This window comes from Eptesicus fuscus, chromosome 12 (genome assembly GCF_027574615.1).
Source record: "Eptesicus fuscus isolate TK198812 chromosome 12, DD_ASM_mEF_20220401, whole genome shotgun sequence".
Classification (NCBI taxonomy): domain Eukaryota; kingdom Metazoa; phylum Chordata; class Mammalia; order Chiroptera; family Vespertilionidae; genus Eptesicus; species Eptesicus fuscus.
Window position 1 is genome coordinate 59,934,930 of NC_072484.1, and position 1,153,433 is coordinate 61,088,362.

Here is a 1,153,433-nt window from a genome sequence, read left to right on the forward strand (position 1 = left end):
TTCCACATCAATAAATTATGTCTGCATCATTGTAGAGGCAAAGGTCAGATATTATATATTTATAATATTTCCTGTGTTTTACAATAAAAAACAATAAGATGAACATTCTTTTAGTTGAATCTTTTCCCTTTTTATTATGAAAAATTTAAACAAACACAAAATAAAGACAATAGTATAATGAAACCCTACATCTCTATTACTTAGCTTGAAAATTATCAATATCCGGCTTCAAAATTATCAATATTTTGTCAATCTTGTTTCATTTATCTCCCCTTCCCCAGCACAAAACCACATACATACTCCCTCTCTCTCTCTCTCTCTCTCTCTCTCTCTCTCTCTCTCTCTCACACACACACACACACACACACACACCCATTTTTTTTTCTAGAATATTTTAAAACAAATCTGACACTTTCTATGGGACAGAAAGGGAAGTGTATGAAAGGACCACCAGATAAAACCTAAGTCCTCCTCTCCTCTGTCTCACTCGACCTCCTTAAGGGGCCCTGGACGGAGGGAGGAAGCCCTGCCTCTCTGCTTTCCCTAGGACAGTGGTCGGCAAACTGCGGCTCGCGAGCCACATGCGGCTCTTTGGCCCCTTGAGTGTGGCTCTGCCATAAAATAACACGGCCTGGGCGAGTCTATTTTGAAGAAGTGGCATTAGAAAGTTTAAGTTTAAAAACTTTGGCTCTCAAAAGAAATTTCAATCGTTGTACTGTTGATATTTGGCTCTGTTGACTAATGAGTTTGCCGACCACTGCCCTATGCAATTAGAGTGCCAGGCTTGTGGTACACCTACTTTATAAGGTGGCAGTAGCATGCACTGCAGAATCAGTAAGATGTGTGTTCTGCTCTTGCCTTTCTCAGCTACTGGCTTTCTGAATTTAATCAAGTTACTTAGCCTTTCTGAGCCCTAGACTTGGAACAATAGTGATAACCATCAGCTCACAGGGCTGTTCTGGGGGGTAAATGAGATCATGAATGTGAGTAAAGCACCAAAAGCACAGTTCCTGGCACAGAGGGAAAAACATGTGGCCCACATTAACCTCCTGCCCTGAGGGAAGTAGCTCAAGCAGAGACTCCAGGCACCTGAGTCCAGCAGCCAAGCCCTGACCTTGAGGAAGGTGGCTCTGCAGCACAAGTATGTATCCTGACTTGTCACTAAGGCATGAAAATAAATACTCTATTGCGTGTCTCTATCTCAGAACCATACCAGGCAGTCAATTGTGACTGTGTTATCATCATTCCAAGACTAGTGGGCAAGTTAGCTATGAATTGCTCCAAACGTACATTGCCTAACCAAGCTATAGGTGGTTAAACGGAGTCATCCATGACTTGCATTTTCTTGATGGAGCACCACACAGGTTTTATTTCCTACTCTGGGGCCAGTGACTCCAGGTAGGTCACGTCACATCTCTGAATCTATTCTCCTCACCTGTGGAATGAGGGCATTGGAGTCCACTATTCCAGTGAAGAAGGCGCAGTTAGAACAGAAAATCACTGATCTCCACATTGGCTTGAACCTGATTGTGTGATCGCCTATGGGATTGTGTAGTTGAAAGAGTACAGGCTTCAGGATGCCAACAGCATATTTCAAGAACCAGAACAAACATTCCAAAAATGTGTCTGGAACCAAAAAATACCCTAAATAGCAACAGTGATCTTGAGAAAGAAGAACAACATTGGAGGTATCACCATACCTGATATCAAACTATACCAAAAGGCCATAGTAATCAAAACAGCATGGTACTGGCATAAAAACAGACATATAGATCAATGGAACAAAACAGAGAGCCCAGGAATCAGCCCACACTTTATGGTCAATTAATATTTGACAAAAGAAGCAAAAATATAGGATAAGGTAAAGATAGTGATAACCAGAACGGTGAGCCAAGTTTTTTTCCTGGGGTCGTGTCTTATGACGCTGAAGAATGAGCTCTGTGGACCAGAAGGTTTAAGCAAAAGTGTGGAAAATTTATTACAAGCAGATTCAGACTCCCCGCATGGGCTGCACATGTAGCCTTGTAATCTAAGATACATATTTGATACAAGTCTGCTCTATATCTACCCTTGTCATCACCTGATTGATTCCCTCAATTGTTCTTGCTCAGCAACAGACATGAACTTGTTTCTATGCCTCAGTTCACCTTATTGTTGCAGACTCTCCCTAGTTTCCCATGCCTCCCTCTTTGAGTCCAAAAACATTTTGTTATTCCTGCTTAGTTGGTTCCTGTGGTTAGGCTGCTCAAACTACCGTGTCTGCCCTGCCTATGTTCCACCTGCCTTTGTTTTCCACTGGACCCCTGCCTGTGTGCTTGCGTGTCAATCTAATTCCTCTCAATAGTGTACTCGATAAATAGTGTTGAAATATTGGACAGATACATGCCAGAAAAATGAAACTGGACCACTTTCTTACACACAACCATAAACTCAAAATGGATTAAAGACTTAAATGTTGGGCTAAAAACCATAAAAATCCTAGAAGAAAACATAGGCAGCAAAATCACAGACATTTCTCATCGCAATATTTTTTCTGATATATTGCCTTGGACAAGGAAAACAAAAAATAAATAAAAAAATAGAACAACAGCAAACTAAAAAGTTTTTTTTTCTGTTATTTATATTGTTGACACTATTGCAGATGTCCCCCATTTTCACACCCTTGGCCTTGTCCACCCATCTTGTGCCCCTCCTTCCCTCTGGCCATTACCACATTGTTGTCTGTGTCCATAGGTTAGGCATATATGTTCTTTGGCTAATCCCTTCACCTTCTTTCATCCAGTATCCCCTCATCTCTCCCCTCTGACAGCTGTCAGTATGTTCCCTGTATCCATGCCACTGTTTCTATTTTGTTCCTCGGTTTATTTTGTTCATTAGATTCCAGATTCAAGTGAGATTATATGGTATTTGTCTTTCTCTGACTGGCTTATTTCACTTAGCATAATAATCTCCAGCTCCATCCATGCTGTCTCAAAGGGTAAAGGTTCCTTCTTCTTTTATTGCTGTGTAGTATTCCATTGTATCAAGCATGTCAAACTTGCGGCCAGTAGGCCTCATGCCTCATTTAAATAAACAAGATTTAAATAGACGAGGCATGTGGCCCGCTCGCCATGAGTTTGACATGCTAGGCAAATGTACCAGCTGTCAGAGGAGGGTACTGGGTGGAGGAGGTGAAGGGATTGAGCAAAGAAGAAAAAAAAGAGAAAAAATATCTCAGGGACATAGACAACTGTGTGGTTATTGCTGGGTGGGAGGGTTTGGGTGGAGGAGGGCATAGGGGTGTCAATGGTGATGAACGGAGACTTGACTTGGTGTGGTGAACACACAATACAGTGTACAGATGATGTGCTGTAGAACTGTGCACCTAAGACATGTATAATTTTGTTAACCAGTGTCACCCCAATAAATTCAATAAAAAGGAATAAAAGGAGCACAGGCTTTACAGTCAGTCGGCCTGTGTTATTCAAGGCTTATTATTCATTATTCACTAACTCTGTGACTCAGAGAAAGTCTCACCCTCACTAAATTTCTGCTTCTTCAACTGGAACTGAGATGTAATAATGCATACATCACAGGGTTATTCATTTGTTTATCCGCTCATTTCTCCCATTCATTCTTTGAATCTTATTGAGAACCTACAAAGGACTGTCCTAGTTGCTGAGAAGACAGCAGTGAACAGAACAACCAAAATCCCTGCCCGCATCTAAATGGAGACGCATAGCTCAACCGCAACATCATTTATTTGACTTGCACTTCGTTGTCGGATATTTAGAATATTTTCTATGTTTATGGTCACAAACAATTGTAGGGTGTGGGTAATGGTAGAGGAAAGGAATTAAACAAAAATAAAGGGTAAATGGATTTAAATGATAAAAGAAAAATAAAGTGGGAGGTGGGGTCAGGGAGTACAAAAGGGGCAGTGAGAAAGGGGACAGTGTTGCAGTTTTAAAGAGGCAGCCAGGTAAGACGGGAAAGATGACATTTCAGTGACATCCTGAAGGAGACGTGGGAATGCACATGAAGGCATCCAGGGGAGGCGTGTTCTGGGCTAAGGAAACAATGCAGAGGTCCTGAGGCAGCACCATGCCTGGAATGCTTTAGAAAGGAAACCGGTATGGCAGGAACAGAGTGGATGAGGATGCTAAGGCCAGCCAGGGAACGGGGCACATCATGTTGTAAGCACTTGCTTTTTATTCTCCCTGTGTCTGGAAGCCATTGACAGGGTCTGAGGAAAAGCATGATATGATCTCACTCAGCATTTTTCAAAGCATAGTCTGGGGACTCCTCACGCAGTCAAAATACCTTCACAGAAATATAAGACATAATGTGCTCTTTTCACTCTCATCTTCTCACGAGTGTACAGTGGAGTTTCTAAAGGCGGCACAACACATAATGGTTAATAGATTGAAAGCAGAAGCAGATAGGAGTATCCATCTATATTCTGTTAAGTGAGCTATTAAGGTGCTTTTCAAAATACATGTACTTTCCAAAATGTACAGCTACTTTTCTCACTTTATTGTTTTGTTTTAGAAAATGTTATTTTTCAGAAAACTGTTTTATTTATGTTAATATGCAATAGGTTTGTTATTATTATTTTAAATAAATTAATTACGTTTAAACGTTCAGTTTTAATTTATAAATATCAATAGCTATTAATTGACATAGCAAAAGCTTTTCTTCCAAGGGTTTAAAGTGTTCTGAGACCAAACGCGTGAGCGCCGCTGGTATAACAAAGGTTTGATGGGGCTGCAGGTGTTGAGCGGAGACTGGGGAGGCATATCAACGAAAGGATGGTGGTGACTAAAGTGGTGGCACTGGGGAGGCTGTGAAGTGCATAGGTTCTGGATATATTTTGAAGGTAAAACTGACAGAAATGACTGATGACCCTGTGTAAATCTGAGAAAAAGAGTTGAGAATTACGCCGTGGTTTTGGTCTGATAACCAGAAGGATCAAATTGTTCACCGAAATGAGGAAGACTGGGGGAGCAGGCTCGAGGTGGTAGGGAGAGGAGGTGCAAGGAGATCAGAAGCTCGGTTTTGAACATGATAAGTTTTAGGTGTTCAGAGATTTTAAGTAGGTAGATATACCTACACGTCTGAAGAGAGGGAATCAGGCTGGAGCTATACCTTTGGGGTGTCACCACCATTTAGAGGCATTTAAAGTCATGTAACTGGCTGAGGGCTTCAGGGAGTGAGTGTGGTTAGAGTGAGTGTGTTCCCTGTATAAAGGGTAACACATTCAAAGATGCTGCAACACCCAGAGTTGGAGAGAAGAGGAAAGAGAGGAGGATACCGAGAAGGAATGGGAGAAAGAGAAGGGTGGGGTTCCAGATGCCAAGTGAAGAGAGCATGTTAAGAAGGAAAAGTGGTCAACAATCTTGAACAGTGAGTACTGACTACTGAGTTTACTAGTACTGCTGGAGGTCCGTATTGCCTTTGGTCAGACGTTTCTGTGGGTGGGTGGGAGAAAGTTGACTGGAGTGAGTTGGTGACAGAATGGAGAAGATGAGGATGGACGATTCTGTTGTTTGTTGTAATGGGAAGGAGAGAAATCAAGTGTTAGTAGAGGGAAAGCAAAGTCCAAAGAGCATATCTAATTTATTTTCTCCTTTGACAGAAAAGAGGAAACAGTATTCTTATTCTTGTTTTTAAATTGTTATTAAATGTAAGGGGCCATATTGGTTATTAACATATTAATTCCAGGTGTACAACTAATAACACATCTGTGTGCTCTCTTGTCTTCCCACCACCTGAAGTCTAGTTTCCTTCCGTCACCATATATTTGACATCCTTTACTGTCTCTATCCTTCCCCAACCCTTTATCCTCTGGTAACTATCATTCAGTTGTCTGTGTCTATGAGTTTGTCTGTTTGTGTGTTTGTTTTATTTGTTCATTTGTAGATTTTAGTTTTCTATCCCACATATGAGCGAAAGCATATGGTTCTTGTCCTTTTCCATCTGACTTATTTCACTTAGCATGATACTGTCAAGATCCCTCCATGCTGTCGCAAATGGCTGTATTTCATATTTTTTTTGGCTGAGTAGTATTCCAGTGTACATATATATCACATCTTCTTTATCCAATCATCTGTTGAAGGACAGTTAGGTTGTTTTCATGTCTTGGCTTATTATGAAAAATGTGGCAATGAACATAGGGGTACATATATATCTTTATTAATAAGTATTTTCAAACTTTTCAAGCAAATAAAAGAGTAGAAAAGCATGCTTTGACAAGACAGAAAAGAGCCTGGAGAATTAATTGCATAAAGGAATTCTTAGGAAGGAGTGAGGATGGGGTCTAGTGAGAAATAAAGGAGTTGGCCTTGCCCAGAGTGATAGGAGGGAGATAGAGAACATGAACGCAGGTGCAGGAGGATGGAGTATGAGCCAGTTCCCTTTTCTCTGCTTCTATTTCCTCAGTGAAATCAGAAGCAAGCACATCATTGAGAGTTAGGCTAGGGTAGGAGGTGATGCAACTTAACAACAACAAAAAGAATGTGTGAGATATGGTAGTTGTAAGACTACATGACATATTCTTTAGTTCTGGATAAATGCTTGGCACTGTTTATTCTTTTTTTAATTACTTTATTGATTAAGGTATCACATATTTGTCATCAACCCCCTCCCCCCCGTTCCCTTCCCAAACCCCCCCACATGCATGCCCCCCTCCCCCTGTTGTCCGTGATCACTGGTTAGGCTCATATGCAAGCACACAAGTCCTTTGGTTGATGGCACTGTTTATTCTTAACTATAGATTTGGGAAGGCAGTGCTATTTTTCACTGAGTCTTATTTATCCCCAGTATAAGGGTATCATTATTTTCTATTGGTCGAATGCACACATTTAGTAAGATTTGTCTTCCTATTGACATTCTTCCATATTTCCCACTGTAACCCTCAGATCTATGGAGATGCTGAGGAGACGCTACTTTATAATATATACTTTAATGTAGTTTTGATGACTAAAGATGAGAAATGGGTTCATACCTCTGGCCCATAGTTACCCACCAAAAAGCCTGGTGGAATTAGAGAGATTAAGTAGCCATGTGCAATTTCATGCAGTTTATGGAGGACGTGCCTGGAAAACTCTGCCGTGTACATACATCCAGAGCTATAGTACCTATAGACGAAGGAGTGCCAAGTGAGGAGGGTAGGGAGGATATTAAGCCATGTGTTCTCTTTCCAGTCAATTTCTCCACAGGCCCCAGGGGCCTCCCTCCAGCCCGGCAGCTAGCAATGATTCATCACAGTCTTTGAGGGAAGTCACTTTGCAGAACCAAAGGTAATAAATTCTTGGCTTTCTCTTTTCCCCTACCTCCCCCAAGTAAGAGAGATAGACACGAGCTTTCTCTTTTCCCCTACCTCCCCCAAGTAAGAGAGATAGACACGGGTTGTCCCCCCCCCCTCCCCACTCCTGCCCCAACCCTTAGCTGTATTGGGGGTGGTAAAAAGGAGTAGACGCCCAGAGGGCTGAGGACCCAGTGACAGAGGGAAATCATATCAGCGCTCATCAACAGCCCAAAAATAGGACTATAGCAAGGTGGGTCCGGGGCTGGGAGAGTCTGCCGCAGTCTCAGAGAAGTCAGGGAGAGCTTTCTCACATTTCCTGAGTCCAGGAGGAGCCCGTGGTCAGGACAAGGAAGACACAAAGTGGAGACAGCTCATTTGAAGTGATAGTAGGACTCCAGGACATGCAGCAGGAATGACTCCACAGGAGGATCAGAGAGGACGCTTGCATGATGCTGAGAGTGCCAGCACACACAGGCCAAGTCTCAGCATCCAATGCTGATCCCTCCTAAGGGACATTGCAGCACTTTGTAAATACGCCAGGACTGAGTGAGAACCTCTGAATTGAACTTCCTGAATCCAATCTGAAGATGACCAAGTCTATTCATTACATATATTGTATTTCTTTCATCAGGAGAAATACAATTAGAGATTAATTGGAATACAGAAAAATAGAGAAATTCACTTTTCTATCCATATGCATTGTTTCTCATTAGGACCACTTACAAAATGGAAACATTCATTGAAGAAATAACATCCTACGTCACTAACACCTTAGTATGAATGATCTTATCACAGTGGCTCTCATATGTGGAAGATTTTGCTCCTGGAGGACGTTTGGCAATGTCTGGAGAAGTTTTTTGACTGTCACAGGTTGGGGCGAGGGATTGGTTGCTCCTGGCATCTAGTGGGAAGAGCCCAGGAAGGCTGTTGAACAGCCTACAATGCACAGGTCAGACCTCCACAACAAAGAACTTTCCAGCCCCCAATGTCAATACTACTGAGGTTAAGAAACCCTCAATTTCTCTCCAGAATCAAGAGATAGGTTCATCACAAAAACACCAAATTCCTCAAGAAGGAAGTTGGTACAGATGGAGGAAGAATATAAATTGAAACAGGGAGAAAATAAATCCTAGCTTACTCCAGATTCTGAACTACTAGTAGTTTCAGCATGATAATTTATGGTATCTAATACCCAGAGAAAAAGAACTTTACAGCTAATTGCATCCTTCTTCCAATAGAACACAAAACAAACACTCAAAATACTAACAGCCACACAATACAACAAAAACACTAAGATTTTATTTCATCACCCATCTGGCATGCATAACAAACACTTCTCACGTTAAGTTTCGTGAGAGTCAGGCCAAGTTAGGCTTACAGATTAGTGAAATTCTATCCTTGGAGGTTAATAAACTTTGCTCAGTCATCAAAGGCAAGGTAAGCCTTATAGTTCTTTCTCACCTACTTTTATATACTGCTCCAATTCTGAGGAAATTGCTTGGTCACTTTTCAAAAGCCTAGTTTAGTGGTAGCTTCAGGCAGAAATGACCACACACACACACACACACACACACACACACACACACACACACACACACACAAAACACACCAGCCTTTCTCACTCTATGCTTCAGCCATCCTGCCTCCTAGAGCCAACAGTAGCTTCCAAATGGGTTTCTGCCCCAAGAGCACGAAGCTAGGAGGCAATCTCCACACAATGCAGGAGGAGCTTGACATCTGTCGTTTATCTGGTAGAAGTGAAACATTTTTGACAATGGAGAAATGAGCACGCTTGTTGTTGGGTCAGAAGTCAGCAGTCCCACAGACTTTTCCAGACCCCCTCCCCCCCATTTCTCTGCAGCATTCTGAACGAATGGGCTGGCCATTCCCTCTATGATGGCCATAGTTTTTGTGAGGCTGTCATGTTGGTTTCTCTTCCTCTCTCACTGATTGCTCCCTTTGAGTCTTCCTGACCTTCTCTTCCTCCTGCTGTTTCCATTTTGTTCTTTCCTCTACTCCTTTGCTTCAATCTCTATTTTGGCAACTCACCTGGACCCCTTGACATTCTCCATCAGGTGCTTGTCTCTATTTAGAATTCTTTCCTGAGGTCAAGGCCCGAATTTTTAACTGTTTACTAGTCACATGACTCTCTCTGTCCACTTTTATCACCTCTAAAATGAGGATAATAGTAATACATATGTCACAGGGTTATTGAAGAATATATGAGGTAATTACTCTGCTTGACATACAGTAAGCACTCAAGAAATGTTGGCTATTATTATTATTGTTATATTTTTCCACTTAGAAGCCCAAATGCTACTTCAAACTTATGAACACAATCAGACTCACCTTCCTCCAAAAACCTGTTTCTTTCTTTAAATAAAAAAACAACACACACACACACACACACAAAAAAACAAACAAACAAACAAAAAAAAAAAACAGGCAACAAGCATTTATTTGAGAACCAAAAGAATAGCTATTTGAGAAACACTGATCCAGGTAGAAACAAACCCAAATAGTGTTTCCACTAGGGGGTGAAGGCAAGGAGATTTTATGAGAAAGGGAAGGGGAATAATTACCTGAATAGAAGGCAGGAAATTCTATTGGTGTTAAAAAAGTCAAGGAAAGAATTTCAATAGATGCAAATAGGCTTAGTTATTCTTTAGCTACACATAATGGTGCTAATTCTAAAGAATGACTTTAATGTTCAGTCTGCTTCCCTGTTAGCTTTGCAAAGAGTTGTTTGGAATACAGTGCTGGTTTTGCCTAAAGGTTATTTTGCCCAATTTAAACATTCCAAAGGTTTGAGGCATAAGATAGGTCAGGAAGTTCTGGGGTGGCAGCTCTGACTCCATGTTGAGGTGGATCCATTTATGTTATTTTTCACATTTCTCCTGTTTGATGATCTTTCCTTGAAAGCATCTCTTCAACTACTGGAAAGCAACACTGAGAAGTTCAGTATCACTGGTGCTCCATTGTTAGGAAGTCTCATTCTTGTTAGGTCGTGATTTGCGTCAGAGGGAAAGATCTTTCCTTAGGAGCCTTGGGCCACATTTGAGCAACAAGAATGCCAGAATAGGCCTGGCCCGTGGCTCAGCTGGTTGGAATGTCGTCCTGCACACCGAAAGTTTGAGGATTCAATTCCTCGTCGGGGCACATGGGCTTTATCATCATGAACCTTTAAGGACAAACATCTTCTGTAATTTTTTGAGGTTTCTCAGGCCATAATAATAATCTGAAAACATTAAGTAGCCACCATTATCTGTGGGGTCTTTATACTAGTAACATCAAGATATGCAAAACAGAGTTTTAGAACAGCAAAATTTTCTATAATAACAAACAAAATGATAAGCCCAATTTGGAGAATAGATCCAAACCAGGAGGCAATACCTAAGGGCAGTCAGCTGAAGATATCAAAGAACTATGGGTAACAGTGGGCACTGTATTTAATCAAAACCTGTTTCTTTTTCACTGTTTCACCCTTCAAGTTACTCACCTCAACATCACTTCTAACTAAGGTGATCATATAATTTATTGTCCAAACTGATGTACTTGTAAAGAGAACACTATTAATACTTATACCAGGTCAAAGCCACAACAGTCCCTGGCAAACTAGATGTGTGGTCCCTCTGCCTTTAAACCTCTTCTCTTTCCATCAGCAGTGGGACAGGCCCTTACCCGGACCATATCACTTCTCGTTTGGATTAGCACCACATTCCCCTCACAGACCTCCGTCTCTTCTTCTGTTTCACCCTACATATCCTTTTCTGCTGTAAAACTTTCAGTTTCCTGATAAGGAATAGGGCATACATTATTTACCCAGTTCAAGGCTTTCTAGGATCTCAGACAACAACATCTATACATTCATTGCTCAGAAATAGGCCAATTGAATACACCATTCACTGCCCACAGATTCACCCTGGACTTCTCCTTCTTCCTTTTTGTTCTGGAATGTTCTTTTACCTCCTTTTTTTCAAGACCTCTCATCCCCATCCCATCTTCATAGATTCACATTCTACCTACCCTCAGAGCTCATCTCCCCTGACTCTCTGCACAAGCCTTTCTACAACAAGCGTTTAGAGGGTAAGGGGCCCTGACTTCCTAACTACAACATTCTCTCCCTTGAACCCATATCATATTTAATTTTTATTTCTTTTATGGCGTTTACCCCCTTTCAACCCGAAAGTAGTTATTGGGATTCATGTATTTATTTTCTAATAATATATTGAAAATTCCTTCAGAACAAGGATGTGAATTCAATAATTTATCTAAAGGACTTCATTTTAGCACTTGGTAGATACTCAGTAGATATTTGACTGTGTGATACTTCCATAGGCTCTTTGGAATATTTTTTATTGGCTGCATATGAAAGTATACTGAATATACTGGTTTTGTCATTCAATGGTTTCAGTTCTCAGAAGCTAGCTCGAGCTCTCATTTCCTCTGTTTGTGTGTGTGTGTGTGTGTGTGTGTGTGTGTGTGTGTGTGTGTGTGAAACATGGCATGAGGGATGCTTAGAGAGAGCTGGAAAGAAAATATGAAGCTCATTAATATTATGCTAAGTAAAAGTGTCAGAGGCAATGGTAATTTGGGTTTGCAGATAGGCTAACTGAGGCTCAGGAAGTATAATATGGCTTTAAAAGGCAGTGCTGACCAACATTATTGCTGGGAGCTGTCTCAGCCACCTCCTCCCTTTACCTAAGGGACACTGAGAGGTGAGGTGAGGTGACTCCCCATCACTCCCAGACACATGACAGTCAGAGCCCTTATTGCCTGCCCTAGACGGTTTGTATCTTTAAAGACTTACATTCTCATCAAAGAGATGGATGAGTCACTGTTTTGTATCTTGTGAAGCAGCAAGGAAACATTTAGAAACTATAATTTCTGTAAATGAATAACTTCTCATGTAGTAAAATGTGTGCAACTGCCAGTGGCATAGTTGGTCTGGGGAGACTGGGTGGCCTGGCACATGCCTGACAGGCCAGTCACTTCCTGTGGGTCACAAACTGGAACGGTGTTGCTTCCCACATTCCAGGCACAGCCCAGAGCGCATTAGCTCAGCGCCTCATCTCATCCTCACACACCCCCATGAGCTCCCTGTTCACGGAGATTAAGTACTTACCCAAAGTCAGGTAAGGGGAGAGTTGGGATTTGAATTCAGGAAGCCTAATTTTAATAACTTACTACACATAGCAGTCAGGTCTGCTACGTGCAATAAGAACTTGAGGAGGAGAGGAGTGGAGAGGAAATTTTGTAATCACACACACAACCAGGCCCACAGCCCAAGAGGAGAGCTTGGCTGGGCCAAAGTGGCCAGCCTGGCTCCCTCAGAGGGGTCCACTGAGGTGCAGGCACACTTCTTCCAGAGGCCTCTTCCCTTTGCTCACAATATGCAATTTGTCTGCACTCAGATGAGCATAAGCAGGGCCAGCCAGGTATAAAACCGAGACGCTCCCCAAATTGTTTCTGTCCTCCCTTTCCTTTCAATAGCACCTCCTTCTAACCCAGGCCAGGTGACCATTGCTTTTCTACATTTTCCTCTATCACAGCTATTAAGACCTGATGTCATTTTATACTGCTTGCCGGAAATTTATTCACACTTTTGTGCAAGCTCTCCTGGGCATTCGTACATTTTAGTTTCTGGCTATCCCAGCAGAATAAATGGCGTGACTCCCCTGAAATGAATTTTCGGCAACGTCCAGGCCTTAAGGGAGAGACTTGGAGGGTCATGGAGTCTTTTAGTTGTCCCTAAAATTGTATTCTGCCTAAGGCCTGTCGTGAGGTAAACCTAATTCCCTGACTGAGGTGTCTGGAGCCCAAGAAACCCAGAGCCTGGGCCACCTCACAGCTGCTCTGTACCAGTAAAGCAGAGCAGAGGGGAGGGGAGGATTCACAGCAAACACCAAATACGCATTTCCACTTCCCATGTTGCCTTTGTCTTCCTGGCAGTGGCAGCACTAATAATAGACTCCATCTAGTCAGGACCTACTATGTGTCAGGCACTATGCCCAGTCCTTTGTACACTATTTTTTTTCTGAAGCTGTGATTGTTGAGTGTTTGGATTTGCATATCATGTTATCATAGTACGTGACATTAAAGATTTGCTGTAAAGACAAGTGAAAAAATATTATGTAACTACTTAGCACAGAAACTAGCACTTAAGAAGTATTGTGCAAGTGTCAGCCTTTCAGGGTAGGTTTTACTATCTCCCCTTTACAAATTTGGAACCTGAGGCTCAGAGAGGTCAAGTACAATGTTTAAGATTATACAGCTAGAAAGTAGAGAAGTTAGACTTTAAGTCCAGACCTATCTAATTTCTCCACTACTAGTGTGCTACATTCTCAGATGAGGGACTTTCCTATTCCGATAAGGCAATATGGAGCTGTTTTACAATAAGCAACTTTCATTTTCAAAATAGAAATTTCACCTTTTAAAATCTTGAGATCTTATTGCCATAACCAAAACCAAACCATAAGCCCTCTTCATTCCCAAGTCAGGGCTCATGTACACGGTAGTTCAAGGAATGTGATTGCCATGGGGGGTAGTGGGGAGTCATCCTTTGTGGTCTGTATGAGCACATGCAATAACCTACCAAGTGCCCAGACAGACCCATCTTGAATCCCATTGAAGGGACTACAAAAGCTATTGCAGTAACTTGAACATGTGTGTGTGTGCACGTGTGCATGCACATACACACACACGCACGCACACGCACACAGACAGGCACACACACATATGCACACACATATGCACTGGCTTTAGGCACTATTTCCCATTATCACACCCAAGGACAATTTAAAGTCAGGCCCAAGTGACTGTCAGTTCCACTTCAAGTAAGTGGCTTACTCATTTCACTTTTATTAGTAAAGTCTGGGTATGGCTAACTATTCCCTTCTAACTGGTTCATCCATATCCCACTATCCCAAAGGACAACTCTTAGGTTTCTTTTCTGTCGTTAACTTGCTAAAAGCGCTGTGATGCAGGCCCTTAGGTCTCTCCACTCTTGTTGTGGGAGCTGGGACCATTGATTCAGTGTGGTGTATTCTCATGCTGTGGCTGAGATTGTACAATAATATTACCTTTCACAGTCAACTCGTGACCCCCTCAGTAGGCACATGTGCAGAATGAATCAATGCAGCTATATTATTCACAGCTTCCATGGCTTTGAATTCGTTTCTGTCCATCTCTTCAGCTGGATAGCATTGCCTCTGCAGAGCTCAGAAGCACAGAGAAATGCAAACATCTCAAATCTCACTTTCAACTCAGCTGCAAAGGGATGTTAGAGTTCACCCTAACCTCCCTAGAACATGGTGAGGCCAAACAGTATTTTCCAAGGTCTGGGGTTAGACTCATTGGAATGATCCAAGGCAGTGATTCTAGAAATATCTGTGTTAAAGGACCAGTTCTATTTTTTTTTTTACAATTTATAATCTGTTGTATACTGACACTTATTTTAAATACAATAAAAATGAATTATTAAAAAATTAAATGGAAAAAAAACATAAAAATATAAGCCCCACAAATTAAAATTTAGATTCAGAAGATATACAATGACTCTATCAAATTCCTATAATAGTTTCTAAATGCTTACTTTCAATTTCTCGACTCGTCTCCTCATGGACCTGAAACAAATTGCACAGGCAATTTGAATGTACTCTACATGTTAAGCAATGGACAAGGATGCTCTCTCAGAACCCTCATCCTCACCTCTGACTCCCTGCTCTGATAGCCAAAGTCCTACATCTATCTTAAGATTCAGCCTGTGCAGACAGCATAACTTCATGTAGCCCAAGCCAAATGCTCCTTGTGAGGGCTGAACAGCCGTTGGCTCTTAAATTATGACCCTGATTGTGTCAGTATCTGGTTCAAGAGCTCATCTGACTGTTATCTACTCGGTTCATGAGCACACAAATCACAGCTTTCCTATCTGGACCGTTAAGAAGGGGTGCCTTGCTCTTCTGATTAATTATGCATCAGTTAATTAATTTGTTGGCTTTAGTGAATTGAATCAATTATTTTAAATGGCTTTTAATTGCTAAATATGCATTATAACAAAAGACAAAAGCGGTTAATAGAATTTAACATGAAAACCTCCTAGGATAGGACCTGGCCTTGTAAAATAAAGTTTCCCAAAGTGTCTCTGTAACTCCCCCAAAGCCACTGGTATCAGAAGAAATATGAGATTCTGTTTAAAGGTTCTTTTAGAAAGAATCGTAAACTAATACAAATGAATAAGGTATGAGAATTTATTGACAGCTCACAGTCATCCATATAACCATCTCTAAGCTCCTGCGTTAGGTCTCACAGGAAATCTAGAAGGTTCCAGGAGAGCAGGATCTCAGTATAAATCTCATCCAGAGCTCAGTGCTGTGGAAGTGAGGCGGGCACTGGGTGTCTGTTAACAACAATGAGTGGCTTGGAGGATTCTGGATTTTTTCTCACCCCAGGGAAAGAAGGCAAGTGAGTGGGTGGGGCCTGGACAACACTGGGCTGGGGATGGGGGCGGGAGAGATTCTTCAAGAGCCACCATCTGGTCTCATCTAGTCTAGAAACCTGAGACAAGAAACCAGGGGCAGAAGAAGACATGACACAGCTCTGCATCCCCTGAGGAGGGGCAGGGATACCCTCCCTCCTTCTTTGTTCCTGGGTTAATCCACGGGGTGTGAGAGGAAGAGAACAGAGGGAAAATTACAGAGTGGGATTATGCAGTGAACAATTTTCTTCCCTACAGTAACTTACTCAGCAGCCACAGGGAGGATCTTCAATAATGAGCTAAAGTAGCTCCTTGGCTAAACTTCACAGACTGTAATATTTTTACTGGGGAGTTCAGAGCTGATCATAAATAAGCCTCATTTTACAGACTGATTCCTGCCTTTGAAAACTGTCCCAGGTGTCCAAAGGAAGATGTTTGGCAATCAGAAGAATAACTATTTTTTTTAAATCCTCAGATTAATTAATTTATTGCTCAAACATTTGAAAGCCTTGTATATGCCAGGCCATGTGCTAGGTGCTGAGTTAAAAAGAGCAAGCTGTCTGCCTGTGCTCTCAAGGAGATGAAAATCTGGTACCAAACAATTGGAATATCATGCCATAAATGCTACAAAAAGGTGAATAATGAGGGCTATAGTAATATAGTGAAATGCCACTTAACCCAGGCTCGCAAAACCGTGACGGGTACAAAAAGTAGGTGAGTCCTAAAGGGCAGGGCAGGCGTGAGCTAAGCAAAACACCAGGTCAGAGAAGGAAGGTGTCTGGCAGAGAAAGAGCCAGAGGCATGTGAAAGCCTTGTCAGGGTTATAGTGCAGGGTGGCTGGAGGTTTGGACGGAATCGCACAAGTGACAAGAAGTCATTGAATGGTTTTAGGATAAAGAATTGCATGATTATGCCTCAGTTTAGAATGATCATCATAGCAGCAGTGTGGGAATGGATGCGAGAGAGGTGAAGACAATAAGCAGAGAGATAAAATAAGACCCAGTTACAGCAGTTCAGGAAAAACGTAATGGGAACCCCAAATAACTAACCTGCAAGGATAGAAAACACTTGGGGGTGGACATTGTGATGTGCCACTCAAATGCCCCACCAATGAAGCACTTGCTGCCCAGTTATTCAGCTTCCAAGCCCTTCAAGGATTGCTGGAGTTGCAAAGAGTTCCTCACCTGAGGTCACTTTCCAGCTCAGTGTGGTCCAATGACTGAGTAGTGTGTGGGCATGAAGGCTTGGCCAACTTGGTCCAATTCAGGGCCACTTTGAAGGGTAGTTCTAGCTCCACTGCTCCCTGTGGAATGATACAAAGCTGTGTGCTGCTCCACATCTCCCTCTGCCCACTCCTGCTTCATTCTCTTCCCTTCCACAGAGCTGATCACCTCGTAAACATCCTGCACACTACAGTCCATATGAGTCTGCTTCCTAGGGAACTCAAGTTGCAACTGGATTCATAGATGAGGAAGGGGGAGAAATCAATAACAATTCCAAGATTTCTATCTTAGGTAATTCAGATAGGAAATAAAGGAAGAAGAACAATTTTGGAAGGGGGGCACGGCATCCATACTTAGCACTGTCTTAATTTGTTAGTGACATCACAGTTTTCATGTTTCCTTGGCTTGAAACCCTGGAGTCATCTTGGCCCTTTCTTCACTTCAAACTTAATTGTCAGTTAGTTTTATCTGTTTTCTTTTCCATATGGATCTGGGATGCAAGCCTTCTACTTTATTGCTACTTCTTACTTTTATCTATTCCAAGTCTTACTGTTTTATGTCTAAATTGCCACATCAGCTTTGGAATGAACCTTTTTGGCCTCTGTTCCCAACCTCTTGGTTCCAAACAGCTTCCCAAAAGAACCATTTTCATTATGCTACTTTGCAGCGTAGCAAATCACAAAGTTTAGAGCCATGTAATAGAGATTGGTAAACTTATTGTTCCAGCCCATTCATCTTTATTCCATTTAAGAAATGCTGCTTGAACTGCTACTACAATCTAGGCATAATAGTAGGAGCTTGGGGATCCAATGTGAATAAGAGATAGTCTCTGACTTCTGAGAATTTTCAATTTAGTAGGAGACTAATACTTAAATAATAGTGAAATGGTGTGACAAAAGCTCAGTTGAAACAGAGGTTTTTATAGAACACAGGGTAGAAAGGAATTATTTCTGTCTAGATTCTTTCTGATGGTTATCAACTTTTTCCAATGTTCTATCATCTGGCTCCACCCTGCTCATCCATTCTAATTTTCCCACTCCCCAGGTTGGTGTATTCACTGCCTGTGGGTGGTAACCAGCCTTCAGTGATCCCTCACTTCAGATATTTATGCTCTGTGTGGTCTCTCCTTACCCCACTCCCCAACACACATATATTGGAGAGGGATACTTTCTCTAATCATCAGGATATTGTGGGAATGATGAAGTGTAAGTGCTAGGACTAGGTCATAGGACCTTTTACTTTATGTGACTACAATATACGACACCTGGACATCCAAGACACTGGACATCCGTAATGAAGGAGAGTAATTGCTGAAAGGTGAGAAACAGATGGTGACTTTCTGATTTTATTGCCGTGCGAGTTTCCAGGGCACAGCACAGGAACGGGAGACCAGGAAGAGCAGACTCACTAAGTTGAGAATCTAGAGAGAAGAAGGTGGCTAGCATTTGCAAGTCAAAATATTAGAGAGGAGAGAGAACTCCAGAGATCTGCAGAAGGTCACCCTTGCATGTTCCACTGTGTGCTAATGAGCACAAGTAGGTGAGGAAAACAACCCAAAGATGGACAGAGAACCATGCTTTCTTATCTTAAAGGATAAGAAGGAATAGTACTCAACCCTCACACAGAGCTGGAAACAGTGCCTGTTCCCACCAGTCAGACTGAAAAACTTAATTCACAGAACACTGAGTAAAGCATTCAGAAGGGTCTTGCCTCAGTAGTGAATTCTTGTCCCACATAACAAATCTTAAAATGAAAGATCTGAAAGGACCAAAATATTTCAAGTAACTTTATTTTGTCCCAGAACAAAATATTGATAGGAATACAAAACTATCCAATACCCCAAAACATAAAATTCAAAATTTCTGTCATCCAATAAAAAAATCACCAAGCATGCAAAATAGCAGAGATATATGACTAATGAGTATAAGAAAATAATTAAAATTGACCCAGATTGCCATGGCCTGTGTGGCTCAGTTGGTTGGGCATTGTACTGAGTACCTGAAGGTTGCCGCTTCTTCCAGTTAGGGCACATGCCCAGGTTGGGGGCTTGATCCCCAGTGTGGGCCATGTAGAAGGCAGCCAATCACCGTTTCACTCTCACATCAATCCTTCCAACCCCTACATATCCAGAGAGCTGGCTGGCTGTTCTCTATCTATGAGTCTATCTCTATTTTGCTTGTTAGTTCATTTGGTTCATTAGATTCCACATATGAGTGAAACCATATGGTACTTATCTTTCTCTAACTGGCTTAGTTCACTTAGCATAATGCTCTCCAGGTTCATCTATGCTGTTGCAAAGGGTAGTATTCCATTGTGTAAATGTACCACAGCTTTTTTAATCCATTCATCTATTGATAGACACAAGCTTCTTCTAAATGTTAGATATATCAAATAATACTGCAACGAACATAGGGATGCATATTTTCTTTCAAATTAGGGTTTTGAGTTTCTTCCAATAAATTCCTTGAAGTGGAATCACTGGGTCATAAGGAAGTTCCATTTTTAATTTTTTTGAGGTAACTCCATACTGCTTGCCATAGTGGCTGTACCAATCTGCATTCCCACCAACAGTGCATGAGGGTTCCCTTTTCTCCATGTCCTTGCCAACACTTGCTGTCTGTTGATTTACTGATGAAAGCCACTCTGGCAGATGTGAGGATTTGTGCTCTTATAAGAAGAGACAGGAGACCTTGTTCTCAGTCTCCACTGTCCACCATGTGGGAACACAACAGTAAGAACACATAAAAATCAGGAAGTGGGTCTTCACCAGTCACTAAATCTACCAGCACCTTGATCTTGGACTTCACAGCTTCCAGAACTGTGAGAAATAAGTATGTGTTGCTTCAGCCACCCAGTCTATGGTATTCTGTTATAGTAGCCCAAATCATGTAAGACAAAATGCGAAGTGGTGCGATATCTTTTGAAGGTCAACTAGGATAAGTTAACGATGTTTACTATCAACCCTAAGAACCCAGTTAAATAACAAAATAAGTAGTTAGAGCTAATAAGCCAACAGTGGAGATAAAATGCAATAATAAAAAATATTCAGTTAGTTCAAAAAGGGGGCAGAGCAGGAAGAAAAATGAAATAAAGAAAAGATAAAACAAGTAGAGAATAAACAGTAAGATGGTAGATATAAACCAGAACATATCCATATTCATAGTAAGCATTACTGCTCTAAACATTTCAATTAAAAGGCTAAGATTGTCAGATTGTATAAAAAAGCAACACAGCTATATATGCTGCCTACAAAGAATACAATTTAAATGTAAAGGCACAGATAGATTAAAAATAAATGAAGAAAAATATATTTCATGTTAACATTAGTCAAAAGAAAGTTGTGGTAGCTATATTAATTTCAGACAAACTAGATTTCAGAGCACAGAACATTACTAGGATAAAGAAGTTCATTTCATAATGATAAAGAGGTCAATTCATCAATAAGACAGCAATCTTCAACATGCACCTAATAATAAAGTTTCAAAATATATAGAACAACAACTGGTAGAAGTACAGGAAAAACAAACAATTATAGTCACATATTTCAGTATCCCTCTCTCAATAAATGATAGAAAAATTACACAGAAAACCAGTAAGGAAATAGAAGACTTGAACACATTTATGAACCAACTTGACCTAATTGATATTGATTCAAAATAGATCATATGCTTAAATGTAAAATCTAAAAATATAGTTTCTAGAAGGGAAGATAGGAGAAAAGCTGTAAGTCTGGTGAGGCAAAGATTTTCTAGATGTGAAGCATGAACCATAAAAAACAAATTGATTAATTAGACTTCATTAAAATTAAAGATTGCTTTTTAAATAATGCTGTTTGGAGAGTGGAAACCTAAGCAAAAATTGGACATATTGAGGAAGCTATGGAGGAACTAGAAATCTTATTCACTGCTGGTGGAAATATAAAACAATACAAACATTTTGGAAAATAGTTTTCAGTTTCTTAAAAAAGTGTACATAGGCCTAGCACATAGATCCAACCATTCTTCATATCCAGGGTGTCCCCAAAACTGTGTACACACTTTAACAGCTTATAGCTCAACTTGGAAAATGAAATGTATTTCAATAAACACTGCCTTCATAATTATTCAAAGTGTGTGTATACCAGTACATTTTTGGGGAACACCCTATATTTGCTTGAGAAAAAAAAGATATATCCACACAAAGACTTGTACACAAATATTCACAGTAGCTTTATTTGCAAAAGCCCAGTCCAGGAAACAACCCACATGTCCCTCAGCAGGTGCATGGATAAACAAAACTGCAGCATATGCATACAATGGAATGCTACTTAGCAACAAAAAAGGACAGAATTATTGATATATACCAACAACACAGGCAAATATCAAAATAATTATGCTGGACAGAAAACACATGCAAAGGATAGAAACTGTATGACTTTATTCATATAAAATTATAGGAAATACCAGCTAATTTATAGTAAATAAAAATATGTCAGCAGTTGCTTGCAGGCAGGGAGAGAGGAAGGGCAAGCAGGCAGGATCACTAAGGGGCAGGAGGAGACGTTGGGAGGTGATGGATATGTTTACTATCTTGATCATGGCAAATTTTTCACAGGTGTATTCATATTTCAAAACATCAAATATTATAATTTAAATATATACATTTGATTGTATATCAATTATACCTGAATAAAGTGGTTTAAGATAATAAAAAATTTTGTGGAAGTCATTAGTGACATTATAGTTTCCAATAAATCTGATCTGGCTTTGTAAGCAGTCTCCCTAAGGAACACATACGTTATTCCAGTCTTTCTCTGCCAGAAAGTGTGGCAGGTAAAGGGACAGGCATCAGCATTCCCCCCGCGCAATTAGATTATGCACCTGCTCAGCCCTTGTGCCCTGACTACAATTGCACCAGCAGAGCTGGTCTTTGCAACCTTTTAACCTGCAGCGCAGCATGAAAACTTTTGCTCAGACTGAGCCACCTTTCTCTGGATGTTACAGGTCAGCACCAGGTGACTGCAGAACTTCCTCTGGAAAACTCACATCATTATAAGAGCTAGGCTGGTTTTCAGCTGGTCCAGAGAGCCCCTCTTCCACCTGCCCTGCAGACAGGCAATTGTTCTCCTTTATTGCTATGTTCAACCTTACCGGCCTCCAGCCAGCACTCTGTCACTCTAATGACGCCAGGCACCATGTTGGACCAGTTCCAGATGCCATAAGCTCCTCAAGGAAGGGTTACGAGCTGTGACCTATTCATCTTGCACTCCCTACTCCAAATATAGTTCGGAACCAAAGTCAGCAGTGAATACATGTTTATTTTATGAACGAATGAACAAATGAATGTTTATTGTAAAAAAGACAACTTTCAAGGTAATCCTAACATGTAATGATACATGATAAACAGGTTGTGATGTCAATCTTAATTCTTAAGAAAGTTATTTAGCATTAGCGACATATTTGCCTACAGCATAATGATAGCTAACATTTATCATGTGCTACTGTTAGGCACTTTTCTAGGCATTTCATTCTGCATTGCCCCTTGGAAGCCTCACAAGCACCTGTATTAGCTCGCCAGGTCCACCATAACAAAGTGCCACAGCCTGGATGGCTTAAACAACAGGCATTTATTTCACACAATTCTAGAGGCTAGAAGTCCAGGATCAACGCATCAGCAGAGCTATTTTCTTCTGAAACCTCTTTCACTGGCTTGCAGATGCCCATCTTCTTCCTGTGTCTTCACATGGTCCTCCCTCTATGTGCCTGTGTCCTAATTTCTTCTTCTTGTAAAGACACTAGTCATATTGAAATAGGCTCACCCATGGGACCTCATTTTAACTCAGTTACTCTAACAAAGGCTCTATTCAACATATGAATTCTAAGGGGACACAATTCAGTCCATAATAGTACCTGTAAGTTCAGTTATAATTTTTGTTCTCATTTTACAGATGAGAAAAACAAGGCAAAGAGCAGCTGTACTCTCCAATGTTGTATCTTTAACAAATGTCAGAGCCTGGAAAGTAAAACAGGAGGTCTGAACACTCCAGAGCTGCATTCGTCTTTAAAAAATATATATTTTTTTATTGATTTCAGAGAGAAAAGGAGAGGGAGAGAGAGATAGAAACATCAATGATGAGAGAGAATCATTGATCAGCTTCCTCCTGCACATCCCCTACTGGGGATCGGGCCCACAACCCAGGCATGTGCCTTGACCAGGCCATGACCTCCTGGTTTGTGGGTTGATGCTCAGCCACTGAGCCAGGCCGGCCAGGCCAGAGCTGCATTCTTGATCATTATATGATAAGGACTCACAGTTGACCCAAATGTTCTCAGTAGTGGGCAGAGTCTCAGCCTAGCCCCCAAAGCCTAATTCATCACAGTTGGAATCAATACAGTTGGATCACTACTAGAGTACTCCAAAGACCCAGTGCTGGAAGCCTTAAGGCATTAAGAGAAGTTGAAACGGGAAATTAGCACAGAGCCTCCACAAGCAATGGGTCTGGGACATTGGTTGGGTCAGGGGTAGCCAGGAACTTTGATGCTCTGTGACATTATAAGAGGATAGAGGATCAATGGATGTTTCTATGCAATGGCCTTTTATTAGTGAAGTGGTTTAATTCTGAGACTGCCTATATTTACAAAAGAGACAAAATGAATAGAGCGGAAGACATAATTTTTGTGCCATTGGGACCTTGAAATAATGTGAATTGTTTTAGGGCTTTTAATTTACTTTAACTTTCTTAATGCGATATAATTCTGAGTCACTGGCGGCTTTCTTTTTTGATAATAATTAATTTCGTGGCATGGAAATGTTTCTTAGACTAAATCTCTCTGGCAGCAGACAGCGTGGACTCCTTTCCCCTCCACTTACAATGTATGCAGAAACCTGTCTATTCTCTAAGCCATTCTAATAAGAATGAGTGATATAATGTGTATGGAGGGCAAATACTCTATTTCCTAATCACATTAGGAAAACATGTTAACTCGATGCTGATTGTAGATATTTTAAACTTGTAAAATAAGAATGGATAAAACTAAAATTTGGGTTTTTCTTTTTAATGGGCTTCCCACTACTTATGCTTAACTACTTCATGGCATTCAAATTTGAATATGACAAATTACGTTTATTGTAAGCTTCATTATATTACAAAAGAAAGTAAAGGAGAATTTATTATGGAGAGAGCACTAAAGGTAATAAATTTATACAATATTGTATTATGTATGTATAATATCTATAATAATAAAAGCGTAATATGCTAATTAGACTGGACATCCTTCCTTCTGGACAAAGCCACAGCAGGTGGGGGCCGGGGCCAAGGCCTTTGCACAAATTTCATGCATTGGGCCTCTAGTCTATATATATATAAAAGGCTAATATGCTAAGTGTTCCTCCATCCATATGACTGGTCGCTATGATGTGTACTGACCACCAGGGGGCAGACACTTAACACAGGAGCTGCCGAGCTGCAGTGACTTGGCAGTGGTGGTTCTCGGGTGATGCACCCCAAAGCCAGAGAGGAGGGAGCCTGATTCCTTGCTGCATGATTCCACCTTTGGCCATGGGTTATGTTGCTGGGGCACTGTCGGCCTGAATCTGGTTTACTGCACACTTGCATTTGCGTTCCATACCCTGTAGGATAGCAACTTTGCAGAGTGCCCTCTTGCACTCTGGGACCCCTCAGGGGATGTCGGAGAGCCGGTTTCTGCCCAATCCCTACAGGCCTGGCCATCTCACCCAGTTCCACCCCACCGGCCACCTTCTAATTAATTTCCTTTCAATGTGCACAAATCCATGCACTGGGTCACTAGTAAATATATAAGTATATATACAAATTGCCATTGTATTTTCTGCTCAAAATATAAAAAGTTTTGAAGAAAAAGAGTGTGTGACTAATTAGCTAATCTGATAAACTAAATTTAGTGAATTTAATAGTTGGTAATGGCTAATGGCTTGCCACAAATAGACAATATGCTATATTTTAATAAACTCTTTAAACATCTTATCTAAAGATTGATCAGCAGAAGAAATTGAATTACATATATCAGGTTAATTTAATTTCATATATCAGTATACTTTAAGTTATATTACAATGACAATTCAGAAGGCAGACATATTTCCCTCTCCATATGGAACTGGTTCTAATCCTAAGAAAAACAATATCTATAGAATGCAACCGAACCAACATCATGATAGTAAGGTGGTCTTTTCAATATTTCTAACATTTTGCAATCTGATAAGTATAAAAAGGTTTAAAATGCAAATGAAACCCCCATATTTTTCCTTGCATATCTTTGACTACTAATGAAAGCCATTGTAATCCAAACAGCCTTGTACTGGCACAAGATGGGCATATAGATCAATGGAACAGAACAGAGTCCAGAAATTAACCCACACCTTTATGGTCAAATAATATTTGACAAAGGAGACAAGAGCATACTAGTACAATGGAATAAAAAGTCTCTTTAATAAATGGTGTTGGGAAAATTGGACAGGTACATTCAAAAAATAAAGAAAGAAACTAGACCACCAACTTACATCATACACAAGAATAAACTCAAAGTGGATAAAATACTTAAAAGTATGTCACGAAACCATAAAAATCCTGGAAGGAGCCATAGGCAGTAAAACCTCAGACATCTTGCATAGCAATAATTTGCCAAAAGATCTCCTAGGACAAGGAAAACAAAGGAAAAAAAATAAACAAATGGGACTACATCAAATTAAAAAGCTTCTGCACAGCAAAAGAAACCATCAACAAAATGAAAAGTCAACCCACTGTATGGGAGAACATACTCGCCAATAATACTTTTGATAAGGGGTTAATTTCCAAAATATATAAAGAACTTACACAACTCAACACCAGGATGACAAACAATCCAATTAAAAATGGGCAAAGGACATAGACACTCTTTCAAAGAGGACATACAGATGGCCAATAGACATATGAAAAATCCTCAGTGTTACTAATTATTAGAGAGATACAAATTAAAACTGTCTTTGGTTATCTATGTTTCTTTCTGTAAATTGTCTTTTCATATTCCCTTTCCATTTTTAAAGTGTATTTTCCTTCCTTTGAATTTATAAAAGCTCTTTGCGTTATAAAGGTTATTATGATATTTTAATAGACAAAAGTCTAAAGATATAAATAAAAATATTAATTTTATGTAGTCCCATTTTATTTCCTAATTTTATAATAATACAAGTTTCTGATTTTACAACTTTATAAGGATGAGGATTGGCTACAACTGAATGTACTACTTCTATTCATCCTGAATCCTGCCTCCTATTGTTGAATTAGCTATCTTGCCCCAAAGGTCAGCACATAGTATTGTTTTTCCTCCTTTTTGACATTTAAAATATTTAAAATTTACCAAGATAAAAAGTCTAGTAAAGAAAACATCAGTTTCCTATAATGAATCACCCACAAGAGATTTTTCTACTGTGTAACTGGCATTATATTTGCATAAAGTGAGAGGTTAGGCCATATAAAGTGTTTGATTCATCAGCAAAAACAATTTCCAAATGTCACATTTAAGCTGTCTTTTACAGTTAGCCAAATAAGCAGTACAATAGGATCCTACATTTGTTCAAACCATTCTAAGGGGATCTTAGAATCTTTCCCCAGCTGTATGGCCCTCTTAACCTTTATATTACTGTGCTAAATTAATCTTTCTCATGTACTTCTCTCTTATTTATTAGGACATATTTCAGATATAAAAAAACCACATAGAGACTAATTTATCAAGTATTAATTTGTCCCTACTCAGCTTACCCAATGAACATCACAAAAGCAATGGACACTCCCTGTATTGATTCTTATCCCAAATATCCTCTTCCTTCCCCACTCAAATCCATCCTGGTTTTGGTATTTATCCATCCTGTGCATGACTATGAATGTGCATGTACCTTTAAACAATATATAGAACTAACCGTTTTGCACAGTTTTTAAGCTTACGTAACAATACAATACAACGTGTAACCTTTTCTCAACATTATATATTTGAGATTTATCTATATGGCTACTTGTAGCTCTAGTTAATTTATTGTCACTGCTGTGCAGTATCCTGTTGTATGATTTCCCACCGAACTTGTTCTTCTCAAAATTCATCTCTCACTTTTATTTTCCTGTATAAAGCCAGAAGATGTTCAGTATCTCCCACTCATTTCCACCCCCATAATTCCAGAGTATGTCAAGAGAGCAAATATCTTCTCCAGTGTTAACTTTGTAAACTATTGTTCAGTGCATGTTGGTTTTGTTGCTCTTCTGTTACCCTTTTGCGTTATCTGCTATCCCCCCCCTCTTCATTCTCTATCATTTTATACATAGAAGTAGAAATGAAGTGGAAACTTTTTTCCTGAAAGCCCGGACTCTTATCATGGTTCCCTCATTTGTATACAGGTCATTGTTGACCCACCAGAAGGGCTGTGAGTTCCTTGGCTGACTCATACCTTACTCCTCCTTCAGCAACACTGATACCGGGCCCTTGACCTTGTGACTTGCTGCCACCAGCCACATAGTTATGAAATGGAGGAAATATATCACCAGAAACACAAGCCTTCCTGATTGTTTTTACTTTCTTTCATTCAAAATCTAATGGAGAGAGAGAGAAATCTAATGGAGTTTTGCTTTTTTTAAAATCACAAATGAAAGCCTTTAGTGTTTGAGTTTCTATCATAGAACTTCAGGCATCAGGCATCTGCAAATGGGAGCGGAGGTCAGAGAGGCGGGAGTGTCTGCTCTGGCAACACTGTTCCCTGGGAGTTGTGGCTGCTGGTCAGAGGAAGCCTCCTCCCAGCCAGCTTTGCTAGATGCTGGCTCCGAGACAGTGCACATGACTCACCCTCTCTCAGCCTGCACATCCTTATTTAAAAAGTAAACTTCTTTTCAGGATCGTATAGGATTAAACATATTGCATATGCAGAAGCAGCACCTAGAGAGAGTAAATACTAAAAAAGTGTTAGTGATCTCATTTTCTTTCTGCCCTGACTATTCTCCCTGGAGTTCTGTTCACACCCAGATAAGACCTGACTGCCTCTCCACCCCAGCATTCAGAAAGTCCGGGAGCCCAGTATGATTGCACCCTATCATCTATCTTCAGAAAACACCTCTTTGGTTTCTTGAAAATGGATTGAAAAACATCATAATAAAAACTAAATGAAGTTTAGTGCTTTAAATAGATTCAGTTGCATTAGAAATATTCTATTTTATACCTCCTTCCAGCCATGGCATAGAAAATAATCATTGCAAGGCCAAGTTCCTGAACTCATTTATACCTGCTCAGACCTGAGACTCAGCATAAGCCCATCAGCCACCTCATCCTACACAGCTCACACTCCCTGCAGAACCATGGCACCCCCTCCTCCAGCTCCTACTCCTATCCCAGCTCTTAGCCAAAGATCCTACTTACATATCCATTTCCTCGATGTCTCCCATGGTCTGGATCAATGAGGTCCGTCCAGAGTGTCCTTTCTCCTGTGGGAGGTTCTTTCCACGATCTCACTCAGCCAGAGCCAGCAGAGAGGCTGTGGGCCCTTCCTCCTTCCCAGTCTCCCAACCCCCAGTTCAATATACATTTTTCTCTTCTTCTCTTTCTCTTTGTGCCCAGACACAGAAATGAATAATTACAATAATAAATATTAAACAATATTTTAAGAGGCCTTTGACTATGTTCCAGATTTACCTTTAAATACCTTGGGGGTAAAAATACTTGTTATGAAGAAAAGTTTAAAAGCTTTTTTGTTTGTTTATTAATCCTCACCTGAGGGTATTTTTCCATTGATTTTTAGAGAGAGTGGAAGGGAGGGGAGAGACAGAGAGAGAAAAACATCGATTGGTTGCCTCCCCCATGTGCCCCAACCAGACTGAGGATCAAGCCTGCAACTGAGGTACATGCCCTTCAATGGAATTGAACCCAGGACCTTTCAGTCCACAGGCTGAGGCTCTATTCACTGAGCCAAAGCAGCTAGGGTGAAAAGTTTAAAAACTTTAACTGGGGTTTTGAAATTCAAACCTACGTTGCATCCAATATTTCAACCACATGGGTCCAGATTCAAAACCTTTGTTAGTTCCAGTATATCGTGCTACAGTTCCAACAGGACTTGTCTTCAGTTTTATATGTGCCATGCACTGTGCTAAGTGCTTTACATGGTGGGATGGATATTATTGATGTCATTGATATTATTCCTTCCCAAGTGGCATAGTCAGTTCCGGAACCTTAGCAGGAGTTTGGAGTCCTTGGCTGTAAGTGTCTTGTGCTACTATTTACCCTTATATTGCCCCGATTTTATATCCTTCAGAGCATCGAGACCAGTGAGGGCTCCCCCTTCCGAAAACTGACCCCAGTCACAGCAGGATGGGGTGTGCCAGCGTCCACAAGATGCTGAGAGGGAAGGAAGGAATTAAAGGATGAATGAAACATACTAGTACAAGCAACCAGAAGTGCTTGAATCCACGATGATTATATTTCTGCTGGGGTAGAACTCAAGAATCATGAAGCATGCTTCTCATCAGGTTTATTGTAGAATAAACAATTCAATACACATAAAACAAAACTGCTGAAAAAGCAGTTTGTTTCATGAAGCATAAAGGGTGCAAGCATTAACAGAGCTATCCTGAAGCACTTAGTGACCTCAGAGAAGCTCTGAGTTAGCAACAGACCTTGCCCAAGAAGCTTGAGGTGGGAAAGGGGTGACGTCCATTCTTAATGTCAACAATGCCTCTTTTGCTCGTTTGTACATCAAATGAGAAGGAAATACTTCTCACACAACTGGGGAAATGTGTCTGCATTCCTGTGCTTGCAATTGTGGAGGTTATTATAGTGGACAATAGAGCAATATCCCACAGCTGTACTGTGGGTTGAGGGAGCGGTGTTCAGACTCCCATTGCAAGAAAGACACTCAGTTAAAGATCTAATAACACTGACCCCTAATAAAGTGTTGACCGTAGACTCCATGCTGGGCCCTGCGCATGTGAGCCTCGGGACCATCCTTTCGGACCATCACTTTGAGGACCCCATCTCACCGCTCCTAAGTGCTAAAGCCCATGTCATTTGGCTCCTGAGCCCAAACACAGACTCTGTGCTGTGAGGCCCAGGCACTGTGGGCCTGGCACTGCCCTGGGGTTTCAGGCCAGTGCAAGGCACCGCTGCCAGTCCCTATGCCATGTCCAAAGCCTGTCTATGGCCCAGCTGGGCCTCAGTCTCCCATGGGGAGATTAGGGAATGGCAGCCACACAATATGGGGGCCCAAGTGAATAGGCTGCAGAGACCACAGGCCCCACACCACCCCGTTGGCCCCCTCCCATTGCAGCTGCTGTTGTGAGAGACGGTCTTTGTCATGCTGTCAGTGGGGCCACTCCAAGTGCCCGCTGTGTCTTCTATCATTTCAGCCTCAGGTCTTTGTCCAAAGTCCTCAGAGCTCCTTCAGTCTAAGAGCAAGGCAGCCTGGCAGCGGGGAGAGGGTGTGGGAGGGCAGACAGCCCTCAGCCAACAAGACTGGGAGTCAGTGAATAGAAAGAAATTCTGAGGCACATTCTGTATGTTCCTTAGAGGGTCCCCAGAAGGACTGAGCCCAATTATGCATGGGGTGAGGCAGCTCAACAGTGCCCACCATGTGGTTTTTCCTCCTCCTCCTCCTTACATTCCTCACTTTTACTTCTGCTTCCTGGTGTCACCTAACAAACCCCTGAACCCTAGGCTTTGTCTCAGGGTCTGCTTTGGGGCGGGGGGAAAGCAAACTAAGACAGGAGGTATTCAGGGTGCAACCCTTCCACAGCAATGGCAGCAAGGGAGAAAGCACAAGAATGGACTCTGAGCCTTGCCCTGCGCTCCTCCACCCACTCAGTCATCTCCATGGCCTTCTGGGTTTACTGCAGTCTGATCTCTGGAAGTTGATGCTGAGATGGAGTTTGGAGGGCAAGATGTGGATTAGAGATGGATACCTGTGAGGGGAAAGGCAAAGTAGGATCAGGAACAAGGAGAAGTCAAATGCAACTCAGTCCCTGTAAAGCCTTGGCCCAACTGCAGGCTCTGAAACAAACATGGCACTATGTTTTCCTGTGTTGGGCCTTTATCCCCCTGGCATCTCTGCATCATGGGATGCAGCTGCCCAGGAAGGGCATGACCTTGGAATCTGGGCTCTGTGCTACTGGGCAGCAAGTCCTTCCCTATGTGGAGACCTGGCCTCTGTGTCTGCAGTCCTGTGGGATGGTGCTGCTTGCTCTGGGCTTGTCTGGTCCCCAATGTGCAGGGAGAGCTTCTTGAGGGTGGTGACCTGGTCTTCAACAACCTGCAGGTTGCCTGGCACCAGGGAACCACCAATAGCTGTTAAATGATTTAATGTTTGATATCAGTAATTAGAAAAGCTCCTAGTACATCCTTCATTTTACAGAAATAAAGAGCTGGAGTCCGGCATGATTAAGTGACCTGCCCAAGGTCACACAGCCAGGGAGGGGCAGAGGCACTGCTAATCCAGGATGTGGATTGTGAGTCCTCGATCCTCCCACTGCTCTCAGAAGCTGGACTGGTAGTAGTACACATTTTCTCATGTTGATTTCTGCTGGATACACACAGCCCAGCAGACTTCCAGCCATCTATATATATAAAAGCCTAATCTATCAAAAGACTGAATGACCAAATGACCAGTCGACCAGTCACTATGATGTGCACTGACCACCAGGGGGCAGACACTCAACGCAGGAGCTGCCACCTGGTGGTCAGTGTGCTTCCACTGCCAACCTCCCATGTCCTCTCCCTTTGGCTGGCGGCCAACCTCTCATGGCCCTGATCAGCCTGATCACTGGTCAGGCCCAGGGACCCTACCCATGCACGAATTCGTGCTCTGGGCCTCTAGTATTAAAAATAATAATGAAGAGAAAATCCAGAACCATTCACTACCTAGAAACCTCAGGGCTAGAAGGACACAACGACATTTCTCTGTACCCAGGGAGGAGAGGAGAGGCCGAGTTGGCACCGTGGGCACTGGATGGAGGCAACACTGTATTTCTTGACAGGTAGTCCCAAACTTTACTTTTAAAGAAGACTGTGGTAGAGCAAGTCTACATGCTATATCCAAATCCTGTCTCGGGGCTGATGAAATAATACACTTTCCATGACACCCTCCCAATTCTGGAAAGTCACCCTTAAATCAGGGCAGGTCCTTTGGACAAAACTATAGCTGAGCCAGGGTTCCCCGGCGATCAAGAAGGCGACACGTGTGCCCCCCTGGAGTGCCCTAGTGTGGGCTCCATGCCAGGCGTGGATCCTGACCATGTAGACAGAACCCACCCTGTGACAAGGCGAAGTCTCTCACGGGGTTTGTCACCGCCCAAAGCCCAAACACTGCCTTGTCAAGCCACCAGCTGCCATTCCAGGGGACTCTGATGATCAGGTCCTAAGTTTGGCCATCTGCAGGATGTGAGAAGAATAGAAGGAAGCCGGGGTCTTGGCGGCCACATTTATAATTAGCAATGTGATGATTTCCAGGGGGCTCTGAATGGAACTTGCATATTTGTGCTGCACTGCTATATGGTGAGCTGGCTTCTTGATAATTACAGCCATTTGTATAGAGTCAAGCATCTATTCCTATTGGGAAAGCAAAAGGGTGCCCTGTACAGCTTACTCATCAGGGTTAGCAGAGTTACCATGACAGGCAGACAGGAAGGCCCATAAATCATGGCATGAAAGGAAGCTTGGCGTATTTATAACACCGATCTTAGGTGCCTTTTACTTATGCACTTATTATTCTGTGCCACCCAGCAAAATCCATTTCCTTAAAATACTTTGGACTCTGGGGGTGGAAAAAAGAAGCTGGAGCACAGCTGGGCTCTTCACATCTGGTAAAAGAAACCCCTGGAAAGGTTGGTCCTTCTCTAGCCTCCCAGGGTGAGCAGGCCAGAAGGGGTGTCCTGGTCAGGCCTGTTCACACACTAGCCCCAAGGAAGACATGGAAACCAGAGTCCGTGAAAAGGGTTTCCTGCGTCACCCCCCGCTCCAAGGGCTCCTGGGCACTTTTTCTCATTTCGTCCCTGCAGTGACATTTACAGACAGTCATTGGAGTGGATTCCATAGGCCCAGGCAGGTGGACAACACCCTTCTAATGACGCAGGAAACCCTTCTAATGACAACACCCTTCTAATGACAACACCCTTCTAATCTAGGTGTCTACAGGGAGGCCATGAGGACAACAGGTACACACAGGCTGACAGACAAGCACAGGCACAGCTTGTCCCTTTATCGGGGAGATACAAGGAAATGTCAGCCAGAGAACTCCGAGAATCTCCTGCTACTGAGGGTGGGGGAGACAAACAGGGGAGGGGGTCAACAGGAATCCCACCATCAAAGAACCATCACCTTCCTAGAGGGAGTGTGTGTGTGTGGAACCCACGGCAGATGTAAACCCGAGCTTCAAGTTCACACCTGCCCTGGGCTGCTCCCCCAGCCCTTGTCTGCCCAACAGCTCAGGGCTGCCCTCCTCTCTGCTCCTCCTTCTACAGCTTTCCACCTGACCCCTCACTCACCTTGTTCATGACATGTACATTTCACACGGATGCCTTTCTCCATGTTATTTGTTCCCTGGTGGCATAGTCTGCAAAGGACTCAATGAGAACTGAACTGAAGAACAGAAAGGCCAGGGCAGACAGGCAACTGAATGCCAAGTACTCCTGACTAGGGGAAAGCAGCATTCCCCCCATGGTACCACCCCAAAAGTGCTGGCCTGAATGCCAGTCCAGCCCAGGGACGGCTGCCGGGGCAACTTTGAGCAGGGCGCAGCAACCACCCTCGGAAAACTGACCCAGTGCTGACTCCGGTGGGAGTGCATCCTGAGAGGAGGGAAAAGTTATCGACTTTCAGGAAAAGATGTCATTTTCTCCCAGAAGCTGAAAGTGCGGGGAGGAGTGGGGAGGGAATTCATCAAGGCAGCACAGCCAGATATGGCCAGTGTTTTGAACAAACATCTTATGGGTTATTTAAATTAGAGACAGTCACAGATAAAGATATATTTCAACCAGCTGTTTGCTCGGGACTTAGCCCTAATTCTATCTCAAACGCTGTTCATTGTTTAAAGTCCTTATATTCCGAAGTTGTTCCCAAGCATATCTGCAGGGGAAGGAGCAGAATGCTGATAGCATTTGTGAGCTGTGTTGGCCGGGCTGAGTCTCAGGAAATAGAATGAGATAAACGCCGGAGTGGGAGGCCCCTTCAGTGGCTGAATTCTGTGCACAGACCAGACCTCAGATGACATCCCAGCTTTGGGCTCCCCCCAAGGGCCCTCGGAGTGGAGGGGCCAGCGCAGTTAGGACCACCCTAGGCCTTTTCCGGAGCCAGCTCCTGGCATTGAGGCCAGGTGGAGGAAGAGGAAGAGGAGTGGTTTCCTGTCTGTGTGTATCTTTCCCAAAGTAGGGCCTGCTGGCCTGGGCAGGAAAAAGATGGCCTCTCTGATAGGAATGCTGTTTAATTGTTTGGAACAATAGATTAGGGTCTCGGTAAAGGCGTTATTTGAACTCCACTGTTTTGTTGTGTTATGAAAAAGGTTATTATGTGATCTCGATCTGATTATTGTGTAGCCGAGTTAAATGATGGATGATGCAATTGCTTTTCTGAAATGCGAAAACCACAATAAGCTTGGATTTAATCTTTGCAGATATTCGCTGGGATTTCTAAAACAGTTAAGGGCAAAGTGCAAAATAATATATTAAGGAAAGAGGGATAGAATATATTAGTGGTTGCACCCCATCCCTATACTTAAGGAAGTGCTCAAAGAGCCTGCAAGTGTTAGAAAGAGAAACACTTTGCCTGATGAGGAAGGCCAAAAGCTGACCAGGAATTAGAATACGAGAGTAAGAACGTGGAACTAGAAGGAGCTCACTCCTTCATCGTTTCCAGGTGAGGAAACAATGGTGAAGTGTTTGCTTGGAGCCAAAGAGCTTATTGAGCCATAAAGAGGTCACAGCTCTAGTTCTTCTGACTCCCAGTACAGTGCTCATGGAAAACTAGGAGCAACATGGGCTTCTGGAGACAACTGAGGTCTCAGGGAGATATCTAGTGGGTGAGGACAGTCTTGGAGAGAGAGGCAGAGACAGAGATCGAGACTGAATTGATGGTCAAATTAAAAGGGCAGATTGGAAATGAAGACAATAAGATCAAATGCAAGAATATGCAGAGTAAAGAACAAAGCCAGGAGATATCAGAAAGGATGCAGGACTGGGAGAAGGTTCTAGCAGCAAGATGATTCATAGTGGGTTACCCAAGGTCACAGTGTCAAGGGTTAGATTTTTTCCACTACAGTATGGCCATGGTGAAAAGCCACTATACCTTACAGCATCATTTACTTCTTTTTAAAATCTTTTGGAGAAGGGTAGCAAGCCTACTTGCTAAGGTTAAAAACAAATTCACTACTATTTTTAAGTGTAAATTGCATACCTGTGTGAGGGGCATCTATAGGGCCCAAGAACAGGAACCTATCTCTGAGGTAGAAAATTATTCGGAAGGGCTCGGGATTCTTCTTCCCCCGGGGGAAAAAAACAAACCAGCAAAACATTTGTTCAATAGAAGCCAGCTGAATATGTGTTATGCACCATGAATATTCATGATGGATAAATGCTAGTTAATATAGGTGCTTGACATCAGTCTCCAACAAGGACAAAACTAAACAAAAACAAGATCTCAACTTAAATGCCTACAGGATCCAGGCAGAAAAGCAATAAGTAGAAAACAAGATTACTTCATAAAGTATCTATTTGGGTTACCAATTGCTACATAACAACCATACCCACACTTAAAGGCTTAAAACAACAGTTTATTATTATTGCTTGTGTTTCCATGGGTTGATTTGACACAGAGGGGACCTAGCTCCAGAAGTCCTAGCATGTAATTTCCACATTTTATTGGTCAAGATCCAAGTATATTGTTAGCCCAGATCCAAGTATATTTGTTCCTTACTCTCTACATTCTTACATCTGACCTTCTGGCCTTTATCTCCAATTCTCTCTCTCTCTCTTTCTCTCCAGACTTGCATTCACCCACCAGGAACCACATTTTAGAAACAGAGCCAATGTCCAGGACTACCTGTTACTCAACTGACTTTTAGTTTTCCATGAGCATTGAACTGGGAGTCAGAAGGACTGGACCTGGGACCTGGCTGTGCTGCAGATAACCTCCGAACAACTCATTCCATCTGTATTTCCTCATCTGTGAATCTTACCTGCTGTTGAGGGTTGGCCAGTCACATTACAGAAAAGCACCTGAGATGGGAGGCCATGCCACAGCCATCTTTGGAAAAGCTTTCTTTCCGAATGGATTCACTTCACTTTGCACATTAATTACATAGACATATTCTTCACAAATAATAACTATACTGTCTCCTATTTTTCTTGACATAGACAACCCTCCCAGGTCTATTTTTCATTTTCCTTCTTTTGATAGAGACAGAGTACAATAAATATTCCAATTTCCTTTTAACACATCTATGAAAAAATGACAGTGCAAACATGATGACAAATGGGAGCTCATATTATCACAGGGAAATCAGGGAGAAGTAGGGACTGTGGTGAACTGGAGCATGCGTGCCCCATCTAACAAGTGGCTGGCACTCGGCTGGAGCCGATTATTATCACGTGAGAAACACTGTTGATTATATCAGCTATAATTTACTTTAAAATACTCCAGCACATTCAATATGCTCCATAAGTGTATACAATTTAATTTTAATCTATGCCCTAGGTGCAGGTAACAGTTGAAGCATCCTTCAAATTAGAAATCCACACTCCAGGGGTGGTTAGTTACCCTTTCAAAGACCCTAATCAAAGGTCTACATTTCAGACACAAACACTTCAAATATTGCTCTCTAAATCTGCACTAAATGGTTCATTAATAATCCTAAGAAGGGTGACTATACCTCCCAGTGTCGCCGGTGTACACCTGCTGTTCAGGCACAATCACACACAGTATGAGCCCACCTTGCCCTCTGCAACTCCAGGATCCCATCAGCTCCACTGAAATCAGGGAGCCCTTTCGGATGACCAATTTCTTAAGACCATACCTGGCCTACAAAAGAGAGCAACTCCAGAGATTTTCAGGGATGCAGGTGCTCCCCTCATTATTAGATTTTTAATGCCTTAGTGAAGGGAAGGTCTTCCAGACCTCTGTGGTAGTTGTGGAGCGAGTGGATATATAAGTCACACATGATAAACTCAGTTTCAAATTCCTTTCTTCCTAAGTCTTCAGATTGTCTTCTCTACATTATGCCAGGCATACTCTGGCACCACAGCTTCATTGTAGGTAGGCCACTGTTGAGTCACAGTTTCAGTTAACCCAGCAAATTTATTGTTTAGAGCCACCTCCAATGGCAGGAGCTGACACATGAAATCCCCAAACTAGTAAATGCATTGATACTAAGGAATTTGGTCCTATCCACTAGTACATTCCCCCCTCAGCTAGTCTATTACTCTTAGAATCCACCCACACATGCGTTCCTCTGGTTTCTATGGATGTATGTTTGAAAAGTCTTGCAATCCTTTTGGCTTGCAGTCCGTTTCTCCCTGGGCCATAGTGTGTGCCTGTACCCCTGGAGCAAACTGAGATGTGAGCCAAGCTGTGGGTTAGTGACAACATGGGGTGGTTCTGGATGGTGTTGAGGAGAATGGACAGACCACTTCAAGACATCTGCTCCACTGGGATGAGATTATCACAAGCAAACACAGCTAGTCTCCCCAGATTGGGAGAGCAAGACACTTCTACTGGTAGGTGAGACTTTGATGTCAGTGTCAGGTGACAATCCATCCAACCAGATGTTCCCATTCTAAGTTTCAAGAACCTGTTTTCCCCCATTCAATGCCCTAGCAGCTAGGCGGCCTAGCTTTTACATGAGAGACTTGATGAGATTGTGAATCCAACTGTCAAAATCAACAAATACAATTACATTTTGTATCCAATTTTCAGCAATGTGAGCCCTATGACAACGAGAAATAAGAAATTCTTTTAGGGCTGTCATGGAAGCTCAGACCATGACTTGAACTGAGAGAAAAGGGACCTGAGCTTGTCATTTTCTTTCTGTGTGTGCTCAAGTGCACTCAAAAGGATTCATCCCACACTGCAGATCTTTAGTGAGTATTAGAATGGCCAAGTGTACCAGCCACTTGGCTCTAAAGGCATCTGCTTCAACACAATTCACCACAGGTAATAACTTGATTAGCTGTGATGTTACTTGTGCCATGGCTTACTAGTATCCCATCTCCTATTGTCAATGAGCTCAGCATTGTGCTCAAACCAAAGGCAGCACCTAACCAATCCCCAAATGCATCTTTTGCAAGTCTATTTCCTGGCACCACTCATTCTATGTACCAATTGTGTATCAGTCAGGGTCCAATCAGAAGACAGGAAACATAGTAATTTGTATAGGGGAAGTTTAATATAAAGAATTTGTCATAGGAGATTAGGATATGGGAATTGACTGATAAGAGTTAAAGAGAATTCTAAAGAATTATAGGATTGCAGATATAAGGTACAGTCTTGTCCCCAAGGATAGGATATAGCACCCATGGAAGCAACATACTCCCACACCTGTAGGCATGAGTTCCAGGCTTCCTAGGAGAGGCTATAGTTGTGGTTCACTGGGGAAATCAATCATTCTAATGCCACACAGGTGGAACTTATTATAATTCTGCCTTCTAGAGCACTGAGGGAAGCTTTCCACTAGGAGGTGTTGTGTCTCAGAACTTTGCTACAAAGTCATTAGGGGGTTCCAGGGAAGTCATGCACAAAGAAGTATCTCCCTGGTGGCACTGGGCTGCAAAACTGTTCAAGAGGCTTCTGGGGGAAGCTGCTGCTGCTTGGCATTGCTGGCTACCATGTGCTACCAGAGCCAGGTGCTGGAGAAACCACATGTGTAATATCCTAGAGAGGAACATACCAGAATCAGGAAGGGAAACCTCACCTCCTCCAATGTCCCTCCAGTGTTCTATACTGACAAAGTATCACCACATTCCAGCTGACTAAGGAGAAATATTCATAGAGTTTATCTATTTACAGTGGAGCAAGCAATGGAGGGTGGATTTGGAGCTGAGGTGCAATAAACTGAGAAACTAAACAACCGCCTTTATACTTACAAATGTCCTGGTTTAGATAGTAGATTATATAGTTATCCTGATCATAAGGATTCTTAGAAATAATTTCTTAGATGGAATGAGTACATGTTTTTCATGCATTTCTATTCTTTCATGAATAGGACTTGAGAATCTTGCAATCTCAGCATCTTGGGAGTGGCATCTTTGATCTGGAATTGTGCTTGGTCCTTTGTCTCAGAATTTATTGAATAGTAATATTGCCCAATCTCATCAGAAGATTAGAACACTGTCCCATTTTTATCGCAGAGTGAATCTTTCAGAAACATTGTTTTTTCAGAGTTCCTACAGAGACAGGAGTGGGGACTTGGCAGAATCCACAAAACAGATATGATATTTTATGCGTATTTCTAGTAAATGTTGACATTTTATAGCTCAGTTCTGCTTGCCATAGGGCCCAGTGTCATCATATCTTCCAATTTTGAAAGAAACACCACAAATCTGGATATTTTTTCTTTATTTTATTTTTTCCATCACCATTTATCCCTCTATGCCATCTTCCACCTGCTCCCCCTCTCTTACCCCTCATAATCACCACACTGTTGTCCATATCCTGTCAATGAGTTCTTTCTCTCATTTTAAAAAATTTTTTTTTGCTCAATCCCTCCAAAATCTGGATCTTTTTGTGCAAAATATCCCAATTTGTAAATGTTTGTAAGTCAACGTGCCCCATGTTGTTGGACAAATAAAATCCACGTATGTGTAACCTTGGGCAGTTGTTGAACCTCTCTGCATCCTCATTTTCTTATCCATCAAATGGGGATAATAATAATACCACTTCATAGGGCTGTTATGGGCTAATCAGTAAATGCTTAGTGTTTAACAGAGACATTACCCATATTAAAAATGATGTGTATTGACAAGAAATAAGTAAGTAAATTTCTTCCAGCTACATGTCCAGAGGCTGCCCACTTTTGACATCATCTCATCCCAGGCTTCATGCTACCCATTTGCATTGTCCTATTAGGCTCATCTGGCTAATCTATGGAGGAGGCAGAAGTAAGATTTTTTTTACTAAAAATACACCAAAGGAAGAAACTTTACCAATGGGTGAGACAAGTGTATACACTGGAAGAAATTTTCAGAACTCAACCTTGTCAAGATGACTGCCTTCTCTCCCCTCTGTCATTCTGTTCTCCCTAGGATAAAGGCAAACGTATGCATTGATGTAGCCAAACAGAGTTAATTTAGTCCAGTTTTGGGCACAGGGTAGGTGCCCAATAAATGTGTTGACTTATCTGGACACAGTAAACACATATGCTCATGGGAACTTAAAGGCCTTATCTGAGAGCCATCTTTCCCTGGTAGAAATGTTGGCTCAGCACTTTGGCATTTAAAGCACCAGCAATCAGCCTATTAATTCCTATTTGAGTCAGGCCCACTGGTGAACATCCTGAAATTGGTGAAGGAAGGAATTGATATAGAAGGCAGGGCATCTCTGATAAGTCTCTCAGCTCATGAGAAGATGGGCAGGCAGCAGGACTCCTCATCAGCCCCTACGTAGAAGCCTTCCTGGAGCAGCTCCATCTCAGAGCAGCCTTCTCAAAGCCTCTATGCACTCAATGGAGTATAATTCTGATGTGGACAATGGCAGCCAGAAGACTGATATAATCTGTACCTCTCCTTCCCATGGAGTCACTCTGCTCATCTTCTCTGTATCCTGGTCCTCAGTGTTTTGGGCAGTTGTCTCTGGGCACTGCTTCAGGCCCCAACTTAAGTTTAACATTTTGATCTAATGCTTCTCTCTGCCAACATGTGTGCAGTAAACAGAGGTGAAGTTCTCTAAAGTTCTCCTAATCTTCACACTCAATAGTCTATATTTATAATGTTTGCACAGCTCTCCAAAGAGAAAATCAAAGGGTCATGGCTAGAAAGAGTGAAGAATCTCCTACAAGGGAGGGCTTTCCTTCCCACCATGCTGACTGCCCCCATCCTAAAAGAGTTTTTGTTCACAAGACACAATTGCCTCTCCAGTTGCAGATCCACAGAGGAAAGCGAGCATTTCCCTGAAAGGAAGGAATCCCTAACATCCACTTGCAGTTAGGGAGAGAGGAGATTCGGGCAGTACCTCATGGTACATGGAGAGAGCTTTTGGCTTTAGTTTGAGGCCTGAATGGAACTTATTAGCTCCCCTTCAGGCATACATCCAAAGTTTGGAATATTTTACCACCTCTGTTTGGCTTCCTGAGAAAGAACCTTTTATTGGTGACTAACAGGTTCAGTCATGTGATGGCAAAAAGTGAGCAGCTGGACCCCAGGGGCAGCCCTGACTCAGAGACTATTCCTGCTGTAGAGAAGGAACAGGAGCTAAAGATTGGTATAGGCCAAATGGCTACATAAAACATATTAATAAACATGTCAAACTGATTAAAAAATAAAATTCAGTCACTCCTATGTGTTATTAATGATATAAATCCAATGGGACTATTTGGTTCTCACTGGAAAAAACTCCAAGGAGAAAACATTCACAACATCACACTTTAACTCAATTTCAACACTATAATGCATAGTTACTGATTCAAAGGCTTAATTTTGAAGTCTGTCTGCCTGGATATGTATCCTTACTCTTCCAAATTTTAATTATGAAGTAAACTTCACTTCTCAACACCTTGGTTATATTATCTTTGGAATGAACATGTTAATACTACCTCCTCCGTATGATTCTGGTGATAATTAAGTAAAATAAAAAAAATGTAAGCTCAGGATAGTGCCTAGAATATAGCAAGTGCTCAATCATGTTGCCTACCTCTGTTGTTGTTGCTACTACTGCTCCAACTGCATCAGCAAACTATTTTCCAGTTGGGTAAGATGAACCATAGTTTTGCATAGAGTACAAAACCGTGGGTCTACACAATGTACTGCCTTGGACAGTCAAATGTAACGTTTTAACTAAAGTAGAATCGAGGAAAGGAAACCATCATATAGTTGAAAACCATTGAACTGAGTATAAAAATACTCTTTTTTAAATCTAGAACAAATATGTAAATGCTGAGTAGGTGCTTGAAACAATAAGAGTTGACAATAATAATAATAATAATAATAATAACAAAATGCAGAGCTTATCACCTTGTCTAGGGACTCATGGCTCAGCAGGCCTGCCATACAGCATAACACAGCACGGCGATGCTGGTGCGTGGTGAAAAGTAGGTGCTAGCTTGCAAAGAAAGACTTCTCGGGTCCCTTCAAGATGGGGGATCAGTTGTGGTGAGAAGGGTTTTAGAAAAGTCTTCATTTGTTGAAGGTCTTGCCCTCTATCCATTACCTTCTGATTGACTTTATCTCTGGTTCAGGAGTACTGTGTGGGCATTGTATTAGCAGTATATTGGAAGGTTATTTGGCCCAATCTTTGAGCAGAAACAGCTTCTCAAAAGAAGTAACATCCAAGCAAAGAATGGAAGTTAAATTAGAATTAGGTGTGAAGAGGGGAAGATTGCTCTGGGCAGGAGGAAAACCATGCAGGGCCCAGTAAGAGACAGGCGTGGGTTTAGGAACTGCAAGTAATTCAATATGGCCAGGCCATTGGAGGTGCCAGGGGACAGTAAGAGGAATCAGACCACAAAGGGTCTTCTGAGTTATGTTATGGATAGGGAGCCAGTGAAGGTGGTATGACATTTAAATGCCAGTCTTTATTGCACCAGAAGAATGGGTTGGATGGGCCCGATGGGATGGGCCAGGTTAGCAGGGAATGGTAGCCTAAGGCAAGGAGATGGCAATTGGAATAAAGAAGAACAGAAGGATTTGAAAAAAATATATTTGTATGTGAGTCACAAAATGACTTGGCAATTTAATGGAACTGAACTGGGACAAAGGAAAATGAAGGAGGTAAGGTGAACATCAATGCATCTGGTTTGAGCAGATGAGCAGATGGTTTTCTTAAATAAGAAAAAAGAGCCGAAACCGGTTTGGCTCAGTGGATAGAGCGTCGGCCTGCGGACTCAAGGGTCCCAGGTTTCGATTCCGGTCAAGGGCATGTACCTTGGTTGTGGGCACATCCCCAGTAGGGGGTGTGCAGGAGGCAGCTGATCGATGTTTCTCTCTCATTGATGTTTCTAACTCTCTATCCCTCTCCCTTCCTCTCTGTAAAAAATCAATAAAATATATTTTTTAAAAAATAAGAAAAAAGAAAGAATGGATTTGGAGGGAAACAATACAGAATGGGTTTTGTAGATGTTGTGCTAAAGGTGCTTATGGACATCCAAGTAGAGGTGAGCCGTAAGCCGTTAGATATATGGTTCAGAAGTGCAGGAAAGAGTTTTGGCTGAGAAGTTACACACACACACACACACACACACACACACACACACACACACACATCCTGGTTCTGTTCACATGACTCTATGAAATATTGTTATCAAGGGCACAGAGAGCAGCCATTGGGACCATGATTCTCAGTAAGGACCTCTTCCTTCCAAAGCACCTCTTCAAAGGGACTAACAGCTCAAACAACTGGATCAGTTTCTCTCAGGAATCCGGATTTTGATCCCCACACCTGACCCCACACATTCTGACTGAGAGCCCCACAGTGAGTAATCTCTCACCCACAGCTAATCACTCTGCGAAGCAGAGACCTACCGCTCTGGGACAGGTGGGAACAGGGGAAGGGCTCAGCAGTTGATGTGCTCTGAGAGTGGGTGCACCCCACATGGTGGGCCGCCTAGCGGCTTTGCCTTTGTTGCTCCTTTATCAGTCTTAGGGGATGAACACGCAGACACAGCTCATCGGCTGCAGCAGGGTACTTTTCCCCATAACTACAGACAGGGATGATCACCTTTCTCAGCCAACTTTAATGCACATTACATGTTTGAAGGAATGCTCTCTTTGGTGCTTAAAAGTCACTCCCAACAAATGCACATCAGGGCATCCAGGAAAACAAAACAAAACAAAACACCTTTCGCCATCCACTCGATGTGTTTACTTCAGGGGAGAAAAAGCCAAAGAAAATCTCCCCAAGTGGCCAGAATCTTAACAAGGATAGTAAATCCCTTAACGTCCAGACACCGCATTAACTGCATCCATAAACTAAATCTGAAAACAGCAAAAATCATAATAAAAAGAAAATATTTATGGAGGCAATGTAAGAGAAAGAGCAGTAAAGAGCCTCCCATCCCCTCGTCAATCCCCGAGGTCTGTGGTCCCGAGTGCCTGGCAGCCTTCCAGCCTCAGACACTCCAGCACCGCTGTGTCCGTGCCCAGCAGCCCCTTGGCTCCCCCACGCCTTGGGTTCCTTAAAGACAGGTGAAACGACCGGTGTGCATGCATTGTGTTAGGACAGAAGGTGAAAGAGGGCTTTTGCTTTCACTTAAAGCAGAAAGTTTCAAGTGTTTATGGAAAATCACCATCTTGGTGTGTATTTTAAAGTTTTCATTTAATTAATGAGCAAAAATGTCAGAGCGGCTAACAAGGCGGTCCTGTGCTGTAAGGGCAGCCACCCACTGAACAACACAGAAGCCAGAGCTTGGCGGTGTGGGCGGTGTGGGCTAAGCGGCAACAGTTTCTTAAGAGGAACAATAGAGCACTGGCTGTGTGGGGGAGAAATAATAACAATGATTTCTGCTCAAATCACACCTTTTGTTTTTTTATTTGAAAGCCCTACCCACATACATCTCCAACATTCTTCAGAGGCCAGCCTCCTCACCCATTTTACAGATGGGGAGAGAGGTCCAGTGCATGACAAGAGCAGCCCGCCCCGGCAGTGGAACTATGAATAGGACCTTCCTCTCCACCCAGGCAGCTGCCCTCTTTCTTCGAGTCTGAGCCAAAACCTCAGACTGAACCGAAGCAACACCAACTCAGCCTCTCCTGCTCCCGCGGGAGGCGGGGCTGACCCCCAGCCGCTGGGAGTGGAGGGGCCTTTGGAACAAGACCTCTGAGAAGCAGATCTCCCATCTGCTCTTTGTGGACATTTAATATCTCAGGGCAATTTCCACAACGTTTATCCCTGTCCCTGGGAGGAATGCTCCTCTCACAGATTCGCAGGGGCTGTGCATTATTTGTGGTCCTGGCTGTTACCCTCCCACCCCTCCAGAGACCAGATGAGAAGCAGACCAAGCGGTTTGTGTGTCTCTGAGGGCTGAGGGACTGCAGAAATACCAGATAGGACCCTCAGCTTTCATCCTGTGCCAGCACCCGCACAGTTGGTAATGTGCTTCTGTGGAACTTTGGTTTCAGGCTGATAAAATGGACTTCCCTCGACGGTAGGATGCCTGCAAATTTGAAAACAAGAAAGCATTTTGCTTTGCTACAATTCGCTATTTTTGGGTAAAGAATACTCAAAGAGTACGGGTATAAAACTCATTTTTTTTTTGTCGTCTTCCAGCCCAGAGAGGGGAAGAAAAGAAAGAGGTAGCAAAATATAGAAAATAATGTAATTGTGAGATACAGCCAAAATGCTAGCCGGGGCTACTTCCCATTTCCTAAGAAAACTTCAAGCAACCACTTCATAAACCTAGAGTCTAAAACACACTCTGATTTTGACACTGTCAATTTGTGTGGAATGGGATGAGACACAAAAATCAGAGTGTAGTTATTAAGCAGTAACTGTCAGAAGACTTGAAGTGCTACAGGAGTGATTCAGAAGGTCCTCTGAGGGGCCTGGAACGGCCATCCATGGTGGTATTAGAGCTGTTCAATTATCTGTGTTTTTTCCTCTTCCTCTTTTGGCTTCCCAGCAGAGAGGTCAAATGCAGAGCAGCAAAGCAGATGGAAAACATGTTTGGGTTTTCCCCCCTCCCATCTCCTCCTTCCCCTCTTTTGTCAATTTCCCTTTTACTCTGTAAACTTTGCCTCTCCCACCACTTTTCAATCATTTCTATATTCAGATGCTTGCCATTTTCCTTGATTTACTAACACAATACATCTGAATTCTTCTCTAGACTGAATGTACTTAACACTATTGTATTGTACAGTTAGAAATGGTAAATTTTATGTGTATTTACCACAATACAAAAACTTAAAAACACAAGAGGGAAAGGGTAACCCACAGAATAGGAGAAATATTTGTGAATCATATTTATGATAGATTAATATCTCCTACAATCCAACAACAAAAACAAACAATGTAATATAAAAATAGGCAAAGAACTTGAATAGACATTTCTACAAAGAAGATATACATATAGCCAATAAGTACATGAAAAGATGTTCAACATCACTAATCATTAAGTAAATACAATTCAAAACCACCATGAGATGCCACCTTACACACATTAGAGTGGCTACTCTAAAAAACAAATAAATAAACAAATAAAAAACAAAAAATAACAAGTGCTGGCGAGCATGTGGAGAAATTACAACCCCTGTGCACTGCTGGGGGAAATGTGAAATGGCATAGCCATTACAGAAAGCAGTACGGTGGTTCCTTAAAATATTAAACAGTATTATCATATGATCCAGCAATTTTACTTCTGAGTATATACTCAAAGAATTGAAAACAGAGTCTTGAAGAGATATTTATACACTATATTCACAGCATTATTCACAGTACTGAAAAGGTAGAAGCAATCCAAGTGCCCATTGGTTAGTGAATGGATAAACAAAATGTGGTATATACTACAATTGAATATAACTCAGTCTTAAAATGGAAGGGCATTCTAACACATACTACAACATAAAAGAAACTGGAAGACATTATGCGAAGTGAAATAAACCAATCACAAAAGATGAATACTGTGTAATTACACTTATATGAGATACCAAAGTGAAATTCATAGAGTCAGAAAGTAGAATGGTGGTTCCCAGGGCTAGAGGGAGGAGGGAATGGGGAGTTGTTAGTTAATGGGTACAGAGTTTCAGTTTGGGAATATGAAGAAGTTCTAAACATTCCATGTATAATAATGTGAATGTACTTAACACTATTGTATTGTACAGTTTAAAATGGTAAATTTTTTATGTGTAGTTTACCACAATTTAAATACTTGAAAACACAAAAATTTAAAAAACACAGCTTAATTTATAGGATGCTAGAGCAGGGATCATAATATTGGGTTGCTGTTCTAACTTTGGTTAGTGTGAATCTTAGCTTGGATTTACTAATTAATGAGAAGCATCACTTGGAGCATTTTTTAAAAGGATGGTATTGTTATTGACTATTGACATAATTACATTATTAAAACACTATACTGTGAAGAAACATTTTACCTGACAAATTTTAGGCAAAACAGATGGCAGAGAAGCTCCCCTGTCAGCTCATAGCAACACCCTAATAGGAGAAGGGGCAAACCTGAAAAATGCAGTAATTTACTTAAAAGCAAAAAATAGTAAAAATAATGACAGTAAATCCGTGACACACACTTCACTTGTCATTAGGGGTGAATTTGGATGGGTCTTAGAGTCTTAGACTCTGAGTCAAAACTAAATTTGAACTTGGATGATTTTCTTTTTCATATAGTATATTTAACTCTGATCTGATGGATATATGGACAAATAAGTAATGACGTGTGCACAGTAAATTAAGCTATAGCCATCTTCTTTCTTCAGGAGTTTAACCTGGGGAAAGCATTTACAGACACGATTTCTTCAGGTAATCACCCCTGCCAAAGACTGCTGTAGACCTGAGTTATTAATATAGTATTAAAGAAGAAATTTGGTCCTCTTACCCACCTGCTCTCCCTGAGCCCTGCTAACTGGACTTCAGTGTGCTATTGTAATGGGCTTGTTGCTAGGTAACAGACACAGGGACCCCAGAAAGTCTCCTCTGGCTGTATATATTTTCTATTGAAGCCCCAGTGTCTGTGGTCTGGAAACTGTTTCCATTACTCATTGTCTCCGTTGCTCTTCCTCCCATTTGTTTTTGTTTACAGACCCCAACTTAACAAATGAGCTCATACATCTTCTTCCATTAACCAGCTGTGTAAAACGAGACCCCACTTTAATGGTATGGGTTCACTACAACAGGTAATTTAATAAAGAGCATTTGGCTACTGGTATTTGTCTCCACTTCGTATAAAGAGTAATGTTTGGGAAATGCATGCAACCATATTAAAATGTTTCATAGCAATAGAATGCTGTTTTAACTATACAGGTTTAACTGAGTAAATAAATAAATTAATTAATAAAATTGCTACTTCAAAACACAACTGTTTGGGAGCAAGTGGAGACATTTGAAAATGAACTAGGCATTTGGTGCTATTAAGGGATATTGTTAATATGTTAGAGGTGGATGGCTCATTGTGGTTATATACAAGACTGTCCTTATTTTTTGGAGATCATGCTAAAGGTACAAAGCGCCATAATATCTGCACATTACTTTATAAAGTTTTCACACAAAAAATGTCAATTGGGCAAATTAGCAATTATTATATCTACTAGACTGTATGATATGTGAATGGTAACTGTCCTTTTCTTTATAGTTTTTATGTATCTAAAATTTTTCATAAAGTAATTCAGAATAGAAACAAACAAACAAACCCACAACTATTATCTTAGGAGGAAAATCTTGTGACGTGGAAGGCCCATGTTTTCTGCTTCTAGAAAGAATGAGAAGAATTTTTAAGGAGGGGAGAGTAGAGTAATAATCTAGGAGGAATGAGGTGGGGGAGGCAGGGAAAGAAAAAGTGTGATACTGAGGACTGTATGGAGTGCACTGGCCATTAAAAAGTCCCCAGTGTTGAGTGACTAATGAGTCGTGGCATTCAGTTTGAAATTGTTGTGTTTCTGAATTATAATTCCCTTCTTTGTGAGACACAGTTATCCAGTAAATTGTGCTACACTCAAAATTATTTGTGAAAGTGGAAAATGAGTCAAGTGTCAAGTTCCATGTTGCAGGAGAGTCAAGGGTATAAGATGGCAAGACAACCCATACATTTTCTCATCTCCAAGCCAGACTCCTAGGTGATCATAAGAATCAGGTTCCTTAGACAACCCTGGAAACCTTTGGGAAGTTTTTTAACTTTTACAGAGACTTGAAGCAATCTCATCTTAATCTTAATGGCTGAACTTATATTGAGGTAACATATTTCCATCTTTTCTCAGGTCTAAGAAGATTGAAATAAAGTGTTATATTGCCCTATTTGTACCAACAATGTAAGGTATACATTAATTTATTAATCGGATAATGAAATAAGTAGAATTCATTTACTGTGTCAGTCATTCAACACACTTATTGAACATATGCAGTGTTTCAGGTACTGTTTATGAGCTGAAGACGGATGTAGTGGCATTAAGTTTTATTTTGGCATGATTGCAAAAGAATAGGTTTTAAAAATCACCTGAAGGTAGTGCCAAAAGAATTTATTGATGGATTAAATATGAGATTCAAGAGAAAAAGAGGAGTTAACAATTATACTACAGTTTTTGGCTTGAGTGTCAGGAAGGCTTGAGTTGTCCTTAACTGATATGGGGAAGTCTATGAGAGGGGCAGGTTTGAGAGAATTAATAGAAGATTAGGGTCTGGACATGTTAAATGTGGGGTACTATTTGACATCTAGAGGAGATATTTAGAAGGTAGATGAATATATGAATCAGGAGTTACAGGAAAAGTCTGGAATAGAGACCTAAGTTTGGGGGTGTGTGTGTGTGTGTGGATGTGTGTGTGTGTTGATTATAGATATGTTAAGGGTAACTGGGACTTGTTTTAATTAGGGACATGGGAATGGCTATCATGAAGGGAAAAGTTTATTATACTCTCAGTTCCCTAGAAACAAGAGGCATGGCATGTAGGGCCACACAGGGAAGTGCCACGGTGAGACAGGCAGGCAGACTGAAAGAGAGGGAAATAGTGGGCAAGAGCCTTTCATGTGGTTTCCATGGGAAGGAATGGGCAAGGAAGGTAAACAGGCTTGTTGAAGGACTGGCTGATTGGACTACCTTCAACAAGCTCCGGGGCCCAACGATTGGATCTATATATATGGCAACAGGCAGATTAGGGATGATGAGGGCAGATGCTTAGTGGCTCTGGAGCAGTTGGTTTGCATCTGAAATTCGTGCTCACAGGCAGGCAGGTTGTTTACTATCTCTAGGAATTATCTAGCTCTGGCAGGCAAGTCCCTCCAGGGCCAGGAAGGCCCCAAATGTCAACGCATGGGCATCCAGAAAATAAAAGACTGAGTTATTGTAACAGTATTTAAAGTCATGAGCATAGATGAGATTGGAGCCCTGGGCACTTTAATCCAGAGGTCAGCAAGATGGAAAAGATCCAGCAAAGAAAACTGATAAAAGGGGGAAAAAAGCCAGCAGAGAATTTGAAGGGAAACCAGCAGAACGTGTTATCTAGAACGTTAAGTGAACAGTTTCCAGAAGGAGAAAAAATGTGCCAAATGCTACTGACAGGCCAAGTAAACAACACTTGGGTCATTGGTGACCTTTGCAAGAGTAATTTTTGGTGTAGGGTTAGGGACTAAAGTTCAAATGAATGAGGTTTAAGAGAGAATAAGAGGGAGGAAGTAGGACAGAGCAGCAGTCACTCCTTTGAGGTGTTTTGCCCTAAAGGGAGCATGCAGATGAACCTGGAGTGAGGTGAATATGTCGCAAGAGGCTGAACCAGCTTGTTTTGACCAGGAATTGAACCTGTGACCCTTCAGTACATGGGACGATGCTCTAATTAACTGAACCACACTGGCCAGGGCTCAGCTGGGTTTTTCACCATGTTCCCAGACTAACAAGACTTTATGCAGGATAGAATTCATGAACAAATTCGAGTGAGAGTGAAAGCAACTTTTATTTAGGTAAAGAAAAAGAAACCAAGACTTGGGTTCCTGGAGACAGGATCAGGGGGTGAGCCTGGGCAAGCTGCTGCTGCTCCCTGTTGCAAGTCTTGCAGGCTGCTGCTGTGAAAGAAGTGAAGTTCATGTCCAAGTGGACGCAGGCAAATGCCAGTAAGTTGTGCACAGCAGTCAGTCAGTTCTTGGGATATGATGTGCTTCCCAAGGTGGGTTATTCCTGAACTTTGTGGCGCCCAATTCTATCTCTGCCTTCTGGTTGGGAGGGGGTCTTGTTCCCGAGATTGTCCATTCCGGAAGTGTCATGGTGCTCGTCCCCCTCCGCCTCCCTTTTACTTGTGATGTCAGTTTTCATTACAATGATGGTATAATGAGCTTTGGGACCTGTTTTTCAGGTCAATTTTTTCCTCCATCTTGAATTGATCTGTTTTCAGCCAGTTCTTGTTGTTTCCTTCTGTGATCGCCGCTCTAAAGGGTTTCCCTTGGATCATGCATGGAGGTGGGGGCTCTGGTGGGAGAACTTAGCATCATGGGCCTGTGATGTTTGTTCCTACGTCCTCATTCCACTTGTTGGAAGATTTCCCTAACTTCTTTCTATCCTGTCTCAAATATATTTTTTTTTACTAGTAAATGGAGGAAAAAAAATTTTTAGAGGGAAATTTTTTTTTGTGTGTGGTCAAAGGAACAGAAGGAACAACCTGGCGAGAATCAAGAGAAAGGCCCGGCTTTAGACAGGATCCTGGGCCGCTCAGCGGTAGTGATGGGGAAGGAGGAGTGGGTGGGCACAGACCTGAAGATGTGGTGGGAGCGGGTGGAAGTGCTCCCACTGGCCTCTGTTTTCCCAGTGCAATAGTGACCCACTTGAGGTTTGTTCTTTTAGCTAATGCTGATTTGATGTGTTTACTAGTAACTGGATGGGAGACAACAATCTGATTTGTATGAAGTGAATGAGACTACCCTGTCTCCTGTTTAATTTTGGCATGGCATTGTAAATGAAGGAAAGTGAAAGGAAGAAATGTAAATCTATAAATATAGAACATAAACTGGAAGCGTATGATCCTGATTAGATGGCTTGTTCCATCTTGTGAACAAATATATGTGGGAAGAGAAAGACCTGAATGTGATGACATTCAGTAAACATCTTACTGTTTCTTCCAATAAGCAAAGCGTGAGTTACTTGCCAGGGTGTTCTAAAGGTGAGAGAGGGAGGTGGGGAAAACTGTGGATTCAGCATTTGACTACACTGAGAGATAAATGCTGAATAGTCTCCGAGGGAGTTCCTTAAGCAAGTGGTTTAGGAGGAAGACGTGCGCAGGCACACACACACCCTCCGCACTTAACACGCTTATCCTCTCCAATCCCTGACAGATCACCACCTTGGGAATTATGTTCCTGGAACTGGGACGCTTTTATTCAGGCAGCTTATTCTTTTGACCTTGCAGTTGTTACATGCCAGTCACAATGACATGTCCCCTGATCTTCTCTTATAAATAAAGACAATTTACTCATCAGCTGTCAAGCAGTGCCTGGAGGATACCTATTTTTTTCATGTTCCTAACTTCATGTGCAAAGTAGGTGGGGTAGACCTCCCAGACATGATGGGATTCTGGGTCTGATGGGAAGATAGCATGTGCTCCTACCGCAGGTAAAGATCATCCCTGAGAGTTGCCTGTCCAGTGCTCAGGTGTGAAGGAAGCAGGCCTGGGCCCTGTGGCCCACACGGGGGGCTGCTGGCAGGTTCTCCAGAAGGTCTTCTGGGGCCTGGGACTCATCAGCCTGGGACTGCAGCTCACTCAAAACTCACCCAGCGCAGGGTCTACAGGCAGTAACATGGGCAATGGATTTCCTCTTTTAATGAATCCCACACCACCTCCAAGAACGTAGGTGCTTTTCAGATGCCCTGTGAGCATTTATCACCTCCCTTGGGTGAACATTTGGCACCCAAATCCTAGTTGATTCACTTGGGCCTTACAAGTCATTTAACTTTTAAATAACCCATTGACTGCCCAGGAGGCAGCCATTTTCAAGCCAAATTGTCTCACCTGGGTCATGCCTGTCTCTTGCAGAGAGCTAGCACCAGAAAATACCTGGCAGACAAAAAGGATTTAGTTGTAGAGAAGGCCCCTCTGTTATCTTTTATGCTCTTCACAACTCTTTTTTCCAGGCCTCCTCTCCATTATGAAAATATATCATAGTTAAGAAAAAGAAAGTTGCAACAGTGAGAGTTCTCTGAGGTCCTGATTTAAAGCAGGCAGACTTTCCTCTGTGCCCTTTCTTCAGAATCTACACGCTACGGCCAGTGCTCAGGGAAGGGAGTTATTAGTGTTTATCCAGGGATAGCCAGCCCTGCTTCCCAATTCTCCTTTTTTTCCTGGTACGGATTACAGATTAAGCTTTATTCAGGCTCAGAAACTCTTGATTTATGTCATTAATAAGCATGTGCTTCGCGTTGCAGCCAGTGTGAACTGCTCAGAATACATGATGTGCTGGTTGTAAATTGATAACCATGTATTGTAGATCATGGAGCGCTCAGAAGAAGGAGGCAACAATCTGAATCACATTCATACGATATGACCTGGTCCCCAACAAGCAACTCTGAGCTTGGTTTGTGTAAACCAGATTACCCAGCATGAGTCTTGCTTATGAATGAAACTATACCCTAGGAATCCATATCTCTCAAATTGGAAAATAGCTCCATTATTGTCTGCCTTATGAGACAATGAAGATACCCTATGCATTAAGAGGTAGACTTCCAACACCACATGAATAAACTTCATACAGAAGGGTACAGTGTCCTTTTCCAGCATTTTCACAGGAAAAAAAGTGTGATGTGCACATGAGAAGCAACAGCAATTCTATCCAAGCCCAGCCACGTGGACGCCATCTCTTTGCTCAGTCTCCTTCCCTAGTTCACTGCTTTCACCAATCGAGATCTCACAGAAAGATGCTGTGCCAAAGCTTCAGTGTTGTTCATTGCATTATGGCTGCTTCTCAGAAAACATTTGTGACAGTCCTTGAAATGGAACACGATTCATGGAAATTCACAAGGAGCACTGATGAAGTTGAAATGCCTTTGTGTCCATCCTGAAACTCTGGGACCACAATGGAACTGCATTTTAGTGCAGGTGGCAAGGTACTTGAGCTTTTCACAGTGACTAATGTTTCCAATAAGTTCATGTAGGGAGGGTGATGATTGCTGTGATTACCCTAAAATTTGCCTGATTGTTAGAATCCTTTGGGAACGGGTTATTTTTTTGAGATATATTTTTATTGATTTCAGAGAGAAAAGGAGAGGGAGAGATAGAGATAGAGATAGAGAGAGAGAGAGTTCTCACAGATGAGATCGATTGATTGGCTGCCTCCAGCATGCCCCACACTGGGGCTTGAGCCGGCAACCTGAGCTTGTGCCCTGACTGGAAAAGAAACTGTGACCTCCTGGTTCATAAGTCAACACTCAACCACTGAGCCACGCCAGTCGGGCTGGGAACGAGTTTTAAGATTTGTATCAATAATTGTTTTCTCAGAAAATGGGGGACATCAATAACCTGGTTGCCTTTTTACAGTGTACACTGGCAAAGGGACAATCCACTTTCTCTAATCGTAATATTAAATATCACAAGAAAATAAAAACATGGCACTCTACCAGGACTGTCAACTGAGATAGAAAACCTGATTAGCAACAAATTTGGCACCTGAAACTTCTACAAATGAGGTGAATTGCCGAAGGCATGTCTCACTGAGGTAACATTGCCTTTCATTCAATTTTGGCAGAAGTACCGGATATGGAGCATTAATTGTTTTCTTAGGAAGTGGCAATGTACATATAATTTTTAGTATGATATGTAGCTGAATCTATATGTCAGAGTTGACTATTATTATTAAGTGCTTAAACTTTTAAAGACACATTGTGCAATATTTACATATTATCTATACTAGCACAAACCATATAGGGCATGCTTAGGTTAATTACTGCCAGAAAGATTTTGGAGGGCTTGACATATTTTCAATTTCAGTAAGAAAAACTCAGCATTGCTAGGAGTGGTATGCCAATAAGTAATTTCTATAGATGAAAATACATGACTGTATAAACCTTAGCTGTCAAAACGGATGGCCTGGGTCTACAGTGACACTCCTTTGGAAAGTAGGAATTCTCAATGAAAAGTTCTGGGAGGCATGGGAAAGGTCAAGTAGCCCATTCTCCTCACTCTGTTTACCACCAATGCAAACCTCTCAAATATTTATGTTTTTCATTTCCTTACAAAGTCAAAATGTGAAGCTGAGGTAATTGCCACATCTGATAAAGACTAGGAACAGAGTTGAGTACAATGAAAAATTTATCATTGAACATATTTGATACAGCATTTTTGTCATTGTCTTTTTAAAAATAGCCACAATTTTCCACCTGCAGAGCCTTATGATCTGCTGGAGATGTGTCAGGGATCATTATAGCACAGTGAACGACTGGGAGGCCACAGGACACATCACTGAGCCTCCTAACTCTGAACTCATCAAAGAGCAGCCCCACCTTCATTTCTCCATAATCCCAGGTTTAAAGAAAGAAGCTTCTGCTATTTAAACGAGTTTGCAAATGAATGGGCTATTTTCATCTATTTAATATCAATAAGACATTAAAGAATATTATAGAAACAATTTAAAACATAGAAACCTATTTATGACATATTGTTTAATTTAAAAATTGATAGCAATACACTATGAACATTATAAGCCCTTTTTGCAAATATAATCATTTTTACACACACACACATACACACACACATAAAAGATGATTAAATAAAAAACTAAATCATATTGAGAGCAGAGTATTGGGGAGTTATTTTATTTCATGATTTTTGCTTAGTATTTTTTTAACGTTTTGTTTTGAAATAATTCTAGATTTATAAGAAGTTGTGAAAATAGTACAGAGAGGTCCTGTGTACAAATGACACCATTTCTCCAATGGTAATAGGAATAGTAACATAATTATAGGATGATATCAAAACCAGGAAATTAACATCGATACAACTCTCAGACCTTATTCAGAGTTCTCCAATTTTACGTGCACTTATTTGAGTGTGTGTACAAAGTTCTATGTGATTTTATCACATGCAGACTACAAAACAATTTCATCACCACAAAGATTCCTCAGACTCTATTTAAAATTTTTAATTGATTTTAGAAAGAGAAAGGGAGAGAAAGAGAAACATCAATCAACTGCTTCCCTCACACGCCCCAAGCAGGGATGGAACCCACAACCTGGGTAGGTGTCCTGACCAGGAATCAAACCTGCCACCTTTTGATGTATAGGATGATGTTCCAACTAAGCCACACCAGTCAGGGCCCTCATACTCTATTTTGATAGTCAGCACCCCCAGCCTTGTTTCCAATTTAGATCAGTTCTCTATTCCCATCTCTGTGATATGGTCATTTCAAGAATGTTATATACATGGAATAATAGCATGTTGCCTTTTGAGACTGGCTTTTTTCCCACTTGGCATAATTCCCTCAAGTTCCACCCAAATTGTGTTTACAAGTTGTTCCTTTTTGTTGCTGAGTACTGTCCCATGGATGTAGCTGTACCACAGTTTGTTTCGCTAGTCACTCATTGAAGGAAATGTGGGTTATTTCCAAATCTGTAGTCTTTATTACAGATAAAGATACTGAGAATATTCATGAAATATTTTTTTTGTGTGTGTGTGTGTGTGTGTGTGTACATACATTTTCATTTATCTGGGATAAATTATCAGACATTGGATTTCTGGTTCTTATGCTAAATATGTTTAGTTTTTAAAGAAATTGCCAATATATACGCCCCTATGTTCACAGGAGCACAGTTTACAATAGCTAAGACTTGAAACAGCCTAAGTGCACATCATCAGATGAGTGGATATAAAAACTGTGGTACATCTACACAATGAAATACTATGTGGCAATAAAAAAGAAAGAACTCTTACCAATTACAACAGCATGGATGGACCTGGAGCGTATCATGCTGAGAGAAATAAGCCAGTCAGAGAAAGACAAGTATCACATGATCTCACTCATATGTGGAATCTAATGAACCAAATAAACTGATGATCAAAAATAGACCCAGAAACACAGAAGCATGAACAGACTGTTGAGCCTTAGAGGGAAGGCAGGGGTTGGGTGGGTAGGAAGAGATCAACCAATGAACTTGTATGCCTATATGCAAAACCCATGGACACAGACAATGGGTGGTAAGGGCCTGGGGAGGGCGGGTGCAGGGAGATGGGAGCAGCTGGAAGAGGTTAATGGGGGGAAAGGAGGACATAAGTAATACTTTCAACAATAAAGATACAAAATAAAATAAAAAACTGAAATAAATAAAGAAATTGCCAAATTCTTCTTCAGAGGGGCAGTACCAGTTTACATTCCCACCAGCAATACATGAGAGAACCAGTTTCTCTGCATCCTCACCAGCATTTGGGATTGTCACTCCTTATTTGACATGTTCGAGTAGATGTAGGGATATCTCATCATAGCTTGAATTTGCATTTCCCTAATAGTGATGTTGAACGTATTGACCATCTGGATAGTTTCTTCGGTGAAATGTCAGTTTATATCTTTTGCCCCTTTTCTAACTGGGCTGCTTGCTTTTTCACTGGGAAAATTTGAGTGTTCTTTATGCATTCTGAGTCCTTTGCCAGTTAGTGGTTTCCAAATGCTTTCCTCAGGTCTATAGCTTCTTTTTGTCCTCTTAACAAGGTTTTTCACTGCACGAATGTTTTTATTTTGATGTTTTATTCACTATTGTATCTAAGAGCCTGGCAGGGTGGCTGGTACGTGGGAGGCACTCGGGAAATATCTGGTGAAAAGAAGGAGAAAAAAGAAGGAAGAGTGAGGGAAATGGCAAGGGGTGAAGGAGGAGAGAAGGAGGAGCAGAGAAGAATAAAGAAAAACAAAGCATCGATCCCTAGAAACAGTTCCCCGGGGAAATACAACATCGCCCAAACTCCGTACAGAGCACATTTTTTATATTACAAAGAGGGGTTTCACACATCCGCATGTCCTCTGCGGAAACACTCCCCACCTGAGCCCACAGGCTTAGAGAGGTTTGTCTCTTCACCTTGTAAACTCTCAGGGATGCAACTACCAGAACTGTGCTTGTGGCATTTCCAAGCCCTTTCATCCTATCATTTTTGGCTGATACAGAAAGAACAAGACATGCCCCCCTTTGCTAACCTGGTGTCCCTAAGACTCTGGGAAGGCAGAAGATGAGCAGACGCTGACTTCTCCCCGGGAGAGTCGTCTTGAGGCCTCAGGGAAGTTCTTATTAGAAACCGTCAGGCAGCATTGAGATGCAGTGATTTACGGTACACGAAAAAATGCTGAGGGGATCCTCAGACAGGAGCCTTCGCAAAGATAGTTTAGAATTAGAAGATAAAAAACACATAGTCTGAGGGGAGGTAATGTTACAGTGTCTGGTAAAATGAGTTTGCCATGGCACTTTGATGGGAGGATAGGTAGCGCCTCTCAGGAAGGTCCGCTGTAACTTGGACCTGCACAAGTGCATGAGGAGGAGGCTCGAGAGGGCGGGTGGGTGCAGCAGCCACTCGGTCTTGATCAGCGTGCAGGACTCAGGGTTGAAAAATGGAATTCATTTGCTGGACTTATAAATATTGAAATGCACTCTTTAATAGAGCCAGAGATCTCCTTCTCCCTATTCCTCTACAGCTGGCCTGTGTGTTTCTGCATTAACCCTTTGCACTCGCTTGCTTTTTTCTCGATTCCTTTATTCTACTCGGGATTTAATTTTTTAAATACCCCAGATTTTACAAAGCGCGGCAGTAGAATAAAAAACTGGAGTTTCTTTTCATACAAACTTATTTATTTGGATTTTTTTATATTTCAAATTATATTTTTTTTACATTCAAAGAGTAATTTTAATCTCTATAATTTTTCATAGTGTGATATTTTTGAAACATTCACCCACATGAAGACCTGGTTTACATTCACATGTTTCACAAATATAAATCGCCTCTCTTCTTCCTCCTTTGATTTTTCTGTTAGAACAAACAACACAATCTTTGTGTTTTTTGTTAGGGTGAGGTGTGATTATATGGAGCTTTCCATCTAAACGTTGCTCTAAGTTAGTGGATAATAATCTACCCCTGGAAGTTAGTGTACTGGTCTAACCTTTTTCACGTGACTGATGTGTCTTAGAAACAAATAGCCTTTGAAGATGCCATTGGTGAAGCTTAGGTGGTGGCATCAGTTGAGACGGCATTTACATTTTACTTGTCCTTTCATGCTAATGAAAACAAGAAAAGATACTGGAAAAATAGACAAAAATCCCCCTCTCCCCCCCCCCGCCCCCCCGCGGTGAAACTACGTGTCGAGTGTGGCTCGACATACGAGCTGCTACCGATGCTAACCGTGTCGAGTCACACTCGACATCCGAGTGCAAAAGGTTAAGTACCATCCCTGGTTTCTTCTGTGATGACCAAAGGGAGTCCCAAAGGGAGTACACCAGTTCCCAAAAAGAAGAGCTTCTAGGAAACTCCCAATTCTATCCAGCATCTTCCCACTTCTCACCACCTCCTCCTCTACTAACTGGTCCAGATACCATCATTTCTCACCTGGATTATTGCAATGCCCTTCCTTTTAGTTGGTCACTGTGTTTCCAAAATTGCACACACACAACCATATTTACTAGTATATTCAGCACTATGACCAGGAGGGCCCTTTTAAAGATCAAATCAGATCACACCATTTCTGCTCTCTGTACTCTGAAGTATCCCAATTCACTATGAGAAAAAAAAAATAGTACTTATGATAGCCTATAAGGCCCTCACTATTTGGTAACCACCCCCAGCTAATCTAACTCCACCTCTATAACACCTCACTTTCAACCTGAAGTGGATCTCTTATATAAAGAACTAGGGGCTTAGTGCATGAATTCGTGCACCTTGAAAGGAACTGTGGGCCACGAGGCTGCGGTGGGAACAGGGGTGGGTCTCAGCCCATCCTCCACACTCCCACCTGGCCCCTCCTGCTGCGGCCCCCAGTCCCCTGTCTGCAGGCAGCCCCATTCCTGCAGCCACTCCCATTTGCTGACAGCAACAGCCCTGCTCACACCCGCTGATGGCATGGAGTGATTGGGGCCGGCACCAGCAGCGGGTGTGAGCGGGTTGGCGCTGGCAGTGGGTGTAAGCGGGGCCATCACTGGCAGCGGGTGCGAGAGGTGGCTGCTGGCTCCAATTGACCCTCAGGAGCAGGGGGAGGTGAAGAAGCCCTGAGGGGCGGTTGGGGCCCAGTGACGGTGCCAGATGATCAGGGCTGGTGCTGGGCACCAGTAGCAGGTGTGAGTGGTGGCTCTGGCGCTGGCAGCGGGTCTGATCAGGGCTGGTGCCGGCAGCAGGTACAAGCACCTGGTGGGACTACTGTGCGTGGGAGCAAAGAATTTTCAGTAATCACCAGAAGCTCTCCCCGATGACAGCCACCAGGTCTGATACCCCCGTTCACCTGCTCCACCATCCTGCCACAGTCGATGCTCGCCATGTTCCACGCTCTGACACCTGCTGCCGATGTCCACCATGTTCCATGTGAGCCCCCTGGAGGTCAGCACATGTCATAGTGACTGGTTGTTCGATTGTCCAGTTGTTTGGTTGTTCTGCCGTTCGATCTATTTGCATATTAGGGTTCTATATAGAGAGATATGTATGGGTCTTTTTTTCTTATTCATTTGGCCACCTGATGTCTTTTAGAGCATTTAATCTATTTATATTTAAAGTAATTATTGATCAGTTTGTACAGTACTTATTGACATTTTATTATTCATATTTTTATCTTATTTTATTGCTATTTTAATTTTTATTTTGGCTTCAATATTAAAAGAAGTGAAATTATACTGAAAGGCTATTATAAAAGGTAAAAATTGTTGACAATGCTTCCAAAATTTGCCAGAACAATCAGATAAGGATGGAGAGCTTTGTAGTTGTCATTTTTGTCATAGATATTTAGTTCAAAGCCCAAGTATTTATATTTTATTTCAAAGCTTTCAAAGCTTTCAAAGCTCCAAAGAAAATTATTTTTCTGCTTAGTTTAAAAGTCCACTTTTTAAAACCAACCACAAACTCTAAGGAGTTTTTCAGAAACCTTAAATATGATTGGATGTCTGAGAGCACTCAGTTTATAAGCAGCACCTGACTTCAGTGGCTGCTTCAGGGACCAGGCTGGAGGTGGAAGCAGAGAGGGAGAATGGGGCTTATTATTCTGCTGCTGTGAGCCAGCTCTTCCCAGGTCTGCCAACCCCCACAGCCAGAGCTCTGAGGCTCTCCCTAAGGGTCCCCATAGGTTTGCCACCATTTTGTTTTATTTTATAGGTGCCCTACAATAGGGGAGGACACATTTGCTAAATTGTGTGAGGCTACTTTTAAAAGAGACTTTTAACTTTTATTAAAGTAAAAAGACTAATTTAGTAATTTTTATTTCTGAGTCTAACGTATTTGTAAAATAATTTCGGGGCTGTGAGTTTATGGTCACGTCCCTGGGCCAGCAGAAACTGTTGGCTTAAGATGGATCCTATTGTTTTAATCATCCAAACAGTTAGGATCAACGGTGCTTTCCAACCTCTCCACCTCCACACAGCCTGATTTTGGCCCAGACAAGAGCACTGTGTGTCAGGGCCAAAGACATCCCTGCACTGAGGCCTGACACATATTGATGGGATGTGCAAGTTATGAGTAACATAAAACTGCATTTTCAAATATGTTTATATTTGATGTTCAATAAGAGGAGAACATGGGGGGTTTGGTAAGAGGGAATGGAGAAGGTGGAAATAACTATAATTTCAAGAAACATTTGAAGTGGCAAAGTTGGCAAGCATTATTCCCTTTAGGACTTCATGTGTGATATGCCAGTGTGTGCCCATGAATGCGTGCCTGTGAGTGTGTGCACGTGTGTATGCTTTGAGGATATAGACTAGGAAAATTTGGCTAACTATTTTATTTGATTAACCTTCAGAATCAACTGATTAATTGCAAATGATCTGTTGAGAGTCTCAGAGCAAAATATTTGCCATTAATTACACATACTTAACATTTACTAAAACTCTCAACCCAGCTGCATTAATTTTAGAAAAATAAATGTAACCGAATTCCTACTGTGTGGGTAGAATAATGGTCATATGTCTCCATGTGGTCCACCGGACTCTGGGGCTGGTGTAGTTTAAAGGGCCCACCCCACACTGAGCCACCGCTGCTGATGCCCCTGCACCCTGTCATATCCAGCTTAGTCTCTGGTTCAAGAATGGCACTTTCACCAAATGGGGTTCCGGAGGTCCTCCAGATCTACAGAACGTTGATCCACTATTCACACAACCAGGCCACAGAAGGCCCCTGCTGGAGAGGCCAGGAAGAAGCTGACAGGGTGTGGTTAATAAGTTAAGTAAGCAAACAACATTTTGGAGTGCACATTCAAGCCAGCCCCGAGGTAAAGCAATTGGAATGTTGACGAAATGCATAAGCATACAAGAACATGAGGGCTTTATGACAAGAAGGGGCTATTCCCCAGAGAGTCGATTATGGGGCCCGGGGTGCTTTTGTCAATCAGAAAGGTGGAAGAGCCTAGCTGGGACCACAGCCATGACACTGAAATCTCAGGCAACCCACAAGCCCTGAGTCCTGGCCTCAGATCCAGGACTCTAAGGATTGCAGCCCCCTCCTTAGAACCCCTCAGTGCTCCTTCTGGCTGTCTCTGCTGTGAAAACCAGTACTTTCTGGTTGTGAAACACAGTTATTACGTATGTTAAAATTTACAAAGGAATAGCATCTAAATGAAAGGCGTAACCCTTTCACCTCTAAATATATACCTAGACTCAATTGATGCACCTGATTATTAGCCATGATATAAAAAACAAATACTGAGTGTGAGGCATGGGGGGGTAGAATCACTTGCCCTAGGCCCCAGCTGGAAAGGATAGGAGCTAGACACTGACCGCAATTCTGTGGCTGGAGATGCATTTGAAAACATTGACAGGTAGAACTGCTTCCAGCCTGAGAGATTAGCATGAACAAAGAGAGAGAGGTCCATGTAACAACACACAATCGAGTAACCTGAGCAGTGGGTACAGCCAGTGGAGAACATGGAGGAAAGATCATCCTAGTCCAATTCTGAGGTCCTCCAAAGCTGCCTGGGAAGGTTGGTCACACCTGAGATGGTGGGACATTTGAATGCTCAGCCTTGTAGAAAGCAGCACTCAGTTAGGTCTAAGCACAGGTGGGTGTAGGGAGCGGCTATAGGGTTAAGCCTCAGACTTACCTGTGGTGGGCCACAAACAAGTCCCATCTTTGAGGGCAGAGCCCTCTTAGATTAATTAAGCTTAACCTTATAGCCCTCCCTAGTTCCTTCCTAGGTAGCTAATGGGCTCTGGGAGGTGCAGCAAGTGCTGCCAAAACAAGGTGAAACTCACAAGAACATTGTAAACATGTTGACCACAACCCTTGTTTTGATCTCATTATAAAATAAAGCCTCAGCTTGCAGGCTGGATCTTTCTATGTCCTCATCCAGGCATGGGAGATCTGCTGAGCCCCAGCTGTATTCTCTTGTCTGTCTGTCTTTAATCCTTCACTGCCCCTCCTCAGGCTCACCAAACCCTTTGGCTGTGTTGGTGTGGCATATGTGGCGTCCAATGTGGGGCCTGAGTACTGGGCCACTACAATTGCAAGGTGAAAGGACGCTCCAGTGAAGCACATGCAGAAAGCAAAAAGAAAGGTAAGGAGCACAGTTTAGTAATAGCTGGGCATAAAACATCGGAAATTAAGACTGTCCAAATCTGAGGACCATAAAGAAAAATCAGACCCTCCAGAAGGAAATCCGACAACACCAGCCTCGCATTGACAACATCTTTGCATCAAAGGCATCTTCGAGAGGAGCCAGAGCATCATAACCAACAGCAGCAGCCTGAATGCCAAGACCATCACACAGAGGCTCGCCGACCTGCAGCAGCTGTGGGGCCTCCTCATTGAGGAGCCGGAGAAGTGGCACCAGCGGCTGGAGAAGGTACAGAGGACCCAGAGAAGCTCCTTGTCCCTTCGTTCAAAAGACTGAGAGTTGCCCAAATGATAGCGATGCGGAAGAAGAAAACAAAGGCTACACAAGGGACTGAGGATCTGCCTAGCTTTGGTGAGCTGCCAGTTTTCTGTAAAGTCTTGTGCGGCCAAATCTGAGGACTCTGAGTAGATAACTTGCATTTTGTAGCTAAAAATGTTAACACGTATGTAGTTTGATTTTTCTCTTATTGTTGTTTTGCATTGGCATTGTTTTGTTATTGTTCTAATAGCCAGAGTTTTGTTCAAGTTTTAAAATGTTAACATGTCTATAGTTTAGTTTTTGTATTGGCATTGTTTTGTTATTGTTTTAAGTCAGAGCTTTGCTCTTGATGTTTAAGTTTTACTATAGTAGCTTAAAAACAAAAAAGGGGGAGATGTAGTAAGCGGCTATAGGGTTAAGCCTCAGACTGACCTGTGGTGGGCCACAAACAAGTCCTAGCTTGGAGGGCAGAGCCCTCTTAGCTTAATTAAGCTTAACCTTATAGCCCTCCCTAGTTCCTTCCTAGGTAGCTAATGGGCTGTGGAAGGTGCAGCAAGTGCTGCCAAAACAAGGTGAAACTCACAAGAACATTGTAAACATGTTGACCACTATCCTTGTTTTGATCTCACTATAAAACAAAGCCCCGGCTTGCAGGCTGGGTCTTTCTGTGTCCTCATACAGGCATAGGAGATCCACTGAGCCCTAGCTGTATTCTCTTGTCTGTCTGTCTTTAATCCTTCACCACCCCTCCTCAGGCTCACTGAACCCTTTGGCTGTGCTAACACAGCACAGGCGGGGCCCTGAGTGAAGACTCCACACAGAACACAGTTAAAAACTGCACAGAACAACCTTTGTCCTTGATGAGCTTGTGTCCATGGAGGACATATTGCAATCATGCAGCATCATGGCACTGAATGCCAAATCCCAAGCTCAAGAATTCCTTCATCTGGAGTTGAATGTTAGTGAAATGGTTGTCTTTGTGAAAAGCAAACTGTAAACACACTAAATTTGTTCCAAAACAAATGAAAACATTTAATCTGGAGAGAGAATTTATAAAACTGCCAAGTGAGTAAGAGAGTGGTGTGGAGGCACCTCCCCATTGCAGGCAAAGAAGCTCTGAAGTCCTGCTTCCACACACCTGTGTGACTCTGGGCAGAATGTCACCTGCTGGACCCACTGTCCCATCTGTAATTCCAGTGATGGCTTCATCTGAACTAGCAGGCCTTTGTCGATAAACATGGGCCTTTGGTAATAAACACCTTACTCACACTCGGGCTTTTCTGGCATTGTTCTTTCAAGCTTGCAATATGTTCGTTAACATCCTAATCTGAGATGGCATCACTTGGCAATCTCATAAGAAATGAGTTGTCTGCAATCCTGCTGAAGTGTAGTGTGATCCCAGAAGTAGCACTCTTGTATTGGAGCTTATTTGTACTTTTATTAAACACTAAATTCTGCACCATTATGCTCTCAGCCAGCTTTTAAAAATCATTGGTAAAATGCAGTTAACACCCAAAAACAAAAGCCTGATCTTATAAAGGAACTCATAAAAAAAATAATTCCAAAATGAAACACAAAATTGCCACCTAATAACTGAGGAAAGTGAGGCCCAAGGCCTGAGCTTTTTCACCATCTCTTCTCTCGCTGACACATGTATTTTTATGTGCTTGAGCATGGCCCACCGTCCAATTCATGAGGATGAAGCTTTCCTCTGTGTCCTTGAGCTGGTCCCTCCTGCCTCTGCCCGGACCTAGCTCCATTATCATCCCACTCTCCCTCCTGATGTATCTTCATTTTTCTGTCTGCCCAATAGCTTCCTCCACTCAATCTAGAAACATCTCCCATTCTTACTTTCTGAATATACTGTATTTCATCAATCCTAAGACTTACATTTTTTCATATTTAACATCTCTAAAATCAGGATATTTCTTGCAAGGAAGGCCCTTTATAATTCCACTGAACGTTTTTTCTTCTTTCTTGGAACATAAACAGTGGTGTGCCTTACAGCTGATGACATCTTAGATCAGACACAATACAAAGCAAGGCCCTTCTTTGTGTCCCTCCCACCCCCCACCATCACCACACCACCTGCCTTGGGGTAGGCTCATTGAGATTATCAGAAAAATAGGATCACTTGGGTATCTTAGTTAATGAGGATTTAGTATAAGCTGCCACAGACAGAGGAAAGGGCCTCAGCGGTGCCCCTGCCCGCAGAACTGCAAGGTTGTGGCTCATTGGTGAGCGGCAGGAGCTCTAATGATTCCACACAGTGTGGATGCTGATGGCCCAGGAGCACTCTGGTGCCAGCTCATGACTCAGCTGCCCCCTCTCTGCTTCTACAAAGTGAGCCTCACATTCAAGCTCCCTAAAAGGAAAGATCCGATCGGTTTGACCATTCATCATTTTGCCATCAGCAAGACTCTTTTGCCAGGCTATTGACTGCTTATATAAATTAGACACCAACTCATTTCAGATCCAATCACATGTGGCCAGAGCTGGGACAAGACATGGAGACTTAGAGGTAGAGAATAGACTCAGAAGAGGCTTGGGAGGTATTTATAACTTCATGGATTTATCTTCACATCTGCCTCTAGCTGATTTTTCAGATTCTCTTTTCAATCCAAGTTTTTCAAAAGAGTGATTAAAACTTGCTGTCCCCACCTCCATCCTTCAACCCAGTTCAATCAGGCTCCTTCCCAACTGCTGGAGAGCTTGCTCCAGAGCTTTCTCATTCTCACCAAGGCTTGTGTTTGATTAATCCGGTGAACACCCTGCAGACTAGACCTTCTTAGGTGTTGGGGCTGCAGCAGAAGCCACAGTAATTTTGTTCATAGCCCCCAAACCCCCTTCATTGAGGCGTATAACCATCTTCTAGGTGCTTCAAGAATTGACTGCTAAGGGCTCACAGCACAACCTCTCCCCAGAGAATAATCTTCAGCTGCTGAGAGCTCACAGGTGACACCTGCCTCAATGTTGCGGGGCTGGCTATGCTCCAGGGTGTCCCATGGATCAGACTAAAGCCAGAGGCCAACTAAACCCCCATCTTCACTTAGCTTCTTCCCCTGTTCATTCATTTGCCCCTCACATTTTTATAGTTTTTTCTTAAGAGGACTTTCTCAATAAAACTTCCAAAGAAGCTCCATCTCAGGTGGTTTCTGGTGAACCAACTAGGATACCTTGTGCCTTGCAAATCTCCGCCTCCTTGATTTCCTTGTTACTACATTCTCCTCCTGTTTCCCATCCTGTAATTCTTAGTGTTTCCTGGAGTGGCAAACTCAGTTCTCTTCCCCACTCCACAGCAGCGGTTCCCAAACCAGTAGACTGACACTCCTTTAATAGCAAGTATTTCATAATGCTCTCTTTATTATCCTGAAGATGCCTTCTATATATGTTTGTATGCATATGTATGTTTAAATGTCAAATACAATGTAAACATGTGACTTTAAATGTAAACTGTAATTTCATCAGTTCATTATTGAGATAGAGAAAATACTTTTAAATATGAGAGATCAAAATATAAACAAGGAAGAAAGAATGGTATAGGAGTGAAGAACATAGACTCTGGAATCAGACTGCCAGGGTTTCAATTCCACAAGATTTCATTCAATAGCTGTATGGCTTTGTGCAAATTACTTTAGCTCTCTGTACTTCAAATTCCTATGTACCCACTCGATAGCACTGTTATAAAAATTTCTTTTTATTTAAAAAAAATTTATGTGTGAGCACAGTGCCTGGCATATGTGTGTTTTAACTTATGTTTTTCAGACATAAATCACAGTTTCTTTTGTTCTAGCATGGTGATTGACCTCTTATTTATTTATTTATTTATTTATTTATTTATTTATTTATTGCAGGCCAGATAGTAAATAATGTAGGCTTTGTGGACCATACACAGTCTCTGTTATTTATTCTTCTCCTTCTTGTTTATTTATTTATTTGTTTGTTTGTTTGTTTTTACAATTCTTGAAAAATGTAAAAACTTAGCTTATGGACCTTAGTTTGCCAACTCTGTTTTGGTTAAAGACAGGCAGTTTAATATGGAGCATTAAGAAAAGTTTCCCATTTGCACCACATTTTTCTTTTTAAAACTGTAAAACATTTCAACATGAAGAAAAGTATGAATGGTGATATAATACTTATGTAGTTTTCACCCAGCCATAAAAATATCAAATTTTACATATTTACTTTAGTTTTCCTCTTTTCCTGACTACACATAGCAACTATGCAGAAGTTAGTGTGTACTCTCACCCGCCTCCCCATGGCCATTCACCCAAATCAGTTCTTTCTTCTCAGAACCGAGGTGAAGCTACACTTCCCAGACATTTGTGCATTTAGGTGTGGACACGTGACTGAATGCTTCCCCTAGAACATGGGTGGAGCTATGTCACTTCTGTGCCTAATTAGGGACTTGTAGCTATGCCTTGTACATGACTCATCTTCACACATGCCACCTAAAGGAGAGGGACCAAGGTCCACACAATGGAAATAGCCAGGTTCCTTGAGTGGCCATGTAAAACCAGGAACACCTGGTTTTATTCTGTAAATGAGAATAAATAAGTATTTATTGCATTAAAGCCATTAAATATCAGGGCTTATCTGTTAGAGTGGCTGGTGGTATATGATTTTCAATATGATCCATGATTTTATAATTTTACTAAATGAGTATTTATTTATATGTAATACATAGTATCACTATGTATTTCAAAATTTTGAAAATTTGAACAAATGGTTAAAAAATAATATAGGGTGTCCCCCAAAATGTATATGCACATTTTGAATAATTACAAAGGCAATATTTATTAAAATACATTTTATTTTCAAAATTAAGCTATCAGCTGTTAAAATGTATATACATTTTTTTGAGACACCCTGTATATAACATTTCACAACTCATTTTTTTTGGTGTGTGTGTGTGTGTGTGTAGGTATAGGTGTGTGTGTGCTCAACAGTATATCTTTGAGATCTATTCACACTGGTAAATGTTCACAGTTTATCAATGTTAATTATTTGTTTGATTTAAATAAGCTACCTTAGGCCCATACAAATGTATGGACATATTTTAATTAATGTTTAAAAATGATAATGTGTTCGAATTTCCAAAAAGGTTTGAAATTGTTTTCAGTTAGCATATAATTAGCATTAGTCAGCCGGTAATGCACATTGGTCAGGTAGTTTATGTTTTACATTCCATTTCCACATATCTCCTTTTATGTACTGCTCCCAAAACACACCCGTGAGTTAGAGGAGACTGGCCTTACCATTCCCAGTTTGGATGTGAAAAGCTGGAGAGAAGTGAAGAGCCCAGCCTTTGGAGTGAGAGGCCTGGGCTCACCTGCCTGCTGTGTGGCTTATGCACATTACCCGACCACAGCCTATTCAAGGTCTTCCTTTCTGAAATGAGAATCAAACTCTGTCTCTCTTTGGATGCTCATAAGGTTTGCACAGAAAGCACTCAGGCCAGTGCCTGGCGCATAGTAAGCATTCCACAAATGTTAAATACTATAGTCCTTGCGGCAGAAAATGTGACTATATGATATGCAGTTAATATGAAGCTACAGCCCTGAGCTCATAGGCTCGCTGAGGAAAACCGCGCTCATGGGTCTGTTTTCTGAGTCTCCCCACCACATCTCTCCATTGTTCATGTGTTTCATGTCCACTGGGACCTATTTACAATCATTGAGTATTGTGTGGTTTGGTTTTTCAATTGTAAAGCAAACATTTTAAATCCCAAACATTCAGCCAATTTCTTCCCCTCTCGTGAATTTTATAAGTGGTGTCACTGGCCCAGCACTCCAGGCTTCACTGTGGCCCTGGGTCAACCACACGCCTTTATGTTTCATTTGCAGAATCTTTGTTTACTTAAACCAGGTCTTTTTTTACACACGCCTCACGCGTAGTCGCTTTCCTTTTCAGGGATGTGCATTGTTTTCCCACTTATTTTCTTTTCCTCCAGGTTACATCTCTGATCTTCCTCCTATGACACCTTCATCCCTCTTTCCACTTTTAGATTTTAGCTTCTGATTCTAAGTGGTTGTCAACTCAGATGTCACTGAATTATAAACAGCTGTTATTGTTTAGTTTGAAATTAATGGTTGCTTAAAAACCAAACCTATACTTCAAAATTCTGTTTTTATACAATGTAGGTTAAGAACACACAATCTTATTAAAAGCAAAGCAGAAAACCTCTTTTCTCCCATCACCCCCCTAGTACGGTGGTACTTTTTCTCGGAACCAGGTCTTTTGACTCCAAAGCCATGCTGTTTCCTCCAAGCTCCATCGAAAAAATACCAGATCAAAGGAGAAAATAAAACCATTCTACAAAGAATCAATAACCTTAGGGGAAGGGCTTCAGAGAGAGAAATATCTAGCTTGTTTTCCTAATTTCTGATCATTAAATTACTTATCATCCTGAATTCTCATGGGTCACATTTACAAATAGGTAAGCCTCTATAGCAGTGGTTCTCAACCTTTCTAATACCACGACTCTTTAATACAGTTCCTCATGTTGTGGTGACCCCCAACCATAAAATTATTTTCTTTGCTATTTAATAACTGTAATTTTGCTACTGTTATGAATCGTAATGTAAATATCTGTGTTTTCCAATGGTCTTAGGCGACCCTGCTAGCAGTCGTGACCCACAGGTTGAGAACCCCTGCTGTAGAGCCTAAGACCATCGGAAAACACAGATATTTACATTATGATTCATAACAGTAGCAAAATTACAGTTACGAAGTAGCAACAAAAATAATTTTATGGTTGGGGGTCACCACAACATGAGGAACTGTATTAAAGGGTCGTGGCATGAGAAAAGTTGAGAACCACTGCTCTATAGGAAAAGAAAAAGAAAGTGAGCAAGGATAGAAGGGAAGGCCTCTCTGGCCAACAGAAGAGCTGAGGAAGCCAGAGCACGAGGTGTGGGGACTCTCAGGAATGTGTCAGGTGAGCGAGACCCTCTTCCTTGCCCATCCCAAGGCTATTTCTGCATGTAGACAGTATCTTCCCCAGAGGGCATCCTGCCCTGTTATTTAAAGATTCAACTTCATTGGCAAAAAGCCTAATTGGTCTTACTTAACAATATGCTGTGCAACATTTCACCCAGTTAATGCACTAAACCTCTAATTCTTTCATTTGTATCACAGGGCAGAGATAGCACCATCTACTTCCCATGGCATTACAGAAGTATTTAGGCCTTTTCAGCTGCTCTGACTCCGTGCCTCCTACACCAGCCCTAATTCAAGATCCAAGAGATAGTATCAGGTTTAAGAGCATTAAGTTGCATGAAAATAGGGCACTGCATTTAGACCTTCTCCCTGGAGACTCTGGCAGAGGCAATGTGAAATGGCCTGCTTAAAGATAGAAGTTAATTGGCAGACTTAAGAGAGTTGACCAGAATTGTAGATTTATTATCTGCTGTGATGGAGAAAGGGAGCCTATTGCATAGCTGTATATTTTTAGATATTAGGTCAAATGGAAAGTAAGTAAAGTAGTCAGCTTTTAAAAGGTATTTCTTCTTTGCCTGTAAACTGAGGTGGACACCCCGGTCAGCAAAGAGGTAAAAAGATAGGGCTTCTTCCTTCTCACATCCAAGGAGTTCAATTTCCAGTCCTCTATTGGGTGAGGAAGAGAAGAAATTCACCCTTTTTTTACATAATCTTGTATTTCAAATTGTGTGATACTCAGAAATCTTTGATTTCCTATATTATATAGGTAGGTAGTTTTGCTTTCTTAAAAGTACCTTGTGATAATCTTATAAAACAAGAGTAGAGTCTTTTTTATTCATTAGATATCAAGAGAAATACTATTTTAGACATTTTTATCATAGGATTCCTGACATAGTTTTCTTAAACTCACTTTTATGGAGAAAATATTTATCTATAAAAACAGAATCCATTTAAAATGTACCATTCTGTGAGTTTTGGCAATTATATACATCTGAGAAACCACCAAGGAACATTTTCATCCCCTCAAAGATTCCTCCTGCCCATCCCTCCCCCTACCCGCAGCCACAGGTGACTACCCCTCACTCACCTGTTTTTCCCACAATTTTTTTAAGCCAGAAATTTGTCTGTTTCTACTTCTGGAGATGGGTGAAAGATGGCCACTGGGGTGAAGAACTTTTGGGGATATTTTGATAGACCTTCCAGTACCTATGTCATTTACAAGTACTAATTCACAAAGGTATACTCTGTCGTTTTCATTTTCCTAATGCCGATAGGGACAGATAGGATAGATAGCACTGAGCATTTGAGGAAAGAGGTACAATGGGAAGACCAGGTACATCCTATCGCTCCTCTCTGGTATATTGGACAACGCACATTTGTAGCTGGAAGAGTTAGTGTAAGTGTGTGTACTGGGTGGGTTTGGGAAAACATTGGGCTGAGTCTGGTGGTTTCTACCTGTGTGGTTTCAGACAAGTGATTCTGCTTTCCTAATCTCTCTCACTTCTCAGGTAAAGTGAGAAAGCAGGACTAACTGATGTCTAAAGACTCTTCCCAGGTCTACAAATCCACGTTGAATCATAAACAAGTGACTGTGTGTTGTTATAAGTCAAGTTAGGCAATTGGAATGAAAACAGAGAGCCAAAAATATGTAAAAGAAATATTTTATAACACTCCATATCTCTTGCAGAAATGATCCTTTACCTCAATTGTCTGGCACAACTCTTAGTTCAATTGTCTTTCTTGGCTCTTTTTAACCTTCATTTTAATAATTCTATCATGTGACATTACTTTGAGAATAAGGAGAACAATACATAAAAGGCAAACAACATTAATGTCTCTGTACTTAGAAAAATGCTATTTTCTTGGAGGAAGTATTATGTTTACTTTTCCTTTAAGACTGTAATTTTTGTTGTTGTTGTTAATCCTCACCCATTGATTTTTCCCCCATTGATTTTTAGAGAGATTGAAAGGGAAAGAAGAGGGAAGGAGAGAGAGAGAGAGAGAGAGAGAGAGAGAGAGAGAGAGAGAAGACACTTCAATTGTCTGCCTCCCTCACATGCCCCAACCAGAGCCGGCCATAGAATCTGCAACTCCAGTACGTACCCTTGAATAGGAATAGAACCCGAGACCCTTCAGTACCTGATGCTCTAACTACTGAGACACACTGGCCAGGTGAGACTATAATATTTTAATTCAGCTGCTAGGTCACCTTTATTTAAGAAGACTTTGAAACCAATTAATATGAAAAAATATAATTTTTAACAGTTATCTTAGCAACTAGAAATAAAAGCCAGAAAAAAATTTGAGCCCTTTCTGAATATCTATTCCAAACAGATTACCCATACAGGTAATTGTAGTAGCATTTCAAGTTGAGTTATAATTAAAGTTATAACTAAGGTTATAATGTCTACTTTTCTTTTCATAAGAACAATATTTAGAGGAGCGGCAAGTCAAACTTCAAAAGCACTTTTTTTGCTTTTACAAAGGTAATTCTACATTTTCTTCTAATAGTGTAAGCAGTTTCTAACTTTGGAGTCTGAATCTTGCAAATATTAAACTCAGCTCTTTGGGGTTTCTGACCCAGTGTGTGGATTACATCATTTCCCCCCTCTTTATGCTTAACCAATGATACTACAAATGAAGACCAAGGAAGTCCATTTTACAACTTGACTCTTTTCATTATAATAGACTTTGTGGATTTTTGGCATTTTGTAATAGAACCAAAATAAGACATATGAGTTTTTGGTCTCTGTATAAACCAAATTTAAATGACATAATGTTTTTATTTTATTTTTATTTTACCCATTCAGTAAACAAAGACAATGTGAAAATATATTTTAACTGCAAACAAAGTTGAATATTTTCATTTTTTAAGAGTTTTTAAAATTGATTTGAGAGAGAGCGGACGGGAGGGGGAGAGAGAGAAACACCGATCAGTTGCCTCCAGAATGAGACCTGATTGGAGATTGAACCTGAAACCTAAGCATGTGCCCTGACAGGGAATCGAACCTGAAACCTTTCAGTGTATGGGATGACGCTTCAATCAACTGAGCCACACCAGCCAGGGTCAATGATGAATATTTTCTAACATAATTTTGGAACATGCGAATAATTTCTGAACCTGAAACAAACTGATCATTTCCCCCTCAAGCAATGGCAAAACTTTACTTTTAAGCATTTAGTTAAAATTATTTAACTTTTATTTTTAAACAATAGGTTAAATATAAACAGTATTAAAAGATGAAGTTTATATATAACACATATGTCCACACTTAGTGGTGTTTTCAGCTAAAATACTGGAACAATTTAAAAACAAAAACTATACAGAAGACTTCATGTCATGTTTAGTAAGAGAATAAACTAACAACCTAGTATGATTTGTTTTCTAATGAAATCCACTTCTGAGGCTGAAATTTTATTTTTTTAAAATAAAAAATATTTATGTAGAATTAGCTAGTCTATATAGAACAAGCTCTTTTTGTTGTTAATCTTCTCCTCCTGAGGATATTTTTTCAATTGCTTTTCAGAGAGCATGGAAGAGAGGGGGAGAGAAAGAGAAACATTGATGAGAGAGAGACACATGGACTGGTTGCCTCCCCGCCCCACGGGGTGGGGAATTAACCTACAACCCAGGTAAGTACCCTTGACCTGGATTCGAACCTGAGAGCTGGCACTCTAACCACTGACAAACACCAGCCAGGGCTAGAGGAAGCTCTTATGTGAAGTTTACATTTTTTAAAATAGATTGCTGGGAGTTAGTATATATTTAATACTTTTCCACCTTATTAGAAGCTTAGGTCAGGTGTTAAAGCTTTGTCACTTTGACAATATCCTTAACTCATGTAGGAATTTTTAAAAGGAGCTTAACAACAAATCCAGAGACAGAGAAACATCTATCAGAACGTCAAACCTCAGGGAAGGTAGGGGAGGGTGGGGGTAAGGGGGAGAGATCAACCAAAGGACTTATATGCATGCATATAAGCCTAATCAATGGACAACAGGGGGGTAAGGGCATGAGTGTGTGGGGGGGGATGGGACGGAATGGGGGAATAAGGACACATATGCAATACCATAATCAATAAAGAAATTTTAAAAAATGTTGCAAACAAATAAAGCTTTAGTCACACTAAATTAAAAAAAAATTCTTAGAGCTACCTTAGAGCAATAAAATGACTTTCTTATATAAATATTTTGAAAGGGTACTCAAGATTTTTCACCAAATCGTAATGCACAAAAAATGATTATAAAGCAACCTGTATGTCAAAGCCCCATGTAAGAGCCACTGCCTTTATACTGTTTATAAATTTCTTTAGTATTTCCACTGTTCAGAGCACAATTTAAACACCATGTTTTTCTAAGGCTTCCTGGTTAAAAAGTTATGTATGGCAAGGCAAAAAAACTAGTTGAAAAACAGATTAAAGTTCACCATTTATGAAAATTCAAGTTTTATAATAGCTCGCTACTGCAGCTGCAGATAAATTAGCCACTTTATTACAAAACTAAACCGTTGTAAACAAGTTTAAATTTTTATTTTCAAGAACCAAATTGCACTAAGCAAGAGGATATGAATGTTGAGAATCTAAAAGCTAGTTTCAAAGTGCTATATCACTTAATGCACCCTTTAAAGTGGCACTTATCTAGTCTAAAACTTAAATGATAAAATTTCTGGTTTATCCAGATGTTGTAACACCAGATAAAAAAAATTTTATGGTGTAAATCACGGCTGGCTTCTATCTAGTCACCTTGGGAATGAATTCATCTCTGTAAACAAGTCCTGCAGTTTCTTTAAACAGCTAACATAGGAATGAAATAAATCTCTCCATAGTGCCAATTTTAAGTATTAGATTTTTTTTTTAAATCCAAGAATGGCAGTGGGATTTCTGAATTGGCTAGGACAGCCAGCACTATCTTCCTGAAAAACTTTAGTAGTTCACTTTTAGGAAATTCTACCCAATACTCGGTGACTACTTGAATGCCTAGTGAACGTCCTCAGTCCTCAGTGCTCCCTGGTGGCTTTTCAGGGCCCTTTGGTGGTGTCATAATGCCTCCATTGCACACTGGCGACAACTGTGCCCCCTTCCTGGAAGTATTTATGTAATTTACTTCCTCCAGCATAGCCAGATCATTTGTATGAGTCTGGACACTGCGTCTGTCTTCCATAGAAATCTTAAAAATCTTCAGCTTCCCTGGACTCATCGGATGATATACTTTTTACTACACCATCCAATCTATACATTCAGAAATGCTGTCCCGCTCCAAACCTGAGGCTTTCTTAAGGACCTCAATGAGGAAACATGGCCCGAGGCAGTCGCAGCCAGTATTCTGCCCTAGAACTCGGATGAATACTAGGCCGAAGAACCTTAGGGGCATCTTTAAGAGCATCAGCTTGGAGGAAGAGATTTAGCCAGGAGATGAGTGTTACAGGACAAAGTCTCCATTTTAAGGCCTTTACTGAAAGAGTTTCATCCTTAACATAACCTCTTCACTGGAAGCACCATCTGTGACGTAAGCAAACTCTTGGAGTTTAGGAGCATAGATTTCCTCAAGTTTGGAAGCAATAAATCAGGAGGTCATTCCAATGGGTTGAAACATGTTTTTATTTATATCTCTTTGTGTCAACATAAACTCAACAGAAAGTCTTGCACGGGATAAAATGTTTGCCTCTGAAGTGCGCATACTTCACATACCTCTAAAACCAGTCCAGAAGCACTGGCCTCACCTGTGGTTCCAAGTCAGAATGCAGAACTTCAAAATGTTTGTCGTGAACGTATTGGAGCTCTTTCTTTAACATGTTGAGCCAAACATCCTTTGAACATCCCCAGCTTACCTCAGGCAAAGATGAAGGATTAATACAAAGATTTTAAAATCTGTAATTTCAAAAATTACAAAGGAGTCACTTGTCCTATTTGTTTGTGGGTGTTTCAGTGATGATGCAAGGACTGATCCACCCAGATTATACAGGTGGCCAACAATTCCTAATCTCATACTGATGCTTCCTGGAGACCTTCTCTTTTCTTTTCTTTTTTGACATCCTGGGCTATTCTTCTCATCTTGGCCTGAATTATCCAGGCTTCTTGTGGGGAATCAGTCTGGCTGGGGCTGCTACTTAGCTTGTAAATGCTGCATCTTGACCTTCTCTTTAGGTGTGTGAAACCTCACCAGACCCGCTACCACTTGGCTCTCCTGATAATTATTTGATTTGCATCTCAGCTCTACAAATCTGCAATTTTATTTATTTTTATCTCATTTCCAAGTTACCATGAATACATCATCCTCAAAAGTTAGTCACATAGATTTTGTTTTTAAAAAGCTCATATTAGTACAGATTGTGCTCATGTAGCAAAGTTGTGCATCATTTCAGTAACTTACACGACATATATATATATATATATATATATATATATATATATATATATACAGGGTGTCCCAAAAAAATGTATACACACTTTAACAGCTGATGGCTCAATTTTGAGAATGAAATGTAATTACTAAATACTGTGTTTATACATTTTTGGGACACCATATATATATATAGATATATGTATAATGTATATATGTATATAGATACAGATATAATGGGATGTAATATATACCATAATGTAATATTGCTATACTTTAAGGTGGCTTAAAACTATATTTTATACAAGATATAGATACATCTACATCTTTTTATCTATCTATCTATCTATCTATCTATCTATCTTTGTTTAACAGTTCTTTACCTGATGGTAGGCAGAAATATTCCTCCAGGGCTGTGGAATGTGTTCTAAATTTTTAGTTAAGCCCTTACTTGTCCATCAATTCATCTTAGATCAGCTCAATTTCTTTCAAATCCTGAGTTTATAAGCCTCTGCTAATTTGCAGAGTTGTACATGCAATCTAAAATGTGGAAAAGATTAACGGTGGTGAAAAGAAACATACTGAAAGAGAGGTCAGCAACTTTGCTCGGTCCATTACCCAGGGGACGAGGGATGGCAATGTCTCAAGTGTCGGGTCTCTTTAACTAACACCTCTTACCTCTGTGATTTGTTGGATACAGACAATGGGCTGAGCCTGCACCAGCCAGCATGCTCCAAGTCAGACAAATAGAAGCACCAACAATGCCTTTATTCACAGCTTCCACACACTAAGTAGGGGGTGAGGACACGCTAAAGGTCAACAGGGGCTGTGGCTATCAAGACAGATGGGCTCAAGTGTCACACTGAAGCCAAAAACTTGTACCTGCTACAACGACAGTAATCAGAGCAGATCGCCATGCTGGCAGGGCCTCCCTGGCCCGAGCAGCTGGGCTCTGTGCTGAGAGGGCTGGCTAAGAAGCTCTGTGCACAATCTCAGCTCCTTGGCCACAGGGGAGGCCATATTTTAAGCAATTATTAAAAATATCAAGGAAGAGAGGGGTTCATTAGAAAACCAGGAAAATTCTCCTGAGGTGGCTGTATTCTCTGAGCAATGTGCCTGGATAAACAGGATTTGGGCTTTCTGGAATGCATGTTCCATTTGTGATGAAAACAGTCAATTAGACTTTTCACAGCACTAACTAATTATCGAGTGTTTGCTGTGAAATATAACCTCTGTGAATTTTCAGGATGTGTTTGTGTTTGTAATTTTTGTCTCTTTGGTCCATTGCTGTTGCCCGAGTGCCAAGAACAGCACCTGGCCCATAATTGGCACAACAGTAAATACTTGTTGACTGAGTGATTGTTTCAAGCACTGTTCATAGGTTCTAATACTTAATTTCATTTAAGTTTCAACAATTAGAATAACACAGATACTGAGTACACCCCAGTGCACAGATGAAAACACTAGTCAGAGAGGAGTAATTTGCTCTAGATCATACATCCAGAGGTGGAAGACCCAGAATTCAAACCCCACTGGTCTGCTTTCAGAATATGTACACTTAATCATATGTACACTAACACTCAGCTCAGAAAGGCAATACTTTATACTTATTTTATATTCTATATAATAAAAGCCTAATATTCAAATCTACTGAATGGAGGAACAACTGGCGGAACAACGGGTTGCTATGACATGCACTGACCACCAAGGGGCAGACGCCCAATGCAGGAGCTGCCCCCAGCCTGTAGGCCCCAGGCCAGCCAGCCAAGGCGGGTGCCAGCAGGGCCTGCCCCCCTTTCCCCCTCCCCACCTCTCCCCGTTGCCCCGCTGGTTTCCCCACAGATTAGCCCTGATCACTGGCCAGGCCTAGGGACCCTACCCATGCATGAATTTCGTGCACTGGGCCTCTAGTTAAAACATAACTAATCTTATTCTGTTCCACATGGTTCATGATCAGACTGGTTCCCTGCTTCCAGAATGTTTACTGCAAATGCTCTGATACTTTGGAAATATTACTTTCAGAATGTCAGTTCTCTGTCTGCTCCTTTAACTGTCTTTGTCTGAGTCTCCAGCAAAGTTTGAATTGATCAATCTGAAGAAGTTAGGCTGTAAAAGACAACTAATGCTACACTTCAGGCTGTGGCCATATTTCTCATGCTGTGGGGAGCCCTTACTTTTACCTGGATTACCGACTCATACTAATGGAAGATGACTTGCTTTCCTTTCTGAGTCTGTGAATGAGTTTGGCTCCGAAGATAGATGCTGTATTGAAACCTCTGGAGAAACAAGTTTCTTCAGTTTACGCTTACAAGGGGACTATGTGGCTTGAGCCATACTCCGTTACAACTAATGAGCCAAAGCCCTGCCCTGAAGTGCTCACTCAGAGAAAGGGAGAGAGCTCAGCTTCCTAACTGCTCCCTCCTGAGCCAATGGCCGCTCTCAATAGCTTTTGTAACACAGGCACTTGAATTAGGAGCTGGGCTGAGACCATACAGGCAGCAGAGTGGTGATAAAACAATGTGATTACTTCCAGCTATGATAGGATTGGACCATGTGAGCCACAGGTGATAAATTCTATAACGCATTAGTGCTTCTCTATTTTATGCATTTTCCTTATGAGGGTATGGTCAGCTTTTTTATTTTTTCTTAAAGAATCACCTTCACATTAAGACTGCCTTTAAAAAAAGTTTTACAACTGTCTGATTTGCAGTAAACTTCATTTCTGCTCTGGAAATGAGGTTTGGATTTAGAGCAAAATAATCCAGAAGGAAATAGAAGGTAAGGATTATAATCAACCTCCAGGATTTTTTTGAGTAATGGTCAAGATATAGAGAAAGACGAACAGGTTATTTTCTCCCACAGAATTCATGCTCCGCTGGAAACAATATGAACTGGGCAATAACACCAGCAATAACTATTTGTATTTTGGACATGTTCAATGCATAGAGATTAGGGAAGAAAAATGTATTACAATTTAGCAGTTCATAGCCATTAAAATAAAGTATTCTGTCTGAAAGTCAGTCTCAACTATCTCCTCTATCTTATTTCCCATGACTGCCAAAAAATTGAGGAGAGTAATTTAGAAAGTTAAGCTAGAGGAGGACTAACGTTGATTCAAGACCTTATGGAATAAGTATCACAGGGCACAGGGACAGAGAAGTGTGTATGTGCTCCAATCAAGATGTCATCGTTTGTGTATCAAAGGGAATAGGAACCCTTGTCATTTTGAAAAGTCAATATCAGGTGTGTTTGAGGCACATGAGAAATTTTCTGAGAAGAGGGTTTATAGCTTTATCGGGCTCATGTCAATAGTTATAATTCAGTCATGAATCATTGCTCTAGCCAGGTGTTGAATTTTTCACACTATGGTAACATGTGCCTGGTGGTCACTTAGCCAGGATGTCTGAATGTGACAGTTAGATTCCACTAGAGTTTCCAAATTCTTCTAGGAAGAGACTCAGACCTGGATCTGAGGTGAATAATCTATACCATGGGCACAGAATAAGCTCAAGTGAGGCAACATAAGGAAACTTCTCAGCGAACTGTGAAGCACACAGAAGAAAATGATGTTCTCCTCCCAGCACTACCCACGTTCTGCCTGGTCCCAGCAATGGTGGCCCATCATCTACTAGATCTTTCAGTGCATCTTTCTTTGCCTCTTTCATTACTTAGTTGAAGTCAAAACAACATTATGGTTTATTTATTTATGTGACATGTCATTTCTGCTCCCCCCAAAGATTTGAAGACTCAAAACTTTGTGAAAGCAGCAGTTTCACTGGATGTTAAAGCACAGCTAGAGCAAGGATGGTGGCCGTGCTGAAATTACAGACCTCTATGAAAACCTATTGACTGACAAGTCATGAACCCTTCCCAGAAATAGGCACACTTTCCCCAAGTAAACCAGGGTGGGTTCTGGGATCCTCACAGCTTATCTGTGAGTCTATGAATGTCAGGTTAAGAAGCCCTACTCTAGAGCAAGAGTTCTCAACGTTGGCTATTGACTTAAAGGCTGGAAAATTCTTTGTTGTGGGGCTGCCCTGTGAATTGCAGGATGTTCAGCGGCATGCCAGCCTCTACTCACTAGATACCAGTAGCACTTAGTCCCCTCCATTTATGACAATCAGAACTGCCTTCAGAAATCGCCCCTCCCAGCTGGGAACCACTGGGGTAGAGGCACCACACTAAAACTATGACATCATCTCCCATGTGGAAGGATGTTTTCCATGCCCTCCATGTGACCAGACTCTCTAGATTCACAAGTGAACACGAATCCACATTTGTGTGACGTTATTACACTCATGTGCTCACTTAGTGCACAACCACCCAGTGAAATAAGCAGTCACATGTGTAAATCCAGGTCTAAAGCAAATCTGACACCAAATCTGATGCTCTTTTCAGCATGTGTGATAAAGTAATTGGACTATAATTCAAAGAGCTGAGTTCTAGTTGAGGTTCTGGCCCTTCATTAAACCTTATATCGTCTGTGAATCAGCTCAATGTGGCCTAGCTGGGTGACAGGAAGGATACCTCTACCTGTGTCACAAGAAAGCTACAGGAACAGATGAGAGACTGCTGAGTGACACTTTAAAGACGACTAGTCTATAAGAATTACATGGACATCAGCACTCTAAAATCTTCTTTATGAATAGAATCTTGAAAAATGATTACACTTGGAGAATATTAAAAACGGAAATGGCCCAGGGATTGGCTGTCATACTTGACATTAATTTCCTCTATACAGTCCAGTAGAGCAGGCGTATTCAAAACCAGTTACTGGTGTTCCAAAAAGAAGTCTCTCTAAGATGTAATAAAATAAGCTAACAATGAATGACTATTTCTTTGTCCCTTCCAAAAGCTTTCATTGGATTTTCAGTAAAACAATAATATTAAATTTGAGTAGAATAAAAGTACTCTGACATGAATCTGTAAAGAATTATAGGTGAGTTACATCTCACTTGTGATTAAGAACCAAAGGCTCACATGACTCTGTAAAATGGGTATAAAGGAAGAGGAACTGGTAGTTGAGGATCAACCACTCGTGGCTGAGCATGCCAATGCCATCACCCCATTACTAGTGTAAAGGTAATTGATTATTCCTCATGAAACCCTTGGGTGGGAGTCAAAAACAGTCTCATCTATTGTTATCTTGCGGGGAAGTCGCATGCAGTAGCAGTCCAGGCATCAGATGTCATCTTCTGGTTCCTCATCCAAGGGCTATGGCCTCTCCAGAATGATAATTAGAATAATTCTTATTCAATTGCTGTTGGAAACCCATGAGGACAGAAAAATTATGCTCAGCCCCAGAGGTCACTTCTTGGCTAATTTCCCACTAATTATTTCTTAGTTGCTTTTTTTTTTCCCTCAGAAGTGAGGAAAAAATGTTCTCTACCATGGTTTTATGAAGAATAGTTAGGGACCTTTACAAATTTCAGTGTTTATAGATGAGGACACTTACAAAGGGGTCATCACACACAGTACACTGAAAACAGTCACAACAGCACCACACCTACAACATAATTTTTAAGAAGACAAGACCTTTTGGATGAGTACAGCAGATGAGGGAAAATAAATGACTGAGGTGACAGTACGTGGACTTGGTCCAGAGGTGGCTATGAAGCTTTTTAAAATAATAACAAAACACCTCTAGGTGAGGCTAGATTCTGAGGTTTATTGAAATGCTGATGGAGAAAGACTAAAAAGAAACTAGTCTGAGCCTTGTGCAGCCAAAGTCGACTGGGCTGTGGATGTCTCTTACATGTTGCTACTTATTTAAGACTTAACAACCCAGACTTTGAAGCCAGTCCTTCTATCAGATTGGTGTGACTGTGTTGTTAGCACCACAGGAGCAGAACAAACTGGGGTGAGGAGTTGGGGACGGGGGGCATTGAAGGGTTTCCACCAAACAGAATTGATGGTCTTGCTGTCATTCACCCTGGAAGGGGCCTATCCCATCCCAGGGCAGAAAATGTGGATTGGAGAAGTAAACACAGGATTAAAGGAAAAGATAAAATTCTCATCTCTAGTGCCAGGAGCAATCTGATGTTGTGATGTGGTGAGCGGATGTGTGGGACACTTCAGGTGGTGAGAAGAGGCAGGGAGACTATGACTGGGCAGTGAGGGCAGAGGAAGTTGGAGTCTGGTATAAGTTATTCTCTTAATTTCATTCTCTTCTGTTATTTTTTCAATAAAGCCTGATCAAAAGTGTGGCAGGATAATATTCTGGAAAAAATCTGAACTGTTTCCCCCACATCATCTTCTGTTGTATAGACCCTCTCGCCATTACATCAGTGATCCCCACTGCTTCAGGGAAGGGCAGACACCCCAAGAACAAAGGTGTCAACTGAATGTTTGAATATACTTTTTTTAAACACTGGCAATGAAGATGCTGAAAGCTGATGATTTCTATTGCATGAGTTAGGTTTTTAGAGGTAGAGAAGGGTTTGTGAACCCCAAAGGCTGGGATGCGTGGGACAAAACCCATGATGACATCTTCCCAGTGCTCTCACCCAAAGGAAAAAAAAGTACAAGGAGTCGATGAAGAGAAAAGTTCTAGAGGAATTATGACCAGAGCACATATGTTCATGAGTGCCCAAGGAAGGTCCCTACTCTGTGAAACCCCTGGGCTCAGCTCCAGGGGAAAAGAGAATGGCCAACCCTCTAAGGTGGGGAGGGGCACAGAGGTAGAGCCCAAGAAATCAGCTGGGCAGCTGGTTTGGAAGTAAAGGACCACCCACTTATCAGCCTACCGAGAAAGGGAGGTGTGTTGTAGAAATGGGAGCAGGGTGTTGTTAGCAGAGAGAAACTGAACATCTACCTATTTTCTGCTCCAAGTCTCTTCCAACTCCTGAGTGGTGAGTGAGCACAGTAGATGGTATTATTTGTTCCAAATATTTGTTCCCATAGAAGCTTCTGCTTCTGCCTGGATCCCTGTAATAACAGGTCGCCGAGCAAAGCCACAGCTGATTGTAATGTGGAAATGAACCTATATTATTGTAAGCCATTGAGATTTTAGGGGAGAGGTTGTTTGTCAAAAGCTATTAGGGGATGCCCATCTAAAAGCATTCCAAGCCCCCGAGAAGGCCAGGGAAGGACTGATGGGCAGGGGGCCTTGAAGAGGCCTTGTGGTTACAGACAGGGCTAAGAGGACACCGGGTGACCTCAATAGACCTGACAACCAAAGCACTACAGGAACATGGGGCATTCAGCAGTAGATGTGCATGGTTGAATTCAATGAAAATCAGCAGTAGAGACAATATTGAGCTGAGCCAGGTAAAGAGAGATAGATGCTCTCTTCCACTGATGCCTAGTTGATTCTTGGATTACCCATGGGGAGAGATAATGAGAAGGGGAAGGAAAACATCCTGAACTATTTACCCAAAATAGAGCAAGAACTACTTAGTAACATAGTTTATAATTCAAATTGGCAATAACAAGTTCTCTGCCATCAGCAGAAATAGGAGCTCGGGAACTAAGTTGAGTTATAGAGGAGTAAAGTTTCATTTTTACATGCATTGTGACTATGGAGCTCACATCCTCTTGTGTGTGCTGTGCTGCGCAGGTTGAAAGATGAGGACCCTGTCCCATGGCTAGCAGAGAGAAGCTGAAGAGAAAGAAGTTTGGGTTGAAGCAGGACTCCTGAGGGACAGTGGCACCCCCACCGACCACAAAGCCAGAGCCCCAGGACACAGAAGTGCAGTGGAAGAGAAACTAATGCTTAGAGATACTAAATAGCATGTTAAAGATCACAACGATATAGATGGTATATCCAGAGCCCAGGCTCAGATCTGCCAGATTCCAAAGCCTGTGTTTTTTCCACTATAGCACATTCCAATGGTTTCCTTGACAGGACATTTTTCTTTCCGAGATACTGTCCAGATCTCATCTGCCTTCTCCCATCACCATTTTCTTCACCAGCTTGCAGATTTAACATCCATTAAAGGGCCCACTACTGATGCTTTCAGAGTGGCCAACTCGCTGCTTCCACGGGGGAGCGTGCATGGGGTGGAGCAGTGAGATTTAGCTCCATGGGGAACAGATGTATTGTCTGCTTGGGATCTGTAGCCAATCCTATAGATATCTCTTGCAAGAGCCCAGGATCATGAACCCATTTTGTAGATCAAAAAGTGTCCCAACCCCCATTGACAGTTGGTAGCACACATCGGGATATAACCAAACTTGGGAGTTACACATCAGTGAATACACGCGTTGGGCAATGCTTTCTCCTGCAAGAGCAAAAAGACCATCCTAGGTGAGTGTTCGAGTCACTGACACTGAGAGCATAGCGACCCCGCGAGAGCTCTGGGGCACCCTGAGATTCCACCCATCTGGAGCAAAAGCGTCGCGTTTGCAGATGCCTGTGGTTTGCCTAATTAGATTCTGACAAACCCTCGGAAACCGTTGAGTGCTTCAGCTGCACCACGCGTGTGGTCTAATGAGGTTTCTGAACCCTCTATTATGAAATTGTCACAGGTTATTTGTCAGAAAGAGGTTGCTTTGTGCATATTGCAGCCTTAAAATTTGGGGGATGCGCATTTTAATTATAATTTTTTATAATTATAAAAATACTACCTGATTTTAATTATATGCAACAAGTATTTTCTGAGCATTTATTTCAAACGCACGTGAGTTTCCCAGATTTTGTTTTTCCTCTGAGCAGCCCTGAGGGATTGAAAAGTGACAGGGGCTGCTACCCTCATCCTTACTTTAAGAAATAATGGCTTCCTAATAAAAACAGGGATCTTGAAATGAATTGATCAATATTGATTTCCTTTCCTTGTAGAGGGATGAACTATTGTATGCTCTTATGTTTATTCTTTTGGCACATTATTGTATTGTGATTATAGTCTTTGCATTCATTCTTCTTATGTGTATTTAATGTAATTACTATCATCCCTTGGTTATTAAGGGATTGATGATCTCATGGGGAAATTATTCTTCACTTTTGCTGGCAGGTTATTTCTCCTCCTTTCTCTTTCAGGTTCCTGCTGTTGCTAATTATGAGTTCTCTACACCAAATGGAGCATCACCACAGCATCACCGTCCTTGCCCAGGTCTAATAACACCCCTGTGGCTGGGGAGCCTCCTGTCACCTGGAGACACCAGGCTGCATCTCAGAGCCAGGGTGCTCAGTATCAGAAACTCAGATACACTAGCAGTTGGGGCTTGGAAATAAACTTCTGAAATACTTTGTGCTGAGGCCAAACTGCCTGGGGCTGATTGAACCCTGACTACCATATTTTCCGGCATATAAGACTACTGGGCGTATAAGATTTTCCTGGGTTAAAAAGTTGTCTTATACACCGGAAAATACGGTACCTGACACTCTATTTATGAGAGAGACTTGGGCAAAAAGCCTATTTACTATTACCGTATTTTCTGGCGTATAAGATGACTTTTTAACCCAGGAAAATCTTATACGCCCAGTTGTCTTATATGCTGGAAAATACGGTATTTACAAAGCCTTCTACAGGAATCTCTTGGCTACTCAGGGTTTCTCTATCCTGATCTAGGATCAACCCAGTCTGTATGCCAGAGAATCACTAAGTTAAATTATTAATACATGTTCACTGTATAGAATTTGGAAAATGCAGAAAAGTAAACAAGCACATACAACAAATGTAATGGCATGACCCAGAGATAACCCGCTTTTAATCTCTACGTACATGTCAATGTCTATTTTATTTATATCATAACTAGAGGCCTGATGCACGAAGATTCGTGCAAGAATGGGCCTTCCTTCCCCTGGCTGCTGGCACTGCCTTTGCTCTGGCCTGGAGCCACCTTTGTGCCTTCCCACGCTGCCCAGAGGCCCAGAGCGGCTGGGGCTATGCAGGAGGCCTGTGCCCCACCCCTGGCATCTCAGAGCCTGTGTACGCAAATTAACCCACCATCTTTGTTGGGTTAATTTGCATACTTACTCCTGATTGGATGGTGGGCGTCGTGAAGGTATGGTCAATTTAAATCTTTTTCTTTTATTAGTGTAGATGCGGTTTTATTAACTGATTTTTAAAATTAATGATATCTTATTATTTCACATGCCATGAAACACTATGCCAGATGACTGCTAAGAGATGCATCATTGATGGTATCGTTATATACTTTAATCTTCCTATTTAGGATGATTTCTTTTTTTATATAAATAAGGTGCAATATAAAAAGATTTCCAAGGATATTTGTGAATATCTTGTTATTTTCTGATAACAAATTTCCAGAATTGGAATTGTTGCATCAAAAAGTAAGTACATTTTAGAGTGAGAGCTCTCTTCTTACCCTGGCTCTACCAGTTGTGCTGCCCATGGCTAGATTTTCCAAGTCCTGTGTTTGTCAGTTTTGATATCAGACCCTCTGCAGCAGAATTACATGCATATTCCTGGTTGTCCCAGCCCCCATCCCCCATGCCTGGAGCTGCAGCTCAAGGGTCTGCAAACCTAACCCTCTCCACAGACATTGCTCAGGAATGGGCAAGTCATGTGCCACCACTCAGTCTCACAGGGTCAGTAACCCTGTTGTGTTAAACATGTACTAGGATTTGTTTTAACCAGGTATAATAAGACAGCAGACATGGAAATGTTTGGTATGAAGAAAGGTATTTATACTCATAGGTCCCTAGAATCAAGACTCACACCAAGCCATGCAGGGCCACCGAGGGAAGCACCAGGGTACATCAGGATACAGGAGAGGAGGAAAAAGAGCATGGCCCAAAGCCTTCATTAGGGTTTTTTTCCAGCAAAGGGGGCAAGGCAGGGTAGGTACATGGAGTGAATTTAGCTCTGAATAGTCTGAATAATGTTGGTGGGTTCTGAGCTATAGGGTGGTCCCTAGTTGTTTTGAACTTGACCCTGAGTGATTTAGGGAAGAGGGAACACTGGCTTGGTGTATTGTATTGGTGAGAGTTTGATGAAAGAGATAGTTGAGGGTATGGACTCTGGATTGCATAGTTTAAAAAGCAAAGGTGTGCTTGCTGGGGCATTGTTTGCTATCTCTAGGAACGGGTCAGCCCAGGAAAAGGCGGCCCCTTCAGGATCAAGGCCCCAAATGACAAAGCATTAAGAATAAATTAGAAAACATGGTCAATACACCTGTGCATACTGAGCCTTGTCAGAACTCTTAAGGCCACTGCCCTACTTCCCTTTTGATTACAACCTCCTTTGGAAACAGGTGTTTAATTAGAATATCACCGACCTCTCTAGACTTGCCCAAAGCTCCACACTTCCAGGTTTCCCAGCAACTGGCGCTAGGCCTCAGATTCTAGTTAGGCCCAGCAAACACTTCAACACCCAGAACAATCCCCAACTGAGCCTGCCTCCAGCCATGACCCTGCTGAATTTGCCTCTGCATCAGTTCAGCAGAAATTAGGCACCAAAAAGCTAACCCATCCAAACCCCAAATAGGTTTGCTTACTTCCAGTGGTCTGTATAGAAAGTTCTACTGGGGGAGAGGCTGAAATTCTTGGCAAGATAATATTTATGAGTTAGCTGTGAATTTCAAATATCCCTGCATCTGTATCACTTCATTAGCATGGATCAAAAATTCTAATTATGGAATAAATGTTTGTAAAAAGAGGAGAGAAAAACAGTTTTTACCACAATCCCTGTTCTTTCTCTTTTATAGGAAAATCTAAATTGCACACACACAAAAAAAAAAAGTGGGACTATGAGCTTTCAACATTCTCCTGCGGCTGGATTACTACATACAATGATTATTTCTATTCATGGTCTACATTGCTTTTGCTGGAGCTGTGATTACTGGAAACAAAAACACAACAACAATTCTTTGAAATATTTTCCAGCACATTCTCTAAATAGGTGGGCATCTTCCTATCTCATCTCAATTCCTTCCTAAGAGGTCAGCCAATTTTACCTTTTAAAATAATTGATATTTCAATCCACTTTCTTTAATATTTAGTTACTTGCCAGGAATTGTCAAACCTCTTCTTGAGCACATCAGTAAAAATGTCCTTGCCTACTGAAAGGAGGCGACTGCCCTGTGTCATCCCCACTGGGGAGCCGGGCATCTTCCCCCGGCAGCCCCTGGGTTTCGCTCTGTTGGTGGGCTATGTTTGCTTCTGCCTCACCTGCTCCCTGCAGACGTGTGTGGGAGCTGAATGTTACCTGTGTCATCAGCCTGTGGCCTTCGTGCCCTTCCTCAGCGTGGCAGCCACAGGCCTGTGCGGCCGCACAGCAGCAGGGAGGCCCACTCCTCATCAGCCTTCTCAGAGCTGCGAGCTCACCACCTGCCCAGTGGTGGACAGGCAGCAGGCAAACAGGCAGCCTGCAGCAGCTGGGGCACCTGGATGGAGTGCCCTTCACTGTTCCATTGCTCTGTTATGTGTGCCAGGCATGCTGGCGTTTCACTGGCGTGGACCACATAGGCACCATTTTCCTTTCTAAGACCCTAGACGTCTATTGCTTGCTCTGTTTCATCACAGCAGGCCGGGACTGGGCTGGAGCCATCTCCACACTCCCTCCCACCACGCTGCACGTGCACCAGGCCACAAGGAGCAGCAGAGACCACTGGGGGCAGCCTCCTGAAGCTGGGTTCGCTGGAGCAATGTCCCTGTTGGTGATCAGCTGCTCTTGTCCCTTTATACACCGGTGAAAAACTCTGGAACAGTAGCTCCCAGAAAGCTTTTCTCTCTGGGGCCCCTGCCCGTGTTCCTGTGGATCGTCAGTATTTCTTCTGAGGCCCGGGCAGCACACGGGGGCCGTCCTGGCCCTCCGGCTCGCTCTGGTCCTTTGGCGGCCATATGAATGTAGATTCCTGTCTATTTCTGCTGTGCTCTCTCTAAAGACTTTTTTTCTAAAATTTTAAACGCTGAACTCTAGCCAGCATGATGCAGTTTCATTTTGCTTCAGCCAGACTCCAAATACTAAAGCTCCTACAAAGACATTCAAACTGTGTTTTAGAAATGAGAGAAATAAATACAAGTTTTGGAACACTTTGCAGGAGGGAAGTGGAACACAAAGTCAGTGTGAATAGATTGAAAGATAATACAAACTGGATTCAACCACAGAAAATGGTACCAAAATTCCCAGATATGCCATTATTCAGAGTTTCTAAAACAGCACGGAGAGGGCTTTCAGCAGGACATTTTTGCCAAGAGATAAAAGCGAGAGCAGGATTGTATCGTCTATCTGATGCGACAGTCTCTTCGTTACCTTCTTATTTCCCTGTGCAAACAGCAGTAGCGCAATGTCAACTGCTTGTTCCATAATGAACAATGCTCCTCTCGGATTTCAGCTACAAACAGGTCATCAGTCTCCCAGGTGGGCCAAAGGGGACGGTTCTCCCAAATCTGTACAAGGCTCATTTCTCTGTCTCCTCTGAGAGAACCTACGCCCACAGAGAAATCTCGGGTACTCATCTGCAGCATGTGGGGAAAGATCCTGCTACGTAGCAGCGGAACGCATTTTGTCCAAACAGGTGGTGATAAAATGAGGTGATACTCAGGGGCCAGTGCTGGGGGAAGGAAGGAGAATGCTCTTCCTGGGAGGTATGTGCTGAAACATTTTGCTTCCTATTCTAAGAGTAAGCAAAAACGGGATCACAGGAGGAAGCCTTCTTTGCTGGAGCTCACTTGCCTGTCAGCCTTGCAATGCAGAAGAATCTTTGTTGTTTGTTTTTGGCGGAACAGAGAAGTCCAGGCTGGGACACGTGGCTTCTGCAGGCACCTTTGCAAGGAGGAGGGACTCTCCAGTGCTTTCGCCTCCTGTTACCACCTTCACAGTTGACATCTTTAACGCAATCAGGATGGTGCATGTTATTCTTTTATCTGAAATCCTTATTATTTTATATTTTGTTTAGATGCTGACCAGTTTTCTCACTCCTGGGAAGCAAGGCTGAGGAAGTACATGTCCATGCCTCCAGGAAGTAGAGAAGGGACTTGAATTTTGGACAAAGAGTTTAAATACCAAAGGGTTTGAAAACCAAAACCAAAACCAAACACCCCAGACACAATTTCTAAAACTATGTGGTTGTGATGTTCTCCATGATTGCAGCATATTCCATTTTTTCCCTTCTGTTTTTATAATACTAGTAATAAACTTATTGGAGAATGGTATCATTTTGTTGGGGCTGGTTTTAAATTATTCAAGTTCAACAAGTGATTAATGTTTAAGTAATTAGATGAAGTTGGTGACATATATTTTGTCAGATGGAAGACATGTGGTTGAGTAAATGTGATTTTCTCCAGGGAACTTAGTGACATGCTTGGTTTCTAGCTTGGGAAATCACAGGCGTTCACATTCTGTGGTGACATTGCTGAGCACAAGTCCCTCTGGCCCAGTGCATTTACCAGGGCCCCAGTCAGTGAGCTGGACTCCAGCCCAGAGCTGGGAAATGCACACATGCTATGGAGAGGGGCAGCTTGGTTCGGCTGAGCACTGAGACTCCATCAGGGGGCTGGAGGCAGGGCCCAGGTGTGACCAATGTACACTTGCAGCAAGAGTTAAAGAGTTTCTTTATATGTCAACTAAAGGCCCGGTGCACGAATTCGTGCATGGGTGGGGTCCCTCAGTCTGGCCAGTGATCGGGGCTGATGGCAGGGGAGTGGGGATGGCTGGCTGGGGGAGGTTGGCTGTGGGAGCGCACTGACCACCAGGGGACAGCTCCTGCATTGAACGTCTGCCCCCTGGTGGTCAGTGCGCGTCATAGCAACCTGTCGACCAGTCATTCGGTTGTTCGGTTGCTTAGGCTTTTATATATATAGATTATACCTCAATAAATATTTTAGCAGAATATATTGATAGGAATATATAAAGAATAAATGATGTTTGACTTACAAGAATGAACATCTAGAAGCTGGTGAAAAAGTTCTTAAGCTCACAGAAATCAAACTGAATCATCTAATTGTTTATTTGAAGGTATAATCATATGAACATAGTCGGTTATAATTTTTACAAGTATATTTTTATTGGAAGGAAGGAAGAGGGAGAGAGAAAGATAAAAACATCAATGATGAGAGAGAATCATTGATCGACTGCCTCCTGCACACCCCACACAGGATAAAGAGCCCGCAACCCAGGCATGTGCCCTGACCAGGAATCAAACCATGATCTCCTGGTGCATAGGTCAACGCTCAATCACTGAGCCATGCCAGCTAGGCAGTTACAATTTTTTATGTTCAGGAAATATCCCTCCCTTTGTATGTTGTCAAAACAACCCAAAGAACAAACACTACACTCTAGTTGAGTGTCATATGCTTTCTACATATTTGTATTATTTTGTATTCTTCTTACACATGTTCTTACACAGAACATACACCCAAAATAAAAGTGACTGTTTTATTTTAGCTTTTTAATAAAAAAAATAGAGTTTCAAATGTTTATCAATGGATAAGATAGACTTTTCCTTTCCCGACTTGGCTTCATATCACCCATCATCTCCCTTTCATGTTTCCTGATTTGGTCTAAATTTGTAATGACTTAAAGACAAAAGAGGGAAACAAAGGAGTGTGTCTAATAATTGGATTGTATTTTGACAAGTTAATTCTCCACAGATATCTGGGCTGCCAGTCTTGCTGCTGCCTGGCTTCATTTCACATCATACTCGTAAGAGCTACTCACCAGGAAAATAATTTTTAAAGACAAAATAGAATGTCAGCTTATATCAGAAGAAGGAAATACCTGTCTCTCAAAGATGTTTTCTATATGGCCGAAGTAGCTACATCCAGTTGTGAGTACCAGACAGGATAAGAAAATTAATAACTCCTTATCCAAACAAGAGAGAATGTGACTGAACAGCTTCACAATGCGTAGTTTTCAGCTGTGTAAATGGAATCTAAACTGCATGCCATAACTCAGTGACACCTTTGATTCATTACAGATAATCAAGAGGAAGCTCTTCTGATGTCCAGTGCTAACAGATTCATAGCTCCTCGCTTCCCTCAAACACCACCATCAGTCAAAAGAAGGGACTGGCCACTGGTAGGGGTGGGGACAGCTTTTGGTATGGGTCATAGCCACCCTCTCTCGGTTACCTGCTGGTATCCATTTCACTGCAGCCCTACGTGGTCTTCCAAAGCACAGACTTGGTGAGGCAGGATAGAAATAACTAAGAAAATTCCTGGGAAAGTAGAATGGGGAAACTGAGACAAAATAATTAACCAAGGCCAAACAATTTGAAGAACTTACAGCCAGCTAGTGAATCACAAAACGTTATCTCCCTAAGGACACTTGAGAGCAAATGGTTTATACCTCTCCTACCTAACCAGAAACTGTATAGCTTAAATCACCCTGCTCAGGGAGATAGAGGGCAGAGACCCAGTTAATGCCATTTGTGCCAGCCAAACCTAAGGATAGATGAAGCCAGGGGAATAAATAACAAAAATCTAATTAGAGCCAGAAAGACCCAAGATAAAAGTAAAACAGTAAAGCAGACCAAAGAATAATCCCAAACTCCCCTATATGCTCATTTTGATGTATCAACATATTAAATACACACCTAATGAATATTCTATTGAAACCCTCTGTAAGATTCTCACCCACAGAAGAAAGATAAAAACCCACATGACAAAGACCTGGGGTGGGCATGCTCTAGAGCACACCCATGCCCCTTCTTGGGCATGAACTTTTTATTTCTTCCTAAACTATAAGGGTCCCCATGAGACTTACAATCAGGGGAGCAGCAGGCAGTGTCACCTTGTCTGGGGCTTACCCCAATCTTATCTCCAAGGCCCTCTTTTTCTCTGACTTCCCAGTGAGCTAACAGCAGCCCCACCGAGGCTCACTTCTCTCCTATATCACTTCTAGGGAGCCTAGGCTCTCTCCTGTTGCTTCTTCTACCCAAGTCCTTCCTTTATTTCACTGTCTCCAACTTTAATAAACATACCTTCAAAATCACCTGGACTCATATTGTGAAATCCTTCCTGTACAAAATTGAGAACCCACACTACATGCCGGCTGAGGCAGACCTGCTCCAGGCCCAGTCCCTGTCCAGTAACCAAGTCAGAGTAACTAGTGACTTGGGCAATTATTGACCTTCCCTGTGCCTCAGATCCTCCTTTTAAAATGAGAGCAATGGCCAAAACCGGTTTGGCTCAGTGGATAGAGCATCATCCTGCGGACTGAAGGGTCCCAGGTTCGATTCTGGTCAAGGGCATGTACCTTGGTTGCGGGCACATCCCCAGTAGGGTGCGTGCAGGAGGCAGCTGATCGATGTTTCTAACTCTCCCTCTCCCTTCCTCTCTGTAAAAAAAATAAAATAATTTTAAAAAAATAAAATAAGAGTAATGATAATACTTACATTGCAGCATAACATCTGGCCACAGTCAGCTCTCAGAATAAGTTATCTAGTATTATCCCTACAGTAGGGGAAACTAAGGTTCGGAGAGATTAAAGTAGCTTGCCAAGCACTTCTCAGGTAGGAGGTAGCAGAGTTCATATCTGAAACCAAGCCTTTCTGACCTCAAAACCACCACTCAAGCTATGGGGCCCCGCCTGGCTCTCTGCAGGCTATGCCCTTTCTCATTCTCTTCCCAGGAGTCCACACAGTTCCTTTCCAGGCTCAGAGCACCGACTCCTTGAGAAAGAACTAATGGAACCTCAGGGAGATAGAGGCCGGGGGTTTTCATTTGGGGATAAGGGGTTTGTTGTTTGGGGTTTGATGTTTGTTTTCACCTTGACTTAGTAGTGAGCCATCGCCTTGCCCAGGCCTTGGTGCTAAATGAGAGCACACGGCCACTGGGTCAAAAAGGTCATAAAGAAAGTTGCAAAAGAGGTCTTATCTGATGACTACTAGGATGGGCCAGTATCCTTGCTGTTCTGGTTTGACTCTTTTTCATGGGGCATTTTTATGTGCTCTTCAGAGAACCTTCCTCCTCCCCCAGCATTGCTGGGGAATCTCTCAGCCATCGTCAGCTTCTCTGCTGGGCTGACATCACCTCTCCAGGAAGCACTCTGAACAGGATCTGAAACTGACAAACCCAATTTAGTGCTCTCTCTTGGTCTCTCAGTCTCCTCTCTCTTCCCACAACTGACCCAATGGAAAGTCTCATGAGCCCCCAACCCTGACAAACTCTGGACTTGCAGCCACATAGGGACAGAGTCAGTGAACTCACACCACTTGGCTCTGCTATCATGGCAGCTGGCCAGCTAAAGCCTCTCATCCTTTAGGTTTTTCAGGCCTGAGTCAGAAACCAGTGGACTAAACATTCAAGTTCCACTGTCATGCAAGTTCTCTAGAGGGTTTCAATTTAGCATTGTCCTCTGGGTTTGAAGTGAGGAGCAAGCACCTCATGTCCCTCCCAAGGGTGTCTGAAGGACTCAGGACACCTCAGCATCCTCAGAAGAGAATCACTCTTCAATTGCCAGCTCTTGGTTATTTTTACCCCAACTTTATACATTCTCAAGACATTCAAGGGCTTCAAAACCAGTTCTCAGACACTTCCTCTGTTCTTCGTGCAAAGTGATACCAAAGTGCATGTACTTCCCCAAACCATGCACATTGTTTTCCTCATCTGTGTTTTATTCAGATCTGTGTGAAATGCCCTTCATCTCCATTTAATTACTACTCATCCCTCAGAATCCTCCTCAGGATTATTTCTTCCAGAAACCTCCCTGACCCTGCTGCGTCAGGAATGCTTGTGTCTGCTTTGCTGTTAGGATAACAGGATGATGGTGAAATCATGTGTTTACTTGTTTATCTCATCCACGAGGCTCCAGGCCCTCCACAACAGAGGCCAGAGTGTCTCATTTATCTTTCAATCAGCAACATCTGGTATGTTGTTTTCTACATAGTAGATTCTCAACCAAAATTGATTGAGTTGTTGTTTTGTAGTTGGAGAAATGTTGTCTCCTTATGAAAAATTATGAGGTATTTGGAGTGTACCCCCTTAACCAGTTCACATCTTGCCAAAACTTGAGGCAGAAAACAAAGGTGAGTAAATAAAAGAAGAAAGCTAAGGTAATAGCTTCAGGAGTTGCATGTGGAGATGAGTACCTGGGGCCAGACAGAGGAAATAGGCAGACAGACTTCCAGAATAAGATTGCCAATGAAATGAGTAGCATGAAGGAGCCCTTGAATGTTGAGATCACCTTCCTGGGCTGAAAGACCAAGGAAATAAGTGTGCTAACCATTTGCCTTAAACCCCAGGCTTAATCTTGGGAAGCCGCACATCTTTCCCTGCTTCTCTCTGGTGGTGGGAGACTTGCCAGGTCCTTTGTGGGGAGCAGAAATCTCAGGCAGAACACAGTGCTGTCTAAGAATTAGAAACCTGAGATTTCATGCTGCTCAGCTATTAATGTAAGTTAGTGGAGAATATTAACACAGGACTACAGAAAAAAATAGGGTATCTAAAAATTCAAAGCCATCGTCTAGGATAAAGAGAATCTTCTGGGAAACATAATTCCAATATAACAAGGTTTACTCATTATAACCTGGCACACTAGGGTACTTTGACTGCAAAACCAGTTCTCAGACATTCCTCTGCACTTCGTGCAAAGTGATACCAAAGTGCATGTACTTCCCCAAACCATGCACATCGTTTCCCTCATCTGTGTTTTGTTCAGATCGGTGTGAAATGCTCTGGTTCATTTAATCTTTCTGAAGGCTCGTCTAATAGATATGGACCTGTAAGTAAACTATAGCTGAGGATTTTAAAATTTTAATCTGGCAGAAATGTAGTACATTCTCATTGATGGTGAATACTTACATATTTGGATGCTTTGCTACCATTTTATTTTGTACATTCTGTTTGTCTCAACTTTCTAGATTGCTTTTTTCCCCTTCCTGGCTTTTGCATTGTTAGCGAGTATTCTCCCTTCCCCCTCATTTTAGTTTTTCTATTAGTTTACACATTCTAATTTATATGCAGCTTTATCGCTTTTGAAAAATTATCCATCAATGATTTTTCAGATATTTCCTTTCCCCCATTTTCTCCATTAACTCCTTTGGAGTTCCACTGAGAGGTATATCAGGCTTCTTCCTCTCCCCTTAGTATCTCTTGAATTCTACCACAGACCCCAATTTTACCAAGAAAAACCCACTAGTCATCACTGCCCCCAGGAAAGAGGCCTACTTGCCATGTCTGTAGATCTCTGTTCTCGCCACACAAGCATGAGTGCAAACAAATTCACAGCTAACCCGGTTTAGACAGCATGGTGAGCCACTGAGGGAGCCAGACCACCTCTGAATGCAGTAATACTGTCCTTGTGTGAGAAGACTCCCCCTTGCCTAATGAACTCTGCCAATAGCTGGGGGACAGAAACTTGGAGTGCTTTCCTATTGTCCCATCTCAGCAATCAGAATCCTGGGTAGACTGTTGCTCCTGGCCAAATTCTGTTACTAGTATCATTGTCTATGCCCTTGGGTTTATTCCAAAATCTGTATGGCTCCTCCTTTATCAGAATGTGAGTAGTTGGTTTCTTCCTCATTTCATATAAGCATAGATGAAGATGGATTTCCATGTGTCTTCAAATGGTCAGTTCTGTATACGCCCGTAAGCAAGAATCCCAGCTTTTCCTGGAGTAGCAAATAATCCAGCCAAATAAATCCAAGGTTCTCAAGCATGTGGCCTCCCACCCCTGCCTAGGAAGGGGCAAGCCGTGCCACTAGCCCAGGCATGTGGTTGAGCTCCCGCCCCACCCAGCCTTCTGAAGGCCATTCCTCCACGTCCTGGAGAGAGACCGGTGGCGTGCTGGTCAGCCCCAGCCTCAGCACTGCATCCCTTTCAGTTCACACAGGTTTATCTGCCCATGTGCACCGGGAGGCACCAGGCCCCTGCACTGACCCTGGAGCCTTCTTAGGGCATTTCTCCAGATTCCTCCATCCCACCTGGTGAGTCCTTCCTTGGGGCTCTTATGGGCTTTTACAGAAATGTGCCTTTTCCAGCAATTTTTATTTTTTTGTTTTTGATTGCTCAGGCTGTGCTAAAGTCCCTGCCCATTTTCTTCCAGAGGCACCATAGAATAACATAAGTACTATTTTTCATCTGCTCTAAGATGCATTTTCACTTCTTCCCATTTTCACATGGTCACATCTCTGAAAGCAGGGTGTGCTTTAGCGTCAATAGATTGTTTCAATTAGAACTGACAGCAACTTTTTAAGCTGGTGAATAAAATAACAGTGCATTCTACAATTGGTAGCATCTTAAGCAACTTTGCAGATGCAAAGAAGTGCGTGGGCAAAGGGGCAGTGCCTCACATCACTGGTACAGGGCATGCAGACCCCAACACAGCTGTCCAGTCGGGAGACAAGCTGCCTCTCTCCTCCCCTCTATACCCCCCCCCCCCCCGCCCTCCACCCTCTCGCCCAGGGAAACGAGAACCTCTGCATGGCAACCAATATTTCCTCTTATTTCTGGAAAAACTGTGAGCCAAAAGACTTTTATAGCTATCATCACACAAAGGGGGAAAGTTGCTGTCTAGACACAGACTATAATTACTATTATTATTTAAAGTCATTGAAATGCTTGAACTGCAAAAAAAAAGCAAAAGGGCTCATATATGCTAAAAGCCCTATTATAATCCCCAGCAAACATTCCCCATTTGATATGGCATCTATTCCAGCCTTTACGGGATGCTGGTAAAAGAAGCTGCCAGGGCCTCTAAGAAGTCTGTGGCTGATAAAACCCATAGACAGTATTCCTTTAGTAAGCTTTTATTTAAGTGATCTCAATTTAGTTTACTCTAAGGTCAATTAAAATCTTGAAATGACTATGCAAGGCAGCATGGCGTGCTGACATGAACAAAGAACTTGTCAGTATTTCACTACATTTGAAATATGCAATTGTCAACAGATCCTACATAATGTCCCTCTTTTTATATTTTAAGAATACTTAGATCTACATTGGCCAAAGCACAATAGTTGTGAAACAACCACAAGATGTGGCAGTATATATAAACATTGCAAACTGTTTTTAGAAATAATTTGCCTTCCAACATTTTCTACTTAGCTACCTTCAATCATACATACCAACATATTTGCTCTTCTTACTCACATTTGTCTCCTTTTACTGATTCTCTCAACTCCAAAAATGCCTTCTTTCATGGGCAGGACAGAGGATTGGGATGCAGGTCTGGGAGGCCCTGGAGCTGAGTCATTCTCCACTTGACCTCTGTCAGCCATGGCATCCCTTCCCAGACACAGCTGTGACCCGCGGATTCCCACCTGAAAGAAAGGCCATCCTCATCTTCCCAGGACCAGTCCAAATCCAAAAAGGTTGTAAGTTAGACTTGGGGGGCTGCACCTGAGTCACTCTGCTGCCAGGGTGCTCTGGCTCTAGTATGTACTGAGGTCCATCTTGGCCCAGGCCAGCGATCTGCCTGTGCCTCCTACTCTTAAACTTAGCATTGGGATTCTGGTAAGCTGCCTCAGCTCCTCTGAGTTCTGGAGCTCTAGCTTATTTTCCTCCTCCATTTCCAAGGCCTGAGTCTCTGGAGCTTCACTGAGCCCCAGCAGGGGCAGGGGCTGCTCTCTCCACAGATCTGCCTAATGCCATTGACTTTCCTGCCTCGCCTTCTGGAAGATGGACACTCTGCATCCCACTGTTACTGTTTTTCTCTGCTTCTGCAGATCTCTTGTTCTATGTTATCTGTGTCATTCCCAAACCATTGACATATCAAACATGACAGCATTTGTACAAACTTTAAAAACATAAAGCATTTTAATTAGGCAAATATGCATATGTAGTGGAAATATAAACATGATGGAGAGGATATTTACCAACGTCAAAACTGCGATTCACTCTGAGATGGGAGGGAAATGAGGAAGGTTGGGGGTAATTTGTAATACTGTCAACAATAAAAAAGGGCCTCAGTTATATTTGTATTTTATCTACTTTTTATACGTTCACTAATCCATTCCTATTTCCTCCCATTTACTCGTGAGCTTAATCCAATCTGTATTTTGCCCTAACTACAATACTAAAACATCTCTTGTCATGATATCCAACAACTTCTCTATTGACACTCTTCCATCCACAGTTTACTTGACTTCAGCAGGAATAAGTCTTCTCTGCTTATTGAAATCATTCTGTCACTTGGCTTCTGATGTCACTTCACTCCTTTTGAGGTTTCCGTCTTAGTTACTCCTCAGCCAATAGCAGAATGCCTGTGGAACATCCCTGGGTTTTATCTATTTTACCTACCTTTTTTTCTCCAGATATTCTCATGCCATTTACCTGTTATTGACATTTCAAATTCATATCTCTTTCCTTGAGCACTTTAGTCATATCTAACTGTCACCTTGACATTTTGACTTGGATGTCTAATAATCTCAAATTAAAATATTCAGAACTAAACTTCATGACCTCCTCCCACTCCCAAACATATATATTTCTTCATCTCACAAATGGTCCTACATTCATTATATTCCTCAAGTCAGTATTCCAGGAGTCATACTTGATTCCTCTCTTCAACTCCATGGATTCGTCTCCAAGTCTGGTTGACACCACCACATGACTTTTCCACCTCCACCGTCTTTTGTCTGGATCAATGCACTAGTCAACCCTCCACTGGGGAGCTCTGCTTTCATTTTTGTTTGTCATTTTCATTAAGCAGATTAAGGGATCTTTTTAATGCCTGTTTCTAGATCTTAAATATTTCATAATAATATTTTGTAATGTGAAAACAACAGTGACAAAAAAAAACCCAAATTTATACCCATATACCCACAATGCAGTTTAAGAAATAATATATTACAAACTAGTTAAAGCCTTTGGATAGTCTTCCCTCATTATGTTTCCTTTTCTCCCTATCAGAGGTAAGTATTAATTGAATTTTGTTTGTTATTAAAATGTGTTTCTATGTATATTTAACCTTCTGTCCAATTTTTTAAACAATATGTAATTTTTGTGTTTTAAAATTTTATTTATGAGTATTATATCAAGTATATTTTCTACAATTTTCTTTCACTCCACACTGTTTGTAAGATTAATTCATTTTAATATCTATGACTCATACTCCCTCATTTTTACCACTGTATGGTATTCTGAATATATAAAAAATTTATTCATTTTCCTGTTGATATTTAGTTTGTTTCATTTTGTTCTTACAACAATGCTACTTACTGCTATTAAATAAATGTTTATGTCCTAACTTCTATTAAATAAATGTTTGTGTTCTTACTGCTATTAAATAAATGTTTGTGTCAACATATGGCAAAAGTCATACGTTGAAACTTACTCCCCAATGTGATAGTATTTGGAGGTGGGGCCTTTGGGAAGTGATTGAGTCACGAGAGTGGAGCCCTCATGAATGTGATTGTTGTTCTTATAAATAAGACCCCAGTGAGGTCCCCTGTCCCTCCTGCTATGGGAAGATATAGCAACAAGTCAGCAGCCTGCAACCTAGAACAGGGCTCTCACCAGAACCTGAGCATGCTGGCACCCTGGTCTCTGACTGCAGCCTCCAGACCTGTAAGAAGTAAATGTCTGTCCTCTACAAGCCATGTAGTTAATGGCACTTTGTTAGAGCAGCCTGACTACTATATTATATCAGCTAACTACTATGAATGTCCCAGAGACATTTCCTTGCATACATGTGCAAGAATTTATCTAAGGTGTACATTCTGTGGTGAAATTTCTGGGTTGAAGAGATGAGCAACTTTAACTTTTCTTGATATTACCAAACCATTCACCAAAACTTTTTACCGATTCACCATCCCCCCACAGTGTGTGAGCTCCTATTGCTCTGTATACTTTCCAACACTTTACATTGCAAATCTAATAATTTTTACCAATCTGATGAATGTGAAATAGTACTTGTAACTTTAAATCTGAATACCAGTTATAGTGAGCACGTGTTACATGTTTGATTTCTATTTTCCCATTCATCACTTCCCTTCATTTTTCTATTGTTTTTTTTTTTCCTTCCTATTGGTTTTAGGGGGAAAAATTATACCTTCTGGATATAAAGCATTGGCTGGTTTTATGCTTGCTTGTTGCTTCACTTTTTAAATCATGTGTTGTTTTTTTTATAATACAATTTTTGTTTCAGTGGAAGATTTATATATCTCCTTTGTGATTTTCTTTTTGTCTTGTTTAAGAAATCCTGCCCTACTCTGGCCTTTGAGCAATGTAAATCAGAGACACCCATGTTCTGCTCCAAAGGCTCCCATGACTCTCTCTGCCCGGAATATGAAATCCAATTTCCTTCCTTGCCTACGGCTCTGACCTTCCTGCCCACCTGCTCCCTCGCTCTCTCCAGGCCACCTTCCCTTCCTTCCTCAAACATGCCGAGCTCATTCCCATCTCTTGGGTCCTGGCACTGCTGCTTTCTATGTGGATCTCTGCCTGATTGGGAACCTGGCTGGTTTCTCTTTATCACTCAGGTCTCAGTTCAGAGTTCACTTCAGGGAGACCTCCTTTGACCCAAGTAGCTAGTGCCCCTTTCCACCCCCTCTCAAACACTCCCATGTTATGATCTTTATAGCACTGTTGCTGTATGAAATCACCACGTGTGTTTATTTGTGTACCTGGTGTGCTGTCTGTCTCCTCACTAGTCTGTCAGTGTCTGTGAAGCAGGGGCCTTTGCCATCTGCTCCCCTCTGTACCTTCAATCATGGAACAGTGATTAACACACTCAAAACACTTAACTATCTGTTGAATAAGTAAATAGAGAGCACATTTGAGGAACTCTTACCAAAATGATGGGAAGCAGAGATCTGTAAAAGTGATAGATGGTACATGTGAGGTACTGAGCCAGAGGCCCAAGATATGTGCAACTCTTATTTCTGAAGAAAATACCAGGATAAATTGAACAAAAGCAACCAAAGATATATGGACTTATTTATTTCTAAAGTGTTTCTGAAGGAAAAAACAGAGTTTTCCTCCACCCTGGTCTGTTCTTAATATAGCTGCCAGAATGTTCCTCTCACAGCATAAGTCAGGTCAGGTCTCTTCTTTGCTCAAAACCCTGCATTGGCTCCCACGTCACTCAGAGAGCAGCCAAAGGCCTCCCATGGTTCCAGGGTCCTGCAAGATCTGGCCCCCAGCACTCTCCAGCCTCACTTCTCCGGCTCTCCCCTCTCACGCAGCAGTCCCCACCACACTGGCCTCCTTCTGCTAGACCCTCCCTCCTCCTTCAACTCTGCTCAAATGTCTCTTCCAATTCAGGCCTAACCAAAGCAGCCTATTTAAAATTGCAACCCACCTCTATTCTACAGGTGCTTCACCCCCTTCCAGAACACTGATTATCTCTCAAAACACTTTATAACTCATTCTTTATATTATATATACTGATTGTCTCCCTCCATGAGAATATAATGCCTATAAGGGCAAGACTTTTGTCTGTTTTGTTCACTGACATATCCACAGCACCCAGAATACTTCATGGCACATAGTAGGTACTTAGTATATATTTGCTGAATGAATTCAATCATTCAACACAACATTTAACACTGAGACCTCTATCATGCAAAAAAATGTGTGATAGAGAATGGTCAACACCAAGACACATTTAGGTAAATTTACAGGACCTCAATTTCAGCTAAAGAATCATATAAGGATCCAGGTAGAAGAAGAAAATATGTTACATAGGGGAGGGGAGGGGAGGAGACCAGGCTGGCATTGACGTGTCCTCCGCCATCAGTGTCAGACTCTAGTGGGCAATGACTGTGGCATTTTGAAGGAGAGAGAGCATGGCAGCAGCATTGTATAAGAAGCCAAGTGTTCTTCATGTAAAAAGGCAACAGACTGTCACAACCAGGCAAAAAACCCAAGGATGCTACAGCCACCCAGCCACCGCTTTCTGAACTAGTCTGCTCAGAACTGCGCTTAGGAAGGAGGGGCCACCCTCTTTGCCGTGTGCTGCTCTGCTCCCCTGGAGTGGTCACATCACTTCAGCCCAGGACCACAGGGCTGTCATTTATTGTGTGACCAATTGCTATGGGCCAGGGTTGTTCACGTCCTGCCCAATGAACACCTCGCACTCTCATTGGTGAGGCAGATAGCTTCGTTTTATACATGAGGAATTGGAAGAAGGGCAAGGTTAAGCTACTCCCCAGAGTACGCAGTGGCAGAACCAGGATTCGAATCCAGGCCTGCCCAGAAGCAAGGCTTGCACTATGTGACTTTATAAACATTAACCTGGTACCTATCAAACTGCCAGGCAAACAGCACCTATTGGTCTTCTCTTAAAGCTGAGACCTCCATCATGCAAAAATAGTTTCCAAATCGTTATTTCTCCGATGTTCCAACTACTCAAGAAATGTCAAAAGTCAAAGTACCCTCTCTGAATTAATGCAAAAAAAGATTAGGACTTTCCATCTGGAAAAGAAAATATGAATAAAGGACTCCATGAATATAAACTTTAATGTTGTGAGTGTTATGGATAAAATAGATCAATGGTTATCAGAGGTTGAGGGGTAAAGGGGTGGGGGAATTGAGAAGATGTTAAGTGTATAAACTTGGAACAGGTAGATGAATAAGTCCCAAGAGCAGAGTGATTATAGGCAACAATAATGTATTAGAAACTTCAAAGTTGCTAAGAGACTAGATCTTAATTGCTCCAACCACAAAAAAGAAGGGATCATTAAGTGATGGGATAGAGGTGTCATCTAATGCTTTGGTGGTAATCATATTGCAACATATACCTGTATCAAATCAACACGTTTACACTTTAACCTTACACAATACTGTATATCAAGTATATTTAAGAAAAAAAATAAGAGAAAGGGCTCTTCTCTATGATAAACCTGTGTAACTCTTATCCAAAAAGTGAAAGTGGTAAGAAATATAAATAGAATCAAATTGCTTGGACACTTTGAGGAATTTAGTGCTCTGAACATCTTTTTTTCCATGTGAGAATGCAATCATCAGCAGGAGGACTTAGAGTCAGAAAGACCAGACTGTAAATCTTATTGTTATTTAACATCTTTTTATTTACCCCATAAGCTTGCTTAGAACAGAGCAATAATTTGTTTTACACTACTCTATGACTGGTTTCATTTAATTTGTAGGGAATTATTTATTTACATCCTTTCTGCTGCTACTTGATAAAGAAATATTGCATCTTTTAAGAAATGGTTGAAAGCTCAGACAACAAACCAATAAAGAGAATAGAAAAATAGCAGAATTGAAACAGAAGTAATTAGACTTGAACTGAAATCCTCTTATATAGCTAACACAATATATTAATACAAAAGAGAGAGTAATGGTTTTTCATTTACCTTAATATTTACAATCATTGTAAAAAACACAGAAAAATATTTAGAGAAAACCCTGGTTTAAGCCAGGGAACAAGAAGCTTTCTACTTGAACTGCATTATACTGGTCCATTTCTGAGCTCATAATTTTTCCTACACATGAAAAACTTTTTGAAGAAAATAATAAAATGTTACAAGCTTCATTCTTTTTTATTTTAAATTTATAGTTTTCAAATAATGAATGCAACATCTGCTATCATTCCAAAATATGACCTCATTATTTCTGTATCACGAAAGAGTAACATTTTGGAGGTTAAAGTTTCAGAAAATGCTGTCACATGCTGGAGCAACTTGTCATATCATTGCTCTTTAAACACATTTTGTTGTTGAGTAAGACACAGTGGAATGTGGCTATTTTTACTTGCTTTAACTGGCCTTATATTGGGAAATAATATTTGCTTCTTATTGCCTCTTACTATTGTATTCTTTTAACTTTTTTATATTTTAAGCTTTTGAATTATAGTATAATCAGCATAAGTAGAATGAGTTAACATATTATTACTCACTAGAGGCCCGTTGCATGAAAATTCATGTACTGGAGAGGGGGTCCCTCAGCCCAGCCTGCCCCCTCTCACAGTCAGGGAGCCCTCAAGGGCAGGAGGTGACCTGGTGATCAGGGGAAGGCAACATCCCCATCACACCTCTACTGCTGCCACTGCCGGCAGCACAAGCCTCAGCCAGCCCTGGTTACCTGAGCCTTGGGTGGCCCTGGGCGGCTGGGGTCTGAGGGGACTGGGGACTCTGGAGGCAGGCATGTGGAGTGGCTGGACCCACCTGGGGGCAGACCTGGCCATGCCATGTGCCTGCTGCCCTGGCGGGGCTGAGGGGACTGGGCGCCGCCATCTTGTGGCTGTGGGCACCACCATCTTTGAGGGCTTGGCAGTCAATTAGTATATTCCCTCCTTATTGGCTTTGGGCGCTACCATATTTGTGAGGGTGTGATGGTCAATTAGCATATTTCCTCTTTATTTGTTGGCACTGTGGCCCCTCAGCTGCCTAAGAAGGGTAAAGGGCAAGAGACGCACAGCTGAGCCTGGACTAGTCACCAGACCCTCCCCCCCATGTTGGACCCCACCCTGGCTCTCCTCAGTCTCCTCAATCCCAGACCCGTCTCCATGCCACTTCCCCCCAGGTGCAGCCATCAAGGTGGGTACAGGAGGAGTAGCCATTCTTGAAGGCTTTAAGGGCTACAGGTGCTCTAGCACTCAGTGACCACTGCAAGCTTTGGGGCAGTCAGGGCATCTCACCCACATGCCCTGATATATCTTCTTCTCTATCACCCCTGCCTGAGGCAATTACCAAGTCATGCTCTAACCACCCTCCAGACAAACTCAGTATTTGTGTCTTCCTCTCTTTGCCAGACCTGGCAACACAGGAGGCCCAGACTCAGAGCAGGGATAAGCTGAGTTTGGTGCCCACCTCATGGTACTCTAAAGCCACATCATCTGATAAAGCAGCCAGGAGTCACTGTGGCTTTTCAAAGTTAAAGTAATTAAATGCGAATAAAATTTAAAACTCAGTTCCTCAGTTTCACTATGTCACATACTCCATAGTCTCATATGGCTCATGACTGCCATATCAGACAGCACAGAACATAGATCTTATCACCGCAGAGATTTCTTTGGCTGGGGCTGCTTTAGCAAGTGTCATGTTCCCTGCAGCTGATGAGTCTGGCCAAGAGCTCTGCTAAGTCATTGTGAATGGAAGAAAGCCCCACCTTATTCTGACTGATGCCGACCTGTTATGGATAGGGTACGCATCCCCTTACCTGCGAGGGCTTCCTGGAATTAGATTTTGATCCCTAATGGAAGAAGGGCAGGCCTACATGGTCCCTGGGTCTTAGATTACTCATCTGGACTTTGGCCTTTTGTAGAATTATTTTTATTGAATTGTGGTTTTGTATCATAAGGACAATTATATAAAATCCAGTATTGCATTAGTTTTAGGGATTTTTTTTTGAACATTTTTAAACAATTTTATTACATAGTTTTTCTCTTTATGAGACTCAACGGGAGAAATTTCTCTCGGGCCTCAGGGCCAGGACAAAATGTTCTCCTTTAAAGCAATGAGTGGGCATTAGGCTTTAAAACAATGTGAATATTGTAACTAATTTTATTTCCCTCTTTGTTTTCTCTGTGAGGAGGCTCAGATCAATACCATTAGAAGCTGTTAAGCTCGATCTTATGGTAATCTTTTCTCTTTCCTAATTATATCTCTAATAAAAGCTTTTTGGAAGCCATCAAAATATTTTTGGGGAATGAATTAGAAAAAAATGTGGTATTAATTGGGGGAAATACATGTTCAGAACCCCCAACCCTTTGAATAGATCCTAAAAATGCATAACCTAAAATCCATGCTAAGAGGATCCATCTGGGAAGATATCCTTACAAAGATCTATGCTAAACAGACTTGACCTTAGATTTAGAAATTTGGTAGACACATTTCTGGAGTATAGTGAAAGACTAAAAAAAAATAGTGTGCCTGAAGTTATGAACTCAGATGTTCTAAAGACTGAGAAATGAAAACACATCACTTTGTTTTTAAGCAGAGGCTTCAATTGTTTTGATGGTGGTTGCTAAAAAAATGTTTTTAATTGCATGTTTCTACAACCATCACATTGATCGAGTTCTCACCATTTCCACATTAAGCATGATTTCTGCAATTGTAAACAACTTCTAAATTGAGGAATAAGTTAGTAAAAGTAAAAACATCTCACCCCTTAAAACACTTCCATCCTTATTTTCTTTGTTTTGATCAAAATGTATTTTGGGGGTAAAGTAATATTTCTCAAATAAAAAGTATTCTGGAAAACTATAAGATGATTTTCCACTCAAAATTAAAATGTCATGGTACCAGACTTAATAAAGAAAGAAAAATAAATGTTTTGGAATCAAAATGTGAAGATCCAGACTAGAGTATACCCAGATATAGAACGTAAGTATTATCTGGAAATTACTGACTGGAATTTGTGCTTAATTAAAGTAACAAAGTAGTCTCCTAAACAACACAACTAGAGTTCAGTGCCATCATAAACACATGATCTGCAGTGATCATATAACATGCATTGCTTTTAAGAAGAATATGCTACTTATCCCTATATTGAGGCATAAAAAACAGCACTGAATATTCCTTTTATCAAACATCTGAGTCTCTCCCACTCATATGTATAACACAAATGAATGATCATTAATATACCTATGTCTTCTCAATCATTTTGCCAAGGAAAGGGCACACTAAGGAGGATTACTTACATAACAATAAGTTAAATTTATTAAGAATTTAGTATGTGCCCTGCACTCTGGCCAGTGTTCTAGATGGATTCTCTTATTAACACTATGGGGTAGGTACTGTTTCTGTTCTCATAATATAATAAAGGGTCCACAGCCACTCAGTAGTAAATGGGACTCCAATTTGAGACTGCTGCCTTCGGCAGGATGCCACGAGTCCTCTGCAGAGGGGAAATGCCCTGACTGCAAGTTCATGGTCAGTTGAGAATAAAAACCAGGGAAAGGGGCCTAGATCTCACCAACCCTGCACTGGAAGGGTTCTTCTGAGCTCCATCTCCACTGCCTACAATGAATAAGAGAAACAAAGACACACATACACACACACACACACAGACCCAGGACAGACGGCTGCCCAAATAACTAGGAGAAAGAATTCTGGCTCGGCTTCTTATCATCTAATGTCGAACTTTTTCATTTTGCTTCTCCCTGAAGAGATGACAAATGTGTTTTCACTTACACATGATTAATTTGCCTATAGTGTGTTTAATAATCATCATTCTAATTATCCAAGTTTCCAGACACCAGATAGTTGTGACCCTGAGTAGGCTTAGCTCTCCTATCTCTCTGTTTCCAATTCCATTAAACAAGAATGGATAAAAAGCTTTCTTATCAAAGTATCTTGCTGTTTGATGATGAGTGCCTTTGTATCCAGCTTACAAGGCCAGGCATTTTCCAGTAAAGCCTCTGTTCCCATTGAAAGGACTAATCCAAATATAGTTTCTATATAAAATAATTAAGAAATCATATTTTAGGGCTGGCATTTTAACATTCACAAATAATTACACACTAGCCACCAGTAAGACATCTCTCTGAAGACTGTGGTCCACCTCATCTTAGAAGTTGCCTTATCTTATCCATTGAGTGACACGTGCTGACTCTTCATCCTTTCCAGGGTGGGTAGAACTGATGGGAGTGGGAAGAGGTGGGGGCAGACCCGTTCCCTTATTTTCATATTTGGGAACCAGAGCATCTCGGCTTGAGGGTTGAGGCTCTGTGGGCTGCCATTGATAGGATGGGACCACTCCTTGAGAAGGGAGGATGCCCATCTGGGCGTGCCCAAGCCACAGGTACTGGCAGCTGCCCCAGAAGAGTTATATTTCAAGCATGTTTGTGGCATTATTTAGCTCTCTCAGGATCCTCCTCCACCATATTTAGACTTTGGCTTTTATAACTCATTCCATGTGAAAGTAAGCAACTGCCTGGATTTTGGTCTAAGATTACAGTTGCTGTTTATAAATCTCATTGATCTATTGCTGTTTGTAAAATATAGAGAGAGCTTGCTAGATACATTTATTTGATTAACACTTGTTGGGCTCCCTTTACATCTGTTACTTGAACATATCTTCCTGAACGTGAAGGAAAATAGCATTTCCTGGGCTTCCCCTCTTTATCTGGTCCAAAGGGGAAACTAACTTGGTGCTAGTTGACTAGCTTCTGGCCACCCAGAATTGCTGATATAATTTCCCTCCCCCTCATTATCCTCTAACCTCCCACCTTTGCCCAGTTGCTCGAACCCAAGTGTGTTGACAAACATCCCCTGGACTTTCAGTGCATTTTTGGCCTTGCAAAGTCTGGCAGATTTGCCATAGAGCAAAGCATGATTGAGTCATGAGCCAAAGTTGGCTAAAAAAAAAAAATACTTCCAGGGGAACTGTTCTGGGTCCTAAGAGGGCTTTCCCAGGGGGGTTGCCATAGAAGAGCCCAGCCGACTGGGATGGCAGATCAAAAGAGAAATGATCAAACAGTCTTAACAAAGACATTGCGCCCTGGTATGGCAAAGTATGAACGTGGAAACTGCTTCTGTTCCAACTCCTTGGGGAGTCAGGTACAAAGACAAATTTTATTGAAATAATGAAAAAAACCATTGACTTACCTCGTTCTGAAACTGTGTCTACCCAGATGAAAGAACACAAGGAAATAAGAACTAACAGGGTCTCCTCCTATCCCCTCCCTCCTCCGCCCTTCATGAATGTGGGTTTGGAAGAAAATATGATTTTCAGATGAAGCAGAGAGCAGGGTCAGACATCAGATGCTGCCTGGTCCCACCCCATGGAATCGTCCTGTTAGTCACTGATATGGGCAGAGATTACAGTTGCTGTTGCCTCTTGCCAAACCCAGCCATCCTCATCCTGGTCTTATTTTACACTTTTGACAATGACTTGGATTCAGACATAAAACACATGGCTAGTGTAAATTTGTTCCCCCTTGCCTGGCATCTGAACCTCCTCCTCATATTTAAAGAATTGCTGACAATAGACCATGATGGGGGACAGAGCCTGCCTCCACCACTAGATCTAGAAAGTACCAAACACTGCGTTCCCAGCCTTCCTTGCGGCTAAGGTGTGGGCAGGTGACCTTGGCCCAGCTAATAAGGCTCACACACATCCAACTTTCAACCAGAAGAAGGGAACTAGAGAAGTGACCGGGGCAAATCCCTCTGGTGGCAGGAGATGGGCTAAGGCAGCAGCTCTGTGTTTCTGGGCAGTGCAGGCACTGCAGGACAGGTGTCCCTAGTCCAGGACTGGAGGCCTGGAAGGCTGTGCCATCCAGGCACAAGAGGCAACGGCATCCTCCACATTCAGGAATTGTAGGCTGCTTTGGGATGGCATCTTTCTTGCAGCTCAGGTTGCCCTGTCCCTGCCTCAGCCCAGGGACCCGTGGCCTTCCCCATGAGCCTATGAGGCACGCCTCCTTCCCCAATCTCTGCAATTACTTCTCTACTGAACTTAGCAAAAGTTGATTTGGTTGCTTGCAACTAAGAACATTGACTGGTGGCATGCTTTTCAAATCTACCAAGGCATGAAACTTCCAGGGAGGCAATCTTTTGGATGACAGAATTGAAATGAAATAGATCATTAGGACTGGAGCCTAATAAGATGAGGTCAGTCAGGGCACGAGTGTGTGTGTGTGTGTGTGTGTGTGTGTGTGTGTGTGTGTGTGTACACTCTTGAGGGCCCAAGAGCCAACTCAGTGAGATAAAACTTGAGCAACACTTCGCCAGCCTGAATTGGAAAATGCAGACGCTTTTAAAAACAAAGGGACCCCTCAGGGTTGACTCTAATTTTTTTTTTATCACATTGCTACTCAAATATAAAGAAACATAAAATTAGGTATAAACTCCTTATGATCAGGACTCGTTTACAGTTATAAAACCAAAACAAATTTACAAATTAATTATAAGCAGGCTTACAAAAGCAATAACACTCAAATTAACATCATTAATTTAATGTGAGAGATGATGATGTTTTGCTGAAACTGGATCATTGCTCACCACATGGCTCTGGCACCAACTGCTGAGGCACAAAGGGTTTCTAAGTGGGGTGGCCTATATGCAGCCCCCTATGCTAGAATGCACTGAGCCCTAGGCACCCTCATATTCATCTCATTACAGCTTCCCTGGAATTTTCAACAAGATTATTCTCTCCAGATAGCTGGGCTTTTGTCTTATTGCCTTGACTCGCACTTAAATTCCTTCTTTCCTTGAATCAACCCCTCTTTAATTGAGCTTCAACACTCTGGGATTGAACACACTGACCCAGCATGAAGTCAGTGTTGGCCCTGGGTCAACCAAACCAACTAAGGCCAGGAGGCATGATCAAATGGTACTAATATGAAAGCTTCCACAGCATTCATGAGGATGGAGATGGGGGAGGGGGTCACAATACAGTGCTGGACACCCATTTCAGGGAATAATATGACATGGCTAAGCCCCATGTACCCAACATTTCAATTTTGGCATAAATGCCATGGAAATTCTGATGCATGTCTATCAGGAGACATACATGAGGATGTTATCCAAAGCAATGTTTGTAGTGGCAGGGGCTTAGAGGCGATATGGTTTCACTGGGAAAGTGATCCATGGCAGATACACACCATGGTCTACCATGCAACAATCAGGACAATAAGTTCACATATCAACTTATATGAACCTAAGAAATAGAATGAGGTTTAAAAATACTATTCATATAAACTAAAGATACCTACTAAAACGATATACATTTTGCAAGAGGGCATGCTAATACAAAGATGCGTATCACATGTAAATATTTGCCTGTGAGAGTGAAACAGGAAGGGTAGTGAAGTATGCTGATAAATGAGACCAAATGTAAAAACATCCAAACTCACTCACTAACAAATGAGAGAAAAGCCCTGTATGGACCAATGATAATGTCCATGAACATTAATGCTTCATAAATGCTAAAGTCAACCCTCTGTACCCAAGACAAAAAAGAGAGAAGGGGCCGAAACTGGTTTGGCTCAGTGGATAGAGCGTTGGCCTGCGGACTCAAGGGTCCAAGGTTCGATTCCGGTCAAGGGCATGTACCTTGGTTGCGGGCACATCCCCAGGAGGGGGTGTGCAGGAGGCAGCTGATCGATGTTTCTAACTCTCTATCCCTCTCTCTTCCTCTCTCTGTAAAAAATCAATAAAATATATATTTAAAAGAGAGAGAGAGAGAGAGAGAGAGAAGGGGAGGGCGAGAGGAGGAAGGAGGGAGGAGGGAAGAAAAGGGGTGTGGATACTACAGGCATCTGACACACATGCGAATTATAAAGATTTTTTAAAAAATCTTATTTCACATGATGAGAAAATATATTTTGAAAGTTGCAATTAGAAAATCAGGCTTTAAAAGGCAATGGGCATATCACTGTATAAAAAGTAAGGAACAGTTATTAGGACTGCAGCAGTGCCTACCAAAAGCCGGCTTTGTGTCCCACAAATCTACATCTTAAAAAGCAACCCAGTCATTACTCTGACTTTGACTTATCTAAATGCAAGTCTACCACACGTGATTTGCACATAATGAACATGAAGCTATTCTTTATTGCATAATAAGTTTGCACATAGCTTTATCTTTTCAAGCCAGAATAGGTTGTGTTATTTCAGTTACATTTGAATGAAATACCCTAGTCATGATTCATGAAAACATTTCATTAACTGATTATAGATCTTGTCGCTTCAGTGGGGGAACTGAGAAGTACACTTCTGACCTGAAAATCCTTGGGTAGAGATGGAGTGACATACCAAGTGTTACAATTCCCCATCCAATTGATAGTAAGAGATGCTAAGAAAGTGACATTTCTTTCTAACCAGGCATCAACCACATATTAAAAAAGGAGACAATTTCCATAGCCATCTCAGGATATATGAAAATCCGTTAAGACCTTGCAAATGAGTTTTCAAAACAGTGGCTTTGTGTACACAAGAATCAACACCAACTGATTCTTAACTCCAAGGCATAAAAATAAGCTTGTTATGATTTGGTGTTGAGTTGAACTTTCACCTTAAATTAAATCACAGTGATAAGGAACTTATTCTCATCAAGCAAATAAATTATATGACATCTCTTAGCTGTATAAAACGGCTACTCTCTTGAAACTTATCCACTCTCTGGTTCATCCTACATAAACTCAACCAATTTGTATAAGTATCTGTGAGTTATTCATGATATATTTTGCTTCAATATCTATGTGCCCTCCCACATTTTACAGTCCCCTGGCAGTTAGGTGGAGTCCTGTGAATTGCTCTGGTTACCAGGCTGTTAATGGGAGTGAGTATCACATCTGGTGTGAGGATTTTAAGACCTTGAGTAAGTTCCCCCCTTCTCAACTCCCCATTGTAGTGACCATGGATCTTACCTATGAGGTGTTGCAGTGTCTGGGGTCCCTAAGAGATTCTGAGGAACAAACTCCCAACCCACCTGCACTAGGTGAGTTGCATGGATGAGAAAGAAACCTCTGCTCTGCTATACCACTGAGATCTGAGGGCTACTTGGTTACTGCAGCATAACCTAATCTATACTGACTAACATTCATATTGAGTGACTTAATTAACCTAATTTATCACACCTTGGTATGAAAAGAGCAAAAAGAAAAACTCAAAAAATATAACTGCTATTGCAAAGTTAAGCAGCAATTTAAAAATACAGAAGAAAAATTTCTTGAGGATATATCATGTAATTAGATGAAAAATGAGTGATGTAGAGAGCAAGTGCTCCAAATTCAGAGCAGGACTCTGGACTGCAGGGCTGGAGTAAAGGTTAACAAAAGAAGGTGGGCTTTGAGCTAATCCTTGTAATTTAGGCCAAATTTGAAGAGGCTGGAGCAAGAATATAAGGATCTGTAATTAAGAATGCACCTAGAATAGTCAAAAGAGTGTGGAAAGAGGGATTTATTTAGAATAATTGGAAATAAAGTTTGAAAATATGTTAATATCATTATATGAAGTCCATTGAAAGTCAAGCTAAGGATTTTTATTTATATTAAATGCAATAAAGAGTAACTTGGTGTTTCTAATATTAGCCTGAATATATATATTCAGAGAGAGAGAGAAAGTAAATGTAAATATTCTCTTTTTTTCTGCGAGGAAAAGTGGTTTTAGGAATATTAACTGGCATCAGTGTTCAGGGTAGATTTGAGGAGCAGACTGAGGTTCTGATAATGAGAAGGAAGGGAAACTATGAAAGTCATTATGAAGAATTACAGATATTAGTGACTGAGTAGACTCAGAAAGCAAAGGCAAAGGATGAGTATCAAGTCATTCATTCATTCATCCGCAAATACATATTATGTACCCACCACATGCCAGACACTATCTTAAGCTCCTGGAATACAGCAGCAAACAAAACAAAGTCCCTGCTCTCACAGAATTTAAAAATACTAGTCAGGACAGGCAGACAATAAACAAAGAAGTACCAGAGGTTATGTCAGGTGAAGAAAAAAGAACCTGGGAAGGGGGTAATGAAAGTCAGAGGTTGGGGGAATGGGCAGAAGGTCTCACTGAGAAGGTTGCAATTGAGCAGAATCTGCATAAAGTGAGGGGAAAAGCATGTGACTATCTTGGGAAGAGCATTGAGGAGAGAGAGTTTTATAGACCACCTAATTTACTTTGGTAATTACACATACATGCTCAAAAAGTCAAAAGGTGTCAAGGGTATACATGGCAAAGTGAGTCTTTCTCTCCTCTCCATAGGTGAATAATAACGTGAAGATATTTACAATATAAATAAATGAATGAGTAAACAAATGCACACATACACTTGTTTTGGTTTATAATATTTTCCTAATGAATTTTTTAAAATTATACTCATTTCTTCATTAAGAAGGAGGAGGGGGGCAAGGGGAAGGGAGAAGGTGGGGGAAGTGAAGACAATATCGGAGCAGCTCTTTCCTCTTCCTGGCTCATGGAGTCTTTGAAAAATGCAGGATGGTCCCTGGCTTTTCTAGGCATCCCCTAAAAGGGGCGAGGGATCACTCTAGTGTAGAGTCTTCCCAGACTTCATGATTTCGAGGAGATCATTGGACAGGATTTCAGAGTGGCACAGCTAGTGAACTACTTCCCCTGAAAGATACTAGGTTCTGGATCAACTGTTTGTTTATTAACCCATAACAGGAGTGTCTTTCTTATTGTAAAAAGTACTGCATGCTCATTAGAATAAAAAGGTAGCAAGCATATAAAGGTATGAAAGATAAAAATAAATTTTAAATAGCTATAATTCTACCATTTATATTATTGTTTAATCCTCAAATACTAGTATGGCTACTGAACTAATAATGGGAAATAAATGAAAGCAAACTAAACAGGAAAGTTATTATCACATCTTGAAATCACAATACAAAAAAGGGAGGTTGAAAATATCTCTAATGAAAACCATCATTGTTTTAAGAATTTCTAACATTTTTTTAATAAGCAGATTTTCCATATGGTATTTGGATTAACTTAAATTTCCCTTACCCTCTATCTCTTCTTGACCAAGATGTAAGCATTTGAGAGTGATAAATATACTCCTTAAGGGGTAAATTTTAAAGCAATTCTACTATGCCAAATAATTCATCATGTGTAAAAGCTAGCCTCAATACTTAATTGCTTGCATTTTGGTTTGCTCTGGTTTCCAGAAGTGATGCATGGTGATTGTTCTTGGTTTCCTTCTTTCCATTGAGCAATCAGAAACTAAGATTGTCACTTCACAGAGAGAAAGAACACAAGGGAGGAAAACTAAACAGATTCTATTTGAAAATTGTGATTAAGGATAGACAGAAGCTGACTTCCCAAACAAGTTGGTCTCCTGTTACTGCTAGTATAAATTAATAGCTTAATCAAGATAAAGTGTTTAAAATATTTAGAATAACAAGTTTGTCTTACATATTTTTGGCATCAGATAATTCTTATTTATCCATGAAACACTATTTTTATCCTAGTTTATGTATAATATTTATCTTAATGTATTAAAAATCATTTAAAATAAAATATTTATTTATTCACAAGTCCAAAATAATGACATTTTACTATGATACATTTTCCAGGAATTTGCCTTTTTTGTAGTTTTTATATATTTTTAATTACACAAAATATGCACCCATTATACAAAAATTAGGAAATGTACAAGTTTTAAGATAGTGTAAAAAGTTGAAGGTCTGAACTTGAACCATAGGTGAATAATAATGTGAAGATATTTATGTCTTAGTAAAATTAGATTTGAGTTCATTTACCAAGATTTAGTTGGACACTTAGAACACTCAGATTTATCACCCACATTTATTTTATTTATAAATGATGGCAGCACTGGCCAGTATGCTTCAGTTGCTTGAAACATTGTCCTGTGCACCAAAGGGTCACAGGTTTGATTCTCTGTCAGGGTACATACCCAGATTCTGGGTTTGATCCCTGATCCGTTGACATTTCTCTCCTCTCTCCTCTCTCTCTCTCTCTCTCTCTCTCTCTCTCTCTCTCTCTCTCTCTCTCTCTCCCTCCACCCCCTCTCCATTCCTTTAAAAACCAATGACAGCGAGGATTAAACAAAAACAAAAGAAAAGATTGCATGTTCACTGTGACTGTGATATTGCCCTCAGTTTTTTCTCTACTAACCAAATAGAGATGTTAGCTAATTCAAACCTAACTAGTCAGAAACAAGTGCTTTTTATTTAAAGTTGTTTTTTTTAATTCCTCACCTGCATTGATTTTTAGAGAGAGTGGAAGAGAGAGGGAAAGACAGAAACATCGATGTGAGAGAAACACATCGATTGGTTGCCTCCTGCACAAGCCCCAATCAAGGCCGTGCCAGGGAGCAGCCTGCAACCCAGGTATATGCCCTTGACCAGAATCGAACCCAGGACTCTTCGTTCCACAGGCCAGTGCTCTATCCACTGAGCCAAACTGGCCAGGGCAGAAACAAGTGCTTTTTAATTCCATTTGTAAAATATCCAAGGGAAAAGACTCTCAGTTTGAATGATAATCTGTTACTAAATTTCCTTCCTCCTATGAATAGCTCTACCATAAAGAAGCTCTTCATTTCAGTTCATTCAAACTTCAAAAGCCATAACTTACCCCATTTCTTCTCATGGGATCAGCTGTGTTAGAATCTCTTGCCTGTGACTTTCACTCCTGTCACGGCATGCGTCCTGATTTCTAATCTTTGTCTTGCTTATAATTCACTTGTGCTTATTTTTTGGACAGGGATAACTGAGTTGTGTACATGTTGACACACAATGGCAAATTCTACTTTCAAACTCAATTTCTAAAATGGTTATGACCTGTAGGGCTACTTTTTTGGTACAAATTTGTAAAACCTTGTGAAATTACACAAGAAATGCCAAACGCATTCCTATTGTAAAACATTCAAAACCATGGACATACACAAAGTAAAATACTAACCCTCCCCCTCCCCTACCGATTTCCTGTCCGACCCTTTTACTGTGTACACGTTCAGCCCAGTTCTTAGGCGTTCTGTCAGCCTGTTTTGATTCCCCACCCCCAAGACTCAACTGGGGCTTATTTTCTATGTTTATATAACAATAGAAGAAATACAGATTGAATCAAAATACATGAATAATCAGTAGAAAGGAGATGCTTCGGTCTCCTTAAGACATAAGATGCTCAGTGGCTGCTTTGTGACCCAGCTATCTTGAGTCATGCCAATGGCCCATTGTATTCCGTGTCCAGTCTGGTAATGAACCAGGACTCACCCAGGCAGAGAGCTTGACAGGTATCCTCAGCAAACCACCTCCTCCTCCCCACAAAAGCCCAATTTAGCTTCAATTACCCTTCACAGACCTATTACATTTAAATGGCCTTTCATGGCGTTAAAGGACCCAGTCACTAGCTGAGTGACCTTGGGAACATCACATAACCTCTGGGGCCTCATTTTATCATGTATAAATCAGGTAGTCAGATTGTGCCATTTATAAATTTTCTCCCTGCTTCTAAATTCTTTTATATCCTTTATTTTCTTCAAATGAGAGGCCAAAATTAAGATGATGATCTTGGCAAGAATATTGCAAGAAAATATAGCAAGTATTTTTTACTGGGGTTTTTTTTTTCCTTATTTTTCTATTTAAAATTCCAGTTGAGAGACCTTGACATTAACAATGGAGAAATCATTCCTATTCTGCGAGCACAGAGAACCAAGGAACATGCACTGAACTACAAAGTCCCTGCGAGGGCAACTGCCAAAGGGAGAGGGCTGAATTCTAGTTTGAGAAAAAAGCAGAAGTTCAAAGTTAAGAAAAAAATTTTAAAAAATATCAAGTTCCACCAATAACGCACAGCCAGAAAGAAGAAGAAATTCACATTTCAAAAAAAGACCATAAATAGACTAAATATAAGAGTGGGGAAAAGGTAGTGCCATGGTGGACAACATAAAGCTTTTTAAGTTTCATATTGGTTATCTATTGCTGCACAACAAATTCCTCCAAAGTTAGCTGCTTAAAACAACAAACATGTATTTTCTCATATGCTTTCTAAGTAAGCGTCAGGGAGCTGTGAATGACTTAGCTGGGTGGTCTGGCTCTGGGTATCTCATGAGGTTGTAATCAAGCTCTTGGCTGGGGCTATCTTTCTGAATTCTTGACTAGGGCTGGTGGATCCACTTCCAAGTTCGTTTACATGGCAATGGCAGGAGATTTTCTCTCCACATAGGCTTTTCCTTAGAGGTGTGCATAACCTTGATTTTCCCAAGCCAAGTGATCTAAGAGTGAGAGGGCAAGAAATAGATCAAAATGAAATAACAGTGTCTTTAATAATGTAATCTCAGAAATGACACTCAGCTCCACCATATTCTCCTGGTCACACACCTGAACCTAGGACAATGTGAAAGAAGATCATGCAGTTGTGCGAACACCAGGATCATTGGGACCGACTTTAAAGGCTGGTTACTATAAGTCCCATCTTGTAGCCCATCAGTTTTGGGATGCCTTTTTTGGTGCTAAGGAGAGGAAAACTCAGTGTGGACTTTTAATATGAACAGAAACTTCACAGAGTGTTAGGAGTCAGATCAGGCTCAAAGGTAACTATTGCTAAAAGCCAGCAAATGAAGGGAAGTGGGCAGAGTTATCTCCCTGAAACAAGTTAACAGAATAGAGCAGAAGTTGTCAAACTCCTTTTGGAAAGATCCGGATAATAAGCACTTCAAGCATCGTGGGCCATACAGTCTACAGGTGTGAAAGCAGCCATAGATGATAAATGGATGAGCATGGCTATGTTCCAATAAAACTTTATTTGCTGACGCTGAAATTTGAATTTTATATAATTTTTGTGTCTCACAAAATATTACTCTTTGGGTTTTTAAAAACCATTTAAAAATGTAAACATTTTTCTTAGCTCATCTGGCACACAAAACGGACTGTGGGCCAGACCCAGGCCCCATAGTCTGCAGTTCCCTGTGGCACAATGAATGTGGTGGCTGAAGCTGAGTAACACCTGATGGGACTAGGATTAATGCAGCAAAGGGTTGCCTTTCAAGATAGGTGTTGGTCATAATAACATGGTGAATACTTAATGTTCCTCACCAAATGATCAAACCTCAAAATACGTAAGATCCACTATAAAGGTTTATAAATCACTTTTAAACTCCTAAGGGTTTAGTCGGGAGTGTTGGAGGTAACGGAACCAGAACCAGAGATGGAGGGGACCACAACTTAATTAACAATCCGTATTATCTCTTACAAACAAAAATCCAGAGGTTATTATTAACAAGTGCTATGTAAATGTTTTATTTAATATTTACTTATTGAAAATCTGTTTCTCACCTTTTAATAAAATAACTTTTATAATTTTGACATGTGATTAGGAGGATGTATGTACTTTAAGCCACACTTATTTTACTAGGGAAAGCAAAGAGAATGATAGGAATTTGAAATTGATACTGAGAACTACTCTTTAAAGGACTGAACTTTTGACCAAAGTGATTCCCAAAAAATAGACACTTTGAATTCATGAACCAAACTGAATAAAGCTGCAAGAAACAGAATGGTTGGACTACACATTAAGTATTCTCAAGTGTGCTGTGATGGCTTGGGAGAAAGTGAGTGCTGATGTCTGAACTCTTGCTTGTTTCAATTTTATTTCACCCTTTAAAAAGATGAGGAATACAATAGGAAAATATTATGCATATTATTTGTGTTTTCCAAATTGGAAAAAAAATAATCAGTCTGTTTCCTTTAATGATTACTTAGATTTCATTTTAACAACATGCTAAATGCATGTCCCTTTAACACAATAATAAGACAATAAGCCATCTGCTGTGTTGTATCTTCCTAATTGCCAATGGCCTCAAAGCACAGAGCCCTCTAAGCCATTCATTCCAGGGTAACTCAAGAAATATCTCTGAAGTGGCCAAATCAAATCACTACAAAACTTTGTCACCCATCTCTCAGTCTCATGCATGTACTCCTTCCTCATTCATCCATCCTTTCAAACATCTCCTATGGAGTTTCTGTTATTTTCCTAGTCCCAGGCTCCACATAGGCGATCTTCTATCCAGCACAAATATGACCTAAGCTCAGCAAGGCTACAGAGCTCCTCGTCTCTAATAAGATTTTCTCACTTGTACAGTCAGGTAAACTCAATTCATTAGTTTGCCTTGATATTTATAATAAAACTAGTAGCCCGTTTGCACGAAGATTCGTGCAATAGACCTTCATTCACCTGGCTGCCTGCACCAGTTTTCTGCCGGCACCGGGGAACCAAGCCTTGGCTGTGGCCACCGCCTTCTGCCTTCTTTCAGGGTCGGGGGTTGGCCCCGGGTGGTGGCCTTGGGCTTGGCCGCACCCAGCTCCTCCGCCCGAGGCTTTCCCAGCCTTGGGCTCGGCTGCACCCAGCGTCCCTGCTATGGATCATAGGAGCCAACCCCCTGGTCATTTCCTGCGATCCGTGCAGGCTCCCTGCTGGTGCCCAAGCCTCAGGGCGGAGGCTTTCCCGGCCTTGGGGTCCGCCACACCCCAACGTTCCTGCAACGGTTTCCTGGTGGGCGTGGTTGGTGGGCGTGGCTTGGGCGTAGCGAAGGTGCGGTCAATTTGCATATTTGTCTATTATAAGGTAAGATATAGCGCCTTGTTTTATTGATCTTATCTTTGTTCTTTTTTAAATGTATTAGCCAAAACTAAGAAAAGTCAAATAGAACATTCTTATTGATTAATAAATGAACCTAATATTTATTATACATATATGGCTGCTAGGTAATAAATCTGTATCATTAAACTAAAAAAGAAAAAGCAGACACAAACAGCACTTTTTATAGTTGTCTTTTAATTACCCCAATTAAGGGTGTTGCATAGTAAAGAAAACACATTTCTAATAGCTGTATAGCATTTTTAGTTCAGAGAATCAGGGCTTGCAATCGGACAAAAGAACCATCCATATAGGATCCCCGGTGCTATTCTCACTTCTCACACATCAGCATGACATCTCAAAGGCATTAGAAGAAGCTCGGAGCTAGAATAGAGGATTATGCTCGTAATTTGTGCAACCACTGTCAGGTAGCAGAAGGGGTTGTTTTAGTTGGCGAGCTATTGGAATGCCTAGGGAAATCTTCTGATTCTTTATTGATTTCATTTGGTCAGGAGATACACTGCTCTGTGAACCACTGCCTTCATTCTTACAAGAAAGCACAATTAGAAAGAAAATAAACACTCTTTGAAAGAAAGATCATGAGAAGGGACACTGTGTTGCTAGAACTAATAACAATCCATTAGAAATCTAATAAAAGTTGACGTTTTTTATAGTATCTGAGCTGGGATGAAGTGTAGGAAGATGGGCACCCCGGCGTCATCGCAGTATATGATTGTGCTCCATTTTCCCACTCAAGCCTGGGAAGCCACTCACCAAATGTCCCTCATGTCATTCCTCTTTCCACCACATGCTGACCTTTGGAAAATTAGGTCTGTTCATACTTGAGGACATTTGTCAAAATGATATTCTGAACTGATTTAGATAAGAAAAGACACATATAATTTAAAAATAATTCTTTTCCATTCATGATATACTGTATCTAGCCATAGTCATAACTGCATGAGCAGAAGAAGAAACTTTCATTCTCAACTGAGGAAACACTGTTACCATTATCAATATAGATAGGTAGATAGTAGACAGATAGATAGATATAGATATAGATATAGATATAGATATAGATATAGATATAGATATAGATATAGATATAGATATAGATATAGATATAGATCACCTAACTGTATATCAAAGAGATGTGCACAATCTTATTTCCCGTCTTTTAGGAACTGCATATTCCAAGTTAAAATCATGTAAATGAAACGGGAACTTGGGCATGAAAGAACAAACCAATGCATAAATATGAGGTGCCTTATTTACATCAAATTCAAGTCAAAATGGTTTAAAGATAGTGATTATGAAAAACGGTCTATCTGAGGTAGGACTAGAGAGGTTGGTGGGACTAGTCAGGAGGGAGAAATTAAACTCTTTCTAATCAATACAGAATTTTTCCTAAATTTTCTTGGCTGAGGCTATAGTTCTGAATTCTTGACTAGGTCTGGTGTACCTAAATGTAGGTGCTTTTGTACCTAAATGTAGCTGCTTGTATACCTAACATAAGCAGCTACATTTGAAATTACCACCCGAGAAAAGGGTCATGATTATTTTTTCTTAGAAACAAGGAAGTGATTAGAACTTAGTGAAGGCCAGAGCCCTGTGATATGCCCTTGGGGTACTTGCCTGACCTTTGACAGACTCAGGGACTGCAGGCCTCCCTCCTTTAGTGCAGATTCCTGTAGCATAAACTCCTTACCAAAGGGATCAGCTGGACAGCACACACTGCTAGCAGGGGGGTGGATTGCTTAGACTGGATTTGGACACAGTAGTTTACTTTGGAGATGACCCTCAGAAGCAGAGGTAAGGGAGGAAACATGGAAGAGATGGGAGAGTAAACGTCACTATAATGTGAGTTATTGAGTTGGTTACTGCTCCAGACACCTGAAGCTCAGCCCTACTCAACAAAAATGGGAGGCTGTTCAATTAATTTAGGACACAAATGCCAAGAATATACAATGGGGAAAGGAAAATCCCTTCAATAAATGGTGTTTGGAAAATGAATAGCCACATGCAAAATAATGAAAGTGAACCATCTGATACCATACAGAAGAATGGTACCTAACTATATAAATATATTAACTTAAAATATATTAAAATATATTAAAAACTTAAACATATGACCTGAGATCAGAAAAATCCTAGAAGAAAATACTCTTGTCAATTATTTTTTTAATTTGACACCAGAAACAAAGACAACAAAAGCAAAAATAAATAAGTGGGGCTACATAAAACTAAAAAGACAGAGCATAGGAACCATCAATAAAGTTAAAAAGCAATCTACTGGCTGATATTTTGGATTTAGCCAGAGTTGGACAGGATATGTTTGAAATTGAGATCCTGAAAATGTACTTAGAGATAACAAGGTTTGGGGTATGGCTTTGTGAATAGATGGCTGAGGTGAGGTAGAATAAGAGACTATTGGCTATAAAAAGAAAAAATGAAGGAACTGAGAGATCGGAGTATTAGATGAGCCAGTTATTAAATTCTGAAGTCTCCAAGAATGGTGGCAGAATTGAGAGGGAAGTGAGTCAAGTGTTCAAGTCACCAAAGAATAAAGGATCATAGAGAGACTGGCAATCGACAGCCCTGACCTGGAAAGCTGAAGAGGGAATAAATAACCTTCACCTGAAGCCAGAGGAAAGTGGATTCCCATGTGGGTAGCCAGCTTTCTGTTAAAACACAGATCAGCAAACTACTACTACCCCTGGGCCAAGTCTGGCCCTTGATTATGTAAATAAGGTTTTACTGGAACCAGCTATGCTCACTTATTTCTATGACTGCTTGTGTGCCCGCATGGCAAAGTTAAGAGGCTAAAACAGAGACTACTAGTACATTGCCCACAATGCGTAAAATATACACTACTTAGCCCTACACACAAAATGTTTTCTGACTCCTGAGTTAGATGCAAGAAGGAGAATGGAATGTCCAAGCAAGAGGTTAAAGATACATTGGGTCTTTGTCGATAAAGGTCTATGAATTTCAAAGGGACCTTCTGGGATTATTTGGGAGGATGGAGAAGGGTGGATGATGAGATGAGGATATATTTGGGACAACCTGGACAACAATGATGATCTTGAGGCTTGGACCTCTAATGGTGACTGAGGCAACCTGGGTGGTGAGAAGCTTAATGAGCTGGACCCTCCAGGTTGGGGGAGCTCCATGTGGGTGGAGGTGCTGAGGCAGCTGGAGGAGCTTATAGCAACTGAAGACCTTGGAAGGTGGGTTTGCCCTTGGCTAATGCAGGGGACATGCAGCAGTGAATATCTCTGGGGACTAGTCTTGCCACCATCTGGTCTGGGGCAGGTCTTTGAGTGCAGTCACTGCTTGATTCCTAAAGTTGTTTCTGGAATATAAAGGAAGGGGAGGGAATAAGGAGGAGAAAGAGAAGGGGGAGGAGGAGGAGGAGGAGGAGGAGGAGGAGGAGGAGGAGGAGGAGGAGGAGGAGGAGGAGGAGGAGGGGGAGGAGGAGGAGGAGAAGGAGAAGGAGAAGGAGGAGAAGAAGGAGAAGGAGAAGGAGAAGGAGGAGGAGAAGGGGGGAGAAGGAGGAGGAGGAGGAGGAAGAGAGAGAGAGGCAGCAGGGAAACAGACAAGCTCAAAAATGATAAAATGACAGCTCTGGGTTACACATATTAGTTCTAGAAAATCATAAACCAGAAAAAAAATACTGGCATACTTTTCATGCTAAAAAGTCTCTTTATGACCTTAGAGTCTAAGGCTTAGACAATCCAAGTAAGAAATCCTATTATTAGTGCTAAGGTCTCTTAGGAGTCCTAAGAACTCCATGGTTCAGTGACAGCAAGATACACTGTGTAATTTGTTCTCCTTCAATTTATTATCCTTCTAATCAACTACTTGCAGCTCTAAACAGTGGTTGGAGTGCTTCTTTCAAATTCACCTGGACTTTTAGCTGGATAAATAAGGAACACATGGCCCCCGGCTAGCCCGGGCGGGACTGCTTTCCCACAGCCAACAACTTCTACCTGTCTCCGCCACAGGCACCCTTTCTCACCTTCTGCATAATAAAGACCGGGAAGGCATTTTTTCTCCCAAGTCAGTCCTACTCTGCTAAGATCCATGCCCAGCTACTTCAAATTCTCCTCTTTTCTGGCTTCTCATGAGGATGTACAGGTTTGTTATACCCCAGAGAAACTTAACCCAAATTCCCTGTAGGTAACTTCCTATTCTGGAACACTCCACCAGTTAATGACTGCATTTTAATACATCCACTTTTCATAAGAGTAGAATAGCCTCCGTTCCTTTTCTTTTAATCCAAGAGCTGCCTACTGGATTTGCATACTGTTAAATATTTCTCAGCTTTGCTGCCTTTAGCAAACATTTTTCCTTCTAAACTCTCTTAGACCAAATGGCTACCCCTAACAGGAAAAATAAAAACAAGATTCTCAATAGAAGATTTAATAGCAAGTCGGAGCCAAGTTGATCTTGTTTCATCATTGAATCCCTGACATTCCACAGGGAAGAAACCTAATTTAAGGGTGGGGAGTGGAGTAACTCTGATAACCAAAAGTTCTGAGAGCCAGAAATGACATCTAAAAATAATTTTTGTAAATGTACCCAGAGGCTATTGCATGATGGGCACCCACAGGAGCCGGGCCCTAGGCATCTGCTTATGCCTCAGGCTGCTTATGTTGATTGGCCAAAAATAGCAACAGCAAGGTTTCACCTAAGGTTTCTACCAACATTCCCCCTAGCTACAAATGTAACTCCCAACCTGAGAACCAGACTGACTCACTTATAAAAAAATGTGTTCCATCATGAGCAAGTCTGCATTTTGCTGCAGTGCACAGTCCATTCTCTTTGAAGCCGATGAATTTCCATTATCATTTTTCCAGCTGCTGTCTCTTGTGTTATTACACTTACTTTTCTTTACTTCCTCGCTTCTATGTGCTTTCTCTACTTTTCCTGCCTTCATTTCTACCTATTTCTGTGGGCCTTGAAACACCAGAGAAAAAATGATCAATTCCAATATGGGTGATCTTTTTTAAAAAATACATTTTTATTGATCTCAGAGAGGAAGGGAGAGGGAGATAGAGATAGAAACATCAACAATGAGAGAGAATCCTTGATCAGCTGCCTCCAGCACATCCCCCACTGGGGATTGAGCCCACAACCCAGCCATGTGCCCTGACTGGGAATCGAATCGTGACTTCCAGGTTCATAGATAGATGCTCAACCACTGAGCTGCACCAGCCAGGCAATGGGTGCTCTTAAGAAGACTTCCAAAAGCATGTAACACTCTAGGGAAAGGAAACTACAAAGTCCCTTGGTATGATCTGGGACATATGAGCAGTTTATTGTGGCTAAAGCAAAGGATATGTTAAAGCTTGAGTTGGACTGTGAACCTTTATCCTGAAGGCAGCGGTCAGCCATGAAAGATTCTATGTCAGTGACATAATGCATTCTATGCTGTAGAATAATTCATCTTCCTATTATGGGAGTCTACAACAGTTATCTATGGCTGTGTAACAAATTATCCCCAAATTTAAAGACTTCAAATAATAAAAATTTACTACTTTATAGTTTCTGTAGCATGGCTTAGCTAGATGCCTCTCTTCAAAGTCTCCCTGAGGCTGCAATCAAGAAGTCAGCCAGGATGGCAGTCCTCTCAGGGCTGACGAGGTGAGGATGCAGTTCCAAAGTAACCCAAGTGGTTGTTGGCAGGACTCAGTTCTTCACTGGTTATTGTTTGGAGGTCAGTCTTAGATCCATGACTCTTCTTTGGGTTTCTCTATATGAAGCCCAGTTCCTGTGGGCTTCTCCACAGAGCCACTCACAATACGGCAGTGGGCTCCATCAGAGTGAGCGAATGATAGAGCAAGGGAAGCCAAGTAAGATAAAAGCTAGCGTATTTTTGTAACCTAATCTCACAGGGGACATCCTATTACTTTTTGTGAGTTCTATTCACTTGAAGGAAGTCGTTAGGTTCAGCCCACACTCAAGAAGAAAGAATTACACAAGGACATGAATATCAAGAGGTAGAAATCATTAAAAAATGGAGAAGAATGAGGAGACAATGAATGGCATCTAGAAGCTAACAAAGAAGAGGATTTCAAGGAGTGGGAAGTCAAACATGACATAGAGATGTCAATGCACTCCAGCCAAAGCCTGAAGGAACCTACTAGGACTTGAACAAGTTGGGCATATTGCTTGTTGCAGGTGTGAAGGCATACACCACAGGGAACCTCAGGTGTCTATAAGGTGGCATTGGAACCTACAGTAAGATCTGGGCTTTGGTTGAGTGGTTTTAGGGGAGTCTAAGGAAGCAGAGGCTCACTGTGAAGCGGTTTCTGTCAGGAAGCAGGAACAAGTTCTATGACGGGGTATCTCAATAAGTCTTATCTACAGGAAGGGAGAATTAGAGAGAGGGTGAAGTTGTCTATTCTTAGACAAAACTGTGAAGTGGTCTCACGTTGGCTCATGTACCATGGTGTAAGAGGGCACCCTTGTCTGAGATTGTTCTCTGAAGCTGTTTACATTTAATGGAAGAATAGCATGACCTAGCCATGAGTGCCAGGCCAGCTTCATTCAGCATATCAGCACCTGCTCTTTTCCCTTTCTCAATGGTCAAGTTAAAAGAAACCATTGATAGTGTAATTAAGATAAGCAGGGGCTGAGAACATGATTCTGGAGGCAGACTGCCCTAATTCAAGTCTCGACTTCATCGCTAACTAGCTATGTAACCTGGGTCCATTGGTAAACCATCCTGTCCTTAGTTTTCTCAATTTAGAGTGAAAACTTTAATCATATCTATCTCATTGGCTTGTTCTGAGGATTTATGAGTTAATATACATGTAAAGTATTTAGAACAAAACTGGCAGATAAGAGCTATATAAACGCTGATTATCATTATCATCTGTGATCCTTGAAGCAGCAATTGTGTTAGAGTGGTAGACGACAGAAGCCAGGCTGCAATGAGCAAAGATAAAGAGCAGCTGATGAAGTAAGGTCAGCATGTGCCCAATAGCCCTTCAAGAGGGATCCTGACCAAAAAAAAAAAAATCTGGAAATCATGCAGAAATGGGAAGGAAATTGGTTTAGCCAAGGTCGGTATAGAACAGTGTTTCTCAAAGAGCATTAGAAATGCAAAATCTCAAGCCCTCCAGTTGACTCTTTTTAAAAACAGCTTTGTTGACATAAAATTGACAAACAGTAAATTGCATCTATTTAAAATATACAATTTGGTCATTTTTGATAAATGTACACACCATAAAACTATCACCATGTTAACATATTCATCATCCCTTGGTAGTCCCTCCCTCCTGTCTCCCCACCCCCACCATCTCCCAAGTGAGTCTGATGTGAATGCATGAGAACCACTGGGGTATTGAAACATATTCTGTCATTAGGAGGACGTAGGATCGTGGCTCAAAAAAATAGTAATAAAAATGAAATGCTAACAGTGAAGAAGGAAGGACCAGGGAGAGAAGCAGCAAGATCAGTGTGTGGAAAAGGCAGCCTGAGGTTGACAGAGCAGGCTAGGGAGGATTGTCAGAGGCAAGGCCATGAGCAGAGCATGCACTCAGGGTGCAAGGAGCAGTGAAGACACGGAGTCTTTACAGGTCGCCACTCACACACTTCTGCTATAAAATCTTCCAATTTCAGGTCTCTGATCATGGCACATTCCTTTTCAAAAACCCTTAATGGATTCCCTTTACAGAAAGATGCAATAACAACAAATAGAGTGTAAGGTCTGGCCCCAACTGTTCTTCCAACACTACAATTACCTCTGATCCCATCCATGGGTTTGCTCCTGTTCTGCCTCGTTGTTCCTTTCTTTCCTTCCTTCAGAGAGTGTACCCCTTCCCCTCACATTTAAACATTGCCATTTCCCAAAGCCTTCTCTGATGGCTCACCTGGGAATAGTCTCTCTTTGCTCCAATGTTTATATCATATATGATGTCATTCTTGTTGAAAGTGGCAAATTCTTAAAGGAAAGGACTCTGTGCCTCTCATCTTTATATCCTAGCACCTGGCACACTACCCTGAACACACGCACTGAATGTTTGCTGATGTATGAATTCTTGTGACTGTGTTTCTCAACCTTGGTGCTTCTGACATATTTTTCCAGATAATTCTTTGTGGTAGGGGCTGTCCTGGACATTTCTGGATGTTTAGCAGCATCCCTGGCCTCTGCCCAGTTGATGATAGTAGCACCACTTTCCGAGTGTGACAACCAAAATGTTTTCAGAGATTGTCAAGTATTCCTTGGAAGGTGGGGGAGATATCCCTGGTTGAGGCACTTGACCATCGACTTCCCAAGCTTTCCTATAAAATATGCATTAAGAAAAGCATAATGCCAATGATATAATTCAGGTCAAGAAAAGAAGGAAAATGTTTAACACCTGGAACCCTTCCTGAGTCCTAGGAAACTTCATGAACTTTTCCAAGTGGCTTCCTCTCTATTTTTTTCCCTTCCTTCTTCTTTGCTGCTTAGGAGTTTATTCTAATAGACTGTCCACCAACTCCTGCTAACAGCAAAGGACAATATGTCATGCACCAGAATAGTGAAGTATTGAGAATGGAATTGATTCCAGTAAGTTTTGAAATGAGGTACTAGAGCAGGAATCAGTAGACATTAGTTTGTCAAGCTGAGCTGTGCAGGTACCTCTTACTTTACCTCCACATCATGGTTGCTGTATGATCTATGGCCATCTGTTCTCAGGAACTGAAGATGGTAAATCACTTTCCCACGTTTGTTATGAGACAATGCATTAATCATCTTAACTTCGTGTGGACAAGTTCTGAAAGTGACAGTCAGGAAATGCTGATTTCTGCTCTGTCTCTCTGAGCTATCTAGAGCTTTACAATCTTAAATAGTTCCCCCTTCATCTTATAATCCAGTCTCAGTTTTAATACATTTTCTTCCTTACTATAATATGATACATGGTGTTCATTTGGCAAGTCTAAATCAATGAACTATTTGCTCAGTGGGCTATTACAATAAAAGAATGGTTGTTGCCCTAAGCCTCTATCTGATTGCTTTACGTCCTCAGTCTCCCTCCTATCCGTATCACCTGCTGCCCCACCATTCCACCCTCCACTGCTGAAGGCAGGTTGCTTCCTCTCTCCTTCACAGCCTCTTCTTCTTCCCACTTGGCCCTGTTCTTTATTCTCAATCTACTTCACGCTGACATTTTCCTTTGATCCTTTTATGTTTTACAGGCCATTTGTCTCTGTTCTCAGACTCGGCTTCTCTCTGTGTTATGTGCTTCAATTTCAAATCACCAGGAACATAAGCTGTATATCACAGTTTCCCTGCTTAAGTCACAAAAGCAGAAAAAAAATAAAAGTAAACTATCTTTCCGCCCGAGTGAAGCCTTACTCATGCAGTTAGTCAGTGGGTCGGTTGCTCAATACCAGCTGGCATGAACGCTGGACTCGCTCATCTTAATGAGGGAACTTCTGATGCAAATGAAAAGCATATGCTTGTGGAAAATAGCCTGAAAAAACCTGGTAACTTACCCACCAGTAGGAATAATGTTATCCTCATTGTTTTGATATCATCACAATACTTAGCTTTCCCAGAACACTAGAATGTGTCCTTGATTCAATGCCTTTGGATTTATGCATTAATTTTGAGTGTGCCTCGCACAAATGGAAAAATATATCTGGTCATATCTTTTGGTCATTAACAAGAAATGAGAGATTCAGCTAGCTCAAATCACAACAGTACTTCAGCAACATCGCCTCTAGAAAGTTGACCCCGTGGTGAAAGATCTTGCCATTCTGTGCAGGTCACTGTGTCCGTATCCATCTGTTTCTTTCTCTGATTGTTGAGGAGCATCTATAGCTATAGTTGGGATAAAGATAAATGGACATGTAATCAGAAATATGGATTTGAGTCTACATATAATGGCAGCTTAACAAATGGTTGCAAACCAGCTCGGGGAATAATGATCTACTGTTTGTTCTTGGAAAAACATTAGGCTCTCTCCCAGAGGACCTCTGTTCTCTTCTGAAGTCTCTTACCCACTTGTCACCTTCCCTGATCACATATGCAGCCTGCAGAACCTGGAAGGACAGATATTCCAGGTTTTGACTCCCAACTACCAGAAAAGTCTTTTCAAAACCAAAAAAAGCCATTTATTTATCTCTTCCAGCCCCAGGGAGAACTGAGAGCTTGACAGACAAGCAATTTTAGAAAGGCAAATGGGCTAAGGTGATGGCAACTGTTGCAAATATGGACTTGCAGACTGGAGAGGTTCAGAGAACCAGAGGTTATTAAAATATGGAGATGTTATTAATTCCTCCTGAGTGGACCCTCAAAACATGGCTTCAGTATTTAATTTGCTATGAATTCCCTGAAAAACATAAACATACCCAAATTCATATTGTAGCCCAAAATTTATTTTCCAAAGACAAATAGAAATAAGCTTGAATATCTTTCAATAAAAATGTATATATTCTTCCCCGTGCTTTTATTAATTAAGACATTTAAAAAACTAGGCTGATCTTTAAAATACATAATTTCATAATATAATATGAAAGGATTATAAACTTGTAAAAGATACCTCATATTTATTTTGAAAATGGCATTTCTTTTCATGAAGAAAAGCAAGATAATGGCAATGCTATTTTAGCCTTTCTGCTTACTAAACTCAATCAATTTATAAAGATAAATGTCATAAACAGAGATCAGCGTTCATACAGTATATATTACAAGGGATTTCATTTTGACCTGGCAAGAGGTATTGCTTTGCAATATTTTAAAATTTATTATAAAATTTGGGAGGTATTTTTGTTTTTAATTTAACTCCCTTAGCTGATATAGTATTTCCTTTCTCTGTTCTCTCACGACTTTTCTTTCTCATTTTTGTTCTTTGAATAACCTTTGTTTTGTGAAACTGCATCTCTATGAGTTGTACATAAATCTACTATCTATGTTTTTTCCCCATTTTCAGTCATAATGGACCCTTGCATTGTAACCTTTTGGGAAATAAGGTTCATTGGTCCATAATACCAGTTAGTCTTCATGATATTCTGAAGTAACAGTATGGTAAATGGTCAAATATGGAAGTGAGAAAGGTGATATTCACAATAACCCAGTTTGAGCTATTGTAGACTTCAAAGTGCTTGATATCAGAAGAAGCCCCAAATACAGAGTGCCACTGAAGTGATTTTATATGTACTACATTGCTGCTCTGAGCTATGACTGGATACCAGGATAATAGGGCCCTGAGCTTATGCAGAAAGCTGATTTAAGGACTAAAGTGTGGCCAGAAAATTGTATCAGGAGCTTGAATACACTTTGGTATGTTACTATAATGTCAACAGAACTCCTGAATGGTGGGGAAGGAGTTGTACTAATTATAATGTTGGTGGGAAAATCTGATAGTGGAGTAGGCAAAAGGGGCTTATGGAATTTTATTACGGTTCACGAAGATTCTTGAAAATATGCCGTTATGAATAAATAACTTACCCAGCATTGCTCTTGAGAGGACCCAGGAGCAATACTGAGTCATTATTTATTTAGAAATACCCTCAGGAACTGGGTAAAATGAAAAGGCTAAGAGGAGAGTGAAGGACCATATGAAGAGATAGTGTTAAATTACCCCTCCTCATCATCTATTAGTGTTTTGTGATTCTACCTGGTATATAGAAAGAAGCTGACCCCTCATTGCATCACAGAAAAATAGGGGGTGATTAAAGAAGTCTTTTTAAGGCAACTAATGATTATAAAACACTAAAATAAAAATTATTGGCGGGAAGAGGCTTTCACAATGTTTTTGGCCTTTTGTGAGAAAACAGAGGTAAAAGAAAGGCTGACATTTATTAAATACTTACCATAAAAAAAAGACAACATTTAAAGCCTCTTTAAATGGTCCTAAGGGCAAAGGAAAAATAAAGAAAACATTTATTCAATAAAATCTACAGAAGTTTTGAAGATGAGAGTCTGTGGCATTCCCCCCAGCTCCAGTAGAAGGGCTTTCTATTGAAGAACAAGACCTCAGTATTTCTTGTCCCGCCTGCCAGGGTTGAAAGGTGGGGCTCTCTTTCTCTGCAGAGCTCTGACTCATGGTATGGAAGCTCTCCCTCGGGCACAGCTCACTGAGAGAACACCGGGGCCATGATAACCTTTGGCTGTATGCTTAGCGAAATGAGCCAAGAGACCCCCCCAGGCTGCTGCCCCTTCCATACCTCACAGTCCACCAACCACTCAGCCCCTAGAGCAGCAGCACCAGACAGAAGGTTGCCATTATCCCCGCTCCCAGCTCCAGAGCCCTGGTTTAGAGATTTTGCCTGCGAGAAGAAGCAGTTGTAAAACCCATAGCTCTCAATCTCTTCCCAAATGTATTGCCTTCAATCACAACAAAGCATGGATAAATTTAAACCTAAAGAGCTCTCAGGAATAGTAGAGATTATGGTGAAAGGCAATTAAGAGGAGATTCAAGATACTAGCTAAAATTTTTATGCCACAGAACTCTGCTGAAAATACTAGAGCAATAAATAAGCAGTTACTAGAATTTAACAATCTGGTGTGGTCCAAAAAAAAAAAAGGGGGAGGGGGAGAAATAGAGCCTTAACAAAACCACTGCCAATCTGTGTCATTGTATAAATTAAGATGTATATGATAAACTCTAGAGCAACCACCAAAATAACTAAAAAATGTACTGACAATGTCATTAAAAGAATTAGCCCGTCTGGTGTGACTCAATGGTTGAGTGTAGATCCCTGAACCAAGAGGTCCCCAGTTGATTCCCCATCAGGGCACATGCTGGGTGGCAGTTTTTTGGAAAACATTCTAACAGTTCTTTCACCCGTTAAACATAGAGTTACCATATGACCTCAAAACTCCACTTCTAGGTATATACCCAAGAGAAATGAAAACATACCTTCCCACAAAAACTTTTCAGATAATGGAATATTATTCAGCTAGAAGAGAGACAAAATTATGCTAAGTGGAAGAATGAACTGCTTTTCCATGTATTGTACCATTAAATTCTTAAAACACTTGCTGAGGTATAAATATTACTTTCCCTACTTTAGAAATAAGGAAATTGATATTCAACAAAACTGTGTAAATTGACAACATTTTACTGAAAGTCCCATGCTTACTACAGCTCACCAGAGCTAAAGGTCAGCAGCCTCCACAAAGGTTAGCAGGAAGTAGCTGAGACCCAAGTACTCAGACACTTTGAGTGTAATACTCATATTAAATGGAACCTTTAACTACATGCAAAAGAAAAATAGGTCCAAGCCTAGAAAATGCTTCTGCAGGTGAAACAATGTCACAAATGCATTACTTTAATTTACCTATGATTTTTGGTCTTTGCTTAGACTACATAAATGCAAAGACCACCCTTGTATAAGCCAAATTTTTCAATGCATTAATTTGATGCAAGAGTAATGTGTTTTGAGCCTGCATTCTATCACCACTTATTTATTTAGCTGAATTGCAGATCAGCTTAAAAAGTCCATTAACAGTGAAATAACCTCTTTCAAAAGGTCAATTGCACAAAATGTGTCATTACTTTTATAGAGAATAAAATGCTCATTAAGAAAACTTGTCTTCAGAAATTTCTGAAATTTGGGCAATGCACATCTGTTGGCGGGATCCACCAGGTCAGCTCCCTTGCAGCTTTCTAGAATTTTCCCAAGAACAACTCAAAGAACAATAAACAAGCAGATCCTTAGACTGGGGAAGTAAAGGGGGTGATGGGCAGAAGGAAACTCTCTCTGGGATAGGAGGAAGGATACACAGAGGGGACTTCATGATCTCATTATGCTCTCTCCTCCCTCCCCATCCTGGGAAATAACAAAAAGGCAGATACCATCACCCTGCAGGAAGAGAATAGAGCCTGCACAGAAGGTTCTAAGAGCACAGAAGCTGCAAATTTCACTGGATTCTTCCTAAAGTCGATCTTGGGCAAGAACTCTTATTGTGCCAGGTTATTGTTCAAGATATAAAGCACTGGTTTCTGCTTAGATATCATGTTTCTATAGAAGTGTATAAGAATTATATTGAAGGGCTACCAGTGAGACAAATCTTTTTGTGACACCATGGGTAACCTACAAGGGTAGATTTCACGGAAGCAGCTTCCCTTGTGATAACATGACAAATATTCAAACCTGTGAAGAATTTTTGTGAGTTTATTTGAGCCAAACTGTCAACATTTGCCAGGAAGCAGAATCTCAACGGATTGAGATAATGCTCCTCCAGAGAACGGCAGTTTTCCACCTTGTTTTATACATTACAATCAAAAAAGGAGACATAAGTGTGTTGCATGAGATTCGTTGGTGATAGATTAGGGAGACAGGAGAAAGCAAAGCTGGGAAACCTCTGAGATTGGATAAAAAGTAAAATGATAGACACATACTTGTTTTACGTAGGTGGGTGCAGGATAGTTAACAGTCAACAATTAATAACAAGTAGTTATTTGTGGTCTTCTCAGAGTGGTGCCTGTGCTTTGAGGGGTCCAGAAAAAGGAGAAATACTTTTACATTCCATGGATATGTTATCTTAGATGCAAAAAGGCAATAGACAGGCTCAGTTTAAGGTAAAGATTGACCTTTGTCAGGGGAGATACCAGCCTAGGGCATGACTACCCACCATAAGCTGCTTTTTAGTTTAAAAAGTTTTAATTTCAGACCATCCTTTATGGTTACTTTAGGCCTCTGAATTTGCAAGGCGGCCACGCAGGCCTTCCCTGAGCTTGTCAGGTTAGCATGTGGCCCCTTTTCGTCCACACTTGTGTGCAAAATATTTTTTTACATCATTGCTTCAGCAAGGTACCTATTCTTTTTAAGATTCTTGGGATGCCAAACGTAATACAATCTTCTGAGAAGAGGGAAGGAAAACCGCAGGAGAGCTGATTAAATACCTGGGCAAGCATTGCCTGAGAGGTTTAGGGTCATTTGGCATTTTCCCAGGAAAGTCAGTTCTTCAACTGCTGGCTTGTCAGATTTCCAACTTCAGACTATCTCTCAATTCCAATTTATGCAAGGATAAAAAAGCTTTAAGGCCCTGAAAGCATTCAGAAAAAATTCACCGCCAGTTAAATGAACCAAAACCCAAATGCCTGGGTTATCTGCTCTTGTCATTGTGTTGGTAACAGAAGCAATCAGGGTTTTTCTAAAGCAGAGACAATACTTTTCGCAGTGCAAATGCCTGCTTCATTAGAACCCACACAGAGGGCCCCTTACTAGCACAACTTCTGAAGGCTTCAGCTTCAGCCACAGTTTTGAATAACGTTGAGAGAAAAGATGTCCTAGGAAGCCTTTCAGGTATCCATTACTCAGAGACAAGACAGGGACCATTCTTGCTGGGAACGGAATGCCTGCAAACTCTAATAGTGAACGAGAAACCGGCTTGGCTCACTCCCTCTCTTCCCCAGCTCTGTTTTCTGCAAATGTTTTAACACAGCTTATCTAGACCATACCTGACACAGGCCACTTCTTCACTCTGGGTTGGAAAACGTGATCTCTTGAAGACAGCAATCTCTTTAGCCTGTGATTGTAGAATTGTGACTCACTCTTTTTGTAATACAAAAAAAAAAAAATCAACTTAGAAACAAAAATATATATGAACATTGTCAGTAATAAACTTCTGAGGCAGTCGGGTTTTTTACTTCTAGTTTGAGATAAGTAAACATGATTTGATGATAGGGTGATAGAGCTTCCAGCTCATGCCTGTTGTCCTCCCAACTCCTCCTCGCTTTGGCTTTCCTCTTTTGTGTTGGACAGTGACTAGTGTGAGAGTGAGATTAAGTTTCTAGGCATTCTTTCCACATGTTCTGATCTTCTTTGACCTGTGGATGAAAAAAAAAGGCCACATGCTAACCTGACTAGCTCAGGGAAGGTCTGCATGGAGGTTTTGCAAACTCCAAGACCGAAAGAAACCACAAAGAATGGTCTGAAATGAAAAACTGTAACTAAAAGCAGGTCATAGTGGGTAGGCATGTGCTAGGCCAGTATCTTCCCTGATAAAGGTCAATCTTTACCTTAACTGAGCCTATGGTCTGTTTATAGCTAAGATAACACCCCCCAAGGCACAACCAAATGCACCTGGCACCAGGACTGAGACCATAAATCCCTTCATTGTTGTTGTTATCATGTTAATTTTTGACTGTTAACTATCCTGTACCCACCTAAGTAAAGGAAGTATGTGTCTATCATCTTACTTTTTATCCAATCCCAGAGCCGACGCACCCCCCACCCCCCCCCGCCCCTTTTGCTTTCTCCCACCTCCCTAATCTATCACCAATGGAGTTCATGTAACCCACTTACTTCTCATCCTTTGATTATAATATATAAAACAAGGTGAAAAACTGCCATTCTCCAGAGCATTATCCCAAAACATTGAGATTCTGCTTCCTGGCAATTGTCAACAGTTGGCCCAAATAAACACACAAAAATTCTTCACAGGTTTGAATGTTTTTATGTTAACAGACTCTTCTTCCATCAGAGTAAGTCTCCCGTCCTCTCCCACCTTCATCCCAACTCCCTTTTTCCTATGGGAGGACTTGTCACATCTTTCTGGACAGCTTGATGGAAAGATTGAACATGAACAGGCCAAGCCCTTCGGGGCACCTCTTCAGGGTCTGCCTGCCCACAGAGTGGTCTGCCTGCCTACAGAGTGCTCTAGCCTGCACCCAAGCTTCCTGGCCAGTCTCCCACTGTGGGAAAGGCCAAGAGGATGGAAGGAGTCTGCAGTTGCAAGTAGTTGCCTGAGTTTAGATCTGGAGAGTTATTTAGAACTAGGAAGCTTATTGTGACTACGCATCTTAGCTTCATCTTCCAATCCAGCATCTATTTGTGATAATGCTGATTTTTTAAAAAATCTCCTTCTGCCATAATCAAATTCATAGAAACAGAAAGTAGGATGGTGGTTGCTAGGGCCTTGGGGATGAGAAGTTATGGAGTTATTATTTAAAGGGTGTATATATTTCAGGTTTGCAAGATGAAATGGGTTCTGGAGATGGATGATGGTGACAATTACACAATGAGTGTACTTATGTACTTAATACCACTGAACTATAAACTTAAAATGGTTAATATGGTAAATTTCATGTTATGAATATTTTACCACAATAAAACAGATCAGAAAAAAAAATCTTCGAATTCTTATGCCTTTGTTCCCCAGGGCTAGATAGGTTTTGTTTGATCATATATTTAACTGTTAGTTTCAATGACTTAAAGGAGCCATAAGCTGGAAATGTTCTAAAAGAGAATTCATCTCATGGTCTTTCTTTCTATGAGGGGACTTCCCCTGAGAATAATATTCTGGCCTTTCTCCACTCTCTCACTCCTTCCTTTTTTTTGAGAGGAAAGGTGACTTGCTCTGCAAGGCAAGGTCTGGCTTGCTCACTCTCTTAGGACCAGCCTGCCTGGAGGGGGCTACATGGATGGAAGCCTTTCCATCTCTACCTAAGAGGGTTTGGGTTGTCCAGACTTTCGTGGAACCAGATGGGTTATTTTAATTCAGAAATGTGTTAGGCAGCCAATGAGTTGTACATTGAACTATGTTTTTTCAATCTTGTTTTTGTTCATGTGTCCAAATACTTATTATTTATATGTTCCAGTCACTCTTCTAAGCACCTGAGACAAAGTAATAAAGCCAGTACTTTTATCTCTAGCTGCCCAATTCCTTGGGGTCTTAATGTTTCCTTGAGGAAGGAAAGAACAAGATATTATGTATTGACCTAATTAAACCTCTACAATTAACATTCTTCTTCTAATTAACTCAGTATACCCTAAACTCTCAATATACCCTACACAAAAATCAGTCCTCCCTGTCCACTTTCCTTTACAAATGTTGACGAATGCCAGAAATATGGAAATTTAGAAAGGAAGGCTAAAGGATAACAAAAGCGAAAGCATAACCTAAAATTAGGACAGAGTCAGATATTATAATACTTAGAGGTTAGCACTAACAGGAATCAACATAAAATGGATAACATTAGCCATCTGCAAGATCATCTCAGGAAATAAGCCACCCGAGAGATGATTCATGAACATACTGCTAGCAATTTGAGGGTGCTTTCTAAGTCTCACCAGGGGTCCAGCATGCTACCCTAAAAGGGAAGTCATCTATTTAAAATGTAACTGGTAGAAGATTAGCAGTAATTTAAGAAATTGCAAGCTGACGTAAAGAAATGATAGAGGTTTTAAATGACAGATAAAAAATACAGAAAACGAATAGTATAGAATTTTTCAGTGTGTCCTCACAACTTCTAGGGAAGGGAACATGCTGCTACCAAAGATTCCTGGGGGTTATTATCTTAGACAGAAATAGTCCTAAACCAAGAGGAGCTATTCATCTTGCTCAGTAATTGGATAGCCCCTAAATATAACTGGGTCTGTCTATTCTTATTCCATGTTTACTAACCACCTGCTGATCCAACTGATATAATTCCCAAGGTATATAAATGAGTGCATATACTCATTTCTAAACCACTCTTAGTGAGTTGGATCAAGGAAATTGATTTTCTAGAGTAGGCTTATTAGATCACTAATACAATTAATATGTATTCTATAATTGTTGCGTTCGTTCAGGTTCAGGAATATTAAGACATGGGGCATAAACAACTAGTTTGTCCATCTCATTTTTTTAATTGCCTCGATTCCTTCATTTTCCATTCACGCAGGCTCAAAATCTCAAAAACTTTCTTTAAATTCTCAGTCTACATCGTATTTTAACACTAATCAATGGACTTTTCCCTTCTTATACTTTTTTCTACCTAAGTCTACACCATGAGGACGTCATTATTTATATGGTGGCACAATGTTTAGAGTACTAATTGATGTGATTTCCCATGTAATTCCACCTGCCATCTGTTCCCTAAGAGCCCCCCTCCAGATCAAAGTTAGATAGGAGACACCCAGGGTCACTGTGGAACTCACTAAAGAACCAGGAAAAAATTTGCAGAAAATGTTTGATTCTTAAGTTCAAAACCCGCTGGGCTTTAGGTAATATGAAAGATTCAGATGCACATATACGACTTGCTAAATAAACTAAAAGAAAAACAAAACAAAACTAAAAAACAAAGATAACAACAACCACAAACCCAAACTGAAAAAGAAGGAAATAAGGGGAGAGGTGGGCAGAGAAAAAGAAATAGAGTTAAACATAAGTGTGATGAATCCTAAAAGAGAACATAATAGGCCCTCTTAGTTAAGTTTGGGAATCTATAGATAGAAAGTTGTTCTGAAAGAGTGGGTCTAAGAGACAGAAGACAGCATACCCAGGGACAAATCTCCCTTTCCTACCCACCTTCTTACTGAAACGGAATTTTTGGACTGGAACCCGGATTCTTTGTCCACCAGAATCGAAGAATGAATCCACGGACAGAAAGTGGTATAGCAAAGGTGGAGATTTATTGAAGAACAAGTACAGACTCCCACATGGGGAGAGGGAAAGAGTCCCACAGAATGGACTCCCAAGTAGGGAGGGGGAAAGAGTCCCACTGAGTTCTTTTTCCTTATGACTTATAAAGGCTGCAGCTCCAGGTGCCTTGATATCCCCTCTGATTGGTCACTATTCCCCTAGACTGGTTACTATAGTAACTCCTAGGCTCAAAGGTCAAACCTTGCATGGGACATGTGAGGTTCTTCTCCCCTCATCCCCCTCCTTCGTTATTGTTTTCCTATTCCCTTTGGGCTTTCTTCTTCTCCTTCTGGATGAAGGGCTTCCTTCTCTTTATTTTATAAATATAGACTTTTTGCTGTTCCCAGCTCCCTCATTTTATGGAAATGTACCTGGTGCAGCTTTTCAGCTTCCCGTATTCTATGGAAATACTGTATACCTTCTGCTGCTCTGCAGCCCTGTGCTTCCTCCATGGTCCCCTTAATTTCCAAAATTTCTAAAATTTCCTAAACCTATTTTACCCCTAAAATTTCTGTTTCATAACCATCATTGAGAAGAAGCTGCAAGGTGAAACTGGTGGTGCGACTCACATGTGGATAACAGCTGGAGGAAATTCTCCTACTGCCTTATGGGCTGGAGTGGTGTTGATAGTCTCTGAACCCTCTCAGGGTGCTCCAATTCTAGAGACTAGCATTTTCCAAGAGAGGGGCCTGCAGGGGTTTCATGTGAAAATGAAGAAACTTCTCATAAGGGGGATTTGTGTACACAATCTGTGCTCCCAATGACCTTTCACCCTTTGTCTGAGAGGACAAATGAGCTGAGTGACATTGGGAATAGATTCCAACATAGTGAGGAGAAGGCTAAAATGAGTATCTCCCACATCCACATTCTCATTCCTTCCAGCCCCTCCTGAAATGATGGAGTTAAAAACCCTGAGAAAATACAGACTTGGACTTATTTTACCTGAAAGTGACTAGAGTAAATTTTCTTCAGCAAGTAGAATGGAGACTTAGCACCAGAAATTAAAGTAAATAACTGAAAATGAGAACAGTTACAAGTTTTGTTTATGGGGTTGCTTCACACTTGACTAGGACCCTTAAGATTTGTGCCTGCTACCCTTAGACTACTAAAATATGTCATAATAATAAAGAGCTAATATGCTAATGGTCGGGACGCCGTAATGTATAACGACCGATCACAGGAGGCTGCCTGCGTCTGTGTGGCAGGGCGTTGCTCCGGACACGGGGTGGAAGCGGGGAGGCGCCCAGAAGAGGTAGGACCATCCCGTGCCAGGGAGGGCAGGGGTGAGAGCCCGTAGTATCCCCCCTCACCAGTCCTTTGCCATCCACCGCTCACACTCAGAGTGCCCCGCCGCCCACCTGTCAGGGGAAGGAGCACAGCGCAGCAGGCAGGAGGCTTCCACGCTCTCCTCTGGCACCATGACGGGGCAGAGACACTACATTGCTCTGGAGATGGGGCGTAAGTGGGGAGGTGCCTGGAGAAGGCAGGACCAGCCCGAGGCTTCTCCAGGGACTGAGAACAGAGCTTGAAGCAGCCAGAGAAGGCCAGGGGGTCGGGGGCTAGGCCAGGCATGCTGGAGCTCTGTGTAGAGAGGTTCAGGTGTCAAGGCAGGGCGGCGGGTGGGTGGACAGGGGCCGCGCGATTTCGCGCGCCAGGCTCCTAGTTTTTAATAAGCTTTCTGCTTCTGTCTTACATACTGCTGCCAAATTAATCTTCCTTAGTACCTGCTTTAACAGTGCATTTGGTGGCTTCCTGTGGCTTTCAGGATGAAGTCCAAACTCCCCATCCCTGACGCATTGTGCAAGGCCCTACACCATCTGCTCCCCAACTACTTTTTACCATTTTACCTTCTGCCATTTTCAATAGGAATCCTTTGTTTCTAGAGAGCCATCCTTCTGACGTCCAGCTTCCAGGCCTTTGTTCATCAACTTCTCTGGCCACCTTCACCATAGCTGAAGTGTTCTCCCTGCTTCTTTTCATATACAGTAAATCGCAATTTACCTTGTCATTTGCTTAATGAAGTATGGTTTTTAAAACTACAAGTTTAAAACATAGTTTTAAAAATGCATCTATCCATCTTTATTCCACTAGGTCCTAAGAAAAATAGTGATGAATTGACATGGGAAATGAGAGGAAAGGCAGATTACCTCGAGATGGGGCTGTTAGGGAAGGCTTCCTAGAAAGTGTGCACATGTGCTGCACCATGAATGTGGGGAAGATTCAGGTACACCGAGATGGAGAAGGTGCTGGCAGAGGCCTCTACAACAGATAAAACTGTGAGCAAGGACATTATCGGTAGATTTGGGGGTTGCTAAATGGTCAAATCAAGCACAAATTGAGTTTCAATTTCTTAACTCCTAAAATATTTATTGTCTCTACCACTTTCTTTTCTTAAGTACATTATCTACCAATCTACCTATTGGGATGGTTCGTGTACATTAGTTCCCTCCAAGTAGAAAAACATTACCTGGATGTGTGTTGCATGTCCTAAAGATCACAGATAATTTATTACTGAGTAGCACCAACTTTATTAATGGTACTGCATGGAAACAAATTACAGATCTGAGCACTAACTTCTCTGTGGAGCTAGTTGCCATTTATTTCTCATTTAGTGTTTCTAGCAAATGAAGTGTATAAGGTGACACATACAGATGCTAGAGTTTACCATGGTGATTAAAGAATCTGGATGTAATAAAAGCAACTAGTAGACATGAAAGAGGAACAAGATAATCCAGCATAAGGATAACTGAGGTTTCTGATACAAAGAACTAAAACAAAACTAAACAAAACAAGATGGTTCAAGCACATAGAAAAGATTTTCTTAAATTCAGAACTATATGCTCCTTTACTCAATGGACACTTTGATCCCAATATCAGAGCCAATTCATCTAGGTAGAATTTGAACTTCTAACATTACAAATTGGAGAACTGAAATTTTCTTCATAGAAAAAATAAGTAGTGTTTAAATTCAGTTAAATTTTTTAAAATTAGTTCAAATAATTTTTTTAATTAAATGGGTTTTTGTGAGCTGCTTTAGATAAAAAATACATGTTTTAATATTTTTTGATATAGAACTGCATTTTGAGTGACAAAGCCCTAACTTAGACATAAACTTCTAGAACATAAATCAGTTTTTAATTTGGGAACTATCTGTGTTTTTTTTTTTTTTGTAATGGTTTCAGAGCCTAGCAGAAAACTACTCTCAGAACTGGAGGCTAGTAAATACCTGCTGGGAAAAAACCCCCACAAATGTATGCAGGCACTTAAATCTGAATTCACTGGGTAAGAAGAGTAATAGTTTGTGTGCTGGATGGAAAATGCTCCCATTCTTCAAGCAATAATTTTGAGGAATCACAAGCACAAAATAGTTACTATACACTAAAAATGATAATAAATCTCATCCCAGCAGGGCAGAGATGGTGGTTTCAGCATGTAATTGTGTCCTCTTGGAGCCATAAATGGGATGCGATTTTGACATGGATCAGCAAAGTGAAAGGAAAGCTTCAAAGGACCTTGTTAATAAATTGGACCTGTGATTCTTCAACTCTTTTGGAAATGTTTATATATAACATTTCCACTCTTAAATCACATTTGATTCTTCCATTCATTCATTTTTCCTCATTTACTTGTGTTTTTTTTAATTTACTAGAGGCCCAGTGCACAAACTCATGCATGGGTGGGGTCCAGCCAGCCCACCCCGATCAGGGCAATAAGGGGTGGGTCTGGCTAGGGGGAGGGGCCGAGAGTGGTTGGCCAGCCGGCTGGCCCCGCCTCCTGGTCGAACTCCCAGTGGAACTCCCAGTGGAACTCCCAGTCAAGGGAACAATTTGCATATTAGCCTTTTATTATATAGGATTCAGCTAAAGTATTTTTTTCTACTTCTGCGCTAACCAATACAAAAACATTAGCAGCTTAATACAACAAAAGTGTTATTTTACTGTTACATAGGTCAGAAGTACAGGTGAAAATCAGTGTGTCAGCCAGCTGGATTTTTATCTAGAAGCTCAGAAACTAATCCAGCCCACTGGATGGTGGGCAGAATCCAGTTCCTTACAGATATAGGGCAAGGTCCTCATTTCCTTTTTGGCTGCCAGGTGGGGGTTGCCCTTAGCTCTTAACTGCCCCTTTCTGGTCCTTGCTGGTGAGACTCTACATGTAAGAGCTAAAACAGGGCATTGATACTTAAAATCTGACTTCCTGTTACCAAGATAATTCAGGACAAGGCCCACAAGTTCTTAAGGCCCACAGTTTCCATTATATCTACAAAGTCCCTTTTGCTATGTAATGTAATATTCACAGAATCCAAGTTTCTTTGCATGAACTTCTTTGGGGGGCCATTCTGTTTACTACAGCCAATAGTAAGTATTGCTGCTACAGACTTTTTTATTTTTATTAAATTCTGTACTCAAGTAAATAGAAAGAGGCAAAAAGCTGAAGCCCTGCCAAGAAGTCATCTCTTAGTCATATATTTCATGGAAATCTGCTACACTTGGAAATTTTTCTCCATGCTGCAATGGACTCTTATTTTACATACAAGTTCTAGTGGTTTGCAACTTTGATTGAGTGGAAAGGAATAGATTCTGAGTTAGGGTACAAAAGTTGCAAGAACAATGTACAGAATAGCCAGAGTGGATTAAAAATTCTGTGCCATTCTCTTCAAGCTTAGGTTTTTTAGTTTTGATTAAAAAGATCACAGAGAAGGAATTACTTAGATCCCTTCCTAAGGGGCTTGCTAGCTTAAGAGACCAAATTGATAAAACAAGAAAGATTAACTACATTCCATTTCTGATATGTGGCCTATATCCCTTTGGGTGAATGATAAGGCCTGGCTTGGTTACACAGATCACTGATTAGATTTTTCAGGTGGGGACAACTATAGCAGTCCTCTCTTTTTTGTGGTTCCTCTTGCCCTGATTTCAGTTACCCATGGTCAAAATATTAAGTGGAAAATTCCAGAAGTAGACAATGTATAAGTTTTAATTTGCATGCTGTTCTGATGAAATCTTACACCACCACCCTCTGTTCTATCCAAAACGTGAATTATCCCTTTGTCCAATGTGTCCACAATGCATACACTACCCATCCCTTAGTCACTTGGTAGCCTTCTTCGTTATCTGATCCACTGACATGACATCAAAGTATTTATGTACAATAACCCTTATTTCCCTTAATAATGACCTCAAAGCCATTCACATAACTTTTATTATAGTATATTGTTATAATTATTCTAATTTAGTATTAGCTATTGTGATTAATCTCTTGTGCCTAACTTATAAATTAAGGTTTATTATAGGTATGTATGTATAGAAAAAAACATAGTTTGGCTCAGTGGATAGAGCATCAGCCTGAGGACTCAAGGGTCCCAGGTTTGATTCTGGTCAAGGGCATGTACCTTGGTTGTGGGCACATCCCCAGTAGGGGGTGTACAGGAGACACCTCATCGATGTTTCTCTCTCATCAATGTTTTTAACTCTCTATTCCTCTCCCTTCCTCTCTGTAAAAAAATCAATAAAATATATTTTAAAAAACATAGTATATATAGTGTTCATTATTATCCTTGTCTTCAGGCATCCACTGGGTGTCTCAGAACATATCCCCCATAGATAAGATATGACTGTTATAAGAAAAAGCCAGAATACAGTACATCATGTAACTAATTGTGATCTTTATGCATGTAACTCAATGAAATAATGGCCTAAATATTTGTACATTATCTTTAATTCCTTGGGATTAAATGTGGAAAAACATTTTTTTAAAAAGTACTTATACCAAGACAAAGTCAAGTTTATAATTATTAAATTTTGATTGCCATTGTTAACAGCGTAACACACCAGAATGTTACCTCGATTCAGCAACCTTGGTACTTAAGTTCTGGTTAATAAAGAATTTCCAGCCAAAACTCAAATACAAACAAAAGTTTATTTAGAAAGTCACAGAGGTAGCCATGGAAGTGAGCTAGCTGGGCTGTGTGGGCTCAGGAAACAAGAGGCAAAAGAAAGGCTCTAGGAGCTTAGGAGAATAAAAAGCAAAGATATATGCACCTGGATGAAGGAGAATCTCAGGGGAGGACCTCCATAGAATATTTATCAGGTTTCCAGGTGTGTCCATTCAGGATCATGGTCTCTACTGATTGGGTGGTGCCAGGGTGTCATTAGTCAACGCAGCTGGTTCTGATGTCAGCCATGATGCTGCCCTGTCTGGCCTTGCTGCATTTCTGGGCTTGAAGCTGAAATACAACTGAGGCCTAGATGTTAACGGTAGGGTTTGATGTTTAATGGAGTGGTCATGCAGAGGCCTGTGAGAATAGCCTATGAGGGAAGAAAGGTCAGGGGAGGGTCCACACCACATGGCCAGTGATAAGAAAGGTTAGGGGGTCTAAACCACATGACCAGTGTTATGCTAGAAGAGGACAGGTCATCTTGGGGGTGAGGTCCCATTCCACAATTGTCCATTGCTAGGCACCCAAGGCTTCCCACCCCGGTGATGCTCCATACCTAGCTTATCTTTCCTACTCTGTGCATGCTTGTTTAATTGCCTACTATACCATCATACAGTTAATATGAATTTACTTTTCTTATCTAGGCTAAATAGACAATAAATATTCCACTCTCTTTGAGGCTCTAGGCTCAGGAACTTTCGGTCCTGCTCACTTATTATGCATAGTATTTGAAGACTTTAGATAAATAGGATATAAATAGTTGGCATTTTGGTCTATTCTGTCTTCTAGTGACAAAGCCTGCATTATCTATTAACTTTAATTACTGTGGATACATCCTTCTCTGTGCTTTGTAACGGGCTGATCCTGTCCCCCTAGTCATGGTATTGGATGACACTAGATGATACCAAATGTCTTTTTTTCTAGGACCTAGAATTCATCTATCCAGCTAAGAGAGCAGCAACACCAGGAGACTCCCTCCATGAAAATGATACTCTCCTTCTAATTGGGTTGTTTATGTGGCAACCATATCTGTGTCTCTCATTCACTAGAAATGGATTTATCCACTGGAAATGCTTCACTGAATTCTGAGTTCCTATATTTTATATTAATTCACCATGTTTTATACAATTACTTTGAATCCTAAGGGAGTTTTGCTTCTTCTAAATTTGAATCATATTTCTACAGCCCAACCTTAGAAATAAAATATTTACAAATATTCTACCCTCTCATATTTACATTCATTTGTGAATTCCAGACACTCTCACCTGTATTCTGAATGTCCCTATGGTCATGATATTAATTCCTCACCATTTAGAGGACCCTTTCATCTCAGTCTCAAGTTGGCCATTAGCAGTCAAGTCAGACTTTCAGAAGAGCAGAGTGAAAATGTAAATCAGTGTTCTTTTAATTAATGTCATTTTTGCTTCTCACTGATATAAGCCTTTCATCAGAGTGCTATAATACAAAGGTTTTTGGTGGAGACTAGAATTGGGTCAGGAAAGATGGCTTGTTGGCCAAACAATGAAAAAAATAGATAATTGGGGAAAAGTGTATAAATGTCTAAGTTTATGCTCTCCAACCACCCACCAATGTATGCAAATGTTTCTTAAGTAAGAAATAATTGTATTCTATTGTATGAGTATAAAACTTTATTAAACCATTTCTGTTATTGAATATATTTACAGCTTTAATCTATAAAACTAACACTGTGGTGGATATTGATGATGTTCTTTTAAAATTTCTTTCTTGACCAGCTGGTGTGGCTTAGTTGTTGAGTATCAACCCATGAACCAGGAGTTCATGGTTCGATTCCCCATCAGGACACATGCCCAGGTTGGGTTGCAGGCTTGATCCCAGTGTGTGGAAGACAGCCAAACAACGATTCTCTCCTATTATTGATGTTTCTGTCCTTCTTTTCCTCTCCTTTCCTCTCTCTGAAGTCAATAAAAACATATTTAAAATATAAAAATAAAAATTCTTTCTAAGATCCATCAATGATGTCACAAATGGCCAAGTAGTATTCCATTATATATATGGATCACATCTCATGCTAAACAAAATATGTCAGACAGAAAAAATTAAGAACCATATGATTTCACTCATGTGTGGGATATAAAAGTGAAAGCAACACATGAACAAACAAGAAAAAACAAAAATTTGTATACACAGACATCATATGTGAAGGGAGGTAAGAGTGGTAAAGGGTAAAGAGAGTCAAATAAATGGTGATGGAAGATCTGACTTTAGGTGATGGGCACACAATGCAATATACAGATGATGTTTCATAGAATTGTATACTCAAAGCATATATAATCTCATTAACCAATGTCACCCCAATAAATTTTATTACAAAAAAAAGTGCTTTCTTTTTTTAAATATTAGTAAAAAATTAATATTATTAATGTGACATTTGTTAAGATACAGAAATTTTCTTGGAAAATGCACCTAGGAAAAAAGAAGAAATTAAAAACTGCTCATAATCACACCACTTTTAGGATTTGGTGTTCTGGCACACTCATTTCCAGAATGCATGGTAGTCACAGGTGAAATCTTGTGATAACCAACAAGGTGTAAATAATAAATACAAGGTAGATAAAATTGCTTGTTAAAGAGTAAGCTTCCATTATTTAAATGTTATCAAACATTTAAATTATATCGATAAAAGTCATCTGTCTGTATTTCATCTCTCCGTCTCTCTCTCTTTAAGACTTTGAAGCCTAATGAAATTTAGTTATTTTAGATGTGGTTTATATTTGGAATGACAACTACCCTTAATATAAGGAGATATTCGTAAAATAATACAGGCTGGCAATCAAATGCCTACGAGGGTCCTGCAACTGTGTTTCAACATTTCCTGGGCAAAGATGGAGTAATACAAACCACCCAAAACCTGTTCAATCTGGCCATAGATTTCCCACACGCCCCAGGGAACTCAGAGCTGCTGCGGCATTGCTCACTAGGAGAGACGTGGGACCTCAGGGGCTAATCTGCTCTTTAATTGGGGACTTCTCTTCCCTCCAGATCAAACAGCGCCAGTTTCCCTTTTCCCTCTAGCAAAATGTACATAAAGGGAAATTATGCCTGACTTATCTACTGGAGCTTTTGAGAGTAAATAATGAAAAAGCTAAGGGAAAACTAATAGAGCCAATTAATTTAAAACTTCAAAATAAAATCTGACAGTTTCAAAACAAAGGCAAATGAGCCATCTCAGTTTGGAGAGGCGGCTGTGATATTCTGTCCCATCAAAGAAATTTTGTTAGCATAAAAAAACAGTTTGGGAATAAATAAGCAGGTACAGCTCTGCATGGTTCAGCATGGAAACGGATCTTATTTCAAATTTTACTAAGTTTTAAAAAGGGGGAGAATGTGACATGCTAAGCCAAATGGAAACCACGTGTAGATCTTTTGAAGCTGAAATGTGTCATTAGAAGAGCTCCAGTGTGGGTGAGAAGAGGACAAATGATAGGAATAATTTTAGGAATAATGATTTAGCTCTGCTTATTGGATTACAGGTTCATCATGGAGTGTTATTAGCATCTTCCCTTGTGGGGCTCACCCTGCTAGAATCTTCTACACAAATTTTTAAATAATCCTAAGAACAAATCCTGTGAAAATATGTATCCTCATTTTACATATGAAGAAACTGACATCAGGAAATGTAAATAACTTATGCAGTCCAACAGCACATAAGAGGCAGAGCTAGAGCATCCTTGAAAAGTCTTCACAGGTCAGTTAGTAGTTATAATTCAAGAAGAGACTTGGAGCCCAGCTGGTGCGGCTCAGTGGTTGAGTGTCGACCTATGCACTAGGCGGTCATGGTTCGATTACCGGTCAGGGCATATGCCTGGGATGTGGGCTCGATCCCAAGTAGGGGGTGTGCAGATGGCAGCTGATCAACAATTCTCTCTCAACATTGCTGTTTCTATCTTTCCCTTTCTCTCTGAAATCAATAAAAATATATTTAAAAAAAGAAGAAGAGATGTGGAAACTATGATAGACATCAGACTGCGGACTGTGGCGCAAGCTCTTCCTACAGCAAACATTGTTAGCACAACAGTTTAGACACAATCAGAAAGAACTTAGAAAATAAATACAGAACAATATCCTATCTTAATATTATCATACATCTCTATTTGGGATAATATGTGTGATCTTAACGTATAACTTTTCAGAAAGGAGATGGAGAAGGTGTTGTGTGATCAGCAATAAAAACAAATCTGTTCTTAGTAAGTGGTGCCTGTTCAACACATTATTTCCCTGATACTATGCTGTTTACCAGCATCACCACAGCAACAACACCAAAAAAAAAACAATTTAAGGGCACTACCATCACAACAGTCTGGCATATAAATGTTACCTTTGTACCTTCTTCTGTCTTCTCCTTTCAAACATGAAAGGGTTATCTGCTGTTTGGGGCCTTTTCTCCTCAACCAGCTTCTATTTCCAGTTATATTTTGTTTGGAAGCACCAACCCTTCACGCACCTAAAGTTTGTTTACCTCATGAAAAGTTTTGCACATGCTCCAATAATAAAACAAGTAACTCCGCTTGTCCGTACTCTTTGATTGGTTCAGATTTGGTCATGTGATTCAGGGTGGTCAAATCGGAGTGAACCACATTTTCTATGTATTAGTTATCTGTAACGAATTACCTCAAACCTGGCGGCGGAAACAGTAGGAGCATATTCTCTCAATGTTGTGGAGGCCAGAGTCTGAAATCTGTTTCACTGGGTCGAAATCAGTGTCAGCAGAGGCTTGCTCCCTCTGGAGGCTCTAAGAGAGAATGTATTCCTCGCCTCTTCCAGGTTCTGGTGGCTGCCTGCATTCCTAGGTTAGTGGCCACATCTCTGCCATCTCTGCTTCTGTAATCACATTACTTCCTCCTCTTCTCTGTGTGTGCAATCTCCCTCTGTCTTCCTATAAGGACACTGTGTCTGTTCAGGTCCTCTGCCCGTTTTTAAATTGGATTGTTGGTTTGGTGTTGAGTTGTATGAGTTCTTTATATATTTTAGATATTAACCCTTTCTCAGAGCTGCTGTTTGCCAATAATCTGCCCTTCAGTTGATTGCCTTTTTGTTTTGTTGTCAGTTCCTTTCGCTGTGCTGAAGCTTTTTAGTTTGATATAGTCCCATTCATTTATTTTTGCCTTTACTTCCCTTACCTTTGGGGTCAAATTAATAAAATCCTCTCTAAGGCCAAGGTGCCATAAGCTCAGCACCTATATTTTCTTCTATGTAATTGATTATTTCAGGTCCTATATTTAGTTCTTTGATCCATTTTGAGTTAATTTTTATATATGGAAGCAAAAATGGGCAGAGGACCTGAACAGATACTTCTCCCAAGAAGACATACAAATGGTCAACAGATATATAAAAAGATGCTCAACTTCACTAGCTATTATGGAAATGCAAATCAAAATTACAATGAGATATCACTTCACACCTGTTAGAATGGCTATTATCAACAAGACAAGTAGTAACAAGTGTTGGAGAAGTTGTGGAGAAAAAGAGACCCCTATTCACTGCTAGTGGGAATGTAAATTGGTACAGCTACTATGGAAAACATTATGAAGGCTCTTCAAAATATTAAGAATAGAGTTACCATATGACCCAGCAACCCCTCTTCTATGTATCTACTTCAAAAATTTCAAAACATCTGTCCACAAACTTACATGCATCCTTATGTTCAATGCAGCATTATTCATGGTGGGTAAGACAAAGAAACAACCCAAGTGTTCTTTGATGGATGCTTGGTAAAGAAGATGTGGTACATATATTCAATGGAATATTACTCAGCCATAAGGAAAGATGAAATACTGCCATTTGCAATAATATGGATGGATCTTGAGAATTATCATGCTAAGGAAAATAAATCAGACAGAAAAAATTAAGAACCATATGATTTCAGCCATATGTGAGATATAAAACTGAAAGCAACAAATGAACAAACAAGAAAACAAACAAAAACTCAGATATAGACAACAGTATGGTGGTTACCAGAAGGAAGGGAGCGGCAGAGTAGAAAAGGGTAAAGGGGTCAAGTATGTAGTGATAGAAGAAGATTGATGATGTATCATAGATTTGTACACTTGAAACCTATATAATCTTATTGGCCAATATCACTCCAATAAATTTAATTTTGAAAAAGGACACTGTGCCAGGGCAGTGTTATTCACTGATCGACCCAAGAACCAGGAGGTCACAAATTCCGATTCCCAGTCAGGGCACATGCCTGGGTTGCAGGCTTGATCCCCAGTAGGGGGTGTGCAGGAGGCAGAGATCAATGATTCTCTCTCATAATTTATCTTATTATCTCTTTCTCCCTCTCTCTTCTTCTATAAATAACTAACTAACTAACTAAATAAATAAATAAATAAATAAATAAAACAATGGTTCAATTACATAAATTAAAAAAAAAACTTTTGGGGAAAAAAGGATACTGTGATTGCATTTGAGGTTCACTTGGAAAATCTAGGATAATCTCCCCATGTCAAGACTCTCACTGTAATCATACCTTCAAAGACATTATTTTTCCTTATAACATTTATTGGTTTTAGGGATTAGAACCTTATATCGTTGGGTGGCTGTTATGCAGCCTACTACACCTGGGCAGAATTAATAAGAGGAAACATTAACTTTTTGTCTGGACTTGGGCTTCAAGTGTGTGATCCTGCTGATATCTTGTCACCAAGAAGAGAATACCTCCCGGAGAATGAGACCAGCAGAACCCAGAGAGAGATGGGGTTCTGACCACATCCTTTTAGGATTCAGCCTGACCCAAAACTGGGCCAAGCCTCTGGGTTACAAATTATTTAAGCCAGTAAATTTCCTTTTTCCTTAAGCCAGATTTTTTTTCTTTGTCTAGTGTAAGACTAGACATCTCCACTATTAGAATATATCTCTGGAAAAGAATCTCCCCATCAAGCCCATTTCATAATCATAGGGGTTTGGAAATTGTCTACTTAAACTCAATACTTTGGAATACCCATCTGTGCATTTCATGAATGTTTACTTTGAGTCAAAGTTTGTAAAATCAAATTGTTCCTGAGAATTCCTGTTAGTTTTTTGTTTCTTTTTCCATTGTCCAGAAATGTTTCTTATCATCTTCTTGCATGCTGTTTTTCTTTTCTCATCACCTGTCTCCCACTCTATATCTTTTTCTTTCTCACTTCAGAAGTCTCCTAAATGAAAGGTGCTAAAGCAATTGAAATGTGGTACCTCAGCAAATGGCTCAGACACTGTAACCTTTGGATGAGCAAGAATTGTCTTGAGCGAAGACAGTGCATATTGGTGGAAGTTTAGAAAAATAAATCTTAAGAAATTCCATATTGGTAAAGTTCTTCCTATAAAGAGAAAAATTTAAAAATGAGTTAAGTTATAAAATGGGCACTGAATTTATTGACAAAGTTTTTTATATGAAATATTCTGAGCATAAAAAGTAAAACATATGTTGCAGAAACAGAGATTTAAGGTAATGGGAAATAAGATTTATCAAGAAGGTGGCTTTTAAAAGCTCCTTATGGTGTTTCTAATTAATAAGATGAGGAAACCTGGACTTAACAGGCACGTAGCAGGTGTGTGACCAGGTGAAAACTAGATTGTTTATCCAGAGGGAGGTCTTTAGGAGATCTGCCAAAGACTCTCTTTCATTTGATGTGTTTATTAATAACACCATCAGGCCACCATCAGAAACAACATGGTTATCAAATTCAAGCATGACATGAGCTGGGAGAGACAGAGATTAATATATTGATTGATAGTATCCAAAATGAACCTGACAAGCTGGATCTTAAATTAAATCTAAGGAGACCAAATTTAAGTGTCCTCTTTATTAGGCTCATATTCAGCTTCCCAAATAAGATGGGAGAATCATAGCTTAAAAGCATTTTTGAATAAAGGTATGTGTGTGTTTTTTTTTAATTATTAACTGCTTACTCAATATGAGCCAAATATGTAGTAGCTGAATTTTGGTGCTCTGGCCCACCAACAGAATCCAGAACTGGGGGAATGTTAATGCCTCTTAGTCCTGTATCAGGCATTGCACTTTCAGTGAGTAGCAGGCAAACTGAGTTTGGTCCAGAGAGCAGTGACCGGGTGGTAAATGGCAGGAGACCATGCCACGTGCGGAAGTACTGAAAGAACAAGGATACTCAGTGAGAAAAATTATAATTCCTGAGTCATAGATGTATTTTCAAACCACACAGAGTCCCAGGCCATATTTTCAGAAATTTAGATTTAATAGTTAGGCAGAAGACTTCAGGGGGTTTTCACAAATCTCCCCTGTTGATGACATTAATTTTTAAAACACAGGTTATATGACTTTTGCAGCAGTTTTCAACTCATTTTACACTGCTAAGAATTTTCACTTTCCAAATATTACTTTATTTAAAAATATTTCTTGCCCCACCCGGTTTGGCTCAGTGGATAGAGCGTCGGCCTGCAGACTAAAAGCTCCCTGGTTTGATTCCAGTCAAGGGCACATGCCCAGGTTGCCGGCCTCATCCCCAGTGGGGGTATGCAGGAGGCAGCCAATCAATGATTTCCTCTCATCATTGATGTTTCTCTCTCTCTCTCTTTCTCCCTTCCTCGCTGAAATAAATAAAAATATATATTAAAAATATTTCTTAAAATTGATCTCCCCTCAAATATGTATTATGTGTTCACTTTGTGTCAAATATTGAGTTAGATATTACAGGGTAGTGCTACTGTTTCTCAAACCTTGCCCAGCCTCCCAGCTCTCAATCACTGGAGGAGCTTCAGGAAATAACATGCAGACTCAGAAAGGATAAATACAGGGTGGGGCTGGGAAACTCATTTCTAAAAAGCTTCACTGATACATTAAATGAGACATTTCATTTGCTAAAAATTTTTTTGCCTTGCCCTGGCTGGTGTTGCTCAGCAGTTAGAGCGTCTGCCTGCACAGCAACGGGCCGCCAGTTCGATTCCCAGTCAAGGGCACGCACCTGGTTGCAGGTTACAACCCAGGCCCTTGTCCCGGTGCTTCTCTCTCACATGGATGTTTCTCTCTCTCGCCTCTTTCTCTCTTTTCCACTCTTTCTAAAAATCAATGGAAACAATATCCTTGGGTGAGGATTAACAAGGAAAAAAATTGCCTTTTATAAATTGACAAGTTTTATTTCAGGGAGTGTGAGTAAAGACAATATGCAGGTAGAAATGAATTCCAGATGTGGTAGGTGTTGACTGATCCTCCCCACATCTGCATGTAACACAGAACACTCCAGGGGATCAGATTCATCATTTGTTCTCCTTAATTGGTCCTTAAGATTGCCTGTGTGTCACCCTCATTACTGCCCATGCCATCTATGTGTACTCAGCTAGGAAGAGATCACTGATAATGGTGTGATTCTGTGTTTGAAAGAGTCACATTTAATGTTCCATACTTTTGTGAAGTCTTCTTGGCAGCCTTATTAATTTGCTATTATTGTGGCAATCACTATTCTGAGTGTTGTTGTTTTTTAAATGGGAAAGGAACTTAAATTAGTATTATACATTTTAAGGCAAACATTTGCATCCATCATAAACTTTAATTTATACTTTGGCCAAATAATTTTAACAGTTGCTATAAAATCAGTTATTTAATAACAGTTTTTACCATCATATTGAATGCAGCCGGAGACAAGCTTAATAGCCTCGTGTCCACAACAAATTTCCAGCTATTATTCGTACTTCTCACATGCCTTTGACAACTCCATGGACTAGTCAAATCCCCACTGATTGCATTATTTGAATCTTGTTGAAACTAGCTCATCACATGCACATAGTAGTTTTTTTATGAATACATCTGTTTTTTCCAACCTCAATCTTTCTCAGATTTACATCATTATAAAACACTACTCTTATTTTCAATAGAATAATTTTCCATAATTATATCTGTGTCCCTTCACAGGACATCGGCAATTCAGTTCTAAGCACAAAGAGAAAAATGTGCATGAATAAAATATACATTTAACATTTATATTTGCAGTAGTAAACATAAGAGAAGATTTCAAGGGGGTAAAAATAAAGAAGCATACTTGAGACATATGCCAAGATAGTTAAGTAAGGAAATTTAAATTGGGCAATTTGAGAGAAAATGCAAAATAAAAAAAGGATAACAATATGACACTAACCTGGTTTTTCTTTCCAGAAACTTGCTTTTTTAAAGTATGTTCATTTTCTAAAAAGTATGAATACAGCTTTAATTAAGTTATCTAAACTTAAGATAATTTTGAATATCTGAATTTAAGAAAATCTAAAATTATTAAATCCAATGACATGATATGCTCCAACTTATCAATTTTATCTTTGCATCTCCCACAGCACCCAGTGTAGTATTTGGCAAGTGGAATAGAGTACAATATGTGAGTGGATAAATGTAAGGATCTGTCACGAAATTATTGTCTTCTTGAACTTGGATTGTTCATTTAGCTAATATTAATTCTTGACCAATCAAATGGTTTTCTATCTTTGAAAATTTGCAAAGCCTCAAAATAGTGAGTGGAAATAAATGAAGACCAATCAAGTGGGAACAAGCAAAGGGTATTTATTAAGAGCTGGCCAAGGGAGTCAGCCACCATCACTGGTATTTGGCCAGGACTCAAAGGCAGAGGAAAGCTTTATGGTGGAAAGAAGAGAAGGCTTCAGGTATGCCCTTGTCGGAGGAAGGTGGCATGGGGGAGCTGTAAGGAAGCTAACTAGAGGAGAAGCAGCTTATGTGATTGCTTAAGTGCATATTTGGTCTTTATTGGTTGGTCCTAAGTTGGAAGAAGAGAGGAGATTAGGGAAGCTGTCAGTTATTAATCAAATTCTGTAATTTGGGGACTGATTGTTACAAGGGGTTATGGTCTGATTTCCTACAACTCTGATTTATAGCAGATTAGCTTGTTGGGCCAGTTACATGGATAATAGGTTGTTTTTTTTGGGGGGGGGCTAGTTGCTTTAGATTGCAGGTCAGAGTTATATTTTTATATTTGTCTTGTCCATTGTCCTTTTGTAAATTAAGTGTCTCAAGTGCTTACAAAGTTGTATAGTCCAATGAACAAAGAAAAATTAGGTTTGTCAAATTGGTTGATTTTTTTGAGAATTTTATTTTATAGTTGCATTACAGTTACATATGCATACAATGTCATAATGAGCACATTATGACACCCCAAACACACACATAAACACATTTCCTATTCTTAGGGGCAATCACTGTCCAATCTGTTAGCCATTTCTTTTTATATTTACCTTCACATATCTAAATATCATGTTTAATTCTGCTAATTTAAGACTTGCCATTGTTGCCCTAACCGGTTTGGCTCAGTGGATAGTGTCGGCCTGCGGACTGAAGGGTCTCAGGTTCGATTCCGGTCAAGGGCATGTACCTTGGTTGTGGGCACATCCCCAGTGGGGCGTGTGCAGGAGGCAGCTGATCGACGTTTCTCTCACATTGATGTTTCTGGCTCTCTATCCCTCTCCCTCCCTCTCTGTAAAAATCAATAAAATATATTTTAAAAAAAGACTTGCCATTGAGCCCTCACTTTGGAAGGTCAAGACTCTGGTCTCTTACCACCACCCTCTGCCTTCACACAGCAGAAGCACCACACTCTGTGCTGCCATCTTCTCAATACAGTTAGTTATATCATAATCTTGGTCAAATAAGTACTTATTGTTAACTTTATTATAACAACCAAATGCTGTTCACATCTGAGACATATTGTATCCTATTATCACATTATCTTTCCTTCACATCTTTCTGGAGTTAATAATAAAGTTGTATTTGCTGGCTTAATTTCTACCTAACTTCAGCTTAATTTCTATCTTATTTCATCTAACTTCTATCACAAATGCATTCCAAGCTCTATCTATAGATACCTAAATTCTCCTCTCAGTATGATTAAACATATTAAGTATTCTATTACTTTCATCTTCCTGAAGACGTCTCTCATGGACCTTCTCACCCAATCCAGTCTTCTCTGGGTCTCCTGCACGGCTTCATTCTATGAAAAGACCTTATGCAAGAAATCCTAAGAATTCTGTCTTTCCTGTGTTGAATACAAGAGATTCAACACAGGAAAGACAGAATTCTTAGGATTTTTAGCATAAGATCTTGAATGCCTTTGAATTCTTGAATGCCTTTTTAATTCTTGGTTTACTCTCTCATTTGAACATATCTGTTAGTAGTTTCCTTAGAAAGGGTTAATTTTTCTCCAACGTTGTATATTTGAACATGCTTTCATTTTACCTTCACATTTTATTATAGTATGGCTGAGAATACAATTCCAGATAGGACATGGTTTCTTTTTGTTGTCGTGATTGTTTTTTAGGACGTCGAGGCTTATTCTGTGGTGTTCCAGCCTTCTGGGTGCTGTGAGAAGTCTGAAGGCATGATGCTTCACAATCCACTCTGAAACAAGTCTTCTTCTCTGGAAGTTTGCATTATCATTTCTTTGCCTCGCTGCTCTGAAATTTCACAGTGATATGCTACAATCTGGGTCTATTTCCATCTATTATATTGAGCACTCAAAGGGCCCTTTCAAAATAGAGATCCATGTCCTTCATTTCTGGGAAATTTTCTTGGTTTGTTTCCTGATTATTTCTTTCCCACTGTTTTCTCTCCCCAACCCACCTCCCCACCCCCATTGGAATTTTATTTTCTGGATGATAAATGTTACTGGCCTAATCTGATTTTCTCATCTTTTTTTTTCCTCCCTTATATTTCATCTTCTTATCTTTTTGTTCTACTTTAAGGAAAATTAAAGTTATTCTACTTTAATGAATAAGTTTGTCAACTTTATTTTTCATCTTTTCTAGTTTAATCTTTAATCTCTGCTATTGTAGTTTTAATCTCTAAGAATTCAATTTTGTCCTCTGAATATTCCTTCCTACAGCATCCTGTTTTGTTTTTGTTTTTTAAAGAACTGCTTATTGATTTTTAGAGAGAAAGAGAGAGAGAAGAGAGAGAGAGAGAGAGAGAGAGAGAGATGTTGATGTGAGAGTGCAATATCAATAGGCTGCCTTCTGTACCGAGCTGGCAATCCTGGCACATGCCCTTGACTGGGAATCGAACCAGCAACCTCCTGGTGCATGGGAGAAGGACCAATCAACTGAGACAGACTGGTCATCCTATTCTTATTTTTAAAGAGCCTCTGTATCATTTCTCTAACAATATTATTGATAGTTGTTTTTAATGAAGTTTATTTCTGTTCAATATCTGGTGTTCTTTCCTTCTTTTTTATTATTTTTGTTTCCATATTGAAGACTTTCCTCAGCTTTCTGGTGGGCTCTGGTTCTCTATTCATATTTAAAATTGGAGCATTATTTTATGGTTGTAAATTATAGCCCAATAGAGCTCTAAACAGATAAAAGGGGAAAAAAATGGGGCATTATGAAGCTGATGGGGAGTTCCAGTGATTTGGGTGAAGCATGTGAACTTCAGTTAGCTACTGTATAGTTTTATTGGGAAAATCCTGATGTCAGAATCTACGTCTTGTCTCTGGGACTGGTCATATTCCTCAGAGAAGACTCTTCCCATCTTCTGTTTGGAGGAGGAAAGCCTGGTTGTCAATGTTCTGGAAGCTAGTGGGATAAAAGGGTTAAAGTGTTTCAAAATTCATTATGTAGACTGCCACGTAAGCTTCATCTTCAACATGCTATTCCCAACCTCAGTTGTGCTTGAGGTCCCCAAGCAGTGCAGACACTGACTGTCATGACTTTGCCAGTTAACCTCTAATTTTCAGCAAGAGCAAGTAATTGGCAGTCACCTTGGCTAAGTGAAAAAAGGATGACTTTGCTAGGGGGTTGTTAAGTGAATTTAAACAAATGTTTTAACCAATCCTCCTGTTTGCAGCCCACTTAGACCCCCGTTTTCTGAAGCCTTTGGGACTTTAGTGGTACAGACTGAGCACTTGGGTTTCTCAAAAGCCAGTGTAGGATTCATTTTTCCTTGTTCTGCCAGGCAAGTTGCCACTCTTCTTTCTGCTTTACCACCTTCTAAATTTTGTTGCCATTGCCTCCTCTTCCATGTATTGTCTTTGTGGTTTAATTCCATTTTTTTTTTGGCCTTATCTCTTTATATCATTATTTTGGACTTTCAGGAGGAGGTGGATGCAAAGACAAAAGTGTGGTTCAATGTACCATTTTTAACCCAAAGCACTGACAATCTGTTGACCTGTCTGCTATCAGTGTGTTTTCCTATAAACAGAGAATGAAATTCAGGCTTATGATACTATTTAAAAATATAATAACTTTCATCTGTGTATCACTTTACACTTTACAAAGTGTTTTACAAAGATCTCATTTCATGTGTGGAGCTGGCATGGCCATGGGTGAACCTGAGAGGGGGCAGTGAAGGATTTAGAAAAGACACGACAAAAGAATAAAGCTGGGGCTTGGTAGGATGCTGCCCTCTCTGATGGAGAGACAGTGCCACAGCCTTCAAGCCAAGTCTTTATTTTATAGCCAGTTTCCACCAGGCAAAGTAAGGGTGTGGTTACAAATCTACTCAATTACATGCACCTGATCAAGCTTTGTTTACTTGCTGCACCTCCTGCAGCATATATCACTCAACCACGTAGGACCACAGGTTCGGACCATAAGGTCAAGCTTACAACTATAGTCTTTGGCTATAATTGTGCTGGAACTTGCACGTGGCTTTGCCACAAGAGGATCGTGTCCTCTCATTAGTACCAGGCTTGAACCTGTCCAAATGCTGTAGCCGCTCTCCACAATTTCATCCTCCTGATCCTATATAATAAAAGCCTAATATGTTAAGTGTCCGGTCATCCGGTCGGCCATTCAAGCAATCAAAGTGTAATATGCTAATGACATGCTAAGGCCACTCAACTGCTTGTTATGATGTGCACTGACCACAAGGGGGTAGACGCTCCAACTGGTAGGTTAGCTTGCTGCTGGGGTCTGGCCAATCAGGACTGAGCGAGATGGGCCAGACATGCCCTCCTGTGGTCCCTTCCTGTCTGGTCAACTTCCCGCATCCCTCTCCTGCCCCAATCGTGCAATGGTGGGGTCCCTTGGCCTGGCCTGCCCTCTCGCAATCTGGGCTGAGGGACGCCCCCCCCCCCCAAGTGCATGAATTTCATGCACTGGGCCTCTAGTATTTTTATAAGTCTGTCAGGAAAGGTATTGTTAATGTTTTTAAGTGGAAAACGAGGATCATAGAGGTTCATGTGCCCAGAGGCCACTCTGCCAGCAAGGGGTAGAATGGGAACTAAAGCTCTTTTGTGCCCACCTGGCCTAATGGAGTTATTTGAATAAACATAGAGCAAGAGAGTACTTGAGCAGATTCTGGGAGCTGATTGTCTATATAATTTGACAAAAAATGAGAGTATTAAATCAGAATAAAAGATCCCAGTTTCTACCAAGCGAACAGTTAAAAAAAAAAAAAAAAAAGAGATACATTGATGGTTAGGGAAACAGAATGAAACCTAGAAATTTAATCAAGATTTCAAAACATCAAATTAGTTTCCCTGGTAAAGATGCATATGACACCAGTCATTATCTAAGCACAAAGCCCTCTTTCTTAAGGTTAAATACTGATTTTTGTATCTCACAGGTCCTCTGGGAATGTTATTACCATCACGGCCATTCTTTTATATTAAAGTATCGCTGAAACAGCGAGCAGACAGTATCTGCTATTCCCATCTACTCGCATCTCTCTTTTCCACTGAGTTATAAGGCCCATTATGAAGAAAAATATAGGTAACCTCGGAACTTAAAATCATTTGTTTCTTTCTAATTCTGTCATTTTTCTCTTCAGCCCCTCATGTCATTAATTAGCAAATACCCACGGAGTACTTTGGAAGGAGGCCCGGAAGGAGATGCAAAGAAGAAAAAGGTGATCTCTGCCCTGAAGTCATCATCTTTGGAGGAGACAAAACGCCACATTATAGCTATAATTTAGTGAGGGCAAGATCTCAGATCCCATCACAATATGGGATACGCACATCCTGTCAAAAGATATTCAAAATCATTCACTCATTCAAAAAAAAAAAAAATCGAGCTACTTTCCTGTGCAGCTATTGAGTGATCGTGGCTGACCTGGTTAGGCTAGTGCCATGTTAAGCTTGGGATTCCTATGAGGGGCATGCCAGCTTTCAGACTATTCTCTGAAACTGGGTCACTGACCCCATGTTCTTGGGCACCTCTGCCGTGATGTCTGGCCTCTGAGCTCTGCTTTCATTTCCTGTTTCTTCCCGTGTCCACTGCAGCATGTAGGGGATGGCTGTCTACCTCCCCTTCTCTTTGACATGAACTTCCACAGTATACCCTCCTCCTTCCCGAGGTGACAGCATTCTGTCCTCTTGTTAAGGGTCATCGTGGTGCACCAAGGGCAGGGAAGAAAACCTTGCTTATCAGGAATATAAAAAATGTTGTCAATCCCATCTTGCCAATTGCATTCAGCCTTATGAAGGAAATAAACAGTGCTAAAATGGAGGCTATGAGGAGAGTTCGATATTCATCGGGGGTGGTTAGAGATTCTTTTCCAAGGAGAAGGCATTAACTGGGACCTGAGGACATTTTTTTTTTTTAAAGGAAGCGTATAGTTCCAAGAAAGACAGGACCATAAATTAGTTCCAAAGAAATAGTATGTCATGTCCTTTCATTTAGTAATTAGAAAAGACAAGCAGGTGGGTATGAGCTGGCTCTTTCAGGTGGTACTAGAGGTCAGTTCACTCAATCCATTCCCAACCACACGTCCCCCGCCTTCCTCCACGAGAGAGGCTGGAAAACACAGGAAGAAAATTCCCAGCCACCCTGGAAGTGAGGCCAGCCATACGTCACTATTTTTGGTGATAAGCTGTAGGAGCAAGTCCTTTAGGGGGCCTTCCCTTCTCAACTAAAAGACAGAAGTTCACAAGAAGTCATTTTTCCCTGGCCCTTCCTCTACCCTCTGCCTGGAACGCAGACGGTGGCACCTCGGCTTTGCAAGACTGAGTGAGCAGTAAGGCAGGAGGAACCTGGTCCTCAGTGGCAAGGACGACGTGGCTGCACCACCGGAGCCGCCTACCTCCACATGTGAGGAACTATATCTCATGGCAACTTACCTTTAGCACTTATTTTAAGCAACTCATTTGAATTCTTAGTTAATCCTCGTAAGTCTTACAAAAGTGAGTACCATTATTATCCCAATTTTTAGATGAGGAAGTTGAGGCATGAAGAGGTTGAATAATATGCCCAAGTTACTCAGTAAGTGGGGAAGCCGGATTTTGAACACAGGCAGTGTTCCTATGCCCCTAACCATTGTTCTGTATACCAGTGTTGGCAGGGTTCCCTGTTATCCATGGATGATCATAATCCTAACTGATACATCCTTGAGGGGTGGAAAAATTTAGAGGGGGACTTCCAGATCATCATATAAGCAAAGATCACTGCCATGTGTGGACAGAGATGGCAAGATAGACAATAATTTGATGAATTTGTGATAAGAAATGAGACAAATATGAAGATAGAAAATACAGCAGAGTTATCAAGAAAAGGAACGTTGGAAATGAGAATATTTGCCTACAAATCACAGCTCTACCAGTTACTACTAGTTGAGTGACCATGGTCTAATATATTGCCCTGCCTTTACAAGATTAAAGTCATTCTATCTTTAAGCCTCATTTTCCTCACCTCTGACATGGGCATAATAATCATTCACGTCTTTCAGAGTTTTAATGTCCTAGTGCCGTGGTCGGCAAACTGCGGCTTGCGAGCCACATGCGGCTCTTTGGCCCCTTGAGTGTGGCTCTTCCACAAAATACCATGGCCTGGGCGAGTCTATTTTGAAGAAGTGGCGTTAGGAGAAGTTTAAGTTTAAAAAATTTGGCTCTCAAAAGAAATTTCAATCGTTGTACTGTTGATATTTGGCTCTGTTGACTAATGCGTTTGCCGACCACTGCCCTAGTGGAAGGCTTTGCTCATAGGAAGACTTCAGTGAGTGTTAGCTCCAAAACATATTGAGGTAAGTTCTAATGTTTTCTTCTATGGTTTGTCTCATCTTGACAGTAATGGCTGTCTAGAAATCTTCAATGCAAAATGCAACAATCGGCAACTTGAAAACATCAAAGATGAAGAGAAAGCAAAGATGATATTTTCTTTGATGTTAGTGAAATGTTTTTTCATGTTCTAGTGGCAACCCAGCCTTATTGCAGATCACAGGACCTAGGACACCACTGTTGCAATAATTTAATCTGAGGTAGGACTGACATTGTAAGTGTAACGTTTCTTAACAGTATTAGTCAAGCCAAGCTTTAAGGAACATACTTATTGACTTTAAAGGATGTGTTTTGTAAAAAAAGTAAAATAAAAAGGAAATAAGTATCCATGGGAACACGATACAGTACCATGATTTCCACCCTGAGTTTTGGAAAATCTGACTAGCCTGCAAACTGTGTTCTGAGAAAAACAGTTGTCTCAGACAAAGGCACACGAACTAATATAAAAGGTTAGTTCAAAATGCCTGGGGAGAAAGGGGGCACAAAGACCGTCACTCTCTCCTTTAATGAACCCCGCGTGGAAGTAGCTGCTGCTGGGCAGCTGGTGCCTGTGCCTTTGAACTGAGGGTGATGCAGACAGTGAGGTGTCATTTCCAAGCTCCATGAGCGAGCCAGCAGATCTCTAACGCTTCCCGGCTCCAAAGAGATTGCAGAAGCATTTTCTTCTAGGACTTCTTAGTGACTTAAAAGGAGTGGAGTGACTCTAAAGTGACCGACCGCCAGAGGGCTCTGATAAAATCTTCATAAATCAGGTTTTTTCCCCTTTGTCTTTTTTCATACTCAATGAAGCCGCCTGCAAACTGCCACTGATGTGTGTGTGGGAGGGAGGTGATGTCTATGATGTTGCCACAGCTGGTCGTGTAGATGGAGCTCTGCATCCAGACAGGAAAAAGCCTGCGCTGGCTCCCCTGTCCCGGGGGAGCAGGGCCGACAGGCTATTCTGGTCAGAGGAGTGCTTTTGTGTGGGCAGTTGTTTCCCCTGGTCCAGGATGCAGGAGCGGAAGGAAAGGGTACAGCCTGGCTTGTGTCCCCAGAGGGCCCTGGGTGTGAGGCAGCTCTGGTGTCCTGCCCACACAGGGCAGGGGAGTCCCCCAGAGATCTGTGTCCTTCCCTGCAGAGCTGATATAACAACCCGCAGAGGAGACAGACGTTCTGGAGGTCAGACTATTGCTGGGGACTCTCTGGCAGGTCACTTCCTATAATTCCTGTTCCTGGGAACACAGGTTCAGACAAAGTGGCAATAATTATATTCTCTAGTACAGTGGTCGGCAAACTCATTAGACAACAGAGCCAAATATCAACAGTACAACGATTGAAATTTCTTTTGAGAGCCGAAAACCGACTTCTGCGCATGGGCCACGAAGTTTCAATCGCGCTGTATGTGCGCGCCCGCACGTGGTGTTTTGTGGAAGAGACACACTCAAGGGGCCAAAGAGCCGCATGTGGCTCGCGAGCCGCGGTTTGCCGACCACTGCTGTAGTATATTGAGATCTCCGTGTAGGATACACTTTGCTACTGGCCCCCTGACTAAATATGGATTTTTAAAAATATTAACCTCCCTAAAGAGTTTAAAATAGCAAAAAGGTACAAGTTCTAATCAGAAAAACTTTTCGTCAAGATATAACCTATTTGCAAATCGTGAACTTTTAGTCCTATCCGGTAAAATAGAAGAGCTACATAATGAACTCAAAGTCTAGTGAGGATCTCTTGTAAAGAACTTTCATGCATGCTGTCATTTATTTTCTTAGAATGCAATGGTGTAGACAGGACAGAAAGTATTATTCTCATTTTGCAGATGAGCAAACAAGAAGGGCCTGCCATAATAAACCATGTGGTTTTGCTGGACATTGTCTGGTGCTGGGTCTGGCAGTGGAAAGAAAAGTCTCCTGAGAAAGGACAGAAACATCTGTGAAGGTCTTCCCATCTACATGGTGACTGGGCCCAACTACATTTTTCTATCCCATTTCTACCTGTGTAAAACCTAAGCATAGAACTTGGTGCATAGTAGACTCTCTTTAGTGCGGTATTTGATTTTGAAATCAGTGGTTAATAACAATAATTTATATATCACCATATGATATATAAGTTGCACCAGAAAGTGTTCCCAACACTTTACATTATCTCTTCAATCTTCACAGCAACTCTGTAATTTGGTACAATTATTACTTTCATTTCACTGAGAAGGAAACTGAAGCCCAGAGAGGTTCAGTGACTTGCCCAATGTCACACAGACTAACAGTGTCAGGGTCAAGATTTTAAAAAAGACTATACAAATGCGGTATCCTAGTATCAACCTATCAGGAGTTGAAATACTATTCTGAGAGTAATGTGAGCAAAGGAAAGAACGAAAACCTATTACCTCTCCCCCCTTTAATTACACCATGAGAGAGAATTCCGGGGGCATCAGTACTTTATCCTAGCGATTTAAGCCTTTGTATAAAAGCAGCTTTGAATTATGCCTGAATGAGCTTTGCCTTTTGTCAGTGACAGATTCTGACCTTAGGCAAGATATGGACAGCTACAAAAAAGGGCGCCTGTCCTGAATTCTTCCTTCTGTTCATGTGAGAACAGGTGACGTTTAAAATGACCTGGTTTCATCTGGCCCCTATTCACACCTAATGGTGCGTTTTTCATTTTCATCCCATTCACCTGGTTTCATGTATACACTTTCAAAAGGTGAGCGAATCTGTGAAGTCCTACCTGGAAAGTTCTGTTGGCTTCTCTCATGTCTGAATCCAAGTACAGTAGACAACTCCCGTGGTGAGTGTGTGTGCAGTGCTGGGATCTGCATGCCACCGTGCCCAGGTTCCCCTCCGCTGCCCCTGGCTCACACACTTCTCTGAGGTAGAGAAAAGGATGCACGCTCACTTAAGGCTCTGCTTAATCAGAGACCAATGTAATACATGATCAGGTTTGCTCAGTGTGCTGAGTTCACATAGAGTTCACATGGAATGCTATTTCTACAAGCTAGGAATTGGAAATTAACGAATGTAACTTCCACAGTTGGGACTCAATCAAGTTGGACTCCACATTCCTAGCTGACTCCCTATCTTTCCCCTTTCTTCTTATTCTTCCCTCTCTTCCTTCTCGTCACATTTCCTCCCTTTCTTTCTTCCTTTCTCTCTTTTCAAGGATGTGCTATCTTTGATCACCTAAAGAGAACACATCATTATGGAAACTTCTACAAGGGTGCTTATTTACATTTTCCATTTATTATCTAAAAATACACTTTCATGATCTCAACGTGCCTCTAAAAATGGGAAATAATCATTGCAGCAAGGCCTAGAGAAGAAAACACGAACAACAAAAATGACAGTCTTTTCTGCTGGGTCACCAAAGCCCCAATTAAGCAATCTTGGGGGTGTTTAAATGGTCTTGCTGTCTATGATTTTTGGCAGATGTGGCGATTCTTTGGATAAATTAGGAAGTTTCTGCATGTGGTTCACCTCCAAATTCAACATAACATTTCAGGTAGGTAGAAATGGGTTATGGCAGGACCAGTTTTCTTCTTTTTAAATTTACATTTGACATGAACGGGGTTTGAACAAGTTTCACGGAGTCACTGCTGCCAGAGATAGCATCACTGCATCAGGACAGTCAGCCATTCTGCCCACAGATCCGGCAAGGCGGGCTCCTGCTCTGGGCCTATGCCTTATGGGGACCTGAGTATCACAAACATATAAAAATAAGTTCATTAAGGGATACATGGTCACCTCTGTCATGAGGGATCTGGTGCTCAGTACTAAGAGTGCATAAAACATAACCCAAAACATCCACTCTTTTTTAAAAATATATACTTTTATTGATTTCAGAGAGGAAGACTGAGGGAGAGAGAGAGAGAGAAACATCAATGATGAGGGAGACTCATTGATTGGCTGCTTTCTGCATGCCCCCCAACTGGGGATCGAGCCCGCAACCGGGCACGTGCCCTTGACCAGAATCGAACCCGGGACCCTTCAGTCCGCAGGCCGACGCTCTATCCACTGAGCCGAACTGGCTAGGTCCAAAACATCCACTCTTAAGATGATCTCTGAGCAGGCCCCAGGAAAATGCTTCACCATAACTTCTGTCCTTGAAACAGCACTGAGAAGTTATTGGGGTGTGCTGCTGCTGATATGGCACATGGGCCCTTCTCAGTGTGTGGATAATGAAACTTTAGTTTAGAAGAAGAGTCAAATTAATTAAAAACCAAATCCTTCCTTTCAGATAGCAAGAATATTAAACAGTCTTTTTAAATGATTACTGTTCTATGATGTGCCGAGCCGGCCCGGCCATGGGTGAGCCTGAGAGGGGGCGGTGAAGGACTCTTTAGAAAAGACAGACAAGAGAAGAAAGCTAGGTCTGGGTGGGACGCTGCCCTCTCTGATGGAGAGACAGCGCCATGGCCTGCAAGCCGAGTCTTTATTTTATAGTCAGATTTCATGAGGCAAAGTAAGGGCGTGGTTATAACGTTCTGGGTAGGTTTCGAATCTCTCAATTACATGCACCTGATCAAGCTTTGTTTTCTTGCTGCACCTCCCACAGCCTATATCACTCAGCCACCTGGGACCACAGGTTCAGACCATAAGGTCAAGCTTACAACTATAGCCTTTGGCTATAATTATGCTGGGAGGGCTTTGCCCGCCAAGCTAGGACTTGCACGTGGCTTTGCCATGAGAGGTCTGTGCCCTCTCATTAGTCTGAGGCTTGAACCTGTCTAAATGCTATAGCTGCTCTCCACACTAGGAGTGCCATCTGTCAATTTTCTTGCTTCTCTTCATGTTCTAATCCGTGGTTCTGCTGGAAGTCACACATTACTATAGTATTTATAGGTAGTCGAACATGGTGATTGAGGAATATTTTGCAAAATTAAATAATTAATATTACTGTTAAAATAATAGGTCTACAGTTTTAACATATGTGAAATATGATACTTGATAACTTACCTTGACAACTAGGTGAACTTTGAATGCTAGATTTGTTAATAGGTTCCCATTTTATTAAAATTAAGGCAAAATTAAATTTTCATTTTTAACTAATAAATTTTTAAAGCTTTTTATGAATAATCATAGTTTGTTGTTTACATTTTGATTCTAATCATTAACTGAACCATTTGGAAGAAAATAGCTTTCAATAACTATAGAAAAGTAATTTTAATTTTCTGATTTAAAATTTTAATTTACATTTTTATGAAAATGTATACACACATTTTGAATAATCTGAATATACAAATCCTTTATCAATGTTGTCCAGTAGCACTTCCTATGATGATGGGAATGGTTTATATTTGTGCCATCCAGTACAGTGGCAATGAGTTACATGTGGCTACTGAGCGCTTGCAATATAGGCAAGGCCACTGGGTATGCCATACAGAATAGCATAGCTTCAGGTCACAGCGGTCATAGGAACACAAATTATGTGATAATCTTCATTATAACTAGTGATTTTAGTAAAATAAAGGGAAAATCAATTTTGTGGAATATATAATAATGAATGCATTATGTATGTCTTTATTATTTATCCATACAGACTAACAGAAAATCTAGATATTCATAACGGTATATTCAGTTGTCTTTGATATTTTGCTGACTTATCATATAAAAACTATAGGTTTTCTTATATTTCAATATCGTTATATTTGTCAAGTGTCAAGGTAGGAAGATATGTAATAGTTGTTAGCTTAATTAATAACCTTGTCATATTTAGACATAGGATGGGTCTCCATTTGTACCCGTACCCCAAGCCCACCAACGTTAGGGGTTGGCCTGACAGCACCCCAACTCTGACCAGCCACTCTGCTAATGTCACATTGTCTCTGAGAGCCAGGAGTGTCATGTGGTTGGGCTAAAATAAAAAATCTCCTCTCCTGAAAAAAGAAGTTAAAGCAAATGTCCCCCTGGAAGGATTCCAACAGGAATTCCAATACATTCATTTTCATTTAGAGGAAGTCCAATCCATTCATTTTCAATAGAAACCTTCCATTTGGTCTCAACACTGCCTTGGCCGGTTATTTGTAAGGAGTAATGAAACAGTAGTTGTTGTGAATTGTAAGGAAAGGAGCTGCTGGCAAAACCGCATCAATGTTTGCAAAAGTGATTGGGGAGTCTAGGTTAATAAGGGTAGGGTCAACTTAACATTGTGACGTTAGAGAACAGAGATGATGGAAATTCAGACCCTCCCACTAAGCTTTAGGTAGCAGAAGGAAGGGACAGGGTATCTTCAGGTTACCAGGGTAGCAACAGTCCCTGCAGAGCTTTCCCTCCACTGGGGCAGCCACTTCCCACCCCTCGCCCCCACCCACCACGCCACCTTATACATTTCCACGTTTCTGAGTGGTCCAGTTCTAAGGCTTTTCCACACCTTTTCACTGTGCTCACCAGGGGATTGAGTCCCAGTTGCCCACAGTGGTAACCTGCTCATTAATACACCCTATATTGACTTCTTTTTTTCCCCTCTGTCTCATTTTCCCATTCCTCTCATACTGCTTCCTGGCATTATTTCCTCACTAAAACCCACTTGCCCTTAAATCCTTACTTCCAAGTTTATTTCTAGGGAGCCCAGCCTAAGACAATCTCCAGCACTTAGCGCACTGCCTGGCATATAATATGGCCTTAGTAGATACTGGCTGGAAGAATTAACATACTTTGCAAATGAAACCGTACCCTAATATTAACGTCCTCACATGAAGTAAAGAAGTTACTCAGACGTAAAGTTACTAGATTGACTTGTTTCTCCTCTAGATCCTCCACATACCTACTAGCATAAAAGCTCCAATGGAAAGCACATGACCACTCAAAAAAAAAAAAAAAAAAAAAGGAAATTGGCCACCATCATAGTGCACACACAACCTCAATGAAATGAAAAACCCAGGTAGCAGATTGGACCATCCTCCCTTGCTGATCCTTAAAGGCATGTGACTCCCCTTCCTCTCTGATACGTCAAATGTTCATTTTTTCTAATTAAAGGTAAGGCTCAACAAGTACATAGTTGGGAGAGGTAGCAGGATGATGTAAAGTTATATTAAGAAGTAAATGATTAACATAGAGCCTTTTAAAGAGCACTTCTAAAAAGGACCTAGTAAGTGGAATTCCTGAAGAAAGAGGACCTGGGGGTGGTTGGCACACCAGATGCAAAGTTGTCTTAGCAACTAAATGTGACCCAGGAGTGACAGTGGTAGCATACCCTTGCTGGTTGGTTCTGGGGTCCACTGGAGACATGATGGAGGCGAGTGTGGGATCCATGCCCTTTAGGAACCTGTATAAACACTAGGGGAAGGCCGTGCACAGAAGCCCTGGGCACATCTGTATCATGGATTTGCCTTCCTGCCCAGGTCATTGCCTGTGCTAGAACACGGTGCTACTCGTGGTTACTTTGGTTTGTAATTTAACCTCTTCCCAGGCCTTATATTGTGTTCAGTGAGTTAGGCCCGGCATCTATAGCTGTTTGGTGCTGGCTTATTACGCATATCCCCAGGGAGATAAGAGTTTTGGGGTTATTTGTTTTTGGTAATTTTACAAAGTGGAACTCTTTTCTGAAACATCTGAAGCTTTTTTATCCTCTTCTTATAGTCAATCCCATAGCCCAAATGGTAAATGAAATATTTCAAGACATTATTTGATTTATTACCCACACCTCCTCCTCCTCCCCCTTTTCTCAACACTTTGCACCAGATACAGAAATCGCTGGTTATGTCCAAACCCTCTTTTCGGTGTGACGCCGCTTCCCACGCGTGCACCGCCCGCGGCCCGCTCCGGCCCACTCGGGATGGAGGAGGCATGATGAAGCAGCCGAGCGCGCCCTGCCTCGCGGGGTCTGGGCTCAGGGACCGCAGCCCGTCTGTCCGCGGAGCCGGCGGGCGAGCTGGAGCGCTGCGGGGCTGTGGCGCTCGCGGGTCCCGCTCCTTCCCCGGCGCCGGCCAACTTCGCTCTGCCCCGGGCGCAGAGAAGCCAGGGGCCCCTCGGAGCCTCCCCGACCTCCTGGCTCGGCTTTCCCGCAGCCTCCAGGGAGAGCGGGCCCTGCAAAGCGGGGGAAGCTGGCCCTGCTCGGTAACACTGATGTCCGCCGCCGGTTCGAAGCTCCCTCGCCTGTCCGCGGGGCCGCAGGCCGCTGGTCCCGGCGCCACTCCCACAAACTACTAGCGGCTCCTGACCCGGGACAAACTTCTGGCCGCGGCGCAGCTCCCCGCCCGCCCAGCCTCAAGCAGTAGTCGCGCCCGGGGCCAGGCCGGGGAGCCCGGGTGGAAAGCCTTCTCGCCCTTCCTCTGCGCTCCGGTCACGCCGCATCCGCGCGGCGGTGGCAGCAGCGGCCGCCCCAGCCCCCAGCCGCGCTCCCCCCCGGAGGCGCCGCTGCCGCCCAGCGCGGGCCGGCGGGGAGGCGCTCACGCCCCCTAGCGGACCGCGGCGGCGCCTGGCGGCCGTGACGTGGGCTCTCCCTCCAGCCGGCCTGCGGGGCACCGCCAGTCAGTCCGGGAGCAAGCGCCCCGCGCGGAGCCGGCGCGGGCTCGGCTACTGGCGCGCCCGCCTCCCGGGGGCTGGGCTCGGGGCTGCCGGCGGAGAGGCAGCCGGCAGGACGCGCGCGGCCACGGCCACGGCCGGCGGCTCGGACCTGAGCCGGGGAAGGACAGCGGCAGCACCCGCTGGAACGGAGGGCGGATTTTGGCTCGGCGGGCGCGCCCTCCGCTCCCTCTTGCAGCAGCGCCAGACGCCTCGTGGGGTCAGCGGCCGGGCCAGAAGACCAGGACCCCGTCCCCTGGCCCTAGGAGCCGCTGGAGTTCGGACTTCTGCAGCTGTTGGCACTTTGGGAGACTGGTTCTCTTTCTCGCCGCCTTGAACCCAAAGATCCCGGCCGCACCTCCGCCCTCGCGCGCCCACCCTCCGCCGCCGAGGAGCGGCCCGGCGCGCACTCTGCAACATGAGACTTGGGATTGGCCTGGCGACTTTGGCCGGACTTTTGCTAACTGCCGCCGGGGAGGCGTTTTCAGGTAAGCGGGGCCACTTTTGCCAGCGCCTGGGGCGGGCGGGCCGGAGCGGGAGCCCGGGACGCCGGCAGCTCCCGGGTGGGAGAGTTTTAGGCGGTCGAATCGTCCGGGGAGGGGGCGCGGCGGGCCGGGCACCGATCCAGCCCGTTTGCCGGCACCGGGTGGGTGAAGGGCCTTTGGGGGAGGGCGGGCACCTAGAACTCGCGCTGGCGGAGCGGACTGGCCAGGAGCACTAGCCCCGGAGCCAGGACCCCCTTCTTGGCCCCCGCTCCTCCGCTGCCTGGGCTCGCGATCCGGGCGGACGGCCATCACTCCGAGTCCCCGGCCGGTTCCAAGAGGAACGGCAGAAAACTTTGCCTGAAGTTCGGAGCTGCAGCCGCCAGCCGCCGGGCGTGGGCGCTGCGCGGTCCTTCGGACCCGGAGCAGCGGCCGGGCGGGATCTCCGGTGCGAGGCTGCGCCCACGGCGATCGTCCCGACCGGCTGCAGCTCCAGGGACGGTGACGGTCGCCCTGCACCCTGCCATTCCTGCCGCCGCCCCGGCCGGTCGTCCCCGGTGGCCAGGGATCCTCAGGCAGGCGCGTGGCAGCTCCGGAGAGCCAAGGCGGGCATTCCTCCTCGGTGCCAGAGGGAGACTCGGCGGCCCATGAGGGAATGGCCGGGACCCCAGGCCTCGCGCCACCGAGGCCCTTTGCCCACCGAGCTCCACTTTCCCACCCTGGATCCCCAGCAGAGCGCCGCTGGCCAGTGGCAGCGTGTTAGCCCAGCCGCGCCGCCCCGGGGGTCCCAGGTGGGCAGGGAAGGGACTGGCAGTGCATGTGAGTGAGTGTGTGTGTGTGTGTGTGTGTGTGTGTGTGTGTGTGTGTGTGCACGTGTGCCTGCTTGCCAGCGCGGAGTGTTCTGAGTCGGGGGTCGGGGGAGCAGTGTTACAGGGGTTACCTCTGTATCGCCAGTAGTACCTGGAGCACACGCCTGGATGGACAGCAAACTCTTGCGCATTTCACACTTTATTTCTCATGTGTATTAGTTTCATTAAGTTCCAGATACAGTTGTGGCACTGGGCATCTTGCTTTTCTTTTCATAAAAAGCCCGCTATGTGGCCTTAAACTTGGGTTGCGAAGTAGGTTTCCATTATGGAGGAATGAATAAGTTGGAGATATATACATATACATATACATATACATATACATATACATATACATATACATATACATATACATATACATACACACACACACACACACACACACACACATAGTAATTTGATGGAGATTTTCACTGGTAGTAAACGCATATTTTAAACATTGAAAATGACATTTGGCTCTCTGGCCTGTGGAGACATACATTTTTACACCTTGGCATCCGAGGCACATACAGGCACAACATGTGTGTTGCTGAGCTGCAGGACCCTTGACCACAGTTGGTGGCAGAGATGAAGTTGAGCACTTGCCTGATGGGCTCAGTGCTGTGAAACCCAAACCAACTTCAATAGAGAAATACCCTTTACCTAACTTTAATATTTTCTCAACTGCCTGGTAATTGCACTTGCTCCAGAGGATTTAACAAAATGACACGCTGCTACCTGATATAAGATTGATGGAGATTTTGGCCTGTGTTCTTTATTAGTGAAATATGGAGTAGATTGGCCAGTTTTAGAGCTTTACAACTCATTGGTATTAGAAGGCAAGCATGAGGACCTTAGAACTATAACTCCCCTGCCTGGGATTTGTTTAAAGTTAAGCTGTGTCAAATAGCATTTGGATGGATTTTTAAGTTGTGTGCAAGAGTTTGGAAACAAATATTTATCTGGCTTATTTACACAATTTAGTTCCTCATCATTAAAAAGTATTTCAGCTTGGGTAGTACTGACCTCTGTCTGTGTTATGGCTGCTTTAAATTATCAATCGAATTGAAACAGATCTTTACTAAAATTTAGCCAGATTTTTTTTTTCTCAGAAGAAATATATCATTCTATTTGTTTGACTTACCATACCATGACTTGAAGTGTGTTTTCTCTATATTTGGAAAGCCAGAGTTATCTTAGTATATTCATGGGTAAAGGGGAAATGAAGGAGAGTATCTGAGAGAGTGCTTAGAAATATTGACGTTTTAAAAATTCGAAGTTGGCAAGTTTTGTGTGCCCAAGGTTCATTTATGTTGCAGCACATTCCCGTTTTTCTCTCTCTACTTTGTGCTTTAGGTAATACAGATATGAGGCACTTAATGCTTTGGAAAATCATGTATGTTGAGAAAGTTAATTATGATATTATGAGAGACACGGCAATTTCTTTTTATGATTCTTTTGGAAATTATATTAATGTGGCTACTTTTCACCTGACATGGGAATGCATTTTAAAGATAGAGAAGCTAGACTATAAGCTTGTTGAGGGCAAAGTCAATTATTTTCCCTTTGGTTCTCCATAAAACACTTAGGGTAGAGCCTTGGACTTAACATACTATTTGTTGAATAAGTTACCAATCCTGATCATTTGCAAACATGCAAGCTGTACTTGAATTGACTGACACAAAAGGGAGGGAGAGAAGTGATTGTTAGAATTTAGAATTGGCTTGCATTTTTCCTCATATGAAAGGAACATTTTCCTTAGAGGTCCTTTAGGCCACCCAAAGGACTAACTCATGAGGTTCTGTGTAATCAGTGGAGGTATTTTTATGTAACTAAGATTTATACGCAAGGTACTTTGCTACTCCCCTTATGCAGTACTCCTCATTTTCATATCCTCTTGTGGAATGGGTTTGGAATTTATATAATTGTTAATTAATCATTTCTGGAAGTCTACTACATGTAATTTGGATGCCAGACATCAGAAATAAAGTGCTAAACTTATTGTAAGGAAAAAAAAAAAAGAAGAGAAAGAGGTTTTTGGTCTATGATGACTTCATCTACTGTAAACATTTCCATTTAAAAATTATTATTTTGGTAATTTTTTAATTTGTTAGGCAAAATATTGGGGGCTCACTTTCTGCCTTCTAGACTTTTAATGATCACTAAAAATAATTTATGTATAAAGATATACAAGTTAGCTGTGAGGAAGAAAGTTAAATCATTCTACTTTTGCTTGAAATTCTTTTCCATAGTGAAAGCCAAACAGCTGGCAAGTTATTCCTCTTTCTTCCAGTTTTTCAAAAAGCCAAGTTATAATATATATTACACAACAAAGTGCTTAGTTTTACATTATAATGGGACTGGTGTGCTAAGTTCTGTTAAGCAAACTTTGGTCTGCAGAAATAGAAATACAGACAGATTGGGCCCTTTGTTTCACTTGTAAGTATTTGGAATAGATTAAACATTAACATAATTATGAATTTGGGACTCTTGTTGAGAAATTCATTTTGCAAAATATTCTTTTAAGGACGTTTGTTGGGAAACAGTCGGATTTAGTTAGTAGTATTGTACCAATGTTTAATTTCTTAGTTTTGGTAAGTCTGTGGTTATGCTGTGTTTTGGAAGGCAGGTAAAGTGTGTACTTAAAATATTTGTACTATTTTTGCAACTTTTTTATATGTCCAAAATTATTTCAAAATACAACAATTTGACATATTTAAATTTACGGAGAGTGGGGATAGATTTGGTTAGCTGTTTGACTTTTTCTTTTTCAGATAACTAGAGTCATGACATTTTATATTTTTATGGTGCTTTCACTAGATTGATCATTGATGTGGTGAAAATACTTAAAATTGAAATCAATGGGCATGAAAGAAATATGCCAAGAAATTACTATAACATTTTTAGTGTTATGTGTGTATAAAGTATTGCGTGAGTGCAGCAAATTATTCTGATCTGGAAAATTAAAGGATTTAGTCTCCTGTTTTCAAAGGGTTAGTTTAAAGGATTTCAGAAGAGAAGTTACTTATATATAGTGATATATGGAAAAGTAATATATATATATACACACACACACACACACACACACACATACAGTGAGTAATTCTAAATGAACTTAATGAAAAATTAAATTGTATTATATATTCAGATTATATAAACGGTATGTGAATTAAGCATAATCTTTAGTTTGGGGAAAAGTAAGTTTTAACATGTAAGTATGTCTGTGACAATTCTATAAAAGTTGATGACTTTATTTAAAAATTTCAAAGATCCCTAGCAATTGTAATACATTCTAGGAATCAGTAGGCTCTATATATCCATTTTGGTAGAGGAACTCTTTTGTATTAAGTATTGTTTCCTTTCAATGAGTGTTATTATCTAAGTCTAAGACATAGTTTTATAGTTAGAGGGTCAGGCGTTTTAATTAGTTACATACTTTTCCACAGTAAAACATTTTTCGTAAGGGTGATGTACATCATGCTTTTAATTTTAATCTAAGATTTTACTCTTTGGAATTCAACTTCCCACAAACTTCCTTACAGTTCCGTACCTTAGGGTGCTTATCATCTTTATGAATCAACATATTAATAAGCTTACGTTATAAGTGAAAGAAAGCTTAATTACAAAAGTTTTTCAGACTCACTCATGATAAATTTTAAAAAGATACAAAATAATAGAAACTTCCCATCATAGGAAGATTCAGCTTCTCAGGCTCCTAAAATACTGCCGTGGTTTTCAGTTTAGTCATCAGAAAGCCTGAGTGTACACTGCAGCTCCAAAAAACTACAGGGGACGATAAGTAGTAGGGCTTGGTGTTGGGTGGGGAGTTGGAAAGCTTTAGTCATCAGCCTTGGTAGTTTGTAGTCCCACCACCAGTGGGGCGGCTGGCAAGGCCAGGACATAATTAAGGGTGGGACTGTGTGAGAGAAAAACAAAGAGAACCATACAAGAGAAGGAAAGGGTTGTGTGCTCAGGTGTAAGCAACGCAAGTTCTGGACATCCTAGCGGGGGCGGCTCGCTGTCCTTGCACTCTCTTTGCTGTTAAGGGTGGAACATAAGGAAGGGAGGGCAATCGAGAGGGACAAAATGTGCAGATAGATCTATACCTCAGCAGCTTCGGTGGTTTCGGGAAGGACTTGGGGGTGCTGAGCCAGTGTTGGCAGTGAACTTGTTTAAACCTGTGCTTCTCAAAACTTAGTGTGCCCAGGATCGCCTAGCAGGTGGTCCTTCCCAGGGTTGGTTTCTATGGTGAGCCATGGTGATGCTCAAGTGGAAGGTCCCTGGAGGCTCCCACTGCATCCCCAGGTGATCCTGGGTTGTAGCCACGTTCTGAGAAACGTTGTTCCACATGAGTAGTTCTCCAAGGGTTGTCCTTAGACCAGCAGTAGGAGCATCTGGGCAACTTCTTAAACACCCAGACTCTGGGGCCACGCCCAGACCTCCCGAATCAGAAACTCTGGGCATGCAGGCAGCAGGCTCTAGATTCTGCTACTTGCTTAAGTGTGATAACTGCTGTTCTAAAAGCACTGGCATCCCCGACCTGCATTTTCAGCCTCCCTTGACAAGAGCTGAAAGAGAACTAGGGGTGAAAATATAATTCACATGCACTTATTAGCCTCTTGGTGAACACAGCCAAAATTATGCACAGGCTGATGCGATTGTTAGGTGAAACTGCCAGCGTGACATTTCAAATAATAGTCTTATCTGCGGAAGATATTGGATCCGCCAGTTGTAAAAAAAAAAGTTTTCTATAATTTTACTTACCACAATGTAAAGTTTTAATTAAATTTTGCAGTGATGATTAGCCATTGGAAATTTTTCTGGGTTGATATTGTGTATAGAAGACATTTGTTGGCTTGTTGTAATAAGCAGAGAGCCCAATGTGCCTATTAAAATAATTCCTTTAATTCAAGTAAATATTTCTTGAGCACTTACTCTGTGAGGCCCCTTTTTGGTGAGGGAACACTGGGATGGCAATGAGCAAAGGGAAGAAAGATATAGTTTCCATATTTTGAAAAATCATCCATCTATTAAAAGTTTCAAAATCGGCTGAAATAGAAAAGGAACAAGGACTTTCTTAGTAGAGAACTGGGAGTTAATAAACATAGAAGTCGGAGTTGTAATGTGGAAATGTGAAATTTTGCCTTTGGAAATGAACTCAACTTTCAAATAGAAAATGAAAGGTTTTCATTGTACATCTCTTTAAAATACTGACAATGTGTATCCTAAAATCGAGCCTTGTTTTTCTGTTATTCACAAAAGACAATCATTGCATCTCTGTCATTTAATACTCCAGGCAAATAAGAGTGATTGTGATGTCATGTAACAAATTTATCTTGAAAACGCTGTCACCAGACGTGGAGAGGGAGAATCAGTGGCAGAGTGCTTTTCACAAGGCAGCCCAGCCTCCTGCTTCCTGCTCCTGCTGCTGCAATCCGCAGCTGATCACTAGGTGTAGCTGCATCCCTAACCCCACCTGCAGGAGCCCAAGGCCCAGCCTTCCCCAGCAGGCTTCCAGCACTCACTCACAGCTGAAGGAAGGCGTGCTAGTTAGTGGAAATTCATCTTCCTGTACATGTTTCTCTGACTCTTTATTGTGAAATTAAATTCTTTAGTGGAAGTTCCACTAGTAGTCATTGTAGTTTAGTTTGTTGTTGTTAAATCACCAACCCCAAGACAATTTAGGTTCATCTGTGATAATCTTACTCATTCTTTTCCTTGGCTGTAAGATATGTTGTGATTCCAAATATTGCAGTGGAACTAAAAAGAGTCGTATATATGTGCAAACTAAGTAAGAGTTCATGTTAACCTTTCAGGCCTTCTCCATCAGGCATTTTAGTAATAGACTAGAAAAGGCAGTGGAGTGAATGACATGTGTAGGTGTGTAACATTCATATGAAGTGGCCTGTGTACTGTGCTTACATCTGCAAGAGATTACTTCTACAACACTGTCAATTTAGGTATATAAATCAGGAAGTCATTAAAACTTATATGGAAATCTGATTCAGTAAGTTTGTCTGCTTACAACTCAGAAGACCATGAGTCATTGCAAACTTTTTATGTGACACACAAGTGTTGGGCCCTGAGTTGAAAGCAAGGAGAGGTAGAAGAAGGCTGTGTCACTTACCTGGGGTGAATGGGGGAGGGGCATAACCTCGCAGGCCAAAGAGCAATGATTGTCAGGTGTACAGGAGAGAGTGATGAGAGTAGTGTTGTCAGAGACTTGTTAAAATGGATGCAACTTTAGAATCTTCCCTGGAGGAAAAGGCCACCGTTTAACAGAATGATTTATTTCAAAATGCAGCAGCAGCTTGAGCAGAAGCAAAGCATTTACTTTTTATGGGCTACATTTCCAGAGCATCAGTTTGTTTTCAGATGGGTGAATATTCATTTTAATCTCTCATTCCTATTCAATATGCAGAAAGCAGAGTTACTGCATACAATGAAAAGAATATGTTTCAGTTTGGGTTCCTGAGGCCCCATTACTTTTCCTCTGCTTCCAGAGATAGAATCAGAACAGGTTCCGAGATGGCCTTCTTGACACGATGAAGGGACCTAGACCACACCCATTTCACAATCCAGTTGTTTTTTTCATTGCCTGGATTATTATTTTTTAAATATATTTTTATTGCTGATAGTATTACAGATATTTCCCATTTTCCTCCCATCCCTCCCTCCTCCCAGCCCCTCCCCCCCCACACTCCCCAGGTCTTCCTACCCTATTGCCAGTGTCCAGGGCTATGCATGTAAGTATATAAGTTCTTTGGTTTATCTCTTCTCATCCCCCCAACCTCACATCGAGGTACGTCAGTCTGTTCCACAATCCAGTTTTGATGATCCTATTTGCTCTCTCTTCTCAGTTGGAGTAGTTTGAGGTACTTTAAATCATGTCATAACCACATGCTTGAAATTGGCTCATTGTTTTCTATCTAGATACAAAATTATAAAGAGGTCTGAAGCATTCCTTTTAAAATAAATGCTGAAAATGTGTAATTCAAATTACTGAACAGTGTTTTTAGTGTGTAGTAATCACTTCGTAAACATTTGTTGAATAAATAAATGACTGAATGAAGTTCCCTTGTGGAAGAAAAAAATATCACATTACTTATGCTTATTGCTGTTTTTTTTTTCTTTCTATAAAGTTTGACTTTTTTAAGCATTTGTAATAACCTTAACCATAGGCCCAGGTGGTGGGTTTTGTGATTGGTAACCTTAGCAATTTATAGGCGTGTAAAGTTTCAGTTGATAATTTTAAGGGGAAAAGTGTTACCTTTTGTTAATTAAGTATGTAAAATTAAGCCTGTAATTTTATCATATATAATCAAAATTTATAAATCAGTTATTGCCAGAATATAGAATTTTGATATAATACTGATCACTAAAAAACAAAATTTATTATGCGGTAGGTTTATCATGCCTCTTGGGGGGATGTGAGTCATTGGTATATTAAAAGAACCATGGTTCACTAGTAAGAAGGTACCATGACAGGGAAAAATACATACTGTCTTTGCAGTTTTATATCTGATATAGAATGAAATTAATTATACCTACACAGAGCTCAGACCTCCGCACCTTATCACTGGCTCATCTTTAGTACAACTGGCATGCTCTCCTTCCTCGGGTAATGAAACTTAATAAAAAGAGGTTGCTTGGACAAGTCTTATAAATTGTGATCTTCAGTTCCTTGACTTTTGAAATGGGGACCACTGAATGTGGTGTAAATCTTCACAATTTTTACTGACAGGGATTATGTTATGTGTGTATATTAAGGGGCTTCTTGCTTTATTTTCTCGGTTTATCAGTTACCGTATTCTTCCTGTTTGTGGTTTGTGTGGCTTTTTAGCGAGCCCCTCCCTTTCTTTCCAGGACTGGTCAATGGGCAGGGAGCCACTAGGGGCAGCTTGTTGACAGTTCTGTGTTACAGACTCTCAGAAGGTTTGGAGTGGGAGCCTGCCCAGTCACCGAGGCACTTGGGAAAGTGGAGGGTGTTAAGGCCCTGAATTCAGCTTCGGGGGGGGGGGGTGTCCCTGGGGTGTGGAAAGAAGGTCAGAGTCCCCCTCTCTCTTCCCCCATCCCTCCTCCCACCACCAGGGCAGATCAGGTATTCTAGGTTTTGAATTCTGTTTTTACCACTGAATCCCATGTGGCCTTGGGCATGTTATGTAATTTTTCTGAGCCCCAGTTTTCTTTTCTGGAAAAATACCTTGTTGGATTATCATAAAGACTAAACCAATGCCATGATGTTAGGAGGCCTCTTGAGGTGACAGGGCTATGTCAGTTCAATCATGAGGAAAAGGGGGCATCAGTCTATTCTGCTATTGTCCATGTCCATTGTAGGTTTAACCATATGAACTCACTGTTTGTATAGGTCAGAAAAGATGGAGTATTGGCAATTTCATACGGTTCAAACTAAGAGATACCCTTTCTTGGTTCAAAGTTTTGATATTTCTGCCTGGAGAACATATAGGTGATGTGTATGTAGATGCAGTTATACACACATATATGTCATTAATATATGGCCAATATTATGTTCTAAAAGAAGAAAAAACCCTGAAAATAACCAACCGATCATCTCAGAATTGACACCATGAAAAGCCAGCACTACTCAGAGCCATGGAAGGCATCGTGGGACACCTGCATTGGACTCACCTGAGGCTCTTCTTAAAAATGCATGTTCATGGCCCCACAGACCTACTGAGTCAGAAATCTCTGGAGTTGAGTCACAGAAACTGGTCAACACCTCACAGGAGTTTGGTGCTCATTAAAGCTTAACGACTACTGAAATTAGTAATGATTCTACCCTTTGGATAATTTATTACATCTTCTCGACTAGTGTTAAGAAAGAATCTGTGGATCATTACGTGAAGTTTTACATACCAAACTATAATTGACTGGAGAGAATTTCTTTTACGAAGTGGAGGCTTTCTGGTGTCAGAAGAGAAAATGAATTATGAAACAAGATATTTTATAAGAACTTACCTGCTTCATACCCATCTTCCAATTTGGTGGCCTCTAGTAAATGTGATAACAGTCTGGAGTTTTTAGGATATTATAGTGAAAGAATAAAGACATTTTAGAACAATAATAACACAGATGATTTTAGATCTTTAAATTTATAGATAAGAGCTGCCTTTTGAGATGTCTCATTTAAAGAAGATTATGAGACAAGATGATATTGGGAAGATTATTTTCCAGCACTTATTCCTTCATCTCATCTGCACCGAAACATGTGGACATTGTAGAATTATTGGCCTTAGTGACCCCACAGAAACATAGGCCACAATCTTGACATTTTGATTGTAGTAATTCTTTACAAACTCACAAACCTTAAAATGGGCACACCAGTCTGTTAAAGCACTTGAAATTTCCACTAGCTCATCATTTTGACCAAGGAAGAAAGGTGCTTGTTGAAATGTCATCTCTGGGAGAGGTGGCTTATTATTAAGTCATCTTAAATATGACATCCTCAACTAGCTGTCACCTCAATAAGTTGACATCCTTAGATGTCAGATTTCTCATTCGTGAAATGAAGACATTTGATTCAAGGATCTATGAGGTCTCTCCAATCACTTAAAGAGCATGAGGCTTGTCATCTACTGTGTCTTAGCTCCAATTAGTTTGTCAGATACCCTGGTGTAAGAATGAGATCTGGATCAGTGGGTCATTTTTGATAGATGAGGGTAGGAGAAAATATCTAGAACATTGGGGTCTGATCTGAGAGCCTGCCTGGTATAGCATGAAGTTGCTTATTAAAAGGTAGTTGGTGTTGAAGCGATGTCTAAAGGATTTTAGATGCTTCCCACACTTGCCATCAGCTGCCTCTGCACAAAGGAAGGTATGCATAAAGGAAGCTCACTCTTTTCCTTTGTTACTTGAGGATGTAGTTGCCATTCATAGGTGTGCTCTAAATGTAACTTTTGTGTCTGTGCATTTCTTTTACTTTCTAGTGACACCATGGAACTCATTCATAGCTCACTGAAGGTGAAGCACACTGGAGTGGGAAGATAGTATAGAAGTTATTATAGCCAAGTTCAGTACTTATCAGCTTATTTTTAAAGCCTCAAAATCTTTTGGTTAAGCAAAATTTTACATAGGTAAGAAAGTGTAAAAATCTTTTGGTTAAACAAAATTTTTGTGGACATATTTAAAAATTGACTCTACAAATTGAGGAACAAGTTTAACCGTTACCTATTGCTAGGAAACAAATCTTGCAAAACTTGGAGGCTTAAAACAACACCGTTAACTATTTTTCATGTTCCATGGGTGGTCTGTAGATCTAAGCTAGACTTGGTATGCTTTATGTATATGTCTCTATGCAGCAGATCTTGGCTGGGCTCTCCTGATATTTTGGGGTTGACTGGCTATCCAGGCGTCCTCAAACTACGGCCCACAGGCCACATGCGGGTGTTTTTGCCGTTTTGTTTTTTTACTTCAAAATAAGATATGTGCAGTGTGCATAGGAATTTGTTCATAGTTTGTTTTAAACTGTAGTCTGGCCCTCCAACGGTCTGAGGGACAGTGAACTGGCCCCCTGTTTAAAAAGTTTGAGGGCCCCTGGGCTATCCATTAGTCTAGGATGGCCTCACCTGGGACAGCTGGGCTCTCCACCATGTGGTCCTTCATTACCGAGCTGGTGGTTTCCGAAGAGAGGGCAGAAGTGGGCCAAGGCCTCTTGGCATGCTCATTATAAGGGCACATTCCACCTTACTGTTCTGGTAAAAGCCAGTCACACGGCCAGCCTACCATCAAAGGTGGGGAAATAGGCCTCCCTCCTTGCGGTGTGGGGCTGCGGGGCCACATTGTAGAGGATACAAGGAGACGTGGCAGGCTGGGTCCTGTACAGGGGTCTGCCAGAAAGAACCCAGGGTCCCTGCTCCGAGATGCCTCTGCTTTGAAGAACACAGTTGGGAAGTCACTGGCAGCATGAAAAAAAAAAAAAAGGAATTTAGGATGGAAAGATCTGCATTTGAGGTCCCACCCTGCCACTTACTGCCATCTGAGAAGGAAGTTATTTAACTTCGGGGAACTCAGATCCTTACCTGTAAATAGGGTCATTCAGTGGCATTCTGATTTATAGGTTTGCTTCAGAGGTCACATGGGCTAACTGACAATTATAAATAAATAAATAAATAAATAAATAAATAGCTAAATAAATAAATCAATCTTCTGTGTTTCCAGGTGTGTTCTGAAGGCGATTACAGCCTGATTTAATGTGAGTTTTTCCTCCTGACTGTATCATTTATCAGCTGTGAAAGTCACATTGCCTTTCTGAGGCCAGTTTCTTCATCTGTGAAAAGGGGATGATGTTTATCTCCTTGGTTATCCTATGGCAAACACAGTGCCTGGTCCATGATAGCTGCTGTCATTGTTGGAGCTCTTTGACTATGGAATAACCTTGAACCATTGCCTGGTGTGCTTCCTTTATGTCTGCAAACTCCATAGGATGTGGTTCCCCAGTCTCAAGTTTTCTTGCATTAGTGATCACGTTGATAAACTTAACTCTATTTCCTCTGGTTTCCCAGGAGCAAGGGCAGAGGAAATTTGAATATTGCATGCCACCTAGGTGTTGGGTCCTTTACCTGGCACTGCCATGTCATGGTTTATGGAACTGAGGCCCCAACACATTTTTGAATGTCACACAGATAGGGGTGCATCTCTTTATGAGCCCCAGAGTGTTCCTTTCCTCCAGGGCCTCTTGGGCCCAAAGCCTGTGTTCTTGTCCCTGCCTGTTGGGCCCAAAGTATCCTTAAATATTTGGTACAGTTTCTCATTTTGACATTTAAAACAATTGTAAATTGGGTGGAGCCCAGCAGTGCAATGTAACTAACTGCTATTTCACAGCCCTCTGAAATAGTAAATTAAAAGGAAAAGTACTTAGCTTCTAAGCAACTTGAATAAAATTAATTGGTTAGAGACATTATCCATATTTTTCATGAGCAGAAGAGGGCAGAATGTTGTCTTCGGTATCACCTCAAATCCTCTGGATAGAATTGTTTTTGTAATTTCTTGTGTTTAGCATCTGGATATCTGATTGAGGTGAAATGTGTAAAATCCTTTGTAAATCTCTTATCTGTGTGCCTTAGTGTTCTCAGGGGCAAAGTGCCTCTAAGGTCAGAGATAATTTATTTTAAGACTCACTTCAGATGGAAGTGGGCAGGCCTTTGGAGACTGATGTTAATCACCTTCTTTAGAACAAATTGTTTTTTCTTTTGAGGTTGAACAGAGGCAAAGAAAGCATGTAGATCCATATTTGAAGGATTTAAAACAATCCAATGAGCGGGTCTAATTAATCACAATGGAAAATAACTATCTGATGTGTAATAGTCTGCAATAAATAGATTCTTGTACTTTGCTTATTTAAAATCACTTTGTGTACTTTGCTTATTTAAATCATTTTTTTGCAGTGTTATTGGGGAGATTTATACCAAAATAAACTGAACATTAATGAAAGTTAGAATAAGTGAATATTAAGAGAGTAATAGTATCTTTCAGAGTGATTTTTTAAAACATAGGTTTAGATTAATTTTTATGAAATGATGATCATTTAACAGATGCAAATTTATACATAAGAACTTATTTGAAAAGTTCTGAGCAGCTAGAGAGAAAATGGAGTGGTTTGCTCGTTGTTAAGGATGAAGAGGACCCCAGGACTGGACCTTTAGGTTCTAATGTTTGGTTCTGCTCCCATCTGGCACGTCATTTGGGTCAGGTCTTCTAATTGTGACTCAAGTCCCTGAAGAATAAAATGGAGGTTATAATATCTCTAGTATCTAAAAGGATTATGTGGATCAGATTAAATGATTTTGAAAAGTGATTCCTCAGCTATGAAGTCTTCGCTACATGTGCACTGTCTTGCTGTCACACACCCTTGATTGGTGTTGTTTTTGAGGGTTTCAGTTGGAGCAGGACGTTCTGTGGAGCTGACGTGTGCTCCTCACTCTTCACCCCCTGGCACTCCTAGGCTTGCTTTTAGTGAAAATAACAAAGCTACCCGCCACCAGGTTGTTGTTCTGTATCTCTCTATAAATGGGAAATTGTTATTAAGTTGGCATTTTTTTCTCTCTCAGGATGCTTTCTGAATGTATACTGTTTTTTCCTATTCTGGGCCACCCCTCCTACTCCAGGGTTCATCTTCCATGCGTCAGTTCCATACACTAAATTTGAACACAGGGTTGAGGGATCATCAGTGATTGGAAGAATAGTCCAGGGTTGTTTGCAAGGCATAGTCTTTTCCAGACATAAAAAGTTCTGTAGAACTGGAGTGGAATGAGGCAGCATGGAGTCCTCCTGCCTTAGGAGGTTGCTGCACCGTCTGTGGGCGAGGACTCCGGGCTGAGCTCTGTGTGAGGCCCTGCGGCCTGGCTGGGCTGGCTACTCAGGACATGAGCGAGTCCAAGATGAGGATTTGCTCACAGGGGCTCGCAGACAATCCTGAGGGGCACATAGATGAGCTGAGGGCTGGCCTGTGCACAAGCGCACTGGAAGCCGAGTCTATAGCAAGGAAGCCCCAGAGGCAGGGCGCTGCAGGGGTCAGCTCACAGGGGCAGGGTGAGGAGTTGCAGTGTGCCCGTGGTAATTAGGAGATGCCCATGAGCATGTGGACACTGCATGGAGGGAAGGGAGGGAAGAGACCTCTAAATAATATTTTCTTTGAATGTTTTTTTCTCTCAAAATGGAATGCCTCCTAATCAAGCTCGTGTTTGAAGGTTGTGTCATCTACTTAGAGAAGATGCAGAAGGGAAAAGGCCTGGGAAATTGAAGAAAGGAAAAAACTTTTAATAGTTTTTTTTTTTTTTAATTGGAAGATCCTGTTAGTGACTTGGCCTCTTTCCCTTCTGTCTCCTTGCAGTAGCTTGTATTTGCTGCTGTGTTTAAGGATAACTGTGCTGGTGCAGAATTTGGCCAAAAGCTAGAAAAGTGTGTGGGATTAGGGAAATTTCAGGGATCAGAATCTGGGCTTCTTTTATTCTCATGCCTGCTAACATGGTCCTAAACTTTCTCTTTTTCCTTTTTCTTCTCTCATCCTTTCCCTTCCTGTATTTTCATCTTAAGTAATAAGTGTGTTTTAAAAGAAAATGGAGAACTAAGCAGGTATCTGCATGCCATTGGACCATCACCATTCCTCTCCCAATAGAATTACCATTGGACAGGCTATGGCATCCTCTTCCTCCTTTGAAGGATGTGGATGGCAGTGCGTGTTGGTTAAATGGAGAGAAATGGTAAGTAAGGCGTAACCCCTACCATGTCTATGTCAGGCACCGGCTGGGGATTTATCAGCCTTATATCTAGTCAGCAGAGTACTTATGGATAAAACTATTATAATATAACAAAAGGAAACTAATGCTTATAGAATACTTAAAATGTCTGAGCATTATTCTAAGTGCTTTTTTTCTATGTATGACCTAAATTACCCCCATTTTACAGGCTTGGCAATAAGCTCACAGGCTAAGCAAACTGACCAAGCTCAGGTAAGTTGTAAGGGGAAAGCTGAGATTTGAACTTGACCAACCTGAATCTGAAGCCACAAATATTGTTCCTGCAAGTTCTTTGTCTGTATCAGACACCGTTAGACTCACTCTGCACACACCATGAACTTAACCTGCTTCTGTTTCAAAACTCTGGATCTTTGTGTATGTATCCTTTTGACTGATTAGCTAGGAGTCCCGGGAGGGTTGTACAGATGTCTCAGTTGTAAAGGGCATTGGCCCCTGAATAACAGGATGAAGGGGGAGGAGAACACGACTCTCAGGACACTTATCAGGCTGGACTTTTTACTTTGGTGGAATGATTTTCAAAACAGAGTCAATAGATTAGTTTACTCATTCTGGAGGGTATATTGTAGCAAAACTGTCAGGATGAGGAACAAAACAAAGGATAGATACTGTTTTATGAGATCCTGCTTTAGTGAAATGGTTTCCCTGAGCAAGGAGCTGATGCTGATAAGTTCCAAGGTCTGTGAGGCATTGACCCTGGACAGTCGTCCGACTTTTATGCTTGTATACCCAGTTAAAGAATTTTATAAATTGGGCACTTCCTTGCACATTGATAAGTTTACATCTGAAATTTTGCAGCATATGTTTATAAAGTTGAGAGGGAGAAAATTTATGCCCTATGTTAACATTTTAAAATATAACTTTTATAAAATTCTTTTAAAGGCATCCCTCAGGAACAGAATTCAAATATCAAAGGGATTTGATACACTCCATTGCCCATTTAAAAGTACATGAAAAAGCATTTATTCAGTTGAGATAAATTTGACCTCCTTAATTTTTCTCCTTCAACTCGTATTTACATTTTATTTATCCTATTATAGCATATTTAAGCTTGAAAGTCTTTTCCTGATTATTTGTTAAACTTCTGTGTAACAAAATATGTATACATTGAAATTTTAATTCTATCTTTAACTTTTGGGTCTATAAAGCTCTAAGTGATGAATTTTATCTTGTTGAAGTCTCACTAAAATTATTAGTATATAATTGAATCATTGTTAAATTTTATTGGGAAAGTAGTTCAGAAATCAACAGAGCTTTAAAAAAATTAGTTCATGTATCTGTGGATATATATTACTGCCAAACAGGTAAAATACCAATTCTATTTGCATATGGAACAAGAAACTTGTTCATATAAAGAGGTAGACAGGAGTAGAGGATTTTTGTTAGAGCAATGCAACTTGGAATAGTTTTCAAGTTACATGCCACAGTTCACATTGAGATGCAGCATCAGAAATTACTCTTAATGACCTATAAGCTGACAGTTTGATTAGTTTCATTCTCAAAATTGTTCAGAACAAAAAATTGAAAACCAACTAGTCCTTAAAGATTTAACGTCCATCATTCACTTTCTCATTTACTGGAAAAGAAACCAAGTAGACCAAGTAAATCAAGAGTCACCAATAACTGTTAAGTACACCTGTTATTTTTAAAGATACCTTGTTTATCCCAGAAATACAGAAATATACAGAAATGGTTGAGAAAACAACAATAATATTAATTTTAATGTAATTTAGCCAATGCATTATATATATAATGTAAATACCAGTTGAAGGAGAAAAATTAAGTTTATATATATAAACTTTTTTGTCAAACATTGAAGATGAAAGATTAAGGCTAATCAGTGAATGAAAAATATTTATCATATGATCTGGTTAGCACAGAACTTCTCATCAAAGCTGTCAGTCAAATCAGTCATACTTTCTATCAGAAAAGGTCTAACTTAGTTTTTAATTTAAAATAAGTGTTAATTTGCATTTTGAGGATTTTTTTTTAACAAGTATAAAGAAATGAGATGACATTGTTAAAGCAGTTTAGTCAAGTTTAAAATGATGTAGATTTGGTAGATTCAGCTATATTTTGTAATAAGTTATAAAACCATGGCAAATCTATTCTGTTTTTTATTAATTTATAGTAATATAATATAATGGGCACCCAAATTATGAGGAATTATAAAGTGAGGATTAAAATGAAAAAGCATACTGTTTTTCTGGTAAATGTGTGTGACTGTGTTTGACTTTTGGGAATAATTAAAAATCATAGGCATATTTTCAGAAGTAACTGTCAATTTCTGAAGATATAAAAATTCAAGGTTTCCTATTATATTTGTTTTTTAAAAATATTTTTTTATTGATTTTAGAGAGGAAGGGTGGGGGAGAGAGATAGAAACATCAATGAGGAGAGAATCATTGATAGCTGCCTCTTGCACGCCCCACAGTGGGGATCAAGCCTGCATGTGCCCTGACCGGGAATCGAACCACGATCTCCTGGTTCATAGATCAATGCTCAACCACTGAACCAAACTGGCTGGGCATTCCTATTATCCTATATAATAAAGAGGTAATATGCAAATTGACCGTCACACCCTCACAAGATGGCTACCTACGACCAGGTCGGCAGGGGGGTTAGTGAGGGACGACCAAACAACTGAACAGCAGGCTGCGTGGGGCAACCATGCTGGCAGGGGGAGCAGTTGGGGGCGACCAGGCCGGCGGGGTGACAGGGGTGATCAGGCTGGCGGGGGCAGTTAAGATTGGGCCTAAACCAGCAGTCGGACATCCCCCAAGGGGTCTCGGATTGGAGAAGGTGCAGGCTGGGCTGAGGAGGACCCCTCCCACCGTGCATGAATTTCGTGCACTGGGCCTCTAGTCTTCTATAATAATAAAAGCTTAATATGCTAATTAGACCGGACATCCTTCTGGACGACCTTCCAGACAAAGCCGGTCCTGCGAGGGAAGCCTGGGTCCCGGTGCCAGTGGGATGCCGGTGCCAGTAGCCAGGGGAAGGAAGGCTTACTCTTGCATGAATTTCGTGCATTGGGCCTCTAGTATTTAATAAAAGAGAGGTATATGCTACTCAAAATAAATGGACACATTGGCAAATTGGAGTAGCATATTTTTTGTTAAGAGGTAGAATATATTAAAGATTTTATAAGATGAGGATTGACTTTTACTGGAAAAATTACATCATAAGTAAATGTTGATACAGTGGATTTTCACTATCTTACTGTAAAATGCACACTTAAACTAAATCTCATGTGTTTTGTGAAATTTTCCTGTATAATTTGAAAAATTTGGAAAGCATTGCAATTATATTCAAAAGAATCAGGCTGGGTCGAGTACAGTTGGTACCTACAATTAACTGGTCACAGCCAGTTACAGATTTCTTGTCTTGGCTAGTATGTTCAGTGGTTAGAGCATCATCCCATACACGGAAGGGTCATAGGTTTGATTACTGGTCAAGGGCATGTACCTGGATTGTGGTTTGCTACCTGTCCCCAGTTGGTGCTCTTGCAGGAGGCAACCAGTCCATGTGTCTTTCTCACGAGGATGTCTCTCTGTCTTTCTCTCTCTCTCCCTTCCCCCTCTTTTCCACTCCCTGAAAAGCAATGGAAAAAATATCCTCTGGTGAGGATTAACAACAATAACAAAAATCAGTGTCAGGCACACAATGTAGTATGCAGATGATGTTTTGTTGAGTTGTACACTTAAAACATGTACGGTTTTGTGAAACAATGTTATCTCAATAAATTCAACAAAAAATAAAATAAGATGCAATACTAAGAATAATGTTTAGGCTTATTAGGCTCAGCTGTTTGCCAAAAATATATCATCCTGGTTTTAGAATTCAAACGTTTATTGCTCTAATGTAGTGTCTATTATGTAATAGCATTTTAAAATATAAGATTGGTTGAACTTGGCAAAAATTAAAAAAATAATAAAATAATGGGTGTCAGGATTATCCACATTTTTAGTTATTTGAAGGTTTTTTCTTTCCAGCTAATGTCATGTTTGAGTGTGAGTGCGTATATATGCTAAAACTAATCAATATATTTGGGTACATTTAAAAGTCAATTTTTGCACTTAACATTTATCAGTGTCATATATTTTTTAAATTACACCAATTTTTTTATGACATATATTCTTTATGGTCAGGGAAGAATGATGTGTGGTCATTAAATTGTATAATTTATCTGATTTTATAACATCCCAAAAGGGCTAAAATATTCCATCTCTAGAACATTGTTTTACCCTTAAATGACATATGGCTATGACAGAGAAAGACATGAAGCCCTACAGTGAGTATCTGGTATTTGATTAATCATTAAAGAAGGCTTTTCGGGAGCAAAAACTCACAGTGTTTCTTTGATGCCATGGATGTTTTTGTACATGAGAAGTGTGCCTTCCTTTTGTAGGGTGTGGGGTCTGTTAAGAAAGGGCAGACAGGAAAGGAGAGCATACCTGGTGCTAGGATGGAAATTGGTGGCCTTTCCCTTTCAGTGTTGAGTTCCTCTTAATTTTCCTGCAGCTGCAGAAGTCCCCTGTCCTGTGGTTTTGTCTGGACTTTCACACTGACACCTGAAATGATGGAGCGGGGCCCTGTGTCTGGGGGTCTATAGCTTTTATCTTTCCAGATAGAGACCTCAATTTAAATGAAAAAAGATTTAATTTTTGGAGCAGTTTTAGGTTCACAGCAAAGTTAAAAAGAAGGTACAGAGATTTCCCATCTACTCCCTGCCCCCACACATGCATAACCTCTTCCAGTTATCAACATTCTCCAACATAGTGGTGCATTTGTTACAATGACTGAACCTACATTGACACACATTACTACCCAAAGTCCATAGTTTAAATTAGCGCACTCTCTGGGTGTTGTGCGGTGCATGGATTTGCACAAATGTATAAAGATCTGTATCCACCATTCTAGTATCATACAGAGTATTTTCATGGCCCTACACATCTTCTCCTCTCCCCCAACAAGAAGAGGCAGAAACCAAGCTGGTGAGCTCAATTCAAGTCTGGTCTCGACTTACTCTGTGCCTTTGGCAGATATTTTATTCTCAATTACCCCTTCTGAAATCAAAACAGGTCATTATGATTTAAAAATGATTTTGATGTTAAAACTTGAGCTTAGGAGTCATCATTAATTATATGAAAACTAAACAGTGGTGTAAATTCCTCATTTTACCTGGAAGAACCAATTTGACCTGAAAGAATCTGGCAAAAAAAGTAGTTTCCAGCCGAAACCGGTTTGGCTCAGTGGATAGAGCGTCGGCCTGCGGACTCAGGGGTCCCAGGTTCGATTCCGGACAAGGGCATGTACCTTGGTTGCGGGCACATCCCCAGTAGGGTGTGTGCAAGAGGCAGCTGATCGATGTTTCTCTCTCATCGATGTTTCTAACTCTCTATCCCTCTCTCTTCCTCTCTGTAAAAAATCAATAAAATATATTTTTAAAAAAATTTAAAAAAAAAGTAGTTTCCAGTTACGCAACTAAATCTTCCGTATAACTGACGGTGTCCAGTTGGATTCTCATCTCCTTCCAGGAAGCAGAACAGGGAGCCAGAGGGCTGCAGCATAAAACAGCTGTGCATCACTGAGGCACTTGATTAATTGAGATTTCCCCCTTCACTTCCTGTAGTCATGCTGACATTTCTGTAATGGGAAGTGGGTGGGAACTATTACATGGATCTTGAAGCACAAGTTAAATGGTTTGTTTCGGCCCTAGAGAAAGCGAGAGCTCAGGTTTCCTGTGAGTTCTAAAGGGAGGCAGCAAATCTTTGTAACACACTGCTTAGGAAAATGATGAGACCCATTATCCCTTTACTAACATTAAGACAAATTTATCTTAGAAAATACAACACTAGCATCTAGTAAGAATTTTAGTAATTTTCATTCATAAGGATATTTGCAATGTGTTTGGGGCCGGAAGGAAGGGAGACGAAAAAGTGGCAAGGAGGTGGGTTATCTAAGGCCAACCCTTGGCCAGTGGTTGTTTGCAGAGGGATGGACCATCTGAAGCACGGTTCTCTAAAGCAGCGTGTACACACCTGGAGCCTGGAAAGATGGTGCACTGGAGTGCAAAAAGAGTGGGACTTTATCCAGATACGATAAATTCATGCCAAGGAAATAAGAGTGGAAATATACAGAGACTAACCTGAAAGCATATTCACTAAAGCATTATTTAGAGAAATGAAAAATGGGGAAAACCAACACTCAACAATAGAGAATAGGTTAAGTCATGGTATATTCATATAATAGAATGTCATGCAGCCACTGAGAATGATTACAAAGAAGAATGTTTAAGAATCTGAGATGATCACAATAGAGTGATGTGTGTCAAAAACTAGTGACAGAATCGTGTGAATAGGGTAAGCCAATTTTATTTAATTTTTAAAAATGTTTATTTAAAAAACTGGAAATGCATGAAATAGAAGTCAAAATATGTGGTTATTTCTGGAGAGTGGTTTTATTGGTATTTTTGCTTTCTTTTAACTTTTCTGTGTTTACCAGATTTCCTTCTGTGTGTTTATATATCCATCTTATGATGAAAGTTACTTGAAATAATGACTGTGTAAGAGTTGAATCCCTGAGTATTTAAGTCAATAAAGAGCTGTGATGATTTTGTGAGTTCGAATTGGCAAAAACTGATGGTCATCCCCTACTTCTAGAAACTGAACTGAAAGAAGAAAATTCTCAGATCACACAATTTACTTCCTTTTTTTTTTTTTTGCTCGCTCTGAAATGTGTAAAACACAAAACATATAGATGTAGGTGTGACAGTACATTGCAATGTGATTTTTTAAGCAGATTGTACCCATAGCCAGTTGTCTTCTAATCCTCTTTTGGCTGCTTTTCCTCTGGAATTGTTTCTTTGCTAGAGTGTTAATGGATTGGTTAATTTGTGAGCAACATTCCTAATTGTATTAAATCTCTACAACCGTATTAAGCATTTGTGCAGAATTAGATTAGAGAGATTGGGGAATCAGCGTGCCAGTAGTCGTATAAAGGGAGGGGGGAAGGATGAATGAGGCTAACAAGTGAGTCTGTTCTAATTGAGCCCCCATCACCACCCTCCACATCATAAAACCACACAGATTGAACACCCTGCTGCTGAAAACTCAGAAGTATTCTAAAGGACATAAAGCAGCTTCCTTGCTGTATGTTTACATATCATTATAGGGAGAGTATGAAGGAGAGCCTGCTCGTTATTTTTACTTAGGTCTGTTAGGATTTACTTTTATTTTGAGGGAAAGAAATGAGCAAGAATTAAAAAGAATCTCCAGTGCTTGAATTTTAAATTCTGGTTGCCAATGTTTATATTTAGACACCAGACAACAGGACAGGTATTCTGTGCGTAAAGAGAGAGAAACAATTTCAGAAAATGTAACTGGACCATGTCTATTTTGAAAACTGAAGATAATAGCCTGAAATAACTGATATTTAAAAACCATGCCTGGCAGCTGCTCTCTTCTGTAAGTAAGGGTGATGAATTCAGCCCCCGAGAATGTGCGCCACGCCTTGGAGAAGTGGGGATGGGGAGGATGGGTGAGGACAGGTTAGCACTGACCTCTGGGTACTCTGACTGTGCGTCCTGTTGCTTATACGTAAACATTCTTAGCAGCTTGTTTTTTTATTTAAAGTTATTGATTCTTTGTATTATGTATTGTAGCCCTTTCCAAGTAAGAAGTACTGAAGTACCATTGAGAAGGAAAACTGATTCAAAACCAAAAGCCGTCAGAATTTTCACTTTTTAAATATTTCCACTAACCCTTACTAAGAGTGTTTCTCTTGTAGTTTTAAATTGGATGGCACCAGAGGTTTTAAGAGTCATCTGGAAAATAGAAAAATAAAGGCTATGATGAACTTTTGAAGCTTTATACAGTTGGTGTTTGTCCAGGCAATATGGGCTTGGCAGGTAAAGTAAGACAGATGGAACAATGAGACCTACCTCCTCAGGTCTCGGGAGCTCCAGCTCATCATGGTCTCCACCCATCAGGTCAGGAAAGCTGTGTGATGTCCCAAGAGTGTCCCCAAAGCTTTCCTTTCCTCTACCAGGCAGGGTCTTCTGCCCCTACTGCCTCGGGGGTGGCCCTGTCTCTTATGGCCGTAGGCATAGACTGGTCTCTTGGCCTGTAGGCTGCTGTGTCCCACATATTCTGCACTTTTCCTGCTCTTGAGCTGGAGGTGACACAGAGTTACTGCCCCCAGCCTCCTGTGCTATCTCAGTGGCTTGGAAGGGGCGCCTTATTTAGTGGCCCTGCTCTGGAGCTTGTAGTGAATCGGCCTGGCCTTTACAGTCAGCGAGGACCTAGCATTGGGGAGTTTTAAAAGATTGGAGTGTGTGTGATTTAAAAAGGGGTGATCTTGATACAGTTCCAGAAAGAGACACGTTGTTAAGGTTTAATTAATAAATACCTTAAATACCAGCTGGCTGGTGTGGCTCTTTTCTTTGGAGCACTGTCTCTGTCCTGTGAACCCAAAGGTTGAGGGTTCGATTCCCAGTCAGGGCACATGCCTAGGTTATGGGTTCAATCCCTGGAAAGCAACCAGTCAGTCTCTCTCTCTCTCTGTCTCTCTCTCTCATCTCTCTCTCTCTCTCTCTCTCTCTCTCTCTCTCTCTCTCTCTCTCTCTCTCCCTCCCTCTCTCTCATCTATCTCTCTCCCTTCCTCTCTCTCTCTCAAATCAGTAATCAATAACCAGGTGAGGATTAAAACAAACAAACAAATTAAGAAATACAAAGGTTTTGTGTGTGTGTCTGTGTGTGCACTTGCTTGCTGGGAAAGGGAGCTGACCTGTGAAGATAACGTTGCCCTTTCTTTGCTTTGGAGGCCTTCATTGTGAGTTGAAAAAAAAAACTCTGGAGATTCTTTCCATACTTGTGAGAGGTGAAAAGGGAATGTGGCTTCCATTATAACCTGGATTGGAACATTTTCTTGACCTGTAGAGCAGGTTTCATCCATTCCTTTGAGAGTTTGTAGGTCCTTATAATGATGTAAACACCTCTCACATCGTTCTGCAGTCAGTTAAATATATAGGATGCTTTCTGGAATAAAACTTGTGGCAAGGAAAGTGTGCAAACTGACTGCTTAGTTAATAATTGCTGGTGTAGAGCATTCTGCTACTTTGCTTTTCCCCCCTTAATTGGTTGAGTATTAATAAACTCCTGGTTTGTTTCAAGGGCACAGCTAGTTTTTAATGGTCTTACTGAAATTTCAGGAAGAAAGCTAAAGAATTAACATAATAAATAATTATTGCTTCCAGGGCTTTTTGTTGTTAAGATAATAAAATGTTAAAAAGCACGCTACTTGAGCAGAAAGTAATTGCCCTGACAAGCACCACGCAGGCAGCATTCACAATGAAGCGGCCCTTCCCTCAATGTCAGCCAGATTTCTGTCCCACGTAAACGTTTCCTCACATTATGGAAATGTACTTTTCCTATCAACAGCAGAGAATGAAACTGCAGGCTTCTAATTAATCTTGGCTGACGTTTGATTTCATACCCAAGTTAAAGGCAAGAGGCCGTGGGTGTGCCTCCTCCCCGCCAGGAACATGACCACGGGCAAATCTCCCCATTAATGTCAAATTGCATCTGTGTGTCTCCTTGTCGCTGCCACACGCCAGTCATTAATGCATTAGCGATCACTTAAGTCCACTTTCTATCCACTAGTTCCCTGCTAGGGGAAATAGCATTGCAGGAATTTTACTTGCAAGCCTTTAACCTTGAGCCTCTGTGCTCATAACATAAAGAGCTTATGCAGATATAAGCTTTACAGATTATAACCTGCCTGTACCTACTCCGGCAGTTGAGAATCTCAAGAGCCTGGTGAGGAAGGCCATTTACCCACCTATCACAAATGTGGAGGCTAAGATTCAGAAAACCTGCATGGCTTATGTAGGTTTCATGGTATCTAAGTGGTGGAGCTGGGGTTTGAACCCAGAACTCTTCAGTCAGCTGTGATCCTCTTTTTCCTAAGTGCTTTTTCCTATAAAGCTTTTTGAAGATAGAATTGAGTCTCAAGTTTTTCTCTCTATACACCCCCACCCCCATCAACTCCTCCTTCTCCGCTGTAGGTCCTGTGGATGTTAGGCAAGCAATTGACATTTTTGATTGTCAAAAGAAACAAACAAACAAAAAATTTATAGAAGAAATAGTAGTGAGTTCCATTTAATTTATTTGAAGTGAGGCATAGAGGAATAAGAAAATTGTTAACGTAAGTGTGGAATACAAAGAGGTATGTACCGTTAGCTATGGGTTGTAAGCTCGCTGAAATCATGGGAACGGGGGAATTTCTCCGAGAGGCAGAAACCGTTTTTCCTGCTTACTGTTTTCTCTGAGGGCTCCATATCAGCAGGTTGAGTGATGCAATGAGTGCTGTTCTTCTCACTAATAGTTTTGGTGTCATTGTGGCAACAGAATGCATGTAGCTTTTTTTTTTTTAAAGGCTGACCTCTAAATTGAAGGAATACTTTGAAAACAGTTCAGTTCAGGCAACTCTATGGGAGGCAAAGATGATGTATAGCTGATTTGATTTAGGGAGAGAAATCAGTATACCTAGCAGAGTAAATTACCATCCTCAAAGCCCACTGCTGTGCAGAGTTCTGACAGGGCCACAGCAGTACTCTCCCAGGACCTTGGAGTTGAAGGTCTCTCTGAATGTCTCATTCAGTGATGTAGGCCAGGCTGGACATGGGCAGGAGCCAGGTACTCTTCAGACTCAGACAGGGCTTGGTGGTAGTGATCCCAGAGCGCCCCACTGTTATGAGGGCAGAGATGGTGTTTGCCTGGAGTGTTTTGGAGCTGGTCCTGGGTCTAGGAAAACCTCAGGAAGGCACTCATGAATTATCCAAACCTAAGCAACATTGGTGCCATCCCCATGTGCCTCTGAGGAGGAATTGGCTGCAAAAAAAGCCCCTCCAGGAACGAAACAGATTGACCTGATTATGCAATGGCTTTTACATTGCAGCGTAAGTGGGGATGTCTGTCACAGTGATTTTTTTTCTGACATACTTAATGTTTGCCCACTTTTGGGGGGCAGTAGTTAGGGGGAGGTTGTTCGGTAACACTGGTTCAACCTAGTGTCATCCTAGGAGGTGCAACATTGAAAGGAAGGGTCTTCATGTCAGATATATTTTATCCTGCTGTGAAGTCGCAGGTCATTACATTAAAAGAAGAAAATGGATAATGTTACTCTGTCTGTAGTCTTAACATGTTTACTGTCAGTAATAGATGAAGATCTTCCTGTTGATTCTGTAGGATGGGGCAAAAGTAGGTTTACAGTTGTGAGTATGCAAAACCAGTTTATTCTTGTATTATTATTAATTAACTAGAGGCCCGGTGCACGAAATTCGTGCATGGGAGGGGGGTGTCCCTCAGCTCAGCCTGCACCCTCTCCAATCTGGGACCCCTTGAGTGATGTCCTCCCCTGCAGGCCTGGTTCTCCCCCCTCCAACTGCCCTCCCCTGATGGCCTGGTACCCCCCAACTACCCTCCCCTGCAGTCCTAGTCCCCCCCAACTGCCCTCCCCTGCTGACCTGGTCCCCCCCAACTGTCCTCCCTTTCTGGCCTGGTCTCCCCCAACTGCCCTCCTTTGCCAGCCTGGTCACCTCCAACTGCCCTCCTCTGCTGGCCTGGTCACCCCTAACTGCCCACAACCACCCTCCCCTGCAGGCCATCTTGTGTCCACATGGGGGAAGCCATCTTTGACGACATGGGGGCAGCCATCCTGTGTCTTGGAGTGATGGTCAATTTGCATATTATTCTTTTATTAGAGAGGATTGTTGTATTACTTTCCATACTCATAACTGTAAAGCTACTTTTGCCCCACTCTGTATAATGAGTAGTTCTGTCCTATTCTTGGGTCTCTGCCCTGCTCTGCTGTTATTTATCTGGAAATATTTGAATTCGGTGCACATCTGTGCTGAGACCACTTGAGGCTGAAGCAGTAAAATCATCACTTATCAATAATAGGCCCTGGCCAGGTTGCTCAGTTGATTAGAGCATCGTTCCTATACACCAAGGTTGTGGGTTTGATCCCTGGTCAGGACACATACAAGAATCAACCAATGAATGCATAAATAAGTGGAACAACAAATTGATGTCCCTCCCTCCATCCCTCCTCCCTCTCCCTCCCTCTTTCTTCCTCCCTCCCTCTCCCTTTACCTCTCCCTCTCTATCTAAAATCAATCAATAAAGTAATAATACAACCTAACATTTATATAATTTTGCAGTTTTTATTTTGTTTATTCTCCAGAAATTTATTTTGCCTTAAGAATAATTCCATGATATTTGTAATAGCACTCACACTTTAAAGATATGAAAATATGCTTAGGCCTGGCTTAGCTAGTACCTAGCAGAGCCCAGGATGTGAACATTGGCCATCCAGGTTCATACTAAATATTTTCCCATGGCCCCACAGTGTCCCCCTTTCCCTGCCACCCAAATTTAGAATAGGATGTGAGATTTTTCTAATTGCCCTTTCCCCAGCTGGCCTGGAGCAGACGAGCATGTTTTGCTTTGAATGAGGTAATCTAACTCATGAAAAACTTGGGAACTGATCATCTTTATGTTTTAACTAGAGGCCTGGTGCACGAAATTCGTGCATGGGGGGTGTGTCCCTCAGCCCAGCCTGCACCCTCTCCAATCCAGGACTGCTGGCTCCCAACCACTCACCTGCCTGCCTGGCTGATTGCCCCTAATCACTTCTGCCTGCCAGCCTGATCACCCCCTAACCACTGCCCTGCCAGCCTGATCAACGCCTAACTGCTCCCCTGCCGACCTGATTGCCCCTAACTGCCCTCCTCTGCTGGCCCGGTAACCCCACACTGCCCTCCCTTGCCAGCCTGGTTGCCCCCAACTGTCCTCCCTTGCAGGCCTGGTCGCCCCTAACTGCCCTCTGCTGCAGGCCTGGTCACCCCAAACTGCCCTCCCCTGCAGGCCTGGTCACCCATAACTGCCCTTCCCTGCTGGTTTGGTTGCCCCCAACTGCCTTCCCCTGCAGGCCTGTTCCCCTCCAACTGCCCTCCCCTGTTGGCCTTGTTCCCCCCCAACTGCCCTCCCCTTCAAGCCTGGTTCCCCCAACTGTTCTCCCCTGCTGGCCTGGTCCCCCCCAACTGCCCTCCCCTGCAGACCTGGTCGCCCCCAACTGCTCTCTCCTGCTGGCCTGGTCCCCCCCAACTGCCCTCCCCTGCAGGCCTGGTCCCCCCTAACTGCCCTCCCCTTCCGGCCTGGTCCCCCCTAACTGCCCTCCCCTTCCGGCCTGGTCCCTCCCAACTGCCCTCCCCTTCCAGCCTGGGTCCCCCCTAACTGTCCTCCCCTGCAGACCTGGTCGCCCCCAACTGCCCTCCTCTGCTGGTGCGTTCACCCCTAACTGCCTTCTCCTGCAGGCCTGGTCCCCCCCAACTGCGCTCCCTTGCAGGCCTGGGTCCCCCCCATCTGCCCTCCCTTGCTGGCCATCTTGTGGTGGCCATCTTGTGTCCACATGGGGGCAGCCATCTTTGACCACATGGGGGCGGCCATCTTGTGTGTTGGAGTGATGGTCAATTTGCATATTACTTTTTTATTAGATAGGATAAGGTGTATCTGAGTGTTCTAACACCCAGAACACGGTACTGTGGCTTTTACTTACCCAATCGTTTGATACGTGAATGCTAATACTGTGCTCAGTATTGGGGATCAAGGGCTAAAAAGGCCTGGTCCCTGTCTCTATTGGCTTGCATTTTAGTTGACAGGACACACAAACATGTAGAATGGCACACCATGAACTGGGAGCATATGTAAGGGGGAGACTTAAGCTGATCAGTGAAGGCTTCCTTGAAGAAGTGACTTGAGCTGCTTGTTCTTGTCACAAGAAGAATGTCTGAAAAAAAATCACAGGAAAATTTCCCCTATATGTATTCTTGATTGAGACGCTAGGAAAATAAATACTCATGTATTAAAATGTCAAATTCAGCTATTTTACTTTGAAAGGATTAAAGACATTGAAATGGAGAACCAAAATAATCAAAGCATATTGAAATGTATAATAAATTATTTTCAGAGTTATTTCTAAAAATATCTTATATTTTTCTTCTAGATTTCTATTTATTGAGTACTTTTGCACTAAAAATTTTATCCCAAATTGGGACTAAATATATAAACTTGTTTAAGGTAGGTGAGTTTGTTTTTATAAAAAAAAATAAAAATAAAAAGCAAAAAAAAAAAAATCGATAAAGTTTGCTCAGTTAAAACCCCATTTGCCATTTTTAGAAAATGACATAGCTTCTCATTCTTATTTTGGATGTAGCTACTAGATTATTCTTTTTTTTCTTTCCATTCACATAATTTTTTCAAAGTGTTATATCTCCTCCCCAAATAAGTAGGGGTGTGTTCCTCGACCACCCCAGTGAAGATTCTCACTACAGATGCCTGGTTTATAGTTAGATTAATTATTTTTAATTGAAATTGATTACTCAGTGATCCCGATGCCTAGAGTGGTGTGACATATCAGATACTCCTTCTTTCCAATAAGTGAATGTGTTCATAAATTACTACATTGTGTCGTTTTCCTTTATCCTACACAGCTCTAGCAAAAATTCCATTATGTATATAACCTTTTAAAACTAGTTTTGAACATGTTGTATATTCAAATCTTTTAGAAATATTTAATAGAAACATTTTTCTAGTTAATTTATTTACTTTTTATATATTGAATAGTTTCTTTCCTCTTTAACACTTTTTTTGTTAAAAATATTTCTTTTTCATAGAGCAAGTTTGGAAAATAATAAAAATATAAAGAAGACAAAAAGTTTATAATGCTGCTGCTTGTTGTCATTACCATAGTTTGATACATTTCCTTCCAGTTTGTTTGCAACTTATCTGTGCATGTATTTAAAAATTAGAATCATACATATGTAATTTTATATTTTTTTATTTAAACTTAACCTGAAATTGTGACCTTAAATTAATCTTAAATAATATTTAACTATATTTTCATATATTTCTAAAATTTAGGAAGCTATTCAAGAGCATGCTTTTCTTGGCTGCATAATACTCCTTACTATAGAGGTAAAGTTTTTTTATGAAACTTTCCCTTAGGCTGGATATCGTTTCCAAGCTATGGCTATTATGCAAAATGCTAAATTGTGCTGCGATTAGCAAGTTTCTATACATATGAATTTTTTGCACATCTTTGATTGTTTACATAGGACAAATCACCAAAAATGTATTAATGAATTTTTAACAAACTGCCCTCCAAAAAGGTATACCCATTTATATATATTCACACCCCCAAAACACAGCAGAAATATTTTAGTCTTTGCCAAATTATTTGACAACTGATGGTTTTCTTTGGAAATACATTGGTAAGGTTTATTGGCCTTTTGTGTTTATTTATTAACTTGTCTATTGCTTTTTTTTCTACTGGCATTGCCATTTATTTATTTTTAAATTCTTTTAGGAATGTCAGTAATCCTTCTCTTCAAAGTATTTTTCTCACTTCATTTATTTTTAATTCATAGCATTTTCTTAACATACGAAACTTAATTGTGTGTGTAAACGTGTGTATAGAATTAGCTTTTTGGATCTGAAGTAGAGGCCTTGAGTCACTGATGGAGAGATGCGACGTGGGCTAGAAGCTGCTCCCATGGTCTTTCCCTTCTGGTCCATTTGCTCTTAGACTTGAATGCTAATCATTTCTTTACTAATTCTGTCAATGTTGTAATTAGAGGTAAGTCTTGCCCCTAAAGAGAGATTATTGATTTACTCTAGTTATTTGTTACTATCTTTGGTTGGGAATTTCTGTGTTTTAGTGGAAAAATACAGATAGAATGAAATTAGATAAGGTGGTTAGCCTATGTCACAATCCTGAGTCAGCTGCGGGTTCTTAAAAAAGTTGTTTTTGTACTGAAGTTTCTGCCTTCCTCCCTATATTTATTCTTTTTTTTTTTTTGCTACACCATGCTGGTCAGGCAGGAAGGAGAGGAGAATCAGAATGGATTGTGGTACTCCAGTGTACCTGGAAGATGCAGAATTAAAGTATTTGTTAGTAACCTGTATTACAGATTTATGTAGCATGCTAATTTAGATGTACATAAGCATTAGCTTTTCTGCAAGGATTTCAGTAGCTATACCATTTGAAAGAGAATGAACATTTGAAAAGAATAGAAATGTAACTGATAGGTGAAAAGAATCTTCCCTAAAACTGTCCAGACCTGGGCAGTTTAGGATCAAGTGTCAGAACATTTATAATTAACCCACATTAGCATAATGAACATTGAAATGTTCAAATGTGGAACAACGCATTTCAAAAATGCATTGCATGTCCAAAATGGGATATTTTACATGTTCAGAAATGGCCTGTATAGAAAGAGCCCTATTGAAATTAATGAGAAGTTTCATATATAACAGAAGGTCAGATTCTTGATTTAAACAAAGACCAGCATTTTTAAAAAGTCGACTCATCTAATACTAAAACAAAATGAAATTTTATCTCAAAATATATATGGGTTGATATTCTTGTTTCTGAGCTCAGAATTACTAAGAAAATCTTTGGTTTCCCAAAACTCAAAATGTTTATTGCCAAAAGCCAAGTAATATCTTCTGGTAAACAGTGTGGTTCAAAATTATGATCCTATGTTTATCTAACTGAAATCTGAGTTAGATGTTTGTGATTGTATTTGAAGTTATACATACTTTTATATGAGTAAACACAAAACATAATTCTGAGGTTAAGATAAACCTGTTTGGTATTTATTAAACTCTATCGATCAGGTCTACAAGTGTTTATTGATCATCTACTATATGCTCAATTCAGTGCTTAGTTCTTTGGGACGAGAGGGAGGAAGTTAGGTACTTGGAGAGAATTGTCCAGAATTAATTAACATTATCTTTTAGGCAGATATAAAATAGTGCTAATCTGGCATCCTTTTATAACAAGGTTCCCAAACATAGTTGAGTTTTTGCTGTATTAATAGCATTGTTGATGTCAGCACTTTCTTGGAAGAAAGGTTTTTTGCTTATTCAACTTTTGCCTCATGTTAGATATTTTTCGGGTAAATGTTGCTGTTATCTTAGCATTTTTTTTTTTTTGGTCTTTTTTTGTTTACTGGGTATTTAGCATAAGAATTCAGTTTTCAACTTTTTTTTTTTTTAAGCAACATAGAATAATCAAGCAACTGTGTATTGCTTGGTACAGTAGCCATTTGAAGATGATTTATACCCACTTACTTCACAGTAAAATCTCATTCCTAAAGGGTATAAACTCTATATTCTTTGTAAGGACCCTTGAGTTGTTGGAACTCTATACATGTTAAAGCATTATCATCAAGTTTTAGACCAAAAAAATATTTTGTATCATTTTAATTTTTGCCATTCAAAAACACAGTGGCCTTCTGTGACTTGAGTAGTTTAATCATGTCTTTAGAATTTCTTGGCTGCAACCTGTTTTAGAGTTTAACTCAGCTATTGTTGAGAAGAGGTCATTCTTCAGTCCCTACTAAACTTTTTGTAAACTGCTATTAAAGAAGAAAATAATTTTAGAGTCTTGATTAGAAAATAAGATGCCCTCATTGTGCTTTATGTTCTGAGATATAGCAAAAATACACATTTTTAATTGCTGTAGGGTGGTGTTCAAACTTGAATAAAAAATGGCTGTACTAGACAGACTGAATTTATGATTAGGAACTGAACTACTAAAGTCAGCATGTGGATTGTCTTAGAATTAATGCAGGTCTAATTAGTCTCAAATGATTGTTCATTTTTTTTCTGTATAAATTTAAGTTTAAAAAGAAGTACTATATGAAAATTCCACTGTCTAATGGGGACCCTCCCATCTTTTGCCTGGACGATTGCTACAGTGGTCCCATTTGCCACAGTTTGGGGTTCACACCATCATCTGGGGGCTTACTACAGCCTGGAGACCTGGACCACACTGAATAATTTTGATTCAGAAGGCTGGAATGGGGCCTAGGAGAATCTGCAATTTAAAAAAGCAAGTTGAGTGTTTTTAAAGCCCTCTTGGGAGAAACCAAAGGCCTTTTTTGTGGGCCAAAGCTGATCTTGGCCTCCTTCCCCATTGCTCTTGGTCCATTTATGGGGAACCCTTAGCAGATGGCAATGCTAATCCTGATGCAGGGTTGCTTTCACCTCTCACCCTAGTTCTCTTGCTCAGGTTCCGGTGTGAGGCCCACACCCACCTTCCTCATGGCGATCTTCTCATCTTTCCTAGTCTAATTTCATGTCACCTCTTCACTGTTCTTTGTCCTACAACACAGGGATTTCCAACACCTAACACACCACTTGCTCCCCAGAGTGCCCTGCAAATGTTGAATTAAATTGACTTTACTTGTAAATGCCTTTCCTGCCTCGGATGTGGCCACACCTCACCAGTCTGTGGCTGTAGAACACATCTCTTCATTGCTTCCCTCAGAGCCTCCGCTAAGAACATGCAGTAGTCCCCTTTATCTGAAGTTTTGCTTCCTGAGGTTTTAATTACCTACAGTCAGACCACAGTCTGAAAATATTAAATGGAAACTTCCAGAAATAAACAGTTCATAAATTTTAAATTGTCTGCCATTCTGAGTAGCATGATGACATCTGGAGCCTTCCTGCTCTGTCCCACTCTGGACAGGACTCCTCCCTTTCTCCAGCTCCTCCGCTGTGTAAGGCTTAGTCACTTGATAGTTGTCTTGGTTATCAGGTCAACTGTCCAAATATCGCAGTGCTTGTGTTCAGGTAACCCTTATTTGACTTAATAATGACCCAAGTGCAAGAGTAGTGGTGCTGGCAATTCAGATATGCCACAGAGAAGCCGTAAAATGCTTCCTTTATGTGAAAGGGTGAGTAAATACAATAACATATTTGGGGGAGAGAGAGGTCACCTATAGTGTAACTTTTATTACAATATATTATTACTAGAGGCACAATGCACGAAGATTTGTGCAAGAACGGGCCTTCCTTCCCCTGGCTGTTGGCACTGCCTTCCCTCTGGCCCGGAGCTGCCTTTCTGCCTTCCCATGCTGCCCAGAGACCTGGAGCTGCTGGGGCTGTGTGGAACGCCTGTGTTATCGCCATGGCAAGTGTCCCGCTCGGCGCCTGCATATGCAAATTAACCCACCATCTTTGTTGGGTTAATTTGCATACTCCTGATTGGTTGGTGGGCATCTCGAAGGTACGGTCAGTTTGCATCTTCCTCTTTTATTAGTGTAGATAATTGTTCAATTTTTAAATTCTCATTGTTAATCTCTTACTGTGCTTTATTTATAAATTAAACTTTATCAAAGTTATGTATGTATAGGGAAAAGTTATGTATCTGTAGGGAAAAGCATAGTATATACAGGATTCATACTGTCTGTGGTTTCAAGCATCTACTGGGGGTCTTGGACCATATCCCCTTCAGATACAGGGAAACTACTCTACTTCCCTTTCTCCTAAAGCAGTCTCCACCGTTGGCCCTGCTTTTCCTCTGGGTCCTCACAAGCGGCAGGTAGGAGCACCTGGGGTGGTGTTGGCTATGTGCACTGTGGGCTGTTGATGTCTGCACCCAGATGTCCCTCCTGATACCTCCGAAAGCGCCTGCAGCTTCCAGACACCGCACTTGGGTCTCCTGGACCTCCCTGTGCTGCCTCAGAGAAAACTGCTCCTTCCTTTGCAGTGAGTGCTGCTTGCCTGGGAACAAGCTCCTCTCCTCAGACACGCAGAGCCTGAGTTTGCACTTGGAAAAGGCAGCAGTCCTTCAAAGGCAGCGAGCCTGTGTAGCGCACTTGTGCATAGAGCCACTGCTCCCGGGTACCATGGCTCCGCCCTGCACGGGAACAGTGTCCACATTCCTACCTCTTTTTTTAAAAAAATATATTTTATTGATTTTTGACAGAGAGGAAGAGAGAGGGATAGAGAGTTAGAAACATCGATCAGCTGCCTCCTGCACACCCCCCACTGGGGATGTGCCAGCAACCAAGGTACATGCCCTTGACCGGGATCGAACCCGGGACCTTTCAGTCCACAGGCCGACGCCCTATCCACTGAGCCAAACCGGTTTCGGCACATTCCTACCTCTTAGAAGATAGAAAACCGACCAAAGCATCCAAATGGTCGTTTTTGCAGACTGTACAGTTTCTAAACAGTTTCACAGATCTCAAGTCCAAGTTCCAATCAGGTTTTTCTCTCCGTCGCACTTTTGGCAAGAAGTACCATCCCAGCTGTGGAAGTTTCTCTTCCCCTTTTTGTTTCTTGCTTGACAAATCACTATGTTTGTTTTCCATGGTGTATTAGTTTCCTGGGGCTGCCATAACAAAGTGCCACACACTTGATGACTTAAAACAACAAAATGTATTCTCTGAGTTCCGGTGACTGGAAGTCCCACATGCAAGGTGTCAGCCGGGCCACATTTCCTCCGGAGGCTCCGGGGGGCAGTCCCGCAGTTTCTGGCGACTGCAGCAGCCCTGGGCTGGCAGCTGTGTCGCTCCAGTCTCTGCCTTCACTTACCGGTGGCCTTCTCCTCTGTGTTTCTTCTCTGAGTGTTTCTTTCCAGGATCCTTGTTATTGGATTTGGGTCCCACCTGGATAATCCAGAATTGTCTCATCATCTCAATATCTTTAATTATATTTGAAGAGATCCTTTTTCCAAATAAGATAACTTTTACAGCTTCCCAAGGATTAGGATTTGCTATTTTTGCATGGCCATTAAAAAATATTTTTATTGATATCAGAGAGGAAGGGAGAGGGAGAGGGAGAGAGAGATAGAAACATCAATGATGAAAGAGAATCCTTGATCGACTGCCTTCTGCATATCCTTCCCACACCCCAACTGGGGATCAAGGCCACAACTCTGACATGTGCCCTGCCTGGGAATCAAACCAGGACCTCCTGGTTCATAGGTTGACGCTCAACCACTGAGCCATGCAGGCTGAGCTGCATGGCCATTATTTAGTCTACTATATATAGGTGATAAGACTTTACATGATCATATATTGCTACATCATCCCAGTTTCATAAACTGGTTGTGTCAGTTAACTTTGGTGATTTGGTTGCTGCCTGGAATTTTCCGTATTTGAGAGACAGAGGATAACAACTACAGAGATAGTTTTTTTGAGTCCTTAGTATGTGCCAAGTACTGTAGCATGCACCAGCTCACACTTCCCTGGCAGATAGGTGCTCCCATTACCCCCATTTTCCTGATGAGGTGACTGAGGCATGGAACATTTCAGCAACTTGTTAAGCTCTGCTTGGCGAGTTGGTGGCAGAGTCAGCAATGCACTCCTCCTGGTCCCCTTCAGAGTCTGTGTTCTTGAAGACTCAGGGATGCAGAGAGGTGGCTGTAAATCAGGGCTGGGCAGGGGTCTTGGTGTCCTACGGTCCACTAACATGGTGATAAGGCCATGGACAAGCTAGTCCACCTCTATGAACTTGATTTTCAGTCTTGCCCTGTAAAATAACTGTGAATAGGGACTTATTAAAGAGGGACAAATCAAAAGAAAGCCAATGAGAAGCTTTAGACAAAGGTTAGGTGGGCTTAGGGTTGAATGTTAAACGATACTGTTATTCTGTTAGTCACATTTCCCCTTGTACTACGTGACCATGGTGCCTTAAAAATAAACCTGTTAAGAATAAGAAAAATGCCTTTAATGCTTTAATGAGTTTAAATATATGCATCAATATTTGCCACTAAAGTATTAGGAGGAAAAAGACGGTATTATGAAAACATCTAAAAACAAAATTTTAGAACCATTTTCATAATTTTTTGTTCATGCTATCCTTTAACTTTATGGTAAAGAAATCATTGGGATTTTCCTTAACTGTGGAATTTGTCTTATTGAGATTTAATTGCAAAATTCTGAAAATACCTTCTGGGAACTCCATTTTAGGAGAGTCACTTTGAGTTTTCTGGTTGTGTCTGATTTGGATGGTAAGCTACTTTTTGCTTAGGGCTCCTGCCTGTTAACATCTGCCATGCCTTTACCTGTCAGGCATAAGTTTTTTTCTCCTAACCAAGGCGGGAGGTCTGTGAAACCAACGTGAGGCCAGATGCCTGCCACCTGGAGAGTCTGGTGGACAGGTCCTGAGGGTGCCAGGACCTCTCCTTCCCCTCTCCCTCTCTGCTTTGCTCTTGGACTGTCTGTCTGAGGCCTGCCTGTTATCTCTGTTCCTGCACCTTCATTTCTTTCTACTGCCAGTTGGTAGATTTGGCTTTAAAATGGACAAACCTCCTGTTTCCCTGGTTCAGAATTAGCGATTTTTATCCTTTCAGGATCTTGCTGTGAAACACACAGTAGCCTGTTGAGTTTGTGCTGAGCCTGCGGGTGCACAATGGAGCATTGATCCTGTGGCTGAGTGGCACCCGGCTTCTGCAGCGCAGTGTGGGCTCCAGTCAGAACGCACTTTCAGTGGGTGTTCACATCTGACATGTTGGCTTTTGTTAGAGTTAAATCAGGGGCATGCTCCCCCTTCATCTCCATCCTTTAGAAAGTGGTGATCTGCTACCTTATAGTCTTCTGATGCCACATGATAATTTATGGAATAATCAGATTACACTAAATGTGCGGATTTTTTTCTCCTACAAGAAATTATTTTCAGTTGATGTAGTGATTGCAAATTGATTGATTTGTTCATTTATTTGAGATTTACTAAAATTGTTTCTGTCTTTGGGAGACCAAAAATGATCCAGATTTTGAATGAATTGTTCCAATTCTTTTCATGCCTAGCAAGGCTCTGTGCTAAATTTGGGACCTCAGGAGACAGCTTTAGGATCCGGAGAGTTAAGAGTGAGACACGGTGGCTGCCTGGCCACATGCCGCATGCCGCATGCCAGGGGGTAATACTGGAGTTCGTGATGGGATTTGGACATAGCTGCTGCTCTGTTAAAACAAAACAAGAAACCCATCTTGATTCATGTGGAATATGTGCTAATAATATGGAAAAGCGAGATTCTTTGGTGTGAGAAATCTTGTGGTGTAGTTCCCAGCATTAGTGATGGCACCTGGAAATTCTAACTTCAATTCAAATTAGTCTAAAGTGGGCTTTATACGGGCTACTGGGGGAAATTTGCAAGTGGTATTTTTGGGGGGAGCATATTAAGTGTTGATAGTGATGACAGATGTATGAATATTGAAGGCATGTATGTACTCAGGAGGGGGAATTAAAAGGAATCTTAAATTCTATTTTGACATTACTGTCTGTGACATGCATGATCTACCAGTAACTGTAAACAAAGGTAGAAGCATAGAGGGTTTTTTCCCTGGAAGATGTCAGAGAGGTGTCCTGTTCATGTTCATTTCCATGGAAATGCGGGAGGGAACAGAGCAGCCAGTCAAGGTTTCCTTCAGCTGTGGTCGGAAGAGAACCAGTGCTTCTAATTTAGTTTCAGATGGAATGATAGAACAGTTCTAATACTCTATTTCTCAGTGGTATCGCACAGTAACTTTCAATTTACAGTACATTAAAGCTGTCAGAGGCCCCTAAAATGGGGTTTTGTCTTTTCTCTTTTGGTGCTGGCACTTGGTACAATTTGAAATACTGAGAAAAACTTCCAGTGTAACACAGATGAATTTTTAATGTGATTGACTAAGTCAGTTTTACTCACTGGAATATTAATAAATTTTGTGTAGCAGAAAGGCTGTGCTTAATGTTAAATTTCAATGTTAAAGCCTTAAGAAATTAGCTGCCTTTATTACTGTGTGTGTGTGTGTGTGTGTGTGTGTGTGTGTGTGTGTGTGTGTTTAAGAAGTCAGCAAAAAATGTCACACAAACCCTCCCTTTTTTTGGTAGCATGCTTCATATAAAAAAGTTTAGGAATAAAAACATATCCTTGTTGCCAACACATCAACATTATTTTCTTCAATAGAAATATAAAGAAGTCAAGGTGAAAATCAGCTTATCTTCTCAAGACCTTACAGGGGATAAGGCCAGATCTTTTAAATCAGTGATCACCAACCAGTGGTCCGTGAGGTCTGAAAGGTTGGTGACCGCTGTTTTAGATTATGTTGAGGATTAGTTCCTTGGTTACTTTGTGGAGTTGGATTGTATGGAGTTGATGCTAACAGCTTATTTTGATGTTACTGCTTCCAGACAACTTCAATTTTGTTTAGGTTGTGAGTTACAGGCCACCTGAGGCCTGTGGTTATGAGTTGGGGAGGAGTCCTCTGTGTGGCTAACCCAGCCTGCCCAAGGCCTACTAGTTACAGATAGATGATATGGGGTTAGGTGGTATGTGGGGGGATCTGGTTCTAACTCTGGGAGAAGCCTTTGTAAAGCAGAACAGACAGAGAGTCTGCAGTTTGGAACAGGAAATGTGTCTAGCCATGAACAGGACCTCAGAAGTGGGGGAGGCCAGCAACTCTCCCCTCCTACCCAGAGTAGCCATTCCCTTCACCTGTCCTCCTGGTTAGAGCAGCGTGGGGAGGGGAGAGGAGGGGTCCTGAGCTCCTCCCACGACTGAAGTGCAGGGTGGCTGCCCTGGGCCTTGCTAGCTGGCCTCTTTCTGAACTGAAGACAGACCAGGTTTAAAACTCCTGAGGATCTAGGGCCTGCTCCGGGTGTTTGGAGGAACACCCCTCTGGCTGATGGTGTGGAAGGTGGAGAATGAAGTGGTCCCCACCCGAGTTCCCGGGCACAGGTACGTTAGGAGGCCCTGTGGGTCTGCACAACTCCAGAAAGAAGAGGCAGAGGACTCTCTCAGTCGTTGCTCCTGGGGTCCATTTTTGATGTGATTTTATGTTTTCATGGCTGACTTTAAATTGTGGAATTCGCCCAAGGGTTACCATTCCTATGCATGCCATATGTACATAGTCATGCATGCCGTGTGCCAGCAGAGTGTGATGGCATTTTACACTTCCTGCTTTGTGGAGGTGAGCAAGGTAGTGCTATGTTACTTGGCTGTTTATATTGGTTTAAACTTAAAACATGAAGAGGCTGTTGGGGCTCTTTGGCCCGTGTGACATTCCTAATTCCTAAAATTTTTCTCCAGATACAGACCCTGGCTTTGGTTGAATTGGGGGCGGGGGGGGGAGATGTGTGTTTTGCTTCCTTCACTCTGCCCTGTAGATGCTGGGGAAACGCCCACAGTTTCAGGTCCTTGGGTTCCCTCTGTAAGGTTTCTCTGTGCACTCCCCCCACCCTGTTTTGATTGAAACTGCTCTGCTTGAGGTCCCTGACTCAGCAGCTCATCCAGTGACTCCCTGAATTTTACTTCTCTTTATCATAGACTTTCCTTTCTGCTGTTTACATCTTGCCTTGGGGTTCCTAACCCACACCTGAAGTCTTCCATTCGAACTTCACAAGTGTCTTCTGAAAGGCAGAGAAGGGAGCTGGGTGGGTGCCAGGTCCTGGGTGCAGTGTTGTGGGGGCGTTACTTCATTAAATGTTCACACCTGCTTCTCAAGGGAGATGCTGCCGTTCTCACCATTTAAATGATGCAAAAACTGAGATTCAGAGCTGCAAGGAATGGAGACATCTTACACATATTTACTGCAGAAATTCTCACTGCGACCAGTTGATGCTCTTTCTTCACTCATTGCATATGGAGAAGGCTGTAGATAAATCGTGTTCAGAGTGACTGATACGCTTGGCTGTGCTGATTGTCTCCTCTACGTGCTTCTCCCACCGGAGGGAGGCAGCCCAGTGTAGGGTTTAGATCAGAGCTTACACTCTGGAGCCAGATTTCTGGCTTCAAGACTTGTGTGACCTTGGGAAAATGACTCAGTCTCTCTGTGCCTCACTATTCCTGATATTGGTTAAATACATTAAGCATTTGACTATGATTCTAATTTTTTGTTTTGTTAATCCTCACCTGAGATTTTTTCCATTGATTTTTAGAGCGTGTAAGGGAGGGAGGGAGGAGAGAGAGAGAGAGAGAGAGAGAGAGAGAGAGAGAGAGAGAGAGAGAGAGAGAGATCCAAGACATCCATGTGAGAGGGACACATTGATTGGTTGCCTTCCCCACATGCCCCAGCTAGGGCTGGGGATTCAGCCTGCAACCCAGGTATGTGCCTTTGATTGGAAATTGAACCCACAAGCCCTCGGTGCACAGGCTGACTCTCTAACCACTTAGAAACACTGGCCAGGGCTGTAATCTATATATATATAAAAGCCCAGTGACCAGAACGGTGGAATGACCAGTGGCTATGATGCACACTGTGGCAGGCAACCAGCCTGATCTGGGCCCTAATAACGCCACCCCCATAACCCTCCACCTGCCTGCCCGACCCCTGATAGGCCCCCAACACCCTGATTGGGGCAGGCCGGCCGGACCCCACCTGTGTGCAAATTCATGCACCGGGCCTCTAGTATATATATATTTTTTTAAATCAGAAAATAAGCAAAGATTTCTGTTGCATGTGCCAGCTTAATCTGCTCAAGGATAGGGTTAGGCTCTAGGCTGTTAAGTTTCAAGTTGCTGACTGCCTGCTGAACGCTAAGATGTCACCTTTCTAAAATAAGAATCCTGGATGCCATAGGTAAGCTAGTCATTCCTCTCTTTGCTGTCCTCAGAGAACTGATCTTCCTCTCTACATATATCAAAGTCCTGTGGGCCCTCCAGCCCCGCCCCCACCTCCAAATGTGATTTTCTTCTGCCCCATTGTCTGATATTTAAGCCCCAATGCCATGGGGGTAAAGAGGTGGGGAGCAACTCAGTAGCTGGCATATTGCCATTCTAGCCTTACCAGCTGCCCACGCTGGCCTTTTAGAGTTGCTCTGCAGGGTCGCTCTCCCACCTGTTCTGTAATGAGTGAAACCATGAGACCTTCCATTCCCTAGTTAGAGAAGAGTCTGCAAGGGCAAGTCCTGGGACTCACATCAAAGGAAGAAATTCCCTTTGCTTCTGAGAAGGCTCCTGTGGAGATGACAGGAGGGAAGTGCTGTGAGAATATTGAGATTAAATGGAAAGGGAGGCCAGCATAGTCTGCAGACATGAAGAATATTTTTTCCTGATGCAGGTTTTATTTCAGGCTAGTATGCTTCTGCACACTCCTGACATCACCTGAATTTAAATACAGCCTGTCCAAGATAAGAAAAGTTTCCACTAATTTTCTACATTTCATTTTTATGAAAAATCTCAGAGTTCTCTGTAAAAGACATTCCTGTTGATTTGTGAGATTACATTAACAAACCACGATACAGGGTATTGGTTACCTGAGTTATTTTTTTCCTTTGAAGCTCCACATTGATCTCTGGAATTAGTGTCGGTGAGCTTTTGAGGTCTCTAAAATGAGAATGGAAGGACCTGGCTTTTTTTCATCCCTGAGAAGGTGACTGAAGTTGGTGTATGGATATCTGTGGAGTCCATATTTTCCATTTAACCCATTCAGCCTTGGGATAAAGGCACTCAATTTTTTCATGGAGAGATATTTCCATTCTTGGGTCCCATTCTTGAGCCCCACAGATTTGGGGGTGGAATGGAGCTTCAAAAATTGTATTAGTGTTGTTAGCTCTGAAACAGCTTAGAGAACTTTTAGAATTCTCTTGGGAACTGGTGGACGCCTGGAGATGGGGACAGTCTGATTAAAGGTTAGCCTCTCCCACCCTAGCAAGGTGGCTCAGTTTGTTGGAACATTGTCCTGCACACCAAAAGGTTGTGAGTTCGATTCCTGGTCAGAGCACATAGCCAGGTTGTCGATTTGACTCCCCCTGGTCAGGGCACATAGCCAGGTGTGGATTTGATCCCCCCTAATCAGGGCATCAAATCAGGGCATATAGCCAAGTTGTGGGTTTGATCCCCGGTCATGGGTGTAAGGGTGGCAACCAGTTGTGTCTCTCTCACATAAATGTTTCTCTCTCTCTTCACCTTCCTTTCTCTAAGCGAAATAAGGCAGAGAAAGACAAGTATTACATCATCTCCCTCATATGTGGAATCTAATGAACAAAATAAAGCGATGAACAAAATAGATCCAGAGACATAGAAGCATGAAACAGACTGTGGAATCTCAGAGGGAAGGTGGGGTTTGGGTAGGGAGAGATTAACCAAAGAATTTATTGGCATATATGCATAACCCATGGTCACAGACAATAGTGTGGCGAAGGCCTGGGGGAGTGGGGGCTAGCTGGAGGGGTCAATGGGGAAAAAAGAGGACATATGTAATACTTTCAGCAATAAAGATAAAAAATTAATAAAAATATATATCTCCTTGGGTGAGGATTTTAAAAATAGTAACCTCACCCTGTTAGAACAGATGTAAGAATAAAAATGAGAGCAACTGCAGGAACATCTGGAAAAGTCTGGAAGTGCCGAGTCCCTGTGTGCTCCAGAAGGTCAAGTGATCAGAGGCTAGGGAGGCAGATGTCAAGGTTAGCTATTTGGGATTGTTTTGTAATTCTTGTTTTCTCTCTCAGGGTTATGTTTATGCTGTTATTAAATGATTACCCATACTAGTTCATTCCTTCCTAGTGTATACTTTCTAGCTACTGCCATTTAAAACTAAAAATAATTTTGTAGTCTTTAGAGTTTCTGAGATTTTTCTGCCCAGCCCTTTCTTTCTGCTGAGATTTTGGTCTTGTAAAATCATAGTGAATTTGCCCACATGTTCTTTTTTTGCATTTCTGTAAATGGTGGGAGATTCTTGGTGATGAGACTGAGTTGTCAGTTCATTAAGGAGCCCCAGCCTGTGTATGACAGTTGCACAGGTATGTTGTGGAGTGAAGGGTTGGCTTGGAGACAGACCTAGGTGTTCTGCTCCAGCTGCTGCCACTCGATGCCTATAACCTTGGGATGCCCTCTCACCTTAAAGAGGCCCAGAATCATCTCATGTAAAATGAGATCATGGAATAGCATTGCATTCTCAAAACGTGTCCACCTCTTTCAACAGCAGTGAAGCCCTATCTTCAAATAGATTTATATGGAACTCAGTTTAGAAAGTATAACTGATAGCTATCCCACTTTACTTCCCCCTCAGTTACTATTGTGCCTCCATCAGGCACCACCCCCAACTGTGGATAAATATTTTTTATCTACTGGAATTAGAGGATCTCCCAAACTCTGTCAGTTATGGGATTTCTGATTATTGCCCAGTTGTGGCTGTTAGCTTTAACCTTTTGCACTCGGATGTCGAGTGTGACTCGACACGGTTAGCATCGGTAGCCCATCCCTTCCCTCCCTCCATCCCTTCTCCTTTATTTGGGCTTTTCTTACATTAAATAAATAAGTTTGTATGAAAAGAAACTCCAGTTTTTTATTCTACTGCCGTGCTTTGTAAAATCTGGGGTATTTAAAAAATTAAATCCTGAGTAGAATAAAGGAATCAGAAAAAAGCAAGCGAGTGCAAAGGGTTAAGTTAGGGAAAATATTTCCTCAGAGGTGAACAGGCAGTTCTAATGGTTTAGGGCAGTGGTTGGCAAACTCATTAGTCAAAAGAGCGGCAAACCGTGGCTCGCGAGCCGCAGTTTGCCAACCACTGGTTAGGGGGAACTGGCATCACCAGATGGTGAGAATTTTACTAATGAAAACTGCTACTGAAGATGTTGCCCATGTTTTTGGTGATAAGCGTTATGCCAGCCTTGTTTCCCTCGGGAGGGTCTATACAAATGACTTAAACTGTTATTTAGTACTGGGGATTGGGAGACGTTTAAATAAAGGTGTAATTAGATTATAGACATCAACAGGGAGGCCCGTTAGATAGTTATAAGAGGATGCAAGAGACACAAGACAAATTCTGTTGGGCAGTTTGAGAAATTGATAAAGTGAATGGTCATTTTAGAAATGTCTCTTAAAGACTTCTTTAACTGGAAAATTTCTTATACTAATCTTGAAATTAGGGCAGGCTGACAAGAGCAACTTGTTTGGAAGAAATCACTGGGCTTTGCATAATAGTTCTAAATGGGGTTATCAAACTTGAGTTCCTATAATAATTTGCAATTAGTCTATGTTCTATGTAATTTATAAACTCTATTTTAATGTATTTTGTCACTTATGTAGTTTTTAAAAAGTTTTTCTAGTTTTAAGTCAGTGTTTCTCAAACCAGGGTTCCAAAAACCCATTAGTAAGACCTTCTTTGGGTCATCCTTGATGATAATTTTTCTTCAAAAGGTTTCTGAACCTTAATCAAATTTGAGAAACACAGACATAAAGGAGGAGGATCTGAGGTAACTAAGACCGCATATTGTGTGTGTGTGTGTGTGTGTGTGTGTGTGTGTGTGTGTGTGACATAGAGTGGTCTGTTATCATGCTATGATTTACTTTCATTCTCTGTTCTGAGCAAATGTCTAAAATATATATGGACCCCATTATGAAAGTGCTGGTCACAATACAGGTACCTTTAAGGAAAAGTGATCCTTATTTTTCTTGGAAAATTTTCACTACCTTTTAACGGCATCACATGATTTATGTCTATGTTCTGGGCTTTCCTTAGATTGATTCCATCTTACTAGTCCTTACACTTTTCACTGTTTCCCAGCATCTCTTAACCATGTTTGCCAGACCTGTTCCACAAATTCACCTTGATTCTCTCCACCTTCGAACCTTGGTTCATATTAAACCCCTTATTTAAAATGTCTGCTCTTCTATCCATCTAAATTCCAATTATCTCTTAATGTTTGCACCATGTCATAGTTCTTCATTGAATGGGAGTAAGGCTATAATGAAATCCTAAATTCTAATAGAGTCCTCCAAAATTGGATATGTGGGGAAGAGATACTGAAATGACCCTTCCTAGGGTTCTCACCCATTTCCATTGCCCCTTGCATTTTAACCTCAGGGAACCTTTAATTCTTTTATCATGGTATAGATGAGGCTGGATGACCACCACAAGGCTTCATAAAATAACCTCCAACTAGTTAATTGTGCTAACAACGTAGAATTTACTCAATGCCAATTGGAGGTCTCCCTTTAAGTGTGTTTGCTGCTCAGGCTCCCAACCTACCTCATGTCTCTCCTCTAGAACAGGACCTGGAAAGTGACAGACATCACATTCCTACCTGGCTAAGGAAACTGGTGTCCTTTATGTGGCCTGGCCTTTTCCCCACTCTACTGTTTATCCTCCTTTGGGGAGTTATCAACTCATATTCATAAGAAGATAGCTTTGCCAATGGCATCAATGGACAGTTATGGGGTTCTCAAATTTGGGTCCCTATGGCAATTCCCTGTGGTAATCTATAAATGAAGGTAAACCCTTAATTTAAGAGTTAAACACAATTTAACCCTTTAGTATATATTGCCTTCGTCACTTCTGTTTTTTTCACTAGGCACTCAGTAAATAATGATTGCAGCTGATGCTGACCTATCTCCCTTGTCTCTTCTAAGACCATGTTGCCTATGCAGTTATTGGTCAGGACATAAATGCTTGGTTGATGCAACAAAGAGGTGACTTTGTTTAATTAAGCTCCTGGGATCAGCAGATTATTATTGTCAGCTCCAACACGGCTAACTCATGATTTTTTTCATTTGGACCAGGTAAATTGTGATGTTGCTTAGATGGAAATGATCCTGTTGAGTAGAAAATGGAATTTTCCTTGGTAACATGGATAGCTTTATTTGGGCAGCTAGGTAGTTATTAGAAACAAGAAGATGGATGAACCATGGATGCTTTAGTGGGAGACTGATGGTTTTGGCTCATTGAGGTGATAGGATCTGATGGTGGTGAATGTGTCCCAGTGGAGAAAAATTTCCATCCTCCAAGTGTGGTGTAGGGTAAGAAGCAGAACCAGAGAACATGTTTTAAATAGAATCCAAATCAAGCCTACTAATTGTGCAAATGATTTAAGGGTTATTGTGGAAATTTACTTAAACTGCTAACTCAGCATAGAACAGAACAAGCAAGAGGCAAAGCTGATGTTGCCATAGAAATAAAGTACACACAGGCTCATTCGCCTGTGGTATATGTGAGGCAATAGAGTACATCTGGAATGCTGGTTTCAGAAGCAAAAAAAGATGCTAGAAGTTTGATTTTGTGTGATCAAAGATCATTTCAAAGCTAAGAAGCTGAAGGAATATTAAATGTTCATGTTCGAATGTTCCTGTTTGAAGTAATTAGAGATTCTTGTAAGCTTAGAAGTAGGGATTGAATAGTAAGTGATACTAGAAAAGAAAAAAAAAAGCTTGTCGTCACTCTGAAGGGATGTCTTTTATTAGAGAAAATTGGATCATTTATAGGTAATTGATCCAGTTAATAATCTGAATTTTATCTGCTCCAACCAAATCATCTGGATGAATTTTTCTTGCCTTCCTGCCTAATGTGAACTACTATTTCAAAATATCTTCCATTTGTAATGAAGAAATTGTCAGCTGCTGTTGACAAACAGATAATGAGTTTGACACAGAATCAATATTGCCGTCAGTCCTTAGCACAGGCATTTGTTTACCTGTACTGTGGCTTCCTAAAGCATGGGCTTAAAGAGTTGTTTTCTAATCCAAGGGACATATAAATAAACTTCATTCTAACAACTATTTTTAGAAGTGTCATCAAATTTTCAAGTGGATGATGAGTTTTTAACTGTTTTCCATATCTGGATGAGATGGCGGTGGATAATTTAATTGTGACCCTACTTGTCTTCCCCCACTCTCCCCCTCACCAATATACATAGTAGAATATAAAGATTCAACAAGTGGCTTTTTCCTGTGTTTTAAATTTTATGTTGATGTTCCAGGAGGTTAACATTGAGAATTTTAAGGAAGGTTATCTTCAAAATCCCTTTTTTGCTTAACTCTGACGATTTTTCAACTTGGGAAGGGAGCTGGTTTGATTTTGCTTAAAAAACAAAAAAAACTCCCTTGTTTAAATAAAATTATTTTAAATTATAATCTTAATTTAACAATAGTGAAAACTTGGGAACTTTATGGGGAAAATTACTATCTTATCACAAATAAAGTCACTGTCTTTATTGATAAATGTCCATTTTTTAGGAGCTCAATTTATTTTATATACTCTGTTCTCTGGGTTCATTTGTTCTTAGTGTAGCTATAAAGCACTCAACAGCTGGATGTCAAGTGCAGGGAGATGACCCTGGCCTTGTGGATTTTCTGTGAATATTCCTTTACATATTGCACAGGGGTGACTGGCTTGGTGTTCAGGGTCAGGATCTGAGGGAGGGTGAGAGAGCTCCTTCCTCTAATGTGGAAGGATGAGGGTGCAATAGTGCAGGACCCTAAGATATCACCGCTCTGGGTAGCAGATGCTCTGAAAGATTATATATCCTGTGGTAGTGCCCTTCAGAAGTTTCTGTTTGTATAAAATAATCTCTACTTATAAGATTTTTCACTGTGTGCATAAAAGGCTACCTGTGTATTAACATTTGATGAATATATGGTTTCTGTGAAAACTTTGGAGGTGCATAACCTAATTGACAGAGACAGATCTCCCCATCAAACTAAGGAGCCCACTAAGACTTTATTTATTTATTTTTTTCAGAAAAGGTCTGACTTCATTTTCCAAACCATACCTATAATGGCAGCCCTCTCACATCTGCATTCTAATTCTGAAATAGAAAAGGAGGCGTGGGACCCTGTTAGCAGAGTTTTCTGTCCTCTGCATATTTCTCCAGGGTTCTTTTTCCTTTGCACACCAGTGAAATCCCACAGAATCCCGGAGGCAAGGAGCTCTAAGGATAGGGGATGGGAATGCAGTGAGAGGAGGTGCACACAGGGTGGTGGGATGGGGGAAGCGCAGACCAAGGACAGATGTGCCTTGGGGCAGACCAGCATCAGGAAGAGCCCAGCTGCAACTGAGCTCTTTCCAAAAAGGCTTTGACGGCTGGCTCCCGCCCCCAGAGGATAGGGACACCCCTTTGAAAGATCATTACACTTCCCTAATAACTAACCTCTCCACAGGTTGCTTATTTGGGCGAGTAGGATATAGTTTGAGGTGACCTGGTCTTCTTGGACTTAAGCTTAATTCTTGATCCCTCATCCCTGTATTTTCTAGCATTAAAAAATGCAGTTCATGAAAAACTTGGCATCAATATACCAGAAAAGTCTGTCCTTAACAAGCTTCTTTCTATTCAATTAAATTACTTATAGCACACATTAAACACCATCAGCAAGACCTCACCACAATCAAAATTAAGAGGTGACATGGCAGTCCCTCAGAGTGCTCCAGGCTGGCATTGTCAAGAGGGAGTCTGTACTCTGTGGCTTCGGAGGGACAGCTGGTTTCACAGGTGAAGGTGGGAAAGGGGTTGGGTTGTGCTCAGGGCAGCAGGAATTCCGTCAGTGGAATGGGCTCCTTTCCCCAATACCTTATGTGGGGTATAGTAATACGTTTTACACGAGAAGATCATTGATTGTTGCTATTAAAGAGGTGTTTGAAACCTGAGTTTAGCAGAGCTGAACAGGGTTCTTTATGAATGGCCAAGGTTCTGAGCGTACTCACCCATGGAGCCCCTTGAGCGGCTGGTGCCCTTGGGGACACTCTCAGGAATGCGCTGGGGAGCAGTAACTGGCACTGCCACTGCGGGCTCTTGAGTTGCGTGCCTGGAGGGATAAGAGTGGAGCCCTTTCTAAAGTCAAATGTGTGCTTTGATGACACAGGGAGACAGAGGAAGAAGGATTGTGTGTAATCAAAAGTAGCCAAGTATTGGAGCAGGGCCAGACGTCATGCCCTCCGCATTGCATCTTAACTCCTCAGCGAAGGGGAGCCTCGGCAGAAGTGTAGGCTCCATGTCAGGAACGCGTGCAGAAGGCTTCCACCGGCCATTTTGGGTCCAGAGTAGCAGGACGAGGAAGGAGATGGTGCCCGTGCTCTTCCCTGAGGTGCTCTTGAGGAAGCCTCCCTTCCCTCCTTGTGAGGGACTTCAGGAAACCTGGATTTCTGCGTAGGACGCTGCTGGTATTACATGCGCAGTGTGCCCTTCTGCAGATACCAGGTATCCACAGACTTGACTCAGAAAAACAGCTTCAAAGCCTTAGGGATTACTTGCTGCTTTCTTTTGGTTGAGACCCTTTAGCTGAGCGTAGTCACTTTGGTTCTGGTTCTCAGAGAGGCCCCGAGTTGCTCTGCAGAGCTTCCATCCATTCACCAGATTCCAGCCAGGCAGGGACAGGGGAGGAGTGGCCAGCCCCAGCACCTCCCTCCCTCTTTGGGTCTCCTTTCCCGCTTCCCTCTGTCCCAGGGCTGGCTTCCTAGACGCCTCCAACTGCAGGGCCCACAGCCAGTTTGTGCTTGGAAGTACATGGCTGTCAGAGTCTCCTCCCGTTTCCCTTCCTGCCTACCCTCCCAGGAGAGCACAACCACTGGTGGCCTCCAGGGCGAGGATTTATGAGAGGCCTAAGGAGACCCGCCCGTCTGCAGCACTCACAAGGCCAAGCTGATCCTGGTGTCTCTCATTTGTCTGGCCTGCTTTCCTGGCCCATGTCCAAGATGTGGGTTTCTTAGTGTTTCCACATGTAAGTGGCTGTGCTGTGCTGGGTCATTTGCCATTGTTCTCACCATCACCACCTCTTTGATCAAAAGAAGCGCAGAGAGGGAGGAGTTCTGCATTCCCAAAAAGCAGAAGGGAATTTAAAATAACATATTCGAGTAGATGCCTTAGAAATAGAGTTCACAGCCAAATGGAGTTCTTTCCAGTACAAAATACCTAGCGTTTTATATCACGTCATGGTATGGAATGCTTGAAGGGCATCCAGCCCTCTCAGTGGATGTGTGGACGTCATGATTCTGAGGGTATTTTATAATTTTAGGGTGAGTTTAGAAAGGGAAATTCGGGAAACTTGAAGTGATAGGACAGACATTTTTATTTGTAGCTTGAATAATCAAAACCCTTCTCAATGTTCAAGTTCTTGCTTCAGTGTCACCTATTCTCTGCAGCTTCCCCAGATTCTTCTTGACTAGAACTAATATTGCCGTTGGATGATTTTCTAGTTCCCCGAATATATAACCGTCATACATTGCAGAAATTACTGTTATTTGTTTGAATCATTAACGGACCAAGGGGCTTGTTACCTGCATATATCAAAGCCCAAGATGTGAATAGGAGCTTGCAGCAAAAAAAGTAACGGTGTATTTAAGGAATTGGCCCCAAGCCCAGAGTCAGAGGTGAGCTAGTGCTCTGAGGCCTGGCTCCCTGATGGCCTCCAGGTGGTAGATTATAGAGGGAACAAGTCATTAGTCATGGTAGCTAAGGGAGTGTGGGCTGTGGCTCCTGATTGGTCAGAGTCAGGGCAGGGAGTAGTGGATCCTTGCTTCAGGTCCTGATGTCGGCCATGCTGTCGTCCTGTCTTGTTTCATGAGGCGGTGGTTGGCTGGGTCCTTCTGCTTTCATGGGTCTGGTGCTGAAACATAACTGAGGTCAAGACGTTATTTTTCCTTTGGCCCAAACCTGGGTTCTCATGGGGAGTGGACCTGAGGCTTTATTCTTCAGACAGTTTGATGGGGACCAGAACCTAATGTCCTAAGGGCTGAAGGGTTAAGGGAATGGGGCCTGCACTACGTGCCAAGATGGAAGGACCTGTTCAAAAAGAAGTAAGTGAGTCCTGGTGCGATTGGACTGGGGAAGGCTAGCTTTATTTAAAGAGGAAATTATATTAAAGAAATGAAGTTCCTGTGTGGTTACAAATTGACTTTCTCCTCTATTAATCTGTAAGCTCTTTGAAGGCATAACCTCTCCTTTTCCATTCTGTTTCCCTGGAGCAAAATTACATACTCAATAAAGATTTATTAAATTGAATTAAAATATATAAGATAGTCTTTCTCTTTCTGTTTAGGGTACAAAATGTAGTTTTCCTGAGTAAATTTAGAAGTTATTTGCTTAAATGAAAAAAACATAAGCTTTAATTTAAAAACTTAATTTTAAAGAGGGTTTTCATCAAGCTTGATCACACGGGGTGGGCAAAAGTAGGTTTATAGTTGTTTGTGTGGAAAAAGACATGCAAGTTATGATTTATTATAGTATTTTAGTAACTCAGTGTCACAATGACAAGGTGCACTTAGGTACAGTCTGGTAAGTGCTCAAATAAATAATACAATAATTAATGAATTAATAATACAAGAATAAACTCTGTGTTTCATACTTACAACTATAAACCTACTTTGCCAACCTCTGTGTGTGTGTGTGTGTATACAGATATATGTACATACATATATGTATATATGTGTGTATGTACATTTCATTCTAAGCCTTTCAAAGACAATAATTGTTAGCCACAGGAGTTGTGGTGTGGTGGAATGTCTGGGAAGTGGGAGGTTCAGGAATGCAGCATCATTGAATAAATTGTGAACATTTCTGGTTTCAATTTGGTTTACCTACTCTTAGTCTGGGAGATCTGGAACGCTGCCCTGGACTTCAGTTTTCTGAGAATTGGCTCTGAGGAGGAGGGACGCTGGAAGTAGCTGTTGGAATTCTGAGCTCCAGGGCCTGGGATCATGAGAAGTGAATGAACTGGAATCTGTTCTCTAAGATGGTGCTTTGTGTCTGACTTGCTGATGACAGCCCCATGTTGGAAATAATCTTCCACTGTTAATAAAAATATTTCATTTTCACACGCAACTTGCAAATTCCTGAAACAAAACAACCCTCTTCCTCCTACCTTACTCCCCTCCACCCCCCCCCCCCCCCCAAACACAAAAAAACACCCACAGAAATTTTTCTGGAAGTGATTACTTAATAGTGCACATTTCAAATAACAGTTGACCTAATACACTAAAATAAAGAAAAAGTTGTCTTTCCTTCCCTGAGGGAAATGAGCTGGGCTAACAGGCTTAAATATATAAAGGGATAAAAGTCCAGTAAGTTTTCAAGCCTCTGTCTGTCCTTCTCATTTCTGTTACTTTCTTTTTTTCTGTTTTTGATTATTTATTTTACATGAATGATAATTATTTAAAGTGTATTTCCCACCTACATTTACTCTGACTTAACACATTTTGGAACTTCTGTTTAATTTATTAATAAAATTAGCATTAAAAGCAATGGGGTCATATATCTAGGATGTAACAGGTAGACAGAGCAAACAAATTCTCCCTGGTTTTCTGTGATGGAACTAGTATCACGATGACTGTTTGTACGTGTGTTGGTGGGTTGTGGCCATGGTGGGGGGGATATTGGAGATCTTAGGACAGTTGAAAAAATTGCTTTAATGCACTGGTTTTGCAAAGAGTTTTCTTCTGGAGAAAACAGCCTGAATTTTATAGATACATTACTCAAGGCTAAAAAAACAATACAAAACAACTTGAAAGAAAAAGTCCAACAATAAATCCCTAAGGGCCCCATGTCTACTATCTTTCAAAAACAAATGATAAAAATTTCTGTTCTAGTACATCTTTATAAATTCTTTTCACGCTTTGGTGTGACCTTTGATGTGAGTTCAAAACAAATATTTAGTGCCAGCTTAAAAAACAACACCTGGGACTGTTACTTTGAATCACTTTAAGAAAACAAAACTTAGCCCAGCCGGTATGGCTCAGTGGTTGAGCGTGGGCCTATGAAGTAGGAGGTCACGCTTCGATTCCAGGTCAGGGCACATGCCCGGGTTGAGGGCTTGATCCCCAGTGTGGAGCATGCCGGAGACATCTGATCAATAATTCTCTCTCATCATTGATGTTTCTGTCTCTCCCCCTCTCCATTCTTCTCTGAAATCAATAAAAATATATTTAAAAAATACTTGTGAAAAGCCTCACTGGCCCTGGTCAGTATAGCTCAGTTGGTTGGGTGTTGTCCCATGCACCAGGCCATGCACCCAGGCATCACAGGATTGCTGATTCAATTCCCAGTCAGGGCACATGCCCGGTTTTGAGCTTGATGCCCAGTGGGGTCATGCAGGAGGCAGCAGATCAATGTTTATCTCTTACATTTCTCTCTCTCTCTCTCTCTCTCTCTCTCTCTCTCTCTCTCTCTCTCTCTCTCTCAACATAATAAAAAAGTCTTAAGAAAAGAAAAGCCTCACTATGATTAGACTTCACCCCTGTGATATTTAAGATGTATGCTACACAAAATACAGTAGCTGGCTAACTAGCTTCATAGCCCTTGTTAAGCTTTTTCCATTCTGCAAAGGCAATAGCTCTGAAATACAGAAGTGATTGCATTAAATCCTTGGCTGGCAATTTTGTATGGGATTGGGTATTGAAATGCAGCAAAGCAAATAATGAAGGCATATGTTTACCTATAATTCTTCTTTACCTTGGGAGAAGGATTAAATAGGAACAGTTTGGTTGTTGTCAAATTCTTAACAGTTGCTTTCAAGCATGAAACAGTCCCTGGGCTCTCAGGAGGATTTACTTAGCAGTTTGAATAGAGAGGTCTTTACTGCTAATGGAACTGAGATGGCAGGCTTAAGCAATGGGGTGCTTTATAGCCTCTTTAGCCACTTGAGAAGATGTAACATCAAATAGCTGAAACCATCCTGGTCTCCATTGGTGTTTAGGAAGTTGTGCAAAGAAAGATGAATAAATAATTCAGGGTTGTATGAATGTCTGGATGCCCAAAGTGTGCAGACTACCTAAAAGCTTGATTCACAGAAGGTGAAGTTCTGGGAGAAACTCGGCAGCACCTTCTTGAGCTTGGCCTCAGGGAACATTTACAGAGGATGACATTTTCTAAAAAAAAAAAATAATAATAATTTTCACTTGGAATTGACTGAGCTTTGTAAAGCAGCTTGTCACTGGGGACTCCAATCTTGGAAAAGTGTTATTCATAAAAAAAAAAAAGAGAGAAAGATTATTTTATTTTTAGTACAGATGGTTCGCAGTTACTGCTTGTGTATGTGTGCTGTGTATGTATGTTTAAAATACAGGATAGTGATGATTGCTTAGAGTCTTAAATAATCTTTTAAGCTCTGTACTATTTCATAGGGAGGCTTTAAGTAAACACTTGTTGGAGAGGTGGGAGAGACGCAGTCACAGTTTGTCTGATGGGAGCTGATTGAGGCTTCTGCGTTACACGCTGTGGTCAGCCTGTTTGAAGCATGGTGAAGATGTTGCCCCAGCATTCTCTAATGAGCAGGTGAGAGGACAGGTATTGGAGCCTCTCATGCATGAATAGTCACGCAATTTCTGGTTCGTTCTTGGCGTAGAGCAGGGGGCAGACAGTTTCCTGGCTGCTAATCTAGAACAGCTATCGGCCTTTCTCTTTAGTTTCTTTTCTTTTTTCTCCCATAGGTTGCCTCCAACATCCTTTCTTTTTTGTTTCCTCCTCCAGTTAACCCTCTTGTTACCCTTTGGATGGTTTCTTGGCAGGAATTCTCAGTTCTATGTCAACCCCAAAGTGAAAAGCAACTTCTCTCTTCTCGATATCTGACCTATGTCAGCTTCAGTGTTGAGGAGGACAGAACCCTCTTCTGCTGTGGGTGAGGCTCTTGGGGGGCAGAGGGTGTCAGGGGAGCGGGATTCTTTTAATCTGAGAACAGAGTTAAATACTTGACTAGGCCTGGCTTTGTGTGTGTATATATCTGTATTGACGAAGAGAGAAAGAGAACAAAAAATGGGGTTGTTGAAACAAGCCAAAGTTCGGCCAAGTTCTCTGCTGACCCTGTAATTCCTCCAAGATATTTTTTCCAGGCATAAGAGGAAAAATCATTTTCTGTGTCTTTCCATTTCTGATTTTTTGGTGATTCTAGGAAGGCACTTGTGTAACATTTTTATTATACCTTTTTATTTTTAAATCCTAAGTATGATAACCTTGTTTATTTTAATGAAATTTGAATTTCTGAAAACTATTACTTTTCTATTTTTCTTTTTGGTATAAGGTGATTTCTTGTGTGGGCAATCCTATCTAATAAAGAGGGGATATGCTAATTGACCATCACTCCATCACAAAGATGGCTGAACCCACAGCTGAGGCCAAGTTCCTATAAGGAGCCTTGAGCAATCAGCAGGGACCTGAGGCTACGTCCTCCCCTGCCCCCGTGGGGCTTGACAGGGGACTTCAGGCTGCGCCCCCCACCCAGTGGGGCTTGACAGGGGACCTCAGGCTGCGCCCCCCCACCCGGCGAGGCTTGACGGGGGTCCTCAAGGTGTGCTTCCCATCCTGGTGCTGGGCTAGGGAACCTCAGGCTGCTCCCCCCGCCCCAGCACCAGGCCGGGGGACCTCAGGCCATGCCCCCCACCCAGTGGGGCTTGACAGAGGACCTCAGGCTGCACCACCCCACCCGGTGAGGCTTGACAGGAGACCTCAAGGTGCACCCCCAGTGCTGGGTCGGGGGAACTCAGGCCGCACCCCCGCCCAGCGAGGCTTGACGGGGGACCTGAGGCTGCACCACCCTGCCTGGCGGGGCTTGAGGGGGGACCTCAGGCCATGCCCCCAACCCAGCGGGGCTTGACAGGGGATCTCAGGCCATGTCCCCCACCTGGTGGGGCTTGACAGAGGACCTCAAGGCACGCCCCCCCGCCCTGGTCTGGGCTGGGGGACCTCAGGCCATGCCCTCCGTCCTGGCACCGGGCCAGGGGACTTGAGGCTATGCACTCTGCCCTGCAGGGCTTGACAGGGTTGGGACTGGCCGGGTCTGGGTCTCACGCGATTTTGAGGTGCATGTGGGTGGGCAGGGACTTGACTCTGGGTCCCGTGGTGAGCTCCAGACTCTGACAGGAGGAAGGTTTTCATATACATTTTACTAAGTTTCTTTCATCTCTGACACTTCTGTTATAGAGAATGGGCAAATAGCAATATTAAATTGTTTCCTCTAATTAATCCCCTTTTAATGTGCACGAATTTCATGCACAAGGTCACTAGTATTTTATAATTTAGTTACATAAAAAAGGTTTTGCTTTTAGTGTAAAATTTACCTTTATTTAAAAAAGTATATTTGTTGTTAAAAATCACTATGTTTTTAATCCTTTTTCTGATTATATTACTTACGTATCATCATTGTAGGGAAAACTAGAAAATGCTAGAAAGTAACAACAACAAAAATAAAACACAATCCAGTGATTCAAAGGAGCACTGATAATAATTTGTTGAATTTTTTTTTCAGATTTCCATGTATGTATATAGGCATTATACATGTGTACTTCTGTGCATGATAGTGAATATATTCTATATATGCAATTTTTACAGCTTGCCTTTTTCAGTGATCAAGATAATTACTTTTCCATGCTGAGCAATAATCTTGGAAAATATGATTTTTAATATCTGCATGTGATTTAATACTACTCATAATTTATATTTATTTTTTCCAGTGTTGGGCATTTAGGTTGCTACTGTTGCCGGTGGAAGTAGGGTCCTTGTGGTGTCACAAGAAAAGCATTTTCGGGACCTACAAGGGAGGATGAAGTCTGATGATAAAATTTATTTGGGTGAAAATAGAAGGCTTCCCCAGGTTTCCAATGTCCCATCTCCGTCTGTTCTGCCATGGAAAAAGTAGAATCTTGTCTTCATCAGGCTCAGAAATAGGGCCAATGTTCCTAGATTCTGGGCCAGGCCAAGGCTATTCCAGTCCAGCCTTTCTCCCCTTCCGACTAGCTAAGTCTGTGTTCCTGGCAGTGCTTGAGCGGGTGACGTGTCAAGGCTTACACTTGGAGCCTGCATGGTCCTTGGGCCCCAGGCGGCTGCTAGGGCCACATGGTTTCTATGGAGAGAGAACACATGAACACTCGGGGCAAGCAGGTGCTAGTGGGCAAGAGAGAGAGAGAGAGACAGAGAGAGGGGCTTTGTTTTTGTTAGGCTCAGGGTATAGTATCTTGAGCTTGGGAGGGACCAGGTGCCCTTTTCAAACTAACCAATCAAATTCCCAAGCTTTCGTGGGCTTCTGGTGGGTTCACTCCTTAACTAATCTATTCCCTAGATCTTCTGGGGTTGTGTCTCTCATCCAATCTGATCCTTTGCCAAGACTAGAGAGACAGGCCTCTGTGGTCACCATTTTGGCTCCTACTGTGCATGTGCTTGCCTCCCTTTTTATTGTTATACTAGAGGCCAGATGCATGAAATTCATGCAAGGGCCTTGGCCCAGACCCCTGTCTGCCGCCTCCGCCACAGCCAGGAACCTCTGCCGCTGTCCCCCGCCCGCTGCAGCTTTGTCTGGAAGGAAGGACGTTGGACGTCCGGTCTAATTAGAATTATTAGGCTTTTATTAGTATAGATCCCTTCCCTAGTGATCTGTGGGAAATGGACTGGTGGTTCCCTGGGGAGTGTGTGAAACTGTAGCTTCCCATGGAAGCAAGTGTATGCTCCCTAGTTGATTATGCTAAATAATGTCTCATTTCCTTTGCTCTCTTCCTTTATTAATATCTACCTACCTACTCTAACATATTTCTCCCCTGAAGAACCTTGGGCCTTATAGTTTTACAAGAATGAATGGATGAAGGTCTGATCTTCTGTAGCTGCTTCTTGCTGTCAAGGGGTATAGTCCTGCCCATTCCCAGGCCCAGAAATTCTTCCTATTTGCCAAAGGAAGAATAGAGAAAAAGAGAAGGGGAGTCTTCACAGGAAACAGATTTTGCAAAGGCCAGGTCAATCTTGTGCTGACCGTGGGAAGCGGCATACTCAGTGTTGAGAGGATGGCCATGTCTAGATGATGGCGCTGCTGGACAAGCTGGCATCCTGTTTCATTCTTGAGGTGACAAATTAGACAAGAAGGTTAAAATGCATAGTCCAAAAATGAGGAGAAATATAGCACCTAAAGATCTGATGAGAGGTAGAAACCAGGTGATAGAGGGAGGGACTAACTTTACAGTATCCCAGATTAGATTGAAGGAATGGCTTCCTTGAAGGAAGGTGTGTCACACTTGTCTGAAGAGTTTTGGTTTATCACATTTAATTCAAATTAGGCTGAGAGGAACATTTTAAGATCTCCCCCCTGAAGAATGTTGGGCCTTTTCTGTCTGACTCACTGAGGCAGAAAAGGGAAAGCAGTTTCAAGTGAAGTCATTAGACCCCTTAATACTTCAGGGACTCAACCATCTAGTCCTGACAACAAGCCAATCCAGTCAAACTGCTGAGTTTCATTTCCAGAGGTAACGATGCAGATGGACTCCTAAAGTGAGGCCTGTGTGGTGTAAACAAGCAGTCAGGTAAATACAGTCATGGCATACACCCTGTGAAAACAGAAGGAAGAAACTCAAATCGTAAACCAGTTTGGGAGTCTACAAGATTGTCCAGTTGAGAAAACTTTTGAATGCAAGGCTGTTGCTGGAATGAAAGCAAGCAGGATAGTCTGATAGATCCTGTCTATAGTTTGAATATCTTTGGTGATGTCATCAGGTGAGGAATTCTGTATGGTGTACACAGATACCGCCTTAGAAAAACCCTTTTAGTTCTCAATAATTCCTTGTCCAAAGATGGGAGAAAAAAAATGAAACATTAGTTTGGAGGGTTGAAGACAACTAGAAAAATTCAGGAATCAGTCTGGTCCACAGGTGAAAAACAAAATTTTGAGGATAATTACCTGCACTAGAGTCCAGTATTCATAATTGGGCATTGTTATTTCCATTGACACACATTTTTTCTCCCTAAAATTACCATTACTTTTTTTTTTTTAAATCATAGAGTCTGCATTAAGTCTAGTTTTAGTTTGGCCTAGTTATTTGCATAAACACAACAAGAATAGCAATTGATCGTATAGGCTCTTTAAATTTGTTTTGCTGGAATCTTATAAGGAATCTTCAGTTTTGAGCCCTTCAGGGCAAAATTTGTAGAAATTCTGTAAGAGCTTGAAATATATGTATAGCTATCATTGAGTACATATGTAAGGAAAGGAATAAGATAAAAGTGTGTGTGATAAAAGCTTGTAGAAAACTAAGAAAACTCCAAGTTGAAATATCTTTTTAAACAGGCTTTTAGAATGTCATCTCAAATGTGTTTCCTTTGTTTTCCGATATGAAAGTTATTGGAAAAAAACAAAACAGCACATCCTAATATCATATCAATAAGCCAGATATTTCCTGATTTGGTTTCACCTACTAGTAGTTTTCCAGCTCTTATCACATTAAATGCAAATAGATGTTTTAAAAGTCTAGTTTCCCACACTGTTTGAATCAGTTTGCTATTTTTGGTTTAAAATTGAAGAAAGAATATGGCTTAATTCTTGCCCTGTGATGAACTTATATTGTGAGGTAAAAGAATAGAAAATAAAGCTTTCATTAGAACTCCTCCATGCCTTCCTGATTAAAAACCACTGGGAGACAGTAGCAGGGAGGTGAAGGGGGTGTTATTAAGTTGCACTTATTCTGTCTTTGTCAGTCACCAGTGAAGTCATAGTAAGACTAGTAATAGTGGTCAGTGTGTAACATTGGCAGTCATAGGCGTGGATTTGAAACCCAGGTCTGCAGTGTGCAGGTCACATCCATGCCTCCCAGCTCCCTTTTTTTTTTTTTTTTTTTTGTAGAATAGAGATAATTTCTTCTGTGCGCATTGAGTGAATTAACATTTATGAAAGCCTCTAATGCAGTGGTTCTCAACCTTTCTAATGTTGCGACCCTTTAATACAGTTCCTCATGTTGTGGTGACCCCCAACCATAAAATTATTTTCGTTGCTACTTCATAACTGTAATATTGCTACTGTTAATGAATTGTAATGTAAATATCTGTGTTTTCCGATAGTCTTAGGCTCTACAGCAGCAGTACTCAACCTGTGGGTCGCAACGAAAATAATTTTATGGTTGGGGGGTCACCACAACGTGAGGAACTGTATTAAAGGGCGCGGCATTAGAAAGGTTGAGAACCACTGCTCTAATGCAAGGCTCTCATGATTTTTGCACCTTTTCCTCTGATGATGATGATGTTCACTGGAAAAAGGAGATGGATCCTCAGAACTTAATTCTTCAAACTAGGACTATGTTCTAGGTTTGTTTTTAAACTAGGTTATTTTCTTACACAGTCAGGTGATATGACACAGGAAAGGGCATGCGTTCTGGGTGACTAGCACTCCACTTTGGAAAATATTGTTGTTCCCACCTCTACTTAAAAGGGCTTAGCAATCTTCGGACTTTAGCTGTGTTCACATACTATATGCCTGATATACAGAGTTTAGGCAGAAAAAAAATGTTCATTCCACAAACTCCTACATAGAGACCTATAAACTGCTTTCAGAAACTTCAGCTGTCAACCTGGTGGTGGCTGACCAGAACATGTGTGTGTGTGGGGGGGGGGGCGGATAAAATTTGGGTGTAGAATAAAAGGGAGCATACTGATAACTTCTGGCCTAGCCTCCCCACTCCACCCTGACCCTGCAGTTAAGCTAGTGGGTTCATGGACATGAAAGGCCTGCTAGTCATGAAGGTGTAATGTGTATAAACCCGGCACCTTGCTCAGGGTCTTAGCCAGATTAGGAGTTGCTTGGGTTTTAGTTGTGAGGTTTTTGACACGCTCTTACACTCTATGTGATCACATACCCCATTGGAATTAATTATACTTGGCTGCCCTTCACTTGGACGCCAGAATCCAGGCCTCAGCATCCTATGCAGGCAGCATAGTGTTCTTCCTCTCTTCAGGGGGATTTCTCTGGTCTCCCCCTCTGCTCAAGGCTCTTTATGATTCACACTAAAATAGTGATGGAGTTAGGATTCCTTCGAAAAGCTGTCGCCTCCATCCCCCACTGTTTCTGACTCCTTCCTGACATCACTGACTTGCACAAGCAGCCACTCTGACCCCATTCTCCGCAAGACACATTTTTCTTTTTAATTTTTGGCCGCCAAACATTACAGTTGTTTTGTGCCTCAGACATTGGTCTCTCCCTTGTCAGGGTGACAGCTCCCTCCCTCAAGGGCTTGATTAAGCCCAGAATACAGTCTGGGAAGCAGTTTGTTTACTCCTTGCTAATTAGGTCCTGTGTCCTGTTGTTGGCCTCCTGGTCCCAGGAAGTGAGATCCTGTCTGCCCAGGGCACCAGCCCCTCCCAGTGTAGTTCAGGGTGAAGTTCTTTATCTAGGTGTTTCAAGGCTGGACTCCAGGTCTTGGGTTGCCATGGAAGGGAGTCTTTGGGATAGAGTAGAATGCCCAGGGGCCTTTGGGATGTAGTAGAATGCCCAGGGTAATGCTCAGTTCATTCCAGCAAGTATTTAAGAAGTATCTGCTCCCTGCTGGACTCCGTGCTGGACCCTAACGGAATATAAAGAGCACGCTTCTGTGCATACTGAGTGCTTGGCAGTGCTTACCTTAATGCCATCTGAAACATTTCAGATGGGGAGTTTTCGTGGTAGGGAATAGAACTGAACTTTAACCCAGTTATTTTCCCTCTAAAAGAAGCAGGAAGGAAACCGACAGTACAGGTTAGTTAGGAAATGGGTTGTTTCTGGGATGCTAAAGTGAGCGGAGTTCGATTTATGCCAAATAAGAGGCACTGAGCAGATTGACATCCTGGTGTGTGCAGCTCCCCTTGGACCTGTGTTTGAAAACAAAGCAGTCATCTTAGTTTTTTCTAAAATAATTTGAGGAATTTTCAAATGGCCGTATGATAGATGTGCTAAATATATTTAGTATATATTTCAATAGTAATGCATATGTCAGGATACAGATTCTGTGAGCCACTAATTAGGCTTCTGTATATCAGATTGGATTTTTGTAAGTGTCTGAAGCATTCACTGTTTTTCACTTTAATATCAAAACATTAAAATAATTCAGAAACAAAGCCTGTAAAGTAGTTTAATGATTCTACTTAAAATTTATGCAACTGTTTTAATGTGTTTCTTTTATTCCCTAGTGTACTATTGTTACATGATAGTTATTATCTTTGAAATGAGAGTTGAAAAAGATAATATAATGTTCTGAACATTGCAAATATTGTACAAAACTTGACTCTAGATCAGACAGTTTTATCCATTTTATTTAAAATTTAAATCACTGTATGATTTCAAAACCATTAGTTGGCATTTTAAGAGTCACTTGAAGAATGTATTTTAATTTGAACCAAAAGGAAAATGAAATTTGAATATATTTCCATCTTACTCCTGTTGTTTTAAATTCTAGTTTTGTCCAAGACTGTTAATAACTCAATCATTTAACAAATAATTGAATGCCCACTCTGTCCGGTGCTGATCTGAATGCTAGCAGTGCTACACAGAACTGACTCCCGTTTTATTTATGTGTACTTCTGTGCACCGGTGCCAGGCTGTGAGCTTTTCATGCATGAGCTATTGTAATTCTTATGTCAGCTCAAAGAGGAAGGCATTGATACCTAAATTTAACAAATGAGGAAGCTGAGGCTTCATTGTGGTTTGCAATCCTGAGCCTCATAAGTGACTGGCTAGGTCTCCAGCCCAGCTCCATCTACCCCAATTCTGGTTTCATGACCACTGTGAAGTTGAAAGAATCCGTTTGAATCATCGAGTTAGCTTTAATGAGGAAATGGCCTAGAGCCATTTAAATTTGGCATTAGGAACTTTGCTTAGTAAAATATTGGTAGCCCGGCCCGTGTTGCTCAGTTGGTTGAACATTCTTCCTTGTACCAGGAGGTTGCCAGTCTGATGCAGGCTTGATCCCCCATAGAGGGTGTGCAGGAGGCAGCCAATCAATGTTTCTCTCTCATTGATGCTTCTATCTCTCTCTCCCTCTCCCTTTCTCTCTCTGAAATCAATAAAAACATATTTTTTAAAAATGGTGGTAGACTTAAGGACAATATTGATGTGTCAATGTAGGTTTACATTTGCAACAAATGTACCTGCTAGTGGTGAATGTTGATATCGGGGAGGGGAGGTAATCTATGTTTGGAGGCAAGGGTATATGGGAAATCTTTGTACCTTTCCCTCAATTTTGCCATGAGCCTAAAACTGCACTAAAAAGATGAAAGTCTTTTTAAAAAAATTGGTGCAGACATATGGAAGCAGCCTCAGAGGAAATTCGTCAAGATAGTGGGGATGCCAACCATGTCCTATGAGAAGATTTAAAGGAATTATTGAACTAAGATCAATGGGTACAAGGTTCCGAAAGTCAGGTTCCAGGTCAATATAAGGAAGAGCTGTCCAGCCAGTCCTCGGGAGGAATGGATTGCCTCATTAGGGATGAGTGGTGACTGGATATCTTGGGCTTGTGCATGTGGTCAAGAGGATTAAGATTCAAGTGTTTAGATGGATGATTATTAATATCAGGTCCCAAACCTGCTCATCAGAATTATCCACTTGTTGAAGGATGTATACTTTTGTTCTGAAATGTTCTGCTACCTAAGATGTTTTGAGTCATGAGGTTTACAGTAGAAACTGAGCGATTTTGGGCATTATTTTATTTTATTTTATTTTATTTTATTATTTTAACTTTTTGACCCTCTTCACCCATTGTTCTCATCTCCAACCCCTGCCTCTGGTAATCACCAATCTGTTCTCTATCTATGAGCTTGCATTTGTTTGTTTGCTTAAGATTCCACATACAAGATAAATTATACATTATTTGTCCTTCTATGTCTGACTTATTTAACTTAGCAAAATGCCTCTGAGGTCTACCCTTACTGTTGCAAAAGGCAATATTTCATTTTTTATGGGTGAATAATACTGCATTGTATTTATCAGTGATCATATAGATTTTTTCCATTTTTTGAGAAATAATTGACATACATCTCTGCATAACTTTAAGGCATACAGCATGATGGTTTAATTTACATGTATTGTGAAATGCTTACCACAATAGGTTTAGCTAATATCCATCTTATATAAATCTATACTAATAAAAGGATAATATGCTAATTAGACTGGGAGACCTTCCGGACATCCTTCCAGACAAAGCCATGGTGGCGGGGCCAAGGCAGAGGTGGTTAGAGGTGATCAGGCCAAGATGAGAGGGCAGTTGGGGATGATCAGGCCGGTGGAGGAGCAGTTGGGGTCAAGCAGCCTGGCAGGGGGGGCCAGTTGGGGGCGATCAGGCTGGCAGTGGGGATGACTGGGATGTTAGTGGGAGAACTTTATGTGGTGGTGGTGGAGGCTGCAGTCAGCTAGAGGGCAAGGGACAGAGACAGCGATTACAGATACTGCTCCTGACAAACTGGCGCATGAAGAGGAGCAGAGAAGTAGGACAGTCACTCCAAGGAAATGTGGAGGGGAGGTTTTGAAACATTTTTTAAGAAAATGGAATAGACTTTTAACTTATTTGAAGATTTATTTTGGAATTTCTTGTGAGAGAAAGAAAAAAAATTAGAGTGATGCTTTCAAAGTTTCATCTTTGTTATTTTAAAGTATATTTCTTTTTATCATGAACTTGAAGAAATCTTTGATTCAATGATGGATTTCCAAGGCCATGTCTGACCCAGGCCCTTGTGAAGGGAGACCAAAGCTTTGTTTTCCTCTCCTTGAGATAAAATAAGCACACTATTAATACTAGGTGTTGCCTTGTTATCTAAGAAGGGAAGGATAGTTCCAGATGGATATTGTGGTATTCATATGAGCCTGTGGTTTTGTTCTGGGGCCTGAGGTCAGCTCACTTTACGTGCCATGTGAATGTGATAGCCTGCGGCCAGGATCTGATTTTTCTCTTTAATTGAGTATCACATTAAATTCAGGAGCCTCGGGGACTACCATTCAGATCCATTTTTTTTTTTTTCTCACACTGATCTGCTTTTCTGGTCTGCAAATCTATGTCCTGTTTCATTTAAAACAAATGTAAGTCTTTAATTAAGAAGGTTTTAAAGTCATGAGATTACAAAGTAATCTTGAATCCAATCCTCTGGAATTTTAACCAAATCACCCAATATCCTGAAGCTCAAAGAGTCCTTTCAGCTTTAAATTGAAACTGAATCCCACTGAGAAAATATTACTCAGTCTCATCAAAACCTATGTTAATTTCTTTCTTTGTTTTTACCCTTTCCTTCTTAAATAATCAATAAACTTGATTTTCTGCAGCAGTGATTCTCAGCTTTAGTAACTGTGATAAGATATATTTATTCCCATTAACTTGGCTGTAATAACACATTTGTATTCAAAAGGGAGTTAACTAACACAGGCTGACTTTTTATTTTCATAGTAGACCAGGGAATTCATTGGGGTGCTCCTGAGGATTGCAGAGTCCAATTTTAGAGTTAGATAGTGGTTCAGAGATAAACTATTTTCTGCATAGATGGGTGGTTCCCTAAAACTGCTCCTTTCTCCTCAGTCTGGGCTTTTCCTTTCGATTGTTCTTGTGCTACATATCCATCTGGGATGAGGCAGTAACACTAGCAGTGGGTCTTGATTAAATATATTTCTGGACATATTGAGGTATAATTGACAAATAAAAATTGTATATATTTAGAGTATACATATGCATGTGCATTTGATATGTGTATAAATTGTGAATCGATTACCATGATCCATCACCTCATACAGTGACCTTTTTATGTTTGTGGTGAGAACATTTAAGGTTTACGCTCAGCAAATTTCAAGCACACAGTATAGTATTATTAACTATAGTCATCATGCTGTACATTGGATCTCCAGCGTGCATAACTGACCACCATCTCCCCATCCTGCCCAGCCCCTGGAAATCACTATTCTACCCTCTGCTTCTATGAGTTTGACTTTTTAAGATTCCATATATTAGTGAGATCATGCAATATTTTCTTTTTTGTGTCTGGCTTATTGCACTCAGCACGATGTCCTCCAGGTTTTGGATGTGAATGAAATTTGAATGTCACTATATCCTGTGCTCACTGTACTCAAGTTCAACAAAATCACAAGGTGTGGATGTATAAAGACCCAAGTGGCAAATGCTAGTTTATCAGTTTACATTGAGAATCTACAATAATAAAAGAGAAACATGCAAATTGACTGTACCTTCGCTACGCCCATAGCCAATCAGAGCAAATATGCAAATTAACCCAAACAAAGATGGCAGTTAATTTGCATATGCAGGCGCTGAGCGGCCTGGGTCCCAGAAACATCCTCTGGACCCAGGCCGCTCCTAGGCTGTAGGCCCGCGCTTAGGTCCTGAGCAGCAGGGGTCCCAGAACGCCCCCTGGCCACTCCGAGCCTATGGGTGCAGGCGCCAAGAGGCCTGGCGGGGCGGGGATGTTCCCGCCCCGCCCCCAGCCGCTTGCAAATGCTCCAGCACCAAGCGGCGGCCTGGGTCCCAGAAACATCCGCCGGACCCAGGCCGCTCCAAGCCTGTAGGCCCGCGCTAAGGCCCTGAGCGGCAGGGGTCCCAGAACGCCCCCTGACCACTTCGAGCCTATGGGTGCAGCCGCTTGGGAATGCTCCAGCACCAAGCGGCAGTTTGGGTCCATGCCCCCAGCCCGGCGCCCACGATGGGAGGCTGGCTGCTGGCGTGTGGGGTGTGTGGAGACCCCGGTGGCCACCGCTGCGTGCGGCACAGGGGTCCCTGCATGCCCTCCAGCCTGGCGCCCATGGTCAGGGCTAATGCAGGAGGCAACCAATCAAAGTGTCCCTCTCACATTGATGTTTCTCTCTGTCTCTCCCTCTCTCTTCCACACTCTCTAAAAATCAATGGGAACATATCCTCAGATGAGGATAAAAAAAAAAAAAAAATGTCATATCCTATGAAAGACACATCTTGAAAATGCCTAAAGAAAGTTGTCATTTTTTCACAGTGAAGGGACTAGAGTTCGTGTTGATGAAAACACCTTGGTGGCTGGCAGTGGCTGCAGCAGCGGGGTTATGGGGCTGGTGCCTTCCCTTGATCAGCCCGGTCACCTGAAATCCCTTGAGGGGTCCCAGATTGGAGAGGGTGCAGGCTGGGCCGAGGGACACCCCCCCACCCATGCACGAATTTCGTGTACCGGACCTCTAGTGTTATATAATATTCTGTAATGGATATACCATACTCAGATCTAAACAATCTAAGGGGAAGCCAAGTTAGTAAATTGGCTGCCTGTGGAATCAGCACAAGGGGAAGATGTCAGTGGCCAATTAGTTGTTCTCAAGTTGTTGGACTAGTACTGTGGTCAGCAAACTGCGGCTCGCGAGCCACATGCGGCTCTTGGGCCCCTTGAGTGTGGCTCTTCCACAAAATAGCACAGCCTGGGCGAGTCTATTTTGAAGAAGTGGCATTAGAAGAAGTTTAAGTTTAAAACATTTGGCTCTCAAAAGAAATTTCAATCGTTGTACTGTTGATATTTGGCTCTGTTGACTAATGAGTTTGCCGACCACTGAACTAGTATATCCAGGTCCCCTGTAGAGACACACCTGTGGAAAGAACCAGGCCATGTTGTTTTCTGAATCAGTGGCTGTGCCATTTCTCTAGCAGTGCTCTCATACACATTTCATATGCAAAGTCATGAAGTATGGTATCCTCACTTTATAGGTGGTATAACTGGCCTATAAAATGCACAGGTGATAAGGGTCAGAATTAGAATTGGAGCTCATATTTAACTCTACTCACGTGCTATACTGTTAAGATTTGGTGGCTCACAGGTCTTTGGTGGCACAGATCACCTGCAAGCACCTCAGCACTGCAGCACTTGATGACCTTCCCATGAGCAGAGCATCGGTTCCCTCAGCTGAGAAAGGCTCCCTGCCTGCTACTGGGGCACATCTCTTCCCATTAGGGGCGTGTAAAATTCTAGTCGCCCACTGTGCCTGGGGTCCAGGTAGAGTGAACAGCAGCTGATAAATTATCTGAGGCAAATTATCTTGATTTAGGGATGGAATTTGGGAAAGACTTGGAGAGATGAAGGGGAGTTGTAATGGTCTCTTACCAAAGTTGTGTGCTGTTTACTGTTGGAATTAGCATGACTGATTAGTAGAGTGCTCTGGAAAGCTGTGAAGACATCTAAAAAAAATTCAGTAATTGCCTCAGTGCCTTTAATAGTCTTATGTCAGCAATTAGCATTAACAGTCTTTCATTAATCCATCGGATTTCTGATGCTGCACATCCTAAAGCGGGAGATAATGGAGAATCCTCAGGATTAGCCGTCCATGCATCACACTACAGCATGTCATTATAGCAGTGGTGTTGAGACAGCATACAGAAGCAGAAAAACACTAGAGCAATAATGCTCTAAAAGCGGCCGTGTATTCCTTTGCTTCAGTCAATTCAGGGTGCTAAGTAACATGGGCACATGACCAAGCAGTCATCTGTATCATGACCTATTATGCTCTTTGAAGGTAAGTGGGCCTTGTAGTTATTGGATTAATAAGATCTCGTTGTAAAAACAAGACATTCCAAGCGCCTCCTGGAAAGAGGAGCCTTGCTGCTAAATTCAGAGAGTCCAGATTGTGCAAGCTGAACGAAATGGGCTCTCCTTCACCTATTCCAGGGCCATGTCACCTAATCTGAGCAGCGATCTCCATGTTCCTGCTCCTCCAGTAATTCACCTTTTTTGATTCTTTGTCAGAATCACTCAGCAGATATTTCACATTTTCCCTGGTGTCTAAAGGTCCCCAAATGGCTTCCCCGCCCTTTTTTCCTGGCTCTCTGCCTTCTATTTACTTCCCCATTCTTGTCAGCTCTCCCACCTTCCCTCCACTCTGCTCAGAATTCCTCCTGTTGTACTGCATCCTGGCTTTTATCCAAGCTGAAGGGGGCGTGTGTAGGTGTTGGATTTGACAGATCCAGTTTCTAATCTGACCTGCTTTATATTATCATCCTGGCAGAGTGACCAGGTGCCTGGAACTCTTGTTTCCCTCACCTTTCTTTCCAATCGCTCCTCCTGTTCTTTCCCATCTCAGTAAATGACAGCGCCTTTTGTCTAGTTCTCGGGCCAAACAACGTGGTGTCATCCTTGCTGTCTTGGTTTCTCTCACACCCACCATTAACCTGTTAGCAAATCCTGTTGATTCTACCTTTGGAATTTCTAACTACATTTCCTTCCATCTTGTGGGTCTTCATTAGCATGATTCTTTTGGGGGATACTTGCATTACTAACTGGCCTTCCTGCTTTCCACATTGCCCTATGCTGGCCTACACAGATACTTTCAGCATATGAACAAATTATGTAATATTCAATGGCTCACTGTTTCACTTGGCAAAATATAGGTTCCTTGTCAAGGCCTTCGGGTGCTGTATGATCTCCCAACACCTCTCTGATTTCATCTACTGTTCTTCCCTTAATCCTTCCTCTCATCATATGGTCCTACTGTACTTCACACATCATATACTTCCTCCTTGAAGGCTTGTTCTTGCCGTTTCCCATGCCTGGAATACACATCCCCAATATCTCTCATGGCTTCTCTCCATTCCTCAGGTCAAATGTCATCCTAAATTAAAATACCTACCTTTATATTATACATTAAAATGACATATTTTTGTTTTTTTATATTTTTAATTTTTAGTTATCTATAGCCACCACAAGCATGTTCATCCATAAAGAGCAGGATTTTTTCATTTTTTTCTGCTACATCCATCTCCTTCTCTCCCTATCTCTGTTGTGCAATTTGAGAAATGCATACCTGTGAAATAAAGTTGAAGCTTCTTACCAGAGCATCTGATCATCTCCACAATGTAGACTATTGCAGTTAGTACCCTAGCCACACCGAGTGTTTACTTGACCCAGGTTTGTCTTGGCTGTGTCTTTGATCCTGTGACTGTGAAGGTAGCATGTGAAAGAAGTTCTCTCGCATTTTTACCTGTTGAAAGCCTGTTCCTGTCTTTAATGCCCAATTCAATTGCCACCCGCAGAGAAGTGTCTTAGATTCCTCCAAGTAAAAATGCTATCCTTCTGTCCTCTGAATTTGCTGCCACGGATACAGCATCAATCATATTTGGCCTCATATAAGTTATATGGGGACACCTTTCTCCTCTTTATCCTTAAAAACTCCTTGATGGATTGACTTTTTAATATTGATTTTGATTATTGTATCCTTATCACCTTGTGAACTCTCTTTACCCAACTTACTGATAGAAACAGCTCTAAGTTCGTATTTCAAATGATCTCAATTAGTGTGGAAATTGTATGAATTATTTACATGAACAAGAAATAACATGCATATAATAAATCATAATGTGTTATTTTAATATTAAATGTCCCTAAGATAATAAACAATGAATTATTAATGTAGTACACAGGCATACATCCTATTTCTTTTTGTTTTATAAATTGGTTACTAAATTGGTCTCAATAGATTGTTTTTAGGATTTCAGGGAAAATGAATATTTTTACTTAAAAAGAAATTACTAGCTAAAAAAAACACACCTTAAGTTTGCATTGAGTCCTCTAAAATGTGCCATATATTTGGAACATAGGCTCAAAGTGAATTTGAAATGAGTATTTCGTGTATGTTAGGGTTTTAAATATTTTTACAAAGTATAGAAACATAGGAAAAAAGAACTTCTGTTTATTTTTACCTCAACATTAATTTTATATTACCAATTTTAAAGTTCTTCTGATCTTAATGGATAAAGCAATTTCATAATGCAGGGCCCAAATCTCATTTTCTTCCTATTTAACTTCCAACCACATAAGTAGTACTTTATGATGTAATGCACAGTATTTTGTATAAAGTGCTTAGTGCAGTACTCTGCTTAATATATAGTAAGCGCTAAATAAATGTTAGCTTTTATTATTCATAAAGAAGTGACCTTCCCTTTCATACTCCTTCTTGACCTATCATTCATCATATATTGTCTTACGTTATACTTATTTTTATATGTCTTTTCTAGCTCACTATATTTTAAGATTGTAGAAAATTTTGTACGTTTTAGAGGATTAATACATTATTTATCCATTGAATAAATAATAGACTTGTGAACATTCTTTTAAAATTTAAGCAGCTTTGATTATTTGATGTTCCGTAACACTGAGCCCAAACATAGTGGAAACACAGACAAGTTAATGCCTAAATGATCCCAGAAAAGCCACTGGAGACAGCAGGAGCCCTGGGGACTAACCCGAAGTCTCGTTGCCTGTCTATGGCTTCCTGGCTGAGGCAGTTTGACTAAATTAGCAGGGGATATATTACAGTGTTCAGAGACCTCTAAGGCACCGTAAAACCCACAGAATGCCCACTTCAACTAAATTTGATGGAGTTACCCATTTGATTAAGTTTAGTTACTCAGTTTATTTATGGTTAATGGCTCATTTGGCTTCCATTTGTTAAAGAAAGGTAGGAAAGCAATGGATAGAATGACAGAGATTCTATAGCAAACAACTGCTTCTGTTTTCTGCTATAGTCACATGAAAGAAAGCCTTTCTAAAAGCATTTGCTAGGGTGCCTCACATTTAAGATGAGAGTTGATCTTTGAGAGCTGGGACCTTGCCTGTAACATGTTATTTTTTGTATACCCGTTAACCATTGTAGCACCTGGAATATAGTAGGCTTCAAGGAATACTTGGAAGGCTAGATGACAAGCTGGAGGCAGTAGCCCAGGTAGAGGAGAGAATTCAATTGTTGGAGACCATGCACTCCTAAGCCTCATTTGGTTGTCCCAAGGCTTTGTGTTTGCCTGAAGTTTAATAATTTTCAGATCAGTGGATGGAATCGGTCATTATATCATCATTGTATTATTTAATTTACAGTTTTCTCTGTCATGATCATATTAACTTTTTTGTTCTCTTAACTAGTAGCCCTGCGCACGAATCCATGCGCCAGTAGGTCGCTGCCGCCCTCCTGTAGCTCTCCGCCCACTGCCCCGCCCTCCTGTAGCTCCCCCTGCTCCGCTCCCCCCTCATAGCTTGCTGCCCTGCCCCCTCCTGTAGCTCTCCGCTGGCCTGCTTGTAGTTCGATGCCCCACCCTCCTGCAGATACGTGGTTGGTCGTTACGCCTCAGGGCATAATGGATAATTAGCATATTCCTCTCTTATTATATAGGATTATTCAAAAACACTGTCTATCTCAGAATTGTCTCTACTGGGCAATAGTGAAGCTAACATATAAGCAAGGTGAATGCACCTTCTGGAGGTGCTTGCAGCCTTGCAGGAGGGGTGATCTGCCAGCATTGGTCAGTACAGGGCAGAAGGCCTGCCATTCGCTGAGAGACTTAGGAGAAGGGGAGTTTTATATATAACTGGAGAAAACCGAAGGACTCCAGAGACATTGCATTTTGAACGAGGCTTTGAAGAATACTTTGGATTTAGAGAAGTGGACTAGCGGGAGGTTCAGAGTGAGGATGTTACAGTCAGAGAAAGTAGCAAGCATGGCAGTTTGTAATTCTGTGGCCATATCAATGAAGTTATGGTAATTAAAATTTTAATTTATTCATGCAAGTGTATGTATCTAAGTCAAATGGCATATTTTGTCAAATTTAAGATAAATTTGAAGTTTCTCTTTTATCTCCTGATACGTGACATTTCTGAATAAAGTTTTGTTATGTTCAGTTTTTTTAAAATGTTTTATTTCTTTTAAGTACTGAGATGCTTCATAATCAAAATTAAAAAAAAGTATAATCACATGTTGTGCTCTCCTTTGAAGTTGTATTGGACAGTATCACTGGTCGAAGTAGGGAAGGTGAAATTTACTCAGTAATCATAGCATGCTCCCTCTTTGCAGCTGACATCGGGGCCACCTCATTCACTCACTCAGCAGTGTTCCTTAGACACCCGCTATGTGCCAGGCACTGTCTAGTGTTTTTAAATTGTGCTTGTGTGACTTGTGGCATGTTTTACATTCTTTCTCTTTCTCACCTTCTGTTAAAATTTATTTGGGGGATATAATAGGTTCTTAATAATCATCAAATTAGTGCAGATTGAAAAATCTCAGAAGGGAATTAGGGCATTGATGAGCAAGATGAACTTGTTGGACATGCCATTCGTTTTGGACTTGAGTACAAATATAAATACAATTTCATAGAGCTTCATTAGAACAGACTGTGTTTATTGTTTATTACTTTTGAAAATTTCCTGGTGTTTTGCATTTATTTAACATAATTTCACAGATGAATCAGATCAATGTTCAAAAATTTAATTTAGCATTTTGACTAACCTTATCATATAATGGAATTTCAGTAGTGATTTAAGCATGAAGGACTTTTTATTGGCTTTGGCTAGGAGAATAGATAAAGTTCTTTATACATTTATTTATTTATTTAAATATATTTTATTGATTTTTTACAGAGAGGAAGGGAGAGGAGATAGAGAGTTAGAAACATCGATGAGAGAGACAAACCTCGATCAGCTGCCTCCTGCACACCCCCTACTGGGGATGTGCCCATAACCAAGGTACATGCTCTTGACTGGAGTCGAACCTGGGACCCTTCAGTCCGCAGGCCAACGCTCTATCCACTGAGCCAAACCTGTCAGGGCTTTATACATTTATTAATGCTAAAATTTCTTTATCTTATTTCAGTTCTTCTTGAAGGTGAGCAAGAAACCATTCAATCAACCAAACAGAAAACTAAAGATTGATTAGTTAAAGCCTCACAGTATATTTGACCTCTCTACCCTACCCCCAAAGTCTAATTAATCACACTTCCTAGAGTTATCAGGCAAAGCCAGATTAATAGAAAGCAGTTTAGAATAAAAAGTCTGATGGAAGAGCATTATAGATATAGGAGGATAATCTTTTGGATTACAGAAGTTGAAGGTTAATAATTTTGACTTTATTAGATTTATTAGAAACAAATCTAATTTGTTTTATTTTAAAATTCTTCTTCTTAATATTCTAAAATTTTTGGAAATGGCCAAAGACAGTGTAAGACTATAATTAAAGTTTAAATTCTGTTGTTTAAAAACTGCCAATGTTTCTGCCTTCCCTGTTTTGTATAAGCTTCTCAATGGCTTATAATGTTTTTAAACATTGATCTAATTGCTGTTTCTTGCAAGCATCTACCGTATGTGTCCCCTCTTTTAATGATTTTAAGTTTATTTTTTTGGGGGGTGAGATTATTGTGTATACTATCTTCTGAGCCAAAATCATGGAGTAGTACATTACAGTGTTAAGTTATTTACATTAGAATTGCAGTTTTAATGCATTTGTTACTTGAGTATTATTAGATTAATTCTTATGTTAATTTTAGATTTTTTAACAGATATGCTTGAGTCTGCCAATTATTAATTTTTCTCTTGATTCAGCATTCATTTTTATAGTTCAAAATGCAGATGTATTTTTAATGGTCTTTTAGAAAATGACTTTCTTTTGATTTAATCACTTGGTACAAGACATTTCATTAATAGCACTTCTAAATTAAATTAAATATTAAATTATTCCATGGGCAATAATCATTATAAACTCTTTTCTCACAGTGGAAAAATTGGGCTTCTTAAATAAACTTAAATTAACCATGTTTGTTTCTCTAAATCTGTAGTATTTCACCTAGTAAGTTTTCTTGGTTTCCAGGTGATGCATTTAAACTAGATATCTCATTTCTACTTTTAAAAGCAATTTTTTCCTGATTTGATCGACTTGTATTATTCTAAATGCTTTTTATTTCTTATATATGTTGAGCAAGCAGATATTGTCCTTGTGCTGTCAAGTATGCATTTTTTTTTTTTTTGCTGTGTCACTGACTCTTTTTCTGTGAACAATTAGAATATCTTTATGTTAGTTTTCTTCTCTTATATATCTGTGCTTGAAAATTACCCAGAGAATGCTGCCACATTTTGGTAAGTACATTAGTAACACAGGTAGTGTGCTTATTTCATGCTTTATTTTACTTGTAACCAGATCCAACTTCCTAAGTCATTTAAAGGCAGTGACTACCTAGTCTTTTCTAGATAATTTATTTGGTGGGAATAATTGTGGTAGTGGTAGTCTATAGTTAAAATTGAATGGTGGCGTGGGAGAATAATTGGCAGGGACAAATATTGACCTAAGAAAAGAGAATTATATGTATACTGTGTTTTTTATATCTTAGAAGGTTAATAAAATGTTATATGCTTTATATCTATATAATAAAAGCCTAAGTGACCATTAGGTGGAACTACTGGAACGACCAGTTGCTATGATGTACACTGACCACCAGGGGGCAGATGCTCAACGCAGGAGCTGCCCCCTGGTGGTCAGTGCGCTCCCACAAGGGGAGCACTGCTCAGCCAGAAGCCGGGCTCACGGCTGGCGAGTGCAGCTGCCATGGCAGGAGCCTCTATCGACTCTGCGGCAGCACTACTGAGCAGCAGCAACAGCAGGCGCAGCGGGCTGAGATGAGCGCGATTGGCGCGGCACCCGTCCCTGATTCGGGCTCCTCCCTGGCTGCCTGCCGCTTGGCGCACTGCTACATCCCTTGAGGGGTCCCGAACTGCGAGAGGGATTTTGTGCACCGGGCCTCTAGTTTTATAATATTGATGGATGATTAGCATTTGGGTTGTCTCTTCTGCACCAGTGCAGTTTGAGAGCCAGAACTCAGTGTAGAAAGCATTATGCCATTCCAAATTATCTGACTGTTACATAATTTGAAACAAATAATTATATGGAAGGAGCTTTAGAGATTATCTTATTGGGAGGAGTTTTGTGATAATGAGGAAAATTAAGGTGCCAGGAAGATTATTACATTTCACAGGTCATTGTATATTAGTCAGGATGCTTTCAGTTGCAAGTGAAAGAATTCCCAATTGAAACTATTTGAAACAAAATTTAAAAAATGTAAAGAGAAGGGTGGGAAGAAATTAGTTAAAGCAAACTTGAAAAATAGGTACTGAACGATTGCCAGGACATGTCCCTCCATCTCTTGGCAGAGCTGTTCCATCAGGGTTTGCTCTATTCTCTCCTGAAATGAGGAAATAAAATGACACAACAGTAACTGTGCAGTCCTTTGTGTTTCCTACACCAGGCCCCTGAGGCAATTATGAATTTTATTAATAATGGCAATTGAGCCTATTCCAGGTTAGTGATCCCGTGAAGAAAGAGTTCTGCTTTCTCCGTTATATTGTAGCTATATTAGAAATATCAGGAAATAACCTGATTTTCCTGCCATGGGTCATGTGCAGGCCTCCCAGCCAATTGTTGTGCCTAGGGGTTGGGTATCATAATTTTTGGTCATGTCCCTACTCCCGAGGATGTGATGGGGGAAGGACATGTGATGGCAGCCCCGCCAATACCACCTCGAAGGGGAGAAGCTGGTATCTGAGAGAGGAAGCAAACCCTCCTAGTACAGGGGTAGAATTGCTGATGGAGTCTGGCCTTTCAACTCCCAAGCTAATGTCATTTTCATCAAAACCTTAGTATATTCTGAGTTGGATAGTTTCCATAGGAGGACGCCTTCCTCTTAGTTGAGAACACTGTTCTCTCTTTAAGGTGCCCAGAAGTTTGGGTTACAAAGCCTTGACTTGAAGCCAATGAAAGCTTATAGCTACGGTCTTTTGGAAGTTAGGGCTTTTATAAACCGGATTCAGTGTTGGTGATGTGATAAATATAGACCAGAAAAAGCATGGTCCTGATAAAACTTACAAGTTTGTGTGTATATGTTTTAAGAGTAGAAATAACTCCTGAAAGCACATAAATTGTGATCTGTTCAACATGCAGGTCCCATCAGCCTTCCCCACCCAGTCCCAGAGCTGGGCTTGGCCCTATGCATCTTACGTGGGGCCGCTAGTCCTGGCCCTTTGGTGGAACACATCCGCACCTGCGCCAGCCAACCCATGCTTTCCTCCCCCCGGGAACCACTTGTCATCTGAGCCACTTTCTGTTCATCTCAGCAGGTGCCCCATTTCCCTCACTATGTTTCACTTCCTTGAGCGCAGGGCCCATGTTGAGTTTTTCTGTATTCCTCATTTTTTTCAAGTAAGGTGCCGAGTATATAGTATGAGTTTCATTAAGTATATATTGTGCCGTTTATTTTATTTTCTCTCAGAAGCATATTTTGCATTCACTGGCTTATGATAGGCTCAATTATATTTAACTAGTTCTTGATTTCCTTAGTCATATCCACGTTGCTATAATGTAGTATGTATTATGAAGGAGAGAGGGTGCCTGAAATATGAATTTCACCTCAGTGCATTTAATTTGTCTAATTACTAAATTAGTGTGTGTATAGATGGCTGAGAGTGTATTGAAGTTTTACATTTGATTTTTTCCTAATTGTCCTTGGTGATTTGTTATAAGTGGGATAAAAATTATCCCATTGTATGAGGAAGAAAAGGAAGAAATAAGAAACAGTCAATCCAAAACGCTCTGCATTTGTATACCGAGATATGATTGCTACCACATAACAGGATGTTTTAGTTCTCTCACTTAGTAACATGGCACACAGCCCTGATTAAGTAGCTCAGTTGGTTGGAGTGTCATCCAGATATGACAAGGTTGCAGGTTTGAACTCCAGTCGGGGCACATACAAGAAGCAACCAATGAATGCATAAGTAGTGGAGCAACAAATACCTTTCTCCTTCTCTCTCTCAAATCAATCAATAAAATTAAAAAAAATAGCATATATATATTCCAAATGTGAACAACGCAAATCTATATGCTTTCATATGCCCTACATATAAACCCAGAGGGAGAGCATGAGTGCTGAGAAGAGGTTAATTACAAAGCTGCATTTCTGTATCTGATGGGCAGTGACAATCAGGAAGCTTTCTTACAGGATTTGACATGATGCTGAGAACACAGGGATTAATCAAAGGTAATTTTAAGATGAAAGACTTTTATTTATAGGCATTAATTTGTTAGGATCAGGGAATAGGGCAGTAATGAATAGGTGAAAATTTTATTGAGTACTTGAAAACGTTCTCTGGGTCCAGCACTATGCTTTAAGTACATTCTACTTAAACTTCCCTTATATCCATGAGGTGAATACTATTGCAGATAATACATCACTTTACAGATGAGGAAATGGAGGCTTTGGAAAGTCAGTAAATAATCCAAGGCATGTCTCGGTCTGAGCCCGAGCCCTTGGATACTCCTGGATGTGATGTGGAGAACACGTCAAGGAGCATTGTCTACATAAGGTGCCGGGAAGGGCCGACATGGGATTTTCTGGTCATCCATTCTGCCTGCATCCCTGGCAGACATTGCCACAGATATCCTAGGATCTAAAAGCAGCCCCTCCCTCTTATCTGTGGTTTTACTTTCTGCAGTTTCAGTTACCTATAGTTACCTGTGGTCTGAAAATACTAAATGGAAAATTCCAAAAAGAAACAATTCATTAGTTTTAAAACATGCACCTTTCTGAGCAGCATGATGAAATTTTGCACTGTCCTGCTCCATCCCGCCTGGGATGTGAATCATCCTTTTGTCCAGCATCTCTACATTGTACACATTCCCTGCCCATTAGTCACTTAGTAGCCTGCTAGGTTATCAGATCAGCTGAGGGGTATTGCAGTGCTTGTGTTCAGGTAACCCTTATTTTACTTCATCTTGGCCCCAAAGCACAAGAATTGTGATGCTGGCAATTCAGATATGCCACAGAGAAGCTGTAATGTGCTTTCTTTAAGCAAAAAGGTATGTATGTATAGCAAAAAACACAGTATATACAGAGCTCAGTACTGTGTGTGGTTTCAGGCATTCAATGGGGGTCTTGGAATGTATTCCCATAGATAAGGAGGACTGTAATAGTTATACTAGGTTATTGACTCATAGTTCTGTGAAGAAAAGGAAATTGAACATTTGTTTCTGAGAAAAATTGAACCAACACACTGGGTGCCCTAAAATTTTATCGACTTTCGAGAAGTGTTTTAGGCAAGAAGAGTTTCCATTTTTTTCCTGCAAAATGCTCCATAGCATTGTCCCCTGGAAGGAATGGTGTGTACGGTAACCTCCTTCTAGAGAACTGTTTATTCTCCTTTGGAGATGTGATCTGGGCTTAAACGCTGGCGATTTCACATTGGATTCTTCTGTCATTATAATTTCCTACCCTAATCCTAAACCCCGCAGAGAGTTTATTACATTGGTTGGTGGCATTAGCCTGTCAACAGCTGGATGAGACAGAAGTTAGAAAATGGACTTTGAGGTTAGGAAGCTAAGTAACCAGAAGAAGCAATTTGTCAACTCAGATCATCTTAGGGATGGACAAAATTATTCTACAGTGTGGGACATGAAAGACTGCAGTGAGCCCTTGTTTTGTTTTTGTTGTTTTTTCTTTTTCCAGCTTGATCATGTCCAGAGTACAGAAAGTTTACGTGTTGATTTTCTTTGTGAGAAACTGTGATAATGTTTGTTAGCATTTGGTCTGCTTATTTGAACATTTATCATGAAAATTGTAGGTGATTTTTACCCTTCTGGCTCAATTACCTGAAGGCACATGAACCTGAAAACATTTGAAAGGTAAAGGGGTCTGAGACTTCAGTAACAGCCTCTCATTATTTTATTACTTAAAAAACTGTCATCTTTGTATTATATTTAACACTGATATTGTAATAAATTTTCCCTATTTGGGGGCTTGGTAGCATATAGGGAATGAACTTTACTTGCTGGTTTTATAAAACATATTGTTTCACAATATTTAAGAATTTAGTGTAATATTTTTTAAAATTTAAATTTACTATTATTTTAAAATAGTTATTCTGTATGCTCTGTTACAAGAGTAAAGACAAGATTTTTTTGTGAAATTAAGAGACGTCAGCGTTCATGACAAAACACAAGTTTCTCATGAGTGTTGGCTGGGTGCTCACTTTCAATTACTTGTGCTTTGTTTTTCCTAGTATAATTCTTTATAAAATAAAACTTTATATGCTGACATGGCATGAAATAAAAGCCATTACTGGAGACCTCTGTTTTTTAATAAGGCTCAAAGCTACATTTCTCTATTTTTAGTGTGAATCCATGTTTTTTTGGTTATTTCAATGGACTGTGAAATCCAAATTACATTCTTTAAATAGTAAAGCAAATATGCAATTTAAAATAACCTGGGAATTTTTTTTTAAAGAAGCACAGCAAAAAGTTGTTAATTTTTACTAGATTATCATTTTTTTTATTAAATTCGTACATATAAACACAATTCATGAATGGATAATCCATTGATTAATTTCAAAACTTCATTCTATTAAAACAATTTAATACCTATGAAATCAGTTGAAATGTTAAAAGGCAAGAACACTTGTAATAATCAGGCAGCACATATTGAAACATAATAACTGGAGAAATTTTTAAAACAAATTTCATGTGCACTAGTATTACTTATAATAAGAATATTTTTCTAACTTAAATGCCATCAATACAATATTTATAATACTTTGAGGGTTTCCACTTACTAAATATGTTCTGATATTAATTCTTTTGCAAAATGAAGGAGTTTTTAAAATAAACACTGTTCTTTGTGTTCATAGATTTATTTGTTGTATACTGTATTCTTTCTGAAAAGTGAAGGGCATTTGTATTTATTTTCTTTTCAAATCAGACAATCTTGATTTCATGGGGAAACATTTTTAACTGACATAGTTGATCAAATAATACCCTTCACTATTCTGTAAAGCATGCTAATTAATGTCCACTCTGTGCTAAACACAGTAGAATTTTATGTGTAGAAGTGTCAGTTACATATCTTCTCAACCCTGTCTATGCTGATTGTATTTGTAGCTTCATTAATCCACAAAATTATCCTATCAAGAAATTGATGACAGTGAATAGGGGATGGAAAGAGAGTTGTCCTATAAAAACTTAGATGAATCCTTTGGAAAGACTAAAGGTGAGCTGCTTTAGGGGAAAACAATGCTATTGTATTAAGGTAAGCAAGCCAGCTAAAAGGTATTAGGGAAGTATGAGAGGAAACTTTAAACTGAGGAGCTGAGAAAAAGCATAAATTGTTGAGGTTTATTCTAGACAGATGACCAGGAACTCTGATCAGCAGAGCTGTGACTTTTAGAAAAGACTGACCGACATTATATTGGTGAATGATATACACTTATATCACATTCAAAATAAATTATTTCATTTGTTTATTGTTTTTTAACTCTCATTTTGAAACTTCTTTTCAATTAACTAAAAACTATTCCTTGAGGTTGAATGAGGCCTTCTAACTCTAATGGTTATTACTAAATATTCAGTATATGTTTGCTTCACAGATTTCATTTCAGTTCATACAGTATATGTCTGTGTAAAACTTTTGTCAGCTGTTTCAAGCAAATATGTATCTTCTGTTGTGTAAAAGTAAATAGAAAAATAATGTCGCTTTCCCCAGAACTCTTTAAAAACATATGCTTAAACTTTGGAGTAGTCTGCAGAAATGGTAGGTTTTTAGATTAAACTCAACAAACATTTAATAAACATTAAATATTTAATTGAAATAAACCCAGTTTTTAACTTAATTACATAAAATCTAATTTTAGTACCACCCCTTTTGACAATATTTATTAGGGGAATAATTCAGTATCAGGTGCATTTGTATGCCTGTGAGTTAATCAAGTTGCCGTTCTACTTGTGTAACCATTTTAACAATTCCAGAAAAAATCTCGTGTTTAGAAATGAAATGGACTCATGACCCTCCTGTTTTATCAAAATGGTCAGCTTTCATTTTCTTTTGTGTAGATTCACTTATAATCATGTAAAAATAAAAGACATGTTGAGAAAGCATGTAGAAACAAAACTTGAAGCCATTTTTAGTAGTAGAATGCTGAAATGCATCTTGATTGCTGCAAAGCACTATAAGCACAAATGCTAATAGAAACCATAAAGCCTCAAAGGCACTAAATGCTTGAGCTGTCTTCTCTGTTACTATAGAATGCTGCTCATTTTGGCTCTCTGACCAATCAGAATTCAGTATTATCACACAGGTAATGACCAGCCCATGATGCTGTTCTCTGAATTTATAACGTCTGTGGAAATGAAAAGACAAACGCATCTAGGGAATGACATTGTAGAGAAATAGACTTTTTAGCTGCCCAGATAATCCTAAGAGGGCAAGGCTCCTTTATGAATTTGCTAAGAGTCTGGCCTTAGGTTTGAAGAAGCAGTATGTTCACCAGGATTGGTTATCTCCTGAATGAGAGTCATATTGGTATTTTGATATTTATAATTAGAGGTCCAGTGCACGGCATTCAGGGGGGTAGGAGGGCCTCAGCCTGGCCTGCACCCTTTAGCAGTCCAGGAGCCCTCAGGGGATGTCTGACTGACGGCTTAGGGAGCGGGCCTAAGCAGCAGTTGGACATCCTTAGTACTGCTGCAGAGGCGGGAGAGGCTCCCACTTCTGCCACTGTGCTCGCCAGCTGTCAGCCTTGCTTATGCCTGAGCAGTGCTCCCCCTGTGGGAGCACACTGACCACCAGGGGGCAGCTCCTGCATTGAGCATCTGCCCCTTGGTGGTCAGTGCGTGTCATAGCGACCAGTCGTTCCACCTTTTGGTCAATTTGCATATTACCCTTTTATTATATAGGATGAGAAAATAAGACAGACTGAAAAGAACCAGGCACCCATAACCTTTAGCCAGGACAGCTTTTCATTGTTGGCAAGTTCTTGGGGAACCCATTATAGTCACACTGCTCTTGGTAGGCCTAGAAGCAGGGAATGGAATGCACTAGAAGATTTCAGTGTCTTTCATGACAATTAGCCGAGGTTTTACACTTATACCATGTTAACATTAGCAGCAATGCATTCTCCTGTCTGTGCCCTGTATACTAGTATACTGGTCTGCTGTGCAGGCATCAGTCTTGTCCTTAACGGAGCTTACAGTCTGGAGAGGAGGCATCATGAACACATGCTGAGGCTCTATAAGAGCATGACATGGGGCAGAGGGGGGTCAAACCAGGTCTGGGGTCCCATGGACTTGACACCCACCTGAGACCAGAAGAAAGATTGGGGATACTCATATGAAATTAGGGACACAGAGCATGGCAGGGAGAGAAACCCTGTGTGCAGAGGTCCTGAGGCGAGAGGAGCAGATTCCTGAGACGGGACAAGGCCAGTGCCGGAGAGTGAAGTGAGGAAGGGGAGAGCGGGCAGGGCTGGAGAGGCAGCCAGTGTCCATTGCCCACCTAGATGTCCCGGTGCCCTGCCTTGCTGTCTGTTTGGTACCGCACTTCCTCAGTGGTTGCCTTTGTGTCCAAGTGAGGGCTGCTGTCCTCCTAGTGTCCCCTTTCACAAGAGAGGCTCCCAATCGGACATGTTGGTGGCCAGAGTTGTCAGTGACACGGTCCGTGATTTCACTTTAGAATTCCTCTGCGTAGAGCTCGGCTGTGAGTGATTGGGGATTGGACCAGGAGGCACGTCTTAGCAGCTGTGTCATAGTATGAGAACTGTCTCAGTCCTCATACTATGGAGGTGCCATTGCCATTTCTTCATTCTTCAGCCTCCCTATGGAATCCTCATTTTTTTATGCAAGTACATTTCAGATGGGCTACCCCAGTGGTCGGCAAACTCATTAGTCAACAGAGCCAAATATCAACAGTACAACGATTGAAATTTCTTTTGAGAGCCAAATTTTTTAAACTTAAACTTCTTCTAACGCTACTTCTTCAAAATAGACTCGCCCAGGCTGTGGTATTTTGTGGAAGAGCCACACTCCAGGGGCCAAAGAGCTCTCGAGCTGCAGTTTGCCGACCACGGGGCTACCCCATCGATCCACGTTAAAACCTTGATGGTAGAGGGGGAAGCGTGGCTTTGGTTGCAGCGGGGATCTTTGTGAGGATGGCCTCATGCATCCATTGCCAGAGTAGGACACACCTCTGTTCCCTTGCAGACCAGGTGCAGCTGGGGGCCTGGGCATCACCCCTCTCCACTGGCCGTGATGGGCACTGCTGAGGTTTGCTCTGAGGATCTCCATGGAGGACAAAATGACAATAGTGGATCGGCGTGGCCTTTTTAAAAAAATGTATTTCTTTAAAAGATTACCTTATCTGGCCCTAGCCGGTTTGGCTCAGTGGATGGAGTGTCGGCCTGCGGACTGAAGGGTCCCAGGTTCGATTCCGGTCAGGGGCATGTACCTTGGTTGCGGGCACATCCCCAGTGGGAGGTGTGCAGGAGGCAGCTGATTGATGTTTCTCTCTCATCGATGTTTCTAACTATCTATCCCTCTCCCTTCCTCTCTGTAAAAAATCAATGAAATATATATCCTATATAATAAGAGAGGAATATGCTATTTATCCTTTATGCCCGGAGGCATAACGACCAACCTTGTAAGGACCTGATCACGGATCTGCAAGAGGATGGGCAGTGAACTACAAGCGGGCAGCGGAGAGCTACAGGAAGGGGCAGGGCAGCAAGCTATGACGGGGGGGTGGGCGGGGGGAGCTACAGGAGGGTGGGGCAGTGGGCAAAGAGCTATAGGAGGGTGGCAGCAACCTACTGGTGCATGGATTTGTGCGCAGGGCTACTAATATATATATATATATATATATATATATACATATATGTATAATCTAATAATAGATAAATATGCAAATTGACCGCACCTTCGCTACACCTAAGCCATGACCACCAGCCAAGCCACGCCCACCAGCCAATCAGGACGAGTATGCAAATTACCCCAACAACGATGGCAGCTAATTTGCATATCAAGACAGCGTGGAAAGAAGCCAAGAGCTGCAGAAGGGAGTAAAACTTCGAAGAAGCAAGCAAGCCGGGAGGGGGGGGCGGGGGGGGAGAAGAAGGGAGGAGCGAAGTCAGGGCCGGGGCGAAGGGGAAAGCAGGCGGGCTGGAGGAGAAGGCGGGGCAGGCGACAAGGGCCGAGGGGAGGCGGGGTAGAGTGCAGCAGGAAATCCTATTGCAGGATTTTTCCTGCAACGGGAAAGCTAGTATATATATATATGGTTACCTTATCTGTCTCTGTGATCCATTGTGTTGCACTGTGAAGTTTTCACTTAGAGGTGGTAGCCTCATCTGCCACACGCCCCATTCTCAGGCTTCTTCTGTCATGGCAGGGTGACGTCCTGCACCCTTCATCCTCTCTTTGCTAATTGTGGCACCCTCCTGACCTTCCTTTCTCTCTCTTAAAATACAGATCTGATCGTGTATTGCTTTCTTTGAAAAGACGGAGAGGAGATAGCTGTATCCCTGTCTACCTATTTTTCCTTCAAAAGATGCTTAAAACCACCATACTTAACTTCTGATTTTAGCATCTGCCACATCGTGAGCAAGGTTCGCAGGCCAGGAGTGCCTGTGTGCTGCTATTTCTGGATCTCCTAGTGACAGCAGCCAGATTCCAGTGAAGCCCGTAAACTGACAGTTTAGGGCAGGCTTGCTATTGCCGTAGGCGGTCAGGGACTGCCGGCCTCTCCAGCCTCCTGACTTAGGACATTCATTCCTCCTGAGGTGGCTCGTCCTTTCTGGTGATAGATTGAGGGAGACAAGCAGCACATGGGCAGACAAACTCCCCGCCCAGGCATTTGGTGCCATTTAACAGTTTCCTTGCGCTCTTGACATTTTCATTTCCCTCCTTCACCTCGCTCATCACTAACGGTTTGCATCTTTTTTTTCTCTCCACCACAGTAATACAAAATGACAGACCACACATCCAGGCTCCATTATTCATTTCTAGTCAAATTACACAGTGGGTTTTACCCATGCTGAGCCACGAAAGGGGCACAATTAGAGTTTTAATTGTGAGCTGGCCTCGTGCAGGGCAGCATGCAAGATGGACTGAAATTTTCATGAAATGCTGCTGCTCAAAAGCAGTGGTAAAATGAAAGGTGTTTCTTTCATGCCTCACTCGTGCTGGCTTGGGCTTGCCTTGTTTATCGGAAAGCCTTTTTCCCCAGAAAAGAACAATGAGGATTTTTAGTCCCATTCCTTTGGGAAGAGGACCCTAATGTCTGCTCTTCATTGTTGAATGCCATTCTGGGCTGTGAGATGACCCAAATGTAGCCGCACAGAATTTGCCTCTTTATCTCCAGAACCATTTCTGTGAGGCCTGAGAATCTATTTACAATCCCGAAGCCTCCTTGAAAAAAAAAAAGGTAGCTTCCTTTTATAAATCCATGGTGGGGTGAAAATAGGTTTACAGATGTGCACGAAGCAGAGTTTATTTTTGTATTATTTATTAATTGTATTCCGTTCCATATTAACAACTGTAAACCTACTTTTGCCCAACCCCATGTATATACTTAAGAAATGAACAAGTTAAGAGCAGAGGGTAACAGAACACTCAATGACTGATACACTTTTCAGGGATTTCACCTTCCGACTTAGATCGAATCAGCTGGCCACTCCTTCCTACCTCCGACATTGTAATCAGTCACATTAGGGATCGTACACTTAGGCTGTTTATTCTGTTTTGAGTGCTTGCTTTCTATTCCTTATAAAGACTTTTTATCGGTAGGCTAGGAGGTTTTCCCTGAAGCATGACATGACTTACAGAGAAAGGGCAGTGCATAATGTCTTACTTATAGTTACGTATAGCAGGTGCTCAGTAAATAGCAGGATTGTACAGGGACAGGCAGACTTCTTATGCACAACACTTAGATCAACGTCCACACACACCTGGTGCTCTGCACCCCCCCCCCCCCCCCCGCCCCAAGGGGATCCCACTGGCTTTCCTGAGACCACAATTAGACACACTTTGTAACATGTTTCTGTCTACTTACTGGCAGGATGAATCACAGGCAACAGGAGGAATTTGTACAGGAGACTAGGAGAGTCTTTGCATAGGGCAGAGGGGTGGAGAGGTGAAGGGAAAGATCTCTTTAAGAAACCATTGATGCATTTGGCAACAAAATTTTATTTTTAAAAAGCTGTTTTTCTTTTCGTGAGAAATGACAATTAGCATCCGTCTTCATTTAGTTTCCTGACACTCAGAATATTCATAATAGCAGCTAATGTAGCACCGATGTGACTTTCAGAAACATGTGGTTCAGTTTCTGATTCTGCTAAGAGAAAAGAAGGCCCGAGATTGGCAGTTGGTTCTGTCTCTTGCATCAGCTGCATCTGTGGGGCATGTACACGGCTCACATGGATTCTTGCCAGTGAGTTTGTTGCTCTAAAGATCTTGGCCCTGACCGAGTTCTCAGTAGGGAAAAGTTGGGAAGCGTCTTTGGGAAGGCAGTTACACTGAATGTGCCAGGAGAAGAGGGAATCTGTCTCTAGCCAGTTTCCAAGCTGGTAAATGGAAACATAATCCACACGTGGTCAGAAGAGTATCTTTCACCCAACCATTCATGAACATGAACTCATGGATAAAAACAGACTGGGTGGTTCAGAACGATCCAGTGGCCCTGCAGAAAGGTGAGCGTGTTTCTACTGCAGACACGTAGCTCCTGCTACATGGAAAACCGCTCACACTGCCAGCCTACGGTACTCCCAGGGGACTCCTGGTTTACGCCTTCTTTGTCCTGGTTGAGCAATACCAGGTGACATCTGAAGAATCCTGGAAAGAGCCTGAATAATAATCATTACTACCACGAATGGTTTTCTTTGCAAGTGGCAATGTAGTTTGCCAAGCATGTTCACATAGATAATCTTAATAAAATATTAATGCTAACGACTATGTCTTGTTCATGTTTGCACCCCCTTTAATGGCCTGGAATACTTCTTGGCATCAAGGAGATATTTTGTGCATGTTTGCAGGAGAAGTGCATTATGCCCTCCACTTCTCCCAGTAGGCCTGTGTGACAGGCATGGCGGTCCCAGGCCAGGGAATTGTTTTCCGAGGGGTAAGTGGCTGGTCATTGTTTTCCGAGGGGTAAGTGGGTGTAGAGGGCAGTCCTGTCCACACAGAGCTATCTTTCCAGAATGACCAGACCACTAATACCAGTGGGAAAACCATGCCCTTCCAGAGTGCACTGGCCATCAGCAGGCTTGCACTGCACACTTTCCAACTATTTACCCCTCAGTGTTTTAACACTTTCTTGTATCGCTTATTTGTAGCCCCATCGAAAAATAACGTTTCACCAGAATGGACTTTTCAGTTCATTGAACCAATGTTTATTGGGCAACTGCTATGAGCAGGGCACTATTCTGGGTGCTGGGGACACAGCAATGAGCAAAGCAACCTCAACATCACTGCCTTCACAGAGCATGTGTGCACTCATGCGGGTGCGTGGTGGGGGAGAGTCAGAGGTAAACAGCTAAGTAAGTGTTTCTGTTATTTTTTGCTGCACAACCAGCCACCCCCAAGTGGAGTGAATTAAAAGCATAGCAACCATTGCTTCTGTTCAGGAATCTGCAGTTAGGGCAGGGCTCAGTGGGGAAGGCTCGTTTTAGCTTCACGTGGCATTGGTTGGGGCAGTTCATGTGACGGCTGGAGCAGGCTCAATGCACAGTGAAAATAAGAGGCCCCTTGTTTGAAAAGCAGAAAAAGTGCTGTTGGAGGTATTAAAATACAGAACATTTTCCCTTCCTTCCACAGTCTTTCAACATGCCATCATGTTTATGCTTAAAAAAATATATTTTTTTATTTTCTAGAGAGAGAGGAAGGAAGAGGGGAGAGAGAGAGACATTGATTGGTTGCCTCCCGTAATCCACAAACCAGGCCCTGCCTGGAACAAAGGTGACAGCAGTCAGTGAGGGTGGGCAGGTGAGCCATGGCTTGGGGAAGTGGGCAGCTAAGAACCTGTCCTGGGGACGAGGGACCGTACAGGAACCGAGGCTCCAAGTCCCTGGCACCTGTTCCATGGTCACATTAGGCTTCAGGTACAGAACACATTCACAGGTAAAATTCTTAGGAATTTCAAGACTGTGATCACAGAGCATTAAACCCCAAATGCAAGCCCTTGTGAGCGCAGGGCCCTGTGTGACTGCACTGGCCCCAGGTACTGGGCCCTGTGCTGGAGGGGTGCTTCCAGGTGACCCCGTACTGTAGCGAGCAGGTGGGTGCTGACTCTGGGCTGGGAGCTCCATGCAGGCTGAGATGGGCGGAGCGAAGATTAGTTTTTCTCTGCACAGGCCTCTTGACGTGGCCTGGCTTTCCATGTAGCATAGAGGCTGGATTCCAAGAATGCGTGTCCCGAGAGAGCCAGGCGGAAGTTGCATTGCATTTTATGGTCTGGCTTTGGAAATCACATAGTCACTTCCACTATACTTTATTAGTGGAGGCGATCACCCAGGTTCAAGGGGAGAGCATATGGATCCCCCCCCCTTTGTTTTGGGAGTGGCAAGGTTCTTGAGGAACCTATGGGCCTGGACATATTGCTGGAGCTGTACTTTTAGAAAACATACCCTGCCTTCATACTAGTAAGTTAGCATAGAGATGGGGATAGTGCAGAAAAGGAACATTGGTGGGGAGGAGATGGTTTTTGACATGAAATACTATGGTCAGGCCGTGCCCCTTGACATTTGAAGAATGTTGGAGAAGGAGCCATGTAGAATCCTGGGGAAAGAGGGCTCCGGGCAGAGGAGCAGGTTTGTCTCCAGTGGATTGTGAAAGCGGAGATGCAGAAGCAAAGTGAGTGCGGAGGAGTGTCCTAAGGGTTCAGAAAGGGAGATAGGGCTCCATCATGTCAAGTTTAGTAGGACTCTAGGAGGCTTTTACTTGAATATGGGAAGCCATTGAAGGTTTCTGAGCCAGTGTCATATGGTCTGATTCACTTTTTTACAAGATCACGCTAGCTGCGTTTTATAGATAGATTGTATGGGACAGAGGGGGAAGCAGGGAGACCCATTGGGAGGTCATGGAAATATCCAATGCAAGAGTCAGAGGTGGCTTGGACCCAGTAGTAACCATGGAGGTGATGTGATGAGGAGGGATCAGTCTCTGGGTATATTTTCAAAGGTAGACTATTAGGATTTGATGATAGGTTAGATTTAGTTAGGAGGAGACAGGTCAAGGCTGACTACACAGTTTTTGGCCGGGGCATCTGGATTGATGACGTTACCATCGACAGAGATATTGAATACTGGGAGGAACAGGTTTGGGAGATGTGTGAGGAGGATTATCAAGTTTGTCTTGGCATTTTATGTTTGAGGTGTCAAATATATAGCAGTGGAGATATTAAGGTTGAAATTGGACGGGTAGGCTGGTGGCTGTAGAAGAAGTCCAGCTTGCAGATAAAAATTTTGAAGTTGTCACCAAGACATTAGTAAGAGAGTGAATATATTTCCTGGTAGGAGTCCCTGTATGCATTCAATTGATTTACCATTGAAGGTGAATATTCCTTTTACATTTAAACTGATGATTAAGTAGGTGTTATTACATTTCCTCAACCTGTATGTTTGGATAGAAATGATATTCAGTCAGCCACTCAATTTTCCTTGAATTTCAGTTTAATTAAGGGAAGGCTCCAGTGCCCAAAGAACCTTCACAACACTTTGTGCCAGCATTCAGGCTGTCGGATAGACACTTCTACCCGCTGTAGGTAATTCTAGGCCGAGTCTTCTGAAACCCAGCAGGTTGTCCTGTCCTGGCCCCTCCACTCCTCAGTCCCACATCTCAGGAACACTGTCTTCAGATGAGGCCCTGGTGTTTTTGGCTCAGCATGCTTGTCTTATTTCTCCCCCTCCACCAGCCTTCCCCCAACTATTTCCAGTAGAAATAATTTACATAACAGTTCACAAAAGGCTTGTAAATCTTACTATGTTTGGAGGTTCCAAGATAATCAACAGACTTTTTGAGGGGATTGGCTGTTGGGCAGGATGAATAGGAAGGCATTAAGGGGAAATCAAATGCAGGAAATAAAAAAAACACACTAATGGTTTTATTTTAAGGTTGGCCTGGGAGGCCGATAGGGGAAGCCAGTCTGCAGTTCCAGGCCAAATTCAGGTGCACACTAATCGCTTTGTGTTGAAGCACATTTTTAGTAAATAATCCTAGGCACCGTCTCTGTTAATATGCCCAGCTGAGAGGAAATTAAGCACAGCTACTTGACTGGTAATGATACCAAACAGTTTCAGGTGTTAGGATTCATTAAGACTGTTGTTTCTCACCGTACCATTTACATGTTGTCAGGTATTTCAAATTAATCACGAGCATAATTAATAGTTTAAGTAATTAGATTGCCATTTTGTGATGATCTGCAATGTAACAGAGAACATGAAGCAGCAAGAAAAATGAGGAGGACCACGCACCATGTGAGACCTACCACAACAGGCCCCCTCTCAGGATTACTGTATTGGCGCCTCCTTGTGTATTGGCCCAAGTATGTCAAACTCACTGCCTTGGCGAGTTTGACATGCTTGTATAGGCCTATTATAACAGTTAAAAATGAAGACAATTCTCATATGAAGTGGAGCTCTTCTAGGGCCTTTAGTCCCAAACCACCAAAACTGAATTGTTTTAAGAGGATAATTTTGTAACAATGATTCTAGTTGAATTACAGGCCGCTTTGATTAACTACTAGAGAAACCAGGAAGTAAATATATGGTTTTATATTCCTTAAAAGCTTGAGTTAAAGATCAGTAGGTGTCATTTTAAAAAGAGTGAGGTTTGGCATCTTAGAAGTTTAATGAATTATTGGCCATATTTCAGACAGATTTTTTAAATAGCATTTTGAATAGTTCTTGTTAACCTAAAGAGACGCTTAGTAAACTATCCACGTACTGATAGGAAAAGGACATTTGCATGGAAGTCACTTTTTACCTAGGGTTTGCCCTGGAATGATTTCAAATAATTGCATAATGAGGGTAAAAGTTGCAGGACTGCATATAAACTGCATGCTACTTAATAAATTATTCATGGTAGCCCAAAGGTATAATTATTCAGTGAAATGAGAACTAAGGAAATTAGTTCTGTATTAATGTTTATTTATACTGTTAAACATTTTTTTCCTTTACATGCTCACATTTTCCTGCTAGAAGGGAACCTGAAGGCAGTCCACATAAAATGTTGAATCAGGTTGGAATTCCCAGAGTCAACTGTGTTCATCCCTTTCTATTTCTGTTGTTTTTGTAATTTGTTTGCTTTTAGAAAAAGAGTCTCTTTCATATAAAAAGGAAAGTCAAACTCGCGTGAAAGCAGTCCTTTTGCAAAGGCCAAGAGCAGTCAGGAATTGCACGGCAAGCGTGCTGCAAGCCTTGCTGAATTCCTCCCACCCCTGGTCTTGAGTGAAGAGTTAGAAAGACACCTTTTTGTGTCCTGGCAACGTGGGATCCCCCTCCTTCTCCCATTTTACTGCTGGAAGCCTGTCCCTCAATCCAGATCACAAACCATGATTCTTATTCTTCTTTGATTTCATTTGTTATTGTTTCGCTTTCAGTTGTCACAGTTCTTAACACATTTTAGTTAAATAGTTCCTGCCTCTCCCCGTGACCCCCACAGAATCCACAACAGTAGACAGGGTGGTTATTTCAAAGCAGACTCCAGAGCAAATCATTCCTCTGCTTAAAATCTTCTAGCAGGTTCTCATCTCAGAGTGAAAACTGAAGTCCTCACAAAGGCCTCTGAGCCTTGCCCGGTCTGGCCCTGCCTCTCTGACCTCCTGTCACTTTCCCCTCATCCAGCCATGCTCTGCACTCAGGCCCCAGCTGCCTCCGTCCCCCTCCAGGATGCCGGCTCTGCCTGTTCCTCACCCTGGAAAGTCCCCCACCTTCTCAGTGAGGCTCACCCTGACCGCTCCCTATAACTACTGCTCTGTGCCCCCTCGGTCCCAGGCCTTCCTGTCTCATGCCTGGCTCTGCTTCTCTTTGCTCAGCCTTTAACCACCTTTGTTAATTATTCCTTGTTTATTTCCACCTACCTCCTTGAACAGGGGATCTTTGTTTGCTTCGTTTTGTTCAATGATGTGTGGCAAGTGCTTCATACAACACCTGGCACATAGTAGGAGCTCTGTAAATATTTGTGGAATGGATGAATGAATGTATATTTGTATATCCCAAAACTGTTCCATGAAAACGCTGTATCTGCTGCCCCCAAGGTCTATTAGAGAGTGCCCAAGCTCTGTGTGGTGAAGGCTCCGTGACCAACAGGCGTTTCCAGTTATCATAGAAATCTGAGGAAGCAAGGGCAGGAAGATGGGAAGCAATTGGAAACTTTTTATGTTGGAACGAGTCCCCAGGGCTCAGTTCTCTTTCACATCAGGTCTTTTAGTTCATTCTCTTCTGTAAACGCCCTGCCCCTCCTGGTGCTGTATTCCACTCCCAATTCAGAGGGACAGATAATTATATACACACCAGCTAAATGTCTGGTAACATCTCAGGCCAGATCTGAATGGACTTGTGTGGAACTGAATTTAAAAATACTTGATGGAACATTGCTCCAGTCTCCGACGGCTTGTTGGATTGCATTTTCTGCCTTGCCTGCATTCGCAGGACATGTGCCCTGATCCTGAGAGATGCCTTCTGCCCTGCCTGTCCCCACCCCACCTTCCTCCTAACTCCTGACTCCAGCTTCTGAGGGCTGACGATCTAGCAGTTCTTCATTTTGCCACTGAGTTAGGAAAAAAAAAAAAATAGCCCAACTAAAATTTGTATTTGTTTTATTCCCAGACAACTCTTTTTATGAAGAAACTATTTACATATAAAATAGAGGAGTGTTTCATTGGTTGTGTAAATGAATATCTGGAATATAAAACAGTGATTATTTCTAAAGTATCCTCCCAAAAGAAAGTAAAGGGAGTTGGATAAAATTAGTGATTATTTCTCTGTCACAGAAATGTGTAGTTGGCCATTGCAGTTGATCTTGGTTTGCATTTGAGGTTGTGATAGTTGTGCATTTGGGGGTGGGGAGGCGAGAGTTGGGAGTGGAAGAGAAAGCTAGTCTTTTTAAAAGTATTTTAAAGCCCATACAGTTGCTGTAGTTTCAGTTCTTTTTTCTTAATTTGCAAAATAAATAAACAAATAAAACATAAATGGAGATGAGATTAGAATTTTATATAGTAACCTCTTTTTTGGCTGGTGTTCCAGCATGCACTAGAGGTGAAGTTTATAAAAGCTTCATTCAGACTTGGCAAGGTTAAGAGAGGAAGGTGGTCATCCATAATAAACATTGTTAGTTTTCAAATGTACGTTTTCAGGGAAGAACCTCCCTCTTTAAAGCACTCAGCCTGAATTTATTCAGGATTAAGTTAAATGAAAATTAATCCTTGGCTTTGGTAAGAATCATAATTTCTTCAGGCATGTCTTTCAAGGACCCAAGTTTTAAATCACAGTTCACGAGCTCATTGAGTGTTGGACTTCTTTGTTATTGAAATTGGTGGAGTACCTTTTTATGGGGATTATTAGTAAGTAGGAAGCAAAGTATATATATATATACTTATGGTTTTTGCATAAGAACACAGTGAAAGAGGAAAAAAATGTTTTCTTTTATAGATGAGCCCAGTCTTTGGCAATATTCAGAATAGTAACTTGAAGATTAAAGCAGTTTTTTTTCATATTTTAATCAACTTAGTAAGTCTTTTGGGATAGTTACTATTTGGTCTCTACAGAAAAAAAATGTTTATTGGCCTTAGTTTAAAAATTAAACAAAGATGATAAAGGCATGTTCATTCAATTTTTCTGCTCTGAGGCCCCTACCAGGAGTAAAAAGAATGAAAAACAAAGGAGAAAATGCTCTCTTTAGTTACATAGCTACATCCTCAAACCACAAACTAGAAGGAAAATCTGCCAAATGTGGTATTTGGACCAAAGGAGAAAAGATGCTGTGCGTGGACACAGTCCTCGAAATTGGGGTGGATACAGGTTTCTCAGGTGTCCGGCCTATGGAAATTAAATGGCTTCGCTAAAGTGATAAGACAGTTGTTATAGGATTCTCCTGCAACAAGTCTGTCATATATCCCAGAAACCTGCAGGATATGGAACTGATGGAGGAACAGAGCCACTGTGTATGGTTGGGCAGGGTGTGAACTAAACAACTCTCGGGACCCGTAACCAATAAAGTCTATGTGAATGGAGTTCCCTGGGGGTGAGTCCCCTACCTGTGTGCCTACCCAAGCACCACGGTGAGTGAATGCCACCTTAATGTCTAGTACAAGATCCTAAAAGTAGACTGGAAGACGGGTCAGATAGTGGTAGTCATGAGGTCACCACACAGAGAGCTTGTGACATAAGTGGCTTTTCTCTAACCTACATTGACTCTCTGCTTCCGCTGAAGAGAGTCACACCAAAACTTCGTATGAAATACCCCCGTGTCACAAGGATTTAATAGAGGTGGAGAGAATGTTAGAGATAAATACTGGACTTTTGAGGGTCCCTGCTTTTCCTACACTATTCTTCCTGCACAATTCTTCAGCACCTGACTAATTGTCTTCATTTCATGTCAAATGCCTTCTGGTTTTATACCGTACCCTGGTGTAGATGGTGCAAATTAATAGAAGAAAGGAACAAAAAGTTAGAGGAAGAATATATATCAGAAGGCAAGTCATCTCACAAACAGAAGAAAAATTCACACTTATAGTTCTTCATGACCTCCAAGGGTTAATAATAACTGGGTTTTCTGCAAATTAAAAAAAAATGATACATGTGATGAAAGAAGAGAAAAAGGAAATGGAAAGTGAGCTGATGAATCTCAATTAAAAAAATAAAGGAAAAAAACTGTTAGAAAGATGAAAGTCATATCCGAAGCCATAAAAAAAATAAGAAACATGGTGAAAGCAAGGGATGTGTAATTCAGACTTGTGAAATTCTTACAAAAAAAGGAAAAAGATGAGATAAAAATGTTTCTATGAAGTTGATACATTGAAAGGCAAAGGATTATCTGTCACATATTTGCTTGTATTTCCAAAGGGAGAGAATAAGAAATGAGAACAAAAAAATATTTAAAGGCATAATAGGAGAAAACCTTACTGATAAAGAAAAAGAATGATTATGTATGCAAGTCAAAAGGCCACATTGTTTGGAAAAAAAAACTATTTAGAAAGAAATGAGTAAAAAGAAATATGCTGCTGAGTGGTCAAGGACATCAAGAACAAATTTTGTCTGCATCTACTTGGTAGACTCTTCTTTTTGTGTGTGTGTGGAGACAGAGAAATTAAACCAAACAGGATCATTTTGCTCACTTAAGTGGAAAATAAATGACTTTTAATCCTAGTAGTTACAAACACAAGTAGGAAGTGGTAAAGGCCTAATCTGTCTCCCTAAAGCAGCGATTTTCATCTCATGGCATTACTAAACTAATTACTACACTAATTACTGAACTTCTGCAACACACCAAAAAATATATTTTTTGCCAATTTGGAAAAAAGGGTATAATTCTGATTTATTCACACCAGATGGCTATTGTTGTGTTGGCTGTTGTCATATTTTTTACTTGACACTTAAAGGGAAAAGAGGCCATTGCCCCTGACTAAATAGCCAGGTATTGCATGTTTTAAAAATTCTTGTGCACACCAGTTGAAAATTGCTGCCATAAGTGAAGCATTTATTCTAGGTCCGGAGTTTGCAGTAAAGAGAATTGTGTGGTGGCATGGTTATAATTAAGTGTTGAAACACTGTGCATTCTCAAGTTTGCATCTTGAAATACAATTTTAATCAACTTGGAGGAAAATATAAGCTAAATCAGTTTTAATAAAATAATCTCACTGTAAATACAGCAAGTAGAAGTTTCTTCTTTTTAGGTGTTATTGGTGGGGTCCTTGGATTAGAGGTTTTTGTTATATGTTAGTGCCTTATTTCTTTTAGTGTTTTAAAACTCTATTTCAGTTGTGGATATAGTTTGTGTTTTAAATCATCTCACATAACTTGCTGGAAGCTGAAATCGATGCTGAGGACATTGTGGCATTTTAAGGGAAAACAGAGCACTCACAGGACACACTGGAAGGACCCTGGGCTTAAATTCATGAAGAGCCCATAGAGAAAACAAGTGTGCATAAAAGATTACATCCAAAGTGCGCAGTCTAAAACATCTCCGGAGTTTACTAATGTTACAGTTTCTTTTCATTCCAGTGGTGAGGACAGGATAAACACCGACTGCTTGGGCATGTTCTCAGAACCGTTTCCAGGGCCTCTTTTTACTTGGTGAAGAGTTACTGACACCATTTACCCTGCAGTAGACCCTTGTTCACACAGTAATCTCTGCAGATAGCAGTATATGAAACTTGGCAGTTGATGGGAGAAATATTGTTTACTATTTCATTCAACACATTTTTCAAAATGTGAAATTGCTATTCATGTGGCACGGTGCTAGGCATCAAGGAGTAAAGACATAATTCAGACTTGGCTCTTGTTCTCATAACCCGTATCCTAAGCTTTTAGAAGCTCAGGGAGGCAAAGACATTTTTCTTGGCTTACTTTTTCAGTGTTACTACAGCATTCTTGTCTATTAAAAAACAGAAATTAGTGTTGCAATTGTTGGAAAAATTCTTTAGTTTCCTTATTAGCTTCTCTGGTGACAGTGAGTAGACTAACCTCTTGGTCACCTTGGAGCCTGGCATAAAGGAAATAAGTTTGGTGACTTCTGATCAGTTCCAACGATGGGGGTGTAGTAGCCTCTGTTTCTAGTGCTTTGCTGAGGTTAGATTTCCTATCTCATCCTTGTCCTTCAGCCTGTCTTAACTTACAGAGGTCACCTGTAAAGGATTAATATGTAGCCAAAATCAGTATTATTTGTTTTCATGACTAAACTGTCATCCTCCCCTCAGTAAAATTCATGTCCCAAAACAGTCGGTTGATGTCTCACCTGGGCAAGTTTCCCATCTTCTAGGAGATGCTTATTCCGGCCTAGTGTGTGTGAAGGATTAGTGTTAAGAGACCACTGAAAGCTAAAGATTTTACTGCACAAATATTATTGATAATTGATTTACTGATTTGAATGTGTCAGATTATTTAAAAACTAGAACAATGTAAAATAGACGATTTTTGTTAAGTCCTGAGAACATGAAAATACTTTTTGAAAATATTTTTTTTTTTTAGTTCTTTGAGAGTCACTTACAAGTTTCTGAACTAATACTCTAATACTAATTTTCTGTGCTTTGACAGTTTGTCTACGAAGTCACTGATAAGCCAAGTCTAGGGCCAGCCATATAAATTATTTAGGAATTTAATTTAAAGAGTGGTGTTTTCTCTTAATTTTATTATAGTGACACTTACTAGACAGGATACATTTAATATCCTATTCATTCCAAATAACCTGCTCTTTTCCTCTTAAGGTCATACCGTCTCCAATCAGATAAAACAGTTGTGTAGAAACTGCATGCTAGTTATAGAACTGCTTTGAGGCAGCCAATGATTACACATTCCTTATCTCTCTCTATATAAAAGCCTAAAGCGACAGTTACGCTGGAATGACAAGAATGACTGGAACAACCGGTCAACCAGTCGCTGTGATGTGCACTGAACACCAGGGGCAGACACTCAACACAGGAGCTGCCCTCTGGTGGTCAGTGCACTCCCACAGGGGGAGCACTGCTCAGCCAGAAGCCGGGCTTATGGCTGGTGAGAGCAGCTGTAGCAGTGAGAGCCTCTCACGACTCCGTGGCAGCACTACTGAGCAGCGGCAGCAGGCGCAGCAGGCCGGGATGAGCGCAAGTGGTGTGATGCTTGGCCCCGGTTCTGGCTCCTCCCTGGCTGTCTGCCACTTGGAGCACTGCTACATCCCTCTGGGGATGTCTGACTGCATTTTAGGCCCATGGGGTCCCAGATTGCGAGATGGCACAGGCCGGACTGAGGGAAACCCCCCCCCCCCAGTGCATGAATTTCGTGCACCAAACCTCTAGTAGTTTATAAAAACCCACCAGGTAATTCTCTGAACATTAGCTTTTAGAATTAGTTGGAAATTAATAAATGAATCGTGTAATTGAATTAACTGCTTTACTTTTTCAGCAGTAATATTGGATGTTTGCTAAGAATGATGAGTGATTATTGGTTCAACAGCTGTATGTTTCAGCAGCTATAGCCCAACAATTATCTACATGTAGGGATGGAAAAAGTGAATTTTTTCATTTTTGTCTTTAGCAAGAGAAGCAGTTGAGAGCTGCCTTCCCTAGAAGGCCTTTGTTTCTCTAGTTGATTAATCTGTTACTGCCCCCCATCACACACTAATTCCATTAAGACAGAGGCTGCTTGGTTTCTTCTCACGTGGCAGGGCTTGGCTCTTGCTCAGAGTACACCCAAAGTCCACCCCAGATGGTCAGGCCCACTGCTTCCCTTGTGCTCACTCCTTGAGCACCATGCTCTTTTGGAGTCCTTTCCTGCCATTTCTCCTCCCCAAAATGCCCTGCTTCTTATTCCTTAGATCTCTGCTCAAATTCTTTAAAAAAATATCTTGTATTTCTTTGAGAGGCACTTCTAAGTTTCTGAACTAATAACTAATTTCTGTGTTCTGAAATATAGTTTGGTGGTTTCTTACCAAACTAAACATACTTTGATTATGATCTAGCAATCACACTCCTTGGTATAAACTCAAAGGAGTTGAAAACTTATATTCACATAAAAACCTGTACATGTATATTTATAGCAGTTTTATTCATAATTTCCAAAACTTAGACGCAACCAAAATGTCCTTCAGTAGGTGTACAATAGAAAAATGGATAAATAAACTCTGACACATCCAGACAATGGGATATGATTCAGAGCTTAAAAGAAATGAGTCAGCCATGAAGAGACATGGAGGAAACTTAAATTTATATTACTTAGTGAAAGAAGCCAATATGAAATAGCTACATACTGTATGATTTCCACTATATGACATTCTGGTAAATGCAAGACTATGGGCTCAGTGAAATAACCATAGTGGTTTCCAGGGGTGGGTGGAGGGAGAGACGAATAGGCAGAACACAGCAGATTTTTAGAGCAAAGTATTCTGTATGATATAATGATGTATACATGTTATTGTACTTTTGTTCAAACCCATAGGATATACAACACCAAGAGTGAACCCTAATGTAAACTGTGGACTTTGGGTGATGATAATGTGTCAATGTAGGTACATTATTTATAACAACTGTACAACTCTGATAGGGTGTGTCAATAATGTGGCTATGCATGTGGCAGGGAATATATGGGAAATCAATATATTGAGTACCCTGTTCTCAATTTTGTTGTAAGCCTAAGACTGCTCTAAAAAAATAAAATCTCTGATTAAAAAACAACAATATGTAAGACTATGATCCATTAACTTGTCATATAATTTTTAGCTAATTAAATTTGGGAATGGACTTTACCATATTATTTAAGTACTAGAGGCCCGGTGCATGAAAATTCATGTACTGGAGCGTGGGGGCATCTCTCAGCCTCTCACAGTCCAGGAGCCCTCAGGGGTGGGAGGTGACCCGGTGATCAGGGGAAGGTGACGCCCCCATCACACCTCTGCTGCTGCCACTGCCAGCAGCGCAAGCCTCAACAGGCCCTGGGTGGCTGGGGGGCTGAGGGGACTGGGGGACTCCAGAGGCAGGCATGCAGAGTGGCCAGACCCAACTGGGGGCAGGCCTGGCTATGCTGCGCGCCTGCTGCTCTGGTGGGGCTGAGGGGACTGGGTGTTGCCATCTTGTGGCTGTGGGCACTGCCATTTTGTGGGTGGGGAAGTCAATTAGCATATTCCCTCCTTATTGGCTGTGGATGCCACCATCTTTGAGGGCGGGGCAGTCAGTTAGCATATTCCCTCCTTATTGGCTGTGGGCGCCTCCATCTTTGCGACGGTGTAAGGGTCAATTAGCATATAACCTCTTTATTAGATAGGATAATTTAATGGAAGCTATAAATTCTAAATATTTCAAGTCGGAAAGGAGCAAATGTGATGGAAAGAGACATGTTAATGAGTGTTGGTACACTATGGCCACGTTTCTGTCCCTTAAGCCAAAGGCACCTATGTATATAGCATCTTGCTTACAGCAAAGTGCTGTATTCATGGTGGCAAGCTTCCATCTCTATCGGCCTTAGTATACTGTGAAAACCTCATTGATTGATGCTCAAAATATTGCAGCACAAAATAAAAATACATTGTTGTCAGGCAGCGATGAAGGGAATTGTGTTACTGCACTTCATGCTTCTGATAGGTGACATTTTCGAGAGTGCACGTAGGAAAAAAAAATGTTCCCATGTGTTAGAACTGCTGTGTACTTTTACTCTGGCCAAATGGGTATAGAAAATGGACTAAGTGTGTGGAAAATGCTTCTAAACTGCTTTACTTGGGGAATTGGACACTTTTTGCTTGCATAGGAATTACTGAAGACACCAGTTTTTTTACAGCTTGATAGTGTAAGTAGTCTCTGAGCATAATGAAATGTATTATTCTTGAATTTGCGTGTCATCCTTGCGCAGGGGCCATGCTAATCTTCTCTGTATCGTTCCAATTTTAGTATATGTGCTGCCGAAGCGAGCACTGAAATGTATTATTCTCTTTGGTCTTCACACCCTACACTGACCATGACCTCTTCTAACCTGGGGCTGTGCAGGGCATCACTCTTCCTTCCTCCACCCCCTAAAAGTAGCCACCCTTGATTTCAAGTCTGCCCTGGGTGACTGGCTCAGCATGTTGCTTAGTCCATAGAGAACCTGCCTGGCCCCTGGGGAGGTAACTGTTCCCCCTAATCTCTAATGGGTGTAGACCTATTAGGATCCTGGAATCCAGTGTAGGAGGCTTGATGGAGTCAAGGAGAAATTGTGTGAACTGAGTGTACAGGTCATCCGTGTACTCAGAGGAGTGGTTGGACTCTGTGCTTTGGAAACCCTTAACTTTCTTAAGGTTAATAGTCATAGAAACCCTTAACTTTCTTAAGGTTAATAGTCATAGAAAATAAGTAATTTAGCTTGAGGGGTTTTTATTCTTCTCACTTTTGTGATTTTTTTTTTCAATGTGAAGCTCAGAATGGCCTGAATAATACTAATAATGGGCAAACTTAAAGAGCTTTTCTTATCAACTGTTATACATTATCTCATTTAATCCTCAGATAACTGTGAGAACGTAATCATATTATCCTTTTTGTTTTGTTTCTAATCTTTATTGTTGAGATTATTACAGATGGCCCTATTTTTTCCCCCCAGAGCGCCCCTCCACCCAGTTCCCGCCCCACCCCAGGCCTTCACCCCCTATTGTCTGTGCCCATATGTAAAGCATATATACATATAAGATCTTTGTTTAATCTCTTCCTGCCTCCCACCCCCCTTCCCTTAGATCAGGTGTCCTCAAACTACGGCCCTCGGGCCACATGCGGGTGTTTTTGCCGTTTTGTTTTTTTACTTTAAAATAAGATATGTGCAGTGTGCATAGGAATTTGTTCATAGTTTTTTTTAAACTATAGTCTGGCCCTCCAACTGTCTGAGGGACAGTGAACTGGCCCCCTGTTTAAAAAGTTTGAGGACCCCTGCCTTAGATAATCATCAGTCTGTTCCATTCCCACACCTCTGATTCTATTTTATTTACCAGTTTATTCTGTTCATTAGATTTTCTTATTCATTTATTTTGATTTTTAGATTCACTTGTTGATAGGTATGTATTTGTTGTCACTTTGTTTTATCTTTTTCTTCTTCTTCCTCTTCTTAAAGAATACCCTTCAACATTTCATATAATAATGGTGTTGTGATGGTGAACACCTTTAGCTTTTTCTTGTCTGTGAAGCTCTTTTTCTGACCTTCAATTCTAAATGATAGCTTTGCTGGGTAGAGTAATCTTGGTTGTAGGTTCTTGCTATTCATCACTTTGAATATTTCTTGCCACTCTCTTCTGAACTGCATCGTTTCTGTTGAGAAAGCAGCTGACAGTCGTATGGGTGCTCCCTTATAGGTAACTAACTGCTTTTCTCTTGCTGCTTTTAAGATTCTCTCTTTGTCTTTAGCCTTTGAAATTTTAATTATGATGTTTCTTGGTGTGGTCCTCATTGGGTTCCTCTTGTTTAGGATTCTTTGTGCTTCCTGGACTTGTAAGTCTGTTTCTTTCACCAGGTAGAGGACGTTTTCTGTCATTATTTCTTCAAATAGGTTTTCAATATCTTGCTCTCTCTCTTCTTCTGGCACTCCCATAATGCAAATGTTGGTATGCTTGAAGTTGCCCCAGAGGCTCCTTACACTATCTACATATTTTTGGATTCTTTTTCTTTTCTGTTCTTCTGATTGGGTGTTTTTTGCCTCCTCATATTTCAAACCATTGATTTGATTTTCAGAATCCTCTACTCTACCATTGAATCCCTATATATTATTCTTTATTTCAATCAGTGTATGCTTAATTTCTGACTGATCCTTTTCCATTTTTTTGGAGATTTCTAGAAGATTCTTGAGTAACCTTATAACTGTGGTTTTGAACTCTATATCCAGTAGTTTGCTTTCTTTCATTTCTTTCATTTGTGACATGTTTCTTTGTCTCCGCATTTTGACTGCTTCCCTGTGTGTTTCCATGCATTGGGTAGAGCTGCTATGTCTTCTTGAGTTGGTAGAGTAGCCTTGTGTAGTAGGTGTTCTATAGGGCCCAGTGGCTCAGCCTCCCCAGTCACCTGAGCTGGGCACTCTAGGTGCACCCCTTTGTGGGCTCTGAGGACAGTTTTGTTTTAGTTGAGACTTGATTGCTGTTGGTGTCACTGGGAGGAATTGACCTCCAGGCCCATTGGCTTTGAAGACGAGCTGCGACTACAGTGGGAGAGCTGCTATGCAGGAGACACCCCTATGGAGCAGGACTTGTTTCAGTGGGACTTCGGTGCTCACTTGAGTGTGTCTATTATGGATGTGAAGAGTTGTAATCTGGTATGGTCTGACACTGACCACTGGGTACACTGGCTCTTGGGTCTCCAGGGAGGTGCAGAGTCAGCCACTGCCTGGGGCCTCCCAGCAGGAGCTACAGAGAGATCTGCAGATTCCTCCTCTTTATATTGGGTTTGGAAGTGGCCAGATGAAGCCCAGCTATGAAGCAAGGCAGGCTGGTGCTGATGCCTGGTCTTGGGACTTTCATTGTTAGGTTTGGGGCTCCCTGACCCACCTACAGCTTGTTTGAGAGATTTTAGCCTGAGCAAGGACAGGTAATCCATATGCACACAGCTTGGGTGAGTTTGTAAATTGGATGAGGCAGGGTCTTAGGGAATCACCAGGGTGGAGCAAACAGGAATGGCTGCCAATCAGCCCTGCCACTGGGTAGTTCCCACCATAGGAACAATGCTCCTTGCAAGTACCTCTGTCTAGGAGAAAGCCGCCCCAAGTTCCTGCCCTGATGTCAGACAATCCAGTTCCTCCTTGTATGTGTCTGTGTTCCCCATAGCCTCACCCTGGTGCTGGAGCTCAGAGGAAGCGGGAGCTTATAAGTTCAGTGTGTGGTGCAGGCCTTTTAAGAGGAACAGCTGGGTCTCCAGCAGCCTCTGTGTCACTGAGCCCCAATCTGCACTGGTTTTTACAGCCCGTAGTGCTTACTGCCCATAGGGACTTCTTTTCCCAGCTCTGGGACACTGGGCTGGAGGTCTGGTGTGGGGCTGGGACCCCTTGCTCCTCTGGGCGACCTCCGTAGAGATGATCTCCCTCCCGATTAAAAAAAGTGGCCATTCCATGCCTCTACACCTCCTACCAGTCTCAGTGTGCTTTCTTCTTTACTTCTCTAGTTGTAGGTCTTCCACAGCTTTCCAGCGGTTCTGGATGATGGTTGTTCTCTATTTTAGTTGTAATTTTGATATGGTTGTGGGAGGTGATGAGTACAGGCGTTTACCTACACTGCCATCTTCCTTTCTTCTATCCTTTTTGTTTTTGAAGAAATTGATATTTATTGTGCTTAAAGGAGCTTGCCAAGAAAAGGAGGGGAAAATGGGAAATAGCTGTAATATTATCAATGACAAATGTATTTAAAAAGAAAAAAATAAAGTAGCTTGCCAAGGTTAAGCATAGCTAGAAAGTAGAGGGTCAGTTTGCCTATAAAGCCCATATTTTACACGACTTTACTAAAAGCAGTTTCTCTTAATGAGCAAATTTGTAATTGATGGTTAATGGGTGCGTGGAACCCATTGGCCTATGCCAGTTGTCGGCAAACTCATTAGTCAACAGAGCCAAATATCAACAGTACAACGATTGAAATTTCTTTTGAGAGCCAAATTTTTAAACTTAAACTTCTTCTAACGCCACTTCTTCAAAATAGACTTGGCCAGGCTGTGGTATTTTGTGGAAGAGCCACACTCAAGGGGCCAAAGAGCCACATGTGGCTCGTGAGCCGCAGTTTGCCGACCACGGGCCTATGCCATCAATTTCCGTATAATTTTATTTTTAGCATCAGTTTGATGATGCATATCTCTGTCCACCACTCTCACTTCCTGTGTTTTGCAATCAAAATACTGTTACATTCTTAAGAAGAATCCTTCTTTGTGTTTAGAAATGGTTCCCAAATGCATTGCTGGTTTAACTACTAAATGTTGCTAATTTTTACTTCTAGATAGTTGCAACATGTCACTAGCCACATTACCTATTTGATTCTTGATTAGTTTTTCCTTAATAACAACTCTGAAATGTTTACATTTATTTTACATTATTTTCATTTTCATTTATGTACTAAAAATGTGGTCCTCTCCTACCTATGGCTGGAGATCCATATTTTTGTGATAATTGGGCAGATGTAGGGAGAGGAGACCAGGGGACTGGAAGAGAAGTTCCCAGAAATCTCTCTTGCTTGTTCCACATGTATTGACAATGGATATAGAGGAGACAAAACATTTGTTAGAACTGATACTTATAACTGTGCCTGGCACCTGGTTAGTACTATGGAAATACTTTGTGTGTGTGAATTCATTTCACCTCTACCACCCCACATGGTTGCTAGTATTATGATCTGGATATTGAGACTATGTATGGTTCTTAAGGCCAGACAGCTAGTAAGTGGCAGAGATGGGGTGCCAATTCAGTTGGTCAGATTTTTGAGTCCCAGTTTGTAATCCACATGCTAGTTGTTAACCTTATTCTGGTTCATGCGTATTTAATATTCTAGTTGGAAGGTGCCTCAGCTAGAGGGAATGTCTAAGAAGGTATATGAAACATCTGTTGGTTGAGAAACTGGCATTAACCTTTTGCACTCGGATGTCGAGTGTGACTCGACACGGTTAGCATCGGTAGCAGCTCTTTTTATACTCTTTGAATGTATCAGTAATTTGAAATATAAAAAAATCCAAATAAATAAGTTTGTATGAAAAGAAACTCCAGTTTTTTGTTCTACTGCCGCGCTTTGTAAAATCTGAGGTATTTAAAAAATTAAATCCCGAGTAGAATAAAGGAATCAAGAAAAAAAGCAAGCGAGTGCAAAGGGTTAAAAAATACTAACTGGCAATTTTATTTAAAATAATTTGGCTATGTATTCTATGTCATTAAGATTATCAGTGTTCTTTGGGGAAAAAGAGATAAAGAATATTTTACATTTCACTTAGCTCTGCTCTCTAACTTTTATTAGTTTCTACCTGACTTATTCTAGCTTTTTGAGGATTGTGGGACAACTGTTACATGATTATCACAGTGTCTACTTAGTTTGCACTTTGGTTGAAAGTATTGAAACAGCTCTATTTGTTAGAGATGCCAAAACAACAACAAAAAGACCCATTGTGGTGTGATTAATTGTATGATTAAAGAAATATATGATCTCTTCAAGTTAGTTTTAAAATGTAGCTTAAAATTAGACATTACTTATTTATAAGAAATCACAAATTTTTAAGGCTCAAAAATAACTTGCTTAAGGGACTTTGGGGAAGTTGTTTAGAATTTTTCATTTTAAATGGCAGTTTTTCTTCTGTCTCAGGCATTGTGAGGTGTGAGTTATGTTGGCCAAAGGGTCCTGTTTGGGTTTGTTTAGCATCCTTGGGGTTTAGTGCCCTGCAGTACTTTTTGGGTACATGTAATTTGGGATATATTTAACAGGAAAACTCCAGTTTAGAGAACAGCCTGTTCCTTGTTTGCTCTTGCCTGCTGTAGTGTAAGTGTGAGCTTCTTTGTAACCTAATGTCTATAGGGCTTAATTTCTCCTTCTATGAAATGAGGATGTACCCTTTGCCACCAGGATCGTGGGGTACATTAAAAGAAAACCCCTGGTGACATCCCTGACACTCAATCCTCACTAATTGTTTCTCTCCTTTCCCTTCATCTTTCTTCCCCTTCATTGACTACTGGAGGATCCTATTGGGCAGGTGAAGTTGGTAAAAGAATGTGGAGAGTGATGTTCTAAAGACACCCTCTTTTCCATGGGAAGAGACCTAGATTCCTTGGTGTGACCAGGAGTTTCTTGACTGAGGGATGTATTTGCTTTCTACTGTTGCCTAAGGTTGCCACAGATTTAGCAGATTAAGACAACAGGCACTTGGCTCAGAGTCCTCTCAGTTAGAAGGCTGGACTGGCTTGTTATGCCAAAATATAGGTGTGCCTTGGCTGAGTGCTTATATGGGAGGCCCTGGGGAAGAATTCACTTCTAGGCTCATTCTGGTTGCAGGTGGAATCCAGTTGCTTGTGGCTGTCCTCTGAGATCTCCAAATCCTTGCTGGCATTCAGCAGGGGTCCTTCTCAGCTCCTGTCAAGCTGTCTGCATTCCTTCTCCTGGCCCCCTCCATCTTCAGGGCTCATTCAGTCAAATCTCTCTGACTTCCCCGTTTGCCACTAGCCTGAGACAGCGCTGCACTTGTGAGAGCTTAAGAGATTGGATCAGATCCAGAGATCAGAATGCCCCACGCTTAAGGTCAACTCTGCTATATAACAACATGGCAAAATCATTCTGTCATTATCATAATTATGCATATAATGATAAGCATAATAATGAACATAATCCCAGGAGTGACTTGTGTTTAGATTAATTCCACAAACCATAGGGATATCTCAGAATGCCTGCGAGCATCCCTGGATCTGCCTGAACCCTGCTAGACCATTACTCAGTGGTCCGGCAAACATCTTATTTCAGTGGAGATGGCGAATTTCATTTGATTGTTAAGAAATCTGTGGGCAGAAATTTTAGCCGCAGTATGATCATTATAGCTTGATTCCTCAAGGTGTGTTAGAGGTTCCTAAAGATGATAGTAAACATATTAGAAAAGGAGAAAGTATTGTTCAAGTTTTTATGTGTCTTACAGGTGAGCGAAAGACATATTATGGGTCAGTTCACTGCTCATTTAATTGTGGGAATGAATCTGTGGAAATGTATCACTTGGGGTTTCTATAAATGTAATTGAGACTATAGGTCATAAATCAGAAGGGCCATTATATAAATGGGCAAATGTAGCATTACCATGTTGATCAGTTACCAAGTCCTAGGGAGACACAGCAACAACAAAACAAAAAGCAGTTCCCCTAAAGCTATTGATTTTTTTTTTTTTTTTGAGTTTACCTCCTAAGGACTCCTCAGGGCCATCAGACAAGGTCAGGCCATTATTCATTTCTGGAAAGAGCACCTGATGTTCATTACTTTATCACAGAGATAATCTCACAAAAGGCCACCTGTATCAGAGTTCTTCAGTTGCAAGCAATAAAATTGGAACACAGATAATTTAAAGCAGAAAAGGAATTTATTGTAAGGACATTGGGATGCTCACAGAATCTAGCGGCAGGTCAGAAAGCGGGGCTCACTATAAAGATTAGGAGAGGCCCAGCGTAGTTTTAAGGAGCAAGATTTATTACCTAACTACGCCCTGTATTTTCAGGACATGCTGCAGGAACAAGGCAGAATTCTTTTCTCTTTCAATACTAAGCCCAGAACAAACCATCCCATGGACCTTTCTACAGAAAGGCAGGGACCCAGGTCTGCATCCACTGATGGAGGAATACATACATACCTGGAAGGGACTCAGGATGCAGTTACCAAGCAAGGAGGGAATAGATGCTGGGAAAACCCTAAAACCTTCACTCTAGGATCTGTCTGCTTAAAAAAAAATGTATTGGGTGGTGATTTGAAAAACACATTTTTGCCTTAAACAAAATAGTCTTTTATGTTACACAATTGCTGTCTCAAATCATAGAAACCCAATAGTCTACCATCTGCAAATTAGAATATTCAATCAGACATATCCCCTTTCTTGCATAATATCAATGAAATCCTTTGACTAGGTGATAAAGAGGGCCCATTTAGTATATCACAATGAAAACCTGTGGTAAAAAAAAATCTGCCAGCAAATAACAAAGGAGCAAAAAGCATTGCTTGTTGTCCTGCAGTCATGTTAACTGATTATTTATTTGTAAAGTGAATACAAACTACAAAAGTAATCCTCATTCTATTTGTTGGATGATAATAGCTTTTAAAATGAACATTTGTGTCTAACGTAAAAAACCCTCTGTATCTGACAATTTATGGGTAAGTGATCATGTTGTAATAGCATTGTATCAAAAGCTGCTTTTCTTTATAAACCCTTATATTTAATCCCTCCAACCAGCCAACAAGCTACATGCTTCCCAGGGATTTAATTTAAGATTGAAGATTAAAAAAGAAAGAGGCCAAAGTTAATAACATCAAAGAGAAAGCTCTTGAAAGAAGTAATAGTTTCAAAAAGATTTTTACTATTTTTATAAAACAACTATAAGCTGCTCTAGAAAGAATTGGTGTAAAGTAAGGTTATTGATTCTGACTTATTCAAAATGACATTTTCTAGTTTTTAACCTCAACTAATCTTGTAATAAATATTTTGAAGTAAAATTTTAATGTGAGCATTAGAAATAACACTGACCAGGTTTATAAATAGACTGCATAAAGTGCCTTAAATATTGATGATATAATTTTAACAAGAGGAAATCATTACTTTTGATAGCATATAATTTTTATTCTCAACAGATGAGATTTCTTAATGGGTAAATAGGCAAAAGGGGGGTTGTTGGTGAATCTATATAAAAGCCTAAGTGGCTGGAATGACTGGAATGACTGGTTGCTATGATGTGCACTGACCACCAGGGGGCAGACAATCAATGCAGGAGCTGTCCCCTGGTGGTCAGTGCGCTCCCATAGCCTACTTCCTGCAGCCTGCTGGCAGGCCCCGGCCAGCAGCCAGCAACCAGCAGGAAGGTCCTGGCCAGCACCCGGCAGCTGGCAGGAAGTCCCAGGCTGGCAGCTGGAAGGCCCTGATTGGCCCTGATTGCTGGCCATGCATGAATTTTGTGCACTGAGCCTCTAGTTAGATAATATCTAATATTTAATTGTGTTCTGGCAAGGAAATAAAATAATGGGATACAACTACCGGGGAAATGAAAAATGATACTTTTGGTGAGTGTTCTCCATTTTAAATAAAAACATTTCTATGTAATGACTTACCCCTATAGCGGAATTGAATCAACACATTATTTACACATTTAGTCTTATTTTGATTTACTCTAATTTATCTGATATCAGCTGCCTGTTAGATGATAATTTAAAAATTTGCTGCAATTGCTTTAGGAAGCCTTCCTAGTGATGATTTTATTCCCTAGAATAATTTAACTTTCCATTTAAAATGCACATCTAAACACGATAAAGTCTGTATTGGCAACAGAAGATGTTTATGTTTATGTAGAATGATAATTTCCTTAATGGACATCAATACTATGTTTTCTATTTTATGGTAATGGAGATGGATTGAAATTAGTTTTACTACATGTACCTTCTGTGTTCATGTGTAGTATAAACAAGGAGGTATAAGAATTTACAACATTAAAACTATTCCCCAGAAGTGCCTTTATTGGGGCAAACTGAGATTATGACGTCATAATTTGTTAGCTCTTGCATATACTCCAGTTTGAGCTAATGTTCCAGCATGATGTCACATTTGAAGAGCTGTATCTGGCTTTTTTTTCCTGGGAAGATAGGTTCCTTTTCAGAATCCAGATGCCATGCTTCCAGACCTGTACCACACACATGAGAGACAAATCCTCTCCTGCCCGTGACTGTGGCTCCTGCAGGGAGCTTTATTCCTCAAGGAGGAAATGCCAGAGAAATCCTCAAGTGCATCCTTACAAAAAAAAAAAAAAGGGAAATGATGGAAATTCTTCAAAGGAAAGATGGTGTCGGAAATGCAGAGGAAATCCTTTCTGAAAGCTCTGAGGATGGCGTTACCCCAAGGTTCTGAGGATGGTTTCTGAGTACCCTCTGCCAATCATTGTAGGACAGAAGCTGCTTCCTCTATTCCTGCAAGCATTGAGGACAAGGAATAGGTGTTGGGGAAAACTATATCCCAGATGATGGCATTCAGGAGAATCCCGAGGTCATAGGTCATCATGTGATGAAGCAGTAAGAGCAGTGGAGGACTTCATGCCTAAGGTATCAGCAGTAGGTGGTTCATGGAGTCAGGGGGAGAGGAGCACAGGCACTTCCAAGTCATGGGATTTGCTTAAAGGTGATAACAGTTGCCCTTCAGGTATCTCTAATCCTGTTCTTTTTAATTTTGTTGGAGCACACAGTCCAGGTGGGTAAGGCCCAGGTGGTAGGGAATGTTCACTCTGGGAACTTGACTTTGTAGACCAGAGCAAATGTATGAAGACAGGGCTGCTGAGGCAGAAAGCCCTCAGAAGGGGCCAGTGCTCCTGCAGGCCCATGGTGCTTCATGCTTGTCCAATACAGGAAGAACCCCTCGGCTATGGTGACTGTGAGGGAGGTCTCAAGGACTAAATGCAACTTAGCTCACTATTCAGACTTCCAGCAAAAAGTAATTTCAGGAGTTATTTGTTAAATATTTGTTGTGTACCCATAGTCTGAACAAGATCCAAACCAGGAGTATGACATGACCCTGTGCTCAAATACATCATAATTATATGAAAAAAAAATTAGATTTTTTAGGTAACTCCAATATAAATATTATAACTAGAAAGTCCGTAGAATTCAGATGAAAAACAGCTATTTCCTGATTGAGGTGAATTGAAACACACACACACACACACACAATACATTTTCTTCAGGAAACAGAAGGTACCATCAGATGGGTGACAGAAGATTTACTAGAGGCACGATTTACAAAGGTGGAGAGGGTTAAGATACCCTAACGGAATGGCGAAGCACCTATTGGGACTGGCAACAATCATCTAAGGGCGTCACTCAGAGGAACTGTGACTTTTGTAGTTGCATTCAGCTGGTTCCAAATCAGAACCTTTAGAGACAGACACAGAGGTGTTGAATAAAATGCCAGACCTCTCCTTTCTTGGGCCTTCTGACGTCCTGCTGGTGCCCCTGTTGATGGAACTCACCCAGAAGCTAAGTCCTGCAGATTGGTCTCCCTGCCATGGAGAAGGGTGGAGAGTGGAGTTAGAGTAGCCAGTGGAGAATAATCTAGCACAGACTTCATATGAAAGTTAGAAGTGTACAAATTTACGTATTACTCTATGTTGTGATGAATAGTTTAAAGCATGATGAATTATACATGAGGATTAAATATAATAGTTAGTTTATAAACCTTTATCTTGTCTCATTTTTTTTTTTCTTTTCTTATGTGGTTAGGTAATCAGAGGAATTCATCATCCGGTGTTTTTCTGCCACTCCAAAGAACTGTGAGAGGGGTAGGGATACTGAGCACATAAAGAATCCAACACAAGGCGGAAGTCTGTTGACACCCCTTTGTGTAGGGAAGAGGAAAGGTTACTGAACTAGCTCTGGAGACACTGAGCTGTGATAACTTTCCTTCATCCCTTTTTGGCACTGTACTTTCAAAAGGTGTGAAATTACTAGAAGCGTCCCATGCTGAGCTTTAAAAATGCAAAGGGATCTTGTACACATGGAGCATATGAATGGAGAATTGAAGGCCTACAGATGGAGACTGAGAGATACAGACCCCTAGCTCAAGATGATTATAAGTTTACTCTTTGTGTGTGGAGACCCAGTTTGTCTGCCTTAAAGGATTGTTCACAATAAAGATTTTTTACCCTCTTTACCTGCTTTTATTTGTTGGTATTGTTGACTGGGCTGAGAGTTTCCTAGGCACACGTTTAACTCAGAGTTTTAGTATACTACTGAGTAGAATATTATGGGTGACTTCAAATTTCAGAGGTGCTGCAGTAAACAGTTTTAATGTAAGAAACAAGAAAATGCCTGAGAAAATGATAGAATGCTTTAAGGTTCTAGAAGGACATTTTTGTTATTCAGAATAACCCCTGAATAATAATTTTGTCTTTTAAATACACAATAATAAAAAATATGACCTTTTAAAAATAAATTACAAAGGAAATGAAGCTAGTGAGGAATCATGGAGGAAAGCCTTATACTTTCAAGTGCAGTGAATCCAACAAATACTGATGCCAGGAGGGTGTAATGAAAATAGTTACTTGGTTTTAGGGATAAGGAAGACTGTTACAGAGGAAGGCCACCACATGTCACCTTTATCCTAAAAATAAAATGTTATAAAATACACTTTTGATTAAAATTAAAGAAAATGTGTGTACTCATCAGGTATTTGAGCTAAGTAGAGAAATCTTAAAACAGAAAGTATATGCTGTTTAGCTTCTTAAGTATTGGTAATCTGAAGCTGAAATTATTGTTGCATTGTGTAGATTTAGTAAAAAGTTACTAAGATGTGTATGAGATCTGAGGTCCATTTATCTTCTTCCTTTGATGAAAAAGGTTGTAAAATATATTAACACAGACTTGTGCCATACTTGTCAGATAAGCTGGCAAGTATTACTTTTAAAAAATTCTCTATGAATGTATATATTTTTTGTTCTTTAAAAAATATGTTATTATTGATTTCAGAGAGGAAGTAACAGGGAGAGAGATAGAAACATCAATGATGAGAATCATTGATCAACCCAGGCATGTGCCTTTGGCCGGAATCAAACCAGGGATTCTTCAATTCCCAGGCCAACATTTTATCCACTAAGCCAAACGGGCTAGGGCTGTGTGTGTGTGTGTGTGTGTGTGTGTGTGTGTGTGTGTGTGTGTGTATTTTAACAAAGTGAACCCATTGTAGTTTCCTTGGAGTATTTTCTGATTTCATCTTAAGTCAAAGCAGGTTCAATAATAGTGTGTGTACTTCCACTGCTTTTTCGACAATCTATATCAGAATTTTTTTTGATAAGTCTAAGCATGCAGATATAGAAGAGGTCTTGTATTATCTTGCTCTCATTTTGCTCTCCCTAGGAGGTCCAAGTGAATGGAGAACACACATTAGTGTTCTGAGGGTCATGGCCATCTAATTCATTCAGTACAGATCATGAAATAGGAAAACATTTCTGAAGAAAAATATAATAAACTCCAAACTCTCTCTTTTAGTTGTTCATGCTGTTATCTTCTGTAAGCATAAAGTATATTCTATAATTCTCAGTGTGAATAAAATATAATGATCAGGGTAACTTTCCTGTTTAAAGGTAAGTATTTGACATGGTATACATTTTTATGTAAGTACTAGAGGCCCGGTGCATGAAAATTCATGCACTGGAGGAGGGGGACCCTCAGCCAGGCCTATCCCCTCTCACAGTCCAGGAGCCTTCAGGGGCGGGAGGCCACCTGGCGATCAGGGGAAGGTGACGCCCCCATCACACCTCTGCTGCTGCCACAGCCGGCAGCACAAGCCTCGGCTGGCCCTGGTTACCTGCCTAGGGTGGCCCTGGGCGGCTGGTCAGCTGCCATCTGAGCCTTGCCTATGCCTCAGGCTGGCCCTGGGCGGCTGGGCAGCCGCCATCCGAGGCTTGCCTGCACCTCGGGCCAGCCCTGGGTGGCTGGGCAGCTGCCATCCAAGGCTCGCTTGCACCTCGGGCTGGCCCTGGGCAGCTGGGGGGCTGCGGGGACTGGGGCCTCGGGAAGCAGGTGCGCGGAGCGGCCGGACATGCCTGGGGGCAGGCCTGGCCATGCTGGGCGCCTGTGGCCCCAATGGGGCTAAGGGGACTGGGCGCCATCATGTTGTGGCTGTGGGCGCTGCCATCTTTGAGAGCGTGGCAGTCAATTAGCATATTCCCTCTTTATTAGATAGGATGTTTACATAAATCAGGCTTCAGTGAAACAATGTGTTATTAAATTAACTTCATTTTATTTAAATTTTGCTTTATTTGTTGAGTTTCTGGGATAAATGCTCATTGAGAAATAATAGATGCCAAAAAGACTAGCAAATTGAAAGACAACTGATTTAATTTTTAGAGGGAGAAAATTGTTTCTCCTGTTTATCCACTGGTGGACCCAGCATGACTGCATTTGGTTCAACTTTCAATGGGATTCAGAAACTACTTACATTCGTTGACCAGACACTGACCAGCTTCCATCTTTTATTCTTACCAAATTAGGGAGCAGCAGTTGTACAAAGTGCAAGAACCTGAGGGGATGGGTGAAAAAGGTGAAGGAATTAAGAAGTACAAAATGGTAGCTACAGAATAGTCACAGGGATATACGGTACAGCACAGGGAATATAGTCAATAATATTTAATAACTATGTATGGTGTCAGATGGGTACTAGATTTATGGGGGTGATCACTTTGTAAGTTATGTAAATGTCTAATGACTGGGGTGTACACCTGAAACTAATACAGTTTTTTCTAAAAGTTGAAGAACCTGCCCAGCTGGCATGGCTCAGTGGTTGAACATTGACCCATGAACCAGGAGGTCACGGTTAGATTCCTGGTCAGGGCACATGTCCAGATTGAGGGCTTGATCCCCAGATTGGAGTGTGCAGGAGGCAGCCAATCAATGATTCTCTCTCATCATTGATGTTTCTATCTCTCCCTCTCCCTTCCTCTCTGAAATCAATAAAAATATATTTTTTTAAAAAGTGCAAGAACCTGAGAGGTCATGACTGAGAACTTAGGGAGCAGGAATGATGAAATATAAGCACACTTTTATTGCATTTCTAAGCTCTCCTTATCAGTTGACATCCGTGACTTTATTCTTATTTATTGTACTCATTAAAGTTTTAATTAGTATTAAGTTCATTTTAATTTTTAAGAATAATTTTTAGTTCATACTGAAAGTTAATACTCTGTGTTTTTAATGAAAAATATGCCTTCCTAAAAAGAGTTTATTTACCATGAAGGTGATAGATCATTGCACCACAAAGAGCCCAATTAAATAGTTGTCCAACAGTTCCATTTATATTATCTTCCACATTCAGGTATGTGAGGCATATATGAGAATGAAGAGACTATTGTATTACATTTTGTTGCTCAAACATTGGCAGAAATTGGAGGGAGGGATTGAGTCTTGTGCCAATTGCATAAAATCAGGTTCTTTTATTAATAGCTATAGAAGTTAATATAGTTCAGTCGCAAACCCTGAATTGTGATGGATGGACTCTATTTGGCAGAAGCTCCCGGAGGCCAGGCGTCTCTGTGACTATTCCTATCTGGAACGGCACATGTAAGCAGACACAGATTTAATGGCCTTCTGATCCTAGGTGGCCCCCAGTGTGAAGCGGAAGGCTACATTTTCGAACATGATTTGTTAGTTAGTTGTTTGCAATGACATGTAGAAAAATCATCTTTTAAACCGTGGTGAGGCTCTGAGGTTAGCTCCCAAAGTGCATATTAAAACACTATTGTGTATTCTTTCATTGCTTTGCCTTGTACATTATTTATATAACTGTATTTTGCATATTTTATTATACCTGCTTTTATTTGTTAGTATTGTTGACTGGGCTGAGAGTTTCCTATGAGCAGGGATGGTGTGTCTTGGAAAGTGCTCCAGCACATATGATTTATTATGAGGTGTTTTTGTTTGTTTTGTTTTTGATTGTTTTGATTTTGTGTGAAAGAAAGTGTAACCTTTAATGGTTCTAAGGAACTCCATGTCTTAGGTGTTTTCAAGAGAAATCTATTCAGATTTCCAAGTCCGGATGCAAGGAAATACTCCTGAGAATAGGTAAATTGAAGAAATGTCTGCAAGCAATGTAGCTCAGAATTTTAAAATTATGGTTCTTACCTAAACTTCATTAATCCTGCTGGCCTGATAAAACCCTTCAGGAAAAACCTACCATTTCTTCAGCTGCACAGTGATCAGAAATACTGTTAGTACTGGTTCAGCACAGGCCTTCTGCAACTTGATAATTTTTTTCAAATTCAAAGGGAACTTGCATTATGATTATAAGTTGAGTTCTTTGTTTTTAAGAATTTTAATGGTGTGAATAATGCTATTACAATGGATCTCAAAAGTGTTGTCCTATGACCCAGAAAAATATTTACCCTTTTTCACTTTGGGGATAAATATTTCTTAGATTTCACATCTCAGTTGATTACTTAATTTAAAAAAGAGAACTGTTCAGTAAATGTTTTGATTGTATATTTTTGTATTTTCAAGACCTCTAATTACTTCACCAACTTCCTCAAAGGGGAAATATAAAAACCAGAGCGCTTTTATGTTTGGACATAGTGGAAGCAAAAGTTCTAAAATGTTGTTGTTGGACATATGGCAACAAAATGGACCTTTTTGAGCAGTGTTTTAAATAAAACTTGAATTGGTCTATCTGTTTAGATTTTGAGATTTAAGTCTCTGTTAGACTAGATCCCTTTCTGACTGCAAGCCCCTGGAGGAGAGACTGGGTCTTAATTTTCTTTGTACCCATCTGACTTTCCCAGAGCCTTGCACGTAATAGAAATTACTGATATGTGTGGAATAAGTGAATTACGAAAAATTGACTCAGGCACGTTAAAGACAATGTTAAGTGTTTTTGCCTTCTCTTTCTGGGACACTATGCCTCCTGCCGTTCTAACTATATAGGCATACCTCAGAGACATGGCAGGTTCAGTTCTGGACCATTACAGTAAAGCGAATGGTGCAATAAAGCGAGTCACAGGAATTTTTTGGTTTCTCAGTGCATATAAAAGTTATGTTTACACTATAGTCTAATGAGTGCAATAGCATTATGTCTAAAAAGTGTACATCTTAATTAAAAAGTCTTTATTGCTAAAAAAATGCTATTTTCTGAACCTTCAGTAAGTTATAATCCTTTGGTGATGGAGGGTCTTACCTTCAATTTTTTGTTTGATTTTTAAAGCAACATCTGTGGAGCACAAGAAAGCAAAGTGCAATAAAGTGAGGTCTGCCTGTATTAAAATTATCGTGGTAACTTTGATTAAGCCTGAGGGTATTAAATAGTTTTTAAAAATCAGACTGTAGATAGGTGAACATTTTAATGAGAGCAGAAGATGTATTGCTATAATGGCATTATTAAAGACATTTTCATTTTGAATAATTATCTGGATGCAGTTGGGTAATTAGAAACTTTTAAGAGATTTGTGAGGTCAACCATACTTGTTCTTGTGTTTCATCGATGGGTGTCATGGATGAGTGCAGCTAGTCCTATCAGTTCTCTCTTCCTCTATTTTTGTTGATTTAAACCAAATCATCTTGATTTCCCAATGATACCAGAAACAGGTCCTCACTGTGTCCATCAAAATACACACATTACCGGATAATTAGAAAGAAATGCAGTGACTCTAGAAATATCATTATGTATAGTATACATACATGAAAGATTTGGGTGGGAGGAGGTATATTTATCCTTCCTCGATTAACTTGCCAATAAGAAAGAGAGAGTTACAGAACAAAACCTTGAAATTTACAGAGGCATCTGAAGAAATGAGATTTTCTGGAATTCGTTTTCTTATATTTTGGGAGTAATATTTCTGGGGCTCTGAGTTCACACCAACATCTCATCAGATACACACTGCCTAGTGTGAATTCTAGAACTCGTGTGAATTCTGTAAATGCTTACTCTGAAGATAGGTGAGGAGGACTGTGCTGGCAGGCTGAGGTGGGCTGCGGACCAGCTTGCCTTGACATGGCTTATTTTAGTCTTATGTGAGGAAAACGTGCCCTGCACGAATGTGTTTTCATAAAAAATTTAATAGCTAACATTGTAGGGATTACTACTTATTATTAACTAACTAATAATTGAAAGGTTTACACTCCACATGTATGATCTTATTCTACTTCCTATGGGACCCTGTGAAGGTACGGGCTGTTACCATCCACTTTTACATACACCCCATTTGTTGGGAGTAACTTGTCCACAGAACCCCAGCTAATATCCGGCAGAACTAGTTTCTAATCCCAAAGACTAACCTTCTTACTATTTTCTAATGCCCTTCCATTCTAGAAATATTAAAAAGCCAGGGAACAGAAATAAACAAAAATATATAGATCTAAAATTTGAAAACATTAACCTAAATTCACTCCTTCTGCCAAAAAGATATATTGACTCTCCACCATACCAAATGCTTCCTGGAAAACTTGAGGATGAGTCCCACACGAGGCTTTTTGTTCAGGGAATGAGCAGGGAATAATAGAGGCAATCTAGAATCTCAGTAATGAACTCTAATTCAACATGGAAAATAGGTGCCTTGTAAAGGTTATGAGATTAGAGTAACTATACCTAAGGGTCATCTAGAAAGGTGTCATAAAGAAAGTGGCATTTGTCCTAGGCCAGTGGTTGGCAAACTCATTAGTCAACAGAGCCAAATATCAACAGTATAACGATTGAAATTTATTTTGAGAGCCAAATTTTTAAAACTTCTTCTAACGCCACTTCTTCAAAATAGACTCGCCCAGGCCGTGGTATTTTGTGGAAGAGCCACACTCAAGGGGCCAAAGAGCCGCATGTGGCTCACGAGCCGCAGTTTGCCGGCCACGGTCCTAGGCTCTGGGAGACCACATGGCTATCAGAGATGTAGACTTAGGGTGGGAAGGGGGAGGGGATAGTGAGTGTGCCTAAAGGAAGAAATGGAACTGGTGTTTTCAAAAATGAGAATGTAGTTTGAATTGTAATGTGCTATAGAGAGAGAGTTGATGGTGCCAAGTTTTAGAAAGCCTTAGGACCTACCCACTGTTTGGTAGACAGTGGGGTGTCACAGAGAGCTGGGGTTAAGTTGTTTTAGGCATGATTGGTCTCTGCTGCACCAATCTAGTGGCCAAGCGCAGCATGAGAGATCATAGAAGATGGTAGTTTGTGTTCTGGGGGTATGGTCTTCCTAAGGCTTATAATGTCATTTGTGTTGTCAGCTTCCCTTAAAATTAAGCACTCATCTGCCCACAGCATAGGAGGGGTGTGCATTCTTGTCTTCATAAATTCCATGTAGCTCATGTTTCTGAAATCATTTTCTATTCTGTAATATGTTGTGAGAAATTATTGATGGTATGGGATGATAATTATTCCTCATAAAAGAGAATGCTTTGGAAAACACTTACTTTGAATTTGATCAGGTGTGGACAGTTAATAGTAACAAGAACAGGAAATTTCTTTCTCTAGTAGTATTAAATATAAAGAGAAGGAATCCTATCTAATAATAGACAAATATGCAAATTGACCATACCTCCAACACACCCACAAGCCACGCCCACCATCCAATCAGAGCGAGTATGCAAATTAACCCAAACCAAGATGGCTACAGCCACAGAGAGCAAGGTTACCTAGGTAACAGAGGAAGCCAAGCTTTCCGACTGCCCTTGCCAGGCCTAAGCCTCCACTTAAGCTATAAAGTTTCAATTATAGAAAGTAAACAAATTCAAACAAATGGCGGCAGGATGGAGCTTGAGAGAGCAGGCCAGGGTTGCCGCCGGCAAAAGGGGAAGCAACGCTTTCAGCACACCCTGGCCGGGCTCAACCGCTTAAGGCAACAAAGTTTCAATTATAACCCCAACACAAATGGCTGCCGGCCTCGGAGGGAGCCCCAGGCTTGGCTCTGCTCCAGGCTACAAAGTTTCCATTGTAGAAGGAAAATAAATTCCAGATACCAGGGCCTCCGCTTGGGTTGCCAGGGGGCGTGGCCGGCCTGCAAACCACCACAGGCCCCTCGCTCAGGCCGCCTCACACCCCAAGGGAACCCCCACCTGATCCGGGACACCCTTCAGGGCAAACCAGCTGGCCCCACCCCTGTACCAGGCCTCTATCCTATCTAATAAAAGAGTAATATGCAGATTGATCATCACTGCAACACACAATATAGCTGCCCACATATGGTCAAAGATCCTGCCCCCATGTGGACACAAGATGGCCACCACAGATGGCCAGCAGGAGAGGGCAGTTGGGAGGCACCCAGCCTGCAAGGGAGGGCAGTTGAGAAGGACCAGGCCTGCAAGGAAGGGCAGTTGAGAAGGACCAGGCCTGCAAGGGAGGGCAGTTGAGAGGGACCAGGCCTGCAAGGGAGGGCAGTTGAGAGGGACCAGGCCTGCAAGGGAGGGCAGTTGAGAGGGACCAGGCCTGCAAGGGAGGGCAGTTGGAGGTGATCAACCCTGCAGGAGAGGGCAGTTAGGAGTGACCAGGCCAGCAGAGGAGGGAAGTTGGGGGCAAACAGGCTGGCAGGCAGAAGCGGTTAGGGGCAATCAGGAAGGCAGGCAGGCAGGCAAGCAGTTGGGAGCCAGCAGTCCTGGATTGTGAGAGGGATGTCTGACTGCCCGTTTAGGCCCGATCCCAGATCAGGCCTAAACGGGCAGTTGGACATCCCTTGAGGGGTCCCATATTGGAGAGGGTACAGGCTGGGCTGAGGGACAACCCCCCTCCGTGCACGAATTTCGTGCACCGGGCCTCTAGTAGGATATAAGGATCTATTCATGAAAGGTTATAGTTCTTTTATAGAATACTAGAGGCCTGGTGCATGAAAATTCATGCACTGGAGCGGGGGATTGGGGGAGGTGGTCCCTCAGCCCAGCCTGCCCCCTTTCACAGTCTGGGAGCCCTCAGGGGTGGGAGGTGACCTGGCGATCAGGGGAAGGCGATGCCTCATCACACCTCTGCTGCTGCCACTGCCGGCAGTGCAAGCCTCGGCCAGCCCTGGTTACCTGCGCCTTGGGCCGGCCCTGGGCGGCTGGGGGGCTGAGGGGATTGGAGGATTCCCGAGGCAGGTGCGGGGCACAGCCGGGTCCGCCTGGGGGTGGGCCTGACCTTGCTACAAGCCTGCTGCCCTGGCAGGGCTGAGGGGACTGGGCACTGCCATCTTGTGGCTGTGGGCACTGCCATCTTTGAGGGCATGCCAGTCAATTAGCATATTCCCTCCTTATTGGCTGTGGGTGCTGCCATCTTTGAGGGCGGGACAGTCAATTAGCATATTCCCTCCTTATTGGCTATGGGCGTCACTATCTTTGAGGGTGGGACAACAATTAGCATATTCCCTCCTTACTGGCTGTGGGTGCAGCCATCTTTGTGATGGCATGAGGGTCAATTAGCATATCCCCTCTTTATTAGATATTAGATAGGATGGGAAGTTTAAAAAGGTCAGAATAAATATGTTTACAATGGCATTTTAAAAATTGAGGTTAAAAAATAAACCCTTAAAGAAATGAAACAGCAAGCTTTATTGAAGGCTTAACTGAGACCAGCCCCTGTTTTGAATTTTTCTTAAGTATCATCTCATTTATTTCTGACAGTACCCCTGAGCTGGAGGGGGTGTTATTATCCCCATTTTGCAGTGAAGGAAACCAAGGCTTAGATGGTTTGAGCGACTTCATCAATGTGCAGTAAGTGGCAGAGTGGAGCTTTGCATCCAGGTGTCCTCACTCCAGTCAATAAAATGTCATCATGTCAATAAAATTTCTTAGTAAAATATATAAACCAAAAAGGAGTCACAGGTCTTTTGGGTTATTCTTGACAAGTGCCCATCAGAAGATGAGTGGGTGAAAAAATGTGGTACATTTACACAATGGAATACTACAAGGCTATAAAAAAGAAGGATATCTTACCCTTTGCAACAGCATGAATAGACCTGAAGATTGCTATGCTAAGCAAAATTAGCCAGTCAGACAAATACCATATGATCTCACTTATATGGGGAATCTAATGAACAAAATAAAAAAGACAAACAAAATAGAACCAGAGGCATGTATGCATGGAACAGACGGACAGATCTCAGAGGGGAAAAGGGTCGGGGGGGGACTGGAAGAGATTTGCCAAGGAACATATATAATTATATGCATAGCCCATGGACACAGACAACAATGTGGTGAAGGCGGGGGGGAGGAGCTAATAGAGAGGGGTAGTGAGGGTGGGAGAGTGGGGACATCTGTAAACAATTAAAAAAAGAGAGAGAGATAAAATGTAATTTTTAAGTGTCAGGTGGGTTTTGATAATACTTTCCCCTTTGGGTTGTTGGTTGTGTTTACATGAGTGCAAGGAAGCATGTGGCATAGGTTCCCTTCAGCCAGTGACGATGGGCTGCCATGCAGTCATTCCTGATCTACAGCATGTGCCCATCAATGGCCTGCCATGCTTAGGTGGGACTTGCAGGCACTGCTGGGGTGGCTACACTGCCTTGTAGTCAGTTCTGAACATGGAGTGCATTCAGCAGCACATGCTATTCAGTAAGTTACCACAATTTACTTGATCTTTCTGTGCATCACCATGCAATTTTAAGCTTGTCTTTCACATATAGTTGTTTATTTATTTATTTACTTGCTATTTGTAGCTCAGATTCAATCTACCTCAGAGGGTTTTTGTGTAGAATTAGGCGCTCTGACTGTTGGCTTCTGGAAAGTTAATAGGAATAGTGGTGTTCAGTGCTGTGCTGCTTACCCAGGCAGTCAGGTGGTCTGAACCACAATTTGTGGCCAACCCCCCATCGAAGTGCAGTCTTCACTTTATACCTTCAGTGAACCAGATGGGTTTTGACACGAATATTGACAGCACTCTCATGATGGTTTGAAGATAAGCAGGTAAATACGTTGCTCTTTAATGAAAAATTAGTTCTTATAAAAGTTCTTTTCTCCATACCTTGGTGACACTGATGGCATTACACGTACTGTCAATATTCTTTAATCACTTTTCTGGTTAATGTTGGCTTTTTAGCATGGTTGTTTTAATGTCCCAAAAGATTCCGTTGATTATTTGTCACCAAATAGATTCATTTTAATGTCAAGAAAATTGCATCATTTGTATCATTAGATATGCCTTTTCAGGTGTTTTTCTTAAAATCATATTGTCATAACTTGTTCTGACACTTACTATAGATCTATTATGACTTACTTTATTTTTTAATGGGATCACCAAAAAGTATTTTTTCAAATTAGGCTTTTGGAAAATGAAAAAATTCACATGTTTTTCTGATTCTAACAACACTGTTAAAGTTGAACATCACAGCATCTCAGTTATAATTTTCCTAGGAAAAGATTTCCAGAGGAGATCCCTCTTCATATATAGCAGTCTGTTTTATTGGTGTCGCAGATAATTGTTTGAATCAGGTCTGTCATTTTTCTGGCATATTTTGAAATAGTAATGCATAGGATTGTATAAATTTTTCATTAACTTTAGAGGTACAAAGACATAAGAATCATTTGAAAAGTTCTGAGAGCATCTCTGTTTTTATAGTTACAAGTTCATGATGGCGGTCTTATTGCTGGGTCTCTGTTTATGCACGTTTCTATGCAGACAGTGCGTAGGGCTGTCTTAGCTGAGCAGGCTTTATGTTTGCAGATGATCCATGGAAACACAAACAAGGAATCGTAGCACCAGTATTTCATTCCTAAAGCTGAACGATGGCAGGCATAATTACTGAAACTAACATCTGGAGCGGTTTATTAAAGGGAAACCTGCCAAGATTGTTAGCATATACCAAGCAGCATTATCCGTATGTGCCGTTTGATCACTGTTGAATGTTGGGGTGTGTCCCTATAAAGGGAAATTAATACAATCCAGGAAAGGATCACCACTGACACATGATCTGTCTAGAGCTGATTTTTGTTTAGCTCAATGAAGCGGTTTGCTGGAGATTTTCAAGATCAGGAACTCACCCATCTGGAAGGTTTCTAGCTAGACAGGTACCTGTCTTACTAGAATTAAAATATACCCTTCATTAAAGTCCTACCGAGTTTTTTTGTTTTTTTAATGTTCTCTAAATTCTAGAATGAATTAAAAGACTATTATTATCAAATAAAAATATTAACAGGTACTGAGTGCCAACTATGTGTTCAGTCTTATGGAAATCTTGCTACACACACTTTGGGAGTTTAATAGGGATTTTGTCCAGTAGGGTGATAAAAGAGCACTATGGTGCGATTTCCACATTCCTTTAAAAAAATATTCAGAAAGGAAGGGAGAGGGAGCGATAGAAACATCAGTGATGAGAGGGAATAATTGATCTGCTGCCTCCTCTACACCCTCTATTGGGGATCACTCGCAACCTATAACCTGGGCATGTGCCCTGACCAAGAATCAACTGAGACCTTCTGGTTCCTAGATCAATGCTCAGCCATGGAACCACACTGCTGGGTGATTTCCACATTTCTTGGAGTAGCACTGAATTACTGTTCACACTTTTCCTTAGCAGACAGCTCTGCAGCTGAATAGAGGGTATTAAGTCAACAGATTGGTCCTCATCAAAATATAAGAGCTTCAATTCTTGGGAATACTGTCTTTCTAATAATATTCCAACCAGTGTATTTAAATAGTAATCTAGACAGGCTGCCCCCACCTCACATGTTGTCCTCCTTAGGCAAGAGTAGAGGGTATCAGGCCCGTCTGCATTCTAAACATGGGAATGGAGTGAGAATACATAGATCTTCAAAAATCATACTTGGGTAGTTTTGGATAGAATGGAGAAAAAAGTAGTCCCCCAAAATGCATCTGGTTTCTCCTCTGTGCCAGTCACTGTAGGTGCTAAAGACTCTAAATAAGTAAGAACATCACCAACCTTTAGTTCTGTTGTAATCTGAATGGCTGATTGTGTTGATAAATAATATCTGCAAATGGTTCATGAGGTGTAGATAAAGGTACATGCAAGGACAGAGGGAACACTGTGGAAGAGATGAGTGGTGTAATGTGCTTGTTGGACAAATTTGTCTACAATAAAAACCATATCACTTCCTATGGAAACAATGACAGCAAACCCTCTCTTAGTCCCCCCCAGTGCTGTTCCCTCAGCTTGTTTGGATAATCCCTTTACAAAGTCTGAACTGAAAACAACTCCCTCTTCTCACAGGAGCCTCTCTCCTCCACTGCGGGTCAGGGCAGCCTCCTCCCTACCTGGGCTCTGGAAGTCAGCTCTAACTGGCCTTTTGCTTCAGTCAGCCTTTGCTCCAGGTCGTCAGCCATATTACAATGCACACAGCGCCCCTTACAGAAAACCCACACTTGTTGGGAAGACCCTGTGACCTCCTGCCATTCCTTTCACATTCTCATAGCAGGCCACGGATGTTCACCCTTCTGTGACTTGCCCTCTGCCTTTCCTTCCACCTGGAGGGCTCTCTCCCTTTTTCTGGTGAATTCCCTGTTAGCCTTCAAAATGAAGGCCAGGGATTCACAGTTTAGCATGTAGGTCACAGAGCCTCCTCCTTTAGAGTCTAGTGCTTCTTTTGTACCCCAAGTTTGTACCTATCAGATACTATTTCAACTTTCTGTCTCCTATCAGATACTATTTCAACTTTCTGTCTCCATGGTATTCTATGAGCTCCTCCAGGGTATGGACTTGCCTTATTTAGCCTCACATGTTGTAGGTGTACAGCCAGTGTTTGTTGGGGGACAGGGGAAGAGAGAGAGAGAGAGAGAGAGAGAGAGAGAGAGAGAGGAGAGAGAGAGATTTGTTGTTCCACTTATCTATGCATTCACTGGTTGATTCTTTTGTGTGCCCTGACCGGGGATCAAACACACGAACTTGGCATATTGGGACAATGCTCCACCAACTGAACGACCCTGCCAGGGCCTGGGCATTTTTAAAATATATATATTTTATTGATTTTTTACAGAGAGGAAGGGAGAGGGATATAGAGTTAGAAACATCGATTCAACTGCCTCCTGCACACTCCCTGCTGGGGGTGTGCCCGCAACCAAGGTACATGCCCTTGACCGGAATCAAACCTGGGACCCTTCAGTCTGCAGGCCGACGCTCTATCCACTGAGCCAAACTGGTTAGGGCAGGGCCCAGGCATTTTTATTTCTGAATTTCTTATTCCCGAATTTATATTTTGCAGTTTTTGAATGCACCAGTCAAGTCACCAATGCCTTAGTGGTTTCCAGGTACATGCATACACACATCTGTGCGTGTATATATAAGGATTCATAGTAAAAGCAAATATAAAGATTTTCAGGTTTTTTATTTGTATGTAACTCTGTAGCAGGAGAAAGTTGCTAAGATAATCTGATCCTTGAAGACAGAAGTGCACATTTAAAGAGACACTAAGTCGGGACTTAAAGCCTGTGGTAATTGGAGCATAAGATGTTGTGGGCATTCGCAATACCCAACAATGGGCATCTTTTCTGCCTTCCTTTCTTGCTTCCTGCTCTTTTCTTTTCCTTCTCCCTTCCTCGCCTTCTCTCTCCTCTGCTTGTCCCTGCCAGTGGTCCCCCTACCCCAAATACTGTTTACTGATCCCTAGTAAGATGATGGCTGAGAAGACTCTGGGTGAGCAGTCAGGTCTGCCTAGAAGCAGTGCTACTGCACAATGCGGCGTGAAGGAGGACTTCAGGAGGCTCCCTTACTGACTACCTATGGACCTACAGATCAGGGATCGTGGAATGTGGGAATGTCTCCAGGGAAACTGGAGCACCAGCTCAGGCTGCATCTACCACTGAGTGTTTGTTCTTGGAGTGGTTTGGTGGAAGGGGGTTTATTTGTGTTTTTTTTGTTGTTTGTTTTTATTAACAGTGAATGAATTTGAACATCGCCTAACCTTTTATTGTTCATTTGTATTCTTTATTTTCAATGTCTTTTGCCCATTACCTGTGCTTTGATTTTAGTAAAAGAAAGAGCATTAGGATTCCTTACAAAATAACGTCTTCCTTGGGGTGTCCCTTGTAGCCATAAGTAGCTAGTTACATCAGATGACCAGAGCAAGATGTTGCCTGGGATGATTGAGCATAAAACAGGGATTTTTGAATTTCTTGAATATCTTGCTTTGTTAATGTTTACAAGTTAACTGTAGAGATTGTGGTGAAAATACGTTCATATCCTGTCTTTCTTGCTTCTACTTCTACCTAGAAATATACTGTGTAATGCTTTATAAGATGTGTCCCATATTCTCTATGGCAACTCTGGTTTAGAGGAGGAAAAACACAGAAAAAGTATAGTTCATATTTCAATGGAAAACCTAAAACTACTTCTGGCTTTAGCAGAGGGATATGTGGCTTGGAAAAATCACTTAACCTTTTTGAGTTCAGTTTTTTTCTCTATTAAAGGAGTCCTTGAATTTATTAGTAGGTGAACTTCAAAATCCTTGTTACTACACTGTTCTATTTGTGGCTTCAGATATAATGATTCCAAAAGTTAATGCCTTGTTTATTGACTTTTTCCAGTGTTCTATCAAGAATTACTTTACCACTAGAATATTTCAGAATATGCTATTTAAAAGTGTTTTTTTTTATTATTTATGCCCAACCGCTTTATTCTGCTCTTGAGCTGGCTTTCAGAACGCATATAGTAAAGGATTTTAAATAAAGTAAATATCTGGGTTATGGAAATATAAATTAAACAGGGAATCAAGAATATATATATTTTTGGTAGTATATCCAACTTCTACAATGTCATATTGAGAGCCTTAATTACAACAAAATAACGTTTTCCAGTCTGTATTTAACTATACATCAGCGCAGTGGACAATTCATAAAGAGTATAATTGACAGCTGGTAAAACCCTTGTGAAAATGAATCAGCTTTTAACTTCATATCAAATTATCCTTTTCTAAAAGACTGAAAACTATAATCAAGTCCTTTCTGTATAATTTGCTATAGATTACTACTTTAAGAGAATAACAGCCTTTGTTAAAAAGGCTTTTCTATTATTGGCTTACAGTATCCCCTCCTCCGACTGAATTAAAGCTTTCAACCTGCTGTTGGATGCCCTGAGCTTTTCACCTGAACACTTCTATAATGAGAGCATAATGAATGTTGAAACTAGTATAGATTATTTAAAATAGTCTTAGATTAGCTCTATGTTGATGCTTTTGACCCCAGAGAGAGAAGAGAACCATGTTTGTTCCTTAGTACAGAGGTGGAATTTTTACCAAATGCATTCAAGCTTAAATTGTACCGGTGAAGTCTGTAGCCTTTCACTGCTAGCTTTTCTTTATTTGTTGGGTCCACTTATTAGATGAGCAAGTATTAACACTCTTAACTGTTAAAATTTGCATTTTATGTTTGTTATGTATTATAAACACCAGAAAACAATATAATAACATTATGTTATATAGAAGAATTAGCAACTTAAAATTGCTTATATTGATTTACCAAAAACAATACTAAAATTTATGTGTTAACATTCTGTAGATAGATTGTTGGAAAAATGCAGATGAGGTTCCTGCCTTCATGGAGTGTGGGATTATGGACAAGACCTTTATGGTGGCTCTCTTCATACGAGTTGAGAAGGTCCTTAACAAAATTCAACACCCATTCTTGATGTTAAAAATAACACTCGATAAAATAGGAGTTGGTGAACAATTCTTTAACGTTAGCTGAACTATTTAGACTGCAGAAATGAGGTTAGCATTTTACTTTATGTTGAAACATGAGAAACACTCCCACAAGCCTCCAAACAAGGCGTGGATGACACCATCCTCACTTCTGTTTAAGGTTACATTGGAGGTGTTTGTCAATGAAATCAGACAAGGAAAGATAATTAGAAACGTAAGAATTGTACAAGAGGGAGTGAAATGATCTCTTTGCAGGCGATACCTAGAAATTCCAAAAGAATCAACAAGAAAACACAAACAGTAAAAGAATTAAGTAAAGTACTAGGATATGAAATTAACTTAAAAATCCAACATTAACTGATCAGAAAATAAAACTGAATAGAAAATTCTATTTATGGCAGCAACAATAATGACATAAGAAAATAAAAACAATTGGGAGTAAAAGTAAACATAAATGTACCAAATCTATATAAGAAAAATTCTAAACCTTTCCTAGAAAGTCCAAAGGTAGAGTTGAACAAATGGATGGTCATAACTTATTCTTGTATAGGATGTCCAACATCATAAAGATGTCATTTATCTTCAAGTTAATAAATTTAATGCAACCAGTAAAAGTGACAAGATTTTATTTTGAACTTGGCAATATAATGTTTATATAGAAAATAAACATGCAGAGATATCTAGGAAAACCTGAAAGGAGAAGCATCAAAGGGGATTTGCTTTGTCCAATGTTCGCACTCTAGAGCCTCAGTGATGACATAATGTGATGCTAAGCAATACACCAGTTGGCTCTTGGGGGGAAAAAATCCAGAAATAGACCCAACCACACATGGATTTTTATTTTTATTAAATATATTTTTATTGCTTTCAGAGAGGAAGGAGAGGGAGTGAGAGATAGAAACATAAGAGAGAGAATATTTGATTCACTGCCTCATGCACGCCCCACACTGGAGATCAAGCCCACAACCCAGGCATGTGCCCTGTCCAGGAATCGAACCATGACCTCCTGGTTCATAGGTCGATGCTCAACCACTGAGCAACACTGGCCGGGCATGAAAGTGGATTTTTAAATCAGTAGGAAAAGATGAGCTTTAAAAAAATTATTAGACTCTATTTTGTTTTATTTTTAACTAGAGGCCCAGTGCATGAAAATTTGTGAACTGGGGGAGGGGGGTCCCTCAGCCTGGCCTGCCCTGCCCTGCCCCCTCTCACAGTCTGGGAACCTCAGGGATGTCCTCTGCGGGAGGCCACCGGCCGATCAGGGGAAGGCACCATGCTCATCACCCCCTTGCTGCTGCTGTCTCTGGCCTCTCTCTGTGGGAGGCAACCCGGCGATCAGGGGAAGGTGACACCCCATCACGCCTCTGCTGCTGCCACTGCTGGCCATGAGGCTGCCTGAGCCTCGGCCCTTGCAGCCACTGTGGCTTGCCTGAGCCTCAGGCCGACCCTGGCAGTGGCTTGCTTGAGCCTTGGGCAGGCCCTGGGCAGCAGCAGCTGCCATCCCCTCCCTCAATGCACCTCCTGGTTAAGTCCCCGCCAGGGACACAAAGTCAAGTCCCCTCCCACCTTCATGCGCCTTGCTGCTCACACAGCCCCTCCCACCTGCACATGCCCGCTGTATAAGCAGCCTCCTGGTGATGGGTTGTGACGGCGTGAGGGCGTCACGACCGTATAGGCTTTTATTAGTATAGATAGTGGTAAAATACACAAAACAAATGCTACCATGTTAAGCATTTTTTAGATATACTTTTTGGTACTGTTAAGTACTTTCACATTGTTGAATAATCAATCTCCAGAACTCTTTTAAACTTGCAAAACTGAAACTTTGTACCCATTAAACACAAACTCCTCATTTCTCCCATCTTTCCCCCTAGCTCCTGGCACCTGCCATTCAACTCTCTGTCTTTATGAATTTGACTACTCTATGTACCTCATATAAGTGGAATTGTACAGTATTTATCCTTTTGTGTCTGGTTTATTTCATTTGGCATAATGTCCTCAGAGTTCATTCATGTTGTAGCATGTATCAGAACTTCCTTCCTCTTTAAGGCCGAACGGTACTCTGTTGTATTTACATACCACATTTTGTTTATCCATTTGCTTATCACTTAAGAATTATTTCATTTTAGAGAGCCTATAGCTTTCTAATACATGTTACTTTCTAATACATATTTCCACTACTGGCTACTGTGAATAATGCTGCAATGAATACGGGTGTAAAAATTATCGCTTTGAGACCTTGATTTAAATTTTGGGGGATAAATTCCTAGAAGTAAAATTGCTGACTCATATGGTAATTCTGTTTTTAATTTTGAGGTCCCACCCTACTGTTTTCTACAGTGGACACACAATTTTACATTTCCACCAACAATAGAAAATATTTATTCCTCTACCTCATTACCAATACTGGTTACTTTTTTTTTTTTAAGAATAGGCATTATAGCCGAAACCAGTTTGGCTCAGTGGATAGAGCGTCAGCCTGCGGACTGAGAGGTCCCGGGTTCGATTCTGGTCAAAGGGCACGTACCTTGGTTGCGAGCACATCCCTAGTGGGGGATGTGCAGGAGGCAGCTGATCGATGTTTCTCTCTCATCGATGTTTCTAACTCTCTATCCCTCTCCCTTCCTCTGTGTAAAAAATCAATAAAATATATTTTAAAAAAAGAATAGGCATTATAGTGGGCATGAGTTGGTATCTCATTCTGGTATTGACTTGTATTTCTCTAATGATTAGAGGTGTTGAACATCTTTTCATGTGCTTAGTGTCCATTTATATATTTTCTTTGGGGAATGTCTACTCAAGTTGTTTAATCAGGTTGTTTTTGCTGTTGTTTTAGGAATCTTTTATATATTCTGTGTATTAATTTCTTATGAAATTTATGCTTTGAAATTTTTTTTCATTTAGTGGGTTGTTTTTTTTTTTCTCTCTGTTGACTGTGCCTTGATCCACAGACATTTTAAATTTTGAAGTAGTCCAGTTTGTCTATATTTTCTTTTGTTGCCTATGCTTTTGATGTCCTATCCAAGAAATCATTGCCAAATATAATATCATGAAGCTTTTAACTATGTTTTCTTTTAGGAGTTTTATTGTTTAGATCTTATGTTTAGGTCTTTGATATATTTTGAGTTAATTTGTGTGTATGGTTTGACGTAAGGGTCCAACTTCATTCACTTTTCCATATGTATGTACAATTTTCCTAACACTATTTGTTGAATAGATTGTCCTTCCCCATTGAATGGTCGTGGCACCATCGTCAGAAATAATTTGACAATATATCTGAGTTTATTTCTGGGCTGTCTATTCTATTACATATGTCTGTCTTTATGTGAGTTTCATACTGTTTTAATTTAACTTATTTTTTGAGTAGTCTTAGGTTTGTAGAAAAAATTAAGCAAGAAGTACAAAAAGTTCCCATATACTCTTCCTCTTCCCTATTTTCCCTATTTTTAACATCTTGCATTTGTGTGGTGCGTGTATTGCAATTGACCAGCCAATATTGATAGAATACTATTAACATAAGTTCTTAGTTTACATTAGGATTATATTTTTGTGTTGTGTATTTTATGGGTTCTGATAAATGTATGACATGCATTACCATTACAGAATCATATTAGAATGATAGTTGCTTTGCCCTAAAAGTCTCCTGTGCTCCATTTATTTATCCCACTCTTGCACCCGCACTCTTGGCAACCACTGATTTTTTTTGTCATTTCAGTAGTTTTTCCTTTTCCATAATGTGATATAGTTGTAATCATACTGTAGGTTATCTTTTCAAAGTGGTTTGTTTTAGTTAGTGTGCATTTAAGGTTTTCCATGTCTTTTGGGAGTTTGATAGTTCATTTCTTTTTATTAGAAGAGATAACTTTTAATAGGTGGCAGTGTTACAACTGGATAATCATTTGGAAATTATAAAATAGTTTTCATACCTCACACCATACACCAGAAAAAACTTCAAGTGGGTCAGAGAGCTAATATAAAGGGGGGGGGGGCAAGAAAATTCAAGGGAAAAATGAAGCCAGGCGAAAACTAAAATAAAAATGGGTGAATTCACTTATCAACTGCATATAAAAAAAGCCTTTCTATGACTCAAATCCAGATGGAACATATAAAAAATTAAAGATAGAACTTTGCGTGACAGAAATACTATAAGCAGAATCAAAAGAGAAATGACACACTGGGAAAAAAATACCTGTAACATGTATTAGAAAGCTATAGGCTCTCTAAAATGAAATAATTCTTAAAAAATTAAAGACCAAGAATTCAGAGGAAAAATGGGTAAGATACATGAATAGACAGTTCATTTAAATGATTATGGAAATGACTCTTAGACCTATGTATAGATGTTTAAGTTCACTCAGAGTAAGAGAAATGCAAATTAAAACAGCACTGATTCCAAAGTACCTTGTATTACCCAGTAGATTAGCAAAAATTTAGAATCGTGACACATTCTGTTGGCAAAGCTGAGATGACACAGACCCTCATTTACATTGCTAGCATGGGTGCAAGATGACCCCTGCCTGGTGGAGAGATACTTGTAAAAGCTGAAGAGAATGACCTTGGCTGGCTCCGTCCGTACCCCTCACTTCCATCTGATCTTTCAGTGTGCTCTGGGAGTTCCTCCCCAGAACCTTGGAAGTGTCTTCTGCCCATCAGCACGGCAGGCTGGGGATGCCTTGGAATTAGCATTCTCGGGGGGAAGCTCTCACACAATGACTCTTAAGCATTGATATGATACCTCAAATGGAATAATTAGGAGGCTTGATCTTTGCATCATTACTTAGCATGACCCTTCAGGATTAAGCTCGTCTCCACTAGGGCAGCAGGCCACATATAGCATGCTTTCTTGGCTGGATTTTCTTTCTGTGTCACCAATGCTCCCTGCATTTCTCCAATGGGCACTTGCAGTTGCTTCCTGGTCACAAGATCTGAACATGATTGATGATTCACTCTCACATAGATGTTTCTCTCTCTGCCTTCCTCTCTGAAAATCAAAAAAGCAATGCACATTAGAGTTTCATTACATATGCCTTCTAGCGATTGAAACGAATGTTCTGTGCCTGAAGGCTCTGCTCCTCCCTCCCTCTAGGTGCATTGCTTTTGAATTTCTATTGTTTACCTATTCATTTCCTATTTCCAATCAAATCAACAAAAGATATTTTTATTGACTGCCTATTTATTTTTGTGAAACCTACTCTAATATCTCCTATATGTACTCTAGTAATTTTATTTTTTCTTTTTTTAAAGGGGTGGTGTAAATTTCTGGAGGACAAAATTGTGACCCTCCATAGATCTGGTATTGGGCCTTGCACATAGCTGCCACTCAGTGCATATCTGCTGAAAAGAGTAGTAAGACTCTTCTGCTATTTTATAACATCATTCTTCTATACACTAGTGGGGTATTTATAAAGCTTTCTCTTACATAGTTTCTCTTTTAATCAACCATGATGTTAGGATTTGCTGATAAAAATACAATCATGATAATTTCTGTTGTTGGAAAAGTATGACTTTAACTGTTTTTTTTTCACTTCTACTTTTAAAATAAAAAATTAAAAGCAACATTGACCCAGTAACACCTGATTAAATTAGACCAAACCTATAAGAAACCCAACCCTTGACAAGTAGTGATTATCATAAAAAGAAGACTGATTCATTTTACACCATCATCACACCTCTAGACTACTGATGCATTGTATTTTTTCCTGAAACATGGTTTTGGGCAAGGATCAATTACTTGACCTTCACTGCAAATATTGTTCAGAATCTAGCTGTGAACTTTTATTATTTCTTTAATACCTTTAGGGTACATAGGACTCATATAGTTCCCAGTGGTCAGAGCACATACACTCAGATAAACTTAACAGTAAGACCAAAGGCAGTTTACTAGTACCATTCAATTCAAGACAGGGAGATTAGCAATGATTAAGAAAGCAGTATTAAAATTTTGTTGGCAGCTACTGGTATCTACATATATTTGGAATAAACTGTTTCTTAATATAATTTTTATTTTCGATTATAATTATAGTATTGTGTTTGAAGAATATATTTTGAATTAAGATGTGCATGTTTTTATTCTTCATGCATTTATCAGTTACATAGACTGGTAGTATTTTGATAGAGTTGCATTTGACCCTGGATTTCAAAAGATCCAAAGAATTCATCTTAAATGCAGGCATTCCATCGATGGCAGCTAGTTCAGAAGCTTATTCAGCGTCTCCCCAAACTTGCAGTCTTCAGCAGTGAGATAGCTCATTCTGATTAGTGGCTCATTTAAATGATGGATTGTCACCCTTTATTCTGCCCACAAATTTAACTCTCTCATTCTTTTAAGCATTGACTTTTAGGTCTCTCTTCTGAAATGATAGTGTGTCCATTTTTTGTTCTTTTTCTTTAACAGCTTAATTGATATATAAACCACACACAAAAAATTTAATGGCTTAAAGTGTACAATTCAGTGGTTTTTGTATATTCAAAGTTGTACAACCATTACTAAAATCTAATTTTATAGCATTTTCGTTACTCAGTTCTTTTTAAAAAATACATTTTTATTGATTTCAGAGAGGAAGGAAGAGGGAGAGAGAGGTAGAAACATCAATGATGAGTATCATTGATAAACTGCCTCCTGCATGTCCCCCACTGGGGATCCAGCCCGCAACCTGGGCACGTGCCCTGACTAGGATTCGAACCATGACCTCCTGGTTCATAGGTTAATCAATGCTGAACCACTAAGCCATGCTGGCCAGGCTCATAATCCAGTTCTGAACCCATTAGCTGTCAATTCCCATTTCCACCCCCTAACCCTTACCCTAGGCAATTAGGAATCTTTGTTCTGCCTTTATTGATTTGCTTATTGTGGAAATTTTATTTAAATGAAATTATATGGTCTTTTAAGACTGGATTTTTTTTTTTACGTGGCATATGTTTTCAAGGTTCATCCATGTTATATTCATGTCAATACTTCAATCCTTTTGATAGCTTAGTAGTCCATTGCATGGATTACACATTTTATATATTCATCAGTCAATGAAAATCTGGTTTGTTTCCATTTTTTGACTATTTATGAATAATGTTGTTATGGACATTTGTATATAAGATTTTGTTGGATTTATGTTTTTATTTTGCTTAGTTATATATCAAAAAGTCAAATTCTTGGGTCATATGGTAACTTTATGTTTAAGTTTTTTAAGAAATGTCAATCCTTTCCAATGAAATTATATGATTTTCATTCCCAGTAAGTAGAATTGTATAAGGGTTACAATTTCTCCACATCCTTGAAAATTCTTGTTATTCTCCATATTAATGGGTGTGGAGTGATACTTACTATGGATTTGAGTTGTATTTCCCTATGATACTGAGTACCTTTTCATATGCTTTTTGGCCATTTGTAATCTTCCAAGGATTGTTTCTGTAGGTCCTTTGCCCATTTTGAGTTATTTATTTCTTATTGAGTTTTAAGAGTTCTTTATATATTCTGGTTATGTCTCTTATCAGATATATGATTTGAAAATACTTCATTCTGTGGGTTATTGAGAGTATCATGTAATTTTAATTTTTAACTTTCATATCCCTTCAAATATTTATGGATTCGTGCACTGGTGGGGATTGGCCCGCTGTGGGAGCTCTGCCCATCCAGGTCAGCTGAGTGGCTTCTCCCACTGTGGAGTGCACTGACCACCAGGGGGCAGCTTCTGCATTGAGCGTCTGCTCCCTGGTGGTCAGTGCACATCATAGTGACTGGTTGATCAGTCATTCTGGTTGTTCTGCCTTTCGATCGCTGGGCTTTTTATATATATAGATTATAAATATGTGCCTTGCACAGTGCGTACAAGGTACTGGTATTTACCTGGTACCTAGAAGGTCTACACTAGAGGTTTATGAGTAAATGAATTATGTATCTTCACCTCCTTTCTCAGTCTACAAATCATAGTAAATATATTTTGTTCCTTAGTTGAGTCTCATATTCTGCCATTTGTTAATCTCTCATTAGTGGGGATGGCCATTCTCAGGAAGACTGTGACTTGCCATTGTGCCTTACTGAAGAGTGATGCTCTAATCTAGACCTAATGCAACATCATGATTGTGGGCACATTGGGGCCATCACCTTCTTTGACTTGACACTACATTTCTATTTGCTCAGCCTAAGGTTTCATGACCTTTTAAAGCAACTCTGTATTGTTTTCAAATAAACGAACTGTAATATTCTATATTAGAATGACAGCTCAAAGCAACACAAAGCTGTGCTTTTACTTTAAGAAAAATCCTATATAATAAAAGGCTAATAAGCAAATTGTCCCCTCTACCAGGAGTTTGACCAGAGGGCAGGGCTGCCTGGCTAACCATCTGTGGCCCCTCCCCCCAGCAGGCTCAGCCTGATCGGCTCTGATTGGGGAAGACTGGCTGGACCCCACCTGTGCACAAATTAGTGCACCAGGCCTCTACTAGTCTATACATATGTGAAGAACAGAGGAAATCAGTCTTGACTGTGGTTCATATTAAAAGACCGGGACTTTTCAGTTTACCTCATTATATATAACTGGAGGCCCGATGCACAAAAATTCATGCAAGAGTAGGCCTTCCTTCCCCTGTTGCCGGCACTGGCTTCTCTCTGGCACCCAGGACCCAGGATTCCCTCCTCCAGCTGCTGGCAGGCACCCAGGACCTGGGCTGGCTTCCCCTGGGGCCCCAGCTTGGTCAGGAAGAACTTCCGAATTAACATCTGGAAGACTTCCGGTCTTATTAGCATATTACCCTTTTATTATTATAAGAAAGATTCACTAGTAGGACAAAGTGTTTTGTTTTGTTTTTATTTTGTTTTGTTTTTGTTGTTTGGGATTTTCTAGTGGTTTCATTTTTAATGAAGAACTTCTTATCAGTTAGAGAGGTGAAACAAGGGAGTGGGTGATCTGAAAAGTACTGACTTCCCTATGTTTGATAGTATTTATGCAGAGGCTAGATGAACAGTGGTCAGAGATATGATAGAGGAGACTCTTGATTGGAAAGTACTGTGGACCAAGTAACTTTTAAGGCCAGCCTCTTTCTCCTCTAATTCTGTTATGTGCCAAAGATACTTACAAGAGAGATCACTTCTTTCTGTATCTGTGTGCATTCTGAGATTATATTTTCAATTTATTTTTTAAAACAGATCCTATTTAGTAAAGTCTTTTGAGAGACAGCCGAGTGGCTGTTTTTTTTTGTGGCAAGCCAATGGTATGTCAAATTGGAATTTATGTTGGAAAGCTGTTTTGTAGACATAGAAGTCCAAATAAACAGCCAAATTATCATTTCTCCCCAGTTTGGATGTGGGAAAGTACGTGTTTGGCTTTTATTTCTGGATGAATAGGCTTTCCTGTATGCTGCGTTAAACATTTACAATTTTGCAGCAAATCCAAATGTGAGAAATTTAACCCCAAAGAATTATGTTAAGTGGTTGAAAAATATCAATTACTTAGGATCATTTCCTGTGTGCCAGGTGTTTTACAAATGTTATTTCCCGTAATCCCCCAAATAGCAGTGTAGGTATTACAATCAATTCTATGCTATAGGCAGTAAAATCGAGAGTATCAGAGTTTAGGTAATTTTGATCAAGGTCACAGCATTAGTTAAGTATGAATAACAAATTTGGGATTAGACCCAAATCTTGGCTTCAGTCTCAGGCTTTTTCTTTTAAGGTGTCTCCAGTTCTTTCAATTCTGTGTAACCATAATATGAGATGATACTTGACATTGGAATACTGTGACACTTAAGAATATTACTTTGGACTCATTTTACACTCTTTGAGTATGTCCAGTTATTCATATTTTTTCATGTTACCTGAAGTCTAAAATAGCAGCACTTCTGTATTGTAGTTGATAAAAACAGGAATAATTGACCTCTGTCTTGTACTATTTGTGAATCCTACTTCAATTTAAATATATATTGATAGGTTTAAAAGATAACTGAAGGATCATTAAGAAACTTTGAATCGTTTTGAAAATTGATTTACTATCTGTGTGCAGTATTCCTAAATGAAATGCCTTAACCTTTATTGTACATCAGAGAAATTGAGAATTGTTTCCCACAAACTTTTGTTTCCAGATGACTTTGCAAGGATGCTTGTGTATCCCTGAATCAGAGTGCAGGAATGAAGTGATAATCATCAGGTTATAGTATAGAATCATGCTTGAGGCTTGTTCTGGGTGAAATATAATCTTTACCCCGTTTTCTCCTTATACTTTAATTTTTTGCTATAAGCAGAATTTCTATTGTATTTGAAAACAGCATTTATTTTGTAGTAAGGCTAAGAAAGAAAAACAAATGTAAAAGGCATTCAAAAGAATGTAACAGAGTGCATGTCAGAAGGACGTTGTGGCATTCACTGAAGTTAAAGCAATTAAAAATGGTCTGGGGGCTCTTAGTTTTTCTCGTCAAACTGTTTGTTTTAAAACCACTCTTAGGTGTTTTTTTCTTATCATCCCAAAGCACACATTTGAGTTTATTTCTTACATTGTTGTCCTTATTAGCTACTTTAGTGTCCTAAACACCTCTAACTTCAAGGAATTTTAAAACCTCTAATCCTATAGAACCATGTAAAGCTAAGCTAAATTTAAATCCTAGTCTCATTTTTCTCTTAGAGAAAAAATGAATTTAAATCAAGCTTTTGGGCATTCTGTCTTGTTGAAGTTTTCTCTAATATATAATGAAATTTATATACTCCATTAATGAAAAATATAGACTCTACATATACTTTAATGCTTATATTAAATATCTTCCCAAGTGTAAAATATTTATGGAAAAAATTCTGCTTTGACCCTAAGTCTTTATTATGCCTGAAACCTTACTGTAGCTTTATCTTTAGGTTGTGTAGGTGTAGAGGCCACATTATTATAACTATTTGCCACTTATTTAATAAGATCAGTTTTGTAAGGTCCAAGAGGGACTTTTGTAAATGAATGTGAACTCCTAGTGTCATGCCAAAACACATAACTTTAAAGAATCTTATTCTAAGGTTTTTGAGAGTATGTCTTCAGGATGATTGATGCCAAACATGAGCCACATCATGGTCACCTGTTCTCTGTTGAGCATTTAAAAGCTATATATTTAGAAATGTGATTTCTAAATAAATTATTTTCTTAGCTATTTGAGTATTTGACCACTAGTCAAATGGTTACTACATTACCACCCATGTTATAATTTTGTGTTTTCACGGGGTGGCAGACAAGTGTCTCTATTTCCTCAAAACCACACACAATTATTATCCTATATAATAAAAAAAATAATATGCAAATTGACTGTCACTCCAAGACATAAGATGGCAATCCCCATGTGGTCAAACATGGCTGCCCCCATGTGGACACAAGATGGCCGCCACAAGATGGCCAGCAGGGGAGGGCAGTTGTGGGCAGTTGGGGTGACCAGGCCAGCAGAGGAGGGCAGTTGGGGAAGACCAGGCCTACAGGGTAGGGCAGTTGGGGGGGACCCAGGCCTGCAGGGGAGGGCAGTTGGGGGGAACCAGGCCTGCAGGGGAGGGCAGTTGGGGGGGACCAGGCCTGCAGGGGAGGGCAGTTGAGGGGGACCAGGCCTGCAGGGGAGAGCAGTTGTGGGGGGACCAGGCCTGCAGGGGAGGGCAGTTAGGGGTGACCGGGCCAGCAGAGGAGGGCAGTTGGGGTGACCGGGCCAGCAGGGGAGGGCAGTTGAGGGGAGCCAGGCCTGCAGAAGAGGGAAGTTGAGGGGGACCAGGACAGCAGGGGAGGGCTGTTGGTGGAGACCAGGCCTGCAGGGGAAGGCAGTTTGGGGGGACCAGGACCAGGCCTGCAGAGGAGGGCAGTTAGGGGTGACCAGGCCAGCAGGAGAGGGCAGATGGGGGAGATTAGGCCTGCAGGGGAGGTCAGTTAGGGGCGACCATTCTGGCAGGGAGGGCAGTTAAGGTGTCGATCAGGCTGGCAGTGGAGTGGTTAGGGGGTGATCAGGCTGGCAGGCAGAAGTGGTTAGGGGCAATCAGGCAAAGGCAGGCGAGCGGTTGGGAGCCAGCAGTCCTGGATTGTGAGAGGGATGTCCGACCGCCCGTTTAGGGATCAGTCCTAAACGGGCAGTCGGACATCCCTCAAGGGGTCCCAGATTGGAGAGGGTGCAGGTTGGGCTGAGGGACACCCCCCACCCCCGTGCATGAATTTTGTGCACCGGGCCTCTAGTAGACACATAAATGTACTTAAATGCACACAGACTAAACACATACCTGTATCTGTATATAAAGTCCAAATGATTAGCTGCAGTTTAGTAGTTTTGTATCATTCTTCATTCAAAGTTAGACCAGTTAGTTAAAAGTCCCTTATCTTTTATTATATTACTCAGTAAACAGGGTGTGTAAAGGACTGTACAAGTGATTATGGAGCCAGAAGCATTTTTTTCCTGGGGTGGGAGAGAGGGTTCAAGCTTGCTTAAAGTCTCAAATACTGCAGATTTGTTGAGACAGTTTTGCTTCACGGACATGTTGATTGCACTCATGTTATACACAATATCTAGGGACTTGGTCTGTGAGGTTTCTGGCCTTCCCCTTTATCATAATTGTGGAGTGTCACATTGTCTGATGGAGACAGATTTAGAACAGTTGTTGATTAGAAGCTCTCGATAGAGACAGGGAGTTCAAACACAAGCTCTGCCTGGAAACTCAGCAGTGAACATCACTCATCTATCATCATCTAACAAATGGAAAAGATCAAGACAGCCTGCCATCCATCAAGTCTATTTTACTGTACTCCAGAGTGGACTAAATTGTATTGAACAATTCTTATCTTACAGGATTTACACTCTAAAAAGGAGTAGCATTTCTTCATCAAGATTTTGCTTTCTGTTTATCAATTTTACATTTTCAAGTTTGTTCCAAAACATTCAATATTTAATAAATTCTTTTCAAAGTTATTTATGATCCTTACTTCTCCCTAATTTTTTGACAATAACAGTGAATATAAACTCAATAGAATAGCAATGAAAATGTATTCTAATGATACAATGATATAAAAATAGTGTCTTATTCTAAAATATAAATTTTCTGAATTGAAATAAACTTGGTTGGCATTGAAATGATTAATTTGGAGCCTTTGAAGAAACTCTAAGTGGTACCATTTTAGGACTGTTGAATGAATCCTGGAGTTAGAAGAGCAGCTAGAGATCTCATTCTTGGCTATAAACTGGACCTGGAGAGGTAATTGACTGTCACAAAAAGCTCCTCTAGATTTTCTGTAGTACTGTAGTACCCCCTTACTTGTGGTTTCAGTTTATATGACTTACCTTGGTTCAAAAATGTTACATGGAAAATTCCAGAAATAAACAATTTGTAAGTTTCAGTTGCATTATGAGTAGCATGATGAAATCTTGTACCACTGCTACATCCCGCCCAGGATGTGAGTTATCCCTTTGTCCAGCTTCTCCACAATGCACAGGCTCCTGGCCCTTGCTCACTTAGTAGCCACTTTGGTGATCAGCTATCTTGGTTATCACATGTCTCAGTGCTTGTGTTCAAGTAATCCTTATTTTACTTGATAATGGCCCCAACGTACAAGAGTAGTGATACTGGCAGTTTGGATATGCCAAAGAGAAACCACATAATCCTTTTAGAAGCAACCACATAATACTTAAACTTACATCTCATTTTTATTGGTTAGTATTTATTTATAAAAATACTTATTGCAAGCTTCAAGGAAGACTGAAAAATGTGTACTGATTTTGAAAAATGTAATTTATATTCTTGGTGTCAAGGAGTTCAGCTAAATCTGGACTGCATTACCATATTTTATTTTGATAAATTGCAGTATTTAAATTTGAAGTTTTAGTTTGCCTTTTTTTTAAAAAAAAGTTGAAATGCATTCATTTATCTAAGGTGGCCCATAAAAGCTCCCCAAAGAGATCTCTTATGATTATAGGTGTGACAATAGTGACAGTTAAAATTGGTAAGCAAATCAGGATAAGAAAGAGACTGTTAAATTTGGACTGATATATACTGAGAAATATGTGATATCTAGAATAATTATAATCAGTGGAAGCTTTATCCTAGAACTAGTTTGTGGCATAACAATTAAGATGGGGGATTTGCTTTAGGAAAGACAAGTCTCTGTTTTAGTTACAACATAAAACAAATACACACCTGCTCCCTCATGAAAATGACTTTCATAAATGTAGGCTTCTTTGTTGTTTTTAACATTTGGGTTTTAAAAAATGTTTTTAAATTGACTTTATTGGGGTGGTGTTGCTTAATAAAATTATATAGATCTGCCTTTTTTATTGGCATAAGTTTGGAGTGCCATATGGGCATGGCCATTTGTACCCAGTAGTTAGTTTCATTAGAGATGTAACTCTTAACCATCCTCTCCATCTTCCATGCTCTCTATAAAGCCCATGTTTGTAGTAATGCATTCTCCCTTGACCAGGCCTTTGTTTTTTTCTCATGAGCCTAAAGAATGAAAAGTATTTTGCAAATACCTTAGAACCTTCTAGTGGTATTTTTTCAAGTACCTGTATATTTCAGTTCTCTTTGATGTCTATTATTTGGAATGAATGGAACAATTCAGTGAGAAGTCAGCCTGGGAAGGATTTCTAGGTCCATGCTTTCCCACTAAATAGTCTTGTGCACGGAGCGATCAGTATAGGGGAAGGATCTTTTTGAGGTTTTGATTTGTTATGAAATGTATCTTCAGGCTGCGTTTCTCCCCAACCAGACGCTTGAGTTCTTCTTCCTCTCTATTCATGCACCACCTTTCGAATATACTTCTGGCCTCTGCGGTAGCCTTAACCTTGCTGCATCCTTGAGAGAGGAGGTTCAGTGCAGTTCAAACCAGTGGGGAACATTGATTCTTTAATCTACTTACTCTTTGGGAACTCCTGGGGAACATATTCACAGTGTGGACTCTTGGGCCCCATACCTGAATCACTGAATCAGAATCTCTGGTGATAAAGCTTGTGGGTTGGTTTTTAACAAGCTTTGCCAGGGCTCCTTAGGCAGCCAGTTTCCTGCTGCATTTAGGAATCTTTGTGCTGTATATAATACAGGGGTTAGGTATACCCTCCCATCCCACCAAAAAAAGAAAAAAGCTCTCTACACTAAACGGTTCACACCTACGAAGGGCTCCCAGTCTTATGTCCCATACCTACATGCAAAGCCAGAGGAGGCCCACTCCAGCTCTGTGTTAATCCAACCAAGGCCTTTTCTGAGCCAGCTGTGCCAGTGGCCCAGAGGACAAATGATCAGTGTTAACCTCAAGCACTACGAAGGACAGAGGCTGGGCTCCCCTCAATCTGTATGTGTCAGGGCAGCGTGGTTTTGGGAGGGGATTCGAAAAGCTTCCAAAGGAAAGTAGGAACTTGGTGTGAAAATGAGGTTGCAGTATAAATTTTGTGCATTTTCCCCACATTCTGTGATATTTCACCTTTAAATTTGGTGTTGGCTTATCCAATAATTCTGTAATATGTTTATATAATTGTGATTTATGTATACTTGAGTTTGATTTTATAATTAAATCACTGCTACTGTTCTAAGTCCTAAATCAAAAGTATCATGTAATCCTGTGAACAGATAACAAATTGGGGGAAAGGGCAGGCTAGTCTGGATTCTAGTAGAGTTGATACTTAAAGTTTATTGGAATTGTAGTTTCTGAAGGAATGTAGACTACAGATCTATTATATGCGTTAATTTGAAAAGGGGAGGAGATGGAATATTACTACTGCTTGAAAAAAAGCATTATTGGCATTAGTGTTCTGGGAAGCACTAAGACATTGTTCAAGTTCAATTAAAATTAGTCTATGGTAGTCCCATTGGCATACTCAGGAAAAAACTTAATTCCCTGAAGCATGATGGTTCCAAATTCATTAGGGCCGAAATTACCTATCTTCCTCTGGGTATTTATTTTTGCTTCAGTCAGGCTGTCTGAGTGGCAGTACTGCCTTATAGCACAGACACCTAATGTTTCATGGCAAGAGACACAAACTCAAATGACTTGGGCGAGGGACAAGTGACAGTAAGTGAGAGCAATCACAGTATACGGAATGCATTGTATTGTTCTGAGTACAGAATGAGATGCTCCATGAAAAGTTCATAGCACGGTGGTGGCCATGCATTGGTGTTCAGTGACTGTTCCTTGCATTACACGAGGTGTTCAGTGGGCATCACATTTGAGAGGGCACGCCTCCCCACCTTGGTTGTACTCAGGCTGCCATAAGGAGGAGTGCAGCCCCACCTGATCTGTAGCTGAGGGTAGCATTTAGTTTTACTGGGCACTGGGGGGTATTCTATCAGCTGCCATGCCTGACTTACTTCATGTATGTGGAGCAAATATTTGTTGTTGCCACTGAGAAAGGGCTCCCAGAAGAGAGCATTTTAAAACATTGACAGCAAGAAATTAATTTTCTTGCGCCCAATTTCCCTTGTGAGTTTTAATAAAATGTTATATTTGTCAGTCATTAATATTTTCAGTTAATGAAATGCACAGGAATAGCTGTGTGTTTCCCATATGGCTTCTGTGAAGCACTGAAGGTGGTCATTTTTGGCAAAACTGTTATAACTCTTAATAAGTGGCTTGACCTTTAAGGCCGAGGAAACCAAATCTTAAGGGTTTCCATCTCAACAAGTTACCTCTGCCTCTGATGAGATTGGTTTCGTCTTTCAGGGTGCTACTCTGAAAGAAACCAAGAATTCCTTCAGTCTAAATGAAACCTCATCCCTGGCTTAGCTTCTACAGATGCAGGGGTAATCAGCCTTTTTGTCCTGTAATTGCTTTCCTCAGTTCTCTAAGGCAACAGCCAAATGACTGATCCCAGGGGAGGGGAGGATTTCCTGCAGGGAAGTTCCTGTTTACAGGAATGACTGTGCACCCATTTGTCAAGAGCAATTGCTATTCTGATGTGCCACCTTCAATTCCTCCCAGTTCTATAAAAATCATGACAACTTTTAGAACCTAATTACCTACGTCATTAACACATTGTTCCCCACTGAAGTTTCCTTGTGTTCGAAGGAAGACAAGATATGGGTGTGTGGGAAGCCACGGATAGATACCTCTAAATGTCTAAAACTAAGGGAATCCACATACATTTTTCATCTTCCCATTTTTAAGGTATTGTGGACATTTAAAGCAGAATTTATTTTGAGTTGTAGTGAGCGAAAAATATGTTGGCTATTTCCAACAACTTTAAGAAAAAAATCTCACGCAGAATTTTGGATATATGGATGTGGAACTGGGCTTGTAATTTCTTTTTTTATACAGTGCATAGGCTCCTGGGATTTTCTTAGTTGTATTGTGCAAAATGGTTGAGTTACGGAATTTTTCCTACCCAATGATGTATCTTTCCATTCATCAGTACATCTATTCCCTCAACTGTCTATTCATCATTTCTATTTAAGGCACTGTACTAAGAAATTAGAGGGATAAGAAGATGTATATTTGAGAAATGTAGTTCTGTCTTTTTAAAGAACTTTTGGTTTGAAGGAGACCCTGGGATTCTGTGTCGCAGATCACACTTCAGGTATGCAACAAGACTCTGAAGCATAGTTGGGTTTTATAATTTAGAAGTGTGAGAAATGGCCAGAGATAGATTATAGTAAGCCTAAATTTATAAAATTGCTAATAATTTCTACTGAATTTTGAAATTTTACTTAACAATTGGAAATCACACTTCATTGATTGATATAGAAGAGTGTTTGCCCATTACATAGGCACCAGTCACAATGTTTTCGTGTGCCTTTCCTGATTTAATTCTGATAACAGTGTGGGGAAACCAGTGACCATATTCCCATCGGATATGCTCAGCGCGAGGCAGAGGTGTTAAGTAGCATGTCCAACTGTCACCTAGTCATAAGCATTCAAATCTGGGTTGGAATTATTAGAGTCCAGTATGTAATTAAGCCTTAAGTTGTTTTGAGTAGAAAGGTAAAGGGTCCAGATATCCAATTCTGTGTCACCACCTTGTGTGGCCACTAATTGTCTCTTAACTTTTCTTTGCCTAATTTTCATCACATACATCCACAGGAATCGTAATACCTGTCTTATCAAATTCAATACTCTATGTGACAATGTCATAGAAGAACGAGTGTAAAAATATTTGGTGTGATGTGTTATTTTCTGTAAGGGAAAGTTATTATTCTTACTTCATCACATCTTTCACAACAGTCTAAGAAAGTCTTTTGTTCTAGCTAATATCAGTGAGTTGTTAATTTGTTCTTTAGTGTTTATTGGGGGATTGCTGTGCTATGTTCGAGTCGTAGAGATAAAGACAATTGCTTGACATTTTTTGAATAATATTATCTTCTTAAAATAAAAAGGGAGAGCCTGGCTAAAACCTGGTATTTTAACAAACTAGTCAAATGTGATTCCTGCCTTATTTAAAAGTAGATGTGGGGCTTGATCACTATATGACTAAGTATGTAGCTGGATAATTAATGTCCATGAAGTTTCCCTTGAATATTTTGGACATAAACTAAAAAAGGGGTATGTATATGTAGTATAAATTATCCCTTACATATGTTTTGATTTGCAAACTTGTTAAGATTAAGAATACCCATAGAAGCTATCAAAATTAATAATACTTTTATTTATGTAAAAGTAGGAATACATTATTCAGTAGCTTTTATTTTGGGCTTAGTGTGTTCTTATCTGAGAGGCTTCGCGAGTATTTTGAAATAACTCTAAAACTCATCACACAAATGGCAATGATTACCATGAAATCAGCTTCCGACTTAGATTTTTCTGCAATTAGTGGGAAAGCATCACACTTGGATTTATGTTATTTAGATTGACTGGGAAAATCCTGTTTAAAGCCTAAACCAGACTATATAGTTTCTAGAATTACTCAATAGAGCCTCTTTAAAAGGTCTTGTGAGAAATAATTAAAATCAGGTTGAAATTATCAGACCCTTTTTGTCTGTAGATTTTGGGTCCAGAGGTCACAGTGTGGAGAATACCAGATTCTGTTGCAAAAGAGTAATCAGTGTGTTGGTTTTCCTGTAAGTCATAAAGGCATAATAGAATGAACATTGAGTGCTAAGGTCTTTGCCCTAGGGCATTGAACACGTTAAGTGCCCATCCTGTTTTGTCTTCCAGACAGAAAGTATAATGTCAGTCACTGTACAGTGTCAGTCACCGGTGACTGACTGGGCACTGAATGTGTTAAGGGTGAAAGGAAACGGAATGGGTAGGTATAAATTATTCTTTAAAGAGGCATGTCTTTATGATGAATAGAGTAGGGGTGAGGTGGAGTCATTATCAACTATATTTTAGAAAATCTTATATAAAAGTAAAATCTTGTATTCTGCCCTTTATCCCCTGTTCTGCCCTCCCCTTCCTTTTACAGTTCTGTTTTCTTCCATGAAACTTAGGACCTATGTTAATTGGCTTATTCATGATGTTTATATTTACACATATTTTGTTTCACCTATTAAAATATAGCTCACATGCCTAGGACAGTGCCTGGAATGTAATAGGTAATCTATAATAATAAAAGGGTAATATGCTAATTAGACTGGATGTCCTTCCGGACGTCCTTCCTTCTGGACAAAGCCTCAGTGGGCGGGGGCCGAGGCAGAAGTGGCAGAGGCCTCCCGGCTGCAGTGGTGGTGGCAGGCAGGGGCTGGGGCCAAGGCCCTTGCACAAATTTCGTGCATCAGGTCTCTAGTAGATAAATATTTTTGAATGAATAAAGGAACCAAAAGTCAGGGTCTTTATCTTTGTGGTTTCAGCTTTCTTTTGTGTAAAAAATGAGTACTATATTGGAACCCCCCAATATTTCCCCAATGCAACTATAAGGATAATTATGATTATATACATTATCTTATTTTTAATTGAGATGATTGCTCTCCAAATGTCATTTGTTTGAAGTTCAGATTTATTTATTTTCCTATAGGAAAAAACACAGCTAAGTGTATTTTGTTCCAAACTCCAGTAGAAAGACCATCAGATAGATGGAATTTTGAAGTCAGAATGCTCTGAACCCCAGCATTTCGTGAATGTAGAGGTCCAAAAAAGCAGAGACGAGAATGGGATAAAAGAAATGTTTGAAGAGATGCTGCCTGAGAATTTCCAAAATTGATAAAAGACATCAGATAGAGTTTGGGAAAATTACAAACCTCAACAAGAGAAACACAAAGAATAATACTACACCTTTGCACATAATGGTCAAATTGCTGAAAATCAAAGACAGCAAGAACATGCTAGAGGCAGTCAGAGAACAAAATACGTGATTCTCAGAGAAGCAACAATAACATTTTGAGTTGATTTCTCAACAGAAACAATGGCATCCAGAAGGTACTGACGTGGTATTTTGAAGTCCTGGAAGAATTCTTTCAAATTTGAATTCTGCATCCAATGAGGATCATGAAAACGTAATTCAGATATTTTTAAACATCTACAATTTCACCAACCCACTAAATTCTTTAGAGCCATCAGTAGAACATCCAAAGAACTATATTTTAAGTCTGTACATCCTGACCACCATGTACAGTGATCTTTCTGTAAACTCATGTGCTCAGAGTTTCAACTTGGTATACCTAGAGCACCTCTTCCCTCAGCCTTTTCACCCTGCTATAGCCTTGACAGTAGGGCAAGCCCCCTTCTCGTATTTCTTTTACCACCTTTATGGTGAATGTCTGGATGATTTCCATTTTCCATGTTGTAGTGAGTGAGGATGGAGGAGGTAGAAAGACATCAGGGTCTGTATGTGTCTATTCACGGAAGAGAAGGAAGATTATGAAAGAAGGGAGACAATGAAGACTTCTGTGGCTCCAGAGTCTCTTGCAAGCATGAGCCCTCAGTTGACATAGCTGCATGTGGCCAGTAGCGCTGAATTGAACGGCTGGGCTCTAGACAGTGGGCTGTGTGTGGGAGTGCTGTGCACAAGTTCCACCAAACATCTTCAGAGTAGGGACACACCCTTTCCCTTCCCCCCTCCATTCTTCTATATGGACTCTGAATATGCTGGAAGGAGCCCCATATTGACAGTAAGGTTCAAGGCTACCCCTTCAGACTGTGGGGCCATGGGCTGGAGGGATTCAGGGTCTCTGTGGAATTGTGAAACACAGCTGCCATATGAGCCTCAGGCTACTTACACAGACTTCTTCTATTCGGGAAATACTCTGGTGTCTTGTTTAACCCACTGACATTTGAGTTTTCCTGCCCTTTTGGACTAATCTAATCCTAATTAAAAGCCAAATGTAATTTCCCAGCATCATTAGTGATGGTGATAGATTAATATTTAATAGCACCCCAAATCCTTGCTGTCATCATTAAAATGAACCACTTTGGAAGCAGGAGGCAGAATTCTTGATTTAGTGACCCCTCCCAGCTTCCTAGTCCAATGATTGGAGACTAGGCTGTTAAGGAAGTCCCAGCCCACCCTCCCCCATGGGAAGCAACTCTCAACATTGATGAGATGTCCTAGAAATTTCTGTTCAGTAAAAAGTTTAGAGGCAATTTGCCAGTGTTTCTCTCTAGGTTAATTTTAGAATTCCTCAGTCGGTCTAAGTTTGCTTAGGATGAGACTACTTGTATTTGAGGAGCAATTTCACTCAGTGCGTCATGCTTTGACGTTCTGCTAGCCCTTCTAGTATTTGTCTTTGGGGTTACTTGCAGCAATAGGCCTCCCACATGGCCTTGGTAAGAACCAGGAAGCTCTGCAGGAACTGGACTGGGACATGGTTAGTCCCTTTGGAAAGAGAGTGTGTGGGAGGGGCAGAGTGGTTCTCCTCACCCTACCTCCATTGCAGAACCCTTTTAGCTGGCATTTACCACCCGCTGTTTCTGTTGGCAGCACTATTGCAAGCTGTGTGTGTTAAAAACCACCATTTTTTGTCAAACTGTTTTGACAGGGATTTGGTCTTTAAATAGTAATTGCTCATTAATTGCATTTCTCCCTACAACCCAGAACTTGCCTCGTCTCCTTGTACACTTTGGAATATCCAAAGATGTAAACCAATGTATTTTTATTTTTACTGAGATTATAGGTGTGTTAAGAAAAAAAAAAAACACAAAAAAAAACAGAAAAAAAAAACCTTCCTTGGGACCATGTGGGTAAAATGCATGACTGCGGTAGGACTCAGAGCCCTATTAAGTGCAATTGCAGTCTGACCCCATTTGCACATAATAGCCATTATAATGAGGTGGCATATGGTTTGTGCTTATAGGGGCACCCGCAGGAAGATGGGCTTGTTGGGAGATTCACTAACTTTAACGATGATTTACCTGAATCAAGTGCTTTGTGATTTATAAAGCATGAATATATAGTCTCAATCCCCATGTTAGGAATATTAAAAAAAAAATCTTTGCAGATATCCCCAGGGTTAAACAATTCTGTTTTTAAGTGAAGTTGTTTGCTTTGCAAGGCCAGATATCCTCTGCTTTGTCAAGCATTTAAAAAAATTACTTAAAGCAAGTTGGATAAAAGCCCGTGTTTACAGATGTCTTAAGAAGTCCAGTATCTAGTGTTAAAATAACAGTTAATATCCTTTAACTGTTGCTTTTTTTTTACTTCTTAAGCAAGATTCCTTATTCACTTTAGATTTTAGGATCTGGTATACTACTTGATAAGGGTTTCCATATAAATCCCTGAACACATAATAATCTTTTTAGGTTTTGCTAAGAAAGTTGGAATTACAGGATAGTTTTTTGACTAAAGGATATTTTTCTCAGTTATCACTTTAATAACAGTTAAGGACATACCATGGGAATATGTTTTGTTCTGATAAAGCTAAATTTAAATTTATATCCTTGGTTCACTTTTACATTCTGTTTTATTTATTTATTTCAAGAGCATTCAAATGCTTTCTATGTCTCTTAGTGAAACAAGCTTGTTGCAGGCTATTTTTAACATACCATCTTTTATATTGCCAAGTCGATCTCCAAAATACTTTGTAGATTTGACCCTCTCTCCTGATTTTGAAGCTGCCTATGTTTGTTGGTGATAGCTAGTTTTTTTTCTTGTTCTTGTTTATACTGCACAGCTGCAAATTGAATACTATTCTTTGTGCCAGAATAGGTCTTTATTGGCCATTACTGCAAGTAAAACTTTTCTGTTTGATATTTTAGACCCTCCATCACTCTAACACCTAACATTCTTACCTGGCCTGTGCCACCCCTCCCCCCTTTTTCCTACCCACCTGTTGGTCACTTCTGGAACAGGTCTTTTCCCTACAAAGGTGGATAGTATGTGTGCCATCTCATGACCACCTGATTTTTTCATTGTTAGACAAGTGCAAATCCACCTAGAAGCCTCTGTCTCCAGCATAACTGACCTCCCAGCACCATTGAGACTTTAAACATCCAGGTTTTAGCATCCAAGGCCTGAAATGATAAGATAGAAGCAAGTCCCCTCAGAGCAGGAACAAAATGGTTTCTTCTTGATCTGCTGACCCCAAGAATGCCTGTGCTCCCTGGCTTACACTTGTCCTCACACACTTTTGAGATGGATCTGACATTGCTAATTGTCAGCTGGATGTGTCTAACGTTGTTTTCCATGACACCTGCCCTGGCTCATTTAGTCTTGTAAATAGCCTGGAATGTTAGAGTCACATTGGGCTTTTCATTATGCCTCCAGCATAATGAAAGTCACCATGGTTGAATTTTCATCCTCATTGGTACTCACTTCTGTTCCTTTCTATACATTGCCCCTGCCATATGTGCCCTTATTGGCCCTGCCACTCTGGTAAGTGATTTCATGCCTGGAGTCTTGATTTTCTCATCTGGAAGTGAAGGGAATAAGGAATTGGGTTTTGGGTTTTTTTTACATGTAATTTTGGAATCAAACTAGTGTCTGGAAAGACAATTTTTTAAATTTACAAGTTTATTTATTTTATTTTATTTACATTGGGTAGAAAATGTATTTGTTTCAAACCACATTTTCTTCGTTTTTGCAATGCATATGTAGTTGCTTGAGCATGAAATGAGATTCTCTTTGCAGGGTGACTTGCACATTGCCAGGCACCAAGGATGCATCTGGTAGATACATGAACGATCACAATGCCTCTAACTGGGTTGTTTTCAGTACATGATTCTCCCTCTGTGGAGAATTTCCTCACACCTGCCTCTCCAGCTAATGGTTATCTTTACTTAACTGTTTGTTCTTCTTTTACACTGAATAAATAACCACACTTTTATTGTGTGCTACCAGTGTGAAGTGTAAGTTCTATGGGAGCACAGGGAGAACTTAGTTGGTTGGGGCAGGGTAGGCTGATCAGGGTCCCTGTCACTGAGGAAGCTGAGACCTTAAGGTTGTAGGAGTTTGTTCTGTGATAAGAGGTCTTAAGAGTATTTATTCCAGGAGGGGGGCTATGCAAAGGAATGTGTAAGTCCAATTCTGAAGGCAGGAGAATATTGAAGTCCTAGCTCAACAGTAAAGCACAGAGAGCAAATTCTTTGTTCCTCCACTATTTTGTTCTATTCAGGCGCTCAGTGGATTGGATGATGCCTACCTACATCTGCTCTAATCAGTCTACTGTTCAATGCTAGTCTCTTCTAGAAACCCTCCCACAGATACACCCATGGGTGATGTTTAGCCAAGTGTCTAGGCACCCTGTGATCCAGTGAGGTTGACCCATTACATTAACCATCACAGCCCGCATAGCTGCTGCCAGAGGGAAGAACAGAGGAGGTTGTTGTGTTCTCTCACTTCTTTGAACTTGTTTGTCTTGGATTATCCTTTGGCCAGAGCACCACCTCTCTGTTATATCTTGTTTCTTCACAAGAGTTTAAACCTCTCCGAAGAGACTGATGAAGTATGTTTCATGTTCGACCTTTAGAGAGAAGTCCAGTCCTGTCCATGAGGTGGTAGATTCTTGATTTTAACCATGGAGTTCCATGACAGCAGATACTTTTGTTGTGTTTCCCACCATATACCAACACTTAGTACACAGACCACACACACTCGGTGCTCCTGCATATTTGTTGAATGAGTGACATTTTTACCTACTATTTACCACGCCTGATGTCCCCTTTAAAAATTCCTCTCCTCCCTCTGGCTTCCCCTCCAACCTTCACACTATGTATTCATAATCAAATGAATGAAATGTTTTTATTTTCAACTCCTAATGAAAATCTCACCTTGTAATGATTAGCCAAGTTTCCTGCTTAAATTAATAAGCCAAGGTGAATAATGCTGAATGCATTTCTATGTTTTCTGGATCTTATAATCTTTGTGGTGTAATTCTGTCAATTTATTCTTGGACTGTATGACATTCTAGAAAAGTACATCTTATAGGCCTTGTGTACTTTCTTCTTTTTAAATATTTCTGTGATTTCTACAAGTAAGAAGCATGACAATAATGGTTCATTTTAGATTTTATTTGTGCTGGATACGTACTTTTGAGCCATGAAAAAAGATACTTAGATGTCCTCTGGCTTCTTAGTTGTGGCCAGTTGGCAAATAATTTGTTTTACAATTTTATTAGTTACGTTGATTGATGTTCTTGGCTTAAAATCTATTGTTTATTTTTTGTAAGTATTCTTAATTGTCTAACTCCCCTTTAAAGTAAAAGGTCATTTAAGAGTTTAATGATTGGGAAGGGGTGGGTTCTGGAAATGTTATATTGGCTGAGACTTGAGGAACAGTCTTAAAATCTTTGGTTTAGTGGAGCATTGAAGCCAGTTGGGAAGGGGGTACAGACCTTTCTGTAGCCATATGAAGCTCATTGAGGATGTTTGGCAAAATTAGTAATTTTCTATTGAGAAGTAGCCAGTAATCTCTGTATCTCACCCAATATTTGTGAAAGGGGAAAATATTGAGGTGGTTATGTTTTGAAAGCAGGCTGATCTTGATGCGAGTGCTAGTTGCTGTTATATTAACTTGCTTATATTATCTTGAGAAACTTATCCTGCAGGCTTTAGTTTGCTCATCAATTAAATGAGAACAGAGCTTCCTCCATGATCAGGTTTTGAGTATGAGTATTAAGTGAGGTATGTTAAGTAACTACTAAATAGCTGATGATTAATAAGAATCCAATTCCCTATAAGTAATATAACCAGAGTTTAAATCAACCAAGTGGATTAGTTACTACTACAGACTAGCTTTGCTTTGCTGCCTTTAAAAAGATTCAAATGGTTAAATTTGTTTCTCTTTAAAAATGCAATTTTTATCATGTTCATGTCATTTTGTTTTGGCTGTTTGCTAATGTTTTTAGTGGCATCACACCACTTTCTGTTGGCTTTATTTATAATTTTACTTTATTTTTGGCTGTGTGCATACTGTTTCATTTTGAGACCCATTACACTGTTGGATTTTTGCCTCTACTCCCCACGCCCCCTACCCCCCCCCCACCCTTTTCCTCTTTGGCCCATCTCCTCCTATTTCATTTTGGCATTGCTAACATAACTGTTCATGTGTGTGCTGTAAGTCTACCAAATATGTCTTTAATGGTGCAGTATTCTTTTTTATTTTTCAAATTTACAAGCTTATATTTCAAGTATGTGAAAATGCTTTAGAACTTCTTGTTGGGTATAGATTAGTTAACATTTTAAATCTGGACCAAGGTTGTGTAGTTGTGTTTTAGTTTTCTATTTCTTTTGTACCCTTTTATTCATACTCCTTATAGTTTCTGTCCTCAATGAATGATAATTAAGGATCCTAATAGCACTGTGCTGGAACTTGCATGGAGCAGTTTAAAGAGATCCTATGAAGTCACCCCCCGCCCCTTTCTGTGTGCATATTTCAGAATATAATTCTGGAATATATTCTATAATTTATAGAATACAAATTATCATCTTTAGGTGCTTGAATCTAAAACAAATATGAATGAATAGTCCAAGCAAATATTTGAATGAGAGAGTGTATGACTAGTAAACAAATAGAAATGGGCATCCTTTATCATAGACTAGACTTCTGGCTCCCAACATGCGACCTCCCTTTACTGTCTTCATGTTTTCTAGGTATTGAAATGTCAGGCTCCTTTCCACATTGCCTGGAATAATTGCTAGGCACTTGTGCCACTGAGAATGAGGCAACAAGTCCTTTAATTGGACTGGCAGGTGCACTGCCTATGAGAACATCTTGGCATCAGTGTTGCTTTATTCTCTTCCCGGTCTGTTCTCTTGAGAAATCATCCACAGGGACAGGCAACAAATGGTCCAGGGAATCTTAGGACAAGTGGGAGGCAGGACCTCCCTCTCTCTGAGTAGGTCGAAGAGAGATGGGGGAGTCCCTCTGTCTTCTCCCGGCAGTTGTGATATGGATCTGTGACTACAAGCAGCCAGAACTAGAAGCTTAATGCCAGAAATGTGAAGCCTGAGGGAATGACCAGTGGGATTAGTGAGAGATAATTCACTGTGTGACTTTTGCAGAGGGCAGGGTGACACGAGTATCCTGTGTTCCTAAACAGACTGCTCCTCTGGCCTGGTCCTGTCTGTGTCTTCCCTCTCGAGGTCACTGCCAGAGCACGGTTCTCTAGTCTCCCACTCCTTGGCTACCCTCCTGATGAATTGCTCTTCTACGTAAATTTACCAAGGTACATACACTCTGTGATATTTGGAGACAGAAATGTGAAGACAATAATAATCAGACAAATCAAACAACTACTAGTAGGGACATGTACCCCTACAGGAAGGGGTAGAATTATTAGTGAAAAAAACAGACAAACCAGAGATTTGGCCTGGAAAAAAAAAAGACCAGCCCAGAGGAGCCAAGGTAGATGTATGTGAGGGGAAAATGGGAGGAAGAGCTGGAAGCTAGAGGGCATGCATAGAAGAAAACAAGCTCATTCCAAAGGCCCCTGGAGGAGTTGGATGTTGTGATCTGTGCAGTCAGCATGGCTTTATTCGTAGTGAGAAAGGAGGACCAGAAGTGAGAGGAGGGATAAGAAAATGTCAGCACACCCTTTTAGAGTATGGTAGGGATATCTTTCCGCCAAGGCTGAGAGGACCATGTGTGGTCCACGTGGAGGAGCCATTGAAATGCTTAGGAACTGATTGAATTTCGGTCCAGAGCGAAAATAGGATCTGAAGACAGTGCAAGAATTTTATTCTATGCAGTGTGTGTCATTTGGTTTTATAACCAACTCAAAATAAAATGAGATGGAAATAATCTGCCTTCATCTTCTTGCTCTTTTTCTTAAATATTGTTGGCTGGTGTGTGACCAAGCCTTTTATATATAAATCCTGCTTTCCAAAAAAGATAGGATACACTTAATTATATTTGTGCTCTTCTACATATTTTAAAAAATTTATACTGGTTTTCTTTTCAATTATCTGCCACCCTCTGTGCGGGGGTCTGAGGTACGAGTTTAAAGAATACCCAGTTTTAAGCTGAGAGACTGCTATGGTCATATCCTTTTCGATGCAAATCTTGCTCTCCCTCTCAAGTTTCACTTGTATGACTTTGTTCATTTTGGATTCTTTGTCAGATCTGTCTTCATTTCCTCTGTTCCTATCAGACCCCTATATTTCCTTGTACTCTTTGGCCAAACACCATTGTTTTTTATCTTACTGGGTGGAACAGTAGATGCTGTTCCAGCTTAGGTATTAATTTCCTTTCTAGTGCAGCAGTTCTGAGTTGGAGTTCATTAGCATTTCTTTTCAATTTTGAAAGGAGATTTGATCTCTCAGAACCCTGCCACAGTGTCTGTGTTTTCTGGATGATTCATTGTGGCTGCTTTCAGTTAAGGTCAGGTTTCTGCAGCACATAGAAAAGCAAACAAGCAGTTAATTCAGTGCATCCTTGTATTTTCCTGTAAACATGCCTACCGCAGTATTACCTCTCTCAGCACTCTTGCTTAACATGCCTTTGTTTGTAAAGGATTGATTTGTTCGGCAGGATTATTGGTAGTTGATTCTAGGAGTAAATTTTCTTGGGAATCTATTTGAGAAAGTAAATCTTACGTATCCGTGCCTTTTTAAAGTTGACTTATTTTTGTTGTCATCAAATCTTTCATATTTGTGCTTTTCTACATAGTAGTGTTAAGATGCTAATGCTGTTTGGGGATAAAGTTCAAGGATGACATCTGCCCTATTCATTTTAGTAAAGATGCAGTTCGCTTCAGTAGTAGAAATGCAAGGAGTATCCACAGACTAGTCATCTTACTGTAATTATGTATAACCATTATACTAAGAGGAAAATGTGCCTCCCAGGGCTTAGGAAACCAAGGGTCAGGTTCCACCTCTGCTGTCATCTACCTCTGGACTGTAGGCAGGTCAGACCAATTTTCTGACCTCTGTCCTTGTCTGTAAGATGGGATAACATTCTTGCCCTCCTTTGTCACCAGACTCTTGTGGATGGCCATGTGGAATCATGAAGGTGGCAGTGAGGTAACCCCGTTCTCGCCCCGGGTTGACCACAGCCTGGCATTATACTGCTCGCTCTGTCTGCCTTTGCATCCTGGTCTTCAGCCCTTCTTTATATTCTTCCTAATGGCAATGAACTTTGATTCTGTGCACACATAGTAGCCTTCTAACCCTACCTGCCCCTCAAGACTTGACCTGTCTCCCCAGGCACACCTTAAATTCCTCTCCCCTAGAAATTCCCCCTTGTTCTTCCTAATCTGCAGTAGCCTTTCAGTAATCTCTGGCACTACATCACCTTGTCATCACAAGGCTGAATTATAGTTGGTCACATATGTGTCCTGAATTGCTAACTAGATTAAAACCCGTGATTTGGTATTGGAGGCAACTCTGCCCTTGTATGGATCCAGAGTTACTGGATGCTGACTGGCATGCCTTTGATAAATCAGGCAAATGATCCAGCCTCAGCTTTATCACTTGCATACTACTTAAAACGATCTCTGTTCCCAGGTGGAAACACAAATTGGACATCTTTCAGTCTTCTTACAAACAATTAAGGAGTGACCACCCTGGGCAGCCAGGCACCAGGTGTTGATTCTGCTATAAAATCTGGGTTCTCGCCATGTAGTCAGGAAGGCCAGTGCTCACATGTACCCTGTCCAGAGGGAGCAGAGAGAGCATTTCAGTAATGTGAGAATGATGGGCACTCAGGGAAGAACTAATAACCCAAGAATACAGAGGAGCTATCTTGTTCTGTGGAAATGGGTCTTAAAGGATGAGTGAGCAAGAGTTTGTTGGGAGGGTGGGTGGGATGTGCCTGCAGTTAAGGTAGGGAGGAGCCCGAGAACCTGCTGTGCCTGTGAGCCCGGGGTGGTTGTGAAGTTCGGAACCCCATGTACAGAGCAGGTGGGAATGCAGGCGGAGATGCCCTCTGATCATGTGGAAGTGACCTTGGAGATCTTGGGCTCCTCAGGAGAGAGGGGAGGGATGCCAGAGGAGCATCTATTTCTGAACCAGCCAATGCCCGATAGGAAAATGGCAATAGCTGAGAACCATACCCGCCCTTCACCCAGGGGCAGAAACACCAGGAGACAATCTGAACTTCAGAACCACAACCCCACTTCCAACAATTCTGATTCCATATGTGTAGGATAGGGCTCAGGATCTGTTTTAAGAAATTATCTGGGTGATTCTGGTGCAGGTGGTCAGTGAACTGCCCTTTGAATAAATGCTGAATTATCCCTAAGAGTTTTGTAAACCCAAGGAATTATAAAATGTGTACGTTATTCATTTGTCCCTGGGAGACAGACCATGGTTAGATCTGTTCAGAATCTCAAAAGAATCCTTAAATTTGCTAAAGTTTAAGAATCACAGGGCTAGAAGAAAAGAATGTAGAACAGAATGAGAGCAGTGCTCCGGCAGGAATACTGGAGAACAATACCCTTTAAAGAACCGTTTGGTGATGTAGGAAAATTGGTGTTTTCAGGAGCCGAACTGTAAACATGTTATGAAAGTAAAGTCTTGCCATTCAGTTTATAAATCAGGATTTATGTTTGTGTTAATATCTCAATGTTTAAAGGAGATAGTACAGTGTTTGGTGGATCTAGAGATTTAACAATTTATCTATTAGAGGATATTTTTAAACAAGTTTTTTTCCTGACCTAATTAAATCTTCTGGCTTCCCCTGGGTTTCATTTTTTAATTTTGAAGTTAGCAATGTATAAAAGTTCAGTATAATGAAGGTCTTTATTGAGAACTATTAGTAGCGGTGCCACATTTTTCTCTCCCGTGGTTAAGGTCCTGTCTGCATTTTTGTGATAGACATTTTCTGAAATTTAAAGAAGAAAAACTGATGTTGGTGCTATTTGGTTTTTACTCCTTGCTCAAGAACTTTCATGTCATCAAGTGTACTGCTGAAAAGTGGTGCCTGCTCCCTCTTTTTCCTAAACCCAGGGAAAGTGGGCGTATTGTTTATACTGGCAAAGTCAGTACCGCAAGGGGGATGTACTAACTCTAGAGGAGGGCTCTGATCTGAGATGTGTTTCCTTCCATGGCTGAGGCCCAGCAGCCCTCTGGGAACCACGGCTTGTGCAGCATTGGGGTTCGGGTCCCAGAGTTCCACTTTGGATTTTGGCTTTAATATTACAGAATTTAGCTGGCCTATGAGGTTTCCTCTAGGCAGATATCTGGCCCTATGAAGGTTTACTATTTCTTAAGCCCAGTCAATATTATATTGATCCACAAGGAGTTATTCTCAATTTACTAGGTACCCAGTGCTAGGTTAGATATTGTTAAAAGTTAAGTATCTGCCTGGCTGGTGTGGTTGAGCATGGACCCATGAACCAGAAGGTCATTAGTTCCATTGCTGATCAGGGTACATACCTGATCAGTTGTGGGCTCGATCCCCAGTAGGGGGCATGCAGGAGGTAGCCAATTGATGATTATCTCTCATCATTGATGTTTCTCTCTCCCTCTTTCTGAAATCAATAAAAAAAATGACTTGAATGGGTTGAGATCTTTAAAAAGAGTAAGTACTCAATATGGCCAAGGACCAACAATAACTCAACTGAAAAATCATCCTATAAGAAAGAGAGATCCAGGCCATGTATAATCAAGTGTAAAATTGCACACTCAGATGATTAAAACCAACTTTATGGTGACACTTTGATTAACTAAGCCGATGACCACAGCTTCTTACAAGTCAGCAATATGGGGGGAACAAAGCTTCATGAGAAGCAAAGCTCTCCACTCTCCTGACTCTATATTTAAAATATCTCAGTGAATAGTTTCTGAAAGAAATAGGACTCATGCCAGGCATAGTATGAAATCTTGAATTTGATATTTTCTTGTTTTGAAACTGTTCACCATCAACGTTCCTGTGTCTACTGTCCTTAAGTTATCTTTATCAAAATAGGAACAACCTAATATCTAGTTATTTGCACTTGTGTCTTGCTTGCATGGGCCTGCACATGCTAGATCTAAATAAATATTTGTTGGAGTGGAAGTGGCTAGAGGACAAATTGTATGAATCCATTTTAATGTAGTGTTTTTTGCATATTGGGTTTTTATCCTCTTTGTTATAGACTGGAAAATGTAAACTGATTCCAATAATTGTAGACATTAGTAAGCAGATGCTGATAGCTTGGAGAATCAGCTTCCTAATTCAAAAAATTACATAATAAATTATTTTTTTTTCTCAAAGCATACTCTCTTTATGACCTGATAATTGAAGTTTGACATTGAATAAGTATTCACTATTTTTATGTTTGATAAATTTGAAAGATACATAATATGTAATCACTAACATTCCTTTTACATTTGGAACATAAAATCAAACATAACCAACTGAGACATTAAAGCAGAGTTCCAGTAGATACACAGAAAATCTGTTTGCTTTTTGTTGACTTATGCTGAGGTCTGCCAAATAACAGCCTTATTATGCAGATTTTTAGAATAACAGGCCATGGATATCTTAAATTCTTGCCTCCAGTTGCTGACACTCTAGTTTTTGTTATGTTTTTTTTTGTTTTTTTTTTTTAATCTGGACCATTTAGGGACAGATATTCAGGATGAGTTTTTTTTGTTTTTTTTTTTCTCCTCTCTCTCTCGGCTCCTGTATCGTTTTTTGTATTCTTTTTAATTTCTTCCTGTCCCTCAAGATTTTTTCCCAGAGAACAAGGGCTTCTTTTTAATCCTCTGTGTATCCTTTAGTGTTCCTCCCCTCTTCCTCCTCAGTGCTGACATAACGCCTGGCACTAAGTGAGGGAGGGAAGAGAGGAGATGCCATGGGTCAGTCAAAAAGGCAAGCACTCCAGCATCAGGATTTCCTCTTCCCTTGGTGTAGCCAGAGTGTTCAGTGCATAAAGCCCATTACTATTACTTCTCCAGTGTTCTTTTCTAACATAGAGCAGTAAACGGTTTTTGTTCTTACCTTTGTTATAAAACACTTTCAAGTAGGTATTAATGAGTAGCAGCACCTTTCTAGGACAGTTGAAGGGAACATTGTCCAAGCCCCAAGAGCTCACGGTGCAGTGAAGACAATATGCCCATACCCACGGTCAGAGGGCTGTGTGGGATGAGAAGGACATCTAGAAGGCATGCACATTTTGCAGTTCGGGTACAAAGGAATAAGTGATTGACTTTATCTGTGAAAAGGAATCAACAACAGGTACCCAGGAATGGCGGTGTGTGAGCTGAGATTTGACCAGTGAACAGGAGTCTGCCAGCCAGACTCTGGGGTGGGGGTGCCGGGACAGCACTGGCAGATGGTGGCATTTGGGCAGCATGGCCATCGGGGTGAATCTACAGATGTTCAGGAATTACCAGAGTATACTAGTACAATGAGAGGAAAGGGATGGTAGAAAATTAAGATAAAGAGGTAGGAGCCCTAGCTGGTCTGGCTCAGCGGATAGAGCATCGGCCTGCGGAATGAAGGGTCCCAGGTTCGATTCCGGTCAAGGGCATGTACCTTGGTTGCAGGCACATCCCAAGTAGGGGGAGTGCAGGAGGCAGCTGATCGATGTTTCTCATTGATGTTTCTAACTCTCTATCCCTCTCCCTTTCTCCGTGTAAAAAAGCAATAAAATATATATATTTTTTTAAAAAGATAAAGAGGTAGGAAAGGATCAAATCAGGAAAACTTCATGTCACATGATAATATTTGAACATTATCCCATGAGCAGTGAGGGGCTGATGAATAGTCTTAAGTAGGGAGAGACTATTTTCAGCTATGTGTTTTATAAAATGTCAACTTTCTGTTAGTGTGTGAGATATACTGGAGAGCGCAGAATGTAGATGTGAGGGGATGGGTCAAGTTCAGTGGGGACAGGAGAGGAAACTCAACCTGCTGTACCGTAGGAAAAGAAAACTGATAGGAGAACCATTTAGAAAGTTGTTTGGGGGGTGGGGTAAGGTGTTAAACAAAGAGGCCAGTCAACTCACAGGTTTTTGTCTTGAGCCTCTGGTTTGTGATGTTGTCAACCAATATAGGCAACATTGATAAAGAGATGCCTATCCCTTTAATTTCCTATTTCAGATAGCATGCACCAAACACAGTTGTGGCTGTGTTAGAAATTTATCATCCTGAAACAGTGAGTACACTTTCACACTCATCACCAAGTTCAGCCTTTACCATCTCCCTGGGAAATTGGTAGTAAGTATTACAAAAGAGTCATATCTTATATAGGGCATTGATCCTTTTGTTCAAAATTGCCCCTGAAAATCCTGTAGGGCAGTTCTAGGTTGAAGACTAGCTTACTTTTTCTAAACAAATAAATAAATAAATAAACATTAATTAATTAAAATAAAAAATTAGATCCTTAAGCATAAGAAGTATGCTGAACCCAATGAGATATGCTCACTAAGAGAGGCATGAAGGAAGACGGAGCAGTGACTGATGGATAGGTATGGGGGAGAATCAGTTCATTTCTCTCATTTCTCAGTTAGAATGGGGCATATGATTGTTAGACTCCTGGGGGCATATGATTGTTAGACTCCTGGACTAAATGAAAGACTTCCCTCTCATACCATCCACTTTTGTTGTTGAAGTCAGGTATGTTAATTGCACCTATGATCTGAGCACTGTATATCCCCTTCTTATGCTCACTGTATAAACTGGCCAAAGATAGAATAGTTAGCTGGTAGATCTATGACTTAATGCACCCATGTCTCAGATTCCAATTAAGTTTAGTCTTATCAATTTTCATTTTAGAGTAACTATTCCTAATGATAGGGAATTGGAATGAATGTTTTACCAAGAGGACATAGGTAATTACATTTCATTTTCATTAGATTCTACGCAGTGAATGTGATATGTAGAAAAAATGTTCATTGAGGGAAATACATTTAGTTGAGTTTAGGTTAATCAGTATCCAGTGAAAATAAACAATCGGTTGGCTAATATAAGCTGAATAGCATAGCTTGGCTGTACTGCATATTGGTAATTTCATGAGTTTATTTTATCAGCTGTCCCAGATAATGATTTTATACCAATAAAATCATCAGGAGATAGGTTTCTGAAAACCATACTAAGCGGCAGGTGTGCTCCTGGGCATAAAATGAAATTCTATTTTTTATTAATTTTGGGGGGTATCTCTGACCAACAGCCAGGATCGTGTTCTACCTAGGGTATCTCTTGTTGAGTAGTTCCACTTGTAGAGAAAGTACAGCCTGGAATACTTTGATCTGCCAGTGCTTTTCTGTTGCCCTTATTCACCTGAGAGATGTTTATGATTAACAAGAGTTATTTAGTCCAGTGATATCCAAAGGTTTTCCCCACACCCTTTGAGGAGTATAATACAATCCACTGATGTATGGAAGAAAATATTTGAACATTAATTCTAATTTATTTTCTAGTTTGTACTTTTAAAGGTCAATTATACATGTGTATGTACAGTAATAATCTGCATATGTAGAGTACCACATTATATAATTTATAAATAAATATAGTAGGTTGTGTATTTTTTAAAACCTGCTTCCTTCTTTTAATATTTGAAACTACTGATCTAGAGCACTTTTCTAAAATAGGCTGATGATTAGATTATTCTGGGAACGTTTTTTAAACCACAGATTCCTGGGGCTGCTCCCAGAAGATTCTGGTTAAATGGGTCAGTCTGGAATAGTAGTTGTCAAACATCAGTATACATTTCAGAATCATCTGGAGGTCTGGCTTGTTAAAACTCAGATTGCTGAACCCCATCTGGGAGTTTCTAATTTAGTCGTTCGGGGAGTGGGGAGAATTTGCATTTCTAACAAGTGCCCAGGTGATGGTGCTGGTTCAGGGACCCACTTTGAGAACCACTGGTCCAGTGTGGTCTCAGGACACAGGCCTCTCTAAGATCCGGTAATAAGTACAGATCTAGGCATGCTCATGTTCTCCTCCATACAATTCTTGCAGATATTGTCATTTTTTCCCCTTTTTACTCCTTTTGCTCTGATAGAGGCAAACAACTGTTTTTTTTCACACTATAGTTTTCAATATTGGTGGAGGATAAGAGCATTGGTGTTATATTCAGGCAGATTCAAATTTACAGGGAATATATACACACACACACACACACACACACTCACACACACACACACACATATATATATAATTTATATGGTTTATATCAATCCTGTAGGAACTCTATGGGGTACTTATTTGTATATTAGAGGCCTGGTGCACAACATTTGTGCATGGGTTGGGGGCCCTCAGCTCAGCCTGTCCGGAGGTCGCAGTCTGGGACCCCTCGGGGGATGTCCAACTGCCAGCTTAGCACTTCCTTGGTGCTGCCGAGGAGGCAGGAAAGGCTCCTGCCATTGCCACTGTGCATGCCAGTTGTGAGCCCTGCTCAGCCTGTGGGAGCGCACTGACCACCAGGGGGCAGCTCCTGCATTTTGGGGACACATCTGCCCCCTGGTGGTTAGTGCGTGTCAGAGCAACTGGTCCTTCTGCCCTTGGGTTGATTTGCATATTAGCCTTTTATTATATAGGATGGAAATGGAGACAGTCAGGTCTCTAATGATTTGGCTGTATCTGTACAATATTTTGGAAAATAAGTAACACTATTACCCATTAAAAACATATTTTAAATTTTAAATCAATGAGAAAAATATATGCTTACTTATTACAGTCAGGTCTTTTTCATGATTAGGAATCAGTAAATTGATATAAAATGAAGAATGCAGTGAGTGTAAATGCCACAGAAAATTTAAGAACAAGACAGCTTATTTCCTGTGAATTATATAACATATATCCATTGGCAAATAGCACTTTTACAATGGTGCATAACATTAGCCATTTAAATGCCTGTGCAATGTGTTAAAAACTGCTTGCTTGATTAAATTATGTAGAAGAGCATTTCTATAACGCTTAGTGTCTGATTCACTAACCATCACTGGGGAACTCAAAGTTTAAGAGGCATTATATACATTCATTGTTGGCAGGCAATTAAATGTCGCTGTCACTGGGTTGATTTACGGGAAGAAAGCAGTGGCTTTGCTATGTTGGTGCAGGTTTGTTTTTACAACTCTTAGCACAATGATGTATATTATAGCTCACTTTCTGTTTATCCTTTGAAATGTGTCGTTTATAGCCTTTTATCTCACTATTTTAAAATGGAAAAAAAAATGGAGAGGACCACCTGAGATTACATGTAATTTATGAAAATAGAACATATAACATCAGTTCTTTTGGGGGGTACTTTAGCACTTGTTTTTGATCTGCCCTGTTTATAGAGACTTTTTTTTAATACTTCATGCATTTGGTAAAGGCTGCCTTAAATGGGGTCATTCTGTATTTAGAACAAGTGAGAAAAATGTTCCAGAAATCTCCTCAAGGAGTATTACAGCCTTTTTATGAAATAGCTGCAAATGGACTGTAATTATCACAAGAACCATTGTTAGAGTATATAAATCCATTTAACCTGGTAAAGGCAGAACTCAAAATGTGTATGTATGTTATAAATAAGTTTATGAAATTAACATTTGTCCTCCACTGGCTTCTTAGAATCAGGAATTTATTTGCAATGCAATTCATGAAACAATCAGTATATAAATAGTACACATTGTTGTGTTGTTTATTTTATAAAGGTGGGTTAAGGGTGATAATGTGTAGCCTGGAAAGAGTATGAATTTTGGACTCAGGCCTCGGTTTAACTGTTGGCCCTACACCGAATTCTGTGTGACTCTGGGCAAGGTATTTGACCATTCCAAATAGCCATTTGTAAAAATAGGAATGCATCAATTAAAGTCCAGTCAGGAGACAGAAACCACACAGTGATTTGAACAGGGAATTTTTTTTTTTTTTTGGTAAAGAATAATTAACAGCGGATTAGAATACAAGAGACTGGCTAGTGTGAAGTGAATTGAGCTCTAAAGAATAAAGGAGTGGCAGATGTGAAGAACAGCCACTGGTCCAGGATGGAAATAGAGGTCTGGGGAGGAGACCCTCTAGAGCTGAGATCCAGGGCATGACTGTGGCTCAGTGGATGACATGGAAGTCATTGTGGGGACACATTGATACAATATAGAAAAGGTGTGTCCTCTAGAGTGGCTTGGGCAGCTGTTCATGGGCCCTGTCCTTTGGAGGTGCTACAGAACCACTGGGGGAGTGGTTTCTGGGGCAAGCTGCTCTCTGCCAGCCACCAAGCTGCTCTCTGCCAGCCACCATGCACCAGGGCAGCGGAGCACCGGGAAGGCCCCTGCACTGCAAGCCTTTTGCTGGAGGAGACTCAGTGCTGAGAGCCTTAAAGGGAGGCCCCAGAGCCCACTCCTTCCCCCTGCAGTGCCTCTCCAGACCCACCGCTGTCAGAGCTTGACATCTTCACAACTGGGACAGGAAACCTACTTAGTCGGCCCAGATACATTTTTGCAGAGCAAGCAATGAAATGTGAATTTAGAGCTGATTGTTGGTAACTGGCACAAATAATATTGACAGTTGCCTTTAGAGTTTTTAAGTTTAAATAATACATGTGGACATTTGCGTGGTTTTTGCTATGTAACACGTTCTTTGAATCAGACCTATTGAGACTGTAATGGTCTTATACAGGTGGTGAGGAGTAAATTGTTGGAAGCTGCCCATTGCCTTCACTAGCAGAGCGGGGTGGACAAGGAACCCGGAAGGCTGGTCAACCTTGAGGCTCTGGCAAGGGTCAGAGCCATACACCCACTGTCTGGTGGAGACAAAGGGAGCTGAAGCAACGTCTACCTTTTAGTCTTATGTAAATCCTTGCTGATGGGCTATCATTGAGCTGTTACTGGAAATTGCCTGTCTAAGGGCTATAGGTGTATCCCAGACCTGAATAAAAAGAATTGCAAGGCCAGAGCAAAGCGGAGTCCTCTCTTGGGCTTTCGCCTGGCCCCCAATTCCCAAATTAGTATTTTTCTTGTCTAGTCTCTTTCGTTTGTGTGCAGCCTCCTCCAGAACCTGAACCCTGAACCTGAACCCTGAACCACGCAGGACGTGGGGGGTGTACACTCGCAACTGGCAGCCCAATGGGGGGGTATTCGCAGTAAATGAAATAATTACTATATGTTGCCTTAAGCAGAATCTGGCTAGCACGTGACAGATGTTCACGGAATGGTAGCTGTTAATACCAGAGAACTTTGTAGAACACAGGTTGCACTCTGACTGCCATGGTAGGGCAATCACATAGTAGTTTTGATTGGTAACTTCAAGCTGAACAAATAGTCCCAGATAATGTTTCTATCCCCAAATCTTAAGTACCACAGACAACACTATTGGCAGAATTGTGAAGTCAGTTTAGTGGGTCTAGACTCCCCCTTTAAAAAATTGAACAGGACAGAAATGAAAAAAGATCAATGTATGCTATGCCAGTAGAGATAAATATGGTTTGTAAAATGTACATATACTAGTACATGTCCTGGGTCCAAGACAGTGGGTCACAATTTAAAAAATGTTTAGCACTGCCCTAAATGATGGGCTCTAATCCTTGTCTATTTTTCTTTGTCTTTTCTTCAGTAGGATATAGAATGGTCATGTGAAAGCTCTTACAAGGTTTCCTTTGGGGGAAAAGCGGACCATCCTCTCCTTTATAGCTTCTATGTTAATGATGTCATACTATTCTTGGATCTACTGAATAATTCCCTGCTACTCTAAAGCAAGAAGAAAGATAAATTCCCTCCAGTATGCAAATGACAATATTTTATTTTCATAAGTCAAGAATGACCTTTATAGACAACTAGCCTTGCTATCTAATTATTGCCAGAAAAAGAAGAGTTCAACTTTTCTAAAGTGAAAACTATAATTTGTGTAGACTTCATTAACATTTAACTGGATTATAGTTTTCAACCATAATAAAAAATGAACATGGTCAGTGATTTAGTCACATTTTTATCAGGGCTGGGTGTTTTGTGGGGTTATATTAAAATTGTTTTCATTGTGTAGGTGTTTGTTACATTAAACTTCTTTAAACAATTGGCGAAAATTATTGCTGAATTCTGCATAGAATTTTGGGGAATTTATTATCTAAAAAGCATTTATTGGTGTCTGTCATGTACCAATTCTAGGGAATGCCAAGATAACTTAGATACAATTATCATCAGAATTTCTTTTGAGCAGAAATAGGCTTTCAGACACCTATTCTTTTGAAGTTCTTCAGTTTTCATGAAATATTATCTGCCCTACGACGGTTTCATCTGCTTTCTAAAGCACATGGCTCTACCCTTCAGTAATAGCACAGACTAGTTGCAATTTTTAGTTGGGGAGTAAATACACAAAATTTAGCAGCCCAATAAGACTTTGTTGAGAGAACCAGTATGCATAAAGGCCATTTTCAGGGATATTACAGCTTTAAGCCTAGAATGCACTGAGCTCCCACAAAATCAAGTTTTATTGAATCAAAGTTTGGTGACATGCTATCATACTATGTTACTAAGTAGACCCTAAAACCTATAGCTCTGTTCTGGTGGATGCTGATGAGAGGTCTGTTCATCAATTTATGTTGATTGCTTCTTACTAGGGTCCTTCTTACTAGGGTCTCTCTAGATTAGGAGTAGTTCTGTTTCTTTTGGATTTTCAGCTTGGAAGATACTATCCCATAGTCTTAAGAATCTAGGCAGTCAACACAGGATGCCTGGGTTCAAATCTCTGCTTTACCTTCCAGCTTTGAGACCCTGTGTAAACTCTGTAACCACTGTGCCTCAGTTTATGTACCTATAAAGGGAAGACCATCGTATCTACCTTATCGGGTTGGCATCAGGATTAAACAAGTCCTCAGTAAAATATAGTCCCTATTAGTAGTTTTAGTATTAATATTATTATCTCATAGATACTGTGAGTTATGTAATCAATCGTATTTTTCCTTTTTGGGCCTGGTACCCCAAAATCAAAGTGAAATTTGTAGCTAACTTCCAGTAAATGAACCTGGTGACATTGTTTTATTACTTGGTGGTGAAGTGGAGTCCTCACTATTTCCTGGTATAATCTCATTTTTTTTGCCCATTTTCCTTGTTTTTTAATTTTAACTTTTCTTTAATTTTGTTAATTTAATTATGTCATGGAGTAGGCCATGCAATAGTCAGTTTTGCATAGGAATCAGAAATGATGATAACCTAAGTATTTGACATCCATAGACACTTCCTTTTGCATAAAAATCATTTATTATTGATTCAGCACATGGAGTATTTTAGTGTGTTGTCTTAACCTTTGCTAAGGAAAAACTGCTCTTTCTCAATAAGGTGTGATGCAGGCATGTGGGCATGTACATACGTGTGAGTATGTGTGTTGTGAGAGAGAATATGAATGATGCAGGCCACTGCCCCACCCGTCTTGTATCACCTTTCCTCCGTCTTATTTATGACGTGGCTCAGTCTCAATTCCCCTCCATAAAAGAGAAATAATTTACTTTGATTTGACAGAGGAATGCAGTCCAGTCATGAGCGATTGGGCATTAGTCCAAACAAGACAATTCTGGACAAACCTTGACAAAGTCTGCTGCTGACCACATTCCTGTACACAATGGCAAACTGTCTGATTTATTCTGAAAATCAAGGAGACTTATTTTTGGAAATGCTCATTCATTTCAGCAGGCTTTGCTTCCTTCTCATATTCTTCACTGGCCCCCAAAAATTTACAAATCCCACATACTCCATAGAGGAGCCCACAGGAGTGTGCTGGAGGATTGCTCACAACTCTTTACTTTCTTACTAAATTTCCAATGATACAGTCCAACTATTTGCAGTGAAATGAACTCATGAGAATAATTGTTGTATGAGGTATATATGGGAAGAAGGATTTAAGAATTAATAATAACTGATATGGTTGAATATGCCTGACACTGTTGCACTAACTTTACATTTTCCGTGTAATTGAATGATTAGAAATACCACATCAGGTACATGTTATCTCCATTCTACAGGTAGGGGAATCAGAGTGCGGAGTGCCAGGTGATTTGTCTTCAGTCACAAAGCTAGGGGTGGAAGAATGTGGATGTGCCAGGTGTTTGACCCTGGAACCTGTTCACTTCCACCACTACACGGAGCTGCCTTAAAAACCAAAAGTTTTACAAAAAAATAAAATAAAAAAACACCAAAAGTTTAATTTGCTCATTCTCAAAATGGTCATTTCAATTATGATGTTGTTTACCTTAATCTCATCTCATTGTAGTTCCATCCACCACCTTTGGTATTTTAGGGTCTCTCATCTGTTGGAAAATCGGTGTGCAGGGGGATATATCTTCCGGCAATAGGAAATTCCTAGTCTGTCCTATTTTCCAGTGGTTTGATAATCATGCATGGGTCCAGAAAGAACCATATCATCTTTTTATGTTTCCTTTCAAGTGATAAAAGTAGCTTTATGTAATAGGAAAATTATATCCTTGCACCAGCATTGCATTAGTCTTTGGGGTTGCTGTCAGCTGTGCATTCTCTTCCCTTTACGTTTGGTTATATCTTTAGTGCCAACAGTTGCGTCATAAAGCAGATCTTTAACCAGCCTTGAGTTGTTCTGTGGATGCCCATAGCTAGTTCTCACTGCTTAAGACCGCACTGCAGGACTTTCATCATCAGTGTGCTGTCTGTTTCCATGGTTATTTTTTTCTTTTTGAACATTATTAGTGCTACCCACTGTTTGGGCTTACGGCCTCAGTACAGAATCTATTTTCTACATCAGAATTGGGGTTTGCAGCCAAGGGAACATATTTATCCTACATGTTTGCATTGTCTTGTAACATTTCTCACTCGAAAGTCGAAAGTTGTTAGTATTATGTGCTTTAAACCAATCCATTTTGTTTCTTGGAACTTGTTAAAACTGAGTGAGAGGGCAGTATAAATTACCACTTGTCAAGCTGAAATATTAATTTGATGCTGTATTTTTGTAGTATATTTCTGTTCCCAGTGGATTGTTTAATTGCTCAGTTCTGTTAAATGTGTTACAAAACACAGCATCCGAAGCCACTAATTTCACCATCATGCCTGGAGAGCACAACTAAGACAAAGTTAGGAAGCTAGCACAGGCCTTTTAAAAGGGTCTGAGCTCCCTCATTCTGCCCTGTTTAACTTTTGTGTGTGTTTGTTTTTAATCAGTGATTTGGTGGCAGACATAGAAAGCATGCTTATCAAATTGGCTCATACCCAAGTCTAGGTAAGATGACTAATACCCAAATGTAAAATCAGGATTCCAAAAGCTCTCAATACACTGGAGTGATGCACTGAAAACAAAGAGATAGGGGTTAGTGAGGGTAAATGTATGTCCTATGTTTTCATTCAGAAAGTCACTTACCTTCTTAGTACAGGAGAGGAGAATCGGCTCAACAGCAGTGATTTGAATTTCACGCTCCTCTGGGAATTCAAGCCCCTAGCAGCTCAAAATGGACCAGCACCCTGTTCAGACTGCTGAAAGAGCACGAGGTCCGGGGAGGTAGACAGTTGAATTTAGAACTTGGAGTCCTTCTTTTGGAAAAGTGCTGATAAGCCTGTGAGTGTTCAGAGGTTTACCAGGATGGTGAAAGTCTTCCTAGCTTCTAGTAGGAAGAACTGGATTGAGCAAAGCATGTTTTTCCCAGAGAAAAGAAGACTTAGAACATGACAATTCTTTTCAAATGATCAACTTTCCTGGGTAAGAGCTGAGACTTTTTACTCTTTCTGCAGAGGGTAGAGCTAAGATAAGTGAGTAGACATTGCAGGAAGCAGAGTGTGGTCTTTATACAGAGGGAGTTATTTACATGGTAAGGATGCTTTTTAAAATTCTCAGTGCCTCACATGTTCATAAGCTGTCTGTCTAGAAGGTTGTTAAACATTTAGATGGAAGTTTGACCAGGTGACCTCTAACATCTGTTTTATCTCTGAGGTTGTACAATTGCTGTTTTACTTATTGCTGCCAGGGCATACAGTGCAGACATAGTGTAATAACATTCTTATTTTTATGTGTTATTGATCAGAATACTTAATTTTTATCATTGATAATAATTATAATTATTTTAAATTAATGTAATTAATGACATTATCTAATGGTTATTAGAATCCTCTATAATAAAAGCCTAATATGCTAAGTGTCCGGTTATCCAGTAGTTCATTCAACCAATCAAAGCATAATATGTTAATGATATGCTAAGGCCGTTCAACTGCTTGCTATAATGTGCACTGACCACCAGGGGGCAGACAGTTGACCCATTGAGTAGTCGTTATGATGTGCACTGACCACCAGGGGGCAGACAGTTGACTGGTAGATTAGCTTGCTGTTGGGGTCCTGCCAATCGGGACTGAGCGAGACAGGTCGGTCATGCCCTAGAGCCCGCCCATGGTCCCTCCTCAGCCCCGATTGTGCAATGGTGGGGTCCCTTGGCCTGGCCTGTGCCCTCTTGCAATCCAGGACCCCTTCGGGGATGTCGGAGAGCCAGTTTCAGCCCAATCCCGCTCAATAGGATTGCCCCTGATGGTCAGTGCGCTTCCACAGGGGGAGCGCCACTCAGCCAGAAGCCGGGCTCACGGCTGGTGAGCAAAGCGGTGGTGGCGGGAGCCTCTCCTGCCTCCGCAGCAGCGCTAAGCATGTCCACTTCCGGCAGTCAAACATCCCCCAAAGGCTCCTGGACTGTGAGAGGGCACAGGCTGGGCTGAGGCGACCCCCCCCGCTTTCCACCCTCCAAGTGCACAAATTTTGTGCACCGGGCCTCTAGTGTTCATAATAATTGATTTGGTCAATGTAATCAGTAACTTTTGAAATGTGAAACATTGGAGAAAAGACTTGATACTATAGTAATTCAAAGTAACAGGAGACATTTAAGGATGCTGGATGGGACTGAACATTGTCTCTGTGCCCCAGGATGCTAAAATAGCTAAATTGCCTTGCATATACTACATTTTGTTTTTTTAAGTAGTCTTATTTCTAGCACCAAAATTAAGCATATGTTTACCACATGTTTAGTTTTAATTTATTCTTATCTTTAAAAATTGTGAACTATAAGCAAATTTATAACCTTTTTTAATTTTGATACCTAATATATCCAAAGTATTACTAGTAAAATAAAACCAGTTTCTATGGTAAATTTAGAATAATCCTTAGAAAAATAATTTGCAAGCTATGTTCATGATCTATACTGCATTTTGTCTCCTGCCATCATGCCAGTGTTGTGGTGAAAGTTTTTTTTTCTTTTAATTTTTTTTTTGTACAAATTATAATGGTTTTTCTATAGAAAACACATTGAACACTTTGGGTGGTTCTATTAAAGTTTTGAACACGAGATCAGTTATTCCAAATTCCTGTGCATCTGCAAAATAGGAATTATAAATTTGTATAGGTCTTACTTTTAATTGAATTTTTAAAATATTGGTTCTTTTGGGGGAACAATATAATATAGCATTTTGGCAAGACATGGTTAATACTCAGCTAGCAAGGGTTCAATAGGATCAATATCCAGAGTTCCTCAGCACTAAGTTCAAATCTAATTTAAATAGCATCAAGAAGGTTTATGGTAACCTATAATCATCATAGCTTTTTCCTGAGGTCTAGTGTTATCTACATTACTTTCCATTCTGTTGTGTTTCAGGAGGTTGCCTCTTTGATGAGCCATATAGCATGTGTGGATATAATCAAGCTGAAGATGATGACTTCAATTGGGAGCAAGTGAACACCTTGACCAAACCAACTTCTGATCCATGGATGCCATCAGGTTTGCTTTTAGTTTTAAGTGTTTTTTTTTTTTAATCAAATTTTCACAAGAGTCTTAATCGCAGTAAATATTCACTGGGTATTGGTTGAATGAGTGAGGGTGTAGGTCTTTGAGTGTGGCAGTCAAGGACCGATTAACTAGTGAGAGTGCTACTACAATTAAGAAGACCAGTTACAAAGAGTTTATCTTTGTCTCTTTTTATTTAAAGTCTAATTAAAGTTTACTTCCTTTACCTTTGGATGCATCTGAGGTAGATTAATGGGCACTTCCCAATTAATCCTTCCCAAGCAGCAGATATAGGAAATAGATTGATGTCTCTTCTGGCAAATGTGTCTAGTGAATGGAACTGTAGCTGGGGAATCGAAATTACAGTCTTGGTCACAAATTGGAGAATTGGAGACCTTGGGAGGTAGCATAAACTTTGTCCTCAGGGGCTCACCTGGCACCTGGGTGATCTGTGAGGATGCCAGTGATCTTGAAAGCATTCTGCCGATGAAACAGTGATGCACACATGTGGATGCTTTTGTCTTCTGTAAAAGTGCTTACTATATTTTCTGATGAGTAAAGGACATTTGCTCCACTGAACACCAGCAAGAATTCTACCTTTATATTCAGAAGGAAGAGTGGGAAGATCATTATTAGTGAACTCTAATCACTTGGAGCTTGATCATTTTAATGGAAACTCTTTTCAGGCTGTGATGTTGGACATCTTTAAAATTTTAGATTTCAGATTCATATTATAAACTAGAGTCCCAGTGCACAAAATTCATGCACTTGGGGGAGAGGGAGTCCCCTCAGCCCGGCCTGCATCCTCTTGCAGTCCAGGAGCCCTCAGGGGATGTCTGACTGCCGTGAAGGCTGGAGAGGCTCCTGCCACCGCTGCTGCCTCACCAGCCATGAGCCCAGCTTCTGACTGAGTGGTGCTCCCCCTGTGGGAGCACACTGACCACCAGGCGGTAGCTCCTGTGTTGAGTGTCTGCCCGCTGGTGTTTAGTGTGTGTCATAGTGATCAGTCGTTCCGCTGTTTGCTCTATTAGCATATTAGCCTTTTATTATATAGGTTGGGGTAAAGAGTGTGCCCCATTCAGGATTCAAACTGTAAAACATGTTATTTTGATTTGGATTTCAGGTAAACACATTTTTTTTTGGTAATTTTTAATGACTGCAAAGTTCTTCATTAATGCACCTAAATGTAGCAATAATTACATTTAGTAATCTTGTGAAGGTAGCTTCAAACATGAAGTAGAATCTAATGTTCTTAAGTAAGCTTTAATCGTTTTGGTGCCCATCATGTTCTTGATGTCTCCTTCCCACATTTAAATCCTGTAACTTCCAAGAAAGGAGCTTTGAGCTCCTTAGCACTATGACTTTATTGGACTTCAAAATGTTTCTAGCTCTTGTTTATTTACCCATAACTGACAATCTCCCTTTTTCCCTCTTGTTTTTTATTTGTTTGTTTGTTTGTTCATATATGTGCTTTTGGATATGTCTTGTATTTGAATTAGTGGTACTTTTGTTGCTTCCCCTCCCATTCCAGTTACTGTTTTCATTCTTGTCAGCGATGGGGAAAGGGGAGAGGAGAGCAGAACTGTGCTCCCACGTGGAGCTGTCCTTTTCCAAACAGGCTTCTCACCCTGAAAGTCTTTTGGTCATTGTCACCTGCTCTCTCTTGAGGATCCAGTCTATGTCTAGAGAGGCTGGAGAGGGATGAGGCTATGGTACTGAGGAGGATACTCAGACAGAGTCCTGGTAGATTTATCCACAAGAGCTCACTCGTGCTTTCTTCATTATCTTTGAATTTGGTGAGCAGTTTGGTAGTTGACTTTATTATTGTGGTCCTTTAGATTACAGTCTGACTTGGAAAAATTGACTTTTTACAAAGAACCCCAATATTGCAAGATCTTCTTCAGTTTCCACTGCTTCTATTTTTATCACATGATTACAAATTCCCTTTATAAAGAAAGGGAGGAATTATTTCTTGTCACTATCTTGTTCTTTTCTTCTTTATGTTGTTCCATAATACTGTCTCAGGCCAAATTGACCAAGTTTTAAATACAGAAAGGATGGGATCCTAGCAGAGGCCATTACACAAATGGCATTAAAGATCAAAGACCACTTGTATCCTGGAACAATCAGTTGCGTAATTGAGGGAATGAAGGGCAAGCAACTGTTTAAATATCTGGCCTTTGAAGTCTCTTCTGCCTTTGGAAGAATATACTAGTAGGGCTATTTACTAGTAGATGTTCTGTTTGAATTTTCTCTCATTATGTTGACTAATAGAATACTTGGTGATGAATATTAGGCTTTTGTAGCTTAATATCTCTGAATGTTACATATTCTAAAACTTTTTTCATTTCCATATGATTTCTGATAATTACAGTGTGCCCCAACCACTCCCATACAGGTTGGAAGTCATTGTTGGGACATGTGGGTCGTTTAGATGTCAGCAAGAGGATGGGGGAAAGACTAGCAGACCAATTCCTCTACCTCTCTATGCCTCTGGGAATGGTCCAGATTTTTGTTATCATATAAAATTATAGGCAATCCAAATTCAAAACCTAACGTATTAAAATCAGTAGGTTGATAATTATTCCATCGGATTACATTTTTTTGCCTTAATATTAAATTTCAAATACTGGAATTTTTTCCTACTATGTATTAAACAAAGTTGAGTCATTAAAAATGTTTCTTTGAGCCATAATATGTGCTAATCATGATACCAATTACTGTGGAAGATGAAGGATTATAATAAATGATTTTTTTCTCTCTCAGAATTCATCTACTTGTTAAAGAAAGTTACAAAAATACAATTAGTGAACAATCTAAAATGATATATAATTATATAATGATATGGTATAGGCTGAAAGTGTTTCAAGAGCAGTTTTCTTACCTTAAAACCAATATGTATAAATAATATGGACTTGTGCCCAGCTGACCGTCCACCTAAAGTGAGAAGGTAAATTCTCAGTGAAATATCATTGTTAGAAGTAAGGAAATACCATCTTATAAATTTGCATATGGTATCATAAGGTGTGAATTTTAAACTGAGCTGTCAAAATGTACATAAAGCCTTGGGGTTTAATTACTATTTAGTTTCAAGGGTTTTCTCCTCCCTTTTCTACTCTCCTCTTTCTCCTCCTCTCTTTCTGTTAGTATTTTAAACCTTTATGTAAAATATAAAGGGATCAGGCCTAAACTGATTTGTTCTTGCACATGCACTTGTATTTGGTCTCACATGTGTAGGCTGGTCTGTGATGCCTTAGACCAGTGGTCGGCAAACTGCGGCTCGTGAGCCACATGCGGCTCGCGAGCCGCGGTTTGCAGCTCTGTTGACTAATGAGTTTGCTGACCACTGGACTAGACTAAATGTTACCGTGTAGTTGGAAGCTGTGAGGATTAGGCAATTGTGGCATGTTGTGTGCAAAGAGGTAAAGGGTAATATATGACAGTGGTCGGCAAACTCATTAGTCAACAGAGTGGCAAACCGCGGCTCGCAAGCTGCATGTGGCTGGCGAGCCACGGTTTGCCGACCGCTGCCTTAGACCAAGGCTTGGCAAGTTGTGTCCTGCAGGCAAATTACAGCCTGCTGCCAGTTTTTGTATGACTTATAAACTAAAAATGGTATTTACGTTTTTGAGTGGTTGAAAAATCAAAATAATGATACTATTTTGTGACACATGAAATTCAGATTTCAGTGTCCATAAACAAATTTTTATTGGCACACAGCCATGGCCAGCCTATATAATAGAGGTAATATGCAAATTAACCTTCACACCCTCACAAGATGGCTGCCTATGATCAGGCTGGCAGGGGGACGACCAAAGGACTGAACAAGCAGGCTGCATGGAGCGACCAGGCTGGCAGGGGGTTTAGTGAGGGACAACCAAATGATTGAACAAGCAGGCTGTGTGGGGCAACCAGGATGGCGGGGGGTCCATGAGGCATGAGCAGGCTGGCGGGGGGTGGGGGGGTGGGAGTTGGGGGCAACAAGGCCTGCAGGGGGGCAGTAAGGGGTGACCAGGCTGGTGGAGGGGGGCAGTTGGGGGCAACAAGGCCTGCAGGGGGGCAGTAAGGGGTGACCAGGCTGGTGGGGGCGGCAATTAGGAGCGACCATGGAGGGGGCAGTTGGGGGTGACCAGGCAGGCAGGCAGGTGAGCGATTAGGAGCCAGCGAGCCAGCGATCCCCCAGGATCAGGCCTAAACTGGCAGTTGGACATCCCCTGAGGGGTCCTGGATTGGAGAGAGTGCAGGCTGAGCTGAGGGGACCCTCCTCCCTCCCCCCCTTGTGCATGGATTTTGTGCACCGGGCCTCTAGTTTGTTAAATATTGTCTGTGGCTGGTTTTAAGCTACCACGGTAGGGTGCGTAGTTGTAGCAGACACAGTAGTCTCCACAAAGCCTGGATATTTCCTGTTTTGTTCTTTTCAGAAAAAAAAAAATGTGTGCACCCCTGTCTTAAACCGTTTGGGTACCAGCATATAATTGTGGCTTTGGACTCTTAATTTATATTGTTATTGTTTTCTATACTCATATCTATTAACATACAAACATTATTTCACATTTTTTTTTTTATTGATTTTATTACAGAGAGGAAGAGAGAGGGATAGAGAGTTAGAAACATCGATGATAGAGAAACATCGATCAGCTGCCTCCTGCGCACCCCCTACTGGGGATGTGCCCGCAACCAAGGTACATGCCCTTGACCGGAATCGAACCCGCGACCCCTCAGTCCGAAGGCCGACGCTCTATCCACTGAGCCAAACCGGTCTTGGCCATTATTTCACATTTTGTTTCACTTTCAGATTGTATGTTGTCCAATCATTGGGCTATTAAAAGAGAGAAAAAACCTGATGAGTGGGATTTTTCTATCTTTCCCATAAATTTGCTGTCTATTAAAAGCATTGTGATTTTCTTTATTGTTTAGTAACATAATTCTCGTGGGACTATTGTGAGTCTAAGAAGCAAATAATCGATCAAGATGAATTTAAAAATTATGACAGTGAGAGACTAAAATTTTTATTCTAATTTTAAAATTTACTCTAATTAAAATATTACTTTGTCTTCTTTGAAATAGATGCTCCAGTGTGTAGGGTTTGCTTTTCTTTCTCTTCATGTGTGAGGTTATTTTTAGCCACATTAAAAAATTTTAAATACAGTCTGGAGCTTTATACATGCTGACATAATAACTACTCTGAGGCTCTGACATTGACTCTGAAAATACATATTTAGGGCAAATAAATACCAAATCATTTATATGTTTTTATTTAAAGTCGACAGTTACGTTATAATGGATTATAGTCTTTGAATCAGACAGTTTTTCTGATGGTTGGGAACTTCCTTAAACTTTGTCATAAGGATTGCCACTTTGAGCACAAGAAACTTTGATTAAATAACCAGGTAATAACCTGGCATCTTGTTACACTGGTTCATGCTATCACTTTATATACTGTAGTACATGTGTAATTATCAGCATAGAGTAAGAATTATTGATTAAGCATTTTATGATATAAAAACACCTACATAGTTCACAGTGGTTGATGGTTTCTTTAATGTTCTCAAGTTCTTTATTTATATTAGTTAAAGAGATTTTTTTATCTTACAAAATTATAGACACTTCAAAATTCAAAACCTAATGTATTAAACTCAGTACTGTTTTCCTCCAATAAAAAGGCCTGTCATCTTACTTTGCATGATCTATAAAAAGAAAGCAGAATTTACAATTACATTACTCTGAACCTTACTGTTGTATTGACATTCCTGAACCTTTGACATAACTTAATCCAATTCACATTTATTGAGAGGTTCTGATAGATCTGATTTTGTACCAGACCATATGTTTCCTGGGGCTGTCTTTGTATCCTCAATGCATAACACAATTTTTAGAACTTAGTAGGTTTGCAAAAGATGTTTCCAGGGTGAGTAAAGAAAATGTATAGGTCCTTATTTCAGAGACCTTACAGTCTAGTGAAAAAGATGGGTTTTAGCCCAGTGAGAGACCCTTTTCAGACTTCTAACCTACAGACTGAAAGATAATACATTTTTGTTGTTTCAAGCCACCAAGTTTATGCTCATTTGCTATGATATGGTTGATGTTTTTATATTTTATTAGAATATAATGTGTAACTTAGTGTTCCAGTTCTATAAAATAGTTTACAAGTTCCATAGTTTATGAATAAGAATATGTGACCCTGTTTTATATTTTAAAAGATAAACACTAAATCCATTTATAATATAAGAAATATAAAGGTAGCTTATAGCCATAGGCATTTGATACTCATAAAGCTGGTTTTTATTTCTACACAACATTGTCTCCTTAAGATACCATGCCTCTAAAAAGCCTATAATTAAGTGAATTTGGGTCCTAGTGCTGGGAAAACAAAACATTATGCTTAGTGCTTTTCTAAGTAGCAGATCATGCATCTAGCGGGAAGCTCATTTAGCTTCCCACATTCAAGCTTTACATATTGCAAATTGAGAACTGTGTTGTTTCTGATCTTTATGGAGATGCAATGACTGAGGATTGAATCATTTCTCTGGGTGTTCACATGAAAGAAAGAGAGAGGGAAGTGCCAGGCTGGAGGAGCAATATGCACTCTTAGTGTGATGACCCAGAAAATAGAAAAAAATGACTCTGTATTTGTGTAGAGTCAGTTTCACATTTGGGAACATGATGGATGGAGAGACAAAGGAATTGAAGTTTTCTTTTTAGGCGCATTCATCAGGTGTGTTTTGCTCCTGCTAGGGAAGGTGTCTCTGCTTATCTATCTACACTTCAGGACTTATACAGGGCTTAATGAGTGAAGAGAAGACTAAAAAGGGCTTGAAATGATATTTTTTTCCTTACTAAATTTCAGTGTGTATGTAGTGAGTAATATTTTTGGCACAGAATAGTCAGACAGTTGTCTAATTATCTCATTCATTCTTTGAATCTTGTCAGCATTCAACAAATATTTATTGAACACCTGCTATGTGCCAGGCACTGCTGGAGATGCTGGGGAGTCATCACCGAGTGCACCCCACACTCCCAGTCTGGTGAGATTGTTCTCGGATTGCCAGAGAAGACCTTTTATAAGACCATGTTTTCCAGCACTTATTATTGACTTTCTGGAAATTAGTACTCAAAAAACAATACAAAATTTAGTGCATCAGACTCAGCACATTATATCATCAAAGTCAGCTTCCTTGTATGCTTTGTTCTTTAAAAAAGAGCAAAAACATCTAAACCACAGGCACGGGGCAGTATAGTACATTCTGATAATTCTCTTTTATAAAGCAAACTGAGCTTGTATATGTAAATGACACTTAGCAGTTGACAAAGTTTGCTTTTTTGCTGTATATCACTTAATCCTCATGAAGACCCTGGGAGATTGGGTGGCATTATCTCTATTTTATACCCTAGGAGACTGAAGTTCAGAGAAATTGAACTTGCCCCAGGCATCACGTGAGAGAAGCAGTCCCATATTTGCTTCTTGAATGCCATAGAATGATCTTCCCACGGGAGCACATCATCTGGTGAAGCGGGTAGGCGTCATCCAAGGTGGCAACTATTCAGACCTTGAAATGCACATGAAGGCTGCCAGGTCAGATGCTGGCTCTCTCGCTTCGTAGCTATTGAACTTGGGCAAGTGCGGAAGCTCCCGGGTTCTCAGGCTCCTCATCCGTGAGCTATTAGTTAGTGATACATGTCTGTGGAGTGATGGAGCTGCGGTAGCAGAGTCTCTGTCCACCTACCAGTTCTGTCCCACGGAGGAGGCAGGCAGTCAGGTAATAAGCAGAGGCATGTGATGCCATGGGGGGACATGCTAAGGTCTGTGAAGAAAACCTCCATCAGGATAAGGGCTTAGTGAGTGATGGGAGCCGTAGACAGGAACAGCCTCTCTGAGCAGAGCCTGGAATCCAGTCAGGGACACGTTGGCCATGGAGGTGAGTTACCGGGGTGGAGGAGAGCAGGAGCAAAGACTGAGGCAGGGGTGAGCTCTGCGGGCGGGTGGTCCGTGAAAAGTTGTGGAAGGGCATTTAGAACTGACCTCACAGGTTGCTGACCAAGTGAGACAAAAGAATCCACTTCAGGAACTTAGTTTTGAACCGGGCCCAGCACAGTGTTCGGGAAATGTCCTCCTTTAATTGTTATAAAAGTAATCTTCAGAGTAATTTGGAGTTGCCTCATTTGTACTCTCTGTGAGGTGGGCAGTTCATACAAAGGTCATACTTTCTCTTATAAATGATACCAAATAAGAAACAGAAGATATAGATCTTCATATAATGTTTGAAAGATTAAAACAAGCTGAAAGAAGTCCATTTAAATACAATGTTTTTGTCATCATGGTAGGATTTGGGGTAATTGCACTATCATTTCTATTTTAAATATTTCCTTTATGATCAGGTATAACTTTATAATAAAAACTAACACTTAAAAATTTGGAGGGGGTTATCATTGATTTGGCATTATTTTAGTTGATTCTGAATATTTCCAGGAACTGAAGTCAAGAATTGAAAACAGTTTAATTGTGCTTGAGTATCTCATTCAAGTGTCCCGCAGTGAGGTGCAGCCTGGCATGTACTTGTAAGACAGTCATTGACAAATGTACTCCCTCCCTGCATCTTACGTGAATCACCTGGGTGAGGCTTACACTGGGTTTCCAGTTAGCTTTTAAACAGTGAGCGTGAACACAGTGAAATAAATGGAACTGACATTATATTCTGACAGCAGTTTCTAAGTTACAAATTTAGAAAAGTAAATGTAGATGATAATGAAAAAGGAAATTAAGATCAGGGTAGTTCTTAATTAAACAGCATAATGCTCCAGGTAGCCTCATTTTAATATGAGTGTAAAGAATTTGCTCCACTCAAAGGTTAAAAAAATATGCCCATCTTAACCATTTTAAAATGTGCAGTTCATTGGCATTTAGTACATTCACATTGTTGTGCAACCATTTCTACCATCCAGCTCAGAACTCTTTCATCTTCCCAAGCTGTAACTCTGCACCCATTACATACTAACTACCCATTCCCCACACTTCCCTACCCTTAACTACCACAATTCTACTTTCTGTCTCTATGAATTTGACCGCGCTAGGTATCCCATATAAGTGGACTCATACTATTTGTCCATCCGTACCTGGCTTATTTCACTGGGCATAATTTTTTCAATAATTCAGTTTTTGCATGCAAAACTTCCACAATCAGTGTAGTCATTTTTTTTTAAAGCATCTTGATTTTGAATAGCTAAGTGTTTCAAGGGTCGCAGTGTTTTATGTATGACCCTTATTTCAATAGTTTATATTCAGTGTCCAACAAATGTTCTCCTTTAAATATGTTCTAAATTCTTGTCTTGGCTGATTGGAAAACTTACAAGAAGTAAGAACAGTGGCTAGCTATTTTTAAATATTTGCTAAAAAGTATACAATTTATCCTGTATATACAAATATGTTTTTAAGATAGGTTTATTTCTTGCTTAATTTCCCGTAAAATCACACATAAGAGTTATGTGAAGGCCAGTAATGGAATAAACAGGCGGGCCATTCACAACAGAGTTGTAAATCTCTCAGGATCTTAGTTGAGGAGGGGGTGAGATGTGCAAGAGGGAGGTCCAGGGCAATGGGCCAATGAGGTGGTTATGATGGCCAGCTGGAGAAGATCGCACTGAGGAGTTGGTCAGCACTCACATACTGTGTGTTCTGTGTATTGCTCCCCCAGGGCAAGGCACCTCCAGCTGAACCTAGTCAGGTTGTTGGAATGGAGAAACCCCCTTCGGCAATAAAAGTCAAGAGAGGAGACACTGGGTTTTAATGTGAAACTCAGGGACAGTGTTTTAGTCTTCTGGGCACAGATTCCTCATTGGACTTCAGAGGGGCATTGAGGTGGGTCGGGATAATTTGAAGATAATGTCTTTAAAGACCAGAGAGTCTAAGGCTGAGGAAGACTTACCACTTGGGTCTGGGGCTGCCCAGCAGTAGCCTCTCCTTATGGAGGGCAGGTTTTTGGGGGTCAGAATGAGTTTTTGGTGACGACTGATATACCAGCTTGCATGGCCACTGGCAGGTTAATGGTGGCATCACAGTAGCACAGACCCCCACATGGGGAAGGCCTTGGGAATTCTGGGCGGCCCCAGGGCTCCAGTTCCCCAATCCTCCTGTGTGAGTCAGGCCTAGTCATCACCGGCCCAGGCTCCCCTTTAAGCACCTTCTGGACTTTCCATGGCCCAAGAAATGGGAGAGCTGAATAAATTTAAATAAGAAAGAGTGAAGTCTGGGTTATTCTTTGCCCCTTTGACCAGAAAGAAATGGAAGTCCTCTTTTGGAGCACCAGCTGTGTGTGAGGTGCTGGTGATGTGTGTTCCAGGCACTGGTGATGTGGTGGTGGACTGCGTTCAGTCTTAAAGGAGACATACGAGTGGCGTGGCCCGTGCTTCAGTGGGGCCAGGCTGCTGCCCAGACAGAGACTGGGGCCAAGTGGAAAGTCTCTTGGAGGAGGCGGCTCCCGAGAGGGGCCCTGAGATCGTGAGTGAGGATGAGGCCAGAGCAGAGGGGCATGCCAGGAAGAGGGAAGGAACATTTTATCCTGAGGCAGTGAGTGGAGTGTGGCAGAGCAGAGGCACTGGAAAGGCTGCACAGGAAGCTACTGAGAATCAGTGAACTACAAACATCCCGGCCTGGGGAAGGGAGAGGTGGGAGGCAAGCTGAAGGACTCGCCCAGGCCTTGTGGAGCTGATGTAGGATGTGAAGCTGGGAGGTAATTTGACTGTTGATTTCTGGCAAAGAGAGGAAAAAAGAAATTATTTGACTGTGTATGCATAGAGGAAAAATCAGTTTCTTATAAAAGGATATAGGGAAAAGTGATTAAAAGGAGAGTTGGTTAGTAAATAAGTACCGCAAAGCATATGAATATGTAGGGGAATGCCCATGCTCTTAGGAGATTCATGTTAAATTATTTAGGGGTAGGTGCCTGGATGTTTGTACAGGAAAAAGTGTGTATGTGTGTTGAGAGAATATGATGTTAATAATTAAGTCTAGGTGAAGTATATATATGCATTTATTATACTACTCTTTCAACTTTTCCATAGTTTTGAAACTAAGCAAAATCAGCTATATATGTAGGAAAACAAGACACATGACTGACTTGCACTGACTTAGTGCCAGGCCAGTGCAATTCTTATCTACGGATGCATTTTAGGCAAAATGCCATCCTGTCAAATCACATTGAAAATATTTGTATTTAAAAACCCGGGTTGACCCATGTTTTCCTTTTCTGAGCATATCGGGATGATTCCTTGGTCTTTACTGAGAGGTTTAGAGGAGCTGATGGACTGATTTACAATGACTAACTTCAGGGATATAATTTTAGGACTTTCTAAAATAGGACAAGTGCTTCATGCTGTGGTCTTATGCCTCAGTGGGTGTATCGGATATAAAAAACCTTTGTCCCATTGGGAGATATTTTGGTGACTAACTGAAACTTTATAAGAAGATGCATAAGGAATCATTAAATTTTATTTTTGGATTCATGCTTGCATTCATTTGTATCCAGTCCATAGCATGGGACTGAATATAGAAAAAAAATCATACAGAATTTCTTGGCAAACTCCATGAAATGATTGTGCAGATCATTATTTTAAATAATTGGCCTTTAATGCGTAGACTGATATTTTATTCTAGGAGATTGTGATAAATCACATCTCAAAGTGATATTTAAAAGCTAAAGTGGTTGAAAGAGAAATAAATATGGCTATTAAATTAATTGTCGGCTGGACAATCACAACGCCTCTCTCTGGCTGGCAGGCAGATTGAGACAACTGATTAGGTGGCAGTCAGTGTCTGAATCAGATATGCGAGCTAGCATATGAATATAGTGCTACTCTTAAGGAGGACATCACGAAAAAAATTTTTGAATGACCTGTCTTTATTTGTATGCTTTAGGTTATCTAATACTGGGTTGTTTCTTAATTTTATTTTTCCTGGTTCCTTCTGGGGAACTTGAGACATCTTTTGTATTTATTCTGTTAACCATAGAAAATGTGCAAAATATTGAAATCCTCAGCATAAGACTTAGAGACAGGGTTTGATCCATTACTATTTAAAGCAAATATAAATCAATGAGGTTTCTGGTAGTCATCCTGGGGCATTATGAAATATCTCTTTAGTCATTTCTTTTCATGCTGCTTCCTCTTTTCATCTCTGTGGCATATGACACTTGTCCGGTTAAGCACATGTCTTGTGAAAATGGTAGTCACCTCCCCAATTGTACTTTATAGACACAGGGTGCCTTAGTTCCTCCTGATGGTCCAGGCTCTCTGTGGAGTGACAGGTAGCAATTTGTAAGCAGGTCAACTACTGAACTGATGACAAGTGACCTTTCTAACACTGCAATCAATGCTCATTATTTGGAAAACAACAAGACACAATTTGTATTTTTTAGCAGATGGGTCATTGGGTCAACCCATCATTGACATGTGAATTTGTTACTTGGGCTGGATGAATCATTTCGGACAGGAATGTTAATTATTTGAATTGATCTGGATCTTGCTCTTATAAAATGGTGTTGGACACTTATTAATTTGTAAATTATTAGAAATAATTGGTTTTACACGTCAGTCAAACAAAGGCTTTTAGAAAGCATATTTTACTCAATAGTGCTACACACTATCCTTGGCAAGATTTTACCATAATATATTTTGTTCAGATTTGATGAGTCTGTTGTTTTGAAAAAAATTAAAAATGTGAATTTGTACATGTCACATTTAAATACTATCCTTCCACATGTTTCAAAAATGTGTTTTGTGAGGCCCCAGGAATACATGGTCATGAGGGGGGAATAACTTTGGGAACAGATGCTGGGAAGAGACTAGCTGCCCAGGGAGACAGCCCTGGTGGTAATTGGCAGTGCTGGTGAAGAACTGCTTTTAGCTGTCACCTTCTAGAAACATGGGAGAGTTGTGTGTCTCTGTCCCCTTGATTTGGATGTGGCCAAACCGGATTTGGCTGGTGAAATGTGAGTGGAAGTGACTTGTGTCACTGCCAGGCAGCGGCTTCCATAGCCAGCATGAGATTCCTCACATTCTCTTCCCTTTTTCCTGCCTTGATAATTATGGAAGCATGGGGATGCTGTTACTTAGCCTGGTTTCCTGAGTGAGGAAATGTTGAACTGACTTCTCTAGACCCCACTCCCCACTTGTATGCACACTCAGCTGACTGCAGGGGCATATGCCTGAGGGAGAAACTTCCTTGTGTTATGCCAGATTTGGGGGGTGAGGTTATTTGGTGAATGGCTCTCAGTCTTCAGTTTTTGGACCCATTTACACTCTTGAAAAAATATTTTTGAAACATCCTAAGAGTTTTTGTTGATGTGTGTAATACCTGTATATTCTGGGTTAGAAATTAAAACTGAGAAATTTTGAGAACAGTATACATAGCATACATTCCTTTAGCCGTCAGAGCAATGTTGTACATCTGTTAGTAATTGAGAGTGAAATGGGAATAATAAAGTCAAATCATGTCAAGTCATTGTCATGAAAATGGTTTTGACCTTATAGACTTCCTGAAAGGGTCTTGGGGATTTCAGGCATTCCTAGAAGACACTTTAAGAACCACTGATCCAGGCCCTCTTAAATGATATGCCTGTCTTGATGATATATAGTTAAATAAAGGCTTGGAGGAATCTAGAACACAAATAAAGAAGGGAAAAAGATTTTAGAAATATTGCCAACAGGATGTATCTGAGTGTCATAATGCACTTTCTATTTTCGCACAAAGACAATTGTAAATAGTTCATTCCTATTTGGAAAGTCATTCCTTCTTTATAATAATAAATACCCATTTTAAATTAAATAATACACATAAAATTGCATTGTATGAAGCCACGTAACTGTGAATATTACTAACTCTGTGAAAGTTGGGTTTATGAACTTTCATGTTCCAGAAAAATTTGAAAGTAGGATTAATATGTGAAATTGTTTGGGTACAGGCTTTTTGGACAGCAGAGGTTTGGACAAATTGAATTATTTAAACTTATTCGTAAATGGCTGAGCCTGTATAAATTCATTCATTAGTGCTACTTCAGAGATTTTTAACTGTGGAATTGTCATACATATTGTCATGATAAAATAATTTAAACTTTTATTATGAAGCATAGTGACAAAATGATATAAAAATGACTGAACCTTGTTCAGGGAGACTTGGAAATTGTGCTTGATAGAAATTGCCTGTGATTCGATAACAAATCCTGTAGGTGAACTTACCATCACACATCTTCCTTCAGTAACCCCATTATATAAGATCACACATTTATTTCCAAAGATATGAGTTCTAACAGAATTTGCTAGTATTTGAAAGGCATGTTAGATAAACATTTTCTGAATTTAATGTTATATAGCCATGGAAAGAGTTATCAAGGAGATCTGGTGATCTTTATAGATTTGTCCAGCTATTGTAGTTAATACTTAAGCTTAAGGAAGAAGAAAGAAGTGGATGACTATTCTAGCTCTTTCTAGTGCTAGTACCTTCTCTCCTTTTCAATAAATATTTATGAAGCACCTGCTATGGGCGCACACAGTTTTTTATCCTAAGAGATAAAGAACATCACAGTTGATCTAAGTATGAGGAGGTGATGCTTTACTTGATAGAACAATTATTAAAGTAGAATAACGCACTGAAAGGAAGAAAATTAAATCTGTGAGTGACAAAGATTTAGCAAGGATTAATTTCATCTACTAATTTCCTACCAATTATGGTGGCTTTTAAGGCCTGGAGATCACTTTAGAAAGTCTTTGTTATTAGGAGACCCCCACAGGCTGAGAACACTTTAGTCTCCTAAGGATATTTGATAGATGCAATCAAGAGTTGGAAGTGGCCATCTGCCCAGCTGTCGCTGGCATCCACAGCTCTGCCCAGGAGGCTGAAGATACATCCTTCTCCTTTATCAAGTAGAATTGAATGGAGGGAGAGGCTCCCTTCACTGAAAGAGAATATCTTTCTAAAATGCCTATATTTGGTTCATACATTTTTACCCTGACACTGAAAAGAGAAATGCCATGTAATTTGCTTCATTTCAACTTTTCAGTAACAAAACCATATAGTGTGACTGGGATGGCCAGCCACATTTTCTTTAAATGAGGTAGACTTATTTAATTTATCTGTAATAATATTTTTAACAAGCAATAAGCCAAGTCACACTTTCTAATTTGAGTAATTCCTTCAGTCCCCCAGCAGATGGAGACCTGTAATTCTATGCTTATTTATTGGATGGTCATCTTCTTGCCCCAGGTGACATTGCTGTACTTTCTCTCTCTAAAAATATAATCATCATAATAATCCTTTGAAAACATAAAAAAGATGTAGTGTCAAGTTTTGCAGATGAATATGCCCTCTGCACTTCTCTCCCTCCTCTCCTTTGGCCTGATTAAAGGTTCTTATATATTCTTGCGTTTCATGAAGTCTTTTTTAAAATTAAATTAAACTTTTCCTGTCAACATTTATCCCCTCTGTACCCTCTTCCACCTCCACCCACTCCCTCTCCACCCCACAATCACCACACTGTTGTCCATGTCCATGAGTTCTCTCTTTTTTCTTTTTTGCTCAACCTCTCCTCCTTCAGTCTCTCCTCCCCCCCCTCACACACACCAGAGTTGTCTGCCTGCTCTCTATCTGTGAGTCTGTCTCTATTTTGCTTGATAGTTCAATTTGTCCATTCAGTTCCACATATGAGTGAAATCATATGGTACTTGTCTTTCTCTAACTGGCTTATTGCACTTAGCATAATGTTCTCCAGGTCCATTCATGCTGTCGCAAAGGGTAATCATTAATGACCTTCCCTAGTAGATAAGAATAATATTTTCTTTAATGACATAACCACCCCAAAGCAAAGAGCAGAGAACCTCCCGCACTCCAGGGAAGCAGATTTCAATCCAATGTGATCATTTCACAGGCCACAACCTGCCCATGTTTTGATTCTGAGTAAATCCCAGAAGTCAGATTTTTTTCAACCACAGATTTTCTGAGGTTAGCAGAAGAAGTAGAAAGAGGCTATCTCTCCTCATTTGCCTCTTTACGTGCCCACCCCCACAAAGATGGGAATTTTAATTTATTTTCCTAATCTTAATTTATTGGGGTGGCATTGGTTAATAAAATTATATAGGATTCAGGTGTACAATTCTATAATACAGCATCTGTATATTGTAGTGTGTATTTATCATCCCAAGTCTAGTTTCCTTGCATCACCATTTATCCCCCTTTACCTTTTTCTACCTCCCTCTACCTCCTTTCTCTCTGGCAGTCACCATGCTGCTGTTTGTGTCTATGAAGATTTCTTTTTTTTTTTTTTTTTTGCTTAATCCCTTCACCTTTTTCACCTAGTCCCCTACATCCCTCCTCTCTGGCTGCTGTCAGTCTGTTTCCTGTATCTATGAGTTAGTTTATATTTTGTTTGTTAGTGTATTTCATTCATTAGGTTCCACATATAAGTGAAATCATATGGTACTGTCTTTCTCTGACTGGCTTATTTCTCTTAGCATAATACCCTCCAGGTCCATCCATGCTGTTGCAAAGTGTAAGATTTCCTTCTTTTGTATGGCCAAGTACTATTCCATTGTGTACATGTATCACTGGGTTTTTTTTTTTATCCACTCATCTACTGATGGACACATGGGTTGCTTCTATACTTTGGCTATTGTAAATAATGCTGCAATAACATAGGGGTGCGTATATTTTTTAAAAAATTAGTGTTTCAGGTTTTTCGGATATATACCCAGAAGTGGGGTTGCTGGGTCATAAGGCAGTTTCATTTTAAAATTTTTGAGGAAACTCCAAACTGCTTTCCACAGTGGCTACACTAATCTGCATTCCCACCAACAGTGAACGCAGGTTCCCTTTCCTCTACATCATCTGTAGCACTTTTTATTAATGATTTATTAATTGATTTATTAATGATAGCCATGCTGACAGGTATGAGGTGATATCTCAGTGTGGTTTTAATTTGCATCTCTCTGATGATTAGTGATGTTGAACATCTTTTTATGACTATTGATCATCTGTATGTCTTCTTTGGAGAAGTGTCTATTTAGCTCTGTTGCCCATTTTTTTAAATTGGAATGTTTGATTTTGGTGTTGAGTTGCATTATTTCTTTATAGATTTTGGATATTAACCCTTATCAGATATATTTTTGGCAAATATGTTCTCCCATTTAGTGGGATGCTTTTTCATTTTGTTGGTAGTTTCCTATGCTGTGCAAAAATGTTTGTTTGATGTAGTCCCATTTGTTTATTTTACTTTTGTTTTCCTTGCTCAAGGAGCTATATCAGAAAAAATGCTATGAGAAATGTCTGAGATTTTACTGCCTATGTTTTTCTACTAGGATTTTGTGGTTTCAAATATAACATTTAAGTCTAATTAATTTTGAGTTTATTCTTTTGTATGGTGTAAGAAAGGGTCTAGTTTTATTTTTTGCATGTGTCTGTCTAATTTTTCAACATCATTTATTGAATAGATTATATTTACCCCATTACATATTCTTTTCTTCTTTGTCAAATACTAATTAACTATAAAGGTGTGGGTTTATTTCTGGGCTCTCTATTCTGTTCCATTGATCTATATGTCTGTTTTTATGCCAGTACCATGCTGATTACTATGGCCTTGTAGTATAATTTGATATTCTATATTGTGATTCCTCCAACTTTGTTCTTTCTCCAGATTGCTGCGGCTATTCGGGGTCTTTTTATTGCATATAAATTTTTGGAATATTGTTCTATTTCTATGAAATATGCCATTGGTATCTTGATAGGAATTGAGTTGAATCTATAGATTGCTTTGAGTAGTATGGCCATTTTAATGATGTTAATTCTTCATATCTATGAACCAAAGAGGTGAATTTTAAAATAGTCTTAGTTTCAAGGGGTCTTCTGGTGCAAGTGATTTTTGTTAACTTATACCATTCAGTTCAAGAGAGTTAAAGAAGAGATCTCTAAGATTTCATCCTTGACACATTCATCAAAACCTTTCGAAATATTAATTGTTGTGAAGCCCTTTAGGGACATGCTACTAGTACTTCTTGCCTTTCTTGCTATTTCTACTAATCAATGTTGAAAAATGACTGGTTTTCAAATTCTTAAGTCCAGTGTTTTCTAAGCTGATGAATTTTCCTCTAATACATTAAAAAGAAAAGAAAGATAAATTCCCTTAGGTCAGTGGTCAGCAAACTGCGGCTTGCGAGCCACATGCGGCTCTTTGGCCCCTTGAGTGTGGCTCTTCCACAAAATATCTGTGCGATTGAAACATACAGTGCGATTGAAACTTCGTGGCCCATGTGCAGAAGTCGGTTTTCGGCTCTCAAAAGAAATTTCAGTCGTTGTACTGTTGATATTTGGCTCTGTTGACTAATGAGTTTGCCAACCATTGCCTTAGGTAATTCATGGGAGTAGCTACTAACACTTAAGAATTGGAACTGAAAATTCGACAACAAAAATAAACACAGAATGCAACTAACCAATCAAATGAATAAAAGGAAATCCCACATACAGTTGTGACCAAAGGCATTTGTCCTTAAGGAGCTAGTTTATCGTATTTTTGTATTATCAGGCTTTCCCTGTAATTTGAAGGTGCAATTTACATAGGAGACATTTTCATTTACTTTGTAAGTTTTTGTAAGAGCAAATGAAATGATTATTCAACAAATGTCTATTGACTTGTTGAATGAGTTTTGAGAATAGGATACATCCAAATTGAATTGATCCTGCAATCTAGAACTTTATTTTATGATTAGAGTGCTTTTTAAAGAAAAAGGAAGATCTCTTCATTTTGTGCTAAGAATTTATAAAATACAGAAATGTATTAATATTGTGACAAATCATAACTGGGTTGTGGGCTCAATCTCCAGTGTGGGTGTGCAGAAAGCAGCTGATTAATGATTCTCTCATTGATGTTTCTATCTCTCCCTCTCCCTCTTCCTTCCTCTCTGAAATCAATAAAAAATATATTAAAAAATAGGGTGACAAATCCCAAAATTTCAGTGCTTTAGCACTGGATACATTTATTTCCCATTCATATCCAGCAGTCACCAACCTGTGGTCCCAGACTACTAACTGGTGGTCCGTGAGGTCTGAAAAGTTGGTGGTCATTGGTTTAAGGAAACCTTTGGAGCAGCGGTCATCATCCTCTTGCCAAGATTTGAGGTTTGGGGGTTGGGAACCCTATTCCACACAGACACCAGGATGAAAAGAAATCTTCCATCTTTAGCATGCATTCTCCAAGATTGTCCTCGTGGACATCTACATGGCAAAGGAGAAAATCTGTGGAAGATCGGTGGGAGGTTTCTGCCAGATTTGGAAGTAGAGAGAACAAAGTCCTATGGTACCTGCAGCCTGCAAGGGCAGCTGGGTAGTTTCCTTGGATGCCCAGGAGGAAGAAGAAAAGAACATTTAATGACTAGCTTGCAGCCTCTGCCACACTTGACTCTAGAGAAGTTTAAGGAAAGGTCAAGTCCTGGTAAATTATTGTAAAAGAAAAATATTTGAAATTGAATATAATGATGGCTTTTTGTTAATTTAAAGGAGTGCCATCTTTAAAAAGTCCAGTCAGTTGACTAAAATAAGTTTTGAGAGTTAACTTTAACTTTATGGTATTTTGATATAAAAGTCAGTGAAGAATTAATCCATAGCTGGTAGATCTTACAGATCCAGAGCCTTTGCTGAGCTTCATGTTATTAAACTATGCCCTAATATTTCTATAAAACAGATAGTCTCCTACCTTAACTCTAAGAAGATAATTTCCCAAATATAGCAAAGATATATGAGTATATATTTCTATTTAATTCAGTAAAGTAAATATCATTGAATAAATGTCAGCTTTTCCAGGGAAATCACTGCATATAACCTCTCTCGATAATATATTTATCAAAAAATCAATACTAAGAGTAAACAGATTTTTAATGCATTTGAAGAAGCTTCCTAATAAACCAAAATGCCACCACATAATTTAAAGCTATTGATACCAATAGGTATTTACAGATGACATCATAATAATTTTTGCAGATAATTCTTCATAGTGGTTTGATAAGATATATCAACTTCAATTTCAACCTTGGGCCAGGCAGAAGTACTTTATTGTAGAGGTGTGAGAGATCACGATGGCTTCTCTTTCTCTCCAGGGAAACTCCAGAGGGGGCAGAGCCCATGGCACTTCTGCTTTCGTCCTGTCTTTTTTCTGTTCAGTGCTTTTTAGTTTGCTTCTCTCCTATCTTACATCCCTCTGACAACATCTGTGCTTAACTTCCGGGGCCATACCTTTCATTATATGGGCCTGTATTTCTCAAACTTTTGGTGCCCACTGATTATATAACTGACACATGATACATTTAAAAATATTTCTTTTTTTTTATTTTAGAGAGAGAGGAAGAGGGAGGGAGAGATAGAAATATCAATGAAGAGAGAGAATCATTGATCCGCTGCCTCCTATACACCCCACACTGAGGATCAAGCCTGCAAGTGTGGCATGTTCCCGGACCAGGAATCAAACTGGCCGTCTCTTGGTTCATAGGTTGAAGCTCAACCACTAAGCCACACCAGCCAGACCATGATACATTTTTTTAAAAGGTCAATCACAAATTTTAAAGTAAAATTTGAAAGGTTGTTTTAGAAAGTGGTAAAAAATAAAAATGGTTTATTTAAGATGAAATGATTTTGTAAATTTTATTTTCAAGTTATCTACATAGCTGACCCTTGAGATTTCTCCCTGCAGATTGTGCAAGGACCATGTCAAGGAACATGTCACAACTTAATGTTGAACTTTTGGTTATTTCAACTTGGAGATAATAATAAATAGATTCCTAAATCAAAATTTGGTTGCATTGTTTAGCTTTAGAAAATACTTTTTGATTCCATTGAAGTGTTAGGATCCTTTTCCTTCTGAATTATCATGGCACATATGTGGGTTTATTTTTATCTCCCAGTTATAGAGTGACAAGTGGTTCAGCATACTGAGTATGTTGCTGAAATACATGAATTGAGTTGGTCACATGAAATCATAGACTCTCTTTACTAGCATGGTCTGTGCCAACCAGGCCATGTCATTGTAGCAAGCAGCTCTCTTTCTCCCTGTACAGTGTGCTGGAAATTTGGCTGGAATTTGGTAATTTCCCCATTCTCACTGTTTTATTTAATGGTGGATCAAGATCAGGAGGTTTATGATATTAAGTCTGTCTGGTGTGTCATGGGCTGAGGGTGAAAGCACTAGAGGGCCCTGAGCTCAAGCCTCATACTTGGACTTTCAACATTATCTTCACGAAAAGATCAACTTTAGGGCATAGAGACACATGGACAATATTGAAAGTAGAAAGTGTTCATCATATGGCCAAAATATGTCTCACTGCTAGATCACATTGCTTATAGTGTACCAGAAATTAGTATATTTAATCTATTTTATTATCTTATGGATGACATAACTAACATGCATTGTAATATTTTATGTTTAAAGCATTCATATGTTACACATGTGAAATAATACAATTTAAAATTATATCTTGGCATCTCTGCATTTTTATGTGCCAGAGATCTCAAAAATAGCATTGACATGGAACCCTTTTACCCTGAGTTGCTCTGTGCCAGCTGTTGCCCATGACCAAATCAGAGTGTGGGGTGGTTCCAGGTGCAGCTCTGAACGCCTTAGATGGAAGCCTGGCCAAGGCTCCAGGAAGATGACCTCAGAGCACTCTTCCAAGTCTGCATCATGACTTAACTAAACAAGCTTCAAATTCTCTATTCCTGTCAAAGCACCAAAAGCTGTAGAGTTATTCTCCCTTCTTACCCCACCTGTTCTAAGACCTGATTCATAGATTACATTCAGTGGTCATCTGGCAGGTCTGGTGGAGAGCAATTGATATTCCCCATCATATGACTGATTTTGTTTTTTCTTTTTATTTACTTTTAATTTTTATTGAACTTACCAGGATGACATTGGTTACTAAAGTCATATAGGTTTCAATTTTCTTTTGACATTGTGTTTTGGTATTAGATTGATGGCCAGAGTGTTGCTGATATAGGAATTCTGCTAGGAGAGTCTTCTGCTTTCTCCCTATGCATAATAACATTCATCAACCTTGCAGCCAGCTTCAGGAGGGTCTCAAAGTGTGATTTGTACATTCTTTTTTCCTTTGAGAACAATTTCGAATGGTGCTGCTGTGATTGAGGGCCCTCTCTTTATTTCATGACAACATTCTTTAGGTTTATAGGAGACATTAATGCACTTTTTTTTCTGGAAAATCCCTCCTGGATTACTCAGAGATGCCACTTGGATATTTTTTCAAACTTCTTGTTGTGCTACTGTTTGTACAAGTTTTATGATGTTCACTTACTGAGAATTAGAGGCAAGTGCATCACACACAGGATAAGTCAAACCTGACTTTCAGATACTAATCATCGTTCTTGCTATTTTCACTTAATCTATTTTGGCAAATTGTCTGAAACCATCACTCTTTCAGATGCTATTGTACCAGCACATACTAACTTACATTGCATATTTGCATTATGGGTTTTGTTTATCAAGATATTACCATTTTGAATGATAAATTTTGTTACTATTTTTGTCACTACTTTCTGTTTTAATAAATACTTTTGAAACCTGGACCCATTATTACATAATAGTAACAAAGATGATAGATTTAACAGATGTGATTAGTAGCATGATGATGACACAAATGCACATTCACCACTCTGAATTGCAGACTTCACTAAACTTGGCAGAATGAGCTGGCTTAGTGCTTGTGGGTGGCAGGTGCATGCAGTGGTCATTCGAGTCCCAGACAGGACTGCAGATCTGATGATAGGTCCCTTTGAGTTTTGAGGGAGGAGAAACATGTGCATTACCTTTCAGATGAAGCACAGGCTTCCATGCCCGTGTGTACTTGCAGCACATTGCTCAGAAAGGACGAGTGGGAGCTGACTAAGTCCGGAGAGGGGAAGTCAGAGCTCACGTCACTTTCTATCAGGGACAGTGGTGTTAACCACCAAATGGAGTGTCTCTGATGCACTGGGCCATTTGCAGGAGAGGGGAGCAGACCAGAGGCACTGCCTTCCATGGAGCTAATAGGTGTAGCTGCTCTTATTACAGTAGAGTCCAGGCATCCCTGGATGCTACTGTCAACCTCCAGTCAAATTAGGGTATCCAAATCCAGACCCACACCAGTATTATCGTAACACGGCCGTCATGGTTTCCCATTTGGTGACCATCTCGAGGGCAATGTTCCTGTCATTCCCCTCTGGATGCACTTACATAGCACATGTATTATTCTCAGGAACCAGAGAGTTTTTAGTATCCTAACAGGATAACTGTAAACAACATCATTATTCTTCTATTTCAAATCTGTGAAATGTAAATGAAATGGCTTCAGGCCCCTCTACTCTGCTATTGACACATCACCATGGATCACGTTGGAAGACCACTCACTGGCGGATCTCCAGAAAAGAGGTAAATGCTTCCTGAGGCCAACTGTCACGGACAGAAGGGCTGCCATTCATCTGTCTCTGACCTTTTGCTGACCTGAGTCACTTGGTATTTAGGTTCTCTAAAAAGAAGATGAAATGCCTCAAACTCCAGTCAAGTGTTCAGGGCTGGGCTTTAATCAGCCTCCTCCCCCATCATCCTTTTGGCTGGCCCGAACTCCTTGCACGTACCTGGTCTGGCCTGTCTCCAACACCTTTGCTACCTCCCCTGTGAAGACCCCTCTCCTCTCCTAATGTCCCTACATGTGTGTTCTGTGCTCCTGCTACTTCCTGTGGAGATTCCTATGGTGCTGTCCTTCCTTCTTTGCTGTCTGTAATGTTCTCACATCTTACGTGGTGTTTCCCTAAGACCCAGGGTGTTCTTCCACTCAGAGAAGCCGCATCTTTGGCCTGTAGGTTTGGTAGTTTAACACGCAGTGGTCCTCTGTAATTGAAGATGACAGCTTTGAGAAGAGTTAATTATGCAGATCATCCTCTGTGGCTTACCAGCTACTTAACAGTATGTGAACTATGGTAGGTTTTTAGGCTATTGTCTGGTGCCTAGGAAAGTAAGTACTTAATTGAGCATAGCCCTTACTTCCTTTGTCCTTCAGATATAAGGAAGCAACACCAGGGAGATTGAATACATCTCAGGAGCAGCAGAATTCCTGGGACTTAGCCCCCTTAGAAGCCTTTTGCCTGACGAGAGCTGAGTGGCTCCTGCAATATTACGCGCAGCCCAGTGGGTTTGTTAACTATAGTCTTGGAAGTGGCTAATCCCAAGTGCAGGGTCAACAGCGGCTATTGCCACAACTATCAACCCTGCCACTAACAAGGACACTCTCCAACTGCGTATTCTTAACTTTGCCACCAGAACTTGATTTTGACATTGCTGTCTGCCTGCCTGCAGATGTCTGGTCCTACTTTCACTAAAGCAGGTGTGGACTCTACTATTCAATTTAGGACTCCAGTTAGATTCATAAAAAGGCCATCCTGTTGTCTGCCAGTTGTATTTACCCCAGGGTTAGAGAACTTCCTTTCTTGAGTGATAGAAATGCAGGAGTTGTGATGTGCTATCTTAGCAAACAAGGGGGTAATAAAATACCAATGAAGGTTTATAGTTTAAAAAAATTACTGAGGTTGGTTGCACAACAATGTAGACATATTTAACACCACTGAACTGTGATGTCTAATCTTAGGCCTCACATTTTATGTATTCCACCATTAAGAGTTTCTGGATGTCTGAGTCAAATTATTATTTATGTACTAGAGACCCAATGCACAAAATTCGTGCAAGTGTAGGCCTTCCTTCCCCCAGCTGCCAGCACCGGCTTCCCTCTGGCACCCGGGACCCAGGCTTCCCTTCAGCACCCAGGACCCAGCCTTCCCTCTGGCCACTGGCAGGCACCTGGGACCCAGCCTTCCCTTTGGCTGCTGGCAGGGACCTGGGCTTCCCTCGCACCCCTGGCCTCGTCCGGAAGGATGTCCAGAAAGACATCAGGTCTAATTAGCATATTACGCTTTTATTATTATAGATTGTAAAGGAATCTGGGGGAAAAGGCATCTGTACCTGCAAAGTAGTTGTGTGCATTTGTTCTTTTTCATAGTAAACCTAGGTATTTTTGTGATTTTAACAGACAAGAACTGCCCTTCCCCCAAAGGAACAAAAAAGTGCATCACTACATTGAGAAATGAAAAACAGACAGCATAATCTGCTGAGACTCTGGTTATTAATTTTTGGTAGTTTTATGTGTTTAAGGAAATAGGTATAAATATTTGAATATATGTAATGTTTTACTTAATTTTTACATTTGACTCATATGGGTGGTGTCTATGCAATTTTACTGTTTGTTACATGGGTACTATAGGTTTTGCCTCCAATAATTACTCTTGAGGTACAGGTATGGCCTTTTATTTTTCAACTCAGATTCTTAACATTCTTTTGTAAGTTTAAAGATAAAGTAGTAAATCTTTCCAGCTATCCCAGGAAAAGACGTGTTTTCCTGTTCTCTGGCATCTTATGCATATTCATAACATACTGAAGTCTGTCTGCCAAGAGGGTTGGGAGGAGCTTGAGTAAAGGCATTTCCCAAACCTAATATTTGCTAGTATTTCTTCCTTCATTTCTATTTCATTAAATTTGTGAAATAGAAACAAAATTGACAGAGTGGAATTTAATTTTCCATTTTTATGTCTTTTCACACTCCCTTGAAGAATTAGAGATGTGTGATGAGGTGGTTCAAAAGCAGACAACAAAAGGCAGAGCGGAGAAGCAGAGAGTGGGCGCGCTGGCTTAGGAGGCCCCCATCTTTGAAACCAGAGAGGGATCTGGCACCAGAGGTGAAATAGATTCATTGGGGATTCTGAACAGTGAATCCTGGACAAAATCTAACCACCTGGAGAAAGCATAACCTGCATCTCCCAAGGAAACTAGTAGAAAATGAGCCTGAATTTGGTGACTTTAGATTTCTTTCCTGCCATGTTCAATCTTACTGCATGACAAAGAACTGAGATTGAATTGTTGAAATTATATGTGTAGTAGCAAAAGATTTCAGCTAATCTTAAAAAATGTTTTTGATCAATTGGATGTACAGTTAAATTCTAAATATGAGAAAGGAGGAATTTCTTGGAATACAGAATATTTTATTTTTTTTGTTAGTATTATGTCATAACTGTCAACTAAGTTTTCTTCAAAATGTAAGTCTCTAATATTCTATAATATTAAAAGTGAATATAAACTGAGTATAAAGATATTGACTTCTGACTTGTAGTATTTTCCTGATTGGAAATTGAAAGATTACTGTAAATCACAGATTTAAATATTAGTAATAATAATAACAGCTGCCAGTGATGGCTATCTGCTCCAAGTCTGACTGCTGTTATGTTTTCCCATGCATTTAGTTCATAGTGATCATTACCCAGTTCATGAACTGCTAATGGACAGTTAAGGACCCTGGGACTTAGGAGGCCAAGGAAACGTATGGCAAGGCTTCTAGCTTTACCTGAGTTCAGCTTCCCACAATCACCTGTATTCCCTGGGGCACTGTGAGGAGGGGGTGGGTGAGAGAGCAAACTCCCTCTCAAGTAGGCCTGGATTCAAGTTTCTCCTCTGGGGCTTGGGCTGTTACTCAAGCTTCTCTGTGTCCATCACCCATCTGTAAATAATAATAGTACTGTCTCTAAATTTGGGTGCAGTGAGTCAATGCAAGCTGGAAATGCAACCTAGGAAGCACTCTCTTCTATGGACAGCTGCTGGCACCCCTTTGCTCCCACTGGCTCTTGACCCCACTGACACCACTCCTGGGTCAGGCAGGTTGCAGGATGCATTGAAGGGGGGGTGACTATCTGCAGCCCCTCCATCCTAGATGCAGCCAATTTATTTCCGTCTGTACCACACCCATGTCCTTGTGGCCACAGCACATTGGCTCAGGCCCCAAATCCTTCCCTTCTCCATCATCCCTGTCATACTTCCCACCCCAGACAATCCCTGTTTTGACTAAATACTAGAAAATCTGAGTGCTTGTTATTTTTGCAATGAGGATAAATTTTACTAGAGCCCTATGTAGGAATTTTGTATTTCCCTTAGAGTTTAGGATGGGAGAGAGAGGGAAGATGAGGGTTAGAACAGAAGAGGGAAGCACCTAAGCACTAGCCATGCATTTCCTAGGAAATCCTGGAGGCTGGTTTCAGGGGCAGACCTATGATAGTATATTCTTGGCAATGAGTTGTCCAGAGAAATTCAGTGCTTCTGAGCTTAGGACATGGTGACTTTGGAATAATAGGAGGCAGGTGGAGTCTGAGGCAACTGGAGAACCCACTGGAATCAGTACTATCTATTCTTCAGCATCTATAGGAACAAAAGACCCCACCATGTACCTACCCCCTTTCTTACCCCTTCCTGCCTTTCCTTGCCTCCAGTCCCTGTTCCTCTTAACCTCAAAAACTGCCCTCTGGCAAGTTGGGATAGAGGTATAAATAGGTCCCCAAAATGTAACAAAACTGCATTTCCCCTGCTGGAATCATAATCTAGTAGTTAGGTTCAGGAGCACGCTTATTACAGCGCTAACCGTGGGACACAGTGCACTATGTGGACTCATTATGAATAGCCTGGGGATGCGAATTACATGAAGTGCATAGTTTCCATAAGAACATTCATTATGATTTCTAGGTAGCCTGCTTACAAATTAATTCTTGAGCAAAGCCTGTTTGTTGCACTTGACTCACAAAGCATTAGAGGTGCAGTGGAAATAGTGTGAACTACGTGCCTTATTAGCCTGAAAGACACCTATTTAATAGAGAGTGTGTGTGTGTGTGTGTGTGTGTGTGTGTGTGTGTGTGTGTGTGTGTAAGAGAAAGACGGAGGGAGGGAGGAAGGGAGAGGTTGTGATTTGAATAGACATTTGGAAGGTACTGTCTCTGAAGTTTGGTGGAGGGCATCTTTTACTTTCATTGAGGATTGCTTTTTTTATTATTTCAACTATTCTAGTGACTTTTAACCTTTTTAAAAATTATTCAATGAGGTTGTAGGTTCTTTCTGGTCCACTGTGTGCTCTTATTGCTCTCTTCTACCTCTCCTTTCCATAAGCAGGAGCATGTCTTATCAGCTGCTTTTCTCTTTCCAGTTGAGGTACCTAGTGGCCCATTAATATTTGTGTGACCAAAGGTGAAGAATGATCTTTCACAGTGGGAATTCAGCCTCTTAGATCTTCAGCTCCAGGGGGTTAGTGCAGGAGAGGCCTGATCTGCCTAGGAACCTCCTGCAGCTGTATATGAAATGGTGGGCTCTTTCCCTTCCCTTAGGGGACAGAATATGATGAATTGTCATGGAAATAAATCTCTACAAAGCAGTATGGGAGAGCTGTGTAATCTGCCTGGAATTTAAAATTTCCAGTTGCCAACTTACTACTGAGTGTTAAAAACTGAGACTTGAAAAGGTTTTTTTTCTGTTACAGTAATACTTGTTCAAAGTGAACCTGCTTATGAAGGAGAAATTGAGTCTAGATGGTCTAGCTCTTTGAAGAGGGAGCTTTAAGTACCACTCCACAGAGTGTGAATGGGAGGTGAGCTGATAATGAGCAGCAGGAGTGCAGAGGTCCATGGGAAAACTTGTCAGCCTGAAGCTGGACTAGAGCAGAGAGCAGGGTGTTTCTAAAGCTTGACGGAGCTTATTTGTAGAATGCAGCTAACAGTGTTTTAGCCCCCTCTTTCTGAGACATTATGCTGATGAATTAACCCCTGTGACTTACATGTGGTTGCAGATTATGCCCATTTCGGTTAGGTTTCTCTATAAGAGGGTTTCTTATTCAATTTCCCCATAAAATAATCATATGCTAAGATCAGGTTGCCATGGTTTTGCATGGGCATGAAAGTAGAAGGAAGTAAGGAGTTGGAGGAGGGGATAGAGAAAAAGAGAACGAGAATGAAAGTGAATGTAAAGACATGTAGGGATACACTAGGTACGCATTGGTGGGTTATGATCTCGAAGAGGAATTTTGCATAAAAACTTTGCTCAGGCCCCAGCCAGTGTTTCTCAGTGGTTGGATTGATGGCCCACACACTAAGGGGTTACAGATTTGATTCCCAATCAAGGGCACTCACCTCAGTTGCAGGTTGGTTCCTTGGCTCAATAGGGGCATGTGCTAGAGGCATCTCTCTCTCTCTCTCTCTCTCTCTCTCTCTCTCTCTCTCTCCTCTCCCTCCCTCCCTTCCACTCGCTCTAAAAATCATTGGAAAAAATATCCTCTGGTGAGGATTAACAGTAAAACAACAACAACAACAACAAAACACTTTGCTGAGATTTACAAAGATCAAAAGCTTGGTTTCAGTAGCCAGAATCAGTCATTCATTTATGGGCTCTCCTTCCATTCCATATTTTAAGTAGTGAGAGTCCTTTAAATGCAACATTTCTAGAGCCACAAAAGAAATAGTCGACAGTTTAAGAAAGAGGACTGGGCTCCAAGGAGCTTTTTATCCACCTATGGGCTATTGTTCCCTCCATTCTGCTTGGAACTTCATGAGCCCTCTTGACTGAGGACATGTGCCTTCAACTCTGCACATTTTAAAAATAAGTTTTTTATTGATGAGAGAGGGAGAGAGAGAGAGAGAGAGACATTGATCAGCTGCCTCTAGCATGTCCCTTACTGGGGATCCAACAGGCAACCCCAGCATATGCCCTGGCCAGGAATTGAACCTGAGATCTTTTGGTGCATGGGACAACGCTCAACCAACAGCCACTGGCCAGGGCTGCACACTTTTTTCTATTGTTTATTTGGTCCTTTCTGTTACTTTCTTTGTTTTCTTCTTTCACAATTCAAATAGGCTTATTTTTAAACTTCTTGCTTATCTTAACTTTTCTCTCTCTCTCACTGTCTCCCTCCCTCCTTCTCTCTCTGGTGAGAGGGAGTTGCCATGTAGGATAATTCTTTGGCTCTGTCTTCTAAATTACTAATGTATTTTTCAGCTGTATCTTTTTTCCGTTTAGACCAAATATTGTGTTTTTCATTTAAAGAATATTTTTTAATATTTTCTAAATCACCATTTTAGTGCTACTTCCACTATTTGTTGTGTTACTGCTTCTCTTTTTTGGTGTTTGTTTTCTTCACATGTTTAATAACTTGTGGTTTTCTCTGCATATCTCTACTTGAAGTTTGATATTTCCCAATTCATAAGGCAATATTTCTCCAGAGATTGTGGGGATGGGTACTAGGAGGGGTATTTGGTAGCGGCTGTGCAGATCCCTGTTCCTCCAGGATATCAGCAGCCTCCTCTGGCAAACTTGCTAAGACCTGCCATGGGCATGCACTGTGCCAAATGGGTTCTCTTTGTGGGATTCAGAGACAGACCTAGAAGAATGGATGTGAGGGAATGCAATTGAAGTGCAGGCAACTGAATGGACAGAAGGGAAACCTGCATTATTTAGTTCAATAGAGAGGGATAATAATGATAATAAAATAATAGTGATAGGGAATGAAATCAGTTGAGACTTACATGTATCAAGTATAGATAAGCTTTTTCACTCCATACACTGTACCACCATTTATCTAGTTGTTCAAACGAGGAATTGAAGAGAGGTCTCAGCTTCTTCCTTCCCCTCATCCAGGCCATTAGTAGTTCCAAACTTCCTTCTTTCTAAATATCCTCCAAATCCATCTACTTCTATCTCCTCTTCTACCATTTCTTGTCTCAGTTATTGATGAAATAGCTACTAAATTATACTTTTGTTCTGTGAAGACAGAAAAATAGATTGTGGGGTAAAGTAATACATTTGGTTGGGGGCATGTTTCTGTCTTACTGATAGTAAATTTTTTTCCTAGTGATGTCCAGTGTATGGTTTAAATAGAGGACTAGTATTTGAGAAACAGTTCATAGTGAAGGCAGCAGAATTGGAAGAGATTATAGTTTAAAGTATGGGAATAGACTTAATGCTTGGAGGGAAATCAATACAGAGAAGTAAAATGAAGTTTTAGTATGAAACCATTGAAAACACTTAAATGTATGGGAGCATCTGCTACATTGTTTAAAAGATGTCAGTGTATGTTATGTTTTCTCCCTTTGAAGGAATTCTAATTGAACAGATATAAGACATGGTGATATAGATATAAGACTAGGTGATATAAGACATATCTGAATGAAAAATTCAGTAACACTGACTAGTGCAAAATGAGTGATAGGTGCTTTTGGGTCCCAAGTTATGTTCTGCAAGATTTAATAGCTTCATCAAAATCAGAGAATTCTGTGACAAAATAGTTTGACCATTTGCTTATTCTAGAATTTCCCAAATTTATTTCATCTGAATATATACAATGCCCCCCTTCCCCCACCAATTTAGTGGTATCCTGCAAATTTTGATAAGTGTATTTTGGTATTTTCTCAGTTAAAAACACTTTATAATTTACTTTTGATGTTTCTTTGACACTGTTATTTTGTAGTGTTTTAGTGTATTAGAAACACACAAATATTTAAGTATTTTCCAGATATTTTATATCATTGAATACAAATTGAACTCCATTGTGGTCAGAAAACATTTTGATATTTTTTGAGTCCTCTTTAAATTTATTTAGGTTTATTCATAAACCTGAATATGAGCTATTTTGGCAAATGTTCTGTGTATACTTGGAAAGAAGGTGTATTTTGATGTTATTGGGAGTAGTGTCCTATTAATGTCAATTAGTTTAAGCTGATTAATAGTGTTTTAAAATCTTATTTATTAGTACTGATTTTCTGTGTACTTGCTCTGTTAATTATTGAGCAAGGGGTATTGAAATACTGATTGTAATTGTGGATTTGTTTATTTCTCTTTGTAGGACTACCATTTTTTTTCTTTATATATTTGGACGCTCTAATTTGGGGTGTAAAAATGTTTAAAGTTGTTATATGCTCTTGGTGAATTGGCCATTTTATAATTATGAAATGGCTTGCTTTATCCCTGATAGTATTTTTCATACTGTGAAATTTATTTTATAGATACTGTAGTTTTCTGTTAGTTAGTAGTAGTTACATATTTTTTCATCCTTTTACTTTTAACCTACTTACATCTTTGTATTTTAAGTACATTTATTATAGGTGGCATGTAGTTGAAACTTGCTTTTTAAAAAAATCTAATTTGCCACTCTGCTTTTTAATGGACATTATATAGACCATTTACATTTAATGTAAATATTGATATGGTTAGATTTAAATTTATCATCTTGTTGTTTGTTTTCTGTTTGTTCCATTTATTTTTTGTTGACTTTCCTCTCTGTTTTCGTTTAAATTGAGTATTTTTTATTCTTCTTCTTTGATGGCTTTATTAGCTATAAATAAGTCTAATAATATTGATACACATAATTAACATATTACAGGCTACCTTCAAGTGATAGTATACCAATTTAAGTACAGAATAAGAATCTTCCATAGTGAACTTCCATTTCTCTAACCTCAGCCTTTTAAAAAAATTTTTATTGATTTTAGAGAGAGAAGAAGGGTGAGGGAGAGAGAAAGAAACATTGATGTTGAGAGAGAAACATTGATCAGTTACCTCCTGTATACACCCTGACCTAGAGACTGAACCAGCAACCTGGGCATGTGCCCTGACCGGGAATTGAACTGGCAAACTTTCAGTGTCTAGAAGACACTCAGCCCACCTAACCACACTGACCAGGGCTCTACCCTCAGCTTTTACTGTTATCATCATACATTTTACTTTTACATCTTTTGTAAACTCCAGGTACATTGTTATTACTTGTATTATACAATTTTCTTTTAAAGAAATTTAAATAATAGGACAAAATCTTAAATATTTACTCATACAGTTTCCTTTTCTGGTGCTGTTCATTGCTATATGTAGGTTCATAGTTCCATCTGGTATTTTTTCTGACTAAAGTACTTTATTTATAGGTTATAGTTTGTATTTGTGATGAGTACTTCCAGCTTTTGTATGTCTGAAAATATCTTTATTTTCCCTTCATTATTTTTGAAAAATATTTTTGCTGGGTGTGGAATTCTAGTTTGACAGTTTTTTTCTTTCAGTATTTTAAATATGTTGCTCTACTTTCTTCTCTCTTGTACTGTATTTGATGGGAAGTCAGCTTTCATATTTATCTTTAGTCCTCTATAAGAATTGCCTCTTTTTTTTTTGCCTATGGCTGCTTTTGAGATTTTCCTGCCCATCACCAGCTTGATGCAGTTTGATTATGATGTACCTTGACATGGGTTTTCTTTATTTATTTCCAGATTTCTTATGCTTGAGGTTCATGAGCTTCTTGGATCTGTCAGTTTATAGTTTTCATCAATGTTGAAAACTTTTGCTTTTATTTCTTGAAATAATTTTTCTGTCTGCCCTCTTTCTCTTCTTCTTTGAAAGGGACTCCAGTTACATATTTATCATGTCTCTTGAAGTTGTTCCACACATCATTGATACTCTGTTAATTTAAAAAAAATATTTTCTATGTTTAATTTTGCATAATGTCTATTGTTATGTTTTCAACTTCATTGATCTTTTATTCTGCAATGTTTAAACTGTAATTATCCCAGTCTAGTATAGTTTTCTTCTCACACATTGTGGGTTTTAGCTCTAAAATTTCTACTTGCTTTTTAAAAATGTCTTTCATGTCTCTACTTAACCTTTTGCACATATATAGTTATAATAACTATTTTAATGTCCTTATCAACTAGCTCCAATATCTATGTAATTTCTGGGTTTATATTGATTGATTTATCTCCTTATTATGGGTCCTAATTTCCTATTTGTTTGCATGGTGGATAACTCCTCCACCATGTTCCCCCATTCACAATATAGATCAGGCAAAGGGCCAGGGCTGAGGAATATATGGGGTGGTTTACTCTGCCTCCTTTTTTATGTGCAGTCAATGTAAGAACACAGCCTGTGGCAAGCGCTGGGAGACCGCATGGTTGGTACCATGTGATCAGATGCCAGACACGGTGAAATTTACATTGTTGGGTATTTCTGTAAATTCTTCAGCTTTGTTCTGGGATGTGTTATTTGGAAACAAGTTGATTCTTTTCCACCTTGCTGTTAAGATTCCTTAGGCAGAACTGGAGCTGTATGCAGTCCAGGATTATTTATTCCACACCAGTGAGGACAGATTCTCCTGGGTCCTCACAATACTCTGTGCACTGGGAGTTTTTTCAGAATGGCTGGTGGGAACATGCACGGTCCCTCCCCCATGTGGACATTGCCGTCTCTAATCCTCTTGGGTAAACCTTTTTCCAGATGTAGGTAGTTTTCTTACATGCTTGTGCTGAGGGGTACTGTGCCGTGGATCTCCAGAGCTTTCTCTCTGTGCAGCTGGCTTTTTGCCAATACCCTCTCCTGAAAACTGGAGCCACCTTAGCGTCTCTAAACTTTCTCTGCTTAGTCCCTTCAACCCAGGGAATCTGCGGGGCTCTGCCTGAATCTTTCCTCCTTGTTCACAGCCTGGAGACTCTCTCAAGGAGTAATCTGGGGGAATTTTAGGGCTCACTTCATTTGTTTCCCATCTTTCAAGGATTGTTGTTCTTCAGTTCCTGGAATTCAGTTTCTTCCAAACTGTTATTTTGTATATTTTGACTATATTTTATCTGTTTCACAAGAAATGGTAAATCTGGCTGCCATCACTCACCCCATTGTTGTGCAAGCGGAGTTCCCTCTGCAGTGTTTTTCAGATTTTGAACATGGAGCCCTTTTTCCAAAGAGTGTCTGATTGAACTAGTATTGGCTTTGGAAAATGCCAGCGTAATAAAAGAGAAAGTTATATTCTGTTAGTTAAGGAATATTTCTCTTATATGTTAGTCCTTAGAAGCTGGAGTCTCAGAGGAGTTGGCATGACATAGAGAGTTGACATAGAGATCCCCCCCAATCTCATTGTCTTCAAACCAGAAGAATTTTTAAAACAGTAATATACTCCTCTCATGCAGTTATAATCTGACATGCAAAGTTTTCCATCTTAAGTTGCAATATGTATAAAGAATGTAATTTCCAATAAGTGATAGATATTGATATTCTGACATGTTATAATTATTCTCTTTATCATCTGGAATCTAAATACCATAGTAACTTCAGGCCCATATTTTTCATTTTAAATCATGAGGAAATTCTTCTTTAACATTTAGAAATTTTACATTATTTCTCTTCCTTCTTGATGTCATATTTTCATTCCACTTTTTCCACTGAATTTATTTCTAATGTTATGTGTTTTTGCTTCTTTGACACATTTATGAATCACCCTAGCTTATCTATATAAAAATAAAAATATAAATTAATTCCATGCTTTAAAAAACTTCTCATGATCATAAAAATTCTGTTTTAAAATAAAATTCATTTTGATTGACTTGGCATTGTAATTCTCAGTAGCATGCAGTTGATCCAAACAGCAAAAATATATAAAGCACAGATAAATAATAATTCAGCATACTTCCTGGCTGCATAGCCAAGTTGATTGGAGCATCATCCCTGTACACCAAGATTGTGTGGGTTTGGTCCCCAGTCAGAGCACATACAAGAATCAACCAATGAATGCATACACAAATAAATGTCTCTCACTTTCTCTCTCTTTTCTTCTCTCTCTAAAAGTAATAAAAAAAAAACCTATTTCAGCATAATAATTGAAATTTTATTTGAAATGCATCTCCTTAAGAAGAAAGGGTATTTTATTTTTTCTAAGTGTATTTACCTATGGATGATAATTATTTATTTCTAGAATAAGGCCAGATAAATAAGTCATATTGAAAATCCAAGGTAATTATGACATTAGGCAAACACATAGTGGTAACACCTGAAATATTTCTGGATTGTGTAAAATAAGTTTATCTATATAAAGAGGAAATATGCAAATTAGGCCAGGACTCCATAACAGGTCACGCCCAGACAGAGGGAGGTTTCGCGCTCAGGTGAGGCCTGGAGTGGAGATGGAGACAGAGACAGGTGGCGGGCCTGCAGCCTCTGCGGCTGAGCGCAGGCCCGGAAAGGAGACGGCGGGCCCGCCTCCTGTGGAAGCTGCGTGGCTCCGGCGGCACACTGCGGTTCCCACCAGCTCCTGCGTAAGCAGCGGGTGGCCTACTGTGCACGATATCGCACCACGGGCTACTAGTATAAATATAACGACATCTGTCTTCTGTACTTAGTTTATTTGAAGTTTTATAAATTTCTGAGACAACTGAACTTTTTGCATGGAGGTGGATGAACAACAGAGCATTAAGTACCAGTTAGGGCTATTTTTGTACTACCTCTGCTCATTTTTAATAATTGACAGTTGACTACTATATGAGGCTAAACTTGCACAATGGGTAAAATATAACATATGGATTTTATTTTAACAAAAGTATTTTTAGCTTTGTGAAGGATTTTAAATGATTGATTCAATTTATGAAATTATTTCCCTCCTGCTTTTCTATCTACTCTGTGAAATAATACATACCTGTACAGGGATATACTTTGGCTATTCTGTTGTCCTGTAACAGGATGATGGATAGAAACGTCTCTGTTAGGATAATTGGGGTCACATTGTAAAATTGGACTTGTCCTTGCACCATGCGATGCTCAAAAGTCTTGGAATTTGGGCGCAGGTCCAGGGCAGCCTGTCATGTGCTCCTCTGAGCAGAGTTAATCACTCTGCTGGTCTTCACTTGGAATGAGTTTCCAGGAAGCCGGTAGGGACCTAGGCTACTGATCTCTCTATCTGAGCACTTTAAGGATAAAAAGGCTTCATGCCAGAAAGGAATGCTCTGCCAGGCAGATGGTATGTGCAGACACTGGTGTCCTTAACCTCATGCTGCCTCGTCGAATTGGCTGGGGAATTTTAGGAGTTATTCACTCCTTCCCCTGGAGGGAAACCAGTTTGCTTTTATCTTGGCCAACACCCTCTTTGGAGGGAGCTTTTAACTAAAGTTGTCAAGGAAAGATGTAACTTACTTCCTAGGGAATATGATTTCATAGAACAACACTGTTTCTTCTAAACTAACTTAGATTTTTTTTTTAAGGGACTTGGTGAAAAGTAGCTGAAAGAATAAAGGAAGCATTATTAATTGGCTAGATCTGCATATTATTGCATCTGGATGAGAGCTTTAAAATTCACCCAGGCACCTTCACTTCTTTAACTTCATTCAATTATTCAAGAGCAGTTTTGACTCTATCTGTCCGAAGATAAAATTCTTTGTGTCTCACCCTTCCGGCATGGAATGACATCTTAGTCCCTAAGACACTTAATTAAACTCTTACATATCTTGTCTTGGCACCCTGGACTCTGGGCTCTTTTCATCTTTTTATTTACCACAGAACCTGACACACAGTGGATTCTGGGAGAGAATGAATAAAGAATTGTCCTAAGCACATCTGAAATCATGCTTATACTTACTAGCTGTGATGTCTTGGGGGCAGTTATCTTCCTCTCTGGTCCAGGTTTCTGTACCCCAAAATGGAAATAATCATAACCTCTACATACAGAATTTTGGTCAACATTAAATGTCTATGAAGTACTTACTTGATGTCTGTGCCCATGAATGCTTAAATAACTGCCGTTCTTATTGCTATGGGTGGAGTGAATGCAGGAATCCACACATGTGTCCTTACTGGCATCCCTGCTGGAGATGTGAGCAGACCTCCTGCCCACAGGGAATTCATGTTCCAATAGAGAGACACGCGGAAACCCGTGGCAAAAGTACAGCAGGGTGAAGGCTTCTATTAGGAACCCAAGAAGACTGAGGAGTGAAGGGTTTCATTCATTTGAAGGTTAGGATTGAGGAAGTGTCACAGGAGAGATAAGGCCTGGGCAGTGAGTTGAGAAAGGAATGCAGTTTTCTAGACAGTCAGTGTGGTACAGTAGAGGAAAGATGTTTGAGGGATTTCAAGTGGGTTAGTACTTCTAGGAAATGGCATCGAGAAGGGAGAAGGGTTGCGAAGTGCTGGGAGAGGGGATTAGAGTGGCAGTGGCTCCAGACTCTGAAAGGTTCTGTAAAGTAGAGGGTCATGGTCAGGTATTAATTTGTGCAAAACTCATACCAGATGAATCTCCATCTCTGTTGACCAAGAACATTGCTAATTTATACTTACCACTGTCCCTTAAAGTACGGTGAGGCTGTGTAGGGTCTTGTTGGAAGAGAAATGGTGGGTCTCCTATAGGACCCTTTGATATGCTCCCCTGCCCCCCTAAACCCACCAGGATTGCCATATACACACACATCCAGGCGCTGTGCTGCATGGTAGCAGGAAGTGTTCTCCTCTGGTTAGACCTCTTTGGAGCCTGAGGCCCGCAATGCAGTGTGTCTCCAGGTGTCCTCTGTGTGCCTCCTGCTCTCTCCCTGGGTGAGCTCCCTGCTGCTCTGCCAGAGCCAGGCTGGTGCACCCCTGCTGGGATAGTAATGAAAGACTGGATTTAGGCTGCACCAGCCCACTCCTGCCAGCCAGTATCCCCAACTTAATCCCAACTTAATCAAAGGGAGTTATCTTAGAATGCAGACTCTGCTTCTTCGAACAGTAACCGGTGAAGGTACTCACTCTGCACAGTTGAACCTGCTTTGCTCTTATTTTTGTGTGATTCCCGAGGAAAGAGCACTTAGAATCTGTCTGCGACAGACACTGATATTGTATGTAGAGGAAATTATGATGACAGGGTCCCCAGGTTTCCTGCTGTAAACCCACCCCTTCAAGGTGTCCCCCAGGTCCGAGAGTTCCTTCCCTGGGGAGCCCTGCCACCTCTGTGCAGACACTTTCCCTCCAAGACTCCATGTTGCCAGGCTGCTGATCCTCTGGGCACAGCCACCATCACTGACTTCTGTCATGAGAGCCACTGTGGCCTGTGGGAAGGGCAAGTGATTTCCCTCTGGCTTCTCCATCTCAAGTGCAGTCAGGACCTTCCCACTGATTCTTGGCAGAGATTCATTTCCAACCTGACTTTGCCAGAGTTCCGCTGCAGAGGAGGGAAGTGCATGGGAATCAAGCAGCTGGTTAGGACCTACTCATGGGACTCCTGCTGGCGCCAGCCTGCCTCCAGTGGCAGGGCCCAGCTTCCCTCCGTGCCTGGGAGCCCTCCACAAGGCAGCCTCTCTCCTCCCAGTCCATATCAAGGGGACTGTTGGCTCTAGAAAGGAGAAGTTCTACCTCCACATTTCGTACTAGGACCGATCTTAGAATAAACAGTGGGCAGAAAATCCACCGGGAAAGGTTCTCCCCACTCTGATACCTCGGTCTAGCTTCATGGCCCCAGCAATGCAATTCCGTAATAGACCAGCGTGGACCCAGCGTGGACCCAGTTCCCACAGTCAGGGTTCTTTGAAGTTAAACAATACCTGTGAGGTATATGAACAGTCAGTACAAGGTGGGCTGTGCCAAGCAGGAACAGTTCCTTTTCACACTGTCTCTATTATAATTTAGAAAAATGCCATGGGAAACACAAAGTAGGCCTTCGTGTTACCCAGCAGGTTAATGTGTTAAATCAGCCTGTGTGAGTGGTGATATAAAGTAGTCCTTTCCTTATTTATGGGGAAAATGGATAGGCGCATTTCAGAGTATTGCTATTTTGTAATATATTAGCTTGAGATGTGATTGCACTTACATTTTCTTCATCAGGTAACTTATTTAATTTATATTTATTAACATCACCCTGACTGTGATCTGCACTTTTAACTATATTTTCCCTTTCTATAAACCTCAGTACTATTTTGTCCCCACTCAGTTTCCTTGCGAGCACATAGTATATCCAGAGCTGTTAAGGTGAACTCAAAAATATTTCATGTGCTTCAAAATGCCTGGCCTGGGCTAGAATGTAGAAACATTATTTTCTCCCATTGAGATGGATTTAACTAATAATAATCTCCAGCTACAATATTTTAATTTCTAGTGACCAAAAAAAGCAACATCAGTGATAGAATTAATCAAGTTGTGTTTGACTTGGAAGTTTCAGTTCTGAACGGTTCCTTATAAACTATGTATTTATAGAGTTATATTTATCATTTTGACAGTAGTCAAATAATGTTGCATATAAAATAAAGGCATCCATGACTAAATGTTTATAGGTGGGCTTAAGTCACTCATCCTCTTGGTTTGATGTGGCTGAGAGTGATAGAAAGTCTCTGGACCACATGTCTGTTGGCAAGGATGCTGTTTTTCTAGACGGAATAAGAAGTCGGAAAGACTGCAGTGAAAGGGTGTATTATAGTCGAATGGAGAAACAGTGTTTCAGAAGCCATGCAGGAAAACTGGATTGTGGAACCCGCCCTGCTGGTACTGCACTCGCTATCACACCTGTGCTAATTCTACATTGTGTTCTTGAGAAGATAAATGAAGTAATAGGTATGAAAATATTTGTGAAAGAAAAACTGTTACACAAATAAAGAACCACTTTTCATCTCTTTTTTGGCCTAGCAGTTCACATCCAGTGCTGCTCAGTCCCCAGTCAGTATCAAGGAGGTGCAATGACTGCAAAGTCCACATTTTATTTTGAAACCAAAATGAAAATGGCTTTCAGATTGCTTGCCATTTGGATTATCTGGACCATTTTAATCATAAATAATGAAAACCTGAATATAGGTGATAATTATAGTGATATCTTTGTGACAGTGTGTATGGTTCAAACCATGTCTATGTTGAGAAGAACAAACAAAACAATATAGATAAATGTTAGAGACATTTGTTTTCGTTCATAATATTTTCAGGAATCCTGAAAACCAGAGTACATACTAGTAATAATTATATATTTACCTGCCTTAACATTCAAGATGACACTCTTTTCACATTCAAGACAATAGAAGCATGTTTTATTTCCAGGAAAATACTACTATATTCTACTTTAATCAAGGTATTTGTATTCCAGAGATAGATGGTTAGAACTAGATTGCTAATGTAAAGTGGCATTTTTATATCATGGGTTTGTAGATAATGTAGAATGTCAATTGAAAAATTATACGTATAAGTAACCAAAACACAAGTTTGTGTTACTAGTATGTTCTTGGAATTTTAACATCAGGACTTAGATACTAAAGGTATCTTAAGTGAATGTGGCATGTAACTCTCAGAGTATCATAAAGGATCTGCAAGGACAGTTGTGAGGCTCTTTAGCAGATGTAACTGTGGGTCTCATGAAGTAGAATTCTTTCATTTGGTTATAGGAAAGAAGACTAAAACTTCCATGTGTTAACTTGCAAAATTTTTCTATTTTTAGTGGAAACTAGACTGCCTAACCAGGGTCCTTTCCCCCTTGAAAGTTTGCATTTTTCTCCTTTTCTTTCTATATATTTATTTATTTACTTACATAGCTGTCCACGTTTCCCCTTTAAGTTGGTGTTGATCATTTTAATAATTGAGTATTGATTATCTTCATTTTTATGTTTAGGTGGTGATAAAATTATTTAACAAATATTGCCTTATACTTTATAGAATGAATGTTCTAGTATACTTGAACCTAAATGCAATGCCTCTTTTCTTTTGACTGTTGTGAGTTGAATCTCATGAATATAGTTCAAAACACTTCATTGTTTTATTAAATTTAATATAATAGGATGTGTTGTGTTTTGCTCCCCATATCCATTCCTCTTCCTTTCAGTAATAAAACCCACATTTCCTTTGGACCCCACCCTTCTTGTGGGACATGTCACACAGGGCTGCCCAGAACCTCAGCTTCCTCAGCCATAAAGATTAGTTCAGAAGCGGTAATCTGACTTCAATATTACAAGTTCATGTAGTCTCATGTCCCTGGCCATCATTACTTATTTAGAGACATAGATCATCCAGTAAGAGTGCATCATGAGATTTATGTCAGGATACAGTCCCATTGCTGCTGCCAGTTTTCCTGGCTGAGAAGAAGCAGCCATTGGAGGGCAGTGCTGATGGATGGAGATACTTGAGTGGAGGCATCGTTTGAGGCCTGCTTTTCACTCTGCATCTGAGAGCATTTTTATCCCTGGATCTGTTAGTTACATGAGCCAATATATTTCCCTTTAGAATTAGCCTAGTTTGATTTGAGTTTTCTGTCACCATGAAACAGAATAGACTCTGCATTTTGTTTGTTTATAGGGTAGGTTGTGGAGTTTATATTGAATCTCTCATTTCACTCATATGTGGAATCTAATGAACAAAATAAACGGATGAACAAAATAGATCCACAGACATAGAAGCATGGAACAGACTGAAGACTTTCATAGAGAAGGTAGGGGTGAGGAGGTGGAGGAGAGAGATTAACTGGGGAATTTATATGCATACTAGACGCCTAGTGCATGAAATTCGTGCACTAGGAGGGTGTCCCTCAGCCCAGCCTGCACCCTCTCCAATCTGGGACCCCTCGGGGGATGTCCAACTGCCAGTTTAGGCCCACTGGCGCCTAACCACTTGCCTGCCTGCCTACCTGATTGCCCCTAACTGCTTGTGCCTGCCAGCCTGATCACCCCCTAACTGCTCCCCTGCCAGCCTGATTGACGCCTGACTGCTTCCCTGCTGGCCTGATCGCCCCCAACTGCCCTCCCCTGCAGGCCTGGTCGCCCCCAACTGCCCTCCCCTGCCAGCCTGGTTGCCCCCAATTGCCCTCACCTGCTGGCCTGTTGGCCCCCTACTGCCCTTCCCTGCTGGCCATCTTGTGACAATGTGGGGCGGCCATCTTGTGATGATGTGGAGGTGGCCATCTTGTGGCGGCCATCTTGTGATGACATGGGGCATCCATCTTGTGATGACATGAGGGCACGAGGGCCACCTAGGCTTTTATTGGTATAGATTACACTTTGATTTGTTGAACAGTCGACTGGTCACCTGACGACCGGACACTTAGCATATTAGGCTCTTATTATATAGGATATGCATGGCCCATGGGCACAGACAATAGTGTGGTGAAAGCCTGGGAGGGTTGGGTGCAGGGTGGAGGGGATCAATGGGAAAAAAAAAAACAAAGGGGGGACACGTTTATAATACTTTCAATAATAAAGATACATTAGAAAATAATAAAATAAACTTAGAAAAACTTAAGTATAGTAATAGGAATTATAAGGAATTTATTTGAATGTACTAGTATTTTGTAAAGTTCCAGACTAGCATTTAGATAGACTTGTAATATCAGGTGGGGAGAATTCAAGTTTTTTGGAAGTTCTGGACAATCACAATCTTCAATGTTACCGTAGTTCGTTTTTAGGAAAATACATACTCCTTTCATTTTCAACAAGGGCTGGATTTCAGTTGTCAGCCATTGATTATCTATACTGGAAAGTGGAACAATGGTCTTAAATGCTGTCAAAGGATATTTATATTTTACTTTGAAATAAAACCCTTGAGGAGCAAGTCTATTTTTCTTATGTCAGTCTTAAACCAACAAGAAATATATTTGTTTCCCGAACATTTCAATTAACGGTCCAGCAGGATCACTGACTGACAGAGGAAAGCTTCCTCTAGTTTTAAATTTTGTTCTAGATAAGTTACAAGGGAAAAAATTATGATTATTAAGAAATAAATTACTCATCAGAAGACACATATCCACATATGGTCATTAGGCAACTTCTTCCTTTGATGGTTTCAAATCTTGAGGCTCTTGGGGAAGATGCCCGGGGGCAGAGAGAATCACTAGGTAGGTCTACCTCCAGAAGTTCACAGGGAAAGTAATCCAGATTACCGTTCTGTCAGGGTCTGCGCTGGAAAAGCCACTGGCAACGCGTCCATTCATGTCAGGCAGGATTCAGCTTCTTATTCAGACTTCAAAGCTTGCTGTGGCAAGAAACTGACAAATGGTCAGAAATGTGCCCTTAGTCATGTGCCTCTGTGATGGTGTGTTTTGTTCAAAGGATAAATTGGCTTTAGATAGTGGGAAGCCATTAGAAGCATATGGTGCAGCAGTTGGCTGCAGACTTTGTTTGTTTTGTTGGAATTCCAGAAGCTGCTACTATTTGGCTTTGACATGCCCTTGAAAATCCAAGATGCTTTGGTCAGTGTGCTTATTGTATTAAACTTAATATAAATTTTATTGGGATTTTTGTTACATAAGACAGGCTTTCTTTACATTTCAAATGGATCTGCTATGAAAGGACAGGATGCAATTTTTAAAGTACCACAATGAAAGTAATTGGAGAAGCTATGTGCAGAAATCAGTCTCATTACTTTATAGCCACATGGCATTATATTTAGTTCCTTGAGCTGAATTCTTCCATATAGAAGGAATTTCTGTCATCACTGAAGCTCCTGGCAAGTTGTAAGTGATCATAATATAACCAAAAGTGTGTAATTCAGAAGAGATATATGGGGCTATTCTGGAGCTTCTGTTCTGCTTAGTGCTTCATTACAAGAACAAAACAGTTGTATTTCTAACTTTAGGTCAGACAGATTAGGGCATTTGGGGCTCAAATCATTGTCTAATGAAAGGCATGGTCAGCACTTGATTATTCAGAGAGCAATTTGCAGATTACCCAGCACCAGAGTTGCTTAAAATACTCTGGCATTAGTATAATCATGAAAATAGCTAGTTGCCTAGAAAGGGAAGTGACTTCATGCTGTTGATGCTATGAATGGCCTTTGCTGGGTGATTTGAGAATGCTGTAGGATGTCAAATTGAACTCTAGGTTCAGAAAATTTGTAAAGTGAGCTCCCCTTGGCTTAGAAGTGGGAGTTGGGAAAAGAGCAGCACCAAAAATGAAATGTATTTAACTTACACTTTGAAATTCTTATCCTTTGGGCATAGTAAAACCAGACATGTACACTGTTTTTTGTTTTGTTTTGTTTTACTACCCTAGGTTAATTTAAACTGTTTCTGATGTTATCAGAGTATATACTACTTAAGCTTTCTAGAATCTGAGAAAGGAGTCACTATAATGGGTTTAACACTTAAGAGTTAGCACATATGGAGCATTTACTCCTTGTTCAGCATTGTGCTAAGCACTTATGGGCATAATCTCACGTAACACAACAGCCTGATGAATCAGATGCTCCTTTTTATCCCTGGGATGGTTAAGGTCAACTTGAGTAGGCAGTGGTGCCAGTTGTTTGGTCATACACCAGTCTAGATATTGCTGTGAAGATATTTTTAGATGTGGTTGACATTTAAATTGGGGGACTTTAAGTAAATAAACGTTGAAATCAGTAGACTTTGAGTTAAACAAATTATCTTCCGTAATATGATGGACGTCATCCCATCCATTGAAGGCCTTAAGAAACAGCTGTCCTATTGAATAAGGAATCCTCCTCAAGACTGCAACACAGAAACCCTGCCAGTTTCCATCCTGCTGCCCAGTGCAGTTCGGATTTGCCAGCCCCCACCATTGCATGAGACAATCCCTTAACATCTCTCTCCAAAACATGCTATTATAAAACCAGTATGTACTGCTTTTTTGCTTCTCTGGAGCACTCTGACTCATACAATCCCCACTTTACAGATATAACTCATCTAAAGTCAAGTCACACAGTTCATAAATGGGAAACATGAGATTGGAACCTGGATTTTTAGATTCTGGGGCTCACGATCTTGACTGTTAAATGTTCTGGCCTCTTAAAAACAAAAATAAAACAATGAAAAACCCTAATGTGATTCTTGTTTCAATGGACTTTCTCTCATTCTGAGTGTCTTCATTGTTACTGACAGATTCTGCTGTTACTGAGCATCAACCAAAGGCAGAACACATGGTCTTTTTGGTTTATTTGTTTACATTGTTAAATCAGGGAAGAATTATTTTATATCACCGTGCAGTGAAGAAAATAATTACCTCTTTTCCACAAGAATCATAGATAACTGGATATGCTTTTGATTGTTTTTCTGTATTTTCTATAACTAGTAAGAACAGTTTTTCTGTAGGATGTTAGGATATTATTTATAGCAACCAATACCCTCAGTTGCACCCTCATGCTTCATTGTGAGATTGTGGGCCTCCCCCATGCATCTGTGATCTGCAGCAATAACCTGTATACAGTGTGATTATTACCCTTACAAAGTTACAGTTGGTTATTGTGTCCTTGTCCCACAATGCACTGGAAGGCTGGAGCCATGCTTTATTGAGCCTTTCCTGTTTGCCCAGCAAAGTGCCTAGCACTGGAAGGCACTCACTAAATGCTTAGTGACAGACTCCTGCCTGCTATTCCCTGTCAGAAAGCAGTGCCTTGCCTTCCTTGTCTTTGGAACGCCACTCAGCTGTTTCTGAGTACTTGCTGCCTGCTCCTAAATCTAATCTCTAATCTTCCTGGGGTTTCTGGACCTGTATCCGATGTCGGTCCCTCTTCCAAATACTTTTCTTTTTCCTTATTTCTACTATATTTTATCTGACCTCTGGGATTTTCTGGGTAACCTACCTCTATTTAATCTTTTTACCTATTTCAGATGATCACTTTTTTTCGAAGGACAGAACAACCAAGCAGGTCTAAACTATGAATTTTTGGAAGTCCCCGTAGAATTTAATTTGAAACTAGTTATTCTGTAGTTGCTTCTTTACAGACAGGGTGCTACTTTGCATTGGACATAGAAGTGTGTCCTAGTCCACTTGCTTGGTTGTAGTTCACAAAATTCAAATATAACTTAACAGTAAAAGGGAACTTATTGCCTTGAGTAGTTTGTAGGGGGTGGTGGAGTATGGCTTTAGGCCCCGCTGGACCCAGGTTCTGCCAGCCAGGCTCTGTCTCCTTTTCTGTAGCTCAGCTTCTCCCTAATGCTGTGGCTTCATTCTCAGGCAAGTCTCTTCCTACTGCATGAGCGATAACTAGTGACATCCTCAAGTTTAGCTCTCTACAACTCAGGATAGAAAAGGAAGTGGGACCTCCTTTCTCCCTTTCAGTATCCATAATACACATTTTGTAGAGAGGACCCAAATCTAAATGATGTGCTCACCGTTAATTACCTTTAGGGGATGGAGAATTCCCATTTGCCAGCCTGAGGCATCTGTTTACCTTGATTGATGAACTGGCCCAGACTCAGTGCAGGTGGTGAGTCCCCTCAAAGGGGGGACGCTGGGCAGACGTAAGTGTTCTGTGTCACCGAAGAGAGAGAGTGGCTACTCACAGAGAGTTAGTTCAAGAGAGAAATGGACAAAGCAAATAAAGGCAAAAGCGTCGTATCACAGGTCCATAAGGTTAATGACTTATTGAGTCAGAATCTGTACCCAAATGCAGTACCTTTCAAAATATGTAGACACAAGGTTGCTTCATAGTCATATTGTATTTACCTTCTTTTGTGTGAGTTTCCTCCTCCCAGTCCCTTTCCACTTGGCAACATGCCCAGCCTATAGGAGGCATTACATAATGATCTGCTGGAGTAAACTGGAACCAGAGTATCAAGGTTTATATTTGCATCCCTACCTAAATAAGTAGAATATTTCAGAGTAAGATAGTCCTGGCATCTCTGAGAGATTTGCTCTTTCTGTAGTCAGAAGCAACAGTGTGAAAAATGCTTTATTTAGTTTAATTATGCAGGTCATCTTGCTACTGATAGACCTCACTCATGCAGTAATAGCCAAACCACCATATTTCCCACGGAAAAGAGATGTGGTTTGCTGTCATCTAATGTCTTTATTTACATTAAGTTCTGAATTACAAGGAATTGCTTACAAATAAAATTTGCTTTCAAATGTTACCACTTTACACCATAAGAATAAACCTACTGTTTCTAACATGAAATATTTTCATTTTCTTTTAAAACTGTAGTAATTTTATTATGTGAAGTAGCACATTAACTTCTGGAAGTTAAATAGCTTTCATTGTAAATGTGGTAATTTCCTTATAAATAAACTATTAAGTATGATTCAGCCCTGATTCTGGTTTAGAAATTTGAACGTTCTTTTCCTCTCCATTGCCACAGGGGAGCATATGGCTGATTCACTTGATCTGAGATGGCATCTGCCTCATTAATATTTACATTTTTATGGACTATATTGTACCCAGAATGATTCTGTCTTTCCCCTCTTACCTGTGAAATGAATTTTCCTCCAGTGGCTGACTGTTATGTTTTGCCCATTTCATATTGGGTGAAAACCATATGTCTAGGGTTTTCATATGCAGAAAGTCTCAGAGATTTCAGTGGGGATAGAGTGCTTTAGGTTATCAAGAAAGTGCTCTTCTCACGGAGAAGTCTGCTGTGTGTCTTAATGAAATTCTCTCCATGCTTCCCCATGTACCCCATGCTCCCTTTCTACCCTTGCAATCTTTATTAAGCAAAGAGAATAAATCCTAGATTTGTCTGTTTTAGACATTAGAAGTATAGTTGAAATATTCAGATCCAGTAGATCTCTAAAAAATATCCATAACTCTAGCTCCTATTCTTGAGTAGGAAATAAGTCGATGCTATCTGATCCATTCTTCTGGGCATGCTGGTACCAACTACAAGGTGGTTTTTTTAGCTTTCAGTCTTTCTCAGCTTAAGTGAAATGAATCGAATTGAGTTGTCTGTTAACATGTTTCCTTGTGGCTATGATATGGAGACTTTTTTGAAACACCTTAACATAATGAGGTGCCAGTACAAACTGTGGGGAAATAACTTAAAAGAACAGACTGACCACGATGCAGAAATCGGCATTGAGTTGTGTCTTTTACTCAGAGAAGGTTGAAAGAAAAATGTGATAGTGAAAGGTGACAGATTCAAGAGAGAAACGTCCAGTATAAACCACAGAACTATCTTTAGGAATGCATAGTATGAAAAATACTACTAACATTAATATTTATTTTAATAATAATAGTTTGCTAAGCCTTATTGAGGTTTTACAGAATACAGTAGAATGCACTCTCCTAAATACTTTCAAGTACCTATGACATAGGTAGTAAAATTATCCCCATTTGACAAGTAGTGAAATGGATGCACACGTTGAATAACTTGCCCAAGGACTAGCAGCCAAGATTTGCCCCCAGGTCATCTTCATATACAGATAATTCACATACCCTTGCATCATCCTGAGTAAGAACTTGCATTATATACTGATGTTTATAATAAGTTTGCCTCCAAGGTACATTTTAAATTGTTTGTAATATGGGAGAAAATGAAATGGGAACTGAAGCTGTTTGTTCTTGAGCAGTTAAATGAGAGCATGGGATTCCATTTCCAGCAGTGGCCAGTTGGCTTGCTTGGGGCCATTGTTCACTTAGAACAACTAGATAATCTGGAAGGGTCGAGAGTTATCAGTTTGAAAGCATTACAGTTTGTGAGACAGCAAGTATTTGTAGTGCTAATATCCCAGTCAGAAGGCAGCCCCAAAAAGAGATGAGCTCCCCCTTTGGTGAAACTTTTCTCCTTAAAGCATTTACTGAATGGAAAGTGCCATCTGGGAGGCTGAAAGAGAACTGGATCTTCTTATGCAAGACCCTGAAGTTTTGGAATCCAGGTCCTGCTAAAGAAGAAGAGACCTGGTAAACAATCTAAGCTCCCCATTGGGGTCGCCACGGGTTACACAGAGGGAATAAGAGTGAATCTGAAAGAGACTAGTTCTCTCAGTGATTTAATAAAGTAATCTCTTCCTAACCCATTCATCATCCAGAAGCAAAAGTAAATTCTCTCTGGAGGAAAGTAACATAAATTGCAGCTTCAAATTTTCTCTGTAATTTTTCATTTACAGTGTTATGCAATTAAAAATAATCAGGTACTCCAAAGCACAGGATTTAACTGAAAATCAACAAGACAAAAAGCATAACAATATTAAACCTTTGGCGACCCAGATATTGGAGCATTTTAACTTTAACATAGCATTAATCAAAGACTTTAATATATCTGGAAGTGCAGAAGGAAAAAAGGATGGAAAACACAAGACATGAGAAATAGAAGCTCTAATTTCCAGAATTGGAGGTCCCAGAAGGAAAGAAGATAGGTAAAGGGGCAGAAATAATATTTAAAGAGAAAATGACAAAAGTTTATCCAAAATTAACAAACAACTGCACACTACAAATGTGAAGAAGATTTATGAACCTGAGCATGATAAATGCAAGGAAATTTTAAGCACACTATAGTCAAACTGCTAAAAACCAAAGACAAGAAAGTCCTAAAAGCAGCCATGAAGGAGAGGCATGCCACCTTCAAAGGAGCAATAATAAGATGGACAGCTGCCTCCCAACAGAAATGACAGAAGCTAAAGCCATTGGATTGACATCTCCGAAACAAAGTTATTTGTATACCAAAAAGGAAAAGGCTGAGGAAATTAATTACCATACAATTGCACTGAAGGAATGCTAAAAGTGTTTTAGGCAAAATGAAAATGACCCCAGATCATTTTGATGAAGATGCAAGAAACAATGAGGAGTTAGCTGCAAGGGTAAATCTAAGTAAAAACTGACTGTGAGAAACAAAAGAATTAGTAGATTTGGGGGTCTCACCTGGACATTTATAATGCATGACAGCGGTAGCACATACGTCAGGAGTTAAAAGTGTTTTAAGTTTCTTGAGTTTTTCAGAAGTGGTATAAGTACAAATTGATCTTGAACTTCAGTAATTCAGGGAGCCATATGGTAATCTCTGGGGTAATCATGAAAAGAATGCAGAAAGAATGTGTAAATAACAAACTACTGGCATGAAAATTAAAATAATAAAAATACTCAATCCAGAAGGGGACAGTAAAGGGGAGAAAAAAACATACACACAAAGAACAAGTGGCTCCATAGAAAATTCAAGCCCAAATATAGCTATATTATATTAAATATACACAAAGTAGAACTTCTCTTCCAAGGCAGAGATTGTCAGATTGGACAAAAAGGACAGGGGGGAAAATGCCTGTTTGCTGCTTATGAATCTTAAATATAAATAATAAGTGTGAAAATAAAAGGCTGCAACCCCCTAAATCAAAGAAAAGCTGTCATACTAAACTGAAGTGTTACTACTGAGGTGTTACTACTACTTCACACTGCTAAATGATTACAACAGGAAAATATTACCCTTCTAAGTATTGTCTACCTAATAGCATAACTTCAAAATGTATAAAAGACAGCATATTACGCAAAAATCTGGCAGCTTGACTATTAAGAACAGAATTTGCCAAAGGCAGAACAGATAGGTGCCAGGGCATTGGAAAAATGTTGATACTGACTCCATCGTTATGTGGCTTTCATATCCAGCCTGTGCCATTCCTTCCCACAATCCCTTTTAAAGGAGCGTGATGTTTTCTGTCCTCTCAATCGTGTAGTTGAGGAAATGGACCATAGGGCGCTGTGTGAGTTGGGAGAGAACAGGCTTGGTCTGCCTTTCCCAGGGGTTGAAGCTGATGCTTGGTTGGGCCACCCTGGGAGGTTAAGTCAAGAATTGGTGGTAAGGCTGTGGGCTTTTGTGACATTAGTAGAAGTAATGAGTCTAGAAATAAAAGGCTAAAGCATCCAAGGCGAATGAGAATTTCACCTTCCTTCTTTCCTTGGTATTTCACCCAGGGCATCAAAAATGCGAGTGTCAAGAAAATAGTACTGGATTTCTGAACCTTGCCTTCATTTTGTTTCCCATATTCCAGTTCTCCGTTGCCTACTGAAACATCTCCACTGACAAGAAGTGATGGAGACATGGGTGTGCCTTTGGAAGGGAAAAATAGAACTTGAAAAACAAGTATTGAAAGAGATGAAAATAGTCTTCTTTACCAAGCCCATTCTCATTAGAACTGCTTTTGTCCACCAAGATAAAAGAGTTTCAATCAGGGAGCAGTTTTTTCTAACCAGGTTTACAGCTTTGAACATCAATGAAAACTGATTTTGTAAATTGTTAGTCAGTGGGATTACGTTTTCCGTCTGGTTGTCTTTTCATTCCAAGAAGCCTCGCTAATGAGAGCAGGTGCTGGAGGGAAAAGGAGCCATAAAATTATCTCTCTGAGGCTGTTGGACCTAGACTGCTGAATTGGCCATTTGTTAGGATGCATTTCAGGATTTCCTCCTGACGTTCCACAAAACAGAAAATTTAAACAGCAATATTAGTTTTTATGCACCATAAGAGAGTGAAAGAAAATCATTCCTTTAGCTAAAGGCAATAATGGATATAGATGCTTTTGAAGAAATTGTTGTCTACCATTTCTCAGTAATTTTCATTCTTTTACTGTGTGACCTCTGGTTTTTATTGCTGAGATACAGGAGAAATAAGAGTATAATAGGGAAAGAATTCTATGAACTTTCCATTCTGGTCTCATGCTTCTTTTTCCCTCTCTTGGCTGAAGTAGAAATAATGAGGATCTAGTATATTACTTCTTATACTTCTGCAAAGGTTCTGCTTAACTTTATAAGAATCAAGTGAATTTTCCATGTAAAATCTTGACATATCTTTTCAAAAAAAATTTAGTGTAAAAAATGTGATGGAGCCTAATTTCATTTTACTTGAAATTCCATTACAAAATATAAGTTTGTAGTAGAAGATACTGGCAACTACTTGAAAAAGCAGGTACTAGAACAGAAATAGTCTTTGATTTACTTCATAACTTTAAAATACTATTTAACGATGAAACTAATATCTGGGAGTGCACGCATGAGATTGTTAGCCTTTGTTCACCTCTGAGGCATGGAATTAAAGGTTTGCAAGAATGGGAGACTTTTAATATTTTACTCTTTAATTTTTGGAAATGTTAGAAATTTTAAACTAGTATATAATTTTTAAGAAGGGATTTTTAATGACCTAGAAGTTTTCCTTTGTAAGCATTACGTTATTATATAAGGAGCATGGAAGAAAAGCCTCATTTCTTAATGCTTCATTCAGCAGACCAGACCTTTGATCTTGCTTTGACAGATTTGTTGCCAAGGAAGTAATTTTTAATAAGTAACCATTTTACATGCATGTCCCTGGAGGTGACATCACAATATCCTTTGCCTTCAGGTACCAGTATGCCCACCAACTTCCCTAGGCAGTGGAGCATTTCAATGGAGAAAGAGAAGAGCTGACTACTTGCCTGTGTGTGCATAGCCTCTTAAAGTGTTAGAATGCTGTGCATTGGATCTTCACTTAAAGTTCAGCTGTACTGAGCATTGTCCCATACATTATGTGACATGCTTGGCAAACAGTAATTAATGAGATCTGGTCCCCTGTAGCATTGCAGGCATGGGGTTCAGGACCTGTGGCTTGGGAAATGTGTCTCATCTACATCTCCACCCAGCGCCCCTTTGTCTTATGGGGTTGCTCATACCCACAAAGGTCCCCTCGCTCACTTCCTTTTGTGTCTTTTGTGTTTGGGGGATGAGGTGAGACCCACACAGAAAGGAAGGTGGCCATGGTATGGTCCTGGTCACAAAGTCTCAGTAATTGGCTTGCCTTTGTATCCCATCTCCACTGTTCTGGTGTCCAAATAACTTTGGGCAACGTACGTCCCCTCACTAAATCTCACTGTATCATTTATAAAATGGGAATAATAATACTCAACTCACTTTGAAGTTTTTTGTGACTAGGTGAGTTTTTGCCAGTCAATGGAGAATGGATCAGCTTCTTAATAACCAAGCTCCCAAAAGGTTTGTGTAAAGTTAAATTCCAGTTTATTATTTTGCAATGAAAAAAAATATAACCATAAATCAGAGAAGACTAAGTTCATCTGGCTAACATATTGACTACTGGGAGAGACATTGCATATTTTAGGAACACAGATTCAGAGTAAGGAGAATTAGTAACACAATTCAGATGTTTCACACTCCCCAGGAATGTGGTCGAAAGTGTCATCCTACAGTGAGTAGGTCACTGTAGAAAAAGTACAGATTTGGAAAGCAGATGCCCCTCAAAATAAAGTGATCAAATTAAATTATTTTAAAATATGTTTTTATTGGTTTCAGAGAGAGAGGGAGAGAGAGAGAAACATGGATGAGAGAGAAACATTGAGAGGCTGCCTCCTGAATGCCCCCTACTGAGAATTGAGCCTGCAACCCAGGCATGTGCCCTGACCGGGAATGGAACAAGCGACCTCCTGGTGCATGGGAGGATGCCAACCAATTGAGCCACACCAGCCGGACAACCAAATTAAATTTTTAAAAAATATATTAAAATAAGCAGCCTGGGTCTGTTTGGCACTGTGATTTTGTTGCAGAAGACCAAAGAAAACCAAGGACGCTTCTGAGAAAAAAAGGAGGAACACTGTTTAATACGCCAGCGGACTCAGGGAACAGCCTTCCAAATCTGAGTGAAGGAACATGCATCGGGCCCTCCCTTATATCTCTCTCTGTGGTCCTTGTCCTGCAAACATGGATCATGCTTCCGGTCCTTTTTGCGGGCCTTGCAAGAAGGCCCCCAGGTGTTGGGGGTCTCCAGGCCATATCTGATGGTCTGGCCTGGCGTCAGTGTTAATAACCCTCCCTCTGGGCAGTGCACTGTCCACAGCCCAATGGCCTCTGTAACCGGTTCTGCAAGACCAGTATCTGGGAAAGAGGTAGTGACTTAATTATAGGTTATCAAGAATGTACACTGAGCTTGCTGGCTTGGATTCAGATCACTAGCCCCGAATAGCAGGGTTACATTGGAATTAGCCCTTTTTAGCCTTCTCAGTATAATAACCATACCAGCAAGTACACTTACAACTGGGACACCAGCTTCAAGGATTCTGCCTGAAGTAAACCTTCATGCAGTGGTTGAATATTATATAAAAGAATGATGACAACAAATGCATGGTTAATTTGCTAAAAGAGGAACGAGGCTCTGCCTGTGTTTACATTCAGGCTGGGTGGGAAACCTTTTTCTAAGGCCCTGCTTTTGAGGGGACCCTGGGCGAGGAAGAGGTGGCGGACTGGTGGAATTGTTTCACATTTGATAATTTTCCCATTCTTGTTGAATTGCTAGCATTTCTATCATATATCTTATGTTTTCTTCTTTTAGTTTGGGAAAAACAAAGCAGACTCAGATAAACAGATGGGTTTAAGTGCTCAGTGAGGGCAGAACCGGGGTCTCATTCAGCCTCAGGTCCTAGGCAAAGTACCTGGTACATGCAACTTGGGGAACCCAACTGCTAAAGTCATAGAGCCCGTGAGCCTTTCCAAACCAGCATCGCCTACTCAGCCTCTTTCCCTACCTTTTCCAGTGTCTATTTTGTTCCCTGGAATACTTGTATTTAGTAGAGACAACGTTTACCCACTATCCTGGGAAATTGCCTGAGATATATACTACAGAGGAATCATTTTACTTGGCATATAAGGATCAGTGATTTGTACCAAATTTGTCCATGGGTCATGATGCCCTTAAGCATGGGAGGCCCACGCCTTACTCTATCTCAGTGGCCAGTCTTTCTTTTGCAAGCTATCTCTGTCCCTACCCCTGCTATTTCAAAGGAATTAAGCTGACCAGTGTTCTCAATTGTGTTCCACTTGAGTCCTCTTTCTTATTAATCTCTGGCTCAGATGGCAAACACATCCTTTACAAATATCTCCTCTGAGAAAGAAGCCATTTCTGATCTGACCTTCCAATTCCATCCTTCCTCAATTATTCTCTCCTCTGTGCTTCCCCTATGTACCCTACATTCATGCTGGATTCCTAGTTACGCCTGAGACACATCTGCATTCCCCCACAGGATGCACTGTGCTCCCCAAGGCCCAGGTCCCTATCCTCTTTAGCTTTGAATCTGACCCTTAGCTCAGTGTCTATACCATTAAGAAATGTGTTCTGAGTGACTAAATGTCTTAATTTCTCAGCTTCTCAGCCTTCCCTTCATTTTTTTAAACTGAAGGTTTCTAGTTCTGGAAATCCCCTAAAATATTTATGCTTTGTGCTTTTAAGTTTCTGCTTATAAAGTAAACAGAATAATGATTACAATGAAACACACTCAGTATTTATAGTAATATGAAAACCAAGTGAGATTAACAATTATTCACTGAGAATTTTCACGTCTTTAATATTTGAATGCAATCTGGCTTATTGCAGCTAGGCTTGCAAGTGACAGTGTAATATTTTAAAATATTTATATGTGCACATAATAAGCATTTTCTGCAGCTTATTTTGGATAAATTGAAATGAGCCTAAAAACTCTACAAAATATCTGCAAAACAAGTGTAAAAACCAACACACTTTGAATGCTCCTGTGAGCTAACTCATGTTGAGGTGAGACTGGATTCTCCTTCTGAGCATGTGGCCTGTTTTGGTGAGGTCACAACATAAGGAGGATATACACATAGATCCTCTGGTGGACAGAGAGCCTACACATAAAGGTCTTCTATCCTTTACTTACAACCATGCACCCTCCTTCCACAGAGGAGGTGGGAGGGTGGATGGAGACCGTTTGGGGGTGTGTGTGGAGAGAGAGAGAGAGAGAGAGAGAGAGAGAGAGAGAGAGAGAGAGAGAGAGAGAGAGAGAGAGAGAGACCTCATGTATCCAGGAAGCCAAAATCCTGATTTAAATAGCAATACTAACCAGAAAAAAAGCAAAAAGGAATTTGTAGACTGTATGTTTGATTGAATATTAGGGAGCAAACCTCTCCTCCAGATTTATATCTGGGTTCTTGGAATTCTGTGTTTTCTGAAAACATCTTTGAAAAGCAGTGGTCTTAAGGGAACGGGAATCTTAGAAAGGCATGAACATTTAGAACATGGGTTCTTAATTGTTTTGGGACCATGGACATCCTTAGCAGACTGCTTCTCAGAATGATGTTTTTAAGTGCATAAAATCCAGAAGATTTTAATGGAACCAATTAAATTTAAATGGAAGAATCTAAATATTTAAAAAATATGATATAATAATAACAATGTCTTTATATATCACTAAACTAATAATGAGTGCCTCGATTAAGTTTGGTAATTTCAAAGTAGTTACTATAACATGGTAATATGATATGAAAATCTCTGTGATTTTCTAGTGACAAAGTTGCAAGTACTGCTTATAAAATTGTGGCTTGTTGCCTACACTGTGTTTGAAGGAAATACCTCATTCAGTTAGGAAGTATTGAAAATTAGGAACTAATTTTGTTCTCATCCAAGTTCATAGGATTTTATCCATGAACTCCTCCCAGGGATTTTTCTGGCTTAGTTGAAGATATTCTTAAGCAAATGAATGGAGTGACAAGGCGGTAGAGAGGGTGAGAGAATAAAATGGGTGAGGAAGGTGAAAGATGTAGTTGACTCTTGTGCTGGGCTAGTTCAGTTAAGACTGTTAATGCTGCCCTTATGATATGAACAGGCTGAGTGCACTTAGCATGTGTGACTAAGTCTCTGAATAATTTCACCTTCATTTGAATATAAGAGAAAAAGATCCCTCTTTCATTAAATAGAGAATCATGATATGCCCAGCCACAGGCCTTGGTGTACAGCTGGCCTGGATAAATTGCCTGGGGATTAGGGAGGCAGGGCCTACAACCTCTCTAAGTACATTAGGTTATCGAAAGTCACCGAAGTAGAAACTGGCCAGAAAAAATGAAACATGCACGTAGGTACTTGCTCAGGGAGATTTCTATGGAAACTCTGTTCAGCTTTCTACAACCATATTTACCATTCTGGCATTTGGTTTGTAATGGGGAAAAGTTTGGCAATAGCATTAGTAATCAGAATTTTACCCCCTTTTACTTAAGTGCTTATCTTTTTTTTAAGTATAAAAATGTAATATAAAGTGTGGGTTTAAGGTAGTTTCATGTGGGTAGATGTATGCTGAGGCTTGACATTTTTTTAGATTTTTAATCTTCCCAAAGTAAGAAGTTATATGTTCTTCCTAAAATGGCTGGTAAGTGGTAATTATTAAACTGGTGGCTTTTTTAGGAATTTTCATTTCTCTGAGCATGTTCTACTGAAAATATATATTGCATGCTTTCTATGGCTTAACATTTTGACATTTTGGTTATCCTACCACTGGTAACATTTCATGACTATGGATCTAGGAACCCTTTTAGTTAAAATCTCACAGATACTTAATAGAAATTGTTTCTAACTCTTGATTTACTTATGCCCTAATTATTTGCCTTCTTCTTTACTAATTGTATGTATCTATATATACACATCTAAGGGAGACTTCAGATTATTAATAGCCTAATATCCAGACCCATATTTGTTCAGGGTTGTATGATAATTTGTGACAAACTGGACCTGGAACAGAATGCTGTGGCTTTCAGCCAGTTATGCTTTTAACACTACTCACTTCTCAGGAATAAGCTGAGAGACTCAGATGTCATTCATCCCATGATTACTCAACGTGTACTATATTCTTGGCACTGCGGCCAATGGGATAGATATGGATGGTGAGAGAGAGTGCTCTGCCTCAGAGGCATACAGACAAGCAGGGTGAGGTGGTACGTGCTAGTGGGGGCTGTGGTGTGGACTGTGTGGCACCAGCTGGGAAGAGCAGATGAATCAGAAGACCTCAAGAGATCATCCAGAGGGTGCTGTGAGGAAAGAGTAGGAGTTCTCCAGAGGATTGGGGTAGAGATGGGAGGAAGGAACAAGTTGTACATGACCTTGGAGGTGCAGTGTGTTAGGCAATGATGAATGATTTTTGTTGGTGGAACATAACGTTTAAAGGAGGATTACCAGAAGCTGAGGCTGGGTTGGGAAAACAGAATGCTGTACGAAAAGTGGACCTCTTTTTCTTGGTTCATTCATCTCAAGCATAAATATCTTTTCTATCTGTATGAAATATAAATATATGTTATGGCCCTTTAGGTGAGTTTTTGAAGGAAAGAGTTTGTCTCACATAAAACAAGGAGAAAGTTCCAGAATGTGATGTGCAAAATCTTGTAGCATGTGTGAGCTGAATGTGTGTGGGAAGACTGCAGTGGTTTGTATTGTAACATGGGAAGAGTGCATGGTCCCAGAAAATATAAGCTTGGAAGGGAGGGCCTGCTGATTACATACTAACATCAACTCTCTAACACCAGCTGGATGTCCTAAAGTTTGGTTCAGAGTGGCTCTGACTCCCCAGAGTCAGCACAGACCCCACAGATTAGGGACAAAATCCTTTGATTCTGACACTAACTATCCATGGTTAACATCAGATTCCAGGAGTCAAAGAACGAGCTCCCCCAAAAGACTGCCTTTACTTCAGATCCCAGATGCAAGTAGGGTTTCCAGGTCATCCACATTTGTGCTCATCTTGGCTACAAATTTGAGGATTCCCATGACCCTACTTCAGGTTTAGTAATTGACTGGAATGACTCATAGAACAACAATAAAAACGAAACAAACAACAACAAACAAACAACAACAAACAAAAAAACCACTGTTCTTGCAACTAGTTTTATTATAAAGGATACAACTGAGGAACAGTCAAATGGAAGAAGTGTTGGGGAAGGTTTGGGGCAAGGTGGCAGGGCACACAGAGCTTCCATGCCCTTTCCTCATAAGATCGGGCATGCCACTTCCTGGCACATTCTGTGGACACCAATTGGGAAGCTCCACTGAGCTTTGGCACCCATACTTTCAATTGAGGTTTTGTTACATAAGAATGATCAATTACATCATTGGCTGTGAGATTGAACTCAATTGCCAATATTTCTAAAAATGTCAATCCTTTAATCAGGTGGTTTGTCTTTCTCGTGACCAGGCTCCATCCAGAAGCTATTTAGGGGTTCCTCCCTGAGTTAAGGCATAAACATCACAAATACACACCTGTCATTCAGGAAATTCCAAGGGATTTTGAAGCTCTGTGCCAGGAACCCTGGACAGAGACCAGATCTATTCTTTTCGATTATACCAGTGATGAACTATAGGTGCCATTCTATAACATTCTGTATAGTGTAAAGATGTTCTCTGCATTTGCCAACAAAATATTAACATTTTATGTTAGTAGTTAGCAGATTACCCCAGAACCTACCTGTTTCAAAAGAAATAAGGTCTTTCAGCAAAACCTTTCCAGTTGAAGGTTATGAAGGAAGAAGCAAATGATATTTCTTTCCATTTTTTTATAATAAAAGTTATATATGTTCTAAATCCAGTTTAAGATTGGACTGTGACTTTATCTCCTTAAAGGATAAAGCAGTCACCTTGTCTGGCATTCTTTAATTTGAAAGTGGGAAGTAAGTTGCTTTGTATAAGGACTTTTTACCCTGTGCCTAGGACTCACTTTTGAACGCCAGATTTTAACAACATCCAGCCTTTTGGTATCAGTATTGGAGCCTTTACCAGTAAGTACCTCTTGGGACCATATGACTTACAGCCATCTAAAAGTGAGAATATCCTTTTATTTTGAATCTTTTGTCCAGAGCCATCCAAAGCATAAGGGAACTAGTTAATGCTCTACATTCTATTCAGGGAAATTAATTTTCAGTAGAAAACTCTCTGGAAACCTTTGTGAGGTTGTTTGCTTGGATAAGACCAAGAACTGAAATGACTCATGAGCAGCAGGAGGACCTATGAGGTCATGAAAGTCAGCTCACCTGGTGTCTGACGATGTGAGGTTGTTCTGTAAGCTCTTTACTAGAACTAGCATCAGGAATATTCTAAAAGCGAAGCCTCCGGTGTCTTCCTATAGACTAGAGATTGGGCCATGTGAAAGTTCATCTTTGCCATGTCATCATGAAAGTGAATGTTTTGAAATGAAAAGTGAAACTGAAGTTCAAATTACAACACAGTATGGGTGTCCTTAGTATGTAGTTGTCTGGAGAGCTGAATTTTCAAGGTCGCTGGCAATGGACCTCCTTTAGTAACAGGAATTACCTAATCACTGTTAGATGATACTAATTTTGAACTCTATCAGGTACCCCTCTGCTTTGATGAGCATACTCTGCCCTGTTGTTGGTAAGTGAAGGTCATCATGAAGACTATAATGGCTTCCCCATAGTCCTGCTGCAGAGTAGTGGCTTAGTATACCCACAACTATGGTACTTGAACTTGTCTCAACTATCTTTTATTTTTATAGTGTCTTCCCTTTTGGCAGCTCTTCTTTGTCTGCTTTTAGCAGTATCTTTCTTTCTTGTAAATTTTTGAAGATTCAGAAACCAGATAACATTTGTATGTATGTGTGGAGTATAGGCTCCAAGATATCTGAATAAGTGAATGGACTTGGGAAATTCTGTTTGGCTGTTCAAGTTTTTTTTGTTTTGTTTTGTTTTTTGGTGTGCTTAGCTTCCTAGGACTTAACTTTTCATGTTGCTGATAAATAACTGAATGCTAGATAGAGAGTGTCCCATCCTCTTGTCTTTTTATTTCACTGCCTACCAACAAATACAAGGTCTGATAGATAACAAGTTTTAAACCAATTGAGCGATTTTCATTATAAAACTAGAAGCCAGGTGTACGAAATTTGTGCACCGGGGAGGGGTGGGGTGGGAGGACCTTCAGCGTGGCCTGCACTCTCTCACAATCTGGGACTACTCAGGGGATCCACAATCCAGGGCCACTGGCTCGCAATCCGGGACCACTGGCTCCTAACCACTTGCCTGCCTGCCTGATCGCTCCTAACCACTCTGCCTGCCTGATCACCCCTAACTGCTCGCCTGCCTGATCACCCCTAACCGCTTGCCTGCCTGCCTGCCTGAAAATCCCTAACCACTCACCTGCCTGATTGCCCCTAACCACCTCTGCCTCGGCCCCCACCACTGCGGCTTCATCCGGAAGGACGTCCAGAAGGTCGTTTGGCTTTCCGGTCAAATTAGCATATTATGCTTTTATTATTGTAGATTATTATATGAACATTTAAGTGTTGTTTTCTCTGAACAACATTTAAGTATTCTTTGTCTTGAGTTCAGTTTTCTCCTCTGGGTGTGGAAATAATGTTGCCTAATGAAAGGTTTAAGGATGCTCTCTAAAAGGCTCTCTGAAAGAACTCTCTCTGGCAGCTAACTCTCAGGGATAAAGTAGCTTTCAAACCCCTTCCCATAATGGTTAAAGTATCTAATGTGGTTGTGTGCCACGTGGGAGTTCAACTCCTTGGAAGACCAGTATGGCCACAATGTTACAGAGAGGAAGGGAGAGGGATAGAGAGTTAGAAACATCGATGAGAGAGAAAACATCGATCAGCTGCCTCCTGCACACCTCCTACTGGAGATGTGCCCACAACCAAGGTACATGCCCTTGTCCAGAATTGAACCTGGGACCCTTTAGTCTGCAGGCTGATGCTCTATCCACTGAGCCAAACCGGTCGGGGCTTGAAAGTTTTAGAAAATCAAATCATCAAGCTGCAGGAACCAAGTATTTTAGTGGGAGCCACTGTTAGGTCTGGAAGAACTCAGTTACTCTCCTGGAAAGATATACTGTACAAATGCTGCTCCTCAATCACACCTTGATTTCAGTAGTTGAGCCACTGAAGTTTGCGCAGTGAATAAAGGGAAGCACAAATATTCCTTCATCCTTGTATATGTGTGGGCTTTAAAATTTCTCAGTGATGGACCAGTTTAGTTCTTAATTTAGCCTCTTAATTTAGTTGCATTAGCCTCTCTTTTCTGCAGTGCTTCTCTTAGTGTTTGGATATATCTCTGACATCTATATATATAAAAGCTCAGCGACCAGAACAGTAGGACAACCAGAACAGCTGGTGGCGATGACACACACTGCAGCAGCCAACCAACCTGATCCCAGTCCCTGATCGGCCCCCCAACCCCGGACGTCCTGGCCCCCGGTTGGCCCCCGTCCCAGCCCTGATCGTGGGCGGGGTGGGCCGGCTCACTGCCTGAGACCCCTCCCTCTGGCTAGCCCTGCCCCTGATTGCCTGCTCCCGGATCGGGAGGGGGCCAGCTGGCCCACCGCCTGTGGCCCCTGCCCCCCACCAGCCCAGCCCAATGGGCGCCCGTCGGGGTGGGCTGGCTGGACCCTACCCATGCATGAATTCATGCACTAGGCCTCTAGTATACTTATAACTTCGTATTCTAAGTCTTTGATTATATGGTGCCTTCCCTGCTAGACTTAAAGGGCCATAGGCTTGTCTTCCTCATGCTCAATATTAGTGTCTTTTACTTGCAGGGAGCCTCATAAATGTTTGCTGGATGAATAAATGCTGAACCACTAGTCCATTTTCCTCCAACTGCTGGCCTGGCTAACTACTCATTCTGAGAGACTCAGCTTAGAGATCACTTCCTCTAAAGAGCCATCACTAACACCCACCTTCCCAAACTAGCTTTAGTGCTCCTTTCTCTATGCCCTAAATGACTGTTGGAATAGCTTTATCACTGCTTACACCATTTCAGTATAACTATTGGCCTACCCCACTAGAATTAAGAATGGGGCTTGAGTCTTACTCAGCTTTGAATTAGTGGTGCCTAAAGCAGTCCCTGGCACTCAGTAGTTACTCTATACATGTTTATAGATTTAAGGAGTGAAAGAAGATAGGATTAAAATGTGGAATGTATTATGGAGATACTTGCAAAATACATAGTTTGCTCTTTCCTCCTAGGGTTTTAATTATCTATAATAATAAAAATGTAATATGCAAATTGACCGAACAGCCCAACGGAACGACTGTCCGGACAACCTTCCGGATGACCTTCCGAACGAAGCCTGGGCTGCGAGGGCCCAGGCAGCTGGGGCTGCAGAGGCCTACTCTTGCACGAATTTTGTGCATTGGGCCTCTAGTATAAATGATAAGGAGCAAAAATGAATGAAAAAATACCCCTACCAGTAAGATATATACAGTGATTTTAAAATATATACATTGCCATTTCTTGTTTATAACACATTCAGGTAGTTTAGTCCACAACCTACCATATGCCAAGTAATGCACAAAGTTGGGGATATAGAAGTACAAAATTTACTATTTTGCTTTTTTGTCAGGTAAAATTCAGTTGTCAGAATAATATGAAATCACTGTTCTTCTGCATCATGTGGTCTAAGAATCATATTGACCACCATCAGCTACCCAGCCTGACAAAAATTTATTTGATTTTAACTTGAAATGTCCTGTTTATCTTTCCCTGCTTCTCTAATATCACTGCTCTAGATTGCTCTACTATTCCTAATATTTAAGAGTTAACATAAAAATTGTATGATTGTGCATTTATAATTTATGTTGCTTGGTAATCCTATTCAATGTGTTTTTATCTGTTTCTCTATGTGAATTAAGAGCAATGCCTTGTATAAATTAGTCACCGGACTATTGGTTAAATAAAAGAGAAAGTAGTCTTGATTTGAATAAAAATACCTATGATAATCAATATTTTTCTTTTCTACATTTCATCCCATTTCACTAACAGCAGTCAAGAATGTGTTAATTATACAGTAATAAATGTTTGGAATGATTCTTGTGGTGACTCTTGACAAAACATTTGAATGGAGCACTCTTTGTTGTTGTTTTTTTGAGGAAGAAAACGTAGTGTACTTAGCATCATTGACTACCTCTGTAATTCACCACAAATGTTTCTGACCCCCAGCTACATTAGTACTTATCAGATAATGTTTGTCTTCTCTAGGGTTGTGTAAGCCAAGGAAATAGGACATCTGTTTTGAGTAATTTGACCTTAAATCACATTTTTTAAGAAAAGCCACATGAGTGTTTTTATGTCATCTTATTGCATTAGGAAGCAACAAGAATAAACAGTATCCTCTGGGCTTCTGAAAGATCCAGAGGTTGATCTAATTGTTTATATGATATTAAATGGCTCATTTTAAATTCATCTTTCTCAGTGAACCTTGGTAGTTTTGAAAGAAATAGATGTATTCTTATCTCTTTATCTTGTACTTTGTCACTAACTATTTTGTTTACTAAAGAAATAAACAATAAAACTTACTTCAGCTCCACACTGTTGCCTAAGCATGGTGGCTTTTCATTTTTACTTTTAAGGAAGAGAATGTCTCATGGGATTTGAGAATAAAGTCATTTTTTAAGAGTTGTAATTCAAAGCTGAAGATGACCCTAACAGCTTCTAGTGCATTTTTTGTTCCTCTATTTTTAATTTGTTAGAGAGCATATGCCACAAATATTTGATTATATGCCTTTGTGATATGCTATAAAATCCTGATTATGTGTTGGGTTAAAATATTAACCCTCAAATGAGACTGACTGGATTTAAACCCTAGTTTTCTGTGTGACTTTGGGGAAGATTTTTAACCCTTTGCACTCACTTGCTTTTTTCTCGATTCCTTTATTCTAATGCTAACTGTGTCGAGTCACACTCGACATCCAAGTGCAAAAGGTTAACCCTTCTATGCAATGATAATAATACTTTCTCAATGGGTTATAGAGGGGGTCAAATGAAAGAATAGATATACAGTGTTTAATAGAGAGTGGTCCATAGCAAATCTACACTAATAAAAGAGAAAGATGCAAATTGACCACACCTTTGTGATGCCCACCAGCCAATCAGGAGCAAGTATGCAAATTAAACCAACAAAGATGGTGGGTTAATTTGCATACACAGGCACCAAGTGGCCTGGGGCAGGGCGAGACGCTTGCATCATCCCCATGGCAATGACGAAGGCATTCCACACCGTCCCAGCAGCTCCGGGCCTCTGGGCAGCGTGGGAAGGCAGAAAGGCAGCTCCTGGCCATAGCAAAGGCAGAAAGGTGGCTCCGGCCTGAGCGAAGGCAGTGCCAGCAGACAGGGGTAGGGAAGCCCATTCTTGAATGAATCTTCGTGCATCGGGCCTCTAGTACTTAATAAATATGCAGTGACAATAGCAGCAACAGTAGTTATAATGCGATGGGCAGTCATGATGACTCCCTGGGCTCAAACCCACTTTTGCATTAACCAATCTGCTATTCTTTGAAGTCATTGGGCCACTATATGTAAAACACTGACCATTATCATTAATAAATAAAAATATTACTATTTTCATGTCTGGAGCAATTGTTCAGTATTTATAGCCAATAAATCAAAACACTGGAAAATTAAAAGTAAATATGCCTTTTGGTAAGCAACCTGACTTATAGGCCACTATTTTGCAGAAATAAAAACATTGGTGTGTTTATATGAATGTTTATTAAACATATTTTGTAGTAGCAGGCATTAAAAATGTTGAACTGGGTTTATCCTATATAATAAAGAGGTAATATTTAAATTGACCATCACTCCAACACACAAGATGGCCACCCACATGTGGACACAAGATGGCCATCAGGGGAGGGCAGTGGTGGGTGATCAGGCCAGCAGGGGAAGGCAGTTTGGATGGACCAGGTCTGCAAGGGAGGGCAGTTGGGGGCAATCAGGCCTGCAGGAGAGGGCAGTTAGGGGTGACCAGGCCTGCAGGGGAGGGCAGTTGGGAGGGACAAGGCCTCTAGGGGAGGGCAGTTGAGGGGGACCAGTCCTGCAGGGGAGGGCAGTTGGGGGCGACTAGGCCAGCAGGGGAGAGCAGTTAGGGGCAATCGGGCCCACAGGGGAGGGCAGTAGGTGCGACCAGGCTGGCAAGGGAGGGAAGTTAGGGGTGACTGGGCCAGCAAGGGAGGGCAGTTGTGGCTTACCAGGCCTGCAGGGGAGGGCTCTTGGTGGCAATCAGGCCAGCAGGGGAAGGCAGTTATGCATCGATCAGGCTGGCAGAGGAGTGGTTAGGGGGTGATCAGGCTGGCAGGCAGAAGCAGTTAGGGGCAATTGGGCTGTCAGGGGAGGGCAGTTAGGGGCGACCAGGCTGGCAAGGGAGGGAAGTTAGGGGTGACCGGGCCAGCAAGGGAGGTCAGTTGGGCCTTACCGGGCCTGCAGGGGAGGGCAGTTGGGGGCAATCGGCCAGCAGGGGAAGACAGTTAGGCGTTGATCAGGCTGGCAGGGGAGTGGTTAGGGGGTTATCAGGCTGGCAGGCAGAAGCAGTTAGGGGCAATCAGGAAGGCAGGCAGGCGATTAGTTGGGAGCCAGCAGTTCTGGATTGTGAGAGGGATGTCTAACTGCCAGTTTAGGCCTGATCCCACCAGGGTCCCTAACCCTCAAGGGGTCCCAGATTGTAGAGAATGCAGGCTGTGCTGTGGGACAACCCCCCCCCCCCGTGCACAAATTTCATGCACCAGTCCTCTAGTATATCTATATTGACCTAAAAAGTTCCATGTTATATTATTGGGTAAGGGATAAAACTAGAGAGGAACATGTCAGATTATTATTCTTTGAGAAAACATAGGAAATGGCTAAAAAAAATACTTCATATATGTGAATATGTGTCTGCATGTATAGAAAGAAGGGCTTTGAAGGAAATACACTATGAGCTCAGATAAGTTTGTGGGTGTTTGAGTGAGAATGGGCAAGAGTGTTTAATTTTTCCTTTGAAATTTTTTTTTTTTTTTTACTTTTTACAGTGGCATATATTATTTTCGTTATTTAAAAAAAGTAAAGGAAAAAGTCAAAGCTCAGAGAAAGAAAGAACTGGGACTATGTGTAAAAGAGAAACATCTGGAAGGATGCTTAAAATTTGGTTATTTAGTTCTTTGCTATTGTAAAAGCTAATATATAGAATTTTCTCTGCAATTTTTCCAAGTACACAGTTATTTTTCCTGTGAGCAGATCAAGTCATCATCAAATGAGTACATTTTAAAAAGAGCTTAACAAAAGCGAATCATTTAAATTGGCTAACATTTAACCTATATAAATTTGACTTAAAAGGGAAAAATAGCCCTTGCCTGTGTTGATCAGTGGTTAGAGTGCTCACCCTTGTACAGAATGGTCACAGAATTGATCCTCAGCCCTGGTCCAGGTGCATGTGGGAGGCAGCCAATAGATGTGTCTCTCTCACATCTCTTTCTTTCCCTCTCTCTCCCTCTCTCTCCCTCATTCCATCTCTCTCTCTCTCTCTCTCTCTCTCTCTCTCTCTCTCTCTCTCTCCCCTCCCTCCCTCCCTCCCTCCCTTCCTACACCCTCCCCCTTTCACCTCCACCTCCTACTCCCTCTCTCCCTTCCACTCTAAAAATCAATGGAAAAAATATGCTAGGGTGAGGATTAACCAAAAAACAGCAAAAAAATAAATATGCTGGAGAAGGGTAACAAATCAAAAACCTCTTCAGAATTTCATGAAAGATGAGAAAATTATTTTAAAACCTTAGGTCTTAGGGGTATGAACTAGATGGAGGGCAGCATGGAGGGGAAGTGGAGCATTTGTAATACTCTAAACTATAACATATATATGTGTCTGTACATATACACACACACATATATATGTATTTTTTTATTGTAAAAAGTTTTACTGTATTCTGAAGGGGAAAACCCTACAAACTAAATAGTGGAACTTGTGTAAAAGTAATTTTCTGTCCACCAAGCTTAGAGATACAGTGATAGAATAATATATCTGAATATGTTTCTGGATCACCTACCTCATTGACTAAATCAAGATGTACTGAATTAAACAGTTAAATTTCCTTTACTGATTAACCTTAAGGTTTTTTTTTGTTTTGTTTTTTTTGTAAAATAAAAACGTGGCCATTGTATTTTATTTATGGTTTACAGTTGACATTTAATATTTTATTAGTTTCACATGGACAGCATAGTGGTTAGACATTTATATAACTTATTAAGTGATCCTCCTGATAACTCCAGTACCTCCTCTGACACCATACGTATAGTTAGTACAGTATTATTGATTATGTTCCTGATACTATGCTTTACATTTCCATGACTGTTTTGTAACTGCCAATTTGTACTTCTTAATCCCTTCACCTTTTTCACCCAGTCCCCCAACCTCCCTCTCTCCTGGCAACCAATAGTTTGTTCTCTATGAGTCTATTTCTGGGTATGTGTGTTTTTTCTTGTTGATTTATTTTATTTTTTTAGATTTCCCATATAAGTGAGACCATATAGTATTTGTCTTTCTCTCTCTGACTTATTTCACTTAGCGTAATACCCTCTAGGTCCATCCATGTTGTTGCAAATGGTAAGATTTTATTCTTTTTTATGGCTGAGTAATATTCCATTGTCTATATGTATCACAGCTTTTTATATCTATTCATCTATTGATGGGCACTTTGGTTGCTTCCATATCTTGTCTATTGTAAGTAATACTGCAATGAACATGGGGTTACCTATATCTCTTCAGACTAGTGTTTTTGATTTCTTCGAATACCCCAAAATTTTTTTTTTACAAAGAAATCATAGAACAGACAGTATTTTCCAGCTAAGTCACTGAAGCAGTTTGTCTAGATGACACACTGTAATATAGTCAGTTTTCACTAAAGCTTCACTTTTCTTATGAGAAGAGAGCACATTACTTTTCTCAATGGAGAAAACCCCCTGGATTTCTTCCATTTTCAATGAGCCTCTTCATATCTTCTTTGTCTCATATAATACCTGTGTCACGAAACTCTTTCATTTTTTTTTAAAGAGTTGTTAGTTGATAGTTCTAAATTCACAAAATTGGCAGGCACTCCAGGTTGTAGTTATATAAATGTTACTAAATTTAATGTGTCTGATCTGCTAATTTGTAATTTTTTTTCTAACTATGCTGAATACAGAATATTTAATGTATGATATACATCTAATCTGTGAGGTTCTTGCTGGAGGAATGGGTCCAAGTTTTACAGTTTGTGGTTCTCAAAATGCCCAGCACATATAGGCACTCAGATGAGCCCTGTCATGGCTAAAAGTGACTACTTAAGATGAATGAATCTGTTTCGTTCAGCTTGGTATTTTATGAATAATTAATAATACCCATTCAGTTATCATCTGAATCACTAAATTGACAATGGTTATTTAATATGAATGTCTTAAAGCGAGTGTTTTATGAACATTTAGGCATATGAATTATGCTTGTTATTACTTGTATAGCACTTTGATGGATGTGGAATGCCCTCGGGGAGAACAGAGCACATGTACTAACTAGTATGACTTGTAAGAAGTCCCTCATCCGATGAGCCCATCAGTGCTCTCCCAGTGAGAGCACTAACTGGACTCTAGGAGGGAAGAGGCTGTGCAGTTGCGTAGACGAGAGTCTCACTTGGGCTGCCTGGTGATGTGGTGTTAATTCTTTGCCCTCCTCCTGTATTTTCATGAGGATATTAGGAACATGGCAAAAATTGGTGCAACAAACAAATGGTCTTGCCCAGGAATTGTTGAGAAAGGACAAGAAAGGCAAGAAGATGGAGGGTAAAATAAAAAGGGAGGATAGGACATTTGGGTGAAGAGAAATTTTTTATTAGAGTTTTCTTCTCTAGTAGTTGCAAAGAACGTATTTGTACTAGGGTGAAACGTTTGAAAGGGCGTAGGAGAGGCCGTAGCTTAAGAAGGATGCATGACATCTGGTCTACAGAACATAAATGTGGCTGTGAAGACAGCCGCTCCTCAGGCTGCAATGGGTGCTAATAAGTATTTTTAAAGTGATAGTGGCTGCTCCCTGCAGAGGCTTTGTTCCCTTTGAGCTTTGCTCCCTGAGTTCATTTATTTCTCCACAGGTTTCATCTTCCCTGTTTCATGAGGTTTCTCATCAGAAAATACATATTTTTTAGGACCATTGTTAGTACTGGCTGAGGGAGCAGGAGGAGGCATGTCACATGGCATCTTGATATTTGAGGGATGAGATCAATTTGAAATTGCAAATTAAAAATGAAAAGCCTTCTTACTAAGGAGGCAGAGCCCACTTTAGATATTGTTGGTTTTGGTTATTGGGGAGGAGTTGCAGTCTGGCCTTAAAGCACTCCTGGGCTGTGAAATCAATTGTGGGTTGCACTCAGCATTTATTTACTTATTTATTTTGCAAAATGAAATATAGTAGAATAGGAGATGTGAATATAATGCACAGTCACATGGTAAGAAACATAGTGACACTTTTTTTTCATAAAAATTGTGTCGGAGTATGTGTCTGTGTGTATAAGTGTTATGTATGCACACATAGCATCACACATGTATACGGGGTAGCAATATGCAATATTTTTTGTGTTATGAGTAATAGTCAGAATGTTTGGAATATAATTGGTTGTAGAGCATTGCCTTTGGAGTTTAATATAAAAAATTCAAATTCCCCTTGCCCTAACAGACATTGTCAGTCGGACCCTTTGGTGAGTTAAGTATTGTCTGTGTTTCATCAGGTCATTCTTGTTGGGGAGAATTAACGAGATGGAGTTTATGGAGCACCTTGCCTAGGCACTGGGTGTCACACTTTACCATTTCCCTTAAGGACAGCCACGAATGCTGTGATCCCGCGTGGCCTGGCCCACTGAGCTCTCTTCCTTTGCTCCTTGCCTAGAAGCCAGTTCTTTTCTGAATTCAGAGCCTCAGTGCTGTCTTTTCACTCACCAAGACTGTGATTGCCTCTTCCCTGTGTGTCCACCTGCTTCCTACACTTCGTCTCCACCACTTTTCGTCATAGGCAAGGGGCTTGCTTGACTTTATAACCATTATCATTGGGTTAAGAAACCAGAGAAATTTTTTTCATTCCATTTTTCAATTAACGTGTCTCAGTGTTCTTCTTCCACTGTTAAGAAAAATACATAGATTGGGTACCAAGAGTGCTATACCCCTATAACTTTAAGGCTGTGCCACTCAGAGTGCTCTTGAGATGAGAGGTGGTCCTCACATTGTTCCTGCTCCATGGGCAGTATAGAAATTGAGAGAAAGTCTTTAGAAATTTTTAGAGGAATTTGGCAGAGTAATTTTATGTTTATTTAATAACGAATTTGTGCTTGCATGTTGCATGTATTTTTATTTTCTTTTTCTAAAAAATCCATGTTTATTGTGCTTTACATAAACTTGGTCTGAGATGCATTAGGAATTTCAAAGCTGCTCCTTTATCATAGATTGTTTGAGCAGCACTGCTCTAGATACCTTCATTGTTACAAGCGGAGTATCTATGTAGGTGAGAGGAAGCCCACAGGCCATGTAAACTAGAGTCAGGATATATGCTAGCAAAGATGGGACTTGTAAACTTTTTATGGCTTTTGGACCTTCAGTTCATAAATGTGAAGGCATGGTCATTGAGGGAAAAAATGAAGATGAAACAGCCAAAGGGAGTGAAATACTAAGGATCTGTGCACTTTTATTACAACTAAAAGGCTTTCCAAAACTGGTTTGGCTCAGTGGATAGAGCGTCAGCCTGCAGACTCAAGGGTCCCAGGTTCGATTCTGGTCAAGGGCATGTACCTTGGTTGCGGGCACATCCCCGGTGGGGGGTGTGCAAGAGGCAGCTGATTGATGTTTCTAACTCTCTATCCCTCTCTCTTCATCTCTGTAAAAAATCAATAAAATATATTTTTAAAAAAACACAAAAACTAAAAGGCTTAAAAAGTGAATTTTATAATGGCTTTCAAGTTTATAAATGCTTCTTCTCTGTCAGCCAAAGTATTCGATAACACACATCATTGTCTCTTCCTGATGGATGACTGAAAATGCTCCCTTTTTTGTTGTGTGCACAAAGTTTCTCAAATGTAGCAAGAGAATTCAGCCAGTTTCCTCAGCCTTTAAAAATCTAGAGCCTCTACCATACCAATGCAAATTTTAATGATGGTGTAGAAGGGAATAACTAATTATACATAGTTATTGCTGCTGTAGCAAACAATGATGGAAGATAGCCTTATCAAAAGCATTTGCCAGTGGATATGATTAAGCTAAATTTAATTCACCCAAAGATTCGAGAATGCGAACACTGCATGTTCTCATAACAGAGTTTTCCTTTTCAAAAAAAGGAAAATAATTATTCTTAGCGGACCTTCAAAGTTTGCATGGAAAGACTGTTCCTTTTGAAGCCCACTCCATTATGTGGAGCTTTTTTCATTTGCCTGCAGTGTTAAATTCTCTACTTCCATACTAGGATTTAAGAGTGTTTTGTTATCTAAACACAAACAGAACTTCTGTGCTAATTTGAATTCTGATTTCTTTTATTTGCCCAGTTGGAGTGTTTTTTTGTAGAGGAAAAAAGTTGAGGTAAGGAAATGCTTACCAAGGGAGACCCAATTACTCCTTGAGAATTCATTTCCTCAAGTCAAAACATTGAAGTAGAAGGTGAAAATTAAACATTCAGCCATATAGGGATATTTAAGAAAAATCACCCTCTTAGTCTACAATTGAATATAAATGTTTTGAATTTTTTAAACATCTGGCTGGTGAGTTGACTTTTCTTTCATATCATATAGGTGACACATTCAAACAATGAAAAGGCATATCTTTCTTCCCACTTCCCATTCTCTATGCACAATTGTGAACTTCCCCAAGGATTCTGGGTTCCTAGACTCTGCTAAACATAAATGTTCACATTTTCTTCTCTAAACTCACCATAAGACAGTAGTACAGCACTGGCAGAAATACAGTATTGGCTGAAATGTCACCTTCTATACTTTGAAACCATGAAGTAAATTCTCATGGTCACACAGAAATAAAGCTTCCCTTCCCAAAGCTTAAATGTAGGGGCAAGATTGAGTTCAATACTTGATTCATTGAGTTTTGTAATGCCATTTGTAATACTAATGGTCCTCTCTCATAAAGAAAGGGAATTTTAAAATTATCACTGACCTGAAATAGGATAGGATCAGGAAGATTGTGATGTGGACAGGTAGAAATCTGTAGAGCTAAATGCTAAAGAATTGCAGAAAATTCAGAGAAGTCATGCATTTAGTGGAACTATGAGGAAACAAAATAATCATAATGCTAATAACAAACATATTTTGAGCTTATGCTGCATGGCAAGCATTGTCCTAAGTGCCTTTCTATGCATTAATCATTAATTGTGTGGGCTGCATAGAAATACCACTTGAGAGACTCCAGAGGAAGAAAAAAGGGAGCCTTTCAGGGGAATGTCCCAGGGGATAGGTTCTCATTAAAGAGAGACACTTCCTCTAAAAGGCTGTGTGTGTGACACCAGAGTGATGCTCACCTGGTTTCTGGGCAGGGGGAGGAGAGGTCTCTTGCCTGTGACTATGGAGATAGCCCAGACAGAATTGCTTTCTGTGGACCAGAACAAGTGAAGGAAGAAGACAGTGTGGAGCAGGTGTTTTCACCAGCTCTATACATGTGTGCTTGGAACATCTCTGACATTTTACAAAATCACACACAGTGATAGTTCCTGTGAGGAACATGGGGTTGAGGCAGACCACTCACAGTCTAGGCAGTTTTGTAGCCAGAGAACCAATAAAAATAGTAACAACCCCAATCAAAACACTGGCCCGTTGACTCCCATTCACTGGCAGTTAGAATCCCAGTGAATCCATCCTTAGCCCTGTACCCGAGAGCTCCAGCCTCCTTCTCACTAACCGGTCCTGGAATTTGTTCCCTTCTAATAGGGACCCCTGTCTGCCAACTTAAAAATCGGATCCAGGGTTTGTCCTCTTCATCAGTCCATGCTCTTTCCTTTTTTTAAAAATATATATATTTTTTTTTATTGATTTTTTACAGAGAGGAAGAGAGAGGGACAGAGAGCTAGAAACATCGATGAGAGAGAAACATCTATCAGCTGCCTCCTGCACACTCCTTACTGGGTATGTGCCCGCAACCAAGGTACATGCCCTTGACCGGAATCGAACCTGGGACCCTTGAGTCCCCAGGCCGATGCTCTATCCACTGAGCCAAACCGGTTTTGGGAGTTCTTTCCTTTTTAAACTCAGGAGGGAGTCGAGTTTCTTCATCCGTTCTTGTGGTTTCCAAGACAGCTTAGCAGAGGAGAAAGAGGAATGGCTCTGGAAACCACTAGTTTTCTTCTTGCCACTTCTTAGACTAAGCAAAAGCACTGCTCAGGATTTTTTTCGTTGTTCAAAAGCTACCACATAGCCTTCTATTTAAGAGAAAATTTGCCCCTGATCACTCTGAAACTATAATGTCCTATAAAAAGATTACACACGAACCAATGGTACTTCGGTCTTACATGGATGTCACTCCCCTATTTGCTAATCCTATGTCAACTGTATTATAGAAGATGCCATGTGACAAACAGACTGGATTCTGGCTCAAAAGGGGGAAAAAGAAGAGTATGAAAATTAGAATCATTTGAGTATGTAACATAGACTGTCACCTGACATCAACATAAACATTTCTGTATGCTTTCAACAGCTCAGAAAGCTGACAGCCTTTCGTGCTGGGATGGAGCATATTCAAGTATTCGAGGAGGAAAGGCTGTGTAGCTAAAAAAAAACAACAGCATTTTAGGGAGCCCTGGTCATTTTCTGAACAGAATGTTAGGAAGTTACCAAGTTTATGCCAAGCTGTGAAATGGGATTTGTATGGTTCAGCTTCACCCAAGCCATCTAAACTAGACTTCACAGGATTTGGGAAACGCGGACGTTTGCCATCCTTTGCATGTTGTCATGTTTGCCACCCATGGTTGCCCAAGTTTAAATGATGGAAACATTCCAGGAAATGATGTTGGCAGTGTGACAACACTAAAGGTTTTGGTGATTTGAAGATGACCTCAAGGCCATGTCATGCCTCAGTACACATTGTAGCTATGTTGCAGGTAACAGAGCCCCAAATGATTGAATATGAAATAAAATTTCTTATATTTTACTAAGAGCAGAAAAGTACAGTTTTACCAAGAGCAGCAAAGTACAAAAGCCTGCTTTAGATTTCTTATGGGGTTGGTCAATCCTTTGTATTTTGAAGATATTTCTACATTTTGTAGTATATAGCTAACCCAAATCATTTCAATGGCATTCTCTTGCCACTTGTTCCCTTTCTCTGTCCCCAACTCTTTCTTAAATCACATTTCAGTTTTTCCTTATTACTGGAATATATGTTCCATAGATAACCCTTCCCTTGTGGCTTAGCTTTCACATTTACAGGTACATAACATTCATCTCTTGAAAAACTGCTCCATTTTCAAATAGCGACTGTAATTTTCCTTCACTGTTATGAAGGGGTTTGTTTGCTTCGTATATGCTCAAGCAGCACACAGAGAAACATGGGGTTATTGGAGTGTGGCAGGATGAGTAATGGGCTGGAAACTCAGAGGCTCAAAGTTCTGGTTTTGCCACTAACTCATCCTAAAGTCTGGGTAAGCTGCTTCTTAATTTCTCTATGAGATAATTCCTATCTATCTTAAATGGCATTAACACTAGTTCACCTCCACTAGGGACACTGGGAGGGTAACAGCCATAAGCAAACATTTTCTAATACTGATCCTTTAACAATAGCTTATTAATTTGTAAAGGATTTATCTACATTTGTTTTCTTATTTAGTCCTCCCAATTCTCTGGGAAAGGTAGTCCTCTCATTTTTCTGTTTAGGAAATCACAGCTTGTAGATAAGATAGAAATCCCACACTTTTTCTAGTATTGTGTATGTATATTTACATATGGGTGTGGTGTATAGTAAAATACATATATATATACATAAATACATATATATATATATATAAATATATATATATATATATAAATACACACACAAAAATGTACATATACATGCCTCCTTGAAAATTATGCATCACAAGAGGAGCGTTTAAAAAGGAATACATGCTTGGCTGGTGTTGCTCAGTGGTTGAGCATGACCTATGAACCGGGAGGTTACGGTCCAGTTCCAGGTTGGGGCATGTGCCCAGGTTGCAGGCTCGATCCCCAGTGGGGGGCGTGCGGAAGGCAGCCAATGGATAGTTCTCCCTCATCATTGATGTTTCTGTCTCTCTCTTCCTCTCCCTTCCTCTCTGAAATCAATAAAAATGTGTTTTACAAAATTAAAAAAGAATATTCAAGGGCAATCGTCTCCTCACCAAGTAGAAATCATGAGTTCAAGCACACCTGAGTAGTATTTTACTTTTCATCTTAATACTCCCAAGTTTAGGTGTTTCTCCTCAGAGTTTCGGTATATTTTTCTCTCTGCTAAAGAAGACTTATAATGACCTATTTTCCCTTTCATTTTAGAACACTTTGCTTTTACCTGTCTTTATGTGATATATAAAGTTCCTATAATTATTTTAGTTGCCATTTCTGTTGATCTTAAACATGGGGAGGGCCCATATGGCACAGTTAATGCCGGGGTATCTGGCAAGCTTGACTCCATGTGGAAACACTTTTATGGATGGCTTAGTGCCATGGATTCAAAGATAGAAAAAGCTCCTGGAGACTTCTGAAAACGACCATCCTCAAGATGGCCTCAGTATGCCCAGTCATGAAAACACCCCCACTATCAGGAAGTCCGTTGTTATACCAACGGGGGAGGGGTGGTGGGACTGGACTGCACAAATTTTATTACATTGATTACAAGGAGCATCATAAGGCCAATCAGGTTCTCTAAGATTCCACACATCAGACCAATCTGTTCTCTTTCTCTAGGTTATGTGAGAATCTTAAAGTGGATGTGATTCCCAAATGGTGGTACCATTATATAATGTATTGTTGTTCAATAGAACTTTCTGAGATGATGGAAAAGTTCAATATTTCTGCTGCCCAATATGGAAGCAACTAGCCACATGTGACTATTGAGTTCTTGAAGTGTGGTGAGGGTGGCTCAGGAACTAAACTTTGAATGTTATGGAATTTTAATTTAAATAGCTACATGTGGCTTAGTGACTACCGATTGATCAGCGCATGTCTGCAAATTATGCTCATTTCTGTTACTTAGGAGACTAATTTCAGTGACATCAAAGGAATTTTCCATTCACTGATCTTGAGGATACTTTGGGGGTGAAAAGGTATGAGAGCGATGGGATTTTCAAAGCCTAGGTAGGTGCAGAATTTCAGGGTCAACCCATGTAAATGATGGTGGCTTTTCAGAAGTGACCAGAAAGTTGTGTTTCAGATTGTGACTCTCCTTTGATTTTCTTTTCTCAGGTTCTTTCATGTTGGTGAACACATCTGGCAGACCTGAGGGGCAGAGAGCCCACCTCCTTTTACCGCAGCTCAAAGAAAATGATACCCACTGCATTGATTTTCACTATTTTGTGTCCAGCAAGAGTAACTCTGCTCCCGGGTTACTCAATGTCTACGTGAAGGTCAACAACGGGCCTTTGGGGAACCCTATCTGGAATATATCTGGAGAGCCGACACGCACATGGAACAGGGCAGAACTGGCCATTAGTACTTTTTGGCCTAACTTTTATCAGGTATGCTCTTAGTTTTCATTTCATGTTTTGATGCATCCTCTAACTTCTAAAAATCTACTTTAAATGGTATCATCAGGGAATGTTTAAGAAGTGTTGTGATTGTTATACCAATGTAAGGAAAGCTTATGCTATTTGATAGGGAGTGTATTAAAGCTTTGTTTGTAATATTACCTTGAGAAAGGAGTAAAAGACACAACTCAAACTTGCTTATACATATATTAGCAGTAACCTGCAGCAGGGCAGGAAGTGCTCTCTGCAAGGATATTGTACTTTCTATATTAAGTAAACATTATCTGACTCAGGGAGACAGAGCACTTGATTCTAAAAGCAGCAGCCCTTCGTGCATCAGTGGCTCGCAGGGGTAAAGGAGTCATTACGAAGTGAGCCCCATGGAGAAAAGCTAGTGAGATGCAGGTCCCTGCTCCAACCTCATAAGCAATGGGAAGAAAATGCCTTATGTAGGCGGAGTCTTCGTCAGGCGGGAACTGCTGTCCTTGCTGCTGTCATTTGGGATGTTCTTTTGAGGCCACTCCAAGTTCTCATTTAATGTAACAAGGGTGGAGATCTAGGAGAAGTTAAGAAGTGGCACAAAAGCAATCTTGATGTCACATCCTGATCGTGGGAGAGTTCCTGTAACCCAAGCGCATCCTGACGGTGTCAAAAGCGGGAAATTGGTAACGATGTCATTTGGTGCTCTCTCTCCTTTGGTCCACAGCGCTTTTCCAAATAATCTGATATTTAAAAATAACTCCATTTCAAGCTATGAGGATGCATTAAGAGGATTGTGATATTTTGCTTTTATCTTAATTCCTTTGGCTCACTGAGGAGCCAAATGCATCATGTATCCAAGATCATCTCTCATGTTTGCTCAGGGAGGGGAAAGTGGGTCATCTCATGCCTGCTTTTCATCTGAATGACATGAATTCATTCCACAGGTTGGTGTTTAATCGAAAAGATGCATCCATTCCTCCATCTTTGGATTTGATCATGGGAGTAAATGGGCTATAAATTTATTGCTTTATTTATTTTTGTACCATATACCTATAACAATTTCTGGTATTTAATGAGTGATAAATGTTTCTTAAATGGAAATGAAGGGTTAGTGAAAGCTGTTAGTTCACATATAAATTGTTAAAATTTTTATTTGGAGTACACTTTGGCAATATATTTTAAAGGTGTTAAAAATTTAGCAACCTAGGTGTTAGGAATTAATTCTAAGGAAATAATGAAGAGTGGTTGCAAATAATTAACTATAAGGATATTCAGAGCTGTTTATTTGTAAAAATGAAAAATCATAAACAGTATTATTTCTAATAGAGATTAATTTGTGCTAGTTCAATACAAAAATTTATTTTGTAACCATTAAGAATAATATTGTAGAGAACCATTTCATGATGAATTTGAGCTTATGTTTTTAAATGGAAAAACCCTATGTAAAGCAGTATATTAAATCTAGTTGTTTAAATTAGGGTTAAGGTTAGGGTCATACACACACACACACACACACACATCACACACACACACATATAAATATATATATATATATATAAAACAGGTAATATGCAAATTAGCCGGGACACCAGAGGAGGCTGCACAAGCAGGTGGGCAGGAGGGGACTGCGTGTGTGGTGAGGCAAGCCACGGATGGTGCAGGCCCACAGAGAACAGGGCCTGCCAGCCGTGTGTGCTAGCAGTCCTGCATCTGCACATGAGCTGCAGAGGAAACACCTTTTCTGACCGCTCATTGGCTAAGCTTCCCATACGCCATTCTCAGTGTTCTTAGTAACTTGGGTAATAAGAATCCAAGAAGGTGACCTAGGGTTTTTCCACCTCATTCCTGGAAGAAAAAATGAAGGTCCGCTGCTGGATGGGGCTAAGAAATGGCATATCCTGCCCTAGCCGGTTTTGCTAGGTGTATAGAGCCTCGACCTGCCAATTGCAGAGTCCGGGTTTGATTCTGGTCAAGGGCATGTACCTAGGTTGCAGGCTTCTCCCTGGACGGGGCCCAGGTCAGGGTTCATGCAGGAGGCAACCAATCAAAGTGTCCCTGTCACATTGATGTTTCTCTCTGTCTTTCCCTCTCTCTTCCATGCTCTCTAAAAATCAATAGAAAAATATCCTCAGGTGAGGATTAAAAAAAAGAAAGAAAGAAATGTCATATCCTATGAAAGAGACATCTTGAAAATGCCTAAAGAAATTTGTCATTTTTTCATGGTGAAGGGACTGGAGTTCGTGTTGATGAAAACACCTTGGTGGCTGCAGCTGCCGGCAGTGGCAACAGCAGCAGGGTGATGGGGGTGGTGCCTTCCCCTGATCAGTCCAGTAGCCTCCTGCAGAGGAATGCCAGACTGTGGGGAGTGGGCCTAAGCCATCAGTAGGACATCCCGTGAGGGCTCCCGGATTGAAGAGGGTGCAGGTCAGGCTGAGGGATGCCCTTCCAGTGCACGAATTTCATGCACCAGCCTCTAGTATATATACTAGATGGGTGGTAAGGAGCAAGGGGTCCCGGACTGCTAGAGCACTGGACTGCTAGAGCACCACTGTAAGAGGGATGTCTGACTGCTGGCTTTGGCCCAATGCCCGGGGGATCGGGCTTAAGCCGGCAGGTGGACATCCCCCAAGGGGTCCCAGACTGTACTGTGAGAGGGTGCAGGCCAGGCTGAGGGACCAACCCCGCCCCCCCCCCCCCCCCCCCGCAGTGCACAAATCTTGTGCCCCAGACCTCCAATATTTTTTTTTCTAGAATATATATATATTCTACAATGTATGGTGAAATAAATATATTTTAAAATGGTATCTCCACAGATAGTGTTTTGATTTTTTTTCTGCCATCTGTCATATTTTAAATTTTCCCCAATGTACATGTATTGTTTTACTTATAAACAAAAAGGACAAAATCTAATTTTTCTTCCTGAGGAAAATATCATATTTAATGAATACCTTATTTTTTATAAGTATATTACGATCTGTGATATAATTAAAAAATATGGTCTCTGGGGAAAAGTTTCATCTTTCATAGGATTAAAATGGAAGCAGGGAAATGGATTTGGCTAGGCCGGGTTTTAAAGGGCTTTTGTCTGGTGTACAAGGGAAAGAGCTGAATGTCTTTAGAAACTCATTTTGGAGGAGACTGTCTAAAAGTGGAGAAGGCTTAGTTCTGTGATGTTCCCACTGCCCCCTGGAACCTGCGCTGAAAAGCTCTTTCTTAGGCTTCTGTTGGATAGAGGCCAATGGGACACAATTCTGGACAAGGTCAGAGGGTATGTCCTGCTCATATGTGCCTGATTTTCTTCTTTCTTTTTGACGAGGGCCCTCTCTGGCTGATAGATAACTACCTTCCCAGTTGTGTGCTCATAAGGTCTTCCCTTCACATGTGGGGAGAGAGTTTGCCCTGGTCTTTATCCTCTTCTTCTAAATACACTAATCTCATTATGAGGGCTCCAAGTTCATGACCTCATATAAACCTAATTACCTCCTAAGGCTCCATCTCAAAATACCATCACATTGGAGGTTACAGCTTTAACATATAAATTTGGGGTGGGGAGGTACAGCATTCAGTTCATAACAGCATTTAACACACCAAGTTCAGACCATCAAAATTTAAGACTTTAGGAGAAACCAAGATGGCGGCATAGGTGAAACACCTAACCTGCAGCCGGGCACAACAATTTCAAAGGCACAACTAGAGGTCAGAACGGACATCGTCCAGAACCACAGGAGAGCTGGCGGACTGAAATGCCCACAGCTGGGGGGAAGGAGAGGGCCACGGGGACAATCGGGGGAGCCGTAAAAGACTGAGGTATGGAGAAACTGGCGGAGACACGAGCGCGCGCGCCTGCGGGGAGGATGGAGCCGGAGAGGAGGGGGCGGCTGACGGCCTGGCCGGCGTTCACTGGCAGGAAGGAGATAAAGGCTCCGGAGTGCGCTAAGCACCGGCTCCGACTGCACTGAGCGCCAGTTCCGGGCGAAACCCTGGGAAGCCAGGCGCAGGCTGGGGGAATGAATCTGGGCTGTGGGGCGCAGGCACAGAGGAGCGGGGGAAGGCAGAGCTCCAGAGGCGCGCACGGGAAGGGGCGCAAAGGACGGACTGTTGCCTGCGCCACTGAACTGCCCTAGCGGGAAGGAGACATAAGCTCAGGACCGTGCTGAACCCCAGTTCCGACTGCACTGAACCCCAGTTCCGGGCGAAACCCTGGGAAGCCAGGCGCACGCTGGGGGAATGAATTTGGGCTGTGGTGGCGGAGGCACAGAGAAGCGGCGGCTCCAGACGCGCGCACTGGAAGGTGCGCAGAGGACGGACTTTTGCCTGCGCCACTGGGTGGCCCTGCTGGGAAGGAGACAGGGACGCCAGACTGCGCTGAGACCCAGTTCCAACTGCACTGAAACCCAGTTCCAGGCGAGAATCTGGGAGTCCAGATTCATTAGGGGAGGGACTGGACTGTTTGGCAGTGGGCGAAATTCCAGGGCGCGTTTCTCTCAGAGGTGTTTGCAAGGAATACAGAGGGACACAGACACAGGAGCCTCATAGGGCGGGGCTGACAGGAAGCCAAGGTTGTAGGCTCCACCCTGTAGCTCCGCCCCAGCCAAGCTGAGCAGAAGCTTTTTCCTGCTGAGTGCCTCAGGTAGTGGCTGACCCACACTGCATTGGAGACCCAGAAACGAGGGCATCTAGTGGTTGGTGGGAGATGACACCAGATTTCAATCACTTGCATAAGGGAGGCATTCTAGAGGCAGACTCAGTGAGCGCCAAGGCATTGCTGCATCAAGACCCGGCCCACAAACATGTCTCCTGCACAGCAACTCTTCCTATATGGACAAAGAGGGTCCTCACGGCCAATTGGCCTGGACGACAATTCCTCCCAGTGACACCAACAACAATCAAGACTTAACTGTACAAAGGAGGACCAAGATGGAGAAATAGGGCGGCAGCCTGATCGTTGCCTACCACAACAATATTGAGACTACGACGGGAGAGCAGAGCAGACACCAGCCAGAAAGACCGGGGGGCTGGCTGAGCAGATGCTCTACAACTAGAATAAAAGAGAGGGGTACGCAGGATGATGCTGATGCCGGTGACCCAAAGTCCACACTTTAAGAACTATGGCTCAGGCGACACAATGGCGGCCTGGAACGTGCTCGGCGCAGTTCCCCCGGCGGTCTCCGGCTGAGGGGACGGCTCCACTCGCTGCCGAGCACGGACAGACGAGCCCCTGGGAGACATGGGGTGGGAGACTCCGTGCTTGCTGACCTCCAAGTCCTTCAAGAATCTCAATGCCCCGAAGTGGCCAGGTGCGCACGCTCAGCGACTGGCCACCGTTGCAGACCCAAGGGCCGACGCAGCGACACCGGACCAGCCCACCGCCGGGCACCAGGCACACCGGAGCCTTGCCGAGCCCGCCGCCCAACGAGTTCTGCGGCAGCCGCCCTGGAGCTCTGAGAAAATGACCGAAGGAATTGCTGAGAGGGAATTGACCAACAGGAATTGGGATCAAGAAGACGAAACCCCGCTGAGACCCGAGTCCAGGCGAGCCTGCGAGCCTCTGGGCTCAGATGTGGTCACACGCCTCTGGGTCTAAGTGAGGCCTCACGCCCCTGGGTTTGGGTGAGGCCACACGCCCCTGGGTGCAGGTGAAGCTGGATTCCGGGTTCGGGTGAGGCCATGTGCCCCTGGGTCCGGGTGAATCTGAACCCTGGGTCCGGGTGAGGCCGTGGGCCCCTGGATCCGGGTAAGGCTGGGTCCCGAGTACGGGTGAGGCCGTGAGCCCCTGGATCCGGGTGAGACCACGCGACCAGGGGTCTGAGAGAGGTAATGCGCCCCTGGGTCCGGGTGGCTTCGTGCACCTAGGTCCAGGTGAGGCCACGTGCCCCTGGGTCTGAGAGAGGCCACGCACCCGTAGGTCCGGGCGAGACCATGTGTCCCTGGATCCGGGTGGGGCCTCGTGCACCTAGGCCCGGGTGGGGCCGCGTGTCCCTGGGTCTGGGGGAGGCCAGGCGTCCCTGGGTCCGGGTGAGACCGTGTGTCCCTGGATCCGGGTGAGACCTCGTGCACCTAGGCATGGGTGAGGTCACGTGCCCCGGGGTCTGAGAGGCCAAGCGTCCCTGGGTCCGGGTGAGACCATGTGTCCCTGGATCCGGGTGAGGCCGCGTGCACCTAGACCCGGGTGAGCCCAAGTGGCCCTGGGTCTGGGAGAGGCCAAGCGTCCCTGGGTCCGGGTGCGACCATGTGTCCCTGGATCCGGGTGAGGACGCGTGCACCTAGGCCCGGGTGAGCCCAAGTGGCCCTGGGTCTGGGAGAGGCCAAGCGTCCCTGGGTCCGGGTGAGACCATGTGTCCCTGGATCCGGATGAGGCCTCGTGCACCTAGGCCCGGGTGAGCCCAAGTGGCCCTGGGTCTGGAAGAGGCCAAGCGTCCCTGGGTCCGGGTGAGACCATGTGTCCCTGGATCCGGGTGAGGCCTCGTGCACCTAGGCCCGGGTGAGGCCACGTGCCCCTGGGTCTGGGAGAGGCCAAGCGTCCCTGGGTCCGGGTGAGACCATGCGTCCCTGGATCCGGATGAGGACTCGTGCACCTAGGCCCGGGTGAGCCCAAGTGGCCCTGGGTCTGGGAGAGGCCAAGCGTCCCTGGGTCCGGGTGAGACCATGTGTCCCTGGATCCGGGTGAGGCCTCGTGCACCTAGGCCTGGGTGAGCCCAAGGGGCCCTGGGTCTGGGAGAGGCCAAGCGTCCCTGGGTCCGGGTGCGACCATGTGTCCCTGGATCCAGATGAGGCCTCGTGCACCTAGGCCCGGGTGAGCCCAAGTGGCCCTGGGTCTGGGAGAGGCCAAGCGTCCCTCGGTCCGGGTGAGACCATGTGTCCCTGGATCCGGGTGAGGCCTCGTGCACCTAGGCCCGGGTGAGCCCAAGTGGCCCTGGGTCTGGGAGAGGCCAAGCGTCCCTGGGTCCGGGTGAGACCATGTGTCCCTGGATCCGGGTGAGGCCTCGTGCACCTAGGCCCGGGTGAGCCCAAGTGGCCCTGGGTCTGGGAGAGGCCAAGCATCCCTGGGTCCGGGTGAGACCATGTGTCCCTGGATCCGGGTGAGGCCGCGTGCACCTAGGCCCGGGTGAGCCCAAGTGGCCCTGGGTCTGGGAGAGGCCAAGCGTCCCTGGGTCCGGGTGAGACCATGTGTCCCTGGATCCGGATGAGGCCTCGTGCACCTAGGCCCGGGTGAGCCCAAGTGGCCCTGGGTCTGGGAGAGGCCAAGCGTCCCTCGGTCCGGGTGAGACCATGTGTCCCTGGATCCGGGTGAGGCCTCGTGCACCTAGGCCCGGGTGAGCCCAAGTGGCCCTGGGTCTGGGAGAGGCCAAGCGTCCCTGGGTCTGGGTGAGACCATGTGTCCCTGGATCCGGGTGAGGCCGCGTGCACCTAGGCCCGGATGAGCCCAAGTGGCCCTGGGTCTGGGAGAGGCCAAGCGTCCCTGGGTCCGGGTGCGACCATGTGTCCCTGGATCCGGATGAGGCCTCGTGCACCTAGGCCCGGGTGAGCCCAAGTGGCCCTGGGTCTGGGAGAGGCCAAGCGTCCCTGGGTCCGGGTGCGACCATGTGTCCCTGGATCCGGATGAGGCCTCGTGCACCTAGGCCCGGGTGAGCCCAAGTGGCCCTGGGTCTGGGAGAGGCCAAGCGTCCCTGGGTCCGGATGAGACCATGTGTCCCTGGATCCGGGTGAGGCCTCGTACACCTAGGCCCGGGTGAGCCCAAGTGGCCCTGGGTCTGGGAGAGGCCAAACGTCCCTGGGTCCGGGTGCGACCATGTGTCCCTGGATCCGGATGAGGCCTCGTGCACCTAGGCCCGGGTGAGGCCACGTGCCCCTGGGTCTGGGAGAGGCCAAGCGTCCCTGGGTATGGGTGAAGCCAGATCCTGGGTCCGGGTGAGGCCGTGCGCCCCTGGATCCATAGGCTGGGTCCCAGGCCCGGGTAAGACCACGCGCCTCTTGGGTATGGGTGAGGCCACGTGCCCCTTAGTCCGGGTGACGCCATGCCCCTGGGTTCGGCCGAGACCAAACCAGAGGGAGTCGGACCTCCATTACCACCATTTGTCCACCATCCAGAGCTGAGGGGTCAGTGCTGACATGTACACATAAGGAACTACTGGACAGTGAAATTGGGTCTCAAAAGAACTGTTGGTCCAGGGGGAAGCTCGCTACAGATTGATTCATTTGCCTGTCAGCATAACTATTATTGCTCATCTCACATTCAGTTCTTATTAGTATATATCTAGTGACATATGATCTCGCTCATCTAGGGGAAATGATGAACAACATAGACTGAGGAACAAGAACAGAACCAGAAGCAAGGAGGCATCGATCGGACTATCGGGCCTCAGAGGGAGGATAGGGGAGGGTAGGGGGAGGGTGGGTGGAGGGGGAGAGTTCAACCAAAGGACCTGTATGCATGCATATAAGCCTATCCAACGGTTAAGTTCAACAGGGGATTGGGGCATGCGTGGGGAGAGGGGTGGGATGGGAATGGGGGGATGTGGACAAATATGTGACACCTTAATCAATAAAGAAATTAAAAAAAAAAAAATTAAGACTTTAATTTATAAAGTCTTAGGAGATTAGTCTTTTAAAAGGAATTTTCAACTACACTGAAAGAAAGGTAGTACTGTATATCAAACTATTAATGATTTCCATGAATTCTTTTTTTTACTAATTTCTTTGGAATGAAATGTTCTGCCTTCTAATTGTAAACCTCGGACACTCACCCCACAACCACCCCCTCCCTCCCTCTGACTCCTCTCACTTTACTGAGCTGTATGTGATTTATTATCATAAATTGGGACTGAATTCTCATTCTAGCTTTTTGGTTCACTGAGAGATTCATTAGGAATAGCTTCATACTTTGAATTTAAAGGTGGATTTGTAGAGACTCTTTAATATAGTGTTGCTCAGTGTTCATGAACCTGGTAATCAACATCTCTAAAGGGCTTGGATCCACTAAAAATACACTTGCTCATTTAATTCCTGAGGTCTCCAACTGAGCATCAGCATTTAAAGTTTTAAAGGCATAGTTAAGGTAGTACTTCGCTTGTATTTTTGCTTTATCTGCTGGCTGGTAAACATACTGAAGTTGTTACCCTAATGGTAACATAAGCTATAAGGTAAATGGTACTCTGTAGATGATACAAGAGGAATGTCAGCAGGAAACTTACAGACTCTCAGCAATAGGTATTCAAATCATCATATAAGCACGGAATGCTGTTTCCCAATTGGGATGAGGAAGACAAGCTGTATTAACAGAGGTGAAGAAGGAAAATATCTACCAAATCCTGTTTCCACCCTGGCCTAACTTATCCTAATAGGAAATGATCAGGAGAAAGTCAGAAACGTAAGTTGTCTGTGTTCAGGCAGCACTGCCCTGGGGAGGGGCTTCCCTGCTGCACCCTGCAGTTCCCAGCCTGTGTCCTGGTGCCCTTACTGAGGAGACAGGCTGTCATATCCTAATGCTCTTAGAAACATGAAACCTGCATGAGTCTGTCTGCCTTTGAATTAATTTCCCATATAGAGTTTTCCATATGAAGTTCTGCACTAGCCTGAGGAAGTGAATCTATTTTATGTGGCTATTATATTTCCACTAGAGGCCCAGTGCATGAAAATTCATGCACTGGAGCGGGGGTCCCTCAGCCTGACCTGCCCCCTCTCACAGTCCGTGAGCCCTCAGGGGCAGGAGGTGACCCAGCGATCAGGGGAAGGCGACGCCCCCATCACACTTCTGCTGCTGCCACTGCCGGCAGCGCAAGCCTCGGCTGGCCCTGGTTACCTGAGCCTTGGGCCAGCCCTGGGCTGCTGGACAGCCACCATTCGAGGTTTGCCTGCACATCGGGCCAGCCCTGGGCAGTGGCCGCTGCCAACTATGACTTGCCTGAGTCTCAGTCAGTGGGGCGTGCAGGAGGACCTGAGAACCCTGGTGGGGCTGGGGGGATTCCGGCAGCAGGCATGCAGAGCGGCTGGCCCCGGCTGAGAGGAATGGAGGATACTCTCAACGACATGAGTTATAACTTCCTATTTGTTGTACACCACAGTCAGGCTTCAGCTTCATGGGGGGAGGAAGAGAGAGATTAGCAGCTTGTTGGAGGAGCCTGGGAGAGCTGTCAGTCAGTGGGGGAGGTGCAGGAGGACCCGAGACCCCGGTGGGGCTGCGGGGACTCTGGCAGTAGGCGCACAGAGCCGCTGGCCCTGGCCCTGCCCCCACTGTGGGTGCCGCCATCTTGTGACAGCATGATGGTCAATTTACATATTACCTCTTTATTACATAGGATGCTCAGGGACTCAGATCACCTCCCAGACATCACCTCTGCACTAGTAGTTAGGCTATTATAGTTAGCCAAGACACACTATAGAGATCTAAACAAATTAATGTAAAGTGAATAGATAATTATTAATTTTACTCATTTGGTACTTTGCTTCCAAAACATGCATTTTACACTTTTAAAAGTAGTTTTGATATAATGAGTTAAGATTGATGAATTAACTGTTTTTTAAAATATATATTTTTGTAGATTTTTAGAGAGAGAGGAAGGGAGAGAGATATAGAAACATTGATGAGAGAGAAACATCGATAGGCTGCCACCTGCACGCCACCTACTGGGGATTGAGCCAGCACCTGGGCATGTGCTCTGTCCAGAAACCAAACCACAAACCTCTTGGTGCATGAGTTGACACTCAACCACTGAGCTACACCATCCAGGCTGAATTAACTCTTTTAGAGTAATTGCATATTGCTTGAAACTGGGCACCATCAGAGTGTACTAAAAGAACATATGTTTTGGGTTAGACAGAACTGGATTTGAGTATCAGCCCTGTTTATGTCTAAACTCAGGTAACTAATATAAACTTACTGGGACTTACTTCCCTAATTATGGGACTAAATATAAAGGCTGTGCAGGGCATTAAGATGAAAGAAAAAGCACATTTGGGACATGCTAACCTCTCAATAAATGGTGGAAGTTTATTGAGATTAAGATTTGTGGAAGACAATAAAAAGGGAATCAGCTAATAGTGGAGCACTTCAGTTCCTACTATATCACTCCTTACAAAAGTTGTTTTTTATCTTGTAAGAATCTGAGTTTTGCAGTTACTCAATTTGGGGATGTTTCCAATAAAACTAGACACAACCACCCTATGTACTTCTGATAATCATAGTAGGATGTTTTGGGCATCTTTTGTTTTTGTAGTTTTGTTGGAAACATCCCCAAATCGAGTAACTAATAATATCCTCATTATGCATTTATAGAGTTTCAAAAACTTTTCTTAGTGGAGTAAAGTGTTCTTGCCACAGTCGTTATTTTATGTTGCTTTTCTTACCTATAGGAGAGTAGTATTCTACAGGTACAAATCCCAGTGATAACCTGCACAGATTACAGCTAATTTTGGGTTAATTACTATTCATTAAAACATGAACTGTCAACTATTTGGTGATTAACACATCTTTAATTCCTTAATTAATGTTTGTCTTGATTACTGCTACTTACAACCTGCCCCTCTGTTGGGTGAAGCAGTGGGAAGTGAGAAGTACCTGCTACCTGTTTTCATCAGGGCACCTGGGCTGCAGCACCTGCTTCCTTTGATTGAGGCATTGACTTCCTACCAGTTTGAAAATAGTATTTTACTTACTCTCCTAAGCACCCTCTTGCTTTATTGTGCTCGTTTAAAACAAAACAAAACAAAAACAAACAAAAAACAACACAAAGATTCTGCTTTGATTCTACTCTTCCCTCCGCTTTTCTCTGGGCCCCACAAGTTTTCAGAGGCCACCCATCCATTTCTGTGGATTCCTTACCTGCATGCACCCAGAGAGGCCGCTGGAATCCCACACTCACTGTATTTCTCCCTGCTTTGGAGTACAGTTCTTCTGAGTTTACCCAGAGGCTAGGAAGGCAGTGATCTTTAATGCCAGTGGTTACTCTGCAAAGAGAAAAGTGCTCAGGTGGCCTTGAAACCTCCTCCCCTATGCCTCTTGATAAAGGGGCTGGGCTGTGGGGGCAGTGGGCACTGACAGGAGGGAATGTGAGGGTAAAGTCTTGGAAGGATGACCATCTTCTTGTTTCAGAGCCTCCCTGTTAAAACAAATTCCTTTGGTACTGAAGGTCCTGGGAGAAGATGAGTGGATTCCAGCTGATCCCTGCTCTAAATTCTCTGTGCAGGGAGGACGGAAGGAGCTTGCCCTTTAGGGACGATAAACCTAGATTTACCTTTATCAGTCTGACATCTTCCCTGGTACAAGAGCAGCTGAGATAATAGGAACAACTTGATCTTACCCATCTCTTCACATTTAGCTCTAACTTTTACTCCCCACACAGCCACCCGCGTTTCTTTGCTGTGTCTGCCTCCAGCTCACGTATTTTACCAGAACTTCATGTAAAGCCCACCCTGAAAGGGAGCAGCGCCTCATAAATGTGCTGCTCAGAGCCAGTGTTTTAGATCTGAATAGGTGTTTTCCAAATCGTGGTCCACAATTACGAGCAATGTTGAAGCATATTAGTTGACAAAAGGAGAAGAAGCACTGATTTAAACAAAGTTGAACACACTCTGTATTGCAAGTCATTTCGGAGTCCGGGTATGTTTCCAAATCTCCAGGAGGGACAAATGGCAGGTACAGGTGCCCAGCTGGAGTTTTGGGCATCCATTTAGGCTTTTGCAGAGCATCTCTTGAGTCTAGTATTCCCTGGAGCACACTCTGGAAATACCGATATGTACTAATGGAAGAATAGAGCACTCCCTGACTCCATAAATTTCATACCTTATGGCCCTTATTCCAAGTGCAAGACAATTGAATTGCATCACTTCTTGAGGCTGACATGGGGAATTAGATGTGGCCATGAAATATAACTGGGTCTCAAGCAGGAAAGCAATTCTAAGCAGTTGCCCTGTCCTCTGCATTTTGTGCTTAAAAAAGATGAGCAGTCTGTTTTAAGAAATCAGTGGGGACAACAGGCTGTCACTTTAGTATGGACCCAGGGCTGCATTTAGGAGGCACATGGATTCACATGATGGTTTTTCATCTTCAAAGGTAATATTTTTTAAATGTATGTATTTTAAATTTAACCTCATCTCTAAGTTTTATTCTTAGTTTGTGCTTATTATTTGATGATCAAGAAAAATTAGTTCTTCTGGGTAAACTTCTTTGTGGTCTTTTTCTTGTGTTTTTCTTTTCTCCGCACTGCCTTAATTTTATTCTATATTTCATTTTATACAGTGTGTATTTGAGCTATGATTAGAAATGATTTGAAAAGAACATTAATGTTTTTCGAATTGTGAAGGGAAAAGAAAAAGAAAACTGAGGAAGTCATGTTTATTGGTTAAAAAAAACAGATGAATTCATTTAAGAACCACTTTAATGAACAGACAGGAGAAAGCACTGATAGTTCACTGCACTGTGAATCTTACCCTTTGAATGCCTTTACCTTTGGGAAAGTAGTAGGTTTTTACTTTACTTTGATAACATGTCCATATAAACCAATGCTTTAATATTTTATTCCTGTTTTTTTTAAGATCACACAATTTGTGGTTTTGCTTTGACTCTTTATCATTATAGAAACTCTTATTTTACCGTATATGTTTTTGGTGTTTATTTAACTCATTTGGAAAAGAAATAAAAGTAATGGTTTTGTAAATGGGTATGATCCACCTTAGCTCTTTATTCAAATCAAAACCAGGAAGGATCTACTAGATTATGTATGGGAGGACAGATATATGCCATTTAATCCCCTTTGTTCTAAGGAACCCACAAAAGGCTCCCACCAACATGTTTTCCATGGTGAGTATTTGGGTTGGTGAGCAAACTTCTTTGCTCACACATTGCAAGGGAAAGTAGCAGCATGGAAAGCTAATTTTGCTCTTCACTGAAGCAGGGAGGATCAGAGATGCTGCAGTGTTAGATTGCTTCCTGTCTCCTGTTTGGCAGGCCTCTGAAGGAGAGCCCGATGTCAAACCCCTCATAGGCCAACATCCAGGATGGCTTTTCCTGAGCAACGAGAGTCCATCGTTAACTGGTTATTTCTATCGACGAACGAATGTACAAACCTATAGGAAAGTTTTATGAGAGTTTATTTGAGCCAAATGTTTGAGGACATGCCTGGAAATAAGACCTCAGTGAATTGAGGAAATAGTGGAAAATTACTGTTTGTTTTTCCATTCCTTTTATGTTTTTTTAGAATCAAAGGAGAAAATGTAAGGAAGTACACGAAATCCGTTGGTGGTAGATTGAGGAGGTAGGAGAAAGCAGAGCAGAGAAATATCTAGGACTGAATAAAAAGCAAAATGAAGAAACGCATACTTCTTTTACATTGGTGGGTTCAGGACAATCAATAATTAGTATTTACAGCACATGGAGATGGTATGCAGACAACCAGATGACCATGAGGGGTTCTGTGGTCATGTGCTCGAATGCCTGCAGTTGTGCCTTTAAGGGGCCTATACAAGAAAATTATTGTGGCATTTCAAAGGTGTGTTTTCTTAGATGTATAAGACTAGCGGACAGGGCTCAGTTAAGGTAAAGATTGACCTTTGCTAAAGAAGCTGTAGGCCTGGGATGTGACTACCTGCCATGGCCACCCCAGTTAGCAGTTTATGATCAGACCATCCTGTGGATTTACTTTTGTCAGGCCTGCCTTGTGGCCCCCTTGAGCTTGTTGGGTGTATTACATAGCCCTATTTTCATTCACATTTCCTACCTGAGAGCAAATAGCTTTTCCCAAAGGCCATGGAGATACAGCATCTTATCTTCTGGGATTTTATTTGTTGAATAATTGAGTAAATGTTGGTCCTCTCAGTTTTACATTTGTTTACATCCCATGGCTACAAATAATATCTTGGAACCATTAGCAAAAATGAATATTGAGTCCTTCTTACATCCAAGTACTTTAATAGAAACAGGGACTCAGAATGAACCAACACATTTTAATACCATCGATTCTCATCATTCTCAGTTGTTAGGTTAATAAAGTCACAGCCACCACTGGATGAATGAATACCAAATTGTTGCTTCTGTGGAAAATACAGGATTAATTCTGCAACCCCCTGGTCAAGACATTTTCATCAGCCAGTCAATACATAACCTTATTTTTTTTGTTTGTGTTTCTCTTAAAGACACCTGTTTAAATTAACATCTATTGTTGATTCTTAACATTGAACTCAGCCAACAGCACTATGGCTCAGACCTGATTGAAGCTTATCTAACGCATTTTTTCTCCATAAGGCACATGACAGCATTCTTGCGCTGAGGAACATTAAACAGCACTCAACACTGCACTTGGGGCCATTGTAAACAGCAACATCGCCAATAAAAGGCAGAAAATGTGAAAAATGTGGCATTACATAGACTGGAATAAGGACATGTGTTTACAGTATAAGAGCTGAAACAGGAAGGCAGTGAGTTACTGTCTTCAGTCTCAGCTGGCATGAGTATGGTGGACAACTCAAGTTTTTTCCACACTGTACACATTCACAAATGACCATGAAAGCTTTGCAAGCATTGATTTGTGGGTTTCAAATAAATTAATGAGTAGGCAAATTCACAAATACAGAATCTGCAAATAATGAAGATTAATTATATTTTCCAATTAAGTCAGATCCAACAAAAGGTTTTGTAAGATTAAATACTGTGTTGTGGCAAATTACTCCTGAATAAGATAGGATGACTTTATGGTCTGTCATACTGAGCCACTACTTTAGCCACCACGTTAGCTTTCAACTTTTCAAATATAATAGTTAGATCCCCCTTATCTGTAGTTTCACGTTCTGAGATTTCAGTTACCCATGGTCAACTGTGGTCTGAAAATAATAAATGAAAAATTCCAGAGCTAAAGAATTCTCAGGTTTTAAATAGTGTGCAGTCCTGAGTAGCGTGATGACATCTGGAAGCTTGTCACTTGGTCCCACCTGAGACAAGAATCACCCCTCTGTCCAGTGTCTCCACACTAAAGACAATCCTTACCCACTTGTCAGTAGCTGCTCAGTTATTAGATCAGTTATCAGGAGGAGAGGGGAGAGAGAGAGGGCCAGCAAATTCAACTTTGATTATAATGTCCTATCTAATAAAAGAGTAATATGCAAATGACTGTCACTCCAGCACACAAGATGGCTGCCCCCATGTGGACACAAGATGGCTGCCACAAGATGGCCAGCAGGGGAGGGCAGTTGGGAGGAACCAGGCCTGCAAGGGAGGGCAGTAGGGAGGGGACCCAGGCCTGCAGGGGAGGGCAGTTGGGGGTGACAAGGCCAACAGGGGAGGGCAGTTGGGGGGACCCAGGCCTGCAGGGGAGGGCAATTGGGGGCGACCAGGCCTGCAGGGGAGGGCAGTTGGGGATGATCAGGCCAGCAGGGAAGGGCAGTTAGGGGCAACCAGGCTGGCAAGGGAGGGCAGTTAGGGGTTACCGGGCTAGCAGGGGAAGGCAGTTGGGAGTGACCAGGCCTGCAGGGGGTACACTTAGGGGTGACCAGGCTGGCAGGGGAGGACAGTTAGGGGCAATCGGGCCAGCAGGGGAGCAGTTAGGTGTCAATCAGGCTGGCAGGGGAGTGGTTAGGGGGTATCAGGCTGGCAGGCAGAAGCAGTGAGGGGCAATCAGGCAGGCAGGCAGGCGAGCAGTTGGGAGTCAGCAGTCCTGGATTGTGAGAGGGATGTCCAACTGCCCGTTTAGGCCCGATCCCGGTGTATAGGAACAAAAGGTATATATAGGGTTCAGTATTATCTGCAATTTCAGGCTTGGAATATATAAGGGAGGAACTACTGAAATCACAAGTTAGATTAGGTTAGAAAGCAAAGACATTTTTTCTAAAAATGTGTGTTTTTTAGTAAAAACAAACAAAAACATTTAGCTGAAATCTTGCTAAAACCAGAGAATATTGTGTAGAATGAGATCTAAGGGTTAGGTTTTAATAGTAAAGAGATATAAAATTTCAGTAGTTCAGGTGTTTATAGAAGATTTGACTGTTAAGTGAGTTGTGTTTTTTTTTATTTTTACTTTAAATGTATTTTATACAGTGTTTTGAGGTTTATAAAATAATTTGTGTCTATGGTTTTATTTTGGTATATTGCAATTATGCTTTTTTAAAAAATTGATAATGCCACTACATACTTAAGTGGGCATTTAAAACTCCACCCGTGTAATACAGTTGAAACAAGTCAGGCAAACAGGGTTTTTTCTCCCTGCCATTGCTGGAACACAGGAAGTGCAATAGTTTGGTTGTGACAAACTATTGCCCTTGATAAGTACTTTCTTGTTATCCAGAGTAATGGCACTTTGTTGGTGAGCCAAGCAGGAATGTTTTCTCTTAAAGCAGGAGGCTGGGTAGTAAATATTTCAGTCTTTGTGGGCCAGATGGTCTCTGTGGCAACTACTCAACTCTGTTGTTGTGTGAGAGTCATCCTAGACAACACGGAAATGAATGAGCATGGCTGTGTTCCAATAAAATCTTATTTATGAGCATTGAAATTTGAATTTCATAAAATTCTCATATGACAGAAAGTACTATTCTTTTTTAATACTCTTTCACCAATTGAAAATGATAAAAGCCATCTTTAGTTTGTGGGCAATACAAAAACAGAAGTTGGGGCCAAATCTGTAGTTGGCTACAGTTTGCTGACCCTTGTCTTAATATGTATGTTGTTAAAACTATGTTCCTTGCATCTATATTTCTAGGTCGAGTAGATGATTGCATTTCTTACTAAATCTGGAAGTAAAAAATTATGCATTAAAGAATGAATATACTTGTGTGTATACATAGTTTTGCAATATATATGCAATATATATATATATATATATATATATATATATACACACACACACACACACACACACACACACACACACACACTAGAGGCCCGGTGCAAAAAATTCATGCATGGAGGAGGGTTGTCCCTCAGCCCAGCCTGTACCCTCTCCAATCTGGGACCCCTTGAGGGATGTCCAACTGCCCGTTTAGTCCCGATCTAAACGGGCAGTCGGACATCCTTCTCACAATCCAGGACTGCTGGCTCCCAACTGCTTGCCTGCCTGCCTTCCTGATTGCCCCTAACTGCTTCTGCCTGCCAGCCTGATCACCCCCTAACCACTCTGCTGCCAGCCTGTTTGCCCCCAACTTCCCTCCTCTGCCGGCCTGGTCACCCCTAACTGCCCTCTCCTGCAGGGTTGATCACCTCCAACTGCCCTCGCTTGCAGGCTTGGTCCCTCTCAACTGCCCTCCCTTGCAGGCCGGGTGCCTCCCAACTGCCCTCTCCTGCTGGTCATCTTGTGTGGGCCATCTTGTGTCCACATGGGGGCAGGATCTTTGACCACATGGGGGCAGCTATATTGTGTGTTGCAGTGATGATCAATCTGCATATTACTCTTTTATTAGATAGGATAGAGGCCTGGTACAGGGGTGGGGGCCAGCTGGTTTGCCCTGAAGGGCATCCCAGATCAGGTGGGGGTTCCCTTGGGGTGTAGCGTGGCCTGAGCGAGGGGCCTGTGGTGGTTTGCAGGCCGACCACGCCCCCTGGCAACCCAAGTCGAGGCCCTGGTATCTGGAATTTATTTTCCTTCTACAATTGAAACTTTGTAGCCTGGAGCGGAGCCAAGCCTAGGGCTTCCTCCGAGGCTGGCAGCCATTTGTGTTGGGGTTATAATTGAAACTTTGTTGCCTTAAGCGGGTGGGCCCGGCCAGGGTGTGCGGAAAGCTTTGCTTCCCCTGTTGCCTGCGGCAACCCTGGCCTGCTCTCTCAAGCTCCATTCTGCCGCCATTTGTTTGAATTTGTTTACCTTCTATAATTGAAACTTTGTAGCTTGAGTGGAGGCTGAGGCCTGGCAAGGGCAGGCGGAAAGCTTGGCTTCCTCTGTTACCTGGGAAACCTTGCTCTCTGTGGCTGTAGCCATCTTGGTTTGGGTTAATTTGCATACTCGCTCTGATTGGATGATAGGCGTGGCTTGTGGGTGTGGCTTGTGGGCGTGTCGGAGGTATGGTCAATTTGCATGTTTGTCTATTATTTACACACACACACACACACACACACCCACTAGAGTCCTGGTGCACGAAAATTTGTGCACGCAGGGGACGGGTGGTGTCCCTCAGTGTGGCCTGTGCCCTTTCACAGTCTGGGGGCCCTCAGGGGATGTCCGACTGACGGCTTAGGTAGAGAGTGGGCCTAAGCAGCAGCCTGGCCTCCTTCTGTGAGAGGCAACCAGCTGGTGATCAGGGGACTGCGCAGACAGTGAGCAGCCGGGCCCGCCCCCCATTACCCCACCAGTGGCCTCCCTCTGCAGAAGGTGATGGGGCGGGCTAATCAGGGGCCAGCGCTGGCCAGTGAGCGGCCAGCCCCACCCTCCCTATTGCCCCTCCAGACACTGGTCACTACTGCCCACCCATTGCTGTCCCCTCCCTCTGCCGCTGGCACGTGTCTTGGCTGGCCTGGTGTTGCCTATTCACCAGCCCCGCCTCTGCCCACCGGTCATTCCTCTGTTGGTCGATTTGCATATTATGCTTTTATTATATATATACACATATGTGTGTGTGTTTGTGTATATGTATGTGCATACGTATTCTACATATATAGACCCTCTTATACCTACTAGTTCAGGCACTTTGGTAACAAAAAGAATCCAGAGTTAGAAGTAAAATAGACCTAGAATTATATCCTGACTCTGCAATGTGCTAATTGTGTGACCTCAGAAAAATTACTTAACCTTTCTAAATCAGCCTTCTCATCCCTAAAAGGCAGTTAATATTGCCTACCTCATATGGTTGACTAGGGAAAATGAGATAATATGTACAGAAGATATTTGGGACATGGATCTGTAAAATATATAAATATTTTTTGAATTTATTTTTTTTTAAAGAAAATACTTTGTGTGGCAACCTAAGGAGACCAAGCCTCACTTCTAAAACAGATTTTCAGTGTATTCTGTTCTGTTTGATAAGCACGGCCACATCCCAAATCAATTTGTTAAACCTTCCTTTTTTATTTTCCAGTGGCGCTGTCAGTGTTCTAGTGTTATTGTTTCCTCTGACCTCAATCATTTTGGCCCTAGATGCTGGCATTTTCAGACATTCCAGGGACTCCCACTGGGTTCTGTCTATACTTGTTATACTTCACTAGGGCAATACCTGCACTTTCAATGAGTAGGCTCTTATTGACAAAAGACAAAAATATTTTTGCTTTTGAAGCTTTCTTGGTAAGTGCACTGGCTAGAGAAAAGTACAAAATAGAAAACTTGCCATATAACAAGAGTTTGTGACAACAAAACCTATATATAAGATGCTAAAATCTGTTGTTGGGAAACGTATTTCAGATGGGCCTCAACTTTTGAGCTGCATTTTCACCCTCTTCTTCATTAGGAACTACAAAGTTAATCTTCTAAGGGCCAGGTGTTAAAATCAAGTTAGAAGTTAATTCAAGAGTGTTCTACAGCACCTCAATTCAGATCTCTTCATTTACTCATAGTTGTTTTAAAGCAACCTTTTCAGTACAAATGATACTTAATTTTCTGTGGTATGTATTGAAACATTTATGTTTTTTTAAAAGATTTTTTTAATTGAATTTTTTATTTACTTTTTTTTTTTTTAGAGAGAGAGAGAGAGGAAGGGAGAGGGAAACATCAACTTGAGAACTAAACAGGGATCAGCTGCCTCCTGAATGCCCCCTACTGGGGATTGAGGGTACAACCTGGACATGTGCCCTGACCAGGAATTGAACCAGCAACCTTTAGGTGCAGGGGATGATGCCCAACCAATTGAGCCACGCCAACCAGGGCTGTGTTGAAACATTTATATACTAAATTATAAACTTGATGAAACAGCTAATAAAACTTGTACTAATAAGTCCTTAATTGAAATTATGAGGAAAGTGCTGGGAAGTGGTGGTTTGAAAATTTCGCTTTGAAAGAAACATTGGCCATTGCTTCAAATTTATAACCTTCTTATGTAAAACACATAAATGTATCATATAAAATTTCATTTTACATATTACATATAAGTATATATCCATGTTTATATGTGTAGACACACACACATAAACATGTCTGTAAAGATTGTTTTCCTATTTTTGTCACTACAATTAGCTGAAAGTTAGCGCTCGAAACTGTCAAGTTCCAGAAATTTACAAAGTTTTTAATGAACTAAAAGGGCAGTCCATTATTCTCTTGGTGTATTAATAATCAGAAGCTATCTTTCTTTGCATCTTGGTGTTTCAGTTGGAGGACTAAGGGGAGCAGAAACAGTTTCAGGAATAAGCATGTGTTTAATTCGTTCAAGGAGGCCTCATTGGAAGTCATCTTGCTGGGACAGCTGGAGAGCTTGTAGCAAAGTCTCTCTTTCTAGTCTAGTAGGGACACTTGGTAAGGCCTTGCTGGGGCATCTGTGAGTTTATACTGACAGGCTGGGAAATTGGGCTGAAGTTCCTGATGGCTGTATCATAGACTTCCCAGTTGGTGTGGTAAGGAGGATGCAGTCCTGTGGTGGAGAGGGGTCACAGCCATGGGAGCTCCTTATTGTTCCCATCTGTCATTTGGCTATTGTTATATTCTGTTCTTTCTCTCTTTTTTCACCAGCTAAAGCTTAAATTGCATAAAATTATTTCATTTTTATGGATCCCCTAGAGCCGTGGTCGGCAAACTGCGGCTCGCGAGCCACATGCAGCTCTTTGGCACCTTGAGTGTGGCTCTTCCACAAAATACCAGGGCCTGGGCGAGTCTATTTTGAAGAAGTGGCGTTAGAAGAAGTTTAAGTTTAAAAAATTTGGCTCTCAAAAGAAATTTCAATCATTGTACTGTTGATATTTGGCTCTGTTGACTAATGAGTTTGCCGACCACTGCCCTAGAGCATGTTAAATATTCTGTAAATATTTGGGAATATTTGCATAATAAGACTTAATCTTTGAGCTTTTAGTGGCGGATGAAAAACAGATTCAGAGGTTTTAAAGTGTCTTTTCTAGGTCTGTAATTTCTTCCTTTCTTTCTTTGGTAAGGTCACGGCCCCATTCTGATTTAAATAAAATATTGTGCATTATATGCACACATGTCAACTTCAAAAATTAATCCACATGATCATGTTTTATATGGACACTATAAAAATTATTCTGCTTTTATGAGAAACTTCAGCCCTTGTAGTTAATAAAGTAAAAATATAATTTTCTATAATGAGAATTTTGATAAGGAAAGGGGTTTTCATTTGTTCTCTTTATATTCTAAGTGCTTATCTGAGTGCCTGGAATGGAGATGACACTTGGGATAGTGAATGAATGAGAGGGAGGGAGGGAAGAATGAAGGGAAGACAGATGAGAGGAAGGAATAATGGATAAAGGTTTTTGGGTTCAACTTTCAAAACACCATTTCATGACCAGAGCGATGCTGTTCTCAGGTCATGGTCATGGACATCAGTCAGTGAAGTGGCCATTCTGACCAGAACAGCTAGCTGGTCCCTGCCCTGCCCACTGTTGCTGTCCCCGGCTAGGTAGGATACGACTGTTTCCAAGGGGCTAGGTAGGATATGACTGTTCCCTTGAGGGCCTTGGGAAGTCTTTTTTCTCTGTTTGCTTTCAATGTTCATCAACTATGTGTCCCCACAATTGTCTTCTTATAGACTAAAAGTAGAGAGATTAATTTGCAGGAATATTCCTGCATCTCTTTCTTCCTGCATATTGTCAGTGAAAAAATAAATAAGTTTATGAACAGGACAAAGTTTTATTTCATTTCTTTTCGACCAATGGGCCTCTTCTCTTCCCCGTGTGGTTTGTATTTCAGTGTGGTGGCACTGTGGCAGTGTCACCTAGTCTAGCAGGTGTATCTGGGATGACTTCTTATCTAGGAGGCCACCTGAGCTTTTCCATTTGAGGCTTTGCTGATTGCTTTCTCCATTTTTGTATCTGTTGCACAAACAAACAGTGCTGGGATTGAAGGGTTTGTTCAGGCAATGTGTACCAGCGAAACCATCTTGATACTTGAAATCAGAAAGATTGGGTTTTAAAGTTATATCTACAATACACTCATGACACATTCTTGACATATTTATTCCTTGAAGGATTTTTGATGAACTAATACATAAAATAATGGTGTGATATTTGCCCAGTGTATGTAACATATTATGTAAATGGTAACTTATCTATATATTTTTAATTTAATTTTTATTGAGTTAGTTGTGGAGTCAGATGCAATAGTAAGAAATAATGCAATGCAAGTTCCTGTGTACACTTTACCCTGTTTCCTCTGATGGTAACATTTTACTAACTTAAAGTGTATATTAACACAACCAGAATATTGACATTGTTAAAATCTACAGAGCTTTTTCAAGTTTCTCATTTTACCCTTACTTATGCATGCATATGTATGTATGTATTTAGTTCTATACAATTGTTTTCAAGTGGTAAAATACAAATAATATAAATTTTATCATCTTAATAATTTTAAGTTGTATTAAATACATGCATACATAATGTTGTGCAACCTTCACCACCATCCATTTCCAAAATGCTTTTTAGTTTTTAAGGCTGAAACTCTATACCACATAAAACAATAACTTCCTATTTCCCCTTCCCCTTAGTTCCTGGCAACCACCATTCTACTTTTCGTCTCTATGTATTGGACTACTCTAGGTGTCTCATTTACATGGGATCATATAGTAATTTCTCTTCTGTGACTTATTTCACTTAGCATAATGTCCTCAAAGTTTAGCCATGTTGTAGCATATCAGAATTTCCTTCCTTTTTAAGACTAATATTCCATTGTAAGTATGCACCATATTTTGCTTATACATTCATTCTTCAGTGGACACTTGGATTGTTCCCATGTTTTATCTATTGTGAATCATGCTGCTATAAACAATATACAATTTTATTACTGAATAGATTTGTATATCCACCACCCTAATGAAGATCTTAACAGTTCTAACATCATGAAGATTGTCCATTTTGGTCTTTGTAACCATACCCATCTCCCTCCTGTGCCTTCTCCATTCTTAACCCTGGCAATCACTAATCTGTCCTTTGCTTCTAAAATTTAGACATTACACAATGTTACATAAATGGGATTATATACTTTGTGATCTTTTGTGATTGTTTTTATCACTCAGCATAATTCTCTAGAGATTCATCCAAGTTGTTGGGTATATCAATAATAAGTTCCTTTTATTGCTGAGTAGTAATCCATCTATGGATGTACCAGTCTGTTTAATCATTTACCACTTGAATGACATATGGACTGTTTCCCGTTTGGGGCTGTTATGAATAAAACTTCTGTAAACATCTGTGTGCAGGTTTTATATAAGTGAAAAATGTCATTTCTCCAAAAAGTGTTTTAAGACATCATCTTCAGCCCCGACTGGTAGTGCAGTTTGTTGGAGGGTCGTCTGTGCACTGGAAGGTCACGGGTTTGATCCCTGGTCAGGTCCCATGGCATTCCCAGTGATACAGATTCCTGCCATGTGTAAATGGAGGTTAAAACAATGTCATATGGATGTTTTTAATAATAGCCTAACAATAGACATTTTAGACATTTGTGGTGAGATATTTGATAACCTTCTAACTGGTCATTTTTTCTTGTTTAGCCTCTATTTCTCTGAAGTGGCTCCACCATGTAAAAAAATGCCATCCATTCTGAGATGCTCAGAACATATTGCCCTTCTTCTCTTGCCTGCTTCTCCCACGATCAGGCAGTGGCTAATGCCCACTGGATTTCACCGCTGTGGCGACCTTTATACATTCTCCTCCGCCATCTGAATTTCAGCAGCACAGCCTTCTCTCTGTGTTCTTAATATGGTGTCTTGTGCACGCTCTTCCCTGTGAGCAGAGCCTCTGTAATCTGGTCACAGCAGACCCTTAAGGCTGTAGGTCCCAGTTCTCCTCTTCGTGGCCATGGCTACATTGGCCTCAGTTTTTGCACATGCCCTGGGAGGAGCCCGACCCTGTTCACACTGTGAGCTCATTCACATTCAGCTGTCAGCTCAAACACCACCTCCTCATGAGAGGCTCTTCGGGTATCTGTACTTTTCTTTCGTAGCACTTACGGTAGCTTTAAAATTTTACTTGTTTAAAACCTAGGGCCCCACATGGTTCAGTCTGGTCATAGAGCCCACTTGAAGGAGTTAACCAGAAAGTATGGTATCTTAAAGCAGTGTGAATCCTAACCTTGCCTCCTGTAGGGTCTTGAAGCCTTTGTCTTCCATATACTGGCTCTTAACATGGCATTCCTTCCTTACCAGGTGAGTTCTTGAGGTAGGGTGCTGTCTGACTGCCCAGTCCCGTTAACCTCCCTGAAAACTGGGTGTGGGTCTTATTTATTTTTCTAATCTTAGAACCTGGAACATTGGCTGAAGATGTTAGGTGCTCCATTAATGTTTGTCAGAATGAATGAATGAATGAATGAATGAGAGTGAAACTACCTACCTCTTTATAGGAGACATTTGGTAAAAATCTGACAAGTTGAGTGAATAATGTAATTTTTTTCTTAATTTCCAGGTGATTTTTGAAGTAATAACTTCTGGACATCAAGGCTACCTCGCTATTGATGAAGTGAAGGTGTTAGGACATCCATGTAGTAAGTTGTCTCAACTTTTAAACATCCGGGTACATTGTTAGGGCGATGTTTACATTACAGATTAAGAGAAGGCACTGAAACCTGGGGAGCAGTAGTCCTGCTGAGGGACTTCCCTGACAAGTCTCTAGCTGCTTCTTTGCCAGCCCAGAAGTCCAAAACATGGATTCCGTGTATAATGCCATCGAATGTATCTGAGTGTCTTTCAAATGAAAATCAGGGATGTCGGTATGCTCACACATCTTTGCAATGATGCTTGGATTTCAATTTTGAAGAGTACTACAAGTTAAACATTGAGAATCTGTGCATTTTGTTTCTAAATCTAGTATGTTTTTGGCATAATTCCAAACAATATAACCCCAAACAGGCCCTGGGATCTGGTGAATATAAGAAATCTACCTAAACCACCTGGGGGCCCTAGAAATGGCCTCTCCTTCATCTTTTATAAATTAGTTCTTTTAAAAAGTCCAATGAAAATAACACACTTTTGTTTTTATCACCCAATATGAACAAACAACTCTTGATTGTCATGTAGGCACCTGAACCCTGTCCTTAATCAATAAAATATTGCCGGTTGCCTGTCCTGTTTCTCCCTCACCTCCCCAGGGGCCCCCAGTAGTGAGCTTGCTGCTGGCCCTCTCCATCTAGAAGGCTTCTAGTCCGCAAGCAGCTGAAACAGATGCAGCTGATTTTAGCAGAAAAGCTTTGTATTGAAAGGGAACTGGGTGGCAAGCAGAATCACTGGGAACATAGGTGATATAGGCCAGTGGTCGGCAAACTCATTAGTCAACAGAGCCAAATATCAACAGTACAACGATTGAAATTTCTTTTGAGAGCCAATTTTTTTAAACTTAAAACTTCTTCTAATGCCACTTCTTCAAAATAGACTCGCCCAGGCCGTGGTATTTTGTGGAAGAGCCACACTCAAGGGGCCAAAGAGCCGCATGTGGCTCGCCAGCCGCAGTTTGCCGACCCCGGATATAGGCTAACATAATGGTCAGGAAAGGAAGGGAGGCTCTGCAGGCACAACCACTGTGACTGCTAAGCCCATGAAGACAGGGGGGCTGCAGCCCTCTCCTCTGCCCCCTAACTTTTGGAGGGCGACCTTTGCCACATGCCTGAACATTCATCCCTGTCTCGGTGCCTTTGCACCCTCAGCCTTCGGCACAAAACCCAGAGTGTGTTTGTCATGGTGGACCAGCTAAATCATGTTCTCATTCTCCCGCGACCATAGGGTGACCTAGAAAAGGAAGCTGTGGCTTCTACAGCTTCTATCAGGGGATCCAGGCCTCAGCTTTTACCAGGAAACATACAGGGGGCATTTCTCAGTCCCAGGAAAGAGATTTGAGAGCTGGGTAACTAGAAAGCTGCAAATGTCTGACTGTGTGTGTGCGTGTGTGTGCATGCATGTGTGCACGCTGTGTTTCTCATAATCATGATGTATTCATAAAAAGTAAGGAAGTACTGTTTGCCTATTTAAATTCTAATGAATGGTATCCAACTGCACAAATTAGTCTGTATTATCCCTCCCCCTTACTCCCCACCTTCCTTGACATTACATTTTTAGGTCAATCTATGATATTCTATCATGTGAATATTTTATTTTTTTATTCTTCTACCAACATTTAGTTTTCCCCCAGTTTTTCTCCATGACAAATATTGCTGCAGTGAACATCCATGTGTGTGTCTCTGGGTGCCCTGTGAGAAAGCAGGGTATGTTCTTGGAAGCAGAATTGCTGGGATGTAGGGTAGAAACAGTTTTAGTTTTTACTACATGCTGTCAAATTGCTATGAAAAGTGCCTGAACCAGTTTATATTCCCACTAGCAATGCATGGAAGTTTTATTTTCCTAATATCCTTGCCCCAAATTGATATTGTCAGACTTTAAATCTTTGGCCAGCTGAGGGATGGAAGCCTGCTTTATTCTTATGGTCCCCGGCATTAAAGAGAAATTGGCTATTCATACATTCCTGGAACTCTGCTGATGGTCCTACCCAAATTCACAAAAGAAAGGTTATATCTACAATGGCATTAGAAATATAAACACTGCTTTATTGCATGGATTGAATAGATCATGAGTTCACTCCCTGTACTAGTTACAGAGAAGCCCTGTGTGGTTGTCACGTGATATGGACATCATGACAGAATCATCCCGGTCCATCCAGAGGGGTTTTGCTCTCTCTGAGATCTTTATCTGGTTACAACGCTGAAGTTCAAGCACAGCAATCATCTTGTTCATTACTAAGGCAGACGTTACTCTTGTAGCGCATTGCATTTGCCTTTTCTTCTGTCAGCGAAACCAGTGAGTGTAAGAAGAATTTCTTTCCTCTTTTTCCTGAAACGGTAGAAAAACGAACAATGCTGTACCTAATTGAAACAACAGGGCCAATTGAGTTGCTCATAATTACCTGAGTTGGAACTTGGCCAAATCCTTGGAGTAATAGCCTCGGGCTTGGAGAACACACATGGACTGTTCTAATGTGCATAGATGTTGCAGCCTCAGATTCACCTCTGACCAGGACGTAAAAATCAGAGGCAGTAATACTGAATGCCTACTATGTGCTGAGTACTTCCTGTTTCTCAGAGCAGATCTTGCCACAGGGCAGATTTTATTGCTGCCCTGGGCGCAGATGCAGTGGCCAAGGCCAAGTTTGCACAGGTCTTTATTTTATTGTATCCTAGGTTCCTTCTACTAGTGTATCTGGCCGCTGACCAACAAAACAGCCCCTCACATTCCACAGGGTTTGAGTCTCTGCCTTCAGTCATATAAGAAGACTTAATACTTTTCCTTCTATCAGAGCCTTCCTGAAATGTGTCTCCTGCAGTTTTATTCATTCCTTCCAAGCCCAGCTGCCTATGGTCAGATAAAGGTGTTTATGGTCTCTCCTTTGGAGAATGCTGGTGCTAATACCTAATTGGCTTTGCAGACTGCTGTTAGGAGACACATTGAAAACAAGGTGAGCTATGGTACAATAGCATTTTGAACTGTAAGCTTTAAGTTATTTTGATGCTAGCCCTTCTGTAATTTTTTCCAAACCTCTAAGTTTATGGGGAAAACATGCAAATAAATATTTAAAAGAATGCAAAAGTTTAGTCATTAAATGGAAATCTTTACAGGTAATATTTTAAGGGGTTTCCTATCAAGATTTATAAATAATTCTCCTTATTTCATATCCAAAACTATGTTTCTCAAAAGATGTAAAACTACTGAACTTTATTGAATTCACTGTAAAGGTTCCTGTTTGGATTCATATAGGTTTATGAGAAAATATTATAACATTTTTTAAAAAGTAGCTATTCTGTTATAAGTATACAGTTGCTCGTATACAGTATAATATTGATTTTAATGTAGTGACAGTCAGATGCAGGATTGGCTGGGAAATGTAGAAATGGCTGTGCAGACAGCAGCTCTCTAGCTTAAGACCATTTCTAAGGAACATAAATAATTTTTGTATTTGGGATGCCCACTAGAAATATATTTTGAATTTGGTTTAATAATTCTAAAAGATGTATTGCAGAATTGTACACCTGAAACCTATATAATTTTATTAGTCAATATCACCCCAATAAATTTAATAAACTTTAAAAAAAACATAATAATATAATAAAAAAGATTGAAAAAATCCTTTGTGTGCCATACATTATATAAAGTGAGTACAAAATGCAAGACTATTCTGTAAGACTATTTTGCAATATAAAATAAGTCGGTAGTTTATTTACATATTTAATAAATGCTGAGTTCAAAATACGGTTCAAAAATAAAAATTTTTACTCATTGATATCCTATAGAATAAAGAGGTAATATGCAAATGGTCATTACGCCATGATGCATAACGACCAACAGCAGGAGGACGGGGCAGTGGGTGGAGAGCTACAGGAGGGCGGGGCAGCGAGCTATTTGTGGCAGAGAGCTATGAGCAGCGGTGGGCTGGGCGGCCAGCTGAGGCAAGAGGCAGCAAGCTACTCATGCAGGAATTCGTGTGCAGGGCTACTAGCATTTGCATACCCACACATTGCTTACCTATTTCCAAATTTAGTTTTTGTTTTGAAGACATTAAACAGTGTGATTAAAATAAGACTAACAGTGAAAAATAAAAATTAGAATTGTTTTATGAATTATGTTCTGTTGAATAAAGATAGATCCATATGCTTTGGTTGAGAGATGCATAGGACTAAAAAATGACATTTCATTTTAAACATGTAGGTACTTAACTTGGATTATTTTTCCCCAAAGGAATATCATTCTTCTTTAGGATACAGGTGACTTATAAAACATACCTGTATATAGTGGTTAACTTATTTTTCTATGATAAGAATGTTGAACCTATTTTTCCACTTGACAAATTATTCCATTAAGATCCATTTTAACTTTCAAGGAAAAAATAAATATTTGTCCTGAAACATGTTAAGAGCAAAGCTTCTTCTATCACAAGAGTTACTTGACTTCTTTGGCTCCATAACCTTATTCATATAATGGAGTAATAACAATAAGGCTTTCCTCACAGGGTAAATGTACACATTATATGAATTATTGTATAATGAAGAACTTAGAGCAGTGCTTAGTACATTCTAAGAGATCAATAAATGTTAGCTGTTTATTATTAATTATTATTATTATTGTTATTATTATACACTACATCTTGACAGGTCCTCTAGAATGAGTTAGCTGCAGATTGTAACCCTAAGTAACTCAACTGATTGAGTTTTTAAGTGGGATAATTTATTAGTGCCATTTAAAAAATTTTAAAGTTTGTAAAATATATTATTTTTCAGTTTTAGAGTAGGCAGTACCAGGCTGTTCTTTTGGTACAAGTTGTTTTTCTTGCTTGTGATAATATGCTAGAGAAATAGAGAGAAACATTGACTGGTTTATTTTGGTTGTTGGGCATGCCTCTAGTTCATTTCAACCTATGCCATTACATCAGAACGTAAATGAAAATAAAAGGGGTTAGCACACAGTCCTCTTTTGTCCCATTTCAGTTTGCACTTTGATCTCACAAATTACTGTTCTCTGATTTTGTTAGTATTTTGATACAGTCTTTGAAAAATCAATAATATGAAACATTTAGAAAAAAATTGCATCTTGGTCAATGATAATTCCTGACTTTGGTAATGAAAGGCTCATTTGAGATAAATTAATACCCCCAAACATCTATTCTTTGAAAAATTGTTTTCTTAGCGACAAGCAACAGAATATGGCAGAGATGAGAAAGTAAGAGAGGTGTACTAAAAAACTGTTTGAAATTCATGGATGATCGTTTTTAGAACTCCTGCAGATTTTAGAAGAAAGCTGGCATAGCATTTTGAAAGGGTATCCAGGAGACAAATGGGCCTATAAATCTGGAGAGAGAGAATTTGTCTTTTTGAATACTGAGATATTGAAATTTTCTACTCTAACGGTGCTCTACCTGGTGTTACAATTAAGGTAGTTTGGCAAGGTTCAGAGCATACAGCTCAGCATGGGATCAAAACTTTTCTGGCTGTAGAACTCTTTTCCTTGGGATCTTTTCCAGCATCCAGTGATAAATCAATTCTTTCAAATAGTAATGAATGTTTTTTAGGCTAAGTACCAGGCATATTGTATGCCTTCCCTATATCATCTTGTTCAATCTTTATCCCAACTCTCTGATATAGTTACTTTTTCTAAATCCCTATTTTACAAATTAAAAAAAAAATCCACTAAGGCATCAGTTTAGGAACTTTTGCTTCTATTCAGAGGTAGTAAGGGGATGAAGTATTGATGCTTGAATACACAAGTGCTAAAATCCAAATTTAAAAATTACCAGTCTGAAAACAGTTGTAGGATATACTGCACTAGACAGGGAGGATCCAGGCATCCTAAAACTTTGGCAAGATTATATAGGTCTTTAATGTTTATTGAAAAAACTTACAAATGCCATTAGTAGAAATTCTGATTTTCATGTTCTTGAAGGAAACTGACCTGGGAAATAGAATCCCACAGTCCCTTTGTCTTATTCATCCCGGCACATGAGTTACTAGCTTCTATTCAGATCAGAAATCCTCTTTCATTTGAAAGGGATAATTTGATTATAAGTGTTCACGCTTAATATGTTTGTTCATTTATTATACATCAAATTATTATTTTTCCTGGCAATCTCTTCTCAACCAAGCAGCCTTGTTTTTTCCAAACCAAAACAGTCTATCTGTTTTCAGAGAAAGGCCCTTCCCAAAATACAATTTGAACAAAGAAATAAATTCCTCAGACCCTGAACCTCTCTGGGCAAGGAATATGCACTGGCACTCTCTGAGAAAGCCATATTGGTGAGATAAAAAACAAAACAATTTTTAAAGGAAATTGATAACTTTCATTCTGTGTGACATATCTTTATTAAGAATGGGGTGAACAAAGAAAGAGTATAACACAATCATATCTTTGGCCTCCAAATTAAAAATGCAAGTTACATCCTAACTGACAACTCCCTGCAGACAGTAAGCATTGGGAGGTTGTGTTGGTAAGTGAGTTTGGCTGTGTCTTTCTCTTGTGGTGTAGGCCGCCATGGTTAGAAACGGGGCCCTTAGGAAGCTGTCTCTCCAGGGCACACTTCCTGTGCATGAACAGACTAAGGGCAGAGCCAGTGACCATCCTGGTATTCAAATTATTTATTATTATTTGCTTAGCTGATAGAGAAGAGTACATATATTTAATTAGCTTATCAAAAAAGTTACAGAAATTGATCCTTAGTATTTTTGAGCAGGTATTGAAGAGAGCCCTTTCATATACCCTGCTCATAGAAATACTACTGTTACATGCTTTAAGGAAAGCAGTTTGGCAATTTGTGTCAAAAGTCTTTTAAAAATGCATACTTTTTGTCTTAGTAATTTGATTTCTAAAATTTTATCCAAAGGAAAAAACAAAAAAGTCTACATGACAATCTAATTATGAAAACTTTTATCTTGGCATTATGTGTAAGAAACTCAAATGTTCAACAGTAAAGTTTTCTATGTCCGTATAATGTATGTCAGAATTTCTCAACCTTGACACGGTTGATATTTTGAGCCTGGTAATTCTTCTCCGTGGGCGCTGTGTTGTGCATTGTAGGATGTTCAACACCATCCCTGGCCTCTGTCCACTAGATACCAGCGGTACGCCTACCTTCCTCACCCTTATTGTGACAACCAAAAATGTCTCCAGACATCGTCCTGGCGGTGGCATTGCCTCTGAGTGGGAATCATTGATGGGTAGTAGGCAGATTTTTAAATAGTTTTAAATGAATATTTTAAAGGGGGAATACTGAATATCTTGTTAAATTTAAAAAAAAAAAGTGAATGGTTGCCACAAAAAAGTAAGATACCAGTAGACCAATTTAGAGGATGTAAAGTTTCTTTAATGGCAAAGGGTTCCTCTGATGGTTCTGTGCAAAGCCAGATATTCCCGAAGGATCTGTCAGAGCAGCCCTGAGTAACACAGCCACCCATAACATGTCCTCAGGAGAGGAGCCTGCCAGGGGCTGGAAGCTTTCCTTTTGTGATTCCAATAGGAATTTAGGAATTTGTTTTACCTTAACCCCTCCCCCCAGGCCCTCCCTATTTTCAGCTTTTCCCAGGATTTGGCTTTTCATCTACCTCCTCACCTAGTGCAAATACATAATCTGTATGAACATTTCTGAATTCACTCTGAGTCTAGATGAATCAAAGTTTCAATTTCCAGCCTCCCTCAAGAGGCCCAAACTTTAGGTCAACGTGCTGTGTGTCTTCTCAACAGGTTAACAAGTTCAGGATGCTTTCCCTTAAACAATTTAAGTGTGCAGAAATGCATACATATTGTAAAAGTTACTTCTTGGAGATAACTTTATATGTGATTTAAAAATTAAGCACTTTATTTTTAATGTTTATTATTGTAACTATTTTCTAAAAGAGAAAAATAATTTAAATCATAATTCTTAGGGAAAATAATTAAATTGATTTTAAATATCTTGGACAGCTTTTAATACATTAGTCCTATTAGTAGGAGGACTACATAAATGAAGCCATTCAGATTCTGGGGGTCTAGGAACGTATGTCCCACAGATGAAGGGCAACTACTGTATATAGGAGAGCGTATGTGATATTGGAAAGGCCTAACAACAAGACAAGAGAGTCCATGGGAAGCTTCATGGAAGAAATAGCATTTGTGAAGGGCCTTGAAAGAACTTAAAATCCCAACAGTCAAATAGGAGCCATTGCCAGTGGGCTGAAGAGCATGGGAAGGGTAGACCAGGGTGGCAAGGCTGGCAGAGGCAGTGTGGCACAGTGGGCCCTGCCTGGGCTTTGGGACTCTGGTTCTGACACTTACTAAGTGCCCACAACTTTCCCACCCCCATCTGTAAAATGGAAAAAAATACCTACTTCATAGGATATTTGTGAGTATTCCATGGGAAAGTTTCTGGCACAGAAATGCTAAAAAAATAAATAAATAAAAATAAAAAGAGGTCACTTTTTTTTTCTATTTTCTAAAAACAATGGGTCTTTCAGTATTGGGGTAACAGAGAATAGGAAAGAAATTTTATTTTGGAACTCTTTACAGAGAGATCTATAAAAGCCATAGAATCATGTTATTCTTGACCACATCTAATTTGATTAATTTGCTGAAAAAATAGTTCATGAGGATTTAAATTAATATATTAGTATGAAAAAGAGTGATCTATAGTTATACCACTTTTTTTTTTTTAAGTTCTTAGGGGTATTTTGAAAGCTAGGCATCAAGGATACATTGTCTAAATTATTAGTGGTCTCCAAATTAGCAATGGGGTTCCCTGTGTGTTGTTGATATTAAAATTCATTTTTTCTTTGTTCTTGGATAGTAACCCACTTCCATTCTTAATTATGTTCTTCACAGGCTAATATTACTGCTAGTTCATCATCTTTGGGTACCCGGTAGTCCGGGACTATTCTTTAAAAGTGTCTAGACATGACCTAAAGACTTGTTTCCCATGAGGGAAAGCTGGCATGGCACAAAAAAGTCATTGTAGTTATTGTCCAGCTTCATCCATACTTCCCAGAAAATACTAGTGTCCTTGTTCTCTTCCTTTTCTACTCCATAACCTCTCCCATTCCCACCCATTTCTACTCTTTCACTCTCTCATTGTGATAAGAAAATTTTTCCTAAAAGTAAAAGTTATCATAAAATATAATTCCTGACCTAACCTTCCATTTTTTGACACATGTTTTCAGTGTGCTGTGGAAATTGGTGTGTACATCTCAGATCAAATAGAATTATCCTTTTTTAAAACAGCTGTCCCCTATGGACAGTGAATGTTATGAGACTTAATGCCATTTAGCGTTTGGAATTGTTCTTTCTTCTTGAATTGGAAATAAGAATCAGCAAAAATTACCATGCTATGGCGTCCCAGCATAATTTCAGAGTCTGTCTATAGGGACAGTATTTTTGGTAACAGGGAAATATTATACAGGCAATACTGCATACCAATTAGTTGTATTAAAATATATATTATGCACAGCTCTGACTTGGCTTAAAAAGTTTCCTTGACAACATCATTTAACTTCTTACTGTTCTTTTCATGTTGCTAGTATAAATATCTAATATGTTTCTGTTCAAAACATCAATTAGGCTTCAGTATAAGCTTTATTAATACAGATCTGTTATTACAAGAAGACTGCTGAGCTGTGATAATTTGCACAGCAGGAACAATAAAATATCTTCTTTCTGTTTGGTTCTATCCCAAAACATTTGGCTTTTTAATTTTTTTAACAGAGCCTTCCAGGATCTCTTTTACAATTACAATGAAATCTTTATAGTTCTGATAAGCAAAAGCATTGTTTTCTTCAAGGGTAAACAATGGGAAGGCCCAAATTACAGACAGATTAAAAAATACACATACTAGTATTAATTCTAGATCCCCACTTTAAATATCTTTCATTGTTTTCTCCATGTAGCCAGAACCCCCCACTTCCTGCGGATTCAGAATGTGGAAGTGAATGCCGGCCAGTTTGCCACTTTCCAGTGCAGTGCCATCGGCAGGACCATGGCAGGGGACAGGCTCTGGTTGCAGGTACAGTAACTCATTTCACCAATTCATTGAAAGTCCAGTGGGAAGAAGACCTGCCCGCTGGGGAGGGGCCCAGAGAACTGGATCAGTGCCAGGTCCTAATGGAAGATGGATGGTGTGGGGAGTTTTCCGGTTCCTTTCCTTCTCACTAAGTGGCCAGAATATTAAGAGTTCTAGATACGCTAATTATCGTTTGTCACAGACCTTGTTTTGAATTTGTTTTCCCCCATTTACTTGTGCTTAGCCATCTTGTTTTGAAGAGCTGATTGTCAAATTACTTTAAGAGCATTATATTAAAGTACAAATAGTACCCTTTTCCTACTTTTCCTCTAGAGAAAAATCCAAAAATTGTCTATCCCCTCCTTTCCCCTCCCCTCTGCCCCTCTCTCTCTCACAGGCGTGCGCGTGCGCACGTGCACACACACATTTATAGGCCTTGTTGTAATGTGAATTTAGACAGCAATAAGCCCAAACTTAGAAAACATTAATAACACATCTTTTACCTTTAAGAATTTCAAGTAGACATTTTCCAGGATAATCATAATTTGTGTGTTTTATAATCCTCAAATTTCTCTGTGTATTTTGCATGGCAAATTGTTTCAAGGGTAGATCCATGGACTCAGTAATTCTGACAGAATGAGTGACCTGTCCCCCTCCAACCACAGTGTTACCCACTTTAGGTGTCATTTACCCTCCCATGCAATTCTCTCATTTCATTCTTTCTCTTCCTTTCAAACTTGATGTGCAGGCTGCTCATTCTTCACTTTGTGTAGTGCTGACTTTCCCCCTTTCCTTTTTGGCTAATTATTTACTTACTAGAGGCCTGATGCACAAAATTCGTGCAAGAGTAGGCCTTCGCAGCCCCGGCTGCCTCGGCCCTCCCAGTCCCGGCTTCGTCCTGAAGGTCGTCCGGAAGGTCCTCCAGATAGTCGTTCCACTGTTCAGCCGCTCGGTCCATTTGCATATTATGCTTTTTATTATTATAGATCGGTGTTTGCTACTGGGCTGCTTCATGCTCTAAGCCCTCTGTGTTCTATTCCTATTCACCTTGGTTTCTACTTCCTGCAAACTGACTTTTCCTCTGTGCACATCACCTCTCCAGCTTCTATTATACCTCTTCTGCACTGTAATAATGATTGTGATGTGTTCCATTTGCATGTCACTCTATAATTTTCAATCCCTTATCCCTTTTAATCATCACAACTGCAGTAAATGGCCATTTATAATCCTCCATTTCTGGGGGAAATGGAAGATAGCCAAATGTGCTATCCAAGATTAGTCAATAATGTGTTAACAAATGGGGAATACATTCTGGAGGAATCTTCTTAAGTATAGCTGGGTCCTCTGGACAATTCCTCACCCTTGTACACTTGATGTCACTCTCTTTTCTCATATCCTTCTGTCCCTGTTAGTGTCCCCTGGCCGGGAAGGAGGAATGTGGATAGAGGACTGAAATTGTATCTACCAAATTCATCTTTACTGTTTCCTTTTCTCTAAAAGTTGTACAATCATTATTTTAAAAGCTTTTGCAGTGTGTGAAAACTGTGCCTGACCCTGTTCTTCAGTATTTGACCTTTTCCTTTTTATCCCACTTTCCAGTTATCTTAGATTCTTGATGTTAGTGATTGAGAATTATTTTCTTAGTGGTTGTTTAGTATTAAATTCTGTCAAGATTAGCTATTTATGGTAATAGATGAGACATTTTTAATTGGCATTTTTCACAATGCATTAATGACCGTTTAAAAATGAAAATATCCTTGTCATCTTTGATTTATCTCTAGAAATCTTAATTTTTATGGAATTTTCTTCTGATATCTATATTAATGTTACTTGAGAGAATACAATATAAAGTCTAAACTCTCGCCTCAGCAGAGTCTTATATATTCCCAAGAATTTACATGCAAGTTGAGGGATTCAATTTGTTCTTTTTGCAAACTGGACTTGGGATGCTCATGCTTAAACTTGAGCATTTCCTTGGGGATTGGAGATTTTCAACTATTACAAAGTAGGGGGTTGTTTTAAAGAGAATCTCTCATGTTGTAGGGAGAAAGCTAGCTGCTATTTAAAAAAAAAAAGGCGGGGGGTCTTAGTGCAGAATTCTCAACCCTGGTTCCACTACTCCACATGGTGAAGTTTGTTTGTATTTCTTTGTTTTTGTTTGTTTGTTTATGCCTGGTCTGCCAGGATTCTGATTTAATTTGGTCTGTGGTAGGACCTGCCTTCAATATTTTGTTAAAGATCTCCCAGGTTATTCCAGTGTGTGCCCAGGGTTGACAATCACTAGTCTGAAGCAAAGTGCAACACGTGTTCGAAGTTGGAAAGGAAAAGGTAGCGTAAATTATAACTGGCACCTGTATCCCTTTCTGACCCTAATGATGAATTTCTCATGTACAGGGTCTCCCCTGCTTTTGTTCTATATGTTGTTGTCTATTGCCCAATCCTTCCTTGCCCTTGTTATCATCAGTGACTGCTGATTGCCTGCAGATTTCCACATGATTGTGTCCAGAAAGGGGTGACAAAGATAGAACTGTTGTAGCTTTGAAATTCTGAGTGAAACTTAGTTTGTCCTGGACTCAGTGTACTATTTGGTTTGTGAATCTTTGCGATGTTAGAATAATTTTACTGTTAAATGACTTATTTCCTGTGGTAAGATAGGCATTTTGTGGTGAGATGTTTATTTTTTAATAGCTGATGAAATGAGACAGTGCCCTTCGCTTGCAATCATGGTTTCTAATAACCTGTACGTGAGGAGTGGCATCCAGTAGTCATGAAGATTTGCAGCAGGTGATGGTCTCACAGAGCCCTCCTGCCCTCCCGGTGCTGTGCCCCAGTCCTTTGCCCAGACCATTCTCTAGCTGTTGTGGAGAGAAGCAAACCTGGAATCATGGACCAGGTCTGTGTAGTCTATAGATATGACTATGGACATTTCTTCCTTATTACACTAATGCCATTAACAGTTTAACAAAATGCTTTCCTGCATATAAACTCACTTATATCCTGAAAAAAATTCTCAGATGCAGGGGAAAATTGAATACAAAATTTTTTTTCAGTCATTTTATAATTTGAATCTTTCCAATAGTAAGTCAAGATTTAGAAATTAATCATGCATCTTTATTTGGGGAACATCAATGTTTTTGGGTATCACCATTTGCAATAATTTGTGTTACTTGTGCTACCATCCTTGAGTTCTGCCATAGGCATTTTGCATAGAGTTTCATGGATGTATCGCATGGTCTTAAACTTCTTTTGTAGATGAGGGGGTTGAGGGGCAGGATTGTCTGAGGTCACAAAGGTAAATGGCAGACCTTGGAACAGTACATCTCTGTGTCTTACTTTTACTTTGCTACTGATTAATTACACTCCACTATGCTGTCTTCTCATACCCCAATGCAAGGTGAATAGGCCATATTCACTTACCACTTTATTACTAGAATTTGAATGTGACCGACATTCCATGATTAACATCAAGGAGCCACCTTGACAAAATTAAAAAGCCCATATGTATTTCATGTACATATTGATCCACACCTAAGAAAAATGGTCAGTGGTTTGATTGTTTTAAAATAGAGATTAAATATGATCACTGTCAGAGTCTTTCACAAAAATATAACACAAATAAATCTGATGGTGACACTAATGAAGAAATTTTTATGGTGAACAGATGCGGCCAATCTGCTTACATTTTCTTTGTTATATCTATGGGCCACACAGGTTATTGCCAAACTGGAATCAGTATTTGTAGAATTCAGAACAACAGAATAAAACACAGTACATGAACATCTATTATTATAGCTGCAAAGTACTTAAAACACCTTGCAGACAATTACAGTAGGAAGACAGTATCCATAAAACTATTTTTATAGCACAAAACTGATGTGCAGTGGATTTGTTGAAGATACTTGCTATATGCTATCAGATATGGCAGTCTATGCATACAATATTGATGTAACCATGGGAGATAGTAAAATGAAATGTACTTGCAAAATCATTCAAGCACCCAAAACATGACCATATTTCTTGTTATTATCAACTTTCTAATCACTTGTGAAGCTTATATATATACATATATATATGTGTGTGTGTATATATATATATATATATATATATACTATATATATATTGCTGAAAAGAGAAAAATGGAATTTTAGATGTTCTTTTTTATACTTATAATTTGCTGATGTACAATTTCTTAGTTTATATATTTTTATGCAGTCCTTGACTCTTTATGATTATATTAAGTTGCTATGTTCTTTCTTAAGTATTTAAATCTTATTTTCCTACATATGCTTTCTTTCACTGAGAATTAATATTTATAATACCTATTTCAGCATTTTAATAAATAAAGATGATCACCAAAGACAGTGCTGATGTCTGTAAATCCGCAGCCTGTGCACATTCTTTTCCAGGAAACACAGGCACCTCTGCCTTTTCTTCTGTATCTGTCCAGTGTGGGCATTTTTTATAACTTCTGCTATTTAATTCGTTTCTCATACATTAAAGAGGCTCCTCTGTTTTTCACTCTTCTTAGTGTCTTAGCTTGGGCTGCTAAAACAAACTCCCATAAACTGGTGGCTTAAACAGCTGGCATTTATATCTCACAGTTCTGGAGAGTTTAAGTGCAAGATCAGGGTGCCAGCATGCATGCAGGATTCTTAGTGAGGGCCACTCCCTGGATGGAAGATAGCCTTATTCTCGCTGTATCCTTACACACACACACACACACACACACACACACACACACACACACACAGAGAGAGAGAGAGAGAGAGAGAGAGAGAGAGAGAGAGAGAGAGAGAGAGACTTGTCATGCCCATATAAAGGCACTAATCCCATCATGATAGGGGCCCCATTCTCATGACTTCATCTAAACCTAATTATCTTCCAAAGGCCCAACCTCCACTGTGATCATATTGAGGATTAGGTTTCACCATATGAATCTTGGGGGGACACAAATATTCGGTCTACAGCCTTCAGCTACAACATCAAACTCAGAAGTGAGTGGGACATGAAAGTGGTTCAGCCTCCAGAACAATGGCAGAAAGCAAGGAGGCAGTGGAGATGGGAGCCTTTTCAACAGAAGATGAATGGCCTCTTTCCTCAAGCCAGGGATTTACCTGTGCATGTTGGGTTAAGGAAACCTTGAAAATAATCATTTTCTCTTGACAGATCTTAGGGGCCCCTATCATTATTAAATGGCTTACTTTTTAGAATCACAAAATTATATAACACCTGAATTTAACGGAACAGGCTTTCCATTAAATACTTCATTTGATTAATGAGGAAAGAGAAGCCCAGAAAATGTTAGAAACTTTAACACAGTCATATATTATATATTAATCATGATACGTATTTGCTAGTTAACATCAATTATAAGTATAAATATTTTTTATTATTTACAAATTAGTAAATTTTGTCACTTGGACATTTTTCTTCATTGCTCAATCTTATATTTCAAGTAAAATTGGCCTTTGAACCAAATATTCTTAGATTTATTGTGAAAATATCTTTATTAACTTCAGAATCTTCATAGCACAATATATTTGACTTTTTCTCTTTTAGAGATAGGTTGGTATTTATTAGAAGTAAGGCATCAGAGTAGTATTTCAAAATGATGTCATAACATGCATCAATTTGTAGGAGTAGAAAAGAAAACTGGGTGGCATTACTATGAAGTACTCATTAAAAATGATAGTTGCAACATAGCATCTAGAATAATACCTGTCACATAACGTGTACTCAGTAAATACCAGCTCATAGCACTTGGCTTACTGACTTCCTGAAAAAATCATGTGTCTCTCCTCCAGGTGAATCTCAAAGGTCCATATTTGACCAGGAAAACAGGCATAAGAAACAGGCACAAACTCTGTCTGACTTTCTGGGGCACTTGTTTTGGGTTCATTTCCAGAGGAATGGTCTTTGAGGAGAGAGGGCCATATAGAATGTAGTGGTACTTCCTGCTATTTCAGAATATAGGGCAAATATCATTCAAAGTTGGAGTAATTTTAGAGCAAATGGGTTCAATAATATACCATCTTTCCTTTTTATGTACCCTTTTCCTAGGCACTTTCATTCTCTATTATAAAAGTTTGTTCTCTAATTCCCCTTCTAAAAAATTTTCTTGCCATAGGACCTCAGTTAAGTGTAATAGCAATAAACATCTATTAAGGATAATTTGAGTTCTCACCATGACAACAGATCTTTGTCACAGTAATTGATGAATGAAACCTACCCCACTCATTTTTTTTTTGTATGACATGTAATTCAATATGAGCTCTTAATTTTAGACGCTTCTTTTTCTAAAAATAATATTCACTTGGGATCAAAACATTTTAGTTGTTGGCCCAGAGATATTTTTTTGAGAGTTTGATATATAAATCCACTTAACTGAATATAAGCTACCCAATTGTGAAAAAAGTATTTTCACCAGCCTAATAGATTTCTCTCATTCCTTTTCTGACCTCAGATCATTGTGGACCTGTTTTTGAGAGAAAAGGAAAATCTTGAGATTTTTGTAACTTAAAATTATTCTCATAAGAATAGCTACTCTGACCTATAGGATTTTGCTAAAAAAATGAATAAATTATAAATTGAATTAAGACCATTTGCATTACTAACTTCAACAGATATGTTTGAAATAAAATAATTACAATTCCATTTACTGGACACCACTGTGTGCTAGGTGCCCTGATAGGCTATGTTCAGGCTTCTTTCTCCCTCCTTTCCCCACCCCCCCCAACCCGGACTGATCCCTAGGAGAACTCTCTTTCTTAATTGACCATTTATAGAAGAAATTTAGGCTCAGGAAGTTTCAGTCATTTTTTCCCCCCTGTGGCCCATTGCTAGTAACGGGAGCTGGGATTTGAACCAGGCCATGCAAGTCCAGAATCTACATTCTTGACCATACTGCCTCTTGCATAGTACAAAGACACAAGTATTTCCTAATGGATTCATAAGCATCATGTAGTGATTGATTTAAGTGATACCTTTTACCAGAATTTAAAGTTATATTCACATGTGTGGAATTTTGCCTTGACTTTTGTGTTAAGGGGTGTATACATTTGGTCAACTTTTCTTGGTGGCTTTTAGTTTCATTTATAGATAATCGGGTAAAAAGTTACAACTGTATATGAGAACAATTTTGCTATCCTATACAATAAAAGGCTAATATGCAAATTGTCCCCTCAACTGGGAGTTTGACCAGGAGGCAGGGCTGGCCCAACAACCGCCCTCAGCCCCTCCCCCCAGCCGGCCCCACCCCCAATTGAGAGGCGGGAATAGGGGGGCAGCCATTCAACTTCCCGCATCCCCTCCCATGGCCGGACCCCACCCATGCATGAATTCATGTACTGGGCCTCTAGTTCCAAATAAAAGCCTTAAAGTTATTTGAAAAGAAATAAAATTACAGTTCCCTGAGCAAGCTTAACTTGGATATTTTATACCATATATATTAAAGCATAAATTTAACATCACTTACCTTCATAGAAAATATCAACAATGCATAAAAAGGATTGTCTCCGGTGCTATAGGAACCATTTGCTCCTTAAAGTTATGAGTTGTTGAAATCTCATCCATTATTGTTCATATATATGATACAATATTGAGCATTCAGACTGAAAACATCAAAGCCTTATTATGTGTTTTAATTTAGTGTGATTTTGGGTTACCTTAATATGAAGGATAAGAATTATTTTACATTGATGAAATAGTATGACATGTGTAGGGAGATTCTAGGAGAAATAAATTTTACTTTGTGATATTACCTGACATAGTCAAAGGAGATATAAGCAGCTGGTGTTTTGAGTAGGATGCACCAGGTAAAGCAGGAGGAGCATTGGGATTTCTCCTCCAAGGCAACCTGAAGGTCTCTGGGCCAGGATATGAAATTGAACTTGGAAAATTGCAGGTCAGGCTAATTCAGTTTGTTTTTGACCCAAGAACCACAAAAGCGTTTATTCTTTTTTTTCATTTTATCAAAAGGTTCATTTGTGTATCTTGCTTCCAAGAATCTGCAGTTCTGTCATGAGAAGGAAAGGCGGAAATGGTCATGCTTCAGAATTCCCCTGATCGAGGGTCCAGGATCCTAACACTGCTCAGCCTCTTCTGTCTCCTTTTAGAGATCCAGGCCGTGGAGCAAGGGTTCTGGAGAGTTTGGACATTGTTAGGATCTCTAGGTTGTTCCTCTCTGTCTCTTCTTTCAAGAAGAGGAGGGAAAAATGGATAATGTTTCAGATGGGAGGTTAATTCATCTGCCTTACGTGGCCTGGATAGTCCTAGAAGATTTTCAGTCTGGAAATCTGGAAGTATGTGCCAAGTAAAGAGGGAGGAATGTTTACTTAGGTCCCTCCTTGAGATAGAAAGAAAATTTGACAACTTTTGATGGGTTTTAATTTCAAAAATCTCCTTAGGACCGTAGAAGTAGACTAGAGAACAAATCATGCTCCCAGCGTGACCCAGTTTGAGACAAGGCCATGGACATCTCTGAGTGGCACACAGTCGCAGCCAGGAAGTTTCTACAGAGGATGAACTTTGAAATCATGAAGCAGTCCATTGTTCTCTTCTGCATCTCTCCTGCTTATAAAAATGCCATCCTTCATTCCCTTCATTCAAAGGAAAGAGAGTTGGCTCTTGCCCAAGTGTAATAAAATTATGTTTGTCTCTGTTACAAGAAGTGATGTCCACTAACCACAAAGGAAAAGTGGCAAATTACATAGTTTCTGTTTATTTTTAAAAATTAAAAGCTAATTATGACTTTCATTCAAGAAATGAATATTACACACATCCCTTGTGCTAGATATGTGATGGTTACTTATGAAAATGTTGCTGTAGAATAAGGCAACTACCTACCCCTGGGATATAGTCTCCTTTGCCAAACTGTCTTTTCACTTCTATTGAGATGGTACCTTTACCATATAAATGGCTTGATTCTTTTGCAGGAAGTGAATGATACCTTGACAGAATGGTTCTTTGATTCATGTAGCACTGGAGTATGTATAAGACAGCAGCAAAATCATCATTTTTTTCTGGAGAAATAATCATGGTTAAAATAGTCATTCAAAAATACAAACATGGGAGATTACTTTCTAATTGCTTCTTTGAAGAAAAGTTTCTTTTTTGTGGAGAGCAGCTACAGTGTTTGGACAGGTTCAAGCCTCAGACTAATGAGAGGCATGGTCCTCTCATGGCAAAGCTACGTGCAAGTCCTAGCTTGGAGGGCAAAGCCCTCCCAGTATAATTATAGCCAAAGGCTATAGTTGTAAGCTTGAACCTATGGTCTGAACCTGTGGTCCCACGTGTGATATGGGCTGTGGGAGGTGCAGCAAGTAAACAAAGCTTGATCAGGTGCATGTAATTGAGTAGATTCTAAACCCACGAGAATGTTGTCAACATCTTGACCATACCCTTACTTTGCCTCGTGGAATCTGACTGTAAAATAAAGACTCGGCTTGCAGGTTGTGGCACTGTCTCTCCATCAGAGAGCAGTGTCCCATCTAGACACAGCTTTGTTCTCGTCTGTGTTTTCTCATTTCTTCACCGCCCCCTCTCAGGCTCACCGAACCTGGCTGAGCTGGCTCGGCACACTTTTTACTTTTATTCTAGAAATTTTAAATACATTCAGAGGTAGAGAGAATAATATATTCAGCATCCAATTTTAACAAGTAACAATATGTGGCCAATTGCTTCATCTATATTTCCACCTGCTTCCCATCTGATTATTTTGAGGCAGTCTCAGTCGTCTTGCATTTAACTTGTAAATGTTTCTCTAAAATAGGAGTTGGCAAACTTTTTCTGTAAAAGACCAGATAGCAAATTTTGCAGGCCAGTCTTTGCCGCAGCTATTCAATTCTTCCATTGTAGCAGGAAAGCAGCGACAAACAACATATAAAGAATGAGTGTGACTGAGTTCAGTACAGCTTTATGTATGGACACTGAAATTCAAGTGTCACATAAGTTTCATTGTCACAAAATATTATTCTTTTGAATTTTTTCTACCATTAAAAATGTAAAAACTATTCTTAATTTGTGAGCTGTACAAAGCAGGGCAGTGACGGGGGGCAGGGCACAGATTTGGCCCAGACCTCTGCTCTAAACGATAAGAGCCCTTAAAATAATAATAATAATAACAATAATAATAATAATAATAATAGTCACTATGTAAGCCTTAGATAAACAGTGTTCACATTTCCTTGACTGTCTTATAACTTTATTTCTTTTAGCAGATTCTGATTATTTGCATTGTGATGCAATAAAGTTTATGCTTTGCAACTGGATGATTATCCCCTAAGTCCTTTTTATCTTAGGTTCTCCATCCATTTCCCCTTATTTATAGTGGTTGTTATTCTTGTTGAAACTGTGTTTGTCCTGTACAGTTTCCCATATCTTGAATTTTGCTCATTGCCTTCTGGTTGTGTCATTTAACCTATTCTTCTGATTAATATTGTATTTCTAGCAAATTATGGCTCCTTTTGTGATGTTATCAGTTCATTGCTGATTATTCCTAGCTTTATTAATTCATTGAGGGTTGGGCTGCAGAATGGCTCAATTATATCAGTCCTTTTTGTTTGGTAGCTGGAATACTTCTAAAAAGAACTCTTTCATACCAACTGTTCGGTTACCCTGATATATAAATCATAAAGGGAAGATGGCATAAATACTTGATACTTTGTCTTTTTTAGCAAGTTTCCAAAATAATGATGTAATTCACTGACATCACCTAAAAGTGACCAAGTGGATTATAAATATTACTAGAAGCCCGATGCACGAAGATTCGTGCTAGAATGGGCTTTCCTTTCCCTGGCTGCCGGCACCACCTTTCCATTCCAGCCCAGCCCCTTTCTGCTCAGGCTCAGGAGCTGCCTCTTTCTGCTCCGGCCCCTCCTTCTCACACTGCCAGAGGCCCTGAGAGACCGGGGGTGGGGCAGAATGCCTGTTTCATTGCCATGGCAACGACGCAAGCATCCTGCCCCCGTCACTCGGTGGTGGAGTATGCAAATTAACCATCATCTTTGTTGGGTTAATTTGCATATCACTCCTGATTGACTGGTGGTGTAGCGGAGGTACGGTCAATTTACATGTTTGTCTATTATTCAGTAAGATTGTCATTGTTTTCATTGGCATTATCATCAACTTGTAGATTGAACACATTTGATGTATTTTGATCCATCATACTTATTATCTTTACTAGACCCTGGTGCACGAAATTCGTGCACAGGGGTATGTGTGGCCCTCAGCCCAGCCTGTACCCTCTCCAATCTGGGGCCCCTCAAGGTCCTGGTAGGATCAGGCCTAAACAGGCAGTTGGACATCCCTCTCACAATCCAGGACTGCTGGCTCCCAACTGCTCACCTTCCTGATTGCCCCTAACTGCTTCTGCTTGCCAGCCTGATTACCCCCTAACCACTCCCTGCCAGCCTGATTGCCCCCAACTGCCCTCCCTTGCAGGCCTGGTTCCTCCCAACTGCCCTCCCCTGCTGGCCATCTTGTGGCAGCCATCTTGTGTCCACATGGGGGCAGCTATCTTTGACCACATGGGGGCAGCCATCTTGTGTGTTAGAGTGATGGTCAATTTGCATAGTACTCTTTTATTAAATAGGATTGCTGCTTAAATCTTCCACACCTAAAAAGTGGGGCATACTCAGCATGGATGATCCCTGTCCTGGGCCATATGAGATGGCTTTCTTGCTTTCTGGTGTGATAATATATTCCAGGCTTATGTTTTTACATTTTCTACCTTAATGACCTAGAATCAGCTATTTCTTCAGGGAGTCCTGATTCTTTTTTAGTGGGAATTGGTCATTAGAAATTATAATCTGACCATAGAGGTATTATTACTGTTATTTATTTTTTCTGGATCTTCCCATCAGACAGAGCTGGAATATATACACATGCACACATTCACACATTTTAAAATAAAATCTATGTCCTGAGATCATTCTGACAATTCCAATTCAGAACTGCAGGGCTTTCAGCCTCCATTATCTTGTATCTTTATCTTTTCTCAACTATGTTTTCTGAAAGAGTTGTGTATTTTAATGCATATTGATTGAGGAAAAGTGATGTTCTTAACAGGCCATGTTTATGACTAGCCTAGTCTTTTAATCATGGATGGTTACTCAGGCACTGCCACCTTCCTCATATCAGGGTGCCATTATTATAGTTTTGAAATAAACAGAGTCAAGTCCTTGCCTTCCACACCCAAATATTTAGCCCAAAAGGAAATGTCAATCAGTGTCAGGCTCCTTAGTCTGATGAGGCTGGGTTAATTCAGTCAAGAGTTGAATATTGCCCTGGCTGGTTTGGCTCAGTGGATAGAGAGTTAGCCTGCAGACTGAAGGGTCCTGGGTTTGATTCCAGTCAAGGGCACATGCCTAGGTTGTGGGCTTGATCCCTAGTAGGGAGCATGCAGGAGGCAGCTGATCTATAATTCTCTCTCATCATTGATGTTTCTATCTCTCTCCCTCTCCCTTCCTCTCTGAAATCAATAAAAATGTATTTTTAAAAAAGAGTTGAATGTTTACTTTAATACTAAAGAACTTCTAATTTCATTGATATTCATAATTACTGTACTTATTATGTATATCCTATATTATTTGGATGAACTTCTAAATGAAACTTAAACACAAGTTGCCTAAATAATATTACTCAAATATTACAAATATATAATGAAATGAACTATATATAACTATCAAAATGAGGTTCTAAATTTCTATAATCAATTTTTTTACTCAAACATACCTATAAAGGCTGTATGTTCAAATACTTTATCACTTTGGATATCTGCATATTATTTAGCTATATCCATTAGCCAATTAAAGTATACTTGTGAATATATATTTATAGTCCATGATAATATAAGTAAGGACTTCTGATTATAATATTCTAAATTGATAAATATTTGGGTTAGCTTGGTTATTGCCTAGAAATCAAAGGTCGGCACTATCTCTTTTTTTATTAAAATAAAAAACATATGGGCTCCAGAAAGTAGATTTGCTGAGGTATTCAATTATTGTTGGATTTAGATTACATAAAATGTTTTAAACAAAATTATTCCAGGCCCTGTTGATATTATTTGTGATCCCAGTGTTAAGAATTTCAATCAGTATCTTACAAATGAGCATATTGTAAAGTGGAATAATAGAGACTATTTTCCCTATTGAATAAATGAGAGTGCAATTTAATCCCCACCTGTATGGCTAAGGAAGGGTGACTGGCCCATATCTCCTCTAAGCATTTGCACTCAGAGGGGCTACAAATTGCCTGGGATTGATTAATTTTCTCCAAGTGCTGCTAACTTCCCAGACCTCAATTTCTTTCAATCATTGCCCTGATTATTGCAGAACTATTTCGGAAAGACTTAATATGTATCTTTTTGCTGGTAAATTACTGCTCATTTAGAAGTCCTAGAGTTAGTCCACTGCACAAAGAAGGTTGTAAGTCTAATTTAAATAACTATAAGTACTTTTTTTTTTCTAGTTTGCTCAGATTGAAATGCATGCATGGTTAAAAATTCTCTTGTGTTTCTAAAAAGCTGTATTTAACCCACCAAGATCATTTCCTCTCACATATGACCATTATGGTGGTTTCATTAAGTTAACAATCGGTCAGCAATTTTTTTTTTTTTTTTTTACAACCCTGGACATTCAGATGCCATGCTTTGCACTGAGCATGGTTTTGTTCTCAACAATCAGGCCCTAGGCTCTCTCTTCTAGTGACCTCTGAGATTGTGGAGAACAAAGGGAATGCCCATCCTTCCTGATTTCTCATTGTCCTGCTCTAATGGTATTAAGAACATAGTGCTGCAGTCCTTAACAGGACTGCCTCCTTCTAACAGTGAAAATTGAGCTAAAACTGGCTGACGGATTTGCTCTCTCTACCCAAATGTATGTTTTCATCATTTTATTCTGCCAGAATAATAAAGCATTTCCCCTAGGCTCCTGGATGCTCAGGAGTACTGGAGGTTCTGAGCACATTGTCCTGTCCAGTCATGCCTGTCAGGTGGAAAGGCACACAGGGAAGGGGACTCATGTGCTGTTTCACACCTCCTTGCATCAGAGAAAACTGACGGACACTATTACCCACGCTTCCCTGTTTAATTCTGACCAGAGGAAGGCTATCTGGGGAGCAAAAGGCACTGAAAAATCAACTTGGTCAGTCATCCATTCAGTGCCTAAATCCCTTTTAATATTACCATCAGCCCTCCCTAGGAGGCACCAGGCATGGTGTTCATACTGGAGAAACAGCAATAAAAAACCTGGCAAAGATCCCTGCCTTTGTGGAACTGTATTCTAGTAGGAGGAAATAGACAATGACTATAACAAGTAAGAAAGTAGTTTGTTAGCAAGTGATCAGTTGCATTCAGGAAAAGCTAGTCAGGACATAGGGGTAAGCAGTTGCCATGCAGAGGCCCTAAGGAGGATTGTACCTGGTGGTAAAGAGACATAGGAGCCCGGCTATGGCTGGAGCTGAGGCAGAGGAGTGGGAGGTCATGGCAGAGTGATAGTGGAGTTGGGGGGGAGGGTGATGGTGGGTGCGGGTGGGTAAGACTGGCTGTGTACATTCTTGGAGGTCACTCATTTATTCCCAAACCTAAAAACTGAACATTCTCCATATCTCATTTAATAGCAAAACCTGCCCATTTATTTTTGTAATTCATATGGTGACAAACATGACCTGAACTGATGTGAAGCTACTGATGACCTCTGTTTTTCCTCCTTCTAGTCAATATTCATATCTTTTGGTACAGAAACATCAATGTGTGGTTAGAGGGTGCTGACTCAGGCTCTCCTGAGGACATCACAGTATATGCACCTTTATAACATTAAAAATATACTGAATTCAGAGGTGCATTTTACCCCAAGAGTTTCGGGTAAGTGATAGATCCATATGGCCATGACATTCAAGTACAGTTCCTATTTCACATGGCCTGCTGGTGGTTTAGAGCTCCTGAAATAAGCTATCCTCTCCCTCTTGAGTTCTGTTTCTCACACTTACAAGCTCTTCACCGTGGAGAAGACCAGCCCTTCAGTGTCCTGCTCACGTTCCTCTGAGCAAGCCTACTTCTCGTTTGCTTCTCAGAGCGCGGGGTGCCAGAAAAATGTGCTGTCTTCTGGGAGTGTTTCCTAGCGCCACCTCTCCAGATAATTTATATTAATACAACTGAAAAGTGAATTAGATTTTTTTAAATTTCTGATTTATCTTTATGTTGAAAGTATTACAGATGTCCCCATTTTTCCCCCAATGGTCCCCTTTACCCCACCCCTACCTCCCCAGGCCTTCATCACACTATTGTCTGCGTCCATGGGTTATGCATATATGCAAATAAGTTCTTTGGATAATCTCTTCCCACCCACCTTGAAATATTCATATACCTTGAAGTGATGAAGGTGTTCCTCAGTCACATCTCCAAGTATCTACTTGCAAAGTCTGATTTAATAAGAAGGAAGGGCACTATTGATTTACATTTATTTAGATTAATGATTATCTTGTTAAATTTATTGTTTGGCTTTGTTGAAGTCTCTCTTTAATCCCATCTTATTCACTCACGTTGATTGTCAAAGGCATTATAGTACACGTTGGAGGAGAGAAGGAAATAACCTGAGCCAAAGCTCCAGAAACATAACGTCCACCCCCACGCTGATGAGCAGCTATGGACTCTGGTGGTTCACAGGTTTCTCGTCCACACCACTTGCCTGTCATTAGTCCCATATTACTCTCCTCTTGTCCACAGTGATAACAAAGTGAGGAGCGAAATCTCTCGCCCCACCCAGTGCTCTGAGGACATTCTCTCATTTTTCCTCCATTAACCCATTCATGTAAATGACTTATACAGGTGTATCATTTTTTATCTTTTACACCACATTTTACTGGACCTTTTCTGTATTTAGATACACAAATATCGCCATTGTATTGCAATGGCCTACAGTATTCAGTATAGTAACATGCTGTACAGACAGGCTTTTAACCTAGGCTGTACCATATAGTCTAGGTGTGCAGTAGGCTACACCATCTAGGTTTGTGTAAATACACTCTGTGATGTTCACACAAGGATGAAATTGACTAACAATGCATTTCTCAGAATGTATCCCCATTGTTAAGCAATGTATTACTTTACATCTGTGTAAAACCCCAGATTTTTTTTTAATTATCCCGATGCTCATTGTATTAGTGTCCTATTGCTGCTATAACAAATTACCACAAATTTAGTAGCTTTATGATCATACAGTAGCTACTATGATCTGGAGGTGAGAGGTCCTAAAATAAGGTGATGGTATGGCTGGTTCCTTCTGGAAGCTGTCAAGGAGAAGCTGTTCCTTGCCTTTTATAGCTTCTAGAGACCGCCTTCATTACTTGCTCATGGTCTCTACCTCCATCTTCAAACTCATCACTCCAGCCTTTTTGTCTGTGGTCACATCTTCTACTGCATTTGACTCTCCTACCTTCCTCTTACATTGTGATGACATTGGACCCACCTGGTTAATCTAGCTTAATTTTCCCATCTCCAGCTCCTTATTTTAATCAGCTCTGCAAACACACCCTTTTGCTGTGTAAGGGAACATATTCACAGGTTCTGGGAACTAGGAAATAGGTGTCTTTGAGGGCTATTATTCTGCCTACCACAATAGTGGGCAATGTTGCTAACGAGGGGCATGCTGAGCCTAAAATATTCTTTTATTTTCCCTATTGGTTTCCCTGTGAAAGATTAGTTGTCCAGTTTTAGGGCCTGGGATATAAATCTGTTCATTTAACAACCTCATATTTCTGTTCTACCAATGCCACCTTTTTTCCACTGAGGCTATTATTATTCATAGAGTCAGCAAGTATTTGTTGGGTTCTATTTCTTGTGCACCCATGTAATGAGTGAGCTGTGATTCTTGACTTGTGAACCTCATAGTCTTCTAGAAAAGAAAGATGTTTCTGCAATACAATACATAGTTTGTTGATTTTATTTCTTAAATATCTTTAGAATCCTTTTCTTCTCATCTCTAATTTTGTCATTTGTTACTGATTTCTGAAAATATATAACCAACGTCCCTTGGTATCATTTGGGCTCCCACACTCTTTCCTTCAGTCCATTACCACACCCATGTGTTCATGTCACCCTTTTACCTAAAATCCTTTTCCTGGCATCAATATAAATGATAATCCTCAACATGTTATATCCCTTGATCTGGTCTCTCTTATGCTCATCTTTCTAGCTTCATCATCTGCTGTTCCTAGAAGCACTTTTGTTCTAGCCATGTAGAATAAATTATACTTCCCCCATGCTCTCTTGTCTTGACGCTTGGAGAGTTTTTTGTTTTTTTGTGTGTGTGGTTTTTTGTTTTTTTTCCCACTCACTGGGCTCTATTCTCCTCTGTCAGTGTCTGATAAACCCCTGTTTATCCTTAAGCCTGGCCTCAAGTAGCTTTTCTGCAAAGCCAACCCTCACACCCCTGTGAAAAGCCACGGCCAGCATGGCTTGTGGTTGAAAGGCTTGGAGAAAGAGCTGATGCACAAATTGACACACAAGAAAAGAAAAATTAATTTTGAAATTATGGGGGGCAGTCAGGGAAAAGCTTAACTGTAGTAGTTAAGTTCCACTGAGTGTCCTTTCCCAGCTGCTTTTATTTACTGGAATACACAATTGCCTTTTAGGAATGCAAACAGACATATCAATGGTAATGTTTAGTAAACAGTAAGATTATCAGGTTTGGGGGAGTTGGCTTTAGGCCATTGAGTCAGTAGTAGGTAATAAAATGCAAATTTACCCCGTGAATATCAAAGGAGTCCAAACTCAGCCTTCTGGTGGACTTCTTGCATTTATATTAATTACTGTTGATCTTGGTTTCCAGCACACCCCTCTCCAGCAAGGTCCTCTTTTCCTGGGTTTACTGTTTTAGGCAGTTCATTGCTCTGTACTATAACTGTTGCCTTACTTTTTCTGTTTTTCTAATATGACCGTAAATTCAGTAATGTAAGGAATTGCTCTTTTAACTCCACGCTCCCCTTATATTAACCAAGTATGTGCATCTTAAAACATTTTTACTATGTGTTGGTTGAGTGAATGCTTGGATCCTTGTACATCTGAATGATTTAATAGAAAATGATCTGCAGATTTGAGCAAGATTTATGATATGGTATGGATCCTAAATTTGAATGATTGCTAGTTAGCATTTGCTTTCTCCTTCCTATGTACTTTTTTCCCCCCAAGAAGCTTAATCTAACTTTCTCTGTGATTAAATGCATGGGATTAAAAAAAAATAAAAAAGAAGCTTATTCCTGAGAATTAGGGTGACTCATTAGAGTTACAGGGAGTTGTTAGTTTGAAGCTTTTTATTTTAAAGGATAAATCTGTGGCATGAAGATAATAACTATGAAGCAATACTCCTCTCAACATATGAATAAATTCAAAAAGGAGGTTTTATTAAACTTGAGTGCCCTCAGTACAGAGATTGAATGTTTGTGAGGGATCAATGAGTATATACTTCAAAATATTTTGAATAAACATTCTTTTGAGATAGGCTTATTCATTAGGAAAAATGCTACAGGATTACTATAGAAGTATATTCTGACAAGATCCCTGCCACGAGTAAGTAAATAAATAAGTAGATAGCACTTTTTGTTATTATTATTAGTAAACAAAACAAATAGTTACAGATATGAAATCTGCCTATATCCTTAGGGCTTAATTTTTTCCCCTCAAAACTGGACATTAGATTTATTTTTTCAGTTTGAAAAAAAGACAAATTAATTTTATAGAGTAGTAGGTCTAATATTACTCTTACTGGTAGAATTCGATTATTTACTTATTTGTTGGAGAGGATGGTAGATTGGATGTCTGAAACTCATGGAAGAATGGTGTAATTAATAATGCTATATTGGTTTTTTTAATATTCTTATTGATTTCAGAGGGGAAGGTAGAGGGAGAGAGAGATAGAAACATCAATGATGAGAGAGAATCATTGATAGGCTGCCTCCAGCAGGCTCTCAGGCATATGTGCCCTTGACCAGAACCGAACCTGGGACCCTTCAGTTCGCAGATGGAGGCTCTGTACACTGGCTAGGGCTGATTTTGTTTTTTGTTTTGTTTTTCTGACTTCTTGGTGCCCTCTTCAGACCAAATTTAGGAGACAAACATAAGTCATATAAGGCATATATATAACTTCACATTCTGATTTATGATTTTTTAAGCTATTAATAAAGGTGTTTTGACAGATAATATTGAAGATGATGTTGGTGGAACTCTTTTTCCCCACTCCTGATGTTTCCTTCCCTGTAGCAGGAACTGTACTTGTGCAGCACTGCTGATGCCTTTTCTCTGCCAGGCAGGAGCTGCCTAGGAAGGAAGCTCTGAGCATGCACAGCCCAACCCTTTCTTTGGGAGCTAACTCCCTATGTGAACCCTGTTCCTCCATCCCTTGAGTTTTACAGCAGCTCCCAACATACAGGAAGGCCTTGTGATTTTCTAATGCGGTCTGTGGCTGTGTGGGTGAGTCGTTTTAATTCTGTGCTTTCAGTATTAGTGAGCCCATTGTTACTGCACATCAGCCATATTCTGCAGCTTCAGTAAAAAGGTGGTATTTTGAGAGTTTGTCTGCCTTTCTTCTTGAACTCATGTGTGGTGCCAGTCAGTATGCCAGTGTCCTTGAATGCATCTTTAAATTCTCATGACAACCCTGAAAGTGAGTTGTTTCATGTTCTTGTTACAAATGAGCAAAGGGAGGCTCTAGGAAGATAAATCACCTTGAAGTTAGGTTTGACACCCTGGTCAGTCTAACTCCCACAGTCATGTCCATTAGGACATTCTGTCAAAGAAAATATCACAAATAAAAGCTTTTAAGGACTTTGCATAATTTATTTCTTTTAATTTTTTTAAATTTTTATTTTTTTTTAATTTTTTAAGTAGTTTATTTTTCTTTTATTATTATTATTTTTTTAAATCCTCTCCTGAGGATATTTTTCCCATTGATTTTTTTAGAGAGAGTGGAAGAGAGAGGGAAAGACAGAGAAATATCGATGAGAGAGAAACAGATTGGTTACCTCCTGCACAAGCTCCGGACGGGGAGGAGCCTGCAACCAAGGTACCTGCCCTTGGCTGGAATCGAAACCAAGACCCTTCGGGTCCACAGGCTGTCGCTCTATCCCCCGAGCCAAACCAGCTAGGGCAGGACTTTTCATAATTTAAATCACCAAATAATACATATGAGTTTTGTTGTTTTGTAAACTAGTACTTTCATAACTATAAATACAAGCATTTTAATATAGCCTGCAAGTCCCTGAATGCAAACGTGCTTGCCTCCCTCCTTGGTTCTACTGGCTGTCTTACCTACATCCAAGACCTTCAGCTCTTTTTCACCACTCCAGCTTCCTGCTCCTGTCCCCTCCCCCTTTGCCTACTTCAGATCTCAGTTCCAATGTCAATTCCTCAAACTGACCTCCCAAGGCCACCGTCCCTAAAGTTGGGTCACATTGTGATTTCTGGCTGCCACCTGATCTGTCCCTTCATTACTTAAGCCATCGTTGGTGATTATGTATTCAGGCTTATACTTCCCACTAACTGAAGCCATTTTTCTTTAGTTTATTGTTGTGAGCCTAATAGTGTCTTAACACAATGATAGCATGGGAATGGCACCCCAAAATGGTTGCTAGGTGAGTAAATGGATATAGTGTGTGGCATCATGCATTAGCTTTAAGGTCTTTGCGCATTGTTTTCTCTTAACACCCACAAATAGCATTTTAAATATAGTCTCTTTCCTGATAATTGTAAAAAAAAAAAAAAACACAAAAAACTAAAATTGGTAAACTTCTTTTAGGCTTTACACTTTAGACAGTATAGAATGGATTTCCAAGTATGCAAACTAAAAACTTACTTAATGTATCAGGGATAGTATACGATGAAGCTGCTCCAGTGGTGGGACCTGCTTTATGTGGTCCTGAGACTATGGGATGTAAAAAAGAGCTGTTCTTGTTGCATTTCAGTATCAGGTAACGTTAAGCATATACTTCTGCTTGGATTGTGTACATTCAGGAGCAGTATCATAAAGCTTGGACTAGTCCTACAAACCTACTCAAGAAGGAATATGCTAATGCCTACTTACATTTTTAATGTAATTCTTTATAAATTGTTTATTTGTTCATATATAAAATGAGGTCAGTCATAGGGTAACGTGTGAGTTAATTTTGTTTCCTAGCCAAGCGTGAAAATAATGATAACGTATTATGAAAAGACCAAATATTGATAGTTTGGGAGCAAAATAAAGAATTTTTCCATATGCTTTTTTTCTCCTCCTGTTGAGTTAATTTAACATAATTAATATCTTGAAGGGGCAAAAACAAGACATGTCTGCACACTTAATTTTGCATCCCTCAATCTTGAAATTGTTGATACAGCAGAATTTCAGTTTCCTGGCCAGCTGTTCTCCTGGAACAACTGCCCATGGGTAATAAGCAATGGAACCAAGATCTGTTTGGAATTAACATCAATGATATGTCATCAGGTGTCTTGCTGTTTTGATATGACAACTGATATTATTTCTTTTTGCCTTCCCCATCCCCATTTATACAGGGCATTGATGTACGAGATGCTCCTCTGAAGGAAATAAAGGTGACTAGCTCCCGACGATTCATAGCTTCATTTAATGTCGTGAATACGACAAAACGAGATGCTGGAAAGTACCGCTGCATGATTCGCACAGAAGGAGGTGTTGGCATATCAAACTATGCTGAATTGGTAGTTAAAGGTATTTAATGTATTTTTATACCCACCCAAATAGTCTGTTAAAATAGGTATTTTACACGGTAGTGAGTTCATTATTTGTTTTAAGCTCACACTTATCCTTGTATGTTTCTGAACAGTAGTTTGTTGACAGGCTATATTGATGGATTGCATTTTTTAAGTACAAATTTTGCACGTGAGCAATATTTTTGAAAAATGTATTTTGTTCACGTTGGTTTAGTTGCATGCGAAGCAATGAATGTGCTCTTGGCAAGTTCTCCTTCCAACTCTGTATACAGAAATTACAACCTATAAATATTTTTAAGGAATAAAATTTTTTTACTGATAGAAAATCACTTAAAATGCAAATATTCACCAGCCAGGGTGTTTATGATAGTAGGGTGGTTAATAAAATGAAGCAGTGTCAGTATAAAAATGCTCAGTCATATCACACAAGCCATGTTGATAATTCTGAGTTAACATTTATAATGTTACAGTTAGGTTCTATTACCATATTTTGCATGACTGAAAAATTGAGCCGGTATATTCAGGAAGGTTGGGGATGAGGGGAAAAAAAGGGGGAGGGATAAGTTTTCTTTACCTTGCTTAATGCTTTTTTGTATGTGAGCTGAGGAGTTTATAGTATTAAACTGCTAAGGCAAGTCTTGGTCCAAGACAGGATAATTGGGACTTTTAGATGTACCATGAGAGATGTTTAGACAACGTGTGCCAGACCATTGCTGTTTCATCTCAGCAGAATAGAATGATGCCTGTTTTTTAAACTTTCCCCCCTGAATTTGCTAAATATGGAACATAAAATTGATCTCTTTTAAATGAGCTATTGCTTTTGCCAGGAAAGTTCTTTATATAGGCGGTTTTAAAGACTGCAGGGTTCAAACCCCGGCACTAGCCATGTGGGCGTGGGCCAGTAGCTTATTCTCTCTGTGTTTTTGTTCCTTCATCTATAAAATAGACATAAAATATTACCTGCCTTATAAGAAGGACCACAAGCAAGAAGTCTGTGAACAGCACTTAGATCAGGGTGCCCAATAAGCAGCCAGCACCTGTTGGTGCCTGATAGGGAGGGGGAGGAGGACAGGATGATTCTTCCTCTCTGCTCCAGTACATTAGTGCTCTTCATTTGGGAATGCATGTCGGTAGGACTTTTCCAAATTAAAAAAAATATAAATGCCTGCCTACCCATTCTCCCCTCCCCCACATCACCCATGTTGAATCGGAAGCTTGAGGGAGATAGTCCGTTACAAAATCGAGAGGTGATTTTGGCAGGTGCTTCTGTTGTGGAATCACTGCTGCCGGTACCAGTCACCCCTACCCCTGGCTTATGAGAGAAAACATTTACCGGTGAGCCTCCCTCCAGCATTCTTAATGGGCAGCAAGAGTGTTCGGTGTCAGGAAGTACACTCCGAATATCTGCTTGAAAATTATTTGCCAAATCGGATCCCATGAATTTTGGTTTCTAGAGAATCTTTTACGAGCTGCTCTGGCTAGTGTTTGAGTTTAGGTTTGGTATTTGTAAGGAAACCGAGACACTTCATAGGCGTGCTCGCCAGCCTCTGCTGAGCATCTGGGAGGTGAGGTGTCTCCCTGTAGAAAATGGACACTGTTTGCAAACCCATCCAGTAGAGCAGCCACGGTGTTTCCACGGCTCAGTTCTTTATTGTCGTCGTTATTCCGTAATTTTCATCTTGGTTTAGTTCCTTGTGACGGTTCCTGATTTATGGTTGCTACATTAGCGTTGCAGTGACCAGCCACAGCCCGTGTTTTTGAGGCATCGTGCTTTATGATCAATACGATGCGAGTCAAGTCACTTCTCTAAAAACTGCCTCTGTGGAAAAGTTAATTTGTTGGAAGCTGTAAGTGAATTAGAAATGTCTAGTCTGATAGATCAAACAAACCCACAGAGTGGGTGGGTTCATGTTCACCCTTATGCAGCATAAGTTTTCCTGTCGTACGACAGCATAGAGGCACCTTGGCTCATTGTGATACAAATATCCAGGCGCCTGTTCCCACCCCTGCAGACTGCCAAAGCCTGTGACACCTGGCTTGTAGTCATGGCTCAAATCTGAAACTTGACTTTTCCCCCATTTACTATTTTATGGCCATATTTTGCATATATTTTATTTTAAAACTAGAGGCCCAGTGAATGAAATTCCTGCACTGGTAGGGTGCCTAGCAGCAGCCGGCTGCCAGCCGGGTACTCCCTCCCCTCCCCCAGCCGCCTGCTGCTGCCATCACCCACCGGCTGGGGCCTCCTGCCACCGCTGCTGGCCAGGGGCTCCCTCCCTTCCCCCAGCTGGCCCCGCCCCCTGGTCGAACTCCTGAAGGAACTCCTGGTCAAGGGGACAGTTTGCATACTACGCTTTTATTATATAGGCTGAGATACCATGCTGGATTCTACTAGTTCAATAAAGTATTACCTTGAGATGATTACTTTAAAAGACACAATGACATTTTAGGCCACCTGTATCTAGTTTGACAGTTTTTTATAGGCATGTAATATTTGGAGTGCTAGCTTTTTCTTTTTTAATGGGAAAAACTACAGTCCATAGAGTGTATAACTTTCTTACGGCCACACACTGATTTGGTGCCAACTTCCCAAATGAAGCCCAGGTCACTTTTTAACTATTCTTCTTATCTTATTGATATCTACCATTGCTCTTTTTTCTTTTTTATTGCATATATTGAGGTGACATTGGTTAATAAAATTATGTAGGTTTCAGGGGTACAATTCTATATACATATTGTGTGTTCACCATCCCAAGTCAAGTTTCCTTCCATCACCATTTATCCCCTCTTCAACCTCCCTCCACCCTCTTTTCCCTCTGGTAATATTGCTTTTGGTAATCAACAACAAAAATATTTTATATAATTTTCAAAATCATGTCTATATCATATATATCAATATCTTATTTAATTATATGAGATATGTATTAGGCATTCACATATGTATATCAATTAGAAATATGTTATCTATATGTGTATAAATTCTTTTATTGCTGGTATGATTTAGAATTAGTTATGATGCCTTTTCACTTTCATTTGAATCAAATATTTTAAATTGCTTTTTATCGCTTAGTATAGATTTTCCTCCCTCCCTTCCTTATTTCCTTCCCTTTGGGAAATGTATTCAAATTTAAATATTGACATTTTTGTACTGATGTTTCCAGCAACCCACAATTCCTTTTGAATATCTATTTCAATTATTTCCAGGTTCTAGTTACATCTCTCATTTGATTTAACATATTTGGTAGTTTTCTTAATAGGGAATCAGTAGAGAAAATATTCTCAGGACCAGCATTAAAGATATGTCTATTTTAGGCTACAGATAATAATATCCTAAATGAATTGGTGTGCTTACTAACCTTTGTGGCCTTGCCCCTGAATTGTATTTTGAATGGCAGTTCAGCTATCCTTGCTAGCATTTGCAACATTAGAGTAATTAACTAACTGCTCTTTCAATCTAGCTGCATAAATGTCTTATGATCTACTATAAAAGGCCCGTTTCATGTCCTGTTTCAATGAATCACCCTAATGAAATAAACTGATGTTAAATCATTATGAGTTGAGTCAGAACGATTAAAAAAATGAAAAGTTAGAAACTTGTAATTTATAAACAACAGGAACAATATTTTAGTAAATTACACCAATTTGGTATTCCACCAAATAAAATTAATCCTTTAGTGTCTTATTTTGATTCCATCTACTGAGATTCCCCAGCTCTTTTAGAAAGTCAGTATGCACCTTGAATACAGAAAAGAACAAAGATACCCCACCCCAGCAAAGGGAACTGATATTGCTGGTGTTTTAGTCAGTCTAGGGATCACCTGGTATCATCTCAGAAGCCAAGGTCAGATGGTACTAGCTGTCCTGAGGTTTCATACAGCAGGAAACATGACTGTGATCAATTAGGCGCATGTGCCACAGAGCAGAGAGAAGTTGTGTCATGCAAGCCTGCGTAAGCATAATGAAACGTAGCGTGCTTTATTTTCCATGCATTCATATGAGCTCAAGGGGGAGTTGAAAGCAAAAACACACCAAAGAGGCACCAACGACCTGCAGAAATATTTTTTAAAATAAATCACTGGATCTTTATTTTTTAATATGGAGATTCATTAATATAATATTTTATACAATTATCTTCTTTCCTAATATAATGTGTAATACCACTCATAATGACATTGGCATATGGAATGAAGAGCCATTCAACTAGCCCCTGAATAATATACTGGGAATGCTATTTAAAATAAGATTATCTGTTCTCAGACAATCATATGGAAAACGAGTTGGTCTCAGGTTTTAATGAGTGACTTTCTTGGGTTGTAAAGAGTCTTTGCTGTTGATTACTTAGAGTTTCATCAAGTGGGCATAGCTTGTGCTTTGCTTCAGAGCTTTCCTTTCTGTTCACTGATTTAATAAGATCCATTACTGGAAGTGCCCAGAACAGCAGCATGGTGGACTTCGTTGTCTATACTGTTGGCTTCTCCTGAAGCTAAATGAATCTACTGTGATCATTTCTTGGGAATGAGTCTTCCTGGATGTGCATTTATGATGAAATAAACTATAATTTCAGCCCTGTTTTTAAAGTGATGATATTTTGACTATAAAGATAAGGAAGTGGAATTTAATGATAGAGATAACTAGCACCTTTGATGATTTCAAAGACATTCTCAGTAAGGAGGTTGACAATAGAGTACCTTCTAGAGCTTAAATACTACCACTTGTGAGAGCTTTAAGAAGTTACTTTTAGTGGAAAAGATCCTTTGAAGTCTGTGTAGCTGAGAAAAATGAGAGGTGTTCTAAAAGAAACTAGAGATATACCGACTCGAGCAAGCTTAGATTTTAAAAATGGTTTATTTCACACATTTGGACATTGTGAGAACCTGTATCAGTATGCTTTTTGTTAATAACTTAAATAAGCCCTAGCCTGCTTGGCTCAGAGGATAGAGCATCAGCCTGTGGACTGAAGGATCCCAGGTTCCATTCCAGTCAAGGGCACATGTCCTGGTTGCAGGCTCTATCCCCAATAGGGGGCGTACAAGAGGCAGCCAGTCAATGATTCTCTCTCATCATTGATGTTTCTATCTCTCTCTCCCTCTCCCTTCATCTCAGAAACGAATAAAAATATATTTTAACAAAACAGTTTTAAGCAATTTATTCCAGAAATGTTGATGTCTTCTGTATTTTCATAATTGATTTGTGCTTAACTCTTTCAAAACTGAAGACCAGAGTGTCTGAAAGATGGTTCTTGGGTTTGCTTTTCAGAACCACCAGTTCCAATTGCTCCACCTCAGCTGGCCTCAGTGGGGGCAACCTACCTGTGGATACAACTCAACGCCAACTCCATCAATGGTGACGGGCCCATCATTGCCCGAGAGGTGGAATACTGCACGGCAAGTGGGAGCTGGAATGACCGGCAGCCAGTGGACTCCCCGAGTTATAAGATCGGGCACCTGGACCCGGATACAGAGTATGAGATCAGCGTGCTCCTCACCAGGCCAGGGGAGGGTGGCACCGGATCTCCTGGGCCAGCCCTCAGAACAAGAACCAAGTGTGCTGGTGAGTGTGGGAAGCGGGACTGTTGTCATTGTCTTTGTGGGTGTTGACCTGCAGCATTGGTGTTCATCAGGTGCCTAACGCTCCCCCAGCTCTGGCAGCATCCTGAACAGGAACAGATAATTCCCTTTGCCTGGCCACAGTAGCCCAACAACCTGTGGATTTTGGGACCTCAAGGCTTGGAGTATCTCTCAGGCAGTTTCCACTCCTTTCTCTTACCATTCTTTATTTACACCTTCCCATGAGTATCACACAGTTCAAGTAGGAATTATCACTAACGTTGACAGATACCTGCTTTAATGATGTCTGTTTATAGGTCAGATCCTCTCCTCCTGGCCCCTTTGTTTTATGTTCACAGTTAATAGGTTTATAGCCTAGAGGAGCTTTGGAATAATAGATTTCATCTAAGAGATAGCTTTAAAGCAGTGTTTTTATTGATGGATATTTAATGGAGGGCTGCTTGCCAATGACATGGAGCCCATTTGTTAAATAAGCAGGGGTGATTTGTGGGCTGCATGCCGTCTTTGAGCTTAGATTATATAGTTCTAATTGACTGTGCTGAACCCGCTCTGCAGCTTAAATAAAAGTAGGGTTGTTGGACAGAGAAATGGCGAGTCCTGTAAAAATCAAAACCTGAAGGTAGCTCCCATTAGAGGAGATGGTATTGTTTCTGTGTGGCTCCTCTCTCGCCAGAAGTAGAGAGAAATTGTGTATTGGGATACTGAAGTGTCTTTGATTATTTAAATGAACAGCCCCTTTATACTCAATTGTGGGTTCAGGTGAAGAGATTCCATAAATTTTTAATGGAGTTAATTGATCATTCAGATAGCATTATTTAAGAAGACACATATCACTGTTTCATTTCTTTTTTAGTTTTAAAAATACTGAGAGTACAGTTTGACCCTGATTGGTAGGAGACATGGTTACACCTTAACAGTTGTAGATGTTTCATTTTTTCTTTATAATTTGGAGTATACTGTTTCTACAAGTTCAAAACTCATGGAAAAAATTCTGTTTAGTTTTTTTGTTTGTGTTGTTTTAAGTTTTTTTTTAAATTTCTTTATTGATTAAGTTATTACATATGTGTCCTTATCCCCCCATTACCCCTGCATCTCCCCCACTCATGCCCTCACCCCCCTATTGTCTGTGTCTATTGGTTAGGCCTATATACAAGCATACAAGTCCTTTGGTTGATCTCTCCCCGTTTTAAGGTTTTTGTTAGAGAGGGGAGAAAGTAAATTCTTCTTCTGGGGATAGGTGATGGGCCCGAGTGTGTTTGCCAGATCCACACCGGCATGCTCATGTCACTCTCAGTGCAGGGTCTCTGGAATAAGAACTGCTATTTGGACTGGTTGTCCCCACAGCCCTGATTGGCGGGTCCAAGGAGGAAGGAATTTGATAACCCTTTCTCCTCCTCAACTCTGTAAGCCATGTCATTTCCTCATTCTCTTTAGATGAATAAATGTCCCTTCCTTTTTGTGAAATAATTTCTTATCTGTTATAATGCAAACAATAGCTGTGGAAAACATTGTACATGTAATTTTATAATATAGGAATTTCTTTCAAATCTGTAATTTATTTTATAACTGCCTATATAGTATCCAGGGCAGATACTGTGGTCTCCTTATTACGGATGGGCTGAGAGCCTTCATATTCTCTGTCCTTCTCTGAGCATGCTCTGTAAGCAGTACATTCAGTATTAGTCCACTTCAGTGTTATTTTGAGGAATCCTGTTTGGGGTGTGCCAATATAGTGAAGTCTCCCTCTCTCTCGAAAAGAAGGTTAGAATTTCAGTTCTCAAGACTGGGGAGAGGATACAATGTTTTATTCTAGCCACCTACAACCCCACCTACTTTATGTTTCTAGTTCCCTTGTTTTTACATATTTTGTCTTTTCTCTTGGTTTGCTCCCTGTATACTTCAGTTATTGACACAATTACTATATACATTTCCCTAGAGTACAATGCATGCATTTCTGTTTTTAGGAAGCCTCTTGTTATTGCTGCATGATGTGTAAATATATAACTCTCAAAGAGACAGGGATCCTTTATAATAGCTTGACAGTTCTTATTTAAAAAACTAAACCCAATTTTGAAGTGATAGTTGCATGCCAACACTGTATCTTAAAGTACTAAGCCTCACTTAAGCAAGGGAGCCCAATGATAAAGCACTCTGTTCCTCTTACCATTGCAACCTGCCGTTGACACTATTTCTGGTGAGTCATGCACTGACATTAAATGTTTTTTGAAATGGCTGTACTTGAACAAGTCAGGCCTAGGAATTGTTAGGTGAGAGAATCAGAACTAAAATAAGAGGCATAGTATGTGGGTGAGGGAAGTGAAGTCAAATGAGACTTCTTACCGGAGGAAGAAATATGTTTTCACCCTCTCTTGACCTGAGGCCTTTGAGAAAATCTGAAGATAAGACTGGTGACTGCTGTTGGTGAGCAGTGGGACATTGTGGAAAGCTGTCTGAGTTACAAGTAAAAAGACAACTGCTGCAAACTATAGACTGAAAAATTGAATAGTGGCCGCAGACTATTGCTCAGATGGTTTGTGAGCACTTAGGATTCATAAAGAGCAAGTCATGGGTCTCAAAAGCTGGGAGGGACTCTACACATTCTGCAGAGTTGGTGGAAATGTCCTTGGCCAGCTTGAACTTGTGGAGGAATAATTCCACATCCATCTGGTATGGTTTAAAAGCCAAGAGTACAAGTATGGAACTAGAGTAATAAAAATTAGCAACATCATACATAAAAAGGAGACTGAGTGTTTGGCTTAAATGTATATGAATCTATAATATGAGGCTATTGCCTCATCCCCCAAAACATCTAATATAATCCTAGGTTGTATTAAGAAAGCAAAATGAGGTGATAGTCTTATTCTACCAGTTCTGCTTAGCTTCCCTATAACTGTTGTGTTTATTTCTATTCCTGCATTTTAAGAAAGAGAACATAAAATAGACTGTGCTCAAGAGATAGCACCCAGAATAGGAATGGTTCTGGAACCTTGCTCAACTAATGAGGAATGATGGAAAGAAATTAGAAAGGTAGTAGAGAAGAACAGTGTCTGTACAAATTTGTCTAGGGTTGAATCATGAATAGTGGCTTTCCAATGGCCTATCCATTCCAGCATAACCTGACAGTGTAGAAGGGAACCTGTACTCTGAAGAGGATTGAGCTGGTTGAACCTGAAGAATCTCAATATGAAGATTCTACGATTCCTGTGTTGTTCTCTTTCTATTGAGATGGTGCATCATATGTTTCTACCCTGATAGTCTGAATTTTGCTCCTATGTTATCTTTGCCCAAGAACTCCATAATTATGCTTATCAAGTCCTGCTTTGCCAGGCAGTGGAGGCTTACAAAAATCTGAGCAAAAGGGGATAAAAATAGTGAGTTTTTAATACTGCTAAATAGATTAAATTTTAAGATGTAGCTTTTATTCTGAGATGTCCTGCCTGGGTTTTATGCTAAAATATCCTTTTTATTTTATTTTTTAAATGTATTTTATTGATTTTTTTACAGAGAGGAAGGGAGATGGATAGAGAGTTAGAAACATCGATGAGAGAGAAACATTGATCAGCTGCCTCCTGCACAGCCCCTACTGGGAATGTGCCAGCAACCAAGATACATGCCCTTGAGTGGAATCGGACCCGGGACCCTTCAGTCCGCAGGCCGATGCTCTATCCACTGAGCCAGACTGGTCAGGGCAAAATATCCCTTTTATGAAATGATGATGTCAGAGAGTACTAGAGCCAGAGTCAGCAATTGAGAACACAGGCTCTGGGACCAGGCTGCTCAGGTTGAGTCCTGGCTCTGCCCGGAACTATATATGTGACCTGGGAAAACTGCTAACCTTCTCTGGGCCTCTGTTGCCTTATCTATAAAACAGGGGTGATCATCATCATATATGTGTTGTAGATAATAGTAATATGTGCCTTGTAGTGTGGGCATGGCGCCTTAATACATAATGGAAAGAAGGTGCTTAGAAGAGGATCTTACATATAGCTAGTGGTTAATAAAAGTTAACTGCCATTTAAAATTTTTTAAAATTATTTAACATTTTCAATCAAAGGAGTTAGATGTTGGCAACCTGATCTCATTACCTTAGATGTTTTAGAAATTTACTTATCTGATACACTGAATATCTGAGGACCACTGTTTTGTAATATGGTCTCATAGAATTTTCTGCAGTTGAGCATTGACTTGATGACAGACATCATTCTTTCGTTCTATGAAATTAAATCTGTTTCTTTGGGACAAGCTTTCTTTTCATTTTTGTGCTGAACCAATGAGATCTGTCTTATCATGTTTTGGTGACATCCATGAAAATCTATTTTGCTTCTTGCGTTAAAATGGCCAGATCACTATTTATTGTCCTGCTCTGTGCAGTGGAATTGATTTTCATGTGTGGCTAATAGATACAATCTCATTACCTGCTCCGAATTCTTGCAAGAATTGTATTGTAGCACACTTCCAGAGTTCTTGCTTCTTGGGCATCTGAAATTCCGACCTTGATCAAATCACTTAACTTCTCTGGTTTTACCTCCTCATCTTTTTTATTTTAATTTATCTTTATTGTTGAAAGCATTTTCCCCCCACTGGCCCCCATCATGGAACTATTGTCTGTGTCCATGGGTTATGTATACATGCATATAAGTCTTTGGTTAATCTCTTCCTGCCCTCCTGCCCCCCTTCCCTCTGAGATCATCAGTCTGTTCCATGTGTCAATGTCCCTCCTCATCTTTATTTTAAAAAAATATATTTTATTGATTTCAGAAAGGAAGGGAGAGGGAGAGAGAGATAGAAACATAAATGATGAGAGAGAATCATTGATCTGCTCCCTTTTGCATACCCCCTACTGGGGATTGATTCTGCAACCTCCTGGTTCATAAGTCTATGCTCAACCACTGAGCCACACAGGCCAGGTGTACCTCTTCATCTTTAAATAAGGGCACTGACATCTGCCCTGTCAGAGGTTCTTTTGAATATTGGATTATATATTATCTGTAAAGGTATTTTTACAAGTTATAAAAGTGCTCTGCCTATATGGTGTATTTTTTTTTTAATGATTATAGTCAGGAACTAGTTTCAAGAGTTAAACACATATCTAGTTATTTTCCAACTTCTCAGTTCAGCAATGGTTGGGTAACCTCAGAGAGTTGAAATTACTTCAGTAACCAGTTAAGCAAAATGCAATTTAGTTTGTGTTTTCTATTACATCTTCTGTTCTTATAATTATGTGCAGCCTGTATATCACAAGCCATTAAGTGGTAGCTACTTGAAAAAGAGAAACGGATAATGCAGTTGGATTAATTTTCACAGTGGACTTTTTATGTGTTTTATTTTGGGATATTGCTTTTTATGTATCCTAGTTATTGTTTAACTGTGGTTAAGTGGCTTGCTAATAATTGGCCCCAGGAGTCAAAGAAGGATGATGATAAACTCAAGACTTAACAATTAAGACTAGTGAGAGTGAAAAAAAAGCTGAACTGAATGTGTTCTTTAGAATTAATATAACTAAAAATCTTTGAAAAACAAATGATTACACCTTTTAAAAATTTATTCCTAAAATATTTATTGAACACCGTATTTGCAAGGTACATTCGCTGGCCCTAAAGGTATAAGAAGACAAGATCCTGCATTCAGAACTGATAAATTTGGGAGTATCAGAAAGGGGAACATGTACATGCAATAAACAAATATGTATCCATGGATATATAATATGATAAATGCTCTGAAGAAAAATAGATAAAGCGATAGAGAGTGGACAGGCAGGAGATTATTAAAATATTACCTTAAAAATTTTTAATTGTGGTAAAATAACAAAATTTACTATCTTAACTATCTAAGTGTATAGTTCAATAATGTTAAGTCAACCGATCTCTACAACCTTTTTATCTTGCAGAACTGGATCTCTGTACCCATACTAACTCACCATAATTCCTTCCCTGGGTTCTGTCAGCCACAACTCTACTTTCTGTGTCTATGAATTATGAATTCAACTACTCTGTGTACCACATATAGGTGGAGTCATACAGAATTTGTCCTTTTGTGGCTAGCATATTGTATAGCATTATGTCCTCAAGATTCATTCATATTATAGCATGTGTAACTGTACCCTTTTCATTACTCTGATAATTGTGTAACATATGCTTAGCTTATGGGATTCTTGAGACTTTAAGTACCAATTTTGGCTTTCAATTAAATTAATAATTCTTAAAGTTTAAAAATCCTTTATCTTTATGACTTACGGAAATCTTGCCTACTGAAGAAGGTAGTGCTGCTGTGTTTCCAGAGAGCCGAATGACAAATAAGTACCTAGAAGTACTATGTCAGAGTGTTATAGCCATCCCATTAACAGTCGGGTTTCTATAGGTCAATAATAAAGAGTGATATAAGAAATTAGAGGGTTTTTAAAGTAATATACCATTATTTTAAACTAGTAAGGGTGAGTTTAATACGCATTTGTAGAGGTATGTATTTGTTTTATATATGCCAATCAGAACCTTTTACTAACTATAATCAAAACATTGAATATGTGCTACATTAACATTTGGTTTTGTTCTACTCAGTTGCTTTGATGATATGCGGTTATAGCCATTTCATCTGTAGTACTTTTAGTGACACAAGAGGTGGGACATATGTTTCATCTCCTTCCAATCACTCATTTTCCAATGCTCCTTGGTCTGAGAGAGACTGTTTGTGCCATCCTGTTAGGATGGACATTTTCCTGTATCGCCTCTTCTTGTTTCCAGCATGGTAGTTGTACTGTTGCATTGGAACAAATGTACCTGTGCAGCCCACTCCTGTCTTGCCCATGCACTTTGATGAACACGTCTGTACATGAGCAAGGGATCCGCAACCCTTCAGGGCAGAGGTCCTGCATCCTTGCCTATGGGAATGTTCTGCTAACTACAAAGCTGAAGTTCTTTATTGTCTTATCATAGACCTAAGAAAGTCTTTTAGTGTGGTTTACGTAGAAGCACACTCTTTCCCACCAGGTCCAGTCTAAACCACATGAGATTTAGGTTAATATTGTTTTTTAAATTTTAATTCACCCTGTTTGTGAAATGTGGCTCATTTTAAGTACACCTGAATGAGACTCACATATGGGAAATGAGTAGTAAGTTTCTTGGCAGGGGGGCCTTATACAAAGCCCAAACTGCATGATGCCTGCTTTCCACTGAAGGCCGGCCCATGTCTATTTATGTATTACTCTCAGTTCCTCTTGTGAGAGGAAAAAAAAACACAACTGTCTGGTTTCAGTGGTGCTGATCTGAAATTAAACACTGCCAAGACTGGATTTAAATCAAGGATAGTCAGATTTGTCTTTTCTGTACAAAGCTGCTACCGGCTTTACAACATGTGTTTGGACTTACAGGGCTGACCCATGGGCCCTCAGGAGCAGCTAGGAACTCGTCTAAGATCTAACAATGGCTGTTATTCAGAAGGAATACAGGCCAAGGACCTCATTGAATGGAACAGGATTTATTTTTTATAGAAGTTTATTTACCAGGGGAAAAATTAAAGTGTTCTAATTCTAATGCTAAAATAGCTCTGCCAAGGGGCATTATGTTTTTAATGCATTTCCAACACATTGAGCCATTAACCTTTTTAAATTATAAACATTAGAAGAGCATAAAAAGTATCTTCCCTATTAGACTTCAGAGATAAGGCATTGAATTGGGCAGAGGACAATAACGTAGTAGCAATGCGGCACCTTATGTATTATAATATATTCTTTTCCTTCCTTACAGATCTTCATGCCCCACAGGCTTTGTAATACCTGAACCTCAATCCAGCACTTTCTCCCATCTAAACTCTTGGGCCACACAGAGAAATCTGTGTGAGAGGTTTAGAAGTGCTTAAACAATGTTACTAATAAATTCAATAGGTAAATAAAAATAACCTAAAAAAGGGTCAGACAAAAGAGCACAGTTGTTTTTAGTCATCCATTGACTTTAAGTGAGTGCAGAGATGGTTCCCAGAAAGGTGTCAGGCAGGGTCCTGGGCTGTGAAGAATGAGCATACCAGCAGTACGGTACTTCTTCTAGGCCCTATTCGGAAGCCTTCATAGGCAGCTTCCTGTGTAGCTTCGAATAAGCTGAGGAGTTTGAGAAAATGAAAAGATCTGGAGATTATCAGTTACCTCACCCAGCTGTGCCTCTGATGGGTTGTCTAACACTGAAAAATATCACAGAACTATTTGAGGCCACATTTTTTTCAAGATGGGGCAAAAGTAGGCTTACAGTTGTTCATATGGAACCAAAACAATAATTAATAAATAATACAAGAATAAACTCTGGCCCTAACTGGTTTGGCTCAGTGGATAGAGTGTCGGCCTGTGGATTGAAGGGTCCTAGGTTTTATTCCAGTCAAGGACATGGACCTTGGCTGTGGGCACATCCCCAGTAGGGGTTGTGCAAGAGGCAACTGATCGATGTTTCTCTCTCATCGATGTTTCTAACTCTCTATCCCTCTCCCTTCCTCTCTGTAAAAATATCAATAAAATATATATATATATTTTTAAAAAAGAATAAACTCTATGTTTCATGCATACTATAAACCTATTGCCCCACCCTGTAGGTAGGTCTGTCAATTAGGAGCTTGCGCAGATCCCTTGTTCTAGTGCAGTGGTCGCCAAACTCATTAGTCAACAGAGCCAAATATCAACAGTACAACGATTGAAATTTCTTTTGAGAGCCAAATTTTTTAAACTTAAACTTCTTCTAACGCCACTTCTTCAAAATAGACTCGCCCAGGCCGTGGTATTTTGTGGAATAGCCACACTCAAGGGGCCAAAGAGCCGCATGTGGCTCGCGAGCCGCAGTTTGCCAACCACGGTTCTAGTGCTCTAATTCCATTAGTCTCTGTAAAGGGGGTTTTGCTATCACAGCGAAGCATCAATGCTATCAGTATTTGTCCCTTATTGAGTACCAACTATAGTATGTTGAGTATGGTCCTGAGGCCACTGGAATGCTTAGTGATACATTTGCTTCCCACAACAGAGTCTTCTAGAAAAAGGATGACAGCTACTAAATATTCTTTGCACAATATTTAAAGAGACCCAGGGTTATCTAAATTTTATCCCAAATCCCATATATTTAGCAAAAAATTATTAATTTGTATCAGATTAAATGCCTTATCAATGAAATTATTAATTTGTATCAGATTAAATGCCTTATCAAATGTATGATGCAGTAGAGTTGTATTTTATGGTCTCTATGTAAGCATTTACATACTAGGACCCCCTGCATAATCAATATGTACTGCATATTTATAGATTTTTTAATATATAATTTGTAGTATGATTGACCAGTCTACATTACCACAAAGGTTTGTAATTTTGTCACTGCTTTGTGAATATGTTGGACATATTTAGAGAAGACAAATGTTTATTGGTTAACTTTCTTCACTTTAAAGCCTGACTGTCTTGGGTTGAGCTAGAAAATACCTCAACAAATTACTAAAATGTCCTGAATCTAAGTTTTCTAATAATTCTAGTCAATATTCTACCAGTACTAGTACCTCTTCATAGCACTGCTGGAAGAATGAAATGGGATAAGGCATAAAAAATGGTTAGCAGAGTACTTGGTTCACCTGGTTCACCCTGAACTCTAAGTAGGCTGGCTAATAAATTCTGATCCTTTTGTAAAATTAAGAAACTTGTTACAACTGAGGATACATACTACTATGGCAAAAATCTCCCAATAGAATTATTAAGCCGAGCAGTTTGGGTTTTGTTTGACACACACACATCAAGTTGCAGTTTGCCTTAAGTAAAACAAAAGATATATGTATCTTCTCAAGTTCATTCAAAAAATGACAACATGTTTAGAAACTGGGAGAACGTTTTGATTCTTCAAGTGTTATCAGGATAGAACAACGTAGTGACCTGGAGTGGCAAAGATAACAGAATGTGAATGTTTTACTGACCGGTGAGATCTTGTTACTCGGTGGTATGGGACATGTTACAATTATTAGCGACTTGGTGAACATTTTGGACATTTTAACTCTTCGAAGAGTGAGGGGTACTGCCCAATACTGTAACACCTCTAAGTTTGCCCCAAACACACAGAGCTTGGTAACCATCATTTGATTTGAGTAGCAAGGCAGTCTATGGGGTATGACCCAGGTGTCTCAGGGGATACCTTTCCCTTTGCTCATTTGCCTACAGATCTCAGGAAGGTAGAGGACCCTTATTGAATGAGATTGGTGATGGGGTCATGATGCTGTGGTTCTAAGGAATTGAAATACACGGGTAAAATCTTTCACTATGAAGGCTGCTTCTGAGGCAGACTTGTATTCTGAGCCTCTGACCCAAGGGCAGAAGAGCTAGTTCCAGAATGGCCTTTGTCTTCAGGACATATTAGGAAAAGTTCACTCACTCTTAACCAACCAGGTATGCTATTTACTTGTGCCTGGAATCTCAAACTCAGCTTGTTCAGAACCAATTTCATGAATTGGGAAATAGGTGGATTTTATCTTTGACCTTATACATGCTGTGTACTTCTGTTCATTGTTCCCTAAGCATTTTCAGATGCACTCTCTTATCAAACCTGCTCTCAGCTTATTTGTCCCCATTAATGTGGACAGATAACTTATCCTAACACATGCAATGATATTTGGCCTCCAAAATAGAACTTGCCTACTTCATCTGTAAGGATAATGCTGCTTATGTTGTTCAAACTAGGTAAAAGAGATGAGAGCTAAAACCTCCACCGTAATAACAACAGATTATAAAAGCATGATGATATGTCAAAATTTTAGTTTATAAAGGTTAACCATGTTCCTTTGTTTGTATAATATTTTTTACAAATTAATTTTAAGAATATAAAGAACTGGTGATTACATTACCTATTAGAATAAATTATAAGTGAATAGAAAGCTTTAAAAATGAATAATGCATATACATGAAATTAAAACTACAAATACAAGACATTTTATTAGAAAGTAAGGTTATACCTATTATTAAAATAAGAAAGATAATAGCTCTGTTTGATGTCAGAATTGCTGATCTTTCATCCATGTTATTACCCTTGTAGAATGAGAAATAAAAGTAATATAAATATGTAAAATATTTCTACCGACCAAATAGCAATATTTCTTTCATATAGATCTAAACAAGTGACTGTAGATACATATTTATAATTGGCATTGAAACCCCTTTCTAGTATAAATAATCAGTAGAGAATATACAGATGTTAAAATATATTTCTGTTTGCTCTGGTCCGTGTGGCTCAGTTGGTTGGAGTGTTGTCTTGTTCACAGGAAGGTCAGGGGTTCAATTCCCTGTCAGGACACATACCTTAGGTTGTGGGTTTTATCCCCAGTCACAGAGGCAACGGATCAATGTATCTTTTTCTCATTAATGTTTCTCTCCCTTTCTCCCTTTCTAAAAACCAATAAAATATATATAAATTTATTTTTTTCATTAAATAGTATATGTTGTTATTTCACTTCTCTTTAGATAGGCTATATTGCTATTAATTTGGATCATGAGTTTATCATAAATAACATTTGATTTGTTAATGTTTATATCTGGTTAATTATCCATTTTAATTACTGAAATCATATATGCTATATGAGGCAAAATACAGAAATATATGATAAAATAGTTATTAGTAGATTTCCTCAACTTTCTTTCAGTCCCTTGCCTGGAGATAATATATAGGTGTTTATCCTTCAGCGTCTCTCTCTATGCCCATCTAGAGATATAAATGTCAATGTATGTCCCAGGTCTACTCCTTACTAATTATAACAAAATAAGATCATATTGTACATAGTAGTATTCTGCAAACTTACTTTACATGTCTAAATATTTTCTGAACATCGCTTTGGTTGCTAAAGTCTAATGCAATATAAACATATTTAACTCATTCTTAGTAGTAACTATTTATTATGCTGGAGTATCTATACCCTAATTATCCAGCCCTCCTTTTTTTGATGGATATGTTCTTGTTATTTTCTATAAAAAGTAATATATAAATAAAAATCTATATAGTTATTTCCTTATAATAAAACATTTTATTTCTATAGATTACACTTTTAAGGTAGAATTGGTGGGCCAAAGTGCATTTAAGATATTATAGATCTCACATTACTTTCCAGAAGGCTTGAAAGTTACTAGTAAACTCCCGCAAGGTGTGAGAACAGAACTTACTGAACATGCTTTTGAGCACTATATATTAAAGCTTATTTAAAATTGGTTGTCAGTTTATTGATTTAGAAATGGTATGTTACTATTTTAATTTGTATTTCATTTTCTTTCATGTGTTTATTGACATTTTTTGTTTTGTTTTTCACCATCAGATTACTATTTTATATTTAGGATGGTTTTCCAATCTTTTCCTTTTCAGTTTGTAGGAATGGTTTCTATTAGTAGGGTTATTAATCATTTGTTTGTCATATATATTTTATAAATATTTTCCCTCATTCCACCATTTGCCTTTTGACTTTATTCGTGGTACATTTTAAAGAGAAATGTTAAAATTGTATGTAGTTAAATCAATCTTATCCTTTAGGACTATCCATATATATTAATATATGATAAAAGTTTCATTAGACTTTCCAAATATAAATTTATTCATTCTAGGTAGATGGCCAGATATGTATTAGCGTGAGTAATTAAACCATTGTTTTCCTTGTGGTTTCTCAATTTCCAATCTTGTTTTAGAAGGTATTTTTCAACATTCTCTTGCTCATTTATTAATCTATTCAACAAATATTTATTGATACTCTATTATTTGAGAGTAACTTTCCTAGGCTTTGGGGACACAGTGGTAAGTACTCTGGCCTCATGGACATCACTTTCTAATTTGTATCTCCCCATTGCTTTGCAATGTAAGGGCATATTTACATGAAGCAAAGCTTGAAGAGATTCGTAGAACAGTGTAGGGAGGAAGTTCTACAAGTAAGCATAAACATTAGGGCAGACTTTACAAATAAACTGTTTTACTCAGGATGTTTTGGATTGCAAGTAACAGAAAGCCAGTTCATAGACTAAACAATAAGGAAATTTATTAACTTGTAGTAACAGGAAGTCCATAGATAAATCACACTTTGCAGTTTGTTGATTTAGTGGCTCAGCAATATTACCAGGGACTTTAGTTTTTTCTAAATCTCTCCTGCATTGGCTTTAACCCAAAGCTGGTCCACTTCATAGTCATAGAAGCAACTAGAAAAGGACACTTGTTCAAATATGACAGAAGGGAGAGAGAAACGTTTTCTCAAACATAGAATATAAGTCCTTTCTTTCAATCTGTTAGGCCAATTAAGTACCAGTAATAATAACTGGGAAATTTTTATGAACTGATTGACTTAGTGTCCTATTCTTAAACTTCACTGTACTTCAGTGATGTTGGTTTACATCAGAATCACCTGGGAGGCTTTTAAGTGATAGGTTGCTGCCCCCACCCCAGAGTTCATGATGTAATAGGTTTGGGGTTGGACTCAGTAATTTATATTTCTAAAAAAAATTCCAAGTGATGCTAGTGTTGCTAGTTGAGAAATAATGATTTGGAGTAATGAAGATGCACCCTTGTACTACAAACCTATTAGAATGGCCAAAATCCAGGACCCTAACAACACCACTTGTTGGTGAGTCTGTGTAGCAACAGGAACTCTTATTCATTCCTGATAGGAATACAAAGCAGTAAATTCACTTATCAAGACAGCTTGGCAGTTTCTTACTAAACTAAATATGCTCTTAATATACGATCCAGCAATAGTGCTCCTTCGTGTGTACGCAAAGGAGTAAAACTTATGTCCACACAAACACCTGCACATGGATACTTATAACAGCTTTATTCATAACTAGAAGCCCGGTGCACGAAATTCGTGCATGGCAGGGGGTTGTCCCTCAGCCCAGCCTGTACCCTCTCCAATCTGGGACATCCCTCTCACAATCCAGAACTGCTGGCTCCCAACTGCTTGCCTGCCTGCCTTCCTGATTGCCCCTAACCGCTTCTGCCTGCCAGCCTGATCACCCCTAACCATTCCGCTGCCAGCCTGGTTGATGCCTAACTGCTCCCCTGCCAGCCTGTTTGCCTCCAACTTCCCTCCTCTGCCAGCCTGGTCACCCCTAACTGCCCTCTCCTGCAGGGTTGATCACCTCCAACTGCCCTCCTCTGCCAGCCTGGTCACCCCTAACTGCCCTCTTTTGCAGGGTTGATCACCTCCAACTGCCCTCCCTTGCAAGCCTGGTCCCTCTCAACTGCCCTCCCTTGCATGCCGGGTGCCTCCCAACTGCCCTCCCCTGCTGGCCATCTTGTGGTGACCATCTTGTGTCCACATGGGGGCAGGATCTTTGACCACATGGGGGCAGCTATATTGTGTGTTGCAGTGATGATCAATCTATATATTACTCTTTTATTAGAAAAGATAGAGGCCTGGTGCACGGGGTGGGGGCCAGCTGGTTTGCCCTGAAGGGTGTCCCGGATCAGGGTGGGGTTCCCTTGGGGCGTGGGGCGGCCTGAGCGAGGGGCCTGTGGTGGTTTGCAGGCCGGCCACGCACCCTGGCAACCCAAGCAGAGGCCCTGGTATCTGGGATTTATTTTCCTTCTACAATTGAAACTTTGTAGCCTGGAGTGGAGCCAAGCGTGCTGTTCCCTCCGGGGCGGCAGCCATTTCTGTGGCAGTTAATTCACCTTCTACAATTGAAACTTTGTAGCCTTAAGCGGGTGAGCCCGGCCAGGGTGTGTGGAAAGCTTTGCTTCCCCTGTTGCCGCCAGCAACCCTGGCCTGCTCTCTCAAGCTCCATTCTGCCGCCATTTGTTTGAATTTGTTTACCTTCTATAATTGAAACTTTGTAGCTTGAGTGGAGGCTTAGGCCTGCAACGGCTATGGAAAGCTTGGCTTGCTCTGTTACCTGGGAAACCTTGCTCTCTGTGGCTGTAGCCATCTTAGTTTGGGTTAATTTGCATACTCGCCCTGATTGGCTGATGGGTGTGGCTTGGCTGGTGGGCATGGCTTATGTAGCGGAGTGATGGTTAATTTGCATATTACCATTTTATTAGAGAGGATTGCCAAAACTTGGAAGCCACCAAGTTGTTCTTCAGTCAGTGGGACAAATAACCTGCGGTATATCCAGACAATAGAAAAGTATTCTGTGCTAAAAGAAAGCTATCAATCTATGAAAAGACATGGAAGGAATGCATATTACTAAGTGAAAGACACCAACCTGAAAAAGCTAAGTACAATATGTATAATTGCAACCGGATGAGATTCTGGAAAAGGCAAAACTGTATAAACAGTGAAAGGATCAGTGGTTGCTAGCGGGGAGAGAGAGGTGAATAGGAAGAACAGGATTTTTAAGGTAGTGAAAATACTCTGTATGATATAATGGTGGATACATGTCTTTATACATTTGACCCAACCCATAGGATGTACAACACCATGAGTAAACTGTAATGTAAACTGTGGACTCTGGGTGATGAGATGATGTGTCAATATAGGTACATCAGTTGTAACAAATGTGCCATTCTGGTGGGGGGCAGATTATTTGAAGGGACAGGGAGTATATGTGAAATCTTGGTACTTTCTGCTCAGTTTCGCTGTGAACCTAAACCTGCTCTTTTTAAAACACACACACACACACACACACACACACACACACACACACACACACTACATGTATTCTTGGGTCTAGGGATGGGATCAGCTGTCCCTGACCCACAAGTTGTGGAGAATTAAATAGCTGAATGAAATTAGTGATTTGGGGAGCTGTTGGGAAAGAAGAAAGGAGAATGAATGCTGGATAAGAATTGACAGGGTCCCTTATAGTTGATATGAATTGAATGAAGTACTTGTAGTCAAATTACTGTTGAGAAGTTAGATAAATTGAATGAAGTACTTGTAGTCAAATTACTGTTGAGAAGTTAGATAAATTTTTACTCTAATTTTGAGTAAATTTGTTGAAGATTAAGTACTTATACAGTATACTCTGAATCAGAATTGAGATCTGCAAAGAACCTTACTTTTCATTTAAAAAAAACAACAACTCTTGATTTTAGTAGAGATAATGGAAAATTTTCCTATAGGGGTTACTTGGAAATCCATTATTCGTACTCATTGTGCATCTAACTTTGAGTCCAGTTATAATGAGAGAAATGTATGGGACCTGAATTGTTTAGAGGCCATTGGGATGCAGTTCTCGCTGGGGCTCTCATACTTTGGTACATCTTGCCAGCAGAGGCCCTGATGGCCTTTGTTCTGGGCTGTCTTTTCAGGAGTGTTTGTATAGTGAAGAGCCTTGGAAGATAGAGACAGTGCCTGCCGCTGGAGCAGAGGACAGGCTGTCTTACTGTTTGGTATAATATACTAAAGACAGTGTACCTCTCTGGAGCAAAAGGCAGACAGGTTTGTTTACACCCATAAGAAAAGGTTTGGGTTTCCTAAGCTCGGGGTTCTTCAGATGTAACCCAGACCTCCTGCATGTGCAGCCTGACCTGGACCCTCTGTATTGCTCCCATGGGACTTGAGGGACAAGGGGACCAACAGCAACTTGAAGCTCATGCTACTGGCTGAGTTGTTAGTAATGAAGTCCTTTATCTCTGACCTAGGTGTCTCATATCTCCTGCCAACATCTGTGAAACTAGGGCAGGTAACTTGTTAATGTGAAAGTTGGGTAAAATCTCAGACCCTTAACAGTTCTTTTTTTGTCCCTTCAGTTCTTGACAGACTATATTTACAAGAAAAAAAATTTGAGTTCTCTATCATTTCATCTGACTCCTACATATTATTGCCTGGGAAGTTGAGACCTGGATAATAGTAAGTCGCACAAGTGCACAGCTAGTCTATTTGCACATGTGAACAGCGAATCTTTTTGCACAAGTACACAGCCAATCTATTTACACATGTACACAGATAGCCTATTTGCACAGGTTCACAGCCAGCCTACTTAACACAGATGTACAGCAAGCGTTTACACAAGTGCACATCCACTCTGCACAAGTGCACGGACTGTTTGCACAAGTGCACAGCAAGTCTGTTTGTATGAGAGCACAGCAAGTCTGTGTCCACAAGTGCACAGCGCGTCTGTTTGTCACAGTTAGTCTGTGTCACACACAAGTGCACAGTGAACAAGTCTCCTGCTGCAGAAGCAGCCCTCAGAGCCAGCACTCGAGGCTTTCGGTGCACTTTGCTTTTTGCCTCACTATAAAACCTGGCTCTGTGAGTAAGTAAAACCTGTAGTCCTCGTTTAAGTCAATTTAAGGATGTGTTTAGACAATAAGAACGTCTCATTTCAAGATAAAACCAGATAAAATGGACATAAATTGAGTGGGGCAGTTAGTTGTATATAGCATATAGATATAACCTGACAGGGTTATTCAGCCCTAAGAGGTACTCGGAAGAATAAAAGATAATTATCTGTCAGAGTCATTTAGGTGTAAAGTTACTAAGTACAATGTGAGATTAGTTGTCCTTCTCTACTATTTCTCAAGTTGTATGTTTGCTTGTTGCCCTAATTCTGAGGCTATGTGGCAGTTTATTTTAAATTATAAAGCAGAACTCCGCTTGACCAGCAGATATTAATATGCCTCCTGCTAAAAGGATATGTAGACTTAGAAAGGTGGCCACTTTAACCGTTTTGTCCTCAGTTGCGCTCTCACATTAGCAAGTCCAGCCTACTCGCTTATTAGGTGGACATTGGTAACGCTTTCTTGTTTTGACGAATTAGATGTATCTTTTTCTCTTTAAAAATAATTTCTTAGTACTTTGAAATTATAACTCTTGTTCTATATTTTATCAATATTGTATCTGACCCGTATATACCATACTGATCACATATCAGCTTTAATTATTTTTTAAGTTTATAAATTATTTGAAAACAAAGACATACCTTTTCACCCTCAGAATTGCCTATAGCGACTTTTGAAAAATAACACTTTTCTATGGAAGTTAAGAGAACATGGCTCTGGGCTCCACACCTGTCATCCACCCATGTCAAAGAAAATTGAATGTTACCTAGGTGACCTACCCACGAGCTGGCTCTTTAATTTCATTGTGGCTATTGGAGCTCTCACTGTAGTCAAAGAGAAAAAGGAAGTGAGGGCAGAGAAATGATTGCTGCAGGTGACCTGTATCCAGCCCACAGAGGAAATCATTGACCCTCCATGCAACTGCCTTTGCAGGCCACCTTTGTCTAACCCTGTCTGGGTGTGTAAAACATACACGCATCCCATTCTAGGATAGAATCCTGGAGTGTCTAAGGATGATTTTTAAAGAAAGTAGCAATGTAGGTTAATCTGTGTATACTGGTAAAATTAGAGAGGGTTTTGGGAAGTAGAAATTCCAAGTTAGCAATTTATAATTCTTCCTGGTAAGTTCATCAGTTGGACACCTTTGGAAACATTTTAATACCAAGTTTAGAAAGGTGGACCTAAGCTATTCTTTTGGACAGATTATGAATCTAAGATGATTTAGCTGAGACAACTGGTTAACATGTTCCGTGGTAATATATTTATTAGTCCCAATGAAAAATAAGTTAAACTTTCATTCCCCAAAGAGAGTATAGCTCATAACATATTTGCATTATGTCTCTTTATCCAGCAGTTATGCTCAGAAAATGACATAATTTTAAAATAATTAATAGCAGAATTCAAATTTAAAAAACACACAAACAGAATTGGAAGCTATATACTCTGGTGTCTTGGTATTGTGGTTAAGGTCCCCTGGTCACCCTGAGTTCTGTTGACAGTGTGGAGGGCACCCAGGTGAGGCTGTGAGGGGCTGCACCGGCATTTCAAATGTAGCAGCTTTGGACCCATTTTGCTTCCTGACTGAGGACTGAGGGGTAAGCAGCAGGGTCTGGTCACTCCCGGGGTGTGCTCCTACATCTCCATGTCCCTGTCCTCAGCCCAGCTCAGAGGAGCTCCGGGTCCTATCTGCTAGATCTGCGGCCATACCATGTGTGCTATCTACTTGATGTCTTTATTTAGATTACCTGTGTAGCTATGACTCTTCATCCCTAAGATGCAGCTGAGCATCTTTCCCCACAGCCTTCCCTGCCCCATGCCCTTGAGATAAGTATTGGTCTGCAGTGTCCCTTAGATCAATAAATATTTCTACAAACTTCCCACTCATCCCAGCCAGAACCTATTACTCACCCTTGATTCTTTCCACTACTTCATCCCTACACTGAGTCAATCACTGAGTCGTACCCATTCTTCCCCCCCAAATGCCTGGGTGTTTAAGAGGTGTATCTGCAGTGCCTTGCGTTAGCCTCAGCCGCCCACCATGCTTCTCTGTGCATCCTTCTAGCTCATCATCCCGCAGTCCTTCTCTCCCCTCCAGACTTTCTCTGTCCCATAGACAGAGATCTTTTTAAAATGCAAATCCAATCATACCATGTCTAATAAAAAAGACCATAAAATACAGATTCCTTCCCATGCAGCTGCTGCCAGCACTTTGTGCCCCTTCCCTGCTTCCTTTTAAAAAAAAGTGGTAAGAATTGTATTTAATACTTTTAAAAATAGAGTGTTTTCAAGACTCCAGGTAGACATTTAGACCCACGATAATACATTCCGTGGCACTTGCATGCCATGAATACAACAATCCCAAATGCCACAACAACCTGGCCACAGAGGTATCTAGCTCCCAGGCCCACTAGCAAAACCTCCCTGCTTCTTTTTGCCGCACAACTGCTCTCACAGCCTGACATATCAGGTATGGATTTTGCATGTTTGTCTATCTCCCTCCACTAGAACATAAGTTCCGGGAGGGCAATGCTTTTGTCTGTCTGAATGCAGTGCCCGTGCCATGGAAGGGATGAATGGCAGGCGTCTTTCCCCCGCTGCCCAGCCCTGGCCTCCCTCTCCATCAGCTCTCCATACTGGCTCCTGTGCTGTCTCGGCTTCAGCTTTTATTGTGCTTCTTTCCCTTTCCTTGGCTCAGCTTCTCCTTCCCGCCTAAGAAACAGCGCTCTCCCACTCTTGCCTTTTCTTCATACCCCTGCTTACATATCCCTCCCGCGTGGAGGTTGTCCCTAAACTACCTCTAAGCAAGAGAACCATGCGTTCCCCTGTAATTTTAGACATCAGACTCCTCTCTTACCCTGGAAGCCTCAAGTCTTCAGTAATAATGCCTGTGGGCTCTTGACAAATATTTAGTAAATGGATCCATGGCATTCAGAGTCTGAATGAGAAAGGAATTAAAAGGTTTTTCCTTGAAGGAGCCAGTTACATCAGTTGAAGTGTGAAGAAGCCAATCTAATACGTACCTCCAGGCATCTTTTCTCTCCCCACCTGAGCTGCCGCTGAAGGCCTATGCCTCCCAGGCACACCCCTGGGGAACATCATGGCACAGCACTTAAGTGCAAACGAGGATCAAGTATACACACAGTGCTCTCGGAGTTATTAGAATCAGGGGCATTAGCAAGGCCTAGGAAGGTCTTCACATCCCCGATTAAACACTCCTGACCCATGCTTCCCCCACCAGCTTATATTTCACTCCCATGAGACCTTTTCCGCTCCCCTGAGCAAATCGTTCCGGCATTCTCTGGCATACCTCCATGCCTTTTCACATGCTGTTCCCTTTCTCAAAACTTCCTTTCCTCCTCCCTTCTGCTGGTCAGCACCTCCTGTGTGTAAAGGAACTGTCAGGCTTTGTCTTATTCACCACACCGAATCAGGGCCCTGTCCGTCACACTTGAGGCAGATCTTTATAATGGCATTTGTCTCATGTACTCTGCATGTACATGGTGTGTCTTTGGCTCCACATCCGTCTATAAGATAGGGAAGACAAAAAGCGACCTTTTCATTTTGTGCGCACCAGTGCCAGCACATGCTGCGGGCTCAGATGTGTTTCAGGCAGTTAAAGAACTGTCCCTAGTTCTGTCTGGGTCCGCCTGCTTTCTCCTTTAACACATTTCCCTGTCTTCTTTGCCACCAACCTTCTTGGGGAAAATAATCTGTGGAAGGTCATTATCAAGTTATCGCAGCACTTATTTAATGTGTGTTTCGCTGCTTTACTGTCACATTAAAACGTGTGGCAGTAAAATAAAGTAATAAAACTGTCAATAAAAGTTCCACTTCCACTCAATATTTAATGCTAAAGAGCAAGAGACATTTCAGATTTCCATCCATAATAGTAAAACGGCATTATCAAGGTTGGTAGGCAGTTTGCCTTGAGATACTGTGAACTTGATGAATAAAAATGTCAATTGTTAGACTACAGTGTAGTCTAGAAAGCTGTGTGTTGCAGTGTTCCATATGGAACAGTCCCCGGAAAAAGTCAGGATGTGAAGTAGCCCCATGCCACAAGGCCACCTCGTGTTTTTAAACAAAAGGCAGTGATGGCTGCTGACCAGCAAGCAGTCATGGAAGAATCAAGGAAAATGAAAAATGCCCCCATGATACCATCATTAGTACATCTAAGTTATAAGGTACTGCCACATCCATTTTCTTACCTAACCCCAAAATGATTGGGAGGTAGATAACAGGATTCTCATTTTCCAAACCAGGAAGGTGAAGTTCCAAGATGGTTAAGGGACATTCAAAGGTCACAATGAAGTGAGGTACAATTCCACATGGGGCTCTTTCTGTTAGAACATGTCTCTTCATTACTAGGCAACTGAAAACTGATACAATTTTTGTACCAATTCAAGTTGATTCAAATGTAGAATATATTTAGAAAACCTACCATTATAATTCCTAATTAAATTCATGTGGTATCCTGGGGTAGGTGGGCTTTAGAATAGTTGTAGTCTTGACTCCATCTAAGGGGGAGATGAGGAAGGCAAAGGAAAGTTCCTTCAGAGTGGGGACACATGTCTAAAACCTTGGGCCCACTGCTCCTGAGAGTATAAAACTTTCAGAATTCACAGGAAAGTTAAACCTTTATTTCAAAATTGTACTTTGAACTTGAAAGATAAAAAGGAGAGCTGTCTGAGGGCCAATGCTCAAATAGATGGACTAAAAACATTTTTAAAAATTCAAGAATGCTTATCAGAATTTGAAATGAATGTGGTAACAGATCCCCTATAGTTCAAGCCTTCAGTTCTGTGTAACAGGGTTTAAAGAAGCTTAGCTCAGCCTAACACACACAGAATCAAAGACTTTTGGAGAGTTTTTGAAATGTGTTTTCGTTTTCTGAGGGAAGAGAAAAGCAGATTCCTTACTTTTATGTACCTGGTTGCCAAGGAATATTTTATATTCTGTGGTTCAGGTCTATTCTTTGAGCAACAGAGAGAAACACAATGGCACATATTCAAATCTGTGATTGGCCAGCCACCACCGGGGCAGTGTTTTGCCTCGCTGCTGTGTGCCAGAAAGAGTGAGCATTGTTTCAGGGTAGATAGAAGCTCAAGCCTAACACTGGGAACTGGGGACCTGCATCCCCAGCCACGGTCCCTGCATGAAAGGGCTGTGATTTGTCAAGCAGCAGGGGCTGGAGTTAAGTCAGCATCAGTAAGCAGTGGCAGTTAAGTGTGTACTGGCATGGTCCAAGTTGAGCCAACATTGTTAACCTTGGAAAGTATCTTCATGCACAGTAATTAATAGTGATGTTCTAATGCCCGCCCAACGTGGCTCAGTGGTTGAGCACCGATTTATGGACCAAGAAGTCACAGTTCGATTCCCGGTCAGGGCACATGCCTGTGTTGCAGGCTTGATCTCCAATAGGAGGCATGCAGGAGGCAGCCAATCAATGATTCACACTCATCATTGATGTCTCTCTCTGTTTCTCTCCCTTCCTCTCTGATATCAATAAAAATATAATTTTTAAAAAATAGCAATGTTCTAAATTAGTGTCATGAGCAGAATTATGTTCTCCCAAAATTCAGATGTTGAAGTTCTAATCCCCAGTCCCCAGACTGTGACTATATTTGGACATAAGGTCTTAAAAGAAGTAATTAAAGTAAAATGAGGCAAGTAGGTTGGGTCCTAACCCAATATGACTGATGTTCTTCTAAAAATTGGATATTAGCACACATACACACTGAAGGAAGGCCATGCGAAGACATGGGAAGATGGCCAGCTGCAAGCAAGCCACGGAGAGAGGCCTCAGAAGGAACCAACCATGCTTTTACCTTGATCTTAGACCTTACAGCCTACAGGACTGTAAGAAAATAAATTTCTGTTGTCTCGACCACCCAGTCCGTGGCACTTTGCTATGGCAACAATAGAAAACGAATACAGTTCTTAACCCCAACGTAGAGACTGACAGCTAAACACAGCTCTTTCAAGCTAAGGCTGTACCCCCAAAAATCTATCTTTATTTCCCTACTCTCCACAGTATGTTTCCTGAGAAACGTGTTAAAATTTATGTAAACCCTTGTGGGGTTGTGTTTAAATATGATTTTATAGAGGTTATTTTTACATTATAATTAGAAGCAGGTTAACTTAGTTCAGTATATGTGAGTCACTTAAAGCTGACTAAGCCATTGGTTAAAAGCCATTGGTTAAAAAAAAAAAAAAAACAAGTAGAGAAATCTTTACTGTCTTTAATTGTTCTTAAGTTATTAATAGCATAAGCTCTCCCATCAAAATACTTAATATATAAAATATATGAGAAACAGTAATTAGGGAAGAGCAGTCATGTGTGTTTCTTGGCACCCTACCTGTCATTCCACTGTGTATTGAGCTGAGGATAGACCAAGAGCCAAAAGCTGTCAGTGAATCTGAGGAACAAAGGATGGGGAGAGTGGGGACCACTGGACTCCAGGACACATGGCTGCTGTTCAAATGGAGGGTGATGTTTTGATTTATTTTACCTGGCTTATAAAAACCTATGAAAAGTGAATACATTTAAAGCTCTATTTAATATCATGCTATCTAATTTTTAAAACATATCATTAAGGATTAAAAACATTCAGAGTCAACATTGTTATGATTCATTTTTGTTCACAATGCATATTGATTTATTTTGAAATGTTAAGTAAACAAAAACTTCTCTTTTTTTGACAGCCTTAAAAAGCATATATGTAATTTGAAAATAACATATTTAGAAATACAACAATCTGAAATTTTTGGAAAATAAATGAATTTTTTCATTAGTTTATTGTTTGGCAAGAATGAATAGAACCTTTCTATTTTTGATGAAAAGAAAAGTCATAGTGAGGGCTTTAATTTTTTTATTGTGGTAAACATGCATAATAATAGTTATCATCTGAACCATTCATAAGGGTACAACTCAGTGTCATTATATATACTAACAATGTTGTATAAACATCACCACTATCTATACTGAAAACATTTTTATCATTCCCCAAATAAAATTCTGTACCCATTAATAAGAAATCCCTTCCACCCCAACCCCTGGTACTTCTAGACTATTTTCTATCTCTGTGAATTTGCCTATTCTGGGTATTTCATATAAGTGGAATCATATAATATTTGTACTTCTGTGTCTGACTAATTTCACTAAGCACAATGTTTAAAAATCTATCCATATTGTAGTATATATCCAAATTTCATTCCTTTTTATGACAAATATATATATATATATATATATATATATATATATCACATTTTATTTATCCATTCATCTGTTGATGGGTTCATCTGTTGATGGGTGTCTGAGTTGTTTCCAAAGCTGCTATGAACATTCACATAAAAGGATCCATTAAAATCCTAAGGGATTTTGACACAAGTTAGATTTAAGCCCTACAAAATTTTATGTTGGAGGAAGAGTTCAGTGGAAGCATGGGGAAAATCAACCACAGAGTAAATAACTATTGCTAACACCTAAAGTTTAGAGAAAAGGGCAACTTTTCTTAGATGGTTATGTATGCCTTGCCTATTATGTTATATACATTCAATAAATATTGTTAGATTTAAATAAATTGAAAGTTCACTTGATTTGTTTATCAGTTATTATATATTAGAGGCCTGATGCACGAAATTCCTGCAAGGGGCTCGGTCCTCACAGCTGTGGTGGCTTGCCTCGGCCCTCGCAGCCCCAGCTTCGTCAGGAAGGACGTCTGGTCTAATTAGCATATTATGCTTTTATTATTATAGATTATAATATCTATATATATAAAAGCCTAAGCGACCATTGCAACCTAATGGATGACCGAACAGTCTGCGTGGGCGACTAGACCGGCAGGAGGGTTAGTGAGGGGTGACCAAACAACTGAGCAGCAGGCTGCATGGGGTGACCAGGCACACAGGGGGGGCAGTTGGGGGCAACCAGGCCAGTGGGGGGCAGTTAGGAGCGACCAGGCCAGCAGGGGGGGGCAGTTGGAGGTGACCAGGCCCGCAGGGGGGGCAGTAAGGGGCAACCAGGCCGGCGGGGGGGCAGTTAGGGGTGACCAGGCCGGTGGGGGGACAGTTGGGGGTGACTAGGCCGGCAGCGGGGGGAAGTTGGGGGTGACAAGCCAGCAGGGGGGGGGCAGTTAGGGGTGATCAGGCAGGCAGGCAGGTGAGCAGTTAGCAGCCAGTGGTCCCAGATTGTGAGAGGGATCCCGGATTGGAGAGGGTGCAGGCTGGGCTGAGGGGACCTCCTCCCCCCCCCCCATGCATGAATTTCGTGCACCGGGCCTCTAGTTAGTGTTTGGGCTAGCCAATTTTATAAAGTAATCTTTCTCATACACCAAATGAAGTAAATGGTAATAATAGACTATTCTGTCTACTGTACTGTACTAGCCTATACTAATTTGATGTTAAGCATATAGGAGGTGGCACAATTTCTGTAGTCTGAGAAATTTGCTTTGAATTCTGGCTCTGCCACTTATCATAATGGATAACCTTGAACAGAGGTCAGTAAACAATGGTTCTTAGGCTGAAGCCAGGCTGCCCCCTCATTCTGTAAGCCCTGAGAACCATATAATGCTTGAAAACAATTCAAAAGGGCAACGATATTTTGTGACACAGGAAATTACATCCAGTTAGTGCTCATAAATGAAGTTTTATTAGAACATAGTCCCACTTATTCCTTTATATATTGTCTGACTGTTTTTGTACTTGCAAAGTTGTTTTGACAGAGATTGGCCCTCAAAGCCTAAAGTATTTACTCATTGTCCCCCTACAGAAAAATTTGTTCCAAGCCCTGACCTTGAACAAATTGTTAAACTACTCTAGGCCTTAGTTTCCTAACCCATCAAATGGAATTAATAATAATTCATCCTTATTGGGATCCTGCAAAGCCTAGAAGATGGTGAATGGAGAGCATCTGATGTAGTCTGGATCATAGCAGACACACAACTACTCATCACAGGATTTTTATTTTGTGATTATTGAGTTTATTATTATAATTTATAATTAATGACTGTTAACACAAACCCGAGAGAACAGTGTGATTGATGTAGCTAACTTATCCTCACTGCAAGCTAAGTAACAGGAAAAAAATTAATGCCTCCAGTAAACAGCACTGTTGTGCTGAACCATAGCCAGCATGCCACAGGCCAGTGGGCTCAGCTGAAATCTGTACCATCTTGCTTAGGCATTGCTCTTTTTATAATGAAACTAACCCCTCTTGATCCATCTTATCTTAACAATGCATATCAATTTTCACTTGTTAAAGTTTAACCATGACTCTCCTTGTACCTGATTTCAAGCACTAAGAAGCCCCTCTTACCTGCTCATCTCCTGGGAGAAGCTGCAAGTTCCTCTCCACCCATTATGCATGTACATCCCTTCACTGCATCCTACTGGATAACCTCCTATCATCTTGTTGACTTCAACTTTTCCACTATATCCACTCAATTCTTCTTGGTCAACACTTTTTTACATTTCAGTTTTAATTGGCATGTAAAATTGTAAGATATTTAAAATGTACATTGTGATGATTTGCTATATGTATACATTATGAAAGAATCCCACCCCCCCAAAAAAAAAATGTGGTTAACTAACACAGTCATTACCTCATGTATTTACCTTTCAATTCTTTTTTTTATTAGAACATTTAAATTTTACTCTGTTACCAAATTTCAATTCTTCAGTACAGTGTTATCAATTGTAGCCACCATTTTTACATTAGATCCTCAGATCTTAATCATCTTAGAGCTGAAAATTCTCCCTAATTCCCACATCCTCACCCCCTGGAAACCATTTTTCTACTCTCTGTTTCTATGAATTGGACATTTTTTTTTTGTTTTTGTTTTTTAAAGATCTACATCTAAGTGATACCATGCAGTACTTGTCTTTCTCTGTCTGGCTTATTTTACTTAGCATATTCCTTCAAATCCCACTCATGTTGTTGCACATGGAGAGTGTCCTTCTTTCTCATGGCTGAATAACATGGTATATGTAAAGCTACATTTCTATATTGTGTACTAGCTACTTTCTACTCTCTTGACCCTCCCTTTCCCTCACACAGGCCTCCTAATTCTCTCCTCCTTCATGCAGCTCTTCAGTCCTCTCTCATTTTCAAGATGGTATTTTCTTCTGATCTTACATTTTCTAAATCCTTTCACATTTGTTCTCTTACTAACCATCATTCAAAATGCACTAGTGACTTTGCATTTTAACAGTGTGAAGAGTTGTGTATGTGTGTGATTGTGTGTATGGTACGTGTGTTTTGTTGTTTGATTTTTTTAGATATTTCTTTGCAGTCACTTTATCTTAGGTTATAGTCTGCTAATAAGGAGGGACATATTGACTTTCTTTGGATAATGTAACATATAGATTGCTGTCTAGTAAATGGTTTCTCTGGTGGTATATTTGAGTGATAACTACTTATAATTATTAAAAACATTAATATAAAAATTATGTAATATACAGCCGAAATATCTTAGGAGTAAAGCTGCCGTTGGGTTATTTCAGGATTCACTAATTCTTCCGAGAGGATTGGCAGTGTGGACTAGCACTGATTCACGGATATGAAGGTGTTAACCTTCTGTCCTTGAAGAAAAAATGTAGGATGCTCACACGCAGACAAACTGCACTGATCCCCAGACAGAAGAGTGCCTTCTTCCTCCACACTGCCTTCTCATAGGCTATTTCCCCCTCAGGAATATGCTCTGTGTTCATGTCAGCCCAGTTCCATGTATATAAATGATGGTGAGACCTTGGGGGCGAGGGGATGGGTGGATTGCAGGAAGCTTGTCTCAGTGTGCCAGGTTTTACAGGTGACAGGGTGTTTTTAATGGTTTCTTACATGAAGGATTGTTGCAGCTAATGGAGGCCTTGTGGAAATGATTAAGATTAAGCTTCTGGTTTGCTTGAAGCTTACTGACCCAGTATAATTGAGTGTAATTCAGTGGAATCAGTGAATTTATATTCTTACGGTTAATATCAATATATTCTTGAGAATTAAGAAAAACATGAATGAGGTTCCTAATTTGTTTTTCTACTTGTGCCCTGATCTCAGGGAGAATATCACGAAAGCATTGTGGAAATTAAAAAAAAAAAAAATCTTCAAAACCCCTTCTCACCCCACCCACTATTAAACTTAAGCAGCATGTTCACTGGCCACTGTTCTTAAGTGAGGACTAATGCAAAATAGAGGGTGTGGGTTTTATTCTAGCAGCACAGTACTTTTACCCACTTGAGGATTGTGGTGACATTAGCAGTAATGTTAATGGAAAGACTGTTCTTTGTGACTAGAAAATGACCCATAACTGAGATGGCGGAGGAGGGAGAAATGGAAGGACAGGAGGGAGGGAGGGAGGGGACAGAGGCAAATCTAAAGCAGACTGCAGAAGTAATTATTAAAGTAAAACAGAAATATTTGTCTGCAAGGCAATAGCACATAATGGAATCCCAGGGCCTTAATATCATTAACATCTTTGCAACAAATAATTTTCCTTAAAGAAAAAGAAAAGAAAAAAACCCCAGCTGTACCAGGTAGATTTATATTTTTAGTAGCAACCCATTCTAGCAACTTTATATGAAACATCTTTGGTTTGGTTCAGATTTAAAGTAATAAAATATTATATGTCTGATTTAGGAGAGCTTGTTTTCATTAGTAACTGTTTTGATTCTGAAGCTTTTGCTGATGGTCCATGTGGTTCCCAGAAAAACATGAGCAATGAATGGTGTTAAGGCTCATAACTTATGGGATGTGTGTAGGAAGTTCATAACTTGTGGGAATTATGTAAGAAGGAACCCGTTGTGGGATATATGGGTGAGGTCTTAAATTCTTGGGATTAATAACCTCTTTTTAGAAGTATAATTTTTGGCTAAATGCATGGTCATCCCATGGTCCAGTCAAGTTGACATATAAAATTCACCATCGCAATCGTGAATCCCAGAAATTTAAATTTCATTTGTTGATAGCTGAAAAATTGTGCTTAGGCAAAGGTCCATATGAGAGAGTGACATATGTATGTTATTAATCAAGTTCATTTGTTTATGCCACTCTCTTTGATTTATTATGGTCATATGATGTGTCGATAGAAATAATACAATTAGAGTTTTACAGGTATACAGGGTGTTCCAAAAAGAATGCATACTTTTAACAACTGGTAGCTCAATTGATGTTTCTTTCTTTTCAGATTTAACCCATTGGAATTAATATAATTATTCAAAGTTTATATACATTTTTGGGGACACTTGTACTGGAATAACAGAATTCTTATTTCTTGTGAGACTTTTTTATGCAACAATAATTATTGATAATGGTACAAAGCCTTAGTTAGGCAAAGAAATGATCACCCTCTATAAGTGAGCTGAAAATAGGACCTTTAGGAATAAATACTTGTGTTTATGGACATTAGTCTGTAGTGGGATCTCAGACCTACTTTTTTGGACTGAGTTTGATAGAAACATAGAGGTGTACCTTACAAAGGTGTACCCTCATCCATTGCAAATCATGTACCATGAAGCCACAAGAAGAGAACAGTCTGTTCCAGATGGCAGTACAGTATATGCTGAATGTTCCCATATAGGAAGTCGGCGACGGAGGCGGCTTTCATACTTGCTAATGTTTCTTTGTGCTTTTCCAAAGACTTACTACCTTTTCCAGTGGTGGCAGGCACTGGAATAAACAACTCAAGTTGGAACACAGCAAATGACTTCGGGACACCCGAAAAATGGTGGTTGGGATAAATTGGTGAAACATTGTGGGCACCTAGGCATTTACAAAACGTTTAGTGAAAAATGGTATTTTAGAACAAACTGAAAATGGCTGTTCTGAGGCAGAAGAGTGAGCAGCCGAAGCTTTAAAAGAGAGCAGACAAACGTACTGGATCCAGCACGTGCTTGAAATAGTCAGCCAGCAGCCACATGGATCACTCACTGCCTTTGACAGGACTGGTGTGGGATGAACCATCGAAACTCTGTGCTGCGCATGGATGCCACTTTCATCCTGTGCCCTCTACTAGTAAGAGGGGTGCAGTTGTAGACTCTGCAGAAACCCCAGGGTGGAGCTCTGCTTGTGCCTGTAGTTGCTGGCACCTTGCTGCTGGGATAATTACTGCTACTTTCTCAGTGTTGAGTGGCCCTAATCATTGACCAAAAACCATAGTGAAATTGTGTGTGTGTGTGTGTGTGTGTGTGTGTGTGTGTGTGTGTATAAGTGTGTATGGTTTACTGGAAGCTCTACTGGAAATGAGCAAAAGCTACTGAGAAATTGCACTCAAGGCTAAAAGTTTTCTGGTGAGAAGCCTGGATGAAAGGTATGGTTTTTGATTTGCCCTTTATCAGCTTTCATACACACTTGATTATTTATACTTCAGAGGGCTATTCTTAGCTATATATTCCAAAATTAGAAATAATTATGAAATGATTTCAAAAGAATCCAGTAGTCGAGTTCTCATTGCTCATAAACTTTGTGACCCATTCTGGACCTGGCAGGGATTATGTTAAGTGAAAATAAGTCAGTCAGAGAAAGGTATAGATTTCACTCATATGTGGAATATAAAGGACAATGTGAATGAATAAACACAACAGAAATAGACTCATAGATACAGAGAACAGACTGATGGTTACCAGAGAGGAGGGGCTTTGAGGGACTGGATGAGAAAGGTGAAGGGATTGAGAAGTACAGATTAGTAGTGACAGAATAGTCATAGGGATGTAAAGTACAGCCTAGGAAACATAATCAATAATACTGTAATAACTATATATGTGCCAGATAAGTACTGGAAATATCAGGGGGAACAGTTTGTAAAGTGTACAAATGTCTTACCTCCATGCTGTTCACGTGAAACTAATACAAGATAGTATTGATTGTAAACCATAATTAAAATAAACTTTTAAAAAATAAATCATGCTTTATATATTATTAAAAATTTTAAAAAACACACCTTACGACCCTTTCTGTGCACTGATCTTTTTCAGTGAACCGTGGATGGTGTCCCTATTAATTGCCCTTCTTTGCTGCATCGGGCAGCAGGTTAGCCTGATGAGGTTGCCTCATGCCTGGTAGCTCTGTCAGGCATTTGGACAACCTACAGGCAGAGGCTTTAAGACTGGCCTTACTCATCAAATGATATTCTGGTCATGTTAACACATATGTTTTTGTCTCTTTAGCACAAAGTTTACTGTCAGCCTCTCCTATGCATTATAGTTGATGCTCTCCTTTGGTTTCCTTGAGTAGTTCTGCATCAGCTAATGTCTTTAGCATTCAGAATTTAAAATAGAGTTATTGTTGCCCTAACTGGTTTGCTTCAGTGGATAGAGCATGGGCCTGTGGACTGAAGGGGCCTGGGTTCGATTCTGGTCAAGGGCATGTACCTTGATTGTGGGCTCGATCCCCAGTAGGGGGCGTGCAGAAGGCAGCTGATGGATGTTTCTCTCTCATCCATGTTTCTAACCCTCTATCCCTCTCCCTTCCTTCCTGTAAAAATCAATAAAATGTATGTTTTTAAAAATAAAAAATAAAAAAGAGTTACTGTTAAATATTGAAACCGTTCCTGATTATTTTGGCCATTAATAGACCACATGAGATGAAATAATAGAAAAATTACAGGTAATCTATTCAAACTGTATTTAGATTTATGAAACTCTACCCCAAGGCAGAAAAACCACACTCCTGGAATAGGTGGCTAATAGACATTTAGGTGACTGGATGCTGAGTATACATATATACACATAGTTTCTGTCCTCTTTTCTTTTTTGAGCTTGGCTTCTAAAAACCTCGATAATATTGAAAGCAAATATTAGAAAGGAATTAATATCCTCTCTCAGGGTGATACATTCAGGTAGCACAGCGAGTAATTCCTTACCAGATATGATTTGACCTAAACATATGTTAACTCATTACCACCTACCAGCACCCACTGTTGGTTAGAGAGAAGTCAGAGCCACTGGCAGAAAAGACACAACATCATCACTGGATGCCTGGTGTGGGGTGAAAACTTCTGGTAAGAAAGAGCAGTGAGTCTGGAAGAAGCCGGATACTTGTTTCTCAGTGCTTGTGTGGACCAGCGTATATACACTACTATGTCAGGTGCACAAAGTGTGATCTCGGGGCCAGCAGCATCAGCAGTGTGTGAGAACTTGCTAGAAATGCAAATTCTTAGGCTCTAGCTTACATGTATTGAATCAGGAACTCCGCGTGATAGGGCCCAATAATCTTGCTTTAGCAAGCCCTAAAGGTGATTCTGATGTGTTCTAAAACTTGAGAACCAATAACAAATCATCTCCTAACAGACATAAAGTAAATTTCTCTTCGGTCTCCAACAGTATGAGGTTTGCTTCTGTGCTATATTGCCCAGAGAGAGAATTGGCAAAGTGGCGTCCCACTTCATGTGTAGATGACAGAACTGTGTTCTCCAGATAACAAAGAGGGAAGAATGCTCCTTAGAGCACATGGTTTCCACACTTGCAGAAGGTGTTGTCCAAGCCTTCTTACATCTGCTGAATGAAGAAGGGATCAGCCCTTCCCTTATGCCACCTTGAAGTAACAGAGGCAAAGCAAAATGTTAACTTCTGCAAAATAGTCATACCTGTGGCTCAAAGCCCTAACCTGAATCTCTGGGAATTAATTACATTATATACATTAACGAGTTTAAGAGATTGTGTATTTCTTTGCTTTATTTGCACCATTACTTTAACAGCTTCATTTAATACTAGATAGGAGGTGGCATCACTTAACGATGCTCTCCTTGTGCTGCCTGTGGGCCTTCTTCCTGGGACCAGTCTATTTCAGGAAACGGAAGGAAGAGAAATATTCCCTTTCCTTTTCTTCTCCATAGGAGCACCAAGTCCAGTTACTCATTTCCAGCCAGAAGCTCCACGAGTGCAATTTTAGTTCTGGCAAATGGGAGCTAAGTGAATTCTTCCAGCCTCGAAAAGCACTTACTTTAACGTTCCCGATGGCTGGGTGTTGCAGTTGCAGAAGGTGCAGACCTCTTGAAAGACACAGAAATTCTTTCTTCATGGACTGACCTGTTAACCTCCATGAGCCCATGGGGGCTGGAGAGAAAGGGACTGAATTTCTCTAATCCAAATCACCTTCTCTGCTTTGGGGATGAATTGAGGATTGTTTTGAAGGCTGAAAGCGAGTTAGGCTTTAAATTGAAAGCAGCCACTCATTTAGAGTGAGGGTTGAGAGGTTGCATGTTGGATAGTTTTGAAATAAAGAAAGAGATCCATAGAATATCTGTAAATTTGCGGTTTGTGGATTTTTCCTATTTTTATGTAAAGTGTGTGTGTGTGTGTCTGCCATGTGAGTAGTCTATCGTGTAGGGAATTGTATAGAAAAATTGCTTATGCAATTCATACGGATAGCATTTGTCACTAGTTAGTATGGTTTAACGGACTGTTTGCCTGCCTATCTAGTGACTTAAAAAAAAAAAAAAGAGAGAGAGTAAAAGGTATTCTAACAGGGTTGGAGCTGAGTGAAACAAAGATAAGTTGGGTGTGGGCCTGAGTTAGTAACCTTTGCAGCCCCCATAATTCAGTTCAGAAAATGCCTGGCCTCTGGTATGACAGGAGAAAATCATAATGAGAAAAAGCCTGTAGCACGAGCAAACATAAAGGCACCTGGACTGCTCATTACCATGGGCTTCACAAAACTGGGAAGAACCATAAGGAGAACTCATGGCTCATGCATAAGTCAGAATAAACAGAAAATCATAGAAAGAAAATCAGTCCCCACTCTACTTTTATAGAAAACTTGGACTTGTTTTGTATTTGCTTAAGGTTTGGATTTGTTGGTATCTCTTTTCTCCCAAATGGTTTCCCCTCACCCTTGCATTTCAGTGAAGAATATTTTTTCAGTGCATTTGAGTGATGACAAAATTTGCATTTCTGTAGGCTCCAGCTGTCTGGTTATGTAAATGGTAAGCATACACTATATTGTATTTCCTAAAAGCACGTTTGCAGCTTGTATAGCTGAGTGTTAAATTTATTTCCTAGCTTGTTTAAAGAATGGTCCTTTGGGCATTGCTGGTGAGTTGTTGCATGGAAATATAATATCTAAAGTCAGGGCAACAACGCTGGAAAACGCATATCGCAGTCAGGGAAGCCCCTTTGATAATCAAGTCAACTGTTCTATAAACAATCCAAATGACTCAGAAATCCTCTCCAGTAGAGCCACCTGATGTCATAACTGCATAACCAAAACAGCTTTACATATTGTGTCTCTTTGTCTTTTCTCCCGTTAAAAATTCGAACAGCTTTACTTTGGACAAAGTCATGTCTCTGGGAGGTGTTTCTTTTCTGGCCTTCGGCTTCTGCTGCACAGATATGACTTTACTTTCATACATGGCTATATACATTCCACATGCTTTTGCATAAGTAATCACATCTAAACCCAGAGCAATGGTCGAGGTTGACATCATTTCCATTTTCTAGATGGGTAAGCTGTGGTTCAGCAAATTTAAGACTCCTGGAATTTTACAGCACATGAACAGCAGGACACATGTTTGTATCCAAGACTCCTGCCCCCACCTCCAGTGGCACTTGTCATTGTAGACACGTGCCATCTTGTCACCTCAGGGGTTGTCTCTCCTATTTCAGGAGCCTCGTACTTCTGAGGGTGTTCCTTTCTTCCTGTCCTCTAATTACAGTTCTCAATAATTTCATTATTATTATATTGTTATTATTGCCATTATACAGCTGAAACTCATTTGTACTTAAACACTGCCACAATCAGTCTTTGGTATTTTAAGCCTTTTAATTTCTAATTATGGAGTAAGTGGCTTTTTTCCTTATTAAAAGTTATTTCATGACTGGCAGTGGATAAGCCTGTATTGGAGATGGGATATCCTTCAGAGAGTCCCCGAAATCACACCGGATCTGTGGAGCTCTGCCTAATATATTGGGTGTTAGGGTGACTTAGAGGGATGTGAGGTGAAAGGATTCATGATCTCCTCTTCTTCCGATGGCTGCTTGTGGCTGCTGAAGGCCCAGCTGAGGGTTTGTTGGAGCAGATGAACTCCAGACCTTCTGAACTTGGTTCTGCTAGGCCTGCTGCCAGCCAGCTCAGGGTTATGTGTGTTTTGATTATTAATTAGAAAGATCTAGTTTTACATGGCTAACAGTTTCTGCTCTGTGAATTACTAGCTCACGTCCTTTCTCTCAAGCAAACATTTATAAATATTTTGAAGAAATGTCAGGGAAATTTAAACTTCCTTATAAAACTTCATCGTAAGGATATTAGGTGTACATGTTGTGCAAATGAAAAAAACACACAAAACTCATAGCCATGATCAGTGATTCTATGAGTGAGGTGCACATGAGTGCCCAGGTCCTATTGGCATAATGAATATTTAACAGAAAATATTTGCATATTACATTATGAGGCTTCCTGTCTGGCCTTCCTATACTTGATTAACTACAAATTATTTTGCAAAGTCCTTGCATCAAAAACATCATTGTAAGTATAGGTGCAAAGATCATGTGGTGGAGATGGTTTTCCTCCCACTTCTCTCTCTTATCTGTTGTATTTTATTGAGGGGAACACACCTCAGATTAAATATATGTAATTGTGTTCTCAAAATGCCTGAAGAGTTTAATTTCCATTTCACTTCTCTATCAGGTACTTTCCAACTTTACCCAAAGAGAAAACTGGATCCTACCCTCTCCTGCCCCGAATTAAACAATATCACTCGAACTGAATGACTGTGTATTAAATTCCATGAGGACCAGGAAACTGAACAAAAAAGTATTTGTCCTTCTATCCCCTTTGCAGTTACCCTGATCAGGATCTGACTTGCCTGTTGCGAATCTCAGGGCTGGAATCTAGGACTGCATGGCCACAAGTGGGAGTGAGCCCTACTATGAGACAAGTTTGGATCATGAAACCTGCTTCTTGAATGAGCATTTGTTACATAAATACTATCTTTAATTTTACCTACTAACTTACTCTTTTCAAAGCACTTGCCACTGTCTTCAGTCTCAGATACTGGAACATTCTTGAGTGAGTCAAGTAAAGAGTTGATCTCTCTTTCAAGTGATATTAAAACACAGCAAATTTGAGTGACTTGCCTATGAGTGCCCCCAGCAAGCCATCAGGAGGGAACAGACTCCAAAGGGGGCTCCTGGACCAGTGCTCATCCTGACTCAACAAGTAGGAACTAGTCAAATAGTTGAGACCCCAAGGTTGAGGTCCACTATTGTGGAGGATGGACCATCCTAACAAGATAAAATAGTGGTGTGGACCCAGAATTTGAGATTTAATAATCTGCCATTGGCCACCGAGAGTCTTAATTATAAAACTTGAAATGTTAACATTGAGTGGAAAACTATACATTAAATTATTTTATACATTGTGATCATTTCTAGTGGTAGATTCTTGTCTAATGGTTAAGGCTGTTAGGAGGATAATTGATCCTGATCCTTTTTATTCATTTGAATTGCGTGAAGTGACATCTGATGCCTAGAATGCCAGGTGCCTTCCCTTTTGTGTGGCTGTCCTCACCTTTAAAGTGACAGCACAATTTTGCCTATTTATTAGGACCCATTTAATACCTAAGAAATATTTCTATGGAAATTATCCCTGAACTACATATGAAGCATTTGCAGTTTGACTGTTGTTTGAAGAATGGAAAATCAACTGAAGTGGCATTGTGTTAGAGACAGCGCCTGCTTAATCACATGCTAATATAGCTGCCCTGCTACCAGCCAATCTCAGACCCTCCCCCTTCCACTCCCCCTGAAGTAGCTGAGTATCAGATGTGTACAGTGGGAGGTCGGCAGTTCAGGCCTGTACTACACAGAATAAATTTCTGAGAAATCAATAAATAGCAGCTGACAAGACTAACGATGGAAAAATTAAAGGCTGTCGAAGAAGGTTGGTGAAAGGTTAGATCTTTCAGCTTAAAAATCTTAAAAGAAAAGCCACCTTTTCTTTTAAAACAAATTAAGTTTTATTTTTTAAATAAAATGTCTTTACTTACTGCTTTTAGGAATAGATAATTAAAGAATCAGAGAGGAAAGTCTCTTCTATCCTAGTACTTGAATGCCTTGGTTCAAAACTTAAATAACTAGTCATGTTATTCTTTGTATTTTGGGTATTTTAGGGTTTAATAATGTGGTTGGTTGACAGGAAAAAAAAAAAAAGAATGGATTTTTTTTTTTTTCCCTTTGACTCCACATAGCTTTGGATGTGAATGTTGTTTCATCTTTCCTCTGAATTTTGGAGGCTCCATAGAAGAAAGCGTTGTTGCTGGAAGCTCCTTCTCCTTCGTGCTAGCTCCATGGAAACAAGCACGTGCTTGGAGATCAGCAGACATCACTCCCCTCCACTGCTATAGTTTCTGTGCTTACTGTCTATTACTGGGCAGGCGCTGGGAATATGTAAGGATACAAGAGCTAAATCCTGTCCACTTAGACTTGCAAGTCTAGAGGGAAAAGCAAGGAGTAAAATTAAATGCTTGATAACATTGGAAGGAGGCGTCAAATCAAATGGATGAATGGTACTGTTCTACACACAGGTTTTAGGCACTAGGCCTTCAGAAGACATGCTTAGGTTGGCAATGGCCACAGGAAAAGGCTTCCCAGAGGTTTGGGGACTTAGGCTGAATTTTGAAAGGCAGGCAATGCCTGAAAAGTTATGGAGGGAGGAAGCAAGGACATCTCAAACCAGGGAATGTCTCCAATAGCCTTGCTTATTTATAAACCGATCGTGTGCACTGGGTGAGATTTCATGAAGTGTTTAACGCATGGAGCATGGTGCCTGATCCATAATGTGCTCAATAAATATTAACTATTGCTTTGAAGAATTGTGGTTAAAAGTTGAGAAATTATGAGATAATGAAAAAAGAAACTGTATTTCCTTTGCTTCTGTACCTTTAAAAAAAATAATTCTGGAGCCTGAGTCTGTTGCTATTCTAGTTAGATTCCTGATTTTGCTGTGAAGAAGTTTAACTAAATAATGTTGTAAGCATCACCTTTCTTCCATGTAAAGTGTGTCAGTTGAACTCAATGATATCCACTATACATTTCATTTTAAAATATAGCAAACTTACTTTGCTATAATGAGCAAAGGAAACTGAAACTGGAGACATTAGTTAAAATGTTTTGTCATTTGGTTTCCTGATTTATATTTTTCATTTAAACTGTAATTTTTTGTTTGAATGAAAACTTACTGTACCTTCCCACTATTAGTAAAATATTAAATTATTTGGGAATTAACCTTTAAGAACAGGTAGATTAGAGTTGGCTTTGTGTTTCTTATATGTAAGTATCTTGTTCTATCCTGAAATAAACAAGGTAGGAAATCAGAGAATGTCCATTTTTACAGCAGATGTGATGCCTGTAATAGCAAGTTATGCAGACATGGAGGACATTCTAGATTAACTGACTTTTTAGGGCAACTTTATTATTTATATCATGATTCCTATGTGTGTGTTTTTCTCAGTGCTATTACCAAAATAATTTTCCTGATATCTCTTTGGTCAAGTCAGTTCCTGCTCAGAAGCCTTCAGTTACTTTTGTCCAAGCCAAGTACAAAAGTGTTAGTCTTTTTTGTCCAGGTTCACCTTTTTAGTTTTATCTTTTACTATTTTTTTTATAGAATTTCTGTGCCTACTGGCCTAGTTAGTTCCCAGGCCTCAAATATGAACTATTTTTTCCATTTTCTTTGTTTTTTATTGAGTTTATTGGGGTGACATTGGGTAAGGAAATTATACAAGTTTCAGGTGCACAGTTCCATAACACATCATCTGTACACTATATTGTGTGTTCACCACCCCAAGTCAAGTCTCCATCCATCACCATTTATCCACCCTAAACCCTCCTCTCCATTTCCCCCCACCTCCTCCCAGCAGTCACCATACTATTGTCTGTGTCCATGAGTTTTTTTCTCTTTTCTTTTTCTTTTTTGCTCAATCCATCCACACCTCTGCCTCCTGACAGCTGTTAGCCTGCTCTCTATCTGAGTCTGTCTCTATTTGGTTGTTAGTTCATTGTGCTCATTAGATTCCACATATGAATGAAATCATATGGTACTTGTCGTTCTCTGACTGGCTTATTTCACTTAGCATAATGCTCTCCAGTTCCAAATATGCTGTCACAAAGGGTAAAATTTCCTTCTTTTTTACAACCAAGTACTATTCCATTGTGTAAATGTACCACAGCTCTTTTAGACACTCATCTGCTGATGGACACTAGGGCTGCTTCAAAATTTTGGCTATTGTAAATAATGCTGAAAAGAACATATATTCTGTCAAATTACTATTTGAAGTTTCTTTAGATAAATTCCAAGAAATGGGATTGCTGGACCATAAGGCAGTTCCATTTTTAATTTATTTAGGTAATGCCATACTGCTTTCCACAGTGACTACACCAGTCTGCATTCCCATCAACAGTGCATGAGGTTCCCTTTACTCCACATCCTCGCCAACACTTATTGTTTGTTGTCTTATTGATGATAGCTATTCAGACAGCTATGAGGTGATATCTCATTGTGGTTTTAATTTGCAATATCTGATGATTAGTGACCTTGAGCATCTTTTCATATGTTTATTAGCCATCTGTATGTCTTCTTTGGAGAAGTGTCTGTCCAGGTCCTTTGCCCATTTTTATATTGAATTGTTTGATTTTTTTGGTGTTGAGTTGTATAAGTTCTTTATAAATTTTGGATATTAACCCCTTACCAGATGTATCATTGGCAAACATTTTCTCTCATCTTTTCATTTTGTTGATGGTTTCCTTTGCTTTGCAAAAACTTTTCAGTTTGATGTAGTCCCATTTGTTTATTTTTTCTTTTGTTTCCGTGACCCAAGGAAATATATCAGAAAAAAAATATTCCCAAGAGAAATGTTTGAGATTTTACTGTTTGCTTCTCAGATTTTTATGGTTTTGAGTCTAACATATAAATCTTTAATCCACTTTGAGTTTATTCTTGTGTATGGTGAAAGAAAGTGGTGTAGTTCATTTTATTGAACATATCTGTCCAATTTTCCTAACCATTTATTGACTAGACTGTGGTTAGTCCATTGTATGTTCTTGCCTCCTTTGCCAAATATTAAGTGACTAAAGGCATTGGTTTATTTCTGGGCTTTCCATTATTCTATATGTCTGCTTTTATACCAGTACCATGCTGATTTGATTATTATGGCCTTGTAGTATAGTTTGATATCAGGTAGTGTGATTCGTCCAACTTTGTTCTTCTTTCTCAATATCGCTGTTGATATTTGGGGTCTTTTGTGATGTCACATAAAATTTTGGAAGATCAAAAGGAATAGGCAGGAAGGGCTTGGGGTTCTTTGAGCCAATTATTTTCTCAAGTGTCTCATATAAATACAAATATTACAGAGATAAAGAGCAGGAGAACACTGTGAGCTAAAGGTGAGACTGGGGGAAGATGTATGGATGTTATGGAGGTAATTTGGCCACAGTACCTCGAATATGAGGAAAATTGTGTCAATAAAAAGTAAAGGCCAGAGAGGCATTGGAAAGCCCAACCCCAGATCCTCTCCAATAATTCAGAATATTTAGAAGGAGGAAAGTATTTTCATTTAGGAAAATCCAGATAGAAATAAAGGGAATGTCTGCTCCCAATAGAACTGCCTTTCCAGAAAGGACAAGGGGAGTATTGGGCCTGTAGTGCAGTACCGGGCTTGCTGGATTGAAATTGTATAAGAAGAGATAGAAGGGAGTAGAGAATCGATCATGTACGCTCACACTGGACACTAGGTTGGAGATAAATGTTGGCAATGGAAAACTACAGCTGAAATACTGGCATTCCAAACCTCTGGAACCGGGGTGGCTGATGGCAGGGTGGAAGGAAGCAGATGACTTTTCCCTCCTAAGGGAAAGGCTGACTGGGACATTTTCTGATATTCAATTCTTCAGGCCCAAGCATCTGTAGCCTGTAGCACCACTTGTAGGGTTTTACTTCATCCCACTAAATTTCTCTTAACCCATTTTCAGACTCATTTACAGATTTGATCATTTCTATTGAATTCTGCTATTAATTCTTTGCTCAGAATCACTCTTTGCCCAAGGCAAATGATTGTAACCTGGAGGGAACATTTGCAGAAATATAAAACTTCTCTGGACAACTGCCTGGTATGGTTCCTCCATTCTAACTTTCAAATGTAAAGACAAACTTCAGCTATTAGTAAAATTATTATAGGTGATAGACAGGATTTTTGGTGGCTGATGATCTCAACTGGAATATCAGGTACAAATTGAAAGTACTATGTTTGTAACACACTAACAATTTAACATTAACTCTTGGTTTTCGAAAGAATACCACCTTCACTTTTAAAAGTAGAAATATACATTTATTAGTACTTATTTATAGTAAAACCAGAAGCCCAGTGCACAAAATTCATGCACTGGGGGGGGGGGGGGTGTTGGGGGTATCCCTCAGCCCAGCCTGCACTCTCGCCAATCTGGGACCCCTTGGGGGATGTCTGACTGCCGGTTTAGGCCGGATGACATCCCTCTCACAATCCAGGACTGCTGGCTCCTAACCACTCACCTGTTTGACTGCCTGATTGCCCCTAACCACTTCTGTCTACCAGCCTGATCACCCCCTAACCGCTCCCCTGCTGGCCCGATCATCCCCAACTGCCCTCCCCTGCCAGCCTGGTCACCCCTAACTGCCTCTGCCTGCCTGATCACCCCTAACTGCCCTCCCCTGCAGGCCTGATCTCACCTCCAACTGCCCTCCTCTGCTGGCCAATTTAGTTCTGATTGGTTGGTTTCTATGCCAGTCAGCATCAAAAGCTCCGCCTCCTAGGCAGCCATTGGCTCCTCACAGTTGACCCAGATTTGGTTCTGATTGGTTGGTTTCTATGCCAGTCAGCATCTCTGGGCCTGTCAATGGGGCATAATCAGAAAGGTGGCCTGATCAGCAGCCCTGGTGGAGGCCTGGAGAGAAATGGAGGCATGCCTGATGGCCAGGCCCGGAGAGAAAGAGAAAGGCAAGTGCTGACCAACAGCTGCCACAGAGGCTACGGATCAGACCCTGCTTCTCTCTTCAGGCCTCTCTCCGGGCCTGATTTGCAGCCCCCTTAGCAGTCAGTGCTGGGTCACTGCGCCTGCTGCTGTAGCAGTCAGTGCTGGGTCGCCACGGCAACCCAGCACTGACTGCAGGACTGACTTCCGGTTGATCGAGCCTCCAGTGGTGACAGACCCAGGGTTTTTATAAATTAGGATGACCAAATTATAGGTATAGGAATAGGTGTAAATGTAGTGTTTTTTTGTACATTTTTCTTTCTCATACTTCAATCCTCCCTTCCTTAGAGAATAAAATCAGGATTTATTATTGCTCTGGTTTCTTTTTCTGTATTTCTGCTACTCTCTAGTGGATCAGTCTGTGTGTGATCATGGTTGCCCTGGGTGAGGAAACTTGACTGTAACATTAATCTGTGCAATTTACAGCACTATAGTGAATTCTCACCTCCTTCAAAATAGTAATAAGACCTCTGGTAGTTTATTTGTTTAGACACATAGTTTTCTTTATTGATTACATACAACTCAGGGAAATAGTACATCTGCTTTTATTTCAAACTTAAAAGTTATTTTAGAAATACTTTCTTTGTTGTTTCCTGAAACTCTAAAGGATATCCATTTCTGTGATAGATGGACTAGTGGGGAATTTCTCTAGAATGGTTACTTTGCTTCTGCCAGGTTGTCCCTCTGGCATTCTACAGCCTTCCAATTATATTATCTTTGTTCTTTGCATGAGCACCTCTGTCGTATTTGGAAATGCTGTCAGTTAACAAAGGGAATCATGATTTATTGAATGTTGTTTCTCTCAAATAAAGTATGCTGGTTTTTTACCCAGAGGGAAGGTTAGGGGAAACACACATAAGAGCTGAACCACTCAAGGGTAAATGGGGGATGCCTCCCACTGCTCCTTTTGGGCGGGGAAGGTGAAGGTATAAACAATATTCTCATTGTGTTGATGTTTACTGGTTCCGTTTTCAACAGCATGTACACCTTCAGAGAGCAGCATTAAAACAGTATTAAATAACAGAATATTTTAGTTTGTAGCAACTAGAATCCTAGAACTGTCTCTTTTAGTTTAGAAATTACTGCCCCTTGAGGCACCTCCTTTTGTTAGGCCACCTGACAGAGGAGTGATGTTAGTTCATGAATAACAGGGATTCATTTGAAGGAGAAAATCCATTTGGGCTTCTAAAAGTTTTTCTATCGTTTCATAAATATCAAACCGTATGAATTATATCACTATTTATGGAGATTATACTTCTTAGCTTTAAAAATTTAGGCTTTTAAGAGAAGAATACAAATACGTGTTTTAGGCGCAAAGTTCTTTTACATCCATTAGTGAAAATTATATCTAAATATATCATCCTGAAGTTCAAGATTTTCTCATAAACAAATTCAAGTTAAAATGAAAAAAATACTGAGGTATTTAGTATCACTTCCAGTTTATCTTCTTCTTTAACAAGGGCAATGTAAGAACGAGATTTTATTTGGTGTAGATTATTTAATTAGATTTTGAGGAAATTAAGAAACCTTTTTCCTAACTGTTGGAATAAATAAATTAATATTGGGCCAATTTAAAAAAAAATTACCTAGCACCAGGAATTTAAACAAACTTTGAAAAAAATATGTAAAAGTTCAAGTAATCAGTTATTTATGATAATTAAGCAGTCTTTTGGCTGGAAATTTTTTCATATTTTGTCATTTCAAAGACTTTTTTGTTTTGAAGAGGTTATATTCTCTTGGATTAGTGAATTTTTAAAAAGAACATTTTCTCTATGTTTTTTTTTTCTTTTTTTAAGAAAGCAAAGATTTGTGTACCCACACACTTAAGGAAAAGAGCAAGTGTTACAAGATAATTAGAACTGTTAGAGTAATTGCCTTTTCTGGATGCATTATGCTTCAGTTGTTTACTGCTAAATGAAATGTAAAACTGTATATTAGACTTAAGAATAATGCACAAAATAAATCTAAATAAGGAGAAATTGTGTTTTATTGGAAAAGTTGTGGATAGATCTACATTAAGAAAAAAAATAGGAAGAATACACACACAAACACACACATATATATACATGCATGTTGTGAGGCATATAGATATACATGCACATAGACTTAATTTATACACACCAAGCACACTGAAACAAGTCTATACTTAGTGTCAAAAATGTGTGGTGAAAAACAGGGATTTATCCTTTCTAATAACTCTTCCTTTCAGTTGCATTCCAGGAATGCATTGCTATGAATCCAGAGGAGATTTGTCAAGTACAGAATTTCTTTTTTTTTTCAATTTTTTTATTAAGGAATTATATGTGTACATATCTTACCATTGCCACCCCACACCCCACTCCCATATATGCCCTCACCCCCCAGAGTTTTGCATCCATTGGTTATGCTTATATGCATGCATACAAGGTACAGAATTTCTTTTTCATGCTCCAGTATTTACCTGGTGTCACAGAGACAAGGTCTTTGCTCATCTCTGCCCCTTACTTCGATGTCTAGGAATGTTGTTGGGGTTTATCAGCTGAACTTATTCTTGATAAACTCCCTGAATTTCGGAAATGGCCCTTTTCAATGAATCCATACCTATGCGTGTGGTTGAGGGAGCCTGTCACTGACTCAATCTTATCAAGAAAGAATATCACATTTCTGCATGACAAGTAGCAGGGGGAACACATTGTCTAACACTGACTCCCAATTTCTGCCCAAGCACAAAGGCCCTCTCCAAAGAATAAGTATGACAACATTAAAATTTACTCTTATAGTAGTTCTGTAGTTATGTGTTTTTTATTTTATTTTTAAAATGACAGAATAAATATGCCTCTAAAACCTGTGTGTTTTAAAAGAAAGTCCTCTTCTCATTTGAAGTTGTTTACATTCCATTTAAAATATGAAACATAGCTTTAAATTCATCAGATAAGTGTGCCTAGCCCTTTGAATAACACATTAGGACTTGAATGTGGGGTGTTCTGACCACTGTCATTGACAACCTAACTTACTTTGGTAGTTTACTCCATTTGGTATGATAGTTGTAAAATTAATTTAGAACAAACTTTCCCATGGATCTCTGACAGGAATCCTTAAATGCTTAAGTGTCAGAGAAAGAAGCAATCTTACCTTATAATAGACAAATATGCAAATTGACCGCACCTTCGCTACGCCCAAGCCACGCCCACCAACCAAGCCACGCCCATCAACCACGCCCACCAGGAAACCGTTGCAGGGAAGCACCTGCTCCGATCACAGGAGCCAGCCAAACCCGCTCCTGCAATTGGGTCGCAGGGACGCTGGGGTGCGGGCGGAGCCCAAGGCCCGGGAAGCCGCCCGGGGCTTTCCGGGCCTTGGGCGCCAGCAGGGTGCCTGTTCCGATCGCAGGAGCGAGCCGACCTGGGGGGTCAGCTCGCTCCTGTGATCGGGTCACAGGGACGCTAGGGTGCAGTTTTCACCTGCACCAGTTTTCTGCCGGCACCGGGACCCTGAAAGAAGGTAGAAGGTGGTGGCCACAGCCAAGGCCTGGGTCCCCGGTGCCGGCAGAAAACTGGTGCAGGCAGCCAGGTGAATGAAGGTCTACTGCACGAATCTTCGTGCAAATGGGCTACTAGTCTTTATATAAATGTCTCTAAGCTTTGAAAGGATTATTACTAATTATTTTAAAGATAAGTGTAACACTGAGCATTTATCATTTTAAAGCCTTTTTATTTGGAATTATAATTGAAAATGCCACTCCCTCAAAAAAACCTGACAACTTTTTAGGAGTCTAGGGATAGGAAAATTTTGAATTTATCAGAATTAATCTCAGAATAAATACTAAAGTTGGTTGGAAAAGCTGCTGAGGTGGATAAGACCTCAGATGGTGCCCGTAATGTCATCTAAGAAATACAGCTATTAACTGAGGTTCCTGTTTTGTGTGTCAACACTGAAATGAGATTTTAAAGTAAACTTGAGATGGTCCTGAGATGCTATTACTAGGAAAAGAAATCATCTATGGGGCCAGAGACAGAGAAAGAAGAGAGCACAAGAACTCTACTGATGGATGAAAGAAAACAGATGATTAGATTTTTATCTTGAGTGTTTGATATAAACACCATGATTTGCCTCACACATAAAAAAAATGTTTAACGTTATTAGTTCCTTCAATAAGGAAATTATTCCTGGCCCATCCAGAAAGTACTGATTGCTGCATTTGGTCAGTACAGGATAAAACAGAAGTTAAAGATGTGGTCCCAGAAGCTAGAGGACAATACGAGAGTTCACAACAGGGTCACTTAGACAAACAGCATATAATTAATGTAGCTATTGATACCATTTTATCACTAGAAATTACACCCATTTTTAAAAGACTATTTCTGCCCATCCAAATAATCTGCAGATTATCACACATTTTAAACAAAGTGTATGTGAGAGTTTTACATAACAACTCTGCCTTTCTTCATTTTCTTTTATCTATATTGTGGCCAGTATTCATCTATCTATATAATAGGGGAATATGCAAATTAGCTGGAACGCGATAACATCATGACCGAACAACAGGGACCTGAGGCTGCATGGCGCCTGGCTGGGGTGAGGGACCTCAGGCCAAGCCCCCTGCCCCACAGGGCTTGACAGGGGACCTCAGGCTGTGCCCCTTGCCTGGCAGGGCTTAATAGGGAACCTCAGGCCACTCCCCCAATACAGCAAGGGCTTGATGGGGGACCTCAGGCTGTGCCCCCCGCCCTAGCGCTGGGCCAGAAGACCGCAGGCTGTGTCCCCCCTCCTGACGGGGCTTGACTGGAGACCACATAACGCACCCCTCGCCCAGCGGGGCTTGACAGGAGACCTCAGGCTGTGCCCTGGCACCAGGCCGGGAGACCTCAGGCCATGCCCCCCACCCCAGCGCCAGGCCAGGGAACCTGAGGCTGCCTGGAGGGGCTTGATGGGGTTGGGGCCGGCCAGGTCTGGGTCTGGGTCTCCTGCATTTCGAAGCACATGAGAGTAGTGGGCGGGGACTTGACTCTAGGTTGAGCAGCACTCCCCAGACTCTGACAGGAGGGAGATTTTCATATACATTTTACTAATTTTCTTTCATCTCTGACACTTCTATTATAGAGAAAGAGCAAATAGCAATATTAAAATATTTCCTCTAATTAATTCCCTTTTAATGTGCACGAATTTCATACACCGGGCCACTAGTGCATTTGTAAGTATGGTTACTTTCTGTTCCCCACATTTACACAGTCACCGTAGTAGTTATGGTAAAGTGCTTGGATGTTCACTGTATAAACTAATATATAAAGACTGTTTTTGGTACATTCATCTATAAGTTAGATACCAATTGGGTAGCTCTGTCTCCTACTAATTTCTGGAGTATTCTCTTCAAGCATGTTTTTAATTGCAGTCACTCAAATATGTTATCAGATTGAAAATGTATTCATTATTTCAAATGTTTTACACAGTATATGCCATCTTGTTTTTACAAAAGTACACACACACATAGGCATGCTACTTTATACTTGTATAGTAAAACACAACTCACAAAGCATATTGGAATTAAGCTTTGCATAATTTTGAATTATGCTCTCCGGGTCGGGGAAACAGGTTCCCAGAAACGGGTTATCGATCCATTTTACAGCCAAGTACCTGAGGTGGGTGGTATCATATTTTCAAGGCCACTGGGGCTCTGACTAGATCCAAGCATTTTATAGCTCAAGGGGTTTCTGTACTACATTCGCCAAACATCCATGGCTCAGCTATTTGAGAAATAGAGAAATGTACAGAGCGACGTACGGAGCTAAAGCAAGCCTAGCCCCACCTCCTAAGGAGTCCACAGCCTTGAAAAGGACAGACATATAAACTCTTAGGTAGCACACTGGAAATGCTTGCTTAGTAAAGGAAGCTCTAAAACCTTGTATGATCCAATAGAAGGCTATGTTCAAACCCAAAGTGTGCAGGCAAAGGCGGGCCTCAAGAGGTAAACTTTCTGTCAAGCCTTAAAGCATAACTAAGATAGATCTTGATAGAGAAGAAAAGCAGCAGAGTATTGTAGCCTGAAGGAAAGGCATTCATGGAGACACAGAAGGTTAACATACTTTTTAAATTTTATTTTAACTTTGAACCATTCAGGTGAATTCATTAAGTGAAATGGATGTATCGTATGTTGAGGATTTACAGACTAACTTTCATGTGTCTTTCTGAAATCATTTTTATTTTTGCTAAGAGACAACTTAAAAATAACTTTTTGGTTAACATCCAACTGAAGTAGGAGACTGATAAATAATAATGTTAAGGGATATTGGGAAACCTATAGGTGCCTTTTTAGGCAGCTTTTGTATTTGCTTTGCATTTGTAAAAGGAAGAATCAGCACGGTGAACCCAGTTTGAGCAGAGACACAGGTTGTTTATGGTTTTGTTATGCTTCCACATTGTCACAGAGCATGAGACTTGTCCTCCAGGCAGAAGGAGACATCTGCTACTGATGGATAGGAAAGGAAACATTTATCAGAATGACATCATTTTTTAAGAATTTTTTTAAGTAAAAAAATAATTAATCGACATTATTAGGGGGATCGACTCCTTAAAGAGAGCAAAAATATCTGAGTGGAAAGTGATAGAGAAATTCACTTCCCTTTCTCATGTGAAATTGTTGTAACATAAAAAGTAATTTATGTAATTATAGAAGGAAATTGGATTTTCCTTCAACCTTTATATATGAATGTGTGGTCTTAAGATTGGATATATACTGGATATTAGGCTAGAAACTGAATGATGATTCAGAATAGTATAGTTGACATTTGGTTTCATTAAAGATTAATAGCAGTATGGCCTTGTGTGTTTTACCATATCGCAAAAAGTAAGATTTAGTGGCTAGGCCTCTGGATTATGTATTAGGTGGCAAGACTTCTAGTCCAAACTGCCATTCACTTGCTGACATTCCTGCTCACCAGTGCTCACTTTAATTTTCCCATCCGTAAGAACAATAGTAATAACATCAGAAACCAGTGTACCCAGATAAATGGTAAAGATGAATAGGGTGATATCTATGACAGGCTTTAGGCTTCTTAGAAGAGTACTGAATAAGAACACAACAGAAAAGGCTTCCAGAGAGCATATCATCAATTCTCTTCATCCTTCTTAGGAGCACACTTACACTCTGCTCTACAGGGTGAATTCCATTTGTAAAGATGCGTTAGTGAATGGGGAAATACAGTAGACATTAAAGTGGACTGATTTTGCTACTTATTATTTGTATAACTTTGGACAAGTTACTATTTTGATTGAGTCTGTTTCATGCCCTATAATTAGAGATACCATGCATAATTCAGACTTGGAAGAATTAAATGAGTTGATATATTATAATATTTAGTGGCATTCACAATAAGAAAAGTTTACTTAAATGTCTCCTTTGAGTTTTGGCCTGTGTGGGAAATACATAAAAAGCAGTATCACCCTGTATATTTGACAAAATGGTATAGTACATAGGATGCTTTGGTTATTATTTCTAATTTGGTCGTTATTTCTAATAATTGCACCATCTCTCTAGTCATTCAATATTTTTAAACTATGCAAGAGTGAAAAAGAAAACACCTTTTCCCTCCTTCTATTTCTTATCCCATGCTGACTATCAGTGGAATTAAACAAGGATTAGAGGCCATGCCTTACCTTTGTAAAATGGACCTAACGTTCATTATATAGCTAAATGCCCAGCCATTGAGATTGTTTTCATGAGTTAAATCCCTGCAGCTCAGAATAACTGAAGAAAAGATTCTCCCAAGAAATTTTATTATTATTTTGTAAGGGGGGCACTATTGCTTTTTTTTCAGTAAGAATTAATACTTTTAAAAATCTTATCAAGAAAAAACCTTGAAGACAAATTTTAATATATATGAATCACTTGTGATTAACTGTTAACACTGATTCTCATTAACTGTTTTTATTGAGTTCTCTATGGCAAAAAGTACCTGAGATATCTGCTCATTACTCTCAAGTTAAAGAAACTGCACCCCACCCCATCCTGTGTTTCATGCCTGGCAAAGTCATCCCAATCCCCTGTCCAACTAACCATTCATTTAATTTGAAGCACACTATTTGGGTTTCCATTGTTTGTATGTTTGCACATCTTCATGGAACGAAAAGGGAGAGAGTCTCATCAGTATTATTTTAAACTATGTGTCTGAAGGCTAATGCATGTGATTAAAAAGAATTTTTCTAGTCCTCTGAATATTTCACATTCGAGGGGAAAAGTCTAAGACTTCTGCCATGCTTCACATTATGCTTTTTAAAACAGTAACATTTTAGCAAGATGAAAATACTTTTGAAAACATTTATAGATCCCATGAGAATTATTTAAAATGTTTTAGAACATAGAGCATTCTCTGTGCCGATATAGAGCTGTGGGTTCTTTGCCCAAGCAGCTGAATCGCCTCTTGGTCTCCTGCTACTTGGTACGTTGACAGCCCAATTATGGTATATTTATACTGTGCTGCACACTATTCTTTCAGGGTGTTTTTCTTGCAGCCTTGCAGGATGTTTTTGAGGATTGGTGATATTAAAAGAAAAAGATGACAATCACCCAACACAGTAAACACCCATTTTGCATATTGCTTCTGTGCAGCAGATGAGCACAGAATCTGAATGTGCTCAACAAAGTATTATCTGCAATAGTTCCCTACAGGACTCCGGCTTTTCTAAAGCTCCGGCACTTGTGATCACTGAAGCCTCCTGGGCACAGTTCCAGTGGCTTTCTTTGAGCCTTTGTTTTCAGTGCAATAATGGGACTCTGTTGTAGCTACATACATCCTGATAATGAATGTGTAGAGATCCTGGCCAGAAACACCTGTCAGTAGGTCTTTGAGAAAAATTGTTAGAGGCCAGCAGTCTTCTGAGAAGCAATACGTAGTGACCGCCCTGCTCCATGCCATGTTGGAGAATTGCATTGGGCAATGGGACGTACTTACTTTCTGTACCTGGGGAGTTAAGCGTTTTTGACCTAGGCCTTGGTTGATGTGAGGAGGCTGCTGTAAGCAGGGCTGTGGTATACTGGCTAAGCTGCTTTCTTTCCGAGTGACAGAAATGAAGTGATACATACCTAAGACATAGATGGCAAGACTACAGACATGCCTCTAAGGAGGACTGTAACCCGGTCTGAAATGTAAGTCAGTGTTCTCACAGCCTTGCATCTCTGCTTCCTCCCTTCATTTTCCTTTCTCTCGGAAGGCCATCATCTCCTGCCCTGTATGTCTCGTGGAAGATGAAAAGGCTGTCCAGAGCTCCCACCTTGTGTTCCCAGGGACAGGGATGCTTTAAGTAAAATTACTTCTGGGACTGACTTCTGTGGATGAAAGGACCAGTTAAAAAGATTAATTGTAAGCTGGGAAAATACCCCAAAAGCCATCCTCATATGGTGATATGTTGCTCCTGATAGTTCTCGTTCTTCTACCCTGCTTCTCTAACAAGCAAGAGCTGGGTACTGAGCTATTGGGGGCAGCAATTCAGAGAAAGCATAAAATTTTGTTCTGTTACTACTAATGCTCATTACTCTCCATACATAAACCTTACCATTTCACAGTTCATGGCCTGTCTCTTGAGTCTGAATCTTGAAGGGATCTTTTTTTTTTTTTTTATATTTTATTGATTTTTTACAGAGAAGAAGGGAGAGGGATAGAGAGTTAGAAACATCGATGAGAGAGAAACATCAATCAGCTGCCTCTTGCACACCCCCTACTGGGGATGTGCCCGCAACCAAGGTACATGCCCTTGACCGGAATCGAACCTGGGACCCTTGAGTCCGCAGGCCGACGCTCTATCCACTGAACCAAACCGGTTTCGGCTTGAAGGGATCTTTAAAGATCATTTTCTTACCTCAGCCACAGTCACCAGCCAAAAACATAATAGGTGTCCACCCATCACTACTAAAGGACATGTATGGGTAGGAAGTTCACACCTTATGAAGTTAGTAACACTTAGATAGCTCTTAAATGCACTTTTATTGACCTGAAGTTTGTTTCTCTGTAGCTTCCTCCCAAGACCTACACTTCCTCTTGGGGCAATAGAAATCAGTCATGTCCTTCTGTCATATGAGTGACCTTCAAATTCCTTAATATGTAAGAAGTTACTGTGTTGTTCACTTAATGATATTTAAGTGCTTACTTTACTGAGTATTGTGTAAGTGCTATGGATGTAAAATGTTGGGCAGACATTCGGAAAAGAAACTGACAAGTTTCTGAGGGAATGGAAGATAACCGAAGTGGAAGCTTTCCAGTAACATCTCAGCCCCAGGGAGGTTGGACATCACTAGCCTTGGGCAGGACCACCCTCTTATTCAGAGTTAGTTAACAATTTACAAAGTCCTCAGAGTAGGAACGAGAGTCAGAATATGGAAGTCCAACACAGGAATGCAGGGTCTGCTGTGTGAGGTAATGGAAGGACAAGGGTCAAGGTGTTGTAAGTGACAGGGAGACTCATTGAAGGGATCAGCCAGGACATGCCAGCTGGTGAGTGAAAGAAGGAAAAGTGAGAAAGGAAAGGGATGGATAGCCTGGGATGAATAGATAAATTGAAGAAACTGAAGATTCTGTCAAGTTTGGATTTGGAAGGGACATTAATTCCAGGTAATCTTAAAGTACTTAGATGTTCTCAGGAGCATGGATTGCTGGAATTACACACTAATGTACCAGACCTATAGTGTCTTTTGTTTGCTTTCAAGACAGACTATATTATTATCTATGTTTAACTAAAGATAATGGTAGGTATAGTTTTATTTTGAGTAAAGCTGGGATATAAGTTTGCATTCATACTTTGACACAAAGGATTTTATTCTAAGAAACTACTAAAATAAATGAGTAGTTTTAGAGGATTCTGATGTTTTTCTCAGAATTGAACTAAGTGATGTGAGTGGAGTCTTAGAAAATTAAATGAAAATCTTAAGGGGAGTAACATCATCAGGATGGGGACACAGGTCATTCCCAAGTTCAGTGCCCCTCACCAAAAGACCAGCTAGCCTCTATCCATAGATAAGACATCACTGTGAAAATCCGAGAACCCCAGGGGTGAGGCTGAAGCAAGACTGTATCGGAAGGGTAAGACTGACCACAACACTTCTCCCTCAGGCCAGCACGTGCCACACCCAGAGGGCCCTCCCCCCACCACAGTTCATCCAGTGGTAAAAAGGGAACCAGGGTGGACATCCAACTTCCCAAGCATGGTGGGATGCTTTCTGGGAGACCCACTAGAGTCTCACTTTGCAAGGATCATTGAGGGAATCAGTGGAGCATGAGCCCTCAGGATCAGATAGATAGGAGATAGGGGCTGGAACTTATAGCAACCAACAGTCAGTTCTTGGCAAACTGTGTTCCTGCTTACCATTGCACCTGAGCAGAGATCCCAGCCAGTGGCTACACTCATCTACAGAGCTGAGTCGGTGGCCCTATCTGGCCAGGAAGCTCAGTGCTACCTTATTTGGGTCCCCAGCCAATGCACCATAGAAGTCTTAGAGTATGTTCTATGACCCACCCACCCAAGCAAGGAGTTAAGCTAGTAGCCCTGGCCAACTGTTGAACATACTCATTGGCACTGCATTAATAAACTGTAATGGATAATGTACAAAGTGAGTAATTAATAATTATTTGCCAATTTATAATGGTAAATTATCAGAATATATCCACACATGCACACATGTACACATATCCTACAAGTCTCTACAAGTGAACTGTTTTCTGACTTTGGGTTTATCTCATCTTTAGTGAAAACACTTTTTAATACTTATTTTCATTAATAGAATGAAAGCTAAGTCAGTAATCAGTATGACTGTTTCAACTTATTATATGCTTATTAATCAATAGGCTAGATCGGTGATTTTCAACCAGTGTGCCGGAGCACACTGGTATACCACACAAAAATTTTTTTAAGTTCTATACCTGACTATTTAGTCAGAGACACTGACCACTTTTCCCTTAAATTGTCAAATAAAAAAATGACAATAGCCAGCGCAATAATAGCTGTCTAGTGTGAATGAATCAGAATTGTAGTAATTAATTTATGTATGCCATGAGATGAAAAAGATTGAAAATCACAGGGCTAGATGCATGCCTTTGTGTTGGCACCATGGGTCCATATGAAAAAAATAAAAGCATGCAAGATGCTGTACTTTGCTCTTAGAAAACCTCATGTTGGTCTTGTGTATTATAAGGAGAGAAATGATTTTTCATATATGATATGAGATGAGCTCTTTTTGTTAATTTCTTTGTTTTTAATTTCTGCCTCTTTTTAGCATTAGTGATCTTATTTAATGGTTTTGAACTTTGTTAGTTGATCTTTCCTTTCATTTCAGGTAAATATTTTCATGAAATATTTAAATGTCAGCTGTCTGACAGTCTTACCATTTGGTTGATCTCCATTCATTAGTTTCTATTGGGGTCTGATCTGATTGTTCACAATTTTGGCTATCATTCTTATTGTCCCATGGCTGCAGGCATTTCTGCTGAAGATGACTGTGAGTCTAGAATATGATGGCAGTTTCATGGCTGATAGGCAAGGTAACCATCTGCTTTGTACTCCAAACCTCAATATTAATTATGCCAGAAGAAGAGGCTTAAGCCTGGGACTATCCATTTAAAGCAGGACAAATGAACACTCTATTTATAGGTAATCATCTTCCTGTTCAAAGCATTAAATTGTCCACATATTAATTATCTCATGAGACGTAAAAAGAACAATAATAGTAGTTATGTTACTTAATTTTATGCTAACTTTCTAATAATATGGAACATACTTAACCAGTATTTGTTATCATATTTCCAAAAGTTGGCATACTTAAAATCAAAGCATGCCATTTAAAAATACGACTTACAGTCTTTGCTGAGTGTCTTATATCATAAGGCACTAAACTCCTGGGACTGGTGATATATTCATAAACAAATTATTTCCCCTATCAAAGAAACTTTTAAGAATATATGTACCAAATGCCCAAAATTATTGATGTTTATTAATGCACAGACAGATATTCATTTGGTACCGATTTATATTCTTCTGTACTCTGTATATGAAATAAAGAACTTTTGCCTGAGTTTGCTAATACTCATTTCTTCATAAAAAAAATTTACTTCTTGCAAATCACTATAAAACATTCTTAAAGTTGATTAAGTTTTGATCTATCCATGTAAGGATAGGTCTTTAAATATTTGACTGACATATAATTCAATCTTTTTATTATCCTAATGTAAATTAGTTAGATAGACAATTATATTGTGTTCCTAGTTACATCAATTTTTACTTGAGAGATGGCTTGATAATTAACTCTTATTTCTAGAATGAGAAAATTTATCTCTTAAGAAAATGGAAGTCCCTGCAGCTTTGACATATTAGAGTTATTAGGATTTTACATTCCTTAGGAATATCTTTTGTATAGAAATGTGTACACTTGTGAGGTACTAACCTTTGTAAATCATTTTGAAATTTCTATTTAATTAGATTCTGCATGTTTCTGTTAACATTTCATAGCTAAATATGTATGTGTATAATAATATGTTTATTAGTCAAATATTAAAGAGACTTCCCACATCTATAATAATAAAAGAGTAATATGCTAATTAGACCAGACATCCTTCTGGATGACCTTCGTGAAGGCCGGAGGGAAGCCCGGGTCCCTGGTGCCAGAGGGAAGCCGGTGCCAGCAGCCAGGGGAAGGAAGGCCTACTCTTGCATGAATTTCATGCATCACGCCTCTAGTAGCAAAATAAAACAAAATAACAATAACAAAATCAAAGCAGTCTAAACAGGAAGGAGCATAACCTTTGATTTTAAAAGGGTAACATAATTCTGAATTAGTGTGGAAGACTCAACAAAGTAGAAGCAAGGATAAAGTGATAGGTTTCAATCATATGGTTTCTCTCACTTCAAGTCCGCTCCTACCTTCCCAACATGTTTGCCCTCTCAGCCTTGCTTGCCTGAGTCTAACTGGTTGGGTACTCAGTGATTGTTTCTATAGGAGAATAGAGTGGAAAGTGATTTGGAGGCCTAGAACCTGATACACTGGCTTACCAAAGTCACTTCTAAGTAAGTGCCAAATAATTCTTCCCTACTCACGTTGCCTTAAAGTGAGAATTTACTGAAAACCACGTATATAGAACACTTTATGCTTAGTGGTGTTTCTGTAGTGCACATTCTTTTTTTTTTTTTTCATCTTCACCAAGGATATGTTTTTTATTGATTTCCGAGACAGAGGAAGAGAGAGAGCGATATCGATGTGAGAGAGAAACTTTGATCAGTTGCCTACGACCTGAGCTTGAACCCGCAACCTGGGTATGTGCCCTGACTAGGAATCGAACCCGCAACCTTTTAGGTGTACAAGACAATGCTCCAACCACTGAGCCACCTGGCCAGGGCTGTAGTGCACATACTTACAGTAACAGGTTAGCATGCTGAACCTGGGGTGCTCTTATAGCTTGTCTCTTTTAATATAATAAATTTGGAAATATTATGTCTTTCAATACCATTACTGAAAACTTGTTCTGTGTGTGTGTCCTCTGTGTAGAACAGAGAGAATTCCAAAGTGAGTTCTTTATTCTCAAACAGTATGGAGAGTAGTACCAACCTTACGAATAATGTGAGGACAATATGAGATGACTCAAATGAAATTCTTAACACAGTAACTAGCATAAAGTTCCTCAATATATTATTGTCGAATGATGAATGAGATCCTTAAATCTAGATAAGACTCTATATGTTTTATATATAAAGTGATAAATTCTGTGCCATAACATTTTGCAACAGACTTTTTATCCTTAATCTTTGAATAAATCACCTGTAAACTACCCAGTCTTTTGTTCCTAAATTGCAACATTGAATACTTGCATTTTCTTTTTGTTTGTATCCTTTTACTTTTGATTCTTTCCTTGAAAAACAGTGGCCATTTCATCTGATCTTGGAGCAACTTAATCAAGCAATTAATATTTCTTTCTCTCTCTGAATTTTGTCATAAGTTTCAGGTTGTGTAGCCTGCTCAGTAGTAAACATTTTAGGTAGCACATGCTGATCACATTCTTAAATCTTCACCCACTTGAAGATAACTGATATAACCTACCAGAAATTAAGGCCGTAAATTTTCAGGTAGGGATTTCAGTGGTACTGCAATCAATACTTTGCAGATAGTGCTAACAGGTTTTTCTATGAAATATGTTGGCTTGTGGGTGGAAAAAATCAATGCCTGGGAATGAAAAACAGGTGTCAACTTTGATAGGAACATCATGCATTTGATGTTTGGAGGCCAGAGGGCTCTGTCAACAAACATAGCAGTAATTCTGTCAGATGCAATATGCGTGGAATTAATGAAAATGCCAGAAACAAGGCAGTCTGGTCAGCAAGCCAGTTCTGCAAAAAAATTCAGGGCAAAAAATGTCTTCCTCTTGCATCTGAAGTGAATGCATTATAGAAAGATAGTGTAGTTGAGGGGGGTGGAGGCACATTTGCAGTGCTGTAGGAAATGTAGGCAAAGGAGTAATAGGTGGCCTTGCCATCAAAGGGACTATACCAAGTGTGTGGCATAGAGGTGAAGATGCGGTGAGTGGTGTTAAGAGTGCTGTGAATTTGGAAGTTACAAATTAGCAGTCCTTTCCAGGCTAGTCAAGCTTGATAACATCTCTGAAATTCAGAATACGTTTAATTGTCACGTTAATCAGATTTGTGTTTGGTTTAGCAGGAGGGAAAAGGCTGGTTGGATAGAAGGAAGAAAGGAGCCTGCATGGTTGTGAAAATATACATTAGCTTTCTGCTTTTTCCCATCTGCAGTCAGCTTCTTGAGTGTCTAGCAGGTAGCCATATTTCTAATCGTACTAGTAATATTGTCCCAGTGTCAGCATTATTTTCAGTAGCCATTTAGTCAGGCCAGCCTTCCTCCCCACTTTGAAGTCTGAGAAACTGCAAGGTGATTCAAGTTAAACACTTAGCCAGAATTAGGGCCTTTGCTAGAGTTAGTTCTAGTAACATAATCCGTGGTTGAAAACATGTCTTTATAACATCTTGAAAAGGTTTTAATATTAATAAATAACTGAAACTACTTTTTTTTTTAGTTTATTTTTGCCAGAATTATTTAGAGAGAGCCTGATACATTTTATGATTTCATGCAACTCAGAAGTAATTACCAAATTCATAATTCTGTAAGTAGCAGATTTTTAATACCTACATTATTAGAACACACCAGATTTATTGTCTAGAAGCCAGCCTTTGAAGTTAATAAAATGCAGTTGTCAGTGTTGCAAATACCCGTTAAATCTTGTATATTATTTTGTGTGCATATAAACCATCATGAGGAAATGAAGCCTCATAAGAAGTTCTGGGAACTTTTAAGATTACTATATTTCTGTCCTCAGCAATTTGATACTTATTCAATTCTGCTTTCTTATTTAAATTAAAAGAGATTTAGTCTTAATTTTATATTTTCACAAAGTTTAAAGTATAATTTTTGAATCGTTCCTTCTATATTTTATGTATTTTCTAACACACACACACACACATATGCACACACACATTTACACACACACACACACACACACACACAGAATACTGCTTGGAACATAAGAATTTAAAAATAGTAGCTATCATCTTTTATGTTATTGTTTATAATGTGGTATTTGATACATGATTGGACCCATATTTATTCTTTTCCAGGACTGAAGGTTTTCAGAGCTAGCAGGCAATTGAGATGAGACTAACAAAGGTTTTGAGGCTTTGAGATTAATGAAAGGATCTTCCCATAGTGTGGATACCCATACTCTGGTCAAAAATCATAACTGAAGGCCTCAATTGAAAAAAAAAAAAACTTCTTGGCTATATTTCAAACTGTATATATTACAAACTGATAGAATACTAGGGTTAGTAATTTAAATCATTTGTATTCATAGCTCTTAGAGAAGTAAACATTTTTGAGATGAAACCTTTGGTGGGTAATTTCCCCTTAAGCCGAGAGTTGGATGCATATATTTTGGGTACCCCTTCCCAGCTTGACCACTCATTCCCCCCACATACAGCTTTCTCAGGCTCTGACACCTCTCTCATCTCCCCAACTCTATTCAACTTCCTTTTGCCCTTAGAGCCTTAACGAGTGATGATGTGGTGACTTAGCTACTCACTACTATCACTTCTTCTCACTTTGGCCTCATGAGTGACCTATTCCGAGCTTCCAGATTTCAGCAAAAACTCAGGGGAGTGTATTTCAGCTTGTGAAGAGTGAGCAGGTGCTGGCTGGCGTGCGTTCTCTGAATATGCACCATGTGTTTTGATGTATGGCAGCCAAGTGTGATTCTTGCGCTCCACATTCTCACCCAAATAGCATTCCCATTCAGAATTATTTTTGTACTTGGGTTATTCCCCAGGTCCAAAGCCAACGACTACTCCCTGTGTTGTTTACAGTTGCATTGGGCTAGCAGTGTGTATGCTATTAGTCAAAAATCAAGTCAACTAAAAGCTGGCTTGGGGTTGAAGGAATAAGCTATAGTTCAAGGTCGTTGGTAGTGGTAGGATTTAGAAGAAAAGAAGCATAGGCTTTTTGAAAACAATGATATGGATAATTTGTGTGGAGAAATACAGAAAGAATATGAGTCAGTCAGAAATTAAAAGGGTATTTCTTTTCATTTGTTTCCTTTTAATCTCAAGTTTCTCCATTTTCACATCTGTCATTTATTCGGTCTTGTTGCCAGATATTTAAAATGGTTAATACATAATTGCTTAGTGAAAGAGCTATTTCTGTTCATTCTGGGCCTGAATGCACTGAGCAGTTCAAAGTTTTTTTTTCACCAGTTGATCTGGAGAGTAGTGTTCATTTATCAGTTCTTGCATTTGAAAATTAATTTGCCAAAGTTGATTTCATTCTACATCCCTTGGTTCAGGTTGGTTACACATATCAGACTGTATTCATGTTGAAAAAATTAACTCTGCTATTTAGCCATGTAGCATTAATTGATAACATTTCTCTAGTATAGATTTATATGGCCACCAATGTTGTCACTGGTTCAGTGAAGTCCTGTCTTAAATTCTTGATTTAGCTAACATTGTTGGGGATAATGACTTAGAATTAATGCAGTTTGTCAGCAGCAATAGACTGCAGTGATAGCAAGAACATCCTGCTACATCTTCAGACTGATGTATGAAATAGCAGACCCATTTATTTTTGTAAAGCACTATAAACAAAACTAGTGGCGCCGAAACCGGTTTGGCTCAGTGGATAGAGCATCGGTCTGGGGACTGAAAGGTCCCAGGTTCGATTCCGGTCAAGGGCATGTACATTGGTTGCGGGCACATCCCCGGTGGGGGGTGTGCAGGAGACAGCTGGTCGATGTTTCTCTCTCATCGATGTTTCTAGCTCTCTATCCCTCTCCCTTCCTCTCTGTAAAAAATCAATAAAATATATTTTACAAAAAAAACAAAACAACACTAGTGGCCCAGGGCATGAAATTTGTGCAGGGGGGCGTCCCTCAGCCCTCCCTGCACTCTCTCCAATCTGGGACCCCTCGGGGGATGTCTGACTGCCCCCCCATGCCGGCCTGCTCACCAGCAGTCAGACATCCCTCTCGCAATCTGGGACCATTGGCTCCTAACCGCTCACCTGCCTGCCTGCTTGATCATCCCTAAACACTCTGCCTGACGGCCTGCTCGCCCCCTGCTGGCCTTCTCGCCCCCAACTGCCCCCCATGCTGGCCTGCTCACCCCCAACTGCCCCCCGCCAGCCTGCTTGCCCTCAACTGCCCCCCCCCGCCAGCCTGATCACCCCTAACTGCCCTCCCCTCCTGGCCTGATTGCCCCTAACTGCCTCTGCCTCGGCCCCGCCACCATGGCTTTGTCTGGAAGGACATCCAGAAGGTCTCCTGGTCTAATTAGCATATTATCCTTTTATTAGTATAGATAGAAGCCTGGTGCATGGGTGGGGGCCAGCTGGTCTGCCCTGAAGGGGGTCCTGGATCAGGATGGGGTCCCCTTGGGGGACCGGGCCGGCTTGGGCAAGGGGCTGGGGCAGTTTGCTGGCTGGCCATGCCCCCATCGGGCTGGGGGTCCCCACTGGGGGGTGTGGCCAGCCTGGCTGAGGGGCTGAGGGCCGTTTTCAGGCTGGTCACACCCCCATTGGGGTGAGGGTCCTTGCTGGGGGCGGGGTGGGCCTGGGCAAGGGGCTGAGGGTCGTTTGCAGGCTAGACACACCCCCATCAGGTGGGGGTCCCCACTGGGGGGCATGGCCAGCCTGGATGAGGGGCTGAGGGCCATTTTGAGACTGGCCACACCCCCACAAGGGTGAAGGTCCCCTCTGGGGGACATGGTCAGCCTGGGTGAGGAGCTGAGGGCCGTTTGGGGGGCGGGTTGCAGGCTGGCCAAGCCCCCCGCTTTGTCCAGAAGGACATCCGGAAGGTCTCCAGAAGGTCTCCCAGTTTAATTAGCATATTACTCTTTTATTAGTATAGATGTGTGCCTGTGGTTTCCTGGGAGGATGGAGCTGCTAAAATCTGAGAATATTTATACCATGGTTTATCATTTTACCAGTTGATTTTCATGGCAACTTTAAAAGCTTAAACAAAGAGAGTAAAGTATTGTTCAGATGTGAACCATGGATTGGCTAAAATGATGCCTTGAAAATCAGTTTACTCTTTTAAGCTATTCGGTGCTCTATAGTCACACACTTGACACTTATACCCACCAGACCTGAGGCCCTGAACCTAACTGTCCCCTATACCTGGGCTCCTGAGCATTAAAGAGAAAAAATCAACATGATATAGAAAAATGTTAGTTACATGCAAACAAGTGGTTAGAATAAGATGGAACTTGGAGACATTGTAGAAAATAGGTCTAGGCAAAGTACCAAAAATTAGGAGTCACCAGAGATTCGGAAATTACCGAAAAATCGGTACAGCGGTCTGGTAGGGTTAATAGGGTTTTGAATTTAATACCAGGTATAAGGCTTGGCTTGAGTTTGTCTGAATCAGAAAGCCCCTTTTGTGACCAGATTGACATGGCCAAGCATATTTGTCATTTCTAATACAGTGTGGTTATATTTCTGCATTATAAAATGTGTAAGCTACCTGGCCAGCATGGCTCAGTGGCTGAGCATCAACCTATGAACCAGGAGGAGAGGGTTAGAGTCTGGTCAGGGCACATGGCCAGGTTGTGGGCTCGATCCTCAGTATAGAGCCGGTCAATGATTCTCTCTCTCATCATTGATGTTTCTATTTCTCCCTCCCTCTCCCTTCCTCTCTGAAATCAATAAAACTATTTTTAAAAAACAAAATAAAATGTGTATACTGAAGTTCTGCATTATGTTTGTACAGCATTTAAACCCATGACCTCTTGTGAGGATCCCACCATCATACCATGTTCACTTCCAGTTGTGATTGGGATTCTGAACCTCTGCATTATAACTCTCTGGCTTGGGTTGAGGAGTAATTGTCAGCTAGTTACTTTTTGTTGACTTAGATATGTAACGTAGCACCTGGGGTACAATTGGGGCAAATTGTCACTGACATAAGGATGATGTGAAAAGTATAAGTCTGTAGCCTTTTATCTTTCGTTTAGCAGCAAGTCACATGTTTCCTTCATGCAGAAGAAAGAAAATCACAAGAACCCATGCTTGTCTCTCTTTAGAACTCTCTAGAATTAGCTTGTCATGAAATGTAAAACTAATGTGCAGTTGTAAAAACTGCTGCCAGCTTGCTCCTTACTGCTGCCTGATAGCTAAGTAGATTTGGAAATGAAAGGGGTTATTAGAAAGTGATTACTGAATAGCTAGGTATGTCATTTTAAACAAGCAGCTAAAATCTCTCTCGTAGACATGCAGGCTGTAGCCTTGTTTTGTATCATTCATATGTAAGACATGATTTTGATTGTGGAGGAGTAATCAAGCACTAGGAGTAATTTAAGAAAAAAAATATACTGGGTGATATTCTTTCATTCCTTATTAAAATACATTAGAATTTAAATGAAGCATTCTCTAAAATGTATAGCTATTAATATGTATCAAATATAAAAATTCAAACACCAGTTGGCTCTTGTGCAAAGCTGAAAATTCTTCACTTGACTAAAACTTATTTATCTTTTTTTAAAAATTCAAGGAAAATCTATTGTAAAATTACATATTGAAAATGGCATATCTATCAAAGAATGAATGGCTTAAAATTATAACTTTTAATATTACTGTCAGTTTCATATGGAAGGACAAATGCCTTGAAATATCTTTTTTTTAAAACCATAAAATCAAAGTAAAATTAAGTTCAACTAATGTGGTCTTTTTCATTATTCCTCTCTTCTTTTAAAATGCTTTTTCTTGAAATCACCATCTACACCAGAGGCTTGAACAGTCACATAAACTTCAAATCTTCCACCATGACCTTGAGCTGCAGATTCATTTTAAGTGGCATCCCGGTTTCCTTTTATGGATATTGCACAAGCACTTCAATCCAAGCTCTTCTTTCTTTGTGCTCTGTCTTGGCAAGACTGTCTTCATTATGTCACTTTTTCAGCCTTTTCTGCCCCTTGCCCCACCCCCACTGTCCCACTCCGACTATTTAACCAACCATATCCCATGATTTGTGTTTCTGAGATATTTCTCACGTTGCCATTTTCCTGGTACAGACTGAGTCTACCAATGCCAATACAGTCATCCTGTAAGAACTCCAGCCTTGACTTTCCTCCAGGCTTTCTCCCCTCCACTCTGCGGCTAACAGGCTGGTCACTGTATCTGCTTCACCAGCTCATCATATCTCTTCTCCCCGTAACTGGGCCACTTGAGCTCAGGTATAAGCATAACCCTACCCTGTCTCCAGGACCTTTACCGACCTCATGCAGGGGAGATTTGAAGAGGGGATGAGGCTCAGTACCTAGTCACTTTGCTTCTGGCTGCCTTATAGTTTTGTTTTACCCCAGGGATAGCTGATCACTGCATGAAATGGCAAGGGCATCTTGGGGGACTTGTGACCACACACACTGCTCATTTTTGTGGACAGTGGAGAAGAGGATATCTAGAACTTTTTCCAGGTGCTATGAAATCAGGAGACAAAAGTTCATTCAAAGGAGAAGTTCGGGGTAGTTGTTCATAAATAAATGTAATAGACTGTTCTCTAAGGGACATGAAGCAGATGACAGGCCTCCAGGAGTGTTGGAATAAATGGCTGTGAATCAGTACATCTTCAATAAATAATTGATCGATTTTCTGGCATCTAGGAATACAAAAAAAAAAAAAAATTCATGTTGCCTTTCCATTTTCTAAATAGAAAATTGAGCTTCCTCATAGTAAGCTAAGGCTTAATATTTGAAAGGGTTTGAAAAGTAACATAGCAAAGTCAGAAAGGTGGGAAAATTGAGTCAATCCCACTCAAAAACTACCTGTAAGGTATGACTGTAAGCCAGTGCTAATTTAGTAGCAAAATCTGGAGATAATTCAACAGTGAGGCAAATTACTCTTTTTTTGTTTAAGATTTTTCTAAATTTATCTTTATTGCTGAAATACTTTTTTTTCCCATTGGCCTCTTCCATGCCACACATGCCCCACTCCCAGGCCTTCACCACACTGTTGTCTGTGTCCATGGGTTATACATACTAGTATATGCATATAAACTCTTTGGTTAATCTCTCCCCACCCACCCACCCCCACCTTCCCTCTGAGATTCATCATTCTGTTCCATGCTTCTATGTCCCTGGTTCTATTTTGTTCATCAGTTTATTTTGTTCATTAGATTCCACATATGAGTGGGATCATGTGATACCTGTCTTTCTCTGACTGGTTTATTTTGTTTAGCATAATACTCGCCAGGTCCCTCTATGCTGTCTCAAAGGGTAAGAGATCCTTCTTTTTACTGCTGCATAGTATTCCATGGTGTAAATATACCACAAGTTTTTATCACTCTTGATAAAAAGATCAAGCTTTTTTTTTATTTTAAGTTAGAACTTTCGTTTCTTTTTTATCTTTTTAAAATAAAGGAAACTGTCCATTCCTTTTTGTGTCCTAATATTAAAATTCTCAGTGGGATGCAAGCAACATGCTATCTAACCTTCTAGAACTGTATTTTCTACCCTCCATTCTCCCAGCTTCCATAGAAGATATGAAGGATGGAAAATGTAGGAGTTTAAACAGAATCTTATCAATCATATGCAATTTTACATTGAGGAAAGCTCTTTCTAATACAAATTGTTGATGAAAACACAGAAGAATAATTTTAGCATAGTTGAGTGTGGCATTTTGTGATACCATTTGCCCAAACTCATAAATAACTTAAAACGGAAGACTAGGCCATCATAAAAAGATTGTAAATACCAAAAATAGGAGGCTCTAAACAGGTTTAAAAAATTTTAAATAAGATTTACCTGCTTAGTGTTAACTAGAGAGAATGGTTAGTATAGGTAAAAGTAAATTGTACTGTGGAGAACAGTATGGAGTTTCCTCAAAAAACTAAAAATGGAACTCCCATTTGACCCAGTGATTCCACTTCTAGGAATATATCCCAAGAAATTAGAAACACCAATCAGAAAGGATATATGCACTCCTATGTTCATAGCAGCACAATTTACCATAGCTAATATTTGGAAACAGCCTAAGTGCCCATCAGCAGATGAGTGGATTAAAAACTGTGGTACATCTACACAATGGAATACTACGCTGTGGTAAAAAATAAGGAATTCTTACCATTTGCAACAGCATGGATGGAACTGGAGAGCATTATGCTAAGCGAAATAAGCTAGTCAGAGAAAGATAAATATCTCATGATCTCACTCATTTATGGAATATAATGAATAACATAAACTGATGAACAAAAACAGATCTAGAAACAGAGAAGCATCGATCAGACCATCAAACCTCAGAGGGAAGGTAGGGGAGGGTGGGGGTAAGGGGGAGAGATCAACCAAAGGACTTGTATGCATGTATATAAGCATAACCAATGGACACAGACACCAGGGGGTTGAGGGCATGGGTAAGGGGAGTGAGGGGGGCAATAGAGCAATAAAGACACATATGTAATACCTTAATCAATAAAGAAAAAAAAACATAAATTGTATTTGATTTGCTCTTCTCCAACACTAATCACCTGACTTCTGTAATGAAGAGTGAATGGTTTGGGTAAACTATTGCTCTGGGTAAAATCTCAGATCCAAACTTCTAAGGCTTTCTGTGGGCATCACAGCTTTATGAGGGTTAGAAAAGGTCAAAACCCATTCCAGTCCAATTTCTGACACTATTTTTTAGGGTTGCCATCTTAAATTTTCTTTTGTTTTTAATCTTTTTAATTGATTAAGGTATTACATATGTGTTCTTATCTCCCCATTGCCTCCCCCCACTCATGCCTTCACCCCCCTGGTGTCTGTGTCCATTGGTTAGGCTTATATGCATGCATACAAGTCCTTTGGTTGATCTCTGCCCCTTACCCCCACCCTCCCCTGTCTTCCCTCTGAGGTTTGATGGTGTGATCGATGCTTCTCTGCTATTTCTGACACTTCTGAAGTACTCTTTGGAAATTATTTTGCCTCCTCCTATTTTATATGGTTTGAAATAAATACCAAGGAAGTCTTTTACTGCAGACTTATTTTTATGTCATACAACAGTTTTCATGTAAAGTTCATCTATAGGATGAATTGCAGTTTGTTCATCCCAGTGCATCGAAACAATTGAAGATTCTAATTTTGCTCTATAGCAGCAGTGTTCCTTCTACAGCGATGACCTTTACACTTCGGAAATGTCACCAAGGAGCTCACGCAAAAATGGACCATTTCCGTGGTTAGTGGAAGCCACATATATACTGTGACTCCTTTAAAGTGATAAAGTAAAACCGATGCAAGTCACAGCACAGAATGCTGGTAAATACTGGAGAAAAGGAGATGTTTTCAGAATTGACTTATGAGAAGAGAGGAACTGAGCTAGACAGAGGATATTTATTATTTTGTGTTAGTATCCTTTTATTAAATGTGTTGATTAGCAGATGTAGACATCTTCTAAAGCATTTCTATTAGACCTGGTGTCTGTATTCAATGAACTTGATTGTTACAGAATGCAATAAATCATATAGAAACACAATCAGTATATGAACATTAGGGTTTTGACCAAGTGGGTCTATAAAAGTCTCTCTGAGTTTTTATTTTAACTAAAAAGAAACAGTCAGAGATTGATTTTGATGCAATATTAAAAGAAATTAAAAGCTACTTTTTGGCAGGTGAAAGGTGACTATTGCTACATGTGTATGGGTCAGTGAGAGCAGCAATAATTTGGGAGGGAGAGTGTATATGGGATACAGCAGATAGATTTGCCCAACTAGTGCAGAAAGTAAGAATGGTATGTGATCTGTTTGATAGTTTTGATGGAAATATTTTTTATTTGGTTTGTGTGATAAAGGGGCAACCATTAAAAATCCTTAGGTTCAGATGAATGCCACATAGGAAAGGCATTCTGGCTACAGCATGAGGGAATGATAAGATCAGGGAGGAGTACCTAGATTTGAAAACTTTGTGAAAATGCAATTCAAGTATTTTATGTGTGTTTGAATATTGAAGTCTGGTAAATTAGTGAATGGCATTAGATTGCTGAAAAAGAATATCCCTCAACCTCTGTCAACATGCCTACCTCACAGTACATTTACTTCTGAACTGGTTTATCCTAAGTTTTTGTTCATTAAAAATGTCTTCTCTAAGAACTTTTAGTTTGTGTAATGTGTATGTGTGTATATGTGTGTGTGTTTATATATATACATATATGTATATGTTTATGGATGCATGTATATAGTACACACACATATATATATATACATATATATATATAATTATCATATTCAAGACCTATTTGTTTTGAAGTGGAGAGTATTTCATGGTAAATGACGTGTATGCTATGGTTCATGTATTAATGGCATTGTATACACTAGTTAAATGATCTGTCTGACCTATCTATAAATCTAAACAAGATCTATGTTTCAGCATGGCTAATGTTGAATGAAACCTCAAGTTGCAAGAAATGGTAGCAATTACCTAAATTTTTAACCATCCCAGATATATGTAATAAAAGTACAAAGACATGTCTGGGAATGATACATGATAACCTTGGGATAGCCTGCAGAAAGGTGGAAAGGATTTACATCAGCAATATTTTATTTCTTTAATAAAAAGTGATCTGAAGCAAAACACAGAATGTTAACATTTGATATTAGTACGTACAACAGTGATTGATTTTGTACTTTTCAATGTATTTTAAAGTTTTATTACTTAAAATTTCAGAAACCTTAAATTAAAACCAAAAAAAAAGGATACTTCATGTTCTGCAGAATAATATCTTTCAACCATTGCGGGATCCTAGCCTTACTTTGTACAGTTAATCAATTCAGGCAGAATACAATGTGACAAATGTTACTACCATTGGGTACTTTATCAATGCTCATATTTCTTTATTTCAGATGATACCAATAGTAACATTTTTACTGCCTCTTTTTTTCCAACTGCCATTCAACAAACTCTTTAGTAAGAACATTAAAGTAGAAAATTCTTTTTAAAAGTTATCCTGAAAGACTTGCTGAAATTAGGCACCTTGGTGAATCCCCTGAAACCAGAAATGTATTCCTTTACTTTATTTTTTAAGTGGACAAACTGAACTAAGCACAGTGTTTGTCTGTACACACTGCTCCTTCAGGGTCTCCCAGCACCACTGGAGACCCCTTCCTCCAGGGCATCACTGGTCACTCAGGTGTAGAGTGTGTGCATCCTGAGACTCTTGCCTGAGAGGGTCTGCATTCTCACCATAGTGTGTGTCTTAGTCATTTTGTTATGTAAGGTAATCCTTTACATTTCCCATAAAATGTGAATGGGAATTCCAGCTTTCTACTGTGATCAAAATTTAAACGATCAATATAATTCATATGTGGATAGTCCATTTCCCAGCAACAGGGGTAGTAGGTTACTTATCTTTCTGATTTAGAAAAAAATCAAACCAGCACTTGGAACACATGAAAGATATTGCGAAGAATATGTCCATCTTAAATCAAGAAATAAAGTAGAATGTTTGATTTTCTATAAGGCTTGGCATTGCTGCACTTTCATTCACTTAATAAAACTTTTTTTTCATATTTTAAAGTAGTATTAGTTTTGAAATTCAATTTGTTGTTTAGGAATAAGTTATTCATTGATGTAAGGTTGGGTGATACAGTTAAGACTTTTCAAGTACATTTATTGATTCTAATTATGATACAATAGTTATGTAAAAACTATTCATGTAATATCTGTAAAAATATTTTTGTGGGAGGGACTATTCGAATTCATATAATTACTGTAGATGCCTTTAGAGTAGCATGTGGAATCTCAGAGGGAAGGTGGAGAGGGTAGGTGGGAGGGAAGAAATCAACCAAAGAACTTGTATGCATATATGCACAACCCATGGACACAGACAATCGGGTGGTGAAGGCCTGGGGTGGGTGTCAGGGGTGGGCTAGAAGAGGTCGATAGGGGGAAGAAGGGACATATGTAATACTTTCAACAATAAAGATTTAAAGAAAAAGAATTGGTATATTTCAGAATGTTCAACTTTTCTGACAAAGGGCACTTTTTAAAACCTGGAAAACATTGACTAATAAACCAGAACCTCAGCTATTTCGCTTAAAAAAGGTGCCATCATGTACCTGGAATTTAATTTAATTCCTTGCTGCTTAGGAATATTGAATGATTGGATAGGCCGCTATAATATTTTGTTAATCAGGTATTTGCTTTGATTTAATTGAACAGTAAAGAAACTAAAACTATCATTTTATTATTTTGTCACCTTCTTTTGTGTAACTGGTAAGTCAGAAATACAGTAGCTGCAGGTGTCAAAGGGGATTCACCATGCCAATCTGCTGGTTATTCCTTTTATTGTAATAGACTTCCAGATAATTCATGAAGAAGGACAAAAGAGAAACCTGTTAGTGGGAACCTTGGTTGCAATCTGTGTTTTTTATTATTAATGACAGGATCCTAAAATTACACCCAAATATCTCTCACAAGTTCTGAATTGAGTTTCAAAAAAAGCACTCAAGTAGTAATAGAAGGTAAAAGTGCAGGGTTCCGGAGAAATGAGCTGTGAATTGAACTTGCAATGGAAATTGATCCTATCTGTCAGTTTCTCCCCTGATTTATAGAAAAAACAGGAGTGAATGTAGAAGGAGCCAGGATCACTGATTAAATAGGATGCTACAGTGCTGGAGGCTAGGACCTGGCGTGCTGGTTCCCTGGGGTCAGGGTTGCAACTGTCAGATTTCTGTGCTTGAAACCTGACTCAAACTCACAGAAATAGAACAGAATGAAAAATGCTGCTGGCCAGTAGGGGAATCGGTAAGAAGTTCCTGACTAAGCTGAGGCATGACAGCCATTGTTCTCCTTCGAGAGGATGTTCTAGTCTCTTATCCTAGCCAGTGGTCCCAGGTTAGGCCGCATTCTCCATGCTAGTGGGGCCTGTCACTATGCCCATTCCAGTGTTGGCCAAGGATGCAAGTGTGAAGAGACACGTCCTTGGAATAGACTCACATCCTTTTAACATCTTTAGGATTGTGAGGAAAGAGAAGCAAATATTCTACAAGTAGTGGCCCTATGAATATAATTTATTATCCTTTTATCTAACTCTAAGAGACTTACTTTGCACGCATAGAATGGTAGTAATAGTATGCCAAGGTTTTTTTGGCAGTGTGTACCCTACTCCCTAAAATGCAGCATGAGTTGTAGCCAGCCAACTGAAATTACCCATTTCTGATTATGAAGTTGCCATTCATTCCCTACAATAGGGATATATTCCTACAACGATGCCCCTCAAGTCTTCAGTGATCATCAGTCTAAGTCACTAGAGTAAATGGTCCCTGTGGAATGCCGCATTCACATTTAGCAGTACACTAATAGAAATGGTTCCGACAGAAGGTACAGGTATTATAAAACACTAACTTAAGATGTAACCATTGTAAACCATTGCTGGATCAGAGCTCAGTTTTGTAGAATGGCAGAAGAAAAGATTTAAAAAGAGAAGCAATGAAATCAGGCAGTTTGCTAAGGATGAGTTGAAAGGATTGTCAAATTCCCTTAGTCATTGAACTTAGCCTATCAATGCTATCACCGAAGGAGGATGTTATCGCAGGTACTTGGCAGCGCAGTTTAAGTTCCCAGATGCCATTTTCCCAACTCATTTAATTCTAGCCTTTGGGCCCTGACAATAAAAATGACAGCTCTTCATCTAATGTGGGCTATTATCCACGTGGTGGTATTGCATCAACTTCTCTCTTAAGCTTTGGACTAATGGGAGGAGTGTTTAAGAATCTGAGTTTATTTTTGTGTATGGTGTGAGTGGGTCATCTAGTTTCATTTTTCTTGCATGTATCTGACCAATTTTCCCAGCACCATTTATTAAACTGATGAACAAAAATAGATCCAGAGACAAAGAAACACTGAACAGACCGTCCAACCTCAGAGGGAAGACAAGGGAGTGGGGAGGGGGGTAAGAGATCATCCAAAGGACTTGTATGCATGCATATTAGCATAACCAATGGACATGGACACTGGGGTGGTGGGGGCTTGTCCTGGGGAGTAGGAATGGCAAGGGGGGTTGATTGGGGAAGAAGGAGACATATGTAATACTTTAAACAATAAAAAAGTAAATGGTAGAATATAGTAATGAATGTAAAAAAAAAAAAGAAGAAGAAGAAGAAGAATCTGAGTCAAAGTAGTATTTATCCCTTCCCTTGTTTATATGATTGGATCCTGCCATGTTGATATTGACCTGTTTGGCGATGCAACAGAACTGTACTATAGGCAAAGGCCCATGAAGGGCACAGTGGAAATATTAGGTTTGGAAAAGCTTTGGTAAAATCATTTATTTTGGTTAACTGAGCATTTAAAGATGCAGGCTTGTGAGCACAAGCCTCTTTTCATCAGATCTGTAAATGAACACTCATGATAGTAGGGACCCTGGAGCCTTGATCACAGAGAGGGTTATTTTGTGCTAGGTTTAGCTATTATACTTGGCAAATTTATGGGAAGTTTCTTTCATAATTTTACCATGATCTAATCCCAAGAGGTAATAACAGAAAGGAAGAGAGTATGGTTTAAAATAAAAAACAACAACCAGTAGACAGATAGAACCTTTGGTTTTTTTAAATCCTAGTATTTAATTCATGTGTGTATTCTCTTGGCTAAGGAATACTGAAATGATACAGGCTTATTTATACAGTGGAAAGTAGTTTTCTATTGAAATTAAGTTAGAACTGCATTGCTTGTTTAAATTGATATTTGAAGCACTTAGTCATTTTATTAGTCAGTAAAATTGATGAAAACCTTGGGAAAATGCTTAAGAACAGTCCTCGAGGAGACTGTGATTAATAAGGAAAGAGGCAAAGAGATGCATGTTAATCTGTTTATGTATATGGGATCTAGAGCTTATTAAAATTTTTTTATAAACATCCAACTAATGAAGCATTATATAAAATTAGACATTTCCTTTACACTGTGAAAAGTCTCTGGACTGAAAAAAAAAAACCTTCAAGGTTATTTCTGAATAGCTTACTTATGATATTTTCCCTATCACTAGTAACTTAAGTATAAAAAATGAATTTTGTAATAAGGAATATTCCGTGAGAATACCACTCCAGTTTCTCTGGGGCTGTTTTCATCTCCCTTGGCCTTGGTTTCTCAAGTTATTACAGGATGGTGTAGCATGAACAATCATTATTAACTTCATTTTGTGGTTTTAGCAGATACTTGGCTGATGAATCCCAACTAGCACATATAAAACCAAAACATTATTTCACTTAGAATGTTTTCATTTGTTGGAGGTTGCAAGGAAAGGGGGTGGTTCAAAGTTCTCTCTAGGTTCTAAATGATGAGATAACAAGGAATGTATACGGAAATCAGTAATTGTCCAGGCAAATTTCCAGTGGCTGCAAAGATAGGGAGGTTGTCTGGGAAAGCTGAGCTAGGGCTAGACAAGTCCTGGGAGCCCTCTTCTCTGGAATTAGGAAAAGGGAGAAGGATTCTTTTCAGCATTTATCCCAAGATTAAATACATGGGGTATGTACTGTATTTTATATTCTTTGGTCATGTTTTAGGTATCTTTACCATCATAATTTCTTACTATCTTCTTCATTTTTTGGTAGAAACTCTGCAGTAGAGTCGAAGCAGCATCTGTTTAGGTGTCAGATATGAATTCAGGTGCTAACATCAAATCTTGATCCTGGTCAAACTATTGAACTGACATTGCCATGATTTTTTTTTTTTTTTTTTTTTTTTTTTTAAATATTTTATTGATTTTTTACAGAGAGGAAGGGAGAGGGATAGAGAGCTAGAAACATCGATGAGAGAGAATCATCGACCAGCCGCCCCCTGCACACCCCCCACCAGGGATGTGCCCGCAGCCAATGCACATGCCCCTGACCAGAATCGAACCTGGGACCCCTCAGTCCGCAGACCGACGCTCTATCCACTGAGCCAAACCGGTTTCGGCACCATGATTTTTTTTTTAAATCTGTGTATTGGGGGAAATAGTACTTAGTCCATAGGATTGCTTTGAGGAACATAGAATATATATAAAGGAACTTACTTCATAAGAGCACACACAGTAAATGGTAGTGATTATTTCTCAAGTTTTCATGCTTATTTAATATTAGAGGCCCAGTGCATGAAATTCAGGAATGGGGTGGGGGAAAGGGGGAAAAGAGTGTAACCTCAGCCCGGCCTGCACCCTCTTGCAAACAGGGACTCCTCAGGGGATGTTCAACTGCTGGTTTAGGCCCGATCCCACAGGAATCACTGCGGGATCGAGCCTAAATCTGCAGTCAGACATCCCTCTCACAATCTGGGACCGCTGGCTCCTCACTGTTGGCCTGCCTGCCTGATCACCCCTAACCACTCACCTACCTGCCTGATCATCCCTAACCACTCGCCTGCCTGCGTGGTAGCCCCTAACTGCTCACCTGCCTGCCTGATCGCCCCTAACCACCCTGCCGGCCTGCCTGATCGCCCCTAACTGCCTTTGCCTCGGCCCTCGCCGCTGGGCTTCATCCAGATGGACATCCGGAATGGCGTCTGGAAGGTCGTTCGGCTGTCTGGTCTAATTAGCATAGTACGCTTTTATTATTATAGATTCCTTACCTGTTGTAGATCACTTTAAATTCATATATGATGACCACAATTCAGGAAAAGAAAAATCAAAATAAATGGATCAAATGTATTTATGAATATACCAAAGCACCTCATTTTAGATTAGGTTCTTCCCAAAACCATAAAAAGTAAATGTTTTTAGAAAAATCTATAGTGTATGGCACTCAATAAATATTATGTGTTTAGTATTATTCTATCTTCATTTCACAAACAAGTTTAAGCTTTCTCTGTATATATTCTTTCTTTAAACCCATTCAAAATGCTTATATTCCCTGCATGTCATTTAGATTTCTAAGCTTGAAATTCTGTGTCTGGAACTCAGACCAAGGAATAATGCTAAGACTTTGTGAGGGATGGGAAAGAAATACTTCAGTATTGACTGCATGAACTGCATACAAATCAAAACTCAAGAGACCTGGAGTTCTGCTCAGAAGTTTATGCTCTTTTATCATTATATTATTTAGTGGTGAATTCTCAAGCATTTACTCTTATGTTTTCCAACTATATAATTATAAATTAATTTTTAAAAGTATATGTATATATAACATATATATCTTCACATTCAGATTGGATTTTTTTCCATTTATATATGGGATATAAAACTGAAAGTAACAAATAACAAATATGGAAAAGAAACAAACAAAAATGTATAGACACAGATAACAGTATGGTGGTTATCAGAGGGGAGTGGGAAGTAGTAAAAAGGATAAAAAGGGTCAAATATATGGTGATGAAAACAAGATTTGATTTTGGGTAGTGGTACACAATGTAATGTACAGATGATATAGAATTATACACTTGAAAGCTATATAATTTTATTAACCAATGTCACCCCAATAAATTTAATTTTTAAAAAAGATTGATTTCTTGTATCAGAGTCCCAGAGGAAAAGAGGCTTACATAAAAGCATTTTATTTATCTCTAATGAAAAATTTGGAAGTAGGCAGCTCAAAGCTGGTAATGGTAACTCAGTGATTATCAGGAACTGTAGCTCATTTTTCACCATTGCTTTGAATTCTTAATGTATAGTAAGAGCCTCATGTTTCATCATAGCTGCATGAGCAACAATTACCCTGTCCTCAGTCCAGCTAATAGGAAGGAGGACAGAACACAGATGGTGAGCCCCTTCTTTATAAACACCCTCCCAGAAACTCTTCTTAACTTCTCAACTTTCCATCCTTCACCAGAATCCAGGCACATGGCCACATCTGCAGAAGCTGGAAATGTTACTTAGGCTTTAGTCTGAATGGCCTTATACCCTGATAAGATTGAAGGGTTTTATTATTCCAGAAGAGGAGACCAGATACTGGGGACAAGTATGACTATCTGTGACATCTGGGCTTCACCAGATCTTTTAAAATTCATTTCTCTTACATTTTATTTTTCCTTATTTTCTTTTCTAAATAGATCCCATGCGAGGCCCAAGAAAACTGGAAGTGGTAGAAGTCAAATCTCGACAAATCACTATCCGCTGGGAGCCATTTGGATATAATGTGACTCGTTGCCATAGTTACAATCTCACAGTCCACTACTGTTACCAAGTAGGAGGACAAGAACAGGTGCGAGAAGAAGTAAGCTGGGACACAGATAATTCACACCCTCAACATACGATCACTAACCTCTCACCATATACCAATGTTAGTGTGAAACTCATCCTCATGAATCCGGAAGGAAGGAAGGAAAGTCAAGAACTCATAGTACAGACGGATGAAGATCGTAAGTACTTTTAAATATGTTGATTTGAAATCTATATCCTCTCAAGAAAGCAGCTTCTGTTTCTTTTAAATTGAGATCTTTATAGTGAAAATAGAAGGAAGAACTATTTAGTGTGTTGAATAATAAAATATAAACATGTCTATACTTCTATGTACTTAAGCACTGATTAAAAAGGGTACAGGGAATAAAAAAGTAGAAGTGTACTTTAATTCTTTATGAGTCAGATAGTCACATTTCTATGTAAAATAATTCTATATTGCTTTTCATTCAAGGTTTATTATCATGTTGAACTAAAGAGTTATTTTGGGTACTATTACTTATATGAAATGCTTATTTAAATATATTTAAAAGGCATCCTGAAACACTTTTCATAGTTCAGATAAAAATTTAGCCCAAAAGAGAGGCTGCCCTTGCTTTTTGGTGTAGTGCTGAGAAATTACCTCATTAGGTTTTTGGTCATGAAATAGATCATATTTTCCCATAGGAACAATGTTGTAATTGGATATTACCTTAATAAACAAGAATTTAACTAATATACTATGCACATTACCAGAAACTCATCAATAAAGTGAATATACAATTAATCTCTAAAATAATTTAAAATAGTAAAATTATACCTTGAATCTCATAGCATGGATATAAATGTGCTTTTATACTGATTATATAAGGGACTCTCATATACAATCACGTGTTCATACAGCACATAAAATACAGTGGTAGTATGTCGTATATTTGACCTAGAGTTAATTTGTCAGGCATGAGAATTAAGTTTCAAAAGAACTTGGAAAGCTCATTAAATGAATATACTTACTTATTCCTGGGGAAAAATACATGTTTACTTTTTTGTTTCTTCATGTAGCTGATTATGATCTTGATCATTAATTATAACAAATTAAATATTTATGACACTTTATTATTTCATGTAAAGAGCTAAAAAGGTGCTTTAAGTATTTATTGCCTATACAATACCATGCATATTGCTAAAGAAGAAAAACGTGGAAATGAGGCATTCACCCACATCCTTCTCTTTTATTTTATATCCCCATAAAGTTCTTCTATACTTAAAATAGTTGGTTGCTGTCAAATAGTTGTTTTATTACAATTATTAGTGGTCCGGTGCATGAAATTCATGCACTCGGGTGGGAGGAGGTCCCTCAGCCTGGCCTGCCCCTTTCGCAGTCCAGGAGCCCTCGGGAGATGTCCAACTGACAGCTTAGGCCCGCTCCCCGCAGGCCTAAGCCAGCAGTTGGACATCCTTAGTGCTGTCGCAGAGGCAGGAAAGGATCCCGCCACTGCTGCTGCACTTGCCAACTGTGAGCCTGGCTTCTGGCTGAGCAGCGCTGCCCTATGGGAACACACTGACCACCAGGGGGCAGCTCCTACATTGAGCATCTGCCCCCTGGTGGTCAGTGTGCATTATAGCGACCAGTCGTTCCTCAGTTCAGTCGATTTGCATATTTTCCTTTTATTATATAGGATTTTTGTTAAGAGTATTAGTTTATAGCAGTCAGTCAGGGCTGAGACTGGAAGTCGTATTTCTATTTCTCCAAGTCTTCCTCATCTCCCATGAAATAAGAATGAAGGTGTCAGCATTGTCAACAGGTCATCTCTTGACCCTTTCTCCCCTGCATTTCAGTGTTTAATTTGGTCCTGACTCCTGTTGTTTCTACTTCCATGATATTAGATTGCTCTTGTCTCTCACCTTCCACAACCTATATTCAGATCCTCATTATTTTGTACTGAAATTTATGTAATAATTTCTGCCCTTTTTTTGTGATCCCAGCTTTTTCCCATTCTAATACCACCCTACTCACTCACTAAACTCATCTTTGAAATATATTTGCATCTTGTTTCTCTCTACACAAGAACTTTCAATGACTCTCTTTATCCAAGTCTTGACTTTCAAGGTCTTCTGTATTCTTGACTTTTGCTCTAGAACTACTGACTTTATCACTGCAGTTCATTCTGAAAAAAATGTCCCCTCAGCATTGGTCCTTTATGCCACACTTTTTATTCTGGGCTCTTCCTCATCTCCCGTTGTCATCCACCACCTGCCTTTCTACATGGCTGCCTCTCAATTCCATCTCCTCTTCTACCCAGTTCTCCACAAGTTTCAGGGCCTTCATAAAGCTATCAACATTTTCAATCATTTTTGTATTTTATTGTGTGAATATGAAATAATTAAACTATTTGGTTTATCTCAATTTTATTGGTTTTGTTTTAAATTGCTGCTATGTTGACATCCTAGTATATGTCTCCTGGTACTATGTACAAAAATATTACTAGGGAATATACCTGGAGTTTGAATTATTAATGTTGTATGATAGCTGCCTCCTTAAATTTACTTAAATACTACCATTATTTTCTATAATGGCTATACCAGTCTATACTCTTACAAGCAATGTGTGGGAATTCTGATTTCTCCATGGACGCCTTAATTTATTTTTGAAGAATGAAAAAGCTCATATGGAAGATGATTATTGAGTTTCATCTAATTGATTCAAACTTTAAAGAAAAAATGAGGGAATGTTTTTCTTTATAACGACAGTATAGTCAAAATGGTTTTGAATTTTAGATTTTTTTTAATTCAGTGTGTCTATGGATTATTAAAATATTGCGCCTCAATAGAGAGTTTACTACCTATCAAGTCTAGAAAACTCTTTCTTTTTTTGGTTTGCTGCTTAAACATTTATTGGTTTTCCCCCTTACAGTGCCAGGTGCTGTTCCTACTGAATCCATTCAAGGAAGTACCTTTGAAGAGAAGATATTTCTTCAATGGCGAGAACCAATTCAAACATATGGTGTCATCACTTTATATGAGGTAGTGTATACATATTTTAGTAATTTAATTTTTATTATAATATCTATGATAGCTAGGCTGTCATAGAAATGCATAATGGCATCATGTTTTGAAGAAGTTTAAGTCTTTGAATAGTTATAGTGGTTACTGTATAAAAGCAAAAAATTAAAAATGAGTTTTTGAATTATATGTATTTTAAGGTGCATATTTATAATGATTTGAATGTTTCCAGATTATATAATATAATAAAAATATATGATAACATATTTTTGAATCAACTTTATTAAAAACAGTAAGTATTTTGAAGTATACATTGATTAACAAGTACCCACAGAATCCTATTCTTACTGACTATAAAATATTTTACTACTGAATCACAGAAGAATGCTGATTATCCAATTAGCAAAATCAATGGATGTTGTCTCAGAAGTAATAATAGAAGAATGTCTTTTGGCTTTTTTAGTATTAGCAAAACATACATTAAAACTTCTGTGACATGGTTTTGTCTACTGAGGCATATCAAATGGTTGAATAATAGGTAACAGAAGAATTTGATGAATTGTTCAAGGAAGAAAATAATAGCAATAACGGGGTGACAGTCGTCATCAATCTATATGAGCATCATTTTACGATGCCTTTTGTCATAGAAACAAGCAGGTGCATTTTTGAAGCAAGCATTTATTTGAATGCAAATTCAACAAAATTATATGTTGTTCAGCTTCTGAAAATTGCGACAGTTCCTCCTACAGCATCTCTGCTTGAATACCTTTCAGAACTACTGACAAAAGCCTGAGCAGAAGAGCTGTCAGACAGTAATCACTGCTGAACCCATTTCCTGACCCAAATAGCCTCACATTGATGTTTCCTTATAACTTTTGAAATTTGGTATTGAAATGCAAAAAAAAAAAAATCATTGTTAGTAGAAAGCTAAATAAAGTAAGATAAGAGATAAAAGAAAATGGCTATCATGTTAAGTTATTGATGCTTTTTATTGGCTGCTTCATTGTAAATGAATCAGGTATCATGAAAATCATGGCTAGATCCAAAGAACTAAGGTTTATAATTAAATCAAACAAGTTCATATTTTAGTTCTCAGTTAACAGAATCTTTTAGTTAATACTTTTGTCCATGACCATTTTCAAGTCTCAGTTTTGGGGATTCTTGCAATCAAGAATAGTTGATTTTTTATTTTTATTTTTTGCCAGGAATGATATAGAAAGTTAGGCTTTAAAATCAACTAAAGTTCTAAGAAATAACTCCACCTGTCCTATGTTGTTATCTAGATGGACTGATCTCAGTGGACATATATCTTTGTGTAATAAAGTAACTTTAATGTGGAAACAATAGAAATAATAATTCAAAAGAAGAACCCATTAATCTCCCTGATTTTAGCAGCTAGGATCTCCCAGTTGAACACTGATCTAAATGCTACTACAATGGTGATATGTGAATGTGTCATAAATCACAGTTTTAAAAATCAGATGTTGGCAAGTAAAGCAGGTTGGTTCATTTTTGTGGATACCAAAGAGAAAATGTCAAATGTGTGAACCAGGCTTAAGCAATCCTATATAATAAAAGCCTAGGTGGCGTCGTGTGACGCCCTCGTGTGACATCGTCACAAGATGGCCACCACAAGATGGCCTGCAGGGGAGGGCAGCTGGGGACAACCAGGCCTGCAGGGGAGGGCAGCTGGGGACGACCAGGCCTGCAGGAGAGGGCAGTTGGGGGTGACCAGGACTGCAGAGGAGGGCAGTTGGGGGCGACAAGGCTGGCAGGGAAGGGCAGTTGGGGGCGACCAGGCCTACAGGGGACGGCAGCTGTGGGTGACCAGGCCTGCAGGAGAGGGCATTTGGGGGTGACCAGGACTGCAGGGGAGGGCAGTTGGCGGTGACCAGGCCAGCAGAGGAGGGAAGTTGGGGACAGTCGGGCTGGCAGGAGAGCAGTTAGGCGTCGATCAGGCTGGCAGGGGAGTGGTTAGGGGGTTATCAGGCTGGAAGGGAGAAGCAGTTAGGTGCAATCAGGCAGGTAGGCAGGTGAGCAGTTGGGTGCCCACCAGGGGACAGATGCTCTGACCAGTAGGTTAGCTTGCTGCTGGGGTCCGGCCAATCGGAACTGAGCAAGATGGGCCAGACACACCCTGGAGCCCACCTATGGTTCCTCCCCGGCCCTGATCATGCACCGGTGGGGTCCCTCGGCCCGGCCTGCACCTTCTTGCAATCTGGGACCCCTCAGGGGATATCAGAGAGCTGGTTTCAGCCCTATCCCCACACAGGCCAGGCCAAGGAACCCCACTGGTGCACGAATCCATGCACTAGGCCTCTAGTATTCTATATATATAAAAGCCTAAGCAACCATTACAACTGGATGACCCGCTGGTAGCTATGATGTGCACTGACCACCAGGGGGCAGACACTCAATGCAGGAGTTGCCCTCTTGTGGTCAGTGCACTCTCACAGCCAACTTTCCATGGCTGGCCAACCTCCCATGGTCCCTCCCGCTGGCCAGCCAGCCTCAATCAGGACTGGGCAAGACGGCCCCGATGAGAGGCCAGGCCAAGGGACCCCACTCGTGCACGATTTTTTTCACCGGGCCTCTAGTATATATATGTGTGTGTGTGTGTGTGTGTGTGTGTGTGTGTGTGTGTGTGCGCGCGCGCGCGCGCCTGTGTGTGTGTGTGTGTGTGTTCAATTAATCAGCATTTGAATGGGACGAATGAATCTGAGTAAGGAGAGAAAACAGGACAGAGCTACTCTGGTGTTCCAGGCAGGCAAAAGTTAGTGAGCAAAAGCAGGGTGAGAAAAGCCCAGGAAGTGTTCATAGAAGAGTAACCAGGACAGAAGGTAATATAATGTCATCATGTCAAGTATTCAGAAATAAAACCTGGGGAGGGGAGGTCTTCAACACAAAGTTAGGGAGCTTGGACTTTGTCCCATATACATTTGTGTTCCATTAAAGTTTTCAACAAGGCAGTAAAATTAACAAGACGATGAACCTAGTCCTGGTGGGCAGTGCTAGCCCTTATTTTAATTATACTGTATCATCATGGTTGAATTTTTATCCCTTTCCCCACCAGACTGTTACCTCCTCCAGGGGAGGTACCAAGTCTGGATCTCCATATGAGACCCCAGCTCAGGGCACAGTGCTTGGTACATAAGGAGGCATGCAGTTAATATGTTTCAAACGGCTGACTGAATGAATAAATAAACTTTGGGGGAGCAATTATGCTGCCATAGCTTAGCTCATCCTCTGGGGCTATTAGAATGGAGGACTAAAGTAAGCACTTGAGCACACAGCAGGGACATTGCTGAGTCCCTCCCACAGCAGCTGGGTAGTAGACATGGTCTCTCTCTCTCTCTCTCTCTCTCTCTCTCTCTCTCTCTCTCTCTCTCTTTTAAAAATATATACTTTATTGATTTCAGAGAAGAAGGGAGACGGGGAGAGAGACAGAAACATCAGTGATGAGAGATAACCATCGGCTGCCTCCTGCACACCCCACACGGGGGATTGAGCCCACAATCCAGGCATATGCTGGAATCAGACTGTGACCTCCTGGCTCATATATCGACGCTCAACTACTGAGCCACGCTGGTGGAGCCATGGTCTTGTCTCATGATTCAGAGTAGCCTTGTGAGGGAAATATGCTAGAGGGTTAACAACAGACAAGCTGCCTGACTCTGAGAGTGCCAGTCACTGCAGAGATTAATATATATAGCAAACAGTTTCTTTCCAAAGCTCAGTTGACTCAATCTAAATATTCTTTCAGAGCGGTCTCCTTAATTATAATGACATGGTACGAATACAGGAAGAAAGAATGTGAGCTATCACTTCGTGTAATAACAGTGTTAGCGTTCATGCACATAAATTATAAGTCAGTTTACCTATTTAAAAGCAAGAAGAGTGCTCAGTTTTGTAATTTAAAACTTTGAATATGCCACATTTAAAAATTATGTCATTACAACTGGTAGAAGTTAGTAATCACCACTAAAATGTGTGTTCTTGAATAGTTGATGAACTACTTAGAGTGAAATTCTTTTAAAATTCATTTGAAAGGGAAAAATTTAAAGGCACCTATGTTATAGTTATATTTATTTTCACACATATCAGACCCACCCAGTGTGCTTCAAACACCTGGTGTTGCACTGTTGGAAATGGCAGCTCCTAGTCACAAGTGGCAATTTAAATGTGAACTTTAGTTAATTTAAATTAAATTACATTACATTTTAAGTTTTTCCGTCTCCCTAGCCACATTCCGAGTGCTCCATAACCACTTGTAGCTAGTGGCTACCATATTCAACGGTACAGAACAAGATACTTCCAGCCTGACATCTACTGAAGAGCGATAAAGAAAAGACGCAAATATGACCTTTTCATGAGGACTGCCTTCATAGCATCAGCAGCTACTGACACGTGTTTAGGATTTATTTTCGAAGCAGATACCTTTGGCCACGTTGATAAAAATGCTGAAAAGTGTCCTTGTTTCCAGGGGACCGTAATCCTATTCAGTACTAAATCAAACTGTGGCCACTGCAAGAGAGATGAGGCCTTACCCTTGTCATGGTCTTACCCGTTTGAGCTCGTTGTATATTTTATTATTTTGTATTGAACCATATTTTATTATTTTGTATTTTTTAGTGTTGTTTTCCAAAATGACATTTTGAAAGCAAACAACTTCAAGGTATTAGGTTAAACCTGACCTCATCCTTTATGTTCTAATCTACTGGCTTTAAGTTCCTCTGTCTATAAAAGTAGTAACTCATAAGAGTTTTGGCTGAGTTCCTGTGCCCCTTTGCTGGATCCAGGATTTGAAGAGTCTAAAGGGATAAGAGAGCTTATCCTAAAGTGCCTGACAGGGCATACATCAGAAGGCTTTATTGGATAAAGATGCAATCTTGAACTACCTGCTCCAGATATTTAATCACATACCCATTCTCTTGCAGATCACTTACAAAGCAGTCAGTTCCTTCGACCCGGAAATAGACTTATCCAATCAAAGTGGCAGAGTTTCAAAACTGGGAAATGAAACCCATTTCCTGTTTTTTGGACTGTATCCGGGGACAACGTACTCCTTTACCATCCGAGCTAGCACAGCTAAGGGTTTTGGACCTCCGGCAACAAATCAGTTTACCACGAAAATATCAGGTATTTTATCAGAGTTATGTCTTTTATTAGAAGTGATATTTTGTACCTTTTCATTCCCATTGTCAAGTATGCAAAGCTCACCCAAACTGACACATTGTATTCAAATGAATACTTTAAGATATCTGAAAATTATGGAATTAAATGAAATATTCCAGATATTTATTATTTTGGAGCTTAAGATCCTTCTGTGTTAAGAAGTAGCCACTGTTTCCACAGTTTGCATTGGAGCACTTGGACATGAACAGAAAGTTCTGTTCTTCTGTTCACTCTTATCCCCAAATTACCAGAGCAGCAGTGCTGGAAAAATCTCTGTCATGAGCCATGAATGACTGCGTGCTCAGAAGAAAGGCAGCGCTCTATGGAGCTCAGTGCCAGAGGGTCAGCCTTCCTTGGGACCTTCACCATTAGCAGTTTCAGGTCCTAAAGAGACAAGCGACAACAGAGAAGTTGCTCCAGGCACTTAGGGCCTCCAGCTTTTTGTTTGTTATCTCATTTACACTATCCAACAAAAGATATAATTTGAGAAATATTTCTGGGCATATGCAACTGTGCAGAAAATTTCTTTGTGCTTCAGACTAGAGGAAATGGAGTTGCCATCTGGTATGGGATATGTAACAGCAATAAACACATTCCATGGGCATTTTCTTTTTCCATTTTTACCCCCTTGGGTATGAGAGGGGAAATATTTGAGTTTGGGCTTTGATTGTTTTAGTTGGGGGTAGATGAGCAGAAGGCGGGTGAGTGAGATAACTTAGTCAGGGGTAGCTATATAATAATTAGCCTGGTTTTCATATATATTGTCCCTCATTCCTTGTTTTATGAAAGTTTTTGTTTGGAAATAAAGGAAGGGAAATACAACTAGAGTACTGTAAGTATCCTACTGGGTTTTGAGGGAGAAGATTTGGAACTTTGTTTTTAAGCAATTATAATTTAAAGGGAAACTTTTTATTGTGTAAGATTTTATTTGTGAGCATAAACTTGACTTGATATTTAATATACTCTTGGTATTTGATCTGAAGCCTTAGGTTATTAGAACAACATGGAGAGTTGGAAAAGAGGAAGAAGGCCTTGGGAGGTTAGGAAAATGACATGGGTTGTACAGATGAGTGAGGAAAAAGGGCACTAGACTTGCAATCTAAAAGTATGGGTTCTAGTTATAATTTTTCTATGTACTCCCTCTCTGACTTTGATCAAGGAATTTGTCCCCAAATGTAATTTAAGATATTGGCTGCTGCATGGATTTTATTATGAAGATTTAAAGAAGAAATGTGTACCAATGTGTATACCTCCAAGCCCTTTTTTTTCCTTCTTTTTCTTTTTTTTGTAACTTTCCCCTGTGGATACCACTTTAAAAGATTATTATCTTAAAGGATGTGTTCTTATAGGAAAATAATTCATTTTTACCATGTTTATTAAAGAAAAATTCTGCTTGATATGGGTCCAAAGCACTGTTAGCCCACCAAGTTCATACAATTCTATTCGAAAGCAAAGGTAGTTGACATTTTAATTAGCCTACCCAGGTTCATCAAGAATAACTATGTAATTTTTATAGTTCAAAAAAATTACAAATTATGGGCCCCTATTTTCTACTTTCATGGATCTCAGAGAGAGAGCTACTCTCTATATAAAATGTAATTCTGTATTATGAATTCAAGTTAATTTTCAGAGAATTGGAGTTAATTTTTAATGCTGAGGAAATCCAATAAATGGAACTGAGATATAACCCATGTCTTTTATGTAAGAGCTTTTTATATTTCAGAGATTTAAAAACTATATTTGTCAAAAATGATCTCTAGTGTTCTCATCAGGTCCCTATACCTGTGGTCGTAAAAGACCAGGTGCACACTCACATCCCAGCCTTTATGAGGTGATTTCCCTTGTCCATGGGGATGACAGAATTACCCAACAGCTCTGTTATCTTCTCGTAATGAGAGCTAACAATCTAGAAAAAAAAAAGAGTGCCAGGAAATGGCCTTGGAAATAGGATTCACATTAGGAAGAGAAATAACATTTGTAGAATTATATTTGTCTGGCTCTCTTTATCTCTATCTCTTTGAATTCCTATAACAACCCTAGAGGGTAATTTTCTACTTTTAAAGATGAGTAAACTAAAGCTCCAGAGATAATGTTCCCCAGCTCTTATGTTGGTTAAAACAAGGCACCAGGAAAAGTCAAACCCCTGATTTTCTTACTTCAATCCCCATACCTTTTTCACTCCTTCCTTCCCTGAGAGCCCACCAGTAGTCTAATTTCAGCAAAGCCTCTCTGGCTCCTACTGTTATCTTCAAATCCCCTGGTGAATCTTTGGTACAAAAAACCTTGACTTACCTGGAAGACCTGTAAAGTTCAGTGCTATGATTCTAGTAATTATTTCTTAAATGTGCATTTAAAGTATATTTTTTGAAGAAAAGAACACAAATTATAATTGTACAGCTCAATGGATTTTCACAAGCTCACCACACCCATTTAGCAAGAATCCAAACCGAAATTTGAGAAACAGAATATTGAGAAACAGAACAACTCACAAGTCCTGTGAATGCTCTCTCCCAACTTTGATCTCTGAGATCAAAGAAGTTAACATGTGGTGGTTTTATCAGTTGTCCCTGATATTTTGTGTAAGGTATATACATAAAGGCTGCTCATGGTCAGTTGGTAGCTGCAATTTAATCTAAGTGCATCATATTCTTAATGTTTTGTGGGGGTTTTTTAGTAAATGAAAGTAGACAGAAAACTGGAAATATAAACCAGAAATAATGAGCCTCTCATCTTATGCATTTTTCCCCAGCACCCTCTATGCCGGCTTATGAACTTGAGACCCCTTTGAATCAAACTGACAATACAGTGACAGTCATGCTGAAACCTGCACACAGCAGAGGCGCGCCTGTCAGGTACTGAGCAGGGAAGGGATGGGCTGGCTCTAGAGGCATGAAAACCAAAATCAAATTGATTAATTTCTTGAATGCATTTTCTAGGGATTTGCAACCAACCTCAGTCAACATGTAAACCCCTATCTGTTTTAGTTCTAATTATAAGATATGACTGAGGAAAAGGGAAGTGCTTTGATGTGCAGTGATCAAGTACTGTGTAAAGTTTGATTCAGCTGCAAGGGGGTTATTCTTTGAAGATGAGGAACAAAAGCCCCCGCCTGTTGCAAGGTGGCTTTACAATTGCTTGCAGCAATTTAGTTACCCAAGGGCACTTGGCTTTTTCATCCTGAGCTCTATTCTTTAAGTGGATCTTTTGTTTGTTTGTTTGTTTACCTGGGGTTTAAGTTTGGCTAAATTTCATAAATTGGCTAATTTCTCAGTGGACTATGTGTTGTATATTTTTTTTTAAGAAATAGACCAGCAATTTTCAACCTGTGTGCTGCAAGAATTTTTAAAAAATGCAATACCTTCCTATTTAGTCAGGGACACTGACCTCTTTTATAGATTGTCATATAAAAAAATGACAACTGCCAACACAACAATAGTCGTTTGGTATGAATGAATCAAAATAATACCTATTTTTGTCAGATCGGCAAAATATGTAACACATTTTTTGGTGTGCCGCAAAATTTTAGTAATTAGTTTATGTGTGCCATGAGATGAAATGGTTGAAAGTCACTGCAATAGACTCGTGGAAAGAGCATTGTGAAGTCTTTATTTGAACAGATTTAAGTTTATTACCAACATGTAGGTCTCATTTCTCATTCCATGATGATTTATTTAGCTAAGAAATTACAAAGTGTAACTTTTACAGTGGATGAATAAAATAAATTTATTCTTCCTAGGAAGGAGCAAAGGAATGCCTGAATAACTCTTGAATATGAACTTGTCATAAGCTCATTAATCTATATAAATGAAATTTCTACTTGTTTCAGAGGGATTCAGATATGCTGTGCTATCAGAAGTGATTCCCTTCAAAATAATCTATTACTTTCAATAGCATACACTGAGGAAATATTTACAGTCACAATTAAGGCTATATCAGATTTGTTTCCATGTTCCTGCTGTAGAATTTTATTTCATTAACCCTTTGAAACCTGGCTCTTTTATTTATCATGTTTTCATGTAGTATCATACAGTGATTAGTTGGACTTTTTTTTTTTAACCACTGATGAGATATATACTAATTTTAGTCCACAGAGTCAAGAGTAAGAACAGAATAAAATGTGATAGTGAAGTCACATTAGGGTAGAATCACAATTTGAAAAATCTAAAATATTGTAGGAAATAATTTACTCTGCTGACTCACTCAACATAACTCATATAAAGGATTTGGGATTGCCATTCATAGGTGTAGTTTGTGAAAACACTATGGAATATTTAAAAGCTCTATTCCAAATTTTGGATATTATTACTGCTAGAACGTGATGCCACTGACACCACCCAGGGTTGATCTGTGTGTGGTGCTGACTGGTTGCACTCATCTGAATGACCCAAGGCACACACTCATAAAATGGCTGTCCAAGACCCAGGGGTACTTGGCCATGGGTCATTCCTTTTTCACTCTGGAAGGCTGAATTATTATTAAATGGAAGTTGATGCTCTGACCATGCCCTTCAGAACATCATTTTTTCTAACCAATTTAACAATTGCCCAGACTCAGGAACAGTGGGCCATTAGTACGGGAGTCTGTGTTCTACAGTAGAAGCATCACGATAAAATGAAAGGGTAAAGGTCACTCACATCCAGTGCCTCCAAACTGAAGGAAGCTGAAATCCTAGCCATTTCTCCAAACAGCCAGCTATTCCCTATTCTGCTTTATTTCTATATAAACTCATTTTACATATTTTCTATTCCTGTTGCATTGTTCCTTCAAACCCTTTTTGTCAGACTTCCATCCACGTCTTTGTAGAGATCTTTCCAAGTCTAAGTTTCCAAAAATATTCCTTCGGGCAATCCACCTTAGTCCTCTTCCCAATCCTCCTTCCCTTATCTTTTGAAATTGTCACCTGTATTTCAAACTACTGTTCTTATTTTCTGTCATATGTGTTGCTAAAGCATTGTTTTATTGTTGTTTTCATTTAAACCTTTCTAGTTGGTTTTGGAGATTTTTGAAGCCTTGCTAGTTCATTAATTATAGATATCCTCAGACTTCTTATTCTTACGCCTGTAACAATATAGATTCAAAGGCTTGTCAAATATGCAAAATACATAGCTTTCACCCCAGATCTCACATCATTTCATCAGGCCCGACTCTTTATTTCTTCTAAGATTTCAGTTTAGATTGTCACATTTTCCTTCACAATTGTCATATTGCCTTATGTTCCAAGTTCATAACTGCTCTGCTTTGATTACTAGTAAACATCATCCTGTTATTAGCTAAATATCCCTGGAATTTGACAGAGTCACTTTGTATTCTGCCCCCTATTATACCTTCATTCACAATGTTAGCATGTTAACATTAATAAATTTATGATCCATGTTCATTATCTAAATCCATAATGCTGCAATCAGTTTCATTTCTTATGGGATAATATTCAGTAAGTATTACAGGAAAATCCACTGTGGACACTACCTTTATTGCAAGGATGCTTGTCTTGAACAGGTAAGTTTTATTGCACAAATTTGAGAGAGGAAATTATCTCAATCTCACCTGTCAAAGATTTGATTTCGTGCAGGAAAGTAAATATTCTCTTCAAGGAATTCATTATTATAGTACAACAAAATGGGACTGATTATCTATTGCGTAAATAGAAGACCAAGATAGCTAGAAAAACTAGTTTGGAGTGGGGAAAAAAGTCTGTAATACTTTCAAACTAAATGGGGTATATGAAAATTTTCCATTACATTTGGTATTTAGAGAAATAAGAACTCTGATTAGGGAATCATAGGGCCCTAAAATATAAAGCCATAATGTAGATTAAAACATTTGATCACATCTGGAAATTTGCAAAATGCACATGTAATCAAACTGCAATACAAGAAAGCTTTTCCCAAATGATAACTACTAGAAGAAAGAGGGGAGATGAAAGTGAACATCTGTTGGCTTTCCTGGATTTTTCACAGTATTATGTGTTCAAAAATACTGTCATTGTGTGATTTCCAGAACCCATTCTTTCAATTGATTTGATTTTTCTTTAATCCATATTCATCGGTTTTAAAATTCAGTCATACTTCATTGGTGCTCTTCCCTAAGTAAGGTATTGATTCCGCTGCAAGCACTCGGCTTGGTTAGTGCAGATTCTTGAAATTGCACTAAAGTCTCACTGTAAATGACTGTTGTCTTTTTATTGATCAACACTTCAGCTCTGTCACATACAATTATTTAAATCTGTAGGTGGCTAGGAAGAACACAAATTCCATCATTCCAGCTGGTAAACTAGCACCTAGGACAGAATTTTAATGTCTGTTCATAGATGCAATTTGTTTTCTTTAATAAGACAGGGAGAAACTCATTTAGAACCACCTCTTTTCTCTCTCTTCTCTCCACTGTTCATTACATGCAGACACGACCCAACAGTGAAAACCCTTGTACTTTGGCATAAAAGAGCAGCTCTAAATAAAGAATGAATTTAACACAAACTTTACACAACAAAAATCCCCTCTGTGACTTTATTTATGATATAGATATGACTGCAATATTCCTCGTTAATATTATGTTATACCTTCTAATGGTCTATATGCTTGAGAATCACATCTTTCAGCTTTAGGTGATGATGTTTCCAAATGACTCACTTTGGTTCTCACAACTTTGTTGCTTGAATTTGTTTATAAATGTTTTGGAGCTACATGTCTTCTTAATTAAAACTCAGTGCTTGAAAATGTTTATTAACTAAACATTCTGATATTTCAGTGAAAAGTTAAAAAATTAAGTTCTTTTTTTTTTATTCATTCATTCAGGAGATATTATTAAATGGAGGAAACATCTGTTACAGATTTGTCTGTCCATGGGGATGGGAGGTGGGCAGTAATCACATCGGCAACCCAAACATTAAAACCAATGCCGAACCCTGGCTGGTTTGGCTCAGTGAGTGGATAGAGCGTCGGCCTGTGGACTGAAGGTTCCCGGGTTCGATTCTGGCCAAGGGCACATGCCATGGTTGTGGGCTTGATCCCCAGTAGGGGGCATGCAGGAGGCAGCCAATCAATGATTCTCTCTCATCATTGATGTTTCTATCTCTCTCTTCCTCTCCCTTCCTCTCTGAAATCAATAAAAATATATATTTTAAAAAAAAAAACGATGCCTAAACATGTGAATGTAAATTTAATTTATGGCACCCACTCTGTTCTTCTTCTAATAAAGGGGGCCCCAATTATTTTAATGTTGTGCTTTTATTGTTATTGGTAACTTATTATATTATGGTTGTCCTCGCAACCAAATGCTTCCTCAATGGTTATATTTAAAAAGAAACTTATGAATACTGTTTTGTAGCTGAGAATCCGAGCAGCAAACAGGAACCTCACTACGTTATGAATAGAGAAGAGATAAGGGCATAAGGAATGGAAGAAACATTTGCCTTACTTTTTAAAGGTTGTGTTCTACTTAAGATTTCAAATGAGATAAGAAATATTTTCTATTATGGCAAGCATAAATATTTTATTCATCCAAAACACTGCTGGTTTTATTTATTTTTTATTTTTTTGTAAATCCTCACCCAAGGATATTTTTCCCATTGATTTTTAGAGGGAGTGGACTGTTGGAAGGGGGAGAGAGGCAGAGAGAGAGAAAGAGAGAGAGAGAGAGAGAGATAGAGAGAGAGAGAGAGAGACATCAATGTGAGAGAGACAGGTTGATTGGTTGCTTCCTGCACATGCCCCAATCAGGACCTGGGATTGAACCAACAATCCAGGTACATGCCCTCAACTGGGAATCGAACCCTTGACCCTTCAGTGCTTGAGCAGACACTCTAACCACTGAGCATCATCAGCCAGGGTAATACTCTGATTTTAAAAAAGATGTGAGTCATATAATAACATCAGTTTTATATATAAATCAAGAATTATTTTTATATAACATGTCCAGATTTTTATTTAATTGATTTTCCCTTGAACGCATTATTGTGGTAGACTTTGCAAATGTCTGCTATTTTCATTTAATTCTATCATGTCTTTCCTTAAGCTGCTTTGCCTTACATAGTTAACTAGGAAAATGTGAGCACATAATAAAGCCTCATTGTTAACTTCCAGCACCTGATTTACTCAAACTACTTATCAAATATTCTTTTGTAACAAATTAGACAGATAATGAGAAGTATATTAAAATATGCTATTTTTTCTCGTTAACAAGTTATTTGTCCTTTGAAAAACCCATGCTGTTTTCTGAGGACAAGGTGAAGGACAAATTTTCATTCCATTGAAGATGAATAGGCAGTCTAAAGCAGTTGTATTTATTTTAAGGTAATGTGTTGCACTTCCTTAAAATGTTTGATTTGATCCCGGAGCTATATGGGGAATGAGATTTATTCTTGTGGGCCATCAGCCTGCACGCTTATCCCCAGGTGGTATCACACAGCAAATTTTGTTAAAGGGACTCGGCACCAGAGTGGGAGTCAGAAAGTCTGTAAAATGTGTCACCTCAGATGGGACTGCAAAACAAATCTTTTGACAATAAAAGCAAGAAAAGAGATCATTGTTATTAATGAAAGGTAGAGATAAACATATACTTTTGGTTTAAGAAGTTTCCTATGTTAGGAACTAAAATTGTTGGCATACGATTTAATATGGTTTAGAAGTTGGATGTTATAATGTATAGACCAAAAATATTTTTTAAAGCAGTAGCAAACTTTTTGATTGTCTGCCACCTGTAAGTCCAAGGAAAAACATGTTCACTCCATTAACACTACCTTCTTGGACATCTCATTCTCTTCTGCTTCTTGCAAGGAGCCTTTGAGTTATCAACATTATATGGTTCCAGTGAAGATTATGAGGTTGCTCAGCTGGTGTGGATCAGGGGTTGAGCATTGACCCAGGAACCAAGAGGTGATAGGTGTGATTCCTGGTCAGGGCACATGCCCCAATTGCAGGCTCAACCCCCAGTAGGGGGCATGTAGGAGGCAGCGAATCAATGATTCTGATCATTGATATATCTATGTGTCTCTGCCTCTCCCTTCATCCCTGAAATCAATAAAAACATATTTTTAAAAAATTATGAAGTAATTTAAAAAATACTTCAAACCAACTCCATACACGCTAAATACAATATATACTATGTAAGTGTTATTTTCTTGTGCGGCATTCTTCAGGCCATGTCAGTAGGTGGTTTGTGTTGTTGCTGGTCCTCTTAACTTTTCCTCTTGTGTCTCATTTTATTCAAATCTGATATAATGAAAAATATAATTTACATGAAAAATAAATTAAGGATTTAACAATTGTCTCTACCAATAAAATCATAAATAGAATTTCTGTAAATTCTGATATCTTTCCTGCATTTTAAATTTTGATTGCATCTGACTACCTTTATTTATGCATTTCCAAGTTTTTAGGAACTGCTATTATAAATAGGTAATAAACTTCCCCTAGGCCTCAGTTCTGTAAAACAACTCTTTGAAAAGGTTAAGTGTTTCGCTGTTGACCCTGAATCATTAGTTAATTATGGCTATCATCAGATCTGCTGAAAAAACTTAAGCATAAAGCAAAAAGGAAGCTGATCTTCTGTATGTAATTACTCTAAAAGGAAAGCTCCCAGTATGGCTTCCCCATGAAGACCCAGTGTGACATTTTCCTGGCTTGTCTCGATGAAGTCCAGTGTTCTCTTCACCCCTGAAGAATCTGCATCTTCCTTCACTTTCTTCTGAGAAAGATATTTGTGATTCAAGTGCCAGCTCATGGTTGTGTTGGAATACAATCCACAGATTATCTTTTTAATCAGAATAGTTTTGTCTAAGAGTTTGATCCTGGCTCAGAGGAGCCAGTTAAATAATGGTTTGAAAATATTTATCACTGTTGGTTCACAAATATAGTTTATCCTTTAATTTTTTTATTGCTGTAATGACAATACTATATTTTGAGAAAGAAAACACTACAGTGTAAAAACCTCACAAGGAAAAGTTAGCCTTCAGATACAAAGATTCTGTTACATGCATATAAAAGTAGCTTCGTTTTACATTCACCTATTGGAAATTAATGTATAATTTCCAGATCTAAACAGTGGTCTGCTCTCAATTAATTGGAAACTACTGTATTTATCAATAATTAGTAATCAATATCGTTATGGCCTAATATACAATATAGTGTCAGGTGTCACATGTACCCTTTTAGACAAGTCAGAGTCACGCTTTCTTCCTTTGGCATATTCTAAGGAAAAAAACGAATCTAACATTCAAATAATTACTCTGGGCCACATAATTTGTGGACTAAACTTCGAAATGAGACTCATGATATAGGGAAGGAACATCCTCTTTGTAGTTAAACCTAGTTTCAAATTCCAGCTCTCTCACCACTAGCTGTGTGATCATTATAGATTTCCCAGCACCTCTGAGCCTCGGGTTCCTCTTCTTCCCAAAGCAGGGATAATGACATTTTATGTCATGGAGTTGCTAGGATTACACTTACCAGATACTCACTAGGGTCCAAGCACTATGCAAAGCTCTGGGGATGCAGAGGAGCTTGTGGCACTGAGTAAGCCATTCCAAGGCTCTAGGTAAGGAAAACGGTAAGGATGATCGACTCAGCCGCAGCCGTGCAGGGTAGATCAGAGGGGCAGGCACTGGAGGGGGTAAGGAGGCACAGTCTGCAGGTTGTGTAGCCCTCCCAGCCTCCCTTTTCCATTGGACCTAATTAGTATATAGCTACCTCTTAGGGCACAAAGGGAAGGGGCCTTGTAAATGCCAAATGCTAATTTTTATTAGAAACAAGATTTAAAGAAATCAAAACCATTTAGTCCTTTATAGGGGAAAAAAAAAGAAAATGTATTTACTATGTTTACTAATCAAAGTGACTGGTAACCAATTAAAGTACTGTTAAAGTGAATACTAGAACATTAGAAATTGACAATCTAGCTTATCAATGACTCTGATAATTTACAAATTGTATGACTATTTTTAAATCCAAATTTTCATAAGCAGTAAACATGTGGCATTATTTGTCCCTCTTGCTGAGAAGGACCCTCTGGATCTTTCTCTTTTTGTTTCTCTCTTCCTTCCTTTCACTGCATTGCCCTGATCCTGTGCTGGTCACCTTTGCAGTGATTATCAGATGTGCCGGGGTATGTGTGCAAGGCCTATTGAATGAATGTGGCAGGGTCTTTGCTTGTTGAAAGCCAAAGTGCCAGTGCTTCTCTCAGCTCCCAAAGGAATGGCACCAGTACACTCAGTGGATGATTGTGACTAATTCCTGACCGGAGCCAGGGAAGAACCAAGGTTTTGATCATGCGATTTCTCATTCCTACTATGCCCAAAGGAACCTATGCTTGTCGCTGAAAAGATAAATGCCCGCGATTGGAACTAGAGATTACACGAATGCCCTTGAGTGTCATTTACAGTGGAGGCCATACATTATACACAACTGCCTCCCTAGCGGTCAAGCAGGTAGTGCTGCGCGTTCCCATCATACTGACCAGCAGCCCAGAAACCATCCGTCAGGTGAGGAAGGTGGACATGCAAGTTGATTTCCATTTTCCATGGACAACAGATAGAGTTACATGCTGTTTCTCTCCCCACATCGCTCTATACATGTTAACAGTGGAACAATTTTAAACACCAAAAGGTTGCAAATGCCTTGAACTGAACAACGCATTGCCCTATGAATCTCAGAGCTGCTATGCCATTTCTCTCAGGAACTGCTGGGTCTTCCCAATCACAGTGATTGATTCCAGGGAGTGTAAGGGATACATTCCTAGCAGTGTTCCAGGCTAAGACTGGTAACATTTGGGAGAGAGGATCTTGGAAATTTTGACAAAGATTAATTTGACTGTATAGGTCAAATCACTTCCACTTTTTTAAGTTGTTAAAATCACATATATACGCAAGAAAACATTATAAGTCCTAAGAGACCGATAAAGTCACTTACGGGACAGAGAGTGAAAGTTAACCCAATGCGCTGCTTAGAGGCACAGCCTTTCGGAGCCCAGGAACCACTCAGAGGGCACCTGACCCGTGACACTGCTTCGTGGTCCTATTCCAGGGAGAGGGGCACAGTCATATAATGACCTCTGTTTTGTATCATTCTCTTCAGCAGAACATTTTCTCAGCCAGCACTTACAAATATATGCAATGTAATTCTTTATGTTGAGAATACAGAAATACTGATTCACCTTCTGTTTCATCAAAAACGATTTTAAGTGTATATTATCCTTAATAATTTATGTTATAAAATATAATACATAAATATAATATATATATATATAAATATTATATTATTATATTATCCTTGTGACGGTTACTTGTATTTAGTTTTCAGTTACTTAATGAACACTCCATTCTTCAACCTGAAAATAGTAAAAGGATTAGGAAGGGATGTTAGCTTTTTTCCATATCACCATATCCCTTTTGAGTTGTTCTCTCTGTCCCAGATCTTTCACTTGTCTACTTTCACCTTAAAGTATTTTCCTGTCTGGTGTCAGTGTTGTTGTTTTTTTTCCTCTGCTCAATGAGACGTGCTAAGGGCCCTCTGCAGTTATGAGCATCTCATTAAAATTCTTTCCTTTATAATAGTGAAAAGTGTTATTGCGAATGTTAGGGTTGACATTTGGCTACTATTCATTCCCTACTATTCATTAGCCCTGCGCACATAGCTCTCTGTGGGGCCTGGCCGCTCTGTGCCTGCTGCCCAGAGGCTCTCCACGGCCCAGAGGCCTATCCGCGGCCTGGCGCGGAATGCTTGCCTCGTCATCACGGCAACAAAGCAAGCATTCTGCCAGGCTGCTCACGCTGCCTGCTCGCAGCGGCCACCCCCCCCCCCCCCAGGCCTGTGGGACTCCAGCAGGGCTGAGAGGACTGGGCACCACCATTTTGTGGCTATGGGCACCACCACCTTTGTGATGGAGTGATGGTTAATTTGCATATTACCTTTTTATTAGATAGGATTCTTCATCCAGTCACCAAACATCTATTGAATATTTTTATGTCCAGGTCACTGTGCTAGGATGATGATCAGTGCTGCAGAGGAAAGTCCAGGGCACTGTAACAGCATCTGACACAAGGGTGATATCTCAACAAGGGAGTCAGAGTGTGCAATTTCAGCCGAGACCCTAAGGAGAAGTAGCCAGTCAGGAGCGGGAAGACAGGTATAGGCCCACCAAGGAGAGGAGCAACCTATGAGAAAGCCTAAGAGAAGGTAAAGGGAGGCAAGCAGTGGCCATCCTAGTAAATCCATTTAAAACACACCGTGGTAAATGAGGTTTGACCAGCATGCAGGAGTATTGGATTTATGCATTTAACACTACAAGTGAGCATTTTCCTAGGTTAATCATTATGTAAAATGTACGTAAATAGAATAGGAAATGCAAAATGATTTTCATAATTTAGTCTCTATCATTCAGTAGCTCAAACCTAATTAAGTGTGCAATAAATGTTTATTGAATCGAACCTCTTTCTTAGCAGAAGTAATTATCACTGAAACTTTCAGAGGTAAGAAGCTGAAGGTCTAAAACTGCCTTTTAACAAGTCAGAATATCTAGAACAAGAAGGGTTTTAATTTGCATTTTCATCTCTAAATAGAAGTTAAATACATTGACCCTTCCGTATAATGCATAAGCATAAAAGAATACCCTGCCTTTATCCTTGAGTCGATCTCTTCTGTTTTGTTAAATGAGAAGAGAAATTCAGAAAGACTCCTTCAAATAAGCCATTGCTACAAATTCAGATTCCATCAGGAAGGTGACGAGAATCTTGTCTACCTGTACTGACTCCTTTGAAGACCTGCCTTTCTTCTCACCTCTCAGGGTCACTAACCAAACCCCCTTTTCTCCTTTACTTTTCATCACCCCTCTGCTGCCTTCATTCTTACTGTTGCTTTTTCAGCTCTCCAGTTCGTGCTCACACTGGGGCTGCAGAAATCTTTCATTCTCTTTAACAGTCCATCAGTTTTACCATCGCCCTGAAGGTAAATCCAGACTCAGACTGCCAATACACTGTGATCATCACTTTAATAGGATCCATGTTCTAACAGTACAGTAACCCATATTTTGACAGTAATTTTTAATTGATATTTAGGGGGAGAGAGAAAGAGAGAGAGAGAATGATTGAAATGAGAGAGAAACATTGATCAGTCGCCTCCCATACACACCCCAACTGGGGATCAAATCTGCAACCTGGGTATGTGCCCTGACCGGGAAATGAACCGGCCACCCTCTAGTGTACGAAATGGCACTCCAACCAACTGAGCCATATGCCATCCAGGGCAGCAATAATTTTATGGAAGCAATAATTTTATGCAAGAAATGTGTTTGGTATTAATAATGTATATTCATTCTGTAAAATTAAAGTTTTAGAAGATATTTTGTTCCATCAAAACACCACGGAGATGAGAAAACATTGGTGATTGGAGTAATTACAAAAAATAGTTCTGCCCTGGGAAATAAGGTGCAGAGATGTTAAGACCATAAAAATGAAACCAACCTCCGCATGGAGCTTGGTGAGCCAGCGTTTAAATCCTGGCCCTTACTTTCTCTGTAACCTTGGGCAAGTTGTGTAACTTTTCTGAGTCTCGTTCTCCTCATCAATTAGATGAGAGTAATACTAATACTAGTATCTGCCTTAAAGGGTGGCCAGGAGAATTAATGACAGGTAAGAAAGCTGTCAGGACAGCATCAACACAGATACTATCTGATCACTGTAGGAAAGTTTTTCTTATGTATCATTGACACTATTCAGGTCTGTAACGATAACAACAACTTGTAATAACATGGTGTCTCCTTTCTTCCATTCGTGTCTCAGGAAATATTCTCAGTTCTAGTACAATATTTCTGAACTTCAGTTATGATCTTCTGAGCATCTTACGATAGAGAAGTAATAACTACAGTAATAATCATTGTTGCTTGGATTGAGTAGCTCTAAAGCACCAGGCCCATGCCTGGTCCTTTATGAAATGATTTGTGGCCATCCAGAGCAGACGCTTAGTCAGGTGCAGCACCCCATGCACTGATGAAGGAACTCAGACCTGGAGAGGTTAACAGGCATCCTGCTCTGACCCCACAGCTGTGCTCTCTCTGTGCAACCTTACGTGGCCTAGGAGGTCACATTAGCCAGCAGGAGCTGGTTCCCTCCCAGGAGCTGCAAACCGTAAGAGCATTTAGCCCAAACCTTTTGGGCTAAATCTTCTTTTGTCACAATTCTTGAACTTTTTGGAAAGGTTCTATCCATGGCTAAAATTGTTAAAGGAAAGGAGGTCTAAATAGCTGACTTCCAACCTAAATTTTTTCCTTTTTTCATTAGGGTACACATAATCACAAAGATCAGAATGTCATTCGGTGGTGAAATTTCAGTTTTATATTACTACATTGGCTTGGGTTTTTATTACTTATTGTAGCTGAGTTGCTACAACGTGCATTAACAAACGGCGCTGAGTCCCTTATTACCATCACTACCTCCCTTCCCCCACCTGATTTTAGGTGAATTTTATTGTATTAAAAAATAATACTCTGGATTCCTTTACTGACAAGAAACAAAGATCATTTTTATTAATGTTGCTTTTAGGATGATAATGTCAGTCATCTCTTTGGAAATTCATTTTGGAAACTAAGTTTGTTCTTCAAGACCCTTCAAAAGAAACTTTAAAAATGGCAGGGGAAGATAATAATAATAGAGTAGATGTATTTGAGCTTTTATACAATGAAACTTAATTTAACTTTCCCTCTAACTCCATTTCAGACTTGCTTTTGTTCATAAAAATACAGTGCATAGCTTTTCTTCGCTGATTTAAAAAAAAAAAATTCTTCCACATAATGTCCTCTGAAGGATTCCGTGTATGAGGCCAGAGCGCCAGTGTTATTACCAGACCAGGTTAACAGGGAGCCCAGACCCCCAAACTCAGGGGCACACCAGCCAGGCCTCCTGTGGAGAAAGCCCAGCAGCGCGGCTGCCTGTGGACAGGGGAGGCAAGAAATGACCACCTCTCCCAAGAAATAACAAAACACGTCTGCAATATTTTGATTTGACCTTAATGATTCAGATGGATATCAAATGAAATGCTAAAATTAAGAAATTATGGATCGTTGTATAGAGGAGTGATTACAGGAGGTAGAAAGAATAGTTCTCAATTTGCCTGACAGAGATTCGGAGAGAGGGAGAGGGGACCAGAGACCAGGACTCTTGAGTGTTTGCAGGCTGCTCTCCCTGCCCATCCCATCGAGCAGCAATGCCTACATTCTTGCTCCTCACCTCAGGCATCACAGGTGGCGGTGGGAGTCACCATAATTCCCCCTGGTTCTCTTGCCCTACAGTGTAGTTCTGCCAGGAGCTGGGCAGTATGGAAATTGTGAGGAAAAATCTTGCTGCTTTAGGGTTCCTCTTACAGTTATCCAGGGGCCTGCCAGGACTTCCTGAGCTGACCCTTCCATGACCTTCAGTTTTCTCTGCTATTGATAAAGCATCATCATGGGTTCTTGGAAGCTCAGCTGTTTTGGTGAGTCTGATGGGGAAAACTTGGAACTTGGAGGGGTTTTCTTTGTATAAGTGGTGGAGTGAATCGAAGCTACATTGGGAATATAAAGGCCTTTGAGCCCTAGCTGGTTTGGCTCAATGGATAGAGTGTCGGCCTATGTCCTGAAGGGTCCCAGTTTGGATTCATGTCAAGGGCATGTACCTCAGTTGCAGGCTCAGACCCTGGCCCCAGTCGGGGCATGTGCAGGAGAGACAACCAATCAATGTTTCTCTCTCAGATGTTTCTCTCTGTGTGTCTCTCCCTCTCCCTTCCATTCTTTCTAAAAATCAATGGAAAAATATCCTCAGGTAAGGATTAACAAAAAATAAAAAATAAAACCTCTTTATTTTGGAGAGAAAGTTGGTGTCTGTAGGCAGTGCAGGAGCAGCCTTCAGATGTTCCCAGCAGTAGGAATGTTTAGGCATGAAGTTCAGGCCAGATGTCCTCAATGAAGCTGATGCTGCAAGAGATTCCGTTGTACACATTGACACTCTTCCCGTGTGTCCAGTCACACTTTGTGCAGTCTTTTCTGAGATCCTTATCACAACAGTTCTTTGCTTGAGTGACCTGTTTCTAACACCCTCAGGCTGGGCTCCTCGAAGACAAGGACAGTCTGTGCCTGATTCCTCTTTTTATTCTTCCCTGTGTCTGCACAGGGCTTGATACCTGATAAATAATGTAGAATAGAATGATGGAAGAAACAAGAATGAAATAATTTTCATTTATTGATCTTACAACTTGCCTGATCTTGTACCAGGAGTTATAAAATATTAGACCTGGAAAGGACATTAGTGGTCAGTTGACAATATAGTGGCAAAGCTGGAACCAGTTGCCTATGGTGTGTGACTCCAGTTCAGCATTCTCTCCACGCAACTGCTTTGGTGCACTTGCCTCTTTGATGGTGGCATTTGCATTTCAGCTCACCTGGCCTGCAGTATCACTACTTTTAGGAACGAAAAGACTCTGAATTGAATGTAATACAAACATATAATAATTAAGATATGTAATGTGGCTTTAATAGTATTCAATTTCTCTTTTTATTCAAATCACTAGCATTATTTAAGAGAAAATGCTTTGTGTCAACAATTAAAAGAAAGTTAAATTTTTTTAAAAGAGAAAATGCTTTAATAATAGTAGCTGACCTTGAATTATAATTTTTATGCAATTGTGATGAATAAATTAGGATAAACTTTAGTGAAATAAAATATGCAAAGAAAAATGTCTTTACTTGTTAAAAAGGGGAGAAGTCACTCTTAAAGATGTTCCATTAGGACTAATTTACTAGAAATGTGGCGCCTGTTGTGAAGATTAATAACAGGTGGCCTTTTACGGAGTTTCTCAGCCTGAGTCTAATGTCCTAGTTGCTCTTTTATTATCCCAAACCTCCATAACTAAAGGATTTTTTCTTCCTGCCTTTTGTTCACAATATGGAACTATAATTGAGTTCATATTTCTTGCCCAACCTTTCAGCTATAATTAATATTTTATTATATCAGATTTTATCACTAACTAGCAGAGCAGCAGGATATTGGCCTGCATACTCAGGCATGCTTCACACACACACACACACACACACACACACACACACACACACACACACACACAGTAGTAACTTACAGATGCTAGGCAAGCTCCTCGTGATAAATTATGGCTGAGAGAACATAAAGTATATTTGTGGTGCCCTGCAAATATTCCACAGCAATTTATAGCCAATCATATAAAAAAAGCAGGACAAAGAGAAATTAAAGTTGCTAACACAGAATATTCAATCCCACAGATCTATTTATGCTGTGTATGCTATGCAGTACCCATTGTCTGTGGAAAATGCGTTATCAGTCCTCGTATATGGTTCAGTGAACAGGACTATGTTGGGTCAGTCCCTCTCAGCTCCAGTGTTACATGAAGGACTCCAAGGAATCCTAGTCATGATAGCAAACATAACCTTTTTTCCTAATTATAAACTGGTGGCAAAACTTTTAAAAATTAGTTCAATTGTACCAGGTTTTTGTATTAAATAGGTTGTCATTTCAATAAACGCTGACAGGCTTAGGAATAGAACAAGAAGAAAGTAAATTCTGTGTGTTACATGGCAGTGAACCTTAATTAAGCATTTACTTCACATGCATTGCATATAGTTTATACTTTCATTTGCCCTCATCCCCAAATATTAATCTTCAGGATGATATTAACACTAATCTCTATTTTTTAGAATAGATGTTTTTTACCAAAAATTGCAAATCAAGCTAAAGGTCACTGTTAGGTACCATGAAATGAACACTATTCTAAGTCCTTGAAATAGTCAGAAGTTCCCACTTTAAAGTTTTAGCAAAGCAACAACAAAATGGATTACTACTTTCCTCTCTCACTCTGCCACCTGTTTTGTTATCCAATGGGATAACCCTCCAATAGTTTATGCTCATAATAAGTAGAATAAGTGGATAAGAAAAATAGACTTACAACTAAAGGTTTAATCTGGAAATGAATTAGGACAGAAATTTTTAAGTCAACTTCAAATCTGCAGCAAGCTCTCCCTCAGAGTCTTCAAAGTTTGAAAAGACCAAAAACATTTTATCACATTTGAACTTTCAGATTTAACAAAGTACATGAAAGATGTTCTTTTCTAGCTTATACTTCATGTGTTATCTATATATATAAAAGACTAATCGACCTTTCAACCTGTAGCTATGACGTGCACTGACCACCAGGGGGCAGATGCTCAATGCACAGGCATGGAAACATGGAACAGACTGATGAATCTCAGAGGGGAGTGTGGGGGGAGGACGGGAAGAGATTAACCAAAGATCTTATACGCATACTAGAGGCCCTGTGCACGGATTCGTGCACCGGTGGGGTCCTTCAGCCTGGCCTGCAGGGATTGGGTCTAAACCAGCAGTCCAAATCCCCGAGGGGTCCCAGATTACAAGAGGGCTCAGGCCAGGCCAAGGGATCCCACCGGTGCATGAATCCGTGCACCAGGCCTCTAGTTCTATATAAATGGAGATTTCCTATTCTCCTTGTAGAAGCCTTAAAGTGTTGTTATAGAAAAGCATAGCATAAATTAAACTTTAAGTTAAATTTCATTCCCTAAGAAAGTTATGACATAGTGATGTCACATCTTTGGCAGATTTATCTTCACTTTGGATAGTGCCTTCATATTGCAAATGCCGTAGGAAGATTTTATGTTACTTTAAATTCCAGAATAATGGTGGAACCAGGCTAGGAATGGTGTGACTTTAACAAACAACAGGAGAATGAGTAACATATTAAAACGATAATAGAATTCTAATTCAGCTCACTAAGCTAGAAACGTCTGCTTGGTTTTTGTTCTTGAGGATTTGTGGGGGGTTTTAATCACCTTTTGAAGAAAAAAAAAACATTAAAAAAATCAAACAGTGAGATTTTCAAATCTACTTTTGAGATTACAATTGTGGTTGCAAAGCTTTTATAAAGTTCATTAGTCAAATGCTGGTAATTGTACAAATGAAAAACCTATCAGTCATAAAGTTCTGGCAAGGTACCATTGACCTAGGTGCCAATAATGTGTTAATCTCCATCAGAGAGACCGCAGTGTGTGGCCATTGGTCAGCAGATAAGATTTAGCTATTTTTCATTAGCGCTTGAACTTTGATAAAGGGAAATAGAAAAGAGCTTCTTGACCTTTCAGGTCTTAAATTATTAAAGAGCAAATAGATTTGAGGTCGGGATGCTTGCAAATCGAATTTGTCTTGCGAGCAAGGATGAAAAGACATTTTGAGTTTGAAATTGCTCGAGTCAACTTAGTTCTTCCTTTAATAGATCTGAAGATGAGTAGATGGTAGCCATTTAAAAAGTAATATATCTGGAATATAGTACATAGTGTAACATACCAGCTGGCTAAAATGGAGGCCCATTACATGATCATTTAATTCTCGAATTTTCATCTAACCTTCCTAAAATCATTGCTTAGAAAAGTTAATTTTATTCACCCGTAGTCTGGTGGCATTTAAATTAAAAGACAAAATTTTCTTTTGCCGAAACCGGTTTGGCTCAGTGGATAGAGCGTCGGCCTGCGGACTGGGGGGTCCCGGGTTCGGTTCCGGTCAAGGGCATGTATCTTGGTTGTGGGCACGTCCCCAGTGGGGGGTGTGCAGGAGGCAGCTGATCGATGTTTCTCTCTCATCGATGTTTCTGGCTCTCTATCCCTCTCTCTTCCTCTCTGTAAAAAATCAATAAAATAAAATAAATTTTTCTTTTATTAGGGAATGTCAAATGTCACAGTGTTCTAGTTAAAGTAGACCAGGGCCAGGCACATATTAGGTGCTCAAAAATAGTTAGTTAATACGTTAGTAAACAGATACACAGCACACATACTAGCAAAGTTAGGGAAAAGATGATGGAAAGTGAGAGATGGAGGTGAGCAAAGAGGGTAGAGAAAGCAGAGACGCAGCTTTTGATCCTCTCAAGGATTTGTTATTTCATTGTGGGCCATCCAAGATAAACTTACCAGCATCCTCATATCACAGAACTTTTCTCATGGAAATTTCCTCTTCTGTTAGCTCTTGGGTATTCAGGAAATTAATACAAAATAAACTTAGTGTTAAATTGTAGGTAAGCAAAGCATATTTGTGAATACCAGTGTATTTCCTCCTTACTACTACATATAATAGAGAGAGAATACAAGTTACTTCGGGATTATATTATGCTTTCGAAAATATGTATTTCATGACCACTTCATTCTAAGTGTCATGAAACTCAGAAATGACTAAATCATAGACCTCTTCCTCCAGGAACTTATAAGACTTTTGGAAATATTGATAAAAAGGACACAAATAGCTCTAAGCCTTTACAGAAAACATGATTCTGGGAGTTTGGCACAGAGCACGAGTGCATCGAAATGGGGGAAGAGATTGTAAATCCCTGAGAGAGGTCATGAAAGGACCTCAGACTTTTTATGAGGTAAGGTCATCTGCTGAGAGCGACAAAAGATTTCCGTGTGTTGGGAAAAACAGCATTTAAATAACAAACTCAGGACCAGGCCAGGGTGAAGGAATAGAGGAAAGTTGTTTGTGGTAGGAGAATTCCAGACTCGGATCTTTGAAAGGTCCAGAAATGGCTCTGCTAATCTTTTATCTAGCAGTTAGAATCAGGAGGCAGATCCCTGCAGGTTGAGAAGTGAGTTATCACTGTCCCATGTGCCATTGACAAGGTTTCTGGGAGGGAGCAGGAGTTGGAGAAGACACCAACCTGTCACTGCAGATCCAGGAGTCTTCATCATGGAAATCGTTAATGACACGATTAGTACAGATGGGAGAAGAAATTGAGGTCAAAGGTATAATTACCATCTATGGCTCCCTTGATTTGATAAATGAGAGAGAATCTCTCTATACAATACTCAAATTGGTTATGGGGAAGTAGAAAATTCCTGTCTTAACCAGGAGTTTTTAGCAGGCCATGCTAGTATGGTCAAGAAATGACATCTACTTAATTAGCTTCGTGCCCCAAATGAATGAGCACTTCACCTTTGAATTTCAGTTTTCTCATCATAAAATGGAAAAATAAAATCTGCATGTGGGAGCCCTGGCTGGGGAGCTCAGTTGGTTAGAGCATCTCCCATTATGCCAAGGTTGTAGGTTCCATCCCCAGTCAGGACATATACAAGAATTAACAGATAAATTCATCAATAAGTGAAACCAATTTATGTTTCTCTCACTCTCTTTCTCTCTCTCTCTCTTCCTCTCTCCCCACTTCCTCTCTTTCTTTAAAATCAATAAATAATTTTATAAACTTAAAAAAAAAAGGTGGCCTAGTATTTCTTGTATAGAATTATTCCCTAGGTATATTCATATTTCCACTTCCCGGAAGTTGTTAAAGTGAAATTTTGAAATTCATGTTGTATAGCAAATAAATTGGAAAAACTGACTGGTAGAAGGAGCTAATGCTATCAGTTATTTTATTTAATGGAGAATCTCTTTGCAAAGCAATTGATTCCTTTGATATATCCTTTTTGTGTTAATAGTTCTTGTATGCTGCATAAAAATTATGGATAAAACATATAAAATGCGCCATAGAAATCCATCTAATTATCTCATTTCATAGGAAAAAAGTAAGATCCAAAGAAATTAATTTAAAACCTCAGTTGTTGGCAGAATTAGGGTTAGAGCCTAGATTGATGTATGTGCCATGGACTGCCACGCAGAGTGCCTGCATGTGGCCTCCCTGGGTTGGGAGGGCCAGGGTCATTGGACCACCTGCATGGTGCCTGGCTGTTTTTCCCAGCTAGCTTCCCTGGGGAACCAGAATGAAGATTCCTGGCCTTCTCTGACCAAAGCTTGAGATTTACACATTGTCCCTCTGTTATACTCTGTTGGCTGAACGTAGTCATTAAGGTTGGCCAACCCAATTCTTGATGGGAGAAATTTCAAAGAATTTGCAGATAGATAGATAGATAGATAGATAGATAGATAGATAGATAGATAGATAGATAGATAGATAGATAGATATAGATATATTTTTAATCCTCACCTGAGGATATATTTTCTTGTTTTTAGAGAGAAAAGGAGGGAGAAAGGGAGGAAGGGAGGGAGGGAGGGAGGAATATCGATCAGTTGCCTCCCATTTTCTCCCTGATTGGTGATCAAACCTGCAAACTAGGTATGTGCCCTGATCAGGAATCAATCCTGCAACCTTTTTGGCATGGGCGACATACCAACTAACTGAGCCACTGGCTGAGCTGCAGATATATTTTAAAGTAGCCACATCTGACTGTAGCTGTAAGAAGTCAGGGAGAAGTGGTAAGAAATCAAAGTCCACTTTACCTCTTTTGTGTTCCTTTTGTGTTGGATACATCATGCAGTTAGAATTCTACCACATTTGGTAGAGCATGTTATATAACCAGAAGTATCTGATGTTAGGAAGTGAGAGTTGTATTTATTTATTTTTTTTAAGTGTACATCACTGCTCAGAATTCACTGTATCATTACACTGTAAACATGCTCGACTATCTGTGTTCTGAGCAGTCATTTCGATGTTCGACATCTACAACAATTGATTTTTGTTTAGACAGAATTACAAACTGAAGGGCAGCTGCATTGCATTACACTAATGCGCTAAGTGGTTGTACCTCAGAAACAGGTCATTTCACTGAGTCCAAATTCAGAGTTCACAGGGACGAGAGCCCAAAGAGGGACCTGCGGGCATGGTAGGCATTACTGAGTTCTCAATACTGAGCAACTCCAGCATTACAGCATTGTTCAATGGAGAAGCCGTGCTTTGCTGGTATGGTAAGAAAAAGATACACCTTTTTGCCAGAAGGACTTGAATTGAATTTGGATTCAGTTTTTTTGTTTGTTTGTTTTGTTTTAATTTATTTTTATTGTTGAAGTATGAACAGATGTCCCGCTTTCCCCCCCCCCCCCCATTAACCTCCTTCACTCTGCTCCAGCCCCCTCTCCAGCCAGACCTTCACCACACTATTATCTGTGTCCATGGGTTCTGCATATTTGCATACAAGTTCCTTGGTTGATCTCTTGACCCCTCCCCTCTTCCCTCTGAGATTCATCAGTCTATTGCACCCTGCCATGTCCCTGGATCTATTTGGTTTGCCAGTTTATTTTGTTCATTAGATTCCACATATAAGTGAGGTCATGTGGTATTTGTCTTTCTCTGACTGGCTTATTGGATTCAGTTTTTGAAAGTTGTTATCAAGGTTTAGTTTTTCTCAGTATTAGAAACTTTTTTTCAACAAAACGCACAATTATTCATCATTCTAGTAAATGTATATATCTTATTAAGTTCGTCCTTTCCAGCTTTTTTCCATTCTCTTCAGGTTACTTCAGAATTCAAAGACATTGGAGGGGCAGGGAAGGGAAGGTGTGAAATCCATTCCTCCGTGAGGTATCTATCCTTGCAGGCATCTTCGAAGGATGATCATTCCCATCTTATCGTTATATATGATTCAAGTAGCCCTGTTCATCACTTACTCTCAGAAACTGCTTATAACTCCAAGGCCTCGGCGTTTGAAATTCCAATCCTTTTTATCTGCTTTTCTTGTGCCATCTCTTTCCTCTGCCTGAATATGGGAAAGGGCAAAGGAATATAAGAAAATATCGAAGTCAAACCTTAGTTAACATGAGTCACACATTATATTTTGTGACTTGTTAAAACTTCACATGAATTCATACAAATGTCATTGATGAAAATAATACATTGTCTTTTTAAAAATAAACTTACAGTTAATATAATTCTGTTTATTAGGTAAACTGGATTAATTGTCTACATCAAGCATGTCAAACTCACGGTTTGTGGGCCGCATGCCTCATTTATTTGGCCCGTGTTAGCCTTTGAGTTTGAAATGCTTGGTCTACACATTCATCTTCGATCACATGTAAGAAAAGTAGTATTTTAGTGTCCAGCTCCCATAAACTGCAGAGATCGTTATATAAAACTTCAGTAATGTGAATTTTGTTTCCCTCAATAGATTGTATTATTTGGGAAGAGAGAGTTCTGTGAGAGATTAAGCACTTTCCCTTTCTCATTGAGCAAGTGTTGTGTGAGTGTCCATTATGTACTAAGCACTTATTATTGACTATATCCTGTATATTCTTTATTTTGGATATCCTGTGGGTCCATACAACCAGAGGCAAAGGGCATAAGCTCAGTTATTATAAAATATCACTGATAATTCTCTTCCTTTTTAGTGTCTACCAAATAGTTGTTGAGGAAGAACGTTCTCGAAGAACTAAAAAGACAACAGAGATCTTAAAGTGCTACCCAGTGCCAATTCACTTCCAGAATGCCTCTATCCTGAACTCGCAGTACTACTTTGCTGCAGAATTCCCAGCAAACAGCCTGCAGGCAGCTCAGCCTTTTACTATTGGTGATAACAAGACATACAATGGATACTGGAACACTCCTCTTCTCCCCCATAAAAGCTACAGAATTTACTTCCAAGCTGCTAGTAGAGCCAATGGGGTAAGTTATATAGATGGCTGTTTACTTAGGCTATTTAGGGTTATGAATGTGAACATAGATTAAATAAGAAAGTAGTAAGAAATAGTTATGCTTTTGTGTGTTTTTATTGAAACAAATGTGGGTTTTTTTCCCCCACTTTTTAAAGTTATTTTTACCTACAGAAATGTATGGAAAGAAATGAATATATTCATATTTGTTTTGGTAAAAAAGAATATATTGTCAACATAATGGTTTTTATTTTCAGATTTTACTTATTATGAAAAGTTGGCTAGTAATTCTGCTTAGCTTACTATTTTACAGGAAAATAGTATAGCTACAACACATACATTCAACTCATTTAAACTTTTGTGAGATTCACAACATCTGTCTTTTCAGCATATTCTGTCTCGTTTCTTCGAATCCACAAGTTTATGCTTCCTATAACTGTGACTAAATTAGGTATCTTTTTTTCCAAAGAGAAAACAGCTTTAAAAAGATGAGATGTTAACAAAATGAAATCTATCGAGTTGTTTTGAAAAATTTCCTTTTCCTGTTCAGACCAATGCAGAACTCTGATAAGATAGTAAAGTCTCCTAGAAGGCAGGACAGTGGTTTGCCTCCTGCACAGCAAGGGTCTGGGTGTCATCCCTGACTTGACCTTGCCTGTGAAGACAGAGGACATCTGGGACAGAGATTTCCAGTAGTGCTTGCACAGGGAGCAAGTGAGGGTCTGCAGAAGGAGGCCAGGGGCCACCAGGCAGAGACATTTTGGGGTTGCTCCTTGCTCCTTATCTGCTCCAGAAATGCCCACCACCATCTGGGCTGAAGCCAGGTGTATCTGAGCTTGGTTCAAGGAGTGACCATCATGTGATTAACGCTACTCTAGGACCAGTGAGACCTTTCATTAACAGTATTTACGTAGAACTGCAGATACTTTCAATTGTTTTAAATAAAACATGAATAGTGATTTCCCCCTTCTTTATTTGACACAGGAAACCAAAATAGACTGTGTTCGAGTGGCCACAAAAGGTAGGTTGAAATTGTGGAATGCTCTCCTAATGTATTTCCTTTAAGATTTTAGAGGGTATTTCAAAACTTCTTGGATTATTAAATTCATTGAAATGTGTGCATGTGTATGTGCATGTAGGTATGTATAGGAACTAATGGCAGTTAATATTGACAGGCAGTTAACATTAACATTAACATTAACATTAACATTAACATTAACATTGAAATGCTTCTTAAAATAAGTGGTCCAAGCAGTTTTTAATGGTTATCTCTTTAAAACTTAAAATAAAATTTTATCTGATCTCAGTATACTTCTTAAACCACAGTACCACATGTAGTTCTACTGTAACTAGTGACTCTTCATACGCAAAGTAGTAAAATACTGCCTGCCATTTTTAAAGAATTATCTAGTTATAGTGATTCCATAGAGTCTGCATGGTTTTTTTGGTTTTGGTTTTGGTTTTTTCTGATGATGTGTGTCTCCTTGACATACCAGTAAATAGGTGATATTATTATGGAACTTCTGTTTCCCATGCTTGGTTCAAATCCTGGAAAATGTGATCAAGGATGAGCTGTAGAAATGGCTAGGGCCACCACCCAAGCTCACCACACGGCACCTCCTAAACAAGAAAGCCCAGTTGTGTGTGTGCCGGAGCTGTCATGTCCTTGTGTCCACCTTGCAGTGGGATTTTAACCATCCCATGTGGCAATGTATGACAACAAAATTTGAGAAATGTAAAATGCTGCATTAAAATGAGGCATTATAAATTAACACTTGTAGTTAAATACACTCCTTCAGACATTAGAGTAACCATGTGACAATGAGCGCATTCTGTGTGGTTTAATTTAGGTATGACAGCAAGAAGGCCTCACTGGGTCTGTGGCACTAGATTTACTCAGATCATGGGTAGTAGTCACTTGATGAGATCTGTTGGATAAAAGTATCTTGTTTTCATTGTTTAACTGTCAGGCAACATAGTTTGAGTATATTATGGATGTCCATCTGCATTTTCAAAATTCTCATTGAATTCTTATTTATGAAGATACATGACTTTTTATTCAGTTTGCTTGACAAGTATTTCAGGGTTTCATATTATGTTCCAGGCATTGTGTAAGGTACTCACCCCATTTATATTTTCTTTGTCCTCATGGGTTCATAGTTTTATTTCTAAGAATCTATATTGATTTTTAAATACTAAATTCTTCATAGGTTGTATGTGATTAGTGCCTTTGTTTATAGGAATAAATTAGCAATTAATGAAATTAAAGATATTGATGAGTTTTGTAAACTGTAATATGCTATTAACTATTAACTATTACAGTATGATAGGGCCCATGAATGGGGTATTGATGTTCTTAGACCTCCAGGTTATTGCCCATGCTCAAATTGCTTTATTGAATTCTATACCGTTGAGGTCTCAAAAAGTAAATCCATTTCCACAGTGCCTAATTTATAATGCCTTATGTTTAACATAAGAGCTGAAAATCACTTTAATGCATGTGCCCTCCTTTATTTCTTTAACATTACTGTGAAAAGGACACAGATATTGTTATTCTTATTTTTAAGATGAAGAAAATGTGTATTTTGGGAGACAAGTTGACTTACCAAGGTCACTCAGCTAATAACCAATGGTTATGGGCTTGATCCCAAGTTTTGGACTCCTACCCCTGATGTTCCACTGAAGCTCATGGCTTTCACCCAGCAGATCCTCTCGCCAATTATAGTCTTGCATTGTATAAGTATCTGTCCTCCTCTTTATTATAATTAAGTCACTGACCAGTTAGTTTACTCTGAAAACAATGAAATATCTGGCATGTTAACCTACATATTTAAATAATTATATAAAGAACACACTAGTAAATATAGAAGCCTGAGGATTGCTGTTTTCACAACAGATTGAATTAGATAGTGATTTTGGGCCATTTTCTTCCATCAGCTAGATTTAATCAATATTGTAATTTGTTTTTCAATTCACCAAAGGATGATTAGGCAATCAGATGACCTGATTGACTAAATAGTCCCTTCTCATATTTTCTGAGCCATTTGTAAAAATTTACACAGCAACAAACTCTATCCAAATAATCTGTTTAGTTGTAGGAGGGAAACAAATTTTAATATTCATTACATAACATTGTCATTTCTAGTCATAAAATCATAATACAGGAGGAAATCTGGGGAGATATTCTCCTTCCAGGCAAAACTACACTATTTGGTACTATTTTATTTTATTAATTTCTCCATGTACAGGTGCAGCAACCTCCCTTTCCAGCACAGTTTAATGTTTTACCACCTTCATAATCACATCATTTTTCCTTATTCACACTAAAAATTCTTTTTGCAGTGTGGGAAGCATTTCCATCTTGACTACTTAGTCATAACAGAGAAATAGTCAGGTTTAATAACTTTATTGGCACCGTATAATAAAGATGTTTGAAATTTAAAACAATTCAAATACTTATTTCTTTTTTTGCCACATATTGCTGACAGTGTGGTGGCTTAATTAAATTTTCAGATACTAAACCATTTTCCCAAGCAATGTTTTGAATTTATAAAGACTTCAATGTTCTCATGAAACAACTATTGACAAGTATCTTTATATTAAAAGTATGGAGGTTGCCCTAGCCGGTTTGGCTCCGTGGATGGAGCCTCGGCCTGTGGACTGAAGGGTCCCAGGTTCAATTCCAGTCAAGGGCACATGCCTGGTTGCGGGCTCAATCCCCAGTGGGGTGCATGCAGGAGGCAGCTGATAAATGATTCTCTCTCATCGTTGATGTTTCTATCTCTCTCTCCCTCTTCCTTCCTCTCTGAAATCAATAAAAATATATTAAAAATAAAAAAAAGTATTTAGTTGGATATTTCTTCACAGGGAACTAATTTATAATCCCAAGTATGGGTATGTCTCTTAAAGATATATTTCATACTATTTATAAATTTAATGTTTTGCTTATTTTCATCATATACCAAGGGTGTATTTTGACACTAATCATCTCAAATATAAAGCCTCATGAAAAATAGGCACAGGAAAAAACCTAAGGTATGTTATTTCATATCTTCATGTATTGGAGATTGCCTATATTTTTATGTATCCTCCTTTATACATCTAGAGTCCTCATAGATATATGTTACTGTATTTTTATTTTTGTCCACTGTAGGCAAACTCATGACAGTATTCTGTCTCTTGAATTAAAAGATAAAGACACCAAACCACAGAATATACATGATGCTTGGATGTTGTCCACCCAATTATAGGATTCTTTTTTATCTGAACAGTAAATAGTAGCTTTTCTCCTAATTTTTATTTTCCTAATTCTCCTAATTTTTATTTTTAAACACATTCACATTTTTATAGTTGGATTCTTTTCCAGACCATTTGGTCCAACTGTGTGTCTTAGCAATGAGTATATGTGTTTCCTTTCACTCTTACATACCTTATGGCTGCCTTACGGTAACTGGTAGCTTTGAAATGGTTTTTATGCTAGTTTTGTAAGACTTTGTCGGTGATAAATTCTAAATTGACAAAATATATTTAGAAATCAAAATCCATCTTGTTAGAAAATTAGATTTCTTATATTAAGTGGGGTATATTCACTCTAATTGATATAACAATCAGTTAAAATGTATACTTTTCATTAATCTTCAATACAATAATATTTTCCATAGCATGGTTCCAGCTGTGTTTCTCCTTGAGAATATAGTCTTTGGGAGTTTTCTTATTATAAATTTATTTTAAAAATTATCTGGATATTAAAAAAGTATCTGGGTGCTTAATATGTTAAGTGAAGTATAATCTGAGACTTCCAAGTACAGATACATAAATATGTCACTTTTTAAATTTGGAGGATTTATAGTTCATAAAGGTGTTGAGGATTTTTGTTTGTTTGTGTTTTTAGTGTATGGGGAGTGGGGTTATATATGTTAACTCTTCCATTGCTAAGATTTGGCTAACAGCATTGTAGCTAGAAATCAAAACAAAAACTGCATGAGAACATTTGCTAAATTCTTTCCAAAAGTATTATAATAGTCAGAACATAAACCTTAAACAAAAAGAAAACAAATCATGATTCTAATGTCATATTTTAAAGTGAATTCTCTGTGCAAAATTCCTTCAGTTTTTAAGTTTAATATTTTATTTAACTTACATTTGTACTGGAATGTGCATATGCTTTGCTGGAAGACCTTCAGGAAACTTTGAAGGATTTCCATTGTCCTGATATAATTTCTAACCATATTCAGAAATTTGAATGTTTCTTATTTTAATCACCAGGCTCTTGGAGAAGTTTCTGTAGACTGTTTTTCTGTTCACAGTTTCGTTCAAAGAAATACCGTCCTTTCTAGGGCACAATGCTACCGAATGAAAGTACTCTGACAAGAGAACTGAAAAGAATGTCTGTAGAGATGTAAAGCTAATTAAGATTCCTCTTAATTACTCATATTCAATGCAGGAGAAAACAAATTACATAGTAAGACCACTTACATATGCTAATCTGCTATCACTGAGCTATGGATTTAGAAATAGAAACATAAATATGACATAGATTTGTCATTCAGCATCTTCTAGAGACAATATTTTCTTTTCTCGATTTGAAATAGTCTTCATAATGTACGTCATCAGTGCATTAGGGCCCCTGGAAAGTTCCTAAGGAAAAACACCTGTGTAACTTTATTGTGTCCTATATTTTGCCCAAATTTATTTGACCCAGGATCATTTTTAAAGGAACATTAGAGTCACGTAAAACACAGTTGAGCAAATGCCAGTTCATCAAATACCAGAAGATCCCACAAAATTCAACTGAAGTGTCACTTTGGAAGTCTGATACACGAAGTGAAGTGTATTTTTTACTCTTCTATGCTTACCTTTGTATTTAAGGAAGACCCTAAATGTATCAGCACCAGAAGTATCTTCAACGCCTACGAATGGGAAATCTCCTGACTTTATTTTACTGAAGTTAGTGATTGTCTTCCTGGTACATTCTTATTGATATTCTAAGACAGAGGACAAGAGATTTTTATGTAAAAGGCACATGGTAAATATTTGAGGCTTGGTGAGCTAGATGGTCTCTTTCACCACGGCTCAGCTCTGCCATCGCTATGCAAGAGCAGCTGTCTGCAGTGTGTAAACAAATAAACATGCCTGTGTTCAATAAAACTTTATTTGCAAAAGCAGGCAGTGGCTATCTGACCACTATTTTTAAATAATTTCTAACATAATCCAGTTTTCCCTTTTAACTAAAAATAATAACAATTGAACCCTTTACAACCCAGGTTAGAAAGATCATATAAAAATTCTTATGATATCTTATCTGTAAGGTACTTTTTTCCATGGGAGTTTTGAGCCTCAGATTACAGTTAGCTTTCCTTTCAGTGGTGAAGACATGGCTTCCCAGCATAGCTATTTTCAAATAACGTTTTGTTCATATTGTTTACTTTTATCAGTATTGTAGAGTTGCTTTGTTTTTGTATAAGGCAATATAATTTTTCTCAAAAATAGGGTAGGTGCGATTTTCCTGTAGGTCATGAAATACCATACAGGAATGTTGGCTGAACAACAGTAGTCTATGACCAAGCAAATATTATATGTATAAACTTGAAATTGGTACCAACTTTGTAACGAGTCTGAGAAATAGCATTTTACTGTTCACAATTTATTATATCAGTTTGCAAAATTGCATACTATGTCATGTCAAGAAAATTATCTTTGTAATACCCTGGGAGTTTTCTGTTCTTTGACCAAACTGTTTATTCATCTCACTTAGTAAGATTAGAAAGTTTTCATTAATAATGTCTGAGAGCCGATTATACTACTTTTAAACCCAGTTGTGGCAGTTGTCTAGTTATAAGGAGCAGCACTGTTTGAACGATGCAGAGGGATATTTCAAAATATTATGCAGCAGCAGTTTTGGGTTTAATTGTCTGCAGATGGTAGATGATCTATTTTCCTTACTCGCTGCCACATTTCTAATAGCACCCAGGCTGTTCCATGTAAATTAGTAATCTTTCATGTAAGCCCGTCCTTAATTTTTCAGTATTTTTTCTTTGCATCATTTTCCAGCTGTATCGTGTTAGAACTGATGTTTTAATTTCTTATTTTTTTAATATCTGTGTGTCATAACTGTTAACCATTTAAACACAACTGCTGAGCTCTACAGGCAAACCAGAAGTCTGCCTGGCCCACTTCAAGAATCTAAATGATTTCCTTGGTCACAAGTTAACCATGACAACTATAGCAAAGGCAGTGGTTAGTTTTTATTTTTCTCATCCATGCTGTGAGATGCATTTTTTCATTCCCTTAATGTGACAAAATGAGATTCCTAAATAGAAATGCTCTACATGAAATTTAGTTATCAGAGAAGTTTCTCTACATATTTTTTTTTTTAGTGAAAGAGGATAATGTTTTTCACAAAGTTGATTTCAGCAAGAAGAGAAAATATTGTGATTTAAGCTGCAGAATTTTAAATAATCTAACAAATTCAAAAAGCCTAACGTTTAGATCATCAGAATTAGCAACGAATCTTTATACATCATGCTCAATAGCAGTTGGAAATAACTGTCCAGTCTAGAGCCTTGCTTGGGACCAATGTGTTTGTTTGCACTTATTTATTCAGTTGATCTATCCAGAATCTCAGCCAAAGTTTACAACTGTGTCGAACTTAGAAATCTAACTGCCTGGCTAAAGCTTGTTTAAGGGAAAATAATTCAGAAAATTCAAACACCTTGCTATGAGTTGTTTTTTGGTTTTGTTTTTGTTTTTCTTTCCTTTCCTTCTCTTTTTGTTGTTGCTGGGACAAAGTTGAGACAATGTGATATACTGATCGAGATTCTCCTTGCTAGCCTAGCTTCAGTCTGGCTTTTTCTTCCCTCATGCATGCTGACCTGGGAATCTTCCTTTGCCATAGCTGCGATAATCGTGACTCAGCTTACAACACCTTACATTCGCATCGCCCCTGCCGCAGGCGACGACCAGCTGACAGGTCAGATGTTCAAGTATAGATGAGTCATCTTGCCCATTTCCCGCTCATTTTTCTCAGCTTCGTTTCCCCTCTACATTTCCTCCTTTGCTTAAGGCTTGTTTACAATGTTTCAAACTCTTGGTACAAACATGTGCCCGCGTTAAATGAAGTGATGTGCTTGGCCTCTACTCTGTGCACATTATATCCATGCATTAAGCACAACTCCACTGCATGTCTCCATTGTGTGTTTGTCTGTTGGTGTGTTCCTCTCTAGCCTAATGTTATATAGAAATGAAATTTGCTGGACTTGCAATAGCAATGACATCAAACAGGATTTCAAACAAAATCCATAAAAAGTGGATCCACAGTAATCCAAATTAAGCTAAAAAGGTGTTGTGGTTTGAGAGTGAGAGAGGTTCACTTTTCACATTGTAGGGTCTAGTTTGTACACACAGTTAGCAATACACGGGCTTGTCTGCCAGTGTTATGAATTGAAAACCACTCAAAGCTGTTTGGGGTAATGCTGTGCAAATAGCTCATCGTGTACATACAACTGGAGCAGAGCTGGTTGCATTCCTTTTAGATCCTTGTTTGAAAGCTAAGTGTTTATATAAAGCAGTGGTGCATCTGCAAGTCAAATGCATGGAATCATTTAGGGAAGTTTTTAAGAAAACAAATGGCTTAGAGTCATGGAGTTGAACTGTGTGCTTATTTATACCAAGAGAAATCAGTGTGCCCATTCATGCTGCCTCTAAAGGCATGTGGCCATCGATATAAACTCATATAGGAAAGAAGTCCAGTAAATTACTCCAGACTGAAGGTGAGTGGTCAGAAAACCCCAGAAGACAAACTTTTGTCCTGCAACAAAAGCAAGCCATTGTCAAGATTTCTAACATAATTACAAAGGCAGGACCCAAATCCTGGGTTCCAAAGGATCATTGATGTCATAGTTTTGTTGCATGTAGTATAGGCATGATTAAGGCTGAGTAATAAACACACAACTGCTTTCCATAAAACTGTTTTGTATGTATAAAACTAATAAATATACCCTGACATTTAAGCGGGGGGGGGGGGGGGGGAGGGATATAAAGCTTAACTCATGGCAAAAATTCATAAATGTTTAAGTTCTGTGAGCTTATTACTTTGTAAAGTAGTGTAAGTGAGACTCAGGAAAATTATAGACTAATCTTTATAAGGTAAAGAAATGTAGGATAACTCCACTTCTTTCTCAGCTGGAATTCTCTACATATTTTCTGTCCTCTGTGTCAGGCCTGCAGGCTATAAACTTATTATTAACAGTTCTGCTTCCCCTCCTTTCAAGTTTCTTTTAAGCATATTTCTTTTATTGATTGAAGTTCTGCTTGTTACAGATTCTTTCTTATCCTGAACTTCTGAAGTGTTCTTCCCAGAGGAAGCACTTAAGCGATAGTGTCTTTCTCACCTAAGTCCTCCGCTTTAAGCCCTCTACATTCCAGGACAGGCCCATGGCATGCTGTGTACCGTAGAGTTAGGTGTCGACCTTGAAGGTAATCTGGGTCCTTCAGCAAGTCTGAGCCCATGATGTCTGAGCTGGCACCCGTCTTCCCAGCCAGTCATTAAAAATGGGTTGTCCTCACTATCATAAAATGAGTGCTTATGGGATATATAGGTAAATATCCTCTTTCTCAGGACTTACCTATAATCAGCTACCTTCAAATTAAGCATGCTGTTTATGAGACGTGATGTAAGTGAAACTTCTGAATATAGCGTTTTCTCTAAAACTTGCATGATTAAGAAGATACCTCATAAATCAGCCTCCTTCATAAGGCTTTCGGGTCCAGGGTGGGTTGTTATTTCGGAACTAGTCTGTGAAGGACAGATACATAGCTGAATATATAGCTGCCAATCCTGTTCAGGCTGCAGATAATCTCCCTCATTTACTTTGGTTTATTAGGGATTAAAATGATAGAGTGTTAGAATAAGCCTCAAAAACCAGTAAAAAAACGACTCGTTCTTTTTTTCAGTATTTACTGCTGGTTTTAATGATGGTTAATCTTACCCAGATAAATTCAAACTCCGGTAATATTTCTTTTGTATTTTCCATTTGCATCAGCCATCAACTTTGATAGCAGTAACATTCTCTTTTTTAATAGATTTATTCATGAGTCATACTGCAAGCTTGGCACTTAATCCATTCAGTCACTGATTTGACATTTATTGAGCACCTTCTGTGTGCCAGGTATAGAGCTTCTATTCTTATAAAGAGTTTTACTCCTTGTTTGCCCAGTCTCTTGATAGCAAGCAAGCATATTTGCATCAATAGCATCAAAACATACATGTACACATGCTCTTATGAATGAAAAATTACTATTATATTTGTCATGTAGCAGTTAAGAAGAGACAACAGTTATGTAGCTAAGAGGGGGAAAGGACATATATTTCAAAACCTATCTCATTGTGTCCAGCAGCTTAGACGTGGTCAGTAGGACAGGTCTGAATACTTGACCCATTGAATATTTGTAGTTTTGTTTACTAGATCAACACAGTCCCTCCTAGAAGCAAATAGGAGATACCTGATGGATACATTCAAAAGCGCCTTCAGCTACTTCTTGTATTAATTGTGCTGACATCATGCTCCTACAAATGCTAGTTGAGGCTATACTTACACTAGGAAACTTTGAAAAGATAGTGAGAACTCGAGTTTCTTTTGGCTCAGAATGCAGTACCTGCTGGTTAGGTTTGCCTTGGTATAGGTGGGACCTCCCTTTCTTGTCTAACACCAAAGAGAACAAGCACCCTGGTGAGCTGACCTCAGCACAAAACTGTGCTGGATAAAACAAGAAGTGTTCATAAATATTGGCTGATTTAATTCACTGAATGAAGGCAGCTCAGACTGCAGAATGCTAGCGTGTTTGGTAAGCAGTCCAATCATTGCATTGGGGAGTGTTTCTTAAACTATTTTGTCCTCAAGCAACTGTAAGAATACATCAACACCAAATTCACCCACGCGCGCGCGCACACACACACACACACACACACACACACACACACATAAATTTAACTGAAGAAAAAGCTTTAGACACTCTACTAGCAGTGCTATTCCCTGAATAGATTAATATTATTCTATCTCGTTCCATTTTATTCTAATTCTTTTTTTGTAATTCTAGCAACTAACGAATTTGATTAACTCCTCACCAATGGGTTATAACCCACAGGTTTAAAAAAATGCTTTACTAAACCACTAGATTTAGAAGATGATGAAAGGGAACAGAATATATACTTGGAATGAAAATTCTGTCTACCTCAAAAATCCTACTCTCAAGTGCACACAGAGAAAATTCTAGAAACTGGAAATGCTTCTGGTTTCTACTTCATTCCTTTTATTTTGTGATTAATTACATGTAAAATAAAACTGTTTTAGAAAGAAAATTAAAAGCTGTACATGCTAGAACAGTGGTCGGCAAACTCATTAGTCAACAGAGGCAAATATCAACAGTACAACGATTGAAATTTCTTTTGAGAGCCAAATTTTTTAAACTTAAACTATATAGGTCGGTACATTGTTATTAACTTAATTAGGGTACTCCTAAGCTGGCCTTTGCTAAAAACTCAAGGGGCCAAAGAGCCACATGTGGCTCGTGAGCCGCAGTTTGCCAACCACTGTGCTAGAAATTCTCTTTAAGATTTTCTAGATAATTTTATAAATATGTCTAAGCTATTTGTTTTATATTAAGATATTTCTATTTATGATTTAATGACCTAGCCAGCTCTGAGGTATTGTCGAGAACGATTTCCTAAACTTATCATCTGTTTTGGTTAACCCATACGTCTAATACGATAAGATCTGTGTCCTAGAGTTTGTATAAATAAAGTGACTCCTGGAATTCAAGTACAAATCAGATATCAGAGCATGAGAATTGCTTGCTAGATATAATTAGTGCCTTACAAAATACAGAACTAGCCAACAATTATTCCCACATAAAGTTCCAAGTTTTGTAAAAGATACAAGCAACTTATGTCTGCATTATCAAAGGTAAACACTGCCGGACGTTTGTTAAAGTGGTGAAAGGAGATTTTACTCAATAACTGCTGACAGGTGACGGAGCTGAGTTTCATTCCAAGTTTTATAGAGGTGACTGGGCATTTTAACGAGAGAATGATGGAGAAGGGAGGGCGGCAAACAGGGACTCCCAGTCAGGGAAGCTGGAAGGGTGTGTTGGTGCCTGTGAAATGCATCTGAGTTTGCTAACTGGCACTGACTGAAATAGGCCCCTGCATCCCCCCCCCCCCCCCCCCCGAGGCTGGGAGACAGGGAGACAGGGCCCTGTTTGCTGGAACAGTCAATTCTTTGGGCAGCCTGAAGTTTCCTCAGGCAGGCACTTTAAGGGAAACAAGGGTCACCTAGGGATGTGACACTGAGCTATTAGATAGGATGTTAATGTTTTGTGTAAGTCTTTATAGATCAAGATTGAGGCCTAGCTGAGAAAGGGCTAACTCAGAGAACGCTGGGTAGAGTTTGGTCAAGGAGACAATTTTTGTCACTTCTCACCCCTTTCCATGTGAAGAGAGCAATGACTTATTGGATTGATGACATTTGAAAAGGAAGTGAGGATATTTGATCAACTTCTGTGCATTGTCCTCAGGACACAATGTTCTTTTGTGTCAAAAAGGACTCAGAAATCCCCTTCAAGCCAATACATATAAATCAAGACATTATTTTTAATAGTTGACTATTGTTCTTCTGTAAAGTACGAATATGTTATAATCTATTTACCCAGTCTGTTATTAATGGACATTCAGATTTTCACCACTTTTCTCCCTACTAATAACAGCAAACTAGAATAAACAGCCTTCTATATGTGTGCTGTCTATTATAACTTTTATTTCTAAACAATTCCCAAATATGAGTAAAGAGCAAGTTTGTTTTTCACATGGAACTGACTAGGTAACATTCCTCCCAATTGTAGCAGTTCACGCTCCCAGCAGTGTCCCTTACATGGCCCTTCCCACAATTCCACCTGCCCTGGACATTTACAACCTAATGTGTCCAATATGGACATTTTTTCTTCTGTATTTGGCCGTACGTATTTATTCTTTGGGCATAAGGATGTTTCATTTTTAGATAATCAAGTATGTTCCCAAAAATGTTCCCATTTTCCTCTCCTTTTCCAAGGTTTTTAATTTGAGAAGTTCTTCACACAGTTTGGATTATTCAGCCATTACCCTGATTTTTAGCTCTTAGTTGAATCCATCTAAATTACCACTGATATGGTGTGGAGTGTAGCGGGGGGGAAAGGTCTAGCTTTTTTCCAGATAAACAACCAGTTAGACGGCTCTAATTATTAAGTAAACAGTTATTTTCTCACAGAATTGAAATGCCATACTGTCATATTTAAGTTCTCACCTTTAGATTTTCATGGCCCTCTTTGTCTCTTCCTACACTATTATCATAATCTTTGATTATATTGATACTAGAGGCCCGGTGCACAAAATGCGTGCACAGGTAGGGTCCCTAGGCCTGGCCAGCGATCAGGGCCGATCAGGGCTTTCCTTCCCTTGGCTGCCTTCATTCCACGCCGCCCCCTGGTGGTCAGCGCACATCATAGCAAGTGGTAGAACTCCCTGTCAGTCGAACTCCTGAGGGGACAATTTGCATATTAGCCTTTTATTTATAGGATCTTGTGATAAAACTAGAATGCTCTCCTAATACCTCACCACTTATATTTCCATGTCTGCTTACCAGTCCTTAAATGCTGGGCCCCTCTCACCATTTGAATTCCTCTCCTCGCTCTTTGCCTCACTTCACCCCAGTCACGCTGATCTCCCTGTTCTTTGGACACATCATCCATGCTCCTACCTTCAATCTTTTGCCCTTGTTTTTCCCCTTGCTTACAATAGTCCTCTCCAGCTATCCACTTGGCTGGCTGCCTCACCTCCTATAGTGTTTGTTCAAATCTACCTTCTCACTGAAGTCTGCCTGGAGAACCCACCCTTCTTAACAGCACAGCCTGCCATGACACCTCCCCACCCCTTCCAGACAGTCTGTCCCCTTACACTGCTACTCTCTCCTATTTTATAGCACTGTCACCCTCTGTGCTTACTTGTTATGCTTGCTACTGCCTTTCTCCCCCTCCTAGAATTCGTCTCCTGAGAGCAGGAATCTTCATCTGCTGTGTGCTGACATATCCAGGCACCAAGAAGGTGACCCAGCCTAGACCGCTGCAGAAGCCGTTTAACTGCTCTCTGACTTACTCTGATGGCTCCCTGTTCATGCATTTGCCCAAGAGCAGCTGGGCCCACTTTCCTGAAACTGAAGTCTAGTTCCATCACTGCTCTTCGTAAAGCCCCCAAGTAGCTTCCTACTGCACTTAGAATAAATTCCAGACTCCCAGTCACAGCCTGAAGGCCTGTTCCACGCCTGGCCTTGCATTCAGTCCTCAGTTCCTATCACTCTCTCACTCACTGCTGAGCTTCTTATTGTTTCCCCAAAGCACCAAGCTGGATCTTGTGCCAGGTGCTTGCCTATTCTGTTACCTGTGACCAAAACGTCCTTCCCCCAGACTTCATTATCACCAGCTCCGCCGCAGCAGGCAGGAGCAAGCACAAAGGCCATGTTCCCGGAGAGGCCAACCTAGACCGCAGTACCTGAAGTGCATGGCCCTGCCGGTTTCCTGGCCAGGCCTAGCCTGTCACTCTGCCACTTTTTGAGGTTCCCCGATGACGTTGTGTCTCCCTCCTAGAATGTGGTCAGAGCAAGGCTTTGTCTGCCTTGTTCCCAAGGTATCCCTTACGCACTAGTGGGTATTCAAAAGTATTTACTGAAAGGTGAACAGTGGATGATCTTTCTTATGCAATTTATTCTTAGGTATTTTGTAGCTTGTGTCACTACCATGAGATTTAGTTTTATTTTGATTGTTTTACAGAGTGGCCTCCCCACTCACACCAACTTTATCTGTGCCCTTTCCCAGACTTGGTCTGCCCACTTCTCTTCCTTCACCTCTCAGAGCCAGCCAGTGGATGCTTGGGACTCTGTGAGAAGCTGCTACAGGGCTAAATGCAGATAGGTGGCATTTGCCCTTCTGTGGACCTCAGGCTCTTTATTTGTAAGTTGGAGGTGTAACTGAAATCAGATCTTAGCTTCGATGAATTGCTCAGACCGCTGGTTACAGTTTGAAGATGGTGGGATTGTTCATTGAACTTGAGCTCAGTCAGTGGCAGGAACAGCAAGTGTAGAGGTCCTGTGGTGGGACGTAGCATGCCCAAGAATAAAGAACTGCACAGAGGCCATCATGGCTCGAAGAATGTATGGGAGCAGTCAGGTTGTGCAGGCAGAAAGAGGCTGACGTTAAGGACATTGGCCTTGATCCCAGGGGCAGTGGGTAGCAGCTGAGGTATTTTCAAGAGGGGCAGACAGGTTCAAGCATGTGCTGTGTACTCCAGTCACACTAGAAACATTGGAGAGGAGATGAAGGAGGCCAAAGACACAAGAAAAGCTAAAACATGGAGGATTGTCCCAGCCTAGATAAACACAAACAGAGGGAGTGGACAAGAATAGAAGAGCTAAATGCCGGGAAATTAATACAGTTGAAGTACTGGCCCTGGATTATGTATTATCTGCAGTCTGAATAGAAGAGCACCTGATAGGGAATTTAAAGGACAGGTTCAAACCTATCGAAGGACCCTGAGTACCTTAGAAATAGAATGGATTCATTCAACTTCTTGCCTGAGAGATCCACTTCATTTATTTTGAGAGCTATTTACCATGGTATACAAATGAATCAAAACTGACAAAGAGCATAACCAATAAAACTCAGGCATATTGTTTGAATATATGGGCACTGAGATAAAATCTGACCACCTTTAGCTGCAGGGAGTTATATTTGCCCTTTCAGTCATTCAGTGATTACACTCATAAAGTGTTGTATTAGAGATTGTTAATTGAATCAACTATGAAATGTGTGTAGAAGTATTTTTATCTCCTAACTACTACAGGGCCATATTTTACATATTGTTATACTTTTCACAACCTGCCACTCAGCCCTCGCACTTAAAAGGCATTCAGAGGCCAGCTATAAACTTCCAATGGAATGAAGTCATTTGTAAAAAGATAAAATTGCCTTTACGGTATGGACTAATTTCCACACCATTTAAAAAAAAAAACACAGGAGCTCCCAACTGTGTCTGCCTCAGGGAGAGTGGGACTCCAGGAGGTGCTCAGGGCCCAGTGTCACTTAGATCTCCGATGGCCAGCCTCCCATCAGACACTTTCAGGAAGTGCATATAGTTTAGCTCTGATAGAAATACTAGTTACAACCTTTCAATCTTTGAAATGATTAGCTGTAGGGAGCTCTGCTCTGCACTGTTCCAAGAGTATTCCTGGTCCCTACTATAGGAGGGAAGGGTTCACTTAGTCATCCTGTGCGTAAAGAACTCCTCATGTCCTTAAAGACCTTTATATACAACTAGAGGCCCGGTGCATGAATTCGACATGTGTGGGGTCTGGCCAGCCTGCCCTGATGGGGCCCATCAGGCCAGGCTGGTGGGGGGGAGGGGCCACGGGAGGTTGACCGGCCAGCCCTGCCCCCAATTGCGGTGTTGGGGTCTGATCAGGGGTGGGGCAGGCCTGGGGGAGGGCAGCTTCCTCTGTGGTTGGTGTGATTCTCTTAATTTGACCTCTGCTTTCTGAGACTGAACCTGGGTTTTCCCGTCACTTCTTGACTTCATTCATATGCTTTTGATTTGGGCAAGGTAACCTCACTCGGATGTTTAGGCTTCTGTCTTTGAACTGCTGTGTAGGTTACCACCTCCTTCCCCTGCCCTTTTCTCCTTTCCTCACCCTACCTTCTCCCCCCTCTTTCCATTGGCCAAGTTTACTGAGTCAGTAGGTGACTCAACCTGAATGTTGATTCACTAATCAAATCAGTGGGCATTTATTAATTTGGCTCACAAAAAAGGTGTTGGGGGCCAATCGGGCTGGGCCGGCCCGGGGGAGGGGAAGTCTGATCAGGGCCCAGATCAGGCCAGTTGGCTGCTGCAGTGTGCATCATAGCCATGGGTTGTTCTGGTCATTCTGGTCACTGGGCTTTTATATATATATATAGACTAGAGGCCCAGTGCACAAATTCGTGCACCTTGAATGGAACTGTGGGCCGCTAGGCTGTGGTGGGCACAGGGGAAGGTCTTGGCCCATCCTCTGCGCCCCTGCCCAGACACTCCCGCCATGGCCCCGGTCCCCTGTCTGCCGGCAGCCCTGTTCCCGCCACTGCCACTCATACCCGCTGACAGCATGGAGCTATTGGGGCTGGCACCAACAGTGGTTATGAATGGGGCCAGCACTGTCAGCAGGTAGGAATGGTGGCTGCTGCCTCGATCGCCCCTCAGGAGCAGGGGGAGGTGGAGAAGCCCTCAGGGGCAATTGGGGCCAGAAGCCACCACTCATACCCGCTGCTGGCGCCCAGCGCCAGTCCTGATCATTCGGTGCCATCAGCAGGTGCTAGCGGTGTGAGCAGCAGTGCTGGCTGCGGCAGCGGGTGCAAGTGCTGGGCAGGACCACAGCGCATGGGAGCAAAGAATTTTCAGTAACCACCAGAGGCTCTCCCTGATGACAGCGACTGGCACCCTGCCTTGTACTGGCACCCCACTCACCTGCTCTACCATCCCACCCCAGCCAATGCCAGCCATGTTCTGCACATGCCACCTGGTGGTCAGCGAACGTCATAGTGACTGGTTGTTCGGTTGTTCGAGTTGTTCCACTGTTCAGTCTAATTGCATATTAGCCTTTTATTATATAGGTATAGATTAGCGGCGTTAAGAGATGAGAATTCAAAGAAGTGTAACTTGTGCTCTTTGCCTCAAGAAACTTATATTTATCATCTTTGTTAAAACCAACATAAACAGTTCAATATATATTTCACTTCAACAAATTGACCAGTATCTTAAACCATTTGTCCTAAGTGTGTAATGAAGTAAGTTAACATAAATTTATTTGTACTTTAAAATGGCATATCTATATGATACCAGAGTCATTTTCTGGTATCATATAGATATGCCAGAGTCAGGAGCTTTCATGTGACTTTTTGAGAGAACTTTAGGTAAAAATTAAGGGAAGAAAGTCTCTCTTTTAGACTTTTTTATAAGTAATAATAGCCAAACTCTTTATTTAAGCTGATAATCAGTTTATTGGAAATAGTGGCTAAATTGGAACTACCATTTCCAACTGATTTTATCAAATGCAGTGTTATATATAGATGGAGAATTAACAATTCATATGCCCCATCTTGGCATTTCTTATTAAACAGCGAGCATGGTATCAATGCTATATATTTTGGCCATGGAGGCCAATATAGAAAGTTAGTGTGAGGAGAATTTGGTTGGAATTTCTTATAAGGATTTCTTAGAAGGATAGCTAAAATTTCCTTTTCAGCTAGAAAGAATGTAAAGTGAGGGGAATTTTTTATTCTTCCTGCAACAGCAGCTGAATGCATTTTAATGGGCTGTAGTGTCACTGGTGATTTATTGCCCTTTTTTGTTCTTTTATGTGTTATATTTGTCATTCTGCTATGGCAGTTTCATCTATAAAACAGTATAGTTACAAGAAAATGGTAAGAGGATACAGGAGTGTCATGGGAGATTCTGTCCCTTTTTCTTTGTCGTTTTGTGGAAGGAAATACTGAGTCAAATGTCAGGATTTTGGTTTCAGAAATAATATCTTTTAAAACATGTATACTGCACCACGTAGTTTTGTTTTCACTTTATTACATAAACTTTAGAATGTCTATGAAAAAGCTTTTCAGTGAAAGACAACAATTTAATTTTTCAATATTATTTTGTGTTTTCTCTTTCTATCAGCAAGATGAAAGGAAAATAAAAATATATTTAACAGTCTTCTGTTTGCTTAGGCATAGAGCTTTCTGGCTTGTAGAGCATAAATTGAAATTCTGTACTTTAGGATATCTACCTCTTAATTTTGTTAACAATCTAGTGCCTTGTGCATGTTTAAGAAGAATGCTGAGACTAAATAGTTGAGCTCAAAACCAAAATTTCAGTAAAAGATGCAAAATATTGGATAAAGAAAGTGTCTACAGTTTCAAAAAATAGTTTAAGTTTTTGCATGAAACAATTTTAATGAGTTTAATTCTTGACTTTTCTATAAGGGAATATATTTCAATCTTATAATAAAATTAAATTAACTTATTGTTGTTAATAATAAGCATGGAAAAGTCATGGATATTTGAAAGACATTTATCTAAACTGAGTGACAATATCATTTTACTAAGTCTCTTTATCCCATTGGCTAGCAGGAAACTCCACCCTACTGTTGCTAGATACCAACTATGATCATTTGCTTTTCATCCCTTTTCTTGCTTTAGAAAACTATTACTACATTTTAGGATATAAGGTGAATTTGTAGGCAAAGGGCCATGTTGTACTTCTGTGTGATATTTGTTTGGTTGACTTTGGACTAGTCTCTCTTGTAAATAAGTATTTTTAAATACTATAAACTACTTAGTATCTGTGAGAGGTTTTTAAAAAGTATTTATGGGTGTGATCAAATATATTTAATCAGAATGGAAAGGAAGTCAGAATTTCCTTCATTATCTTAACTCAGCCGTATGTTGAAAAGGCAGCAAATCAAAAAAATATCAAGGATAGATCTAGAATAAACAAAACTCCCTTTTGAACAAAACTCCCTCCTTCTCTTAAATACTTTCTGGCCCTGTAAAAGAATCAAGGGAAAGCTAGGACCTGTGAGTTGAAGGAGAGATAAAAAACACAATCTTCTCAACAGAAATACCTCATCTTATTTGCCCTTTTGACACTATCAGTGTCCAGACATGTTCATCGATGTCTTCAATGTGCTGAGAGGGAGGCCCAAAGATTTTTTAAAATATTGGCTTATAAAATTCTAGCATGTTCAAATTACAAACACCTCCATCCTCCCACCCTCATGCCTGCCTGACATACATACTACTTGTAGAATTATCATTGTTTTTCATGTGAGAGGATCTGGGATTTAGCTTTTCATGTCTGCTTTGTTCACAAACCATGACTTTTCCAGCTTAGCTACCATATATTCTCAAGCAAACGACCCCCTCCCCCGCTCTCTGGGAGGGTTTGTCCTAAGGACAAGGGCCTCAGCTGTCCTTTGTGGAACTGTAGCTCTTCTCCAGTTGCTTTCCCTTTCCTTATCCCAGTACTTGGCAGACAAATCCAGGCCTTCAAGAGGGAGTTTCTCTCTCCTTGATGAAAATGATTTAAAACGTTATTTTTATTTTTAAAAAATCAATAAATCATGGAATAAAATGCAACATTTGCATGCTTTATTTTCAAAGCTGAAACAAACGACTTCAATGAAATTTCAATGTAGTTGTAGGCCACTGGGGATAAACCTCAGATTAGTGCGGGTATTGGTCTCTCTTGTGCTCTTAGGGGGCCCAGTGACCAGCTCATAGGGACAGTGAGGTTTAGACTGCAGAGCATTCTCTAAACCACATGGCACACTTCCTAGGGCTGTTTTCAAATATGTCAGAGAGGAATCTGGGCCTAAGGATTCTCTGCACCAAATTTTGATAGGGTGGTCTACATGCACTCTGCATCTCAGTGTACATAATTTAGAAAGCATTTACTTTAGATAGAAGGTAGTGAGTTCAAGTCCAGCTCTTTGGGGAAATCGCTTAAACTCTCAATTTCAGCTTCAATATTTGGAAAACAGGGAGAATACTATTTTTTAATCTCATGGTGGGCAATGAGAGAATGACTACAATAATACATGCATATAAAAGACCTCACACAAAGCTGGCCCAGGCTAAAAGCAGAATTTGGAAATGGCAGTTGCTGATAACTTTTTCTGTAGCTTTGTAGTTGTTATTCTGATCAAGGATTATTTTATGGCCCTTAGGGCTTTCAAGAGAACTAGGAAATTACACTGGGCCACCACTAGTCCCAAGTTTTTTAATTTCTCAGGCCTTCAGAGAGGTGCAATATTGAACTTCCGGGAAAATGAATGGATTTCTTGATGCTGCATAGGGTGTTATTTACATGAACACAATGTGGATGGCATGGTCTCCAGGAGCACCGGAGCATGAGAGGAATATTATTATTCTCTCATATGTCAAAATCTGCAGTGAGTCCCCCACGGGCAAATACTTTCCATTTGCCAGTCTTTGGGATATAAACAGCAGCAGCATGACCCAGACTATGATCTTGCTGCTGGCAGTGATGGTGATGATGATAATGATGAAAAAAGTTACTGCATTTTCAAAAACAACTACTTTATTTGAAGCACAAAATAGCCGAAAGCAGTGTATAAACTATTCTGTGCTTTCTGTAGCCCAGCACACGGGAACAAAACACCTGGCTCCCTTTGTTGTCCTGGCCATTCGGGGTTCCTTTGTTCTCACTGTTCTTGGTTTAAATGTGGACACCATTCTTTGTGTTTGTCCTTCAGTAACATCGGTTCTCAAGAGAGCCTAAGAGGATGCACTGTAATAGAACTCTATTCAGAAGGATTATAGATGATCTCATTAAATAATTTTTTCAGACTCTGGGTCTGAAGTTGGAAAATATAGTGGTGTGCAAGGGAATGAGAAGCATCACAATTTCTTCAACATGTTGTTTTCATTTGGAAGAGTGAAAAACTATCCCTGAGAAACAGTCTTTGAAAATAAGCCCGGCACCTGCCTTGGGCCTAATAAATGGCATCTGCTCAGCACATCTATCAGTATTTCTGATGAGCTTTCCCATTTGCTCTGCTGAACATCCAAGCAATACATCACTCAGCGATGTAATTGATGTTCAGTTTAATATGTATAACTTACTTATTGGTATTGCTAATGATGCAATTATTAATTCTGGTTTATTATTAATTATAACAGTTAATTCTTCAAGTTGGAGCTCTCTTAGTCAAAACACATTTTGGCAGATCAGTTTTTGTGTCTGGGAATTTGCCTAGGTGCTGTCTTATTTACTCAAGATTATTAACCAACTTGGCAGGTTCTTCTCCTATGTCTTTAAATAGTTTCTTTACCAAATGGCGCATATTTATGTACATGCACATGGGTAAAGACCACATCAGAGTGAGTTACATGTCTTTTAGCCAGTTAGGGGCCTAATAAAGGGAATTTTCAGATTTCTACCTTATTTCATGAGTAAGAAGTTAGAAAATGATTTCAAAGCAGAATCCTGTAAATGATACAATCATTTTATTTTATTAAATGAAATTTTTCTAAATAACTTGAATCATATTAGCAACACCTTATTAAAAGTTTCTCTCTTTTTTCCCTAAAGAGCCCCAGACCATTGTAATTACTCTGCAGCAAAAACTTGAGCTAGTTTGAAGACTTCTAAAACAAATTCCAGATGTGATCATGAAAAATGGTCCATAGCCATTTAATCATTACAAGTATTGAGTTCATAACACTTTATTCTTGATGGATACTCATTTCATGTCTTCTCTGATATGTACCCAGTTAACTTTCCCGTCATTGATAGATACGTATTTCACTGCTTTGGTGGTGGAAATATAACATTTTGCCACTGGTATTTATTTTCATGCTCTTTCTTTCTATTAATCTCATTTTTCCATTGATGAAACTTTGGTCAGTAACTTTATTGGTGAAGACTTTTATCTGTCAGCAACATCCTGAGAAAAACCCGTCCTCTGTGCACTCTCTTTGGCATGTTCAGGGGAGCCAGTGTGCAGACATTTTCCTTGTTCCTTCAGCGTATTGCCTGGGTGCCCATGTGAGGTGATTCAAAAATTGCTGCAGATGCCTGTCTTCGTAATAACCCCTCACCAAATACTGGGCATTAGTGGGGGGGGGGGGGACACAAAATGCAATCTGTTGTCTTTATTTTCCACTTCTACCTTTTCTTCCTTTTTCTTTTCACTTACGCCCATTGTCCTATGTCTGAGAACTTTAACATAAATGGGAAATGGATAAGTAGGCTATGAAAACCATGCACATGAAAAAGACAGAAACATTTAAGTGAGATTTATTGTGAGAAATCTTTGATTCAGCAAACACATCTTTGCATATACTGTGGACACATAATAAGATACTAAGCAAGGTCTGTGAGGGTCAGAAAGTAAAAGCAACTTTGTCCCAAAGGGCTTATGGTAGAGTGTGTGTGGCACAAGGGATTTACCAAAATTACTGCAGACAAGGTTGAAAATAGAAAGCTCTATGCAAGAGGGGTGAGACAAGGGGCTATTGAAGTCCAATAGGAAAGAGAATACTGTCTACAACAATATTTGGGCTAAGTACCCTTTGAAGGTAAGTGGTATTTAAACCTACAAAAAGTGAGTTTAAATACCACTTAAAAAAGTGAGTAGGGGAGTGCTTCCATGCAGAAGGAGCAGCGGGAAGAGGAAATGTTGGCTGTATGAGGAAAACAGAACCTTTCCATTTGGTTGGAACACAGGTGGATGAAGGAAAGTAGAAAGAGGACAAGCATAAAGTCAGGGAAGAGGGATGGAACCAGCTCTTGGAAGACCTTGATTGCCTTTTGAAATAAGCATTAGGAAACCCTTCTTGTTGTTGTTGTTGTTGTTGTTGTTGTTGTTTGTTTCTGAAATGAAAGAGTGGCCTGATTAGAGTTGTTCTTTAAGAAGATCAGTGGAGCTGCAGTATGTAAAAGACTGGACGATATCTACTTGGGAATCAAGTACAAAAGTCCAGAAGAGACATAACTGTGTTTGCTGCAGAGGGGATGGAGAAGGGATAGAGAAAGAATAGCATTCTTTGACCTTTTTGAGATTGGGCAGGGTGGTGAGAACTGACCTCTCTAATATCCTGTGACTACTCTTCAACCCAAAGAGAGACTGAGAAAACCCCCTTTTAATAGGTTTCATTTGTATGTGCTGAGGGTCCACGTGTCCTTTCTGTACAACCAAAATGTACTTACCTGTTCTGACTTTTATTGTGTACCTAGTGTATTCTAAGCACTAAGGACACAGAGAGGGAAAAGGTCCAGCTTTTCTCTATAAGGACTTGAACTCCTGCTCGTTCAAGCCTGTATGTGTATGTTAAAAAAAATACGCCACATTCATACACAGGGCACACGTGATAATGGTTCTCTTTATAAATGCCTCCTGCATATCGGAAGACATTCATTCAGGAAAGATTTACAGAGTGACCACTATGTCAAAGACATTGTGTTAATCTCACGAAGTCCAAGGTGCACTCGTGAAAAGCTCCAGTGGAAGACAGTGTCATGGCACCTGCTGGTCTTTTCCTTGGTTAGATAAGTGACCTCAATTTCTTTTTCCTTTATTTATAGTCCTTTTTTCTGCCCTGTGGATCACCCGTATTTTTTTTTTCTTTGATTCCTTTTCAGCATTTCTACTTGGAACAGCCTTTTATACCCTGGAAGGATTATTGTGTGCATGTCATTCCTCTCGGACATTTCAGAATCACATTGACTGAATTACCAGCCCTTTCTTCTCTGCCCTTAGGCCCAGAAAGTCCTTCGTCCTCATATGTTTATCTTACTTTTCTTTCAGGATTTTAATTTTCTTACTGCATTGGTCTGCACTTCTGTTTGTTTGTTTGGTTTGGTTTGTTCTTGTGTTAGGCTCTCCTCTTTACAAAGGATCAAGATGATTTTGAACTTGAGTCTTTTCTTCCAAAGTGGTAGCAGTAATCACCTGAGTTTACTGTATTATTGGAGAAAGTTGTGATGCAGATAAACAAGAGTGGACTTCACAGACATACTTAGATCTAGAGTGTTTAGCCCCCTCACTTTCCTTCTCACTGACTTAGGGCAAACTATCCTGACTGCTTCTGCTGCCTTGGTTTCCTCACTTGTAAAATGGTAGTAGCTATACGTTATGGTGTAATATTAAATAAGAGCTGTGTAAGATACCTGGCATTTAAAGTAGGTCTTCCAAAATGTCAGCCTTCTTCCTGTCTAATTTAATAACATCAGGTCAGCATGCTTTAAATTCTTTTACACTTAAAAATATATTCTAGTCTCTACTTGTGGGTAATTCTAAAACTAGGATTTTATTCTATCAGGTTTGCCTCTTCATTGTGTAAAAGGATATTTTAAAATAGGGCATTGAAAGAATTAGGCTAACTGATAAATAATAGCAATATATTAGAAGATGTTTTTAAAACAACAGACCAATTAAATATTTTTTCCGTTCTCCATAGTCTGGGAAAACCTCCCTCACAGATTTTTAGGAACAACGGGTTTTGAGTTGGATTTTTCTTCATGTTGTGTAGGGAATGACCTAAGGAGTTATATATAGATTCCTGGGTTCTACCTCAGACCCTGGATCCAGTCAGTGGGAAACCCAGCCATCTGCAGGTTTCAAAAACTCTCCAAATGAGTCTTAAAGTCTCTTTCATTGGAGAGTCTTTGTTCTAAAATATATTGAACAGAATGACACAATTAATATCATCCTTATTTATTAAAGAATTTCATTGTTTGAGGGAAAATTGCCTGTTTACTAAGTCAGAGTTCGGGGATTGTGTGACTCCATTCTCTCCTAAGACCCCAAGAATCCTTTGTACATTTCTAAGGGCCACCTTGTGTGCATGTGGCTTACTGGCCTGTGAGGCACGTCACACTTCTGCATGCATTTTGCTAGACTATATTTTTGAACCTCAGAAATACTGATTATTCTAGCAAGCAGATAATTTTTTAGGTATATGTACTTACTTTTTGATAAGATAGTAAGTGACAGCCCTAGCCGGTTTGGCTCAGTGGATAGAGCGTCGGCCTGGGGACTGAAGGGTCCCAGGTTCGATTCTGGTCAAGGGCATGTACCTTGGTTGTGGGCACATCCCCAGTGGGGGGCATACAAGAGGCAGCTGATCAATGCTTCTCTCTCATCGATGTTTCTATCTCTCTATCCCTCTCCCTTCCTCTCTGTAAAAATATCAATAAAGTATATATTTTTTTAAAAAGATAGTAAATGACAAATTCCAGGCAGCAGACAAAACTTCAAGGGGTTTTGCAAACACCTACAACTTTATTCAGGAAGCTGTGGTGATTCTTTGTCCCACAGGAATGATTTTTAAGAGCTAAATAAGCTAGGCCATAACCCAAAGGCACAAAGTCTATAAGAAAATTTGAGGGACAGTGGTTTTTATATTAATGCCTTCAAACTCAGTTTCAGACAAACTGTTAGAAATGTCCACTCTTAACTGGTGCAGCCTGGAAAACATCTACTCCCATTGCCTCTCTTGATTACTCACTTTATATGAGAGGTGAACACCGTTGATACCTTATTATTGACAAATCGTGTCTTCATTTTATTACTTGACCATGATTTGAGAAATGCAAATGAAAAACATAAAGCTATTTCATCAGAATAGTAACAGCACTAATAATTCTCTTGAAACTTTTAGTGCCTAGATAGTAAGTGATATCAGGCTTTGATAGATCATCTTCCCCACTGGGTGTTGGCCACATCAATAACTGAGACAGTAACTGTCATGAAATTAGAGCAAAAATAAAGAAGTAGATTAATTTTCTAAAGATGGCATATATCAAACAATCCAGTATCTCAGTTTTACATGAAAAATTATTATTCTGGTTATTATTTGTAAGTCATACACACTCTGCATGCCCTACGGTGGAAATTAGGGACAAAGGAAGAATTACAAATTCAAAAGCATAATCAGGTTACAAGCAATACATAAAGTGTGAATGTAGATTATTCCAAGAGCAGTGATTGACTTTGCATTCCCAGGAAGAAAAACGCTACCTAATTTAAATGAAAAATTGGGGAGATGTTTTGTATTATGTATAATGTTAAGGTCCAACTGAAAAACCTAAACACAGACAGCAAAGAATTCAAACTCTCTGAGCACAAGACGTGAATGAACTGTCTCACATAATCTTTAAAACCAGGTTGTTGCTATTTTTAAGAAAAAGAAAAGAAATCCACCTCTGCAAAGGGTAAAAAGAAAAAACCAGGAGAATTAATTAAAATAAATTCTCTATTCCATAAAGTCATAAAAATGTTAGTATAAAATGTATAAGGCTTCCTTAATTTAAATTTCACAGTATCTTTTGGGAACAGTGCTCTTTGAGCTACACTTGAAGTAACAATATTTTTATGTATTGCCATAGCTTCTACTTTATTTTCTACTTTTTTCTTGAATTTCATTTTGTAAGTTTTCTTGAACTCCTCAGTTTCTTTTTTCAGCAGCATATATCAAACAACCCAGTATCTCAGTTTTATATGAAAAATTATTATTCTGATTATTATTTGTAAGTCATACACACTCTCCATGGTTGCTGTCCCCAACGACTCCCCCCCACCACACACACACACCTCCCCTATTCCAGGAGTGGTATTTGGTATTTGTTTTGCCACTGAAGCGTTTTGCACGTAGTGAGACGAAGTATTTTGTTGCTTAGAATCAGTTCAAGTGTTGAACCAAACAAAACACGTTTCCCCAGCAGGAAGCTGGCCATGTATTTCCATGGCACCAGCATCCACCCAGTCCTTTGCACTCCGACACCTGAGCTCACCTGTGTGCAGCCAGTGGGGTGCCTGTGCAAGTCCCTCGTGTCCTTTCAGTTCTGGTTGCCCCCTTAGATCAGACATTGGAGGCTCCTGGCCGGGGTGTGGCATTAGCCTTCCCATGTCTCTCTGACTGTCCTTCCTTTCCTTTCTTCAGTGAGCCTGGATGGTTAGTACTGCCCAGGTATTCTCATCAACAGCTCCTCCACATTAATCTCAACCAATCAATCTCTCTCTCTCTCTCTCTCTCTCTCTCTCTCTCTCTCTCTCACTCTCTCTCTCTATCTCTCTTTCTTCCCCTCTCTCTCTCCCTCCCTCCATCCATCCCTCCATCCTCCCCCTCTTTCTCTCTCTCTCATCACCTCCTAAGTGTCCTCATGCATTCTCATGGTTTTAAATACCATCTTTTTTGCTGCCAACCCCAAAACGTATAATCTAAACTTAGATTCTAAACTTAGATGTCTCCCTACTATTTCCAACTGCCTACTTTGATCTCCTGTGGATGTCTAATGTCTCAACTAACTTGTCTCAAACCAAATTCCTGACTCTTCCAGCTACATGCCCCTCTCAGTTCTCTACATTTCAGCAAACAGCAACTCCATCTTGCCAGCTACTCATGCCAGAAACCCGGATGTTATACTTACACAATACCCTGTTCACGGGCAGATGTATCTCAAGTTTGACCTCCACTGCCACTGTCTTATTCCAAAGCATCCTAATTTCTTGTATGGCTTATTGCAATAGCCTCACCCCTGATATTCCTATTTCTACAATTGACATCCCCCCCAGCCTATTCTAAACACCACTGCCAGTGCGATCCTGTTAAAACATAAACCAGATCACATCACTCCTCCACTCAGAATCCTCCCATAGCTCCCATCATGCAAAGAAAAAGCAAAGTCTTTATAATCATCTATGGAGGTGCCCCCACTCTGACATTTTCCCACCACTTTCCCCAGCTTACTCCACTCCAGGCACACCTCAGTATTTCACAGTCTCATCTTGTACCTTTGAACTTTTTCTTCCCACTGCCTAAGTGCTCCTTCCTGAATGTCATCATATCTCACTCCCATTCCTCTTTCCTGTCTCTGCTCAAGTGTTATTTTCTCAATAGCCCCCATCTCAGATCTTACTAGCACCTGCCCGCCCTCATAGTCCCCACTCCATTGCGCATGTTTCTCTGTAGCACCCACCACCCATTCACATCCTGCACAGGGTATTTGTTTACATCCGAGTCTCTTTCCCTGCAAGAATGTAACCACCCTTCAGCAGAGGTTCTGGCGCCCACGCTGGCCCTACGTGCTTCCTCACCTTCCTCTCCCTCCCTGTAGGAAGGCTCCCTGTTTCCTCCAGGTGAGCCTGTCCCGATGCTGCGGTGGGGGGTCACTAGCTCCGGGCCACAGTGATGCCTCCCTGGCCTTCCAGGCTCGCATCCTGACATCTTCTGGGAAGTTTTGTGCATCCGGTCCAGTAATCAGAACTGGGCCCAGACCTCAAGCCTGAGGCTGAGTCATCATGTTCTCAGGCTGCCATGCTGCTGTTATTCCATCTAACATCGGTCACTGGGCCAAGACTGGCTGTTTTCTGCCATCTTAAAAACCAACCAAATATTGCATTGGGTAATTGGGTTGGGGTTTTTGTTTTTGTTTTAGATTTTTTTACATTAGACATTATATCTGAAACCTTAAATAATGCAAGTTCCCTGGAATACCACTTTTTAAAAAATTTTCCCAGTCATCAGAACAAAACAAAACAAAAAAAACCCAGATCTGTCACTAGGCGTCAGTGGAGTGGGCATCTGTGAAGATTATGCACCATAACTTTAGTAGCCCCTCCTCCTCCATTTCAGATATTTTAGCTTATTCGTCATTTTAATGAATATGTTTAGGCCTAGATACTGCCCATTGCTAAATGTATATATTTGAATTTATTCTTTTTATAAAGACCCAAATGTGCAGTAAACTCTAAGCAGAATGCACAGTAGGGGGAAAAATGCCTTTCCATGAATAATTAGAATTGATATATCCCCTAAAAAAAAAGAATAAAAGTTTATGCCATTAGAAACCTGGCAAGAAAATAACAAGACAGAGGGGGAAATATTATGAAAACAACCCTTTTGCCAAGCAGTTTGGAAAGTATACTGTTAAATTCAGAGATTTGGGTGGAGGGCAGGGAACAAGCTATCATTTGCAATGACATTCTGTCACTCCATCGTCCTCTGTCCGAGGCTGACTGACAGCTCACCAACACACGTTTCCAAAGAAACAAAGTAGAGAGAGAAGCACCCTACGGAAGGAGAAGATGAAGTTACTCATTTCAGGGAGGGCTGGAGGGCAGGCAGAGAAAGACAGGAATGACATGTATCTAGAGTGAACCTGGAATTAACGACACGCACCTCAGGGCCGTAATTTATTTCATCCCAACTTGTGTCTGTGTTCATGCTTCCCCAGAGTAGTGCTAAACCCAGGCATGGGACTCAACCCCGTCACTCAGGCACATCGCAGTGATCTAGCGGCTGTGCCCTGTTGCCGGCAGAGGGTGGGTGGCTCCCAGGCAGCACCAGGCAGCCTCCTTGCCTTTCTCGAGTTGCCCTCCATTTTGTATGATTGCTACCCTAATCACATTGCAGCTGTGTCCTGCAGAGATAGAACATTTCATTTTCTTGACCTGCAATGTGAAATGAGTTAAAAGTAAGTGCTAAAGAATGATAATACTGAGGTTACGCTGGCTGCATAGCAATGTGCTTGCCTGCTTCCTATAGGGAATGAAAGGCTGCGGGGGCGATCTCTTTTCCTGACCCGAAGATGTATAGAGTCATTTACCAGTTCTCACAGGACACAGGCCAAAGGCTAAAGGAACACACACTAGTTGCCTGGTTAACGGAAGCAAATGCATGACCATTATCAGGACAAACTCTTACTGAATGTTTACAATGTATGGGTTGTAGCCATGTATTTTTATATTACAATTTTCTGAGCTAAATTAAGGTTTTCTAAAAAAAAAAAAAAAAAAAAGTTCCTTTCCCAAGTGTTGTATATACTGGCATAATTTGGTTACAAAAAAACTTAGTGAATCATCTATGTAGAAAATATATTTGGAGAACTTGCAATCTATAACTAGGTTTGTAAGATGCATGGAATGAGTCCCAATATGCCAACATTTGGAAGAATAAAACTAATTTTATTTTATTATTTTTAAGTTAAGATTTTGTAATTGGGTAGAAAAATCAAAATTAGACACATTGAACCTTTTTCAGTTTTGTGAATTTGAAATATGTTATTTTTACATGGATTGCTTTTTTAACTTTTCATTTATCCTTTTATAACATACACATTTTTTAATTCTCACGTGAAGGTATGTTTTTAGTTTGTTTTAGAGAGAGAAGAAGGGAAAGAGAGAGGAGAAACATTGATGTGAGAAAGAAACATCATCTGTTGCCCCCCGCATGTGCCCTGACTGGGGATTGAACCTGCAACCTTTTGGTGAACAGGATGATGCTCCAACCAACTGAGCTGCCCAGCCAGGGTTATGACATACACGTTTTATCTTTAAATTTTTCCCAGCAACGTATTTAGTGTAATAATGTCCTCCAAATCTACCACTTGGTTGTATGTTCCAGTGGCATATTGGAGTAGTATACTTAAGATTGTAATTATAATAAAAGGAGAAAACATTAATGACTTCAAGGTTTATCTAGACAACTAGTTTGAGAGATATTCATTCAAACAAAATAACAGGACATCCTCCGGAAGTGGTCAGAAATAAAAATGACCTATCAAGAATTAGCCCGAAGGTTTTGCATTTAATTAGGTGTCCGTTGTACAGCACTGCTTTCTGTATGATAGTCACTTTGATTGGAATGTACACACGGAGTGCAACTCAGATGACCATGGCCTCCTGTGCACTTCGTGTTTCTCCCTGACCTTGACTATCTTCTGCAGTCTGATGGCCACAGCTATGTTCAGGCTGCAGAATCATCTACAAAATCTTAATGTGGATGCCTTTTGAAAGAAGCGTTGTTAGTATGTTCCCAATGGAAACAGATGAAAAATTATAGCTTGACACTCCCTACTTCTCTGAGATGACTCATCTTAGAATAAACCCATTCTAGAATGCACCTCACAAAACGAGGGTTAAGCTTTTCAAGAGCCAGTTGAAGTATGAATGGAAAACACAATGAAAGGGTAGAAAGGGATGGTACCAACATTCAATTTTAATTACATTTTTGCCAATGAAACAAGAAGGAAATTCTAAGGTGAGAAATTTGAACATATGACTTTCCTCCTTTCAGGATGATTTGTCAACCTAGTGAGGGTGACGTGATGGCTCAGATGCTGAGCACTATCTCGTTCTGATTAAAACGGTAGAAGCCCTTATAAAAATGGATTCTGTTTAGTGAATTGAACATTACCTTCCTAATATTTTTCATCCTGAGCTCATTTAGCAGAGGAAATGGATATTTCATCTGACGTTGATGTGACATTCCATCACATTATACCATAAACAGGACAAACGGTGTTTTGGAAATGAGAAAGCAGGAGAGCTAAGACAGCCGCCACTGTAAGGCTTTGGTTATCTCATTTCAACAGATATTAAATGTGGGTGCCAGTAGTGTGATCATCAGCTGCTTCCTACGTTGTATAAATTGCTTAGAAGGAGTCTTTTGCCTACCAGATGTGACCTAGATTTAGATTTCCAAAGACAGAGGGGAAAAACCTCTATTGTGTTAAAAAAACAACAACAATTGCTGGTAAAATGCATGGTAAATGAGCTTATCTCACTTTTCCAGGTGTTTGGGTTAATATGTTATAGAATTACTGCTTCATTTATGAAAAATAATTGAGGAAACTCTTCCAGCAAATCAAATTTGGATAAAGGCTTAGGATAGCAATTGTGTTGTTAGCAAGTTTTAAAATGGCAGAAAGAGCAGGGAGCCAATAGAGATAATAAAAATATAAAAAACTGTGTTTGAGAAGAGTTTCTTATAAAAGGGTCAGTTCTGGGTGTGCTCTCCAGCTCATGTTATAATTTAGTAAAATACTGAAGAACAATGTGAACAATTATACTCCTTCCAGTGATTTTGAAAGCTGTTGAAAAAGTCAAAGCTTGTCTGTCTGCAGGCTCTGATAAGTCTTATTACTGTGTTACATGCAGAAAAAAAAAAAAATGTAATGTAACATCTCTATTCTCTCTTACTCACCCTCTTTTCTTTCTCATTTCCTTTCATCTTTAGGAGCTGCTACTCCAAAGCCTGTCCCAGAACCTGAGGAACCAACAGACCATACAGTTAAAATTGCTGGAGTCATTGCTGGAATCTTGCTGTTTGTTATTATATTTCTTGGAGTTGTGTTGGTAATGAAGAAAAGGTGAGCTCCTCGCTTTTGCTAAAGATGTGGTGCTATTCCATTGTTGCCAAGTTGCTTCGTGTGTGTAAAAATAGTCAGTTATTGAATTGGCTTTGATGACCAAGACACATCTGTGACCCTGATTGTTGACATTTTTCATCATGTAGCATTCAAGGTTATGGGACAACATTTAGGATAAATGGTTACTTTGTATGAATATGCAAAGCAAATCATGCCAAGTTAACATAAAAATCATGTGTTTTCCCACAAGTCGGTATGTAAAGCTCTGCAGAATCTTTAAAGACATTTATTCACCAGGAAATGTTTAGTACTGATTTTTGACGTGCTAACATATTTGATGTTCTTGGGGATACGAGAAAGAAGGCTTCCTAATCATTATAATGAAGATGAGGATGACAGGATGGAGCCCATGTTATGTGCAGGCACCATGCTCGGGGGTTAATCAGCACAACACCCCATGAGAAAGAGACTCTTAAAGAACAGCCTGGCAGAAACACAGGGTATGACGTGCTTAAGGACAAGAACTAGAGCACATGGCATGTTATGAAACTGCACTGTCTAGCCAAGGGGTAGTCTCAGGGAGGAGGAAAACAGATACGGCTATAGTAAGGGATCCTTACCTCTGATGCTTGAAAAATATACAGTGTCATCTGTTTTGTGAAAATAAGCAAAAACTTGTTTAATAATAATACAATGTTTAATTTCTATAAAAATTATCAATATAAAAATATAGATGGTAAAGTAACTACTAGATAAATTTTCCCAAACAGGGAATACTCAGATCTTGTTTCTTTATAGTTTTAAAATAATTATAGAGTGGGAGTAAAGTCATGGATGGTTGGGGGTGAGGATGGAGAGGTTGGGAAAATGAGGTCTTGAAAGTCTTATCTGGTCATCTAAGGAGGCTGGATATGGCCCTAAAATCAGCTGTTGGCCTTTAAGCAGGTAGTAGTTTGATATAATTTTTATCTTAGAAAGATCACTCTGATGTTAGAGTTGAGCACAGTGTGGGGGAAAAAGAACTACAGTCAGAATGACCAGTTGAATGAAGAGAGGGCATATTTAGAAAAATTAGGAGAGAAGGTAAGTTTCTGTAGCCATCTGAAAGCGGAAGCTGAGGGAGATGGAATAATGCAGAAAGAATCTAGTTTACTGTGACCAAAATGTGAAATATAGAAAATAGAACATATTTGGGAAGTGAAAATGGAGAGTTCGTCTTTGCACTTTGTAAAGTTCACTCTCCCTGTAAAGTCGTGGACATACCCACTAGGCCATTGGATATGCTGGTGTGAACTAGGATATCCAGTTGCCATAGTTAAAGTTATCGACATGTCCTGGAGTGGAAGCCATAGGTTTGGATGAGGTCACTCAAAGGTAAGGGTAGAGTGAGAAGAAGGAAGTAAGGAAGAAGATAAAACCTTGGGTAACAGCAGTATTTAAGGGGTAAGTTAGTATCCAAATTATATATATATATATATAATTGAATGAAGAGAGGGCAGTTTTTAAATATATATTTATATATATCAATACACACACACACACACGCGCTTCTTTTTTTTTTACTTCTTCCTTCTTTGATAGTCAGGCCTCAAGACAAAATATTGCTCTCTCCCAGCTATTTTTATCACTAATGGGTTCCCATGACTTGAACTCTTCCTTTCCACATGTCTTACATCTCTATTCCTTTCTCTCTTTTTTTACATCATTTTATTTCTCTTCTTATTTTTAATTCTTTTTTCCTTTTCATTTCACTTCTCTGTACCTCTTTTCTTTACACTTCTTTTCTTCTTTTTTGGCTATTTATCTCTTTATTTCTTCCTCCCATATCTTTTTCTTTTTTATTTTTTTTTTTCTATTTTACTTCTGTCTTACCTCTCATATTTTTTCTCCTGGATGTACTTCATCTCTCTCCACCTTGATGTTTAAGTATATCGTACCAGTGGTCTGTACTGTTGGGTGTAGGGTTTTTTTAGTATGATTCTGTATAAATTCTAAGCAATACTAGGCCTTCCATGCCTGCATATTAAAATTAAACATTTTGGAGAGATTTATATCAGTTGTGGAAATATGTGGAGTTTTGTGTCATCTGGCAAGCAGTTGCCCTTGTGACCTTAGCTAAATGTGAACTCACCCTCCCAGGGTCTATCTCTGCTGGGTCTCTCAGGTAGTCATGGAGGTGATGTCATAAATTATGCATTTGAAGATATTGCCTATGGTAATATATGCCCTTGATACAATTTTAGACTAAATACCAATAACTCATATTAAATTTACATGATTATTTACTACATAATAATCTTAAAAGTGTTGTTTTCACAGCATGTGCCACTTTTGTATTTGCTTTTTTAAAAAAATATAGAATATGTTCTTTGTAAGGCAATATACTGTGCCTATAACTACAAAACTTATATGATTTAGACCTGAACAGTCATGTTGTACAAACTATCATATTTAACAGAAATTCTTAAAATTCCCAATTGTTCAGGGTTTTACCCAAAAATGTTTTTAAAGTTTTGTTTTTAAACATAATAGTTAAAATATGATATTAATCATGGATAAGTTGCTGGAGTGTTATTGATATGTAATAAGCTGCATGGTTTGGTTATCAGAAACACTGAATATATTTTTTATTGAGGAACACTTGACATCTAACATTTTATAGTTTCAGTAAAGCATACATTACAAAATGATCACCACAATATATCTAGTCACTATCTATTACCAATTACATAGTTATAAAAATATTTTTTCTTGTGATGAGGACTTTTGAGATGTACTCTCTTAACAATTTTCAATTATGCAATGCAGTATTATTACCTTAAGTCACCATGCTACATTACATTCCCATCACTTATCTACTTTATAGCTGGAAGTTTACACCTTTTGACCTCCTTCCCTCATTTCAGCCGCCCCCCTCCCCCGCACCTCCCCCACCCCCCACCCCCGACCCCAAGAGGAACACTGAATCCAGACTTGGAATTCCTAGATCTGTATGTTAACTAACTTTGTGATTCTGAACTTCTCTGGGCCTTAGTTTCCTCATTTGTAAATTGAGAGATTTGCACTATATGATCTCTGAAGTCCCTCCCAATTTCAAAGTATCAGGTTTTCTATTATGTAGCAGCCTATGGTGACAGTACTATACATTTGCTATTCTAGATGTACAGTGAGTGGCTCATTAATGTATTTCATTATTTAAACATACCCAGTGTTTCTTTCAAAGGCTCTCTTTGCTCAGTCAATTCAAGTCTAGAAGTGTTAGTTGATGAGTGGTTTATCTTTTAGCCACAAGGGAAGGAAAGAGAGGAAAGGAAAAGAATTACCTCAGGTGTGGGATTAAGTATAGTATTGGTCATTTTGCTGGTTAGAGCCTAATGCTAATCCAACTTTGACTTCCAGTCCTGTGAGAGCCAGTTAGCCTGTTTTTCTTCTACCTACAGTACTGAGTCGGCCAGCACAAATATATGCCATTGCTATAAAGACAGACTGGGCCCAAGAGAAAGTATGGGTGAAACAAATTCATTAAAATTTCTTGAAATACAATTGGATGTCTTTCTGCTGAGGAAAAGTCAGTAGTTACTGTCTGTGTTTGTTAGCAGGCCAGGCCAGGTGGGCCTGAGATCTTAAGAGGAGGAACAGCGAATATTATTGGGAGGCATTTTCCATTATTAGCTTAACTAAGTTTGTGTTACCTTCTGAAAGACTAACCTCCTATAAAAAATAGTTGCTGGCCCATCCAGTGTGGCTCTGTGATGCAGCATGGACCTATGAACCAAGAGGTTGCCAGTTTGATTCCTGATCAGGGCACATGCCCAGGTTGCAGGCTTGATACCCAGTAAGGGGTGTGTAGGAGGCAGCTAGTCAATGATGTTTCTCTCTTATCGATGTTTCTATCTCTCCAGCCCTCTCCCCTCTCTCTCTAAAAATTAACAAAAACATATTTTAAAAAATAGTTGCTGAAGGGAGACCTCTAGTAAACATGGAAAGTCTGTTCAACTCATACTAATTGATGGGATTCTTAGGCAATGATGACTAAAAACAGAAGTGACCATCAGTTATATTTAGCTAGAATGTTTTATAAACCTTTCACAGATTTATGACTAGTTGTTAATTTGTTTATAAATATTAATTCATTTGAGCCTTGCCGGGACTAATTTGAAATATTTTCCTTAAAAACTGATACAAAACCCTTACATTTATTACCTGATTATTCCCTAAGTAAAGCAATTTTTATTATATTTATCTTTCCCCAAAACATGCTTTCTTTTGAGGTGCAGTGTTTGATGCCACAAGTGTTAAGGAAGGGTATGAGATGAATAAAAGCTTCATACATGACAATATACTCTCAAAATTAAATAAGTTGAGTAGGAGATATGTAGCTTTATCATGTTTCATCATGTATTATTAAAATATCTACATTTTCAACAGTTTCCATAGCAATGATTTATCTCAATAACATGTTTGACAGAATTTAGCATACAAGCACCATTAATTTTATGCTGATAAATTATATTTACTATTGTTCTAAAATTTCTATAGATCTTTTAAAAATTTGAGAACATTTATATTAATTACAGTAAAATTCCAGTCTCAGCTGATGTGGTAAATAGAAATGACAGAAGTTGTGGCTCTATGGAAATAATCAAAGAGATATGCATTCATGGTCAAAATAGCAAATGTTAGCTATTCAACTACATGAACATTTGTTCTAGGTAAATATAACTATTTTAATTCTGAAGCACTATACCTCTACCTTCTTTCCACAACACATTTTAACAGATGTATATTTGTCATTAAATGCAAATGCTGCATATCTCGTTAAATATTTAGCACCCATTATATTATATTTAAACAGTACTGATACTTGCAAGAAAAAAAATATCAGTAAAAATAGGAAGTATTTCTGAAGACATCATGAAACAAAAAGGATAAAAGAGAAACTGATGAAAGCCCTATTTTCAAAGAGATGCCTGCAGCATGTGGCTGGAGGCAAGCTGACATTAAATGCAGTTCTCCCACTATACCTGTTTACCCCCGAGATAAGAATTTCTGTTCCACTCTAACCAAGTGTGCATTGTATGTGGAAAATATTTTAAGTCCGGAAGTCTTATTCAAAGTCCTGTTTCAAAGTCACATTTTCAGAAACTGCATTAAGGAAAGTAGACATTTCTTTGTGATTGTTATTTAGAATATGTATACTTCATATGCAGCCATATAAATAATAGCCAGATGCCAAGACTGTTCTACTCTAGCGCATGCATTGGCATGCATGAAACAGGAAATACGTACACACAAATGAACATGGATATGGCATACTAATCTGTCCACTAGCTCATGCCCTTCAGTTTTCTAAATGATGATTGAAACAACTTGTTGTACAGAGGTAAGTTAATCAAAATGACCTTTTTAAGGTCTCCTCTAACCTGGACTTCATATGATTACCCGAATAGCTCCTACATGAGCCACTATTTTGGACTCAACCAAAGGTTTAATTATATTCCATTTTAGAGGTTCTTTGGGAACTCTTTATAAGGAAGGTTTTATTTTAAAAAGAGTGTGGGGGGATATCGGCACCAATGTTTTCATTTTACAGGAGGAAAATGTCAGAGAATGACAACAGAGCCACTTGGGCTTTAGAATCTTACAAACCTGGTTAGAATCCCAGCTTCTACTTGGTAGCAGTACAAACTTAGATGAGAAATGTGATGGTAATGTGTACTTCATAAGGAAAGCATGAATATTAAATGAGATAACTCATGTACACAGTTGGTGCTTGATAAATGATAGCTTAAGGCTCGTTATTGGAGGTTGGGAAGTTCACGGTGACATAGGTAGTACACGCCGAGCCTGGGATAAATCCAGGTGTGTCTGATTGTTAACCACCTTACTACACTAGTCATGCAATAAAACTCTGAGATGCCTCTTGCTCTGTAACACTCAAGATACTCTGTAATCAGTGGCGGGAAACACCATATACTCATCAGCTTGTTTCAGTTTACTTTGCTGTAAGCCTACCAATACTTGAAACTTTGCCAGCATGTTTTAATCTTCTTTTTGAGCTATCATTGGAGAATTAGCTAAATGAAAGCTTTTTCCACTTCCTTCTTCACAAAAGTGTTTTTTAAATACCTTCAAATATATGTACTTTGTGTATTCCTTGAATCGTAACTTTACTTCAGACAGCTCACAATAGTAAGGTGACTATCTTTGCCTGGTTTAGTGAGTGAGAGAACTTGGTGAAGTTTCCTCATGCGCTGTCAATCAACAGAGTCTTTGTTCTTCCCCTTCTGCCTCAGAGACAAATGCTAGAACCTAGGTGATAGGGGGCCCCCGGAGACAAATGCTTGCATCCATACCTTGTGACCCTGGGCAAGATATAGTTTTGTGGCCCTCATTTTCCCCAGGTGTACCAAGGGCATAATAATAGTATTTACCCTATAAGAGTGTTAGGAGAAGATAATTCGTTATTACCATTGAGTTGCTGGTCCCGATAAACATTAACTACATTATTAATAATATTATTAATAAGCTATATTATTAATAACCATAATACATTAGTATTTAAGCTGTAGCTGACTCTAGTTTCAATGTGCATCACACACATGCCTCAAAGTCCTGGTTTCCATGCAAGAAGAACTGCTCTTGGCCATGCTCACCCAGCAGTGTTCCTGAAGTAGAGGCTCCTGCTCAGACCCGGGGACAGCTGGAATATAGGAAAAAATTCTCTGCAGAGAAGTACTAGTAAACCAAAGCCCCCTACCATGCGTGGGGACTTCCCTCTATGCCCAACTTTTTCTGAGGGTGCATGGCCATGGCATTTAACTCAATTACTTTGGGCATTAAACCCCATCAGGTCCCGGCCAGGTGGATCAATTGGTTGGAGTGTCATCCAGTATGCCAAAAGGCTGTGGGCTGAATTCCTGGTCCGGGCACATACCTAGGTTTCAGGTTTGATCCCAGTCAGGGTGTGTACAGGAGGCAACCAATGTTTCTCTCTTACATCGATGTTTCTCTCTCTCACTCTCTCTCTCTTCCTGCCTCTCTCTCTCTCTAAATCAATAAACATATCCTCTAGTGAGGATAAAAAAAAATAGGAAAAGAAAAGAAAGTATCAGACCCAGACCCAGTGAGGGGCCAAGTGGTCTGTCTCCAGGGGTCAGAAAAAAAGGGCAGCCTTGCTCTCTTTAGGATGCTTACTAGGGTCATGCATGTATGTGGACTCCCTGCTCAGCCAGCTATCCCAACCCCAGGTCAGAATAGGCCTCTGGAGCCTCTGGCAGTGGATCCTTTTGCCATGTGACCAGGCACCAGCCATCTCAGGGCACAATTGTCCTATTGTTTCCATTTTTAATGCCCTCTAACTTTCCAGCACAGCTCATTTTTATCCAGTATCCTTTAGTGTAGCTTACTAAAATGTTCTTTCTGTGTATCTTACCTCTGAAGTTCAAATCTAATGGTCTAAAGATGTTAAGAGGGGCTTGCATATTTATCATGGAAATCAGTGGTTCTCCACACTTGATGTCTGCAGACAGCGTGTATTGACATTCCCAGCTTAGTCCCACCAAGGCTGCTAATGTTCTCCAAAGGGTATATATCTCTATTCATGTTGACCTGGCTTCACTTTCTACAGGGCAGGGCAAAAGTAGGCTTACAGTTGTGAGTGCACAAAACAGAGTTATTCTTGTGTTATTATTTATTAATATTGTGTTTTCCATCTGAATGACTATAAACCTACTTTGGTACTACCTGTGGTTCATAGAGTAGGAGAAACCCAGGGCCTGAAAACTAAGGATATTTTACTTGGGATCATTGTCTAAACCTGTCATCTTACTTAGTGAATCCAGGAATTCAAACTTACCAGTATCGTTTCTTCAATTCTTACTACTTTTGTTTTATACTAATGACTAGAACAGTATTGAAAAATACTTTGAGCATATGGGGGGAAATTATGTATATACGGGCGAATTTCTAACCTGACTTCTTTGGGCAAGGTTTGTGATCCTTCTTCTACTAACATAAATCTAAATTTCTTTTTAATAAGAAGAATTGTATCTGGAATCTTTAAACTAGGTTCATCTATAGAAATTAATTAATTGTTAACTAGAATAGACCAGAGCTACTGTGTTAATGGAGGAAGGAATGCTTCGTTTGTTTGTTTGTTTGTTTTGGTGGATCTCAGCATTACAAGATGTAATACTGTATTAAATAATACAATGACTTGAATAGGAAAGGCATGTTTTCACCCAGTATCCTCCGAAAGTGGGCTTCAAAGCGAACAGTGCTTCACTAGACCTATTGGATTGCAGTTTTTGTTATTTTCACACGTGCTATTTCCTTATTAGCTCTGCAATGGTGGAACTAAAGTAAAGCTATTTTTTATGGCAACTAGTAAAAATTGACTCATTTATTAAATTCAACATACTTCTATTTGTAAAAACAAGAAATATAGTCCAGGTTATCCTAAGAATGGCCCATTTTATCTCTCCTGCACATGCAAAGGCATGAATACACCTTTCTAAAGTTAATTATGTTTCTGAGATGGCTTGAAGCAGCACCTTCCTGAATAGCAGAATTCTAATTGGACCCACAAATTTGGTACTTTCCTTACTCGCCCCCTCATTTCAGAGCTCACAGCACACTCTCCTTGCATTCAGCCTCTTGAATTATTTGGGTGCCACCTGTCTTTTCTATTAAATTATCTCATGTTAAGGGCTGTGATGTGATCTTTTTTAATCATCTTTGACTCCCCACTTCCCACATCTAGTACAGTACTTTTCCCATCGTAGATATGTAGTATATTTAATAATTAAAGACAAAATAAACTTCTTTAATACAAGTCCTTCAGTGCAACACTAGACTTTGAATTGCTTTGGCTTTCTATTTACAGGTATGTAAATTGTATAATATAATATATTTTATTATTATTTCTGAAGTACAGGCAGTCTGTGGGCAGATTCCCTGTTTTAATTAAATGATTTTTTTAAAGTTTGAATTCCTTAAGTTTTTAATTTGAGATATCAGAATAGTTTAATGAATAGAGATATATTTAAATTCAGATGCAGCTTAATTAAAAGAAAAATATGCTCATAACTATCACTTACTTAAATTATCATTTATTTTTAAAACCCCTTTGAGTCTTTTAGATATATAGAGTACTCTGTTGCATATTTTTCACAAGTAACATCAATTTAGATAAAAATTGTTATATTCAAAAAATGAATAAACAGCCTCAAGATGAATTTTTCTTCATGGTATGAGCATTGGTCCTAAATAAATTAAAATATCCAATTTTTCAGGTCTTCCTTCAGTGGGTTTATAATGGAAATGTTCAGGCTGATGTCTAGCTATGCCAGGACCCTTTGTAATTCACCCAGAACTTCTCATTTCCAGGCAGACTGCTAATAGCTCTCCCCCTGCATCCTTGCATGGAATTGTTCCTTTGAGTGTGATTTGATAAGAATTTATGATAAATAATAGTTCACTGTATAGTTATTGGGAGCTAACACACTGTCCTTTATCTTTTTACTTGCTTTGTCTAAAGCCTATGGGTTGTGGGTTTGAGTCAGCAGTCAGTTTTTTTGAAGAAATTGGCCATTCCTCCAAGGGAATGGTCAGCTTTAATGCCTAATTCTTAGGCTGTCTTACCCTTTACCAAAGGGAAGAGTGGAAAATCTCAGAAATATGTTACGATCTTAAAAATGAAGTGGTGACATAGCATTAACTGAAATTCTTAACTCAATGGCTGTCATCTGGGATTAGTATTGCCCATTTAGGGGACACTTGAAAATGCGTGAGGGTGTCTTGCTGAGAATGGCTTCATTATAATTGTGTCTGTTGACTGTATAGTTTTGTTGCCCCAGTGGTCAAGATTTCTCTTTTATAATTGGTTGAGCTAGGGTTGACTCAGAATTCCGATTCTAAGATTCATCTTAAGAGTCACAGCCAGAACTGCTCTGGGGCCAGGAAAGGTGGTCCAGCCGAGTGAAGGGGAAGCCCTGGTGAAGACTCTGCCTTGAGAAGGCGTCTGTTCAAGTTCAGTCAGGTATACTCCAGTGTTACCAATCTTCCTGTCCCTGCCCTCCGCCCACACAGAGAAGCAAGAAATCTTTATTTATTTTATTAAAAATTTTTATCATTGGCAACTAATCAATTTTTAAATGTTGTGTTGGACACACAAAATGGGGTATCTATTTACCAATTTGTGATTCCTAATTCTAGTGTAAGATAAACCAAGCAGGGGACGTGTAAATGATGACATTTTAAAATCCTTTTATCACCTACCTGTTTCTGGCTAAATTGTCTTATACCAGAAAGGAAAATAGACTTTTTGCCCAAGATTCCTCTCTGTCCAGGTGCTATTTGATACATATGATGCCATCTGATAGCAAAACGGGCCTGCAGTGTATTTTGTGAATAGGCAGTTCCTGCTTAGAAATACATGATAACCTAAGCTTCCCTTATCCTGTTGGTGATGCTCCCAGGTAGTTTGGATTATGTTCCTCCAGTTTATAAGTAGAGCCCATCCCTGCTTTCTACACTAAGCATTGCTACTGACTCCTGGCTCTCTCTCTCTGACCCAAGTTGGCAATCTCTGGACACCAGATGAGCCTCAGATAGTAACTAACATCTATAAGATTGCATTCTGCTTAGGAGTAACATTACATGTTTAAAATTTTGTTTATAGTAATCATATTTCTGGTCTGTTAAAATGGTTTCCCCACTGTAGGAGAGAGTACCGGGCTGCCCGGCAATGTTCACCTTTGTGGATGGCCATGTTCCACGGACGCTGGCCCACACCAGCTCGGCCCTCCTTCCAGAGATGACTTGCTGACAGATTGTGTCTGGCTGACCAGTCAGAGCCCTGGGTGCTGTAGGTTCTCCTGCTGCTGAGTGCAGAGCAGAAACAAAACCAGGACACCTGGAGATTGTTGTGAGAACAGGCTCTTTGCTGACACTGTGGCTGTTGATTTCTTTTTGCAGGATTTGAGAAGGAGTAAGATTTATCAATCCGCTGTAATCTGAGAATAAGCAGACAATATATTTCCCTATAGATCCTTTAGCCTCCACCCTAACACACACACACACACACACACTATCTATATGAGAATTCAAATTTAAATAATCTCCTGAAGTGCCCCATCGTCCAATCCACGGCCTGGTGACCCCACTTGACATCAGCTGCAGTTATGAAAATGTCCTGCTGCTTTTGCTGCAGTGAATACTGGAGCCCTATGGGCACATCTAACACACCAGACACCACAGCCCTACCACCCTCTCCACAGCGGCATCTAGCACCTTCTTAGGAGCCCGCAGACACCTAGGAGCCACTGCCCAGCCTCACCGCCGCTCACTCCCCAGGGCCAGGCCCACCCGCTTTCACACCTTGGCAGGAAATTGCTCAGGTGCCTGAGCGCAGCAGGCTTCCCTTCAAGAGCAGTGTGCTTTTCTGCTATCCTAATTGCTGGGCTGACGCCTGGGCTGAAATGACCCATCCGTTTGGATCTCCAAACAGCTTCTAACTCTTGACCCAAAACTTCTCCCTAAATTCTAAAATTGTGGGTTTTTTAATAACCTGGAACTTTGAGTGCTGGCCTGCTTCTGGAACCTTGCCTATGTCTGGATGAAGTCTAGCGTAGTGAATGCTCCCTCAGGTAGCTGCGTGCTGTCAGTGTTGCGACGGTGAGGTCCAGGCTCTTCACCCCTTAGTTAGTGCAGTGTCCCTCCGCTGTCCAGAGCTGATACCAGTTAGTGATCGCTTCCCAGGGAAGCCTGCCAAACACAGAGCCCAGGACAATGCTCTAACAGAGGGACAGAACAGAAGTAAACGGTTCTTACGCTGTGTGCCTTTTTACTTTTATGATTGACACTGATGTAAAGAATAACAACGGCCACACCATTGAACCGCAGTTATAAGTCATTAACTAAAATGATAATTCATTATGTGAACGGAGAAACCAACTCTAGGAAGAATGCGGTTGATTAATGAGCATCATTAACAAGTTCACAGTTTCAAAGGTCAAAATTATCGATCTGATGATGTATGGTGTAATGCAACACTCTTCATTGACGCTCAAGTCCTTTTTCTAACACAGAAAGTTAAAGGAAATCACCAACAATTATTTTGATACTATGTGTTCTATGACTTATAAAAATTTGAATTCTCAAAATATCTTTTAATTACTATTCTGACCACTGAATTAGCATTAGCTTTTTTTTTTTTTTTTAGTTTAAATTGAGGGTACTCAGCCATCATTTCTCTTTCAGATGTTACACTGCTAATTTTAGTGAGAATAAGTGAAGAACTTACAACAATTAAACTGGAGCTCTGAACAAATTACAATCAAGCTGAGCTGAAGTAAATGATATAGCCATATGGAAGATCCGTAAATTAAGAGAGAAACTAAGCAGAATTTGGAAAAACTAATTAAAGCAGATTTTTGGTTCCTAAAATGTTGTTTATTATGGTGTCTTAAGGGGCCTACTGGAGAAGACTTTGTTAGCCAAGAAGTCTCCTACTTAGTTCATTTTTGTGATTTGGCAAACGCAGTCTGTTAAACTTCTTTCTCTAGCAACATGCAATCCCTTTTTAGGTGTGCATGAAATGAAAACCATACTAAACGAAGGCTCAGAAACGAAGCACTACTGGTTTTATTTGCAAAAATGTCTTTCTGCGTATTTACCCAAAGGAACTGAAAGCAGGGTCTTGAGAGACATTTGCATACCAATGTTCATAGCAATGTTACTCACAATAACCAAAAGGTGGGAGCTACCAAAATGCCTATTGATGGAGGAAAGGATAAACAAAATGGGGTATTTACATTCAATGGAACATTATTGCCTTAAAAATGAAATTCTGACACATAGTACAACATGGATGAACCTTGAGGCCATTATGCTTTGGGAAGTAAGCCATTCACAGAAGGACAAATACAGTATATGAAATACCTAGCGTAGTCACATGCATAGATACAGAAAATAGAATGGTGGACGCCAGAGGCTGGGGAATGGTGGAATGGGGAGTGAGCATTTAATGGAGCTGAATGGTGGTGGTGGTTGCACAGCAGTGTGGATGCACTGAATGCCACTGAACTGTACACCCAAAAATTGTGAAGTCAGTAAATTTTATTATGTATTTTGCAGTTTTAAAAACTGTGCCAATGTTGGTGAGCAGAATGTTTAGACAGGTTTTGAACCATTGTTGCTGCCCTCATCATTCTAGGCATTTGTCAGCTAGAGCATCAGACCAGCCGTGGTAATTGTAGACTAGCCTTGTAATGGAGTGTCTGCCTTTTGGACTGTTAGGCCCGGGCTGGCTCAGAGAGTTACTTTGTCCAGCTCACACCAAGGGCATACTGATGAGTTTGGGACTTGGTTGCCTGAGGCTAGGAGGTTCCACAGAAATACATCAAGCCTCATTTGGAGCTTGCAGCCTGAAGTATCCCAGCATTGTTACTGACAAAGATGACAGTGTGAACCTCCTCAGGTAAGCACCTCCTGAATTGTTACCATATACCCTGAAGCAAAGCAGGATGGCCGCCTACCTGGAGTCAGTGAACTGTGCACTCACATTACTTGTGATGCACTTATTTCAATCATAAGTGAAGAAAACAATGGGTTCTGCTGCCATTATTTCCAGACACCAGTGAGAGGAATACCGGAAGCATGAGGCCCATGGCTTTCCCACCTGTCAAGTTTTTCTTTTTTCTACTAGTAATGGTGACTGTGGCACAGATCGCCTACAAACAGAATATGAATATGCCCAGCATTCCAGAAGTTCACAGCGCTTCAAGTGAAATCCACATAGCTCCCCACATGCAGGCCTCAGAGTGTGTGCAGGTTCAGTCTTGTGGGTTTAATTTTAAAAATAAAAATGAAAATTGAATTCAGTATATGCCCCCTAAAGCTTGCAGCTAGGGTTTCACTCAGTTAAATAAAGTTCCAGTTAGTGGGTTCTGAATTACTTTCTGGGTTGCCTGTTTCTAAGTAGCTTTTCTGTACAGAGTAGACTTGGTGGCTAAACTAGAAACTTATTGAGCTGACTAGAAACTTATTGAGAGCAGGAACCATGGCCTAATCACTTTTGTCTGTCAAATTCCTCATCCAGACTAGATAGCTATGTGTGGATCATTGAATAAATGAGTGAATAAACAGCAGGTCTTATCATACGTGATCCCCCTGTGCTCTTCCCCTCAGCTGCTGACCCCAGACTATTTGCTTCGTGTCATTACTGAGGCAAGGAACAAGGCCTGTTCTTGCTTCCTTTTCTTCTCCTTGCAAAACCCCTTTGCCTGAACTGTGGCCTTCTCCTTGTAATTGGAGTCAACTTGTAGAGGAAGTGTCCCATGAAGGGAGGTCTGCTTCACCACCCTATATTGAGGCACTGTGTGTTTATATATATTATGTATAGCAAGCTTCTTACAGAGCCTGTCTGTCCTCCAAATAAGTTTATTAACCAAAAGGGATGGTAATGACTCAAAAAAGGATAAAAGCAAGATTTACCTTGAATAATCTAAATGACTGCTAAGACACCCATGAATGAATGTGAACTGACTCTTCTAAATAGTCTTTCCATTGTATTATGACAGCAAAGATGATGATAATGATAGCCTATGTATAAGCATTTGCCTCATATTAGGCACTGCTATAAGTCTTTTATGAGCATTATCACAGTTAGGCCTTGTAACAACTTTATGATATATGTACCGAGACCTTGTTTTTAGTCAAGGAAGCTAAGACATAGAAGAGTAAGTTGTTTAAAGAAGCACACCATATGTTCAGACCCTAATATATGGTGACAGGAGATTTGACCCTAGATGGTGGGCACATGGTGTAATATACAGATCTTGTAACATAGAGACGCACATCTGAAACCTATATGATCATGTTGACCAATGTCACCCAATAAATTTAATTTTAAAAATGTTTTCTGAATTCAGTTGAATAAAAAATAATAAAGAAGCACAGTCAATAAGCGACAGGACTGAGGTGAAGCCAGCTTACCTCCAGAGCTGCATTCTGAACCAATATGGTTCTTTCATTAAAATGTAATGGAAATAGAAAAAGATGGACACAGTACCTACCCACTGAGCTGGAAAGAAGCCAAGAGAAAATCCCATGACCTATATTGTGACCAGCATTCCCATAGATCTCACCTCATGGAGTGTATGAAAGAAGAAAAGTGTGCCCCATGTGAAAGAGGAACCCTGCCAAGCCAGCCAGGCAGTCTGAAAACTGCCACAGCTCTGCGGCCTGAAGGGCAGGAGGCAGAGAGAACCTGGGTAACTCGGCTCCTCCAGAAGTCTTTGACAAATCAAGCATCTCAGGAGACATGAAGTAGGCCACAAATGAATGGCCACCTTTATGCATAAATAATTTTCAATCCCCATGGTAACACATTACACACATTGTAAAATTTCAAGTTAGTTCGGCAGCCTCTCTCATCCAAAATGCAATGAATACTTGATTTCCATTCTCCTCCTAACACCATACGGCTTTAGCCCCATGACTTGAACAAACCCTGTTGTTGCTGTATGTACACTGCCTTATCCAATAGGCCAGGCCTGCTGCTTCTCAGCATCCCCCCGATCAGCTGGGCTCACCTCTGTGCCTCAGAAGTCCATAATTAATACCCTGTTTCCAACCCACAGAAAAGACTGGAACTTGAAACTCCAACTGTGTTCTCATTTCTTACCCTCTCACTTGTTAGACTCAGAGAGGAGAGTGCAAGGCTGCCAGTCTTTGTATGGTATACCCTGCTCTGCGTTCCATTACTGCTGCGCCTCCATGGGACTAATGAGGAGGGGTGGTTGCTTGTGTTGGTAGGAGCATCTGTAGTTCAAAGGCAAGAAGTCCAGTGTCTGGAGTGAAAAGATGCAATGCAGTATGAGGTTTGAACTTTAGCAAGTCAGATACAGGCTCTCAGCGGGGCTTGCAAACCCTACTTTCAGGAACATGCAGGCTTGTGGTTATGATATATGAAAAGTTTGAGTAAGAGGAATGTGATACGGCAGCTCTTTTTTACTTTTGGTCTCTGCTAACAGTGTGTCATCTGATGCCGAGATAAATATTACCTTTCAATGATGCAGGGAAATGAATGTTAAGCTATATATATATATATTGACTGGAGGCCCAATGTATAAAATTCGTGCAAGGGGCTTGGCCCTCATAGCCCTGGCTTTGTCCGGAAGGTTGTCCGGATGGCCGTTCTGCTGTTCGATCTAATTAGCATATTAGCTCTTTATTATATAGGATTTTAGAGAGAAAGAGACAGAAAGACAGACATTGATTTTGTTCCACCCATCCATGCATTCATTGGTTGCTTTTTGTATGTAGCCTGACTGGAGTTCAAACGCTGGTGTATTGGGATGACACTAACCAACTGAGCTACCCAGCAAGGGCTGGATGTTAACCTTTAATGTGATTTATGCCTTGCCATTTTGGCTGGCATTAGGCCTCTGGACTGATTTTCATACCAGCTTTCTGCCCTGGCTTGCTTATTCCCAGCTGTACGCATTTCCCGTTCCTATTATCTTCTGCCATGCAGGAAATGGTCTCAGCTTCTCAGCTCTGGAGAACACTGAGTATGTTTCTGGCACTCAGCTAAAAATAATTACTGGCATCTGTATGCTTTTCTTTAAAATCTATTTCAACATTATTTTATAGTATTAATCTTTAATCTTAATCTAGAAGGTATTTCCTGAGAATTATTAAATATTTTCAAATGAATTTGACAAAGACATATTTTCAGTTTTTGATCATATCTAATCTCAATTTTATGCCAAACTGTTTGGTTTTCATATTGAACCTGGCAGCCCAGACCACTTTATAGCTGAGCCTGCCATAGGAAACTATGGTAGGATCTTTATAACATCTTTTGTAATCCTTACAAAATAAGTATCATCATTAATATATTAAATTAAACTTAGCTAGAAATAATGCATAGACTACATTTAATGCCCACTGTAATCTTTGTTTTAATTTTTTTCTCCTCTCAGTAGCAAATTTGCTAAATTTGGTAATTTACAGACTTGTTTTCTTTATTTGTGAGAAAAATAACTTAGTTCCATTCATATTTCTTAAAATAACTGTTTTATAAAGTTCCCTTTTTAAGTAGACTCAACAATCAATTATTATCAATAGAAGACGGGAAACATCCAGATAAAACAATAGGTAATCACAAATTGTTTATAAAGTGGGAAAATGCTGACCACTTACTCCTCTCATTAAGTTTCATGGAGCAGGATTTAACCAATGCAAGCAAATATTATGGCATTGGAATTCCGCTCAGTAGGTCCTTACAGTTTTGTGCACAACCTCACATAGCACAGCCCCTGTCACCATAGACAGGTCATAAACAGGAACATTTGCTCCCGCATAATTCAGATCCACTCTAATATACATGTAAGCTCTGCCTAGACTCAATGGAAGAAGTTAAATAAAATATATTGCTTCCCTGTTTGACTTTTGAATTAAATTTCTTTATAAATATTATATCAAGCCCCTTAGAAATCATTTTCTTAAAGAAATATTGTGAGTATATAGAAGGAAAATGAAGACTAAATGTCACTGATGGGTCACAGTGAGAAACAAGACAAGAGGCCTGTTTCTCCTATCTTTTTTTTAAATATTTTTATTGACTTCAGAGAGGAAGGGAGAGGGAGTTAGATAGAAACATCAATGATGAGAGAGAATCATTGATCGGCTACCTCCTGCATGCCCCCTACTGGGAATCGAGCTCTCAACCCTGGCATGTGCCAATGACGGTAATTGAACCCGAGACACTTTGGTCCACAGGCCAACGCTCTATCCACTGAGCCAAACCAGCTAGGGCTCTCCTATATTTTATCTTCATTATTTTTTTTCCATTCCCCCAAAAAGTTAATTTAGAAAGTCCTATTGCAGGGTATGACAGACACATGTTAGCAATGGATGCCCCAAAAGTTACATATCCAGAAATATCAAGTTGAATAAGTCAGATGTCATTTGTCAAATTAATAAGACAAAAACTTTTTGCTTGGTTTTTTGGTAGGTTAAGGAAGGGTAAAAGTAATAGATTTATTTAAAATTACTTCCCCCACTACTGAGTGCATTCATTGAACACTTTATTTTTATTTATTTTTTATTTTATTTCAGAGAAGATGGGAGAGGGAGAGAGAGATAGAAACATCAATGATTAGAAAGAATCATTGACCAGCTGCCTCCTGCATGCCCCCTACTGGGATTGAGTCTGCAAAGAAGGCATGTGCCCTTGACAGGAATCAAACCCAGGACCCTTCAGTCCACAGGCTGACGCTCTATCCACTGAGCCAAACCAACTAGGGCTACTGAACACTTTATAAAGTAGACCTCAATGCAACTATTTCCATTAGCCTTGATTTATACATAAATCATTATAAAAAATAGAGAAGAAAAAACTTATCTGTATAAGCTAGGATAAGCTTCCATATACATCATAGTATTAGTAAGAATTTTACCCAAGGCAGGAATTTAGTGTGGTACATGTGTGTACATTTACTTAGTCTTGAGGAATCGCATGTTGATTGCTAATTATCTTTTTTTATTCTGCAAAGCATGTATATATTTATATAGGCTGAATGGATATTAATTCATTGAAATGCTTTTTTTTTCTACATTGGGTCCATTTCTTTTGTTTTCTGCAAATACATATTCCTGAAACAACAGTATTTGGAAAGATGATTTAGTATGCAAGTATTCACTTTACACTCCTGTCATTTGGAATGCATCTAATGCACAAGATTGTTCAGACTAAATGATGCATAGAATTTCAAGAGCTGCAAGGAGCCTTGGAGTTCATCTAGTCCTAACCTCTCATTTTATAGATGAAAAAACAGAAGCCCGGATAAGTGAAATGCTTTGGTGGGGGGAGTTGGAGCCCACAGCTGCAAATCCCAATTTGCGCTTTCTGCACAGATTGCTTTAATGTGACTTTTCTGGTGACTGCTTAACTGAATGATGTCAGCGATGCTAATTTCATGACATGTCACTGACAATGCAAGGGCCACACAATTAATTTGAGAACGTCTACATTTTTCTAGTACAGCTAGGTGAGCTCCACTGAGCAAGAAGAAGTCTTAATCGGTGACAGTCCCCAGTTGCTTGGGGAAAGTGCTCAGCCCAGAAAAGGCCCCAGTGTTGTGTGATTGATTGCTGTGCTGGCCACACAATTATAGTCGGTTACAGTCTTTGCTCCCTCCAACTACCAAGCAGTAAATTTGTAAATGAGCTGAGCATTCGTTGTTATTAAAGCTTCATTTTAATATTTTCTTTATGCAATAAACATTTAACATTAAACTCAAGGAAAAGAAGCAGCCCTGAAATTATTTATAGGCAGTCTTTGGTCTATAGCTAGTTTATTCGGGGCCCTAAAAAGTAATATACAAAGATTTGCCTTCCTGTTTATTATTACAAATAAAAGTTTAGACTTATGGCCTGGGGTAGGAGAAGAAACTCATTAAAGGAGCAAATTACAGGAATTTTCCTGAAGAATTGATCTCTAGACCAGTCCGGGCACTTTTTGTCTCCCCTGGCATTATTATTGTAACTGGAGGGGAAGGTCTTTCCATCCCTCCCGATAGCCATCAGAGATGTCCAAGCTTCTGTCGCTTTTAAAGTGACAACTACATTTGAAGGCTGTGTGGACTGACCACTGATTGTCAAAACGAGTCCAGAACGAAACCGTTCACCCACACTTACTTCTGAGTCACAACTTGAAGGTGCCCCGCAGCCAAAATAAATTAGCTCTAAATTTTCTGTTGAGCAAAGCCTTCTGCAGGGACCCTCATGTGAATGCACTTCAGTCATTTTGCTGAGGGTGACGACAGGCTACAGAAGTGGCAACACACACACACACACACACACACACACACACACACACACACACACACACCATATTTCCAAGAAAAGATTCTATGTTAAATTCCTGGACAATTAAGGCAAAACGTAAAAATAATTCATCCTAGACCTAAATAACCATTTCCTGCTAAAAACTTTTTTTTTTTTGAAGTTTACTGTCTGAGGGAGGCTTAGAGTGGTTATGCTTCTTGCATCTGGAATGTGTAGAAAGTCTACAGCTATCAGTGTCTCCACAGCAAATGGGCTGTGCCGCGTGCTACCACCACAGCCTGCTAGGTAATTTATGTTGCTTAGGGACTGTAGTTTTCTAATAGATTGAACTGTTAGTTTTCAGGAGGATTTAATGAAATATTGAACCAGATGCCACTGGTCTGCCATGGATGTGGGACTGTGAGAAATGAGGAAACGTTGCTTGGTAAACAGCTCGGGCCTTTTGCCGGCGAAACCAGTTGGGGCCTTAGTGAAAGAATCGCAGCCAAGAGAAAGCGTGGCAGGTTATGTTTAAATATGTTTGCATCTCTGTCCTGTGCGCATTTAGAATGAGAGGTTGTGTCTAGCCCGGGGTAATTTGGATTGTCAGCAAAATTGTCTAAACCTGGAGGTAGGTAATAGGGGCTGTGGTTTTCCTGTGTCTTAGTTGTCTTGTATTAATTCTGTGACCATCCCTATAATTCCACTGGACAGACTTTTGCCATACCCCCAATTTCAACAATATTCGACATCAGGATTGAACTAGAAGGTTTTTGCAAAGAAAACAGTTTCTTCAGAATGAAATTCTTATATGTCATTTTGAGAACCCTGGCAATTAAACTCTTTCCCTAACATTTCAGAACTATTTATTCTTCTCTTTTTTAAATTACCAACATCAGGATAAGAGGTTATTTCTCTTAAAAAAATATTCAACTTGTGAATTCAAAGTCTGACTTTTATCTTTAAGGAAGACAAGTATTGTTAGCTATTTTCTCTTCTTTCTATGCAATTACTTCAACTTCGAGCACTTTTTTGAGCAGCATCCTGTTTATTTTGCTAACGGCTTTAAAAGTTGGCATTTAAAAATGTATCTCTAGTTGTCTTAGTCTGGGGAGCCTTCTTGTTTCTGCATGGCCCATCCTACAGCAGTGCCTGCAAGCACTGGCAGAGGGCACGTGCAACGGGAAGTGTCCTGGCACAGTCTGTCAAACTCACAAACGTACTGGCCCAGTAAAGCAAAAATTGTGGCTTTAAAGATAGTCAAGTCCATAAGGATTTGTGTCCATGGGGACATTCTTTGTCTAAATAACTAAATGTCTGTCTGATGTAGCCTGCATTAGCTTTTAACAATGTAAAACTGAAAGCCATCAGTTTTCTCTAAATACTTTTGGGTAGAAGTGGACAACGTAGTTGGAAACCTTACTTATGCAATTGTGAGGTTTGGTCCTAGGCCAATCCTTAGTAGCTGATCCTAGAAAAGAGGTTGAAAGCTAAAGGAAAGAAGACACCTCTTCTTGTCAAGTCCTCTGTCAAAACGATGGTGACTGCTCTATACACATTGATTCGTGCCCATTTCATGGGACCGTAGTTCCTTCTTGCAGTCCATTCAAGGGAATCCTAGGGGAGTGAAAATGGTGAGATGATCCTGACAAAGATTAAGCGCATCCCGGTCTGGAAGGGCAGGCATTGGCCCCAGCAGGGCCACTGAGTCAGTCTGTGACCTTTGGCAAGTCCTGGGACCTCTCTGAGCCTCCCTGTTTGATCATTTCAGGGACTGCCAGATAACACTTCAGGTTCCTTAGCACTGATGTGTGATTCTATATTACCAGCCTGACCTTTACAACAAAGAAATAAATTGGATAAACTAAAACTTAGATTGCTTCTGCGAGAACTCTTGTCCAATTATTCGATTTACTTATTTCTATGACAGTCACTCTAGTCTGTCAGATCTGCAGCCTAAAATGAATAGGGAAACTTGTTTCCTGTCATATTTATCCCATGTGATGGCTACAAATAAAGTTTGAAATGTATTAATAGTATTCTCCCATACACAGCATCTTGCCCTCAGCTCTTCCATTTAAGGACTAACTACTGCCCCAGCACAGCACTTCATTGGCTTAAAGGGGAAACATTAATTAATTTAAAAAAGAAAGAAAAGATTGGCAACTATATTTTCCAGGCATTTTTGCTCATGTCACTCAGATTTATATGATGGATGAAAGATGGCAAGTGGTGCAGATAAACCTGGCTATTCCTGTGTACCATTTCATATTTGACCCTTTCTTACCTTATAGCCTCACCCTCTCACGCAACAAGTGCAAGGTGTAGATCATCCCAGCCTTGTTTTATGCTGCTATTTATAGCCAATTAGTAGCTAGGTCTTCAGCGCATGGGAAATTTAGTGTTGTGCAGGTCAGAGCTGTTTCACAACACAGAACTGTGTTCCTCCGTGTTTAATCAACGACCTTCTACCTCAGAATCACCTAGGGTGCTTATGATAGTGATACTTCTGAGTCATACCCCAGGCACAGTGGTGGGGGCAGAACATGTATAACAAGTTTTTAGGTGATACAGTGATCCTTACTGACGTTCAGAACCACTGCCCTAGAAGATGGGGCCAGCTGCTGAAACTCCTGTGTATGTAACTTGACAAGATCCTAATTGTGAGGAAGGTTCTCAACCACAGCATGTGGGCTTAATCACCGCATGGACCAGATGCTTAACCTCAGGGTAACCCATTGGAGCAGAGGGAAAAATTCAAGGGAAACACATTCTGGGGTCCTGATTCTGCCTGTACTGTGTGACCATTCTGTAGCAAACACCTTTCGGTATGGTGTTGTCTAATCCTGAATGGCTCCCAGGATGCACTCACCTGGCACTATAATTAATTGTACCAGAGTGTGATAGTAGATAAAACAAAACTCTGTGTGGATGTGTGCACATGTATGTCGATATACACAGAAACACATGCTTTTTCCTTAATTTATGATAAATTTATTTCATCATTCTTAGTAAATGACTATGCTTCGTTCAGGGGTTAGGAATGACGGAGTGACACACTGATTCATTCAATAATTACAGAATGAATCAAGGCACTAAGTTAGGTGCCATGGGGACCACACATATTAGACTAACCCAAGGATCTCAAGAGCTTTATAGACTAGTAGGAAACAGAAGCCAAGCACACAAAGACAATATTAAGTTGAAAATGGTAAAATACCAGAGAACGTAGGGGTAAAGGCTGTGCAAGTTCAGAGGGAAAACTTGCTTTCAGCTGGACTGGAGGAACCAGGAAAACTTCAAATAGGAGGTGGCAATTCTGTTGAAATTTTCAGATATAAAAAAAATGTCAAACATGATATATGTGTTTTTTAGATAAAGTATTATAATATTCATAAAATATTTCATAGCATTTGCTTTAACAGAGCACCTAGCTTACTCCTTTCATGTCAGTATGTCCTGAGTGACAGAAACGGGTCAGGGCAGAAAAGACTGCTTTTCAGCAATGGATATTGGTGTGTGTACAAAGCGAGCAAAATAAGCGTGATGTTGGAAGTAATCTTAAAGATCAAAACAAAGACAGATGGGTTTGAGGTTTCACAACATAAAAATTGGCAATATATTGTAGTTATTTTGATCAATTAAAGAAGTTATTAACCTAATGGTAGAAGTACAGTGCTGATGGAGTGTGGAGCAGCATTTACCTCAGGAATAGTAAAGCAGTAAAAAGGGACGGGGGAGGGGGGGTAATACCTATAGAAAAAGTACAATTTTCTGTCTCTTATTAAAATAAAAATGAATTGCACCATGAGGAAGAATGAACGTACTTTCTCATTAGAAATATCTCCGTCTTATGATTGCCTCTTATTGTTTGAGTCACAACTTTCACTGCTGCTTTCATTCAAAAGAAGCCATTAAATTCACGCACTTCCTGAATGTGCCCAGTGTGTGAAAGCTTTAATTAAATCTACAAGTAGAGCCTTAAAAGAACAAGAATCAAATTAATTGCAACATGGGCCACGCATTTGTTTCTCTGACAGCCCCTGTGCTTTGGAGAAAAGGCAATCTGTGTGCCCTTATCTGAATTAGTAAACTCAATATCCCTTTCCATTAGCATGGCCAGTCGGTGCCATGCGTCTTCTCTGTGACACTGTTTACATGTTAATGCCCTCACAAATAGAGTCTGTTCCAACCGGCTTGCGCTAGGATTCCAAAGCAGTAAATCCACGAGGTGGAATGAGCGGCCTGCTCTCTGCATCGCTGGCTTTTGTGAGTTCTTCTCTAGATTGAACTTCATAATTAAACTACGGGGTAATTAAGCAAAATTCAGCACATGCAAATAGGGCAAAAGCACTTGCTGCTAATTATAGTTTCTATACCATATTCAAGAAAAATTCATCTATACTAACCTTTTTCAACTTTCCAGTGACTTGCAGAAATCTAATGTAAGGAGATGCTATTGGAGTTTATAAATATTCACCCCATGAGGAAATTGGGGACAAAAGCTATATATTTGAAATTTTAGACCAAAAAAATAAAAAAGGGCTTTAAAATCCTGTAAAAGCTTTCATGTATATTTCCTTTGTTTTTATTGTTGTTCTCTTTCCAGAAGGTGCTGATTTTTACTATGCCAGTGTTGTAGCATAATCACACTAGCAATCTATAAATACCCATTTCCCATACCAACTTGCAGCATTTGCACCTGGGAGTTTAATTAGACAGTATATAATTTTCTTGTTTTAAGGTCTGCACCTATTAATACCTTAGGCCAAATGTTTAAAGCCAGTAAACTGGGACTGGTTATATATTCAGCTTCTGTGAAGGTAATAGCCTTGAGCAAGGGTGGCCTGGCATTAGCATGCTGAGTCAAATAGGTATCTTTAAGGTAATTTTGTTGGTTGCACATAGTTTAGAATTTCAATTGCAAGGATTCCTACTTTGAAACATTACATGTTTTCGCGCGACGACTGTTTCACAGGCAGAGAATTACATTTTCTCACTGAAAAAGGAACACAGATTTATTTGTGAGCTGTCCACCCATGTTGCTTCAGGCTTTCTTACTTGTTTCTTATTTCTGTGATGCTCAAGACTACAGGGCAAGCATGTGTTCTTCTTATGACTAAAAGGGGGGAAAGTAGCATTTTTAACAGTTAAGGATTTTGCATGTTAATTAAGAGAAGCAATATTCACAAAGTATTAAACCTTAAAAATTTAGTCCACCCAGGGTCAAATTGGGAAATTTAAAAATTTATGAGCTTATGCCATTAATAATTTCCTGAGGGCTAATTCGTCCAGTATCTTGAGCGATTAATGAATTGCTTTTTGTATGGCAGTATAATAGAGAAAAAGAGTACAGTTAGACATAAGCTAGAAGTTCTCTTTGGAAACCATCTAACAAGGGAGCCTGTGTAATCTCTATCCATTGCAGTCTCTAAAAATAGGTCCAATAACCATCTATCTTCAAAGATTTCAAAGTGGTGTGCCTGGAGGCAGGGAGTTGGAGCTGGTGACTTCTTCAGTCCCTTCCACTTCTGTAATGTTGCCATAATTATTCACACAAATATAAATACAGGCAACGTGATTTTCTTTATTCCAGTTTTCATTGTGAGAAAAAGAAACATCTAGAATTCAGCACTCCCATTATAGAACATTGCTGTCAATTATTCAGCTTAACACCGAAGCAGTATCTCTATTAATAAAGAGAACCAAAGTGCACATCATCACCAACAGGATGGTAATTTGTGAGGTCTTCTGAACGTCCAAATGACTATTGCATGAAGGGCTGAGAGAAAGGTCATCCGAAGATTAGTTCCAGACATTCACAGTTGTTACTCAAGATGGGTTTTGCTCCGATTAGCAAGACACCAACAGCCAGTCAGGGAAAAAAGATCAAGGCCAGTAACCTTCTGAAAGGGAAGTCAACCTCGGTAATAAACAAAGGCTGCCACTGTCTATCAGTACTCCAAACCCAGGCAGAATGGATTAATGATCTCCTTCACTGGGGCTTGACAGCCCTGTTGACAGTTTCATTTCTAATTATTTGTGGATCAGGGTGAACAGAAATGCATCTGTTTCTTCTCCATCCTTTCTTTTTGCCCTTCCTTTATTTTCCCCCCATTTGTTTATGTGTGCATTCTTTTCTTAATTATATTTCACTTCTTTTTGCATTTTTCTATCAACTCCATTTTCTCCTGCCTTTCTACTCCCTCAAATACTGATGGCCTTTGGAACCAGCTAAATGATTTTAAGTGTTTTGTTTTACTTTCTAAAAGTCTGAGGAGCTTTTTCTTAGACTTATACCATGTATACTTTCTCAGCCCATCGTCCACCCATCACAATAGGTAGTTTCTGTAATAATTCTTTACAAAGTTTTCCATGCCTCTTCATTTACTTGTATATTCACCCAACAACTTTTTGAGACCCCCCTCACATGCAGAGCCTGTTCTAGACATTGTGAATATGGAAATGAACAAAATAAACAAATTGTGACCTTCCTGGGGATTCAAAAATGACCTCAGAAGTCTTACTTTGTGAGCAAAAATCCAGGAGGAAACATGAGCGCTCGAGTGCTTTTTGCCTTTGTCCTAGTGAGCCCCATTCTTCCTTGTTTGGCTAATGCTGAGTAAATGACCAGTCTACTGAAACTGGACTGTAGAAGACATGGCAGTTGCTAGAGGCAAAGGTGAATCAGAGCCTCTGCAGGGTTGGGAAGGAGCACAGGAATGGAGGGAAGCATGAGGAGCAGGCAGTGTCCTCTGGCAGAGCTGCCCCCAGCCTATTGCAAGTGGGCAGCAACCTCTGTGGACAGGGTCCTAGGAGCAGTGCGACCCAGAGCTTCACTGAAAGATGTGGGTCTCACAGAGGACGGGCTGTCCATTGGAACATGTTTGTCCTTCCCAAGTGCATGCAAGCCTGGACGGGGCCAGTGAAAGGAAATGAGGCTGAACTTGGCTAAGTGGAGAAGGCAAGTAGCCTAATATGAGAAAGGTCACTGACTGTCTTGGGCAGCTGGACTTCTGCCTAAGTTAATGGTCTTTTCTGCTGCCGTGCACATTGGACTAAAACTGTATTATGAAGAATCTCCATTGGTGCTTCTCATGACATCGGATTGAATCAGTCAAACTGAGGGCCTCTCAGGGAATATTAATCTGCGTCAGGCTTTCCCCAGGTTAATAGTTCAGAACCCATTTGCTTCATCAGTGCTGGCAACTTGGCAAAGACAGTTCTCTGTTGTTGGTCATCCTAAAAGTAGTTCAGCCTTTTAACTTCTAAAAAGGAAAAATTGGACTTCAACAGGAGCCTGTTCCTTTAATTATTTGGGTCGATTTTAGGACAAAGATGAGTAGCCTTTGGGGGCCTTAACTATAGAGGGTCTCTGACTCCCCTTATGAGCTGCCTTTGTTGTTTTCAGTTCTTAATGCCAATTTAATTATTTGCATGTGACAGGATTACACCATGAAAGGGAATTCCTCACTGTGGAAAGTGGCTACAGCATTTGGACAGGTTCAAGCCTGGGACTAATGAGATGGCACAGTCCTCTCATGGCAAAGCCACGTGCAAGTCACAGCACAATTATAGCCAAAGGTTATAGTTGTAAACTTGACTTTATGGTCCAAACCTGTAGCCCCACGTGGCTGAGTGATATGGGCTGTGGGAGGTACAGCAAAGAAACAAAGCTTGATCAGGTGCATGTAATAGAGTAGATTCGAAACCCCCGAGAACATTGTAAACATCTTGACCATGCCCTTACTTTGCCTCGTGGAATCTGGCTATAAAATAAAGACTCAGCTTGCAGGCTGTGGCACTGCCTCTCCATCAGAGAAGTAGCATCCCACCTAGCCCCAGCTTTATTCTCTTGTCTGTCTTTTCTAAATCCTTCACCGCCCCCTCTCAGGCTCACCGAACCTGCACACCTCACATCGTTCACTGTAGAGCAAAATTGAACAAGGGTGTGAATATATTTATACTTGGTACGGTACATATATTAACCAATCTCATTCACCTCCTTTATTTTAAAGAAGTGGAATAATTATTACATGTTTTTTGTTTTGTTCTCTTTACCAGAATTACTTGGGATCAAACTAACATAAAAAAATAGCTAAATATCTGACAATAGTAGCCAATATGTAAATATTGGCTTATTTGTAAAATAATAATTAATCAAATCAATTAATTCAATTAACCAGCAAGTACAGGCATAAAGTAAAACAATAAAACATCTCCCCAGGTTATCCCTTACCTGCTGCATACACAGATCCATTCCCTAGAGAGGGAATCTGGTTCCTAAATATGAAAACTACAGCATACTATTTTATACTTGTCATAAATTGAATTGTTCCATACCTATAGTGTATGACTTTTTAGTTAAATATGTGTTAAGGCTTTTTCTGTACAAAGCAGGATAGATTTATCTACATTATTCTTTTAAACCATGCTCAGCGTTTTAACATTCCTTTGTTAGTGGAAATGCAAGTGGTTTCCAGGGTCATTGGCTTTCTTTTTGTTTTCATACCAACAACTGCCCTCAGATCTGCTTTCTGTGGGCAACTCTGATGTCCATTTTCACGGCAGTGACATTTGATCCCTCTGAAGGAATATGGACCAAAGTATATTATGTTCTCTCTTAGAATTCCCTGGAAAATCATTTATTCCTTTAATGTCTGTAGTGCCTTTATCAATAATAACTATAGTAGAGTGGTGGTGGTGGTGGTGGTAACAGTATTAGCAAACACATATATGACTGTGAATCAGGCAGCATTCTAAGTCCTCTGTGCAATGAATTCATTTAATCCCCACAACAATTCTTTTTTTCCATTCCATAGTTAGAGAAACTTGGGTGCAAGAAGGTTAAATAACTTCCCAAAGTAACACACTTAGCAATTGGTGGTGCTAAGATTTGAACTGAGGCTAGAATGTCTGTTTAGCCTCCATATTACACTCAATGGGCCAAGCACAGTGCTAGGTGAAATACAGTGAAAACCTAAGGCAGCCTGGTGCCTGCATGCATGGGCTTTCACAGGTGCTACTAAAATAATCACGAGATGCATATGCACATGCTCTGTGGCAGGTGTAAGGGACGGTAGGGTACAGGTGTTCTGTCTACAAGCCCATAATAGGGAGTGACATAGCATGGTCCAAAGAGACTTCCCTAGGGAAGAGACGCCAGTGAGAGCCACAGGTCAAAAGGAGATAATGAGATGAAGTTGAAGGTAGAGCATACTAGCGGTGGAAGCAACAGCTGCAGTGGGCCCTGTGGCAGGAGGGTGTGCCCCGCCAGCACGGCCAAGGGTGAACCTGAGTGGGGGCGGTGAAGGATTGAGAAAAGACAGACAAGAGAATGAAAGCTGGGTCTCGGTGGGACGCTGTTCTCTCTGATGGAGAACTTATCTGATGGAGAGCTAGCGACAGCGCCACGGACGACAAGCCGTGTCTTTAGTCTATAGCCTGATGCCACGAGGCAAAGTAAAGGCGTGGTCAAGCTGTTTGCAACATTCTCGTGGGTTTCGATCCTACTCAATTACATGCACCTGATCAAGCTTTGTTTACTTGCAGCCTATATCACTTAGGCACGTGGGGCCACGTGTTCGGACCATAGGTTCAAGCTTACAACTACAGCTGTTGGCTATAATTGTGCTGTGAGGGTCCTGCCCTCCAAGCTGGGACTTGCATGTGGCAATGAGAGGACTGTGCCTCTCATTAGTCCAAGGCTTGACCCTGTCCAAACACTGTAGCCGCTCTCCACAGGAGGGAACATGGCCAGTGTGAGTGACTAGGAAAACACTGGGAGAGGAAGGATTCTCAGGCGGGAGACAGAGCCTGATGGGCTAGGAGGCTGGAGACGTGGCTGGAACCAGACCACAGGGTGCCTTCTAGGTCAGGAAAAGAGTGTAAATCTCACTGGAAGAGACTAGAAACCACTGTTGTGCTGTGAGAGCATGATGTGATCAGATTTGTGTTTTAAAAGCTCTCTGTGGTGACAGTGTGGAGAGCTGTTTGGAGTGAGGCCAGTGTGCCTTCCAGAGACCTGCAGGGAGGCAACTGCAAGAGAAAGCAGAAACCTAGACGAGTTGGCAGTAAGAAGACAGAGAAAGTGGACAGATTTATGCGGTGAGTGAACAGGACCTGGGTATTAGGAGGTTAGAGTAAGGCAGAAGTACAGGAGGTGTGGTAGCGCTCACTGTTCACCAAGTTGGCCAAAATGCAGTGTGGGACACCAGGTGTGGACTCAGGCGGCTGTCGTAGATCCACATGTGTTTCTCCGAGAGCCCCTTTACCGTAGAAGCAGCTCTCCTGTGCGTATTGAACAGTACATCATGCTTTACTCCACTTGCCTTTAGGAGATCTATATGCAGAAGGCAAGTTCAGATGCTTATATTTAACATCATATTTTTTTCTATTTCTTTTCGTCCATTCTTAAAAGCATACAAGCTTTTCATTCCATGAGCTAAAAATATATTCCAGTCCATAAACAGAAGAAACTGTCAGAAAGTGTAGGTTCTTAAATTCAAAAAAAATAATAATAAATAAACTTGCTAACATTATTTCTCAGATATTGATGGAGTAGTGGAAAGGAAATGTTCAGCAGAGTGTCTCATTTTTAAAGGGTAAAACAAAACAAAAATAAGTCTAGAAGGCATGCGGTTCAGCATAAAACTAGCCACAGTTGTGCATAAAATTTGAACACTGTGTAGTCGGAGGAAGGATCCTTCTGACTTCATACAAAGGGTGTGCACAGCTGGAATTGGTACACTCCTTCATTGTAGCAGCAGCCAACCTTTCTCTGAACACTGTAACACTGAAACAACTCATCATTTTGAAGCAAACTCTGTGGGAAAGATTTAAATAACTAATGCTGTTCTCTAATGAAGTGAGTGCCGGACGCTTACTGTGTGGTGTGTAACAGGCAGTGCATTACCATAACGCTAAGGAAAGTGTCCATCTGAAGGAGCCTCAGCCATCATGGTTTGCATATGTTGTTTACATTCAGCCCTTAGAAGACAGTAAGTGAGTAATGCTCTATCTGTTTACATTTGGTAAGCAACAGGTAACTTAACAATGAAGATCATTAAGTTGATTGTCTTTACCATAAAATTTTCTTAGTTTCCTAGTTCAATTGACAAAATATAATTTTCTTAAAATGGGGAGGTAACCATCAGGAGCACCTGGAGTTTTGGGTTTTTGGGGTGTTTTTTTTAAAAAAGAGTCTCAGACTCCACCTCACACCTACGAAGAATCTTCAAGGATGAAATACAACAAGTTTACTTTAAAAATTTGTAACATGAAAAAAAGTCACACTACTTCCAGCTAAAAGCTATTGGACTAATAAGACAGGAGTAATGGCCACATTCAACCAATTTTTCAGAAAATGCCTTTCTGAAGATTGGTAGGTATAAATTCTTTTTGCTGTATTCAGTCAGAGATCTCAGGGTGGAAAGGTAAATGGAGACGCATTCCAATCTGTTTTGGAGAGAGCAGCTCAGGGTGGCTACTGTGATTTCTAAGTGGTCAAGGCAAGGACATACTGAGCCTGCTCTGCAGGACATCACTGTGGACAGTATCTCATCAGCACAGTTCTTATAAAAGATGAAGCATCCCTGCTACTAAGTAAGCTGGCTTTTTTATTGTATCCTGAGCCCAGAGTGAGATAATGACAAAGACATTTTTGATAACTATTTATTTGTCTAAGATGGGCATCCTTCAGGGCTGATATGTGAGGTCTTCATTTGCTTCTTCCCAGCAACTTTTCCGTATAGGAGACGACACTCCAACCTACTGAGCTACACAGGCCAGGGCAAAATTGTTTAAACTTATGAAAATAAAAGTTAGGTCCTAGCTGGTTTGGTTCAGAGCATCAGCATGTAAACTGAAGGGTCCTGTGTTCGATTCCAGTCAAAGGCACATGCCTGGGTTGCAGGCTTGATCCCCAGTAGGGGACGTGCAGGAGGCAACCGATCAATGATTCTCTATCATCATTGATATTTCCATCTCTCTAGTCCTCTCCCTTCCTCTCTGAAATCAATAAAAATATATATAAGTTAAAATTAAAAAGAAAGAGAAAGGATTTTTTTTTCTTTACAGAGTAATACAGTGAGTAAAGGTGTAAATGAGAGGATTAGAAAAATCACCATTTTGCAAAACCCAATATAATAATTGATTAAGATAAGAATTATGTGTTTGTTTAAAGCCTGGGTAAGAGATAGTCTGGAAGTCAGAATATTCACTCAATCTTAAATTGTCACCCCACAGATTATCTTATTATGAAGGAAAACTGAGACTTTATAATGGAAGGATCTGGTGGTCAATGCCTTCCTCATCAAATTTAGCAAAGCCAAGAGTGCACAAGTTAACATTGTGTGCCTGCTAATGCGCTCCAAATAGAAGGGCGTGGAATCAGCTTATAGTAGTTGTGATAAAAATGTTTATCCTGGAACAATCAGAAATATCTACCTAGAATGTGAGACGTTCTGCGATATAACTAGCCTGGGCTCTTCAAAAAGTCAATGTTATTTTTTTTTAAAGCAGGTAGACTGTTGTAGATTATAGGAGACCAAAAACAATAACCCTAAGAAGTGTTTGAACCTGTGTGCAAAGTAAAACAAACAACAACAAAAATTGGTGATATTGAATGAATACAGACTGCATAACAAACGACATTGTAGAGCAGCGGTTGCCAATCGGTGGTCCGTGGACCACTGGAGGTCCGTGAGGTCCGAAAGGTTGGCGACCGCTGTTGTAGAGTCATTATTTTTCTCAGTTGTGATAACCGTATTGTAGGAGATGCACGCTGACGTGGCATTTGGGGATAGAAATAATATCTAAAACTCACTATCCAACACTTCTAGGGGGAAAACATGTAAGATATCTATTTTCCCCCTAGAAATGTTGGATAGTGAATTTTAGATATTATTTCTCAAAAGAGAAAGCAAATGCTTACAATTGCGGAGTCCGGGTGAAAGGTATTTGGATGTGTACTGTACTGTTCTTTTGCCTTTACTGTAGACTTGAGAATGCTCAAAATGAAAAGTTGTGGGGAAGAAAGCTATCGAGTAGGACAGTAACACAGCTGCATCTTCTCTTCCAGATGCTTATAAATTGATTTCATGTTATTTTTACTCTCCCTTCCAGTTTTATGCTCTCCAGTATAAAAGTTATATCAACAAAATGTGTGTAACTCCCAAAGCTCTTTAAAAACTATGATTAGATGACAGGATAAGGGTCTCCTTACCCCACTGAGTTATGGTCAGCTGTGAGGAGGGTAATGGCCCAGGGCTGCCGTCCTGCAGCCTGTGGCCAGATGCCCGCCCTAGAGCAACCCCTCGTGCAGTCTCAGGGTGCTCTTTTCATTAGGGCCCAACATGTGGGGAGCAGGAAGGCAGGGAGCAGAACCCCTGCTTTGATTAAGATGCAGAATGGCGGGGAGGTCAAAGATCAGGGCTGCACGCCAAAGTTTATAGGGACAGCACTGAGCTGTCTCCATTCCAAGTTCAGGGGCCATACGGACAAGGCTTTCAGCCTATGGCCCATGCTCTGTATCTTGGCCTGTCTTACAAAAGAGCTGTGGGTTTTTTAAATTCTTTCAGACACAGTGGGTCTTAAGTTTTGAATTATTGTAGATGCATGCCATATTAAGAAAAACATCAGGTCATATTGATTTGGCAAGAATGGTTTGTATTGACGTTGAATATTTTCTCTTAGTGATTCTCTGTAATGTCACATTCCTATAGAAATCGTCCTTGTTGTGAAAGGCCATTTTTTAAACCAAACAACCATATACTAGTATATGGCCAGACATTTGTTTCTGTGTTTTAAAAGCTAGTTGCACCCATGATAGTTACATAGTCCATGTGATAACCTCTGGTCACCCAGGGTGTACGTTGTTTTAGCTCACAGAAGTTTGAGATGGTGAGAGAAGTATGATAAAATTGTTCAAAACAAAGAGATAACGCGAAAAATAATAAAAATTAAAACAACAAGGTTCTATCTGTCTCTAGAAAGTTCTGTGGGAAGTTTGGGGCCCTGCGTGAGCAACAGCAAGCACACTGGACTCCAGACTGGAAACAACCAAGCCCTTTATGGCCCCACCTGTGGTAACACTGGGTAGTCCTTCATTAGGCCTTATGATTGTGTGATTGCGGGATCAGAGCGATTTATGGCCTAGGCCAGTGGTCGGCAAACCGCGGCTCGCGAGCCACATGCGACCGACACCCCCACTTCTTCTAATGCCACTTCTTCAAAATAGACTCGCCCAGGCCGAAAACCGACTTCTGCGCATGGGCCACGAAGTTTCTATCGCACTGTACGTGCACGCCCGCACGTGGTATTTTGTGGAAGAGCCACACTCAAGGGGCCAAAGAGCCGCATGTGGCTCGCGAGCCGCGGTTTGCCAACCACTGGCCTAGGCCTCTGGAAATGGTGCAAGCTGCCGTATCCAACATATCCTGTCTGTTCAAAGCAAAGGTAGAAATTCACCTCTCAATTTCGTGCTGTTTTTATGTTTTTCTTGCTTCTGAAATAGCGTGTGGTTCTGGACACCTCTGTTTGGGAATGCCACACACTTAGAGTGAAATAGTGTCAGTCAGCTCGAGACGTGGGCTGTTGTCTCTGGCTCCTTAGATCTGAGCTGTCAGAGTCCTTTTTATTGCTGGACTTCGCAGGCTACAGAGCCTTCCTCCGGGAGTCCGAGATCTCCCGGGAAACTGCCTGTCCGGCACCTGAGAGCACAGCTGCCCAGGGCAGCGCTGGCCTGTGGGCACATTCCATCTTCACGGACATCCCTGTGCAAATACCTCTCAGAAACTGCAGAACCGTTGTCCACACATGGACCAGGGCGCTGGGATGTCGCCAGGCTGGAAATGAGTCCAATTCTGAACTTAGAATTTCCTTTTCTGCGTGTTCTGGGAAAGCCAAAGCAGGGGCCTTCCACGTGGACTCCACGGGGCAGATTCTGGTCTCTGGCTCACGGATTTGCTTTGTGGCTCCAACGCCCACAAAACCAGCATGAGTGCCTTTCACAGCGCTCGGCAGTTGTTATAACCGCCAGCACCACACCCGACTATCCATTTTGAATGAGCAAAGGGATATAGAAAAGAAAAACGAAATCAATCTGACATGTCCAAGAAAAAATGTAAAGGGCCCATTTGAATCCTCACTTAAACTTGAGCAAGATCTTGTTACTAGTGTTCCTCTTCAGTGAAGCAGCTTGGCCAGCTGGTGGCTGACGTTTAGAAGGTCTTCAGGAGCTAGAATTACCGAGCCTCACTTCCATTATCTGTCTTCTAGGGTTTGAGCCGTAATTGGGGTTGGATATAACGGGTGGACAGGGAGCTTGGTGGGATTACCTCGCATTGACAGCTCTCAAGAACTCTGGGGTGTCTTTTCTACAGTGTGCAGGTGAGCCTGCCTTAAGTACCTCAGGTCAGTCCAGGTTTTTACCACAAATGGAATGAAAGCTGTCAGATACCATCTCTGCTTTTCAGGTAAAGTCTCATACCTCTGCTCCCGGGCGCTATTGCTGTAGGGAGATGGGCGTAGGAGGCAGTGAGACAAGCAGGGTGCATTTCCTTGAAGAAGGTTCTGTGTTGATACCAGGGGAACTTGTGCTGATACAGGTTCTGCAATCCTCTGAAACTGTCCCGTGAGCATGCAGCATGTGCCTACATTGTCCCTCTATCTAGAATCAGCACCCAGGATGGGGGTTGGCAAAGTTCTCATTGTACTTGGCTCTCACATAATTTCTCACATTCGACAGCCACTATGTTAAGAAAGACCTTAGTGTACATCAGAAAAGCAGTTTGGAGAAACAGTTGTCAGTTGGAGGGACTCCAGCACTAATGTTTCCAAATAGTGTGCAGTGTTGCCATGACCCCAGTACGGGTCCTGGCCTCCCCGGACTTGAGCTTGGGTTAGAAGCCACTACCCTTCTGAACCATGACGCCACTTATGTGGGGGAATGAAAGTAGCCAGTGTATCTGTATCACACCTTAGGCAAATGTCTGACCTGAGGTATGGAAAAAGGCAAACTGGAGGGCTATTAGTCACTAAATTTTAATCATCTCTAAGTAGTTAATTGGGAGTATACTGTGTAGAAGGCCAAATAAATATTCATTTCAAGCAAATTGAGATAAGGACAGTATTTGATTCTGGTTTGTTTTGAGAGACTGTAATCGTTTGTAGGCACAGTAAGTTCTCAAAACTATTTGTTGAGTATTTGAGTGAATATCAAGGCACTAGATAATGTTGCAGTCATGGTCTTCTTAATGAGTGTTAGGCCAATGTTCTATGTAAAAAGGCAAATCCTTCAAGGTTCTTATCATGTATTATTTTAGGTAATCATGTTTCTATTTACCTAGTGTATGTTTTCATGGAAAATATGTTACACAGATGCTGTGTAGCTAAGAAAGTGTCAATGGAGTATCACTGATAATTGACTCACTTTACTGTTACATACAGAATGTAATGTGGTGATCAATACGTAAATTATTGAAAAGATGTATTTATAGTGAAAAGATGGGGAAACTAAAAAATAAGTTACTTTTAGGTGGAATTTCATGAGTCGCTACTACGGCTTTAGTTTCTGTTCACAGGACAAAGTTAAGAGAAATAGAATTAAGAAGTTGCTTAGGAGTAAGCTTTTCTGTTTATTGGGAGTTGGGATTGTATATTCATAAATTTATAATCTGCATTATGTTCCAGCAATATGTTAATGCTGAGTTCATAAGATTAATCAGGCCACATGCTGTCCTGTGGTTTCACTAATATAGTTCTCAGATACATCAGCATTTTCTCTTTCATACCACACACAAAAAGCCTTACAGAGCAGTATGTAAGCTGTCCTAACAGGCAAATGTTCAGACATAATTAAAGATGAAGTTTGGCTTTTCTGTTATGGTTGGTGAACAAGATAATGTTCTTTGAGTGTATGTTAGGAAAATAGAGAAAGCCAAGGTATTTGGCTGTCAAACACATTCTCATTGAAACTTCACACAGGACTTCACCAATTGCTAGAAGCTCATTCCAGGAATTCCAGCTCCTACGGAATCACCAAGAAGCCCGGTAGAATGGGAGCATTCCAAGTCCAATGGGTGGAAACAGGTTATCCCTGCTCTTTGACCACATTTTCCTATGTGTACCCTCTGCTTCTGGAATTTGTAGTAATGGGTGTCTATTGGCAATCAGTTCCTTTGGCTAAAGTGAACTAAGAACACAGGTGCATGCATTTCAGTAAAGTAAAATTGTGCCATTGATAGTTAGAAATTGCATATAATTTTAAACTGGAGTTGTGTCTTCTTAAAGATATTCCCCCAGATTTATAATAAGTCAGCTGCAATAATTATTCCTTCAACAGGTATATTCTAAGCAACCAACTCTTACTGGGCACTCTACTCAGTGCTGGTTCAGTAGTGGTGAGAGGAACAATCTAAACATAAAGTAGTCCAAAGGGTTACACCTGTTGTTCTAAATAGTGAAAGGAGTTCTTTCTATCTGGCCCTTGTGGCTATAACTGCTTAGACAGCCTGCTCATAGTCTGTATTGAACATAATCTGCCCAGTTAGATGGGCTGAAATACTGATTTCCCCTAAGAATGCTGGATTCTAGAATCAATTAAGTAGCTAGATCATTAAGATGATGTATTTAACTGGGCTGGCTGGATTGACTTGTCCAAATCACTGATATTATTGAGTCGTGTAAAAGAGGATCTGAGACAGGTGCTCCAGAGCCAGCCTGGAGGGAACAGGACCCTAGCCCCGCCCTCCTTCAAATGTATGGCTGCTTCAAGGTAAAGATCAAATCAGGACGGCTCCCATCCCAGCCACCTCATCTTCTCCCACGCCCACCTTCATTCTCTCTTGATTTTCTAATATATTAATAGCAATAATTTCATTTTCTCAAATCTTCCATGGTAACACCTAGTGGACCTCTTTCTATGTAATAAAAGCCTAGTAGGCAAATCAACCAAACAGCGGAACGACCCGTCACTGTGATGCGCACTGACCACCAGGGGGGCAGATGCTCAACACAGGAGCTGCCCCCCTGTGGTTAGTGTGCTCCCACAGGGGGAGCGTCGCTCAGTCAGAAGCCAGGCTCATGGCTGGCAAGTGCCGCAGCTGTGGCTGGAGCCTCTCTGGCCTCCGCGGCAGCGCTAAGGGTGGTAAGGAGCGAGGGGTCTCAGACTGCGAGAGGGATGTGGACATCCCCCGAGGGCCCTCGGACTGTGTGAGGGCATAGTCCAGGCTGAGGAACCCTCCTCCCCCGAATCTCGTGCACTAGGCCTCTAGTTTTAAAAATATTATAAAACCTGTTTGACAATAAACAGCTATTTTTAAATATGTTTTATTTATTTCAGAGAGGGAAAGATAGAAACATCAATGATGAGAGAGAATCGTTGATCTGCTGCCTCCTGCCCACCCCACACTGGAGATTGAGCCTGCAACTGGACATGTGCCCTAACCATAATCGAACCATGACCTCCTGGTTCATAGGTTGACACTCAACCACTGAGCCACACCAGCTGGGTTATAAATAGCTATATTTTACAGTGACTCTAGAAAGAGGAGGTGCTTCTCTAAGCTCTATTATATTTATCATATTCTGTATTCTATTTGGCTCCAAAAGGACTGGATAATATACATTTAGCAATTAAATACCTCAATTTTTTTATCTGCTTTTTGGCTCAGATTCAGAATTTGTCTATATGGAAAAAACAATAAACCCACCCACAGATTTGTATATATCTAGAATAATCCAGTCCTTTAAGAGCTTATAGTTCTTCCTTCCCTCTTTCATTTGTTCTCCTCTTAATTTGGGAGGAATGATAAGAAATTGGCAGACTTTTTGCCAAGCTCCTTATATTGAACATGCTGCTGGTAATTCATGTAACCATGTCTACATATCAGTTCCTTGTCCCAGATCAGGTCATCCTCTTATTATGTTACGTACTTTGCCCCTTGAGTCTGTCTCGGTTGTCCTTCTCTTCCTCCTCCTTCTAGTCAGTCGCTTTCTCTTAATAAAATATAGTTAAAGTAGCATATAATTCCATTGCAAATATAAAATATATGTGTTCATATACAATTAATTAATCTGAATGAGCATCTGAATGGAATCACTGCTAGTTCAGACTATTCTTGGGAAATGCAGGACTGGACTCCTATCTGATTCAATTATTTAGTACAGCTCTTAGTATCACATCATTCTAGTTTTTGAAGGCAACATGATATAACTGATATTGTATATATTAATATTCATAGAATTCCTGTTCACTTAAAAATAACTGGAACTTAGAGAAGCATGGTACAAACTACTAGGGAGTGAATTCCTCAATATATTTCATACTTATAAAATACAGGCTTCAGGAAGTTTGAATAAAACTACTGGCCTTAATTCTCCAAAAATGTCAATATCATGAAAGGAAAAAATTTAGAGGACTGTTCTAGATTAAAAAGACTAAAGAAACCTGACAAGTAAATGTAGTGTTTGATCCTTGATTGATTCTTTAGGAAAGAAAGCAAATCCCTATGAAGGACATTATTGGGACAAATTGGAAGATTTAAATGTGCTTATATGTATGTTAGCTAATACTGTTGTTTTATTGTTAAATTTCTTGAGTAAATGGGTAATAATAATACTGTGGTTATGTATAATTCCTTGTTCTTGGGTGATACATGTTAAAGGATAAATTATCATAAAGTCTTCAACCAACTTTCAAATGATTTAGCAAAATAAGTATATATATACACACATACCTGTGTGTATATATATGTACATATGTATATGTCCACATTTACATGGAGACAGAGAGAAGTATAAGTTGCAAAGATTCATTCTTGCCATTCCTTATTTCTTCTAAGTGAGTAAAAGATAGGTTTCTCAATTAAGTTTCCTACTGGTAACTGAAGCACACTGAAGAATGTGGGCAGTGGAAGAGGCCAAAACACCTAAGAGCTTTTCTTTCCAGGTGTGGGGTGGAAAATACATCCTAATGGTGTTTTCCGTGGAGCCATTTGTTCCATATGTGCAGAATTGAACCAAACCACATGCTAACTGCACAAGGTTTTCTTGGCCATTTCTTGAAAGAATGAACCCAAGAAATTTAAATCACTTGATGTCAAATGATCTCAAAAGGATTGCTAACTTTTGCATGTCATTTGCTTGCAAGAGGAATGGAACAGGGGAGGGAAAATTGCATTCATTATTGTACACTTTTTATTCTTGCACTTTTGGCAATAGCAACCCACCAGCCCCAAATGTGACGCCTTTTTATTGAGGATGTATTTGACCCTCTCCTTTATATGTGTGTTGAATTGTGTGGGGACGTGAATTGAGTAATGGCATTTTGAAATAAAATAGGCTTGGTTTGTGTGGGGGTTTTTTAAATCCCTCTAGTAGTTAGTGAAATACTCCAGTAAGGCTGTTTTTTATTGATATATAAATAGGAGGAAGATTAGTTTTGAAAGTATAATGCCATTGTAGAAAATACAAAAAGGAAAAGGAAAAAAATGAAACCTACACCTTGATGGCAGTTGCAGCATTGGGGAGGAAATGAGGGAAATGGCATAGCCTCATAGCTGCCTCGTGGCAGCACTAATGCACCAGCGTGGAAGCAGTGTGAGTGGAGAGGCATTTTGCCTGCACTTTGCTTCACTTATGAGTTGTCCAAGCTGCATTTAGACTTGATACAGAGAATGACTGGGCTGAGAACCCCTCTTCATAAGTATCCTTATATGGTAACTAACAATAGCAACACACACAAAAAATCAAAACCAAATATTTCCCATAATAAAAGCAGATTTTTTTTCTTTTGAGAAAAAAATTTTTCTCACATGTATCAGATTTATGGCTCTTCTGGTCAGAGTATGGAAAAAGTTTGAGTTATCCACCTGTATCATCTTCTATTTGTTTCCTATGCATTTGCAAGCACAGAATGATAATTTACTGTTTAAGTTTCTAAGTGCTTAGATTATTTTCTATAAGGTTGCTTTTACATTGTTATTAGCCAAAGTACTTTATGGCCAAATTATTTCATCTTATCTAACTTGCTTGACAATTAGACAACATTCTAGCCTTGGAAATAAAATATGTCCATCATAAAATTAAGAATGTGATCTAAAGTTCAAATATGGAATATTAAACCATTTAGGTAGTAGAAAGCTTTAAGAACTATGCATTTAATATGCAAAGAAACCATCATTTCTCACAGTTGTAATTTCTTATCCTATTTATAAAAGGAAAATATGGGGGGCAAAAGTTAAGTTTACAGTTGTTCATATGGAAAATAATACAATAATTAATGAATAATAATACAAGAAGAAACTGTTTTGTGTACTCATAAAACCTACCTTTGCCTCACTCTATATCAAGTTCAATCACTTATACAAAAAAAAAAATTTCTAATTGGCTGCTTGTGGGTTCTTAAACAGCCCTATTATTCCTACGTGCATGTATGGTCTTACGTTATGATTATATGATATCATTTTTAGAAATGTTTTCCAAATATCCATATGGTTTCCATTGCTAAGAATAAACTACACTAAGTTCTTTGGCTTTGCTTCCTTTATTATATGTTTACTTTGTCATGTACTTTATAACTTTAAATATTTTGACATTTTAGAATACAGAAATATGCTGTATTGCTGTGGTTCTTACATAGTTATGTTTGGAACATGTTATGCTTGAAGTATAAAAATAATTTGACACATCCACTATGTTCAGTGGATATCATGTCTGCCAAAAATATTTCCATTTGCACACTGTTAGCTTTCATACATAATTACTTACTTGTTCATCTCAGGACATAATGTCAGCTTGTAGTACGTAACATAAAATAATCTCATCTAGGTGCATAATGAATTTCTATTATCTAAGAGTTGTTTTTATTTCATGACATTTTTCTTCTCTAGGAAACTATATTTCAGGGAAAGGAAAATTGCAAAGATTTTTTAAACTGTTGATTTTTTTGGCATTACAGTATGTTTGATTAAGATCACTATTGTTTTGTGGCAATATGCTAAGGCTAGAAAGTGTGAGAAATAGTTGCTACCTCCTGGTAGCATTATACATATCGAAAGATAATTAATTAAGAGAGGAGGAAGTGAGGATAATGATTGCTTTAGTGTGCAGAGAAAAGTGAGGTCACTATTGACCAAAAGGTGAGATGTGGCAAGGAACTGAGCCTTGAAGGATGGGAAAGACGTGGTTGTGGAGGTAGAAGAAGAGAGCAACTGCAATGTGAGATAATGGAGAGAAAACAGTAAAGGCAACAGGTGTTAAGTAACAAATGTTATATTGATATTCTTAATGTAATCCATTCAAATCCATGAATGGCCCACTAAGATTGTAGTAGATAAATGGGCAAAGGATATGAACAGTAGTGTTATAGAAGGGGAAATGCAAATGGTCAATATATGTATTTAAAGCGGTTCAGTTTCATTAATAAGCAATGAAATGCAAATTTAGAAAGTAAAATACCCTTAATTTTTCACATCAAATTAACAACTACTTTTAAAATCCAGTAGGGTATAATGAGAAGGGTATCCACATGCATTTTCTGTTGAGAGGATAAATTGCTAACAAAGTTTTTGATTACCAAGTTTATTTGTTTTGTTTTTATTTTGTTAATCCTCACCTGAGGATATTTTTCTATTGGTTTTTAGGGGGGGATGGAAGGGAGGGAGGGAGGGAGAGGAGAGGAGAGAGAGAGAGAGAGGAGAGAGAGAGAGGAGAGAGAGAGAGAGAGAGAAAGAAAGATTGATGTGAGAGAGACACATGCCCCAACCTACCAGGACCGGGGATTGAACCTGTACCTGCAACCCAGGTTCATGAGCCAGTGCTCTAACCACTGATACCCACCGGCCAGGGCAAAATCCAGGTATATTTTTGCTTAACTTTTTGCCCAACAAACCGTCTCTGAGTCACATGGTGACATATAATTTCCATGGTTCATGCCTGAGCATTTTGTGGACAATTACTAGCATAGGCATCCCACAGAAATGGATGCTCTTTTTTACAAAGAACTGGCAAAGACTTTTATTGTAGATGCTATAAGCCAACCGACTGTTGATGTTCATCAAGGATAATCAAGTAACTCCTCCAGTGCTGCTGGGATGGGATGTTTGGGAGAATAACTGACTTCTCTCTTGAAAATCGATCTTGAAGGGCTCTTGCGTGCACCGTGGGTAAAAGGAAATGGATGTGCTTAACTCTAGAACTGTGTTGCTTATGGAAACATCTTTGTGGAGAGTGTTTGACTCCTGGGCCATTTGGAAACCTATGCCGTGGAGATTATCTGTATCTTTCATTTGATACTGTGGCAAGGTTAATGATATTTACACATACTTTTCTCTGTGTTGTATGGTGTTAGTATAAGTTGAAACTTGCTGGCTTGTCGTTTTCTAAAGTGAATCAGTTTATCTTTGGTTTAACCCGAAATTGCAGCAGAGAGTACGTTTCCTCCTGGGATGTGAATGTAAAATAACTGGAACAGATTGAAGTTGGCAGTGACTAATGAAGTCTCGTGCTGAAGTCGACAAGTCAGTGGGTTTCTGCGTGTCAGGGAGGAAGAGCGGAAGTAGCCAGAAGCTCTGAGATGAAGGCATTTCTTCCCATGCCTCCTGAGCCCAGTTCCAGTGGGGGAGGGCGACTTAAATATTCCTCCTCCGTTCTTAAGACATCACAGTTATGTATACAAATTTGTTACATTACTGATAATTCCCAGCTAGCTTCCTTGTTTAATGAGCCGTTTTAGCTGCCTGAAGGTATTCTACATACAATAATTTTAATCAGTCACATAAAATTTATGAACCTGAGATGCTAGTGAAATTAGCATGTATTAGAGTCGTGGTAATGCTTCTTTGAGAACTCCTTCAGCAGGCCTGGCCACCTTGTTCCACCTTTCGTGTTCTGGAAGATCCCTTGCTTGTCTCAGGATGCAGAAATGTGGCTTTGTTGGTTTGTTTTATTTGTGGTTAGTATCTGCATTTAACTTCATATATCCCTTACACATACACACCATTACTTCAAAAAATACCAGAGTCATTTTTTTTTTGTTTCTCTTTCTTGAAATGCTTTCTTTTTGCAGCTATGTTTTTCAAACTTGAAATTCATTTCAGGGATCCATCAGATCATGTTGCGTTTTACTAGCTTACACATATACAGCGTGCTTGGTGCATTCAGAAACATGTTTTGAAAGACATCATCGGTGCTCTCTCCCCCCGATGGCTCATCTCTCACAGCCCGTGCCCACACGGAGAGCAGCAAGATTTGTGTTTTCCAGCTCATTAAACTGACAGCAGAAATTAGTTTGTGGTATTAAAAACTAAAAAGTTAAATTACAGCTACACGTGTCCTTTATGCAGTGGGGCGTGTGGAAGATGTTTGATTTTAATGTTTGCTATAATGGAGAATTTAAATTGCAATGTTTGTCAAATCTCTAATCTTTGTTACAGGGTGGAATATTAATTATGCTTTTAACTATGAGAGGTAAATAAAACGAACATCCACTGCACGCCCAGGGGTAAATTGCAGATTACCGACAATGTGACATAATGCACTAAACGTCAGTTTTGTCAAACAAATTTAGAGGAACAGTTAAACTATTAGCTTCCTGTTGTTCCAGTGCCTTTCTTGCAGCAAGCGACTGTTTTGAATGAGCAGCAGGGACACTGTGCCTTATGGAAGACTAAGGGAGTTAAATTGAATAAGCAAGATGAATGAGCACCACAGCCGCACTCAATTAGTTTATAACTGTCCATTAACTTCTGTAGGTGGTTTTGAATAAACAGCAGATTAACTGTTGCTTTGGTGGGGGGCTTGGGGAGCCCATGGCAAAGGGGCAGTGTGGCACTCAATGGCAAGAAAAATTTTCTGATTCTCATTTTTCTCTGCCTTCCTCTTTCACCATTCTGTACCTGAAGAATGGGTAATGGGGTCTCAGCCTGCTGCCGGTTTAAAGGAAAGAGTTGAGGGGCACACACCCTGCCATTTCTCCTGGCTGCTCTTGCGTGGGAACAGTGGTATGCTCCTCTCCAAAGAATCAGTAGAATTCACGGCGCTGTGAGCCTATCCTATCCTTGGGAAGAGAATTGACTCATGGTTCTGAAGATGGAGGAAGAGAAAACTTCCCATAGACGATAAAAGCCAGATGTCCTCCAGCGTATTGAGGGTGTGGCAGGGGTCCTGAGCGGTAGCGTTCCTTCCCTCATAGGCAGCAATACTACCCTCACAGGACGTTTGAAGTCTACCTGCTTCCAGAGAAGGCGTTGTTTTACAAATTCTACTCTTCTGGTGCTCACCTTGTACTGCACTAAGGAAGCAATACATAGCAAGAGCATTAGGTTATTATAAAGAAGAACTGCTAAAGTTAATATGAAGTTTAAATAGTGAGAATTAAACGGGAAGAAGAATATAAAAGTGTAGAGAGGCAGGGGAAAAAAGAGCAAGAATATATAGAGTCTGTGAGTGGTGATTTTAGAAACTTTAAAGTATTTCTGCTGGTTCCGAATTTATCTCTTTCAAATATGCACACCAACTTGCTTTGGGGGGCATGCAGACACTACATAATTCTAGCCATTTAGCAGAGCAAGTCAAAAATACTGCTTTTCACCCTGGCCTTGTGGCTCAGTTGGTTGGAGCATCGTCCTGGACAGCAAAAGGTTGCAGGTTCAGTTCCCAGTCAGGGCACATACCTAGATTGTAGGCTCGATCTATGCTCGGTTGAGGATTTTTTTTTTAAATACTGCTTTTCATTACATACCACATACACACACATAAATGATCAATGATTGTTTTTTCTCCTCTCTTTTGGAATGGCTAAGAGATTTACACCTGATGCTCTCATTGTTCAGGCTGGTGCATTCCCCATGTTGAACTAATTTAGTAGAAGCAACTGTCAAGGGAGAACCAGGAAAAAAACCCAACGTGTAGTGGATTGGTACACTAAATCCACATTATCTTTCTGAATTAGGAAAGCGATAGTTTCTCTTTAATAACAAAGACTCCTTGGGGAAAAGAGCCAAGTCTTAACATGGCTCTGTGGTAGGCGGTGGGAATAGAACCAGGTGTAAGAACTGTGGTGTCAGACCAGACCTGGGGGCATCTCCTTTGACGCTTGTGACTAACTGTCGGTTGACTTTGTAATCAGACTGTTTTTTTGACCATCCCTTGAATTACCTATCCAAAGATCATTGATTTTTTAATACCAAGTTTTACTTTGGACAAAATGTAAGCATTTATATGCTGATGGATATTAGTACTAGTAAACACAACATCTCCTTTATAATTATTAATGAGAACCCTGGAGTGAGGGCAATTTACTCACTAAGTACATCATAAAATCCTTAGGAGATAAGATCCCAATGAACAAAGTGATAATAATCAAGTGAAATAATAGTCAAGTGCTTTCCCTGGAAAAATCGTTTGTTTAACTTACGCATGAACTCTTTTTCTTCTATTTATCCCCTCACCCAGCTGATTTGAGAGGGCATTTATTTTGCAAACTACAATCAGAGCAGTAGGATAGAAATAGATAAGAAGAAAAGCATTACCCAAATGATAATCCAGAGTTTATTTTCTCATTTTCCTGTGTTCCCTGGTACTCTGTAGAGCCTGGTGTGCTTTGTTGTTGCTTCTATAGTTGTTTTTACACTCCCATTTGTCCTAGTAGCTATGAGTTTCTCAGAAGCAAGTAGTCTTCATCCTGTATCCCAAGCTACTAGCACAGTGCTGGGCTCACAGAAGATACGTATGAAATGCTGAATGAATGAATACTGAAAAATTATATTGCCCTATAGTCCTAACAACATCTTTTATGGATGCACATATATCCAAGATGAAACTGCACTATTGTTTAAAACAACATTCAGCTGTTAGAAAGGGTTCTAACTTTTCCCTCACATCTTCTGAGTCCTTACCAAGGATCACCAAATGTACTTTACCTATGTTCTCATTTAATCCCCATAATCAACCTACAAAATAAGTGATTTGCTCTACCCTTTATACATATGGGGAAACATTGTCTTTCATATACAAAGCCAGAACTGACTGTGGGAGGGGTGGGGGTCCCTCTGGTTGCTGCTCTTTAGTTGGTGAACTAAGAAGTATTCATCTGACAGAAGAGAGGGAAGGGCTGATGGAACTATAAGGAAATAAGAGAAAATGGAAAATCTGTTTTCCTAGTAATCCCTAATATATTATTTACTGCTCAGCATAACTTTTCTTATCTAAGCCTTATGTCCCAGCTTCTCACCCTCAATTCCAAAGCCTTCCACAGAAGGACACCGGGGCTTCACTATAAGCAGCTCATACCTGATGTGTATTTCTAGAAGTTGGTTGACTAATTATAAATAAATTCTGAAAGGTGTAGCCATAGAATAGTAAATGTAAAAATTGATTATTTTATCTAGTCAGAATAAAATTGTATGGGGGCCTAGTGTGGGTGGGTAGAAAATCAGCCTATTTCCCAATGCATAGTTTAAGGAAAGACTTTCAACTCTATTAATCTTAATATAAGACAGTCTCAAATATTAGATATTTTTCACATAATTATTTTAGTTCTAAACATCCGTAGCAGAATGATGTGCTGAGCATTCTCCTTATAATCCAGGCAGCAGACCTTTCACGATAGGACATCCCCTGCACAACCACCAAAGCAACTCAAAGTTACACAATTGAAAAAAAAAAAAAAAACCCTGCATGTTATCGAGGATGACTTGGGCCCAGTTGTGCTGTCTCCCCACCCCCAGGAGTCTTGACTACTCAAACTGCTGAAGACAACACCTCACAGAATCTAGGAATTGAGATTTATGTCAAATATCAATATATGTCTGCTGTCATACCATTCAATATGGTGGGGAAGAACAGTGTTTTAGAAAGTAAACAAAGCCATAAATCTCTTCTCTGTATGCACAGTAGGCCTTCCATATCTGTGGGATCCACATCCGCAGTTTCAAGCCATCGCAGATCAAAAATATTTGGGAAAATATGTTACCCTGTTTGCTGACATGTACTGTGTAGTTAGATCTACAATGGCTGTGTCCGTACTGAACATGTACAGACATTCTTTTCTTGTCATTGTTTCTTAAACAATATAGTATAATAACTATTTATGTATCATTTACCCTATATTAGGTATTATAAGTAATCTAGAGATTATTTAAAGTATATCGAAGAATCATGTAGGTTATAAGCAAACACTGCATCCTTTTATATACGGGACCTGAGAGCATCCAAAGATGTTAGTATCTATGAGGGGTCTATCCTCCTTGGATACTGAGGGAGGACTGTAAATAGTATTTGAGGAGCTTTCAAATACCTTCTACCCAGTGTCTGTTCCCCTTTAACTCTTTGATGTGAGTGAAGGGCACCATAGCATGACACAAACAGGTCATATGTTTGAATTAGTTGGTGGTGTGCAGGGGGATAGTAGAGTTTTTCTCTTTGCTTCAGAAATAAAAAATGCAGTACCTGCGGGATACATATCCCCTGAAATTTGCCAGCATTATTCACCAGGCAGCTCCCAGATAAGCAGATGGCTTCTTTAATCATTAAACCCAATTTTTCTAAAATGCTAATTAGTTTGAGAAAGATAATTTGAAAGTCTGTCATACATTGCAGAAAAAGTCTTTCATGTCTGTGTTTTTGCTCCAAAAAATCACAGGGCTATCACTTGAGTAGGCTCCGTTTCTCTCCTTTTATTTAAATCACGTGACTCTTTCATCACAAGAAAGGATAAAAGAGCGTCAATGAGGAAAAGAAGAACCTTTTTCGGAATGAAGCGCTCAATTAAAAAGGAAGCTATTTTTTTATTTTCGAAAATCTGCTTTATTGGTGCTTTTTGAACTATGCACTTGGAACAGTCTTTCCAGTGGCTTCATAGGGCATGTGCATCTCAATTCCTTTTTCTACAAATTTTCATTGGAACATGGAAAACTAAATTATCCATGTGAACCTTAGTTTTTACTATCAACTTGTCAAACTATAGAGTTCTTGGTCAGTGTCCTGGAAAAAAATGAATTAAAAGTCATAGAAACCTGGATTTTTGTTCTGGTTCTATGACAAGTCACCTAACCCTTGATCAATGATTCCTCATTTGGGTTCTATCCATATCTCCTTTATTTATTAAATAAACCATTTCATCCTATAGAATTCCCCACATTCTGAACCTGGGTGATGCATTCTTGTAATATCACTTACCGCGTCCTTTATTATCTATATTTTCTGTGAACTAGGGCAAGACCTAGAGGCCTAATCAGATTCAGGTGTGTTATTTTGGTAAGACTCGTTCATAGGTAATGCTTTGTACTCTCTATAGCATTGCATTGGGGAGCGCATAATGCTCAGACTGATTAGTGGATGGTGGTTTTGCCAACCTGATCCATCCATTATAAAGTTCCACATCAGCCTATCACTTAATGGTTTTTTAAGCTACTGAAGATGATAGCCCAGAATAGATCTCTTATCTTATTAGGTGTTTCAAAATAGTAACATCCTAATTCTGTCATTCTTCTGTATTTATTAAGTGCCATTCTCTTCTCCACTGTTTGCTTACCCTGAAACAGTTCATGTAGGAACCCTGAGATAAATGTTTAGTTCATTTTATTTTATTTTATTCCTTTATTTTCCAGTTTCAGAATGAATTAGTGCTATAATGTCTTTATACAGTGACCAGTAGTGTCATTATAGACTCAGGTTTTCAATGTATTTGATATGTTTGAACACTCCACAGTAATTCATGTTTGGATTTTCAGAGTATCTCATCTTTGGTCAATAGAAGCCCCTTTTGCATTGTCTCTTGTTTCTTTTGACTGCAGAACTCTTTGAGGATTTCTTCCATTTTCCATATGCCCAGGATGTTCTCAGCTCAGCTTATGCAGTGTCTTCCCCATGACTAGAATTAGCCATTTCTCTAAGAAACTCTGGTTGTTTTTAGTGGGGAATGGCATTTAGAGACCACAGTCTGGCTGCAAGGGGTGATCATTGAATCAGGTCAGCCACTGCATCTGGACCTATGTCAACTACTTTCAGCACCATCTCTACCTCTGTTGTCTGCTTCTCTCTCTTCCATATCTGACAAACCAGCACCTAACTTATCCCCTTTGTCTCTGTCACTAGGAAGAGAAAGAGCATTGGTACATAATCCTATACAATAAACGCCTAATATGCTAAGTATCCAGTCATCCGGTAGGCCGTTCAACCAATCAAAGCGTAATCTATAATAATAAAAATGTAATATGCTAATTAGACCGGACGTCCTTCCGGATGAAGCCAGGGCTGTGAGGGAAGCCCGGGTCCCGGGTGCCAGAGGGAAGCCGGTGCTGGCAGCTGGGGGAAGGAAGGCCTACTCTTGCACAAATTTTGTGCACCAAGCCTCTAGTATGCTAATGATATGCTAAGGCTGCTCAACTGCTCGCTATGACGTGCACTGACCACCACGGGGCAGACACTCTGACTGGTAGGTTACCTTGCTGCTGGGGTCCAGCCAATTGGGACTGAGTGAGATGGTCCAGACATGCGCTGGAGCCCTCCCACAGCCCCTCCCCAGCTGGCCAACCTTCTGCATCCCTCCCCAGCCCGGATCGTGCACCGGTGGGGTCCCTTGGCCTGGCCTGCACCCTCTCGCAATCCAGGACCCCTCAGGGGATGTCGGAGAGCCAGTTTCAGCCCTACAGTGGAATAACCGGTCACTATGATGCTCCCTGACCACCAGGGGGCAGACGCTCAATGCAGGAGCTGCCCACTGGTGGTCAGTGTGCCCCCACAGGAGAAGCACTGCTCAGCCAGAAGCCAGGCTCATAGCTGGCAAGTGCAGTAGTGGAGGCGGGAGCCTCTCCCACTTCCATGGCAGCACTAAGGATGTCTGACTAATGACTTAGGCCCGCTCCCCTAAACCATCAGTCAGACATCCCCCAAGGGCTCCCAGACTATAGGAGGGTGCAGGCTGGGTTGAGGGACACCCCCCCCCACCAAGTGCACGATTTTGTGCACTGGGCCTCTAGTAATATATAAGGGAATATATTTATGACCTCAAAGTAGAGAACTCCCTAAAATCTTAATACACATAATTGATGAATTTGAATACATCAAAATTATAAACTTCTGTATACCTAAAGACACGATAAGGAGAATTTAAAAAAAAAACAAACTATAAATTAGGAGAAAATATTTCTAATGCTTATATGTCAAAGTATTAGGGGCCTATAGATATATAAAAAATATCTAGAGTGCAAGATAAACAAGCTAAATCGAAAACTTGATATAAAACATGCATAGGCAATTTATAGAATAGTAATGTGTAGCTAAGTAACACTTGAAAAACTATTCAACCTCACACATCCTCAGGTACATACAGAAACACAGTATGTCAACTGCAAATAGCCAAATGCTTTTCGCATTTTCATTAAAAAGAACCTTTCATTGCCAGTGTACCAAAAATCTAAAATAAATCTAATTTGCTTTTGATACTTTTGTCTGTAAAAAAGAGAAACTTACAAATTCAAAATCAGAGGTAAAGACTTTTAAAGTGTGATTTTTATATTTTTCCACAGAGAAAATGGCATTTTTGACAATGAAACAATCATTTAGGATAAATTAGTAAGAAAATGTAAGCCTGTGTTGGGGAGAATGGTTGATAGATAAATAGGTGTTTTAGGAGGACCAAATGATCAGTCAAATGACATTAAGAATGCCTGTAAGTGCTAAAATGTTAAAATTCTGGACCCTGATTAAATGCAGTTGTATTAGTTTCCTATTGCTGCTATAACAATTTCTATAAGCATACTGGTTAAAATAGCACAAGTTATTATCTTATAGTTCAATAAGTTAGAAGTCTGACCCAGGTCTCACTGGCCTCAAATCAAGGTGTCAGCAGGCTGTGTTGTAAAGTCTAGGGGGAAATCTATTTCCTTGCCTTTTTCAGCTTCTAGAAGTAGCCCGCATTCTTTGGCTTGTGGCCCCTGCTCCATCTTCAAAGTCAGCCACGGTGGATTGAGACCTTCTCACACCACATTTCCCTGACCTGCTACTCTTCAGCTATTTAAGATATCCTATGATTACACCGGACCACCCTGATAATTTAGAATAATCTTATTTTAAGATCAGCTGATTAGCAATCTCATTTCCATCTGTTGCCTTAACTTCCTTCGCCATGTAACCTACCAGATATTCACCGTTTCTGAGATCAGGAGGCAGACATCTTCGATGGGCCATTCTGCCTAGCGAATGAGATCTGGATCCCAGCATAGAGGACTTCCCTTCCTGGGATAACACCGGTGCTTCTGGAACACTCTCTTTTAGTTGCTATGCTCCATGCAGGTTGTTAGAGCCCCTAAGGAAATAGCTTCTATTTGTTCCTGAATACATTAATCCGCAGCTATATTTTAAACTTTGAATAGAATTATTTTTTTAAATAAATGTTTAAACAGATGACTTTTGTGTTTTTTCTTTTTCAATTACAGTTTACTTTCAATATTCTTTTGTATTGGTTTCAGGTGTATAGCATAGTGGTTAGTCATATGCTTTACAAAGTGTTCCACCTAATATTTCTAGTACCCACCTGGCACCAGACATAGTTATCACAGTATTATTGACTATATTCCCTATGCTGTACTTTACATCCCATAACTATTCTGCAACTATAAATTTGTAATCTTTTTTCTTATTGTTTAAAGTATTAACATATGTCTTCTTTTTTTCCCCCATTGACCTCTCCCCAGCCACTCCCACCCCCAACCCCGGCACATGCCCTCACCCTCCAGTGTCTGTGTCCATTGATTATGCTAATATGCATGCATACTAGTCCTTTGGTTGATCTCTTACTCCCCCCTCACACTCTCCGGCCTTCCCTCTGAGGTTTGATGGTCTGCTTAGTGCTTCTCTGTGTCTGGATATATTTTTGTTCATCAGTTTATGTTCATTATATTCCACAAATGAGTGAGATCATGTGATATTTATCTTTCTCCAACTGGCTTATTTCGCTTAGCATAATGCTCTCCAGTTCCATCCATGCTGTTGTGAGTGGGTAAGAGTTCTTTATTTTTTACAGCAGTGTAGTATTCCATTGTGTAGATGTACCACATTTTTTTAATCTACCCATCTGCTGATGGGTAGAATAGAGCTTTCTGGATAATTAGCTCTGCAATATCTAATGGGTCACCTGGATTTTATGATAATGTCACTGCTTACATTAAGATACAGAACATGCAGTGTTCTTGTTTATTGAGCTCCAATTTCCCTCTGTGCCTACACCATGCTCTGTTTTTATTAGACAGAGGCATTTCAGTTTTTTAGTGAGATTAACAAACTTTGTCAAGAGAAAACTAGAGATACTATTCCAATATGACGTGCATTAAAAAGTCCTCTCTTTCTCACTTATATTTATAGTCTGATAGAGGATCAACAGTATACCAATTGAATCTTGCTGCAGAGTGACATTTTTTGAAACCATTAAATTCAAGATAATGTGCACACACGGAATTCAGCAACACAAGCTGACTGTAAATGAGACCCGCTATCACTAATGTCACTTTATTCTCATTGCTCTGTTATGGATTGTACCTGTTTCATATATTTTGTGCCATCGCTGGTTCCAGTCCCTCTGGGTTTATATTGCCCTGATATGAGAACTAAAACTAAACAAAGTATTACTGAGGAGGACAGATACTGTGTCTGTTCTTTTTATTGCTGACTTTTTTTAGTGTTTTAAAATCTTGGGCTGGTTATTCCCAAGGGCTCTATTATCGGGTGAATCTTGGGAGAGCAGAATATGTGTGTTTTTCTTGGTTCTTTCTGCAGCAAGTGTTTGAAGGAGCCCAGCTTAGAAAAAAAAAACAAAAAACAGTTATAAGACATAGCTCTCACCCTTGGGAACATGATCCAAATGTAGAATGAGGGGGTAGATGGGGAAAGTGGGGCTCAGGGGGGATTTCTCCTTGGTAGGAAATATAATCTAAGGAAGTGAGGAAGGTGCCTGAGCACGTAGGTAGGAATGAAGGAGGGTGATAAGTGCATTTCAGGATTGACCTGAAGGCTTCTCCTCCAACACTGTTACATGAATAATGTTAAATTCAAATTACTACAAAAAAAAAAGTTGTGTGGTTTGTTTTTTCACCACTTCACCACTTCAAAAACAACATTATCTGGTAATTATCACAGAGCCATCTTTAAGGCAATTGCCTCTTCCTTATTCATTTAGGTTTATTCCACTGGATTGGCAATTTGGTATAATGTATAATTCTTTGACTCAACCAATATCTATTTTATCCCTATTGTGAGAAAAATTAAATGTTTTTTCTTGGTTCCAGCATCTGCCCCAGTCCTTAAGTGTAAGCACACATTTAATTTTAGAACCCAAGACCAGAAAGTCTTTTCATACTTATGTCTACTTGGGATTCACAAATCTTCAAGTTTTTTCATCTCTGTAGAATTTTAAATGACATAACTTAAAAATGAAGACACCTTTTCTGAGATCAATAACTGACCTTTAGTTCAGTGCTACTAAGTCATTTTCCAGACATGATCTTTGTTGACATAACCCAATGTGTCAGGGTCTCTGATAGGGGTCAGAGAGGGGGCAGTAATGCTTTTTGGTGAACCATGTTCTAGAACAATGAGTTACAATAAACAGGGAATGTTATTAGTGTCAATCAAAGGTCATCATCCCAAATTCAACACCAACAGGAGTAATCAATTTGGGGTGTGGTGGGGTGGGGAGAGACTTTATTCAGTGGCTGTAGCTCAGTTATCAAACAGCTCAGCTGAGAACAGCACAGTTGTGATACAGCTCAATTGTGGAGCAGCTTGACTGTGGAACAGCTCAACTGTGAGACAGTTACAGTGGCCAGGGCAATGCAGCTCAGTTCAGGTGTTATAGCTCCAGCTGGGAAAACTCAGTCTTCAATGGAAACTAAAAACGTACTTCCTTGAGGCACAATTAAAGCTGACAGATATAGAGAAAAGTGCCTGCCCCTGGCCCCGTAATACATGACTCGTCCATTTCTATGCAAATGAGGACTCCCAAGTATTCACAGTTCAGGTGGTCCAAATAGCATCATCCTGATTGGTCAGAATGGATCCACTCTGATTGGTTGGTAAAGATGCAAATGAGGACATAGCTGTGCCACCCCTGTTGGCCTGGGTAGGTCTTCAGCCCATTGATTAATTTATGAGCCTAGCCACTCCTTTGCAAGGGTCAGCTCTGGTGGCAGGAACGCAGCGCAGTACAGCTTTTCCATGAAGGCAGAGAGCATGAGAAGTTTAACAATAACTAATAAACTGGGTTTATAAATTTCATTTTCATGTAGTTTAAAATATTTTTTAAATTTCTCCTGAGATTTATTTTTTAACTCAAGTGCATGGTTTATCCATGGCTTATGCATACATGCATATAAGTTATTTGGTTAATCTCTTTTCCACCTCACCACTTCCCTCTGAGATTTGTCAGTCTGTTCCATGCTTCAGAGTCTCTGGATCTATTTTGTTTGTCATTTTTATTTTGTTCATTAGATTCCACATGTAAGTGAGATCGTGTGATACTTGTCTTTCTCTGACTGGATTATTTTGCTTAGTATAATACTCTCCAAGTCTCTCCATGCTGTCTCAAAGGGTAGGAGATTCTTCTTTTTTATAGCTGCATGGTACCACATTTCTTTTATCTACTCATCTACTGATGGGCACTTGGACTCTTTCTAGATCTTAGCTATTGTATATAGTGTTGCTAAGAACATAGGAGTGCATATATTCTTTCTGACTGGTGTGTTGGGATTCCTAGAGTATATTCCTAGAAGTGGGATCACTGGGTCAAATGGCAGTTCCATTTTTAATTTTTTGAGGAAACTCCATATTTTTTCCATATGCTGCACAGTCTGCATTCCCATCAGCAGTGTATTAGGGTTCCTTTTTCTCCACATCCTTGCCAGCACTGGTCAATTGTTGATTTGTTGATAGTAGCCATTGTGACAGGTGTGAGGTGATACCTCATTGTCATTTTAATTTGGAGCTCTCTGATGATTAGTGAGTATTTTTTCGTATGTCTCTTGGTCATCTGTATGTCCTCTTTGGAGAAGTGTCTGTTTAGATCCTTTGCCCATTTTTTAAATTGGATTATTTATCTTCCTTTTGTTAAGTTGTATGAGTTATGTATACATTTTAGAAATTAAGCCCTTATCAGATGTATCAATGGCAAATATATTCTGTCATACATAATTTTGTTGTTGGTTTTTTTGCTGTGCAGAAGCTTTTTATTTTGATGTAGTCTCATTTGTTTATTTTTTCCTTTGTTTCCCTTGCCCTAGGAGATATATCAGCAAATATATTGCTATGAGAGCTGTTTGAGATTTTGCTGCCTGTGGTTTCTTCCAGGATTTTTATGCAGACAATAATGCAGCGAAGGCCTGGGGAGGGCCTTCACTATTGAAGCAGGATGGAGGGGGTCAATGGAGGGGAAAAGGGGAACATCTATAATACTTTCAATAATAAAAATAATTTTAAGAGGTTAAAAAAAAAAAAAAAGAAATGCTAGGACACCCTATGTCTTTGTGTCATTAGCTTTTGATTCAAAGTCTTAGGCAAATGCATCTGATTAAATAAATAAATAAATAAATAAATAAATAAATAAGAAGTGTTTGGTTTAGTCTCCACATACTAGTATTGCGGGGTTTTCCAGTTAGCTTTCTCTTACTAATTTGTAGTTTAATTCCACTGTGGTCTGAGAGCATACCTTGCATGATTTCTGTTTTTATTTCTATTTTAAAGTATGTTTTATGCCCAGAATGTGATCTATGTTTGTGAATGTTCTCTGTGAACTTGAGAAGAATGTGTATTCTAGTATTGTCAGTTGAAGTGTTCTATAGATGTCATTTATATCAGGTTGATTGATGGAGCTGTGGAGTTCAACTATGTTCTTACTGATTTTTCTGCCTTATGGATCTGCCCATTACTGATAGGGTGTTGAAGTCTCCAGCTATTGTAGTGGATTCATCTGTTTCTCCTTGCAGTGCTATCAGTGTTTGCCTCACATAGTTGGATGCTCTGTTGTTAGACACACACGTTAAAGATTGTTAAGTCTTCTTGGAGAATTGACCCCTTTATAATTATGGAATGCCTTTCTTTGCCCTGATAACTTTTCTTGTTCTGATATCTGCTATGTCTGAAATTAATATAGCTACTCCTGCTTTCTTTCAATTAATGTTAAAATAATCTATCTTTCACTATCTGTATTTCAAAATGGATATTTTCCTACTCTTTTTGTGCCAGAGGCCGGGGGCAGGAAAGTTGTTCATTCTTTACTGTGAGGACCTGGTAGGGCTCCTGGAGGTAAGATTCACAAAAGTATGAGGGCCCCTAACAATGGAACCTCCTGAAGTTTATAAGTTTCAGACTTGTCCACACTGAACCTCCAATAATGTGTCAATTAGGATTTAGGTTTTCCTACTCCATTGCCGGTTCTCACTGAGATTTCTGCTCTGGTGAGTTGTAATTCTCTGTATCTACCTGTTTGTCTCTGTAATTTGGGGGTCAGTTATCTGATGAATTGTCTAAGAAGAGTTGTTGATTTCAGTTTGTTCAGCTTTTTACTTGTTGTTAGGACAGAGTGATGATTTCCAAGCTTCTTGCATGCTGAACTGTAAACTCTGATTCTTTATGATTCGTTTTTCATGTCGGTAGAAACTTTTTTGTTGTTGTTACAGGGGCCTTTGAGATTCATGCAGTTCAAGTTTGAAGAGTTGAGATTAAAATATTTCAGGCAAACCATTTGTTAAAAATCAAATGGGAAATAAATTGACTTGTGTCTTTAGATAAGATTGCAAAGAAAATTGCTTCCACTTTATGAGTTTCCCTGCACAAAACACTTTATTTCATTGTTTACAAAGTTTTCCTGACAGTTTTCGAAGTTTCACTTGAAAAAAATAAAGATCGGAAACACAAAGCCTATAAGAGAGCAAAAGAGAAAGAGAAAAGTTCAGTTTATCCACAGACATCCCCAAGCCTCAATTCCAAATCTAGCCTTCCTCAGCCATTATGTAATTATGGACTACTGCATCAGGCTATGTATAAGAAAGAACATATGAAAACCCCAAGCAACAACTTGCACCCTTCATAACCAGGCAAGGTACTTTGATAATTAGGCTATAGAACAACTCTCCTTTCTAATGGTTTGGTATGACAATGACTACTTCAATTAACAAGAATATTGGGTACCACCTGCTTTGTATAAAGCATTGGTTAGATGCTAGTAAATTAATCCTACTTTTCAAAACCTCATATTTAGTTATAGGGTTCCATCATCTGTAAAACGGGAGGTAAGAATAGTTCTTATAAGGTTACTAAGATTAAATGAGATGACACTTAGAGATACCACTTGTGCACTGTAGGTTAGTTTCCACTGCCTTTCATTCCAATATAATCCTCTAAGTTGCCATTATTAACAGAGGGCAGAAGTGCCCACAAACATGCTTTGTTTGGGCCCCATACTATTTTATTTTTTTAATTTGAATTACTAGTATCTGATGACACTTTAAATTTTTTTTAAGTTCACATAACGTCTGGATTTCTAGTTTCTCCTGAAATTTACAGTGTCTGGGACATCCATGGGGTATCACTTTTGGAGCCAAGTGGCTGTTACCCTCTTCCATTACTCTAGTCTCCACCTCTCCTTGTTGTCTTACGCCTACTTCACTTACTTATGCCACTTGCCTGGCCCTCGTGAGGCATTTGTGTTTGTGACATTTGATGCCAATAAAAATGTGGTGAGACAGATTAATGCAGGAAGCCTTGCTGAGCACATTGTGAGTTGGGCTTTGAAGAAGGTTCATGGAGACAGAGGATGTGCTTAATGGATATGAGCTTAAAGTTGTAGGTCTCTCACGTGAAGATCTCTGTTTGATTTGAACAGGTTCTCTTGAATTCTTAAAAGGCTCTTTTTGTGCTTAAAGAAGATCACCTTTGAAGTGTATAATGTGACATCACTGAAATTAGTTCACACCTGGGGAGGAGTATAGAGGATAAAAGGCTTCTCACCTGTATAAGCATTTCATTGGTGCACACATCCCCCCATCCACCACCACTTCCCACCAACAACACCAGAAGTACATTCACTGTCATTCCCTAACCTGTAAGGATCAGAGGAATGCAAGCAAGAAAAGACAAAAAGGGAAGTCAGATGAACTTGGCTATAGCTTTCTTCATAGGCTGAACAAAAGAAAATATTGAGGCAATCATCAGCATAAATTAGTCCAAAGCAAGTCAAAGAAATTCCAGCAAAATGGGGATATTTTGCCTGAATTATGGGGCTAATTATCTCAGTCCTCTACTCGAGTGTTCCTGGGGAGACCTGGCCTAAGAATGCTTTTCCAATGAGCTGGCAAATTTAGAAAGGGAGAGAAAATGTGTTATTGTAACCACAGCTTGAGCCTGATGCTGCCTCTGTCCAGAACACCTATGGAGAACATCCAAGTCCAGCCTGCCTCTCAGATGAGCATGGTTGCCTAGAAAAACTGGGCTCTGGAGAAGGTGATCATGCTCTGCATTCTGGTGAGAGAGGAGTGACACAGGCTTACTTTCCAAATCTTTACAATTTGAACACTCTCATAGAAGTTATGGGTGATTTTTCCCAACAACTTTTAGAACTAAAAAGGGCAACTTATTAATGAAACAGTTCTGCTCTCAAAGTACGATATTAAAAGATTATTATAACTACAGGCAAGAAAACATTTGGATTATGTGGCATTTGGAAATGATGATAAAGATTATCCATATGGTCTGATGTTTTCAATGCCTTACACTGCATTAGCAATCACCTAATATGAGGGTGATTTTGATTATGTGGCTTATTTTGAATTCTGCTGTGTCCTAGGTCAATCAGAGTCAATAGCTGCCATTTTCTTTGGTAAATGTTGCTAGGTGCTTAGGCACAATTAGAATATTTTGGGACATATTATTTTAGGTATTATGGTGCCATGGTCCTCTTAAAACTTTTCACTTTATACCATCTCTAATTCTATTTTCGTCTGTCTTTCGTGCATAAAACCAGCTCCGGTAGTAACAGCTATAAAGACATGTTTGATCTGTTTATTTGTATGTCAGTTTCCCTTAAGTTTATGGCTTTTGTCTAGGTATCTGTAACTTTTGGAGCTTTTGGTGATCAATGAGAAGGATGTAGAGCAAGCATGTCAAATTCAAAGGCTAACACGGGTCAAATAAACGATGCATAAGAGTTTGACATGCTTGATGTAGAGGCCAGTGTTAAACTGTGCCTCCAGAAGAACTGGAAATATCTCTTGCTTTCCTCAGCCCTTTGCCTCCTCTTCCATTGCTACTCAACTTTCCAGGGTAGCCACCAGCTTAAGAATTTTTTACCTTCTTCTCTGCTGGGAAACCTTGATGGGGAACTAATTTGTGTTCCTTTGGGGTGTGGTCCAATGCCATACCTATCTGGGAATGGAGGGCTGTCCTCCAGGGCTCCCACGGCCTGGGCTCCTCTCCCCTGTGTGACTCTGCATCATGCCTGCTCCCTTTATTCACTCCTCACCTCACTTTGCTCATTAGTTCTACCATATGACCTTTAGATTCATCCTTAGACTGTTGGAGTTATGTTTGGCAAATATACTTACTAGGGGGATCTACTCTTTGGCACTGAATATGGAAATGAAGAAAATAATTTAGTAAAAGGTAAGTAACTAGAAGCATATCAGTAAATAGAAAATGATTCTGTTGTACTACATTAAAATGGGCATTGTCCTTTTTAATTTAGCTTATAGTAGCGAGCACAGAAACTAATGTTTTAGGCCATACAGTCCTAGCATCACTGTGGGAATGTTTGAGGATAGGCAGTGGCTGATTTTCATCTCCATTTCTCTGCAGCTGACAGAGACCCTGATAGCTAGACAGCACAACAAATCAATGTTATGAATGAATACGATTAATTCAATAGAAGTTATTCCTGATCGTTTGTCAATACACATGTCAGCATCCCATTTTTTGTTCAGATGCATGCCTACATAATGAACTCTTTGTCCCAAGGAAACTAGCCAAGAAGCGGAAGGAGACAATGAGCAGCACGCGGCAGGAGATGACTGTGATGGTGAACTCCATGGACAAGAGCTATGCCGAGCAAGGCACAAACTGCGACGAGGCGTTTTCCTTCATGGACACCCACAATCTGAACGGGAGATGTAAGTGCACATGTTTCTTGGCTTCTAATCCATCTCTGTGGTTTTCCATAATTCCAGAAAGAAATGGGGGTTTATAAACCCAAGAACGGCCTAAGAATTTCTTTTTGTCTTACTGGTTTCTCGAGTCCCTTTAAACAGTCCTGGAAACTTCTGCATGTCACATAGGTTGCTTGGGTGTGATGACATGGTACAGGTGGTAGGTCCAGATCCCAGAGGAAAGGAGGCCACAGTTACGGTTCTGGAAAGACTTAGAGAGCAAGGGCTTTTCTCCTCTCCGAGAAGGCACATGCTTCTCATCATTATTTTGTTGTTTATATGCTGTTTCTAAGCTAACCAGGTGTTGAATTACACATGGGAAGCCTGTTATAAAACAGTTCACTAAATGCCAGTAACCAGTTAATTGATGATTTTTTTAGCTGACAGGTTCTGCCTTTATTATAGGGCTATCAGTGGTAATTAATAAGTTAAACTGTATTTTCACTTCACAAGTCTTACATTTCACACCAGGTGGGTTAGCCGAGCTCAGCTCATACCTTCCCATACTAACACCTGTGATCCAGGTACAGGCATTATTTCAGGAAGCCAACAATTATGTTGATTATACGAAATACAAAATGAGCAGTTGCTGTGTCCCTGGTGATCTTCTCAGAAACCAGAAGTAAATCCCATGGTGTATGCCTGACTCTGTGGTTCACGGCCCTGTTGGGTTCAAGGTCAAAGGTTTCTTCACCATGTGAAATCCATGCCACAGGTGGCTGCTCACCGTGGCTGCATGATCAGGCTGTAGGACAGCATGGGGATGGAATAAAAGTGCACTAATAAAAGTGTGTAAAGGCTGGGAGCCTCATGGCTGAGAGGCACAGGAATCTGGTCTCTGGGGGGAGAGGGCAGATAGCAGGGTGGACAGTGTGTGCTTGTGTCCTGACCACTCATTGGGCCTGTTCTGATTCTGCAGCTCCCCGCATCCACGTCTCTCTCCAGTCACCATGTGATCACCACACCTGCCTTCTCCCAGGCCTTGTCTTTCTCCTACATTCAGCAAAGCTTCATAGAGTTCCGTTGCCTACTTCTCTCCGTGGTGGCTACGGTTGTCCACCTGTTCCTACTTAGAGGTGCTACATTTATGCACAATAAACTTTATCATAATGCTCTAGCCTGGTGGAGCAGGAGTTCAGCAGAAATAACTTTGACCCCAGTGGGCAGCCCAGCACTCCTTGTCCTTAGTCATTGTCCTTAGCCCTGTCCTGTCAACTTCAATGTAGGTGACAGAATCTGTGGTATATCACAAGCTACATATTGCATTTTTCACTTTATGATGCATCTGTTGTGGGCTGGTATGGAAGAAGCCCTTCCCACCCAAGACAAGGTTAGAATTTTTGTAGTTGCAGTTACTTCTTGAATGATACTATGTAAGGGGCCACATGTTCTCACGTTCCAGGATAACCCATTAATGTCCCAAACTTTCTATTTCATGGTGCAATTCCTCACGCATAAATTTACTTGGAATTACCTGCCCAAAGAGCAAAGACCTACATTAATATTTTCTAAGCTTGTGAAGTTTGAATAACAGGGGATATTTGCCTCTGGACAGGAAATTTAATTTGATATTACTTTTTCAAAAGTGAATGTATCTGTGGCAATCCAAAAGTGCTCATGCACAGAGGACTGCTGCAGAAGCCAGCGTCAGCTTCCAAGCCAGCTCATTTGCTATTAGGCATTATTTTGGGCCTCCCATCAATGTAGCCAATAGAAGAAACAACGCAATAGGCATTACATTTTCTTCCCACTCTTTGAGCAATGAGTAGATCTCATCAAATTCCATCTATCAGGAGTGACTCCAATAGTAAACTTTATCATAATGCTCTCTCTCTTAATGCCTTTAAAATAAGAGAGCAGTTACTGAGGGAGGAAAAGCATTCATTAGGCCACTGAGGTTCCACCCCCAAACCTATTACAAATCTGAGAATGTTTGAGATATTTTAGGGTTGGGAGAAAGTGCTAGCAGTTGGGGAAGCAGTACCTTTTGAAAATGCGACAGCGAAAAATGAGATTGGACAATTTAAAAATAAGCACAAGCATATATCATCTATCCACCAAAGTAAATGGGAGTTGTACATAAAAAGGAGGAAAATAGATAGGTATAGTGGGAATAAGATTAATTTGTGTACTAAAAACCTAAAGTATTTAAAATACCTTTTATTTAAAGGTGAAAATAAACATGGTTATTTTGTGTCTGCTTTGCACATTTTACCAACCATGTAAAAATGTCTGCGGGTAATAGGCATTATTCTTGCTGACCCTCGCATATCTTATAGGTACTCAGGTTTTTTGTTCTTATTTTCATCAATTGCTCTCTTTTTTTCCTGGCAGCTTACCATAAACATGCATTATAAATGTGATACTTTTCTATTTTAGAAAAATATATTGTAAATAATAGGCAGCCTGGGTTCTGGTTGCTGCTCTATTATTCACTAACTAGAGGCCCAATGCACGAAATTCATGCACGGGTGGGGGGGGGGTTGGTCCCTCAGCCTGGCCTGCAACGATGCCAGCGTCCCGCGCCCGGCATCTGGCCAGAGGCCCTCCCTCCGCACGGCCGGGGCATGGGACACTGGGCTCGTGTCGCCAGGGCAATACCACCAGCGTCCCTCCCCCCTCCCCATTATGTGTACCACCATCTTTGTCACGAAGTGACGGTTAATTTGCATATTACTCTTTTATTAGATAGGATTCTACACTTTAAAAACAGAAGCGCAGGTAAAACACCTTCCTTAAAGGAACTTCTCTAGGAGAGCTAAATATATTAGCATGTCATCAGAATAAAGATAACATACAATACCATCGGAGTTTGGTAGTGGTTCCCATAATACAATGATGTAACTTGGTAGGAACTCAACACCTAATAAATCATATGGCTTCATCACAGGAGTTAAAATTTAGACTTACATTAACCTGCTTGGGCACATTCAAATTATTTATCTGAACACTTTAATGAGATTAAAGTGTTTTTAAAGCACTAATCAATTAAGACGTTGAAGGGAATTAGAAAACTAAAAACGAAAAATACCCAATTACAGTGGAATCTCAGATAAATTAGATGGGATTGACTTTCCTCTTAATGATAGAGAGGAAGAGGTTGAATCTTGAGAGTTTTAGAGGAATATTTCAAATAAAAAGAGCATTTTATATGGATTGAAAAGACAAGTAGGACAATATGTGGGCCTGCAGAGTTGACCTGACATGCAGCACACAGGAAACCTCCCCTTTATTTTCCATAAACCAGGGCATGGCATGGCGGGCAGCTCTCTGCGTACCCAAAAGATGAGGAAGGAGCGGATTTTTTCAAGTTACAAAAACCATGTGTGGACACATGCTCCTACTCTTAGTTGTGAAAAGTCAGTTCAACTTGATAGTAGAATTTGCAGGCAAAGGCTAGAAGTCAAAGTAGAATTCTAATGAATTTCTTGATTCAAAATGGCAGCCGTGGTTATTGGTTTTCTTCATTTGTGGGGTAAGAAAAGCTTAAGTGAAAAGAGGGTGCTTGTTCTCTACAAGACTAGTTCCCCAGAGAGAGCAGAAATGGTAATATTTACCACGGGGACTTCAGTAAACCTGTGTGTTTCTGCAGCCAAGTCTCCTCCAGCTGGCGTCCCTGGGAGTGATCCGAGAGCCATGCTCCCAGGTGTTGTTGCCTCTTCATCCGCTGACTAGCCTTTCTCTTACTTACAGCTGTGTCTTCGCCATCGTCCTTTACAATGAAAACAAACACACTGAGTACGTCGGTGCCTAATTCCTATTACCCAGGTAACAGACTTTTCCATGGTTTCGTCTTTCATAAGCCCCAGCAGTCAGACTCAATCAGTGCTCGCCTTGCTGTCCATGATGCTTTAGGAGCTTAATGTGTCTGATGTCTTACAACCTGGTGCTTTCTATGGCTTTCTGTGGGGATATCGGGGGGCCTTTCATCAATCATTTACTGTTCTTTCTCTTTTTACTTTCTCTGCATTGACCTGCTTATGATGTATGACAGACCCATTTGTGCCAACTGCAATTTTAGGTGAGAACATTTCCCTTTATCACAGTTTATTGCAGGAGTAATTTAGAGAGTCAGTGGCCAGTCTTTGGGAGAATGGAGTTTTAATTCTGTATGATGCAGTGATTGCAAGTAGGACACGGGGGTAGTGGGTGGTCTGGGGTGGGGGATGGGGAGTGGGGACGTAGATAATAAAAAGACTTTCTCCAGATAGTCTCTATTGGTAAGAAGGATTTGCCTCATGCATGTTGGAAATTATACCAAAAGGCTCAAATGAACAATCCCAGCTCCAGTATTGTCCCTTTCTGTATTCCAAATGTAAAGTCAAGTCTGATCCCAGAAAAAAAAAGCACGGTATGCAATCGCTCAGCTGTTTACTTCCAAGAGCTGAATTCTGTCCAATGTGACAGTCGTAAAAGTGAAAATAGCTTGTTATTTTCACTTACTGCTAAGCACTAATAACTTCAGTTTCAAAAATAGCATTTTTCTAATTACAGTATGCCGAACGTCATGCAGAAAAAATGATCACAATAGTGTTTTGGCCCCTTACCCCTCTCAGAGACACTCCGGGCACCCAGCATTCCAAAGTGTCTGTTCACAGTGGAATTTCAAAGGAGCTGATGTTCCCAACAGCAAAATGACAAGATGGCACTTTAAAATCACATGGTTTACTATGTGTCAGTTGTCACTAGAAATGAAATAAAAAGTTAGAAATAAAACGTGGGGCAGAACTGTTCCCAGTGGGGAATGAGAGGGGACAACATTCCTTTTGTCCGGTATGAGAAAGGTGAGGAGAAATAGCATTGCCTGGCTATGAAATGGCATTACCAAACCAGGAGGAGCTGCTACTGCATATAACCCGCCTGTAGCACGGCTGTGTTCTCTTTCTACCACTAACCTTGCCAAGGAACCCAGCACTAAAGGCTTCAAGGTACATAGCAAGTCGTTTATCCAGAGCTCCATCCTCAGCCGTGACGCCTCCTAACTCTCTTTACACGGGTTTATATCTTTACAACATAACTTTTCCCCCGTGCTTCTCTTTTCTCTAAGTTGTTATGATTTTTGTAAAGAGGGTGATTTTTTTTTTTTCTTATGGTCGTTTCTGGGCTTAAGCAAATTCATTGCCTAAGGAAAAAATGAACTCAGAAGTATAAGAATGGGCATAAATCAGAATTTTTAAATTTGCATCATTTTGGTGGCTAACAAACAAAACCCACTAAAGCTCTCACCTTTTAATACCGACTATCGGGGGGAAAAAAGCTGCATTTTTATTCTTTTCATAAGTGAGGGGGCGTGGGCTAATCTTAGGCTCCTGAACAATGCAATCTACATGCAGATGACATTTGCAGAATCTTTGGGTAGGCAAAGATTTGCATTTCTTTGTGTGCTGTGCCATTCATTCCGGTTCCTCTGGTAGACATTCTGACCTTGGAGGAGCCGTGAGTGGGGAGGGCTGAGTTGTCAGAGGGAATAAAATGTTCAGGTTTCACAGCAGGATTTAGATAAGCTTATTAAACAAATACCATTTTTTAAAGTCGCTGCTTCGTTATTATGAACACTAATGACATCTTTTAAAGTTGGTTAGGCTTCTTTATTGAGAGAATCATTTGAACAGACAATTCAAGGAGCAAAAATGATGCACATTGTGAAAAATAAGTCAGCTGGATAGACAAATAGCTGTTACCATGTCTAGCTTATACATGTACCACCATAACCAATGGTGCTGCTTGGGAGCTGTTCTTCCACAGTATTTGATGCAAATGTGAATCTGTGTATTGTATACTAAGGATTAGTGAGGTTATCGCCTGAAACTGGAAGGAAGATAAGCTGCATATCCACTCTGGTACTTTTTGAGAGTAGAACTAGTATCACTTTAGAAGAAATATTTGTTGTGACTCGGAGCTTGGCACAATTAAATCTTCTAGTTCCTCCACCTTTTATTCTCACAGGTTAAGGTCCCCAGTCCTAATGTATAGAGCTTTAGTATGCCTGTGCATCATTTTCTAGCAAAAATAAATAAAATAAAATAGGATAAATAGATGGATGGGTCGATCAATTGATCGATTCTCCCTGACCTCAAAAACATAGCATTCATTTCAAGATTTTTTAGCTGGCTTGTTGAAAATTCAAGATAGCTTATTAAAGAATATAGGTAGCATTCATTCTCTGTTCTTAGAAAACCATCAGAACTGTTAGTGAGAAATTTTATTTCTGATTTCCTCTTAAGCATACTTTTAAATTTAAAAATGTGTCAGTGGGTAAATTTTAAAAAACATAGGAAATTAATGTCAAATTGTATTTTTTATCAGTAATAATTCTTTTTTAAGAGGTTGTGGACACTGATTACTCACTAATGTGGGCAGAATCAAGAATTTCTACTAGTTTAGGTGACCCAATTTCATAACAGCTATTGCACGAGGAACATTCTATTTCCTCTTTGAGATCTAAATGCTAGATAAAAGTACTCTTTTCTTAGATGGTCTCAGTAGTGTTTAAATGCTTTAGGACACATCCACACTGGTAATGAGGCCGAGATGTCACAGTGCCGTGGGAGATGATGCATACAATGGTAACAGTGGTTTTAACCACGTGGTTAAAACTTCCAAGAATGCCCAGCCCTGGATCACAGCGCTGCTCGGTCACCAGCTTATCCACTTAAGAGGCCCAGATGATTAATTTAGGGGAAGTTTAGAAGGTCAGTCCACAATGGAGGGCATTTAATTATGTTCATCCCAAAAGGTGCAAAAGTGAGAGAACGAGAGAGGCACAGGCGGGGAACTAATTAATGTTCCATTTATTTTAGTACAAAGAAGAAACTTTCTACTGGGGTAGCTAAAGCTCAACGGATTCAGTACTTCCGTAGCAATCCTGTATCCCACTTTATGAGCTTGGCAGTCGCCAGCAAGCAAACCTGACATGAAAATCTCCCGGTTGATTTGTGACAGTTCTAATAAAATGAGAACATAGGAATTTCTAAATTTCAAAGTAATTCCAAATGAAAAAAAAAATCATAAAATCAGCTTACCACCCTTTTTATTTTGTCTTTGTGTCTTTAGCCACCTTGTAGTGATCCAGGTGCCATTTCAGCAACAGCGACATAGCTACACACTTGTGTACCACCTTTCATACCATGCATCCCCAGGTGCTTTGCAATGCAGATACAAGTGAGGTTTCAAAACCAGGCCCAGCTAATCAGGCGCCCTTGAGCTAAATTTCCTTTGGACCTGAACTTAGTTTAAAAATCAAACCCCATAACTGAATTCCCTGTTGATAAACAATCTGGTAATTTAAAAAAAAAAAAAAGAACAAATTTATTTATACCTGAAATAGATTCTTATTTACTATCCTCATTTTAAGTGACTTTGCATTATATTTTGATGAGACACATCCTTAATTATAAAACAGCTAAAGGGATTCAGCATTATTATGAGTTAACCTGTAGAATATGAAACTTTTAATCTAATAGCACTTTCCTACATAAGACATTTTTTAATAGCTACAATTTCTGCAGTTCATTCATCTAATTTACTAGTAGTCTTCCATCAAAACACAGCCTCTTTAGGCTTATTTGACCAAATTTTCACATTAATTTTGTAGTACAATTTGGTTGACCTGTTTAAGAAATTCAAATAAGAAGCCTTAGTCATTACTTGGTTCTTGGGGGATGAGAAGCAGTTGTGATACTTCTTTAACTCCTTTTTGAATAGAGTACATAAACACCTCCATCCTTACGAGAGGGGAGACTTGAGGCTTTGCCCTCTGACCACCTCTGCATAGAAAACTTAACTGTCAAATTAAAGCACAAAATAAAAACTACCTGTAATTATTCACACAGTATTATTGCTTATGCCCTGTTTCCTTTTTCTCCTCTTTTCTCCTGATATGTACCTTCTTAAAAGTGCCAATAAATGGTAAGTTCCCCCATTCGCCCCATGGAGAAGGTGTGGAGGGAATGGGGGGTGTTTCTCATCTGTAGACCCTGACGAAGCCAGCTGGCTCTGCTGCGTGTCGGCCTGCATGTTAGCTCCTGTAGAACATTCCATGTGTGATGTGCTGGTCCACAGTATTTTGTCAAGCTTTCTGATCCTGGAGCATGCAAAGTGACTCATCACTTCCCTTTCCTTTTCCGCTTTTCTTTGATTTCATGTATCAAGTCCATTCTCATTGCTAGCTTTATAAGCCACACCATTTTGTGCACTTTTATTTTGCTCACAGAACATTTGTACAGAGTTCATTTTCTTCATCATACAAATTAGGTAACAAATCTTCAGAAGAAATCCAAGACTGGTTTAATACCAAGCCTTGATGAAGTTTCAGACTGAAACTTCTATAAACTTAGCACCCAGAGGCTAAAGGGTTCTTACCAACCAGCTTTGTGAAAGAAATAGATCGTTTGGACTGCTTTGTAAAAAGCAAGATTTCTGCCTCATTCCTATCAGTGTTGCCAATCCCATTTGAATTTCTAAACATTTAACTTTTCTTTTTTGCTGAGCCATTGTAGGGATTATTGCAGCTATAGGTTGAGGGGATGCCAGCACCACTTCTTAGCATTTTCAGTGACTTTGACATAGCCTGCTGGTTCACCCTCACTTTCTCCTTACCTTCTTCTCCTAGACGAAACCCACACGATGGCCAGTGACACCAGCAGCTTGGTGCAGTCGCACACGTACAAGAAGCGCGAGGCGGCCGAAGTGCCCTACCAGACGGGGCAGCTGCACCCCGCCATCCGGGTAGCAGACCTGCTCCAACACATCACGCAGATGAAGTGTGCCGAGGGCTACGGCTTCAAGGAGGAATACGAGGTGAGCATGAGCTCAGCACCAGGGCCCCTCTCAGCCTTCCTGGGCATCGTGCCAGGCACTGTGCTCCCAGCTCACTCAGCCAGCCAGTGGGCCCCATGAGGGCTGCCAGAAAGAGACCAGGTATTCCAGCCATGGCTCCATTTCCATCTGGCAGGGAGATGCATTACTAGGAAGCGAGCGTGCATTAAATGGAAAAAGGAGGGCCACTTCCCCTTTTCCCTTATTCTGCATAAATGCAGTGAAAACAGAGGCCCACCAGGCTCTCGTCCCCATTCTTGATCACTTCGTTGGCTTTTCCTATAATTAAATATGATGTTAGATCCTGATAATTTTGTATAGTTATCTCAGGAAGAAACTACCCACTTAAAACAATTATAGACAACCGAAGCCATGTCATGTGGTGGAGATTAGAGGGACTGGCTAGTGTCATCCTCGTGACAGCTGTGATTGTCCAGCCAGCCCAGGAGCACGTCGCTGGCCCAGGATCTAGTGTGACAGCGTTCAGGGCATTCCCAGGAGCAGCAGTATTCTCTGATCCTGTGTAAAATGCGGGGCTCATCTCTTTCACAGCCTCTGTCATTGACCAGTTCTTTTGGAAAGTCATTCAAGAACTGAAAAGAATTAATTGATTTGGAGAAGTGTGATTCAAAGAAGCCCTTGCTACTTGAGTGTCCGAGTCGGGGGAGTAGGTTTCTCTTTTTACCTTGTTAAAATTAGGTCACAGTCACTGTAGCGTGCTTATAGTGAAAATAGGGTTAGCCCTAGCCGGTTTGGCTCAGTGGACAGATCATCAGCCCGCAGACTGAAGGGTTCCAGGTTTGATTTTCATCAAGGGCTTGTACCTCTGTTGCAGGCTTGATCCCTGGCCCTGGTTAGGGCATGCGGAGGCAACCAGTCAATGTATCTCTCACATCGATGTTTCTCTCTCTTCCTGTCTCTCCCTCTCCCTTCCACTCTCTAAAATAGAAAAAAAAAATAGGATTATATAGTTAGGTGTTTTTTTTTACCTTAGAATGTGTTTCTGGTGCCATATCGATCTGACTAGCCCACAGTTGGAGAACATTTTGTCTGGAATGAGAGTATTTTTAAATCAGTTCCTACCATTTACATATCCTACAAGTTTCAAACTGCTTCGTCTCCTCTTAGGGAGCACTTGATACTTCATGTTATGTTCCAGGTGCCGTGTTGTCCTAGGTTTAGCTCCATTTCCGAGCTTGCTGGCCAGGCTCCTTACAGCAGTGAGAGCCATACCACTGCAATGGCTGATCTTCTTTAAGTCCAGGTCTTCGGTCCAACGCAGACAAATAGACACACTTTGTCTGCTGACATGTGCATCCTTGTATGTTGCCAGTGGACCTATGTTCAGGGACAACAAAGCCAAGGAAATGAACTCAAACCAAGCCCCAAGGGTTTAAGTCCAGGAAATATTTTCAGAAGAAGTACTGCATTTTAGCAACACTGAAATTCTTATTTAATGGTTATTTTAGTTTTACCTTTAGCGATTTATAATTCAGTGAAATTGACTGCCTTTGCATATTTCCTCATGCACTTTTAAAAGCTAGCTTAGGAATTAATGGGATTAAGAGTAAGACTTCCAAAAGCATTAATATCTTATGAAAGACAAAATTAGGTTATTGAGAAAATATAAGCCTAATGAATAGAAGTGATGTCTGAGTTCTATCCAATATTCTGAATGCAAATATTACTCAAATGTTTATTAAAGATATTAATGTCAAAGAGATTAGTTATAGGCTCAAATAATAATTCATAAAGTAACCTGATAATTTTTCATGGACTATTTAAAAATACCTACTTTGGCACTTCCTATAACACACTGTAGGTGATACATATTTGAAAGTGTGCAAAAATGTATTTTCTGTTTAGATATCCTGCAGAAATATGGCTTGTAAGTACAAACAATGATACTCATTTTAAGCATATTATAATTCATGATTCACTGAGTAGTTGTACTTTGAAATAAAATGCTTTATTAATTAATTACATTTTAAATACTCTTCTTCTCATTCTAGCTAGTCAGTAGATCAGAAAGGACTGCTTAAAAGTAATATGGACAAGTGTACCAAATCATCACATTATAGATCTTAAATTTACATAATGTTATATATCAATCATATCTCCATAAAGCTGCGGACAGAAGTCAATACTTAAACACCAAAACCATTTTAAAACCAAGAAAAAGAAAGAAGGAAAAAATGAAAAGAACATATGCTAGAGAGGAAAGCAGGAACAAATAAGAAGGTGCTATTGGGAGAAATATGAAATGGAACCTTCTGTTAAGAATAATCCTAGCACTGAGTGATTTTCAGATGATTAAATGCCCCTCCTGGGGGTCAAGGGAGGACAGGGTGCTGATGTTGGCGGGAAGACCCTGGTGGGACAGAGTAAATGGGACGAAGGAGGGATGCTGGTGGGTGGGGAAACCTGTGCAGTGGCTGCAGGGAGTCAGGGATGCCTGCTAAGCTGTGTCTCACCTCAAGCCTTTGCCATCCTTGCCTGCATGTGTCACTGAATCACATGACCAGGTCTTTTCTAGAGGCACAGCCAGGCTGATGGGAATTAAAGGAGCTGTCCAGGCTGTATTTACTGTGCTCTACATTCTCTAATCTTAGGGAATATTTATCCTAGGATGAATCTAGAAGCCCTCAGGCTATTACTTTTTACGTTTCTTTGGCTTTAGAACTCCAACCAAAGGTACCTCTGTGAATGGTGCTGTGAAGTGTGCATCTTCCCTTTAACATGTCCCAGGAGTCAGGAGTGTTGTGCGGCCTGGCATAGTGTGATTCCCTCAGGGCAAATACTGAGAGGCCATGGTGTGGGCATGGGCTCTGGCTCCAGACTGCCTGTATGGCAACTCAACTCTGCTGCCTACTACTAGCTGTGTTACCTTGAGCAAGTTGTCTAACCTCTCTGGGCCTCAGTTTCCTCATCTGTAAAATGAAGTAACTATGGTATCAACCTCATAAGGTTGTATGAGGATTAATCCACTTAATGTAGCATGAATGCTAGAACAGTATCTGACATTCAATTGAAGTCTTAGCTAGTAAAAGAGGAGAATACTAATACAGGGTGGGACAAAAGTAGATTTACAAATGTTCATCTGGAAAACAGTACATTAATAAATAAGAACACAAGAATAGCCGAAACCGGTTTGGCTCAGTAGATAGAGCGTCGGCCTGCGGACTCAAGGGTCCCAGGTTCGATTCTGGTCAAGGGCATGTACCTTGGTTGTGGGCACATCCCCAGTAGGGGGTGTGCAAGAGGCAGCTGATCGATGTTTTTCTCTCATCGATGTTTCTAACTCTCTGTCCCTCTCTCTTCCTCTCTGTAAAAAAATCAATAAAATATATATTTTTTAAAAAAAGAACACAAGAATAAACTGTTTTGCATATTTACAACTGTAAACCTACTTTTGCCCTACCCTGTATAAGATTCAAAAGCAGAAGTTCACACAGTATCCTTTATAGAGAAACTGTGACACACTGTGGTTCAATATATCTGTCATCTCTTGTGTTCAGCACTCTGAGGATACAGTGAGCCAGTCACTTTATGGAAAGGGCTCAGTACATTTTCGCTTTAGCTATAGGGCTAGGTAATTTCCCTACTATTTATCATATATCATCAAAAGCTCCCATTAAAAAGTAACTTACATAAGTAGGTAGGTTCGATTATGTGAATAAAGTTTGAGAACTGAGAAAATAAGTATTTTTAAATCTATGCTATCACCTTTAATTGCTAAAATAGTATTTTCATATCTGTTAGGAAAGTCCTAAGGAATGGTATAACTGGAGGCCACGGAATACTCTTTTCAGAAAGAAAGGTTCTACTGGTGTTTGTGGCAAGACAGGGTTTAGGAGAAAGTTTAATAAATTGCACTTAATTTACAATAGAACACTGAACAGGTGCTGTGAATCTGACACTGCTGGGTGCTGGGTGCCCTGCCCTCCAGAAGCTCACTCTTCAGGAGAAAGCAGCCACATAGCGAATGCAGTGGGTTAAACCTCACAAGAGAGACTTGCAGTGGTGCTTTTAAGGACACTGGGGACATCTGAGCCAGTCTTGGGCGCAGCACTGAGTTAGGATGACCTTTTCCTTAAAGGATGAGTGGGAGTTGGCCAGGAGAAGGTGAAAGAGGGCAGATCTCAGGTAGACACAACGTAGAACAGGGTGCACTGGGAAACTGGCCTGAATCCTAGGAGGGACTGGTGGGTGCCGGTAGTCAGGGTTCCAATCATGAAGGACCTGTGTGTCATACTGTAGAGCTTGGACTTGGACATCATTCTGGAAGCATGGGAAAAGAAGAAAGATACAGATAACATGAGTTTCATTCCTGTACTTGAACGAAGGTCTATTTAGTACAAACAGCTTAATTGTTAAACATTATCTGTGCAAGGCACACAAATATTGATCGAAAGATAATAATCAACACCCAAGAAAAAAAAGGGAGAGGAAAATGTATCATGGAGAAAGCATAAGAACTACATCACTCTGCCCCTGTTTAGAAATGCTATGGCATGCTTGGCTTGGACACTTGTTGAAGCAATGAATTACTTCAGTACTGGAGCATACGTGGGGATAAATGTCAAGAGAGTCCCCAGTTGCTACTGTGACTCAGAGTAATCATCCAGTTGGTCTTCCTGGTTTTCTTCAATCCATGTACATTGGGAAAACCAGCCATCTAGATTGTAAATAGTTTTGAAACAGTGACTTTTTCTCTGCTGACAGTGATTCAACCAATTTGTCTTTATCTTTTCCAAGACAGAAATGTCTGAAATTGGCCTAAACACGGGAAGGATTTATTACTGCTCAAGTAGACGACAGAAGTGTGTCCAAACAAAAGGGAAAAACATGTGGTGGGGATGAGACGGCGCGATGCTCGGTGCAAATTTTGTATTTGATTTTGTTCTAACAAGATCGTCGTATGGCATGTCTCACTAGGGAAATGCAATAATTTGATTCAAAAGAAACTCAGACATGAATCACAATAGAAAAGTAAACAGGTTGAATTGAACAGAAAATGGCATATTGTCTGTGGAGGGTGGATGGGGATCTCTGGAGAAAGACGGAGGGGAAAGGGCAAGTTTATCTGCTTTGCTGTGAAAGAGGAGCGGGTTCTTTTTCCCAACAAGTAAGAGTGGTGTGTGCTAACCCCTTGGGAAAATCTGTGGGTTTTCAAAAAATGAAAAACGGAGGTAGCTGCACTGAAGGGAAGCAGTGAGGACTGAGCTGTCCTGCACCTACAGACTTCTGGGCCTGTAAGACCTGGAGTCAAAGAGGGTGATTGGCCAGGATGCAGCAGCTACACCCTGCACCCACAAGGCAGTCCTAGACATGGCAACCTGTGCCCACCACTGCTCTCTGCTCCTGCAGCATTCCAGCCGCAGCGCCCCACATGCCATAGTAGTGAGACAGGAGGGGTCCCCCCTCCCTTCCTGGTGGCCCTGCAGGGCTGGAGAGTGAGTTTTTCCCCATCTCTAGTCCCCAAAAGGCCTTTGGTCCTCGGTTTTGTTTTGTTTTTAACTCATTCTCCATCTCTGGGGATCCAAGCGGAAGGAGATTAACCTTCAGTATGAAAACAGTCATGTGATTCTGAAAGAGTACATTTTCCTCTTATTGTAAAATTAAGAGAAAGGAAAGACAGCAATTTAATTAAAACTGCTCCTAGTTAGGGCAACCTGAAAAACACAAATGGCACTACATCCATACCTATGATACAATTTAATGTATAAGTTAGGCACATTAAGACATTAATGATAGTAGCTAATAATAAAATAGAACAATTATAAACTATAATAGAAATTATATGAATGGCTCTGGGGCCATTATTAAGTAAAATTAGGGTAACTTAAACACAAGCACTCAGATAGCACATAGTCAGTATGATAACTAAGGGCCACTAAGTGACCAATGAGCAGTAAGCATATACAGTGGAGACACTGTCCCAGGCAGGATGAAGTGGGAATGGGCTTGATTTCATCACACTGCATAGAATGACATTCCATTTAAAACTTATGAATTGTTTATTTCTGTCATTTTCCCTGTAATATTTTTGGACCATGGTTAACCACAGGTAACAAACTGGAAAGTGAAACCACGGGTAAGGGAAGGACTAGTATGTATTTGACAAAGTTGTGACAGGTTAACAAGGACTTATCGTTAAAACATCTCACTTGTCCTCCAAAATCTGTTTTATATTTACTTGCCTCCTAGGCAAGCCAAAGAAGCAGTCAAAAAATCCTGAAAGCCACCCCTCTCTGTGGAGGTTGCGGTTATGATTGCCCGTTCAGATGCCCTTAGACGGGGCAGGCCCTTGGCTGGGAAGACAGGGCCCCATCTCAGATGGGCTGACAGCAGAACCAGAGGAGAGGAGCCAGGTGCCTTGTCTCTCCCCGGGGGAGGTTATTGGCAGAGGGAGAGTGGCATGTACCTTTGGGAAAAATGTTAAGAGCGGAGCACATCGGCCCCTTTGTTGAGTTTTGAAAACAGACACAGGGCAGGTGGAATAATAGGTACTGTGTGTTACTCAGCTGATAGAACCATGGCCTGACACAGCTGGTTCCGTGCGTCCGCGCAGCCCGGGGTGGCGGCACCCGCTTCACTCACCTCCAGCCCACACACTCTTCAGATGTGCTTTTCAGTTCCTATTTCATATTCTCAGGCCCCAGCTGAGTCAATCAATTGCCACAATCAGTGCAGGTTATTTTCTGTCCCACAGGAAACAACACAAACAAAACCATTGAAAGCTAAGGACGGGAGTGGGGAGCGTTGGCAGGCACTGTAAGCGCATTAAGAATCACACAGCTGCGCCTCCAGTGGCTGCGGCAGCCAAGTGAGTTTTGATGTGTTTTTTTCCTATAATTATGATGGTGATGCAGAGCCAGGCCCATAACAAAATGACAAAAACGTCTATCTGAATTTTGAGGTTGCTTCAAGCTCTTTGGGGCAAGTCAAGTGTATGTGTTTAGGCTCACTTTCTTGTAGATAAGCGTTTCTGCGTGTTTTTAAATAGTGCGATGGAGAGGGTGGATTATACCATGAATACCTGGTTTATTTATTTTCGAAACTACAATTATGAAAGTGTCTTGTTTTATTTGTTGCCTGCTCCACTTTGTCATGGTAGTTTTCAGGACCTCTTAGGTGTTAGTTGATTGTTTTAAATACAGTTTCCTCTTGCCTGTGCCTCTGATAATATCATGTGTAAGCTCAAACGTCAGAAAATGTGATTAAAAATTGTTATTTCCTATGACTGTCCATCCTCCCTCTGATGATAATTCATGATGGTAGACATTTCCCAGTTTGTCTGAGGCACTTCTAGTCAGCTGCCTGGCTTTTATTTTGAAGCTGGGTATTAGAATGTTTTCCCGCCCTGGGGACTTAAGCGCTTTTCCCACTTGTTAACATGCTTTCAGTGTCAGATGCCATTGGTCACAGGACCCGGCCCAGAAGGGACTGTAAATGCACTGATGTCCTAGCACCTGCTGACCTCAGGAATATGTGGTACCACTTGGATGGTGTCACCTCCCACTGACTTGGTCTAGTGAGTTCCGGCACAGTTGTCAGTGCCCCCTCCCGCTCCCTCACCTCCATCAGCAGGTCACAAGTCCTGACTGCTTTCTCTCCCCACAGTTTTTAGTTCCATCCCTTCCTCTCAGTTCTCAGTCCCTGGCCCTCATCTCTGGCCTGCACCATGGTAAGAGTCCCCTAACTTGCTTCTCGACATTCAGTTTCCCTCTTCAAATCTGTCCTCCACTCTGCTACCAATTTTCTTCGTAAAACATAGATGTTTTATCACGTTTGACTAAGGCTCAAGTAGCTGCCGTGAGTCCTTTCCAGGAATAAAGACTCCGGTGCATAGCATGCTCAGCCCTCCACAATGTGACCTCGGCCTGTATCCCGGGCTTTCATTTTAATCACGGCTACTTTCCACCAGGCACCTTATGGTCTGGCTCTTCTCAGTGACTTGCCATCTCTCACACTCCTAACACCTTCTTGTCTCAGAGCTGTGCTTCGGGTTGTGGCTCTGCCTAGGGTGACTTCTGGCTCCTTCTGCACTCGCAAAGTCCTTTCAGATCCAACTCATACATCACCTCCTCCTGACGCTTCCCCTGACCTCCCGACCCTTCCCTTCACAGTCTTATGACTCTGTGTTTGAATAACATAGCAGGCAGCACATCAATTGATAATGCAGTGAACATTATATTCATTGATAATGCAATGGGCAATGTATTTATATTACAATTTGCAATATATTAACATATACAGTAAGATATATATTGATTTATTAATTGATTCAATAGATATTTGACAAACACTGTTAAGTTACTTTATATTTGCTGAATTGATTTCTGTGTGTTTGAACACATACACTCCTAGAAATAGAAATGAAATTAAAAATAGATAAAACTATTAAAAACATATGCTCAGATGATACAAGTCATCACATAGGATCAAATTAGTTAGTGGCATTTAACCAGGAAATAAAACTGTGCTGACCAACTTGAACCTTAGCAATACTGATCATTTGAAAATAGCATACCTGCCTGGCTGTCATGACTCAGTGGTTGAGCGTCAGCCTATGAACCAGGAGGTTCACAGTTCTATTCTCTGTTGGGGTACATGCCCAGGTTGCTGGCTTTGCTCCCCACTGTGGGGTGTGCAGGAGGCAGCCAATCAATGATTCTCTTTCATCATTGATGTTTCTTTCTCTCCTTCTCCCTTCCTCTCTGAAATCAATAAAAATATATTTTAAAAAACATAAAAATAAAAATAGCAAGCATGGACATGGTTCTCTGATTATTTTACCCATTGAATGCCAACCAAATGTTTAAACATTTTAGGATAAATATTTGTAGTCCATGTTCGTTTTAAATTTCTTATGTAACCACTAATAAAAGTAATAATAAATCATCTAGGTGAAACTCCAGTGCATTTCATAACATGACTATTCCAAGAGAGAAATTGGAGTATATCTTCATACACAGTTTCTAAGCTCATAAAGGTAATTTGTCTTATCATGGACGTATTTTAGTGGAAACAAGGTGTTGAGGAGTAGACTTTTCATGCTCTTGCTTGTCTTCTAGAATTTTGATGATGTTGGTGGTACCTATCTTTGTCTAACATCTAATGTGTTAGCACTATACAAAGATACACACACACACACACACACACACACACACACACACACAGATGTATTTCTAACCTCAAGGCTATTACATTATTATACCCATTTTACAGATGAGGAAATTACTCCAAATTTGGGTAACTTGCCCAGCCATCCTGCTATGGTGTGATAGAATTTATTCCATAATTTATTGACTCTAAAGTTCATGTTCTCTCCGATACATGTTTATATCCACAAGCAACACCACAGGGATATAAACCTATGGAAATTAACCTTGTGGTTTTTTTATTTGACTTGTGGTTCTATTGCAAGAGTGTTATTTTTCCTCTGTGTGGTTTTGTTTGCTTTGAAGTGTTCTGTCCTTTGGCAGAAGACCCATCCAGCCCTGGGGGCCCCGTTGACAGTGCCAACTCTGGTGTTTTAAAATCTCCGCAGCAGCAGATGCTGCCCATTAACATCGCTCAGTCCCAGCTCTGAAAGCGAGGTCACTCCAGCATTGCTCCTCTCCTGCTCGGGTTTTTCATTGTCGACAGTTGCAGGAAAATCATTCTGTGGATATCCTCCAGCCTGGTTCATCAAAACCCACCAGGAGCTAAAATCAAGCTACAGGTCTTGAGAGCATGGATTCTATATGCCACCTCCCTGGATTATTACTGCCAATCAGCCCAGTACAGGGAGGAAGAGAGAAGGGAGGGAGAAAACTGAATGTGTAAATTTGAGTTGTGTGTGAAAGCCAGGGTTTTCTAAAAAGATCCTCTCTGGAAGATGTTGACTCTTTATTCAGTGAGATCATGCAACATGATGGTGACTGTTATGCTACCTGGATCTCTGTTATATGTGATAACAGCATATTCTCTGTGAATTGAATCGCGTTAACTGGATTCCTAATCTCCAGGCAGAACCTAGATAATACTTTTAATAATGATACAAAAAAATAGCTAGTGAAAAGCCAGTTATTTTTTCCAAACAATAGTGTTGTGTAGTAGAAAGGACAATAGATTAATCAGAAGACTTGTATCTCATGTCTCAGACCTGTCATGTCGCTGAAGAATCTCTGCTGAGACCCTAACACTGGACCCTGGAGCAAATCACTGTCAGCCGTGAAGGCCAAGTGCTCACTGAGTGTCTCTGATAGCAGTGGTGCCGCTGCCTCAGTGGGGCTGCCACCTCAGCGGGGCCAGACTTCCTGTTTGGTTGACACATTTCCATGGATGGGAGGTTTTCCAGTGGGTGGCGGTCATTGCCGGGTAGAATGCCATCACCTAGGATCTGCAGGCTGTTCTCTGGCCTTTCCTCTTGCAGTTTTGAGTTTATTCAGCATTTCTCAATGAGGTGGTTTCTATCCTGACGATGCCTTTTTTTATATTTTTCTCTTCTCTCTTCCCCCATTTCCTTTACCTTTCTCATTTCTAACCCCCACCCCATCTCCAAACACTGGGAACTCTTGAGTTGAGAGGATATGGTGATGATATTAATACATATTTGTATCAAGCCCTCAAGTATCTGAAATGTGTTTATAATCATAGTTGCAGTATATTTCTAATCCCCACTATCCCAGTTTTTAAGGATCATGAATAATAAGGAATATATGCACTAAATGTTTCAAACTAATTTATTTCATATTTTATATTGCATAAATTGTCACATGTATTATTCAGACCAAAATAATATTCAATCAGAACCCATATTCTCTTGGACCTGTCATATCACTGAAAAGAAAGATAATATGCTAACTTTTTCTATTCTATTGCATCTTCTGAAATAAAAATAGTTTTATATCCATGATGGAATTCATCCATATTATTCAATATCTTATAAATTAAAAAAAAAACAACTTCTTCATTCCCTTTATATTCTATTGTTGCCCATTAGGGACTCATGGAAAACCTTTTTATCTGTTTACTTCAGGGAAACTATACAAGAGATACTGAATAATTATAATGCATTCAGTGTTAATTATAAAAACACAGCATATGTTTTTATATGTATTGTATTTATGTGCTTTAGGTAATTATGCATTTGAGTTCCTTGCCAATTTTATGGCCAAAATATTTTACTTGGCTGATTACTAAGTGTACTTATGAAGAGAATATGCTATAAATTCAATTAACATAATTTATCTGCCTAAAGAGAGAGCTTGCCTTTATTTTTTTCTCTATCTTTTTAAATATTTATTTTTATTGATTTCAGAGAGGAGAAGAGAGAGAGAGAGAGAGAGAGAGAGAGAGAGAGAGAGAGAGAGAGAGAGAGATGGAAACATCAATGATAAGAGAGAATCATTGATTGGTTGCCTCCTGCTCACCCCACACTGGGGATTGAGCCCACACGCAACCCAGGCATGCCCTGACCAGGAATGGAACTGAGACCTCCTGGTTCATAGGTCAATGCTTAATCACTGAGCCACACCAGCCAGGCTTTTTCTCTATTTTAACCTTTTGCACTCGGATGTCGAGTGTGACTCGACATGGTTAGCATTAGAATAAAGGAATCGAGAAAATAGCAAGCGAGTGCAAAGGGTTAATAATGAGAAACAGTCGTAAGGATAGAGAGTAACAAAATATGTTTTTTAAGGTTTGCAAGTCCTGATTTATTGTTGTTTTCCTTTAAAAACAATAGAAAGAAATTTGAAAATTTTAAGCAAACTAGGAAGAAAAAGACGATAAAAAATCACCCATAAACCTGATGTCAGTTTTTAGTAAATTTCCATCCAACATTTTAATGCATTGGAATCTTAATATAGATAGTTTTATATCTTGTTTTCCCATTTAATATTATATCACAGGTGTTTCTTATGTCTTTGCCGTGAACACTGCTACGAATAATTCTTTGGGTTTACCTTCATTATTTTCTATGGATGGATTTCAAGAGGGGGAATAAATGGTTCAAAATGTATCAACTGTTTAAGGTTCTTTATGCATATTGACAACTTGCTTTCTGGAAAGGTACCAATTCATATTCACCATCAGCGCTCTTGATGAGCATGCTTAACACTGGCACCAAAATCAGCATTAATTATTTTTTAGTCTTTGCCAGTTTCATAGGCGAAAAAAATTATCTCATCATTGTTCCATTTGAAACTAGACACGTCTTCATATGTTTACCAGCCATGGGAAATTTTTCTTTTCTGAATTGTTCATGTGCTTTGCCTCTTCTTTATTTTTTATGAGGGTGTTAATGTCTCTGATGGACTTGGATGGGCCTCTTCAGTAGGCCTACCGTGCTCTTTTTTAGAAATGTGTTGGCTGTCCTTAGGCCTTGTGCTGCCATAATTTTTAAAAATCCTTGCACATGGGAAGTGTGGACATTCTAGACAGTCAGCTTCATGAAAAACTGTGTAATTTTGTTTGGAATTTCATAGGATCCATTTATAAAACTTGGGAGAATTACTTCTGGGTAACATTGGATCTTCTTATTCGTTCATAGTTTCTGCTTCCATTTATTTGCTTCTTCTTTTATATTTTTCAATAAAGTTTCAAAATGTTCTCCATAAAACCTTGCACATTTTAGTTATGTGTACTTTTTGGATATGGTGATAGTATATTTTAAAGTTACATTTTCTTTTTATTGCAAGAATATAGAGTACATATACACACACATTCGCTGTTGCCTTTTATATGTTGCTCCTTTGTCCAGAACCATTTTTTCAGTGATCTTTATTACAATCATTTATCTGTAGATTTTCCTGGTGTTTGCTATGGAGAAACCATGTTTTAAACCTGGTTGTCACATAGTTCCAGCGGTTGCAGGCTTATAACAATGGTGGCCATGCTTTCCTTGCAACATGGACCTCTACTACCCTTTGCTGTTGAGACTGATGACAGTTGTCACACTCGGCCACCATCCTCCCATTATTGGAGACGCTTTCTGCAGTAGCCTGTTATTGCATGTCTCTAACCCAGTAAGCAGACTGCTTACCTCTGTCTTTGCCCTCTAGTTTTGCTCTTTGCGTTTCCACATAGGATGTACATGTAAAATGGAATGAACATTCCTATTTACTTTCCCTTTGCTACGCAGATCTCTCTAGTCTTGATCATTGGTGTGAGTCCCTTGATAGTTTGATTTTCCTCTCGGAGTTGTAATTGTTTTAAAAAATGGAATTCTGTGTTCCAGTGCTTATTTACCTCTTCTTTCATGCTTCCCTGGGCTCATCAGTCATCTCCCTCTGTCTCGCCACTGCTCCGAAGCCTGAACTTCAGCTAGGCTCACGGATCACCCATTGCAGCTCCTTTTTCTTCTTCTGTGCTTTCCACTGATGAGCCTTCGGATCTTTGTCTAAAAGCTCTAATTTTTAAACAAGATTGTCCCAGTGGGAACATCTTCTCCAGTGTGGGTGGTTGGAGGGTATCAGTAGGTACAGTGGTAATAGTTAATATATAAATGGGTCTTTGATAAGTAGTACTTGCTATTCAAGGCTCCCTGTATTCAGAAACAATGCCACTTGTACTGTAAGTCTGATGGACAGAAAGGAGAAAATGGAGCTGGGTGAACAGTTTAAAACTGATGGAAAAGCACTTTGCTGAGAAGCCTGTTTGCCCATTCTCCTCTGCCCTTTCGAAATTCCTCTGAATGTGAATTCTGTCAGCAGGCAGTCCTGTAATGTTTCCCGTTTAGTCCTCAGCACTTCGACAGCGGGTGGCAGCTGACCCGCTCCCAGTGTGCTCGAAACCTTGTCACTACGCTCGGTCATCGGGTGGCACTGGCGGATGGAGCTGGCTGGCATGACTCATTGTTATGCTGCTCCGTGCTTTATTGGTGGGGAGTAAATCTTTCATGGAGTCTTTAGTGGTTTATGCTTTGTTTAGGGTCTTGATGTCCAATTTCCTTGTCCAACTTTTTGTTTATAGCTTGGCACAGATCTCATTAATATTATTGACCCCTTCACCATTTTAAAGAGCATCGGGTAGATTGCAGAACATGGGATTTGATCTATTTTGCCCTAACTGAAAATTTTCATTTATGTTTTTTAGTTCTAGCCATGGTTACTGCATTGGTCAGATAACTTTAATGCTTTTTTTTAATACCAATATGTGACATCAGTGTTCCCATAAACTAAATAAATGATTCTTCATAATTGCTTTTCTGATGCTTTTCCCATGTGACTCTTTCCAATAGCTTTCCCTCCAAAATTGTCAGAGTAGTGGCTGTCATGATTCTTGTGAACTGACAATTATGTCAAAACAATTTAATCAGTGCTTGAGCTGTGCTGGCATTGCTCTTGGAAGACTGTTTGTCAGAATGACATCCCTGTAAGCATTTGTTAAATAATTAGACCTCTAAACACTTTCCCCACAAGGACCCTCAGAAGTACTGTTGGACGTTTCTAGCCTTAGGGACAAAGGCTGTTCACCACTGTAAGTGCCAGAACACCCTATTCAGGAAAGAAATTTTTTAGTGAAGGTGAGTAAGAATCAGAGTTATCTGTCCTTAGAAACATTCCTGCATCATCATTGTCAAAAGCTCACCTACATAATTATTCAAGGAAGAGCTCCCTGGGATGTTGATTGACATCAGACGCCATTCCAACATCGCATGTTGAAGGATCGCTGGTGGGATCTCCCTTAATTTACGGGACGTTTGTGATTATCCTTCAGCCCGTAGTCATTGTGGAAAACATGTTTCTTCTGCACCCTGACACTGGTAGGTGCTGTCAGAGAGTGACGGCATAAAAAATTAGTACAGGATTTTAAAATTGTGATTAAGTGGAGAATGAAAATCAAAGAATCCTCTTTCAAATATATTCCTCTGATTTATGAGAGGCTAATGGTGAAAAAGTAAAAGTTTCACTGGTTCTGAGAGACTCTCTTGTGTTCAGACATTTGCAGGAAAGCAAATACAAGAGCAGATCAGTAAAGGAGTTGTTCTGCTGTTCAGGTGAGATGAATTTGGGCAGAAAGTCTTAAAATCTCAAGACATTTGAAAAGAGGCCCCTGTTACTTCTGTTCAGGCCCTTTATCATCTAAGTCTCTCATTCAATCAAGTTGGCTCTGATGGTTACTAAACACAAGTCATAACCATTAAAAAAGAGACATTTCCTTGTGCCCTTGTGCTGCTTGGACATGAGGACACACTATGGCTACCCCTTCTGATGCGTCTCTTAAGACGTCCAAGTCCTTTAGAAAAGGGGGTTAAGGTCTGCGTCATAGGATTGTTGTGGGAGTGATATTCTGTGTGTGTACATCTACGTCTATGCATAGATGATAGATAGATAGATAGATAGATAGATAGATAGATAGATAGATAGATAGATTTTTTTCACCGTGTTGCAGAGCTGATCTCTCTATTCTTGGATCACTGCCAGAGACATCAAGACAAAAATCTCTGATCCAATCAGTTGTTATACCACCCCCAGGCTTTGCTTTTTTGTGTCACATTGAAATCTTATTCACTCCCCTGTGTTAAGAAACACATAAGTGACTAAAGCACTGGGTGATCATGGCCCTCCTCCCCATTGGTGAGCTTCATCTCACCTCCCTTCTTCTGTCATAAAAACTCACTCAGATCAAATCATCTCCTCCCCTTCCCTCATTTCCAACCTCTGTCTTAGTGGCAGGCATCGTTTGCCTCTGCTGGGAGCCCATTTGTGTCTCCCTCTCCATTTCCAGGTTTTTTTGGTAGGTTCTTCAAGGACCAGGTCAAGTCCTGTCTCCATGAAGCCTTCCCCTATTCACCCATCAAACCCTCACTGATCTCTCCTTTCTTCAGACCTTTACAGCACCTGAGAGTCCATGCCGCTTGCTTTAGGCTCTGTGTACTGTTTGCTGTTTCCTGAGTGTTACAACTAAATTGTATCTTCTCCAAGGAGAAGGCCTTCTATTCTTTGCTGTTGTCTCTGCAGTGTCCAGCACTCTGCTTAGAACCTAGTAGGCATGGTGGTTGTCTGTTTTGGGCAAGAAACTCGTTGCCTTCTGATATGTCAGCACAAGCCAGTGATGCTGAAGTTCAACAACCAATTATTATAATTTCATGGTTTTGAAAATGATCAGAGCCAGTGGTGGGCCTCTTCATGGTGGTAGTAAGAACAATCAATATTTTTTATCAAAATAGCCACTTATATTGGTTGAGCATCAGTCCTGGGCCAGGCACTGGGCTAAACACTTCCGTGCATTATCTCATTTGAATCTTGCCACACACCCCATTATAGACATGAGGAAACCAAAGCTTAGAGAGTTTAATCTCTTCCCAAGGTCAGGAAGTTTATGTGGGGTGCTGGAGTTTGAACCCAGAACATCTGACTCCAGGGCCCATGCCACCTTCTGGGTATAAAGAGGAAGTAGGATCTTTCCCATCATTACCCCATATTTTGAGCCTTTGAAAGCTAAAGGAATGGAAAAGATGAGATGATGGGAAAAGGGATTCCATGTATATCAGATACCCAGCAGGCTTAACAACTTGCTCCTACCTGTAAATGACAGATCACAATTTTCCAAAACAATAAGAAATGTGAGAAATGTTGGAAATTAGGTTTATTGACAGCATGATTATATGGTTTTGATGTGAGAACTTTAATCTAGTAAACTGACCTTGTTTTAGGTGTTTTATGTACAATTTTTACTTTATTTGAAAGTGATTTGCTCCTGTTAGCACTGAGGAGGCGTGGTGGAAGAAGGCTAAGGAGAGCAAAGTGTATTTGTCCTTTGACATTGGCACCAATGGAATGCCATATTGCACTTAAAAATTGGATATATTTTTTTTTGCAATAAGTGTAGAATATGTGAGGTGAATTTGGACAGTGTTCAATATGTAGAAATAAACATATTTCAAAAAGTCAATCTCCCAGCCCTGACCGGGTGACTGGGTTGGAACATTGTCCAGTACACCGAAAGGTCATGGGTTTAAGAGCCAGTCAGGGCACATACATAGGTTGTGGGTTCAATCCCTGGTTAGGGCACATAGGGAGGCAACCAATCGATATTTTTCTCTCTAAAACTTAATTTAAAAGATAACACACCTCAGGTGAGGATTTTTTTTTTTAGAAGTTAATCTCCCAATTATACAAACTTCCAGAATCTAACTAATTAAAATCCTCAGAGCAAAGACAAAGCTTTTAAAAGCTTGTTTTATGTGTGTGTTTTTGTGTGTATATGGGTCTTTTTGTGTTTAAAGTTCTCTTGGCATGGTAAGCTGGACAGTATGCCACTGATTATCATAGATATGCTACTGGAAGAGCTACACATTTTTAATTTTTTGTTTCTAGCACAATAGGTGCTGTTAGAGACTTCAGATAATAATGATTTAAACGTAAAAGCCAATATGTTTTGTGTGCCTGTAACTTCATGTAAGTAGGAAGAAAATAGGATAGAAAAAAGAAACTATGGGAGACATGAGCATTCCTGCACAGTAGGATTTTGGCTTCTTAATACATAATATTTCACTTTGGTATTCTGAATGGGTGGCCCACAGTGTTTCTTTAGCTCTTCTTTTGGCCAACCCCCTATATCTGCTTCTTAGTATATAACCTATACAAAATCTAATCAACTACCTAAATCAATCTCTAATGGATCTAATGAAAAAGAAAAGCCTGTTGTCTTTGTAAAGATAATATTGATATAGCAGCCAAAGTTTCCTAAAAAAAATTTATTTGGGGAGAAAGGCAAAAAGAAAAAGTGTCCGCTATCTCCTGGTTTGAAGTTTTGTTATACATTGCTGTGGCTAATTTAACTTGAGTGCACAGTTCTAATGAAAGAAGTTGTAGTATAAAAAGGTAGAGCTGAAATATATATCTTTGGTGTCCTTGTCGATCTGATAAACTGACATACTTTTCTAAGCTTATGCAAAACCAAAAGTGAAGAGGCATCTTGCAGAAAACTAAATTATACATAAGTCATTAAACCTCAATCTTCACTTCTGATTGAGGGATTGCTGCAGGAGTCAGTGAGAGCAGAGGCAAAATGAAAACATAAATAAATGAAAGACCTGATCACATTATACATTTCAGTGGATATGTAATTGCCTATAAGTTTACTTGAAGTTCCTGGGTACGTGCAAAACTGCATGTAACTACTGAAATTAAGAAAGGGGCCATGCCACACAGCATCCTTGTGAACTCTGAATAGCACCCTCAAATGTGAGGGGGTAGGCGGGAAGAAGAAGACTCATCATTGCTGATGTCTAACTCCTCATGTGCTGCTTAGCCCCAAACTCTCCGTCTATTGAAAAGTTCACTCTTTTTCTTTTTTTAAATTTAAATTCTTTATAGTTTAAAATATTACATAAGCCTCCTTTTTCCCTCATTGACCTCTTTCCAGCTGCCCCCCCCCCCCAGCACATGCCCTCACACATACACCCCCTCTATGTCCATTGATTATGCTCATATGCATGCATACAAGTCCTTTGGTTGATCTCTTACCCCCTCACCCCCCACCTTCCCTCATAGGTTGGACCATTCTGTGTTAATGAATAAAAGGTTCTCCTTTAATCTTTTTTTATTATTATTTAATGGTTAAGTTATCCACTGGTCTGCTGGCCTTCTTGGCCAGATTCGTGTTTCTAGCTGTGATAAAGTTGCCACAGTAAGAAAAAAATAATAATTCACTCTTTTTCTTGACCTGGTTTTCCACCCAGCAATGTATTCATGTAGATAACATGCACCTTTTACTTTTTTTCCAAGTGTTTTTATAACTACCTGCTTTTAAAAGCAAGTCTACATAGATAATCTCTTTAGGATGCTTGTGAATTCCCTTTTTTCAGAGGTCATTTATCCTGGAAAATATTCTCTTCTGTCAAGGATGATCTAAATATGAGCATTTTGAAAGGATGGCAATGCCATAATGACCTCTCTGGAGGTCATCTTCTACCACTAGCAATGTGAAAAGGAAAAGGCATAAAGTCAGAATACGCGTAAGATTTCATAGCTCTGAGGCCCGACAGAGCAGGCAGAGCTGGAGAAAGCAGGAAGACCCTGTTCTGACCCTTAATTAACTGCCAAGACTGCAGATTGCTGCTGGTGCTTCAGCATCCCCGAATAGTTCTTAATTAATTCTGGCTGCCGGGGTTGCCCACACTAAATCATTATGAAATCAGCCCTACCTGAGGAGTGGGTTAATGGCCATGGCAAGCCCCATGAACCACATTTTCTTTCATCTGATGCTGTGTCTTGAAGGCTTTGGCAGTGGGGTTGTCTGCCTCTGTGTGGGTCTGTTTCATGAACACATCACAGGACTGGAGCATTGAGACAGAGAGTCTTCCTGCTTGCATGAACTATGGCTTGACTACGAATTCAGTGATAATCACACCTCAAGAAATGAAGGATTGAATTTTCACTATGGAAAGATGTTCAGAGGAGCAGAAATTGTCTGTGTATATCCAGCACTGAACGTCAGCCTGCAGAAGGAGAGCAGTGTCTGCCAGAGCCAGCCTTTGTGTTTCCACACTTAAATGACTCATTCCCACAAAACATTCCATTTTGTTTACTCCAACCCAGTGTCCACCATCTAGCGTCAGCCTGGCTACTTAGCTTTCGGCAGTGCCACTGCATCCTGAACCATGGGCAAAACGGACATTGGGGAGAAAACATCCCCATTTTAAGTTAGTTCATTAGCATCCTATGTTACACATCAGAGTCACTTCAATTTAATATTTATGCATCTATGACTGGGAACAATTCATTTCTATGTGTGCTACATATGTATTAGTTCGCTAGGGCTGCCATGATAAAATACCACAGACTGGGCAACTTACGTAACATATTTTCTCCCAGTTCTGGAGGCTGAAGTCTATGATCATGGTGCCAAAGAGTAGGTTTCCTCTGAGGCCTCTTTCCTTGGCTTGCAGATGGCCACCCTCATGGTGCCGCTTTATATGGTCATCCCTTAGTGCAAATGTCCCCTTATAAGGACACAGTCATATTGGATTAGGTCCCACCCACTTGGCCTCATTTAACTGAAATACCTTTTTAACAGCAGTGTCTCCAAATACAGTCACATACCACATTCTGAGATACTGGAAAGTTAAGGCTTTAGCATATGAGCTTGGCAGGGGGCAAAGGATGGGACACAATTCAGCCCCTAACACTGAGAAAATCATATTTTTTATTCAAGAAGACTGAGATATTTTCCAATTTGAGACCCAACCACGGGGCTTTCCTGGAGAGGCTGGGCTAGGCAATACCTCTGGCAGCTCCTGTCCATCAGCCCTGTGGGTGTGTCCACTGTAAATCATAACCTGAGTTGTCCAATATGGTAGCTGCTAGCCACATGTGGCTATCTAAATCTAAATTAATTTAATTTAAACAAAGTTGAAAATTCAGTTTCTCAACCACCCTAGCCTCATTGCAAGTGCTCAATAGCCATAGTGGCCAGTGGCCATTGCATTGGATAGTGCAGATGTAAGACATTCCCATCAACCCAGAACTACCATTACCTTTCATGCTCTGGAAGGTCACACTCAACAGCTTTGGCAATCATTGAGGTAGTTCCTGCAATGAGCATCCTACTGCTGCCTGCTTTGTACTCAGCTCTCTGCTGTGCAGGTGTTAAGTGGGAACATGGGCCTCTCTTCAAGCAGCACATAATTTAATTGTGGTGATAAAAATAACATAGGATGTTACATATCCAATCTGTAACAAAAATGTCAGTGGCACATATAAGTACAATAGAATTTTGAAGGGAAAAATCAATCAATGGAAACTGGAGAGGAAAATGCATGGAAGTAGTAGGTTTGAGCTGAGTTATAATAGATCAATTTTTCAAGGCAAGGGAAGGAAGGGCCATCTGGCTAGAGCAACATCATATTGCACAGACATTGAAACAAAGGAAGTCCTAGAAGAAAACTGTCATTATGCACTTCATCTTGGACCTGCATTAAAGTTGATGCATTCATTCTCTCCTTTTTACTTCTTAGTTTCTCTTTTTCCTTTCTCACTCATTTCCTATTCGTTCGCTAGTACAACCTTGCATTCTCATGTATCCTGGAAGATCCACAAAAATGTTATTCATTCTATTGTCTGAATGAAGGGCCACATCCCAATTCATTCAGTTAGAAGTGGAGTGGGGGAAGAAGAGTACCTAAGAGTCATCCTGGAGAGCCTTTGTGATGGGGGTCCACAGATATATTTATGAGCATGTCTCCTAATGTCTGAAGTGCTGATACTGACACTGCAATCACTGATACAGTGTTGATTGTTTTATTATAATTACTATCCAATTTATTAACTATAAGACCTTATAGACTTTTATAGTGTTATAAATTAAATAAAAGCTACTGGGAGAGGGGGGCGCTAATGTTTAGTGAAGAAGTTTTAGGCATCACACCAAAAACATACATTTTTAAAAATCAAGAAATTGGACTTCATCAAATTAAAAATATTTACTCTGTGAAATATTGTATTTAAAGGATGAGGAAACAAGCCCTAAACTGGGGAAAATATTTGCAGCCCATATATCTGACAAAGGACTTCACCAAAGGATAGGGTATAGGAAAAGCAAATAAACACAAGAAAAGAGAGTCAACATAATTAGCCATTAAGAAATGCAAATTAAGACTGCAATGAGTTATCATTACACAAATATTAGAACACTAAAGTAAAAAATAAGGGCAATAGTCAATTCTGGTGAGAATTCAGAGACACTGGATTGCTCATAAATTGCTGGTAAAAATGTAAAATGTAGAGCCACTCCCACTCTGGAAAATAGTTTGGAAGTTTCTTTAAAAACTAAACATGCATTTATTGTATAATCTGGCAATCACACTCCCCAGCTGTTTTCCCAGAGAAATGAAAATGTCCATCCCTCCCCCCATAAAAGAGCATAGAACTATTCAAATGCATTGTACCTAATTCCATTTCCTGATTTCAATACTGTACTACAATTATGTATTATTGGTAACCATTGTGGAAAACTGAAGAGAACATGGAATCTCTCAGTACTATCTTTGCAGCTTCCTATGAACCTATAATGTTTTAAAATAAAAAGTTTTTTTTAAGTTATTCCTCAGTATAATTTAAAATTCATTCTAAACATATTGGTTACCAATGGTCCTTAACTCATTGAGATAATAAATATTGTAAGGTGGTGGTAATAATCATAAGATTGACATCCTACCTAATAAAATAGTAATATGCAAATTGACCCCAACTCTGCTACACCCCATAAGCCATGCCCTTGAGCCACGCCCACAAGCCAATCAGAGAAAGTATGCAAATTAACCCAACCAAGATGGCTACAGCCACAGAGAAAGTAGGAGGGAGGTTTGGGTTTCCAAGATGATAGAAGAAGCTAAGCTTTCCCCTGCACTGGCCAGCCTAAGCCTCCACTCAAGGCTACAAAGTTTCAGTTATAGAAGGTAAACATCCAAACAGAAATGGCTGCTGGCCATGGAGTGAGCAGGAGTCTTGGCTCTGCTCCAAGATACAAAGTTTCAATTGTAGAAGGTAAATAAATTCCAGATACCAGGGCCTTTGCTTGGGTCGCCAGGGGGCGTGGCTGGCCTGCAAACCACCACAGGCCCCTCACTCAGGCCACCCCATGCCCCAAGGGAACCCCCACTCTGATCCGGGATACCCTTCAGGGCAAACCAGCTGGCCCCCACCCGTGCACCAGGCCTCTATCCTAGCTAATAAAAGAGTAATATGCAGATTGACCATCACTCCAACACACAATATGGATGCCCCCATGTGGTCAAAGATCCTGCCCCCATGTGGACACAAGATGGCTACCACAAGATAGCCAGCACAGGGGGGCAGTTGGGAGGGACAAGGCCTTCAAGGGAGGGCAGTTGAGAGGGACCAGACCTGCAAGGGCGGGCAGTTGGAGGCGATCAACCCTGCAGGGGAGGGCAGTTAGGGGTGACCAGGCCGGCATTGGAGGGAAGTTGGGGGCAAACAGGCTGGTAGGGGAGCAGTTAGACATCAATCAGGCTGGCATTGGAGTGGTTAGGGGGTGATCAGGCTGGCAGGCAGAAGCGGTTAGGGGCAATCAGGAAGGCAGGCAGGCGAGCAGTTGGGAGCCAGCAGTCCTGGATTGTGAAAGGGATGTCTGACTGCCCGTTTAGGCCTGATCCCACTGGTCCAGATTGGAGAGGGTGCAGGCTGGGCTGAGGGACACCCCCCACCCCCATGCACAAATTTCGTGCACTGGGCCTCTGGTATATTTATAAATATGCTGGAATCATTTATCTGAGCATAAGTTGCAGCTATAACAGGAAAATAATTGAAGGATTCATGTCTGTCAAGACATCAATGCAATCAATATTATAAATAAATTACAGATATGCAATAGTGTGTAATAGTATTTAGCATAGGTAGAATATTATTTAGAATCTATATTTAGAGTAATCTTTAGAAGGAAGCAAGTATGTTGTGCTTATGTTAATGTCATCTATTGTTAATATTATCTGTTGTTATAAATACTTCTGAACTGATAGCTTATTGTGTTTTCACGAAAAGAATTCATATGTAATCAAAATCTTTTGTGCCAAAGTTTTTTCCTTATTATACTTCTTGGCAAAAATTCACATCTCCTTTCAGGAATTTTCTTTGCTGAAACAACAGGCTCAGGACATTGTGTGAAAGTTCATTCTGTTATGATAGAGCTGGTAATATAGGTCCTCCAAGGGCACTGGGTCTTTGTTGTTTGCATTCGAAAACTGACCCTGAAGTTTACTTTAATTTACTTTCAACTCTCTTGCCTGGTCTAAAATGTTTTAAGGCAGTGCGTCTAATAGCATCTTATTTTAGTTTAGTCCCAAACCTTGTAATTCTAAATAAAAAATTGAACCATGTGCCCTCAAGGTTTTAATCTAATATCTGGTTCCTTGAATTAGGGCCAACTCTTCATTTTTTAAAGTATCAGCAGATTCTAAATACAAGTTTGGGCTATTTCCTTTTAGCATCTGACCTTCATTCACTTAAACTAATTGTTATTCTTTCATCAGATTGTGATTGTAAAAAACAACAACAAAAACTATACTATAGAACATGAGAGGAATTTTTTAAACTCTATGAGTAGAGTGCACTCCATATAAAATGTGCCTTTTTGTTATTCTCCCTCAATCATGACAGCAATTTATTTAAAACGAGATACAATCCTATCATTTTTTAAAACCCTCTTTAAGAACCAGGTCCTAAGTACCGCCATGCTCTTCTTCCCTCTTCTGTAACCTGTGTTGTGAGCCAAGACTGATGATGAATTCAGAGTTCTCCCCAAGTAGACTATGCAAACAACTGGTGATGCCCAGTGATCCACTATCAAGGAATAAACAGCACTGAATTACAGGGAGAGAAAGCGATCGCCTGTCTGCTTAGTTCTTTCAGGCCTTTGGTTCATCAGTGAGTCTTGGTTTGGCTTTGGAATGTCTTTTGCATCCCTCTCACCCAGCAAAGAAGAGGCTTTGGACTCAGAACATAGCCAAGCAGTATAGCTGGGCTGGAATTAATACCATTGTTTTGTTTTTTATTTACCTTTTCTATTACCTTTACTGTGGAAAATATTTTGGCTTTCCATTTTCTATAGTGATATGAAATTTCATTTCCAAATAAATGTATTTAAATGCACAATAGTTAAATTTAAATCCCTAGACAAAATAAAGGGAAACGGTAAGAGGCTGTAGGAATTGAGAGGGTGGTACACAAGTGGTAAAATTTGGGAAGAACTTGTGTATTGCTGCTGGCACCTCAGTCATTTTTACTTGCCTTTGAGATTCTTGTTTCCTCTTTTCCTTCACCTACTTGCAACTTCCCAGTCCAAAAATATCTTAATAAGGTGGTAACAGTTTATAGGGAGCACACTCAAATGAATAAGGCATTCCACCCAAGTAACAAGATGATTTTAACCAATAGTGCTCGATCTGTTTTGATGGGTGAGTTAGTCCTTTTAGGACTCTCCACGGGGGCTGTGAGTAGCTCTGTTTCTCTGAAGGAGTGATCATCGGCAACTCTTAAAATGTCCACGGTGCCAAGATTTCTGCTCTGTGCTGGGTGGAGGCTCATGGTTTTGATTCTGTTCAGAATTTCCTCCTCATGCCTGGAGACTAAGGTTAAGAGCCTAGACTTTTCTCTATGGACCTCTGAAGTGAAGTGATAGTGTCCAAAACCTTCAATAGAAATGTAAGCATCAGTCAATAAAGGAGATCAGCTGTGACTCTAATTTCATTGTGGGTCTAATTTTCCATAAAAATGTTTGCTTTTAAGAGTAGAAATTGAACTTTCTGACACAGTAAGTGGAGATGCAATATTCTTCACTAAGCTGTTTGAAAAGTATCTCTAACCTTGATGTCCAAATTTATAAAATAATTCTTCCTTCTGAATTTTTATCTTTAATCATCATGACTTAGTTCTGGGAATTATGCTGATAGATTTTATAAATCGATGTCAAAAAGAGTGTCACAAATCTCTCATTAAAATTCCTTTTTCTGGTACACTTATTCATTTCCAAGTCATGTCTAAAAATGTATTCTTGGATTTTCAATCACATTTGATGGAACTTACGTACTGTGATTTCTGAGGTAAAGACATTTTAAAACCCACAGCTCTCCAAGAAATACCTTGGAAAGGATGTTTGATTTTTCAAGAGAGGGGCAAGAACAAAACAACAATAACCCCACTTCTAAACACTAGGTAGAATCAGTAGAGGGAAAATATAGAGCCAGAGAGGAAAAATTGACAGGGATTATTGCCAAGGAAACAGTGACAAACATGGCAGCCAAGTCAGTAGGATGTATTGTCATCAAAGTCTCAAGCTTTCATATGAGAATGAGAACAGTACTTGCTGGTCCTGAGGAGCACTTTACGGTGCACTATGTGGCTGCACAAGTTCCGCCCCCCAGTCCTGTGACAGCCTTGTTGTCAGCAGGGAGACTTGCTACGTGTTCAAATAGGTATGTGGCAGGTGACCAGGTGTGTTTCTTTCTTTTTCTTTTTTAATCCTCACCCAAAGGACATAACTTTTTTTTTATAGGAAGAGAGAGAGAGAAACATCAATGTGAGAGTGAAACATTGATTGGTTGCCTCCCCCACATGCCCTGACTGGAAACTGAGCCCATGACCTAGGTATGTGCCCTGACTGGAATGGAACCAGTGACCTTTTGGTGTATAGGAAGACGCTCCAACCAACTGAGCCACACTGGCCAGAGTTCCCAGGTGTGTTTTTGAAAGCTCTGGGAGAAGTGTGTACACTGGAGGGCAGTGAAGCAACCAGGTAGAAAGCTATTACAATAATGATAAGTAGGAACTCAACTATTCTGGCTGCTCTCCAAAGGAAAGGAGCAGCTATATTTCTGCAAAAACATCCATTTGTTCTCTAGATGCTTTAGGGAAGCCTTTTTCCATGGAGGGACTCCTGCTCATCTCTACATATCTGGGCACATTTAGCACAAGCTCACTGACAAATCACTCTTCCAAAGCAGATGCAGAAGTGGAGGAAATTACAGTCCTTGAGTGGTACTAACATCTCAAACCCTGGCAATATCTGCATCTGAGGGGAAATGAACATTACTATCTCTCTGAAATGTAGGTGGCAATCCTGGAGGTAGGACTCAAACCCAGAGTAATTTAGAGAAACTGCAAAGCAATTGAATCAGATATTTTCACTGCCTTTCAAATAGAGCAGTCCTCTTTTTATGCCATTTGTGACAAGTTGCTCATTAACATCACTATTTTGACACTGTGGCCTTCTTGGAGTTGTCTGGGTAATGCAGTAATAAAGGGCAGGTCCAAGTTCCAGCCGCTTTACAAAATTGGTTAATCTGGCGATGTACACCATGATCATGAGATGGGCAATGCCCAACCCCAAAAAGTAAACTTCAACCAAGTTTTATATAATGAATGTGAACACTGCGTCAGCCTTGCAGTCCAGCCCGCCTCTGCCCATCCTCGCTGCATAATGAGCAGCAGGGGCTGTCGGGACGAGTGTGCACATGACGCCTTGGAGTTTCAAACTGAGCAAAATGCTTCTTGTGATGGGCCCTTGTAACCCCCCTTCAGGGGCAAGTGCCAAGGAACCAAGGACTCCCCAAAACTCTCAGCAGCCTCTGCAGCATTAGTGGGTGAGAACTTTGCCACATGTAGGAAGACAGAGATGTCCAGCCCTGAGAAGGCATCCTAAACACGAGGAGGCTGGGCCCTGCTGGAATTGGGGAATCTTTGTCATCAAGCTCTCTTTTAGGGAACAGAGGTGAGAGGAATGCAGGCCAGGAAAGGGTTGAGTATCCCTGAGCAGCCACTCTCCTCGACCAGAATTCACCCCAATTATATCAAAATAGCCCCCCTTTAAAAGCCACCTTACTGTGCATCAGTCTCAATAACTCAGAATATGGGTCTTGTCCAAGGAAAGCTCAGCATCAGGCAATGCTCCGGGTGACCATCTTCATCACTTTTTCTTCCATCACTCGGGTAAAGAATGTTTTTTTTTTCCTCTCTGGCCACGTGGTCATGGTTTGCAGACGTTTCTGCTTTGTACACTTGAGGGATATGTCATATCATTACGAGAGCTTACTACTACAGTGATTCTGCAGGTGAAAAAAGGGGGCTTTGAAATTGGGAAAATGTAAAGAAAAGCAGGTGGATTGAGGGTCCCTCCAGGGTTCACAGGTCTTCTCATCCCCAGGAAAATCACTATGCAGACAGTAACTGAGCAGGCATATTCTATTAAATGTGGAAACCAGAAATGCTTGGTGGCTTATGACCCATGGCAAGGGTGATCTCAGAATGCTGTGTGCATGATGCAATACAGTGGGCACAAAGCCATGTGCTCTAGGCCAGCTTTGTGGCCAAATTAGAGGAGCACTAAGTTCAGGTCCCAGCTCTCCTGCTTACAGTCTGCATCATCTCAGGCCAGCCATTCCTGCCTCTGATCTGAAATCTCCAAATCTATGTGATAGGAATAAAAAACCTTATGTGATAAAGCTTCAAAAAACCCATAAGTATATATTACTAAAGAGGAAGAATATGATATTGCTGTGAAAAGTCATTCATTCTGAGTAATATTCAACAGAATATAAAACATGTTCTAAATCTCAGACAAACATGGGGGGTGTTTCTGGACGCAAAAACATCATATAATATTTTTAGACTGCAAACCTCAGTTCAGTCATCAAAAGAGAAAGAAATGTTAGGTAAAGGAAGGCAGTGTGACAACTATTGCTGAAGTCATCATCTGCCTGGATCCTGCAAAACAGAAATATTCTGCAAAATTTGGAGCTGGATTAAATTGCAATAAAATGTGACCATTTGAAAAGCTTAATGGATTAGCAACTTTTTAAAAATATCATAATATTGCTCAGCAGGCATGGCTCAGTGGTTGAGCGTCAACCTATGAACTAAGAGGTCAAAGTTCAATTCCCAGTCAGGGCACATGCCCAGTTGCGAACTCGATCCCTAGTAGGGGTTGTACAGGAGGCAGCTGATCAATGATTCTCTCTCATCATTGATGTTTCTATCTCTCCCTCTTCCTTCCCCTCTGAAATCAATAAGAATATAAAAAAATAAATATATCAGAATATCCCATTTAGATTTTAATAAAAACAATACAGTTTGTGTATCTTCAGCCTTGTTTTTGCCCAGTCCCCACTTCTTTGGCCCTTAAAGCATCGCACGCTCTGTGTGACTGCCTCCTCCCAGGACATTGGCTACTGACAGTGACTGGTGACCACTGCTGCCCCTGGGCCTGAGCTTTTGGGGCCACCTCCCCATGGGCACGCCACTCTGTGGCCCGCCAGGCCATGTGAGACGTCTTCAGTTGTTTTAGTACGACAGCAATAAGTAGTTGATATGGACCTAATAAAATGCAGCGCTTGGAAGAACCAAAGAAGGATGAGCAGAAAACAAAGACAGTTCAGAGGCTTTGCATGCCCCAGTGAGTTCATCTTCCTTCTTTCCGGGTGAAGATTCAGTCTTTTTCCGTGCACAGTTTTATTCATATGAGAAAGGGAGGGAAAATTGCATTTCAGGAGCTTCTCTAACTTGACCCTGCACGGCCTGAAAGCACACAGCACGTTGCGTTCAGCCTTGACCTGCATCCTTGTCTTCCTGGCCGCTTCTCTGTTGCATAGAATCGTTTTCTCATTTTTTTAATATCTGGGAGCTGTGGCGTTTTTTAACAGACTGCATCGTTTTGGAGTAATGTTCTCTTGAGGTGGGCAACTGAGATGTATAATTATATGCTGTGGAAAATGACGGTGGTAGGAGGAATGGGGGAGGAGGTTATTGAATCACGAAAAACATGTTTTCTGTGCAGAAAAAAATGACTGTGTGCAGGATGTTCGATTTCCTTCTGCTCTGTGCCCGTGGAGAGCAGCATCCTGAAGCGGAGCAGTCATTGGTATTCACTGGAGCTTGCCTGGTTTCATTTTTATTGTTTCAGAGACTTATTGCTCTTTCAGAGTTGTTCCCGGGTTTGCTGCCTTTGCTCAGTATGGATGAGCTAAAGTAGTCCGAGGAAACACTTTAATTACATGTTAAGTAGAATCAAACCATAAGTATATTTATGAAAATTCTAGCAGAAGGTACAGTGCGACCATTAGCTCAAATCCCCAAAATACATAAAGTGGTTTTTTTTTAATAATAAAAGTCCATAGTTGGTGTGTTAAATTGTATTTGCATATTAAAAATCTGCCCTAAACACTAAATATTGCCTAACTGTGCATATTGGGTTTAAAACCCATCCCATACACAGTGTGCTGGGAGCGTGGGCCATCCTGGTCTGTCTCCCCAGCTTGTCCTTGTGCGGCGGCTCCCAGATGGGGAGTCAGCAGCTGCTGTGGGGTGGCCTCAGCCATGCTTCTCTCAGTCACCTCCGCGCTGGCTCTCACGGGGCCTCTTTTTCAAAGTCACGCCTGTGCGTTGTTTGAATTTGATTTCAGTGAACCTGCTCATACCTTTGTCAAGCAAAAACTGAGAAATTAAGACGGAGTTAGAGGTTGTACTTACCAGTAAACTTGAACATGAAAGTTAGTTTGGGGCGGAGGGCACTGTAAGGGCAGATCAGCAGAGTATCCCCCAGTGGCCAGAAGCCGGCGTTGGCACATGCTCGGGAATCAGCCCTCTGATGCCTTTTGGGAGCAGGGTTCTCGCTTTCTCAGGAAGAGGATTCAAAACCGGGTTGGCTTTCCTTCCAAAACATGTGATAGGACCAGCCCTTCTCTAGATACCATGTAAGTGACGTGGCAATAAATTTATTTCCCAAGAAAACTGGTTCAGAGTAGAATTCTTTTCAAAGCATTCAGTAATTCAGTGTCCATAGTTTTAAAGGAACAGAGATAACTTTTTGGTTTTCTTGAAGATGAAAATAATAGCTAAAGAAGCTTTTGTTCTTGCCCAAAGAAAAAAATGCACAGGATAAAATCACATAAATGTGTGTTGATTTGCCCAATTCATTAAAAGATATTCAAAAGCTAAAAAGGATGTGAAATAGGACCTAGTAGGCTGATTGCCTAACAAAATTACCTAATTTTCCTCAGGCATATATTGCATGTGGGTTTATCTCATGGTCTACCAAAAAAAAAAAAAAATTATCATAAGGAGGTGGGTCACAGGGTAGCCAGAGAAGGCTCCATCTCTTCAGGGTCTCGGGAGGGTAGGGTGGAGGAAGTGCCTGGCTGCATCTGGGGTCGCCCCAGACAGGAAGCAGAGTTCCACAGCACTGATGAGCCGCCTTCCTGTCCTGATGATCGTTCTTGCTCAGAATTCCCAGGCCAGGAACGCCACCAGGGGTTCACAGTGCTAAAGACCCGCATGTCACGTCACAGCTTCTCTGCATGCCTAGGGGTTCTAGAGCTACAGGTAAAGTTTTTTTTCCTAACTAGGTATGTAAACAGTTAACTTTGTAGTAGTTCAGGCATAAGGGGGAATCTAAAGTCTAAGGTAAATATTTTCTCAGATGCTTTAAAAATATGCTAACAAAAATTCATAGCATTTAAAGCTGGGTCCACCTTTGAAAAAAAAAAAGTTCATCTCCATATCAAAAGGAAACAAAAGCCAAGTTGCAGGATTCAGAAGTTCATTTTTCCTCTCCCTGGGCTCCCCATAGGCATATTACTTATTTTGCAAGCCAAGGACAAAGAAACATGGGCTTGACAATGCAAATGTTTTTATGGGGAGATTGGCCAATATAATTGGAAGCAGAGCTGTTCCAGACAATGAAAGACCAGGTCATGATATCTGCAGGGAGAGGATGGATGGCACTAGTTGTCTGATCTTTTCTTGGCAGCTTTTTCTAATGGTTTGTTTTGCTTTTGTTTAAGAAAAAAAAATACATTATGCCACTTAAACTGATTCACATAATTCCTGGGCAGGAAGCTGGGGATGCTCATGGCAAGAACTGCCCCTTCTGCTTGCCCTCCTGCTGTGGCTTCCCTGCAGTGATCACGTTATCTTATGAGAGAAGAAATTTCCCTATTTTGAAAAAGTGATCAACAGTTCAACAAAGTTCACTGGACATCTTTTATATTTCTTGTCACAAAGCTTCAAGGAGATGAGGTGGAAAGTGATCGTTAGCTATATGTTTCTAAGAAGGTTTAACACTGCTTTCCCCTTCAAACTCCTTGTCAGGGTCGGGGTGGTGCAGGAAGAGCAGTGGATTAAAAGTCAGAATATGTTGAGTCTGACCCAGGTTGGCCTGTTGGCTGGTTGTGGTCTGTCCGCCTGTCATATCCTCATGTAAAGTGAGGAGGCAGTCCCTCTGTGCCTGGCTGCTCGTGAGGATTAATTGAGTAGATGGACTGGTTCATTCTGCAAGCACTTACTGGTGCTCACCATAGCTAGTGCTGGAGATAGACGGCACTTGGGCCCCACCCTTATGAAAACATGCCAGGAGCTACAGGTAGTGCCCAAATGTAAGGAGATTGGTTATCATTTCATTGTTGATGTATGTCTGTTTCCTGATTATCAGTTAAATGAAAACAATCAAATTAAAATAGCTGTTTTTAAAAACCAGGGCTTTTAGAAGCCCTGTGATTACCACAGATGCTAAAGAAACACAGCTGTGATGTGAGCACAGTCTACCACAGGAGAGCATCTGCGTGTGACTTGTGGCTTTGCCTCAGGTGACCTAAGAGCATTTTCTCTACTAGTTTAACACGTGCCTTTTTCCCTAATTCATCACTACCCTCCCTCCCCAAAACACACACCGAGATACTGTTAACTGGTGGCCAGGGATCTGCAGGAAGATGTGATTTCCCTCAAAGTCACTGACCTTTCTCATCTTTCTACAAAAAGACAAAATTTGAAAACTTTTAGATGGATGGGAAAGACTGAGGGAGACAAAATTGGTAATTACATCATGACAAGCTCAAAGTAGAATTAAATTGTTATAAGGGAAGTTAAATAATAGTTATTACTCAACTGTGAAATAGTCATTCATGGAATAACAAAGACACTATTCAGAAAGAGAGCATAAATTTAAAATCCCTGAAGCAATTTTTAAATGCATATTTCATAGCAGAATAAAAGTTAAATTTTTTAATAAATCCCCTGATGACATCATGGTCTTGTTCTAGATGAAATTAACTCGTGCTTTAATGCTAGTATTTCTATTTACTTATTAGTAACCTGGAAAAGTTTTACTTGTATTTGTCTTGTATTATACAGAATTTTACCCTTCAGTTAGCAATGGGTGGTGTGGATCTACTAATATAGCTATAGGTATATAGTAGATGGAATCCTGGTATGCCCCCGTGCTTTTTTCTAAATGATAAATATAGTGTAAAACCTATTACGCTAATAAGGTAATTTATGATGATCATGACTAAGGTACTCTAAATTAAGATGGCAGTTTAAAACTCTAACTCTCACGTTTGTGGTGTTAGCTTTTCGCTCTTACACGATATAAAGGGTGTGCCCTGCTGTTCTGTTGTGGGGAAGTACTGGTCCCAGGGACAGTGCTCTTTCCCAGCCAACCTCTGAGGAGGGCTCAGTTCCACGGAGACAGCAGTATTATACAGCAGGTCACAAACTGGGCCCCAACCGCGGCCGAATAAAATCTGCAAACTGTGCATATTCAGGTTTTCCCAGCATTCAAACCCCTCACACACTTACACCACAGAAATAAGACCTTATTTTGAGATCAAAGCCACACAGACTGTCACCAAAGCACCAAGTTGCTCAGCATGGATGGAACTGGAGAGCGTTATGCTAAGCGAAATAAGCCAGTCAGAGAAAGATAAATATCATATGATCTCACTCATATGTGGAATATAGTGAACAACATAAACTGATGAACTAAAATAGATCAGAGTCATAGAAGCATCAAACAGACCATCCAACCTCAGGGGAAAGACTGGGGACAAGGGGAGTGTGAGAGATCAACCAAAGGACTTGTATGCATGCATATAAGCATAACCCATTGACACAGACAGTACGGGGGTGAGGGCATGTGCTGGGGGGGGGGTGGAAATAGTGGGAAGAGGTCAATGGGGAAAAAATAATTCATATGTAATACTTTAAACAATAAAAAAATTTTAAAAACACCAAGTTGCTCGGTCATTTAATAACTAATGACTGGATTCTTGCTGTGAGACAGAGGCTCTGTGCAAACATAATGATGACCATACAGTCCCTGTCCTCAGGGAGTCCACAGCCGAATGTGCTGAGCACCATCCACCAAGTGGTCAGGTCTGGGTGACATGCAGGTGGGCAGGGCTCACTGTGGGGTCTGTGAGAAGGTGAGTCCTCCCTAACACAGCAGTACTAGAGAGCAGTTGAATAAGGTATAACTGGACTCATAAAAAGGAATAATAACCACAGACTAATCACTAACTATTGGTAATTGGTGGAAATAGCCATGGTGGTCAAACACCATAGGTGGGATGGAGATTAGGGAGTAAAAAAGAGCTTCAGCCCGGCCTCAGTGGCTCTGTGGTTGAGTGCCGACCTATAAACCAGGAGGTCACGGTTCGATTTCTGGTCAGGACACATGCTTCAGTTGCGGTCCCATCCCCAGTACAGGGCATGTAGGAGGTAGCCAATCAATGATTCTCTCTCATCATTGATGTTTCTATCTCTCTATCCCTCTCCCTCTCTGAAATCAACACAAATATTTTTTTTAAAAGAGCTTCAGTTCGAAGGAGAGTGTTTGGGAAGCCATCTGGGGCATGTTAGAGGATGTGAGTTCCGGGGCCTGACACATTCCAGAATGGCGCTCATTTATCTGCTCTGTCTTCATGTCTTCTTCCTTCTCTCCTTTCCCAGTTGGTGCCAAGAAGTATAAGAATAGCTCGAGGCAAAGACAGGAAATCAGTTTTACTAAATGCTGCTTGCTACCATCTTTCTTCTCATTACCTCCTTATATAGTTGACCACATGAAGGTAAAATGAGTGTGGGCTGGAGTGGAAATAAAAGTCCCAGATGTTTCTTTCACTTGTCAACTGACAGCAGAGGACATTTTTATTATAACTTGAACAGAAAAAAAGAAATATATATATATATGACTAATAACACGAAGATTAAAGACCCTGGGTATAATAATACCAAATCCTTAAATAAATGGACATCTAAGCTCTAGCAGAATTTATTAAAGAATTTTAGCCTTGACGTCATGATGTCTCAGCTTACCTACTTTCACAGTCTTAACCAAAAATAACCTTCTTTCAGTTAGAAATTGGGAAGAAAAACAATATTTTTATATCTCTTAGGAGAATATTGGAAAATGGTAATGTAATTCAGAAGTTGAGAAAAATGTTCCACTTTTCTGTATCAAATATTAAAGTAGAATAGAGATGAACACACAACTATTTTTAATGGATTGTACCAATCAATTGTGGGATCATCCTATAGCCCCCATTTGTGTTTGTAACATTTAACTAAAAGAAAACAAGAAGCTAAATGAAATGTTTAAGATATAAAATGCTTTCATCAATTATCTCATTCGCGTGAACATTCTTTTTCCTTCTGAACCCTCGCACATTTTTTAAGACCATCCTCTGTCATTGAAACCCTGTGTTTACTGCGCCACATTGTAATTCCTGGTGTCACTTTTCTCTTTCTTCCAGAGCTTCTTTGAAGGGCAGTCCGCGCCATGGGACTCTGCTAAGAAAGATGAGAACAGAATGAAGAACAGATATGGGAATATCATTGCATGTAAGTATTGACGGTGTAATTGTGCTGGGCTGTAACTTCCTCCCGCGTCTGCGAAGATTGACCAGCAGCCTCCAGCAGCGAGAATTTACAGTGCAATTACTGCTCCATCCTGCTGGGACGCTGGCGTCGTGTTCATATTAAAGGAAGGGAAAACTACCTAAATACCCCAACTATGTCAGTGTGTCTTGCTATGGGGCTAGTTTCACTGTTAGATTTAAGGTTTGGGTAACATCGGTAATGTTCAAATGCTGGGAAAGAAAATGCGTTTTAGGAGTAAACATAACAGTCCTAATGTTACCCAGCTGCTACGTGGGAATGACTAGAAATAATGATGCCCCAGCGCGCCTTGCTGCCAGGAGCTCCGAGTTCTCCGCAAGCATTAACTCATTAATCCTCGGGACACTTGGGTTAGGTAGGTCAGTAATGGCCCCATTTTAAGGACAGGAAACTGAAATGCAGAAGTTAAATGATAGTCCCCATATCACAACACTCATTAGCCAAAGAGCTAGGATTGTATCTCAGAAATTCCCAGTTCCTGTGGAACTGAATGTTACCAATCCATAATGCCCTGGACGGTTTTTAAATTGAGCCCAACCTCATTAATGTTCCGTAACGATGCTGGGACATGTGGTAGATTGATGAGCCTCCCTCTCCCAGGGCTGAAGCCATCCATCCCCTGCATTAAACTGCTCTAAATCACACCGTCTGCACCAAGTGTGCACAAGGTACTCACAGAATTAGTACTATTTCTAAATAGACATAAATAAAAACAAAAAAAAGCAGGAATAGACCCAGAGAGCATCTAGCTCCTCGTGTCTTATTACTTACAAAAGAACAAACTTGAAAGGTTTAGATAGTCCAGGGGAGCAATATATTAGCTCTATTGATTATGAAAGTGCAATTAAGCTTTATTTGCCTGTGTTCACATTGCTTAGTAGGACTGTAGAGATTCGGTGGCAGCACAGGCCAATGGAATTTTCTGGGACTGTGGAAATGGCCTGTCTGTGCTCTCCCGTGCAGTCGCCACTCGCCACGTGAGCACTTGAAATGTGGCTGGTGCAACTGAGGAACTCCTCTCTCAGCATCTTTCCAGGTTCAGCCCAGTGTTGTTAGCCATAGTCATCAGGCTGCACATTACATCCCTAGAATTACCCGTCCCCATAACTGTGACTTTGTACCCTTGACCAACATCTCCCTATTCTACCCCCCTCCACCCCCAGGCCCTGGTAACCACTGTTCTGCTCTCTGCTTCTGTGTATTCTTTTTAGATGCCACAAATAAGTGAGATCCTGCGCTTGTTCTTTTTGTTTCAAATGGTTATCTTTTTTTCTAGTGTCTGTTTTCTAAAGTCCCTTTAGAGCTGTCTGTGGTCATGAATATGATTCCAGGTAAGGCTCTGTGCTGGCATGTCCTGAGATAGCAGTCAGACCACCTGCCGAACCATTATGCATACTTCTAAAATAGGGGATCCAAATACTTAGATACTACTGTTAACCCATCCCAGCTAACTAGGGTGAGTTCAATACCACATATGGCTGCCGAAATACCACTACTGTTGGCTTAAATACCAGAACTGTCGGGTGCCAGCCCTTGCCCACTCTCCATGCTAGACCTCGCAGGCTGAGTTATTCACTAAGGACGTATCGCATTCGGGTGTGAGCTTCCCAGGTGAATCTGATGAAGCCACTGCAGTGCCTAGGGCCACTCTGAGAACCATCATTTGGAACTGTTCCATCTGAGACTTGTCTGTGTGTCTTTAGTTGTGGCAGTGTAAAATCATCTTCAGAATTGTTAGGGTTGTGGAAGGATTTGAGGAATAAAAAGAATCAAAGTATGTATCTAAATCATGCTTGTCTATATACCATATTGGCTGTTTCTTTCAGTCATAGAGAAGAGCACTATTACCGCCTCCCACACAGGCACACACACAAAAGTATGTAATTGTGGGAAGATGATTTCATTAACTGGGGAGCCTGCTTCAGAGCACCTAGGCCTTGGGAATAATACCACTAACTAGGATGAGCAATGGGAGGATTCAGTCAACGTATCTTAGAGATTCTCATTAGTGCTTTTCTGAGGATATAAGAAGTACTAGTAATGATCACATTCATTGTTTTGCAAACGTGTTTGAATCTAAAATGCTTTTAATGATGCTTAAAAACTGTTTATTGGCTTTTGCTCTTAAGTAAGTTAAACTTTTGCTTATTTACACTATAAATGTGCTGAGCTAGCCCTTTACAAATGCAAACTAATACCCAGTCCACCATTAGTACACCACACACATAAGCATAGCCCTCCTGATACTCCCTTAATTATAATTAAGTCGGAGCTTAAGACGTATATCAAATCTCCCAGCTAATGGCAGCCCCTCACATCTAGGGATCCTCTTTTCTGGGGGCAGGCAATTAGAGGTCATAGCCAGAACCTGCAGGCCCTTCCCAGGCTCCCTCCCACTTCCTGTGGTCCAGTCAACAAAGACACATTGATCTGACATGTGCCAGGCTCCATGCCAAGCCAAAGGAATACTTTCAGCAGATATTTATTGAGTGCTTGTTACATGCCAGGCACTATCCTAGGTGTCAAAGAGAGAGCAGGAAACAAAACAGAATTTTTCATCCACATAGCACTCAACATGCGTGTGGGGCAGACAGAGAAACAACCCCTAAGTAACCTGTATAATGTGTATATTAGAAAGTGAGACATTTAACAAAAATATAGCCTTGTGGTCAATGCAGTCCCTGAGAGGAGAAGATGCAGGCAGTACCTGGTGCAAGGGAGGAAGGGATCCGGTCCAGGCAGAGACCCAAGGAGGTGGTTCGGCCTCAGCTCGGTGTCGGGGGCAACAAGGAGCCATCATGTCACTGGAGCCTAGTGAGCTTGACCGAAGGGAGAGGTGGGAGGTAGGAAGTGTGAAGATGCTGGGTGACCGCAGTGAGCCCCAACAGACACAGCCCCCCGCCCCCCACCCTCAGGAAACTGCCATTCCCGCGGGTGAGAGGAGAAAATTAAATGATTTTACAAATGAACTAAGTGATTATACAAATAAGTGAAATAAAGGGCCACAAAGAGAGGTACATGGTACTGTGAAACCCCATGGTGGGGGGTAGACTTGTTCAGGAGGTGCGAGAAGGCTTCCCTGAGGACGTGGAATGAAGACCACTTCTACTGAGAGCAGACCAGATCCTTCGCATGAGGGAACCATTGTGTTTGAGGAACGGAAGGAAGGCCAGGTGGTGGCTGGAGCTGGGAGGGGTGAGAGTGGGTGGGTGGCCAGAGAGCGAGGGAAGCCGATGTCAGACCTGCAGGGCCTTCTAGGGGAGATTAGGGATTTTCATCTTATGATAAGAATATGGAAAACCTCATTAAAGGATATTTTTAGGAGAAGGGGTGAGGTTTGTTAATTAAATTTGCCTTTGGAAAATTTAACCTAACTATAATGTAAAATAATTAAATGGAAGGGGACACTAGTTAAGAGATCCAGTAACCGAGGCAGGAAGCAATGATAACGTGGACTAGAAAGAAGAGAAGTAGATGGATTCAAGAGACATAATTGGTCAAACTGAATGGATAGCATGTAGGGTAAGGAAGTCAAGAGTCAGAGGTGACTCCTGTGTTCCTGGCTTGCAGGAGGATGGATGGGTGGGTGGATAGAAGGACAGTTGGGTGGATGGACAGATTGAAGGACGACTGTTTACTCAGATGGAGGGGAGATCAGATGGGCATGATGTTGGTGGCAGCAGGGAAAACGTATTAGTTGAATCTGGGGACATATTGAGATGCCTTTGAAACATTTAGATGAAATGCCAAGTAGGTTGTTATATAAACTGCTCTGAAACCCCAAAGAGAAACGTCTGAGCGTAAATACAAATTAATGAATCTTGGGTATTCAGGTGGAAGTTGAAGCCATTGTCATGGAAAGATTATGTGTGGAGGAGCATGGAGGGCATTGAGAGTCTAGAGGGGCTTTAATGATGAGAAATACTCAGACAAAACCATCTAACCCGTACAAAGGAGCACTGCGCCATGGAGCAAAGGGCATGCCAGTGTCCTGCCAGAGATGTAGTGCAGAGAAGACTGTGATGTAGCCACTTGAGCAGATAGTTCATGAACATAGCAGAAGCTGCTATGAATGGAGTGGGTGAAAGTTGAGAAGGCCAGTGAGTGAAGATAAGACAGAGAGGATAGACAACTTTATGAAGGGGAAGAGAGGGGGTGCCTTCTGAGCTTGGTCTCCATTTTGATTGGGTTACCCATGCCCTTCTATCTATTTTCCCGGCTAATTGTGACATAGCCAGGAAGAGAGTGAAAGCTGTGACCCAGTCTGTCCACCTCATTCTCTCAACCAATCTTGAGGGCCCCTGCTGAAGACCACTCTTCCAGGGTTTTATTTTAATAGCCACGTGCTTCTCTCTGCTACATGAGTGACTCCTACAGTGTCACTTTTGAGGACTCTACCCCTGTCATGGCCTGGCTTTGCTATAAAGGCAGGTGAAGGGAGAAGCAGGGAACTAGAGTTTAGTTACATAAGAATGAGCAGGGAGAGCTTTGGGGATGAAAATTCAGGTGGATGAGAGTGAGGGAGAAACAGATTGATTGCTACACCGGGTTTAAGAAGGCAAAATGCAAATCTAGAAAAATCAGGCAAAATAAAAGTTAGGGGTCCTGCCAATATTCTGAAAAATAATGAATTAGAATCCCTGAAAATGTCTAAGTAAAAAAAAAGAAACAAGGCAAGATGAAATTAGTAACACCTAAAACCAACAGCAAGACTGAAGCTTAACACTAGCCACCCACTGCTACACTCAGCGTTTCCTTGTTTGCCTCATGCTCAGAACCTTCATGGCCTGAGCACCCAGGTGGGCACAAGCAGGAACACCAGGCTGGAGTCGGGCTCACCCAGGGGTGAGGCACCAGGCACTTCCCGAAGGTACTTGGCTTTTCTGCATCTTGTACCATGAAACCAGTGCAGCAGCAAGAATATAACCACAGGAGGAGCAAAGCCATTATTTGAAGATCAATTATAATTAAAATTAATTTCCAGTCTCCTCTCAGAGGGCAAAGGTTACTTAGATCACTGTGATTCCCATTTACCTTAAATATGTCATCAATATTTAGCAGAAAGAGCAAATTGGTTGGAGGTGAAAGATTATCAATGACATGATCCACTTCTGCGGCTGTAGTAATGTCTAATCACATGCAAGCAAGCCTGTTCCCCATATCTGTTGTGTTTAGTATGAAAATCGTAAAATATTTGAAGCTACTTAGCATGTTTTAAAGGGCATCAGTAACATGTTTCAGGGGCTTAAAGCATAGAGACCTGTTTTACAATAAATATCACATTATCCCACTTCTGTTGTATGAATGCAAACATACAGGCATGCATATCCACAAATACATGCATGAACACACAAATGCATACATGCATATTCATTCATAAATGCATGCATACACACCTGCATATATAAAAACATGCATGCACACTCATTCATTAATACATACACTTGCATGCATAAATACATACATGCATGGTCACATACATGCCAGCAGATTATAATTGTTCATCAGTGAGCAGTGGTTTGTTATACTTTTATTTTTATGCTGAAAGCATCCATTTAATTGTTTTTTTTGCCAAGTTAAGATATACACATCTCCTATTTCCATGATAGAAAAACTTGAGCTATATTAAGCACAGTGTCTGTATCTGACATAAAATGATATCAATTTGGTAACAATATGAATAGTTATCCATTTCCATCAATCTATATTTATATAGCTTAAAATTCTATTTGTAATTTTAACATGTAGTTATTCATCATAGTACTTATTAATTTATATTTACAAATGCTTTTCACAATCTGTAGAGTGCTAGAATTTCTCCCTAGCTGATTATCATTGTATTTATATCATATATAAAAGACTCAAATATTTCAAAAGCTGTAGTTACAGATTTTAAATTGTACTTTCAAGAGTAGTTACTTCATTTTGTGATTAGTAAAACTAAAAAGAACAAGAAACACTTATACTTAGAGATTTCACGGTCTTTGTTAGTTTTTTCCCCTAAATGGGGCTTAACCATGGGTGACCTTGGGCTGCAGAGAGCACTTGACCTCCCTGAAATCACCTCCCTGCACGGCCCAGGAGAGTGGCTGGAGAAAGGCATTTTCCTGAAGGAACTCTCCCTGGCTTTCCTCACCTCCCTCAACGTGGAGGGGCCACTTCACAAAACAAGTGCCTGGGATGCCCCACAACACAAGCCATCTCGGAGCTTGAGGAATTTCATAGCTGATATTTGTTTTGGGAAGAGAGAACCACTGATCTATGTGGCTGCGGTTTGTTATGCTTTATAACAGGTCTTTATGTGCCTGTTTCTTACCCCAAAAATATAATGTTTTCATATAGTAAAGTCTTTTTTGAAATAAATGAGAGGAATGGCAATTTCGGCCTTTAAGCAGATTGTGTCTCAATGTCAGATTTTGTTAACTTTCTTGATGTATAACATTGAGTTATAATTATGACATAAATTTTAGTTGGCTTTTGATCACATTCCAGTCATTCCTGGCTAAATAGGTTCTTTTTTTCCCTAATTATAAATGCCACTCATACACATTAAAGAAAAATTGTGTGGTAATGAAAACTTGGGGAAAATTACCCAGAACCTCACCAATAAAATTCAAACCCAGCTAACTTTCTGTTTTCTGTTTCCTTCAAGTCTCTTTTTGTTCTATGCCTTGAAGTTGATGGTTTTATTTTTGTTAAATAAAGATAGGTCTGTTGTTTTCTTTCTGATTATAAAATTAGTATAAACTGTAGAAAATTGAAGTAGTACATAAAATCACAAAAATGGAAGTAAATATCACCCCAAATTTTCCCACCCAGCAGAAAACCTATCCTTTCAGTCATCCCACCATGCATCCCTACACACATGTACAAATTCGTAGAGTTTCATACAGACAGACTCCCTGAGACATGCTGCTGTGTAACCTGCTCTACTCCACTCTACAATAGGCCACAGGGGTCTTTCCAGGTAAAGGCAGAGTAAGCCTTTTTATGATTGCATTACCGTCCATTGTTTTATAAGACCTTGTCATTACTGGTCATTAGTTCCCTGTTGATATCATTGAATGGTTTAAACTAGGTGGGGAGAGAATAAATTCTGGTTTAGAAAAGACGATCTCAGCATGGATTCACTGGAGAGGGAGGAGTCTGGAGACAAGAATGAAATAGTCCAGGTGAAAAATTATCAGGTCTTGAATGAAGTCATTGGCAGTAATGATACAAGCAACAGCTCACTTTTACTTAATTCTTACTATGAACCACACATTTTATCACTGAAAGAAAAAATGCTCCATAAACCTCATTTCAGTAATTCTTAAACATATCTACTAAGTACACATGAATGACATAGGACATCTGTCCCCTAGTAGCAAGCTATAGAGTCACTGCTACCTCCACCTCTATGTCGTCAGGGAAAGGGGACTAGCCCGTCTCAGGAGAGGCTGCCCAACAGAGGGACTCCTGAGGCCTCTCAGACTGCAAGTCCATAAGGTTCCCTTCCCTCCTTTGAAAGATCTGTTTCCTAGGATATCTGGGGTTCGAGGGGAACATGAAGAGGTATTCTGCAAGGGAGGGATGAGAGAGTGGACTCTCAATTTCTTGTGGTAAAATATATGTAATATAAACCTTACCATCCTGAGTATTGTTAGGTGTACATTTCAGTTCATTAATGTACTGATCAGTGATTCAGTTCATTAATGTACTGATCAAGTTCATTAGCATGGTTGTGCAGCCACCACCACCATCCTTCTCCAGAACTTTTCATCTTCCCAAACTGCAACTCTGTGCCCATTAAACAACAACTCACTATCCCCTCCTCCCAGCCCTGCCACCCACCATTCTACTCTCTGTCTCTGTGATTCTGAACACTCTAGGATTTCATATAAGGGGTGATACAGTACTTGTCCTTTTGGGACTGGTTGACTTCACTTAGCATAATGTCCTCCATGTGAACGCTTATTTTTAAACTAGAGGCCCGGTGCACGAAATTCATACACGGCAGGTGGGTCCCTCAGCCCAACCTGCACCCTCTCCAATCTTGGAGCCCTCAGGAGAGCCCTCTACAATCCAGGAGCCCTGATGGCTTAGGCCCACTCCCTGTGGTTCTCTGCTCTCTGTGGGGCCTGGCCGCTCTGTGCCCGCTGCCCAGAGACCCTCCGCGGCCAGGGCGGAACACTTGCCTCGTCGCCACAGTGATGAAACAAGCATTCTGCCAGGCCGCTCACGCTGCCCGCTCTCAGCGGCCGTCCCCCCAGGAATGGGGGACTCCAGCGGGGCTGAGGGGACTGGGCGCCACCATCTTGTGGCTATGGGCACTGCCATCTTTGTGATGGAGTGATGGTTAATTTGCAAATTACCTTTTTATTAGATAGGATAATGAAATATAGGTACAGAAAGTGGTATAAAACATCCATAGAGAGTTTAATAGATTATTGTAAAGCAAACACTCATAAAACCAGAGCAAGACCCTTGCCAACACCCTGGGAGCCCCAGTGAAACTTGCCTGATCACAACTTAGCTGCTCTAAGGGTGGATCTGTGACCATCATGACACCATGTTTGTTAGTGGGGCAGAGTTCAATGCTTTGTGCTCACCGGCTGTGTGTTGGCCAGGACTGCTGCATGTGGCAGTGCAGCCCAGGCTGAGATTGGGCTCAGTGGCCTTGTCAAAGGTGCTCTTGGGGATATTTTTTAATATATTTTGTTTTTTATTTCAGAGAGGAAGGGAGAGGGAAAGAAATAGAAATATCAGTGATGAGAGAGAATCATTAATCAGCTTCCCTCTGCACACTCCACACTGGGGATTGAGCCTGCAACCAGAGCATGTGCCCTGGTCAGGAATTGAAGTGTGACCTCCTGGTTCATAGGTCGATGCTCAACCACTGAGCCATGCCAGCCAGGCCTCTTGGGGATATTTAGAATGGACACTATGTGGTCTCTGACCATAAGAGGTTATAATCTAGTAGAATCAACTTTACAATAAAGAGAAGATACTACTAGGCATATAAAGAGAAATAAAAACAATCTCAGTCTGCTCAGGAAATACTCTGTACACGTATCTTGCTCCATCATCAGAGGAGTAGAGCAATTAAATTTGGAGAAATGGCAGCCAAATTTTTTTTTTTTAAACTGAGGGGTTAACTGACTTAATGGTAGGAGATTATGGGGAAACTCTCTTTCAAAGGTGCTGCTTATGGGAGATGAGAACGCAGTCTTGTCAGAGATTGAAGTCCTTAATGAGAACATTGTGAACAATATGAGAAGCCCAGGGGTGGTAAATCATGGGGAATGGGCGGCATTTATCCCGAAGGTCTAAGAGAAATAAACTGTGGATGGGGATTCTGACAAGGAGGAGCAATAGATCCTAAGACAGCCCTGCTTCTAAAAATTGGGTGCCTGTAAATGCAGGGCCTGCCTTTTAAAAAACTGCCCAGGGAAAGTCGAGGGCTACAGGGAGGTAAACCTAATCTCCCTCCAGAGGAGCTGACTAAAAGCCTGATGTGTGTAGAACGGCCATGATTCAGTTCTATTGTAGCATCCTTCATCCGGAAGGCTCAAGTGGCTTTACCTGAGGAATGCTTATAGCTCCACCCTGGAATAGCTGTGCGTGTGCACCAGCTCTCCTAAAAAATACAAAAGCCACAACAATCCACACATACCCTGTGCCTCACTGGCTCACCTCCCCCACAACACGAGCAATCTATGGACAGGGAGTCTCAGGTTTTAAGCAAAATATAGTAAAGCAGGTCACCATGAGAAAAAATTCTGACTGCATTTGCATCTATTCCTGGGTTACTGTCATCTATTTGGAAGGAAAGATTTCTCTGCTAAAAACAGAATTCATTTAGGAAAATAATTTTTACATCACATATTTTTCACACAATAAAAGTTTCACTTTTATTCATTTAAAAAAAAAACAAATTGGGGGGAAACCAGGTATGTTCCAGGCCTTAATCTCAGGGTCAGGAATAGAAAAGTGAGCAAAAAGGAAAACCTCTGGCCTTATAGGGTTTTTTGAACTTTTCTTTTTAAAATATAGATTTTCAAGGAAATAATTGAGATTTCTCAATGGTATTTGTGGAGAAAATTTTTCATTCAGAAAATAATTTAAATATAGTTGACTAATACCATAAACACAACTCTCCAGTACTTGTGTGCCAGACATCATGCTTGGCACGATGTGTTTTCATTTAATCCTTAAAGTGGCCCAGTTTGAGGCATGTGCTGTCATTCCCTTCTCCAGATGCATTGCTCAGGCTTGCTGGCATAATTGAGTCTCATGTAGTCACATGACTGATGGGGAGAGCCTTGCTCTACCTGCCTATATGCCCTCAGGTGCAGAAGGAGGGCTTAGAGAAATCATGGACGATGACTGAAGTTAGAACCATGTCCTCACCTCCCAGAAGGCTGGGCTGGGGTTTATAACCATCATTTGTCAAGGTGGATGTCATAGGCAACCTTCAAAATCTCAGGGCTTATATGTGATTTAGTGAAGTTACTAAACTTTCAATCCAAGAAAAAAATCCTGTTGTGATTCAGAGGACTCTTATGTAGAAGTTTCAAACTTTCCTCAACTCTACATAATATCCGTAAATGATCAAAGAATAAGTTAATGAGATTTACTGTGAAATGCAAAGAATTGTAAATTCTTACCAGTCTTAATAGCAAAATAGGAAATAAAGCAGCATGGACATTGATGGTCTCCATATAATGTTCTTTTAATCCGGGGCTCTGAGCATCTCAACAGATTGCTTTTGTTAATCGTTTTCCTTTTCCTTTTCAGATGATCATTCCAGGGTGAGGCTGCAGACCTTAGAAGGAGACAACAACTCAGACTACATCAATGGGAATTATATCGATGTATGTACCTTGAAACTGTCAATAAGCCTACCTGTTCTGACACACACCACATGGTGTGCATGCCACTGGACTGGTGGACACCTGTTGGTCCCGTTCCTGAAGCACTCACATCAACATTGCCCCATACACCACAGAACTTTACAGTGAGGGTTTGGCCACTCCTTTTCTCAAATCAGCCTCTTTGCTGGTAACTTCTCTGTAACATGCAGTGCCTTTTTTGCCATCCCATGTCAATGTAGACTCAGAAAATGTTATTTCCATTTTTTGTCAACAACTTCGATTGTTTGACACTTTAAAAAAAATCTGTTTGCATATTAAGAGGACAAAACTCTCTAATTCCTAATTCAATGATTTGCCATCTCTTGTCATCACTGCACTTTTAAGTTGCCTTCAAAGTAGTCTGCAGCTGTTAACCAGGACTTCTGATGCACGCAAGACATGCCCTTAAATATGCAAGCTGTTTAATTATTGAAGACTGCTTCTTTGTTCATTCTGCATCGTGTTAACTTAATGTCTTACATTAGAATAAATTCTTTAGGCGACAGCATATTTTCAGTTGAAAGAATGAATGAAATCAAAAGTAGACTGAAAATCAAGGGAAAGTTGTTGTTACCTCTACAGCCCAAGTTTACATTAAGCAGATTTCAGCCCTCTTACAGTTCCCAAGCCATTCTCTGCTTGGCTGTCACACTATTTCCTCGTCCACCAATACTTCCATGGACAGGTTTTATATATGTATTCTTTTATTTTCTTGGTTGAGTATTACTCAGATGCTATTTAAAGCCCTCGCATTACAATCTCCAGGAGTTACCTAAAAATAACTATAAGAATGTTGTTTTTAGCCCAGCCTGTGTGGCCCAGTGGTTGAGCGTCGGCCTATGAACCAAGAGGTCATGGTTCAATTCCTGGTCAGGGCACAAGCCCAGGTTGGGGGCTTGGTCCCAGGTGAGCAGCATGCAAGAGGCAGCCAATCAGTGATTCTCTCTGAAACAATGGCCATTTTTTAATCCTCATCTAATTGATCTATCAGCATCATGAATGCAATTAATCTCCTTGAAATACTTTCTTCATTGGCTTCCAGGATATAACACTCTCCTGGTCTTCCTACCTCCCTCCCTTATTCATTTGTTGGTTCCTCCCCTTCACCTTGATGTGATGTTGGATGTGTCCAGTTCTTAGACTTTTTCCTCTGCCTCACAATTTAGAAGATGAAGAAACCTCTTCTCTATAACACTCCTTCTTTTGGGGTATTCCAAGGGAATCTTCTTCATACTCCAATTTCAGCTCCTACAATCCCTGAGCACAGGGACAATGTCTTATTCAGCTTTGTATTCCCTGCACATGATTCATGCCCGAAATATTGCAAGCACTTAAGAAGTGTTTGATGAATCTGACTAAAGATGTAAATGTGATCAGATTAGGCATTGTAGTGGAGGTAATTTGAACTAAACTTTAAAAAATGGGTGGGTAGCAATACAGAGGAAGAAAGACATAAAAGTAATGAAACTGCCAGATTAATTAGTTTTAATTTTAACATAGAAAGAGTCAATATTCAGGGCCTCTTTATTCATTTAGTCAATATGATTTTATTGAGCACCTATTACATGTCAGTTACTGTTTTAGATACTGGAGATATAACTGTGAACAACTCATACCAAAACAAAAAGCAAACCTCTGACCTAATGGAGCTGATGAGCTGATTGAGAGAAAGAGCCAATAAATGAAATAAGTCAGTTATTCTGATTGTAGTGTGTGGTGTGTAGAAAATAAAAGCCATAAAGGGGGAATAAGGAGACCAGCAGAGATGGATTGCAATTTTGAGTAGAGCGGCTGGAGTCAGCTCCACTGAGAAAGTACATTTGAGCAAAGGAAAATGAGAGATTGAGCATGTAGATATCTGGGGGAAGAACATTCCAGGCTGGGAAACAGCTGTGAAAAGGTCTTGATATGGAGGATACCTGGCGAATTTGAAGAAAAACAAGCTGGTGAGTGTTGGTGGAATATTGTGAAGGGAAAGAGAATCGTAGGTGATGAGATGAGAGAGGTCGAGTAGCCAGGTGATAGAAACAGCCATAAGCACTTGGGCTTTTACTGTGAGATGGGCAGTCATAAGAGGGATTTGAATGGAGGAATGACATGATCTGGCAGCTGAGAAGAGGATGAACTGAAGATGGATGAGAGTAGAAGCAAGGAGACCTGTTAGATGGCTGTGGAAGCAATCAGAGAGAAAGATGGTGGCTGGGCCGAGTGGTGGCACTGGAAGGTGAGAAATGGTCGGATGATGGATTTATGCTGAAAGTAGAGACCATGGATTTGCTGGCACATTGGCTATGGGGTGTAGGAAGAAGAGAGGGGTCAGGATGCCTTCAAGAGATGGAGTTACAGTTATCTGAGAAGAAGGATGGAGCAGATTCAGGTAGGAGGTAGGTAGGACATGAGTCCAGTTTTAAGTTTTAAATAAATGTTAAACATCCAAGTGGAAGTGTAAAGTAGGCAATTGATATCACATCAGGATTTCAGGGGAAAGGCCAAGACTGGGAGTAAAAATGCAGGACTCATCCATGTACAGACAGTATTGAAGGCCATGAGACTGAAAGAGATCAACAAGAAGTGAGTGTAGACAGAGGAAAGCATCTAAGAACTGGACACATCAACATCACATCAAGGTGAAGGGGAGGAACCAACAAATGAATAAGGGAGGGAGGGAGGAAGACCAGGAGAGTGTTATATCCTGGAAGCCAACGAAGAAAGTATTTCAAGGGGATTAATTGTGTTCATGCTACTGATAGATCAATTAGATGAGGATTGAAAAATGGCCATTGTGTTTAGCAATATAGGTCATCAATGGACTGTGTGGATTATTTCAGTTTAACAAATGAGTTCCTCCTACCTCCTAGCACCTTGCTAGCACTGACATATAGAGCAAATGAGTGAGACCAAGATCTTGCCGGGTAGAGCTTATCAGCTGGCAAGAAGTGAGGGATCATCTAAATAATCGTATTTAATCTGTGCCATGATTCTATGTTTGAAACCCATAGCAGGTCAGTTGTACAAAAGAATGTGTTTGCTTTTGTTGTTCATTATTTTGTTGTTCAACCTGTTTTTAAGAGCAAAACAATCTAACAGATATGCATTTAAGTTGACTAAAAAAAAAAATCCATATTTCCTCTTTAAGTTTCTTTACTCTGTTTTCCATGTGGCTTTGGGTGCAGTATTTTAGGTCATCTCAGGGGACAGAGATGGAAAGTATTAAGGTCCGTGGTGACATTATGTTTCCTGTGTGTAATTTTCTCTAAGTTGACTTTATCTTTCCCAGATATTGATTCTATGGTGTTCTTTGCCCCCTTCTTTATGTGGTCTCAGTTTTCATCTTTCCCCTTCTTATAGGGTCACAGTGAAAGGAAGGGGGTCTTGTCTAATTGCTGCCTCTTTAAATTCCTGGTCTTTGCTACAGCGTCACATCATGGTATTAGCAGTGTTTAAGAATGATGTTTAGTATTTCTATTGATATAACTGCCTATACCAATATAACAGAATATGTGTTAAAGCCTTGGCACGTTGCCAATAACGCCCAACCATAAATGAAATTCTGTTGTACATTCTCAGCCTGTTTGCACTCTACTAAGAGTCATGGTCATGTTATTTCAGAGAATCTATAAGTTGTTGGTGTTTCTTGCTCATCTGTCATCTCACAGCCAGTGTGCAATTCAGTTACTCACACCCCCTCTGCAAGCATCAGAACTGTAATAATTGATGCACCTTTGCTTATTAAGAGAAACTCAATGGCACTTAATCTGATAATTCAACTTTCAAGTGATGCAACTGTTGGTATTTGTGGATGCGTTCATTTTGGCACACTTAGCATGTGACCTCTGTGCTGCTTATCAATTTTAGGTTTGTGAAATATTATTTCTCATTTATTTTTAGGGCTATCATCGACCCAATCATTATATTGCTACCCAAGGTAAGTTTATTTCAGCTTTAATGTCTTTCTTTAGTTATTTGCCCATTCTCTATCATTGTGTGCCTACTTCACCCTCCCTCAGATATTTGCACACTGCTATAGCACCATTTATTGCAGTTCTAGTCACCAACACATGCACCCTGTTTTATCAGCAGAAGTTCTGGTATGTAATGGTTTAGTTAGAATTTAATGTTGAGATCATTAGAAGAATTGTATTCATCCATTCATTATTGAATTAAATCTCTCTACCTTAGGAATTAATCTGACATCTGCAAATATATATATATATTCACTAAACATGTATGTACTGAACACACTCTGTGCAAGGACCTGTGCCAGTTGCCACCAGAGATGCAAGCTGACTCCAGCAAGCTCTCTTTCTCACACCACTTGCAGTTTAGTGGAGAAGATGTGAGATGACCTATATATTAGTACATACGAAATCAATTGAAAACTTGTGTGAGAGGTACAGCGAAAATGTTAGGGGAACTTGGAGAAGAAAATATATTTTAGATCAGATGTAATAATCTGAAAACAGCTTTGTGGCAGAGGTGAGATTGGGAGAACTTCTAAATGGCAGAGATATCATGAGCAAAGATCTGAATTCAAGAAATTTGTGCTCCTGAGTGGAAAGCAGATGGTGGATCACTTTGGCTAAAGGAAAACTGAAATAAAGCTATAGGAACATGTTGAGGAACTTCTTGGCCTGGTTTTTTATCATCTTCCCCACCAATTATGAGGCAAGTCATCTGTGGAGAATGAGGATCATTAAAATTCTGATGTTTTCAGGAACAAGGTATCATAAAGGATGAATTAGTGAGTCAATAAAAGATGAATTGAAGAAGTACTAAGAAGCAGAGAGGACCCAGTTAGGGTTAAAGAGCATACGTTCTCTCCATTTTATTATTTTATCATTGTTTCCAGTAATTCATTATCCTATATAATAAAAGCCCAGCGACCAAATGGTGGAAAGACCAGAACAACCAGTCGACCAGTCGCTATGATGCGTACTGACCACCAGGGGGCAGACGCTCAATGCAGGAGCTGCCCCTGGTGGTCAGTGTGCTCCCACAGTGGGAGCACTGCTTGGCTTACCAGGATGAGTGGTGCTCCCACAGCAGGCTGATCCCCGCAGGCCACGCCCCCCACCAGTGCACAAATCCTGTGCACCGGGCCTCTAGTATCCAATAAACAAGAGCAGGAAAATCAAAAGGATGTGACCTGCCAATGATTAGGGATTAGCAGGAGGCTGTACACAGAACGTCAAGAAGCATGGGAATCAAGGATGCCAAGAAAATCATGGTTGGAAGGTCTAGGCTTGGTGGCAGGGGGTCATAGGTGTCCGATGGACTGCGAGGAGAGGGAAGGAGGCCAGGTTCAGTTAAAGAGTCACAGAATAGGAGAAAAGGCTGTTGTAGCCAGAGAGCAGAATCCCAACACTTCTTGCAACACTGTCCAGTAGACTTCCTGCTGTGGCTGAAATTGTCTATCTGTGCTGTCCAATATGGTAGCATCCCTTCAAAGTCTTCTGTGATTTATCAACTAAATGTATATAATATTCTGAATCCAGTGATGTCGTTATAACAATTTTCATGCCATGTTCACCGGTAGATTCCATCTCAGAAAACCACTCTTTGTGGTTTTGATATTGTAGCAATTCTGTCACATCTTCAAGTTCCAATGATGATGATGATGATGGCTCCCCAAATTACAATATTAACATCAAAGATCACTGATCATAGATCACCATAAAAATATAATAATTCAAAAGTTTAAAATACTGAGAGAATTCCCAAAATGTGACACAGACATAAAGTGAGCAAATGCTGTGGGGAAAATAGGGCCAAAAAAAAAAAAAAAGAAAGAAAAGAAAAATAGGGCCAGTAGACTCGCTTGATGCAGGGCTGCCCCAAACTTTCAATTTGTAAAAGACAAATAAAGCAAAGGACAATACAATAAAGCAAAGGACAGTAAAACAAGGTATACCTGTATAGTATGCTACAAGTATAACTGTGGTCTCAGATTGCCAGTAATAAAGATTTCTGGTCATCTGCAGTAATTGGCATGGAGAGGTAGAACATGCGCATGGATCACCTTCATTCAAATAAAAACACAAACACCTAAGAGTCCAACAAAATGGGTGATAAAGTCTAACACAAATGCAATCTTTCAATCTCTGCTCCCTTTTTTCCCCCTCTATTTTGCAATGATATAATTCTTTAAAACCTGTTCACAGCAGGAACCCATGAAACTGACAACCACTTTCATTCCCAAGAGTTGGAAATATATAGATTTTCAACACATTCCTTCAATGTAGAGGGCATGTCATGAATTTATCTATTTAGTCTCTCCCCCTCCTTCAGCTTTATTGATTTTTCTACCAGTAACTGACTTTGACCTTTGATGATAATAGTAATGTTTCTGCAAATTGAAGAGACCACATTCAAGCCAGATCTTTGGCTTTTTTTAGTATGTTCTTTCTATTTCCCCTCCATTTAATTGTTTTCCGTCTGGTAGCTAACACTTTGATGATCCAGTATTCACTTCATCACATCTGCCTGACCAGCCATTAATACAACTGTAGCATTCAGGATTTATGATTAGGCGCACCAGGGATCAAAGGAGAGGAAGCACGTCTGTTACTCCATGTCCGCACTCAGAGCCAGGGCAGACTTAGGATTTCAAAAGCACAGTTCACTGTGAAGGGCAGATGAGTACACAGCTGGGTAGGATTGCCGAGAACTTACCATATTTCACAATGAAAAGGTACCCGGATACCCCACAGAGTCCGTGCAGGCCTTGAGCAGGAGGAACACATTTAGAACCACTCCAAAATGATTCGGGAGAACACCTGCCAGCCTCATGTTGGGCAAACGAGGGGGCCCTGCAGAAGTGTTCTTTTTATTATTGTTTACTTTTATTTTCAAACTGTCTTCAAGACTGTTGCTTTAAAGAACTCAGAAAAGATGGTGCCAGATTGTTGTGGAAGGAACTCAAAAAGTCTGTGATGGGCAGGGCCTGCCCAGCACCAAGTCCCTCTTCCTCACGTCTAAGCTCATCTGTGGGTTGGACACACAAATATCGGAGGATCCTGCCCGAGGAACTTCCCTGTAACTCCTTCAGGGGGAGCAGCCGTGCATTATGAAATCTGAAGGGCATGTCATAGTCAGGTGGTAATGCCCCAGCACTTGACTGGGATACCCAGGAGCTGAAGAAGGGGTAGAGGACGTGTTGGGGGATGGGAAGAAGGAGGCAGGGCAAGACTTCAGCGGGCCTTGAAGGATGTGTTCCCTTATCAGAGGACCAGCTAATGGGAGGACTGCTGAGGTTTGGGAGGCGCACCGCCCCCACAGAAGGTGTGAGATAGCAAAGGTCTTCACCTCTGTGGCTTCTTGAGTTTCCTTAATCACTTGTTGAAATGGATCTTCTCTCTGGAAAAATTCACATGTACACACACTTTTACATAGCTGTTTAGGCACTCACAGAATTAATAAAACCCAGCCTGAAAAATCTGTACACCCAGATAAAAACCCTGAGCTAGAGGGGCCAAGAACAAAGGACTGAGGTAAAGTGAGGACTTGTTAAGAGGCTTTGAATAAGGCGTGTTATTTAATGAAAGGCAGGGAGACAAGGGATGAAAACAGTGCTTTAAGTAGATTAATTAGTGTGGAATTATCCCGGATAGAAACTGGAAACAAAGATAATAGGGAGTAATCACAGAAAAATCTGGGATAGAAATGAGTAAGTCAGACAATAATAGCAGCAGGGCAGTTGTAGATTTTACTTTATTCAATAATCTAGGTTGCATATGATTAAATATGTTTTCTAATATGAATATATTATAGTGTCAAAAACTGTTGATTTTAAATATGTTTCTTTCTCCTTTAATAAAAAGTGATAAATATATTTTCTTTCCATATTAGTAATTTGGGTTGATATAATACTTTCCTTTCTGAAACTCAGTGTTTTTATTTGTCTATTCATTCAGTAAATATTAAGTGCCTATTTTGTACTAGGCTTTGTGCTATAACCAATGTAATGTATTTTCTGTCCTCTGACTACTTTATTATTACTCATCTCATTTCATGAGTATCAGAATTGAGACCCATGGGGGGAGAAGCAGGGGTTGGAAGCAGAACTAACATGTAGCTGTGTGCTGCAGTGTGCGGACGGGGATGCTAGTAATGCATGGTGACGTGCTTCTCCCCGAGAAGAGGCTCAGAGCTTATGCTCCTTCCCATGGATTGCATGCTGCCTCTTGCACGGGCTTTACAAAGCACACCCCTCAAAATCTCATGGTTAGTCTTTAATAAAACGAATCTATAGTGCAACCCCTTCCTTCTTCCTTCTAAGTTATGCTTCTCAAAGAAGCAAATCTTCTATGATACAGTCATATCTGAAAATGTCTCTTAATTAAAATTGTCTTAGATGTCCTCAAATATGACACGGAGCATCCGGGGTCTCCCTGTTCCCACACAGGCCTCTGAGCTTCTGTGTGGAGACCCATTAGCCCTGGCCTGCACAAAAAGACACCTTAGTCTTGATGGGGCCATCAAGACTAAGCTCAGAGCTCCAATCCAGGAGCCAGCCCTGTCAAGTTAGCACAATTCAGACAAAAGAAAAGATGAAGTGGACTATACCCAAGGCACTATACTCAAGAAGAGAACCATGCATGGATGTTAACAGGGCAGAGTTAAAGTTACACCTGTTATGCTCAGAGACTCTGGGTGCTGTGTGGCATGTTTCAGAACTTCAGGTCACACTGGCATAGGCCACAGGGACTGATAGGGAAAACCAGATACAGATAGTTGTTTACAATGAGAAATGTCACTGTCCATAAGACAGAACTGCCCTCAGCCTCGCAAAGACATTTTGTGTCACAGGCCAGCTAAAGAGGGAGACGCCTGGGCAGAATGTTGCCTCATGACCTCACACCAGAAAAATGCCCCAGAGCACATTCATGGATTCAACAAGTACCTACGAACCGCGTGGTAGAGAGCTGGCTAGAAGCAGATGCTGAATGAGAATACAAGAATGAGTGAGTGAATGAGTGAACGAATGAATGAATCGGGAGTTACTGTGGGCCAGACACCAATTAAGCTGTAGAATATTCCAACTTGGCAAGAAGGTTATCTCATGTTGGCCCAACAAAGCATCTACCTACCTGCATGAATTTGAGGATTGTCATCGCCAGTACCTGTGATTGTTTCTTTTCTAAGTTAAGGGCTAGTCAACTTCCTATTCTCACTAACATTCTTTCTTTAGACACGTCAGTAAATCAAAGCACAGTTTTTGGAGATAGTCCATCTTGTTAAACTAAATGCTTATCTCCGCACTGACCTACCTCTTCACGCTTATCCCCACCACCACCCCATATACACCTTATATAATCAGTTTTATTTGTTCATAATTATAATTTGCTGATAATTTGAAAAAGAGAAACCTAAAAGACATTTCCTCTAGGGACTTTGAGCTAGAAGCAAATTTTTATGTGAAGATAATAAAAATGCAGAGCGAAGGTTTATAGTGGAAATAGTTCCAGAACCTCCCCTCCCGCACAGGAGCTGCAACTGTGCTCAAGTGACTTCCTTCTGTTTGCTGTTCATCTGTTTTTCTTCTGTTTGTCTTCCTCATACTCTGTGTGGTACGAACACTTTTAATAAGGATTTTCAGAGAGAGAAATATGGTTTATATTTTCATAACTCAAAATTCCCCTTCAGGCCTCTGAAGCAGTAAATAACATGCTTAGAATAAGACACACTTTCCTCAGCACGTCATGCCTGTAGCCAAGACTTGTCAGAACACCTATACAAGTTCTCCATACTTTATAAAGAAGCTTTTGTCTCCAGCATGTTGGCCTCCAGATAGAGGTGAACACTTGAAATTATTTCTCAGTAGAATTGGAAGAAAAAAATGTTTTTTAAATCAAAAGCTAAGCCTTCCGTAAACAACTTTTGTTTTCATTCCTCCAAGCTCCAGTGAAGCTCACTCCTCAAGTACAGCTTCTGGGTCAGCTGGCATTGCTCTTCCCGGCTGTGTTGTCCCCACATGGTCAGGGTGTGGCAGGTTATGTTTGGATTCACTTACTCGATGCTATTTGAGATTGATTGAAAAGTATTGCCCCATAAAGTGGAGTATTCTCTAGGGCCCAGATATAAATAGGGAGTCTGTGGGAAGTATGCTTTATATACATAGGCAAACAGCGACCCTCATGAGGTCTAGGTATTCCAAATAACAGTGCCAAGATCTCCATGCAGGGCCTGCCTGCATTTCACTCTCCATCTCTGCTTTGCCAAGGAAAAATGAACAGTTGCAATTAACAGCTTATCTATAAACTTCCTTTAAAATAATAGTTTCTCTTCACCAGATTAATTTTAGAAGATACTGGCCAATAAGCTAGAAGGTCAGATCATATACATTTCTCATCCCTGTGCTCTTAATAAACTTGCTCATTACTGGTGAGAATGTTTAAAGTCAGGTTGCAGACTAAAAGATAAACCCAAAAATTGCCCTGATCGATGTAGCTCCGTTGATTGCAGTGTTGTCCCACACATTGAGGGGTGTCGGGTTTGATTCGCAGTCAGGGCACATACCCAGGTTGCAGGTTTGAACCCTGATTGAAATCTCTCTCTCTCTCTCTCTCTCTCTCTCTCTCTCTCTCTCTCTCTCTCCTCTCCCTCCCTCCTTCCCCCCCCCCTTCCTCTCCCTTTCCCTCTCACTTCCTTTCTCTCTAGAACCAATGAAAAACATATCCTTGGGTGAGGATTGAAAAAATAAATACATAAATAAAAGATAAAACCAAAAATAGATCACATTAGTTAACATCCACCCATGCTGTTATAGATGCCTTGTTGGAAATATATCCATCGAGTAATGGAACCTAAATTAATACAGAATGATTTGAAGATGAATGATGTTCTGTGGTTAAGCAGGCACCCGGTTTTAGACTCTCTTAAAACAAATACTTTTAAAATATTTAATAGTACTTTACAGGTGTTCCTCATTGGAAGTGGAAAAGTATAAAATCTTTTTAAGCTGGTAGAAATGTCAGAATCTTTAAGCCCAACTCGCCTGTTTTGTCTTTGAAACAGTTGAAACTTAAAGCACAAATTGATTTAAGTGATCTTCATCTGTGCTCAAATGAATCATGCACACAAAAGTATTTGCAAACCGTATGGACTAACATGCATATTTAATAGAACGCATGCAATGTTCAACCTAGGAGAAACGTCATGTGTTTCTGGTCTCCTAAGGGGCCTTTTGTTCAACAGCAAGGAAAAATGAGGTCACATCTTTCTTCCAGGGTCAGGCCTTTGAAAGGATAGAGCTGGAGCTAGTAAGTACCCATGTAGTTTCCCTGGTGCCGGCTTCCCCAGGCCTCAGCACTATAGACCCTTGCAAAGCAAAGCCATATCTTTCAGGCCTAGTTCATCCAAAATTAAACATCTCTGTGCACCACCAAGTGACTGGCTGAGTAAAGAGTCAGGAATACAGCAGTGACCTCAGGAATTACACAGCGCTGGTATCTGTATAAATAACCAGCTCTTACTAATTTGTTGCTACACCAGATTTTGGAACTACTTTAGGCTATTTTTCCCCCCATCCCTACCCCATTTAGCAGGTGAAAACGGGAGCCCCGAAGCATACCTTCTTGACTGTCTTGACCAGGTTCCTTTATCAAACATGGACACCACTTTGGACAGGTCTGTCAAGGCAGCAGTTAGCAAGTTCTGGTCATTACAAGTTACTTCTTTTTCTTGCCTTCTCACTCAGAAGGATGCTCCTGGGAATTTCCTGATGTAATGCCCCACGCTGCCATTAAAAAATTGAGATTGCCTGCACTGAGCTATGTCTAGGGAGTCAACTTATCTCTATTTTATCATCTTTAGATTTATTCTCTTTTTTCTTAAATAAAAGAGACCCCACTTGTATCATGGGAAAAGCTTAATTAAAGAAGATAGAGACTAATGAAAGCTTTTATTTCTCTGGCAGTGGCCCCCGACGCATGTGAATATAGGCTTTTCCCTTCACTTTTCTTCTCCTCGACAGAAGGCAGCCAGATCCTTTGGGTCACCAAACCCCTCCGTTCGGAAGGGTGCCATTCTTTTTTTTTTTTCTCCTTGATTGCCTTCTCTCTGTTCCCCTCTTTACAGCAGGAACACGTACTCGGGATGGGTTTATGACGGTTCTCTTTGGAGCCAGGCCTGATGAATGCTCTGTGACTCAGCCAGCAGGAGGCTCTTGTGGTGTGAACATCTGTCACGTTCCTCCCTTCCACGGCTACAAACACTTTCTTGTGCGCCTCTTCCCAGCTCTTCATGCAATATTGCTGTACAACCTGTCTCAGGGATCAAGGACCAAAGGTCCCTCTGGTAGTGGTGTCTTTATCTCTGCATCGTAGAGCAGATTGTTGCCACACACTGCCTACCAACTCTTTTATTCTTTTCTATACAAGGGTTTCTCTTTGGAGCCCTAATCTTTACCCCTGTCACTCAAATCTGATTTGTCTGCCTTTATTATTCTGCTTTCCATGTCAAGAATAATAGCAGCCTTTGCACTCCCGCTCACAGTGGTACCTCTGCAAGCTAGAAATGTTGATTAACTGCTAGGGAGGGCTGAATAGAGCCCAAAAAGAATGCACTCCAAATAATGGTTCCTTTAGGTAGATGGTGTTTCCAGAAATGCTTTGGAACATTACACTTTCAAGTCCTGCCAGGAGTCACCCCTGGTTTTTATTTACAAATATTTATTTGCTTAGGCGACATGGTCACAATCAAGACTTTGAAACTTGGCCCTAAAATTCCTTCCATATACAAACATGTTTTATGTCAGTAACAAGGACAAGATCTTTTCCCTCCAAGAGGCAGTAGAGCAGAGTGGTTGATGAGAGTGTAGACTCTAGAGTTAGACTGACTGGGCTCAGATGCCAGCTCTGGAAGTGCCCTCTCAATAAATATTAGCTACATTCTTATTATCATTATAATTATATGGGTTCCAAAAGACACATATCTCAATAGCACATAGGCAGTTCAGGCTTTAACCCAAGGATAGTGTATACTCGTAAGCTCTCATAAAAGCTAATACATTCTACACATATTAATGCCTCCTTCCAGAAAAATGTATCAAAGGGAACCACTTAGGTTTTCACCAACATACTTCGTCTTTCTCCAAAGTACAAAGATTATTTATCATCATGGTCCTAAATGTTTCAACAACAAAAACAAGCATGGGTTAGAAAGACAACAAACTATATTATAAACAGGGAGAAGCAGATTTTCTTTCAGTTTTTAAAGCCTTGCAGAAATTGAGCAGCTCTGATAGCAGCATAGGACACCAGCCTTGGCGGTGTCTGAAGCTTCCCTGATGCACACTTAAAGCTGGATTACACGTAGGTGAAAACAGCTTAATTCCACAGACCAGACAGGTTCCTTCCCAAAAGGCTTCGTCCAAATCAATTTGTGAGAATTGCACAAGGATATTTTAGAGCAGAGGTTTAGAAGGCTAAGAAACCACTGGAGAACTAAATGGGGCTGAGAAATGATTTTCTGGGAAAGAGAAAAAGTAATGACCTGACCAGAAGGGGAAGTAAAGAGAAAGGAGTGTGCTCTTGGCCTGCCTCGGCAGCCTGTTGGTGTTGGGTGAGGACGGTTAGGCAGGCACTATCTTCTGCTTGGCTAGAGGTTGACCAGATGCCTAAAAATTGCCGACCATAATCTGTACCAAGGATACAGTAGATGGAGTAGTTCTTACCTGAAAGGAATTCCTCCAGACCACTTCTGAGATCAGTTTCACACATGGCATCCCAGGAAAATCAGGTGTCCCCCAAGCACTGCATGTCAGCTTAGGAAAAGGACCGCAGAGTAATGGTTAATGGGTGTACAATGATTTTGAATAATTATTATTCTTTTTAAAGTGAAATAACGGTATCATGGTTTGGGTTGCTGTGTGTGTGTGTGTGTGTGTGTGTGTGTGTGTGTGTGTGTGTGTGTTGTGTGTTTTGGTTTGTTTGTTTATTTTTGGTTTTGCTTAATCCTTTCACCTTTTTCACCCAGCCCTACAACCCTTGTCCCCTCTAACAGCTGTTAGTCTTTTCTCTATCTTTGAGTCTGTTTCTATTTCATTTGTTAGTTTGTTTTATTCATTAGATTCCATATATGAATGAAATCATATGGCACTTGTCTTTCTCTGATAGGCTTATTTCACTTAGCATAATGTTCTCCGGGTCCATCCATACTGTCACAAAGGTCCTTTTTAAGGCCAAGTAGCATTCCATTGTGTAAATGTTCCACAGCTTTTTTAGTCACTCATCTACTGCTGGATACTTGGGCTGCTTCCCAATAATCCTGCAATTAACATAGGGGTACATATATTTTTTTGAATTAGTGTTTCTGGATTCTTAGAATATATTCCAAGAAGTGGAATCCCGGGGCCATGAGGCAGTTCCATTTTTAATTTCTTGAGGTAACTTTATACTGTCTTCCACAGTGGCTGCACAAATCTGGATTCCCACCAACAGTGAACAGGGGTTCCCTTTTCTCCACATCCTCACCAACACTTACTGTTTTTTGAAGCAATTTTAGAATTTATATGCAGCCTGTTCATTAATGTTTGGTTTATACCAATTTTCTCCTAACTCAATCGGACATAACCTTTCGGTGTCCAGCCAGCATTTCATATGTTCCCAAATCACCTGGAAACCCACATTCCATGCAACTAATTACCTGGAGAAAGCCACAAATATTTGCAGTTAACTTTAATACACTTTCTTATTTCAGTCTGAAGGGAGAATTTTAGGGAATGGTATGAGTGAAATATAAATATCAACATGTGGATTATGTGTTTGAGAGGAAATGTTATTCATGGATAGAGCAGAAAGTGTATGCCTACTTTTAGGTTATAAGAGCACACACACCTGTGAGCCAATTCAGATCGAGTACAGCAAGCATGTCAAACTCAAAGGCTAACATGGGCCAAACAAACAAGGTTTAAGTTTATGTGGGCCACAAAAAAACAAAAGCTTCAATTTTCATAGAAACATAGGTTTATTTCAATAGAGACATACTGAATACAAAGGGCTGAACTAAATGAGTAATCGTTAACAAAATAATAGAACATTTCAATAAAAATTAACATTTTTTCTTGAACATTAACTTACCAGACACTGAATAACTGCACAAATTAATAAGCGTAACACAAACCTATTTTTCTTGTTCTCCGAAAGTGAAATATTTCCTGTTGCGAGCACCAAACAAGTCAGTCCAAGACTAATGACGTGACAATCAGCTGCTAAAATATTCACTGCTAGTATTAGTGGGGAGAAATGGTGCGCCTGCACGTAAAGCAAATGAATGCAACATGATTATAGTAATCAGTCGTTAGCGAACATTGTAGTTCGTTATTAATAATTATGTACAATAGAATAGTGTGAAAATTAAGTTACAAAATTTTTATTAAAATGTTTCTTACATACCGTTATTTTGGCTGGGCTGCAAAAATATTCGTTGTGGGCCACATGCGGCCTGTGGCCTGCGAGTCTGACATGCTTGCAATAGAGTAATCAGCAAGTAGCTGCTATCCAGAGCAAGCCAGGTGAAGGAAAACGACTCATGCCATGGGAAAGCCTACTCCAGTGTAAGAAGAGATTCATCATTGTGTGGTGGGAACCACTGCAATTTATTAACTGAAAACACTACTAGTATTTAACATCATTATTTTAGTCACCACTTTTTACGCTACTTCTAAAAAGGTGCCTTTTATTATAGCTCCAATGTCTATTATCTCCTCTTTTACTGCCACTAAATGAAAATTCTAGCGGCCTGGCGAGCATTTCCAACCAGAAATTCTGGACATGGAGAGCTATCCTTAGAAAATGCTATTGTAACATGCTGCCAGTTATATTTTTGAATTTAGGTTAAATAAAGTATTCCCAAGTTTCTTTCATCATGGAACGATTCTCAGTGTTTGCTTCTAATTCCTTAGTTGATTTTATTGTTTCTTTAATGGGGAAGGGGAGATGTTCTTAGCAATTCAGAAAAATGATGAAATCACATCCCATGCACCCAGCCGTCTCAACTTGAGTTTTCTTTTTCTGCAGCTGAAACCAAAAATTATTCACAAAAAGTCCATGATTTTAACATCAGTAGCCTCAGGGGAGAGCAAATGCACCTATCAGATAGGTGTTAAGGCTTATTAATGCGGAAGCCAGCTGTTTTCTGTGTCACCATTATGGCTTCTGTGACACACGAGGCAGATGCAGTCCGTAAAGGAGGGTGGCATACTTTACCTTGTAGATTTCACTCCCACAAAAATGAAAAGCTACTTAATGTAAAATTGTAGACGGAGGTGTTACGGAAGCATCATATTGAAAAATCGCATAAAGTTTTTTAATAAAAACTTATTCAGAAACCACTGAAGGGACATCTAACGCCCTGAATGCTGAATAACTGACTTCATAATCCCCACTCTAGATTATCGCCAGCAGCAACAGTAACAATAATGGATCAAAAATATAGGGCCATTTTTTATTTATGAGCAAGAGCTTTAAAATAAAATGCATAAATCCTAGGCTCGTCTTTTTCCACATCCATATTCCACCTTCATGGCCTCCAGTTCTGATGGAGTGAACTAGGTGCCAAGTGCCCAAAGCAAGGACTTCTAGGTTTTTCTACAGCTACTTTGCCCCCAGGATCACTGTCCCTTCCCTCTGCACTCCCACCACTCTATGTGTGCCCCACAACACACAGTCTGTCCTCCCACTCAGGGGATTAGTCACATCAGCTGGTTAGAGGACTGATGTGCACAAACAAGACCCCCAGTCTCTTAAGGTCATTTAGAAATTTCTAAAGAGACCTGACTTGGCATTCCCACTGGGGCCAGGAGGGGGATTTGAATGAGCAAAGCAAGCTCGGTATGAGACCAGAGGGCACGGAGAAACTGTGTGACCTGGTTGGGCAGATCCACGTTCACAGACCACTGAGGATGACAGACATAAAAAACACACAGGCACCACAACATCAAGTGTCATGAAGGAATGGGAGTCACGACTCTTGGAAAACTTGCCTGAGGAAGTGACGTTTAGTCTGCCAAGCTGAGACCAGCAGGAAACACAGGCTTGAACTGCAGTATGAGTGAGAGGAGAGCTCATGGCAGAGGAGGTCTCAGGAAAATGCCAGGGACGGGTGGCACGTGGCACAGTACCAGCCGAGACCGGAGACCAAACCAGGCTCAGGTATATGGGGCCACATTTGCCTTATTAAAGGAAACAGGTTTTACTCTATGAGCAGTGGGGACCCCTTAGAAGATCTTTAAGTGGGAAAATGCTGTTTTTCAGAGATGAGCTCTGGTGGGTTGTGAGGCTCGCCTGGTATTCGGGGGGAGATTATGTAGCTTGGGCCAGGCCGCCGGAGGGAATTGAACTTGCTGTGTTCTGGACGGGCGGAGAGGTTGGACTGGGCAGATTTTATTCTGTTGGATTTTATTCAGTAGCAGTAGGACCTTGAGAGGTTGTTTTCAGTGATTAACATGGGTTTTTTTCCTACTTCGTTTTCGCCGGGCCCGTGATAACTGTACACACAGGCCTGTCAAGTAGAACCCTTTTGAATTGCTTTATGTTCAAATGGAGGCAGTGGCACCCATGGGGTGAGACCTCAGCACTCAGCTCCACACTCACGAGCCCTGTGACCTTGGGAAGCTTACCTGACTTTTCAGTAAAATGGGGGAAACAATAGCACCTATTACACAGGATTGTGCTTTTCAAATTCAGAGAGTTGATTCGTATAAAATACTTCAAACAGCATCTGTGAAATAGTAAGTGCACAAAAGGAGTTAGGTATTGTATTTGTGACTGAATACAAGTTCACATTTGTACTATCTCTCTTCCCTTCAGAAAACTCGAATATGCCACTGTGAGCTTAAAGGACCTTGACTTCCCCGCAGCTCTAGTTAACACACAAAACATACTGCATAGAAATTAGAATGTGAAAATAAGGGGTACAAGTCATCTATCAAGGTTTGAAATGATAATTTTTAATATGTCTCACTCCTCATGAACTAGAGAATTCATCTTACACAATAGAGTCTATCCTTGGATGTCTTTCACTTCATGCTTCTCATTGCTTTTAATTATTCTTTATTGTGCTCTAGTTCTTTCTGCCCTTTTTTTGTTGTTGTTCCTTCAGGCATTGGTGGTGGTAAGAATGGCCCCGCCATACCTTTCCTTCTCAGCAGAGGTCTGTGTGTGCCAACTATTGTGAGGGAAATGGAATGTATTACTGGCCTGATATTATTGAAATTTCAAGGCCTTACCTTTTAAATGCTTTTGTCCCACAGGGGGAGGACTGCTGAGAATAACCTTCTTGCCTACTGTGCAAACATCTGTAAATGCACAGGCACAGCAATTGTGGCAGTTCCCACCCAGCCAGAAACTGCAGAAATCCAATACTGGGGCTGGATTGCAGCTGTTCACACCTGGAGGGAGGGAGGTCTTTCAGTCCTTTGCCTGCTGTTTTGAATTCCTTGTCTTGGGAGTTGTTTGTCTGTTTTCTGTTTTCTTTGTATTGATTTTAGAGGGAGAGGAAGAGAGGAGAATTGATAGAAACACATTAATCCATTAATCGGCTGCCTCCTGCACGCCCCCTACTGGGTGGGGACCAAGCCCACAACCTGGGCCTGTGCCCTGACCGGGAATCAAACCAGTGACCTCCTGGTTTATAGGTCCATGCTCAACCACTAAGCCACACCAGCCGACCTGTTTCTGTTTTCTGTGAGCAGTCCCCAGTGACCACTCTAACGATGATTCTTCTCCTGGTAAGGGCGCTTGCCACACCAGCATTTGGGAGACGGACATGGAAGGCACAGGAATATCAGCCTTCTCATGGTCTTCCTACCCCAGTTTCAGCCCTGACAGTAACCACCTCTTGTACCAGGCATGCGACTATAGACTTGGTGTGGGCTCACGAGGGCCAGTCACCCAGCAGACCCACTAGGAGCTACTAAATCAAGTGGAGTAGCCTCCATGTCAGTGAAGTCTGCCTGCCCAACCTGCATTGTGCTTTCTCACGTTGTTAGGAGACATGCATCTCTGTCTCATAGTGTATTCCTGTCTCAGGAAATAATCTGAAGTATGTCAAAGAGAAGAGACAACCAGGCCCGTCCCTGAGAAGTTTCATTGTTGAGCTGCCGCAGTGACAGGTCAGGGAGAGGCCTGTGGGGTGGAGAAGGGGCCACTCTCACAGGCTAACAGTGCACAGCGCCCCAAGGGTGAAGGAGGGGAGAGACAGGGAGGAAAGGGCAACACTGCACCGGGGAGATGGGGGCCCTTTCCTGACACTTCTTTTTTCTCTCTGGGATCAACTTAGAATAAGCTTTGTGTTCAAATACATTTTCAGATTTTAACCCCAAACTGGTTTATTTCTTCTGGATACCTGTGCCTAATTTTAGCATTGAAAAGAACCCTACCTTATTCGTTTTTCTATCCTAATTTTTTTTTTTTCATAGTCCAAGTCAGTGGGTAAGAAAATCATCAAGACAGGTATAAAAGTGAGCCACTAATGCTTATAAACACCCTTTATTTTAAGAATAACCCAAATTTAGTTATGTAAATATTTATAACTGGTGTGACCTTAGCTGATGCTTAGCCCAATGCTGAGGTGGGACAGCTGTGTTCTGAGATGACATTTTGTAAGTGAAGTTTCCTCTAAATCAGAAAGAATGGGATTCCTGGATTCTGAGACCTTGTATTAGGGTTTGGCTAAGCAGTAGATTCAAAAAACAAACAAACACCTCATACGAGACCACCTGGTAGTTAGGTCAGAAGGTGGAGTCCAATGCCCCTAATGCAGTAGATCTGTGGTTCTCCACCAGGAGAGATTCAAAAACACACCCAGACCCAAACCCCAACCCCAGTCAATTAAATCAGAGTCTCTTGGATTAGGACATCAGGGTTTTTTAAAAGCTCCACAACCATTGTAATATGCCGCCAGAGTTGAGAACCTCTGCCCTCAATAGAGAACAGCCACTGAGAGGCTAGGGTGGCACTCTGGCGACCTAGGGGAATGGAATGAGTTAAGTTGGGGGGCAAAGCCTTAGGGCAGGGAAACCTAGATCTTACAAAAGATGCCCCCATGTAATGAATTGGGGAAAAGTAAAGGCGAAGTGCTTTTAAGTTCCTGCTGATAACCTCTGAAATATAAGTCAAGAAAAGGAACCATGCAAATATTGTATGTTAATACTTTTAAATACTTATATATTTAATATTTCATTTGTTCATTGAGCCCCTGCTATGGGCCATAAACCACAACAGCCATGCTCCCCTCCAGGGGGAAGTTGAAAGTAATCACAATGGGGTCTACACCTAAGGAAGGGCAGGTGAGTTGCACTTTGGAACTTGGCCCTATAGCCTAGAATGTCTCTGGGAAGACTCCTGTTGGGCCTTGAGGCGGGAGGTAGCTTTCTTCCTGGCGGCACACACCACCCCTGATGCCGGAACATCAGATGCATCCACTGTAGCCATTGTCATCGACATTATTCCTAGAAGTTTCAGAACAGGTGGCACAGGCCTGTGTATCTAATGAAGGAGGCAAAAAGTGTCTGGGCCACTCCTTTATTTTGCGGGTCACATTGGGAAGACTATCTGTTTGCACAAAGATGGACTTGGTATTTCATTTCTTGTGAGTAAATAACCAGCTGTTACATACACAATGGATGTACCTCTCTGCAAACTGGAAACGTAGTCATTGATGGATCTGATGTTTACTTGTCTCCTCTGTAACCTTAGATTGAAGTCACCGAAAATTTCAGCCTATACATCAGGAGAATGGCACGCATGTGCCAAGGGACAGGGGCCAAAATGGCAAGTGCAATTTTTTGGGAGGTGGTATACAAGGTTCCATAAAGGGACTAGACTCAGTGATATCAGGGAGTGGAGTTGGTTTTCATGGGGAGGGTAAGAATGTGTAGTCAGAAGCACAAGGAGGGATGGTGGAGGCTTGAATTGGGGAAAGAAAGGAGGGAGGCTTTGATAGTGAGGAAGGAGAAAAAAATTACACAAAACCAGTTGATAATTGGTCAGGAGAAATGGGAGGTGCCTGAAGGGTCCCCTTGGATGTGCCACCATTGCTCAGTATCCAAGCCTCAGCCAAGGAATAACCATTAATAAATATCTTGCAGTGCACCTTGTTTTTGTTCTAGTGCTTTGCTGTTTATAAAATGCCTGAGTGTTCATTGACTCCATGAATTCTCAAAATAACCCCAACAAATGTTATTGAAATCAATATGTAGATAAGGAAAGATGAAGACACTAAAGCTCACAGTGGCTGAGTGACATGTCCAAAATCACACAGCCAGTGAGAAAGCTGAGGCCAATCTCCAGTTCAGATATTGAGCTCCAAATCCATTAGTCTATGTTGTCAAGATACTATAGCACAACTGGATCCCAGTCCCAGCACGTACCTGAACGGATATCTGATTTCACACATAGCATGTGCCTCTCTGTGGCTTTGAAGTTGTATTCCTCACATTTCCTGCACTTCTGCTTGTCTCATAAAGACTTATAATGGTACATTTATTCCCCCAAATATGCATGATCATCAAATGGAGTTTGGGGATTTTCTAAAATCTGGATTAAAAGAAATATTGAATTTCAACTCTCTATACCTGCTGGTATATATAGCACTGGCATTCTGAAATACACATTTTCCCACGTTTTTACCCCAGTCCATTAGAGTTTTTAATTCTCAGATCTCCCAAGAGCTAAGAAAGGAGGTGCTTATCATGTTCAGTGACAAGAAGTACAACTGCTTAAAACTCTAACTTCTCTCTCACTTTAGGAAGTCAGACCCCCCCAAAATGGGTTAATTTGACAGAATAAGAAAAATATTAGACACAAGAAAAGGACATTTTCCTGTAGAGGCTCATTTCATTCTATATACCATTTCCCTGGGATATCTGCCAATTGTTAGCAAGAAGAGTAATGTTATCCATGTTTTAAAATATCACTCTTGAGTATTATGGAGATAAATAGCCAAATGATGGAAAATACCTTTCTTTCGAGTCAATAGTTTAGGGGTAGAAAAAGCTCAAATACAGATATGTTGGATGATATGAGAAAATTCAACTATGAATGAAAAATTCTGTATTTCTATAGGTACTCTTAAAAAGAGTACCCTTTTGCATCAACACTAGAAAGGAGAGCTATGTCCATCTATGCCGCAACCTTCACGGCGGGGTTCAAGGATCTGAAGGAGGGGCCGACACACAAATGAAAATGATATACAAGAAATATGAATTTAGAAGGCATTTGGGGCCAGGTGGAGCCTCTTTCTTGAAGAGACACACCGACTTCTGGCCAGTTCTGCTATTAATTTACTCGAATACACACTTGTCCTTTAGCAATGCATACAGGCATATCAAAGGTAAAGTTTGGTAAACAGTAAAAGGATTATCAGGTTGGGAAATTGCCTTGAGACACCACTATCTTAACAGGAACAATCAGTGCTTAGCTTCAGCCCTGCTAACACCCAAGGTCCATGGGCCTTCCGTGTTCCTTGGTGCACTGACAGTATTGGCAAGTGGTGGCTTCCCACACATCTGTAACAGTGAGAGAACTGCATGTGATTTATTTGCAAGCCCAGAAATTTTCTACTTGGAATCTGACAAAGGAAAAAGAAAAGTTTCTGTTGTTCTGCTGCAGGACCCATGCAGGAGACCATCTACGACTTCTGGAGGATGGTGTGGCACGAAAACACGGCGAGCATAATAATGGTGACCAACCTCGTGGAAGTGGGCAGGGTAAGTGAGACACCAGCATGTCCATTTGTTCCTTGCTTTGTTGGTAACATAAAGTAAGGCCAGAGCAAGCTTCTGGAGCAGTATTTGGTGTACTCCAGAAAACATGAACTACTACAACTCCTCCTACTGCTTGCTGCATTTGCTTATAAATTACCAGTAAACATAGTCTGAATTGCTTTCATTTGTTGCAATAGCGACAGGAAAGGCACTCAAGATTTAAAAGCAGTTGTTATCTGGCTCTATTGAGCACACAAAAACACCTCTAAGCATGAATGTTGGCTGTTGGGTATCAAAACTCCCAGGTGCCGCATTAGACATAACTGCATTCCTTAATTCAGGAAAACTGACTCTAGATACGGTGTACAGTGCTGGATCCAGTCCTTAGGTTTGAATTCAGCACCTCCTCTGGCTGAGATTTTACTTCCCTGTGCCTCCACTTCCCAACCTGCAGAATGGAGATCATCCTCTGTTCCAAGGTTTTGGATCATTTTATCTGTATTAACCATTGATGGCACTATTTTTGTTTAACCAGGAATATTTAAATATTTCTAATCCTCTTAAATATTTCAATCCTATGTTGTAGGATTATTTCCAAAGTGAAATTTAAAAATGAGAAAATACTCAGAGGGCAGTTGCTTTGTTTTATAATAGGGTCACTTCCATGGTTCTGCCCAACTCCAGAACCCATTACATCTTAGAGAAGCTGACACTGTGAGATCTAGCCTCAGCAAAAGCCAGCCTAGAGATCAGCCTAGAATTGAAATACTGAGGCAGAAACCATAAAGGTTTTGTTTCTTAAAATTCTCAATCAGACTTGAAAAAAAAAATCCTGCCATTTACAACCTGGATGAACCTGGAGGACATTATACTAAGTGGAAAAAGCCAGTCGCAGGAGGACAAATACTGCATGGTTCCACATACCTAGAGTAGTCATACCCGCGGAAGCAGAGAACACAAGAGTGGTTGCCAAGGGCTGGGAAGAGAGGGAAATGGGGAGTTGATGTTTAATGGGAGATAACATCTTGGACCTGTGAAGTGCTAAGAATTTGAACTGAGACTGCCACATAAAACCTAAACCTGCAGAGGGTAGACCCTCAGAGAAAGTGTAAAGGAAGGCAGCCAGGCACCAAAACAGGGAAATAACAAGGAAGCAAATCAATCTTCACTTAGGATCTGGGTGAGAAAGCACTTCCACTAACTAATGGGTCAAGGTAAAACACCCTGCCATAAATCAGAAAACATTTAGAGCTGTGAGTCATAAAGTACCATATAGTCAACTTATAGGATGCAAATAAAGGGTACCTAAAGAGAGATATTCTTACATGTTGTTAGAAAAGAAGACTAAGTATCTAATTCAAAAAGCTAAATGAAGAACTGAGTACAACTAAAGAAAGAAAAGAGGAAATAATAAATGAGGAGCAGAAAATGATTAAATAGAAAGCAAAGAAAAAATAATAAAAATCAACATAATCAAAAAGGCTGTATAAAAAACGAATAAAATAAACATCTGGCAATCAGAGTAAAAGAGAAAGAAAACCAAAAATAAATATTAGGAATAGGATAAAGATGTTTTATTAGAACAAGTAATATGAATAACTAACAATAAATTTGAAAATTTAGATACATTAGGCAGTTTTATTGACAAATATGATTTTCCAAAATTGTCAAAAAGAAACAGAAATTCTGAATAGACAATAATTATTTTAAAAGTGAATTATGGTTAAAAAATAAGCCATGAAAAAAAAACAGTCCTGAATATATTTACACACACATATGTTCTACCAAATATTCAAGAACTGGATAATTCAAATCTTATAAAAGTTATTCTAAAAGAAGAGAGAAAGAAAGCTTGCTCCCCCATAAAGGGGAAAATTCTAGGTACCACAAATTTGGAAGAGATAAATAGAACAACAGATGAAAATACCCCAGATGTTGACTGTAGGCATACGTGGGAAAATAAGTAATTAGTGGGAGAGCATGAGCCTTTCAATCAACTGAGCTGGGACATTTGGTTCTTCTTGTGGACAAAAAAAGCCTCCACCATAAAACACCCAAAAATGGATACTAGATAAGAACCAAAATAGCCCTAGTTGGTTTGGCTCAGTGGATAGAGCATCGGCCTTCGGACTGAAGGGTCTCGGGCTCTATTCCAGTCGAGGGCACATGCCTGGGGTTGCGGACTCAATCCCCATTAGGGGGCATGCAGGAGGCAGCCGATCAATGATTCTCTCTAAAAATATATATATATATATATATGAAAGCTTTAAAACTTTTAGAAAAATATGGGGGAAAATATTTATGACCTTTTCTTTTGTTTGAGGAGGTTCAGGCCTTTATCTCGGGAGAGTAAAAATGCCAACTTGCGCGTCCATCTAGGACAACACTCTCTTACAAAGGGTCACAGCATAGTGCCAGCTGCTCAAGAATCAGGAAAGTGCTGGCATCTTTTTTTCTTTGTTTTATTGTATTTTTTCCCATCACCATTTATCCCACCTACACCCTCCTGCACTACCACCCACCCGCCCCCTCTCCTTTGCAGTCACCACACTGTTGTCTGTGTCCATGAGTTCCTTCTCTTTTCTTTTTGCTCAATCCCTCCACTCTCCCCAGCCCCCCGCCCCCCAACTATCTGTCTGCTCTCTAGCTATGAGTCTGTCTCTATTTTGCTTGTTAGTTCAGTTTGTTCATTAAATTCCACATATGAGTGAAATCATGTGGTACTTCTCTTTCTCTGACTGGCTTATTTCACTCAGCATATGACCATATTTTTAAAGAATGCATCAAAGGGGCAAAAAGGTTAATGTATGCTTGCAATCTATATAATCTTACTAACCAATGTCACCCCAATAATAAATTTAATAAAAAGGTGGTAAAAGGATAAAAACTTACAATGCAATAGTTTAGGTACTAAAAGTGTGAAAGCCATTCCTGTCTTTCAGTCCCCTCTCTGCTGGGAGGCAGTGAGACAGAGGCTGGCCTAGAGCCTGGAGCAGCCATGCTCCCTGTGTCTCTGGTCACTGAGCCTCTCCTCCCTCCCAACCCCCGACCTTTCCCCGTCGGCACCTGCTTTATAAGGTTCTTTTAAAAGAACTAATTCTTACCATTTGCAACAGCATGGATGGAGCTGGGGAGCATTATGCTAAGTGAAATAAGCCAGAGTTAGTGAAAGATAAATGCCACATGATCTCACTCATTTATGGATAATAAAGAAAATTATAAACTATTGAACAAAAATAGAGATGGAGGCAAAGAAGCATCGAACAGACTGTCAAATGACAGCGGGAAGGCAGGGGAGGGTTGGGGAGGGGGGTAAGAGATCAACCAAAGGACTTGTATGCATGCATATAAGCACAACCAATGGATGCAAGACACTGGCGGGGACGGGGGTGAGGGCAAGTGGGGGGGGTGGGAGGGTAAGGGAGGCTGGGGGAGGTCAATGGGGGGAGAGGAGAAATATGTACTACTATTTGTAATACCTTAAACAATAAAATTAAAAAAATAAATTTTAAAAAAAAAAGCATTAAAAAAAAAAACAGATTAAATGAGTTTCTATATGTCAGGTGGTTAGGAAAGTTCCTGCCCCGTTTTGAAGACTTAATAAATAGAGGTATTAATATAACCCTTATCTTTGCACCAACAACCCTAAGACCTACAGTGGTGTTTATAATTCTTTATTTCCCACCCAAATCTACCTTCTTTAGCTATGAAAGCAGTAATGACTACTGGAACAAAAACTACCAACTCCACCAGAAAGTAGCTTCTGTAAGGAAAGAGACAGCCTTACGAAATTTGGTCTCTCCCTCTGGGCACTCAGTAAATGCCCAAGGAAATGAATGAATGAGAATTCATCCAACATAGTGTCAGAGAGCAATTAGCATAAACTAGATTAACTATGGCATAATTAAACTCAGTATTTTATCTGTTTTCATGCACTTGGGTTTCTTCCCCTGATATGTGTGATGAATTCTGAATCCTTCGTTCATTTCACAAATATTTGTTGACTGCCTACGTCCGCTAAGGAGAAAGCTATCTGGAGACTGATCTCTCAGTACAGTGCTTTCACAGTAACTGTTCCCCACCCCCTCCAAATATGGCTCATTTGCATCTGAACTTACTTAATCCCAAGGTGAATTGTTTTGAAAAGTAAAAAGTTATGAAAAATAACTACCACTGGATTTTTAAAAATATAATGGCACACATTTATTTGTTGCTTAATTGGAATTCCAAAGCACACTGTCTCCAGACTCTGTCTTAGGAAGTAAGCTATTTCCATACAATAAACCTTTTTTTCCTTTAAGGGAAGATGATGAGGACAGCATAGTCTTTGGCTAAAAATTCAAAAGAAGATTGTGCAAGAAAAATTCAAAAACCCTCCTACAGTAAATAAAGCCCACTGTCTCTTGGACATGGCACATTTAGCAGAGAGCCAGGTTTCGTTTTTAGTTATCTGACTTTAGAAACATGAAAAATGAAAAGGCCGTGCAGCCCTGGCCGAATGGCTCTGTTAGTTGGAGCACTGTCCGGTGCACGGGAAGCTCATCGTGGGTCTGATTCCTGATCAGGGCACATAAGGAGGCAATTGATCGATGTAGCTCTCACCTCCCTCTCTCTCTCTCCTTTCTTCCCTCTCTAATATCAACAATAAAGTTTTTAAATCTTAAAAAATAAATAAATAAATAAATAAATAAGGCCATGAAGCAGTGGTGTCCCTGTTCCTTCCATCAGACACTCAGACGGTCCCATGCAGGGGGATGACTGCTGATTTTTTTGGTGGAAACTATTCCTTCTGACAAATAACCATAGAAACCCCAGCTAAAGGTGTGCAACTGAAGGGGAGAGGGTGACTAGGTTTCAGCTTTATCCATAAATGGAAGCCCATACGCTTATTTTTTTTAAATCCTTCTAAATCCTTACCAGGTTTGTGGAGATGTGGTAAGCTCTGAAGAGCCCCCACCTCATTACCATCAGCCCCTTGGACAGGTCTGTCTTCAATTAGTCATGAATGTAGTGGCATCTGCCCTTGAAATGTCTGGCATGATTTGGAGGTTTTGACAGGAGGGCACATTCCCTCCAGGACCAGGTGCTGACCTTTTCCCATTGTTAATGCTGCCCACTTGTCTAGAGACGACTTCCCATTTTCCATGCTTATGAACAGCAGCAAGAAACCACCGAAGAAATCAAAATGACATGGTTTTCCAGGGCAACAACTACCTACTTGCATGTTTACTGCACATGGTGTGTCCTTCATGAATTAGGCATGAGTGCGCTGGATGCCCGTTTGTTTACACAGACTTGCTGCCGATTCATTAGTCAGAGCTGGGAACCGCTTCCCCCTGATTTCTGCCCTGAAGCAGTCTGCAGCAGGCGGCTGTAATTGACGGTGTTGGAGCCACTGGGAGCCCTTCCCTGTCGCAGCACCTGGTGCAGAAGACACAGACGCTGCACTTCCCTCCAGCAGGGTCCCCGGCGCATCTGCCAGGACCTGTCATTATCTAAGACTTCCTTGTCACCACTGAGCATCCCCTTTCAGCCCGTGTGTTCTGGGATGGGACCCTTGTCAGTTTCCCTGGCACCTGCCCGAAGGCTGCACACCTGGCATTTAAGCTGCACTGGAATGTGTTGTGATTGTTTTCCCTCTTTAATGAACCCACCTGAGGGACATTTAACTTTTCATCCAGTCGCCAGTTTCCCAGGCACTCCCACTTACACTGTTGGTGTGGAGATGCACAAACTCTGTTGTGTTGAACTAATCCATCTGCCAAAAGTCTTATAACCAAATCTGTGGGACTCCCAAAGGAGGTTTTGCACCGGTAATTTAAGCTAATGATTTCTAAACATATTTAGTCAGTTTTATGAAGACCTCATTAGAATGCGACTGTGTGTTAAAAATCCAAATAAGATCTCATAGTCATGTAGGAAAATTATTGTGGAGTTGCTCTGAATAGTTTTTATAACAGGTGACACAGTGTTTTTGGAGCTAAAAGAAGTAGGTACTGAGATGTTAATCTCTATCAATATAGACCAGTGGTCGGCAAACTCATTAGTCACCAGAGCCAAATATCAACAGGACAACGATTGAAATTGCTTTTGAGAGCCAAATTTTTTAAACTTAAACTTCTTCTAACGCCACTTCTTCAAAATAGACTCGCCCAGGCCGTGGTATTTTGTGGAAGAGCCACACTCAAGGGGCCAAAGAGCCGCATGTGGCTCGCGAGCCACAGTTTGCCGACCACTGATATAGAGGATTGGAGGGAACCACCTAAATGGATGCTTTAAAGATTATTACCCACCCAAAGAGGTTGGCATAATTCCTTTCCTAACATTTGTCACTAAAAGAGTAATGAAAGAAAAAAGTTTAAGATGAACACTACACATCGGAATTAACTTTCTAATTCACATGCAAGGGAAGTATATTAACATTCCCCGTGCCCCTTTCACATACAACAAAGAACATCTGCTTTTCTACAAAAGTCACCAGTTCCCGGAGCAATGGAAGAAGCAAGCAAGAAAGAGGCCAGGTTTATAAAATGTGGAAATACTGCTTAATAGTAGGAATAGCGTAGGTAACGCCTAACAGTACAAAATAATAATAATATTTTCTGCAAAATCTTTCAAGTTGTGCCAAGAATCACACCCATAATGAAGGGAAGAGACAGATTCTTTTCATAGACATTGCCGAAACTGTTCTCCCTTGAACTGTCACTATTACCTTTGCTAGATCTTCCTTAATGAACTGGATTTTTAAGATGGATCTTTTTTGACCTTGGTAATTATAGCCCCAACTCTTATTAATTTATACTTGTTCAATAAACATTCCTCTTCATTTCAATCGACTGCCAACCACTTCAACAATCATATTAATGTAGCTGATTCAAGCCATCCCTCCCTCCATAATTCCCACCCAGGTACTGCCACACTTCACATCACCTCCTCCCAGCGTATCACCCGATAAGGCACTAACCGCTGTCATCAGTAGGAGAGGGGCGCTGTACAGAGCCCTTGTGGCAGCAGGCTCTTCCCGAAGAGATGACTCCCTTTGAGGTTCTCTCTGCCCAAAGATCTCGGTTTCCCTCTGTAAAAAGTTGGAAAATCAACCTAAGAGCCTGATTTGTCCTGTTGACAAATTAACTCAAAGTAGGCTTTCTAATACCTTTTAGCATTTAATGATACACTTACTATATCACTGGCACTAAGAAATTAAAGATATTTGTATTTCACTTGTCCTCAAAGAACATAGAATATGGTAATAGGTAATCATTTCAACAATTAACTATAATACATGTAGGTCAGCATGATGACAGCTGTAGTGAAGGGACCAGTTCTCCAGAGGGAATCTCAGAGGAGTTCATGGAGAATGTGGTGAGGAGCTGGACCTTAATAAGAGAAAGAACTTTAAATGGCAAGAATGAGACAATAACCACTTGGGGAGAGGGGGCAGAGAAAGGAGAGTAAATGGCCAAATGGGGAAAGAGCCAGTGGCCTGGTGTGGCTGTTGGAGAGTGGAGGGGGGAGTATAGTGAACTCTGAGGCTGAAAAGCTTGTTGAAGCCTTATCAATGGGGGTGTGAAATGCCGTTCTAGGAGTAAGGAAAGGTAGACACAGGAAGTGGGTGGTGTGCCTGTCTGTTTGTTACAATAGAAGGCATTGAGCTGGCGAATCATATGTTCCAATTAGTGTTGCTGATCTGATCTAATCTTAATAGTCATTGGATTTTACATGGAAAAGGTCATTGGTAATCTTTTGCCTGAGTAGTTTCAGAGGAATGACCTAACCGAGTTCTTTGGTTGTATGCAACAGAAATCAACTCAGGCTAATTTAAGGCAAAGGGACATTTATTAGAAGAAAATTAGGAGCTCAGGGTGTTGACGTGATGAATAAGGCTTGCAAACAGGGGAATGACACCAACTCCAGAGGGCCGGTGAGTGGGCGGGCCTCACAGCCAGACAGTCTGGTCATGGTGCTGATGCAGAGAGGATGAGCACCAACAATTTCCAGGCTTTCTCACTGTGTTCAGGGTTCAGAACAGAGCATCTGGCTCCCCCAGATTGGTTCACGTGCTCATCCCTTGCTCTCCAGGGCCCCTAATTGATAAGCTACCCCTTGGGGAAGAAGTAGCCCCCAAAAGGACATCAAGGACACTTTAGGAAGGATGAATGGATAAAGGGATGTTGAGTGACCAGGAAACAACCAGCATTCACTATGAATGGTGGGACGGAAAGCAGTCTATAGGGTCAAGGCAAGAGTAGAAAACACGAATGAGTAGACTGAGTTCAATCTTATCAGAAGTTTAGCTGAGAAAGGAAGAGAAAGAAATAAACAGAAAAGCATTTACAATCAAAGGATATTTTAAAGGTGGGAGACCTTTGAAAATTGTATGTGCTACAGAAAGAATCAGGAGAAAGGGAGTGATTAACACCTTAGAAGGCAGACCGCTGAGGGGATGTTTTCCACGGAGGCAGAGTGCAAATCTGCAGTTCAGCCTTATAAGAGACAACATCTTTCTGACCTGGAGAACAGAGACAGGTGAGGATGCAGTGAAATCAATGTAACCAAAACAAGTGAACAACACACTTAGAATGGCACCCTCTCCTGACAACCTCAGTTTCCTGGAAAAGAAAAGGCAGTGCCGTGGGCTGAGACTTGGGGGAAATAGCTATATTATAGAGGCGTCAAGAGCACGGGTGAAGGGTTAGGCAGGAGCTGGCCTGCTCCTCTCTTAGAAATAAGAATAGGGAAAGATGCAAGCCAGACTCCGTCGATGGCAGCTGGTCCTGAGGGATGGGAATCCTGGGACAACAGTAGCCAGAGTCCTCACAGAACTGACTCTGAGGGGGACAGGTCACCACAACTCAGGCTGAGTGTGAGCATTTCTAAGTGAACTCTCACCTCTGAGCCTTAGTTTACACATCCCCAAAATGAAGGGAAATTGTCTGAATGAACCCTAAAATCCCATGTTTATATGAAGAATTTCTATTTGTTGTTTCCATTTAAATAACAAGCACATCTGCAGCCCAGTCACGTCCTAATGCACGGGCCTCCGGGCCCTCCTGGCACTCACTGTGTCTGCTCTGAATATCAGCTGTGGGAAAAAAGCATGGAGTCTGGATTTTCTAAAAGGAATAAGTCAGTAAAAAGACACGCGTGCCCTTTTCCTTGCGAGAAGGCCGTCCCCTTTTATTTCTTCTGCACTAAACACATTTTATAGAAAATCTAGAGCAGAATATTGCAGTGTGTGATTGGGTACCAACGAGATGAATTCTGTCAGTGTTCTATCTATATTTCACTTATACAGACTGTAAAAGATGCTCAGTCTATAATTTATAGACCTTCCTTTGAAAATGAGCTAATCTGACTACAGTAAATTATGATTTTGAGAAAATATCTTCTTTTTCAAAGTTCTCAAAATTGCTTATCACAATTCACCAGTTTATCAGCTGGCACCACAGAGCGATCTTACCTTCCCAGCACTTTTCTGTGTCTGGAACCGAGGATCAGCAGTCCCGCACCTGCTTCCTGCCTGCTGCCGGGAGGGTCTGTGGGGAGAACAGGGCCACTTGGGAGAACTCTCCCAATCATCTAATAAGGATGGCTCTGTATACCCGTCGTGTTCTGTGTAACGGCAAGTGTGGCTTGTGCATCTAGAAGACCACCTTGTGCACAGAAAACTTCTTTTACACACACCCCAAAATCAATAGAGTCATCATCCTCACTTAATGTCCATCAATCCAATTTGGATAGCAAATCTATTTCATTGAAAGGTAAACTGTGGTGTGAAGAACATTCAAAAACAGACACAATTGTAAAACAAATTCATTTAAGTAGGAAACACTTCATTGACTACCAAATTGGGTGGTGATTTTGAAAAAAATGTGAGACTAAAGGCAAACAAATGTTTTCAAAATAAAGCAAAGAGAAAACCACATAACTAAGTATTGCATTTTAAAGCTTAAAGTAATAGGGTTTCTTATGTAAAATTCTGTATCTGTAATGCTAATCCCAACTTCTGTAAAATGTTCTGATAGTGTCCTTGCAAATAAATGTGGAGTGTGTGTGTGTGTGTGTGTGTGTGTGTATAACATACAGGCATTTGTTAAGGCTTACTATTCCCCTGCCTCACATTTGCTCACATGGGTAACCAGACTAGATTCTTTTCAATTTCCACATTTTCTGTACCTGATAAAAGGTTCTTACCATATATGTGCATCACACACACATACTTGAGCTCCCTTGCTCACACATCCTTGCGCACTTAGAAATGCTCTTTCCTTGTTGGGAACAGCGAAGTGCTATTTGTTCTGAGTGCAGACCATTGTCTCCTTCTTTTCTGAATTCCGCATGAGTTGTTACAGTGAATTAAAGAATTTCCTAGGGGAAGACAGCATCAGTCTCATAGCTTTTCCTCACACGTCCTGTTTCACTGCTGTTGTCAGTGCTAGCGACCTTAACCCGTTGGAGTCTGTTCATTTCTCTGTGGCTCTTCCGGTACACGTGGAACTAGTTAGCTAGCTATCAAGTGACCTCTCGACCTCCTATCGGTGAAGGCCAGAAAAACAGAAGAGGGGATCCCTGCCTTCAAGACATGTACAACCCAAATATAGAGGCAGGACTTGCAGTTGCAAACAAAAAGGAACAAAACACCTTTGGGAACGATTTCGCCCTCCCCTCCCAGATCGCAGGCCTCTGTGAGTCAAGACGAGGTTCTTTCATCTGGGAGTCCCAGAAGGCTGGCCACAGAGAAAGGATGAGGGAGTGTTCCGTGACTGTTTCTAAAGAGTTGGAAGAATAATTACAAAAGAGCACATAAGCTAACGGAAATAACTTATTCCATACAAGGGAAATTCCTGTTGACCACTCTCCTTCCCTGGATTTCTGATTCACTGGGTGAAAGGCTGGAATCTAAAGTCACACGTGTATGTACAACATGGTCATTATGGGTGTGGGTGAAGTTACCACAGCTGTGCTTGATATGACGGAAATCTCTTTATAGTTAGCCTGCCTAATTAACCCTTATGCATTAAGTTCTTGGCAATTCCCTAAAAAGCTGTCATTTTTTTTTCCCACATATTGATGAATTATAAAATAGGCTCCAGAGACAATTCAGTATGTGCTAGAAGTCATCTGTCAGTTTCGTATCAGCCATCTCTAATAGTGCCACAGTGGTGGGGTATTGCAGCATCGAAGCAGATTTGCGGGTCTGAATAACAAGTGTTTCTCAGAACACGCTCTCCTGGCTCCTAGGTAGCTTCGAGCTGCATGCAGGTCAGCTCTGCAGTAGTCTCTAGCTGAACCCATGGAGCGCCCGCTTTCATGGTCACCATTGGCAAGGCCTGCTGCTTGCCCTCACAGACACTCTTGCTGCTTTGCCACCGTGACCTGGCCCTGGAAAAGTCCTCATGTTCATCTCTGTCTGGACTTCCTGTGTATTTGCTGTTTTACTGGCCTGGGCTTGGATCCTCGGCTGTCTCACTCTGTCACCTCTAACTTTATCTGCCATTGTCTTTGGGGTGCATGTAGGAGGTCACTTGCCCTAGTGTCTATAAAGCGCTTAAGAGGGTGGGGGGCCCGCACGTGTAGCAGATGGACAGGTGCACCTGGGACAAATGTGTCATAGCCTGAGAGCTTTGAAAGCATAGCCCCCATCACACTGGGACCCACTCGGGCAGCACACGTCTGTGGTTTCTTGGAGGTGTAATTGGATGCAATATGGTATGGTCTTTGTTCTGCTCACATGAGCTCTTGAAAATTGAAGAATTTTCCCTCACTTTGCACACTATAGGTATATCCTTGAATAATTTGTTGGAAAACAGTAAATGATGTGTCATCTTGATGTGGAATTCTATTTTTCCTTCTCTACTTTGCAAATCTGCTAAATTCATCTTCCTTGGCCTTGCTCTGCCTCTCCCTGAAGGCTTGAGGCTATCTGGCTAAGTAAATATGTGAGAAAATGCTGGGGGCTTCCCAGGAGAAGAGAGCCAAAGAGTCATAGTAATCCAGTGAGTAGCTTTAGAGTCCATATACAACTCCTTTCAGATTAGCCAAGTGGCACGACATCAGTATCTCTACTCCAGCTTCACTAATTAAGGAATTTAAAGAAGTATTTAACTGGGTAGGCTAACAGGCACACAGAATTCCCTGCCTCAGAATGTTTTCTCTGGAAGTCTCTGCCATATGTTGAAGACCAGGGTAGGACCACATTTCTCTGGGACAGGGCTTCTAGCAATGAGAATGTAGGCGGCTTTGGATACTTCTCTGTGAAAAATCCAAGAGCCCCCTTCACACCTGACAAGAAGGTGTCGAGTAGATTGCTTCCTGGTCCTATAAAACTCCGGATCAAGGAATATGCGTTTGGATAACCTGATTGGAAAATTGTGGGGGTGCTGCTGGATTATAGAAGTGGACCACTCACATAGCCAGTAGTGAGTATAGTAACGAGATGAGTTAACGACCAAGGATGTCACTGGATTACCTGCTGGAACTTACTAAAAAGAAGCAGAGTCTGCCAGGGAAAAGCTAAAGGAGACCTATGACATGTAGTGGAGAACACTGTCCACAGAAGGAATGTGATAAGTAAAGGGGAAATAGATATTTCAGAACCAAATGGGGTTTATATCTTTTAGCTTCAGGCTGTCTGCCATGAGATAGAAACGGCACCCTTATCACTAAGTCCCTCTGATGTACCTCAGCAAATATATATCTACATATACTAATAATGCTGTCATTGCACAAAAGATTTCTGAAACTCCTCTTTCAGAATAATCTTTACATTATGTGACACACGTTTTATTGTCTTCGGTGGTTGGCAAATCTCCCTTCTTTGGCAAGAGGACTTAAGTTTGAGGAATGGCTAAAAGTCAAAGCCAAATCTATTGACTGAGGCGGGGAACAAGCTGTCTGGATAAATGTGTTTCCTGGAAGTGCTGATGCTCTCTGACCTTGCTCGGTAGGAGACAGAAAAGTAACAAGATAAACTTCTTGGGTGGCCTGTACCATGATGATTAAATTCCACAAGAGGCATCAGGCCACGTGTTTCTTTACAGTAATGAAAACAAATATTATAGATTCATGTACCAGTGGGGTCCCTCGGCCTGGCCTGCAGGATCGGGCCGAAACCAGCTCTCTGACATCCTCCGAGGGGTCTCAGATTGTGAGAGGGCGCAGGCCAGGCCGAGGGACCCCACCGGTGTACAATCTGGGCTAGGGAGGGATGCAAAAAGTTGGCAAGATGGGGAGGGACCGCAGGAGGACTCCAGGGCATGTCCCACCTGTCTCACTCAGTCCCGGTAGGCTGGACCCCAGGAGCAAGCTCACCTACCAGTGGGAGCATCTTCTCCTCGATGGTCAGTGCATATCATAGCGACTGGTCGACCAGTCGACTGCCCCCTGGTGGTCAATGCACATCATAGCGAGTGGTTGAGCATCCTTAGCATATCATTAGCATATTATGCTTTGATTGGTTGAATGGATGACCGAACACTTAGCATATTAGGCTTTTATTATATAGGATGGATGTGACCTTGTGTGTATTATAAATATTGTACAACATATTGTATGAATGGGAAGTATTATATGTCCATCAATTAATAATATTAGTCAATAGATGCAATTGGAAGATCAGATAGAAAACCAGACACCATGTGGGAGGAACTTCAGGCAGGAGCAGGAGCCTGGTGGTGTGAAGCTGATTTACTGGGGCTCTATGGCTTTTTCCCAAATTCAAGCTATCCAGACCTTCAGAAGAAGCTCTTGATTTTGTGCCAGTTTTGAAATAGGCTTCAAGGATGGTGCCCAAGGGAGACCCCAGGGCCAAATGAAACAGGTTTGGAAGGGAGGAGCTGGGAAACCTATTATAAGACAGGCCCTTACACTAAGTCTTTATACATCTTATCTCATTTAATCTCTACAACCTCCCTAAGAAATCAGTGCTGCCACCCATCTAATCTAATAATAGACAAATATGCAAATTGACCATACCTCCGACACACCCACAAGCCACGCCCACAAGCCACGCCCACCATCCAATCAGAGCGAGTATGCAAATTAACCCAAACCAAGATGGCTACAGCCACCGAGAGCAAGGTTTCCTAGGTAACAGAGGAGGCCAAGCTTTCTGCCTGCCATTTCCAGGCCTAAGCCTCCACTCAAGCTACAAAGTTTCAATTATAGAAGGTAAACAAATTCAAACAAATGGCGGCAGAATGGAGCTTGAGAGAGCAGGCCAGGGTTGCCGCCGGCAACAGGGGAAGCAAAGCTTTCCACACACCCTGGCGGGGCTCACCTGCTTAAGGTAACAAAGTTTCAATTATAACCCCAACACAATGGCTGCGGCCTCGGAGGGAGCCCCAGGCTTGGCTTGGCTCCGCTCCAGGCTACAAAGTTTCAATTGTAGAAGGTAAATAAATTCCAGATACCAGGGCCTCCGCTTGGGTTACCAGGGGGCGTGGCCAGCCTGCAAACCACCACAGTCCCCTCGCTCAGGCCGCCCCACACCCCAAGGGAAACCCCACCTGATCTGGGACGCCCTTCAGGGCAAACCAGCTGGCCCCCACCCCTGTACCAGGCCTCTATCCTATCTAATAAAAGAATAATGTGCAGATTGATCATCACTGCAACACACAATATAGCTGCCCCCATGTGGTCAAAGATCCTGCCCCCATGTGGACACAAGATGGCCACCACAAGATGGCCAGCAGGAGAGGGCAGTTGTGAGGGATCAGCCCTGCAAGGGAGGGCAGTTGAGAGGGACCAGGCCTGCAAGAAAGGGCAGTTGGAGGTGATCAACCCTCCAGGAGAGAGCAGTTAGGAGTGACCAGGCCGGCAGAGGAGGGAAGTTGGGGGCAAACAGGCTGGCAGGGGAGCTGTTAGGCATCAATCAGGCTGGCAGCGGAGTGGTTAGGGGGTGATCAGGCTGGCAGGCAGAAGCGGTTAGGGCCAATCAGGAAGGCAGGCAGGCAAGCAGTTGGGAGCCAGCAGTCCTGGATTGTGAGAGGGATGTCCGACTGCCCGTTTAGGCCCGATCCCACTGGGATCGGGCCTAAACGGGCAGTCGGACATCCCTCAAGGGGTCTCATGTTGGAGAGGGTACAGGCTGGGCTGAGGGAGAACCCCCCTCCGTGCACGAATTTCGTGCACCGGGCCTCTAGTATTATATATGTCAAAACTGAGGCTCTGGGGTATGACTCACAAGTTAGAAAAAAAAAAAGGAATAAAAAGAGCAAATGCACTTCCATCTTCATTGCACAGATGCACAGAGACCAAAGCAGTCTGTATTTTCAGGATATTTAAATGAGGAAGTGTTTTTATTGCCGTGAGAGCTCTGTAAAAAATAAAAGAGTTTGGATACAATAAATCTGTTCTCGTGGAAACCTCACTGGCAGCTGCTCTTGGCTGGGGTTCTTGGGGTAACTTTACTTAGTAGCAAGCAGCCTCTTTGCTCTTGCTATTCTTCTGGGTGTCTCTTTTTAGGAGACAGAGAGAGAGAGAGAGAGAGAGAGAGAGAGAGAGAGACAGACAGACAGAGAGAGAGAGAGAGAGAGAGACAGACTGTTGAAAACCTCTTTAGGAATCAAAACTCCTAAGAGTGCCTTTCTTTCCCTCCCTCTCCCTTCTACCCCTTTAGAGGAAGTAATGTTTATTAGATCACACTATGGTGGCCCCAACTGAAGAACTAACATTCAGTTCCTTAATCCTTCTTAATCATGGGTTTCTGAGTCCTTGGACCCCTGCACATAAACAGACCTTCACGTTCTGCCCCAGGGTCCTCCCTGCAACTGGTAGAGTTGGTGATTGGGGGGGGGGGGGGGGGGGCGTGGGGGAGGAGACACCAGCAGAAACAGCAATTTGTGATCAGTGACAAAAAAAATGAGTGCTGGTTTCACTGCGCTTCTACTCTTCTCTCTCCCCCACTCCACATACTGTCTCTCACCCCCAAAAAGGCGAGGAAGCTAAAGTCATTTTAAGGTTTCCTACTTAGCATCTGTTCCTGAAGCCAGACCTGGCAAGATTGAAGAAAGGATGATACACCTTGAGTGCCATCCTCCCAAAACGCCCTGTGCTCGGAGCCACACCTGGCTCTGCAGCCTTGCCTTCCACACTAGTAGCTTATTCCCTGAAACAAGTCACTCGCCCTCCCTGGGCCTGTCTTTTGTTTCTTCATTTGAGGACACGGGGAAATGGAAGGAATGAAGGGGATGGTAAGCAGCCCTGGCCAGAGCCAGCTCTCCTCTCTCAGCCTGTCACTTGGCTCCCTGAGCCACTAAATGAGGCTCCGGTTGTGCAAATGCAGTGATTCCAAATGGCAAAATCCAAGCGTTAAAGGCTTATGTGTGGCAGTTGTCATGACCTTGAAAACGATTGTTTGGAAACTGACTGTCTCTGTGATGCCTCACAGCTTCACTTGATATGAATTTCCTCCCCACAAATCGCAAACACCACTTCCTAATTTCTGCTGGATGCTCATCAAACCACCCTAATGGGAGAACAGACCTTCTGGCCACTCTCCCAAGTCTTCTCAGTACATGGAAGAAGGTTTGCAGGAAAGAGGTTTAGAGCAGTGGTTGGCAAACTCATTAGTCAACAGAGCCAAATATCAACAGTACAACGATTGAAATTGCTTTTGAGAGCCAAATTTTTTAAACTTAAACTTATTCTAACGCCACTTCTTCAAAATAGACTCGCCCAGGCCATGGTATTTTGTGGAAGAGCCACACTCCAGGGGCCAAAGAGCCGCATGTGGCTCGCAAGCCACGGTTTGCTGACCACTGGTTTAGAGGAAATGCTGGAGTTTCCCTTTGTTCTTTTTTCACCTGTGGTCCTCCCCCGCCCCATAAACCATGCATAGTTAGCAATGCTCAGTTAACCTCTTCCTTCTCCAGAAAACCCTGCTCCACGTCTCCACCCTCTTAGTGGCCCCTAGCCCTCTGAAGTTCTGTGGCCACCTAGAGTCCCGATCACAAAGTTATCGTTTAATAAAAATAAGAATTTCCATTGTGTGAGCACTTACACTGGGGCAGATGTTTTAATTGCATCATGTCCCTTAATCCAGTGGTTCCCAAACTCATCTGTTCTTGGGAGTCGCCTGAGGAGCTACAAGAAACCATGGTCACCTCTGTCTCACCCCAGAAAGTATGATTTAATTGGCCTAGAGTGTGTCCTGGGCTTTGGAATTTAATACACTCCCACCCATCCCCATGTGATTCTGTGTGCAGACAAATTTGGTAACCCCTGACTTAATCATAGATCACTTTGAGGTAACTAAAATCACCCCCTCTTTACAGAAGAAGAGCCTTAAGCAAACTTGAGTAACTTGCCCAAGCTCACATCAGCCTTAGGGAAGACCAGACTCTGCAGTCCAGTTGTGTTGTCTAAATCCTTGCTACTCAAAGTGTGGTCCGCAGACCAGCGGCATCACCTGGCAGCTGGGTTGAAATGCAAACCCGGGGCCCCACATCCTCAGACCTACCGAATACAAGCTCCTGGAGTGGGCACTGGGGTGTGGTAACAAGCCCTGCAGGGCATTCTGCTGCCTGCTGAAGCCTGACAACCACAGCTCTAGCCACGTCGGTGTGCCCTGAAGGTCACAGTCATGTGCTGCCAGCCTGGGGAGCTCCAGCTCCAGCCTGCCAGGGGTCATCTGGGCTGCCGTTTAAAATGACCCACCTTGGAGAACTTTTTCAGGCAGCTAGAAATCCTGCAGTTACTCTGCTTTCTGTGCTGTTTCATGTTTGTGCATTTTAAAGCCAACAGTGACCCCGCCCCCACTTTGGAGGCAGGGACCACATCCTGCTACCCTGCAGCCTCCCGCTGTGAGGCACACAGCAGGGCTCGGTAGCAGGTGCCTGACGGAGGGCCCGATGGACCCAGCTCCGGGGCACCCAGCTACTGAACGTGATCAGAGCCTCCCTTCGGGGCTGAAGGCTGCTGCCCTAGGACAGTGGTCGGCAAACTCATTAGTCAACAGAGCCAAATATCAACAGTACAATGATTGAAATTTCTTTTGAGAGCCAAGTTTTTTAAACTTAAACTTCTTCTAACGCCACTTCTTCAAAATAGACTCACCCAGGCCGTGGTATTTTGTGGAAGAGCCACACTCCAAGGGGCCAAAGAGCCGCATGTGGCTCTCGAGCCGCAGTTTGCCGACCACGGCCCTAGGATTAGGGTGTGTGGAGGCACAGCCTCTCCTGGACATTGTGCAGGTAACACTGGGCTGCAGAAGGCAGTCAAGCCTGGCCTGCATCTGAGGAGAGGAGTGTCTGGTTCTGCTCCTGCAGGTGCCACAGAACCACCGGTCTTCACCCCTCTGCATGGTCTTCACAGCCAGGCATGGAAAGTCTGCATCCAGAAAGAAGCATACATTCCTCCTCCTCCTTCTCTTCCTCTTCCGCCTCCTCCTCCTCCTCCACCTCCAACTCCTCCTCCTCCTCCATCTCCTCTTTTTCTTTTTAAAAATCAAAATTATAGCTTGACACAAATCTAAGCAGTTGAAAAGATACTAAAAGGAACCCAAGTTAGAAAGGTTTTCGTAGGCTAAAAACAGATGTGCTGAACCATTTCAGGATGTTCCGGGAGATGAGATGGAGAGGGCGGGGTTGGAAATGGCTCGTCCGCCTCTTCTGGGTCCGCCTGCCCAGGTGCTCTGCACAGGAGAAGGCTCTGTCCACAAACACGTTCTGGAAGGAAGCAACCCCAAGGCTCCCTTTCTCCTAATTACTGCTCATTATAGAGCAACCGGCAGCGGCGCTGAGTTAGCATCTGACCAAGCGTTTTGGAGCAGACCAGGTTTCTTTCCGTGGTTCACTCTCTCTGCGGAGCAAACGGTGGCACCTGTCCCGTAGGGGCGTGGCTGGTCCTTGGGCAACCTCGGGATCTCCTGGCTAGAGCTCTCTCGTGTACTGGAATATTTGATATGTAAATCTTTGAAATATTATGGTAATACCATAATATGTATAAGTATTTATACTTCATAAAGTCACAGATTATGTTCCCATTGCAGGGGGGAGTGGGACTAAAAATGGGAACTAAAAATGTATTGAAGGCAGAGACCATCTTTGTCTTACGCTGCACTATATCTGCAACTCCTGATGTGTCTGGCCTACCTCTTGCCAAGGAAAGGTAGTAAGGCTTATCCGAAACCTCACTGAATCGGCTGCCAGAAAGTTTCATAGGAAGCGGCTAAGATAACAGCCAGCCGGTACCACACTGGAAGCATTAGAGTACCAAGGTGCTTGGCATTCTGGGAAAGGTCACCTCAGTCCATATTTCTTTTTGTCAACTTTCCCCATCTTGGATTTTCCTTCCTACACTGACGCTCTCATTGTCTCCATAAAATTCAGTTCTACACATATCTATTGATATTCAGTGTCTATGGGACACGATAGGAGATATTGCAGGATTTACAGAAATAAGCAATAAGATGCCTTTACATGGTGGCATGTAATAGGCAGGTATCAAGCATTCTAGCAAAACACGCACATTTCATCAGAGGACTAGAAAGAGAGAGACTCACATCTAGACTTTGAAGGGGTGTGGCATTTGAGATAATCTTTGAAGAAAGGATAAAATTTTCAGCTGGGAGTATGAGTGTGAGCAGAACATTCTAAACAGAAGGAATGGCATGAGTAGGAATCTGGATCATGAGATCTGTTTGGGGCTCATGCAAATTACTTGTCTCTGAACATAGTGGGTAGAAAGGAGAGTAGTAAAAGCTAAGGATAAGCCCAGTAGTTGTGGCCAAAGGAAAAAGAACCTTACATGCTGGGCCCACGTGTAACTTCTATTACATATTCTAATTTCTATTGGAAATAGATGCATGTTGAGCAGAGCAAGGAAATGCCATTGGCTTTACCCCCTGGCAGGTTTTTTTCTGGTGCTGGTATGAATAGAATGTTCATGCAGGAAGTTGCCAGATCCTAAACCAAGGTCATGGCAAAGGGAATAAAAAGTTGGAAAACATATTGGAGAGGTATTTCAAAAATGTCTTACACTTCGCAGTTGGTTCGGTCTTAGAGATGGAATCACTGATTTTGTGCCTGGGTAACTGGGGAAATTGTAGCATCGTTAACATAGGGAATCATGAGTGTAGTTGATGGGGCACAAAGAATTCTCTTTTAGGCATATTGCCTTTGAGGTGCTGGCAGGACCTCCAAGGGAGATGCCCACAAAAGAAGTTAGAAATGGAATTCATCACTTGGAGAACGGGGACAGGGGCACAGAAGTGTATCCTGGAGAAGTGGTGACAGGAGTGGATGAAGCTGCCAGGAATTCAAGACAGAGCCGCAGAGGCTTAGACGGAGTCCAGCGGACACCTCCATGACTATAACTCTAAGTTGGGAAAACCACACAGTTACTTCCTTTTTCAGAAAAAAAAAATTCTAATCTGACTGTTGGCTTTGATTTCCTGCTCACTCCTCCTGCTCTTTCCTCATCCCAAGCTTTTGCTGAAATCTGCAAGAGCTACAGGACCAAAAAAAAATTTACTAGGAGAAGTCAAGCCTAACAAATTTCTTCCACCTGAAAAATCCTCAGATTAGAGGCTTTCAATAATATGGAAAGACTGTGTTCAGATTTTGCCAAGGTTTGTGTATTGACTTTACTTAGATTAAAATGAACCTGTAATTCTAAATTGGGAAAACCACATGGCTACTTCCTTTCTCAGAAAAAAAATTTTTTTAAAAATCTGATCTTACTGTTGGCTTTGATTTCCTGCTCACTCCTTCTCAAAAATGTTCAATCGATTCCTGAAACTGGAAGTAATTTAAAATTCAGAGGAGCTAAAATATTGCAAACTACCTTTTATAGTTGATTTTTCCAGGCCATTCCCTAAGTTGAGATAAACAGGAAATGAATGGTTACTATAACTGGGATATTTGCAGTATAAATACGATCTGTTAACTTTAGACCATTTTCCTAGGCTTTGCTCCTTTTACAGCTCACATTTTGTCTTCTGGGGAGAGAAGAAAAGCATACATGATCTAAGAAAATAAACCTTGCTCTGTAGTGTACAGCTTAACTTCTGGTCTTCATGCAAATTTTATCCTGTAAATCATACTGTGACCCATCATTTGGGGAACTAAAAAACAAACTCTAAATCCTTTATTTCCTTTTTTGTTTTCTAAAGGTCAAATGCTGCAAATACTGGCCAGACGACACAGAGATATATAAAGACATTAAAGTTACCTTAATAGAAACAGAACTACTGGCAGAATATGTAATAAGAACATTTGCTGTTGAAAAGGTAAGTTTTCACACTGCAGACTTTGAAAAGCCATGGCCAGACATTAGTGGTGCTAGCCTTATTAACTTACTAACCTAATCTGTACATGGTCACACCTGAATGCAGGTAGACTCTACCTAGTAATTTCTCAAGATTGCATCTCGCCCTTTGATTCTGTAACAGCTCAGTTCCATCTTTGAAGCAAGTCATTTCCATTTCATAAGAGCCTATATTTTGCAGTTACACCAGAAGATAATGCCTATCTGTCTGTTTCCTTTTTCTTTTTAACCTGGTTGATATTGTTCAGCCTCTCTCTCTCTCTCTCTCTCTCTCTCTCTCTCTCTCTCTCTCTCTCTCTCTCTCTCTCTCTCTCCTTCTCTCTCTTTCTTTCTTCATTCACTGACAGTTTAATAAATGCCTTCATGTTGTATGTCCATGTGGGTTTCCTATAGTGAGTATCTGTGTTGAGACCCAGGTCCTAACTCCTCCTGGAATCCCTCTACTTCCTGAGGCTTTTCGGGCCTCAGGTTTCACACGGACTGATGGATCTTCCAGGTAGAAGTGACTTACCTGGAAACATAGGACACCCTTGCATGAACCAGCACCCCATTCGTACTCACTCCCATACTGGTCTCAGCCTTTTGTACTTGCTGGTGGTGGGTCGTGAATGCTCTGCCTTGGCTCTCCTCTGCCTCATCCCATGTGCATGGATGGGGCTCCTCCGGGAAGCACTGTAGGGCATAACAGGGAATTTCCTTATTCCCCCTCTTTCTGCTGACATAGGGAGGGGCCGGAAGTGAAGCAAACTGCAGTCCATCCAGAGAAGTGTCACAGGTAGGCTGTGGGAAAGTGGAGGTGATGTGGCTGAGAAACACTCTGCCTGCCAGTCCTCATCTTGCCTCCGATGAAGGGGACACATGATTTTGTGTCTGAGGTCCACAGACTTTGTGTCAAGAGCTGCTTCTCCAGAACTCAGCCCTGCACTGGGCATAGCAATTTTGTTGTGAATTTGTTCAGTGCAAGCTGGTGCTCATTTACACTGTCAGGTCCTCTTGGAGGACCTGGATTGTCCATGGACTGCTGGGTAGTTGGCTCTTGGCCTTCTCCTCTACTCTATATTAGTACTTTTTGGGTTAGCAAGACCAGTTTTAAGGAAATTGCAGCATCTGTTTATTGGCTAATTTAATGCTTCTGTTTTGAACTACCTATCTTGGGATTCAAATTCATATTTGTCAGAGAATCACAAGACTGAAAAGATTTTATTTTAGTCTGTTTCTAATACTATTTTTTTTAGCCTGTCATTTTTAATAAGCAGGCAGGAGAGTTGGGGACTTCAAAGAATGTGGAGTTCTACTTGCCTCAATTCTTCAAGTTCTGAACCTCACACTTCGATTTATTTTTTTCCATCTTAGGCAGGTTTGGGGGGAGGATTTCTGTACAGCTCTTGGCAAGAGCGCTCATGAATTACATTAAAACAGATAGTGATAAAAGATCCTCAATATTTTTTCTTTTTAAAAAAATCATCCAAAGCCATCACTTCAACATCAAGTTCTTTGAACAGTAGTCAGCTCTCTAATAAGCTGAAAACGCGTCTCTGATGCTAACGGAAGGGTTTGTTTGTTTCTTTGCTCTTTTTTAACCTCTTATTATACTCGCCTACCTCCCCAGTTACACAGAAGTGTTTTAGAAATACCCAGTTATTTTAGACACCAGACAACTAGCGAAGAGGTGGTGGAATGGAGGGAGGAGGAGCTTTTTCAGGCTCTGAGGGAAATTAAAATGACCTGTTTGTGATTTTCTATCTGGGCAATTGGAAACTTTAAGGAAAACAAATCATTAGCACTTCCATGGAGCACTCCTTGTAGATTTTAAACTTTCTCATTAGAAGGGGATGGGGCGGGGGGCGGGGACAGTCAATCATAAACTGTGCGAGCCCTGCAATTCTGAGAATATGTTGCATCAAGGGACCGAAGGTGAAAAATGGATTTGGGCTCCACTCTGCAAAACAAGCAAACACGTTGCAATCTGAAACTGGTGAAGCCCTGTTTTGCATGGGACTGTCATCTTTCCTTTCCCATGTAGCTGATGACTCAAAGCTAAACAGATATTAAGTAAGGTAAAGTGTCCACTGTGTCAGGAGGAAGACAGCTTAAAAGTCCCCGTGGATCTCGGCTGTCAGGTGAATCTATCCCAGTCTATCCTGGCAGAAAGGAAGTTGACAATGGCCACCGAATTCTCTCTACCTAGGAGGTGTTTGGGGTTCAAAGGAGGCAGTGGGAATATGAACCTACTGCCTCAAAGACAAAGCATGCACAGATATCTATTAAGTACACACTTTGTTCTAGGCACTATTGTATATCTTGAGTTCTTCTTTCCCATTAAATTACATGGAAAAATTAAGTGAATATTACTTTTTTATATAGCACTAATACTTGTTATAATGAAAAATAAACAAAAATATAATGGTATCAAATTGGGAAGTATTTGTACTGTGATCATTAATCACATCCATGATTTAAACACACTCCCTCCCCGCCCCCCCGAATGAACTGACGCAGAAGCAATTTCCTTTGCTAATCTTGAACATGTATTAGGGTGGAGGTTTCTTTTGGGAAAAAGACATTTATCTTGCTCCGAAAGTGAGTCTTAAAGAGATCAGTTGGGGGCCCATCTCATGATGGATGAAGTTTGGGACTTGGGAATGCTGGAGCTGAAATCTAGCAAAGCTAGAAGGGGAAGTTCTCAAAAAATGAAAATTAAGAGGAAAAGCAGTATATGGGGGGAAATGCCCTTCAGTGGTCCTTGAAATAAATAAATATGTATTATAGGCATCCCCACTGCGTGGGACCACAACTGACCCAAGTTGTCATACCTAAAGCTAGGGGAGCTCTCTAGGGATTTGGAGGGTGACCCAGCTCAACCCTTTGTCTTCTAATGGAGACTTTGGGACTGGCTATGGTGTCAGCAATAAGGAATGTGGGCTCCTAACCACCTTGTAATGTTACTTTGGGGTCACAGAGCATATGTAGCAGATAACAGTGTTGATTTTCATTCATGACTCTCTGATAGCTTAATATCTTAATGCCTAAACATCATTAAAGAATAGCATGATTTTCAAAGAGTACTAAAGCTTCAACTTTTGTGGGTTATTAAACTAAGACATATTAATACACTTACAGCAAGCAAGTCTTATCTTAAAATCTATAATTGTTATCCTCTTGCAATCTTTCAAAGCACATAAAATTCTGAATTTCTCTGCTCATAAGTATGTGTGAACAATGACTGATGGGGAATGTGATAAGGTTAGTGGGTAGTGTTATGATAAATAAAACCAAACTCAGGGACTAACACAGAAATGGTAAATAGTCACTAAATGAGACAGGAGAAAATTCAATTTAACCTCAAATTTACATCCAGGCTTGATTCTGGAAGTAATTGTTGTTTTAAAAACAGACTTTGGCTTTAAGACACAGTATTACAATATAGGCTCATGGTTAGAAAAAAAAAATTGATGGATATATATCAATTAAAATATTCTCAAAACAAGAGTAAGTTTTTTAAAAACAAAACCTTAAGGTTCTTTTCTTCTGCCTTCCCTTCACTTCAGTGGCAGGCACCTCGCCCACTTCAACTTACTGATCCAACAACGAATTTTAGCAAATATATATTTGCTTACATACCTGTTTTCCAAAAGCCAGCTGCAACAACCTGGACAAAGGAGGCACTGTCTGAATACCTCTGTGTCCCCAGCACCTAAGGTCATACCTGAAGGAAGCATTGCATTCACTCAGATGGTCACTGAATGGATGAATGGATTAAATGTTTACCCGGATTAAAAAAGAGAAATCTAACAAAATGAATTGCAAATGAAAATTAGTTCTCTGGCCTATGTAGTTGGGAAATAGTCCTCATTCATTCTTCCAGTGACATTCTCTAAGCATCCACAGTGTGTACACTGCTCAAGGGCCCGGGACAAAAGAACCAGAATACAGAAGAGAGAGAACAAGGGTCTTGCATTTTAGTAGCTGATCTCTTGAGCACACAGGTCCCTGTTCTGTGCCTCTTTCTCTGTGAACTCACACCTCACCCTTAGGATCTAAGTGACACACAAACTCTTCACTGAGTCTACTTTTTAAAAAAGGAATTTCAAGGACTCAAAGAGATCCATCCATTCATTTGCTGGAATTGCACCTGTCAATTAGCATTGTCCCCAAACATCACCTCCCCTTCCACCCCACGAGTACCTTCCTGCCTGTGGTAAGGTTTTCAAAGTGCGTATAAAATCTAAGAATGACCTTCTTCCCAGCGACCCAGGGTTTCTCTCCCTAGGCTTACTGACTGCCGAGGGGTACCCGATGCTCTCCTGGTTGCTCATCACGTGTTTTCCTTTGTTCTCTTCCTGCATTGTGCTGACTGGGAATGGCAGAGGGGCGTTCATGAAATCCGAGAGATCAGACAGTTTCACTTCACTGGCTGGCCCGATCACGGGGTCCCTTACCATGCCACAGGGCTGCTGGGATTCGTCCGGCAGGTCAAATCGAAGAGCCCGCCCAACTCAGGCCCATTGGTGGTGCACTGCAGGTGAGTAGCATGCCCAGAGCCTCTGGAAGGACGCACAGAGGGCAGTGGGTGTGGGTCTCCTTTGGGTGGGGAAAATGCTCTGGAACCCAATGGAGGCAATGGTTGCACACCATCGTGAAGGTGTGAAATGCCACTGAGTTGCACACTTTAAATGGTTCATTTTATGTGATGTGAATTTCGCCATAATACGATAATTTTGTTTAAAGAAGCAGCTGCACAGGGGTCCTTCTCCTCCTCTAATAGACATCTCTCTCCACTCAGTGCTGGTGCTGGGAGGACCGGCTGTTTCATCGTTATCGACATCATGTTGGACATGGCGGAAAGGGAAGGGGTGGTGGACATCTATAACTGTGTCAGGGAGCTGCGGTCGCGGAGAGTGAACATGGTGCAAACGGAGGTACTGTGCTCCCCATCCGTCCCCATCAGCTCTTGAACTGGTCCCCTGGGGCCTCCGGTGCGTCCCCACCCCCCAGAGCCAAGGAGAAAAGAAACGCTGGCAGTTCTCGCTCCAAAACTCCCTAAAAGAAAAAGTGATACACCTGGCAGCCTTTCTTTCCTTCCTCCCTGCTTCCTTTTGTTTTTCCTTTCATAAATAAACGCAAAAGGCCACGAGTCTCGCAGGGAACAGAATCTGTAGCCATGAGCCTAAATCTGCGCGTGTTTCTGGGTCCAGGAGCCCAGTGGAGTCTCTGCATTAAGGCTTCAGGCTTCCGATTCCGTTTCTTTTTATTATGCCTTTAAACCAGCTGGTAACCAGGGCAAGGTCACGCCGGAGAATAGCCAGGCAGTTGCCAAGTGACTCAAGGGTCGTATCTGTACATTTTGTTCCTTTCCTGGTCCCTAAAAATTCTTCCCAGTGGCCTGGTATCGTGGGAATTTGCCCATTTTATAGAAGCACTATGTACCAACTAGTACTTCTATCAACTAGAATTCAAAGTTTATCAGGAATTTAAGCTTTTGAGGAAAAATAATTAGATCCCACTCCTAGGAAATTCATATTTTTACTAATATGTGATTGTTTTAAGTAAGCATTACACTCGCCACCTGGAAAATGATCTGTGAAGTAGAAGAAGAACTAAAAACAATCCATTACATTTTGTTTATGCATAAAGTTTACACAAGGCACCGGAAACCCTAATTTATTTATTTATTTTTTTAGCTAACAAAGAAAAATAGCAGATACTTTAAATGCTATTTTCCTGGTCTTTTTCTCTTTAGAGTAGGAATTCTTTGTTTTAAAGATAATGATGATGTTTTTTTTTTAATAAATTTTTATTGATTTCAGAGAGGAAGGGAGAGGGAGAGAGAGAGATAGAAACATGAATGATGAGAGAGAATCATTGATCGGCTGCCTCCTGCATGCCCCCTACGGGGGATCAAGCCCACAACCCAGGCATGTGCCCTTGACCAGAATCAAACCTGGAACCCTTCAGTCTGCAGGCCGACACTATCCACTGAGCCAAACCTGCTAGGGCGATAATGTATTTTTAATATACTTTACAATTGATCAAATGTTGTCTCATCCACTTTCCCACTTGCTCCTCTTTTTTGAGGTGATGTTGAATAGCAGTGGCTGTTTTGAGAATTAAGAGTCCTGGTTATTTATAGAAATTAAAGTAAAAAGTAATGAGACTCATTTGCATCTCATGTAATTAAAAGTTGATAATAAATATGGTAAAACTTTAGTAAGTAATTATAGAGAAAGTCAGTGCCAGTTCTGAATTAGAGGACCCATTCTTATTATTTTTAAAATACATTTTTATTGATTTCCAAGAGGAAGGGAGAGAGAGAGAAAGATGGAAACATCAATGAAGAGAGAGAGAATAATTGATTGGCTGCCTCCTGCATGCCCACACTGGAGATCAAGCCAGCAACCCGGGCATATGCCATGATTGGGAATTGAACCAGTGACCTTCTGGTTCATAGGTCGCCACTGAGCCATGCTGGCCAGTCTAAAGACCTATTTTTAAACTGTGGACTTGTAACCTACAAACAAGAGCCCTTCTCTGGACACATAAAGACTTTCGTAATTATCACATTCATTAATATTTCAAAGTAAATAGTTCTAAGTGCTCAGAACTGGTTTTTCACTATGATGTCAAGTTTCCCTATACCTTCTCTGCATTATTAATTTGGTTGGCAAATTCTTTTTTTATCATAGATAGATAAGATTCTGCTCATTTCCTCATCTGAAATACTGAGTTTCAAACCCGTGGGATCAGAATTACCAAAGTAGTTTAGCCATAGTTACTCTAGCATCACAGTGCTTGCTCTAGTATTTATCAGTGTCCGATTGCTTTTAATCGGTCCATATAAACAGGTTGAGCCCGTTTGACTCTTCCTCCCATTAAGCTGTCACGTGTGGCCTTTCAGTAACCGTGCCAGCTGTGCCACGTGGGGAATACCCCTCTCCCAGCTGTCAGGTTCTCACACGGGATCTCTCTCAGAACACTGGTCCATTTCCTTGACCACGTGGGGCTGCCATTCCTCTTTCTCTGTCTCAATCTCTCAGGCACCTTGGTTTCTCTGTTACTAACCAGTCCCCTCTGCTTTACCAGGAGCAATATGTGTTTATCCATGACGCCATCCTAGAAGCCTGTCTTTGTGGAGACACCTCCATCCCTGCCTCCCAAGTTCGGTCTCTGTATTACGACATGAACAAACTGGACCCACAGACAAATTCAAGCCAGATTAAGGAGGAGTTCCGGGTAAGTGACGCTAAAGGGAGAGGCGAGTGGCTGTGACTTTGCTCCTCAAGAAATGTATCTAAGTCAGATCTTGAATCATTGAGGCAACACAGGGTTCCTGAACCTCAGCACTGTTGATATTTGGGGCTGGGGAATTCTTTGCTGTGGGGCTGTCATGTAGGATCCCTGGACTCTACCAGCTGGATGCCAGAAGACCTCCACCACATCAGTTGTGACAACCAGAAATGTGTGCGGGCATTGCCTGTGTCCCATGGGGGCAAAGTTACTTTTTGAGAACCATTGGTCTAGCAGTGCCATTTCCCCACTTCAAAGGCAGACACCAGGTAGTCCCATAATGCCCCGGGGTGCAGCCAAAACCAGCAAGATACTATATTCAGGCAAGAGTTCCTCATCCTCACATTCGGTCTAAATGTACCTGGCTCTAGACCAATTCTACCCAACCTTCTACTCCCAAGTGCCCAGATGTCTAGCCCTCATTACACTCAATGGCCCTTATGTCTGATGGGCACTATCTATAGACAAAATCCAAGGAGAGAAAGAGAAATAAAAATATAACTGTGAGTGGGGCAATGGCGGAGGTAGAGGAGGGGATGATCTTGTACTCAGCTGTAGGAAACTTGGCTGTGCTGCAGTCTGCATTAAGACAGTGTGCTATCCAGTGTCTTCTCCATTGTCTGCACTCTATCACACAGACCCTGAACATGGTCACGCCAACACTGCGTGTGGAAGACTGTAGCATCGCGCTTCTGCCCCGGAACCATGAGAAAAACCGGTGCATGGACATCCTGCCTCCGGACCGCTGCCTGCCTTTCCTCATCACCATCGACGGGGAGAGCAGCAACTACATCAACGCCGCTCTCATGGATGTAAGCCCACCTACCTTCCCTCAGAAGGAAACGGGGAGATGTTTCTCCAGGGGCAGCAACTGGGAAATGACTAAGTGCCGCCTGGGTCTCCTTAGACGCATCTGCCCTTGCTCTTTGAGGTGTTGTTTTTTTAAAGACAGAAACTATTTTTTCTGCAAAGTGCATTTCAGACTCCATATATGTTTTCCCGTCAATGCAAACATTCTTGGTCTCTCGGAAACCACTAGTCCTAACGTATTGATAAATGAATCATGTCCCATTTACTCTCTGAGCACTTACATTTTTAACCTGCTGGCCAGAGAGCAAGAGACAGCTCTTAGGTCACTGTGGCAATGAAGTGGGATAATATGGTTTGCAACATTATTTTAGTGCCCTTTCTTCCTAATTCAGGCAGTAATTAACATGGGGGGGGGGGGGGGAATTGCCTGTCAGTACAGATAGTACACAGCTCATTACTTCCTGTCAGTCTGTTTCCTTCTAACTGAATGAGCATTTGCTATTCAATTGGTGGGAAATGTGAATGGATATTTTTAGTGCTAACATGGAAGCTTTAATTCTATTGCTGTGATATCAGTAAAAACTTGTTTGAGGCTCTCCAGAGCAGTAAAAAGCATATGCATCCTTTTGTGGCAAAATAAGTAGCACCATCACACACATAAATGACAAGGAAAGATTTTTAGGAAAAGCAGAGCTATTTTAATTATGCATGTTTTTAATTGTGTTTTTATTGATTTTAGAGAGAAAGGGCGAGAGGGAGAGAGAGAGAGAGAAAAACATCGATCTGCTGCCTCTGGGGTTGAGCCCACAACCCCACAATCCAGGCATGTGCCCTGACGGAATTGAACCTGAGACCTTTTGGTGCATGGGACAATGCTCAACCAACTGAGCACACTGCCCAAGGCTTAATTATACATATTTTTAAAATAAAGTTAAATTTTCCTTATTAAAAAGATTATTAAAATCTTACTTGATAATATAGGAGAATTGGCTAAAAGAAAAGGATACTAAAATTTGAAAGAAAAGAAGAAATAGAAAAATCTGGTTACATACTAGCTAGAAGGAAGTGAAAGTAGCTGCATTATTAGCAGGCAAAATAGGCTTGAGGGTAAAAAGAAAAGACTTTAAAGGTAACTTTAAAAAAGATAAGATGACTTATTTTATGGAGTCATTTAGTAAGAAATAATGTTTGATGCACTCAGAAGAAATAGCAATGCTACACTAAAATTATGGCTTCAAAAATATATAAAATAGAAATTGAAATACAGAGTGAGATGGAAAAATTCATCATCATATAAGGAGACAGTACCATGCTTCTTTCAGAGCAGGAGTCCTCAAACTTTTTAAACAGGGGGCCAGTTCACTGTCCCTCAGACCGTTGGAGGGCCGGACTATAGTTTAAAAAAAAAACTATGAACAAATTCCTATGTACACTGCACATATATTATTTTGAAGTAAAAAAACAAAACGGCAAAAACACCCGCATGTGGCCCGTGGGCCGTAGTTTGAGGACGCCTGTTTCAGAGCCTGGTCAAGGAAACAGTCAAAAAAATCAGTTAAGTGCCAAGTAAGCTAGACCTAACGACAGAAGTAGAGCATTGTATTGAACAATGAGTACACTGAAGGTCAGCCTGGGAGCAAAACATTTATGTGCTGCCTACTAAGATATCCCTATTAGTTACTGACAAAAAGGGGTTAAATTTTTTAAATGCTTTGAGATCTAACTCCCAAGCCCTAGACCCGTGGTAGGCAAACTGCGGCTCTTTGGCCCCTTGAGTGTGGCTTTTCCACAAAATACCACGGCCTGGGCGAGTCTCTTTTGAAGAAGTGGCATTAGAAAAAGTTTAAGTTTAAAAAATTTGGCTCTCAGAAGAAATTTCAATCGTTGTACAGTTGATATTTGGCTCTGTTGACTAATGAATTTGCTGACCACTGCCCTAGACAAAAGCCAAAAGCTTATTCCTCGGGCAGTGGGGAGAGGGGGGGGAACCCATTATGTATAAGGCCAATATTGCTTTTCTACTAGAGACAGCAAAAATTTTATGAAATGCTCTTGTGTTCTTAGTGTCAAAGTGAGAATATTTTATCATTACTATTCTGCAGATAAGTTTATATTTAGTCTGTTTTGGCATTGACAATGGTGATAGAATTCAACAGTTGTTAAATATGCTCAGTGTTTTATGTCACAAATTTATATGCATATAAAATATCGTTAGCTTCTTCCCTTCATATTTTCTGATATATTTGGATCTTTCTTGTGTGTTTGCAGAGCTATAAACAGCCTTCCGCTTTTATAGTCACCCAGCATCCTTTGCCAAACACAGTGAAAGACTTCTGGAGACTGGTCCTGGATTATCACTGCACGTCTGTGGTTATGCTGAATGATGTGGATCCGGCCCAGGTGAGACTCATGAGTTATTACAGCCAGAGCTCGTGCCCAGGGGTAAATCTGTGTTTGCTTTGTTTGCACATTGAAAAGTGTGGCCTCCAGTGCCAGGTCACAAAAGCCCGGCGAGGACTGAGAACAGGAGCTGCTGAAACACCAACGTTAAAAATCAGATGGAATTAGGGGTTGGGGCAGAAAGTCGTCTGAAACCCAAAGACAGGCTGGAATTACAGATGGTGGAAGTGAGAGGGCAAGACGGAGTCCGAAAGGATGGAAATACTGACTGGAGGGAGATCAAGGTAATGGGCAGAGTCAGAGCGGAACAGGAAGAGGAATGTCACACAGCCAAAATCAGAGCGAGCAAGCCAGAAGCCGTGATGGATGTCAGCATCTAACCCAGCTCTTGATCCCATCAGGGATCGTACCATGATGCGGTGGCAGGCAATTTTAAGGGAGAGCAATTAGTTGTGTCAACTCTTTGATAAAGATATTAAAAAGAAATAAAACTGGGACTTGAAGATAAGAGAAGCTCAGAATGATAAATGAGACATTTTCATAGCTCCTCTTCTTAAACATAAAAAAAAGATAGAATGGACAGTAATGACTTGATATTAGTAATGGGGTTTAAAAACATTTTCTTAAAGAGACTTGTCAGGCGAGCATTAGCACAGTGGCCATTTAGGAGCTGAATTTATTGCTTTAAGATACAGCCATACCAATCACAGGCTTAACTGTCATGACAGTTATGCTAAGCTTGAACTTAGCGTGTTTTAAGAATAAACTTGTTCTGGAACTGAATTTATTTCCTATATAATAGAGACAAATTCTTTAAAAAAATAAATAAATAAAATAAAAAGGCCTGACTATTTTAGCATCCAAAGTGGATAAGATTGATAAGATTTTCCCTTCCTAAAATCTACTTTATTGCCATCAATCTGCCATAAATGATATGGAATTCACTTTAATGCTGTAATGTTTTTAATTATGTTTGAGATACTAGATTATATTATGAGGGCTGTAGCCTGAACGTTTATGAAATAATAATGACAATCCTTGTCCTCATCTAGTCCTTTTTGCTTAAGAAGGTTAAAATGTTTTAGGTCTTCCCCCATGGATCCTCTCCGGAGGATAGATTGCAGCCATTTAAAAACACAACCGCAGCTAAGGGAGCTTCAAAGACACAACTCAAAATAGAACCACGGATCCTGGTTTTCTAACTCGCAGTGTCCAGGGTTAAATTTCCCTAATTCAGGAGTCCTTAGTCATAGACAGTTCTAGGATAAAGGGCTTGATCCCTCTTCAGAAACATTCTTTTCCCCCTAATGTGGGTCCTGTGATGTACTGTTTTGTTCATATTAGTGAGCCAGGCATTAGTGATTTCTGTGTGTTCTCTTTGAACAGCAGTGTTTGAATTCCGAAGCTGCATTCTAAACCCAAACTGTCTGGACTGAAACCAAGCCTTGCCTGGCCAGTGGGAGGAGAGACAAAGAGACAGTAATTCCATTCAGCAGACAGAGCTGATTTTCAGAGTGAGAGAAAAGAGGCTCCTGGGAGTCAGTCTTTTAGAGAACACTAAACTGAGCATTTGAACTTAAAGGCTTTGCAATCGTACGAGAATAGCACTCAACTATTTTAAGTATTTATAGGTCCGGTTCATGGATGTGTTATACACCATTTAAGCCATTTTATACATGGTTTACTTGGGCAAAGTGCAGAACGCAGTGTGGCAAGAGCCAGACGTCAGCCTGGGCCATTCATATTTCTTGGGTGTAAATGACAAGCTTTTGATCTGGGTTTGAACTGAGAGAAGAAGCAAAAAGCAAAGCTAGCTCAGTCAGGAGTAAAATGGGCAGAACAGTTCAACTGTGCATGTTCGGATTTTATTACCATCTCGGCTTCCCATCACAATGCCTGTTAATTTTAACAGTGGGTACATTTGGATATCAAAAAGAAAATAAATATTAGCATGCTATAGTTTGATAAGGCAGTTTTATAACTTGTCGCCAGGAAGTGCTGGTAAGGAAGGGAACATTTCATGAGAGCGTTATTTAAAAATAAATAAATGGCTGGTCAAGATAGAGGTATAGGGAAATGTGCTACTCACATCCTCCTACAACCACATCAAAAACACAACTTGCCCTAACTGTTGTCAGTGGATAGAGCATCGGCCTGTGGACTGAAAGGTCCCAGGTTCGATTCCGGTCAAGGGCATGTACCTTGGTTGCGGGCACATCCCCAGTAGGAGGTGTGCAAGAGGCAGCTAATCGATGTTTCTCTCTCATCGATGTTTCTGACTCTCTATCCCTCTCCCTTCCTCTCTGTAAAAAATCAATAAAATATATTTTTTTAAATACAACTAAATTACACAACAACCATTATTCAGAACCACCTTAAATCTAGCTCAATGGAAATCCTACAACTAATGATTTAAAAAAGAAGCCACATCAAGACTGGTAGGAGGGGCAGAGATGTAGAAAATAAAAAGTAGGAGGAATATCTTGGCTGTGGAGATTCCCCCTGAAGAACAAGGGGTTCCAGCCCAAAACCAGGCCCCCTAGCCCAGGGTCCCAATGCCAAGAAGAGAAGTCCCCATAACTTGGGGCTGTAAAAACCAGCGGGGGTTGTGGCTGAGTATGATGGAGGCTGCTGGAGTCCCAGACAGTTCCTCTTAAAAGGCCCCGCACAGACTTACTCAGACTCTGTCCCTCTGAACTCCAGTGCTTGGTCAGCACCTTGAAAAGTACCAGAGACATAAGGGTAGAAACTAAAATGTCTGGCATCAAGATGAGAGATGGAGGGGCAGCTTTTTCCCAGACAGAAGTGCTGGCAAAGGCCATTGTTTCCTTTCTGAGCCCTTCCCCCACAGAACCAGCAGGGGGCGCCATATTTGAGTCTACATCAACCTGGCTATGACTTGTTCTCCCTGCCCTGGTGATTTCCCTTCCAGTGATGGGCAACCTTTTGAGCTTGGTGTGTCAAACTTCGCCAAAAAACTGAGCATAACTCGGGTAGTGTGTCACTTTGAGGAAAAAACTAACTCCAAGACTATAGTTGCAAATGTTTCATCCTCAGGAGCAGCAAATGTTTCATCCTCGGCATGCGGCCGCGTGTCATCAGAAATGGCTACGCGTGTCAGTGCTGACACGCGTGTCATAGGTTCGCCATCACTGCCTTAGACCCTGCCCCACCAACTTGGGTGGTACTATATTTATCTGGGTGATCACTTAGTGTTATATAGTGTCTAATCACTGGACTGTGCACCTGAAACTAATATAATATACATTTTAAAAATAAATAAGTGTAATTTCTAAGATACTATTAAGAAAGTATCCTTAATTACCCTACTTTCATTTTTAATCTAAAGTCCAAATTTCTAACTTATTTATAATAAAGGAAGATTGCTCTTTAGGTTGACCCACCATTAACTGAAAATTATCTTGAATATAAATCAACCGTTGCAACCTTTGACAATAAGATTTTTAGATCCTTTGGAAAATAAAAGTCATCAGAAAGGAAATTCAGCTAGTAGATTCTCTTGTTGTGGTTCTTCATTCTGCTTAAAATGAGCTGATATGTTTTTCATCTGCTCTTAGCCCAATAGAAACTGGTTATAAAGTAACGAAGTAGTTCTTTTTTGTCTCATCACAGCTATTTGTCCCTCTGGTAAATCAGAAAGATAAAAGTTACATGATACTACCCAATGTGTCACTGGAATATCATGCCCCAAAAGAAGTTTAATTTCCAACTTTAAATGCCTTTTGGGATCTTAGGGCTAGGAAAGCTTTGTGAGAAGGAAAGATCTTGGGTATTCTCTCACCTATCTTGGGTATTCTATCACTGTGGCTAATAGAATGGTGGCTAACAGAATGAAAGTCCCAGTTTCATAAGCCACCATGCCCAGCTGCACTTCTTCCACATAGAGCTGTGCATCACATCCCATTCATACAAAAGTTCCAGTAACCTAGTGTCACCAAAGCTAGAGTGTGAGACTCTAGGAAATTGTGGTTTTTATTAAAGCCACCTCCAGGTAAAGCATTTACTCTTATTACACCAGGTTTTCTAGAACAGAGTGGGAGGGTTTGGACCAGAGCATAAAAATGCAGTGCAGCACTGTTATCAGTATCTTGTCACAGAATAGCCCTATTCCCAAAGTGATTACAAATTGCAAAGCAAGCCCAGGAGAAGATGGAGATTTGGGTATTTGCAGGTATGTGTGTCATCTTAAGAACCATAGCTCTTCTAATGGCAACTAGTGGCATCTTCCAAGGGCCTTGTAAGAGTTCCTGTCAGCAGCAAAAGGAATCTTACAATGGGGTGTGTAAAATTGCATCCACATGTCCTCAGAAAACAGAATCGCTCATAGTTTAATGATGCTTTCTGAGAAAATGCAGGGAAAAGGACTAGAAGAAGGACAGGTGGAGCTGAGGAATCAGCCAACAAGAAAGTCCGCAAGTCTACTTTCTTGAAGGAAAGGAGAGAAAGGAAATAAAACTTAGTGAATCACGGAAGTATTAAGACCCACTGAATGTCAATACGGACCATATCCAAACTGCTCAGAGTAAACTTATTCTTAAAATAACCTTGTGTTTCTTTGTTTTGAATTCAGTTGTGTCCGCAGTACTGGCCAGAGAACGGAGTTCACAGACATGGCCCGATCCAAGTGGAATTTGTTTCTGCTGATTTAGAAGAAGACATCATCAGCAGGATATTCCGTATTTATAATGCATCCAGAGTAAGAACCACAGCCAATATCACTTACATTGGGGTTTCATTATTTTCTCATTCACTGCATATTTAGTGTGCCGCTCTGTGACAGTCGCTGTTCCAGGAGTATGGACTATATCAGTAAACAAAACAAAGCTCCCTGACCTTACGGAACTTACATTCTAATGGGAGGTGATAAACAATAAATAATGGATATAACAGACATAATGACATATGTTAGAAATTGATAAATGCTATAGAAAAAAAAGCTGGAATGTAGAAAGTGCTAGGGCATTAACAAGAGGGAGAGCAAGGCTCTGTCTTAAGTAGATGTACAGTGTGAGCAAACACCTGATGGAAGTGAGGGAGAACCATCCAACGTTCCGCAGAGTCAGCTCTCCAGGCAGAAGTACTGGTCAGTGCAAAGGCCCTGAGGGAGGGTTTCTGGAACAGTAAAGAGGCTGATGTGGCTGGAGCACAGTAAGCTATGATCACCTAGGTCCTAGGGAATGGGGGGTTGGGGGGTAGGGGAGAGGCGTGGCAGGGATCATGCAGGGCCTTGCAGTCCACTGCAAAGATTTGAGCATTTGCTCTGAAGGAAATCAGGAGCCATTACAGGGTTTGAGTAGAAGAATCGCATGATATAATTTACCTTTGAAAAGGAGTACTCTGGCTTCTGTGTTGAGAATAGATTTTAAGAGAGGCCCATCGGGAGACGATCATAACAGTCTAGGTGAGAAATGACAATGGCAGGACAGAGTGGTAGCAGTTGGAGGTAGTAAGAAATAGAGAGATTCCGGTATATTCTGACAGCAGAACCAATAGGATTTTCTGGCAGTTTGGTTCCTAGGGATCTGAGGGTGACTCTCCAGATTTTGGTTTTGAGAACTAGATGATGGAATTGACATGAACTGAGTTAGGGAAGACGGTGGGTGTCAACAGGACACTTGCAGGGGAGAAGGGGGTCATACGTGGAGAGAGAGTCAGGAGTTCAATTTGAAGTATACTAGGTTTGAGATGACCATTAAACACCTAAGTGGAAATATTGAGTTGGCCTTTGGATCTATGAGGACAGAGGTCTGATCTGGAGATATGAATTGATGGCTTATTGGAATATTTAAAGCCATGAAATCATCAAATGAGAGACAAAAGTGAAAGGGACCCAAGGACTGAGCCGTGGTCCATCAGAAAGGGAGGCCAATACAGAGGGGAGAGAGCAGTCAGGGACAAGGAACAGCCAGGCGAAGAAAGTGTGTCAACGAGAAAAGCGTGACCACCTGTGTCCAAGACTGCTGGGGGCCACGGAACATGTAGTGCAAATGGTGTAGCCACGGCGGATTAACCCTTTGCACTCTCTTGCTTTTTTCTCGATTCCTGCTACCGATGCTAACCGTGTCAAGTCACACTCGACATCCGAGTGCAAAAGGTTAAAACTGTTGCCTTTTCTAACATTTTCTTGAGTAGTGCAATTCTATTTAACTATGAGTAAAGATTAATTAACTGTTGATATCTCAGCAAGATTCACACCAATAAGCAAAACCATATTATATTCACAGGAAATGCAGTGCAATCTATAACACCCTGAGCTCACAAACATCTCCTGATTGTAATTTATCCTTTACCTTTCATTTACCAGTAATTAAAGTAGAGCCGTTTTACCATTTACTACACAATGTGGTCAATGTTCGTGTTGTGTGTTATTTTTCACTTGGTTTTTGCAAAATCGTAAGCCTTTGGCTTCACTTTTATTTGTCTGGTCTGTCATTTCAAACACCTGGTTTTTTATAACACCTCAATATTAAAACTCATAACTCTCAGGCCAGTAGAAGCTTCCTCTGTTATTTATAGGCTAGCCTCTCCTTTAATATTGCCCTGCTTTGATGAGACGACCAAGTAGGTGGAACCTGCCCACTGGAATTCAATAAAGTAAATAATGCCTGTTTTCTTTTCGCTCCCTGGTTATTGCCTGATTCTCCAGCCCCAAGATGGATATCGGATGGTGCAGCAATTCCAGTTCCTGGGCTGGCCGATGTACAGAGACACGCCTGTGTCCAAGCGCTCCTTCTTGAAGCTCATTCGCCAAGTGGACAAGTGGCAGGAGGAATACAATGGCGGGGAAGGCCGCACGGTTGTGCACTGCTTGTAAGTGTGAGATAAAGCTCTGTCTGGGAATGACCAGCCACCTTCCATTACCTGCCATTTCACTATCTCTTGTTTCACTACAATTGGAGAAGAAATAAGTAGATATGAGTGAAAGGAGATGATCTACTTGATGAAGGTTTGGTTTGCTTTGCAGAAAACAAGATATGCATGTTTTGATTCTGCATTTTCTCAGACTGTGACTGCTATAAAAACAAGCCCTGACCTTGTGATTGGGAACACCCCCCCCAAAAAAAAAAAAAAAAAAAACACGTGGGTTAGCCCAGTAGGCTCCTACCAGCTCTTGAGAACCAGTTGTTAAAATTTGGGGGACTTTTCTGAGCTGGTTGAACTTTCTAAACTGTTGGTTACTTGATAAACCATCCAGGTGAAAGAATCTACATCACAGAAATCAGCAAATACTACAAATCAGGGCTAGCTTGCCATCACACTAGTATAGTGGGTGATTCTATTGGAAATCATGTCAGAAGCTTCAAAGGAACTGTGTGTGTTTTTTTCTTTGTGGTTTTAAGAGAGTTTTTTGTTTTATTTTGGTTTTGGCCTGGAAATATAGATACTGGGAAGATTTGGTTAGAGCCATTGTCTCCAAAGTGTGGTCTCCAGGCCACCAGTTTTAGCAGGTGCTGAAATGGAAGAACCTTTGCCACAGAGCAGTGACTCCCAACCTTAGCTGCTCATTGACAGTCATTTGGGAAATTTCTATGCCCTGGCCACACCCCAGCCAAATTTAATCAAAATTGCTGGGGGTGGGGCCCACACATTGGTGTGTTTTTAAACTCCTAGATAATTTTAACATTCGGCCAAGATGAAGAGCTGCTGAAAAGAGACTTCCATGCTTTTCGAAGCACTTTCACCTGCATTTTCTCATTGGTGATGATATGTAGCTAATCAGCCAGCTGGAATTGGCTTAATGGAGCAGGCAATTAGAAAGTCATGGCAATTAGGGAAAATGTTTAGAGAATTTGTGGAAACTTAAAGTGTTAAGCTTATGTCTCCTTTCAGTGGAATGTCATTAGAAGTATACAATGAGATCTCTTCCAAATTGAAGGGAAAATAAAGTTTTACTCTGGGCCCACTAACCCTAATTAAAATGACAAGCTTGGCTAAGGGCCTGGGTTACTCTGCACCTTGTGCCTATATCTCATGCCATGCCACCCCCACTCAGGGCCCTAGGAGACCTTCTGACAATCTAGAACTCCGCCTTGCCTCTCAAGTCAAAATGTGGCATGTCAGCCTGTAGGAAACTGGCATTTCCTTGGAAAGAACCTTATGAACCTATTCACACTTAACCCTAATCCTTTGTCCCCGGAAAAGCTGTTTATAAGCCATCACCCCTTACTACTTTCTCCTTCCTTTTCATGGACCCAGTTCATTAAAAACATCTCTACCAAGAAAATGCCAGAAGGAATGATGAACAACTCACAACCCCATTTTTATATCTTTCAAGTCCAGATATAACCTCTGATCAGAATAAGATCAGAGGGTCACCAGTGTGAGTTGATACAATCCTGGCAATGAAAATTGATATTTTAGTTAGAGTTTGTATTATATCTATTAAGTTTAAAAAAAAAAAAAACTAAAAGTAGTTTGCAGATATCCATTTGTGCATCTAGAGTCCGCCAGCATCTAGAACTAGGAGCATAATGCATGTTACCAAATTTGATTAGTAGCTTCCTTACAAGGGCAAGTGCTGTAATACAAAGGACTAAGTCACAGTGGGGGAAGTTGAGGCACTAGACAAGCCTGAGGGGAAGATACAAGGATCCCTTACATCACTGTACCTCAGAGACAACCACCGACTATAATCTTCTAGGACACAGCTGTGGCCCTAGAACTAAGCAGTTATGTCACCTTTCCATGTGACATCTAAAACAGAGGGCTGTTATTTAACTGTAGTGTACGGTGGTGGGCATCTGTTGTTCTTTCCCTTCTTCTGGTGAGAAAAACCTTTCTTTTTTGGGGGGAGCCATTCTCCCCCATTATAAAGTCCTTGTGGTTCCCATGGGGCACCTCTTGCTCTCTTAACATTGGGGTGGCCAAGAGACCCAGGCCTGGTGAGAATGTTTATTGTTGTTTAGGCTTTTAAATCTAAATCTAAGACTTTTAGTTGTGAGAAACAAAATTAGGTTAAATTGGTATCCTCCAGTATAAGCCAGCAAAGAATGCTTTGAACCACAACAGCTCCCTGCTATTCTTCTGAGGTAAGGACATTGTTTTAGCATAATGTAGTGCCACCTAATGGCTGTGGGCAGAACATCCCTGCCCAAGACAGACTTCCAGGGGCTGTGAAATTGGTTCATTAAGCCACATATACTCACGATAAGCAAATAGGGGATTTTTTTTTTTCTTTATACATATCTCCCAGCTAATAAAACCAGAAGAAATGTAAGATATTACCATTTTGCAATCCTTGATGAAAATGATGGATGTAGATAATGTCGCCGACAGCTGCTGAAAGCACTGGGTGAAAAGCTAATGGAGGAAAAGCAGTGTGGTGTCAGTGCAAAGGCAGAAAATAGACTAAGGGCACAGAAGAGAAAACCCAGGAACTGAGCCACACCTCAGGGTCACCTGATGTACAACAAAGATCCCACAGCATACCTACTGCAAGGCAGCGGGGAAAGACTGCCCACATACCTGGTGTCTCTCCTTACACTACATACAAAAATCATATCCAGATGGATTGCAGACCAAAATGTGAAAAAGAAAACAGTGACATTTCCAGGAGTAAATCTTCATGACCATGAGGTTACCAAAGATGTGTTACACAGGACAAAGAACACGAGCCATGAAGGAAACATTGATGAGTTGGATTTCATTGAAATTAAATACTTAAGTTTACCTACGACACCAATTAGAGTGCAAAAGTAAGACACAGAGCTGGTAAAGAGTGATACATCCATCTGACAAAGGACTCATAGCCAGAATGCCTAAGAACTACAGCAAGTCAATAGGAAAAGGCTAGACAACCCAGTTGTTTGGGCATAACACTTGACAAAAACTTGGTTTTAAAAAAAAGAAAGGAAGAAAGAATGTCCAAGTGGCTGATAAGCATAGAACAGGTCCTCAGTGCCATTTGTTTTCGGGAAAATACACATTAAAATCAGAGTCGGATGGCAGTGCATACTCAACAGAATGGCTGGAATTTAGAAGACAAACACATAAATGATAATACCAAGTGTTGGTGAAGCTGTGGAGTAACTGGAACTCCCATATGCTATTGGTAGGAGGTAAATATGCTACAGCTGTTTTGGAGGTGTTAACTAAAGCTAAATGCACATACATTCTCTGAGTTCTTTTGCTCCTAGACATATGACTACAGAAGTGAGTCATGTATGCAACCATGAGACATGTTTACAGCAGATTTACTCATAATACCAGAAACTAGAAACAGCCAAACATTCATCAGCTGTTAGAGAAATAAATTATACAGTAGTATATTCAATATAATTATTTTCAGCAACATAAAAAATAAATTACTGATACAATATGGATGATTCTCTCACAGATAATATTAAGTGAAATAAGCAAGACTGAGAATCGAACTGGTGACCTTTCAGTGCACAAAACGATGCTCAACCAACAGCCACACAGTCCAGGGCCAAAAGAAATGTTTTATGCTAGAAGTGAGAACAGAGATTATCTTTGGAGTATTGATGGTATTGACAGGAAGGAGTAAGAGGGAGGTCCCAGGGGCTGATCATAGTCTGTATTTTTATCTGAATGGTGTTTACATGGCATATGCATTTGTAAAAATTAATTGATATATATACTTAGCATTCGTGGACTTAATTTAAGGTATGTTATACTTTATTTTAAAAACTGCTTTGAAACTTAGTAATGGACTGATCAAGCTGACATTTGAACACAATGATAAATCTTAAAATCACAAAACAAGGAACAATTTTATATCTGTGCCTACTTCCTAATGACAGTATACTTATAAGGCATCCTTATCCAGAAAATTTAAAATTCTTATGAAACTCTGGAGTTAACTCCCAATTTATAGGAAATACAGGATTAGAGAGTAACATGTTAAATTATATTCAGAGGCACAATGAATGAGAACAACACAGAATATGAGCGCTCTACGGAAAAATGGCCCTAGGTCCTCAAGAAATAAATTACCAAGAAAAAAAGAGAGTGAAGAGAAAACTATAGATTAAAATAAACTTGCAAGACATTTCAACCAAATGCAATGCATGGACTTTGCTTGGATGTAGATTTGAAATAGACAACTATAAGAAAATATCAGAAACAACTTGAGAAATTTAAACAGTGACTAGAAACTTGGTTACATTAAAACAGTAATGTGTATTAATGTTAGCTGTGATAATGATCCTGTGCTTATTTTTTAAAATATCCCTAGATTGGTTGATTCTAGAGCTGGTATAGGGACCATATAGAATGAGTCTGGAATGTCTGTGGTTGCAGAAAGTAAGGACATCTCAAAAAAAGGACAGAAGCTGTCGAAAGAACACGGAAGCAATCTGATGGAGCGTCTAATGGCCTGAGCTAGAACAATTTCAGCAACAAAATAAATATCTATACTACTGGATTTTAGCTCATAAAATAGAATTAATAAGTCTAAACTGACAAATGATAAAAATAAATAAGCTAAATAACAATTTTAAACAGGGGAGAAGAGACACTTCTCTTTGAGTAGAATGTTGAAAGAGAGAGGGAGGTAGAAAATCAATTAGGCAAGCAACACAGTAATCATTGTTGCAGACGGGATCCACCAATGTGATCCGCCAATGTACGCTAAAATGAGTAGGTGAAACTTTGAGGCGAAACAAGATATTTGCGTAATCCCAAAGTATCTTTCCCAAGGTGTTTATTAACTACCAAGAGAAAGGTAACACCTACACAGTGAAAATAAATCTGCCAGACACCTACCATCTTAATAAGTGATCAGGTTTATCAGCAGCAGCAGTGAGTTCAACAAGAATCCCTTGAAGGATGAAACAGCCCTTCTGTGTTTTTTCTTGCCAAAATGTATAACCCCATTTCCTATCATAAAAAAACATCAGACAAACCTAAATGAATGTCAGTCTACAGTTTGTATTTCATAATGACTTCTCCAATTACGGATAGGGATCATGGCTACTTTCCACATCTACATTCTCTGTTTTGATTTCCAAAAAAAAAAAAAAAATGACACTTTTCCAAAGTGTCAAGGTCAAGGAAGACAAGGAGGAGCGGTCACAGATGGGAGGAGAGTAAGAAGACATGACAATGAAATGCAAGGAGGGATCCGGGGATGGATCCTGGACCAGGAAAAGGACATGCATCAAAAAGCTGGTGCCATGACTGAGGTCCGCAGTGTAGCAATCGTTCTACCACCGCATCAACCTCCTGGCTTGATGGATAGTGGTTATGTAAGATGTCCACAGCAGGGGAAGGCGGGACGCTCGGTGCTCTTTTTGCAACAATTTTGTAGGTCTAAACTTAGTTCAAAATTAAAAGCTTGATTTAAAAAGAGCCCTTATGTTTTAGAGGTAAATAATGGAATACTAATGGGTATTTAGAAGGCCAAGTCCATCTTTGAGCAGAACCCACACCTGTCACCAGCTTTATCTGAGACACGGAGGTGCTCATTGAAAAATTTCCGAGGTAGGCCCTCCCTGCAGAAATCGATAAGGTGCTATATTAAATTATGTAAACTAGGGCTGCGGTGAGGTTGGGAGAACCGCGCGTTCCAGTTCCTGCCTCCAGCACAGCACGAGCTGCGTCCGCTTTCATGAGCAGGTTGGCCCAGGTGGAGGGTCCCAGCCCTGAGCTGCACCACCACCGGTGCTCGGGGCTTAAGGGGCGCGATGCAAGACAGACAGGGTCCAACTATCTGGCTTCTGTCCTCACAGGAACGGGGGCGGCCGCAGCGGGACCTTCTGCGCCATCAGCATCGTGTGCGAGATGCTGCGGCACCAGCGCACCGTGGACGTGTTCCACGCGGTGAAGACGCTGCGGAACAACAAGCCCAACATGGTGGACCTGCTGGTAGGCCTCCGCCCCGCAGGGGGCGCTGCCGGCGGGCGGGTTAACGAGGGAGAAGGGCGGGGGGTGGGGGCTTCCAGGGGGGGCGGGCCTCCCCGGCTCAGGTCTGCGGGGAAACTGATCACAGTGGGATAGGCTTGTTTTCAAAAACATCATGTAATCACTCCATTTGCAAGGGCTTTGCTCCCTCTCCCTCACTTCGCTTTGCCACAGAGAGACTTCCTCTCAACGCATCTGAGATGTGAAAATAGTTGAAACTCACAAGTGAACATCCTTATTAATTCCCGTTCCTGGCAGAGCCTTCCGTGTGGCTAAGCACTTAGTCTTCAGGAGAAGAAATAATCATAGCACGTGAAACGCCAGATTTTCAAATTACATATCTTATAAATAGCTTAATCGCCTAATATTTATCAAAGCTGTGAATTTAGTTTGACACCAGAATATTGCACTTAATTATGGTGGCCATCGCTGCGAAAAGGATTAGAGGAGTTGAGAAACAAAGGACTCCGTGCAATTATTTTCGTAGAGTGTTTCATGAAATCTCTTTTTTGTGTGTGGAGCTGTTGAAATGCCAACCACTGTGACTCAAGAATAGCCAAACAGCTTAGAGGAGGGAGCTTCCAGGTTAGGTCTTTGTGCTCCTCTGTGGGCAGAAGCAGGATCTGGAGGAAAAGTAGGACTAATCCCGAGGTGGGGAGAACCGCCTGGGGAGAGGGAGGAAGAGAGGGCCACAGCGCTGGGGCAGCGGGGTTAACATTTTAAATATCACAAAGAGACTGAAGAGAGAGCTGAGATTTACGATAAGGTTGTGGAAGTAGCTGTGGTCCTCAGTCATTACAGCAGTACACGAGGCTGGGTAATGACAGTGATCGGTGACACTGAACCCTAGGACGAGTCCAAGTCACTCCCCGGAGCATCTGGTCTCCCCAGCGGTGTGTCCCATGTTTGATGAGCTGTTCTCTTTCCAAGAAGCATGGTGCAGGACAGGGGGTTTGGTACAAGGCCACCTGTTTGGCCAGGTGCGGGCCCACACAGCCATCAGAAGGCATCACATTGGCTTCTGTGGGAAAAGGACTGTGTCCCCCACACCCCACTGCTCCCCTCTCATTCCTGCCCTGGGGGAAGCCCATGAAAACCCAGATTCTAGTCTCAGCTCTGCCACTAATTCAAGTTGTGACCTCAGACAACTTGTCAATTTATATGCTTTGACGAGAAACAACAGAGTGACTAACTTGTCAATGTAAGTCTCCTTGGGCAAGGAAGGCACTTCACTCCCTTGGGTCTGAGTTGAGTAAACGAGGCATGTATTGGCTTATTGAAGGGATCCCACGTGATGATGTACGTGGAAGTGTTTTGGAAACTGCGGAGGTGAGAAAGGCGGTTCTTGAGAGTGCAGGTGTCCACAGGGCATGGGGCAGCCGGCAGCCTGTCCGAGGTAGTTATGGGAAGTGTTGTTTGAGACGCAGGAGGTGGCGGCTAGAAGCTAGTATGTGACACTCCTAGCCCCTTTCACAGGTCACAGATCTCCTGGGGAGGGGCCGAGCGGCTGAGGAGTTTGCCATGGTCACTTGAACAAGAGGGAATGGTAGGGTTCTCCCACCACAGAATTCTCACTATCCTGGGAAGCAAGTAATCAGAGGGCAGTCGGGTAGTCAAGAGTGGCCTGGGTTTGAGACAGATAAGAAGGCTGACAGAGGCTGAAAACAAAGGCATAAATTAAAACTTGCTGTGCCTTCATTTTGTATTTGACCTCCCTGATTCACGGACAGATGTGTAGCTTCCAAACTTTGGTTGGTACCTGAGCAAAGCTGACCTTGCTTTAAAAAAAAAAAAAAAAGTAATTTCCCTCTCTGTGCAGCCTACATTAAGCAGAGCATTAGGTTAGACCCTTCCAGGCCTTTCCTCTAAGCTCTGGCTGCAGCTTCCATCGCTCACACATTTTTATGGGCAGAAGCAACGTGGCTTTTCCCAAATCAGTAGTGCTTCTCCACAAAATGAAAGGAGACCTGGCTGGTTGGACCAGAGGGAGCTTGTGACCCCAACTCACTACTTAGCAGTTTCCGTCATTATGTAAGATTAGACTAGAGCCGTGGTCGGCAAACTGTGGCTCGCGAGCCACATGCGGCTCTTTGGCCCCTTGAGTGTGGCTCTTCCACAAATTACCACGGCCTGGGCGAGTCTATTTTGAAGAAGTGGCGTTAGAAGAAGTTTAAGTTTAAAAAATTTGGCTATCAAAAGAAATTTCAATTGTTGTACTGTTGACATTTGGCTCTGTTGACTAATGAGTTTGCCGACCACTGGACTAGAGAAAACAGGATCCTTGCGTGCCCAGAACTCAGAGGGTCAGGACCAGCTTTAGGATAAAGTCAAGGGCTGAGAAATATAGGAAAGTTTTGCAGTTTCCTGAGAAGAATGTCTGATAAGTTTGTCACAGTGAATGTTCGCAAGGTAATATCTGGTGACCGGCAAAAAAATGTCACAGTGCTCTTTGCAGCGGGCTTGAAGCTTCCTGAACTAAATAAGGGCCCTTGTCATTTGTTTGTTTTTGCCTTTAAGTACAATTTCTGTGAGTGTGGTCCTTGTACCTGTGTGTATATACTGGCTAAGGGGATTCAGGTCAGGGTGATAAAATTGGGTACAATTCTATTGGGTTTCTCCTAAGCACTAGCTGTTGTGCCCGCAGTTGAAAAGTACAGAGTGCGGAGTCTTCTTAACTGCATCTTCATAGAACGGTGGTGTGTGCGCCAGAAGGCTTTGGAGTGCACTTGTGCTGGCACGGGGGAGCCAGGTGGATGCGGTCGGGAGAGCCTTGGCCTGGGCCCCGCTAGACCTGCTCATGTGTCACATGCGGAGGCTGAGTCCACAGTGGTCCCCTCCACTCAAAGCCACTGCCCCCTCCCTGCTAGCGTGGGATGAGCGTGCAGTGGGGAGTCTATCTCTACCTCCCTTTGAGGCTCTGATTTTTCCAAATTGCTTCCAAGTTTGAAAATCCATCCATCTGCTTTGAAGCATGGCACTTTGAAGAGAGATCTAGGAAGCCCTAAAAGATTTATTTCTTCAAATTTTTAGTTTTGGGGCTCTGGAGAAAAGCCAATTGATTGCAAGGAAGCAAAATAATTTATAACACAAAGTTAGGTGTGTGTTTTATCTAACAGGAGCAGGGTGCTTTTCCCTCACCCCCTCTTCAGCCCAGCTTCTAAGTTATCTCTCTCTTCACCAGCCTCCAGGCCTAACCAAAGGCCTGGGTCCCAGGGCCAGGCTGGACCCCACAGCCTGAATACTGGGCTCCTTTGAAGCCCTGATAGTTGTGGGAAAACCGGTGCTTCAATGAGTATCTCCCCTCTCACCTTTGTCCTCCGCACTTGGCTTTTGAAGTTCCGGGGCTCTGTTTTAGCAAAAAAAAAAAAAAAAAACAGCCTCCAGGGACAGATCTTGCCTAGAGATACATATTATGCCTGGGATGTGGTGGGAACTTTGGCCAAAATTACCAAGATCAAGGTGTTTGACACATAGTTAATAGGTGTATGTGTGTGTGTGTGTGTGTGTGTGTGTGTGTCTGTGTGTCTGTGTGTGTGTGTGTCTGTGTGTTGAGAATACCTAGGATCTACCTAGTCTCAGCAACTTGCAAGTATATAATACTGTATTACTAACTATTCTCAAACTTCTTATAACTGAAAGTTTATACCCTTGACCAACAATACCCCATTCCCCCCTCCCCTCAGCCTCTGGCAACCGCCATTCTAGTCTCTTTAATGGGAGCTTTAGAAATTCCAATCCCTGCCCAGAGACTCTGATCCAATGGGCCTGGGGCCTGGGGATTCTAAAGTGCTGCAGGGGAGAAGCAGGGTTCAGCTGGGTTATAAGCTTCCTTTTCCTGCCAAGCAGGCTGCCCGCCCAGGCCCACCTCCCCAGCTCCTGTTTGGACCAGATCTGCCAATATCTCCCCACCTGTAATGCAGAGCTGGCCACCCAGGCTCAGCCCACTTTCCTCTTCAGTGTAATACATATAATGTGCTCTGAACTTGTATGAAATTTGCAGACTATTTGAAAGGTGGGGTGTGGAGGTGTGAATGTAGGTGTATGAGTGGGTGTGAATGTGTGGGCATGGGTATGTGAGGGGCTCTGCATGTGTAGGGGTATAGGTGTGTGGCTGTGTGTGTAGGTATAGGCGCATTTGAGTGTGTAGATGTGGGTGTGTATTAGTGTATATGTGAGTGTAGGTGTGGGGTGTATATAGGTGTATGTGTGGGTGTGTAGGTGTGTGTATATAGATAATTGCTGTGGGGTCTATATAGGTATATATGTGGGTGTGTGTATACATGGGTATATGTGTGGGTGTGTCTATGTGGGTATAGGTATGCGGTATGTATAGATACATGTGCACATGTGTATATGTGGGTGTATGTGTGTGTGTAGGTATGGATGTGGGTGTGTAGGTATGGATGTGGGTGTGTAGGTATGGATGTGGGTGTGGGTGTGTGTAGAGGTCTAGGAGTGTGTATATAGGTATGGGAGTGTGTATGTGGGTGTAGTTGTGGGAGTGTATAGGGGTGTGTGTGTGTGTGTGTGTGTGTGTGTGTGTGTTGCAGTGGAGGGTATAGGACTCAGGTGGGGAATCAGAGATGTGCACTCAGGCCCCTGCGCTGTGCCCCAGCCAGCTGTGGCTGGCAGTCTGAGTGGCATTCCACCTCTCTCAGGCCTGCCCTGCCATAGTCACACGGCCCGGGGCTCACAGCCCTGGAGAGCAGCCTCTCCGTAAGCCCTCTTGTGGCCGGTTTTCCCGCATCTTAAGGAAGCATTGGGGGAATCTCTGTTGATGCCCTGTGCCCCCTCTCTGCCCAAGACTCTGATCTCCTTGAGGCAGGGGCTGGTCAACCCCCTCAGCATCAGCAGGGCTCCTGGCTCCAAGCGGGTACCTGATAAATATTTGCTGAGTGACTGGACATTTCTGCTCTGCACCCAGACCCCCCATCCATCCTGGCTGCCCCGGCTGCCCTCTGGAACCTGGGGAAGGCTGTGGCTACATGCCGACAGGGCTGACTAGGGAACCCACACAGACTGCGTGGGGCTCTGCGGGCAGAAAGTTCTCCGTGCATTTTCAAAGATGTAGATGAGAGTAGGACCCTTCCCGTTCATTGTCAGAGACACGCAGCTGTCTTATCGAGGGGTCTCCTTGGCACGGTGGCTGGTTGCCCCATTGACCCGGGAAACAATGAACCCAACCTGGGGACCACGTCACCTCCTGGCAGGGGCATCGGTCAGGATTCTTTCCACGCTGAAGGATCTGTCAGCACAGGATCAACTGAAGCCAAGAAACTTGTCTCAGTTTCAAAAAGCTGGAGCACCAGCGGGGGAGCTTCGCAGCAGATGAGCCAGCAGACTCTTCTCTTTGAATCTCCCCAGGCAGGCAGGCACGTGGGGTGTTTGAAGTGCTAGACTGCCCGTAGGGCCCCCAGTTCCTCAGACACAGACAGCCTGAGTGACAAAGGCACAGCCCGGGCCCTGCAGGGCAGCCCCAGAGCCCTCAGAGTGAGTGGGGACTTTTGAAACAGAACCTGACTTTTAGGTGCCTCTTCAGATTTCACTTTCTTCCCAGGAACAAGAGATGTGATCTGGACTGAAAGAGGGGTTGGGGTCTTGGAGAGGAATAGCGGGTCTCCCTGGTACCGTCCTGCACAAGGATGGACCCCCACTCACATCCCTTCTTCATGCCCGAAGCCAGCCCAGGCCGCCCCAGTCGGGAGAGCTGGGGACCAAGGCATAAACATTTTTCCCCTGAAGCACAGGGATAACTCCTGTGGTTTAATTATACTGTTCAAAAGCAAGTGCGTTGACAGAAACCTTAGAAGACAGGCCTGTACCTGGTGATCAAATGAAATCAGTTTCCAAGGGAGGAAGATTTCAGGCATTTCCCGAGGTGCTTGGGGGAGGGCACGCAACAATGTATGATGATTGTCCTCATTCCTCTTATTTTTATGATTCAGAAGCCAGTCGTCACAGAATCTGTGGGGATTAACAGCTTGGTTGGGAGGGAGAAGATGAGAGAGAGAGAATTCATTTTGAAAATTATAGTCATGCCTACAGAGCACCCGCTCCGTGACCTACACAGCAGCCCCTTGGCAGCAGAGCCCGAAGTCCCTTCCCTCCCAGTGCGTGCCTGGAGGCCAGAGCCACATTTTCCACTAAATGAAAGAAATTTTAACATTTTCGTGTTAAAAGAAATGGGTTCATGATAGGCACTGACATTAGTTGCACAATTAGGTGTGTACAAAATCATGTTTTATCTAATAAGGAACTGGAGCTCTTAGAATTTCATTGCGGGGGGGCGGGGGTCACTGTCACACACACACACACACACACACACACACACACACACACACACACAGAACTCATTAGAGCACTTTATAGCCAATAGGCCAGTTCAGTGATCTGCCAACATCAGAATTTTGAAATTCAAGCTATTTCTTTTAAATATTCTGAAATTAAAAGTATCAAATCCTGAAATTAAAAATACTGTGTTGTGAGTCACAACGTATTTGTGTAGACACTCTTTTCCGTTCTCTTGGGTATATACCTTGGGACTATAGAGTGATTCTGTGACCTTGTGAGGAGCTGCCAGACTCTTTTCCAAAGTGGCTATGCCAGTTTGCATGCCCACCAGCAAAGTGTGAGGGCTCCGGTTTCCCCACATCCTCCCCAATGCGCGTCCCTGTCTCTCTCTTCTTATTTGAGCCATCCTGGCGGCGTTGCTGCTATTGGTGTTTGATCTTGTGGCACCGTCAGCGTATGGAAATGATCTCTAGATTGTAAGCTCTCTGAGGACTGAGGCTGTGCCTTGAAATCCCCGATCTCTAGTCTTTCATGTTTGCTCAGTTGTACCAAGTGCTGCTAAGCCCTTGGCATCATTTACATAGAAGACCAACATGTGACCCCCAACTGTATGTCAGGTTCTGCCCCAAAGACTGGTATGCAGGCTCTTGTCTTCCAATAAACAGGTTGGACTAGTGGGGCCTTTAGAGAACAAATAATAGGTGAAGAAAAGGACATTGCAGTGACTAATCAGGAGACACATATCAAAAAAAAAAGGTAGAAATTTATTTTTAATGAATTTGCCAAATAAAAGACCCATGTCCTTGGTTATGACCATTGTATTGAGCCATGAGACAGTGGCGCTGACTCTCACAACTCACAAAAGTTTGCCTCTTACTGAGCTGGGAAGAGAGCCTTACAATTGCCAGCCCCTCTGCCCCCGACACTGGGCTGCTGCATCCTCAACCCCTGGGTCCCTCTGCTCGGTTCAGAGGCCACACCCAGCGAGCATCCATCAGCACTGTGCACTAACACAGGAGCTGGATGCCCTCCCTGCCACCTGACACCCCACGTGCGTGGACCAGGACCTCAGGTGCATGATCTGAGAACGCTATGCTCATAAAAATGAAGTCACTGCCTGATGGAGAGCTGGTATGTGGTTCCCAGAGGGTAGCAAACATTTCCTCCCGGTGCCTTTCTTTATCCTGTTGCCTCTACCTGGAATGCCTGTCTTAATGCCAGTTAGGAGGACCATATAATCACTCACACCGGGACGCTTTTGAGAGTAAAAGAGAACGCTACTAATGCTTATGCCTGGACAACAGGCAAAAACCAGTTCTGTCTGGGGCAAACCAAGGCACATTAACACCTACCCCAGCTCTATACGTTCACCCTCTCCCTCCTACAACCTGCTGCCTCTTGCCAGATCTTCCCTAAGAAGTTCCACTCTCTCCTCCACATTGGAGGACCATTCATGGGCCCTGCTCAGCTCTGCCGCATGGGTTGTCATGGGTCACTTGTCTCATCCTCCTCATTGGACCGTGGACTTCTCAAAGTCAGAGCCCAGGTCAAGGTGCTTGGTACTTAAGAGGTACTTAAAAACTCCTCATAAAATGGAGGAAGTCCAGCTGACCGAACAGCAAAGGTAAAGCTGAGCCAGGAGTGAAGCCACGTTTATTTACTGGAGGTCTTCTGTGAGCAAGTCATGAGGCATTGCCGCCAGCACTCATTATCTCCCCTTCTACCTCGTGATCTTCCCATGCTTTGTGCTCAGCATGTTGATGTACAGGTAAACACACGTGTATGGACAAACACATATATATGTGTGTTCCAGTTGTCTAGAACGTCCCAGGAATTCTAGTGACTGTGGATATCAAAATACCTTTCATCAGGCCTCGTGGGAACATCTCCCAAACAGTGGATACATTTGTGGTTCAGAACCATGACTTTCTCATTTATTTCTGATTCAGATCCTTCTCAGTTTGACGTCTTCCAATTAAACCCCTCATCTGGCATAACTGCTTAACTAGAAACAGCATTCAGGTGCTGGAGAGCTGACATTTTTCCCTTCCATGTTCCAGGACCAGTACAAGTTCTGCTACGAGGTGGCCCTGGAATACTTGAATTCTGGCTGACGGCATCACAGCGCTGCAAACCGACCTTTCATCCCACAAAGCCGAGCGCTCCCAAGGCGTTTGTGAAGATGAGATCAGGACTCTCGATGTGCTTATTTTGCTTTGCAGCATTGGCTCTTTTTAAGAGCCCAAGGAAGTATGTATAAAACCGCTTGCACTGCCCAGTTCCCAGTGATGCTGCTGCCTGACGGAAAGCACACACAGCCTACAGTCGTCAGACTGTACCCCCAGGCGTCCGCCTGTTAGAGCAGCATAGACAGCTGGTCCACTGAAGAGCACAATTATATTCTTATGAAGGAATTTGTACCTTTGGGGTATTATTTTGTGACCCGTGAACCTTTGTTATTGTTACAGCTGAGTGTACATTTTTGTTCTGTGGAGAATGCTACCTGGCATTATGATAATATATTATTTTAGTTAATATTTGTATTTTAACATGTTGCATAATATAAGCTTCTGTAGCTTTCCAAGACTAACAGATAAACATATAATGAACAAAGATATGTTGTATGAGTTGTTGTTTCTATCAGATTTATATTGTTTCTAAGGGAGAAGCTTGGGAGGAATTCAGTTCAAAAATGCAAAGCTCAGCGATCAGATTCACAGACCGAAAGCTTTTCCACGTGTTTATATTGTAAATACTTTTGATTTCATCAAATTATTTATTCATTAAAAGAAATTTTTGTGAAGCACAGTGAGTGACAATCATTTTTATGAAGCCCAGGAAATGGCTTACTGTATGATGTTACCTTGTGTGAATTCTCAGCTCAATAAATAAAGACCAGTGACCAGTCGTGGTGTATTGCTAGTGTCCCAGCGCCCTGGCGGCGGAAGCAGCTCCGGTCACTCCAGGTCACGGGCGGAGAGATTGTACATGGACACTGTTGCCTGGAGCAGGTTGAGTTGAAATTTTGGGGACAGAACTTTTGGTAGTGAGAAACCTAGGCCCATCCTGGGAGCCTCCCCTGGCGCTGAGGAATCACAACCCTAGAGTCTGCCCGGGCCATGAAGTCTCACCTGGTGGGCAGGCAGTTCCAGGGCGGAGACTTTCTGACCCGGAGCCGCCTCTCCTCTCTTTCACCTGTTCACTGGGGTAATATCTGTCCTCGCCAAGCCTCATTCAAACCTGAAACTTGCTGAGAGAACACTTTTTAAAGGGTTATGAGATCGGAGTGCCTTTAAGCAGAACGCTAAGCTAAACAGTTCCTGGGAAGGGAAATCACTGTGGGCAGCCTGCTCTGCTCTGCTCTGCTCTGCTCTGCTCTGGTCCAGGGCTCGGCCCGACCTCTGACAGAGGGAGACGCTGTGCAGTGGACTTCCACCATGAGTAAACTGAGTTCCAGGCTGTGTTAAATGATGACCAGTAGGTGGTGGGGACAACCTTTATCAAACACCAGTTCTGTGCCAGAAACTGCAGGGCGCTTTCCCAAGTGGCAGCAGATCCTCCCAACAGTATGACCCAGGTTCCGTTACGGAGCCGTCTCACAGCTGGGAACCTCAGTCTCATCAACTGCTAGCTTTCTCTGCTTTATTCCTGCCATCCTTGTTCTTGGAATTTATGAAAATGTCCAGTCCATTCTCTGAGTGACTTCCCCAGACATGCTAGACTAATAAAGACCCTATTTATCCTCCTAACTGAAACAACTAAAACAACTGAGGAAAATATATATATATTTTAAATCGTTTCAGGACACTGAACATCAAGTAATTAAGGTAACACCAATGGGATACCTGATAAATATTTGGAGAGGAGGGGAGGAGAGGGGAGGGGAGGAAACCCTAGCCTTAGATTTCCTCTCTGCATTAACTCCTGTGGGTTTTAGGTTTGCCTTCCTAAGATTTCAAATGGGAATCAGAGTTTTTACTTTTTTCTCAGCAGCATGAAGTGACAAAGGCAGATGACTCATAGAACAGTGACAGAACATTTGCTTGTGTAAACGCTAAGCCGTGCTGACCAGCCTGGATCCTTCCGCTCACTGCAGCCCACAGCACCCCCGGCCCTCACTGTGCCTCTCAGTGGGATGTCGTCCCTCAGGAAACATCCACGTCAGGCAGCAGATGTGAGCATCAGCCCTAAATAGACTGGATGATAGGTCTTATGACGAATGCTTCCCATCTCTGTGGGCCTTCTCTCCCACGCCGCCCCTCTTCAGGAAGGGTGGGGGAGCTTCTGCAAGGAAAGGGCTGGTCCAGATCCCTGTCTCTGACCCCACCTTGAACTTCGAGTTCTTGTTACTGTGCTAGTGCTGAGCTGGAACCCACTAAATAAAGATGCAGCTTATCAGAGCCATATATATATATATAAAATTATAGAAAGAGGTAATATGCAAATTAAGTCAGGATGCCCTAACAGTCATGACTGGTCAGGAGAAGGCTGCATGTGCAGGTGAGGCCCAGAGCGGAGTCGGAGACAGAGACAGGGGCCTGCCTGAGCTGCTGCACCAGCTTGGGCTGCCCTGGAGTGAACACTGACAGGGGCCCGCCCCAGAGCCGACACTGACAGGGGGGCCTGGGGCTGCTCCAGCCACAGGGCACCAGCAGTCCTGCCTCTGCACCTGAGCTGCAGAGGAAACACCTTTTCTGACCGCTCATTGGCTAAGCTCCCAGTAAGCCACTCGCAGTATTCTTGGTAACTTGGGTAATAAGAATCCAAGAAGGTGATATATGGTTTTTCCACCACACTCCTGGAGGAAAAAACGAAGGCCCACTGTGGAGGGGCTAAGAAATATCATGTCCTGCCCTAGCCGGTTTGGCTCAGTGGATAGAGCCTCAGCCTGTGGACTGCAGGGTCTGGGTTTTATTCTGATCAAGGGCATGTACCTAGGTTGTAGGCTCCTCCCTGGCCGGGGCCCAGGTCAGGGCTCATGCAGTAGGCAACCAATCGAAGTGTCCCTCTCACATTGATGTTTCTCTCTGTCTTTCCCTCTCTCTTCCACACTCTCTAAAAATCATTGGAAAAATATCCTCAGGTAGGGATAAAAGAAAGAAAGAAAAGAAGAAGAAGAAAAGAAAGAAGAAAGAAAGAAAGAAAGAAAGAAAGAAAGAGAAAGAAAGAGAAAGAAAAGAAAAAGAAAGAAGACAAAGAAAAGAAAGAAAGAAAGAAAGAAAGAAAGAAAGAAAGAAAGAAAGAAAGAAAGAAAAAGCTCATATCCTATGAAAGAGACATCTTGAAAATGCCTAAAGAAAGTTGTCATTTTATTGTGGTGAAGGGACTGGAGTCCGTGTTGATGAAAACACCTTGGCGGCTGCAGTGGCTGGCAGTGGCAGCAGCAGCGGGTTGATGGGGGTGGCGCCTTCCCCTGATCAGCCAGTGGCCTCCCGCAGAGGGAGGCCAGACTGCAGCTTAGGCCCGCTGCGGGCCTAAGCCGTCAGTAGGACATCCCAGGAGGGTTCCCAGATATGTGAGAGGGGGTAGGTTGGGCTGAGGGACCCCCAACCCCCAGTGCACAAATTTCGTGCACCGGGCCTCTAGTTCTATTATGATTGCCTAATCATGTGCTAGTGATGGGGGTGGAGGGGTTGGGACCATTTAGCACCCTCATGTAAGAGGAACAGTGCAGCCCCCTCAGCCCTCTCTGATTGTAGAAATATCAGTGCACCATTCAAATAAATCACAGGTGATCTTAGAAACTCGATGTCTTTGGGTGCTTATAAAGTGTGTTTGGAAAAAGAACAGGGCGGTGATCAGCTCTACATTCTCTCCCCATTACAGAGCAGAGACTGTGTTTCAAAGCCCTGGTCCCCTGTCAGATGGAAATGAAGCTGAATTCCCCCAGCCACCTGGGGGCCTGCCTGGCCAGCCCCTTCCCGCCTGCATTCCCTCACCGGCTGACAGTAGGGTTTTCCTTGGGTTTCCTGCAAGGATGTGCCACCACATAAAGAAATGGGAAGGCGTGGTGGGTAATACAAGAGCCATGCAAATGTAAAATCCAGATACTATGGGTATCAGATGTAAGAAATCCTATCTACCAAAAAGAGATTTCACATGGGAAAAGTAAAAATTGTGGTAAATAACATGTTAATTGGCATAACTAACTACAAGGGGCAGGCATAGAAAGAACTTGCTCTTCATTGCTGCATCGGGGCCGCCATGCCAGTGTGGACTCTGGGTTCTTCCAGCTGTCTTCATGAACGAGATGGGCCCCCAGACCCTGAGCTGGGCCCCCCGGGCCCTGAGCTGGGAGAGCAGCCTGCTGGGCCGTAAACAAAGATAATGCCTCCAGGGCACAGAGATGCTCAGCTTGGCAGGCCGTGGAGGCTGTCTCTCGGTTCATTAAAGCAACATTAAGATGCCCCTTTTCCCTCTATGTTAATATAAATAATAGAGTGGAAATGTAATTACCACGGCGAACTTAATTAAGAACCCTTTGAAAGTTGCCCCTTCTTCCTGGTGTAGAAAAGATGATTTGGAGTCATTTGTCCTTGCCAGCTGTACCGTTTCCTCCCCCAAAACGATCCTGGGAGGCTGTTTTATTTCCAGGCACAGAAACTGATAGGGCTGGGGCTAGCGGGGACGTGGCTTCCCTGAGGTAGCACCGTCGCCAACGGGGCCGCTGCAAGACTTGAACTCAGAACCAGCTGTGTTCACAGGCCCCACACGCCCTCACTGGAGGGTCTGGGCTCTGGAGCCAACCTCCTGGGTTCCAGCCACAGCCACCAGCTCCCTGGCTGTTGGAACTTGGGCAACCTCTGTCTTAATTTCTTCATCTGGACAACTCAATCAGGTGCTTCCTGGCAACTGGCATATTTCTAGAAAATACACGGGTCCTTTTCTTCCCTTCTTTTTTCTCCCTTATTGAAAATGAACTTGTGTCTTGTGAAGAGTCTGGACTTGGCAGTCATACCCTGGGGCGGTTTGAGCCTCCTTTCACTCACTCCCACGTGGGAGACAGACGGTTTGCAGGTAAGTCATAGAATGAAGAGAAACGCAGGCGGATCCGTGAGCCTGTGAACACATGATGAAGGCCAGAAAATCGCTTTGCTGTAGCATCTCTCGGAGAGGGCTTAGAAAGCAAACCAGACAGAAACTGCTGAGGACTGAGTTCCCCCGTGGGATACCCATGCCCTGATGCAAAGACTCAGAAGCACCCAGAGTGGGAGCTGAGTCAGTGGCTGCTCTGGGCTTCTCGGGCCAGCTCAGAGCCCGCCACAAGGAAAGGCACACAGCTGTGCCCACGTGCTCCTGAGCCTCTGAGCAGAGCCCCTGGCCACCTGGAAAGAGAACTGACACTGGCGGAGGCTCCTCCAGGCCACCCAGCTTTGCCCTCTCGGGCCACAGCCCTGCAGCACACAGAGGCCTCCTGGGCTTAAAGGTTGAGTGGCAGCTTCCCCTCTTGCACCCACAGCCTGGGCTGCCCTCTGCTCCCACCTCCCCATTCCCACACCCTCCCCTCTCTCCCCACTAGCCTGGGGAAGGATGGAGAAGTACGGGCCTGGGGGGAGTGCTGGGCCTGAGGCCTCCTGCCTCACCTGCCCCAGGGGCTGAGTTAATGCATTGGGGTGCACGCCTGCTCCCTAGAGGGATGCCCAGGGATGGCAGCTTGGGCCTGGTACCCACAGGCCAGCGGAATGCAGCGCCTGTGAGTCAGGGAAACCCTCGGCCTGGCCTTGTCATGGCACCTACAGATGCGTGTTTTGACTGAGCGGTCCCAGGCATACACTGGACCACACTGGGCCCAGCTGGGAGGTGGGGATTCGGGAAGCCGTCTCTTGGAGGAGATGCGAGGGGTCCTTTCCTGAGTCGGGCAGAGTGCAGTGGCAGAGGGAGCGCCCTGGCCTCGCTGGGGGAGCAGGTAAGCTGCTTCAGGGTGGCATTTCGAGCCCACTTGCCACCTCCAAGGACTGTGAGCTGGCAACAAGAGAAGTCAGCCTGGAACTCCCCCAAGAGGTGATGCCAGCCGGGGACCAGGACTACAGGACTAGCAATTCCCAGGGGATCCCCCGCTCCAAGCACCTCAGCTGGAGCCGGGCCAGCAGAGAGTCCAGGCCAGCAGGGCAGCCATGCAGTCCTGGGAGTCGGCTCCACCCTGTGAGATCCGGCTTCTTCGTCCTTCCAGGATCATCAGACTAATCACTCCTGGCTGGTTAGCAAAACGGAGAAGTTAGGGGCAGCCTTCCCCAGGCTGGAGAGATTTTCCTGGCGCTGAAAACCTATTGGATTTTGGGTGTGCGTGACCCAAGGGCTGGCTCTCCCTCCCAACCCGAGGCAGCATGCTTGGTTTTCGGCTCATCTGCTGATTTAATGAGGGGTCTGTGTCCATCCACCCAAGGCTCCCCCTCTCCCTCACACTATCTCAGTGTCTCCATCTATTTGGTAAAGCACCAATTTCTCGGATATTACCCTCATTTTAAATTACATAGATCAGTTTAAACATAATTCACCTTCTCTTTCCTATCCCATTAGCTTATAAAAGCATTAGCACATTGTCACACGTTTAAATGACCGTGTAATAGGTATCGGTTTTAATTGTCAGTACTTAAGTGGCCATTATAACAAAGTGTTTTGCTTCATAAGTCAGGTAAGCCCCTGCCTCTCCGAGGAAAAACGCTTGAGACTTGGCTGCTGAAAAGCTTAGAGCCAAATTCGTAATCCACAGGCAACATGCATACAGGATGCTGGTATTTTGACATTGGCCTCTAAAGTCTTTTTACTTTATTTTATTTATTGTGGTGAAATGTATCATTTTAATCATTTTAAATGTACAGTTCCGCAGCATTAAACACATTTACGTTGTTGAGCAACCACCAACCACCACCCCCCGCCCCCGAACCTTTTCATCATCCCAGATTGAAGGTCTGCATCTATTAACAGCAACTCCTCAGTCTCCCCTCCCCCTGCCCATGACAACCACCATGCCCCTTTCTGTCTCCATGCCTTTGACTGCTCTGGGCGCCTCACGGAAGGGGAATCATACAGTATTTGTCCTTCTGTGTCTGGCTTATTCCACTCAGCAGAATGTCTTCAAGATCCATGTTGGAACATGTGTCAGAACCTCCTTCCTTTTTAAGGCCAAATGATGTTCCATTGTGTGCATTTACCACGTTTTGTTTGTGTATTCATCTATCGATGGATACGGCTTGTTTCCACCTCTCGGCTACTGGGAATAACGCTGGTATTGGCCTCAAGAGTCTCAGTTTTGATTTATGCTCCAATCCCTGTGTTTTCCTTTTTCTTCCTCAACCCCTTCTAATTTGCGCCTCCCTGTGACTGACAGGAGATTCCACTGTGGCTCCTCAGTACATTCTGTTAAACTTCTAAAGTAACGTGAGTACTAACATCCACGTGAGAGACAAAATTCCAAACTACGAAAGGGGTCTTAGCCATTTTCAGGACCACCAATCCCTTGGAGACTCTAAACAAGTTTTGAGTCCTGCCCCATTTAAAAAGGTGCATGCACTTCCACAAATATTATACTCTCTGTTTCCATGGACACCCCTGAAACCTATCTTTAGTCCTTCGGTTTATCTCTGCTCCACATAATTAGTTTCTTCCCCAAAAGTTGTAAATCAAAGGTTTTCAAAACAGAGCATGGTTGAAATACGTGTGTAAAGCAAATGCTCGCTCTGGTTTGACAATTATATGAAGCTAAATGTCCGTATTTGGAACTTCCCTGGCATGGAACACAAGAACGACCTTGGGCATTTACAAAGCATCTCCAAAGGCCCTTCAAGGTCGGGAGCAGAACACACAGTTCCCTCCCAGATGCAGGAGGTCAGCGACAGCGGGCACAGAGTCTGCCCACCTCTCAAGGCGCATAAATATCCCACCTCTTGCAGGAGGTCCTCCAGCTCACTCAGGCCATCACCTCCTGCCCCTCAACTTCCACCACTTGCCACTGGGCAGATACTTCCACCTTTCCCTGTGTGTCGCCTGTGCACCGCTGGTGGTGTTTCTTCGCTGTTCATATGTGTGCGTCCTGGGACTCCTTACAGTTGGGAACATACTGAGTTCATTTTTAATTTCCCATGGAGCCTAGTAGGATGCTTAGCACATAATAAGCACCCAACGTCTTTTTGATAATTGGTTTCTCATTAAATGAGGCAAACTTGTAATATGATAATATAAAAAATTGTCTAATCCTAAATTGTCTCTCTCCTAAATTAAATGTAGGGAGTGGGGAGTTCTCTGCTCCTCCATAAAGCCCTGGGGTACCAGAGCTCCTCACAGACTCAACACTGGGCAGCTCACACACCCCCTCCCCCACCCCACTGTTGGAGCACAAGCCTGGCATTGGTGTCCACAACAGGAGGTGCCAAGTCCGTTTTCTCGGGGAAGCATGGAGGTCCAGGACCAGGAAGCAGGAGGCCCGGGACCTACTTCCCTAGCTCCCCGTCTGGCCTCGGGTTGCCGCCCTTGGAAGGAGAGAAGAGCCCTCGGGGTCCTCTCTTCGCTCTCCACAGGCTGCTGACGCCCCCTGGTTGGAGGCTGAGCCACGCTGCAGAGTGCTCTGACCCCACCGGCCTTCAGAGTGGGGTGCAGCCCCACAGCAGGAGCCGGCACCCCCTGGCCCAGCCTGCCATTGTGGGGGTGATGCACGGGCGGCCCCTTCGCCTGCTTTGAGGAACCTATTACAGCAGTGCGCTGTGTGTTCAGCAGTTGTCACGGTGTCGCTGGTGTGATTTGAAATCCAATTCCTCAGGGTGGGGGGGGGGCGGGCGAGCTGGGGCGGGGGCAAGAGCAGGAGCCCAGCGACTGTAGCCACTAGGAAGGATGCTTCCCAATATATAAACTATTCTGTCAGCCAGTGCACAACGTGCTCATAGCTCTACCATAGCACTCCTCTACAGTTCCTGTCTGTCTGCCTTGTGAATAGCATGTCAGCCTCCTGATGCCACAAAGCACACTTCCCTCACCCAGGGGGAGGCCTCTGCCCAGAGCTGGAAAGCCACTGTGTAAGTACAGTCTGATGGATTTTGTCAGTAAATCTACATCAGAATGAGGCAATAACATTCCCACACAAAGTGATGTATCTCAGCAGATGGTTAATTTTTGAATATCCTGCTTTGAATATATATCACCTGATAATATATATACACACTGAAAGTATTGTTTATTTCCACTCATTAAATCTCAATAAACCAGTAAACAGCCCTAACTACAGAGGCACAGAAATCCCACTTCCCTTTTCGTCAAGTAGCCGCAGTTTATTATGATGTAAAATAAATGAGCTGCTAATATAAATTAAACAGAACAACAATAACAAAGCCACAGGTGCCGCGCCCCTAAGTATAGAGCACCTGCCCCGTAGGTGGGCACAGCAGGCAGTGCAGGCTTGAAGTCTAATCTGTCCCCCTCTGAGTGACCCTAATGGCTTTTTCATCTCACTGGGCCTCCACCCCCTCTGTGGAACGGGATGACCATCATGCTGCCACACAGTGGTGTGCAGAGGAGTAAAAGAACTAACATGTGCAGGGAGTTTAGAACTGTGGCTGGCATTACACATTTGCTCTTATAATTGTACTAGAGGCCCAGTGCATGAAATTCGTGCATGGGGTGGGGGGTGTACCTCAGCCCAGCCTGCACCCTCTCCAATCTGGAACCCCTTGAGGGATGTCCGACTGCCCATTTAGGCCCAATCCTGGATTGGGCCTAAATGGGCAGTCGGACATCCCTCTCACAATCCAGGACTGCTGGCTCCCAACTGATCGCCTGCCTGCCTTCCTGATTGCCCCTAACTGCTTCTGCCTGCCAGCCTGATCACCCCCTAACCACTCCCCTGCCAGCCTGATTGATGCCTACCTGCCCTCCCCTGCAGGCCTGGTCACCCCTAACTGCCCTCCCCTGCAGGCCTGGTCACCCCTAACTGCCCTCCCCTGCAGGTCTGGTCCCCCACAACTGCTCTCCCCTGCAGGCCACAACTGCCCTTTCCTGCAGGCCCAGTCGCCCCCAACTTCCCTCCTCTGCTGGCCTGGTCACCCCTAACTGCCACCCCTGCAGGCCCCTCCCAAATGTCCTCCCCTGCTGGCCATCTTGTGGTGGCCATCTTGTGTCCACATGGGGGCAGTCATCTTTAACCACATGGGGGCAGCCATCTTGTGTGTTGGAGTGATGGTCATTTTGCATATTATTCTTTTAATAGATAGGATTAGATAGGATAGAGGCCTGGTGCACAGGTGGGGGCTGGCTGGTGTGCCCTGAAGGGTGTCCTGATGAGGGTGGGGGTTCCCTTGGGGCATGGGGCAGCCTGGGTGAGGGGCCTGTGGTGGTTTGCAGGCCGGCCACGCCCCCTGGCAACCCAAGCGGAGGCCCTGGTATTTGGGATTTATTTATCTTCTATAATTGAAACTTTGTAGCCTTGAGCAGAGCCAAGCCTCCTGCTCGCTCGGTGGCTGCAGCCATTTTTGTTGGGATTTATTTATCTTCTATAATTGAAACTTTGTAGCCTTGAGCGGAGACCAAGGCAGGCCAGGGCTGCGCTTGGCTCCTCCATCACTGGGGGCAACTCAAGCTTCCTGCTCTCTCCAGCTCCATGGCTGCCGCCATTTTTGTTGGGATTTATTTATCTTCTATAATTGAAACTTTGTAGCCTTGAGTGGAGGCCTGGGCCCACCAGGGCAGGTGGAAAGCTTGGCTTCCTCCATTCCTGGGGAAACCTAAGCCTCCTGCTCTCTCCGTGGCCACAGCCATCTTGGTTGGGTTAATTTGCATACTTGCTCCTGATTGGCTGGTGGGCGTGGCTTGTGGGTATAGCATAGGTACAGTCAATTTGCATATTACTCTTTTATTAGAAAGGACTAGAGGCCCAGTGCATGAAATTCGTGCATGGGGGGAGGGGAGGATCCCCTCAGCCCAGCCTGCACCCTCTCCAATCCGGGACCCGTTGGGGGATGTCCAACTGGACATCCCTCTCACAATCTGGGACTGCTGGCTCCTAACTGCTCACCTGCCTGCCTGGTCACCCTCAACTGCCCACCCCCCACTGGCCTGGTCACCCCTAACTGTTCCCCCTGCTGGCCTGGTCTCCCCTTACTGCCTCCCCTGCTGGCCTGGTTGCCCCCAACTTCCCCCCTGCCAGCCTGGTCACCCCTCACTGCCCCCCCTGCCAGCCTGGTCACCCCCAACTGCCCCCCCTGCTGGCCTGGTTGCCCCACACAGCCTGCTGTTCAGTCGTCCATCTGGTTGTTTCAGTCATGATGGCCCCTGGCTTTTTTATATATTAGGATTCTAAGTAACAAAAGAAAGAAGGAAGCAAGGAAAATACTTCTTCAGGTAATGGTTCAAGTGTCAGGAACAAGACCAGAAGCTGTTTCCAGCCTTCTCCTCCCTAATGTTGCTCATTAGGGAAAGCAGAGCCTCCATTTCCCCAAGTGCAGGCCCAGACAGGCATCCTCAACTCCCTGGTGTGGCCGAGCCCATGGCCAATGACAAGTTCTCCCTAAAGAGACACTAGGAGACAATGAGAAATGAATAGACTTGGCCTGTCCCCTCGGCCTCGGAGGTGAACAGGATGGGTCCAATGGAAGCTCCTAAGTGAGACATGGTCACCAGGTGTGGGCGCCAGGGCTTCTGTTGAACTTACTGTGCCTTTCCCAGCGCAGCCCTGGCTGTCTTGGCTGCCTGTCGGGCCTTCCTTCTCTTCCTTCTTTATCTCCTCATCTCCTTCTCTCCTCCCATTCTGTTACCTCTCACTCTTTTCTTGTTGCCATTTCTGACATTGACTGCTGTTCCTCATTGACTTCCCTTCCACTTGTTTCTCATTCCCAGATGACCTTACTTCTAACATGGCCTAGCTCTTGCATGCACAGTAGAGGGATGGGGGGATGGAATGAAAGCATAGACTGTGGGGTGGAGCAGGGGCCTCACTGGGTCTTGCAGGGAGCAAAGCCTCCTGTGGTCAATCCACCCTCACTTGGCAGAGCCGGGAGGATAACTCTCGCCCTCCAGAACTGGGCTCCCTCCCCCCACAATGGAGATAAACTGGGTTGGACTGGCTGTGAGGCCCTTTCAGGCTGACCTTTGCGTGTCTATCATGTGCCAGGCGTGGTGTGGGTGCCCCAATGCTCTCACAGGGCCAAAAGCAAAGTGTCACCGGCAGGTATCCTTTCCTGGAGGCGCTAGGGGAGAACACATTTCTAAGATCACTTAGTCTGTTGCCAGAACTCAATTCCATGTAATTGGAAGACTGTTTCCTGGCTGGCCTGGGGTGCTTCCTCGCTTGCAGCAAGAAGTGATGCAGATTCCAGAGGCCACCGCTTTCCCTGATCCCTGACCCCTTTCAAGCCAACAACAGCGAATGAGTCTCTCTCAAGCTTTGCAACCCATTGACCGCCCCACCCGACTCATCTCTCCTCCTGTCCTGTTTCGCCACATCTCGTGGACTCCAGCCGAAGAAACTTCTCTGCTTTTACGGGCCCCAGTGATCACATGGGCCCCATCTGGAAAATCCAGGATAACCTTCCTATCTTAAAGTCAGCTGATTTCATTGCAACTGCAAAGCCCCATTAGAGCCGTATCTAGATTAGTGTTCGGTTGGATAACCACGGATGGGAATCTTGGGGGAACATCTTTCAAATTCTGCTGACCTCACCTGGCAGGAGACGAACCTGGGAGTGAGGCTCCCCCACCCCCCCACAGAGAAGAGGAGGGGCTGCACGAGGTCTCTATTGTCCACAAGCACAAGTGTCTTAGGCAGCTAACGTCTCTCCAGCAAGGGCACCCTCCACGCCACCAAGTCCCTCGCTGTTCTGGCGTGGTCTGGTGCTCTCTCCCCCCAGAGGCCTATGAAAAAGAGAGCTCAGCTGGGAGGCCCCTGGGGCCCAGCCCACCACGCTCTGGCTGTGCCTGGTCCACACACACACTGTGTGTTTATGGGGACGGGAGAGGCTGCCTGACAAGCCTTTCGGAGTCTGCCTGAGCTGTCTGTTTGAATCTATTACCTGGTTTAATCCTCACTACTGCTCTGGGTCAGATACAAGTATTAGCCCCATTTAAGCTATCCAAGCTAAAGTTGTCTATGTTCCCAAGGTCCCCAGCAAACTGAGGTTTGAGCCCTGATAATCAGCGCCAGAACCCAAATGCCTCATAAACATGTTACCAGAATGTTCCCCCACACACCCAGCCATCTCTGCAAGCTGGGAAAATTGAACCAGCCCACTAATAGTGGGAAGGTGCTGCTCTGGGTTTCCCTGGCTTGTTTTCCAAAGCAATTGTCCCTCCCCCCACCCCTGACCCCCGCACAGGAGCATTCCCATCCCAGGCCACCCAGGGCCACCCTCGCCCTCGGGGCACCAGGTCAGGCAGCCTGAAGATGTGGCTCCTTTTTAGCACCTGCAAAGTTCCCTGTGGGGAAGGATCAGTGGGAAAGCGAGGAAGGAGTTGGGTAAAGTCCAGGTTCTGAATATAAAAATGCCTGTTATGTTTGCAAGAGATTCATCCAAACAGATTCACTGGGATTTGCACCATTTCTTGGTAAATGCGTATAAAAACTCCCCCTGTTGTCACCTCTGTTGTGCAGGAAGTTCAGAGAGAAAGAGGAAAATGTAAAGAAGGTGATGAGTGAAATATCACGGGGCAGAAGGAGGAAGTGACAAATGAATGCGTGGGGTGCTGACCATCACTACTGACATGAGAAATGTGTGCTTGCTCCCTAATAATATGTCAGTGCTGTCCAGTGGCCCCGCAGAACTGTAACCGACGGCTTTCTCATTCAGGAAGCCTGTGCATCTGCTAGCCCTGACCTCACGCTCCCTGTGGAATTAGGCCAACTCAGGGTGGACCTGAGCACAGGACGGAAAAGGGTGCTCAAGCCACTCAAGCCATAAAGGTCGGTAACACTGGGAGTGGCCAGCCCTGCACCGTCCTCTCCTCGCACCCCCATGGTGTCAGCCGGTCTGTCACTATGGGGGGCGGGGGGGCTGACTCCAGGACAGGAGCAGACCCCCTCTGTGTCTCCATCTGAGAGCAAAGGGACTAACCACGGCTCTCAGTCTGAGATCCCTGGTTCTCCTGAAATCAACCGATGTTCAGCATCTTAACATGGCTTAAGGAAGTCAAGCCCTTGGGAGCAGTAAGCCAGGAGAGTGCTGAGCGGCACCACGCCTGCGTGCAGAGGTGCTTATCGCGGGCGAGGCGGCGAACAACTGCAGTAAACAACTGGGTGATTTCTTGGCCTTTTCCTCCTCATCCTTACCCCTCCTTCCCACGAGACGGACAAGTGGACAGGCAGACCAGCAAGCTGAAGTTATGCCAGCAGTCTCGCCAGGCCTCCCTTAAGCCCCCTTCAAATGCCGTGGGGACCTGGGACCTGAGAGTCCTTATTCAAAGGGGAATGAATAAGGACTGCCCTGCACAGCTGTGTCCCCAGCTCATGGCGCTGCCGAGGAATCGGGGAGACAAAGGTCTGCGCGCACCGCTCAGGGCTACTAACAACCAACTGACCCCCCAGGGAACTGGGCCGCAGTCTTTATTAGAGAACATGGGTCCTCACAGTTGTCATGCACTGGTGCGAGGAGCGGGAGGAGAATATTAGGCTCTGTAAAAAAATTTTTTCAGGAACAAGTGATGAGCATGAGGTGCAAAGCTTGGGGGTGGCTCAGGATGAACTTCAGCCTCGCCCTCCTCTTGCCCCCTCTTCCACGCAGCTGGCTCACCCTGCATCCTTCCCCATCTCCTGTGAGCAGCTGAGTTCTCAAGCAGGTTGGGGGGCGGGGAGGAGGGGGAAATCACAATAATGAAGATCTCTCCTCTTCTGCAGTTTTTCTGCAGTGCCGAAGATTTCTTTTGTGCAAAAACAAAAAGAAAAAATAAAAGTCTTTCATCTGCCAAGATTTTTACTTATCACATATGAAAGGGTGTCGTCTTCCACGCATTTTGAAATGCCTTAAAAATGGGTATCAAAGAGTCCAAGGCCCATTAATCTAAATTGCTTTAACACTTAGAGAGGAATAAAAGGCACTTTCTAAAAATCTACAAATGAGTGTAACCTACAAAATTACAGATTAAATGCTGGGGGGGAGGAGGAGGAGCCTTGGGTTCTCAGCTTGGAACAAACATCTTTAAAGGGAAAAAGAAATATTACTTCAATATTTTAAAATCATGTTTTGAAATACATGAGAAAAAGAAAGATACGGACTTAGACACGATGTAAAAAGATAGGAAAAACAATTCTAGTTCGGCTAAGACTGATTGCCATTAAGTGTCATTCAATAACATTTCCCAAGGAGGGGTCAGCTCCACGGGCTATTTTTGTCACCTTTGCAAACACCCTTATGCATGGACCCAAACGATGAAGTCATTCTCCCCCTTTGAAACAGATACGAAGTTCTCAAGGTTCAGACCTGAATTCTCAATTGATACAATTAGTAGGAAAGAGGTCATCTTACTTTCAGACTCTCCCATTTAAATTTATTATCCAGTGCTCTGGTAGTAAAAATAGAATGAAAAGCCTATAATATTTGATAGTCTTGATTTTGCAGCCCCAGCCAGGATGGGAAAACTATAATAATGTAATAACACCTTAAATGTACATCCTGCATATCTCTAAAGAACTAAGAGGGTTTCACCAGGCAATTTTAAATCTAATTAATCCCAGCAGCGTTCCTGACCGGTAGGTCCTGTGGAGTTGGGGTCTGTGGAGTCCTCCCCTTAGCAGGTGATAAAATGTCATAGAGGAGGAAGGCCAAAACTTATTGCATACCCTATGTGCCAAGCTCTGTGCTCAGCCCTTTGCATTTTTTTATTATTATTGAATCTTCGTACCATCACTATATGGTTGAGATTTGGATAGATTGTAAAGACACCCACAAATGGATAAATTCCTAGAAATATACAATCTCCCAAAACTGAATCAAAAAGAAACAGAAAATCTGAACTGGTCAATTGCAACTAATAAAGTTAAAGAAGTAATAAAAAAAAACAAAAAACTCCCAACAAACAAAAGCTTTAAACCAGATGGTTTCACGGCTGAATTTTACCAAACATTCAAAGAAGAGTTAATACCTATTCCAAAACATTCAAGAGGAGGGAAGACTCCCAAGCTCATTTTGTAAGGCTGCATTCTCCTAATTCCAAAACCAGATAAAGACACTATAAAGAAAGAAAATTATAGGCCATTTTGTATCTGTGTTCCTGGTGAACATAGATACAAAAATCCTCCACAAAATATTAGCAAACCAAATTCACCAATACATTAAAAAGATCAGATACCATGACCAAGTGGGATTTATTCCTAGGATGCAAGGCTGGTACAATATCCACAAATCAATTAATGTGATATATCACATTAAAAAAAATGAAGGATAAAAATCATATGATCATATCAATAGATGCAGAAAAAAACATTTGACAAAATCCAGTACCCATTTATGATAAAAAACCTTCAGTAAAGTGGGAATAGTGGGAACATATCTATACTTAATAAAAGGGTAATATGCAAATTGGTCAGGATGCCCTCACAGTAACAACTGAACAGCAGGCTGCGTGGGGCAACCAGGCTGGCAGGGGGGGCCGTGAGGGGCGACCAGGCTGGCAGGGGGGAAGTTGAGGCAACCAGGCTGGCAGAGGGGGGCAGTGAAGGGCGATCAGGCCAGCAGGCAGAGACAGTTAGGGGTGATCAGGCAGGCAGGCAGGTGAGCAGTTAGGAGCCAGCGGTCCTGGATTGTGAGAGGGATGTCTGACTGCTGGTTTAGGCCCTATCCCCAGGATTGGGCCTAAACCAGCAGTTAGACATCCCCCGACGGGTCCCAGATTGGAAAGTGTGCAGGCTGGGCTGAGGGGATTTCCTCTCCCCCCCCCCCCCCCCCGTGCACAAATTTTGTGAACCAGGACTCTAGTATATATATATATATATATATATATATATATATATATATATATACACACACAAAGTGTCCTCTCAGGAGTTTGACGGACAGGGAGTTCAATCGCTCACTATAACATGTGCTGACCACCAGGGGATGGCATGGAATGAAGGGAGGCCCTGGCCAGCAGCCGGCAGCCGCTAGGGACCCTGCTCATGCATGAATTTCGAGCACTCGGCCTCTAGTCTCAACATAATAAAGGCTATACATGACAAACTCACAGCTAACAATCATAATCAATGGAAAAACTAAATGCATTTTTCTTAAGATCAGGAACAAGACAGGGATATCCATTTTCACTTCTCTTATTCAACATAATGCTAGAAGTCCTAATCACAGAAATCAGACAAGAAAAAGAAATAAAAGGCATCCAAATTGGAAAGGAAGAAGTAAAGCTGTCATTATTTGTAGGTAAAATGATACTGTATATAGAAAACCCTAAAGATTCCACCAAAAAAAAAAAACCCACAACTACTAGAACTGATAAATTCAGTAAAGTAGCAAGATACAAAATAAATATCCAGAAATCAGTTGCTTTTTTATACACTAATAATGAACTGCCAGGAAGGGAAACTAAAAAAAAAATCTCATTTACAATTTATAACATGGAGATTTATTTAGAAACTAAATTACAGAACAAAGCATAATCCTAAAAAATGTTTATTGATTTATAGAGAGAGGAAGGAAGAGAGAGAAAGAGAGAGGGAAACATCGATTGGCCACCAGGAATAGAACCCACAACCTGGGTGTGTGCCCTAACCAGGAATCAAACCAGTGACCCTTCAGTGCACAAGACAATGCTCAACCAACCGAGTCACACCAGCCAGGGTAACCCTAACAATTTTCTGTATTGTTTGTAGCTACCAGTGGCAGTAAAATCGACATCACAGCTGCTAGATCCTTGTTGGACTCTCAGAAGCAAGCCTTTCATGCATGTATGAGAGCAGCAGGGTTGGAGCATGGACTGTCATTTCTGTTTATCTCTAATGAACTTTAACGGCAGGAAAAAGCTGCCACTACATTCCTCTCCTAGGTGGCTGTCATTTAGATCTGATGGCCTACAGCTTCTCCACTGTCCAGTTGTTAGTCCAAGACAGGTAGATTCTCTTCACCGGTTGCTCTTCTCCCTAAGCCAGCATGCCCACCCCATCCTCCTCATCTTTCTTTTGGGGCTCACAGTAGAAACCTGCTTACACCATGCTGTGACAGCCATTTCTTTCCCCAAGAAGGATGTGGGCTGGTCTAGCTCCAAGGCCACACGCAACAGCTGAGAGGAGGGAGGAGGAGGAGGCATTCAAGACAATGTCAGCTGGAAGACTAGCTTCAGAATGAAAAGAACAAATAGATAATAAACATGTGTAGCAGGAAGTTAAAATGAGTGTCTGTCTCAGTAACGTCCTCATTCCAAAAAAAAAGGTAAGAGAAAAATCTATACTCTGCAGTCCTTGGCTCAATACCCACTTCAAAGGTGAGAGTTGTTGTAATGTAAATATTAGAGAAAAGGACCCATGTAGAGAGACACTGCTGGCATTGCAGGAGAGAGGAAGTACTTTTCTTTCTCAAATCAACTGAGGCGGTTTCATGAAGACTCTTCAGAGCGCTTAATTCTCAGGGCTGCCTTCTTGCATTGTGCAGGTTGACCCTGTATGAGGACATCTGGTCAACAGTTACGTGGGGACTGAAATCAAGCCCTGTCCCCTCACCAAGTCCTGCACACTCCTCTATGGGGCAACATCCACTAAGAGGAAAAATATCTAAATTGCCACTTACACACACCCACACTCAACTTCCACTCACCTGGAACTAAGGTCCTGGAGTCAGTGGTGAGCTGGGGAAGCAGCTGCCTGTGGCCAGAGCCAGGCCTAGATGTGGGCCTGGCTCCGTGATCCTGGGCCTGGGGTTGGCTTAGGCTGGCCGAGGGTGTGATGTGGTCATCTGAGGAGACCCTGAGAAAATAACTTCTTTCCCAAGAAGGTAGACTTAGAAAAGAAAGAAAAAAATGGTCCGTTTATAGGAGACACTTTTTTGCCAACGTATTTTCCTTAGCCCTGGGCAGAATAAAATATACAATATAGATTTTCTCTTTGCTTGAATTTAAAGGCAGTGTGTGTTGTCATATTTCCTGCTAGTTGAAGGTTGTTTTTTGTGGGGGGTTTTTAATCTGACAGGAGGATGGGGAGGGAGACTATTCACCAGTGGCTATTTGAAGTTTAGTAATTGCCCAGAAAGGAAAAAAAAAAAAGAACACTCTAAAGTTATTTTTGACTCTTCTAAGAAATTACTGCAATTTGACACATGGAATCTAAGGCACGGAGAAGTGTGATCTTGAAAAATTATCTTTTGTGGGCTTGATGGGAACAAAAAGAAAATGTCAATGCGATAGGCATTTCCCCGCGGTTGAGTGAGGATTCGGCCTGTGCAGCCGGAAACCGCAAGGCACTTTGTCCGCACTGTGAAAGCGGGAGAAATGGGCTCACTGCTGGGGGTGACCGCGTGGCCACGCGGCCCCTCGGGCAAGCAAATCCTGGCTGTCACTTCTTGAAAGAAAATCATTTCAAATGACTTTCAATTTAAGATGAATTACACATTCTGACATACTTAAAATCCTGCCTCTTGATGAAAGGTATAGAATTACCCCAATTAGTGTTCTTGTGCTGGTTTTGTTTTCGAGAAGAATCCATCTGTCCTCTAAGTTATATTGAATACATTTGAATAAACCCATATATATATGTTCCCATTTACCAATAAAAATACTAGATACAAATCTCTGAATATAAATAACATCAACCTTCGAAAACTCTTCCATCAAATTACTCTCTTTCATTTTATGTCCTTCTCCAACAGTGACATAATAACGGTGGCCGACCTTGCAGCCTCGGACCTCGGAGCAGAAGTGAACAATGGTGAGCAGACTCAGGATACTCTCTATATTTGGGGTGTGAAGGTAAAGGATACAATGTCCTTTTTAAATTTCGAGAACTTTTACACAGTGCATGAGTATGTGTGTGAGTGTGTGGGGGAGGGTACTTTTTGGCTAGTTTTGCCAGGTAGAGTCAGTTCTTGTGAAAGTAAGCTCCCTACAGTGCCAGCCAGAGCCTGGCTTAGTGGGGAAAGAAGCCACAGATGCATATTCTGTAGGGACACAGATCTGAAGGACAGAGGGCCCGAATCACCAGCCCTCAGGATCAGTCCCCTGGACTCTGTCCCAGGCCTTCAGACCTGCCCACTGTCATAGAAAGAGGCACTTGAAGAGCTCCAAATGGCTGATCAAAAGCAGTGGCTCTGCACGCTTGGGTGTGGCAGGTAGAGAGGGTGAGAGGAGGCATCGAGTGGCCCAGGGGCCCTGAGGAAGACCTGGAAAAAGGGACAGCAGAGTCAGTCAGCAGGGGAGGTGGCCCCGGTGCACTCATAGTAGTTTATTGGAGAGACTCAGCCAGAATGTAGGATGTGGAGGGACACATTTGTTTCTGTTATTGCCTCCCACCTGCTGGCCGATTGGGGGTGTCACCTTACCTTTCAGTGTCTCTACCCAGTCACCTGTAAAATGGGCATAACCATCCAGCCAGTTAGCCAACTCACCCACCTGCTGATGGTCACACAGAGCTTTAAAATCACCAAGAGCAACACTCAAGGGCAACCAGGATGCTTCTCTGGTAGTAATGGCTCTGAGACAGGAGCCAGCTTCAAAGATGAAGTGTTTCCTATTCCATAGAGGGAAGTGCTGGGTTACATGCACAAGATAAAAGGGTTGGAACTAGAATGGAGAGCAGGGGACAGGGCTGGGGAAGACCAGCAGAGCTAGACTGCATTTACCTCCTGATTAGCATTCTAATGTGCATGTGTTAATGGTGGCCCAGAGGGTCAGATTAATCAGAGAGGAAAGCATTTCTCTCAATTGCAATTACAGTCATTATTTACGTTATTGAAATTAATCAATCACTATTGACGGCCTTTACTATTTTTACAGCACTTTGGGGGAATGGGACAAACAAATCTTCAGTCCCTTCTAGGGTAGGCAGCCGCTCGCTGGGAGGAGGGAATGTTCTTACAATGTAATGGAAAAAGTAAGGAGGGTTGTGTGGTTATTAAATTTTTAACATGCAATTTCTGTGTAAAGCAACATGTGATTTATGTTCTTATATTTTCTTGGCCAACAGCTTAGGTGCTTTTTAATAGACCTGTACCCCAGACATCAGTCAGCACATCGGGGTGTGCAAACAGAACTTGCTAATGTGACATGACCATTCTGCTAATTAGGAGGTGTTAGAACTACTGGGCAGACGACTGTTTCCAACCAACCACAGAGTTGCCTATATGTAAATCGGAGAACCATCCCCACTGGTCTCTTGCTAGTTGTAATGTGTAGCATTTTTCCTTAACACGCAGAAAATGGATGCATTTAACAATATGGTGAAAATCATACCCACATTTTGAGCAAGGCCACAGTTAAGTCCATGATAAAGGAGTTTTGAACACCTTCCAATGTATAAGATTTTCTAAACATAGATTTACTTCCAGCATCTCCTTTCATTCCTCTAGTTCTTCTCAAAAACAAAACCAGCACAAGAACACTAATTGGGGTAATTCTATACCTTTCATCAAGAGGCAGGATTTTAAGTATGTCAGAATGTGTAATTCATCTTAAATTGAAAGTCATTTGAAATGATTTTCTTTCAAGAAGTGACAAGAAAGATCAGGGATTTAGGGCATCAGAAAGACATGTGTTTGAATGTTTGGCCGGCCACTGTCTAGGCTACATGGAAGAAGGGACCTCTGAGCCTGGTGTTAGAGGTCCAAGGGACAGAGAGGTAGGGCAACCAAGTCATCCTAATAGGCTGGGGCTTTCTGGGTATTAGTACTGAGAGGCATTTGTCCAGGCTCTCAGGCCAGGGAAAGCGGGCACAGTTAGTCACCCCACAAGCAGTGAGTGCGGACAGGATTCCAGGATGAACCCTGCAGCCTGGGTTCATCCCAAGCCTTCCTGGAAGAAGCTGGGTGGTGGCAGGTGGTGCTGGAGGCAGGGGACAGACTGGGAGGGCATGCACTTTTGTAGGTGGGCAAGGTGACTGTGGGAAGGGGAGAGGCAGGGTAGTTGTGCATGTTGGCGCCTCCCTCTGGCCCTGTGTGGAGGGTGCATGGGAGGCCAGACTGGTTCAGGTAAGTCGAATGGCAACACCTTAAATGAAGCTCTGGCAGGCTCAGTGAGCAAAATATGACTTTTGTTAGAATGCTTTGGAGCAAGAAATACTGGTAGCCTAGAATCAGCCTGACCAATATCTGGGTTTTATTGGTCCACATCAGGGAAAGAGAAACCTGCAGAGGCTCTGGCTTCCCTTCACTCTGTGGGTTTTCAGGCTCTGCCCTCCTTGTGGCCTCGTTTCTGAACAGAACTGGGCATGCGCTGAGAAGGAACACATGGGCACCAGCATGCCCACCACCAGACAGACAGAGAAGTAGTACAGGGCACAATGGAGGATATCAGTGATCATTGGATTTGGAGATTGATGGGGAGGAATAAGCAGAAAGCAGGCCTTTGGGGTTCTGGCTGCCCCGTGACAGACTGCTGTGCTTTGCAACCCCGTGCAGTGAGTCAGGTCTGGTATTGCCTCTCCTTGGCCCAGGCCCCTTCCTTCGGCCTTCCCAGGGTGAGGTTTGCATCCCAGGAGCTGTCTCTGCAGGAAAGCCATCCGAGAGAAGGCAGAAGGAAGCCAAGCCTGGACTGGTGTGCATCCACCCTCCAACCACCTCACACAGAGAGCCCACCACACAGCCCATCCAGAAGCCTGGACGGCTGAAGAGAGAGGCCCAGGGAATCCTGCATCTTTTTCAAAAGCTCAAAGGCCAACTGCTTCCAAAGTCGCTGTGTGGGGATAAACTGTCCTAAACTGTTCACTTGTATCCCTGAGGGTGGAAGCTCCTATCAGGAGGAAGGCAAGCTCATGGTTGCATAGCGGGTGTCGCATCTTGATGTGTTGACTTTCCCCATAGCTAGTCATAGTTCTATTCCTCCCTGCAGATTTCCCCAGAACTCTCTCAACCAGCCCCAGACCCTAGATCTCCCAGTCAGTTCCAGAGACCCACACACCTGGCTCCACCCAGCTGGGCTAAGCACCTGAGGGCGTTGTCTCTGCGACCAGTGGGAGGTCGGACTAGACCAGCCAGGCGGACCCAAGCAGAAAACAACCTCCCAGAACCTTTGTGGATACAAAGAATCAGTTTAGGGCTCGTTTTACCCAGGAGGCTCTTTCTAATCCCAGAGCAGGATAAAGGCTGACAGAGCCCTCGCGGTTCTCATTCTATTGAAATTAGGTTTTTAAGTGTCTGTTTACCCTTCCCCCATCAACCCATAAACCAGGAGGCTTCAAGAACCAATCTCAAGCCCTGCACAGTGACTGACATTTAACAGATTCTCAATGTATTGAACAGAACTGAACTCAAATACTGTGTTCATGAACGTTAAGTCTAACTGCCATCTACCCATTTGGTTCCCTAGCTTTCTTTCAGTTAAGAAAATGAATGGCCCACTGAGAATCAGATGAATGGTAGGATCAATGATCGCCTTGTGGAACAGTGTATTCCTTGTCCATCCACTTATGTCCAGGCACTATGGGCATTTCAGCATTAGTCTCAGGCCCAGTTTAACTTTATAGATAAAAAGATTTCTGGGCTCTCAAATCCTATTTGACTTTTAAAGCTCCTATTAGGATTCTTGGCAGAGCGAAATACATTTTCTGATTTTTTTGTGTGGAATGTGTTATGTGTTGCTGTTAAGCCAAGAGAAGAGCTTCCTTGAGATGATTGATGATCTAAGGCTGACACCTGGAAGCATTTCTCGGCTTCCCCTTCAGAACACGGTAGCAAGAACCAGAACCTTTGGGCTGGATAAATTCACTTCCCTTCCCCGCATTAGCTCCATTTTAAAACTCAGCAGATCACGGGACAGCATTGTCTAAAGTCTCCGAAATCTAGTGCATCTCCCATTACAATTGCAAGCAATTCTGCCCTGATTGCTATAACCTAGATGACCATGCTTTCTGCTGTACGGGGAGAAACTAATGAGATGGAGAGCTTTCTCGGATGTGAACCTGCTGGCCCACTGCCTAATGCGCCATGCCAGGGACCTGTGGGAGCCCACCTCCCGGATTGCCGACGTGCCTGGTTGCAGCAGAACGTGCTGATGTGTCTATCGATTGCAATAGGATGTAAGTGGCCTGTAAAATAGAACAGCAGGTGAAAGGACGCCCTGCAGGGAAACGACTAAACGGTTCCTCCCAGCACACTAGATATTAGCATTACCGCTGGAACAGCCTCTTCTCGATAACAGGGCAGTTACCTGCCCAGAGCACACATTAGGGACACGGTGCAGGGAGCAGGCGGGGAACGTGACCGCCACGGGTCTGGGTGCAGCAGCTGTGCACTCACCAGCACCAGAAGCAAAGCTTCAGGCCTGGAAACCTGTGCCAGGGAGCAGAGCTATACTTTATTCTTAGAAGGGACACACCTCGCAGCAGCTGGTCTGCATGGTCGTTAATGGCTTTAAGGTGACTCCAGATTGTGGGAAGCATTGGTGATGAGTTCTTCGCTGAACTTGTTCCTTTCCGTTCAAAGTGGAGGGGATACAGTAAGCGGGGAGTGGGATCTCTGAGGATCTGTTTCTCTGTGAGATCCAAACGCTGGCAAAAGAAAAGGTGGAATAACCAGAGTGTAGACCGACAGCCTGAAGGTTCTCCAGAAAGGACTAGAAGCTTGCTGGAGTGAACACCCACCTGGCTGTCCCAGGAGCCCTGTCAGCTTCCCTGACAGAGGCAGGCAGGACACGGACTAGATAGTGGGAACAGAGGACAGTGGGAACATGGTCATAGTCACGACAAATGACGGACTCGCAGCTGTGTGTTCCTTCGCACCAGCTCTGACGTGTCTTACCCAGTTTAGTTCCCTCTTGGGGTCAGGGTGGGCTAACTACATTAACTAGAGCAAATAGGGAACAGAACGGCTCTGCTTTGTTCTCAATTGCTTTGCCCTGAATCTTTCCTAAGGAAGGGCTGCCGCAGCCACTTTCTCCATCCTGTTTGCTAAATTCCCAGGAGACTCGATGTGCATGGCAAACACCTGTCTTTCTCACATTTCTGTCTGCTGGGCTATGAGCCAAATAAAATACCTGGGGAGAGAGTGACCGTTGCCGGACCTGAGGCCAGGTTCTATCTGGAAGTGCTGCCACTTGTACCCGGCAGTAAAGCTCACTGGTCTGTGGGCTTCACTGACCGTCCCCCAATCTCAGTGTCTCCTGGACAAACACGCCTTTGGCTTCTATGCTCTCAGCTCTGTGCTCTTGGCCACCACTCTGGATGCTGTCACCAAACCAAAATGGGTTCAGCCTCGTCATCTGAGCAGAAGAAGGAATGTGAATATTCTGTGTAAGGCAAGATGCAAAAATCAACCCACACAGCCTGGGCTTGGCCGCAGAGACTGAGGGGTGTCAGGGCTTAGTCAATGTCAAGGTTTGCATCCCTTTCCCAGACTCTCTTCTGATCCAGGAGCGGAATCCCTGGCCTGATCTCCTCTGAGACCAGCTGCAGGTACTTGCCTTTTTTTAACAGGTCTCCTACCTTGACACCAGGCTCATTCGAGCTAGCAGTTGGCAGAGGGTCTAGTAGACTCTAGAGCAAACATGTCAAACTCAAAGGCTAACACGGGCCAAATAAACGAGGCATGCGGCCCGCGGGCTGTGAGTTTGACATGCTTGATCTAGAGAGCTTTGCTGGTCCCCACCCCCTGGCTTTTTTTTTTTTTTTTAATCCCGTATTTTCCGGCGTATAAGTCGACTGGGGCATATAGAAGATTTTCCTGGGTTAAAAAGTCATCTTATACGCTGGAAAATACGGTATATTTTTATTGATTTCAGGGAGGAAAGGAGAGGGAGAGAGAGATAGAAATATCAATGATGAGAAAGAATCATTGATCGGCTACCTCCTGCACACCCCCTACTGGGGATCGAGCCCACAACCCAGGCATGTGCCCTTGACCAGAATCAAACCTGGGACCCTTCAGTCCGCAGGCCAACGTTCTATCCACTGAGCCAAACCAGCCAGGGCCCCCTGGTTTTTTTTAGTCCTCATTGCTCCAGACTTCTTTCAAGTTCCAGAACGTTGCTTTGCCATGAGGAATACTTGGACTCTAACCTGAGTAGTTCCTAGGGAAGGACGTCTGAGCCTGGAGGGCTAGTCTGGGCATGGGACTTGCAAACACTGCAGTTGCCTCAACCCAAGCTCACGTCTGGCCAGGATGATCTCTGCATGTTGTGATCTGCCTCTAATTACAATGGAGAGAGACTTCTCTGTGCATGATGCTTTTTAACTGGAAAATTGAGAACATCGCAAAACCATCTGGGGCACCGTCAAAACCGGAAGTGCGCTGTTGAAATGAGTATGTGTACTTTGAAGTCCAAAGCCATTTTTAGAGCTTGTACTTTTGTGCAAGATGCTGAGCTGGGTGCTCCGAGGGTTTATTCTCTGAGTCCTGCCAAGGAAGGTGGGTCGGCTGGAGGGATAAGCCTTCAACACTGGGAGAGGACGCTAATAGAGTGAAGGAGAAAATAATATATGGACGGCAGGATAGAAGGAAGTAAAGGCATGCCCTGGTAGGGTGGCTCAGTTGGTTGGAGTGTTGTCCCGAACATCAAAAGATGACAGATGTGATTCCCAGTCAGGGCACATACCTGGGTTGTGGGTTTAATCCCTAGTTGGGGTGCATATGGGAGGCAACCGGTCGATGTTTCCCTCTCACATCATTGTTTCTCTCTCTCCTCCTCCTCCTCCTCCTCCTCCTCCTCCTCCTCCTCCTCCTCCTCCTCCTCCTCCTCTTCTTCTTCTTCTTCTTCTTCTTCTTCTTCTTCTCTCTCTCTCTCTCTCTCTCTCTCTCTCTCTCTCTCTCTCTCTCAAAATCAATAAAAACACATCCTTGGGTGAGAAGGTGGCAAAGGCATAGAGTATAGAGAGGGCTTGTTGATGGGTCTCCTCTGTTCCCCTGTGCTTGGCAGCCACCTGCATCATTGTAGCTGGCTGTGGGGTGCCCTCTATGAGGCACTGAAATCTGTCATTCTTACATGAGACAAAATCCTTTCACAGGAAATAAAATCCTGTTGTCCTTGGTTGTCAGGTGAACCTGCAGAAACAGAATGAATGTTTGCTGTATGAATTAGTGAATCACTAAGCCTTCATCTCTACATCCAAGGGAACTGCTCTAAATATTGGCCTTGCCCTCACTGAGCCCTCATCTGTTTGTGTAAAGGGCAGTGCAGTGTGGTGAGCCCCAAGGATTATTCAGAAATGCCTGCATACTGCAGCTAGGGCTGTGCTGGAGCTGGCTCCCTCAGCTGGGGGAGCTGATGGTTAAAATGCAGGAGTTCTGTGAGCCAGTGGTAAACTCTTGGTACCTTGAAACTGGCCACAGAGGAAATATTATACCACAGAAATCCACAAAGACTGCATATCCGGGTATCTTGTTTTAGCGTGTATTTTTCCATGTTTACACATCACTGGTTGGGCCAGGTGGCCTCTCAAAGCCTCAGTTTCCTCGTCTGTTAATCTTGATCATGACACCGGTTTGTTGAGAGGGGTAAGTGAGAAAATGCATGACAAGTGCAGAGCACAGTGGCCAGCACAAGGGCAGGTCTCACTAAATACATGGTCCTCAGGATAGAAGGCAGTAAAGGCATGCACTGGCAGGGTGGCTCGTTGATCTATATCTGTGAAGGGATCCTTTCCCAGAGTCTAAAGAAGATTGCTTCAGAGCACAATTTTCAAAAACCCCATTCTCTCCAGAGGGAAAAATACCACTATTCTAGTGGACCCATGCCATCTCGTAGGACTTGCCAAGCTTGGGAAGTCTTCCCATCCTCAAAGAAACCACATGGGTAATTCCCATGACCAGGGCTGGCAGCCTGAGAGTTCCCATCAGCAGATCCGAGGGATCAAATGAGTCACTGCAGGCTCTGAAGCTTCGGGAAACTCGGCCACTACTGATGCTCTGGCTGGTCAACAGGAAAGCCCTGTAATGTGCCCTTTATAAAAACGAGGGCTGGTCTCTGCTCAGCTGACACCCCCCTCAGACACATGTGCACACCACTCTCCTCCCTTTGGCTCGGGTCTCAGCCAGTCTGATGCGGTTCTATCTGGAAGTGCTGCCACTTGTACCCGGCAGTAAAGCCCACTGGTCTGTGGGCTTCACTGACCTTCCCCCAACCTCAGTGTCTCCTGGACAAACACGCCTTTGGCTTCTATGCTCTCAGCTCTGTGCTCTTGGCCACCACTCTGGATGCTGTCACCAAACCAAAATGGGTTCAGCCTCGTCATCTGAGCACAAGAAGGAATATGAATATTCTCCCAGCACAGTTTTGTCAGGTGCTGCTAGTGGACAAAAGGTGGGAGCTCATTTTCCATTTCTTGGAGGAGGCATCCAAGTTTCTTACCTAAGTAGCGTGTTCTGGTCGGCTTCGATATATCAGGAAACACTATTCAGTGTTTTACATTAAAAATTACTTCTTTCCTGATACAAAACCCACACAGTTCTCTGGCTTTCCTCTTAGATGAATGATATTTGTACTTAGAGTTTGTTCAAGTCTAGCCATCGAGGTCTATTTCAGCAGTTGAATAAGTAGGAGAGAAGGAGGCCAGTGCAGTTACCTACTGTTCAGGGGCCTTTCTAAGTGGGTCAGGAATGAGCTGGTAAATACGGGGGCACTTATTTTGAGGATGGGGCTATGTATTAGATTTTTTTTTCTAGAATCTTTGGTGACAAATAATGGTGTCAGGCCATTTAAACCTCGTTTCTTCATTGGTGAAATCTTCAGTTGGATGCAACCTTCCTCAATGGGCGCCCAGCTTCCAGGAAGTAATGAAAACCTGACCATCCTTTGCACTCAGGAATACCTTTTCCTTCAGCATCATCAGAAGACTAGATTCATTAAACTAATCAGAGACTGCGGGCTGTGATATTATATCTTCAAATATGCAAGTTAGTCAGCTAGGGTAGCCTAGTTCTGATTATTTGCATCTTCAAGCCCATGGTCATCATCTCGGAAAATCAGGTTGAGTGTTTTGAGGGCAAGAGTCAAAGCAACAGGGAAATAAAGCAAAGGCCCAACGAAAAAAAGAAGTGTCTGGATTTATCCAAAACAGCCTATGAGTTCGAATTATTTTTTATTTTTGCTAAATAATTCCTGTAATGTGGTACTCAAGAATGTTCGTCCGGCATCCACTTACTCTGCCGCCCTTTTTTATCTCTCGGTACTCAACAAAGCCCTCTGATATCCCAGGCCGCCTTTGTGTGACATATCCAATGGGGGCCAAATCTAGGGTCAAGGCAATTGGCTTTAGTCAACCACACCAGTTGGCCTGGGATGTAACTCCAGCCCCCATGCCAAAGCAGAGCTTTTCTCTAATCTGCCCTTTCTCTTTCATTTCTTCCCATCCTTGTGCCATTTACTTGTCACTCTTTTCCAAATACTCCCACTTGCCAATTTCCTTTTCTTATTAGCAAGGATGGCACTGATGACCTGGGAAGGAAGGCAAGATAATCACAATTTCCCCTGTTGAACACACAAGTGCTAAATATTTAGAAACACTGTGCTATTCTTCTTTTCTTTTCTTTCTTTTTTTTTTTTAGTATTGGCTGTTGAAAGGAGGAGCCGACAGAGTTTAACACTTGGTCACATCTAAGAACCCTTCAGGGGTGGTTACTGATGGTAATAGGTCACCTACCTCTCCAAGTGAGATAAGACAAGCCATCCTTGGGAATGCTGGGGACAACCCAATCCGTGGTCTGGCCTCATGGAGAAGATAGTAGGACTTGATCTAATTGTCCCATTAAGCAAAGAGAAGTACTACGTCTATTGCATCTTCAGTAATTTCAGTATCACTTGCCTCAACTATAATACACTATTTTGAAAGGTGATCCAGCAAATAAATCTAAGAGAGAAAAAAAAGTTTGACTTTTGCTGTTGTTGTTGGGAACGTCCTTAAGCTGAAAAGTAATTCACAAAATGGTTATTATATGAAATAACTTTCCTGTACTGATTATCTCTGATCTATTTTTATAACGGAGTCATATGTGATGACTTCTTACTGTTTGTTTCAAAGTTTGACTCAGTTTCCATTTATTGTTATCGTCGTTCCTTATATTTAGAGTTCACTGGGCATCTATGATAGCTAATGAGGAAAAATGCATTTTAAAATAAATACACTAAAGTTTAAAAAGTATTTTAAAAATTCAACAGATGCATAGTTTGAGGCTTGTAGGCCTGACTCGTGATACTATCACTACAATGCTCTATTCTTATGTAACAGTTTTCAAAATGAGGTTGAGAAAAGTCTAACTCAATTCTTGTGGTATCCCTATAAAAGAAGCATTATAAGCTCTAACTTGTAAATGAGTAATCCAGGGTTTAAAGTACTTCAATAACAAGACATATCTTTTTACAGTCTCCTGCTTATATTCCCAATATAAAAAGTCTAGAGTATACACTGTGCCATTTATACACACACACACCAATATGGCATTAGGATAAAGAAATGGGAGATTCTGCTTTTATTTTATTAAACAAAGATATGTTATTCAGCCATTTTCCAGAGTTCACTTACTATTGCTCTCTCCCTGTGCCTTTCTCTCTCTCCCCATAGAGTGAAGCAACCATTTCACACTCCCCCTTGGTGGCCCAGTAAACAGAACTTTATTCAAAGAATCTAGATTGTATCCCTGTCAATAATAACGCTTACTGAGTGCCAGCCACCAATCACCACTCAACAAGCACTAACTCATTTAAAATGCCCATCCCATTTTATGGACACAGAAATGAAGACTAAGCTCACTAAACGGCTAAGTTGCAGAGCCAGTGTTAGGCAATACTCCCACCTGGCCTTCAGTCCCCTTGAGTAGAGCCTGATCATTTGTGATACCAAACGTTTGTTGAGCTATTACCTAATACTAAGGTCTGTGTCAGGCACTGGGGAGGCAGAATCTCCAAGGAGCTCAAGGGGCTCACTGCCTCTATGGGGGGAGGGGGCGGGGAGGTGGAAGCACAATTTACAATGCAATGCTTTAAGTGATATGCTAGGCACATATGAAGGCCCTGGGAGGCCTTCACAGAAGAAATGATGAAAATAATGGCAAGGTGAGACTTCAGGCAACATGAAAAAGTCCAGGCTGGGCAGGGTCAACCACATGAGCAAAGCATAGCAAGCCCAAAAGTTCGGCCTACAGCTGAACTCCAGGGGCTCCCATTTCCTGGGGCATGAAAGCTGAAGAAGAGGCCACACAGCTAGTCAGATGGAGTGTCATGGTGCACCTCAGGTCCCAGCCTACACTCATGTAAGTGACGGGGAGGTGCAGAAGCATTTCCTTTCTTGTTGGGGCTGGAACGTGAGGGGTGTGGGGGAAGAGAGGCTGAAGACAGCAAGGTCAGTTTTGGACTCTGGGTGAGGTGTCTCTGGGACACCCAGGCAGGATGGTCCACAGCAGCAGGAGTTGTGACCCTGGGGCTAGAGAGTGCCTTCTAGGAAGGAGAGGAAAGAAGGTCCTGTCCACTGTCTCCAACCACAGAGAAGAAAGTGTGAAGAGTGGGATCAAGAGGGGACACTCCAGAGAACACCTGCATTTAAGGGGCACAGGAGAAAAAGGAAGCTTCAAAAGGGCCAGAGAAGGAGCAGTCAAGTGGTTATCAAAAGGAAAATCAGAAAAAGAAATCAATTGAGTTGACTGTCAAACAAATGGGTTTAGTCAACAGTGTCAACTGCTGCAGACTTGATAAGTCAGATGAGCACTGAAAATTGGGCACTGAATTTAGCTATAACGGGTAGCCTTGGTGAGAACAGCTTCAGCTAAACGGTTGGAGCTGCAGGCAGGATGCAGGTTGAAGAGGGGACAGGAGGTAAGGAAGTGGGGAGGGTGGGTGTAGACAAGACAGCTTGTGCATTTGGCCAGGCTATGAGCAGAGAGGAGGCACATCTCATAAATGAGTTGGTTTGGGTTTTTTTTTTTTTTTCCTAGGAGGGAAAAGACTTAACTTTTATATTTATGTACATACTAGAGGCTCGGTGCATGAAATTCGTGCACTTGCGGGGGGTGGTCCTCAGCCCGGCTTGTGCCCTCTCACATTCCGGGAGCCTGTGATGGATGGTCCCCACAGAGGGAGGTCCTGCCCACCCGCCACAGCCTGCTGGTCAGTGTCCTGGGCCTCCCTCTTTGGGGAGATCATGGAGCCCCCCTATTGGTCGATTGCCCCGCTGGCCAGTGGCCTGGGCCTCCCTCTTCAGGGCGATCATGGGGCAATGGCTGGGCCCCCGACCAATCACATCGCACCCACCTTGGCTGGCCTGGCACCAGTGTATCCAGATGGTCATTCTGCTGTTTTGTCATTCAGTTGATTTGCATATTACCCTTTTATTAGTATAGATTATATTTATAATACCTATATTATATATTATATAAATTAAATAATATAAAATTAACTTTCTATATTTAACAAATTGATATTATGTATAATTATATGTTATATCAATGTTATATAGAGATATAAATGCTATAGAGAAAGAACCTGCAAAAAGGGAAAGGTTGAAGATACATTTAGGAGAAGAGATATTGATGGAACTTTGTCCCTGAGGAAGAGAGAGGGGATAGGATCCAGGGCTTGGTTTACACATGGGCCAGGGCCTTTCATCTCACTCTGCCCCACCCCACCCCATGCACACTTGCCCAACTCCGGCATTAAAAAAGGAAATTATGTCTTCTTCAGTCAGGCACAGAACAAGCTGCAGATCACAGCATCCTATGTCAGAGGAAGCCACTTACCAGGTGAGGCCAAGGGCAGCCACTCTGAAGAGAGAGAAAGAAATGGGCAGGGCCCCTGGACTCGGTCCTTCTCCCAACCTCCCCACTCTGGGGAGCCTCTTCCCAGCTTCTGAATTTTTCTCGAAGGCTAACGTTTCATATGTGATAGGCCTAGGCAGAAAGAGATAACATTTCCTCTGACACTTTCATAAAAACTTGGAGGCAGGCAAACAGGAAATTGAGGGGTTCAGAGCTATTCAGTTGGTGGTGGAACCCTTTATTGAGAATAAGAAACAACCACCACAACCCAGCACTGACAATACTGTGGGTGAGTTCCTTGTATCCTCGCATTGCGCCGTCTGGAACCCTTGGAACACACGATGCCGGGTGGTTGTTGTTGCCTCTGACAGACAGGATAACTGAGGCTCAGCAGTTCTGTACCTGGTGGGGTCCTGCTCCTGAGGAAGAGGACCCGAGGAGCCCGGGGGAAAAAGTGGTGTCCTGAGGACTGAGACAGAGCTGACGAGGGACCCATCAAAAGACTGCTGAGCAGCGCTGATTACCCAGCGGAGACCAGAAACTACACTTGAAATGGCCCGGATCCGCGTGGTGGTGCAGGCTCAGCAGCCCAGGTTTAGAAGCAGAAACAGCAGGAAGCTGGGCTGCTCTAGGATTGCGATTTTGCTGAGCAAGGCCAGGACTGAGGAAACAGATGTGGGTGGAGACACGTAGAGCTGGCTGTACCTCGGAATCCCCGGGAGTTTTTAAAGCTCAGGAATGTCCCTTCTCCAGAGATCCTGGTTTAATTAGCCTGGGGTGGGGCTGGGCAGAGCTGGCTAGTACAGCTCCCCAGGTGATGGGAATATGCTATCCGGGCTGAGAGCAGCTCACTGCAGAGCTTCTCGAGTGTCAGCAGCTACGGCATCACCTGGCTGCTTCCCAGAAATGCACACTCACGGGCTCCATCCCAGACCTCCTGAATGAAAACCTCTGGGGGTAAGACCTTGCCAGCTGTGTCTAACCCCCTCCAGCTGTGTGTAACCCCCCTCCAGCTGTGTGTAACCCCCTCCAGCTGTGTGTAACCACCCTCTGGGAGACCCTGATAACCCTAAAGTTTGAGAACCACCGGCCTAAAGGACCGGAGAGGGACCCATGGAGTTTAAGACCTGCAGAGTTGGAAAGATCCGGATATTGTGTGTGGCTCATGTGGAATCAAGGGTCAGTGGCATCAGGGCACAGGGACACTGGGGAGTGGGTTTGTCATTCTGGGACAGTGAGCTCACTCAGGGAATGTGGGAGTTGGATCATCAAAGAGTGCAGGAGCCTTGGTGAGAACACAAGGGGTGCAGGCAAGTGAAAAAGAAAAGTGAATGGCAGATTCTGTGAGCAGAGGTTTTTGAAGGGGGAGGTTGGTAATTCCTCAGAAACAGCTTGGGGAGCAGGTGGATGCTGACCTCGCCTCTGGGCCCGGTGGTCCGGCGGGTACAGGGTGGGCAGGTGCTCCTCAGAGGCCCTGGGCGGGGTCCAGGTGCAGGTGGCCAGCAGGTGGAAAGGCAGAGGTGGAGGGTGCTAGGAGTATGCAAGCAAAGGTTCCAGAAGGCGAAAGAGAAAGGCTCCCGGAGGGGAAAGAGCCCAGCGCCCTCCCGGGAGGGAGGGAGTACACACAACGCGGTGCCTGGGGCCCCAACCCGGCCCCACTACTCTCCTGGTGAGACCTTGGGAGAGTGTCGTAACCTCGCTGAGGCCCAGTCTCTGCATCTGCAAAAGGGGACCTGGATAATAGGAGCAGGCCCTGGCTCCAGGCACAGTGGGGGTCGCTGGTCTCAGGGATCAGGTTGCTTCCAAGTGTGTGCACTGAGGCGGGTGTTGCTGGAGCCCAGGCCTCTTTGCTGGTTGGCCTGTCACAGCGCCACCTGTCTGTGCCCCAGGCGCCCTCCTCCTTTCATCCCGGGCCTCCCTGTCTGTGATGCCCTCACCTTTCACTTACTTCCTACGTGACTCTGGGCGAAACGGAGACTCAACAAGAGACGCTTATCTTCATCTGTGGTAAACGGGGCGATACTCACCTTGCGGGGCGGTGGTGAGATTAACCACAGCAGCACCAATGCAGGCGTCTCCTCCACGGAGGATCCTGGCTGTTGGCGCTGTTTCTGTCTCTCTCTTGCCCCACATTCAGGGCTGGATGGGGCCCAACACTTCCTGTGGAATTAACCTGCCTGTCTCTAAGGACCCCCAGCGGCTAGCACAAATCCTTTCCTCTCTCTGCCGCCCAGAAGGTCTAAGGCGCTGTGGGGCAATCTCTCAAATACTGGCAAGGTGCTAAGGGGGAGGGGAGGGTGGCAGGTGTGTCGCCTACTCCAGTACCTTCTGTCCCGTTAGCTCACGAACCCATTGGTTCTTTACCTTGTCTGCGTAAGAAAATCACCAGGAAGCGGGGAGGTGTCCGGGGGCTGAGGGCTTTCAAACATCACTCTGTCCCCACCCTACACTATGAATCACTTGATGTGATTCTAAGGTGCTCCCAGCTTGCACCTGTCTCAGCTGGCTCTGAATCCCTTGCTGGAAGTCATTGCCAGGGCAGGATGGTGGAGAAGATACGATGGGTCCGATGGGTCCTTTCAGAACTTCCCACGTCACAGCCACTGCAGAGATGCCCACCCACCCCCTCAGCCTGAAAGTACCCTGGATTCATGCTTCACGCCCTGCAGCCCTCCTGGGCCGGGTGAGCATGTCTTAGATGTCACTGCCGTGTCTTGGAGAAAAGGTAACTCTGCCAAGAACAGCCCACACAAGCATGACTGCTGTGTTACCACAGCTCTGCACCTAGTTTGTTCTGGAACACGCTGTTTTCCTTAAGTGGAACGGAGAGCTACCTGAGCCCTCATAAACTGCCTTTGTCCCTTGAGACCTTGAATTAAGTGCTTTTCAATTGAATGGGACTATAAGGAACAGTGTGCTCCTTGCCTGTTAATAGCAGAAACCAACCCGTTTTGAAAATTGCAATGAGAAATGTCTTCTTGGGGGTTTATAGGAACAGAAAATTGTCCTGTTATATTTAAGCACAGCTCATCTTTTCCCCCATTTAAACCAAGTTTGTATGAAAAAGATGGTGGTGCCTGGAATAGCCATGTTAAAAAAAAATGTCTATTTAAAGATATGCTTTTATATAATGTCAGTATGCAGTTTGTTAGTATGTTAAAGTCACCTAAGTATCAAATGAAGAAATCATTAAAGAAGAAGGAAAAAGCTGCTCTAGAACTTAGCCAGGAGGTAGTTAGCACCATCAACAGCGCCACATACAGGCCTGGTGAGTGCTTGCCCCAAGCTGAAGAACCCTTGACAGGGAAAATCGCTGGGATTTAACACAGCCTTTGCTGTAGCTACAGAGCCACCTTGTGGTTCCCTGCGGTATTAGTTACAGGGAAATGCAGGGTGCCCAGCCTCCTCAATGTATCAGTGCTGCTAAAATTGAGCTTGGGACAAAACCTTGTTTGTAATCAATGGAAACCATTCCTTCACACAGCGCTTACGTGTCTGTAGACGCTTTCTGAGTAGGGGAGTGTGACTAACACGGAAAGGCCAGGTAGAGAGGAGGGCAGGCTTGAAGCTGATAAGAATTTGAGCTCTGGCAACTCTCTAAAGCTGTAGGAATGACATATTCATCTATCTACCACGATCCTGCACAGCCAATTTACTGTGAGGCCAGGAGAAAAAGCCATGTAGCCTTTTCTGAGTGACAAGAAAACAGTAACAATAGATATGAGACATTTCAGAGTTTTCAGCCGTTCTTCAAGGCCTGGGGCCTGGCTGGCTACCTTTGGGAAAGACATTTCAGAGAAATGTGTCAGATCTCTCCGTGTTTTAATGTTTCTGTCAAACAGTGTCGGTCAATGTCGGCTCTCCAGAATGCAGTATCTATAGGCCTCCCTCTCGCCTGACATTATCCTGCTTGCGGGGAGATCCACGCAGCACTGCCTGCGAACACGCTCTGTGGCCTTTGGGTCTGATGTGTTCCAGTGTGAGTGACAGCTGGGCTTTTTAATTATGGCTGCTGTATAGCCTGGAGAAAATCTAATGAAAATCTTTATCAAATCACTTAAAAGGAATCGTATAGTAATTTCTAGAACCATTTGGAATAAGCTTGAGACCTCTAGCAGAGAATATGCAGAATAACTGTAGATAGAAGGACATTACAATGATTTTGTGATTAATTTTTTAAAATCCAATATTTGATATAGTTGCTCAGAAACAAAAGTAGCTAAGTATGTTAAGGACTTATAATCTTTGAGTATTTCTGGAGGTTGCATATTACCTGATTTCTGTGCTAGAAATCTGTCAATGCTATAGGAGCTTTGCTTGTGAGCATTTATTATGCTTCCAATTATAAAGCAATGCATGTTTATTACATAAATTTGAAAAAAAGCCGGAATATAAAAAGAAAATAAATTACTCTTATACCTAGTGCTGTTAAGATTTCATTGTATTGCCTTCAGTTTTTCTGTCTTGTCATATAGGTTTTTTAAAAATAGGTTGTGATAATAGATATATTGTTTCATTTTCCTACTATTATTTAACCCCATATCTCCATGTTACCAAATTCTTTATAGACATCATTTTAATAACAGTGCAACAATTCTAATATAGACAAAAGACACAGATATACATTTACATTGTTATTAAAGACACACAAAAAAGAGGAAGCAAATATGTAAACCAGGATTATATCTTATTTCTTGCCGTTATAAATCCCTGCAGGGTGAGTCTTTGTGCCGAAATCTGTCTAGATTTATAATTATTGCTTCAGGATACAGACCCAGAAATAAAATGACTGTATCAAAGAGTATTAACATTTTCACAGGCCTCTATTACCACATTGCTTTCCAAAAGGACATTCCCGTCGGCAATTTCACAAATCATATCTGAGAGTACTTATCGTACCCATACCCTCTGCAGCAGATGCATGAGTTAGGGATGGACTCGGAATCTCCCCCAGATCATCATCCTGTGCTCAGCGAGTCTGCAAAACCTCTGGCTCCTGAGTTTGAATTCCCAGGCCCTTCATAACAGGTACCTGCCCCAGCCCCAAACACACACACACACACACACACACACACACACACACACATCATGTACACACACACACATACCATGTACACACAAGTAAATGAACGTAGTTTCCAACTTTTTTCTGTCTATTCTTGAATTCTCTTCCCTAAACCTCCTTCGTCTCAGCACTCACCCACTGTGCGCCAGGCTCCAGAGGTGTGGAAATTAACAGAGCATCCTTAGTTCTCTCACCTTCTGGAATCACTTAGCCTTTTTCTCTAGCCATCCCTCTTCTGCCCACTGTCCCACTTGTGGTTTGCAAGGCGCTGGGGCAGCTCCTCAGTTTACGTGCCTCCCACGTGTATCCCCCATCCACCCGTTATGGGGCCTCGCTCATTTTCTTGGGTTACAATGCAAGTGGATTTTCTTGTCACCTTTTAAAATGCAAGTGCTCTTGGGAACAGTAATATGTTAAACTGTTATGGATCATAATTATCTTAATAGGAACTAATTAATCAGGACCTTCCCTCCTCCCTCCTTTCTTCCTCTCCTCCCTTCTAAGCAGAGTTTTATGTATATGAACACTTTAAAAAGCTAAATGGTTTATAAGGCTTATAACAACAACAAAAGTCCCCTCCTCCAGCCTTCCCCACTGCCAGTTCTGATTCCCTCTAAAGCAATCACAGGCACAGGAGAGCTGCTGAGGCCCCACACACCTGCCCGGCTCCCTCAGCTGCAACGTTGTGCCCCATCAGCTCCTCACAGTCCACCTGCCAGCTCCCGGGGTCCCCTTGGTCCTTCATAGTCACCATCGCCTTTGCTCTGTGCCTTTGAGATGCCCTTCTGTTCAGTCCCCTTTGGTCCTGAGTTGCACTTTAAGATGCTCACTTTTGCCGTCTTTTGGCAAATGGGTTGACATCGGGCAGGAGTTAAAGGAAGCTGCTGGAGGGGTCCAGACCCTGGATGACAGCAGCCTGGACGAGGTGGCCCTGGTGGCCATGGGCAGAAGTGGGCACATGTGAGCCGTATTTTGCAAGGAGAACTGAATCCAGTCAGATTCCTGGTTTCTGGCTTAATTAGGGGACTCGTGGTGTCATAGGAAAAGCTACAGAATAGACAGCTGGTTTGGAGGGCGGGGGAGGAATCAAGAGATTGCTCAGACATGTTAATTTGGACATGTTTCAGACAACTCTACCTAAAGGTTCTCTGAAAATGCCAAGTACTAGTAGACATAACATAACCCGAAATCCTTCCTGGTCCCAGGTTCCTCTGTGAAGTGAAAACATAAAGTAATTCCCCATGCCCCCACAGCCTTCATCTGAAACTTTATCTAGGGTGGCGTCTCTCTACAGAAGTTGGTTCTTATCTCAGAGGAGAAATCAAGGGTAAAGACATGCTCTGGGAGGACAGCGACAGAGGATGGTACTTAAATTCAGAACTTATATGATCACCTGGGAAGAAAGAGTGGAAAGAAAAGAGAAGATGGCTCCACGCTGCCTGAGCCCTAAGTGATCTGGAGAAAAATGGCCCTGATCATTTCAGTTCTCTCAGCATTTCTGAAAGAATGCAAACCAATCAAGAGAAAATCTGTTTAAATGTTTTCCCTGCAGCTCTGGAGTAGGGACAAACACAACTATTAGCTAAAGCCATGAAATTACTCTATGAGAGAACTGTGACCAGTTAATCTAGAGTAGCGATTTCCAACCCTTTTCATCTCATGGCACACATAAATTAATCACTAAAATTCTGCAGCACACCAAAATATATATTCTACTAGAGGCCCAGTGCATGAAAATTCATGCCCTGGAGGGGGCGTCCCTCGGCCCAGCCTGCCCCCCCTCATAGTCTGGGAGCCCTCAGGGGCAGGAGGCGACCCGGCAATCAGGGAAAGGCAATGCCCCATCACACCTCTGCTGCTGCCACTGCCGGCAGTGCAAGCTTCAGCGGCCCTGGTTACCTGAGCCTCAGGCGGCCCTGGGTGGCTAGGCAGCCACCATCCAAGGCTTGCCTGTGCCTCAGGCCAGCCCTGGGCAGCTGGGCAGCTGACAGGCGAGGCTTGCCTACACCTCGGGCTGGCCCTGGGTGGCTGGGGGGCTGAGGGGACTGGGGGACTCCGGAGGCAGGCATGCAGCAAGGCCCCAGCGGGGCTGAGGGAACTGGGTGCCACCATCTTGTGGCTGGCTGTGGGTGCCACCATCTTTGAGGGCAGGGCAGTCAATTAACATATTCCCTCCTTATTGGCTGTGGGTGCCACCATCTTAGAGGGCGGGGCCATCAATTAGCATATTCCCTCTTTATTAGGTAGGATTTTTTGCTGATCTCACAAAAAATTAGTATAATTTTGATTCATTCACATTGGACAGCTATTGTTGTGTTGTCTGTTGTCATTTTTTTTTGGGACAATCTAAGGGGAAAGAGGTCAGTACCCCTGACTAAATAGTCATGTATTGCGTGTTTTAAAAATTCTTGAGGCAGTGTGTCTGCTGTGGCACACGGGTTGAAAATCGCTGATCTAGAGAGACTCCAAACCACAAAGAAAGTTTTTTAAAGAAAGGCATTTCTATTAAAACCACTGGGGATATGATTTAAAATAGTCTGACAGTTGATTCCATGATGGAATGGGTTAGTGAAGCATAAGGAAACAGTTAATGATAGAACACATCATCGTTTCTAAAGAAGGGAATTGCAGGAGGTTACTTGTGCCTGAATAATCCTTCAGGAGGCACCAAACATCACCTGATGGTGAATTTGCCCACATGCAGTGAACAGTGGAAAGTGTGAATAAAAGCAGTAAACCCAAACAACAGTGAGTACAGGTCCAAATTAAGTAACTCATACAATAAGCAATTTGCTCATTTTGTAATGTAACATTGGGCAGCTTCCCCCGTATCTTTCTGTTTCTCATCAAGAGAAGTAAGTTTTCTGCCCCATTGGGCACCAGGCTAATTTCCAGCTTCTTTGTATATTAGCAGTAAATTTAGAAACTACCATAGAATTAAAAAGAAGACACAGTGCCTACTCATACACTTTCACCTTAAACAATTTAATTTCTGAAACCGCTAAACTAAAATGAACAAAATAATTTTAATTTTCAAATTGCATGTTTTTAAGAAACACAACCCAGTAAGTTCCACCTCAGGAAAATCCTCTTACTATGAGTCTCAACTAACCATTTGTAACTGAAAAAAATGCAACATTAAAATTGAGATTTTTTTTTTCTACTCTAAGTGCTGCTGCTACTCTTTGTTTAAAAATAACCTCAGCTGTAATATGTCCATCGGAATAATGCATAATTTCCCTCTCCAGAATGAGGATTCCCAGGCTTTCCACCAATACATTAGAAGCCAGTATACATAAAAGTGTGCTTTTAATGTAAATGACTGAGGTATGCTTTTTAAAAAATATCAACTTCTGTTGTGTAATATCTTTCTAGCATTATTTTAGTTTGTTGCAAACTAGAATATCATAAGTTCTACATAAATTACTAATGCAATGGAGAATAATTTGGCTAGCTTTATTGGTTAGGAGAAAGAGATATTGCGTGCTCATTGTCAAATGAAATGGAAACAATACAGAAAACTACAAAAGGGAATACAGATCTCCTGCAATTGTGTCGCCTAGAGATAGCTGTGATTAATAGTTCCTGTGCATATTTCCAGTATCTCTTTCTGTAGGTGCCTGTGCGCCCCACACCACATGCATACTACATCCCATACTGAGATCATATTGTTAACACTGCCCTCTGATTTTTGCATTAATATAGCATGGACGATTTCTTTTGTGTTGTAATGGTCTGCTCATGGTTTTTAATGTCTATATAGTATTTCATCATATAGCTATACCAACATGTACTTAACATTCCAAGATTATTGCACATTAGGTATATATTTTTCCAGTTAAAAATAATGGAGCAATGAATAATATATGTGTGTGTGTGTATCTATATATATATTATTGTTTACACCTTTGCTGACATCCTTCTAATAAATTTCTAAGAGTAGAATGATTGTAATTTATAGACATTCTTTTTTTTATTATAAGACTTTATTTTTTAGGCCAGTTTTAGGTTCACAGAAAACTTGAGAGGAAGGTATAGAGCTTTCCCATATACTAGTACTCCCCGCCCCCACACATGCACAACCTCCCCCATTATCAATATCCCTCAGCAGAGTGGTGTATTTGTTACAGTTGATGAAGCTACATTGACACATCATCACATGACCCAAAGTCTAGTGTTGACATTAGGGTTCACTCTTAGTGGTGCACATTAAATGGGTTTGCTGTTGCTGAACATTCATTATGCACCGACAACTTGTCAGACACAATCAGAGAAGGAGATGCAAGCGGTTGTCAGCTCTGAAGTTGTCTGTCCTAAGTGGAGTGAGAGGCATATTTATTAGTAGAAACTCTTTCAGTTGCAAGTGACTACCTGATGAGTAGCCATTTTATTTCCCTAATACTCTAATGACATGACATGCCACCATTACATGAAATTAAAAATTAAGGAAAAAGGATTTTTTTCTTCCCAGACAAATGAACAGAACTGGCACAAAAATAAAAGGAAAGAAAGAAGGAAGGAAGGAAGGAAGGAAGGAAGGAAGGAAGGAAGGAAGGAAGGAAGGAAGGAAGGAAGAGAGAGAGAGAAAAAGAGGGAGGAAGAAAGGGGGTGGTTGTGGTGGTAGTGGTGGTTACTGGCTCATATAACCAAAATGTTAACTAGAACAATGGTTTTAATTAGATCCAGGGGCTAGATCTCAATATTCTCCTCCCTTTCCTCCTTATGGGGAAGGAGGGAAATATACTTACCTATAATGTTTCATGTTTTTAAAAAATCAGCTCCTTGCCCTAGCCAGTTTGGCTCAGTGGATAGAGCATCAGCCCGAGGACTGAAGGGTCTTGGGTTTGATTCCAGTCAAGTGCACGTATCTTGATTGCAGGCTTGATCCCTGGCCCAGGTCAGGGCACATGCGGGAGGCAACCAATCAATGCATCTCTCTCACATCGATGTTTCTCTGTCTCTCCCCCTCCCTTCCACGTTCTAAAAATCAACGGAGAGGTGGGAGCAGGGAAGCCCCTTGAGTCAGGTTTAGCACAGCCAGCTTTTCCTGAGTAACTGCTGTGTCATGACTACGGGGCTCGGTGCTGTCCTCCTGCCCGCTAAAACTCCCAGATAAACCTACATGCGGCCACAGCCATGGGTGCTAACATCCCTCACTCTTCAGGACAGCAGCCTCAGCACTGTCCTCTTCAGACCATGGGTTTGGGTTCAGAAACTGTGATTCTCAGAAACTACAAAGGTTTCAATGGCCGAAGTTGGGAAAATCGATGTGCAAGCACAGAGAAGTGTGATTGCTGGGTAGAGAGAAGCCCTCCCAGAAGAGACCGTATCCCATCAGGCCTCCGAGATTTCTGACCGTCTGGGGAGAGGGCAGAGCACGTTCTAAGCAGGGAACGGGGAAAGGAGGCCTGTTAAGAGGGAACTGCTGGGTGGGTGTGCGTCGGGGTGGGACCTGGTGCTGGGAGAGCCATGGGAGACAAAGCCAGAGAGGGAAATGGAGCCGGCTGACCAGAGCCTTAAAGGCCTGAGCCTAGCTGGCGACAAGAAACTACTGGAGGTTTTGAACATGGGATTGACATGCAATCTGTGGCAGTCTTTGGGGAGGGGATGCGACTACAGACACGGAGACCATTTCATAGCAGAAGGGAGAGAGCTAAGGCCGGAATTAGAGTGGGGAAGGGAGGGCAGGTTAGGGAGAAGGGTTTATTCTGAATGAGAATCAATGGGTCCTGGTGGATGCTTGGAATTTAGCAGGAGGGAGAGAGCTGTATTAATAGAAAAAACTACCAACACATACTTAACTGAGCACTTTTTCCTGGTAGTGTTCTGTAGGGAAGTTCCTTGCAGCTGGTTGCAGGTCCTGTTGCATTGAAAACCATGGCGGATTTGGTCCAGCCGTCCCTGGTGCCCAGGGGCACATGACCCACACAGCCCTTCCTGCTTCCAGCATGCAGTCTCATCTCCACAGCAGAATTCCCCATGGTGCTCGGGAAAAGAGAAGAATTGTCCTTAATTGGCTTTGAAGGGAGTCAAGGGAAGAGACTGCTGAGATGCTAGGATGGAAGGTGCTGAGGAAGAAGCTGTGCTGAGAGCGCTCCTCTCCATGGCCAGTGAGGCCAGTTCCAGTGAGGAGGCAAAAAGGGCTAATTCCAATGTAGCCCTGATATTTGGGGCTAGTGATCTGAATCCAGGCTAGTAAGACATTCCTGATAGCCTATAATTAAGTCACTGCCTCTCTCCCAGACACTGGTCTTGCAGAACCGGTTACAAAGGCCATTGGAATGTGGACAGTGTACTGGCCAGAGGGAAGGCTCCTAACTCTGATGCCAGGCCAGACCACCAGATATGGCCTGGAGACCCCCAACACCTGGGGGCCTTCTTGAAAGGCCCGCGAAAAGGACCAGAAGCATGATCCATGCTTGTGGGACAAAGAGCACAGGGAGGGAGATATAAGGGAGGGCTCCATGCGTGTTCCTTCACTCAGATTTGGAAGACTGTTCCCTGAGTCCGCTGGCGTTATTAAACAGTGTCCCTCCAACTTCCTCAGAAGCGTCCTTGGTCTTCTTGGTCTTCTGCAACACCAGGAGTGCCAGGGCGACCAGGCCGGTTCCACGGACGCCACCAGGAGGCAGTGCTGCTTGCCAGAAGGAAGCACTAGATCAGGGTGGCGGCAGCACACCACCTAAGCAGCACAGTCCCTTTGTTCTGGAATACGTCAGAGGTCATCTAGTTTTGTACCTCTGTGTCTGGGTGATGTCACTTGTGCCAGGTGAATAAGGAGCAGTGCCATGGGCAACATGAGAGAGGACATTGCCCTGGAGAAGGCATGCAGGGGCGTGTGCATAGAGAACTTCTAGCACATCATCCAGTTGGGCATCTTGATCGATTGAGGTCCTTCAGAAGTAGCTGCAGAGCTCCCGTTTCCAAAACTTGGTCATCTCTTACTCTGCTGACTTCACATCTGGACCGAAGAAGCATTGTGCACTAGATGCCAAACACATGTTCTTAACACATTCTTCCTGAAGAATGTGATTTATTCTAGTATTTTAAACATCCGGTCCATCTCATCATCTGTTATTACATTTTTTGTCACATATATTTAAACACATTCCTGTAGTGGGTTTGAAATGCTTTTATTTTATTCCCTTACTAAATATTCATTTCAAGATGACAGCCAGATGGGCTTTAGGTAGAAAAAATAGTTTATCCTTTGAGCAAATTTATTATTGGTGCCTTTTCTTATATGCTGTCATAAAGGCCAGTCTCTTACCAAACATTAATTTTACGACTTTATTTGTACAAACTCCAATTCACTTTCTATCTCCTTATGGACTGAATGGTTTTATTTTCCTTTGCAGAAAAGAAATGCCATATTATATTAGGCATGAATTTATAGGCAGCTTACAATTTAGCTTCCTGAAAGATCTCTTCCAGGAAGCAATGTTAGTAAAAAATGAATTTGGCTTCACCGCAGGACAAGACTATTAGTATTTTCAATTGTGGAGTTTCCCGTGGAGGCCTGGCTTAGATTTGTTATGTCTTTGTTTATTAGCTGTATTCAAACTAACTATGATACCAAGTACCTCCTAATCCTCATTCGGCCAGCTCTCAATATCTCATACCCATGTCCCATCCTCATTCTGCTCCATCTCCTGGTAATGATGCCAGCAGTGATGGGAGAGTAGAAGTGACTCGTCAATGGCACCACAGTTCCCAGGAGACCTCAGGGTGAGGGGTGTACACCCACCAGTGTTCAGCTGCTTTATATGTACCACTGGCTCCAGAAGCATCTCGAGCAGGGCCAGGTGGATCTAAACTTGAATTTCATTTCTTTCTCCTAAACTAATCTCGATGAACAGTTTCTGCAGCTTCAGACTTTTACATCATATGGGCTGCAGTAATTTGGACTGAGAAGAATTAGTAATACTTATTGTTTAAAATATGATGCTAGATTAATGACATTGACAGATAAAGCATGCCATTGCATTTGAACCAGGCTTTTAAATCTTGGATTAAATTATTGGTATAGTATGAGAGAGGATCAAAGGGATTTCAGATTTGCAGTGAATATTTCTATACATTCTGGGGGAAATGTTTTGGGCTGAACAAAAATGGCATCTTCATTTTTTAAGCTTAAAGCAATTTGCATAACACTCTCACATCCCTGATCTTATTCAATCCTCACAACTGCTAGTGAGATCGGCCAAAAGCCATTTTTCTCATTTTATAGAGGAGAATAAAGCCCTGATTAATCAAATGACTTGTCTAAGGCGTCAGACCTAGGAAGTTGCAGATGTGGTCATCAGGCCTCACTTTCCCATCCTGGAAATACTGGTTTCCCCACACTGGTCTTCATTTTCCACTGTATCCCGTCTAGAAACCTGGTGTTTTATTGTTTGTTTTTTTCTCAGTGGCTCAACCATCTCCCAAAAGTCATGGATCTAGTCAATTGCACCAAAAGTCATTTTTTGTACATGAACACATATAGGAATCCCTTTACTGTTTTTAGTTTTTTAATATATTTTTATTGATTTCAGAGAGGAAGGTGAGAAGGCTTAAAAGGCTAATTCCAATGTAACCCTGATATTTGGGGGTGGGGGGGGGGGAGGCGGTAGCAAGCCCAGTGAACATTCTTGATAACCTATAATTAAATCACTGCCTCTTTCCCAGAAACTGGTCTTGCAGGATCTGTTACCTAAATGCTCACATTTCATAAGGCCATAAGCTATGAACAGTGCATAGCCCTGGGGGAGGGGGGCTATAAGCGCTGGCACCAGGCCAGACCATTAGATATAGTCTCAAGACCCCCAACACCTGGGGCCATTTTTAGAAAGCCCACGAAAGGACCAGAAGCATAACCCATATTTGAGGGACAAAGACACCAGAAAGATATAAAAGAGAATCTCCCTATATGTTACTTTGCTCAGACTTGGGAAGTTATTCCACTGAGTCCACCAGCATAATAAACCGTGTAACTCCATTTCTCTAAAGTGTTGCTTGGTTTTTCTCTGGTCTTCTGCAACAAAGGGAGAGGGAGAGAGAGATAGAAACATCAATGATGAGGGAGAATCATGGATCAGCTGCCTCCTGCACAGCTCCTACTAGGGATCGAGCCCGCAATCTGGGCATGTTCCCTTGACCAGAATTGAACCGGGACCCTTCAGTCTGCAAGCCAACGCTCTATCCACTGAGCCAAACCAGCTAGGGCATATAGGAATCCCTTTAAAAAGAATAGGTTTCAACTTCAGTTTTCTGGAATCAATCAAATTTCATCAGATTCCCAAAATTTCACTTGAGGGTAAGTCCTTCTCCCTAGTCACGTTGAGGTAGAAATTGCAGCAGCTGACCTTGATCTCATTAAGTCCTTTTATGCTCAGGAAGACTTAATGGTCTGGCTCAGCCTGTATTCTTCAGATGCAAGCCAGCTAAGAGAGAATTATTGCCTCTGTTGTCCATAAAAACTACACATACAATTAAAGACCCTTCTGATAATTTTGAATTTTTTAATGAAAGCCTAAAAAGAGGAAGAGATGATGGGCCATCTGCTCATTGTGCTACACATGTTCATTCTTTTTTATCACTTGCTTAAAGCCATTTTCCACTTAGAATTCTTGAGGCTTAAATGGCCATGTCAAGATACACCTAAAATCATAACCTTAGCAATGCATTGTCATTTTCATCCTCACAGAGAATTCACACTCTGATTACCTCATTTACTCCAGAAAGACATTTAACTAAGTGCTAAGACCTGAGTTTTTATCCGATGTCTGCTCCTTCCTATCTTTCCCTGAGGCAAATCACTTAACCATCTCTGCAGGCTGTCTTCCATCCAGCCCACCAGCACATTCTCACCCTGCTGTGCCCTAGGGGCTCAACCAGCCTCTGGTCTGGCTTCTGATTAGTTTCAGCCAAGAAAGGGAGGTTGCCATAGGTCAGTGTTGGCGAACCTATGACACGCGTGACAGCACTGACACACATAGCCATTTCTGATGACACGCGGCCGCTGAGGTTTATTAAATACAATTATATATAACAATTATACATTTATGTTATTTAAACTATAAATATCGCGAAATAATGTTTTTTCCTCAAAGTGACACACTACCCGAGTTATGCTCAGTTTTTTGGCGAAGTTTGACACACCAAGCTCAAAAGGTTGCCCATCACTGCCATAGGTCAGAGGCCAGGAGATGGAGGCGGGGCATGTATTCCGGAACAAATTCTTGTGGTTGGCTGAGTCCTTCTACTAAGCGCCTACCAGGCAGCACTCACACAACGCTCCCTGCTCTGAGTTCTAACTGCCTCCTTGGCAGCTTCAGACTGAAGCAGGGTTGCAGCTCCCAGATATTGCTTTCCACCTACCCTTTATTGCCCTGGTCGGTTTGGCTCAGTGGATAGAGCCTTGGCCTGTGGGCTGAAGGGTCCTGGGTTCAATTCCGGTCAAGGGCACGTATCTCTGTTACAGGCTCCTCCCAGGCCCCTGCCCTGGACAGGGTGAATGCAGGAGGCAACTAGTCGATGTGTTTCTCTCACATCAATATTTCGCTCTGTCTTTCTCTCTCTCTTCCACTCTAAAAATCAGCGGAAAGAATATCCTTGGGTGAGGATAAAAAAAAAAAAAAGTCCCTTTAATGTATGCTCCTCAAATTTCCCATTTTGAATGTGCCACTTGATTGCTCCTGGATTCATTCGATCCTTGATTTTTCTGTCTATACAGTGGAGAACATAATAGCTCCCCTGACTGCTTCAAGAGTTAGTAGAGGATCAATTTTTCTTCACTTTTCTGCATTTCCCAAAGGCTGTTCTGATGTGACAGACTTTTGTTTTTTCCTTGATATGCTTGTTGAGCAGTGCTGTGATAATGTTGTCACCTGGCCACAGTGCTCTTCTGCCAGTTAAAGCTGGATTGTATTTATTAAGCAGAAGAATTTATTTGTTCTAGACTCCTGGGTCACCAGACACAATTCTTGCTTCCATATTTCCCAGCCTTGGAATCGCACCTCTCCAACTGCCCTCTCTCTGAACAGTGCCTGGCAGGTAGAACCACTCATAAATATTTGCCAAATGGATGGAGGAATGCACCGTTTGGCCTGCTAGCACTCAGCTGAGAAATCTCCTGCCTGTTTACTTGTTCCTGACTCCTCCTCTGGTGGGAGGGGCACCTTCATCCACTTTGCTGCTCAGGGCCAAAACCCAGCAGGCATCAGTCTCCACTCTCTTTCCCTCCCCATATCCAATCTATCAATCACCATGTCCACTTCCTCTATCCCTCACACACCTTTTACTTTTTCTCAGTCCCCACTGTCATTCCCCTTGTTCAGACCACCCTCTTTCCCAGCCTGGCAAGCTGCAGCAGCCTCCTCATAGTTACCCTTACCTCCCGCCCTGCTCCTTTCCACTCCGTTCTCCACCCCCAGCTTCTCTGCTCTCGGAGCCTATGATCAGTAGCAATGACCTGCACTGGGGATTGGGGGTGGGGGACAATGACCTACAAAAGATTTTGTGGTCATTCTCTGAATGAGAAGTGACAAAAATATGTTTATAAGCTAAAATGTTGGAATTTCAAATGTGGGGCTGAAATCTGTACTATTTTGAAAAATCTGGAACATTGCCTGGAGCAGAACAGACAGGAACTTAAGTGTTTTGTTTTGTTTTGTTTTGTTTTGGAGAGAGAGAGAGAGAGAGAGAGAGAGACCAATGTGAGAGTGAAACATCAATCAGCCTCCTGCACTACCCTTACTGGGGATTGATTGAGCCAGGAACCCAGGCATGTGCCCTGACCAGGAATCGGACTGGCAATCTTTTGGTGCACAGTATGATGTCCAACCAACTGAGCCACACCAGCCAGGGCTAGAAGTTCTTTTAAAGCTTACGATGATTGAATTGTAAGTCTCAATAAGATGGTCTCAATAAGAACTGAAAAGAAATCAGTCTGCTTTTCCCTTTCCAAATCACAGGGCATACTTTGTCCTTGAGTAGAAAAGCTGGCTCCTTTTATTTCATGGACCTTATTTTGTAAATTTAGAAGTTACATCTAGGATACCTAATGGTTGGTTGATTAAGTTAATTCAGGGGGAAAAATCAATTACTCTCATTTCTTTCTTTTTTTTTTTTTTTTTAAATCCTCACCAGAGGACATGTTCATTGATTTTTAGGGAGAAGGAAAGGGAGAGAGAGAAAGAGAAACATCGATGTGAGAGAGAAACTTTGGGAAGGCAGGCAGAGCACAGCCTGGTCTGAGTGCGAGTACCAATGACAAGCCTTTCTATCTGAGTAACTCTGAGGAGAGGAGAAGGCCCTCTCACAGCACTTCCTGGTGTTGGGGCAGTGACCTTAACAACAGGTCTCCTTCTAACAGCTACAACACAACATTTTTCTGATGATAAAGAATAATACAAGGGGTAAGTAAAATAATAATAATAATTATATATATATATATATATATATATATATATATGCAAAGAATGTGAAACAAGATGAAGAGACCAGAGAAATTTTAAAAATCAGTTGCTTTTCAGAGGGGATAAAACCATGTAGAAAGGCACCGAAATATGTGGAATAGATGCTAATGAACAGTATTGAGGGCAGGGGGTGATCTACTGCATTACATAATTTCATTAGACTCAGGGAAAACTCTACAGGTCGGCCAGAGTTGGGGGCGGGAGAGGAAGTGGCAGAGAGGATGCGAAGGCAGGGACAGTACCGGCGACTGTGGAGTGGTTTGTGTTCTTATGACCACAGAAGCTAGGTAAGCCAAGAGCAGACACAACTGGAGTTGGACCCATTGAAGTACAGTGAGTCAGAGTCTAAACTGAATCTGTTCCACCCCTGGTCTCTGGTTGCATATGAGACCCTTTCATGATGTTAATGAACTACAATGAGGTGAGCCACAGAAATCAGAGTAAACAATAATTACAGGCAGGGCTCTGCGGGGTCCGGTTGCTCCACCAGGAGGATCATCTGGGGAGGAGTTCGGTGGTAATTTGTCCCTTAGGAGGTGGAGGAGGGGAAGGCTGTGACATACTGAAACTGCTTGAGAGAGCTACTGGGTTCTGCTGGTCTGCTCTTTGAAGGCTGGTGAGCTACAGGGTTGCGAATGGACATGGCCCAACCTGGCCTCACCATGTCAGGGAGAGTCTAATCTGGGATAAGGCCAAAGTGCACACTCCTGGGGCCCTGGTGAAGTTGTCCTGGGTTCAGAGCAATGCAGGCATCCACCCCCTCCTCCCCAGAGGACTGGGTCTAGCAGAAGGGAGATTTGGCCCTGAGACATTACCCTAAACAATTGCAGCAGCTGCACATTATTTCACTGTTTTAAAAAGATTTTTTAACTTATTTTTAAAGAGAGAAAAAGGGAAAGAGAGAGAGAGAGAGATACATCAATGTGACAGCAAAACATGCCTCCTGCATGCCGCTTATGGAGATCAAGCCCAAAACCTAGGCACGTGCCCTGAATGGGAATCAAACTGGCAACCTTTTGGTACATGGGATGATGCCCAGCGAACTGAGCTATACAGCAGGGCTATTTCACTTTTTAAATCACACCTTTTTTCTTTCCAGTGATATGTATAGCCCAATACACACGTCTTCTATTTGTAGCACTAATTTGGCATTCCAGAAATTCTCTGAGCTGTGTGTTTTCCTACTATGATGTTTTCAATCAGGCATTCCAATTACTTTAAGAGTAGGTAAAACTGCTTGTCTCAAGCAGCAAAATCTTCTCATTGTTTCTCCTAAATTAGAAAACTATTTATACCTCATTTATGGCGTGGTGGGAGATTCCACAAAGCAAAGCAATTTTCTGCTAAAATTTTTCCATTTTCTTTGAAATTTCTGACATGTTGGGATAAGCACAATTTAAATTTATTCAGAGATCACATTTTAACACTAAGCAAGTTGAAAACATCTAAACAGATCTCTTACATATTCCTCTCTTCTGTCAACATTTTCAACCTGGAATATCAACCATTTACGCTTGATTTTGTGTAACTGAAAGAGTCAAAGCACACTTAGCAATCATTGTGATCTGCATTTTTTGTTGTTGTTGTTGTTAATCTTCACCTGAGGATATTTTTCCATTGGTTTTTAGGGAGAGTAGAAGGGATGGGGGGAGACAAAGAGAGAGAGAGAAACATTGATGTGAAAGAGACACATCAATTAGTTGCCTTCCGCATGTGCCCCAACCAGGGCCAGGCCCTGACCAGAGATGGAAATGGAGCCTGCAACCAAGATACATCCCTTGACCCCTTGACTGGACTTGAACCCGGGACTCTTCAGTCTGAGGACTGGAGCTCTATCCACTGAGCAAAACCATCTAGGGAGTGATCTGCATTTTTTTATGCATAACAAAACCAGCATAGAGTGGTGAGGATTTTCTACACATCCACATTCAGTATCTGTTAGATATTAAGAGCATTAATGGACAGCCTCATAATAGATAAGTAGAGAATGGTTTTGAAAGCATTCAAAAAGTTATATTCCCTCTCTCTCTCTCTCTCTCTCTCTCTCTCTCTCTCTCTCTCTCTCACACACACACACACACACACACTGTGGAAGATTATTCAGCCATGAAAAGAAATCCTATCATTTGTGACTTGAGTGAAACTGGATTGCTAAATGGAACAAGCCAGACAGAGAAAGACAAATACTGCATGCTGTCACTTATATGTGGAATCTTTTTTAAAAATCAAACTCTAGAAACAGAATAAAATAGATTGCTAGGGACCAGGGTGATGGGTAAGGAGGGAGAAATAGGGAGAGGTTGGTAAAAGGTATAAACTTTCAATTATAAATGAATAAGGTCTGAGGATCTAATGTAAAACATGGTAACTACAGCTGACAATACTGTATTTTATAATTGACTAGAGGCCCGGTGCACGAAATTTGTGCACTGTGGGGGTGTCCCTCAGCCCAGCCTGCACCCTCTTCAATCTGGGACCCTTCAGGGGATGTCCTACTGCCGGCAGTCAGACATCCCTCTCACAATCCAGGACTGCTGACTCCCAACCACTCGCCTGCCTGCCTGCCTGCCCGCCTTATTGGCCCTAACCGCTTCAGCCTGCCAGCCTGATCACCCCCTAACCACTCCCTGCCAGCATGATCTACACCTAACTGCTCCCCTGCAGGCCCAGTCGCCCCCAACTGCCCTCCCCTGCCAGCCTGTTCACCTCCAACTGCCCTCCCCTGCCAGCCATCTTGTGGTGGCCATCTTGTGATGACCATCTTGTGATGACATGGGGGTGGCCATCTTGTGATGACATGGGGTGGCCATTTGTGTGAGGGCATGACAGTCAATTTGCATATTACCTCTTTATTATATAGGATATTTACTGAGAGTAGAACTTAAGTATTCTTACCAAAACAATAGGTAAATATGTGAAGTAATAAATGTGTTAATTAATTCGATTATGGGAATCCTTTCATAATGTACACATATATCACATCATCGCATTGCACATTTAAATATCCTACAGTTTTGTCACCAAGTCAGAAACATCTGGGCCCTCACGAGTACCACTTATCCAATCCTCACAGCAACTCAGCACCTCACAGCATGGCTGGCACAGAATAGCTGATCAAAGAGTAGTTGTTAAATTGCTTAATAGTGCTGTGAGGTACATGGTGCTTTTATTACCACCAATTTATGGGCAAGAACTCTGGGATTCAAAGAGATTAAGCTACACGTCAAAGTCACCCAGTAGTGGAGTCACTGTTCTGGCGCCCAGATCCAGCTCTGTCTTTCTAAGGTCCCCAAAGTCTTCCATTTCCCTCATAACTGTCAAAGGGATTCTGTAAGGATGCAAATTGGATCACATATTCCCCTGCCTTAATCTTCTAAGGCTTCCATTCCCACATACTATAAATCAAATGAAAAGTTCTCCCCCTGAGGAGGAGGCCCTGCAGGTGATATGCAGATTTCTGGTTTCCTCCCAGCTCCAGACCTTGACCATCCCCATCACTGCCTGACCCCACCCTTCAGCTCCACCCAGCAGTGGCCTCTGCACTCCCTGCACTCTGCCTGCAGTGCTCCCCCAGAAGTCCACGTGGCTCAAGCCTCCATCTAGTTCAGGATTCTGTTCATATGTCACCTCCTCGGAGAGGCCTTTCCTGCCCAATTTATCTAAAGAGGCATCACAAACACTCTCTATCCCTTCATTCTGCTTTATGCATCCCAAATTATGCTATATACTCACTTGTTTGATGGGTATTTCCCCCTCATATGGAAGAACCATGAGTTCTGATACTTTTTACATTTTGATCACTGCATCCCCAGAGCCTAATATTCAGTAAATATTTGCTGAATGAATGAATGAATGAATGACAAGCATACTCATCCCATTATTAATGACTTCAGAATGACTAATTATGCCATGTGACTTGGAAAGGGAAAAGCAGACGGATTTGTTTTTAGTTCTTATCAGGACCATCTGGACTTACTCTTAAATCATCATATGATTTAAAAGAATTTCTAGCCCTGGCCAGTGTAGCTCAGTTAGTTGTGTGTCATACTGTGCACCAAAAGGTTGCCAATTGGATTCCTGGTCAGGGCACATGCCTGGATTGCTGGCTTGATCAATCCCCAATATGGGCAGTGCTGGAGGAAGCTGATTGATATTTCACTCTCACATTGATGTTTCTCTCTCTTTCTCCCTCTCCCTTCCCCTCTCTCTTTCTTAAAAAAAAGTCTTAAAGAAAACAACAAAGAACTTTTATAACAGCCCACTCACATTTGCTCACCAGAAAACTATAACTTTAAAAAAAATTAATAGACACTAAATGTTTACTTCTTTTTAACTATAAATGTGCTGTCATTCTAATATTTTTTCCCTTAAAATCGTTATTGTTGAAAGTATTACATATGTCCCCCCCTCCTCCACTGACCTCTTCTAGCCCACCATGGGTCTTTCTAGAATCACTAGATTCCATGATTCCATTAGCTCTGCTTAGAGGCTCAGTGGCAAGTTCTAGACCTTCTCTTGGGGTAAAGAAGGATCCCTGTCAGCCTTTAGGGCATAGCAGTTAGAAAAGGCAAGGTATGCATGAAGTAGAGGAAATAAGAGTGCCCTGCTCTTCTGGACTCCTGGGGTTCCAGGGCAAAAAGCGAAAGAGGGATACAGAAAAGGAGGAGAAGGCAGGCATTTGGGTTCTCCCGTCTTATTCTCCTCACCACCTCTTCTTTGAAACCAAGCCTTGGTGATGGGACAGTTTTAGGATGTACAGGAATGCATAGGGTAACTCAAATACAGGGAGGTATCTGCCTACTTCCTCTCTACAAACATTTGTCCATGTTCTATGTACAAATCTGGAAGGAAATGCCCCTCCCCCAGCTTTTCCTTCACCATCCCCTCTGCTAATCACCAGAGAGAAAACTCAAGTTCCTCCTCAGAGTTCTCCTTTGACAAGGAAGGTACCCAGAAAAAATCTGTATGACTGAACCCAGAAGGTAACGAAGAGGACACTTGTTCAAGCTGTGCACTGCACAAGGACACCAAATCCAAGGGCGGCGCTGTTCATGTGAGAGACATCTTGACTATGGTGGGTTTTGGGGGTAGTATTACATTTTTGTACACTTCATAGATAGGCAATTTATGTTATTATTATTATTACAGTTTTCCAGGAGATGGCAGTAATGTGTCTTGTTTTAACAAAGACAGTATATGTTGATAATTTTTGATGAGTAGAAGAAAAGTGGCTTATTCCACAAGTGTAGAATATGTATGATTCTTCTCTAACTAATGAAGAATTAGTCAATAATCAAACACCTGTTGATCTAACCCATCTAAATAAATCTGTGCTTTAAACAAGAAGCTGTCTTTCAGTCCAATGTACTAATCTGTGAATGTCTTCAAAATTTTATAAATCCCCTATTGGGATTAGTGCACAGACTGAATTTTTTAAAATATTTTTATTGATTTTTAGAGAGAGGGGAAGCAAAAGGGAGAAAGAGAATTAATTAATATACATATATAGACATTCTCTTCTTTCTGAAATCTCACTAAGACGATAATAAAGGATTGGATATTGTTTTGCTTTATTTTATTTCCATTTTGCTGAAAACATATTTTTGGCCTTTTGGAGAGAAGTTATTTTTTAGTAACTCGTACTCTCATACCTTTAGACTTTTCTCCAAGATTTTTTCGCCTCAGCCCCACGAACTGTTCAGTGGATGGGAATCTTTTCATTTCTCCTGATGCCAAAGGATCTATCAGAGCATCTGGCTTTGGAGAACACGGGGGTGGGGCCTGTGAGCTGCCCCAGGACCTTGGCTGCCTGGTCAGCCTGTCTCCACTCTCACCCACACAGTTGTTGAGGCAGAGCTTTCAGAAGGGAAGCTCCTGAATGGGACTCTCCTTTTCACCTTGATCCCTGGCCATGATGAGAAGCAGGAAGACAGGGTGTTGTTGTTGTTGTTGTGTGTTGTTGTGTGTGTGTGTGTGTGTGTGTGTGTGTGTGTGTGTGTGTGTGTTTAAGGAATAACCCCTTAAGGATGAAAAGAGAGACAACAACAAACTTTGGATGCTAAAAGCAGATGGAAGAGTGATAAATGACTCAGTAAACCCAAGGAAATTGAATCTTAAGCCAGCAACAGAGAAAGCTGAGAAGCAACCTGACATACAGTCATCCCTCCATATTCATGGGGGATTACTTCCAGGGCACCCCTTCCCCCCCAAACACAAATAAAAATCCACATGCTCAAGTCCCTTATATGACATGGCATGTATTAGCACATCCTCCCATATACTTTATTTATTTATATATTTAAACATTTAAAAAATATATATTCATATTGATTTCAGAGAGGAACAGAGAGGGAAAGAGAAATAGAAACTTCAATGATGAGAGAGAATCATTGATCGGCTGCCTCCAGCACACCCCACACTGGGAATCAAGCCCGCAACCAGGGCATGTGGCCTGACCAGGAATCAAATTCAACCACTGAGACACAGCAGCCAGCCCTCCCATATACTTTAAATCATTTCTAGATTACTTATAATACCTAATATAATGTAAATACTATGCAAATAGCTGTTCTATTGTATTGTTTAGGGAATAATGACAAGAAAAAACAAAAACAAATCTGTTCCGTACAGATGCACAGACACAACCACCGTAGGCCAGTCTTCTTTGTAGTACATGTCGGCAACAGTGTAGCATCATTTTTTCAAATATTTTTATCCATGATTGGTTAAATCCACTGATGCGGGACCCATGGATATGTAGACTGAGGAATCTCCAAAGGACTCAGGAATTGCCGCGTATGTGAAGGATAAATGAGAACTGGTTGTGTGTTTAATTTAAAAAATTGCCCACCCCTTCCTACTTCTGTGCAATAGAAACTCCCCGTCACCCACACCAACAGGAGACAGATGTATTCTCTAGCAGGTAAAACAGAGAGTCTCTGGGACAGAATAAAGTGCCCAGAAACAGAGACGTGTGTGTGTTTGAATTTATGAAAGAGAAGGCATTGCAGTTTCAGTTCACTTTTGCCCGCCTGACACGGTGTGTCATGGTATTTTATTGTGGTTTTAATTTGCATTTCACTGATTATCGGGGAGGTTGAGCACTTTTCATAAGATCATTGGCATTTGGAATACCTCTTCTGTAAAATGTTTGTTCAAGCCTTTTGCCCATTTTCTATTGGGTATTCCTTTCCTTATTGATATCCTGGATGGAGAAATTCTTCATTTTAAATGTCAAAGTATCGATTTTTTTCTGTATGCACAGAGCTTTTTGTGTTTTGTATAAGAAATCTTTCCTTTCTGAGATCATGAAGATTTTCTCCCAAACAAACTTGTAAAAGCCATTTGTAATTTGTCTTTTCATTTAAGTCTATAATCCACCTGGATTTTATTTTGATGGATGGTCTTAGGTGGAGATCTAATTTCATTGTATGGCCATATAAATGCCCAGTTGTCTTAGGTCTGCTTTTTTCAAACACAGTCCTTCTCTCACGGTCCTGTGGTGAACGTCTGTCACAAATCAAATGTCCGTGTGTATGCTCCTGGGGTTGTTTTCCTGTCCCATTTATTTGACTATCCCTGTACCAGTTTTATTTTACATAATAAATTTGGAATTTGTGCAGGTCTTGACTAATAATCTTAATGAACTCCAGTTTCCCTGCATAGTTTGGATTCATCAAGTTTCTCTGACAGCCCCCCACCTTCCCCTTGGCCCTTTCAAGCACGGGATCCTAATCCTGGTCCAGTTACGTGTTTTGCAAACATTGTAAACTAATGTGGTCAGATACCTGTACCTCTGACGACTTCTCCACACCAGTGAGCCATGAAGACTAATACCTGCAGATCTGCCCACCGGGCGGATTTCTGTCACCACAGTCCCAGAGGCCATTCCTAAGCAGGGCTGTCGTGTAGCACCAATCCATTTATGGCTAGCACCAAATGATCTTGATAAACCATCCTATCTAATAAAAGGGTAATATGCAAATTGACCATCACTCCAACACACAAGATGGCTGCCCCCATGTGGAGACAAGATGGCCACCACAAGAGGGCAGTTGTGGGCAATCAGGCCAGCAGGGTAGGGCAGTTGTGGGCGATCAGGCCAGCAGGGTAGGGCAGTTAGGGGTGACCAGGCCTGCAGGGGAGGGCAGTTGTGGGTACCAGGCCTGTAGGGAAGGGCCATTGGGGGTGACCAGGCCGGCAGGGGAGGGCAATTAGGGGCGACCAGGCTGGCAAGGGAGGGCAGTTAGGGATGACCAGGCCGGCAGGGGAGGGCAATTAGGGACAATCGGGCTGGGAGGGGAGCAGTTAGGCGTCGATCAGGCTGGCAGGGGAGTGGTTAGGGGGTGATCAGGCTGGCAGGCAGAAGCAGTTAGGGGCAATCAGGCAGGCAGGCGAGCGGTTGGGAGCCAGCAGTCCTGGATTGTGAGAGGGATCCCAGATTGGAGAGGGTGCAGGCTGGGCTGAGGGACACCTACACCCCCCACACCCCCATGCACGAATTTCATGCACCGGGCCTCTAGTCTATACTAATAAAAGGGTAATATACTAATTAGACCGGATAAACTGGATGTCTTCCAGATGGCCTTTGTACATAGCCAGCAGCTGGCAGTGGCAGCAGCAGCGGAGTGATGGAGGCGGTGCCTTCCCCTGATCAGCCCAGTCACCTCCCGCAGAGGGTGCAGGCATAAGCCATCAGTAGGACATCCCCTGAGGGCTCCTGGACTGTGAGAGGGAGCAGGCCAGGCTGAGGGACCCCCGACCCCCCAGTGCACAAATTTTCATGCACCAGGCCTCTAGTCAGTAAATAAAACCTGAATTTTTTCCTCCTCCGCCAGCTAGTGATAGGAACCCTTCCCACCCCAGCCCCACTAAGCCATACATTTGAGTTGGGGCAGAGGCATTGCTGTCACAGAGATTGTTAGCAGGAGGTTTGGGGCCACCTGATGAAATATATGGGTCTTCTAAGCTTTCATGGGCTCATCCTCAGTGTAGCATTACCTTCTTTGCTTATAATGTGGTCGGTCTGTTAATACCAGCTCATGATGGTCAGCTCTGGTCACGTGGGTTCTGGTGCCTCTGGTTCAGAAGTCTGTCTCTAACAGGGCCTTGCACCAGGAGTATTTCAAATGGCAAGTATCTTGCCACCAACTGAATGCAGAAGCACATATGAGACTCCACTGTGTAAATGTAAAACGACATTGCTCTTATCACTAACTTTTGTTATGTTTTGGAAAATTATTTTTGTAAATGTATATTATATATGTTAACATACAGTGGATTTATTAAGTATTACTATGCAGTGGATTTAATTAAATATTTTAAGATAGACATTTAATTTAAAATATATACATTTCTAATAGGTGACTATTAATAGATATAAACAAAATCAAAGAGCTCAGAAATTTTTCTTTTTATTTTTTTAGAGAGAGAAGAAGGGAGAGGGAGAGAGAAAGAGAAACATTGATCTACTGCCTCCTGCACACCCCCTACCAGGGATTGAGCCCGAAACCTGGCATGTGGCCTGAGCATGAATTAAATCAACTTTTTGGTGCACAGGATGATACCCAACCAACTGAGTCACATCAGCCAGGGCTAGAGCTCAGAAATATTTTTAAAGTACACTGGAGTCCTGAGAACAAAGTATTTGAACACTGCTATTCTAAATGACGGCTATTATTGTTGAATTTCAGTAACATATGTATTAAATTAGCACCTCTTTAATAAATAAATTTTTTTTAAACTGAAAAAGCAAATGGCGAGTATTTCTTTGCTGCAGAATGCCATTACTTCCGAACTGCAAGGACTTCCCACACAGCCTCCTCACTCGCCATGAGTACCTCCAGTGGCATCAGCTCTGTTGGGTAAAATGGCCTGATGGAAGGTAGCTGGACCTCCTCAGAGCCCTCTCTTGCTCTGACACCCACTTAAAACCGGTAGCCTTCTGAGTCACCCAATGAGTGGGTCAGAGCAGTATTCCCAAGTGAATATGCTGTCTCCAAAATCGGTCTCACCAAGTGCCTTGTCTTTATGTTTTATTTCTTTAAAAAGTGGTTTAGGTGCAAGGTGCAACCACTTCCCCTTTTCCTTAGAAGGGATTTCCCTTCTTTCCCCAAACCATTAGATCCCTAAATCTTTACCAAAGTGGCAGATTCTTGCATCTTTACGTCATTAATCTCTCACCCATGGCCACACTGTATTTTACTAGGGCACCTAGAGTTCTGGCCACTTTATACTCACCAGGTCTAATTTGCATAATATTATCAATAGTGTGGACCAGCATGGTGGTTTGGGAAATGTCAAGATAATCAAATCTCCTATAGATTATATTATCACAAAGAATAGGAGCACTCAAGAAAGTACTGGTATACCGCTATAAAAGTAAGTTGCATTTTATTCTTCTTATCGATGGCCATTGAGAGAAATTGACTTTCCAGATTAATAACTGCATGCCGAGTGCCAAAAGAGGAGCTAATCTGCTCCAGTAAAGGCATCTATGTATTTATTTATTTATCTATCACAGCCATTGCAATTGGCTACCATTTGTGTAATTTTCAGTAACCCACTGGCCTCTGCCTTGATAGATCTGGATTGTGTAGGAACCAAACAGAGAACTGAATAAAATATGACAGGGCCCAACCCTGTACATCTTTTGTCCTTGATGACAGTGCTAGTGGCTGCAATATCTCCCAAGATGCGGTGTTGCTTCTGGTTTACTATCTTGGCCAAGCTATGAAAAGGGGAGGCTCCTGTTGCCCATCGGTCAAGGGTACCCTACCAGAGTTAACTCCCCGTATGTCCTGGTTACACATGCATAGGTGCTAAGCAGGTGCCCATGGAGGGGCCCAAGCCCACATTCAAGAAACCCTACGGTAGGAAGTGAGAGGCTGTTGACATGGGCCTGTCAAGATGCAAGACGCTGTCGGGTTGCTCCTTCCGGCTGTTCAGAGCCTGCACTGGGCAGGTGGCTGCAGCTGCAGTTGGAACATGATGTGGGGCAGGAAGACCTGGCTCCAGAGGTATTCAATACATTGAATTCTTAGCGTGCTAGGAGGCAGATACAGAGACACACATGTTCTCTACTGGATTGACAGTCTTTAGAGGCAGGAATCCTTCTCTAGACCCCCCTTATCAGCTGACACAGGAGTGTCAGGTAGCCAGACGTCTCCATAACATCTGTTGGTTGCATAAGCTAATAAATTAATTAAATGATAAAACAACATTGAATGAAAAGATCCAGGTCACATTCAAAGGTGTGGCACTCTGGTCGGTGTGCTCAGCAGTTAGAGTGTCGGCCCGTGCACCTAAGTGTCACGGGTTCGATTCCCAGTCAAGGGCTTGTACCTGGGTTGCAGGTTCGATCCCTGGCCCCAGTGGGGGCACGTGCAGGAGACAACCAATTGATTTGTGTCTCTCTCACATCAATGTTTCTCTCTCTCTCCCTCCCTCCCACCTTTCCACTCTCTCTGAAAAGCAATGAAAAAAAAATATCCTCGGGTGAGGATTAACAACAACAAAAAATGTGTGGCAGGGTGGATTCTGTCATACCTAACAACCCTGAAAGGAAAAGTACTGAAGTGAGTACTGCTAACTCAAGCTTGCTTGAGTCCACCTGGGCACAGGTTAGAGGAGGTGACAGGTGACGGTGATGTCTGTCCTGACACAGACGAAAGAATACAGCACCAGCCCTCAGGCTGCCAGGACGAAGAGGTTTTGATAGGCCCCACATTACTGATAGAGAAACCCATTTTCTCTCATCAAATTTCCTAAATATGTTGTCAGACCTAAGAAATTGAAGAAGTCATCAGGAGATAAAGATGAAGGTTAGCCCACTTCCTCAAAAAGGCTGGTGGCTTCCTGTGGTGAGGGACCACGTCTGGAGTGTCCAGTGGGGCTGCAGGGACTTTCTGTCTTTCCTGCCCAGGCACAGGAGGAAGGATAATCGGAAGAGAAGGCAGATCTTGGTTTGTGATGCTTTTTTCCAACAGGGAAAGAAATAGAGGCTCAGTCACCAGGCAAAAACTCAGATAGACGTCTTTAGCTGGGCTGAAGTTGGAGTGAATGGTTGTAGAGAACAAAATAGAGAGAGAGAGGAGAGGAATCGGGGGGCAGGGGTGAGAAGGTAAAGAAGATGAGAGAGATTTTTTTTTTTAATTGGCCCTGTGTGTGTGTGTGTGTGTGTGTGTGTGTGTGTGTGTGTGTGTGCGCGCGCGCGCAGAAGCCTTAGTTCCCTCATTAACAAACCTTTATTCCAGAGAAAATGACTAGTCCCAGTGGGGAACAGTACCTTAGACTTTGGAAATGGAATTGAGGCAGCAGTAAAAGCAGCGTGTGCTGTCTGGGGAAGGAGTGGCTCAGGCCCCTGACCTTCCTGCAAGCACCCTGCTTGGGCAGCATGTGTGAAAGACTCCCTGAAAGACGGCATTGCCTGGAGAGCAGTCATTTCATGCCATTAACACGAGCAAACATGTTCAATAGTAAAATACAGCATCGCTGAGTTTAACCTTCAAGTTTGAATGTCTCCTTTCAAGGAAGAACAGAAAATCCTGATTTTATTTCTTTTAGCAGCATAACCATTAATGAATAAATCCAGATTATTTGAAACAACAATAAAACGGTCATCTCATTTGAGATACAAATCTTCCAAAGTTATACAATCCCTCATGCAAGTGAGCAAGTACACAGAGGGATACATTATTCATGGCTCCATCTTTGTTCTTTGAGTTCTTTTATGTCTCCTAATTCTGAACAATTGAGTGTAGAAATAAGGAATTTGGAAGCACTCCTTTTTAAACTCCGAAGTGCTATATAAATTAAAGGTATTATCATTTCCAGTTTTAACTCCAAAGCAGAGTGTGATGTAAAACCCTAAGATGTGTCTAGAGCTTAAGAATAGATGTACTGAGAACAAAGTGTGGTTCCATTTTTAAATTTTCTAACAAAAAACAGCATTGAGAAATGAATCAAGGCTTATTTATTTTTTATTTAAAGTTTGTATTGTTGCCGAAACCGGTTTGGCTCAGTGGATAGAGCGTCGGCCTGCGGACTGAAAGGTCCCAGGTTCGATTCCGGTCAAGGGCATGTACCTTGGTTGCGGGCACATCCCCAGTAGGGGGTGTGCAAGAGGCAGCTGATTGATGTTTCTAACTCTCTATCCCTCTCTCTTCCTCTCTGTAAAAAATCAATAAAATATATTTTAAAAAAAAAGTTTGTATTGTTGACACTATTGCACATGTCCCCCATTTCCCCTTCCTTTGCCCTCCTCCATCCAGCACCCTCCCTGGGCCATCCCCACACTATTGCCTGTGTCCATGAGCTATTCATATATGTTCTTCAGCTAATCCCTTTATCTTCTTTTATCCAGTCTTCTACACCCTTCTCCCCTCTGACATTTGTCAGTCTGTTCCATGTATCCATGCCTCTGGTTTTATTTTTTTCATTAGTTTATTTTGTTCGTTAGATTCCACATATAAATGAGGTCATATGCTATTTGTCTTTCTCAGACTGGTTTCTTTCACTTAGCATAATAATATACAAGTCCATCCCTGCTGTTGCAAAGGGCAAGACTTCCTTCTTTTTTTACAGCTATGTAGTATTCCATTGTGTAAATGCACCACAGCTTTTTTATCCACTCATCTACTGATGGGAACTTGGGCTGTTTCCAGATCTTGGCTATTGTAAATAACACTGCTATGAACATAAGGGTGCACATATTCTTTCTGATTGGTATTTTGGGATTCTTAGGATATATTCCCAGAAGTAGGATCACTGGGTCAAAAGGCAGTTCCATTTTTAATTTTTTAAGGAAACTCTATACTGCACCAGTCTCCATTCCCACCAGCAGTATACTACAGCTCCCTTTTCTCCACGTCCTCCCCAGCACTTACTGTTTATTGATTTATTGATGGTAGCCATTCTGACAGGTGTGAGGTGAAATCTAATTGTAGTTTTAATTTGCATCTCTCTCATTAGTGACCTTGAGCATTTTTTCATATGTATTGGCCATCTGTATATCCTCTTTGGAGAAGTGTCTATTCAGGTCCTTTGGCCTTTTTAAAAATTGGATTGTTTATCTTCCTGGTGTTGAGTTGTATTAGTTCTTTATATATTTTGGAGATTAACCACTTGACAGATGAATCTTTAGCGAATATGTTCTCCAATATGACAGGTTTCCTTTTCATTTTGTTGATGGTTTCTTTTGCTATGCAGAAGCTTTTTAGTTTGATGTAGTCCCATTTGTTTTTTTCCCCTTTGTGCCAGTACCAGGCTGTTTTGATTACAGTGGTTTTGTAGTATAGTTTGATATCAGATAGTGTGATCTCTCCAACTTTGTTCTTCTTTCTCAACATTGCTGAAGCTACTTGGGGTCTTTTTGGTTCCATGTAAATTTTTAGAATACTTGTTCTAGATATGTGAAATATGCCATTGGTATTTTAATAGAAATTGTGTTGAATCTATAGAATGTTTTGGGTAGTATGAACATTTTAATGATGTTAATTCATCCAATCCATGAATATGGTATATGCTTCCACTTGTTTGCATCTTCTTCTATTTCTTTCTTCAATGTCCTATAGTTTTCCAAGTACAAGTCGTTTACCTCCAGTTAAGTTTATTCCTAGGTACCTTATTTTGTTGTTGTTGTTACAATAGTAAATGGGACTGTTTTCTTCATGTCTCTTTCAGAGAGTTTGTTATTGGTTCATAAAAATGCCACCTATTTCTGGATATTAATTTTGTATCCTGCTACTTTGCTGAATTTATTTATTAAATCTAGTAGTTTTTTGGCGGAGTCTAGGGTTTTCTATGTACAATATCATGTCATCTGCAAATAATAACAGTTTTACTTCCTCCTTTGAAATTTGAATGCCTTTTATTTCTTTTTCTTGTCTGATCTCTGTGGCTAGGGCTTCCAGCACTATGTTGGATCAGAGTGGTAAAAGGGAACATCCCGCCGAAACCGGTTTGGCTCAGTGGATAGAGCGTCGGCCTGCGGACTCAAGGGTCCCAGGTTCGATTCCGGTCAAGGGCATGTACCTTGGTTGCGGGCACATCCCCAGTAGGGAGTGTGCAAGAGGCAGCTGATCGATGTTTCTAACTCTCTATCCCTCTCTCTTCCTCTCTGTAAAAAATCAATAAAATATATTTAAAAAAAAAAAAAGGAACATCCCTGTCTTATTCCTGATCTTAAGGAAAATGTTTTTAGTTTTTGCCCATTGACTATGAAATTGGATATAGGTTTTTCATATGTGGCCTTTATTATGTTGAGGTATGACCCCTCTATTCCCACCTCACTGAGTTTTTATCCTAAATGGCTGCTGGATTTTATCAAATGCTATTTCTGCATCTATTGATATGATCATATGATTTTTACCCTTCATCTTGTTGATGTGATGTATCACACTTATTGATTTGCTGCTATTGTGCCAGTCTTGAATACCCAGAATAAACCCCACTTGGTCATAGTGAATGTATTTTTATGTATTGCTGGATCCAGTTTGCTAATATTTTGTTGAGGATTTTAGCATCTATGTTCATCAGGGATATTGGCTGATAATTTTCTTTCTTTGTAGGGTCTTTATCTGGTTTTGGATTTAGGATAATGCTGGCCTCATAAAAAGAGTTTGGAAGTCTTCTCCCTGTTGAATTTTTTGGAATAGTTTGAAAAGAATATGTTTTAGTTCTTCTTTGAGTGTTTGGTAAAATTCACCTGTGAAGTTATCCAGTCCAGGACTTTATTTTGCTGGGAGATTTTTATTATTATTATTATTACTGCTTCAATTTGATTAGTTGTTATCGGTCTATTCTGTTTTCCTGATGTTTCCTGACTGAGTTTTGGAAGATTGTATGTTTCTAAGAAATTGTCCATTTCATCTATGTTGTCCTGAATACAGAGAAAAACTAGCCCCACTGAACAAATTTAAAAGAACAGTGACAGATACAATAAAACTATTTCATGATGACACCCCATGAATCATGTCTGTTTAATGCACAGGTGACAAGGGTCCAGAATACAGAAATAATACTTTGAAAAACTTGATGTCTCCTCTAATACCTCTGTTATTGCCTTTTAATAATAGGTTATTTTTTCAAATAATAAAAGCAGACTTGTATGATAATTTAGAAATTACATTAAAATATTAAAAGAAAACTTAAAACACCCACACAATCCTAGCACTATTTCTATTTAAAGTGTGAACAGAAAGTGTATTTTAACAGTGAAAAACAAGAAAGGTATTCAAATGTTCCAACAATTATTTTTATATGGTGTGATTATAGGCCTTTCCCCCTCTTTTTGCCTGTTAGCAGAAGCAGACAGCTGTAATTTTGTCTCCCCAGCTCACGGCCCACGCCATTCCAACTGCCTGGCTGCACTTCCCTGGAGTCAGCCGCCCCTGTGCATGGCTCTGGTTATCTGAGAATGGCCAGGCTCTTAGATGTCGCCCCTTTCATTGCCACTCATCAATGGTCTAAAGATGGAGCGCGGATCCACGCCAGATCAATCAGGGGCCTTCCCTGGATACTTGGCAATAAACCAAAGAATATAAGTTTATATTCTTTCTTCCTGAGGCCTGCAGAGTACAGCCTTTTCCTCTTCTTGGAACTGGGAAACAGTGATAACGAGAGATAAGCAATGGAACTGACACCAGAGAGAGGCCTAGCTGAAAATTCCAACAACCATGCTAACAGGAAGACTGCATTTCAATTTTCTCTGTAAAAGATGATGTTACAAAATTATTGTCATGTAATCAAATGTATGTAGCCAACAAATACAATTAAAAAAAGTTATAGAAGTGATCCAGGCAATTAATTAATATAAATGCAAATTTATTTTTTTTCAAATGAGTTGGTTAAATTCCAGGCAGTACAGAATTAAGGACAGAACAAAACTGAAGAACACAGTTTGGCAGGATTCTGGGCTGGGTTTCTTCTGGCCTCACAGCGCAGGTCGCAGTGGCAGAGTGAGGAGAACTAAAGAGATGAGCCATTGCATTATTATTATTATTATTATTATTTGCAAAATTTTATTCTTAAATGTACAACAGCCTCCAAGACAACTCTCCATTCTAGCTGTAGGTGGCAAGGTATGGCAGGGAATCCAGATGTTAGAACAGGAGTGGAATTAGGGATCACCATTGCCCAGACACAAGGAACAGCTCATTTTTTGTCAGATTTCTTTTTTTTAAATATATTTTATTGATTTTTTTACAGAGAGGAAGGGAGAGGGATAGAGAGCTAGAAACATCAATGAGAGAGAAACATCGATCAGCTGCCTCTTGTAAACCTCCTACTGGGGATGTGCCTGCAACCAAGGTACATTCCCTTGACTGGAATCGAACCTGGGACCTTTCAGTCCACAGGCTGATGCTCTATCCACTGAGCCAAACCAGTTAGGGCTTTTTGTCAGATTTCTTAATTCCACCTGTGGCCAGGGGCCCATCCCGGGGGCCTTGGCTTTCAGCTCCTCTAGTTCCTTCTGCTCCTCTTTTTGCTCCTGCTCAAATGCCTTATCTTCCCCCTCCATCTCCTTGGCCTGCGCCAGGGCTGCTTCATGCCACCTTCGAGGCCGGACGTGGCGCCTGCTGCCCCTTCCCCGCACCCTGCCACCAAAAAAATACCAAGTTTTGAAATTATGTTCAGAGCATTTATTAGCTTTTTCCAATTTATAAATTGTGTATTTATGTTATCATTTGAAACAAACATTCACTTTCTACCTACTTTTTGTTGGGAGACGATTCTCCACGGGCCTCTCATATTTCTGCACACCTTGTGAACAGGACACTGACAACTTTAGTTCAGGATGACCTTTTTTTAAAAAAATTATATGTAAATACCAACACTCATGCACATTTTATTTTATTTTTTTAATCCTCACCTGAGGATACTTTTTCCCATTGATTTTTAGAGGGAGTGGAAGTGAGAGGGAGAGACAGAGAAAAACACTGATATGAGAGAGACACATCAACTGGTTGCCTCCTGCATGCCCCCTACCAAGGCTGGAAATCTCCAACCGAAGTACATGCCTTGACTGGAATCAAACCCAGGACCCTTTAGTATGCAAGCCAACGCTCTATCCACTGAGCCAAACCGGCTAGGGCCAGGACGATCTTTTCGGGAATGTTTGTATAGTAAACAACTTTGGGAGATGGCGATCCCATCTCCCTTCAGGGCAGAGATATTTGTCTGTTGACCAATATAATAAAGACCAGGACTCCCTCGTGGCAAATTTCCTGGCAGCCCCATTGAAGCCTGGGGTTCCCCAAGCCTGAAGTTCCCTAGCTGCGATGCAATTCCCACTGTGTGCAGCTTCCACCTGGGGCCTTGGGGACAAAAGGAACTGAGGTGAACATGAAGCTCATGTTGCCCACTGTGGCGTAAAATAGTAATAAAATAAACTAATAAAACGTGTTATGTGTTCCTCTGTTGGTAGGAATGTAAACTGATGCAGCTTCTATAGAAAAAAAGTATGGAGGTTCTTCAAAATATTAAAAATGTAACTATATGAAACAGCAATTCCGCTTCTGGATATTTATCCAAAAGAAATGAAGTCCCTGTCACGAACAAATATCTGCACCCATGTTCATTGCAGCATTACATGAAACAACCTAAGTGTCCATTGATGGATACACCAATTAAGAAAATGTGATACACACACACACACACACACACACACACACACACTGGAATATTATTCAGCCTTTTAAAAGAAGGAAATCCTGCCAATTTGCAACAACATGGATGGACCTTGAGGCATTATACTAAGTGAAATAGTCAGAGATAGACAAGTACTGAATTATCTCACTTATAAAAAGACACAAACTTCCAGTTATAAGGTAAGTCCTGGGGATGTAATGTACAGTACAGTTAACAGTACTGTGTTGTATATTTGAAAGTTGTTAAGAGAGTAGATCTTAAACGTTATTATCACAAGAAAACAAATCAGAACTATGTGAGACAACTCATGTTAACTAAATTTACTGTGTTAATCATTTCTCAATATATGCATATACCAAATCATTATGCTGTACACCTTGGACTACTAGAGTGTTATATGTCAATTATATCCCAATAATTCTGGGGGAAATGTGTCTTGGCAGGAACAAGATTGAGACCTGCTTGCCTCTGCTCCAGGATCCTCTGTCTTCTGCCAGCATCCATGAAACTGGGGCAGGCTAACTTGCTAGCTTGCAAGTTAGATAACATCTCAGACTCTTCACAGTTCTTGATAGTTTTGCATTTGTAATTTTGAAATTTCTTGAAGAGGGATCTCAAAGCTGAAAAAGCTTTAAGCCCCACAAAATCTGGATCCAGTCTGAGTTTATAGATGATGCTGTTTTATATCAGTCTCCATATCCAATAGAACGTTACTTTGATTTCCAATATTTGGCATTTCCAATGCCAAAATATGTTGAATTTGGCATTCTTTTCTGGCTTCTCCTACCTGCTGTCTTTCCTTCATAGCTAGTATGTAGCGCAGTTCTGAACTGCAGTCCCATGGAACACTTGTGCGTGTGATCAGTTGTCAGGCACATCACAAGTAATGTGTTCCTGATAATTAAAGTATCAAAGTCTGTAAAATTCATTCCTTAAAAAAAGATTAGGAGATGCCGAAACCGGTTTGGCTCAGTGGATAGAGCATCGGCCTGTGGACTCAAGGGTCCCAGGTTCGATTCCGGTCAAGGGCATGTACCTTGGTTGCGGGCACATCCCCAGTAGGGGGTGTGCAAGAGGCAGCTGATCAATGTTTCTCTCTCATCGATGTTTCTAACTCTATCCCTCTCTCTTCCTCTCTGTAAAAAAATCAATAAAATATATTTTTAAAAAAAGATTAGGAGAGGGCAGAGAAGGGATAAAAGGTGATGGGGAAAATAAATAAATAAATAAATAAATAAATAAATAAATAAATAAATAAATAAATAATCATGTACTGTCTTTAAATAAAAGATGTGGGCTGATTCAAGTTTATCTCCATAACATCATATTTGTAAGGATGTATTCCTATATCTGTTAGGAGTCTTTCACTTCAAATATGAAAACGCTTAACTCAAATGCTTACACAACAAGAGAATGTGTTCTCTTTCCTAGGAAGATGTCCCTTGGTGTGGGGGGAGGGGGTGTGGTTGATTCAGTGGCTTCCTAGCCACATCAAAGGCACAGGTCTTTTAATCTCCTCTTAGATGGCAAGACGACAGCAACTCCTAGAAGCATTTTCCCCTTCACACAAAGGGTCAGAGGCAGAAAAGGGCCTTTTTTGAAGAGCTAAGACCTTCACAGTCTGTCTCCCAAAGATTTCCCTGCAAGTCTCATTGACCAGAGTGTAGTCATGTGCCACTTCCAAAGCCACCTACTGACAAGGAGACTGGAATCTGAGTGACGGACATAGACAAACCAAGATCCCTCCCCCGCCTCTCCCCCTCCCCGCCCCCACCCCCACCCGGTCCTGATGTTTGGGCGAGCTTTACCTGAAGCACAAGACTTCACAGAGCAGTCTGAGTATGTGGACAAAACTCAGAGTTCTGTTAGCAGAGAAGAATAATGCAATCTGTCCCCCACCTCATTGTAATGAATGCTTTTCAACACAGGCAGTCCTCTCTCTGCATGGTTTTGATAAGCAGAGATTTCAAATTAACCACGGTGTCGTTAAATAACACCATCTCCCCAGCAGTTCACATTTCCCTTTACCATGGTGTATTAACTATGAGTAATTGCATGAAGTACAGACTTCGGTCCACAGATCACTCCATAAATACCAGGTGTGTGTGCATCTTAATCGCGCCATGTCTGTCGTGAACACACAAGAATGGGATGGACTCCACCGAAGTTCAGGATGAACATCAAGACCGATGACACCATGCGCAAGTCAAGAGGGTGTGTTACCTACATAATTGATGCTTTCTGGGAAGAACAGGATGGATCTCCCAAGCCAGTTCCCACGTGGCTAAGAGCAGAGGGATGGAGACCGGCTCGGGGCTTATTGTGCTGAAGGGCGGGGCTCGGCTGAGAGCGCCTGCAGGGAGGCTAGAAGGGCTGGCATGGTCTGACTCTCCCAGCAGTGCCAAAGGCGGAGCACCCGGGCTTTCCTGTCCTCTGGCCCAGATGGGGGACACAAGGGGAGGAGAGAGGTGGGGGCTTAAAAGATGTCAGCGCCCGAACATTAAAAAACAAAGTCAGATTCTTTATCATAGCCTCACTTCTTTCCGAGTCTCTGGGTGACTTGTCACGGTGTGTTACTCAGTTCCCACACAGAGAGCAAAGGGTGTCCTTGCGTCACCTCCACATCTCCCATTGCTAACCTCACAGGACATTTTATTAAAAAAACGATAGTCAAAAGAGGAAACTGGCCAACGACGGTGAAGTAAAGCAAAGAAACAGAAAGTGGCGATGCTGGAAGGAAAATTCCAATCTACGCAAACGGAGCTACAGAAGAAGCCGCTGCTGTGGGACTGGTGACTTGCGGTGTGCAGACCAGAACCTCAGTGAAGGCTTTCGGTGTGCAGACCGGGACCTCAGTGAGGGCTTTCGGTGTGCAGACCGGGACCTCAGTGAGGGCCAGCTTATCAACACAAAGCACCAAAGCGGTTGTGATGAAAGAGGGAGGATGCCCTGAGGAAGTGGTGCCAGCAAGAAATTTCACATGAAATGAACTCTTGGAGATGCTTCATAACATTGGAAGCTCAAAGCATAAAATGTTGGAAGCTGATCTAGACTTAGAAAGGAGCGTAACCGTTCACAACGGCACAGAAAAGATGTCGGCTCCTCCTAGGAAGTCATATGGCAAGAAGACAAGCCCTGCTTGCTCAAGCTACTCTCGGTGTTTTCTGCAAAGAAATAATACACCTTTATTCTCAATGGTTCTGATGTTTTAAGTTAATGTCCTAGTTTAACTATTTTTTTTTCATTTCTTTATACACTTATAACCCAACAATTACCTTACAATTCTGTTGCCAATGTTTTGACAATTTTAAAGGTCATGGAACAATCGTATTTTTCCCATTGATTATGAAGGTCATTTTGCAGCCTTTGAGCTTCATTTTTATGGTCCAAGCAAAGCGAGGAGTGCCTGTACTTTTTTATATAACCATTATATAATATGTGACTCTGGACATCCCTTTGTAAACCACAATCCTCCCGTTTCCCCATGACGCCATTATCTCCAGACTTCCTTCCCCGCTTCCCTGTAGGAAGCCCCTCTTCCTTTGCCTATTCTATTAGTATCAGTGATCCCAAATTCTGTCCTTGACTCTGTTTTTATTCTACATCCTCTTCCAATTCGGGCCTTTTGTAAACGTTGCAACTTCTCTGTCATAGGTGGTGATGGTGGTGTTAAGGTGATAATGAAGAAAGGGGGCTTGGCAAAATGGTAGGAAGGAATTCGGGGGTCGGGGGGGAGTAGGATGGCAGAGTGTCACCTGTATTTCACAATCTGGATTTAGGATAGAGCCCGAGAGAAGCCAATATGAGTATCTGTGAGAGTGCCATTCATTCTTTTACAAATATTTGCTGGATTGTGCTGTACACCTGGTATAGTTCTGTATGCTGGAACACTAGGTACTGATAGATGGTTGGTGTAAAGCAGCACATTCCATTTGGTATTACTATTATTGATTTGAAAGAGAGAGGGAGGGAAGAGAGGGAGAGAAAGAAGCATCAATTTGTTGTTTCACTTATTTGTTCATTCATTGGGTGATTCTTGTGTCTGACCTGGATTGAACCCGCAACCTTGGCGTATCAGGATGACAATCTAACCAACTGGGCTACCTTTGATTTTTAACTGTGCCCTCAGGAGGTATTACCCGAACCTCTGCCATTTAACCCGTTGATTACTCTAGAGAAGGAAACTAGAGAGCTACTTTGTGGGAAAGATATTTTATTCTCCATGCCACAGCTATCTGCCTGTTAGGACTGTTATAATTCAGAATGGACCTTATTAAAAATCTTGACCTTACCTTTGCAGATGTGTCTTGCTTTGTGTAATCATGGTATTCCCCCAAAGTCATGCATAAATCAGTTTCTTCAATCCCTTACAGTGGCACAGTGAGTTATCATTTACACCAGACTTTGCATAGCTTGTTTGTTGAGTTTTTTCCCCCTTAAAATGCTCAATGGCAAGAAAAGCAGAGAAATCCACAGCTTAGACTGGTTCCCTGATTGTACGTGATGGAGCTGTGTTTAAAATAATGAGAGCAATCTTATTTTAAACACCTCAAGAAGCACTGAAAAGGTTCCTACTGTGATGTTTTGGGAAAGCTAAGAATTATCTTATAAATGTGAACTTCCAATGTGCTATGTGGGCAAGGCTAGATTTTTACAAATCAGATTGGTAGACGAAACATCCACGTGCACTGTGCATTACTAAACCCAGTTCTAAATAAAGCTGAAATTTGGGTGGGTTGCGTGATCATTCTCGGCAAATGTGCCAGCTCCTATCATATTTAGAACCCTGTGTTCTGAGGTGCTCAAGTTTACGCTGAGGAATTTGCTAAACAAATCTCTGGCAAGGGATCAGAGCAGTGATTTTCTGTGTCCTTAAGTCCTTTCAAACAGAAACGGCAAAAACACACCCAAGTCTATAATTCCCAAATTTGTGGAGTTTCGATCTGGAAGCTTCTTGCTACTGTTTGAGTGCTAGCTAACTCACTCGCTTCCTGCAATGGAGCATCCCACTTACTTATTTTTAAAGTTAAACGGGGGGAAAAAATAACATCCTAACTTTGATTGAGCCGGCAATTAGGAATAAAAACAACTGATTTCTCGTGTTTGCTGTGGAAAACGGAAGACACACACGCTAGGAAAAGATGAAGTCTACCTCCCAGTAGGGGTGCGCAGGGCTTCTGGCAGTGAGCGGGGTCTGCACGAGAGCAGGTCTGCAGGGGAGGCCCGCGTCGGCCGGGGTGACGGCGGAGGCTTGGCTCGGGGACTTGCGAGCGTCCTGGCAACAACAAAGAGTGGCGGCAGTGATTTGGCAGACACATCTTGAGAGTAACAGGTTTGGGGGAGAGATGGCTAATGCATGGGCATGGTGTTTTAGGACTGTGCTCAGAGAGAGCAGGGAAAGGAGAAGTGAACAGGAAAGGGGGGGAAGATGGGAGAGAAGGGGAAGATAAAACAGACGACAGAAAGAAAAGAGAGGGAAGAGAGAGCTGGCAAGCTGGACACAGTGGGAGCAGAAAGCAAAGTAGGTGAAGGGCAGACGAGGTGCGCAGGGCGAGCGGTCCTCCCGCCAGCAGGGGGCGCGCGTGCGCTGGGCCTCCCGCCCGCCGCGGGCCCCGCGCCCCTCCCACCCGCCGCCCCGCGCCTGCGCTTCCTGCCCTTCCTCGTCCGGAATGCTCCTGCCGCTGCTGCGGAGTAGCTGTTTCCCTTCCTCCTCTCCCGGCGGCGGCGGTAGCGGCGGCGGCAGCGGCTTGGGCGCGGGCGCGGGCAGCCAGCCAGCGGCGCAGCTGCCGCGCGAAGCCCGCGGGCCGCCAGGGGTGCTCGAGCGGGCGGACGCCGAGCCCGGGGTCGACCCCAGGCGCGCGGCGGAGGCCGAGGGGGCGCCGGGGCCCGGGGCGCGCGGCCCGGGGGCGGGCGGCGGCGGGCGGCGGGCCGAGCGGGAGCCGTATGCGTGCATGGAGCCGGGCGCCGCGCTGCAGAGGCGGGCAGGGGGCGGCGGCCTGGGCACGGGCTCCCCGGCGCTGTCGGGGGGCCAGGGCCGCCGGAGGAAGCAGCCCCCCAGGCCGGCCGACTTCAAGCTGCAGGTCATCATCATCGGCTCCCGCGGCGTGGGCAAGACCAGCCTGATGGAGCGCTTCACCGACGACACCTTCTGCGAGGCCTGCAAGTCCACCGTGGGTAAGGGCTCCGCGGCCAGGCGGACCGGGGCCGGGCTCTCCTGCCGCCGGCGCTGCCTCCCCTCGGTCCCCAGGGCCCCAGCGGGTGCCCTTCACCGTGTCGGCCTCGTTTCTCCTCGCGCCTCTTGAGCTTTTCCTCTCCAACTGGATGGTCTTGCACTTGGTGGATGGGCCTGTCGGTGAAATCTAGGGGGGCGGGGGCGGAGGACCCATGGAAACCCTCGATTCTATCCCCAAAGCCGGATGGAGGAATTTAGTGTAGCTCCACGCAGACTTGCTCTTGGAGCCTCCTCTCCCGGCACAGACCCCCTCACGTCCTCCTGAGGTCCCGGTGGGAGCGGGTTACAGAGCTCAGGCGTCTCAGCGCCCCCTCCCGCACCCCCTCCCCGAGGGCGGTCATGAGGTGGGGTGATGCATTGGTCCCGTCCCGCTCTCGGGCACATTGTGAGCATCTCTACGGAAACTCTCGACCCTGACATTACTCACCCGAGGAAGAGGTGGTGCGAGGTGGGCTGCAGGGGGGACAGTGGGGTGAAGTTGAAGCTGTGCCCCTGGCCAGAGGCCAAAGTGGTCATCGGCCAGCACAGCAAATGCTGGTGCCTTCGCTTTACCGCGCGAGGAGTTCTTCCACCGTGAACCAAGGCTTATTTTATAAACTTGAACTCACTTTTATGATATGCAGAAATAATGAAGTTTAAGATTTCCTGTGGAGGGATGTATGGAGACTAATAAGACTAAAAACGACACTAAGTTTCTTTAAGTGTAAATGCGGGGCAGAGGGACTTCAGCTGTACTGCCACTTCATGACCTCGAATAACCCAGGGACAGAAGTGGAGATAAGTTACCCAGTACCACCCAGGTGGGTGAAGTGCAACAATGAAGTAAATACAGTAGCACTCCAGGTCAGGAAGTATAATGCCCTGGGGACCTAAAATTGAAAGTGCAGGGAAATTTTTTGATGAAGTCAGATGTACAGGACTTGGCATTGAGGTCTTTCACGTGGGTGTGGGTAACAGTGATTTCTTTGGAAAGCCCCTTAAAAGCTGTCAGAGCCGGAGGAACCACAGAGAGCTGGTTCTTCAAAATAAAGGGTATTCACCTTTAGTGATAGGCAATGAGTGGTTTCCCCAGGGGATGTCCAAGAAACATTGAGTAGTATTTAAATTTGAAATTCAGAATGAGAAGTATTCTGTATTCTTGTGTATATATATTTAGTATTGTAACCAGTGCTAGTTCCAAGGCAATACAATTTGGGATGAATTTGTTTTAAATTACCGTAACAAAAATAGTAATTCCCAAACTTGGTATTGTCGTTTTGTGAGAATTTGTTTCCCTTCATGTTTCTTTGGAATAGATCATTTTTTGTGTTCTCTATACCGTTTGTTTTTTAAATGTTGGCCTTGGGACCATGCTATTAAAATTCAGTAGCATAACTATACCTGTTTCATATATTTAATCTTGGATCATATAAAGTACAGGGACTTATTAAACTACTAAATGAGGGTTTATACTGTTACTGTATAGTACCTGACATATATGAAATAGAATTAAAAGCAATTCAGAATTGCCAATCTTTTATGATTCCACACTTAAAATATATAAAAATGAGGGATAAACCCGGCTGGAGTGGCTCAGCGGTTGAGCATCGATCCATGAACCAAGAGGTTACCAGTTCTGTTCCCAATCAGGGCACATGCCTAGGATTCCTGCTCCATCCCCAGTAGGGGGCATACAGGAAGCAGCCAATTGATGTTCTCATCAATGTTTCTATCCCTCTCCCCCCCTCTCTAAAATCAACAAAAACATATCTTCTATAATAATAAAAGGATAATATGCTAATTAGACCAGACAGCCGGACGACCTTCCGGACGAAGCTAGGTCTGCGAGGGCTGAGCCCTTGCATGAATTTTGTGCATCGGGCCTCTAGTTTTAAATAAATGAGGGATAATACAGCTATACTCTGTGATGAAAAGAAATCAGCATAGGCACTAATGGGTGGCTGACAGGGCTTGGGTGGATGGAGGTGAGATAGGAGCGGAGGTGTACTTTAGAGTAAGGCAGAGGAGAGATGAAGGGTTTTCTAAGCTGGGGGCGTAGTGGAGCAGCACCCCCATATTCTGAGAAAGACTCATTAGGGAACATCAGAAATGAATGCTTCGAGACCTGGATGCCATGCCGAAGAGGGTGGACCTTATTCTATAGCAACTGGAGTCTTGGCATGAAGACAGTGAAACTAATAGGGCAGGATTCCATAGGATATTTGGGAATGAGAAAGAAAGTGGCAGGCAAGGAGACCAGGCAGTTTGTTCCTCTGTTCCCTTAACAATCATAAGTACATCCACTTACACATGCACATACCTGCCCTACCACTGCCACTTGTGAGGTTCCTTGTGTGCGTGGATTCTTGTCTTGCTCATTTTTGTTTTCTCCACACATAGCCTATAGCACTTGGCTTGGTGCATGTTTATTAATTGTGGGAAGTTCAGAGAAAGGTGATCGTTTCTGTTCTGACCCGGAGTGTGAAGACACTTGAAGAAAGCTAATTAATCTCTCTCTAAGCTCTGCTTCTGAGTTGCTTTCTCCTTCCATTTATCAAATTACTTATTGAGCATTTACACTGTGTGTCAGGTGATATGCTACCCACTGGGGACTGAGCAGTGAATAGGACATAGTCTAGCCAGATGTGGCCCAGAGCCCTGGGGAACGATGATCCAGGTTGATAGGGCAGCGGTAGAGATGTGTACAGAATATTTGAAGAACATAGTGGAAGACCTTCCAGTTGGGTAGGATGAGGACTGGTCAGGGGAAGTTTCCTTCCCATTGGAATGCTGTAAATATAAATTCATTCCTTGAGTTCCTTTAGAAAAATGCTATTTAAATATGGCGTTGGGTGTGGTGTAGAATTGTGGTTGCCTCACCTGAATGCCTGCCGTCTGAGCAGTTAGCTCATAGGTCCTTCTGAGGCCAGCTTGTCGATTGTCATCTCCATGTAGTCAGCTCCACACAGAGAAAGATTCTCTTCGCCCTTACCCTGTCCAGACTTGCAGATGTGGTCTGCTCGTGACAGCAGAGTCTGGAGAATACCGTGCGCCCCTCAACAGGGGAAGAGTCTGCGCGTGCACAGACCAAGGTGCCTGTAATTCAGAGGCTAGAAGAGACTGCCTCCAAAGTGCCTTTTAAAAGTGAATCAGGATCCCTGGACTTCCTATAAAAGATCATTATGGAAGGGCTTGGGGATTTTAAATAAGCTATTTTAAGTGAGCAAAATGTTGATTTTTTTAAAAAAAAAATGATTAATCAAATCAGAAGTTGACTTGGTTTAAAGACACAAAATTCACCAGGGTATGAAAAGCTAAAAAGACTGTTTTTAATAATTGACTATTCAGTGGAAATTGTCCAAGTGAAGGATTATTTTCAAACTAGAGGCCTGATGCACAAGTTTATGCATGGGTGGGGTCCCTCGGGGTGGCCTGCAGAGATCAGGCCCCAGCTTGCGCTCCCAGCCCCGCCTGGCACCCCACCTTGGCCTGGTGCCACCCTCTCACCTGCTCCACCATCCCACCTGCAGGGCAATTGATTGGGGCTGGGGGCCCCCACCCCTGCGCCGCCCAGCTCCTTCAGTGCCTGGGAACCGCCCCGCCTCCCGCACCTAGCTCAGTCAGCACCTGCGAGCCGGGTGGCGGCCCTGCCATCAGTGGGGCAGTCAGGCCCCCATTCACACCCACCTTGGGCTGGCACCACCTGCTCACTTGCTCCACCATCCTGACGCTGTCCTGCTGTCATTGGGGCCGGCAGTGCCTCCACTTTCGCCAACTGCCAGCGCTGCGTCGCCAATGCCTGCCATGTTTCACACTGCCTCCTGGTGGTCAGCGCACGTCATAGCAAGCGGTCAAACTCCTGGTCTCCCAGTTGAACAACCGCCCGAGGGGACAATTGCATATTAGGCTTTTATTATACAGGATAGGATAATGGTATCTTGTATTTATGGAATTGAATTACTTAGTATGATATAGCTAGCATATCAGACTTTTAAAAGTACAGGAGCAGCTTTTTAAAGTTTGAGAAATGGGAAAAGAAACTAGTTGGCTGTAGAAATTCACAGCTATCTAATATTTTTAAAAAAATTATATATTTGTCAACTTTTGTTTTATTTCAATGCTACCTGTTAATTTTGTTTTGACTGAAATGGTTTTATCAGGCAATACCCACCCCCACTTCAAGAACATTGCATTCTAGAAAAAACACGAGAGTAAGATTAAAGAGCCTGGGCTCTTTGTTTAGGCTTTGCCACTTGTGACTTTGGATAAGTAATTTAGTTGTCTTTACATATAAAATACAACATTCTTTTAGTAATAGCTACAATTTGTTGAGTATTTACTATGTATCAGCAAAAGTACACTCTTTATGATCCTCATAACAGTCTGAAAGTTATCCCCATTTTACAGATAAGAAAGCAGTCTCAGAGAGATAAACTTAGCCACTGTGGCACAATGGTCAGCAAGTGGCCAGGGGCAGGGCTACAGAGAGTTCTTTCTGTGTTCCTTAGCTTACTTTGAGATTTATATTTACTTTGCTTTGTGACATTTCTAATGTATTAAAGTCAGAACCATTAAGCCCTTTACTGCTTATCTAATTCGGCCCTCACAGACCTGTGAAGATAGTGATGTCATTGATCTGTGGTATCAATGAAATTGACTTTCTCTATGCCCCTATCATCACTTGTCACTTGCCTTCTGGATATTAAAATAATGCTCTAAGAATTGGATTCCTTACCTAAATATTCACTCATTTACATATCTTAAGCCTTCTACATATTTATAAAAATTTTCCAAAATTTGACATTTTAAATAGAAAGTAGGAGTAGGGTCATCAAAACCAGAATTCTGGTTTTCCTGGGCAGTAAAATTTCCCCCAGAGTGCTGGAGACCAACATAGGGATTGCCAGTTCTTTTATTTTGCCAAGTAAAGACATTTAATAAAAATAAAAACAAATTGCCCGTTTAAAAAAGATTTAAAATGAAGTTGTCTCTCCCCAAATTAAGAAATTCAGAATATCCTAATTAAAAAGTTTTTAAAATTTAGTTCTGAGACCCTCCCTACTCTGTCTTCATTTTTCTAATTTTGTAGCAGTGCGTGAAACTTCCCAGGCTGGCCCCTGAGAGCGGCTGGTCTTAGAAGATGATGGCGCTTTACTGAAACCCTGGTTTCACTCAGTTGCCGGCAGTAGTCCCTGTGTTTCCTGTGAGAAAGCATCTTTCTTGAGTCCTGTGTTGAGAGGAAGGTGCCTGTTCCTAGGTTGGGGAAACCTCGTGGTACAGCTGGCTGCATGTTATCAGGACCAACGACTGGAAGCCGAACTGAGGGGTCCAAGAAACGGGTGAATACAAATCCCTGGCAGAAATGGCTCTCTGTGGGTCTGGCCTTGAATGTTAGGAGACATGATAGATGAAATGCAGTTCACGAGTGTCTGGTCAACTTGATCTAGAAGCAGTGGAACCGCTGGTAAAGTATAAGTAGTCAATACTTTATTTCCAGAATAAAGTATTGATTACTCATACTTTATTCTGGAAACTTAGAGATTTTTAGAAAACAAAGAATGAACATCAACTGGATTCAGATTTTAAACTGTGTTTTAGTTTGCTCTTCTGTATTTATATGTAGTCTTCTAAGCCATCGCTGATCTGCCTAAGTGTTTCACTTAAAAGAGAATTAGGGAAAGTTGTCGAGAATTCCCACTGCAAAAGCCCAATACTTCCCTGCCAGAATGATGTAACATGATGACTCAGGGAGATGTAAGTGTGAAAGGAACCAATGCATCTTGGTTATCATTCAGTTTTTATACCAGCCTATGCTATGCATTGTGTGGTTAGGTTTATTAATGGACTTAATGCACACTGATGGGTTTGTGCAGAGTTTGTCTGTTTTTGTGAAATAATGGAGCTATCTTTCAAAGAAAGTATGGAAATATATTGCAGTGGGGTTGTTTAGGTTGAATGAAACTCTATTTAAAAACCTGGCTCAAGTGCACTCAGCCTTTCCCTGTTCACTGGCACTGAGGAAGAAAGGTTTCATTATGCATGACAGAAATCCAGATTCTTAGAGATTGCTTCTCTCCCTCCAGCGCGTGGAGTCGGCCAGGAGCAATCTGGTACAGATCTTGGAACTGGCTTGAGGAGGCAGAGTTGGTTCTTCTGAGAGGTTCAAATTATTCTCCAGCCTTGGGTTTCACATACATTGTTCTAATTAAGTTTTTGTTTGAATTTGTAAAGAAAACAGCTCTGTACAGTAGTCAGCAGATATTTTTGAGAGGCTGTTCATATTTATCCAAGGTGTCATTCTGCTAACCATTTATTGGATGCAACGCTAAGGCCTGCTCACCTGGCTTGTCCTTTTCAGAAGGGGTGAGTCATGGAAATAGTCGTAATAAAATGTCAGAAAAGAGGTGAAGTGCTGTGCAGAGGAAGAAATTGATTGTTCTCCTTTTGTTCTGTGGTTGCACATCTCTGACATTTGGAAAACCAAAACTACAGACCTAAAATAGTGCCCTTAATTGAATGTGATTGTGGGGTTCTTTTGTTTGTTTTTTAAGTGCTTTTCCTTTAAAATCAGAAAACACAGGCCTAACAACACTAGATTCCATAGAAAACCTTTTCCCACCAAATCTGAGAGCCTCTACTGCTTGGTTTCTGGTGCTTACATAATGCCTTCTTAGCTTACAAAACAACAACCTGCATTTCCACCTCAGGCAGACTTAGGATGGAAATAGCTGATGAATAGAACTCTCTTGGTTTTCCAGGCTTAATTTAACACCAAAGCTTCAGTCCCCCTAAACCAGCTCTCAGGGGAAGGAACAGGCCCCTTCTAAATGAGGAGCTGTGTTATTCTTGCATGCTACACAGCAGAACTCTGCTCTGATTTACTGAAAAAGAATCACACACCTACCATCAAATTTTCACTTGATTTTTCACTTAAAAAGAAAAACACTTGGCCTTCTCCTTGGCCATTACTCATTCTAGGAGCGCCCAGGGTGGCATGTTGTGGGAAGAGTGTGGAGTTCAGAGGTGGGCCCAAAATCCTGGATTTAAGTCCCAGCTCTACCACAGCTATCAGTGTGTCTTTAGGCAAGTGACTTTAACTTCATTTTCCTCATTTATAAAAGGAAGGGGAAAAAAAGAGGGCTTATACTCGTTTCCTATTTTTTGGTACAGGAGTAAGTGGGGATAAAATATCTTATGTACCTGGCCTAGAAAAGGCAATTATAAATGCCAGTTATGTTCCCTTCTCCTTCTAATTTATATTACAGATGCAAAAATTCTGAAACACTCCAATAAATAATTCTTATCCTTTAGAGATGCGTACTGAAATATACACAGGAGAAGAGGAAGTAAAATGTAAACAGATGGCCTGTGTAAGGTACAAAATCTACTTGTATTTTTTTGGACTCAACCTAAACAGTAGTGAAGTTAATAATACTTTTTGCATAAGAAGAAAATATTACTGATCCACCATTTGATATGTGGGTTTTTTGTTTTTAATTTTCCAGATTCTTCCTCTCTCTTCTTCCCCTCCCCCCATCAAGGGGTTGAAATGACTGCTTTTTCTGATAGGGGTCTGTGAGCCGAGGAAGGCCTGCGGATGCAGGAGCAGTCTGTCTAAGCCAGCCAGCATCCCTCATTTTTACTTTGCAGTATTTCCCTAACAATGAGAATTCTTTTTGAACATTGAGTACATGTTTATACCTCTCTTGCAGCCATACCCTCATTCATCAGGTGAGGCTGCACAGGGAGGAGCATAGCCTGGAGCCATTCAGCTCAGATTCAGATTTGTGCTCTAATACCAGCTTGGTGACCTTGGGCAAGTAACCAACCTCTGATGTGTTTTCTCACCTGTAGAATGGGGACAATGGTAATATCTGCCTCAAATTGTTAAGAGGATATAATGCAGTGAGTTATGTACAGTGAGTAAATGTAAAGCCTTTAGACTAGTACCTGAAACATAGTAAACACCACAAAATAGTTTTTAATCTTCTTATTATAAAGGGAATAAACCCCTTTCTGTGAAATTGTTTTATACATGTACTAGAGGCACGAAATTCGTGCACTCGGGGAGAGGGGGGTGTCCCTCAGCCCAACCTGTGCCCTCTCGCAGTCTGGGAGCCCTCAGAGGATGTTCGACTGGCAGCTTAGGCCTGCTCCCCCCCGGACATCCTTAGCGCTGCCGAGGAGGCAGGAAAGGCTCCTGCCACTGCGCTCGCCAGCCATGAGCCCAGCATCTGCCCCCCTGGTGGTCAGTGCACGTCATAGCAACCAGTTGTTCCATGTTTCGGCCGATTTGCATATTAGCCTTTTATTATATAGGATGGTTCATGGAAATGGAACCACCCACCTGTTCTGATGGACTCCCAGGTGGTACACATACTCTGTTTCCCCAAGCCTCTTCTCTGATAACCTCAGGCTCTCTTCTGTCCCTGCCTGATGTAGTTTGTGGTGTCATTGTGTGTTTGTTCCAGCCAAGTGCAAGGCTGTCTCCTTGTGCTCCTGCATATGTCAAGGACAGGCACAGGGAGTCTTCACATGCTGGAGTGGAGGCATGTCAACCTGGAATGAAAGAGAGGCAGATGTTCTTAAACTTAGGATAGGCTTTTGTTATCCTCAGGCCTGATAAGCATTTTTTAACCCTACCAGACCTGAGGCCCTGAACCTAACTGTCCCCTATACCTGGGCTCCTGAGCATTAAAGAGAAAAAATCAACATGATATAGAAAAATGTTAGTTACATGCAAACAAGTGGTTAGAATAAGATGGAACTTGGAGACATTGTAGAAAATAGTTCTAGGCAAAGTACCAAAAATTAGTTACAGCGGTATAGCGGCAGATTCGGAAATTACCGAAAATCAGTACAGCGGTCTGGTAGGGTTAATGACATGCAATTATTTTACTATTTTAATGGTACCTACTTCTGAGAATCATCAGAATATTTTAGTTATAGTACTTAGTTTCTATTTCATCAAAGACTCATAATAGTGAAAGTAGGGAAAGCCAGATAATCCTATATAATAAAGATGTGATATGCAAATTGACCCTCACTCCATCACACTGTCACAAGATGGCTGCGCCCACAGCGGAGGCAGGGTTCCCGTAACGAGCGATCAGCAGGGACCTGAGGCTGTGTGGCGCCGGGCTGGGGTGGGGGACCAGAGCTGTGCCCCCCCGCCCAGTGGGGCTTGACAGGGGACCTCAGGCCATGCCCCCTACCCAGCAGGGCTTGACAGGGGACCTGAGGCTGTGTACCCGCCTGGCGGGGCTTGACAGGGGTGGGGCCGGCCAGGTCTGGGTTTCGCGCGATTTCGAGGTGCACGCGGGTGGGCAGGGCCTTGACTCTGGTCCTGCGGCATGCCCCATACTCTGACAGCAATATTCTCATATACATTTTACTAATTTTCTTTCATCTCTGACACTTCTATTATAGAGAAAGGGCAAATAGTAATATTAAAATATTCCCTCTAATTAATTCCCTTTTAATGTGCACAAATTTCATGCACCAGGCCACTAGTGTGTGTGTGTGTATATGTGTATATGTATGTGTGTGTGTGTGTATGTATATGTATATATATATATGAAAGCCTAAGCGACCGTTACGATGGAATGACCAGTCGCTGTGACACGCACTGACCAGCAGGGGGCAGACACTCAATGCAGGAGCTGCCCCTGGCCCACAGACCCCAATCACCAGATGGGGCCTGCCGGCCAACCTACTGCAGTCTCTCCCCCAGCCAGCAGGCCCCCATTGCGATTAGGGCCAGGCTTCGGGCTGGGACAGGGAACTGGGGGTGGGTGGCGGCAATGCAGCCCCTTTCCCAGGGGGCCCGAGGGTCGGCTCCCTCCTTGGGACCAGCAGCCAACCTCCCAGGTTTCTCCCCCGGCTGGCAGGCGCCTCCCCCCTCCCCCTCTCCCCCTCGCCAATCGCCTGATTGGGGCCTGGCCCCAGGCTGGGATGGGGAACTGAGGGTGGGTGGTGGTGACCAACCTCCCGCGGCACCCGGGTGGGGGGACTGTGACCTCTCGCGGGCTACCTGGGGGTGGGATAACTGGGACAGAGGTGTGGTGCCAAGCTCGCTCTCACTTCCCCTGCTTACCTCCCCCAGGACCCCAGGGCTTGCACACCGGGGAAGTCCCTTCGCTCAGGTGCTGGGCACCTGCGAGAAGCCCGCCCTGTACCTGTGTGGCCTGTTACAGGTGAGCCAGGCCACAGCCGCCAGGACCACGGGGGCCGGTCAGGCTCCCCATGGGTTCCGGTTCGGCCTAGCTCCTGCCCCAGTAGTCTCGGCCCCGATCAGGCTCGGCCTCTGCCCTAACCTCGGGCTCCAGCCAAGGCCTCAGCCCGGGTGCCGAACGTGCTCGTGGCCTTGGATCAGGCACCACACCAGGTCCCTTGCTCTCTGCTCACAGCCCCTCTCTGGCTGCCCGGCCCTGTGCTTACTGCTTCTTGGAGTAGAGCTGCAGCTGCTGCTCCTGCTGCTTCTTCGGATAAACACCATGGAGGGCAGCGGGCACAGGATGCAGGGACACTCGTCACGCAGGAGCTGGTCTGCAAGGCTGGCCAGAAGAGAGCATGCTGCCCGCCCACCTTGTGTGCGGTGCCCCTGGGTGGCCCAGAGGCCCATGCTGCGCCCGGCCCGCAGCGTCCAGCTGCACTCATCACATTTCCACTTGGGGACTCAGGCGCTGTGACTCAAGTGGAGCAGGGCACGCGGGGGCCCGGCAGCCCAGGTGCTGCCCAGGGCCCAGAGGTCAGCTGGGACGTGCCCTTCCATGCCAGATGCTCGCGCTTCAATTGCCAGCTAGGCCTAGGGACCTCACCCGTGCACGAATTTCGTGCATAGGGCCTCTAGTCCTATCTAATAAAATGGTAATATGCAAATTAACCATCACTCCGTCACAAGATGGCGGTGTCCAGTCCTCTCAGCCCCGCTGGAGTCCCCCCCCCCCCCCCCCCCCCCGCCCCCCAGCCACGGATGGGCCTCTGGGCTGCGGAGAGCCTCTGGGCAGCAGGCGCAGAGCAGCGAGGCCCCGCAGAGAGCTACTGGCACATGGATTCGTGCTCAGGGCTACTAGTATTAAATAATAGGAGTTCTCAAGTTCAGTGCTTTTAGTGCAGAAATTGAAAGATGGTCTACTGACATTTATATGGTGCTTTCCTGTGGGAATTTCTGTTGTATTCTGCTAGGTGGTGTTTAGACAGAAGACTGGCTCAGTCATGTGACTTGGCTTTTTTGTTTGTTTTTCTTTTAATGTATTTTTATTGATTTCAGAGAGGGAGGGAGAAAGAGAGAGAAACATCAATGATGAGAGAGAATCATTGATTGACTGTCTCCTGCATGCCCCTACTGGGGATCGAGCCTGCAACTCAGGCATGTGCCCTTGACCAGAATCGAACCTGTGACCGTTCAGTCCACAGGCGGATGCTCTATCCACTGAGCCAAACTGGCTAAGGCGCGACTTGTTTTTTAATGATAAATTTACCTTATGTGACCTTTATGCATTTCTGACTTTATTTTCTCGCTCTTGGTGAAAATGCTAGAAACACTCTCCCTTGGTAGAAATATTACATCGAAAATTGGGCGACACTTTATAAGGTATATCCTTGGAAGAAAAGCTATACAGATTTAAGATAGATATTGTAAAGTGGCATTAAAATTGCAACCACTATTTGAACTGAGGCATGTTTCAAAGTCTGAAACCCTTCAACTTCCTGAAAGTGTTAAGTAAGATAAAATCAAATCTTTGATGGTGGGGTCGGGCAGAGAAGAAAAAGGAGAGGACATCCATTCAGCTGTAATTATAGGCATGAACCATGGTGTTATTTTTGCTGCTTTTTTTTTTTTTTTTTAGCTTTTACTGGAAAGGAATGTGCAGGAAGAAGCTTCTGTTTATTATTTTATTTTCTCTTTTGTAACTTCTGTGGCCCAGCAGAAGAAATACACTAATGTTTTGGAAATGTTTTGCCTTAAGGGAAGGGAACTTAGAAATTTTATCTGCACTAAGTATACAAATTATTTATGCTATTGCTAAGGTTTATGAAGACGAACACAAAGAAAAAGGCAAATTGCAAAGTTAAGCTCTGTTCTTTAACAGCTTGATGTGGTGATTCTGGGTCATTTACAGAACATTTCACACTTTCCTTTTTTCAAGCATTTGACTTTCATTTGTGGGCAGTGTTACAAATTTGAATCAAATATCTGCCCCTGAGCTAGCATGTGCTATAACCTTGATGCAAATCACCTTTTCCTCTCTCCATTCTACTGTTTTCTTCTGCAAAATGAGGATAATAGTGCATTCCTCATTGGGCTGCTGGAGGATTCCGTGTGTTGGATGTCAGGCACAGCATGTTTGACAAATGCCCACTATTGTTGCTATTAAAGGTCATTGAGATAAAAAAGAAGACAGCCCTGGCCAGTCGCTCAATGGTTAGAGCACCGACATGTGGACCAAAGGGTCTTGGGTTCAATTTCCAGTCAAGGGCATGTTCCTGGGTTGCAAGTATGATTTCCAGCCCTGGTCGGGGTACATGTGGGAGGCAACCAATCGATGTGTCTCTCTCACATCAATGCTTCTCTCTCTCTAAAATTAATAAAAGCATATCTTCGAGTGAGGGTCTAAAAAAAGAAAGAAAGGTAAGCTCCTATTGTCAGAATAATACACTTAGTGGACCACTCCCATCTAAGCAACTGAATAAACGGTTACCATAATTCCTGGGATGGCTGTATGTTGGGGGAAGACATGAGTATATATATTTTTTTAATTACTTTATTGATTAAGGTATCACATATTTGTCCTCAACCCCCTCCCCCCGTTCCCTTCCCAATCCCCCCCACACACAAGCCCCCCTCCCCCTGTTGTCCGTGATCATTGGTTAGGCTCATATGCAAGCACACAAGTCCTTTGGTTGATCTATCTCCCTTGTCCCCACCCTCCCCTACTTTCCCTCTGAGGTCTGACAGTCTGATGGATGCTGTTCTTGTTCTTCAGTCTATGTTGTTCATCTTTTCCCCTAGATGAGTGAGCTCATGTGATACTAGGAATACACTTATAGGAACTGAAAATGAGACAAGCAATAATGGTTATGCTGAGAGGCAAATGAATCAGTCTGTAGTGAGTTTCTTTCTGGGCCAACAGTTCTTTTGAGTCCCGGTTTCTATGTCCAACAGTTGTTAATGTGTTCATAACAGCAATGATATTTCAGTTCTGGATGGTGGACAAATGGTGGTATTGCAGGTCTGACCCTCTCTGGTTTGGTCCTGGGCAATCTGCAGTGACGCATATCTGCTGACTGCTAGTATGGCAAGGCATCGTCAGCGTCTTCCATCTCTGGACTGTTTCTCTTCTGACTTCATGGCTGGAGCACTCCTGTCAATTCCTCTCTATTGCAGGAATCCACAGACATGAGTATATTAAGACTGCTCCATCCTCTAAGGATTTATATCAATAATAGGAATTGTAGGAATCCCACTGCTCTGCCCAAACAGGACAGTTGCACTTTCTTTTTACTACTTAAGTGTTTTGTTTGTTTGGCTTTAAAATCCTAAGTCCTGAATTTCCCTAACTTTTCCCCAAATAGCATCATTCCTCCTTACATATCCAGCATTTGATTATGGGAGGGGGTCCATTCATCAGATTTATTGAGTTGCCAGGCATTATCCTAGGCTTTCAGGAGTCAAAGACTGTGTCCTCAGAGAGGACACCAACAACAAAGAAGGAGCAAGGTGGTAAGGGCTAAAAAAGAGTTCAGGCTCAACAACTGGGAGTACATGAGGAATTGAGGGGAAGGGGTGGGGCCATCATAAGGGTTCAGACAGGAATCACTAGGACCTACATTCTGGGCACTCAAGGAGGCTCTCTACGAGAGGACAGCAGAGAAAAGCATTTCTTTGCCAAGTGCATGGGGTGTTTGTTGATTAGGTCGGTATGACTAAGCTCTTTGAGGGCAGGGACTGTCCCCATCAACTGATGGAGTAGTAGGGCTGATCACTTCCTATTAGTCAAGAGACCTGTAGAAAACTGGGATTTCGGCAAGTGCTGTGGATGGAAATGAAGGTGCCTCCCTGTTTGTTTATAAGCGTTGTCTGTAGGCATTCCTCCTTAGTGAGGCGAAACTTCTCTGTGCTGACTTCTTCCAAACTAATATGAATGTTTAAGGCTTTAATGACTTGCTGCCTTTTATTAGGGATCTTTACCATTTCTATAGCATGCAAATATTATAAATAGACAGCATTAAGAGATACTTTGATTTAATGTAAGAAAGTTTCTAAGAATGTTTAGTCGTATGCTTTGATACAAGGATGTGTTTCTAAGCCTTAAATTGGAGTAAGTTCCCAATCCTTTGCAAGCCACCTAGTGTCTGTTAGATGTAAAGGATATTTCATCTAAGAGAAGACCATTTTAATCAGCTGTTCCTTTTATGGAGTTTTGGATTTAGCCCCGGGTATTTTTCTGCTGTTGTTAGTTCCTTTGTCGTCAATCTATTCACTAAAACTAGACCAGTGGTTGGCAAACCGTGGCTTGCGAGCCACATGCGGCTCTTTGGCCCCTTGAGTGTGGCTCTTCCACAAAATACCACATGCGGGGCGCACGTACAGTGCAATTGAAACTTCGTGGCCCATGCGCAGAAGTCAGTTTTCGGCTCTCAAAATAAATTTCAATCGTTGTACTGTTGATATTTGGCTCTGTTGACTAATGAGTTTGCCGACCACTGAACTAGACAGTTTTCATTTTGGCTAAACAGATTATGAACCATGTTCACTGTCATCTTTACTTTGTTTTCGTGTTTAAATTATCTTAACCTTACCACTTATTTCTTGATTTTGAATATTAGTACATTTTCCTTTTACTTTACGTATTGAACTTTGTGCTTACAAAATAGTCCTAGTGTAGGACTGCTAACGTTGATAAATTATTCAAGTTGGTTGAAAAAGAGTGTCTGACATGTTCAGGCTCAGAGCAATTCTTAGCAGAGAAAACAGCCTAATCAAAACAAAATTATTTGCACTAGCTGTTTCAAAGGATTCTTTTAGTTGATTTGAAGTAGAGCTCACAAGTGCAATAAAGTAGTAGCCACTGTGATATGTATTATAAAAGTTAGTTCCCTTAACTGAATCTTAAAAAATAAAAATAACTGGAAATAAAAGTAAAACAATAGTAGTCGTAACAAAATACAAATTTGATTTATAAATTGCCATCACAGAGTTACATAGTGAGGTCCCAACTTGATGCTAATGTAAGGAAGACTGTTTTTGTCTGTTTAAAATCAGAACATAACAGATATCTCCAGGCTGCTTTTTGTGCCTTGTAGAATATCACTCTAAGCCACACTCTTCCCCTGTGGTTGAGCCATTAAGGAACTCTGAGGATACTGTTGATGCACAAACATACTTCGTGTTTTAAGGTGGTTTCAGTGTCATTTGATTCTGGAAAGCAAATTTATTCCAGAAGTGAAAGTGAAATTGAATTGACCAGGTTTCACTTGGTGACATTTGAAATTATATCTGGTGTAAGAGATTACGAATAGCTTTGTTTTCTTGTGACATTTTATATTCACGCAATTTCTCTGTATTGTACAGATGAGGGCTACTGCCCCACCTCTGCTCAGGGTTGTAAACATGTCTTTTGGTATTACATTGGTGTCCACAGGGTGTTACTAATTATAAAAGCCAGTCATATGCCTCTCCCTTCACCTCAAGAACATCATCTGACATTGAAGTGCTGCATCAGCTCCCTGAAGTGGAGAGCCTGGGAGGGGGTCCCTGCTCTCTGTGGCCACAGGGCACTCATGGGTAGATGTGTTCCCCCTGCTTATTGGAGGTCAGGCAGCATGAGCACACTGCATCCTACAAAGCGTTGAGAAGTAGTTCCTGTGAAGAATATGTTTCTAGTTCTCAAATTTAGCCAGCATTCCTTTGGTTTACTTTTTTTTAGTTTTGAAAATTGTGTGAAAAATACTGTCTTAAATATTTAAGTTTTCTATAACTGAGATGGCAACCTACACAAATAAAAATTTGGTTTAAAAATCATTGGAATTGGAAAGATACAGTGATACATGATGGTTTGCTTGTTAATATTGAAATAAATAAAAATTGTTAATTTTAATTTTTATGTGTAAATTTAAAAAAATAATTCCTCTTCCACACTATTGACCATATAATAAATAAGTACTGTTTATATATTAACTAAATTTTGTGCAAATGCTAAAAGAATTTAATACAATAATTTGTAAATTCAGAATAAGGCTGTTTGAAATCAAGATTGTTTCCAGTGTTCTTTTTTTTTTTTTTTTTTTTTTATTTTATTTTTATTTTTTTTATTTATTTATTTTTTTTAATTTCTTTATTGATTAAGGTGTCACATATTTGTCCTCATCCCCCCATTCCCATCCCACCCCTCTCCCCACGCATGCCCCCATCCCCTGTTGAACTTAACCGTTGGATAGGCTTATATGCATGCATACAGGTCCTTTGGTTGAACTCTCCCCCTCCCCCACCCTCCCCCTACCCTCTTCTATCCTCCCTCTGAGGCCCGATAATCCGATCGATGCCTCCTTGCTTCTGGTTCTGTTCTTGTTCCTCAGTCTATGTTGTTCATCATTTCCTCTAGATGAACGAGATCATATGTCACTAGATATATACTAATAAGAACTGAATGTGAGACGAGCAATAATATTTATGCTGACAGGCAAATGAATCAATCTGTAGCGAGCTTCCCCCTGGACCAACAGTTCTTTTGAGACCCAATTTCGATGTCCAGTAGTTCCTTATGTGTACATGTCAGCACTGACCCCTCAGCTCTGGATGGTGGACAAATGGTGGTAACGGAGGTCCGACTCCCTCTGGTTTGGTCTCGGCCGAACCCAGGGGCACGGCGTCACCCGGACTAAGGGGCACGTGGCCTCACCCATACCCAAGGGGCGCGTGTTCTCACCTGGGCCTGGGACCCAGCCTCACCCGGATGGATCCAGGGGCGCACGGCCTCACCCGGACCCAGGATCTGGCTTCACCCGTACCCAGGGACGCTTGGCCTCTCCCAGACCCAGGGCCACTTGGGCTCACCCGGGCCTAGGTGCACGAGGCCTCACCCAGATCCAGGGACACATGGTCTCACCCGGACCCAGGGACGCTTAGCCTCTCCCAGACCCAGGGGCACGTGGCCTCACCCGGGCCTAGGTGCACGAGGCCTCATCCGGATCCAGGGACGCATGGTCTCACCCGGACCCAGGGACGCTTGGCCTCTCCCAGACCCAGGGCCACTTGGGCTCACCCGGGCCTAGGTGCACGAGGCCTCACCCGGATCCTGGGACACCTGGTCTCACCCGGACCCAGGGATGCTTGGCCTCTCCCAGACCCAGGGCCACTTGGGCTCACCCGGGCCTAGGTGCACGAGGCCTCACCCGGATCCAGGGACGCATGGTCTCACCCGGACCCAGAAACGCTTGACCTCTCCCCGACCCAGGGCCACTTGAGCTCACCCGGGCCTAGGTGCACGAGGCCTCATCCGGATCCAGGGACACACGGTCTCACCCAGACCCAGGTACGTTTGGCCACTCCCAGACCCAGGGCCACTTGGGCTCACCCGGGCCTAGGTGCACGAGGCCTCACCCAGATCCAGGGACACATGGTCTCACCCGGACCCAGGGACGCTTTGCCTCTCCCAGACCCACGGGCACGTGGCCTCACCTGGGCCTAGGTGCACGAGGCCTCATCCGGATCCAGGGACACATGGTCTCACCCGGACCCAGGGGCGCTTGGCCTCCCCCAGACCCAGGGCCACTTGGGCTCACCCGGGCCTAGGTGCACGAGGCCTCACCCGGATCCAGGGACACCTGGTCTCACCCGGACCCAGGGACGCTTGGCCTCTCCCAGACCCAGGGCCACTTGGGCTCACCCGGGCCTAGGTGCACGAGGCCTCACCCGGATCCAGGGACGCATGGTCTCACCCGGACCCAGGGACGCTTGGCCTCTCCCCGACCCAGGGCCACTTGGGCTCACCCGGGCCTAGGTGCACGAGGCCTCACCCGGATCCAGGGACACACGGTCTCACCCAGACCCAGGAACGTTTGGCCACTCCCAGACCCAGGGCCACTTGGGCTCACCCGGGCCTAGGTGCACGAGGCCTCACCCAGATCCAGGGACACATGGTCTCACCCGGACCCAGGGACGCGTGGCCTCTCCCAGACCCAGGGCCACTTGGGCTCACCCGGGCCTAGGTGCACGAGGCCTCATCCGGATCCAGGGACGCATGGTCTCACCCGGACCCAGGGGCGCTTGGCCTCCCCCAGACCCAGGGCCACTTGGGCTCACCCGGGCCTAGGTGCACGAGGCCTCACCCAGATCCAGGGACACATGGTCTCACCCGGACCCAGGGGCGCTTGGCCTCCCCCAGACCCAGGGCCACTTGGGCTCACCCGGGCCTAGGTGCACGAGGCCTCACCCAGATCCAGGGACACATGGTCTCACCCGGACCCAGGGACGCTTAGCCTCTCCCAGACCCAGGGCCACTTGGGTTCACCCGGGCCTAGGTGCACGAGGCCTCACCCAGATCCAGGGACACATGGTCTCACCCGGACCCAGGGGCGCTTGGCCTCCCCCAGACCCAGGGCCACTTGGGCTCACCCGGGCCTAGGTGCACGAGGCCTCACCCAGATCCTGGGACACATGGTCTCACCCGGACCCAGGGACGCTTAGCCTCTCCCAGACCCAGGGCCACTTGGGCTCACCCGGGCCTAGGTGCACGAGGCCTCACCCGGATCCAGGGACACATGGTCTCGCCTGGACCCAGGGGTGTGTGGGCTCTCCCAGACCCAGGGGCGCTTGGCCTCGCCCGGGCACGGGATCCAGCGTCATCCGGATCCAGGGGCACTTGGCCTCACCCGGACCCGGAGTCCGGCCTCACCTGGACCCAGGGGTATGTGGCCTCACCTAGACCCAGGGACGTGAGGCCTCACTTATACCCAGAGGCGTGTGACCACACCCGAGCCCAGAGGCGCGCAACCCCGCCCGCACCCGGGTCTCAGCGGGGCCCCGTCTTCCCGATCCCAATTCCTGCCGGTCAATCCCCCCTCAGCAATTCCCCTGGCCATCCTTCCAGAGCTCCAGTATGGCTGCTGCAGAACTCGTCGGGCGGCGGCTCGGCGAAGCTCCGGTGCACCCGGTGCATGGCGGTGGGCCAGTCTGGCGTCGCTGCGTCGGCCCTTGGGTCTGCATCGGTGGCTGGTCACCGAGCATGCGCACCTGGCCGCTTCTGGGGCGTTGAGATTCTTGACGGACTCAGAGGTCAGCAAGCGCGGAGTCTCCCACCCCATGTCTCATAGGGGTTCGTCTGTCCGTGCTTGGCTGCCAGTGGAGCCGTCCCCTCAGCCGGAGACCGCCGGGGGATCTGCGCCGAGCACGTTCCAGGCCGCTGTTGTATCGCCTGAGCCTTAGTTCTTTTGTGTCGCCTGAGCCGTAGTTCTTAAAGTGTGGTCTTTGGGTCACCGGCATCAGCATCATCCCACATCCCCCTCTTTTATTCTAGTTGTAGAGCATCTACTCAGCCAGCCCTATGGTGGTCTTGGATGGTGTCTGCTCTGCTCTCTTGTCGTAGTCTCAAAGTTGTTGTGGTAGGCAACAATCTGGCTTCTGCCCTATGCCTCCATCTTGGTCCTCCTTTGTATAGTTAAGTCTTGATTGTTGTTGGTGTCACTGGGGGGGCTCTCTTTGTCTATAAAGGAAGAGTTGCTGTGCAGGAGACACGTTTATGGGCCGGGTCTTGGTGCAGCAAAGCTTTGGCGCTCACTGAATATTCCCGTTGAATGTGTCCCTTATGCACGTGGTTGAAATCTGGTGTCATCTCCCACAGACCACCAGATGCCCTCGTTTCTGGGTCTCCAATGGGGTGTAGATCAGCTACTGCCTTAGGCACTCAGCAAGGATTACAGCAAAAACTGTAGTTTCTTCCTCCTGTCTGAGTGGCCCTGGAGCAGTCGGACTAGAACAGCAGATCATCTGGTCCGCTGCCAGAGGGCAGGCCACCCACATGCATAAGCCGTTGCTTGGGGCGCAGGTGTGCCTGCAAGACTTGCGGGGCAGGTCTTCAAAACGTGCGGGGCGGGTCCCAGGGCGGGGCGGGGTCTCAGGGCGCCCACAGGCCATGGTGCGGCGAGCCAAGATGGCTGTGAGTCTGGTCCTTCTGCCTTCCACGTATCTAAGTCCCCTCGTTCCGCACTCCAGCGCAGCAAACACTGATTGCTGGGCGCACCTCCGCAAGAGTCCCGCCTCTCCCCGCAGGCATGTGTGTCTCCCGGGGTTCGCCAGAAGATGGGTTTCAGGGTGATGGAGAGCTAATCTCCCCTAGGTTTGGAACAAAAGCCCCTCTCCCCCGCCACCAGCCAGACCCACGCACCTCCACACCTCATCCCCTCCGATTTCGCTGGGTGCGAGGCAACAGAACAGCCCCTAACCTCCGCCGCCATCTTTTTCATACTTCCCAATCTGTACCTCTTAATCCCTTCATTTCAGTCAACTCTACTGAAGTCTAGCGCCGCTGGGAGGTGCACGGAAAGGGCGCCCGGGCCTCCATCCAGTGCGCGTTGCGCGCGTCCCGCGGAACCAGGCGCGCGAGGGTCGCGCGGCTGGGACGGGCGCTGGGCGGCCGCCGAGCTCCAGGCACCGCCATCGCCGCGTTCCGGACGTCGCCGCCGCGGCGTCCCCCCAATTTATACTTCTTAATCCCTTGGATTCAGTCAACTCTACTGAAGTCTAGCGCCGCCGGGAGGTGCACGGAGAGGGCGCCCGGCCCGCGGCACCAGGCGCGCGGGGGTTGCGCGGCGGGGACGGGTGCTGGGAGGCCGCCGGGCTCTGGGCGCCGCCGCTGCGGCGGCGTCCCCAGCGTCCCGGGCCGGGTGGCCTGCGGGGGGCGGCGGAGTTGCGAAAGTGAGTGAGTTTCCCAGGGTTTCGCCCGGAATGGGGTTCAGTGCAATCGGAGCCGGTGCTCAGTGCACTCCGGAGCCTTTATCTCCTTCCTGCCAGTGAACTCCGGCCAGGTCATCAGCCGCCCCCTCCTCTCCGGTTCCATCCTCCCCGCAGGCGCGTGTGCTCGTGTCTCCGCCCGTTTCTCCATACCTCAGGCTTTTACGGCTTCCCCGACTGTCCCCGTGGCCTTCTCCTTCCCCCCAGCTGTGGGTATTTCAGTCCGCCAGCTCTCCTGTGGTTCTGGACGATGTCCGTTCTGACCTCTAGTTGTATTTTTGAAATTGTTGTGCCCGGCTGCAGGTTAGGTGTTTAACCTATGCCGCCATCTTGGTTTCTTTCCAGTGTTCTATATAAGAATTTTCACCCAGGTAACATTCTTTTAAATCCATTTATTGATGTAATCATTAAATATAATTTAACTGATTTTATGCTAAATTTATGGTAGTAATAAATTATAGTAATTAGAAATTAAAATTTTTTAAATTATATTATGAATAGTACATGCTCCATAACTATTTAGGGTAAAACAGCATAGGTTGACTTACAGTTGTGTATTGAAGTGTGGAATACTGGGTGCTTACAGATACTGGCGTGCTTCTGCTCTTCCCCTTTGAGAGTTGCTAATATCCGTGTTGTTTTTTGTTTTTCTGATAATGATATATTAAAATGTATAAGTGGGATTTTTTAAATTGCATCTTTTTTTCATCTTAATTTGTTTTATTTACAGGTGTTGACTTTAAAATAAAAACTGTAGAGCTAAGAGGAAAGAAAATTAGACTACAGATCTGGTAAGTGGAGAATCTGTACCCTGTAATTGCCATTCATGTTTAACAGTCCATACGCTTGTCTAATACAATTAACCATTTGAGCTGGTTTGCTCTCCTACTTTTCCTCTCCTTTGCTCATGTTTAAATAAAATGAACAGTGAGAGAGAATTTAGAAGAGTCTGCTTATTTCATACTCACATTTGCACATGGGCAGTTGTGCAAAGAAGGACGCCAGTGATAGTAAATTTGGAGTCTTTGTCTCTATTTTCAAATCATTTGACAAAACTGTCATCACTAAAATGATTGCTGATAAGCTTGTCTTCATGTTTTTAAAGTTACTTTGTTTGATAGTATTCAAAGAAAGTTCAGTATGTTTCTGACCAGATTTACACAGTTTCAAGCCAGATAACCTCTAGAGTTCAGGGACTCTTCTTGGTGGCACAGAGTGAATATCACTGTGGGACACACACACTCCTTCTGGCCACATTGCTGATGCCACATGAAGTTAGCCCTCATTAATGTTAACTAGAAATGAATCCTCAGCCCCTTTCTCGCAGTGTAGTCGTATGAGAGACCAAACCAGCTGTGCTACCACTGTGTTCAGCTCTAAGAACTCTGCTGGCTCCCAGCAGCCCACAGGGAGCATTAGGAAACCGATCTGTGGAGAGAGGATCAGGTCTGGTGTTGGTTTAAAAGTCACCGCTGAGCTGTTCTGAGAATGCCCTTTTGTTTTAACGACACAGCTGCAGTGTACTCAGCTTACTAACTCCTCTCGGCAGGTCAACCTCAGCTCTGAGTGTTTGTCCACCATGTGTGTGTTTGCTTTCATCTGCGTTAATTGCTGCCTCATCTGTGGCATCATCGGTCACCTAATGCTTGAATGTTAGTGCCATGCCTTCATTCTTCATCCGTGTCCCTGTCTGGGATACAGCTGCAGCCGAACCAACATTGCTTGCCCATCGGAGGTGTCTGAGGTAATATTCTTTATTTGGCCATCTGTGGCTATATAACCCACTCTAAGTTGTTTTAACTTAATTATGAAACATTAACAGTCTAGCCTAAATACGTGATACCCCAAATAACGCATATTTCTTACTAGATGGGCCCATGATCAGAAAGGCAGCAAACTGTTTTGTGTCTTGTTGCCCATTTTTTTGAACTCTGGAAATAGCAACAAAGTATCTTTCCCATGAGCTGCTGTTTTTAATTTTATAAGCTCTTTAAGGTAAAAACCATCTTTAAAAGTATTTGGAGTATGTCCACCTGTAAGTCAAGGTCAACTAAAGCACAGACGTCTTGTTGTCAATACACCGAATGTCCAAGGCCACTCTGCGCCTAGGCTAAGATCCCGTAAGCAGGTGCAAGGACACACGCACAGTAATCCCACGGTATACTGCGCACGCGTGCTCTTCTGTAGCCAAAATATGATTGGTGTAACTATTGGCATGAAGCCCTCTTTGTGTCTGGAATAATATACATGTTATATTATGTGAGCTAGAGAGAGGAGAGGGAGAGACGGAGCTAAGAGCTGATTCTGCTACAAAGTAAGGCCAAGAGCTCATAGAGAGCTCAGATATAGCTGCCATGTTAACCAGCCAGTGTGTTGGGCAGAGGAGTGTGCTAGAGAGGGGAGAGACCAGAGAGGCTGAGAGAAGCTGCTGAGACGGAGCTCAGGTACTATTGCTATGTAAAGCTCTAGGTCTAGAGGCAGCTTGCGGCTACTCAGAAGCTGCTGCAGGCACAGAGGCTACAGAGGCTAATACTGCTGATGTGGGGGAAGATATATCTATTCACCAGCCGTTGTATGTACGGCTGCCTGTTTTATGGACTTCTTGAAGAACTGTTTTGTCTGAAGGCTTTATGGCCACTGACTTCTGCAATGACAACTCCTTCTTATATACCCACAATTTCTCATGGCTTCTCCATCTAAGACCCAGCGTCCAAGAAGGTCCAGTCCCTACCAGTGATGGCGAACCTATGACACGCATGTCAGCACTGACACGTGTGGCCATTTCTGATGACACGCAGCCACATGCCGAGGATGAAACATTTGCTGCGCCTGAGGATGAAACATTTGCGACTAGAGTCTTGGAGTTAGTTTTTTCCTCAAAGTGACACACTACCCGAGTTATGCTCAGTTTTTTGGCCAAGTTTGACACACCAACCTCAAAAGGTTGCCCATCACTGCAGATGGAAGGGCTCAGACCCAACACCTGTATCTAGTGATCAGAGGATAAAGGTAGAACTTGGACTAAGTTCCCAACGGTTAGTGTAGCAAGTAGGATTCGAGAAAGAAGCTAACTCTGGCATAGTCGGGAAGAATTTAGAAGAATACATGGACTCCCGAGCAGCAGTGCTGTGCAGTGCTCTTGCTGTCTCTGACACCACCTCTGTACATGGTGCCTGTAGGTGAGACACTTTCTGATGGAGATTGCCTAGCAAAGGAGATAGAGCTAGTATTAGAATGTTAGTGAAGCTTGCTTAGTGGATGGCAGCAGTGTCTAAATGATGGCATGATTAAAACATGTTGATTAATGTATTAATACTTTAGTTTCATCTCAGGAGTAGTAATCTGTTTTACAGAGTGTGTCCAAATGCCCTGTGCCCCCGTGGAGCTCTGCTCACTGAGTCTGTGCTGGTGACATTGGATACTTCTAGATCTCACTCCAGTGGCTTTGAACCTGATGTAGGTGGGCCCTGCCTTACGAATCCCAGTCCATGGGGAAAGGTGTGATAGTGCAGTTCCAAGAAATGCACAGGGCACCCTGAAAGCACTTCTCTCTTGGGTGTAAAAGCATTTCCCCAAATAACTCCTTCTCTGCTTCTCCTTCGCTCATCACTCCTCAGACTTAGTTCTCAAAATTTTCAAAACTGTACATCGGTGAAGAATATAGCTGAGAGGAAAATCAAGATTCACTGAATCTATTGAAAGGATGATTGCAAGTTTTCTATGGGGAATATCCCAGTGATTCAGTTAGGAAGTAGGACTTGTGTTTTCCTGAAGGAAAAGACATTATTGTTATCCAGTAGGTAGAAAGGAAGCAATGGAGTCCTGGTTCATTACTTAAAGTAACACGTGGCTTATTTTGGTGTCGGCAGCAGTCCTTGTGCTGTTGCTGCTGTAATCTGCTTTGTCAAGGACATGTTGTCGTCACTTTGTTGTCACCAGTTGAGGGCATAGGAGGATCTGGTATGGTTGGAAGGAGTTCTTCAGAGAGGCTGCTAATAATAGCCCTGCTCTGATTTTGTACACTGTCAGTCCCCACAAACACTGCCAGTCGGCCTTCACAGAGAGGTGTTGTCAGAAGAAATGCATTTTTTTCTTGATGATGTCTGGGTATAGTCCATCTAAGAAAATGTTATTTACTGTAGATTCTTGAAGGTTTAAAGTACCCAAAGCTACAGATGTCATTGTTACATTTTTAGGTCACATTTCTCAGTTCTTGATCTATCTAGGGTTAGAAAATCAAAGAACTGATTTTCACATCTCTGTACTTAGAGTGTTTCTACATATATGTATATTAGTGACCTGGTGCACAGATTCATGCACATTAAAAGGAAATTAATTGGAAGGTGACTGGTGGGGCAGGACTGGGCAAGATGGGCTGGACACGCCCTGGAGCCAACCTCCCGCAGTCCCTCCCTGGCGTTTGCAGAGTGAGCATGGTCCCTCTGGCTCTCAGACATCCCCTGAGGGGTCCTGGAGTGCAAGAGGGCATTCTGCAAAGTTGCTGTCGTACAGGGTGTAGAATGCAAACGTAAGTATGCAGTAAACCAGCAATGACATAACCCACGGCCAAAGGTGGAATCACATGGCCCCACGAGGAATCGGCTCCCTCCTCTCTGGTTCAGGGTGCGTCACCTGAGAACTGCCGCTGCCAAATCACTGCACCTTGGCAGTTCCTGAGCATCTGCCCCCTGGAGGTTAGTGCGCATTCATAGCGACCAGTCGGACGGTCGGACACTTAGCATATTAGTCTTTTATATTATCTATATATATAAAAGCCCAGCGACCTTTATTGAGGAACAGCTGGTGGCTATGACGTGCACTACAGCAGCCAACCACCCTGAACCGCCCCGATCAGCCCCCCCCCCCCCCAACCTCCCATGGCCCCACTCCTGGCTGTCCCACCCCTGACCACCACCCCCACCTGCTGGTCTCGGACACAGGGAGCACGCGACAGCTGTTGGCTCGCCTTCTGAGGGGAGATGCCCACCAGGTATACAGAAGGTGCTCAGCAAGGAGTTTGCACAGGTTGTGTTCGCACCTTTATGCTGTCCCTCTCCCCCCTCCCCCCCCCACCACAATGCCAAAGGAAGCCTGATGCAGGAACACCCCCATGCTGATCATCCACACGGAGAAACGTCATGTGATAAACATGTCCCACAGAGGCTGAATCTGCCTCAAGAGGAAGATGCTACAGACCTGGAGCAGGAAAATCAGGACTGGGACAGAAGGCCTGGGAAAAGCAGGGCTGTGGATGGCTGAGTTCTGCATTTGCTGCCAGACCCTGATCCCTGGCCCCCTCCGTGTGCCAAGTGCCTGCATCGCCGCCCTTGGGTGGAGGCCTGTGAGTGAGTGAAGAACTGGGGCTGTGCCTGTGGCTGCGCTCGGCCCCCTTCCCTCGTGGATAAGCAGGAAACATATTTACGTGCCAGAATCTAAAACCCTCTTTATCGGTAATAGCACAAATAATGCAAGACCCACACGTGTTTCTAAACAGGACTCTGTCCGGCTGGGTGTGAACCCAGATCGAAGGCCTGCTCTCCACCGAGGAGGCTGCAAAGGCTGCTCCTCTCTCTAACGCACGCAACCTGGAGAGGTTTAAAGGGAAAAGGAGATAAAAATAAAATAGCAATAAGCCCTGAAGCCACTGCCGATGCCGTCAAATCCTCTGCGGTGGTGATGTCAGAGCCCGTCTCCCTGCGCCCGGGGCTCAGACGGTCAAACTGCTGGCACTTGCCAGGTCACCTGGCACCAGCCTCATCTACGCGACCACTTTCAACTTTCCCCCAGCTCCTGGAGGCAGTGGGCTTGCAGATGGAGGCTTCAGTGTTAAAGCAACCCTGTAGGTGAAGCACAGACACGCAAGGGCTTTTTGATGAGAGAGAACCTATAACATCCCTTCACGAACGTGTTTTTAACTGATCTGAGATCAGGCTCCCAGCCTTGGCGACTCTCAAATAGGCCTCAGGGATTCCATTCGCCCGATGCAAAGACTGACCTGGGTTTCACTGAGACAGAACCCTCGCTCTGGAACAGCACATCCTTTCAAAAGGAAGGTCACCCTGGCTGCAGGTCCTTGCTCTTCTTCACTTTGAATATTTCTTGCCACGCCCTTCTCTACCCAGCAAAGCTCATTTAGAATTGAAGGCCAGATAAAGAGCTTCACAGAAGAAAAAGGTAAAGGAGTTCATCACCCCAATTGAGGGCCAACCTCCTATGTCCCCTCCCCCCAGCTGGCCCGGCCTGATCAAGGCAGCCGGCTGGACCCCACCTGTGCACGAGTTCATGCACCAGGCCTCTAGTGTGTATATATATATGTGTGTGTGTGAACTTAAAATATAACTAAAATTAAAATGTTTCTGCTTAGAATATAGTTTCATGCATTTACATCCAAATGCTATCCTGGAAGTTATACATGGTGACTTAGATTCATTGTGTTGACATGGACTTGACCATGAAATTTGTCTCCTACTTTAGGCAAACAGAATTAAAATGCTTTGTGTAAGGGCCCTCATTCTGTCATCGTGCCAATCTCCACTGTTGGGGAACTTGGTTTTCACCAGCGTTCTTCTATTAACGCCACACTCCTTTCCTTTCGTTCTATGCTTGGAAGAGGAAGAGCATTTCACATACTGAAATTGGTTCCTGCCCTTCAAATTAGTAATTGTGTCATTTCAATGGATATATTAAATATTATAGATGAGAATTTTTTAATTTTTAAAACATCATTGTATCACCGAATTGGGGAAACAATTGCAGGAATTTTTTAATTTACACCAAAAGCAAAGAGAGAAATAATAGTAAGATCACATGCTAGCTATTAGTAAATGATGATTTGGCTGGCATTAATAATCTGCAAATCTCTAGAAATCAGCTCTTTGTCATTACAGCGACAATTCGGGTTCATGGTGATAAAGAGGGGAAAATACTAGGGTTCTGCATCTTTATAGAAAGATAAAAGCGTGATCAGATTGGTACCTTATCTAATTTTTGAAAAGAGAGACTTGTGTTGGTTTTTTGGTGCTGGTATATAGTAGGTACTTAAATACTTGTTGAACTGAATTAAACTTTCTACATTTTAAACGTAATGTTTTGGTCAGCACATGTTATTGACAGCCGCTCTGGGTGGACCCTGGTGGACAAAAACAGACCAGCCTTGCCTCTCGGGCCTTCAGTCAAGGACAGCATGGGATTCTTGTGTCCTCTGGAACAAAGCAAATGGCTTTGTTTTTTATGTGAAATGAATTTGCCAACGAGTTTTGTTTGCTTGGCATAACATCAGAAATGTGAACTAATTGGTGGTGGGTTCAATCTGGATGAAGCCATAAATTATAGCCACTGCCAAGGGGTGTTTTAGGGACACAGTCCCCACAAGTTGCACCTCGACCAGGAAAACGTTGCACACACTCTCCCTCTGAGACCTGTCATGCTACAGGCTTTGAGTAGCTTTGCAGTGAGGAACCTTATTGTTGTTACTCCATTGCCCAGCTTACTCCCCTGTGACCCACCATGGCCCCTGGGCGTATGCCAGCAGTAGGCTTGGGGAAAGCTAAATTATACATCATCTTTAGAGACATTGTTTCCCTGATCAGAAGCCCTGCTCTGCTGATCCACATTTGTCTCAAGCAGTTTCTTGGCTTCTTAGATGGAGAAACTAGGTCACAGCCAGCTTCTCTACATTACTAGTGTGCTTACGTCCTTCCTCATGTTGAAGTGCTCAACTTCAGCAGAATAAATAGTTCTTAGATTTCAAAGTAGCAGTCAGAGAATAATGAACGTTACTGTATCTGTAAAGCTATTTGGTAACTCCCCTCTTTCCCTTTGACCACTTACTCTGTTTAAAAGGATTCTATAGCATTTTTCATTGGTGGGTATCCTTATCAACAAAATCAGATATTAGCCAGTGAGATTGGTTAAAGGAGAGTTGTAGACTAAAATAGTTTAAATTATTATCCCTCGTTTTCTCCTAGTTGATGACTGCCTCCCATAGAGGGTGTTAACTTTCTACCATTTTACACGTTAGAAACAGCTCATTTCAGAAAGGCTGAGTTCTCTAAAGAAGCAAGACTGGTGCCCGGGTACCTGGCACCCACAGTGACTGCCCAGGGCCTGCCTGCTGGAGCAGAGCTTTCCAGGAACAGCTACTGTCCACCCCAGACAGGCTTTGAGGAAATTGGGGGAATAACAGCATTTATACCTGTTAATATACCAATTGATAGAGGTTAAATACCTAGAAGAGCTGACTTGACCATAATACTTTATGACTACAAAATAAAAGTTGAATTATCAGCCCACCATCTAACTCCTTGTTCATTTTTGCTATTTCTCTTATTCCTTCCAAAACAATTTTCCTCACAGTGCAGTCGATTAAAAATTTAGAACCTTCTAGAGCAAAGTTTATGACTGTGGGGGAGGAAAGTGTGGTCAAGTGTACTTATGTAATTTCTAGTATTAAGTTACCTCATGCTTTCATAATTTTATTCTTGAATGTCAAAAAATTCATTCCGAAGCTAATGTTAGCTTAACCCTTTGCACTTGCTTGCTTTTTTCTCGATTCCTTTATTCTACTCAGGATTTAATGCTAACCATGTCGAGTCATACTCGACATCCGAGTGCAAAAGGTTAAGTGAGTCACATGAGTATGAGTTAAGAAATCAGAAATCACTTTTATATTTAACTAGGGGCCCAGTGCACAAATTCGTGCACCTCGAAAGGCACTGTGGGCCGTGAGGCTGCGGTGGGCACAGGGTCAGCGCACGTCATAGTGACCGGTTGTTTGGTTGTTCCGCCGTTCAGTCTATTTGCATATTAGCCTTTTATTATATGGGATGCTATTTTTGCATGAGCTTTCACATTGGAAAGTTTGTTGTCTTTTTAATTAAGATTTTGCTATGTATAGGATTTTAGCATCTTTAGTTAAATTATGTGGGATCTGCCCTCTCTCTCCCTCTTTTTATTACAACTTTTTGCCATAAAAATGCTCTCTTTTTTTTCTATTTTCAAACGCTTGGTTTGAAAGAAATTGGGACTCCTTTATGTTTTTGTTTGAATGTAACTAGCTCAGAAAAGCTATCCCCACTAATAGTGAACATGCACAGACGTGAGGAGTGGCCTGGTGACTAGAAGGAGCCAGCCTGGTGGGGCCACCACTCGCCCTGTGTGCATTGGAATGTGGAGTTGCTTACTATGGTTATGGTTTGGGAACTGATATTTTTGGCTGCTATTTCTTAGGGACACAGCAGGTCAAGAGAGATTCAACAGCATTACCTCAGCTTATTACAGAAGTGCCAAGGGGATCATATTAGTGTATGATATTACTAAGAAGGAGACATTTGATGATTTGCCAAAATGGATGAAGATGATTGATAAGGTAAGTGTTGCTTTTTTTTTTTTTTTCAATTATGAACTCTTTGCTCATGGGTGTTAATCCTTATAAAAGAAAACATTTATGAAGCATGCTCTTACATTATAAAGGGCGTTAATCCATATTGCAATAACCAAAGTTTTATTATTATAAGTAATAAAACCAGAATTTTTATTCTGGTACCTTGGGCTGTTTGAACTCAGAGCCCAAATCTGTAGTTCTGCCATCCTGAAAAACCAAATTGAATTTATACTTCATTCAGTGTTACATCCTGCTTATTTCACTAAATATTCTGTCATGACGGCCTTCCTCTGTCATTAACTGTTCTTCCAAAGCATGTTTGTTTTATATTTATATATATAATTGATTTCAGAGAGGAAGGGAGAGGGAAAGAGAGATAGAAACACCAATGATGAGGATCATTGATCGGCTGCCTCCTGTATGCCCCCTATCAGGGATCGAGCCAAAGCCTAGGCATGTGCCCTGACCAGGAATCAAATTTTGGCCTCCTAGATCATAGGTTGATGCTCAACCATTGAGCCACACTGACCGGGCCATGTATTTGTTTGTTTTTAATGGCTTCATTCTTTTATGTACCTTAACTTACTTCATTCTTTGTCTATTTTGTTGGATTTTTACATTTTTTTTAATTAATGATCATTTTTAAGTACAAAGCTTTGCCTTTATTTTGAATCATTTCCTTAGGGTAGATTCTAAGGAATTACTGGTCAGAGGCTAAGAACATTGTGGTTCATAGTACCTATGACCACGTTTCTTTCTAACACACTGTGAGCTGTCTTCCATGCCACAGTAACCAGGTCTGCCTGGGACAGAGAAGATGCTCAAAGATTTGTAGAGTGAATGAACAAGTGAGTGAAAAATATTGGATCGTTTTACATTTCCTGTCAGCATATGGTAATGCCCATTTTTGAAATGCAGCTTCTTTTAAAATTCCACAGTATGCTTCAGAAGATGCAGAACTTCTCTTAGTTGGAAATAAGTTGGACTGTGAAACGGACAGAGAAATCACCAGACAGCAGGGTGAAAAGGTGAGAGAAACCTGGGGGCAGGAGAGAGAAGTCAGTTCCCACACTTAGTATGTTAGCAGTTGATATGCTTTTCCTTTTAACAAATTACTAATTTTTTAAGAATTATGAAATAGTTATACAGTTATCACTCAATCACATCCTTCTCAAATGTTTGCTTTTTTTAGCAATCGTACTTCCTTAAATTCATTTTGAAATTGAAGGGAAAAAACCACATTAGTATATGCTGCATTACTATCTAACCTGACACTATATACAGAGAAATCTTTTTTTAAAGCATAAAGTTGCTTTCATGATTGTCTCTCACTCTAATATATGTTAATCTTCCTTGGAGAATTAGTGATATTCACATTTTCAATATCAGATACATTACAATTTTAGAAATTTGGTCACATAATTTAAATTGAAGGTCATAGTATCCCTGGGTTTTGTTATTTACTTATAACATAAGAATTTGCTGCACTTAGGAACTTTACAGTTAAGCATACACGGGCCTTAACAAACCTTTAGTCCTCCCCTTCCCATATAGCTGAAGCCCAGAAGGTATGATTCCCCCATCGTTGGCCTCATTTATACATTAGACTACATCGCACCCCACACAGAAGAAAAATAACTTGTTTGCTTAGTTCGCACAGCAGATAACTGGGATGCGGTTCTGTGAAGCAAGTGCCAAGGATAACTTCAACGTGGATGAAATATTTCTGAAACTTGTTGATGACATTCTGAAAAAGGTAAAAAAAAAATCGACATGAAAGTTTTTCATCTGAAACGTACTGTTTTCTTTATTATTTTTTTGTTGAGGATTTATTATTTCAAAAGCGAAGTACAGTAGTTTTTAAGGAGCAGGTGAAGTTGTTAACTCGGCCAGAGGCATCGAGCCTGCTATAGCAGCAGCCCTTCCATCCGGTGGTTTTCAGTATCCTTGGTGTTAATGGTCAGTGTATTTGCTTAGTCTTAAATACAGTTTGGTGGAGTGACTGGACTGGCATGACAGTGTGCCATGTTTATCTGACATTTGCTTTTCTCCTGTTCCTGTTTTCCCACAAGGACTAAGTTAGATACAGATGAGGAGACAGCGGAATGGGCAGGGATCTGAGCTGAGAAGCGCTGGTCCTTGCCTCCCCCAGTGCTCTGCTCTAGCAGGAGCCTGATTCTGTCACCAAAGCCTTTCCGATGCTGAGCGCCAGGAGAATTGCTAGGCAGCTTCAGTGAGCAGCACAATTTCTTCAGGCGTCTTTAGGCTTACATTCAGAGATTTTTTAGTAAGAACTACATGTTACTTGCTCAGTTCAAACATAATTCAGAAGCTTCTAATAAAATGGCTGTTTTATTAGAAAGGTTATTTCTTTCTTCAGTAATGCTGTACCCCCTGAGAATGCAGAACCGCTTTTTCATGTATTAATGCACTGAGTTCCCATTATACTGGGCCATGAAAAAGACATGTTTATGAGGTCCATCTTGTCTCTTCCTCCTCAGGTATAAAGGGACATGATGCATCCTGAACCTGTTTTGTTTTTTGGCTTAGTATTTGAATGTCTAGTTAAACTTTGATGATTAGAGAGTTTTATTTAAAAATACTTTGCTCTTATATAATTGTACAATTTGCAGAGCACTTACCTATACATTGTGTAGTTAAAATGTGTTTTTGTCTTTTGTTTATCCTGAAGATGCCCCTGGATATTTTAAGGAATGAGCTGTCCAATAGTATCCTCTCCTTACAACCAGAACCTGAGATTCCACCAGAATTGCCTCCACCAAGACCACACATCAGATGCTGTTGATTTGCTACTTTGGAGACAAAGTGGGAATGATTCCTAGAAATGGGAAAACGTTCTATTCTGCACTACAATCATTCTGAAAATTTCCTTTCGCACTTTGTAATGCAAGTCAGAGCTATACACTAACTTGTAAATATGCAATCCTGGGTAAGTTTTGGTTATAAATTACATATATCCCTCCAAATTATTATATTTCATTCATTATCCCAGTGTCTAGTGTGCATACACTGGGACATGTAGTACTTCTAATATGAAGAATGGGAGAAATGAAAGTTATAATGTTTCTTGAAATAAATAATATAGTTGTCCTTGTTAATTATATTATGAGGACAGAAGATATTCTGATAAGAAGAAAGAACGTGGTGCTTTGCTTACTGTTTTAAAGAAAATTTGTAAAAACCAGAGACTTTTTGAAGAAAAAAAAAAAGCTATCTTAAGTGCTTTTTCTTTATTTACAAGACATTTCCCTAGCTGTAGCATTTTTAAAGTATCGGGAGTGTTTCTACCACAAAGCAAAAGCTCCATTCATAGCCGTCATTGAAGGTTATTTATTAATGTTATATAATGGTAGAATATTACTAGTTAGAGGGTAGGATTTGACTTGGTCCTGAGGCTGCAGAGTCTCTCTCATAGTTTCTGAGTGGATATCCCTTATGCTTTTAAGAACTACGAAGATTCAATAAAGAAAGAAAACGCTGCTGTCCTAAACAAATCCTGTTTAAAGGAATTTTAAAGAGATACATTTTACTATATCAAAGAACATACATGTATTTGCCTAAACATTCTATACCTTTATAATGATGAAACTTCCCCTTACGATAAAGCTTATTCCTGTTAATCCTAGACTGTGTTCTTTTTTTTTTTTTTTTTTTTGTCTGATAATGAATTTGTGAACTCTATCTTTGGTATATCTTTTATTAAACTGCACTGTTTTGTTAGTCGAGATAAATAAGTAATTATGTATTTGAATAACTTGGCGTGTCTTGAGTGTTGTGATATGAAAAGCATTGTGGTCTTTCTACACTAATGAAGTACAAATAAAATTTTGTATTTATGAATGACGGTTGAGTTGCCACATTTATTGTGTAATTATTACTGTGTGTGTGTAATTATAATTTGAATATCTGATAATATTCTTCATATACTACACTTCTTAATCTTTTGAGTGTTTTAGATAAGACAAATACAGTGTCCTTCACTGTGAAAAAATTATTTGGTAGTTTCTCAAAATATTTAACAGGATAGATTATGACCCAGCAATTCTGCTTCTGGGTATATTCCCCCCCAAAATTGAAAGCAGTAACACAAACATACTTATACACCTGTGTTCATACAGCATTATTCATAATAGCTAAAAGGTGGTGAGGGATTAGTGATTAATTGGGATAGAGATTTAGTTTGGGAAGATTAAAAACTTCTGGAGCTGGATGATGGTGATGGTTGCACAACAATGTGAATGTACTAATGCCACTGACTTGTACATTTTAAAATGGTCAAATACATAAAATGTCCTCAAGAAAAAAAAAATTTTTAGTATATGTGCCACCAAAGTAAGCACAAAATTTCTAATGTATGTACCTTTTATCATCTAACAGTTAGCCATGGGTTGTGCTGATGGTTTACCTGTTATCTCACCTCCATGCCTACCCTCTAGGCTCTGCTGTCTGCTCTCAGGGTTGGGACTCAAGGATTTTCCAGGCCCTCCTGCTCTTCCTCTTAGACCTGCTGATTGGAGAAACCAAGGACTGGGGAGGAGAAAAAAGGGATTTGCTTGCCATTTTTCCTTCCCATTAGCCCCTGTGGTAACACCCTACAGCTGGCTCTAGCTTCCAGCTTCACTGCACCCCACTGGACATACCAGAGCATTGGGGCTGGTCAGCGTGTTACCTGCCACATACCTGGGCCACCCCAGCACCTGTTAGCTCTCCTTAGTCCATGTCCCCTCCAGGTCCTGCTCCAGCTCAAGATCTGAGCACCTGCCATGCTACATCCCTCCTCAGAGCTTAGGCCAGCGTGCTGGATCCTCCTTTGCTCCTACGTTTTGGCAACACTCCTCCCTTTTTGTCCCCCAGCCCCAGGAGTATCAATTGCTTCCTTTAGTTGTTGATCACTGAGTTATCTTAGTATTCTCTCTTTGTCGGTTTAGCATTTTAACAACTCTGTGACTAGTTCTCTGTATCAAATCCCTCCTCTTTAATGATGCTTTTTCCTGACTGCTAGAGTACTTGGTATCAGGAGTGGTCTCGAAACATCCTCAAAGATGAGTTTAAGAAGAAAAAAAAAGTTTGCCATGGGCATTTGTGGCTAGTTCAGTAATCTGTTTCATATTTAGACTCAATCTTAGCTCCTGCATTTGTGCCTGTTGGCTGTGGTGTTAACAAAAGTACCACCTTGTTCAGTAGAGTAGTTTTGGGATTAAAGGTAGGACTTTGCAAAAAGTATTAGTGTGGTTTATATGGCTCTTGAGTTTGATTACATTTTTGTTCTCTTGTTTTCCAGTATACTTGTATGTCCTTTTCTCTAATTAGGAGAAAAGGACATACAAGTATATTCTTTTCTTGATTTTGTGACAGTAGGACTAGGACTTTTAGTTTCTATACTATTGTCCTCTACAATTTTTTAGGGGCTGGCTATTCAATAGCCATTTTGTGTATGGTTCTCATGACTGATGGCCTGTCTTGCCTATATCATGACCCTAAATAGCCTATTGTGTGATAAGCTGAAACTCAGTGTCTTCTCTCTTGAGTTTTAAAGGGAACTCTATTAACAGTTGTAAATATACATTATGTTTTTATAGCTAATTGTCTTAGATTAGTGTTTCATCTGATTCTCAAAAACCAAGATGAGTAGATAGAGGTGTAAAATGAATGTTGATTATCCAAGTGGAAGGAGAGGAACAAAATCCAAGAAAATACAAATAAAAACCACTGAAGACCCCAAGTCCTCTAGATTTTGTTACAGCTAAAAATCTTATTTTCAGTCTGTGAACTTGATAATAAACTTAGTTGAAATTCACCTTCATGGAGAATTAATAGTGGATTCAATGACTTTGAATATAGTGGGGATATAACAGGGTTATTCTGTATGTACAAATCTCCCTTTTTCACCTTCTGGATCTTAAAGTACTATTTCAAGTTGGTAGGCAGTTTAGTTTAATGGTTTTGAAGTTCTGCATTTTGAAATTGAGGAGTGAATATTAGTTGATGACAACAAAGCAAAGAGATTAGTCTTATTTGTTTCTAGCTATAAAGCAAACTACCTAAAATTAGTTGTTTTTTTGTTTCTTCATGAGTGACTTACATGACCAGGGAGAGAGAAAATGCTTGTCATATAGATTATTTATTGCCTGGAAGTTACAACTAGGCCCACAGACTGCAGATATATTCAGACAGGACATGACATATAGTCAACAGAGTTGAAATGTATTGCATGGTTGCTCTATTCAAGGCTCTGTGCTGAGGTGCTGTAGGGGATACAACCAAGATAAATACTCCAATCACTGCCCTTAAGAAATTCATCAAGCCCTAGCTGGTTTGGCTCAGTGGATAGAGCATTGGCCTGCGGACTGAAGGGTCCTAGGTTCGATTCCAGTCAAGGGCACATGCCCGGGTTGCAGGCTCGATCCCCAGTGTGAGGCATGCAGGAGGCAGCCGATCAATTATTCTCTTTCATCGTTGATGTTTCTACTTTCCAACTCCCTTCCTCTCTGAAATGAATAAAAATATATTATTTTAAAAAAAGAAGTTCATCAAGTGCCAGAGACAGGCCCATACCTGGAGTACAAGACAGAGCTTCTGTCATGAAAGAACAGATGATGCCCAGTCTTGGGGAGCAGAGGAGGTAGAGCCAAGGCCAGCTGGGGAAACTGGAAAGTGGAAGCATCTTCTCCCTTGACCTCCAGGAATGAGTAGGCTATTGACTAGTGGCAAGGTAGACCTGAGGAACAGTGTATTCAAAAGCCAAAGGGACCTTCTGGCAGGAGTGGACTGTATATCATGAAGCACGCATTGCTAGCTGTCCCAATCAGTTACAGCTTCCTAAACCCTTGGCTGCCTCTTGTAAATGTCTGATAGTGACAGGCAATTACTGGAAATGTTGAACTGCCTGCCTGCACACACAAACCTAAAGCATGTCTCATTCCAATGCATTGTCACTGAAAAGGGGTCTGAAAATCTGCCTTTGTATTTTTTAGCAAGGGTGAACTGGTGAGTGATCTACTTATGAACCAGTTATCTCTGTTCCAGGGGCTTGACAATAAAAACCCTAATTTTACTAGATCTCTTTCTTTAAAAAATAAATTGTAAACCTTTCTGATACCACTGCAAATACAGTTCAACAAATGCTTGTGATTAAACACTCTAGCATTCCATTATATTAAAGAAGAACGTAGGTTTTTTTAAAGACAAAGAATGCTACCCCTCAGCTGACTCTAGTTCTGGGCTCTGAGGAAGACTATGGTCTCTGCGCCTCAGATCTGTGTCCTTAGGGGTCATCAGCTTTACCCTTTAGGGTCAGCTAGTTAAGCCCATGGTTACCTTAGGGGCTCCACAACCAACTTCTTAACATTTAACTCAGAAAACAGCTTTTTAATCCATGATTCAAAGGGTTTCAGTATAAGTAACTTTGGGTTCCCATCAATTCATAATCAGTCATTCACAAATAACTGGATGTTAGGTCTTGCCTTGGACTGAGCAGGAGAGAGCTGGGAGCAGGAGGGCATTGGGGAATCATGAAAATAAGATAGGGAAATGGTTTAGAAAGGAAATGAAGCCAAAGATAATGGGGCCGACCTCCATTTGGATCTGTCTGCCTTCCACCAGGCTGGGACAGAACTAAGACATTCACACCACAGGCCGACTCCACAAAGTCCTGCTGCTGCTCCTCACTCTCAATGGCCGCCTCCGCCACACACAGCATCAGGCACCGAGGGGGGTGTCTGCCCTAAGGGTGCCCTGGAGGGAAGTCCCTGCTGGTCACCCCAGACATGGTCCATCCGATTTCTCCCTTCTCTCTCCTGTATGTTCAAGTTGTTCCCTTAGCTTAGGCTAGCCTGTTTCCTGGACCTAAATGAGCTCGGATTTCCACATGTCGGGAACGCTCTCCTCTGACCCCCGCTGGAGCCACCCTCTCCTCTGCAGCTAGTCTTTTTGGAGGATCCTTTCACACTTGCTCTCTCCGCTCTCACCCCTCAGGCTCATTTCCCAGTTCACTGCCGCCCGGCTCCCAACCACAACTCCACAACGACTCTGTTGGCCAAAGTCACCAACAACCCATTGTGCGGAAGCCCAGTGGATGGATGAGCATCAGCATGCTTGATGTCTCCACAGCGCTGAGCTCCCAGAAAGCCTTTTGAGCCCAGGGACCCCTGAAATAACCCTCCGTGTCTAGCTGGCCCTTAACATGAGACTGTCTCATGAGCAACAGTACGGATTGTCTCAATAGTGGTCCGGAATGTGGTCGTTGAAGCCAGATTGCACCAGTCCAAATCTTGGCCTGACCGTTTCCCAGCTCTGTGCTCATTTTGGTGGGTTTCTTCATTTGAGAAGTGGGGATAATACTGGATGCTAACTACTTCATAGGGTTGTTGTGAGGATTACATGAGTATCTGTACACTTCCTATAACAATTCTGGCACATAGCTAGTACTCAGTAACTATTACTGTGGCAAAATTTTAAACATTATATTTTTAAGTAATTTTAGATTGACAGGAAATTGCAAAAATAGTCAAGTTACCATGTACTCTTCCCCTAGTTTCACTATTGATAACATCTTATATAACTATAGTAAAATTATCAAAATCAGGAAATTGACATTAGCACAACACTATTGACTAAGGTGCAGGCCTTATTCTAATGTCACCAGTTAATTGTTTTTCTTAATGATTATGTTCTTAGTTACCAGAGGGGTGGGGGGCTGGGGGACTGAAAGGATTGAGAAGTACAAATTGGTAGTTACAAAATAGTCATGGTGATCTAAAGTACAGCATAGGGAATATAGTCAATAATATTGTAATAACTATGTATGGTGCCTGGTGGGTATTGGAAATACCAGAGGAACACTTTGTAAAATACTTTATATGATTGTCTAACCACCATGCTCTACACCTGAAACTAATACGAGATAGATAATATTGAATGTAAACTGTAAATTAATAAAATAAGCCCTAGCCAGTTTGGCTCAGAAGATAGAGTGTTGGCCTGTGGTCTGAAGGGTCCCGGGTTCAATTCCAGTCAAGGGCACATGCCCAGTTTGCGGGCTTGATCCCAAATAGGAGGCATGCAGGAGGCAGCCAATCAATGACTCTCTTTGATGTTTCTCTCTCCCTCTCCTTTCCTCTCTGAAATCAATTAATTAATTTATATATATATATATATATATATATATAATTGATTAAGGTATTATATATGTGTCCTTATCCCCCCATTGCCCCCCACCCCACCCCCACTCATGCCCTCACCCACCCTAGTGTCTGTGTCCATTGGTTAGGCTTATATGCATGCATACAAGTCCTTTGGTTGATCTCTCCCCCTTACCTCCACCCTAAAAAATAAATAAATAAAATGAAATTAAAATAATAAGATAAATTAATAATAATCACGTTCTCTTTCTTGCATCTCTCCTTTCTTTCGGCTTCTGTGGCCTCTAATATCAGTGTCCTCAGAATATTTGTAAGCATCTCTTCCTCTGCTTGTCTTTTAGGTGCTAAGCTCCCTGGGCAGGGGCAGGCCTCTTGGCTTCTATCCCATTCATCTCCTCACTTCTTTCCGTTTGTTGAGATCGGGAATGGCCATGTGCTTCATGACAGGCTGCGCCTCTGCAGCCATGGAGTGGACACACCCACCATGATAGTTCCATCCATTTGCTGCTGATTGGGAATGAGCATGTGGCCACAGTCTTTGTTTTCTTCTTCAAGATTACCTTGAAGTTTATTTGAGGGTTTTTTTAATGTATTTGTTTCATTTGTAGGAAACTTCACAGCACGTACTTCTTACTCCGCATGTAACAACCCGTTTCTCATTCATCACCACTGAGAGGAACATGTAGCTGCTGTTTTCCTTCTCGGTGCAGCATCTCTTCCCAGGAGGCCGGCTGATGGTTGTGTGGCTGTCTTCCACTTCCATCCTTCCTATTTCTGCTCGGCAGTCATTTCTCACATGATCAAACTTAATGAGAAACTGGATGATCTGACCCTGGGCTCTTTAAATATTGGTTCCCTTGTCACTTCTCTTCTCCATCTTCCCCATGACTAATCCCAAATTAACTTACCCCATTAGAAAGCCAATAGAAGTATTAAGTGATTGCGCATAAACGGAATACCAAGAATGATGCTGGATGGAACAGCCTGGGTGACCATTCATTCAGTCTAACCTTTTCATAACCTTTTTATTTTTCACAAAAATGAAGGCAGCCCAACCATCTGCTTGGCGCTTTTAAGACATGTGGGTTGTTCTTAATCCGATACACAAATTACCCACACTCCAAGCTGTTAAAATTGAACGCAAGCTTCAAATATCTGCTGCTCAACTTTATCAAAAATTCTGGGGTGCGCAGTTCAAAAGTCACACTTTCTGTTCCTTTCTTTAGTATTGTTCCCCAGGTCAGGATAGCTCATAGGAGAGCTGAATAAAGAACTGTTTTGGCTCCGTGGATAGAGCTCGACCTGCGGACTGAAGGGTCCCATGTTCATTCCGGTCGAGGGCACAGGCCGGGCTCAATCCCCAGCTGAACAATGATTCTCTCTCATCATTGATGTTTCTCTTTCTCCCTCTCCCTTCCTCTCTGAAATCTATATATATATATATATATATTTTTTTTTTAAAGAAAAAATAAACCCATGGTCTTGACTTCTTGGAATTGTTTTCACAATGCTTTGATGTCATGCCTTCAACTAACATGGAGCGACCTTAAGAAAACTCTTGTGGAATCCATTATTACCTTTAGTAAAGGGATTAAATTATAAGCCTAAAATTCTACTTATTTATTTTTTACTCAATTCCTTTGGGAAATTATCTGACTACAATAGAGTGAAATATTTTAGTGGTCCTGGAATAATCCCCAAAGTGCTTCTGCAGTAATTCAAACTGCCCATTAGGAGGAGCCAGAGCACTAATGATAAAAACTGCAGGTTAGAGTATTTACAAATTGTGCAATTCCTATGGTTCTTATTATGTATAAAAGGCACATATAATTAAAATGTATCATTCGATAGCTATATATGGTATAATTTAGAAGAGTAATATAAATCTTTAAAATTATGCCCTACATTTTAACAGTAATTTGAACAGACCTAATGAATTCAGTTTGAACTTAGGAGAAGTTTTCTAAACAGAAGGCTGAAGATTTTTAAGCATAAAGAAGTGAAAGAAGTAAACAGAGTGCCATAATAATTGTTTATTTTTTAATCCTCACTGAAGGATATGTTTTTACTGATTTTAGAAAGAGGAAGGGAAGGAGAGAGGGAGGGAGAGAGAGAGAGAGAGAGAGAGAGAGAGAGAGAGAGAGAGAGAGAGAGAGACATCAATGTGTGAGAACATCGATCTGTTGCCAAACCTGCAACCTTTCAGTGCACAGGACAACACTCCAACCCACTGTGCCATAGGGGCCAGGGCAATAATACCAGTAGCTCTTTTCAATTCTCTAAGTCAAACTGTCCCCCTGCTGTTTAAGCCAGTTTGAATTAGGTTCTCTGTCACAGTATAAAAAGTTCTAACAGGTATATTAACAGGATTGTTTGCTTTTATCTTGTAATAATAAAACCTGTTATTTATGAAGAGCTTTGTAGTTTACAAAGCATTTGCAAAAAAAGTAAAAGAAACCAGAGAATATATGAGTTTGTGTTTTACTGAACAACTTTTTTGCCACATATTTAAAAAAAAAAAAAGTCACAAAGTATTTGAGAGCAAGTTCTGGAATGAGGCATTCCTTCAAATTGTGGTCTCCATGATTTATTGGCAGAGCAAGAAAGGTCTCTATGTGGCTAATAATTTTGTAAATTCTGTGATTTATAAATTCAGATGGATTTATCAATTATGCATTGGCCATTGTCACTCAAGGGTTAGGGCTTTCTTTTCAGGTTAGCCTCTGAGAGATAGTGTCTGGGAGGAAAAATTTTACCTACCCATCAAGTTTCTTCTAGCAGGATCAGTAATCAATAATAACAGGAGACAGATTAGCAGAAGAAAACAAATTAAAGTTTAATAATATGTATGCCTCCTGGAACATTGAGTGACTTGCCAACATGTTAGAAGACATCAAGACATCACCTTAAATACCACTTTCAGCTAAAGACAAAAGAGATGCTAGGGGTGGAGAGTCAGGTATGGGAGGTTACCAAGAGAAACACAGCAAACAGGGATAAGATTGTTATGCAGACCTAAGACCCCGCTTTCTTCCCTTCTTCATTGCTGTTGCTGTAAAGGCAGGCCTGGAACAGTAGGGAGGCATTCTCACAATGGAGATTTCCCTTACAAATGTAAATGTTCTTTAGAAAGTGTGGCTTCTACTGTTTTTTTCAGAGCTTATCCCAAGTCTGACCTTTCTTAAAATTAACCAGTCTAAAGTAACCAAAATCCCAAAGACGCATATTTTAAAGCAAACTCCACGCCCCTTTGTCAACGTAAGAATTAATCAAACCTGTAGAGAATTTTTAAAAATATTTTAATTGAATTTGAGAGAGAGGGGTAGGGAGAGGGAGAGAGAGGGAAACATCGATGTGGAGTGAAACAGCGACGGGCTGCCTCCTGCACGCCTCCTATTGGGGATGAAGCCTGAATCTGGGGCATGTGCCCTGACCGGGAATCAAACCAGCAACCTTATGGTGCGTGGGATGACACCCAACCAACTGAGCCACACTGACTAGGGAAAACCTGTAAATAAGTTTTATGAGTTTATTTGAGCCAAACTGATAACAATTTCCAGGAAGCAAAATCTCAACAGATTGAGAAAATGCTCCAGAGAATGGCAGTTTTGCACCTTAGTTTATACATTAGCTTAAAAGGAGGAGACATAGGGAACATTACATGAAATCCATTGGTGGTGTGAGAATAAACAAGTAATCTTTTCGTCAAAAAAGGGAATTTAGCCAAACTGCCATTTTGGCTCACATAACTTGCAACTCCCCTGGGGGCCACCATTTTGAAAGGGCAAAGGTCAGTCAACCTCTCCCTTTTTCCTTTAAATTAGCCAATTGCGAAATAGTGTGAGCCTAAGCTCTGACCAATCAAGAGTGAGGGACAGATGACATTGGTCAGGCATAAAACCCTGAGCAGACTGCCCACTCTGTGTTGGTATGCCCCCTTCTGCAGAAGTAAAGATATTTGCCTTGCTGTCTGGCTCCTGAGTATGCTTTGTGTTCTACCAGGTCCCCTGATTTTGGGGGCTCACCTTATTTCTAACAGTGGTAGATTAAGAGGTTGGGAGAAAGAAAAGTAGGGAAATACCTGGGATTGGATAAAAAGTAAAATAAGTCACATATTTCTCTTACATTGTTTGTAAAACACATATTTGGAATACTATTTGGAATAAAGTAAATAGTTTTTTCAAAATGAAAAAAAAAAATGGCCCTTGTCAGTGTGGCTCGGTTGGTTGGTTGGGGTCATCCTATGCATAGAAAGGTTGCTGGTTTGATTCCGGGTCAGGGCATATGCCCAGGTTGTGAGCTCAATCCCTGATAGGGGGTATACAGGGAACAGCTGGTCAGTTCCCTCCTCTCTCTCTAACATCTATAAACTATACTTTAAAAAAAGAAAACGAGGATACTTTCTCTCCCCATGCCTAACCTTTGTGTTCACCTCCCCTCCCCATTCCTGCTCTTGGTATTCTTACTGTATCCTATGTGTTTTTTTAAGATAATAATTAACATTAATGGCACACAGAGGTGGATTCAGGGAACGATATAACAATGAGGGGTTCTGTGGTTTTGTGCTCTGGTACAGTAGGTGTGCCAGGAGGGGTCTGGAAAAGAAGATTACTCTGAATTTAAAAGGTATGTTATCTTAGATGCAAAAAGACAATAGGCTCACTTAGTTAAAGATGACCTTTGTCTAGTCAGGCCCAGGACGTGACTACCTGCCATGACTCGCTTTTACTTAGGAGTTTTTATGTTCAGACCATGTTATGTGGTTGCTTTCTGTCTTTGAGTTTGGAAGCCCCTCCATGCAGGCCTCACCGTTTCATCCACACCTTCAATAGTCAGGAAGGCTGGGGACGGGTTATAATGCCTGTCCCGGCAACTCCTTGTGGGATGTGCCAGGAGTCCTCCTACTTCAACAGTAAGAGCTGGGTACCCACCCAGCCTGGCCCACTGGGGCATCTCACCAGATGGATAAGGGTGGTCACTTGGAGAAGAGATTTGATAAGAACAGTGAACACCTGCTGCTTTGGCCTAACTAACCATAAATCATGCTGCTCAAAACCAGCCTGACATATTTTTTTTTTTTATTTATTTATTTATTTATTTTTGCCTGGCATAATTTAAGTGGATGAAATTGCCACTTAAATTAAATTCAGTTTCATATTACAAGAAATGTGGGATTTTATAGGAAGAAATACTTTAAGTCCAAGGCTGTGCAAAACCTCTAGCCATCACCAGCCCTGAAAGAAAACTGTCGGTTTGTTCCTGGATGCTGAGGGCGGCTGCAGCAATTGCATTTCCAACAAAAGCCTGGCTTTGTCATTGCCAAGGTCATTCCCTGCCCCTCCCCGGTCACTCCCTGTCCCAGGCTGCAGGCTGAGGGAGGCACCTCAGACTCTCGTGTCGTTTCTCCCTTCGTACAAAAGGTCCAGGTTGTTCCTTTTCCCCTTGGCCTTTCCTCCCTGGGCAGGATCTTCAACTCCGCCATGATACTGTTTTCTCACTCTCCCACTCCTTAATTTTTAACGTCCAGCAGCAGGTCCCTTTCAGGTTTTTACTGTTATCTTTCCTTTTCCGCAATTATCCAATTTGCAATTTGTGCCATTTTCTTCATCATCGCCATTTTATGATTTTTTCACTCGTTGTGGGGGGTTGGGGGGATGCTATAAGTCTTACATATACTTGAAGCTCTTTCCCAAATTGATGAACCCACCATGGCCCTACAAGCAAGTTTAACAGCTGCCCCTGGCCTTCCTTCTCTTAGAACTCCACAGGGGGGGAGGTAACTGTCCTGTTGCCATGGCAACTAGCAACCTGCTGAGTCAGCCAGCGCAGGGTATGCCTGCTGTGGGCTGGGCTCTGGCCCAGCCAGCAGACCCTCCCTCAGCATTTCAGAAACAACTCTGTAAGGTACCCTCCAAGTCCCAGCAGTTCCTGACCACCTAGCTCTCTGTGGTCACCTGTCTTGGCAGTAACTTACGAAGTTTATGCCTGCTGAGGGTCCACAGAAAATTAAGTATTTTCTCTGCAAGGAAATCAGTCCCCATTCTGTCTTCAGAATAGGTTTATTTGAAAAACAAAAATGGTCCTGGCCAGTGTGGTTCAGCTGGTTGGAATGTCGTCCCATATACCAGAAGGTAGCCAGTTCAGTTCCAGGTCAGGCACATACACAGATTGAGGGTTCGATCCCCAGGTGGGATCAATCAGTAAATGTTTCTCTTCTTCTCTCTCTCTCTCTCTCTTCTCTCTCTCTCTCCCCCCACTTCTTCATCTCTCTCTAAAAATCAGTTTTTAAAAATCCAATACTGAAAATCAAGAATGAATGTCTTAAGCTGAAATGACCATCCCCACTTGGTCTTGGTGGCTGGGAGCAGGGAAGAGAAAAGGGCTGAGAAGCTGGAGGCGGTGGGGTGGCGGGGCGGGGGGGAGGGGGGAACAGAGAAATTTTGTATCTCGTTTGCAGAGGCAGTTTTTATTGTATTTTTAACATCTTGCCATTCTTCAGCTATGCGTAGGGAAAGGTTCCTATGACAGCCCTGTGGAATTTCTTTCCTGGATGCTTCTCTATAAACTAGCTTGAACACAACATGGAGGAATCCACCATCATTTATAAACCACCTTGTAACAAAAGATCTCTGGCCCTAGTCTCCTGGAGAGCCAACCCACTCCCCGAGGCAGGGGCAGGAAGGAGGGGGGCAGCTGGGAAGCGAGGCTGGCTGTCTGAGCTGCCACCCCTGTGCTGGTCCTGCGTGTGACCTCAGCTGCAGAAGCAGCCGGCAGTCTGACATTAAAGAGAAAACCCTATTGATCGGCGGTTGGCTGAGCACTCACACGCATGAAGTAAAAAAGGGCTTATTCTTTGCCTGTGTGACTTTGCTGCTAATGATGCTGATATTAATAGCCATGCTCAAACTGAAACTCAGTGTCCTCACAGGCTGCAAATGGAAGAAGTAGCCACTGGAGATGGGAGGCTGTGACGCAGCTCATCTGCCTGGGGACGCATAAAGCCAGCTCAGCCCCTGACATCCGCTGACTGCGACTAGGAGGAGCCCCTGAACTCCAACAGATTTCAATTTCAGATTTAAGCCTGCGACTCACTCACTGTGAATTTGGAAATCTCATTGGATTTTCTTTAGCTTCAATGTTCTTTCATCTATAAAATGAGAATCTGAGGAGGATAAGAGCATATATATATAAAGGTCCTGAGACAAACACTGGCTAGAGTGTTCAAATTTTTCTCATTTGTTGCCAAAAAATAATCCTATATAATAAAGAGGTAATATGCAAATTGAGCCTCACGCCCTCACACCACAAGATGGCTGCCCCACATCGTCACAAGATGGGCACCTCCATGTTGTCACAAGATGGGCACCCCCATGTCATCACAAGATAGCCACCCCCACATCATCATAAGATGGCCGCCCCCACATTGTCACAAGATGGCCACCACAAGATGGCCACCCCCACGTCATCACAAGATGGCCACCACAAGATGGCCACCCCCACATTGTCACAAGATGGCCAGCTGGGGAGGGCAGTTGGGGGCAACCAGGCCTGAAGGGGAGGGCAGTTGGGGGGGACCAGGCCTGCAGGGGAGGGCAGTTGGGGGCAACTGGGCCTGCAGGGGAGGGCAGTTGGGGGTGATGGGCCAGCAGGGGAGCAGTTCGGTGTCAATCATGCTGGCAGGAAAGCAGTTAGGGAGCTATCAGGCTGGCAGGCAGAGGTGGTTAGGGGCAATCAGGCAGCCAGGCAGGCAAGTGTTTAAGAGCCAGCAGTCCCAGATTGGAGAGGGTACAGGCTGGGCTGAGGGACACCCACCTCCCCCAGCGCACGAATTTCATGCACCGGGCCTCTAGTAATAATAATAAATGCCTATTTCCTGAAAGCCAGGCAAATTTGCAGAAGCCAGGTTTGATTCTTGCTGTCCAGCTGCCCTACAAGCCCTTTTCCTGCCACCCCATGTCTTCTGACTCTTCAGCACTTGCCCCTCCCTCCTCGAGTGCTGCCCCCTCTCCTCAAGGAGAAACTGGGGTCGCCCTTGGCTTTCAAGGATTCATTATTGGCCACATGGAAGCTCTTCAAAGATGATTCTGACGTGCCAGAAGAGGAACAATATGTGACTTTGCTGGAGCTGGAATTGGAGCCTCCCTGAGCACAGCTGTGAGTGCTCTCAGTGCCTCCCTGGCCCTCGGCCACCCTCCTGTCACAGCCCATTTTCCAGAGGAGGACACTCATGCCCAGGGTCCCTGTGGTGACCAAGGCCCAGACTCCTGTGTTTCTTTGAGTCGCAACTCAAAGGAACATCTGCAATGCTTCCTTCCTTCCTTCCTTAACTTCACGTCCTATTTCCCACCCCAAGGCTGGTTTCAGTACTTAGCGCCCCTCTGAAAGCATTTTTCTTGGTTCACTCTGCATAGCTCTTCCCTGCCCTCCAGACACCGCCTGCCTTCTGCCAATGCAGACCAGCTTCGCAGTTTTGCACAGCCTACAAATGGACGCACAAGGTATCTGCTGTTGGACTTTTGTAAGACTGGCTTTGTTTCTATCAGCTGTGGCGTTGGAGTCTGGTGAGCTCCCCACTCTTGGAGCTTTACCTGCTTGCAGAGACAGTCAGGAGCAGCTTCTGGAAAGAGAAGCCTTGTGGGGAAAAGCTTTCCTACCAAATGCCTGATGGGACTGTATATACTCCGGTGGGCCTCTGAGCTTGGCCTTCTGGCGTCGCAGATTCTATATGGTTTCCTGGACAATTCCCTTAGATCAGTGGTTCTCAACCTTTCTAATGCCGTGACCCTTTAATATAGTTCCTCAGGTTGTGGTGACCCCCAACCATAAAATTATTTTCGTTGCTACTTCATAACTGTAATTTTTCTACTGTTATGAATCGTAATGTAAATATCTGTGTTTTCTGATGGTCTTAGGCGACCCTGCTAGTGGTTCTCAACCTGTGGATCACAACCCACAGGTTGAGAACCGCTGCTGTAGTTCCTGTGTAGGTATATGGAAGAATACATAGATTACCTTTAAACCAAAAATTTACAAGTTATTGAAGATTCCTATCCTAATATATAAAAACCCTGGGTCTGTCACAACCGGAGGCTCAACCAACCAGAAGTCAGTCCTGCAATCGGTGCTGGGTTTCCATGGCGACCCAGCACTGACTGCTGAGGGGGCTGTGAATCAGGCCCAGAGGGAGGCCTGAAGAGAGAAGCAGGGTCTGATCTGTAGCCTGGGTGGCAGCTGTTGATCAGCATTTGCCTCTCTCTTTCTCTCCTGTATCGGGCCTAAACCGGCAGTCGGACATCCCCCAAGGGGTCCCTGATTGGAGAGGGTGCAGGCTGGGCTGAGGGAACCCACCCCTCCGTGCACGAATTTCGTGCACTGGGCCACTAGTTTCTTTATAATTCTGAGATACAGAGAAGTCTTTACAACCATTCAAACTTCATTATCATATTGTAACTTGAGAATTTAGCATTAATTGCTACACAAAAAGCAAATGTAACTCAGTTGTGAAAACACAAATTGCACTGTTGGGTGCTTCTTTTTGCCTATTAATACAAATTGAATAATAAACGGTGAATAATCCAACTTGCCATGGATGATATTGATTGGAGGTAGAGCAGATTTGAATACGGTCTGCAGTTCTCCGTGACTGCTGGAGGTCAGCCTTTACTAGTTAAGAGGGTTAGTTCATCACTCAGGCTCATTTTTATTTTTACTTCCTTCTCTCTGTGATTTTACCCAGGAAAATGGCACCGGCTGTCACCTAGGAAACTGGTTCTCATCTGGCTGGTGGAGATTGGAGACAGCCCCTTTCTCGCTGCACATTTGCATTTGCAGCTGGTCTCCGGTGACCTTTCCTGAGGACGGAAAGCTAATCCGATCTGGCTGGCGAAGGAGGGTGCCGGGGACCTGCCTCAGCGGGAGATTGTTTAAACTGTTAAATGCACCCATTTCTCCCCGTTAAGAGGAGGCTGCAAAGTATTTCTGTTTTGAAAGTGATTTAAAAATAATAATAATGCAATCTCTGGCTTGTAACTGTGCACGGCCACTGGTTTCTAACTTGGACCATCTTTCTTTTCACCCCGTTCCCAGAGAGCCTGCAGATTAGCATTGAACTAGAGACTGGACCAGATGAAGACAAAGACTTGGGATTCCCAGGGAGCTATGTTAATTTTTTAAAGGGCGGGGGAGAGTGTGCTTGGACAATAGGGGTCCCGCTGCTTTTGTCAGCAGGGTAGGTCTTTATTCTGTGCCTTTGGCAACAGCGGCTCCTTTCTCTGCCCCATTGTGTGCCAGTTGGCTCAGCGACTTCTGGGGAGAAACCGAGTTCCAGCTGTATGCAAAGTGCGGGTCCCCAGGGGGGCGCCGAGCGCACTATTTCTCCAGCACTAGTTTCCTGGACTTTCGCTCCCTTTCTCTTACCTTTAGCTACCTGGAGCTATTCTAAGCACTTCATATGCATGAAAGCCCTTCATTCTTACAACAGCCTACGGGATGGGTACTGGGTGTGTCCTGATTGTAGACCTGGGAACCCGCAGGTGCAGAAGTGTCAGGGTTTGCCCGGCCCGAGTGAGTGGTGGCCAGCGGAGGGCACAGCTGGCTCCTCCACCCTCAGCGCCCCGCCCTGGACTCAGCAGCCAGGGTGACAGGTTCAACCCAGAGAGGGGGGTAAGGAGTGCGGGCGTGGGGGAGGACCATCAAAGATCTGGACCGCAGGTGCCGGAGCCGCTACAGGCCAGTCTGACTCTAACCCGACACAGCTGGGGTGAGCTCTCCGACCCAGGCTGGCCAGCGCGACAGGGGCCTGAAGGAAGAAGTGCACCCCCCTGCACCCGGCCCTCCCGGTCCTCTGTTGTTCCCTCCTGATGACAGCCCCACTGTGTGCAAGGCCAAGGGCAGCCCCAGCCCGTGTGCACAGTCGGAATCCAAGTGAAAAGACACTTGTCTAAAGAGAGGCTTTTTAAAATATATATAAACTCGTTAATGCTTTTTTATTCAAAAACTTTTATTTTTAATTTAATTTTTATTGAAGTATAATTGACATATAACATTCTCTTAGTACCAGGTGGACAACATAATGATTCAATATTTGTATATATTGCAAAATGATCACCACAATAAGTCTAGTTAACATCCAATATCAATACTACACAGTTACATATTTTTTTCTTGTGATGATAAATCTTTTTTTTTTTTTTGCAGTAAAAATAGTATTTTATTACTCTCCCTCCCTGCTAGCGCCCTCACAATCCCCAGTACACTCTCCCCCTCTCATTCCCACAGCAACATTATAATCAGAAAAAAAGACGTTTCAGAGGCTGGGATTGGGGGTGGGGGGGTAGGTAGTATGGGTAAAAACAGTCAAATCATAATCGGAATTTTCAAAATAGGTTCTCCACTTAGTCATCATCTTCTCCCTCACCTTCAGGTCCTCATTTCCGCTTCTGACCCTTTCTTCTTCACTAAGATCTTCATCTTCCTCATAGTCTACTTCCCAGTGGTTATAACCTTCTTCATCCTCCTCTTCCTCTCCACTCACATCCTCCTCTTCATCTTCCTCCTCCTTGTCCTCATCCTCCTGGTCTTCTGCTACCTGAGCATCCTCATCATACTCTTCTTTAAATATTATATATATATATATGTTTTTATTGATTTTTTTTAAGAGAGAGAGGAAGGGAGAAGGGAAGAGAGATAGAAACATTGATAAGAGAGAAACATCAATCAGCTGCCTTCTGCACACACTCCACTGGGAATCGAACCTGCAACCCGGCCACGTGCCCTGACCAGGAATCAAACTGGTGACCTCTTGGTTCATGGGTTGACGCTCAACCACTGAGCCACACCAGCTGGGCACTCATCATACTCTTCCTCATCCTTGTCCTCCTCGTCATCCAGGCCCAGTACATAGTCCTAGTCAGGGGTCTCCTTGTCTTCCTGGTCTCTGCAGAGGCTCCCACACTGGCAGAATTCAATCAATAAATCCCAAACCCATCATCTCGAATTTTAGGACTTTGAAGGCTCAACCAGTCCCACTCCCTTCTCGTGATGAGAACTTTTAAGATTTACCCTCTTAGTAGCTTTAAAATATGGAATACATAGTCACCATGCTATACATTACATCCCATGACTTATTTATAATTAGAAGTTTGAAGTTTGTACCTTTTTTTTTAGCCTCACCCAAGGATGTTTTACTGATTTTAGAGGAAGAGAAACATCAATGTGAGAGAAACATCGATCGGTTGCACATGCCCCAACTGGAGACCAAACCTGCACCTCAGGCATATGCTCTGACCAGGAATGGAACCTGAGACCCTTCAGTGCCCAGGACACCACTCCAACCAACTGAGCCTTGCCCATCTTTGGGTGGTTACATTTTCAATCCAGAAAGTATTAGTGATAACATTCTCAACTTTAATGATGTTGAGAAAAGAGGGCTGAATTCTTACAATCATAAATGAAAAATACCGGTGTTGTTCGTTTCTCCAGCTGATATAAAATAGGATGTGAAATGTTTCCTTATATTAGTAATTGACTAAATTTCACGATTAAAAAATATTTACCTTATGAAATTTTTTTAGTTCTTATTTGCACAATTGCCTTATTTTTTTTCTTTATAAAAGGGAAAGGGAAATTTACAAAAAAAATCTCAATTCTGGAGACGTAAATTTTCATTGTCCCTTGAAATTCTGGAAGTGGAACTCAATGCCGATGTACCCTTTTTCTTTAGGAATTTCTCAGAAATTTCTTAGAAAAGAGGACTCCTTAATAAGAGCCTGAACTTATATTTATAAGTAAATGGAAAATATCAAGATGTGGTGAAAAGAAACTTGCACAGAGATAGGGAGACTGGTTGAATTATAATGTTCAAATATATATTTACTTTAAAGATTTTTAAAATTTAAAATAATAAAATATATACAATTAAAAGTGATTTTACTTTCAGGGGGACAGAAGGGAGGTTTATGAATGGTTAAACCTCTCTTTCATCTTTTAAAAAAACCCACATTTTTATTGATTTGAGAGAGAGAGAGGAAGGAAGAGGAAGAGAGAGAAACATCTCTGAGAGAGAGCCATTGATCAGCTGCCTCCTGCATGCCCCCTACTGAGGATCGAGCCTGCGCTCCAGGCATGTGCCCTGACCAGGAATAGAACCAGGGACTTCTCAGTGCCTGGGACAATGCTCAACCAATACAGCCACACTGACCAGGGCCCTCTCTTTCATCTTTAAAATGTTGGGGCCACAATATGATGCATAAATTTAAAGTTTTTTCTATAATTTAGTGAGTTTGTAAATTATTAAAAGGTAGATTTACATATGAGATTTATTTCCTGTTTAAGATGTCAGATTAGAAGCTCTTGTTCCTCCTCTCTGGAGCCCCCAGTGGCAAGTAGGAGAAGGTGGGACAGGACTGGGGATGGAGGGGGAAGCGTTAGGCAGGGAAGGAATGCTGCGGCTTGATCTGGACCAGCGGTTCTCACAGTGTGGCTTCTGGACCAGCAGCAGCAGCACCTGAGATCTTGTTAGAAATGCAGGTTCTCAGCAGACCTGCTGAATCAGAAACTCAGGGAAAGGGCCCCAGCAATCAGTTAAAACAGATGCTCTGGGTGACTCTGATGCACACTAAGGTTTGAGAACCACTGCCCAGAGTTCCAAAGGGAACATTATTTTCAAATGAAGAAGGCTCTATGAGTATCTCTGCATGCCAGTTCAAAGCAGAACTAAATAAAACAAAGCATGGCAGGAAAAAATGCTGGACAAAAGCTTTTCTTCCTAAAATGTCTAAGAAGATAAATGGGGAGGGGAGGGTACTGCAAGTAAACAAATGTCCATTATAACCGGTGGGTAAAATATTATTGTCCATAACTTGATCAAACAATTTGAAAAATGATAGCTAATCCAAAAGAGAAAGTGCTACTTTCTAGTTAGAACTTTTCACTTTGCAGTTTTCCTTGTCTAAGTTCTTCCAGGAATCACTAGTGTAAATACTGGGAACTGTAATAAGTATAAACACATGAAATATATCTTCACGACTTTTTTTCCTCCCAAAATGACAATGATTGAAAACAATAGTCAGAATCCCCAAAAAAGATACCGTCAGTCACTACGACCTTATGGTGCCTAGTTAGTGACATGGGGCAAATAGTACTAGTTTACTCATCTCTAAAAACTTGCAAAAGATGAATTTTTTTTTACTTTCAGAAAATAATAAATGCTAAACCAATGTACTGTTTACTATACTACAGGTAAAAATACAAGTACTCTCTGGCCAGTGCGGCTCAGTGGTTGAGCATTGACCTATGAACCCAGAGGTCATGGTTCAATTTCAGGTCAGGGCACATGCCCTGGGTCCGGGCTCCATCCCCAGTGAGGGGCGTGCAGAAGGCAGCTGATCAATGGTTCTCTCTCATCATTGATGTTTCTCTCTCTCTCTCAAACTCTGAAATCAATAAAAATATATTTTTAAGAAATGCAAGTACTTTGAAGTTAAAATAAATCAGGCTGCCTGTTCCCACAGAGCCTGCCCTCTGCCCTGGTAAACAGACCCCTGAGGCAGAGATACCCCAAGGACAGGAACTCTCAGGGTGTTGTCATCCCTCCAACATTGCCTTACCCAAGACACGCAGTGAGGGGCTGCGAGTGCGCACAATGGGACAAGCGTGCCCTGTGTGACCTTGTACTGTGGCACTGAATCCCCGTGTAGTATTTTGACCCATGTTATGATCCCCTGAAGTGGACCTGCCAAGCAGGACTGAAGTCAGCGCCACGCCTCTTTAAACCCTTCATGCTAATTCATAAAAGCCATTGTCTCTGCTGGGATTACAAGTGTTTCCACCCCCCAGCCCGCATAAATTCGCACAAAATAACACATATGTGGATTAAGTGCACACATACAATCAAGCATTTGGATCACAGTTAACAATATGGTTTAGACCCTTGAGATCAAGGTACAATTTTACACATCCACAATATTTGCCACCTTTTCTGAGGAAAAAAAAAATTTTGACAAATGGTCAGCACTTCTCTGGAGTGTGAAAAAGGAGAGGTGTGAGCCTATTTCCTGGTGTCCTGAGCTCCCAGACCTGAAGATGCCCTCTCCAAAGGGGATGGGGGGTGGGGAGGGGCTGAGAATGTGCCCTAGCCCTGAGAGGATGCTAGTTGTGCAGCTTGTAAGGGGCTGGTCAAGGGTTCAGAAGGCCATCTGACCTAGCTATCCTGCTAGAAAGAGTTAACCAGAAACCTCTACCCGATGCCCTAAGTCCCTGGCGAATTTGCAGGAAGTAGAATGAGGTGGAAAAAAACTAATCTTACTGAGTGTTTCCTGTGTGTCTGGCCAGTGTTTTACACAGGTAGTCCCATGTATGACAAAGTTATGCGGTAGACTGACTGTGGTCTCCTCTGCATATAGCTGAATGACACCCATCTATCATTGCCTCCCCACCCCGACTCCTCTTTCAGGGATGCCAGGCTGGCCATTGCACCTGCAGCTGACAGCTGCTCTCCAGTGGGTCAGGGGCAGACACCTGGCCCAAGCTGGTCAATCAGCTTTTTCCTCCTGGGAGCACTGGAACACAGGTAGTGAGGAAAGGAGGGAGCTGTGGGGAGCAGAACAGAAACCTCACATGGATCACACATGGCCCAAGCCATCCCTGCAGGAGACCACTCCACATGCAGAGGAAGTCCTGGTGAGAAGAAAAGCCACAAGACAGAGATAGCTTGCAGGGAGAAGAGGAGACAAGGAACTCCATTGCTGTGGAGAAGGCAGACCTCTCTGATTTTCTAGTGCAATGTGGCGCAACCCCATTCCTTTTTTAGAGGCATGAGGGAGTAGATGTTGAAGCCTTATCAAAACCACTTTTTATTTATATTAAGTGGCTTGCATTCCTGGTGTAAAAGAATATGCAGCATGTCCTCAAAAAAATGTCATTTTCTTTAATGTAGTTTTGTTTTAATGTTAATAAGACACCACGGGAACTTTTGTTTATGTCAGTTAGTAGTCCATGGTAAAATTAGTTTCATTATACCTCTTTTTGCTTTAAAGACACAGAACCTATCTACAACCTTAAATAAGGACTCATCCAGTCTGCGAGGAAACCTAATTTTGTGAGATGCAATTCTCAGTCTTCTTCTGGGAGGAAATTAGCATTCTTGATTTTAAAAATTAAAACAATTTAATGATAAAACTTGAATGGAATTAAGACTTGTTCTGAAAAACCTGTCTCCCAACCACCCAATCAATTAAAACAAAAGTGATCTCTAATCAAACATCCTTTTCTTATGGTATCTAGTAACCTTTTTTTTTCCTTGTAAAATGCCCCTACCAAGAGTAAATTGTATTGTTCTACTAACGGTCTTTACCTCTGCATGTAAGATTTCACTAAATCTCATACCTGTCTGAAATTTTGCTTTAGCAAGGGCAATCAGTCATTCTCTGAGGCAGTGGTGATTAAACATGGTCTCCTTTGGGTACTTTCTAGAAAAGCAGATTCTCAAGTCCCGCCCCAGACCTACTGAGTAGGAAACTCTGGGGGTGAGGTCCAGCGATCTGAGCTCCAGTGGTGCTTGTACGTGGGAAATCTAAGAACCACGGCCCTGAGGACTCCAAAGGTCATGAAGGTTAAATACCTTTAAGGATGACTTTGGGTTGCCTTATAAGGAAGTGGAGAGAACTCTTCCAGAAACCACTTTTCCATGTTCTTTTTTTTTTTTTTTTTTTTCCCAGAGAGGAAGGGAGAGGAAAGTAGAAGGAAAGAGAAACATCAATGATAAGAGAGAATCATTGCTCAGCTGCCTCCTGCACACCCTCCTACTGGGGACAGAGCCCACAACCTGGACATGTGCCCTTGACCGGAATCGAACCCGGGACCCTTCAGTCTGCAGGTCGATGCTCTATCCACCTAGCCAAACCAGCTAGGGCTCCATATTCTTTTCCTTTTTGGTTCAAAGGTGGCCTCATTCCAACGAATAAATTATCCTGAAGACAGAGACTATCTGCTATTTACACTGCAGACTGTGGGGCTTTGTTTAAGGAACATGACTAATTGTTGCCTGGTCTCATGGCAACCCCAAGCTCTTGGTTGGCTCTGGTTTCCCCACTCAGGAGGAGGTTAATGAGTAGGCCCAGCTGAGCTCTCCTCACAGGAAACATGCCCAAGCAACTCAGCAAAACTCTGATTTGCTTCCAGTTATTAGCCGCTCTGATTCCCCATTGAAACATTTAGTCTGGGGTATTGTCATATCCCCAGACAGGAGGCTGTAGGGAGCGGTTATAGGGTTAAGCCTCGGACTGACCTGCTGGCAAAGCTGAAAACAAGTCCCAGCTTAGAGGGCATAGCCCTCTTAGCATAATTAAGCTTGATCTTGTGACTGCTCCCTAGATCTTTCCTGGGTAGTTAATGGGTTATGGGAGGTGCAGCAAGTGCTGCCAAAACAAGTGAAACTTACAAGAACATTGTAAATTACCTTGTTTACCTCTGACTATAAAATAAAGATCAGCTTGCAGTCTGGATCTGTTCTGTGGTCTCAGTCATGCACAGAAGATCCACCTAGACCCAGCTTATTCCCTTTGTCTGTCTTTTCTTCATCCTTCACCAGCCCTCCCTCAGGCTCGCCGAACCCTTGGCTGTGCTGGTGTGGCACAGGAGGCCTCAAGATTGACAGATGGCAAGGGCATCTTTCTTTAGAATAAGGAGCAGGGAAGGAGCCTTAATAATTGGGGGGAACACTGATTTGGAAAAGACAAAAATGGTCACCTCCTTTCTAGACCTGTGGTCGGCAAACTGCGGCTTGCGAGCCACATGCGGCTCTTTGGCCCCTTGAGTGTGGCTCTTCCACAAAATACCACGGCCTGGGCGAGTCTATTTTGAAAAAGTGGTGTTAGAAGAAGTTTAAGATTAAAACATTTGGCTCTCAAAAGAAATTTCAATCATTGTACTGTTGATATTTGGCTCTGTTGACTAATGAGTTTGCCGACCACTGTTCTAGACCATTCTTTACATTTCTCACCAACTCCTCCCACCTTCGTCAAGGGAAAGCCGTGTGCCCCACTGCAGCACCCTTCTTGTCACCAGAAAGGGACCAGGCCCAGAGTGGGTCTGCCTCTAGCCAGCCTGTAGTGTGTGGGTTCTTGACTTCATGCAGGAAAGATTTCACAACACAAGTCCAGGTGATTTTGAGAGTACATTTATGAAGACTGGGCACAGCGAAACTGAGGAAGGGCTTAGGATAGAAGAAGCATCAGGAAAAAGCCTAGGCGGTGCTCTGCTTTGGCTCTCCAGAAACGTTATGGGAAAGAAGTGAGCCACATGGGCTGTGTGGACTTGCTGAGAAGTAAAAGTCACAGTGACAGAAGTGAGCCAAGGCAGACTGCTGTCAGCTCACTAAAAAGTCAAGGAAAAGGGGGCCTTGGAGACAGGTTCAGGGAGTTGGCCAGGGACAATCTGCCACTGCCTGCTGCTCCCCCTGGTTGCAAGTCTTATGGAGAACTTTACAGTTTAGGAGAAAGAGAGCAAAAGCACTTGCCTTCCTTTATCTTCAGGGTTTTTATCTGTTTTCTAACGGTGGGAATCTTAGGGGAGATCTCAGGGGAGGATCTCAATAGACTATTCATCAGCTTTCCAGGTGTGTCCTTCAATATGCTGATTCATCAAAATGAGTGTGTAGAGGGGTCAGGATCATTCTCTGGTCAGTTTCACCTTCAAAGAATGTCACCAAAGAGGGTCTGCCCTTGCATGGTCTGAAATGTGTAAACCATTTGCTCCTAAGTGTCTTTGGTTAGGGAAGATAAGACCTTGCCACTTATTATCTGGTTATACATTGCTTGACCAGTTTGTTCAGCTATCTGCCTCTGTTCCCCATTCCACTTGTCAAGGAGTTTTCCTAGCTTCTTACTATCTTGCCTCATGCAGACACAGCATAATGTGTTATCCTTGCTTATGTACTGGCTCCTTAACAAGCCTCTTTGAGGGCTAAAATAAGGATTAGTCATTTTTGTATTCTCTGTGTTCGGCAAAATTTATTTCCTGGATGAATGAGCCTTAACTAGGCTGATCCAGATGTTTGGTGGGAAATGAAGTCAGCGAGCGGATCCTAAGACCCACACAGTAAAACCTTCCTGACTCTGCAGATCTCTGTTGGACACACACACACACACACACACACACACACACACACACACACATCTTGATGGTGATTATTTCAGGTCAGGTAAAACACCGTTTCAGTTTTTAAAAGCTTTAAATGGCTCTCGGAGCTAAATGCAATAGTTCATCCAAATAGAATCCAAAGAGTAAGGCTTCCACAGCCTTACTTCCAGACAACACACATCTCTTAAAGGAAGGTGCTAGTCACGTGCAGGGTCGTTTCTAGTCCCATCACTGAACCAAAAAAATACCTCGAGGTTTCAAATTGCCTTTTGTCAACCTTGTCAGCTCTGTAGGGGCTGGTCAGAAGTGTACCTTTGTGTTTTCAGTGAACAAGAGTTTGCTGAGGGAAGACATGTCAATAAGATGAGACACTGTTTTCTTGGCTGAGTGACTGTTCGGGGACTTGGAGTGTCATTTACATATAAACAGTGTAATTGCAGTGAAAGCAGGAGCTAGCCTGCATTAGGGCGGTGTTTGATATGCTAATTATAATACTCTATAATCTATGTAGGCTGTTTGGAAAGAGAATTTAGAATTGGAGAGAACCCTGTGAGGTTAAGTGACTTGCTCAAAGGTCACATGGCTGACACATTGGAAATTTTCTGTGTCCTTTGAATGTGCGAAAGGTCTTACATGCAATATTTCATTTAATTCTCCCAACAACTCTTGGGTGAATTTTTAGGACTTTTATTGCCATGCTGTTGGTGAAGAAGGGAAACCATCGAGAGAGAAGGTAAGCCACAACATGCCAGACCCTCTCTGCTAGCGGGGAGAGATCCACTGAGGCCTGTTGAGGTTTCCATTGAGATCAGTCTGATCCCAAAATGAGATATTTGTAGGGTGTCCCAATTCTTAAACCAGCAAAGAACATTACAAGTCAGGAACAAAATATGTAAAAGTGTGTTTTTCCCATTTTCTCCTTCATTTGAGTGTATCTAACAGCTATAGATGTAGTATATTCTCTGTTCTTAATTCAAAAAATAAAAAGTAAACATTCAGGTTTACATAAAATAGACAAAGATAGATATAGCTAGCTAGCTAGATGATAGATAGATAGATTTCTCCTTTATTCAAGAAATTTCTCAGCAACTAGCAGGGCCTCTCTCAGGCTTATCCTAAAAATTTTACAGTCTTGTCCTGGTTGTCCATGCAGGATAAAGACAGAAATGGTGGGATTTATATGCCGCAAGCCCACTTTAGACACTCCGCTCCCCGTGGTCTGCCCTGGAGCTGGCCAAGCATGCTGTGATAGGAAACTGGAAGTCAGTCATGATCCAGAGGCGCTTGGATGGTGTGCAGGGGTGGAGCTGAGGGACTCAGATAGGGGGATGGTGGAGGAGATGGGTGATGGCCATGCCTGGCATAGAGTAGATGCTCAATAACAAAGTACTCTCTGATGGATAGCTCAGAAGTCTTTGAGAAGAAGAAAGAGAAGGAGAAAATTGAACCTTCTGGAACTTCTGGAGCCGAACTAACAAAGAAGCACAGAGAAGGGGCTTCTCTTCTAAGACTGCTCCTGTCCTCCAAAAGTGCCTTCCCATTAGAATTTCAGGAGCATAGTCTTGGCCATCCTTTTTCTTCCTCCTTAGGTCAATCCTCGGACAGAACATAGCTCCAGTGAAACCTCAATGTCCTCCCAAACAGACAAACAGGAAGAATGGAATTGTGGCAACTCTCTTCCTAATCATTAATGTGGAAAAACTGCCATGGAAGATAAGGAGCTGAAAATGTCTAAATCCATGACCTCATAAGCTAAGTCAATTACACACACACACACACACACACACACACACACACACACACACACTCATCATCATCATCATCATCATCATCATCATCCATAACCTAATGTACCTTGATAACATGGTTTTTGTATTTAAGATGCTATTATTGTCATACCAAGGCCTTTCCTAAACCCTCTCGTTAAATCAGCATTTGATCCCATCACACTGTCTCTGTGCTCAATGAATATCTGAGACTGAGACACAGTTTTTGAAAACATGGATCAAAGGCATGCTTCTCATTTACCCTATGGCACATAAACACAATTCAAGAGCATTTGTGGTGGGCTGGCCCTTGTCCACTGTTTATTCATTGTGTAGCACAAAGGGAAGCTGGTCCAAGCACATTAGTGCCAATGAACGAACACTGGAGATGCACAAGTAGGTTCTGTTTTCCCACATCTCAACGTATCTAATTGCTTCCTTTTTTGATCCTCTCAAAAAACATTCTCCTAGGACATTTAAACTTCTGAAGGGATCTAAAGATAACGAGTTCTTTCAGGAGCTCAAGGCCAGCTTTTTCTTAGATCACCACATGGGTTCGTGCTGCTTCACACTCAATGGCCCCAATCCATTTTTTAATTAAAAAACTGCTTCTCCACCTTTTCAAATATTGATGTATGTAGAATTAGTTTGAGCATAACTCTCCCTTCCTGTAGCAACTCCATGTACTACCAAAGCCTCCGATTCCGGATCAATATAAAACACCCCTTCCACCATCATCTCACTTGTGAATGGAAATTCCAAAAATGCTCCTGGCTTTTTGAACCCAGAGAGCAGCTATCTAGCATGAAATTTCCCATGAAGAAGCAAGACATCTGCCTGCTGACTGGTTCTTCCCTTCCAGCTGCCTCTCCAGCAGCTCTCTCCTCTGTGCATCTTTCGCAGTGGGCTTCGTTTCACCCTAGGCAAGGTCCACAGCATCTCTGATGGGTGCCTGACACCCAGGGTGGGGAGGGCAGCAGCATGTGCGGGGAGGGGGTTCAGAGGACGGCGGTGGGTGAGCATTGACATAACACTTCTCAGGGCAAAGCCTGGCCCTGCCACTTCAGTGTTGTGAGGTTGGTTGGTGAATTGCTTGTTTATCTTGTGCCTTCGTTTCTTCATCTGTAAAACCAAGAGAACAGTAATATCTAGGACCCATTATTCCATTTGACAAGGCTCATTTGCCATCTCCACTATAAAGCCTTGCCAGATCTAATATTTTCCCTCTATGTTTTTTTTTTAATTTGCAAAAGAGAATATCTATTTATTATTCTCCAATAACAAATGAACTATCAAGCACATTCTTTGCCTGTAAACAGATTCATACAGGAAGTTAAACTACTGTCAGAAGGTGGTTGGTGGGCATGGACTCAGAGATATCAGTATTACAAAGCAATGATACGTTGCCTCATACATTCATCTCCACTAGTCATAGGTAATGTGCAAATATCAAGAGGCAACATAAAAACAGTTGAATTAGTTTTGGGAAGCATTTCCACTGTCCAGCAAGAACAAAATACATACAAATGTATGAGATTCAAAATACAAATTGTGTAACTTTGTGATTCATTTTGTTGCATTTAAAAGTGGCATTGCTCACTATAAAGACTTATGGCAAAATTCATGCTAATTATTTAAAAATGTTAGTGTTTTTTTTATTAGAGCAATATTAAATAGCAAATAAAAACACTATGACAAGTGCACAGAGAGACCATGAATGAACAGAAAAGATTCTTGTTTTAGAATATACTTAATCACATCTTCCCCCTGCTGTTTGAACAAGGGAACCTGCATTTTCCTTTTGCACTGAGCCCTGTACATTATGTAGCTGGCCCTGGTTACTGCAAGTATAGCAACTTTCCTTCAATGTTTTAATTTTTAAAATGTCTGTTTCCTCCTAAACTTCTCAAGAGCAGGGCACAGGCCTTTTTATCTTTTATATTCAGTATCTGTCACAATAATGTCATTTGAAAGAATAAATAAAAAATGTCTATGAATGAATGAAAGGTAACAAACATTTAAAGAATGAGTTATAGAGCACCTCTGAGTTATTTTCCCAATCAGCAGTCTTCAGAGGCCAGGTCACAAAACCAAAAAGCAACTGGTGAGTCTCAATACTCTATGTAATTGAGAATTAATTACATTCGCACACCACGGCGATTTGTTTAGTATTTGTATTTTCCACTTCAGTCAGCTTTTGCCCATTTTAAATGGTTTTAGCTTGGCTGACTATTTTTATTTTTATTTACCTATTTATTTATTTTGCCCAAGAGGAAAACTTGATTGGTGGATTCCCAGTTGAAATGCAAGTGTTTGGAGCATCTTAACATTTCACAGAAAGGACCAAGTGGTAGTTAAGAAAGTTACATCTCGATTGCATCTTTCAGTCCACTTTATATCCATTTCAGGAGGTACAAGATACAAAATTCATATAAAATTACACACTATGAGTTCCTTGCATTTTTCACACCCCTCAAAATTGATAGGAGCACTTGCCTGCTCTCAGCAGTTCCTGAATTTACAAATTTTTTAAAGGGTACAAATCTGTTTTGTAGTTCACTTTGAAAAGTTCCAGGCATCTAGAAGGTATTAACTGCTGCTACTTTGGATGGTGTTTTTTCTACACTTCATCCTTTTAGATTAAAATTAGTTCTTATTTGAAAAAGGTATAAGAGCCTGGCTGGCATGGCTCAGTGGTTGAGGGTCGATCTATGAACCAGGAGGTCACAGTTCAATTCCCGGTCAGGCCACATGCCCAGGTTGCGGGCTTAATCCCCAGTGTGGGGCATGCAGGAGGCAGATGATCAGTGATTCTCTCTCATCATTGATGTTTCTAGCTCTCCCTCTTCCTTCCTCTCTGAAATATATATATGAAAAAGGTAGAAGATAACTATACTTCTGCTCCCTCTTCTCCCCCTGGACGTATATGTGGAAGTAGTATAAAGGAAAGCCTTGGTCTCCATAATTTTCAGTGAATAAAGCAAAGGTGAAATCCAGAATGTTCTACTTGATAGAATGTTGTCTAAGATTCTGGAATCCTGCAGAGTGAATAGATGGAAGGGCATCATCAAAAAAGAGATTTAAGCAGAAGACAACTCTAAGTTCTAAATAATAACTCCCTTGAATGTGATGACACATCTGTAGAAACTTTTGAGAGTAGGAGCAAGGAAAGAAAGAGAAAGGCAACTCTTATTGTGGAGTGTGTGGAACATTCAAAGTGCCAGACAAGGACAAAGATATTACACTTGTCATTAAGAATAAAGACCAGAAGGAAAAATCATAGAAACAATGGCAGCTTTTGCAGCTCTCCAACTCTGCAAAGTCCTAGCTGTCTTCCTTCTCGACACATACTTGCTCCACTGGTGAGTTATATTAGTTATATAACAAGTAAAGATACATTAACTAGCTACTGTGTACAGATTTCTGTACTGCCTTGTGGCTCTGTACCAGCGAAGGTTACACTCTACAGAAGAGAGCAAGGATACAACTATAGAACTGAGACAACCCTTTGTCCAGATAAGAATCTTGTCTATAGCATCCTTGAAAGATGGCCATCTGCCAGCTCCCTTCCAGAGCACTTGCAATTATACTTTGGGAGACAGTCATTCCATTCTATGTCACTTATCTTTTTAGGGATGAAAACAATTATATGCTTCAAATTCTATATTAATGAAACACAGAATGTTTGGAACATTGAATAAGCAATGGCTTTTTATATAATCTCCTCTTTCTATGCTTCTATGATTATTTCATCTTTCATTACTTGATAAATTTCCAAACTCACATTAGTAGCTGCCTGATTATATTCGAGAAGCATCCTACAGAGAAAATAGAAATAAACACAAATTCAGTTGCTTGGCAGAGAGGACTTGGGAGTGCTGAAATAGCTGAATGCTGTAGCCTACATTATAAAATGACATTGTGTTGGTACAAAAGATAAGGTCCTTGCTTCACTGTAGAACAAAAGCAATTCATGTGGCTAAAGGTTTTCTATTCAGCATCATCTCCAAAGTAGGCTTTGATCTGGGCAACTATTTTTTTTTTCCTTTTAATCCTTATTGTTGAAAGTATTACATAGGTCCTCCTTTTCCCCCCATTAACCTCTTCCAGCCAGCTTCCATTGCCCCCCCTGCCCCCACTGGCCAACTATTAAGGTGGCTTAGCTACTCAGAGACTTATAGCCTTTAAATATATCAATAATGTTTTTCAATAATCATGCAGTTTTTTTCAAGGAGAAACAAGACCCATCAAAGCACAAAAACTATGTTTCAGATATTCATATATTTGTAAAACAGAGCATGGGTGTTATGTTCCGTTTCATCTTGCCTTGTGCTGCCGACAGTTATAATTATCACCTCGCCAGGAGCACACACATCTGCGGCAGCGTTGGTAAGACTTACTGCTCAGGGCAGTGCGGGAGAATGACACCATGGGGGCCTCAGTGAGAGGGTGTTAGGAAGGACATGGATTTGGACTTGCGTTAGATGATTTGGGGGAGGGTTCAATGAAGCGGGGCTCTGCAGTGAATCAGATGTTGTCAGGAAGTGGGGGTAGTTCTACGACTGGAGTCTTAACAAATCTTATTTGAAAGGAGGGACAACTGGGGCAAGGCTAACGCTGGAATTGATAGGAAGCAGCAGCCACTCAAATTAGCTGTGAGAGAGGGACGTTTGGTCCTATCTGTAGTTTAGAAAACGTTTGTGTTTTGTCTGTGTTCCGACAAGACTGTGGAGTGGTCTTGTTTTTGTCTTGACTCATCACAGTCCTAGAGTGGCCTTGTCCGATGCTGAGGTTCTGTAACATTGCTTATGTGTAACGGGAGAGCGCCAGGGCCTAGCTTTGAGAGCAGGCCAGATCCCAGGAACACGGAGGTCTCCGTGACAGTGGAGGCCAGCTACGGGTATCAGGGACAGCTTTTTCCCTTCTCATAATATTTTTATACGAGATTATAAGTCTCATAAGGTCAGATGCCATGTGTTTTTTTTCCATTCCTGCTATATTAAATATTTATATATAGCCTAGATTTTAGAAGATGTTCAATAAAGAATCTTTAAATGAATGAATATACAAATGAATGAGTAATGAATGGGCTGTAGATATTCTTTAACAGTCTTTTATTTCAATTACTTTTAAAAGAGTTAAACGAAATGAAAGGAGTTCATGCATTCTTAGTGTAGGCGGATATAAAGATGAGTCAGTCGGATTCAATTTGGAGACGGTCTTACTTTGAGGAATGTACTCGCCGGGGTTCAGTTCATGCCTATTGTCACATGCAAGTATAAATAGTGCCCCCTTTCATTCTCAGTATTTCTGTGGTTTGGTTGATAAAATATATGATCACCCTAATCATAGAAGGGAGGATTGCTTCAGAGTAACAACCTGTGTGTACCAGTCATGGGGCTCCCTAAATAGGGGGTGACAAATGAGAGGACTGTAAATGCTTTCTGCTCTCAATTCTTAGACTCTGTGGGCAATATTTAAAGAGGTAAGTAGGAAATGGACTTATCCTAAGCAATAATACTGAGAGCCACTTAAAAACATGATTTACTGTCTACAGTCTGCCCCAATAGGGTAATCAAGAATGTACATAACTAACATTTGTCACATTTATTCCATTATAGTAATTCTATTAAAATTCATTTATATTTCTAGAGCATATTTTGTTAGAGAATGAACAGACTTGACCTACAATTTACTATGAATAATTCCATGTTGATAATTCAAATGGCATTCACCGGAAGACTAAGCTCTTTTGTCCAACGTAACTGAACAATCATTGTGTCCAACATTGTTGTATCTCCTCATTGGTAAAATTTGTTTGACAATAATTTTACATAGAAATAATAATTAAAATGTATTTTTATGTGTGATCTTATGCAGTGTTCCATCTCCTGAATTAATCAGGAAACTTATTTCATAAGTACTATCTGCTATGGAACCTTTATAAAGTCATTGTTCTATTTTTTCTGTCCATGTAAACCTCTCTTACTTTGTATGTAAAGATGTGGCCATAGAATCTGCATTTTTAACAGGCTCACAAGGTGAGTTAATGTACTCAAGGTTTAAGAGCCTCTGAAGTCCCCGTCATTATCACCACCACCACCACAGCTGTCAATCTTGCCATGAGGAGGACTCAGAAGGTCCTTCTAGGACTGGCCTGCTTTAGGTTCCACACGGCATTTTGGCAGTAACCCTACAAGAAGACCTGGGAGGCACGCGCTCCCCCCAGGGTTGAATGTACTGACTTCAATCTCCAGAGGGTCACCTGACTTCAGCTTGTCCCTTGTAAACCCTAACATTCCTGAAGCACCAAAAAAAAAATTGCCCACTCTGTTAAAAATCCCTTCTTGGCATTCTTCTCAAAGTGGATGATTTCTTATTATTCAAAACAGGAATGATCTTATATTCTAAATGTGCTTTTGTGTTAAAATAAGGGGAAAATGGCAAATAGATATGTGCCTAGGCTTGGGTAAGGTTTTGAGGGTGCAGAAATTCTGCATATAATTCTGTCTGTGAGTATAGAGCAGTAGAGGAAGTGTAGTCCTAAGTCATGTTTTTCCATGAGTCAAAGTAAATATATATATATATATTATACTAGATTTCTAACTCTCCCTCTAAATTTGGTTTGCTCACATTCAAAGAATATTGAAGATTATTCCACTGGTATTAAATCATAATGATGATGTTGATAATGGTATTTTACCCAAGGGCACACCGAGTGTAAGTGACTCAGGCAGGATTTGAACCCATACTTACCTGATATCTAAGCCTCAGTTCTTTTTAAAAAATAAATAAATATTTATATTATATATATTGATTTTTTACAAAAAGGAAGGGAGAGGGATAGAGAGTTAGAAACATCGATGAGAGAGAAACATCGACCAGCTGCCTCCTGCACACCTCCTACTGGGGATGTGCCCGCAACCAAGGTACATGCCCTTGACCAGAATCGAACCTGGGACCCTTGAGTCCGCAGGCCAACGCTCTATCCACTGAGCCAAACCGGTTAGGGCTAAGCCTCAGTTCTTGTCACCATACTACACTGCTCTTTGGCAAGGAAGTCATGGATGTGTTATATCAGATTACTTCTTACACTAAGCTGTTGCATGTGGTTTCCTGGGCCTATACTTAGGCCTCGGCAAGTGAATGAGAAAATTGGAATATTGGAGTATAGAGCAGTATTTATGATACCGGGCTTACAATGAAGAGAATTGGTTACAAAGGTGGAAGAGGAATCCAGAGCCAAACAGAGGATGGTAAAGTAACCCAGGGATCTGCAACCACGGAAAGCCACTACCGCCCCTGACTGAGAGACAGCAGGTGGCGGCAAAGTTACCCAAGGGAGCAGGTCCTCCAGTGGAAGCTGGAACCCCAATAAGCCAGTCCATAAAGGACATCCAGCCACTCTGAAGTGGCCACTTGGGGCAGAGAAATAAGGTAAGAAACACCCTGGTTTCTCCTTTGCTGTTACACTCAGATCTCCTGACGCTCTAATCTCCTGCTACCGGCCAAACCCAGGAACCTGAAAAAACAACCTTTATGGATTGTCTGTTCCCCTCTCTACAGAACTGAGTGAGAAAAGGACAAGAAGTGGGTTTGAGGACAGACAGACCGAAACAGGCACACCCATGCTGGATTTTGTTGTTATTTTCCAGGGGGGAAAAAATGCATTTTAAGGCTCCTTTAAATAGCAAGCCCCCTGTAGACTAACTTGATTGAACAACAAAAAATGTTGTCACATGTGACTTTAAAAACACCTATTATGCACTCTGGCCGGTGTGTTCAGTGGTTAGACCCTACCGAAGGGTCTCTGGTTCAATTCTGTCCGGGCACATACTGGGGCTGCAGGTTCTATCCACCCCCGCCCCCCCCACCCCCCGGCCCCGCCCCATCGGGACGCATGCAGGAGGGAACCAATTAATGTCTCTCTCTCTCTCTCCCTTTGCCCCTCTCCCCACCTCCCTTCCACTCTCTCTGGGTCTCTGGAGGAAGTTCCAGGTGAAGTTCCTGCACCCTGAGTCCCAGTCAGTGGTGCTCTGGGGACTGACTGACAGCTGCCACTTTCTGATTAACTGTCCGTCTCACAAGGGGAGGGTTAGAGCGCCCTCTAGGGGAGAGCTGGTCGCGGCTGGCATGGTGGCTGGGCACCTTTCAAGCCTTTCCGCAGTATTGTCATGAGCAACGTCCTGCCCCCTGTCCGCTCCCCCGCCCCCAAATACTCCCTGAAATATATGGCTGTGGTTATTAAATATTGCGTCAAAGGAGATTCAGTTCAGATTATATTTTGTGTGTGCTGTCACACATTTAGAGGAATTGCCAGATTAACGACTCACAAAAAAAAAACACGAGACAGCTGCCAAAACAACGAAGTTTCAGTGTGCTCAGAGCTCGGCAGCAGGAGATGGCCGGGCAGCTCCTGGGGATCTGAGGAGAAAGCAGGCAGGACGTCTTCTGGGAGGATGGCTCTCTTGATTTACAGGATTAAAAAAAATTTTTTTTTTTTATCCTGCGGTTTTTGAAGGAGGTGGCTATGTGGGAGTACTTTCTGGTTAAGATCACAAACTTTGAAGTCTGTTTTTCTTTTTCTTTTCACAAGTCTGTCTCCTTTTTTCTACCCCTACTACCAGTGCTCCGCATCTGTGCTTACTGCTACAGCCACTGACCGCTCCCCTCCCCGGCCTCCCTCCCCTCGGTGGGAAATTTCTAAGCAAATAAGATCAGAGCCATATATACGCAGGATCTTTCCATGGCTCCCCCAGCCTCTGGGATAATGTTCAAAATCCAGGGACAAAATTGTGGCTGTCATCTCACCTGCAGTCCCCACTCGGGCAAGCCGTAGGCACTCACTCAACCCATACTTCTAGGAAAGCTCCAATCTCCCCAGGCCAGGTAAGCGGCCACCCTAGCAGCTCATCATTATTGCCTGGCCCTCTGCCTCCCAGCAAAGCCGAGCCTCATTCCTCTGAGTATGGCCCAACATCCAACGCCTGGGATTAAAACTGTGTTGATGGTATTTGCAAAGCACTTTACGCTTTACACAGTGTCATCTCATACTTGCTCCTTTAGTCCCACCAACACAGGTAGGACTGAGAAGCCTATGGACTGGGGTGTGAATCCCTGGGCAGCTAAGGACTGGCTAAGGCACGGACTGCACTTCACCGCACACGTGTGTCCTCAGCCTCAAGCAATTCCAATTCCGGCTTGTTATGAGGCTGAAATAAAACAATATCTGGCTCGCAGCCGGAACTACGAATTTGATTCCCCTTTCTGACCCCAAGCTTGGCGAGCTGCTTCTCTTATTTCTACAGCAACCCTCCTTCTCTGAGCTCCGGGGGCCACGGAGGGTGCCAACTGCGAAGCGCTGTGCCTAGTGCGCATCGGGTACCGGCAATCCTTAAGGGAGTGTGCAGGCACCACGTGGAGAGGACCCTGATGCGGGGAGCTAAATAAGGGGTCCTGGGAGGCAGGGGCTGGATGGAGGGGACTCTGGCAGACGTTGGTCAATCGAGGGAAAGAGGCACCCGAAGGCACACTCCACAAGGGGGCCCACCCACGCCTCCCGGACTTCCAGTCTCCCCCAAGTGGTCGGTGCCGGCACCCCCCCCCCCCCACTTCACCTCTCCTATGGCCCTCCCTTTCCAGAACCAGGTACTGTCTCAGGGAACTCAAAAAGCAAGTAGGGTCCCAGGGCGGAGAGGGCTGGGGGAAACGCAGCCCCCGCGCCAAGCCGTGGGGAGCGAGGCCCCGCCCTCCTGCCCCCACCCCCGGCGCCGGCTGGCTGCCGGCGGGACATGCGCACGGGGCGGCTGGGCGCCGGGCGCCGGGAGGCCGGGGAGCGCGCGTGCAGTTTCTCGCTGCCGGGAGCAGGCGCGGGCCGGAGCGGGCGGGCACTGAGGGGAGCCGGCCCGCCGGGAGCTGGAGCAGGACGCGGGAGCGGGAAGCGCGCCCCCAGCGCCGCCGCCGGAGGAGGGAGGTGTGCGAGGACGCAGAGGCTCACCCGCGAGCCTGGAGCGCAGCGTCCCGGGGATGCGAGCGGCGGGAAGCCACCGCGCTCCTGTACCCGGAGAGCTCTGGCGGCTGTGACCTCAGCAAGGAGAGAGCGAGGCGGTGGCGAGTTCCGCGGGATCCTCGGGCCAGGGGTGCGGGGGGCGGCGGCGCGGGAGCGCGGGGCGCAGACCGGGCGGGGCGGGGGACAGTGATGAGCCAGCGCGCGGGGAGGCTGCACGCCGCTGCCGCCACCTGGAGCATCTGCCGCCCGAGCTGCTGCTCGCGGTCCGGGCCCCGGCCATGGAGACGCTGAATGGCCCCACGGGCGGCGCTCCGGACGCGAAGCCGCAGCCGCCCGGCCAGCACCACCGCCACCACCACCTCCACCCGCTGGCTGAGCGGAGGCGGCTGCACCGCGCTCCCTCGCCCGCCAGACCATTCCTCCAGGACCTGCACGGCCGGCCCGCGGCGCCTGGCCCGGCCCCGGCCGCCCGCTCCTCTGGCCGATCCCCGGCACCCGCCGCCCCGCGCTCGCCCAGCTTGGCAGGCAAGGCGCCGCCCTCGCCTGGGACCCTGGCCGCGCCCGGCCGCCTCTCCCGGCGCAGCGCTGGTGCCCCCGGCGCGAAGGAGAAGCCGCCGCCGGGGGCCAGGGCTGCGGGCGGGGCTAAGGCCACTCCGGGCCCCAGAAGGGCGGCGCGCGCGGCGCCCGCGGATCCGCTGCCCCGGGCGGGGAAACCGCCGCCGCCGCCCGGGGCCGAGCCTCTGTGCGCCGCTGCCAAGAACCGCAAAACTAAACGCGGCTCCGGGGCGCTCCCAGCCCGCGCCGCCGGGCCCCAGGCCCCCACCCCCCCGGTTCCCGCGGTGATCCTCGCCGTGACCTCCGCGGTCGGCCTCCCCGCCTCCGGCTCGCGCATCAGCCACACGGACAGCAGCTCGGACCTCTCGGACTGCCCCTCCGAACCGCTGTCCGACGAGCAGCGCCTGCTCCCCGCCGCCAGCAGCGACGCTGAGTCTGGCACGGGATCTAGCGACCGGGACTCTCTGCGAGTAGTCTCCGCGACGAGCCCCGCAGCCCGGGGGGCGCCGCTCCTCAGCCCCGAGCCCCCCGCACTCCTCGCCGCGCCCCCCGCCGCCGGCGCTTTCCTCGGGGGTCGGAGCAGCCCGGGCAGGGTCCTCGCGGGCTCCCCGGGGCCCAGCGGGGCAGAAGATGCCGGGGGGCGCGCGCCGCCAGAGCGAGGGGTGCCCGGGACCCCCAAGGAGCCCGGCCCAGGCGAGCAGCCCCCACTGGCCCCGGCGGTGGAGGAGGAGGAGCTGCTGCGGGAGATGGAGGAGCTGCGCTCGGAGAACGACTATCTCAAGGTGAGCAGCGGGCGCTGCGCAGGGGGTTCCGAGGCGACCCCCAAGGGTCTGCTTGCCGCGAGCCCAGCCTCCCGGGTCCTGATTAGCGCTTTCCCCCTTCGGCCTTTCACTTTCCTGTCCCCCCCCCGAACACGCTGGGTGTTTGGAACTTAAGCCAAAACTTCTGGAAGGAGCAACAAGACCTGTGGGTCCAGGCAGGTTCTCAACCCACTGAGCTTTCCTTGTTTCTAGAAGTCTTGCTTCCCTCTCCTGATGCCCTCTCCCCCGTCAGTGTGCTGTGGGAGAAGTGGTTTCCATCACATTGTGCATTCACGTCGAACCCCCACCCTCACCTGTGGCAGCGGGTTATCCCCCGTCTGGGACCTCTGGTCCCCGCGCCTCCGGGTGTGTCTGGCTCCGGAGGCTGCGGTGGGCCAGGCTCCTGTTATCACAGAAAATCGGGCGCCGTGTGTCTCCCTCCGGGTTCAGACAGCACAGGCAGAGGGGTCCTGTAAGTGGGGCCTGGTTTGAGGGACAACAGTGTTTTGCTTCCCAGGCCTCGGTAAGCGTCCACGAGCCGGGTTTTCCGTGTCAGGAGAGGCCACTTGATGCCCTCCACCGGCCAGCACTTTCGAGGGAATTGCAACCTCTGCCGGTCTTTTTCCGGCAAGGCCGGCGAGCAGTGGCCTCTTGGTCTTGTTAGCCTTGGGGCACGGAACCTGAATCCATGTTTTCTCGGAGAAGGAGAGCTGGCTGGTGCTGCACAACAGTGGGCTTAGACAATGTTGGGGGTGGGGTGGGGGGTGGGGGTTAAGATAATTGAGGTGTGAGGTGCCTTGAGAAAAAATAAAAGTAATTAATTATATTGAGGCAACGGTTTTAATTTATTGTAATCCTCAGGCTAGTCAGGAGCTCCAGTGATACAAACAAATTCGTGCTTCTGTTAGAAGATGGTATACATCTCCTTCCCAACCACTTGGGCGGTCCTCCTTTATCAGTGGGTTGTGTGATTGGCACTGTTTTCTCAGCAAATGCTGAACCTACCTGACTGAGGCCCCGTTTCAGGTCAGTGGGACCAGAGGTGTGGGCTTTAATGAGGAATGGTGGTGAAGTGTGCAGTGCAAACTGGAATCGGTTAACTGCCGAGTGTTCTAACGCTAAACCTTTTATCAGGAGCTGCTCTTGACCCACTGAACCCAGTAGTTGTTTTATCGTGTGCAAAGAAGTAACAATGAGGCAGAGGAGAGAGCTGAGAAAAGAGTAGATTAGGGCTTGGAGTGAGATGTTTCAAACAGTACATTTGCTTTTGTCACCTGCTCTTATGTAACAGACACCAGGGTGAAATTCAGAGGCGTTGAAGAGAAAGGGCTCCTATATTGCGTGACTCCCCGAGAGCAGCACGGTGGTAAAGCTTCAACAAATGCAATCTCCCTAAGGGTGAGAAAGATAATCTTGTTCAGTTTTGAGCCCCAACTCTGGGCATAATCCCTGACCCTCCGTGTTTCTGGTTAAATGATGCTTATGCAAATTATGACTGCTAAACAAGAAAAAATTGTAAAGAAAAGATATTACTCATTGTATCTTTGATTTTAAGGTAGGCAGCCTGACCTCATTTCAGGGTTCATTCCGAGGGAACTGGTTGTTTGCTTTATTTTTTCACATTGTTAGCTTCTCAGTGAATGTAATATATCTCTGACCCTGGAGTCTCGTCTAGTATATTTGATATTTTAGTGAATCTTCACAACAACATAGGGCATGGTTGTTGGCATATTTATCATAACCCCAATTTCACAGGCAAGGATGCTGAGACCCCGACCACTTAAATGACTTCCCCCAAGGTCATACAGCTGGTAAGTGGTGCCACCTCCCGAGTCTTAGCTCTGTTCCCTGCACCAGGCTGCATCCTCTTTCCAGCCAGGCTGCTTTTCTCAGAGTTCGCTGCTTGCTTTGGAGTTGTTGTATTAGCTCCAAGTGCTCCCAGGGTTTAGCTTTCCTAGGGGCCCCATTTTCTTTTTAGGTGAAAGGGCCATAACGAACATCTCTTCCCTAGCCTGTGTACAAGTGGTCATATAAGTCCCACTGGCAATGTTTAATTTGTGGGAAATGTTCAGTTGCCATTTCCTGTGGAGCAAATGTCACGGCCAACTGTTCACTATGCCTGAGTCCATCTCCCGGCCTTTCTCTCACAGCAGGAGAGAGAAGTGGGTAGAGGAGGTTTGAAGGAGGAGAGGAGACCAGAAGAACACTCGCAAATGTATGTGTGAGTTACATGTTTGGTCATTCCCAAGATTAAATTACAATAGTTCAATTTTGGGGAAGAAACACAGCAATTCTGGCAGACGTTTCCAAAGGTCAGCGAACCCGCCCACTTAATGCAAATCTGGGAGGGGAGCATCCATGACCTCATGGAGCAGAGGCAGTAGGCATGCCTTTGCACGTGGTACTTGGAGCATGCACAGTATAAGTTGGAACTTCTCTTTTTGTTGTTCCTGTTGCTCAGCGGCACCCTTTAAGATGGTGGGTAAAAGTGCATCCTTGACCTGCTGCTCTCCCAGGGACTACTGCCCAGAACTCTGGCGATTGGATAGAGCATCTCTCTGTTCAAGTGTTATCTAACAAGAAGAGACGCAGCCCAGAAATTGTACTTCACTGTATTCTGGAGGAATGTGACAATATTAAGTATTACATTCTTTTCCGAGTCAGTTTTGTCATCATTACTGTACAAGATTGTCACACTTTCCGAGCTAGAGTGACGATGGGGTAACAAAGCAGAAAAATAAGGCCTGCGAAATCATAGGAGAATGTCTTATGGATCAGGAAATTCAAGTGGAATGCTCTTGTTTTTTAGCCAGACTGTTGTATTTTTTTAAAAAAAAAATAGCAAATGTCAACAGAGAAGTGCATGCCTTCTATTGTGCTGTATGGGGCTGTCCTTGACCCTGCTTTCTATTCCTTACTGCCTTCCTCAAAGGGCAGCAAGGTGACTCAAAGACAAAATGCAAAAATCACTCAATCCATTTTTCATGAACACAGTCAGAAAAGCATTCTTGCTGTCCCTTTACCTCTGGTGAACTTGAATGTATTTGGAAGTGTTCAGAAATTAAGGTAAACAGTTGAGTTCAGGTACCCAAAGGCCTCCGCTTCTTTCTCAAACCAAACCCAAGCATGTTTCATAATGAGGACTTCCGCAAAGTGTTGCTGGTGTGTTTCCCCTGCCCACCTGTCTGCCACCACTGTGTTTCTGCCTGAGTGCTCTGAGATAATCAGGCAACCTTACTGCTCTTTGTGAACGTATTAATTATGTTCTCTGTTTCCACAAGCTTTTCGGGATGATTTAATCACTCTGAGTTTATTGGCCTATTTTGGACATGTCTTTTACATTACTGGTGATGCACTCATAACACCCTCACTCTTGCTCCCAAAGAGTGTACTCCTAAATGCAAAGTCCTGTGGGATGAGCAAGGGTTGGTGTGAGGAAGGGCTGCCTCTTTTTGCTCTGCTTTCTGTCATTTCATAAGAATTATTTTTGGTTAAAACAAAAGAAGCCAGTGCTAGCTACAAGGACAAATAACATTGAATTCTTTGAGAGGAACAATTTCCCAAGGGAGATGACTGGGAAGGTCTTTTTGTTTTTTTACGATGCACTGATCCAATCTCACCATTCTGTTTCTCACTTGAGGTTGTCTCCTGAGTTTCAAGCTCTGAAATGGTTTTGTTAAATTTGGCTGCCTGGGTTCTGAGTGCTCAGTGTGGCCCAGAGGCGGGGACACTATGAGGCAGGGCCCAGCAGTTCTGAAGTGCGTCAGCTCCTCCGTCCCTCTTCTGGACCCTGCTCCTCCTCTCTTTCCTTTGGCAGGGTTAAAGTGGACAGCATTTCTATTCTTTCCTGACGTTCCACTTTCCACATCCATTCTTTATTCACTCTGTGAAAGAGCGGCTGTAATAATCTTGGGTGGCAAGATAATGTAGACCAGGGCCAACAGCCCATCAGCTGCTGGGTGCACTATCACTTGGTAAACAATGGTAGCAGCCCCTGTGCCTTCTTAGCTACAGCTGGGACTCTGCAGAGACCATTTCCATTGTCCAGAGGGAAATGAGGCGGGTTATTTGTGTATTACAACAGACAATAGTTTCTGTCTACAACTCCCAGAAGATGGAATTATTGCAACAGTAGCCAGATGACTCCTCCTACTGTCCAAATTGGGCCTATTTAAGGAGGGGTTATTAAATCAATAGTAGTTATTGATTTGGGGTTGTTTAAAGGAGATTGTGACTTGGATAAAATTATCTGTATGATCAAGAATTTGTACCAGTTATACTAAGAAACCATGGATTTGGGTTTTACTTTATATTTGTGGCTAAAACTATTCTCATAGAGGTTTTCATTGAAACATTTCATTTTAATCTTGGTTTACTCTAGTGCTCCGATGGTATCTGGTTATTACTCTAAATTATATATAAAATAGGCTCAATTTGTTATCTGTAGGCAAAGGGGGATAGTTGAGGAGATTCATACCACTTCATGATTTCATTTTATATATAAAATTTGAAAAATAAATTAGAAAACTAGATGAGCTTTTCAATGAGATAATGATCTAACATTTAAGTATCTGACAGACCTGATGCTAATTTAATACAAAGCTGTTGATTAAGAGCAATATTTTTCTTATTAATTTCTGTGTATAAACAAAACAGCAATTTTTCACATTTACTTACTATGTCTAAAGTACATCTGCCAGAAACATTGTATGTTCTGCTTGATTTGACTTTCTTAAACATTTAAATGACAGACATCTTATGGTTCTTTAATACAAATTAGAGCGTGCTGTCAGAAAATTAATGTAGTTAGTTTGAAAATCACTATCTACCATGACCCTAATCTGAATAATCACAGTTTTTGCTTTCCAAATGTCTGCTGCCAGCTTACAGGGTTTATAATTTGCTTTTTTTGTAACTTCTTTTCACTGAACCTGAAAATTGCTTTTTTTCAAGGCTCCAAGAAAAGAGTTAAACACTGGCTTCATCCCATCTCTGAAACAGACTAGTGTTGGGAAGCCATTAAACTTTTAGAATAGCAAATTCCTCATTTTAAAAAGAGGGGTGTCTTAATATCTTTGTTGCACATTACAATGTTTTTCGAGGACCAGTTGTGATAATGGATATACTTGCACACTGACAATTGTCAAGCTCTAAATGTTAGCCTGCTTTTGTTATTTTACACTGACAGTGGTCTTTTAAAAGTGCAATTTGAAGCCTATTATTATTTCATTTGTTCTGGTTTTGCAAATCATTTATAGTATTTATTGGAAAGATCATGTGTTTGGAATCAGACAGTCTGGCTTTGCAGTCTAACTTCCATTTATTAGCTGGGACTTCAGACATGTCAAGCAGAGTGGGTTTGCTTTTCTTGTCTATACAATTGGATTAATATGTTCCTGGAAGGGTTATTATAGGGTTACTAATGAAGGTAAAGTACGTAATAAAGAATGTCTTTTATTCTACAAATTTAGGTAAAATATGAGTTATAAAAGTAATGATTCAAATACATGAAATTATGGTCTCTTCCTAATCTAGCCTCGGTGCAATTAATGTTGGTAATTATTTATGCCAAAAATATTAGCTGTTTATATCTGGCCTGCTCCATGCTTTGGAGGTGTGGGTTCTTCTAGCCCTTAACACGTTAAGTGCCCTGTCAGTCACTGGTGACTGACACTATACTTTCCGTCCAGAAGACAAAACAGGCTGGGGGCTTAACATGTTAAATAGTTTTTTTAGCCTGCCATTGGTTGTTTACACATCTATATAACACATCCAGCATTTGACATTAGGCCGACGAGAGCTCTCCTATTACAAAGTCTGAAAATTTGAGAACATTTTTATGCCTGGAAGTTGTATCTTATATCTTCTTATGACTATATCACATTTTAAAAACTTTGGTTTGAGTACCAAATAATTACAAGCGTTAGTGACTTTGGCTTTTAGGGATAAGCTTTCCAGATGGAAAAGCAGTCATAAACAATTCCTTCTGTGAACAGAATAGCCACAGACACTGTATATTTGTGTGTGTGTGTGTGTGTATACATATGGTGATTATTTTTTGTATTGAACTATTTTTTATTGGTTCTACCCAGTGACACAAATATCTTTTAAGTGTCCTCAGACACAAGGGTAAAGACTAGACTCTTTCATAGTCTGACTCATCATATTCATGGATGGAACCTGTGTGAAACTTGACCTTGATTTTGAAGATACTCTCTTTATCAAAAGGATGACATCCACAAGGCCCACTTAAAGCTTTTGGTCTGTGGTTGGTCTCCTCCAGCATGGGCTGAGTCAGAGGCACAGCTCCTGCACTGCGTCCTCCGAGCCTCACGGGGGGAGCGGGCATCAGTCACAACCTCTTTGCTGAAGGTTGGCAAGGACCTTCATGAAATAGCTGAGTTCTCCAGTCCTCTGAAGAGCTCAGCCAGTCCATTCTGTTCATGTATGTTCAACGTAGGCCATTCTCTTGATTAGGGTAGTGTGGACAGGGTGGGGAGAATCTACCAGTACACGCTGGGGTTGAGGGAAAGCGATGGCACCTCTATGCTTCCCAATAGACCACTGCATACTGTTGAGGATGGCTGAAGAACTATCTTCACCCTGTTTATGCCAATCTGTTTTTCCATAAAGATTCCCAATGTATTTATTTGTTACACTTTTGTATTTAATCTTATGCAAGATAAAACACTCTCTAGGAGGCTTCTTTCTGTTTAATTTCTTATCTACCTGAAGCTTTGAGATTGGGAAACTCTTGTGCTTTATTGTACGTAAATCCCCAATTTTAAGAACAAATGCAGGATTAGCAAGAGTGGGGAGAATTCAGGAGCAAACTGAATGGTAGGACCTGAGCTAACAACTTAGGGTGAAGTTTTGTAAAGTTGTTTTTTTTTTTCTTTTCTTGAGCTTCGATATTAATTGAACAAAACAAATGGGAATGACTGAGTGTATCTTATTCTGGAGGCATTTAAACTATCAATTATCAAACAAATCAAGGAAATTCTTAGCATGCTTTCCTTAATCTCCCTCCTTCTAAATAGTTCCTTGTTAAAATCTTTAGTAATACTTCAGTAGAATTTATATCTCACATATTGCAGTCCTGTCTAGGGGATTGAGAACATTTTTTTTTTAAATATAATTAGGCTACAGGATTGGAACAAAGCAAAGCTGCAGTTATGTCTGATATTGGTCATCGTTATGATTTGGTCTTTCTACATGTTGTGTATCATTCCACACATATTTATCGAGGACCTGCTGTATGGCTGGCTCACACTCCTCTGGGTGCTGTGAATGCAAAGAGGAACAAGATACTCAAGGTGTCTGCCCTCATGGAACTTACCTTTTAGTGCGAGTGACAGATGATAAATTGACAGTGATAAGAGGTGGAAAAATATAGAGCAAGCCAGGGACGAGAGACAGTGGGTTGGGGAGGGAAGGTGGTCAGAGAATGCATTGGGTGTCCTCGAAATAATGAGAGCAGAGCCTCACAAAGTGCTGGGAGGAGGGATTTAAGGAGAGGATGTAACAGGTGAAAGGCCTGGAGCAGTTCCCTACCTCCTGGGACAAGAGAAGGGGGAAGCCCAGAGGCCCTGGGGAGGCCTTGGAAGAATTTCTGGGTGTGATGGGAAGCCCCTGGAGGGGTTTTAGTATGGGAGGAGGTCCAAGTTCCGTATTAAAAGGATAGCAGTCTGGGTCAAAAATGGACTGTGGAGAAGGAGAGAGTGAGGGGAAGCAGGGGTCCCATGTGATGAATTTACCTGTTTGTGCAGTAGCCCCTTGAGAGGGATGGAGAATGTGGTCCTTGGGAAGAGGTATTTTGATGTTGAGCTGACAGCAATGGATTGGCTGTGGGATTGGAGGGATGGAGGGGAGGCAGGGACACTGTCTGGGTTTTTCCTGTATTCATAGGGTCTCCATATTGACAGCAAAGTGAAATGGAGGTGTTATATAAAGGATAGGTGAATGGGGCTAATAAAAACAAACCCAGTGTGTATTTGATACAATGTAAAGGTTTTATCTTTAGAATTTCAGACCCCTAGTTAGTGCTGAGATTTGTATTGTGGAACAGAATTTTAGGGACCTTGGCAGGTATGTTATAATTCCAGGGTAGGTCACAGTTATGATTCCGCTAAAGTTTATGTGCTTTGAAGGCAGGGTCTGTCTGACTCATCTTTGAAACCTGGATTGTGCCTTAGAGATGGGAATCAATGTTCGGTTTGAATCTAAAGTTTAGTTATCTGCAGAGTTATTTCATTTATTATTATGATTATGTAAGGGAATATTGGAAATGGAATAAATATTAAGAGGCCACAATGAACAATTCAGCTGGATTTTGGTTTCTGGACCCATAATATTTGAACAGACATCTGGTGATATTCACTCGTGTAAGAATGTCCAGAGGTCCCTGTGCCATGTCACATAGGCCCCGTGGGTAAGTGTGCAGGTAGTTAATGTTTAGTATCACAGGGCGGGGAGGGGGCGCATGGTCCTTTCTCTGAGGTACTCGGCTTGTAAATCTACTCCGTCTGGCTTGTGTAGGATGAGTTGGATGAACTCCGGGCTGAAATGGAAGAGATGAGGGACAGTTATTTAGAGGAAGATGTTTACCAGCTGCAGGAGCTCCGGCGAGAACTGGACCGTGCTAATAAAAACTGCCGGATCCTGCAGTACCGCCTCAGGAAAGCCGAGCAGAAAAGCCTGAAAGTGGCCGAGACAGGTCAGGTGGACGGCGAGCTCATCCGAAGTCTGGAACAGGACTTAAAGGTGAGTGAGCGGGGCTGATGGGACGTGAGCTCCCGGGAAGAGCTGGGGTGGACGGGGTCGCAGATCTGAAAATGCAGCCCTCGGACTCCACTTACATGTGGTCTTAATGTTCTGGTCATGTTTCTCTCAACAGACTTCAGCGTGAACATTTTGGTTCACTTTATGAACGAAGATTCATATGGCTTTGGTGGTCCAAGATTTAAATCTGTCATATGAAATGGGATCTTCAAACATAATAAAAAAGAAAGAAAAGAAATCATAGTAATAGGTCTATAATAAAAAATAATTAATACCTGGTAATTGGTTTGGCAATTGTATAGAAATGATACAGAAACTCCTTCTAAAGATCTGAAATATTTTTAAACATCTCTTATCAATTCAGTTATGGTCAAAGACCACTCTTAAGAGTTGACCATAATCACTTAACATTTTTATTGTTATTTAAGTTTCTAGGATGTAGAAAACCTGAAATTACCATAACCCAAGTGAGACTTGAATAGTGTAGTGATGGTTTAACTGAGGAGAAATAAGGTCATAACTAATTGTTATGTAGTCAAGAAATAAGGTCATAACTAATTGTTGAAAGTGTCTTTGAGAACCAGTGACAGAAATGGGAATGAGGTGAAGAAATCCCAGACTTTAAACCCTGGCTTCTCTCATGCCCAATTATCAAATCATTCATCAAGAGATGAACTATGCATAATGTCTTCCTTATTATAGGAGTACTTATGAAACCTCATTTAGCCTTTCATTATGATAACAAAAAAGATCTTTGTACTTCTATAAAATTTATAAAACACTTACAAAATGTCATTTAGTGTGACATAAGGGTGATATATATTTCTTTTGCAAAATCTCTTTCTCATTTCCTTTTAGAAAGTAAAAACATTTAACTGCTTTTAACATTCAAATATTTTACCATAGGAGATAACTTAAAACTTGACTACATTAAACATCTACTACAGAATGATTATCTTTTTTTACCAAATAGTTTAATATTATCTTAGGGAACAGAAAAATTGGTTGTGTATTGTTATTATTTCTAATTTATCATTTAAAGTGTCTGCACTTGAGCAGAATTAACATTCTTGGTAATATCCTATAAGGAAAAAGGGCTATCCAGAGTGGCGCTTTAATCCAGATAAAAGTTGTATTCTTCCTCAGAATTTGGACATCACATTTTAAACTAATACCCTCCTGTAAAAATCTGCTTGTTAACATTGCTAAGGACATCGCTCTTTGGCGTAATACCGTATCACTTAATGATTCTGCCTCAAAAGTTGTTTGGATGCAGCCTTGGCGCTCAGAAAGCTTCATACCCGGATGACTATCTCTGCAGGTAGCCAAAGATGTGTCCGTCCGATTGCACCATGAACTTGAAACTGTGGAGGAGAAGCGTGCAAAAGCCGAAGATGAAAATGAAGCCCTCCGACAGCAGATGATTGAAGTGGAAATATCCAAACAGGCCCTCCAAAATGAGCTGGAGAGACTGAAAGAGGTAATCCGGAAATGTATGGGGATTTCTCCTTTGGGTTTAATTGTGAGGAAGTTGGGACTCCAAGTATCCCATTATCATTGTGGTTGAAAGTAGTGGTGGGCAAACTATGGCCTGTATGCATGGCCCGGGAAGTAAGAATGGTTTTCACATTTTTTTATAGCGTGGGAAAACAGCCACCACCACACAAAATAAACTAATAAGCAAGGAAGACTATGCGACCAAGACTGTATGTTGCTTTCACAAACCTGGTGTTTGCTCTCTGGTCCTTTATAGAAAAGCCTTGTTGAACCCTGGTCTGAAGCTATTTTTAATACTTTCCATTCAGATGAGCTGGCCATTCATTGTTTTTATGGGTCAAAATGTTGAGCACTGTTACTGGAATACAACGTTAAGTGGTAGCTTTTTTCTCAAAAGTCTTCCAACGAGCTGGAAAATATGTTATGGTTGCCTGGGTCAACAGGTAATATGAGTATGCGACCTACATCTGTTATTCAGCCATATGATTTAAATGTAGATTTTTAAAAATTTTTGTGGAGTGACTATGTCCTAGCAAAGTGGTCTAGAAAACGAATGTATATGAATTTACATAAATATAGGTGTGTATGAATATAAAGATATACTCATTTGCATCAAGTCATGTAAATCCTGTTCTGTTGTTGACTGCTATTATAAGCTGAGTATTTTCTTAGAAAATATTCTGCATGTTGATGAAATTAAAAACTTGGTGAAGGCTTTAAGATAATGGTTTAAAAAAAAAAAAGATGATTGTTAAAGCCAGCATATTACCTGCCTACAGCCTTACTTAGCAGTTTAGTTTTCCCTTGGCCAAGCTTCCTGATTCACCAGCCATTCCCCGTCCATCCACCCAACTTAATTCAGGCCCTGTACTAGGCACTGGGCATGCAGAGGAGAGTCTGGCAGCGCAGGCCCTGCTCTCAAGGTGTTTACAGTTCAATGTGGCACACAGATAACAAAAATTACAGCGAAGGAGCCAGTGCTGCGACCTCTGATTCCTCCCCCACTCCCTCTCCTCACAGCCATGCCAGCCTCATGCTTGCCCTGCCCGGATACGGTCTCTTTCCAGAGATCCAGCCACTCGTGGCTCAGTCCCTCACCTGCAGGTCTCTGCTGACATCTCACCTCATCCAGCCTCCCCTCAACACTTACACATTAAGTGTTGTCTCCACCCTGGCCATCCCCATCTGCCTTCCCATCTGATAAATCATGGATTTGGGTGAATGACATGTATATTGTCACCACTTACCTAAAATGCAGTGTGTTTTATTTCTTTGGCTCCCCTTCACTAATGCCCCTCTAGAACTCAAGCTCAGTAGGCTTGGGGGGCTTGTTTTTTGGTTTACTGTGGGGTCTCTGTGCCTAGAATAGTGCCTGGCCTATAGGCATCGTGGAGACTCGCTGGGTGAGCGGGTGAAGGAGGGTGAGGATGTGGAGCTGTAGTGACTACAGCTTGCCTGGGGGACTCAGTGAGCTTCCCAGAGGAAGAGGTAGATGCTGACAATGTTCTTTCATTCTGGGTAACCCTTGCCTCTTACCTCGCACACATACCCCAGGACCGGAGGAATTTCCTCCGATTGTGGATCTCTTATCTCTGTCTTATTGTTCTAGTAGTTTACTTTCCTCTCTTTCCTTTGTCTAAGTTTACTAGAAGGTATGCCATAATGGGTTTTTCCTCTCAAAACTTCTGGTTTGATCCTGACCTTGTGGGTATAGAAAACAACTTAGAAGTTTATTTTATAAATTTGATGTGTGTATATTTGTGTGTAAATATATAAATTATACACACATAAGTAAATATATATATATATATATATATATATATATATATATATATATATATATATATATTTCAAACAAGCACAAATCCTTTTGCACATATTTAATGGCTTGTGCAGTATTTGGCTTCCAGTCATGGATAAAAGCTCTTTGGGGAAAGAAATGATTACTCTTACCATTCAGAGCCAGGCAAGTGTGAGGTAAGGATCCTCAGAGCTGTGATGTAGGCTCAGGCTGGATATGAGGAGGGGAGAAGGTGGAGGGGTCAGCTCCTCCTCCTTTGTGGGTGAAAGCTATTTGGAGAGGGGTTGCTCAATGGGGACACAATAAGTATTTTACCTCCAGAGTTACAGTCAGACTGATGGGGCTGTGTATTTACACCAAACTTCTAAACCGGTGACTTTCAACAGGTGTGCCACAAGAATTTTTAAGACATGCAATACCTGACTATTTAGTTCAGGGCACTGACCTCATTTCTCTTAGACTGTCAAATAAAAAAATGACAACAGCCAACACAATAGCTATCTAGTATGAATATCCTGTCTTGAACCATTAATATAGGGTGTCTCAAAAAAATGTAAACACACACTTTGAATTATTATAAAGGCAGTGTTTATTAAAATACATTTCATTTTTAAAATTGGGCTATCGGCTATTACAGTATGGATATATTTTGGGGGCACAACCTGTGTATAGGTCATATAATAGAGTTGCATCTTATTGGTCATGGCACATAATAAGGTTGAATCTGATTGGTTAATTATTGGTACCAGAAATCCTTATATAAAAGTATAGGCAACTGTGTTTTTTTTAAAGTCACTTTGGAGCAAAAAGGGTAGATAATTACTATTATTATTATTTTTGTTGTAAATGAATCAAAATTACACCTATTTTTTGGTCAGATTGGCAAAAAGAAATATTTTTTGGTGTGCCACAGAATTTAAGTAATTCGTTTATATGTGCCACAAGATGGAAAAGTTTGAAAACCGCTGTTCTAAATAAATCATAAAACTGATAGGAGCCTGAGGGAGGGTTAGACGCTGGTATTCTATGCTGGAAGCAGAGAATGATAGAGCCCGTGATAAGGTTCAAAAGTGGTGGAGGAGGTATTTATTGGCAAATACCAGCAGTGGTCTCCATGAATGGGCTCTTTTTATGAAAGCCGGAACAAAATACGCCCTGAGTTTTGCTCTAGGGTGAGGATAATATTTCTCTCTCCTGAGCCTTCCTCGTTTCTGTTCACCTCTGAAGTTTTGTAAATGGACGCATCACCTTTTGAAAAAGGCAAGGACAGTGCGTGTGTGTCTCTAGGCGACAGAAGTGTATGTCCCTCTTGGCCTCAGACAGCGAGACAGCGCATGTTCGTACCTCTTCAGCTCTGTAGCCTCTGCTGGGTCTGTTCTCGCTTAAGCTGCAGACTATTTTCAGCTGCCTGGTGGACTTGTCCAAGACGGATTTCTCCTAGCACTTCAAACTCAGTGTGTCAGAAACAGACTTATCACCCTCGCTCCATCTGCCCTTTCTTCTGTCTTTCCCCGTTGGGTTGGTTAGTGGTGCCACTGTCCTTTTAGTCACTTGGGCTTAAGTGATTGTTCTTGTTCTTACTTCTCTTGCTTCCCAACCTCAGTTGCCTGCCAGGTGCTTAAGGTTCAACTGCTCCTTGCTTTTGCAGTCTTAGAAATTTTCTTTCTCCCTGATACATGCTGTAATATGGATGAACCTCAGCAATAGGCTAAGTAAAAGGAGTCAGACATGTATGATTTCATTTATAGGAAATATCCAGACTAGGTAAACCCACAGAGTCAGAAAAAAGCTTAGTTGTTTCCAGGGCCTGAGGAGAGGGGAGAAGGGGGACGGTCTGCTTAATGGGTGTGGGGTTTCCTTTTGAATAATGAAAATGTTTGGAACTAGATAGAAGTGATGGTTGTACAACATTGTGACTGTACTAAATGCCACTGAATTTTACACTTTATAATGGCTAATTTTTTAAAATTGACTTGAGAGAGAGAGGAAGAGGAAGGGAGAGGGAGAGGGAGAGAGAAACATCCATGTGAGGGAGAAACATCAATTGGTTGCCTCACGCACGTGCCCCAACCAGGCAATCAAACCTGCAATCTGGTATGTGCCCTGACCAGGAATTGAGCTGCTGCCTTTTGGTGCACGGGACACACTCCAACCAACTGAGCCACACCAGCCAGGGCTATAATGGTTTATTGTAACCTCTATTAAAACTTTTTACTTCCTCTGATATATCTGTTATCAGTGGGGAATCCTCTGTGTCTCCACCTGGTGGAAGTGGGCTTCTTGGGGTGCTGCGGGAACAAGAATTTCCTGAGGCCTCCATGGGAGGATTGAGGTATCATGGAAAACTTTATTGATGAGGTAACATTAAGGGAGTTTCCCTCCAAGGTCCCATCTCCCTGCATCCCGCCCTGGACTTCACTAGGCTAAGATCAAAGCCACTGCCCAGAGTCTTTGCTCCCTATTAAAGCACAGCCCAGTCCAGCGTCTGGCCAGCTTAGCTTGTGTTCCCAGGGCAGTCCATGGCGCAGCTCTAGGGCCACAGAGGCAGGCCAGTGCCGGTCATGGAGTAAACAAGTGCAAGGAAGCAGGAGCAAAACAGGAGGAACAAGAGAGGGAGAACACTGTCTTGGGGTTGTAGCTAGGAGCTTACCCAATGAAGCCTTCAGGATTTCACACGCTTGCGGTGGCTCTGCCCCTCTAGCCAGTTATCCTTGTTCCAGGTTAGACTGACAGGCAAGCACCTTCCTTACGTCACCCCAACTTCACTGCACAGGAGCCCAGGTTCTCTTTTGCTTGATCCTTTTCCCCAGTGATCTGCAGGGAATGGACCGGTGGTTCCCTGGGGAGCCCGAAGCTTGCAGCTTCCCGGTGAAGCTGCCCAGAGGACCATGCTTATTAATAACTAGCTAATTACAATGGTATCATTTCTACCCTAGTTTCTGCATTTCTTCTAGAATGCCTATTAGTCATATGTGGGATCTTCTTATGTTGGCCATTCTTAGTCCATTCTCCATCTTACCTAACCTCTTTAAAAATCTTTTTATCTCTCTGTGCTATATTCTGGATAATTTCTTCATTTCTTGTCCAAGTTACTAATTCTAATTTTTACAAAAAAAGTTACTGTTTTAGTTATCCAGTAAGTTTTCATTTCTATGAGTTTACCTTTCATTTCTGGAATTTAAAAAAATTTGCTTGTTCTGCCCAGCCGGAGTGACTCAGTTGGTTGGGTGTCATCCTGTGCACCGAGGGGTTATGGGTTGATTCTCCGACAGGGTATGTGCCTGGTTGCGGATTTGATCCACGGTCAGGACCCATGTGGAGGGCAGCCAATAGATGATTTTCACATTGATGTTTCTCTCTTTCAGTCTCTCTCCCTCCCTCTCTGTAAGCATGCCCTCTGGTGAGGGATTAAAAAAACACACAACTTTGCATGTTCTTTTTCACAATATTTCTTTGTTCCTCATCTGTTCCTTCTTTTAGATCTTTAACCATCTTAAAGTCATAGTCTCTTCCAGTTTGTTCTGTTATTTTCAGTTCTTGGTGTTACTAATCCTTCTGTTCATCATATCCGCTGACTCTCACTCAACATGCATTTTATTATGAACTGTTCTTAGTGAGAATTCCATGAAGTTTGTTGAAATGTCCTTCTAGTGAGATTTTTGCATTGGTCTTTTCCAAAGGCCTTGGTACTATCATCGGTCCAAATTTAAGTCTTAGTTTTTGACTTGTGAAGCTGTGTACCAAATCGGTTGTGTCAATGGGAAATTAAACTTGCATGGGGCATAGGTTAGGGTATTTTAATACTTCAGTGGAGATTTTGTTTTCCACCATCTGGTATCCTGAAAAGAAGTTAACTCTCCCCATCCCCTGCCCCTGGTGGTTTTTAGTTTGCTATCGGTTGGGGTGCATCTCTTCAGTGGGCTGCCTGGATGCATTCATGAAAGCTTCTTGTCACACTTCTGGCTACGAGGGCCTATTTCTGTGTCTGGTAACTTCCATCATTCCCTCCTACCCCACAATGCTTGACACATACCCTTGTGCTAATTGCTCTGGTTTTCAATATCTTATGCATTTCTGACACTGGGGAATTTTCCTTTTTTGTGTTAGTTCAGCTGTGTATAAATTGTTGCTTGTTACACTTTCCCTAGCATTTCCAGCTGTTTCTTGTGGGAGGGCTCATGACAACTCAGGGTACTGTGCTGCCAGAACAGGATGGGACCCCTTAGGGCTCGGCAGCTCTCCGTGGCAGCTCTGGGGTGCCACGTGTAACCCCAGTTGTCTTCCAGTTCATGACTCAGCACTTGTGTTCCTCCTTCTCTGCTCAGTTTTTTCCACCCTGCTACTCACCAGCTCCCGTTTTCCTTGGGGCCCTTTTTTTCTCATTGCTTCTCTCTGTTATGGCTGCTACTCACTGTCTTCTCTCTAGGTGTCTGCTACAGACTGAATGTTTGTGAACCCACCCCCCCGCCCCCAATTCATATGTTAAGTCCTAATCCTCAGTGAGGTGGTATTTGGGGATGAGGCTTTCCGAAGGTGGCTAGGTTATGAGAGAGGAGCCTTCATGAATGGGAGTAATGCCCTTACAAAGGAGACCTCAGACCATGTGAGGGTACAATGAGAAGTTGGCTGTCTGTGAACCAGAAAATGGATCCTCTCTGAATCTGCCAGCACCTTGGTCCTAGATTTCTCAGCCTGCAGAACTGTAAGAAATAAATGTTTGTTCTTTAAGCCACTCAGTCTATATGGTATTTTTGTTACAGCAGCCAGAATAGATTAAGATAGTCTTTCTACTTTTATCTCAACCAGTGGGCAAGCACTTTTCTCTGTCTGTCATTACCTTCAAACTATCAGGCAGCCATAAAGCCTGGAAATATAGGTGTACAAACATAACAAATGATTTTATTGCTGTTAGGCTGCATTTAATAAAATAATATTATCTTTGTTTTCAGAGTTTATGGTCCCCCTTGTAAGAAAAAGATTTGCTAGGTTGAGCTACTGCAAAGCATCTTTGAGCAGAGCCCTGCTGCCGGGCATCTGCTCGGGCCCGGACCAGGCTGTCAGTGGCTGCCAGGGAGTCAGTCAGGGCCTCACCCCTGGCCCAGCCAACAGTGGAAGGTAGGACCAGCAGGCCATGTGGGGCAGAGGCAGCTGTGTGAGCTTGGTGGGCTCTCTAGGACACCTCATAAGGGATAAGTAGCATCAGGTTTCATTTGCTAGCCATGAGTTTATGGGGAGGGGCAGGGTGACTAGCTAGAGAACAGGAAGCGGGAGAAATCTGGTGCCCTGAATGATATCCCAGTTATGTGGCCTGCTAAGTTCATAATGAGGTAGAGTGGGATGAGAGTGGGAGCAGAAGAATCAGGGTGTCTGGTTAAGTCTTTTTCCTGAACACTGAAACATGAGAAGAGTCTGGTGTGTGTGTGTGTGTGTGTGTGTGTGTGTGTGTGTGTGTGTGTGTGTGTCTACGCATGTATATGTAGTATCTGAACAGGAATTTGGAGGGAAACGGCCTTTTGTGAGTTCTGCCCAGACCAGGAGGGCAGGGAATGGATTGGGCCAGAGCCGTGTGAACCAAGGAACAAATCCCACTATCCCAGGCCTGGAAATTCAGAGGTCAGAGGTTGGGGAGGATTAGGAACAGCAGCAACTGCAGGAAGTTTTGGCATACGTCGTTTTAAATACATAAGCTGTAAACGGACCAGTTTTGGTGTCTGGGAAGAAAGGGGTTGTGTGTTGAGTGAAACCATTAATAGCACTTAATGGCTGATTCATGCTGTTGCTGTAAGAAGGAGCAACAGCCTAGCGCAGTCTGTCCCGGTCACTTGGAACCTGTCCCCTTGGAGCCATTTCTTGCCAAAATCAAGACAGAATCATATTGGGGTTTTCTACTAGGCTAGTCCTGCCACCCACATTACAGCGAGTCCCAGTGTTCTGGAGGGGGGGGCGGGCAGGCAGGGGGGGAGCAGGCAGCTCAGTTGAGCCTCACCAGGCCTCTTCCGATACACAGGGAGGGCAGGCTTTTTGCTTCTTCATGGTGAGCTGTGGTGGATGCCTGAGGAGGAGGTAGGGTTCAAGTGTTTGAAATGCTTTCATTTGTTTGAAATGCTTTCATTTCTTAGGTTATTCTATTTCCTTAAGTTCTGTTGTCAAAGGAGGATTTTACCTTTACTTTGTGTGGATTTTATGTCGGGGGGGGGGAAAGAAAACAGTGGTGAGGACAAAGGAAGGATGTTGGAAGTAATAACTTCATTTGACAGCTTGCTTCTGATGGGGTGTGAAGGCATGCCAGGCCAGACCTAGGCCTGAGACCTTAGACTTACTGAGTGTTAGAGTTAGAAGAATACTTGACATGAATTAGCCAGCCTTTTCGTTACCAACGTGAAGAAACCAAGGGCTGGGTAGCCCATTCACAGCAGAGCTACCCCAGGTCTCCTGATTCTGCCTACCCCAGGTCTCCTGACTCTCAGCAGCTGTCTGTATCTCTGTCTTTCCTCCAGACCGTAGCTTTAGACCTGGACTCTCCTTTCTTTGTAGACTTGGGAAAGACCAGTTTCCCGGTCAGAACTAGAAGCAGGCACTTGTGGAGCCGCTTGAACAGAGTGTCTTATAGGGGAAGCCGCTGGAACAAGCAGCTCCCGGTTCCTTGCTCCAGTGCGTTGGTGAGGAAGGGCACTGTACCTTCTTTTGACCCATTAAAGCTTCTCCATAAAGTTAATTTCTACTTTTAGAAGTGTTTATTAAGCTTCTTCTTTCTTCTCTACTGAGAAAATTATAGGAAGAAGGCCAGGGTTTACCTTTGAAGAGAGTGAGCTTGGGTCCTCCCAGCCTGCCTTACCACCCTGCTCAATGGGAGCCCTCTTCCTGTTAAACTTCCCGGATTCAATGCCAACGTGTGTGTGTGTGTGTGTGTGTGTGTGTGTGTGCGTGTGTGTGTGTGTGTGTGTGTGTGTGTGTAGGGTTCCCCACACAAACAAGCAATTCTCAGACTCCAGCAGGTGCTTCTGACCAAACTGGCTACAGATTTTAGGTTCCATTGATCCCCTCCAACTCAGGATGCCAATCGCAAGTCCAGGTTGTTACCTACACTTCTGACTGACTAGCTATAAATCAGAAGTTTCCACAATCATCTTCTTGGGTTCAGTTAATTGGCTAGAATGGCTCACAGAACTCAGGGAAACCCATTTACTCACTAGATTACTGATTTATAGCAAAGGATATTAAAGGATACGAATCCATAGCCAGGTGAAGAGCCACATAATGCAAGGTCCCACACAAAGGAGTTTCTGCTCTCATGAGGCTTGGAGCCTGTCAAGGTGGCATGTGGAAGTGTCCCGGTTCTCCAAACTGGAAGCTCTCTGAACCCCCTCTTTTTTGTTTGTTTTATGGAGGTTTTATTATACAGGCATGCTTGATGAACTCATTGGCCATCGGTGATTGATTCAAGCTCTAGAACCACTCTCCTCCCTGGAAATCAGGGTGTGGGACCAAAAGTTCCAACCCTCAGTTTGTGATTAGTTCCCCTGGCAACTAGCCCGCATCCTTAGGTGTTTTGCAAATGTCGGTCTCATTGATACAAGCCAGTTGTGGTGGGAAGGGCTTGTGAATAACAAGACACTTATTTCACCTTTATGGCTCTGAGACTTTTTTAGGAACTGAGGACAAGACACCAAATATAATAAAAGAAGTTCCCATTGCTCTTGTCACTCAGGAAATTCTAAGGGTTTTGGGGGTCTGTGAGCCAGGATCTGTTGATGAAGACCAAATATATCTGAAATGTATTTTGCTCGTCTGAATGACCAAATATATTCCTGAGTGGCCAGATTATTATGATCTCTGAACGCATAATAATCTGGCCACTCAGTGTATATCCTATATAATAAAAGGCTAATATCCAAATTGTCCCCTCAACCAGGAGTTCGACCAACAGGCAGGCCGGCCAACCGCCCATGTCCCCTCTCCCTGGCCAGGCTGGCCGGACCCCACCCATGCACGAATTCATGCACTCAGTGTACATTTCTTATAAATCACACCATCACACCAGAATTGTACCTAGATTCCTACTTCTCCCTATTGAAATGCTGCCCATTCTGTAAACTTCTCCCTGAAATACCACCTCCTCACTGAGGCCTTCCATAGCACTCTTTTCTGAACTATGAGCAAACGTTTTCATAGGATTAAGCCATTACATGGTTATTGTAGAAAGCTTGAAAAGTAAACTGTAGAGAAAGTTCCCATCATGCTAATGTCCCAGAGATATATCTGATTTTTCATACTAGTATGACATTGGAAACATACCGTGAGATACTTGTACATTCACATGCAGTTTTAAGAAATAATACAGAGAGGCCTCATGTACCTTTCACTCAGTTTCCCTCAATGATAACATCTCATAAAAGTCTTGATTGATATTACAACTATGATGTTGACATTGAGTCAAGCTATAGGACAGTTGCATCCTCACAAGGATCCCTCACCTTGACCTTTTGTGGCCACGCCCACTGCCCTCCAGTCCCTTCCCATATCCTTCACTCCTGTCAACCACTGCTATGTTCTCCACTTCTGTGATACTGTAATTTTAAGAATGTTATATAAATGGAATCACACAGTGTGTACCTTTAGGGACTGGCTGTTTTCACTCAGCATCACCACTCTGCAGAGGTTCACCAGACTGTCGTGCATAACCATAGTTTGCATCTTTTCATTGCTGAGTAGTGTTCCACTGGTATGGATGTATCACAGGGTGTTTAATCATTCACTGGTCCAGGACATCCGGGATGATTCCAGTTTGAGGCTCTTACAAATAAGGTTGCTGTGAATGTTTATGTGCATGTTTCCTGTGGGAATGTAAATCTTCATTTCTCTGGGATAAATGCCTAGAAGCTCATTTCCTGGGTTATATATAGTAGTTGCATATTTCATTTTCTTAAAAAAAGTGCCAACCATTTTCCAGAGTGGCTTACCATTTAACATTGGCACCAGTCGTGCGTGGGTGCTCCAGTTTCTCCATGTCCTCACCAGCATTTGGTGCTACTGTTTTTTATTTTAGCCATTCCGAATGGTGAAAGCTCATTGTGCTTTTAATTTGCATTCCCCTAATGGCTAATGATGCTGAGCATCTTTTCACGGGTTATTTGCCATCTGTATAACTTCTTTGCTGAAATGTCTCTTTATGTCTCTTGCTCATTTTCTAATTGAATTGCTTGTTTATTTTACTGGTTTTTGTTTGTTCTTCATTACTTTTGAGTTTTAAGAGTTCTTTCTCTTTTTTTATGCATAGTGTTTATCTAGATTTTCTTTATTTTTCTAAATTTTCTTTTCTTGTTTTTTAAATTCTCATTCTCCCACTCTCTCTCTTTTGGCAACCATCAGCTTGTGCTCTCTGTCTAAGGATCTGTTTCTGTTTTGTTTTGTTTATTCATTTATTTTGGTGTGTTTTTTTAGATTCCACATATAAGTGAGATCATACAGTATTTGTCTTTCTCTGTCTGTTGCAAGTATTTTCTCCCACTCTGTCGCTTGTCTTTCATCCCTTTAACAGGCTTTCTCAGGGCAAGTGTTTTTAATTTTGATGAAGTTCAATTTATAAATATTTCCTTTTATGGTATCAATTCTAAGAGCTCTTTGCCTAGCCCTAGATTCTGAATATTTTATTCAACGTTTTTAAAAAAAGTTTTATAGTTTTACATTTAAATCTATAGCCTATTCTGAATTCATTTTTGTGTAAGACATGAGACTTCCATCATTTTTTAATGCCTTTGGGCCATTTGTTGAAAGGCTGTCTTTTCTCCATTGAATTACTTTCGCACCTTTGTCAAAAATCAGTTGGACATATTTCTAGGTTCTCCGTTCTGTTCCATTGATTCTGCCAATACAGCCTTGATTACTTAGCTTTATAAGTCTTCAGAGTGCCTTCTTGGTACAGTGTCTACTTCAGTTAGCAGTTTGAGAGTTTCATTTGATCCTTCTGTGGCATTTCGGAACCCTCATATCTCTGCATTATAGGATATATATGTGTGTCTGTACGTCCCTCCCCTGATCAAGCATTCAGTAAGTATTTGTTGGATAAGTTAGGTTTTTATCATCTTTAGTTTTTCCATGAGAAAGAGCACAACATTATTTTTAAATCTCTTGGTGAAGAATTTCTGATTCTGTAAATGATTACTCCAGGACAGTTAATGCAAACCAGTAATTCCACTCTAGGTCAGATATTTTGACAATGACTGTGGGTTATAAAATCACACTGTTAGTTAGTGATAAGGAAAGCTTCCATTCACGGCTTCCTGAACACACAGCCAGGCTCAGAGTGTCCGTCACTGGGGTCATGCCACATCTCCTTGTCCCCTGTGGCTGGGCAACCTCCTCTTTACCTGTTTTCTGTAGGACCTCACCAACAGGAACTGCGTGTGCTCAGGTGACCTTTCAGGCAGGGCATGGCCCCTTTGGGACACCACATCAGAAGCAGCGCTGCTGTGTGAGCCGCCCTTGGTTTGCAGGCCACTCACGTCTCCCAGAGATTTAAGACTTAGCCATTTTTCCTCTTCACTCAACACAACCTTTCTTGGCAGATGGGAATCTTATATGATGTGGATGGCAAAACTTCAGTATGTTATCTACTGCTGTTTAAGTGTTAGAATGGAGCTTTTGTGAATTTTAGTGACATGCATTGTGTTCACATTGCTTTTTTTTAAAAAAAAATAATTAAAATGTAGACCAAACATATTTCTGAATAATTTAGATTTTTCACTAGGCAGTTAACTGCATCAAGCTTGTGCTATGGGAATAAATTAAAAAAATGTTTTTCTTTTCAAAATTTACATTTGATTCTTGGGATCTGTTAAATTTTTATGGTGTTATATTATATAGTATTATATATTAAATTATAATATAATTTAGGTACTTATATCCTTAAGTACAGAATCAAGAGTCAGAGATACAGAAATGCTTAGAAAATACTATCTATTTCCTGAGTATACTTTCTTGGTATTTCTCTGACTCAAGTGAGAGCCATTATACATCGAGTAATATGATTATGAGCCAAATAAGCAGTTTTCATTTTTTTCCTTAGTAATAAAAAATTGAAAAGACCCCAAGATATATAAGTATATATATGTAAATATATATTCAGATTACAGTAATATAAAATGTCTTACTTTTGAGCAGTTGATCAAACAGCATTTGAATTTTTGACTGAAGGAGGAGCCTTAGAGAGAAGAGAGACCCTAAGCTCTCCCAGGGCACGTTCCTTTGTGCAGGTTGGTTAATTCTTTTTCTGAAAGAATGTTTGTGTGGGATGGTTGGGTTCTCAATTGGTTTCCCAACATCTCAGACGTTCTTTCTTGTGACCCACAGCAGTTTTCCTGGAACAAGGGAATGTAGAAATGTGGGATGCGCTTATCAGACAGTTGGTATTGGACTATAGACGCTGTTCATCTTTGCATGCTGACGTGAGCTGGTTGCCAAGCAAAGCAATATTTATTTATCAAATACACATTTGTGTTTGTTTAATTCTGAACAGTTGGAGTAGATCTTTGTCAGTTGTTTTTCCACCACACGTGCTTTGTCTCTTCTGTCTGGAACCTGAGCAGGACTGGGAGATAGAGAGGGCAGTTTAGGGAGAGCCGGTGGTGGGAGGTCAGGGCACCGGCATGCCTCCCAGGGCTGTTGACCCACCACGCTGGGAGTGGGATGCGAAGAGGGATTAGCAACAATTTTTTCTTCATCAATGAGTGAAACAAAAGCATTTCTGGAAAATCATTTATTTTTTTTATAAATCATAGGAAATATTACAATTTAAAGATGATATAATTTTTTTGCAATAAGTGCCCGTCTGCTTTGGTCTAAAACAACTTTAATGATCAAGACCTTTAAACATTCCTACTATAGGAGAGTTGCAGGAATGTTCTCTCATGTGAATTAAAGATGATTTCCCCTCTGGCTAACTGATTCTAACTTTTCAGTTTTGAAGTAACACTAAGAGTTTCTTGTTTGTTTCTAAGAGTTGGGGTTTGGATTTATCTTCAAACAAGGTTACTCCTGGGGTCACCTAGGTCAGTGGTTGGCAAGCCGCGGTTTGCCGCTCTGTTGACTAATGAGTTTGCCGACCACTGACCTAGGTGATGGGGCTCAGAAGTGATATAGTGCTCATGGAAACATCACACATTGGACTTGCTTCAGGAATCACTTTTGAGTAATCTGCTTAGAGCAGGGTTTCTCAGCCTCTGTACTCTGGACATTTTGGGGTGTTAATTGTTTGCAGTTGGGGACTGTCCTGTGCCTTGTAGGATGCATAACAGCATCTCTGGCTCCTACCCACTAGATGGAAGAAACAAACCTCTTCATCTATGACAATCAAAAATGTCTGTGGGCATTGCCAAACGTCCTGGAGGCGGGGGGACGGGAAAGCAGGCATTTGAGCACCACCGGCTGAGAGAGACAAGCAGGACATGTAGCAGGCTAGCAGGGCATCTCTCCCTCCACCCTCGGGGAGGAAGATTCCTGGTTGACCAGAGGAGCGTGTGGCGATGTTGAGCTGCATTTGGCCTTGACAATGATGTCAGGCTCTTTTCTCTTGAAGGAGGATTTGACATGCTTATGAGGGAGCTTCACAAGGTTTGTTCTAGTACCTTAGGCAAGCTGTCTTGTCTCCCTGCTTACTATGTCTGGGTTCAAATCCTAGAAGTCTAGAGCTTGGTTAATTTTATTTTCCGAAGGGCCTCCATTTTCTAACCCTGCAAAGAGGTAGGTAGAAGGTGGGCACTACATGTTCACCTTTGCTCTCAGACTCTTGCAGAACATCTTCAGAGGTGCCCTCTCAGGTGACTGTGTGGACGGTTGAAGCCTTTCTTGCAGGAGGATTAGAGAACAGCAGTGCTTAGAGCAGGTTTGACAAGGTGCGGCTTGTGCCACCGCTTGTATTAGGTGGTTAGTGAAAGGATTGAGAAATGCAAGCCAGGAGCTTTTAAGAATCCTGATGCCCAGGCCACAACAGCACCTCTATTTTAGTTTTTAGTTTCCTGGTAATTTTAGATCAGCAGCAACCACTGCCATGGGATGGTGCATCTGAAGTATCTCTGTAACTGTAGCTAAATAGTTCCCACCCAGGAGCAGTGCTGTGGGTCCATTAGATTAATGAAGGGTAAAATAAGAGTTTCCAAAACAGGCGTTTGGGGAAGATGAGGTCTTGGAGTGCTCTCTTTTCAATAAAGCAGAGGCCCCAGAAGATTGAGCTTGCAACATGTAATTGCTCTAGTGAGTTCGTCAGCTCACAGTCTCGAGGTGTATATTTATAACAGCAGAAGCTGTAAAGGGCAGTGATGATGTGGCTTCTAGCCCATTCATTATAGTTTTCCTAAAACACATCAAAGGCCAGATTCTAGCACACACATGATGGTCTAAGATTCGTTTGAACCTGCCACTTATCAAATTCACTCCACCCCTTTTTGCTACCCTAGTTCTTTTTTCTCCCCTATGTTTCCCTCTTGTACTCACCAAAACAGTGCACCCTTCTAACTGTTGTGGGTTGTGCTGATTCTGCGTGGCTCTGGTGCTCTAGGTCACAGGGGGACAGGAACCCTCATTAGAATGAAGGGTGGCTGGGTGGTCAACCTCTCCTGCCAGCCTCCAGGCGGCCTCTGAGCCTCTCCATGAGCCTTTGAAATCACCCCATTCGAGGGCTGGCGTTTTGTTTTATTGAACTGCTCTTGAGATAGCAGAACACATTGCCAGGAAAAGGATGGAAGGGGTGAAGGTTGGGGTGCTAGCCTGGGCATCTCACTCTGCTCTTTATTTCTGGGAATTCCTCTAGTGGCGAGTGTGCGAGAGAGGTGGGGGTGACGGAGAGAAGCAGAAGGTGAAGCCTTGTGAACAGAACGAGTGGGAGGCCCCCTCACAGCCATGACTGAGGGTTCCCTGGGTACCAGGGACAGTCCTCAGAGCTCTTAGAACCTCACCTTGACTCATCCTTAAAGCACCCCAGTGAGCTGGGCAGGGCAGCCCCATTGTTGTGGAGAGAGGGGAGCCTCAGTGACAGTAAGTAACTTGTCCATGGCACACTGGACCTCATGCCAGTGGGCAGCTGTCCTATATAAGGGACAGAATAAATACTTAATTTTTAAAAATCAAAATTGCGAAAAGAGGAAGATGGCTGCCGACGGGAAGGCAGACTGCAAGGTAGTGTGTGTGTGTGTGTGTGTGTGTGTGTGTGTGTGTGTGTGTGTGAAAACAAAGGGTGAGTGTATGGTCGCACGGGGATGTTTGTTGGTGAGTTGAGGGCCAGCTATACTCCAGGAGACTGTGGGGGACTGTTGGATGGGGCTCCTCTGACCGGGCAGCCCCCACTGCTGCTGGGTTCCCTCCCAGAGCCACTGGCTCGGATGTGGAGACCTCGCCATCTTGAAGGAAAAGTGGATGTTATCAGGAGCCTGAAAAGCCCGGGGAATCTACAACTACGGCACCCACCGAACAGCTGTGAACCCGAGAACACCAGTTCCCAAGTGGCGCAAGCACGCGGATTCGGAGGAGCTCTATACTCCACCACGGAAAGGTCAGATTTCGCCTGGGAGAAGGTGAGGTCTGGGATCCCGGCAGGAGAGAGAAATGCGCACACGGGAGCTGGAGACCTGGGGAAGTCTGTGCCTAGAAAAATCCGTGGCTGTTGGGGCTAGTGTGATCTGTGAATGTGGAAGGGGGTCCTCAGAGCTGCTAACAGAAGGGAACTCTAAAAAGCAACCCATTTTGATCTGGGTGCAAAAGGACAGCCTAAAAATTTTAAAAGTGTGCCGGCTGCTTAGACCCAAGGGGAAAAAAGACTGCACAGACTTGTGTGCAGCCCCGGAGTTCGCACACTTAACTCTGGCTCTTTTTCTTTTTTTTTTTTCCTCTTTAAATCCTTGCTTCTGATTACTAAAGCCCAGTACATAGGATCACCCAATTGGGGACACTCTAAGACACTGCAAGGGAAAGTTGTTTTTCTGGAACCTGGGGATCAGAGCGGGGAATAACCAACAGAGAACCAGCTCTGGGGCAACCCACTCCCCCAAACTGGTATTAAGTGCCACAGGGAAAACAATATCTAAGCACTAGCTAGAGAGGACCTATAGACCCGGAGGTCAATCCAGAAACACTGCCACCCAGGGGTTGTTGAATCACAAATTGACTCTTGTGTAAACACAAATAAACTGCCTGCTTAAAAATCAGGACTGGCTTACAACACTGAGGAGCAGTGGAACTCAGGGAACTTCAATACTGTCCTGACTAGGAAACAGGCATGCCAAACAGAACAGTAGAGGAAGTGAATGACCTTCACTACTGCACATTTTTATTTTTATTTTTTTCATCTTTTACTTAAGAAACTAAATTTTTTTCTTTTTTCCTCACTTGATTTTACCTTTTTAATTATTAAATTTTTATTTTCAATCAGCATTATTACTACTACTATTTTACCTTTTTTTTAAAAAAAAGTGTCATTTTATTTTCTCTTTATTTTACTTTGGGATTAGTGTTCTACATTCTATATTCATCTTTCCTTTAGCATCATTTTACTCTATCTCAACTTTATCTTCACACCATCACTCTCTTCCTCACTTTCTCCCTTTTGTTGTTCTGTTTCTCTTACCCTATTCCTGCTTTAGATTTTCCCTATTCCTTCTTTTTACCCCGTTAAAATTTCTACCTACTTATATATCTAATTTCCAATCCCCTGCTCCAAGTCCATACGCACCTCTCTCTTCTCTTTCTTAACTATCCCAAAATTTTTCTCTCACTGTGCTTTTGTTGTTTGCTTGATTATATCGATTTTTTATGCTTGTTTGTGAGATTGTTTAGCTTTTTCTTTTTGTTTTGTTTGTGTTTGTTTGTTGCTTCTGTTTTCCCTCGCCTCACTTGATATTAGTTGTTGTTTGTAGTTTGCATTCATCTCCAGGTACTTGTTGCTGGCATGTGTTGGGATTAGTGGCTGTTATATTGGAGTTTTATCCCCATATATATAGTTATTTTCCCTTCTTCTTTCTTATTCTCTCTCTTTTCTTGCTCTTTTTTTTTTTTTTCCTTTTCCCAATTTCAGTTTTGCACTCCTTTTTTTTCTCTTCTTTCTTTCTTATCCTCTAATTTGCCTTTCTCTGGTGGTCACCTTATTTGGGGTTATTAATATTGTGAATACATTTGTATTCAGTGCCTTGTGCATTGTGCCTTGTTGTGTTGTATTTTGTGCCTTTAAATCAACGCAGGAGAGAGAGAACTACATAACCAGACACGCGGAGAAGAGAGAACATGGGGAGACAAAGAAACAGCCTGCATATGAAGGAAAAGCAGACATCACCAGAAAAGGAAGTAAATGAAATGGAGGCAAGCAACCTGTCAGAGAAAGAATTCAGAGAAATGGTCATAAGGTGGATGAAAAGAATGGAAGACAAATTCGACAATATGTGTAAGAACCAAGAGGAAATGAAGAAGAATCAAGAAGAAATGAAAAATGACATCACTGCTGTAAAGAACTCAATAGAAAGCATCAAGAGTAGACTAGAAGAAGCAGAGGACCACATCAGTGAGCTAGAAGACAAGGTAGGAAAAAATACCCAAGTAGAGCAGGTTCTAGAAAAAAAAATTAAAAAGCAGGAGGAGGGCCTAAGGGAACTTTGGGACAACACGAAACAAAACAACATCCGAATAATAGGGGTGCCAGAAGAAGAGGAAACTGAGCAAGGAATAGAAAACCTGTTTGAAGAAATAATGACAGAAAACTTCCCTGATATAGGGAATGAAAAACCCACACAAATCCAAGAAGCTCACAGAGTCCCAAGCAAAATGAACCCCAAAAGACTGAAACCAAGACACATTATAATTAAATTGGCAAACAGCAACGACAAAGTCAGAATCTTAAAAGCGGCCAGAGAGACAGAAAGTTACCTACAAAGGATCCCTCATCAGACTAGCGACTGATTTCTCAACAGAAACAAATCAGGCCAGAAAGGAATAGAATGAAATATACAAAGTCATGCAAAGGAAGGGTCTGAATCCAAGAATACTGTACCCAGCAAGGCTATCAATCAAAATTGAAGGTGAAATCAGGAGCTTCACAGACAAAAAAGGACTAAGGGAGTTTATTACCACCAAACCAGCAATGCAAAAAATGCTAAAGGATCTGCTGTAAAAAACAGAAATAGGAAGCGAAGAAGAAACACAGGGGTAAAGAATAAAAATGGCGACAAACAAGTACCTATCAATAATAACTTTAAATGTAAATGGATTAAATGCCCCAATCAAAAGACATAGGGTAACGGATTGAATAAGAAAACATGACCCATATATCTGCTGTCTACAAGAAACCCACATCAGAAAAAAAGATGCACATAGACTGAGGGGGAAGGGATGGAAAAAGGTTTCTCAGGTGAATGGAAATGAAAAAAAAAAAAAAGTGGGGGTAGCAATACTTATATCTGACAAATTAGATCTCAAAGTGAAGGACATAACCAGAGATAAGGAAGGCCACTTCATAATACTAAAAAGAGCAATCCACCAAGAAGAAATAACTCTGGTAAACATATACGCACCCAATACAGGAGCACCCAAATACATAAAAAAAAAAACTCCTAGAGGATATCAAGGGAGAGATTGACAGCAATACAATCATAGTAGGAGACTTCAATACCCCACTATCACCATTGGACAAATCCTCTAAACAAAAAATCAGCAAAGAAACATCAATCCTAAATGACTCACTAGACCAGATGGAATTAATTGACATCTTCAGAACATTTCACTCCAAAGCCACAGAATATACATTCTTCTCAAGTGTACATGGGTCATTTTCAAAGATAGACCATATATTGGGTCACAGGCAAAGTCTTTTCAAATTCAAGAAGATAGAAATCATATCAAGCATCTTCTCAGATCACAGTGGCATAAAACTGGAAATCAACTAAAATAAAAACAATACAAAAAAATCAAACACATGGAGATTAAATAGCATGCTATTAAACAATGACTGGGTTACCAGAGAGATCAAAGAAGAAATAAAAAACATCATGGAAACAAATGACAATGAAAACACAACAATCCAAAATCTATAGGACACAGCAAAAGCAGTCTGGAGAGGGAAGTTCATAGCTCTACAAACCTACTGCAAAAAAACATGAAACAATGGTAATAAATTACCTAACCATACAATTCAAAGAGTTAGAAAGAGAGCAACAAGAAAAGCCCAGTGTAAGCAGAAGGAAGAAAATAATAAAGATCAGAGCAGAGATAAACGACATAGAGACCAAAGAAACAATACAAAAGATCAACAAAACCAAGAGCTGGTTCTTTGAAAGGATAAACAAGATTGATGAATCTCTAGCCAGGCTCACCAAGAAGCAAAGAGAGAGGACCCAAATAAACAAAATCAGAAATGAAAGAGGTGAAATAACAACAGACCCCGCCGAAATACAAAGGACTGTTACAAAATACTACGGACAACTCTATTCCAACAAACTGGACAACCTGGAGGAAATAGACATATTCCTAGAAAAATATAACCTTCCAAAACTCAATCAGGAAGAATCTAAACAGCTCAACAGGCCAGTAACTATGGAAGAAATTGAAGCAGTCATCAAAAAGCTACGGGCAAACAAAAGCCCGGGGCCAGATGGCTTCACAGGAGAGTTTTACCAAACATTCAAGGAAGAACTGAAACCTATCCTCCTCAGACTATTCCAAAAAACTCAAGAGGAAGGAACACTTCCAAGCTCATCCTATGAAGCCAGCATCACCCTGATACCAAAACCAGATAAAGACAACACAATGAAAGAGAATTATAGGCCAATATCCCTCATGAACATAGGTGCCAAAATCCTCAACAAAATTCTAGCAAATCGGATCCAGCGGTACATCAGAAAGATCATACACCACGACCAAGTAGGATTTATCCCAGGGATGCAAGGATGGTACAATATCCGTAAATCAATAAACGTGATACATCATATAAACAAATTGAGAGATAAAAATCACATAGTCATATCAATTGATGCAGAAAAAGTATTTAACAAAATCCAACACCCTTTCTTGATAAAAACTCTCAACAAGGTGGGAATAGAAAAGATCATACCTCAACATAATAAAAGCCATATATGATAAACCCACAGCAAACATCATACTCAATGGACAAAAACTAAAACAATTTCCCCTAAGAACAGGAACAAAACAGGGATGCCCACTCTCACCACTCCTGTTCGACATACTACTGGAAGTATTAGCCATTGCAATTAGACAAGAAGAAGAAATATAAGGCATCCAAATTGGAAAAGAAGAAGTAAAGCTGTCCTTATTTGCAGATGACATGATATTGTACATAAAAAACCTGAAAGACTCCATCAAAAAACTATTAGACTTAATAAATGAATTCGGCAATGTAGCAGGATACAAAATTAATGCCAAGAAATCTATGGCATTTCTATACACCAATAGTGAACTTACAGAAAGAGAGACTAAAAAAGCAATCCATTTACCATCACACCAAAAAAATTAAGATACCTAGGAATAAACTTAACTAAGGAGGTAAAAGACCTATATGCAGAAAACTACACAACACTGAAAAAAGAGATAGAGGAAGACGTAAACAGGTGGAAGAACAGACCATATTCATGGATTGGTAGAATCAACATCATTAAAATGTCCATACTACCCAAAGCAATGTATAGATTCAATGCACTCCCCATTAAAATACCAATGGCATATTTCACAGACATAGAAAGAACTCTCCAAAAATTCATCTGGAATAAAAAAAGACCCTGAATAGCCACAGCAATCCTGAGAAAGAAGAACAAAGTAGGTGGGATCTCAATACCAGATTTCAAGCTGTATTACAAGGCCACTGTTCTCAAAACAGCCTGGTACTGGCACAAGAACAGAAATATAGACCAATGGAATAGAATAAAGAACCCAGATATCGACCCAAGCCACTATGCTCAATTAATATTTGACAAAGGAGGCATGAACATACAATGGAGTCAAGACAGTCTCTTCAATAAATGGTGTTGGGAAAATTGGACAGATACATGCAAACAAATGAAACTAGATCACCAACTTACACCATACACAAAAATAAACTCAAAATGGATAAAGGACTTAAACATAAGACAGGAAACCATAAAAATACTAGAGGAATCCACAGGCAGAGAAATCTCAGACATATGCCAAAGCAATTTCTTCACCGATACCGCTCCTAGGGCAATGGAAGCTAAAGAGAAAATAAACAAATGGGACTACATCAAAATAAAAAGCTTTTTGCACAGCAAAAGAAACCATCAACAAAACAACAAGAAAGCCGACTGTATGGGAGAATATATTTGCAAATGTTATCACTGATAAAGGTTTCATCTCCAACATTTACAGGGAACTTATACAACTTAATTAAAGGAAGATAAATGATCCAATAAAAAAATGGGCAACGGACCTAAATAGAATCTTTTCGAAAGAAGACAGAAGGAAGGCCAAGAGACATATGAAAACATGCTCAAAGTCACTAATCATCCGAAAGATGCAAATCAAAATGACAATGTAGTACCATCTCACACCTGTCAGAATAGCAATCATCAACAAATCAACAAACAACAAGTGCTGGCTAGGATGCGGAGAAAAAGGAACCCTCGTGTACTGCTGGTGGGAATGCAGACTAGTGCAGCCACTGTGGAGAACAGTAAGGAGTTTCCTCAAAAAACTAAAAATGGAATTCCCATTTGACCCAATAATCCCACTTCTAGGAATATATCCCAAGAAACTAGAAACACCAATCAGAAAAGATATATGCACCTCTATGTTCATAGCAGCACAATTCACCATAGCTAAGATTTGGAAACAGCCTAAATGCACATTAGCAGATGAGTGGATTAGAAAACTATGGTACATCTACACAATGGAATACTACGCTGCTATAAAAAAGAAGGAACTCTTGCCATTTGCAGCAGCGTGGATGGACCTGGAGAGCATTATGTTAAGTGAAATAAGCCAGGCAATGAAAGAAAAATACCACATGATCTCACTCATTTATGGAAAATAAAGAACATTACAACCTGATGAACAAAAAGATAAATACAGAGGCAGTAAAGCACCGAACGGACTCTCAAATTACAGTGGGAAGGCTGGGGAGTGTTGGGGAAAGAGATCAACCAAAGGACTTGTATAAGCACAACCAATGGACACAAGACTCTGAGGGGGTGGGAGTGGGATGAGGGCATGCGACAGGGGGTAGGGGAGGCTGGGGGAAGGTCAATGGGGGAAAAAAAGGAGATATATATACTACTATATGTAATACTTTAAACAATAAAAAAATCAAAATTGCTTTCACTTTTCTGAAGAGAAGTGGCAGAAATTCAGGGGTTTACGTGTGAAATGTGTAAGTGTATCTACTGTTCTATATTCAGGCTGCGTATATGCACAATAAAGAAGATAAAGGATTGAATCCTCCTCACTTTTTAATCCTGTGTCACATAATCAGACTGGGAATAGCTGTTTTCATTGAACCGTATTCCATGGACTCATCTGTGAAAAGGTACAGCATTAAAAGAAAAATAAACATGCCGGTTAAATTATGACATGCTGTATATCAGAGCATGCAGCCCGAATGCAGAGAGATGAAAATGTGTATCTGAAAATCGATGAAATATGGCATGTACATGTTCTTCAAATTCCGTTGGATAAGTCCCTTACCCAAATTACTTGCCACCTGGGGAAGCGTGAGGGGATTTTAAAACATTGCTGTAGGTATCTGTCGCTGTGCCAGGAAGGGTTTCTGCAGCCCTTTTAGGAGAATGGATTCCTGTAACCTGTGCTGATCGTTGCCTGTCTTCATGTCCTCCTCTACAGGTAGTCGAGTCCTGGGAGACATTCTCATGCAGTTCCCTGGGTCTGACTTTTTACTTCGATCTTAAAAACAACACACCAGTGAAACTAAACTTAGAGTAGAATGGTTGACGTTCATCATAACGAGTTTTGCTTAGTTCTTGCACTAGGCTCCAGTTTGACATAAGGAATTTAAACAGGGACAGAGTAGTTTAAAGAGCTTTAAGGACACGATTTGAGAAAGCAGTAAGACGTGTCCTGTGGTAAGGGCACTTCCCATCTGTATTGAAAGGCTGGGGCTGGTTTAAATGACTTTTGGAACGTTAACGAAGGGCAGCGTGAGGCCGCCATCATGGCCGTGGTGGCCTGGGCTGGCTGGCAGGGTGGGGTTTCTTGGAGCTCTCTTTCAAACCTAATTGACAGCAGGCGAAGTGAGTGGAGACCATTGGAGATGCCAAGCAGGTGCCCAACGGGATGGCAGCAGGTTTCTGGGGTGTCTCTCTCTAGTCAGATACGAGACAGTGACTGAGGGAATTCAGGCTAAAGACTGAGCATTGGATTTGTGTCCCGTGAGACACATGGAGGAGGAAAACGGCCCTTGACTGCATTCATAACTCTGCAAGAATTGGGGCCACCCAGGGCTCCCTAGCCACCTGCAAGGCAGAAATTGCTCCTGGGTCCAGTTCAAGGTCCCTTTCACCAGAGGGTTCATTCTGTCAGTGGGCCCTTCTGACCAGTGGGCTGGCTTTCTAGTCTGTTGCTTTTTTGGACTAAAGTTTGGCAAAATAAAGAAAATGAGTTTGGTTTGGGAAAGTGAATTTGGTTTGCTGCCTTATTATTAGGTGTATAAAAATTCATGATTGTTATAACTTGGTAGATTGTATTTTTTCTGTTATTAAATATATTCTTTACTCCTGTTAATGCTTTGTTTATATTCCAATTTGTCTGATATTGCTACATTAGCTTTCTTTTAGGTAAATTTAGCTCTTACCCCTTTGTTTTCAACTTTCCTATATCATGTTTTAAACAGGTTAATTCTGAGTGTGTATGAGAGAGATAATTCAAGTTTATCTTAATAACTGAGTTTTTTTCCATTTAGAGGTATTGTGATTGAAATTGTAATTGGACTTAGTTCTATCTTTTACGTTTCCTGCTACCTTGTTTTTTTCTACTTCTTTTTTAACCTTGCTGCCTTCGGTCAAAAATATTGGGCTTGTTTTTAATCCCTCTGTGGATTTAGAAGCAATATCTTCTCATTCTGTTATTTTACTGATTGCCTTTGCAAAATTTAACAAACATACTTAAAGTATATTGCTCATTCTCCTCAATGAGAATGACACTGTGACTTCCTGACAGTCATTTAGTGTCATCTTCCTCAACAACCCCCCCTCCCATCTTATGCTCCCCTTATAAAAAATGTTGCTTCACCATTTAGATCTAAATTTACCAACTTCAGTTATTACTTTTCTTAACTGGGTTCTTTTTCTTCCTGCTGGAAGGCATCTCAATGTTACTTCAGCAAGCATTAAGTAGGAGGCAATCTAAAAACTGACTTCATTTTGCCCCGTTTCTCAGTGATAATTTAATTTGGTAGAGAATTTTAGATTAATAGATATTTTGCCTCAGCACTTCTGAAGATAGAATTCCATTAATATTTTGGTATCCTTTGTCACTACAGCAGCTGTCAGCCTAATGGTTCATTCTTTGCGGGTAACCTGAAATTTCCCTCTGGTTCCTTTTAAGATTTTCATGTTGACCATTGTAGTTTTTCACTATGTTTTGTCTCGATGTAGGTTTCTTTTTGTTGACCCCTCTTGGATTTTCCTCATTTCTTATGTTTGGGGTCACTTTGAACATAGTGGCCCAGTCTGTCTGGGATTTGCCTCATGTGCAGGCCCAGTGGCCTGGCAATGTCTGTCAGGCATATCTGGTGATGCCGAGACTAATAGCATAAGATCTCAGTTAGAGCTTTTAGAAGTTAAACATCTCTAACCACTAGATACAGGAGTTCTGAGGCAGCCATCATGTAATTCTTACTGGAGTGTGCTGGTCTAAAAGAATAAACGTATTTTTCACTTCTGTTATTTCTCTTTCAATACTATTCAAGAAATAACAATTTAGTCAGTCATTTGATGACTGGCAGCATTTCCCTCCAGAAACATTTGCCTGGCTATTCCCTTACTGGAGGGCTTTTCCTTTCTCTTCTGCGGCTGTGCTGGAAGAGCCCATTTTCTGTCTCTGCTTTGAGCTTACTAGTGCAGTTTATAAAAGCTAACCACCTGCTATAGGGAAATATTGTTGTTTTAGTTAAGTTACTCTATATACTAATAATAAATCTTTGCACTTACAGGTATTACAGATGTATTTTTACCTTACATAGAGTAGGAAAGTCAAAGAATGAGCATAAGCGATTTTTCTCTTCTCTTATGAAGTTGTTTTTGTAGATACTCTGAATGTGAAGCCCTGAGGGTTGATAAAAAGCATGGTTTTTAAGGTGATGGCCTTTAATATTTTGAGACATGTTTTTTAATTATAAACACAAATAATTAGAAAACTATGATGGGGGCGATTTTGGAGGCCTAGTTGACCTTAATGATTTGCAGAAAATGAAGGCATGGCATTTTCATTTGCTTTCAGAATAGGAAATGGAGCTGTTTCTTTTAATACTGGCTTCCCATCTCTCCACACAATACACAGTTTTGCCCAAGAACTGCCTTTTAAAGTCAGGTTAGACTGACCTGGTCCATGTATAAGGTAGAACATGCTGCTTTGAGAGTCGGAAGGGAGGCTCACAGAGTCCTTCTTGGCTACCTTCCACCCTGAATGGTTCTGTAGCAGCTGTAACACACCAGCAAACCAGGCTCAGCAGCGTGAGAAATCACAAATCAAAACCTTGAGCTGCAGATACTGTGCTGAGGTGAGAGTCCGCCTAACGATGTCACCGAAGTCGGTGTTTCAGTGCCTGTCATATTCACCCAAAAACATACTCTGAAATGTGGGGGACCCGAGGGTCAAAGCAACAATCAGGAGTAGGCAGGGGGCTGCTCCGCTGGGAAGCACTTCCTCCAGCAGGACGGGGTGTGCGCCTCTGCGTGGACACGTGTGTGCACGGCGGGCAAGAGGCAGTGACAGGAAGGTGTTCTGCTAGAAACCTGAGTGTGCTTTCCCTCGGCACACTTACGGCATTTATAAGAGATCCTACCCTACCCAGGATGGGTTTCCCCTTGTTATTACGGATACGTTTTCCAGAGGTGAACATCAGCATCTGTCTTCTATACAGAGAGGTCAGAGTCATTCAAGAAGTGACAAGTTCAGGGAGAACATCAACGTGGTGAAACAGCACTGGCTGATCACAAGCCTTTGATCAGAGGGAGGCCTGTGGACATGTTTAGTTTAGGTGCTGTACAAAGAGGGTTGCTGCAAATATCTATGATTGTAGAGGAGATGAGAGCAAGATTTCTTTTCAAGGCTGTGATAACAACTGCTCTCTCCTCGGAAAACATGTTAATGTCTCCCAGAGCTAGTTCTGCTGAGAGAGTTTGGAGGCAGGTATGTCTTAATAGTTGGTTTAGGAAAGAAACAGTTTTTTTGTTGTTGCTCTTTTTACTCACTCAGCTTTATCTGAGTTTTTCTTCCACTAACTGGCTTCCAATCTTCAGAGTTCTCTTACTCATAAGCACCCAGGGATGCAAGAACCTGCTCAAGCAGGAGAAATCCTTGAGGAACAAGATCATGGCTATTTCAGGATAGTGCTTCATGCTTTGGTTTTATTTACTCTTTATAGCTAGCATAGTGAGGCAAGCTGATTGTTTTATCACACCCCCCCCCTTTAGACAGATACTCAGAGGAGATTGACCGTAATCGTAGATAATTTGTTGAGAAAGCCACGTAGATCTGACTGGAAGGCCTGTGATCATTGTAGCTGTAGGCCCAGGGTGGCACCCGGGACAGTAGTTGCTCTTATATTTGCTGAGTGGAATTGAAACTCAAACATCAAACTAGATCTTTTGCCTCTCAGGTCTTCTCCCCACAGATGCAGTGTCCTCTCCACGAAGCAGCCCCAGACCATCTCAGCTCCCTTTGCACAGAATGGTTAAGTGGCGTGGCCAAATTTTCCTTGGTCTTGGTGAACATTTGAAGTGAGATGAGTGGAAGGTTTGAGGAATTTTTGCCTTGAAAGCTTGGTCAGGTCTGTAAAAATTATATGGATGGTGGTAGCAAACAATGCTGTAAAAGATAATGGGATGGGGAAAATAAATGGAATAATAGCATAATGGAAAACTGCAAAAGATGAGAGGAGCCAACTAAATGCACAACAAACTAGGAAGGACTTGAGGGGAAACGAGAAAACAGAAATGATTTACTGTTGTGCCAAGCAGTGCAGACTCACATATCAGCTAAAGGCTGCGGTAAACTGCGATGTGCTTGCTGTTCCGGAGTTTATTTCTCAGTGCGCTTGGTGGCCACCCAGGAACTTATCAAATCAAGTTAATGGAGAGTTAAATGGCTCTTGAGACAAGCTGGCTTGAGGCAGCTGGAAGCCGGGGCCTGTGTGCCCGTCGCTGGGCTGCACTCTAAGGGGGAGACTGACATCTGAAAGAGGCTGTGGAGCCAGTTAAGCTGTGCCCTCAAGGAAGAGCCTGCTCCCCTGACCTTACTGGGAGGAGAAGCTTTCATTCCCTTAGTCCAGCTCCCCCTCTGGATGAGAGAGAATCATTGATCTGCTGCCTCCTGCATGCCGCCTACTGGGGATGGAGCCTGCAATCTGGGCATGTGCCCTGACTGGGAATTGAACCTTGACCTCCTGGTTTATAGGTTGATGCTCAACCACTGAGTCACATGAACCCGGGCTGGGCTGAGATCTTTTGATTCTCTCTCCTTCCTCCCTCTTCCATTTGAAGGGCCTTGTGATCTTTAAGGACCTGGGTAATCCAGGTGAGTCCTATTTTTAAGGTCAGGTGATTAACAACCACCCTTCTCCATATGGTATCATACAGTCACAGACCCCGTGGACTAAGGAAGTGGACATTTAGGGGAGAGGGGAATTATTCTGCCTCCCATCGCAGGGAAACAAAATTTCAGAGCTGGTGAGGTTAGAGCTCATTTATTCCTTCTTGCATTTGTATACTTGGAAAGTGGAGTCTTGGGGCATAACATTTATTATGCACTATTGAGTATTAAATGCTTCCAAATGCTTGTCTAATCTTTATGACAACCCTTTGAAATAGGCGTTTTTATATTTGTACTTTAACGAGAAGAAACTGAAGCTCACCGTGGTTGACACACCTGCCCTATGTCACGTAGCTGGTAAGTGGCAGAGCTGAGAATCTCATATCCACAGCTGTCAGAGGCCCCAGCCCAGGCACACTCTTTCTACCACGTGTTGGGTGTGTGTAGTTCCCTATCAGGTCTCCGGTTTCCGGTCTGGCATTCTTTTTCCATTATACCATTCTGCCAGCTCGCATTTTCCTCCAGTGACATGAGTAACAATATGTTTTCCACAAGTCCCTTTTTGAAGGCAGATTTAAGTATTATTTTTATGTTCAAGCCTTTTTAACTTTTGTGGCTCCTGATTTCCTTCTCTAAGGGACAGGATAAATTTTTCATCTTCTATAGTAAATTACCCAGTTCAAACACCTCAGAAGATATATATGGAAATCCTAAGATAGAAATATCACCTGGCTTCCATTCCTTACCCTGCCTCCTGCTGCTTCTTAGGACTGAATCCCATATATATTTTTTTTCTTTTTGTCTTTGATACATTCTTCTGGTCTGTTTTGTTTTTTCCTTTAACAAATTTGGAAACTTTTTTTAAAGAGTGTATGAACTCCTATATGCATATGCCCCTGTGAAACCATGGTGTGATATCTGTCAGGTTTTCTGAATGGCTACCACAGCCCCTTTGTTAAAGATTACCGCACTCACTGATCGTTTTCTGTTCCTTCTGTTTGTTGTAAGGATTGGGTTGTACTAGAATTCTGTAAAAGAGTCCCTCATTCCCCACACAACCCCATAGGTGCCCTTGTTCTGATGACAGCTAAAGACCCGTGCAGGGAATTTCTTGGAGCTGGTGGCCCAGAACAGGGCAGCAGCTCCACTGAAGTTTTCCAGCAGTGTCTGTGGTTTGCACTAATCCCATGATCCACAAGGAGATGACAGCTGGGGAGCAGCCTGGGCTGCAAACGGAGGATCAGAAGGACAGATTCACCTCCTGCCTCAAATATTTGAGAGGGTTTGAGATTTGAGATTCTCAGTTATAAACCAAGTTCATGACCTTAATTTTTTAAAAGATTAAAAAATTATTAGCTATATTGTATGTAAAAATAAGGTATTTTAAGTACATATGTGTGTGTGTGTGTGTATATATATATATATATATATACACACACACACATCCTATCTAATAAAAGAATAATATGCAAATTGACCATCACACCAACACACAAGATGGCTGCCCCCATGTGGACACAAGATGGCCACCACAAGATGGCCAGCAGGGGAGGACAGTTGGAAGGGACCAGGTCTGCAAGGGAGGGCAGTTGTGGGCAATCAGACCTGCAAGGGAGGGCAGTTGGGGGCAATCAAGCCTGCAGGGGAGAGCAGTTAGGGGTGACCAGGCCAGCAGAGGAGGGAAGTTGGGGGCGACCGGGTCTGCAGGGAAGGGCAGTTGGGGGGGGGGACCAGGCCTGAAGGGGAGGGCAGTTAGTGGTGACCAGGCCTGCAGGGGAGGGCAGTTGGGGGTGACCAGGCTGGCAGGGGAGCAGTTAGGCATCAATCAGGCTGGCAGGGGAGTGGTTAGGGGGTGATCAGGCTGTCAGGCAGAAGCGGTTAGGGGCAATCAGGAAGGCAGGCAGGTGAGCAGTTGAGAGCCAGCAGTCCTGGATTGTGAGAGGGATCCCAGATTGGAGAGGATGCAGGCTGGGCTGAGGTACACACCACCCCCCGTGCATGAATTTCGTGCACCGGGCCTCTGGTGTGTGTGTGTGTGTGTGTGTGTGTGTGTGTGTGTGTGTGTGTGTGTATATACTATATATACATATATATATATATATATAAAACTTAAAGAAGAATAGTGGAAAGAATACCCATCATAGGCAATAGAACATTACCATTTGGTTTGAAAAATCTATGTATGACTGTCTCACACTCTCAAGTGAACATTCTGTTGAATTGTGTTCATTTTTTTCCTGCCTTTCTCTATAGTTTGCCAGCTATGTATCCCAAAGAAGTATACTGTTCAGTTTTGCTTAGTTTTGAAGAAGCAGCAAAAGGGAGTCATACTGTAGATACTCTTCTGTGGTACATGATATCACTAGACAGTATGTTTTGACATTCATCCATGCTGATGCATGCAGCTGTAGTCTACCCATTGTCACTGCCCTTTATTATTCCACTGTCTGGATCTCTGCTCTTGTCTTGTGGGTTGTTTGGGTGCTTCTATGTTGTTGTTATTAAAAATCATGTTTCTGTGCATATGTCTCGCCGTCTCCTGGTTGCTGTGTGCCATAAATCCTCTGATGTACACTCTTAGGAGTAGGTGTGTTGGGCTATAGGGTGTGTACATGTTCAGTTTAGTTTTTTAATTCTGCCCTGTTTTGTTCTTATTCTGGTATTAGTCTCAACATCTCTGCTAGACCCCAAGCTCATTGAAGGCAGGCACTGACTTATTTTATCTCCATCACAGTGAGGTATTATTTAACACATAGTTAAACATTAGTGAGTATTTGCTGAATGCATGAATGAATGACCAGTTGCATGCAATAAAGCTAACTAGCTGAAACCAGTCACATGGAAGATGAGGGCCCTTGGCAAGTGCATGCCCAAGCAGACAGGTCTCAGCCCCTCTATTTTCCCAGCTGGGAATGCAGGGTCTTTGTGGCATCACCTGTATATTAGCTGTTGGCTCAAACTAAGTTGATAAAAAATAATTTTTGGAACTGTAAACATTTCTATTCAAGTTTTTGAAAATTCCCCATGGTTTCTGATTGCTTTGTACTGACAATTCGTGAAATATTTTGTGACTTTGTACAATATACATATTGAGTGAAAGAAATCCACATTTGAGGAAAACACAGAACAAAAACCTCAACAAATTTAATGAAACCAAACATTTATAACCAAGAGAAATAAAACTAAAGTAGTTGATGGAGACTTATTTTATAACTGAGGATGAATGAAAATTCAGAACTATATAAAAATAGCACTGATTCACATTTTTTCAGGTACTGAGGCATGAGATACACCATATATATGTATTTTAATATACATGTAATATATATAATAGATAACATGTATATCTGTTAGAATTGGGGAAATGTATTGACATATTAGTACAGATTCTTCAGAAAAAAATTTTTTTATATTAGTTCAGGGTCAGCCACCTCTGTCTTTGGGATGGAGTCACTAGACTAAGTGCAAGACTTGGAGCAGGAAAGCCACATGGTTTGTAAACCAGATCCCTGCATGTTACAGCCAGAGGTCATAGGTGACCAGGGTTCCTCAGGGGTTGTCACTGTCACCTAAGAGGCTCAGTCCTTTCAGAGTACTTTCTCATGCACAAGGACAAGTGCAGTGTCCTCTGTTAGCACCATTAGCACGTGATGCCACCCCCACAATGTCATGCCTCATCTCTACTTTTAGTTCTGTTATAAATGGAGACCCTGGACTTGCCTCGGATGACCTTATGAGATATTGGCCACTTACCCTATTTGTTTGGCAGCAGTGAAAGGTGGCACTTTTGATCAACCAGCACCATCTTCAGTCTCTGGGACATTCTTCCCTGTGCAGTGTCTTCAAACTCATTTCATAAAGCCGTCAAAGAGCAGTTGGGAAATAGCACAGGTACCATAGCACCCCCCAAAGCAGTTGCCCAAGGCTCAGGCCAAGCAGTAATTACATCAGCAGATGAGGGAAGCCCTGGAGTGAGAGGTGCAGAGTCAGGCAGCCTGGGACCACTGCAAGGGCTCAGTGTGTGGAGTGCACAGAGGTAAGACCGGGCAGGTCAGGCTGGCTCAGGACAAGCCACAGGAATCTAATGTCTGGGCTCGGATGGTTGGATGTTATTCTGAGGGCAGTGGGGTGCCACAGGAGGACTTTAAAAGGGGAATGACAGGAAGATAACTGGCAGTAGCGTGAAGCTAGAAGAGAGGGGCCGGTTAGGAGATTGTGGCAGTAATCTAAATAGGGGGAAAAGGAGCCAGCCTGAACCAAGGCAGGCGCGAGGGTGATAGATCGATGAGCAGGTGAAGGGCTTTGCCCTGTTAAATACCTGTGTGAGAGCAATGTCTTTCACTTGTAGTCGTGCCAGAGCTGGTGTGTAGTGGCTGCAGCCAAGCTGGGCATTGTTCAGACTTCAGATCCTCTTCTATTGCTTCATAACTACGTGACTTGGGCAGGTTGCTGAATTATGTGAACGTCAGTATCTGCAACTGTAAAGGAGAGAGAACAACAGTACCTCCCTTGTAAGCTTGTTTTGATGCTTCAGTGACTTAAAGCTTTGCTCTAAGAGGAGGTACAGGTTTAACATGAAGACATTTGTTGAGTTCTGTTAACCCACAGGGAATATTAAAGTCATTGTCAGCTGGGTGGCCATGTGTGTGATTGGCCAGCCAGCCCAGCCTGGAGAGAGCCCAAACCCTGAGCCTGCCCTCCTCAAGGGTGGGGACACACCTGCTGCTTATTGTGTCCCTGGCACCCTGCAGAGGTCCATGCACCCATGATCAGTGCAGCATGTGCTTGTCGCCTGGCTGGTTGGGTGAACAAAGTGAATTTCTATCTTCTAATCAGATGGAGGGCAGAGAGGAACCATAAAATACCACCAGCTCTGCTTGGGGCTACACTTGGACCGCAACTGCACAAAACCAGAGGACACTGCTCTGCAAAAGGCTTGAGAATGTTTTTTTTCTGGGTGTGGGAAGAGCTGTAGCAAGATTATTATCTTGCTTTTTGAATGCATTGCAATTATAATCAGATGGACCATCTGACTTGAGGGAGTTCTTGGCTTATTAGAGTGCTTTATCTTCATTACAGTGAAGCGACCTGCCAGTAAAACTTAATTTATTTCAGGGAGTCACAGACAGTCACCTTTGGCTTTGCTGGGGCTGAGGCCTGCAGAGCTGCCTTCTATTTATATGTTGATATATTAGCTGTGCATTGGAAGCAAGTTACAGGGGAACGTGGGGAGCCGCTGTGGGCCAGGGGTGCCGCAACGCTGCACAGCGTGCACCTTGGCCAGGTCCCTCCCACAGTCTCCACAGCGGCCACTCAGGGTCCCAGGATGGTTGGATGGGCAGGTGCTCTGAGCACCAGACCCAAAGCAGAAGTGCGTGTAGACATGTGATCATGCCTTTTCATGCTGCATGTGCATCTCTTTCAGCACATGGAGTGTGTGTGTCTGGAATCTGTTGAGAAGAAAATATTTGTGCAAAAAAGAGATTTGTACATCTCAGGCTGTTGCTGACTCTGCACTTTGTCTTGAATGTTTACAAGGAATTTTGAACATGTTTGGACATAGCTTGTGTGTGTTCTGTTAATCGGGTATTCTGCCAGGTGCTTGGTTCTGTGTTGTAAGTTTTATGTGGGGAGACATTAGACTCGTCTCTTCTGGTGACCACCCCGGAGTGTTAACGTGCATCTGGGGATACGAGGAATGCTGCTCCTACCATTCTGGGCTGCTCTCAAAAGTGAACCATCTCAGTCCTTCCAGAATAGATTGCTGTTCTTTTGGAACAAGATAACTTAAATTTTGTGCTGTAATTTCTTGACTATCAACACTAAAAAACAATCGCTTTTTGTTCTTGGGGGGTTTTGCTGCATGTCCTTCACCAGTCAAGGAGACACGGGGCGAACTTTCTCATTGCCCTGAACCCCACAGATCCAGTGCACAGTGAGTGTGGGTGAGATATGGAGGAGGCACAGCACAAGTGAGGTCAGCTACTGGCTCAGGGAGCCATCGGCTTTTTTTGGAAGAAGAGAACATCACAATAAAGTCTTTTTTTCTTATCATGTTGAAGAATAGATTAGATTAGGCATGCTTTGAGCTGGGAAGAGGAGTCAGTAAATGAACAAGTACAAATTAGTAGTTACAGAATAGGCATGGGGATGTGAAGTACAGCATAGGGAATATAGTCAATAATATTTTAATAACCATCTGGTGTCAGATGGATACTAGATTTATCAGGGTGAAAGCTTAATAATGTCTAATCCCTGGGTTGTATACCTGAGACTAGTATAATATTGTATATCAACTGTAATTAAAAAATAAAAATTTATATAAGGTAACCAAAAAAAAAAAAAAAGGAGTCAATTGTATTCTCATTGGAAAGTTGTTTCATTAACCTGGGCATGAGGTATTGAAGACCTAGATTAGGGTAGTGATGCTGAAAATGAGGGGAAACAATAAATGCGGAAGTATCTTGAATGGAGTTTTGTTGAATCTATCAGACCAAAAGGAACAGAAGGGGAGCGGCCTCCGGTGCTTTGAATCTGGGACATTTGGTGATAAATGCAGAGGGCTGACCTGGGGAGAAGATGACAAGGTCAGGGTCAACTCGCAGAATGAGGTAAAATTAAGGATCATCTAATATTTTAAACAGGAACATCTAAATAGCATCATTTTGAGTAAGAGATGTGAAGATCACGACTTTATGAAAATGATCTGCATATTAGAAGTACTGTAAATTTAATTAAACTTTTTTTTCATATTTAAGTTTCCACATACTAGTTGTATAATAACTGAAGGAGAGCTTAGTTGTTAACTTTTAAATAGAAAAAAACTTCTTTTAAGTTTTATGGTTCTCTTTGGCAGCTGCTACTTGCTTTTCCAGGTTTGATTTGGAGGAAAGTTTTGGAAAGGCCTGGTGTGGCTCTTGGTCTCAGAGAAAACGACGTGGAATAATAGCAAATTAAACAAAGAGTGAAAACATTTCTAGTCTGAGATGTGCTGCATTTTTTAGGCCAGACACACAGAGCAGTTCTCTGGTTCCTGGGGCAACTGTTTAAAAATCTTACTCGCTACTTTCCCACTTTTCAAATCCAATGGAATGATGTTGGAAAATGTTGCTGCAAATGCGAACGAGAAATGATAAGTTGATTGATCAGTTATCGAGTATTACGGAGTTGCGACTGGGAGCCCTCTTTTTTTTTTTTTTTAATATATTTTATTGATTTCTACAGGGAGGAAGGGAGAGGGATAGAGAGCCAGAAACGTCGATGAGAGAGAAACATCGACCAGCTGCCTCCCGCACCCCCCCCCCCCACTGGGTACGTGCCCGCAACCAAGGCACATGCCCCTGACCGGAATCGAACCTGCGACCCTCCAGTCCGCAGGCCGACGCTCCATCCACTGAGCCAAACCAGTTTCGGCTGGGAGCCCTCTTGCTATTCAAGCAGCCACATAGCCCCTGCCCTCCAAGAGTGATGAGTGGGGAGCCCCTGGGCTTCGTAGGTGAGCAGTAAACCGTAAGTGAGGCATAAGCACCAGGCCGTGGACAGCTGGGACATGAAAAGCCTCAGAGAATACGAGGGCAAACAGAAAAACGAGTGGACCGAACACGGCCGCTCTGACCTATTACTGCAGGGACAACCGGTGGAGCTGGGCCAAAAGCAGAGGTTGGTTGCCCTTGAATTTTTTTTATTTTTTATTTTTTTTTGTATTTAAAGGTTATCAATGGGGACATCTGTAATAGTAACAAAAATAAAGTTTAAAAAAAGAATATGTAGTTTACAGAGAAAAATAAATAAATAAAAGTTATCTATTATCAGACCACAAAACCTTCAGGAGAACCACAGTAACTCAGAGAATAGAAACAAGCCAAAACCCTGGCCAGGCAGTGGGGGTGTCAGGCTGGGTCACAGATAGACTCTTCGGGCGCACTCAGAACTGGAGATGGAAGGGCCATGGCGGGTGAGATGCTTCTCAACAACGTTAAAGTCACTTTTTAAAGTGTCCAGTGCTAAATTCCATTGTCATAGGCAGGACCTTTGAATCAAGTTGTTTTCCTTTGACTCGACTCTGCAATCAAGTGAAGACTCCCATCATTATGTGAAGAAATACATTGACAGATCTGGGATTTGATTTTATCCTGCTTACAAGATAATAATCTAGCTTGTTCCAGGGTTGCTGACAGAAGTCATGAGACTCCTGGGCTGGAGACAAAGGATTTTGTTTCTCTGGGCACAGCAGTCAGCATCAGCACAGTCAAGTTTCCCTTGTCCCCAAGTCCAAGGAGCAGGACCCAGCAAGTCCAAATGGATGCTGTGCACACAGTGGGCCTGTGCCACGGCTGGGGAATGCTGAGCCAGGGATCCATAAACTCGCATGCTCTTTGTTGCAGAGAGAGATGCTACCTCATGCTTCAAGGTTGCTCACCGCAAACACAGCCCTGAAATGGTCCAGGTAAAGACTGATCCAAGCCTTGTGTCCTTGGCACACCCAGCAAGATAGGTAGGAATGGGAGAGACCCATGGAGACCATCTCCTATTAATATAAAAATATAAATAGCACAGTGTACAGGTGAAAACCTGAGAGTAGTGTTAAAATGTGTGTCTATTTAGTAAATTACCATGTCATATCATATAATTGCAATATATATTTCAAATATAAATTAGATATTCTTATTTCAAACTATTTGAAAGTCCTAGTGCTTTTCCTACAGACTGTGATAAAGCAACCACTTGAAAAACTTTCTTCCTTTCTTCCTTCCTCTCCCCCTTATTTTTAAACAATCCCTTTAGCATAATATTCTACTGGGTGCTGCTGGGAATATGGAGGAAGTAGATGATTCTGTCAATGCCATTAGTTTCAAAACATATTAGAACGATGAGACGGGCTTGCATGAGACAACCAGAGTAAATCTATCAATTGCTGGATAATGAAAGACCAATGTCGGCAGCGGGGAAAGTGAACTAAATCATTTGGTAAAATTTCTATCAAGAATGGTTACAGATTTTTTAACTGGTGTGTATTCTCCTAGCCACAGCCACCCTGGTTCCTATAGAACAGAAGCGTGCAGTTCTGCAAAATGCCTGCTGCCTGAGATTGCCTCCTGCCCTCCCTCACCCCTCTCAATTGTATCTCTCTTATTCTCCATTTTGCTATCTCTGAGGTGTGAAGTGTAGGAGTATTAATGGAAAGGGCCTTTAGTTCTTCAAACTTTTTGGTGGGAAGAAAGTAGTGACCAGGTGGAGCTCACCCAAGAAAGTCTCCCCCATGCTGCACCAGCTTTGATCCTGTCCACGTGACAGATTCAGAGAGCTCATGGCTGCTTAAGCAGTTGGTGTTTGCTCCTGTTTGGGCGTGGGGTGGCACTTTATTGAATTCACTGAAAACATTACTTGAGAATCCCTAGGTCACTTTTCTGTTGAGATGCTATGTAACAATATAGCACATTTGAGTAATGCCAAGTGCCCCCGTGCCACAGTCTCACTCCCCACAGGAGGGGTGGCTCAGGAATGCCAAGGCACTTGCCTGAGGTCACACAGCAGGTGGCAGGGCAAAGTCCAGGACTCAGGCCTTCTGACACCAAGGTCACAGGTGCTTTTTGGGTTTGGGGGTTTTGTTGTTGCTGTTTGTAATCTAGGATTTATTTTAGATGAATACTACCATATTAGCATAAAAAATGATGGTGAGTCCTTGATTATCGCCCCTTATCAAGCTTCAATTTAATAAGAGTGGTGATAGTGGTGGGATGATAATCTGGTCTTAACACTTGCCGCACGGGCGATTGTCAGTCATGGAAGTGATAACCGAGCAAGGCTTTCTTCTACCAAGGACCCTTTAGGGGCATCTCACACCCTTCTCCTCACTTTCCCCGGGACCAGCTCTGTCCCAGAAAATCCTCCTGAAGCCAGCATAGCTTCTTAGATTCCAGGACATCTCTCCAGGGCCCCCAGGTAACCTGGTCTATTTTGTGATGGGTCATGACTATTTTTAATACCTCAGCCACCTTTGAAAGACAAACCATCATCTGTGTGAATGAATATAGTCGGCAAAGTCCACGGAAGGTTTGCTCACAGGGACTTGTGCATGGAGCAGGGCTTGATATGGAGGTTATATAGCAAGTTGTAAAACATTACACAAATATGACTATTCTCATCTATTTTGTTGGCTTGTACTCAAGATGAGAATTTACAGGCGTGGAGTGAAGGCAGGGGCTCTGTCCGAGGAGTGGGGTGCTGAGCTTTCGCACATGAGTGTTGAGGTCTCTCTTGTAAGATCCCAGGCCTTTCTAGAGGTTGTAAGGTGGCCTGGTGACTTCTGGCCCTTATCACATTTCCATTATAGAACAGTGTGAGATTTCAGCTTCAGCGAGCCAAGAAAAAGAATTGCACCTATCAAAGGGAGGAGATTCAAGGTCTCACTTAGAGTTTCAGGAATACTGAAGAATAGAACCAAACTTTTTGGAGAAAAGAGAAATTTAGAGACTTTACCGAGAAAGGAGAAAGATGAGACTGTGTCTCTATCTGAAATCCAGGTGTTGGCAGCTTTAAGCAACTAGAACATGGTCACAAATCCCAGAGTTGCAAAAGGCTCCGAAGCCCCCTCGGAGCTGTCGTGAATCCCAAGTGATGCATTTCCTGGGCAAGGTCTCCTCTTAGAGTCCTCCTCCCTGATGTTAGCTGGGTTTTTACCTACTTCCCATGGCTGCGGTCGTCTGTACCCCAGCTCCTAATTGATTTGACCCCAGAGAACCAGGCTGGCTCGGGGCGAAAGAGAGGCTCTGCTAACGCCCTGATGACAGCACTGGCAGGGGCAGAGTCAGCCACAGAGCCCACAGCAGAGCCCCTCCCACGAGGTCAGGGTTGACTGTATCTTATAAATTCCATTTAAGAAGGCGGCGAAAAGCACAATATATTTTGAAAAGACTAACTGGGAATTAGAAATACCGGCTTTCCCACTGCTGAGTTCTGTGGACCACCACGGTGCTCTCCTGCACGCTCCCAAACTCCCAGGAGTCTAGAACTTCATAGTCATCTATAATGGTTGACTCCATCTACTTGTTGTTTTACATTTTAGGTCCTTCAGAGAAAAGTTTTAGTTCCCTGGAAATCATGTGGAACCTCTCTTTTTCCCGAGGATGCCCGATCCGCAAACAGTCACTGTAGAAACTAAAGATGTGTGTCCTGGTGATCAAGAAAACCCCTATAAGGCTCTGTAGCAGGTGATTTCCGTGACATGCTGGTCAGTAACAAAAACTAAGAAGGCCAGGGAGCAAGGAGATCTGTGAACATGTCAACTGCGAGTCTGATGGCCCATGGAAGTCGCAGGGGCTGTGTAACAGGAGAGAGTTGTACCTCCACATCTAACCCTGTGACACTGCAGAAGCACTTCTGTACAAGCACAGAGATATGTTTGGAGAGATGTGTATAGGAAAAGGAGGTCATTTGGACTTTGAGGAATATTCTCTTCTAATAGAAGTGGTCCAATAAAGGTTTATAGTTCTTTAAAAGCAATGTTTTTTTTTTACTGTATTAAAGACTATCATTGTCTTTTTATTGTTGGTATTAATAAAATGTGCACGTTCTTTTGATATAGATATTTTTCCTTTAGCTGGTCTTGTAACTGTATTTGGCTAAATAAGGTTTTAAAGGCTGGTTTGTCAGCATTTTAGCCAAGAAAGATAAAAGGAAGTGCTTCCAATAATGACTCATGAACTAGATGGTAGCAGCCTCTGCTAATCCTCCCTCAGGAATTATGGCAGACGTCACCAGAGAGATTTTCCGGCTATCTAGCCATGACTCACTTCCCATTTCCTAGGCAGAGATAATTTCTTGGGACGTTTTCTTCTGCAGATTAAAGCAGTGCCTGTCACCTGGCTTTTCCTTAATCCATAGGATTTGAGATAATGAAAGGCAGTGGGTAAATTTTTCAGGTTGATTAATCTGATCTGTGATGAGCTTGGCACCTCTGCCGTAGGGCTAGTTAAGCTTATGACTTGATAAATCTGTAAGAGTCTGGTCTCGTGTGAGCTGTGATTGTGTTACTTTGTGCTGAGAATGATTAATGCTGATCACATATTTAGGCATGCTCTCATCTCAAGGGCCAGGGACCTCAATGAACTGGGAATTCTTGGTTATCACATGTTTGTGATCAGACAATAGATAGATAATAATAAGCTGCACAAGGAAGCGAACACTCTTACTGCAAATTGTGCTGATACCTGGGGAAACCAGATGCAGGGTTTTCAGAATAGAGATGAAGAAGGCTGACAATAACAACATGGTAGATTTCTCTCCAAGACCCTTCCTCCTTTCCCTCCACTTATTAGAGAGTAAAACACAGTTGAAATACCTCCTCCAGAATGTCAGTCCAGGACACAGCAGAGGAACAGATGGACACAATGACAGAAAAGGATGGGAGACTGTTGCGGGGGAGGGAAGTGTTATTGTTGCTTAATTCTGCATTTGGGATCACTTTTGGAGGAAAATTGCCTTTGAGTGGATAAACCTAAGTAGCAGATCACACACACACACACATAGAGCTTTTAAAGTCATCCATAGTGCCTGACAGGCCACCAAGCATCCCTTTCTATCAGTGCATCTGTATGGCGTAAGGTCCAAAAGTGAATACTGCTTCTTAAGGCAGAAGAAAGTGGTGGCATGTTTTTAATATTCTTCCTGGCGCTCAATACTGTTATCCATCCTTGCCCTTGCTAGTTAGTCCCCAGCCGCAAACAGGAGCCAAGTTCAGGAGGGATTCTGAAAAGACACTGCTGATCTCCAGGCTGCTGTAACATCGACGCCTGGAGGTTGAAGAGTTACCGTTTCTCCCAAACAGCAGGGAATACACAGGAGGAAGGTTTCTTTCTCTGTTTTCACTTCACTGTGAGACTGCTTCCCCCGCAAGGACCCTCTGAGATCCTTCTAATAAGGAAGTTGAAGAGGTTCTCATTTGTCACAAACACTATGAAAACAGTCTCTTGCAAAGAAAAGATGTTTAAAAAGTGGGGCATCCTAATGAGGCCCTTATTAAAAGGAAATTGCCAAAACCGGTTTGGCTCAGTGGATAGAGCGTCAGCCTGCAGACTGAAGGGTCCCGGGTTCGATTCTGGTCAAGGGCACGTACCTTGATTGCGGGCACATCCCCAGTGGGGGGCGTGCAGGAGGCAGCTGATCGCTGTTTCTCTCTCATCGATGTTTCTGACTCTCTATCTCTCTCCCTTCCTCTCTGTAAAAAAATCAATAAAATATGTAAAAAAATAAAATAAAAGGAAATTGTTCTCTCAAGCCCAGGACTTTTAGAGAAGCATGTAATTGGCATATATTTCTAGAGAAGAGTGTAAATGTTCATAAATGATAAACCGTTATTTTAATAGGATTTCTGAGTTTACCAACAACCCAGAAAACACTAGGCCTGGGTCTCTGAGGTCTCAAACTAGAAGAAGGTAGAATGGAGACACTCAGTGAGCTGTGGGTGTCCTGACTAAGAGCACAGTGACTTGTTTGGGGATCCCAGGTTTCTTCTGGGGGGCCTGAAGAGCTGGGTTCATGCTAATGGAGCCTCAGAGTCCTGGAGGATTGGGTGTGCTCCACCTCGAAGGTATGTTTGTAGGGTGGAGTCCTTTCTTACATCATAAAAGATGGATAAATGTGAAGTGACTTTAGCAGGACAAGAGATGCTCTTTGCCCCTTTTGGGACCCCCAAAATACCAAAGGCACATCCCTGTTCCTTGTTGCATACTTTCCTGGGATGGAGGCTAATCTTGCTGGTTCATCTGGAATGGGAGAACAGTCAGCAGGGAGGTGAGCGGCCAGCCATTGGTCTGATCTGGTTTCTCCCAAAATCCCTCGTCTGAGACAGCACGGTGTGGTGGAGAAATTCAGGCTACGAAGGGAGAGGCTGGGTTCAAATCCTGCCTGTGGGGACGGATAAGTTACTTTCTCGGAGCCTGTTCCCTCCAATATGAAATGAGAATAATATCTCACAGAGGTTTTGAGAAGAAAAGATCTTGAATATAAAATGTTTGCTTATAATGGAGCAAGCTATTAGATGCAAAATGCAAGCAGTGTGTTTGCTGACTCACCTGACGTTTTTGACCATAATCCGTTGGTGGGCGGATGGTCATTTCATCTCATTTTCCCTCCTAACCCATCAGAAAGCAAGTGTTATGATCTTGGCTTCTCAGCTGACACAGAGGCCAAGGTAGATGGTCAGCCGAAGCGATATCTAAGAATACAGGGAAGGCTCGGAACTTTTTCTTTTTTACTTCCCTCTTGTCTTATCTCTATTCTTTACATCTTCCTTTACTCCTTTCATTCATTCTTTTCCTTCTGATTTCATCTGTGAGTGTATTTGTGTGTTTGTACAAAAAGAAAATATAAAATAATGTAGAAGGTATTCCTGCATTGCTTCCAACAAGTTTTAAAATTTTGCACCTCTATGAAAAACATAAAAATTTCTCCCACTATTATTTTCTGATAAATTAATTTTTTCCTACAAATAAGTTATGATCACTGAGAGAAATTATTTACTTCTTATAAAGAAACCATGCATATAATAGTTGGTTAAAATATACTGACCTGAAACAGCAGTAGAAGAGAAAACCTACCTTTAGAGGTATAATAAAATAAAAATTTTAAATGTGTGCCATTCTTTAGAAAATGTAAGGCCTTTGGAGAAAAAAACTTGCTAAAGCTTTGGTCACTGTTTAAAAGCTGCCTTCAAAACATTTATAAACAGTTTGAATCTATCGGAATGTGTATTTTACAGATTAAAAACAGTACTTGATAATCTTAGCTTCTTGGCCATAAAAGGAGAGAAAGAATGTATAATATTGTACACATGGAAAGTGAAATAAATCACGGGATCTTATGGTGACACCCAGAATATAAGCTATAGCAGTCCATAGAGTTTTGTTTGGGGTGCTTTGTTATGGCTCTTAAAATAGACTATTTTGGATATGGTTAATTATTTTATTGTGGTGAAATATACATAACCTAAAATTTACCATTTTAATCCTTTTTCAGTATATAATTCAGTGGCATTGGATACACTCACAATGTTGTGCAACCATCACCACTATCTATTTCTAGAACTTTTTCATCACCCCAAACAGAAACTCTACATCCATTAAACAGTAACTCTTCCTCCCCCCAGCCCCTAGTATCCTCTATTCTTCTTTCTGCCTCTATGAATTTGCCTAATCCAGGGATCTCATATAAATAGAATCATAAAATATTTATCTTTTATTTTCACCTGGCTTATTCCACCTAGTTTTATGTTTTCACTGTTCATCCATGTATCAGATTTTCCTTCCTTTCAATGGCTAAATAGTATTCTATTGAGTGTTTATGCCATATTTTGCTTATCCATTCATCTATTGATGGGCACTTGGTTATCTCTACCTTTTTGCCTATTGTAAATAACGCTCCACTGCAGGTATCCATTTGAGTCTCCAATAATGAGTGTTTTTAAAAGGTATTTTTCTGTAGGTTAGATTTTCAGAGAGAAGGTGTCAAGGCCCATGGGTGAATGGCACCCGCATGCTCCTGGAGCTACCTTGTGCAGTCTCGGTAGCTAAAGCCACCACATGCCTATAGACTCTGCAAACACAAAACACATGGTCCATAAACCAGAGGCAACCACCTGGCAAATGCACAGTGACATGTAAATGAGATGGAGATGTCTCTATGGATCCCCCATGAAGAAAACATCACTAAATAGTTCAGCACCTATTGAAGAGGGCAGACATCACCACCAAGGAGCCTTCCAACAGAATGATCAAGGTGATCAGTTTCCCTTGAACGCAGGAGAGAAAAAGGGACAAATACAAATGATGGTGTGTAAAGGACGGCATGTTGCAATGTGGAGTGAGGAGAGAAGAGTTGATAGAAACCACATGCCTGCCATTCTTGAGGACAGATGAGGGGGATTAGAGGACACCCACTAACCCCACCCGCCCTTCCAAACCCCAGGGATGGAGATGGAGCGATGTCTATAGCAGCTGAGATGAAGGAATGAGGAAGTATCAACAGATGGGGTATAAGGAGTGGTAGAAGGATAAGTGGGGACCCCCTCTGTGGGTTACAGGCACCTGAGGCTCTGCGGGAGATGGGGGAGTAGGAGAGAAACTTGAGAAGAGGGGGTGATACAGGAGGTGAGATGGGGTGAGCACATCCGCCCCTTCTCACAGCGGCAGCTTCCGTCCTGCTTCACGTCCAGTTTCTGTGCATCCTTTCTCCTCTTTATCAATTTCCTTCTTAATCAATTCTTGGGAGCTAGAGTCTTCTGTACATTTTTTTTTTTTTAGCCTGAAATAACCTGCTAACCGCGCAAAGAACATCTCTACCCTAGAATGTTAATTCACAATTAAGCTATTCTAAATGTCCTAATTTCTAACAAGATGTGCAATATCTGCCCAGAGTGGAGGATACTTGGACAATACCTTGTGTCTGTTTTCAGTCATGTGGAAGAAAACAGAGAACCATAACCCAGAAATGATCAGGGGGTTAGAAAGAAAGAGGGAAGAAAACAATGTCTAAGAAAAGAATCACACCACGGAGGGTTCTCCCAGCCCAGACAGGCGGCCAGCTGGCGGGGGCTCCCACATGGGGCCAACCCAGGATACGTGGGTCCGACTTGTCTAAAGGCCTAGAAAGTGCACAATCTAACTCTTTTCTCGTTTTTCCCACCTGGGTGTTGGATTATGTCTCGAGGAGAGTTCATGTATTTGCTCATCTGACTGATGCCATGACCAAAGAGAGGAGGTCTTTCCAGCGCATTTCATTTCACATGCTGGGTGCTGCTCAGAGTCATCTGATACCAGACGGAGGCTGTTGTATGGAGGAGGTTTCATAATCTCTTTGCTCTTTATATCCCTTTCCTCTGCCTCATGCTTCTACTTAGCCTTCCATTCAGCCAATCCCCTGCAACCTCATTATTCACTGTATGTTAATATGTTAAAGAAAAACCTTGTCAGTCACAAAGACAAGCGCCTCTCCCTTGATAATTGGGATCTGCTAGGATCTGATATCGGGGGAGGGCGTGTGATGTCACCGTTTTTCTCCTCATAGTTTGACTCATTCTAAACATTGTGTGTGAGGCCATTTTTCCTGCCGTTGGCTCTTGGCATACTTAATTGCTTTGTGGAGAATCTGACCTACTTATTTCCCTGAAATGATAGAAATAATACTCACTCACTATGAGAGAATTTTTTTTTTAAGTTAAAATTTCATCTGTGAATGAGTAACAGACAATAGTAAGATATTTTCACGGCAGGTTTTAAGTGATCTGTGATAGGAATTTAGAGTTCTAAATTATCCATATGCAGAAAAGAACCTATAGAAACCACACAGATGAACAAGTTTACACTCTGCACATTTCCCACGCAGAGTGGAAAACACATTTCTGTAAACATTGGTCTTTTTTCCTAGAGAGAGAAAAAAGCTGGAATGATTAATGATGGCTCTTACTCTCAATTTGAAGAAGAAGAAAAAAGAGGGGGTGGATGAATAGCATTTGAAAATATTAACCAAGGAATGAATTATAACTGCTTAGCAGGCTAACGTTTGCTTTTTATGGCTGTCACTTATTAAGCATATTACTTCACTGAGTCCTTACAAGAACCCTTTGTGTAAAGTAGGTATTGATATTAGTCCCACATTTAAATAAGGAAGCTAAGCCACCAGGAGCTCAGCGTCATAAGCCACGAGCGATGTGCTTGGATGTGGGCAGGAATGCCCTTCCTCCTAATCCACCTTCCCCTTTTCTGCACGAGGCTTTTCACAGGCTTGCCGGGAAACTGAGAAATTCATGAAGATATTGGTCCAAAAGCCTAATTTGAATTTTCAAAGTTATGAGCGGGATGGCAAGCAGAAGAAGTCCGTGGACATCCAGTGGGAGGGGAAAAAAGCCTTTCCACTGGCATGTTCCTATTTGCAGGATATTTGCTGCTTAAACCTCCAAGAGACCCTGTCTCCGAATACCAGTTAATGCTCTGATGCACTTTTGCATCCCCACGTACAAGTTTGCAGCAGCAACGCCTGTGCACCCGAGGAAGGTGGAAGGAGAGGAGTGGCTGCCGGCTTTCCTTCTGGAAACCTGTGAAAGGGATGGAGGGCGGAAAGGATGAGAACGCGGTGCAGCCACACAAGGGCACGCACAGCACGCTGGTGAACCCAGGGGCTGAGAGAGGACTGAGCAGATGGCAGACGGGCAAAGCAAAGGCACCTCAGCTCTGAGTCACTGTGGCCTCATCACGGCACTGCAGCGGCAGCCCACTCCAGAGCGAGGCGGGCCTTCCTCCCCGCGTCTCCCTGACTGCACCCAGGACCTTTGCAAGCCTCAGTTTGCTCCCGGTCAGTGCGGGACTGTGATTCCCACTGCCCATCCTGAGAAATGCAAATAGCAAGGCACTTTACACGCACACCTTGCGGGGGTATCCTTCCCTCTTCCCACAGTTCCTCCAGGGCACGCACCACTCTCCCCAAGCCCAGTGTGCTCTGGGCGGCAGTGATTTTTGGTTGAATAGTAGAATCAGAGAACCCAGGGGTTGGAAGGACCTGCGACATCTGCTTTCATCCGTGGACAGGCGACGGCTCAGAAGTAGGCATGCTGGCTTGTGAGAGACAGCCATCTGTCCCGGTGGGGAATGGCCATGGAAGGTGCATCAGGGAGGAAGCAGGATAAAGCTTTCAAGTAGAAGGGACTTCCTGATTAAGCCCCTTTTACTCTGTCAGCTCTGAAACCATCCGAGTCCAGCTTGATTGCATCAGTAGATTTCCTGCAGCCCGGGGAGGAGCCTCCTAATAAAGTGCTGCCGTGAGTCTGAGTAAAGAGCACCCTGGCCCTCGATAGCTGGATGAGGCTTTCTGATTGTTAGAGCTTGCACTTAAGATCTAACAACATCTGCACTTTCTCAGACCAGCATTTCCTATAGGAAACTGTTAGAGATTTGGCGTCATCTTAGAAGACAAAAACTAGACCGATGTGGCTCAAACACCGCAAAGCAGATTTCGCACACAAGAAGAGTGCCCTGATGAGCGTGCAGCCGGCACATCAGCGCGCCACACCTTGGTGACACCACAGGAATACCCACTTCATTCTCAGCGCAGTTCTGTCCCGAGAGCCTGCCCCACGGTGCCCTGTCCTCAGCAAGGCAGGAGCTGCCGGAACTCTCTGGGGGAGAGGAGCAGCTTGCGCGCACGTGTGTGCGTGTGTGAGTGTGTGTGTGTGCGTGTGTGTGTGTGTGTGTGTGTCGGGGGTCGGGAGCTCCTTGGGCTTTCATGGTGGTCGCTCTGCTTTAGCTGTGGAGGGGCTGCAGTGGATACACTGGTGTGGGGCAGCTGACTGTGGTTTTAAACACTGTCTGGGATGTGCTGTCTCATCCACATAATGTGCTAGCAGAAATATTATGCATGGTTTAGGGCGTCAAGCTTCTCAGCCTGTGTGCTCAACAAAGAAGACAGGACCACGGATAAAAATGGCGCCCTTGCTTTTAATCACCCAAACGCAGGGCTGTTTTTCATTCTTGCACTGAACGCCGCTCCGAAGTCTTGCACAGGCCCTTCCCCGCCAGGCTGGGCAGGGCAGCCCCTCCCCCTGCTCTGTGCCCATCCTTAGCCCAGGGCAGCTAGTGTTGTGCTTTTGGGCCAGGTTTCCTTCTACGGGAAGCATGTCTGTTTCTCAGTGCCCACTGGCTGGCCCGCCTCTGAAGGCAGGGCTGGCCAGCCCCCACCAGTGTCCCAGCCGCTCTTGGCCTGTGGGGGTTTGTCTCTCCAGCTACAAGAACAGGCAGCATCTTGCCCCTTGCCCCGCAGCTCAGTTGGTCTGCTTAGTTGAATCATCTGCAGTTTCCTGAATGGTGGTGGAGGCCATTGGACATTTGAGAGAGCTTTTGCTCCATATGAAACCACAGGCAAGCATCCCCACTCTCCCCTTAAATCACTCAGCATGCATCTTGGTGTTAAAGGTGGGAATCCAAGTTGTCACAAAGAATTGTTGAAGATTTACCCAAGGGACAGGAATGGCTTTATGCAGAATGCTAACCAGGGACGCTTTTGAGATTTCAGAGCGTTTCGGTGGATGATGAATGGAGCTGAGCAGTGGCTCCAGATAACAGGGCTCCTCAGCAGACATGGGTCAGCAGGTTGGTCTCCGCCTGGTCGGGAGCCTCTTCGAGAGGAAGCCATCAGCCCGGAGGGTGATTAGAATCTCAGATCCACTTGCTATCCCCAAATGTGCATTAGGCCCTTCTTTGTCCTCTGTTGGAAGATATATTTGATGATCCCCAGCAGCACAGAGCTAATCCTGCCTGGGGACTAATCCTCCAGTTTCATTTCCTGTTATTTCCTGTCTCTCTGGAGGCCACACAATCAGTCTTGTCTGTCAGTCTTGTCCATCGCTTCCAGAGGAGGCCAGGCAAAGGCAACACAGTATTAGGTTTAGTGGGGACATTTGCATTATGAGTCAGTTCTGTTGTCCTTAAAATATAGCATCGTCCTTGATCTGAAAATATAATACATATTAATTTTGATAACTTGGGAGAAATACAAAAAGTGTATAAAAAAAACATGAAGTCACCCATAATTCTACTGCCTAGTAAAAGATTTCCCAGTTTTTAGTAATCATAATTATTAATGGCTATACAATATTGTATTAACTGTTTTCCGTTAAATCAGTAACGTATGTGCATAATGGTTTTCTTTCCAACATTATGGCAATTTTCACATACAGTGAAGCTTAAGGAATTTTATAGCAAACACCTGTATACTCACCACCTACATCCCATATTAACATTTTACTGTATTTGATCTATTTTGTATCTATTGTCCATCCACCTATCTATTAACCCATCTTATTTTTGGATACATTGAAAATAAATTTTAGACACCAATTCACTTTTCCCTAAATACACATTGTTAACTAGAGCTTAATTTTTTGTATACTTTTTAAAGTTGATTTGTATATACTGAAATATACAGATCTTAGATTTACTGAGTTTTGACAGATGTGTGCATAAATTTTAATAGCATGATAATGCACTCTATTATTTAGAACAATGTGAAAAGTTAAATTAGAAGGTTTAAGGGATGTGACAGCAGATTATTATGAAATAATCGCACAAGTAATTCAGAACTTTCCCCGATGTTCTTTTGTTTGAAATATAAACAAACAAACAAAAGTACTAAGTATTTTCTCATATTACATGCACCTGAGAAAAAAAAGAATGATGGATTTTCTCTGAAAGGGGGCAACGTTTTCTCATATATATATATACACACTTTTACATAGATATTGTATTTTGGCTTTGCTTTGTTTTTTAAAGTACTTCTCTTTTGTATTATTTCATTAGACTAAGGAAATAATTTGCCTATCTTGATGATTGGTATATTTCTTTCCCATAGACCAGTGGGAGCCAGAAACATTATTTTTAAAAAGATACAAACCTTATCTTCAGTTCTGACAGGCAAATGGCATACATTTCTATCCATTTTCAACTTTTCTGAAAGCTCAGTGGGCACTTATTGTCACCTACTAAGTAAGTCAGTAGAGGCTTCTGAAGTGTGGATTCCAATTTCGTATTTCATATAACGCTTGGTGGTGTTGCTGAGTGCCTGCATGGATGTGTAAACTAAGAGCTGGGATTCCTGCCCTGGCCCGATGGTTTAGTTGGTTAGAGTGTCATCCCATATACCGAAAGGTCACAGATTCAATTTCCAGTCAGGGCACATACCTAGGTTGTGGGTTCGATCCCTGGTCAGGGTGTGTACAGGAGGCAACCAATAGGTTTCTCTCTCACATCAATATTTCTCTCTCTCTCTCTCTCTCCCCCTTCCTTTTTCTTTAAAAAATCAATAAAAATATATCCTCAGGTGAGGATTAAAAAGAGTTGAGTTTCCTACAATTTGGGAGAAGGACATATTTTTGGTGCAATCATCATCATGGTCTTGCAATGGTCCTGATTTTCCATTTTTCTTTTTGCATACGAAGGATAACCTACAGCTTTACTTTATCATCTTCCGTTTCATTTATTTTACCATGTCTGGTTGAGGTTACTGTGTTGTAGCATGTTTTAGCCAGCAATTTTCCAATCATTAGGCCTCAAGATATATGTCTCTAAGGTTTAAACTGAGCCAAGGAAAGCAAATGTGCAGCGGCCTGTCATTTTTTATCATAGTGTTCTTTCCCAGGAGAAGGTGCCGCCTGACAGGCTGGGCATGCGGTCTGGTCTGTCCCAGGTGGACCTCATGGCCTGGACGGTGTGGCCGTGGCCTTCTTCAGCTGCAGTGTCTCAGTATCATTTTCCTCCACGTCTCCTCATTTGCTTTGTGGTATTTTGTCTCTGCTAATAGTTTTACATCTTTTCCAAATAAGGACTTCTGCCGTCTGCAGCTCAGACCTTTCAGAAATAATCAGAGTGCCAGCAAGCACTTCACGGCCATGAGGTATCTTGTGAGCAGAGCAATTCGCAGCCATTCCTAGAATAGCTCTTTGTGCTTTTTCTCTAAAGAAAGGAGAGACTCTTTGGATGAGAAAACTCAGCAATTTGGGGCTTAGAAACCTTGAGAAAACAAAAAGAAAAACAGCCCAAATAAGGAGACTGGGCGGTGGAAGGCTTGGAGGCAGCTCTGAGGTTGGAGGCTGTGACCAGGAGCGAGAGCTGGAGTCGGGGACAGGTTGGTGCCCCATCTCCGAGTCTGGGGCACCTTGAAACACTACCTAATGTCTGCTGTGTTTTCTTGTCTGTTTGTGATAATAATATATGCCTCTCAGGGTCTCGTGAGAATTAAATTAGGTTAGTTGTGTAAAGAAAGAGCTTAGCATTGCGCCTGGCACACGCAAGTGCCCAACAAATGGTAATTGATAATATCACATTATCCTCCCAAACAGGGCCAGAGCAAGGGTTCTCTTCCATTTTATATATATATATATAATTGATCTCAGAGAGGAAGGGAGAGGGAGAGATAGATAGAAACATCAGTGATGAGAGAGAATCATTGATTGGCTGCCTCCTGCACGCCCCCTACTGGAGACCGAGCCCGCAACCTGGGCATGTGCCCTGGACTGGAATCAAACCCAGGACCCTTCAGTCCTCAGGCTGATGCTCTATCCTCTGAGCCAAACCGGCTAGGGCAGGTTCCCTTCCCTTTATGGCCAGGGAGGGTTTTCCATGGAATCCGAGGGGGTTATGTGTATTGGGCCCTGCAGTGGAAGTGGTGCAGCTGGTTTCCTGGAGGTGCTATGTGATTCCATGGCGTGAAGGGAACCCGTCTCCCTGAGAGCTGTTTTAGGGCAGGTGAAGAGGAGGACAGGGCAGGAGGCATCTTCCAGCCAAGACCTGGTGCTTCTAGCTGAAGGGGAAGCTAATCGCTTTTACTCTTTACATCCTGTATCACTCAAGTGAGAACTTTAATATGGGTAGAAGAAGCTTGGTAACTTCCTCCTAAAAGGAAGAAGACCTGGGAACTGTCATTTTCTTATTCTGATTTTATAACTTTGTGTTATAAATCAGCCCCCCAAAAAAACCCCAGACTGCTTTCTGAATAATGAGATTCTGTAAGAATTTTGAAAATCACCTACCTACATCTATACACTCTTTTCCATATAGACTCATAATGTATAGCATTCTCATTCATATCTGCCTCCTTTTATTACCAATTTAAAATGTTAAAGCCCAAAAAGCCTCTCTCTGAAGACACTTTAGCCATGAGAGCTTGTTCGTTTTTCTGAAATTGCTTAGAAGAAACTGGCTAACTTAAAATAGGAAACATTAAGAATTGATGTGGAAGTCCAAATAATTGCCTAACTTCATATTTTATTTAATCATATTCAGTACTCAGCAAATGCATCAGTCTTGGATGGATTCAATTTGGATTCACAAATCCAATTTTTTCCCCTTTTTCATAGGAATTTGGAGTTGATTTTCTGGCAGTTGGCCAGACTAAAAAGAAAGTAGAATTAAACAGCAGGCACACCCCATTCTGGGCTCCATTTATTTGATAGTCTACATTTTCCCCTTTCCCTTAATTGTTTCTTGGAGGAGACTCTCCACTGGATCTTTGCGTCATCCAGAGGAATGAACTGGCCACAAATAATGCTCATACAGATCAGCTGCTGTGGCTCAGTGGTTGAGCGTCAACCTATGAACCAGGAGGTCACGGTTCAATTCCCGGTCAGGGCACATGCCCAGGTTTCGGGGGCGGGGGCCTTGGTCCCCAGTAGGGGCTGTACAGTAGAAGGCAGCCAATCAGTGATTATCTCATCAATGATGTTTCTTTCTCTCCCTCTCTCTTCCTCTCTCTGAAATCAATAAAAAATATAGATATTTTTTTTAAATGATGCTCATACAAATCATTCTATAGCCAGGGTTCCTTGGCCAATATGCAGGTGAGCCAGGGAGGAGACTGCACGCCAGGGTAGGGGCTTCATCACTGCTTAGAACGTGGAGAGGGAGCCATATGCCAGGGGCCTGCAGTGCAATGGGGCACCTGGCCAGTTTCTTCAACCCTTAGGGAGCCTCTTGGTCCTTTTAAAGAGCTGTGTATGTATGGGTGATACCACAAGGTCGAGGCTAATGAAAACAATTTCTAATTGTGGAAAAAAGCCCAACAACTTGGTACAGAACTTCTGATGAAGCTCCGCTGCAATCCGACATAGGAGATGGGTGCTAGCCTCTTCTCTCACCTCGTTAAAGTACAAATTTTCATATATTGGTTACTTTTGTTTTGTTTGCTTGCAAAAGAAGTAGTATTTATTGTAGATAACTTGGAGACTATGAAAAGCCACAAAAACAAAAATTAAAATTACCTGTAATTCTGTCACCTGAAGATGATTGCTATTAACATTTTGATACAATTTCTGTGGTTTACTTTTCTAACAAACACATGTAACATGTACATATATTTATATTTTATTAGCTGTAAATTGAAGCCACAAAATACATGCTGTTTGTAACCTATTAGGGAAATCATCAGAAGTGTTCATCTCACTCAGCTCATTCAAATCAAAGAAACTCCTTCACTGCAGCGTGAATAATCCTGGAAAACCTACTTATTAAGAAGGGAAAGCTCAAGCCCTTCTTAAGACTTGCTTCATTTAACCCGTCAGAGGAGACTGGTTCTCTCTGTAGTGTGACGCTGCTTTTACAAAAAAGCCTAAAGGAAATAAAGCTGCTTCTGCAGGGGAGGCCAGAGACGAGCTTCCACACCCCCCCACACACACCCTTGGTGACCAGGGAGCGCCCACTCACATGCTGATCCTATAACCATCTCATCCATTCACTCAATTACACACACACACACACACACACACACACACACACACACACACGACCCAGGCCTCCTAAAGGTTCAGGGAAACTAGAATTTTGTTTCTTTTATCTGATAGAGAATCACTGATTGGCTGCCTCCTGCACACACACCCCAACTGGGAATTGAGCCCGAAACCCAGGCATGTGCCCTTGACTGGAATGGAACACAGGACCCTTCAGAACACAGGCCAATGCTCTATCCACTGAGCCAGACCAGCTAGGGCTAGAATTTTGTTTCTTAACCCTAAAATTCGTCCAATAAATGGCATGGCCTAGTCTTCTGAGAATGAAACACTTAAAATGTAAACAGAGCTGAGTTAATTAACTCAAGGCTGACAGTTAAGTGAGGGACGTGCATCAGAGCCTCCCGTCCCAGCTGTTTGGGTGTGTGGGCTGCAGCAAAGGAATGAGGCAGAGAGGGCTCTGAGCCCACCCACCTTCAGAGGCGTTCCCAGAGGAGCAGGTGTGAAGCTGCAGAGGGGAGGGGGCGGCGCCCAGGGAGAGTGTCCTCTCATTCACAGTGGGTTTGCCAAGGTCTGAGTGACAGCCAGCAATCTGAACTTTCCAAGCGGCTTTCTTCCACCTTTCTCAGGATTACATGAATTCTTTCAGGTCTCAAATTCCTCTTCTCGCTCTTCTTCCTGGTAGTTCTTTCTTCATCCTTTACTGAGCAGGCACTGTCTGCCTCCCTGTTATTCCATTTCAGACACCCCTAGGCCCTTGTATATATACTTGTGTTTATATTTCAGACACACTTCTTGCCTATAGCAGGCAAAGGTGCACTGTAATGTATGTAAAAGTAGGCAAGACCCAGTCTACTGAAGGACACTTACTTGTGGCCAAGGACACATCACAAATAAATGTATTAGGAACTCTCTTTGATCTTTAAGATATAGGTTTAATCATGAATTGGGGCTTGTTTGTGGAGAATGTTGCAACCTAGATTAGGTTTTCTCCGAAAACAAGAGCCACCCTTTTCTCTCTCTCTACCACTTTTTTTTTATCTGACCATTTACTTTTAGGCATTCAGGAAACATCAAATAATTTTGATATTAGTCCAAACAAAACATAATTAGGAAATAAGGCAGCCCCAGACATATTATATATCTCTTTGTAAAACTTCCTACCTTTTCCTCTTCTTGTCTCCCCTCCACTAGTACAAATTACCTAAGTCACCTTCCTTTTTCATGAAACTGAATAATTGAGGAATACCCGAAATATAATAATTAGGATTTAAAGCCTTTTAGAGTTCAAAGACCTCACCAACCTATTTACTGCATTGAAATGTTGACTCTAAATGGTTTCTTGATTTCAGTGGGGGAAAAAAGAGCCCTGTCCTTGTGTGTCCCCGACCAGTGGGGATGGTGCCCACCCAGGGCAGGTGCCCCCCACCCCCGTGACCCCTCCTTAACAGAATGTTGTTTGGATCTATTTCAGAGTTCCCTGAAAAGAAGAGGCAGTCGGGAAACATACAAAGAAAAGAAAACCTTTAACCAGGTAAGCAGAGGTTACATCTCCTCAGGAGGCAATCACCCCATGTTGAATTTTCTTTAAAAATGTTAGCGTCACCTTTAAGATATTCAAAGAAACATTATCTGGCAATAAATTTGGACTCATTCAAAACCTCCATGGGTGAAGTTTTTCTTTCCAAACCGACAGCTCCTCCTTTTTTATTTCTTGCATCCATAAGCTGGTGATTCCTTCAAGAAAGAGGAGAACAGAATGGCTTTGTGTGAGATGTAATTTGGTGCCTTTCAGGGCCCTGGCAGTACCCATAACTGGTAAAAAGTCCTTCACACAGTAACATAGTACAACTACTGTGCTATTCACAAAGTCATTCACAAGGCACTGTTTTGAGCATTGTTTTTTTTTTATATATGTGCAAGTTGAACAGTATCCTAAATTGTCCTAAATGAAAGTGAAATGTTCCTACCAAAAGATGATAAAAGCGTAGCCCTTTCTATGTACATGGTATGTGTTCTTCAGAACTTTCTTGGCTTTCCTGAATACTTGCTTTACTGGATTCCTCTCTTCCTCTTTTATAAAGTCACTGCTAGTATTAAGTGTTGGAGGGAACAAAGGTATTATTGGGATATCAGCTCCCTGAGCTCTCAGAACAAGTGGTAATTAGAGAGATGCAGTAGCTAAGAGCTCTGCTGACCCGCCCCTGTGAATTCCACACTGATTCCTTTGGTTTCTCCAGTCTCCAAACGCACTGATCCCCAGAGTGCCCTTCAAAGGGGGCCAGGCGGTGTGAACAGCAGGGATGCCAAAGGTGAACTGTTCTCTTCTACCATCTCTACTCCCCAGTCTTGCTTTGCCATTCACTAATACAGGGAAATTGGCATCTGTAGTCCCACTGCTGCGTGCTTGAGCCCTCCTGGGCTTCGAGGATGTTTCAGCTTGCTGGCTCTGGACCAGGGAAGATCTTTTCCTTAAAAGGGTAGCTGTTGCCCCATTCTGGAAGGAGCAGCATGGTATTGCCTTCCCCTGTGGGTAAATCGGGCTGAGGACAGCCGTGCTGCCCCTCAGGAGTGTTTGAGAAGCCCCGGGCCCTGGGAATGTGTTCAGTTCCCCCAGCCTGCAGTGTCATTGAGAAAGGAGTTTCTGTCCAGCAGAGTGGTGGAGCGGAGCGCCTTGGGAACTGCAGGTCTGCAACCAAAGCTCAAAGGAAACTGGCACCCCGGCGCAAGGTAGGAATGCGAGCAGTCAGCGCTTGGGGTGCTGGCTAGACATCAGACTTGCAAGCCAAAGAATATACACCTGTAGTGATATATTTTTGTTGCTTGGCAAGGCCTTTCCATCTGGTGGTGGTGCTGGTGCTGGTGGTCCTCTGTGTGTCCTGCCCCCATGCCATGCTTGCCTTCTCTGCTTGCACAGGGACAGTGTCGTGTGGAAAGTTGGACTCAACCTTCTGCTTTCGTACTGCATTCCCGGGCTATCTGATAATCTCTTGAAACCAGAGCTTGATATCCTTCAGTTTAGGATTCAGTCTAGACCCTTACCCCGGAGAGTTGGCAGAGTTTAGAGGTCTGTGGTTACAAAATAAGATGGGTAGCCAGCCTCCCGCTGCTTTAGCTGAGGCTGTGATTCTCTATCGCATCAGAAGGAGTGACTTCCTGCCCCAGAACAGGCTGAGCCCAGCACCCTGGCCTCCCCTCCCGCATGCCGGCCCCAGAAGGCACAGCACCTTCTCCAGCCACCTCAATGGAGTGAGAACATCTGACCCTTTCATTAAATGCACACACTGCCTTGACTTCAGAGATTGCTCTTTCAAAAACTGCTGTAGTCTTGGTGGCAGGCCTCATCGTGCATGGGTGTTTAGTAGAGATGACAGCATGCTGTAATTATACGTCACATTCCTGCTGTGTGTGTAGTTCTTCCTTTAAGGAACAAGAAGACTTTGGGGATATTTTTTTCAATCTTCAAGTACTCTAGAAATTGGACATCATTAGGGTATGTCATATAATCTTGCTTCTTTAACTGACCGGGGTTTAGGTTCAAGGAGACAGAGGAGAATAGTTCTGGTTGTTAGTCAGACTTGTGGGGAAGGCAGATGGAAACGGATGGTGCAAGGTTCAAGGTTTCCAGAAGTCAAGGCAATTTGAGGGCTTCATAGTATTTTTCTACTCTTAAGTATTTAAAACCAAGTGTTTCAGAACCCTTGTGCAAGGCCTGGTTCCATGTGCCTCTCAGAAATCTTACCCATTTCCTCAACTTCTTAGCTCCACTTTTGGGGAACACTCACAGCAGAGATCCCCTGAGACTCCCTGGTCTGGGTTTGAGACAAAAGCTCCCAGAACTGAGCAGGTAACTCTGCCCCTCATTTGCCCTTTTCCAACCTGTTCTTCCATATCAAGGTCTCACCAGTTGCAAGTTTCCATGGAAGTAGGGTTAGGGCATTGGTTACAGTAAGTGGTCTTGTCCATCTCTGGGTCTGCCCAGGCTTGAGGTGGGCAGAGGTTGGAGTTCCCTTGTGGCTGGCGATATTGTCTTCCATGATCTCTGCTGCCATCCTCATGTAGAAGGTGACTTCTTCTGTTCCCTGGTGGAGATAGGATCACTTAGGTGATTTTGGACGAAGGATAAACACTGGCTATCAAGTTAATGATGGGGCTGAGGGCATTATCTTGTCTTGTCCCAGGCTTTTCACTCGTATGCTAATCCATTTACACAGTATTGGTAGTCCATCTCCATTGATTTCTTGGGAATCTAGGTTTAGTAATAAATTGAAAAGGTACTTTTGCTTGCTTTACTTTAGAAAGTTTTATGAAGCTGGGGCCATTTAAAAGTAAAATGTCAATTTCTGGTGCGTAGTACATACTCAGTATGTACTGCAGTGATGGCGAACCTATGACATGCGTGTCAGCACTGACACGTGTAGCCATTTCTGATGACACGCGGCCGCTGAGGCGGCCACATGCCGAGGATGAAACATTTGCGAAATAATGTTCTTTCCTCAAAGTGACACACTACCTGAGTTATGCTCAGTTTTTTGGTGAAGTTTGACACACCAAGCTCAAAAGGTTGCCCATCACTGATGTACTGGAAGAATGAGTGAATCAACAAATACGCATACTTTCCCCTTAGTATTAGGATAGACTACAATATGTCTTTTACAGCCCATCTATTCAATTAGGCCCTTTAAAAATATGTACATCACTATCCCAGCAGTGTTAATAACACATTTTGCTTAGTGTGAGTGGGCAGACAGCTTCATTTCCCAGGTAGTCATAGAAGCCCTTTTTATGTCTGCTTAATCCCCCAAAACCAAATCCTTAATGGGATGAGTTCTTAGAACACGAAGACCATGCTCTGTTCCCAATGGTATTTATATATTACTCTCTGATACACAGAGTGGGGGAGGGGCGGGGAGTAGAGTTACTGACTCCTTCCCCTAATATTAAATGTGTTTTAGACAGAGAGGAAGTTAATTTCAGGGTGCTAGAGTATGGAGATTTATCATACATATACAAACCACTTTGCTGTACATTATTCCATTTGACCTTCAAAACGACCTTGTGATTGAGCGAGGATCCTGCTTTAGACATAGGGAGATGGGTTCACCAGGGCTCTGTGATCAGCCCGTAGTACCAGGGACAGAAGGGGCAGAAGTGGAACTCAGGGCAGCATGTTTGACCCCAGGTGCGGCAGGACTGGTTTGTCCTCTGCTAGGAGGATGGCAGGGGGAGCATGTCCTTCAGAAGATGCACAGACAGCACCAGGGCCTACTTTCCACGCAGCACTGGCTCACAGCTGGCCTTAGATTTTTCCTCCAGTCGGCCCTGTCACATCACTCCCTATCCCCAATAGATTTGTGGGACAGGGAAGAGGTGGGTGGGTGGGTGGAGGGATGAAAGTTGGGGGGTCACCAAGGGAGGTCTTTCCATATCTTTCTGACTAATGGTGAGAGGTGGCAAAAACATGGCAGAGAATGAGTGTGAAAGCTGTGTCAACTCTACTAGGCCACGTGAGCACACACTCAAAGAGTTCATTCTCCCCAGAGGATTGACTTGTTCCAGATATTGGTTTGATGGCGTCCATTCCCCTAAGGCTGATGGGGTTGCCCACCCTCCAACATGCTGTTGAATGTCTCCGTGTGATGGGGAATCCTTTGCTGAAAGTTTTGTCCCCATGACAGCCCTTTGAAACTTCTGATAGCCAATCAAAGAGGAATGATTCATGAAAGTGGTCATGTTCCCACTGAATGTGATAGAAAACCTTTGTGCAAGCCCAAACCAGAATTCATGTCACTTCACGGCTTTGAGACCTGCACTGTGAAGGCAGAGTCTGCTTTCCAATTGGCCAAATATTGCCCTCTTGACCTCAGCCAAGCATTGTGGCATTTAAGAGAGAGAGTCTGTTTTGGTGATCCTCGGCATCCTCTGGTATTCCAGTAATAACTACATCTCAGGTTTTGAAACACTTAACCTCCTTGCCTTGGGTTTCTAAGTTTACTTTCCTGCTGCGTTATAGCAACTAAAGGGAGCGGAACATAACCCCAGGCTCTGAAGTTGCACTTGCATGGCGGAAGGTTGTGAGTAACCCAGGTGCTGAGGTTTGCAGTAACCAATTCATACTAACTGTCAGAGCTTGGTACTTACCCCACACCTTGACTCCCAAAGCACCCTCATGCCTGTCATCTCATAATTTTGTGCTCATGTCATCCTTGTGATACACTGGGATTAGGGAGACCTGGGGAGCAGGGAGGGGCATTGCCATGTCTCAGGTTCTCAGCATGTCAGTGGAAAGCCTGGCCATGATTTGGGGTCACCTGGCCTCCCCCTCCTAGTAACACCTGTGGGTTGATGACCACTTTGGATGAGGGAGGTCTGCACAGTGGAGGAAGCGAGTGGCCACAGGTGGAAGTGGCTACGGAAGCCTGTGTGCCTGCACCAGACTTGACAAGGGGTTCTCTCTCCCACTGATGCTGGTGATGGGAGTCAGATTGGACCACAAGGTAACGCGGGATCACCGCATCACCGGCAGGTGTTGAGTTTCATTTCATTTTCTCCTCACGCATCACCTGTATGATGGTTTTCATGTGCACGTGTTTTCCAAACTAATTGTTTGGTTTCTTTTGTGTCTGTGACAAAGCCGCAGACGTTGTGAAGGCCCCAGCTCCCGTTGGCTTTGTTTTGGCCCCTTCTCCTGTAACCTGACGCACTGACAAAAAGATCGGTGTTTTGTTTTTGTGTGTGTGTTGGGGGCGAGGTGCGAGGGAAATCATCAAAAACACGAACATTTGGTATTTTCAAATAACCCTTCTCTTGGGCTGTTCTTTCCTGGCAGGATGACAGTGCCGATTTGAAATGCCAGCTTCAGTTTGCCAAAGAGGAAGGCTCCCTGATGCGCAAAAAGATGGCCAAGCTGGGCAAGGAGAAGGACGAGCTGGAGCAGGAGCTCCAGAAGTACAAGGCCCTCTATGGCGACGTGGACAGCCCCCTGCCCACCGGGGAAGCCGGTGGGCCGCCCAGCACCAGGGAGGCGGAGCTGAAGCTGCGGCTGAAGTTGGTGGAGGAAGAAGCCAACATCTTGGGCCGGAAGATCGTGGAGCTGGAAGTGGAGAACCGAGGCCTCAAAGCGGAGATGGAGGACATGCGAGGCCAGTACGAGCGCGAGGGCCCAGGCCGGGACCACCTCCCAAGCATTCCTACCTCACCCTTCGGCGACTCCCTGGAGTCCTCCACGGAGCTCCGCCGACACCTGCAGTTTGTGGAGGAGGAAGCGGAGCTGCTACGAAGGTCCATATCTGAGATCGAAGACCACAACCGGCAGCTAACACATGAGCTGAGCAAGTTCAAGTTTGAACCGCGCCCGGAGCCCGGTTGGCTGGCGGATGGCGGAGGCAAGGGCATGAATGGAGGGGCTCCCCTGCAGGAGGAGCTGAAGTCCGCCCGGCTGCAGATCAGCGAGCTGAGCGGGAAGGTCCTGAAGCTGCAGTATGAGAACCGGGTGCTGCTGTCCAATGTCCAGCGCTACGACCTGGCCGCCCACCTGGGCCTGCGTGCCCCGAGCCCCCGGGACAGCGACGCCGACAGTGACACAGCCAAGAAGGAGAGTGATGGGGAGGAAGGCCGCCTGCCCCAGCCCAGGCGGGAGGGCCCCATTGGCGGGGAGAGTGACTCGGAAGAGGTGTTGGAGAAGACATCCGGCTTCAGCAGCGGAAAGCCATCGGAGGCCAGCGAGCTGTGTCCGGCAGAGGTTCTGAGGGCCAGGGAGGACTCCGAGTGCTTGGTGAGCATAAAGCACGAGGCTGAGCGGCTGGAACGGACCATGGAGAGCCTCATCACAGACACCAATGGCTTTGTGGACGACATGGCCTCGCCGGGGCCTGGTGCTCAGGGGGAGGGGGACAGGAAGGGGCCCCAGCTGCTGGGGACCATCAATGCCAGGATGAAGACTTTCCGGAAGGAGCTCCAGACCTTCCTGGAGCAGGTGAACCGGCTCGGGGATGGTGTGAGGGAGCGCCTGGAAGGCCTGTCTCCCTTGCCCCACCTCACAGAGTCCTCCAGCTTCCTCTCCACTGTGACCTCCGTGTCCCGGGACTCCCCCATCGGGAACCTGGGGAAGGAGCTGGTCCCAGACTTGCAGGTAAGGGGGCTCCTGGCTCTGCCTCCCTGCTCGGTTTTGCTCTTCCTCCTCCTTGCTGGCCTTGCTGCACTTGAACTCATCCTGCTCACGGCTGCTTGGTTATGATTTCAAGCCTGCATTGTACTAAAGCCTCAAGTGTCAACCAAATCCTTTCTATTGGTTGGGTTTCTTTTTTTTTTTTTTTAAGTTCTCTTTTATTTCCTTGTTTCTTTTTCCTTTTTCCTCTCTTATTTTTAACTGCGCCATTGCTCTTGGCTTAGAGGTCCTCCCTCATGACACCAGGCTAATCCCAATGGAAGCGATAGGGATCGAAGCAGTCTTTCTCATTTTTTGGTGTCTCAAACGACCAGCTATCCTGATGAAGAAGCTAAGAGGAGTTTTAAGACAAAGTGCAAACTCATTTCACAGTCAGGATAATTAGCAGACTCGCTCAGGAGCAAGTTTCATTGCCAAAGGGGACAGTTCTGAAAGGCCCTAGGCACCCAGGCCCACCCACTCCCACTGGAAGATGAGCCAGAGTGGGGAGAGGAGCCCGGCTCTGAGAGAAGGATGGTTGTGATGGAAAGTCTCGCTGCTGGCTTGCTCCCGCTGCCCTCCCTGAGCCGAGGGTGAGGGCCAAGTGGAGTAGCCGTCCCAGGACTGCTTTCCTATGCGTCGCCCTGGGGTGCATGACCCAGCTGCCACCCTGGATTATGGCTTTGACTGCTCGACCACAGCGAGGAAGGAGGAGCCTTGCTTCCGTATCCTTCATGGGTAGCGTGCTTGCGGTTGCGTCTGTGATTCATGCATCCCCATTGCATGCGCCTCATAACCAGTGTTTTGCATTCTTCCCCCTCTCTCTTTGCTTTCCAGATCTTTCAGCCCATCGTTTTGCTCATCCTCATTTTGGTTCTGTTCTCTTCACTCTCTTATGCCACTGTGTTTAAGTTGGTTTTTCTGTCCATGCTTTTCTTCGTCTGGTAGTGTTCTCAGTCGTCTGCCTTACCCATTTTTGTTTTTCTTTATCTCCCTTCCCTACCCCACCCTCACCCTCTTGTCCTTTGTTTTTTATTTAAAATTAAAAAACAACAACAACCAAATCCCTCCATGCACCTAACAGTCCAAACTGAGAGATCAGATGGAGTGGCAGCTGGGTCAGGAGCGAGGGGACGAGCGGGAGCACTTGCACCTCCGAGCCACGCGGGAGCTGCACCGCCGAGCCGACGGGGATGCCCGGAGCTGCAGGCCGGGAGGCCAGAGCTGTTTCAATCTAGAGGTCAGCAAGCTGGCTGGTCCCACCGGCCACCCCTCTCCCCTTGCCCTCCCACCCTTCCCTTGTTGTGTGGTTGGCTGTCTGACATTTCCTTTGAGTTCAATTCCTTTAGCGAACACAGTAGGAAAAGATGGAATCAGGAGGACTTCACTAGGAGCCAACCCCCTACATGCAGCTGGAATTGGAGGGTCTACGCAGGCTGAATGCAGGGAACTGCCAGCACCCCTTGTCAGGCAGGCGTGGTCCCACCCGTACACCTGTGTCTCCAGGGCCCATGGGTGCCTGGAAATTTAGCAAGACGTAGGAGACTGGTTTGTGAGCATTACTCGGCTTCTTGTCAAACAGGGAAGAAAACTGGGATAACACCAAGCACTGTTTTTGCTAGTCTGGAGAAAACCCCTCCCATGTCTCACGCGTCCCGTAGTTTCTGGTGACTCTGGCCAGTAGCAGAGTCTAGGCGTGCACTCCTGACGACCTGGACTCTTCAGCATGCTCTGTTGTTGCCACGGTAACGCCTTGTCAACAAAGTCCTGAGCCACCACAGATACTCCATTCTATGAAACAGTTGTCAGTGGTCCTGTCGGCAAAAGCTCCTCCGTGCAAGTAATTCCACCCAGGACCGAAAGACAGGTGTCTCTGAGGAGTGAGTCCCTGACTCTGATACTGCTGGTCACGGCAGGGTATTGCAGGGTTACAGCAACATAGTACACATTAGAAAATATCTGGATAAAGAATCTTAATTTATTATTCCCAGTGGGGGTGTTACCACTCAGCTCTGAGCCTTCTTAGTGGCTTCCAAAGGGCAGAGTAGGGAGCAGGGCGGGGAGGGAGCCTCACACCTGGAAGCAAACAGGAGCTCCCTCCACAAGAAGGTCAGGCATTTGACTAAGAAATGAAGAGGCACTGGGGGTGGAGCGCTTGGGCCTTTTGCTCAGCTTGCAGCTAATGCCTTGGTTAGACTGTGAGTCCCCCTGTCAGAGGGAGGCGGGTGGGGCAGCTGGCCCACCCAGACATGAGTTCAAATATCTCCGGTCTGTGAGAGAGTATGTCACATTTCTACCCTCGTGGGTAGGGCACACAGTAACATGAAAACCTTCTCCAAACAGCTTAAGTAAAACAAAAACAGTTTTTGAAACAGCCCTTGTAGTCCACCACCTTACATTACTCTGGCAGAGGCCAGGCTCGCCCAAAGGTGGCATCCAAGTCCATGCCCGAGAGAGAAGTAACTGTGGGCCACACAGAGGTGTGACAAGGAGAATTCTGCATGCCACTGGCCAAGCACACGGCAGTACCAGCTCCTGGACGACCAGCAGAAGCCCCGCGTGCCATGTGGGGCTGCTGTGTGCCACCCCAGAGCAGCAATGCCGGGTCCTCCCAGTCTGGAGCTCACAGTGCCCAGCATAAGCATTTGTGATTTTTGAAGATGTCTTCTGGGCACAGGCTCTGGACATGGAATTGGACATGTATTACGGCAGATCAACTTTAGTGTGTTCTCTTTCCAAATTTGCAGGTAAGCTGTTCCTAGGTTTTATACCAAAGGTAAAACAGAGCACTACATATTTGGGTTTTCCCCAAAAAATAGATTTAGTGATTGGTGTGTCTTGTAACTCTATGGAACTTTCACAGTAAGACCCTTTGATCAACCCGTGCCCCACGCAGGGTTTTCATCTGGAATACTGGTTGCTTGGACACTAGCAGATTCACAATTCTATACATTTCAAATGAATTGAATGATCCACCTCCAAGGCAGAAAGCTCAGGAAGACACGTGTCCCAGCTCTCAGTTCACACTGAGCACAGTGATGTCTAGCAGGGTCGCCATGCTGTGCTGGAATCACCCCAGACACCCGCTCTGTGTGCATCACTAGCCCTGTTTCTCAGGCACGTGTCAGCCTCTGTTTTCTCATCTGTAAAATGGCCCTGCCTGCTTCATGTGGTTATATGGGGATGATTCTCAGAGCCAGTGAGCTATTACCTGAACAAGTACACTAAACAGTGCTAAATGCCATCTAAACATCGAGTATGATTAATAATAAGGAGAGGGATTATGTCCCGCCATCGAAGATTATAGGCGGGAAGGGGTGTCACAGCTACCCTGGTCATGGGACCAATTTTCTCTGCCCACTGTAGCCCTTTGTCACTTGTTACTGGCTGTTCCCGGGTCCTGTACAGAAGCACAGCTCTGGCTGGACGTGGCCGCCCTGGTCTCCCCGATACACTGTTTGCGGAGAACTGCAGCTGTCTTCCCATTGGCGCCATCGTTCAAGGCCTGTCACGCAGCCCTGTTAGTGAAGCTCTGATCAAGTGTGCTATCATGCCAGGCCACTGAGACGTCGTCCTGTTGCTTGCCACATACACACACGCACTGCAAGCTTCAAAAACCGGCAACAATCAGAGAGAGAGAAATGCTTTATTGGATAAAACAATGTTCTAGGAAGGCAAACCTCCAGAAAAGGGAGACTAGCCGAGTTAGTTGGTGCCACATGGCAAGTCCGGATCGCTGAACAATGTAGCTCAGAAGGGAATGTCTGACTCCCTCATGATGAGAATGGAAAAACGAGGCCTGAGAGGAGCGGTTGGCCATTCAGCTCCCAGGGGGACGGTGGTAGGACTGGGTCTAAACCAGTCTGCTCAGGCCTGGTCAGTCCTGTCCCCCCTGCTGCCCAGGACTGCAGGGACTGGCAGCCCTGACCTCCCCTTGGCTCTGGGGCCCAGACACACCAACAAGAGCTCCATTTCCTGGGGGATGTTTCTGAACAGGGATCACTCAGGTGATTAACTGCATGGCCAGTGATGTTGCCAAGGGATGTTTCTTCTTTGTGAACATCTGTCTGGTTTTCTTTAATTTTATATATTTTAACGAGAACATAAAAAAGAAAAAGAAGAAGAAAACTCATAGTGAAAGGCAATGTCTAGGGAGCATCCCCAGAAGGGAAAATGGTCTGAACCCGAAGTTTAACCTCCTTTGTTGGGACATTTTTATTCACTAAGGCATTTTGCACAGAAGAGAAAACCCAATTATGCATGCAAGCATATCATATTTGAAAATATCTTTTAAAGATAACACATATTTTAGGACCACTTTGGTGGCTCCATAGCTTTTCCTTTTATTTTGAGGAGCCGAATATCCACCCTTGTGGAGTCTGGGTCTGGGGTGCTCTGTCCCTTGGGTGATGTCACCCTGACAGACAGCTTCGTTTGGTCTTTGAATACTACATTGGGTTGAAATGGTACAGCAGACAGTTCTAGAAAGAACTCCTAAAAGCCTTTGAATGAAAACATCCGGAACGCAGTGCTTACAACTGCTTTCCTCTGAGGCCATGATGGAAAGGGTACCCAGGCCCCCATCAGGGCAGCTGACTGACTCCTCCTGTTGAAGACCCCCCGGGAACCAGGGGAGAGGCAAGCACAAGGCTTTCCTCTAGAAGCAGGCCAAGACGGAGGCTGCGTGCACCCGTAGCAGTGTATTCCCTCCTACATTCCCTTTGGAATTACCACTAATTACCTGCATAAGCCAACTGCTACCACGTCCGAACTTCCCCCAGCTCTTAGCCTTCGTGCCTCGGGGAAGGGATGGAGCCTTATAGGACGCCTAGTATCAGTGGCTTAGAAGAAGAAACAACTTTCTGACTTTCAGCTGAAGTTTTAAAAAAGGATCCATTTCTCAAGTTCCATTTGTGAAATACCTTCTAGGATTTCCGCCTGATAGATTTTCCTATTTAGGGAAAGGGGGAAAAGGTAAGTTCTTACTTTGGAAAATTCAGATGTTTGGGGCAGGTTAAATTATTACTTGTACGAATTGTACCAGTAGTACCAGTAGCAGCAATAACAACAAAAGGAGAAAAGTAAAAATCTACATTCTTACACGGTGGCATTTTAGCAGATAACAAATCTGTGAAGGAAGCCTGCTGCTCGGATGGCACATATAACAAGTCCGGGAAGGGAATGGCATATCCACGCCCTGCCCTCGTAAAACAGTCATGGGCAGAGGAAGCTGAACTCAGAGTCTGTTAACACTCACTGACCCATTAATGCAACCACACAAAAATTAACTGGTAAAAAAAAAAAAAAAAGGATTTCACACAAACAGTATTCCTGTTGCCTGTTCGTCTCAGTAGATGGTAGCAAGATTCTCACACCTGGCACCAGGTTCTTCCCTGACTTTGCCCCGCGTGAGAGATTTCCATTTGTTAAGAGAGAGCAATGTATAGAATATGTGGTTTGGAATGTGCAGGGTACCTTAAAAATAGTTCTCAATGAGGAGTAGCCAAGCACGGGCACTGGTCAGATTTCAGATATAAATGAAACCAAGCCTGTGCCCAGAGGATTGGGTTTCAGAAATCTCAAAGGGCTCTCTTCCCCCAGCTCCCCCTTTATCCTTTAATCGGCTAAGCGCACGGAGCGTTTGTGATCACTTATGCCTCAGCTGTGCCCTACCAGCCACGATAGAATGATGCGTGCTGGTTTTATGCCAAGCATGTGTGCACATTTGTTGACCTCATCTACTGCTTTGGGGAGAAGCAGTAACAAAACTGGCCGGAACAAAATGGAACTCACCAGAATATGAAGTCACGGTGAGAGAGCTGGAACAGAGTTCTGGTGACAGTAGTGTTGTTAGGTGATGGCATTGTTAATGCCCTCATGGAAAGCATTCCTTTTCTTTTGTAGAATGAGGTAGTGCAGTTATCTTCTTAGGTGTGGGAGGTAATTTACAAGCCCCTTTCTCTGAAGATGTCCAGGAAATCGGCTGTGTACGTGGGTGTGGGACCCAGCCGTTAGGGAAAAGCATGGCCAGGGTTTCAGAACATGAACAGGGAAGGTGGTTGTGATGTGGAGATGAACAGGCCTCCACGGCCTCAGAACCAAGTAGGGGTAGTATTTGTTTACATAAACTGCCTTCACACAGGCATGTCAAGGTGGATTTGTTTGATGTGTAATCACAATCTTAGGTAAGTGGGCCAAGGATGATTTTATTTATTTATTTATTTTTTAAGTATTGACAATCTAGCATTTTTAAAAAATATATTTTATTGATTTTTTACAGAGAGGAAGAGAGAGGGATAGAGAGTTAGAAACATCAATGAGAGAGAAACATCGATCAGCTGCCTCTTGCACAACCCCTACTGGGGATGTGCCCGCAACCAAGGTACATGCCCTTGACCGGAATCGAACCTGGGACCCTTGAGTCCGCAGGCCGACGCTCTATCCACTGAGCCAAACCGGTTTCGGTATCCAAGGATGATTTTAGAATCAAATCTTGGGGAGCCTGGTCGTGAAGGGAAGTATTTCTTTTCTGGAGGAAATCTGTGTGTTACGTGAAAACTTTCTTCTGATGTTTGTGGCTGTGAGTGGTTGTGTTGCGTAGGCTAGTTCTGGACAAATACTTTGCCAGAGCCTGTTTGCATTTTGTTTTTGTAACACTGGGGTGACGGCATGCCGACTAGGAGACTTAGCTGTTGTAGTTTTAGTATTCCGTCAGCAAAAATGAACAGTGCAGGAAAGTAAAACTTCTAATAGATGATCTAAAGGTTTGTGTTGTTGACCAGTCTCCGCAGACACCACGGGAGCCGCTGTAGGTAAACCAGATGCCCCTGAGGAACAGGCCTCCAAAGGGGTGTGCAGACACAGGGACCGCTTGTCGAACAATGCCTGGAGTATGAGACTCGTGTTTGTTTAAACTAAAAATGGTCTATATAATTATTAAGATTAAAGCTGAACTGAATAGTTTAGTGTAATAAATAGAAAATAAATTAATATTTTTTTCTTAAAAGATAAGTTTAATTAGGGTGCCCATTTTAACATCTGGTACGGAGCTTTGGGCTAATACCAACCGTGTTAGAGCATGGAGGATTTTTACATTTTAAAGGTATAGAGTAATATGTCCCAGAGCAGCGGGGGTAACCTGAGAACCCAACTGGGCGAAACACCTAAAGAGCCAGACAGGAAGCCCCAGGAGGGCCGGGATCTGGGGCAGCTTTACTTCCTGCTATACCCCTAGTAGAGTGCCTAGCACGATAGGTGCTTAATAAAGATTTGTTGAAGAAAATGCTGCATACAATATAAAATGTCCTTTAAAATATAAAGCTGAATTCCCAAGGAAGTTAAAAAAAAACAACCTTCAGCGGTTGGAATTGATTTCGGAATTGAAAACCAGAGCAGTGTCTGGCCTTTGGGTGAGGTGGGTGGAAAGTTGCCAGAATTCATACCCAGAGCCTTGGGTTTTAATAGCTCTAAGAGGACAGGAGCCAGGGCCTTGGGCCCAGTACAGGCAGAGAAAGACATGAACCAGGACCCTCAAAGGGCTGCACGTCGTGAAAGGCCAAACTGGAGAAACATCTGCCTATGGGAGAGGAAGGCAGCAGGGATCTTGTCCACCAGCATGGAGTCTCCCCCTCCCCCTGTAGCCTCGCCAGGACCAGGCTTTGAACTGATGTCACCCGGAGGCCCAGGAGTCCCTAAGGAAAGGAAGGTTTATGTTCTGTTGCTGGCTTTTGCAAACACAAAGCCCCTCTGGAGGCACATTGTCAGCCATGTCACATATGAGATCATAGCTGACTCCCCACTGAAGATGACCTCACGATGCAAAATTGCAAACACCCAAGCCAGAATCACACACCTGGCGCAGGAGTCAGCCAGTGTCCAACGGCAGGATCCAGCGCTAAGACCTTCCGACTCTAGAACTGTCAGAAAGAAACTATAAAATAAATGTGTTTAAAACTACGAAAGATAAGCAAACAGGAAAAGAAAAAAAGAGTCATTATTGTAAAGGACCCCACACATTAAAAAACAGTAAGATAGAAATGAGAAGTTAGCCATTGGAGCAAATTCAATGGGTAGAGAAGTGCCTCTCTTCAAAGAGAACTCGAAACCTTGCCTAGCAAATATAAATGACTACACTAGTTATCTGTAATAACTAACAAATCAAAGAAGCATTCATGTTCTCAGGAGTTCTTGAAAGTAGGATGCACTTCCGTCTTTCAAAAATGGGAGAGTTGGTGAATCCCAGTGTGTCTGATTTTCTCTGTATAAATCCTTCCTTCTGTAAACTCCCTGTTGGTCTTCCCTTATGCGAAGGGAAGTGATCTACCCTTTTATTTTCTGTGTCTCCTGTTTTGGGGGTGTGGTTTTCAATCACGACAACTCAGATAACATCAGATTAGGACGAGCAAATGAAAAAGAACAGATTAGTTAAAGGTAATCAGAAGAAACTAGTGAAATGATCCTGGTTTTTGTTGCAACAATCCACTCCCATGCCTAGCTTTACAAATCATCTATCCTCAGGTAGCATAAACCAGTGGGTAAAATCTCATGCTTCCATTTTAATGATGCCTAAGATTTTTAATATGACAGTGTTTCCATCTCTAAAAAACACATTTCGAAAGTAGTAGGGAGTAGAGAGTGGCTCCTCTATCCTTGCCGTTTGGACATAAAAGGCATGAAAGATAGACTTTACCAATAAAAAGAGTTTTAAGAGATTCCTTTAACTATTTTTAACTCGAAATGTGACAGGCAGGTTTTTGTGCAATTCCCCTTAGGCACAGACTGTGTGCAGTGGAGAGACCGGAAACCATGTCTGTTAACTGGAGGAGCCCCCACCCCAATTACTGTGAGCAGCCAGGATAGGACTGCCAGGAGAAAAGGAAGGCAGGGCAGACTCTGATAAGAAAGCATGCAAACAAGTTAATTATGCAACTTAGACATGTTTGAATTTGGGCAGTGAATCTAAGAAGCCGACTCTGCGTGAGGGGTCATGCTTGACTGTCATAATCGCCAGCTCTGATCGCCCCCAGCATTTCATAAAACTCTAGAAGCTGCTGTGGTAGCAGAGATACCTCTGGTGTACCCAGGCTCGCTGCTCAGTCTGGGTTGTGGTTACTGCGGTGTTCGAAGTTCAGGAGATAGGCACCACTTACTTACTCACCTGGTCTCCTGGGTGAGAGGTGCAGGGCAGGTGGAGTTGTCCTCCTCAGATAACACAAGGGCCCAGGGCAGAATCCCGGGGGACTTGCCACCGAGTCATTCCTCTGCTGCAGCGCACATGCCGTGTCGCTCCACGCGTGTCCCTGGCATGTGCAGAGGTCTGTCCTGCGTCTTCACACCAGGCAGGGTTCACCCGTCCACTAAACCCCTTCCTTTATCCCACTGATCAGCTCAGGGCGCCCCCCCCCCCCCCCGTTTTACCTGAACAGAGGAGCTACAGGGTCAGCTTGCACAGGCGACCAGGCTGCATCAAGAGGAGACAGAGAAACTTACACACAAGATCTGAAAGGTAAATATGTCACGTGGACTTCAGCACAACCATGTCTCAGACCACAGAGCCCCTCCAGAGAGATGACAAGATAGGTTGTAAAAGAACGCTGTCTGTCGTGCACAGGCTCCTGAACGCATGGGCTGGAGGGCGTATGGAAAGGTCATCCAGTCCGGCGCCCCTCTCAGACAACTCATAAAGACAGCTGTCTTCCTTTCTGTCCAAAAATACGCTTTTTCAGTATTTACGGTGTGGTCTCAGGGAGTTCTTAATACCTAATCTAAATTTCCCTGCATCCAGACCAGAAAAGTAAAGTAAAATAAGGGCCCTAATGCACCTGGACATGAATGTGTGTCCAACAACTTTGGGGGTGGGGGGGTGTCCCCCAGCACACCCAGGGCAGAGGAGCCTCTGCGCCTTAGGAAGTGCGGGAAGGCGTGGAACAGCGGAGGCCTCGGGCAGTGGGGCAGAGGTCAGAGGGCAAACCAGGAAGGGGCATTCCCAGGAGGCTGCAGATGAAAGGACAACTCACCCTAAACCGTTGTCTTCAGAAAACGTCCATTAATTGAGCTGTGGCTTCATTAGCTCTTCTAGCTATTTTAGAATAAATTGTTACTGGCTAATTACCCTTTATCCATTAAATCCTCTCCCAGAGCGCCCAGTAGGAAGGATTCGCAGACACAGGCACTCCTTGCCCAGGGCCTCCCCGAGGACTGCCCAGTCCCTGCTGCCACCTCAAATCTGTAAACATATGCAGGCTCAGAATCGCCCTTGCTGCCTTTTCCCCCCTTGTAGTCTCAAAATATACTTGTATTTTTATTTATTTTTTTAATTGGGAAAGATACTTGTACTTTTAAAAACAAAAACCAGTTGGTCTTGACCAGGGCACCACGATGTTGTAACATGCATGTCCGGTGCACAATAAGGTATCCAAGCATTTAACTCATCGGCCCCACGTTGTCCACGGTCCTGCTCACCTAAGTAGGTCAAACCTGATTAAGGGCGCGCCTTCGGCACCTCGAGGCTTGGGGAGAGCAAAGCTGAGGGCCCAGATCTGAGTGCTCTGCCAACCTCCACCAGCAGACGCACAGCCTTTTTAAACGTTTCATTGATAGGTCCAGTGTCACATACTGTTACAAAAGGAAAATGGCTTCCTATTACCCAGAAGGTAAATTCCTAAGTAATTGCACCAAAAATCCTCTTTGAAAATGAATTTATTCCTGGAGATGCTGATAGCCAAGTGGCAGGGTCCCAGGTGTTTCTAGTGCTTGTATTCAGGATGAAGGAGCGTGTGGAAGAGGCTCCCAGACCTTGGCCCCAGGTGGTGTGATGTCACCCAGGCTTGTTCAGAGGGAAATGGAAGGGAAGGTGTCCCTAGCACACCCTAGGGCACAGCAGCCACTCTGCACCTGGGGAAGCACGTGGAGTCCTGGAACAGCGGAGGCCGCGGGGCAGGGGAGGAGCGGTCAGAGAGAGCAAGCCAGGAAGGGGCATTTCCAGGAGGGACTAAAAGAACACCCCCAGTGCTGCTTCTCTTATTAACATTCTGTCGCCTCTGGAGTACCTACCTGCCTTGAGCTAGGCACTCTGCACAGCACTCCCTGTTAGCTTAACCATTTTGTAACAGGACTAGAAACTACCAGAGGCAGTTAATGGCCTAAGGTAAGTTGAGAACTGGATTTCCAGTACAGTAGGCTGCCCCTTACCCACTCTGAGCCGTTCTTGTGTCCAGAGGAGGGGAACCAGGGGTGGGACTCAGGGCAGCTGAGCTGCTGAATTGAATCAGCTAGAAGTGCAAACAGATCTGGTGCTAGGACAGTAGCCATGCAGTCATTGCCCAGACCAGGGGCCTCCCCAGAGCTGCCTCTGCTCTTCACTGGCCTTCAGCACAGCCACATCCATCGACCCAGGCAGTGGTAGTCATATTCCCATGGTTTCCACACGTTAACCTAGTACTTTAGGAAAACAAAACAAAACCCACCGCCTTAGTTTTTGGCGCAGGAGAGAGTGTTAAATTAGGAGAAGACAGCTGATAATGATCCTAATCCCTTTTTCACCCCACTTCAGCTACTGTAAGATTAAGTAGATTAAGATCGTATCCATACCCTTTTGCTTAGTCATTACTGACATACAATAATTGCTTATGGCTTGGAAGCGTGCCTAGACCTGTGCTGTAAAAGCAGGAACTTGATGGAGAGATGGAAAACCTTTCTTTTTAGCAGAGCTTTTATTTCCTTAAGACTTACCCACATGTAATGGGAATGTGAAATCTTAGGCATGGAAGTGGATGTAGGTGATGGACATACCTCGCTGTTTGCTCACCACCATGTGAGTGGAGTACTTCATGATTGGAAGAGTGTCTGCAGGCCCCAGCTCTCCCTCACAGGCTCCCTGTGGGCCTCATCTTCGCTTGCTGTTCTCTGTCAGGGGCTGGGGGTTGGGAGGGGTCAGAAGGCCCAGGAATTCAAGGTGAAGGATTCCTACTTCTTCCCCCCTCACAGTCGCAGTGTGCCTTTGTGTGCAAGCCCAGGTTCAGAGGCAGGTGGACTCTGCATGTAAGTGAGCTGTAGCCAGGCGTCCAAGAAATAATTTTCCTGAAGGCATCCAGAGACATCTGAAAGCACCAGGGGAGACTTGCCCAGGAGAAATTATAATCCCTTACCTTGAAATAGCACTTCCTTCTCAATCAGAAAACTCGGAATGTTTTATACATAGTGAACGTCTCAAGGAGTTCACCAAACTTTTGATGGTTTCTATTTCAGGCACCATATGCAAAATGGTATGGATTGGATGGCAGTTTGAAAAGACATAGTTTGGTTTGGGTGGCACATGGGGATCGCTGCTTGTCACACTCCCCTTCCTTCTGTTCCAGATGGAGGAGGATCACCTCTACGCCCTGAGGTGGAAGGAACTGGAGATGCACAGCCTGGCTCTGCAGGGTGCCCTCCCGGAGCGGACCTGGAGTGATGAGAGGAGTCTTGTGCAGCAGGAGCTCCGGTCCTTGAAGCAGAACATTTTCCTTTTCTACGTCAAACTCAGGTGGCTGCTGAAGCACTGGCGACGAGGGAAACAGATGGAGGAGGAAGGAGAGGACTTCACTGAGGTACCTCCACCCGGAGAGTTCATGGGGAGTTCACCGTTATTTGCATCAGTTTTGTTCTTGACCCCCAGGCACTGCTGTGCCCCCCCACCCCCCCGCCCTCTCCTGCACACAGTCATGTTCTGTTAGTTCAGATCGTTTTGTCAAGTCTGCTCCAGGCGAAGGAAATGCAATGGGTTGTCCAGTTACTATATACCAGCCCGAGAGTTCTGGTCTGTCCTTTGACCTCGTTGCAAGAGTATATGGGTCAGCAACTCCGTTCTGCGACAAAGTTTTGCTGCCATCTCTTTTGTTGCTGATTTATAAATTTATTAAAGTGATCACCCTGCCATCCCTGACTCTCTCCCTCTACCATGCTAGTTTGTAAAACCTAGTTCTAAGTTTAAATTTTTATTCCTAAATGTCAGAGCCCATTCTGCCAGTGCAGTTTTATAAGGGTTTCTTCTAAGCTCCGGGTAGGTCACTTCCTTGCCGCCTCTGAAATTTGTGTGTGTTCTCCTAAGAAAGGGAACATGCCTCCATTCCAAGATTCATAACAGAACCAGAACAGTTATTTGTTTTCAGATGGCCCTTTATTGATTAAGCAGAGTGGCCATGAGCTTTCTGTGAGCGCAGGCTGGTATCCACACCGCTCGCCACTCTGTCAGCTGCTTCTGACACTGAGCATGTTGGTTTCCTTTTAGTCCCCAAAGACCTTTCAGCTGCTTTTCACTCTAGTGAGCAGGGTAAGTAATTTTAAGTCATCCTATGAATGGGAATACAGTGATCCGCTTTCCTCAGGGTGAAGAAAGTCTTCAAAAATTAATTCAACCTGCTCCCAAATATCCATGACAGAAAACCATTACTAAGCAAAACCTAGAAGTAGTTGTAAAGTTTTGTCAATACTTTGAACTTTTTCCTCTAATTTAAAACCATAACTGTAAGCAATAATCCTATATAATAAAAGGCTAATATGCAAATTGACCGAACGGTGGAACAACCAGTCACTATGATGCACACTGACCACCAGGGGGCAGATGCTCAACATAGGAGCTGCCCCCTGGTGTTCAGTGCACTCCCACAGGGGGAGCGCCGCTCAGCCAGTAGCCAGGCTCATGGCTGGCGAGTGTAGCAGCAGTGGCGAGAGCCTCTCCCGCCTCCACATCAGTCAGACATCCCCCAAGGGCTCCTGGACTGTGAGAGGGTGCAGGCCAGGCTGAGGGACCCCCCCACCCCCCGAGTGCATGAATTTTGTGCACTGGGCCTCTAGTATTTTATAAATAGTAAAATTTCTAATCTTTTCTAGTAAACTGTACTTACTAAACTGCATGCTATTTCAATGGAGAAAGTGACCAGTGAGTGAAAGGGCCATCATGAGCATATTAGGGGGAATTGCTGAGAAGTGAAGAGTTGATAAAGCCCATAAAGTGGGTAATTATCCTCAAACCATAAAAATCAGACTGCACAGCGGAAGGATTTGGGTAAATTTGTGATCATCTTCTCTTGCTGTTTTCAGAGTGAGCACCCGGAGCTCTACCCCAGGCCTGGGGAGCTTGGAGTCCAGGGGGACCCAAACGGGGCCAACCCAGACCGAGATGATGACGGTCCAGGCTGTGGCTCTTCAGTCGGGGAGCATTCTCCACACTCCCCCGTGCAGATCGGTGACCACGGATCACGGCTACAGCCTGCAGATGGAGGGCAGCTCCACGGGCAGGTGGGTGCCGCGTCCCAGCCCCCCGTGCTACCCACACCTGGGAGAGAAGACTCCAACCTGTGTCTGTATCATTTCCCATCATGGGCCCGTGTTCTGGGGAGCAGAAAATGTCTCTGGCACCTGTGGCTGCCTGTTGCTGTAATTTTGCTAGAAATCACATCATGAAGGCTTTTATGTAGATGTCAGCCCATTAGTTCATTTGGCTTACCCATATAAATAAGGACCACAGAAGAGCAGATTAGCTGTGTCCCCTGAAGGCCAGCGAACGTGCCTCAGACAGAGAAAGAGAGAGTATTCTGTAGAGTGGTCTGAGGCCGTATGAAAGCTGACCGTTCTTCCAAGGAAAGGATACTGAGTGCCACGTGTCCATCATGGAAGAAAAAAGCAAGTCCAGGGCTTCTGTGTGGATGCTCAGCTGAATGGGCACTTGAAAATAGCACTGGTTTGGTAATATAACGCGTAAGGAGGAAGGAACAAGTACTTTTTTTTTTTTTTTTGGTTGATCCTCACCCGAGGATATTTTTTTTTCATTGATTTTTAGAGAGAGTGGAAGAGAGGGGGGAGAGACAGGGAGAGAGAAACATCGATGTGAGAGAGACACACTGTTTGGCTGCCTCCCATACATGCCCCAACCAGAGCTGGGGGTCAAGCCTGCAGTTGAGATACGTGCCCTTGACTAGAATCAAACCTGGGATCCTGCAGTCCACAGGCCCACGCTCTGTCCACTGAGCTAAACTGGTCAGGGCTGGAACAAGTACTTTTTAAAAAAAATATCCCCAAATGTGTAAAGTGTTTCAGGTTCTTTTGGGGTCACTTGAAATATAAAAAATATTTGATGACACCTAAAAAAATTAAAGCATTAAAGAGAGGTGGGACTTCAGTGTAAATATTAAGTAATTAGTAGTGTTGCTAGAGGCCACATTTATTAATTATTAAGCAGGTAGACCTTGCTTAATAACCCAAAAGATACTGTAGCTACCATCCGAATTTTTTTCAGTTTTATACGAAACAGCAGCCTTGGTGGGTTTGGAGGGTTGAGCCCTTGGGAGGCACCAGTTGTTAACGCTTCCTCACTCCCAACTTCCTCTTCTGAGTCCTTTTGGACCCTATGTTGCTTCTCTGAGAGTTCCATAGGGCACAGCCTGAGGCCCCAGCCCTGGACCCTGGCTCTGTGGTGAGGGGCAGGGCCAGAGTCACTCTGGGAGGGCGGGTGCAGCTGCAGGCGCTCAGCCACAAGCATATTTGGGCACTCCCTCTGCGGGGACGCCACAGCTGCAGCCCCTCCCTCAGCCCTGAGCCTCAGAGGGTCAAGCGGGAGAGGCTGTGTCAGCAACTTGGCCTCAGATCCAAGTGACAGAAAGTGGTGATGTGTGAGCACAGGCCCCCTTACTGCTTTCTCTCCATATGCAAATAAGATTTTCACAACTGAAGAGCTGCTGCTTTATTTCTTCCTCTCTCTCTCTCTCTCTCTCTCTCTCTCTCTCTCTCTCTCTCTCAGTAGTTTATTGTTTGTTTAATCCATACACATTCAAAATGGAAACTGAAAGAATACTTTTCACCTGAAACAATTAAACTAGATTCTACTAGCATAAAATACCTAACACATTACAGCAGCAGAGATGATAATCATTGTCCTCTATATCTATTAAAGGGGAGATGGAAATCCAATTTGGTTGCAGAAGTGTCATAAGGATAGACTATTATCATAAAAAAAATCAACAAATAACAGTAATGGTAGACAACTCTTTCTACTCTGGTTCACTGGACAAGGGAGAGTACGTTAAAATCCCACAGGACTGCGGGCGAACAGTCACCATGCAGACTCCTCCATGTGGTGTTTTAATGATTTATTCCTGGTGAGCAAAGACTGAGTCTGAAAGACTCTTTGCTCTAATTTTCTGTTACTCTTTAAACATTGGCCGTTACTTTTGGTGCCAGAGCATTTGTCATGAGTGGCAGGACAATATCCTGGATTTCTAACATATATATATATATATATATATATATATATATATATATATATATATATATATATATATACACACACACACACACACACACACACACACACATATATATATATATATATATATAATGGAAGAAAGAAATAAAAGAATAAAGGAAATATATGCTATTAAAAAAAAACAACACTGACAGTAAACCACTCATTTAAAAATAGTTTGAATAAAGGCTTCAAAACCCAAAACACAAAAGACTGGTCCTCAGCTATGCAATCTAGGGCAGTGACCCAATTGTCCTTGCGAACAGTAAACTGTGGCAGAGCAGAGGCCGGGAGTAGGCAAGGGCATGTTAGATAGTTCTCATTTGTAATCAAGTAACTGTGATTAACACGTTTTCTGGTAAGAATTTCAAGTACTATACATCAAAAAGTATAAAAAGTGTTTTAAACAGGAAAAAGAAAAATCCTTAAGCCCCCAAAATGGAAACTATTAGTATCTGTGTCCCCAAAATATATGCAGTAGTAGTGTAAGACTTTCTCATGGAAGATCTCATTCAAAGGGAACAAAGGGACAGATTTAATTTTACTTATATCGCCAAGTACATGAAAAACAAAATATGTGCATCATTTGCTAGTTTACTAAATAGCAAACAGTTTTCACAATTCAGAACCTGCGTCAAGGGTGCTACTGCGTCAAGTGCGTGTTTGTTTTCACCAGGAGAGGAATGGAGATGCCTTCCAGGCGAACAAGCAGCTCTCAGTGGTCACACTGAAGAGCTGTTTTCCACGCACCCCCACCCACCCTTCCATTTCCCCGACTAATGTGACTCAAGGAGGAGTGTTCAAAGGCACTTTTAATTACAGTTATTAGGAAGTTCGTCACAATGCCAGAGTCCGTGGGGAGAATTTAGCTCATGGGGTGAATTTGCCAACAATGACTTAGAAAATAAAATGCTACTTTGCAAAATAATCCTTTAAAATCTGCCAGGTTTTTTTTTTTTTTTAAAAACAAATGTGTTGTTTATTTTAATGAAGCTGGTACAGACGATGTCCACTTAAAACCCATATCCCAGGCCAAAAAGTACAAATAAACTAAAAAAGAGCATTGTTCCTTTGTACCCACTTCTACTCGAATACCTAATTAACTGCTAATGAAAGTTAGGACTTTCTGGGATCTTCTGACAAGATTTTTCTCTGCTCTTAAATGCTTTCTCTTGAGTGAAGCCACCGCTGTTAGTCTTTATTCTCACCGGATCTGTCATCTTGACTCCACCCTCATATTCCTTTTCGTGGGGTCCAGTCCCTCAGATTTTAAAAGTAGCTTCACGTCAAGGAAAGGACATTTTCCATCTCCCCCGGAGAGTCATGGTCCAGGAGTGCAGCCAACACGTGATAGAACCTCGGGGCTAGAAACTCGGGGCCAGGTGGCAGTCGTCAGGAGCACCTGCCCTGGTCGACCTTATTTTTTTTTTTTAATTTCTTTATTGATTAAGGTGTCACATATTTGTCCTCTTCCCCCCATTCCCATCCCACACCCCTCCCCACGGATGCCCCAACCCCCTGTTGAACTTAACCGTTGGATAGGCTCATATGCATGCACACAAGTCCTTTGGTTGGTCTCTCCCCCCTCCCCCCAACCTCCCCTATCCTCCCTCTGAGGCCCACTAGTCCGATCGATGCCTCCTTGTTTCTGGTTCTGTTCTTGTTCATCAGTCTGTGTTGTTCATCATTTCCCCTAGATGAGCGAGATCATGTGTCCCTAGAGATATACTTATAAGAACTGAATGTGAGACGAGCAATAATAGTTATGCTGACAGGCAAATGAATCAGTCTGTAGTGAGTTTCTTTCTGGACCAACAGTTCTTTAGAGACCCAATTTCAATGTCCACCAGTTCCTTATGTGTACATGTCAGCACTGACCCCTCAGCTCTGGATGGTGGACAAATGGTGGTAACGTAGGTCTTGAGCACAAGCCTGAAGGGCACGGTCCTGGAAAAGATGCCTCCCTGCTCACACAGGTAACATTTCAGAAGGAGAGGGCAATGCGGAGGGGGCTGAGGCTTCATCACCCACCATCAGCACAATGACAACCAACACTAATGAATAATGGGCACCAGACTCCCCATTGCCAGATGTTTAAAAGAAAGAGGGTGCCAGTTTTCAACCCATTTTGAACACCACATTACAAAAGAACTATTTTTAAGAATAAAAAAGGTGTGAGAGAAAAGAAAAAAAATAGACTATCTAAACCGTTGAAGGACCCCCTGTGTGTTCCTGATAGACTTCAGTCACATCTTCTTCCTCCATTCCCAGTTCTTCTGGAGTGTGATTATCAGCAATTCTCCGACCTCCCGAGAGAAACCTGAGTGAAGGCATTGGACTCCCAGTCTTTGACAGTATGAATCTTTCACTGTCTTGAGATGTGTCGCCATTTTCACTTTGAAATGAATCTCGCGGCTATCCTGTCCAAAGACTGAGTTTAATGTATTCTCCTTCCTTCTTATCCCCCAGGTGCTTGTGAAGGTTTTGCCTGCTGGCCAGACCTGGGGGTGGTGGCTTCACAGGGGGTCTCCCCCGCACAGCAGTGGCCTACGGTAGAGAGAACCTCGCTCCGGGGTTTACAAATCCGTCTCTCTTCCCTACAGCACAGCCCTGTTGCCGGACCCGTTTTATTGGCCACCAATACTGTAAAGTATCTGTGATTAACTCAAATAGTATTTCTTGATTTCCATTTAGTTGAAAACCTGCTGCACTAAGATCATGTGTTGGGTGTTTCTCACATGCGCATCCAAATGCTTTGCAGAAGAAGAAAAAAATGTAACATCTGGTTTTCTAAACCAGAGTCATGGAAAATTTACCCCTGGGGTGAAAACTAATGTAAAGTCACTCAGCTGGAACCTCACATTCAGTGTATTTTAATATCATCTCTCCTGTCCTCCTCTTCCAACGCTGATTTTTTAGATCTTCCCCTTCAAGTGGCGAGGGACCCATGGGTTTCCACTTTGTGCAGCAGAGGCATGTGAATGGGCTCCCAGGGTAGAGCCCAGATAGGGGGGAATCAGCTCTGCCTTTAATGGACCCATCTCTCCATAGTCATTAAGGGCACACTGCCATCCGCCCAAGGACAGAAGATGAGTGAGCTCCACTGTAAGCGACAGCTGGCTCCCTGCGAGTTCCCTTAGAAGGGTTGCCCGCTCTGCAGTGGCCTGGGTGTTAGCTGGGCAGCCTGGGTGTCTTACAGAGCTGCCGAGCAGGACCACGGCCTTTCAGAAACTCTGAGAACCCCTCCCCACCTCCCACCAGGTGATAAGCAGAATGAGAAACGAGGCTGAACTTCTCTCCCAAGGATAAACTCACAAGTAACAAAATTTCCCGGGCCTTGGTCTTTAATTTCTGTCATATTGAACATTCTCCAAGTTGAACACAGTAAATGGCAACATTGATCATGTCCAATGAGGTAAAAAAAAAAAAAAATAGAAAAATTACATGAATTGAGTCAACCTTGGAAATCGATCATGAAAACCATCAGGTTGGAAAGTGTTTGGCCCTGCGGACGCTCCCTGTTGACTGGTCCTCGGCTGTGCGATCTGCAGCAGTGACCCGATTGTCCTTGCGAACAGTAAGCTTGCCTGTGGCAGAGCAGAGGCTGGGAGTGGGCAGGGGCATGTTAGATAGTTCTCATTGAGCTCCAAGATGCTTGCCACTTGCCGCTATGTTAAGCTTGCGAGACCAGCACTGCTAAGGATGTGTGTGCATTTAATATTCATTAGCAATCCCTGAAATCAAGGTTTGTTTTTAAACGAGGTGATTAATAGTGCCAGAATTATGACCCCATGGTTCCAACAGCCAGTCTTCCAAGAATAGGGTTAATTTTTCAAAAAGAGAAGTTATTTTTTTCATTCAGGGATGTGACATACTATTCTTTATTAAATCATCTAAGTGTAAACATAAGGAATCTAACCTAAAATTCAGAGCAGGACCCGATGCCATGTTGTTTCCTATTAGTCTTCCAGTCTTCAGCGGGGGCTGGTCACTAAAAGCCTCACTGAGGACCGAGTGGATCCTGCTCCCTGGGCCTTTGTCACTGATCCAGGACTCATGTGACGCTCAGGGGCTTCCGGGGCTCCCCTAAAAGTAAAAATCAGCCCTTCTTCTGTAGCCAAAGCGCCTTTGGCTTCCTGAACCTCTCAGACCTCGACTCACCGGTTGCCCAGCTACCCACTTCCTGGCAGCCCATCTTTCTACTTTGCCCCAACTGCAGAAACTTCCAGAAAGAACACCTTTTCCAGACAAGGCCTGCATGTCAGAACTGTGACATGCCCTGGCTTTCTTCCTTTTTTTTCTTTTTTTTTTTTTTTGTAGTAAGAAAACTCTCTTCTTGAGCCTCAGTAGCTTTTGCATTTTGATTTTGTATGTTATGCCATGGTTCATTCTTCAGACTCTGCAACCTCATATCCTCACCTAGGAGTCATGCAACTTTATAGAAAAGGAGCCGGACCCGAGCTTATGATTATGAATCATTTTATTTTTGCTGTTTGCTTTTGTTTGTTTGCTTCCGTCACAAGGACTAACGGGGATTTAAGGAAGGACTCTCTCTGCCCCAGTCCCACCTCCCAGGGTTCACCCCAGATGTGCAGTGTACAGCATATCTTGATTTGCATCAGACCTGCCCTGGTTTCTTTGAAGACTTTTGACTGGTATCTCTGGGTTTATAACGTATTAAATATATGTCCATTAGTTCTTTCATACACCCACATTTATTCTTGGGGAGCTCTCAGTGTAAATTTTGGTGGCCTGCAGGCACAGAGCCCTCACGGCCCAGATCACCTGGTATGTTCTCAGCCAGAGGAAAAATGATTTCTTTACATAAATGAGTCTGCCATCTCTGTAAACCTCTATCAGAGATCATATTTTCACGCCAGTCTTCAATGACTCGTTGTCTTTTATCTGTGGGGCGGGGGGGGGGGGGGATAATGGTTTTAGAAAAGAATCTTAAAATTAACCTGAATGTAACAATGAAGGTAAGAATAATAACTGGCTTACATAGGAAAATGTTGCTGGATGTGCACATGCATCCTTTCTGGGCATCTCACAGGAAAGGACTGGTCTTGGGACTCCTGCTGCAAAGGCCTCCCTCTTTATATGTATCAATAGGAACTATGCAGTGCGTGGGCGGGGGGGGGGGGGTGTCGAGCAGCTACCAGAGCACCCTGGAACTCCGAGCCTGTGTCTAATAGCCTAAATGAATAGGAAGTGGAGGCCATCACCTCTATTTCATGACTGGCTTTTGTGGGTTAGCCTATAGCAGCAGGTCAATATATCTGTTCCAACTTTTTATTAAAGCCATTTCCAAAGTAAATGGCTCGGAGGCAAGCAAAATAGTTGATAATAACTTAGCCTTTCACAGAATTGTAGTACACAGGTTTTAGAAATCTTAGGCAAGAATGATTTTATAAAATTGCTGGCATTGCATCACTAACAACTTGGTATGTTACCTTTTCCATAAACTTCCTTCTCAGTTTCTATTAATAATTTATTGTATACTTGGATAGCAGTCCTGTTAGCTGACGCCTAACCTTGAACCTTTTAGAGAAAGTTTAACACTTCACAACACAGTCAAGCTCCTGATGCCAGTTTTGGGATTAATTTAAGCTTCACCCAAGAGATATGAACTCAGAAGGGCTGAAATGCCCTTAGCCTGGGGAGAGGAAATAATAGAGCCATTTTATCCTTCTTTGTGAGAAAACCAACCAGCTGATCTTAAAGAGATCGAAAAGTTGGTCTTTTTCATTGGCCTATATCTAACAGACACACAGCTAAAAGGCTGCATAGCTGGGCCCCTGGCACAGAAGGTTCAGAAGCTCTGTATCAGGAATACTCTCACCTAAAGACCTTTAAATGGACCAGAGCATCTTGGTTCTATTCTTGACTTGATTGGGACAATTGCTTTCCCCCAGACATAGCCCCATAAGGGCCACCACCAGAGGAAAAGTGAGAGAAGTAACTTTGAGGTACTCTTTCAGGGTGGCTCACTATTATTATTTCCCTTGATATGGGGATAGAATTCATTTCACAGAGATTAGATGGCTTCTCTGAGGCCAAGTGAAAACTAATAATGAAAGCCCAGGCAGGGTGTGATGTCAGAATTCAAATATCCTAGCTTGGATTGTCCAGCCTCGGAAGGGACAGACCTGGATTGCAGTCCAGGCCTGCACTTCCTAACAGCAAGACCTCAGCAATCTGCACATGTGGTCCCTCCTCTGTAACATGGTGAACGTGGCAGTACGTACCCAGGATTGATGTACAACACAAGGTCATGGAAATGAATGATTTAGCATCCCCCCGGGCCCATGGGAAACAATATTAGTTATCATTACTGGGGGCTTTGTATGTGAAAAACTCGTTTAGAAGGATCATGCCCAACAATGGCTCATTCGGGGGCTTCAGAAATTCTTACTTGGACTCAGTTCTTGTTGTTGTGCACCAAGGCAGAGAGCTAGTGTGGCTTCTTACCATGCCACACGCTGCTGCGGGTGATTGCAGTGACAAATGCCAATAGCATGATTCTCTGGACTCTCTTGCTGTCATGGCCAACTTCACCCCAAAGCAATTTTGAGCTCATGCCATGATGATTAAATTTATACTGATAAAATAGGTTATGTTGATTCCTCGGACCCAAATGTACATGAAAACATTAGGCTTGATTTGCTTGCGAGAAGCACAAAGGCTGGCCCTAGTGCTGTGTAAGCTGATGGGTGTAGGTCCGTGGTCGGCAAACTGTGGCTCGCAAGCCACATGCGGCTCTTAGACCCCTTGAGTGTGGCTCTTCCACAAAATACTACGGCCTGGGCGAGTCTATTTTGAAGAAGTAGCATTAGAAGAAACCAAGATGGCGGCATAAGGTAAACACCTAATTGTTCCCTACCACAACAATTTTGAAACTACAACTGGAAAACAGAGCGCACACTGTCCAGAACCACCGGAAAGCTGGCAGAGTGGAAAACCTACAACTAGAGAAAAACAGAGAGGGGGACGCTGAGCCTCAGGAGCCGTGGAGGTGCGGAGATCCGTGAGCGCGGAAAGGGTGGGCGGCTGAATACACGGCAGGCTTGCTTGCAGCGCGCGGAGAGGGAGGGCAGCAGACGCTGCGTGGCTAGCTTTCTCGTTTGGGAGAAAAACAAAACCTCCCGACTGCACTGAAATCCAGCTGCGGTCGGGGAGAAACTGGGCTGTTTGGCAGCAGGTGAGGCTTGAGAGCAGCCTTCTCTCAGAGGCACGCAGCCATTAATTCGGGCAATGTCTGTGCCATTCTGAGACTCTGCCCCATCCAAGCTGAGCACAGAAGCTCTCCCAGCGGAGACACTGCTGATCCTCACAGCCAACTGGCTTGGAGATCAATTCCCACCAGTGATACCAACAATCCCAACCATTCTGAACTCCAGTTTCTGGGGACACGCGGGGGACCCAGACGCCTACGGGACTCTCGGCCATCGGTCGGAGAGTGAGAGTGACTTTTCTGTCGGTGTGGACAACACCAGATTTCAACCACTCTCATAAGGGACACATTCAAGAGGCAGACTCAGTGAGCACCAAAGCCCTACTGTGTCTCCAGCACAGCAATTCTTCCGTTATAGACACAGCAGGCCATCACAACCAATTGGACCGGAGGTCAATTCCTCCCAGTGTACCAACAGCAATCAGGGCTTTTAACTACATCAAGACTTTCCACTCAGCCCACAGGGGGCGGGTCTAATTCATCAGTCAGACATCCCCTGAGGGCTCCCAGGCTGCCAGAGGGATTGTCTGACTGCCAGCTTAGGCCCGATCCCCTGGGGAGTGGGCCTAAGCCAGCAGGTGGACCTCCCCTGAGGGGTCCCAAACTGCGAGAGGGCGCAGATTGGGCTGAGGGACCTCCCCTGAGTGCACAAATTTTTGTGCACCAGGCCTCTAGTTGTAAATAATGCTGCTATGAACATAGGGGTGTATATATTCTTTCAAATTGGTGTTTGGGGATTCTTAGAATATATTCATAGAAGTGGGATCACTGGGTCAAACGGCAGTTCCATTTTTTATCTTTTGAGGAACCTCCATACTGTTTTCCACAGTGGCTGCACGAGTCTGAGTTCCCACCAACAGTGCACTGGGATTCCAATTCATCCACATCCTCACCAGCACTTGTTTGATTTATTGGTGGTGTGACTTTATTTCTGGGCTTTCTGTGCTGTTCCATTGATCTATATACCTGTTCTTATGCCAGTACCAGGCTGTTTTTTTTGTTTTGTTTTGTTTTTTGTTTTAATATATTTTATTGATTTTTTACAGAGAGGAAGGGAAAGAGATAGAGAGTTAGAAACATCGATTAGAGAGAAACATCGATCAGCTGCCTCCTGCACACCCCCTACTGGAGATGTGCCCTCAACCAAGGCACATGCCCTTGACCGGAATCGAAGCTGGGACCCTTCAGTCCGCAGGCCGACGCTCTATCCACTGAGCCAAACCGGTTTCGGCGCAGGCTGTTTTGATAACTATGGCCTTGTAGTATAGTTGTGATACCTCCAAATTTGGTCTTTCTCAAATAAGATTGCTGAGGCTATTCAGGGTCTTTATTTATCTTCAGGAGGTTGGAAAGACTATAGGATTTTAAGAAGTTTCTCTATTTGATGAGCTTTTCAAATGTTAACTGAATTGTACTCTTAATAAGCCTTTTATCTCAGAGCTATTAAAGTAAAAATTGGTGTTCAAGCTGAGAAAAATCAAAGAGCAATAAATAAAAAGTTTAACGAATAAGCCTTTCTACTAGATCAAAAGTCTACTGTATCTACTATAATAAGTCTTCCTATAAATTACGGGAGCAACTATGGAGTTTTCAGTAACAAATTGGTTCATGTTAAAGAATTTCTCTTTATTGATTCAACTTTATTTAAATCCAAACATATCCAAAGTATCTTAAATGTTTCTCCTATGTGGTTGACCATCTTTGTGTATGTACATGTGTGTGCTTAGTGCATTAACTAGATGGTTTTAGAAGCACGGCTGACTCTCCCTGTGATGGAGGGGAGACAGTGTGTGTAGATCCCACGCTAGGGAGCTGAAGGGCACTCACCGTGGTTTACCAAGTAGGGGGGTCCACTCAAGAGAAAGGGGCTCTCCTTTCTATAATAGACATTCTGCCTCCAGCCGGACTCAGAGAGCTTTTATTCCGCCTGTCTCATAACTGCAGCCAACAAGATTGCCCTGAGACTGTGCGATGCATGTTTGTGCTTTCTGTCTGGCTTGAAGAGATGGGCTCATTTGGCTATCATTATCCGGCTACAGAATTAATTCACTCGGCCAAACCTTTCTGATAAAATGCCCATGCTGAAATGTACTAAGAGAGCAGTCATGGTTTTGAAATGTGCCCTCAAAGGGCGGGACAGGTTTTAGAAAACATAAAATCTTTTAAGGCGGGTGTAAGCAGGTTAGTAATAAAAAACCCATTTTCATTTATCAGACCTGTTTGCACACTTCACATGACAAGCATTGTGCAAGACACTGGAAATGTTGGGGTGGGTCAGGCTTCCCCCTCTCCCCATGGCCATGTTTGTCACATCTATGACCTTGGAGTAACTGCAAGTCAGGGGGTGACCACTCTGTGTTTCTAGGAAACACAAGGCCTTTATTCATTCCCTTCTGTTGCAACAGCTGGCGTTAAAATGGCCTTACACATAGGTGGGTGCTTGTATTTTGTTATATCTGCATCCCCAGCCAGAGCTTTGGACGTCTGAAGTCACACAGAGCATCTTGGCAGCCCCGGCCTCCAGGGCTGCCTGTGCCTCCTGCGCCTTCCTCTCTCCTGCTTCAGGTTCCCAGCACCAGCCTGAGTCCTGCCCTCCCTCCTATTCCAACCAGCCCTTAGCAGTCTCAGCCCCAGGGGCCCGGTGGCCAGCATGGGGACCCCCTGGCTCTGCGCCCATTTCCAGTGGCACCTTGGAAACAGCCCAGCACCACCCTGATTGCCAGGCTTCTCTCCTCTCCTGACCTGAAGAACACCCTTCCGTGAGGTGACAGCCCACTCCCGTGTCCCCGCAGGTAGTGGAGAACCAGCAGCTGTTCAGCGCGCTGAAGACCTTGCTGGAGGACCTGCGCTCCGAGCTGCGGGAGGACGAGTGCGCCCGGCTGCGGCTGCAGCAGCAGTACGCCAGCGACAAGGCGGCCTGGGACGTGGAGTGGGCCATGCTCAAGTGCCGCCTGGAGCAGGTACCTGCCCCCATCTCCCCCCGGGACAGGTGGGGAGGAGGCACAGGTGGCCATAGTGACCCTCGTCTGAGAGAGAGAGGGCTGTGAGGAGACCAGGAGCAGCCACCTGCTGTCTCTTCCTAAAGTTCCCCACCATTCCAAGCATCTTCTTCCCCCCATATTCCCTCTCCCACGTAAGAAACACGGCCGGCATTTTCAAAGCAGCGTTTACTTTCTCATCCCACCTTGGGCACGGCTGTGTTTAGCCCCATCAGAGGCCCGCCCGCATCGGGTGGTGATCAGGATGCGCTGACGTGGTTCAGACAGGAGCTAAGGAAAAGCAGACTGTAGTTTAGTTATCTCTGAAAAAGGTAAACACGTGCTTTCCTTTCGATTTCTGCAAATACCAGAAAGAGCTGTGGACCTTCCACTTCGTGCCCTAGAAGCGAGTCTGATCAGGTTTGGTGACCTGATTTACACCGGAGAAAGTGGGAGCCCGGTGGAAGAGGCTGGTCTCGGATCACAGAGCCTTTCGTGCTCCAGTGGAGAGGAGAGTGGGCTTCCGCATCCACCCTTCCCACAGAGCAGAGCCTCCTGGGAGGTTTTAGGCGTGGCAGGGCTATTAACATCAGACTTAGCCAGAAACATTCTTTTCTACATTTTTCAGAAACATTTTCTCCCTGAAATTCCTAAAAGCACAGCCACTCCCTGCAGCCCTTTGATCATGATGAGGGGGAAAGGTCTGTGCATCTTTAGTAATCTATTTTCTAGGCCTTATTTTGAGGCAAACCATAAAATAATTAAAATTTTATATGAATTGCACACACACACAAACACACAAAAAGCACAGAAAGGAGATATCTTTCAAATGGCCTTAATAAAATATGAAAGGACCTGTCATGTCAAAAGAAAACGGCTCCTGCCCTTCCTGGTGTGGCTCGGTTGGTTGAATGTCGTGCCAGGCACTGAAAGGTCACTGGCTCGATTTCCAGTTGGGGTACATACCCAGCTTGTGGGTTTGATCCCCGGCCAGGGGGCTGGAGGGAGGTAGCCAGTCCATGTTTCTCTCTCACATTGATATATATATGTATATCCTCCCTCTCTAAAAAAAACAATATAAACATTTATTTAAAAAGGAAACGGCTCTTTGGTACCCACAGTTCACCTGCATTGCCTGGCACAGGGGAGCAGCGGTGTCAGGCTCACAGCCCTGGGAAAAGCAGAGATACAAAGTTTTCTGCAGAGGAAGCTGCAAAGCACAGGAAAACTGAAGTGCCAGGCCAGGCTGGTCAGGTGACGGAGCCGCTGACCCAGTTACTAATCCTGCCCACTGCCTGGTAGCAGACTCCTACTAGATGCTCTGTTTATGTTAGGATGCAGCCTGAACAGTCAGTAGCAGAGGAGGAATGAGTGAAAACACTTTTTGATGAGCTGCCTTTAAACCTACTTAAAAATATGTTTATAGGAGAAAAAAAACCTAAATATTTTCAAAGGCATTGAGTGTAGCTGACAAAAGGAGGCATAATCTTTGATGCGAACCAGTTTCAAAACATTTCATTTTTGTTTTAGAGAAACTTTGTATCCACCCACGTGTGTGCCACAAATAAAGCCTCAGGGAGAGTCATTAAACACCATGAAATAATGCTAGGACTTCAAACCTAAAAGGCAGGTGGTAATAGGTAAGATTCATCTTCTGCCCAAATCATTTAAGATGCTTTTTAAACATTTGCAGCCCAGGAAGCAATGAATGTGGATGGCTGCTGGTTCATTTATAATAGTCCTACTAGAGGCCCAATGCATGAAGATTCGTGCAAGAATGGGCCTTCCTTCCCCTGGCTGCTGGCAGCGCCTTCGCTACAACCGGAGCCACCTTTTTGCTCTGACTCTGAACCGCCTTTCCGCCTTCCCATGCTGCCCAGAGGCCCGAAGCAGCTGGGGCAGTGCAGAACGCCTGCATCATCGCCATGGTGATAACGCAAACGTGCCACCCTGCCCCTGGCCACTCGGCGCCTGTGTATGCAAGTTAACCTGCCATCTTTGTTGGTTAATTTGCATAATCACTCCTGGTTGGCTGGTGGGCATCGCAAAGTACAGTCAATTTGCATCTTACTCTTTTATTAGTGTAGATTAGTGTAGATGGTTACCCTCTTCTACTTAAATGCAAAATAGGTGAAATCTACCAAAACTTAAGTATTTTTTCTTCATTGAAGGCCATGTTGTATCAGTTCCCAACTCTGTGATTCCTTCCATTGACTCCTAAGTCAGACCTTATTCTAAATGCCAAGGTTCCAACAACAAATAAGATATTTTTTGACTGAGTTTGCAGTGCATTGAGAGACCCAGAGAAGTGCCCCACTAGGCCTGTACACAGTGCTGTCAGGAGTGGGGGCATGCAGGGCACACACCTCGGCTTGAGGGTTTAGGGAAGGAGTATTTGTGAAAGGCCTGCTTAGAATGAATCTAAGAGGATGAGTAGTATGAGTACATGGAAAAGGAGAGAAAGGATATGTAAGAATAGGAACATCATGAAGAAGGGAGCTTGCCACATCTGCAGAACTGCCCCTACTTAAGTGTGAGAGAAAGAACATTCACAGAATTAAAATGATAACCTTGATTTTCATCATGGAACTAAAGCATTTTGATTTTTAAAATATTTTTATTAATTTCAGAGAGGGAGGGGAATGAAGAGAGAGATAGAAACATCAATGATGAGAGACAATCATTGATGGGCTGCCTCCTGCAGGCACCCCACTGGGGATCAAGCCCACAACCCAGGCATGTGACCTGACTGGGAATCGAATAAGTGGCCTCTGGTGCATGGGATGACATTCAACCAACTGAACCACACTGTCTGGGCTCCTCTATCATTTCTTGACGTCTGCTGTCAATGGGATTTTTCCCCCTTCAATTTTTATTTATTCAAAAATGTTTGTTTTCCTTTATTTTTGAAAGATGTTACCGTTTTCCCCCTTTAAAGATGTTACTCCATTGTCCTCTGACTTAAATAGTTTCTGAAGATAGGTCTGTTGTTGTTCATATATGTGTGCCTCTGTGTGTGTGTGTGTGTGTGTGTGTGTGTGTGTGTGTGTATGCATGTGTCTCTTTTCTCTGCCTCCACAGCTTCCTCTTAGTTTTCAATAGTTTGAATATGATATGCCTAGATGGGAGTGTTTTTGCTCATGTGTTTAGTTTTAGTATTTAACCTCCCGAGTGTTTGACAAGTATGTATTATAGATGCCTAGGTTCTACCACTGCCCCATCACTAGGTTCCATAGAGGTGCTAAGAATATAGGGAAGACATGTACTTGTCTTCAAGGAGCTCTATAGAAGGACAGGCAAGAGATGGTGGTGACTCAGTAGGGATGTAGAGCTGAGAAGCAGACTATGAGAACACTGACATTCTGTGTGACTCTATGTTTGTAATTAGGACTTTAAACATGAAAATGGTTTCTTCCGTGGGATTGGTCAAATCTTGGTTTAAACATGTTTCCAGGCATAATACATTAATGATCTGAGATTTTTTCACCTACTAAAGTGAGACTTGGCAGGGACTAAGTTCCTAAGTTCTCTTCTCCTTGACAGCTGGAAGAGAAGACTGGGAAAAGCTTGGGAGAACCAGGTTCCACCACTGACAGCAAAGGGGCATTCAGGAAGGAGAGGGAGACACACCAGAAGCTCCTTGCTGACAGCCATGGCCTGGTCATGGACCTGCGCTGGCAGATCCATCACAGCGAGAAGAACTGGAACCGCGAGAAGGTGGAACTCCTAGACCGTCTGGACAGGGATCGGCAGGAGTGGGAGCGGCAACGGAAGGAACTCTTGTGGAAAATAGAACAGGTAAGGAAGCTCCCAGACACCAGAGAACAGGGAAGAGAGAGAAGACAGCTAAAGTGACTTGGAAATCTGAGCATGTAGAGGGAACAACCAGCAGGCTGCTCAGAGGTCCTTAGTACATTAGGGTGTTTCATGGGCTTCCCGAGGGAGAGGAAGAAAAGAAAAAGTAGAATTTTTAGTATTGGAAACCTGGGTTCAGCCATTACAGATCTTTTCATTGCAAAGTTTGTAGGTAACTTCCGTGTGTGTGTGTGTGTGTGTGTGTGTGTGTGTGTGTGTGTGTGTGTTCCGGGGTGGGAAGTAACTTTTTAAAGGAATTTAAAGACTAAACCTGAAACATGAGGTTTTTTTCAGGTCTTATAAAGTGATTTCTGCCAAAAAGCAAATTAACTTTTAAGTTTTCCATTCAAGATCTGGTCACAGTGACTGCCCCAGCTTAAATGGAATTATTGTCCATTAGTAAAGAAATTGCTGAAGTAAATTGGAAGTTGGGCTGTTTGCACCTGCTGTGGATATTACTGAGCTATAATTACGTAGCACCATAGTCAGGGGAGGTAGCTGGTAGCTCATTGTCTTCAGCTAAACAAATGAGTCAGAAACTCAGATGAATTCATGGGGAGAAGGGGAGTTGTTTTTCTACTGCCCAGATCATTATTCTCTGCATTGCGTCAGACTTAGGACAGCTTGTGTAGTTGTAGTTGTGCCTACATGATGCACAGATTACATTTTTGCATTAAATTGATGAAGGTTTGGAATTCCTCCCTGGCTGGATTTTTATATAGCATACATTTTATTTCAGCTTGTCACACAAATTCATGAGGCCTCGAGGAAATGCATTAATCAATAAGAAACTGAGTTCAGGAAAAATAACCTCATTATTCTATTACAAATACCCATACTGCCTGCATTTATATGAGGTCCTTTTTAAAAAAAATTTGCTCCATTATCCCCAGACATATGGTACCTGTGTTTTGCAGGTGCAGTAGCAAAGGCTAGTTTCTGCATACTATATGGGAGTGAGGGAGGGAGAATGAACTGGAAAAAAACCAGAGCCTTTGGCTCAGAAATCCTTGAGGAGAAGGAAGTGCACTGCAGATAAAAAGGAGCTGAAGTTTCTCTGAGCCTGGATTACTCACAACTGAGTCACCCTACTGATATTTGATATGGTTCATTTAAAAATTCTATCAAAGGAAAGTTGGCCACTTCCTGTTTGGCCTAGAAATGCCAGCCCTTGAGGAGAATCTTCTGATTTAAATCCCCTGTGTGCTTGTGCTCTACCGATTGGATCAGTTGTTCAGTGGAAATTGTAGGAGCCAAGCAGCATGTGTTCATAAGAATGGTCACAGATTCACTATATCCAACCCCAGCAGCTGGTCAGTATCCCAGTAACTCTAGGCACCTTGTTACCAGGGACGTTCCCTCTTGGCCTTCCCTCCAGGATCTCTCACTGTGTCTGTCCCCCCTGAACCCCAGCAAGGCCATCACCATCCCTGCCCTTCTGGGTCCCCTTAGCCTGCTAACCGTGGGCCTGTTGGTCTTAGATGGCTTCATTTTGGAAGTGACACCTTGGATATAAATTAAGCGAGCCTTTGGGTTTGTTATTTTTTTACTTTGGGGAATGAAGAATTTCTAGTAAAGGAAAAAGTAGCAAGACATTTGATGATACTCAGCTTTCAAATTGTTAATGACCAAGGGATGAGCATTCGCCTCATTACTAGACCATATTTTGGAAAGAGAAAAAGGGATAGGAGCTGAACCCCATGTCCAGATTGTCAACACTGCAACAGTTCTACCAAGCTGACAGCCCCAGAATGTCAGTCCTCAAGGTTGACATCTTTGAGCATAATGGGTTCCGGGCATTCATCTGTTTCTGAAATCTGTGTGTGTGGTGGATCCCACAGGCTTTGTACAATGACTTAACTGCTGTTTTTAGAAGAGGGTTTGTTGCCAGTGAATGGTGCTTCAGATATGCAATTGTGGCTTTCAAAAATAAATCTGGCATTTCCCCCCAAATATTAGAGATTTTAAAAGGAGATTTTATAAATCTTGGTACCCAATCCTGAAAATCAGGTAAAGGCCATTCTCTGTGAAAGAGGAAATTGGATGAAGTGTGTATGTATGTGTATAGATTTTGTTTATCAGTAACTGGATTGCTCATTCATTTAACTTTTAGCTACACATTTCACAGATAAACAAGAATGAACATTCCTCATAGTGTGTGCTCTTAATATTTGACTATGTGGTGAACCATATAACCTTGACTAGGATAACCTACTACAGATAGTAAAAGAAGGAACACTAAATCCATTTTCCACTTTCAGAACACATGCTTCATACTTGTCGGGTGTCATTGAATTCCTACATAATTATTGTGCCACACGAGGCATTTTACATGATGAATGACTGTGGGAGTGTGGGTACGGTCATCTAACACCTATCATCTATCTTATCACACACATCCTGTCTCAGTCCACACTTGATTGGGTGATAGTTAACTTTTATGGAGTCACACTGCATTTCTCCTTAGAATTGTTAAGTTCCCAATTAACATGCTGATAGAAGACTTGTATCTCTAAAGAGCTCAATGGAAGTTCATTCTCCTCCCAGTAACTTCCTTAAATCAGTTGCCTCTACAACATGAAAGACCTTTCTTGTAAAATCTGTTCATGCCCAGCTGGTGTGGTTTAGTGGTTGAGCATCAACCTATGAACCGAGCTCATGGTACCAGTCAGGACACATGCCCAGGTTGCAGGCTCAGAAGCAGCCAATCAATGATTCTTATCACTGATTGATGTTTCTATCTCTCTCCCTCTCCCTTCCTCCCTGAAATAATATATATATATATAGTTGTTGTTACTCCCCACCCAAGGACATTTTTCTATTGATTTTCTTTGTTGTTGTTGTGTTGTTGTTTTTGGGTTTTGTTTTGTGTTTGTTTGTGTTTGTTTGTTTTTTTGTTTTTTAATAGAGTGGAAGGGAGGGGGAGAGACAGAGAGAGACACACATCGATTGGTTGCTTCCCGAATGTGCCCTGACTGGGGCCTTGGGATTGAGCCTGCAACCAAGATTTATTCCTTTGACTGTAATTGAACCCAGGACCCTTCATCCCCTTCATCCGAGGGCCGATGCTCTGTCCACTGAACCAAACCCTCCAGGGCAATAAAAATATATTTTAAAAAATAATAATAAAACGTGTTCACCAAGTGACCATTTTTTCTTTTGACTGATTCAGATGAGGTGACACTCTTGAGGGTTTATTGTTTCCTGTATTATTTGAAATGCAAATCTTTAGAACTTTCTATTTGCATTACAAGTTGTTCTGCTGCAGGATTCTAAATACAGTAATTGCAGATGCCTGATTTGAAATGACTCCCCTAGGAAACCCTATCCTTTTAAGGGCCCATTATTCTATTACGCCACCCCAGAGGCATCTCGGCAGCAGATACCTCCAGCTAAAACCACTCAGCTTCATTTTTAGGAAACCTAACACCGGCTCCCCAGCTCGTTGCTCCTGGCTGCAGGGTTTATTTTTGAAATTCCACTTTCCTGAGTTAGAACCTGCTTGTTCATAGCTCTCCTCTGTAGTCATTCCTCCCCCTCTTCACACACACGCTCCATGCACATTTACAGCTTCAACTGTGATTCTCGCATTTTAATTCCTTGCCCAAAATAGCTTTGAGATGATCATGTGTTGAAAGTAAATTGCGCTGACATGCATTGGATAAACATAATAGAAAGCTTTCCTTTTTATTTCTCGATTAAAGAAAGCATTTAGCATCTTTTAAGAGAACTGGGAAGAACTGCCATGGGGAGGGAGGGGTGGAGAGCGGAGGCAGCGGAGCTGAAACCCAGAGTGAAGTGTTTGTTCCAAACACAACTGTGATCCTGCCTCAGACTCCCAACACTGAAGCTCTGGCTGCTCAAGTCTTCATATTTCTCACAAAATGAAGATGGTACTCGGAGACTTTGGTTCCACCACCTCAAAAATTACTAAAAATAAGTAAAAGTCCTCTATCCCCATTATTTCACACGGCTTTGTTCCTGGCGATACCAGGCCACATGTATAGCCATTGTGTGGATGCAGGCTGAAATTGGGACACGAAGATAGAGTTTATGAAAGATGCCTTCTTAAAAGAATATATGATTCTAAGGGAGTTTTAGAACTTCCTGGCACTGTCCCAGCACTCAGGGTTGAACGTCCTCCTTCTGCCACCCCTTCAGGACAAACCCAAAAGTCATTTTTGTCATTGAGATAATTACTCAAAAAAGTAGCCAACGTGTAGCGTGCTGAGCTCCTCATTCAACGAAGACCCCATTAAGGGTGTGTAGGTGGGAACCCTCAGTGCTCAGCTGTGCTTTCTGTGCATGTCTGATGGAGGCAAAGAGGAGAGCTCAGTGCGGAAAGCTCAGGCGAGTAGAGCAGAGGGAAACCGCCCATCAGGGCTTCTCCTGGGCTTCGAGGGGAGAAGCGAGAGCATCCGCCCTCCATGCATTTCCCTGACTGTCCTGTGGTTTCACCCTGGCACCCTTCCTGACCGTCCTCCACTTGGTTCTTGCGCAGTAAATAGGCAAGGTGATCATTGTGGGCCCAGCCCCTGAGGGCAGGCCTGAGGGAAGTCAGGGGTGGTTTCCCCAACAATGGCAGAGTCCCCCCTGGACCTGGGAGGGAGGTTTACAGATGAGGAGACGGAGCGGAGAAGAGTTAGGCACCTTAGACCTGATAGCCAATGGTTCCAACTCAGGTAGGTCTTCCCAGCTCCAAGTGGCCCCGTGTGTTCCCCACAACTGCTCCCTGAGCTTCCCGCGCCAGGCACAAAACGTGTGACTCAAAAGTATCTGTCTTGTGTTGTTTGTTTTCAGTCATACCAGAGCTTAATGCCCTTTATAGCTAAGCTTCAGTCCTCTCAAGCGAAGTGGGAGGTGCTCTTCCATCTAGTGGTTGTAACAGTTTGATCACTCGGATTATGTGTAAGACCTGTTCCAGATGATTTGGAAATAATATGCTGTTATTATTAGGAAACTGCTAGTTAGGAACACCAAATTCACCTTCAGAAGTTTGCTGATCGTTTTCCACTGAGTATACCTTAAGTTCTGAAGCTAATTTAAAAAAAAAAAAAAAAAAGAGCTCTAAATATGTCATTTAATGTTCGATTTTTTAAAAAAAATAAATGTATTGTTTCCTGTGAGTATAGTACTCAAAGTTATGTACAATAACAGATTCTTATCAGAAGGAGTTGGCTTGTATGTGATTAATGCAGATTTTCAGTCCAAACAAAATTGTGATTTTTTTTTTTATAGCATTTGTTATGGTGTTGGGTTACGTTTTGAAATTAAGGCCAGAACTTCAAGAGCATTTTCTTCTCCTGGTCTTTGAGATGTGAGCTCTGGAATTATAGATGGACTCATCTGTAATCCCAAATTGTGGTGAGACCTTGGTCTTAGGAGAGCAACAGACAGAAATGTGAGGCTAATTGTTTTAATTTTTAAACCCTCAAGTTGCAGAAAGAAAACAGTCCCCGGAGAGGTGGAAATTTCCTTTGTGATCAGAAAGAAGGCAGCATCCGCCCTTTTGCTCCCCCGGGGAGCCCCCGCATGCCCCAGCCCCTGGGGATGTGGCCCTGCACGGAATCCGACTCGACCTCTTTTGAAGACCGGCCGCTCTCCAAGCTGAAGGAATCGGACAGGTGCTCTGCCCGGGAGAACCTCTACTTGGACGCCCTGTCTTTGGAGGATGAGCCAGAGGAGCCTCCGGCCCGCGGGCCCCAGAAGGAGTTCAGGAACTGCCTCCCTCAGGTGGGCCTGGGTTTTCCGGTCCAGTTAACCACTGCAGGACCACGGGGTTGGTGGGAAGCCCTGCCACGTGGCAGGCAGGCTCCAGGGCTTAAGAAAAAATGAAACCTTCACAGTGCCAAGAGCATTGCTGGGTGGCCCTGACCCCAAACTCCTAGCTTGTGCTGCGGCCAGCTTTATTTTGCCACTTTGTCTCATGTTTCATGTCCCGTGTAGACGGAGAGGTCTCACAAATGGGCATGTCCAGTGAGACACACAGGAGGGAATAGGTCATTCTTCTGGGGAGTGTAGATCTTCAACTTCACTTCAAATCATAGAAAACGTATTAATAACAGGAAAACAACTCTGTTTTAAAGAAAATACCTGACATTTGGGAGTAGCAGATGTCACTAAACAGTGATATACCCTGAAGACCTTATCCTGCACAAAGGGAAGACAACCCAGCACTTAGAAACCTTACATAGACTAGGCGAGCAGGCAGCCGAGCTAAGCTCTGTGCTGAAATCTCCACGGCTCAGCGTTCCCTTTTTCTGGTTAAGCCCTTGTTAAAGCTGGGTTTTAAAAATTGATTTTAGGAATCATTACCTGTGAGTCCATTTAACAGTTGCTCTGTATGCTTTTTAACCTGTCCCAGGTACTTAATGGACTGAGAAGGGTTCAGTCAATAGTGCTGTTGAAATGTGGGGAAATTATATTCAGTCACATGTCAGTGAGGCTAGGTGCCCCCCTAACACCCCGCCCCCCGACTCCTCCGCAATAGATTCCCAGCTGATGTGACATCGCCAGTATGCCACCCTGTTTGATCTGCTGGCAGTCTCACGTAGTCCACGCTCACAGCAGTGAGGAGGCAGCGGAGGTCAGGAGACTGGCCTGGTGCCGCCCTGCAGGGGCCTGGACCCCTCACTGACTTGCACTGCGGACCGTGCTCGCCGGGGGGAAGCGCACCAGGCTGTTGACCACGCGGGTGCATAAACCTCCGTTATCAGGGCGTGTAGGATCCTTGCTCCTTTTTCCAGACCATGTCAGCTCGAAAACACCCAAGTCCACCTGTGTTCGTGTTGTCCTCTGCGAGCGCAGCTATCATTCTTCGTAAGCAGAAGTCACTGTAACTTCACCTTTGATTCCAAATGGCGAAATTTAAAATTAAGGAAGTACTCACGCCTAAGGATGTCAAATCAACTTCAGTTAGGGACATCCATCTTCTAACTCACTCTATCATCCTCATCTTCTCCCACTTCTCTCTCCTCTCTCTCTCCATCTCTCTCTCTCTCTCTCTCTCTCTCTCTCTCTCTCTCTCTCTCTCACACACACACACACACACACACACACACACACACACACTGTACACACAAACTCACGTAGATGTATCTGGGTCATTACAAAGCGAGGTTGGAAAGTCATGTGCTCAGGGAAGTCCTCTGAGAAAGCGGGGAGGGCCCCTTTCTCCATGCCAATGTTCATACAAAATTCATGGCCAGTTTTTCTTACTCGTGTGGGCTCCTCCCTGGACTGCAGAAGCTCCAGCCCCTCACCACACTGTGGATCATGGTTTTATTATCAAACTTTGAAGGGCTGGGGGCAGTAGCACTCCCTACCAATGCTGGCTCCATGTGCATTTTCAATGCTGTTGTCCTAGGGCAGGAGAGCAGAACAAAGCCCATAGAACCCTGAGAGCTCCTAGCAACCAATATTAGCTGATTCGGATGAACTTATTTCTTCTTTACAGGAAGAAGAAAATCACAAGGGAAATCTTCAAAGGTAAGTAAGATCGAGGAAAACAATAGTAGACGGCTGAAATAAAATCCCCTTGTCTGGAAATTCCACCTGTCACTGCGGTCTATTATAATACTCTCTTCAAAATGTCTTAAAATAAGACTTCTGAACAAGTAGTTGCTTTATTATTTTTAATTGAATAAATGTGGTATTTTTTTATTGTTAACAACAAAGAGGCCAGAGACCTGCTGTGTTTGCTTATTAGCTTTAGGGTAAGAACTTTGCCGTTCTAGTTGTGTATTGTGTATGTTAAGGAATGACTGTGGTAAATAGTTTTTGAAAAGTCCATGGAAACTCCTCTCTTCTCATTTAAAATCTGGAAAAGCTCCCTCTTGCTAGGCTAGGAGACATTATACTATACCAGTGATTTTCTAGGCAGCGTGTTTCAGATGCATCCTGGTTTTTGTAGTTATTGTTCTGTTTCACTTCGGATGCTGCTGAGGTTGGTGCCTTTCCTTTATCTACCTGGTCTCTGTTCCACAACATCCATGCGAGTCCGAAAGGCCAGGTCCCCACACGGGTGCCACTGATTCAACTCTGAGTGGTTCCTGTGTGGGCAGGCATGGGGGTTAGATGAGCCACGTCCAAGAAGGGTCAGGGCCCAGGGGTCTGCAGAGTGCTCCAGCCCCCAGCATTCCGAAGCTCAGTGTTAATTCAGCCACTTCCTGACAGGACTGGAGACAAGAAGAGGGAAATCGCACTTACAGAAACCTTAAGACCTAGTAACAAATCGATGTATACATTTATGTCCAGCCCTGGTTATCGCCAGCTTCCTGTTATTCAGAGGGCATTGGACAGTGTGTAGATTATTTCTAATATAGAATATCACTGACTTTGCCTTCAGTGAGAAATAAGAAGATGGAAAGCCTAACGGTGGCATTTGTCCCCTAGACCCTTACCCCACAGTGACCACCACAAGAGCATGTACCCCGGGGTGAGGGCAGAGCCACCGGGAGCTTTGCTGGCTCTGTGGGCCAGTCCAGGTGGTACACAGACCCCAATTCTGGCCTCACCATCATTAATCAGTCCTAGAGTGGAGAGGCCCATGGACGTCATGTGAGAGACCCTTCGGCAGGGCCGGGGCTGGGCATAGAAAGTCACTTAAGTATTCAAGCCTCAGTTTGGAGGTAGGTGGATATCGGTGTCCTATGGGGAAGTGGTGTAGTTGCAGAGACCGTGAGTATACCTACACCTCACCTCCCTGTCACCCATCCAGAGGGATCCTGGGCCCGAGGGTCCAGGGCCTGTGCCTACAGGCATGGCCAGCCCCAGGCTTCCTTCCTGGCCACTATGTCTTTGCCCTGGGAGAGCTGACAAGCTGCCTGAATGCTCCAGCAACCCCCGACCTAGCATGTCAGATCTCCAGCCCCCGGCCTATAGAGGGAAGTCAGTAAATTCCTGTCAAGTAGAAATATATTGAATTAAAGTGCTGATATATTGAGGAATCTATAGCCAATGCCACATCTGTCAGGCAGGAACTTACCCCAAACTGGCTGCTGCTTTAGCTCGCCTGTCTTCCTGCTGCTTTAGCTCACCTGTCTTCACCTTCCACTGTGTGCATGTGGAGTGCCTTCCTCGTGTCCAGAAATACAGGAGGAGCAGGAACAAAGAGAAGGCCTGACTGTAGAGCAGGGAGCAGAGAGGGGAGAGGAGAGCTGAGCCCCGTTGGTGGATTTGGGCAGGGCCAGGTGGAAATTTCATTTGAAAAAGTATTTGGAAATTTATTTGTTGACCTAGTTCCATCTTCCACTTTCCCTTCTTCATCTTCCACTTTGGAGATGGTTAGTCCTTCAAGTCAACAGGGGATGAGGCCAATGGGTGAAAAAGACTTCAGATGATAGTTATTTTGTTGTGGTAGCTCCCCCCCACCCCCACCCTATACCATACCATTAGGTGGTTCTGGATCAGGACTGTGGCAGTCCATGTCTGTAGCATGAGCACCTGCCATAATGCTCAGCACTCGGGAAGCTCCCAATATGGTGGGGACAGAAGGCTCTGGTCAGTAGATGGAGACGCCAGGCCACAGCCAGGTGTCCCTTCCTCCTGTGGGCCACTGTAGGCTGAAGTGAAGCATCCAAGGTGGCTTGGAGCTTAGCTATGCCTGCCTGCTAGCCCCACCTTCCACTCGTTCCCAGTGTTTGAGGGTTGGCTGTGTTCCATTCTGACCCAGACACAGGTCCTGGAACAATTCCAGAGCCATAAAAAGCCCATTGAACATCCACAGGGTCAGCTCAGGGCTGGAGAGCAGCGAGCGGCTGGAAAGCGTTCTCATAGTTCCGGTAGCGACTGGCACGAAACAGGCACAGGCCGTGCAGGTTGGTGGGCGCCCGGGCTGGCGGGCAGCTGACACTGTCTCCTCTCCCACTCCTTCTCCCAGGGCGGTGTCCGTGTCCTCCATGTCTGAGTTCCAGCGCCTGATGGACGTCTCTCCCTTCCTGCCGGAGAAAGGCCTGCCCGCAGCCAGTAGCAAAGAGGACATCACTCCCCCGCTGTCCCCTGATGATCTGAAGTACATCGAGGAGTTCAACAGCAAGAGCTGGGACGAGAGGCCCCCAGACCCCTGGGCGGGCAGGACCGAGGTGGGGCGGGCTGGGGGCGAGGCCACTGTGGAGCCTTTCCCTGACTCGTCCTGGTACCTCACCACGAGCGTCACCATGACCACGGACACCATGACCAGCCCCGAGCACTGCCAGAAGCAGCCCCTGCGGAGCCACGTCCGCACCGAGCCGTCGGGGGTGCGGGTGCTGCACAGCCCGCCTGCCGTCCGCAGGATGGACAGCATCGTGGTGGCCGGCGGTGAGAGCTCGGGCCACCCGGAGCCCGAGGACCCGTTTTCTACAAGCAGAGCCCGAGGGGGCCCAGGAGACGCTAAGGGGGGCCCCTCAGAACACATGCTTAGCAGGTGGCCTTGTGCCCCTCCCAGGCAACCCCGAGACTACGGGGAGGGAGGCCTGCGCCCCCTGGATGGCACCCTCTGCCCCTCCCTGGGCTTCGCGTCCCCACTGCACAGCCTGGGGATGTCCAAGAACATGAGTGACGACATGAAGGAGGTGGCCTTCTCTGTCAGGAATGCCATCTGCTCTAGTTCCCCCGAGCCCCTGGTCAAGGACATGGCCTGCCAGACCAATGGGTCCCAGACGACTGGGACGCAGACCGTGCAGACCATCAGCGTTGGCCTGCAGACCGAAGCCCTGCGCGGCGGTAGCGCCGTCACCAGCAGCCCCCACAAGTGTCTCACGCCAAAGGCAGGGGGGGGTGCCACACCCGCATCGTCTCCATCCCGTGGCCTTAGGAGCAGGCAGGTGGCCCCCGCCATCGAGAAGGTGCAGGCCAAGTTCGAACGGACATGCTGCTCCCCCAAGTATGGGTCTCCCAAGCTGCAGAGGAAGCCCCTCCCCAAAGCTGACCAGCCAAATAACAGGACCTCGCCGGGGCTGGCCCAGAAGGGGTGCAGTGAGTCGGCCTGGGCCCGCTCCACCACCACACGGGAGAGCCCCGTGCACACCGCCATCAACGACGGCCTCTCCAGTCTCTTCAACATCATTGACCACAGCCCCGTGGTGCAGGACCCCTTCCAGAAGGGGACGCGGGCTGGGGGCCGGTCTCGCTCAGCAGAACCGCAGCCGGAGCTGGGCCCAGGCCAGGACGCCAGCCCCAGTTCCCGGGGACGGTCACCCAGCCCCATCGGGCTTGGCTCAGAGACCTGTAGGGAGGAAGGGGGAGAGGGCACGCCTGTGAGGCAGGACTTATCCGCTCCCCCTGGCTACACATTCACCGAGAGCGTAGCCCGGATCCTCAACAAGAAGCTGTTGGAGCATGCCTTAAAGGAGGAGAGGAGGCAGGCGCCCCAGGGCCTCCCAAGTCTTAACAGTGACAGCCTCGTGGGAGAGACCGTCAAAGCCGAACCAGGGTCCATGGAGGTAATGAAAGCTGAGTATTCCCCGCCCTCCCCCTGCCAGCTCTTCCACTCAAACGCTGGGGAAACAAGTTTGAACCTGGGATTGTACTAGGTCATTTGATTTTAAGAATCCTGGCCCATAATAGGTTCTTGTGAGCTGGGAGATACCTGGTTTACAGGAGAGTGGAATAGGCAGGAACACGAACTCGGAGCTACTTTTTCAAAGTGACTCAGGTTCTCTTCTCTGGTCTAAGCGGTGGCTGCTCATTAGTTTATCTGGGCGTTTCACTGGGGGTCATAAGGTGCCATCTTTGGGGATAAAATTGTGTCCTAGGAATGTCTGTGTGTAAAGTATGGGAGTCGTGTCAGGGCTTTCTGCATGCTCCAGGTCTTTCTATGTGACAGCATGAGAGGTGTGCCGGGGAGGGTTTGAGAGTGTGGATTCTAGAACTTCTCACGAGGAGCTACAGCAGCTGGACTCCAGTGTGGGCTTCAGTGCAAAGCTGCAGCCTTCCATCTCACACATTACTCTCTGTGTCCACGAAGCCCCCCCAGGAATAACCCAGGCGAGGCAACACTCAGTCAAAACCCTGCCTTCGTGCAATACGATTATTACCCGCTGACACATCTCCTGTTATCCCATTATTATCATATGACCACACATATTATCACATTGTCATGTAATTATTATTACATCCCTGTTAACAATATCCTCAACTCAGTCAACCTTGAATTCTGTTCTGATGCCTATCCACACGTGGTATACTCGTCCCACGCCACCTTAGAAAGCAATCCCCATTTCCACTTCCAGAATGAGCAAAGTAAAACAAAGCCCGGTGACCGTGCTGGGGTGAAAGAAGTGGTGACGCCTGCCTCCCGGTGCTGACGACAGTCGGTCGGTCACTGTTTGGAGTGATCCATGCGTAGACGTGAGCGTGAGCCCCGACCCACCAGTAGCCCACATGGACACACTCCACCCCAGTGGAATCCAGACACCCACAGGCATTCTCTAGGCCGGGCAGCCCAGTGGATGGCGAGGGGCGGCGGGAAGAAGAGAAACTCGCTCCTTGAGCCGCCGCTTCTTTCCCACCCCCCGTGGCCCGGGCCTCGTGAGTAAGGAGAGGAGAAGAGTGTATTTCTACGCTCTGCCCCACATTTCCCACAGGGAAACAATGATGGTCAGTTTCCCAGTCTAACCCACCAAGTGGTATTTAACTCAGAATATAGAGTTTAAATCTGAAATGGGTCAAGTCATGCCAGTGACCTACTGAAATGGCAAAGCCATATGGTTTAGCCTGACCTTGACGGTCCATGGCCCCCATGTTCCGAAGCTGCGAGTCTTGTGATACAGCGGTGTGCGGGCTCTGAGAAGAACACATACCGTGGTTGAGTGTTCTCAGGTGACAGATGGTGTCATCTGCGGCTTCTGTCACCCCATCCTTCGGGGTCCTCAGGTAAGTGGCGCACTGCTGCGGAGCGTTTGTGTGAATGCCTGCCTCAGGGCCCGGGGAGGCATCAGCCGAAATCAGGGCTTTGTCCCAAAACATTAACTGGCTGTGTCTGGAATGTCCGTTTATATTTGCAACTACATAGGAATTAATTTTTAGGATCCAAAAAAATACTTTGAGTTAAAAAGCAAATCTATGATAATATGAAGAATGGTTTAATGACCGAATCACAGCTCTCAGGTGTGAAAATGGTTTTACGGGTACGAAGCTACGCCCAGCCCTTTGGCTCTCTGTCACGTGTCTTAGACTCCCTTCTCACTAGGTGTGCTTACCGCCTCAGAGATGATCGGCCGTTGGACGGGAGCACAGCAGAGTTTCGGGGTCAGAGCCTCAATGTCATGGACTCTTTTTCCTTTTTGTGTTGTTGCCATTTTACTTGTTCTAGATTCCAGAGGAATTACTTCTCGTCTGGATTGACTACTATATATTAGGCCCACTGGAGAGCCCTTCTTTTCACTCCAAAAATTTTGTTCTGGGTTTTCATTTCAAAATCTCCAGTGATTCTGAGTTGCCATCCTGCTCTGCGTGGCCTGCCGGGGCTCTCCCTGGATGGTCACAGCGAGACGGGGACGTAAGGGTCTGGCTGGGACCCGCACAGCAGGACTTCCCACTCTCACCCACACACTGCTTAGTCTTTTCTCTTGAAGCCATAACACCCAGGCAGCAAAGCAGAGAAGCTGTGAGAAGGAGTTCTGGCGTGAAGAGAATGAAAATAATCTGGAAATGCAGTTCTGTTCTTCTCTCCCATACCTAAGTGTAAAAGGGGCGGAGAGGGTTTTAGTGTGAGCAGCGGTCGCTGCATCATTGTGACAAACTGGCTGTTCTGTGCCTCCTTTCAAATACAAGAGCCGTGCGACTTCCATCTCTCTGCGCCAAAGGATGTTTGAAATGTTAAACCAAAGGGTAACTCCGGGAAGAATGGAAGTCAGGAGGGAGAGGCCTGTGGCTGTTCCACAGGGAGGCCGTTCCTCCCTTCGGACACGGCCGAGGAGAGGTCTGGGTGCCCAGGCATGCCATGCCCCTTTTGGGGACCTCCTGCTTCTCCTGGGAGCTGTCCCTGGAGCTGGCACCTGGCTTGTTGATGTAAAACCTTTACTGTTCTTCTTTTTTAAAAAGTACTTTTCAACCTACTTGCTTTTCTTTTCTTTGTCTGTCTGTTCTGTCCAGAACCAAACTGTCTTACTAACTGCCCCCTGGGGACTCTAGCCCTGCCTGCCTCACGCAGTAAGTGCTTCCATCCTTCTTCCCACGCTGTCTGGAGGGGGCACTGGTGTACCTCGGGGTTGGCGTCGGACACTCAGAAACGGGTGGAATCATCCCGGGCAGATCTGCTTCGTAGAGGCAGCGCCCCCACTGGCTCTGGGTCCGTCTGCAGGGACAGATTGATGGCCTGTACAATCCCTTTTGCCGAGGGTGGACTGCTTGGTGCAGAGAAAGGCTCCCAGGTGATAGAGACCCCACCTAGGTTTCTGCTCCCGGTGCAGTTGGCAGCCAGTATGCTTTCAGAGAGGGGACTGTCTCTGACACAGAGTTCTAGCCTGTGGGATCTGCTGGGCCTGCTACCGGTATTTGGTGGCACAAGTTACTACCATATGCTACATCAGGGGTGACCATAATGCAAGGAGGCTTCTTTTTCAACAACCGCACCAGAAGGAATAAGAGCAAATACATCTTGTCCTTCCAGGTGATCACCGTGGGTGACCTAGTAAGTGCTCAATAGATATGTGTTGATTGAATAAACAGCAAAGTCACCCCTGGTCCAAAAAGGATTCTCAGAACTGACTTCAAAGCCCATGTCGAGGCCCATGAGAAAACAGGAGCCTTGCGTTGAATCAAGGACAGAATTAGCTCATTCACTGATCTCGAGTCAGCGCTCGGGGGCCAAAGTACAGTTGTTTCTCCAAGACTAAAGTGCTCCAAGCGCCAGAGGCCCACAGAGCCCACGGCAAGGCCTGTCGGGAAAGGACAGCGAGGTGTGCTTATGTGTGCTGGGATGGCCACACGCCATTGCTCCCTGTGGGAGCCCCCAAGCAGGTGCTGGCGAAGAGGTGGCACAACACGAATGGAAAGCACATCCTCGTCCCGCATCGGCCAGGTGGGAACCGGCTGCAGTGTGTCCCATCAACCTCTAGCCGCAGCCCCACCAGCACACGCCCTTGCACACAACACTCTCTCATACACAACACAAGCACACACAACTCTTACCACACGAGGAGCAGTGACACCAGAAGACACAAAACAGTAGCAGATTTCCCGAACCATGCAGCCTCCGCATGCCCTGGGCTGAGGCGGGGTCAGGACACAGCTCACCCCGCGTAAGTTCGCCTTCCAGGTATTTCGGGGCCCACGGTGTTTTCACAGGCAGGCACCTCAGGTTGTCATGGTTCTCATTAGCACACGTGCTTTGCTGACGGGGGCCTCCCCATTGTCATAGAAAGTGCCAACCACAGAAGAGGCAGGGACCGGCTAGAAGCAGTCTCCATGTTAGGGCTCCTCCTCTGCGGGCCCCACGGGGAGGCAGCCTCCTCACTCCATCGCTCCCCTGTCCGCCTTCCATCTTCTTCCTTGTCACCTGGTTCGTCACGTCGTCCTTCAACACAGCCGCTGACTCTTCCCTGTGTGGCTCGCCTGCGCTGCTGACCACATCTTCCTCATTCTGACCTCGGCAGCCGCTTGTCACCTCTCTTTACATCCTCTCTACCTCCTGGCTGGCTCGGAGGGTCTTGGCTCTGTGTCATCGGCATTGCAGTGGTTTCCCATCTCAGCTTCCTGTTGTCTGAGTGTCATTGGGGCAGAGGGGTCCCACCCTGTAGGACTCCCCGTTTCCTCCTGCCACAGCTTTGCACATTGCTCTGTGCCAGCAAATTCCCATGCGGTGGCCTTGTTTCCTGTCGTGGAGACTGAGCCCTGGGAAGAAGCATTCCAGGTGATGGGCACCGTGGTGGAGGGTGTCTGGCATCACCTGTCCTCGGAAGGTGTGGGATGCCCGCAACACGAAAGCACGAGCACACTCTGACTCCACTTTCTGAAAATGCCGCTGCCAGGAGGCGTCACTAAAGAAAACTAGACCTAAATTAACTTTCTGCCGGCAGCATGTTTGCATGGCGTGGGAGTTTGTTTCACCCACTGCCAGTCAATTTGGGAGTAAACAGTAGCAGCGCTTGTTTTGAGGTGAGTCTCATTCCTAACACAGCTGGATGAAATCAAGGGAGGCTGGCCTCTTAGGACCGGCCTTGTCACTGAGTAGATCACTCAGGAGGGCCAGAGTGATGGGATCAGCTGGATCAGACCGACCACGTGGCCTGGGTAGACCACCTGTGGCCTGTGGCTTTCCCACCCTCCATAGGTTCCAGCCCAATCCTGACGGTGCTCTGTAAACACACCCATCTCACGGCTTTGCCATGTTTGATCCTCACTCGATGTCTTCTCATGACTGTCATCACTGACCATTCCTGTTGGGGTCTTTCCTTACCATTTTAAGTTCTTCTCCATGAGCAAAACATCAGTTAGCATGCAGAAGTTGCCCTCGGTCCGTTGCATACATGTCAAGAAGTGTGTTTGGGGGAAATCCCCCCCGCCCCGGAGGCACTGTCCGTCTGAGTAACCCTGTCTTTCTCTTTCTGGCTTTGAAGGAACTGCCTTGTTCCGCACTAGCTCCATCCCTAGAATCCTGCTTCTCCAGGCCCGAGAGACCAGCAAACCGCCGCCCTCCATCCCGCTGGGCCCCACATTCCCCCACCGCCTCTACGGCTCCATCGCTCGGAGACCCGGCCTCCTTGGAGGAGTTCGGGGAGGAGGAGCCGCCCGGGGAGAAGCTGCACCAGTGACGGGATGCAAGTTTGCATGGATTATCACGGAATAATTCACTGTAATTTGCATAACCACACCATCATCGCCCACCAAACTCTGCCCACAAGGAGAGAGCTCGCTGTCCCAAGGTCAAAGAACGTGTTGAGAAAAACACACAGCTGCTGAATGTTCAACCTCTGACCTGAGATGTTTCTAGAACGAAACAGTAAATGTGCCTGTAATAACTTAATTTTTTTCATAGCTCAGAAAACTATTTTTGTCTCCCATCTTTTTTACACACAGTATATTAAAAAGGGTACATAAGATATAAATAAATTTTAAAAAATAAACGTTTTAAAGATGTACATTTTAAGAGATCCTGAACACCCTCGATCTAATACTGGCTGCCTCTCTGTTACATTTGCACTGTTACGTTTTGGTTTGCTTTATTTCCACGTTGAATTAGAGTGTTTTAAGTTAATTTTCTTTTGTCAGTGTTTTTGGTTTTTAAGAATTTTTGAAAACTTCAGACCGTCTGATAAAGTGAACTTCTTGTAGTGAAAAAGTCAGGAAGCCAATAGTCAAGACAGATGCCCTATATGCTGGAGGGAACACATGTCAGCGTTTTGGAAAAGGGCACCGAGTCCTCAGCGGGACTCACCAAATTCTTTGTATAATCCACATACTCTATCGACTTGCACGTCCTCGGGTTCGAGGCGCTGGGGTGCATGTACATACTGCTGCTGTGGCTCCCCATCGCCCGAGTGAGTCGTCCCGTTGTGCACATTGTGAGTTCCCTCGTACTGTACTTTTGTCGTCTTCTTGCATCGATGAAACAATATCCGTGGCTTTTTTAAATTATTGTTAAAAGACGAGCTGACAATATGCAGTGTTTACTCAAAATGTTCTGTTTACGGGAAAAATACTACACACGGTCGTGAGGATACTGGATTGGCACAAAGGACGGTGCCTCGGAGTCTGTATGAGACAGTGATGAAGTAGAAATAAAGCCTTGACATGATGGCAGCCTGTTGCCAGACCTGGTGTCTCACACGCCCTCTGTCTCTCCTCGGGGCTCAGGAGGGGAGATGCCATAAACGGGATCTCGGGCCAGGGGAGCTCATGGGAAAAGGCAACCGCTGCTAATGAGGCACCTATGGGAATACGCTGAGTGTGTGGTGGTGTGGTTTCACTGGATTGCAAGAGCCTCCTGACGTAGATAAAAAGGCAACTTCGTTCTTGTTGAAAAAGCCAGAAGGGGTGGATGTGGGGTTGGGGTGTGGTGAGGACACTGGCTACCCACAAGTCAGAATGTGCCAGCCTCCGTCCCTCTCCCCTCATTGGGAAAGCAGGAGTGGCCAGTGACTCCAGTTTCCATCCTGGTGCTGAGATGGATTTGAGAGAGTAGGAGTCTGAAAAGCGACATGCTGCCTGGAACACACGTAGGACTATTTTAGGCCAGATCTTCGGGCTTTAATGTTTCATGAACACAACAATTTTCTTCTTATCCACACAGGTTCATAGAACAAGTTCTATTCTGAGTATTAGCACAGTTCCATCATTAAATATTTTCAAAAAAATGGAAAGCAACAACTAGTGTTATGGATGTAGACGCCATGGAACCCTGGTGCACTGTTGGTGGGGATGTAGAATGGTGCAGCTGCTCTGGAAAACAGTAGGATGATTCCTTAAAAAGTTAAACAGGATTTTCATATGATCCAGCAATTCAACTTCTGGGTTATAGGCCAGAGGAATTAAAATCTAGGACTTGAACACATATTTGTACACCCATGTTCATAGAAGCATTGTTTACAATAGAGTGGAATCAACCCCCATGTCCATTGATGGATGAATGGATAAATAAAAAGTGGTCTACACATACAGTGGAATATTATTCAGCCTTAGAAAGGAAGGAGATTCTAACTCATACTACAACATGGGTGAACCTTGAGAACATTATGCTACGTAAAATAAGCCATTCACAAAAATAACAAATATTGTAAGATTCCACTTATACAGGGGGAGGCAAAAATAGGTTTACAGATAGTCATATGAAAAATAATACAATAATTCATAAATAATACAAGAATAAACTGTGTTTTGCATACTCAACTGTAAGCCTACTTTTGGCCCACTATGTGGGACCTAGACTAGTCAAATTCATAGATTAAAAAAAGTAAAATTAAAGTGACCCTGAGGTGGGAAGAGGGAAGAATGGAAGTTGATGTTTAATGGGTATAGATTTCTGTTTAGGATGATAAAAAGTTCTGGAAATGGATAGTGGTGATGGTTGCACGACCGTATGATTAAATGGTAAACGTTGTATTTTACCACAATGACAGTGTTTTAATCTAAAAAAATAAATATTTCACTTAACCACTCTAGACGGAACTGCAAACAAACTATCACCACGTTGACAAATGTTGTGTGTGCCTACCTTGTGCCAGGGTAAATGCTGGGAGGTACAATAACATCCTTCCAGCTTGAAGCAACCAGCCAGCAGCCAGAAGGAGGGTTGTCAGTGCTCATAACAGAAGGCTTTGGGGTCGAGGGGAGTTACAATCCAGAGCCTCGAAGAAAGCCATCAGCACTCTGCCTGCCTCCTGGCTCCGCTCTCCTGTGTGGCTTCATTCTCAGACAAGCATCCCAGGAGTTGGCAGTGATCATCCTCAGTGGCTCTTACCAGTTTAGCAACTCCTAGAGAAAGAGGGTCTCTTACCAGTAGCTCCTGCGAAAGCCCCAAGACTGATGAGTCTCCTGGATCTGCTTTAATTCACATCTGCCTGAGCCTATTACAGACAGATTAGCCCAGCAAAGGAAAACCAGGGAGCTTCGAGAATAGAGGGGGAAAGTGCATGGAAGACAGCAAAGCTGCTCACGACTGTGGGGAACCCTCAAATTACAAGGAGAAGTTCCAGTCATCAGAGAGAACTTGCTATCTAATTGGGGGAGATGGACTTCCCAGGCACAAAACCAAATGGGGAGAAAAGGAGAGGTATGTAAATCCTAAGTTAAAGGGCTTGAGTTGGACCTCGAAGGAAGAGCAGGATTTTTAAAAAATATATTGTTATTTATTAGAGAGAGGTAGAGAGAGATAGAAACATCAATGATGAGAGAATCACTGACCGGCTGCCTCCTGCACACCCAGGTATATGCCCTTGATGGGAATCGAACCCAGGACCCTTCAGTATGCAGGCCGACTGAGCCAAACCAGCTAGGGTAGAATTTAAATGTGAAGGCAGGAGACGGGGTTCGGTGGGAGAAGAGTAGGAGCAGCTATGTGAGGAGGTGGTAAAAAGAGCATCTGACCTGGGCAGGGAGGCAGCACCTGGGCTGGGAGCAGGTCCAGCGAGCAAAGCCACGTCATGCGACGTCAGTGCCTGAAAAGACCATTGGGAATTTCTCCAACCACCCACTTTTCTACCAGTTGGGCTTCGTATTTTTGAGTCCATTTATTGTGGAACCACCCCAACTTTTGCAAAGGCAAGATAAGATGGTGGAATGAAACACTTTCTACACTCCTGTCCAAATGAATGCTGAGGCAGCTAAGTGGGTGATGCGGAGAGCAGCTGCACAGGGAACAGCCTGCGAGAAGTGTTTGTGTATGTCTCCAGGAGCCAGTGTTCATGTGCCATTTGCTTTTATGTCCTAAAGAAAGAGGCAGGAGCAGATTCCTCAAACACAGCTAACGGCCCTTGCACGCAGGGCATGCCCTGCCCCTGGCGCAAGGCCAGCACCAGCGGCCCACAGACATTTCTCATCAAACCGCGGTCAGGCTGGGCCGTAGTAGACCCAGTCCACTCTGCCCTTTTTTCTTCTTATGAGAAGGTAAAGGTTTTCAATATTATGTGTCTTTTTAAAAATATGCATATCATAATTCTAATTTTTATTTAGTACATTGGTGTTTCACCCTTTTTTTTATTAAGCTTGTCAGAGTTATGGGTATTTTGTTCAAAAAGTAACTGAGAAGTACAACTATCATTTACTATTTTCTAATTCATTGTTGTTGTTTTTCAAATGGTGGTAAAATACACATAGCATAAAATTTACCATTCTAGCAATTTAAAGCATACAATTCAGTGGCAGTTAGTACATTCACAGTGTTGTACAATCATCACCACTGCTTGGTCCCAGGACATTTTCATCACCCTAAAAGGAAATAATGCACCCCACTCCCTGGCAGTCACTTTACCCAGTCCCTGGCACCCACAAATCTGTTTTCTGTCTCTATGCAACTGCCTTTTCAGGATGTTTCATATAAATGGAATCCATCAATATGTGGCCTCTTGGGCTTCTTTCACTGGGCATAATGTTCTTGAGGTTCATCCATATTGTAGCATGTATCAGTACCTTATTCCTTTTATAGTTGAACTACAGGCCCAGTGCACAAAATTCGTGCATGGGAGGAGGGGGTCCCTTAGCCTGGCCAGCACCCTTGGGGGGTGTTTGACTGCCGGACATCCCTTTTGCAATCCGGGACGCTGCATGCACCAGTGACCATACTTTTCATACAGGTGAAAGGCATCTTGCTGTTGTATGGGCAGGTACATGTTTTTGCCCTGATTATAAAAAGTAGTACATAATATGATCCTTCCGAGGCAGTAGTACCATTTTCCCATCTTATGGGTGGAAAAACTGAAGCAGAGAGAAGTTCAGTAATTGGCTTTGTCACACAGTTATAAGTGTCAGAATCAGGGCTGACCACAAAATGTGCAAGCCAGAGTCCATGCATGAGTTCGCTGCATCATCCTGTTTTTTCAGTGTTAGAGTAGCCTTGCCAGGTTTTAATTTTTAAATCTAAGAGACTGTTCCCCATATATAGGGTAGGGTCCCTAGGCCTAGCCAGTGATCAGGGCCAATCTGCGGGGCAACTGGCAGGCGGAGCGATCTGGCCCTCCCCCCAACCCCCTCCCGCTGGCACCTGCCTTGGCTGGTGGCCTGGCGCCACCGATCACCACGGCTGGTCGCCTCCTTCTCCTGTGTTGAGCGTCTGCCCCTGGTGATAAGTGCGTGTCATAGCGACTGGTCATTCCACTGGTTGTGCCACTGTTCGGTCGATTTGCTTATTAGGGTTTTATTATATAGGATGATACTACATTTTATGGATATACCACATCTTGTTCATTCACCAGTTGATGGAGATGTACTTATTGGTTACTTTAAACAGCCTTGGGCATTCCCCAAAAGGAGGCAATTCACAATGAATAACCAGGACACTCATCAGTCAATTTACATAATCAAGCCACTCGGCAGCTCTGATTCTTAAACATAGTTGCTCCAAGTGGCCACCAGTACATATGCTACTTGTCCTGCTTTTCTTCAATTTGCATTTAGTCCTTTCAGCGTTATTCTTTGAATGCAATGTGCATTGGAACCAGTATAGCAAGAAGTCAGGTTGAGTCATAAGCAAGGTGTCTGTTTGAATGAATTTTAATGACACTGGGTCTTTAATACACTCTGGGTCACTCCAATCAGGGTGGCACTGAGAGAGGGGAAAATCTAAATATGAATCCTGGTGGGAACACTTAAAGTAATGCAACTTTAAGCCATTTCTTTAAGACTCATTTGAAAAATAGTAACAGTCATACCTACTTCCCAGGCTTTTAGAAATTAAGGTTTATTATGTACCTAAAGTGTGCAACATGCTATGCTGGGAGTTGTGAACACTAGAGATGAACAGAAAAGACCAACTCCCAGCTTTCCCAGAGCTTATATTCTAGGGTTAAAATACAAAAATTCCTCTGAGTAAATTTGAAGATTTTATTGGCTTTATGGAACCATGAATAGAGCAAATAGAAAGGAACTCCAAAGGGCTGTACAAAATGGAAGGTTTTTAAAGACAGAAAGGGGGCAGAAAAAAGAAATGATTAGCACGAAATGCATTGTTTCAGGCAATGTCCGCCTCCTAAGGGGAATGGAGGGAGCCTACCACAGATGATCTTACTAGTGCTGGCAGGTAGTTCCAGGTTTACATTTCTGAACCCAGCCGGTCTTGCTCAGTGGTTGAGCATTGACCCAAGAACCAAGAGGTCACTGGTTCAATTCCAGGTCAGAGCACATGCCCCGGTGGCAGGCTCGATCCCCAGTGGAAGAAGCTGAGGCTGAGATAAGGCTAGATATTAAGTATTATGTTGTTTTTTTCACATGAGCTTAGCACAAGTGACTCCATTTGGGACCTGATGCTTCTTCTTAACTCAAGGGATGAGAAACACGTAGTAAATAAGTAAGTGAAGGGTAATGGAGAGTGACTGAAAGGCTTCCCTGAGGAGATACCACTGGAGTTGAGGACTGGACAAGAAGTAGCTGTCAGCCAGGGAGAGGGAATGTCTGATTACAACGTTGAGATGAGAAGGTGGACATGAGCCTGGTGTGTTCCCGGAAGCAAAAGAAGGCCACTGTGTCCTGAGCAAGGGAGTTTGGGAGAGGCCTCATGGTCCACAGGAAAGAGTTTGAATTTTATGCTGGGGGTTGGGGGATCCATTAAAAGATATTAAGCAAGGGAGGCATTTTTAGCAGACTACTATGACGTAGGATAAGAAGGGGCAAGATTGGAAGGCTTCCCAATAAAAGGCTGCTGTGTTGACCCAGAGAAACCTTGATGGTGGCTTGGGCGGTTTTTGTGCTGTTTATTAGCGTCACCAATCGCAGGCTTGCCACATGCTGCTCGTTAAAAACTGGGCTGTAGGATCTGCTGTTGAGGATCCGGCAGGCTCCACTTCCGAACTCCAAAAGCTACCCCAGTTGTTCAGATAAAAGCTGAACCAAGCCTTTATTTATTCTTCTGCTGCCTCTCAGGCCAGGCCAGCAGCTTTGTCAGTGGCCTGGGGCCAGGAAGAACCAGTCTCGCCTCTTAGCTCCTTCCCTTCAGGACACAAAATTACACAGCAAAGTTCTTACTCCTGTTTTGATTTGTTTTAAGGTCTGATCCTTCTCCAAAAGGAAGTCAGCCCTTGTAAGCTATTAACAGCCATTTGTAATTTGGTAAAAGTGGGGTCCTGCTCTTTAAAGTTGACTTTATAGGAGGACAACTAAGAGCTCTGGGCCTGGGAATGATGGGGGAGGGCTGGGAAGGTACAGTAGTAGGTGCTGCGCAACCTAATCTAGAAGAATGGATAGGACTTCCTGTCAAGGTGGTGGCATGGGTAAATGTGGTACTCACATCCTCCCACAAACACACCAAAATTAAAACTAAACTACAGAACAGTCATTGAGAACCGCCTGAAATCTAGCTGAACGGAAGTCCTATAAATAAGGATATAAAGAAGAAGCCACACTGAGACTGGTAGGAGGGGCAGAGATAAGGAACAGGCTGGTCCCATACCCATGTGTGGTGGATAGAAATCAGGAGAGATATCTCAGCTCTGAAGTTCCCCCACTGGGGGGTGAGGGGTCCCAGCACCACACAATGCTCCCAGCCCAGGGCCCAATGCGAGGGAGAGAAGTGCCCATAAATTCTGGCTGTGAAAACCAGCAGGGATTGCAGCTGCGTCAGCCGAGGGCTGCTGAAGTCCCAAGCATTCCTCTTAAAGGGCCCATGCTTGGACTTGCTGACAGACTCACTCAATCTGGGCCTACGGGAAGGAACGGAATCATCTGGCTTCAGGTGAGAGCTAGAGGGGCAACTTCCTCCTAGACGGAAGTGCTGGCAGAGGCCACTGTTCCTTTGCTGTAAGTGCAGGATGGCATCATATCTGATTTTCTTTCAACCTGGCTCACACTCTTCACCCCACACTGGTGACTCCCTGAGATCCTGACCCCAATTTCCTGGCCCACCCAAGCTGCTTCCAGTGGCTTTTCCATACAAATGGCCTGTCTTGGTTCATGCTTCAGACCTTCTTAAAACCTCTCAAAGGTTCACAGTCCCCAGACAAGCATCATCTGGCTTCCTGTCCCATCCCTCTCACTAAGCAACCCCAACTCCAGCACTGGCGGCAGCCAGTCTCCGTGCAGCTTAGCCTTTCACAGGCACCTCCAAGCCCAGGACCAGTGGCAACTATCTGCAGATCACTCTGTAGCTCGTGCCAGATGGCCCTCAGCAGGGCCCAGGTGGCAGCTGACCTTGGTCTGAACCTCTCAAGAGGCCCCAGAACCAACACACCTGGTAGCCAGCTAAAGACCACACCAGAGCACTACTCAATCACTTCCACAAATGATGCGCTCAATGGGCAGACTCAGCAGGCACCAGAGCCCCGCTAAAGCAAATCCTGTAACGTAGGGTCAGCCCCCCCACAACAGCTCCTCCACTGTAGTCATGGCCAGTCCTTAAAACCAATCAGCCCGAGAATAAATCCCTCCAAATAGCAATCAAGGCTCAGTTACAACAGGAGGGCACACACAATCTACACCACAGGACGCCCACCGAAAGGTCAGTGTTGTCTCATTAGGTCACGCCGCTGCCTGCTGGAAGTTTTAAGAGCCGATACTCCACGTCCTCTGTTCTTTTCCGGCCTTGGCATTTGTGGAAGCATGTGTCCATCCATCTGGGCCCCTGAGTGACAGTCATACACAGACCCAAACTAATTGATTACATGTATGAAGCAGAAACAACTGAACTAAATATTCCAATGATACTGCCTCCTGAATATTCCAATGATACTGTCCCAAATATATAACATGAGGGACAAATAAGTCCTGGTAGGTTAAGCCACTGAGGTTTGGGAATTATTTATTAGGGCAGCATCTCTTAGTCCCTCCTGACTGGAATCACTGTCCAAAAAAATGGAAGTGCATGTATAAATAATATGAAGAAATCAAAGCAGAAGATCAAATTTTCACAGCATATAAAATGTTGATTCAGCCCTAGCTGGTTTGGCTCAGTGGGTAGAGCATTGGCCTGAGGACTAAAGAGTCCCAGGTTCAATTCCAGTCAAGGGCACATGCCTGGGTTGCATGCTCGATCCCCAGCAGGGGGCGTGTAGGAGGCAGCCGATCAATGATTCTCTCTCATCATTGATGTTTCTATCTCTCCCTCTCCCTTCCTCTCTGAAATCAATAAAAATAAATAAATAAATAAATAAATAAATAAATAAATAAAATGTTAATTTATGTTAACAAAGAGGTAAGAGCTATGCAAAGTTAATTATCCATATTGAATTCATACTAAAAAAAACTTCTAGCCGAAACCGGTTTGGCTCAGTGGATAGAGTGTCGGCCTGTGGACTGAAGGGTCCCAGGTTCGATTCCGGTCAAGGGCATGTACCTTGGTTGCGGGCACATCCCCAGTTAGGGGGTGTGCAAGAGGCAGCTGATCGATGTTTCTCTATCATCGATGTTTCTAACTCTCTATCCCTCTCTCTTCCTCTCTGTAAAAAATCAATAAAATATATTTTAAAAAAAAACAAAAAAAAAAACTTCTAGCCCTGGCCAGTGTGGCCCAGTTGGTTGGGCATCATTCCATGCACAGAAAGGTTGCTGATTCATTCCCGGTCAGGGCGCATGCCCAGGTTTTGGGCTCTATCCCTGGTAGGAGGTGTGCAGGAGGCAGCTGATTGATGTTTCGCTCTCACATAGATGTTTCTCTCTCCCTTTCCCTTTCTCTATATATTTTTAAAAATCAATAAAAAAAATTTTAAAAACACAAAATAAATCTAGTTCCTTTAGCTAAGAAGGTAGATGAAGGTAAAACTGTGCTTATTGTTGAACTAATTGATTACATGTATGAAGCAGAAACAACTGAACGAAATCTTCCAATGATACTGCGTCCTACCCTTCCCCCTTTCTCTAGCTACCCTTGTTGAAAAAGTACAGATTGAGTTCCTCTCTTGAGCCAGCAAACTGAGACCAGAGTAACTGATTTTCCTAGGGAATTACAAGGACAAGTTGGAAAAGATCTTAAAAGCATTTTTACCAAAGCTTTACTTGCTATACAATTTTAATAATGCAACCATTTTCTCAGGTGCTTTCCCTGTAACTTAGCACAGTGGTCTCCAGCTGCCTGCATTTCAGAATCACTCGGAATAAGTAACTCATGGCCTGACCCAGACCAAATCAATCGGATTCCCTTGGGTGTGGCTTTCAGTATATTTTAGATGTTTCCCTGGTGGTTCTACTGTGTAGTCACGATTGAGAACTACTGAGAGCAGAATTTCTTAACCTAGTGGTTCCCAAACCAGTAATCACCTGGAGGATGAGGGCTTCAAAAACCCAATGCCTGCTTGCCACTCCAGCCCTTGTGATGTACTTGGTCTGGGGTGAGACCTGGGCAAAATCAGAATTTTGCAGCGCTGTTTGGGAGCCATAGTCTTAGCCAGATTTAGGAATGTGAGGTCCAGTCAGACATGAAACCAGATCCAGACTCTACCCTCTGTGGCATTCTGTCTTCTCATTCTGTATAATGGGAATAACAAGGTGGCTGTGAGGACTAAGTGAGATAGGAAGTTAGCAAAGAGCCTGTCGTATAATACTTGCTCAAGAAACAAGTTCATATCATCTCATTTAATTATTATCGCTCAGTAATCCTATGAATCAAGGTTATTGTCCTAAGATGACAGCCAAAGGAACTGAGGATCAGAAAGGTTGTTGGCTACCTCAAGATTGCATGGTAATCATCGGCATTTATTGAGGCTTGACTGAGCAGACACTTGCAGCTGCCCATGCGCACTCCCTTAGCCACCCTGCCCAGGCAGATGGGGGCAGCCTGTGTTGTTGAATTGGCCCCATTATGGGACACATGTAGGCTGTCAGGTGCATGTGGGCTCATCTCAGCGCATCTGCCGCTGTCCTGGAGCTTAATAGACTAACTCATGTCTTGAGTTTCATTGACTTCATTTTTTTTAAAGGTTGTAAAATAGCCTCAACTGACCTATTTGACTGGAATATTTTTTTCAATGTGTTCTGGAAAGGCAATGTCTCCCTACCACCGTTTCTTTTATTAGTATGGAATCCTTTCTAAAGGGATCATGGCCTGTTAAATCCTCACATACCTCCTGACACAAAAGGATGAATTCAGACACTGGGGACTTATAGTTGCTGCACAGATTATGGAGAAGACAGGGCACTTCCACTCCTGATAATGTAATATTTTGACCCAACATGTGAACGAAAGTATAGACCCACAGGACTAGATGGGGCACCCAGCACCCTCAGATATGACCACAGGTGTACTTTGTTTACTTATGTGTGTCCACACTAAGGAGGGGTTGTCCGTGCACTGTCCCAGGTCTCCCCTCTCCCCCCAACCCCTAGTTGGGTGAGATAAGCAGGGGGAGACGGCATTTAGTCCACCTCCTCTCATCTCCATTATGCCCTCACCCCTTTATTTAGGGATGGACAATTGACTTGCCACTGCTCTGTAAGGCGACATGCAAACAGTTTTAAAAACTTTCCTAGTCCCCAGCCCCCACCCTTTGTTGGGCCCAGGGATGCTGGCTGACGTCAGTGCTGACTCAGGCAGCCCAGCCCGGCGCCACCCCCTGCTCCACCCTGGCCTTGGTGGCTTTCACCCCTGCCTCCACCCTCTGGCTGGGCTTGTGTGTTCCACTCACCCAGACAGGCAGCGGGTGGAGGTGCCAGGCTTCCAGCTGCCTCAGGGCACAACACTAACCCGGCCATGGGCGGGCCTGCGGTGCCCGCCCCAGTAACAGCAAGTCCACTCCTCCCAACAAAAACCAACAACTTTCCTATCCCCATTCAATTAGAGGGAATCCTAGAGCAGCTTCGCTGAGGCAGAGTTTACCCCACGGCTACGTGCTGCAGGGCTGCAGGGCCACCAGTGCTGACAATTTTGCCACCCCAAGAAAGCCGAGGGAGCTTTTGGTGTGAAAAGCCACCATCTCCTCAGAGGTGACCTCTCCAGTCACTTCTTGCCTTGTTGGCTCCACCCCAGACCATGCTGATTAAGGCAAAAATCCCAAAGTAACAGGGCAGGAACATCTTCCCCTTGGGAACAGTGTCCTCAAAGCCCAAATTGCATTGAATTCTCAGAGGCACTGAAGATCTTGTCTCAATTTACCTGACCCACTTCGGGGAGGAGCCAGAAATTTGGCACGCTGTTCTCAAGCCACAAATGCCCCATAAAGCAGCCGGGGACCGGTTTGGAGGTTCGAGCCAGTATTAACTCGCCGCCTGCGAGACCAAATGGACAGCAAACTGCTGGCCAAGGCGAGGGCTGGGGTGGGCGGTGACGTGAGCCGGGGGACTCGCTCTGGGGATGCGCAGGGCACCGCCTCGTTGCCTGGCAACATCAAAGCCCGCACTCTTGGGAGCCTAAGTAGCCGCATCTGGTGAGCACATTACTCCAGCATTTTTTAAAAACCGTAATATGGGTTTTAGTTCACATGCAGGCGGGCCATGCAGCGAATGAGGCCTGTCCCGGAGTCCGATCACTGCCTCTTCCTCTGTATTTGAAATCACCAGATCTTTCCCACGGGCCAGGAGCGCACCCCTGGGGGCCAGAGCAGGTGCAGACTGCTGTGCACCCGCCACGGAGGCCTGGTTTATATTAAAGCTTCCTCAGCCTCGTTCTGCCCTTCCACTTGCAGTGAGACAAAAGCTACGGCGACTTCTCCCTGGCCTCGGTGGAACCATGAATTAATGCATTATGGCTTTGCAGACATCCGCGGTGGTGAGCCATGAAGGCAGGGGGGTCTCTTCCGTGTAACCTCACAGGGCCGGGCATAAATTAGTAGAACCTCCAGAAATGATTGTTGGATCTAGTACTCTCATTTCCAGTGTGTGTGTGTGTGTGTGTGTGTGTGTGTGTGTGTGTGTGTGCGCGCGCACGCACACACGCAGTGCATTACAATTCAAGGAATAGACTAACCACAGAGCCTGAAAGACACATTGCGTAGCTTAAACATACACATAGCACAGTAATAAGGGCATTGAAATGCCAATACCTACGGTTTGCATTTGTATTCATGGCTTCACAAAATACTTTCACACACATCATTCCTTTAATGCAGCTAGGATTTGGGGGCCTGAATGGAATGCCTGTTTTCCATTAGTCACGCTTTCTCAATCCTTTCCACACTTCTCCCTTGCTCAGGTCTTCTGGTCACTTGGCTGCTCCCTCAGCCATAAACTGCTCTTCCCGGAGCCGATCGGAGGCCCCTGCCCACCCTCAGACTCCCCTGAGCGGCCTCCAGGAGACGCTGAAGCAGACCCTGAGCTATTGCAGAGGAGGAAGGAAGGGGCTGACGGGGAGAGGGAGGTGTCAGAAACCTCACATCTCCCCTCTGCCTCCAATCTGTATTCTTCCCTCCAATTAGGCCCCATGGTTATTGACTGAGCCAATATGTCCAAAAATTTTTAATTAATAGTATACATGGCAATAATAATTTGTTAAACACTTGACCATATACCAGGTATTGTTTCATTTAATACAATAAATCTAGGCTTCTTATGGACAAGGAAACAAGGCTCAGAGAGGTGAGGTCATTAATAGGCAGTAAGAGTTCAGACCCTGGGTGGTCTGGCCCAAAGCCCATGTTCGCAGCCAACAGCCAGTACTTGTTTCTTCTGCACCACTTATCCTCTGCCCCTGGCTCAGCGAAGAGATCTTCCGAAAGCAGTTCTGAATAGCTCCAGAAACATATCTTTGGTAATCTGTTCCCTACCTGTGCACCATTTGGGGGCCATCTGTGAAACTAGGTTTTATGTCTATTTGTCCATTCACTCAGCAAACACATAGTGAGTACCCATCCCTATGGACCACTCTGCTAGACTCTGGACAAGAGTCAAATAAGACCTGGTTCCTGCCTTCAAGAGAAGGAGATCCATACACACAAATAAGTTCAGAATAGCATTCTAGAACAGGCCTGAGTGCCACGGGATACAGGGGAAGGCATGGCTGCTCTGCTGGTTACTCAGCACTGATGTCACAGGAAGATGAGAAGTTCAACCCTCTGTGGTCATCTTCAAATAAGACTGCATAAGCCTGCGATGGTATACAAGGGGTTCATACCCAAAGACCTATAAACAGACACCTACCTCCCTGAGTACCAAAGAGACAAGTCCCATTCCAGTCTTCCCACAGAGGTCACTTTCATTGAGCCATTCAGCAAAATATTTTACCTCTACCCTGTACTTGGCTCTCTGCTATGGGCTGCACATACAGCAGGAGCCAAAACAGGCCAGGTCCCTTCCCTCATAGAACGTACAGCTTTGTTATCAGACCATCACATCAAAAAACTGCCCAGCCAGGCATTCGCTAAAGTATCAACACATTGAAATTTATTGTGGTGCAACCTGAAAATGCTGGCCCATGCACGCGGTTGCAAACAAAGCTGGTTAAATTGGAGCCATTGCACCAGATGCTGAGGCTGACTAAGAACAGAGACGTGCCAGTGTCTGCGGTAGCCTGAGGCCAAGAACATTAATGTGCTGACATGTGTCAAATACTGTGCTGCTGTCAGATGACATTTTACCAAAAATAGGTGATTCACATGAATAAGCAATATCTGAAAATCTTCCAGAAAATATACACTACCCTCCAACATTTATTCTTTTATTAATTGTGCAGGTTAAGCCACCATGAAATTCATAATTACTGGATAACAAATAAGCAGGGCTTGGACTAGAGTGTGTTTTAAGTTCCTGTTGGATTTTGATAACTCTAGGTGCCTATCTTGCCAGTGAGGCCAGATGATAAAGAGATGTTCAATGTTTCTGCCTCAATTCCTGGTTTTAATTTTTTAAATATTATTATTAATAGCTAATGTTAACCAATCTATATATATAAAAGCCTAAGCAACCGAACGAATGACTGAACGACCGGTCGACCAGTCAACCGATCACTATGATGTACACTGATCACCAGGGGGCAGACAGTCAATGCAGGAACTTCCCCCCAGTGGTCAGTGCGCTCCCACAGCCAACCTCCTGTGGCTGGCCAACCTCCCATGGTCCCTCCCCCCAGCTGGCCAGCCCCGATCGCCCCAATCCAGACTGGGCAAGATGGCCCCAAAGGCCCCAACCACCAGCCAGCCCAAGGGATCTGCACAAATTCGTGCACCAGACCTCTAGTATATTAATAATTAACATTATTAATAGAAATAGTTGTTATTATTCATTTTTCCTGTTTGCCTAGTCATCTCTCTGTCCACCCATTCATCCATCTATCTGTCCATCCTCCATTCATTTCACACTCTTGGTCATGCCAAGGCACTGGTTACAAAGAGATCCCCCTGTGTCTTCTCCCAGCTCCAAATAAGAGATGATTTTTCAGGAAAAGAAAAGAAAAAATTACAGTGGGAAAACTTGTGTGGATAATAAAGGAACATTGATATGACTTGTGAGAAGATACTTTCTGAAAAGCCATGTCTATAATAGATCCATGGCTCCCACAAACGAAGAGCCGCCTGGTAACCTCCACCTGGGCAGTAGCAGTCATCCCTCACCTAAGATGCCATCCAGAGAGCATGTCACCCCAAAGCCCCACTTCCCTCCTGAGTGGGCCAGCCCATCTCGAAGGAAGTCATAGCTCTGCTCCAGGTGGGGCCCTACTAGACGCTGTCTACAAAGTTGCACACATCTCCCCGACTCACGCGTTCTGCTTGGTGTCACGGCTCCCTCTCAGGGCCAGTGATCCTGGTAAGATGTTTGTCCTCTGGGCTGTAGCTGCAGCTATGAGAGAAGCAGTGCTTCCCTTTGGACTCTGATGAGCAAACAGATCCCCCATTGCACAGATGCGAGGACAGCAGAATAATTTCTGTGTGTCCTGGAAATGAACAGGCCACCGTGTGACTGAGTCACTTCACAATGTATGCTGTGTGGGCTACGGAGGCTGGACAGAGACTATGAATAGCGAAGGAAATAATACCACGAGAGCACCTGGAAGCAATGAGTTCTTGAGGTTGAAATGCAAATATAATGGGGGAAAGAAAGTGATAAATAAGGGGTGGGGCAAAAGTAGGTTTACAGTTGTTTCTATGGAAAAAAATACAATCATTAATAAATAACAATACAAGAATAAACTTGTGTTTCACATACAACTGTAAACCTACTTTTGCCCCAGCCTGTATTAGGATTGAGAATGGCTGTGAAGGACAGACAACCCAAAAGAATAGTGCCTTAAACAAGACTGGGCCTATTTCTCTCCCTTGGAAACAGGCAATGTAGGGCAGTGATGAAAGCCACACTCATAAGGAACCCAGGTTGCCTCTATAATGCAGCTCTGTCACCCTCAGCATGATTCTAATTCATGGCTGCGCAAGCCCCAGTCATCACATCCTTATTCCACCCAGCAAGGAGGAGGAAGGACTAAAGAATGAATTACCTCCTTCCCATGGGGACAGTTCTCAGAAGTTGCCATGTATCCCTTCCGCTTACATCCCATGGAACTAGTACTTAGTCATGTTGCCACATCTAGTTGGGAGACTAGAAAATCTGGGCTTTATTCTCAATAGCTGCCCCTTCCCTGGCAATTGAGTGCTTCCTAGCAGTCTCTGCAAATGGCCTGAACCCTAAGATCTCAGAGATGGAGCACTTCTGGATGACAACACAATGCAGACTCTGACCCCAGGAACAGGTGGTTGAAAGGCAGTCAAGGTGAAGGTCATTGTCACTGAAGTAACAAACAGAGAGGCTTATCTTGTGAGTGGATCATTAACGATGTGGAAGATGAAGCCACAAAGGCTGGCTGAAGGAGTGAGGGTGAGAGGAAGATTCTGAGGCCACTGATAAAATCCTAGCTGCATGACAGAACTATGGCCACATGGACCATCAGCTTAAGTGTATTCTATACCTATTTCATCTTACTGTGTCACTGGATATATACACGCCTTAAGGAAACTTCTCTGCTGTCTCCCTCTTGATTTCTGCAGTACTGGAGACATTGAACACAAATGACAGAAGTTGAGCGAACAAATCCCAGACACTGGCTGGGTCTCAGAAGATAGCCAAACTGGCCTCTTCCCCACAAAGCCTTCACCAACTCAGCACTTGAAAAACAACATTCTTTCTAAAGATTTAGTGCAGCGTTTTGGTAAACTGCCCAGCTTAATAGGTGACCCATTTGTTCTTTGAATATTGAAAATAGTCTAGGAAATATATATATATATCAAGATTTTTTTTAAAAGGAAGTTTTATGTGTTGTGTTGCTATAATCAACTAGAATAGGCCCAAAAGTTACAGTGCAGCACCTGTTGCTAAAATAGCCAAGTAGAAGGGGATTCACTTCCTATATTCTTTACTACATAATAGAAAGAATTGTTGATTTGGAAAGGGAAGAAGGGGTCAACTTTGTCCTTGCTATGAAGATGAAAAGCAAACCTCTGGCTTCCATATAAACCATTTACTTAAAAGGCAACCATCTAAGCAGCTCCTCTGAGGGACGGGGTTCCGTGTCTGGCTGTCCGCCTGGCTCCACGGGCCGCATCTGGGATGGTGCCTCGGGCAGGGACCTCATTCTAACTGGCTTCTCTCCTCCTCCAGCTGGATCCCACTGCCCCTCCGGACAAACAGCTTTCATCTGCTCGGTGTTAGGGTTAGGAAGACAAGCAGGTGAGGTTTGGCCAGCTGAAATGTTCTCATGCAAATCTAAACACAGATTCTAAAGTGAATGAAGTCCAGGTCTAATTTGACACTAATACAGCAATTGAAAACGAGTCTTTCATTCCAGATGAGAAAAAGCTGAAGCTTATCATCACCAAACCAGTATTACAAGAAATGTTAAAGGGGCTTCTTTAAAAAGATGAAGGAAAAAAAATTTTTTTTTTACAATATAAACAAGAAAATATGGCAAAGGAAAAAAAATCTCACTGACAAAGGCAAACAATAAAAGCAATGGATCAGCCAACAGTAAAGCTATGAACCAGGAGGTCATGGTTTGATTCCGGTCAGAGCATATGCCCGGGTTGCACTATCAAGGTTAAAAGGCAAAAGTAGAAGGCTCACATGTAATTACAACAGTAAATTAATGGATACACACACACACACACACACACACACACACGAAGTAAAAAATACTGACAAAGAAAAATGTGAAGGGGGTGAGTAAAAATGCTAGTTGTTTTTTAATGTGTTCAAACTTAAGTGACTATCAACTTAAAATAGACTGCCGTAGCTTAGTATACATGGGCCACACACAAAAAATCTACAAAAGATATACAAGAAATAAAGAGAAAGAAATCTAAACACAACACCACAGAAAATTACCAACATAGAAAAGAAGAGCATAATAAATAAGAAGAGAACAGAGAAGAACTACAAAAACAATCAGAAAACAATGACTAAAATGGCATACGTATCAATAATTACTTTAGGTGTAAGTGGATTAAATGCTCTAATCAAAAGAGGAGTGGATGAAGGAGATGTAGAGTATTATAATATCCCAATATACAATGGAATATTACCCAGTCAAAAAGAGAATAAAATCTTATCATTTGCAACATGGGCAGACCTAGAGGGTATTATGTTAAGTGAAACAAGCCAGACAGAGAAAGACAAATACCATATGATTTTACTTATATTTGAAATCTAAAAAAACAAAATAAGTGAACAAATAAAATAGAACAACTCATATATACAAAGAACAAACTGATGATTGTCAGATGGGAGGGGTTTTGGGGCTGGGTGATAAAAGGTGAAGGGATTAAGAAGTACAAATTGGTGGTTACAGAATAGTCATGGGGATATAAAGTACAGCATAGGAAATATAGTCAATAATAATGTAATAAGTATGTATGATGTCAAGTTGGTGCAAGACATATTGGGAGAGATCACTTTGTAAGTTATATAAATGTCTAACCATTCTGCTGAACACCTGAAACTAATATAATATTGAGTATCAAGTATAATTGAAATTATTTTTAATTAAAAGGAAAAAAGAGCCGTTCAGTGTTTATGTGGTGCTGAAGATTCCCTTAGCAATCTTCTTTGAAATCCTTGATTAGGAACCCCCTGCTCCCTTCTTTTTTTTTTAATGTGAGAATTGTAAGTGTATATATAAAGCTAATATCAGTAACAGGAAAGAAAAAATTCTTAAATTATTCTGTGCTTACTCTTCAAAGCAAACTGTATCTTTTCTTTTTGAACAACAAAATATAGATATATGATAAAGAATAATACAACAGTATTCATGTATCCACTATTTAAAATGAATAGTTAACATTTATATATTATACAAATTACCGTTGATCAGTAGTAATGTTCTACAAAGTTGCCCTGAACCCTTAATTAGCAAATACTGAATCATTGCTCCAAGGAGAATTATGATTAGGCTCCCAGGAGCCTCTGGTGTGTGTAGCCTTAAACTGGATGTGGTATGGTTCTGTAGGGATTATACATTTTTTTCCTTACATTATATTATACTGTTCCATGTTCTTCAACTTACTTTATCTACTTAACCATGTCTTTAAAAAATCTATTCATGTGGAAACATAGAGATCTAATTCATCTAATGAAACTTCATTGTGACACCCACGAAACATAGCATCAGGCCTTGCAAGGGAGGGGTTCTAGCAAACTGTTCACATGGACACGTGTTGCTTTTGTAAAATGACAGCCTTAAGATACTTTCTGTTAAAGGGAAACCCAAATTATATGACCTCAGACCTCTCTAAGGCTGGCTCTGCCCCTAATTGCTACTCTTGTGAAACTTTCCACGACCTCCTAAAGCAGTGGTTCTCAACCTTTCTAATGCCGCGACCCTTTCATACAGTTCCTCATGTTGTGGTGACCCCCAACCATAAAATTATTTTCGTTGATACTTCATAACTGTAATTTTGCTACTGTTAATGAATCATAATGTAAATATCTGTGTTTTCCGATGGTCTTAGGCTCTACAGCAGCGGTTCTCAACCTGTGGGTCCCTAAGACCATCGGAAAACACAGATATTTACATTACGATTCATTAACAGTAGCAAAATTACAGTGATGAAGTAGCAACGAAAATAATTTTATGGTTGGGGTCACCACAACATGAGGAACTGTATGAAAGGGTCGCGGCATTAGAAAGGTTGAGAACCACTTTAAAAGGGAAAGCCCTCTAGGGTCCCGTAGCACTTTATTACGTCTAGTGCTCCCCACATTGTCGTGTGGCTGATCAACTCGCCTCTGATGTGACATCTCTCTCGATAGTAGGTTTTCAAAAAGCATTTGTTAAATGTATGTAAGTGATGAAACTATAAACAGAGGTTTGTGCATTATTTGCTAATTAGTCCACCATGTTCAGACTTGCCACTTTCATCTTCAGAAGGAACTTTCCAACTGTTGGCTCACTACACACACCAGACAGAAGGGACAGGGGCCACGTGACACACAGCAGACAGAGGGGACAGGGGCCACGTGACACACAGCAGACAGAGGGGACAGGAGCCATGTGACTCACAGCAGACAGAGGGGACAGGAGCCACGTGACACACAGCAGACAGAGGAGACAGAGGGGCCACGTGACTCACAGCACTCAGAGGGGATGGAGGAGCCACGTGACAGCAAGAGGGAAAGAAGCCTTTCAGGAGGGATGTGGGAAGCATGCAAAGCCAAGTCACAAAGGTCCTGGAGTCAAATAGATCTGAGATGGAGAGTTTAATTAGGGAAGGAGGCAATAACATGAACCTATAATCTTAAAAAAGTTAATGTTTTTAAAGTATTTTTATTTATTTCAGAGAAGGGAGAAATGGAAACATCAACGATGAGAGAGACTCATTGATTGGCTGCCTCCCGCATGCCCTCTACTGGGGATTGAGCCCACAAACCCACATGCCCGGGAATTGAACCGTGACCTCCTGCTTCATAGGTCGACTCAACCCCGGAGCCACACCAGCTGGGCAAGTGTTCATGTTTTAGGTGGTGTGGTGGCGTCATTTACAAACAAAGGGAAAAATACAGGGTACATAAAATGGGAGATATAAAGAAACAGGCGAGCCCTGACCGGTTTGGCTCAGTGGATAGAGTGTTGGCCTGCGGGCTCAAGGGTCCCAGGTTTGAGTCCAGTCAGGGGCATGTACCTTGGTTGCGGGCACATACCCAGTAGGGAGTGTGCAGGAGGCAGCTGATCAATGTTTCTCTCTCATCGATGTTTCTAACTCTCTATCCCTCTCCCTTCCTCTCTGTAAAAAATCAATAAAATATATTTTTTAAAAAAGAAAAAGAAACAGGAGATTCGTTGCAGCTGAGTGGATTAAATTGGCTACCAGCTAATCTAGCTCCCTAGCACATGCTTTCTCTGTGAAAGGCCATCCCCAGCCAGCTCTCACTCATCCTTCAAGAACCAACTTGAAGGTGATTCCTCTGAAGCCGTTTCCCTTCCCACTGCCCCAATTTCATTTCTCCCTCAGCTCTGCAACCACAGCTATGACTATGTCACTACAAGGCCGTGTTGTTTTCCTTATTTTAAACATCTGAGTAATTACTGACCCGTGCGCATGTAGACAAGCTGTTTCTTACATTTTCATCTGATAATCCAAACTTTCCCACAATTACCTACTAATTAGAAAATCTTAGGGTTTTATACATCAAGTCATCTTTTTCTTCCATGTTCCCAAGACTGAGCTATGTTCTGGAAAAATATGACATTGTTATAAGCTGGTAAGAGGCAAGGAGGCAGGCAAAAGCGAAAGGCAGAAACAAAACTCATCGGAAAGCCTTTCCCCTGGGAGAGAATGTCACATCTGAAAACAGACGCCTTCGTTGTTTCCTCGGGTTAAGCGGAAGTTGCTCGCTCTGTAAAATTACAGTTGGAACCAGTGTTGCAGAACAAGGGACTCCTTCCCCCACTGCTGAAGTTATCACCCAGTCGAGACAGGCTCAAGTAAAATCTGAGATCATTCAAAATTTAAACAGTGAATGCAGCAATCAAAATGTCACTGGGCTAGAGGAATGAATGAATAATTTAGCTCCCTAAAAGGTAACATTTAGAAAAGGCCGGACTTGCCAATTCCAGGAGGTAGAGACAGCCTGGAAGAAGGCGATCTCCTCTTCTCGGTTAAAAATAAACACACTGACTTCAGAATCTGTCTGTGAACCTCCCAGATACCCCACTTTTGGGTGAGAGTACAGTTCAGACCTCAGAGTCAGAGAGTGGTCCCACCACCCGGACGTCACAGAAACGTAGTTTTATTTCAGTTGACCCAGCACTGTCAGAGCTCGTACCAAGCCAGGCACTGGCTGGGTGCGGAGAATGCAGAGAGCAAAGACCGCCACCGCCCTTGGGGGGCTGTCTGGTGGGGTTGAGGAGAAAGCATGGGATCGTGCAGCTCAGGAATGTGTGGCGGAACTGTAACGGGGTCAGTGGGGGCCTGGGCTTGTGTTTGTGTGCGGGTGTTGTCTGGTGAAACATTGGAGGTGATCTAAGAGAGGCCTGGGCTCTGAGGCAGTGACTATCAGGGAGCAAACTTGGGGATCAGGCCAGGATGCCACAAGGTCAGCCATGCTCCACATGCCATGATTATTCCAAGGGTGGTGTGTCTCTGCCCAGGATGCCCTCATCCATTGGCATGAGCATAACTCCCGGGGGCTGGGCCCTGGTGCTGGCTCCTCCCTGCTGCCAGCGATGATCACGCCCAGCAGCCATGAGCACAACCTGCTGTCACTGCCTGATGCTCTGCATGCCCCGTTAGCAGTCAGCCAAGCCCGCATTTCATCTCCTCTGCATGTGCAGAGCCTGGCAAGCAAGGTGCTCAGCGAATGTTTGTGAAAACCAATGAGACAGAGCTCCATTTGGCTCAGCAAGAGATCACGGCTCCCACACTAACAATAAGACAAAGCCAGACACTCTAAAAAAAATGATCACTTTTTATGAGCCCCTCAGGAAAATGAGGCAATGAGCCAATGAAGTGAACATAATTCCAAAGCATGGCAAGCCCCTCGGATTCACAGCTCCTTCCCTATTGGCAGAAGTGGAGAAACACAGGGCTATCATGAAAAACAGGTAGGATGAAAACATCTAAATGTTAACAAGTCCGTAAGTGTGGCCTAAATACAACAATTTAGAGTAACTGGGAGCCCAGACACAAGGGGCAGAGGTCTGTACTCACATGTGAACTCTTTCCCTGGACTCTACCAGGCATCACAAGAAAGAGCAGGGCCAGGTAGGAGACCCTGCCTAACACAGGAAGGACCAGAAGAACCGAGAATCCATCTTGCCAGGAACCAATTCCAACAAGTAATAATTACAAGAGTTTCATCAAAAGGTTGGTGAAGCTTGGGCGGCTCAACAAGGGCTGAGCCACATATGTAGTTTACCTGTTGGAACTGCTAAACAGCACTTCCCCCAAACCTGAATAGGATTGTCTGCTGCCAGACAGCTCAGGGCATTTTATTGCCTCCTGTTGGCCAAACACCTGAACAGCTGTAGACTATTCCCCAAACTGACAATGCTTCTGTAAACTCTACCCTTTGAAACCTTACCCTTTGAAGTGTATTATCTCCACCTTGCCTTAGGACAAATTGTGTTAATAAATAGCACAGGGTCCTTAGACAAGGGATAGTCTTTTAGCTCCTTTAGCTGGAAGCTCCTCTGACCCCCAATGCCTTTCAAAATTATCTTTCGTCTTTGGGCTCCTTCTTAATCGATGCATGAGCTCCTTTCTCCAGATTGCACCCCCTTATTAAGGCTGGGACAAGAACCCCGGCACCATCTCCCCACACAAGCCCAACAGAGTGACAAGCCAGCAGTCTTCTGGAAGAGGGGCACGAGCATGGAGAGAGGCCCTCCTGGTGAGCACACAGGGACTGAGGAAGCCGGGGTAGGGAAGGGACACTGAGGAAGTCCTCTGACACCACACAGGGCACAAGTGGTAACAGCAGCCCATGGCTGGAGGGAATGAAAGTGCACCGCGGTGCCCTGAGGGTACCTGGAGCAACCACACACCCAAACCCAACCCACTACTGTCTGCATGGAGGGGCCTCCCAACACCACTCAAGCCTGGCGAAGTGGGACACCCACTTCCCTGTCCTGCAGCCGTCCAGAGTCGGATCTCAGCAGTTCTTCCCTCTCTGGCTTTCTGCCTTGGAAATTCTAGCTGCCTTGACCTACCCAAATCCTCTCTGCTAGCTCCTCAACTCAGGGAGACCACCAGGCCCAATCACTGCATCCTTAGGATGTTGGTAATGGTCCTCTCCTCTACCCATTCTGTCATTTCTCCATCTCTCACCAAGAAGGTAATGTAAGATGATCAGGGAAGCTGAATTCCTGAGAAGGAAGGAGAAGGGAGTCAATCTTTGAGTGGCTAAACCTATCTTTTTCTTGCCTCTTGGTTCATCATTAACAAGTCAAGATTGTGGTACTGGCCAAGCAGAGATCCAAAGCAGAAGAATTCAAAGACTAAGTAGCTTAAAAAAAAAAAAAAACACTAGAATTTTCTTGACATAATCTGGCAAACATTTGGAGAGCTGATGTAAAATGGCATCCAGGAAAAGATAGAAAGAAACCACAAACTTTTAAAGAATTCAATAGTTGGCAAGTCTTCAATTTTGAATGCTGGGGGATGATAAATTATTCAAATAAAATAATCCTGGCTTCCACTCACGGTAGTACAAGAATATTGATCCCACCATTACTAATGCACAGAGACCTTCACTCTAAGAAGCCAGTGTGAAGTGAGGAGCGACTGCATTTCTGCTGTGGATGTTTTACCCCTTCCTTACCCTGAGATTTCGTTTGCTCTTCCTTGGTTTCCAGAAAGGAACAGTTCTTCCAGTCACATGAAACAACACATAAAGGTTCATTATCTATAAACATGCCCCAGTTGTGCTCAGGATTTCAGGTAATGAAGGATTGATTCAGAAATCCCTGTCTTCACACAATACCACTATCCCATTATGTAATGGACCACGATTCCATTATGCAGACCAGTGTTGTTGTTATTTTAACTTGGATGTGCACAAGAATTACCTGGGGATCTTGTTAAGATGCAGATTGTGCTTCAAGCGGTCTGATTGCCTAGATGGTCTGCCTTTCTAACAAGCTCCTGGGTGACGCCAGTGCTGCTGGCTGTGGACCACTCTTTGGGTAGCAAGACACTAGATGGCTATACAAACCAGGCCCCACCCTCCAGGCGCCCTCCCCCAAGTCTAACCTGGATAGTACACCAGTGTTGCGTCCCTGCTCAAAGCCCCTCAACTGCCTACTAATAAAATCCAGACTGTTACCTGACATCTAAGACCTGCTTTCTAATCTACATCTCAGCCAAATGGAACTATTTGCTGCTTCCTAGACGTAATCTCTTTCTAACTTGATTCTGCTGTTTCTCCTACCTTGCCCACCTCCTTCAAAGTCCAGGTCACATGTTGCCTCCTCTGTGAAGCCCAACACAGTTCTCCCAGCTAGACTTCGTCTTCTTTCCTCTGACATCTAATGTCACTTTGTACCTCCCTCCCACAGGGACATCGTCACTAGCTATCGTGTACTGTGACTTTGGGAAGCACACCTTTTATATAGTCAATACTGTTACCTGCTCCATGCTTCCTTAGGGCAGGTTCTTAGACACCTAGCACAATGCTTTGTGTACTTGGACATAATTGTGTGTCTATTATGTAATTTTATTGGGGTATAATTTAAATCAGTAAATGCAGAGATTTTAAAGTATATATATTTTTATTGATTTTAGAGAGAAAGGGAGAGGGATAGTGAGATAGAAACATCAATGATGAGAGAGAATCATTGATTAATGCACACCCCACGCCGGGGATTGAGCCCGCAACCATGAATTGAACCATGACCTGGTTCATAGGTCAACACTCAACCACTGAGCCACAGTGGCCGGGCAATGCATAGATTTTAAGTGTACCACTCATTGGGTTTACACCCAAATAACTACCACTGAATCAAGACAGAGAACATTCCCACCATCCCAGAATGTTCCCTAGGTCTCTCTCTAGCCAATCCTCACCAACCGCCTCTGTCCCTAGATATAACTGCCCACATTTCTAGCATCCTAGAATTGTTTTGTCTCTTGTTCAACTTCATATAAATGTAATAATATCACAGGTGCTCTTTTGACTAGCTTCTTCCATTCAACACGGTGTTTTTGGGATTCGTCCACATTGCCACAGGTTGGAAGCAGCTTCTTAAAGAATTCGCTGATTGATGGTGGAAATGGAAGCCCTGCTTCACCGCAATCTCCGCCCTGGGACCTTCCCTAAGGTAGTGGCATTTTGGACTTTCTGTGCTTGTTTCTGGCCTGATGTCAGGCTGTCAGAATCCCTGAGGTCCCTTGAAGTCCTATCGCTCTTTCTTGCTGGCACTTCTGCCTCCTCCATATCGCCTCGGTGCCTTCCAGCTGCCCTCAACGAGGAGATAGCTCCTGACTGCTTTCCCATCATGTCCCCAAGACCCTGCTGTCCAGTTCCCAGGCTCTGTGCTCCCAGGGAGGACCCCCATCTGTCTGGATGGCATCTCCACTCTCTCTTGGCAAATCCATTTTTCTTCTTTGGGGTGTGGCTCAGCCTCACTGAGGCTCAGCCAGAGTCACTTGTCCAGTGGCTTCTGGCTCCACGTCCTGCTACAGCTCATGTCCATTCTGTACCAGGAGGCAAGTGTGACTGAAGCCGCTGGTGAGGGAGAGGCTGCTGGCCCAGGAGGGCTCTCCACCGGCTGCATCTGGGAATTCTCAGGTGATCTCACCTAATGATGATGGACTTGGTCCCCCCTGCCAGTCCACATGATCCAACAATGGAGTGATGGCAGCAACCCTTCCTGGCTGCCAGGTTTTCTCAGTCTGGGTCTTGGTATAAGTTTGGGAAGATGAGCCCAGGAACTGCCTCCTCCCATCACAATGCCCACAAAAGGCTTATTCTCATGCCTTGTATCAACTCTGCTGTGGTCTGAGTCAGCACTGCCACCTCAGGCCTTCATGGGATAGGTTGGGAACGAGGCCCAGACTGGACTCCAGACACCTTGATGTCCGGCTAAAATGTGAGAGAAGGAGCCAGGTGTCATCCCCAATGAATTACTTAATCTGGAGGAGAACAAGGGAAGGAAGCCAGAGGGTCAGCACTGTGTCGTTTTGCCCTTTTAAAAAATTGTGGTAAAATATACTTTCTTAGTCCATTTGGGCTGCTATAGCAAATAGACAACAGACATTTATTTCTCACAGTCCTGGAGGTTGGAAAGCCCAGGATCAAGGTCCAGCAGATCCGGTGTCTGGCGAGGTTCCCCTTCTGGTTTGCAAATGACCATCTACTCGCTGAGTCCTCACATAGAGAAGAGCAGAGCGAGGAAACGCGCTCTCCTGTCTCTTCTTATAGGGCACCAGCCCCATCCTGAGGCTCTCACTCTCGTGACCTAACCACCTCCCAAAAGCCCCGTCTCCAAATACCATCATATTGAAGATTAGGGTTCCCATATATGAATCTTGAGGGGTCATATTCAGTCCACAGCATATGCCTAGCATATGCATAACATAAAATTGACCATCTTACCCATATTTAAGTGGGCAGTGCAGTGGTGTTTTGCGCTTTCTGAAATGTCATTTGCTGAGTGCTCTTCCAGGAGATCTGTCACTACTCACATGGAGCACTCCCTTCATCCTTGCAGACCTGCAAACGAAGTATCAGTATCCCTTCCTCATGAAGCTACGGCGTAGAGGGTGATGGTTGCAGAGGGCATATGGAGAATCTCAGATTTAAACCCTGTCTGTCTGCCCCAGGCTGCTTCCCTATTGCTCTGCCCCCCTGCCTTTCTGTCTGGCTCCTAGAAGGTGATTTCAATGTCTCTGAGCTCATATATCCCATTAAAGTACTTAGAGTGCTGACCACAAAGTCCTTCCGTCTCATCACAGCACTTACAGTAAGAGAGTCAGGAAGGAGGTGGTGCCTTTCCCCTCCTTGCTAAGGGGCTGGTCAGCATCGCAGTCCCCACCCATCTGCAGTGGCCTCTGTTTGTGTGACTTGAGATTAACAGGATGTTGACAAGGCCTATCCAGAAATAGTTTTCATTCCCGGATTATTACACACCTCACATCCCTACTAATAAGTCCTCTGAGCTAGAGTTTGTTAAAGTGCAAGCATTTTAATAAAAGGGAAGACAGGTGGAGCCATTATCTCCCATTAACACCGCAGCTTATTCGGTACCCAGCCCAGTGTCAAGCCTCCTGGGATGGCCCCAGGGCCAATTATTTCACAATGAGGAGATAAATTAGGCAATGAAGCATAGTTTAGGATTCCACTTGAAAACTCAGAACAAAATGAGGTGTTGTAGTGTGTTGTGGCTTCATGGATCGACTATACAGGGAGGGGAAAAAGATGAAAGCAACACAGATGAGACTTACCTACTTCAGAATGTTCTGGGCATGTGTATGGTGGAGGTTGAAAATAAAGATCTTCGGAACCAGGCAGGACAGGGTTTGCAGCCACCAGCTGTGCCCTGGGCAAGCTGCTTGACCTTTCTGGATCTCTATTTTCACCTAATTGGAGATCTTAATGCTTTCCCTCCATGGGTCACAAAGATGACTATCGTTTGTCCATTATGTAGGCAAAGTATGTAGCACAGATGACACATGGAAGGGTTCAAGGAATGGCACCTCATGTGCTGTTCAAAACCCCATCAGGGAGTCTGTGGACGCTGAAGATGGGCAAGGACGACAGATGTTTCAACTGCTCGCTCTGTCAGGAGGCGGAGCCCCTGTTTCAATCAGCCGTGTCCTTAGCTCCCCACCAGCTCCAGAGGTGGACAAGTGGGATAGAAGGTCCTCCCTCTTAGCATTGGTAGAAATGTTTATGACCTCTCAGTGTGGAAAATACAGTTATGACTTGATTAGTTACGTTTGATTTCCTCCTATAAACCAGTGGTGAGAGAACCATGGAAGATCTCTCCCCCAGAGTTGTCTGAGGAATGAGCCTGTCAACACAGAAAATCTCAAGACAGTGGCTAGCACCAGAAAAAGCTAATCAGTTCCTGGTGCAGGACCTAAGTATCTTCCCCGAAGAGCCAGCTATGATCTTCAACTAGCAACACACTGAGGGAAATCAAGAGCAAAGGGAAATTAGAATTGAGAAGACATTTTTCAGAGACTCAGAGTGAAGGAGGTGGTTCAGGGTCCACGGTGACCACCTAGATCCCAGAAGGTATTTCAGAAGTGATATGGAAAATGGCCCTTCTCTCTTAGGACGTCCCAGAGAAAGAGCAGCCCAGCCCCACCCCAAGATTCCAAACTGTATCCAGGGCCAATCTGAGAAGCAGATTGCAAAAGAGTGGGAGCCCTCCAGTGTCTGACCTCACTCTCTAGTGGAGGGGTGGGGTGGGTAGAAAAGGCCTCTGCTGGGCAGTGGCCAGGCTCATACAAGGGCGGGGGCAGGACAGGCCTTTCAGTTGTGAAGCTGAGCCCCACAGTCCAGCAGTCTAATCTGAGAAGTAAATCCAAAAGCAAACCAAGCTTCAACAAACAACAATCCAAGAGCCAATGTGTTCCAGCCATCAAGAAGCCAAATCACAAGGAGCAATCAGTCCAGGAGCAGAGCCAAGGCCAAAGCCACACCGAGTCAGAGGCCAAGGCGCTCCCAGTTGACAAGGCCTACGAAGGAGCAGGACAAGGGTAGACCAGGAGGGATTCTGGAACCCGCAAGCAAGCCAGCTGCCCAGCGGCCTATGGCTCACAGTGGAGCCATACTACATGCCTTTTAACTTTGCAAGTTTAAACCTTCTGCGATCCGCAGAGTGAGAGAAACACAATGTACTATTGCCAGTAGCATACCTTCTCACCTGGCAGGTAAGCACCTTGGAATGATCAATGACCTGCTGTCCCTGTGGACAATCCCTGGGTCTGGGGCAGCACACCTACAGAGCATCTTGCCATCATGGAAGTTACTTTGTTGGTATAGATTCATATTTTTCATAAAAATGGCTTCTAAATGCAGACCCCTAAGGTTAAAAGCAGAGTCAGACTTGCAGCAGGGACACTTAAACCTACCTAGAGCTACATGGAATCTGAAGGGTTTGGGGGGACCGCAAACTACCAAAGTCACAAAAGAATTGATACTTCAATCCACATCACTGTTTTCAGCAAACATGTGAAAAACTGGATATTCACATGCAAAAGAATGAAATTGGACTCTTACTTACCTTATATTAGACATCAAAAAGTGACTCAAAATGGATCAAAGACCTAAACATAAGCACTAAAAGTATTAAACTTTTAGAAGAAAATATGGGGGGAAACCTTCATGACATTGTATTTAGCAGTGATTTCTTGGATATGACACAAAAGCACAGGCAACAAGAGAAATAATAGATAAATCGGACTTCATCAACATTTAAAATTTCGTGCATCTCAGGATGTTATCAGCAGAGTGAAAGGCAGCTCACAGAATGGAAGAAAATATTTGTGTATCATCTATCTGATAAAGGGTTAATATCCAGAGTATATAAAGAATAACAACCCAAAGACAAAAAAAAAAAACCAAATTTTTTAAATGGGCAAAGGACTTGAATAGACATTTATCTGAAGAAGATATACAGAAGGCCAGTAAGCACATAAAAAGATGCAAAACATGATGAGCCACTGGGGAAATGCAAATCAAAAGCACAATCATATACCACTCCATACAAATTAGAATGGTTACCATAAAAATAAAAACAAATAATAATGATAACAACAAAACAGAAAATAACAAGTGTTGGCAAGGATGTGGAGAAATTTGAACCCTGGTGTATTGCTTGTGGGAATGTAACATACAACTGCTGTAGAAAACAGGATAGCAGGTCCTCAAAAAATTAAACAGAGAATTATCATATGACCCTGCAAATCCAGGTCTGGGTATATACCCAAAAGAATTGAAAACAGGGACTCAAAAAGATATTTGCACACTCGTGCTCAGAGCAGCATTGATCACAATAGTCAAAAGGTAGAAACAAACCCAATTTTCATCAATGAATGACTGGATAAACAAAACGTGGTATGAGCATAAAATGGAATATTACTATGTGAACATGCAAGGAAGGAAATTGTGGCATTCGCTACAATGTAAGTGAAACTTGAAGACATTCTGGTAAGTGAAAGTCACAAAAGGACAAAAAGACTATGAATTCGCTTATATGAAGTACCTAGAGCAGTCAAATTCAGAGAGACAGATAGCGGAATGGTGGTTACCAAGGGCTGAGGGGAGAGGGAATGGAAAGTTATTGTTTAATGGGTACAGAGTTTCTGTTTGGGAAGATGAAAACGTTGTGGGGATGGATGGGGGTGATGGTTGCCCAACAAGGTGAATGTACTTAGTGACATGAAATGTAGACTTAAACATGGTTAAAACAGTAATTTTATGTTATGTATACTTGATCTCAGTAATAAAAAAAGAATCTGCTATGCAACCAATAGGCCTGCCTGCCCTGAAATCTCTGACCTTTAAACCCCCTGGGAGGGGGGATAAGGCTGCGGCCGCAATGCTCTCTCCTAGTGAGGACTGATGCAGACACTCTGCAGGGCCGAGTCTGGGGCTCACAGGCAAACCCCCTTCCAGAAGTCAGGAAGGCAAAGGCCACAGAGGGAAGGCGAGACTTTAAGCCTTTACTTCGGACCCTGACTGCTCCAAAAATTAACTGCTCAACCAAAAATTTGCTCTTCCAACTGTCCCATCCCCCACCCGCATCCCCGCCCCCCAGCCTTCTTCTCCCTAACCCCTCAGCCGCTTTTCCAAGTATGCTACCTCAAACTATCACTAATGTCAAATTGTCAGCCTCAAATGCTCTCTGGCTTTTTTTCTTCTTCAACTTTTGATGTCTCTACTCCTGATTAAAGACGCATGCTACAAGGATTCCAGTGCCGCCTGGACCACATCTTGGGAAGGCAGGCAGTGCTCCTGTCTGACACCCACCTCATTGGCCACCCAGGGAGGAGCTGGCTGCATCCTGGCCAGCAATCGATGGTGCTGATGGTGCTAATGGCTTCTGGTCCATTAGGAGCGGAAAGGTTCCAGCCGGGGCGAGGCAGCAGCTAAGTGCTCAGCAGCCCCACCAGGCCAAGATTCTGAGCGTGTTCTTGGGAGTTCCCTGAGCACTCAGGACAAGGAAGCGTGGAAAGAAAAACATCTCGGGGCCCTCTGACCCTTCTGTCCTCACCCTTCCTAGTGCTAAGGAGACAAGTCCGGGCAGACGTCCACCTCCTGGCGTGGCTTTCTTGCCCGTTCCTCTAATAGATCTGTCTAAGCAGCCACCCTTCTGCCAGGTCTGCAGGCCACTCCTGTGATTTACCTTCACGGAGCACTTTACTTGGACCGCTCTGGGGACCAGGACCCAGAGGCAGCACGGGGCAGGCACCCTCTGCCATGCTGGGTGTGGAGGCATCCCACGGTGGTCCAGGAGGGTGGCTCTCAGGTATCCCAGTCAGGATGATTTATTCTGGAAAATAAGCTCGATGGTTACCAAAAATGACTGTTTTCTCCTTGTTAATGAATACCACAGGGAAATAATGTACCCTGGACCCACTCAGCGTGTTGTTTTAGTGGTGACACTCGAATACCATGCACAATACAATACCTATTTACCATGTTGTATTCACGGAAGCCCATCTTTTAGCGGCTGTGATTTATGCAAATCTTCATCTCTAGCTGTAGCAGAACCCAAGATCCCCAAAGAGAATGTGGGCAATGGCTAGAATTTTATTATCCTCTGGGCAGGAATTTTGAGGAGCAGTGACAGAATAGAATGGGAAAGGGCTGGATTTTATTTGCATCTTAAAACCAACAGCTGAATGAAGACTTGACTTCCCATTTTGATGTGCTGCCAGGTTCAAATCAGGCTGGCACATGCCCCGTCTGTCAGGTATGATGATGGGGTTTTGACTGCTTCCATGGTAGCCCAGGATTAAAGCCCGGTTGAGTAACTTGGGGTTGAGTGAAGGCATGCCCGCAATAAAGTCCCTGCTCTTCTCTGATGAAACCAAAGCATAGACTGAGCTCTTCTTGCTCCTCGCAAGTCTAGACTTCAGATCTATTGCTAAAAGGAAAATAAGCCCTTCTCCTGTCTGTTCTTTTAATAGACTCATCTCTAATATAAGTTACCTTTGCATCTCCAGAAACTCAGCATTAAAATTACATCATTGAAATTTTCCATAAATAGTGCAAATATGTTTTTTTTCCAAAATGGTCATGATTATGCGCAGGATAATATAACAATAACCACCACCCCTTCCAATACAACAAAAAAATATTTTAAATAGCTTTCCCATTATTCTATCCCACCATCTCTCACCCCTCCTATTTGAAATGCCAAGCAGAATTTTTAAGACTTTGAACTCTATGATTCAGACACAACTGGGTTCACATCTCAGCTCTGGAAATTACTATGGGGTGCGGCAGTTATAAAACACGCCATCCAAATTTCAACACACCTCTCATCAGAGTTGAGGCCTTAGGTCTATGTCCCCACTCTTGAATCTAGGCTCTGCTACTGTTTGGCCAATAATATGCAACAAAAGTAATGGTACCAGTTGCTAACCCCAGGTCCCAAGAAACCAGCAGCTTCTACTTCCTTCTTGGGATGCTCCTTCTTGTTGGAACCCAGTCACCATGCTATGAGGAACAACAGTCCAATAGGCAGGTAAGCAAATCAATGATAGTTGAAAATGGAGGAATAAGATACAATGATATGTTCCAGCACCAGAGAGGAGGCTTCTACTAAAAAGGGAACCTGCTACTTTACTCCAGAACTCTGTTCCCTCAGACCAAGAAGATGTTCTCAATTAGAAAACCACGACTGGTCCCACCACTTCCTGACTCCTACATAGTTTTCTCTATTCTTTCATTTTCCCCTTCACCATGCCTTTGTTATATATAAAGTAATTGGTGTATACGCACAAGCATATTGACTTTTTTGTTTTTTACTAAATGGCCAATGGTATGTTTTTGTCAGCATCAAGTAAAGATGGGAAGGGTAAATGTACTGATTCTGTGAAAATATCCTTATCTTTGTATTCCAGTAAGTCATTTTGCTCTCACTGTTTAACAAGAAAAGAATAATATAAAAATTCTTACATACCTTGTTCTATTGGAGATTTTTAATGGTTTTCATTTATCTTGGTAAAACCAAGGATAATTTTATAACATTTTTGTATATAGCTATTACCTGTAAAGCAATCTGTCTCTAAGTAGGAATGAATTACTCTAAAATAAATGAATCCTTGCCCAGCCAGTGTGGCTCAGTGGTTGAGAGTCAACCTATGAATCAGGAGGTCACAGTTTGATTCCCAATCATGGCACATGCCTGGGTTGTGGGATTGATCCCCAGTGCGGGGTTTGCAGGAGGCAGCTGATTGATGTTTCTCTCTCACATCTATGTTTCTCTCTCTCTCCTTCTTTCCTCTCTCTTTAAAATCAATAAAATATAGCTCTAGTCTGTTTGCCTCAGTGGATAGAGCATTGGCCTACAGACTGAAGGGTTCTGGGTTTGATTCCGGTCAAGAGCATGTACCTCAGTTGCAGGCGAGATCCTCGGTCCCGGTCAGGGCATGTGCACATCGATGTTTTCTCTGTGTTTCTCTCCCTCTCCATCCACTTTCTCTAAAAATCAATGGAAAAATATCCGCGGGTGAGAATTAATAAATAAATAAATAAATAATAAAATCAGTAAAATATATAGATTAAAAAAAGATTCATCAACTCATGGCCAAACTTGTCGAATATAAACCTACTAATCTCTCACCCCCAGCCAAGATTATTTGGAAGCAAATTGCAGACATACTATTTTACCATAAATGTCTCATTATTGTATGTATATAGTATATCCATACACATGTATATATCCATTATCAGACCTTTGAAAATTAACAATAATTTCTTAACATAAAATATTCAGCCAGGATTCAAATCTACCCATTATTTCATATTTTCTCTTTAAAGTTTGTTTGAATCAGAATCCATACAAGGTCAATACGTTGCAATTAATAGATGTTTCTCTTAAAGTCTTTTAATCCATGTTTCAAAGAAGATCCAGGCACAGGGGGAAACACTTTTCAGCATGTGAATAGTCTGCAACAAACCAAAATAAATGTATCATTGTCCTGTGGGAACTGTAGGGTAAGGAAATTCTTCAACACTTTTAACGATCAAATGAAAATAGCAGTGAGTGTAAATTAGACATAGTATAGACTCAGAAGTGTAAAAACATAACTTCATTTTACTAATTTTTAACTTGAGTCCCCATTCTGTCTCTTTTTGAAAACTCACTCTAATCTCAGATAAATTTAATCAGGCTCAGTGAGTTTTCTGTTTGAGTCACTCTTCCCCTCCTCCCCGCGACTTTCTTCCAGAAGCTGATGCTATAGACCCACTTAAATGCAGGTTTGTGTTGGTGGGGAAGAGCTTATCCTGAGACCCTCCTATTTCATTACCACCACCACCCCCCATTAGTTTCTACTGCTGCCCACATAACAAACTGCCCCAAATTAAGGGCTTAAAGCAATGCTCGTTTATTAGCACACAGTGTTGCAGGACAGAAGTTTTGCACAGCAAGGCTGGGTTCCCTGCTCAGGGTATCACAAGGCTGACATCAAGGTGTCTGCCAAGCTGAATTCTTATCTAAGGCTCTGGGGGGAAATTCACTCCCACACTCATTCTAGTTATCGGCAGAATTCAATTCCTTTGGGTTGTGGCACAAAAGTCCTGGCTTCCTAGCTGGCTGTCAGCTGGGAGCTGCTCTTAGCATCTAGATGCCACCCACATCCTTGCCACATGGCCCCCTCCATCTTCAAGTCAGCAAGGGTGCATCAAATCCTTCATATCCTTCAAATGTCTGACTTCCCCTTCTGTAACCAGATGGAAAAAACTCTGCTCTTAAAGGGTTTATGTGGTCAGGTAATCCCAAGCCCCCACCCCAGACCCTCCCTCACCTGAAATTGTCACCAGATAATCTTCTTATCTTGACACCAACTGATCTGAAAACTTAATTACATCTGAAAAATGACATCACAGGAGTTCCAAATGGGTGTTTCATTGAATAACTGGGAGAAGGTACATGTATACCAGGGGCTGGAGGCAAGAACACCGAGATCAAAGTGTTGGCAGGGTTGTTTTCTTCTGAACCTCTCTTCTTGGCTTTTAGAAAGAGATGAAGGGAGGGGAAAGACAGAGAGAAAAACATCGATGTGAGACTCGATGTGAGAGAGACTGAGGTACATGCTCTTGACTGGAATCAAACCTGGGACCCCTCAGTCTGCAGACGGACGCTCCATCCACTTAGCTAAACTGGCAAGGGCCTAATCGTCTCTTTTTATAAGGACACCAGTTACTTTGGATTAGGGCCCACCTATATGACCTCATTTTACCTTAACCACCTCTTTAAAAGCCCTTTCTCCACATCCTGTCATATACTGGGCTAGGGTTTCAACATATGAACTTGAGGGAGACACAATTCATCCCATAACAGGGTAAAAATGAAGATAGCTATAAATGCAAATATATGTCTTAATACATATAAAATATCTATGGAATATTCAAAGGAAACCATTTACACTATTTGCTTCTAAGGACAAGACCTGAATGGCTATATGGGGAGGGGAAAGGGACGTTTTATTATATACCCTTTAAAAATTCTGAATTTTGTATTGTTACTTTTAATATGTATCAAAAGACTATACAAATTAAAATGTTTTAAATCAAGAAGTTGAATTGGCATGTAGAATTTCAGACCATATCTGGCATTTAATGGGAAGACTTTTTCTCTGTTGATGAAGTAACAAAGTCAACAATTCCTGCCTGGCACTTACGTAACAGAAATAAAGCAACTGAAAACCAATGTTGTCACAAGATAAATGTTTCTTATTTTAATAATAAGCCTATGGACATTTATTCATTTTTAGAGTCCCCGTTTCTATGATAACAGCATTAATGAACTTTAATGGGTAGGCTAATGTGTTTGTAGCTGACAGCTATTTTACAAATAGTAAAGTATACAACATAATGATGTATGTTCATTTAGGCTAAGATATATGTAATTGAGAGACTTTTTTATGTTAGTTACTGCTGAAATAGCATGTCCTTTATTATGATGATATGGGAAAATAAAACTGTGCCTTAATAAATCTCAGTGTTAAGAGTAAATTTCCCAATGTCTCTTGAGAAGTTGAAAAGATATAGACTACAGACAATAAAGCTGGTAACACCACACCTGAGGATATTTTGAAGGAGAATAATAGCAACTAGTAAAGTGGTACAATTGTTCAGCACTATGTATTTGTGAAGTGCTTTTACAAATAGCTCATTTATTTCTTACAACTACTCTTTGAAGCATAAATTTTGACTCACATTTTATAAATGAAAATGTGTGGCAGGAAAATGGCCAGCATCAATTCTGAGTCTCTTGCAATTCACAGGCTGTTCATTTGGTATTTGTATCAAGAAATATTGCCAATTTACAGAAATTGGTCCAACTTCAAATTGGCCAATGTGTCTTCCCAAATACCAAGAAAATGTGATTCAGGGATCAAACATGAAGTGAAAAAAGCACAAAAGAGAAGACAAAATCTCTTACAGAATACCTGGTCACCTATTCAGTGAGTGATTATTAGTGATGATCGCAGGATGTAAAGCATTTTCACATAGTCCATCTCTTTTTATCCTTATCATGGAAAATATGTAGGATGATTCTTATCACAAACCCTCAAAGAGACATTATATTAGTGATATAATGTCTTTAATAATACAAAACTTATCTTACTGTCCACCTAGTCTACTAAATATGTCAATACATATCCACAGATGACTTGAAAACCCTATAAAACAACGAACTTAAGTACGTGAGAAAATCTAATGACCAAGTAGTAACTGAACATGAAAAGGTTCTTCTTTCCCCTAGGAATTAAATAGTCAGCAATTTGCACTGTAGAGTATCACATGTCTCTCTCCAAGGTCCTGAGGACCTGACAGGGTCCCAGCCAGTCCTCTCAGCCCAGCATAGTGGACTGACATGTATATTGAGAATATTCACGCCTTAACTTTGGTCACCAGTTAATAAAGATCTGCACGTAATTGTAACAGCAGGAATTCACTTGAGTTGCCTGTGGGTGTTCTTTAATAAATATTAGTAGATATCTATCAACAAATGAATCCAAGAAACAAAATAAATAAACAGAACAGAGATACAGAGACTCATAGATACAGAGAACATTTGGACGGTTGCCAAGTGGGAGGCAACTTGAGGGATGGGTGAAAAAGGTAAAGGGATTGATAAGTACAAATTAGTAGGTACAGAATAGTCAAGGGGATGTAAAGTAGAGCATAGGGAATATAGTCGAAAATATTCTAATAACTGGGTATGGTGTCAGATGAGTATTTATTGGGATAATCACTTAATAAGATATATACAGTCTCTAATAACTGGGGTGTACACCTGAAACTAATATAATATTGTATGTCAACTGTAATTGAAAAATTAAAATTGATTTAATAAAATAAAGAGAAATCTGAAGCAGATATAGCAAACTGTTAGTATCAGTTTAATATTAGCAGTACATACCTAAATGTGTTATGTTTTTCTATATCTTTATATGTTTGAAATAATTTCAAAGTTTTAAAAATAACAATTAAAAAGGAAAAATACGAACAAAATGTGCATAAGGTTTTGTCTTTCAGAATATTTATCACAGTACTATCTATAAAGGAAATAAAATAAACTCAATGTCCAACAAAAGGAATTGGTTAAGTTCGTTATAGAATATTTAAACACTTCTGTCAACAACCTAAGTTCCACGAAGAATAGAACAGATAATTAAATTGAGGTTTGCTCATACAATAGAATACTACCATAAAGATATAAAGATAATGAACTATAGTTTCAAGCAACACTATGGGTCAATCTAACAGACTTTTGATGAGCAAAAGGACCCAGACCCAAAGAAGTATGTATTATATGATCCATTTATATGAAGTTAAAAAACAGGCAAAACTACTTGATAGTATTAGAAGTCAAGGCAGTGGTTACCTCAGTGAGAGAGTAGGGACTGGTATGGATTGGGGCATGGCACAAAGGAAGTCCTAGAAATGTTCTATAATTGACATAGGAAGCATGTGGGCATAGGTGGATGCAACAGGAGAACACTACACAGGTGAACACATATGTAAAAAGGCACTGAGCTATACAAATTAAAATCTGTGTACTCTACTGTATACTTAATACATTTTAAAGTACTTTTAGAGAAGAACATTGAATTACTTGAGGAAATATTTATGATATATTGTTGAATGAAAGAAAAGTAGTTAAAGGGCAGTGGGTGTAATATGATCCCGAAAAAAAAACCATAATGTGATTATATGATGATTATGGCGTTAACTCTGAAAATAAAATGTTGTTACAGCCCATTCCGAATTTTCTGTGCATTTACATATTAACGGACCAGCTGGTCTGCAAAGATGACTACACTCCCACAATGAACTACACTTCCGAATATTCCTGCCTTGCAGAATCCCCTCCCACACTGAACCTGGGCTGGCCGTGACTCCCATCAACCAGGGGACGTGTGGTAGACATTCCAGCCTAACCTTCAAGAGGCTCAGCGGTGCTGCTCCTTGTCTCCTGGATCACATGCCTTTAGGAACCTTGAACCGTCGTCATGTGAGAAGTCTGGCTGCCCTGTTGGAGAAACCACGTGGAGAGACTACGTGGAGATAGCATGTGGAAAGAGAGCCCCAAGCCTGCATGGAGAGAGCTCAGGAGAGAGAGATGGGACCTGGCTGCCCCAGCCTTTCAGCTGAGCGCAGATTTAACCATCCCCTCCCAGGCCTCATGGGACTGAACCGTCAGACTGCTCCAGCCTCGGATGACTGCAGCCCCAGCTGAGACCACAAGAAGTAGATCACCCAGCTGAGTCAGTCAAATAATGAAATGGTTGTTGTTTTAAAGTTTAAAATTTAAACTACTGAGTTGAGGGGTGGTTTGTTACCCAGCAAGGGATAACTGGCCCAGCTCAATTCCATGAGAAATGTATGAGGCATGTCTGCGAAACTGGTCACTAACATCGCAAGTTCACTGTCTACACTGCTTGTCCGCACGCCCTCCATCCTCCTGTGCTCCTCAGAGTGAACACCGCACCACCACCCACAGGGTTGCCCAGCAGCCCCATAGGTGGGGAGGGGAAGCTCGTTAGATTTTAAGCTGTGATACCAGTGTCATTCCATCCCCAGTACTCAGCCCAGGCCTGGCAATTGTGCCTGCTCAAGATCCACTTATTGAAGAAGACAAGGAATATATTCGATTCCACGAATTATTCTGTCTTCTCACACTTCCATTCCCCATGCTGATTCTTTTACGCCCAACACTATCCATTAATAATTGATTTGCTTAACTCTTAGATTAAGCTGGAAGTCACCTTTTCCAAGGTGTCCTGCTGCTCCCCTCGCCCCAGCCTGGCCATTAAGGTCTCCTCCTCTGTGCTCCATGCATGGAGCGAGGCACCACAGCCCAATGAAAGCAGCACAGGAAGGCAGGATGCAAAGCCCGCCTCTGCTGTGTGTTGAGGTAACCGTTTCTTTGGAATGCCTCCTAAGGGCTTCTCCCTCATCACCGGGCAGGTTTGTTTCCTGCAGCCTTTCCACCTTTGAGGCTCAGCCATGAGGGTTTTCACTCAACTAAGATGCCTGAGCAGGTGCTGCCTGGAACACAGAAGTCCTCAATGTGCTTTGAGCCGCAGGCTGACTTACTAGAGTCAGGTTGTGAGATAACAGTCAAACCATTCACACACAGAGAGAGAAAGGGCTTTCTAAATTCCAAAAATTCAACCTACAACTGCTCAATAGCTGGGCTTGGCTGACTTGAACTAGATAATTTGGGGTCTAGATGGTCCTGGGTGACTTCTCCGGGGGAAGGGGGGGCGCGGCTTGCAGGGAGCTGGGGCCTGCCATGGCACACTCAGGTGGGGGGAGCTGAGTGGAGCAGGATGGTCACCGCCCCCGGGGTCGGGTCAGGTCAGAGCAGAGACAAGGGAGACCTGGGGCACCAGCTAGAGCTGAGGTGAGATGAAGTCGGCTTGGGGAGGGTGGGGGTGGGGCATGGGATTGGGGAGTGGGGGAGTTGTAGAGACTAGCCTCTGATGTTGCTTAGAAACCAGACCTCAAATCAGGTCAGCTGCACACCTGCCAGCACCAGGGCCTGTGCAGCTCCCAAAGAATCAGGTGGGACCAGCAGAGCCCCTACCCAGGGCATCACCCAAATACCAGGGCCGAGGGGTCACTCCTCAGCCAGAGGGAGCCAGGGTAGAGAGGTGTGTCAGGAAGAAACGTGAGCTCCTGCTTGAACCCAGGTGCATGTTAGGAAGGAGGAGGGGGATGAAGGAAAGAGCCACAATAGGCAGCTGGATTTCAAAATCCCTGTTTTACACTAAACAGGGCGGGAAGAGACGGAGCTACGTGTCAGGAGCATGGTTACGCTGGTGCTGCCATCAGTGGGAATCTCATCCAGCAGGAGATGAGCTTGGTCACAGAGGAGACTTGGTTTTGCACGTCTTGAGTGTAGTGTGTCGGTTTCAACTCTGGTTACCCACAGACAGGCTGGGCGACCTTGATCAGGTCGTTAACCTCTGCAGGCCTTAGCTTCTCCATCTGTAATGTGAGGATAATCACCCTAAACGAGGACTAAATGACATAAGATCTTGTAGGAATGGTGCTGGAAGCGGAGTCGGCCCTGAAAATGTGGCAGATGTGACTTTTCCCTCTCTGATAAGACCACTCAATTGTCATGGCTGGTTGTCTTCCCTGTCTTATTGTCTAAGCATCCAACTCAGAGACCACAGGCAACTCAAGGACAGGAACTCGATCATCTCAGTTTGTGTCTTGAGCACTAAGCCTACTGCTGGGCCCATGCTTGTTGAATGAATCCATCTGGAACAAGACAGATAAGCAGGCTTAAAGCTAGAGGCCTCCGGAAGGACTGGCAGGCAGTCTAGAGAATGAGGCTCCCCAAACTCATGTTGGCTTCCTGCCTCCTGAGGCTACCTTTGTCCCCGGGTAGGGGGTGGGGAGGGGGGCTGGTCCTGCCCCTCTGGTGCCAGAAACTGCCAACAGAAACCGTGGGTCTGATGCTGCCGGTCACCAGTCAAGGCAGGCCCAAGCCATTACTGTTCACAAAAACTGTCAGATGTTAACGGCAGGAGGACGCTGGCCATCTGCCATCGGAACCTGAACAGCTGCCTGGCAGGGAGAGGCATACAGTCTGTTTACTGAGAGCCTGAAGGGGAAGCTTAAGATCTAAGAAATGAGTGAGGAGCCTGGCAGGAGAGAGCAATGGGGAGGCACTCAACTAGAGAGAATGTGTAATGGCACTGTGCACCAGCTCTGTGCACCAGCTCTGTGACGGCAGTGTGCCCAGACCTCTTCTGTGCTATCTCTCCGAATCCTCACAGCAGCGCTCCTGAGAGGTATGCCTACTTCCAACTTACAACTGAGAAGATGAAAGCCACAGAGTTCAAGTAATGTTCCCAGGGAACAGAGCCAGCAAGGGGTGAGCAGACAACTGGGGCCAGTCTGAGCCCACAGGGCACGGCACACCCACAGACGCGGGGCACCCTGGATCATACACGTGCTTCCCACAGCGGGAGAAAGCTCCCAGCTGGGACATGCTCCTGCCGCTCATCTTTCTGACACCACCAGAAGTTGCCACATTGTCTCTCTTTTCCGTGCCCCCACCAAACGTGTGCAAACATCTCCGATGAAAGCAGACGGCAGGGCGGTGGGAGGTGTTGCCTGCCTCAGCCCAGCTCTGCTCATGCAGCAGCTCTCTGACCTGCATTAGCTTTCCTGCCAAATGCGACCGGCTGACCCCTGAGACCTGCTGGCTGTAACAGGCACAATGCAGCGAGCTGCTGCCCCCAGTGATTCCACTGCACAGGACCGTACCCAGCCTGACTGAAGATTATCAACCCCACTCGGGATCCGTTTTCAATGTCACGGAAACGTGTCCTTAAAAATAAATTTGTGTGATGAATGGCAGAGTCTGGCTCCCAGGAAAAGGAAAAAAAAATAAAATAAACATGTCTGCATCGAGTGCAGGGACCTCAAGGCTGACTTTGAACATCACAAAAGCTCAGCATGGGAGACACCCATCGTCTAACTGGCGGGCCCTGAGGCTGTGCCGCACACATACAGGGACAGGTGTGGCTTGAAAGCGTGTGTTCCCTATTAGCAGGCGCAGCCTCCACCCAGAAGTCTCAGAAATCTCTTCACTAAGTAGTCCCGACAAATTGTATCAACTCTATGCATTACATGAACACTCCAGTCCACAGGGCAGCACAGTTTAGGGAAGATTTACTAAGGGAATCAAACTTCCAAACCTAGAGATTTTATGCCAAGGCAAACCATGCTCTTCTCCTGAGTACAGCACCCATTCCTTCCAAAGCACTTCCATGCATCTTCTCCGGAATTCCCAGTGCATGACAGAGAAGCTGCACCCTCAGTGTGCAGCCCTCAGTGTACAGCCCTCAGTGTGCAGCCCCTCGGTGCGCAGCCCTCAGTGTGCAGCCCTCAGTGTACATCCCCCTCAGTGTGCAGCCCTCAGTGTACATCCCCCTCAGTGTGCAGCCCTCAGTGTACATCCCCCTCAGTGTACATCCCCTCAGTGTGCAGCCCCCTCAGTGTGCAGCCCTCAGTGTGCAGCCCTCAGTGTACATCCCCCTCAGTGTGCAGCCCTCAGTGTGCAGCCCTCAGTGTGCAGCCCTCAGTGTACATCCCCCTCAGTGTGCAGCCCTCAGTGTGCAGCCCTCAGTGACATCCCCCTCAGTGTGCAGCCCTCAGTGTGCAGCCCTCAGTGTACATCCCCTCAGTGTGCAGCCCTCAGTGTACAGCCCTCAGTGTGCAGCCCTCAGTGTACATCCCCCTCAGTGTGCAGCCCCCTCAGTGTGCAGCCCTCAGTGTGCAGCCCTCAGTGTACATCCCCTTCAGTGTGCAGCCCCCTCAGTGTCCAGCCCTCAGTGTGCAGCCCTCAGTGTGCAGCCCTCAGTGTACATCCCCCTCAGTGTACATCTCCTTCAGTGTACATCTCCCTCAGTGTGCAGCCCTCAGTGTGCAGCCCTCAGTGTACAGCCCTCAGTGCGCAGCCCCTCGGTGTGCAGCCTCTTAGTGTGCAGCCCTCAGTGTACAGCCCTCAGTGTGCAGCCCCTCAGTGTGCAGCCCTCAGTGTGCAGCCCTCAGTGTACATCCCCTCAGTGTGCAGCCCTCAGTGTACAGCCTTCAGTGTGCAGCCCTCAGTGTGCAGCCCTCAGTGTACAGCCCTCAGTGTGCAGCCTCAGTGTACAGTCCTCAGTGTGCAGCCCTCAGTGTGCAGCCCTCAGTGTACATCCCCCTCAGTGTGCAGCCCTCAGTGTACATCCCCCTCAGTGTGCAGCCCTCAGTGTGCAGCCCTCAGTGTACATCTCCCTCAGTGTGCAGCCCTCAGTGTGCATCCCCCTCAGTGTACATCCCTCTCAGTGTGCAGCCCTCAGTGTACATCCCCCTCAGTGTGCAGCCCCCTCAGTGTGAAGCCCTCAGTGTGCAGCCCTCAGTGTGCAGCCCTCAGTGTGCAGCCCTCAGTGTACAGCCCTCAGTGTGCAGCCCTCAGTGTGCAGCCCTCAGTGTGCAGCCCCCTCAGTGTACATCCCCCTCAGTGTGCAGCCCTCAGTGTGCAGCCCCCTCAGTGTGCAGCCCTCAGTGTGCAGCCCTCAGTGTGCAGCCCTCAGTGTGCAGCCCTCAGTGTGCAGCCCTCAGTGTGCAGCCCAGGGATTCTGGAGAGATGGTGCTCTTGACAGCAGCAGACAATTGGTAATCAAATCAATGTCCTTCACGTCTAGCTCCAAAATGAACAAGACCCTAAGAAAGATAAGCAACCCAGTTACAATCTTTGAACGGGAGCAAACCAGTCTTTCTAAGCTAAATTCTTGGTTTTTTTTGCAGGTCAACAAGAATTTTCTACACTTCACAACTTCTAAAGGACCCATGGAAATTACTCAACAACTTAGAAATAGAGAGTGAATGTGGATGATGTCTTACTAAATCAAGGGCCTCAGCACTATTTTTCCTCCTGGCACGTTAAGATCCCAAGGCCAGCTCTAATTCATTGTCACCCAGGCGCTATCAGTCGTCATCAAGTTTTCGGCCCCTTGATAGCACCTGTCTGGTGATCCAGGCTGATGGGCCAGCTGCTGTCCTGTCCCTCTTGCTGAGCGCAGGGGACAGCCTCTCCCCACCCCCCACTTCTTCTAATCCATCTTCTCCTCCTCCTCCCCACAACCCAACTCAGGCACACAATGCCAGGGTGACAAATGAGCAGTCAATTTAATTTCACTGCACTTGACAAGAACGCACACCAGATGGAAGGCCATAGAAAGTGCTGCGTGCCTTGGAAGGGGAGGGATGGGCTGTTTGGGGGGCTGTCACCATAACAACAGGCAAAGCACTGCTGAAGTTTCTATTCTGGTGCTGCCACTAATTACTATGAGTGTTTCCTTCGGCCCTGTGATCTGCCGGCCCCAAGCAGCCTGTTATCGGCAGATGGCTTGTTTTCTTCTCTCTAGAAAGTTAGCCAAAGACCATACTTGTGCTTGGTTGTTTTATTCTTTTTTAAAACACTGACAGGCTTTAGAATGCCTTGTTTTTACATGGTATCGTAAGAGCTCAATGCCTCAAGATCCTTTCCAAACAAACACCATTCTGTGGAAATAAAAGGCAGGCCCAGTAGCATTAACCAATTTAGTGTTTAAACATGTACAGGGCTAGATGGAGAGGCTACTTATGTACTTTCATGATTAGAAATAGTTAATATGCCCCTCTATTGACCCTTCTGACAAGTGGATCCATCTGAAAAAAATTTTTGGAAGTTAAGCTCTCCTTATTTATAGATTAAAAGTTTACTCACTAAGATTCAACCCAGAAAAGCTTAGGGTTGACATATACCCAGCCACCTTTCAAATTGATACAGGATTGGATGGGTTTGGTGTGGCTCTGGGGGCAAAAATGAGACTAAGTTCCATTGAGGATGACAACAATTCAATCTATTTTTAAAAAGCTATTTATATTAACTATATTCCGTAAAGGTTTGAAGGAGCTTACCAGATAATACATATATTTAAGGATGAATAAATATTTAAGGGACTTGATGGTAGAAAAATAATAGATATGAAAATAATAAAATGAGAGTAAGAATAACATAAAAAATGCATACTATATACCTCTGCACACTTGATAGAGGAAAAAATACCATAGTACAAGATATTTATTTCTTCCAGAAGCTAAAACAAACCAGATACTCACAAAAAGCTCAGCTTGTCCTGATGCTGGAGCCTGAGAAGTGCCTCCTACCCCTTCTCGTGAAGAGGGGCTATTAAAGAAAAAATTATTAATGATGCTTGTTAAAGAACGTGAGTGGAATCATTCCGATTTTGTGATTGCCTTGTTTCATTTATTTCACTATTCAAAGGACTACAGGAATCGATGTTAGGACTGATGCGATGGGTTTTTGTGTAGGGAGAAAGATTGGGCTCCATTTCAAATACAACAAGGCCAAGTGGGAATCTATAGCCCAGGAACAGGATAGGGGTAAGTAGATGGAAAATTACTAAGAGGAAACATCAGGGATTCTGCTAACAGGATTCTTGCAGAAGGCAGGCAGGGTGGTCAGCTGTCCGCTGGGGGGACGTTGGGGGATGAGGACATCAATATCAAGAGTGATCAGATATCCAGGGCGGGAGTTCTGGCTAAACTGACTTAGAATGATTCTTGCTAACACAGGACAATGCAGAGACAAACATAAAAGCCCGAAAGCCTAGTTGAAAAGGAAGTCGGAGAAGCCTGATCCGAGTTTGGTCAAGGAGAGAGTCTTTATCAGCAATCATGGCAGCTTTCCAATTGGAGCTGTCTCGAGGCAGTCGGCATGTTTCTTAAAAAGCACCTCTTAGCCAACTCTTATCTGAGGAGGCAAACACTGTGATTTACGTGCACAAACCTCAGATGGTCAAGCACCAAGAGGAACCGTCTGACAGGGACTGCTGTCCACAATGGGGCCCAGCGATTCCGAATGGAGGAGAGATGGAGAATGACTGTATCACTGAGTCATAACCAGCTGATTCTGGGGGCCTGGGGAACTTGGGGAACCTGGGTTATACCACTTGCACATAAAATAAAGGAGGACAGGAAATAGTTTTAAATGTTAAAAACCTGACAGAGGTGAAGCGTGTGTGTGTGTGTGTGTGTGTGTGTGTGTGTGTGTGAGAGAGAGAGAGAGAGAGAGAGAGAGAGAGAGAGAGTGTGTGTTTCATGGTTTATATTTTATTAAAATAATTCACTTGGTATAAAATTCACTCATTTTAAGTATACATTTTAATGATTATTATATTTGCATAGTTATGCAACTATCACCACAATCTTAAATTATTTTCATCATCACAAAAGAAAGCTTGTCTCCAGCTCAAAGTGACCACCAATATACTTCTGTCTCTATGAATTTGTGTTACCTGGACATTTAAAAATAAGATTTGTAAAATGCAAAAAAAAAGAGAAACATAATTTCAATCTTGATTGATTTTATGTTTTCCAAAAATTATAAATACTTATGCTAAAATACAGATGGACCTCAAAAACATGACGCTAAGTAAAAGAAATCTGACACAAAAGACCACATGTAGTATCATTTCACTTCTATGAAATGTCTAGGTGAAGCCTAGTTTTAAATTCACAGTGCAGAGTCCTTGAGCCCGTGCAGATGCCCCATAAATGTTTGATGAATGGGAACAAGCACACACGAACATGCCAGCGCCAGTCACGCTTCAAGGCCAAGCTCAAATGTCACCTCCTTGGAGAAACTGACCTCTCTTAGCCTGCCTGCTCTGCTCTCTGGTGTGGTAGGTCTGTGTGTCTGTTACTGCACTTAGCAGAGGGCAGTGGAGCGGGAGGCAGCATGGTCTACATGGCGGACCTCACACAGGCTGCATTCCAGGTCCTGCTCTGCCAGAAGATGTGACTTGGGGCAAGTTTCTTAACCTTCCTGAGTCTCCTCATTTGGAAAGCAATCAGTCCTGCCCCTAGAGTTACTGTGAGCATAAAATACATAAGAAGCTGTCTGCATTGAGCACATAGCACTCAATAAATAGAAGCTACTATCATGGCTGTGGTGACCACATCTGCATTTTGCTAGTAGACTAAACTTTCCTGGGAGAAAGGGAATGTATCTCGGATCTCTACTTTCTCCTCACCCAGCACACACAGCTCCTGGCCCATTTTGGACGGTCAGTGAATGAATAAATGAGCAAGCAAGTGAGGTTATGAACGTTGAATTGACCTATTACCCATGGACACTCCTAGGGTAGAAGCAGCTCGAGTAGAACATCTCAGGCACTCAGTCCCTTTATGGTAGTAAACCCAAAGCAAACACCTTTTCCTGGCAGGTGATGGCCTCCCCCGAGCCAGTTCCTGGAGACCTCAGGACACTGAAACCTCCCAAATTGCCCTAAACCAAAGGCTTTCTGCCAAAAACAACAAAAACTTTTGGCTTCTGTTTTGTATGTCAGTGATGTTTGTTTTTCCCATAGCTCTCATGACCTTTCCTAACATCTGAAACGTGATATTCCCAGATTTACTCATCCCTCCTACTTAAAAAAAAAGAGAGAATAATGTTACTTCTACTCTAACTGTGCTTTGTGTCAGCTTAATAGTGACAAGATGTGTGTTTATTAACTATAAGCCGGTGGTTCTCAACTGGGGCTGGGGTGGGGGTGATGTTGCCCCTCAGGGGATGTTTAAGGCTGTCAGCAGACATTTTTAGTTGTTATGACTGTGGGGAAAGGAAGTGCTAGCAACATCGAGTGGGCAGAGACCGGGGGTGCTTCTAAACATCCTACAATGCAGAGAACAGCCCCACGGCAAAGAATGATCTGGCTCAAAATGTCAATAGTGCGGAGGTCAAAAACTCTACGATAGAGTAGAAAAAGAGTATTCACTGTTGGAAGATAATTTTCAAAAAAAAAAGATACAATCATGACTCTCATGCAGATAAAAAAAGGAACTCATGATAAAGATTTTTTTAAACTCATGAGAAAAGCAAATCTTATAGCTATTTCAAAAGAGAAGCTGCAGAACAAATTCATAGATGAGGTATATTGAAATTAATATGCAAACTGAGGCAAAACTGAGGGAGGGAAGGAAATTGAACCTCCACCAGACAGGACATAATTTGCATCTCTATCAGTCACAGACACCACACAGAATTGTAAAACAGTTCCACAGAACCTGGATCAGGGGAAGGAGGGTGTGCTATGGACACTGTGAGGGCCACCTGATGCTTGTCAGGATTAAATGTTTGCTGGGTCAAGCATTTGCAGATTAAGGACTAATTCGAAGAAATGTTTCAACATGAGAGCAATGAAGTCAGTTCTTGTTCCAACCAACAAACCCACAACCCAAAGATTCCTAGATGCTGAGATTCTAGGAATAGTTTCCTGAGAGTGAAGCCCATGGCCTTATAGGGGTGCGATTCAGCAATGGGTGGGATGCGCAATTTCTTTAAAGGGTGCAGGATTAGGAATTCTGTCTTGATCTACTTCCTGCCTCATGTCTCTACCATGTCATAGGGAACATGACCTCATCTGGTTGTTTAGAGTGGAGTTTCTGGAACTTCAGTGTGCATAGGAATTACCCAGGATCTTGTGAAAAATGCCAATTCTAATTGCATGATGTTTGATGATTGGCATTTCTAACACACTCTGGGGTTAAACAGGCCAACACTGCTCATTTATGAAGACACTGAGTAGCAAGCGTTAGAGAAGTAAATTTATTTATTACAAGGTTAGAAAACCAAACACACAAACTCCACAAATAAGTGTGGTTGCAGACCTCACCAGTCTCCTGAGCTGAGAAATAAGCCCTTGAATGTCTGTAAACACTTGAAGCAGCAAACTTTGCAAGACACAGAACCAGCCTAGAGTCCTGGGGTTTCTTCTGGGTGTGGAAGACTAGCACAGGGAAGAGGGGAGTGGGGAATGCTGGTAGAGAAAAAGGCTTAAAGGAAAAGGATTTCTGAAACTGAAAGTCCTTGGGATTTTGATGAAATTTAGCTTTAAATCCTAGCTCTAGAAATCATCTCTCTCTTTATACCCCTCAGAGACCCAGCCTTTCACCCGGGTAATCAGCAACCCCCGAGGCAGCAGAGGACAGTAGCCTGGACCTGACTGTGGCCGCAGGATCTGAACCTCCGGCAGCTAAAGACAATATGACCTAAATTATGTTTCAGTCCCGGAGCCCTAAGGTGGAATGGCTCCTTGGTTACTTTCCCATGAGACCAGACAGAGGGACACTGGGACAGACATCAGAACTGTCCAAGATTGAAAAAAATGATTTATTACCCTTACCTCACCTCCAACCAATCAGTTCCCGGCAGGACCCTCAAACCCCCTAACCCACCGTATCATGTGACTTTTGTCCTATATAATCTGTAACCTGCACATGATCATTAGCTTCCCAATCTCCTGGCTGGTGCCATTCATAATAAAATAGGCAACATTTCTCCACTGCAATTCTCGGTGCTTAGTGTTTGGTTCTGCTAGGGCTTGGTGGGTGAGCTGTGTCCGTTCTGTAAAACTTCAGAAGGCGTAACGTGAAGAGGGAGTGTTGACCTGGGATGCCTTGCTCCTCAGCAGACGAAGGAACAAAGAGTCAGACTGGGAGCTGGGAGGCACCTTGCCAACCTCGGCCACGTTCACCTGGATGGACACGGGGTCCTTGGCACTGATGGTGATATGGTCTCAAAGAACTTCTGAGTGGAGAGCGTCACAGATGTGAAATCTGTCATAAAGAAACAGTGAACCCCTGCCCTCCCCGCCCCCCCCCCAAAAAAAAAAGATGTTACTTTCAGGCATCAGAGAAGCATTGTCCTTAAGAAACAAGCGTGTGGGCCTTCTCTGGAGAATAGCATACACTGATGGTGAGTTGGGCAATGTTCCGGCCCAGTGGCAGGACCCTAAACTCTGTACCATCCAGAAGATCATGTGGGGTCTGTGGTCGTCCAAGAGATTCGACTTTACAGGCAAGTACTCAGCTAGGGAAACGGAGGGTGATTCTACTTCAGCCTTTCTCCTTGCAACTTCCCTCCCTCCAGAAGTGGCCTCCAGGAAGCAGTGAGGAGGCTTCCTCCAACCCTGATGGCAGCTGTTGCCACTGGTGTGAGCCTGAGGCAGCCAGAGGAGCTCTTAGAGGGAGAGGGTGGGATCGTATTCTCTATCGGGTACACCAGAAGTCAAATCTGAAGCTGCAAACTAGACCTGGACACTGTTAAATTAATCAAACAAGGAGACCATTGGACTGGGGTGGCTCCAAAGCCTTAGCAGCCTATCTAAGCAAACCAAAATCAAAGCCTGCAAGTGCCTCAAGGTTATAAAATCAAAACTCTAGGGACAACTAGTCCCAAAAAGCCCAGTAGGCTTTAAGCTATCGCCAATCAAGAATTGCCTTACTTTGCTTCAGCGCTTTCTCTACAGGTCTTTCCCCTGGCGCCTACTGGCAGAGTTCTAACCACCTCCAGTTGGGAGCTGTCCCATTCAAACGGATTTTTGCTTGAATAAACTCTTAATTAAATTTTTACTATGCCTCAGTTTAGCTTTCAATTGCACAAACCAGGAAATTCATGCTTCTTGCAATACATTTTATTTTGGAGGAGCGGTGTATGTAGTCTGCTCTATATGGTTTTTCCTTTTTTTTTTTTTTAATGAAAAGTAGATTTTTTTTCTCAGTACAAAAATAACTTTGGGGTGGCTAACCAAATGTTGGATAACTGAAAGAACCTGCTGTAATGTGTAGGTAGAATGATTTACAGTTAGGACAATTATTCACGGTAAAAGAATATGTCCCTGGTGCATGAAAGTAACATTTTTTTTTGGGGGGGGGTCACTATTTATTTGTGACAAATCTCACATCTGTGATGCTCTCCAGTCCGAAGTTCCTTGAGACCACATCATCAACCAAGGACCCCGTGTCCATCCGGATGAACGTGGGCAAGGGGAACAGGTGACTGGCAGGTTTATCGACCAGTTTAAACCCATACTATCGGCTGGGCTATTCCCAGGAAGGGCAAGTCAGATGACTCCATTCTCCGACTGGCCAAGGCCATAGCATGACAGCATCATCTGAAAGTAACATCTTATAGACATATCTTGTTTCACAATCATTCCACTACTTGCTTAAGTAATCCCTTCCCCCAAAGACAGTTCAAATATAAACTTGACCTCATCCCCCCCCACTAAATCACACAAACATCAACTTAGTGAAATATGAATTGAGAATTTTTGTCACTTTGCTATATATGTTGGACTGGCAACCTAAGCATTTTCATCAAAATTAGTGAAATATGTCTGTTTACAATGTGATTATAAAGATTCTAAAAAACCTGAGTTTATATCTGTTCAATTAATAATTTGCTGGATTTAAATATTCAAAAATATTTTTATTTGGGCACAGTCATGAAGTTTGGAAGTAGCTGGATTCTTTAAGCTATAAGTAAGTGGGTTTACACTGGTCAGGATGTTCTAGTAACTTTAAGCAATTGAACTATCCTAGGAGGGGCTGAGAAAGACTAGAAATGCATTGAATCTCAGAAGGAAAACATTAGTACAAGCCATTTCAGGCCAAAGTCACCAGCGGTGGCTTAACCGTGTCCCAGGCACACTCTTTTTTTTTTTTTTTCTTTTTTTTAAATATATTTTATTGATTCTCTACAGAGAGGAAGGGAGAGGGACAGAGAGTCAGAAACATCGATGAGAGAGAAACATCGATCAGCCGCCTCCTGCACACTCCCCACTGGGGATGTGCCCACAACCAAGACACATGCCCCCGACCGGAATCAAACCTGGGACCCTTGAGTCTGCAGACCGACGCTCTATCCACTGAGCCAAACCGGCCAGGGCCCAGGCACACTCTTGAAGGGAGAACTGCTCGAGGGCCTCTTTCCACCACACCCTCACCACTCCTGAGCTGGATAATACAGACGGCAGGTATGTTCAGTGATGTGGCTCACAGAGGGGACTCACTCCACAGGGGCTACGGAGAAGCCACTTGTATTCTGATGATAATCGCAGGGTCTGAGATTTACAATGTACTCATCTCTCAGTCAGCCTAATTCCAAACAAGAGCTTCCTTGAGAAATTTCCTTGAAGCTAACAATGACCCTTTCCTGGGTCCACAAATTATAGTTCTCCATTCCCATGTCAACACAATTATCTTCCTAAGTCACATATGTCAACACACCCTCTGCCTCCGTCAGCTCAAGTCTTAAATGCTTTAAGGAAAACCACACTTAAATGAATAATCTGAACCCTACTATCACACCAGGGTAAAATGGAAGCTAACTTGCTTGTCAAGGGAAGATACAGAGCTTTTCATAACAGTAAGACTAAATGCCATATTATCACCCTCAACTCAAAACTTATTTTATAGTCCCTCTTCAAGATCCTTAAGAATACTTGAAGAGACCCTCAGTCCTTAGTTCATATATTATAGTACAGAAATGTGTTATTTGCATCACAGGCATAGACTGCCTTTTATGTGAGTGGGAGGGGTAGAAGGGTAAGGTATACATCACTAGATAGATGTTCTTAACAAGCTGTGTGAAATTTGGCAAGTCTCTTAACACTCCTTGATCCCCTTTATTGTATATATGAGTGAGAGCCTGAGTATACAAATGGACAATGGCCAGACCATATGTAAAAATAGAGTTCTGGCCCAAATCTGCAGCAACTAGCCCAGGAAACAACCCACCTATCTAATAAAGAGGGGATATGCAAATTGACTGTCACACTGTCACAAAGATGGCGGTGCCCATAGCTACAAGATGGTGGTGCCCGGTCCCCTCAGCCCCTCCAGAGTCCCCCAGTCCTTTCAGCCCCACCAGGGGTGGGGGTGGCAGGCGTGCAGTGAGGCCGGACCCACCCTCAGCCCCCCAGCCACCCAGGGCCGGCCCAAGGTGCAGGCAAGCCTCAGATGGTGGCTGCCTAGCCGCCCAGGGCCACCCAAGGCTCAGGTAACCGGGGCCGGCAGAGGCTTGTGCTGCTGGCAGTGGCAGCAGCAGAGGTGTGATGGGGGCATCGTCTTCACCTGATCACCAGGTCACCTCCTGCCCCTGAGGGATCCCAGACTGTGAGGGGGGCAGGCCGGGTTGAGGGACCTTCCCCCCCGCCCCCCCCTCTAGTACATGAATTTTCATGCAGCAGACCTCTAATATATAATAACCAGCTCAGGAAGCCAACACACTATCTACTATAAGGTTAGACTTACAGGAAGTGAGACCGCTACCTTAGCCAACAGTCCAGAAAGCCAAACAATAATCTCTGTAACAATATTGGCCCCAAAATGGCCAGGATTTGATTAATAACTGACAACTTTTCTGATTTTTGTGCCTGCTTCCTATTTAGGACCAACCAGGGAAAGCCAAATATGTAATTCTAACCGATTATATAGGACCATGGTCAACAAACTGCGGCTCACAAGCCACATGCGGCTCTTTGGCCCCTTGAGTGTGGCTCTTCCACAAAATACCACGGCCTGGGTGAGTCTATTTTGAAGAAGTGGCGTTCGAAGAAGTTTAAGTTTAAAAAATTTGGCTCTCAAAAGAAATTTCAATCGTTGTACTGTTGATTTTTGGCTCTGTTGACTAATGAGTTTGCCGACCACTGATGTAGGATGCTCCGCTTCTATTAGCCCACCTATAGCGTTCCCATGCCCATAGCCTCTAGTCAGAGCATACCTCGAAACCTTCCCTTTATTTCACTAAAAAGCTTTTTCACTCCTCTGCCTGCCTTTGAGTCTCTGACAAAAGGAGTGATAGTGACTGACTTCCTTGCAAGCTCTGAGTAATAGCCTCTGCTTGTTTTTCACCTTAGTGGACTTCATTTATTTCCACATCATAAAAGGGTAGACCAAATGATCACTCTATAGGCCCAATGTTTTTGGATTCTATAGGTCACACATTTATTCAACAAATATTTACTGAGCAGCTAGTTCATGGCAAGCCCTGTGCTAGATGGCAGAGGTATTTGGTGAGCTTCAAGTCTAGTGAGGGAGAATGTCATAAATCAAAGACGTACACTAACATATGCAAAATTGCAACTGTGACAAGGACCTATGTGCCATGCTGTGTGAGCCCAAGGCAGTTGGCCTAGTCAAGGAGAAAATGGAGGAATTCTCAGAGGAAGTCGTACTCACACTGAGATGTAAAGAAGGGGAAAGAGAAGTAAGGTGCAGGCGAGGTCACAGGGTGGGAGAGTGTGAGGACCTGGAGAAAGGTGAGCACGGAGGGCAAGGGGAGACACTGCCAGATGAAGTTTAAGAGGGAGAGGGTGGGATCAAACCACACAGGGACTCACAGGCAGTGTTAAGAAATGTCTCTACCTGTACTAACAGCAGCAGCGTTTACTGAAAGCTAACTATGTATCAAGCACACTCTGAAGGCTTTAGAGATATGTTATACTTTCAGTAACATCTTTAATTTATAAAAAGTTTTAAAAAAAGAAAGATAGATAAGATTGGTGGAAGTGGAGAAAATGGACATATATGTGTGAAATTTAGGAGGTAAAAATGAGAGGAGTTGGCAATGAACAAGGTGTAGAAAGTGAGGAAGGAAGATATTTCAAGGATGACTTTGAACTCTTTGTCTTCTGAAATGGATAGATGATATTCTTCACTAGATAATGAACACCAGACGAGGACAGACTGTGAACGTGTTGGATGTGAAGAGCTTGAGACACCTGAAAGAAGGTGTTAGGCGTCAGTTGTGGCAGGTAAAGTTGTGTCTCCATCCACATCCTGACCCCTGGATCCTGAGAATACATTGCCTTACCTGGCAAGGGACTTTGCAAATGTGATTAAGGTTAGGATTGTTAAGGAATAGTCTGAGATGATCCATGTGCGCTCTACATAATCACATAAGCCCTAACTAAAGGCAGAGAGATTTCTTAAATATGATATACCAAAAACACAAGCAACCAGAAAAAGATTAAATTAATTTAAAGTTAAAAATCTTTGTACATAATAGTACTCTATCAAGGAAATGAAAACAATGGGGAAAATATTTGCAAACCATATGCCTGATAAGGGTCTAGTATCCTGAATATATAGAGAACTCTTACAATCTATAATAATAAAAGCATAATATGCTCATTAGACCAGACAGCCAAACAACCTTCCGGACATCCTTCTGGGCGACCTTCCGGACGAAACCGGGGCTGTGAGGGCCAAGCCTCTTGCACAAATTTCATGCATCGGGCTTCTAGTTCAACAATAGAAAGTCAAAAACCAAATTAAAAATGGGGCGAAGAACTTGAATAGACATTTCTCCCAGGAAGATCAATAAGTACATTAAAACATGTTCAATATTATTAGTCTCTAGAGAAATGCAAATTAAGTACCCAATGAAACACCAATAGGATGACTACATTAAGGGCGAGGGGAGTAACAAGTGTTGGCGAGGATGTGGAGAAACTGGAATCCTTACACATCACTGGTAGGAGTGTAAAATGGTACAACTACTGTGGACAATATTTTGCCAATTCCATAAAAATTTAAACATGAAGTTACCATATAACCCAGCAATTCTACTCCTAGGCATACATCCAAAAGACATGAAAACATATGTTTATACAAAAACTTGTGCACAAATGCTCATAGCAGCATTATTCACAGTATCCAAAGGTCTAGGCAATGGAAATATTCATCAATTGATGAATGGATAGACAAATGCGGTACATTCATACAATGGAATATTATTTAGCCATGAAAAGGAATGAAGAGCTAATACGTGACACAACATGGGTGAAACCTACTGAGTGAAAGAAGCCAGGAACAAAAGATCACACATTATATGACTCCATTTATATGAAGTATCCACAATAAGCAAACACGTAGAGACAGAAAGCAAATTAGTGGGTGCCAGGGAACAGGGAGAGGGAAGAACTGGAAGTGACTTCTAATAGGTACCTGCTTTCCTTTTGGGATGATGGAAATGTTCTGGAGTAGGGTAGTGGTGATGGTTGCACAATATTGTGAATATAGCAAAATCCACTGAATTGTATAGTTTAACATGAGGAATTTTATGTTATATGAATTTTATCTCAGTAAAAAAAAATGCTAAAAGGAAAAGAAAAATGCAGAGAATTTTCCCTGACTGTAATCAGAAGAAAAAATGAGGCTGGAGAAGCTAGAGATTCAAGGCATGAGAAGTTCTCAACACACTGTTGCTGGTTTGAAGAGGGAGAGAGCAGATGACAAGGAATGCAGGAAGCCTTAGGGAACTGAGAGAGGCTCCCAGCTGACCTCCAGCAAGGACACAGGGACCTCAGCACTACAGCCTCAAGGAACTGAATTCTACCAACAACCCGAACAAGCCGGAAGTGCGTTCATTCCTCAAGCCTCCAAAAGGATTGTTACCCGCTGCTCCTTGATTTCAGCCTTCCCTTCTAAGCAGAAGATCCTGCTGAGCCACGCTGTACCTGCACTTCTGTCTTTCAGAACTGTGAGATAACAAGGGGATATTGTTCTAACCACTAGATTTGTGATAATTTGTCATAATAGCAATAAAAAAACTAATACCTTTGTTATATACTGAAAAGGGGTTTGGCTGCATATGTCAACTGTGCATCATTTTATACAGGGACTGAGAGCACGTGGACATGGATGAGGGTGTCAAAGGACGGGGAAGGGCAAGAAGTCGAAGGAGCCTAAGAGGGATCCCCAGGAATTGCTTCTTGTGGTGGCTGAATGGAAACAGGAGGAGGAGCCATGAGGCACAAGGAAGAGGAGAATCGTGATGAGTAGTCCTCCCTGGAGGCGGGAGCCTGATGGGGATACTCTGTGGCAGTGTGGAGCCAGCCTTTTACAGGGTAGACCTTCTGTTCTTAACAAATTTCCAGGAAGCCCCTATAGAGCTGGTGAAATAGTTGAAGGACGAACCCGACCAGTGTGGCTCAGTGATTGAGCGTTGACCCATGAATCAGGAGATTCACAGTTTGATTCCTGGTCAGGGCACATGCCCGGCTTGCAGACTCGATCCCCAGTGTGGGGCGTGCAGGAGGCAGCCAATCAATGATTCTCTCTCATCATTGATGTTTAGCTCTCTCTCCCTCTCCCTTTCTCTCTAAAGTCAATAAAAATATTTTAAAAATAAATAAATAAATTTGAAGGATGAGACATTCCAATAGTTTGCAGAGTAATAAAAGTCATTGAAAAAGATAATGGAGACATCACGGTTCTGACAGAAGAAGATAACAATGCAGTTGATGATAGAAGCTTGTACAAACAAGGCCAGGACTGACTTAAAAAGAAGGACGTGGTGGGAAGAGCCAGAGGGACGTTAACCATATGTTGCTATGGTCACCGTAATAATGGATGACTATATAAAGTTCAAGTATGCTCTTGTGGCTGCAATGGGGGCATATGTGTTACTTAAATGTGAATCCTAAAATGAGAAATAGTCCCTGGGACCAGATTGAAATGAATTGTGTTGAAAAGAGGAAAAAAACTAATATATTTGAAATTTCCACTTTCTGTATAAAAGGAAACAATGTGGAGATGTTTTTTTGTCTTGTCCAAATAAATGATTCATCAGTTTAAAAAAAAAAAGAAAGAAACCCGTTATTTTGGCAATGGTTTAGTCTCAGACAACAGAATCCATGCTAGCTAATATAAACAAAAGAGTTTTCTTAAAAGTCTAAGGCAACTTATATAACTGTTGGGAAAGGCAAGGAAACAGACTCCAAGCTGAACTTTCAGAAATAACTCCACAGACCGCACTGCAGAGTCAGTTCTCCAAAGGACCCACTGCCCACATTGCCAAGGACCTGCCAATGGGGAAGCCACACCCAGCTGCTGGTCTCCACACCTTCCTGCCTCCACCAGCACAGCTGATGCCTCAAGCCCCACCTGTCTACCACTGTCTCAGTTTCAAAGGGCACTCCTCTGAGAGAGCATCTGATTGGTGAAAGCTAAATCTCATCTGGAAACAGTGGCAAGGGAATATGGAAAATGTTGGTTGTAGCTTTCTACTCTCTGCCAAGAAGGTATGCAAAGAGGGGAGTGGAATGAATGTGGCAGGAGCCAACCCACTGTATCTTGCACAGAAGGCGGGAGGGGTGGTTAGGTTAGCGGTGTCAGATGATGCTGAGACGACAACAAGTGCAATGAAAACTGAAAAGCATTTCTTGAATGCAGTGCTCACTGGTTACCCAAACAAGAGCTGAACCAGTGCCTTCACAGAATTGGAGCGCTGAAGAGTGAATGCACAAGAAGGAAATGATGCCAGCAAAAATAATCAAGAATTTTGAGAAAATTGGCTGTGAAGAAAGGGAAAGAGAGTGGCAGCAGCTTTGGGGGTCGGGGGACAGAAGAGGGTTTCCTTTCTTCTGACTTGGATTGGTTTGATGTGCAGATATTTAAAAACTGATTGTAAAGAGCCCTTTGGGAGGGAAGAGTTGAATATAAAATATAAAAGGAATAATGCAAGAAAGAAAAAACAAGACTGCTCCAGGGTGTGAAGTTTCTGAGGTAGAGGGAGGGGTGGGGCAGGCGGCACCCAGAGCACCGGGTGTGGAGTGGACCTGTACTTGGAGGAAGGCTGGGTTCTCTCTGGAGAATGATCAGAATGAAGTTTAAAGGAGGTTTGCAGAGATGGTAGCAGACAGACAAGGGCATACCAGACTGGTGGCTTCTATTCTCTCCATGAAGTGGGATGCTTAGTCATCTGCCAAGATGGCAGAGGAGTGGGCATCTGAGACTGAGGAGAGGTAATGTTTGGAAATGATCATCTGGCAAGTGAAGTGACCAGAGAGATATGTAAGAGCAGAGGCAGCTCTGTGATCCCACAAAGCCTGATGATCCTAGTGTGTGGTGGGGCCAAGGGGCTGTGGTGTGTAACACCTTCAGAGCAGAGGAAATATATATGATATTTTAATTTTATAATTAATATTTTTATTTTATAATATTTTATATACTAGCAGCCCAATGCACAAAATTCATGCAGGAGTAGGCCTTCCTTCCCTTGGCTGCCGGCACCGGCTTTCCTCTGGCACCTGGGACCTAGGATTCCCTCCAGCACTGGCTTCGTCCAGAAGGACGTCCAGAATGATGTCCAGAATGATGTCTGGTCTAATTAGCATATTACTCTTTTATTATTATAGATAATACTAGAGGCCTGGTGCACAAAATGCGTGCACAGGTAGGGTCCCTAAGCCTGGCTGGTGATCAGGGCTGGCCAGGGCCTTCCTTCCCCCAGCTACCAGCCACCAGCCGAGGTCTGCCTTCATTCCATGCAGCCCCCCGGTGGTCAACGCATGTCATAGCGAGCAGTCAAACTCCCGGTCGGTCAAACTCCCAAGGGGACAATTTGCATATTAGCCTTTTATTATATAGAATTATTATATAGGATTTTTGTCTCACCTATTATTGAGGTTTTGCCAGATGAGTACAACAAAAAGAAAAAAGGGATAGTTTGTTCTGTGAAAGCCAAGCTGGCTGCCGTAAAGTTAGAGAGGAAGTGGGAGAGGGGAGAGCCCACTGTATTAGGAGGCGGGTGAGCCCAGGGAGCCTCGTGGGGAGGGAGGTGAGCAAGCGAAGTGCAGGAAAAGAGTCATGCTCAGAGAATGGTTCTGCAGACTTACTAATGCACAATATTGTTGAATGGTTACCGTTTTCCAAGGCCCTATAATAGACTAACGGTAAAGAGCCCAGTCTAGTGGTGAAGACATGTCAGCAGTTTGCCATAAAGCAATGATACATAAGCTTCAGGGCCCCTTACTTGCAGGGCTCCTTCTGTGACCCTGGGAGGGGCCCTAGCAATTTTATATTTGTTAGCTTACATTTATGTACAAGGTTTGGGACCCTCATAACTCAGATCTCCCCTGGGCCCTCCCAAGGTCTTAGAAGAGGTCATATGAATGAGGAACCCCAAAAGTGAAGCTTTCTTAGCATGCTGGTAACTTCATCCACTTACATCATCCAACGATAATAAAATAAATGCATATGCTCTCCTGCCAAGGATGTGGCTTTTAGGTTCAGTTAGAACAAGGTTAGAATTCTGGCATCTGCCTCTTACTAGTTAGAATATTATCTAATGTAGCTGAATATAAATTTCTACATGTGTCTACAGGTAGACTGCCATGACCCTGTGACTTGATCCTAAACAATAAGACGTGACAAAGGTGATGGGATGTCACTGTCATGATTCTGTTATGTTATATAAGACTCCATCTTGCATAAGTCTTGCTGTAGAGGCTTGCACTCCTTGAAAAGTTTGAAGAAGCAAGCTACCCTGAGTTCTATATCTGCAAAGAAATGAATCCTTCCAACGACCTGCAAGAACCTGACCCTTCTCCATATGAGCCCTCAGATGAGGACCTAGCCCTAGCCAAGATCACCATGGCAATTTTACTGAGGACCCAATCAAGCTATGGCTGGACTCCTGCCCCACAGTAACTGAGATAGTAAATACATGTTGTTTTAAACCACTATACACATCATAAAAAAATGATTAGAATATGTAAACATAAGGATAATAGCATTTGCTTTGCCAGATTGATGTGAGGATAACACAGAGAAATGAGAGTGGCCACCACAATTCCAGGCATGAATGGACACTCGCTCTTACTAGGGAATCTTACAGCCCTAGTAAGAAGTGACTCATTCCAAATCAGGAACAGGAAAGCAAGAGAGTAATATTTCACCTGGATTTTGAATAATTAGCAGGATGTTGCTTTGTGGGGAAAGAAAGGAAAAAGAACTCAAAGCAAAGGTAAAGAGTCAAAAAAGTGAATGATGTGGGCAGTGATCCCAAGTAAGATCATGTAGATTTCACTGGGAAATGTCATGAGAAACCTAACAACGTAGTTTGGGATAGATTGTAGAGTCCTTTGATCATTAAGCTAAGAAAATTTTAATATTTTAAATTAATCACATGCACATTTTCCCCGCCCCCCAAATTAAATTTGAAACTAGGGCATTTAATCAGATTTAAATTCCAATTTAGCAATTGTAGAGTACATTATAAAAACTTAAACCTTATGCTTTTTACTCAGATAAAATTGATGTTTAAATGATAGCAAAAAAATCAAAAGAAAAACTTTTGTACATATTTCTCTATCCACTGTGGGACTGTGTGTGTGTGTGTGTGTGTGTGTGTGTGTATGCGTGCTGTGGGGACTTTCTCTCACACTTCCAACTGCCCAGAGTGTGACTGAGTGAGCGACCCAGATGCTCATCTGTGAAATCTACTGCTGAGTTTGCAGCTAGGCCTTAGTTTTCAAGATCTGCTGTCTGCCCACAACTGACGGACTGAGCCCAGCAGGACACGAAGTGAATCTAATGGGCAACTCTAGCTCAGGATTTGGCACCAGCCTTGCTGAATTCCCCTGAGAACTTCAAAATAGTCTGGAAGCTTCCATCCACACTTCCCTTCCTCCATCCTTCCTCCACTTGTGCTCACACCTGCATTGCAGTTTGGTGGCTCAGCTCCCTCCCCATTACCGCTCACAGGCCTTTCCCCTTGCACAATTAACCCTGTCATGGCATCTGCTTCTTGCAGGACCCAGAATAATACAAGCAGGGACAGGAACGGTTTGAGAAAACAGGCAGTAAGATGGGGATGTGGGACTGGCCCAACCGGCTCCCGGCAGGTAAGGAGCTTGGTCGACAGTCCAAGAGAGTCCCTGGTGTAATGTAGTAGCTCAGTTGCTAAAAATTTCACCAGTAGCGACCTGGACAATGTTCTGGTGGATGGGGAATGCTGTGATATGATGCAGGCACTTTAAAAATACAGGTCAAAAATGCCTACAAAAAATGGTAGTGTGGGCTGGATGCTACTAAGATGATTTGATGCCCAGAAGAATAACGAGCCTGTTAACATAGGGTCTCTGTGATAGTTCACAAAGGGGCCTTTATCTCTGACAGAGAAAGGACAGACACAGCCCAGACGCAGACTGAAGACCGCATTGTTAGAGGCCAGGAGCTCCAGAGAGCTTTCACGGCTCAGCCACGGCAGGTCTGTCCTGCACAGGCCAGGGCCCTGGTGGGGAAAACCTGGGATCTCGATATGTGGGACAGCGACATCTAGATGGACAGCCCTGAGGAGGATGGTTCTACAGTGCCCTCTGCACCCTCTGGGCCCAAAAGGGGGCTACCCTCCCTAGTGAGGTCTAACACTCACGCTGAGCCGGCAGGTGCTGCAGAGGCCCCTCCCCTGTAAGGCAACTGGTGCCCTGAGGAGCTGTCCCACCTCTTCTCCTGGCTCTAGGGATGTGTATTTGCAAAGACTTTCAGTGTGGAAAAGATTCAGAGCTATGATGTCTTAAACTTTGCCCAATCTCATCCTATTCCTTGCCTTTTGGGACACACCTTAAAATCATTCAGTCGAGGCTGTCACACCCTCTGTCATACCCTTTCTAATTTCTTTGTTTTGAGACAACTACTAAGACTGGCAATGCAGTGCTGTGCTGGCCAGCTGTAGGTCTAACACACTTAGCTTTGCTTGGCCAACGAGTGTTTCCAGTGGTCTCTTTGGTAAGACAACTGTCAACACAAAATAGATATGCGTAATCTATATATATAAAAGCCTAAGCGACTGTTAAAATCCGTCGACCGAACGACAGGTCAACTGGTCGCTATGACTCACACTGACTACCAAGGGGCAGACACTGAATGCAGGAGCTGCCCCCTGGTGGTCAGTATGCTCCAACTGCCAACCTCCTGCAGCTGGCCAACCTCCTGTGGTCCCTCCCCCCAGTGAGATGGCCCTGATCAGCCGAGGGACCCCACTGTGCATGAATTCATGCACCAGGCCTCTAGTAGTAATATAGGATACATTTAGCACATTAGACATTTCTTACTATGACACTGACCTGTTTTTGTTTTCTTTTACTTTACCTACCTATGAAGTGTCTGACCTGAGTTAGTGCCAACCCACACCTTTTCTCAACAGAGAAAATGTAAGAAACATTTAGAAACGAATCAGGGAATGTACTTCACATCTGAGGTTCAGGAAAAAGCTGCCTCACCTGAGGGAGGAAATAACAACTGATATTAAATTTCTTACTCCTGTAAGAGTTTCTTGCTGACCTTAACCTCTTTATTTTACTTAAATGTTACATACTTTGTCTGCATTTCTTCAGCTGAATAAGATTTATCTTGGTTAGTTAATGGCTAGCTTTTGGCTGCCATTCCCAGGTTTCGAAATACTTGCCAAATAGGTAATGTGTGTGCTGGAGAT

At 42.1% G+C, this 1,153,433-nt stretch overlaps 3 protein-coding genes, 2 non-coding genes and 2 pseudogenes across 5 annotated transcripts; 3 read left to right on the forward strand and 4 right to left on the reverse strand.

Moving 5' to 3' along the window:
• Positions 1–75,718: 75,718 nt before the first annotated feature.
• On the reverse strand, positions 75,719–77,985 carry LOC129150832 (G1/S-specific cyclin-E2-like; annotated as a pseudogene).
• Positions 77,986–173,508: 95,523 nt separating this feature from the next.
• On the forward strand, positions 173,509–823,972 carry PTPRM (protein tyrosine phosphatase receptor type M). Its single transcript, XM_008159881.3, has 31 exons — positions 173,509–174,045; positions 349,077–349,199; positions 426,403–426,674; positions 452,125–452,203; positions 462,095–462,210; positions 483,749–483,923; positions 489,182–489,475; positions 565,134–565,442; positions 568,154–568,263; positions 573,180–573,381; positions 576,167–576,269; positions 598,562–598,835; positions 599,807–599,843; positions 631,466–631,598; positions 692,442–692,593; positions 696,323–696,397; positions 701,241–701,428; positions 736,482–736,569; positions 747,406–747,482; positions 751,410–751,446; positions 770,135–770,232; positions 791,345–791,461; positions 795,867–796,021; positions 796,283–796,418; positions 798,580–798,729; positions 799,422–799,595; positions 801,862–801,993; positions 806,585–806,710; positions 808,661–808,824; positions 814,707–814,842; positions 823,230–823,972. The coding sequence occupies exons 1-31, from the start codon at positions 173,976–173,978 to the stop codon at positions 823,281–823,283; spliced, it is 4,356 nt and encodes a 1,451-aa protein (XP_008158103.2). The 5' UTR covers positions 173,509–173,975; the 3' UTR covers positions 823,284–823,972.
• Positions 275,500–275,606, reverse strand: LOC114230046 (U6 spliceosomal RNA). The gene has a single exon (XR_003615903.2). It is a non-coding gene; the product is annotated as a U6 spliceosomal RNA (small nuclear RNA).
• On the reverse strand, positions 382,909–383,040 carry LOC114230077 (small nucleolar RNA SNORA51). Its single transcript, XR_003615926.2, has one exon. It is a non-coding gene; the product is annotated as a small nucleolar RNA SNORA51 (small nucleolar RNA).
• A 73,815-nt stretch (positions 823,973–897,787) lies between the features above and the next one.
• On the forward strand, positions 897,788–932,525 carry RAB12 (RAB12, member RAS oncogene family). Its single transcript, XM_028139137.2, has 6 exons — positions 897,788–898,292; positions 920,013–920,073; positions 928,511–928,649; positions 929,603–929,692; positions 930,316–930,420; positions 931,357–932,525. The coding sequence occupies exons 1-6, from the start codon at positions 897,788–897,790 to the stop codon at positions 931,468–931,470; spliced, it is 1,014 nt and encodes a 337-aa protein (XP_027994938.2). The 3' UTR covers positions 931,471–932,525.
• A 36,350-nt stretch (positions 932,526–968,875) lies between these two features.
• MTCL1 (microtubule crosslinking factor 1) lies at positions 968,876–1,086,802 on the forward strand. Its single transcript, XM_008159865.3, has 14 exons — positions 968,876–970,074; positions 978,631–978,855; positions 980,195–980,353; positions 1,035,670–1,035,729; positions 1,041,025–1,042,326; positions 1,043,426–1,043,581; positions 1,054,698–1,054,928; positions 1,056,421–1,056,618; positions 1,068,647–1,068,814; positions 1,072,376–1,072,630; positions 1,078,124–1,078,420; positions 1,080,144–1,080,175; positions 1,082,568–1,084,110; positions 1,086,764–1,086,802. Exons 1-14 carry the CDS (start codon positions 969,016–969,018, stop codon positions 1,086,800–1,086,802), a joined length of 5,724 nt encoding a protein of 1,907 aa, XP_008158087.2. The 5' UTR covers positions 968,876–969,015.
• LOC103303778 (small ubiquitin-related modifier 1-like) lies at positions 1,060,823–1,065,140 on the reverse strand (annotated as a pseudogene).
• Positions 1,086,803–1,153,433: the final 66,631 nt, after the last annotated feature.

Bases quoted from the DNA above. Each gene is read 5' to 3' on its own strand.
- PTPRM (XM_008159881.3), top strand. From the start codon at position 173,976: ATGAGACTTGGGATTGGCCTGGCGACTTTGGCCGGACTTTTGCTAACT. The intron at 631,599-692,441 runs GTGAGCTCCTCG...CTTTGTCCCAAG, and splicing joins GTGTTGGTAATGAAGAAAAG to GAAACTAGCCAAGAAGCGGA. The intron at 801,994-806,584 runs GTGAGACTCATG...TTTTGAATTCAG, and splicing joins ATGATGTGGATCCGGCCCAG to TTGTGTCCGCAGTACTGGCC.
- RAB12 (XM_028139137.2), top strand. From the start codon at position 897,788: ATGCTCCTGCCGCTGCTGCGGAGTAGCTGTTTCCCTTCCTCCTCTCCC. The intron at 920,074-928,510 runs GTAAGTGGAGAA...GCTATTTCTTAG, and splicing joins AAAATTAGACTACAGATCTG to GGACACAGCAGGTCAAGAGA. The intron at 929,693-930,315 runs GTGAGAGAAACC...TTGTTTGCTTAG, and splicing joins CCAGACAGCAGGGTGAAAAG to TTCGCACAGCAGATAACTGG.
- MTCL1 (XM_008159865.3), top strand. From the start codon at position 969,016: ATGGAGACGCTGAATGGCCCCACGGGCGGCGCTCCGGACGCGAAGCCG. The intron at 970,075-978,630 runs GTGAGCAGCGGG...TGGCTTGTGTAG, and splicing joins CGGAGAACGACTATCTCAAG to GATGAGTTGGATGAACTCCG. The intron at 1,072,631-1,078,123 runs GTAAGGAAGCTC...TAAACCCTCAAG, and splicing joins TCTTGTGGAAAATAGAACAG to TTGCAGAAAGAAAACAGTCC.